Raw genomic sequence first — 1073726 nt, 5'->3', positions numbered from 1 at the left:
TTTTTTTTTTTTTTCTTTTCTATCACTAGAGGTCAGGCTAGAAAAAAGATTTATTAACTGCGTAGATTTAGCTTACTGATATAGAAAGGATGAGCATGTAGCTTGGTTCTGCATACAGTTGTATTCTTCTGATGATGACCTCGATATAGAGGTCGAAACGTCAAGTTTATTTTATTTGTAATTAATAAAATAATCTGTCTAACACGTGTGTTTTTGAGTCCCTAAATCTACAAATATGAGTACTCAGTATCAAGTTCATACCTATTATTATTCTAGATGGACTGTCTCTTGGTACAAGTTGTTTGGAATTATTATTTACTAGGTGAACAATAGAAAGCTTTCCTAAAGGATAGAAAAAGAAACCATTTCAGAATTTGCACAATAAAGAAATTAAGTCATTCCCCCCCCCTTCTTTATCGAGAAAGTGGCATCTATAACATGCTACCTAAGAGGATAAGAGAGTGAACTAGGCCGAAGGAATGGTATGATAGTCTGTGCCCCTATAATAAACCTCCTGCGATGAGCCCATGGAGATCCTATAATGATAAGAATCAAAGAGGTAACCAATTTTTTTACTGTGCCTTCTAAGATCCCTGTTAAAAAAACTGTGTATGAATTTAATTGATTAGAAGAGTTATATGTGGTTTCTAATTATAAATGGATATTAGTTAATGCACAAATTTCATTTAGTACGCCATTTTCTCAACAGAAACTTAACCATATATTTCTATATGAGAAGGAACAAAAAATTAAGGAGAAGCAACTGACTTTCCATTGGCATTTTTCTAGAAGATTGCACCATCAATTTGAATTACATTGACACATTGGTGAGAATCAAACATGTGATTTCAGACTAATACCATTTTTTCTTTATAGCCTCAGCCATAATTTCAACTAACTGATCCCACTATCTTGAATGCATTTCTAATTTAGTACTAACTTAAAGATTGCCAACAAATTTACTGCTGTATCAATTTAATGCACTGAGTTAATGGTCATGTAATTTTGATAGGTATCATGTTTGTTTCTCACTAGTGTTTCTGTACAATCGAGTTGAGTATGTTTGTCTAGAAAAATGCCAATGGAAAGTTCAGTGCATACCCTTAACTTTCTGTTCCTCACTTATGTGGTTAAGTTTCTGTTGAAAAAATGGTGTACTTAAATCTCTGTAGTAAAGACATTTAAATCATGTCACTCATGCAAAAATTTCTAAGCAATCCATAGTTTTTTTTTAAAAATCCTTTGAAAATTGGACTCTCCAATACTAACCATTGAATTTTGAAGGCTGCTCTATATTTGTCCAGAAGTATGGAATGGGATCAGGTGCTTTTCTTATTAATTTCTGCACAAGTGACAAGATTTAAACTAAGACCAAATTTACATATGTAAAAACTTGCCAGTTAAATGAGATCTGAACCTAGGTGTTTCAAACTGAAGGAAAGAAAGATGTTTGAAAGCACTCCATGAATGTGGGATGTTTTGGATCAAAATTTTATTTTTAATAACTGTGTCTTAATACTACATACTTAAATTACTGCAACTGTGTTTTCGCACAGTATCATCTGGTTGCGTCTCTTCTAATTTTATTTTGAAATCTTTATTACCTGCAATTCATTAATTTATGAAAAATATGCCTGCAAGTTATTTTCATATGTTGTGGTCTCAGAAGAGGAGTGTTTAAAATGAACAATTTATTAATAAATTACAGATCATGTAGAGCAGATTCAAAGGAAACACACTCAAACATTTGGAGGAACAAGTCGAAATATCCATGTACCTAATCAAACGCAACTGAACAAATAGGTGGGAGGGGCTTGGTAGGTAAAACTAATTATGAAAAGAGTATTGCACCTCTAAAAAATTTACGATGGAATGGGAATTGTACAACAGACGCATGGGAATTATATAATAACTAACCAAGTTATGCCGCAAACCAGATATTTTTACTATTATACTACCATTTATATGTAATGATGGTAAATCAGTAAAACACTGACAGTTCTTGTCTGGATAAAGATTCACCTCCCACGATGAAATCGAAGGTTCCAAGGAAGTATATTCAAATATTATAGTGTAGATAAAAATTATATCGTATGGAATAAATATAAATATATGTACATGCAACCTACCCTATGTGTGTGTTCATCACACCGTATCAGCCCATGACACAAGATTAAAAAAATGAGTAGCACATATGTACGACTCATAGTTCCCATTACTCTATTCTATAATAGCCTAAAACAGTTTGGAGTAGATTTCAACATCCCAAAACGTTTGATAAAATACGCCAACGTATAAATTATTGCCGTTTGCACGTCACAGTTCGCACAGTACAGAAACATTTCTTAATATTCTCACCCACAAGAGGACACTGCACAAAATTCTGTTAGAAACTTATAGGGTAGTAAAAATAAATAAATAAACGCTCCCTTTCGACATTTGTAAAATTTGAAAAAGCCCATAACGCGAAAGAAAATTAAAATTCATATAGATATAACAGAAAAACATAGGCTCGTCGTGGTTTGTTCTTATACTTCATAGCCAAGCAGCAGAAAATATTTGTCATAGAAAGTTATAAGTCTACGGCGATAGCATCTGATTAATAAAATTCAAGAAAAGGCATTAAAAATACTAAAAGTCCTCACAAAAATTTATATTTCTTTAATCTTTTTCTTTCCTTTTTTTATATTTTTAAATTGTGGTAATCTTAATGCTAGTTAAGAAAAAGATTTGTAAAGACTTTTAATGGGATTATATTGATCAAGTGCATATAATAAACAACTATGTCATAACAACTAGTTTCACCAACTAAGGCTGTTGGCATCTTCAGGGTACATAATGGGATAGAAGCACAATTCCTTACATGGAGGAGAACTTCCGCTCCCCAATTTTTAAGGAGGCCACAACAGTTGCCCGCTGCATACAAAACCTTAACAGGAACCAAGGACTAATCTTTCCCGTGATCTGGAAGACCCTTATCAGATCCTTCAAGTCGCCAGAACTGAATTATAGTGGCAACTATAGAACGTTCCTAAATAACAACAAGTGATATCATGTACGCTCTATGCATGTATTGTACGCGCTCAGTTCTTTGTTTAATATAATTGGAATCGGTTGATTATAGTTTGTAACAGTTTTTTACTTTATAGTGCTTTACATCAGTTATGTACCCTGAAGATGCCAACAGCCTTAGTTGATGAAACTAGTTGGTATAACATAGTTGTTTATTATATGCACTTGATCAATATAATCCCATTAAAAGTCTTTCCAGAGCTTTTTGGTCAAGAAAAGTAAACGTTTTTTAATATAAGAAAGTGATCTTCCGGAATCCAGATTCTGGAAGATCATTCTGTTGGAATGTTCCAACAGCATTCTGTTGGAAGTTGCCAGCAAAGATTGGTCGACTGGTAGAGCCTCTACTACTAACGGCTCGCAAAAAGCAAGTCTGAGCGCGGTTAGTAGTTGTAACCCCTTCAATTGTTCGATGCTGTTGGCATGCTCTCCCTCGATGAGTCTTTGGACTCCCTGGAGGTGTCACATAATAATAATAATAATAAAGTTTCTGTCCGAATTATTCAGATTAATCACGGGAAAGCAAGCTTCCTACAGGAAACCAAAGGAAAGGAATTTTAAAAGCCTCAATAATATCCTTTGAACCGGGTAAACGAGATGGCGGTAGCTGTCTGTCGCATCTCCGTACGCTTTAATCTATACATCCTAGTTAGGGATCGCATGATCATCAAGAAATGATGAGTCTAGGCAGGACCGTGGTATCCCACTAAACAAATAAGACTACGTCTAGGAGCGGGAAGCTTGGAGAATAGCAAAAACCGGAAAATTGAATCCACAATTTATCGGTGTCGAGGCTAGCTGGTGAACGGACATGCTATCAGAGAGCTCCTGAGAGATTTGTGTTTTTTGTTGATTTATTGGTGTTTTTGGATTCAATTTAATGGACTTAAGTGTTTAATTTTGGTACATTATTGGAGCTTTATTAGCGTGGTTAGTGTACTAAAGTGTTTTATAACATAATCTATGTCGGGAAGTCGCCTCTAGATGAATTCGTAATGTGTAGTATTCGTGCAAGCTCCAGATAAGATAAGTATCATTTTCAGTTATCGATACAAATTACTTAATATTGTGTAGTTTTGTTTTGTTTGCCTTGCGTATTTTAGTGCGTCTATTTTTGGTGTGTTATAACGTATAATTTGACAAAACACGTTACAGATAAGTAATGGCACCTGTGCGAAGGAAAATGGCGGCCAGTAATGAAGGTTCGCCATCGTTATCAAAGAACGGTAGCATAAAAGAAATGAGTCAGTGTACTAGCTGTGAAATGTACGCTTTGCGGAGTGCGGTCGGAGTGTGGTTAGATGATAATAAAGGATTGAATGTGTGTAGAAAATGTACGGAGAATGAGGAATTGAAGTGTATTTCGGATCGTGAGTGTGATATTTTTGTCAACCTTCAGAATGAAGGAAATAGGGATATGACAAGAAACGGCAAGCTGTACATGAAAATTGTGAGAGTGTGAATGTAGAAAGTGTGAATGATAGTATAAATGGTTTCTCAGAGAACAAAAAAGATGAGATAGATGCATTGAGTGAGATCGCGTTGTTGAATAGTGCGATAGAAAGAGCAAAACAGCAGCTAGAGTGCATGAACAAAAGTAGACTGAATGAACCAACCAATAATAAAAGGTATGACAGGAAAAATAGACGTATGAATGTGAACATGAACAAAATGAAGGATAGAGTGCTGTAAGGAGACTCGTTAGTACGAGGTGTGTTAGTAGAGGATTTGACAAAATCGTACCAACCTGGTGCGACCATAAAAGACGTAACTGCGTCTATTAGAGAGCAAAAAGAAAGGGTGAAAGAAATTATTGTTGTGGCAGGTACGAATGATTTGAAAGGAGATAAAATGGAAATGATAGAAGACCTGAACGAATTGTTTGAGGTAGCAAAAGAAAAGAGTGAGAGAGTTAGAATGATTAGTCTTTTGCCACGGTATGACAGTGAAATGTTTAAAAGGAGGGCTATAATTGCAAATGACTTTATGCGTGGGTTATGTATGACGAGTGGTGTGGAATTTGTGGATGTGTGGAGTGAGTTTGATGGGCGAAAGGATCTATATAAGAGGGATGGTTTGCATTTGAATGGTTACGGTGTAAGAAGACTTGAGAAAGTGTTGCTGAATGTAGTGGATGTGCAAATTCAGGGAAACTAGATTTGTGAGGGGGAGGGGAAGTAGAGATACAGTCCTTATGGAGGCAGTTGAATGTAAGAATGAATATAATATGCCAGAGCAAATAAGGACAACAAATCTGAGTGGGATAGTTAATATAAGGCATCAAGGTAGGGTTGGGGATAATGGGGGTCTTAAATTCATGTACACTAACACTAGGAGTATTAGGAACAAGAAGGAAGAGTTTTTGGCCATGGCTGGCACTTCCAGACCACAGGTTATAGGTATTAGTGAAACATGGCTGACTGTAGATGATATAACTAGTGATATCATCTGTGATGTGATGAATGTGATGGGTATAGTGTGTTCAGGAATGACAGAGAGAATAAAATGGGGGGAGGAGTATTGTTGATGATAGCTGATGAGCTCCAGCCAAGGAGAATAGAAGTTGAATTGCAGGATAGAGAAAAGAGCACATTTGAGGCCATTTGGTGTGAGATTGTGGTTAGCAGAACTAAATATACAATTGGGTGCTGCTATAGACCAGGTGATGGAAAAGATGGTGGTGACAGTATGCACAAGCAAATAGAAGAAATGGGTGGAAGGAGGGTGATTATTATGGGAGATTTCAACTATGGTCGCATTGATTGGAGTGAGGAGAGGACTCACGGGAGGAAGGAACTGGATTTTATGCGGTTATTAAGGGATAACTCTCTGCAACAGCATGTAATGGAAAATACTAGGGGTCAGAGAGTGCTTGACCTAGTAATTACATCTGAGGATTTGGCTGTAACAAATATGACCACATTGCCACCAATCGGTGAGAGTGATCATAGGGTCTTAACTTGGGAGGTGGCTAAAGGTGTAGAATTTTCAATTAAGACAGGGTACATGTGGAATTATTGGGCTGGAAAGTATGACAAGCTTAGGAGTTTGATTGGTTCAGTGCCATGGCATGTACAACTGCAAGGACTAGAAGTTGACAGTGCATGGGAGGTAGTTAAGAAGTGCTTGCATGAAGCAATGGCTGACTGTATACCTAGAGTCCGAATAATTACTGAAGGGGTTAAATGGATGAATAACACCATTAAGCTTGAGTTGCAAAAAAAGAAACAACTACGGAGGGAATTTAAGGAGAAGGGTGACCGGCAGGCACATGAACGGTATAAAGCGCAGGCCAGAAGGGTGACGAGTGTGGTAAGAAAAGCAAAAAAGGATTACGAAAGAACATTGGCCATGCAGACTAAAGAGAATCCTAAACAGTTTTTTAGATATGTAGCAAGTAAAAGGAAAAATGTACATGGCAGATTGATTTTAAAGAATGCCGATGGTAGGGAGGTTACTGAATCAGTTGAAATAGTTGAGTGACTGAGTGAGCACTTTGCAAAAGTATATCATCCAGGTGGTGACATTGCAGAAACGAATAAACCAGTAGATTATACGGGAATTGTGGTTAATGAAGTGGAGGTGAGTAGTCTATTGCATAACCTCAAAGTCAATACATCTGTGGGATTGGATGGTATACCAGCTCGTGTTGTACGAGAAGCAGCTAAAGAATTGTCAGTACCCTTGACCATTTTGTTTAATTTGAGTCTCGGGTCTGGGTTAGTCCCGAGCGGGTGGAAAAAGGGGAAAATAGTTCCACTGCATAAAGGTGGTTCCAAGACTGCTGTTGTAAATTACCGACCCATTAGCATATCAGGAATCATTGTCAAGGTCTTAGAGAAAATAGTCAAGAGGAAAATACATGATTGGATAGAAGAAAATGGGATACTGTATCGGGGACAGCATGGTTTTGTGAAGGGTAGGTCATGCCTCAGTAACTTGCTCACGTATTATAACACAGTGACGGCTGAACTGGATAAGGGTAATGGGTTTACGGTGATTCTACTGGACCTTGCCAAGGCCTTTGACAGGCTTCCACATGGAATTCTAATCAGTAAATTTCAGCATATGGGAATGGACATAGGGTTGGTGAGATGGATAGGAGGGTGGTTGACGGAGAGATATCAGAGAGTGGTTTACTCAGGAGTAGAGTCCACAAGACGGCCTGTGACTAGTGGTGTGCCACAAGGATCTGTTCTTGGACCACTGCTGTTTAATTTGTTCATAAATGATATAGGAAATGATCTGAGAGGAACAGTTCATTTCTTTGCGGATGATGCGAAGTTGGGTAGGGCAATAGTGAATGTAGATGACGTCAAAATTTTGCAGGATTATTTGGATAGATTCAGTTTACTGCATTGGTGGAACCGTGCTCCAGGAAATTGATGAGGCACGAGATTTAGGAGTGTTGGTAGATAAGGAATTGAAATTTAGGGGACACATTGCAAAAGTGGCCAAAACAGCTCATCAAATCACTTGGTTGCTGAAGAATACGTTGACAAGCAGAGACAAGCAGGTTATTGTTCCTCTGTATAGAGCCTTGATAAGATCCCATCTAGACTACTGTGCTCAGATTTGGTCACCTAGGTTTCTTCTTCATGGGGAGGAGGTGGAGAGGATCCAGAGGCGAGTGACCAAGATGATAGCAGGTCTGTGGAATGAACCGTATGAGAACAGGTTGAGGATTTGTGGGTTGCAAAAATTGGTTGATAGGCGGAGGAGGGGAGATATGATTGAGACATTCAAATTACTGAAGGGTTTCTATAAAATTAATTCAGAAGATATTTTTGAGAACAGGGCTGGTTGTGGGAGGACTAGGGGACATCCATGGAAACTGGGCAAAAGTGTGGTTAGTAAAGGTGTTAGAGCTGGGTTCTTTACTTTTAGAGTAGTGAATGAGTGGAATGCGCTCCCTCAGTCTGTGGTGGATGTTGTGACAGTGAATGAGTTTAAGGCGAGGTATGATAGATACTGTATGAATGTCAAATAGTTGTGATGAATATGATTTGGGGCCTCCCTCGATGAGTCTAATGACTCCCTGGAGTTGCCTGTAATAATAGTAATAATTTAGAGAAAGATGTTGGAAGTATTTTTGCACTTGGTTAGACTATAATTTAGTTTAATCCTTATTAAATTACTTAAATATAAAGAACAAATAGGCTTCACTTCGGCGATGTAACATTATTTAAATTAAGGGGATATTAAATCCCACATTGTTTCAAAACCGAATAAGAAATTCAAACATCGAAATCAAAGGGTTTCATGCCTAATATAGTAAATTATAAAAGTATCGGCGACTACTCGCGTAAGCTAAAGCACGTAGTACAAACTAGGGCAACTCGTATCAAAGGTCTTGCAACTTTGCTACGAGTTGCCCTAGTTTGTACTACGTGCTTTAGCTTACCCTAGTAGTCGCCGATACTTTTATAATTTACTATATTAGGCATGAAACTCTTTGATTCCGATCTTTGAATTTCTTATTCGGTTTTGAAATAATGTGGGATTTAATATCCCCTTAATTTAAATAAAATTAGTTTAATCCTTTATCCAAGTGTAAGCAAACAAAGTTTGCACCTGAAGTATCTTCAGGTCCGAGGCAACTCGTGGTAGTGGAAAAAGCGCTCATAACTACTTGTCTTAGTATCTCCCATAATGCAAAGCACATCTCCTTGTGGACATGTATAATTGTCCTTGATCCAAGTGTATATACACTTGCAGTACAATAACGAGGGTATGAAGCACCTGTGATAAGTGTCTAACTTGCGCCCCCCCCCTTAACCCAAAAATGACAAAAATTTAAATGTAACAAGTTAAATTTTACTAAATGCAATATGTTAACTACTTAATATTGATATTAACCCCATCAAAATAGCGGACTTTTATATCTATTTATTTATTTATTTTTATTTTTTACATTTATTACGTTTTGCGCCACAAACCTAGTTGCTCCCGTGGCGGGCGTCTATTTCGCCACGCCCTTGTTACGGCACTGTACACTTGCATAAAGGATTAAACTAAATTTATTATAGTCTAACCAAGTGGGAAAAAGCTTCCAACAACTTTCTCTAAATCCACAATAATTTAATAATAAGGTGAGTCACCTTTTGGCAACCCGTATAGGTAAATATGACCTCCCCATTGCTTCCATCTTAGTATCACCACCTCTGGGTCTAGCTCCCACTGACGACACCTCAATATATGTAGTGGCCCTTCCTTTAATGCATAGCATTATACATGTCCGCAAGATGTGCTTTGCATTATGGGGGATATAAGACAAGGAGTGATGAGAGCTTGGTCCACCTTTACCACGAGTTACCTCAGACCTGAAGATACTTTAGGCGCAAACTTTGTTGGATTACACTTGGATAAAGGATTAACCTAAATTTATTAAATCCATAAAATCACAGTATTTAAAAAAAAATTGCATATTTTCTTCAATTTAGGGGTAACAAAATAATGCTTTTCTAGGGATTCTGTACAGGCTAACAACGGTCTTGAGTTTTAAGAATTTTTACAAACCAATTTCTAACAATATCGTCGTGTGACAACCGTCATCTCTTATTTTTGTAATGAAAAGGCATGTTAATTAAAATTCTCCAGATGATATAGAAAGCATTTATTTCAGAAATCACCAAAATACTAAAATTATTCAATTATATACCTATGAAACAACCTTAATAAAAGTGGATCAATAGATAAATGAGGGAGAGAGAGCCTGTGTAGCTCAGTAGAAGTGGCGTTTGCACTTTACGACCTCTGTGTAATACGAGAGCCTGTGTAGCTCAGTAGAAGTGGGGTTTGCAATCTACGCCGTAAATCCCATGAAGAAAGACTTGGGTTCAAATCTAGTCGCCTGCTAGAGAAACGTGTTCTAAGACTATTTTCGATTGGTTCCAGAGTTTGTCGATTTCTGGAGGGCAAGCGGGTTTTTTCTCCTGAAACTCGGGTTTTCATCCCTTAAATTCAAGAAAACTACGGTCGAACTCACACTATTTTTCAGACATTTAAAATATTGTGTTCGGGTTGGGAAAGACCAGATGGCAGCACTTGTTAGCCGTCTCTTCACTGAGTGGATTTAATTAGTGATAGCCTTGGCCAACTATCTCTGACTGGCCATCAGTGGAGTTTCAACTGTTCAGTCAGGCTTCAAAAGTTAAAGCGGACTAAAACGGATTTGCCTACTTCCTATACGGGAATAAAATATGTTAGCTGATTTTTTTAGATAAACTATATTTCAGTACACTGATGCCTTAAAAAAGACATCGATAATGCAGAAACCATGTATAGCCATGTGTAGTTGATGCATTATATCCCTAAAGTTAGGCTTCCCGAAGAAAGCCTATCAGTTCCAATTCAGACATAGAGGCATTTTTCTAACCCTTTCTTCGACCAGTTCGCAAGTTAGCGATGTGTGGTGCAAGCAAAAGGTATTTTCTACCAGAAACGTAGGTTTCCCTCCCGTAAACGTAAGAAAATCGACCTTAGAACCTGCACTATTTCAGAAGTAATACCTTTGTTAGTGTTAGGAACCACGAGATGGTGGCATTCGTCTATCACTCTTCATCGGATACCGTTTACAATTAGTGAATATCTGATAGCTATCACTCATTGGATACTGATGGAGATTGAACTGCCTATCAGCGTCCAAAACTTATACAGGGCTAAAAACGGTCTCAACTACTCCCAAAGGAAACTCCCTCCCCCATACTTCTTATAGTAAAACGGCTTGATCTACTACATGCTGGATATAAAGGGCATTAGTAGATTTAAATACTATATTTAGAAAATAAAATGTTGGGTTGTATAAATAATATAAAAATAGCATATTTTTAAATTATCTATATTTGAATTAAGATATCTGAAACAAGACAAGCTCTCAATCTGATCTTGAGAGCTTGTCTTGTTTTGGAAATCTTTATTACTCATTGACACTTTGATTCATTGTGATCTTCAGTGACTGTGAGTTTGACATATCACCCACGGTAAGTACCCGTTATTTATTTGATTTACTCTATTTCTCTATCCCTTCCTTCTTTATTGCATTCATAAATTGTCTTTCCTTCTCACTAACTGTAAGTGAGCAATCCCATGAAGCCTAGAGTAAAGATCCAGCTGAAGTTCGCACAATTCAGCAGTTTCTATTAATTACCGCAAAAAAATGGCCAGATCGATTGCAAGTTGAGTTGGGGAAATCAACATAGAATTCATTAAAAGACTAGAATCCCAGACTTGTATTCACAAACTGCCCTAGATTGAATCTCGGAAACAGTGGAGGAAACGACTAGATCTGCGAAGTCAAAAGAAAAACCACACAAGGAACAACATCTATTGGAACTACTGCTCCATGGAAACAAAAACGAATCACTATTATTATTATTATTATTATTATTATTATTATTATTATTATTATTATTTATTTATTTATTTATTTTATTTTATTTTATTAATTAATATTAATATTATTATTAATATATATAGCACAACAAGACCTAAACGAAATCACAACATACTTCCACCAAAACACAATTCTAATCAATGGCACCAAAACACAGATGTTGATAGTACCCAACTCATGAATCATACGCCCTGCATCACTATCGATACATTGTCACACATACCGCTGCATTCACAGCAAAAATACCTGCCAATGTTCCGAAATCAAACCGGTAACACATGCAAAATACCTCGGTCTCTATATAGATTCCCACCTTAAATGGAAAAAACATATAGAATACCTACACACCAAATTCCGGATCATCGCAGCAAAACTCTTCCAAGTTAAAGATGTTATTCCACCCAACATAAAAAAACTCCTATATCACGGTATCTGCGAATCCCTACTCAGATACGGAATAGCAGTCTATGCAAATGCATCAAACAGCCACCTAACAAAATTAGAAACACTACACAGGAAAATCGTGTCGACAGTGATCTGGACACCTTACACGCAACAACCAATATCTGACAAGCACACGGCTATACATAGAATTCTGAGCATTAAAAACCTGAAACACTACATGACATTAACAAGTAATTATTTCAACATCACCTACCGAAACAACAGAGACACATATCGTATAACACGACCTACAACAACTCTCTACATCCCCACACCCTTCAACAACTCATGCGGTTCTTTTGTGAGATCACATCAGATACCTACGCAACTCAACAACCTACCAAGAAAGTTATCACACGTAGATAACTACAGAACATTAAAAAGGGAACTCTGGAAAATATACCAACAAAGTTAAGAAACCATTAACACTAATATACACATCATAAATCACTTGAATCCAATGCCTACATCCCATACATAAACAGTAGCAACAGCACAAATAGTGAAGGCTAAATCCCACTCGCTTCATAAAAGCTAACTCAAGCTTCGAAGTAGGTGGGATTAACTTGCCTCACTCATCTACAAGTACTCCTTATAAGCAAATGCAGAAATTTGTATGAATAATCACTCTTTCTCAAACTTTAAAAAAAAAATAATAATAATAAATAAAAATAATAAAAATAAATAAAAAATTATACAAAAAATTTTGTATAATCTTCATTGTTAATATTAGAAGAACATGTGTTGTAAATACATAATATAAAGGCAACGTATTACTAAAAATTTTTTAATTGAAATCCAATGTAGGAATTGCAGCACTTAGTGCTGAACTCTGTAAAATTATAAGGTGCAATGTCACACAAGATGTTTATTGTATGTATAAATATTTTAGCAATCAATAAATATATTATTATTATTAAAAAATAAAAAAAAATTATTATTATTATTATTATTATTATTATTCATAATAATGATGCGTGCGTGTGCGCGCGAATTTCTGAATCATAGATTTCGTAGCTTCCCAATACAGCAAAAAAAATAATAAATAATAACCAACTGGTGTCATCCTCAGATAAGCTTACATATAAGCTTCGAGGATGAAAGCAGAGAAATTAGTTCTCATCCAAGATGTAGCAAGTATGTAACCAAGTGCATATAATGTACGTATCACATGTAAACCAATGTATGTAATGTAAGTATCATATGTAAACAAATGTAAGTAATGTATCATATGTAATCAAATGTATGTAGTGTATGTAATAACGGTAACAAAAGTATTATATCCATTGATATTGTATATATAGAGCGTAAAAAATTTCAAAGAAACATCTGTAATAATCATCATTATGAATATTATAATAATATAGGTTGTAAACAGTTATTGTTATTATTTGAAAACCTTTATGCACGAGAAAGTATTTTTTATGCATAATTGTGTTCGTCTAATGTATGTAATTTATCTGAGAAATAATAAAAATTTAAAAAAAAAATTAAACAGGTATCTCCATGGAGTGAGAAGACTGATCGTGGGATAGCAGAAAAGACTTCATACAATTATCCTGCGAACTAAAGAACAATCGACTTCACAGCCAGAAAAATACAGTCGTAAAATAAATTTTACAAAATCAGGAAGGTGTGTTTCAGATTAGTGAGTTCAATGGAGTCAGAGATAGTAGCCGACTACCGCACACTCGCTAAATTTTTGGACGATAAAAATTTGAATCACCACACAATCCGTTACCACGAAGGAATTAGATAAGCCGTCAATAACTCCTGTCCTGGGCTACATCAGCAGACTATACCGAGATATTTATGATATAAAGACTATCCGTGACGTGGCTATAAAACCAGAACCATTACAACAGAACAAACAAAATGGACAATGCCACCAAAATCGAATATGCTGCAATTTCACAACGCTGCTGCAGGATGTTAAATGCAAGGAATATGAGGCAATTGCTTCATACAAAAAAAAAAAAAAAGAAAAAGAAAAAAGAACAGAGAGGCTCTTAAATGCGCCAACTGTGCTGAACTGTATCCTGCTAACTACACAGGGTACAAGCAATACTTAATCACACAACAACCAAAAAATCTTCACCAACAACTGCATGAGCACACAGACCAAATGAGTGCAACATTCCACTGGCACATCAATCGCCCAAGTATGCTCCTCGTATGCGAAGATAGCACCATTACAGCCCAAGCAAAAGTTTAATCCTAGCGCCCAACCGAATCCAGCAATGCTATAATCGAAGCAGTCACTTTGGACGGGATTCTAATTTGTTTCAGCAAGCAAACTCCATCCAGGACAACTCGACTCTACAGACAAGTTTGTTAGGCATATATAAATAGTTCCACAGTATTATAATAATCGATGATAAACAAACGTGCAAGAACAAACTCTCTGCAGCAGTGTTTCTCAGAGTGTTGTATGCGTACCCCAGGGAGGTATGCGAAAGTTCTTCAGGGGGGTACGTGGCAATTTTCGGCTATGCATCTTTAACGGATGGAATCATTGTTAAGGGGGAAAAAAATAATTATTTTAAAAGTATATATTATGTATGAATTCCAGTATTCAAATTGTGAGTTACTATCGCTACAACGTTCACGTCCTGGCGATAGTAACTCGCTCCCTGTGGTAAACAACACACCCTCATTCCCCAAAAGGGTCAGTATACTGAAGACGCAAGAAAAAGTAGTTTTATGGTATCACTGAATAAGGTACAGAGAGACATTTGCATCTTTGTAATATATTTCTCAACAAATAGTGCAATCAGAGACAACTGGGATAAAAACGGCTCTAACTAATGAATCACATCTCCCACCAACAGAAACTGCTGCATAGACTCAAGCAAAACCATATCTTACCGGTGCAACATATGGTTTTGATTGACACATCCTGTCGTAAACGTGTTAAAACTAAGAAAAATATAGTGAAAGTTTTTCAGATATTATGGAATTCGGTTGAAGAGAATTAGCATTTAAATTCAACTGTTGGCTTGCCTTTATCTTTGGTTTGCGTGATCTTTTATTATTACCGCACCACCCATATGCGCTTTTTTATAGTTGCTCTGTCTCTACTGGCTTACCATTGCTGTCTGTTTCGTGCTCTGCTTTTACTTCTCATTAGTCATTTGTGAAGGATTGTTCATTATGTATCTCAAGGCTTGTGAATTACTGGTAATTTTTGCTTGAAATTATGGGAAAGAAGTTGAAGCTATTTGGGTAAATGACTTTGACGGTGCATACAAGGAAACTGTTCTCGATGCCAAAAGTTTTTTTTCTGAAAACTTTAGTTTCCGAAAATCCCTGCATATCTCGCACCATGATTTTGTAGCCTAAATGTTTGGGGTAAAAGTTATATTCGAGTAAATACGGTAAATTTTTTAGCGTTCAAATTCTTAAGTATAAACCACTAGTTAATCACTGGATTTATAAAACACACAAAGGAGAGCAATATAGCAAATACAAGTAGCCGTAGGCAGCAAGAAGACGTTGATGTCGTATTTGGATCAAATGAAATTGATAAGGGTGTGTCGTCTGACATCTTTAGAGAACCACCTAGGACGAATATGAAAAATCTTCCTACGTATTATACGAATTACTTGAAATGTGGGTTTTCATGGATGGGAAATGAAGAGGAACCTATTGTTGTGTCCCATTTTACAATTTTTATTCTATTTTATAATTTTCCTCTTATCTGTCTTCTTCTATTATCTACGCACGAGATATCACCAAAATTTTTACTAATACTTAAATTATTTCTCCCCTTAGTACCCCTAATATTTGTATTTATACTGCGCCTTTTGGGATATTTAGTTTGAGATATTATATACAAAAACAAGGAGAAAGAACTCAAATATGTCTGAAAGTGCAACTATGTTGCAGTCGTGACACTTTATCTCGTTTCTTAACATTAATTTCCCTCGTGATTAGGTTCGTATTTTTCAAGTGGTGCATTGGACAGCAATTTCAGACAATTCTTTTATCATTGAACAAAGGTTTATTAAATTCCTTAACATGGTACAAATTCAAAATTTTGTGATTACTCAATTTAATGCTAAACTGAATACTTACAAACTAACATTAGCTTAATACAAGTAATTAGACTATGATCCTATAATGAGTATTACGATCATGCCGCCATAACAATTCAACACATAAATTCACTTGACATGGACAAATAGGATTGATTCACACTATTTTACTATGCAAACTTAAGCAGATTAATTAGATCATTTACTGCACTAACAGATAACTAGTATTACGATCATGCCGCCATACACATTCAACACGTAAATTCATTTGACATGGACAAATAAGATTAATTCACACTATTTAACTATTCAAACTTAAGTAGATTAACTAAACCTTTTTCTGCACTAACACACAATTATGACATTATTATAATTATTCACATAACATTAACACTAGCCAGCTTACTTTTAATATATTCTGTCAGATACTAAAGTCCTAGTATAAATTTTCCTTCGTCACTTCAACAGTTCCGTATTTGAATAATGATACTTATCACAGACAAATTTTAGTTAACATTAGATATATTTTACAGTACCTTTCTTTCTTGGGTTTCTCACATGGACCTTTACATTCTTCTGATTGAACTATCTTGATGTAACCTCACCGATAATCTGCTTCTTCTACGCTCCTTTTGGAATTGAACTAGGCTTACGCGGTCTTAACCTTTCGTAACTCAGGACACACATTGAAACATCTATATGACGGCTGTGCAACTCGCCACGTGGACATCTATTTCTTTACAGCTCTCCGTTTTTCGTAGTTGTCACTGAAGTTGGAACACAAAGAATGTGCTTTCTTTTCCTCGACTTTATGGCATTCTTCGCTTCTCACATAGGAAATACGGAATCGAAATCCCGCTCACTTTTGTTTCCGTGTTGTGATGTAGAGGTATAACCCCTATCTCGCCACTCAGGAAAACACCGTGAAATCCCTACGCAAGAGCTCGCGAAGGACTCTCCTGGAACAGAATCAAAACCAAAACCAAAAAAGCCTCGTGGGGTAACTAGTAACATTACTGGCTTAACGGGTGAAGCAAAAGCTTTTCATATTCCCGGCTATCTTAACAGAGACTGTGAGTGGGAAGAGTTTATGAGCTATATTGCTCGCCCTGATTGGGCTAGGAGATTAATCCTCAGTGAGGGGATTTAGGATGGCTTTAGGTCTTTTGTACTTAGAATAGTCCGTTGCATCATAGTCAGCGGCCAGTTGGATCAGTCTGTTAGGATGCACACTTGCCTTTGAAAAGAATTTGGTTGCTATAGTCTGCATGAAGGTGTAAATATAGGGGACCTCCGTGTCGCGGTGCAGTTGGACAGTTCGGATGAACCATGGAGCGCCCAGGATCATTCTAAGACACTTGTTCTGAATGCGTTGTAATTTAATGATATTTGAGTTTGAAGTATGGCTCCAGGCCGGTGAAGCATAGGTAAGTATTGGACGAACCATCAGTTTGTATATGAGAAGTTTGATTCTGGTGCTCAGTTTACTGTTTCTGTTTATTAGCGGATAGAGCTGGGCTATGGTTTTGGATGTGTTTGCACAGAGAGTCTTGATATGGGAGTTGAAAGTCAGTTTACTGTCCATTACTACACCAAGGTACTTGATCTCTGTTTTCCACTGAATTTTTGTGTTAAAGAGGAGAATATCTTCTTTGGGAAGCACTGATCTTCTAGAGAATAAGACGGCTACGCTCTTCTGAGGATTCACCTGGAGACGCCATTTGGCAAAATATTGCTCTATTTGCAGTAGGTTTTCTTGCAGTTTCTTGATGGCTAAGTGAGGCTTTAATGATCTGGCCAATATCGCTGTGTCATCAGCGTAAAGAGCTTTAATTGAAGATGATGGGTTGTGTGGTATATCATGCAGGTATAAGGAGAACAGGATTGGTGCTAGCAAGGACCCTTGTGGAACTCCAGCCAAGATGTGTTTCTGTGAGGACATCACTCCACTTAGTCTCACTTGCATGTGCCTATCGCAGAGGTACGTCTTTAGGAGTTGAATGATTCCGATTGGGATACCGGATGATATAAGCTTGTATAGTAAACCATAATGCCAAACCTTGTCAAATGCACTGGCTAAGTCTAGGAAAACAGCCCCAGTGCATTGGCGCCAGTTAAAACCTGTAATGATATGTTCCACCAATCTGTGCATTTGTTGTGTGGTACTATGCAACTGTCTGAAACCAAACTGCTCCTCAGGCAGGATGTTTAGCAGGAGTGCAGAATCTTGAAGCCTAGTAAGAATTACCTTTTCAGCTATTTTTCCGAGATTAGAAATGAGACTGATTGGTCTGTAATTCTGTGGCAGAGTGGGATCCTTTCCAGGTTTATGAATTGGAACAATGTACGCCAATTTCCAGTAGGAAGGGAAATACTTGTAGTGAAGTATGGAGTTGATTATGTTTGCCAAATGAATAATAGCTTTGCGAGGTAGAAGTTTTATAACTTTGGCCTCGTGGGGTGGGGATTTCCAACCCTTTTATACCTGTTCTCCTAACGACACTTTTTCTAACTTCTTTTCTCCGCCCCTACTTGTTTTTACTTCACCGACCAATTAAGGTGGCGTTTTTCTCTCAAATGTCATTTGATCGGAGGGCTCGTACGATGTCTCAATCCGGGAATCGGCACTGAGCAATAGTCTGTTGTTTTCCTTTGCTAGCCTCTAATTTAATCCCCTTTCCAAAATTTTTCTATGAACTTACTTAATAACTTAATCTCTAGCCTCTCAGATACCATCTCTTATGACTAATCCTTTTCTGTCTTATTTATTTAACTTTTCTCATTTAAATCATATCACAATATTAATATATTCTTTCTTTTGTTAGTTAGTTTAACGAAACCTTTATATTTTATATATTTTATTGGATGCAATAATCTTTCTTTTTCTCTTAATTAATTCAACTATTATCTTTTATGCAGGTTTTTTTAATGTATTTTATTTAATCTTCATGTTACACCATGATAGCTGAGAATTCTATATTCTCAAGATATCAGGTGTAACAAAGGTCCACCCTTTAAACAAAAAAATTTCTTTAAGAGAAATTTTTCCCTTTTGAAGTGTTCCACTTTCCTCTTATATACGGGGTTCCCCCCTCCCTTTTTTTACTTTCCTTCCCCTTTCCCTTTTTTTTGTATTCATTATCCATATACTCATAACTGATGTACTTAATTTCTTTGGTTCTTATTTCTCTTCCCCTTTCTATTCTTGCAAAAATTTACCTCTGATTTAACCGTAACTACTTGTGATTTCCTTTCACAGATTTCCTCCTCATGTGATGATTTCTTCACTTTATTTACGTGGGACTCACGATTCCTCTCTTGAGACTCATTTCTCTCTTCCTTAAGTAACTCTTGAGTTTTCCCCTTCCTTGTAAATTGTCTCCTTCCCAATAAGTACATTTCTTTCCTCATGTAATCACATTTAAAGTCATACCTTGATAGGATATCTCTGCCTAGGATCAGCTTGGTGTGTGGAAGAAAGGATCCTGGTAGGATCAAAAACTCCAGCCAAACACATAATTTGAACTCAGGCAGGTATAACTTTAGATTCACTGACCTAGAAGCACGAGTCCTGGAAGTTGTGACACCTGACACTCTCACTCGTTGTTTAAGGTGAGTGATATTATGAGGTTCTATTTTCTTAAAGTAATCCTCAGATATGATGGATGATTGAGCCCCAGTGTCTAGCAAAGCATTGCAGTATTTTCCATATGCATTGGCCCTTCACTTCCATCTCGTAAGGATGCTCCTTTCTTCCTTGTCCCTTTTTCCATACTCTGTTTGTATACGTATGTAAGTCTGAATCTCTGTCATGACCTCTACCAAAACGCTTCTTGTTAAAGTAACAGTTTTGAGTAAAATGTCCCAGTTTGTTACAATTGAAACATCTTGGGGCTCTCTACTGCCTCTTTGGTCATTAACTCTCCCTTGATTTTGAGAAATAACTGTCTCTTGTTGTGGTACGACTTTGGATAGTATAACTGATAACTGAAATGGTTTCCTCAGTTCTGCTACAATTAGACTCTGGGGTTCTTACAGATAATGTTCCTTATTGTTTCATTACTTCATCTAACCGATCCATAATGGGCTTTTGGAGTATCTCTATCTCTTGTTTCACAATATCCCTGATTTTATCGGAATTAATATAAGACTCTGTCAAATTGCTTATCTCTTGCTTATTGTCCTTTTCTAGTCTCTCTCTTGTTTTTGATCTTTCTCTCCTCTCCTTACTCTCTTTAATATATCCTTGCCCCTTTTCAGAATTTTCCCTCTCCTCAATTATATTTACTGACCCATGAACATGTGCCGAACGAAGGTCTCCGAGCAGTTGTTCGCGTTCTTTTACTGCATCGTAACATTCTCTAAAATTGGATAATTTCTTATCGAATGCTGTCTCCTTCAATTCAGGTTTGACTCCTTGTCTGAATTGTTGGAAAATGGCCCAGTCCAAGTGAGGTTTTTCTTCACTAAGGACACTTAGTGTACTAGCTATCGTCAGTAACCTGTTATGGAACTCAGCCACACTTTAGTTTTCCTTCTGAGAGCACCTCTGGAGCTTCCATAAGTTATGTCCTAAGCTTCCCAGTTTGGAAAACTCAGAAATTAGGACTGACTTAAATCGGGAGTAATCCAGGGTTTCCTTGAGAATGGGGGAAGAATACAGGAAAGCTTTAGCCTTTCCCACCAGTTTACTTCGGAGCAGGACTAGCAACTGAAAATCAGTCCATCCTCCACCTCTTCTAAGCTCTTCTATGTAACTAAAGAAATTTAGAACGTCATCAGTCTCCTCGCCCGAAAATTGTGGGACACCTGCTGTGGGTTAATATAACGAAAAAATTCGTTGTTGTCCATGCTTAAACTACTGGAGGGTTCTGTGATACTTGCATCCAATTTACACTAGTTAACTCTCTAAAATTCTCAACAAAACTTATCTAAATTTCTGCCTCTTAGTTGTCTGATCTGCTACCAAAACCAACTTGTTGTGAATAGCTTATAAATAAGATTTATTTAGCTAAACTACATCCTGTCAACTGCGCCATTTATGTTGTGACCTATTCTTCTTATTCTATTCTATTAACTTTCTTTAATTAATTCAACTATTATCTTTTATGTAGGGTTTTTTAATTTATTTTATTTATTCTTCATGTTACACCATGATAGCTGAGAATTCTATATTCTCAAGATATCGGGTGTAACATTATTCCAAATTTTGTTATACTTAAAAGAAATCATATTTTTTGTTTAATAAATTCAAATAAAATAGACATCTACAATGAAATACACTTTATTTATTCATTTTACATTATTATTTTGATTAGGGGGTACTTGGTAATAATGAAAATTTAAGAAGGGGTATGCAGATATCTGAAGTTTGAGAAAGACTGCTCTACAGCTTAAGTTCTGAAACGACAATAGTGAAGTTAATAAATTGAGAGCTACAAGAATTTACGACAAGATACAGTGCGGAGCATATACGTCTAAACGAAATACATCTACAAACAGCCGAAAACAAGATGCTAATGAACTCTGCTATATTCTGTATTAATATATGTATGCTACATTCTGGGTTTACGCCCATCATCGTGGAGCATAATATACAACATAATGAAGTTGCGCATCCTGCCAGTAACAACATAGTAATCACAGGGATGCATTTAAACTTCAAATATATCCCCCCATCGAAAATATACTCTACATATACCCCTCCAAATAACAGTCACAGAAACAGACTTAACTGAAATTCTAGAGACCAGTCAATCAGTACATCAGAAGGAGACTTTAATGTCAAGAACACAGCAGCGAACAGCAGAACTAAGAAACGAAACTGTAGAACCATCAATCACTTGACTATATCGAAATAACGCCGTGATTGTAGGACCTTCAAAATTCCCGTACTACAACGTAGTAATACTACCAGATGTTCTTGACATTCTACTACAAACTGTCACTCATCAATACAAATAAATGCAACAGATGTCCTGAACAGAAACATGATGCAGAGGAATAAGACCAAGATCTACGTGTACAAATACATAAGAACCAAAACAACTTTATATTGCACAACATAATATTTACTGAACTCGAGTTATAATAAATCAACAGGAGATAGCTGTATCTACCTTTGAAATTCAACTCAGTCATCAAGCTGACAGCATACCCTTAAAATATTTTGATGGATGCAGTATGAAATGAAGTTGTAGAGAAACATATGAATACCATGCATGAGAAAATAAGACTGCCAGCATTAAACGCCCTGCATAAATCTAAGCTAAAACAGTTCCCCTTAGATGAACACAATTTGCACAACTGCAGGGCCGAGCCATGCAGTTGTGCAAATTGTGCACCGCACAAGGGCGTTTGAAGATAGGGGCGCATTTCACCACGGGAAATATAAAATATATATATATACATAAATTTTCTTATTCTTGAATTATATCTTATATAAATATCACAATTACGAATTATAGTTAATGAAATAAAATGAAATTTTAAATCAGTCAAATTATTATGAATTCTTAATAATCTAGCAACATTTTTAACTTAATACATCACCAGTTTTATTATAATTTGTTTGAAGTGAAACGTTATCAATATTATCACAGATTTTATTTCACAGAGTAAGCATCGACTCAGCGAAAATTGTATAAATATTCTCGATTGTTTATTATATTTTAGTGGAAATTGTTAGTTTAAGACAGGATGTGATTCATTCTTAAGCTGTGCTTTGCCCAGTACCGTCGACAGGGTGTAGCATAGAGGCAGCCTGCCTCACGGCGCTGCTTAATAAGGGTTTTCGTTCAGCCTTATTACCGCAACATGATATTTTACAAAAATACAGCGTTTACTTTAGCAAATAAAAAAGGCGCTAGTTCCCATTGACAGTTAAATATGTGCTTATTATATTTTATTAATAAAAAAATTACAGTCGTACATACTAAAACTAAACATTTTAGAACCCACTTATTAGATACTTAAGGAAACAACCCATAAAGTATCATACGATGTGAATTTCATAATCTTTTATAGTTTATATGCATGAATTTTTCCTACTCAAATTGCGAATCACTATCACCCCCAACTTTCACATTTTATTCCCTGCAGTAAACAATACGCCCTCCACAACAGCAACTATACTGCAGAAACACGAAAAACAATTAGTTTCATCATGCCACTGAATAAGGTTCACAGACGTTTACAGACTGTGTAATATATTTCTCAACAAATAGTGCAATTAGAGACAAGAGGGAATATATAAACACTAATATAGTGAATGCATTTCAGATATTATGGAAATCGGTTTAAGAGAATTAACATTTCAATTCAATTGTCAGCTTGTTTTGTTGGATTGCGCGATCTTTTGTTAATACCGCACTAATCATATGCACTTCTTAATAGTTGTTTTTTCTTTAATGACTTACAATCCTGCACATCTTGCACTTCTCATTAGTAATTTGCGAAGGATTGTTCATTATGAATCTCAAGTCTTAAATTACTGGTAATTTTTGCTTGATATAATAGGTAAGAAGATGACTGTATTTGGGTAGATAGCTTGTATTACACACAAGGAAACCGCTCTCGAGGAGAGAAAAAGTGATGGAGAATAGAAGCTTCTTGGTAAGTCATACCATTTTCAGTTTTTTTTTCTGAAAACTTTAGTTTACGAAAATCCCCGCATATATCTCGCACCACGATTTTTTATCTATCATTTTGGGAAAAAAGTGCCAGTTACATTCGAGTAAATATGGTCATTTTTTTTAGCTCTCAAATTCTTATGTATGGATCATTGGTTAAAGACTGGATTTATACAAAAAACGCACAAAAGAGAGCAATATAGCAGATATAGAAATAGGCAATTTCACTTGTCTCATTGATGATAAATTATTTATATTAAGTAAAAATGTATAGTATCTTTATAAATTTTGTTTTATTAAAAATAAATCATTTTTTTGTTTAAATGTACATCTAAATTCAAATAAAACAGACATTTACAATGAAATATATTATTATTATTATTATTATTATTATTATTATTATTATTATTATTATTATTATTATTATTATTCTATAAAGCATTATGTGAAAACATTTTAAGATATGCAATCACATCATACGCATTCTGCGCAGACTACAGACTTAACAGGCTTCAATGGTTGCAAGATAAAATGATAAAACTGATATTCTGGGAACAACCCACTCTTATGTAGGAAGCACAGACAAAACACAAAATATTTAAGGTGAAACAATTATGCCACTACACAGTCATGTTAAAACACTACTACAGCCCAACATATAGAGTAACCAGAACAACATATCAAATAACAAGACCACAGTCAATAAACTACATAACATATAAGTACAACAATCACCACGCCAAAGCCACCCGAAACTTCTACGTACCTGACATGATAAACAAACTGCTGTTCGAGAACAGAAACCTAGGAACATACAGAGAGCTGAAACAGGCACTATATAAATATTATACCGAGAATGAAAATTAGAGCAATTCCTGTTTCTCTCTCCTCCACCACACACACACACACACACACACACACACACACACACACACACACACACACACACACACAAACACACACACACACACACACACACACACACCAACCTATGACAACCCGCTCTCCAAAACTATCACTACAAGAACACAAAGCAACAAACACACCATGTCTAAATCCAACCCTATTTTCACAAAAAAAAAAAAAGTTAAACTGTAATAGCAGTCGAAGTCTTTCAAGCACGTACCAACAAACAGTAAAATCAACACCTGGCTTGTGACCACTACAGGAACACAACCATGAAACCACCACCCTCTGTCATCTATTATCTTCCTCAGATAAGCTCTGCTAAGCTTCGAGGAAGAAAATTACTAACTTGCAAGTATCTGTTATACACACTTGTAATACGTTATAAATATTATATACACATAATTACTACAGCAACTATGTATGCAATTCATCTGAGACATAAAAAAAAAAAAAAAAAAAAAAATTCTCTATAATCCTTATTGTAAATACTGTAAATATTATTATTGTATGTAACTTATACTGAGACATAATAAAAAAAAAAATTTAAAAAATTAAAAATTAAAAAAAAAATAATAAAAAAATAATAAAAAAATTATTATTATTATTATTATTATTATTATTATTATTACCCAAGACCTCATGGAGTCAAAGATTCATCTGGGAGGTCCTTTTATCACACACACAGCTCACCATGCCGTGCTTTGAACACATTGAGACTCCCTGCAGACACCAGATTCTCAGGCAAGGCATTCCAATCATTCACAACTCTGCACGAAAAAAACCTGAATCTCACTCCTATACTCACAACTTCTTTATACAGTTTCCAGGTATGACCTCTGGTTCTCTCCTAATCACCCACTAATTTCTGTAGAACTTCTCCAGCATTGATCTTATAGCAACTCCTTACCAACTTGTAGGTCTCTATCGCATCTCCCCCTCTTCCTCCTGCCCACCAGAATCTGCAAATTGCATCTCCTCAATCTTTCCACATACTCGACATTCCAGAGGTCAGAAACTACTTTAGTCAGTCGCCTTTGGACCCTTTCCAACATCTCTTCATCCTTCTGAAACCCTAGTGACCAAATCTGGGCACAATAGTTCATGTATGGCGTAATCAAAGCCTTATACAATGGAACAAGAATCTCCCTACTTCTATAGGTCAGTGTCCTCTGCAGAAGCCTTTGTGCTGTCTTCACAATTTTGGCTGTGTCCCCAAAATTTCAGATCCTTATCCACTATCATCCCCAGATCTCTCATTTCTTCCAATTCCAACAATATATTCTCACCAAGCATAAATTCTGCATCCCATCTCTGTTTTCCAAATTTTAAAACCTTACATTTTGCAACATTGAACTCACATCCACATTTCCGTGCCCAAGCACCAAATTTATTCAAGTCTTCCTGCAAGGTCACAACATCCTCACGCTCTTCATGGTTCATCCCAACTTTGCATCATCATCTGCAAACAACTGAATATCTCCATCCAAATCTTCACCTATATCATTAACATACAAGTTAAACACTAATGGCCCTAAAACAGATTCCTGAGGCACTCTGCTTGTAACTTTCATTTTCCTTGACATCGCTTCCCCTACACAGCTTGTCGATACCTATCAGACAGCCAATTTCCAATCGAATGCACCAATCTAATATCCAACCCCATCCGCTCCAATTTGACTATCAATTTATCACGAGGTACTTTATCAAAAGCCTTTTCGAAATCGAAGTATATCACTGTGTATCCTTCTCCTCTGTCCAAGCAAGCAGTCACTTTATTGTAATAAGTAAGTAGATAACTAAAATATGACCACCCTTTAGCAAATCCATGCTGTCCATCAAAGATAATATCATTGTTGTCAACCCAACTCTGGATCCTAGTTCTCACAAGCTTCTCCAAAAACTTAACCACAACATCTGACACACAGATAGGCCTATAGTTTGATGCTTGAGTTGGATCACTTCCTTTATGAAGTGACACAATCAAGCCCTCCTTTCACTCCTTAGGAAGTTGACCGAGTGCAAGACTTGTATTAAAAAATACGTCAAGTCAGGTGTCAACTCCCTCACACAGTGAAAGTGGCGCTTGCATCCTCTGTGCGTGGCCGGACGACGATAGACCTGCAGTTTGAGTCTAGTCGCTAACTATAGGAACTTTTTCTAAGCCTTTCTTCGATTGGTTCCTGAGTATGTCGATCGCAAGAGGGATTTTTCTCAAGGAAACTCGGGTTTTTCATTGCATTTACTGAAGAAAATCGAAAGTAGAATCCACATTAATTCAGTCAGTAACATATCTTGTTAGGGTTAGATACCAAGAGATGGCAGCACTTGTTTACCGGTCTCTTCATCGGTGGCTGCCTATAATTAGTGATAGAAATGGGTCAGCTATCTTTGAAAGGCTACCGGTGGAGATTCAATTGCCCACTCAATCTCCAAAAGCTAGATAGGGTTTAAAGGCCTCGCCTACTCTTCCTATTATAAGGGAATAAAAGGTGTCAGCTTATTATTATTTTACTTAAATTCTGAATAAATAGCGCGTATTCTCTTGCACATTCGCATAGCATGTAGCAGCAAATCCGATTGCTAAATTCGCATTGATCACTTCCAATATGCAGACAATCTGGTTTAGTCCTGACCATGCTAATCGCCATTTTTGTCTGTAATTTGTACTGGAGGGGAATAAGCTGATCACTTTCTTCTTCAGATATCCTCCACAATGTTATCTATTTTTTCTTACAGTTCCTGCTTTATATGTCTACTCATCCACAGAATCCTCACTTCACAATGTGTATTTAACGGAGCACATTAGTGTTTATTTGTGAAAATTGCAATACAAGGTATGTTCAAAAAGCGTTTTTAAAGGCACCTGTCACAAAATTGTGAATAAAAAATAAATAATAAATCTGCTAAAGCTTTTTTATTATTCTATACGGATTAGGCGAAAAGGTTTTATCCCTATCTGAATTTTAGAGACTGGGGAAAGGTTTAATATTCACCTATGAGAGACCAATGGCTCAAGGCAATCACTAATTATTAACGGCATCAGATGAAGAGACTTTTGCCACTATCTGATGGTCCCTACTCCTAACACTATATTTTATTGTGTCAAATAATGTACGTTCGAAAGTTTATTTTATTGAGTTTATAATAAAAAAATTTGCTTGAGATGTGTTAGAGATAGATTTTCTTGGGAACTGGTGCAAAAACGGCTTAGAAAAAATTCCTCTGGTCGGTGTTCAGAACTGAACTTAGATCTTTCTTGAAGCACTCTAGCGTTGCGAGTTGAAACACTACTTCAACTGAGCTGAACGAGCTCACTTGTGATAATCCTAATTTCATGGAGTTTCTTGGAAGGGTTTTTCATACTACTTTTTATTTCATAATCGCATTGTTTAATACAGGTAAGATTCATCTAAAGTAATCACGAAATAAAAAGTTTTAAAAGAGTGTGCACAAGGGGGGGGGAGAGAGAGAGAGAGAGTCTCCAGTGAATGTAAGCCTATGGAAACAGAGTTTGCCTGCATATCGCGATGCACCTGAACAAAGAGGTTTGTAAGTTCGATCCCAGTTACAAACAGAATAAATTTTGTAAACTTTTCTAAAACGATTCGTGAATGAATCATTCTCTGTCATGGCAAGTAGGGTTTCCTCCAGGAAACTTCAGATTTCTTCCGAAAAACTAATTATCGGCCATAACTAATACTATTTCAGGAAATAATGTGTTATGGATCGTTAGATGGCAAGTTTTGTCTGTTGTATTCTCTTTAACCCGTTCATTGCCAATCACGCGATATCGCGCGATGCGAGTTCTCACCAAGCGGCCGATCATGCGTTATCCCGTGGACGTCGCTAACTAAATAAAAAAATAAAAAAAATTTGCCCACCACACGAAATTCCAATTTTCAGCTTGGCAATGAAAGTGTTAAAAATAAGCTGTCTCTGCAGCCTCGATGATTACCGTTATGGAATAAAAGACGTTATCCGATTTAGATCTCATAATCCACTAAATAACATTATTTAGGATTTAGATATATGTACGAAATGGCTACGTGGTTGTTCTCACTCTCCGTATGTCTCGAAATTACATAGTTCTAGAATCAGCTATTGTGCCTAATCGGATTAGGTACCTACCGCTTTCCTTATGTATAGAGAGAAACGTTCGCTATTCTTTCTATGGAATAAAAGGGATTAGTAGGTTATAACACAAACTTAAGTTCTTTGTGTTAGAATTTTAAAAAGTATTTTAATATTTTGCAACATTTTCATCAATTCAGATACAGGTAACTCATTACATTAGTATCAGTCCCCGAATAGTGGAGTCGGTGTAGTTTCAATTCTAGTCGCCGACTTGAACTTTAACTAACCCTTTTTTGACCGGTTTTCTGGAGTTGGTGTCGATCTCTGGCACAAGCAAGCAGGTTTATTTCTATCGTAAACTCGTTTTCGCCCTTAACTCAAGAAACTCGATTGTAGAACACACATTATTTACTGTTTTCAGACAATAAACATAGGTTAGCATTAGGGAGCACGAGATTGCGGCATTCGCAGCCACCTGTCATCACCTCTCTTGGCCCAGCTATGTCTGATTGACTACCGGTGGAGATTGAAATTTCACCACAGTCTCCACGGTCTCGCCTACTCCTTATATGGGAAGAAAAGGTCTAAGTTGATTTTTTCATTTGAGTAGCATTAGTATTACTTCCGAGACTCGGAGTCCAAACACTCACCGACCAAATTAATTATTGTAACTTTCCTTCAAAATAATCAGCAGTGGAAGGTACTTAAGCACTGAGGCATTGTATTCCACTCAAACGCAACTCGGCATGTAATTTTTTTTTTTTGCAACGTTTCGTGATATCTGTACAGTTTCCAGAAATGACATTTGATTCTCGCATCGTCCATTGTGCAACACTTCCCCAATATCTAACTAAAAGGCGTTTCTCACCAAGTTACGCTTCTCAATAACAACTCTTCTCCCTCCTTCTATCTACTAATCTCTACAAACAATATCGCATCAATCTGTCCTCATACTCAGTATTCCACGGTGCACTAAGATAGTCTTAGTTATTCACCTCTGCACTCTATTCAGTGTATCCTTTCTCCAGTATAACTAGGTATTACCAAATTCACGAACACAAATCAAAATTTAGCGTGATAATCTTATACAGCGTGGCTATCAACTCTTTCACCATAATGTAGGGTTCTCCATATTATAGCAGCAATTTTGGCCATAACTCCCACAACTTTTCTATCTGTGCCCTGAACTTTATTTCCCAATCCACTAAAAGCCAGAAATCTCTTAGCCCTTCAACCTATTGAAACAACTGGATTGTTCTTCAATCTTATAAACTATACTCCATCTTAAATGGCCAAATTTCATAACTTTACACGTATCAACATTGCAGTATATCCCACATTCTTCATACCCAAAGTACTAACCTATTGAAATCCTGTAGCAACAAAACAACATCATACTTTTCTTACATTGATCTTCCTAATTTATCATTATCAGCAGACAACTTAATATCGGCTCTCGAACCTTGACGCATATCATCAATATAAAAATTGTACAACGATGTCCCAGAACAGAACTCTTTCTTCCTCCATTGTCCATTTTTGGGACAGTGCATCCATCCCACCCTGATCAATTTAACAGTATTTTTTTCACTCTAACAAAGTAATCATTGAACATTTCAATTATGTCTTCAGCAAATCTGACCCCTGTTTCATCTCCATAAACTAAAGGTCACCCTTCCACATTCAGTCTTTCTTCTACTATCAACATACTTGTGCTACTAACATTATAGTTTATTGGATTACTTAAATAAAGAGCCAATAGGCTTCAGTTCGGCGATGTAACATTATTTAAATTAAGGAGATATTAAACCCCACATTATTTCAAACCCGAATAAGAAACTCACAGAGAGAAATCAGTTTTATGCCGAATGTAGCAAACTATAAAAGTTTCGGTGGACTGTAGCGTAAGCTAAAGCACATAGTTCAACACTAGGGAAACTCGTTGCAAAGGTGCTAAAGTTCTGATCCCTATTCTTAGTATTACCCATAATGTAAAACACATCTCCTAGGAGATGATTGATGTTATACATTGTGGTGGGAGGTCACTACCCAGACCGTTTCGGGTGAGAAAGTAAAAATGCCATCATCGGCCTACTGAAAATAAATGGGGTCAGATTGCCTCCGGAGAGAAAAAAAAGAAGGGTAAGGAAGTGACAGAGAGGTTGTGGTGGGATGCTGGGCAGAGAAGAGAAGAGTAGGAGAGGAAAGAGTATAGGTTGGGAAGGGTGGGTGGGGAGGTGGGGACTACGAAAGAAGAAGAAAAATAGGCCTCAGTTCATAATGCTCAACTTGTTAGCTCAATGCTATCTGATGATAACTGTTCACTCGAAACACATGTCTGTCGCACGAGCTGGAAAGGACCACGGAGGTAACCGGTGTCCAGGTGACCTGCCCCTTCAGGACAGCCCGCCTCGCGTAGGCCTGCGCTGCTTGGGTTCTTCGTCCAAGTTACCTCCGTGGGAGACCAGGGACCAAAATAGACCTTACAAAGACCAGAAGAATGGCTGAAAGTGGAGATGTTAAAGCAGCAGCAAACAGAACTTGATGGTGTTATTTCTGTTAGTGCATGGGATAAGAGGTGTACACCACTGGATGTTAAATCTGGTGTCACCCAATGCCTCTCGCTCTAGATGTTGGAACCTACTCAAAGAGCTATAAAACTTATAGAGGACGACTCGAGAGAGTTGCAACAGACTGGGAGGGTTAGCATGGTTAGAAGATTTCCTTACCTTCCAGATGTGGTATTTAATCTCGTTGATGATGAATATCAGTAACGTCTGCTTGTTGGTGGCTAGTGGGTGAACTGCAGGTTCACCTGCATCCTCCTCCAACTGCAGATTCTTCCTGCAGTAGGAGGGGGATGCGGAACACGTCGCTTAACTTCCTCCAGATATTGTTGGATAGAGGACACTCGTAGGTGTGCTCTATGGTGTCCAAGCCCCGGCAGAAGTCACAGAAGGGGTTCCTGTGGTGTGGAACCTCCAGATGTTGATGTTAACTGGAAGGTGGCTGTATGCTATCCTCCACGCCAGGTCCTTTCTCGACGGGTAGCGTCCATGTTTGGAGAGGTGGCCGAAGAGGATGTTGTTGTCTATTCCTAGATCGGGAACATCGGTACAAAGGATGTTGAAAAAGTGGTCGTACCAAGTTTTGCTGTTTCGGATCCCGGTGGTGTTAATACCTGATGAGTGGAGTTGCTGCATAAGCTGGCAAAGTCTGTTGTAGTCTTCTGGGACAATATCCGCTTTGGGACATTGGTGGACCGTGATCCCAAACTGAGGAAGCTTGAAACCCAAGTAATACCGCACAGGATAGCTGAAAGGATGGCTATGGTGTTAAGGACTGAAGGCCAAAGTCCCCAGCTTCTCCAGAAGTTGAAGGATCTTTATGCCAACTTCCTGGCATAGATTTGCCCAGAAGAACTTCAAGGATTTCCTGTGAAGCCGGTATTCTTGATCCTCGCTGATGTTCGAAATGTTCACGACATGCTGGTATGCAGGCCATATGATGGTTTTGATGACAGTAGTCCTGGAGGAGAGTGACAGCTGTCCGTTTGTCCAGTCCTTAAGACTCTCAACTGTGTTGTTTATAAGATGATCAATGTCGAGGACGGGCTGTGCTGCAAATGGGACCCCCAGGATGGTGAGTGGTCTCCTGTAGGGACAAGACCCATGGGGATAATGTTTAGGTCTCAGACTCCATACATGTTGATCTTGGTTTTGTTGCGGTTGGATGTTAACCCCGACACTTTGAACTCCTCTAAGATGCTGAAGAAGTTCCGTATGGAGTCATTGTACCTGAGGATGCCCACCACATCATCCGTGTAAGCTATTACTTTGGAATCATCCATGGTGAGCGGCAGTGTGATGGGACGTGAACTTTTAACTTCCTGTAGAAATGGCTCAAGGGCTAGCGCAAAAAGCAGCGGACTGAGGGAACAACTTTGTTTGACTCCTTTCTGCATGTTAATAGGGTACATTAAGTGTCCGTTCTTGAGGCGGGTGGAGCTGTTGTTGTAGCCTCCTCTAATGATGGAAAGCAGTCCACTGCTAACCCCGACTTTCTGCAGAATATCGAACAGAAAGAAGTGCAGGACGCTGTCGAATGCTAGGTTGAGATCGATGCCATTGAGACTTCTGGTCAACACCAAGAACTATTCCTTGGTGTTGACCAGAAGTTAATCGATGGAGTTGAATCGGCCAGGAACACCATACACTTGCTCTTGATGATATACTTCATCCCGACCTTCAGTCTGTCGTTTAGAACATGGGTGAGGATCTTGTAATCCGTGTTTGACAGACTGATGGGTCTCCAAGAACACCATACACTTGCTCTTGATGACATACTTCATCCCAACCTTCAGTCTGTCGTTTAGAACATTGGCGAGGATCTTGTAATCCGTGTTCGACAGACTGATGGGTCTCCAGTTTTTGATATTGGTGGGATCCCTGTTTGGTTTCGGGATGAAGACGGTATGGCATGCCAGAAATTCTTGGGGCATGTTTCCGGTGTAGAGGAAGTCGTTGTAGACTGCCACGAGAATGGGAAGGATGAAATCCAGGCTTCACGATAGAGTTCTGTGCCTAATCCATTTGGCCCAGGCGCTCTCTTCATATGGCATTGTTTGAAGGCTGATGTTACTTCAGCCGCTGTGATTGGTGCATCCAACCCTGCATGGATGTGTGCAGGGAAAGGGTCAATGTTCCAACAGGACTAATCCTGGGTGGCACTGTTGTCTTGGTAGAGTTGACTGTAGTGCCACCAGGAGGCGTTTAGGATGTGAGGTGTTGTGGTGTATGTATACCCGCCTTCACTGATGGTGCGCTCCTGTCGAAAATTGACGTGGCGTCTGTTGTAGAAAGTAGCAGATTGCCTGTCTACCGAGCTCAGGTGGAGTCTGATCTTCATGTCCTTTTCTTCCACCTGTTTCTGTCTCTCCATGTCAATGTCGAGATTAATGTCACGGATGGCATTGTGACATGGAAAGCCTTGGCGTTGGCTGGCCACGAACCGATTTAGCTCCTTGTAGTGATCACGGAGCCGAGATATTCGATGGAAGGCATGTTTTTGGCCTCATTTGATCATGTTCTTTAATGGAGATTTTGAGTTGTGCCCACATGTCCCAGTCCCAGCCAGCGGTGCTCCAGGTGGAGCACAGTTGATGAAGCTTGGCCGAGAACAGAGATGGGAAATCTGGTGGTAACTTCCAGGGGCACGGACCAGTTTCTATTGTTTCTAGATGTTGGTACGTGAGCACAACTAATTTATGGTCTGAGATGGAAGAACAGATGTTAACGTGTCTTATTGCCTCGACTCTGGAAACAATGGATGGTGACGGATAGAAGCGGTCGAGCCCTGTGCCGATTACACGACTTTTACCAAATGTAATCCCGACAGTAGGGGTTGTGAGCCCTCCAGATCTCTGTCAGCTGGAGATTCCTGAGGTGAATATCCAGTTGCCTGTAGCCAGCAGTGCCTAAGTTGGGATTTCCCCCCATTTTGTCATAGGCCGGGTCCGCCACGCAATTAAAGTCCCCCATCAGGATGACATGATGGGCGCCATACAAGTAGTTGTAAAACGACTGGAAGAATGTTGATCTTGATGGTGGATCTACGGTTCTTCCAGACTATGGCGCGAACTCTCCCTTCTGCATCCTTCTGGATGTTATGGAAGGTTCCAAGGAGGGGGGGGATAGCATAAGTGCCCTGGCGCTGTTTCTGTTGCCGAAGCTCCAATATGATGTCACGGGGTACTTTTGGCTCAGTATCTGCATGTCCCGGTAGTGGAAGGAGTGTGTTTCCTGCAGGAACAAGAGCCGTATATTAAACGTTATCATTAACTTCCACACCTCCTCTTATTTAGATGGTGAACGGAGCCCTCTAATGTTGAGTGAGGCAACACAGAAGGGGGGGGGGAGGCATTATGATGTTTTATGAAGTTATTCCCGGCCTAGGTACTTGATTCGCAGTTGCTTGACATAATTAATCAAGGACTCAATTCGTCGGGAGGGGGGCGGTCAGAATATCCAGCACCCTGCAGACAGGCTTCCAGTTTTGCACACGAGCTCGAGAGCACCTCGAGCTAGTGACGACTGTTTTTGCTTTTAAAGCTGGTAAGTTTGTTGTCGACTATTTTGTAGTAGTAGCTGTTGAACTGGGAGCCGGTGTATTTACTTACATTGCAGTTTATACTCTCCTGACGATGAGAAGGGGTTTCTACCTCCATTTCGGACTCAGATGTTGTTGAGTCCCTGCTTCTTCTGGAGCGGCTTCGATGTTTTTTCTCTATTTTAGGGGAGCAGCCTGCTCCTTCCTCTTCTTAGGTGGCTCTTTGGGGGGGGGGAGTTGTTGTTTCCCCTCCTCTGTCTTCTTTTCTTCTGCAGGAGGGGGCGCTGACTACTGCAGGGGAGGTCGTGGAAGCATCTACAGATGAAGCCTCCTTAGATGTAGTTCAGGGGGTGGTAGCTGGTGGAACGCTATCCTCAGCTTCATCTGTACCCTCGGTTGTTCGTTGTTCTTCTGTCGCTGGTAGTGGTACGGTGGAAGCAACCGAGGGGGGGTGACTGTTTCCTCAGTGGATGTTGCTGCTGGGGGGGAGTTTCTTCTGCTGTTGTTGTTGCAGAACGCTTTTTGATTTTCCCCAAAACCGTCTGTGCGAATATTTTCTCCCCGCTGGTTGGGGAGCACCGGAAATTCACCGGCGTCTCAGGCAGTCTGTGGGTTCAAAGTTCGATCGGTGTCCCTGCCCGCTCTGCAAATATGCGCAGAGGACATGTTGGTATTTTGTGCTCCGTGTTGGAGCACTTTCAGCAGGGGTGTCGGCACTGGCTGGAGATGTGCCGGACGCCGACGCAGTTGAAACAATTGGCTTCGGGGGGAAGTCACTTCCCAGATGTTCGACCAAGCCACATCGCAGACACTGTCTCTGTACCCCGGAATAATTGACGATGACACGCGACGTGCCGATAGTGACGAGGTTGGGCACAGGTTGTTGCATGTCCATCGTAAATGTCACTTCGCCGGAGTACCAAGCAGTGTCCTCCTTGGAGATGCTGTTCTTTATGTTGCTCACCTTACCCCACTTGCTAAAGGTTCGCACCAACACGTCATCTCTGGCTTCTAGGCATTCCATAGGGAAGCGGTTGAGTTTTAACTGCTTCACTAGTGACCCCACCATGGTAGGGGTCAGAAGTGAAATTTGTCTCTCGAAGCTAGGTTCTTTACCACAATAACAAATGCTCCTCGTCCATATGTGGTGAAGGAGTAGATGTTTGAGACTCCTATTAGATCCTTAAGGACTTTCGTTAAGACTCTAGTATCCTCCAATCCAGGAATCTCCACTCCTAAGGTTCTGTTCCGGGGGGGGGCGGAACTGGGATTATCTTGCTCATATTAACCGGACTCTGCGTGAAAAAGAAAAAAAAAAGAAATTAAGAGTCGTAAAGACTCTGAATATCCCGTAGTTTTATAAAGCACCATCAGCAGTTTAGAGTTAGTAACAATAAGCAACACAATATAACAGTAACAACGTTAGTAAAATATTAAGCAGAACCGCAGTAAATATATCAAAGTAAATAAACTAGCAAATGAAAAAATTCTCCTGGAATGACAGTGTCTCGTCAGTGAGTAGGTAGACAAGGTAATACTGAGGTTATAGCGAAGAGAACTTTATACTTTGCTATACGAGTTGTCAAACGTGCACCCATAAATTTCTTAAATAAAGAGCTAATACGCTTAACTTCGGCGATATAACATTATTAAAATTAAGGAGATATCAAATCCCACATTATTTCAAACCCGAATAATGTTACATCGCCGAACTGAAGCCTATTTAGCTCTGTATTTAAGTAATTTATGGGTGTACCTTTTTGACAACTCGTATAGCAAAGTATAAAGTTCTCTTCGCTATAACCTCAGTATTACCTGGTCTACCTACTCACTGATTACACCCCAATGAGGGTTGAAACCGGTGCGGGACGGATATGGCTCTCAGAGGCTCTGTTTGGAGGTAGGTTTTTGCCTGTCTCTGAGTGGAGCCACCGCTGAGATTATAGCTCTACTTGGTGGTGGGGGTGAGCCTATTACTGGGTAGAGCCTTGCTGTGTTCTTTTCAGCATAGGCTCTACCCAGTAATAGGCTCAAACATCGCCCAACTCAGCGTTGTTCCACTCAGTGAGTGGAACAACGCTGAGTTGGGCGATCTTTCGGGATCGTCTTATTTTTAGAGCCCGCTTCACTCTATACAAAGGTCGAAACCGGTCTGGGTGGTGACCTTCACCACAATGTATAACATCAAACATCTCATAGGATATGTGTTTTACATTATGGGTAATACTAAGAATAGGGATCAGAACTTTACCACCTTTGCAACGAGTTTCCCTAGTGTTGACCTATGTGCCTTAGCTTACACTACAGTCAGCCGAAACTTTTATAGTTTGCTATATTCGGCATGAAACTCCTTGATTCCTATCTTTCAGTTTCTTATTCGGCTTTGAAATATTGTGAGATTTAATATCCCCTTAATTTAAATATAGTTTATTGGAGTTTGTTTTACTGTTTCAGTGCATCTCCTTTTCTATGTCATTTTCGTTCCTAATTAGCACGGTTCTCTGAAAGCTGTGCGGGTGGCGGGTGTACGGGCGTTCTGCAGTAAAAAAAGGAGGGCACACACCTAATAACCGAGTGACCAATTTTTTTTCCCTTCAGAATTTCAAATTAAAAGTTAATAATTTTCGAACGCGCCCCTGTGTAGCTTAGTGGAAGTGGTATGTGTTGTTCACGAAACTAGACTGCTCGAAATAAGAGTGTCGCAAACTATCTTCTGGTAGCCGACTGGAGGAATTTTTACTAAGCCTTTTTCGAACGGTTGCCGAGGAAGTCGACTCTGGTACGGGCAAGCGCGTTTTTCTCCCGTAAACTCGGAATTTTCTTACCATAAACTCAAGAAAAACGACCGTATACCCTACAATGTTTTAAGACAGTAAAACATGGTGTGAGGATTAGGGACTATGAGTTGGCAGTACTTGTTAGTTGCATCTCTTCACCGGTGCCGTGTGTAATTAATGATAGTCTTTCTTGGGTTGGCTATTGGTGGAGACTTAACTGCTCTCTCAGTCTCCAAACGTTAGGTAGGGGTAAAACGGCCTTGCTTAGCACCTGTAGGAAATTAAAAGGCATTAGCTGATTTTTTTTAAAAATATTTAACGAATTATAAAAACTAATTATATGATAAATCATACACATACCGGTCACTGATTTACAAACTTTTATTTGATACCGTCTCAGTTCTCCTTTAGTCCGAAATACAGTACATATGCGGTTTTGCCTAGATTCCACAAGGTGTTGGATTGCATTCCCGTCTACATTTCATATACGTCTATAGATCCGGGCTTTGTGGTGGCCAGATAAGATGGTGGAAGTCGTCGTCAGGCTCCCTGTATCTCTACTGAAGAATTCTTGCACAATAGATAGTACTATTGTCCTCCATGAAACAACCATGACTTGGTGGATAAAAAATCAGTATTGCAGGATGGGCATGTTCGTCAACAATGTTTTCATATTTTTGGATGACACCCAACCTTCCGACAATATCAGGGACACGTTCCGTACCTACAGACATGCCCCACACTATGACGCCACCTCCAAAACCTTGACTTTTGTTTCCTAGACAAGCTGGGTTCATGGCTTTATGATGTTCACGTCAAACTCTCTGCCTACAATCTGTACAGAACAAGGTGTACCTTGACTCGATGGATCAGATCACTCTTTTCCAGTCTTCGAATTTCCAGTCCTGGTATTATTGACACCAATGTAAACGAACTTTCCAATTCTTTGCAAAAATCAGTGGTTTCCATATAGGTATGCGATTGCCAATACCAATCCTCTTCTCAAATCCCTCCACATAGTTCGTACCGATATGGATCGGGAACAGCCTTCATTAAATGATTCAATCAACTGCTGCACACAGGAAGTTCTGTGGTCAGGAACGAGATCGCCTTCGTCTGAAAAGGCTTGCACGAACAAACCTTTTCAGACGAACGCGATCTCGTTCCTGACCACCATCTTAGGGCTACAGTTACACTTCTGAAGCAAGCAATGAGATTATTTTTCTACTGATTAAACACCAGGGATAGCTCATCTTTTCAGAAACCATTCAGCTCTGCTGTTTTCAACATCATGGCTCAAACCAGACCGGCACCACAATGAGCCCTTCATTGAACTCCAAAAGATCCTTTTTTTCCTTGTGTCATTACTATTTTAACAGACTATTGTGACAGCAGTATTCTTAAATAGTTGCCTAGAACAACTGTTGACGCAGGTGACCAAGCAATTTGCATATTCGCTCGTAAGTGGCATTTGCGTACAACTGCATAAAGGCTTCTAATCCGTGGCCGATATGTATGCGTTTGTCACTTATTTTAAAAATGTAGTAATTTCTCCGGTCGCCACTTCAATATTAGTCGAACTCAATCCAATTATTAAACGATAATTAGTTACTTTTAGCTTGTGCGGCGTTGGCGAAATAAAATAAACGCTTGCAAGCTGTAGAAGCATATTTGTTGAGAGTTTTTTGTAGTAGTCACGTGTACTCGTGCAAAAGTTAATGGATGTTGGAGTTGTGATAATTTAAGCGAATTAGTGTACTGTCAATTTAACAGGTTATAGGCAGACGAAAAAAAAAGGGGAAATGTTAATATGAGATATATTACATTAGCTCACACACCGAGTCTCGGGGAAAGTTGAGCACAAAATATTTTTCATGACGGTAGCAGATTTTTTTATTGCCCACCACACTTCTTACTTTCCCAACCTGTGAGGTATACTCCTCCTGATGTTCAGGGGAATCATATTGTTTTATATCTCTTCTGTAAAGGCCTGTGTAGCTCAGTGGAAGTGGCGATTGCGTCCTCCGCGTTTGGTTCGCTCGAAGTTTGACTTAAGTTCAAGTCTAGTCGCCGACTGGAGGAACTTTTTCTAAGCCTTTCTTCGACCGGTGTGATCGAGTTAGTCGATCTCTGGCACGAGAAACCTGGTTTTTCCTCCCGTAAACTCAAGAAAATCGACCGTAGTACCCACATTATTTCAGACAGTGGCATATCTTGTTAGGGTTAGGTACCAAGAGATGGCAGCACTTGTTTTCCAATCTCTTCATCGGTGGCTGCTATAATTAGTGATAGACATGGGCCAGCTATCTCTGATTGGCTACCGGTGGAAATTGAACTGCCCACTCAGTCTCGAAAAGGCTAGATAGAGTATAAAGGCCTCGCCTACTCTCTATAAGGGAATAAAACGCGTTAGCTGATTTATTTTATTATTTTGATCTCTTCCGTAATATAGTTTCCACAAGCTCCTGCAACAATTCAACGATTGCATATGTACTTTACTTATCATCCTACCTCAGGAATGACAATTGACTGAAATCTAGTCCTAGGCACTGCTGATGCCTCTCCTTTTCAATTGATCAAATCGCTACGGAAACCAATCTGTTTCCTTAATTTATCATAGTCGCTCCGTCAATAATTCCACTGCTCTCATTTATTCAGTGAAATTTTTACCGTTATAGGGAATGCGTAGCATTCCTAGGTCAAAACAACACGATCTTTACAGCAGTTCGTGGCATCATTGAATAAATATTATACAGTATATCACAACCAACGTATGCAGCATGCAGAGGAAGCAACACGTACCACGTATGTTGCTTCAACGATATCTGAATATGCTATTGTCCCTGAGTAGCTTATGAAATTCAGTTTCCTTACTCACACAGGTTGTTTTCTGCTTCATATCAATACTTCCATATTTACAGTGACCCATTAATAGTGCCCTCTTGTCACTCGCCATTTTAACTATTTGAGATGAGAGCATTTCGGAATCACCTGCTATATTTAATTACCTTTAACTTCACCTTACCTCTACCCCACACCAAATTACCTTGAAAGCAATTATCACTGCTGCCTTATTCAAGTTCCACATGGAGGGCACACAACACTTAAAAAATCATCAGCAGTACCAGCATTTCCTTTATTCTTTTCTATATTTAGTAAAATGCTACAACCATAATATTCATTCCAGTGAACGCATCATACTATGTTAACCACTTCTGACAGACACCGATGATTTATGAACTGACGAACTGTACAAGGCTGTTAACTCTGTACTCTTATACCTAATACTCCTTGATTTGGTGTATAAGTACAAGACCCTTGCCCCTGTTCCCCCCCCCCCCTTGTAATTCCTCATCCCATCATTCAAGTCCTTTAACTTTAGGAGAGAACTTGAAATACAGATAGCGGAGAATAGTTTCAGGTTCTCCTCTATCTTGAAATTTATCTGTACATGCACAAACTGAAGTTCACTCATTCCACAAATTCTAGCTATCATGACATTCGTAATCGTTGCTCTTCTCGTTAGCTCCCTACGTAATATCTGGACAAACCCTTCACAATTCTCCATATCACGTTCTTCCCAGGCTACTTCATTCACACTTCCCTCGCAACCTGTGAGATAGTTCTCCGTTATATCGACTGAGGAGCAACTAGCTCTCATACACTGAGGTCTGTTTACCTTCAGAATGGAGGACAGGGATTGGTGTCAGTAGATTGCAAGATATCAGTTTCAGACCTTGTTTTTCCACAGACAACATAGCAGATTTTCTCTTCCTCAACCAGAGGTCTCCCCTTTTTGAATATTCTAATGACAGCAAATCACGTGCCAATTAACCTGATCCCTTTTCAAGAGGTTCCTTTAGAAGGCGAAAAAGCCAAAACATCTGTAAAAACAACCTCAATTCCTTCCACTTCCACAACTGAATGATAAACCGTCAAAGAAAAGCAGCCCTTCATTCCTGCATGGAATTAGCATGATGTGAGCAGTAAAAGACATTTTATCCACAAACCTGATATAGCTCTTCCTTCAATCCCATTCCTAGCAATATTGCAATATAGGAACCTAAATGAATCCCACAAAATCTGTGCTTTTAATGACAATGCAAAAATCATATATGAAGTAGTCCTACAACAGCGAACTTCAGAAGACTTGACACTTACATGTATCTTACAAACAAAATCATGGCAGTCAATTGGTCCAACATTCATAAATCATATGCAAACCTAATCCCATGAAATATCTCCATGAGAGGATCGCTCACCAGTACGCATCCATCAAATAGGATCTTCCGTACAAGACTCGATCCACAAAATCCGACACAGACATGGCGAATGTGGCACAATGACCTTCTACTCATATTAAGCTACACAAATATTAAGCTACACAAATTTAATCCGAATTTGCCAGAAACTAGTCATTTCTGCGATACAACTGGGAAAGTCAATCATACAGAGTGCCCAGTCAACACCAAATTGATCTGTTCATCTTGGAGAAGTGCAGTACTAATCTGCAGTCTGAAGAAGACCTCAACCTTATACATGAAAAGCCAGGAAACCCTCCAATTGGCAAATCTTTCTGCATAACTGAGAAAGGAGATATACAACTTTTACCTATAATATATATAAGAGATAGCACACCTTCACCGAGACAGGCAACTGATTCTGCTTAGGCTTCGCAAAAGCAGAAACGCCACTTTATTTGAGCATCATCCCAAAGAGAAGGGCACCCTTCATTTACTTTTACTTCATCAAAACTAGAACCAAAATAATCAACTCCAGATTGAACAGGCAACAGTATTATCAACATTTCAACTTAACAGAAATATAATCCTTCCTCAAGGGGAAATATAATAATCATTTTGCTGTTTTAATAAATCTTATGAATGTAACATTTTAAAGTTCAGTATAAACTCTCTTCATGAGTGCAGATAAATTTATTTTAATTAATTCCGAGTGAACGTTTTGAATAAGGTTATCTTTGAATAAAAAATCTCTTGACGAGGATATGTACTCTAATGCCCACTTGTTTCTAAAAATAAACAGAATAACTGCAACAGAGCCATACAAGAAAGGAACAAAACAAGGCTGTACACTGTTTGGCTTGCCTGACACAGTTACTATAGAGCCTGTTTGTACAGACAAAACTAAAAATCAGTAAAAGTCGTCCCTTTGATTATTTCTTATCAAGACCTGATCACGACAGTCTATACCAATGAAGCCACGATCATAGTACATCAGGAGGAAGATTTCTCACATACACGAACAACATATAAAGTCTACCAAACAGCCTCAAGAGCAAAACTAAATCCATACAAAACTACAGGGCTATGTTTCTGCAATTGCACATATTGAATATGAGACTGGTGTTGAATATAAGGCTGGCTAGAAGAACACCAGTCTTATATTCAATACCTTGAACCTGAACAGTCTGGACTTGCAGAATATGCCATCATCACTAGACATAGAGTTCATTGGAACAAGACAAGAGTCCTTCACAAAAGTCGGTTCCTCGTGGAACGGCTTTATAAAGAAAGATGTGAAACTCTACTTCACTCTCCTAACTTAAACAGATCCGATGGTTAACGTCTATCCCCTTTATTGGAGATAGCACTTTATAAATCAGCTAATCTTTCCTAACTTTTTATTATATATATATATATATATATATATATATATATATATATATATATATATATATATATACAGTATATATATATATATGAAATTAAAGTTTTAGTGAGATGTGCTTTACATTATGGAAAATACTAAGAATAGTGATCAGAACTTTACCCACCTTTACAATAAGTTGCCCTGGTGTTGTACCATCTTTAGACTTGAACTATGTTTCAGGCGCCAACTTAATTGTTTGCATACTTGGGATTAGGAGTTAAATAACCAAGCTTATAAAATTACTTGGTAACCCATATATATATATGTTAAAGATACCAAGCTATTTTAAACCTGGTTTTACTCCATTTCTCAAGTAAGCAAACAGACAAACAAGTCAAGTTTGCGCCTGCAAGTGTTGCAAGTCTAGCTGACCCTGTACGTAGTACAAGACCAAGGCAACTCATGGTAAAAGTAGAATAAGCTCTGATCACTAATCTTAATATTTACCCTTAATGCAAAGCACATCTCCAGGAGGAGATATATGATGTTTTGTATTAAAGGCAAGGGGCCACTATCCAGACCGGTTTCGACCTTTATTGAGGTCTCATTAGTGGGAGCCAGGCTAGAAATATCAAGATTTTAGTAATACAGAACGTATAAGTATTTTACCAGAACAAATTACCATAAGCTGTTTTAACCTTATTAAATAAAAATCTCAGGAGGAGATATAAATGTAGAAAGTATTTTACCTTGGGTATAATAATATGGTAACTTGTGGTAAATTATTTTACCAGAACAAGTTACCTTATGGAAACTTGTTCTGGCAAAATACTTGTAAACTCTGTATTACTAAAATCTTGGTATTTCTAGCCTGGCTCCCACTGATGAGACCTCAATAAAGGTCGAAATCGGTCTGGGTAGTGGCCCCTTGCCTTTAATACAAAGCATCATACATCTCCTCCAGGAGATGTGTTTTGCATGAAGGGTAAATATTAAGATTAGTGATCAGAGCTTATTCTACTTTTACCATGAGTTGCCTTGGTCTTGCACTACCTGTAGGATCAGTTAGACTTGCAACACTTGCAGGCACAAACTTGACTTGTTGGTCTGTTTGCTTACTTGGGAAATGGAGTAAAACCAGGTTTAAAATAGCTGTCTATCTTTAACATTTATTATACCCAAGGTAAAATACTTTCTATATATATATATATATATATATATATATATATATATTAGTTAAGAAATGTATTGACCTTTTTAGTTATCTTACATTAGCTACTTAGGTGGCGCCTTTTGGAATTGTCATCATTGTTCAATTAGCTTTATAAATGTAGTGAAGATGCCTGCGATACACAGGCTAAAATTATATTATTAAATAATACTTTACGTGAGTTATTCCGTTATTATATTTTTGAATTCATATGTCTGCTCATGGTATTTCCTTATTAAAACAGCTCACTTTTCTTTCATGGTGTGAGGGTCGTAGGACGCATCTTATCCACAAATCTGACATGGCGTTTCCTTCAGTTCCTAGCAAAACTGGAATACGGGAACTTAGATGAAGACCATCAAATCTGCGCACGAAATGGCCATGCCTGAAATCGCATCCAAAGTAGGCCTTCAACAGCGAAGTGAAGAAGACTTGATACCTACATGTATCTTACAAACAGGTATACACTATGGTGGCGGACGCCTCTGCCAACGTTCATAAAGTACACTGCTATACTTCTATGGTCAATGTGCAGCGTGCCATCGCTAACAAGGCACCTTTTGTAGCCGGTATAATTTGGAGCATTATGATGTTCCTAAGTTCAGGTGACTCCGAATGAAATTGTCTGAGTGAAGGGAACTGACGGAATTCGAAAGAGGCGTTGTGATAGGATGGCATTTTTCAAGTCTATCTGTTTGGCAAACTGCTGACAAATTTGGCTCCGAGGTCAACAATCAGTCATACTATACTGAGATCAAAGCGCAGGGAGTCAACCGCAATTGCTGAAAGCAGTGGACGACCTAGGCTTAGGCTTACAATATGCATTTTCAGTGGCATGACTGCAATATGAACGCCCCATATTACCCGAACCAACATACAGCTTCATCTTTCAGTGATCAAATAGGATGTACAATGAATGTGGAAGCTTAGAAAGGCGTGTTATGGAGCGATCAATCATGCACCACCTTCTACCAAGCAGATCGGCTAGTTTCTGTGTAGCAGAAGGCCCGGTGAACGTCTCTTAACAGAATGCGTAACTCCAACTATGAAATTCGAGGGTGACAATATGATGGTATGTTCCTATTTTTCCTGGTTTGACCACCGACCACTGTATGTGTTGAGAGGAACATTGAACTCCGAGAGGTATCCTAATATTCTGGACAATGCAATGCTTCCTACGGAACTAACTGCTGTCTCTTTCATCAAGCCTGCACCATCATAAGGCTGCCACGGTAACTGCATAGTGGGTGTACGTGAATGTCACCACACTTTACTGGCTTTCACAGACCCTTATTTAAACCGTATTGAACATCTGTGGGATGAAATGTAGTATCAAGGTGAGGTCAAGGGGATGTCCACCCCCCAATAGTTCAAAACCTGATTATATGTCTACATAAGATAGGTGCCATGGCTGTTTGTTCCTCGCGCTATCGTTTCTGTTGACTTCTTTCCAAGTAGTATATATGCAACCATAATCCAATAGAAACAGCAAATATCTCCATCGGGGAATCCCTTATAATCTCACCAAGCATTCATCAAATGGAATCCTGCCTGCAAGAGTAGAACCACTAAATCCGATCACGATATAATGGGAATGTGGCCTAGTAACCTCCACAAATTTAATCCTAATTCGCCAAAAGCTGTCTCGTTCCGCGACGTTAACGGAAGGCGGCATGCTCATCTAGAGTACTCCGTTAATACTCAATTGATCCGTCTTGGAGATATGCAGAGTTAACCTGCAGGTCATCTGATTTTAAAGAATACGACATCCTCTTCATGAACCAAGAAAGCACCCAATTTTCGACTATTTCTTCAGATATACAAGTTTCAAATACAATGCACAGAACAGGTAGCACAGCTGCACTGAGAAACTCAGCTGAAAGCTTACAGCATTCCTGCGAAAGGTGAGAAGCCACCTTCTCCCTGAACATCACCAGAAAGAGAACTGTACTCTCCATTTTTTCATCAACACTGGAAACAAAGTAATTAACGTATCATCATCAACTTTTCAACTTAACAGCAATATAATCTTCTCTCAATGGGGAAGATCGATTGTACTGGATATCTAATTACATCGGAATCAAGCGAAATGAGACTACCGACGAAGCTACTAGGTTGGTTCGCACATTCTGTACCTTCTGTTTTCCACTCCATTATAAAAGAGGCAAATAAACTGCACAACATGAAGTTTGAAATAAAGCACAGGCAGTTTAATCCACATATCACACAGGAGAGGAAGTTGTTTTTGCCACATTGGATCTTATATATTGAGAGTGAATACCAATGACATGCCTGTGTGAAGAGTGGAACACTCGTATATCCATTCATCATATTCTGGTAGAATGCCAGTACTTAAAGCGAGAAATGCAGTTTATACTAATTCTGCAAAGCTATAGAGTGCTCGGAAGAAAGTCATCGCACAACCCCATGGGCAAGGTGAATTGTGCCATGCAATAACGACTTACGTGTTTGTAGTCATTATAAACTGGAAGAATATAATGCTCCAAAGTCAGTGTAACTGTTTCCGGGTGAAATGGCTCCTCTGAGAAGAGAACCGACTGATTTGGCTTTATGCTTGGATGTGTTCAGTAAACTGTTGAAAAATTATGCCATACCAGGTAAACAATCAGTATACCATACTGAGATGGAAGTGCAGGGAGTCAACTGTAAGTTCCACTTTCAGTATACGACTAATAACACTCACCGAACTTGACCATAGGGTGCTACAAAGGAGAATTTGCAAAATACGCTATTCTTTGGTCAATACATTGAATGAGGAGTTTCGGGCATCGACTGGAACAAGAATATGCACAGAAACATTCAGAACCGAGGCTGACAACATGGATTTCCATGGATAAGAACCCAATATGCAAGCCCCACATTATCCGAACCAACAGCAATGTCGTCTTCAGTGGTGCTTTTCGCACCACAGAAGACATCAACGAATCATGCTAGACGCCCTATCGAGCAGAGGGAAGGATTTTTGTGTAGCAGTGGCCCAGTGAAAGTGTCTTACTAGAGTGCATAGCCGAAACTATGAAATCTGCAGGTGAAGGTGTGGTCCTGTTCATCCTGTTTTGGCCTATTACCTCTGTCATGCAACGAACATTGCGCTCCGAGAGGTATCTGAACATTCTGGATAATGCAATGCTTCCAACTTTGTAGTTTCTACAGAAATGACCACTGTCACCTTCGGCAACACAATACCCAGTCATAGGACTGCTGCTGTAATTGTGTAACTTGTGAACATGAATGTCACCACACTTGATTGGCCTCCACATTGCCCTGATAATCTGTGGGATGGACTGTAGTGTCAAGTGAGGTCAAGGGACGTCCGCCGAAAACAGTCCAAAACCTCATTACATCCCTACAGGAAGAATGATCCAAAATAAGCATTGATCGCTATTTTATGCTTGTGGAAAGTATGCCCGGATGATAGCCGTAGTCATTGCAACAAAAGGATATCTTTTTATTAAGGTTGGTGTCATGCCGGATCGTTCCTCTCACTATGGTGACTTTGACTTATTTCCAAACAGTGTATACATTCAATGTGATCTTCGTCTGACTTGGAGAAGCTGCATGAAGTTCTTTAGATTATTATAGTTGAACATAAATTCTATCTCTTTGTAGATATGCCATTGCCTAATTTATTTTAAAAATTTATATTTCTACTTCTTCTTTCACTACGCGTTATTCCCACTTCCTATGCAGAGTCCGGTGTTACTTAGATGCAACTTCTTGTTAGTACCACTCCCAACCGACCTGTCACCTAGCCTGCGGCTGGGGGGATATATTTTTTCACTGTAGAAGCGTATGTTCACGGGGTCGGTTTGCCTGCTTGCGGAATGAAAAACGTCAGATAAACTGGCGGAAACGCCCTACTGCCCGCGCCCAAGACTGGCTAACTTGGCTATGGCTGAGGAAGATCCTCAAGTTCCTCACATCTTCGACGGGAATCGAACCTGGGACACTCCTTCCCCAGGCATATGGTTGCGAAGCCAAAGCCACTAAGCTAACCGCGCGGACATAGGATGTTCTCTACTAATTTCCCTATATATTTTTAATGCCCTGTGTAGGAAAGTAATCTTTGCTGTGTTTGTGCCAATAAACCACAGATCAACTAATCCATTTGAAGAGATACTGAATTCTTGAGGCCGTTTTGCAGTTTTTATGAAATAGGATTCTATCTGCAGATAGCTGTTTTGCATTTATGGAATAATTCAACACAGCTGTGGCATGAAACAGGAGTTGTCGCAAGGTAACATTTCGTAAAATTAAGTTTGTTCCATATCGCTAGGCTGCCTAAAGATCATTCTGTTTGATTATAATCGCCAACTAGAGGAACGTTTTGTATTTCTTCGGTCATTTTTCTAGTCAATCTCTGAGAGAACTATTTTAGACAACATAGTGTTAGGATAATGATGAATAAATACATAAACCATAGAACTGTCAAAATTGAAAACCATGAAATAGAACACGTTACCTCATGTGTATATTTGGGGGCCAGCTGATATCTTTTGAGGAGTGCCAAAGAAAAGAGATTAAACGAAGAATTCACCTTGGATGGATGGCTTATGGGAAAATCAGAGACATATTCTGAAGTGACATCCCTATGAGTCTAAAAAGGAAAGCTTTCGACCAGTGCATACTTCCTCTCCTAACATACAGAGGAGAAACATGGACTTTAACAGAAGCCCTAAATAAAAAGCTGAAAACAACACATCATCGCATGGAAAGAAGTATGCTAAAATAACATTAAGAGATAGGAAGACAAATACCTGGATAAGATCTCAAACAGGTGTCACGGATATTGTAAAATACATTAAACAGGGTAAGTGGAGATGGGCTGGCCATATTGCCAGATGCAGTGACGGGAGATGGACTAGAAAAACAAGAGTGGAGACCAATGGATGGAGCAAGACAAAGAGGAAGACCGAGAAGAAGGTGGAGGGATGAACTGGAACAAATTGCAGGAGTGAGATAGATGGGAGAGGCAGAAAACTGAGTGATCTAGAAAATCATGGCGGAGACCTTCGTCCAGCAGTGGACAGAACCAGAAGGTTGAAGAAGAAGAAAAAGAATTGTTAGGAATTACGAGTCGCTGGCATGAATCGGCCGTAACCCTCACACAAGATGACAATCTTGGTCACATATCATTATTAGCTATCCACCACGCTGTTTCCAAATGGTAGACTCTCATCTACTCTCTTCGTAAAAATACAAGGCTTGGCAGATTATTTTATTTATTCTTGTGGCATGCAAAATAATGTACTTTTTATTATAAATGATATGGTACACTTGTTAATAGTGGAAGCAGTTGTGTGATCATGAAGGAGAAAGATCGTCAAAGTTGAAGAGATTGGAATGGTTGAAGGGAAAGCACTAATTCAGAGGAAATTTGTACCAGATTGTAGTTCAAGTTACTGAAAGTAAATGTGACCATTAACAGTGTACATGAAAAGAGAATTGGGTTAAGAAAGGATAAATGATATTGGGAGAGCAAAAAGGTTATCCGGTATTTAGGTCGAAACCTTCACAATTTGCATAATACTTCTGCTATTAGCCTAGCTATGCCTGCAGCACTGAAAAGAAAGCCATTTGAAGATGAGGACATTCAGCTCGCCTAAAGTAATTTCAGTATCTAGATCGCAGACATTCGAGATTCATGGCTCATGATGAGATCGACCAGGAATTAATCTAATCTTTCTTAGCTATGACTTTGGAATTTTGAGAGGAGTAAACAGTGCAGATGAGTGTTACTGAATGGGGAGAGGTAATTTTAGAAAGGAGGAATTATGGACAAATGGGAATTTGTCCGTAATTCCTCTAGTTGGCTGGAATCTGGCTTGGCAGCATGGAATAGACACAGACTACAATATCGAGCGGTCGGAAACACGCTTACTCACGCCTTGCTTCACTGTCCAAACTTAATCAGTATGACTTTCTCATATCATAGATAAAGAGAACAAATCAATCCATTGTTAACATTGTACCTAGTTTGTAACTATCATTGCCAGTGATGGTATATAATATCCTATTTATTTAGGCTAAAATATCTTCTTCCTCGTGTACCTTATTCAATGTATTTGGGATCAGTCTTTTACATGATAGGACATTATGCGCACAATATAAACAGAGTTGTCGCAGAACCAGACTTTAGGGGTGAGGGGAAGGTATTTGTCTATGGAACTATATGCTCAATTTTCTGGAGAAAAGAAAACCTTCCACCTCCGTATGACATCGGCTAACTCACCTTTAGTCGAAAGAGACCAGATAAAGGTTGCTCACGTCATGGATGGGAATCGAACCCTGGTATTTCCAACCATAAGAGCTTCGTCTATACTGACTGAGCTACGGAGGCGCATTTAGTCTGAAATATATGGCTATAAAAATATTAATTGATACTTGTGTTTTACACGTAATCCCAAAAAAAAAGTATTCTTTTTCATGTTAGGCTACTGCGCTTAACATTGATGGCTCTAATGTTAAAAATTGAATACTGAGCTGTGATAAAATTTTTCACTGAAGAAGGGTTTTTTTCAAATGCTATCAAACAACGATTGGATGGCGTTTATGGGGAAGCTTCTTCATGTTCCGCTGTGAAGGAATGGGCTAAACTGTTTCGCCTAGGAAGAGAGAGCATCGAAGATGATCTTCGTGGTCAGCCTATGAAAGTGATGACGGAAGAATATGTCTCTTTTGTTGAAGAACTGCTAAATGACAGACAGCTGAAGTTCAAAGAAATCTCAGCAAGGTTCGAGCGTTCTATAACAACCATCTTTCGAGTCATTCACGAGATGCTTCACATGACGAAGGTCAGTGCAAGTCGGTTCCCCGACTTCCCTCTTCAATTCACAAGGTGCACTGTGACACCTGTTCATGCAGGTCAGAGCTTCGCCAAGGGAATCAGAAAGAAATGCTGGAATCAGTTTTCATCGGGGATGAAACCATAGTCTTTTTTATTATAATCCACTTTCCAAACGGCAATCCATGGAGTGGCACAAACCATGCAAAGCACCGCCGAGAAAAGCCAAAGTGACTCAGTCCAACAAGAAGATGGTGGCACCAATCTTTTGGGATAGCCGGGGAATACTCTTGCATGACTTCAAAGAAAGGAATACCACCCTGAATGCAGAATATTATCCTTCACTCCTGCACAAACTGCACGATGCCATAAAGGAGAAGAGATGAAGAATGCTGAGTCAGGATGTTTTCCTGCTTCACAACAATGCTCTAGTCCAAAGTCAGCAGGGAAGGACTGTGGTTTCCAGGAGATTAAACACCGTTCGGCACAGATCTAGCACCCAATGACTACTACGTCTTCTCGAAAATTGACGACTTTCGATAAAGACAATTTGCAGATGACAATGAGGTGAAAGATGCAGCTTTAGGCCATTTTGCAGACAAACGTACCGATTATTTTTTCAAGGGCATAGAAATGCTAATTCAAAGATGTGAAAAGTGTATTGAAGTAAAGAGTGATTACGTTGAAATGTGACACAGTTGTTTTCTTTCTATCACCTCTAAAAGTTAGTCAGGCCAAAAACTTACGGAACCACCAGCGTACACAGATGCTAATGACTTCACGTCACTTGCCTTATGGACATTTATGATGCTATGTATTATGGGAAGGGTCACTACCCAGACTGCGTTCGACCTTTATTGAGGTGAAAAATTAAAGGGTTGCTCATCACAGGCCTAGAGTAGCAAGTTTAGGGGTGCAACAGACGCAACTTTCTCCTAATGCCTGATAGCATTAGGAGAAAGAAAAGACACAATACATAGCATGAGAGACAGAGAAAAGGCGTCAGCTCTTTCATATCATCATATAGCCAAAGGCTATCTGTTTTTTCTTTTCACCACTCTCATATAGATGAAAAGACCAATTGAAACTAAAGCGCAAAGATGATTAATACCCAGGTGGTTAGTTCCATCTGGGTTAACTGCCTTGAGTTGGCCTTCTCTGTCAGGGATTGCGCCCTCCAGTCATCCCTGCAATTGACTATAAGACCACATCGAATTAAGAGGATGGAACTATTTAAAAAACTCTCATAGTAAGAATAGACAGAATTTTATCTCGCCCTGGTGAATATTGCATAATGCGGGTGGTCTACACCATCTAGTTATAAATTTGGAATCTCCTAGCATGCTTCTTTCTAAATACAAAAATCGTCTCATAGAACAGTAAAATTTCCAGAATATAATATTATAAAGCATTTGGATGCCATATTGCTGGTTTTCAAATCCATGTTTCTTTCTAAACTTCCATAAAAGGTAATTTAAATCATTAATTATAAAAATCAAAATTCTTTTCCCATTGCTGACCGGTGGTGGGTGCTGCAAATAAAAACCTGTTCTGTTGTAAGTAGTGAAATGCCTAACAAATTACATAATCTGTTCCAAATACGCAAGGCAAGAGGGTAGTTGTAGAATGCATGTTCTACTGTTTCCAATTGGTAACAGATGTCACAGATTCGATCTCCAATGTTGAAATACCTCCATTTGATGGTTCTGACTGGAATGCGGCCATATGCAATTCTCCAAGCAATATCTCTCCTGTTAGGGCATCCTTGGAACTTCCAAAAATTGTGAAAAAAAGTATTGTTGTCAGTACCCAACTGTGGAATTTCGCGGCGAAAGAGGTTGAAGATTTCTTTATACCAAATTTTTCTTTTTTTTTAATGGAAAAGATGTCAATATTTGAGAAGTCATAAAGTTAAGCACGTGTTGTAGTATTCAGGAACAATTTCAGCTTTTGGACCTTTATAATCGTCAACTCCAAACAGGGGAAGATGAAAACCAATGTAGTACAGGAGAAGGTCTGCACATGTGGGATTAGAGTGCAATATATTATGGATTTTTGAAACTGTATTGCTTAAATAGCAGAATTTTAAGCCTGGAAGCCCAAATCCTCAATGCTTCTTTGATAGTTGAAGAAATTGCTGTTTAACTTCTTGGTATCGGCTGGACCAAAAATATTGCACAGGCTTACGATATAATTGTTTTTCTTCAGCCTCTGTGATGTCTGCAATATTCATTCTGCAATATATATATATATAGGGAATTCCAAGCATAATGAGGGGTCTTTCTTATGGGTTAGTCCAAAAGGAATGCCTCCAAGATCCCACTTTCTAAAAGTTTTTAGAAAGTGGGATCCTGTCTTGTTTCCATTAGCAGTAGTAGTTAATCCATTGATCTTGCTGAATTTTTCCAGCAAGATCAATGCTGGAAACATTTCGGTCATATCTCCACTTTTCTGAATATCGACCAATTTCTGCAACCCACAAATGTTCAACCTGTTCTCGTAAGGTTAATTCCATAGACCAGTTATTATCTTGGACACTTGCCTCTGGATCCTCTCTACCTCCTCCCCATCAAGAAGAAACTCAGGGGCACAGTAGTCAAGATGGAGGTTAATCAAGCTCGAAAAAGAGAACAATAACTTGCTTATCTCTGCTTGACAAAGTATTCTTCAGTAACCAAGTGATCTGATTTAGCTACTTTTGCTATGTGCTCCCCCTAAACTTCAACTCCCTATCCACCAACACACCCAAATCTCTGGCTTCATAAACCTCCTGGAGTACAGTTCCACCAAGGTGATATACTGCTGCAATTTTTTTTACCCCAAAATGCATAACTTTACACACTTTGCTACATTAAACCGATATCCATTCTCATTAGCCCAGAATGCCAATCTATCAAAATCATCCTGCAAGATTTTGACATCTTCTGCAATCACTATTGCTGTACCCAACTTTGCATCATCAGCAAACAAGTGAACCGTTCCTCTCAGATCCGTTCCCCTATCATTAATAAACAAATTAAATAGCAGTTGTCCAAGAACAGAACCCTGCGGCACACCACTAGTAATAGGCCCTCTTTTGGACTCCACTCCTGAATAAACTAATCTCTGATATCTCCATCAACCCTATATCCATCCCCACATGCTGCAGTTTACTGATTAGAATTCCATGTGGTATCCTGTCAAAGGCCTTAGTAAAGTCCAGCAGTATCACTATAAATCCATTACTCTTATCCAGTTCAGCCATCACTGTATTATAAAACATGAGCAAGTTACTGAGGCATGATATACCCTTCAAAAAACCATGCTGTCCCCATACAGTATTCCATTCACATCTGTCAATCCATGTATTTTGTTCTTGACTAATATCTCTGAAACCTTGACGATACCCGATATGCTAATCAGTCGGTACTTTGCAACAGCAGTCTTGGAATCTCCTTCACGAATCGAATTATTTTCCTACCTTTCCACCCTCTTTAAATTCTTGCTGAAAATTCCGACAAAAGGAATTTTCGGCAAATTCCTTTGCCGCTTCACGTTAGACTCGAGCTAGTATACCATCCAATACCACAGATATATTTACATTAACGTTCTGTAATATACTATTCGCCCCCATTTCATGCACTTCAATTCCTGTATCAGCCATTTGTTCTCTCATTCCTGCAATATCACCTGGATGATATATGCTTGCAAAGTGTTCGCTTAGTAATTCTACTATTTCTTCCGATTCAGTTACCTCCTTGCAATTGCCATTCCTTAGAATAACCTCGCCGTATACATTTTTTTCTTTTGCTTGCAGCATATCGGAAGAACTGTTTGGATTCACTTTAGCTTGCATTGCCAATTTACTTTCATAATCTGCTTTAGCTTTTTTTGATTAAAGTAGTAGGCCTGTGTAGCTCAGTGGAAGTGGCACATGCTTCCTCTGCTCTTGGTCGCTCGAAGTCAGACTTAAATTCAAGTCTAGTCGCCGACTGGAGGAACTTTTTCTAAGCCTTTCTTCATCTGATTCATGAGTTAGTTGATCTCTGGCACAGGCAAGTGGGTTTTTACTCGAGGAAACTCGGTTTTTTTATCCCGTAAACTCAAGAAAATCAACTGTAGTACCCACATTGTTTCAGACAGTAACATATCTTGTTAGGGTTAGTTACCAAGAGATCGCAGCCACTTGTTTTTCAGTTTCTTCATCAGCGGCTGCTATAATTAGTGATAGACATGGGCCAGCTATCTCTGATTGACTACCGGTGGAGATTGAACTGCCCACTCACTCTCCAAAAGCTAGAGAGGGTATAAATGCCTCTCCTACTCCCTATTAGGGAATAAAAAGGCATTAGCTGATTTTTTTAACTACACTAGTTACCTTTCTGGTCTGTGCTTCATACTGTTCGTGGGCCTGCAAGTCACCTTTCTCCTTAAATTTCATCCACAATTGTTTGTTTTTTTTTTGCAGCTCAAGCTTAATGGTGTTATTCATCCATTTAACTCCCACTTGATTTACTCTCCAGACTCTAGGGGTATGCAGTCAGCCATTACTTCCCTCATTCATCACAAAAGAAACGAAGAAATTATGAAAGAATTAAACCAGGAATCAGTAATAGAAGAAAATTAAAAAATATAAACATAAATGGATGGAATACGTTCAAAGAATGAAAACAGAAAGATTACCAAAACAAGACTTCAATTACAAGCTATTAGGAAAGAGAAAACCAGGACGTCCTCTTGAAAGATTCAACGATGACTTCTAAGGCAGGCTGCGACAGGCCACGCTAGGCCAAAATTCTTGATACGCATGATGATGATGGTGCTACCAACTTTGCATCATCAGCAAACAACTGAATATCTCCCTTCAAGTCACTTCTTATATCATTTATGCACAAATTAAATAATGACGGCCCAAGTACAGAACCTTGTGGAACACCACTGGTCCCTTTCATCCTGAACTCTGCTCCTCCATACACTACTTTTCGATATCTGTCCAGCAGCCAACCTCTTATTCACATGAAAAGTGTTATATCCATCCCCATTTGTTTTAATTTGCGCAACAGTATTCTATGGGATATCCTGTCAAAAGCCTCAGCAGAATCATTTTGTTGCCATTCCCCTTTCCCAATTCACTTTATTATAAAAAGTTAGTAAATTGCTAAGGCAAGCTCGACCTTTAACAAAACCATGTTGGCCCTCAGAATTCTTCTCCACCCATTCCTTCATTCTGTCTTTAACCAACTTTTCCAATACTTTTACAACCAATCCGGAGATGGTGATTGGTCTGTAATCTTATAGCCTCCTTTAGAAAATGGAACTATTTTTCTTCCCTTCGCCCATTCCCTAGGGACCTCACCAGAGTTCAAACTTAAGTTAAAGAGCCAAGTAAGAGGAGTTTTACTAACATACTAAATGTCGTGCGTTCGGGGATAATTCCGTTAACAAGGCCCTCTGTCATCCCTCAGGGAACGAGAATAAGCGTTGAAAATTCTGCATTCCTCAAAGAAATTCCAGTGGAACAGAAATGAACGCAGGTGCGATCAAGTTAAGTTCAGGAGAAAACAAAATGGAGCTGGAAGAATTTCAGAGGGATCTTATCAACATAATTGTTGCCATTGAAAGAACAAGATTACAGCAAACGACTACCTTATTTTGAGCGATTAATTTTGGCAAAATTAATCAGAGAATGGAAGGACTTTCTAAAGTATCCGATGCTGAAGTTGGAGTTCTTGTATGAAACATAAACTGGTTTTGAAAATCTAAGGAAGAACACTATTTCTGAAGTTTTTCAACAGCCCATTCAGACTAATTGAATTGTGGCAATTTGAATAATGTGATAGCACTGTCACTGAACATGATGAAGGGCAACAGGCGTGGGCTCAGAGAATTATGTACGAAGGAAGCTCTTTTCGCGAAGGAATAAAGTTGCAAAATTCGATGTTTTGCACTGTCTCAAGGACATCAACGAGATTATTTTACGCGCGAAAGAATTATTGGAAAGGTTGAAGAAGGCTGCAGAATAACTGGTATAGTCACAAACTTTGAAATCTCGTTGTATTGCGTTCAATCCAGACTCTAGCAGCGATTCACACCAGTGGACTGCGTTCTAGACGTTTGCTAAGAGGTCGCCCTCGCTCTACCACGGAGTATGAAGACAGAGTTTTGGATATAACGGCAAAATCGACGCAACACAGTAGGTCAGCTTGAAAATCGGCTCCATTCAAGCACAGTTACGTGAATATCTCGACAAACTCCACAGAAATCCTATACACCTAAAGGCATCCATAGCTCATTGTAGAGCATATTCACTGGTGCTGTATCCTTAGAAATTGGACAGGACCCAGTGGGCTAATATACTCTTTAGAGATGGGAGTACCTTTAGTCCTTCTGCGGATTCTAGACAACACTTGATCGGGTGGGAACTTGGTAGTGCTTACTATCGAGAGAATGCATTTAAAAGAAATAAATACGACGCTTTTTGGGTCAGGGTGTGGGCATGCATTATAATTAATGGACGCACTAAGCTACACGTCTATAGAAATGGAATATGACTGGCGGACAATATGCAACGAAGTTCTTCAAATTTACGATGAATTATTCCGTGGTATCGTAGGTAGGCGGAGAATTCATTTTTATGTACAACAATGTCACACCACATCGCACTCGAGCCGCATAGAATCTCCTGGAGATCGTGGGTATTAATCAGTATCGAGTGGCCGATGCGTCTCCCTATTGCACCCCATTTGGGATGCAATAGGGAGATGCATTGTTGCTCTAAACTTCGCTCCAGAATTCAAATGAGACCTTATCCTTGCTATGAAGAGAAATCGGCCGTTTTGTCTCAAGGACTGATGAATCGCTTGTGTGGTAAACACGCCAAGTTGTTGTTGTGGTAACTGCATCGTGTTTCAGGGTGGACTTTCTCTTTGCAAAGTTTTCTCTAAGCATTGTACATTAATTTATTAATTACGTCCTTAGGAAATTTGTCATACAAATTTCCTAAGGATAATTAATAAACGTATGACAATTTAATTTGTACGAAATCAATAACACATTTTTGTGTAATACAATTATTTAATGCTGGAAATAAACTCATCTCCACATTTGGTTGTTGTGATGACAATTTCTTCTTATACAGGTAAATATGAAGCTCACCTTCGCTTTTTTCTATTCCACTGTACGAAAACAGCATGCAGAAAACAAGGAAATATTCCAATCCTCCAATACCTGAAAGAAATTAATGGACTTGGGTAATAATATTAGTACTCGCTGCCCACAAAAAATTCTGCAGGGTGAGCACTTTAAAGCAAATTATTGAGTAATATGTAGGCACAGGCTATAAAAGACTGGGGTTAAGAAGAACTGATGAAATTTAGCGAGGAAATTACTGCGTCGTGAGAAAAGGTTGACAGAAAAAATATTACATGAAGAAATGGAAACTGATACAAATATCTCAAAAACTGCTTCTATTAATGAAATGAGATACTTAAAAGAGGACAAAAACAAACGCTAATAATGAACTAACACCCGAGGAAATTTAATAACACAATTCCTCATCGCCTGCAGATGGAAAGACACCACAGATAGTTTGCATACGAAGATGCTGAATTAACCAATTGGAGGCCGCCTTTGATTGAAGTTGATGTCAAAGCACTAAAAAGAATAAGGAAGCGTGTGAAAATAAAATTTCAACAGAACGTAAAAATATGAGGAACATCGGTGACAGCCGAGTTTTTCAAACACATCAAGTTGATTTAGGAAGATTTGAAATGTCAGTTAATTGGAATATAGCCATACCCTGTCCTATAATTTCTCTCTTTCTCTCTGGAATACTTGCTACAAAATAGTGTCTTCACTGATCAGGAAACAAATTTATATTCTTCAAACATCAATGAAGAGTATTCGGTATGGTGTCGCAAGGGAAAATCGAAAAGAGATTATTTTCATGTTGCCACAGCTGTTAGAAAAGCATTTGTTAAGAATTACGAGTATTTGTGGAATATGATACATACAACAAAGTAACAGACCCACCCTTTGTAAGGCAGGTTCCCTCCAGGAACATCAAGTTCAAAATATAATCTAGAATCTGCCAAGGAGATGTTGTTTCTCTCATCGCGCTGTTCAATCTAGCATTGTAAAAAAGTTATTGGAAATCCAAGTGAGCAAAGGAGAATGGGAAGGACCATCGTTCTGGTGGATTATATTCAGCGCAAATGTTCTTTGCAGAATTTCTGCACGATTGAAGGAGGCAAGGAAACCTAGAAGGATTTTATAAACCATGTACATATGTGGTTAAAACAAACAATAGATGTGAATTTCAATGATTCAGAATACCTCCCCATCTTGTATGTGGATAATCATATATTTGAGTAAGTGGATAATTTTTTCTAGGAATCAATAGTAATAGTCATCGTTCTATTTTACGATTCTGAAGGCTCGGATCCTCGTGTATTTATATTAGAAAGAAAATCTAAAGAAAAACTCTGCTCGATCTGTGTATAACAAAAGGAGATCATAGGAAACCTCACATTTAAAAGAAACGTAAAATATTCAATATTCACGCTTTATGAGGAGTAAGAATATGAAATGGTTTGGTCACCTTCGAAGAAATGATGAACAGTTAAACAGCTATTTACGAACAGAATTGATATAAATGTCCCACAGGAAGACTTCGAATACGATGGATCTTTGTGGTAATGAAAGATTTTAGACTGCTTGATGAGCATTTAATTCCAGGATGCGCTTATGACGAAGACGGATGGAGAAACGTGGTGATGGGAGCATTAGAAATAAATAGTTCGTTAGGTTGAAGAAGATACTAAAAACCTCCCTAAGAATGCTGATTGATTGATTGGTGACCACGCTCTCACACAGATTCACCCTACTACAGCTCTCATATGCATTGGGTTTCTGTTTCATCGATAGGTATTTTCATGGGCGCGCTTCCATTAAGTTGGTCTTTATCATAATTTCATATTTTTCGGGGAGAGAGAGAGATTTATATAGCTTTAACACTAAGATGCACTCCACTAATCAGCAACATCCACCGCCTGCATTCCATCCATAAATAGTACCAAACAACATATATAGCTTTAACACTAAGATGCACTCCACTAATCAGCAACATCCACCACCTGCATTCCATCCATAAATACTACCAAACAACATAAATAGTGAAGTCTAATCCCACTCTCTTCATAAAACCTAACCCTAGCTTCGAAGTAACTGGGATTAGCCCGCCTTATTCAACTAATCCTCTTAATCATAGACTGCAAATTAATGTAATATATATGTCATTACTTGGTATAATATTAAATGACACTGATATGAAAATGAAATGTGTATTTATATTCAAAGAAAAAATATTAACAGAAATTAAATTTACAGCTAAGTTCATTATTTTATACAGAGCAGAAATATAATGTCTTAATTGTACTTGTGTAAATACACTGTAGGATGATAACAGAAACAACTATTGTTCAAAAAACCAGTAGGTTTATTATTCTTAGTAGTAGCCTGCAGTATTCATATTATTATTAGTAGTAGTAATAACGATTAATGCTGTTCCCGTCATCCTCCTCAACCTAATGATTGGTGGGATAGCAATGCTTGTTTACTACGGAATAATTCTAGAACAAGATGGTTTCTTATTATCTTTCTTGTCCGATAACCGTATGTATTTGTATTCATGGGACTGACCTGTCTGTTTCCCGGAGGAAAAGCCCAGGTCTTTCTTATTAAAGGGTTTCGGTTACAGCGACTGAGCTGCGAAGGCTCCATTATTATTATCTTTACTAGTAGAGTTAGTGAGGGCTTCTCTCGTAGTGCATTTCCTGATTGGAATCGTTTGCCATTGGATTTTGTATGTGCAAGCAGTGGTAATGAATTCCGAATCAGTATAATGGGGGTGCGTGCAGTACATGGCTGGAGGACTCTCTTCTTAATAATAATATTGCCAATCTTGGAAAAATAGCTCAGAGAATTACTTGGGTGATGAACACAGATTGGCGAGTAATGATAGGGAGATTATTACCCCTCTTAAAAAGGCTCTGATTTGGACTACTGGGCAAAAAATGTGGGTGTTGGCGTTTCTTGGGGGAATCGGGGCAGTGAAGAGAATTCAGAGACGAGTGATCAAGCAGGGTTTTGGAATGTTCCCAATCAGGATAGTTGAGTTTGTGTGGTTTGAATTGTTTAACTGACAGGCGGAGGAAAACGATTTGATCGAAACTTATTAGATGAATACTATAAGAGTGACAAAAGAAAATTTTCAGTACTCAAGGGGGGGGGGGGAGAAGGGTTTACACTTAGTTCTCCGATGATGAGTCTTTGGACTCCATGTGTATACCCACATAAATAACATAACAATCATAATAATATTAAAATAATAATATGCAACGCCAATTCAGCAATTATGTTATTTTACTCAATTCGGCGTTTGACACTTTTACAAATGTTTGTCGAAACGGTCCCGTTTTCAGTTCACCTAATTCGGGGCTTCAGAGAAAGAACGCGTCGAAATGATGTATTTCAATAACTAGTTAACTTAGCGGAATTTGTTGATTCAAGGAAATGTCTGCACGGTTTAGTTCCAAATGGATCCCTTTTATTATAGCATTTTCGCAGAGGTTCCGAAACGATATTAGTAATTCCGCTCGGTCTGGATGAAATTTCACAGTGACGCTATTAAATTTTAGTTTCAGTCTGACTGGTAATCATGTGACAAAATTTGGTAGAACGATATTAGTTCTCTTCAGAGAAATCGCTACTGCACATCGAAGAAATATCTACACTTACATAAAAAAGTTTACAAAAGCAACCAAATAATTACTACGTTTTAATGACCACTTCCGTATGTTATTTACATCTTGAGAAGCGTTCGGTATTGTTCACGAACACTTTCGAACAATCGCTCGCAAGAAAAATGACTTTTCGATGAAATATTAAAGAATTCATAGAAAAATTTTTTGGGTGAATTGTCTTTTACGAATTGTCGTTCGATGAATTGTATTCGAAATATTGTCTTTCGATTAACTGTTTCTTGCTGAATTTTAATGGACCGTTGTACAGCTACTAGACACTCTTCTTTTCCTTATCACCTCCTGCTCTTTGTTACAAGATTGTAGTTATTAAAGGAGTCTACGACTTTATATTTTGTTTCGATCATGAAATTAATTTATGATCCTCCACACCTTCTGCAGATTTCGGTCTATGACATAATCCTGTATCTAAACTCACCAACAGTGGAGTTCCTTTCCAATAGAATATTACCACAATCTCAACTGATCCTCAAAATTCTGAAAAAGTAATCAAGAGTTCTGCATTTACTTTTTCTGTAGGCAACATCTAATTTTTTTTTTAACAACAACCAAGAAAAAACTTTCGCATTTATCTTCGGCTTGTTTGCATACATAGATTCCACGTAAATGTAATTTATTGTATTTTGGACAAATCGCTGGTTCAGTGGGAAAATGACTTGCAGTACAAGCAGCAGTTTTCGATTAGGTGCCGTAAATTTGTCTCTCATAATCGGGAATTGCGATTGACAACTAAATCTTTTGTAATGAATGTTAGTACATTTTTACTATCATTTTAATTAGAATCATGGACACGTGTTAGAAACCTTATTAGACCGTTCTGATTAAAAACGAAATATTCCTTTCTAAACTTTTCGGTACTACGTGGTATACGAAACTGATATGCAAATAAATTAAAGGTATGTATGAAAAGGAACTACTTTTTCGATTAATTGATTTTCGATGATTTCTTTCTTCGAGGAATTGTCTATCGGTCAATTGACTTCCTAGCACTTTCCGGACAGCAATTGACAACGGCTGACTTTTTGTTGCTATTTCAAAATGAAAACGAATTTCATAGGACGTCAGTTTCATCAGCAGAGGTCATATCCGACCTCTGGACTTCAGTGAACTATTTTTTCTCAAAATTTGTGACCGATTTAAAGATTGTTTCGAGTCACGCGGAGATTATATTGAAAAAATATATATATACTCACCCGACAGTATTAGCTGCATTAAAGAAGCGAATTTTACTCTTCATTTAAAGGACGCGGATTGCGTATTTTGATTAGAAAAGTGCTAATTTCTAACTTTGATTTCTATTTCACTTTTAATGATTAATGATCTTATGAGTTATCAGTGTAATAATTTTAGTGAATTACGATTTGAATTCGTTTCGATGAATTTAATAAAATTGGAGTAATTGGAAAACCTGCATTCGAATCAGGCGCAAAAAACCATTTCGAGAACTTTTCAAAGGTGAGTTTCATTCAACTTTTCTACTTCAAAACACCTTATGGAATGTGAGTAATAACAATAATCTAGGCGACTTGAAGGTCCTCTGAGTACACGGCTGTCCTCAAATATTTCACCTCCCGAACTACAGTTTTAAAATAAAATTAGATACAAATCGCAGCCTACAAGACCGTTTTCTAAACCTTTCTTCGACCAGTTCCAAAGTCAGTCGATCTTTCGAATGGCAAGTAGGGTTTCTTTCTTCGTTTTTTAAATTATGCAGTTCAAGGAAATTGACTGGAGAATTCACAATTTTTGGACAATAATGTATAGTTTTGGGAATAGGGAGAGATGGCGCTAGTTATCTGCTTTACTACAGGGTGGCCATAAATTAACTTTTCCTCTTTGGAGGTATCTGCAGCTGAAACTAATACAAGGAATGAGACATTTTATATTGAGACTTTCGAAGACATGGGGAGATGATTTCCGCCAAAAAAAAAAAAAAAAAAAACATATAGTACCAAAAGTCGCCGATAGGGGGAAATTCTGGCGCTGGAGGAACCGAAAGCAGTCAGATAGTTGCAGTAAATGCAGGTAAAAAGGATTGTGCAAATTTTACTCTGCGTACGTGGCAGCAGCTCCAAATCTACCAATTCCACTTGAAAAGGGATTGGGAACGTTCAGGCAGCTATTCAAATGACTGACGAATTGAGCTCCATATGCGTACTACCTTGCCTCAGCATGCTTTACTTGTTAAGTCGTTTTACCTTAAACAGTGCAATGCCGTAGCGGACCTTCGGGAATTTACAAGGCTTGATAACCTGCATACAGGTCCTATGTCAGCTGCAGCACTCAGAGCTATGATTGAGAAGTTTGAAGAAACTGGATCACTAGGAGTTAGACCTGGCAGAGGAAAGAAAGCAGTGCAAGAAGAAACGGTAACAGTTGCTACTGCGGTGTTCGACGTTACAGGAACCAGTACTGGTCCAAGCGCTCGTGCCCATGTTTGGACTCCATTATTTTTATGCAGGATGGAGCACAGCCACACATCGAACGTTCAGTACAGCACCTATTATTACGCCAGCATTTCAGTAATGAGGGTTATCAGTCAATTCTTTCCGACGGCATGGCCGCCTCGATGCCCAGACATCACTCTGTATGACTTTTGGCTATTGGGGGGTTTGAAATCCGTCGTGTATGCTGGTGGCGTTGCCAACTTGCATGTGTTGGAAGAGAACATAAAACGGGCTGTTATGAACATCCAATCCGACCCCTTACGTTCATCTGTAGAGCTCGTCGCACACCGGATGCAATTTGTTGTACACAAGAAAGGTCAGCACATTGAAAATCGTGTATGTGGTCCAGCGGACCCTGATTCTGATGAATAAAGCATTATTTCCTGTGGGTTCAATCACATTAATAATTTGTCTCTCTCGCCAGTTGTTGTTTTAGTTTAATTATTATTATTCTTATTATCATTGTGACGCACCACATATCCAACTGGAATGAGTGACGCGGCTATCGCATACACTGTCGAAATGTTATTCTTTTATCTGACTTTAATGCAATTATCCGCTTGTTTTCGGCTCTGCCAGCGCCAAAATTTCCCCTATCGTTTACTTTTGGTATTAATATACTATTAATATATTAATAAACTATAAATAAAATAAATAATTACGTTAAAGGCTTAAAAAATACAAAAATAGAAACACTAGTATCTTGGTTTTGTTAAAATAAACGAGTATCAGTAAAATAAGATTAATAATTAATTGAATAATATATTCTTAAAAAAAATGAACTGAAAAATCAATTTAATTTATAAATAATAAACTTGAAATTCAAATGCTCTATTTATGTGATATAGAAACTGCTCTTACTCAAATAATTAATACAAATATCAGCACCACACAAAAAAACCTCTGTTGTCACTGGAACGTGTTTCAAAATGCATTCCAAACGGCTAAATCTGGATATGATTCAGCCCACCTGTTGAAAGAACCGGGATAAGAAGTGCAATTTGACCGTCATGTCCATTAGGTGTGATAAACCCTCACGCTAAAGAGAACGGTTAATCGGATTATCTCACTTTCGTAGCTGCCTCTCACTTGCCTATAACAAGAAACGCACTTCCAAGAAATGCACGTTATAACGAATAGAGAAATCATGTCAGAAAAATTATTCACCAAGATTCTAATATCAGCAGACATAACATTTTCTTCTAGATTAGATATCTAAAGTAACTGAACTTTTGCTACTATTTGACACTAAAATGAATGTGTATGTTCCCCAAGTAATTTACGTTTGTAACAGTTGTCTTGAGAACGATTTATGAAATAAATTCTCTGAAATATCCACAGATTAATTAGGTCTATACCCCCCCCCCCAAAAAAAAAAAAAGATTATGAAACGCATATGCACCTTTTCTTTGAAAATAATTCAAATCCCCTTTTTCAAGATAATTGTATGAAATAATTTCTAATTTTTCGATAATAAAAGTGAAACTCATTATTATAAATTAAGAAATTATTTTGGTATAAATAATGTATAAGCATGTAAACGAAATGTCAGTATTTCTGTTAGGATATCTGTAATCAACAATCGAAAAGAAAACAAGACATTCTTAATGTATTCTGCACTACAGCTTGAGGCAATTTAGTGCGACTTTAGTGTTCTCCCCTTTCTTTCTCAATAGCTGAGAGTAATAATCCTTCAGCTCTTCCTCCAGCTAAGAGGATATTACCAAGTATTTATAAGACGTCGATTATTTCAGAAATAGCTTCCAGCAGCAGAAGTAGTAATATTTAGATTTTTTTAAAAGAAAAACAAACAAAAATAATACTACTTAACTTTCTTTTGTGTGGTATGCATATAAACAATTTAGCATGGTGAAAATATAGCATATTATTTCTAAAATTTCACATAATTTCAGCAGACAATAGAACAGCTGGTTTTAGATTTAAAATAAACAGTACAGAATTAGAAGCTTCACGGTACAATCTGTTTGCCGTAGATTTTGAATACTGTCTAGAAAAGCTTACAAACCTGTAGAAATTTACAATAGTTATGCAAATGAATTCCAGGATAGGATAAGGGGGGTAGCATTAGAAAGTCTACAAAATGCGCAAAAAATTTGAATCATTCCGTATATGATATTTTTAACATATCTACAAGGATATGCACTGGATATTATCGTAATATGCATAATACAAATAAATAAAAGACGAAGAATCACTGCTAAAATATAGTTCGCCCACCACTTCTAGGTCCCTTCTTGGCTTTGTGCCAAGAATAGTCGATTCATGCTGAAGGGGAGAAAGAAATGAAGGATGTACGAATTGGTCGCCAACATGCGAAATCACGTGCTTTCTTGTCTGTCGCTGTACTAGTACTAGCTTGATTTTTATTAATTTGTATGATGGATCCAGTACAGTCAACAAGTTCTATTGTTACACGTTTCAGTAGCTCTTGCAAAAGAATATTGAATAATGTACTGACATTCTGCGAAAAAGAATCGTCAGAAGGCCGTCTTCTTGTTCCCCTTTCTCAAGTCATAAAACGTGCAAGTGCGGGCGTATCGGGGTCGACTGTTAAAAGAATTCGTAGGGAATCAAAAGGTGAAGGTAAGCCAAAATTTAAATCTCCTAAAAAAAAAAATAATAAAAAGCGCCAGAGTAAAACCATCGAAACAGTAGCTTTGAATGATTTTGATGTAGACGTTATAAGAAGAGCTATTCACGAATTTTACGTATTCGAGAAAAGAGTGCCAACTGTTCCGAAATTGATTCCTGTGCTTAAAGAAAAAATTAATTTTCCTTGGAAAAGAGAAACTTTAAGGAAAATACTTCATGAAATCGGATTTTGTTTTAAAAAGTCCCATGAAAAGGAAACTTATCATGGAGCGAAGTGACATTGTTTTATGTAGAACGCAGTATTTGCACGTATTAACACTCTACGTACATTTTCCCAACTGTTATACAAGCAAAATAGTTACACTTTAAAAACAACAATGTTCGTAAAAGAAAAGCTAAATTTTCCGACCTGTAATAATAAACAAACTCAGTTTGTTTATTATTACCTCCCAGAAGACAGACTGATTACCCTATTATCGGAATGGATTCTCCTTTTTCTGACATGCGCAGTAGTTTCGAGGGACCTCAAATCGGTGGGCGAACTATATCAATGGATATAAATTTTTGATACCAAAAAGACTAACAATCGAGTAATGCAATTTAGTATTTTAACTTAAATATAAAGAGCTAATAAGCTTCATTTCGGCGATATAAACAATATTTAAATTAAGGGGATATAAAATCAAACATTGTTTCAAAACCGAATAAGAAACTCAAAGATTGGAATCAGAGAGTTTCAATATAATTTAAATAGCATTTTAACATTTTTTTAAATTTTGTCTTTATGAATAACAAAAAATCGTTTCTAAAACTGAAATGTGGTGATCCATACAATGCTATTTGGCTAGAAACGAAAGCAAAAAGACATTTATTTCAATAAATATTATTTAAAAATATAAATATTTGACATATTTTCGATAAACATTAAAGAAGTATAAACAGTTAATTTCCAAAGGGCTATTTACAAAAATATTTAATACAAAATATACAGAGACAAACAAGGCTATTTTTTTACAACATTCTTATGGGACTTGACCTAAGTAAAAAAAAAATCGATGTAATGTGCTTTGGAATATTTAAGCTACAATCGAGTTTTTACAATATTGATAAGAATAAGTCTAAAAATCCAGGTAGTCCAGCGGAAACCATCTGTGACAAAATGAAACTAGTTTATTTATTTAAAACCACAAAAATACAAATTTATTAAGTATATCTTTATAGAGTTCACTCTAATAATAATAGATTTCTACAGATGTATCTCATCTTGTTTTGGTATTATCAAAATTATCAAGTTATTCTGAAGCATTATGAATTTTGCTATTTTATTATTATGCCGTTAATATTTCTTCAAATGCAGCACTTTTTACAACAAAACTGGCTAAGTTATGTTGAATATATCTGTTCGAAAATATACTCAAAATCCCTTTGACCTTATAAAAAGGAAGAATGCTGATGAAACTTCATCAGCATTCCATCTGTTAAAATACAATTACCCTCCCCTCCCCGCAGTTAACGGATTATTATAATTATGTGCACTGTATATTTCTTGGATTGACCCTTTTTTGCTGCACAATTTACTTATTGTGTCTCGATGAAGCCTTCCTTCTTCCACACGTGGCAGCCGTAATCCGTTGACGGAATTGCACCGAAGATCCCCTTGAGCGGAGAGGCGAATGCCGCATTCTTGGAAACGAGCTCCGACGTTCTGATGCAAGCAAAGTCCGGGCGAGTGCCGCAGATTTTCTGCTTCTACTCCCATTCAATTGGCACCCCCCACCGAAATACTCGGAAACCGTGAGCAGTCTGCCACCCTCGTGGGATTAATCGGTTTGCCGAGAAACTTAATTTTCGCTCCGCAGCTGATGCGCAGAATCCAAACAACCCTCAACGAAGTGCTTCAACGCGAAAAGAGCTTCAGTCTCCGCTGGGGGAAATCGCGATGTCGACTGTGATTTAACGAGAGTTTCTTCGGGACTCTTCTGTTCTTCAGGTTTTCTTCTCGTGCGTGGGCCCTTCGTACAGGCCGTAGCGATGAAAGGTTTACACACGCCGTCTTCTTCCGTGCGTGCTGAAGTGTATCGAATACCACCGTTAGCATGCGAGTCGCAGAATCGTTTCAGCAGCAGTCGAGAGAACAGTCCCGATTATCCGACGTGCTGGTTTATCGAAATTGCACACGTGAGGTGAGCCATTTGAAGTTCCATTTTGTCGGTTTGTTTGTTCCTCTGCCCTTGCAGTTTGTCGCACGGATGTTTTATTTTTATTTAAGTGAAAAGAGAACAACAGGGGTTCCTCCGATGGAGAACAAACTTGAAGCTTAAAAAAAAATCTATCGTGCGACAGACAGGTTGGTCAACGTTGTCGGATGGCATTTGAACAATGACCCCGTTCGCGTCCGGGGAGTGTTTAGACCAAGACGGAAGCCGCAATGTCCTCCTCTGGCAGTCTTGAATGAATTGGCTCGTAGACGATTTCAAGGAACGGAAGTCGATTCGATTTACCATTTCGAGTGGGGAGAATGCCTGACAGTCTCAAAGCACAGCATCCAGCCAAGCTGCGCCTTTGATTCCCCAACAGAGAAATGAATTCTTTGTTTTCTTTTCTTCTCAAAAAAGTTTTCAAAAATGCGGCTAACGACCCCGCTTTCAACTGAGGTTGAGCGAGTCGGTCTCGGACAATTTGGGGATGGTGGTTATTTTTTTTTTTTTTAATCTGAAATGGGAAGCAGACCCAAGACGCATACACCCCGACAATGCAGACATGACACTACCACTACCTTTATGCAGTGGAACAATTTTACCTTCTTTCCTCTCAATTGCAACCGGTGCTGTTGTAGGACTTATTAAACAAGCATACTGATGTTACTGCCCATTCCCGTAAGACGGCAATATGTCATCAAATCCTACTGCCTTATTCACATCAAGATTATTTATTTTCTCAAATACCTCCTGCTCACTCACAATTAAGCCATCTTCTCCTATGTCCTCTATAGCCAGCCTGGCTGGCTGAGTGGTTAGCGTATCCTCTTTCCAGCCAAAAGGCTGCAGGTTCGAATCCTGCCATGGATGTTTGCGATTTTCTGTGAAAATATTAGTGGTGGTTGGCGATAGATGATGAAAGTAGTTGTGGTTCGTTGTAGTTGGTGGAGATGAAGCGTGTGGAGTTGGTGCCCTCCCTCGATGAGGCTTTGAACTCCCTGGAGGTGTCATGTAATAATAATAATAATAATAATAATAATACTTAAGTTCTTCATGATTCCACACTGATCAGGTTGAAACAACCTTATAAATTGATCACTGAATTCCTCAAGAATGTCTCTTATAGCATCTATAAAATCTTCATCTATTACCATTCTACGATTTTGAACCATTAATGTATCTTACCATAATCATTCTTCCTTCTACTTGCCACATATCTAAAAAAAAAACTCTAGGGTTTTTCTTCTCCTGATTTTCCAATTTCTGCACACACTGCACTTTTTTTTTCTTACTGAGTCACTTTCCTGGTTTGTTCTTTATATTCTTCGTGTGACCGATTACGATTATTCATCTTGTACTTCCTCCAAAGTACTTTCTATTTCCAGATTTCATGCTTATGCTCCACATTCATCCATTTTACAACTACCTTATTCAGCCTTTTGGCCTTTGAAATACATTCACACACTGATGCTGTTATTTATTTCTTTGTCAGTTTCCAAGCAGCATTTATTTCCTTACCTCTCAACTCCTCATTCCATGCTATAGCTCCAAGCTCTCCTAAGCTTGTCATAATTACTAGCCTTGTAATTCCATATACATCCTCTCCTCACAGAAATCTGCATATGGCTAGCCATAACCCAGGTGATCTCCTCTTCATGATCACTCTGACGGAGGAAAGTGTGAAATCCCACTCACAATTATATCCTCTGATGAAATGATTGGATTAAAAACTCTCAATCATCATGTGCCCTCCTTTATATTCTGCCTGAGATAGTTGTCACTGAAGAAAATCATTTTCTTTATTCCCAAATGCTATTTCTTCATTCCAATCTATACCACCATAATTAAAATTGCCCATAATAATTACCCTTCCTTTGTTCACTAATCCAAGTTGTTTGTACATTTCTTCATCACTACCCCCCACATTCCTTGGCCTGAAGTAACATCGAACTAAATATGTCTTCCTGTCAACTTCCACGTTACACCACACTGCCTCATAACCAGTGCTAATATTTCCTTCTTTCATGACTACCTCATGTGGACTGATTTATAATGATTTAACAACATTTTTAAGCAGTCATACATGTACGTTAATGATGTAAATAGCGTATTTATGTTAATTATACAAACAAAAATATTTAGGATAATTTTCACAAATGAAACATTATTCTGTTCCTTGGCTTAAGGGAAACAATACATGTTTTTTTGTTACCAGTCTACATCATTAAAAGTTTTTTCGGTTTTGACAATAAAATTGTCTTTTATGAATAACAGTATCATTAACTAGCATGCCACTTTTCACTTTTTTTTTTTTTTTTTTAACAGTAGTGTGAGATAATTTAGTCTTCAGCCTGTTTCAGCGTGATACATTGTCACTAAATTTAATCATTTTAATCTTAGTATGTAATGTAATAGTTTTATGCATTTTCTTCTTTTTGCTGGAAGCAACAACACCATTACTTTCAATTTTATCTACTGTTATTAACAAATAAAATAACTGTTATAAACATGTTATAATAGGAGGAGCCTGTGTAGCTCAGTAGAGTGGTGTTTGCACTCTATGGCACTTGACCACACGACAAAAGGCATTTGAATCTAGTCGCCGAATAGAGGAACATTTTCTAAGCATTTTCTCGACCAGTTCCCGAGTTAGTCAATCTCTGGCATGGGCAAGCGGTTTTTTTCCCCTGAAACTCTGGTTTTTCATCCTATAAACTCAAGAAAATCAGTCATCAAACCCACACTATTTTCAGACATTACAAATATTGTGTTAGGGTTAGGGACCACGAGATGGCACACTTGCTAGCCACCTTCTTCACTGTGTACTGATTAATTAGTGATAGCCTTGGGCCAGCTATCTGATTGGCTATCAGTGGAGAGTGAACTGCCCACTCAGTCTCCAAAAGTTAGATAGGGCTAAAATGGCCTCGCCTACTCCCTATATGGGAACAAAAAGGCGTTAGCTGATTTTTTTATTTTATAACTAGGGAAACACCAAAACACAAAGATGTATCGAGCAACTATGTGGTAAACAAACAGTTGACGAAAACTGCACATCAGTTGATTCATGGGAGTGTCATATTTCTAAAAGCATTATACAAGCAAATTCAGTGTTGTGTAAATGGGCATTGGTCATGATTAGAAAGCATTGTAAGACAGAGTATTCATTTTGCTGAATTCCTTTCATTGGTGTTCTTTATACTGGCTGTTAAATTCTGATGTATAGTATATAACAATCGGATATATTTTGTTGGAGTTGCTTGTTGTTTTAAGCTGTTTATTATTTGTATAAATATGGTTGCATTAAGCTTCCCAAGATTTGGGAAACACTTATCATCAGAGATCCCACCTACAACTGCCCTTAGAAGGCACTCCACCTAGATAGGACTTTAGAGTTACCCAGGGGTTGGTATCGTGTGGTATTTGTGTAGCTGTTACATTAGTTTTTTTGTAATCCCTGAAGATGTCTCAGTGACTGAGACGCAATATAGGAAGTATTAAATTCTGTTTTAATCCTTTCTGAGTACTGTATACAATCCATTAAGCTTCCGACATGATGTCCTCACAGCACTTAAGCCTCTACACACCAATATTCAATGGTGGACAGATTTGTGATTTTTATAAAGTTAGAAGCTATTTGGAGTTAAAAATCAAATAAAAAAACCTAATATTTTGGAAGCAGAAGGGGAAATATTATTAATGTTGCCCACTCACTCTCCAAAAGCTAGATAGGATATAAAGGCCTCGCCTAATCCCTATAAGGGAATAAAAAGGCATTAGCTGATTTTTTTTTTTTTTTTTTTTTTTTTTTTTTTTTAACTACGCTAGTTACCCTTCTGGTCTGTGCTTCATACTGTTCATAGGCCTGCAAGTCACCTTTCTCCTTAAATTTCATCCACAAATTATTTTTTATTTTTTTTTTTGCAGCATAAGCTTAATGGTGTTATTCATCCATTTAACTCCCACTTGATTTACTCTCCAGACTCTAGGTATGCAGTCAGCCATTACTTCCCTCAAACGCTTCTTTACCACTTCCCGTGCACTATCAAAATCCAGCCCATGCAGTTTAACATGCCATGGCACTGATCCAAGCAATCTCCTAAGCTTGTCATACTTACCAGCCAGGTAATTCCACATATAACCTAACCTGTCTTAATTGAAAATTACACATTTAGCCACTTCCCAGGTCAAGACCTTATGATCACACTCACCAATTGGTGGCAATATGGTCATATTCATAATAATAGTCAATTTCTCATAGTGAAATTACTATAGAAATTTCTCAATTTCTCTAGTAATTGAACCTAGTTCAATTACTAGGTCAAGCACTCTTGAACCCCTAGTATATTCCATTACATGCTGTCTCAGGTAGTTATCCCTTAGTAACGCATAAAATTCATTTCCTCACTCCCATTTGTCCTCTCTCCCCTCCAATCAATGTTACCATAGTTGAAATCCAACCTCCCATAATAATTACCTGTCCTCCACTCATTGAGTCAATTTACCTATGCATATCGTCTCCATCATCTATTCCATCGCCTGGTCTATAGCAGCACCCAACTGTAAATTTTGTTCTGCTGACCTCAATCTCACACTAGATAGCCTCAAATGTGCTATTTTCACTATCCTAAAATTGAACTTCTATTCTCTTTGGCTGCAGTTCATCAGCTATCATCAATAACACTCCTCCGCCCATTCTTTTCTCTCTGTCTTTCCTGAACACACTATATCCCAAATTTTCCACCTTTTAAATCATTTGTTCCAGCCACTACTATCATTTCTTTCACCTTATGCTTCTGTGCTCTAATAGCCTAATGCTCTAATGACTCCCTGGAGTTGCCCGTAATAATAGTAATAGCCTCAATTATATTATGAATTTTCGCTCCTGGAAAGCACGATTTTGTCCACTCTCATCTATTACACCACCTTTTACTACTGAATCACCATATAACACTCACTTCTTAATTTTTCTTTCACTCCCGATCATGTTCTCATTTATCTTATCACGCACTTGCTTCTTTTTGTTAGCTAATCCAGTCGGTAGACATTTTTGTAATTGCTCCAGCTGCTGCTTCGCCCTATGTATCACAAGGCACAACAAGCTATCTCCCTCATTGCAGGTAACTCTTCAATTTTTTTTTTTTATCAGTCAAACCATTCTCTTGCCCTGTACTTTTACTTTCATCATTAACCGTATCACTTTTAAACTCTCTGTGCTATATGGAGTTACATCACAATTTTCTGTCACATTCTGACTTTCATCCACCATATCAATCTTGCGCCCTGAGACACACTTCAGATCCTCGCTTTCATGACACTTTCCCCACTACTACCGCTCTCAAACCAAAATATATGGAATCATTATCCTTCAAAGTGCCCACTACTTCATCGGTATATGCTAATACCTTATTTTCCTTTATAGTTGAAGGAATTGTTATTCCTTGCACAGCATGTTTATTATCGACTTCCTGTAAAAATGGTTCAAGAAACAATGCAAGGAGCAGTGGACTAAGAGGGAAACCTTGCTTTACTTCTTTTTGAATTTTGACTGGGTCTGACAGGAACCCATTAACTAGGAGGCAGGTAGTTGATTTGGCATAGGCTCCTCTGATAACGGATAGCAGCTTTTTACCTACACCAATTTGCTGGAGGATGTAGAATAGAAAGGAATGCGTCATTATAAAATGCTTGAGTAAGGTATGATAACACTGCCATTGACTGCTTTTTTGTGTTAAATAAGTGGATTAGATCATATAGCAAAAATAGATTAAATTCTACTGCTCGACCTGGTATACTCCATACACCTGTGTGCTATTAATAATGTCTCTCATTCCCACTTTGAGCCTCTTATTAGTAATGCAGCAAAATATCTTGTAGTCAGTATTAGAAGGAGAAATAGGTCTCCAGCTGCTGATTAAGGTGTGATCTATTAGGTTTTGGAATGGGGACAGTATGGCTTGCTATAAATTCACTTGGTATGCATCCTGATGAGAGAAAGGAATTGAACAGCATAACTAGAATGGGAAGAATAAAATACCAGTCCTTGCGATAAAGTTCTATCCCTAGACCACCAGGTCCTGCAGATTTTCTTGTCTGGCATTCTTTATAGACTGTAGTAATTTCAGATGCTGTAATGCACATGTCAAGTCCATCTTGCATATGAACAGGAAAGCCATTGATGTTTCAAGAGTTATAATTTCCAACAGTACTATTGTCTTCAAACAGATTTTTGTAATGTTTTTGAAAGGAGTCAAGGATGTCTCGAGTGGTGGACATGTCATCTCAATTAACACAGATTTGAGCGATAGTCCTTTCTTTGCAAAAATTAGCGAATTGTCTATTGAAGAAGGCAGCTAAAGGGCTGTCTGCTGTATTCTTATCTTAAAATTTTTCTTCTACTTGTTTCTGTCTTTCCATCTTTCCACTTCTATTTCTATGGTAATGTTTCTAATGATGTTGCTACATTCTATACCATTGCGAAGGCTTGTTACGAACCAGCTGCTCTAAAATGAAAAGATCCTTTTGAAGAAACTCTATTCCTTTCCCAATTTTACCATATTCCGTTTTACTGCTTGTTAGAATTTTAACCACATATCCCAATTTGAACAGATGGTCTGGAATTTGGTTGAAAAGATCAATTGAAAATTTGGTGGAAGTTTCCATGGTCCAGAACAGATCTCTACTTTTTCCATGCAATGGAACTTAAGTAGAAATGGATTATGATCTGACATGTTGATGTCAAGATGTTTTATCTGAATTATCCTATTTATAAGGGAAGAAGAGATATATATAAATTCGATCAATACGAGCACTAATACCTTGATTCATGTACGTGTAAGCCTGGAGATTAGGATTGCGAATCATCTGCATATCTACTAGTTGAGCAGTATCAAGACATATTTTTAACTGTGGATATCTCACTTTTCTTCTCCTGGGCTGTCCTCCTATTTTCAACCTTTATTGAGGTCTCATCACTGGAAGCCACACCCAGACATGACACCCTGAAGGTTGAAGTAATGCAAAAGTCATATTTCCATGTACAAGTACGTCACACCTTATTACAAAAATACCCTGGATTAGAGATAATGTTGATTTAGGTGGAGGAAACAAGAGACCTCGAGGTGATGGGGGAATTTGCATCACATGATGCTGGCTTTTGATATGCTTCTATATATATATTTTTTCAATCTGATTAGTTGTTTTTCTCTATTTTACTTTAAATCTTGCAGGAGAATTTTTTTTAACTGAAACCTCAGCAAAGAGATTGTGTAATTCAACAACTGATTTTTCGTAAGTCGAGATATGGAATTAACAAATTCTGAGGATGCATCAACATATGGCCACTGAAGCTCAAAATCCTGACTTAGTTGTATTGCTGAAAACTGCTCTGCCCAAACAGTTATTTTGATATGCTGCCAGAAAAAATGTATACGGCAGAATGATTTTAAGGAATGAAATTTTTTCACTTGGTTATACTATAATGCCAAGAAATTATATTCTTAGTTTAATCCTTTATCCAAATGTAGGCAAACAAAGTTTGTGCATTAATAACTTAACTGGGCTACTTGTACATAAAGGCAAATGACTTCACGGCATCTATAATTTAACTACAACCAAGTGAAAAAAAACTTTCAACAACTGTCTCTAATCCAGAGTATTTTAGTAATAAGGTGTGAAACCTTTTGACTACTTGTATATAGACATGACTTCTGCATTACTTCAACCTTGGTATTACTTCTGAGTCTGGCACCCAGTGATGAAACCTCAATAAAGGTTGAACCATATCTGGGAAGTGACCCTTCCTATAATGCATGTCAGTAAGGATATGTGCTTTGCATTATGGGACACTAAGGCAAGCGATGTGAAGCCATTCACATCTATATATGAATTGCCCTACCATGAAGTTACATTTTGTGCAAACTTTGTTTGCATACACTTAGATAAAGGATTAAATGAAGAATATAATTTCTTGGCATTTATATAGGCCAGAGGATACTTGTAATTTGTGCTCTAGGCCAGTGAAATATTAGCAACTTAAATTATTCGTTCTTTTGGTGTTGTTTGTACTGTGAAATACTTTTATGAAAACCACCACTTAAGCATTTCTACTTTTGTTTCAGTCGATGTGTTGTTTCTGAACATGGATCAGACTTGAAGATTCCTGTTAAACTTGAAGACTATAGACAAATACTGAAAGGTAAGGATTCTGCACCAAAGCTCCAACCCCGTATGGAACCACACATACTTGCTCTTGGCAAGTGACTGCACTCAATAGGGAAATGCCAGTGGTGCCCTAAAAGACATACACAGCATTACCACACCAAGTGAAAGGTAAGGATTCTGCACCAAAGTTCCAACCCAGTATGGAACCAATACTTGCTCTTGGCAAGTGACTGCACTCAATAGGGAAATGCCAGTGGTGCCCTAGAAGACATACACAGCATTACCACACCAAGCTTTGGACCTTGAACCACAGGAAATGAAACTTACTGAAACTCTTGCATGCAAACCCATGAACGGATTGTTTATGGCAGCACTATCGCATATTGCCCATCTTGCCAAAGCAGGGGCTCAAAGTAGTCAAATATCAGGCCACGTTTTAGATTTCTAGAGATCAAATCACACTGCATGAAAATCGATTCCACCAACGTAGTATAGAAAATGGGGCAGTAAAAGAGAGAGGGGGAGGGTAGTAAATAATATGGGATAGTAGAGCTGGATAAATTCAGACCACCATAACACGTGGTACAGAAAGAGGGGTTTATAAAAAGGTTAATATAAGTGATTGTGAAAATAAGAGGAATTTCCCTGTTGATCACTCCTTGTAAATATTTATCCAATCATAACCGAGAAGACACTAAAAAAAATTTGGAGAACCAACTAAGTTGATGCAGGAATTGTCAGTGTTAAAGTTTTTACTTTAACAGAAATAGTAAAGAATTATTAGAATATATAACAAGGTTCAATACTAGTGTTTTAGATCTGAAAAATGCACATAAGGTACCAAGAGAAGAACTGTTCAGATGCTACAATTATATGCTGTAAGAGGACCACATTATACAGAGCAACATAACAAAAACATTTTAAGTCATCATTATCAATCTTCAACATGCTTGTGCATAGGCACTGCAACACAATTTTTCTGGATATATAAATATAATGATACCCAGAAGTTACGCGGTAGGTGGGACCAACGAAAAGCGCGTAAGTCGAATTCGTGTAACTCGGGGTATAATTTTGCATGTAATTCATATATACAGACATACAATTGGGATCAAAGGTTTACAAAAACACCTATATTTTTTAAGTAATATAATCATAATTGTAGTTTTTCGTACATAAAAAAAAAAAGAAAGTTATTTCGATGGCTATGGTTTCATAAAATCTAATAGATTCGTCTGACGGCATAATGTCTTTTTCTTGTCACGCAAAATTTCTTCATAGCAAGCCAGTGATTTTTTTTTTATTCCTTGCTTTCTGGCTGCAATTCATTCCTTGTTAGAATCTATGTCCTCCAAAATCTGTAAACCTTTCTTAATTAAGCTGAGACCTGTTAATTTTGCAATTGTCACGTGCTTTCCTGGTAAAACTGGATCTCAGGTTTCGGTCTCTTCATTAGCGAAGAGTCTCCGATACCCCAAGAATCTCCGATAATCCTTACAGCATCTAAACATTAAACCGTTTCCAAAACTCTTTAACAGACAGTTGCTCATTTTGCCTCATAGCTTCATTCAGACTTGCAAACTAACGGCGTGTGTAGTACGCTTTGAATGTTTTCTTTTCTTGCTAGCTGTAGAAGAATCGTACTTGCTTCTTTTGGGCGACATTATTATTTTTTATGTGATAAAATTTTTATCAAGAACATAACAATAAACAATCGCAAGGTTTGTAGACTATAAAAATCGTGTAAATGAATGGAAATGCGTGAAACACGTCAGTGCTTGTTCACAGTATGTGCGACACTGGAGAATGCGGCCGGCGCCAGAAAGATACGACTAGTGGTGAGGCATGACGGGAATACGTACATAAGAAACCGCGTAACTCCGGATTCACGTAAGTCGGGGTTTCCACTTCTACCTTAGCAGATCCTTCTGTGGGACCATACGCAAAAATAAGTCTCGTTGTCCAGTTCCCCACGCTGATATTTGCCCACATCACTCTACTTGAAAAGCCTGCCATTCAAGAAGATTAGCCTCGTATTTAGTGTTGAATACAATGGCTACTTCTTCTTTTCCTTGATTGTCATTGCCTGAATATAACATTTTGTATTTATTGCTCAGAAAGATCTCACCAGTTTTTGTCTTTTCTGTTTCAGTCACCCCTATTATGTTGATCTGGTACTTATCTAATTCCTCAGCTAGCTGCATTTCTTTGCCATTCAGGCTTCTTATGTTGATAGTACCGATCTTTAACTCTGGTGATGTTGAGTTGGGGCGTTTTTTTTCAGATTTGTTCCAGTAGCTGACTTTTCGCTGTTCGCCCTGGTTCCCTGGCGAAAACAACGGAGGCCTTGTTTAACCGGGTTTATAATTTGGTTTAAGACAATAAGAATTACAATTTGTTCGGCTAAATTCCAAATATGCCAGCCCATCCTCATTTGTTCAGTATCCAGGTAGATACCCAACAGGGTGCACCACGAGAAGATGAGGATTGGACGTTAGGTCAGAAGTCCTGGTCGGTTCTCTGCATTCCTTTAAAGGTGATGTAGAGGTCTCCTCTCAGTCATACAGCTTTGATGCATAAGCACCCCTAGTTTTATTGTATCATTGAATAAGGTACGGAGACATTTGCAGTCTGCATAATATATTTGTCAACAAATAGTGCAATTAGAGACAACTGGAATAAAAAAAAAAAGAGCACTACCTAATGAAACATGCCTTCTCACACCTGAAACTATGCTGCATAGATTTAGGCAAAACCATTTGTTGTACTGCCAAATACAGTATCTAACTAAAAACAATTGTCCTCCAAATTTTCATTTAAAAGTAAGTGTTTGTTTAATTACATTTGAAATTTTTGATGTCATTAAGACAGATTAAAGATGCTAAGAAATTATATTCTTAGTTTCAATCCTTCATCCAAATAAGCAAAACAATGCTTTACATGTGAGGTATCTTCACGTCTGAGCTACTTGTATATAGAGGCTAATGATATATCAGGTGATATATCCCACAATGCAAAGCACACATCCTTTTGGACACGTACAATGCTATGCATAATGGGAAGGGTCACTACCAAGACCAGTTTCGACCTTTAGTGAAATCTCATCAGTGGGAGCCAGACCTGGAAGAGATACTAAGGTTGAAGTAATGCTGAAATCATATGTTTCTCATATACAAGTAATAAAAAGATGTCAGACCTTGCATAGCATTATACACATCCAAAAGCTTTGCATTATGGGATACATACTAAGGCAACTGATGTGAAGTCATTACTCTCAACATAAAAGTAGCTCAGACATGAAAATACCTCACATGCAAAACATTGTTTTGCATACTTAGATACAGGATTAAAACCAAGAATATAATTTCTTGGCATCTTTAATTTATAGAAGAACAAAGTTATAAACTTTCAGCATCTCTCTCTCATCCAGAGTATTTTATTAATAAGGTCTGACACCTTTTGACTACCTGTATATGTGAAATATATGACTTCTGCATTACTTTAACTTTGGTATCTTTTCTGGCTCTGGCTCCCACTGATGAGACCTGAGTAAGGTCAAAACCAGTCTGGGTAGTGGCCCTTCACAGTATGCACAGAATTATACACATCCAAAAGAGTGTGTGCTTTGCATTGTGGGATACAGACTAAGGCAACTAATGTGAAGTCATTAGTCTCTATATACAAGTAGCTAAGTCATGAAGATACTTCACATAGAAAACACTGTTTTTCTTACTTGGATAAAGGATTAAAACCAAGAATATAATTTCTTGGCATGTTTAATTTATAGTAGAACCAAGTTAAAAAAAATTTTTTTCAACATTAAGACAGATTACAAATGTTAACTTCAAATAAAATTCTACCAAAGATTTACAACTAACATGTCATATAAACTTGGTGTCAGTGAGCCTGCCTGCACAAACAGTAATGAGAAGTCCAGTGGGTACGATAAATGTGCAAAAGACTTCCTAATGTGAACGTGTTAACTGCCTCCAGAAGATTTCCCACCATTCTGATATTTGATTTCTATGTTCTAAGCAAAGTCATTTGATGTCATTAAGACAGATTAAAGATGCTAAGAAATTATATTCTTAGTTTCAATCCTTCATCCAAATAAGCAAAACAATGCTTTACGTGTGAGGTATCTTCACGTCTGAGCTACTTGTATATAGAGGCTAATGATATATCAGGTGATATATCCCACAATGCAAAGCACACATCCTTTTGGACACGTACAATACTATGTTCTAAGCAAAGTCTCATGACTTTGTTTAGCTAATTTTACACATAGCTTAGCTCTCATACATTTTTCTCTGTATTCTCTCAGGACATTTACCAAATCGCTAACCAAGAACTTCATGTTTTCTTCTTTTTCATGACTGCCTCATTAACTTCCTAGGCCCATGAGTTGACTTTTTCTATCCTTGAAGACAACTTTACATTTTATTTGGCTGAATCAATCAATGTTTTTCAGTCAGCTAATGAGTTTACAAGGTCTGGTTCTTGTTTTCAACTTAAAAAAAAAAAAAAATTGTACATTTGAATATTACAGTCCCCATCTGAAAGCTCTTTCACTTTAATTTTTTTGAAAAATTTCTTCACACCTGTCTTTTCAATATGATATTCAATTTCATCTTGCTCAAAACTAAACAGCACTCCCTATTTCAAACTCCTTGTATACTCTGTTTTGAAAGAGGATTCAGTATTTCCGTTCAGCCTTGTGGGCGTAGTGATATGCTATAATTATGAATCAAGATACTTTCCTGCTGCCTAGATTAGCCGCAAGTATTTATGACTGTAGCCATGTGTTCACGGAACCTGTTTGCCTGTCTCGAGGGATGAAACAAACCTGAGTTACTGATAGAAAAAACCCTCCAACTCCATATGAGACCAGTTTAGTCACCTTTAAGTTGAAAGAAACCAGATAAAGTTTCCTCACATCCTGGAATCGAACCCAAGTCTTTCAGACCAAAGGGCTTTGTCTATACCAACTGAGCTATGGAGGCTCAGAAATAGGATTAAGATATCAATATTTACAATAACATGTCAATGAGACTTTATTCACTCGTTGTGTCTTCTCTTCATTTGAACCAAAATCCAGCAGGTACTTGACTATTATTCTTATTAGCTTTGCTCTTTTCTTCAAACTTCTCCAAAACATAGTTTGGAATTCATTTCCTACTCTGTTTAGACCACCAAAAAAGACCAACTTTTTTGTTGTGTGTATCAACTGCCTTCTCTAATTACTCAAAAAATTTCTCTTTTTCTTTAGATGAAGCTTCTGTGGGACCAGATACATAAATAAATCTTGTCCAAATCCCCAATTGATATTTGCCCATATTACTTTGTTCACAATTGTCTACCATTTAACATTATCCTCATGTTTAGCAATGAATACCATAGCCACTCCTTCCTTACTGAGCATTATTATCTGAATAATTATGTTAATATGGTGCTTCACTAATTCTTTTGCCAGTTCCACTTCTTTTCACTGATAGTGAATTCTGATGATGCAGTTTTCCAGTGGCCGACTTTTCACTGGTCACCCCCACCCCACCCCTGAGGAACACAGTAGGAGAAGGAGGGACTAGTTTAATTAACCAGTGACCATAGCCAGCAACACATTCATCTTGTTCCAAATTATATGCTAGCAGCAGCTGAAAAATTTGTGTCTCAATACCTGAGCATTTCTGATAGAATATCATGCAGTGTAGCTGCCTTTACTAAGCATATTTCAGGTATCTGATGGCCATGTTCTAACTCCAGTATTGGTATATACTCCTAACTGCATTCTTCTTGAATACTTTCTACTAGTGCATGCTGACCAAATTTCAGCCAATTCTCATTTGTTTGTTATCCACCTACTAACAGAATGTACTAAAAAAGATGACCACTAAACTTAGTTTGTGCGGCTGTTATCAAACAACTCAGAATCTACAAACAGAAATTGAGTTGGATATTTTGGCTATTTTACGTATTTTAATAAGGAGCACCCCTTATACTACATCATTGGTTTTTTTTTTTACTCCATTTAAATCAAAACATTGATGATGTCTATTTTAAAAACATAAAGGAAAGTAATTCCGTATTTCTCTTCAGCCTTGTGGCTGTGGGGGTAGCGATACGCTACCATACTAGGGAGATAATTACAAAGCAAGGTGATTTCAAGTTGCCTACCCTGCTGCAAGTATTAATGATTGTAGCAGTGCGTGTGTTCACAGGACCTGTTTGGAGGGATGAAAAACCCAAACTACCTGGAGAAATCCCCCCCCCCCCTCCATATGAAATCAGTTAATTTGCATTTAGTCATTAGGGACCAGATAAAGGTTCCTCGTGTTATTGACAGGAATCAAACCCAGGTCTGTCCGACCAAAGGGCTTTGCTTATATCAGTGGTTCTTAACATGGAATGGTTTCTAATACTAGCTAGAAGATGGCTAGAGTCCTGACTTATGCTGGATCTTATGTATTAGGTAGACTGAATGTGTGCCATCCAGATTCTTGGAATGTTCATGCCACCATTGTTGTTGATATTTGGATTATCAGAATTTCGCGGGCTTCCTTAAATTTCCTTTCATATCAGGTTTTTGTATGGTGTAAAGAATGGGTGCTTTTCCAGTTGATTTGGTGTAAGGTGTTGAGTGCGTGATCTGAGAGGCCTGCTTCACCAAAATGGTTATATTTAATGTCTTATGTGTTCTTTCTTACGTATAGGTATTGCACATCCTGTTTCACCAATGTACAGAATGGTTTAGATGGGATAAGTTACAGGTGCAGTGGATGCAATAAACTCCAGGATGTGCTAAGGGGAGGAGAGGATCCTTAGAGGAGTTGAGTTAGTAGGTGGCATTGAGGTTATAATGTTGTAGGATTCTGTTGATTTTTTCCGATAGCCCTTTAATGTATGGGATAGTAGTAGTTTTACTGTAATCTAGATTCTTTTTTGTTGATGTTCTATGGAGTAATTTATTGATAGTATTTTTGTTATAGCCATTATTTATAAATGTGTCGCTGATGATTTTTAGTACTTGCTTCAGGGCTTGCTGGTTAGAGCAAATTGTTATGGCCCTGTTTTTAAGGGTGTTAATGACTCCATATTTTTGTGATGGGTGGTGGTATGAATTAGAAAGCATGTACTGATCCGTGCGTGTTGGTTTTCGGTAGACCGTGAAGGATAGACTGCCTGAGGGGAGACGTGTGACTAGTGTGTCTATGAATGGGAGCGAATTCTGAATTTCAATTTCGATGGTAAATTATATGCGTTCATGTTGTTTGTTCAGGTGGCTAAGAAATGTGTTTAGCGTTTGTCGCCCATGTGGTCAGATAACGAACACATCATCAACATATCTAAGCCATATTGTAGGTTTTAGAGTGGCGGAATTAAGAACCCTTTGCTAAAAAATTTCCATGTAAAAGTTAGCGATTGAGGGGGATAGTGGGGAGGCCATGGCTGTACCTTCTTTTTGTAGGTAAAATTTGTTTTGCCACATGAAGTAAACGGACTGTAGTACGTGGGCAAAGAGAGCTGTAATGTCAGGCAGAAATTTGTTCTGTAGTAAGAGAATTATGTCATTGATGGGGACATTTGTGGAAAGGGCAGAGACATCAAAACTGACAAATAAGTCATCTTTGTCGAGTGTTATGTTTTTAATTTTTTTATAAAGTGTTGGGTGTTTTTTTATGTAGGAGGGGGAATGACCTACCAACTCCTTGAGTGTCGACGCTAATTTCTTGGTTAGGTGGTAACTATTTATTCCTTTTACAATAGGTTGGAGCGCCACATTTTGTTTGTGTATTTTCGGGACACCATATATTCTGGGGGGAGGGGTCATAGTGGGATATGAGTTTTTTTTAACTGTGTCTGGTGGCCAAGTAGTAACGGATTTAAGTAGTTTCTCTGTTTTTTTTTTTATTTTTTTTTTATTGTTTGTTGGGTTATAGTTTACCAGCTTGTAAGTGTTATCGGCTAGTAGTTGATTCATCTGAAGTATGTATGTTGACCTGTCAAGGACGACAGTGGTATTGCCTTTATCCGATTTCATTATTATTATGTCTTGGTTGGCTTTTAATGTCTTTATTGCTTCTAATTCCATTTTTGTGAGATTGTTATGTATGGTTTTTTTATTGTTCAGGACATTACTAGCTTCTAATCGTATTTTATTGGCTATATTGTTGGGTAGAGACCTGATGCCTCTTTCTATGTGGTAAATGAAGTCCAATTTGTTTACCTTTTTAGGTGCTACTGTGTAGTTAAGACCTTTATCCAGTAGTGCAAGTTCGCCGCTGTTTAAGGTGTGGCTTGATAGGTTGATCACATGGTTCTTGCTTGCCGATGGTTGGTCGCTCCATGCAATTTTCAAAAATTGTACTCCTATCACCGTGCAAGCCTAAAAGAAAGGAGTATGAGAGTTAAGATAGTGAGTCTGATGGCACAGAATGATAGAGTAGAGCTGAGAAGGAGGCCTAAAATAGCATATGACTCGATGCATTGGTTATGCAGGAGGAGTGGTGTGGAGTTTGTGGATGTGTGGAATAAGTTTGACAGGAGAATGGACATATACAAGGATGGTTTGCTTCTGAATGAATTTGGTGTTCGGAAACTGGAAAAAGTGTCATTGAATAAAGTGAAAGTGTATGAACACAATCAGGGGAAACTAGAGCTTGGGGGGGGGGGTAAGCCTTTGAGTGGATATGCAGACATCAGTGAAGCAGTTGAGTGTAGGAATGTGTATAATATGCTTAAGTTAGTACAAAAGTAACAAACCAGAATGGGATGGTTAGTAAAAAGCGTCAGGATAGCAGTGGGCCTAAGGGACTTTTGCACTTTATGTACACTAATGCCAGGAGCATTCAGACCAAGCATGAGGAATTTTTGGCATTGGTTAGCTCATCCTGGCCAAAAGTTATTAATAGTAGTGAGACATGGTTAACAGAAGATAATATAGTTAGAGAGATAGAATGTGAACTGTATAGTGTGTTCAGAGAGGAAAAGAATCGAATGAGGAGTGTTACTAATGATATCCGATGAACTGCAACCAAAGAGAGTAAAAGTTCAACTGCAGGCCAGTGAAAATAGCACTATCTAGTGTGGGATAGAGGCAGCAGAACAAAATACAGTTGGATACTGCTATAGACCAGTGGATGGAAAAGATAATGGAGATAGCATGCATCAACAAACAAACTTAGTGAGTGGAGGAAAAGTAATTACTTTGGGAGATTTCAACTATGGGAACATAGATTGGAAGGAGAGAGGACACATGGGAGGAAGGAAATGGATTTCATGCAATTACTAAGGAATAATTACCTGAGATAGCATGTAATAGAATATACTATTTTACTATTTGATAGTTCTAGATCTAGTAATTGAATCTGAGAATTTGTCTATAATAAATACAGCCACGTTGCAAGCAATTGTGAGAGTGATCATATGTTCTTGACCTGGGAGGTGGCCAAATGTGTGGAATTTTCAGTTAAGAAGAGATATATGGGGAATTACCGGCCTGGTAAGTATGACAAGCTTGGGAGATTGCATGGATCAGTGTCATGGCAGGTAAAACTGCAGGGTCTGGATGTTGATAGTACATGCGAAGAGGTAAAGGTGTGTTTGAGAGAGATAATGGCAGACTGCACACCTAGAGTCAGGAGAGTAAATCAAGTGGGAGTTAAATGGATGAATATCATCATCATCAAGCTGGGTGCTGCAAAAAAATAAACTGGAGGGAAACTGTGGAGGGAATTTAAGGAGAAAGGTGACCTGCAGGCACAATAGCCTGCGACTATTGGTGTTCTGCAGGGTTCTGTTTTTGGACTGCTACAGTTTAATTTGTTCATTAACAATATAGGTAAGGACCTGAGAGGAACTGTTCAGTTATTTTCCGATGATGCAAAGTTGGGTAGAGCAATAGTTAATACAGATGATGTGAAAATATTGCAGGATGATTTGAATAGAATGGCAGACTGGACAAAGGAGAATGAATGTCAGTTTAATGTGAAAAAGTGTAAGGTTATGCATTCTGGGGCGAAAAGTTTACCAGCTGTATAGCACATTGTTGGAACTGTACTCCAGGAAACTGATGAAGTCAGAGACTTGGGAGTGTTAGTGGACAGGGAGTTAAAGGTTAGGTGGCACACAGCAAAAGTGCTAAAGAAGTACATCACATCACTTGGTTACTGAAGAATACTTTGATGAGCAGAGAAAAGCAGGTTATTGTTCCTCTTTATCGAGCCTTGATAAGACCCCAACGACTAATGCACACAGATCTGGGTGCCAGGGTTTCTTGGTGATCAGGAGGAGGAAGAAGAGATGATCCAGAGACAAGTGACCATCTTGGTCACTTGTCTCTGGAATGAACCTCACAAAAACAAGTTGAAGATTTGTGGGTTATAGAAACTAGTTGATAGGTGGAAAAAGGACGATATAATAGAGACAGAAATTGCTGAGAAGTTTTTTTACAAGATTAATTAAGAGGAAATTTTTCAGAACAGATGTGTTGATCAGAGAACCAGGGGCCATCCATGGAAACTGAGTAAGAGTGCAGTTAGCAAGGGTGTTAGAATGAGGTTTTTTGATTGGAGAATAGTGAATGAGTGGAACAGATTGCCAGAGTCTGTTGTGGGTGCCATGACTGTGAATGAGTTCAAAGCAAAGCATGATAGATATGTACAAATATTGGATAGTTCTTGACATGTGTTGTTTCAATAAGGAAATACCGTGAGAAGGCATATTTAAATAAATTATAACACCGGAATAAACTCATGTAAAATCTTATTTTTTTAGCATAATTGTCGCCTAAGTATCAAAGGCATCTTCAGTACAAAGCTAATCAAACAATAACTGACAATTCCAAAAGGCACCACTTAAGTAGCTAAGGTAAGAAAACTAAAAAAAAAGATCATTAAATTTCCTAACTTATTTAAATAAATAAATAATATTTACAGACAGTCCCCGGGTTATGGACAAGATATGTTCCTGAGAACGTCTTTAAGTTGGATTTGTATGCAACTCGGATCCCTGATGAACAGCACATATACGGTGGTAATAATAATAATACTATAATGGCTCATGTGGCAATCATAATACAGTGTTATACTGTAATAGTAATAATACCCTTGTACTGTAATAATAAGTTATGGAAACTACTATTGTGCTCTTTCTTTTAATACAAACAAACAGATCATAAAAACAAACTCATACAAAAAGTTTAGACAGGAGATATTTCAAAAAGGAATATTAAAGGTTAACACTTATCTAATGTTGCATCAAGGTAGGCTAATATTAATCAGAAGATGATGGCGATGGTGCAGTGGGTGCTGGAAAATCAGGATCAGATTCTGGTGCCAGAAAGGATGTACCTGGTCCTGAAGAATCAGGATTTGATTCTGTTGCTAGAGGAGGAGAGCTTACCACTTAAGTCGGTTTCTTGAAATAAGGTATCTCGGGTTGTTTGCACAGCCTTTTTCTTTTTCTCATCATAAATGGCCTTGTAGCAACTGATGTTCTCACTAACTGCACGGGGAAACCTTTATAAACCTCTCAATGTTAGGATCATGCTAGGATCAATGAGACGAAAGGAATCAGCTAATTCTTTTGTCATAAACTTTCATGGCTATGAATCTTCTGATTTTTCATGTTCTTATGTTTCTATCAGTTGCTTCCCTATCTCCATGAGGTCTCTTCATTGGTTAATCCTTGTAATGGAACTCCAGAAAGTCAATGACATCATTTTTATTGATGTCCAAATGTAGTGCATTACCACCATCCACCACAGCTTTTCTGTCTTTGGAGATGTCTTCTTCTGTGAAGCCATGAAAATCATCACAGAACTGAGGGCCACAGTTTGTTCCACACCTGTTTCATTGCTGATTGCTTCACATCCTCCCAAGAATCAGCAATGTTTTTGATGGCATCTTAGATGTTATAGTTCTTCCAGAACTCTCTCAAGGTCATCTCATCATTTTCCGTAGCCTGTTCGTAAGTATGGAACGGCGTAAGTCAGGTCATCCATAAAATTTTACACACACAGGAGGACACCACCTGTGTGTGTGTACACAAACACGTAATTTAAAAAAAAAAATATTATTATTAAATTATAATAATAATTTAATTATTATAAAAGCTGACAAGGGAAAGACTGTTGTTATTCAAGATCGAAGAGAACATGAGAAAAATGTCTATTACTCTGAGAATATTCAACTTACATTACATCAGGTCCCTCACATCAGATCCCACAAGCAGTCAATTAAACAGACTTAATTCTCTTATCGATAATGTATCTACATGGAATAAAGATGAAAAGAAAAAACTTAAAACCTTCTTTGGCTGTCCATCTAGATTGTATGGTCTTCCCAAAGTTCATAAACCAGGTATTCCATTAAGTTCAGTTGTAGACTGTAAATGATGTCCCACTTATAAAATTTCATCAAATTTACTCACTTCTTCAACTAGAAGAATTGCTACTTATATAAAAAACACTTTGGGTTTCAAAAATAAAGTTTCGGATCTTCATTTGAACACCTTGGATATTATGATTAGATTAGATGTTTCATGATATACTAATGTTCTTTATCTGACAACATTAAATTGCTACAAGAATTTCCTTCAGACAATGTGAAAATATATGATATTGTAATACATTCTGGTTATTTTTCCTTTAAAAACAAGTTATATCAACAAATCGAAGGAACGGCAATGGGCAATCCTATTTCTTCTGCTATCGCCAACTTCTTCATGGAGTACTTTGAACAATGTATTTTTGACAACATTTCACCTAGACCTACTCACTGGTTCAGATATGTATATGACATTTTTGTTATCTGGAATGGCTCTTCTTATGAATTACAACATTTTCTCTCTCTAAATTAAATGCACTTCATTCAAGGATCCAATTCATCCTAGAAGAAGCAGTAAATAAGCAGTTAGCCTTTTTAGATCTTTTATTTCTTCATCAACCAGATGGTAACCTACATTTCTCAGTTCTTAGGAAGAAGACTCAAGACTAATACAGGCCATGCTGAATCTCATCGGCATCCCAGTCAAAAGACAAACTATTAAAACACTGGTTCATTGGGCTCACTCCTTATGTTCTTCAGATGAACTATTACAGAAAGAATTACAAAACATTATTTCCACTTTTTTATCAAATGGTTATAAGAATTTTGTCAAAAAAGCTTTGAGCAGTTTTGGAATCTTCACCACTTCAAATACAGAAGAAATAACTCTTCTTCCTATCCCTTATGCAAGGCATTAGTGAACGCATAGCAAAAGTTTTAAAACCCCTAAATATTTTTGTTGCCTTTTGCCCCATCAGAAAAATCTCCATCTTTCTCACTTTTCCAAAGGAAAAGCTTCTACATCTTAATTATCCAGGTGTCTACTAGATTCCTTGCTCTTGTGGTTATCTCTTTTGGACAAACAAGAAGATCTGCCTTTATTCAGCTCTGGACTTGCAGAGCATGCTATCAGCACTTGACGTAGAGTTCACTGAAACAAGACAAGAGTCCATCACAAAAATCGGTTTATGGAACACTATAAAGAAAGCTGTGAAACTTTACTTCACTCTCCTAACTTAAACAGATCCAATATGTCTACATCTATCCCCTTTGTGGGAGATAGGAAAGATTAGCTGATTTAAAAAATACTAACTTTATTTTTTATTTTATTTATTTTTAATTGTATATATCATTGTCAGTTATTGTTCGATTAGCTTTGTATTGAAGATGCCTTTGATACTGAGGCGAAAATTATACTAATAAAATAATATTTTACTTGAGTTTATTCCGGTATTATAATGTATTAAAAAAAGTTGTTGAGATGATGTTTAAAGCCTCCCTCAATGAGTCTAAGGATTCCTTGGAGTTGTCCATAATAATAATAATTTTTGAAAATTGTGCTCATTCATTTGGATTACAGACTAAAGATTTTTAGTCCTTGTATTATATTTTTGGTTTTTTTAATTAAAGTTAATTCTCATGGAAAGGCTTAGACATTGGTTATACATTCTTACTAAATAGCTTAAGGAAATTACAATGTACAATAGAATATACATTAAAATAAATTTTAATACACTTCCAATATTTCGGCAACGTTACATTGCCATTATCACAGGAACTTAAATACAAGACGTGCACGCAAGCACAACACACAGTAAATGAGGAACGAAGCAGGAAACTATTCTTTCTCCTAAAAGTCCTGATGGTGCCCCCTAGTGGGCAATGTTTTATTCTTGGCCAATTGGGCTGAAGGTCTTCTGATGTAGGTTTCCCAAATTTGGGGCAGTCTCATGCAACCAAATTTGTTTAGGTTTGGATTGTTTCTTAGGGCTGAGGCTGATTCCATGAATAGCCTTTCGTATTTGAATTACTACAGTGTATTATCGTGGCTTTCTTCCACTGTATTCTATGGTGGGAATCCAGCCTCTGGTCTTGCAGACCATGTGCCGTATTGGTGAAACCGGATGTAGTCCTTATGTTCTGAAATTCTGATATTAGCTGTCCTGCCTGTTTGGCCAAAGTAGGACAGCTTACAGCTGCAAGGGACTTGGTATACACCAGGTAGGTCTGGGGGGGGTTTGGTCTTATAAGGAATGCCAATTTTTTTATAAGGTCTGTAACAAGAAGTTAAGTCATGTTTTTTTTAGTTTTTTTTAGGATTTTTGTCATTTTTTTCGAGGTGCCTCGGATATAGGGAATGGTGTATTGAAACCAATAACCCCCCCCCTCCTTCGCAACACGGATTACTCTAAATCCATCATCATTCCCTATATCCGAGCCACCTCGGAAAAAATTACAAAAATCCTAAAAAAACATGACTTAACTTCTTGTTGCAGACCTTATAAAAAATTGGCATCCCTTATCCACTCCACTAAAGACCAACCTTCCCCCCCCCCTAAACCTACCTGGTGTATACCAAGTAGGTTGGTATACACCAAAAAATTGGCATCCCTTATCCACTCCACTAAAGACCAACCTTCTCCCCCTCCCCCCTAAACCTACCTGGTGTATACCAAGTCCCTTGCAGCTGTAAGCTGTCCTACTTTGGCCAAATAAACCACAACAGGCAGGACAGCTAATATCAGAATTTCAGAACACAAGGACTACATCCGGTTTCACCGATACAGCCACTCTGGTCTTGCAGACCATGCGCTGGATTCCCGCCATAGAATATGGTGGAAGAAAGCCACAATAATACACCGTAGTAAATTCAAATACGAAAGGCTATTCATGGAATCAGCCTCAGCCCTAAGAAACAATCCAAACCTAAACAAATTTGGTTGCATAAGACTGCCCCAAATTTGGGAAACCTACATCAGAAGACCTTCAGCCCAATCGGCCAAGAATACCAACATTGCCTGCTAAGGGGCACCATCAGGACTTTTAGGAGAAAGAATAGCTTCCTGCTTCGTTCCTCATTTACTGTGCATTGTGCTTGCGTGCACATGTCTTGTATTTAAGTTCCTGTGATAATGGCAATGTGACGTTGCCAAAATATTGGAAGTGTATTAAAATTTATTTTAATGTATATTCTATTGTACGTTGTAATTTCCTTACACTATTTAGTAATAATACCTCCAGTTAAATTAAAACACTGATGATGAGGTATTTTAAAAACATAAAGGAAAGTAATATAAAAGGAATAATCTCACTAAAAATAGTATTAAATCCAAATGAATGAGGACAATTTTCAGAAAATATCCAGTCCAAATTAACGATTACACAAAATTAACCGAAACACCATACAAAAAAATGGAACGCGTTAATAGATACCCATAAAAATAAAAGTGCAGCTTTAAACTCTTTTGATAACACTACAACACAGTCTACAGCAAATAATTCAATTATAAATTTATCAAATTATAACACAAATTTATGATTATAAATGCAGACGACCTATTTCAAAAAATATCAAATCTAACTTTATCCCATGAAGACATTCTTACCTCACTGCATGCAACAGCACTATACACCAAAATGGATGTCCCAAGAGAATTAGAAATTGTTCATACATTACTCCTAGATGTCCACACCTTAGAATCCTGTACAAAATTAACACCAAATGATATCTTAACCCTGATAAAACTAATAACCTCAGGATATTATTTTTTAATTTAAAAATTACATCTATATCCAAATTTTTGGACTCTCAGTGGACCAAAATATTAGCAGACAATTAGCTCAATTATAGTTTTATCATATTCAGAATCAAATATCAAATTATTAAACCCTTCCTCCCCCCCACCTCAGCATTACATTTCACAGCCGATATGTAGACTATGTTTTATGCATTGGGAACCAACATGCCTAACCTCTCTATAAGCTTCCCTTAATGACTTCAGCAATGGACTAACGTTCGTTATAGAAACAGAACATGAAAAATCCACAAATTTCTTCAACTTAACATTAGAACTAATAACAAAATAGCCACAAAAATATTCTGGATGCCTACACATATCGGTAACTACTGTACGCTCACAGATGTCAGACCCTTCGGCACTTGTGCACATGTCAAAAGAATTAGAATCCATTCCGATAATAGGGTACTCAATCCATCTTGTGGGATGAGTTGTTTATTATTACTGTCAGAAAATTAACTTTTCTTTTATGAACATTGTAATTTTTAAAGTGGTAACTGTTTTGCTTGTATTACAGTTGGGAAATTTTACGTATAAAGCACGTGATTTCCCATGTTGTGACCAATTCGTACATCCTTTATTTCTTTCTCCCCTTCAGCATGAATTGACTATTCTTGGTAATCTGACAGACCTGATTCTATGAAATGTGACAGTACAATATCTCCATTTAACTCTTATCATCCTTATTCTATTAAAAAAAATCTGTTCTTTTGCAATTTATGCACATACAAATTTTCAACAAGTAATTATATTAACATGGAGATCAGAAATTTAATACGGATATTTAAGAACCGAAATTACCCCACACAACTAAGAAATTAACCTAATTTATTAGTTTCGCTAACCAAACAGCAAAAACTCATCTAACCAATCCTATATACCCAAAGAAAACTTTTCAACACAAAAAATTCAAACTGCCAAGTATCGAAAATACAAACCTTCTAAATATATATTCAAGCATACTGACTATAAATTAGTGTTTACTATCAAGTCACAAATTGGCAACTGTCTAAAACCTACCAAATCTCACTCATATGAGGAAATATTGGAATACCACAACATGGTGTACAAATTTCCTTGCCAAAACAACTGTGATGTCACCTACACAGGTTACTCTTCTTACTTCTAAGAAGTAAGAAGAGTAAAAACCAAAATAAGAACAAAAAACCAAATACCAGGGAAACAGAAATTACAATCATGCACTTGAACAGAAGTATACCCTGCAAATTGAAAAAGCCATCATATTAGACATACAGAATAATGAAACAACTAAGGATATCAGAAACTATAGTCTTTAAATGTGACAAAAACTACATAAATGTCCACCACTCCTATGTAATATCAGAGTTGGAAGCTCCATAAAATGCAAATTAGTCCAAGATTCCCACCAATAGAAAGCAACAGATAATATCCAATACAAATATAAAGCTAACACGACATACTCCACTTTGCCCGCGAGCTCTGAAGACAACATTTAGTCGAAACGACTCATACCTCATACTCTCATTTTTATTTTCCTTTTTTTAAATTTTGTAGTTCATTCTTGATATAAGACTATTATGAAATCAGTATGTATTTTTTCAGTTTTTAGTCTGCATATTTTAATTTCTGCATTTTTAGCCACCACATATATTTATCTATATTTTGACTCCCCTTTTTTGAAAAAAGTTCTAATGTATTTATTCAAATAACAGTCCTAAATGGTTTATAGTTCATTTTAATGGGTTAAAGTTCAGTTATATATATACATACATAAAGAATATATATATATATGTAGAAAGTTTTTTACCTTGGGTATAATATATGTTAAAGACACCAAGTTATTTTAAACCTGGTTTTTACCAAGTAAGCAAACAGACAAATAAGTCAAGTTTGTGACTGCATGTAATGCAAGTCTAAGTGACCCGTAAAGTAGTAACAAGTCGAGGCAACTCGTGGTAAAGTCAGAATAAGCTCTGATCACTATTCTTAATATTTACCCTTAATGCAAAGCCCATCTCCTTGAGGAGATGTATGATGCTATGCATTAAAGGCAAGGGGCCACTACCCAAACCGGTTTGACCTTTATTGAGGTCTCATCAGTGGGAGGGGCTTAGAAATACCAAGGTTAATATATATATATATATATATATTATATACATACATATATTCTTTATCAATATATTTCTGATGCCTTCCATAAAAAAAGTTAATCTTGAGGATTCTATAAAGTTATCAAAAATTAGTCCTTTTATTTTACTTCATGTTTTTAAAATACACATGAATGTTTTAATTTAACTGGAGTTAAAAAAAAGCCAATGATGTAATACAAGGGGTGATGCTCTTTATGAAAATAGGCAAAATAGCAATAAGTATCAATATCAATTTTAGAGGAGTGACAGACATGGAAATTTTCAAGAAATATTTATAGAAAATTAGTTGTTACCCATACAAACTTCATAAATTTTAATTAAACCTCAAATTAAAAAATACAGTAAAGTATATTATATTTCTTTAATTTAGTTTGATAGAACAGCATCAACTTATACAAGATGTCCATTGTTAGGTCTTCATCCAATTAGCAAGATGACTTATTCACACCAGATGGGCTAATCACATCCCAGCCACAACTATCTAATGCAGGTTAGCTGTTCACCACTTCTCCCCCACCCACAGTAAATGGGGTGTGACACCACTTATCAAATGCACATATTTAGTTCATTTATGTTGATTTCAGGTAAGTGACATAAATTTAAGCTAACAATAACAATCCAAAATTTAAATCTTAATTTTTGATTTTAATTTTTATAATTTTTTGCTTTTCTGGTTCTCTTCTTTATCTCTCATTACTGTTTGTATTGGTATTCTTTCATGTCATTTGATGTGCTTTCGGTATGATTCCTGTCAATCCTTTGTGTTCTGTTGTCAATGTGTGGTTTCCTGCCATTTCTTTTCTTCTCTGATATTTTCTATCCTGTCATCACTATATGATTTCCTTTCTTCTGTTTCCTGCTGTTTCCTTTGTGTTCTGATTACTGTGTAAGCATTCAGCTACAGTGTTCTCAACAAATTTATCACTCTTCAATGTTGTCTTGGATGTAAAATATTGGGTATTTATTGCCTCCCCCACCTCCACTTTTTTTTAAACTTCTGGTAGTCAAAATTTCATATGCTACTGCATACTAGTTTACCTTTGTTGTCCTTTCCAATCTAATTTCTCTCTCTCTCTTTCTCTGATATGACTAAGAGAATTTTTTTTTCCATCTATGTCACTATAAATTAGATTAATGCATGTCTATTACAAAAAAAGTCTAAAATTCTGAATTTTTTTAAATGAAATTATAAGGGGACAAAAATAATTTACTTTAATCCTTAGCCATTAAAAACTTGAAAATACTACATAATTGCCAGCTACCAATGCTGGAAACATGGGGAAGGAAGCAAAGTAAAGATCAATTAATATGCTCATTGGAGAGAAAGAGGATAAGTGATGATTTCAACTGGCTGGGCTAAAGGTTGGTGAAAATAAGTTCAAGGAGTTAAATGACAATACCTGAATAGATATTTATTTCCTGGGAATAGTCTGGGAAAAAAACAAACAAACCAGGAATAGTCTTTTTTCCCTAAATTTAGTATAGCAAACTTTGTGCTATAACAAAGTATTTATCTGGTCACTAAAGGTTTGCTATAGTGAACATCTATGGAACTCATAAAAAAAATCTAACACACAAGTCTTCAAAACTCAAACTAATTGAATTATTAAGTGAAAAGTTTGGTCTGAAAATTAGCAATAAAAACACGAAAATACACAGGAACATGGAAAACATCCGTGGAGAATCTATGGACCAAGTAAAATAATTTGGCCTTTTTAGCACAAAAGAGGAAAAATTAAATTTGAAAATAGAATAAACAAAGTTGGAATGGTTGAAGAGTCAGATGAACAAATTTATATGGAATAAGAGAGAAATTAGCCAAAACACTAAACTAGAAATATACAACAATGTTCAATTTTAACTTACAGATCATGAGATGTGGGTTGGAAATAAAAAGCTGATCAAAGATGAGAAGCCACAGACACAGAGAAATATTACATGAGTGAACAAGTGGTATCAATGGCAGTATCATAATAAAAATGAAGATATTATTATTAGAAAGGACCTCTAGGGAGTTAAGGACTCATCAAGGAAGTTACATATCAACTTCACCAGATATACCTTCTCTTCAATTAATTCACACTACATGCCAATACCATTCTACAAGAGAAAAATATAGCTGTAACCCCGTCTTTTGACTGTACTCATTCTTAACTTCCTTGGATGCCCTCTTTTCCTCTCCCTGCCCACATTAAAAAGAAACATACCATCTACTGACATCTTGTATGACCCTCTCAGAAGTTTGAAACTCTCAATCATATCACCCCCCTCATTCTCCTGTTTGCTAGTGTCTGTAGTCCAGAAATTCTTAATTTGTCTTCATAATCTGTATCCCACCATCCTGATATCTTTAACACTCTCCTTTGTACCCTCTCTCCACTCAGCATCACCAAGGAAACCGGGAGACTAGATCCGTGCACAACAGTCCAAGTGAACTCATACCAAAGAAGCAAAATGACTTCCTTATTTTTATATGTCAAGGTTTGTTTCAGAATTGCAATTATCCTCAGAATCATATTTGCAATCTTTGCTATATGGCCTTTGAACTTCAACTTCCTATCTAATAAAACTCCAAGATCCCCAAGCCTGATCAGTTTCTTCTAGCATAATCCCACCAATATAATATGACAGTGGATATCTAATCACACCAAAGTGCATGACTTTGCATTTACCGACATCCATTTTCTCATGCCCACAATTCCAGCCTATTCAAATCATTTTGCAAGTACTGCATATCAGCAGCATTCCTGATTATCCTATCTATTTTTGCATCACCAAATAGCTGTATGTCACTTATCAAATCCTTCCCGGTATCATTAATGTACAGACTGAATAACAGTGGACCAAGAACTGATCACTGTAGTACACCAAAGCTAACACACACAAAAAGATATCTACATAAACAATCACATCATCATCCAGCCCAATAGTATAGTATTTTAAAAACACTTGCACACACACACACACAGAGCCAGAGTGATTTGTTCTGATAATACAGCTCTTTTCACAGAACTCAAATATCTGCACCATACTTTCTTGGTCAATGGCTACAATTCCTACAAAACAGATAAAATACTACATAGCCCCATTACTTCTCCCTCCTTTAATACACAGTAACAAAACATTAGAATTTCCATTTCCTGTCAGAGGTAATCAGAAAAGATAGCCAAAGTACTAATGAAACATTGCTTCCAGCACCACATATTTAAGCCACATGTTAAATTAGCAACTCTGATCTTCATTACTAAGGAGAAACTTCACCATCTAGCACACCCCGGAGTGTATGAAGTTCCTTGTTATTGTGACTTGACCTACTATGGACAGAGAGGAAGATCTGTTAACATTCACTTGGAAGAACATAAAAAATACATTCACTACCATTATTATGGCAAGTCAGGACTGGGCAGACCACGCTTTGGACACCCCTTCACACAGGATTATATGGAAGAAAACTAATGTTCCATTTAGAAGTTATTACAGATCTGAAAGATAATTTTTTGTCAGCCATGGCTATGAAGAATTCTCCTAACCTAAACAAATATGGTTGCATTAATTTGCCAAATTGCTGGGAGATTGTTATTCTAAGAACAACTCCCACATTGCTGTAATTTTTTTTATTATTTTACAAAATAAGAGGATGCCAAATTAGGATTTAGATCTTTTGCCTGTTACAATTGTACTGTTTCACTTATTCACTGTTGCATATACATGTTATGTTGTGCTGTGATGATGCTGATTTGAATTTTAGCAAAATATAAGCAATGCTAAAAAGAACCCTGACATGTAAAGATCAGGAAGTCATTTTGCCTCTTCACAAGGCCTTGATAAGACCTCACTTGGACAACTGTGCGCAGGTCTGGTCTCCTGGTTTCCATGGCGATTCTGATATGGTGGAGACAGTGCAAAGGAGTGTCAAAAATGATATCAGGATTGCGGAATACTGATTATGAAGACAGATTGAGAATTTGTAGAATACAGAAACTAGCAAACAGAAGAAAGTGGGATTGATATGATTGACACTTACAAACTTCTGAAAAGGTCATACAGAATTTCAGAACATGAAATTTTTGATTTTATGGAGGGTGGGGAAAGGACACAAGGACATCCATGAAAGTTGAAAATGAATGCTGTCAAGAAAGGGGGTTAGAGCTAGATTTTTTTTTTCTCAAAGAGTAGCACGAATGAAGTCAAGAACAGGTGTGACAGCTAGTGCAAATGGTATGACATATTATTATTGGTATGACTTAATGGTATGCTTATATTAATAATATAAGCGAGTTAATAAAACATCTTTTTATAAAGTAGTCTATTTGGTGTTGTTAATACCATTAAAAATATCATGAATGCTGTCCAATCAATGTTGTGATAATTAAAATCACCCATGATTAGTCATTTTTCACCCATCATGTTTATTATGTAATGCATTTCATCATTATTAGCAAGTAATCTGATATGTTTGTAACAACACCCTACTACGTATTTGATCTTGTTAGGACTTCACCTCAAACCAGATGGCTTTGAACCCACTGTCACATGGAAATCTGCTACGAGCATTGCAGTCATAGTTTGCTGCCCAAATAGACTAAAATCATCCAATATCATTAGCAGCACACTCATCCTCTCCCATCTTGTCGATCCTTCTTAAAAATACTATACTCTTTACACTCGACAGCAGTTAGTATATCTGCCTCTGATAGCTAGACCTTTGTTTCTGATATTCCTGGCATTCATGTACAGACATAAGTTACATTCATGCTTCCACGTGTACCCCCTTCTGTAGTCTGTATGATCCAGTGGACAACTTGCATACTTATCTAATGCCTTACTTGTGCTAACATTCTTATCGAGTCCAAATCAGATTAGCAGAATTATTCTGTCCTTAATCATTTCCATGATAATGCACACCGCTATCAATGCAGAACTCTTTCATACAGATTCTCACCATTTCTCCTATCATAATCTAGATTCCTTGAATCTCTGTGTTAGGTCTCATATCAGTTAATAATTTTCCTAGACTAGTGATACCAACACATTCAAGTGTAGACTGTCTCTCTTACACAAATTTCTTCTTCCCTCAAAGCTACTCCACACATCCAAATACTTTCTACACAGGCTATACATCAGATCGTTTGCCATCACAGCCCTTCTTAATTCTGCATTTTCATATCTAGATAAAAAAAAAGGGGGGCTTAAGGGTCAAAGCTGTATAACTGAGAGGAGACCTCCACACAGCCTTTAAAGGAATGCGGAGAACCGACCAGGGCTTCTGACCTAATGTCCAATCCTCACCTTCTCGTGGTGCACCCTGTTGGGTATCTGCTTTGATACTGAACGAACGAGGATGACCTGGCAATTTGGGATTTAGCCGACCAATTTGTATTCTTATTGGTTAAACCAAAATAAAAAAATGATGGTACAAAATGACAAAATTTCATGCCGGCTGGAGCGTCGCCCGGTTAAACAAGGCCCCCATTGTTTTCGCCAGGGAACTAGGGCGAACAGCGAAAAGTCAGCTACTAGAACAAATCTGAAAACAAACTCCAACTCAACATCACCAGAGTTAAAGATCGGTACTATCAACGTAAGAAGCCTGAATGGCAAAGAAATGGAGCTAGCTGAGGAATTAGATAAGTACCAGATCGACATAATAGGGGTGACTGAAACAAAAAAGACCAAAACTGGCGAGATCTTTCTGAGCAATAAATACAAAATGTTATATTCAGGCAATGACAATCAAGGAAAAGAAGGAGTAGCCATAGTATTCAACACAAAATACGAGGCTAATCTTCTTGAATGGCAGTCAGTCTCAAGTAGAGTAATGTGGACAAATATGAGAATGGGGAACTGGACAATGAGACTTATTTGTGCCTATGGTCCCACAGAAGGTTCTACTAAGGTAGAAGTGGAGGAATTTTTTGAGGCTTTAGAGAAAGCAACTGACAAATGAAAAAGGAAAAGTTGGTCCTTGTTGGGGATCTAAATATCAGAGTAGAAAATGATTGTGAGACATACAAAAATATTTTGGGAAAATTTGGAGAAAAGAGCAAAGCTAATAATAATGGTAAATATCTGTTGGATTTCTGCTCAGGACATGGACTGGTTATTACTAACACCATGTTCCAACATAAAAATGTGCACAAATTCACATGGAGAGAAGAGGCTAGGAATAAGAAAAGTCTCATTGACTATGTTATTGTTGATAGTGATGTTTTCTCCCTGGTGCAGGACACCAGAGTGTACAGAGGATTTGAAATTGGAAGTGATCACTATTTAGTCTTGAGCAGGATAAAATCGAATTTCATATTGAAAAGAATAACATGTAAGAAAGTTTTAAAGCGAATAAAAGTTGAGCAGCTCTCAGATGTGAACTGTAGACTAAAATACAGAAAGATTATTGAAAAGAAAATGAAAGAGTTTGAGAACAGGAATCAAACCTTGAAGATTCAGTGGCAAACTCTGAAGAAAACATTAATTGATTCTGCCAGAGAGGCATGTGGTGAGGTTGTGTGCAAGGATAAAAAAATCAGAACTCCCTGGTGGACACAGGAAGTTAAAGAGGCAGTGAAGGAAAAGAAGAAAGCGTATGAAAAGTTCCTGGCAAATAAGTCGGCTTTTACTCTTACAGAATACAGAGACAAATGTAAGAAAGCTAAACAGTGTGTAAAACTAGCTAAACAAAAGTCATGGTAGGACTTTGGCAAGAATATAGAAAATAAATATCAAGAAGGTGGCAAAAATGTTCTGGAGGTTGTTGAAGAAGCTTAGGAATGGAGGAAAGAGTGCCGTAAAAGGAGTTAGTGATGAAAAAGGTGACATGGAAACAGGAGAAAAAGATATCCTTGAAGTATGGAGTAATTACTTTGAAAAACTGCTAAATGAAACAAGCAGTGATGACAGCACAGTGATAAAAAACACTGACCAGGCATGCAGTCAGGAATACATATCCATACTTGAAGTGGAAAAGGTCATCGAAGGCTTGAAATGTGGAAAGGCAGCAGGAGTAGATGATTTTCGACCAGAAATGCTGAAGTATGGTGGTATAAAAGTCTTACATTGGCTGCACTGCATAGTTCAGAAAGCCTGGACAGAGGGACGAATTCACGATGATTGGAGTAGAGCTCTCATAGTACCCATATATAAAAAGGGAAATAAAACTGAATGTGAGAATTACAGAGGTATTTCCCTTCTGAGTGTTCCTGGCAAGATCTATGCAAGTATACTTGAGAAACGGTTGAAAAGAATTGTGGAAGAAAAGCTTGGTGAAGAACAAGCTGGATTCAGGCCAAATAGAGGCTGTCAGGATCAGATCTTCACTTTACGACAAATAGTCGAGAAAGCATGGGAATATAACAAAGATCTGTATTTAAGTTTAGTCGATTTGGAAAAGGCATATGACAAGGTGCCAAGAGAGAAGCTATTCAATATGCTGCAGTTATATGGCGTCAATGGGGCATTATATCAAGCAATACTTAGTCTTTATTTGAGTTGTGAGTCAGCAGTTAGAATTGAAGGAAGTACAGGAAGATGGTTTAATGTTAAATCTGGTGTGAGACAAGGATGTACATTATCCCGTCTGTTATTCATTATCTATATGGATCACATTATGAAGGAAAGTGGTATTAAACCTGATATCAAAATTGGAGATGTTAATCTCAGCTCTTTGCTTTATGCGGATGATGTCATACTTCTAAATAAATCCACTACAAGTCTGCAAGATTCTCTGACTAAATTGAATAACTGTTGTAATAGATATGGTATGAAGGTCAGCAATAAAAAGACAAAGACAATGAAAATAGGCAGAATCATTGAAAATGTCAACTGTGTTGTGAATGGAGAACCTGTGGAACAAGTAAAACATTTCAGCTACTTAGGTACGATTTTTACTGAAGATGGTAAATTAAATATAGAAATAGACAACAGAATCAGCAAAGCTGGTATGGTGGTAAATCAATTGAATAAATTCATATGGAATAAGAGAGAAATTAGTCGGAACACTAAATTAGTTGTATACAAGACAGTGTTCAAACCAGTTTTAACTTATGGATCTGAGAGCTGGGTCAGAAGTAAAACACTTGACCAAAGACTAGAGACCGCAGATATGAGAGTCCTGAGAAAGATTAGAGGTGTGAACAGATGGCATCAATGGCAATATCATATTAAAAATGAGGATATTAGGAAAGAACTTGACATTGTCAGCATCCAGGAATGCATTAGCAGAGCTAATCTCAGGTGGTATGGTCACTTAAATAGAATGGGAGAGGAAAGATTAGCAAAACAAGTGTTCTCTGCCAGGTTGGCAGGAAAACGACCCAGAGGAAGACCAAGATATAGGTGGATTGATACGGTACAAAGTGCCTTAGACGATAGAAATATAAGATCTGATAATGTTGGAGTCTTGACAGGTAACAGACTGATTTGGAGGAAAATTGTAGATAGGAAATTAATAATGATGTAATTTTTTTTATGTAGTACTGTCATATCCTGTACACCCCTTGAGGGTACATGGCAGGAATTTGATGATGATGATGATGATGAGATAAAAAAAAAAAATGCTGCTTTCACTTTCTGAATCTTCACCTTTACTTATTCCAATAGTCCTTTCATATCCTCTCTCATACTGTATTTATCACCAGACATATCATTTGTTCCTACCAGAACTACCATTCTCTTTTACTTTTTCTGCTTTTCAATTACATTTGTTAAATTTCTGGTTTTAGAACCTGGAAAACCTTGAAGTAGTCCTATCATTTGTTCCTACCAGAACTACCATCTCTTTTACTTTTTCTGCTTTTCAATTACATTTTGTTAAATTTCTGATTTTAGAACCTGGAAAACAAAGTAGTCACATGGTCATCGATTGTATTTTTATGAGTGAATTTCCATACCATATAATATTCTTCTTTTTTTTTTTTTTTTTTATAATCGATTTTACCTACTTGAGTATTGTTATGTGAAATCTTACATGATTCAGTGCTTTCTTGTTTCTCCTTTTGCTGCTTACGCTTGTCCTTCCGACGGCTGTCTAATATTTCCTTTAGTCTAGATATTTTCAACATTAATTTATACTCAATATCCTCATTAGTTTCTGAAATGGTTATTCCATTCAATGGGACAAACTACCTTATTAACAATTTTACTTATTAACAATTTACTAGTCTTTGTTGTTGTTGTTGCAAGGTTTTGCCAACATTTTATGGTACCACTTTAATATTAGAGTATTCCAACAAAATATCAGAAAATATATCAAAAACTGTAAATATGCACAAATCAGCAGTAATATATTATAAAAACTAATTATTCCAAGAAAATAACACAATAAAATAGAACTCAAAACTATTAGCATTCTATGTGTGAGAAGAGCTAATCTAAGATATGGCCAATTAAACAGACTGGAAGAAGTAACACATTACATAAATGCAAAATTCTTATTGGAGCATATACATAACAGTACATTTCAGAATGTAGATTGCATACAATCAGGAGTTTGAATTCGTTTGCTGGAGTCTGGAAAAGATATGTGAGATTACAGAGGAATTTACCTGAAATGAAGGATGGATAGGGAAAGACATATGAACTAAGGTCATGTTAAATTGTTAGGACATTAAAAATGAATTTCTAACAGGCTAAATTTAGTATTTAAAATAAGTATATATATTTTTAAATTTTGTCTTTGCAAGCTAATCCCATTCCATCTTATTCCATGCATTAGGCTCAATAACCAATCAAAAGGCTGTTTTTTAAGAGACAATATACTCAAAGAGTAAGGTGAAGTTCCCATAAGAAATAAATATATATTTTCTGTGATCAGTTTTCATTAATGATGTGACCTTGTGTAAAAACAAATATAAAATAATCTGAAAAGTGAAAAATTAATTTACAGACTTAAAACTTAAGAGGTCAACTTCATAAGTGAAAATCATATTTGTAAACGTATCCTTTGAATTGAAATCCTGTTATAAGGATAATGATCTTGTGGCCGATCAATATATATCCTTAATCGTAGCATGGCTAAACTGGCTTCAGTTACGTCACGGCAATCTTCAACTTTAAGGGATTTAAGCTTCTTGCAGTATTCTCCAACTAATCTGCAAGTAAATTTACACAGATAATCATGAGAGCAAACAGTAGCATTATTATTGAAATGATATTTAACAGATAACATTTTTTAAGAACACTTAACTCTCGAGGGTGTTAAGAGATGCATTAAGCTGTTTTTTTTTGTTTTTTTTTTCAATCAATACAGCAAAATTAACTCAAGTATTACTAGAACAATTACTATCCTTTATTAAAATCTCTGGGCATGTTGTTCCAAGCATCAGCAATATTATCCTTGATGAACATGACATTTTAGCAAGTTTTGATGTAGTTAATTTGTTTACCAATGTTCCTACTGATGATACAATCAACTGCTACAAGACAAATTCTCTAAGAAGGTTATGGTACTCCTCAAACAATGTATTTAATCTGGATACTTCAAATATAAAAATACAATATACAAAGAGAACTCTGGTCCCCATGGCCAGTCAAGTACTCTTTTGCCAGTTTTAGCAAATCTTTATATGGAAGCATTCAACAACAAGGCCCTAGAAGAATACCATCATAAACCAAGATTATGGAAAAGGTATGTTGATAATATATATTCTTAGTCTGTAACCATGGACTACCTTCACTTCATCTTTTTCATCAGTACCTGAATCACCAACACTCTAACATAAAATTCACCCATGAATTAGAACATAATGGTTAACTCCCATTTCTATACCTTCTATTAACTAAGGAATTGTGTAAATTAAAAGTCTTTATATTCTGAAAGCCTACACATACTGACAGGTATCTACATGTCTCGTTCCATCATTATAGACAATTGGGTATTATTTCCATACTAGGAGCAAGAGCCTGTCAATCATCACTAACAAAGATGAAGTAGCCAAAGAACTTCAACATTTAAGAAACACTTTCCTTCAAAATGGTTATAATGACCACATTATCTGCAGACTACTCAACCAACATGAGACCAGAGAAATTTCTAACGGGAAAAAAAAAAAAAAAAAAAAAAAAAAAAAAAAAAAAAAACACGCAGAAGATTCATCACTCTTCCATATATTAGTTCTACTTCCATAAAACTAGCAAAAATACTTTAAGGAATATAAAATCAAAGTAATATTTATTCCTTTTATCAAGATGAGATCACTACTGTGATCCGCAAACCCTCAACACAGCCCACTTCATTATCTATATGGTTATCAGCTATGGTGCAACTGCTGGTCATCTTAATATGGACAGACAGAAAAATCAATTGAACAATGCATTGAAGAATACATTCAAGATATTGGATACCATAAACCTCAAGCTTTGTCATCACATGTGCTCTCTCTCTCTTCAGCTGGCCCACAAGATGTTGGAAGATTTTTTTTCCCACTTGGTTAAACTATAATAAATTTAATTTAATCCAAGTGTAAGCAAACAAAGTTTGTGCCTGAAGTATCTTCAGGACTGAGGCAACTTGTGGTAAAGGTGGACCAAGCTCTCATCACATCTCCTTGCAGACATGTATAATGCTATTCATTAAGGGAAGGGCCACTACCCAGACCAGTTTCGACCTTTATCGAGGTCTCGTCAGTGGGAGCCAGACCCAGAGGTGGTGATACCAACTTTGTTTGTTTACACTTGGATAAAGGATTAAACTAAATTTATTATAGTCTAACCAAGTGGGAAAAAACCTCCAACATCTATCTCTAAACCCAGAGTAATTTAATAATAAGGTGAGACACCTTTAGGCAACTCATATAGGTAAATATGACTTCTCTATTGCTTCCACCTTGGTATCATCACCTCTGGATCTGGCTCCCACTGACAAGACCTCAATAAAGGTCGAAACCGGTCTGGGTAGTGGCCCTTCCCTTAATGCATAGCATTACATGTCTTCAAGGAGATGTGCTTTGCATTATGGGAGATAGTAAGACAAGATGTGATGAGAGCTTGGTCCACCTTTACCACAAGTTGCCTCAGTCCTGAAAATACTTCAGGTGCAAACTTTGTTTGCTGACACTTGATTAAACTAAATTTATTATGGCCCACAAGATGCTTCACAAATGAGAAGTTTTATGGGATAAATTGGAACTATTACACAGTTGAAACGAGACAACAGAGAGAAAAATTTGGGAGTCTTTGGAAACGGCATTACATTCTAAACATCTAAATATTAACCCAAGTATTAACTTGGGTCAGTACATCCTAGTTTTCATTAGCAAAACAGGTTCACATGAATGTGTAAACACGAACAACATTCTGAACAATTAGAAATATTACATCAGTGTCTTCTATAACTGAATAACAGCTGACACCTCTGTTAGTCCTTATTGTTTTGTCTACTAGTTTGTATGTTTACACCTGAAGAATTCCTGTGCAATTAGAATGAAACGTCGTGTTCTCAATTAAAATAAATATCATAATTTCATTCTGGTGTTCTGTCTTTAGTCATATATATATATATATATATATATATATATATATATATATATATATAAATAAAATAAAATGAGGATCTAAAAACCTTTGGCCAACATGTTGAAGAGGTTAGGACATAACACATTAGCATTACTCACAGAATATTGAGGATTTAAGGGGGAAATTATTTTTGAATGGCATTATTACTAATAGTCTGATCTATTCTATATCTTAAAGGCAACTGTTTACATTGTCATCATTCTTCATTCATCTGATTCTGGCATTAAATGGTTTAGACATGACTGACTTCCACCTAAGATATATTCCAAGCTGTTCCCTAAACAAGCAGCATTCCTCTGTTTTGCAGAGGAATGCTGCTTCTTTAGGGAACAGATGTACCCTGTAAAAACAAGTTTTAAAGTTATGAAAATCCATATAATTTCTCAATTCACGTATTTCAATGTAATATCAAGTATGCAATAAATGAGATTATGCTCAAACTTATACAAAAGTTTGAGAGCATCATCATCATCAATTACCTGCCATGTACCCTCAAGGGGTGTACAGGATATGATAGTACTACATGAAAAAAATTCAATAAATGAATAATCATTCAATAATTATTCAATAACTATTAATTAATGAATAAAACAATTAGCAAAATAAAATAATGTGCCATCTTATACAAAAATGAAACTTTTTCAATGGATTTGTCATTGATGCCTGTCTGGTTTTATTTTAAATTCGATAGGAAAGATATCTTATCCCTTTAATCATCAGAACGATATTCCTTTTAAATTAACAACTGTTCTTACTTATCTCTTACAGATTAAAATCAGAATGTGCTTATATGTATTAACATAACCACACAGCTATGCTTCTAATAAATTTTTGAATAAACCACTATTATCACAAATGAAGTAACCTTTAAAAAGATGGGCAGGCACCTATATTTAGCAAGTCACAGAAAATTAACACTGGATGACTGGTACTAATTAAATAACACTTTAACAGTTGCTTTATTTCTATTTTTCATATGGCTGAAAAAAATATATACAATATAGGTGTGCCTAAGGGTCAAAGCTGTATAACTGAGAGATCTCCACACAGCCTTTAAAAGGAATGCAGAGAACTGACCAGGACTTCTGACCTAATGTCCTCACATTGTCATGGTGCACCTTGTTAGTTATCTACCTAGATACTGAACGAACAAGGATGGGCTGGCAATTTTGGATTTAGCCAACCAAAGTATATTCTTATTGACTTAAACCACAACAAAATGATGGAACAACTTAACAGAATTTCATGAGAGTTGGGTCATTGCCCAGTTAAACAAGGCCCCTGTTGTTTTCACCAGGGAACCAGGCAAACAGCGAAAAGTCAGCTACTGGAAAAAATCCTAACACACACACACACACACACACACACACACACACACACACACACACACACACACACACCACAACTCTACATCAGATTTCAAGATCAGTACTATCAACATAAGAAGCCTGAATGGCAAAGAAATGAAGCCAGCTGAGGAATTACATAAGAACCAGATCGACATAAAAGTGGTGACAAACAAAAAAAGACAAAAACTGGTGAGATCTTTCTGAGCAAAAAATACAAAATGTTATATTCAGGAAATGACAATCAAGGAAAAGGAATAGCCATATTATTCAACACTAAATACGAGGCTAATCTTCTTGAATGGCAGGCAATTTCAAGCAGAGTAATGTGGGAAAATATCAGAATAGGAAACTGGACAATGAGACTTATTTGTGCCTATGGTCCCACAGAAGGTTCTACTAAGGTAGCAGTGGGGGAATTTTTTGAAGCTTTACAGAAAGCAAATGACACAACGAAAAATGAAAAGTTGGTCATTGTCGGGGATCTAATTAACACAGTAGGAAATGATTGTCAGACATGCAAAAATATTTTGGGAAAATTGGAGAAAAGAGCAAAGCTAATAATAATGGCAAATACCTGTTGGATTTCTGCTCAGGACATGGAATGTTTATTACTAACACAATGTTCCAACATAAATATGTGCACAAATTCACACGGAGAGAAGACACAAGTAATAAAAAAAGTCTCATTGACTATGTTATTGTTGATAGTGATGCTTTCTCCCTGGTGCAGGACACCAGAGTGTACAGAGGATTTGAAATTGGAAGTGATAACCATTTAATTTTGAGCAGGATAAAATTGAATTTCAAATTGAAAATAGGAACATGTAAGTTTTATCATCATCAAATTCCTCCCATGTACCCTCAAGGGGTGTACAGGATATGATAGTACTACATGAAAAAATTACATCATTATTAATTTCCTATCTGCAATTTTCCTCCAAATCAGTCTGTTACTTGTCAACACTCCAACATTATCAGATCTTATATTTCTATCATCTAAAGCACTTTGTACCGTATCAATCCACCTACAGCTTGATCTTCCTCTGAGTCGTTTTGCTGCCAACCTGGCAGAGAACACTTGTTTTGCTAATCTTTCTTCGCCCATTTTGTTTAAGTGACCATACCACCTGAGATTAGCTCTGCTAACGCATTCCTGGATGCTGACAATGTCAAGTTCTTTCCTAATATCCTCGTTTTTAATATGATACTGTCATTGATGCCATCTGTTCAAGCCTATAATCTTTCTCAGGACTCTCATATCTGTGGTCTCTAGTCTTTGGTCAAGTGTTTTACTTCTGACCCAGCTCTCAGATCCATAAGTTAAAATTGGTTTGAACACTGTCTTGTATATAGCTAATTTAGTGTTCTGACTAATTTCTCTCTTATTCCATGTGAATTTATTCAAATGACTTCCCACCATACCAGCTTTGCTGATTCTGTTGTCTATTTCTATATTTAATTTACCATCTTCAGTAAAAATCGTGCCTAAATAGCTGAAATGTTTTACTTGTTCCACAGGTTCTCCATTCACAACACAGTTGACATTTTCAATGATTCTACCTATTTTCATTGTCTTTGTCTTTTTATTGCTGACCTTCATACCATATCTATTACAACAGCTATTCAATTAAGTCAGAGAATCTTGCAGACTTGTAGCGGATTTATTTAGAAGTATAACATCATCCGCATAAAGCAAATAGCTGACATTAACATCTCCAATTTTGATATCATGTTTAATACCACTTTCCTTCATAATGTGATCCATATAGATAATGAATAACAGAGGGGATAATGTACATCCTTGTCTCACACCAGATTTAACATTAAACCATCTTCCTGTACTTCCTTCAATTCTAACTGCTGACTTACAACTCAAATAAAGACTAAGTATTGCTTGATATAATGCCCCATTGACGCCATATAACTGCAGCATATTGAATAGCTTCTCTCTTGGCACCTTGTCATATGCCTTTTCCAGATCGACAAAACTTAAATACAGATCTTTGTTATATTCCCATGCTTTCTCGATTATTTGTCGTAAAGTGAAGATCTGATCCTGACAGCCTCTATTTGGCCTGAATCCAGCTTGTTCTTCACCAAGCTTTTCTTCCACAATTCTTCTCAACCGTTTCTCAAGTACACTTGCATAGATCTTGCCAGGAACACTCAGTAGGGAAATACCTCTGTAATTTTCACATTCAGTTTTATTTCCCTTTTTATATATGGGTACTATGAGAGCTCTACTCCAATCATCGGGAATTCGTCCCTCTGTCCAGGCTTTCTGAACTATGCAGTGCAGCCACTGTAAGACTCTTATATCACCATACTTCAGCATTTTTGGTCGAATATCATCTACTCCTGCCGCCTTTCCACATTTCAAGCCTTTGATGGCTTTTTCTACTTCAAGTATGGATATGTATTCCTGACTGCATGCCTGGTCAGTGTTTTTTACCACTGTGCTGTCATCACTGCTTGTTTCATTTAGCAGTTTTTCAAAGTAATTACTCCATACTTCAAGGATATCATTTTCTCCCGTTTTCATGTCACCTTTATCATCTCTAATTCCTTTTATAGCACTCTTTCCTCCATTCTTAAGCTTCTTCAACAACCTCCAGAATATTTTGCCACCTTCTTGATATTTATTTTCTATATTCTTGCCAAAGTCCTCCCATGACTTTTGTTTAGCTAGTTTTACACAGTGTTTAGCATTCTTGCATTTGTCTCTATATTCTCTAAAAGCACAAGCTGACTTATTTGACAGGAACTTTTGGTATGCTTTCTTCTTTTCCTTCACTGCCTCTTTAACTTCCTGTGTCCACCAGGGAGTTCTGATTTTTTTATCCTTACAGATAACCTCACCACATGCCTCTCTGGCAGAATCAATCAATGTTTTCTTCAGAGTTTACCACTGAATCTCCAAGGTTTGATTCCTGTTCTGTAAGTTTTAAAGTGAATAAAAGTTGAGCAGCTCTCAGATGTGAACTGTAGACTAAAATACAGAAACATTATTGAAGGAAAAATGAAAGAGTTTGAGAACAGGAAACAAATCTTGGAGATTCAGTGGCAAGCCCTGAAGAAAACATTGATTCTGCAGATAGGCATGCAGTGAGGTTGTCTGCAAGGATAGAAAAATCAGAACTCCATGGTGGACACAGGAAGTTACAGAGGCAGTGAAGGAAAAGAAGAAAGCATATCAAAAGTTCCTCGCAAAAAAGTCAGATTGTGCTCTTAGAGAATACAGAGACAAATGTAAGAAAGCTAAACACTGTGTAAAACTAGCTAAACAAAAGTCATGGGAAGACTTTGGTAAGAACACAGAAAATAAATATCAAGAAGGTGGTAAGATATTCTGGAGGTTGTTGAAGAAGCTTAGAAATGGAGGAAAGAGGGATATAAAAGTAGTTAGAGATGATAAAGGTCACATGAAAACAGGAGAAAAGGATATCCTTGAAGTATGGAGTAATTACTTCGAATAATTGCTAAATGAAACAAGCAGTGATAGCACAGTGGTAAAAAACACTTACCAGGTATACAATCAGAAATACATATCCATACTAGAAGTAGAAAAAGCCATCAAAGGCTTGAAATGTGGAAAGGCAGCAGGAGTAGATGATATTCGACCAGAAATGCTGAAGTATGGTGGTATAAAAGTCTTACAGTGGCTGCACTGCATAGTTCAGAAGGCCTGGACAGAGGGATGAATTCCAGATGACTAGAGTAGAGCTCTCATAGTACCTATATATAAGATAAAAAGGAAAATAAAACTGAATGTGAGAAATACAGAGGTATTTCTCTACTGAGTGTAGATTTATGGTAAGATTTATGCAAGTATAGTTGACAAACAATTGAGAAGGATTGTGGAAGAGACGCTTGGTAAAGAACAGCTGGATTCAGGCCAAATAGAGGCTGTCAGGATCAGATCTTCACTTTACGACAAATAGTTGAGAAAGCATGGGAATATAACAAAGATCTGTATTTAAATTTTATAAATCTTGAAAGAGCATATGACAAGGTGCCAAGAGAGAAGTTATTCAAGACACTACAGTTGTAAGATGTCAGTTGGGTATTACATCAATCAATGCTTTGTCTTTATTTGAGTTATAAGTCAGCAGTTAGAATTGAAGGAATTACAGGAAGATGGTCTGATGTTAAATCTGGTGACAGACAAGGATGTACATTATCCCCTCTGTTATTCATTATCTATATGAATCAGATTATGAAGGAAAGTGGTATTAAATCTGATATCAAAATTGGAGATGTTAATGTCAGCTCTTTGCTTTATGCAGATGATGTTATACTTCTAAATAAATCCACTACAAGTCTGCAAGATTCCCAGACTAAATTGAATAACTGTTGTAATAGATATGGTATTATGGTCAGCAATAACAAGACAAAGACAATGAAAATAGGCAAAATCATTGAAAATGTCAGCTGCATTGTGAATGGATAACATATAGAGCAAGTAAAACATTTCAGCTACTTAGGCATTTAGTGAGGATAATAAATTAAATATGGAAATAGAACAGCAGAATCAGCAAAGCAGGTGTAAGAAGTCCACTAAATAAAGTATATGGAATAAGAGAGAAATTAGTCAAAACACTAAATTAGCTGTATATAAGACAGTGTTCAAAACAATCTTAATTTATGGATCTGAGAGCTCGGTTAGAAGTAAAAACACTTTACCAAAGACTAGAGAGATGAGAATCCTCAGAAAGATTAGTGGCATGAAGTGATAATATCAATGGCAATATCATATTAAAAATGAGGATATTAGAAAGAACTTGACATTGTTAGCATCCAGGAATGTTTTAGCAGAGCTAATCTCAGGTGGTATGGTCACTTAAACAGAAAGGGAGAGGACAGATTAGCAAAACCACTGTTCTTTGCCAGGCTGGCAGAAAAAAAGATCCATTGGAAGACCAAGAAATAGGTAGATTGATATGGTAAAAAGTGCCTTAGAAGACAGAAATATAAGATCTGATAATGTTGGAATCTTGACAGGTAATGGATTGGTTTGGAGGAAAATTGCAGATAGGAAGTTAGTAATGATGTAAATATTTCATGTAGTACTATCATATCCTGTACAAAGCATGATTCAGTTAGCTTCTTTGTGATAGTTATAGTATTTAACCTGAGCTTTTATTTCACTTACTATATTTGTTTCATCATCATAAATTCCTAACATGCACCCTTAAGGGGTGCATGTTAGGAATTTATGATGATGAAACAAGTATAGTAAGTGAAATAAAAGCTCAGGTTAAATACTAGAAATAACATCCGATCTCCATGGATTCAAAACACTCAACATGGGAGGTCCTTACTTATCACATAAGAGCCTCCGTAGCCCAGTCAGTATAGTCGAAAACCCTTTGGTTGGAAAGATCTGGGATTGATTCCCATCGATGACATGAACTTTATCTGGTCTCTTTCGATTAAAGGTGAATTAGCTGCTCTCATACAGCGATAGAGAGATTTTTCACCTAGAAATTCAGGTTTTTCGTCCCTCCGAATAGGAGGACTGGCCCATGAACGAACACACACACAGGTTTTATGATTTACAGTCATAAAATACATACTTTATCCCTCATTAGGAGGCTCAATCTGTCCTAAGGGATGGGGAGAAACCCTATACGAAATCCCAATAACTATCACAAAGAAGCTAACTGAATCATGCTTTAAATTCGTGTTTCTGTAATCACAACACCCTCAGGTGAAGCACTGCACTCATCAACTATTCCCATGCAAAAAACTTGAATCCTCACCCCTTGCTGACAGCCTCCTTATATAGTTCCTAGGGAAGGCCTCTTATTCTACTCCTGTCTCTCCCCCCTTCTATAAATAATCTCTTCTAGATTAATATGATAACAATCCCTCACCAACTTATATCTCCCAGTCACTTCATGCTCCTATTCAAAAAGCTGTGTAAATGGCATTCCATTAATATGTATTCCTATGCCATTCCAAAGACTGGAAAAACCATTTTAGTGAATTGCATTGTCCCTGGATCTTTTCTAATATATCCTCATTTTCCAGTTTTGATTCCTAGTGAAAATTAGACAACTACATCTGTGCATAATAATCCATATGTAAATGATTAAAGCCTTACACAACTGAACTGCAACCTCTACTTCGGCATGTCAAGGTCATCATATCAGATGTTCAACAGACATGTGTGTCCGACACAGTATGTTTTAAATAATGACTTTACATATGAACAAGAAAGCTAAAGAGAATTTATTTTTATGTATTTTGCTCAATATGTCATGATTATCAAATAGATGTGCGTTGGCAAGATTAATATTGGAACAAGAAATTATCGATTTTCTGATCAGTTTCCAAATTTTGCAGCCTTTTAGAGTATTTCCTGCTTTACCACCCATATTTCAGCGCCTAATAACTTTGTTCATTCTCCATTGCATTCAGATTGTCTTTGTTGTATGATTGAACAATCATACTGAAAATAATGGCTCATACTGAAAATCATATTGAATCATACTGAAAAATAATGTTGTGCATTCCCTTAATGCATAACATTAGACATATCCGCAAGGAGATGTGTTTTGCATTATAGGAGATACTAAGATAGGAGTGTTGGTAGCTTGCTCCACCTTTGCAACGAGTTGCCCAGGTGTTGTATCACCTTAACCCAGTCCTGAAGATACTTTCAGGCGCAAACTTTGTTTGCTCACACTTGGATAAAGGATTAAACTAAATTTATTATAGAACAATCATACTGTCTGCTAGAATGCTCCTGATGACTTTACTGCAACTAAGATGAAGAGTATTCCTCTCAAGATCCCAGGACATGTTAACTCTTCTCTTGTTTATGAATCATTACTCCACTGCTTAAAAAAGTCAAGGACTATTTACATCCCCAAAAAATAAAATGCTACTCATTCATCTCAATTCAAACATTTCTATTACTATAACTCCTAAATTTTTTAAACTATTCTGCAAAATATTGGTTTGAAGAATGCAGGTCCACTTTTTTTTAAATAAATATATTGGAATATTTTTAAAGATCTCACCAATTTGAAAAAACATGCAGATGAACCGAATAGCTTCGAAATATCAAAAAAAAATTAAGAAAAGTTAGGGATGTCATGACTGCATAAAATATATGTAGATACTAGTCTATTTTAGCATTTACTACCATACAATATACTCAAATCTATTATAAAAAAATGAAAATTTATCAAAACTTACAGACCGTACATGGCCATTCAGTCGACAGAAATGTAATCAAATTTAAAGATGGTAGTAAATCATAACTGCATAAAATAACTTATTAATTAGATAAATTAATTAATCGGCATAAAAAATTTATAACGATTCATAATAAGAGGTGGTGCATGGTGATAGGACTGTGTTTGGAGAGCTCCAAAAGCCAAGTTGTTTTTTTTTTTTTTAAAAAAAAAACAGTGTTATCAGTATAAAAGATCGTGTTCGAATCAGACTGTATTGTAGAGTTAATTAGTTCAAGTTAAAAATTTGTTTAAAATAGTGTTAGTTTAGTTAATTTTGCAAATTAAGTTACAGTAAGTTGCGTAGCATAGCACATGGCACTGAAGTGAAGCAGAACAATGGCCGCCAAGTCGTCATTGTTTAAAGAATTTAATTAAAGCAACTTTGTGCAGTGCAATATCTGTAAAACGTATGCATTACTGAAGGCAGCTGGAATTTGGTTTGAAAGCAACAGTAGTGGGAAAGTACCATGAGAGCTAGGATCAAAAGTGTGTCTTAGATCAAAGATCACAAGATTGAAGTAGAGGATGGAACTCAGAATACAACTGAAGATGTGTGTTGTAATGCCAGATAAGATTGAAAGTGAGATTAAATGTGACATGATTGAGAGAGTAAGTGTTGAATGAAAGAATAGTATAACTGACGTAAAGAATGAAGAGTTGGCTGCAATGAGGGAGATAGCTCGGATGCACAGAGTGATACATAGGGCGAAGCAGGAGCTGCAGTGAATGCAAAATGTTTGGCGAGTGTATCAGCTGATAACAGAAAGAAAGAAATGCGAGATAAGAAAAATGAGAACCTAGAGAGAAAGAAAAATCAAGGGGAGAGTGTTGTATGGCAATTCAATCATAAAAGGATTGATGAGAGTTTAATAAAATCATGCTTTCATAGTGTGAAAAGTAATGATGTCAGTGGGCTATTAGACCACAAAAAGGGTAGGGTGAAAGAAATGATCATAGTGGCTGGAATAAATGATTTAAAATGAGGAAGTATGGCATGAGAGAGAGAGTTAAGACAGTGAGTTGATGCCACGGTATGACAGAATACAGCTCAGAATGAGGGGCTAAAATAGCAAATGACTTGATGCATTGGTCATACAGGAGGAGCAATATGGAATTCTGTGGAATGAATCTGATGAGTGAAAGGACTTATACCAGAAGGATGGTTTGCATTTGAATAGATTTGGTGTTCAAAGACTGGAAAAAGTGTCATTGAATAAAGTAAAAGTGCACAATCAGAGAAACTAGAGCTTGGGGGGGGGGGGGGGGTTAAGCTGTTGAGTGGATATGCAGACATCAGTGAGGCAGTTGAGTGTAGGAATGTGTATAATAACTAGTGGGATAGAATGTGAAAGGTATAGTGTGTTCAGAGAGGATAGAGAGAAAAGAATGGAACAAGGAGTGTTACTAATGATATCTGTAACTGCAATCAAAGAGAGCAGAAGTTCAACTGCAGGCCAGTGAAAATAGCACATTTTGAGGCTATCTGGTGTGGGATAGTGGCAGCAGAACAAAATACAGTTGGATACTGCTATAGACCAGTGGATGGAAAAGATGGAGATAGCACGCAACAGCAAACAGACTCAATGAGTGGAGGACAAGTAATTATTATGGGAGATTTCAATTATTAGGATATAGATTGGAGAAGAGAGGGCACATGGGAGGAAGAATGGATTTTATGCAGTTATGAAGTGATAATTACCTGAGACAGCATGTAATTGAATATACTAAGGGATTCGAGTGTGTTAGAACTAGTTAAAGAAATTTAAATTTAAAAGGCCTAACAACAAAAGAAGGAATTATGTTTGCCAGTTCCTTGGCTCAAGGACCATGGGGTCTTTCCATTTTTGGCCTTATGTCTATGTCCCCTCTATAAACCTCTGCCATAATTCTACTCTATTCTACTATAATCTACTCTTTCCCCTTCAATATATACCCTATTCCTCCTATGGGTTTAAATTTGGAAGAAGGCTAGTTCAGAAGCTTTAAGGTAGCAGCCCTACCACTGGACTATCCATTGCCAGGTAGTCACCTGACATGGAGAATATTATTCTACTTTTAAGCTGACCGAAAAAGATAATCAAATTGATTCTATGGAAAACAACCCTGGAATTCAAAAGGTAAAACAAAAATGGAAACGACAAATAATACATATAGCAAACGGGAACGTAAGAGGAATAGCATATAAAGAAATAGAATTAGACCAAATATTAAATGAAAGAAATTTTCAAATAACAGTAATAATCACTGAAACAAAAAGAAATCAAAAGTAACGACGAGAACCAAAAATTTTAATGTAGTATATAGTGGAGTTGACAGATACCAAAGAGCACAAGCAGGAGTTATGATTTGGATTCATAACTCCCCCTTTCAAAACAGTTAAAACATTATAAATTATAGAATGAAAGAATAATAGAAGCTAGAATAAAAACAGATGGAGGTTATTTAACAATAATTGGTTTATATGCCACAGAAGAAGGAAGAGAACAGGATAATATTGAATTTTATAATCACTTACAAAATATATATAATAAAATAAATAAAATGATTACCATATATTTTCGCTTATAATGCGATCCACGTATAATGCGAACTAGAAATTTTGTTTGAAAACTAGCCCTAAAATGCCATGTCCATGTGTAATGCGATCTGTTAATCTTGTTCCCTAACATTATAAATAAAACAATACGAATTAACAAAAGAAATATTTATTTTAAAACAAAATGTCAAAATACAATACGAATTAACGAAAGAAATATTTATTTTAAAACAAAATATCAAAATCCTTTAAATTCTTCTTCATCTTTTGAATCAAACATTTCATTTATAAATTCATCTGTAGGCATTGCATCATCAGTGTAGCAGTTGTTGTCATCGTCATCATGCTCTCCATTTTGTTGTGCATCATCCTCACTTTCGTATATGACGTCATCTTCAGATCCATCTATTGAATTACTTATTCCACATTTAAGAAATGAGCGTTGAATCATTTCAGATGGTATCGAATCCCAAGCTTCTTTAACCCAGTTGGTGACTAGGGTGATCTCAGACTTCTGAAAATTCCCACCCTTTGTCATCTTCACCAAACCAGATGACATCCATTCTCTCGATTTTTCACGTAAATGATCTTTAAACGGCTTAATCAAGGTGACATCAAGCAGCCGCAAAACGGAAGTTAGACCACAAATTATGACTGCTAGGTCTGTATGTAGCTCACATGCTTTCTCTTTGCTTGCCTCCATTAAATGCGCCCGGAACATATCCCAGACTAGCATGCTTTGTTGACATAACAAGCTGCCTGGACGTATGTTCCATACTCGATCCAGCCACAATCGTACACCTTCTTCATCCATCCAACCTTTCTGATTGGCACGAACAAAGACATCTGGTGGAAATTTCATATGCTTCGGAATTGTCTTCCTTTTAAATATCACTGTCGGCTTTAATTTGGCTCCATCTGCAATGCATGCTAGAACAACAGTAAAATGCGTTTTTTCATGTCCCGTTGCTTTTATAAGGACGCTCTTTTCACCAACTGAGTTTACTGTTCAATTCCCAGGCATATCAAAGTACATGGGCGTTTCATCCATATTGCCTATTTGGGAAACTTCATATCCGTGACACCTCCATAATTTTATGATAAATTTATGGAAGGACTCCACTTTTTCTTCAAGCTGCTTTGGTAACTTCTGCGCAATTTTTGTTCGGTGTCATAATGTTAATGCTTTGCGTTCTATAAATCTGTTGCACCATCCAGGCAAAGCAAGAAAAGATGAAATACCTGGTGTGTCTTTGAATTTACCATTCTTGAGTTGTAGAGCTCGAAAACGAATTGCATTTCTTGTTACTATAATGCCATCTTGTCATTGCGTCAAAATCCATTCATTTAGCTCTTCTTTGAGTTCTGGAAAGGATGCTACATCTCCACGACGGGCACGTTTCGTTTTGGGGATTTTTTCAAGACTGTCTTTTTGCTTACGCCAAAGTCTAATATTACTCTGCAACACCGAATTCTCTCATAGCAACACTGTTATTATGTTCTTCTGCAAACTGCACGACATGCAATTTAAATCCTGCTTCAAAAGATGAATGTTTACATTTCTGTTGCCTCATTTTCAGGCTAGGTTTGTTTACCGAATAATATTTAAAATGAACTGTGGTTAAACCAATATAACTGTGCTAATATCCTGCCAAGCGGGCAAGATATTAGCAGTACTTACATTAACTGGCTTTATGTGCAGATACGAAGCATGCTCGGTTGCCGAATGAGAGTGGGTCAAGTAGATTTGGTTGCATAGGCAGTATAGATTGTGTGTGCAAGTCTAATAAGATGTTATATTTTTTAAGATCCGCATATAATGCGAACCCCTAACTTTATACCATAAATTTCTTGCATTATACGCAATAATATACAGTATGTAATATTAGCAGGAGACTTAAATGCAATAATTGGAAACACAAAAATTAATAATAATATAGGAATTCAATATGGAGAACGTACTCTAAACAGGAATGGTAAAAAAACTGATCGACTTTGTAGTTTATAATAACCTTCAAATAATGAATTCTTTCTATAAACATAAAGATACATAAATATACTTAGGTAGCAAGAGGATGGAAATCAATATTAGATTATTTTATCTTAAGTGAAAAGACAAAAGTTCTCTTGAGATTTTAGAGTTCACAGAGGATATGAAATAAGTAGTGACTGCTTCCTCATTAAAATAAAATTAAGATTACCATCTAAATAGCTACAAATAATAAGAACAGAAAGAAAATTTAAAACATATGTTTACAAAACTATATTATTAAATGACACAAATATACAATGGCTATATGAACAAAGAATTAACCTTAGATAAAAAATAAAACAAAATGAAGAAATAGAATGGTTTAATATAAAAACGATACTAAATGCAGCAACAAATGAAAGCTTAGGAAAGACAAAAAAATTCAAAGGTAAAAACTGAAGATATGGGATGATATAGTCAATGAAATAATCAAAATGAAAAAAGAAGCCTATCATAAATGGTTAAACGGTAAAAGATATTAGAATATGAAATAGAATATAAAAAAATAAGAGCCATAGCTAAAAGAGAAGTCAGAAAAAGACAGAATCATGGAACAAATTCGTTTCTAATTTAAAACATGATTTACATAAAATAAAACCCAAAGATATATAAGATTTTAAAACATTTCAGTATAGATATTAAATTAATTAAACACCAAATTCAAATGAGAAGAATTTCTATACAGAATTATGGACAGATAAATATTTTAAAAAAGATAACTGGCAAACATTTAATAAAAATGAAAAGGAAATAACTGAAGAATTAGAAATCAGCCTGAAAGAAACAAGAAACGGAAAATCACCTGTAGAAGATAAGCTAGGTTCAGAACTATATAAATATTCAAGAACAAGGTTTAAAGAAAGACTCCTATTATTTTAAAATAAAATCTATTCAACTGGCAACCCCCCAATAGAATGGAAAAAAGGAATTGTGATTTGTATATTTGAAAAAGGTAGTAGAGATGACTCTAAAAATTATAGAGGTATACTAAATTTCTGTGAACTTATTAAGCTAGAGATCCACAAGAAGATGATGTGGAAAGAATATCGTGAGAATAAGAGTGAGAGGGAAAGCTCAGGCTAGAAAAGAGAAAAGTAACGAGTATTGTGAGAAAAGCTAAAACATAGTATGAAAAGAAATTGGCCATGCAAGTTAAAGGCAATGCAAAAGAATTTTATCGTTATGTCGCAAGCAAAAGAAATAATGAATGTGGAAGAATAACTTTATTGAATGCAGATGGTACACGAGTGTCGGAAGCTAAGGAGATTGTTCAGTTAATGAGCGCTCACTTTGCTAAGATATATCAACCAGGTGCATGTAGCATGGTGCTACTGCTAAGTTGGATGAAGAGTTAGGGGGTCATGAAAATGAGGTTGAAGAGCTCTTGCATAACCTGGATAAGAATTTTTCAACAGGGACAGATGAAATATCTGCCCATTTGTTAAAGGAATGTTCAGCTGAATTGGCTAGGCCTTTCACACATTTGTATAACTTGAGTCTCAACTCAGGAATGATACCACAGGAATGGAAGGAATATACGACCTAGCCGGCCTGGTTGGCTGAGTGGTTAGCATATCCGCTCTCCAGCCAAAAGGCTGTGGGTTCTAATCCAAGCGTGGGCATGGATGTTTATGATTGTCTGTGAAAATACTAGTGGTGATGATGGACGGTAGATGGCATTGGTGTAGATGAGGCAGTTTGTGGTGGAGACAGGAGAGTTGTAGAATAGGTACCCTCCCTCAATGAGTCTTAGGACTCCCTGGAGGTGTCTAGTAATAATAGTTCCATTGCACAAGGGTGGTGCAAAAACTGATATGTCTAACTACCGACCTATTAGTATCGCTGGTGTGGTAGCGAAGATTTAAAGAAGAAGTTGGTAAGAACTCTCATACAGAAATGGGTAGACAAGCATTCTATACTCTGCAGGGAACAGCATGGGTTTACTAAACGAAGGTCATGTTTTAGCAATTTGCTCACATTTTATAACAATGTTATGGCTGAGTTGGATAAAGGGAATGGATATACCATGATAATGTTGGATTTTTCTAAGGCATTTCATAGGATACCACATGATAGGTTGTTGTGTAAACTGGAGAATTAGAGGGGAGAATATGGGATTGAAACATAATCTACTGACTTGGATCAGGGGATGGTTGACAGACAGATATCAAAAAGTGGTATACAGTGGGTGTGAATCTGCCAGATTTAAGGTAACCAGTGGTGTACCTCAAGGTTCAGTCCTTGGGCCATTATTGTTCAATCTATACATTAATGACATCAAGTAGAGTCTATCATCAGGTTTGCAATTGTTTGCTGATGATGCGAAGATAGGCAGGGCAATCAGGGATCCTACTGATATTCAGCAATTACAAAATGATTTGAATAGACTAGAAATCTGGGCAAACGAAAATGGCTGTCAGTTTAATGTTAGTAAGTGTAAAGTTATGCACTTTGGTGTGATTAGAGTTCCAGCGGCATATTATATTAGCAGGATTATGCTACAAGAAACTGAAGAGGCAAGGGATCTTGGTGTATTGGTGGATAAGAATTTAAAGTTCAAAGGTCACATAGCAAAAGTTGCAAATACAACTCAGAGGATAATTGCTATGTTGAAGCGAACCTAGACTTTTTTTTTTTTTTATTTATGTTGGGCCCATACACAGGAGGTTGGTTGGTCAACCTATAGTACATTAGTACCATGTATGGGTAGTGAGTTGGGAAAGGAGGAATTTGTTTACATTTGATTTGAATGACTTTAAATTGTATTCCTTGGGAAACACAGCAGGTGGGAGACTGTTCCACAGTGCAGCAGTTGCAAGGATGAAGGAAGAGGAAAAGAAACTTGTTCTGTTTGTTTCTAGGTATACTGTGAAGGGATGTTGTACAGCAGCTGCACGTGTTCCAATGAGCTTTGTACTGAGCGAAGGAATTATTGATGTTGTTTCGGATGAGCATTTCCCATGGAAATATTTGTAGAATATACATACTGCAGAGACCACACGTCTGTGTGAAAGTGGGGAAAGAGAGAGAGAGTTGGTAAGGGATGGATCATTGATAAGTCTAATTGCTCTCCTCTGTACTGTTCGGGGGTGAAGTAACATAGGGATAAGGAAGTAATTTTGCCTCTTTATTAGACTTTGATAAGACCACACTTGGATTACTGTGTGCATATTTGGTCTCCTGGGTTCCAAGGGGGATAAAGAAGCTGTGGAAAGGGTGCAAAGAAGAGTTACAAAGATTATATCCGGATTATGGGATTTAGATTATGAGGAGAGATTGTGAGTATGTGGATTACAGACTCTGATTAACAAGGGGTGATATGATAAAGGTCTATAAACTTTTGAATGGGTGTTATAGCATTTCAACTGATGAAATTTTTTGTTATATGGAAGGTGGAGAGAGAGAGAACACAGGGGCATCCACAGAAATTAAATTTATTTGCAGTCAAGAAAGTAGTAAGCTAGGTTTTTCTCCCAGAGTAGTGAGTGCATCTAGTGTGAATGAATTCAAGGGTAGGTATGATAGCTAAGTTGGGTAACCTAGAGCCTCCCTTGATGAGTCCTTGACTCCCTGGAGGTCTCAGATAATAATAACTAAAACACTCTCCTTTTTGCCGATGACCAAATAATAATTACAAATTCTGAAGATAACTTACAGAAAGCTATTTTAAATCTAAATGAGATAGCCAAAGATTATGGAATGATAATATCAACAGAAAAATCAAAAAATAACAAAATTGTAAAATAACTATGGCCTTTAAAGGACAAGATCCAGTAAAAACTAAAATAGTAATAGATAACAAGATTTTACAACAGGTGAATTCATTTAACTACCTACGTTGTATGATTACATATGAAAATGAAAAATATATAAACCTAAAAATTGCAAAATATTTAAAAATAACAGGTGTAATTAACTCTTTATTTAAACCAAACCTAGTTCAAAAACAAACCAGACTAAAAGTATACAATGCATTAGCCCTACCAGTATGGAAGTGAAATCTGGACAATAAAACAACAAGAAAAACAACGATTAATAACAGCCGAAATGTAAACTGCAAAATATACTCTATTTCATCGGTTCCCAACTGGTGGTACATGCTGGGTCGTTCAGGGATACATGAAAAATAATCAGTAATGGCAGAAAAACAAATGAAGTAAACAAAATGCAAAATGTTAGTTATGGAACAATAAATATTAAGTTCGAATCACCGCTTTTACAAATATTGTAAAATAAAATCTGTGGTTTGTACTTTTAGTGTAGTAATTTTCCTTTCCTAACTCATTACCTCATTTAAACTATCTTACATTGAGATAGGCGCTGAACAACAGTATTTAATAACTGTTATTTTAAAAACAAGGGGTACAATTTATTGAAATGGGCTTAAAAGGGGTACACAAGTGGAAAAAGGTTGGGAACCATTGCTCTATTTGATCACAAAAGAAATTATGAAAGGATTAAACCAGGAATCAGTAATAGAAAAAATTAAAAAATATAAATAAATGGATGGAACACGTTCAAAGAATGAAAATAGAAACATTACCAAAACAAGCCATTAGGAAAAAGAAACCAGGACGTCCTCTACAAAGATTCAACGATGACTTCTAAGGTCGGAACAGGCCACTCCAGGCCTAAATCCTTGATAGGCATGATGATGGTGAATTCTCTGGCACAATGACCACGAAAGTACCTTAGGAGAGCTAGAGAGAGGTCTTGTAGGAGCTGAATTGCTCTCTTCTGGACAGCATCAAAAAATTTTTTAGCATATTTTAGGTTCACCATCCCTCCCTAATGTATGAGCAGTATTCTAAGGATGGGCAGATTTGGAATTTATATTAGTAGTTGGTGGGTGTAAAATAGCTTCTTGAGCAAAAAGACTGCCTAATTTTTAGAGACCGTGGAAGCTATTGATGTGATGTGTTTCTGCCAAGAGAGGTTGGAGGTAAATGCAAGCAAAGATTGGTCGATTAGTAGAGCCTCTGCTACTAATGGCAGACACAAAAAGTTAAGTTTGAGCGCAGTTAGTAGGGGATCAATCGTTCAATGCTGTTGGCACACCCTCCATCAATGAGTCTATGGACTCCCTGGAGGTGTCACATAATAATAATAATAATAACAATGTCAGTCCATGGAGAGAAGTTCATCCTATCTGGTGATGTGTGTATTACTGAGGATGAGAAAAGGTGAGCTGAGATACCTTCTGAGAGAGAAAAAGCAGGATTAAGTTTTTGGTGGCATTGAAGGTGAACAGGTTATCCATGTTCCACTGAAAGATGGTATGGAGGTCACTGTTTAAGACACTGGTTGCAGATGATCTTGATGTAAGGGATATCTGGGATCTACAGGTTGCGTCACCAAGGCTATGGACAGGATTTGTAGTGATTGAGAATAGATCATTTATGTATAAGAGAAACAGAGTAGCTAAGAGAAGAAAACCCCGATGCAGTACTGCATTGGTGTCAAAGTTTGAAGAGTGGGTGCCATCCACCATGACATGCAGTGAACGACTGAAAAGAAAGCTGGTTATTCATTTATAGAGTGTGACAGGCAGACTAAAGGAAGGCGGTTTGCAAAGCAGACCATGATGTCAAACAATGATCAAAGGCCCTATCATGGACGGCAGCACACGTTTCTCCAAACCTTCCATGGCACATATCCAGCGGTGAGATCTGGATTGGCAGAATTCATACTGATTAACTGGTCAGCTTCTAGTTAGTGAAGAAGTTGGCTATTGCTAACTATCTCCATTATTTTGGAGGGAATTGAAGGGATGGCAATTGGTCAGTAGTGGGATGGTATGCTTTTGTCTATTGTCTCTTCAATCTTCTGTACTCAGTTGTCACCTATCCCATATCATGGAAATTAACAGATATCCAGCCCATTTCGAAAAAAGGATAGGTGATAACTGAGTACAGAAGATTGAAGAAACAATACAGGATAGGTATTAGCTCTGGAGCACAACATTTGAGTACAATAGGAGAGATAATACCAACAGGACCAGATGAATTTGCAGTGTTCAGGTTGTCTCATATTCTTCTTACGTCTTTCTGCCAAAAGGTTACAGGAGGCATGTGATACTCAGTTGCTGGTTTAGAAGAAAATTTGCCTTCATTAATTTCTGAGTTATATAGTAAGTCATCTATTATAGTAAGTCATCTATTACAATTGCTATCAGAGATTAAACATCATCTATTCCTTCCATTCATCTATTCTTTATGTCAGACAAAGAGATCCTTATATTTTATCTTCACTATTGTTATTTAGGGGTGCTTAAGGGGTCAAAGCTGTATAACTGAGAGGAGACCTCTACATAGCCTTTAAAGGAATGCAGAGAACCAACCAGGGCTTCTGACCTAATGTCCAATCCTCACCTTCTCGTGGTGCACCCTGTTGAGTATCTACTTGGATACTAAACGAATGAGGATGAGCTGGCAATTTGGGATTTAGCCGACCAAATTGTATTCTTATTAGTTAAACCAAAATAAAAAATGATGGTACAACATGACAAAATTTCAGCAGGCTGGGGCGTTGCCTGGTTAAACAAGGCCCCCGTTGTTTTCGTCAGGGAACCAGGGCGAACAGCGAAAAGTCAGCTACTGGAACAAATCTGAAAATAAACCCCAACTCAACATCACCAGAATTAAAGATCGGTACTATCAACATAAGAAGCCTGAATGGTAAAGAAATGGAGCTAGCTGAGGAATTAGATAAGTACCAGATCGACATAACAGGGGTGATTGAAACAAAAAAGACAAAAACTGGTGAGATCTTTCTGAGCAATAAATACAAAATGTTATATTCAGGCAATGACAATCAAGGAAAAGAAGGAGTAGCCATAGTATTCAACACAAAATACGAGGCTAATCTTCTTGAATGGCAGTCAGTCTCAAGTAGAGTAATGTGGACGAATATGAGAATGGGGAACTGGACAATGAGACTTATTTGTGTCTATGGTCTCATAAAAGGTTCTACTAAAGTAGAAGTGGAGGAATTTTTTGAGGCTTTAGAAAAAGCAACTGACACAATGAAAAAGGAAAAGTTGGTCCTTGTTGGGGATCTAAATATCAGAGTAGAAAATGATTGCGAGACATACAAAAATATTTTGGGAAAATTTGGAGAAAAGAGCAAAGCTAATAATAATGGTAAATATCTGTTGGATTTCTACTCAGGACACAGACTGGTTATTACTAACACAGTGTTCCAACATAAAAATGTGCACAAATTCACATGGAGAGAAGAGATAGGAATAAGAAAAGTCTCATTGACTATGTTATGGTTGATAGTAATGTTTTCTCCCTGCGGCAGGACACCAGGGTGTACAGAGGATTTGAAATTGGAAGTGATCACTATTTAGTTTTGAGCAGGATAAAATTAAATTTCATATTGAAAAGAATAACATGTAAGAAAGTTTTAAAGCGAATAAAAGTTGAGCAGCTCTCAGATGTGAACTGTAGACTAAAATGCACAAAGATTATTGAAGAAAAAATGAAAGAGTTTGGAAACAGGAATCAAACCTTGGAGATTCAGTGGCAAACCCTGAAGAAAACATTGATTGATTCTGCCAGAGAGGCATGTGGTGAGGTTGTCCACAAGGATAAAAAAATCAGAACTCCCTAGTGGACATAGGAAGTTAAAGAGGCAGCGAAGGAAAAGAAGAAAGCATATCAAAAGTTCCTGCCAAATAAGTCATCTTGTGCTCTTAGATAATACAGAGACAAATGCAAGAATGCTAAATACTGCGTAAAACTTGCTAAACAAAAGTCATGGAAGGTGTCTTTGGCAAGAATATAGAAAATAAATATCAAGAAGGTGGCAAAATATTCTGGAGGTTGTTGAAGAAGCTTAGGAATGGAGGAAAGAGTGCTGAAAAAGGAGTTAGAGATGATAAAGGTGACATGAAAAAGGGAGAAAAAAGATATCCTTCAAGTATGGAGTAATTACTTTGAAAAACTGCTAAATGAAACAAGCAGTGATGACAGCACAGTTGTAAAAAACACTGACCAGGCATGCAGTCAGGAATACATATCCATACTTGAGGTAGAAAAAGCCATCAAAGGCTAGAAATGTTTAAAGGCAGCAGGAGTATATGATATTCGACCAGAAATGCTGAAGTATGGTGGTATAAGAGTCTTACAGTGGCTGCACTGCATAGTTCAGAAAGCCAGGACAGGGGGACGAATTCCCGATGATTGGAGTAGAGGTCTCATAGTACACATATATAAAAAGAGAAATAAAACTGAATGTGAGAATTACAGAGGTATTACCCTACTGAGTGTTCCTGGCAAGATCTATGCAAGTATACTTGAGAAACAGTTGAGAAGAATTGTGGAAGAAAAGCTTGGTGAAGAACAAGATGGATTCGGGCCAAATAGAGGCTGTCAGGATCAGAACTTCACTTTACAACAAATAGTCGAGAAGCATCGGAACATAACAAAGATCTGTATTTAAGTTTTGTCGATTTGGAAAGTATATGACAAGGTGCCAAGAGAGAAGCTATTCAATATGCTACAGTTATATTGTGTCAATGGGGCATTATATCAAGCAATACCTAGTCTTTATTTCAGTTGTAAGTCAGCAATTAGAATTGAAGGCAGTACAGGAAGATGGTTTAATGTTAAATCTGGTGTGAGACAAGGATGTACATTATCCCCTCTGTTATTCATTATCTATATGGATCACATTATGAAGGAAAGTGGTATTAAACCTGATATCAAAATTGGAGATGTCAATGTCAGCTCTTTGCTTTATGTGGATGATGTTATACTTCTAAATAAATCTGCTACAAGTCTGCAAGATTCTCTGACTAAATTGAATAACCGTTGTAATAGATATGGTATGAAGATCAGCAATAAAAAGACAAAGACAATGAAAATAGGCAGAATCTTTGAAAATGTCAACTGTGTTGTGAATGGAGAACCTGTGGAACAAGTAAAACATTTCAGCTACTTAGGCACGATTTTTAATGAAGATGGTAAATTAAATATAGAAATAGACAACAGAATTAGCAGAGCTGGTATGGTGGGAAGTCGATTGAATAAATTCATATGGAATAAGAGAGAAATTAGTCGGAACACTAAATTAGCTGTATACAAGACAGTGTTCAAACCAGTTTTGACTTATGGATCTGAGAGCTGGGTCAGAAGTAAAACATTTGACCAAAGACTAGAGACCGCAGATATGAGAGTCCTGAGAAAGATTAGAGGCATGAACAGATGGCATCAATGGCAATATCATATTAAAAATGAGGATATTAGGAAAGAACTTGACATTGTCAGCATCCAGGAATGCGTTAACAGAGCTAATCTCAGGTGGTATGGTCGCTTAAACAGAATGGGCGAAGAAAGATTAGCAAAACAAGTGTTCTCTGCCAGGTTTGCAGCAAAACGACCCAGAGGAAGACCAAGATAAAGGTGGATTGATACGGTACAAAGTGCCTTAGACGATAGAAATATAAGATCTGATAATGTTGGAGCCTTGACAAGTAACAGACTGATTTGGAGGAAAATTGTAGATAGGAAGTTAGTAATGATGTAATTTTTTTCATGTAGTACTATCATATCCTGTACACCCCTTGAGGGTACATGGCAGGAATTTGATGACGATGAGTATTGTTATTAATAGCTTTCTATCATCTATGCTGCCATATATTACTTTTAATTAGAAGGGTGCCAAATAAATGTGATGGCATTTGAAGATGATTCGATACTTGTTGCTAAAACTTAAGATGCGTCTTAGAGTTATTAGATCGTGCTGCTCAGTTATTTCACTTGAAAAAGTCTTGCTATCAATGAAGACAAGTCTTTGATCATCACCCTAGTACCATCAGGTTATGATAGGAAAATGCAAGTCCAGGTTTGCAACCTTAATATTCCAAATGTCCTCTTAAACATACGAGGCATGTTCAAAAAATGCACCAACTAGCATAGAGAGTGTGCTATGGCTGCTGAGCACACTTAGCAGTAGGTTTTGACAATAAATTTCCATTTGTCCTGTTCTACTGTGAGCATTAGTCGGTGAGTTACATCTGCTGAAGCGAGCACAAGCTGTTCATTGAATTAGTGACAAAGTGACGATGAAAGAGCTTGAAGAACAATATGTGTGTGTGAAATTTTGCTGCAAACTTGGTAAAAATTTTACAGACATTTCAATTACTTAACCAAGCATATGGGGAGGACTGTATGAGCTGAATGTTGGTTGATGAAGATCCCAGGCATGGACAACCTTCCACATCACCAGACAATAACCATGTCGATAGAGTTCCTGCTGTGATTCGTGGAAATCATCATTTACCTGTCCGAGAGGTTGCTGACAAAGTGGGCATCAGCATAAGATCTTGTCATCAAATTTTAATAGTAAGATCCTATGAAAAACTTCAGATGTGTCGCATCCGTGCAAAATTCGTGCCCTGTTTGTTGACTAACAATCAGAAAGAGAACCATGTTGAAATCAGTCAAGAACTGCTTGCCAATGCAAATGGTAATGAAAATTTTCTTAAGAACATCATAACAGGAGATGAGACGTGGGTTTATGGCTATGATGTTGAAACCAAGATGCAACTGCTGCGGTAGGTGGGGGAATGCGTCTTCTCAACCAAAAAAAAAAAAAAAGCACAGATAAGTCAGTCAAAGATCAAATTGTACCATGTGGTCAGATGGTAAACAAACAGTTGTACCATGAAGTTTTATTTAATGCTTGCGAGGGATGCTGTGTGCAGGAAGAGGCCTGAATTGTGGGAAAAACCAGACAGATGTTACAGCATGACAATGTGCCAGCTCACATGTCGCCCCTCATCTGCAGTTCAAAACATCAGAAATCTGTTGTGTCCCATTCACCCTATTCTCAGGACTTAGTCCCAGCAGACTTTTTCCTGTTTCCCAAACTTAAAACCCTTTGAAAGGACGTCATTTGCAAACCATAGAGGAGAGTCAGTGAAATGCAATAAGAGAACTCCGCATCATCACAGAAAGTGCATTCCAACAATGGAAGAAATGTTGGGAATGGTGTATCGCCAGTAGAGAGACTACTTTGTGCTTAAAATGTTATAAAATGAGCAATAAAGTCTTTATAGCAAAAGTTCAGTCTTTTTTTTGAACATGCCTTGTAAGCATTTTGGACAAGTAGCAATACTTAGGATTAACGTTTTTGGCTGCTGGATGACAACGACCTCGGTCGATTCAACTTTCAACATTTCTAGATAAGCTTTGTAAATTTAGCTCATTGAAGCCTCAGCAATGCATTGTGTTATTAAATCAATTCAAGTTACTTAAATTATTCCATTCTTTATTAATAAAGCTAACTTTGACCATCCTAAGTAGACTAGATAAACAAGTATATCAAGCAGTTAGATCTTGGCGTAGATTACCATATGATGTTCCTGTTACTTATCTTTATGAATCCATTAAATCTGATGGATTAGGAATTCCTGAAATGAGATGGATGGTTCTTTAATTAACACTTTGAATCCTAGGCCTACTGGGACTTGAAGAACCCTGTGTCCTGACCATTTTTAGTTCTATTTAAAAACTTACTGTGCAGTATTTCTATAGAATATTCAAAATAATTATTTTTTGTCTTTTAGTTAGCATCTTTGACAATTAACTGGAACAATAATTTTAGTTATACATGTGGTATGGGCTTCAGAAACAGGTTGTAAGAAATCAAGGTTTTTGAAAAAAATAAGAAGTTAAGTTTTTATTAGTTTCCACTTATATTTACTTCTTTAGTGTTCAAAATTCAACAAATTTAGTCAAAATATTGACTAGATGTTATACAAATAATGAAAATTATAAATAAAATTTATGCGTGTTGTTATTATCATAAAAATATCATTTTACATAGGGGTGTACACCACTATAATTATCCACTATTGGCCACAAAAGTAGAGTGGTAAATTATTGAATTCGGCCATTTAGTTTTTGAAATGCCATGACCTCAGGTGTGATTGCAAACATGACTTGCTGGATGGCCTCAAATTTGGTCACCCCTCGTTTGAAGTTCTGCATCACTGTCGCTTGACTCAGAGCTCACATTTATCGGGAGATCTGCTTCCTCTTGTTCTGGATCACTGTCTGCCCAATCATCTAAATCTGATCCTTCGTTATCAAGTATTTCCTCGAGCATTTGTTCTAATTAGCGTTCGGTCAAGAACAGTTCTACACTCCTGCTTTGGGCACCACTGGGTCCTGGTCTGTCCATGATGACAGAGAAATTCAAACTGATCTCTCTGGTCACAAGAAGAGAGTTATGAATCCCTTATAGTTTAGATTAGAGCAGCCAGAGTTATGGCAGTGCGATGTAATATAAACATAAATACATGCGATCCTACGTGACGTAGTGAATGGGGAGGTGTTACGATATACTAATATAAATTCTCTTTTTTATTGATAAAAGTCAACCATCCTCATGGATAATGAAGCTGAAGGTTCAAATTTAACTGCAGTACAGTCTGATAATAAATTTCAAGCATATATTAATATTTTTGGAATTTTTAATTTAATGATATAAATATAGATCGATGGGATTCTGGGTTCGCATGCGATCGATGTATATTTACCTCAATGACTCAAAGTGTTAAAATATCTACGGTTAAATAAACTCCAACATTCATCTTCACCTTTTACTATAACTGCCTTCAGAACTCCTCTGATTCAATGAGAATTAACTAAAACACTACGCTGAACTTTTGATAATGGAATGCATATTGTTTCTAACTCTCTTAAAAGGAAGAGAAGGGAAAGACTTCCATTTCAACATTTTGGGTATGTGAAGGAACAAGAATGTTACCTGGATGGGGATATATAGCTCTGTCGTGGCTAGGATAAATGCCCTCCCTTCCTACGAAGGCATGTATAGCCTGTGGTAGGCATAAATAAATACTTAACGTAGGACTGGATGTGGGTTCAGTGAGACTGACACACATATCTTAACTGTTTTAGAACCCATAACATTAGAGTTCAAAGACATGATGCAATATGTACCATCATAAAGAACTGACTAGAATAAAAAGGATGGTTAGTGAGAAAGGAGCCAAATATCAGGACTGCGGTAAGCGTAAGAAAGCCAAATCTTTTGGCACCAAGAGATGGTAGTGTTGCTGTCTTGGATAGCCAAGTCTGTGGATCGAACCTAGACCTAGAACAGATGAATAAAGATAAGACAGATTATTATGCTTCTAATCTGGGTATTAAAAGACATTGTTTAGAAGAATATGGCAGCTATTATTTTGCTATAACCATCTCAAATAGAGGCGTATGGTGTGTAAAATCCTATAAATAATGCATAGATCTTAGTGCCCAAAACATCAAAATACTTCCCCCTTCAAGGAACATTGGTTGCGTAGAGCAGTGCTTCCCAAACTTTGGATGCCAAGGCTCCCTTTGGAAAAATTAAATTATTTCACGCCCCCCCCCCCCCCCCATCGAAAAAAAAATCTTAATACAGACATATGTTATTATAATATTTATTGTATTTATATTCAAGATTTTGTGTTTCTTTGAAATGAAACTTATACGAATAAGCATATATTTATTAATCGCCGAAATACCCAAGAAGCAAAATTTGTGAACCAACACCAATGTGTGATTTTTTCCATTACAATATAAAAAAGAACAAAAAAGAAATAATAAATAATAAAAATTAAATATCTTTTTCTGCAGTTTTCATATCACCTTTATCATCTCTAATTCCTTTTACAGCACTCTTTCCTCCATTTCTGAGCTTCTTCAACATCCTTAAGAATATCTTACCATTCTCGATATTTATTTTTCTAAGTTCTTACCAGTCTTCCCATGACTTTTGTTTAGCTAGTTCTACACAGTGTTTAGCTTTCTTACATTTGTTTCTGTATTCTCTAAGAGCACAAGCTGACTTATTTGCCAGGAACTTTTGATATGCTTTCTTCTTTTCCTTCACTGCCTCTGTAACTTCCTGTGTCCACCATGGAGTTCTGATTTTTCTATCCTTGCAGACAACCTCACCACATGCATCTCTGGCAGAATCAATCAATGTTTTCTTCAGAGCTTGCCACTGAATCTCCAAGGTTTGTTTCCTGTTCTCAAACGATTTCATTTTTTCTTCAATAATCTTTGTGCATTTTAGTCTACAGTTCACATCTGAGAGCTGCTCAACTTTTATTCGCTTTAAAACTTTCTTACATGTTATTCTTTTCAATATGAAATTTAATTTTATCCTGCTCAAAACTAAATAGTGATCACTTCCAATTTCAAATCCTCTGTACACTCTGGTGTCCTGCACCAGGGAGAAAGCATCACTATCAACAATAACATAATCAATGAGACTTTTCTTATTCTATGCCTCTTCTCTCCATGTGAATTTGTGCACATTTTTATGTTGGAACATTGTGTCAGTAATAACCAGACCATGTGCTGAACAGAAATCAAACAGGTATTTGCCATTATTATTAGCATTGCTCTTTTCTCCAAATTTTCTCAACATATTTTTATATGTCTGACAATCATTTCCTACTCTGCTGTTTTTTCATTGTGTCAGTTGCTTTCTCTAAAGACTCAAAAAATTCCTCCACTTCTACTTTAGTAGAACCTTTTGTGGGACCATAGGCACAAATAAGGCCCATTGTCCAGTTCCTCGTTCTGATATTTGCCCACATCACCCAACTTGGTATTGCATGCCATTCAAGAAGATTAGCCTTGTATTTAGTGTTGAATACCATAGCTACTAATTCTTTTCCTTGATTGTCATTGTCTGAATATAGGATTTTGTATTTATTGCTCAGAAAGATCTCACCAGTTTTTGTCATTTTTGTTTCAGTCACTCCTATCATGTCGATCTGGTACTTATCCAATTCCTCAGCTAGCTCCAGTTCTTTGGCATTCAGGCTTCTTATGTTGATAGTACTGATCTTGAACTCTGGTGATATTAAGTTGGGTGTGCTTTAGGATTTGTCCACAATATAAAATGATGATACAACAAGGGATGCTAATGGTCAAAGCTGTATAACTGGGAGGAGACTTCCACATAGAGAAGGTGTTGGGATTTTTTCTTTTTCTTTAAGGAATGAGGAGAACTGACTGGGACTTCTAATGTTCAATCCTCACCTTCTCGTGGTGCACCCTCTGAAGTATCTATCTGGATACTGAATGAATGAGGACGGGTTGGCATTTGGGATTTAGCCAATCAATTGTTTTCTTATTGGCTTAGAACACACAATGTAAAATGATGGTACAACATGACAGAATTTCATGACGGCTGGAGAGTTGCCCAGTTAAACAAGCCCCCTCTCTGTTGTTTTTGTCAGGGAACCAAGGCGAAAAGTGAAAAGTAAGCTACCGGAACAAATCACAAAATTATATCCCAACTGAACAGAGTTTATAATAGGCATGACTGAAACAAAGAAGACAAAAACAGGTGAGATCTTTCTAAGCAACAAATGCAATATCAAGTAGTGATGTGGGCAAATATCAGAATGGGGAGCTGGATATTGAGACTTATCTGTGCTTATGTTCCCACAGAAAGGCACTAATAAGGAAAGAAATGGAACAATTTTTTTCAAGGCGTTAGATAAGGCAGGTGACATGACGAAAAAGGAAAAGTTGGTCTTTTTTTGCAGAGTAGGAAATGATTACCAGACATATAGAAATGTTTTGGGGAAATTTGGAGAAAAGCACAAAACTAATAATAATGGTAAATGATTGCTGGATTTCTGTTCAGGACATGGATTAGATTTTACTAACACAATGTGATTATTATTATTATGTGACACCTCCAGGGAGTCCAAAGTCCCGAGGGAGAGTCATGCTTATGTTCCAACATAAAAATGCACAAATTCACATGGAGAGAAGATGCAAGAAATAAGAAAGTCTCATTGACTATGTTATAGCTGATAACGATGTTTTCCTACTGTTTCAGGACATAAGAGTATGCAAAGGATTTAAAATATGAAGTGATCACTATTTAGTTTTGAGAAGGATAAAATTGAATTTCATATTGAAAAAGAAGAGTGTGTAAGAAAGTTTAAAAGTGAATCAAGGTTGAGCAGCTTTCAGAGGTGAAACATAGACTGAAATATACAAACATCATTGAGGAAAAAAATGAAAGAGCTTGAAAACAAGAACCAAATCTTGGAGATTCAGTGGCAAATCCTGAAGAAAACACTGATTGATTGATCCAGAGAAGCATCAATTAAGGTTTTCTGTAAGGATAGAAAAATCAGAACTCCATGATGGACTAGGAAAGTTAAAGAAGCAGTGGACAAAAAGAAAAAAACATATTGAAAGTTCCTGGCAAGTAAGTCAGCTTGTGGCTTAGAGAATACACAGAAAAATGTAATAAAGCAAAGAACTATGTAAAACTAGTTAAACAAAACTCATGAAAAGACTTTAGTAAGAACATTTTGTAATACCCCTCCCTCCTCTCACAACAATATTGGGTTATAAAAACACTATATAACAGGGCAAAATTAATTCTATTCAGATGACAATGCCTTAACCACTGAACTAAACCACATTCTTAACACTTTCTTAGCCAATGGCTACAACTACCAAAACATTAAAACCAGTTAACCACAACCCCCCCCCCCTTTCATAATAAAGATTACACTAAATCCATCACCATTCTCTGTATCTGGGGCACCTCTGAAAAGTTAACCAAAGTCTTAAAAAAATATGACCTGACTTCTTGTTACAAACCATATAAAAAATTAGCATCCCTTATCTGCTCCACCAAAGACCAACCACTTCCCCTAGATCTACCTGGGATATACCAATTCCCTTGCAGCTGTAAACTGACCTACTTTGGACAAACAGGCAGGATAGCAAATGTCAGGATTTTAGAACACAAAGACTACATCTGGTTTCACCAGTACAGCCACTCTGGGCTTGCAGACCATACTCTGGATACCCGCCACAGAATATGTTGGAAGAAAGCCATGTTAATACACGGCGCAGCAAATTTAAATATGAAAGATTGTTCATGGAATCAGCCTCAGCTCTAAAAAACTTTCCAAACCTCAACAAATTTGGGAAGCTTGCATTTTGAGAACTTCATCCCAACAGCCAAGACAACCCAATATAGCCCACTAGGGGGAGACCTTTAGGACTCTAGGAACAACAGTGGTTTTCTCTCTTCTGCTTCATATGCTTTTTGTAGTACCTGCATGCACATGTCACAGTTGTATGTTCCCATGAAAATGGCAATTGACATTGTCGAAATATAGGAGGTATTTATTAAAGTTTCTTTTAATTAAAATTCCGGTATATGTTGTAAATTCCTTAAATAATTTAATAGACGTGTTACCAATGTATAAGCCTATCTACAAGAAATATTATAACCAAGTTGAAAAACTTTCAACATCTATCTCTAATCCAGAGTATTTTAATAATAAGGTGTGATAGCTTTTGGCTACTAGTGTATGGAAATATGACCTCAGCATTCCTTCGACCTTGGTATCACATCTGGATCTGGCTCCCACTAATGAGATCTCAATATGCAGGTTGAAACCAGTCTGTATAATGGCCCTTCCCATAACACATATAATTATACATATCCATAAGGAGACGTGTTGCATTATGGGATACTAAGGCAAGTAATGTAAAGTCATTAGCTCTATATATACGACTATATATATCTATATAAACTGGACAACTATATATGAGTTGCTCAGTTTGCACATGAAGTTACTTCATGTGCAAACTTTGTTTGCTTACACTTGGATAAAGGATTAAACCAAGTATATAATTTCATCTTTAATTTACAACAAATAGTTGAGAAATTATGGGAATATGACAAGGATCGGCACTTCAGTTTTGTAGATCTGGAAAAGACATATGACAAGGTACCCAGAGGAAAACACTACACTTATATGGGATAAATAAAACATTATACAGAGTAATACACAGTCTATATTTAAATTGTCAGTCAGCAATTAGAAATGAAGGAAATACAGGTCTGATGCAAAATCAGGGATAAGACAAGGAAGCACATTATGAAAGAAAGTGGCATTATGCCTGATATTAGAATTGGACATGTCAAACTTAACTCTTATTTATGCAGATGACTCCTAAACAGGTATAATGCAAGTCATCAGGATTCTCTAAATAAATTGAATAACAGAAGTAACAAATCCTGCATGAAAATCAGCAATAAAAGGGTCAAAACTATGAAAATAGGTGGGAACATAGAAAACTTCAACTGCATCTTGAATGGAGATCCCACAGAATAAGTAAAATATTCAGCTATTTAGGCATTGTTTTTAGCGAAGATGGCAGATTAAATCCGGAAATAGACATAAGAATAAATAAAGTTGGTATGGTGGGTAGCCAGCTGAATAAATTTATAGGGAATAAGAAAGAAATTAGCCAAAATACGAAACTAGCACCATACAAGACAGTGTTCAAATCCATTTTAGGTTATGGATCTGAAAGTTGGATTAGAAATAAAGCACTTGATCAAAGGCTAGAGACCATAGATATGAGGGTTCTGAGAAAAATTAGGGTGAGCGAACTGATGGCATCAATGGCAGAATCATTACAAATCATGATATTAGAAAGGAACTTGACACTGTTAGCATTCAAGAATGTGCCTGCATGTGGTGGTATGGCCACTTATAGACAATGGGTGAAGAAAGGTTAGCAATGATGCCAAGAAAGTGGACTAAAGGAAGACTAAGGTCTAAGTGAGCCGATTCACTTAGAAGTGCCTTTAGAAGTTAGATATGACAATATTGGAGTACTCAAAAGTAATAGACTAATTTGGAGGTAAATTGTGGATAGCGATTAATAATAATGTAATCTTTATCATGTAGTGCTATCATAGGGAACTGAACACTTCTTTCAGGTACAATGAAGAATTTGATGATATATATATGACTAGGATTCTGAGAAAATTCTACCTTGCTTCTTATCTATACACAGCACTATCACATTCCCGGTTTGCAATATCTCTTGCTTGATTTAAATAAAAATAAATAAATATATATATATATATTTCTTTTATCAACCAAGAAATTTTTTTTTTCTTTTATGCAAATTTGGCCCATATAGGTGGGTCGGCCAAAGAGAGAAAGTTCCTGGCATCCGTTAAATGGGACTGGAGTACAAAGAATCTCTGGGCTCAAAATGGTGCATCTGCTAAAACGAGGAACCCAGAATGTCAGAACCCCGTATTTAGCAGTTAAACTAAGAAACGCTATCCGGGAAATGAAAAGTCTTGGAATTAGGATTTTAGGAATGAGTACAGTTAGGTGGCCAGGATCAGGCAAAACTCAAACTGATGATATGCTAATGTACCACTCTAGAAGTAGTGAAAACAATAATCAAAACAGAGTTAGAATAATATTAAAGAAAGATGCCAATAAGTCACTGTTGACCTTCATCCCCTACTCAGATATGATGATGTTATTAAAACTGAAAGGTCAACCACTAGATATCAATCTTATGCAGGTCTATACCCCTACCGCTGACAAGTATGATACCAAGATCGAAGATTTTATGATTTAAAAAAAACTAATGAAAAATACGAAGAAACATGATATTAACACTGTCCTGGGTGATTTCAATGCTAAAGTTGTAGAAGGCTATATACTTGATGCTCACCACAGAATAATAATAAAATATATTCAGAAATCAAATCGATTACTTGCTAATTAATCAACAATTTTGAAGTCCATAAAGGGGTGGATATTACTTCTGATTATAATTTACTGGTGATAGAGTTAAAACTTAGATGAAAGCTATACTTAAGAAATTAAAAAAAAAAAAAAAAGGTTTGATCTAGGAAAGTTAAAAAAACCCAGAGATAAGAAACAAACTGAGTCAAGATCTGAATCAAGAGATAGCATTTATCAAGAATGATAACATCATGAAGGTTGATGAATCATGGGACAAATTAAAATCTGTCTTCATAGAGAAATGTGCCAATATATTGTGTCCTGATAGAGAAGTAAAAAAAGAAATTGATGAAATTCTCTCTCTCGTGGATCAACGCAATAATATAAAAATCATAGTCTAACAAAATATAGAGGTTCAGAAAATTAATCAAGACAAGATCAAAGCAGCAAAAGAAATATACTTGCTGAATGACAAATATAAAGAAATAGGAAAAGGATGAGAGTTTTAATCTATACAAAAAGCTAAAAGACTTCAGGTGTATTTAAGAAAAACAACTATGCATCCTTCAAAACAAAAAGGGAGAAATAATATCTGAAAAGGATATGTAGAGTAACTCTTTACTGATAACAGACAAAACCAAGAAAATACTCATGAACAGATGGAAGGTCCATGCATTCTAAAATCAGAGGTAGAATATGCACTGAACTCAGCTAAAAATGGTAATCTTGGGACCTGATAAGATACCAGCAGAAACAGTAAAGTTATTAGAAGGTGACAGCATTACTATATTAGTAAAGCTATTTAATAAGATCTACGATACAGGCATAATTCCTCCAGACTGGTTAAACTCAACTTTCATCATGCAACCTAAAAAAGTAAATGAGAAAACTTGCAATGACTATAGAATGATCAGTCTAATGAGTAATGTTCTCAAAATGTTTCTGAAAATAATTCAAAAAAAGAATATACACAAAATGTGAAAACAGATCAGTGATACCCAATTTGGCTTTAGAAGCAGTTTGGGAATGGGAGAGGCTCTTTTCTATTCTCAAATCTTATTCCAAAAATGTAGCGACCAAAACAAGGAAATATTCATTTGCTTCATTGACTTCGAGAAAGCATTTGACAAAGTCCAATAAACTAAAATGAACTGAATTATTAAAAAGAATAGGATTAGATGATAAAGACATCAGGGATCACTAAAAACTTATATTGGAACCAAAAGGAATCTGTTCAAAGTTGATGACATTATTACAGACTCCATTTAACATCAAATGAGGAGTAAAGCAAGGATGTGTGCTGTTGACTCTCCTTTTTAACATATATTCAGAAGCCATATTTCAAAAAAATCTTAAAAGGAAGAGAGGAAAGGGATTAATGTAAATGGTGAAATCATCAATAACACCTGTGTATTGATGACACAGCTCTCCTGGCTGACAATATTCAGGATCTTCAAAATCTTCTTGAATTAGTGAACGAAGAGTGATAAAATGGGATTAAGAATAAATATCACTAAAACTAAATTGATGGTCATAAGCAAGAAACTAATTCTTAATTCAGCACTTTCTTTAAATGGGAAACAATTAGAAAGAGTTACAAAATTTAAATATCATGGATGCTGGTTAAATGAAAAATGCAATCCAGAAATAGAAATGAAAGTTAGAATTGAAATGGCAAGAAAAAATTTTCTCCTGATGAAATCAATGCTGTGTAACTGCAATTTAGAGTACACATGGTTAAATGCTATGTATGGGCTGCACTGCTGTACAGTGCAGTGCAGAAACTTGGACCTTGAAGACAACATTGATAAAAAAAAAACTTAAAGCCTTTGAGATGTGGTTATACAGATGAATGTAAAAAATTCCATAGACAGCAAAAACATCCAATCAAGAAGTACTGGAAATCAAGTGACCTTTTAGATTACGTAAAAAGAAGAAAAACTGCATATCTTGGTCACCTACTTTATAATGAAAAATATAAGATACTTTAATTGATTACAGAGGTGGCTCGTGCATAGGCATTGCGGAACTGCAACACCCCCAATTTTTCTCGATATATAAATATATTTATTAATATTTGCTTGTAATATTTAATTTTATCACCAACAACCCTATACAATTCTCTCATTTGTATAAAAAATAATAAAAATCTATTTTGTAGCACTTAGGAGGGCGAAGGACGCTAGCAGCACTGTGTTTTACCACAGTGTCATATTGCTACGTGTGCAAGCATATGCATGTCATAGTGAGATGCAAGCTATTAGCGTAATGCAGCACTGTCCGTCACGAAGTTCCACTGTTGTTTATATGCAGCTTGCACCAGTAGTTTGCTTATCGTGTTTACTCCGTCTCTTTAAATATTTGGACATTACAATTAAAGACATAACATTTGTTATAGTTTTTATTTTAGAACATTATTGGGGTTATGATAATGGATTTTATTTTTAAGTAATTTTGAATTATACCATACTTTTTAATTTTATTGATAATAAACAATACTGTTTCATGTTTAATTTTTTTTTTTTTTAATTTTTACCATAATTTTGATATTTTATCCAAACACATATACACTGTATTTACAGTGTGTACATATATTTCGAAAGTTGCAGCACCCCACGATTTCAAGCCACGAGCCGCCACAGATTGATTATAAAAGGGAAGATAAATGGAAGAAGACAAGGAAGACAAAGAGAATCTTGGCTGGCACACATCACAGGTGGACTGGCATGAGCTCTGATAGACTGTTCAGGGTGGCTGAGGATTGATCAAAATTTGCCAAGGTGGTTTGTCAACCTCCAATAGGAGATGGGACTCACAGATGAAGTCTGATAGTTCATAATTTATTAAGATATTTCATATATAAATTCTGTTTGTACTAAGGTAATATATGGATGTCGAAAGTTTTTTCCACTTTGATAGACTATAATAAATTTAGTTTAATCCTTTTGTGAAGTGTAAGCAAACAAAGTTTGCACCTGAAGTATCTTCAGGATTGAGGAAACTCATGGTAAAGGTGGACCAAGCTCTCATCACTCCTTGTGTAAGTATCTCCCATAATGCTCTGGGTAGTGGTCCTTCCCTTAATGCATTATACACAAAGAGATGTGCTTTGCATTATGGGAGATACTAAGACAAGGAGTGATGAGAGCTTAGTCCACCTTTACCACGAGTTGCCTCAGTCCTGAAGATACTTCAGGAGCAAATTTTGTTTGCTTACACTTGGATAAAGGATTAAACTAAATTTATCATAGTCTAACAAAGTGGAAAAAAACTTCCAACGTCTTTCTATAAATTCAGAATAATTTAATAATAAGGTGAGACACATTTTAGCAAATCGTATAGGTAAAGATGACTTCTCCGTTGCTTCCACCTTGGTATCACCACCTCTGGGTCTGGCTCCCACTGACGAGACCTCAATAAAGGTCGAAACCGGTCTGAGTAGTGGCCGTTCCCTTAATGCATAGCATTATACATGTCCACAAGGAGATATGTGCTTTGCATTATGGGAGATACTAAGACAAGGAGAGATGACAGCTTGGTCCTGCTTCACCACGAGTTGCCTCAGTCCTGAAGATACTTCAGACACAAACTTTGTTTGCTTACACTCAGATAAAGGATAAACTAAATTTATTTATAATGTAATATATGTATGTAAATATGAATATAATTTCTGTCAAGTAAAATAAACTTGCAGTTTCATTTTCTCTTATCATCATAGAATTAGAAGACATTATAATTATACACAATATGAACATATGGCGAGAAAATGTGAAATTATGCTATGATCAATGAGATTTATATTCTATATAATTGGATTATCTGAATATCTATGTGGCAAGCATAAAATAACACAAAGTGGCTTCTTTTCTGTATATTTCCCACAGATTCTTGTGATTTCTTGAAGGTATGTCATTAGAGGCGATGATAAAAAAATAATAATAAATAATACATGAAATTGTTATCATTGCAAAAATTAATTATACACTTCTCAGTAATGACTTTTACACAGCTATTATGTAAAATTAAGAGCAATAAGTTTAAAACTTACCTAATACCATAATCTGTTATTCTCCAACATCCAGCAACATTTAAATGTTCTAGCAGGTGAGAACAAGATGCAATCTTCCTTAATGTATAGTCAGTTATGCCATAAATGCGAGAAAGAGATAGAGTGTGCAACCTATGAAAGTAGGTAATTAAATAAAGAAGTAAAATTGATCATTTTGCAATATTTATAACGGTGTGAATAATTTGTCAGGAAAAAAAAAAATATTGCCTTAGAAGAATAAGGATACCCATGAAGAATTTAGAAAATGTGCCTTTAAGCTGCATTTTAAATTTGTATCATGTCATAATATATCATTATATCTGTTTTGTATGCCTAATTAAAATTTTTATTCTTTTAGCTAGAATTATACTTCTATGAATCATTTATATATTTAATGTGAATGGAATCTGCAAAAAAAGTGCCAACCAGCACTGATTATTACTGGACTAATCATTAATTTGCTTCATCAAAGGCCATCAAGAGAGGCCACCCTAAGAGGGGACTGAGATACAGACCACACAAATACTTAATGTTGATTCTCTGAAAGAACCTGCAAAGTGCAACCAGTTTTAACAGTGTCTGAACATCCTGAAAGTACTGATGTAGCACTGTCAGTCAATTAAGTCTACCAACATTGTTACTTGCAAAGAAAAACAGCTACCTGTCAAAGAAAAATGCTTTTTTTTTTAATTAAAATTACAAGGAAATCCAGTGGCTGATAATAAACAAAAAAACTTTCCATGCAATGCAGAATGTTCACAACAGCTATTTAATGGAAAGACCCACCCATCAAAACATCAGACACAGGATACAAAGAGTATTGTAAAATTAGAAGTGGTTGCAGAAATCTAAGGAAATACAATACAGTACTAATAACAGCAAGTATCAGCAAGACATTGTACTGCTGATGCTTGTATCTCCCATAAATTTTTTTTTTTAGAGCCACGAAAGCATTTTATGGACTTTTTATTCATGGCTTAAATATCCATACAATCAAATGATGAATCAACTCTCCTCAAAGACACTGGATCAATGATGGCAGTGGAAGTTTAAAATGTTACATACTTCTCATTTAGGACACAACTGTTGCTGATAAATTTCTCAACATTTCCCAAGAGCTAGGAATGATCTATTCATTGCCTTTTTAAAAAAGTTGAAGACACCATCAAGCATGTGAAATCCAACTAAGTTTCTGATCCTGATAACATCCCTACTCAGATTTCTCAGGGAAAGAGGCATTGCACTCAAACAGCTTCACAGTTGCTTTGTTCATCGTTAGCAAGTATAAAATTATAAGCCAAGCCCATAAAATAATAATAAATTTCAAGAAGAATTTAAAACTGAACTGTAAAATAAAATATAGATTAAAAATACATGGAAAAATTTTTTAAATCAGAGAAATAAATATGGGGTGATATAATGGGACCTATATGAAAAAATGAATTAGCAAAAAAATGTGCCTTACAGTGTATGAGATATTTTTTCAAGTCGGGAGTCATCTGCAAAAGGTATGAAGAGAGCTCAAGGGGAAAAAATGCAAGGTCTGTGGCTAAGAGTACTTTTATGGTTGCATCAAATTTTTTAGTCATTGCTCATTGGCAGAATCAGCAATGACAAATCTCAGATTAATTTTAATGCAATGAAGCTTCCCATTCTCTGATATCACATAGAGACAATGAACATTTATGGAATTATTGTCACATCTAATAGTTATGGTTTCTGATATCCACAAAATGGTTTCATTATTTTAAGGTCAAGTATGATAACTTTTTCAATTTTAAGAATGTTATTCTGTTTAAATGTGTGGATTATGTATTTTATGAAATATAGCTTCTTTATTACGGCCCATTTCTACTTTTGCCTGGATTCCAATGATAATATCGTCGGAATCCAGGAAAATTACATGGTATGTATCTCGAGAATATTCCAAAAATTAAGGCCTATGTTCAAAACAGAAGCACAATTCTTGAATTGACCTTCAAAATAATGAAACCATTCTACGGATTTCAGAAACCATAACTATAAGATGTGACAGCAATTTGATAAACATCCATCACCCCTACGTGATATCGGAGAATTGTAAGCTACACCACATTAAAATTAATCTGAGATTGCTGCCAATGAGCAATGACTAAAAATTTGAACCATCCATAAAAATAACCCCTCTGACACAGAATTCATCTTCCTTCCCGAGTGCCCTTCACACCTCCCAAGTTGGAAAATGGCTCATACACCGTAAGGCACATTTTTATTTTGTTCATTCATTTTGTCAAGGAACTGTGTGTGTCTGTGAATGCATGCGTGCGTGCGTGTATTAACTGGAGAAATTTAATGACTCAGAAGCTGAGGGATAACAAATTAGAAAAAACTACGAGGATGGTCAAGGACGAGAACTTTTTCTCGGCCTCGACTATAGATGGCAACGCTATCAGGAAGATTTTTTTCTAAGTTGAGACATCTGCCATAAGCATCCATGTGAAATTGCAAGTCATTCTATCAAGTAGTTTGTTTTATACAGCTGTCTGAAGCAAAAGTGTTGTCTGTATCCCTCGAAATTGATAAAATTGAGTATCGTATGGTTATAAAATTCTTCGTAAAAGAAGGTTTAACAGCAAAAGAAATTCATTTGAAGTTCATAAAAATTTATGGGCACTCTTCTCCTTCGTTTTCGACAATTAAGAAATAGGCTGCTGAGTTTAAACGTGGCCATACCAGCCTTGAAGATGATTCATATGAAGGACGTCCAAAAACCGTAACAACACTAGAAACCATTAATCAAGTGCACGATATGGTACTGGATGACCAGCAAGTCAAAGTGCATGAAATTGCTGAAACTATAGGTATTTCAAACGAATGCGTAGGATATATTTCACATGAAGAATTGCAAATGAAAAAGCTTTGCACAAGATGGGTGCCATGCTTGCTCACAGCAGATCAAAAATGCACTTGTATGAAAATCTCTGAACAGTGCTTAGAGCATTTTAACAAGAATAAAACTGATTTTGCGCATCAATTTATTACTATGGATAAGACCTGGATTCACCATTACATACCAGAATCCAAACAGCAGTCAAAACAGTGAACAGAAGCACCAAAAAAGACAAAGTCGGTTCCATCAGCAGGAAAGGTCATGGCATCGGTGTTTGGGGATACTAAAGGCATTTTGTTTATTAATTATCTTGAAAAGGGTAAAAGAATAACCGGGGAATATTATTCCATTCTTTTAACCAGACTAGACAAAAAAATTCATGAGAAAAGACCCGGTTTGCAGAAGAAAAAAACATCTTTCATCAGGACAATGCACCTGCTGACCAAAGTGTTTTGGCAGTGGGAAAATAAAGGGATCTGCACTATGAATTGTTGGAACATCCACTCTATTCCCCAGATTTGGCTCCCTCTGACTTCTTTCTCTTTTTTTTCTTCAAATCAAGATGCAATTGCAGCTGTAGAGGGGTATTTTGCAGATCTTACTGAGAACCACTACAGGGACAGGATAATGGTGCTGGAGTCACTGGAATAAATGTATTAGTCTTAAGGGAGATTATGTTGAAAAATAAAAATAATTTTGAAATTATAAATTCATTTTTTCATTATTAGGCAAAAGAGCTTTTCAGACCATCCTCAAAAGAAGTGCAGATTTTTAATTTTTTGAGAATTTTACCTAACTTTCATGAAACAGAACAATATATAGTAGAGATAAATTCTTTTACATCATTACAATCTTCAGGTGGATTATATATAATTTGGTCCTAATTACTCAACTACAATATAATAATACTTCTTTTATACAACATGAAAGAATGCCAAACCAGAACTTTAGATCTCTTATGTCCATTACAATTTGAATTGTTTGATTTACTCATTTCACATGTTGTTTTGCACTACAGATAGTGATAAGAAATCTAGCAAAACAAACCACATATTTGCTATTCATTTAATAAACAGGCTTATAAATGGCTGCTTATTAACTGCACTAGCAAACAGGAGAAAAAAGGGTGATAAGATTGAGACGTACAAACTTCTGAAAAGGTTATAGAGAATTTCAGTAGATGGAGGGTGGGAAAAGGACATGAGGGCATCCATGGAAGTTGAGAATGAATTCTGTCAAGGGATTAGGGCTAGATTTTTCTCGCACAGAGTAGTGCATAATTGGAATGGATTGCCATTGGATGTTGTATGGTGTGCAACTAGTGTGAATGAGTTTGAGAACAGGTATGACAGCTGGTGCAAATAGTATAGCCTCAAGGGAGGCTATACTATTTACAATAGGAAAAAAATCTCCCTATTGTAATTTTTTTTCCCTTAACTCACAAGAGTTAGGTTTCTAAATATATAAATGTATATTTTCATCACAATCAACCTTGCATAGAAAAGTTTCATTCGTCATGTGCATATACATTTCACTTGCTGTGAAATGTATATGCACATGATTGGCTAAGTTGATCAAAACAGGTTGTGATTTTCAGTCATACTGTCAGAGTGATGTTTTGAATGTCTTTAGGTGGTAGATATATTTCATCACTTAGTTTCATGAAATTCATCTACCACCTAATGCTTAACTTAAGTTTAACTTTTCAAGTATTATAACAGCAAATAAAACTAAATTATTATTAAGAAAGGCCTCCAGTCAGGAAGTCTTTCTTAATAATAATAATAATAATAATAATAATAATTTAGTTATGTTTGCTGTTGTAATACTAAAAAATTAAAATAAGTTAAGCATTAGTAGCACTAACACAAAATTTTTATTCCCATAATCATAGCTGAGATGACAAGGAAACAGTATGTTGAGTTGCAATCCTTTACATTTCTGGCATCTCAGAACCCATTTCCAGAATTATTAAAAAATACAATTTAGTGGCTACTTTTCTATCAAAACATTATTGAAAAGAATAACGTGTAAGAAAATTTTAAAGTGAATAAAAGTTGAGCAGCTCTCGGATGTGAACTGTAGACTAAAATACAAAGATTACTGAAGAAAAAAGGGAAAGAGTTTGAGAACAGGAATCAAACCTTGGAGATTCAGTGGCAAACCCTGAAGAAAACATTGATTGATTCTGCCAGAGAGGCATGTGGTGATGTTGTCTGCAAGGATAGAAAAATCAGAACTCCATGGTGGACAGAGGAAGTTAAAGAGGCAGTGAAGGAAAAGAAGAAAGCATATCAAAAGTTTCTGGCAAATAAGTCAGCTTTTGCTCTTAGAGAATACAGAGACAAATGTAAGAAAACAAAACACTCTGTAAAACTAGCTAAACAAAAGTCATGGGAGGACTTTGGCAAGAACATAGAAAATAATTACCAAGAAGGTGGTAAAATATTCTGAAGGTTGTTGAAGAAGCTTAGAAATGGAGGAAAGAGTGCTATAAAGGAGTTAGAGAAGATAAATGTGACATGAAAATGGGAGAAAAAGATATCCTTGAAATATGGAGTAATTACTTCAAAAAATTGCTAAATGAAACAAGCAGTGATGACAGCACAGTGGTAAAAAACAATCAATGGGCATACAGTCAGGAATACATATCCATACTTGAAGTAGAAAAAGCCATCAAAGGCTTGAAATGTGGAAAGGCAGCAAGAGTAGATGATATTCGACCAGAAATGCTGAGGTATGGTGGTATAAAAGTCTTACAGTGGCTGCACTGCATAATTCAGAAAGCCTGGACAGATTGACGAATTCCCGATGATTGGAGTAGAGCTCTAATAGTGCCCATATATAAAAAGGGAAATAAAACTGAATGTGAGAATTACAGAGGTATTTCCCTAATGAGTGTTCCTGGCAAGATCTATGCAAGTATACTTGAGAAACGGTTGAGAAGAATTGTGGAAGAAAAGCTTGGTGAAGAACAAGCTGGATTCAGGCCAAATAGAGGCTGTCAGGATCAGATCTTCACTTTACGACAAATAGTCGAGAAAGCATCGGAATATAACAAAGATCTGTATTTAAGTTTTGTCGATCTGGAAAAGGCATATGACAAGGTGCCAAGAGAGGAGCTATTCAATACGCTACAGTTATATGATGTCAATGGGGCATTATATCAAGCAATACTTAGTCTGTATTTGTGTTGTAAGTCGGCAGTTAGAATTGAAGGATACACAGGAAGATGGTTTAACGTTAAATCTGCTGTGAGACAAGGATGTACATTATCCCCTCTGTTATTCATTATTTATATGGATCACATTATGAAGGAAAGTGGTATTAAACATGATATCGGAATTGGAGATGTTAATGTCAGCTCTTTGCTTTGTGCGGACGATGTTATACTTCTGAATAAATCCGCTACAAGTTTGCAAGATTTCCTGACTAAATTGAATAACTGTTATAATAGATATGGTATGAAGGTCAGCATTAAAAAGACAAAGACAATGAAAATAGGTAGAATTGTTGAAAGTGTCAGCTGTGTTGTGATTGAGGAACCTGTGGAACAAGTAAAACATTTCAGCTACTTAGGCTTAGGCACGATTTTTAATGAAGATGGTAAATTAAATATGGAAATAGACAGACTCAACAAAGCTGGTATGGTAGGAAGTCAATTGAATAAATTCATATGGAATAAGAGAGAAATTAGTCGGCACACTAAATTAGCTGTCTACAAGACAGTGTTCAAACCAGTTTTAACTTATGGATTTGGGAGCTGGGTCAGAAGTAGAACACTTGACCAAAGACTAGAGACTGCAGATATGAGAGTCCTGAGAAAGATTAGAGGCGTGAACAGATGGGATCAATGGCAATATCAGATTAAAAACTAAGATATTAGGAAAGAACTTGACATTGTCGGCATCCAGGAATGCGTTAGCAGAGCTAATCTCAGGTGGTATGGTCACTTAAACAGAATGGGAGAGGAAAGATTAGTAAAACAAGTGTTCTCTGCCAGGTTGGCAGGAAAACGACCCAGAGGAAGACCGAGATATAGGTTGATTGATACGGTACAATGTGCCTTAGACAATAGAAATATAAGATCTGATAATGATAATATTGGAGTCTTGACAAGTAATAGACTGATTTGGAGGAAAATTGTAGATAGTAAGTTAGTAATGATGAAAATTTTTCATGTAGTACTATCATATCCTGTACACCCCTTGAGGATACATATCAGGAATTTGATGATGATGAAGCATTAGGTGATAGATGACTTTCATGAAACTAGGTGATGAAATATATCTACCACCTAAAGACATTCAAAACATCATACTGACAGTATGACCGAAAGCCATAACCTGTTTTGAAAGCTGACATGCTATCAACTTAGCAACCAAGACAGCAAGTGAAACGTATGCACATGACAAATGAAACTTTTCTATGCAAGGTTATTGTGATGAAAATATACATTTATTTATTTAGAAACCTAACTCTTGTGAGTCAAGGGAAAAAAAAATTACAATAGGATAGTTGTGTTACAAGAGACAGAAAAGTGGCTTCTGAGAAAGGACCACACAAAATTTTAATTCCCATAATCATAGTTAAGATGACAAGGAAACAATATGTTGAGTTGCAATCCTTTACATTTCTGGCATCTCAGAACCCATTTCCAGAATTCTTAAAAAATACAATTTAGTGGCTTCTTTTCTATCAAAACATTGTCGGCATAGTTTCCATCTTCCAAAGATAGACAGCCTCCTCTGGCTCTCCTTGGTATCAACGAAGTTCCTTGTAACTGTCATCAGAATCACACAGCTCTTAGTTTTTCAAATCAATCCATGTTTGCATTCTACTTGATTTATAACTATCATCGTCCTGGTGATATGGCTTATAATATTTAGGCTGTAATATATAGCTATAAGTTAAATAGTAGTTGGAAAGATTTCCAGCCTAGAACAACATTATGTAGGGATAACAATGGTATAATTTTGAGTGGGAATGAATTGATACTAGTAAGATGGGCAGAGCATTTAATTGTGTTAATTCCATTATTATAATTTCAAGTAATATGTCTACTCACAGTATTTCCTTACTGAAACATGAATTCAAATATATCTGGTCAATTAGATGATATGGAAGAGAGTCAAGATCCAGAAGATGTTGAACCAGTACCAACAGATTCAGAAGTGGAGGCAGCTATTAAAAAACTTAACAATGAGTCCCAGGAACAGATAGGATACAAACAGAATTAATTAAAAGTGCAGGTACAGAATACCTCAAGCAGTTGTGTCAACTTATCAAAAAAAAATCTGGATTAATGAAACAATTCTGGACAAATGGAACCTGAGCACCATATATGCCCCATCCATAAGAAAGGATCCCATAATGCAAAACATATCTCCTTGTGGACATGTATAATGCTATGCATTAAGGGAAAGATCATTACCCAGACCGGTTTTGACCTTTAATGAGGTCTCATCAGTGGGAGCCAGACCCAGAGGTGGTGATACTAAGGTGGAAGTAATGGAGAAGTCATATTTCCATATGCCAGTTGCCGAAAGGTGTCACCACCTTATTATTAAAATTCTCTGGATTAGAGATGAATTGATGGAAGTTTTTTACTTGCTATACTATCAATTACATAGGTTTAATCCTTTATCCAAGTGTAAGCAAACACAGTTTGCACCTGAAGTATTTTCAGGACTGGGGCAACTCGTGGCAAAGGTGGTATTAACTTCTCATCGCTTGCCTTAGTATCCCATAATGCAAAGCACATATCCTTGTGGACATGTATAATGCTATGCATTAAGGGAAAGGCCCACTGATGAGACCTCAATAAAGGTCGAAACCAGTCTGGGCAGGTCCACTGATGAGACCTCAATAAAGGTCGAAACTGGTCTGGGTAGTGACCTTTCCCTTAATGCATAGCATTATACATGTCTTCAAGGATATGTGCTTTGCATTATGGGATACTAAGGCAAGTGATGAGAACTTATACCACCTTTGCCACAATCCTGAAAATACTTCAGGCTCAAAATGTGTTTGTTTATACTTGGATAAAGGATTAAACCAAATATATAATTTGTGACTTCACACTATTGTCCGTTTCCATATTCAATTTGCCATCTTCTCTAAAAACTGGGCTGAAATATTATACTTGTTTTGTAAGTTCTGGGTTGAGAATGCTGTTGAAGTTTATCAAGTTCTTGCCTATTTTCACACTTACTACTAAGTTTTCATGCCAAATTTGTTGCAGTTATTCAATTTAGTTAAAATATCCTGGATACTTGTACTGGATTTGTTTAGGAATACATCATCTGCATAAAGCAAATAGCCAAGTCTCTTATATCTGATTTCATAATGTGATTCACACAAATGAAGAGGAGTGGAGATAATGTATTCTTTTGTCCAGCCTAAGTTTTACATCAAAATCACTTTCCTGTTCTTCTTTCAATTCTAACTGCTGACTTACAACTGAAATACAATTCATGTATTTCTCTGTATAATGTTTCATTTAACCCAACTATGCAATATCATTAACATACAAATTGAACAACAATGGTCCAAAAACTGACCCCTGCAGTATACCACTAGTGACCTTCCCCTTTTGGGATATTGCACCCCCCATATACAACTTTCTGATGCCTAAATGACAGCCAATCAGTGATCCAACTCAGAAGTCTTATCCAATCCCATCTGTTTCAATTCATTTAACAGTCTGTCGTGTGGCAGTCAATCAAACGCTTTTGCAAAATCCAATACACCACTGCATATGCATTTCCCCTATCCAAGGTTTTTTTCACCGTGTTATAGTAAAACATGATCTCTCCTTAACAAGAGTGGTTTTCAACCCAATTCTGTCCTACTTCTCCCCAATCTCTCACCACAACTCCAGATATACAGATTGGACTACAAATTTGAAGCCACAGCCTTATCACCATCACCTTATCACTTTATGCAGTGGAACAATTTTACCTACCTTCCAATCCCTTGGAACCTGTGCTGTTGTAAGACTTATTTAACAGGCATGCCAATGCTACTGCCAATTCCCTAGAACATTCCCTTAAGATGTATGGTGATATGTCATCAAATCCTATCGACTTACTGACATCAGGGTTCCTCAAATACCTCCTTTCACTCACAATTAAGCTGTCATCTCCTATGTTGTCCTTTACACTTAAGTTCCTCATGATTTCACCCTGATCAGAATGAAACTCCCTTATAAATTGATCACCGAATACTTCAATGATGTTTTCTGAAACAGTTACCATTCTATCATTTTCATTCATTAACATCATCTTACCATGATCAACAAGAGGACATGAACTAGTCATGGACAAAGAAAAGTTAATAATCCGTTACTATTAACTTTGTTCTTTTCTCCCAATTTTTCTAAAATAGTTGGGATTCATTTCCTAATCTACTACTTTGATTTCCAAGGAGAACCTGCTTTTTCTTTGTAGCAGCTGCACTCTCTAATGACTCATCTACTTTTTTCATAGCAGAAAATTCTGTGAGATTATGCATAAATGTCTGATTGTCCAATTTTGAAATGAGCTCAAATGAAACAAATCCGACATTACCTGCTATATTATTTAAAACATTTAACTGTGTTTCATGGTGAATACTTTAGCTAGTACTTCCTTTCTCTGATCAATATTACCTGCATTAGCATTAATGCCAAGTCTCCACTTAGTCCAATGACTCGACGAGGCAGGCTGAACGGTCACAGACCACATTAACTATTATAACTTGTCTTGAATACACGATGAATACATTCAATGTTGGAGCACTCACCACCCACTCTGGCAATGCATTCCACCTGCCATAGAGCAGCAGAAGTGTGTGTGTGTGTGTGTAGGGGGGGGGATCTTTCAATATATGGCTAGGATGATCATGGAAGGATGACACTGGCTGGTGAAAATGGTGGAATGATAACCACTGCAGAGGATATAGTTAATATATTAAACGAGCGATTCAAAAAATGATATTTTATCCTCGTGACTGTGACATCATACAGAGCTTGAGTACAGTGGGAAGGATGGAAGAGGGATGGATAGCAAGAGAGCAGGAGGTATATGAGAATTGAGTAAACCTCCAGATTGCAGCTCAGATAACATGAACTCATTTAATATGAGTCTTGCACAAGTTTCAAAGGAGTGGAAAGAGGGCAAAATCACTCAGCTTCTAACAATTTCATTTGCAGGCATTGGAAGAGTTAATGAGCTACAAAATTCAGAATGGGGTTGATAATATAACACTCTTTGCTAGATAGCATGGATCTGCCAAAGGAAGATCATGGTGACAAATGCACTGGACAATGGAGTTGATAGGTGTAAGATATGGAATGTATTTGAACATGGAAGGAGGCAGACATTTGGAGAGGGAAGAGAAAGGTCGTTCTGTGAACAAGTGAAAGTAAGAGGGATGAAAGAGAATTGCAAGGAAGCAAAGGTGGGCTCATGGGAAGTGGCATAGGTGACTCAGGATTGCACCAAGTCTAGCCATAAATACTCTCAAAACATGAACATTATAAACTTTTAATCTATCAATAAATCATTTACTGTTTACAGTATATACAAACTACATGTATAACATGCATATAGCAGCACTCAATGTTCAAAATGTTCACCTTTTGTCTTCATGCATGCCTGAAATCTGCGAGGCCACATATCAATGGTGGAACACAACATCCAATGGAAATGCTGCCACTGCTCCCCCAAATCCACCTTCAGGCTGATGATGCTGCCTATTTTTTTTTTTTTGTAGGCTACTCTCTCTCAAGCTCCAACCACAATTTGAAATCCAACAGATTCAGATCGGGACTTTTACACAACCAATCAGATGGTGATATGTGGTCAGAAACATTTGTCTCCAACCACTGTTGTGTGGGCCTCACCTTATTGTGCAGGGACCGAGTCCTGTTGGAAGGTCCACTGCCTACTGTGAAACAAAGTGTTATTCAGGAGCCATACCACAGGTTCCAGCACAGTTTGGAGAGGTACTTGATACACTTTGGTAGAGGTTTTGACCCCTTTCTCACAGAAATGCAACTTGGATACTCCCTGATACATCCCTCCCTCCCCCAAACCATCACTGGCATGGGGTGATGATGACCTCTCTGAATTCTGGATGCTATGGTATGTGCTGTGCGACTATCTGGGGCATATAGCCAAATGTTTTGGGTGTTAAACAACTCTTCAATTGTGAAAATCTCATTTGTGAAGATGATATCTCTATCTGCTGTTCATGTACCACCAGAATAAGGGGTTGTTATAGGATCAATGCTGGAGAAGTTCTACAGAAAACAGTGGGAGATTGGGGGAGAATCAGAGGTTATCCCTGGAAACTGTATAAAAAGGGTGCGAGCAGGGGAGTGAGAAGCAAGTTTTTTTCGTGCAGTTATAAATGATTGGAATGCTTTGCAATAAGAGTGTGGTGTCTGCAAGGAATTTGAGTGTGTTTAAGACATGGTATGATGAGCTATGTGTGTGATAGAAGGTCGTCCCAGATGAGTCTTTGACTACATGAGGTCAAAGAAATGGAAATAACAAGAACAGAAAGAAAATTTAAAACATTTGTTTACAAAACTAGATTATTAAATGACACAAATATACAATGGCTATATGGACAAAAAATTAACCAATATTTAGATAAAATAAAACAAAATAAAAAAAAATGGCTTAATATAAAAACGATACTAAATGCAGCAGCATATGAAAACTTAGGAAAGACCAAAAAATTCAATAAAAAGAAAAAAACTGAAAATATGGGATGATACAATCAAAGAAATAATCAAAATGAAAAAAGAAACATATCATAAATGGTTAAGAAATTAAAGATTTGAAGATGAAATAGGATATACAAAAATAATAGCCATAGCTAAGAGAAATCAGAAAAAGACAAAGAATCATGGAACAAATTCGTTTCTAATTTAAGACATGATTTATATAAAATAAAACCCAAAAGGTATATAAGAGTTTGAAACATTTAAGTACAGATACTAAATTAATTAAACACCAAATTAAAATGAGAAGAATTTCTATACAGAATTACGGACAGATAAATATTTTAAAAAAGATAACTGGCAAACATTTAATGAAAATGAAAAGGAAATAACTGAAGAAGAATTAGAAATCAGCCTGAAAGAAACAAGAAATGGAAAATCACCTGGAGAAGATAAGCTAGGTTCAGAACTATATAAATATTTAGGAACAAGGTTCAAAGAAAGACTCCTCTTCTTCTTCTTCCTATCATGGAATATAGGCCATGTGGCCTGTTCCGGTCTCATGCCATCTCTTTCTTGGTCTTCCGATTCTTCTTTTTCCACTTATTTTGTATCTAGAAAGACTCCTATTATTAAAAGAAAGACTCCTATTATTTTAAAATAAAATCTATTCAACTGGTAACCCCCCAATAGAATGGAAAAAAGGAATTGTGATTCCTATATTTGAAAAAGGTAATAGAGATGACTCCAAAAACTATAGAGGTATAAGTATACTAAATTCCTATAACAAAATATATAACAGCATTTTAAATAACAAACTAATAAAATATTCTGAAAACTTTATTTTAGAAGTACAGAACAGATTTAGAAAAGGATGATCATGCATTGACCCAGCTTTCTGCCTAAAATTAATAATAGAGAAAAGAAGAGAATACAATTTAGAAACACATATTACATTTATTGACTTTGAAAAAGCATTTCAAAGTCGGAAATTTTAAAATGCTTCTTTTGACAAAGTCAAAAGAAGCATTTTATTTAACATATTAAAGTAAGACAAATACCAAATAATATCCTAAAAGCTTTCATATGTATATATGAAAATAATCAAATACAAATAAGATTAAATCATGAGCTATCATATATGAGAGAGATAAACCAAGGAGTCCAACAGGGATGTCCCCTTTTAGTGACTCTTTTTAACATTTACCCAAATAAAATAATAATAAAATGAAATAAAATTTTCCATTGGTAAGGAAAGCAAAACTGGAATAGGAGAAGAGATTGGCACTAAGATCCAAAGAAAATCCTAGGGAATTTTTTTTAGCTATGTGGCCAGTAGGAGGAGAAATGATTGTGGAAGAATGACATTGCAGGATAAAAATGAGAATACAGAGACTGATCCAGAGGACATAGTGGAATTGTCCTCTGGATAATTCTGGAGGTGCAAGAGGAGAGTGTGTTCCAAATACTGAGTACTCTGGGTACCAGTAAAGCTGTGGGACTGGATAGTATTTCACCATGGATTTTGAGCAAATGTGCTAAGGAACTGACAGCTCTGTTGACCTGGCTCTTCAATAAGTCTGGCTACAGGAATAGTAAGATAGCACTATATTACCTTCCTTCCATACCCAAGGAATGGAAAGAAGGTAAGATAGTGCCACTGCACAAGGGTGGTAGCAGACTCTTCTTCTTCTCTCTTCCATCATCTATGTGGATGATGATGAGGCTGAATGAACTCTTTCCACTTCTGTCTGTCCCGGGAGAGTCCGAACAATTCTGTCGAGTTTGGTGTAACTTGTTGTGATTTGGTTTTCAGGTCTTCTTTTATTTTGTCTATCCATCTAATTCTGGGCCATCCTTTGGATCTTTTACCTTCAATCGTTGTATTCAGGGCTTTAGATGGTAGTCTTTCTGTTCCCATTCTGGTCACATGGCCAAACCATCGCAGTCTTCTTTCTTGGATTTTGTTTATTACTGTTATTTCTTGTTTCAGTCATTTCCTCATGTCTTCGTTTCTTAGTCGATCCAGCAGAGATACTCCAAGTAATCTTCTTAGCCAACCCATTTCAGTAACTAATAATTTTTTCTCTTCAGCCTTTTTGAGATTCCAGCATTCACTTCCATGAGGAGTATTGGGAGTACCATTGTTTCATAGATTCTTACTTTTGTTACCAGTTTGATGTCTCTTGACTTCCATATTTTATTAAGTCATCCAAAAGTTTGGGATGCTTGACTGATTCGTCTGTTTATATCTTTTGTAATTTCATCATTGTACTCAATAACTCCTCCAAGGTAAATGAAGTTTTCTACCTGCTCTACTATAAATTTAGATTGGTGCTTCTTTTTCCTATTTGCATAATTTTTGTTTTGTCTATATTTATGTTTAATCCAGATTTTATACATCATCAATTTCCTGACATGTACCCTCAAGGGGTGTACAGGATATGATAGTACTACATGAAAAATTAGGAAAATTATTATTATTATTATTATTACTACGGGCTACTCCAGGAGTCCTTAGACTCATCGAGGGAGGCCCTAAACATCATGTTCACACAGCTGTTCAACATTCTCACAGTATCTATCATACCTTGCCTTGAACTCTCTCACTGTCATAGCACCCACAACAGACTCTGGCAGCTTATTCCACTCATTTACCACTCTAAAAGTAAAGAACCCAGCTCTAACACCCCTGCTAACCATGCTCTTGCCCAGCTTCCATGGGTGTCCCCTAGTTCTCCCACCACCAGTTCTGATCTCAAAAATATCATCTGAATTAATCCTATAGAATCCTTTTAGCAATTTGAATGTCTCAATCATATCTCCCCTTTTCCGCCTATCAACTAGTTTCTGCAACCCACAAATCTTCAACCTGTTCTCATATGGTTCATTCCATAGACCTGCTATCATCTTAGTCACTCGCCTCTGGATCCTCTCCACCTCCTCCCCATCAAGAAGGAACCGAGGTGACCAAATCTGGGCACAGTAGTCGAGATGAGGTCTTATCAGGGCTCGGTACAGAGGTACAATAACTTGTTTTTCTCTGCTCGTCAAGGTATTTTTCAACAACCAAGTGAGTTGATGAGCTGATTTAGCTACTTTCGCAATGTGCCCTCTAAACTTCATCTCCCTATCCATCAACACTCCCAAGTCCCTGGCCTCATCAATCTCTTGGAGTACAGTTCCACCAATGTGGTATACTGCTGCTAATCTTTTCACTCCGAAATGCATAACCTTACATTTTGTCACATTAAATTGACATCCATTCTCCTTAGTCCAGAACTCCAATCTATCTAAGTCATCATGCAAGACTTTGACATCTTCTGCATTCACTATCGCCCTACCCAACTTTGCATCATCAGCGAACAAATGAACTGTCCCACTTAGACCCTTCCCTATATCGTTAATGAACAGATTAAACAGCAGTGGTCCAAGAACAGAACCCTGTGGCACACCACTAGTCACAGGCCGTTTTTTGGACTCTACTCCTGAATAAACTACTCTTTGATATCTCTCCATCAACCACCCAGCTATCCATCTCACCAACCCTATATCCATTCCCATATGTTGTAGTTTACGGATTAGAATTCCATGTGGTATCCTGTCAAACGCCTTTGCCAGGTCCAGCAGTATCACTGTAAACCCATTTCCCTTATCCAGTTCAGCCGTCACCTTGTTATAAAACTTGAGCAAGTTACTGAGACATGATCTACCCTTCACAAAGCCATGCTGTCCTCTGTATAGTATCTCATTTTCATCAATCCATTCCTGTATTTTTCCCTTGACTACTTTCTCCAAGACCTTGACAACGACTCCTGATATGCTGATCGGTCGGTAATTTGCAACCATAGTCTTGGATCCTCCTTTATGCAGTGAAACTATTTTCCCCTCTTTCCACGCCTTCGGGACTAAGCCAGACCTGAGGCTCAGATTAAACAACATGGTCAAGGGCACTGATAATTCATTAGCCGCTTCATGCAAGACCCGTGCCGGTATACCATCCAATCCCACAGATGTATTCACATTAAGGTTCTGTAATAGACTATTCACCTCCACTTCATTCATCACAATTCCCGTATAAACTAATGGTTCCTTCATTTTTCAACGTCACCACCTGGATGATATACTTTTGCAAAGTGCGCGCTCAGTAACTCCACTATATCGACTAGTTCAGTGAACTCTTTACCATCGTCATTCCTTAAAATCATTTTGCCATGTACAGTTTTTTTCTTGCTTGCAGCATATTGAAAGAACTGTTTGGGATTCTCTTTAGCTTGCATAGCTAGTTTCCTTTCATAATCGGCTTTTGCTGTTTTTACCACACTCGTTACCCTTCTGGCCTGTACTTTATACCGTTCGTGTGCCTGCAGGTCACCCCTTTCTTTAAATTCCCTCCATAGTTGTTTCTTTTTTTGCAGCTCAAGCTTAATGGTGTTATTCATCCATTTAACCCCTCCTTGTTTCACTATTCGGACCTTAGGTATACAATCAGCCATAACCTCCTGTAAATGCTCTTTGATCACTTCCCATGCTCTATCGACGTCCAGCCCTTGCAGTTGTACATGCCATGGCACTGATCCAAGCAATCTCCTAAGCTTGTCATACTTGCCAGCATGGTAATTCCAGATATACCCTGTCTTAATCACAAATTTCACACCTTTAGCCACCTCCCAGGTCAAGACCTTATGATCACTCTCACCAATAGGTGGCAACATGGTCATATTCATTACAGTCAAATTCTCAGATACTATTACCAGGTCAAGCACTCTCACACTCCTAGTATTTTCAATTACATGCTGTTTCAGATAGTTATCCCTTAATAATTGAATAAAATCCATTTCCTTCCTCACAAGTGTCCTCTCCTCCTTCCAATCAATGTTACCATAGTTGAAATCCCCCATAATAATTACCCTCCTTCCACTCATTTCATCAATTTGTTTATGCATACCATCTCCACCATCTATTCCATCACCTGGTCTATAGCAGCACCCAACTGTATATTTTATTCTGCCAGTATTAATCTCACACCAAATAGCCTCAAATGAGCTCCTTTCACTATCCTGCAATACTTCAATTCTCCTTGGCTGCAGTTCATCAGCTATCATCAATAACACCCCTCCCCCAATTTTATTCTCTCTGTCCCTCCTAAACATACTATAACCTACACATTCTATCCCACTAACTATATCATCTTCCGTCAGCCATGTTTCACTAATGCCAATAACCTGTGGCCAGGAAGAGCCAATCAAGGCCAAAAATTCTTCCTTCTTGTTCCTAATACTCCTGGCATTAGTATACATGAATTGCAGTGTTCCCTTTGTCCCACCCCTAACTTGATGCGTTATTCTAAATATCCCATTCCCATTTTTTGTCCTTATTGCTTGCTCAGGTACATTATATACATTTTTACACTCCACTGTCTCACTGATGTCTGGATATCCACTCCCCCCCCCTCCTCGGTAGTTCTAGTTTCCCTGGTTCTGCACATCCATTTTCACTTCATTCAGCAACACTTTTTCTAGTCTCCGCACACCAAGTCCATTCAAATGCAGGCCATCCATCTTGTATAAGTCCTTTCGCCCATCAAACTCATTCCACACGTCCACAAATTCCACACCACACCGTCCGCATAACCTGCGCATAATATCATTTGCGATTATGGCCCTCCTTCTAAACTCCTCTCTGTCATACCGCGGTAACAGACTCACCATTCTAACTCTGTCACTCTTTTCTTTCGCTACCTTTAACAATACTTTCAAGTCCTCTCTCATAAAAAATTTATCACCTTTCAATTCATTCGTACCAGCCACAATTGTTATTTCTTTCACCCTCTGTTTTTGCACTCTAATGCTCTCACTTACATCCTTAAATTTCGCACCCGGTAAGTACGATTTAGTTACTCCCATCTATTACTCCTCTTAATAACGAGTCACCATACAACACTCTCTCCTTCATTTTGGAAACTCGCCCACGCTGTTTATTTACGTTAGCCGAATCACTCTGGAAAGAGTTTTGCAGGTGCTCTAATTGCCGCTGCGCATCTTGTATCACTGCGCTAATGTAATAGTAATGACATAAATTTATGTCATTACTATTACAATTTTCTTCCAAATCAGTCTGTTACTTGTCAAGACTCCAACATTATCAGATCTTATATTTTTATCGTCTAAGGCACTTTGTACTGTATCAATCCACCTATATCTTGGTCATCCTCTGCCTCCTATTCCAGTCCATCTAGTTTTGCAGAGTACAATCACTTCCCATTGGTAGTTGTCTAATTCATGCAGTAGTATTTCCAATACTCCTTCCTGGTAAAGAGTTCTTACATTCCATGTTCCTATGCTTGTTATGTTCTTCCTGTCTATTAGGTGATGTTTTGTTCCAATTGCATATTTTTTGCCTTCACTATCTTCGACCCCTAATAGTAGGCACGATCCTTGTTTGACCGCGCAAGCATGTATCTTCAGGTTGGTTAGAGTTCATTCGGTTTCAATGGTTAAGTTTTCGTCAAGTGTCAACCATCCCTCTTAAATCTGATTTCAGCAGCTTTTTTTTTAGTAGACAGTGGAAACTACAGTTTGCAAGGAAAGAGTCACTCTACCGCCTTCGAGTTGCTCTAATAGCACTAGGGGGGGGGAAGGAGCAAGAAGTAAGAGAGAGTAGAGGGAAAGAAGAACAGAAGACCAGTCTCCAGATATGATATACCAAGTGTATATTGTATGAAGTAAGATCAGGTTTAGCTCGAGCATCTCAGGTTTGCCATGCTCGTACTCACCAACGTGAGCCCCTGAGAGGAGGCGGACTGGAAGTGTCTAATCATAGGCTAGTTTGTGTCTCATCAGTAGTTAAGATTTAGGAAAAATTAGTGAGGGATCGTATACAGCATTGAACAGATGAGGGTAATGTTATCTGTGAGAGTCAACATGGATTTGTTAAGGGGTGCTCTTGTTTTAGTAATATGCTAGCCTTTTATAATAAAGTTAGAAGAAAAGAAGATTACGGAAAAGCATATACTTCCATTTTCTTGGACTTATCGAAGGCATTTGACTGGGCGCCACATGATGACAAACTGATATTTAAGTTGCAGCACATGGGTTTGGATGTCAGGTTGGTCAACTGGATTCAGGATTGGCTGTCCGATAGGTATCAGAGAGTTGCATATGGTGGGGCAGTTTCAAGGAGGCAGAGGGTTAAAAGTGGGGTCCCACAGGAACCAGAACTGGGACCTATATTGTGAAGCTGGGAAGGATTATTAGTAATAGTGCAGATGTAGTAGCCCTGCAAGAGGATTTGAATAAGCTAGACAGGTCGGCAAATGACTGGGGGTGTTGGTTTAATGCAGTAAAATGTAAGGTCTCGAGGTATGGGACACATAGATGGGATGCTACATACTCTATTGGAGGAGCTGTACTGGAGGAAGTAGAGGAGAAAACAGATCTGGGGATGATGATTGACAGAAACCTGAAATTCAGGAGACATACTGTAAAGGTGGTGAAGGTAACAGAGGATTGCTGCAATAATGAGAAGGACGCTGACCTGCAGGTATAAAAGAATTATCATTCCTTTGTATAAGACTCTGATGACTATTGTTCTCAGATTTGGTCCCAGGAGTTGAAGGAGATAAATTAACTGTGGAAAGCTACAAAGGCAGATAACAAAGATGGTTTCAGGACTGTACAATGTTAATTATGAGGATCGACTGAGGGAATGTGGACTGCAGAGTTTGGTGGATAGGAGGAGGAGAGATGATATGATTGAGACTTTTAAACTGCTGAGAGGTGGTTACAGGGTTGACACTAGGAAGTTATTTCGCTTGGCTGAACAGCAGGAAGGAGTGATAACAAGGAGACATCGCTGGAAGTTACGGAAGGAAACAGTGAGCAAGAGGGTAAGGAGTGGATTCTTTGCATTGAGGGTGGTTGAAAAAAGGAATGCATTGCCTGATAGAGTGCTGAGAGCGAGAAGGGTCAATGAGTTTAAAGAGTGATATGATAGACTGTGTGTTTCCTAGGGAGGACTTCCCGCGATGAGTCTTTTCAATCCATGGAGGCCTGAATAATAATAAGGTATTAAACTTTCTCCTACCATGAACTAAAACACTCTCCTTTTTGCTGATGACCAAATAATAATTACAAATTCTGCAGATAACTTAAAGAATCATCATCATCAAATTCCTGACATGTACCCTCATGGGGATGTACAGAATATGATAGTACTACATAAAAATTTACATCATTACTAACATCCATCTACAATTTTCATCCAAATCAGTCTGTTACTCGTCAAAACTCCAACATTATCAGATCTTATATTTCCATCGTCAAAGGCACTTTGTACCATATCAATCTACCTATATCTTGGTCTTCCTCTAGGTTGTTTTCCTGCCAACCTGGCAGAGAACACTTGTTTTGCTAATCTTTCCTCACCCATTCTGTTTAAGTGACCATACCACCTGAGATTAGCTCTGCTAACGCAATCCTGGATGCCGACAATGACAAGTTCTTTCCTAACATCCTCGTTTTTAATATGATATTGCCATTGATGCCATCAATTCACACCTCTAATCTTTCTCAGGACTCTCATATCTGCGGTCTCTAGTCATTGGTCAAGAGTTTCACTTCTGACCCAGATCTCAGATCCATAAGTTAAAACTGGTTTGAACACTGTCTTGTATACAGCTAATTTAGTGTTCCAACTAATTTCTCTCTTATTCCATATGAATTTATTCAATTGACTTCCTACCATACCAGCTTTGTTGATTCTGTCGTCTATTTCCATATTTAATTTACCATCTTCACTAAAAATCGTGCCTAAGTAGCTGAAATGTTTTACTTGTTCCACAGGTTCCCCGTTCACATCACAGCTGACATTTTCAACAATTCTACCTATTTTCTTCATCTTTTTAATTCTGACCTTCACACCATATCTATTACAACAGTTATTCAATTTAGTCAGGGAATCTTGCAAACTTCTAGCAGATTTATTTAGAAGTATAACATCGTCCGCACAAAGCAAAGAGCTGACATTAACATCTCCAATTCTGATATCATGTTTAATACCACTTTCCTTCATAATGTGATCCATATAGATAACGAATAACAGAGGGGATAATGTACATTCTTGTCACAAACCAGATATAACATTAAACCATCTTCCTGTACTTCCATCAATTCTAACAACTGATTTACAACTCAAATAAAGCCTAAGTATTGCTTGATATAATACGCCATTGACAACATATAACTGTAGCATATTGAATAGCTTCTCTCTCTCTCTCTCGGCACCTTGTTATATGCCTTTTTGACAAAGTGACTGACAAAACTTAAATACAGTTCTTGGATATATTCCCATGCTTCCGCAACTATTTGTCATAAAGTGAAGATCTAATCCTGACAGCTACTATTTGGCCTAAATCCAGCTTGTTCTTCACCAAGCTTCCCTTCCACAATTCTTCTCAACCATTTCTCAAGTATACTTGCATAGATCTTGCCAAGAGCACTCAGTAGGGAAATATCTCTGTAATTCAAACATTCAGTTTTATTTCCCTTTTTATATATGGGTACTATGAGAGCTCTACTCCAATCATCAGGAATTCGACCCTTTGTCCAGGCTTTCTGAACTATACAGTACAGCTACTGTAAGACTTTTATACCACCATACCTCAGCATTTCTAGTCGAATATCATCTACTCCTGCTGCCTTTCCACATTTCAAGATTTTCATGGCTTTTTCTACTTCAAGTATGGATATGTATTCCTGACTGTATACCCGTTGAGTGTTTTTTACCACTGTGCTGTTTGTTTCATTTAGCAATTTTTCGAAGTAATTACTCCATACTTCAAGGATATCTTTTTCTCCTATTTTCATGTCACCTTTATCATCTCTAACTCCTTTTACAGTACTCTTTCCTCCATTTCTAAGCTTCTTCAACAACCTTCATAATATCTTACTACCTTCTTGATATTTATTTTCTGTGTTCTTGCCAAAGTCCTCCCATGACTTTTGTTTAGCTAGTTTTACAGTGTTTCGTTTTCTTACATTTGTCTCTGTATTCTCTAAGAGCAAAAGCTGACTTATTTGCCAGAAACTTTTGATATGCTTTCTTCTTTTCCTTCACTGCCTCTTTAACTTCATGTGTCCACCAGGGAGTTCTGATTTTTCTATCCTTGCAGACAACCTCACCCTCTCTGGCTGAATCAATCAAGGTATTCTTCAAGGCTTGCCACTGAATCTCTAAAGTTTGGTTCCTGTTCTCAAAACTATTTCATTTTTTCTTGAATAATCTTTTATGTATTTTAGTCTACAGTTCACATCTGAGAGCTGCTCAACTTTTATTCGCTATAAAACTTTCTTATATGTTATTCTTTTCAATTCACTTCCAATTTCAAATCCTCCGTAAACTCTGGTGTCCTGCACCAAGAAGAAAACATCACTATCAACAATAACATAATCAATGAGACTTTTCTTATTCCTTGCTTCTTCTCTCCATGTGAATTTGTGCACATTTTTATGTTGGAACATGGTGTTAGTAACAACCAGTCCATGTCCTGAGCAGAAATCCAAAAGGTATTTGCCATTATTATTAGCTTTGCTCTTTTCTCCAAATTTTCCCAAAATATTTTTGTATGTCTGACAATCATTTCCTAATCTGCTATTTAGATTCCCAACAAGGACCAACTTTTCCTTTTTCATTGTCATCATCATCACATTCCTGCCATGTACCCTCAAGGGGTGTACAGGATATGACAGTACTACATGAAAAATTTACATCATTACTAACTTCCTATCTACAATTTTCCTCCAAATCAGTCTGTTACTTGTCAAGACTCCAACATTATCAGATCTTATATTTCTATCGTCTAAGGCACTTTGTACCGTATCAATCCACCTATATCTTGGTCTTCCTCTGGGTCGTTTTCCTGCCAACCTGGCAGAGAACACTTGTTTTGCTAATCTTTCCTCTCCCATTCTATTTAAGTGACCATACCACCTGAGATTAGCTCTGCTAAAGCATTCCTGGATGCTGACAATGTCAAGTTCTTTCCTAATATCATTTTTAATATGATATTGCCATTGATGCCATCTGTTCACGCCTCTAATCTTTCTCGGGACTCTCATATCTGTGGTCTCTAGTGTTTGGTCAAGTGTTTTACTTCTGACCCATCTCTCAGATCCATAAGTTAAAACTGGTTTGAACGCTGTCTTGTATACAGCTAATTTAGTGTTCTGACTAATTTCTCTCTTATTCCATATGAATTTATTCAATTGACTTCCCACCATACCAGCTTTGCTGATTCTGTTGTCTATTTCTATATTTAATTTACCATCTTCAGTAAAAATCGTACCTAAGTAGCTGAAATGTTTTACTTGTTCCACAGGTTCTCCATTCACAACACAGTTGACATTTTCAATGATTCTGCCTATTTTCATTGTCTTTGTCTTTTTATCGCTGACCTTCATACCATATCTATTACATCAGCTATTCAATTTAGTCAGAGAATCTTGCAAACTTGTAGCGGATTTATTTAGAAGTATAACATCATCCGCATAAAGCAAAGAGCTGACATTAACATCTCCAATTTTGATATCAGGTTTAATACCACTTTCCTTCATAATGTGATCCATATAGATAATGGATAACAGACGGGATAATGTACATTTGTCTCACACCAGATTTAACATTAAACCATTTTCCTGTACTTCCTTCAATTGTAACTGCTGACTTACAACTCAAATAAAGACTAAGTATTGCTTGATATAATGCCCCATTGACACAATATAACTGAAGCGTGTTGAATAGCTTCTCTCTTTGCACCTTGTCTTATGCCTTTACCAAATCAACAAAACTTAAATACAGATTTTTGTTATATTCCCATGCTTTCTAAACTATTTGTCGTAAAGTGAAGATCTGATCCTGACAGCCTCTATTTGGCCTGAATCCAGCTTGTTCTTCACCAATCTTTTCTTCCACAATTCTTCTCAACCATTTCTCAAGTATACTTGCATAGATCTTGCCAGGAACACTCAGTAGGGAAATACCTCTGTAATTCTCATATTCAGTTTTATTTCCCTTTTTATATATGGGTACTATGAGAATCTACTCCAATTATCGGGAATTCGTCCCTCAGTCCAGGCTTTCTGAACTATGCAGCAGCCACTATAAGACTTTTATACCACCATACTTCAGCATTTCTGGTCGAATATCACCTACTCCTGCTGACTTTCCACATTTCAAGCCTTTGATGGCTTTTTCTACTTCAAGTATGGATATGTATTCCTGACTGCATGCCTGGTCAGTGTTTTTTATCACTGTGCTGTCATCACTGCTTGTTTCATTTAGCAGTTTTTCAAAGTAATTACTCCATACTTCAAGGATATCTTTTTCTCCTGTTTTCATGTCACCTTTATCATCTCTAACTCCTTTTACAGCACTCTTTCCTCCATTCCTAAGCTTCTTCAACAACCTCCAGAATATTTTGCCACCTTCTTGATATTTATTTTCTATATTCTTGCCAAAGTCCTCCCATGACTTTTGTTTAGCTAGCTTTACACACTGTTTAGCTTTCTTACATTTGTCTCTGTATTCTGTAAGAGCAAAAGCTGACTTATTTGCCAGGAACTTTTAATATGCTTTCTTCTTTTCCTTCACTGCCTCTTTAACTTCCTGTGTCCACCAGGGAGTTCTGATTTTTTTATCCTTGCACACAACCTCACCACATGCCTCTCTGGCAGAATCGATCGTTTTCTTCAGAGTTTGCACTGAATCTCCAAGGTTTGATTCCTGTTCTCAAACTCTTTCATTTTCTTTTCAATAATCTTTCTGTATTTTAGTCTACAGTTCACATCTGAGAGCTGCTCAACTTTTATTCGCTTTAAAACTTTCTTACATGTTATTCTTTTCAATATGAAATTCAATTTTATCCTGCTCAAGACTAAATAGTGATCGCTTCCAATTTCAAATCCTCTGTACACTCTGGTGTCCTGCACCACAAAACATAACTATCAACAATAACATAGTCAATGAGACTTTTCTTATTCCTAGCCTCTTCTCTCCATGTGAATTTGTGCACATTTTTATGTTGGAACATGGTGTTAGTAATAACCAGTCCATGTCCTGAGCAGAAATCCAACAGATATTTTCCATTATTATTTGCTTTGTTCTTTTCTCCAAATTTTCCCAAAATATTTTTATATGTCTCACAATCATTTCCTACTCTGCTATTTAGATCCCCAACAAGGACCAACTTTTCCTTTTTCATTGTGTCAGTTGCTTTTTCTAAAGCGTCAAAAAATTCCTCCACTTCTACTTTAGTAGAACCTTCTGTGGGACCATAGGCACAAATAAGTCTCATTGTCCAGTTCCCCATTCTCTTATTTGCCCCCCTTACTCTACTTGAGACTGACTGCCATTCAAGAAGATTAGCCTCATATTTTGTGTTGAATATTTTGGCTACTCCTTTTCCTTGATTGTCATTGCCTGAATATAACATTTTGTATTTATTGTTCAGAAAGATCTCACCAGTTTTGGTCTTTTTTGTTTCAGTCACCCCTATTATGTCGATCTGGTACTTATCTAATTCCTCAGCTAGCTCCATTTCTTTGCCATTCAGGCTTCTTATGTTGATAGTACCGATCTTAACTCTGGTGATGTTGAGTTGGGGTTTGTTTTCAGATTTGTTCCAGTAGCTTACTTTTTGCTGTTCGCCCTGGTTCCCTGGCGAAAACAACGGGGGCCTTGTTTAACCGGGCTACGCTCCCAGCCGGCATGAAATTTTGTCATGTTGTACCATCATTTTTCATTGTGTCAGTTGCTTTTTCTAAAGCATTAAAAAATTCCTCCACTTCTACCTTAGTAGAACCTTCTGTGGGACCATAGGCACAAATAAGTCTCATTGTCCAATTCCTCATTCTGATATTAGCCCACATAACTCTACTTGAGACTGCCTGCCATTCAAGAAAATTAGCCTCGTATTTTGTGTTGAATACTATGGCTATGCCTTCTTTTCCTTGATTGTCATTTCCTGAATATAACATTTTGTATTTATTGCTGAGAAAGATCTCACCAGTTTTTGTTTCAGTCAACCCAATTATGCCGATCTGGTACTTATCTAATTCCTCAGCTAGCTCCATTTCTTTGCCATTTCAGCTTCTTATGTTGATAGAAACCGATCTTTATCTCTGGTGATGTTGAGTTGGGGTGTGCTTTCAGATTTGTTCCAGTAGCTGACTTTTTGCTGTTCGCCCTGGTTCCCTGGCGAAAACAAGAGGAGCCTTGTTTAACCGGGCGACGCCTTAGCTGGCATGAAATTTTGTCATGTTGTACCATCATTTTGTATACTGGTTTAAGCCAATAAGAATAGAATTTGGTCCGCTAAATCCCAAATTGCCAGCCCATCCTCGTTTGTTCAGTATCCAGGTAGATACCCAACAGGGTGCACAACGAGAAGGTAAGGATTGGACATTAGGTCAGAAGCCCTGGTCAGTTCTCCGCATTCATTTAAAGGCTATGTGGAGGTCTCCTCTCAGTTATACAGCTTTGACCGTTAAGCTTCCCTAACTTAAAAAAGGTATTTTAAATTTAAATGAGATAGCCAAAGATTATGGAATGATAATATCTACAGATAAAAATGAAAACAATGGCTTTTAAAGGACAAGATCCAGTATGAACTAAAATAGTAATAGATAAGATTTTGAAATAGCTGAATTCATTTAACTACCTAGGATGTATGATTACATATGAAAATGAAAAAAGATAAAAATCTAAAAATTGAAAAATATTTAAAAATCTCATTTCATCTTCCTTTTTCCATCTTTTACCTTGCATTGTATAGGGTTTAATAATCATCTGATCTCAAACTGTTCACAGGATAAGGTGGTCAGCCCTACGCCCTGGTGTATCCTATGTTCTGTACTGTTGAGTTCTTAAGGCCAGTTTGACTGCTTTGCAGGATGAAAAACCCCAAGATAAACTGGAGAAAAAACCCTACTGTCCAAGACTGGCTAACTTGGTTATGGTCGAGGAAGAACCTTCAGCTCCTGACTCACTGTCAGGAATCGAACCTGGGAAACTCCTTCCCCAAGCATATGGTTGCGAAGCAAAGTAGCCACTAGGCTAACCACATGGACAATATTTAAAAATAACAGGTGTAATTAACTCTATATTTAAATCTAACCTAGTAAAAAACAAATCAGGCTAAAAGTATACAATACATTAGCCCACCAATCCTATTGTATGGAAGTGAAACCTGGACAATAAAACAAAAAGACAAACAAAGATTAATAACAGGTGAAATGAAGTTTATGAAAAACTGCAAAGTATACTATATTTGATCACAAAAGAAATTACGAAAGAATTAAACCAGGAATCAGTAATAGAAAAAATTAAAAAATACAAACATAAATGGATGGAACACGTTGAAAGAATGAAAGCAAAAGGATTACCAAAACAAGCCTTAAATTACAAACTGTTAGATAAAAGAAAAGACATCCTCTATCCTTGACAAGCATGATGATAATGATTTTGTGCTTCTCACATAAATGCACGTATGAAGCATAGCTATTGTTCATTTGATTTTTATGCTTTAAATATTTAAATTTATATTAATTGATATAAATTCAAGTATTAAAGGTAATCCTACAATTAATTGCACTGGACCAATTAAGTTGAGTGCTGATGCACTATGCACTCTTAAAACTTTCATACATCAATAAAAATGCAATCATATCATATGGTCAAACTGATGTGAATTTTGTAGTATGGGTAACATAAGCCACACGACAGCACACCCTACCTAAATGGGTACGCAATGCCACTGCTGTATAATAATAATGCAGGGTGGCCCATAAGTCACAAAGGGGCTTAAAATGTGAATAACCTTTTTGATTATTAATTTTTTCATTTACGTTTTTCACATATTCTAAGGAACATTTGGGAAATCAACCATGGAAAAGTTCACAACCCAACAATAAACCACATCACTAGAGTCACAATGGAACTCCTTGGGCACATTTTTGCCAAGTAAATAATATTGCAAAGATCTGCAATTAATTGGTCATCATGTTCTCCAGATCTGGAAGCTCTTCCTTTCTATGAGGTTACCTGAAGGAAAAAGTGTTATGCGAACAAATCCCAGACAGTCAAACAGCTGAAGGAGAACACTTGTGATGAAATTGGGGCACTGCAACCAGAAACATTAACAGTCATCACAGAACATTCTGCAGAAAGCCTCGTCTTTATGAAGTCAAAAATGGAAGGCATTTATTGTTCAGGGTTGTTGTTTTTTGAACTAATAAAAAGAAGATCTCCAGGTTCTGTATTTCATTATAACAAAAATAGGAGAATGAAAATAATTAATAAATAAGTTATTAAATGCTTAAATCCCTTCATGATTTATGGGCCACCCTGTATATAATTTTTAACAGAGATTTTTACTAATAGTCTTAAAATGATATGAAGCTTGAATTAACTTAAAATCTAGCATAGCAAATTGTACTTGTCAAGAAATTATATTTTGTTTAATCCTTTACCTAAATGTAAGCAAACAAATTCTGTGCATTAAGTTTCTTAATGACTAGGCTACTTGTATACAGGGGCTGAACTTTGCATCTAGGCAAATAATGACAATTCAACAGCTTCTGCATACAAGCTGCCGAGTTGTGAAGACTTATGCTTAGATAAAGGATTAAACAATATAATTTCTTGGAAAGTATAATTTACTTTGTCACCTAGGTGAAACAACTCTGCATAATTAAAACATACTTTCTGAAACTTAAAAAAAAAAATTTATTATCATGTGATATGTCACACACTAAAGAAAGTAATACTGTTCTGACGGAAGTGCCAGTTTTTGGGAAATCAGATTAAAGATTTTATATCTGTAGAAATTCTGTGTACTGCTTTAGAATTTTAATATTATGGATGCAATGAATGAACCAAAAGTTAAAATTCGATATACATTATATCAATATAACAGAAGAAACACATTTATATTGCTATTCAATAACTAACTACCTTAGACAATGAGTGGCTAATTCACAAACTGCCTCATCAGTGACTTCCCAGCAACTAGTAAGATCTACATATTCCAATTCAGGGCACTGTACAGCAAGAGACATAACTGCTGTTGCACTCACCCAATGACAGTTCTGAAGAGAAAGTTTTCTCAGCCTATTGCACTTAAGTGCCAACATCTGAAGACTAGGACTAGTAACTGCAGAACATCCAGAAATATCTAATTCCGCAATGGAACAATTAATATCCAATACTGGTCTCAAATGATCATTTGTTACCCATTTACAGTTTCTAAGATTTAAAATTTGAATACTGTTTGCTCCACTAGTGATTACACGAAAAGCTTGAGCTGTTATATTACTACTAACACTTGAGAGATCAATATACTGGCAAGATTTAAAATATTCTGTCACTAATGTTTTAATTTCTGTAGATACTTCTCTCATTCGAAAGAGGTCTTGCCAGCTAAGTAACGGAAGAACATAAACAAATAATATATCATTCCAAGGGATGTCTAAAATTGTAAGTGGGATATAACTGTCTTCTTCTTCTTCAACTTCCATCTCATGTACTGTAAAATAAAATAACAGGAATCAATTCTTAATTATATCCAATAATGTCAAAGAAAAAAAAATAATAAATTATGTGACAAAACAATAAAATATGAAAAGTCCGCTATCGATTAATAATAAAAACCGAGGATTTCGGGGGAAGGAGAAACACTATGACTACAAGGAATTTTATTATATCGGACACATAACATGTATATTTCATTAACAAAACTAACTAAAAAAATAAATGAAAATTAGTGATCCTAAGAGTACTTAAATATGATATCTTACAAGCAGATTTAAGTCAAGCTATCAATAAATAATATTCGAAACCGAAACTTTAGCCTTACATATGTCACAAACAACCCAAAATGAGCTATTCCATTAAAAACATAACGTTCTAAATGTAAATGAATCGAATTAATCCATTTGTAACGTTAAAAGAACAGTGGAAGAATACCTCACATGGACACGATTATACGCGAAGTTAGCCGACTCTGAATTATTTTGTGTTAAGAGTACTAATGAAAAACGTTTTTATTTATTTATTTTTTAACGATAGAGTTATATCTAGGAGAAATAAGCATGCATAATAATAATAATAATGTATAATATTAATATGGAATAATTAAGTCAAAATTAAACCATAAAAATAATTTTAAATACATTTTAACTACCTAAGTTTATACTGAATACTTTATACTGCATAGTTCAGAATTCCTGGACAGAAGGACGAATTCCCGATGATTGGAGTAGAGCTCTCATGGTACCCATATATAAAAAGAGAAATAAAACTGAATGTGAGAATTACAGAGGTATTTCCCTACTGAGTGTGCCCTACATCAGGTAAGATTTATGCAAGTATACTTGAGAAACGGATGAGAAGAACTGTGGAAGAAAAGATTGGTGAAGAACAAGCTGGATTTAGGCCAAATAGAGGCTGTCAGGATCAGATCTTCACTTTACGACAAATAGTTGAAAAATCATGGGAACATAACAAAGATTTGTATTTAAGTCTTGTCGATCTAGAAAAGGCATCTGACAAGGTGCCAATGAAGAAGCTATTCAAAACACTACACATATATGGTGTCCATGGAGAATTATATCAAGCAATACATAGTCTTTATTTGAGTTGTAAGTCAGCAGTTAGAATTGAAAGTTTATTTTTCAGTTGGTTAGACTGTAATAAGTTTAGTTTAATCCTTTATCCAAGTGTGAGCAAACAAAGTTTGTGCCTGAAAGTATCTTCAGGACTGAGGTCAGGTAGTACAACACTGGGAAACTCGTAGAAAAGGTGGACCAAGCTAATATCACTCCTATCTCAGTATCTCCCATAATGCAGAAACACATCTTCTTGCGGATATGTATAATATTATGCATCAAGGGAAGAGCCACAACCCAGACTAGTTTCGACTTTTATTGAGGTCTCTTCAGAGGGAGCCAGGCCCAGACGTGGAGATACCAGGCAGAAGCAATAGCGAGGTCATTTTTACCTATAGGAGTTGCCCAAAGGTGTACCACCGTTTTATAAAATTACTCTGGATTTAGAGAAAGATGTTGAAAGTTTATTTTTCACTTGGTTAGACTATAATAAATTTAGTTTAATCCTTTATCCAAGTGTGAGCAAACAAAGTTTGCGCCTGAAAGTATCTTCAGGACTGGGGTCAGGTAGTAGAACACCTGGAAACTCGTAGCATATGTGGGCCAAGCAAACGTCACTCCTATCTCAATATCTCCCATAATGCAAAACATATCCTAACGGATATGTATAATGTTATGCATTAAGGGAAGGGCCGCTACCTAGACTATTTTCGACCTTTATTGAGGTCTCTTCAGAGGGAGCCAGGCCCAGACATGAAGATACCAGGCAGAAGCAATAGCGAGGTCATCTTTACCTATAGGAGTTGTAAACCCTTTAATTAAAAGTAACCCTTTAATTAAAAAAGAATTTTTTTAATTAAAGGGTGTCCTTTTTTTAATTAAAGGTGATCACCACACATTTTCTCAAATCTTGGATTCAAACTAGATACAGCCACCCTCGCATCCTTCTCCACATTGATTTTCGCGCGATACTTAGTTTCTATGATGGCGACCGCCGAAAATCAAGCTTTGCACAAAAAAGACGTCGCAAATGGAGTTAACATTCTCTGAGCTTTTTCACTCAGAAAGGGATATTCATCTTTCACGGATATCCAAAATTCAGTTAATTCCATGCCTAAATTTTACTTTCAACGTATTGTTCTAAGACTACTCAATAAGACTCTCTTCTTCTGCAGCAGTAAATTCAGATAGAGCACTGGTATTAACCACCTTACCAGCCATTATGGATCAAATACGTATCATCACACGCTTCGTATCCATCATGTATTTCAATGTAAAATCAATGGTATTACAATTTTAACATGCATTTCGCATTCATGATAACCTTGACGTCTTGGCCGGTAGCATGGTTAATGGATCTTGAATCTATGCAAATTTATCGATATTATCATTTTGAAAATATTTCTCAACCCAGGTGATAAGCTGTGATAAGCGTTCTTCAAAAATTGATTTCTGTTGGATTTCAAAATTGGATTTCAAATACTGTTGCAACAAGGGGAAACATTCTATGCCTCCGTCTTCATTCATTTTTTTTCATCTTTTTCATAATTTTCTTTTCCATAATTTTCTGAATCGACTTCAAAAGTCAATTCAGAAAATTTCGCTGAAATTTTATGAATCCACTTTTGAAGGTGCATGTTATAACCCTGCAGGAAGAGATTCAGAGCATTCATCTTTTCAAAAATATCACAAAGGTATGATAGTTTTACAAGAAAATCTTCATTCTCAAAATTTTCGGTATACTTGTGGTCTTCCCCTTTAAGAAAAATATAAATTTCCTGTAGCAGTTCAAACGTACGATACAAAACATTACCACCAGAGAGCCATCGCGAAGTGCTGTAGTACAATAAAGGCATGTGCTCGGATCCCAGATCCTCACAGAGTTTTTTTTGAAAAACTTTGCCTTCAACGCCCAAGTTTTTATAAAATTTACTACATTCAGTACATATTCTAAGACCTGGTTCAATTGGACTCTGATATTTTGACGCGAGTGCTTCCCTGTGAATAACAGCCGGACATAGAACGAGCACCATCAGTACAGATACCAACGCACTTAGTCCACTTCAAATTATTTTCGGATATAAAAGTATCAAGGATCTCGAACAAGTCTTGTGCTTAGCATCAGCAGTGATACTTTTACAAACGAGAAGGTCTTCCACAATGTTATTACCATCTATAAACCGTACAGGGGAAATCAAGTGAGCATCATTATTATTATCTGTGATCTCATCCAGCTGCAACTCAAATTCCTTCCCATTTTCAATTAATTGACCAATGAGGTCCTTCGCTAAGTGCTGTATTCTGCGCGTGGTGGTTTTATTGGACAAAGGCACATTTGAACGCAGCTTCCCAGCAGACTCACCGATCATAATGTTCAACATATTTACAGCAGCCGGTAGAATGAGTTGTTCTGCGATAGTATGAGGGTTCTTATATTTTGTGATTCCATATGCCAGCTTGTAAGATGCTAGGAAAGCATTGCTTAGTATTGGCGTCTACTTATAAAAACTACATTTTGTTGATTTAACTCTTTTCACTTTCTGGTAAAGTACTCACGAGTTGTACTAACCATGCTGTGATGATTGGTTTCTAAATGGCGTTTCAACTTACTTGGTAGCATACACTTCGGTGCCAAAACTGTCATTCGCAGTACACTGCGGCCTCCCTTGACCATTCACATCTTCGACGTAAAACGAAAGTCCAAATAACTGTTATCATATTTTCGATATTTACGCTTCTTCACACTCTTGCCACTATTTAACGGTGTGACCTCTTTATTTTCTCTCTCAAATCAGTTATTACTGTTTAATAAAAACCGACCCATTTTTAAAAATACATCAGAGAAGAAATATTTCAAAAACTTCATTTGACTAAATCATTTCCATATTCATTGTTACAATCTCCGAAAACTAATTCAAGACTTGGACTATTGTGCACAGATCTGATCGCAAGGATTTCTTGGTGATGCGGAAGTGGTGGAGAGGATTCAGAGGTTGGTTACAAAGATAGTTGCAGGTCTGTGGGATGTTCCCTATGAGGATAGATTGATGATCTGTGGGCTCCAAAAACTAGCTGATAGACGTAGGAGAGGAGATATGATAGAGGTATTTAAATTGTTAAAAGGATTTTACAGGATTAATACTGATGATATTTTTAAGACCGGTGCAGGATGTGAGAGAACGAGGGGCCATCCCTGGAGATTGTGTAAGAGTGTGGTTAACAAGGGTGTTAGGACTAGATTTTTTACTTGGATGGTTGTGAATGGGTGGAATGCTTTACCAGAGGTGGTTGTGAATGCTTCATCTGTGAATGAATTTAAGGAGAGGTATGACAGGTATTGTGTAAATAATGGTTAGTGTGTCAATGTCGAGTCTCCCGCGGTGAGTCTTTTGACTCAATTGAGACACCGTTAAAATAATAATAACAATAATAAGAAGAATAAGAATAAACCGACAACTATTTATATACGATCACAAATTACCGAGAAAGTTCGAGAAATTACTAAAACAATCGAGAAACTTAATTATTAAAGAGCGCCATCTAGTAACCATTTATAGAGGCTTCTGCAAACAGTTTTTACAAAGGCTCTAAATATTTTTTAGTCTTTAGAGCAGGGGTGTCCAATCTTTTAGCTTCCCTGGGCCACATTGGAAGAAGACGAGTTGTTTTGGGCCACACATAAAATACATTAACACTAACGATAGCTGATGAGCAAAAAAAAAACGTAGAATACATAGTTAACATATTTAAGTAATTTAAACTTCATTAATTCATGAATTTTTTATTATAAAAGTAAAAGACAAGACAGCAACATGATATTAGTGAGATATTTGACATTGTTTTTGAGACACTAATGCTTCGATATTTGGTTCGATGGAAGTGGTTGCAATTCTCAGTGAGTTCTCAAGTTGTCATCAGATATATTGGTTCTAGTTTTATTCTTCGTGTGCTTCATCCTTGAAAATAGCTGCTCACAAATGTAGGTGCTTCCAAACAGCTATGACATGATTAAGGCATGATTGTGAAGTGAGGGATATTTTTCTCTGGGAAGATATATCTTATAGAAGTCCAGTAAAGAGACATGATCAAATTTTTCTTTAAGTTAAATGTCAGATTGCAGCTCTATGCATTTCATTTGAAAATTGGCAGGTAATATATTTATGTTGACTGAAAATGGAGTCGCAAATATACCAAAAGATTGATGATTTTTTCGGAAATCTTAAAACCTGTTCTCAAATTCCTGTATCAAATCGAAACGCAAGGCGGTACATTTTTCGTTGTTCACAGGAACATGTTTTGCCAACGTGTCGAAATGCATAAAATTGTTGCCTTAATTTGAGATTGCCATAGTTTCAGTTTCATTTCGAACGCTGTTATAGTTTGAAACATTGTATTGATCAGTTGGTTTTCACCTTGAAGACGCATGTATAACTCATTTAAATGAGCGGTAAATTCTACTAAAAATGCCAAATCTGTGAGCCAGTTTTCATCGTCAAGTTCTGGCACAAATTTTGTTTTTGATTCCATAGACGACTTGACTTCATTTCGCAAATCATAAAATCTTTTCAACATTTTACATCACTTAACCATCTTACTTCCGAAACGAAAATGATGTTGTCCCCATAGTTAGCATCCATAAATTTAAGGAATTCCTGGAATTGGCGATGAATCAATCCCTTGGTCCTTATGAAATTTACAGCATTGATGACAATCTGCATGACGTTAGACTTTAAAGCTTTTGTGCATAAATTTTCTTGGTCAGTATGCAGTGATATTTCATCATACGTAAATTTTGAAAGGCAACTGCGTCGTCTTCTGTTAATTTTACAAGTCCATCTCTTTTACCTATCATCGCCAGGGCACCATCAGTAGCTATACCAGATATGCTCACAATGGACAAAGAAAATCTCTTTAACATATTTTTCACTGCTTCTTATAAATCTCTTGATTTAGTTGTGTCTTTTAATGGCACGAAAGAAGCCATTTCTTCAGTGATATTATATTCGTCATCAATACCTCTATTCAAAATTGCTGATTGAGCTGTATTAGTAGCATCAGTACTTTCGTCTATCGCCAAAGCATAAAATTTAAAATTAGAAGCTCTACTCTCCAAACCTTTTTCGATAGATTATGCTATTTCATCAATTCGCCTGGCTATAGTCTGGTGAGACAAACTGATTTTAGAAAAATCCCCTTTTTTATCAGGGCAAATTATATCTGCCACGCTTTCCATACATTGCTTAATAAACTCATCGGCATACGGTTTTGATTTTTTTGCTATCAGGTTTGCAACCACATAACTAGCTTTTACAACAGAATCCATTTCAGTTGTTACTTTTTTTAAAAAAAATTTTGAAATGATAGACTTTTTTCACTTCCGCTATTTTGTCTTTACGACACATTCCTTGATACGCACTAAATTTCCCAGAATGTTTTTGCGTGTAATGCCTTTTCAAATTGTTGTATTTAAAAACTGGCACAAATTCCCTTAGTATTTGTCTCGAAAAAAAATAGTCATCTGTTCACTTTTTGTTGAACAATCTTCCTTCTATAATTTTTCTTTTTTTTTTTTTTTTTGGTTCGGTTTTCTTTGGAGACGCTGTGGAAACCATGCTGGAATTAAAAAAAAAAAAATAGATTGAAAATTAGAAAGCAAGGTTTAATAATCACCAAATCGTCAAATGTTTGCTACTAAAAAAATCACTCGCCACATTCCGTTACACGTAACGTTAGTTTCGTAAAGTCGAGTTGACACTGAAGAAAGGTGCAGACGTTACACGTAACGTCTGCACCTTTCTTCAGTGTCAACTCGACTGTTTACAATTGCACATTGAAAGCCGTAGCAGCGTACCCATGGCGCACACACATAGAGTGACATCTATTGCGGGGTTAAAGTAGGAAGTAAGAGCGCTAGCGCACCATTTATTATGTCTAGAAATAACTACTCGCATGGGCGGTAATTTTGAATAAATACAATTATTTGAGAATGATTTTATGAATCTCTTTGCTAAAGAACGTGTTTTATTCAAAACTTTATCGCTTATAAATTAATAGCATGTTAAAATTGTATTTGTAGTATTATTAATGGTATTTTCAGTCGCAATCTCATAAAGTTTGTAAGTTTACGATTTTTTGTTGGGCCGTATTCATAGCCATCCTGGGTCGCATGCGGACTGCGGGTTGGACAAGTCGACTTTAGAGCATTTAGAGCTATTTAGAGTCTTAGTTATTACTAAGTGAGTTACTGGTTTGCACCAGGTCCGCTAGATGTCGGGTCCTAGCACAATGAATGGAAAATGGAAATGAAATTATATGAAAATTTTGTAATCGCGGCGCCCCTCTGAGAAACCTGCGGCTCTCCAGGGTACCCCGGCTCACACTTTGGGAACCATTGATGTAGAAAATGATGTGTAATAACTTGTCGAAGTAAGAATGCTATGGTTCCCTTGTATAATGATTTGATCGGCTACATATGGTTTACTCTGCACAGATTTGGTCACCTGGTTTCTAAAAAGCTGAAGATGTACGGAAAAGGTTCACAGATGATTGACTAAGATGGTATCTGATCATCTGATTTCAAGAGTGTTAAATATGACGGCAGATTGAGAAAATGCAATATGCGGAAATTGGTGGATAGGAGAGAGGATATAATAGAGGCATATAAGCCGATAAGGATAATTATCAGATTAATTCGGGGAAGGTTTTGCATAGAATAGGTTAAGACATGGTGAGAACAAGAGTTTATCCATAGAAGCTATGTAATGACAATGTCAGGAAAGGGAAATGAGCAGTTTTTTTTGCATGGAGAGTGATGAGTCATTGGAATGCATTGCCTATGAGTGTAGTGTGCGCAGTGACAGTGAACATATCTAAAGCACAGTATGATAAACTATGTGTGTGGATAATAATAGGTCCCCGCTCGATGAGAATTTTGATTTCATGGAGGTTTATTACTACTACTACTACTACTACTACTACTACTACTACTACTAATAATAATAATAATAATAATAATAATAATAATAATAATAATAATAATAATAATAATAAGTGGAACTGGTCAGCATTTCTGCAAGAAGAAAGGGCATTGTGAGTTCGATTCTAGCAGACTAGTAGAGGAACTTTTGCTAAGCCTTTTATCGAGCAATACCCGAGTTAATCGATTTCTACAAGCGGATTGCCCTCGCCCCGAAACTCGGTAACCTTAAAAAAAAAACAAAAAAAAACGACCGTAGATCCCATACTATTTTAGGCATTAAAACGATTGTGTTAAGATTAGATCCACGACATGGAGGTAAGTCCTCGGGATGATAAAGACAGTAGCTCTGACTGTCACCCAAGTAGCTACTTCCACCGCAACAACTTCAGGGGATACAACAGCACTGGCAACTGATATAGAGCCAGATTATACCTTGGTGAAACCAACAAAACTGACAACTGAATTTGAGCAGGAAACACCATTTAAATCGGCTATTTCTACAGAAGCCGTTGTCTTACCGGCAACAACAGCAACAGGCAAAACCGAGAACAATGCTCTTCCATCTGATGCCAGTGACCTCTCCCCTGTAGAATATATACAACTCGAAGAGAGGGATATATCACACGTCATCCCTATTGCCAACAATAGAACCTTCAAAATGGAACAAGCTTCAAAGAAAGAAATGAAACAATAATCTAGAACAGAAGCCTGTGTAGCTCAGTGCATGTGGCGTTTGCACACCACGGCACTTGGCGCACGAAGGAAGACTTGGTTTCGAGTCTAGTCGGCGACAACAGGAAATTTTTATAAGCCTTTTTTCGACCAGTTCCCGATTTAGTCGATCTCTGGCACGGACAAGCGGGTTTTTCCTCCCGGAAACTCGGGTTTTTCGTCCCGTAAACTCAAGAAAATCGACTGTAGAACCCACATTATTTCAGACATTAAATATATTGTGTTAGGGTTAGGGACCACGAGATGGCCGCGCATTTGAGCCGTCTCTCTTCACTGTGTGTACTACTTAATTAGTGATAGCCCTGGGCCATCTATCTCTGATTTGTACCAGTGGAGATTGAACTGCCCACTCAATCTCCAAAAGTTAGATAGGGCTAAATGGCATCGCCTACTCCTCGTATACGGGAATAAAAAGGCGTCAGCTGATTAAAAAAAATTAATCTAGAACAGGAAAAACAACAGAAACATCATATTTGGAGATGGAGGTGGATTCCTATCTCCTTCAAGAGAAGACAATATCAAAGATAAAATAAATAAAAACAGGGGTCACAATTTACCAACTACTCGTACAGGTACTCTGAAGATGGAATAGCCAGCTTTAAGAAAAGCAGATATGAGTTGGAAAAATCCTGGAGAACTTGTGTTCCGAACTTGACGCAAGCCTGCAGCGAGCCGAAAACTCCACTCCACTACAAATAGAATGCTTACTTAGATTCGCAATAGATCTTAGAATAAAGGACGTAGAACGGGTATAAACCACCAATGATGCCACCAACCTTTTACATGGCCTCTCTTAACATCAGGGGTCTCCGATCACCATTCAGAGCAGGTTTTGCAGAAACTGATGCACGCACATAACATTAGGCTATTATTCCTGCAAACTTCTGTCACATTTAGAGACATGCAGAAACTTAGCCTAAAGTATCCCTTGACATCGTACTGGAGCTTCGACCCAACAACATTCAGTGCCGGAGTTGATGTACTTATGCTAAGACCCCCCCCCCCCCATTCTCGGAGCCTTTCTCAATATCCAAAGTGATGCAGAAGGTAGATTTCTCGCTATTAACTAGAAGTACCAGGGTTGTTGCGCCAGCCTTCTTAACATCTGCGCCCCGGCTAACGCAACTGTAAGACTAGCGTCCTTCTACAGCCTCATGAATTATTTCTATGGCGCCCATCACGTCATCATGATGAGTGACCTCAAGTGTGTGGCAAAGCCGGTTTTATACAAAGTAGAAGGGAATCAAACATCAGAACCATCCAGCTACAGAGAAATAGATATGCACATTAGCAATGCTCAGTTCATCGATGTTTGCTGATATTGTAATACTCACACACTTGACAACTCATGGTTTGGCCAAGGAGTTGGTTCTCGGCTAGATCAGTTTTATGCAACAGCCTTGTTCCAGACTTGAGAGGGTAAGGCACCTCAACATCAGTAATAACGAAGAATAAAATGACTGAGCTCAAGTATCATCATTTTGAAAAAGTAGAAATTGGTCCGTGCCCTTGGTCGCTACCATCAGACTTCCTGTGCCTTTTCTCAGTTAAACTTCACCAATTTTTTTTCACGTGAACCAACGCTAGCTGGGACAATTGGACACACTTTAAATTTATCATCAAGCAAAGAATGATAGAATAGGGCTAGAAATGTGCCTAACACTATAGACTTCGGCTCTCAGAACTCTACAAAGAAAGGAGCTGGTTCATAGCTAGTCAACGCCAAGGAATACGATATCATGTGATAACATCATCTGAGAACTGAATGTTGAAATAGACACAGAAAAGCAAAGGCAAGCGAGGAAAGAAATCTTAAGATCCGAACGAACTTGTGCTCGAAAGATAGGCCATCGGCCGCTCTTACAACAGCTGCTTTACAAATTCAGAGAGGAGAGAACCACAATGACCATCACGGAAGGGGGTAGTATAATCATCTCCATTCCTAACATCCCACCAGCCTTTCAGAGGCATTACACTACAAAGAACATTATTCAGATGACCGTGCCTTTCCAGATTACTTCTTCTGGAGCATCACTACTCTTCCTGCACACATCCATGTAGGGTAAGAGCGTCCTTTTACTGCGATCGAAATAACAACAACCTTCAAGCCAAGCTGAGCTACTCGTAAGAAATGGCCAGGTCCATACGGACAGGGGACAGAGTTGTATTGTGAGGCATGGGACTTTATACTCCCCACTCTCCCGATACTTTACATAATTTCATTTTGACCGAAAATATGGCACGAGTTAGTGGAGTGCCATACGATTTTCATCCCCAAGGCCCACAGGGATTCCTCCCCGATCACGAACTGGCAACATATTACTTTCCAACCTAGACTACACGATTCTCGCCCAGGTTATAACAGCACACCCAAATTGATAATGATTATATCAATAAAAATTACATAAAAAAACCCCAGGTGTATGGCATCCAAGGCTCATCGATAGAGTTTAATCTACTGCTCATCAGAGATCTGATTCGTCTGGTATCAATCAAGAAACTCCGAATGGTGTTGCTTTCAATTGATCTCAAACACGCGTTTTTCACTTCCGACAGTCACATCTATTACATATTATCCAGGAATTCAGGGTTAGCAGGGAGGTTCACAATTTCCAGGGATGCTACAACAACAAATCCACTCGCATCCAAATTAACAGATACTTATCTGATCCCATTACCACCAAATGGGATCAAACAAAAATGTCCTCTCAGGCCTTTCTTTTTGCTCTGTTCCTTGAGCAAAATTAACAAATCTCGAGCCGAAAGAGGATTGCCATTTCTGCTCATCATGGAGGAATCCAAAATAACCTATGTGAATGATGTGGTGCGTGCCATTAGAGACAACGAATCCATCGGGAATTTCTTTTACATCCTAGAGAGATTTAAAGTGTAGCGACTACCATCAAATCCTTACAAAACACAGCTGAAGACACGAACTTTGGCACCCAATTAACATCCTGCTGAATCAGTCTTAAAGAAGACTCCATTATCCTAGAGGTGGCTTTTTCGGAAATGCAGCCTGAAGTCGAAGAGGAACATCTCATCACCAAGACTGTCTATAACCTCAAAGAATAGAAAATTTAACCGCTGTCACTTTCCTCCCACGTTACAGTAATGAAGACAATAATGGGCTCAGCTTACCAATACGTTGTTAACATAACAAATATCTCGGAACATCAGTTGAACCGGCTGGAAACGCTTAAAGTTCTTCTGGGAAAACTTAGTCGGTAAGTTGATACAAAGATCATTCAATTTCCAGTGAAGCTGGTGGGCTTCAGCTCCCAGTCCTGAAAATGCGTTACCTGAGTAATACCGCTTTCCATCTAAACAGGTATTGCAATCCAACCAGCCTAACAGTTATCGTGTTCGATATTAATTAGGTTTGAAGCTTCCCTGTTTGGAATTACAGCTCACCAAGGATCCAAGACAAATTGTCCTTCAGTTCTAAAACCAGCTTTGCCATGAAGAAATTCGCTCTTGCGTTATAGACATAACAACACCTGCAACAACTTAAAATTGTACAACATTATCTTCAACCATGTGCTTACCTACCTCCAATAGGTAGGAATCAACAACAACATCCTGTTTTATCACCTAGCGAGACATTGAGGTTACTCGTCGAGAATGGACCTGGCATGGGTTATAGTGTTCTGAAAAGTTCTGGAGTAGGCCTGGTGATGCGCACCGAATCCAACTCCTAACGCGGTATCAAGTCATCTTCCTGCAGTTCCCACCACCAACAAACAACAGGCGTCGATTATTAATCTTCGTTATTAATGAGATCAAACATCACATCTAGAAGGAGAGTAGAAATGGAAACAACATCAATTCTGAAGCTGTTCGAACATCTTTCGAATCGTGCTCTGTTGTTTTTACGGAGCTACACTCTATCGATGATCGAGAAAGAGACTCTCAGTGAGCTGTAATTCAATACCATCTTGTGCACCACAAGGGAAAGAGTCGTTAAGTTTACACTCCTGTTGCTATATCATCAGCAATGGCATCTGTAAGATTTATTATTAATTCATTCCAGATTCTAGTTCTAGGTCTTCCATGGAAATTCACTTGGATGGAAGGGGTTGATCACCTGGGTGCCGGTTGTCCCGATGGTCGTGGTCAGTCAGCAGACCTATGGAACAGAGCATAAAAGAGTTGAACATGAACTCTCATCTTTCTAACACAGAGCTAGAAAGATGGGATTTGTTAGATGAGACCCCTTTCCCCCTTCCTCCCTATCACTGTATCCCCCTTGACTTTCCTATTTCCTTCTATCTTACCATTACTATTTCCATACTTTCGTTTCCCAACTCTCTTCCTCTAATTGCTAGGGATTCTTTTGCCTTTTTTATTTAAATCGGCAGATGATGTGATTCCTTTACTCTTTCACGGACATCCCAGCCTAACATGCAAATGGTGACCGACCACACGCCATTGATGATCAGAGTTGATGTAGGATGTCATGCCTCGCATAGACAACTGCAGGACAACGGTGGCACAAATCACATCGAGTTTCAATATGGGAGGTCCAAGCAGCGTTATCGAACAAACGGTATTGCATTCCATGGGTATGGGAGCCTATGTTCTATTCGAATGCTCGTCATCTGGCATTGCGCATCGCCTGCTGTCGGGACCATCAAAATTCGACCACTGCAGAATGAATCAGAGTCGTGATGTCTGATGAATCCTGTTATCAGTTGCACCGAGCTAACGGGATGGCGCGGATATGACATCGACAGCTTAAGGCAATGTCTATGAGAGTGGCTCTGTGATCGTTTAGGGAGACTTGTAATGTGACACATTAGGTCTTTTCTGTGTATCTGGAGCGGTCCGTATAACATTGTGAGCTATCGGAATGTGCTAGCTGATCGCCTACATACTTTCATGGCTTTCTCGCATCCTGCAGACAATGGTCTGTTTCAGCAGGACAGTGTGCCATCTCACCGGACCGCAACTACCCTGGCATGGTTAGAGTAACACTCATCATCCGAGTTTATGACCATCAAGTGGCTCCAAGGTCTCCGGATTTAAATCCGATCGAATCTCTCTCTCTGGGAGGTCTTAGAGCGAGACATCAAATCCACGTATCCTGGACCGACGTTTCACGCACAGTTGTGTATAATGCTGCAATAGGCATGGATGGAATTACCTCCAGCAAGCCTCAGTCATCTGGTGGAGTGAATGCCTTTTAGAGTAAAGGCCGTTATTCGCGCTAAAGGAGGGCTGACACTATTAGGTAGGTATCTCTAAGGTTTTGTTCCATTGAGTGTACACTACTGTCGCATGTTTGTCATTCATTTAATGGACGAAAGGATTTGTACAAGATGGATGGCTTACATTTGAATGGATTTGGTGTGCGAAAGCTGCAGATATCAGTGAGGCAGTCGAGTGTAAGAATGTTAATAATGTGCCCGAGGCAGTATGAAGGACAAGAAATCAGGGTGGGACAAATGGACCACTGCATTTCATGTATACTAATGCCAGGACTATTAGGAACAAGAAGGAAGAATTTTTGGCCTTGGTTGGCTCCTACTTTCACCAATGTCAATAACCGCAGGTCATTGGAATTAGTGAAACATGACTGGTAGAAAATGATATAGTTAGTGGAATAGAATGTGTAAGGTATAGGGTGTTCAGGAGGGACAGAGAGAATAAAATTGGGGAGGAGTGTTATTGATGATAGCTGATGAACTGCAGCCAAGGAGAATAGAAGTTGTATTGCAGGATAGTGAAAATAGCTCATTTGAGGCTATTCGGTGTGAGATTGAGACTAACGGAACAAAATGTACAGTTGGGTGCTGCTATAAACATATTGGAGATCGTATGCATAGACAAATTGATGAAATGAGTGGAAGGGGGGTAATTATTATGGGGAATTTCAACTATGGTAACATTGATTGGAAGTAGGAGAGGACAGATGTGAGGAAGGAACTGGATTTTATTCAGTTATTAAGGGATAACTATCTGAAACAGCATGTAATTGAAAATACTAGGGGTGTGAGAGTGCTTGACCTGGTAATAGTATCTGAGAATTTGACTGTAATGAATATGACCATGTTGCCACCTATTGGTGAGAGTGATCATAAGGTCCTGGGAGGTGGGTAAAGGTGTGGAATTTTTATTAAGACTAGATTTATGTGGAATTACTGTGCTGGCAATTATGACAAGCTTAGGAGATTGCTTGGATCAGTGCAATGGCATGTAAAACTGCAAGGGCTGGATGTTGATAGGGCATGGAAAGTGGTCAAGGAGCATTTGCAGGAGGTTATCGCTGATTGTATACCTAGGGTCCGAATAGTAAAACAAGTAGGGATTAAATGGATGAATAACACCATTAAGCTTTAGCTGCAAAAAAAAAAAAGAAACAACTGTGGAGGGAATTTAAAGAGAAAGGTGACCTGCAGGCACACGAACGGTATAAAGCACAGGCCAGAAGGGTAACGAGTGTGGTAAGAAAAGGAAAATCGGATTATGAAAGGAAACTAGCTATGCAAGCTAAAGAGAATCCCAAACAGTTCTTTCAATATGCTGCAAACAAAAGAATAACTGTACATTGCAGAATGACTTTAAGGAATGCCGATGATAGGGAGGTCATTGAATCAGTCGATATAATGGAATTACCGAGTGAGCATTTCACAAGAGTATATCATCCAGGTGATGATAGACATTGAAGGAATGAAGGAGCCATTAGGTTATGTGGGAATTATGGTGAATGAAGTGGAGGTGAATAATCTATTACAGAACCTTAATGTGAATACATCTGTGGGATTGGATGGTATATCAGCACGGGTCTTACGTGAAGCAGCTAAAAAATTGTCAGTGTCCTTGACCTTATTGTTTAATCCGAGTCTAGGGTCTGGTTTAGTCCCGAAGGTGTGGAAAGAAGGGAAAATAGGTCCACTGCATAAAGGAGGATCCAAGACTACTTTGCAAATTACCGACCGATCAGCATATCAGGAGTCATTGTCATGGTCTTGGAGAAAGTAGTCAAGGGAAAAACACAGGAATCGAGTGATGAAAATGAGATACTGTACGGGGGACAAAATGGTTTTGTGAAGAGTAGATCATGCCTCAGTAAAGTTTTCTAACACAGTGACGGCTAAACTGGATAAGGGTAATGGGTTTACAGTGATACTGCTTGACCTAGCTCATGCCTTTGATAGGATACCACATGGAATTCTAATACGCAAACTGCTACGTATGGGAATGGATATAGGTTGGTGAGATGGATAGGAGGGTGGTTGATGGAGAGATTCCGTAGAGTAGTTTACTCAGGAGTAGAGTCCAAAAGATGATCTGTGACTAGTGGTGTGGCACAAGATTCTGTTCTTGGACCACTGCTGTTTAATTTATTCATTAACGATATAGGGAAGGATCTGACAGGAACGGTTCATTTTTTCGTGGATGATTGAAAGTTGGGTAGGGCAATAATGAATGCAGAAGATGTCAAATTTTTGCAGCATGATTTGGATAGATCGGAGGTCTGGGCTAAGGAGAATGGATGTCAATTTAATGTGGCAAAATGTAAGGTTATGCATTTGGGGTGAAAAGATTAGCAGCAATATATCACTTTGGTGGAACTGCACTTTAAGAGATTGATGAGGCCAGGGACTTGGGAATGTTGGTGGATATGGAGTTGAAGTTTAGGGGGAACATTGCAAAAGTGGCTAAATCAGCTGATCAAATCACTTGGTTGATGAAAAATGCTTTGACGAGCAGAGATAAGCATGATATTGTTCCTCTGTATCGAGCCTTGATAATGCCCCATCTCGACTACTGTGCCCAGATCTGATCACCTTGGTTTCTTCTTGATGGGGAGGAGGTTGAGGCGATCCAGCGGCGAGTGACCAAGATGATAACATGCCTGTGGAATGAAGCTTATGAAAACAGGTTGAGGATTTGTGGGTTGCAGAAATTAGTTTATAGGCGGAGGAGGGGCGATATGATTGAGACATTCAAATTACTGAAGGGTTTCTATAAAATTAATTCAGAAGATATTTTTGAGAACAGGGCTGGTTGTGGGAGGACTAGGGGACATCCATGGAAGCTGGGCAAGAGTGTGGTCAGTAAGGGTGTTACAGCTGGGTTCTTTACTTTTAGAGTGGTAAATGACTGGAATGGGCTGCCAGAGTCTGTGGTGGTGCTGTGACAGTGAATGAGTTTAAGTCGGGGTATGATATACTGTATGAATGTCGAATAGTTGTGATGAACATGATTTGGGGCCTCCCTCGATTAGTCTAAGGACTCCCTGGAGTTTCCCATAATAATAATAATAATAATAATAATAATAATAATAATAATAATAATAATAATAATAATACAGATTCATATTATTATGTATCATTTATTTTTATTAGATAAAAATAAGCTAAGTTTTTTTTATTTGTATTTTCTGCATGTGAATTGATCATATACTAACAATGAAATACATAGCTTATATTATTATCGGTGAAGTGTTAACCTTAATGAGTCTTGTGAATCCATGGAGGTTCTGAATAAGAATGACAACAATAATAATAATTTGAGCACCTAAGTATGAAAATTCTCTGTTGCTGTTAGGGGGTTATGCATCGCAAATGTAGTGATTTCGTCTATAGTGCGCTGAAATTGACTATTTGTCATACATGCTTTCATGTTGTTGACTTGAATTGAAAAACCTAAATAAAAGATTTTATATTTAAGATGAATTATTAGATTAATATTGTTTCATATGTTCTTAGTATACATTAATTATAGCAGCCATTCCCTTGAACAACAGAAAGCTTACTAGGAGTTACTGCTCTTGTCATCCTTTTATCATTTTCGGAGTAGATGCAGGTTAGGGTATATTATATATATATATATATACTTTTTTTCTCTCTTTCTTCTCGTAAATGTAATGGGAATTTTCATATACTAATTGGCTTTTGCATGCTCACACACAGAAAACTGCTGCGCAATCATATAAGTATACTGTTGAGTAGTAGTCTCGAGTCATAATAATATAACATTTCGCAAACTTATGTATTTTTATGGTAAACCTACGTCCGAAGTGTTGGAGCCCACTCACGTTGCCCTGGGTTGTCTAAAATCCACAGGTTTATTTTAGAGACCAAAATGGAACTCAGTTCTACACGTGGAACTTCATGTCTCCATGCAGCAGGGCACTGGTTTCGCACTGACACTCATTATCACATATCATTTTCACCTTAAGACAGTACGATATAAAACTCACTGTCAGGTTGTAAAGTGGAGATTCTGCAACTCAGCTAAACTCCCCAGCTGATTATATTATTATTACGGCCATGGACTCGGCTGACTCATCGTGGGAGGGTCTTTCAACTGACAACATATCTCTTATTATTATTATTATTATTATTACTCAAAACATCATAGAGTCAAAGACTCATCTAGGAGGTCCTTTTATCATACACAGTGCTCATCATACTGTGCTTTAAACACACTCAAATTCTCTACAGACACCACACTCTCAGGCAAGGCATTCTAATTATTAACAACTCTGCATGAAAAAAACCTGCTTCTCACACCCCTACTCACACCCTCTTTATACAGTTTCCACGGATGACCTCTGGTTCTCCCCTAATCTCCCACTATTTTCTGTAGAACCTCTCCAGCACTGATCCTATAACAACCCCTTTACTAAATTGTAGGTCTTTATTATATCTCCCCCTCTTCCTCCTGTCCACCAGACTTCACAAATTGCATCTTCTCAATCTTTTGTCATACTTGACATTCCAGAGGTTAGATCCTACCTTAGTCAGTCGCCTCTGGCCCCTTTCCCACATCTGTTCGCCCTTCTGAAAACCAGGTGACCAAATTTGGGCACAATAGTCCATGTATGGCCTAATCAAAGCCTGGAACAAGAATCTCCCTACTTCTAAAAGTCATTATATCCTCCACATCATTCCCAGAAGCCTTTGTGTTGTGTTCACAATTTTGGCCATGAATCCCCTAAATTTCAGATCCTTATCTACTATCACCCCCAGATCTCTTTTTTCCTCCACCTCCAACAGTATATCCTCATCAAGCATAAATTCTGCATCCCATTTTTGTTTTCCAAATTTTAAAACCTTGCATTTTGCAATATTGAACTTGCATCCCCATTCCCAATCATTCAATTTCTTCAAGTTTTCTTGTAAGGCCACAACATCTTCTCTACTCTTCATGGTTTGCCTTTGCCCCAACTTTGCATCATCTGCAAACAACTGAATATCTCCATCCAAATCTTTGTCAATATCATTAATATACAAGTTAAACAGTAATGGCTTTAAAACAGACCCCTGAGGCACACCACTAGTGACTTTCCTCTTCTGGGATATTGCTACCCCCATACTTGCTAATACCTATCAGATAGCCAGTCTCCAGTCCAATGCACTAGTCTAATATCCAACTCCATCTGCTCTAGTTTGACTATCAACTTATGCAGTAATCTATCAAAAGCCTTTACAAAATCTAAGTATATGCTGGCCTGGTTGGCTGAGTGGTTAGCGTATCTGCTCTCCAGCCAAAAGGCTGTGGGTTCGATTCCCGCTGTGGGCATAGATGTTTGTGATTGTCTGTGAAAGTACTAGTGGTGGTAGTCGGCGGTAGATGGCGTTGGTGTTAGATGATGAAGGTTGGTTGAGTAGTGAGACGAAGAGTTGATGCCCTCCCTCGATGAGTCCTTTTTACTCCCTGGAGGTGTGATATAATAATAATAATAATAATATTACTGTGTATCCTTCTCTTCTGTCCATGGAAGCTATATTTTAGTAAGTAGATTACTAAAACATGACCTCTCTTTAGCAAATCTATGCTGTATTAGATAAACAATGGTATTATCTCTATCAAAGATAATACCATTGTTGTCAAACCAATTCTGGATCCTAGTTCTCACAAGCTTCTCCAACAACTTAACCACAACACCTGACACACAGATAGGCCTATAGTTTGATGCTTGAGTTCTATCACTTCCTTTATGAATTGGCACAATCTTTAAATGACTCTTGAAACTGACTCTGAAAATCCTTAACACTCCTTGTATTAGCAACATCTTCTGATAATGCGTTCCATTTACTGACAATTCTCCATGTAAAAAATCTACTTCATGTGCCCCTCTTCACTACACTCTTGCATAACTTTCAGGGATGGCCTCTGGTTCTTCCACTCTTTATAAACTCCTCTGGATTAATCCAATTCTCAGAGATTGCTTGATTGTATTCAGAAGGGGCAATCCGGCTAACGAATGATTCCTCTCTCACAAACCTACTTCAATCCCTCTCTCTCGCAGATGATCAGTTTCTGCCTTGTGAATCTTCTACAGATACTTTCATAGACAGTGCCCTGCTGAATTATTGGCCACTGTAATTCCTCTGCTTTCCTCCCAAATAATTAAAACAAGAGCCACTGCTAACCAACAGCCTTTTACAGTCCACCTTAAAACTCACTGAACCAACTTCACTGCCTCCTCTTTTATTCCATCTGTTTCTGTCCCTTGGTTTCTGTCTCCCCTAATCTGCCTTCCACAAAGATTACAACTCTCAGCTTTTCAAGCAAAATGTGAACAGATTCCACCTTTCTTCTATTCCTCTTTTCCCATATGACACTAGTCTGCTATGAGTCTTGTGGCCTTTTGTGTGTGTGGATGATATATATATGTATATGATGCTATATATATGTGTATATTTTGTGTGTGGATGAGATATATATATATATATATAAATCCTTTCACTAACTTAAATGTCTTTATCATATCACCTTCTATCCACCAAACTCTGCAAACCACATCTCTTTAACCTCTCTGTATAAAATCCTGATATTGTCTTAGTGACTCGTCTCTGGATACTCTCCAATGCATTTTTGGAAATTATGGAGACAACTACCGTGTTTGAATAAAAATTTTAGTAATAGTAAACTAAAGTTTTTATTCAAACACGGTAGTTGTCTCCATAATTTCCAAAAATGCATTCGGATCACCGTGCAAGCCTAAAAGAAAGGATACTCTCCAATGTTTCCACATCACATTGAAAACCAGGTGAACAAATCTGAGCACAATATGGTCTGACGAGTGCTTTATACAGTGGTACAACCACTTCCTTATCCCTACCTGTTGGAGTACTTCTTATCATAGTGGCATTGTGATGTGCAGTGTTTGTAACACTTGCAATATGTTCCCTAAACTTCAGTATACTGTCACCTGTCACGCCCAAATTTCATTCACTTCCTGCAGTACAGCATAATCAGTATAGTACAGTCTTATATTTCTGCATCACAAAATGCAACACTTTGCACTTATTAACATTAAAACTACAAACCCACTCCTTTGTCCAAGTCAAAAGTCTCTTCAAATCTTCCTGAAGGGAATTAACATCACCAGTGCTACTTATAATTCTTCCCAACTTTGCATTATCAGCAAACAATTGAATATCCCTAGTCAGTCCACATGATATATCATTTACGAACAAGTTAAAGCAGGGGCCCAAGAGCAGAACTCTGGGGCACACTACTGGTTTCCCTCCTTTCTTGAGGCACTGGTCTATCATACCCAACTTGCCGTTCAGAGAGCCAATCTTTGATCCATCTAACCAATATACTATTTCCATTCCCTGCAGCTTGTACAACTTCTTATGTGGTAATCTACCGAATGCTTTTGTATAGTCCAAGAATATCACTGTATATGATTTTCCCTTATCTAACACATTCATAACATTATCATAAAATGGAAGTAAGCTGCTAAAAAGATATGATATGAATATATCTTAACTGAAATGCAACTGGTAGCACATGTTACTTTGGATGGGCTAAAATTCTGGAGACATTCTGTTGTAAAGATTAAATGGAGACATAATGTTTGTTCTGAACATGGAACTTCCTGTCTCCATTAAGCAGGGAGTGATCTTGCTTTGTCACCCATTATTATAATTGATCATCTACAGACTGCAAACCTTAATAAGTATTCATTCCTCTGGCATTTCTGGTAGAAATGATTTATATTGCTACTCATAACTGTTATTTTTGAGGAAATTGCAGTGTCTACTGAAAATTAATTACAGTAACTTTATTTAATACTTCTGATGTTTCGGTAAAGTCAAATTGCCATCAATTTGACAACAGGAAACACTGAATAATACAATGTGTGCATGCAAGTACCAGCACTGGATTAAGTATCCATACCTCAGTAGGATTTGGAACTCATAATCAGGTTGAAAACTGGAATAAAATTATAATAATAAATAATAATAATAAAGGTATAACTGCAAAACATAAATATCCACATGGGTTAATGTGGTAGATGTACTGTTTTTTGTTTTTAAGTATTTTTGCAGTATTACAGAGCAGTTGTGCACATACCACTGTTTCCAAGGTTTTGGGAGGAGACTCTCCATGAAATCTCTCTTATCTTATAAGGAAGGAGGTGCCTTTAAGAAGTGTTAGCTATCAGCTAATAACAAAAATTCCACGTGATGATGATTTATTTATTTATTCGTATGGAGTTTCCTCCCTATTTCTCCCCCGTCCCTACTGGGGCGAGTTGAGCCCCTTCATGGGGGTTAAGTATTTATGACTGTAGAACCGTGTGTGTTCACGGGGCTGGTTTGCCTGCTTGCGGGATGAAAAACCCAAGATAAACTGGTGGGAAAAACCCTGCTGTCCACGCCTGAGACCGGCTAACTTGGCTATGGCTGCGGAAGATCCTTGTGCTCCTCACATCGTCGACGGGAATCGAACCTAGGACACTCCTTCCCCAGGCATGTGGTTGCAAAGCACATAGCCACTAGGCTAACCACACAGACATGCACATAGAATTTATCAATGTGATGATGATAATAATTGATAAATTCTGTGTGCCCTGTCTGTCTTCTATTATTTTGGTACATTGTTGACAAAGAGGCATTCATCCTTCTTAAAGGTTAGATTATTAATATTGTTAGATCTCATTTCCTGCAGTTTGCATCATATCCTATGGGTTGGGCTGCATATTTCACCAACACTCTAATGGAGTCTCAGAGTTCACAAGGAACCCTCTCCCTTCCAGTTCACATGTGGACTGGGGCTCAATTGATGATGGGATTTCTTCATCAAGATAACATATTCAGTGTAGGTTTCTTCTGCCCGTTACATACGACCACTTGACTTTTTCCTCAGGTTGTTTTAGGGACACTTGTGCCCCAAAATCACTGGAATAAGTGAAACATGGTTGAATGATGATGATATCCTAATGGGAATAGATATGGAAGGGTACAGTGTTTTTTGTGAGGATAGAAAGGATAAGAAGGAGGGAGTGCTGCCGATGGTAGCAGGGGAATTATGCCCACATAAGGTAGATAAATAAATTAATATAAATAAATAAATATAAATAACTCTTCTCCATTGCATATGGAATTCATCACCCCCATTCACTTCAGATGAAATAAGACAAGCATTAAAACAAATGAAATATGGAAAATGTCCTTGTGAAGACCTAATTCACATAGAATTAATTAAATGGGGAGGAAACAATATAATTCACCATGTCACAAACTTACTGAATCTATGCCTACAAGAGGGGAAGATACTAGAAAATTGGAAAAATGCTACTCTGATACTGTTATTTAAAAAAGGGAACAAAGAAGTAAAGAACTATAGACCAATTAGTATTCTCTCTGATCTGTACAGAATTCTCACAAAAGTAATAACAAATAAGATAACACCTCTTCTAGACTCAAATCAACCAGTAGAACAAGCAGATTCTGTAAAGGCTTTAACACAATTGATCATATTCATGCAGTAAAACAAATAATAGAAAAAGCAGAAGAAAACCAATTGCCTCTCTGTTTAGCCTTCATTGATTATGAAAAAGCATTTGATTCCATCAAAACTAATGCAATAATCAAAGCACTCCAGAATCAGGGAGTTCCTGGAGAATATATGGACTTCCTCCTGGCAATATACCTCACTGCAACAGCAACAATCCACCTTCACACAAGATATGCAGATGATATCATAATTTTTGCAAACACTCCAGAAGACCTTAATATAATGATAGAAAACCTATATTATGAAAGCAGAAAAGTCGGCCTAAAGATAAACAGAGATAAAACTAAAATAATGTTTAACCATTTTGTAACACCAAAAAACATAATAATAGAAAACAATTTCTTATAAAGAGTCTCTTCATATACATACTCAGGTCATCTTTGATCTAAACTGTGGACTCTAAAAGGAAATAAATAGGAGAGTTCAACTTGCCTGGAGTGCATTCATAAAATTGGAAAGCATTTTTCAAAACAATGATGTCCCACCCTGTTTAAAAGGAAGACATTTAACCAGTATATACTTCCAGTCATCTCATATGGTTGTGAAACTTGGTCACTAACAAACGCATTACATTAAAAGATAAGAAGCGAAATACCTGGATAAGAAGCCAGACTCGCATCACTGACATCATTCTTCACCACAAGCGACTAAAATGCAAATGGGCCGGACATCTATCCAGCAGAGAAGATGAACGATGGACCACCATACTAACGAACTGGATTCCTTAGTGGAGTGATGAATTGTCAAATTTTGTTGAGGAAAATTGGTCAACCATTGCCAAGAACAGAGAAAGGTGGAAAGAACTGCAGGAGGCCTTCATCCAACAGTGGACAGAAAATGGTTGAAAAAAAGAAGGTAGACATGAAAGAGAGAAATAGGGGCAATGGTTTTCAAGCAGTGTGGTGTGAGGTAGAGGTTGACAGGAGAAGATATTTAGTTAGATGTTGCTATAGGCCAGGGAATGTGGAGGGTGGTGACAAAGAAATTGTTATTTAGTTTGTATATTAATGATATTAAGATAGGTTTTACTGATGATATAAAACTGTTTACAGATTATGCAAAACTGGGGAGAGTGTTAAGGAATCAAGCAGATGTGTCCTTATAGGAGGACTTAAATAGATTGTATGAGTGGGCAACAGTTTGGGACTATCAGTTTATTGTTGCTAAGTGTGAAATTCAGAAATTTGTTAGGCAACAATAGGATGCAAAGTATACACTTGGCAGGGAAATTTTGGACGAAGTTGAGGAGATAAAAGACCTTGGAGTAGTGGTGGACAAGGATCTGAAGTTCATAGGTCACAAGTTGTGAAGACATCATATCAGATTATGGCAGTGATGTGGAGGACCTTAACATGTAGAAATAAAGAGGTTCTGGTTCCCTTGTATAATTATTATTATCAATGGACCTACATGCAATCAAGAGACTTATTGTGGGAGGTCCCACTCTCACATGCACAGCTCATCGTACCCAGACTTAAATGCATTTACTGTACCTGCACTCACTACATTCTCAGGCAATGCATTCCAATCACCCACCACTCTCCATGTAAAAAAATCTACTCCTCACTTCGCTTGCTCACACTCACCTTATACAATTTCCAGGGATAGCCTCTCCTGTCTCCAGATATTCTATAAAAATTCTCATTCACGTTAATCTGATAATTACCTCTTATCAATATCATACCAATTTATATGTCTTGATCATGTCTCCCCCTTTTCCTTCTATCCACCAGGCACTGTAATATGCATTCTCTCAATCTCTCCTCATATTCCACATTCCAGAAACCAACTTAGTCAATGGCCTCTGAACCCTTTCCAACATCTCATCATCCTTTTGAAAACCTGTCAACCAAATCTGTGCACGGTAATCTATATGTGGCCTGATCAAAGCCTTGTATAATGATGGAAATCAAAACATTTTTACTTCTACATGTCAGCATTCTCTGCAGCGGTCTGTTGTGAAATAGTGACCAACGCAACCAAATATACAGTTGGTTGCTTCTATAGGCCAGGGAGATATTGAATTCATCATCATCATCATGCATATCAAGTATTTAGGCCTAGCATGACCTGTTCCGGCCTTAGAAGTCATCGTTGAATTGTTTAAGAGGATGTCCTGGTTTTCTTTTTCCTAATGGCTTGTATTTTAAGACTTGTTTTGGTAATCTTTCTGTTTTCATTCTTTGAACGTGTTCCATCCATTTATGTTTATATTTTTTAATTTTTTCTATTACTGGTTCTTGGTTTAATTCTTTCATAATTTCTTCATTTCTTTTGTGATCAAATTGAATTCATGCATCAGCAAATTAGTGCAATGAGTGCAAGTTTAGTGATTATTATGGGGGATTTTAATTATGATGATATCAATTGGAAGGAGGAAATATCACGTGGCATTAAAGAAATGGAGTTCATACATTTTCTGCGAGATAATTACTTGAAATAGCACTTAACTGAAGGGACATATGGTGTGAGAGTATTGGACCTGGTCACTGGTTCAGAGGATATATGCATAAGTAAGGTGTCCTCGTTACCCCCAATTGGTGAGAATGATCATGTGGTATTGACTTGGGAGGTTGCAAAATCTGTGGATTTTTCTGTTACGAAGGGGTATATGTGTAACTACAGGTTAGGCAATTATAACAAGATTCGGAGTGAGCTTGCAGCCATCCCATGTCAGAACATATTGCAGAGGAAAGATGTTAGCAGTGCATGGGATAAAATCAGCGGGTATCTGTGGAAAGCAATATCAGATTGTGTCCCCATGGTCAGGAAGACAAACAAGGTTGGCTTTAGATGGATGAGCAGTAGTATCAAGTTTGATCTGCTAAAAAAGAAAATGTTATGGAGAATGTACAAGGAGAAAGGCGATCAGTACAAGGCTCAAGCTAGGAAGGTTACCAGCATAGTAAGAAAAGCTAAATCAGATTATGAGAAGACCTTAGCCAATGAGATCAAGATTAATCCCAAAGAGTTCTTCTGCTATGTGGCAAGTAAAAGGAAGAATAACTTTGGAAGGATAACTTTAGTGGGTGCTGATGGTATTGAGGTGACAAATTCAGATGGAATAGTTGAGTTACTGAGTGATCACTTTTCAAAAGTCTATCACCCAAGTGAGGATATCTCTGTACCTGTAGCAATAACTAATGTGAGAATTGAAGTTAAGAAATCAGAGGTATTAAAAAATGCAAGCACTGCTGTAGGTTTAGATCGAATATCAGCTTGAATGTGCGAAGGAATTGTCAACGCCTCTTACTTGGTTATTTAACTTAAGTTTGAACTCTGGTATGGTCCCTAGGGAGTGGAAGGAAGGCAAAGTAGTTCCTTTGCATACAGGTGGCTCTAAAACTGCGGTAGTTAATTACAGATCAATCATCATCTCAGGAGTGTTAGTAAAAGTATTGGAAAAGTTGGTTAAAGACAAAATTCAAGAATGGGTGGATCAGGATATGATACTCTATAGGGATCAATATGGTTTTGTTAAAGGTAGATCCTGCCTTAGCAATCTATTAACTTTTTATAATAGAAATGACATCTGCGTTGGACAAAGGAAATGGCTACACAGCGGTACTTCTGGATTTTGCTAAGGCTTTTGACAGGATACCCCATGGAACACTGTTATGCAAATTGGAGCAGATGGGAATGGATACTAAACTGGTGATATGGATAGGAGAATGGCTCAGGGAGAGATACCAGAAGGTGGTGTATGGAGGAGTAGAGTCCAGAATGAGGCAGGTGACCAGTGGTGTGCCTCAGGGCTCTTTGCTTGGGCCAATGTTGTTTAATTTGTACATAAATGATATAGGAAATGACTCGAGGGGAGATATTCAGTTGTTTGCCGATGATGCAAAGTTGGGTAGCACAATAAAAAATCAAGCTGATGTTGAGATTTTGCAGGATGATTTAAATAAGCTGGCAAAATGGGCAAAGGGTAATGGATGTCAGTTCAACTTGAAAAAGTGTAAGGTTATGCATTTTGGGATTAAAAGATTACCGGCTGTGTACTACATTGATGGAACGGTACTCCAAGAGATTGATGAGGCTAGGGACTTAGGGTGTTGGTGGATAGGGAGATGAAGTTCAGGGAATGCATTGCACATAGGACAAGATTACACATAGGATTACGTGGTTATTGAGGAACACACTAACATCTAGAGATAAAGAGGTTATTATTCCCCTTTATAAAGCATTGATACTTTCGCATTTGGATTACTATGCTCAGGTCTGGTTGCCTGGATACATCAATTTTTACATCATTCACCAACCTAGTTGGTGAATGATGTAAAAGGTCGGTTGGTTGCAGAGGTCGGTCGGTCGGTCGGTTTGCAGAGGTCGGTTGATAGGTGGAGAAGAGGGGATACGATAGAAACATTTAAATTACTAAAAGATTTTTATAAGATTGATGCAGAGGAAATGTTTCAGCTGTGCGATAGTGATGGAAGAACAAGAGGTCATCCCTGGAAATTAAAGAAAAGTGTGGTTAACAAGGGTGTGAGAACGAGGTTTTACACCTGGAGGGTGGTGAATGAGTGGAATTCATTGCTGACTCAGTTGTGAGTTCTTCATCTGTAAATGAATTCAAGAAGAGATATGATAGATATTGTTTTGCTAGTTTGGGTCTCCCGCAATGAGTCTACTGACTCCATGGAGATACCCGTAATAATAATAATCCACTGTGTTGTTGTCACAGTTTTAGCAAAAAATCCACGAAATTTTCCTATCCACTATCATCCCCAGATCTTTCATCTCCTTCACCTCCTCTAAAACATCCCCACCAATCCTAACTCTTCATCCCATCTTTGCTTCCTAAATTTTAAAATCTTACACTTTGCAACATTAAACTGATATTCTCATCCGTTCAGACAGTCTGTTCAGGTCCTCTTGAAAACATCCATTCTAGTTCTTTTAACTCTCCTCAACTTTGCATCATCTGCAAACAACTGTATGTGACCATTTAAGCTATTTCAAATGTTATTTACATACAAATGAAACAATAGTGGTCCCAGAACAGATCCCTGTGGCATGCCACTATTGACTTTCCTCTTCTGGGATATCACTCCCTCTACACGACCTGCTGATACCTATCAGACAACCAATCTCCAATCCAACTCACTAATCTATCCAACCCCATCTATTCAAATTTAACTACTAGTTTGTCATGTGGCAATCTATCGAAAGCCTTTGCAAACTATAAATATACTGCTGTCTATGTCTCTCCCCCTTGTCCATTGTATTTGTCACCTTGTTATAATAAGTAAGCAGATTTTTAAAACACTATCTTCCTTTAGCAGACCCATGCTGTCCATTACAGAGAATTCTACTGCTGTTGTCCCAGTTCTGAACTCTGTCCTCACTATCTTCTCCGATACCTTGACCACACTGTCAGGCCTTGTATGGATTATTGCACACAGATTTGATCCCCTGATTTTGATCTGATGAAGATATGTTGGAAAGGGTCCAGAAAACTAAGGTCATAACTGGTCTTTGGGATGTGGGATGTGAGGAGAGATTGAGGGAATGATTGAACCGTTTAAGTTGGTAAAGTTACTAGGTTAATGTGGAAAAAATTTTTTGTACAATGGGGGAAGGGAATGGAATATGGAGACATGCTTGGCATTTGTATAAGGAGGGTGTTAGCAGGGGGCATAAGGAGTAGGTCTTTGCATGGAGAGTGGATGGTCAGTGGAATGCATTGCCTGACATTGTGGTGCATGCAGGTACATTGATTGAATTTATAGCATGGTTTGATAAGATTTGTGTGTAAAACATTGTTTGCCTCCTGCAGTGAGGCTTTTGACTACATGGAGATCTGGTGTTAATAATAATGATAAAGTTTGGGCAAAATACGCTATCCACTCAGCTAACCCGGCCTGGTTGACCAAGTGGATAGCATATCCGCTCTCCAGTTAAATGGCTGCTGGTTCGAGTCCCACCATGGGCATGGATGTTTGTGATTGTCTGTGGAAATACCAGTAGTGATTGGCGGTAGATGGCGTTGGTGTAGTTGCGGTCAGTTGGATTGAATGGTGGAGACGGAGTTGTAGAGCAGGTGCCCTCCCTCGATGAATCCTTGGACTCCCTGGAGGTGTCAAATAATAATAATAATAATTAACATGAGAACACAAGGATAAGGAAATGAACTTTAATAGCCAAATATTTCATCCTGAAAATTGCAGAGTGTCATCAGTGACACAAGTTAATATGATTAACTATGATTTAATATGATTTTTGTTGAATGCAAAGTATAATTATGTAAATAAATGATTATGTAAAATAGTAAGTGTCTCATGATGTTACAAATAGAGCAGTGCAGGTGGATGAAGAAGAGGCATTAGATTATTTAAAAAAAAATTATTAGTGATGTTCGATTTGAAAGAGGCTTTTCCATATCTTAGATAGGGAGAGACAGTTTCTGATTCTGGTTCAAATTGTGAAAGAAGGCTTCATATGTTACAAATAGAGCAGTGCAAGTGGATGAAGAAGAGGCATTAGATTATTTAAAAAAAATATTAGTGATGTTTGATTTGAAAGAGGCTTTTCCATATCTTAGATAGGGAGAGACAGTCATTCTGATTCATGTTCGAATGGTGAAAGAAGGCTTCAGCACTCTCTTTAAACATGTTCAAACTTGTAGTGGCATCAATGGAGTAAGCTTGTTTCAGACCAGAAGATATTGTGGTCAGTATCAGTTCCATGGTGTGCTAGGTCAGATTCTTTATTGACAATGTAAGATTGGTGTTCATGTAATCTTTTTTCCATAGAACATCCAATTTATCAGAAATAAGAAAGGTAAGGAACTTGGTAGACAGGTACAGCAAGAATAGATCTTCTAAAGATAAACAATTTCCTCTTTCTCTTCCTGGCATCTACCAAGTTCCTGTTAACTGTCATCTTTTTTACTTTGGACAAACTTTCTGGAGAAAAGATTACAAGACCAATCTTTCATTGTCAGTAAAAAATTGTAAAAATCTGGCCTAGCACATCATGGAATTGATACTGACCACAATATGTCTGAGATACGCTTACTTCATTGGTGCCATCATAAGTTTGAACATTTGTTTAGAGAGGTTCACAATGTGTTGCTCCACCATCTGGACCTGAATGACTGCCTCTTCCTATCTGATATATGGGAAAGCATCATTTAAATCAAACATCATTAATAATTAAAAAAATATATATATGAGGGTGTGCTGAAAAGTTGTTCTAATCACCATGAAGAAATTGAGGTTGAATCATGCAGTTTACACATTATTTTAGTTTATTTCCCACAAAGTGTTATACACTTGTTGCAATGTTGCTGTTGCATCATTTACAATCCTAAAAGTTTCTCCTTGTTGCACAAACCATTCCTCAGTTGCAGATATGACTTTGTCATCTCTGGAAAATTTTGTTACTTTCAAGTGTTTCTTTAAAATTGGGAATAGGAAATGGGCAGATGGGGCCAGGTCTGACAAATAGGATGGGTAAGGCAGACATTGTCTCTGGCTGTGTCCACTCCATTGACTTTGTTTGGTCTCTGGGTAATAGTGATGAAGCCATGTTTCATCAATAGTCACAATACAAGCCAAAAAATTTGCACCTCATTTCTTAAAATGACCGAAATCCCTTGAGATGACAGCACACGTCTCTCTTTTGGTCGACATTCAAACATTTGGGGATCCACTTTGCTGAGAGCTTCTGCATGTCCAGATGTTGATGGATAATGACCCCCCAATTCATTTCTTGGATATTCCCAGAGTCTTGGCAATGTTTTTGGTTGGTTTTATTCATCTATCTTCAAGGATCATGGCATGTGCTGCATCAATGTGTTCAGGTGTGATCGCTGTGGAAGGTCGTCTTCCTGACCTGGGGACATCTGTTGTCTCAGGATGCCCAGTTTTAAGCTTGGCCACCCATTTGGCAATTTGGCAGCTGTTGGATGTGCTGGGGCACAGTCCCCTAAAGTCTCTCACAGAGTTTGGGAAATCTCCGTTGGGGACTTTTCTTGCGACACAAAAAACTTGAAGGCCTCTGTGTCTTCGATTTTCTTCAGAACCTCTGACATGTCTTCTTATATATTCTAACAGAAAAAGAACACATTTTTACAATTTGGCGAAAGATGGAGGTTAAAAGACTTGAAGATATGTTCTTTCTTGTGGTTATATCAGTTGCTTTAATGATTTTTGTTCAATATGTTTATGAGAACTTTCCGTCCTCCCCCCCCTCATAAAAAAATAAGAAAAAAACAATTCACAAATGTTCTGCATTTCCAAGCTTCCATAAGAGTGCTCAAATATTTTTTGTCACTTTTATCGCATTCAAATGTCTAGCCACAGCATGGTAATGGGACAACAAACATGTTGCCACTTTATATCCTTTTTAGTACTTGCTTGATAAAGGCAGCAAAAGTGCAATTTGAGCAGTAGTTAGCAAATACAGTTAAAACAAATCCTAGGGAATTTTTCCGATATGTAGACATTAGAAGAAAGAATGATTGTCGTAAGATGACACCGGTAAACAGTGAAGGAAAGACTGCCAGAAGGAAGATCTGTGACAAGTGTATCTAGAAACAGAAGTGTGTTCTGTTTTTCAATCTCAATTGTGAACTGTATGCGTTTGTGTTGTTTGTTTAAGTGGCTAAGGAAAGTGTTTAGTGTCTGCCGGCCATGGGGTCTGATCGCGAAAATATCGTCACTGTATCTAATCCAGACTTTGGGTTTTAAAGGAGAGGAATCTAGAGCATGTTGCTTGAAATGTTCCATATAAAAGTTAGCAATAGGGGGGGGGGGATAATGCGAGCCCATGGCTGTACCTTCTTTTTATAGGTAGAAAGTGTTTTGCCATACAAAATAACCAGAAATTAATACATGCACAAAGAGCGTCATGATATCTGGAGGGAATTTGTTCTGTAAAAGAAAGATTGTGTCATTATGGGGACATTCGTAAAGAGGGCAGAGACGTCAAAATTGACTAATAAATCTTCTTTCTCTAATGTAATGCCTTTGATTATGTTTATGAAGTGTTGTGTGTTTCTGATATAGGAGGGAGAATGACCTACCAACTCCTTGAGTGTTGCCACTAATTTCTTGGTTAGGTGATAATTCATGTGGCTATACCTTCGACTGTCGGCCGGAATGGTGTGTTTTGTTTGTGTATCTTTGGTAGACCGTAAATTCTCGGCGAGTGAGCATAGTGTGGAAGTAATTTTTTGACTGTATCTTCGGGCCATGTAGTAATTGATTTAAGTAGTTTCTCTGTTTTCTTTTTTATTCTATTTGTTGGGTCGTAGTTAACAAGTTGGTATGTACTATTGTCTGAGACTAGCAGATTCATTTTTTCGAAATATGTTGTTTGGTTTAGAATAACAGTGGCACTTCCTTTATCGGCTCTAGTTATTACAATGTTCGGATTTGATTTTAATGATTTCACCACTGTTAATTCGTGTTTCGTAAAGTTGCTTGTTATCGTTTTCTTATAATTTATATTTAAAAAGTTGGTGGTTTCTTAACATATTTTATCTACTATGGTATTTGGGATGAATCTTAAGCCTTTTTCAAAAAACCTCCTATATCAGAAACACACAACACTTCATAAACATAATCAAAGACATTACATTAAAGAAGGATGATTTAGTCAGTTTTGACATCTCTGTGCTCTTTATGAATGTCCCAATCAATGACGCAATCCTTTTACAGAACAAATTCCCTCCAGATATCACAACGCTCTTTGCGCATGTATTACGTTCTGGTTATTTTGTATGGCAAATGCTTTCTACCTACAAAAAGAAGGCACAGCCTTGGGCTCACCATTATCCCCCCCTATTGCTAACTTTTATATAGAACATTTTGAGCAACATGCTCTAGATTGCTCTCCTTTAAAACCCAAAGTCTGGCTTAGATACGTTGACGATGTTTTTGCCATCTAGTCCCATGGCCGCTAGACACTTTCCTTAGCCACATAAAACGCATACAATTCACAATTGAGATTGAAAAACAGAACATACTTCCGTTTCTAGATACACTTGTCACACGTCTGCAGTCTTTCCTTCACTGTTTACCGGAAACCGACACATACGGGCCAATATATATACACAGAAATTCCTACCACCACCCAACACAAAAACTAGGTGTCATTAATACTCTAAAAAACAGGGCTTCGAAGATCTGCTTCAATGAATAAGCTAAAAGACGAACTTAATTCCGAACATAAATTCTGCATCCCATCTTTGTTTTCCAAATTTTAAAATTACATTTTGCAATATTGAACTCACATCCCCATTTCCATGCCCAATCACTCAATCTATTCAAGTCTTCCTGTAAGGCCAGAACATCTTCACTACACTTCATGGTTCGTCCCAACTTTGCATCATCTGCAAACAACTGAATATCTCCATCTAAATCTTCACCAATATCATTAATATACAAGTTAAACAGCAAGGGACCTAAAACAGACGCCTGAGGCACTCCACTAGTGACTTTCCTTTTCCTGGATATCGCTCCCCCATACACAACTTGTTGATACCTATCAGATAGCCAGTCTCCAATCCAATGCACTAAACTAATATCCAAACCCGTCTGCTCTAGTTTGACTGTCAACCTATCATGAGATACTCTATCAAAAGCCTTTGCGAAATCCAAGTATATTACTGTGTATCCTTTTCCTCTGTCCAAGGAAGCAGTCACTTTATTGTAATAAGTAAGTAGATTACTAAAACTTGACCTCCCTTTAGCAAATCCATGCTATCCATTAAAGATAATAGCATTGTTTCAACCCAACTCTGGATCCTAGTTCTCACAAGCTTCTCCAACAACTTAACCAAAATACCTGACACACAGATAGGCCTATGGTTTGTGCTTGAGTTCGATCACCTCCTTTAAGAAGTGGCACGATCTTGCCCTCCTTCCACTCCTTAGGAACTTGACCGAGTGCAAGACTCATATTAAAAGAATATGTCAAGGCAGGTGTCAACTCCCTGTCACATTCTTTCAGAATATGTGGTGATATATTATCAAATCCCACAGCTTTATTAACATCTAGTTTACTCAACTCCCCATACACCTCTTGCTCACCTACAGTCAGTCTCTCCTCCCCATCATCAACTGCTCTCAATCCCTCCATGAAGTCACATTCACAAGATTGAAAGATCTTTCTGAACTGCTCATTAAGTATCTCCACCACACATTTTGCATCAGCTGTCTTTATACCATTTTCTCCAATCAATGTTATCCTTCCATAATTATTCTTTCTTTTGCTGGCTACATATTGAAAGAACTCCTTAGGATTCTTTTTGGCTTCATTAGCCAGCTGCTGTTCATACCTCTCTTTAGCTACCCTCACCAACCAAGTCACACTCCTTGCTTGGTCTTTGTAGACCTCATGGAATTGGTTATTTCCACTTCTCTTATGCCGCCTCCACAATGCCCTTTTTCGCTGTATCACATGCTTAATCTCTTTATTCATCCATCTCACACCTACCTTATTTAACCTTCTCACCCTTGGAATACATTTAGACGATGTTTTTGAAAATCCCCCAAACTGCATTGATCTCTTTTCCAGCTAACTCCTCATTCCACGCTACACCCGCAAGCTGTCTCCTGTGCTCTTCATAATCACCCCCGTTGTGGTTCCACATATATCCTTTTCTCACAGAGGTCCTCGCCCTGCTGACAACCACCCAGGTAATCACCTCATGGTCACTCTCACCAATTGGTGGATGATTTCACACCTCATTTATAATTACATCCTCTGATGAGATGACCAAATCCAAGACCCTCAATCCTCGTGTGCCCTCTGTTACATAATGTCTGAGGTAGTTATCCCATAAAAACTCAAGAAACTCATTTTCTTTACTTCCAGTTTCTATCTCATCATTCCAGTCTATATTGCCATAATTAAAATCACCCATAATGATCACCCTTTTCTTATTTACTTGGCTAATTTGATTGTACATTTCATTATCACCACCATCCACATTACTTGGTCTATAACAATATCCCACCAAGTATTTGATTCCATTCACCTCTATCTCACACCATACTGTCTCAAAACCACTGGCACTATTTCCCTCTTGCATCTCTACTTTATATGGACATAACTCTTTCTCTATCATCAATAGCACTCCCTCTCCCTTTTTACCCCTTCTGTCCTCACAAAACACATCATACCCTTTCATCTCTATTCCTGTCAGGATGTCATCCTCTTCCAACCATGTCTCACTTATTCCGACAATCTTTGAGTGAACAGATGCAATTAGTGCAACCATTTCATCTGCCTTGTTTCTTATACTTCTAGCATTTGTATACAAACACAACAGCTCATTTCTGGATCTACAGGTAGTTCCACTGATACCACTCACTCGATGTGATCTCTCCATACTCGGCTGGGGCCATTTCCCTTTCTGCTTTTTCATTTTAAAACCCTTTTCAATTCCAACTGTTTCCTCTTGATCCCTGGTCATCCCATTCCTTTCCTGCCTACACATGCTCACCTCCTCTTGGAGCATCCACCTTTCTCATGCTGTGTACCCCTGTCCACCTTGAGCCTCCCCGTTTCCCTGCTCATCTTGCACACCATTCTCTCATTTTCTATACTCATACCACTCACTTCCCCATTCATAACCACTTCTTCAATCTCTCCTGTCTTACTCTCCCGCTCTTCCACATCACTTCCCACTCAATTTGATTCATTCTCTCTATTCACTTCTCTACCTTCCTGCAGCAGTCTCTCCAAGCGACTTACACCATAACCACTCAAATGCAGCTCACTTTGTCCCTCAAACTCATTCCACACATTAACAAACTGTACTTTCGTCTCCTCATGCATTTCAGCCAGCATATCATTCATAATCCTTGCTCTCCGCCTCATTTCACCATAGTCATACCTAGGCAACACGCTAACTACTCTTCCTGTCACACTGTTCTCTTTTATCCTTCTAAGCAGCCTCCTGATTCCTCCTCTCTCAAATCATTCATACCTATTAATACTATTAACTCTTTTGCTTGCTCCTGCCTCATATCCAATGCCCCAATCACTCTACTAATTTTGCACCTGGAAAACATACCTTGTGCATTCTATCCTCTAGCACACCTTTAATAATGGAGTTGCGATACAAGCCACTTGCTCATATTTCGTTAACTCTTTCATGCCATCATTATTTATTTTAATAGTTTTTACCCGAATTTTCTTAATTTCATTCCGCATCCATTTCATTTCTTGCCTCATCCAATCCAATTCAACTTCTGAATCTTGCTCTCTATCAATCAATTCTCTCTTATCATTCAATCTTTCTAACTTTCTGACTCTCAACCCCCTCTTCTCACTTTTACTCTCATTCATCCTTCTTTGTTTCCGTATTTGCGGCCCAACATGCGTCCAACTTTCGCAATCATTCTTCCCATTTTCATACTCATTCATCTTTCTTTGTTTCTGTACTTTCAGTCCAACATGTGTCGAACTTTCGCTATCATTCATTCCTTTTTCGCTATTTATTTTAACTATTTATATAGTTTCATTCATTCTCTTAATTTTGTTTCCTTCTGCCACCCTCACCTCACTTTCGTCCCTTTTAACATCCGTTATGTTTTTCAAATTGCTCTTTTTCTTTTTTAATGATTTTTTAACATTTTTTTGGCCCTCTTTCTCACCATCCTTCTCTTTCAAACATGCACTCATTTTACCCGCAACAGTTTCGCTACGTCATCAATTTCATATTTGCATTCATCAGTTCCTCATTCAGGTCACACTTCGCACACACCCTCCTTCCATGCTCACCAAATATCCACAAGTCATTTATGTAATCGAAAGAATACATATAACAGACCTCACACTTAACGAAACTACTGAAATCTAAATTAAAGTCATGGAATGCCGCCGCCATTTTTTGCAGGCTACTAAGTCTGATAATAACGATTTCGTAATTAAGTTTTGGCAAAAAAAAAATTCCCCACACTAATAAAACCAGTAGTGCACAACATTTACAGCCTCTCTTACTCAAACAATTATGCATATATATTTAATTATTCCTAGAAAACTTATCCCAATCAGGAGCTCTTCTTATACATGTCACTGTGCTTGACTCACGAGCTCCCTGAAGATCAATCTTTTTAGTCTGCAGATAGAGTGAGCGCCTGCAGCTGATATAAGAAGAAATGAGCGTAGTTAACAAAAATTATCAGAACTATCAGAATTAAAAATTAAATATCAAAATTATCAGACTGTACACTCAGAGTCAGGAAGTTAAATTAGGCAAGAGTTGCAGTAAAAGAAAAGATGTGGATGTTTGAAGTTGGAAGTTTATTTTGCACTTGGTTAGACTATAATAAAATTAGTTTAATCCTTTATCCAAGTGTAGGCAAACGAAGTTTGTGCCTGAAAATATCTTCAGGACTGAGACAAGGTGGTACATCTGTCGGCAACTCGTAGCAAAGGTGGACCAAGCTCTCATCTCTCATTGTCTTAGTATCTCCCATAATGCAAAGCACATCTCCCTGCAGACATGTATAATGCTATGCATTAAGGGAAGGAACTCTACCCAGACCTGTTTCGACCTTTATTTAGGTCTCGTCAGTGGGAGGCAGACCCAGAAGTGGTGATACCAAGGCAGAAGCAAAAGATGTGGATGGTATATAAAGGTCAAGATGATCAGGAGCTTGGGAACAATACAAGGCACAGGCAAGAAGGATGAGCAATATGGTAAGAAAGGCAAAAGTTAATTATGAGAGGAAGCTAGCCATGGAGGCCAAGGAAATTCCAAAAAATTCTTTCCTATTTGGTGAGTAAAAGGAAAAGTCGATGATGGAAGGATAACTTTAACAAGTGCTCATAGTAGGGAGACAACAACAAAAAGAAACAAATTACTTGAATTACTAAGATATCATTTTGCAAGTGGGTACCATCCAGGTAAGGATTATTGCAGCAATAGATATGTTATGGGAGAATTAGAAGTTGATGAACTGGAGATGAATAGGATAATGCAGACCCTCAATGCAAATATGGAGATGGGATACCAGCTCACATATTATGATGAGAGCTTCTCTGTGCAAATGTTTAAGTTTCAGCTCAACTGTGCCATGGGAATTGAAAGAGGACAGAATAGTTCTGATGCATAAAAGGAGGCTTAAAGAAAGATATAGAAACTGCTATAATAAGCCAAAAGGCTATTTTACCGGCAACATAAGGGTAAGTTAAAGGGAGATGGTAAATCCCGTTTTATTTTATAGCCGGGTACCCGGCTATAAAATAAAACAGGATTTACCATCTCCCTTTAACTTAAAGATGTAGAAAATTATTAACCTATAAGTTTTCATTGGAGAGGTTAGTAAAAGCAGAATGAATGGATGGATAGAAATATAATACTCTATGGGGCAGCATGGAGTATTGTATTTCTGTCCATCCATTCATGAATTCTGCTTTTACCAACCTCTCCAATGAAAACTGATAGGTTAATATTTTTTTTCTAAATTTAGAAATGGCCATATATATTTTTTTTTTATTACAAAAAGAAAGCAAAGGAAATATTTTACCTACATGTGATCATTTGTTATGAGTATACAAAAGATACTGCTTTCTAATTTCTAGAGTTCAATGAAAACACAATTTATGTACTAGCCAAGTGAGTGAGCAATGTCACCTGAAGTGATGTTTATTTGGTTTGTTTCCATTGTTTTTACTGGGATTGCTTTTGATGTTTGGAATAGTAGTGTGGTAATGTTTTCTGTAAACACATTTTGTTTCATTTCAATTTTTTACATGTCTTGTCCTAGTGTGTGAATGTTTTAATATTTTTATTATGTTATAATTGTTTATCAATTTTTTTATGAATATGGTAATGTGTTAATTCTTTATTTTTATTCTTTGCATGTTCTTTTTTTCCTAGTAGTGTGCTTTTAATATGAATCATCGTAGTAGCTAGCGGAAGCCCTGATACTCCCACTGGCTGCTGAGTGCATCCCCTAGGTGGCAGATAGGGGGAACCCTGACTGCTGTCTATTGGATATCAGGGCAGCGCTGAATATAATGGGCAGACAGGGTGAATTATAGCCCAATCTTCCAAGATGAATCAGACAGGAATAAAATGGCCCTCATTCCCTGGAGGCCAGATTTTTACTACCCATGGCAGCAGGCAGCTAAACATGAAGGCAGAGGGTGCTAAGAACCCCCCCAAGTAACCACATCAAGCTGCCAGAAACTATTCCTTGGAACTTTAAACTGTAGGACTCTGAGCAGTGAATCATGGCTAAATGAACTAACAGAAGAGTTAAAGCAGTGGTTCTTAACCAGTTCTTAATAAGTGGTTCTTAAGGTGAATAGGTGTTCTGTGAGAAGTTCTGGAATTTGTCATTTTTAAATTAATTTGTCAGCACAAATTAATTTAATGATGGTTTAATTGATGTTTAATTAATTATTATTAATAATAATAAAAATCAGCTAAATTACCAATTAATTATTAATTTATACATTACAAAATAACCAAGGTGTTCCGTCAAAATTTCAGGATTTGTGAAGTGTTCCATAGTCGAAAAAAGTTTGAGAAACACTGAGTTAAAGTGACTAAAATGGGACATTCTCAGACTCTGTGAAGTTAGACATAATGGTGAAGAAATTCTTCATTTCAAGAATGGAGACATACTGTATTATAGAGTTCAGGATAAGGAAAGAATCAGAGGAGTTGGATTTGTGATTAACAAAAAAATTGCAGAACAACTTAATAGAATCTGACGTATATCTGATCAAATAGCAAGTATTGTTGGTTCAGATCTCAAAAAGACACGCTCTTAAGATCATCCAAGTCTATGCACCAACAATAAGTCATACTGGTGAAGAAATTGAAGACTCGTGATATATCCCAACTTTACAATAAAGGAAAACATCATTTCAGAATTGTAATGAGAGATGAAATCAGATGAAAGCTCAATGGGAAATTTTGGATATGGCATGAGAGATGATAGAGGAGCAAGGCTAATAGAATTTGCAGAAAAAGAAAACCTGTACATCATGAATTCCTTTTTGAAGAAAACAACATATAGGAAGTGGATATTAGGAAATTGAAATACTAGTGAAATTGACTTTATCCTCAGCAATAAGAAAAACATCTTTCAAGATTGTTCTGTTATAATCACCTTCAACATTGGAGGTGACCATTGTATGATACGCAGCAAGATTCAAATAAACTGCCAAAAAGAAAGGAGAAAAATGTTTCGAAGATAAACATAACATAGATGTACCCAAACTCAACATTAAAAAAGATATATTTTAACATGAACTAAACAATAGATTTAAAAATCTTATAGATGACAATGCTGATCCATTACAAAGGAATGCCATTATTACCCCAAACCTTTTTTTACCATGCTCACTTGAAATAGCTGGTACCACAGAACAGATACAAGACAAACTTTCTACAGAAACAAAACAGCTTATGAAGAAATGAAGAGAAATGAAACAAGCAAATAACCTACAGAATAAAAGTGAATACACTGAATTGTGCAAAACAATCAGAAAACATATCACAGAAGAAATAAATTCAATTGTAAATTCATGCAACAAACAATTGAAAACAACCATATTCTCAAAAAAAAAAAAAAGAAAAAAAAAGCCAAACAGCAATTGATGAACAGCAATAAACAGATGGCTGCAGTCAAACTACAAGATGGGATCATAACCAGATACAGATATGCTGTATCTGGTTATGAGAAACACTGAAAAAGAATTACAGATTACTCAGTATTATCAGAATGACGATGAATTAAATGAAGAAGAAGAAGACGACTTCAAAATAACTGAAGTGCCACAGATTCTACCAGAAGAATTATAGACCAATCAGTATTTCAGGCATGGAAGTAAAAGTGCTAGAAAAATTGGTCAAAAAGAGAATTCAAGAATGGGTAGATAAAAATATGATACTCTATGAGGGTCAACATGACTTTCTGAAGGGTTGTCTTAGTAATTTACTAACTTTTTATAATAGAGTAACAGCTGAGTTGGATAAAGAAATGGCTACACGATGATTTTGCTGAATTTTTTCAAGGCATTTGATAGAATACCACATGGAACTCTGTTATGCAAATTAGAACAAATGGGATGGACATGGCACTAGTTAAGTGGCTAAGAGGTTGGCCTGGAAAGATATCGAAAAGTGGTATATGGAGGGAGAGAATCAAGATAAAAACAGGTGACCAGTGGTGGTGGTGTGCCTCTAGGTGCTGGGACCATTGCTGTTTAATTTGTACATAAATGATATAGGAAATAACCTGAAAGGAACTATTTAGTTGTTTACTGATGATGCAAAATTAGGTAGAGTAATAATTAATCAAGGTGATGTGGAGAGCATGCAGGATGTTTTAAATAGTATGGACAAAAGATAATGGATTTAATGTCGAGAAATATAAAGTTATACATTTCAAGATGAATAGATTACAAGCCAGGTATTACATTGATGATGCTGTGCTCCAGGAAATAGATGAAGCTAGAGATTTAGGGGTACTGGTGGGCAGAGAGTTAAATTTAGAGGAAATTTTGCTAAGGCCGCTAATATAGCCCATAAGATTACTTGGGTATTGAAGAACACATTAATAAGTAGAGATAAGGAAATTGTTATTCTTCTTTATACGGCCTTGATATGTGTACATCTAGATTACTGTGCTCAAGTCTGATCCCCTGGGTTTCTTGGTAATGAGGAAATGGTGGAGAGGATTCAGAGGCAAGAACATTCATAGGCCATTCACCAAGATGATGAGTGGCCTGCGGAATGTTCCATATGAGGATAGATTGAAGGTGTGTGGATTGCAGAAGTTGTTGTTAGGAGAAAAAGAAGGTACATGATAGACACATTTAAGTTGCTTAAAGGATGTTATGGGATAGATTTATTATTATTATTATTATTATTTGTGACACCTCCAAGGAGCCTGAAGACTCATCGCGGTAGGATACCTAGATGCAGGGGAAATGTTTCAGCACTTGGTTAGCGGCACAAGAACAAGGGGTCATCCCTGGAAGTCGAATAAAGGTGTGGTTAGGAAGGGTATGAGGACTAGATTTTTGTTTGGAGAGTTGTGAATGAGTGGAATGGGTTGCTAGAGTCAGTTGTGAGTGCTTTGTCTGTTAACAGATTCAGGGAGAGGTTTTATAGATTGTGTGGATTGATTGGGTCTCTAGCAATTAGTCTTTGGACTCCATTGAGGTGCCTGTATAATAATAATAAAGAAGTTATGTGGAACATCTAAATTTTTGAAATGGAAAAGCTGCAGGTGAGGATGGAGTTATAGCTGAACTTCTAAAAGCAGGTGGGGAAATGATCCACAAAATCTTAGCAAAACTACTTACCTTATGTGTGACGAAAAATGATATACCAAGAACATGGAAGAAGGCTGCCTTAATTCTGATACATAAAAAAAAGGTGAAGTAGAAGACTTGACGAATTACCAACCCTTCAGTCTACTATCGGTGGTTGACAAAGTGTTTACAGACAGGCTTTCAAAGTGGCTTTAGTATATTCTTGCCAACCTGGTTGGCCAAGTGGTTAGTGTATCCGCTCTCCAGCCAAAAGGGTGCACGTTTGAATCCCGCCGTGGACATGGATGGGTGCTATTGCCTGTGAAAATACTAGTGGTAGTGGTGGTGGGCAATAGATGGCATGGCTGTAGTTGCAGTTCATTGTAGTTGGTGGATTGAGTGATGGAGACAGAGAGTTGTAGAGTAGGTGCCCTCCCTCGATGTGTCTTTGGAACTCCCTGGAGGTGTCACGTAATAATAATAATAATAATGGACCATATTCAAGTTGTACAACAGATTATCGAATGGTGTAATAAATATCAGTTACCATTATGTCATAGTTTTATTGATTGTGCAGTGGAGAAGTCATATGTCAGGACCATCAAATTTCAGTGGAAAGATGCACGATGCTTGGATAGAAAGCATTTGGAAAATTACAGTTGATATTCAAAAGCCAATTATGATTATGCCTGAAGAGAAAAATTTTTAATCAGTGTATTTTTCTGTAGATGTATGGCTGTGAAACATTGACACTAAATGCAAAGGAAATTCAAAAATTAAGAACAACACAATTTAGTATGGGAAGAAGTATGCTTGATATCACAAGATTGGATCACAAAAGAAACATGTGGATAAGAAATCAAACCAAAGGCAAGATTAACAATGGACAAAAGAAGTAATGGATTGGATTCCATAAGAGGGAGAACAACCCTACGCTGACCTAAATCATGGTGGATTGATGATATCAGATTTGCAGGAGTGACATGGGAAAGGAGAGCCATGGACAGACAGTTTTGGAGTGATCTTGAAAAAGATTCTGTCGATCCACTGCTGGATGAGGACCAGCAGTGGATTGACAGTAGCTAATGATGATGGTGATATATATAGTATCATGTCGATTTGGCTTTTCCTGAGGAGGTATGTTGTTTTCACTGTCTATAAAAGGTTAGGCAAGCTTTTGACAGTAGCAGAACAGAGATATTTTGTTCTGGATAGCTGTGTTTCTCATGTTTTTTCTTATTAATGGTGTGAGTGTTTCTGTTTGCAATACAGTGGTATGTTGTTTCTCAGACTTTAAGAGGTCATGGTAGTAGGCTATTGATTGGCATCTTAAAAGTTACAGCTTAAGGCCATAGCACCCTTAAATTGAATATTTGCTTTGTGAATCTTATGACGTCCATACAATCAATGAGGATGTCCATGATAGTTTTAAGTTTCTTTTTGGTTTCCTCATCCCAGCAAGAGACATTATCAATAAGTATGTTTAATTTTTTAATTTGGCTAGTAAAATCATTAGGAAGCAAACAGTATGCAGAATGTTTGCAGAACATTAACATTAGCTTTCTGTAGTATTCATTCTGATCCTGTACTAATGCCTTTCCTTTATCAGTCTTAGTAATAACAAAATTAGCATTTCTCCTAAGAGTGAGGTAAGTCTTCATTTCTTCCTAAGATAAATTAGGAGGAGGCTCAGACTTAAAAAGAATTTGTGTGATTCAAAACCAAAAGGTAGCTAGCTGCACCCAAAGAGAAATCACATAGCACTTTATCTACTGAAAAAAAAAAAAAAATAATAAATAAAACATTGGATCGATTTTTGGAACTATTGCACATTACGGACTTTAAAGAGGGCATTTATTTCTTCAGTAGAATTAATAGTAATAACAAAATACTAATTTTGTTATTACTACAGCTGATAAAAGAAAGGAAATTAGTAGTTCATGATTGAATATTACAGAAAACTAATGACAATACTGTCTGACCACATATGCGAGAACCCTGGCTGGCACAATGCCAAGAAGAGTCAATTCATGTTGAAAGGGAGAAAGGAATAAGGTGTTGTACAAATTTGTCATTAATACAGATTTGTCATTTTTATGCTCTATACTAATGCCAGGAGTATCTGAAATAAAGGAGATGAATTGGTGGCACTGATATCATCAACCTAGCCAAAGATTATTGGGATCTCTGAGACGTGGTTGACGGAGGATGATATAATGACCAGAATTGAAGTGGCAGAGTACAGCATTTTTTGGCAGGATAGGAAAGGAAAACGTGGTGGTGGAGTACTGCTTATGATAAGTGATGACTTATGTCCTCTTAAGAGTGGAGGCTTTGGAAGGCAGTGACACAGGTGGTTTTGAAAGCATATGGTGTGAGGTAGAAGTGGCAAAGACAGGATATTTAGTGGGGTGTTGCTATAGACCAGGAAGCACAGAAGGTGGGACCAGGAGATGTTTAGGCAGTTGAGCTTGGCAAGTGCAAGAAGAATGATTGTTGTGGGAGATTTTAACTACAGCAGTATAAGCTGGGAAGAAGAAAATGCAAGTAGTAAGAAGGGGATAGAATTTCTGGAATTCTTGAGGGACAGATGTCTTTGGCAGTGTAATAGAGGGGAACAAGAGGTTTGGATTTGGTCATAGCATCAGAAGAGCCGATAATAAGTGAGATGATATCTCTCCCACCAGTTGGAGAGAGGGACCATGTGGTTTTGACTTGGAAGATGAATAGACATGCAGGTGTATCAAAGAAAAGGGAACATATGTGGAATTATAAGGTGGGTGATTATAATAGTCTTAGGTATCAACTATGGGCAGTTCCATGGACGGCAGAATTGGAAGGCCAGGATATCTTTAGTACTTGGGAAATTGTGAAAGAATATTTGTTAGCAGCAATAGTAAGCTGAATTCCACGGGTGAAGAAGTGGACACAATTTGGTGTAAAGTGGATGACAAACGATATCAAACAGGAACTGCAGTTGAAAAAGAGATTATGGAAGATATATAAGGAGAGGGGTGGAAGACAAGCTTAATGAAGAATATAAGACACAGGCCAGGAGAGTGACCAGAATGGCGAGGAAGGCAAAACTGGAATATGAGAAGAGATTGGCACTAAGATCCAAAGAAAATACTAGGGAATTTTTTAGCTATGTGGGTGAGAAACGATTCTGGAAGAATGATATTGTGGGATAAAAATGGGAATAGAGTGACTGATGCAGAGGACATAGTGGAGTTGTTCAATGAGTACTTTATTGGAGTATTTCATCCTGGAGGAGATTTTAATACTAGAGGGATAGGCCAGGTTTAGAGGTGCAAGAGGAGAGTGTATTCCAAATACTGAGTACTCTGGATACCAGTAAAGCTGTTGGACTGGATGGTATTCACCACAGGTTTTGAGAGAATGTGCTGAAGAACTGACAGCCCCATTGAGTTGGTTTTTCAATTAAAGTCTGGCTGCAGGAAAGGTACCCAGGGAATGGAAGGAAGGTAAGATACTGCCATTGCATAAGGGCAGTAGCAGACTGGAAGTGTCTAATTATAGGCCTGTTTGTGTGTCATCAGTAGTTATTAAGGTCTTGGAGAAATTAGTGAGGGACTATATACAGCATTGGGCAGATGAGGGTAATGTTATCTCTGAGAATCAACATGGATTTGTTAAGGGGAACTCTTGCTTTAGAAATACGATTGCTTTTTACAATAAAGTGACAAGAGCAGTTGATGAGGGAAAGGCATATACTTCCATTTTTTTGGATTTTGCAAAAATGTTTGACAGGGTGCCACATGATAAGCTGATATTTAAGTTGCAGCATATGGGTTTAAATGTTAGGTTAGTCAAATGGATTCAGGATTGACTCACTGATAGGTATCAGAGAGTTGTGTATGGTGGGGCAATATCAAGGAAGCAGAAGGTTACAAGTGGGGTTCCACAGGGCTCAGTACTGGGACCTGTATTGTTCAACCTTTATATCAGTGATATTGTCAATGGATTGCAAGGGGACATTCAGTTGTTTGCGGACGATGTGAAGCTGGGAAGGGTTATCAGTAATAGTGCAGATGTGGCAGCCCTGCAAGAGGATTTGAATAAACTAGACAGATGGGCACATGAATGGGGATGTCGGTTCAATGCAGTAAAATATAAAGTCTTGAGGTTTGGGATCATCGATGGGAGGATGCATACTCGATTGGAGGAGCTATGCTGGAGGAGGTAGGGGAGACAAGAGATCTGGGGGTGATGATTGATAGAAAACTGAAATTCAGGGAACATATTGCAAAGGTGGTGAAGGTAACTCAGAGGATTGCTGCAATACTGAGAACTATGCTGACCTGCAAAGATAAAAGAGTTATCATTCTGTTGTATAAGACCCTGATCAGACCAATTAGACTATTGTTCTCAGATTTGGTCCCCAGGATTTGAAGGGAATAAATTGACTGTGGAAAGGGTACAGAGGCGGATAACAAAGATGGTTTCAGGACTGTACAATATGAGTTATGAGGATCGATTGAGGGAATGTGGACTGCAGAGTTTGGTGGATAGAAGGAGAGATGATATGATTGAGACTTTTAAACTGTTTAGAGGCAGTTACAGGGTAGACATTGGAGAGTTCTTTCACTTGGTGGAACGGCAGTAAGGAGGGATGACAAGGGGCCATCTCTGGAAGTTATGAAAGGAGACTGTGTGCAAGAGGTTGATGAGTGGTTTCTTTGTGTGGAGGGTGGTTGAACCTTGGAATGCATTGCCCAAGAGAGTAGTTGGTGCAGGAACGGTCAGTGGGTCCAAGGAGTGGTATGATAAACTTTGTGTTTCTTAAAAACGACCTCTCACGATGAGTCTTTTGACTCCATGGAGGTCTGGATAATAATAATATAATATAATATGTGAAATCATGTGCTTTATACATAAAAATTTTCCGAACTGTTGTACCAGCTAAATAGTTACCACTTCAAAAACTAGAATTTTCATAAAAGAAAAGCTCTTTTTCCAACATATAATAAAAATAAACGCTCATCCCACACATCATTGATTGCCTTATTATCAAAATGGATTTGCCTTCTGCCATGTGTAGAAGTGTTGAGGGATCTCACATCTGTGGTTGGACAGTATTTTCCTATATTTCAGCAATACTACATTGCCATAATCAGGGATCACGGAAAAACAATGATATGTGTACTCTGTCACTAACACTGGCCAAATGAGGCTGAAGAGAGGCAACTAAAATCTGGCCTATAGTCCTAAATGGCACCCCTTAGTGGGCTGAGTTGGATTGTCCCTGTTAGCATGCATGCTTTCCCAAATTTGGGCAGTCTCATGCACCCAAATTTGTCAAGGTGTTTGGAAAGTTCTTCAGGACTGAGGCAGGTTCAAGGAATAACTGTTCAAATTTTTATTTGCTGTGGTGTAATAGAGTGACCATCTTTCAGTGTATTCTGTAGTGGTTGTCCAAAGCATGGTCAGCAAGTCCTGAGTGGCTGTAGTCCTGAATGTCATTTTATCCCTTATTGTGACTCCTTCAGTTCTGTGCAGAAATTTCATTTCAGATGATTCAATTCTTCTTTCATCTACTTTTTTTATTGTCCATATCTCACTACCATAAAGTATGGTAGGTTTAGCTACTGTATTGTAGATTCTTATCCGTGTGTGTTTTTGTACATAATTGGGTTTAAAAATTTTATTTATAATGCCTGTTACTTTTAAAAGGTTTGATAGCTGGTTCTATATCAACTTCATTTTCATATGCCATTGTGCTTCCTAAATATTTGAATGTATTTACTGCTCTATTATTTCGTTGTTTATTACTGTTTTTCTTCTTATTGGATTAGCACCTTTGAAGGCCATGACTTTTGTTTTTTCTGTTGATATTTCCATACCATATGTTTTTATCAGATTATTTAGACTGCATAATGATTTTTTAAGTTCATCTTCATTGTTTCCAAGGATTATTTAATCGTCAGCAATCATCAGAGTATCTAATCTGTTGTTATGATTTTTCTTGAATCCTCCCTCATTAGTTATGATTTTATCTATGTATATATTAAATAAAACTGGTGAGAGGGCAATGCTGATGTACTCCTCTATTTATTGGTTTCCAGCTTGATGTTAAATTATTGTACTTCACAGATATTTTATTATCTTGATATATATATTAAATAAGGCTCTAAAGAGTTGGTTTAGTATTTCATATTCTTCTGGGATTTCCCATAGTTTTTCTCTGATGATTTTATCAAATGCTTTGGTGTAAAAGCTATGTGTGTTTCTATGTTCATTTCTCTGTGTTTTTTGATTAGTAATTTTAATGTAAATGCAGAGTCTATGCAAGACCTGCCTTTTCTGAATCCATTTTGTTCTTCTGTTAATTTTGGGTCTACTATATGTTTAAGTTCATATGTTAAGATACTTTATAACAGGTACTAAGTAAGCTGATGCCATGATAATTGTTACAGTCAGATTTGTGTCCTTTTTTTGTAGATGGGGCTAACTATTGCTTTTGTTTAATCTTGTGAACATTTTCCTTCTTTCCAAATCATATTATAAAGGTTAAGTAACCTGAGCGAGAATTTAAGTTTTGCATATTTGAAAGTTCCAAGTTTATATTGTCTTCTCCTGGAGGTTCTCCTATTTTGCTTTGGGTTAATGCTTCTGTTAATTATTCTAGAGTGATGTTTTCAAAGTTGTCCAAGTTGTTTACAAACGGTGATCTTCTATTTTGAATGTTTTCATCATACCAAAAATCTTGGTAGTTCTAATAAAAATTAAATGTATGTAGTTCTAATAATAAGTATTTAATTATTACTTCCTATATTTCATTGAAGTTAAATCAGCATCTTCAGGGATTAATATACTGGTATTAAACACGTGCACGCAGGCATTTTTCAGTAATAAATATTGAAAAGGAGCAATATAAGACCTTACTGAAGTCTACCTGCATGCATGTGTTTAATATCAGTGTTTTAGTCCCTGAAGATGCCAATTTAGCTACGGCAAAATACAGGAAATAATTAAATTTTTAGTTATTATCAAGTCTATGTTGTTAATTTCCTTAAACAGTATGCTATAATACAAATTATTGAAAAATCATGAGAATATAACAAGATTTACGTAAAGTTTTGTAGATCTGGATAAAGTATAACAACAACTAGATGCCAAAAGAGTAGCTATTTAGAATACTGCATTTATATAGGATAAATGACATTATACAGGTAGTCTGTATTTAAGTTAAAGTCAGATGTTTGTAAGAGGTATAGGAAGATGGTTTAACATAATATTGGTTGCAAGATAAACACTGCTATGCATTACCTATATGGATCACGCTATAAAAGAAAGAAGCATAAAAAAAATTTTTAAAAAATCAGCCTTTTTATTCCCATATATAGGGATTGGGCGAAGCCGTTTTAGCCCTATCTAACTTTTGGAGACTGAGTGGGCAGTTCAATCTCCACTGGTACCCAATCAGAGATAGCTGGTCCAAGGCTATCACTAATTAAGCGGTACACAGTGAAGAGAGACGGCTCAACAAGTGCCGCCATCTCGTGGTCCCTAACCCTAACAGTTGTATTTAATGTCTGAAATAATGTGGGTTCTACGGTCAATTTTCCTTGAGTTTATGGGATGAAAAACCTGAGTTTCTGGGAGGAAAAACCCGCTTGCCCATGCCAGAGATCGACTAACTCGGGAACCGATCAAAAAAAGACTTAGAAAAATTTCTTCTAGTCACCGACTAGATTCGAAACCAAGAAGTCTTCCTTTGTGCGGTCAAGCGCTGTGGTGTGCAAATGCCACATCCACTGAGCTACACAGAAAGAAGCATTAAACATGATATCCAAATTGGAGACATTCAACTCAGCTCTTTACTTTATTGCAGGTGATGTTATACTCTTAAATAAATCCAGTACAAGGTCTTCAGGTTTCTTTTACTGTATTAACTGATATAACAAATTTGGCATTAAAATTTAAAATAAAAAGACCAAAATTCTGAAAATAGGCAGGAACATAGGATAACATTACCTGTGTTCTCAATGGAAAACCTATAGAACAAATAAAATGTTGTTTAGGTACAAGTTTTTGTGAAGGTGGCAAATTACATATGGAAATAGATAGAATAAGCAAAGCTGGTATGTATGTATGAGAAGCAGTTGTGTAAATTTATATGGAATTAGCCAAAACACTAAACCAGTGGTATTTTAACTTGTAAATCTGAGATTTGGACTAGAATTAAGACATTTGATTGAAGACTAGACCATAGACTTGAGAGATGTTAAAAAAAAAATAATAAATAAAAATAAAATAAAATATGGGGAGTGAACAGATAGCATCACTGGCAATGAACAACTTTGACATTGTTAGTATTCAAGAATGTGCAAGTAGAGCTAATGTAAGGTGGTGTAATCACTTAAACAGAATGGAGAGGAAAAGTCACCAAATGTTAGGAGAAAAAGTGATGGTGTGATTGAAGTCAATGAACTTCTGAGAGGATGTTATAATGAAAATTTTCATATATGGATGGTGGGGAGAGGACAAGAGTGCATCCCTGGAAGTTAAGTTTCTGTGTAGTGAAGAAAGGGGTAAGAGCTAAATTTTTCTCTCACAGAGGAAGCGAGTGGAACAGTTTGCCCGTTGAAGTAGTGAGTGCATCTAATGAGAATTGCATTTAAGATAAGGTATGACAGTTGGTGTGGATGATGTATGGCTTCCCTCACCCATACCTTCACACCCTGGAAGTCTGATAATAATTGCTGGCCTGGTTGACTGAGTGGTTAGCACATTTGCCTTCCATCCAACAGACTGCTGGTTTGAATCTTGCCATGGGTAAGATTCAAACCAATACATGTTTGCTACATCTTCAGGCAAAAGATGAATTTAAAGATGATATGTATTTAAAGATAGTGTGAAAAAATTTAGACTCCCTCTGGTAATGTGTTTCTTAGACTATTCTAAAGCTTTTAACTGTATTGTTTAGCATGTGAAACTGTGGGAAGTAATGAAAATAATGGGTTTTTCTTCAACCCTTATCAGGTTGATAGCCAGCCTTGTACAGGGAGCAAGAAGCCATGGTAAGAACAGGTCTTTGATTAAATGCTGGCTTCAGGTTGGAAATAGGGTTAGGCAAGTTTGTTTACTTTCTCCTCACTTGTTTAGTATATATGCTGAGGGCATCATGCATGAAACATTGGATGAGTTCAAGACAGGAATAACGATAGGTGGTAGATCGATCAGTAATCTGAGGAATGCTGATGATACCATACTCCTCTGTAACGACAAGGAAAAAACTAGGACAAATTCTTGATAAAGTTAATGAGATCAGTAATAACAGAGGACTTCAACCCAATAACTTCTTGTAGTATTATTATTTAGAATAATTCATCTTGTTCCCCCCCCCCCAACTTTCTTTCTCTCAGTGTAGAATTTATGGAGACAAAAACACACATGACCAATTACTTTATTTACAACTAAGAAACCATTTTTTCTTAGCTCCATTTATTTTCCTTTGATACTTCATGTGTTGCTGATGCCTGTGTTGAATTGTTCTGATGTTGCACTGCAGTTTGTTTCAGTAGCTGACTTTCACTTTTAACTCTGGTTTTCTGAGGAGAACTGTGGAGCCTCTATTTTTATTGCACATTACTCCAGCTTGCATACATTTCATATGTTGTACAATGATTTACTTTTGGTTTAAACCAGTGGCAAATTTAGTCAGCTAAATTCCAAACTGTCAGCCCATCCTCATTCATTCATCCATCCATTTTGGATATTTAGGGATGCTCTTTGGGAAGGTGAGGAGGACTGGTCATTAGGTCAAAAGTCCTGGTGTGGAAGTCTCCTCCTCCCATTTATTTAGGTTTGATCCTTAGTGACTCACAAAAAAAAATAGTTTGATATATGTTTTGTATTTTTATTAATTTTAAAGCATTAATTATTATAAATTGCATGAAGTTATTATTATTTTAAATGTTTTTATTCATTTTTATTCATTTCTTCTTCAGCAAAATCCATGTCAAGGCGAGATAGGGAAAAGGACAAATATGAGCCCTCTAATCCACAAAGAACACATACTATCATGCCACCAGAGGATGTGGTTGCCGGGAAAAGGTCCTTCTGGCCAGAATTGGAGATAACAGGCAAGGGAGGAAAAGTTTATTCTAATCACTAAATGGGAAATCTCAGTTATTTACTAGTCTATTCTTAAAATTAGACTGCATCATTATCATTTGACAATTTGTTTCAAAAACAAGTAGTTAAACTTTTTGAAGTGATATATTTTATAATATAGTTTATTTGGATTATTTCCTTTAATGTCCGTAGGCAAGATAACTGTCATTTACCTATATAAAGAATACTGTAATCATTAATTTAGTACTGCTTAATGCATTTCAAGAGCTACACTTATATATGCACCTGGTCGTCGACTTACGACCAACTTCCGTTTTCTGGCTGACAGGTCGTAAGTCGATCTGGTCGTATGTCGGCCATATATTTATTAACAGTATTCTTTAACCTTTCTAATCTTTTTATCATCTTTATAATTTATTTTTATAATCATTTAAATTTATAATTATGTATATCGTACATAATGTGAAAAATAATACTGTATATACTTACTGTAAACACAAAAATACAATCTAAAATTAATGTAAAAATACTTTCATAAAAAGATAATTTTCATTTTACACTCTAAATCAATAGTTTTCCTTGACTTCTTAGCTGGTGTATCTGTAGATGAAGGCATTTTCCTTTTACTAGACATTTTATGGGTAGTATTTCAGTAGAATTTTAATTAATACACCACATGCAGCAGATGCTTGAAAGCGACTGAGTGTATGTGAGAGATAGTTATCGTACGATAACTATCGTATCACATGGTTATCGTACACACAGCTGCCTGATTTATTATTAATTAATTAATTTATTATTATTTTTTTTTTTTGTGGTCGTAAGTGGACGGTCGTAAGTCGCATAGGTTGTAAGTTGACGATCAAGTGTATATATATAGTGAACTACATAATATGTGGCTCTCTATGCAATGAAAAAAAATTTTTTTTGTTGTTTGTTTGTTAGAGAAACTTAAACTTTGGAATAAAATTAAATGTTAGTTATACTTATCTCCTTACTTAGAGTATCAATCCCAGGTTAATTAACTGATGCTATGGAGTCATTTATTTCTGTGTTGTTATTAATAACATATAATTACTGAACTTTTTGGGGTGACAGTTGTATAAAAATAGCAAAAATATTTTCTAGCATTCTATGTATATAAAATTTACTGAGTGAACATGATGTGTGGTTAAGGCTTAAGTGCTGGGAGAAACTCATGTTAGAGGCTTAATGGAGTAAAACAGCACCGAGAAAGGATTAAAATATTATTTAATTCTTCCAGTATTTCATCTTAGTCACTGAGAGATCGTCAGGGAGTACAATATGAGACTTGTTGTGTTTCACTTAGTTTTGTGTTGCTTTCGTGTGTGTTACAAAAGTCTCATATTGTGTTCCCCTGAGGTTGTCTCAATGACTGACATGAAATAGTGGAAGAATTAAATAATATTTTAATATTATTTAAATTAGATAATATTTCTCAGTGCCGTTTTATTCCATTAAACCTCCAACATGAGTGAACATACTGAATGTTAATGCATTTTGTTAAAAAAAAAAAAAATATTATCTAATGCAGTGGTAGGCAACCTTTTTAATTTGAAGGGCACAATACTGGGGCTCCATGACGCTCGCGGGTGCTGCATTGCCAACTCCTCCTGATTTAAATAATCAAACTTAAAATTACAATTGGCATGAGTGGTTTTGAAATGTCTTTCTATATTACTTTTTTTTAGAAATAGCCACACTATTATTGCACAATAAACAAATACATTTGCCATTATGATTGATAAAGCAAGGTGCTTGCATCTGATCTGACAGATACATGCTAATTGTTAACATGAATATTCTTTTTGTATTCATTTTTCATTTTTATTTTTTATGGTATTTTATATTCATTCATATGTGACAAAAATATGTTGTAAAAGCAAGGTAAATAAAATAATGTTAAAATTTGAAATCTCGTTTTTCTTAAAAACAACTAATTATAGAATTCTAAGCCTGAAATGAGAGAAAAAACGCCTGTGTCATGAGCTCTCCGTAATTTTCAAATTTTATATTGCGCTCTTCATATTAAAAAGGTTGCTGACCTCTGCAAGATGTGCTTTGCATTGATAGAAAATACTAAGGAAAGAGGTCTGGAGCTTGCTCCACCTTTACTATTGCCCATAAGGCACTACTTATGCTTGCATCTGCCAAAACTTTTAGTTTCTATATATATATTCGGCACGAAACTCTTGTAGTTTCTATATTTGACTATGAAATAATGTTGGATTCAATATTCACTTAATTTGTACCATCATGTATTATATTTGCAGTGTTTTTTCTTTATGTTTTCTTGCATTTTAGCACATACTAGTAATGATTGTACCTCTCAGATATACTGAGATCTATGCTGTAAAATTACCGCTGCGAGCTCCAAAGCAGTTTACAATAATTTCTCTGAGGGCACACTAAAAATTTACCATGGGCGCCATGGTGCCCACGGGCACTGCATTGCCGACCTCTGATCTAATGTCTTTTATAGCCCAAAGGGGCAGGCAGAGCTCCTTTAGCCCTGACTGACTTTTGAAGACAGGTGAAAAATTGGTTTTCAATCTTAACTGATAATAGACTCAGATGATCGATGAATCAAGACTTTCTGGTTGAAGAGGGGGAGAGTATGACAACTGTTTTTCCATCTTGTGGCACAAAATTCTAACAATCTGTAATAATGTGAGTTCTGTGGTCGTATTTTGAAATGCATGGTTGAAGATCTGTATTTTGGAGGAAAAGCCTTATTTGCATTTGCAAAGATTAGCTAGCTTGGGAATCAGCCAAAGAAAGGCCTAAAAAATGATCTTATAGTCAGTGACTAGAATCAAACATGTAATGGACTTTCTTTTAACATTCCAGTGCTAATTAAGTAAATGTTATTTCCACAGGGCCTACACAGTATGCACCTTGAGTTGGTACTTTTTTGTTATTATTAAACTGACTACTTTAACTTGTTTGCATGTCTTCATTAAAAACTGAGATCACTCTGACTTTGAGATATCATTCATCTGGAATAGAGACAATCATGAAAAAGAAGAGTATTTCAAAAATTCCTAGCAAGTAATTCGGTGTGCTCTGAGCGAATACAAAGAAAAATCTAAGAAAGCAAAGAAGAGTGTAAAAGTATCTAAATGAAAATCATGGGTAGTAGACTTTTAGAATATAGAAGCTAAATATCAAGAAGGTAGCAAAATGTTTTGGAGGCTATTGAAAAAGTTTGGAAATGGAGGAAAGAGTATTAAAAAAGAAATCGTAGATGTTAATTGTAACATTAAAACTGAAGATTAAGATATTCCAGATGTTTGGAGTAATTACTCTAAAAGATTATTAATGACACAAGAAGTCAGAGAACAGTGGTAGATGATATTTGCCAGAATTGCTCAAGTATGGAGAATAAAAATTTCACAGTGGCTGCACTGCATAATTCAGGAGGCATGGTTAGAAGATTGAAGTCTAGATGACTTGAGTAGAGCTCTTATAAAAGAGAAATTAAACTAAATGTAAGGATTATATAGAAGAATTTTTGCATTGAGTATTCCAGGTAAGTATACAGGTATACTTGAGATGAGGCTAAGAAAACTTGGAGAAGGACAAACTGGGATTATTAGGATCATATTTTCACTTTAAGATACTTGAATAATCATGGAAATATAACTAGGATCTATATTGAAATAGTTCTAAAAATCGAGATATAAGTAGAAAAAATTTTTTATAACTAATGCATAACAGAATCGCTTATGTCAATTTTAATTTCTTTATTTGCAGACATTTCAACTGTTTCATAGCTAATTTCAATATATATATATATATATATTCTGAATTGGACATTAAACAGAGTAATAAACTATATATTTAAGTTTTGATTCATCTAGGTTGTTCACATTATGAAGTAAAGTGGCTTTAACCACACAAACATACTTGACATGGATGCAAAGTGCATATTAATATTGTAGTGCTAGTGATATTTCATTGATATATCATGGAGGCAAAGAGTATGAAGAGTGATATATTTCATCCACATAGATGTTGATGTGGTTAAATGCAATATATAATGTCTATTATAATTTTGCATTTAGTTGTGTGTGCAATAGAATTGCAATAAACTTGATCTATGGAGCTAATTTGATTGTGATATGAGGTATGAGACCAGTGTTTCCTCTAAACTTTCACTTCAAAAGGGAGTACACACATCTAGTAATTGTGTGCACAAAATTTTTTCTTCCAGAATTTCTAATATGAAGTCAGGAAATTTTTTTAAAAAACAAATTATATGATAAATCATACTTGTTTTATTTAGTAATTCTTTTATTTAGTAATTTCTCCAATATATCCACTCCAATATTACCTAAATCCATTCCAACTTAATACACTCTTAATAGCTACTTATAACATACATTATGTAAGAGAACTAACACTGTCATCACCAAGTTGCATAGGCATATTTGTTTAGTGTCTACTGTCTAGACCAGTGGTTCTTAACTGGTGTTCCCCGGAACACTGGTGTTACGAGGGAGGTGAATAGGTGTTCCGCCAGAAGTTCTGGAATTTGTCATTTTTAAATTAATTTGTCAGCACAAATTAATGTAATGATGGTTTAATTGATGTTTAAATAATGATTAATTAATAATTAATTATCAATTATTGTTTCATAATAAAAAATCAGCTAAATTACCAATTAATTATTAATTTATACATTACAAAATAACCAAGGTGTTCCGTAAAAATTTCAGGATTTGTGAAGTGTTCCATAGTCGGAAAAGGTTTGAGAAATACTGGTCTAGACAGTACAGTCACTTGAACACGTGCAAACAGTGATGGATTTTTGTAGCTATGCTGATTTAAGTAAATTAATTTAGTGCACTCAGTTTTACAGGTTATAGCTATACAAAAAAGGACAACATTAATTTTAGAAATATTACATTAGCAGTTTTAGGACGTTAAGCCTTCAAAATGCCATCGAAATTAAAGCAGAAAAGAACTGCAAATTTGTTTAAATTTGAATTGAAATTCAAATTCATAATCAATTTTAGGCATATCAAATTAAGATTTTTTTGGGTTCTGACTTTGGCTATTGTAGCAGGCTGCCACACACATTCAATTTGAGACTGGAAACTTGCACACAAAATGTTTGTGTGCACATGGGCTGTCAAAAAAAATCAGAGGGAATATTGTATGAGGGGATAGTTGGGTAACTGAAAATATCAGTTAATATGGAAAACTGAGAGAAACGAGTCCAGTGTTCAACCTAGTTCTAGATTTGTAATTCTTACCAAATCTGTTTCATTGAGAATCAATATTTATTGCTTCATTAAATGTTTATTGCCTTGATTTAAAATGACAACAGTGGTTTTGCATGTGTTTTGGAAATAGTTATATTTATATATAACTATTTCCAAATATTTAGATATTAAATATATAGATATATAAAAAATCATTATGCTACGCCGTACACTGAGCTTTGCATTAAGTTTTACAGGTTATAGCTATACAAAAAAGGACAACATTAATTTTAGAAATATTACATTAGCAGTTTTAGGACGTTAAGCCTTCAAAATGCCATCGAAATTAAAGCAGAAAAGAACTGCAAATTTGTTTAAATTTGAATTGAAATCATCCCCCCCCCTTGATTTACACATTCGGTGCAATTACAAAGTAATACATGTGGCTACTATAAATATGCACACCTATCCTCTGTACATAATCAATAAACATTTACCAGTAACAGTTGAAACATGGTGACATAAGCCAGTTTGACCGCAGAGAAATAGTCGGGGCCCAGAATGCAGGTGCCAGTACAGTGGAACCTCGGTTGTCGAACTTAATTTGTTCCCGAAGGCTGTTCGGAAACTGAATTGTTCGAAAACTGAAACCATTTTCCCATAGGAATTAATGTAAAATGGATTAATCCGTTCCTGAACCCCAGATGATTGTTTTTTAAACCTTTACAACAGTACTTCATGCATAAGATCGTATACAAACATAATGAAAATGCATATAATCTTACACAAAAAGAATAAACACAATAAATAGATAAAATATAGACGAAAATTGATCGCCTCTTTATTTTTGAGTATTGTACAGATCGTTGATTTTGCCATACCGAACTGCATAGCAGGATCTGAGACACGAACGCCATTTTCATGTTTGGATATGATTTCTTTTTTAATCTCTATCGTGGCTCTAACAACTTTTCTTTTCACTTTGCTGCTATCACTATTCTTTTGCGGCCCCATGGTGGCTTAATTAATAATAATTTATGAAAAAAAACAACAAAACACAAAGAAAATCAAGAAAACTCACTGCAAATTCGAGCAGATGTCTACACTGAACGAAGGCTGCTGCTTAACTGACGTTTTCCCACCTTACAGCTCAGCACGCGGAGCACATGGTTGCCATTTGCTGTTCAGGAACCGAAATTCTGGTCAGAAACTGGGGCATTTTTTTTTTGTTCGGAAAATATGTTCGGAAACCGAATTGTTCGAGAACAGAGGCGTTCGACAACCGAGGTTCCACTGTATTTTGGAAACAGCCACACACTTGTTGGTTGCTCCTGCACTACTGTATCAAGGATGTACTGGGACTGGATTAACCATGAACAGACATCCACCAGAAGGGCTCACATTGATCAGCCATGTGTGGTTGATCCTAGAGGTGAGCACTGGGTATCATGACTGGTTTCTCAGCAACAATATGCAATGGTCACACAGCTCACCCACCAGTACAGCAGTAAGGCAGTTCAACCTGTTTTCACATGCACCATGCACCGCACTTTGCTTTGCCTAGGGTTCCACAGCCAGAGATCAACAAGGGTATCAATGATGTGGCAAGGCATCACAAGCAGTGCCTTGCATGGGCCAAGGAACATTGGTAATGGACCCTCAACAGATGGAAGAAGGTCATCTGGAGTGATGAGTCGCATTTCCTGCTGCACCATGCTGATGGCTGGATTCTCATTTGGCATAAATAGCATGAAGTCCTACACCCTTGCACAGTTGGGGTTCAACAGGCTGGTGGGGGTTGTGTTATGGTCTGAAGAGCTTTTTCCTGCCACACCCTAGGTCCTAGGACCTGTTAGCCGACCATCTACATCCATATCTGCAGGAGGTATATCCCGAAAACAGCGCCATCTTTCAACAGGGCAACACTCCTTGTCATTTGGCTCATACAACTGCTGAGTTGTCGGAGGAATACGACAATGAATTTGCCATATTGCCTTGGTCCCCAAACTTCTCTCACTGTAACCTAATTGAGCACGTGGAGGATATGCTAGAACCGGGTGTGAGAACTGCTTATCCTCCTCCACGGATTGAGCGTGAACTCGACTGAGTTGCTGCAGCAGACATGGGTTGAGTTATGCATGCAGAATGTTCGACACCTTGTGGAATCTGTTCCAATGCATCTGCAAGCCATGATTACACAGAGAAGTGGACCAATGCGTTATTAGATGAGTGTTCCTGATGCAAAGTTAAGTCAGTGTATTATGTTTTCAAAACAAGAAAAAAGAAAACTGAACCATCACCTTACTGTGTTAGGACAACTGAAAATAAAATAAAATTACATAATATGTGTTTCATCTGGGTTTATATAGATGTTAAGGAGTCAACAAATAATCAATATTAATAGTTATTATTATTTGGCAGACTTGATGGAGTCCTAGAACTCATTTCAGGAGGCCTACACTACCCTGCATACAATGCTTTTTATTTTTCACCATTCACTGACATATCATTCACAACTTCTATGGCAACACAACAAATTCCACCTATCCAAGCAAACACTGTGATGATAGAGTGTAAAACAAGAATATACTTTCTTGTCTAGTATTGCTTTGTAACTAAGTGTCCAGAGTATTTTAATAACATTCGATACATTATTTTTCTACTTGTATATGTAAAATATTGCTTCTGCATTGATTTAATTCTCAGTATCTCAATGGATCTATCTCCCACCTTGATGATTTTGTGGAATTATATCAGCTAAGTACTTAAAATTGTTGCAGTCTTATTTTTTGATATTTTTAGCTGTATTTTACTTGTGCTAGTAGTTCCCCCCCCTCCCACTAGCATAGGATTCTCAAGTAGACATTCATAAGACAGTGGAATTTATCTTCTAGTAATCCCATTTCAGATTAGAAAAAAGATAAATGAAAGAAAAGCCAGATCTTTTGTTTTGAGATAAAATACCAGTTCATGCAATAGTGTGAAATTCCAGGAAGGAAGGAACAAGGACTAAGGTTCGAAAAGGGATAGTAAGGGCCACTAAGATAGTTTCCTTATGCTTGTGGACTAGGAGAAATATTTAGTTGTAGTTAAAAATATTGAAACCAGGTACAAATTGTTTCAGAATTTTACATTCATATAACATAATAACACCTGTTCTCTCTTTAGCCATTTTCAGTCCACTGCTGGATGAAGGCCCCCCTCCAGTTCTTTCCATCTCTCTCTGTTCCTGGCTATGAATGACCACTCATTTCCCACAAATTTCAACAGTTCATTGTTCCATCTTCTTTTAGAATGACCTTGGCCTTGTTTTCCTTCCTTTGGAATCCACTTGGTTAGTATGGTGGTCCATCACTCGTCTTCTCTTCTGGATAGATGTCTGGCTCATTTCCATTTTAGTTGTTTGTGGTAAAGAATGATGTCTGTGATACGAGTCTGACTTCTTATCCAAGTGTTCCATTTCTTATCTTTTAATATGATGTCTAGCATCAGTCTCTCCATTTTGCTTTGACTTGTTACTAGTTTATTTGTCAGTGCTTTTGTCACTGTCCATGTTATTATATTTTTATATTATTATATTATTATTAAACATAATTATATTTTTTGGTGTTACAGAATTATTAAACATGATTTTAGTTTTTTCTCTGTTTGCATTTAGACCACCTTTTCTGCTTTCATTATACAGATCTTCTATCATTACCTTAAGATCTTCTGGACTATTTGCAAAAATGATATCATCTTACGTGTTTTAAGTTTTTGTTATTAATTTTTATGCCAAGGTTTGTCCAGTTTATATTGTTAAATATTTCTTGAAGAACTGCTGTGAAGATTTTGAATGATAGTCTTCTTGTCAGACACCTTTTTCAATTGGTATTTTATTGCTACTTTTGTGCAGTTGGATTGTTGCTGTTGCACTGAGGTATATTTCTTGGAGGAGATCTATATATTCTCCAAGAACTCTTTGATTCAGAATGCCTTGATTATTGCATTGGTTTTGATGGAATCAAATGCTTTTTTATAATCAGTAAAGGCTAAACAGAGAGGCAATTAGTATTCCTCCACTTTTTCTATTATTTGTATCATTGCAAGAATATGATCAATTGTGCTAAATCCTTTACAGAATCCTGCTTGTTCTACTGGTTGATTTGATTGATTTTGTTTGGTTGATTCTAAAAGAGGGGTTAATCTGTTTGTTATTACTTTCGTGAGGATTTTGTACAGATTAGAGAGAATACTGATTGGTCTGTAGTTCTTGACTTCTTCTTTATCATCTTTTTTAAATAACAGTAAATAACAAGTTTTCTGTATCTTTCCCTCTTCCAGATTTAGATTTAGTAAGTTTGTGACATGGTGAATTATGCTGTTTCCTCCCCACTTAATTACGTCTATGTGTATTAGATCTTCACCAGGACAGTTTCCGTTATTCATTTATTTCATCTGAAGTGAATGGGGGATGAATTCTGTATTTGATGGAAAAGTATTATTTATAATTGCTTTATCTATTAGTGAATAACTGTAGAGTTCTCAATAGAAGTCATCTAGTCTTTGTAAGATTTGTTCTTGATTCCTTATTGTAGCTGTAGCTCCATTTTTATCTTTTATTGCAGTTATTTGAACATTACCAACTGATAGGTGTTTCCTTAGTGCTTTCATGTTTTTATTGTTTTCAGCTGTTTTTTTATTTTTCTAGTGCTGTAAGATCTTAATTAATTTCTCATTTTTTCCCTTATTGTTTTGCACAGTTCTGCATATTCTATTTTAGAAGTTAAGTTTTTGTCCTGTTTCATATTTTGTCTCTTTTTTTAGTAGTTGTAAGTGTGCAAGTTTTTGGTTTTTCTGTTTGTTGTTGCTTTTGAATTCATTGACTGCTGAGATTATTGATTATTGCTAATTTTATTTGTCTTCTTCTTCAAATATGTTTAATACTTCTAGATTTTGAATGAGTTTTTCTTCATAATCTTTTTTCTTGTTTTCAATAGGTTTTAAGCCGAAACATCTTGATTTTTTCCTGTTTAACCATTTTATTCTTTCTAGTTTGAGTATTATTTAATTTTGGCTCAGACCAATTGATGTTTCTTCCTGTTTTTTCTTGATTTAGTATTGAGGTATCTTAGACTATTTCTTCTTTATTACACAGTATGTAATCTATTTTGTTTTTTATTTCTCCATGTCCATTTTCTTTTAGGAGCTTTCTTAAAAAATGTGTTCATAATATAAAACTTGTTACTAATAGAAAATTCTATAAGAGCCGTTCTTGCGGTACTGACTTTACCATATATGTATGGTCCTATCGTGGCAATCTGGTGAGAGGGGCGATCTACTTCAGCATCAAAATCATCCATTACTACAGTAAACTTTTGATTGCTATTGTGTTTCTTGTCTAGAGTGTGCTGCAGTGAATCATAAAATGCTTCTAATTAATAAATTGCATGATAACCATAGTAATTAACTTTAATGAAATGAAAGTACAGAAAGTTTGTACTGAAAATAACAGTACATTATCACTGTGTAGAAACAAGCAATCAAAGTACATATGAAATACATACAGCAGTCGGTGGTTTACCAATTAAAAACTTTTGCCACTTGCTATAAATTAGTATTAATAAATGCTATTATTAAAAATATTATTAAACTACTTTTTTTGATGATTACATAAGATAAGAATCTCCTAAACTTTTGGGAGAGAGAGACAGTCATACCGATTCAGATTTGGCTGATGTAAAAGGGCATTACAACTTTCTTTCAAAAGGCCAAATCTGAATCGAATGATTCTCTCTCTCTCTCCCAAAAGTTTCGGAGATTCTTATCTTATGTAACCATCAAAAATAGTTGTTTAATAATATTTTTAATAATAGTATTTATTAATAATAATTAGCATGCGGCAACAGTTTTTAATTAGTAAACCAGCGACTGTTGTATGTACTTTGTAATCCAGTTCCTTTGATGTGCTTGTTTCTACACACTGATGATGCACTGTTACTTTCAATACGAAATATCTGTACTGTCATTTCATTAAAGTTAATTACTGTGATTATCGTGTAATTTATTATTTACAATCATGCCACAGTACCTCTAAAGATTACATAAAATGCTTCAATATTGTCATCAGTGTGCGATGAGGTGGATGCATATACGAGGGCAGTCTGAAAAGTTCTTGGCCTAACAATGAAAAAATGAATTTATAATTTCAAAATTATTTTAATTTTTTCAACATAATCTTCCTTAAGACTAATACATTTATTCCAGCGATGTTCCAGTGACATTATTCCATCCCTGTAGTGGTTCTCAGTAAGATCTGCAAAATACCCCTCTACAGTTGCAATCACCTCTTAATTCAAAGAAAAACGCTGACCAGTGAGGAAGAGTTTTAGTTTTGGAAAGAGATAGAAGTCAGAGGCAGCTAAATCTGGGGAATAGGGTGGATGTTCCAACAATTCATAGTTCAGATCCCTTAATTTTTCCCATTGCCAACACACCTGTGTGGGCCTGTGCATCATCCTTATAAAAGATGATTTTTTTCTTCTTCAAAGTGGATCTTTTCTCACACATTTTTTCATCTAGTCTGGTTAAAAGATTGGAATAATATTCCCCAGTTATTGTTTGACCCCCCTTTTTTTTTTTCAAGATAATTAATAAAAACAAAAAGCCTTTAGCATCCCAAAACACTGATGCCATGACTTTCCCTGCTGATGGAACTGACTTTGTCTTCTTTGGCACTGAACAGCCGGTTTCTGTCCACTGTTTGGATTCTGGTGTGTAATAGTGAATCCAAGTCTCATCCATAGTAATAAATCAACATACAAAATCAGTGTTATTCTTGTTAAATTGCTCTAAGCACTGTTCAGAGATTTTCATGTGAGTGCATTTTTGATCTGCTGGGAGCAAGTGTGGCACCCATATTGCGCAAAGCTTTTTCATTTGCAATTCTTCATTCTTCATGCAAAATATATCCTACATGTTCTTTTGAAATATGTATAGTCTCAGCAATTCCACGTACTTTGACTCAATGGTCATCCAATACCATATCGTGCACTTGATCAATGATTTCTGTGGTGTTACACTTTTTGGACGTCCTTCACGTGGATCATCTTCAAGGCTGGTATGGCCACGTTTAAACTTGGCAGCCCATTTCTTAATTGTTGAAAACAAAGGAGAAGTGTGCCCATAAACTTTTATGAACTTCGAATGAATTTCTTTGGTGTTAAACCTTTTTTTACAAAGAATTTATAACCGCAACGATACTCAATTTTATCCATTTCAAGGGATACAGACAACACTTTTGCTTCAGACAACTGTATAAAACAAACTACTTGATAGAATGACTTGCAATTTCACATGGATGCTTATAATAGATGTACCAACTTCGAAAAAAAAAATCTTGCCGATAGTGTTGCTATCTATGGTCAAGGTTGAGAATGTTTCAGACCACCCTCATATTTGGATGATCCTAATTTTAAGTTTGGAGTTTATTTTAAGTGTGATATCTATTATTCTTTCATCTGTATAATTAAATTCTTCAATAAGGTGTGCAATTGTTTTCTTAATTAGAAATCCTACTGCATATTGTCCTTTAGTTTTCCTGTAATAGTATAAGTAGGCTCCATTTCTTAGATTTATTAAACTTTCATCCTGTCTGCACACTTCACTTAAGGTGATGATGTCCCATTTAATATGTTTCAGTTCTTGTTGTAAGATTGTAAGGTCTTCCTCCTCTTTAAGTGTTTGACAGTTGAATGTTTTCCAATATATAGGAAAAGAGGATTGCCCTGATTATTATTATGATTATTACTTCTTTGGGCTCTTCTAGTATTGGATATTACTCGGGCGAGATTCCCCTCTATATCATCCTCTGTTCCCCATAAATGGTTTTGATCAGAGTAGTCATATTGTTGGGGAAAGTTAGTCGCATCCAGTGTTTGCCCATTTTGCCTATGGAATTTACGGCCTTTCTCTTTTCTTCTTGGCATTGTATTGGAGAGGTTGTTGCCTAATCTTCCATGGTGGCCACTAAATGTCTTGGGAAGTGCATTTTATAGCTTTCTGCCAGCTCTTTGCTCAGTATCAGCTTCACTATAGCTCATTTCGATACCATGCTTGCTGAGGGGGGGGGGTCCATGTGGAGGTGTGATACTAAGACTTCTGAGGTATGGTCCACCGGACTTCACCGAAATACCAGCATTGCCGTGTAAATCAGTTCCATCAGTATTTTTGACTGTGTGGTGGGTTGCCATCCCACCACTGAAAGCCATCTCAGTCTTAACTGTGCTCAACATGCTATAAGCATGACTGGTGGCTAGTCAGCCAAGATCCTGGCAAGAGAACACAGTTACCTCCCCCCCCCCCCCCCCAATACCTGTTATTCATCTATAATTTGATAGTTTGATTCACAACACCAAAAGAATAAAATGAACAAGATATTTATTTAGCTGCCAATAGCAGGGATGAAAAAAAACTTCAATTGCATTCTCAACGAAAAACTTTTAGAACAAGTAAAACATTTCAGCTATTTAGGCAAAAATTTTAATTAAGATGGCAAATTAAACAATGAAATGCACAACAGAATAAGCAAAAAACAAGATTCACAACACCAAAGGAATAAAATAAACAAGATATTTTTTAGCTGCCAATATTTTTCAGGAACGAAGAAAACTTCAGCTTCATTCTCAATGAAAACTTGTAGAACAAGTAAAATATTTCAGCTGTTTGGGCAAAAATTTTAATTAAGATGGTAATTTAAAAACTGAAATGTAAAAATACTAAACTAGCTGTATACCAAACCATTTTAACATAGGAATCTGAGAGTTGGGTTAGAAATAGAGGCAGTGATCTAAGACTGTGGATGAGAGTCCTGAGAAAAATTAATTGGAAATAAGCAGATTGCATCAATGGCAGAATCATATTAAAAATGAAGATATTGAAAAAAAATTGGCATTGTTAGAGGAATATGTGAGTAGAGCTCATCTAAGCATGGTGTTGTCACTTAAACAGAATGGGAGAGGAAAGGTTAGCAAAACAGGTGTTTGAAGTCAAGATGAAAGGAAAAAGTTCCATAGGAAGAGAGAGATCCAGGTGGATCAGTCTATCACTTGTTAGCACTCCAACAATGCAAGATATTGCATTATTGGAGTGCCAACAAGTGATAGACTGATTTGGAGGAAAATTATTGATAGGAGATTAGTAATAATGTAAACTTAATTATTTAGTACTGCCATAGTATCCTATATATCTGTCGAGGATACATTTCAGGAAATTTATAATGCTGATGATTATTTGGATTTTAGCAAAACCTTTGCTTCCACATGGTAGGCCTACTGATTAGAATGTACAAAATAGGTTTTGGTGCATTTTGATAATGAGATAGGTAAGAAATTGATTGTCTGATAGATACTCAATTTCTTACCTATCTTAGACAATCAAAACAGGAAGAAGTGTTTAGAGGAGATCCATGTTGTTAGGAGTTGGATATTAAAGAAGTGAGGCATTATTTAAGTCTTTTTATTTAATATATACAAGGTGATTTAGGTTCAGATATTAAAATTTCCTTCTTTGCTGATGATGTAAAGTTGGACGGTGTAATTAGTTGTTCTGATAACATAATGCCTTGTTCTTCAACCTGTGGTCCGTGGACTGGTGCCGGTCTGCCAAAATTTTTTTCGTCTCTCAGAAACAACGCTCCAGCCATATATATCAAATTTTCTAATCTCTAAGCAGCAGCAGATGTCGCACTAGCTAAAAATTGTAATTTCATAACGTTGGATTTAATAAATAAGATACTATCTACATTGGTTTATGTTTTTGTCTTAGCCGTCAGCTGGTCCACGAAATATTTCTCCTATTTTTCCCGGTCTGCAGGTGTAAAAAGGTTGAAGAATGCTGACCTAATGTTTTTACAGGATGACCTTAATATATTAGAAGAGTGGAGACAAGAAAGTGGTATTTAAAATTTTGATGTGAGCAAGTATATTCAAATTAGTAAGAAGATAATATTAGTGGATATAAGTTGAATGGACAGGCTTTAGAAAAAAATTAATGAATACAAAGATTTGAGTATTTTGTGTGATAGGGTCTTTAAGTTCGGGAATTGTATTGGTAAGACAACTAGTAAAGCTCCACAGATTGTAGGATTAAATAAAAGAAGCTTCACTTGCAAGAGAAAGAAAGTAATGAGAACATACAAGTCTTTATTCAGGCCAGTATTGGATTATTGCAACCAATTTTTATTTGCCAAGATTTGTAATAGATATCAAGAGCATAGAGAGAATTGATTAACCACGTGGAGGAATTTTATCATGATAGTTATGAGAATTGGTTGGTATCTTGTAATCTGATGAACATATCTAACCAGAGACAAAGAGAAGATTTAATTGCATTTTCGAAAATTATGGAGACAACTACCGTGTTTGAATAAAAACTTTAGTTTAATATAACTAAAATCTACATTCGACGTTTTGGCCTTTATGTCAAGGTCATCTTCTGGAGCATACAACTATACACAGAAAACAACCTACACTACAATCAAGCTGGTTTGTTAAAGACACTGACCAACTGCTACAACGATTGCTGGCCTGGCCGCACTGGTGACAAATGCTAAACACATTCCTTAGCCACCTGAACAAACAACATGAACGCATACAATTTACCATCGAAATTGAAAATCAAAATTCACTCCCATTCCTAGACACACTAGTCACCCGTCTTCCTTCAGGCAGTCTATCCTTCACGGTCTACTGAAAACCGACACACACGGGCCAATACATACATGCTAATTCATACCACCACCCATCACAAAAATATGGAGTCATTAACACCCTTAAAAACAGAGCTACAACAATTTGCTCTAACCAGCAAGCCTTGAAACAAGAACTAAAAATCATCAGCGACACAATCATAAATAATGTCTATAACAAAAATACTATTAATAAAATACTCCATAAAACAACAACAAAAACGAATCTAGATTACAGTAAAACCATAGCCATCCCATACATTAAAGGGTTATCGGAAAAAATCAACAGAATCCTACAATATTATAACCTCAATGCCACCACCACCCACTAAACTTAAAACCATATTCAACTCCTCTAAGGATTCTCTCCTCTCATTAGCACATCCTGGAGTCTATTGCATCCACTGCACCTGTAACTTACCGTACATTGGTGAAACAGGACGGACAATCCCTATACGCAAGAAAGAACACATTAGACACATTAAATATAACCATTATGGTGAAGCAGGCCTCTCAGACCACGCACTCAACACCTTACACCAAATCGACTGGAAAAGCACTTGCTCTTTACACTGCACAAAAACCTGATACGAAAGGAAATTTAAGGAAGCCTGCGAAATCCTGATAAACCACTCAAATATCAACAACAAAGATGGCATGAAAATTCCAAGGATCTGGATGGCACACATTCAGCCTACCTAATATATAAGATCTAGCATAAGTCAGGACTCTAGCCAATCTACAGCTAGTATTAGAAACCATTCCATACCAACTGGCTGGAATGTACATGATGTTAATATATGTATATAGACAGATACTACCAACGGATAACACCAATAATAGGACTCTAGCGTTGATGTATAATTTTTTATTTATTTATTTATTTATTTTTATTTTATTTATTTATTTTTTTTCACCAGAGGTCAGGCCAACAATTGTTGTAGTGGTTGGTCAGTGTCTTTTAACAAACCAGTTTGATTGTAGTGTAGCTTGCTTTCTGTGTATAGTTGTATGCTCCAGAAGATGACCTTGACATAAAGGTCAAAACATCGAATGTAGATTTTAGTTATATTAAACTAAAGTTTGAATAAAGTTTTTATTCAAACACGGTAGTTGTCTCCATAATTTTCAAAAATGCATTCGGATCACCGTGTAAGCTTAAAAGAAAGAAAGAAGATTTAATTGAAATTTATAATGACTTCCATGCATATAAGATAGTAGAAGCTTGCTGATTTTGCTGATCAGGTTAGATAGATAATACCAGAGGGCATTAAAACAAATGACAAAAAAGAGAACAAATATACAAGGCTCATATTTTACTAGTGTGGAATGGATCTTATAAAAGATGGGAATTTTTATAACTTTAAGGCAGAAGTAGATTGTTGTAATGGCTGGATGATAGGTTAATTATAATTTGCGTAATGATAATCTAATTTTGCACTACTGAATATGTTGGTATTTTATGTCTGTGTATAAATATGTGTGGAAAAACTAATAAAAAAATAAAAATGTTGAGAGATGAGTGAATATACAAGGGTTGTTTGATAAGTCTGTGCAGAAATGAAGAAAACAATTTTTTTGGGACAAACAGTTTTTATTTTTCAACATGGTCTCCTTTGAGGTCTATACACTTTTTTCCAACTATGCTCGGGTTTTTTGATCCCGTCCATATAGTATGATTTGTTCAACTCTACAAAATAGGCAGTTGTTTCGGCAATCACCTCATTGTTTGATGAAAATCTCTTTCCTGCCAGCCATTTTTTCATGTTTGGAAACAGATATTAGTCCGAGGGAGCCAAATCTGGAGAGTAGGGGGAAGATGCGAAAGGACTTCGTAGCGTAAATCAAACAATTTTGCAGTCACAATTGCTAAAGAGGAAGCGGATGCGTTGTTGTGGTGAAAAAGAATCTTCTTTTCACCAAGCGTGGTCGTTTTTTCTTTATTTCATTATTTAAATGATCTAGCAAAGACGCATAATACACTCTAGTAATTGTTTTGCCCTTTTCCAAGAAGTCTATGAAGATTATGCCACGAGCATCTCAGAAGACGGTGGCCATAACCTTTCCTACTGAAGGAATGGTTTTCGCTTTCTTTGGTGCAGATTCCCTGCTTGCAGCCAATTGTTTTGACTGTTCCTTGGTCTCAGGCTGGTAGTGATGAATCCATGCTTTGTCAACTTTTATAAAACAATGCAAAAATTCCTCTGGATTCTGTTGAAACAGCTTCAAGCTGTCCTTGCAACAGTTCACACATTGGCACTTTTGATCCAGTGGGAGCAAACGGGGCACCCATCTTGTGGATAGTTTTCTCATATGTAAATGTTCATGTAAAATATTTTGTACGCAGTCATTTGAGATGCCCACAGCCTTAGCAATTTCATGCACCTTCACTCTTCTGTCATCCATCACCATATCATGGATTTTTTCGATAATTTCTGGAGTAGTGACCTCAACAGGGCGTCCAGAAAGTTCAGCATCACTTGTGCTCGTATGGCCACTTCGAAAGTTTCTAAACTTTCGAAGTGGCCATACGAGCCACGTATAAACCATTCTAATTGAAGGTACAGACCCACTCTAATGTTTATCAAGCTTAGCTTTGGTTTCCTGAGCTGTTTTGCCTTTCAAAAAAGAATGTTTAATCACTACACGAAATTCTTTCTCATCCATTTTTCACAAATCACAGTACTTGATTGATTCAAATGAATGCCAAACACAGAGTAATAGATCTGTCTGACTGAAACTTACTGTGTGATCCTCTAACAGTTGCCAGCAATTAAAAATAACCTCGATATGTGCTTGGTACCATCTCTTAGACTTTGTACAGACTTATAGAACAGTCCTCGTACACAGGTCCTGTGTGGATGTTGTTGAATTTCATGCACACATATTGGTTTGGCAATATGGTGTAATTGTTCAGTATATGACTCATTTGTTATGCCTGTTTTTTATTCTAGCATTGTGCTGGTCAACTGTGCCATTGGAGTTGGTTTTCCTCTAGGTGCTCCAGTTTCCCTTCATAAATATAAAACTAATCCAGAACACATTTGTTAGTATAAGATTTATATCCAGAAATAAATATGAATTTTCTTAATTTGTGATAATTCTTGCTGTAACAAGGCTTCAGTAGAACAAAACATGCATGTGCATAAAAAGTTAATAATTTACTGACTTTTTATAATAGAGTAACATCTGAGTTGGATAAAGGAAATGGTTATGTGATGATTTTGCAGGATTTTGCAAAGGCATTTGACAGAATACCACATGGAACTGTGTTATGCAGATTAGAACAAATGGAGATGGATATGACACTGGTTAAGTGGATAAGAGAGTGGCTGCTGGACAGATATCAAAAAGTGGTATATGGAAGTTCAGTACTGGGACCATTGCTGTTTAATTTGTACATAAATGATATGGAAAATAACCTGAAATGAAATATTCAGTTGTTTGCCAATGATGTAAAATTATAAAAATAGGTAGATTGATAGTTAATCAAGGCAGTGTGGAGAGCTATTTGTCAATAATAATAATAATAATAATAATAATAATAATATGCTGTGTAAGTGACATTTACGTATATCTGCATAAAGTTAATGGGTGTCAGTTCAATGTGGAGAAAAGTAAAGTTATGCATTTTAGGATAAACAGATTACAAGCTGTGTATCACATTGATGTCACGTACTTCACAAAATTCAGGAAGCTAGAGATTTAGGAGTGGTGGTAGACAGAGAGTTAAAGTTTAGAGGACATATTGCTAAGGTAGTCCATAAGATTACTTGGGTATTGAAGAACTCATTAACAAGTAGAGATAAGGAAGTTGTTATTCTTCTTTATAAGGCCTTGATACCTCCATATCTGAATTACTGTGCTCAAGTCTGGTCTCCTAGATTTCTTTGGGACAAGGAAGTGGTGCAGAAGATTCAGAGGCGAATGACCAAGATGGTGAGTGGCCTGTGGAATGTTCCCTGTGAGGATAGATTGAAGGTGTGTGAATTGTAGAAGTTGATCGATAGGAGAAAAGAAGAGGGGATATGATAGAAACATTTAGGTTGCTTAAAGGGTTTTATAGATGCAGGGGAAATGTTTCAGCACTTGGCTAGAGGTACCAGAATAAGGGGTGATCCTAGAAATTGAATAAAGGTGTGATTAGTAGGAGTGTGAGGACTAGATTTTTTGCTTGGAGAATTGCGATTGAGTGGAATGGGTTGCCAGAGTTAGTTGTGAGTGCTTTGTCTGTTAATAGGTTCAAGGAGAGGTATGATAGATTGTGTGGATAGTTTGGCTCTCCCGCGATCAGTCTTTGGACTCCATGGAGGTGCCTGTATAATAATAATAATAATATGCTGTGTAAGTGACATTTATATATATCTGCATAAAGATTAAAGATTTTTAATTTCAGGGGCTAGTTTGTGTAGCATCCTCTTTATGTGTTTTTGAAAGATAGAAAATTTAAGACTTCTGACTAGTTAATGAATGAAGAGAGTTAAAAATGGTAACTGACAATTTTTCTCCATGTCTCATGTGAGCTGTAGTTGCAAGGGAGGTAGTTCAAGGTAAATATTAGATAACACAAAAAAGATCCCCTTATAGCCTTTTATGGAATATGGAAAAGCTGTCAGGGCTTTTGATCTAATGTGTAATCCTTACCTTCTTATGGTGCATCACATTAGTAAGTTCATTCATTCAGTACCTGGATAATGAATGAATGAGGATGTGCTCTCAGTGCAGGATTTAGCTGACCGAATTTTTTTTTGGCTCTTTCGATTCTTCATGAAGCATGATGGAATTTTATGCCAGCTAGGAAGATGTCTGGTTAAATGAGGACTTTCTTCCCTCCCCTACACACATACACACGCTGTTTTAATCAGTGAATCATTGCAAACAGTGGAAAGTCAGCTACTGAAAAAAAAAAAAAAAATCCAAATCACAATCACAAGAATTCAAAATTAGTGTTGTCGGAAAAAGCATCAAGAAAAATAAGTAGAACTGGCAAGAAGTATCAGTTCAGTATAACCGGTGTTACTGTAACAATGAAAACAAAATCAGGTGAGATTCTCATAAATAACAAGATGTTGTAGTCAAGTAATAATTATCAGAAAGGAAGGAGTAACTATAATATTTAAAATTATATATGAGTATTACTTCTTGAATGGTAGGCAACGTCATATAGTGATGCAAACATCAAAATGGGGAATTGGAAAATGAAATTTATCTGTGCCTCTTGTATCACAGACATTTCTATTGAGGAAGAAGTGGAGAAAATTTTCGAGTTATTTGAGTAAGTAAAACAGAATGTGAAAATTACAGAGGAATTTCCTTACTGAGCAATACAGGTAAGATTTATGAAGCATAACTAGCAGCTGACAAAGAAAAAAGTTAGTTCCTGTTAGAGGTTGAAACAAACAAGTTAGGACATGAATACCTGACATACAGAAATGTTTTGGAAAAATTTAGAGAAAAGAGCAAAGCTTCTGTTCAGGTCATTGCTAACATGTTCCAAGATAAAGATGTGTACAAATTCATATTGAAAACAGACATAACACATAAGAAAAGTCTCATTGACCATGTTATTGTTGATAGTGATATCTTGATATCTTTAGTCTGGTTTGGAAAACACAAGGGTATAACAGGGATTTGAAATAGGAAGTAATTGCCTTTTAGTTTTGATAAGAATAGTCTAAGAAAGTTTTTTAAGAAAAATCAAAATCAAGCAGCTTTCAGAGGTGAACTATAGCTGAAATATTCAAATATTATTTAGGAAAAAATGAATGAGTATTGAAAGACGTAGTCAGTCCTTCAAGAATCAGTGAGAGATTGAAGAAAATATAGATAAACCTAGCCAGAAAAGCATGTGTTCAAGTTGTTTGCAAGGATAGAAAAATCAGAACTTGATGGACAAAAAACAGTCATGGAAAAGAAGAAAGCATGTAGAAAGTAAGTCAGCATGTGCTCTTAGAGAATACAGAGAAAAATGTAAGAAACCAAACTATGTGTGAAGTAGTTAAAGAAGTCATGGGAAGACTCTGATAAGAATAGAACAGTGGTTCTTAGTAGCATCCCCCCTGAGGGCACTGTGAACACTGAGAGGAACAGTAAGCATTAGGGGGAGCAGTAAGTGTTATAATACTACTAATATAATAAAAGCAAAAAATTCTGAATTTAATCTAGCATCCCTATTTATATTGTATGTTTGGCAACACAGTTCAGAATATTGTAGTCTGGCAGTACTGTTCAAATTTATTTGCTACTTATCTTTTAGAATTTTTACATTGGAAATTAAGTAACCAGTCTACCTTTTGGTCTGAATTTTCTACATTGAAAATAATTAATTTGGTTTTTAGCAGAATCCACTATTTTTATAAAATTTATCTGTTACTTTTCCTAATGCTTATGTGACAACCCTGGTTTGCAGTTTATATCTAGCCTGTGGTATCTTGTGGTGCACTTTGTTGATATTGTGTAGCACTGTAGCCCATTAAAATGAGTGAAAAAAGAAAGTGTCATTAATATTCAAGTGAATATTTAAAGTATGGAGTTAAACTTTCTCAAACAAAGGAATGAAGCAAAAAAGGATGTGGAGCACTTTCATAAATTAAAGACTAAATTTAAAAATCATCCTGGACTTAAAGGATTGGTTACAAAACAAAGTATCCAATAAGAGAATGGACTTGTATTCTTACAAACTTTCAACATTAATTGCCATATGTGGAAAGTCACATATTATTGGCAAAACTCTCATCTTACTGGCTATAAATGAGAGATTTAACAAAATTAAGTTTTAGATATGGTGAAAGTAATATGACATCGTCAGTTCCTCTCAGCAATAGTTCAGTATCAACAAGAATTAATGAAATGGCAAAGGACATTGAAAAAAATTTTGTGATGATTTAAAAAACATAGAATTTTCTTTGCAACTCGATGAGACAACTTTATATTATGACAGTGAAGTTTGTTAATGGCCTAAGTGCATTATATAAATACTAATGAAGAAATTATTGAAGAGTTTCTATTTGCTGAACAGCTGAAAATTGCCACAGAAGGTTCTATAATTTTTAAGATTGAACAGACTTTTTTAATCTAAAAACATTCCTCTCACAAATATTGTGTATGCAACTGATGGAGCATCAGCTATGATTGGTTGTCACCATGTATTTATGTCACCACTACATATGACTTTGGAGTCTTATTAAAGCGGTGAATAAAATAAAAGCCCAGTCATTGAATACCCATATTTTTTGGGTATTCAACTTTGCCATGAAAATGAACAAGAATTTGAGCATCTTTTGCTTCACACTGAAGTTAGATGGCTCTCAAATGGAAACTGTCTGTGACACTTTAATGATCTCTACGATACTGTTTGGGAATTTCTTAATTCACGTAAGAGAACGCGTGTAATGTTCTAAAAAAGGAGAAGGTTGACATCGCATATCTTTCTAATATTTTTACCAAATTAAATGAAGTTAACATCAAATTGCAGGGAAGCAACATAAATCTTATTAAAGCAAAGGGAATTATAAATGTTATTATCAGCAAATTAATATTCTACAAGCAGAGCATTCCAAGACAAGATTTTCTGCAGTTCCCAAGTCTACAAATAATAGATGATGATTTAAAATTAATACAGATTTGGATTGTTATTGTTCCCATCTTTTGACTTGATGATCAGATTCAAAGACTTGGATGAATTTAAAATACCCGGTTGGATCATAAATTCATTTCTTTCTTTCTGATACCACTTCTGTTTATTCAAATTTGCGTGAAGAATTTATTGACTTAAAAAATGATTTTGAAGCTCAAGTACACTTTCAACAGCTTGGGTATGAAAGATTCTGGCCAAACATGCAATGCAAGTATTCTTAGCTATGGCAAGAAATAAAATTACTGCTCATTGCTTTTTTTTTCTTCATACTTGGTCAAGAAAGGATTCAGCATCCTGTTGCAATTGTTAGCTAAGCAGCGAAATAGATTGCAAATAAGTGAAAGAGGAGACTTTGTTTGTCAAACATTGAACCTGATATTGAAAAATTAGCAGAATCTCATCAGGCTCAAAGTAGCCATTAATGATAGGCTTATTAAATACAGTAACTTGACATCTTTTTTGAAAATTAATTTGTGTCAATGTCATTAATTTTTAATTAACTATCAGTTCAAATATGTTGATTGTAATTTAGGTTTGCCTAATAATATATTATAATTATCTCATTAAGTCATTAACATAGTGTAAAATTGAGCTGGGGACTCCAGGCCATACAAATAGTTGAAAGTGGGTGCAAGGCAAAAAAAGGTAAAGTACCACTGGAATAGAATATTGAAGATAAATATCAGGAAGGTGACAAAATGTTCTGGAGACTGTTGATCTTCACATGCAGTTTTACATCATCAGGAAATAACTGAATGTTTCCCCTCAGATAATTTCCTATATCGTTAATGTATAAATTAAACACCAGTGACCTGAGCACAAAGCCCTGTGGTACACTGCCAGTCACACATCTTCTCCTAGACTTATCTCCTCCATAAACTACTCTCTGATGTCTGTCTATTAGCCACCCTTTTATCCCCCTCACTAGCTTCATATCCAAGTCCATTTGCTCCAGTTTATGTAACAAAGGTCTGTGCATTTCCCTGTCAAATGTTTTTGTAAAACCTAGCAGTATCATTGTGTACCATTCCCTTTATTCATCTCAGCTGTTATGTTGTTATAAAAAGTGAGTAAATTACTGAAGCATGACATACCCTTCACAAAACCATGGTGCTCCACATAAAATATCTGATTTCAATCTACCCATTCTGAATCTTGCTTTTAACCAACTTCTCCAATATTTGACCACCTTACATATTCTGTAATCTTTAAATGGTGGTAGCTGGTGACAGTTTGTTAGCTTCAGTGGTTGCCAATAGATACACCTGCAATTAAGCACAAGACAGAGACAATAAATTCATACAAAACCACCACACATATCATGGGAAAAAAAGGGGAGGCGAGTCAAACTCAGTAGTGCAAACTTAAAACTGGTATTACTACCATATACAAAAAAAAATCCTCTCTTAATACTAAAACTTAACCTTTTTTTCATAGCTTGCATCAACCATTTTCTGTTTTCACCACTCAGCAGCAGTGAAAACACTTATGGGATTGCTTGCGGCATTTCAAAGTTCATATGCTGTAGGGTCTAGCAGGGATGTGATAGTCAACCTTCTTAAGGACCATTGACCTTGTCAGTCAGTATGATCTTGGTCTTAATTAGTATATCTTGGACCTGGTGTCATCTGTGGTGCTTTTTCAGTACATTGCAAGGTATAATCCTGACAGTGTTCAGTTACTGGGCTGTAGAATGTATACACATTTTCCACCAAAGAATATCCAGCTGTCATTACCATATGAAACATTGCATACTCATTGTTTGGTATACATAATCTAAACTTCCAATAAGAGACTGGATTACATGTTACAAAATTTACTTATTACATAGCTATATTAATTTTTCTAGCTGTATTCTAACCTTATCAGTTGCAAATGATTTATGTATCAATGTTTTTAGCTCATGTATTATATTATTAGACAATCTCAGCACCTACTAAACTGAGGATGTATTTAGGTTTATTTTTATTCTTATTTATTTATTTCTTATGTAATTTTTTTCAACAAAAGATTGTAAACCTATAGTACATTAGTACTCTTAAGTGAGGCTTTTTTTTTTTTTTTTTTATGTTGGTGGTCCTACCCACAAAAGATTTATTAGTAAACTTATAGTGCATTTGTACCACAGGTAGCCTAAGGATTTTTTTTCCTCGTTTTTATTGATTTTAGATTTTTTTTTTTTTTTTTTTTTGCATCCTCTTTACAAAAAAAAAAAAAAAAGAAAAAAATCAACCTTATCAAGGTTGACCAGAAACCCTTCTATAAAGACCAAACATGGAACCAAACAAGCTATTTGAGGTTTCCAATAAGCAGGGTGGCAGTCTCACACTGGACAATGAAATGCATCTCCCAGCCAACGATTTTATCTATTTTTATTAATTATTATGTTAGATCGTGAATGGGAGACTTTATTCACAAAAGAATCACCCATACAGGATCTAACAGAATGTGCTTAACTGGATAAACATACTTGCCCCTTTTAACAGTTAAACTTAAATTCAATAAGGAAATAATATCACATTAACATAGAAAGAGTAAGATGAGAGAAGAAGTATTAAATATGAGACCTTATGCAATCTAAAATGATGTAATAGAAATAATGTAATTTTAATATATGTGAAAACTTAACCATCAGAATTAAAACTGTGCATTGTAAGAAGGTTAACGCACTGCCAACGAAATCTCAAAGGTTGCAGAAATACCATGGTTATGACACAACGACCGAGGCTGAAAAGTTCATGGAAGACGTTCGGGAGCACGTGTTCCCAAAAATACAAGACTCCATAAGGTGGCAGAATGACGTCACCCAGTCAGAACAAATAGGGGGCCTTCTGTGTGTGAGTTTCAAAGTCGAAAAAGAGGGCACTGAGAAATGAAAATACGGCAGCGCAGGTCAGAATCTCCTCCCCCCCCCCTTTTTTTTCTCTGTTCCGGTTTTTTCATCGTGATAAGATGGCGATGTCGAGTCTCTACGTTCCCGTAGCTGATTAGCATAAGTCCTGGCGAGATGATGCACCAGACAATGGTAGATCCAAACCATGGGCCATCGGTGAGAACAAGCCGATGTTAGATAACCAAGATGAGTGCCAGATTCATATCGTGCATGTGATTCCCAGTGTTGTAACAACAGTGAAATTCCACTAGAAGCGACAGACGAAAAGATCTCGATGCGGGCCGTGCAGAGTAGATAAGTACTGTGAATTTCTTATTACACTGTTTAGATATTTGTGAATGGAAGAAATATAGATCCTTTCTGAAGGGAAGTGAACTCTGATGATTTAAAATAGTCAGGAACACTCATAAATCTCATTGGACCGTTTGCCTGAGAATCCTGGTATTGTGTGATTGCAACAGTTATTGTAATGGAGCTGATATTAGAACTTATATGATCTAAGAACCTGAATAATGTTTTGTGCCAAATACGCACCAGATAATATGTAATTAATATAGTATTTGCTTAAATGATTCCTTTAATGTAACAATGATTTATATATTTAAAGTGAGAGAGTTGTGCATGAAATTCTAAATAATTCTTTATCTTAGTATTGCCATTAACATTGTGTTAATCTTTGTAATCTTTAGTTGTAAAATAAACATGTTTTTTAATTTATACTTATGTGTGTTCTGAGCATGTTGACTGATTTCACCACTCATAAAATATCAAACCTATGCATGCGGGGAATATCCAAAGAAAATTAAGAGTAAAGGGCTATGACTGCTAAACTAAGGTATCCGCAGCTACCTGATCTAATTTAATTATCTCTGTGAACTTTCCTTAGGTCCTTAGACTTAAGCTGGCGCAGCAATTAATCAAACAAATTTGCCTGAGTTAAAAGGGGGATGTCTCACAGGAATCGAGTTAGTAGATAACCTTAGAGGCACTATAGAGTGAATAAAATAGATAAATACAGAAGGTAACGACATAACAATACATCCTGCTGGTGCAGTCAGCCGGCAGGATATATTTGATCTGAAAAAGCAAAGAATTACATCAAATACAGTGAGTTGGTATCAGTCTCATGCGAAGAAACAAAAATTTTGGAAGGGAAATTTAAAATTTTCATTAGAATTACAGTGTAAGCTAAAAGGAATAAGTATGTCGCTTCCAACGAGTTCTGAAATAAATGATCCAGAATTCTTCATGAATATTAATCCCCAACAAATTTTCTCTCAGGTGAAGAAACAGACGATGTGGGAGCAGTCTTTGACTACATAGAGGAACTTAGGAGGATAGGGCAATGGAGTGACTTCCAGTTGCTTATACTGCTTCGCAGTAAGTTGACTGGAAGGGCAAAAACCTTTTTCTGCTCCTCACCGCTCTTAAAAGAAACTTTGGACTACCAGAGGTTTAAGGAAATCTTAATTTCACAATTTTCGAAGCTAAAAACGTAGGGCCTAACCTCTGGAAACTCCAAAGGATAATCCAAAAGGAAAAGGAAGGCGTCTCCGAATATTATAACAGACTACTCACCTTTGCAAATACGCTGAGTGTGGCTGACGATGAGAAATGCCATCTGGATTGGGCTGTATTTCAGCACTTCAGAGTTGGCCTAAAACAAGAACTAAGGGAGGCAGCTTTTAAAAAGGGAATATCTAGTTTAAAAGAATGCTATGATGCCGTTATAGAAAGAGAACAGCTGCTCGGGGACATCTATCCTGCAGCTACAGTGAGCCCTATAAACGTTATAGAAGATTGTAGATATGATGATAGGAGCCGTAATCAAACAAAGGAGGGAATGGGAAAGAAAGAGAAACATCAGAAGGTGCAGGGTGGTACCGAAGGAAACAAAACTGAGTTAGTCTGTAGTGTCGCTGTTGATGCCTGTAATTTTAGCGAAGTTCGCTCCTTGGTCAGGAAGGAAATAGAGAAATTACAACAGCCACTCATAGAGCGACTCGACTCAGTTATCAGTCATTTAACACTGGGTCCTCCAAATGACCAAAATTCTCATCATTACAAGAAGATAAGATAACGAGTCTCATTCATAGAGAAGTGGAAAAACTACAACGACCAATGATAGACAGAATGGATACCCTGATGGAAAAGTTAACAGAAATGTCTGCCAAGTGTGGAACGAACTCTCTTTTGTCCTTGGACGGAGAGCCTAAAAGAGCTTACCGCCGAGAGATTCCTAGGTGCTACAGCTGTAATAAATTAGGGCACATTGCTCAAGACTGCTTTGCTACACCAGGAACCTTGAGATCTAGTTATCAACCTGAGACCACATTGCACATTTGTGCAAGACCATCTGATGAAAGGGGACACAGGATAAGAGACAGTTCCCTGAGATGACAGAAGAAGGATATGCAGCAGTGATTATAAGGCACTCATCGACACAGGTTCTCAAGCTTCCATAATCTCTGAGAAGTGTCTCAAGGAACTGGGGGCCTGTGTGAATGGAAAAACTAAGAGGTTTGAGAAAACCCATCAGACTGTTAGGGATATCTTCCTTCATGACTCATGCCACTAAATTTGTAAGATTGAGAATAGAATTGATAGGATTTAATTTATATGCATCGCATAACTTCCTAGTTCTACCCAAGAACTCGCTCTCTCGAGTAGGGTTGATTCTAGGAGAGGACTTCCTATGGAAGCATGGCTTCTCATGCAACTACACACCAGAGAGAGACCATTCGGTTCCAAGGAAGGAGAAATTCCAATACAATAAGTCAGAGGTATAGTGATCAAAGAAAGGAGGATAATCCCCAGCTCAACAAGCCTAAGAGCAAAGAGAATGCAAAACTGACGAGAAAAGGGGAGAGCCATATAACTGACACTCAGTTAAAGAGTAAAGATAGTGTCTCATCACACAAGGATGAAGAACAGATTACAAGGGATATTAATGAAGTCAAGGAGATAGATGACAAATCAATCGCAGCTGAGAGACAGAGCGATACCTGCAATGAAGCAGCAGAAGATGATTTAGTTGACTCAGGAAAATTAGAGAGGAAGAGTCACCTCCAGGAAAGGAGAGAGACTGAAGGAGAAAGTTTTCTTGGGGAGAAAAATTTTTTAGAAAGGGGGGGGTCTTTGTTAGATCGTGAATGGGAGACTTTATTCACAAAAGAATCACCCATACAAAATGGGCTTAACTTGATAAACATACTTGCCCCTTTTAACAGTTAAACTTAAATTCACTAAGGAAATAATATCATATTAACATAGAGTAAGATAAGAGAGAAGAAGTATTAAATCTGAGATCTTATGCAATCTAAAACGATGTAATAGAAATCATGTAATTTGAATATATGTGAAAACTTAACCATTAGAATTAAAACCGTGCATGTAAGAAGGTTAACACACTGCCAACGAAAGCTCTAAGGTTGCAGAAATACCACGGTTATGACGCAATGACCGAGGCTGAAGAGTTCGTGGAAGACGTTAGGGGGCATGTGTTCCCGAAAATACAAGACTCTGTAAGGTGGTAGAATGACGTCACCCAGTCAGAACAAATAGGGGGCCTTCTGTGTGTGAGTTTCGAAGTCGAAAAAGAGGGCCCTGAGAAATGAAATAAATATGGCTGCGCATGTCGGAATCCCCCCCCCCCCCATTTTTTTCTCTGTTCCGGTTTCTCATCGTGCTAAGATGGTGATATCGAGTCTCTACGTTCCCGTAGCTGATTAGTATAAGTCCCAGCAAGACGATGTACCAGACAACGATAGATCCAAACCATGGACCATTGGCGAGAACAAGCCGATGTTAGATAACCAGGACGAGTGCCAGATTCGTATCGTGCATGTGATTTCCACGTGGCAGCATGTTGTAACAACAGTGAAATTCCACTAGAAGCGACAAACAAAAAGATCTTGATGCGGACCATGCAGAGTAGATAAGTACTGTGAATTTCTTATTACACTGTTTAGATATTTGTGAATGGAAGAAATATAGATCCTTTCTGAAGGGAAGTGAACTCTGATGATTTAAAATAGTCAGGAACACTCATAAATCTCATTGGACCGTTTGCCTGAGAATCCTGGTATTGTGTGATTGCAGCAGTTATTGTAATGGAGCTGATATTAGAACTTATATGATCTAAGAACCTGAATAATGTTTTGTGCCAAATATGCACCAGATAATTTGTAATTAATGTAGTATTTGCTTAAATGATTCCTTTAATGTAACAATGATTTATATATTTAAAGTGAGAGAGTTGTGCATGAAATTCTAAATAATTCTTTAACTTAGTATTGCCATTAACATTGTGTTAATCTTTGTAATCTTTAGTTGTAAAATAAACATGTTTTTTAATTTATACTTATGTGTGTTCTGAGCATGTTGACTGACTTCACCACTCATAAAATATCAAACCTATGCATGTGGGGAATATCCAAAGGAAATTAAGAATAAAGGCTACGACTGCTAAGCTAAGGTATCCAAAGCTCCCTGATCTAATTTAATTATCTCTGTGAAGTTGATCTCTGTGAACTTTCCTTAGGATAAGACATTTCTATCCTTAGACTTAGGCTGGCGCAGCAATTAATCAAACAAATTTGCCTGAGTTAAAAAGGGGACGTCTCACAAGAATCAAGTTAGTAGATAACATTAGAGGCCCTATAGAGTGAATAAAATAGATAAATACAGAAGGTAACGACGTAACAATTATTATTATTTTTTTTTTTGTGTATTTAAAAAATTTATTTTTTATTTAATCCAAAAATCTAGCTCTAAAGACCAAACATGGAATTTTTTCAAACGACTTCAGGTCTTCATTAGGCTGGACTATGGTCTCACACCAGCAGTGAAAATGAAATTCATGATCTGCCTAAAACGGTCACATACATCCATAATTGTAGTAGGATTCAAACCAGCAATGTGTTATTTTGGTGCAGAATGCTATCCACTTAACTAATCAATTCCGCAGTTAACAAAATTGCTTTTTTTTTTTCTAGATGCCTGCAGTGATTTTTTGGCAGTTTTTAGTGTGCTTTTTAGTTTTTAGTTGAATAATTCTAGTGTTATTCAATATTAGAATAATGTATGAGAACATTATTCTAATGTTGAATAACACAATATTATACAGTATGGTAGTGTAGTATCGTACAGATAAGAAGCAAATATTTTGAGCATAAGAGGATGCATGTTTTTGAGACTATAGACATGATGTGTTTGTGACTGAAAAATTTCGGCTATAAAATAAATCTGATGCTCATTATTTTTAATAACCTCCAGCACTCAGTCAGCTTCACTTGGGATTAGTTTTCTTCAAGGCATTCTGCTGTTCACCCCAAAAACAATACATTTTTATAGTTTACTCTTCAGTATTCTTTTGGTTATACTCAGTGTAAGACAATAGTTTTGAAGTTGTGAAATTGACAAGAGCAGATGAATTGACACTGCAGCAGAAGAATAGTGATTATGAATGACATGATAGCTAGGTTGTGTAGGAAAAGAGACCTTCAATATTAGATGCATTGCATAAGTTTGATTTCCTGAGAGTGGTCTGCATCTGAAGGAAGTGATATTGTGAAGCTTGTTAATCTACTAGGGAGGAGAAGGAGAGTGTGTCTAGGCAGAAAAGTGAAAATGGTGGAGCTATGAGTATGAGCTGTCAGATGAATATTGAAATCAGAGGTAGGGATGCAAAGATGGTCTCATTGGAAGCAGCAAAGCTAGAGGTCTTGTTGAATGATAGAGCAAGGAATTGTGGATGGAAAAGAAACCCGAGGCAAGTTGTTAGGTGTACATACAAAGATGAGGTTGGTGAAATGACAGGCAAGTGATGATAATTGGCAATCATATGGAGAAATTGAATTGATTGGAAATAAGAAATGAGTATAAGGAGAATGAGTGTTCTCAAGCTGCTTAGGATTAACTACTTTACACATGTTATGGAGTCTTCATGAGGGACACAATTGTTGGATTTAGTAATCACATCTCTCATATAGGTATATCAGATATCATCACAATACCTTCTTCAGTGAACGTGATCGTGTGGTTTTGACAGGGGAAACTGCTAGGCAGGCACAAGCTTCACTGAAGAAAAGTGAAATATGAAACTGTAGAGTAGGAGACTATGAATCAAGTAACAGATGTGTCACCCTCTTTGTCATGATCATTTGAAAGGCAGGGACATCAGTAGTGTGAGATTTTTTTTTTCAATGAGTGATGAACTGATGATGAGTGACTGATAGTAATGTCAGACTGTATTCTTAAAAAATAAATTAAAGATACCAAGAAATTATATACTTGGTTTAATCCATTATCCAAGTGTAAGCAAACAAAGTTTACACCTGAAATATAACTTTCAGGACTGGGGCAACTCGTGGCAAAGGTGGTATAACTCTCATCACTTGCTTCAGTATCCCATAATGCAAAGTACATCTTCTTGCAGATAATAATAAGGTGTGACGCCTTTTGGCAACTGGTATATGGAAATACGACTTCTCCATTACTTCCACCTCAGTATCACCACTTCCAGGTCTGGCTCCCACTGATGAAACCTCAATGAAGGTCGGAATCAGTCTGGGTGGTGATCCTTCCCTTAATGCATAGCATTATACATGTCTGTAAGGAGATGTGCTTTGCATTATGGGATACTGAGGCAAGTGATGAGAAGTTATACCACCTTTGCCACAAGTTGCCCCAGTCCTGATAGATATTTCAGGTGCAAACTTTGTTTGCTTACACTTGGATAATGGATTTAACCAAGTATATAATTTCTTGGTATCTTTAATTTATAATATAATATAACCAAGTGAAAAACTTTCAACAACTATGTATTCTTAAAGTTCGAAGGATGAACGAATCATGGAATTATACAGAAGTTGCAGAGGAAGTGAATGTTATAGAGTAGTTATAAAGGGAAGAGTACTTATCAGTTGCATGAGATGAGGATTGAGTTAGTTTGTTTTGAAATTACAGCTAAAGCACCTAAAGCTGTGAGACCAGTGTATTATGTCTGGCAATTTGTATGTGTATACTCCTGGCCAGTTTGCCTATTTTGTGGGATTAAAAAAAAAAAAAAAAAAGTTTTTATTTTATTTTATTTTTTAAATCCAAGATGGTAGGAATTTTTCCTCTGGTTGAAAAAACCTTGTCATCTCCATGTGAGACAAGGTACCATGCATTCAGTTTACAAGCTGTTATAAAATTGTATATATATATGTATATTCATCCGCAACAGAATTTGAAGGGCATTGTTGTTATTACTGAGTGAGTGAGGCTTATTTATGAGTGGTATAAAGAACAGTGAGTAAGTTGATGAGTGTAGTGGGAAGAAGGAGAAATTAGCATATGAAAGCATATTACTAATCACCAATAAAAGAATCGGAAAGAATTCTACAGATATGCAGTGAGTTGAAGAAAGTAAGTATGGAAGATTGATTAACTGCTGGAAATGCTACACAAGAAATATTCACAAATTATACAGTAGAAATGTCCAATGAGTATTTTATTAATGTACTTCATGCTGGTCAGTTTGGAGTAAGTGCTGAAGAAAGAAATAACAGAGACTAGCATTTCGTGAATGGGAAATGTTTGGAAATTTAATTTAACTTGATGTTAATAATGCTGTTGGATCAGATATTGGCTTGCATATTAAGAAATGTGCAAAGGAGCTAACAATGTCTTTGAGGCTATTCTACAACAATATTCCTTACAGCAGGAATAATCTAAGAATGGAAGGAAAGGACAAATAGATATGCTGCAGAAAGGAGAATGGAGGTTAATGTCTAACTATAAGCCACTTTCTGTATTGGATGTAGGGATATAAGAATATAAATTTGGATTGATGTGATTCAAAAGTTTTCTAGAGAGCAGTATGGGGGAAAGTTTTGTTTCAGTAACATAGTTACATTTTATAATAGAATACTGTAAAGCTTATATTAGACAAAAGATGCTTATGCAGTGATTTTTTTCAGTATTTTGCAAAGATGTCCAGTAGAATAGTGCATGTCAAACTGTGTTGAAATTTGCTGTTGAAATTTTTTTCTAGGTCTGCTTCATTTATTCTACTTTCCAGTGATCCTTCAATTGATCATCCTTTGAAAGCTAACTGAATTCTGGTAGAGCACCATGTAATTGTACTTCAATTATCAGAACTCATTGTTCTGATAATTGAAGGGTCAAATAAATAGTAAATTTTTTCATAGTGACTCTGTAGGAAGAATGATGGGACATGGTGCCCTTTGAATGTAAAAAGAAATCAGTTTGTTTCTCATCATGATGGGCTTTTCAGTTGAAAGTGAGTAAGCTGATCTCATATGGAGGTAGCAGAGTTTTCCCTGTTAGAATCTTTGATATTTCATCCTGAATCTAGATAAATTGTTTAAAAAAATTATAGGTGGTAGCAGATGGATAGTGGCATTGTGTGTAGATTGGGGAATGAGTAGTGTAGACTGTGGGATGTGTTGAGTGCCCTCTTATGGTGAGTCCTTGGAGGTGTTGTAATAATAATAATATAGATTATATTATTATTATTATTATTCAGGCCTCCATGGAATCAAAAGACTCATCATGGGAGGTGTTTCTTAGGAAACACAAAGTCTATCATACCACTCCTTTGAACTCATTGACTGTTCTTGCTCTAACCACTCCCTCAGGCAATGCATTCCATGGTTCATCCATCCTCCACGCAAAGAAACCACTCCTCACCCTCTTGCTCACAGCTTCCTTTCATAATTTCCAGGGATGGTCCCTTGTCATTGCGCCTTCCCGCCGTTCCACCAAGTGAAAGAACTCCCCAATGTCTACCCTATAACTGCCTCTCAACAGTTTAAAAGTCTCGATCATATCACCTCTCCTTCTACCCACCAAATTCTGCAGTCCATATTCCCTCAGTCAGTTCTCATAACTGACATTGTACAGTCCTGAAACCATCTTTGTTATCTGCCTCTGTACCCTTTCCACAATTAATTTATCCTCTTCAAATCCTGGGGACCAAATCTGAGAACAATAGTCTAAGTGTGGTCTGATCAGGATCTTATACAACGGAATGATTACTCTTTTATCTCTGCAGGTTAGCGTCCCTCTCAGTATTGCAGCAATCCTGTGGGTTACCTTCACCACCTTTGCAATATGCTCCCTGAATTTCAGTTTTCTATCAATCATCATCCCCAGATCTCTTGTCTTCCCTACTTCCTCCAGTATAGCTCCTCCAATGGAGTATGCATCTTCCCATCAATGGATCCCAAACTTCAAGACTTTACATTTTGCTGCATTAAACGGACCCCCCCCCCCCATTCATGTACCCATCTGTCTAGTTTATTCAAATCCTCTTGCAGGGCTGCCACATCTGCACTATTACTGATAACCCTTCCCAGCTTCACATCATACGCAAACAACTGAATGTCCCGTTGCAATCCATTGACAATGTCATTGATATAAAGATTGAACAATACAGATCCCAGTACTGAGCCTGTGGATTTATCCAAATGTAAGCAAACAAAGTATACATTTCAAAATTTGGGAGGAGCTATTCAGTTGTTTGCAGAGGATGCTAAGGTTGGGTTAAGTTAATGGCAGAGGTGTGTACTATGCTTTTGCTACAAGATGGCTTGGATAGGTTGGTGCTTTGGACTTGAGATGGGAATATCAGTTCAGTCTTACCATTCCTCTTTCTCATCTCCATTTTCTCTGGCCAAAGTTGTGCACTTTCACCAAAAGAAATGGAATGAAATGCAAAGTTCCACCAATACAATGTGCCTTAGATACAGCAATAAGGATCTGGAGATAGTGATGGATGGATGAATGGATGGATGGTGACTAGGAATCATTAGAGAAAGTCCAGAGGCAGATGATTGGGTGTCTCATCACTGTAGAAGTTTGAATATTAGAGCAGATTGAGAGATTGTGTACTGCAGAATTTGGCAAATAGGAAGATGAGGAATGAGACATGAATAAGGAAATGAGAAGCAGATTTCTTGCAGAATGCAAAACCATGATGAGAAATCATTAAACAATTTCTTATAGATTACCATAAAAAATGTTCATGATCTTTATGTAATTGCAATACCAAGGCAGCTTATACTGAAGATTTATACTAATGCTCAGTCACTTTCAAAGCAAACATACCTGTCAGGCTCTTTTCAGGTAAAAGTAACAAATATATGGACTCTGCAGAAGATCCCACATATTTGTTACAAATGTAGACTTTTTATTTGAATATTTATTATCCTTCATTTCAATATTAATATGAAATCCTTCAAGAATTCTTTATATTGAATTATTTTTGTTAAAGAAGGAAGTTAATGTTCAGCTGAATCAATTTATTTGTTTCAGGTACAATTCGTAACTTAAGTCCTGCTCTCTGGAAGATGAACCATTTAACTTCATTATACCTCAATGATAATAACTTGTCTCGAATCCCTCCAGATATTGCTCGTCTTACTTGCCTTATACATTTGGATCTTTCTTGTAACAAACTGCGTAGTCTGCCAGCAGAACTAGGTGATCTTGTCATGTTAAGGGAATTAAATCTGAATCAGAATTGTTTGAGAGTGCTACCCTATGAATTGGGAAAACTCTTTCGACTTCAGAATCTTGGTAAGTTAAATGTTTGACATGAATTGTATGAATAAAAACTGGAATATAAAAATTTCCTTGTAAGATCTGTAGGAGAAATTAGTAATATATACTTATATATGAATAGTCATATTAAAAAAAAAATATATATATATATATATATATATATATATATATGTATGTATATATATATACACACACACAGTCATCCCTCGATTTATGTCCATTCTAGTTACGTCCGTGATTCCATAAGGGAATAAATAACATTTTCGGCTATACTTTCAAATGAGATGCAAGCGAGTGTAAAGTAAAAAGATTTCTATTTAGCAACAATGCATCATGTGCAGTGGCAATAGCACATTCAGTGGCACGTGTCTTCAACAGTTCCTCTGCTGGTTAGGTCTTTCAACGTGATTGCACATGATTTTGGATGGTCTCATTTTACAAGGACAACCAGTTTGAAAAATATGGATAAAATCGTACAAGCTGTGAAAGGATCCGCTTCCATTAAATTAACAATAGTGACAAAGCAACGACAAGGTCCTATCGGTGATATGGAAAAGCTAATTATATCATGGATAGAGGACCTGACCCAAAAATGCATATCCCTTAGCACTATGGCCATAAGCGCTAAGGCACTAAGTCTCTTTAACATGTTGAAGGAGAAAGCAGGACTGATTACGACTATGAATTCAATGCTGCTTCTGGTTGGTTCATGAGATTCAAACAACGCTTTGCGCTGCATAATATGAAAATGTATGGTGAATCTGCAAGTGCTGATGAGAAGGCTCCCAAAGAGTTTGTGGAGCAATTGGATAACATTATTATGGAGGAAAATTATTTGCACAGCAAATATTTAATATGGATGAGACCTCCTTGTTTTGAAAAAAAATGCCCGAGCAGACATTTATCCACAAAAAGCTAAAATCTATGCCTGGTTTCAACGCTCTTAAAGACCCTATTACGATTCTGCTAGGGGTAATGTGGCTGGATATAAACTGAAATCCTTTGTGATATGGCACAGTGAGAATCCATGAGCCTTCAAAAAACATTACGAAGCATACTCTTCCAGTTCATTATCGGAGCTATAAAAAGTCGTGGATGACTCAAAAATTGTTTGCAGATGCCTTAATCAACTGTTATGCGAGTAAAATGGAAAGCTATTGTGTGAAAGAAAATATACAATTTAAAGTTTTATTAATTCTAGATGGCAAACCTATGGCTTGCGTGCCAGAGCTGGAATGTCCAAGAATTTTGCTGGCACTTCGACGATTTACAGGTGTTATCCATTTATAGCTTCTAGGACAGTTATCCCTGGACAGTAAACCCACCCCCCCCATATAAAAAAAAACCCTAGACATTAACCCCATGCAAAAAAAACCCAGACAATGAACCCTCCTATTTGAAATGCCTGTAGATGAAACTAAATATAATAAAGAAAGAAATAAAAAAGTTTCAAAGTTGCAATAACAAAGATAAATTGAATGCAGAATAACAATTTAATCTTCTTTGGGTGTTATCTTTGAACACACAATCAAAACGACTGATGATATTTCTAGGACCAGGTAATTTTGTTAATAATATATACTTGTAGTTTCTTTAATCCGAATTATATGTCAAAACAAGACTAATTTTTCCTGGAATTTTAACGTTATGACCATCATGAAATGATTTAGGATTACATTAAGATCATAGGATTAGGAATCTCCACCAACAAATAATTTTCAATCTGTTTCTTCTTATTACTGTAAACTTGTAAACATCGTGATTAAATAAAAAAAGAGCCAAGAGGCTATTTTTTCGGCGACGTAAATTAAGTTAGGGGATAATAAATCCTTCATTATTTTAAAGCCGAATAAGAAACTCGAAGATCGAAATCTAAGAGTTTCATGCCGAAGAACTTCCGGCGAGTCCAAGTTTAAGTCAACACCTGGTAGTGCAACTCGTAGCAAATGTGGAGCAAGCTTTGATCACTATCCTTAATATTATATATGGGTACACCTTTCTGGCAATTTGTATAGTAAAGTATGTAAGTTCGGTTCACTTAAACCTTGGTATTATCCAGGTCTACCTACTCACCGATGAGACCTCAATAAAGGTTGAAACCAGTCTGGGTAATGACCTTCCTCATAATGTAAAACAGTAGTACATCTCCTAGGAGCTGAGTTTTACATTATGAGAAAATATTAAGGATAGTGATCGGATCTTGCTCCACCTTTGCTCCGAGTTGCCCTAGTGTTGTACTACCAGGTGTTGACTTACGTTTGGACTCGCCGGAAGTTCTTCGGTCTCCAAATGTTAGATAGGGTAAACGGCCCTGCCTACTCCCTATACAGGAACAAATAGGCATTAGCTGATTTTTTTTTTTTTTTTTTTTTTTTGTATATAAATAAGTAACTTACATTTGTGAATTATTGTAGTCTTGATAATAACACCGAGCATGTCAAAACTGTTGTCGAAGTGAAATTGAAAACAAATTATTTTATTTCAATCTATTATAATATTTATAAAATATTTTTTACTATCCATGATGGAATTTGTAAAATTGAATAAAGTAAAGGAGAAAGTGATTTTTGAAGATTATGTTTATGTAAAACAAAAAAAAAAAATTGACAAATGGTGTTGTATCATTTGAGTGTGAAAGAAGGCCTAACAAGAGCAAATGTACAGCTAAAATTAAACTCCGTGGAGAAGAGCTTGTGGGACAGAAATGATCATTCTCATGGTCCAGATCCAGCACAACGAGGTTCTGAAAATAGTTCAACAAATTAAAAGACTGGCAGAAGACACTGAAGAAGCACTGTAGCAAATTATCACCCAATATCTTTCAACGATAAATGAAGATGAAAAAGCTAAGTTGCTGGCAGTTCATTTACATTACAATGTCAGATGTCACTGTCAAGCTGTTAATAATTCATTACCTGTTCCGTCGAATGTTGGTGAAATCAATATTCCAGATCATTACAAAGTTACACATGACGGCCAAGTTTTCTTTTGTTTGATTCCAGTTTCAGACAATAACAACAGAATGTTAATCTCTGGAATATGTGATAATCTCAGACTCTTGGAAACAACATCTCACTGGTTTCTGGATGGTACTTTCAAAACTGCTCCTGCGCATTTTTTTTTCAACTGTATACCATTCATGCACTAGTTAATGGATGAACCATTTCGTGTGTTTATGCATTATTGCAAAACAAAACTCAGGACACATATATTAAACTGTTTGAGACATTAACTATGCTAAATGTCTTGAATCCAATTAGCATCATGATCTATTTTGAATCGGCAGTTATAAACAGTTTAGAAAGAAGTTTCCCAGACAGTGAAATTAAAGGATGTTTCTTTCATCTAAGTCAGAACTTCTACTGGAAAATTCAAGAGAATGGTTTGCAACAAACATTACCAAGAAGATTCCGACTTTGCACTGAAATTAAGAATGATGCCGGCTCTTGCATTTGTTCCGACAGATGAATTTGTCGGTGCTTTTGAAAAATTGCATGAATTTCTAGCTCCAGAAAGCTTACCAGTTGCAGATTATTTCAAAGATTCTTACATTGGAAGACTACAACGGCATGGATGACGGCAACCAACTTATCCCATTAGTATGTGGAATATATATCAACGATCTGAAGATGAGTTACCAAAAACAAATAATTAGTAAAAGGATGGCACAGAAGTTTCCATCCCACCATTTGGAAATTTATTGGATTTCTCCAAAGAGAACAAGCATTACAACAAGTTGACTGCACTCAAATGTTCGCCGGTCATCCATCACAAACTCTGAGAAAGAAGTATGCTGATTCAAATGCACGAATTCTTACCATAGTTCGCAGCTACCATGATTGCAGCATTATGGACTATCTATGGGACAGCTTGTGCTACCCCATGTAGATAGTTTCCAAATGGTGGGATGGAAACAACCTTTCTAAGTATTAATGCAGAATTAATAATATTAAACTACATTTCCTGTAAAAGATTCAATATTTAAAGGAATTTATTTTTCTCTCTGTCTGTATCCTAAAATGTGCATAATTAGGTGTTAGTATAATTTAAAATTTTTATCCATATTTTGTTGTCAAATAAATTTTTGTTAAAATTTTTATTTTGTCAAATTTATTTTAAAAGATTTATTTTTCAAATAATTTTTTGTATCTTGTTTTTTAAGGAAATTTTATTTAAAGAGTTTTTATTTTTATACAGGATGTTAATGCCCAAGTTTTTTTTTTTAACACATTTTTTTAAATGGGTTATTGTGTGTGTGTGGGGGGATTGTCCATGGGGTAATTGTCATTATGCCTTTTATACACTTATAAATTATTCAACCTTTTTTTTTTAAATTGTTACAATACATACAAGTTAAATTTTGTTTTACACGAGAGAGCAGCTATGAAGACACGCATATGACTGGTGCAGTATTAACAAAAGATCACATGACCCCAAAGACAAAGGCAACTGACAATTGTTGAGTTGAAATGCTAATTCTCTTCAAAGGAATTCTCTAACATCTGAAACTGTCATAACAACATTCACTATATATTTCTTAGTTTTAACACATTCACGACGGGTGTCTTTTATCATTCCGACGGAACTTCTCATTACCAGTTTCAAAAATTTGTGTGAGTTGAGCCTGCCGGTCATGTAATTGAAAAATGGGACAATAATTTTTAGTTAGATACTGTGTTTCCTGTGCAACATATGGTTTTACTTGAGTCTATACAGCATAGTTTCTGTGAGAGGGAACATGTGATTCATTAGTTAGCGCCGTTTTTATTCCAGCTGTCTGTAATTACACTATCTGTTGAGAAATATATTACACAGACTGCAAAAGGCTCTGTACCTTATTCAGGGATACAATAAAACTACTTGTTTTTCTTGCATCTGCATTATAATGGCTGTTGGGGAGGGTGTGTTGTTAACCACGGGTAGTGGAGCGAGTTACTATCGCCTCGATGTATGAGTAGCATATGGAAAAAGACATTAAAAAGGTGTTTGTGCATGATTTTGGAAGATTTTGAAAAAAATGTAAACCTTTGTAAATTGAGTGAAGAAATAGTGGGTCTAGCAAGCAGTCTGAATCTTGAAGTGAATGATGATGACATAGTTCAACTCACAGAAAGTATTGTCGTGTCGACTTTTCTTTCAAATACCTTTCTTATCTCTCAATACACCTCTGGCCGTATCTCTGATAAGAATGAAACTGAGGTCTTGTGAGACAAAGAATTGCAAATGGCAGATGCCAACTTCTTTGTCTCAGCTCTGGTTCTATCTCCCTCTTCAAACTCAGAGAAATTTATTTGTGTGAGCTGCTTCACTCTGAATCCTAGGATATACTGAAAAATATGACCAGGGAGTTAGAAACTAGTCAGCATTCACTCTTCTCAGCAAAATTTTATGACTTGCAATCGTGACCTTAACTTAAGCTGTTTCCCGCCTTTGTGTGGTTCGTTGTACCTTATGAGCAAGTGCAGTAGTTCTAGATATAGGCAAGATAAAATTCATAATAAACAAAACAATTTAATTTCACTGATAAATCATACAATATATTTAGAAAAACTTAGTCAATTATTCAATTAAAATCTTACATAAATCATCACACTCTCCTACACATAGTTAGATAAACACTCTTCAAATTACATATCACAGAATACTAAATCATTAGGTTTAGTCACTTAGTCTCATCTCTCTCTTAATTACACATAAGATTCCTTTCAAGATTTCCCCTTAACAGTCCTATCCAATTAACACATTTATCTCTTTCCTAAACCTGAACAAAACTTAATTAATTTTCTTTCAAACACTTCTTATGGGTCATTAACATATTCTCTTTCAACTATAATCAGCTGCTACAGTTCAAGGAATGTCTCTCAGCACACAATTCAAATCTTCTCAATTAACTCTCTAAGTAGTAGACATAAAGTTCACCTTACCGGTTTGCAGCATTTTCTCTTTAGGCCACTTCAGATCTTACATCAGACTATCACCTTGAATGGTCTTATTTCTTCACTTCCATAGGACTCTTGCTAGATTTCCTTTTGTACTTCGAATGGAATTCTTCACTCGTTTTCCACCATTTGGTTCTGCTGGGCTTTTTGTCTCCGACTGGTAGTTTCTCTTTGTCACTCGGTCATATCCTCCACTAAGAAAGGAAACCCACATGGAGACTCCATATCAGTCAGACTTCCATGGCACAGGAATCAGCAGCAGGAAAACGTCTCAAAAGCCCTGGTTCGTAGCGATACCTCTGCTTTTAAACCACATGCCGTTTCTCTCTGTCGTCATCTGCGCATGCGTCATATGTTCCTTACGTCTCGCTGCACATAGCGCCACTTGCAGAAACCTACCGAAACTCTCGTAACTTTACTGTGGAAAGGAGGGGAAAAGCACCATGCTACATAACAGATATACCGAAGTTGGCCGTTTCACATTTAGCTTAGTACTTTGCTTTACTTTTGTCCAACAAATGGTTAGTTGTTCACATACTAATCCTGACTAAGCAACTACTAAATTTTAAACAATGAAATTTCACAATACTAAATAAAATTATATAACACTAAATTACTATTTTATACAAGTTCTCTTATTTCTGGTAAATTATTATTTTTCCTATATGAGTGATAATAATGTTAAGTCTTCCAACTTAACAGTATCCCTGAAGAGTTGACCAACAAAGAAATGGTCGAACTGGAGGAACAATGTGCAGAAGAGGAAGAATGAGAAAAGGAAGAGGGAAAAGAGAAGCAAAAAAAGATAGTTAAACAATTTACAGTGAAGGGTCTTGCAGAAGTGTTCTCTGCAGTTAGCGATGTTATCAAAATGGCTGAAGACATGGAGCCCAATGTTGAACGCTACTTATTAGTAAAAACAAAAGTACACGATGCGTTTGTTTGCTATAAAGAAATTTATGATGAAAAGAAGAAGAGGAATAAGCAAATCACATCAGACATTTTCATCAAAAAAAAAACAAAGGTTACACCAGAAGAGCTGCAGCTCGGTCCTTCACATAGGGAAGGTAATCCTCATCCTCATCGGAGGATGTAATTATCAATGAGGTATCAAATCATCCCCCAATTGGTGAAAGTGACCATGAAGTGATTACTTGGGTGGTTGCCAGCAGTGCAAGGACCCCTGTGAAAAAAGGGTATATGTGGAACTACAAGGGGGGTGATTATGAAGAGCTCAGGAGACAGCTTGCAGGTGTAGCATGGAATGAGGAGTTAGCTGGAAAAGAGATCAATGCAGCTTGGGGGATTTTCAAAAAATATTTAGTAGATGCAATGTCTAAATTTATACCATGGGTGAGAAGGTTAAATAAGGTAGGTGTGAGATGGATGAATAAAAAGATTAAGCATGCAATACAGAGAAAAAGGGCATTGTGGAGGCAGCATAAGAGAAGTGGAAGTAACCAATTTCATGAGGTCTACAAAGACCAAGCAAGGAGGGTGACTTGGTTGGTGAGGGTAGCTAAAGAGAGGTATGAACAGCAGTTAGCTATTGAAGCTAAAAAGAATCCTAGGGAGTTCTTTCAGTATGTAGCCAGCAAAAGAAAGAATGATTATGGAAGGATGACATTGATTGGAGGAAATGGTATAAAGACAGCTGTTGCAGAATGTGTGGTGGAGATACTTAATGAGCAGTTCATAAAGGTCTTTCAATCTTGTGAATGTGACTTCATGGAGAGATTAAGAGCAGTTGATGATGGGGAGGAGAGACTGACTGTAAGTGAGCAAGAGGTGTTTGGGGAGCTGAGTAAACTAGATGTAAATAAGGCTGTGGGATTTGATAATATATCACCGCGTATTCTGAAGGAATGTGCCAGAGAGTTGACACCTGCCTTGACATATTTTTTTAATACGAGTCTTGCACTTGGTCAAGTCCCTAAAGAGTGGAAGGAGGGCAAGATTGTGCCACTTCATAAAGGAGGTGATCAAACTCAAACATCAAACTATAGGCCTATCTCTGTGTCAGGTGTGGTGGTTAAGTTGTTGGAGAAGCTTGTGAGAACTAGGATCCAGAGTTGGGTTGACAACAATGGTATAATCTTTGATGGACAGCATGGATTTGCTAAAGAGAGGTCGTGTTTTAGTAATCTACTTATTTATTACAATAAAGTGACTGCTTCCTTGGACAGAGGAGAAGGATACACAGTAATATACTTGGATTTCGCAAAAGCATTTGATAGAGTACCTCATGATAAGTTGACAGTCAAACTAGAGCAGATGGGGTTGGATATTAGATTAGTGCATTGGATTGGAGACTGGCTATCTGATAGGTATCAACAAGTTGTGTATGGGGGTGCAATATCTAGGAAAAGGAAAGTCACTAGTGGAGTGCCTCAGGGATCTGTTTTAGGGACATTACTATTTAACTTGTATATTAATGATATTGGCGAAGATTTGGATGGAGATATTCAGTTGTTTGCAGATGATGCAAAGTTGGGACGAACCATAAAGAGTAGTGAAGATGTTGTGGGCTTGCAAGAAGACTTGAATAAATTGAGTGATTGGGCAAGCAAATGGGGATGTGAGTTCAACGTTGCAAAATGTAAGGTTTTAAAATTTGGAAAACAAAGATGGGATGCAGAATTTATGCTTGGTGAGAATATATTGTTGGAAGTAGAGGAAATAAGAGATCTGGGGGTGATAGTGGATAAGGATCTAAAATTTAGGGGACACATCGCCAAAATTGTGAAGACAACACAAAGACTTCTGGGAATGATGCGGAGGACACTGACGTGTAGAAGTAGGGAGATTCTTGTTCCATTGTATAAGGCTTTGATTAGGCCACACATGGACTATTGTGCCCAGATTTGGTTACCTAGTTTTCAGAAGGATGAAGAGATGTTGGAAAGGGTCCAAAGGCAACTGACTAAGGTAGTTTCTGACCTCTGGAATGTCGAGTATGAGGAAAGATTGAAAAGATGTAATTTACAGAGTCTAGTGGAGAGAAGGAAGAGGGGAGATATGATAGAGACCTACAAGTTGGTAAGGGGTTGTTATAGGATCAGTGGTGGAGAAGTTCTACAGAGAATATTGGGAGATCAGGGGAGAACCAGAGGTCAGCCCTGGAAACTGTATAAAGAGGGTGTGAGTAGGGGAGTGAGAGGCAGGTTTTTTTCGTGCAGAGTTGTGAGTGATTGGAATGCCTTGCGTGAGAGTGTGGTGTCTGCAAGGAGTTTGAATGTGTTTAAGACGTGGTATGATGAGATGTGTGTGAGATAAAAGGACCTTCTAGATGAGTCTTTGACTCCACGAGGTCTTGTTTAATCATCATAATAATAATAATGAAGATGTGATTGTGGAAGAAGATTTAGGTGATTATTCTCCTGTTTTGTTGTAGCAGTAATGCACAGTATAGTTTTATAATAAGGTTTAAAAATTAAAATGACAGTATACTATTACGGTTAAGTCCCTAACCCCTATAATTCTGTTGATTTAATGTATCGACTTATGTCCTGACAGATGGAACGGAACCTTAACGTAAGTCGAGGGATGACTGAATATATGAACATAGTCATATTAAAAAAGTGCCATGCAACTTATTGCCATTTTGTTATGTATAGTTCTGGTGAAGCAATGGGAAATATCAAATCATTCCTGTTTTGTGACCACATTTTTATTAAAAAAGACTGTTTTTTAAAACTAAACAAGTATTAAAAAACAAACCCAACAGGTTTCGTTAGTTGTCAGACTAACATCTTCAGGGGTAAAGATAACTAACAGTTTAAAGCACAAACTATAAGAAATTAAAAAAAAACTAGTTCATTTATTGGTATTATGAACATCAAAAAAGTTTGTTTAAAAAACTGAATAACAGATCTATACAACACTTTATAACCACAGAAACCTCCGCATGATTAAAGGGAAATATGCTAGGCATCACATCCTTTCTTCATTTAATTTTGAACAAATAACATCTTAATTCATCTCATAATATTTTATGAGATATTCATATTCATCTATAATATTTTATACTAATTAAGTCATTCACTTCTAATTTATTAGAGGTAATTGGTGTTAATCCCATAAATTAGAGCTTTTTAAATATCTATTCTGAAGACACTTTTTGAGGTTTTTATGTCTTTTTTTACTTTTTTTTATATATTTATCAACACCACCACCATCATAATTTTCCTAATATGTTCCCTTAAGGGGTGTTCAGGCTACTATGACATCACTACATTTTTACGTCTACATTATTAAAAATCTCTATCAACAATTTTCCTCCAAATCAGTCTAGAACTTGTCAGCATTTCAATCTTGTTATATCTAACATTTCATTCTTTTAAGGTACTTCTAATTGAATCAATCCACTTAGACCTTGGTCTTCTTCTAGGTCATAGTCCTACTATCTTGGATAGCAAGTTTACGGTTTAAGCCCCACTGTAAACTTCCTACCCTTATCCACTCCACTAAAGACCAGCTCCCTCCTCTTTCAGTGTCTGGTGTATATAGAGTACCTTGTTCCTGTAAACTTGCCTACTTCAGACAAACAGGCAGGTCAGCATTCATCCCGTTAGAAGAACACAGTTCTTACACCTGCACACACGATTATGGTCAGTCTGGCCTTGCAGACCTTGTTTTGGATACATCCCACAGGATCTCCTGGAAAAAAACTACCATGCTCCACCATAGTAAATTCAAAAAAGAAAGACTATTCTTTGAATCTGCATCTTCACTCAGTAATCAACCTAATTTAAACAAATACAGTTGCATTAAACTTCCCAAAATTTGGGAAACATTAATTATCAGAGATCCCTCTTTACATCCCAGGCCACCTGCAAATGCCCATAGAGGGCACACCACCTAGATAGGACTTTAGTTTCACTTTGTATTGTATTTATGTGTGTGTGTGTGTGTTGTTACAAAAAGTTTTTGTAATCCCCAAAGATGTCTCTGTGATGGAGACAAAATATTGGAAGTATTAAAATTAGTTTTAATCCTTTCTCAGTGCAGTTAATATTCCATTAAACCTCTAACATGAATTCTTCACAGCACTTAAGCCTCAACACACGTATGCTAGTTTAGCACTAAAACAGATTAGTGCTACTCATGTGAAGCTATCAAAAATGCAGCTATCAATGCTCTATGACAAGCTGTGTGATATTTTAAACCTGTTACTGTGAGCTATCCTTCTCAGCATCTCCAGTACAATGGCAGATAAAGAATTCAGTAAAGTCAAAAGCTAACACCAGAAAAAAATTCAAAATCCTCCAACACTGTAATGTTATGGAACAGCCACAATTACAAGATCACATAGTTGTCAATTTATCATAGTAATCCTAATGAATGCTGTCAGCACATTAAGTCGAGGAGGTAACTTTGCCATTACACCCAGGCAAGTTCCAAAAGTGAATATACAACCTACCTCCGGTTTTAGTCAATAACATTCGTTTGGTTGCAGCCTAACATCCGAATCCCATCCAAACCTCCCAAAAACAACATGCCAAAAAAAAAAAGAAATCAGCACTTTAAAAGGCCTATACAATAATAACAATATTATAATAACTAATGCGGGCAAAGGCAATGCAACTGTGGCTATGAATCTAGAATGTGAATGAATGTGAAAATTTGTTTTATGAATATGAAAACAAAATGCACATACTTTTACAAGATCAGTCTACATAACAAATCATAAATCATGATCCTACTAACTCTGATTCTCGTAGATCCTACTAACTCTGAAAACAACAAAGTTTGTAAATTACTGAAGGAAGTCACTAACTGGCCAAAAGAAACGGTTAACAGACTCAAGCTTTTTCCATGTAAAAACACCCAGAATATATGGAGCACCTAAAATTCATAGGTAAGATACACCCCTATACCCAACTGTGGATAGTATAAACAGTCCCTCATACAAACTTGCTAAACATTTAGTTAAATTACTAGGTCCTCACAAATAATTCTTTCTCCTTTGTTAAAAATTCTGTTCACCTAAAAAAGTATATTAAAAAAACCATATCTTAAAAAAATTCTGACATAATGATTAGTTTCGATACGTCACTATTTACCAATGTACCATTAACTGAAACCCTGGATTGGCTCAAGTTACATTTCTCCCTGGATAGGTGATTGGGATTCTGCCTATATCTAACCCACTGCTGGGTAAAGGCCTCCTCTTCCCTTATGGGAGGGTTGGGTCTACTTCTCCATGGTGATCCATTCCATCTGTATATATAGTTGTATGAAGGCGAAAGACAATCACAAAAATTTATGCCATTGGTAGGATTCAAACTCAAAGCCTTTTGGCTGGAGAGCGGATATGCTAACCACTCGTCCAACCAGACTGACTTCCCCAGATATATTTGAATTATTTAAATTTGCAGCACATTCAGGTTATTTTTTGCATGGATAGGGAAGATATACAATCAACTGGGAGAGCAATGGGCTCCCCCTTCAGCTAATTTCTACACACAGAACACTTTGAAAATCTAGCTCTGAATACAGCCAATCTTAAACTAGTGGTCTGAGAGTGGCTATATTCATAACAGTGGCTATGTTATGTTGATGATATGTTTGATATTTGGCCACGTGGTCCATACATATTTGACACATTTTTAGTTCATTTAAAAATCCAACACCCTAAAATCCACTCTACAATGGAACAGGAAGCTAATGACTGTCTTCCCTTCTTAGTTACACTAGTCACATGGCTTCCTCATGGTATATTACCTTTTTCTGTTTATAGAAAACCTACACGTACAGGGAGATATTTGCACAAACAATCACACCATCAGCCAGATCAACAATATAGTATCCCAAAAACACTAACCAGGAGGGCCAGAGCTATCCATTCTACTGACAATGCTCTTACTACTGAACTCACATACTTGCATCACACTTTTTAGCCAATGGTTATAATCTACTCAAAGAATAGAATAAATACTAAAGGCCTTCCATTGCCTAATACACAAGACTACAGCAAAACTGTTATCATCCTATACATTCAAGGAACATCCGAAAAGATGAGCTCTGCACCTCTATTTAAACCAGATGTCAAATTGGCAATGCTCATCCATTCACCTAAGGATAAACTTTCCTCTTGATCACATCAGGAGTATATGAAGTATCCTGACTTGGCTTACTATGGACAGACAGGCAGAACTCTTGCCATCCACTTTGGAGAACATAAAAAATACATTTGGCATTATCATTGTGGCAAATCAGGACTAACAGACCATGCCTTGGATACACCTTCACACAGGATCAGATAGAAGAAAACAAAAGTGCTAGGCAGAAGTCATTATAAGTCAGAAACATTATTTTTAGAATCAGCAGCAGCTTTAAAACATTCTCTAAATCTCAACACGTATAGATATATCAATTTACCAAAAATCTGGGAGGCAGTCATTTTAAGATCAAATCAACCCCCCCCCTCTCTCTCTCTCTCTCTCTCTATCCAGTAATAGATGGTGCTAATTTGGACCTTAGTTTCTTGTGTTGTCTGTTAAATTTTGTTAAGCTAGTCCCACTTAAACCAAATTGTTGCTGTGTACTGTGACAAACTGTATTTGTGCTCTGAGGATGATGGATATAACACAAACAACCTATTAGCAAATAAGTTAAATAAATAATATTATTTTCTTATATTCTGTTTTGTGAATTAATACTGATAAATAAACTGTCATATATTGCCAACACATAAGCCTTTCTCCTCATTTGGAAAAGAACCAGCCAGGTTCAGGACAAATAGAGGTAGTCGAGATCAGATTTCACTTTACAACAAATAACTCAGAAATTAAAAGAATATAACAAAGATCTGTACTTAACTTTCATAGATATAAAAAAAAGCATATGGCAAGATGCCAAGAGAATAGCTTTTCAGAACACTATAGTTATATTGTGTAAATGGGACATTATATCTCAAGCAAAACATAGTCTATATCTGAGCTGTAAGTTAGCAGTCAGAATTGAAGGAAGTACAGTAAGATGGTTTGACATTAAATCAGGTAAAACTATTATCTGCACTATAATTAATTTAGTTTAATCCTTTATCCATGTGTAAGCAAACAAAGTTTGCACCTGAAATATCTTCAGGACTAAGGCAACTCGTGGTAAAGGTGGACCAAGCTCTCATCACTACTTGTCTTAGTATCTCCCATAATGCAAAGCATATCTCCTTGCGGACACGTATAATGCTTTTCATTAAGGGAAGGACCAATATACCCAGACTGGTTTCCACCTTTATTGAGATCTCATCAGTGGGAGCCAGACCCAGAGGTGGTGATACTAAGGTGGAAGCAATGGAAATTTACCTATAGGTAAATATGACTTCTCCATTGCTTCCACTTTAGTATCACTACCTCTTAGTATCACCAGAGGTGGTGATACTAAGGTGGAAGCAATATAAATTTACCTATAGGTAAATATGACTTCTCCATTGCTTCCACCTTATACTAAGGTGGAAGCAATGGAGACGAAGTATTGGAAGTATTAAAATTAGTTTTAATCCTTTCTCAGTGCTGTTAATATTCCATTAAACCTCTAACATGAGCTAAACTAGCATATTTGTAAATATGCACCTTGACTGCATGAAACTTGCTTTTCATTTTGAAAAGCAAGTTTGGTATTGTATTAGTGTTTCTGCCTTTCCATAAGAAGGTTACCCTGTTTAGCTGCCATGCCAGTTTTAACTTCCACTTATCGAATTGCCATACCTTGTGTACAATATCATCTCCATGAAGAAATCTTAAGTGAGTATAAAGGCTTATGTGCTAGCAGTATATGACAGTTTATTTAATGGTATTAATTCACAATACATAATATAAGAAAATAATAATAATTATTATTATTATTACACGACACCTCCAGGGAGTCCTAAGACTCATCGAGGGAGGGTCCCTACCCTACATCTCTTCATCTCCGTCATCATCTACTATCTGTCTCCATCATCATCTACACTAGTGCCATCTGCTGCCTACCACCACTGGTATTTTCACAGACAATCACAGACATCCATGCTCATGGTGGGATTCGAATCCACAGCCGTTGGCTGGAGAGCAGATATGCTAACCACTCGGCCAACCAGGCCGGCAAAAATAATTATTATTTATTTAACTTATTTGCTAATATTTCGCTGGTATTATATTATATTCAGCATCCTTAGATGAATGGATGACAGTTGTCAGTTTGACATATAGTTTTAATGTGGTGAGGAGCTGATATTTACAAAGCACTCTAGATATCTTTTCTGATGTGCCCTTGGCATTTTGTGTACAAGACTACAGCAAAACTGTTACCATCCCATACATTCAGGCACATTCAAAAAGATATCTAGAGTGCTTAATAAATATTAGCTCTGCACCACATTTAAACCATATGTCAAATTGGCAATGCTCATCTGTTCACCTAAGGATAAACTCTCTCCTTTATCACATGAAGAACTGTTGACATCTACTTTGGAGAACATAAAAAAAAATACATTTGGCACTATTATTGTGACAAATCAGGGCTAACAGATCATTCCTTGGATATCCCTTCATAAAGGATCGGGGGAAGAAAACAGAAATGCTAGACAGACGTCATTAGTCAGAGAGATTGTTTTTGGAATCAGTAGTAGCTTAAAACATTCTCCAAACCTCAAGTATGGCTGTATCGATTTATCAAAAATCTGGGAGGCAGCCATTTTAAGATCAAATTTATATATATATATATATATATATATTTTTTTTTTTTCTTCTTTTTTTTTTCTTTCTCTTTATCCAACAGTAGAGGTCACCAATTAGGATCTTCCTTCTGTTGTTTCAGAACAGAAAGAGATTGTTTCTGTTTTATGTACTGTGACAAACTGTTTTTGTGCTGATGGATGTAATACCTATTTATCATCATCATCATCAAATTCCTGCCATGTACCCTCAAGGGGTGTACAGGATATGATAGTACTACATGAAAAAAATTACATCATCATTAATTTCCTATCTACAATTTTCCTTCAAATCAGCCTGTTACATGTCAAGACTCCAACATTATCAGATCTTATATTTCTATCGTCTAAAGCACTTTGAACCGTATCAATCCACCTATTTCTTGGTCTTCCTCTGGGTCGTTTTGCTAATCTTTCCTCGCCCATTCTGTTTAAGTGACCATACCACCTGAGATTAGCTCTGCTAACGCATTCCTGAATGCTGACAATGTCAAGTTCTTTCCTAATATCCTCGTTTTTAATATGATATTGCCATTGATGCCATCTGTTCATGCCTATAATCTTTCTCAGGACTCTCATATCTGTGGTCTCTAGTCTTTGGTCAAGTGTTTTACTTCTGACCCAGCTCTCAGATCCATAAGTTAAAACTGGTTTGAACACTGTCTTATATACAGCTAATTTAGTGTTCCGACTAATTTCTCTCTTATTCCATATGAATTTATTCAATTGACTTCCCACCATACCAGCTTTGCTGGTTCTGTTGTCTATTCCTATATTTAATTTACCATCTTCAGTAAAAATCGTGCCTAAATAGCTGAAATGTTTTACTTGTTCCACAGGTTCTCCATTCACAACACAGTTGACATTTTCAATGATTCTGCCTATTTTCATCGTCTTTGTCTTTTTATTGCTGACCTTCATACCATATCTATTACAACAGCTATTCAATTTAGTCAGAGAATCTTGCAGACTTGTAGCGGATTTATTTAGAAGTATAACATCATCTGCATAAAGCAAAGAGCTGACATTAACATCTCCAATTTTGATATCATGTTTAATACCACTTTCCTTCATAATGTGATCCATATAGATAATGAATAACAGAGGGGATAATGTACATCCATGTCTCACACCAGATTTAACATTAAACCATCTTCCTGTACTTCCTTCAATTCTAACTGCTGACTTACAACTCAAATAAAGACTAAGTATTGCTTGATATAATGCCCCATTGACACCATATAACTGCAGCGTATTGAATAGCTTCTCTCTTGGCACCTTGTCATATGCCTTTTCCAGATCGACAAAACTTAAATACAGATCTTTGTTATATTCCCATGCTTTCTCGACTATTTGTCGTAAAGTGAAGATCTGATCCTGACAGCCTCTATTTGGCCTGAATCCAGCTTGTTCTTCACCAAGCTTTTCTTCCACAATTCTTCTCAACCGTTTCTCAAGTATACTTGCATAGATCTTGCCAGGAACACTCAGTAGGGAAATACCTCTGTAATTTTCACATGCAGCTTTATTTCCCTTTTGATATATGGGTACTATGAGAGCTCTACTCCAATCATCGGGAATTCGTCCCTCTGTCCAGGCTTTCTGAACTATGCAGTGCAGCCACTGTAAGACTGTTATACCACCATACTTCAGCATTTCTGGTCGAATATCCTCTACTCCTGCTGCCTTTCCACATTTCAAGCCTTTGATGGCTTTTTCTGCTTCAAGTATGGATATGTATTCCTGACTGCATGCCTGGTCAGTGTTTTTTATCACTGTGCTGTCATCACTGCTTGTTTCATTTAGCAGTTTTTCAAAGTAATTACTCCATACTTCAAAAATATCTTTTTCTCCTGTTTTCATGTCACCTTTATCATCTCTAACTCCTTTTACAGCACTCTTTCCTCCATTCCTAAGCTTCTTCAACAACCTCCAAAATATTTTGCCACCTTCTTGATATTTATTTTCTATATTCTTGCCAAAGGCCTCCCATGACTTTTGTTTAGCTAGTTTTACACAGTGTTTAGCATTCTTGCATTTGTCTCTATATTCTCTAAGAGCACAAGCTGACTTATTTGACAGGAACTTTTGGTATGCTTTCTTCTTTTCCTTCACTGCCTCTTTAACTTCCTGTGTCCACCAGGGAGTTCTGATTTTTTTATCCTTACAGATAACCTCACCACATGCCTCTCTGGCAGAATCAATCAATGTTTTCTTCAGAGTTTGCCACTGAATCTCCAAGGTTTGATTCCTGTTCTCAAACTCTTTCATTTTTTCTTCAATAATCTTTGTGTATTTTAGCCTACAGTTCACATCTGAGAGCTGCTCAACTTTTATTCGCTTTAAAACTTTCTTACATGTTATTCTTTTCAATATGAAATTCAATTTTATCCTGCTCAAGACTAAATAGTGATCACTTCCAATTTCAAATCCTCTGTACACTCTGGTGTCCTGCACCAGGGAGAAAACATCACTATCAACAATAACATAATCAATGAGACTTTTCTTATTCCTAGCCTTTTCTCTCCATGTGAATTTGTGCACATTTTTATGTTGGAACATGGTGTTAGTAATAACCAGTCCATGTCCTGAGCAGAAATCCAACAGATATTTGCCATTATTATTAGCTTTGCTCTTTTCTCCAAATTTTCCCAAAATATTTTTGTATGTCTCACAATCATTTCCTACTCTGCTATTTAGATCCCCAACAAGGACCAACTTTTCATTTTTCATTGTGTCAGTTGCTTTTTCTAAAGCCTCAAAAAATTCCTCCACTTCTAACTTAGTAGAACCTTCTGTGGGACCATAGGCACAAATAAGTCTCATTGTCCAGTTCCCCATTCTCATATTTGCCCACATTACTCTACTTGAGACTGACTGCCATTCAAGAAGATTAGCCTCGTATTTTGTGTTGAATACTATGGCTACTCCTTCTTTTCCTTGATCATCATTGCCTGAATATAACATTTTGTATTTATTGCTCAAAAAGATCTCGCCAGTTTTGGTCTTTTCTGTTTCAGTCACCCCTATTATGTCGATCTGGTACTTATCTAATTCCTCAGCTAGCTCCATTTCATTGCCATTCAGGCTTCTTACGTTGATAGTACCAATCTTTAACTCTGGTGATGTTGAGTTGGGTTTTATTTTCAGATTTGTTCCAGTAGCTGACTTTTCGCTGTTCGCCCTGGTTCCCTGGCGAAAACAACGGGGGCCTTGTTTAACCGGACGACGCCCCAGCCGACATGAAATTTTGTCATGTTGTACCATCATTCTATATTTTGGTTTAACCAACAAGAATACAATTTGGTCGGCTAAATCCCAAATTGCCAGCCCATCCTCGTCCGTTCAGTATCCAAGTAGATACCCAACAGGGTGCACCACGAGAAGGTTAGGATTGGACATTAGGTTAGAAGCCCTGGTCGGTTCTCCGCATTCCTTTAAAGGCTATGTGGAGGTCTCCTCTCAGTTATACAGCTTTGACCCTTAAGCACCCCATACCTATTTATTAATGTAATAAATAGATATATTTATTACACCTGAATAGATCCCCAATTTATTACGCCTGAATACTGGATGTAATATTTACAAAATATTAGTAAATAAGTTAAATAAAGAATGTTATTTTCTTATATTCTGTGTTGTGAATAATACTAATAAATAAACTGTCATGTTCCTTTTCAAGTTTCTCTTTTACAATTTTCCTTAGTCTCTTTTCAAATATGCTTGCATAAATCATACTGGAACACTTTGTAGATGAATTTCTCTATAATTCACGCAGTCAGCATTATTCCCTTTTTTTATAGAATGGAAACTCTACAAGAACTCTACTCTAGTCTTTAGAAATTCAATCTTCTCACCATGCCTTCTGAATTATGCAGTGTAGCCACTGCAAAACTGTTATACCTGTATATTTAAGCATTTCTGGTCGAGTGTCATCTATTTCAGCTACTTTTCTGCATATCAGACATTTAATAGCTTTTTCTACCTCATGTATGGATCTGTATTGCTGTTTGTATTCCTCTTGAAAATTTTCTATTACTTTTCTGTCACTGCTTGTTTCATTTAACAATCTTTCAAAGTAATTACTCCAGACATGTAGGATATCCTTATCTTCAATTTTCATGTAACCTTTATTATCTTTGATTCTTTTTATAGTACTCTAGTACTCTTTCTCCATTTCTAAGCTTTTTCAATAGCTTCTAGAAATTGCCACCTTCTTGATATTTGCCATCTATATTCTTACCAAAGTCTTTCCATGACTTTTGTTTAACTACTTTTACACATAGATTAGCTGTTTTTCATTTTTCTCTGTATTGTTTTAGGGCATATCCTGACTTATTTGCTAGGAACGTTTGCTTTCATCATTTCAAGGACTGCTTTGTAACTTCTTTTGTCCACCATCATGGTCTTATTTTTCTGTCCTTCCAGACAATTTAACCACATTTCTCCACATCTGAATGAGTCAATGTTTTCTTCAGAGTTTTCCACTGAGACTCCAAAGTTGGATATTCTTGTTTTTGAACTGTTTTTTTTTCTTCTTTAGTAATGTTTATAGTTGAGTCTAAAGTTTATATGTAAACTTTAGACTGGATTATTTCTGAAAATTTCCTGAAGTTGCCTTGCAGTTGTAGTTGTCATGCAGAAATCTGAAGTGACCCCATAACAAAATAATTCAGAAATGAGCCTTAGTTGTTTACAGTAAGGAGAAATAAAGTGGTCATGTAAAGTAAAATAGAAGAGTAACAAAATACCACATAGGTAGTAGTAGCAATGTTATTTCCAAAAGAATATTTTATAATCTTTTAATACTATATAATATATTAAAAGGTAACAAATTTTACTTGCGGATTTTCAGTGCTACAAAGCTAAAAGAGTAGAATCTTTTAATACTCTGCAATGGAGTGCGTAGGAGTGAAAGTTGGATAAATTGGAGGGACCTCCATGTAGCTTTTAAGGAATGTGGATAATCGATGTTTCCTTCTAGCCACTCTTCCCCTTCTTGCAGTGCACCTGAATACTGGACCCTGTTAGGCCTGAATCTACCAGAATATTAAATGAACAAGTTTGGGTTGGCAATTTGGGATTTAGCTGACAAATTTTTTTCTTATTGATTTAAAACATGAATTTGCAAAATGATGGTACAACAGAATTTCATGCCAGCTGGGGTGTCACCTGAGTAAACAAAACCCCTGTTGTTTTTTTGTCAGGAAACCAGAGCAAACAGGGTAAAGTCAGCTATTGGAACAAATTCCAGCTCAGCATTGAAAGAGTTTAAGATTGGCACGATCAATATAAGAAGCATCAATGGAAAAGAAATGGAACTAGTGGAAGAACTGGATGAATACCAGATCAACATAATATGTGCTACTGAAACAGAAACAAACAAACAAACAACAACAACAACAAAAAAAAAACAGGTGAGATATTTCTAAAGCAACAAGTATACAGAATATTTTTATACAATATCAGTCTGCAAAAAAAAGGAGTAACTATAGTATTCAACACTAAATATGAAAATAATCTTCAGTGGCAAGCAAAATCAAGTAGAGTGATGTGGACAAATATCAGAATGGAAAACTGAAGAGTGAGACTTGTTTGTGCCTATTTCAACAAAATAGTTCTAGTAAGGAAGAACAAGCCGAAGAATTTTTCAAGGCATTGAGAAGGCAACTAACACAATGAAAAAGAAAAAAGTCGGTCCTTGTTGGAGATCTAAATAGCAGAGTAGGAAATGAATATCCAACATGTAGAAATATTCTAGGAAAATTTTGAGAAAAGAAGAAAGTTAATAATAATTGTTAGTGTCTGCTGAATTTCTATTCATGACATGAACTTGTTATTACTAACACCATGCGCCAACATAAAATTCTGCACAAATTCACATGGAGAGAATATGTAAGAAATAAGAAAAGTCTCATTGACTATGTTATTGTTGATAGTGATGTTTTCATACCGGTTCTGGACGTGAGTGTACAGAGGATTTGAAATTGAAAGTGATCATCATTTAGTCATGAAAATTAAATTTCATATTGAAAAGAAAGGTGTATAAGAAAGTTTTAAATGAGTCAAGGTTGAGCAGCTATTACAGATGAACTGTAAACTCAAATACAGAAATAATATTCAAGAAAAATTGAAAGAGATCGAAAACGAGAATCAAAACTTTGAGATTCATTGGTAAACCCTACAGAAAACATTCATTGATTCAGCTAGAAAGGCATGTGGTAAGGTTGTCTGCAAAGGCAGAAAAGTCAGAATTATATGAAGTTAAAGAGGTCGTTCAAGGAAAAGAACGAAGCATATTGAAAATTCAGTAAGTTAGGACGGGATCTTAGAGAACACAGAGAAAAATGCTAGAAAGCTAAGCACTGTATAAACCTAGCTAAACAAAAGTTTAGCTAGGGAAGAGTTTGGTAAGAACATAGAAAATAAATATCAGGAAGGTGGCGAAATGCTCAGGAGGCTGTCGAAATAGTTTAACAATGAAGGAAGGAGTGATGTAAAAGGAATCAGAAATGATAAAGGTGACATGAAAACTGAAGATAAACATATTCTAGGTGTGTGGAGTAATTATTCTGAAAGATTGCTAATGAAACAAGTAGTGTCAACACGTTGGTAAAAAACTATAGAAAAAGGAATGCAGTCAGGAATACATATTCATACTTGAAGTTATAGAAAAAGCTATCAAAAATCTAAAATGTAGAAAGCTAGCTGGAGTAGATGATATTCATTCAGAAATGCTCAAATGTGGATATATATAAAAGTTTTACAGTGGCTACACTGCATATTTCAGAGGCCCTTGTTAGAACGTTGAATATAAGATGATTGGAGTACAGAGGAATTTTTCTACTGTGTGTTCCTGGTAAGATTTATGCAAAAATACTCTAGAAATGGCTAAGAAATATTGTGGAAAGGAAACCCTGATAAGAACAAGCTGAATTCGGGCCAAATAAAGCTTGTCAGGAACAAATTTTCACTTTAAGACAAGTAACGGAGAAGTCATGGGAACATCACAATGATCTGTATTTAAGTTTTGTAGATCTGGAAAAGGTATATAACAAGGTTCCAAGAGAATAGCTGTTCAGAATGCTATAGTTATATGGTGTAATTGGGACATTCTATCAAGCAATACATATTCTTTATTTGAGTTTTCAGTTTAGCAGTTTAGAATTGAAAGAAGTTCAGCTGAAGGTGTTTAAGAAATATTTTAGGAATAAGATGGCTTGATGTCACAAAGAATGAGATACATTAGAGGAATGGTCGGTCACTTCATGGCACTATAAGGAAAGGCTATGATGGTTCGACCATGTTATCAGAATGCAGGGAATTCAGTTGGTCATCAACATTATGTTGAATGATCCAGAAAGTGTTAGGTAAAGAAATAAGCCCCGGATGAGATGGAGTGAGGCAATATTAAAGAAGATCTAACAGAATTGGCACTCAGTGGCATGAAACAGCAGTTTTTGCTCAAGACCAACACTTCTAGAGTAGGAAGATATTCAAACTGTTCAGACCCTCATGACTGTTAGTTGTTTGGTTCATTCAGTTTTCCTAATTATTTTCCTAATTATAAATAATATTCAGAACTCCAATATTGTTAGATCATATATTTTGGTCTTCTAATGCACTTCTACTTGCATTGATCTATCCAGATCTTAGTATTCTTCAAGTCTTTTCCTGCCATCAGACTCTTGTTTTGATAAACTTTACTTTCAAATTTTATTTAAGTGACTTTACCACCTGAGATTAGATTATCTCTGTTCACACATTTCTGAATGCTAATAATGTTAAGTTCCTCCTAATAGCTACATTTTTGATATGATTCTGCCATTGATGCTGTCTTTCTTTTTTAAAATTTTTATTTTTTATTTATTTATTTTTTATGTCAAACCCATATATGAGAGGTTGGGTTGGTTGATCAACCTATAGTGCATTTATACTGTATATGGGAAAAGATTGTTACACAATACAGCAGTTGAAGGGATAAAGGAAGAGGAAAAGAAACATGTTCTGTTTTTTTCAAGGTGCACTGAAGGGATGTTGAGTAGCAGTTGCACGTGTTCCAATGAGCTTAGTACTAAGTGGGGGATGTTATTTCAGATGAACATTTCCCATGGAAATATTTGTAGAATATACATATTGCAGAAACCAAATGTCTGTGTGAAAGTAGTGAGAGTGAGTTGGTAAGAGATAGGTCATTAATAAGTCTAATTGCTCTTCTCTGTATTGAGCCAATCATTTTGAGGGAGCTTTTAGGGGCCCCACCTCATATGTGAGAGTAGTATTCAATAGCTGGGCAGATTTGTATAATGTTAACAGCTGTTCATTAGTGAAGTAACGTCTTAAGCGAAAGAGAAATCCTAGTTTTTTTGAAGCTGAGGATGTAATGGTTGTGATGTGTTTATTCCAGGAAAGGTTTGATGTCATGGTAATTCCAAGAAGAGAAATCTCAAATTATCTAGAAATTTGGGTATCATCAAAAATAATACCGAAAAAGATTTCTTTTTTTATGAGAAATAGTGAGGTAATCTGAACCCCATTGGAGAATGGCTTGGAGATCAGAATTGAGGGAGGTGTGTCGATGTTCTGAAGGTTAAGGTGAATTGTGTAGGGTAAGGTTTATCAAATAAAAGGGAGGAGGACAATATGCTGTCATTTGCAAAACTGTGTATTGAGTTGGAGGTCAACTGAAGTAGCTCATTGATATATAGCAGGAAGAGGTTTTGTGAGAGGACAGAATTTTGTGGAACCCTGGCATTAGTTGAATGGTGAGGCGATAAGGAACCATCCACCATCACACACACTGTGTGTCCAGACAGAAAGCTGGAAATACAACTATAGAAGTCTTGAGACAGACCAAATTATGGTAATTTGCTTAGTAAGCCTTTGTGTCAGGCCCAGTGGTCTGACACAAAGCTTTGCAGATATCAAGTGCAACTACTTGAGATTCACCAGACTTCTCCATGGTATTTGTCTAGAGATGGGTGACATATGTGTGCAGATCTCCTGTTGATTTGATCACCAGTGACGGAATCCATATTGGTGGTCGTTTATTAGGTGGGTGCCTTCAAGGTAGTGTAGGAGTTGGAAATTCATGTTTTTTTTTCATTACTTAAGACAGGACTGAGGTGAGCGAAATAGATTGATAGTCGGACAGCAGTGACCTGTCGCCCTTCTTGGGAGTGGGTTGAATATAGGACAATTTCCAGATTGTGGGATAGATACCATTGGAGTAAAAGAGTATATATAGGCAGCATAGAATAGGAGTCAGTTCTGGTGCACAAACTTTCAGGACAATTGGAGAAATGTCAAGACCAGGGACCTTTTTTTATGTCTAATTTGAACAATAGTTTTCTGATCTCTTTCTGGCAAAATGATATAGGGAATATTGTATGTTGGGCTTCTGGAATGGTTGGGGGCATTTACCATTGTCAGTTATGCATGCATTCAAAGCAAAGTGTGAAGCCAGAAGATTGGCTTTTTCTGTGGGTGATGATCAAATAGAGCCATCTGGGTATGTTGGGCAGAAATTGGGAATAGTGTTGGGCTGAAGTTTCAGCCAGTTGCTTTGGCGAGAGATCAAAAGGCTTGGCTGCCATTTGGACAGGCTGCTGTCAAAAATTTAGGCTGCTGGTTTCCTGCTTTTTACTCTTTGAAACTCTGTTTTGGAAGCATTCATTATTTTTTTGCATCTATTTCGGGCTTCATTGTATGCTCTAAGGGAGGATGGAGTTCTTAATTTGAGCCATTTATGGTATGTTTGGTTTTTCATTTGTATAGCCTTGGCACATCTTTTGGAGAACCAGGGTTTAGTTTGTGAATGGCAGTTCAGAGTAGCATGGGGAATGTATGTTTCCATGCCAGTGAGGATTACTTTGGTGATAAGTTCAGTTCTTATGTTTGCGTTGGAAGGCTGGAAGCAATAGTCCAACCATTGGAATGTGGCACAGAAGTTGCGGAGGCTGTCCCACTTGGCACTGTTATAATGCCAAACTGCTCTTGTATGGGAGTGGTTGTGTAAATGTTGTTGCATGGGGAGGAAGATATGAGCACTAGATTGTGGTCAGAATTACCTAGGGGAGGGGGGCACTACATTCACTGTGTATTTAGAAGGCTCTTTAGTGAGGAAGAGAGCTAGGGTATTTGGGAAGTGATTCAGGTTATCTGGTATTCTAGTTGGTATCCGAACAAGTTAAGTAAGGTTGTTAGTGATGGCAAATGTTTCATCATCTCTGCTTGCAAGATTTGTACAAGTGGAGGAGGAAAGTTAGTTGGTGTTGTGGACATTAAAATCTCCTAGGAGGATGATTTTTAAGGAGAGGTAATTAAAGAGTTCAGAGTGGTTGGTTGCATTGGTGGAGCAATAGAGACAACAAATGAATTTGACTGAGTGAGTGAGGAAGGGATATTTTCAACCAAAGAAGATCAAAGTTGGGCGATTCTAGGTTGGGTGCTTTCTGGCAAGAGCGGATGTATGTGCAGATACCACCCTTGGGTTGAAAGGAGTTAAAGAGTGTGTAATTTGGAAGGTTGAGATTTGAGTTTCTGCCAGAAAGAGTAGGTGGGGTTTGGTAGACTGAAGGTGGTAGTGGACACTATTAAGGTTGGAGTTCAGTCATGGAGGTTGGTGAAGTGGATATGCAAAGTTCTGTGTAGCATATATTTGACTGCAAGGGTCTTGCATATTTCATATGCAGTGCCTGCATGTGGTTTCCATGGTGGCTACTAGTGGTGTCACTTGATTTTTGCACCAAATAACTTGCTTGTAGTCGATGATCTAACTGGTGTCTCTATTTTGACGTTTTTCTTCAAGTTCTCTTCGAAGATGACATCCTTGTTCCCTCTTTGCAAATGTTAGGTCTGGTTGAGCACGTATGTACGATTGTGGGCAAGTGTGATGGAAGTTTTTTCACTTGGCTATGCTACCAATTGCATATTTGGTTTAATCCTTTAGCCAAGTATAAGCAACAAAGTTTGCACCTGAAATATTTTCAGGACTGGGGCAATTCATGGTAAAGGTGGCATAAGTTCTGATCACTTGCCTTAGTATCCCATAATACAAAGCACATATCCTTATGGGTATGTATATATAGTGATCATTTCCATAATGCTATGCATTATGGAAATGATCACTACCTAGACCGGTTTTGACCTTTATTGAGGTCTCATCAGTGGGAGCTAGACCCAGAGTTGGTGATACCAAGGTGGAAGTAATGCAAAAGTCATATCACCATATACCAGTTGCAAAAAGGTGTCAACACCTTATTATTAAAATTCTCTGGATTAGAGATAGTTGATGGAAGTTTTTTCACTTGGCTATGCCATGTGACTAGAATGGGAACAGAAAGACTACCATCTAAAGCCCTGAATACAACGATGGAAGACAAAAGATCCAAAGGACAGCCCAGAATTAGATGGATAGACAAAATAAAAAAGGACCTGAAAACCAAATCACAACAAGCAACACCATACTGGATAGAATTGTTTGGACTCTCCCGGGACAGACAGAAGTGGAAAGAATTCATTCGGCCTCATCATCATCCACATAGATGATGGAAGAGAGAAGAAGATGCTACCAATTACATATTTGGTTTAATGCTTTATCCAAGTGTAAGCAAACAAAGTTTGCGTCTGAAATATTTTCAGGACTGGGGCAACTCATGGCAAAGGTGGTATAAGTTCTGATCACTTGCCTTATATTGCCTTATCGCTTGTAAGGCAGTAACATCCGCTTGATGCTCTCCCCAGTTTTGCATCATCTGCAAACAGCTGGATATCACTAATTAAATCCAACCCAATATCATTAACATACAAATTTAACAGCAGTGGTCCCAAAACTAATCCCTGTGGCACACTGCTAGTGACCTTTCGGGATACCGACCCCCCCATATACAACTTTCTAATATCTATCCGATAGCCATTCACTAATCCAACTCAGAAGTCTGTTATCCAATCCCATCTGTTTCAATTTATTTAAGAGCTTGTCATGTGTGGCAGTCTATCAAAAGCCTTTGCAAAATCTAGGTACACCACTGTATATGTATCTCCCCCTTTCCAAGCTCTTTGTCACCTTGTTATAGTACATAAGTAAATTGGACAAGGGAGATGCATATATAGTGGTGTACTTAGATTTTGCAAAGGCTTTTAACAGCAGTATTCTCTGTGGTTATCAGCATGCGTTTGTTGAGGGGAAATCATGTTTCACTAACTTAGTGAAACATGATCTCTCCTTAACAAATGCATGCTGATAACCACAGAGAATATTGCTGTTAACAACCCATTTCTGTATCCTACTTCTCACCAATCTCTCCAGCACCTTCACCACAACTGCAGATATACAGACTGGCCTATAATTTGAAGTTACAGCCTTATCACCACCTTTATGCAGTGGAACAATTTTACTCTCCTTCCACTCCCTTGGAACCTGTGCTGTTGTAAGACTCTTGTTAAATAGGCATGCCAATGTCACTGCCAATTCCCTGGAAGATTCTCTTAAGATGCATGGTGATATGTCATCAAATCCTATTGCCATAAGTTAATAGGATTTGATGACCTTGATGTCAATGACCTTATTGACATCAAGATTATTTATTTCCTCAAACACCTTCTGCTCACTCACATTTAAGCCATTCCCTCCTATGTCCTCTACACTTAATTTCTTCATAATTCCACCCTGATCAGGATGAAACACCTTTATACATTGATCACTGAATACTCAACAATGTCTTCTTCAGCAGTTACCATTCTACCACTTTCATCCCTTAACTTTATCTTACCATGATCATTCTTCCTTCTACTTGCCACATATCTAAAAAATTCTCTAGGGTTTTTCTTTGCCTGATTTGTCAGTTTCTGTTCATATTCTACGTTTGTTTTCCTTACTAACTGAGTCACTCTCCTGGCTTGTTCTTTATAGTCTTCATGTGACTGATTATTACCATTATTCATCTTGTGTGTCCTCCAAAATACTTTCTTTTTTCAGATTTCATGCTTAAGCTCCACATTCATTCATTTTACACCTACCTTATTCAGCCTTTTGACCTTCTGAATACATTCACACATTGATGCTGTTATGTATTTCTTTGTCAGTTCGCATGCAGCATTTATTTTCTTACTGCTCAACTCCTTGTTCCACGTTATAGCTCCAAGCTGTCTCCTAAACTTGTCATAATCACCAGCCTAACTGATGTTCTCTATGGGTGCGATTATGGAAACTTGCTGAAGATCTTGCAATGACAGTTTCTCAGATCTATGGCATAGTGAGGCAGCTGAATTTGTTAAGATTTGGCATATGTTGTAATGCTGAGGCAGATTCTAAAAATTATATCTGCTTACCAAAAGATCCTCTCCATCATTATCTAGACCATAGGTGGCCAACAGCAGACCCACATGCTGCATATGGCCTGTAACGTGATTTTGTGCATCCTGCGGCACGATAAAAACTATATTAAATTAAAGGTATTATCAATTTAGCTATTAGTTTCGACCACAAATTTTCTGATTGATATGCTAGTTATACTCATTATTTCTGATGATGGAAACAATTTTATTCTCAACACAGAATCAAAATTGCATTAAAAAGATTACTCAATTTGTGAATGCACTTTCTCAACTATGAGGGTGGTTAAATTGTCACAAAGAAGCCAACTGACTGATGACCACCTTCAGGATTTGTTACAAATATCATCATCATCGTTGAAAATCGACTTTGATGAACTTGTTGCAGCACATGAACACCCACAGTGTTCTCATTAAGTTGTGTTACATGTAAAAAAACCAGAAATATGTAATTAAATTTAATTTAACAACTTATATTTAAACCAATCAAGTATTTTATATTGTTCTCCCAGTAGTAAAATGATTTAACAAATATAGTAATTCAATACATATAAGTATTGCCTTGGAAAAATGCATAGTTTATTTTTATTTAAGTTCTGTCTAAAAGTGTGCAGCCTGAGATGCTACCACTCATCATATGTTGGCCCTCATATAGAATGAAGTTGGCCACGCCTGATCTAGACCATAGGTGGCCAACCGCAGGCCACCCATACCATGATTTTGTGCAGCCCGCGGCAGGATAAAAACTATATTAAATTATATGTATTATCAATTTAGCTATTAGTTTTGACCACAGTTTTTCTGATTGATATACTAGTTATATTCATTATTTCTGATGATGGTAACAATTTATATTCTCACAGAATCAAAATTGCTTTATATATATATATATTATAGATATATATATATAGAAATATGTAATTAAATTTAATTTAACAACTTATTTAAATAAATCAAGTATTTTATATTGTTCTCCCAGTAGCAAAATGATTTAACAAATATATTAATTCAATACAAAAATGCAGACTTTATTTTTATTTAAGTTCTGTCCAAAAGTGTGTGGCCCGTGACACTACTACTCATCATATATTGGCCCTCGTATAGAATGAAGTTGGCCATGCCTGATCTAGACCATCCAGAGGTCTACTGTGTCTCTTGTCCCTTCAAACTGTCCTACTTTAAACATATATGTCAACAGGAAGAACAGTTAACATCTACCTGAAAGAACACAGGAAGAATATCTATTACCAACTACAGCCATTTTGGATTAGCAGACCATGCCATGGATACGGATTATTATATTCATTGTAGGGAGACCTCCTTCTTATATCCTAGAAACTGTTCCTGGAATCTCTCTCAACATTACATTGACATTACATACTTTTTTCATAAATTAATTTTTTTTGTTTTAAAGGTGTTCTGAAGATTCTGTTAATGAATAAAATGGCTTATAGGTTAATCTAAGAAGACATGTTATACATGTGACAGTGACATCCTGGGATACAAATCTGTGTGCAAGTTTGATTTTGAGTTTAATTTCAGTTTTTACTTATTTTGAAGTTAAGATTTAAACCTGTCCAAGTTACTGAGTAATTTACTGATGATGCACTTGACAGGATTACATGAACAAGAAAGAAAGTAAAAAAAAAAAAAAAATACCCCCCCCCCCCCCCAACAATGGGATACTAAAGCAACTGATGTGAACTCAACAGCCTCTATATACAAGTAGATTTTTGAAGGTATTTCAACTTTGCCTGCTTAGGTAAGGATTGAAACAAGAATATAATTTCTTGTGAAGTGTATTATATATTATAACTAAGTAGAGAAACTTTCCACAACTGGAATTGAAGTATTATTTATGACTTCTTAATCATTGGAAAAAACATATGAGCAAGCTCTCTAGATCTTTTATGTTGTTATAAAAATTGCAAACATTTTAATCAATTTACTATGTAAACAGTGATCCTGGTTATTTCCTTTTCACTTTATTCTGGTTATAAAAATAGCTGCTGATTGCTCTTGAAAAACATTTAGTGCTGAATGCCTTTTTCACTAATTTTGCAAATAATTCTAAACAGGGCAGAGTTTTTGCTTTTGCACTTGTCACTGTTTAAAACCTACTTAACACACTTGCATTCTTCTCATGTGAGAAGCTTTTACATTCTCCTTACTCTTCTATGATCATCTAGTAATTAAGAACACTTAGTTGACACTAGCCAAAGAATTATTTCCTATACAAAATCAGATTTCTCACCATTCTATGCATTTTTATTGCTATCATGGACTTTTGATGAAGTGACCTGTTCTGGTCTCATGCAATTGCTATGTTGGTCTTCCAGTTTTTTTTTTTTTTTTGTATTATTTTATATCTGTATACTATTTTTGGCAACCTGCTATTGTCTGTTTGATTTAAATGTTCTATCCATTTTTATTTATATTTGCTTATATAATGGTTCATTAGTTTTATATTCAGGGATTGTAACATTTCTTTATTTGTTTGGTCCCACTTGATATTTCCAGTTGTTTTTCTGAGTAATATTATATCTGCTGTTTGAATTTATTTTTCATCTTTCGTTCCTTGTGGTCAATATTTCACTTCCATATTGAGACGGTATGCCCAAAAGTAATTGGAATAGGCGAAACTTGGTTGTCTGAGGAGGATGTGATGTCGGGAATAGAATTAGAACGATATATAATTTTCCGGAAGGATAGGGATGTGAAAAGATGAGGGGGGAGTGCTGTTAATGATTGCAGAGGAGTTGTGTCTGCAACGTGTGGAAGTTGATGGTGCATGCACAGATTTTGAATCTCTGTGGTGCGAAGTTGGAATAAACAGGTTTGTATATCTGATAGGATGCTGTTATAGGGAATGCAGAGAATGCTGATTGTTAAATGTTTATGCAAATTAGCTGGGCATGTAAAAAGAAGGTGATCCTGATGGGAGACTTTAATTACAGGAATATAGATTGGAAGGAGGAGATAGTGTATGGGAACAGGGAGAGCAAGTTTGTGGAATTTCTGAGAGATAAGTATGTTAAGCAGCACATGATTGAAGCAACTAGAGGCTTTAATGTTTTTGATTTGGTGATAACTTCGCAAGATGTAGTTGTTATATGTTTCAGTAAGGAAATACCGTGAGTAGACATATTAATTAAAATTATAATAATGGAATTAACTCACGTAAAATATTATTTATTAGTAGAATTTTCGCCTGAGTATCACAGGCATTTTCAGTATATGTATAAAGCTAATTAAACAATAACTGACAATTTCAAAAGGCACTACCTAAGTAGTTAATGAAAGATAACTAAAAAAGGTCAATGAATTTCCTAACTTATTTAAAAAAAAAATGCAGATAAATAAATAAATAAATTATATATATATATACACACACACACACACACACACATACAATTCAAAAAGTTAGGAAAGATTAGCTGATTTATAAAGTACTATCTCCCACAAGAGGGATAGACGTAGACCATCGGATCTGTTTAAGTTAGAAGAGTGAAGTAAAGTTTCACATTTCTTTATGAAGCCGTTCCATGAGGAACCGACTTTTGTCAAGGACTCTTGTCTTGTTCTAATGACATCTATGTCTAGTGTTGATGGCATGCTCTGCAAGTCCAGACTGTTCAGGTTCAAAGTATTAAATTTGTGATTAGGGTTCTTCTAGCCGAATAAAAGCAGATCTTTCTGTTTGTCCGAAATAAGATAACTCACAAGAGCAAGGAATCTGGTAGACACCTGGATAACTGAGATGTGGAAGCTTGTCCTTTGGAGAAGTGAGACAGGTGAAGATTTTTCTGATTGGTCGAAAGGCAACAAAATATTTAGTTGTTTTAAAACTTTTGCTATGCATTCACTAATGCCTTGCACATAAAAGATAGGAATATGTGTTATTTCTTCTGTATTTGAAGAGGAAGATATATCAAAACTACTCAGAGCTCTTTTGATGAAGAATTCTTATATCCATTTAGATAAAAAAGAGGAATTAATATATTGCAATTCTTTCTGTAATAGTTCATCTGAAGAACAAAAGGAGTGGGCCCGATGAATCAGTGTTTTAACAATTCCTGCCTTTTGACTTTTTCCTGATGATGACCTCAATATAGAGGTCAAAACTTAGAATGTTACTTTCCTAATGTTAAGTAATTATTGTAACACGTGTGTTGTGTCTCCATAAATTCTTCACTATCAATATCTCCACATTTATTGAACCTTTTCAAGGAGATTACTTAGTAACTCATTTATTTCTTCTGCTTCTGCCTTTTTTACTGTCAGCATCGATTAAAGTTATTCTTCTTTAATAATTTTTCTTCTTACTTACCTACATAGCAAAAAATTCTTTAAGATTTCCTTCGGCCTGCTTAGCTCATTTTCTCTCATAATCTGATTTAGCCCTCCTTAACATAGAACGACACCTTTGCCTGTTGCTCATAATCATGATGATTGCTTTTTTCTATAAAGCCGCTCCATAATGTTTTCTTTTTTTGCAACTCTTGCTTTATATTGCTACTCATTTAACTGTCACTTGGATTATTCTCTTGACCCAATATTTACAGTCTTATATTGTTTCCTTCAAACAGTTCATGACCACTTTCCATATACTACTGATATTCTCTCCTTGTAGCTTCTTATGGGAGCCTCCATAAGAAGGAAGTTGGTACAGACAAAGCCTTTTGGTCAGAAAGCCTTAAGTTCGATTCCTGTCCATGACATGAGGAACATTTATCTGGTCTCATATGGAAGTAGGGTTTCCCCCCACCCGGAAACTCGGATTTTTCATCCCTCAGCACAGACAAACCAGCTCCATGAACACACATGGATTTACTACCATGAATACATACGACAATATATGGAAGAGATAGGGTCCTCACTACTTGTAATAACACCTGTAGTTAACCATGAGTCACATTGCGGTAGTCAATCTCGTAGTTAGGAGATAGTACTTGAATGGGAACTTCCAGTGCCATGCCACTACTCTGAGCTTATTATTATGTGATTTCCATCCATAAAAGGTTATTAGTAAACCTGTAATACTGTGGGTTGGTTAAGATTTTTTTTCCACCCCACTTTTTATTAATTTTATATATTTTTTGTAATTTTTTAAATATTTATTTTTGCTTAGTAGTAGTATTTTTGCTTATTTTTGCTTGAAGTAGAAGACATGAAGAACTATTAAACCAACAGTCTACTATTTCAGGTTTTTTGTGTATCAGAATAAGGGTAGCCTTTTAAAAATTAGGGATAAAACATTATGCCAAGGTTCTGTAGGTTCCACCTTTACCTGCAGCTTTTCCATTTTGCTTGCTCCACACAACTTCTTCTGGTATAATTTGTGGCACTTCCATTATTCTAAGTTGCATCCTTCTTTATTTACTTCGTCATCCTGAAATAATTTGAGTAAAATTCTTCAGTTCATTTTTGCTATAGCATATATATCTTTGGTTATGTTCCATCTTGTAGTTTGACTGTGACAATCCGTTTATTGCTGTTTATCAACTGTTGTTTGATTTTTTTGAGGCTACGGTTGTGTTAAATTGTTTGTTGTACAAGTTTACAATTTAATTTTCTTATTTCTTCCTCGATACATTTGCTGATTGTTTTGCATGATAAAGTGTATACAGTGTATTTATATATGCAGTAATTACACACACATACATATATATGTACGTGGGTGGTCTGAAAAGTTCTCGGCTTCGACCGTAAACACCAAACACTATTGGCAATTTTTTTTTTTTTTTTCTAAGTTGGTACATCTGTCATAAGCATCTATGTGAAATTGTAAGTCATTCTATCAAGTAGTTTTTTTTATACAGTTGTCTGATGCAAAAGTGTTGTCTGTATCCCTTGAAATGGATAAAATTGAGTATCATATGGTAAAATTCTTTGTAAAAGAAGGTTTAATGCCAAAAGAAATTCATTCAAAGTTTCATAAAAGTTTATAGACACTCTTCTCCTTCATTTTCGACAATTAAGAAATGGGCTGCCAAATTTAAACGTGGCCGTACCAGCCTTGAAGATGATCCACGTGAAGGACATCCAAAAAGTGTAACAACACGAGAAATCATTGATCAGTGCACTATGTGGTATTGGATGACCAGCAAATCGAAGTGCGTGAAATTTCTGAGACTAGGCATTTCAAAAGAACATGTAGGATATATTTTGCATGAAGAATTGGAAATGAGAAAAAGCTTTGCTCAAGATGGGTGCTGTGCTGATCAAAAATGCACTCGCATGAAAATCTCTGAACAGTGCTTGGAGCATTTTAATAAGAATAAAACTGATTTTGTGCATCGATTTATTACTATGGATGAGACTTGGGGTCACCAGTACACGCCAGAATCCAAACAGCAATCAAAACAGTGGACAGAAGCCGGTTGTTCAGCACCAAAGAAGACAAGGTCATGGCATCGGTATTTTGGGATGCTAAAGGCATTTGGTTTATTATATATCTTGAAAAGGTTAAAACAATAACCAGGGAATGTTATTTCAATCTTTAAATCAGACTAGAAGAAAAAATTTGCGAGAAAAGACCTGGTTTGCAGAAGAAAAAATCATCTTTCATCAGGACACTGCACCTGCCGCAAAGGTGTTTTGGCAATGGGAAAATAAGGGATCTGTACTATGAATTGTTGGAATATCCACCCTATTCCCTAGATTTGGCTCCCTCTAACTTCTATCTCTTCCCAAAACTAAAAATCTTCCTCGCTGGTCAGTATTTTTCTTCGAATCAAGAGGTGATTGCAACTGTAGAGGAGTATTTGCAGATCTTACTGAGAACCACTACAGGGACGAGATAATGGCTCTGGAGCATCGCTGGAATAAATGTATTAGTCTTAAGGGAGATTATGTTGAAAAATAAAAATAATTTTGAAATTATAAATTTGTTTTTTCATTATTAGGCCGAGAACTTTTCCGACTACCCTCCTATATCTGTGAGTGAGTGTGTATGTAATTTTATTTCTTACATCATCTTGAAACCCTGCTCAGACCAAATGTCAAATTTTTTCAATTTGCTTCCAGTAAGTGGTACAGTGGACTAACATCCATGAATAGAATTGATCTCCTACCCAAAGATAATCATAGACATCCATTGTAGGATTTGAACCTGCACTCCATTTTGATGTGTACATTTGGTTGGAAGGTGGATATGCTAACATGGAACAACAGCTGGAACAAATGAACATATGCTCCAACTGAAGCATATGGTCAAATTTCAGATGACTGGAGTAGAGCTCTCATAATTTCTGTCTATAAAAAAAAAGAGGAATAATGTTGAATGTGAGAATTACAGAGGAATTTCTTTACTAAGTGTTCCAGGCAAGATTTATTATACTTGAAAAGAGGTTGAGAAAGATTGTGGAAGAGAAACTTGAAGAAGAGTAAGCTGGATTCAGGCCAAATAGAAGTTATCAAGACAGATTTTCACTGTACAACAAATAGTTGAGAAATTATGGGAATATGACAAGGATCAGTACTTATGTTTTGTAGATCTGGAAAAGGCATACAACAAGATGCCCAGAGAAAAGCTTTTCAAACGCTACAGTTATATGGGATAATTGGAACATTATACAGAGCAGTACATGATCCATATTTAAGTTGCAAGTCAGCTGTTAGAATTGAAGGAAATACAGGAAGATGGTTTGATGTGAAATCAGAGTTAAGACAACAGTGCACACTATCTCTACTCATCATCTGTGTGGATTGCATTATAAAAGAAAGTAGCGTTAAACCTGATATTAGAGTTGGAAATTAAGTATAGTCTCTGGGAAAAATCCCATGTTACTCCTCTTAAACACTATTATTATAATAATTATTATTATTATTATTATTATTGTTGTTCCGGGCAACTCCAAGGAGTCGACAGACTCATCGAGGGAGGCCCTAACATCATGTCAAGAACAACTATTCGACATTCACACAGTATCTATCATACCTTGCTTTGAATTCATTCACGGTTGTAGCACCCACAACAGACTCTGGAAGCTTATTCCACTCATTCACCACTCTCCAAGTAAAAAACCTAGCTCTAACACCCTTGTCAACCACACTCTTGCCCATCTTCCATGCATGGTCCCTAGTCCTCCCACCACCAGTCATATTTTCAAAAATATCTTCTGGATCAATCTTATAGAAACCCTTCAGTAATTTGAATGTCTCAATCATATCACCCCTCCTTCGCCTATCGTCCAATCTCTGCCACCCACAAATCTTCAACTTATTCTCATAAGGTTCATTCCACAGACCTGCTATCATCTTGGTCACCTCGTCTCTGGATCCTCTCCACTTCCTCCCAATCACGAAGAAACCCTGGTGCCCATAACTGGGCACAGTAGTCCAGATGGTGTCTTATCAAGGCTCGATACAGAGGAACAACAACTTGTTTGTCTCTGCATGTTAAGTTATTTTTCAGAAGCCAAGTGATTTGATGAGCTGATTTAGTCACTTTTGCAATGTGCTCCCTAAACTTCAATTCCCTATCCACCAACACTCCCAAATCCCTGGCCTCATCAATCTCCTGGAGTACGGTTCCACCAATGCGATATACTGCTGCTATTCTTTTCACCCCAAAGTGCATAACCTTACACTTTGCCACATTAAATTGACATCCATTTTTCCTAGCCCAGTCCTCCAAACTATCCAAATCATCCTGTAAAATTTTGACATCCTGTACACTCACAATTGCTCTACCCAATTTTGCATCATCAGCAAAAAAGTGAACACTTCCTCTCAAATACTTTCCTATATCATTGATGAACAAATTGAAAAGCAGTGGTCCAAGAACAGAGCCCTGCGGCACACCACCAGTCATAAGCCGTTTTTTAGACTCCACTCCTGAATAAACCACTCTCTGGTATCTCTCATTCAACCACCCTCTTATCCATCTCACCAACCCTATATCTTTCCCAATCTGCTCCAGTTTATTGATTAGGGTTCCATGTGGTATCCTGTCAAAGGCCTTGGCAAGGTCCAGTAGAATCACTGTAAACCCATTATCCCTATCCAGTTCAGCCATCACTGTGTTATAAAACATGAGCAAGTTACTGAGGCATGATCTACCCTTCACAAAACCATGTTGTCCCCCATACAATATCCTATTTTCATCTATCCAGTCCTGTATTCTTTTCTTGACTAATTTCTCTAAGACTTTGACAATGATTCCTGATATGCTAATCGGTCGGTAATTTACAACAGCAGTCTTTTAACCACCTTTATGCAGTGGAACTATTTCCCCCTCTTTCCACCCCCTCGGGACTTACCCAGACCCGAGACTCAAATTAAACAAAATGGTCAAGGGTACTGACAATTCTTTAGCTGCTTCTCGTATGACATGAGCTGGTATACCATCTAATCCCACATGTATTGACATTGAGGTTATGAATAGACTACTCACCTCCACTTCATTCACCACAATTCCAGTATAATCTACTGGTACATTCGTTTCTGCAATGTCACCACCTGGATGATATATACTTGCAAAGTGCTCACTCAGTAACTCAACTATATCAACTGATTCAATTACCTGCCTTCCATCGGCATTCTTTAAAATCATTCTGCCATATACTTTTTTCCTTTTACTTGCTACATATCTAAAAAACTGTTTAGGATTCTCTTTAGCCTGCATGGCCAATGTTCTTTCGTAATCCTTTTTTGCTTTTCTTACCACACTCGTTACCCTTCCTGCCTGCGCTTTATACCGTTCATGTGCCTGCCGGTCACCTTTCTCCTTAAATTCCCTCCATAGTTGTTTCTTTTTTTGCAGCTCAAGCTTAATGGTGTTATTCATCCATTTAACCCCTACTTGATTTATTATTCGATCTCTAGGTATACAGTCAGCCATTGCTTCATGCAAACACTTCTTAGTTGCCTCCCATGCACTATCAACTTCTAGTCCTTGCAGTTGTACATGCCATGGCACTGAACCAATCAAACTCCTAAGCTTGCCATACTTTCCAGCCCGATAATTCCACATGTACCCTGTCTTAATTGAAAATTCCACACCTTTAGCCACTTCCCAAGTCAAGACCCTATGATCACTCTCACCAATTGGTGGTAATGTGGTCATAATTGTTACAGCCAAATCCTCAGATGTAATTACTAGGTCAAGCACTCTCTGACCCCTAGTATTTTCCATTACATGCTGTCGCAGATAGTTATCCCTTAATAACCGCATAAAATCCAGTTCCTTCCTCCCGTGTGTCCTCTCCTCACTCCAATCAATGCGACCATAGTTGAAATCTCCCATAATAATTACCCTCTTTCCACTCATTTCTTCTATTTGCTTGTGCATACTGTCACCACCATCTTTTCCATTACCTGGTCTATAGCGGCACCCAATTGTATATTTAGTTCTGCTAGCCACAATCTCACACCAAATGGCCTCAAATGTGTGCTTTTCTCTATCCTGCAATTCAACTTCTATTCTCCTTGGCTGTAGCTCATCAGCTATCATCAACAATACTCCTCCCCCATTTTATTCTCCCTGTTATTCCTGAACACACTATACCCATCACATTCAATCCCACTAGCTATATCATCTACAGTCAGCATGATTCACTAATACCAATAACCTGTGGTCTGGAAGTGCCAACCATGGCCAAAAACTCTTCCTTCTTGTTCCTAATACTCCTAGCATTAGTGTACATGAATTTAAGACCCCCATTAACCCCGACCCTACCTTGATGCCTTATATTAACTATCCCACTCTGATTTGTTGTCCTTATTCGCTCGGGCATATTATATTCATTCATACATTCAACTGCCTCCCTAAGGACTGTATATCTACCCCCCCCCCTTTAATAAATCTAGTTTCCCTGAATTTGCACATCCACTGCATTCAGCAACACTTTCTCAAGTCTCCTTTTACACCGTAACCATTCAAATGCAAGCCATCCATCTTATATAGATCCTTTCGTCCATCAAACTCACTCCACACATCCACAAATTCCACACCACTCATCATACATAACCCACGCATAAAGTCATTCGCAATAATGGCCCTCCTTTTAAACATTTCATTGTCATACCGTGGCAAAAGACTAATCATTCTAACTCTCTCACTCTTTTCTTTTGCCATCTCAAACAATTCATTCAGGTCTTCTATCATTTCCATTTTATCTCCTTTCAAATTATTCGTATCTGCCACAACAATCATTTCTTTCACCCTTTCCTTTTGCTCTCTAATAGACTCAGTTACATCCTTTATAGTCGCACCAGGTTGGTACAATTTTGTCAAATCCTCTACTAACACACTTCGTACTAACGAGTCTCCATACAGCACTCTATCCTTCATTTTGTTCATGTTCACACTCATACGCCTATTTTTCCTGTCATACTTTTTATTATTGGCTGGTTCATTCAGTTGACTGTTGCTCATACGCTCTAGCTGCTGTTTTGCCCTTTGTATCGCACCATTCAACAGCGCAAATCTGTAAAACCATTAATACTATCATTCACTCTTTCTACATTCACACTCTCACAATTCTCTGGTACAACCTTGCCGTTTCTTGTCATATCCCTATTTTCTTCATTCTGAAGTTTGACAAAAATATCACACTCACGATCCGAAATACACTTCAATTTCTCATTCTCCCTTCATTTTCTACACATTCACTCCTTTATTATCATCTGACCGCACTCCGCGAAGTGTACATTTCGCAGATAGTACACTGAATGATCTCCTTTACATTACCGTTCTTGAAGGAAGATGGCGAACCATCATTACTGGCCGCCATTTTCCTTCGTACTGGAGCCATACTTACTAGTAACATATTTTATCAAATTATAAATTATAAACACCAAAAACACTCAAACAGATGCACTAAGATAATCAAGGCAAACAAAACTATGTAATATTAAAGTAAATTTATCAACGATAACTGAAAATAACGCTTATCTGATCAGGAGCTTTCACGAACACTACACACTACGAATCCCTCTAGCAGCGACTTCCCGACATAGATTATGTTATAAAACACTTTAGTACACTAACTACACTAATAAAACTTCAATAATATACTAAAATTACACAATTCAATCTAACAAAATATTTAATAAATTAATAAAAATCACAAATCTTTCAGGAGCTCTCTGACAGTACGTCTTTTCACCAGCTAGCCTCGACACCCTCAATTACGTTGGAAATATTAAACTTGGCTCTTTGTTTTATGTAGATGATGTGTACCCCTAAACTCATCCAGTGCAAGTCTCCAGGATTCTATAACTAAATTAAATAACATCTGTAACAAATTTGGCATGGCAAGTGGCAATAAAAAGATGAAAAGTATGAATATAGATCCAAGCATAGAAAACATTGTCTGCATTCACAATGGAGAACCTATAGATCAAGTAAAACATTTCAGATAATTAGGTGTATAGTTTTTAGTGAAGATGGCAAATTAAATATGGAAAGAGACAACAGAATAAGAAAAGCTAGTATGTGTGTGGAGGGAGCCAGTTGAATTAATTGATATGTAATGAGAGAAAGAAATTGGCCCAAACACTTGACGTTAGTGGCATGCATGAGAGTGTTCAAACCAATTTTAAGTTGTGGATGTGAGCAGTTGGTTAGAAATAAAGCACTTTATCAAAGATTAGAGACCTTGAGAGTTCTGAAAAAAATTAGGGCTTAATCTGATTACATCACTGGCATCATGTTAAAAATGAGGGTATTAGAAAGGAACTTGACATTGATACGATTGAAAGATGTAACAGCAGAGCTGATCTAAGATGGTATGATCACTTAAACAAAATGGGAGAGGAGAGGTTAGTCAAACAAGTGTTTTATGCCAACGTGGCAGGTCTCTGGAATGTTGAGTATGAGGAAAGATTGAGAAGTTGTAATTTGCAGAGTCTGGAGAGGAGGAAGAGGGGAGATATGATAGAGAGCTACAAGTTGGTAAAGGGTTGTTATAAGATCAATGGTGGAGAAGTTCTACAGAGAATTGTGGGAGATCAGGGGAGAACCAGAGGTCATCCCTGGAAATTGTATAAAGAGGGTGTGAGTAGGGGAATGAGAGGCAAGTTTTTTTCATGTAGAGTTGTGAATGATTGGAATGCCTTGCCTGATGGTGTCTGCAAGGAGTTTGAGTGTGTTTAAGACACGGTATGATGAGATGTGTGTGTGATAAAAGGACTCCATGAGGTCTTGGGATAATAATAATAATAAATGCCCAAGAGGAAGACCATTATCTATGTGGATTGATTCAGTCAGAAGTGCTTTAGAAGACCGAAATGTTGGATTCGATAATATTTGAGTGCTGCTGACAAGTTATAGATGAATTTGGAGGAAAGTTGTTGATTTGAGAATAGTGTAAACTTAATAACATAGTACAGTTATAGTTTAAGAAAAGAGATAGAAGCAGCATTTAATTCTTTGAAGATGAGAGAAGCACCAGTCATAGATGGAATGAGTTCAGAACTACTGAAAGCAGGGAGATAACCTGTTATAGATTCACTGTTCAAAATTTGTCAAGGACTATGAATCATATCCTAACGAATGGTGCATCTCTATTTTTCTATTCCTAAAAAAAGGAAAAAAAAAGTATGAAATGAGCAATTATCTAGCTAACAGCTTTATCATTCACCTATCAAAATTTTACTAAAAATCTTACTCTCTAGGATTGAGATGAAAATAGAAAGTACACGTTCAGAGCACCAAGCAGGATTCCTTAAAAACAAGAGTACAATAAATTGTTTGTTTACAATATATCTCATCGGAGCAAAATATATTGAACATAATAAAATACTATGTCATAATTTTATAGATGTCCGGAATGCCTTCTATTTAGTATGGCATGAGATATTGCAGAAAATACTGATTTTGGAATCGATAAAATAATTCTTTTTTAAGAGATACTTGTGCCATAAGCCAGCGCTTCCCAAACTGTGGGCCGCGGCCCCCTTGGGGGCTATAGGTTTTGTTGAGGGGGGCCGTGAAATAATGAAAACAAATTTAAAATGTTTTAAGACTAAGTAGATTTTTTTTTATTTTAAAAGAAACGTATTTAACTTTTATTATTTATTATTTCTTTTTTGTTATTTTTTATATTTTAATGCAAAAATTCACACATCGGTGTTGGTTCACAAACTTTGCTTCCTGCGTATTTCGGCGCTTAATGAATATTAGTAAATATTGTTTATTCATATGTTTTATTTCAAAGCAGTGGTTAATTGTATTTACTTCGAATGCTCTCCAGGGAAGCTCCAAATCTTCCTGTCCCTTTCATCACGCGTTCGTAATCAGGAACTGTTGATATTGACTTTATATACATATCAAAACTCGTTTTATATTATCACTGTCATCTGTTACCAATAAAAGTTTCGCATATACCTCACACATGAAAAAAAGCTTAAACAAGTTCATGTGGGGAGATAGACTCCCTTGCAGTGGTAAACAACACGCCTTCCCTAACAGCCACTATACTGCAGAGGCAATAAAAACAAGTACTTTTATTATGCCAGTGAATAAGGTATGAGGAGTCTGTGTAATATATTTCTCAACAAATAGTGCAATTAGAGACAACTGGGATAAAAACACACTAATTAATGAATCGCATGTCCCCTCATACAGAAACTATGCTCTATAGACTGAAACAAAACCATAATGTTGCATGGGCAAACACGGTATATAACTAAAAACTATTGTTATTAATTAGATGTGTGTGAGTTCGATTTCCCAAGGCAGCAATAAAATTCAACCGAACGTGTTAAAATTCGTAAAAGTGTTAAAACTAAGTAATATATATATATATATAATGAATGTTATGGCAGTTTCACATATGGAATTCGGTTAAAGAGAGTTAGCATTTCAACTCAATTGTCAGCTATGCTTTTATCTTTCGGTTGCGCGATCTTTTGTTAATACCGCACCAATCACATGCACATCTTAATATCCTGCCTTTGGCGTCTGTTTTGCGTTAGGCTTAATTACCGTAAAGGGAGAAAAGTCACAAAAGAGAAAAATGTTCCTGGTCTGGGGATTCCCTTATTCAGGTAATATTCACTAATTTCATGTTATCAGTCTGTGGTGTGCCAGTATCGGTAAGTGGTGATATTATTTGATCTATTGTACGTTAAAAAATTTAACCCTGAGATGGATAAGTGGCTGATAAAAAATAAAAAAAAAATCCCGCAAACAATCAGAAGAAGCAGAAACAGATTCAAAAAAAAAAAAAAGGGCTGTATTTCATATTTTACCAGAACAGCCCGCAGTGCTGCAGAACCAAACGGTAAGAGGCAAAAAATGTAATATATGCATTTAATTTTTGCAATATTCGCTGTGTATGTTTTGTATTGAATATAAATACAATAAATATTATAATAATATATGTCTCTATTACGATTTTTTTTCGAGGGGGGCCGTGAAATATTTTAATTTTTGCAAAGGGGGCCCTGACATCTAGAAGTTTGGGAAGCACTGCCATAAGCAGTTTCTTTCGTTAACAGGAAAAACACAAAGTATTAAGTAATAATATTTATTTATTTAAAGCCATATATTTTACCCTAAACATTACAGCCCATGATCAGTGGCGATGATAGTTACATACAAGATCTATCTTGCATGTAACTTGTGAGACAGAAGTGAATAGAATGAAATAGTTAGTTGGATGTTGCTATAGACCTGGTAAGTGGAAGGTAGTGACCACAAAATGTATAAACCGATTAGCCAAGTAAATAGGAAAAGGGTGATCATTTTGTGTGATTTTAATTATGGAAATATATATTGAGATGACAAGATAGCAACCAGAAATAAACAAAATGAATTTTCTGAGTTTTTGAGACAGCTTGACAGGTGTAGCATGGAATGAGGAGTTGGGTGAAAAGCAGATCTGTGCTGCTTAAGTGATATTCAAGAACTAGCTAGTAGAAGCAATGTCTAAATGTATTCCAAGGGTCAGAAGGTTAAATAAGGTAGGTGTGAAATGGATGTATGGAGAGATTATGCATGTAATACAGAGAAAGAAGGCATTATGGAGGTAACATATGATAAGTGGTAATAATCATTTCCATGAGGGATACAAAGAACAGGTGAGGAGGGCGACTAGGTTGATAAAAGTAATAAAAGTGCATAATGAGTAGTAGTTAGCTAATGAAGCAAAAAAAAAAAAAAAACCTAGGGAGTTCTTTCAGTATATGGCTGCCAGTGGGGGGAAAAAATTGAATGATTTTGGTAGGATGGTATTGATTGGAGAGAATCCATGTGTTGAGGCTTAAGTGTTGTGAAGACATCATGTTGGAGGCTTAATGGAATGTATACAGCACTCGGAAAGGATTAAAACCGATTTTAATACTTCCAATATTTCATCTCATCACTGAGACATCTTCAGGTATTACAAAAAAAAGGTAATGTAACATACACTCAAATACCACACAATACCAAGCTAACCACATGGGTGACTCTAAAGTCCTATCTAGGTGGTGTGCCATCTATGGATGATTATAGGGCTAGAATGTAAGGTGGGATCTCTGATGATTAATGTTTCGCAAATTTTCAGTAGTTTAATGCAACCATATTTATTTAGATTTGGTTGATTTCTGAGAGCTGTTGCAGATTCTAAAAATAGTCTTTCTTTTTTGGATTTACTGTGGTGGAGTATGGTGTTTTTTTTCCAAGAGATCCTGTGGGTTGTATCCAAAGCATGGTCTGCCAGGCCTGACTGACGATAGTGGTGGTTGCAGATGTATACTTGTGTTCTTCGAAGCGGATGGTTGCTGATCTACCAGGCTGTCCAAAGTATGCCAATTTACAGGAACAGGGTACTTTATAAACTCCAGGCACTGGGAAAGGAGGGAGCTGATCTTTGGTAGAACGGATAAGGTTAGCAAGTTTGCAGTGGGGCTTAAATGCTGTGCGATGGTTGTACTTTTTTAAAGTCTTGGCTATTTTTCCTGATGTGCCATGGATGGAGGGTATGGGAGTGATGGCATTTCTGAACTCCTTCTGAAGTGATGGCCGGTGAATGGGGGAGGAACTGATTATTTTTTTAATACTAGAATTACTGTAGCCATTGGAGAGGAAGGTGTTGTGTATGTGGCTGAGTTCAGTTGGAAGAGCAGTTCCAATGGAACAAAGATTGTGGGCTTTCTTGGTTAGAGTTTTAATAATGCCATATTGTTGAGCAGGGTGGTGGTGGGAGAGTTTATGAATGTATCTGCCTGTGTGCGTAGATTTTCTATATACAGTGAAGGAAAGTGTACCATTAGGAAAGCATGTAACTGAAATGTACAGGAAAGGTAAACTATTGTTATTTTTGTTTTCCATCATAAACTGAATTCTGGGATGTTGGCTGTTGAGGTGACTGAGGAAGGAGTCTAATGTGTGTGGGCCATGAGGCCAAATAGAGAACACATCATCTACATATCTTAGCCAGGTTTGAGAGTCTATTGGGTGAGTCTGTGGCTCGTTTTTTAAAATTTTTCCATATAAAAATTGGCCAGAGGGGTGGGGGAACCCATGATGGTTCCCTCTATGTGTTTGTAAATTTTGTTCTTCCAAGAAAAATAACCAGAATTGATGGCAAAGGAAAAGAGATCTAAGATGTTAGAAGAAAAAAATGTCTTCTGAGAGTGTTAAGGTATCAGTTAAGGGAATATTGGTAAACAGTGAGGTGATGTCAAAGCTTACCAATATGTCTGTATTATTTAAAGTTAGATTTTCTATTAGGGTTTTAAAATGGATAGAGTGTTTTATATAGGATGTGATAAGTCCAGTGAGGGGGGGGGTTAGAGAGTTAGCCAGCTGCTTTGACAGTTTGTAGCAAGGTGTGTTAGTGGCATCTATTATAGGTGTTTGTGGGTTTTTGTTAAACCGTATATTCAGGGGTGGGAGATGGGAACAGAAAGGTTTGATCTTTTTTGTAATGTTTGGAGGCCAACAAGATACTTTTTCAAGTAATTTTTTAAATTTTTTAAATTGTGTTTTTGTGGGATCGTGTTCTAGCGGGATGTAGGTAGAGTGATTTTGGAGAATAATCTCCATTTTTCGATTATATTCTGTGGCATTACCCATATTTGCTCTGATGATGACAATACATTTTTGTCTTTCCGTAATTTTCTGAAAGCAGTGTGTTGGGCAGATGATAAATTACTTTTTGGAGGCGACGACTGGGTGAGGATGTTGGCGATGTCAAGTCTGATGTTATTGGCTATCTCCGCCACTAAGTGACAGATTTTGCATTCGATGCGGAATCTGCCACAATTTCGGTGCGATGCTGAAATTGTGGCAGAGGCTTAGGGCACTAACGACATTAAGGACGACTGTGGCATTATCCTTATCTGCTCTGGTGATGACAATACTTTTGTCTTTCCGTAATTTTCTGAGAGCAGTGCATTGGCCAGACAATAAATTACATCTAGCACAGCACTTCTGTGCCGATGCTAGATGTAATGTATAACACGTGAAATCTGTCGCTTAATGCTGGAGATAGCCAATAACATCAGACTTGACGTTTAGAAAAGTACACACAGCATTTAAGCCCCACCGCAAACTTTCTACCTTTATTCGTTCTAGCAAAGATTAGCTCCCTCCTTTCTCAGTGTCTGGAGTTTATAAAGTACCCTGTTCCTGCAAAGTGGCATACTTTGGACAGACCGGTAGATCAACAACCATCCACTTAGAAGAACACAAGTCATACATGTGCAACCACGACTATGGTCAGTCAGGCCTAGCAGACCATGTTTTGGATACATCCCACAGGATCTCTTGGGAAAAAACCATCATGCTTCACCACAGTAAATTCAAAAAAGAAAGACTATTTTTAGAATCTGCAGCAGCTCTCAGAAATCAACCAAATCTAAATAAATACGGTTGCATTAAATTAATGAATATTTGCGAAACATTAATCATCAGAGATCCCACCTTACATTCTAGGACACCTACAATTGTCCATAGAGGGCACACCACCTAGATAGGACTTTAGAATCACCAATGTGGTTAGCTTAGTATTGTGTGGTATTTGAGTGTATGTTACATTTAGTTTTTTGTAATCCCTGAAGATGTCTCAGTGATGAGATGAAATATTGGAAGTATTAAAATCGGTTTTAATCCTTTCCGAGTGCTGTATACATTCCATAAGCCTCCAACATGATTCGAGAGAATAGTATAAAGATAACTGCTGTGGAGGATATAGTTGAGACGTTTGATGAGTAGTTTATAAAAGTCTTTCACCATTGTGAATATGACATCATGGAGAGTTTGAGAGCAATGGATCATGATAAGAAGGAGAGACTGACTGTGAGTGACAAAAGATATATGTGGAAATTGGGCAAACTTGATGTTAATAAGGCTATGGGACTTAATGATATATCACCATGTATTTTGAAGGAATGTGCTAGGTAGTTGACATATGCCTTGACATATTTGTTTAATATAAGTCTTACATTAGGTCAAATTCCAAAGTATTGGAAGGAAGGCAAGATTGTACTGCTTCATATGGGAGATGACAAAACTTCAGCATCTAATTATAGGCTGATTTGTGTGTCAGGTGTTGTGGTTAAAGTGTTGAGAGGTTAGTGAGAATGAGGGTTCAGAATTTGGTTGGCAAGTATTATCTTTGATCTACAACACAGATTTTTGCTAAAGGATGGTCACATTTTGGTAATCTACCTAGTTATTACAGTCAGGTTACAGCTGCATTGAGTGAGGGAAATGGATATACAGTAGTATACTTAGAGTTTGCAAAGGCTTTTGATAGAGTACTACATAATAAGTTGATAGTCAAACTAGAGCAGATGGAATTGGATATTAGACTAGTACATTGGATTGGAGACTGGCTGTCTGATAGATGTCAGCAAATTGTGTGGAGGAGCAGTATCCTAGAAGAGGAAAGTCATTAGTGGTGTACCTCAGAGGTCTATTTTAGGGACATCGCTGTTTAAACCTGTATATTAATGATAATAGGGAAGATTTGAATGTGAATATTCAGTTGTTTGCCGATGTTGCAACGCTGGGATGAACTATGAGGAGTAGAGCAGATGTTGTGGCCTTACAAGAAGTCTTGAATGGACATGGGAGTGGGAATGCAGTTCAATTTTGCACAATGTAAGGTTTTAAAATTTGGAAAACAAAAATGGGATGTAGAGTTTACACTTTTTGGGAATATATTGTTAGAGGTGGAGAAATAAGAAATCTTCGGGTGATGGTGGAAAAGGATTTAAAATTTAGAGGACACATTACCAAAATTGTGAGGATGACACAACGAATTCTGGCAATGATGCAGAGGACACTAACTTGTAGAAGTGAAGAGATTCTGGTTCCATTGTATACTGCATTGATAAGACTGAGTATGGACAGATCAGGTCACCTTGTTTTCAAATGAATGAGATATTGTAAAGGATCCAGAGGTGATTGACTAAGGTAGTTTCTGGTCTCTGTAATGTTGAGTATAAAAAAGATAGAGAAGATGCAGTTTATAGAGTTTGATGAGCTGATTTAGCCACTTTTGCAAAGTGCCCCCTAAACTTCAACTCCCTATCCACCAACATGCCCAAATCCCTGGCCTCATCAATCTCCTGGAGTACATTTCCACCAATGTGATATACTGCTGCTAATCTTTTCACTCCAAAATGCATAACCTTACACTTTGCCGCATTAAATTGACATCCATTTTCCCTAGACCAGTCCTCCAAACTATCCAAATCATCCTGCAAAATTTTGACATCCTGTGCACTCACAATTGCTCTACCCAACTTTGCATCATCAGCAAACAAGTAAACACTTCCTCTCAGATACTTTCCTATATCGTTAATGAACAAATTGAAAAGTAGTGGTCCAAGAACAGAACCCTGCGGCACACCACTAGTCACAAGCCGTCTTTTGGACTCCACTCCTGAATAAACCACTCTCTGGTATCTCTCCATCAACCACCCTCCTATCCATCTCACCAACCCTATATCCATCCCCATCTGCTCCAGTTTACTGATTAGAGTTCCATGTGGTATCCTGTCAAAGGCCTTGGCAAGGTCCAGTAGAATCACTGTAAACCCATTACCCTTATCCAGTTCAGCCGTCACTGTGTTATAAAATGTGAGGAAGTTACTGAGGCATGATCTACCTTTCACAAAACCATGTTGCCCCCCCATACAGTATCCATTTTCATCTCTCCAATCCTGTATTCTTCTCTTGACTAGTTTCTCCAAGATCTTGACAATGATTCCTGATATGCTAATTGGTCGGTAATTTACAACAGTAGTCTTGGAACCTCCTTTATGCAGTGGAACTATTTTCCCCTCTTTCCACCCCCTCAGGACTAACCCAGACCCAAGACTCAGATTAAACAAAATGATCAAGGGTACTGACAATTCTTTAGCCGCTTCACGTATGACACGAGCTGGTATTCCATCCAATCCCACAGATGTATTGACATTGAGGGTTTGCAATAGACTACTCACCTACACCTCATTCACCACAATTCCCATATAAGCTTTTGGTTCATTCATTTCTGCAATGTCACCACCTGGATGATATACTCTTGCAAAGTGCTCGCTCAGTAATTCAACTATATCTACTGATTTGGTTACCTCCCTACCGTCAGCATTCTTTAAAATCATTCTGCCATATACATTTTTTCTTTTACTTGCAACATATCGAAAAAACTGTTTAGGATTCTCTTTAGCCTGCATGGCCAATGTTCTTTCGTAATCCTTTTTTGCTTTTCTTACCACACTCGTTACCCTTCTGGCCTGGGCTTTATACCGTTCATGTGCCTGCCAGTCACCTTTCTCCTTAAATTCCCTCCATAGTTGTTTCTTTTTTTTTGCAGCTCATGCTTAATGGTGTTATTCATCCATTTAACTCCTACTTGGTTTATTATTCGGACTCTAGGTATACAGTCAGCCATTGCTTCATGCAAACACTTTTTAACCGCCTCTCATGCACTGTCAACTTCTAGCCCTTGCAGTTGTATGTGCCATGGCACTGCACCAATCAATCTCCTAAGCTTGTCATACTTACCAGCCTGATAATTCCACGTGTATCCTGTCTTAATTGTAAATTCCACCTCCCAAGTCATGACCTTATGGTCACTCTCACCAATTGGTGGCAACATGGTCATGTTCGTTACAGCCACATTCTCAGTTGCAATCACTAGGTCAAGCACTCTCTGCCCCCTGGTATTTTCCACTACATGCTGCTGCAGATAGTTGTCCCTTAATAACCGCATAAAATCCAATTCCTTCCTCCCGTGTGTCCTCACCTCACTCCAATCAATGCGACCATAGTTGAAATCTCCCGTAATAATTACCCTCCTTCCACTCATTTCTTCTATTTGCTTATGCATACTATCTCCACCATCTATTCCATCACCTGGTCTAATGCAGCACCCAACTGTATATTTTGTTCTGCTTGTTTCAATCTCATACCAAATAGCCTCAAATATGCTCTTTTCTCTATCCTGCATTCCACTTCTAATTTCTTTGGCTGTAGCTCATCTGCTATCATCAGCAACACACCTTCTCCCATTTTATTCTCCCTGTCTCTCCTGAACATACCATACCCCTCACATTCAATCCCACTAGCTGTGTCATCTTCTGTCAGCCATGTTTCACTAATGCCAAGTGCCAACCAAGGCCAAAAATTCTTCCCTCTTGTTCCTAATACTTCTGGCATTTGTATACATGAATTGCAGAAGCCGATTTGTCCCATCCCTATTTTGATACCTTATACTAACTATCCCATTCTGATTCGTGATCTTTCCTACTCGCTTGGACATATTACACACATTCACACACTCAACTGTCTCCCTAAAATCTGCATATCTACTCCCCCCCCCATCCACCCCCCAATAACTCTAGTTTCCCTGGTTCTGTACATTCACTTCGACTACATTCGACAACACCTTTTCAAGTCTCTGGACACCAAATCCATTCAAATGTAAACCATCCATTTTATATAACTCCTTTCTCCCATCGAACTCATTCCACACATCCACAAATTCCACACCACTCATCAAACATAATTCACGCATAAAGTCATTAGCAATTATGGCCCTCCTTCTATAGTCTTCACTGTCATACCGCAGCAACAGACTCACCATCATAACTCTCTCACTCTTTTCTTTTGCCACCTCAAGCAATTCCTTCACATCCTCATTGATAGCCTTTTTGTTTCCTTTCAAATCATTTGTACCTGCTACCACTATCAATTCCTTCACCCACTGTTTTTGCATTCTAATTGACTCGCTTTCATTCTTTACTTTTGCACCGCGTTGGTACGATTTTGTTAAACTCTTAACTAACACACCTCTTACTGAGGAATCCCCATACAACACACGCTCTTTCATTTTGTTTACACTCACTTTCATAACCTTATTTTTTCTATCATACTTTTGCCGATTATTAGTCAGTACGCTTGTTAAAGATGTTTGCCAATGCTCCAGCTGCTGATTTACCCTATGTATCGCTTTGCGTAATAGTGCTATTTCACTCATTGCGTCAGTGTCATCATTTTTATTCTCGGATGATTCATTGAATCTTTCTGTATGCTTAACTTCATTCTCTCTTTCAACTCCACTCTCACAGCTATCAGGTACTATCTCACAAATATCATCATTCATACCTCGAATATCGCTATTATCTAGATTCTCACTTTCGACAACGATATCACTCACATGACCTGAAACACTCTTTAAATCCTCACATTCTTTACACTTTTTGCACACATTCACTCCACTATCGTTGTTTAACCAGACTTCAACCGCTATCCTCAATGCATACATTTCGCAAACGGTACACTGAATCAAGTCTTTTAAGTTAAGATTTTCAGACAAATATGGCTACCTGGACACCATCTTTGTATTTCTCTTTATGGGAGCCATGTGCACAGAAAATCGTATCTATCAATTTACTATTAAAATACTCGGAAAACACACAAAAATCACCCAGACACGTTAAAATACTAAAAGTAAACAATACTATGTAAATACTATGCAAATTTATCAAGTTTTACTCAAAATATCACTTATCTGGTCAGGAGCTATCCTCAGACACTGCCCAATTGATTAAGCAATATCTAAATGTATGCCAAGGGTCAGAAGGTTAAATAAGATAGGTAAGGGACCACAAGATGGCGGCACATTTGAGCCGTCTCTCTTCACTGTGTACCGCTTAATTAGTGATAGCCTTGGGCCATCTATCTCTGATTGGTACCAGTGGAGATTGAACTGCCCACTCAGTCTCTGAAAGTTAGATAGGGCTAAATGGCCTCGCCTACTCCCGTATACGGGAATAAAAAGGCGTTAGCTGATAGCTGGTGAAATGGATGTATGAAGAGATTATGCATGCAATACAGTGAAAGAAGGCATTATGGAGGTAACATAAGATGAGTGGTAATAATAATTATTTCCTATATTCCAGCACATAAGGATTCTTTGACAGACTGCAGGGTTCCAATTCCTTATATTTCTGGTATCTCTGAACCTGTTAGTAGAATTTTAAAGAAGTACAGGCAGTCCCAAGGTTACAGATGGATACATTCCTGAGAATGCCTTTATGTCGAATTTGTAACTCAGATCCCTGATGAACAGCACATATATACTGTAATGATAATAATAATAATATTATAATGACTCATATATGGCAATAATAATAGTGTAATACTTTAAAGATACCAAGAAGTTTTATACTTAATCCTTTTCCCAAGGAAGCAAAACAATGTTTTGCACATGAAATATATTCATGCCTGAGCTACTTGTATATAGAGGTATATCATCACTTCATATCACTTGCCTTAGTATGTATCCCATAATGCAAACTTACCCTCTATATACAAGTAGAGGCTAAGTTTCACAAGCAAAGGCTCACATGCAAAAAATTGTTTTGCTTCCTTGGGAAAAGGGTTAAAACCAAGTATAAAATTTCTTAGTCTCTTTAACGTATAATAAATCCAAGGTAAAAAACGTTCTACAGTGTAATACTGTAATAAGAATAATAATAATAACAATAATAATAATACCTGTGTACTGTAATAATAAGTTACAGAAACTGTTGTGCTCTTTCTTTTAATTCAAACAAACAGAGCATATGTTTTCATTGGAGCACTGCCTTTCGCATGTTCCATTATTCTCACTTTATCCTTTATAATTGTTCCGATAGTCAAGCGACTATCGGAATGCTTTCCCAATGAATGATGGCATCTGGCCTCTCTCTGAACGCTTTATTATTTCTAATTTTGTTTCCATTGTAATTACCTTTCTCTTTGCTGCAGGTCAGCTGGACTTGCGGTGGACTTTCGCTTTGGAGACATGGGCATAAGGGTAATGACAGACTCACAAAATCCAATAAAAAAGTTAAAACAAAAGTGATACTGTATGTAAGCAACTGTATAAACAATGAGACTAGCTACTTGTATAAAGATTCTGCACCAATGAACCACTTATACCATGCTGGTTGATTACATGCACGGAAGAAACTAATTCCCAATTTATTAATTTAATTATTTACTTATTAATTATCCTTATGGGGAGCCTTGGGAGCCAGTTTGTAAGTACAGAACATCATAAGTTGGGTCGTCTGTAACCCAGAGACCACCCAGTTATTTTCTTATCAACAAAATTTCTCATCTGTTACCATCTACAGAAGACAAACATAAATTGTCACCTCTATCTTTAGCTGGTGTTTATTTGATCCTAGTGAATTTAATTTGACATACTTTTGGCAGACTGGTAATTTAGTGGGGAAAAAAAAGAATTAATGAACATTGATACTACATTGAATATATGAAGTCCCAAAAGTCTGGTCTGGCACAGCATGGTACTGACACTAAACATATTGTCTTGTGGGATGAAACTGGTCTTCTCCATAGAAGCAATTTTAATCGAACGCCTTTTCAAAGAAAGTCGGGAAGCCCTATTACATCAGCCTATCCTGAAGCGGAATGATTATCTCCCTCTCTCAAAAGTTTGGGATATTCTCATTTTACATAAACATCAAAAATAGTATCAATATTGCTTATAAATATTAATTTCTAGCATTCAGCAACCATTTTTTGGTAATCCAGTTGTTGTGTGTACCTTGTATTCCTGTTCTTTGATTTGTTTGTTGTTTCTACGAGGGTGGTCTGAAAAGTTCTCGGCCTAACAATGAAAAAACGAATTTATAATTTCAAAATTATTTTTATTTTTCAACATAATCTCCCTTAAGACTAATACATTTATTCCAGCAATGCTCCAGAGCCATTAACCCATCCCGGTAGTAGTTCTCAGTAAGATCTGCAAAACACTCCTCTGCAGCTGCAATTAACTCTTGATTTGAAGAAAAATGCTGACCAGCGAGGAAGATTTTTAGTTTTGGGAAGAGATAGAAGTCTGAGGGAGCCAAATCTGGAGAATAGGGTGGATGTTCCAACAATTCATAGTGCAGATCATAACCATCCATGTAAAACATGGATGGTTATGACAGATGTACCAGCTTGGTAAAAAAAAATCTTGCCTATAGAGTTGCCATCTGTTGTCGAGGTCGAGAACTTTTCAGATCACCGTCGTACATACTGATGATGTTTTGTTATTTTCAGTAAGAAATATGTGTACTTTTATTAAAGTTTATTACTGTGATTATCATGTAATTTTGCTTAATTATTTATTTAACTTATTGCTAATATTTTGCTGGTATTATATCCAGCATCTTCAGAGCACAAACACAGTTCTTGCCTATAGAGTTGCCATGTGTTGTCGAGGTCGAGAACTTTTCAGATCACCGTCATACATACTGATGATGTTTTGTTATTTTCAGTAAGAAATATGTGTACTTTTATTAAAGTTTATTACTGTGATTATCATGTAATTTTGCTTAATTATTTATTTAACTTATTGCTAATATTTTGCTGGTATTATATCCAGCATCTTCAGAGCATAAACACAGTTTGTCACAGTACATTAAACAGCAACAATTTGGTTTAACAGTAGGACTAGTTTAAATTAAAAAAAATTTAACGACAACACAAGGAACTAAAGTACTAATTGGCAACATGTGTTGTTTCTCCCACTTTAGCTAATTACTACATATAACACTTACCAAACCTGGCTATGAATACAGCTACTCTCAAACTATTGGTTTGGATGCAGTATGTTGATGATATGCTAGATATTTGACAACATGATCCAGGCACATTTGTCGTATATTTAAATAGCCAACACGCTAAAACCCACTCCACAGTGGAACAGGACATGAATGACTGCCCTTTTGAGATACACTAGTCACACAATAATGATTCATAACTTTCCTGATAGCTCATAATTTTTCCTTCATAGGACAAGGTGTGAAATTTAAAAATTGCAAAAGTGGCAAGAGATTAGCAGAGCTGAAAAGAAAAAGAAGCAGGGTGATCCGAAGTAATAATAAAGACTGAGCAAACAAACAAAAAAAAACAAGTTAAGGAGAAAATTATGTATGGAGACTCAATGATCAGGGGAGTATTTAATGAAAGTGTGACAAAATTGTGTTTCCCTGGTGCAAAAATTCACAATATTACTCATGCCATCCTGATGCAAAAAAGTTAATGCGAAGGAACTGATTGTCTTGGTTGGCACAAATGATTTGAAGATGAGACAGAATGGTGTAAGAATGCTGTGGTCTGTGTTAGGTGTCAAGTGTCTAAACTTAAGCAATTATGGTGGAAGCAGGTGAGTTTGTGTGAAGGCACCCATGAGGCGAGTGAGTGTGAGAATGACCAAGTCTGAAATCTAGTCTCTCAAGCAAATATATTGAATAGGGTAGTCAATTCAGGAAGTAAAAGTGGGTAGGGACCTAAAGAGATGCTGCAGTTTCTTTGTACTAATGCCAGAAGTATCAGGAACAAGAGAGAGGAATTTTTGGCATTGGTTAGTGCAACCTCACTGAAAGTTATAAGCATTAGTGAGACTTGGCTAACAGCAGCTGATGTAGTTATAGGAATAGAATGCTTAGAAGGGTTTAGTATTTTTAAGGAAGATAGAAAAGATAGGATGCGGGGAAGGAGTACTGCTGATGGTAGCAGAACTGCAGCCAAAAAGAATAGGAAATAGGTGGGAGGGTGACTGATCATTTGAAGCAGTCTGGTGTTAGATTAATCCAAGTAAGACAATATATACCATCAGTTGTTGCTATAGGCCAGCTAGTTCCATTGATGACCTGGATGCCAAATTAGTCAAGTGATTATTATGGGGGTAGACTGGAAGCAAGAAATATCACATGGCAGGAAGGAAATGGGATTTATACACCTGCTGAGAGATACTTATTATTATTATTATTACATCACACCTTCGGGGAGTCCAAAGACTCATCGAGGGAGGGCATCTACTCTACAACTCTTCGTCTCACTACTCCACCAACCTTCATCATCTAACACCAACGCCATCTACTGCCGGCTACCACCACTAGTACTTTCACAGACAATCACAAACAACCGTGCCCACGGCAGGATTCGATCCCGCAGCCTTTTGTGCTGGAGAGCAGATACGCTGACCACTTGGCCAACCAGGCCCTTAGCCTCGACCATAGATGGCAACACTATCGGCAAGATTGTTTTTTTTTTTCTAAGTTGGTACATCTGTCATAAGCATCCATGTGAAATTGCAAGTCATTCTATCAAGTAGTTTGTTTATACAGCTGTCTGAAGCAAAAGTGTTGTCTGTATCCCTTGAAATGGATAAAATTGAGTATCGTATGGTTATAAAATTCTTTGTAAAAGAAGGTTTAATGGCAAAAGAAATTCATTTGAAGTTCATAAAAGTTTATGGGCACTCTTCTCCTTCGTTTTTGACAGTTAAGAAATTTGCTGCCAGTTTAAACATGGCCATACCAGCCTTGAAGATGATCCATGTGAAGGACGTCCAATAAGCGTAACAACACTAGAAATCATTGATCAAGTGCACGATATGGTATTGGATGACCAGCCAGTCAAAGTGCGTGAAATTGTTGAAACTATAGGCATTTCAAAAGAATGTGTAGGATATATTTTGCATTAAGAATTGCAAATGAAAAAGCTTTGTGCAAGATAGGTGCCACATTTGCTCACAGCAGATCAAAAACATACTCACATGAAATCTCTGGACAGCTTGGAGCGTTTTAACAAGAATAAAACTGATTTTGTGTGTTGATTTATTACTATGGATGAGACTTGGAGTCACCATTATACACCAGAATCCAAACAGCATTCAAAACAGTGGGCAGAAACTGGTTGTTCAGTGCCGAAGAAGATAAAGTCAGTTCCATCAGATGGAAAGGTCATTCAATCGTTGTTTTGAGATGCTAAAGGCATTTTGTTTAATAATTATCTTGAAAAGGGTAAAACAATAACCAGGGAATATTATTGTAATCTTTAAACCAGGCTAGACAAAAAAATTCGTGAAAAAAGACCCAGTTGCAGAAGAAAAAAAAAATCATCTTTAATCAGAACAATGCACCTGCCCACAAAGGTGTTTTGGCAATGGGAAAATGAAGAGATCTGCACTATGAATTGTTGGAACATCCACCCTATTCCCCAGATTTGGCTCCCTCTGACTTCTATCTCTTCCCAAAACTAAAAATCTTCCTCACTGGTCAGTGTTTTTCTTCGCATCAAGAGGTGATTGCAACTGTAGAGGATTATTTTGCAGATCTTACTGAGAACTACTACTGGGATGAGATAATGGCTCTGGAGCATCGCTGGAATAAATGTATTAATCTTAAGGGAGATTATGTTGAAAAATATAAGTAATTTTGAAATTATAAATTTATTTTTTCATTGTTAGGCCGAGAACTTTTCATACCACCCTCATACTTCAGGCATCATGAAGAGCTATCCATAACCAAGGTGACCACATTGCTTACGATTGATGAAAGTAACCACACTGTACTGACTTGGGAGATTATACAACATGAGGAATATTCTGTGAAGAAAGGGTATATGTGGAACCTACAAGACAAGTGATTATGACCAGCTTAGGAAGAAGCTTAAAGCTGTGTCATGGCATAAAACTCTGGTGTTAGTAGTGCATGAGAGATAGTTAAGTCACCTAGAGGAAGCAGGATTAAATTGCATACCTAAGGTAAGGAGGGTTAATCAGGTAGAAGTTAGATGGATGAGTAATATCATTAATCCAAAATGACATTTATCATTTATATATTTATAGCCAGCCTGGTTGGCCGAGTGGTTAGCGTACCTGCTCTCCAGCCAAAAGGCTGCTGGTTCGAATCCCGCCATGGGCATAGATGTTTGTGATTGTCTGTGGAAAAACTAGTGATGGTGGTGGTCGGCAGTAGATGGCGTTGGTGTAGTTGTGGTGAGTTGGTGGATTGAGTGATGTGTAGATGGACAGCTGTAGAGCAGATGCCCTCCCTCGATGAGTCTTTGGACTCCCTGGAGGTGTGAAATAATAATAATAATATAAAACAAAATAATTCCTTTGTATAAGGGATTTTCTAATACTTCAGTAGCATATTATAGGTCAATCACTATCGTAGGTATGGTGGTCAAAGTACTGGAAAAATTGGTCAAAAAGAGAATTCAAAAATAGGTGAATAAAAATATGATAATGTGTGAGGGGCAACATGGCTTTGTGAAAGGTAGGTCATGTCTTAGTAATTTACTAACTTCTTATAATAGAGTAACAGCTGAGTTGGATAATGATTTTGCTGGATTTTGCAAAGGCATTTGATAGAACTTGGTTATGCAAATTAGAATGTTTGAGCATGGACATGATACTAGTTTAATGGACAGGAGGGTGGCTGTTAGACAGATATCAAAAAGCGTTGTATGGAGGGGCAGAATCGAGGCAAAAACAGGTGACTAGTGTGTGCCACAAGGTTTAGTGCTGGGACCATTGCTGTTTAATTTGTACATAAATGATACGGGGGTGCTTAAGGGTCAAAGCTGTATAACTGAGAGGAGACCTCCACATAGCCTTTAAAGGAATGCGGAGAACCGACCAGGGCTTCTGACCTAATGTCCAATCCTCACCTTCTCGTGGTGCACCCTGTTGGGTATCTACTTTGATACTGAACGAACGAGGATGGGCTGGCAATTTGGGATTTAGCCGACCAAATTGTATTCTTATTGGTTAAACCAAAATAAAAAATGATGGTACAACATGACAAAATTTCATGCCCGGCTGGGGCGTCGCCCGGTTAAACAAGGCCCCCGTTGTTTTCGCCAGGGAACCAGGGCGAACAGCGAAAAGTCAGCTACTGGAACAAATCTGAAAACAAACCCCAACTCAACATCACCAGAGTTAAAGATCGGTACTATCAACGTAAGAAGCCTGAATGGCAAAGAAATGGAGCTAGCTGAGGAATTAGATAAGTACCAGATCGACATAATAGGGGTGACTGAAACAAAAAAGACCAAAACTGGTGAGATCTTTCTGAGCAATAAATACAAAATGTTATATTCAGGCAATAACAATCAAGGAAAAGAAGGAGTAGCCATAGTATTCAACACAAAATACGAGGCTAATCTTCTTGAATGGCAGTCAGTCTCAAGTAGAGTAATGTGGGCAAATATGAGAATGGGGAACTGGACAATGAGACTTATTTGTGCCTATGGTCCCACAGAAGGTTCTACTAAGGTAGAAGTGGAGGAATTTTTTGAGGCTTTAGAAAAAGCAACTGACACAATGAAAAAGGAAAAGTTGGTCCTTGTTGGGGATCTAAATAGTAGAGTAGGAAATGATTGTGAGACATACAAAAATATTTTGGGAAAATTTGGAGAAAAGAGCAAAGCTAATAATAATGGCAAATATCTGTTGGATTTCTGCTCAGGACATGGACTGGTTATTACTAACACCATGTTCCAACATAAAAATGTGCACAAATTCACATGGAGAGAAGAGGCTAGGAATAAGAAAAGTCTCATTGACTATGTTATTGTTGAAAGTGATGTTTTCTCCCTGGTGCAGGACACCAGAGTGTACAGAGGATTTGAAATTGGAAGCGATCACTATTTAGTCTTGAGCAGGATAAAATTGAATTTCATATTGAAAAGAATAACATGTAAGAAAGTTTTAAAGCGAATAAAAGTTGAGCAGCTCTCAGATGTAAACTGTAGACTAAAATACAGAAATATTATTGAAAAGAAAATGAAAGAGTTTGAGAACAGGAATCAAACCTTGGAGATTCAGTGGCAAACTCTGAAGGAAACATTGATTGATTCTGCCAGAGAGGCATGTGGTGAGGTTGTGTGCAAAGATAAAAAAATCAGAACTCCCTGGTGGACACAGGAAGTTAAAGAGGCAGTGAAGGAAAAGAAGAAAGCATATCAAAAGTTCCTGGCAAATAAGTCAGCTTTTACTCTTACAGAATACAGAGACAAATGTAAGAAAGCTAAACAGTGTGTAAAACTAGCTAAACAAAAGTCATGGGAGGACTTTGGCAAGAATATAGAAAATAAATATCAAGAAGGTGGCAAAATATTCTGGAGGTTGTTGAAGAAGCTTAGGAATGGAGGAAAGAGTGCTGTAAAAGGAATTAGAGATGATAAAGGTGAAATGAAAACAGGAGAAAAAGATATCCTTGAAGTATGGAGTAATTACTTTGAAAAACTGCTAAATGAAACAAGCAGTGATGACAGCACAGTGATAAAAAACACTGATCAGACATGCAGTCAGGAATACATATCCATACTTGAAGTAGAAAAAGCCATCAAAGGCTTGAAATGTGGAAAGGCAGCAGGAGTAGATGATATTCGACCAGAAATGCTGAAGTATGGTGGTATAAGAGTCTTACAGTGGCTGCACTGCATAGTTCAGAAAGCCTGGACAGAGGGACGAATTCCCGATGATTGGAGTAGAGCTCTCATAGTACCCATATATAAAAAGGGAAATAAAACTGAATGTGAGAATTACAGAGGTATTTCCCTATTGAGTGTTCCTGGCAAGATCTATGCAAGTATACTTGAGAAACGGTTGAGAAGAATTGTGGAAGAAAAGCTTGGTGAAGAACAAGCTGGATTCACGCCAAATAGAGGCTGTCAGGATCAGATCTTCACTTTACGACAAATAGTCGAGAAAGCATGGGAATATAACAAAGATCTGTATTTAAGTTTTGTCGATTTGGAAAAGGCATATGACAAGGTGCCAAGAGAGAAGCTATTCAATACGCTGCAGTTATATGGTGTCAATGGGGCATTATATCAAGCAATACTTAGTCTTTATTTGAGTTGTGAGTCAGCAGTTAGAATTGAAGGAAGTACAGGAAGATGGTTTAATGTTAAATCTGGCGTGAGACAAGGATGTACATTATCCCCTCTGTTATTCATTATCTATATGGATCACATTATGAAGGAATGTGGTATATAAACCTGATATCAAAATTGGAGATGTTAATGTTAGCTCTTTGCTTTATGCGGATGATGTTATACTTCTAAATAAATCCGCTACAAGTCTGCAAGATTCTCTGACTAAATTGAATAGCTGTTGTAATAGATATGGTATGAAGGTCAGCAATAAAAAGACAAAGACAATGAAAATAGGCAGAATCATTGAAAATGTCAACTGTGTTGTGAATGGAGAACCTGTGGAACAAGTAAAACATTTCAGCTACTTAGGCACAATTTTTACTGAAGATGGTAAACTAAATATAGAAATAGACAACAGAATCAGCAAAGCTGGTATCGTGGGAAGTCAATTGAATAAATTCATATGGAATAAGAAAGAAATTAGTCAGAACACTAAATTAGCTGTATACAAGACTGTGTTCAAACCAATTTTAACTTATGGATCTGAGAGCTGGGTCAGAAGTAAAACACTTGACCAAAGACTGGAGACCGCATGATATGAGATATGAGATATCAGATATGAGAGTCCTGAGAAAGATTAGAGGCGTGAACAGATGGCATCAATGGCAATATTATATTAAAAATGAGGATATTAGGAAAGAACTTGACATTGTCAGCATCCAGGAATGCGTTAGCAGAGCTAATCTCAGATGGTATGGTCACTTAAATAGAATGGAAGAGGAAAGATTAGCAAAACAAGTGTTCTCTGCCAGGTTGGCAGGAAAACGACCCAGAGGAAGACCAAGATATAGGTGGATTGATACGGTACAAAGTGCCTTAGATGATAGAAATATAAGATCTGATAATGTTGGAGTCTTGACAAGTAACAGACTGATTTGGAGGAAAATTGTAGATAGGAAGTTAGTAATGATGTAATTTTTTCATGTAGTACTGTCATATCCTGTACACCCCTTGAGGGTACATGGCAGGAATTTGATGATGATGATGATGATGATAAATGATACAGGAAACAACCTGAGAAGAAATATTGAGTTGTTGCCTAATGATGCAAAATTAGGTAGAATACTTGATGAAGGTGATATTGAGAGCTTGCAGGACGATTTAAATAGGTTCTCAGTATTGGCAAAAAATAATGGGTGTCAAGTTTAATATACGGAGAAATGTCAAGTTATGCATTTTGGAATAAATAGATTACAAGCCGTGTTATCACATTTATGGCATTGTACCCCAGGAAATAGAAGAAACTAGATATTTAGTTGTGGTGATAGACAGTTCAGGTTTAGAGGATGTATTGCTAAGATTGCTAAGGTAGCCCATAAGATTACTTGGCTATTGAAGAACACATTAACAAGTTGAGATATGGAAGTAGTTTTTCCTCTTTATAAGGCCCTGATACATCCACATCTGGATTACTGTGCTCAAGTCTGGTCTCCTGGTTTCTTGGGGGATGAGGAAATGGTTGAGAAGATTCAGAGGCGAACGACCAAGTTGGTGAGTGGTCTGTGGAATGTTCCCTATCAGGATAGATCGAGGGTGTGTGTGTGTGGATTACAGAAGTTGGTTGATAGGAGAAAAAGAGAGGATATGGTAGAAACAATTAAGTTGCTTAAAAGATTTTATGGAAATGTTTCAGCATTTGGCTAGAGGGACTAGAACAAGGGGTCATCCCTGGAAGTTGAATGAAAGTGTAGTTAGCAGGAATATGAGGACTAGATGTTTTGCTTGGAGAGTTGTGAATTAGTGGAATGGGTTGCTAGAGGCAGTTGTGAGTGCTTTGTCTGTTAATACGTTCAAGAAGAGGTATGATAGATTGTGTGAATAGTTTGGGTCTCCCACGATGTGTCTTCGGACTCCACGTAGATGCCTGTATAATAATAATAATTACCTTTTTCTGTTTATAGAAAACCTACACATACTACAAGATATTTGCACAAACAATCGTGCCATCATCCAGCTCAACAATATCGTAACCTAAAAACACTAACTCACAGAGTCAGTACTACTGAACTAACTTGCTTGCGTCACACTTTTTTATCCAATGGCTATAATTCCCAGATAATAGAAAAAATACTAAATGCTTCCCATAAATCTTCTCCATTGCTTAATACACAAAACAAAATCGTTACCATCCCATGCATTCAATTCACATTCAAAAAGAAATCTAGTGCTTAATAAATATCTGCTCTGCACCACATTTAAATGATATGTCAAATTGGCAATCTTCATCCATTCATTCACCTAAGGACAAACTCTCTCCTTTAACACATCTTGGAGTATAAAGTGTGCTGACTTGGTTTACTATGGACAGACAGACAGAAAGAACTCTTGACATCTGCCTTGGAGAACATGAAAATTACATTTGGCACTATCATTGTAGCAAGTCGGGACTAGCAGACCGTACCTTACATAGTCCCTTCACACAGAATCAGATGGATGAAAACAAAAGTGCTAGAGAAGTCATTAGTGAGAGAGAGAGAGAGAGATTGTTTTTGGAATCAGCACCAGCTTTTAAAACATTTTCCAGAACCCAACACGTATAGCTATATCAGTTTGCCAAAAATCTGGGAGACAGTCATTTGCAGATCAAATTAACAGTTGTTTTTTCTCTCACTTTTTCTTACAATAGATGGTACTAATTAGGACTTGAGTTCCTTGTGTTGTCTGTTTACATTTTTTTTAAAATAGTCCCACTCTTAAACCAAATTGTTGTTGTTTTATGTACCTCGACAATGTATCTGTGTTTGTGCTCTGAAGATGCTGGATATAATAACAGCTAAATATCAGCAATAAGTTAAATAAATAATAATTATTTTTTCATCGTATACATTAAAACCTCACTTAACGTGACTAATTAATTAATGCTCGCTAAGTGAAATCGTATTAAGCGAATACAATAAACAATAGGAATAATTATAATTCATCCATCAGTTAGCATAAATTTGAAAAAATATTACAGTATAAGCTATATTAGAGGATAAAATCATCAATGTGTAAACATTTGATTGAGCTACTTTTTTACAAAAAACATTAAGTAAAAAAGTTTGAATTTTGCTTGACTTTTCATCTTGTCATGCAATTTTTGATAGCTGGCAATCGCTTTATCAAGATTTTGGCAGACTTTGACTTCCTTCCATATCAGGATTAGCATCAAACAAAATTTCCTCAGCATAATCAATGTGATTGAAAATTAGCTCAAGTTCTTTTGCAGTTAGCTTCTAAGTTGTAACATTCTCTTCTTGTTCACACTCCTTATCTTCTTCATATGCATGTTGTTCTTCTAATTGAAGGAGATCATTCTTGCTTAAATGTTCTGAATGGGAATCGAGCAAGTTTCTCAGATCTTCATTATCCAGTTCATTAAATCCAAGTTCTTTTTCAATTTTGCTGATTTCTTCAATAATGTTCGATCTTGGATTTTTCACACAATAAAGTAACATAGGCTTGAGTTTAAAGTTGCCTTCTGCATTGCCTCCTAATAAAAGCGTAAGACAATCTTTAGATACTTTGTATCCTGATTGAGATGCATCGGTTTTAGCTAGGAAAGTTTTTGTGAGCATACGCTTCCAAAAGAGACTAATTTTGTTGACTCTGAATATTTGCCGATCATCATAATCGCTCTCCTGAATTATCCTTTGCAATTCTTCGGGAAACTTTGCCACAGAATCTTTATCAGCACTAGCAGATTCCCCAGTCATTCTTACGTTATGCAGTCCAGTTTGATTTTTAAAACAGTCAAGCCATTCTAAACTTTCAGTAAAGTTTTCACATTCCTCTTGAAATGTGGTCTCTTTCAATGAGGTATAAATATTGAGAGCTTTTGCCTGAATATTCCCTATACTAAGAGGTATTCTTTTTTTGGTTACAATCCTCAATCCAGAGTGATAGAAGACACTCCATCTCGATCATTAAATGGCTTCTATTTCAGATAATCTGCATGCTTAAAGAAGCAGTAGCAACTTTTCCTTGTTCTCTGTATTCTTTACTCTTATTTAATCTACAAACTGTAAACTTGCTGTATCCCGGGTCTCGCACAATAATTGTATTACTAGCACAACTTTCATGTCTTTTAATGACTTTCAGCTTTTCTGCTCGCTGCAGATTAGTGACAAAAAATTTCGCATAACATAAAAAAATCGCGTTAACTGATTAATCACTCGCGTAAAGTGGGAAATAGTATCATTTCACTCAATCACACTAACTGATTACGTGCATATTGAATTTGCGTTAAGCAAAGTTTTCCTGTAATCTGTGTTTGAATTGTACCATTAAACAAATCTGCCATATAAAACAAAAAGGAAAAAGAAATCATGGAAGATCTTTGAAGATATGGGATTCAGATAACTTGTCAATTTCACTGCTAGTAAAATTCAGTTCATCCTCATATCTCACAAAAAAAAAAAAAAGAACCATTTTTTTCCCAGTATTATTTTAGATAACACTCAAATTTCCAGACAAGATGAGATTTCTCTTCTTGTCAACAACCTGACATCATGCCTCTCCTGGCATACACATCACAACTATTTCATTCTCAGCTTCTGAAAAACTGGGATTTCTCTTTCGCTCAAGACGCTACTTCACCTCTGAACAGCTGTTAACCTTATACAAATCACAAGTCTGCCCAGCTATTGAACACTGCTCTCATATTTAGAGTGAGGCCCCTAAGAGCTCCCTCAAAATGCTTGACTCAATACAGAGGAGGACAATTTGATTGATTAATAACCCATCTCTTACCAACTCACTCCTCCCACTTTTGCACAGTCGTTTGGTTTCTGCAGTATGTGTATTTCATAAATATTTCAATGGCAAATGTTCATCTGAAATAACATCAATAATTCTCCCACTCTACTAAGTCTGTTGGAACACATGCAGATGCTTTTTAACATCCTTTCACAGTACACCTTGAAACGCACAGACCAAGTGTCTTTTCACCCCTTTTTTTTTGCTGTAGTGTTGAACAGCCTTTCCCCTGATGTGTTTCCCAAGGAATACAATATACAGGCTTTTAAATGTAAACAACTTTCTCCTTTTCCAAATCCATTACCCTTACACAGCACTTACGTATTATAGATTAATTAACCAACCTCTCATTTATAAGCTCAACATTAAAAAAAAAAAAAAAAAGATTGTCAGGCCAAAAGATACCATTATGGCTGATACTGTGAAAGGAAGAAGTTTCCATTGTTTTATGGAAACTGGAGAGGTCAGGAGAAAAGTAACTGGCAATATGTAGATTCTGGAAAGCTATTTACATGCATGGATATATCAAGCTATAGAAACCTTAATCAGGATGCCAATCCTTGCAGTTTTTAAAGGTGTATTGAAAAGGGGAGTGAGTAAATTTTTGTATGGAGAGTGGTGAGTGAATGGAATGCATTACCAGAATGTGTTGTGAATAAACGTTTAAGGTTAAATATATATGTTGCTTGCTTGCTGAGTGAACCCCCCCCCCCCAAAGAATCTGTTGACCCTATAGGGGTTATAATAATAATAATAATTTGAATAAAGTAAATATAATATGATTATTCATAAACAAACATGTCTTTTTATATGATTTTTAGGCTTAAAAGGTAATCCTTTATCATCAGAATTTCTAACTTATTATAATGAACCAAATGGAACTCAAAAATTGCTGTCATTTTTATTGGATAATTTGGCAGGTAAGGTAATTCATGTTTAAACTATATATATATATATATATATACACACACACACAATTTATTTCTGTACACTTCTGATCATTTTTACTTGAAATTGAATTACTTAAAATTTTATTTTTTCAGAATGAAAATAGAAATACAAATGCAGCTGTTATATATATATACAAATACACACTCACACAATTTATGTCTTTACATTTCTGGTAAATGTTGTTTACTTGAAATTTTATTTGTCCAGAATGAAAATAAAATACAAATGCCACTGCTATATAACATGTAGAGCCTCTGTAGCTCAGTTGGTATAGATGAAGTTCTTCAGTTGGAAAGACCTGGGTTTGATTCCTATCCATGATGTGAGGAACATTTATCTGGTCTACATCCTGAAAATTATGGAAACAACTACTGTGTCATACACATATATATATGAAGAAACAAGCTGCACTACAATCTACATGGTATGCTAAAGTTACTGATCAATCATTAAAACTAATGACCTGACCTCTGGTAAAAAAAAAAAAAAACTTTACTACATCAAAGCTAGTTTTGTTATTATTATTATCTATTAGGTTACAAAATTAAATTAAGCTGGGGAGTAACATGTTCACACACAAGAAAAAATAAATAAAAATAAAATAAAATAGAAATAATAAAAAAAAAATACTTATATAAGTATCCATATAAATGACAACAAACTGGTATGAATAGTGGCCAATAAAAGCTAAAAAATTGCTTCGAGTCCTAAAGTCAGGGTTTTCTGGGAAACTAAGTGTGCCTTCCAAATTCTAGGGATTCTTATGCCACCATTATTGTTAAGAATAGGGTAGTTAATCAAAATTTCACAGGCTTCTTTAAATTTTCGTTCATACCAAGTTTTTGTATAATGTAAGGAACAAGTACTTTTCCAATCATTTCGGTGTATAGTGTTAAGAGCATGATCTGAGAGGCCTGCTTCACCAAAATTGTTGAATTTAATGTGTTGCTTGTGCTCATTTTTACAGTTAGGGATTGTACGTCCAGTTTCCCCAATGTAAGGTAAGTTACAGGTGCAATAGATGCAATAAGCTCCAGGTGTACTAATGGGGGGGGGAAGGATCCTTAGCCAAGTACAATATGTTTTTTAATTTTAAAGGTGGTTTAAAAGTGACATTAAGATTATAATGGTGTAGGATTCTATTATTTGTTTCTGATAACCCTTTAATGTATGGAATAGCTATGGTTTTACTGTAATCTATATTATTTTTTTATGAAGTTTTATGAAGAACTTTATTAATAGTATTTTTGCTATAGCCATTATTTATAAATGTATTGCTGATAATTTTTAATTCTTGTTTAAGAGCTTGTTCACTTAGAGCAAATTGTTATAGCTCTGGTTTTTTGCCCCTCAGAACAGACAAACTGGCCCTGCAAACACACACGGATTACAGCCATGAATACTTACGACAATGTGTAGAAGAGATAAGGTCCTCAGCACATGTTGTTTTACCTGTAGTCAGCCAAGAGTCACATAATGATAGTCAATTTCCTGGATAGGAGATGAATGGATGGAGGACATCATATATATGTATATTAACCCCATGAAGGTATAGAGGAAGACCTGAACTATCTTTATAAAGAACGAGATAGAAAATGGCTGCTTTGTATATGAAGAAAAGCATAATTAATTGCAAAAAAAAAATAAATAAACAACTGGATAAGATTGACCTTGGCCTGTTGTGGGTATATCCCCCCCCCCTCCATCATTACACAAAAAATTGCAATACCTATAGCATATCCATTCCATAAGGTAGGAAGGAAGTTGATGTGTTACTTAAACAGGTGAATGTTGTGGTCTCTGGGGCAAGCTGTTTTAAAGAACATAGTCATATTGAAAGAAACAAGAAGAAAATGTGTTGGTTCAGCAGGATTGGATGATAATTTGTTGGATGTGGTTGTTTCAGGAAAGAGAAATCTGATTTTGTTTTGTAATCTACATATTTTCAAAATGTTGTCTGGCTATTGGCTTTCATGTGAAACACTACAAAATTATCTGAACCTGAACTAATCAGACTACAAGTCAATATCCAAGTTTTGGGAAGTGATCACTATTAATTGTTCATAAATTTTTTTTTTTTTAATAATTATTTGAAATAATTTTTGTCTGCACAACTTCTACAATGATTTTGAACTCTAATAATGTGATATCATATACTTCAGCTGTGACTGATATATGAGGTAATATATACGTGATTTATGAGTCATTTTTGCAATTCATCTTTTAAATGTAGTTAATGGTATGTCTCCCTGATGATGTCCATGTAATGTTGGATGAAATATATATATATATTTTTTATTTTTATTTTTATTTTTATTTTTTTTTTAAATAAAATTCTATATACTTTTTGTTACATGTGTAAGCTATGAAAGTTGTTTTATTAAAATTCAGGAAGAAAATATGGGATGCAGAGTATACAGTTGTTGAGGATATCTAGTAGGAATTTGAGAATACAAGAGGAGGGATCTGGATTTGATGGTGGATAAAGATCTAAAATTTAGGACAACAGAAGATATCATCAATTTCCTGATATGTACCCTCAAGGGGTTGTTCAGGCTACTGGGACAGCACTACATGATTAAATGTATATCAATTAATAATCTGCTGTCAACAATTTTCCTCCAAATTAGTCTATTACTTGTCCACATTCCATTATCGTCGTATCTAACATTTTGTTCTGTTAAGGCACTTCTGACTGAATCAATCCACCTAGACCTTAGTCTTCTTCTAGGTATTTTTCCTGCCATCTTGGCATCAAACACCAGGTTTGCTAACCTTTCCTCTCACATTCTATTTAAGTGCCATATACCACCTTAGATTACTCTGCTCACATATTCTTCAATGGAAACAATGTCAAGTTCCTTCGTAATTTCTTCATTTTTAATATGATTCTGCAATTGATGCCATCTGTTCAATTGATTCTCTATTATAGATGCAGTTGATGTCCATGTTTCTGTCTATTTTTGTAGTTTTGATTTATTTATTGCTGATTTTCATGCCAAACTTGTTACATCTGTTATGCAATTTAGTTAGAGAATCCTGGAGACTTGCACTATGTGAGTTTAGGAGTACAACACCACCTGCTTAAAGTAAAGAATTAAGTGTGATAATTCTAATATCAGGTTTAATGTCGGTTTTTTCCATGATGTGCATTCTTTGTCTTCATCTGATTTTACATCAAACCATTTTTGTATTGCCTTTATTTTTAACTGCTGACTTACAACTTAAATATAGACTGTTTATTGCCCTGTATAATGTTCCATTTATCCCATATAACTGTAGCATTTTGAAAAGCTTTACCCTGGGTACCTTACCATATGCCTTTTCCAGATATTATTATTGCATGGGCACCTATTTAAAAGAGATTCTTTAAAAGGGAATGTTGTAGTGTTCAAATGAAGGATACCAGACCCAGATGTTGTATTTCCAACTCTCTGAAAATAAAGCTTCTTTAATAAATTTGTTGTCAGCCACCTGTGATCAAATAACATTTTGAGGAGAAATTTGTGCCAGAATCTCAGCAACAGCTTTATATCGTCCTGAATTTTTAATATTGAAATTAAGTGTAACATTCTTTGTTGTCGGAGTTAACTTAATCACTGAACAGCTTCCTCCCACTATATGTTGGTGACTTCACTCTTGTAACCTGAGGGTAATTGAAAGACTTCAGTGAGCAATTGATCATGTCTCTCTCTCTCTCTCTCTCTCGCTCTTTGGGCTCTTAGTGATGAGTTTGGGTTTTCAGCAGGAAAAAAGTGTCTATGTACATTTCTACCGAAAATGCACTCTTCACTTAGGTCTTAAGTTAAGAATGGGACAAACTATTATTCCAGTAGCAACAGAAACCAAGCTCTTGGGGCTCATTTTTGACAGAAAACTTACATTGCTTACACACATTTGTTAATTCTATTGAATGGGGTATGAATCGATCTTTACACCTTCAGCTTCATCAGAGTCTTCAGTGTATGGTTCTTCAAGGCAAAATAGCCCATGATGTGGGCACATCACCCATTAAAGTCTTTATGTTGAAGAAAATGAACCAGCTCTATCACTTAGACAGAAACAGTTGTCTCTTAGCTAAGCCCTAAAACTAAAGTCTCTTCTAGAGTATCCTATGTGGACTAGTATGTTTATTCTACATTGGAAGGCTCAATATCACACACATGTACATTACACTTTTTTCTGCTGAAAACCCCGAATCCATTACTAAGCGATTACACGACTGCCATGTCCTTTTGGTATGCATATTAAAGAGATTATGGAAGCTGTTGGCATGAATGTTGGCAACATTACCTGCACCAAACATAACAGCATTCCTCCGTGGCACGTTTCCACTCCCTTCTGCAACCTCTCATTTTGTCGACTACTGAAGATTCATACTCCATCATCTGTCTACCCGCAATTGTTTAATGCACACAGAGCAGCCCATCTGATATTTTGCCTATCTATACTAATGGTATCTATACTCAAGATTTCCTGACATTACTATCTCCAACCAGATCCCACTTGATTGCAGTAATTATACAGCTGAGTTGCATATCATTCATCTTGCACTTTCACATATAAAAGAAAACTGCTACCAAAAGAATGTAATTTATACATACTCTTTAAGTTCTTTACAGGCTATCTCTTCCCTTGTGTGTAATGCACATCCACTGCTTTGTGAGCTTTTACAAATGTTCAAAATAAAGATCCTTAATTTTGATGTTTGGTTGTATTGCATTCCCAGCCACATTGGAATTTAGGGAAATGAGGCTGCAGCTGCTAGATCAGCTCATACTTTTTTTTCATTGTACAGTTTGACAGTACCATATACAGACTACAGCCATTGTACAATCTAATTGCTGGCTGCCATCGGCGACTTGATGACTGCCATCGGCGACTTGATGGCCGCCATTGGGCAATCTAATTGCCCAATGGCAGCCATCATGGTGGGAGCACCAACAAATAAATTGCATGAGGTGAAGCCTGAAATGAAGCAGGGGCAGTCTAGTCAATGTAGAAACAGAAGAGAGAAAGTTGTTGTTCTTCTAAGCTCTGCATAGGTCACAGTCATATCTTACACATTCTTATATACTGAGGGCCGATGACTCACCTAAAAAATGTAATCCCGTCTCACTATTTATCATATTTTTGTGAAATGCTAGAGAAAAATAAAATTTTTACTTATCTGGCAGAGCCATATGTACTTGGGCAGTTGTTATCAGACTCAGACAAATAAACTTTTTTTTAAAATTTTTACAAAGAATTATTGTCTTTTTCCATGTATAAGACAAACCCTACTTTTTCAAACCCAAAATTAAGAAATCAATATTTTAAACATAGAACACATTTGATATATTTTTTAAATATTCAAAGTATATTTAGTAATTAGGTAATATTTTTAAGATACATACTAAGAAATTATGCATCACTCTCAGTTCCAGGCATATCATTTTCTTCATCGTTTTTTATTTCAGAGATTTTTATGGGCTAGTGCTCAAAATATTGTTAATGCGTTAACTTACCCTGCCAATGAGTTGCAGACGTATGAATGCTTTCAGAGATTTGATTGGTTTATTCAGAATCAGCTGTTAATGACATCAATCGACAGAGTTAACAAAGGCTAGTGATTGGTGGAAGCCCGTTCACGTTTTTTATATTCAGATCATATATTCAGACGTCTGGAAATAAAAAACGGGTTTCTCAACCCCCCCCCCCCCATGTCATAATTTTTGGTCTAAAATTTTAGAAAAAGGTATCGTCTTATACACGGAAAAATATGGTAATTTACACAAACACATTTGATTATAAATTCTGTTTATGTGTAAATACTACATTGTATGAATCGATTTTTTGTACATACATATTATTCACTAGTTTATGTCTTTATGAGTATTTATCAATACCTTGTGTACTGCTGTAACCTTTGATATTGCACAGTATGACATTTGTTTTCTTTGTGCCAATAAACCATCATTCAACTAACTTTAGCACTCTATTTAAACTGACACCAATTTAACAGATATGTATGAGTCCAAATTTTTTAGATTATTGTGGATGATATAAGACTGGAATTCCTGCAGATGTTTTTTTGACCAAATGTCCTGCTTGTCTCAAATACAAACAGAGGCAATCACATTGAGCCTGGTAAACACCAACGAGTAGGGGGGAGAGAGAGAGAAAAAAAACCTATATATGGAGGGTAATGAGGAGATTTTTGTTAACAGGGAAGAAAGTAGGGACTAGGTACTACTTCTTCAGGATCTTTGTAGTTGCTTCAGAGATATCCATAATGCATGGAATTGGGACTTGTCATACAGGTTCAGGATTCCTAGGGACCAGCATATAAGTGTCACAGATGCATTTAATCTTCCTTGAGGTGAAGCATTCTGTAGTATGATGCTTGTTAAGTTCTAGTTTGGAGATCCTTGGGATTGGAGCAGACAATATATTCTATTAAGTAGGGATTTGATGATGCCCATTTTTTTAATGGACGACTGGCTGAATCTTGTTGTATGTAACAGCCTGCGTATATAGTTTTATGATGAACAGATGTAATTACTTAGAATGAGTATGGGAAAGGAGGATGTCCAAGAATGCTAATTTTCCATTGTGAAGTTGATACAGTTGATACACGAGTGCAGGTTGTTAATCTGGGTTAGCAAGGTATGCAGAGATGCTTCTGATTCAAGCCAGATGGCAAACACATCATCCACATAGCCCAAAAAGGAAGATTGTAGTTGTGTTAAGGAGAATATAGAGTCTTCAAGGTGATCCAAATAGAAATTGTCTAATGCAGGAGAAAGTGGACTTCCCATAGCCATTCCTTCCATCTCTTTCAAATAATTATTATAATTATTTGAAAATAATTTTGATGTGACTGTTTTGTCACTATGTTGGATTAATATTTTGGATGCTTGATGCTTCTTTACTTATTAATTTTGTATTATCCTTTGAAATTGATTATCAAACTAGATGTAATAACTTATTATTGCTGTTCACTTAATCTCTCTTATTCCATAAGAGAGAAATCAGCTAAATGTTCAAGCTAGCAGTACACAGGAACTTGTTTACTGTTGTTCAAACTGTATTACAAGCTTTCAAACTGTATTACTGTATTTCAAACTGTATTACTGTATTTCAAACTTGTTACTTGTTAAAATTGGTTTAAACCAATTTTAACAAGTGGTTTGAAGAGTTGGGGTGTTGTATGAGAATTTCCAGTAAGGAGAATTAGAAGAGGGAAAAGATGTGTTGGAAATTGTTCATATTTCAAAAATGTATAATCAGAACTAATCTTAGATGGCATGGCCACTTGAACAGAATGGTAGTGGGAAGATTAGCAAAAGAAGTGTTTACTGGAAAAAATGGCTAGGAACCCCCCCCCCCCCCCCCCAGGTTGACCCAAGAATAGGTAGATTGATAGATTTAACAATAATTTAGAAGATTGAAGTGTCAGAGCTGATTAGTTCATAGACTTTACAAATAATAGACCAGTTTGAGTGTGTGGGAAGGGTGTTAGTTGATCAGAAACAAAATCATGAAATATTTTGTTATACTGTCATAATACCTTCTAAATGTTATGAATGCTCATGTTACTGTCAAATATATAATTCTGTTATCCTATAGAATAACTGACAATTTCTAGTTAAAGTGTATAAAAAATTATTGATTGACAGAATACTGCAGTGGTCCATTATATTTTTAAACTTACAAATATGATTTTTACTTCTATAAATTTATTAGTAAGTGCAATGAATAAAAATCAGAATGTAATAGTAAAAATAATATGTTAATATAAATAGGGTGTAAAGCAACATTTACATATAATGAACTATAATTATTTTCAAACTACAAGCATTTCCTTTCATGTACGAACATTTTGTAGTCTGACACTTTGCTTATATACACATTTCACAAAACCCTGATCGCTATCAGTTGATTGCTGTAGACTCCATTCGAAGAGACACTTTTTATTGTGACATTTCCTTCTTCAGGAAAAGTAAGTTTTTTGTCTACCTAATTGTGACCTTGTGTATAATTAATTCTCTTATAATTTCATAGTTTTGTACATGTCATCGCTGATATGGTAGTGGAGCCTTGTTGATTATAGATAATGTCTAGATGTATAAATATGCAATACATATTCAGATTAAATAAATGAAGTACAAAAAATTAGAAAGTACTGAAAAGGAAGTTCTTCGTGATTATAGTTACTACAATGTTATGACATTCTCATGGTTCAAGAGACAGAAAAACTCTGTTCCAATGGAACAGAAAAACTTTTTCTCTGATATGGTAGAAAAACTCTTTTTCTGTTCCAGTGGAATATTCAGATACTGACATATTATAGTACATCATAATCAGGTGATTATGGAGGCAGAGATAGAAGGATTAAGGAATTAAATAGGTGTTGCTTATTTTGAAGCAACTGAGCAGAAAAAGAAAAGTCAGTAAAAAAGTAAAATATGAAGCAAATGCTATTTGCTGAACTTAATAGTCATTGTCAAGTAGATTTAATAGATTTTTTAATCCCATTGGGTGTTCGTTTATTTTTCATATCTGAAGAAGTGCCACCATAAAAAAGTGTTTTTTTTTTCCTGTTGGCAGAAAAAAGTCTTTTCCGGTGGTTGTCAAGTAGATTTAACAGATTTTTTTAATCCTGTTCCAGCATAAAATGTCTTTTTTCTGGTGGTTGTCAATTAGATTTAATGGACTTTTTAATCCTATTGGGTGTTTGTGATGAACTAGCAGAAAAAGTCTTTTTCTAGTGGTTGTCAATTAGATTTATAGATTTTTTAATCTCATTGGGTGTTTGTGATGAATTATCATTATTATTATTTTTTCATCTGTGAAACACTGTGAAAAAAGGAATTTGTTTATTTTTTTGCAAATGATGAACTACAGTGTTATCTGAATTGCAAACATTTTGTAGTCAGACATCATTTCTTACTTACACATTTCACAAAATCCCTGACTTCTAGCAGTTGATCATGTAGATGTCTTTTGAAACTACTTTTTCTGGAGGGGGAAGGGGAATCCCTATTTTAAAAAATCAACCCTTTCACCTTTTCCCCACCCTATATAATATAATATATATGTTTATATATATTACGGAAAAAAAAACCCCGGGTTTTTCTAACTTAATTCTACCAAATTGCCTAACCCCCCCCACACACACTCAGTAGTTTTTCGACATCGCAGAAGACAGGAAAAGCTGCAACACCCAGAAAAAGGTATGTGTAAATTTCTATTCCTTATGCTACATATACTTTTTGGTACATTTACACTCACAATGCCCTAAGAATCCATGAGTAAATAGCCAATGACATTTAAACAGGGGCACTCCTAAACTGAAGCAGGCAAAATAGCTGTAATTATAATAGTTTATTAAGAGGAGTAACATGGGAGTTTTCCCAGAAATAATATACATAATTCATTTCTGCTGTTATTAATCTTTGTTTGTCTTTTTGTTTTATTGTCCAGATTTCGCTTCCATACATTAAGACTAGTAAAGCTAATGTGTTGTATACTTTTAGTCTGGTTTGTTTTTGAGCTAGGTTTGGTTTAAATATAGAGTTAGTTACACCTGTTATTTTTAAATATTTTGCAATTTTTACGTTTATATCGTTTTCATTTTCATATGTGATCATGCATCCTAGGTAGTTAGATGAATTCACCTGTTCTAAGATCTTGTTATCTATTACTATTTTAGTTCTTGCTGGATTTTGTCCTTTAAAGGCCATAGTTTTTGATTTTTCTGTTGATATTATCATACCATAATCTTTGGCTATCTTATTTAGATTTAAAATAGCTTTCTGCAAGTTATCTTCAGAATTTGTAATTATTATTAGGTCGTTGGCAAAGAGGAGAGTGTTTAAGTTTACTGTAGGAGAAAGTTTAATTCCTTGATGTAAATTTTTATTCCATTTTATTATTATTTCATTTAAGTAGATATTGAAAAGAGTTGCTTAGAGGGGACATCCCTGTTGGACCCCTTGGTTTATCTCTCTCGTATATGATAGCTCGGGATTTAATCTTATTTGTATTTGATTATTTTCATATATACTTGTGATAGCTTTTAGGATATTATTTGGTATTTGTCTTTCTTTTTTAATATGTTAAATAATATGTTTCTTTTAACTTTGTCAAATGCTTTTTCAAAGTCAGTCAATAAATGCAATGTGTGTTTCTAAATTGTATTCTCTTCTTTACTTTATTATTAATTTTAGGCAAAAAAGCTGGGTCTGTACATGATAGTCCTTTTCTAAATCCATTCTGTACTTTTAAAATAAAGTTTTCGAAATATTTCATTAGTTTGCTATTTAAGATTTGCTATATATTTTGTAACAGGAATTTAGTATACTGATACCTCTATAGTTTTTAGGGTCATCTCTATTACCTTTTTTAAAAATAGGAATCACAATTGCTTTTTTCCATTCTATTGGGGAGGATACCAGTTGAATTAATTTTATTTAAAAATAATAAGAGTCTTTCTTTGAATCTTGTTCCTACGTATTTATGTAGTTCTGAACTTAGCTTATCTTCTCCAGGTGATTTTCCATTTCTTGTTTCTTTCAGGTTGATTTCTAATTCTTCTTTAGTTATTTCCTTTTCATTTTCTTTAATTGTTTGCCAGTTTTTTTTTTTTTAAATATTTGTCTGTCCACAATTCTGTGTAGTAATTTAAAAATTCTTCTAATTTCAATTTGGTGTTTAATTTTATGTTTTCTTTGGTATCTGCATTTAAGTGTTTCAAAATCTTATATACATTGGGTCTTATTTTATATAAATCATGTTCTAAATTAGAAACAAATTTGTTCCATGAATCTCTATGTCTTTTTCTGACTTCTCTTTTAGCTATGGCTCTTATTCTTTTATGTTCTATTTCATCTTCTAATAATTTACTGCTTAACCATTTGTTATAGGCTTCTTTTTTCTTTTTGATTATATCATCCCAGATCTTCATTTTTTTTCCTTTTATTAATTTTTTGGTCTTTCCTAAGCTTTCATTTGCTGCTGCATTTAGTATCGATTTTATATTAAGCCATTCTGTTTCTATTTCTTCATTTTGTTTATTTTATCTAGATATTGGTTAATTCTTTGTTCATATAGCCATTGTACATTTGTGTCATTCAGTAGTCTAGTTTTATAAACAAATGTTTCAAATTTTCTTTCTGTTCTTGTTACTTGTAGCCATTTAGGTGGTAATCTTAATTTTATTTTAACAAGAAAGTGGTCACTGCTTATTTCATATCCTCTATGAACTCTAACATCTAGTGAAAATTTTGATGTCTTTTCATTTAATATAAAGTAATCTAATATTGATTTCCATCCTCTTGCTTCCCAAGTATATTTATGTATGTCTTTATGTTTATCGAAGGAATTCATTATTTTTAGGTTATTATAAACTACAAAGTCAATCAATTTTTTACCATTCCTGTTTAGAGTATGTTCTCCATGTTCCTATATTATTATTAATTTTCGTGTTTCCAATTCTTGCATTTAAGTCTCCAGCTAAAATTACGTAATCATTTTTATTTATTTTATTATATATGTTTTGTAGCTGATTATAAAAATCAATATTATCCTGTTCTCTTCCTTCTTCTGGGGCATATAATCCAATTATTGTTAAATAGCCTCTATCTATTTTTATTCTAGCTTCTATTATTCTTTCATTCCATAATTTATAATGTTTTAACTGTTTTAACTGTGTTTAACTGTGTTTAAAATGTTTTAACTGTGAATCGAAATCATGACTCATGCTTGTGCTCTTTGGTCTCTGTCGACTCCACTGTATATCACATTAAAATTTTTGGTTCTCATAGTTCCTTTTAATTTCTTTTATGTTTCAGTGATTACTGCTATTTTAAAATTTCTTTCATTTAATAATTGGTTTAATTCTAATTCTTCATGTGCTATTCCTCTTACATTCCAGTTTGCTATGTGTATTATATTTTGTTGTTTCCATTTTTGTTTTACCTTTTCCATTCCAGGGTCGTTTCCCATAGATTCAATCCGATTATCTTTTTATGTCAGCTTCCAAGTAGAATTATGTTCTTCATGTCAGGGGACTAGCCTGACGATGGAATAATTCAGTGGTAAGGCTGCTACCTTAAGGCTTCTGAACTAGCCTTCTTCCGAATTTAAACCCATATGAGGAATAGGATATATTGAAGGGGGAAAGAGTAGATTATAGAAGAATTATAGTAAGGTTTATGGAGAGGGCATAGTTGTAAGGCCAGAAATCAAAAGACCCCATGGCCCTCAAGTACTCTAATAGCATAAGGGTCATGAAATAAGAAGAGTTGGCTAAGGCCTTATCGGAAAGATTAAAGTAAGTGGATCTTCCTCAAAGTAGAAGAAGGAGAGAATAGGTCCAGCTAGGGGTCAGTGGGAGTGCCGCTTCCCTTACAATCAAGATGATTGCCCCTTATGGCCCACGAGTTCTTATTCAGTATATTCAGACCACCCCACCATATATATACAGTATATACACACGCACACATGGTAGGCTCCCCTATCCACCACCCAGGGGACGTGCTCTCTAGGGGTTATAGGATCCTCCCCCCCTGAGAGTAAATAAATAAATTTATGAAAGTGAAAATCTTATTATTATTATTTAAAAAAAATATATATATAATAGACCATTGCAACATTTTGTCAACCAATAATTATTTTTTATATACATTAACCATAACTCTTTCTTTTAAGGTTACACGGTGATCAGCATTCATATTTATGAATTTAGGGACATAAAACACACGTGTTGAAAAGATTATTTTACTGATTAATAATAAAATAATAACTTTATGTTTCGACCCCTGTATTGAGGTCATCTTCAGAAGGATACATGTGTATAAGAACAAGCTACATGCTGTTGCACTCTATACAAGTAAATTACATCTACTTTGTTAACTAATCTATTTTCTTAGCCTGCCCTCTAGTGAAAAAAAAATTAAATAAATAAATAAAATAAAACTACAATAAATTCTGCTAAAGTCCTCATGTACTAGGATTCTTCTGGAATTATACAGTTTATATTGTTATATTACGATTATCTTCTGGATTTGTTCAGTTCAGGTTGCTATTGAATGTTCAGGAGGGAAAAAAAAAACCTTCACCAAGTCTTCTTGTATTGAGATTTTTCTTCGTGGTTGCTATGAATGTTGTAGATGGGTCCTCCACATTTTTGGAATTGTTAGACCATTATTTTTATTCAGATTCTGATCGTGTTTGAGCATTTCACATGCTTCCTTGAATTTCCGCTCAAACCAGGTTTTGGTGCATTGTAAGGACTTGGTACCTTTCAATTCTGTGGTATGTTTGGAGTGCGTGGTCAGAAAGGCTGGTTTTTCCAAAATGGAGGTATTTTATATGACGTTTGTGTTAATCCTTTCTGATTGGAATGGATGTAATAGATTGTTACATGTGCAATCTATTTTGTAAACCCCTGGTTGGGCTAAGTGTGGCAGGGGATCCTTGGAAGAACTGAGTAGGTGTCTTAATTTTGTCGGGGGTTTAAAGGTGGTTTTGATGTTGTACTTGTGTAGTGTTCTGTGTTTTTTCTGAACTGCCTCCAACATATGGTGAGCAATAGCATTCTTGAAATCTTTTTTGTTATTAGTGGTATCTTTATGGAGGATCTTGTGAATAGTTTTTATACTGTATCCATTTTTTATAAAGGTATGTTTGATGGTCTCATATTCATGTTTAAGAGCTTGTTCATTTGAACAAATGGTTTGAGCTCTTTGTTTAAGGGTGCGTATGAACCCTAGTTTTTGTGTCGGGTGGTGATAAGAAGTTTTGTGTAGGTACTGGCCTGTGTGTGTAGGTTTGCGATAAACTGAGAAGGAGAGACAGCCTGAAGGAAGACGTGTGACAAGTGTGTCTAGGAATGGAAGAGAGTTGTTTTTTTCCATTTCAGTGGTGAATTGGATGCATTTGTGTTGTTTGTTCAGGTGGCTAAGGAATGTATCTAGTGCTTGGTGGCGATGGGGCCAAATGGCTAAAATATCGTCGACGTATCTGAGCCAAATTTTGGGCTTTAGGCATGCCGATTCTAGAGCTCGTTGTTCAAAATCTTCCATATAAAACTTCGCTATTGGGGGGGAGAGAGTGGAGAGCCCATGGCGGTACCCTATTTTTGAAGGTAAAAATTGTTTTGCCACACAAAATATCTGCCGGAGCGAGGTACGTGGGCAAAGAGGGCCGTGATGTCGTGTGGAAATATGTTCTGTAAGAGTAGGATAGTATCATTGATTGGGACATTGGTGTAAAGGGAAGTTATGTCAAAGCTGACTAATAGATCTTGGTCGTTGAATGTAATATTTTTAATTTTGTTTATGAATTGTTGTGTATTTTTTATGTAGGAAGGGGAATGACCAACCAATTCCTTGAGTGTGGCCGCTAATTTTTTGGCTAAGTAGTAATTCGGACTGTCAATTCCTTCCACAATTGGACATAATGGTGTGTCTATTTTGTGTACTTTTGGCAGGCCATAAATTCTGGGCACGCGGGCTTACTGCGGTATTAATTTTTTAATTGTTTCTTCCACCCACATGCTAACTGATTTAAGTAGTTCAGTAGTTTTCTTTTTGTTACGTTGCATGGGGTTGTAATTTACCATTTGGTAGATGTTGTGGTCCGATACCAAATGGTTCATTTTTTCAATGTAGGTTGTCCGATTTAAAACAACAGTGGCATTCCCTTTATCGGCTTTTGTGATAATAATGTCACAGTTATTTTTTAGGGATTTGAGGGGCAGTTTATCTGCTTTGTTTAGGTTGCTGCTTAATTTTTTGGTTGAATTTAGTAAACAGGCAGTTTCCATCCGTATTTTGTCAGTTAAATTGGCTGGAAGGGATCTTAAACCTCTCTCGATATGATATATTATATGTAGTTTATTTACTGACCTCGGAGCAATGGCGTAATTTAAACCTTTCTCCAGTAGCAAGAGTTCACCTTGCGTGAGGTTGTAATCCGATTGGTTGATAACTAGACAGTGGTTAGATGGTGGTTGGTTGCTCCTAACTGCGTTGTTGGGTGATTGGCTGCTCCTTCCGTTATGGCATCGTAATTGTCTTGTGCTTTCCTGTAGTTTTAATGCTTGAAACTTTGTTATTAATTGTTTTTTGTTTTTGAGTAATAGGTGCTTGGCCAAGTCGTCTGTGATCCTGTCTAGAATATTCCAGATTTCCTGATTAACGTAACTGGATAGCTGAAATTTCAGTTGTAACACTTTGGCTTGGGTCGATGCTAAGTTCTTTCATGTCTCGTGAATTTGTTCTCTTAACAAAGCTTTTTCTAGCCTGTCATAGATATGGAGCGCTTTAGCTGATGTAAATTTCTTCTTTAGTTTAATGCAGTTAGGTATTAAGTTGCTTCTCTACATCGTTTCAAAAAGGGCAGTCGATTAATTAACATGGAACTACGTATCTTTAGTTTACCGTAGAGGCTGCACTGCTTGTGGGTCACATCTCCATAGATTATGATGACTCTTTCTTTTAAGGTTACACGGTGATCAGCATTCATATTTATGAATTTAGGGACACAAAACACACGTATTGAAAAGATTATTTTACTGATTAATAATAAAATAATAACTTTACATTTCGACCCCTGTATTGAGGTCATCTTCAGAAGGATACATGTGTATAAGAACAAGCTACATGCTGTTGCACTCTATACAAGTAAATTACATCTATTTTGTTAACTAATCTTTTTTCTTAGCCTGCCCTCTAGTGAAAAAAAAAAAAATTAAATAAATAAATAAAATAAAATAAACAAAAATAAAATGAAAACTACAATAAACTCTGCTAAAGTTCTCACGTACGTATTGTTATATTACAATTATCTTCTGGATTTGAACAGTACAGGTTGCTATTGAATGTTCAGGAGGAAAACAAAAAAAGAAAAAAAAAACTTCACCTAGTCTTCTTGTATCGAGATTTTTCTTCGTGGTTGCTATGAAGGTTGTAGAAGGCAAAACAATTTTTACCTTCAAAAAGAAGGTACCACCATGGGCTCACCACTCTCCCTCCCAATAGCGAACTTTTATATGGAAGATTTTGAGCAACGAGCTCTAGAATCGGCATGCCTAAAGCCCAAAATTTGGCTCAGATACGTCGACGATATTTTCGCCATTTGGCCTCACGCCCGCCAAGTACTAGATACATTCCTTAGCCACCTGAACAAACAACACAAACGCATCCAATTCACCATTGAAATGGAAAAAAACAACTCTCTTCCATTCCTAGACACACTTGTCACACGTCTTCCTTCAGGCTGTCTCTCCTTCTCAGTTTACCGCAAACCTAACACACAGGCCAGTACATACACAAAACTTCTTATCACCACCCGACACAAAAACTAGGGTTCATAAGCACCCTTAAACACAGAGCTCAAACCATTTGTTCAAATGAACAAGCTCTTAACCATGAATATGAGACCATCAAACATACCTTTATAAAAAATGGATACAGTATAAAAACCATTCACAAGATCCTCCACAAAGATACCACTAATAACAAAAAAGATTTCAAGAATGCTATTGCTATACCATATGTTAGAGGCATTTCAGAAAAAATAGACAGAACACTACACAAATACAACATCAAAACCACCTTTAAACCCCCGACAAAATTAAGACACCTACTCAGTTCTTCCAAGGATCCGCTGCCACACTTAGCCCACCCAGGGGTTTACAAAATAGATTGCACATGTAACACTCTATTACATCCATTCCAATCAGAAAGGATGAACACAAACATCACATAAAATACCTCCATTTTGGAAAAACCAGCCTTTCTGACCACGCACTCCAAACATACCACAGAATTGACTGGAAAGGTGCCAAGTCCCTACACTGCACCAAAACCTGGTTTGAGCGGAAATTCAAGGAAGCATGTGAAATGCTCAAACATGATCCGAATCTGAATAAAAAATGATGGTCTAACAATTCCAAGAATGTGGAGGACCATCTACAACCTTCATAGCAACCACGAAGAAAAATCTCAATACAAGAATTCTTGGTGAAATTTTTTTTTTTACTCCTGAACATTCAGTAGCAACTTGCACTGTACAAATCCAGAAGATAATCGCAATATAACAATATAAACTGTATAATTCCAGAAGAATCCTAGTATGTGTGGACTTCAGAAGAGTTTATTGTAGTTTTTATTTTATTTTTGTTTATTTTATTTTATTTATTTATTAATTTTTATTTTTTTTTCACTAGAGGGCAGGCTAAGAAAAAAGATAAGTTAACAAAGTAGATGTAATTTACTTGTATAGAGTGCAACAGCATGTAGCTTGTTCTTATACACATGTATCCTTCTGAAGATGACCTCAATACAGGGGTCGAAACGTAAAGTTATTATTTTATTATTAATCAGTAAAATAATCTTTTCAACACGTGTGTTTTGTGTCCCTAAATTTATAAATATGAATTAACCAGAACTGTTTGGTTATTCCATAGAATACCTAGTTAAAGTATGAGATAAAATTCTTATTTCATATTTTAACTAAAATTCTGCAGATTAACTAAACGTTAATGTGCAGAATAACTGAATTATGTACTTTAACAGTAATATATACACCAGAAAATTATGATTTAAAAAAACAACAACTTGTGTTTGGTGCATTTAACAAGAACACTTAACAGTAATTTTATCCAGGGTAGAGGCCTTGAGTCATTCCCAGTTTTAATGCAGTATGAAACTTTTGAGTTACTTATGAGGTAGGATGTTTGTCATCTGTAAATGAAAATTACTAATGTCAGAAATAATCAGAAGAAGAGTAGGAAGTAGTGATATCGCTGTGCAGGCTCAGTTAGTATTGATGATATTACCCTCTCTTTTTCTTTTAACCCACACACAAAAGGTCACAAGATCTCAATACAGGGGTCGAAACGTAAAGTTATTATTTTATTATTAATCAGTAAAATAATCTTTTCAACACGTGTGTTTTGTGTCCCTAAATTTATAAATATGAATTAACCAGAACTGTTTGGTTATTCCATAGAATACCTAGTTAAAGTATGAGATAAAATTCTTATTTCATATTTTAACTAAAATTCTGCAGATTAACTAAACGTTAATGTGCAGAATAACTGAATTATGTACTTGAACAGTAATATATACACCAGAAAATGATGATTTAAAAAAACAACAACTTGTGTTTGGTGCATTTAACAAGAACACTTAACAGTAATTTTATCCAGGGTAGAGGCCTTGAGTCATTCCCAGTTTTAATGCAGTATGAAACTTTTGAGTTACTTATGAGGTAGGATGTTTGTCATCTGTAAATGAAAATTACTAATGTCAGAAATAATCAGAAGAAGAGTAGGAAGTAGTGATATCGCTGTGCAGGCTCAGTTAGTATTGATGATATTACCCTCTCTTTTTCTTTTAACCCACACACAAAAGGTCACAAGATCTAAAGCATATCAGTGCCATATGTGGGCAAGAAGAAAGATCCTCAATTTTGGGACAACTAAAGGTTGTATTTAGGAAAGGCAGAGTGGGGAGAGGTATGCTCTTCCATAGAACAGATGTAGATGGAATGAAAGAGGAGGCAGAGAAGTTGGTTCTGCAAATTTCAATCTGGAATGAATAGGTGTTGCTCTTATGATTTTGGAGGAAAGTGGAGAAATGACAATTTAACAGAGCACTGTCTGTGAAAGTATCTCCAGGTATAAGGCAGATACTGGTCATCTATAGCAGAAGTACTGAAGTGGAGCTCTGTGTGTGTGTGTGTGTGTGTGTGTGTGTGTGTGTGTGTGTGTGTGTGTGTGTGTGTGTGTGTGTGTGTGAGAGAGAGAGAGAGAGAGAGATCATTAATTAACTGGATTATTTTCTTCTGGATATCATCGAACAATCTTACAAGGATTTTGGTGCACCACTTCAAGTATGTGAGCAATATTTGTACAAGGATAGTTATGAGAATCGGCTGAGTGAATGTGGACTGCAGAGTTTGGCAGATAGAAGAAGGAGAGGTGATATGATTGAGACTTTTAAACTGTTGAGAGGTGGTTACAGGGTCGACACTGGGGAGTTCTTTCACTTGGTTGAACAGCAGGAAGGAGTGATGACAAGAGGCCATCCCTGGAAGTTACGAAAGGAAACTGTGAGCAAGAGGGTGAGGAGTGGTTTCTTTGCATGGAGGGTGGTTGAGCCGTGGAATGCATTACCTGATAGAGTGGTGAGGGCGAGAACGGTCAGTGAGTTTAAGGAGTGGTATGATAGACTTTGTGTTTCTTAGGGATGGGAAACCTCCCCTCGATGAGTCTTGACAGACTTTATGCTCTTAGGAAGGACCTCCCACGATGAGTCTTTTGACTCCATGGAGGCTTGAATAATAATAATAATAATAATAATAATATTCCATGATTGTGCAGATTTGAGATTTGTATAGTTAGCAGCTGTAAAAGTGTGAAGTAATGTCTTGAGCAGAAGAGTAATGTCTGGCTGCAGAAGTAGTTTAAATGTGTTTGTGCCAGGAAAATTTGGAAGTGTAGATCACTCCAAGAAGGGAAATATATCAGAGTATTGCTGAAAGTTAGGGAGAAGGATGTGAGCTCTTTCTTGCGAAAAGTTTGACATGACCAAGGTTCGAAAGACGTGACCCAAATCCTACCTAGGATGAGAAGAACCTTTATAAGAACTTTTCACTTGAAGGAGTTAACTGGTCTTCCTCCTAGAAATTCAGGTTTTTTATCCTATAAAACAGACACACTGGCAAAAAGAACATATGCAGTTAACAGTCATAATATACCAGTACCAATTAACAGGCATAATACATCAACACACCAGTTACATATTATGAAAAGCCATAAAAATATACATATTCAAAATTTCTATGTAGCTCCTAGAGGATTTTATAAATAAGGTATGCAGTTGAAGTACCTTAAATATATGTAATTTCTTTTTGTTATCGCTCATCCACATGGCAGTTTTGGAAACAATAGGATTACAATTTTCTTTATTAAAGAAAAAAAGTAACCAGGATAAAAGTCCTTATCTACAAGCATAAGGCAGATACTTGGAACATCTATGGAAGAGGGACTAAGGTGGTTCTATGAGAGAGAGGGATCATTAATTAACTGGATTGTCCTCGTCTGAAGAGCATTGAACAGTCTTACAGAGGATCTTAGTGCACCATTCCAAATATATGAGCAATATTCCATGATTGAGCAGATTTGGGATTTGTATAGAGTTAGCAGTTCTAAAGGTGGAAAGTAATATCTTGAGCATAATGTCTTGGCTTACCTGATTAATAAGAGTCTTGCAACAGCACAAGTTCCCAAAGGAGTGGAAGGTAAAATTGTTCCACTTCAAAAGACGGTGATAAGGCTAAGGAATTATAATCCGATCTGTATATCTGGGGTTGTAGTTAAGGTATTGTAAGGTGGTGCGAGATAGGATACACAAGTAGGTTAATAACAGTGGCATTCTTTGTGTTTGTCAGCATGGATTTATTAAAGGGAGGTAGTGTTTTACCAACTTGCTTATGTACTATAACAAAGTGACAAGAAGCTGCATATACACTGGTATACTTTGATTTTGCAAAGACTTTTGATAGATTTGCACACTACAAGTTAGTCACTAAACTGAAGCAGATTGGATTGGATGATAGACTAGTGAGTTGGATAGGTGAATAGCTATCAGATAGGTATTAGCAAGTTGTATATGGTTGGGGCACTATTGCGAAAGAGGAAAGTCACTAGTGGTGTGCTGCAGGGGTCAGTTTTATGACTATTGTTATTTAATTTGTATATTAATGATATTGGAATAGATTTAATTGGTGACTTACACCTGTTTGCAGATGATGCAAAACTTGGGAGAGTGATGAGGAATCAATGTTGTGGACTTACAGGGGAACTTGAATAGATTGTATGAGTGGGTGACAGTATGGAACTATCAGTTCACTGTTGCAAAGCATAAGATTCTGAAATTTGGTTTGCAACAATGGGATGCAAAGTATATGCTTGGTGGAGAAATTTTGGAGATTTCTTCTTGCTCTGTTAAGACTGTATATCTTGCTTCCAGTTTCTTTGGGTATAGTTGATTTCACTGAAATATGATAGAATTCAAGCTGCTTTGTTTCCTTTCTCCTTTTTTATTTGTCTCCATCACTAGCTAGTGTTCTTGTAACTCACAACCACCATGCATGTCCATTAATAATGTTCAAAGCAAAACTCAGGTGACAACATGGTTGTGATCAACACACCATTTACATATTATGAAAAGCCATAAAAATATATATATTCAAAATTTCTATGTAGCTCCTAGAGGATTTCATTAATAAGGTATACAGTTGAAGTACCGTAAATATGTTTAATTTCTTTTTGTTATCGCTCATCCACCTAGCCGTTTTGGCAACAGTAGGATTACAGATGCAGTAATAGAACAGAGTCATTTTAAAAACGTTGGTAGTTGGAGGATGAGCATAAAGCCTTCAATTTAATATAGAAATAGTAAAAATAAATTAAAGAAATAAAGGATATTAAAAATCTATTTTTATTTCCTTGCCAAATAATTGAATTTGAAGCTTAAGTATCAAAATATCCAAATGACCAAGGGGCTTATGAGAATACAAGCTTCAGCTGTTGAAAGTTTATTTTTCACTTGGTTAGAATATAATAAATTTAGTTTAATCCTTTATCCAAGTGTGAGCAAACAAAGTTTGTGCCTGAAAGTATCTTCAGGACTGGGATAAGGTGGTACAACACCAGGGCGACTCCTTGCAAAGGTGGAGCAAGTTACCAACACTCCTATCTCAGTATCTCCCATAATGCAAAACACATCTCCTTGCGGATATGTCTGATGTTATGCATTAAGGGAAGGGCCACTACTCAGACTAGTTTTGATCTTTATTGAGGTCTCTTCAGTGGGAGCCTGGCCCAAGTGGAGATACCAGCCAGAAGCATTAGCAAGGTCATCTCTTTGGCAACTCCTATAGGTAGAGATGACCTTGCTAATGCTTCTGGCTGGTATCTCCACTTGGGCCTGGCTCCCACTGAAGAGACCTCAATAAAGGTCGAAACTAGTCTGGGTAGTTGCCCTTCCCTTAATGCATAACATTAGACATATCCACAAGGAGATGTGTTTTGCATTATGGGAGATACTGAGATAGGAGTGTTGGTAGCTTGCTCCACCTTTGCAAGGAGTCGTCCTTGTGTTGTACCACCTTACCCCAGTCCTGAAGATACTTTCAGGCGCAAACTTTGTTTGCTCACACTTGGTTAAAGGATTAAACTAAGTTTATTACAAGCTTCAGCAATGGAGTTGCCTTTCTGATAGGATTGTTATAGTTCAAAAAAGAGAGTTCTTGTTCTCATAAGGTTTGTTCCTGGTCTTTGATGACAACCAACAGTTTTAGCTGTGCTGTCAGACTTGTGAAACCTTAATCAAAAGAACCGATAAAAAGTGAATACGAGAGCTAGGCAAAGTTTGTCTTTTAAGTAATGCAATACCTAGGTGATTCCGATTCTAAAGGTTGTGTTCTCACACATGGCACTGATATGCTGTGGCCTTGTTGACCTTTAATGTGTGGGATGTGTGGGTCAGATATATATTTAAAAAAAAAAAAAAAAAAAAAAAAAAAAAAAAAAAAAAACCAGCTCCCTTGTCAGTTTTGAAACTGTTTTAAGTTTCAGATTCACTTATTTTGCTACGAAATAAAAATGATTTTCAATATCCTTTATTTCTATGATTTAGCGGTGTTTTCTCTCAAATGAAAGCTAATTTCAAAACCAGTTTATGAAATGCATACATAAGAAATCTATAGAATGAAGATAGTGATATAGAAAATGAAGAATATAGCTATCATGAGATTTTCTCACTATATTTTATTTTTTTTAGTTACTTTATTTTATTTCAGTTGCTTTATTTTATTTCAGTTACTGCCTCTCATCCTCCTCAAAGACCATGGATACCTTTATCTCACCCAGATCGATCAAGATCAACATGTAAGTATTTTATGAAATATTGTCAATATTATAACAGTCAACTTTCATTATAGCAGATGCCTAATGACCACAGAATTGTTTATTTTAGTGGATAGTTTGTTATAATGAATTTCTTTTAGCATAGCAGCCTTTGATTATGGCTTTTCAGTGGTATGTTATAGTAATGAAGTTACAGATGATTAGAAAGGCTTATTTGTTGGCAGTTCACATTGAATTTTTTAATAATGGTTTTAATTCAAAACATGACACAATAATAAGAAAATAAATAATATATTTATTTAGTTAGTTAATAATATTTTGTTGATTTTATATCGAGCATCTTCAAAGTACAAATATTTTGTCCAGACAACTAAAAATTGTTTACATTCTGATAAAATATTCCCCAAACCTCAAGAAGTATAGTTGTATCAATTTACCAAAACTCTGTGAGACAATTATTTCAAGATCAAATATCAATTAATACTTGTAAACCTCTTTCTCCCCATTGTCACAGTACATAAACCCCAAAATTAAGTTAATACTGGGAACAGTTTTAAAATTGTAACAGACAACATAAAGAACTAAAGCCCTAATCAGCTATCTGTTGTCAGATAAAACATTCCCCAAATCTCAACAGATTTAGTTATATCTCAAGTGTGTGTGTGTGTCTGTGCGTGCGCACACACTTGAGATATATATATATATATATATATATATATATATATTTGTCAAAGTAAAATATAGTATATATAATTATAATAGACTAAAAGAGTTTTTTTCTTTATGTAGCAAGTAATAGGAAAAATAACTATGGAAGAAAGATTTTAATTAATGCTGATGATATACACTAGTTGCCAAAATTGTGGAAACCCTTTGGAAAAAGTGTATTTTTGAGGTTTGATGGCTCATAACACCACTTTTTTTTGGTGTAATACCATAAAATTATATATCAATGGAAAGATAATTTAATCAAGAATGTAATGCAATAACGTTTATGAAGGATTTTTTATTAGAACAGCAGTTATGAAGAAGAAAAGTGAAACACATAGAAAAAATGAGATATACAAAAAATTCTCACGATGTGAGTTAATACTTAGTTGGGTAACCTTTAGCGTTAATTACGGCCTTATCAATGCCTTTCCATGGAGTGAACTAAGTTTTTTAGTTCTGCAGCTGTTATAATGTGAAATCAAGATTGAATTATTACTTCTGTTAATTGGGTTTTATTGGTGGGTTGCTTCTGGCTAACAAGTTTCTTTAGTCGGCTCCATAGATTTTTGATTGGGTTAAGGTCTTGGTTATTCCCAGGCCATTCCAGCAGTGGAATATGATTATCTTGAAACGACTTTTTGCACACAGCAGCAACATGACATGGAGCTGAATCCTGTTGAAATATAAATTCTTCATTATCTTGGAAAATATCACGTGCAGAAGGCTTCAGTTTTGGGCTCAAGTATTTCATTTATGTATTTTTGGGCATTTATATTCCCATTAAACAGGCACATTCTGCCCACACCTGTTGATGTCATACAACCCCAGATCATAACACTAAATGGGTGTTTCACAGCAATCAGGATGCAAATCTTCTCCAATTCTTCTCCTTATGTATTTTATGCCATCACTACCAAACAGGGAGATTGTGGTCTCATCACTCCAGATAACACTATCCCATTGTTCCACTGTCCAGTTAACATGGGTTTTAATTAGCCCAGTTTAATCTTTTCAACCTTTGTTTGAGAGATAAAAATGGCTTTTTTTCGTGGAATTCTAGCATTGAGACCAAATTCCTGCAGTCTGCGCTGAACAGTCCTTGCACTCAACTTCACATTGTATTGTGACATTTCATCTTGTATACACCCAGATGATTTTCTTCTGTCATGTAGGCACAGTCTCTCAATTCTTCTATCATCACTTGCTGTTGTGCACCGTTTCCTGCCTTTACCAGTCTGGTTTTGTTGTGACTGAGTCTCCTTATACCTCTTCAAAAATTTAGAAATGCCACCTTTGGTTAAGTTTCCACCAATTTTTCTTCTAATTTCTTCATAATTGTAGCCTTGTTCACTTAATAGTACTATTTTACATCGCTTTCTGGGTGACCAGTGAACTCTTTGCGCCATTTCTTTAATTTTATGATGTTTTACAAGCTCACTAAATAAAAGAATACAAAAAAAACCTGACCAACTTGATAGCAATCGCATAACACACTGACAAATGTCCTCCTCTCAGCTCCAATACATGACATCAATAGCTGAATCCTACTGTGACCTTATTGGCTCATTGCCAAAACAAGATGACACCTGATTGGCTCTCTAAACACTCATGCCCATTGGCTACATTCAAATGAAGGAAAGCTACTTCATATCAACCTAAGCAAGCTGTGCTTCTTTCTTTTTTTCTGGTTATTTGGCCATAACTTTTCATAGAATACAGATAATTGAACAAACTTTGTTGCATTACATTTTTGTTTTAAATTATCTTTCCATTGTTATATAATTTTATGGTATTACACCAAAAAAAAGTGGTGTTATGAGCCATCAAACTTCAAAAATACACTTTTTCCAAACGGTTTCCACAATTTTGGCCACTAGTGTAAGGTGACAGAGGCAATAGAAATAGTTCAGTTACTGAGTGATGTGACCATTTTCCAAAAATATATCATCCAGGTAAAAATTTTGCGGCTGTTCATGTGACAGAGACTCATGTCAGATTTGAGGTAGATGAAATGGAGGTGTTTAGCATGTTGAAAAATTTCAATGTGAATACAGCAATGGGACTGGATGGCATGTCAACCCTTATATTGTGTGAATGTGTAAGAGAATTGTCATTGTCTCTGATGAAGTGGTTCAATCCGAATCTCAGCTCTGGCAAGGTTACCAAGGAGCAGAAAGAGGGTTAGATAGTTCCATTACATAAAGGTGGCTTCAAGACAGAAATAACAAGCTTCATACCGATTAATATCTTAGGTGTTGTTGTTAAAGTATTGGAAAAGTTAATTAAAGGGAAAATCCAACAGTATGATACTCTATGATGTGCATCATGGCTTTGTAAAGGATAGGTCCTGTCTTAGTAATTTATTCACATTTTATAATAAACTGACAACTGAATTCAATAAAGGAAATAGTTACAACATGATACTACTGGACTTTGCAAAAAGTCCAGCGGCAAAGGCATTTGGAGTACCTCAGGTTTCTGTACTAAGCCCACTGCTCTTTAATTTGTATATCAACAATATGAAGAAAGATTCAAAGGGGGGGTATTCATTTGTGCAAAACTGGGGGACGGCAGTAGTTGATAAAGGGCGATGTAGATATCTGCAGGATAATTTAAATAAATTGGTATTGTGGGTAAAGGTAATAATTGTCAACTTAATGTTGCAAAATGTAAGGTTATGCACTTCAGGCTGCAACGGTTACTATATATCACACTGATGGTGTGATACATTGCAAGAAATTGATGAAGCTAAGGACTTGGGGATTATTGTGGATAGAGAGTTGAAGTTCTGAGGGCATGTTGCAAAAGTTTGTAAAATTGCTCAAAGGATTATTTGGATGTTGAAAAATATGTAAAGATGGAGAAGTATTTATCTCTCTTTATAAGGCTATGATTTAGCAACATCTTGACCACTGTGCATGCATTGGGTTTTTTGGGAATCACGAGGTGCCAGAGAGGATTCAGAAATGAGTGATCAAGCTGGTAACAGGTCTGTTTAATGCTCCCTATGAGGATAGGTTGAAGGTGCATGGGTTACAAAGTTTAGTTGATAAATTAAAGAAGCCAAGAAATTATATTCTTGGTTTCATCCTTTTTCCAAGTGTAAGCCTCTATATACAAAGTTTGCATGTGAAGTAACTTCACGACTGGAGTACTTATATATAGAGGCTGATGACTTCACATTAATTGCCTCGGTATCCTGTAATACAATGCAGATATCCTTAGGGACGTGTAATGCTATGCATTATGGGAAAGGCCACTACCCAGACCAGTTTCGACCTTTATTGAGGTCTCATCAGTGGGAGTCATACCCAGAAGTGATACCAAAGTTGAAGTAATGCAGAACTCATATATCCATATACAAGTAGTCAAAAGGTATCACACTTTATTACTAAAATATTCTGGATTTGAGATGGATATTGAAAGTTTTTTTCACTTCGTTATACAATGTGTGTTGTATTATGGGATATTAAGGCAACTGATGTGAAGTCATCAACCTCTATGTACAAGTAATCCAGTTGTGAAATTACTTCGCTTGCAAACTTCATTTACTTACACTTGGATAAAGGATGAAACCAAGAATATAATTTCTTGACTTCTATAATTTATAGTATAATCAAGTGAAAAAACTTTCAACAATTTAGTTTATAGTCAGAAAAGCAGGGTCATGATAGAAATTTATAAGATATTAAAGGGGTTTTATAAAATTGATTCAAAAGAAATATTTCAGTATATAACAAATAGTCAAAGAACTGAGAGTCATCCATGAAAATAGTGTGAGATTGTGGTTAGTGAGGGTTTGGGGATAGATTTTTTGCATGGAGAATGGTGTTGTGTTCTGAATAAACCAAGTAAAAGACTTACCATTTAATTATTCAGGAACAACTCTCTTTGAAAATAGGCAGAGATTGTGGTGTGTTGGCCATAAACTGGAAATGTATATATATGTATATAACACTAAAATAGGAGTAAGAAATTATATTACAAATGAAAGAGAATTGTAAGACCTAACCTGTTATGTATAAGGGTGTGATAGAGAAATTATTTAATGTATTGAATTAATTTAAGAACCCCACTTTATGTGTCATAAGATAGCAAAATCTGTAAGCCAGAGTCTAAGGGTCACCTTTTGACTGTCCAGTGTTACGTGTGTTGGGGGGGGGGGGGAAGAAATTATGAGAAAGAGAAACTAGAGTGCTTTCTAAGAAAACACGCCAAGCACATGTGCGATGTAGTGGAAGGAGCTGGACGGTGTGACGAAGACCCACGTGACCTCATTGGCAGCATCGCGATATACGAGAAATGCCAGGAAGAGCATGAAAACAAAAAGATCAAGCAACTCCCACTCGAGGCTTTTTTTTGTTCCTATTTCCTGACCTCTCAGATGTTGGACCAGTCTGCCCCTACAGAGAAGTTCCAGGCTGGCCGTGGAAGGTATGAGTCGTTTGCCGCAGCGTACGGAATAGGGCTAGCTATTTCCTTGGACTAGGATAGCTATGCTACATCGTGCAACGGAAGAACCAGGTAGATGCCGTCCGTTCTGGCTAAGCTCTTGAGCCATATCGCCTTTCCCGCTGAGAATTTGGCCGTACGGTTGTTGAAGGTGACCAGACGAGCAGCAAGCTGAGCAGAAGCCTTGATGCCCAGACAAGGCAGAAGAAAGGAACTAGTATCATTTCAGAGATGGTAATGTAGACCCTTGTGTTATATTTTCCAGTTAAGGAATTGTGTGTTTTCCAAAGAACATTTGTGTAGTGGACTTATTATATGGAACTTTAGGAACTGTCTCCAACTTGGCACAGACCCATCTTTGTTTGAGAACTGTCTGCCTAGAAGGGCTCTATTTATTTTGTATGAATTAATTGTGTTGTGTTGTGTTAAGTGTTATAACTGGTGACCACGTGAGTATAGAATGTGTGATAACTTGTGATGAGATAATGTTAAGTTACATATAGAGGTGGTCCAAGCAAATTTGTTCGTGTATTTCGTTAGTAGTAATGAACCAGAGGTCTTACTTAAATTTGATTCAGATTACTTAGTAGTAAGACTTTCATGTATCATTTCTTTAATTAATAAATATATTTCTTAGTACCTGCCTGATCTGGTTTAGTATATGAATTCAAACGCCACTCATAAAAATATTATCGAACTTAACGGGAAGAACCCACGTGTATAATTTAATGAAGTGGACCATGACTGCATGCAAGAATATAGTGAACAGAAGTTAGATGTTTATTGTAGTTTAGTTACTGTGTATCACTCTGAGAGAGCCATCCTGGATAAGAGTCTCATCTATCCTCGGTATTGGCTGGCGCAGTTAAAAAATAAATTTGTCAATGCTTATCAGGTGGACTGTCTCAGAAGATATGTTTAATGGCCGCGTCTCATTCTAGGACAAAGCCCTAATCGTTAAGTATCCTACACGTGATTAAACTTAAGAGCGGCCAAAGATTTTGTTTGTTTAAAAAGGTGAAAGATTTAAGAGAACGAGTTAAGTATAGACTAACCTTAAAAGGACTCCTTACAGATACTGTATAATAATAATAATAATAATAATATATATATGTATATTTAAATGACTCTGTACCGAGAAAGAAGAGTTTAATGTTAAGATACAACTAGATATTGAAGATACTTTCAGGTGCAAACTTTGTTTGCACACACTTGGATAAAGGATTAAACTAAATTTATTATAGTCTGACCAAGTGAAAAATAAACTTTCAGTAACCTTAAAAGGCTAAAAGGGAAAATATAGAAGAAGAAAATATAACAGTGGTGAATGAGTGGAATGGATTGCCAGAATTAGTTGTGAATGCACTGAGAGGAAATGAGTTCAAGGAAGTGTATGATAGGTTTTGTGTGTGTAAAAGTTAGTGTGGGTCTCCCATGATGAGTCTCTGGACTCCTTACAGATACTGTATAATAATAATAATAATAATAATATATATATATATATATAAATTTAAATGACTCTATACTGAGAAAGAAGAGTTTAATTTTAAGATACGACTAGTTTCGTTGAAATTTAACTTTTTCAGGTATTACAGGCAAAGAATTAAATAAAAAATAACAGAGACATGATAAAATACATTAACAGATCTAGTATAAAACACACAAGTACATATAAAAATAGGAATGCGTGCTTGAGTTCCAACTGAAGTTGACTATGTGCATGAGCTGGCACGAGTGCGCCAGTACTGGACAGTTGCAATGTGTGCATCAGAAATATTATAGCTAAGGCTGTAATTAATATGAGATGAATCAAGCGATATTTCTCTAGATTCAATTATTCTTCTTTCAAGTTCATCATAGCACACATGGATATTAGAAGTTTGTGGCCAGTCTATCCATCAACTTGGATGAAGGCCGCCAACACCTCATAGACTGGCCACAAACTTCTAATATCCATGTGTGCTATGATGAACTTGAAAGAAGAATAATTGAATCTAGAGAAATATCTTTGCCTGTGATACTTGAAGGAGTTGAATTTCAACGAAACTAGTCGTATCTTAACATTAAACTCTTCTTTCTCGGTATAGAGTCATTTAAATTTATTTTTATATACATTTTCTACCGAGCAAATAATGTTCAATCTTCTTCTTCTTCTGCAGCTTCTCCCACTTAAGTGGGGTCACTGTTTCTTATGAGTCTCCTCCACACCTTCCTGTCTTGGGCTGTCACCACATCTAAGTTCTTCATCTTCAAGTCCTCTTCTACCAGCTCCCTCCATCTCTTCTTTGGCCGCCCACGCTTCCGCCTTCCTTGCACATCCATCTGCATGACCCTTCTTCCCACATATTCGTCCTCCCTCCTCATCACATGACCAAACCATCTCAACCTTGCCTCCTGTATTTTCGCTCCTAAGTTCGTAACTTTCACTGTTCCCCTGACATAGTCATTTCTCAGATGATCCTTTCTGGTCACACCGCACATCCACCTAAGCATTCTCATCTCTGCTACTTCCATCCTGCTAATGTTATTTTTCCTCAGGGCCACAGTTTCTATAGCATATGTCATAGCTGGCCTCACTACTGTCCTATAAATTTTGCCTTTCAGATTGATCGGCACCCTCTTATCACATAACACTCCAGCCATCTCCCTCCAGTTCCTCCAACCTGCTTGTATCCTGCATCCCACTTCCTTCTCACCTCCTCCATCTTCTTCCACTGTCGAACCTAAGTATCTAAAGTCTCTCACCTTCCTGATGACATTTCCTTCCAGCTCCAGGTCTGACTCCTGGCCACCGCCCACTGCGCAACACATATACGCTGTCTTACTTCTGCTCAGTCTCATACCTCTCTCTTCCAGTACTTTTCTCCATCTTTCCAGTTTAGTTTCCGCTTCTTCTCTTGAATCTACACACAGCAAGATGTCATCTGCATACAACATTGTCCAAGGTGCATCTTCTCTCACCTCCTCTGTTACCACCTCCATCACAATATTAAACAGAAACGGACTTAATGCTGACCCTTGATGCAAGCCAACTGTTACTTGAAAACTTTCTGTCTGTCCCAAACAGGTCCGAACACTTGTCTTCACGAGCAAATAATGTTCAATAATATATATATATATATATATTGTATGCTGACACTTCATAGAACCGAGACTGGCAATGTGCCAAGAATAGTCATGCTGAAGGGAAGAAAGAAATAAAGGATCTACGAATTGGTCACCAACACACCCAAAATCATGTGCTTTATACATAAATTTTCCAACTGTTGTACAAGCAATAATAATTACCATTTTAAGAACTAGAATTTTCATAAAAGAAAAGCTAATTTTCCGACGTATAAATAATAATAAACACTCATCCCACAAAACGCATTGGTTACCCTAATATCAGAATGGATTCTACAGTATATATATTCATTCCACAACAGATGTCAGCGCCAATTAGTAATTTAGTTCTTTGTATTGCCAGTTACAATTTTAAACTTCCTAAAACAAAACAAGTTTTTAATGATACTCAAAGTGTAGTATAATAAAGTTTATTAGGCATATGCATTCATAAGAAAATAATTTTTATTATTGCAAATATTTACAGACTCTAACTGGTCATCATCAGTGCATCGGCATAATTAAAAGGTGAAGTAAAATAAAGAAGGCATGATTAAAACGTGAAGTAAAATAAAGAATGTTAATCATATTTACAGATCTGAGCCACATGCCAGAATGCCTTTACAATTCAAGCCAAAATTAAAGTTTAGTGATGAAATAAAATTAATTGTAATTTTATAAATATAATAGCAATAAAATAAATATAAACTTTATTTAATAAATATTAAATTAAAATTTTAGTTATTAAAATTAATTTTAATTTTAGTTCAATCACTCTTATTTTATTTTGTAACCATCTGCAAGGCATTCCAGCACGTGGCTCAGCTCTGTAAATAGGATTAACATTTTTTGTTCTAGCTTCACCTTTTGATTATGCTGATGATAATTCGACCAGTTAGTTTCTGGTCTAATTATTTGCAGTAATAAAAATTTTCTTGTGAATCTAATAAACTTTCTATAATTAACTAATTGTGTCTGTTTATGTACTGTGACAAACTGTGCTCTGAAGATATTGTGTATAAAACCAGCAAAATATCAGCAACTAAGTAAATAAATATATTATTTATTTTCTTATTATTGTCTTGTGTTGTGAATTAAACAACTCAGTAAAAAAAACATTATTAAAAAACTAAGTAATGGAGTTTGTTATAATTGTATTTGCTATAGTGAGAATTATTAGGGTAGATTATTATAATTATTATGGTTATTACACAGTCACATAACTTACCACATAATATCCACCCCTATCACTATGTTGTCCTTAAATTCATTCACTATCAGTGCACTTACTACCACTTCCTTGGGGCCCCCTTGTAAAAATTAGTCTCTTACTTGATCATGTATCCATCTAATAAGCACTTCTCATTAACTTATGTCTCACTTATATTATTTCTTTATTTCTGTTTCCACGCTCTGTAAATTACATTTAATTAATTTTATCTTGCTAACATCTATAGTCCTGATATTACTTTTATACATCTCTCTTTTTTTTCAAAGTTCCCTCATTCTACTGAAATTCACATAGCCAGATCTTGTACTACTAGTTGAAATATTATTGTTATTATAACTTAACTCTAATCACATTGCATGTCATGCCACACCTCAGTCATTAACAGTCCTTGCACTAATAACTGTTCCTGGTAATATTCCAGTCATACATCCTTCTCCACATCAAGAACTAGTTGATATGGGAAGCCATTATGAGGTGAGTGAGTTAGTCTTCAATTCAAGGTGAGTGAGTTAGTCTTCATACATATGTGACATGGTTTAACCTCCCATAACTCAGATTTTTCATCCTGAAAAAGGGTCAGGCTGACAGGAGAATACTTGCAGTGAATACACATGATGCACTTCCTCATAGTGTTTCATCATAATTACAAATAACCCAACTTACTTATCATGCCTTTATGCAATTTACAGAGATAAACCTTCATTCTCTCCTGCCACTTTTGAAAATATTATCTGGTAGGCTAAGCTCCTTTCACTAACTTCTAAGTCTCAATCATATCATTACTTCTTTTTCTTCTCTCTGTCAGTTTCCACAACTTATATCCCCTTGTTCATCTTCATAGCTTATATTCTAGTCCTGAAATTACCTTTATAACATTTATCTACATCCTGTTTAGGATTTCGATATCACGCTGAAAATTATTAACAAAATCTGTTAATATTTCAGATGCAGTTTGAGCAAAGTTTTATATAGGGGAACTACCTCTTTGTATCTTATTTATCAATTTTCTCTTCGCCTTAGTAGGGAGACTTTTGTGTTTATCATTTGTACCCTTTGTAATTTTCCCTGAGGCCTTCAGTATCAATCAACCGTCATTCCAGGATCATTTACCTCCTGCATTTTTTCTAGTACAATCTTCTTTTAATACGGAACGTAGCCTTATATCTCTGAATTCCAAGTAAATCTTCCTCGTAACTACACTGGACTGATATCCCTGAAAAAATTCCATCCTGTCCCATAGCTTTATTGACATCAAGATTACTCAGTATTTATATACCTCCACTACACTAATTTTCCCAGGCTCTAAAATACTGTCTAGAAAAATATTCTTGAAATATTATTATTAAGAGAACTGCAGGGATTCAGGGACTCATCTAGGAAGGCCACATACTACCCACACCAGCTGTCATACCTGTTCTTGAATTCAATCACACTGCTTGCACACACAACATCCAATGGCAATCCATTCCAATCATGCACCACTCTGAGAGAAAAATCTAGCTCTCACCCTCTTGTGGACTGCTTTCATTCACACCAAGGATGCCTTCTTGTCCTTTCCTCACTCTATATAAAATAAAAAAATTCATTTACTGATATCCTGTATGGCCCTTTCAGAAGATTTTAAGTCTCATTGATATCATCCCTCTTTCTCCTGTTTACTAGAGTCTGCAGTCTTCAAATTCTCAGTCTGTTTTCATAATCAGTATTCCACATTCCTGATATTCATTTTTAACACTCTCCACTGTATTAGAATCACCACAGAAATCAGGAGACTAGACCTGTGCATAATGGTCCAAATGATTTCTTATCAAGTCTTGTAAAGAGGCAAAATGACTTCCTTATCTTTACATGTCAAGGTTCATACTAGGATTGCAATTGAAGACTTTGCAGCAAGAAGGGGACAGCTCCAGTTTTATCATTTTTTGGAAATTAAGTAAAAAGTATGTTAAAAAAATATATTTAAACTGTAACTTGATATGTTTTGTCAATGTTTAATATACATATAAATACTGATTTGAGCACTGTTATTAAGGTAAAATCCTTTTTCCTCAGAGATGAATGAACTTTCAGAATCTGGAGCTTTCCCGTTTTGGTGCCTAATTACATAGAAATACACTAATCTAAGATAAGTAATTAAAATAAGTAACAAAAAGTTGTTACAAAACTATTTACTACTACATGAGAATATATCAGAAAATATCAAATGCAACAGTTTTATGTATAGTCCCATATTCTCCTATCTGTATTCTGTCAAAAGTGTTTTCAAAATCCAAGGATATCATGGTGTATCCATTCCCTTGTCTAACTCAATAGTAATAATATTATAGAATCCAATCAAGTTGCTCAAACATAACCTTTCCTTAGTAAACAGATGCATGCTGTTCATTGCAAAGTATAGATTCTCTGTCAACCCATTTCTATATGTGAGACCTAACCAACTTTATCAAAATCTTAACCACCACTCCAGAGATACTGATAGGTCAATAATTGGATACATCATTCTTTGCACCACTCTTGTGCAATGGGATTACCTTCCTCTGAAGAGTTGTCCCTGTTTTGAGACTCAAATTATATAGCCTGGTAAAAGGAATAGCCAGTTGAGCAGAACACATTTTTAGCATCCATGTTGATATCCCGTTAGTCCATAATACTGAATTCTTATTCAGTTTGTGCAACAGCTCTAGTACCTCCTCCTCCTTAATTTCTTCATCCAGTGAAGGGATAGCAGTGAACACAATGTTGCATATACTAGGTTGATAGCTTTTAGCAACTCATTAGTTGAACAGTCTTTTCTGCATCTGTCACCCACATACCATCTGCATTCATTACAGTTATTCTTTCTTTTACTTGCAGTGTAATGATAGAATTCTTTTTGATTGTCTTTTTTGATTTCCATACAACAGTTTTAACTCTTCTGGCCTATAATTTTCCTAACAGATATCATTCTTATGCATGTGCTATTCATTCCACATAATCTTTTTCTTATGAATCTCTTGCTTAATAAGATTACACATCGATTTCACTCCTGTGCTCAAACTGTAGAGACACATTACAGTATTGCATCATTTAAGCATTTTTTATTCACTTCTCGTTCACTGTTAATATATCATCATCATAATGCTAAGTATGGATATAGACCATATTAGTCTGTTCAAGTCTCATTATCCATCTAATATCCTCTTTCAAACTGGTTTATAATTTATTATTTCTTTAGGATATCAGGTTTGGCCATTCGATTTAAATGTTCTCCCCAGTTTTGTTTATAATTGTTTAGTGTTTCTTCTACTGATTTTATTTTTAGTTCTTTTAAAATATCTTCTTTCCCTTTTTTTTTTTTTTTTGTCTAATAATGTGTATATTGCAGTTCTTCTCATGAATCTCAATTTCACTTTTTTTATTCTTTATCTCCCAAATTTTGCTTGCATATAATAATGTGGGCACTGTTAAATATTGTATATTTTCAAGTGTGTTACTTTTTTGTACAATATTTGGATTGAGTGTCCTATTTATCAGGCCTGTAATCTGTAAAAAGTTTGAAGATTTTTATTTTATGTCTTTTTCTCCTTCATATAAGTATTTATATGAGTATTTAATTTACCATCTTCACTAAAACTTCTGCTTAAGTAGTTGAAATGTTTTACTTGTTCTATAGGTTCTCCATTCACGATGCAGTTGATATTTTCAATGTTTCTGCCAATTTTCAATGTCTTTGTCTTGTTATTGCTGATTTTCATACCAAATTTATTACAACAGTTATTCGGTTTAGTCAGGGAATCTTGCAGACATGTACTGAGTTTATTTTGTTGTGGAGGCTTTATTTTATTCTTTCATTTATTATTACTCGCTATTACTTGTGTTGCAAATATCAATTCTATTGTGTATATGTTTCTGTGTTGAATAGACTTGTGTTGTAGTTATGCATTCCACATTAGTAATAACAAACTAAGCCTTATGTCACGTTTCTTTTATGATTTTCTTACTTAACTTAATTCTTAGGGCCACCAGAAGATTATCCGTTCCCTGAATCCTATATATTATCCTTATTACTCAAACAAATTTATTTTTTTGCTGTGCCAGCTTGAGTATTAAAGTTAGTGATAGACTCTAGCTTTAGGTTAACTATAGAATCACAGGTGTTACTAGCAATATAATTAAATTCCTAGAAACTTGGAATCTCTGGCATAATCTTATTCTTGTTTGCAGTCGGGCCCTTACTTTCACTTGGGGTATTCCCGCACACTCACACTTACTCAGGTTCGATTTTTATGAAGGGTCAGAGTCAGTCAACATGATCAGATACACATACATTTAAAGAATCAAACATTTATTTAAATCCAATTGAAGATACTGCCCAAATTAAATTGATTATCAAATTCTAAAGAAAATTCACTACCTCTCATTCACTCTCTCAGTCATTAATCAATTTCAATGTTCTACCTTAAATATCAGCAATTCTATGTCTTAATATTTCAGTACACAATATTACATAATACACTTGCGATTACAATTCAATATTAACACTAAGTTCAGAATATAAGCAAAATTTCAATATCTCAATGACTCAGAACATGTTACACTTAAAGTTTACAATTTACTTTATACATTAAATTCATATTATCAGCAAAACTCAATACCTCATTAACTCAGTATACGTTACATTAAAATTTACAATTCATTTTTCTCATTAAGGCACTTTAACCCACTCTTCGAATTCTCTTAGAACAATCAATACAGAATCTTTATCGGGTTGAAAGTTCCAAAAGTTCGTCTCAAGAAAACATAATCATTTATATTCAGATCTAAACTTTTCACTCTTTCCTGTAATACAATCTTAAATTCCACACTCTAAAATGTAAGTCAATCTCAAAAAGGCTAGAATAAGTGAGAGTACTTATCTAATTCTTTTGTCTTCGGTTCTTGTCGTCCTTTGTTTTCGAATCTGGATTTCTCGATACCAATACCTCATGGTTTACACGTGCTCGTTGGGGTGGACGCTAGTCTCCTGCCTAGATTTTATGTAGTATGGACTTCTACTACGGCCTGCGATTTTATCTTGCCGACTCTACTACGGTGACATACTGAACTCTGTCGAAAGTCAGCCCTCAAATATGAGAGCTGATCCGCGAAGATTTCTCGAAGCACTCGGAGAGAAATTTCAGGAACAAGAAAAAATGGGGGGGGGATTTCCTTATGGGTTATATACCATCTTCAAGAGTGCCACCTTTTCAAATTTGAAATTTTCCACCACTTCACTCATTGGTCTCCATTCGGGTGACTAGACCGATTTACATACGGGACTTTTTGGTTCGGGGAGCGTATGAGTCAGCATGCTTTCTAAGATGTAGTGCCCTCAGGTATTTTTCTGACCTTATTGCATTTAGGGTGATCTTTGCCCTATATCGTTGAAATAGTTCGCATTCTTTCTTTGCATTATTTTGTTAATAATTCTCTCTTATTCTGCCCTTTTTTCTGACCCATGTTTATTCTAGACACTCAGGTATAAGTTTCAAAATTCACAAAATCATTATACAGAAGGGGGTTACAAACAAAAAACACATTTTTCTGCTAAAGGATAGGTATGTAATTTTGATTTTATGTAAAATTGTTAGAGTCTGGAATGGTGACGTCAGAAAATTCTGAAGGCACCGATTTCAGATCTAACAATTTAAAAGTATAACATCATATGCATAAAGTAAAGAGCTGAGATTAACATCTCTAGTTTTGATATCAGGTTTAATACTGCTTTTCTTCATAATGCGATCCATATAGATAATGAATAACAGAGGGGATAATGTACATCCTTGTTTGACACCAGATTTAAGATCAAACCATCTTCCTGTACTTCCCTCAATTCTAACTGCCAAGTTGGGATGTATTTCAGGATTTGTTCCAGTAGCCGACTTTTTGCTGTTTGCCCTGGTTCCCTGGTAAAAACAATGGGGGAGGCCCTTGTTTAGCTGGGTGACTCTCCAACTGGCATGAAATTCTGTCATGTTGTACCATCATTGTATGTTGTGATTTAAGCCAGTAAGAATACAGTTTGGTTAGCTAAATCCCGAATTTTCAGCCCATCCTCATTTGTTTAGTATTCAGGTAGATTACTAACAGGGTGCACCATGAGAAGGTGAGGATGGGACATTATGTCAGAAGCCCTGGTCAGTTCTCCACATTCCTTTAAAGGCTATATGGAGGTCTCCTCTACAGCTTTGACAGGTCTCAACTTTAACCGGATTCAAGTTAACCATCCCTTCTCTTCTATCCTTCCTAAGTATTTCTGCTTCTGATTGCCAGGTCTTACTAATGCCTACAATCTGAGATCCCGATATATTTAACAAGAAAACAAACTCTTTGTTTCTTACATTCCTAGCAGTCCTGTACAGACATAATAAGTTACTTGCATGTTTTTTGTATACTCTTGTCTATAGTCTTCATGACACAGTTGAACAACTTGCAGATCTCTTTTTTTATGTAGTGTCAAACTTATGCTGACATCCTTGCACGTGCTTGATAAGTCCAAATCAGATGAACACAAAATTGTTCTCCCCCTCATAATCATCTCCACGATAATACCCATTCCCATCATTAACACAGCTACATAACAGTGCTGCTCTTACACAGAGATTCTCACCATTCCTCCCATCATAATTTAGTTTTCCTGATTGTTGGTTAATAATTTCTCACAACTCCTGATACCAAACACATTCAAGTCTAGGTCATCCTTTTTATACAACTCTATTCCACCCTCAAACTCACTCCACTTATCTAAAAATTTGCATTTATTTCTTCTTCACAGCCTACTCATCAAACCATTTGCTTCATAACCCTATTCTTATCTATCACATCTAGGTAATATATTTAAAATGTTAGAAAAATATTTTACTATGTCAAACAATCATCACAAATAGTTCCACTATACGTGTCACTAATTATTATTATTATACGGTATCTCCATGGACTCTGGAGAGTCATCGTGGGAGACCTACACTAACATTTATAAATACGTCTCCATGAGCTCATTCAGTGTCAGGGCATTCACAACTAATCCTGGCACTCTATCCACTCATATAGCACTCTCCATGCAAAAAATCTAGTCTGCACATGCTTACTAACATGCTCTTACATAGCCTCCAAAGAAGACCCCTACTTCTCTATTTGTCATATATTAAAAAATTTCTTTTGCATCAATTTTATAAAATACCTTTAATATTTTATATATATATTTTTTATCATGTCTGCCGTTTTCTGTCATTCAGCTAAACTTTGTAACCTACAGACCTGACACCAGCTTGGTCACCTATCTCTTAATTTCTCTGCCACCTTCTGATCCCCCAAAAAACCAGATGACCAAATCTGTGCATAGTAGTCAAAATGTGGCCAAATCATAATCTTATAAAGAGGGATAATAACTTTCCCATCTTTACTTGTTATCATGTTTTTCAACATCCAAGTAATCTTTTGAGCTATTCTGCCAACTCTTGCAATATGTCCTCTGAACTTCCACTCCTGTCCATCTCCAAGTCCCTAAATTCATCAAATTTCCTCCAAAATAGCAGCATCAATGTGACACACAGCATTCATCTTTTCAACATGATGTGCATAATCTTATATTTTTGAACATTAAATTGACAATGATTGTTATTTACCTACAATGCCAGTTTATTTAAATCATCCTGCTGGATATCTACATCACCTTTATCCACTGTTGCCCTCTCCCAGTTTTTCACCATAAGCAGACGACTGAATCCCCCCTCCCTCCCTGCTTTCCATTTTCCCTATATCATTGATATACAAATTAAAGAGTGGTCACCCTAGTGCAGAAACCTGGGGTTGTCCTCTAGTCAACCTCATTCTCATAGATTCCACTCCACCATATACTCTGGTATCTGTCTATCAGGCTGTCACTCCTCCTTATCCCTACTAACTTCATGTCCATTTCTATTTGTTCCAATATTTATAATAGTCCATGTGGGATTCTGTCAAATTCCAACAGTATTATGTTGTAACCATTTCCTTTATCTAGTTTAGCTGTCACATTTATTATAAAATGTGAAGAAGTTACTTACTAAGACAGGATCTACCCTTTACAAAGCCATGCTGCCCACCATTGAGTTCCTTATTCCTGTCCATTCACTGTTGGATTTTCCCTTTCACCAACTTTGCCAATACTTTATCAGCCACTCCTGAGATGTTAATTAGTCTGTAGTTTGCTACTTCTGTCTTGGAACCACTTTTATATGATTGAACTATCTTATCCTCTCTAATCTGGCAAGATTACAAGGGAGATTACACTCCCTTGTAGTCTTGCCAGATCTGAGATTTAGGTTGAATATGATATGTCAAACACGGGTTGATATATCATCCAGTCCATTGCCGGCCTGGTTGGCCGAGTGGTTAGCATATCTGCTCTCCAGCCAAAAGGCTGCAGGTTAAAATCCCACTGTGGGCATGGTTGTTGTGATTGTGAAAATACTAGCGGTGGACGGCATTAGATGCCGTCGGAGTAGATGATGAAGGTAGTTGCGGTTGGTGGAGACGGACAGTTGTAGAGTAGGTGCCCTCCCTCGATGAGTCTTTGGTCTCCCTGGAGTGTTAAGTAATAATAATAATAATGTTTTTCACTATGCTGAAAACCTCTTGTTCATCTACCTCAATTTTGATATACATCTTTCACACATTATCAACCTAGTTTTGTATTTTCGAACTCTCACTAAACAACACTTTCTCTAAACATCTAACTTCAAAATCATTCAAATTTAGTCCATCAAGCATATATAAATCCTTTCATCCATCAAATTCCCTCTATACATATGCATTTGGACCCCAAAGTGAGGTATTAGTTAGAAGTTGCTGCTTCCCAACCAGGGGCTAGTGGAGACTACCATCAATCCTTGAAACAGAGGCCATTCCTCACATGGAACAGATGCATGTGGAGCTGCACCTGATCTCATGGACAGTTGCTGTGGGTTGATCTTCAGGTATCTCTCCAGTGGTATGCTTATTTAATGGCAGCATAGTGTGCCATATCACATTGTCACCTTAAAGTTATGTGGCATTTTGGTTTGAGAGACCTTTACAAGAGCCACTCCACCACTGTTGATGGCATTGCTGCTTTTGGTCCAGGACTGTTTATTCATCAGTGTTATCTTTCTTATCTCACAGCTGCCTTCCATATCTGGGAGGTGATCTACTATTTGCCACCTGGCAGGTTGCAGTCAGTTTTGCAACTAGAATCTTTATTTCCTTACTCTTCATTTTCTCTTCTTTCAACAACTCTTTCATATCCTCCTTCATATTTCTTACTTTTCAAATCATTTGTTCCTGTAGTCAACTCTTTCACTCTTCCTTTCTGCAAACTAACAGTTTCATAAACATCCTTGATCTTCACACCTGGGAAACATGCTTTTGTCACTTTCTCATAAGTATACTTCTTATCACCGAATCTCTGTATAATACCTTCTTTTTATTTTTAGTTCTTGCAATTCCATACTTTCCCCATTCACTTTTTTTTTTTTTCTTTCTCCTGCCTGCTGTACTACATGACAGTCATTTCTCCAGTTGCTCTAGCTTCTGTTTTGTCTTGTGAAGGACACCACATGAGCATGCTATTTCACTCCTTACTATCACCTCATCATTTGCATTGCTTTCAGCTATTTCTTTCCTGCTCTCATTTTTATTTGATGTACTATTATTCGCTATCTTCACATTCTCCAGAAAATTTTCTCTATCTTTACATTCTTAATATTCTTCACTCTGTATTCCTGCTTTCCTCATGCTCTTTGTTTGCACTCGCAATTGAAACATTTATGACACACTCTTTCTCTCTCCACTCTCACTTTCATACTATAAACCATTCACTCTTGGCAACGAATACATAGAACATTAACACTGCTTCATACAAAATCCCTCATGCTAAACTTGGTGGATAAGAAAAGAAAGCTTTGGGCAAAGTTTTCCTTGTACTCATCACCATCAAAAAATTTTATCTCGTATCAAATTTCTGAAACACACTCACTGAACTTTACAGTCTAGTAACTAAAATATAACCAAAATTAATTTCTATAATTACTAATGTTCACTATTTAAATGAAGGGGATATTAAATCCTACATTATTTCAAAGCCGAATAAGAAACTCAAAGATAGGAATCAAATAAATAATGTTACATCGCCAAAGTGAAGCCTATTGGCTCTTTTATTTAAGTAACTAATGTTCACTAAAATAAAAGACTTATCTGTAGAAAAAAGATCACTGGGATTCCTTTGCCTAGTTTACTAACCTCTTCTCTTAATCTAATCTTTCACTCTTCTCATTTTTCCTGTTTTTTATTTCCTTTTTTATATATGGGTACTATGAGAGCTCCTTCGTCCTTCTGTCACCCTTCTGAACTATACAGTGCAGCCAATGTAAGACTTTTATGTCTCCATACTTGAGCTTTTCTCATTGAATATCATCTACTCCAGCTGCCTTTCCACATTTCATGCTTTTGATGGCTTTTTCTACTTCAAGTATGGATATGTGTTCTGGACTGCATGTCTGTTGAGTGTTTTTTACCACTGTGCTGGCACTGATTATTTCATTTAGCGATTTTTCAAAGTAATTACTCCATACATCAAGGATGTTTTTTTCCTCCAGTTTTCATGTTGTCACCTTTATCATATCTAATTCCTTTTACAGCACTCTTTCCTCCATTTCTGAGCTTTGTCAATAACCTCCAGAATATCTTGTCACCTTCTTGATATTTATTTTCTATGTTCTTACCAAAGTCTTCCCACGACTTTCGTTTAGCTAGTTTGCACAGTGTTTAGCTTTCTTACATTTGTCTCTGGACAATAAAACAAAAAGACAAACAAAGATTAATAACAGCAGAAATGAAGTTTATGAGAAAAACTGCAAGATATACTCTAGTTGATCACAAAAGAAATAAAGAAATTGTGAAAGAATTAAACCAAGAATCAGTAATAGAAAAAATTAAAAAATATAAACATAAATGGATGAAACACGTTCAAAGAATGAAAATAGAAAGATTACCAAAACAAGCCTTAAAGTACAAGCCATTAGGAAAAAGAAAACCAGGACGTCCTCTTAAAAGATTCAATGATGACTTCTAAAGCTGGAACAGGCCACTCTAGGCCTAAATCCTTGATATGCATGATGATAATGATGAAGATGATGACATTTGTCTCTGTATTCTCTAAGAGCACAAGCTGACTTATTTGCCAGGAACTTTTGATATGCTTTCTTCTTTTCCCTCACTGTCTCTTTAACTTCCTGTGTCCACCATGGAGTTCTCATTTTTCTATCCTTGCAGACAACCTCACCACATGCCTCTCTGACTGAATCAATCAATGTTTTTTTCAGGATTTGCCACTGAATCTCCAAGGTTTGTTTCCTGTTCTCAAACTCTTTCATTTTTTTTTTAATAATGTGTGTGTATTTTAATCTACAGGTCACATCTGACAGCCGCTCAGCTTTTATTTGCTTTAAAACTTTGTGATAATTTAGATCTTGATTATTCTAAGACGTCAATTAAATTAGCACTGCAAGATAACTGTTACCTGCTGATACACATAACTTTAAAGTTCTTTCTTCTGTATTATGCTATATAATTCTGGTCAACTATAGTTGACTACAATAGTAATAATAGTAATTAGTAATATTAATAATAAGAATTAGTAATAAGATAGGATGCCAGAGGAGTGTTTGCCTGGAGGAATGATAAAGAGTGTGGCATGGTGAAATGATTGTGATGGTGGGCACTAATGACTTCAGAGGCAGTGTAAATCGAGTGGTGGGAGATATGAGATTCCATGCTTGAGGTTGTACAAAATAAAATACAGAGAGGAAAGATAGTGTGTTACTCGGGTATGATAATGTGGAGCTTAGCAGAAGAGCAGTAATAATGAATAGCATAATAGCTAGAATATGTCAGAAGAGAGGATTTTAACATGTGGATGCTTGGAGGGCATTTGAGGACAGAAAGGAACTGTATGTAAGAGACCGCTTACATTCGAATGATGAAGGACGTAGACATCTGGAGATATTGCTGTTTTCAGAATGAGTCGGTGTGTCAATGCAGGGAAACTAGAGTTCCCAGGGTGGATGATGAATGGTGACGGACTTATGACTACCAAGAAATGTTCAGGAAAGCCATGTAAATTGATGGAAAGGGGCTAGAGAGAGAGAGAGAGAGAGAGAGAGAGAGAGAGAGAGAGAGAGAGCTCTGAAATGTGTCATCATTCCTCTGCACAAATCATCACCAAGGAATTGCAGAAGTCAACAGGAGTGAGTTCCATACAAATGTACAATGACCATTTGTATGGAACTCCACAAGTTAAATTTTTTTCACTGTTTGATGTCTACCAGCCAAGATTTTCTTCATCTTCCTTGTCCTCTTCTTCCATTTATCTTCCTTTTTATAATCAATTGATGATGATAATTGATATTTTCAGTCTTTTCTGACTCTAAGTGACTTTGTAGGCAAATATTCTTGCCAAATTGGTTCTGGTGAGATTTTTTACAGGGTAGTTCACCATTACTTTTCCCAATCCCCCCCCCCCCCATTTATCGAAGCTTGGGACAGACATATAGCTGATGAATCAGACCTATGGCTAGGACATAAGCATTCATTCATGACTGTAATTCATGTGTGTTCATAAGGCTGGTTTGCCTGTTCTGGGGGGACGAAAAACCCGAGTTTCTGTGTGAAACCCCCCACCACCTCCGTATGAGACCAGCTAACTCACTTTTCATCGAAAGAGACCAAATAAAGGTTCCTCACATCACTGACAGGAATCGATCCCAGGTCTTTCTGACCAAAGAGCTTCATCTATACTGAACTGAGCTCCGGAAGCTCTATAATCAGTAAAGTATAGTTTATCTGCTTTTTATAGTATATAAAAGTTCACATGATTTCCTCATTTGTTCCGGTACTTCTTGATTGGACACATTTGCTGTCCATGGGATTTTTAACATTTGTCTGTATAACCACATCTCAAAGGCTTTTTTTTATGTTTATTCGATGTTGTCTTCAAGGTCCAAGTTTCTGTACCATACAGCAGTACCATACATAGCATTTAACGTGCATACTCTAAGCTCTAAATTTAAATTGTGGTTACACAATGTTGATTTCATGAGGAGAAATTTTTTTCTTGCCATTTCACTTCTAACTTTTATTTCCATTTCTGGATTGCATTCTTCATTTAATCAGCATCAGAGATATTTAAATTTTGTCACTCTTTCTATTTGTTTCCCATTTAAAGAAAGTGCTGAATTCAGATTTTTTTTTTTTTTTTTTTTTTTTTTTTTTTTTTTTTTTTTTTTTTTTTGCTTATGACCATGAATTTAGTTTTGGTGATATTTATTCTTGATCCCGTTTTTTCGCTCTTTGTTCACTAGTTCCAGAAGATTTTGAAGATCCTGAATATTGTCAGCTGAGAACTGTGTCATCAGCATATCGAATGTTATCGATGATTTCACCATTTACATTAATCCCTTCCTCTCTTCCTTTTAAGATTTTTTGAAATAAGGCTTCTGAGTATATGTTAAAAAGAAGAGTCGACAGCACATATCCTTGCCTTACTCCTCATTTGATGTTAATGGAGACTGTAATAATATCATCAACTTTGAACAGATGCCTTTTGGTTAAAATATAAGATTTTTAATGATCCTGATGTCTTTACCATCTAATCCAATTCTTTTTAATAATTCAATCATTTTAGTATGTTGGACTTTGTCTAATGCTTTCTCGAAGTCATTACAAGCTTTCACATGTACTTTTTTGGGTTAAATGATGAAGGTCGACTGTAACCAGTCTTGAGGGATTATGCCTGTATCATAGATCTTATTTAAATAGCTTTACTAATATAGTAATGTTGTCACCTAATAACGTTATTATTTCTGCTGGTATTCTATCAGGGCCTAAGGCTTTACCATTTTTAGCTGAGTTCAGCCACATTCTACCTCTGATCTTAGAATGCATGGACCTTCCATCTGTTCATAAGTATTTTCTGGATTTTGTCTGTTATCAGTAGAGAGTTCTTGTTCGTATTTCACCTATTCTTGTATTTTTTCGTCCTTTTCGGATATTATTTCTCCCTTTTTGTTTTGAAGGATGCATAGTTGTTTTTTCTTCAGTATACCTGAAGTCTTTTTCAGCTTTTTGTGTAGATTAAAACTGTGTAGAAATTCTATTTCTTTACATTTTTCATTCATCCAGATTTCTTTTGCTTCTTTGATCTTCTCCTTAATGATTTTCTGAACCTCTTTATATTTTGTTGGACTATGATTTTTACATGATCTGCGTTGATCCATGAAAGAAAGAACTTTGTCAGTTTTCCAATCTTTCTTTTTTACTGCTCTATGAGGACACAATGTATTGGTACATTTCTCAATGAAGACAGATTTTAATTTGTCCCATGATTCGTCAACTCTCATGACATCATCATTTTTGATGAGCGCTATCTCTTGATTTAAATCTTGACTCACTTTTGTTCTTATCTCTGGATTTTTAACTTTCCTAGATCAAACTTTTTTCGTTAATGTTTCTTAAGTATAGCTTTCAGTCAAAGTTTTAACTCTGTCACCAGTAGATTATGATCAGAAGCAATATCTGCACTAGGATAGGCACTTAAGGTATTCAAACATTTTAGAATCCATTTACCTTTGGCAAGCAGCTAGAATGTTTTCTGGGTGATTTATGGCCAAGTCTGTTTTCACAGCATTGTTTGTGAGAATTGGATACTTAATATCTCCACTTGGAAAGGTCCTCGAAACCCTGTAAGAGGGGTAAAGTTACTGTCAGCAGCCAGCTCAACGGTATTTTTTACAGATATTACAAAATGCAACTTTGTCATTGTAGCACAACCACATGAATTCCTTGAGCCATTTGTTTTGGAAGCACTTCTCAAAAAACCCTGGAGGGTACAGTTCTGTTGTGGCATTAAGTAAAAACAATCAAGCCACAACAGAACTGTACCCTCCAGGGTTTTTAACACTTTTCTAGTTTTTGCAGTTTGCCTTAATCTTTAGTTTTGCATCATTTCACAAAACTCAAAGTGTAGGTTATTTCTTTCATTTATTGTTCATAATAAAGAGTAAATTTATGTAAATCATCCATAAACAATCATATAAAAGGAAAGACAAATAATAAAATTCACAAAAACAACAAGATGGTAGCACTCACTGTGGAGCTAGACTAGTGTTTCATGATGTATAATACATTTATTTTAATCCTTTATCCAAGTGTGAGCAAACAAAGTTTGCACCTGAAAATATCTTCAGGACTGAATATGGTATTGTACTACCTTACCGGGGTAGATAGTACAACACCAGGCAACTCGTAGCAAACTTGGAGCAAGCTACCAACACTCCTATCCCAGTATCTCCCATAATGCAAAACACATCTCCTTGCAGATATGTATAATGTTATGCATTAAGGGATTGGCCATTACCCACACTAGTTTCGACCTTTATTGAGGTCTCTTCAGTGGGAGCCAGGCCCAGAGTTGGAGATACCAGGTAGAAGCAATAGCGAGGTCATCTTTACCTATAGGAGTTGCCAAAAGGTGTGCCACCTTTTTTATTAAATTACTCTGGATTTAGAGAAAGGTTGAAAGTTTATTTTTCACTTGGTTAGACTATAATAAATTTAGTTTAATAATTTATCCAACTGTGAGCAAACAAAGTTTGCACCTGAAAATATCTTCAGGACTGAATATGGTATTGTACTACCTTACTGGGGTAGATAGTACAACACCAGGCAACTCGTAGCAAAGTTGGAGCAAGCTACCAACGCTCCTATCCCAGTATCTCCAATAATGCAAAACATTGCTATGAGTTGCCTGGTGTTGTACTACCTACCCCGATAAGGTAGTACAACACCATATTCAGTCCTGAAGAAGTGAAAAATAAACTTTTTCATGATGCACTCAGTGACATGATCCAATCTTTGACCTATCTTTGCAAAAATAATTGTATATTTTAAATAATAGTGTTAAAAAGCCTTGCCATTATGTAAAATGTTCAAATATTTAATTACTAAATTAATGCATTTTGTAAACTGTTAAAATAAGCTTGCGATAATACTATATTAGAATTGCAAAAATGAACATGCTACTGTATTTAATTGGATTGCACCAGTTTTAACTTTTTTGTTTATTATTACAGGATTATTTTGTTAATGAAATTATTTAGTAAGAAAAGCACATTTTTTTTAAACAACAGATTGTCTGTTACATATGTCATGCATACGCTATACATGTGTAAGGATATTGAACTAAATTAATGCATTAATTTGATTATAAATATATTTATTAGAAATGATAACTATTATTTAATTTAAATGAATTCATGATATAAAAAACTTACTTATTTTGCCCAAAGTGTGAGAGATTTACTATTTTCAAGTAAGGCACTGTAACAACAGCATGCAATGGTGGCTCATTTCTACCATTTCATGACTGAAAGGAAAACTGGAAGTGTTATGCCTAAGTAGAATGTGTGGAGTGACAAGAACACTGTATGATATGGCTGGGAGAAAAATGAGGAGATTTTTGGAATTCGATAGCAGATATTACAAAATCTTTCATACAGAAAGATTTTGTCATACATAATAACAGAACATTTGTTAGGGGGAAAAGTAGGTTGAGATTTTAATGACTATTTGTTTTATTAAGTAAATAAAAGAAATAAAACCTCTTTAATGAATTCATTGGCAGCTGCCAATGATCAAATAACTTGACAATGAACGAGATGATGATTTAAAATGAAAAAAAAAAAAAAAAAAAGTGGAAATTTGCAAAGAATAATATATCTTGAATGCCATTAGAAGGACTGTGAATTTACTTGCCAGTGGCGAGTGGTTTTCTAGATCCTTGTTTAGGACACTTCTGACTGAATCATTTCACCTTTTTTCTGCCATATTGGCTTCAAACGCCTGCTTTGCTAACATTTCTTCTCACATTCTATTTTAAGTTATCATACTACAGCGTATTAGCTCTGCTCACATATTCTTGAATGCAAATAATGTCAAGTTCCTTCTTAATGTCTTTGTTTTTAATAGAATTCTGATATCTGTTCAGGTCTGTAATGTTTCACGAACTCTCATATCTGTGGTCTTTGATCAAATCCTTTATTTCTAACCCAACTCTCAGATGCATAACTTATAACTGTTCTGAACACTCTCTTATATACTGCTAGTTTAGTGTTTTGGCTATTTTCTTTCTTATTCTATATAAATTTATTCAAGTGACTTTCCACTTTACCGTTTTTGCTTATTCTGTTGTCCAAATTTAATTTGCCATCTTTAAAAACTGTGCTCAAATAGCAGAAATATTTTACTTGCTCTATAGGTTCTCTATTATCAATGCAGTTGATGTTTTCCATGTTTTTTTGCCTATTTTTGTAGTTTTGATCTTTTTATTGCCAATTTTCATGCAGATTTAACAGCTGTTATTTAATTTAGTTAGAGAATTCTGGATACTTGCAGTGGATGTGTTTATGAGTACAATCACCTGCATAAAGCATGGAGCTCAGTTTGATGTCTCCAATTCTAATATCAGGTTTAATGCAACTTTCTTTCATAATAAGATCAATATGGATGATGGATAAAAGTAGAGATAGCATTCATCCTTGTCTTTCACCTGACTTTGCAACAAACCATGTTCTTGTATTTTCTTCAATTCTGACTGCTGTTTTACAATTCATAGCTATGTACTGCTCTGTATAATGTTCCATTTATGCCATATAATTCCAGCATTTATAAAGCGTTCCCCTGTGTGCCTTGTTATGTTTTTTTACAGATCTACAAAACTTGTATACAGATCCTTGTGTTCAGATCTTTGTATAGATCCTCTGCATTTATTTAAGAGAATAATAGTGTCTCTTTAAAGTGAAGAGCTGAGATTTACTTCTTCAGTTTTCACATCAAGTTAATTTCACTTTTCATAATGTGATCCATATAAATGATGAATAATAGTTTAGATAGTATGCATCTTTTCTTATATTCGATTTTTCATGAAACCATTTTCCTGTAAGGCAGCAGTCAGAATTGAAATTTTAACACTGACTTACAACTCATATATCCTGTATATATTTCTCTGTATAATTTCCCATTTGCACTATATAATTTTAATATTTTGAACAGTTTTTTTTCCTGGAACTTTGTCAGTTATCAGCTTCTTTCACATATACAAAACCTTAAGTTAAATTCCCATGATTTCTCAACCAAAAGTTGTCTTAAAGTGAATATCCTGACTTGCTATTTGGCCTTTTGGTTCTTTTCCAAGTTTCCCTTTCACAGTTTTTCTTAGCCTCTTCTCAAATATGCTTGCATAAATCTTAGCTATAACACTCAGTAAGGAAATTCCTTTGTAATTCTCACATTCAGTTTTATTTTCCTTTTTACAGATGGCTACCAAAAGAGCTCTACTCCAGTCATCTGGAATTCACTGCTGGATGAAGGCCTCTCCCATTGTCCCCCATTCAGTCCTATCTTAAGCTTTGCTATACCGCTGAGTTCCAGCCATCTCTTTAATCTTGTCTTTCCACTATTTGTTTGGTTATTCTGTAGTTCTCTTTTCATTTCTGGAATACAATCAGCTATCACCTTCATCCATTTTTGACTGTGACTTCTTGCAGTATCATCCATTCTATGTTGAATGGCAGTACCAAGCAGTGATCTTTCCATTTTCCTCTGGGTGGTCCTCAACATGTTGGTCAATTTTTTGGTCAAAGTCCATGTTTCACATTCTTATGTCTTGACCGGAAGCATACAGCTGTTGAATATATTTCTTTTAAGGCAGATTGAGATGTCTCTTTCAAGTGCTCGGTGTTTTCCAAAAGTCTTTGGAGTTTCTTGGTACAAGGACAGGAATTGCATACCACTCCTAAGACTAACTAAGTTGAAATCTTCATATAATTTCTCTCACACAGCTTCCCTCTACTGTATTCTTTTTTGCCCTGGGTAAACATGGAAAGGTTTGGTTATGTATTTATTATACATTATTTTTGTTTGATCTTGTTTATATTTAATCCTTTGCATTCTATTCATGGATCATTTGTTGAAGTTCTTCTGCAGAGTTTTCTCAAAGAACAATTTAATAATAAAACATGTAAAAGCCACAGTAATAACTTTTAATTAATAAAGGTACAAATATTTCGTACTGAAATTAACAGTACATATTCAGTGTCATACAAACAGTTAAAAGAACAGTTGGCGGATCACCAATTAACATTGTTGCTGCGTGCTAGGAGATTAATTACTAAATATTATTAAATAATCCTTTAAAGATAATCAATTTTTATTGGTGGTTGCACAAAATAAAAGTCTCCCAGATTTTTGAGAGAGTGAGACAGTCATTTCGATTTAGATTCGGCCGATGTAAAATAGCTTCACAACTTTCTTTAAAGAGACATTCATATTTGAACCTGCATCTATGGAGAAGAAGAGCTTTATCCTACTGGATATTGTGAGTAGTGTCAATGCTGTGTTGTGATAGACCTGACTTATGAGGTTTCATGTATCCAATATTATTGATGTTCCTTAATTCTTTTTTCCACAGAAAAAATATACTATGCCACAGGTACCTCTAAAGATTAAAAGAACAAAGTCATCAGCAAATCATAGGTGATTTAGTTCTATTTCATTTACTATAATTTCTCTATGTTTTCCATTCCAGATTTAAAAAAACTTTTGGAGCTCCTGTAAATTTAAGTGAAATGGGATTTTTGTCTAATACTCTTTCTGTAGGGAATTTCATATTTGTTTCTAAATTTTATATATCCCCACCCCAAAGCATTGGTAATAGAGTTAAATTTATATATATATATATATATATATATATATATATTTGGTTTAATCCTTTATCCAAGTGTAAACAAACAAAGGTCTGACTGCTGTCGATGAGACCTCAGGAAAGGTCGAAACTGGTCTGGGTAATGACCCTTCCCTTAATGCATAGCATTATACATGTCTGCAAGGAGATGTGCTTTGCATTATGGGATACTAAAGCAAGTGATGAGAAGTTATACCACCTTTGCCATGAGTTGCCCCAGTCCTGAAAATACTTCAGGTGCAAACTTTGTTTGCTTACACTTGGATAAAGGATTAAACCAAATAGTAGCATAGCCAAGTGAAAAAACTTCCATCAACTTATCTCCACTCCTGAGAATTTTAATAATAAGGTGCAACACCTTATGGCAACTGGTATATGGAAATATGACTTCTCCATTACTTCCACCTTAGTATCACCACCTCTGGGTCTTGCTCCACTGATGAGACCTCAAGAAAGGTCAAAACCGGTCTGGGTAGTGACTCTTCCCTTAATGCATAGCATTATAGCATTATACATGTCCACAAGGAAATGTATTTTGCATTATGGGATACTAAGGCAAGTGATGAGAAGTTATACCACCTTTTCACGAGGTGGTATAACTATTTTCAGGACTGCGTTTGCCGCAGTCCTGAAAATACTTCAGGTGCAAAGTTTGTTTGCTTACACTTCGATAAAGGATTAAACCAAATATATAACTGGTAGCATAGCCAAGTGAAAAAACTTCCATCAATATATATATATATATATATAAAAATTCAACTCTGTGACTAGTGCTTTGGGATAGGGGGAGAATATGTAATGGGACTGTGTACTGACTGTTATTATTAGTGACATAAGAATGCAGTATCGTTTTATTCAACTTTTCCTACTAGCAAAGAATACATACCACTGCCTGTTGTTTTCCAAAAAAAAAAAAAAGCACCTGTATATGACTTATATATATCAATCCCTTTAATTTCTTAGGCTTCTAAAATAGCTAATATTGAGAATGAATCAAATGCCCTTTCAAAATCAATTAAAGAGAATACAAAAAACCTTAAGGTTTTTTTGTATTCTCTTCTGTCTTTTCAACGATTTCTCTTTATCACATCTTTATGATCAATAGTGCTGTAGTTTTTTCTGAATCATGCTGGAGGCTGTTCAAAAATCTAGTTTGTTCTGCATTCTGTTACTAAGGAATTTTTTTTTTAAAATTTTGCATATTGTTTGAAAGAAGACTGATTGGATAATAATTTTGAATATCTTTCCTGTCTCCTTTTTTTAAAAACTATAATAAGGATAGTATTGAGAATTTATTTTTCACTTGGTTAGACTATAATAAGTTTAGTTTAATCCTTTATCCAAGTGTGAGCAAACAAAGTTTGCGTCTGAAAGTATCTTCAGGACTGAGCTAAGGTGATGCAACACCTTGGTGCAACAACTCTCAACATCTTTCTCTGAATCCGGAGTAATTTAATAATAAAGTGGTACACCTTTTGGTAACTCCTATAGGTGGGGATGACCTCTCATTGCTTCTGCCTTGGTGTCTCCACTACTGTGCCTAGCTCACACTTGGATAAAGGATTAAACTAAACTTATTAAAGGATAGTATTGTTTCAGCTCTTTGGTTTTCTCTTCTGTTTCAGACATGATGTATCAATTTTACTTACCAAGTCATGATTAAAGGTAAAAGACTCTCTAATAATTGAGAAATTTGGAGAAAAACTAAGAGTTCTTCCAAAAAGAGATAAGAAGAAAAATTTGATAATAGTGATATGAATGAAGACCACCTGCTTTGAAAACTTTTATCAGTATTTCATCTTCACCCTACTTTTCCATTATTCATGCATCCAATTACATACTGAACTTCTTCTTTTAAAATATAGGGCATCTTCCTCTTCCATTTGGAATATTATGTTTTTGTTTTCATATTAGTTTAAGTTTTGGGAGTCATCACATAATTTGACATAAAAAGATCTATTCTTTTTATAATCTGTTCTTTGTCTTTAATTAGTATTCCATTATCATGTAGGCTATTAATTTATTTTTTACTGTGGACAACTATCTTTTTCAGTCTCATATTGTTTTCTCTTGTAATTCTGATTTTTCTTGTTCTAAAGCTTCTAATTTCTTGTGGGATCCTTTTCGTTAATATTTTACATTGCTCATGGAGTTCTATCATACTTATCTTGTCTAGATCTCTTTTTATTTCTCTTTTCATTAAGAGTTTCTTCAGGTAATTTTCTTTCATCCTTTTTGTTATTTCTACCAATCTCACTGGAATTATTTAGTAGGGTCTATTATTTGATAGTTTTTATCCAGTTCTTCATTCATATCACTATTATCAAACTTTTCTTCTTATCTCTTTTTGGAAGAACTCTTAGTTTTTCTCCAAATTTTTCAATTATTAGATAGTCTTTTACCTTTAATCAGTTACTGCCTTTCTCATCTTTTGTTGATAACAATTTTTGATCTCACTAATCTATGGTCACTACCTTGTTTTTGTTAAGATATAACCTGTTTCATTAAACACATCTCTGTTTGCAGTTTACCATGTCTATTACTAATTCTTCCTTTTTTTGAAGAAGGTATGTGGGGTCCTCTGCTTCAGTAAATTCTATGAATCCTTCTTCATTTTCATTCCTCTGGCACAGTCCATATTTTCTAATTGCTGGTAGATGTGCATCTCCTTTACCTACTTCAGCAATAAAGTCTCCTATCAAAATTGTAAAGAATTTGTAGAGTTCTGTAGGGTAGAGTTTTGCAGTCTTGTTTGTGACATATTTTTCTCTTATATTCAATCTTTTATGGAGTGATTAATTAAGGAGCCAATTCCTCCCTGGGATCTTGGATTGTCACCATAGAGTAGATACCCATTCTTTAGATTTATACTATTTTTACCAAGTGCCTCAGTTTCACTTGATTCTGCCTCACAAGTGAGAGAATTAGACATTAGATCCAACTGTCCAGTCATTTCTCTGCATTTCTTAAAAGGTCACAGGTAGGTCTTCTCCCAGTTATCTTTTACTCTTAAGCTCCTTTGGAAGTAATTTTTGAATATTATCTATCATCATTTCATAACTATCTTTACCCTCTTATTAAATATGCAGGGGGGGGGGGGGAAACTGCACTTCCAAGTTGAAAAGTGACCATATGAATTGCAGCTTAATGCCCTCCTGCATTAAAAACACACTTAATATAAAGGTTTCTATCCAGTGTAAAAAAACACTATTTCCTCATATTGTGCCATCCGTTTATAAATGGCAAGGCAAATTCAATTTGAATAATCCAGGTCTAGTGATGGATCCACATCACTTTTTAGCCTGGGCTGAAAACTAAATTCTTCCTCTTTAAAAACCAAAAATCTGTATTTTATATATACACACATGCAACATTATTACTGTTTGGTCTCATGGTGGAAATATGTTAACACCTTCTTCAGCCATCTACATAGGCACAATCACAAATCTTTTCAAACACTGGACAAATTTAATATTTGTTCTTTGGATGAAAAGATTGTATGTAGATATCTAGGCCATGAAAATCCTTGAGACAGTTAATTCTCACAGTAGTAAATTCCAAGGATCGTAGAAAGTTTGTTATAGTGGAAAGCTTGTTATTCTATATGGCTTTTATTGTAAAATTGCAATTGGACTTTTTAATAGCCATATGTAATGATGGTGGGTGGTGATGGCATTGGTGTAGTTACAGTTCGTTGTAGTTGGTGGATTGAGTGGTGGAGACAGAGAGTTGTAGAGTAGGTGCCCCCCCCCCCCCCTCGATGAGTCTTTGGACTCCCTGGAGGTGTCACATATAATAACAATAATGGCTGGTGGGTACTAGCATAGTGCATAGTAATACTTCTATACATGGCTTACAGACTTACAGATAAGTCTTTTATTTACTTAATATTAGAAATCTTAGTAATCATTTTGGTAGTATTTTCTTACTATAGACTGTAACGTTGAGTATACGTGCTTGTACATTTTAATATGTGACATCTTTCAGAGTGTTTTCATAGTACTGGTGCATACAAGGAAAATGGTAGGGAAGGCTTTCTTATTCACTGAATTTAGCATAAGGGATTTCATGTGATGTAGTATTTTTTCAGTGTACTTATTGCCAAGAGTGAATAGTTTATAGTATGTCAGAAATGTTTTCTGTGCTAGTGTAAATTGTGAGTCATGTGGAAAGGTTATGAAGTAACTGACATTAGTGATGTAAGGCAAGATAGCAAAGGTTGTAGAGAATGAAATGGGAGTATGAAAGAAGTGGCTGGAGGTAATGTGGATGATGAAATGAGGGTAAGGGGTGAAACAGCATGCTTATATAGTGCTGTTCACAGGACAAAACATGAGCTAAAGCAACTGGAGAAACGATTGTCATGTGGTACATCAGGAGGGAGATTGGAAAAAAAAAAGTGAATGGGAAACATATGAAAGAGCAAGAAACTGGAAATAAGGAGAAAGTATTGCATGGAGATTCAGTGATAAGAGGTCTATTTAATGACAAAATGATGAAAGCATATTTCCTAGATGTGAAGAATAAGGATATTAGTAAAGCTGCTAGTTTGTAGAAGGAAGAAGTAAAATAATTGATTGTTTTTGGCTAGCAGTGAGAGAGGATGTGAAAGAGTTGTTGATTGAAGCAAAAAGGAAGAGTGAGATAGTAAAGATTATGAGTCTACTACCTTAGTATGATAGGACTGAATTGAAACAATGGCCATGATTTCAAATGAGTTAATGAGAAAATTGTGCAGAGGAGTAGTGTGCAGTTTATAGATGTATGGAGTGGACTGGATGAATGAAAGCACACTTGTATATATCTGATGGACCATGTTTGAATGGTTTTGGAGTTAGATGTTTGGGGAGAATGTTCAGTGAGATGCTGGGAAACTAGAAGTATTTGGGGCAATGGAATTAAGTTGAATTTGGGCTCAGTGAGACATGAGTATGTGTACATAAATGATTGTGCAGTGTTGAATGCACTTTCACAGGGTTCATATTCTGAATGGATTGATAATGACATTACACAAGGTAACAGGATTCAAGGTGATATTGAAATGCATGTACACAAATGCCAGAAATATCAGATGAGAGGAGTTTTTGTCAATGGTCAGCTCAAGTTAGCCAAAAATTATAGGCATTAGTTAGAAATGGTTGGCAGAAGATAGCATATTTTCAGGAAGGATAGAGAGAATATGACAGGAGGTGGGGTATTGTTTACACTTACAACTTCAATCAACAAAATTAGAAATTAAAGAGGATTTTAGGTCCTGGAGATGGTTCATTTGAGGCTATCTAGTGTGAGATTCCAGCCAACAGGACAAAATATATTTTGGTTTGCTGCTATAGATACACAGTCCATATGAAGATATGGATGCTGTGCATTGGCAGGTTGAGCAGTTCTTATAGGGAAATTCAACTATGGGGGATATAGATTGGAGTGAGGAAATGGGTATGGCAAAGGGAAGTTTGAATTTATACAGTTGCTAAGGGATAATTACATGAAGCAGTAAGTCATGGAGGAGGAGGACCAGGGGTTTGAGAGTGTTGGATCTAATAATAGCATCAGAAGATGTATCCATAACCAAGGTAGACACTATGCCTCCAATAGCAAAGAACGATTATGCAGTCTTGTTCTGGGAGGTTGCTAAACATGTGGAATTCTCTGTCAAGATAAGGTTTGTGTTGAACTATAAAACTATCAGAACTATAATTATTGACAGACTTAGAAGGCTTCTTTGAGGTGCCATGGCTTGAGAATCTATAAGGAAAGAATATTAGTGCTGTGTGGAAAAGCAGTTGGGGATTGTTTGAGAGATGCAGTAGCAGACTTGCATACTCATGGGTAAATCAAGTGGGGGATTAAGTGAGTAGAGACAAGGCAAGAACAGCAAAAAAAAAAAAAAAAAAAAATGCTGGGGGAATATAAAATAAAGTGATCGACATACTCAAGGGCAAGCAAGAAGGATGACTAGTGTGTAAATAAGGTCAAATCAGATTATGAGAGAAAATTATTTAAGCAGACCAGAGTAAATCCAAAAGAGTGTTTTTCATTATATAGCAAGTAAGAGGAAAATTGACTGTGAAAGGGTAGCTTTAATTAATGGCGAGAGAGGATGATAGCATCTTAGAAATATTTCTACATTGGAAGAACTAGTTTTGCCTGTTATTGCTTATCCTTTTATCATTTAGGAATCATAAGATCACCATGATTTAAAAAAAAAAAACCGAAAATGGGTATGATTTACCAATAATCTACTATTTGCTGTTGCTACTGCTGGTCTCGCATATGATTGGTGTGGTATTAACAAAAGATTGCGTGACTCAACAACAAAGGCAAGCAGGCAATGGTTGAATTGAAATGCTGATTCTATTCAGCCGAATTCCAAAATATCCGAAACTTCCATAATAATATTATGGAATTTCTTATATCTATTTCTTAAAATTTTCAACTTTTTTCATGTGCAAGTTATATGCAAAATATTTTAATTTTTTATTTTCGTAAAGTAAAATTAGGGTTGCAAGACATATGCAAGGACGAGTTATACTCGAGTAAATATGGTGTCTCTTGGTCTTCCTCTGAGTCTTTTTCATGCCAACCGGGCAGAGAACACTTGTTTTACTAATCTTTTCTCTCCTATTCTGTTTAAGTGACCATACCACCTCAGATTAGCTCTGCTAAGACATTCCTGAATTAAATGGCAAGTTCTTTGATAATATCCTTGCTAATAACCTTGCTAATATGATATTGCCATTGATGCCATCTGTTCATACCCCTAATCTTTCTTGGGATTCTCATATCTGTGGTCTCTAGTCTTTGGTCAAGTGTTTTATTTCTAACTCACTTCTTAGATCCATAAGTTAAAATTGGCTTGAACACTGTCTTGTATACAGCTAATTCAGTATTTAGACTAATTTCTCTCTTATTCCACATAAATTTATTCATTTGATTTCCTACCATACCAGCTTTATTGATTCTGTTGTCTATTTCCATATTTAATTTACCATTTTCACTAAAAATCGTGCCTAAGTAGCTGAAATGTTTTACTTGTTCTATAGGTTCTCCATTCACAATGGTTGATATTTTTGATGCTTCTGCCTATTTTCATTGTCTTTGTCTTTTTTATTACTGACCTTCATACCAAATCTATTACAAATTTCAACAGTTATTTAATTTAGTCATGGGATTTTGCTGGCTTATTCTGGATTTATTTAGAAGTACAAACATATGCATAAAATAAAGAGATGAGATTAACATCTCCAATTTTGATATTAGTTTTAATATCACTTTCTTTCATAATGTGATTCATATAGATAATAAATAACAGAGGGGATAATGTACATCCTTGTCTGACACCAGATTTAACATTAAACCATCTTCCTGTACTTCTTTCAATTCTAACTGCTGACTCAAATAAAGACTAAGTATTGCTTGATATAATGTCCCATTGACACCATACAACTGTAGCGTTTTGAATAGCTTTTCTCTTTGCACCTTGTCATATGCCTTTTGCAGGTCTGCAGAACTTAAATATAGATTATTATTATTATTATTATTACGGGTATCTCCATGGAGTCAGTATATCCATTGTGGGAGGCCCAAACTAGCATAACAATATCTGTCATATCTCTTCTTGAATTCATTTACAGAAGAAGAGCTCACAACTAAGTCAGGCAATGAATTCCACTCATTCACCACCCTCCAGGCAAAAAACCTTGTTAACCACACTCTTCTTTAATTTCTAGGGATGACCTCTTGTTCTTCCATCACTATCACACAGCTGAAACATTTCCCCTGCATCAATCTATAAAAACCTTTCAGTAATTTAAATGTTTCTATCATATCCCCTCTTCTCCGCCTATCAACCGACCTCTGCAATCTATCAATGTAGGGAGCATATTTTACATCACTTACCAACTTAGTCACTCTTCTCTGAACCCTCTCCACAGCCTCCTCATCTCCAAGGAATCCAGGTGACCAGACCTGAGCACAGTAATCCAAATGTGGAAGTATCAACGCTTTATAAAGGGGAATAATAACCTCTTTATCTCTGGATGTCAGTGTGTTCCTCAACAACCAAGTAATCCTATGTGCAATCTTTGGACACCTTAGCAATGTGTCCCCTGAACTTCATCTCCCTGTCTACCAACGCCCCTAAGTTCCTAGCCTCATCAATCTCTTGGAGTACTGTTCCATCAATGTAGTACACAGCTGGTAATCTTTTAATCCCAAAATGCAACATCAGCTTGATTTTTTATTGTGCTACCCAACTTTGCATCATCAGCAAACAATGGAATATCTCCCTGTAAGCCATTTCCTATATCATTGATATACAAATTAAACAACAATGGCCCCAGCACAGAGCCTTTGTTATATTATTGTATATGATTTCTCAACTATTTGTTGTAAAGTGAAAATCTGATCTTGACAGCCTCTCCAGCTTTCCTTCTATAAGCTTTCCTTCCACAATCATTCTCAGCCGTTTCTCAAGTATACTTGCATAATCTTACCAGGACCACTCAGTAGGGAAATACCTATATGATTCTCAGATTCCGTTTGCTTTTTTTGTATATGGATACTATGAGAACTCTACCTCAATTTTGAATATCATCTACTTCTGCTGGCTTTCCACATTTCAGGCTTTTGATGACTTTTCTACTTATGATATGGATATGTATTAATATGTATTCTTGATTGCATGCCTGTTGAGTGTTTTTTTAACCACTGTGCTGTCCCTGCTTGTTTCATTTAGCAATTTTTCGAAGTAATTACTCTATACATCAAGGATATCTTTATCTCCAGTTTTCACCTTTATCATTTCTAATTCCTTCTACTGCACTCTTTCCTCCATTTCTGAGCTTTTCAACAGCCTTCAGAGTCTTTTGCCACCTTCCTGATATTTATTTTCTATGTTCTTGCCAAAGTCTTCCCATGAATTTGTTTAGCTAGTTTTACACAGTGTTTAGCTTTCTTACATTTGTCTCTGTATTCTCTAAGAGCACAAGGGGATTTATTTGCCAGGAACTTTTGATATGCTTTCTTTTTTTCCTTCACTGCCTCTTTAACTTCCTGTGTCCACCATGGAGTTCTGATTTTTTTATCCTTGCAGACAACCTCACCACATGCCTCTCTGACAGAATCAATCAATGTTTTCGTCAGGACTTGCCACTGAATCTCCACGATTTTTTTCCTGTTCTCAAACTCTTTCAATTTTTCTTGAATAATTTGTGTATTTTAGTCTACAGTTCACATCTGAGAGCTGCTCGACTTTTATTCGCTTTAAAACTTTCTTACATGTTATTCGCTTTAAAACTTTCTTTTCAATATGAAATTCAATTTTATCCTGCTCAATACTAAAATTGTAATCACTTCCAATTTCAAATCCTCTGTACACTCTAGTTCCTGCACCAGTAGGAATACATTACTATCAACAATAACATAGTCAATGCGACTTTCTTATTCCTTTCCTTTTCTCTCCATGTGAATTTATGCACATTTTTTGTTGGAACATGGTGTTAGTAATAACCAGTCCATGTCCTGAGCAGAATTCCAATAGGTATTTGTAATTATTAATAGCTTTGTTCTTTTCTTTAATATTCCCAAAATATTTCTCTATGTCTGACAATCATTTCCTACGTAGCTCTTTAGATCCCCAACAAGGACCAACTTTTCCTTTTTCATTTGTGTCAGTTGCTTTCTTTAAAGCCTCAAAAAATTCCTCCACTTCTACCATAGTAGAACCTGCTGTGGGACTGTAGGCACAAATAAGAATCATATTTGAATCATTCGTTATTAATTTTGCCAAATTAGTGCCATCAGTAAATTATGATATGTCTCATCAACTCTTCGTGCAAACCATTCACATTGTCTTTGACAGAGATAAACAGGTTGCGAAACTGTTTCAGACCAATGAAATTTTGTATAGGCACCGAATCAATCCATCTATCCTGAAGGGAACCAAGGACAGGATATTGTCGGTTCCCTACTGGATCTCCTTAATTCCATTCTTATTCTTGTAGATAAGTTTATATGTTGGTGATATATAACTGTTAATTTTAAGGAAAGAGCAACGTATATTATTATATTAACTAAATAACTTTAATTAATACTTCCAATATTTTGGTAATGCTACATTATCATCTTCAGGGAACATAAAAATTAATGAAATGTGTATGCAGGCACTAATACTGAGCAAAAAATGGCTGAAGAAAACAACTGAAGTCACTCCTAAAGGGTGCCACCTAGTGGGCCAAATTGGGTATTAATCTTGCTGATGTTCTAAGAATGCAAGTCCCATATTTGGGATAGTCTCATGCATCCAAATTTATTGAGGTTTAGGGAGTTTTTTAAGACTAAGACTGATTCTAAGAATAATCTCTCATATTTAAACTTGCTGCAGTGTAGTAAGGAAGCTTTCTTCCAACGTATTTTATGGCAGGTGTCCAAGACATGGTCAGCAAATCCTGAGTGGCTATAATGGTGGAAACGGATATAATTCTTATGTTCAGATATCCTGATATTAGCATTCCTGCCTGTTTGGCCATAGTTTTCAACTATAAGGGACCTGGTAAATTCCAGGTAGGTCTAGAGGAAGTGGCTGGTCCTTGGGAGAGCGGATAAGCGATGCCAATTTTTGATATGGTTTGTAACAAGTTGTCAAGTCATATGAAGCCCATTGGCTCTTTATATTTAAGTGTCAAGTCATATTTTTTTAAGATTTTTGTTAACTTTTCAGAAGTGCCATGAATATAAGGAATAGTGACAGATTTAGAGTAGTCCTTGTTGTGGAGGGGGGTTGGGGTTAACAGGTTTTAATATTTTTTGAATTTTATGGGGGTTGTATTCATTGGCTACAAAGGTGTTAAGAATATGAATAAGTTCAGTAGTAAGGGCATTGTTATCTGAACTGATTAATTTTGCCCTGTTATATAGGGTTTTTATAATCCCATATTGTTGGGGGGGTGAACGCTGGTGAATGTATCTCCCTGTATGTGTAGGTTTTCTGTAAACTGAGAAAGCCAGGGATCCATTAGGGTGGCGTGTAATCAGAGTAGCTAGGAAAGGGAGATTGTTATTGTTTTCTTTTTCTAAGGTAAACTGGATCCTGGGGTGTTGATTGTTTGGGTGTGAAAGGAAGTTTTCGAGTGTGTCTAGGCCATGCGGCCAAATAGCGAACACATCATCTACATAGCGTAGCCAAACAATAGGTTTAATTGGGGCCGAGTGGAGAACCCATGGCAGTCCCCTCTATTTGTTTGTAGAATTTTCCTTGCCAAACGAAATAGCCTGAGTTCATGGTGAACTGAAATAGGGCTGAGATATCGGGAGGAAATTTGCATTGGATGAGGTCCAAAGTATCTTTGAGTGGAACATTGGTGAATAAGGAGGAGACATCAAAACTGATCATTATGTCAGTGTGTTGGAGTGAGAGGTTTTCTATACTGGCTTTAAAGTGGGCTGAATTTTTAATGTGTGAAGGTGTGTTGCCAGTATATTGTGTGAGCACTTGGGCTAAATGTTTGGCTAGTTTGCATGTGGGGGAATTGATGCCGTCCACAATGGGATGTAATGGCACGTTCTGTTTATGGATTTTTGGAAGTCCATATATTCTGGGGGGGGATCTAGAGTTAAAAGGTTTTAGTTTATTAGTAATTTCCACAAGCCAAGAAGTAACCTTCTTAAGGAGCATATGGAGTGTTCTGATTTGGGAGCTGGTAGGATCATATTCTATAGGGAGGTAAGTAGACCTATCTAATTGCAAGGAGGGAAAGCTTACCTGTGTAGTCGGTTTTGTTTAGAACTACCGTGGCATTTCCCTTATCCGCTTTAGTAATTATTATTTTACTGTTATTTTTTAATTCCTGTAGAGGAATTAATTCCATTCAGTTTTTTAATTCCATTCTGTTCTCTTCCTATATGCATTACTGTCTGTCATTCATTAGACAGTGACCGGTTTCTCCAAATTACCACCTTACTATCCATTCCTAATTACTTTAATGGGTTTCCTAGACCAGCGCTTCCCAAACTGTGGGCCGAGGCCGCCCTTGGGGGGCGTAGGTTTTGTTGAGGGGGGGCGTGAAATAAGAAACAAATTTAAAATGTTTTAAGACTAAGAGTTTTTTAATCTTAAAAGAAACATTTAATTTATATTATTTATTTTTTGTTATTTTTTATATTTTAATTGAAAAAATCACACATTGGTGCGGGTTCACATACTTTGCTTCCTGTGTATTTCGGTGCTTAATGAATATTAGTAAATATATGCTTATTCGTATAAGTTTCATTTCAAAGCAGAAATCTAAGAATTGCAGTTTCAAATATTTCATCTGATATTCACTTTTTGTGTAGCAGTATTGAAACACACCCATCACACTAAATTGTTATTAAACTTCTTTTATGTTTTTAATTCTTTCTTTATTACTAATCTTTTTACTTTTTATGCGCTTGTACTGCAAATGTACAATAATAATATATCTATCTATATAAAAATATGAGATAATGTGCCATGTCAAATGTGTGTGTAAGATGTAAAAATGTAATATTTGCATTTGATTTTTGCAATATTTGCTGTGTATGTTTTGTATTGAATATAAATACAATAAATATTATAATAATATATGACTATATTGTGATTTTTTTCGAGGCGGGGGGCTGTGAAATATTTTAATTTTTCCAAAGTGGGCCCTGACATCCAGAAGTTTGGGAAGCCCTGGCCTAGACAACTAACTGAGCTTTTGTTGACTTTTTGTACAGTCTTTATCTTCCTATATTTTGCTGCATAGAAGATGGCAGTTTAATTATGTAAATGCCAGTTTAGCATATTTAAGTTTTGAGCTTTCGAATCCACGGATGTGAGGAAGAGGATAGATACTGTATTTGGCAGGTCTCTATTTGTAAGAAATGGAGGAGACTGTAACATCTTGGGTTGACTCTTGGTCAGAAGATATGTTGTAAAGGCGTGAAGACAATCCAGAAGATTGCTGCATTATTGAGAAGGGATGTTGACTAAGTAGAGATAAGGAGGGTGAATTTAAGTGGTGGATCTATTGTATGAGGCCTTAATTATCTGTAGCAGTTGACTTAGAGCTGGTTGCTGATATTTGAAAGGGATGAAACAACTTTATAAAGTGTGCAAAGGTAGCAATAAAACTTTATTTTGGGACTGTGGAACAATAGTTATGAAGATATACTGAGGGCTTCTAATCTGCAGGGGTTGGTAGCTAGAAGACAAAGACATTTAAGTTGTAGAGTTGTATTTATTGTGGATGGACACTGGGGAGATTTTTCATGTGATAGAACATGGGAAAGGGACAAGATGCATCCCTGGAATTTGCTCCAAGTAGTAATGTGAGTTACAAAGGGAAAAATTTTTACATGGAATGCATTATCTGAGAGGGTAGAGAGCCAAGACAGTGAATGAATTTAAAGAGTGGTGTGGTTGAAAGCTGATCTCCTTGATAAGTCTCATAACTCTGTGGAGGTGTTGAATAATAATAATAACAAATTGAACTGCTAAACCACAGAAACTTACATTTTCAACTAGATAATAGAATTACTAAATCACTTAAGGAATTGAACAACGTAGATATGAATATAAATTAAATTACACTTTAATAAATATTTCCGGTATTTCGGCAACGTCACGTTGCCATTTTCAAAAGGGACTTACAAAAAAAGGCACATGCACGTAGGCAATACAACACAGTAACTGAGAATGAAGAGATGAAGCTATTGTTCTCCTAAAAGTCCTGATGGTGCCCTCAGCAGGCTTAGTAGGTGTTCTTGGCTGTTGGGCTGAAGGTCTGCTGATATAAGTCTCCCAAATTTGGGGCAGTCGCATACAGCCAAATTTGCTGAGCTTTGGAGAGTTTCTTAGGGCTGAGGCTAATTCCATAAATTGTCTTTCGAATTGGTATTTGCTACGGTGTATTACTGTAGCTTTCTTCCACCGTATTCTGTGGCATGTATCCAGAGCATGGTCTGCAAGACCATGGCTGTACTTGTGAAAATGGATGTAGTCCTTGTGTTCAGAAATTCTGATATTCGCTGTCCTGCCTGTTTGGCCAAAGTAAGACAGTTTACAACTACAAGGGACCAGGTAGGTCTAGGGGAAGTGGTTGGTCTTTGGTGGAGCAGATAAGGGATGCCAATTTTCTGTAAGGCCTGTAACAGGAGGTCAGGTCTTTTTTAAATTTTGGTAATTTTTTCTGAGGCATCTTGGATGTAGGGAATGGTGATGGATTTAGAGTAATCCTTGTTTTGAAGGGGGGAGGGGGGGGACTGTGGTTTGTAGGTTTTAATATTTTTTGGATTTTTTTGGCGAGTAGCCATTGGCTGAGAAAGTGTTGAGGATGTGATTTAGTTCAGTGTTTAGGGCCATCTCGTTAGAACAGATTAGTTTAGCCCTGTTGTATAGTGTTTTCACCACTCCATATTGTTGTGTGTGTGGGGGGGATTGTTGGTGAATGTATCTGCCTGTATGAGTGGGTTTTCTATAACTGAGAAAACCAAGGTTCCATCAGGCTGGCAGGTGACTAGTGTGTCTAGGAAAGGAAGGCTGTTGTTTTCCTCTTTTTCCAGGGTGAACTTGATTCTGGGGTGTTGGTTGTTTAAGTGTGTTAAGAAGGAGAGGAGTGTTTCAGAGCCATGTGGCCAAATAGCGAACACATCATGAACGTAGCGAAGCCATATGGTTGGTTTTTGTGGGGCAGAGGCTAAGGCTTTTTCTTCAAAGGTCTCCATACAGAAATTGGCCAAAGGTGGGGAAAGTGGTGAACCCATGGCTGTCCCCTCTATTTGTTTGTAGAATTTTCCCTGCCAAACGAAATAGCCTGAGTTCATTGTGAACTGAAATAGGGCTGAGATATCAGGAGAAAATTTAGCTTGGATTAGCTCTAAAGTTTCCTTCAGTGGGACATTAGTGAATAAGGAGGAGATGTCAAAGCTGACCATTATGTCAGTATGTTGGAGTGTAAGGTTTTCTATGCTGGCTTTGAAGTGGGCTGAGTTTTTTATGTGTGATGGTGTGTTGCCAGTATAGTGTGTGAGCTCTTTGGCCAAATGTTTAGCTAATTTGTATGTGGGGGAATCAATGCCATCCACTATGGGACGTAATGGCACCTTTTCTTTATGTATTTTTCTGAGTCCGTAAATAGGAGGGGGTATAGAGTTAAATGGCTTTTATCTGTTAGTAACTCTTCATTTATAGTCTAAGATTTGGGTAAAAATAAATCAGTTGAACAAAAATGAGAGAGACCATAGATATAGGAGTTCTGAGAAAAATTAGGGGTGTGAACAGATGGCATCATTGACAGAACTTCAGATTGTTGGCATTCAGAAATGTGTGAGCAGAGAGTCTCTCTCCATCTACTGTGAGATATAAAACTCCCAGATAATCTAAAACATATGGTCACTTAAACAGAATGAAAGAAGAAAGATTAGCAAAGCAGGTGATTGCTGTCAAGATGGAGATGAAGACCCAGAAAAGACAGAGAGCTGGGTGGAGTGATTGCAGTAACGAATATCATAGAAGATTGAAATATGAGATGTAACAGTATTGGAGTCCTGATGAATAACAGATTTATTTGGACTATTTGGAGGACTATTTGATAAGAAGCTAGAAATAATGCAAACTTAATCACATCCTGGAGGGATGTGTGTGTGTATTAGGAATGTGATAAGGAAAAGTGGCATGATGAGATAATAGAATAACTGAGAAAAAATATGACCACAGTTAAAAAAAAGTGTAGAATATGTAACCTAATGAACAGATTTTGATTATCACAGAACATCTTCAGCACTTGAAACTAAGAGGAACACTGGAACATTTACAAGGATGGTCTAAAATGTTCCCAGCTTCAACCATGGATGGCAAAACTATCGGTAAGGTTTTTTTTTTTTTTCTAAGTTGGTACATCTGTCATAAGCATCCATGTGAAATTGCAAGTCATTCTATCAAGTAGTTTGTTTTATACAGCTGTCTGATGCAAAAGTGTTGTCTGCATCCCTTGAAATGGATAAAATTGAGTATCGTGTGGTTATAAAATTCTTTGTAAAAGAAGGTTTAACAGCAAAAGAAATTCATTTGAAGTTCATAAAAGTTTATGGGCACTCTTCTCCTTCGTTTTCAACAATTAAGAAGTGGGCTGCTGAGTTTAAACATAGCCATACCAGCCTTGAAGATGATCTACGTGAAGGGATGTCCAAAAAGTGTAACAACACCAGAAATCATTGATCAAGTGCACGATATGTTTTTGATCTTGCTCACAGCAGATCAAAAACGCACTTGCATGAAAATTTCTGAACAGTGCTTGGAGCGTTTTAACAAGAATAAAACTGATTTTGTGCATTGATTTATTACTATGGATGAGACTTGGATTCACCATTACACACCAGAATCCAAACAGCAGTGAAAACAGTGGACAGAAGCTGGTTGTTCAGCGCAAAAGAAGACAAAGTCAGTTTCATTAGCAGGAAAGGTCTTGCATCAGTGTTTTGGGATGCTAATGGCGTTTTGTTTATTAACCTTCTCTCTGTGTACAAATATTTTAATGTTAACCGTGTACAGAGGTATAATTATACCCCATGCATTTTCAGTGCAAAATGTAAAGAAAACAGTTTGGCATAAAACTTCCAGCATATATTAGAATGCAAATCATAGTATAGATTTCATCAGTATCATAACAAATATGAGGTTTTTTTGTATTGCTGTAAATTTCTGGATGCATTGTAATTATCTCTGGCTTTTCTATTAGTTTCACACACAATCACGTTTATAATTGTTTCAGGAATTATTTGTTTGAAACAGTCCATTGTAGAGCATAGAATTTGAGTTAGTATTGCTCAGGCAGTTCCTTCTTTTTCTCGAAATACTTGAAAGTCAGGAACTCTATGTACATCAGGAGGAACATTGGTCCATCTTCTTTTCATTTATGAGAAGAATACACAACAACATTTTCCTGGATATTCCCGACAGAAGAATTAGCAGCTGAAGTGTCCACAGTAGCTATAGATTCCACATTTGCTTCTGCGTCTCTTAGTTCTTTATTTAATTGTGGTATATATATTCTTCAGCAACATCATCAAAAGCTGAGAAATCACCATCAAAAATATCATTTTCTAATTCCGCATCTGAATCATCATCATCATCGCTTGGCATATCTTATGAAGCAACCGACACCATTTCTTCTAAAGATCTCTCGACTCAGAACTGGTACGACTTCTTTTCTTCCTGTCATAATTATCTAAAATATCCATAGAAAAAAAAAAAAAAACTCTATAAAAACTACAAAAAAATAAACATATCACAAAACAAACTTAGTAGTAAAATAAGCAGTAATGAAGAAAAACGGCAATAAACACAGCAGATTATAGTTCGTAATTTGCAAGACAATATCAGATCTGAAAACTATAAACACTTACCACTAATTCAGTAAAAAACATATCTTACTTCTTTGAAATGCAACCAAAGCCTGAACTGAAACTGCATCAAATCGTTTTAGAGATAATGAAATTACTACAGTGTACAGCAGTAAACTGAACAAAAAATGACTAAAAACGAAGTAAAATATACATGCTCATACAAGAATCATAAATAGTTCCAAAGCAAACATGATAGCAAAGCAAAAAATGTATATTTCAGGCAACAGGAATGTAAATACAAAACAGACTGTGGAAAAATACTAACACAGCTGCTTACCAAAACCGGTTTTTGTATGGAGAATATCAGGGTGCATATGCACCCCTGTACACAGTTAAGCACTCAGGTGCCTTTGAAGCCTTACTACTACTACATTCAAATTCACTGATTTCAATGAAATTTTTTTCAAATTGTGTGTGAAACATATCACAGATAGCATTTCTAAGAAAACTTTGGAAATTTTCCATTCCACAACTTTTTATTTACATTTTTATTAGCCTGGGGTATATGTTTGCACCCCTGTACACAAAGAGAAGGTTAATTATCTTGAAAAGGGCAAAACAATAACCGGGGAATATTATTCCGATCTTTTAACCAGACTAGACGAAAAAATTCGTGAGAAAGGACCCGGTTTGCAGAAGAAAAAAATCATCTTTCATGAGGACAATGCACCGTCTCACAAAAGTGTTTTGGCAGTGGGAAAATTAAGGGATCTGCACTATGAATTGTTGGAACATTCACCTTATTCTCCAAATTTGGCTCCCTCTGACTTCTATCTCTTCCCAAAACTAAAACTCTTCCTTGAATCAAGATGTGATTGCAGCTGTAGAGGGGTATTTTGCAGATCTTAGTGAGAACCACTACATGGATGGGTTAATGGCACGGGAACAATGTTGGAATAAATGTATTAGTTTTAAGGGAGATTATGTTGAAAAATAAAAATAATTTTGAAATTATAAATTCGTTTTTTCTTTGTTAGGCCAAGAACCTTTCAGACCACCCTCGTAAATGCCATGATTCTAATTGTGTAGTATGCAATGTTTACTTTTTTTATGTCAGCATTATTAATTAATTCTGCCACTGCCACTAATTCTATCACTCTTAATTCACAATACAAGTATAATAAGAAATTAACTACTATTTATTTAATTTAGTTGCTGATATTTCACTTGTATTATTTCCTGCATCTTCAGAGCACAAAAACAGTTTGTCACAATACATGAAAACCAGAAATTTAGTTTTTACAGTGCGACCAGTCTAAAAAAATTAAAACAGACAACACGAGGAACTAAATTTGTAATTGTTTGATAAAGAGAGAGAAAAACAAGTATTAATTTGATCTTATTAATTGAATAAATTGACATGAACTGCCAGCACATAAGCCTATCTACTCTTTTACATTTTTAATTGCATTTGTATAAAAATCATTTATTTTGCTGTCTGAAAGAATAGAAGTCCAGTTTCTTTCCTATGTTCATCATTGCACTTAGAATGAGCAAAGGCATAGTGCTTATCTAAAAGATTAGTCATGTGTTTAATCTGACTGTTCAACCATGTCTCATCAACAGTATCTGCTAGTAATACATTGATGTACTGCTAATAGACTCATTTCTCCTTTCCTGCTTGTCTTCTTCAAGAGTTTTTTTAAATGTGTGCTCGAACTTTTTTTGGCATGAAAGATTCCATGTAAGCATGCTGTTTCATTCACTGAAATCATCCCACTTTTTTTGAATTACCTTTCTTTGACTTACGCTTGAGTCATTTATACTTAGTTCAACTTTACTTATTTCTATATTCCTATCATAATTCTCTACAATATTCCCATTATTAAATTAAAAGACATCAAAATTTTCACTAGATGTTAGAGTTCACAGAGGATATGAAATAAGCAGTGACCACTTCCTTGTTAAAATAAAATTAAGATTGCCACCTAAGTGGCTACAAGTAACAAGAACAGAAAGAAAATTTGAAACATTTGTTTATAAAACTAGACTACTGAATGACACAAATGTACAATGGCTATATGAACAAAGAATTAACCAATATCTAGATAAAATAAAACAAAATGAAGAAATAGAAACAGAATGGCTTAATATAAAAACGATACTAAATGCAGCAGCAAATGAAAGCTTAGGAAAGACCAAAAAATTCAATAAAAGGAAAAAACTGAAGATCTGGGATGATACAATCAAAGAAATAATCAAAAAGAAAAAAGAAGCCTATCACAAATGGTTAAGCAGTAAAAGATTAGAAGATGAAATAGAATATAAAAGAATAAGCGCCATAGCTAAAAGAGAAGTCAGAAAAAGACATAGAGAATCATGGAATAAATTTGTTTCTAATTTAGAACATGATTTATATAAAATAAGACCCAAAAGAAAGACTCTTATTATTTTTAAATAAAATTTATTCAACTGGTATTCCCCCAACAGAATGGAAAAAAGCAATTGTGATTCCAATCTTTAAAAAAGGTAATAGAGATGACCCTAAAAACTATAGAGGTATCAGTATACTAAATTCCTTTTAAATAATATATAGCAAATCTTAAATAGCAGACTAATGAAATATTTCGAAAACTTTATTTTAGAAGTACAGAATGGATTTAGAAAAGGACGATCATGTATAGACCCAGCTTTTTGCCTAAATTTAATAATAGAGAAAAGAAGAGAATATAATTTAGAAACACACATTGCATTTATTGACTTTGAAAAAGCATTTGACAAAGTTAAAAGAAACATTTTATTTAACATATTAAAAGATAGACAAATACCAAATAATATCCTAAAAGCTATCACAAGTATATATGAAAATAATCAAATACAAATAAGATTAAATCCCGAGCTATCATATATGAGAGAGATAAACCAAGGGGTCCGACAGGGATGTCCCCCCTCAGCAACTCTTTTTAATATTTACTTAAATGAAATAATAATAAAATTGAATAAAAATTTACATCAAAGTATTAAACTTTCTCCTACACTGCATTTAAACACTCTCCTTTTTGCTGATGACCAAATAATAATTACAAATTCTGAAGATAACTTAAAGAAAGCTATTTTTGATCTAAATGAGATAGCCAAAGATTATGGCATGATAATATCAACAGAAAAATCAAAAACTATGGCCTTTAACGGACAAGATCCAGCAAGAACTAAAATAGTAATAGGTAACATGATCTTAGATTTAAATTTTGGCTTACCTTCACCTTTTGATTCCCTACGAATTCTTTTAACAGTCGATCCCGATACGCCCGCAATTGCACTTGCACATTTTATGACTTGAGAAAGGGGAACAAGAAGACGGCCTTCTGACGATTCTTTTTCGCAGAATGTCAGCACATTATTCAATATTCTTTTGCAAGAGCTACTGAAACGTTTAATAACAGAACTTGTTGACTGTACTGGATCCATCCATACAAATTAATAATAAAAAAATAATGCAAAAAGAGAACAACAAAAATCAAGATAGTACTAGTACAGCGACAGACAAGAAAGCACGTGATTTCGCACGTTGGCGACCAATTCGTACATCCTTCATTTCTTTCTCCCCTTCAGCATGAATCGACTATTCTTGGCACAAAGCCAAGAAGGGATCTAGAAATGGTGGGCGAACTATAACAGGTGTAATTAACTCTATATTTAAACCAAACCTAGTTCAAAAACAAACCAGACTAAAAGTATACAACACATTAGCTCTACTAGTCTTTAATGTATGGAAGTGAAATCTGGACAATAAAACAAAAAGACAAACAAAGATTAATAACAGCAGAAATGAGGTTTATGAGAAAAACTGCAAAGTATACCCTATTTGATCACAAAAGAAACGAAGAAATTATGAAAGAATTAAACCAAGAACCAGTAATATAAAAAATTTAAAAATATTAACATAAATGGATGGAACACGTTCAAAGAATGAAAATAGAAAGATTACCAAAACAAGCCTTAAAGTACAAGCCATTAGGAAAAAGAAAACCAGGATGTCCTCTTAAACGATTCAATGAAGACTTGTAAGGCCGGAACAGGCCATGCTAGGCCTAAATCCTTGATACGCATGATGATGATGATTCCCATTTTTAGGCCTTTTTCACAAACATTCCACACTGCTGTCTCTCGTTTTTGATTCCCCCCCCCCCTCTCTCTCTCTCTCTCTCTCTCTCACACTCACTCACTCACTCACTCATGTGTTGTTATTTAACTTGTATGTTAATGATATTGGGGTTGGTCTAGATAGCAGTACACAGTTATTGCTGATTATATATTATCATTCTTGTTTCAACTAAACTTGTGCAATAGCGCTTCTCACATTGACATACCATAAGAAAAGAGTGAATAATATATTTAGTAGCCATATATTTCAACCAGTACATTTGAGGTCATCATCAATGACATCAGGTAGTTGAATACAAAGTAACACAAGAGCAATGGATTATTTAAAACAAGAAGAGCTGCATGATGCTGTAAATAGAACAATGTGAAGGAATAACTGAGGAAGCATAGTATTATTATTTTTTTAAAAAATTAATGATGATTGATTTGAATAAGACACTTCCATATTTTTGATAGAGAGGGGCAGTCATTCCCATTCAGGTTTGGACAATGAAAGCTCCGGTTCTTTCTTTAAATAAACATTGGAATTATGGTAGCAATGATGGAGTAAGTACATTTCCAACCATAGATTATTATGGTCATTATTAATTTCATGTTGTGCAAAGCTAAATTTCTGAGCTCTCCTAATTATATAAGTTTGGTGTGTTATCTGCATTCTTTCATAATAAGAAAGGTGACAGTCACATGGAACTTGGTAGATGCTAGGAAGAGTGAAGGGAACTATGATAATAGTTTGTTGAAAGCAGTGAATATAGCCACTAGATTATACTTTTTTAAGGATACTAAAGATTGTTTCAGAGATGCCAGAAATGTATGGGATGGGAAATCTTCATACTGTTTTATTGTAGTTTGACCTCAGAATATAGGAACCAAATATATGTTGTGTGTTATGCTTCGTCTGGATTTCTCTTCAGTATTACTGAAATCCTAACTTCTTCCTTCAAACATGTCTTCAGCAGAAATTAAAGCTGTGCAATCTCTATATCATCAGATGACTGTACAAATATGCGACAGTCATCTGATTATTACAAAAGCAGAAAAAAGGAAAGCCACTATGGTTATGGACTCTGCAGAATACAAACAGAAAATATCTCTTTTACAAGAAATTATATACTTGGTTTAATCCTTTATCCAAGTGTAAGCAAACAAAGTTTGCATCTGAAGTATTTACTGTGGCAACTCATATATAGAAGCTAATGACTTCACATCACTTGCCTTAGTATCCCATAATTCAAAGCTCATATCCTTGCAGACATGTATAATGCTATGCATTATGGGAAGGAAACCAGTCTGGGTAGTGACCCTTCACATAATGCATAGCATTATACATGTCCCCAAGGATATATCTGTGCTTTGCATTATGGGATATACTAAGACAAGTAATGTGAAGTCATTAGTTTCTATATACAAGTTGCCCCAGTCCTGAAAATACTTCAGGTGCAAACTTTGTTTGCTTACACTTGGATAACAGATTAAACCAAGTATATAATTTCTTGGGATCTTTAATTTATAGATATTTTCTCTTTTACTATGTGACAGTCCTACTTACCAGGGACATGACTACAATCCAACCAGTAGTCAACTCTATTAGATGAAGTAATAATCCTTGATAGCAATACCATACACAAAATTAAAATTTATTTTGCTAGGACCCCACACTTCTAGGATTTGCCAAAGATCCACAAGGAAGGCATCCTATTGAGGATTGTATTGGATTTTTCACTTTATCTGGATAAAGTGAAAAATCTTTCCCTTCAACCAAATGACTTAATGGTCAACTTTGATATTAAATACCTGTTCACTAATATATGAGTTCTGTTCGATAAGTCCATGCAAAGTCTAAGAGATGGTGCCACCAGCACGTATCGAGGTTATTTTTAATTGCTGGCAACTGTTGGAGGATCACACACTAAGTTTCAGTCAGATAGATATGTTACTCTGTGTTTGGTATTCATTTGAATCGATCAAGTACCGTGATTTGTGAAAAATGGATGAGAAATAATTTCATGTAGTGATTAAACATTACTTTTTGAAAGGCAAAACGACTCAGGAAACCAAAGCTAAGCTTGATAAACCACCTTCGATTAGAATGGTTTATAAGTGGTTTAGTAACTTTCGAAGTGGCCATATGACCAAAAGTGACTATGAATGTTCTGGATGCCCTGTTGAGGTCACTACTCCAGAAATTATTGAAAAAATCCATGATATAGTGATGGATGATAGAAGAGTGAAGGTGCATGAAATTGCTAAGACTGTGGGCATCTCAAATGACTGCATACATAATATTTTACATGAGCATTTACATATGAGAAAACTATTCACAAGATGGGTGCCGCGTTTGCACACACTGGATTAAAACTCTTCTGCAATTGTGATAACATAATTGTTCGATTTATACTACGAAGTCCTTTCCCATTCTCCCTACTCTCCAGATTTGGCTCCCTCGGACTACTATCTGTTTCCAAACATGAAAAAATGACTGTCAGTCAAGAGATTTTCATCAAATGATGAGGTGATTGCCAAACCTACTGCCTGTTTCGAAGAGTTGGACAAATCATACTATATGGATGGGATCAAAAAACTCGAGCAGTGTTGGACCAACTGTATAGACTTCAAAGGAGATTATGTTGAAAAATAAAAAATGTTTGTTCTGAAAAAATTATGTTTCATTTTTGCACGGACCTTCTGGAAGGTTTTCTTCATCTGTTCTCAAAAGCCTTTCCACCAGGAATAGACAAATTTTTCGACTTTGTCATTCACTCATGTTATTTTCTTTGTCACTACAGAATCTACAGGCAGCTGAAGGGACTTATGGAATATCCAGTCTCCAACTGTTATCTGGAACATCTAGAAGAAACCTTTTTCTCATCCATATACCCTCAGCCTTCTTTTGAGTACATTATATAGATGACGTCTTTGAGATTTGTCCTCACAACAAAGATACATTACCTGCCTTTCTAGTTAACATAAACAATCTTCATCCACAAATTAAATTTACAATAGAAATTAAAAAAAAAAAAAAGAAGCAAACTAGCTTTCCTGGACATCCTACTCTCCTGTCCCATTCCAGGTGAACTAATTACTTTTGTTTATCGAAAAATAGTGGGAAAAGAGGGCAATATAATGTTTCGGGAAGATTTGGTCTTGGACATAGAAACGAAAGAAGAAAGCAATTAATAGAATTTAGTACACAGAAACAGTTAGTTATAGCAAATACATTATTTCAAGTTCTAAAAATAAGAAGATACACCCGGAAAGCACCTGGGGATTCAAATAGATATCAAATAGATGATATATTCGTCAAGAAAAGATACAGAAACCAAATAAAAAATTGCAAAAGCTATCCAGGTGTCGACATAAGTAGCAACCATAACCTCGTCTTAATGAAAACAGAACTGAAACATTGGAAAAAAAATCAGAGAGACAAACCAATAAGAAGGAATCTTGATAAATTAAAAAGTAAAAAAGTAAAGAGAAGATATCAAGAGGCAACTAATCATAACATTTCAGAAAACAAATAGTCAGAGTAATATTGAAAACTAATGGCATAAGATTAAAGAGTCTGTTACAAATGCATCAAATCAATTATTGAAAAATTATTATTATTATTACCCACGACCACATAGAGTCAAAGACTCATCTGAGAGATCATTTTATCATACACACAGCTCATCATACCGTGCTTTAAACACACTCAAATTCTCTGCAGACACCACACTCTCAGGCAAGGTATTCCAATCATTCACAACTCTGCATGAAAAAAACCTGCTTCTCACATCCTCTTTATACAGCTTCCAGGGATGACCTCTGGTTCTCCCCTGATCTCCCACTATTCTCTGTAAAACTTCTCCAGCATTGATCCTATAACACCCCTTACCAACTTGCAGGTCTCTATCATATTTCCCCTCTTCCTCCTGTCCACCAGACTGCAAGTTGCATTCTCTCAATCTTTCCTCATACACGACATTTCGGAGATTAGAAACTACCTAATCGTCTCTGGACCCTTTCCAACATCTGTCATCCTTCTGAAAACCATGTGGCCAAATCTGGGCACAGTCTTGTGGTCTAATCAAAGCCTTATACAATGGAACAAGAATCTCCCTACTTCTACAAATCAATGTCCTCCGCATCATTCCCAGAAGCCTTTGTGCTGTCTTCACAATTTTGGCTATGTGTCCCCTAAATTTCAGATCTTTATCCACTATCACCCCCAGATCTCTTATTTCATCCTCCTCTGACAATATATCCTCACCAAGCATAAATTCTGTATCCCATCTTTGTTTTCCAAATTTTAAAACCTTACATTTTGCAACATTGAACTCATATCCCCATTCCCAATCACTCAATTTATTCAAGTCTTCTTGTAAGGCCACAACATCTTCTCTACTCTTCATGGTTCATCCCAACTTTGTATATTAATGATATTGGGACGAACCATGAAGTTCGTCCCAATATCTTTAATATACAAGTTAAACAGTAATGGCCCTAAAACTGGCCCCTGATTCACATCATTAGTGACTTCCCTTTTCCTGGATATTGCTCCCCCATACACAACTTGTTGATACCTATCAGACAGCCAGTCTCCAATCCAATGCACTAATCTAATATCCAACCCCATCCGCTGTAGTTTAAGTATCAACTTATCATGCAGTAATCTATCAAAAGCCTTTGCAAAATATAAGTATATTACTGTGTATCCTTCTCCTCTGTCCAAGGAAGCTGTCACCTTATTGTAATAAGTAAGTAGATTACTAAAACATGACCTCCCTTTAGCAAAATCTATGCTGTCTATCAAAGATAATACCATTGTTTTCAACCCAATTCTGGATCCTAGTTCTCACAAGCTCCTCCGTCAACTTAACTATGTTAAGTTGCTGGAGGAGCTGACACCTGACACACAGATAGGCCTATAGTTTGATGCTTGAGTTCGATCACCTCCTTTATGAAGTGGCACAATCTTGTCCTCCTTCCATTCCTTAGGAACATGACCCAGTCCAAGACTCGTATTAAAAAATATGTCAAGGCCGACATCAACTCCCCGGCACATTCCTTCAGAATATGTGGTGATATATTATTAAGTCCCACAGCCTTATTTACATCTAGTTTGTTGAACTCCCCATACACCTCTTGCTCACTTACAGTCAGTCTTTCCTCCCCATCATCAACTGCTCTCAATCTCTCCATGAAGTCACATTCACAAGATTGAGATTGAATCGTTAAGTATCTCCACCACACCTTTGCAACAGCTGTCTTTACACCATTTTCTCCAATCAATGTCATACTTCCATAATCATTCTTTCTTTTGCTGGCTACATATGGAAAAGCACTCCTTAGGATTCTTATTGGCTTCATTAGCTAACTGCTGTTCATGCATCACTTTAGCTACCCTCATCAACCAAGTCACCTCCTTGCCTGGTGCTCATGGAATTGGTTATTTCCATTTCTCTTATGGTGCCTCTATAATGCCTTTTTTCTCTGTATTGCATGCTTAATCTCTTTATTCATCCATTTCTCACCTACCTTATTTAACCTTCTCACCTTTGGAATACATTAGACATTGCATCTACTAGATAATTTTTGAAAATCTTCTGCAAACTTTTGAAAAGCTGCATTGATCTCTTTTTCAGCTAACTCCTCATTCCATGCTACACCTTTAAGCTGTCTCCTGAGCTCTTCATAATCCCCCCCCCCATAGTTCCACATATACCCTTTTCTTACAGAGGTCCTCACACTGCTATAGAAAAAGAAAAAAAGAAAACATCGGATATCAGATGAAATACTTTATCTTATGGATCCTATTGATCTTATTAAAGACAACCTCCAACGACGTGTTACAGTGTCCCAATATGTATCCATAGCTGTCATTCCATATATTAATTCAGTTTCCACAAAAAAGCTCATAACATCAGAGTGGTTTTTAAACCAACCACCATGATCAGACAAATCTTAAGATCACCCAAAGATGAGGTACCTTTCTTCAAATTTCCTGGAGTATATGAAATTCCATGTACGTGTGGCCTTTCTTACATTGGTCAGGCTTCTAGAAGTTTTGAAATAAGACAAAAGGAACATGTGGGTGATGTCAATCACAATAGAATAATCACATCTGGTTTAGCTCATCATTTCTCAACATCACACGTTATAGATTGGAAAAACAGTTCTATGCCTTACATCGAGAATGACTACAGACAAAGAACTTTCAAAGAAGCAGCTGTAGTGCTATGCACAGGCAATAATTTAAATAGAAATCAAGGTATTATTCTTAAAGACATATGGAAAAATCTCATCATTTCTCTCAGTTTAACAGAACTACAATATGCAAAAAACTACACAACACGTGGTCATGTACCGGATTCTGACTGAGGCATTCGAACGCATACACGCCATCAAACACAAATTATCAAATGTAACGACCTAGCAGTTACTAAAGTGTATGTTTTTCATGTAACTTGATGCATTTGTTTTCACACCAGTACAGCCTTGAAAATGCTAGACAGTGGCTAGTGAAACTTGTTGGCTCTTTGTATATTTTATCATTATATCTTATGGTCTTGTAGCAATAAAAGTTCTTAATATTATTGATATTATTATTATATTAATAAGAATTCTGTTATGCAAATTAGAACAAATGGGTATGACATTGGTTAAGTGGATAAAAGGGTGGCTGCTGGACAGATATCAAAAAGTGGTATATGAAGTGGGCAGAATCAAGGTAAAAACAGGTGACTAGTGGTGTGCCGCATGGTTCAGTGCTGGGACCATTGCTGTTTAATTTGTACATAAATGATATAGGAAATAACCTGAAAGGAAATATTTAGTTGTTTGCTGATGATGCAAAATTAGGTAGAGTAATAGTTTCTAGGTGATATGGAGAGCTTGCAGGACGATTTAAATAGGCTGTCAGTATTGGCAAAAGTTAATGGGTGTTGGTGTAATGTCGAGAAATATAAAGTTATGCATTTTGGGATAAATAGACTACAAGCTGTGTATCACATTGATGGCACTGTACTCCAGGAAAGAGATAAAGCTAGATATTTATGGGTAGTGGTGGACAGAGAGTTGTTTAGAGGACAAATTTCTAAGGTTGCTAAGGTAGTACATAAGATTACTTGGGTGTTGAAGAGCACATTAACAAGTAGAGAAAATGAAGTTATTCCTCTTTATAAGGCCTTGATACACCCACATCTGAATTACTGTGCTCGAGTCTGGTCCCCTGGGTTTCTTGGGGATGAGGAAGTGGTGGTGGAGAGGATTCAGAGGTGAGTGACCAAGATGGTGAGTGGCCAGTGGAATGTTCCTTATGCTGATAGATTGAAAGTGTGTGTGTGTGTGGATTGCAGAAGTTGGTTGATAGGAGAAAAAGAAGGGATATGTTAGAAACATTTAAGTTGCTTAAAGGGTTTTATAGGATAGATGCAGGGGAAATGTTTCAGCACTTAGCTAGAGGCACCAGACCAAGGGGTTATCCCTGGAAGTTAATAAAGGTGTGGTTAATAGGGATGTGAGGACTAGATTTTTTGCTTGGAGAGTTGTGAATGAGTGGAATGGGTTGCCAGAGTTAGTTGCGAGTGCTTTGTCTGTTAATGGGTTCAAAGAGAGGTAAGATAGATTATGTGGAATAGATTGGGTCCCCTGCGATGGATCTTCAGACTCCATGGAGGTACCTATATAATTATAATACTACTATTTGATCACAATTCATTTTCTCATATAGTTGCATCCATTTATTAACATAAAGAGTGACTTTTAGGATATCCCCCCCCTCCCGCTTCTTCCTAGTGCATCTTGTATGGGATGATGAACCAATATAATCCGCAGCCTGATAACACACACATGGCTTATGGGCTTAGTTCATAAAATACTAAGCAACTACAACAGTCCAGCTTCTTATCACTGTATAGATGAGCACATTTGCTTGCAGCAGCTAAACTGAGCACATTACATAGTTGGTTGATCTTTTATCTCAGATTGTCCATCACATTGAATACTTCTCTATTGAAATACAGCAAACTGTCACTATAGTAAATTCCTAGGAACCTAATCGGTAGTTAATTAATTTAAGTAATGGTTATGCTGTAGTGTAAACTTTGCTCTAGATATCTGAGTAATTTATTATAGGGAATAAATTCACTGTAGAGTAAGAGTTAACTGTCAATTTAGGAAAAAATATTCATGCTAAAAGAATTCAGTATATCAAACTACTAGAAGAAAAGGTTTATAGCGAAAGTGTGTGTGTGGTGAGAGATATTTAATTATCATATTTCTGAGGCTTTGTATGATTTGAATTATGGCTGAAGTAGCCAATATTGTGAGGCTGTAATGTCTCTTAATTCATATTTCTGAATTTAGAGACACAAAACACACGTGCTGAAATGATTATTTTACTTATTATTAATAAAATAGCAATTGATGTTTCGACCCCTGTATTGAGGTCATCATCAGAAAGATACATGTGTATATGAAAACAAGCTACATGCTCTTGCACTCTAAAAAGGCACTCACCTTTGTAGAGTGCAAAAGCATGTAGCTTGTTTTCATATACATACACATGTATCTTTCTGTTGATGACCTCAATACAGGGGTCGAAACATCAATTGTTATTATTTAAGTTAAGGGATATTACATCCCATATTGTTTCATAGCCGAATAAGAAACTCGAAGAGTTTCATGCCGAATATAGAAACTATATAAGGTTCGGCAAGTCCAAGCGTAAGCAAATACCTGGATAGTCCATATGGTAGTGCAACATGGGGCAACTCATAGTAAGGGTGGAGCAAGCTTCGATCACTTTGGTTTTTGATATTTTTGGTTTTTGGTATTTACTCATAATGTGAAACCCAGTTCCTAGGAGCTGTATTACTGTTCTACATTATGAGAGAAGGTCACTACCCAGACCAGTTTCAACCTTTATTGAGGTCTCATCAGTGAGTAGGTAGACCTAGTTAATACCAAGTTGTAGTGAACAGAACTTACATACCCTACTATATGAATTGCCAAGAAGGTGTACTAATAAATTACTAATTATATGAAGAGCCAAAGACTTCAATTCGGCAACATGAAATTATTTAAGTTAAGGGATATTACATCCCATATCCCATATTGTTTCATAGCCGAATAAGAAACTCAAAGAGTTTCATGCTGAATATGGAAACTATATAAGGTTCGGCGAGTCCAAGCGTAAGCAAATACCTGGATAGTCCATATGGGTAGTGCAACATGGGGCAACTCATAGTAAGGGTGGAGCAAGCTCCGATCACTTTGGTTTTTGATATTTTTGGTTTTTGGTATTTACTCATAATGTGAAACCCAGCTTCTTGGAGCTGTGTTACTGTTCTACATTATGAGAGAAGGTCACTACCCAGACTTATAGTAGGGTATGTAAGTTCTGTTCTCTACAACTTGGTATTAACTAGGTCTACCTACTCACTGATGAGACCTCAATTAAAGGTTGAAACCGGTTTGGGTAGTGACCTTCTCTCATTATGTAGAACAGTAATACAGCTCCTAAGAGCTGGGTTTCACATTATGAGTAAATACCAAGAACAGTGATCAGAGCTTGCTCCATCCTTACTATGAGTTGCCCCATATGTACTATCCAGGTATTTGCTTACGCTTGGACTCGCCGAACCTTATATAGTTTCTATATTTGGCTATGAAGCAATATGGGATGTAATATCCCTTAACTTAAATAATTTCACATTGCCAAATTGAAGCCTTTGGTTCCTTATATAATTAGTAATCAGTTGTTATTTTATTAATAATAAGTAAAATAATAATTTCAACACGTGTTTTGTGTCCCTAAATTCGTAAATATGAATGCTGATCACTGTGTAACCTTAAAAGAAAAAAAAAGTGTATATTAATCATTCATATTTTTCAATCTGGTATGCCTACTTTTCTGGATGAAGAATCTAGTTTTCCAAGAGAGAAAAAAAATGCCTTTGTATGAACTGGTTAACTCAACTTCAGCTGAAAATGCCCTTATAATTCCTCACATCCTGGGTGGCATTTAGACCCTGATCTTTCCAAACATTGAACAAATCTTGTGTCACTTTTGTGATAGTACTGCCACTTGAAGGACAAAGAAAAAGGAGTGAGGCAGGAGGGGTAAATGAAATATAATAAAGAAGATAATAGACACTTTGCAAAAACAAATTTGAATGACAAGGAATAATAATGTGCAATAACAAAATCAAGAAACATGTTTATGCTATAACTTTAATAACACCTGTGACATAATAATATATCATTAAAATAAAATTTTCAGTACTTGAAAATCAGGAACAAATGGTTATTTTCAGTATGAACTTATCTTTTTAGTAAAAATAACAATCCATTATTGGTGTGGAACAAACAGTCAATTTAAATGAGACAATGCAAGGTAAAATCAACAGTCCGTAAGCCAGAAAACAATGTGTCATGCTCTAGAACAGTAAAATTAAGCAGTAGACTTTAATGTTAAGGAATATGACTCTACCAAACTTTCAAAATTAAGGAGTCTTGAACTGGAAAAGGGATCAAGATTGCTTTTTTTGATCCCTTGGTCTGCATTGGTATTTCAGAAAAAGTGTAAAAATATAATCTTTGGACAAATTTGTTTCTTTCATTTTAAAATTAAAAAAGGTATATAATAAAGAAGGAAATAAATATTTTTTTGTGTAAATGCAATTGGCACTCTATCACATGCTGTTGTGATGAATTAAGTTATAATAGACTTAGATATTATATCTAAGTCTATATATTGAACATAATGAAGAACAATAATAGATATTGTTTTTCATTATGGAAAGAGTCACCTGCCTAGATCTGTTTTTACAATCATTGAGTTCTCATCAGTGAGAACTACACTGATGGAAAACTGAAAGTTGAATTCAATACAAAAGTCATATTTTTCATATACCAGTAGCAAAATCATATATCACCATATTACACTGATCTCTCAGTAATTCAGTATTCAAATGAATAGAAATTCAATTAACTGACCCTTGACTAGGTTAGAGTGTCAAATGACTTCTAATACAGCACCAGGTATTTTTACTTTCATTTATATCAATCTTCAATTATTAAACCAGCAGGTAACTCTAATTCTGTAATTGCACAATTGAAGGATTACTGTATTAAAATATTTTTGATTAGTAATATTTATAGAAAGTTTTTAGTTTTTTTGCATGGTTTTTGTTTAGTATAATTTGCTTTCTGATGTTGGGGTGGGGGAATTTCTACTTAATGCAGAGACAGTCAACAAAGTAAGTATAATTATAAAATAAAATAAACTGGGTTTTATGTTGGTTGTAAATATATAAAGATAATGAAACAGACTACATGTACTGGCCACTGAATTAGAAACCTTTATGCAAATATTCATAAATGTCACGTAACATATATACAAAATACTTGCATCACCACTGTTCTAGGCAGCTATTTAAGAATGTTGTTGGTCAGTAATCATCAGTAGTATACATTAAAGATGCCAATTCTGCATTACTTCAACCTTGGTATCACTTTTGGGTCTTGATCCCACTGATGAGACCTCAATAAAGGTCGAAATTAGTTTAGGTAGTTGCCCTTCCCATAATGCATAGCATTATACTTGTCCATAAGGATATGTGCATTGCATTATGGGATACTAAGGTAATTAATGTGAAGTCATTAGTCTCTATATAGAAGTAGTGCCCAGTCGTGAAGTTACTTCATGTGTAAACTTTGTTTGCTTACAAAGAATATAATTTGTATAAAATGAAACCAAGAATATAATTTGTTGGCATCTTTAATTTATAGTATAACCAAGGGAAAAAAACTTTCAACAATCATCAGTAATGTTGATTACAGTGGGAAAAATAAAGGATCTTTCACAGTTAAATAAAGGACTTATTGTAGGTGCCTGTCTAGCTTGAGCTATGATTTTAAAAACAGCCGAGCTGACTGGTTACGCAAAAGGTGAGCTATCCCAGGTGTTTAATGAGTGGAAAAATAATCCATATTACTTGTCTAAGAGGTGTATCTGTGGTCTGAAAACAGACTGTCAGGAACGAGATTATTGTTATCTGAGAAGGTTTATGTGGACAAGCAGAACTTCCTGTGTGCAGCAATTGACCAAAGCATTTAATGAATTGAAGGCTGTTCCTGACCCATATCTCACTGAACTATGCACAGGGAATTGAAGAGGATCATGGTGGTCACATGTTTATATGGAAACCAGTGATTTCTTCAAAAACCAACCAGAAAGTTTGTCTACAGCAACACCTGTGACTGGATGCTGGAAGAAAGTAATGTGGTCTGATGAGTCATGGTACACCTTATTCTGTACCAACAGTAAGCAGAAAGTTTGGTGAGAACCCCTAGAAACAGTGAACCCAGTTTGCCCTCTAAACAACTCTAGGTTCTGGAGATGGTGTTATGGTGTGGGGCATGTTCTGTTGGTACGGAATGGATCTCCTCATATTGCTATTGCTGGAGGGTTGGCTGCCCTCCAAGGAATATCTGAACATTGCTGCTGATCAAGTCCATCCTGCAATGTTGACTTTTTTATTCAGCGGGTGATTTTTGTTTAATGGAAGACAGTGCTACTGTCTCTCATGCAAGAATTGTTCAGCAAACATGATGGCAACTTCCACTGTTTTCCATGACCACAACAAAGCCCAGATCTGAAGCCCATTGAGAATGAGACATGTTTGAAAAACAGATCATGAAGCAAAGTTCTGTTCTGTCTAATCTGAGCCAGTTAAAGAGTTGAATGCCTGGTATCTTGTAGATATAGAGGCAATCCAACACTTTGTGGAATCCATGCCAAACTGCATATATGTTGCAATTCAGACTAAAAGAGGTCCAGCACAGTATTTAATGTAAAAGCTTCAAATTCAATGGCTCGTATGTGTAATTTTGCCATTAATACTTCTGGCTGAAAACTATGTAAAAATATAAATGCAATGAAAGCAAATATTATTATTATTATTGTGTGACACCTCCAGGGAGTCCAAAGACGTATCGAGGGAGAGCACTTACTCTACAACTCTCCACCACTCAATCCACTAACTACTACTACTTTCATCATCTACACCAATGCCATCTTCCGCCGACCACTGCCACTGTTATTTTCACAGACAAGCACAAACATCCATTCCCATGGTGGGATTCGAACCCGCAGCCTTTTGGCTGGAGAGCGGATACGCTAACTACTCGGCCAACCAGGCCGGCTTATATGAACTATATTGTTTTTTAGCAGTGTTGTTATTATATATAACTTTACTAAAAAATAAACTATGTAGAAACTATTACACTGTAAGCTGAAACAGAAATGTAAGAAGAGGCATAGGATAGCAATTCTGAAGCATTGTGTTAGATGAAAGGTTGAAGTCTAATCCTCTGCAATATTTGGAAATCGCTTATCAGATCTTTCCACCTATCAAACTTTAACTTTTCAGCCAACTGTCTATACACTGTGCTGAACGATAGGTAATTCGTGCCACCTTCCATGTTCCATGTGGTTTTGTTATCAGCTTATAATGGTTTCTACATGGTTTGTTTTTTAGCATTATTATTATTATTATTATTATTATTATTATTATTATTGCACACTCCATGGATTCGGCAGACTGATCATGAGAGGTTCATTCAACTGACAACAAATTTATCATACCAAATCTTAAAATCCTTACCACTCCTTGCATTAACAACACATCCTGGTAATTATTATTATTATTATTTTCGGGCTACTCCAGGGAGTCCTTAGACTCATCGAGGGAGGCCCTAAACATCATGTCAACACAACTATACGACATTCTCACAGTATCTATCATACCTTGCCTTGAACTCGCTCACTGTCATAGCACCAACAACAGACTCTGGCAGCTTATTCCACTCATTTACCACTCTAAAAGTAAAGAACCCAGCTCTAACACTACTGCTAACCACACTCTTGCCCAGCTTCCATAGGTGTCCCCTAGTTCTCCCACCACCAGTCCTGATCTCAAAAATATCCTCTGAATTAATCTTATAGAATCCTTTTAGCAATTTGAATGTCTCAATCGTATCTTCCCTTTTCCGCCTATCAACCAGTTTCTTCAACCCACAAATCTTCAACTTGTTCTCATATGGTTCATTCCATAGACCTGCTATCATCTCAGTCACTCGCCTCTGGATCCTCTCCACCTCCTCCCCATCAAGAAGGAACCGAGGTGACCAAATCTGGGCACAGTAGTCAAGATGAGGTCTTATCAAGGCTCGGTACAGAGGTACAATAACATGCTTGTCTCTGCTCGTTAAGGTATTTTTCAACAACCAAGTGAGTTGATGAGCTGATTTAGCTACTTTCGCAATGTGCCCCCATCTCCCTATCCACCAACACTTCCAAGTCCCTGGCCTCATCAATCTCTTGGAGCACAGTTCCACCCATGTGGTATACTGCTGCTAATCTTTTCACTCCAAAATGCATAACCTTACATTTTGCCATATTAAACTGACATCCATTCTCCTTTTCCCAGAACTCCAATCTATCTAAGTCATCCTGCAAGACTTTGACATCTTCTGCATTCACTATCGCCCTCCCCAACTTTGCATCATCAGATCAGCGAACAAATGAACTGTTCCACTTAGATCCTTCCCTATATCGTTAATGAACAGATTAAACAGCAGTGGTCCAAGAACAGAACCCTGTGGCACCCCACTAGTCACAGGCTGTCTTTTGGACTCCACTCCTGAATAAACTACTCTTTGATATCTCTCCATCAACCACTCACCTATCCATCTCACCAACCCTATATCCATTCCCATATGTTGTAGTTTATGGATTAGAATTCCATGTGGTATCCTGTCAAACACCTTTGCCAGGTCCAGCAGTATCACTGTAAACCATTTCCCTTATCCAGTTCAGCCGTCGCCTTGTTATAAAACTTGAGCAAGTTATTCAGGCATGATCTACCCTTTACAAAGCCATGCTGTCCCCTGTACAGTATCTCATTTTCATCAATCCATTCCTGTATTTTTCTCTTGATTACTTTCTCCAAGACCTTGGCAACAACTCCTGATATACTGATCGGTCGGTAATTTGCAACCATAGTCTTGGATCCTCCTTTATGCAGTGAAACTATTTTCCCCTCCTTCCATGCCTTCGGGACTAAACCAGACCCGAGACTCACATTAAACAACATGGTCAAGGGCACTGATAATTTCTTAGCCGCTTCACGCAAGACCCGTGCCGGTATACCATCCAGTCCCCCAGATGTATTCACATTAAGGTTCTGTAATAGACTATTCACCTCCACTTCATTCATCACAATTCCCATATAAACTAATGGCTCCTTCATTTTTTCAATGTCACCACCTGGATGATATACTTTTGCAAAGTGTACGCTCAGTAACTCCACTATATCGACTGGTTCAGTGACCTCCTTACCATCGTCATTCCTTAAAATCATTTTGCCATGTACAGTTTTTTTCTTGCTTGCAGCATATTGAAAGAATTGTTTGGGATTCTCTTTTGCTTGCATAGCTAGTTTCCTTTCATAATCGGCTTTTGCTGTTTTTACCACACTCGTTACCCTTCTGGCCTGCACTTTATACCGTTCGTGTGCCTGCAGGTCACCCCTTTCTTTAAATTCCGTCCATAGTTGTTTCTTTTTTTGCAGCTCAAGCTTAATGGTGTTATTCATCCATTTAACCCCTACTTGTTTTACTATTCGGATCCTAGGTATACAGTCAGCCATAACCTCCTGTAAATGCTCCTTGACCACTTCCCATGCTCTATCGACGTCCAGCCCTTGCAGTTGTACATGCCATGGCACTGATCCAAGCAATCTCCTAAGCTTGTCATACTTGCCAGCACGGTAATTCCACATATACCCTGTCTTAATCAAAAATTCCACACCTTTAGCCACCTCCCAGGTCAAGACCTTATGATCACTCTCACAAATAGGTGGCAACATGGTCATATTCATTACAGTCAAATTGTGAGATGCTATTACCAGGTCAAGCACTCTCACACCCCCTAGTATTTTCAATTACATGCCGTCTCAGATAGTTATCCCTTAATAATTGAATAAAATCCATTTCCTTCCTCACATGCTCTCCTCCTTACAATCAATGTTACCATAATTGAAATCCCCCATAATAATTACCCTCCTTCCACTCATTTCATCAATTTGTTTATGCATACTATCTCCACCATCTATTCTATCACCTGGTCTATAGCAGCACCCAACTGTATATTTTATTCTGCCAGTCTCAATCTCACACCAAATTGCCTCAAATGAGCTCCTTTCACTATCCTGCAATACAACTTCAATTCTCCTTGGCTGCAGTTCATCAGCTATCATCAATAACACCCCTCCCCACATTTTATTCTCTCTGTCCCTCCTAAACACACTATAACCTACACATTCTATCCCACTAATTATATCATCTTTCGTCAGCCATGTTTCGCTAATGCCAATAACCTGTGGCCAGGAAGAGCCAATCAAGGCCAAAAATTCTTCCTTCTTGTTCCTAATACTCCTAGCATTAGTATACATGAAATGCAGTGATCCCTTTGTCCCACCCCTATCTTGATGCATTATTCTAAATGTCCCATTCCCATTTTTTGTCCTTAGTGCTGGCTCAGTTACATTATATACATTTTTACACTCAACTGTCTCGCTGATGTCTGCAAATCCACTCTCCCCTTCCCCCCCCTATCCTTGGTAGTTCTAGTTTCCCTGGTTCTGCACATCCATATTCACTTCATTCAGCAACACTTTTTCCAGTCTTCGCACACCAATTCCATTCAAATACAGGCCATCCATCTTGTATAAGTCCTTTCGCCCATCAAACTCATTCCACACCACACCGTCTGCATAACCTGCGCATAATGTCATTTGCGATTATGGCCCTCCTTCTAAACTCCTCTCTGTCAAAATTAAGGACTTCGTATTCTCTTCATATTTTCATAATATGTTCCATTCACTGACAATTCTCCATGTAAAAAATATACTCCTCAAACCTCTCTTCACCACACTCTTACACAACTTACACAGATGACGTCTGGTTCTTTCCCTCCCGCCTTCTGTTCCTTTCATAATCCCATCTGGGTTAATCCGATAAAATCCTATTTCTAACTTAAATGTCTCTATCATATCACCTCTTTTCCTCCTATCCACCATACTTTGCAATCCACATCTCCTCAACCCCTCTCCATAGCCAGCAATCCAAACTCCTGATATTGTCTTAGTTGCTCATCTCTGGATTCTCTCTCCACATCACAATGAAAACCAGGTGACCAAATTTGAGCACAGTAGTCCAAGTGTGGTCCGACCAGTGCTTTATACAATGGCACAACCACTTCCTTATCCCTACATGTTAGAGTATTTCTTATCATGATGTGCAACCTTTGCAATACTTGCAATATGCTCTCTAAACTTCAGTTTACTGTCAACCATCACTCCCAAATCCCATCCACCTCCTACAGCACAGTACTGTAAATATAGTATACAGCCTTATATTTCTGCACTTCAAAATGCAACACCTGGCACTTAATAATATTAAAACTACAACCTTCTTTTGTCCAAGTAAAAATTCTATTGAAATTTTCCTGTAGAGAATTAACATCAGTAGTGCTACTTATAATTCTCCCCAACTTTGTATCATCGGCAAACAACTGAACGTTCCCAATCAGTCCACATGATATTTCATTTACAAACAAGTCAAACTGCCACTGGTTATGCTCCTTTTTTTGAGACACTGCTTCATCATACATAGCTTGCTGGTATCATTCAGAGAGCCAATCTCCAATCCATCTAACCAATGTACTATTTATTCCCAACCTCTGCAGCCTTTGCTCCAACTTATCATGTGGTAATCTATCGAATGATTTTGCAAAGTCAAAGAATATCACTGTATACAATCTTCCCTTATCTGACACACTTCTTACCTTATAAAATGCAAGTGAATTGCTAAAACTACACCTACACTTTACCAAATCCATTCTGACCATAATAGAGAATGCTGTGTCCATCAACTCAATCCTGTATTATATTCTTAACCAATCTTTCCAACACTTTGACCACAACTGCAGTTATACAGATAGTTATTCAATATAATAAGAAACTTCTGTCCTAGAATCATGCTTGTGGAGTGGTCCTATTTTGCCTTCTTTCCACTCCTCAGGAACCCTACCTACTGCAGGACTTTCATTAAATGCATAGGTCAAGGGCATAGGGCATAGCTAATATATAGGGCATAGGTCAAGGGCATAGCTAACTATTGTGCACATTCCTTAAGAATACGTGGTGATATATCATCCATTACCACAGCCTTATTAACATCTAACCCAATCAACACCTGATATGTATCTGATTGTTTCACTTCAAATTCTCCTGATACTTGCCTCCTCCTATATATTGCACCACATCATTTACACTGCACTTTATCAATGTATGATATACATTGATAAAGTGTGCATTCAATAATTCCACTATATCCTTTACACTGTTATTCTACTTCCATGACTAACCATCAGTGTCAACCTTCCATGTTTATTCTTTCTCTTGCTCCATAGTGGAAAAATTCCCTTGAGGTAACCTTGGCCTGACCAGCCAGTCTCCTCTCATAATGCATCTTTTCTTTCTTTACTATACTCATCACCTTCCTAGCCTGCACTTTAAACAGTTCATGGATCTGATCACCACCAATTGACTTTTACATCCTCTATAACAGTGCTTCCCAAACTGTGGGCCGCAGCCCCCTTGGGGGCCATAGGTTTTGTTGAGGGGGGCCGTAAAATAATGAAAACAAATTTAAAATGTTTTAAGACTAAGTAGATTTTTTTTCTTTTAAAAGAAACGTATTTAATTTTTATTATTTATTATTTCTTTTTTGTTATTTTTTATATTTTAATGGAAAAATTCACACATTGGTGTTGGTTCACAAACTTTGCTTCCTGCGTATTTCGGCGCTTAATGAATATTAGTAAATATTGCTTATTCATGTTTCATTTCAAATGTTAATTGTATTTACTTCGAATGCTCTCCAGGGAAGCTCCAAATCCTCCTGTCCCTTTCATCACGGGTTCGTAATCAGGGTTATTGTTGATATTGACTTTATATACATATCAAAACTCGTTTTATATTAACACTGTCATCCGAGCTAGTTTTCTGTTACCAATAAAAGTTTTGCATATACTTCACACATGAAAAAAAGCTTAAACAAGTTCATGTGGGGAGATAGTAACTTGCTTGCAGTGGTAAACAACACGCCTTCCCTAACAGCCACTATACTGCAGAGGCAATAAAAACAAGTACTTTTATTATGCCACTGAATAAGGTATGAGGAGTCTGTGTAATATATTTCTCAACAAATAGTGCAATTAGAGACAACTGGGATAAAAACACACTAATGAATGAATCACATGTCCCCTCATACAGAAACTATGCTGTATAGACAGAAACAAAACCATATGTTGCATGGGCAAACACAATATCTAACTAAAAACTATTGTTATTAATTAGATGTGTGTGAGTTCGATTTCCCAAGGCAGCAATAAAATTCAACCGAATGTGTTAAAATTCGTAAAAGTGTTAAAACTAAGTAATATATATATATAATGAATGTTATGGCAGTTTCACATATGGAATTCGGTTGAAGAGAGTTAGCATTTCAACTGAATTGTCAGCTATGCTTTTATCTTTCGGTTGCACGATCTTTTGTTAATACCGCACCAATCATATGCACATTTTAATAACCTGCCTTTGCTGTCTGTTTCGCGTTAGGCTTAATTACCTTAAAGGGAGAAAAGTCACAAAAGAGAAAAATGTTCCTGGTCCGGGGATTCCCTTATTCAGTTAATATTCACTAGTTTCATGTTATCAATCTGTGGTGTGCCAGTATCAGTAAGTGGCGATATTATTTGATCTATGCTACATTAAAAAATTTAATCCTGAGATGGATAAGTGGCTGATAAAAAAAAATCCCCACGAACAATCAGAAGAAGCAGAAACAGACTCAAAAAAAGGACAGTATTTCATATTTTATCAGAACAGCCTGCATCGTCTTCAGAACCAAACAGTAAGAGGCAAAAAATGTAATATATGCATTTGATTTTTGCAATATTCGCTGTGTATGTTTTGTATTGAATATAAATATAATAAATATTATTATAATCTATCTCTCTATTACAATTTTTTTTCAGGGGGGGGGCGTGAAATATTTTAATTTTTGCAAAGGGGGCCCTGACATCCAGAAGTTTGGGAAGCACTGCTCTATAACATTATCTTTTCAACCACAGCTTGCTTGATTTCACTGTTCATCCATTTCACTCCTACTCTGTTTACTTGCTTAACCCTTGGTATGCAGTTATGCATTGTTGTGTCAGATTCTGCCTTGTGAATTTCTATGCACTGCCAACATCTTTTCTGCTCAGCTCATCTGCCCAGCGTACTGATGCTAACTGACTACAGATCTTTCTATAATCACACATTTTATACTTCCACATATATCCATTTTTTTGAAATAACCTTTTCTTGTTTCACAACTTCCCAAACAAGTACCACATGATCACTCTCACCAACTGGTGCAGTGTCAACACCTCATTAACAATTGCATCTTGTGAAGTTATCACCAAATCTAAAACATTAAAGCATCTAATTGCTTCAATCACATACTGCTGAAGATATTTATCTCTCAGAAACTCAACAAATTCACTCTCCTTGTTCCCATATACTATCTCCTTCTTCCATTCTGTATTCCTATAATTAAAGTCTCCCATCAGATTACCTTCTTTTTACATGCCCAACCAATTTGCCTAAAAAGGTTGATTGATTGGTAGAGCCTCTGATATTAATGGCTTAAGCAAGTTTGAGTGTGGTTAGTAGTTGGAAGGGAGCCAATTGTTCTCCGCTGTTGGCACACTCTCCCTTGATGAGTCTTTGGACTCCCTGGAGGTGTTACATAATAATAATAATAATGATAATATTTCACAATCAGTATTCTCTACATTCCCTGACCTATAACAGCATCCTATCTAGTTAATGTTTTCTTTTATTGTATTTATTTTTATGTAGTTTTAACTCAGAAGAAGCCACAAGTATTAATGGTAAAACTAGTTTTTTTTATTATCTTTTTATATTTTATAAACAAACTAAAACTCAGTTTATTTTATTTTATAATAACTTTCCACTATCATGACAAACTCACTCAGCCTAGGCACAATCCCATTTCTAAGAAAATTCACTGTGGTAAACTGTTCACTATAACCAACTACTTCTTAGATCCCTACAAGTTTTCTATAGCAAGCATCACTTGTAACACTAAATTTGATAAACTTAGAATTATACTTAAGGAAGATGTTTCACTTATTATGGAAATGAATATTTGTCTAAATGAATAGAATCAGGTAGGACAAATTGATTACCCAATGTGATTGACATTGCCAAACCTTAAAGGAGTTGAATAGGACATCTAGCCAGAATTAATGACAAATTGATGGAAAAATTGTCATTGGGTGGTAGTTGTTGGAGAATAAACAGGAAAGAGAAGAACTACTTTGAGAAGGCAGGAGAACTTACTTTTCTTGAATGTTACATGCATGAGAGTATCAGGAGAATCATGGAAAGAAAATAAGACCGTCATCCATGAGTACCGAAGGTTTAAAACCAGCGCTGTAGAGCAATAAAACACAAAGAAATACAGTAAACTGTTTCAGAGGAACAAAGAACTGTCTTCCAATTACATATCTTCGAAGACAAATGTGACTTCCTTTCATGTCGGTCACCAGTAGTTATTGTGTTGGTTAGATTAAATTAAAATAAATGTATGTACATGAAGGATGTCCATTTGTGGGATGTGCAGTTTGATATCATTGGTTGCTAAATTCACTTTGGTATGCTAAATTTTTGCTTCCTCCATTGTTCCCAACATTGAGCTTGAAGCAGCATTGCTGCTGAAATTTCAAAGGGCTGTTTATTCTAATAATACAGCTGTTACACTCTTGATATATATGGGAATGGTGATAGATTTTTTTAGTCTCTATCACCATTCCATATATCCAGGCACATCCAAAAAATTAAGAAAAATCCTAAGAAATACAACCTTACAACCATTTACAGATCACATAAAAAATTGGCATCCCTTTCTGCTCCACCAAAGACAAGCCATATTACCTTGTCTTGCTAAGTGTTTACTAGGTTTGCAGTTGCAAGCTGTCATACTACTGCCAAACAGGCAGGACAACCAATAGCAGAATTTCGGAACATAATTTCGGAACTACATCCAGTTCAACCATTATTGCCACTTTGGACTTGCTGACCATGCTTTTGGACACCCACCACAGGATATGATGGAAGAAGGCCACTCTACTCCACTACAGAAAATACGAATATAAGAGGCTATTCCTGGAATATACTTCATCCCAGAGAAACTTTCCAAATCCGAATGAATTGGGGTATATTTAACACTTCCCCAGATTTGGGACTCACTTATCCTCAGATCTACAGCTCAATGGCCAAGACCACTCGATTTAGCCCAGTATGGGTGACATTTAGAACTCTAGGTCCAACTTCTGTTACCTTTCGTCAGCCTCATTTACCCAGTGTTAGTTCCTGCATGCACATATCATTGTTCTGTGTTCTCTGATGATAATTTGACTTTGCTGAAATATTAGAAGTATTAATTAAAGTTACTGTAATTAATATTCAGTATATGTTGTAATTTCTTCTCAAATAATAGTTATGAATAGCCAACTTATAAGTTGACTATTCACTGATTCTCACCAAGCATCCTTAGTCATGAGCTTTGACTCAATTCAAATGTGTACAATTGTAAAATATAGGCTGCACCATTGTAATGTATATATATATATAGTTGGTTACTTGCTACTTCTAATTTGTACATATACTGTTAATATCTCCTTATTGTTTATCTTTATTGATCTACCTTAAGTATTCCTTCTCATGCCTAGGATCTCCAGATATTTATTTGTTTGATGACTGCACCCCCAAAGTTCCCCTATAGGCAAAAGAAAGCTTTCGTACCCTAGTAGATCAAGAATTATCTATATCTTATCCTCGCCAAGGTTTTTGCAGTCATGGCAAAATATTCGCTACCTATCTTAAATCACTTCTAGCCTTTGGGTTCCCGTTTGCAAGTCCGAATTGTGTTTTTTGGGATCAGTACATTGCAAAAGATTGGATCTGACAATGCTTTAAATAATCAAAACAAACAAGTTTAATTACTGGTCTGATAATTGTACACATTATATGAAAATACAAGTTTGGTTCACAGAAGACTATTTTTTAGCCTTGAATGATCACTTAAATTTGATTCCTGGTATATTTTCTCGTACTCACTTAATTAAATCTTCAATAAGCCTATTTTATATCACAACTATTAGGAAATTTTACATATATCATAGATTTCCTAAGGGTGCATATCAATCGTAACTTAGCTTCATTCAGGCACCATACGCGCATATATATATATATATCCCAGAATCCTATTTTTCTCTTGAACACTTGATTAAAACTCTGGTAATTGCATTGGTACAATTTATGTCATCAAGTTCTAAACATTCCTATAATATGATAGCAGGTAAATACTTCAACAACAAGAATTATCACAAGCACACATTTAGTTATCAAAAGAAATTCAATAGCCCAACTTCTTCCATGGGAAGTTAACTGCACTCACGTTTCATTCGTCAGTAATTACACACATTTACGAGTAATGCTCACACATTAAAACTACCTCCTTAAGTTAGATAACTTAACAGTTCGATAGGGAATTTTCACTTAATTCACAGACATTTAATGAAAAGATGGACTCATGTGGGTCTGCTCCTATCTTGCATGTATCTTTCTTTCCTTATTCCTTTTCCGGTGCTTGAGGGGTCTCTCCTCCGTTCCATGTTTTTGGAATCATTCTCTTGGAGTCACAGGGCACTGTTGAGTAGTCTCAACTGCTAGCGGGATATACGGTAGGCTTTCCAGCGTCTTGAACTGCTCGGTGAAGAATTGCGTAGGTCAGGGCGTGCACTTACTCAACAGAGCAGCAGAGCTTCAGGACCAATACGGCAAGATTTCTCCTTGGCTTATTGCCTCCGGATATCTACGGCTGCAACTTGAGTGGCTCTCGGTGGACGGATCTGCATCTTCCCCTCTGGAACTAACAGCACTTTCGATCTCTCATGAATGGATCACACCAGATAAAAAAAGGAAGCCCCTTTTCATCTCAGATCCAAACCTTTTAACTACCAGAGCCCCTGCACTTTGGATTATGTTTTTGGGACCCCTAATGTCCCTATGCGAGTCTTGCGCATAGTTATGAGAACCCTGGATAATAATACATGACTTAATGGTTCTCGAATTTTCGTTGACAAAATCTTACTTTCCCTCTTTACCTCCTTAATCCTGCCTACGGGACTTTCCTTTTGACTTCCGCCGTGCCCTTTCAATATTGACCTTGAAGGTCACCTGTGACGGAATTTGTAAACAATTTTCAAAAGGCATGCCGAAACTTTGGCATTTCTCTTGGTTTCATTACCTCCACATCTCTTCTTGAACAATGAGTGAGTTAATTCTCTTTGGGCTTATTTTGTTCTTTACACAAATAACTTTACATAGAAAAATAGATACATTTGTACAAGGAAATTTGGGTGTATTTCCACTGTAAAAGGTCGATGATTTAAATCATTTATATTTTGAGAACATCGAAATTATACACAATCATTAAGAGAAATGCATTAAAAATTTTTTGGACGATTCCAAAAATAGATTTGAAATTTGTTTTTAACTTGAGAGAATCAATGAATAAATGTTAATCCTGTTAAAATACTTGCTCTGAAAGAAATATTCTTTCCTCTGTAAGTTGTAAGCTCAAGGTCATTCTGTTCCATCAGTCCAGATGCTTTGGTAACAACTCTTATATATATATATGTGTGTGTGTGTGTGTGTGTGTATGTTTGTACATATTCTTTATTTTTTGAAAAAAGCTTTTTATAATATTAAAATGTATTTCTTAGGTATTTTCACAGTCTTGTGTTATAATGTTTTGTGTGATAAATATGCAACTCGTCAGTTATATGGTTATTGTCCAAACTGGGCATTAGAATGGGATTATCGAAGAAAAGGTATAATCAGTGAAATACGCCACTATTCAGCAGACATTATATCACTGCAGGTTTGTATAAATCTTTTTTTTTTTATTGTACATACAGTATTTAATTTATATAGTTATATTCTCAAAATATTTTTACTTAGATATGTAAAAGATTACAATGCTACAGTAATCTTTAAAACTGAAACATCTGAATCCTTTCCGGTGACAACAGGAGTCCCGCAAGGTGATGTATTAGCACCTTATTTATTCTTAGTATGCTTGGACTATGTCTTCTGGACCATCAACACAGAAGATCTTGGTTTTAACATTAGAACATCCACCCACACCATGCAAATAACTGATCTTAGCTTTGCTGATGATGTTGTACTTATTGATACAGAACCAACAAATGCACAAAAACATCTCATTCTACTAGAGGCACAGGCTAAACTTATTGGTCTGCAGGTCAACATCCAAAAGTCCAAAGTATTTTCAATATGTTATGAAAATTTTATACTTCATATCAACAATAAACCCTTAGAAAGAGTAAAGGACTTTCATTACCTTGGATCGTACATCAGCAATGCAGAAAATGATATTAGAAAATGTAAACAGTTGGCTCTAGTCTTCCATAACAAACTCCACACCATCTGGAAATCATCATTAATATCATTAAAGACAAAATTAAGACTATACCATGCAACCAGTAGATCCATCTTCTTGTATGGTTCTCAAACCTGGACAATAAGCACCAAAAAAAAAAAAAAAATTACAGATCTAATTAACTCCTTTGGAACTACGTGTCTCAGACTGATCCTTGGATACACTTCGATGGACAGTGTCACTAACTCTGCTGTGCTAAATCTGGCTAAGCAAGAACCATTTGTCAGTATAGTCAAAAAACTACAACTCAGATGGCTTTGATATCAACTCAGACATCCTGACGTCTCACCCTTTTTTTTGGAATCCCTCATCCTGTACAAACCAGAAGATGGCAATCGCAGTAGAGGAAGACCATGCAAACAATTTTGGCAATACATATGTGAAACCATCAGTAGATTGAACTGTAAAACTCCATCTGACATCTACCTGTTATCTCAAGAGACTTGGAAGACCATAATTTGCAATATTTAATTTTTAATATAAATCTCTTTCCCTTTTCACATTGTATCATATTGTAAATAAACTATGATGATGAGATATGTAAAATAATAAAAATTGTTTAAAAAAATGAGATGCTATCCTGATAAATTAGTGTGCTGTGTAGTAAGGTGTTTTTATTATTATTCTGTAGTTAGTCATATTTCTCTAAATCTCAAATACAAAATTTTGTTATGTCTGATGAATTAATCCAACAACTTGCTGCCTCAAGACTGAAAAGAAACATATTGACACAGTATATTATTACTTTGCTATTATTATCATGATGCCTTCATATAATAAATTGGAGAGAAGTCCTTATTATCAAATATGTTGCTCTTCAGGCTGCACTTTAACCTTATTTACTGCTTCTGCACTCACCACAACCTTAGGCTCCTGTTGTTCTCCAAGTTAAAATCCTGTTCTCACTCCCTTATTTAGATTCTTCTTATACAACTTCTACAAATAATTTCCTTTTCATTAATCTGGTACAAATTCTTCACCAACTTAAAAGTCTCAAACATATCAATACTTCTCCAATCTAGTCTTTGTCAGTCTCCTCATACCAAGCATTCTAGATGGTTGACATTGCTTTAGCCACTCTTCTCTGAATCCTTTCCAAATTCTCTTTGCTTCCTCAAAAACCAAGTATCCTGGTATATGAAAGAAGATTATTCCAAAGAATTGAAGACAACAGAGAAAGACAAAGAAAAGTTACTTTTTTGGGGTTTTTAACTGGACTGTAAAGTATTCATTTTATGCATATTTTCTGTTTGTTTGTAGAATTATTAAATCTGAGATGGATAAACAATAACCATGAAAATGCAAACTGCTGAACACCATATTTTAGGATGAAGAATGAATTTGCAGTTTAAATATTAAAAAAGAAAAAAAAAGTGGGAATAATGACATTGCAGTGCATGTGTGAATCGGAGCAGGAAATTTAGTGGATTGAGGGCTTTTAAACTTTGCACAGTATGTGCTAGAATGAATGAAAGTGACACTGCTGTGAAAGAGGTGAGAAAGAGAGAGGAAGTGTAAGAAAGAAAGAAGATATGAAAGGAATGGGAAAAAAATCTATTGAGGACTTCTCAAAACTTATACATTTTCAACAATTTTGGAAATTTCAGAGGTTTGACAAGTGCTGTATGATACTGCATGAAAGTCGGGGAGAATAGAAAAATGCTTGACAAATAGCATAAAAGTAGATAAAACTCACGAAGAAGAAAAAATAAAATAAAAGAGTGAAAAACTGCACTGCATAGAAAGATGTCAGTGGACACCATGGTGTGAGGAACAAACAGCCATGGTATCCACGTAGGACCTCCTTTCACAGCAGTCCTACGGGTCATACTTTCCATGAGCGTACGATAGTGATCAATGGGAATTTTGGACCATTCTTCCTATAGGCATATAATGAGGTCCTGGACTGTTGTGGGACAGATGTCCCTCAACCTCCCCCGACACTCCAGTTCATCTCGCAGATGTTCAGTGGAGTTAAGTTAGAGGCTCTGTGGGGGCCAGTCAAGTGTGGTGACATTCATGTCCACAAACTGCAGAGTTACAGCAGCAGCAGCTTTATGACACAGTGCATTGTCTTGCTGAAAGAGACAATGTAAAGTTCTATAGAAACGCCACAGAGTAGGAAGCACTGCATTGTGCAGAATGTTCAGATACCTCTCTGAGATCAGTGTTCTTGGCACCACAAACAGAAATCTCTCTCTCTCTTAGAAGCCAAACCAGCAAAAACAGGATTTATTATCATACCACCATCTCCAGATTTCATGGCTGGGGTTACACACTCTGGCAAGAGATGTTCACTGGTCATCTGCCACACCCATGCCTGTCCATTTGCTCCATGCATAGTGTAGCATGATTTGTCACTCCATAACAGAGCATTCCAAGCTTCCATATCCTCTTGTACATGCTCTTTGCACTATGAAGATATATTGCAATGCCCATTCCTTGAATTGTCCATTAGAGGACATAGGAGGACAGGACTGTTTGGTAAAGGTAGGTCTTGCTTTAACAATCTGCTCATGTTTATAATAGAGTGACAGCAGAGATGGATAAGAGAAACAGATATTCCATAGTGCTTCTGGATTTTACCAAAGCATTTGACAGGATTTTGTAATGGAAGTTATTATACAAACTCAAAGAAAAAGTTTGTAAAATTAAACTAGTGACATGGATTGCAAAGTGGTTGGGCAAAAGGTATCATAAAGTGATGTATAGTGGTTCTGTGTCTCTGAAAAAAAAAAAAAAAAAAAAGAGTAATAGGCCCACAGGGTTCTGCATTTTGGCCATTGTTGTTTAATATGTATATTAATGATATCGAGTAAGGTCTTGAATGTAATATTGAGTTTTTGTGTTGGGCTCATACACGAGAGTTGGTTAATCAACTTTAGTATCATGTATGGGTAGTAGATTGGGAAAGGAGAAACTTGTTTACATTTGATTTAAAAGCCTGTATATTATATTCCTTTGGAAAGACATAAGGGAAAGACTGTTCCACAATACAGCAGTAGCAGGGATGGAGGAGGAGGAAGAAAAGAAACTTGTTCTGTCTGTTTCAAGGTATACTATGAAGGGATGCTGGGCAGCAGCCACATATATTCCAATGGACTTAGTACTGAGTGGGGGAATTATTGATGATATTTTTTATATGAACATTTGCCATGGAAATATTTATAAAATATACATATTGCAGAAACCAAATGCCTTGCAAAGGTGGATAGAATGAATTGGTAAGACATGGGCTATTAATCAATCTAATTGCCCTCCTCTGTATTGAGTTAAGCATTTTGAGGGAGCTTTGGGGAGGGGACTCCACTCCAAATGTGAGAACAGTATTCATTAGCTTGGGTGCATTTGTGATTTATATAAGGTTAACAGCTGTTCAGAGATGAAGTAATTCTTAAGTGAAAGAGAAATCCTGGTTTTTTGGAAGCTGAGGAGGCAATGGTTGCAATATGTTTATGCCAGTAGCAGCTTGATGTCAGGGTGATTCCAAGAAGAGACATATCATCTTATCTGGAAATTTGAGTGTCAAGGGTAATACTGGGAGAAATAGTTCTTTCTTGTGAAAAATAAGGCAGAACTAGGTTTTGCTAGCATTGATCTGAACCCCCATTGGAAGGTAACTTGGAGATCAGAATTGAGTGCTGTGGTGGTTGATGGTCTGTAGGTTGAGATGTTTTGTGTAGAGTAAGGTTCATCAAATTAAAGGGAGGAGTGCAATGTTTTATCATCTGCAAACTGTGTATTGAATTGGAAGTCAACTGAAGTAGGTCATTCAAAAAAGCACCTGTAGAGATTCTGTATTGCTTTCAATCCTTATGACAAACCTAACTTAGCATCATCAGCAAGCAACAGGAAATCAACAGGAGATCTACTCACATATATCACCTATCTGTGAACAAATGCCATGGAGAAGTCTGGTGAATCTCGAGTGGTTGCACTCGATATCTCCAAAGCTTTTGACCAGGTCTGCACAAAGACCTATTAAGCAAATTCCCATAATTTTCTCTGTTCCAGACTGTTAAACAATAGTGAATGTCAGTTTACTGTTGTCAAGTATAAAGTTAAGTATTTTGAATGGAGGACATTATAGGCAGAGTGTTACGTTAATGGGAATTGGCTGGAAGTATTTAGTGAAGCTAGAGATTTGGGGGTTGTTGTGTTATAGATATATAGAAAGAAGAGTTTGCTGAGAGAACAGAACCTTGTGGAATCTCAGCATTAGTTGTATGGTGAGAGATTACGGAACTATCCACCATCACACTTAGTCATCACACTAGACAGAAAGCTGGCAGTCATCCAACTGCAGAAGTCCAGAACAGACCAAATGATGGCAGTTTGCTTAATAGGCCTTTGTGCCAGACCCACTCAAAAGCTTTGGAGATATCAAGTGCAACCACTTGAGATTCACCAGACTTGCTGATGTTTGCTGATGATGCTAACTTAGGTTTGTCATAAGGATTGAAACTAATATAGAATCCCTACAGCTGCTTATTTGAATAGATTGGTTATATTGGTAAATAAGTAAATTGGTAGGTATTTTGGATGATTTAGGAAGACTATAATGAAGACATTACAGGCAGAGTATTATGTAAATAGGAATTGGCAGGAAGTATATAATGAAGCTAGAGATTTGGGGGTTATTGTGGATAGTGAGTTTAAGAGTCACATTAATAAAGTAGGAAAGTTGTTGCATTAGATAATAGCACTCTTATAGAGAATATCATCTTGTATTCTCTAACAGTCTTGTTATTGAAAATACAAGACTAAGGAAAGATCACATCTGATTGTGCTCAGGTATGGTCACCTGGGTTTCATCTGTCTCTCCTGGAACCCAAGTGACCATACTTAGGTTCTAAGGGGATGAAGAGACAGTTGAAAAGGTTAATTGGCAGGTAATGAAGAGGATAACTAAGCATGGAATTGTGCATATAAGGACAGATTCAGAATGTGGTCTTCAAAATTTGAGCAAGAGACGGACAAGAGGAAATATGATAGAAGCATGCAAGTTAGTACAGTATATACACAAATGAGATTTTCAGCTTGTGAATGGTGGAAGTAGAACTCTTTTTCATCCCTGGAAGTTGTAACATGCTTCCTAATAACCACCCTTAGTCAATGTTTGAAAGCCTGTCAAGTACTGGTTCTTCTTGTGGCATGTGGTGAGTGTGCAGAATGGGCTACTGTTACATGTTGCAAGTACATCTTTTCCAAATGTGTGCAGTGAAAGATATGATAGGTTTTTAAGAATAGTGTGTAAATTGGCACTTCCTCAACGAATCCTTGAACTTCCTGGAGGTATATTCATAGTAGTAGTGATAGTAGTGTTGGTAGTAGTAATAATAGTAAATGTATGGAAATAAAAAAAAAGTATTAGAAATACATAAAATAAATAAACTCTTTAATGACTTTTATTCTCCAAATGGAAAAATCTTTGAAGTCTTCTTCAACCTTCACTGGTCATTAACTCAGGCTATCACTGAACCATGGCTTTCAGGGTAGAGAACAACAGACAACTGCTACCATCTCGTAGTTCTAAACTGTAACATTTGTATTATCACTTGTAATGTTGTGAATTTTATGGTTGATACCTTTTTGAGATGGGGAGAAAGCTAAAAACTCCACTTTCTGGGAGAAAATATCAACTTTTCTATGATAAAGGTTGACTAACTCAACAATCTGCCAAAGAAAGGTGAAAAACAGTTTCCTCTAGTTTGCTCCTGACGTTGAATCTACAATGGTCTTTCTTCTTTCATCTGATAGCTTAGTGCCATGAAAACATACACCATTTACACAGGTATCCAAACATTTATTATTCATAATTCAAATACTAGAACTGGCACTTTCATATATCTCAGCACAGTGAGTATCCGTAATGAATTGAAAGAACATTCATCAGAATGCCCAAGTTCGTTATAGTAAAATGATTGTAATGTAAACTGAGAAGAGTAATAACTTAATTTCCTGACATTTTGACTTTCATTTAACACAGCTTTTTTTTGTTTGTTTGTTTGTTTGTTTGTTTTAATAAGAAATCACTTTGTGAAGAAAATATAGATGCAAAACAACTCCAGGAAAACCTCGTTTAATGTGAATTCAATATGCATATTCAGTTAACTGATTATCAAACGATAATCAGTTAACGTGATCGAGTGAAATGATACTATTTACTGCTTTAAGCAAGTGATTAATTAGTTGTGCTTTTTTTTACGTTATGTAGAATTTTTTGTCACTAATCTGTAGTGGGCAGTGGCCGATGACACGCAGCAGTTGACTCAAAACTATCATCACAAGCACACGTGCAAACTCTGTTCTCTTGTTCAATCAATTTTCCTTCATTTTGCTTTAATTTAGATACCTATAAGGCTTTATTATATTCAACCCCTGATATGGAAAAGAGAAAAACTGATAAAGAAAGTGGCAGTAATAAAAGGAGAAGAAAAGTAATTATGTTAGAGGAAAAGTTGGAAAACATGCTCAATTCCCATTCAGAACAGTTAAGTGAGAATGATCTCCTTCAGCTAGAAGAAAGTGTGCATATGAAGAAGAAGATAAGGGGTGCGAACAAGAAGAGAATGCTATGACTAAGAAGCTAATTGCAAAAGAACTTGAGCTAGTTTTCAATGACATTGAGCATGCTAAGGAAATTTTGCTTGATGCTGATCTTGGTATGGAACAAAGCTTCGAAGTCTGCTTAAGTGTCGTAAATTGCATGACAAGATGAAAAAGTCAAGCACTTTCAAACATCTTTACTTAATTTTTTTGTAAAAAAGTAGCTCAATCAAATGTTTAGTCATTAAATAAAAATTTAAGCAGTTGATTTTTATTAACTTTGATGATTTTATCCTCTAATATAGCTTATACATTGTTTATTTTATTTATTTAATGTGATAGATAATACTTGATAGATTAATTAATCATTAAGCGAGGTTTTCCTGTGATCACTTTATGCAACTCCTGTTATGGGGAGATAAGAACATATCATTAAAAACATAGACAAAGGTGTTGGGGAAGCATATTAAGGCCATCATTTATATTATATATACAGATGATGTTTCTCTGAATATACACATGTATATTCAGAGAAACAAGTTGCATTACAATTTAAACAATCAACCGCTGCACTACTAGTCTGATCTCTGGTATGTATTGGGGGTGGGGAGAGGGAGCCAAATCAAACATATTCTATGTGGTCATAGGTCAAGTTCTGGTATATTATCCCTGAATGATAAAGTATTTGTAATGGTCTAATTCATATTTAAAATAAGGGTTGTGTGCTTTTGTAAATTATTATTTATTGAGTGAAAAGACTAATTTTTAGAGCTCCCATTGTCACACACCCAAAAAATAAAAACAATATCTGTCCATATTGTACATGAAGTAGTTCTTATTGTTTATAATTTTATACAAGAACTGGAGCTTTCATGTATCTCAGTACAGTGAGTATCCATAGAATCGGAGATGTCCTTTGTCATACCATGCCTTAAATGCATTCACCTTCTCAAGCAATACATTCCAATTACCTTCAACTCTCTGGGCAGGAAAGCTTTGTCCCCTGCTCACACTCTCTGTGTACAGCTTCCAGGGATTGGTCTTCTCTTGTTCCCATTATATAAAAAACCTCATCCACATGAATCTGGTGCTTAATCCCTTCCCAAACTTTGTCTTATTTGCATGATGAATCAATGATTATCCTTTTTATGTATATTCATCAAATCTGAATGCCAAAACACTAACCAGGTTCATCCTTAGGGAATGCTATTTCTGATTTCAAATTCAAGTATTCTACTTATTACTGAGAAACCTTATCATTAATTGTTCTAGTTGAAGTCAAACATTCTCCAGATATATCTAAATAAATACTTTAATCAATCAAATATTATAGTAATTATATATAACTCAATCACTAAGCATATCTACACAAGTCATATGGAAAGGCATAGGTGTCATTGGTTTCATGATGGTGCTTCATTCACAGTATAAACAACACCAAGAGAGCCCAAAACACATTTATTAAACTTACTAATATTTTGCTGATTTTCTACCCAGCATCTTCACAACACAATTATAATTATTAAATGCACATAGCACTGAAGTCAGTAATTGCAGAAAACAATTGAAATTGTGATTGAAACAGAACTATCAGGTCCTAGAACGACTGTCTTCCAGATTTTTGGCAAATTAATGCAATTATACTTGTTGAGGTTGATGGAATGCTTTATAGCTGATGCAGATCCCAACAATAATCTATCAGTGATTTCCTCCATTTAATCCTATGTGAAGGAGTATCCAGAGCAAGGTCTGTCAGTCCTGACTTGCTATACAGATAACTGTGGATGTAATTTTCGTGTTTTTTCGTGTTCTTCAAAGTGATTGCTAACTGATCTGTCAGTCTGTCCAAAGTAGTCTAAACGATAGGCACAAGGAACTTTATACAAAGGATGTGCAAGAGATAGAAGCATGTAGAGATAGAAAAAAAGATGAAAACAAAGTAGCATAGAGATCATATTTGCAGTGAACTTTGGATATTTTTTCTGATGTATACCTTAATATATGAGATGAGAATAGTTTTGGTGTGATCCTGTGTGTTGATGGGGAGTGGAAAGATGCATGAAGTATTTTATTTATTTTATATGGGCTGTAGCTTTTGGCTAAAAGCTATTGCAAAGGTATCTGAGCTCAGTTACAAGAGCCATGTCGTTTGAACAAATAGTTGTGGCTCGGTGAGTGTTTTGAGGATACCATACTGTTGAGAAGGGTAGTGTGATTGCTTTTGTAACTATCTCCTGTATGAGTGGGTTTTCTGTATGTAAAAGATGATAATGAGCCATTAGGATGCTGTGTCACTAGCGTATCTAGAAAACAGAGATAATTGTTACTTTTTTTTTCTATGCTGAAGTTTATTCTAGGATGTTTGCTGTTAAGATGCTTTAAAAATGTATCCAATGTGCACAAAATATGCAGTATAGCCAAAGGAACAAATGAATTGTTCTAACAAAAGCAAATGAGGGAAACGGAACTGTTATCACAGAGACCAAGTGGATTACAACAGAAAAAATTGAGTCATATCTTTAAGGACTTCTCCTTATCAGATTATAGATTGAGATCCTACAAAATCCCCAAAAGAAAAAAAAAATGTATAAATTATTTAATTAAAAAAAAAGTTACATCCTCGCTCAAAGAGATTACCACAAGACTTAAATCTTATCATGTTAAACCACCCTGAATATATGGGATCCCTAAAATTCACAAATCTAGTGCTTCCATTTGTTCAATAATAGATAGGATAAGCAGCACCCTACAAACCAAACCGACCAACATTTATCCAAATTCCCCCCCCCACACACACACAAGGGCAACTCTCCCTCGTCTATTAAAAATTCTCTATATTTTAAAACTCATTAAAAATCTAATCTTGACAGATTCTAATGATTCTTGACAGATTCTATGGAGAGGCAAACGAAGGATCAGCGCAAGACATAAGCAGAGAGGAAGTATATTGGGCACTGAGAACAACGAAGAATGGAAAGGCTGTGGGGGCAGACCAGATACCTGGAGAAGCTTGGGCAGCGAGGGCATAGACATGTTATGGGATCTGATGAGGAAAATAGCCCAACAGAAAAAGATACCAGAGGAATGGAGGGAAAAGCATTCTCGTCCCAATCTACAAGGGAAAAGGATATGTTTAAGATTGTGGCAACTATAGAGGGATCAAACTGATGTCACACACGTTGAAGATATGGGAAAGAGTAATTGAAGAAAGGATAATTGCAGGAAACAAAAATTGGCGAGGAGCAGTTCGGATTTATGCCAGGAAAAGGGACAACGGATGCAATATTTGCCCTAAGGCAATTGATGGAGAAATATAGGGAGTGTAGGCGGAGCTACATATGGTGTTTATAGACCTGGAAAAGGCATACAACAGAGTGGCCAGACAGGAGGTATGGAGATGTATGAGGAAAAAGGGGGTGTCGGAAAAGTACGTGAGGTTGGTGAAGGAGATGTATGGGGGAGCGAAAACTCAGGTCAGGTCTAGTGTCGGCATGACAGAGGGGTTTCCTATTGTCGTAGGGCTCCATCAGGGATCAGCTCAGAGCCCCTACCTCTTTGATCTGGTCATGGATGTACTAGTGGAGGACGTCAAGAAGGAGGCACCATGGAGCATGATGTTTGCCGATGATATTGTTCTCTGTGAATCATCCCGAGGGAAGTTTGAAAAGATCCTGGAAGAGTGGGAAAGGTATTGGAGGAGAGAGGCATGAAAATTAACTGGCTAAAGACCGAATATATATTAACAGGGAGTGACAAGGATATGATCATATGACTCCAGGGTGAAAGGTTAACTTCAGGGAAGAAATTCAAGTACCTCGGGTCAGTCGTCGAGAGGAATGGTGACCTGGATGAGGAAATACAGCACCGAATAACATGCGACTGGATGAACTGGAGGAAGATGAGTGGGGATCCTCTGCGACAAGAGAGTGAGTTGTAAGATGAAAGGAAAGCTGTATAAGATGGTGGTGAGGCTGGCGATGCTCCATGGTGAGGAGACGTGGCCTATAACAAAGGCACAGGAGAGGAAGATGGAGGTGGTGGAGATGCGGATGTTAAGATAGATGAGTGATGTGACAAAGGACAGGATAAGGAATGACTACATCAGAGAGACGATCAAGGTGGGACTGATCGGTAAGAAGGTCATGTAGAGAGAAAGAGTGAAGAGTATGTTGGTATATGAGTAGCGCGTATGGAGGTGGAGGGGAGGAAAAGAGGCAGGCCCAAACTCAGATGGAGAGATAAGGTGGCAGAGGATCTTAGGGAGAAAGGATGGAGTCAGGAAGATGCCCTGGACCGGAGAATCTGGAAGAAGAAGAAGAAGATTAAAGATGAGAACGCCGACCCCGTTTAACACGGGATAAGGCATAGCGAAAGAAGAAGAAGAAGAATCTATTCTTCTAAAGATCAGCTTCATCCTCTTGCACATACTGGAGTGTGTAAAATTCCTTCAACCTTCAGTTTAGTCTACTTTGGATAGACTGGTAGATCGGTTAACAACCACTTTGAAGAACACAACAATTACATTCACGATTATCTGTATGGGATGTCAGGATTGACAGACCATGCTCTGGATATTCCTTCACATAGAATTAGATGGAGGAATACTTGATATTACATAGAAGTCAATTATTAGTTTGAAGACTATTTTTAGATCAGCTTTGAAAGCACTCTCCCAACCTCAAGTATGGTTGCATTAATGTGCCAAAGATCTGGTAGACTGTCATTTTGAGACCTGGTCTGTCTACTTGTCCAAATTAACTTTATGATTATCAAGCCCATAGAAAGCAGCATGTAAGGACATTATTTCTGTTTCAGTTACAATTTAAATTATTTTCCGCTATTATTGAGTTCGGTGATGTGCGCTGTTATCAGTTACAGTTGTGCTCTTTAGTTGCAGGATAGAAAATCCAGCAAAATTTGAATGAGGAAGGACGTAGGCATCTGGAGAGATTGCTGTTCTGAAAGTCAGTGTGTCCCAGGGAGGATGATAGCAGGGGTGGCCTCTTGTGGGAATGGATACTTGGGAGAAGGGAGACGATGTCAGGTAACACTGAGCCCAGTGGAGTCTAGAAGGGATAATGCTGGGTATAGAAACAATGGCATTTATATGCTTTATACTAATGCCAGGAGTATCTGGAATAAGGGAGAGGAATTGGTGGCGCAGATAGCATCAGCCTGGCCAAAAATTATTGGGATTACTGAGACGTGGTTGACAGAAGGGGATATAATAACAGGAATAGAAGTCGCTGGGTATAGCATTTTTCGTCAGGATAGGAGGGGAAAGCATGGTGGTGGGGTACTGCTTATGATAAGTGATGACCTATGTCCTCTAAGAGTGGAGGCTTTGGAAGGAAGTGAGACAAATGATTTTGAGAGCATATGGTGTGAGGTAGAGGTAGGCAAGACAGGATATTTAGTGGGGTGTTGCTACAGACCCAGGAGCACAGAGGATAGGGACCAGGAGATGTTTAGACAGCTAAGTTTGGCAAGTGCAAGAAGAATGATGAAAGGAAAGTGGCGAAGGTAACACAGAATGATGAAAGGTGGTGAAGGTAACACAGAGGCCCTGCAAGAGGATTTAAATAAGCTAGATAGATTGGCAAATGAATGGGGGTGTCAGTTTAATGCAGCAAAATGTAAGGTCTTGAGGTTTGGGAAACATCGATGGGATGCTGCATACTCTATGGGAGGAGTTATACTGGAGGAAGTAGGGGAGACAAGAGATCTGGGGTTGATGATTGATAGAAACCTGAAGTTTAGGGGACATATTGCAAAGGTGGTGAAGGTAACACAGAGGATTGCTGCAATTATGAGAAGGACACTGACCTGCAGAGATAAGAAGGTCATCATTCCGTTGTATAAGTCTCTGATCAGACCACACTTGGATTATTGTTCTCATATTTGGTCCCCAGGATTTGAAGGGGATAAATTAACTGTGGAAAAGATACAAAGACGGATAACAAAGATGGTCTCAGGACTGTACAAGGATAGTTATGAGAATCAGCTGAGGGAATGTGGATGGACTGCAGAGTTTGGCGGATAGAAGAAGGAGAGGTGATATGATTGAGACTTTTAAACTGTTGAGAGGTGGTTACAGGGTTGACACTGGGGAGTTCTTTCACTTGGTTGAACAGCGGGAAGGAGTGATGACAAGAGGCCATCCCTGGAAGTTAACGAAAGGAAACTGTGAGCAACAGGGTGAGGAGTGGTTTCTTTGCGTGGAGGGTGGTTGAACCGTGGAATGCATTGCATGATGGAGTGGTGGGAGCGAGAACGGTCAATGAGTTTAAAGAGTGGTATGATAGACTTTGTGTTTCTTAGGGGGGGACCTCCCCTCGATGAGTCTTGACAGACTTTTATGTTCTTAGGAAGGACCTCCTACAATGAGTCTTTTGACTCCATGGAGGCCTGAATAATAATAATAATAATAATAATAAATTTAATAAGTTTAATAAATGTATTTTTTTCTCTTTTAGTGTTGTTTATACCATGAAGCACTATTATGAATCTGCACAAGTCATTACACTGTACATTGAGCTTAACTGAATTAAACTCAGTGCAAAACATGAAGGGCAAGAAATAATATTTGATGGATTATTGTAATATTATTTCTTGTACCATTATGTTTGTTTGTTTGTGGTTTAAACTAATAAAGAATGGAATATGGTCAGCTAAGTTCCAACTTGCCAGCTCATCCTGATCTGTTCTTTTCATTGCTTGGAAAGAAGTCAATGGACATCATAGTACATGAGGAAAAAACAGCTATGTCCCCACCTTAATAAGATGTGGAATCTCCTTTCACTACAATGACTGTAGCAACCTTAATCCTATGGGGCATACTTTCCACAAGTAGCGATCAATGGAAAATTTGGGCTATTCTTCCTTTAGGCATGTGATGAGGTCCTAGACTGTTGTGAGATGGACACCCATTGACCTCACCCGGCTCTCCATCCCACAGATGTTCAGTATGGTTGAGATCAGGGCTCTGTGTAGGCACTCAATGTGATGACGTTTATGTCTACAAACCATGCAGTTACTGCAGCAGCCTTATGAGACAATGCATTGTCTTACTGAAAGAGACAATGGTCAGTTCTGTAGAAATACCACAAAGTTGGAAGCATTGCATAGTTCAGAATGTTGAGTAGCCTCTTGGAGTTCAGTGTTCTTGGCACCACTAACAGAGGTTCGAAGTCAAATCAGGAAAAACAGGACCGTACTGTTACACCATCACCTTTGAATTTCATAGTTGGGGTTATGCACTCTGGTAAGAGAGGTTATCCCCCAAAACCTGCCATCTGCTCGGTAAGGGTGTAGCATCATTCATTGCTCCATAGCTTTCCAAGCATCTATGCCCATGCTCTTTGCACCACAGAAAATTACACTCTATGTTGATTTGGGTAACGTAGCACTTGCATATTGCAGTCCTACCATGGAAACCTCTATTATGAGCCTCTGTTCTGATTGTTTTTGTGTAGATTCGTGCTTTAGTCAATGCCTGGAACTCTGCATTCAACATGTCGGCTGACAAATGATAGTTTTTACTTATTATCCTTCATAGCACCCTACAGTCATGTCCGGTGAGTGTGGTGATTGTCCACTGCAGATAGCACTTGCAGTTGACTCCCTGCACTTCCATCTTAGTATAGTATCACTGATTGTTGACCTGGGATAGCCCAATTTGTCAACAATTTGCCAAACAGATAGGCCTGCAATATTGCATCCTATCACAATGCCTCTTTGAAACTCAGTCAGTTCCCTTCTCATATCATTTCAATTGGATACAGTTGCACTGACCTGGGAGCATCATATTCCTTAAACACATGACTCATTACATAGCGTGATGTAACTTGCTCATGTGCGTGTCCGTTCACTTCTTTCTGAGCAGTGTACCATGTGAATGTCGGTATTGAACATTTGGTCAGAAGCCCTGGTCTGTTATGTAGAAGTCTGTTTGCTGTCATCTAGTCTTGTCTCTTAAACAATCTCCTAAGATAGTAGGGTCATTTAAACAGAATGGGAACAGGTGTTTGATGCAGGGAAAAGACCCACAGGAAAGTCAACATTTAGGTGGGAATGATGCAGGTCAAAGAGCCTTCAAAGACAGAAATATAAGAATTGATAATATTGGAGTGTGGTAATATTGATAATTGATAATATTGATAAGTGATGGAATAATTTGGAGTAAAATTGTTGACAGGACTTTAGTATGAATGGAAACTTAATCATCTAGTAATGTCATATCTTGTAGAGTACATATCGGGAAATTGATGATAACCCATGAAACTACATGACAAGCAAAAGTTTAGAAACTTTTTCAATATTCTTAGTTCTCTGAGTAGACTGATCATAGCAGCTAAATTACCCAGTTCTCCATTTACACGGTAGATTGGTTCCAGAAAAAACCATGTAAATGAAACTGTGAAAAAGAATACAGTGCATATGAAAAAATAAAATTGTAGTTCCAAATGTGAAAAGCCAATATGAACAATAAGTTATTTTCAAACAAAACATGAAATCGTTGAATAAAACTCTATTTAATTTTATTGGAATATTTTTTATTTTAAATACTTATTTAATGTTATACATATATATCTTTCTTTAAAAAAATAGTGTCACTAAGCAGAAATTCAAAAAGACCCAAATACACAAACACATGGTTATTAGTTAAATTTTATTCGCCGTCACTTTCTGATAGTAGCTGCATTCTTTTGTGAAACTGGAATTAAATCACTTCTATCTCTTGAAACACTTTCATACTGCAATGGCGAAACGTTTTCTTCAGTAAAAGGAACTAAATTAGCACTAATTTCCAATAATCTTGAAGGTTGATTTTTTATTACCATGAACTCTGTAATTAATCATTGAGATCCTGTTTTTACTAGATCTTCGTATAATTCTTCATATTGCACCATACATGACCAGTTCACATTTAAATTGTTTAGCTTGTTCAGTATTTGAATCGTGTAAGAAAATGACTTTGCAATTTACTAGCCATTTGAAGCCCTTCTTTAATTAATCTTGCAGTGAGTGGAATCTCTTTGTCATCATCATCGTCACTTTTTTCTTTTTCATCGCGATTCTCAAGGACAGCTTCTATTATTTCATCATCACTAACAACAGCCTTCTCAACCATTAATTCTTCACTAAAATTAAGGGGATATTAAATCCCACATAGTTTTAAAACCGAATAAGAAACTCAAAGATTGGAATCAGAGAGTTTCTTGCCGAATATAGTAAACTATAAAGTATCGGCGACACTAGCGTTAGCCAATGCAAGTGATCTTAGTACGTAGTACAATACCGGACGACTTGTTGCAAAGGTGGGGGAAGTTCAGATCGCTATTCTTAGGTATTTTCCATAATGTAAAAACACATTTCCTAGGAAATGTATGCTGTTATTACATTATGGAGGGAGGTCACTACCCAGACCGGTTTCAGCCTTTTTTGAGGCTTCATCAGTGAGTAGCTAGACCTAATACCGAAGTGTATAGCGAAAAGAACTTATATACTCTGTGAACGAGTTTTCCAAACAGGTGCAACCATTAAGTTACTTAAGTATAAAGAGCTAATAAGCTTCGAGTCGTCCTTTGCGACGACACCTTTGCAACGAGTCGTCCGGTATTGTACTACGTACTAGGATCACGTGCATTGGCTAACGCTAGTGTCGCCGATACTTTATAGTTTACTATATTCGGCAAGAAACTCTCTAATTCCAATCTTTCAGTTTCTTATTCGGTTTTAAAACTATGTGGGATTTAATATCCCCTTAATTTTAGTAATGTTTTCATTGCCGAAATGAAGCTTATTAGCTCTTTATACTTAAGTTAATTCTTCAATATCTGCAGACAAAAAATCATCAAATCCTTCTCTGCCGACTGCATATGCTAGTTTGATGATATTGGGATATTCAGTTGTATGCAAAGGTACAAGATTTTTCTTTTCACACATTCTGGCTAAGTAGCTTTCCAGCATGCATTTAAAGTTGGTTTCAATTCTGATAACGCCAACTTAGCAAGTTTGATGCAATCCAAAATAGAAAATTTCTACCACACATCAATAACTGTCAGTAAATTATCCTTATCTAGTTTAATCAAAATGTATTAGAATATTCTTATGTAGTAAGTTTTGGAGGTAGTGATCACACCTTGGTCTAGTGGTTGTATTAAGGATGTTGTATAAGATGGCAGAAAACAAAATTTCACATTCAGGTGTTCTAAAATAGGATGGCCAGGTGCATTTTCTGTAATCAATAAAACTTAATAATCAACAAATAAATCCAGATTTTTTCCCCATCAAATAGTGTTTAACTTCTGTAACAAAACATTGATGGAACCATTCGTTTTTTTTTTCTTTTTCTTCCATTAAAAAAAAACATTCATTAAAAATTTCTTTTGTAACCTAACTTTTTTTTTGTTTGCATTCCAGTGCACTGGTAACATGTTAAAATCCACACCTTTCATTGCCCATGATCTTAGGGATCGATTAATGAGTAATGGTTTTAATATACTATCTCTTGAAGCATTGCTGCAAAATAATAGTCACACGATCCTTAGCTGCTTTAAAGCCACCAATATTTTTTTGTGATTTCACTATGTAAGTTCTGCTTTTTTCCAAGGAAGGCCGGTCTCATCTGCATTCCAAACTTGATCAGGAGTGTAGCCACCATTTTTAATAATTTTGGATGAAAGAAATTCGCTAGCTGCTGGCTCATCTGCAGATGTGGCTTCTCCTTTTATTTTTACATTATGAAGTGCATATCTTTTGAGAAATTTTGTAAGCCAACCTGTGCTTGCAGAAAAAACACAATTGTTGTTTGATGTTGTTTGCTCCTTTTCCTGAATCTGCTTATACAACTGTAATGCTTTCTGTTTGATGACATTTGTGTCTAAAGTTATTCCTTTTTGTGAGCAATCTTCTATCCACATCACTAGGGTCTTTTCCATCTTCACTTTTATAATATCTCTCGTATACGATGACAACTTGGCACCTAATTTTGTTCCATAAAGAACAGATTTTCTACTGGCCTCTTCATTTTTCATAATCATTCTTACAGTAGCTTCATTCAATTCAAAATATTTCCCTAAGGGTGTTGAACTGTCTCCAGCTGCTAAACGATCTAAAATTTGGATCTTAGTTTCTAAAGAGATAGCTTTTTTTCCCCCCTTCTTCTGTCTAACTGAATTATCTGACGTCATGATTAATGGGGGTAATGTTACAAAAATATCTGAAAATAATCAATAATTAATTTTAGTAATTTGATATTACACATACAAAACTTAAGTACATATGTACCATTCTAGAAAATGATAATTATAATGGAAATATCTTTTTTAACAGAACTGAATTCAAACAGAAATTTTAACAATAAACGCCATTTAAACTGTGTTAAATCAAAATATACCATGTAAAAATAGAATTGTTCTTGTTTTCTAAACCGTGTTATTTTGAAATCATGTAAAAAAAAGGCCGTATAAAAAGAGAATTAGCTGTATATCAATCCTTAAACTAGGTTATCAGATTTTCTTAGTCATTCTTTCTCTTTTTAATGAGAGAGAAATTAACAGAAGTAACAGCGTAGTCCCAACTTCCAGCAGTAAAGAGAACATTTGCCATATGTAAATACTACTTTCATGCAGTATGAAGAAATGGCAATTCCCACGAAGCATAATGAAGACACATGTAGAGGGCTTGAAAAATTTTGTGCTGGCTCACCGGCCATTCAGATATCTCACTTGTCAGATGTTAGGGTATACTCACACAGTCACCTATCATATCATAATGACATGTTTATTCATGGATCTGGTCAGTTTATAAGCTTTTGTTAATGCCATGGCTAATTTTTATTCCATATAAACTACCACTGTTGAAGTAAACACGTGAACTACTACTTTTGTATTAGTGTATTTATCAGTCTGTGAAGAAAAAAAAAAATTCCTGTTTCGTTTTAGTATTATTGATGATTCTGTTTTTTTCCTATGTTTTTACTTCTAACAATTATGCCTTTAATCACTTTTATGCAAAAAAAAAAAAAATAATAATAGTTTGTTCTCTGCCATTATAAGCAAATGTTATAAACATTCAGTATCATCCCTAAGGTCTACTCATATAACTACAGTAGTGCTTTATGAATTTGGATTGGCCCTGAAACACTGTTGGATGGACAGTGTCGGCAATGTCATGTGACAGTGCAACAACTCAGAAAACAATCCAGAAACATTTAAGTTAGAATCAATATGATGAAATATCTATGGGAAAATATATACTCCTTTTCGAGTTTTAACATCCATTGTTAACGGTCAAATTCTGTACATTCCATCGCTAGGTAAGAATTGACCACCACCTGCTGCATATCTGTTTTAGGATGGCATGTTATGATTAACTGTTTTTTTATGTTGAGCCCATACATGAGAGGTTGGTTGATCAACCTATAGTAGATTAGTACCATATATGGGTAGTGGGTTGGGAAAAGAGGAACTTGTTTACATTTGATTTGAAAGACTGTATATTGTATTCCTTGGGGGAAAACAACAGATGAGAGGGAGACTGTTCCATAATACAGCAGTTGCAGGGATGAAGGAAGAGGAAAATAAATTTCTGTGGGTTTCAAGGCGCACTGTAAAGGGATGTTGAGCAGCAGCTGTACGTGTTCCAACAAGCTTAGTACTAGTGGGGGAATTATTGATGCTCTTTCAGATGAACATTTCCCATGAAAATATTTGTTGAATACGCATAGTGCAGAAACCAAACCTATGTGTGAAAGTGGGGAGAGTGAGTTGGTAAGAGATGGGTCATTAATAAGTCTAATTGCTCTCCTCTGCATTGAGTCAAGGTTTTTGAGGGAGCTTTTAGAGGCCCTACCCCATATGTGTGAGCAGTATTCAATAGCTGGGCGGATTTGTGATTTGTATAAAGTTAACAGCTGTTCAGGGGTGAAATGGTACGGGTGAGTTTATTCCTGGAGAGGCTTGATGTCAGGGTAATTCCAAGAAGAGAAATCTCACACTCTCTGGAAATTTGGGTGTAGTCAAAAATAATACTGGCAAAAAATGATTATTTTTTTATGAGGCATAACACAGAACCGGGTTTTATTAGCATTGAAGGTGAGGTAATCTGAACCCCATTGGAGGATGGCTTGGAGATCAGAATTGAGGGAGGTATGGTTGATGTTCTGAAGGTTAAGGTAAGTTGTGTAGAGTAAGAGCTATCAAATGAAAGGAAGGAGTGTGATATGCTGTCATCTGCAAAACTGTGTATTGGTTGGAGGTCAACTGAAGTAGGTCATTGACCACACATAGTGTGTGCATCCAGACAGAAAGCTGGCAATCCAACTACAGAAGTTCCTGGGACAGATCAAATGATGATAGTTTGCTTAGTAAGCCTCTGTGCCAGACCCAATCAAAAGCTTTGGAGATATCAAGTGCAACCACTTGAGATTTGTCAAACTTCTCAATGGCATTTGTCCAGAGATGAGTGAGCAGATCTCCTATTGAATGGCAGCAACAGAATCCATACTGGCAGTCGTTTTTTAGGTGTTTGCTTTCATGGTAGTGTAGGAGTTGGGAATTGACGAATTTTTCCATTACTTTAGACAGGACTGAGGTGAGCAAGATGAGGCGGTAGTTTGACAGCAGTGACTTGTCACCCTTCTTGGGAATGGGTTGAATATAGGCCAATTTCCAGGCTGTGGGATAGGTATCAGTGTAGTAAGAGAGTATATACAGGTTACCTTGAGGTATAGGTGCAGTTCACTCTCTGAAGATAAAATGACATGTATTTGTATGTGTATCTCATCTCTCATTAATCGTATTCCATTATGAGAGATCAGTGATAATCAACAAACAGGTATTTGTAGTGACTAGCATTCCTCAATAGCTATAATAAGTAAGGTAAACATACAAAAAAACTATTTACAACATGAAACAGAGTCAGCATTATGTAAATAAAACCGACAATTAAACTGAGACGCTTCTGATTTTTTTTTCTTCCGTCATCAACTTAAAAATCTGCAAGCTATCCAAAGTAGACTTTGTTCCAGGCACAAGGAACTTTATACACCCCAGAATGTTGAAGAGCATGAAGATGATCTTTTGGAGAATGGATGAAAGTTGCTTGTTGGATGTATGGTTACAAAGTACCATGGTGACTGTATTTGTGAAGACCATTAGCATTCTTTTCAGATATACCCTGAAAAGAAGTTAGAAATAGTTTTGATGTGATCTTGTATATTATTTATGGTAAGGATGTAGGCAGTCAGCCTCAGCTGTGACCTTAACAAGTGTTATTTGCCAGAGAAATGGCAGTCATTCTAAGACTATATTTAACTGAATTCTCTGAATTAACTTTGGAAGTTTATTTTTCACTTGGTTAGGGTTGACTATAATAAATTAGTTTAATCCTTTATACAAGTGTAAGTAAACAAAGTTTGCACCTGAAAATATCTTCAGGACTGAGGTAAGGTAGTGCAACACCTTAATGCATAGCAGTATACATGTCTGCAAGGAGATGTGCTTTGCATTATGGGAGATACTGAGACAAGTAGTTATGAGAAATTGGTCCACCTTTGCTCGGAGTTGCCTGGTGTTGCGCAAACTTTGTTTGCTTACACTTGGATAAAGGATTAAACCAAATTTATTATAGTTTAACCAAGTGAAAAATAAACTTTCAACATCTTTCTCTAAATCCAGAGTAATTCAATAATAAGTACACCTGTTGGAAACTCCTGTAGGTAAATATGACCTCTCCTATTGCTTCTGCCTTAGTATCTCCATGTTTGGGTCTGTCTCCCACTGACGAGACCTCAATAAAGGGTGAAACCGGTCTGGGTAATGACTTTTTCCTTAATACATAGCAGTATACATGTCTGCAAGGAGATGTGCTTTGCATTATTGGAGATACTGAGACAAGGAGTGATGAGAACTTGGTCCACCTTTGCTCGGAGTTGCCTGGTGTTGCACTACCTTACCTCAGTCCTGAAGATATTTTCAGGTGCAAACTTTGTTTGCTTACACTTGGATAAAGGATTAAACTAAATTTATTACTGAATTAACTTTGTTTTTAGTTTATTATGTAGCCCTTAGAGGGTGAACTGTTTCTATAACAGTTGACATATTTGTGATTTGTTTAACACATTTGTAATTTTGCTTTGAAAATGCTATGAATTAAAGACGCTAAGAAGTTATAGTCTTGGTTTCATCCTTTATCCAAGTGTAAGCAAACAAAGTTTGCATATGAAGTCACTTCACGACCAAGCTACTTGTATATAGAGGCTAATGACTTCAAATCAATTGCCTTAGTATCTCATAATGCAATGCACATATCCTTACAGACATGATGCTATGCATTATGGGAGAAGCCACTACCCAGACTGGTTTTAACATTTTTTGAGGTGAAAAAGTAAAGGGTTGCTCATCATAAGCCTACAGTAATTAGCATAGGGGGTGCTAGAGAGCCTGATAGTATTAGGAGAAAAAAAGACAGATAGCATGAGAGAGAAAAAGTCTCAGCTCTTTTATATCATCATATAGCCAAAGGCTATCAGTTTTCCTTTTTCACCAATCTCATATAGATGAACAACCAAAAGACCAATTGAAACTTAAGTGCAACGATAACTGATACCCAGGTGGTTAGTCCCATCTGGGTTAACTGCCTTGAGTTGGCCTTCTCTGCCTGGGATTACTCTCCAGTCATCCCAGCAATTGACTATAAGACTACATTGAATTAAGAGGATGGAACTATTTAAAAAACCTCTCGTAGCAAGAATAGACAGAATTTTATCTCGCCCTGGTGAATATTGCATAATGTGGGTGGTCTACACCATCTAGTGATAAATTTGATATCTCCTAGAATGCTTCTTTCTAAATACAAAAATCGTTTGACTGAACAATAAAATTTCCAGAATACAATATTATAACGCATTTGGATGTCATATTGCTGATTTTCACATCTATGTTTTTTTCTAACCTTCCATAAATGGTATTTTAATTCATTAATTATAAAAATCAAAATTCTCTTCTCATTGCTGACAGGTGGTGGGTATTGCAAAAAAATAACTTGTTCTGTTGTAAATAGTGGCATACTGAACACATTACATAATCTGTTCCAAATATGCAGAGCAGGAGGGCAGCTGTAGAATGCATGTTCTACTGTTTCCAATTGGTAACAGATGTCACAGATCGGATCTCCGATGTTAAAGTACCTCCATTTGATGACATTGACTGGAAGGCGGCCATATGCAGTTCTCCAAGTAAGATCCTTCCTGTTAGGGTACCCTTGGAACTTCAAGTTATGAAACAAAATATTGGTGTCAGTATGCAACTGTGGAACTTCGCAGCTGAAGAGATTAAAGATTTCTTTATACTAAATTTTACTTTTTTTAATGGAAAGAATGTCAATTCCGAAGTGTTTTAGCAGTCTTAGAGTTAAGCACAGAGTGTTGAACAATATTTTATTCAGGAACAATCCCAGCTTTTGGACCCTTATAATCATTAACTCCAAACAGGAAAAGATGAAAACCCAAGTAGTACTGGAGAAGGTCTGCACATGTGTGATTAGTTTGCAATATTTTATGGATTTTTGAAGCTGTATTGCTTAAATAGCAGAATTTTATGACTGGAAGTCCAAATCCTCTATGCTTCGTTGATAGTTGAAGAAATTCCTTTTTAACTTCTTGATATCAGCTGGACCAAAAAAGCAGAGATTTACTATATAATTGCTTTTCTTCAGATTCTGTGATGGCTTTAATATTTATTATGTACAACTGAGCAGGAAAGATTATGATTTTGAGTACTATGGCTTTAGAAGAAAAGAAGAGTGGGTCTATTTTCCAGTCTTCTAACATTTCAAAGTTCTTGGACTGGTAATATCGGGTAAGTGGAGAAAGGAATTCCAAGTATACCGAGGGGGTTCTCTCTTTGGGGTTAGTCCAAAAGGAATGCCTCCAAGATCCCACTTTCCATAAACTTTTAATTTTGTCTTGTCTGCATTAATAATTAATCCACTGCTTTTGCTGAATTTTTCCAAAACACCAAAAAATATATATATGGAATCATTATCCTTCAAAGTTCCGACTACATCATCAGTGCATATGCTAATACCTTATTTTCCTTTATAGTCGAAGGAACTGTTATTCCTTGCACAACATGTGTATTGTTGACTTCCTGTAAGAGAGGTTCAAGAATCAATGCAAAGAGCAGTGGACTGAGAGGGCAACCTTGCTTGACTCCTTTTTGAATTTTTACCAGGTCTGACAGGAACCCATAAACTAAGAGGCGGGTGGTTGAATTGGCAAAGGCTCCTTTGATAACAGATAGCAGTTTTTTACCGACACCAATTTGCTGGATGATGTTGAATAGAAAGAGATGCCAGACATTATCGAATGCTTGAGTAAGGTCTACTGATAGCACTGCCATCGACTGCTTTTTTTTCATGTTAACTAAGCAGATTAGATCACGTAGCAGAAATAAATTAAATTCTACTGCTCGACCTGCTACTCCATAGACTTGTCTGCTTTTAATTATATATTTCATTCCCACTTTGAGCCTGTTATTGATAATGCAGAAAAATATCTAGTATTAGGATAGAGAAATAGGTCTCCAGCTGCTGATTAAGGTGTGATCTCTATTAGGTTTAGGAATGAGGACAGTATGGCTTGATACAAATTTACTTGGTATGTGTCCTGATGAGAGAAAGGAATTAAATAGTGTAACTAGAATGGAAAGAATAAAATCCCAGGCCTCACAATAAAATTTTATCCCTAGACCATCAAGTCCTGGGGATTTTCTTGTCTGACATTCTTTATAGGCTGTGGCAACTTCAGGTGCTTTAATGGGGCTGTCAAGCCCATCTTGCATATGAACAGGAAAGCCATTAATGTTCCAAGTGTTATAATTTCCAACAGTACTATTATCTTCAAACAGATTTTTGTAGTGTTTTTGAAAGGAGTCAAGGATGTCTTTAGTGGTGGACATGTCTTTTTCATCATCACAGATTTCAGTGATAGTCCTCTCTTTGTGAAATTTTGTAAATTGTCTATTGAAGAATGCAGCTGAAGGGCTATCTGCTAAGTGCTGTTGTATTCTTATCTTAAAATTTCTTTCTTCTACTTGTTTCTACCTTTCCAGTTCTATCTCTGTGTTAATGTTTCTAATGATGTTGCTACATCCTATACCAGCGGTGTTCAACCCGTCGATCACGGAGCGATATTTGGTCGTTCTCTTCTGTATTCCTCCTTACTTACAAATTTAATTAAAACTGAAAAACATAATATTTTATTTATCATTATTTTGTACTATTTTTAATTCGCTTTAAGTGTATTGCTATTGTTTAATTATTTTTCGTTAAAATTGTCAAATCAGTAATTTTCTTATAAGTCGGGTAAATGAATTAATTTGGATCAGTGGAAGTCAAACAGCAAGCCAAGTGAATACGATTATAAGCAAAGTGTAAAAACTCGATTGTAGCTTAAATATTAAATATTCCAAAGCATATTACATCGATTTTTTACTTAGGTTAAGTCCCATGTGAATATTGTAAAAAAATAAACTTTGCTTGTCACGGTATAGTTTGTATTAGATGTTTTTGTAAATAACTCTTTTGAAGCTAACTGTATATATTGCTTTAATAAGAATATGTTAGAGTATTAAAAACAAAGGCAATGTTTTTGTCGCCGAAGCTGTACATAGCGGCATTAGAAAGATTGTTATTGAAACTTGTATGTATGAGAAAGGCTTGCAAGCTCTAAGTGTAAACAACTCCGAAGTTAGTCAGAAAGAGTTCAAACAACTTTCCAATGGCCGGCGCAATTTACAATCAAAAGAAAGCGGAGGAGAACAAAAGGCATGCCGAACTTGAAACTTAAGATGATAGACTCATATCGATTCTTTGGGGGTTGCCAAACTTCATGCGAGGTCTCAGAGGAGGCCTAATAAAAAGGGACTGAAGCAAGCAGAAGGGTCCCGGTTCCAGAATTGCTGTCAGAGAGGAGGCCACCTGGTCCAGAGTCGCCATCAGAGTGACTGCCCGGATCCACGTTGCTTGAGAGAGACTACTTCTAGGCTGCAGACAATGGCCGGAGAAAAGTTTCCAGGCCAGGTTAATGTCAGACATTCACCAGTGTGTTGCGTTTTCATTACAATTTGATGAATCAAACGACTTCACTGATATTGCTCAGTTAATGGTATTTATTCGTGTGGTATTTCAAGATTATTCAAGTAAAGAAGAACTTTTGAAAATTATACCCTTTTTGGGAAGGACTAGGGGGAAAAGACATTTCTTCAACATTTGATGAATTTGTGAAACAACACAAACTTTCGCTTTTTAAACTTGTGTCTATTACTACTGATGTGCTCCTGCAATGATAGGTAATAAATCAGGCTTCATTTCATTATGTAAAAAACGATGACAAATATCCAGATTTTTTAATGTACCACTGTATTATTCACCAAGAAGTACTGTGTAGTAAAAGATTAAACACAAAAGATGTTTTGGATATTACTCTAAAATTGTAAATTCTGTTCGAGGAAAAGACCTGCAACAGCGGTTATTTAAATTACAGGCAGATGATGATAGGGAACTTCTGTTGTACAATAATGTTCGCTGGCTCAGCAGAAATCAATTTTTAGAAAGATTTCTTGTATTAATTAACAATATAAAAAATTTTCTTGATGTAAAAGGAGATTTATCCACAATTGAATGATAAAAGATGGTTGTTACACTTATCACTTTTAGTAGATTTCTGTACAAAATTAAGCAATTTAAATTTATAGAGTTACAAGGTATAGATAAAAATTTAATTGACATGTTAAGTTCAATAAAACTTTCCAACAATACCTACTCTTATCAAAGAAAAATATAAATGATCGCGAATTTAGACATCTCCCATATTTATTAAAATTGTTTGAATAAAATCAAGAAATGCTTCACTATGATTTAAAAGAATTTATTCGTGAAATAGAATTAGTTGAGGAAGAAATAAATTCAAGATTTAAAGATTTTAATAAAACTGAAATGATTGCATCTTTTATCAATAATCCATTTCAAGAAAACTTGAACATCACAGAAATTTCAAATAAAATTAGTGGGCTGTTTGATATAAGCCAAGCTGAAGTAGAACTTGAGATAATAAACATTCAGAATAGTTTACATTTAAAATCAATAAACACTGAAGTCATTTGGAAGTATGCCCATGAAAAATTCCCAATATTAACTGATATTGCACGAAAAATTCTGTCGTGTTTCGGATCGACATACTTGTCAGAATCTGCTTTTTCAAATATGACCGTCATAAAAAAATCAGTTAAGAAACCAAATTACAAATGATTATTTGGATGATTGTCTGCAATTGGCCACTTCTTCATATCAACTTGACTATGAAAATATTGCGAGGTCCAAACAATGCCAAATTTCACATTAACTTTTTCTTTTTTTTTTTTGATCAACCAACCAGCATTTCCTGTAACTTGTGAGTTTGTAATCAATCTGTTGTTTTTTTCTAACTTTGGTTTTCCAAAATAGAGAAATAAATATTTTATTCCAATATATTTGTTTGTTTTTTTTGTTCTATTAAAATAATTTAAAGTGATAAATAAAATTTTAAATACGCAAGTAAAGTTTTTAGTTGTGTATTTTTTTTAGTTGTTTATTTGTGCGTAATCAGATATCAGGTTGGGGGAAACGTGATCTATATATGAGAGTAGATCGCCGAATAGCGTTTTATAGAAAAGTAGCTCGCATAGTAAAAATGGTTGAATACCACTATCCTATACCATTGCAGGTTTTTTTACAAACCAGTTTCTCTCTTTATACAAGTCTTTCAACTTTATCCTTTTGAGGAAAGCCTGTTCCTTTCCCCATTCCATCATATTCTGCTTTACTGCTTGTTTGAATTTTAACCACATATCCCAATTCCAGGTAACATTATTCCAGTTCAAACAGAGGGTCTGGAATTTAGTTGAAAAGATAATTTTCAACTTAATATAAGTTATGATACAAATATAAGATAAGATAACTTATATTTTATAACTTATCTTAAGTATAACTGGATTATGATCTGACATGTTGATGTCAAGATGTTTTATCTGAATTATCCTTTTTATAAGGGAAGAAGAGATATAAATTCGATCAATACTGGAACCAATACCTTGATTCATGTATGTGTATGCCTGGAGATTAGGATTGCGAATCCTCTATATGTCTACTAGTTGAGCATTGTCAAGACATGTTTTTAACTGTGCATATCCCACTTTTCCTGGGGTGTCCTATTTTGTCTAATGTGGGGTTTTCAATACAAGTCTCTAGTTGCTCTGATGAGTAGTGGACACCATATAAATATGGCTCCAGTTCCTGGAAGAATTTTTGTCTAAACTGTTCCACTGGATGGAGCATAAACATTTATAAACCTTATTAGACATCCACAGTATTTCCAATCTATTGTCAAGATTCTCCCTTCTGCATCCCTTTGGATATTACAGAATGACCCAAGGAGGGAGGGGCAAGAATAAGAACTCCTACTCCGTCCCTGTTAAATCTTCCAAAGTTCCAATAAGAAAGAAGTGGATATCTATCTGTTAAACTTTTTATATCTGCAGAAGTATGTTTCTTGGAGAAACAAAAACCTTATATTATGGTGTAGCATAAATTTATATATAGTTTCTTATTTAATTTGCCTATGGATTCCTCCTACATTTGATGAGGCAATGCAATGAGGAGATGCTATGATTATTGAAGTGTCACTGGTGTCTTTAACTTCTAAATTTTGGATGAACCCAACAAGGGTTTCAATCTGTGAAGAAGCAATTGTGTAACCTGCTTCTTGCAGACTGTTTTCTAGTTTTTTACAGTTGCTTTCCTTTACTTGAACTTCATGGCTATCATTTTTGATTTGGAAGCTAGTTATTTACTTTTCATGTAGATGATAACTGTACTGAGAAAACTTTGAATCAGTCAACTTTATTATATTTTCTTTAATTGTATCTCTTGCTTTCTCTTTATTAGCATGAGTTGGTTCTTCATAATCCATAAACTCTTCCAAGTCTGAAGCGTTTTCATTTGATGATCCACAGCCCTTCTCCATCTTTACATTTTTTATTACTTCTTTTTTTTTTTTTTAGTTGTAGCTATTTTTTTTTTATTTATTTGTTTTTCCTTTTTGATGATCTTGTCTGCATATTAAGTTCTTTCAGTTGCCTTACTTGCTTTTCTGTTTCTAACATTTATTGAGGTCTCATCAATGGAGCCAGCCCAAAAAGTGATGCCAAAGCTGAAGTCATATTTCCATATACAAGTATTAAAAAGGTGTCATACCTTATACTATAATACTCTGGATTAGAGATAGATGTTGAAAGTTTTTCCATTTGTTTATACTATAAATTAAAGATACCTAGAGGTTATATTCTTGGTTTCATTCTTTATCCAAGTGTAAGTAAACAAAGTTTGCACATGAAATCGCTTCATGACTAGGCTACTTGTATATAGAGTTCTATCCCAGTCATGAAGTGACTTCACGTGCAAACGTTGTTTGCTTTTGCTTGAATAAAGGATGAAACCAAGAATATAACTTCTTGGCATCTTTAATTTATAGTATAACCAAATGGAAAAACTTTCAGGATCTGAAGATGCTAATTAGAAATCCATTGAAATATTGGTTCAATAAGTAAATTATTTATTTTCTTTTGGTGTTGTCTATACATGAAACACTGTTCTGAATCAAACTTCCCCATTTTGCATTGTCTGTACTAATTTTTTTTTAACTGTTGCTGTTAATTATTAGAACAGAGACCAAGTCTAGAAAGTTTGCCTCCTTAAATTTCAGTCACACCTTCTAGTCTCTCTCCAAGGATATTGGGTACAATTTCTGCAGTCTAATGCTTTCACCTCTTTTGCAAATCCAGACAGTATTATCATAATATCACCCATACTAAGGCTGATCTCTAATCATTGTTTTCTTATATACTACGAAGAGAATTCACCTCCTTCTGGACCAAGAACAGTTTTCTTCATGCCTCTTCTGAATTATTACTTATTTTTCATTAGAAAGACATTAGAAGAATCAGTTCTCCATAGTTTACCTACCAATAAACTTATTGGCATGGAAACATACATTCACCACACTACTCTGAACTGCCATCCTCTGTCTAAGCCATGGTTCTCCAAAAGGCACGCAAAGGCTTTACAAGCAAAAAATCAATCATACCACACTGACTTTTGCCAAGAACTTCATCTTCCTTATATCCAAAACAGCTGCAAGAAAACTCTCAGTTCTTCCAAAACAGCCTTTGAAGAAGCAAAAATCAGGAAACTTGCATCATGTCCAAATGGCAGCCAAGCCTTTTGTCTCTCGCCAAAGCAATGGTTGTAACTTCTGCCCAACACTCCATCCATCCCATCACACCCAGCAGCTCTATTGCATCATCACCCACAGAGGAAGGTAATCTCCTGGCATCCCACTTTTCTTCCAATGCATACATAACTGATCATGATAAATGTCCCCCCAACCATTCCATATGTACTGTACTCAATGCCTCCTCTGTCCTTTCACCAGAAAGAGATCAGAAAAATATTGTCCAAATTATACAGCAAAAAATTTCCTGGTGCTGATAGCATTCCCCCAGTTGTGCTAATGGTTTGTGTATCAGAACTGACTCTTTTTTTATGTCACCTGTGTATGCTCTCTCTTATTCCACTGGTATCTACTCCATAGCCTGAAAATGGGCTATTTTAAACCCATTCTCAAGAAGGATGATAAATCACTATGACCAAAAACTCAAAACTATTGCCTGGTCTCTTTCACCTCAATCCTCCCTTATTCTCCAGTTTATGCAATAGACTTTCACTCTGTATCCTGTCAAAAGACTTAGCAAAATCCAAAAGTATCATGGTGTTTCTTGTCTAACTCACCAATAGCATTATTATAAAATATGAGCATGTTACTCAATGACCTTCCCTTAGTAAACCCGTGTTGCTCATTGCAAAGTATGCATTCTCCATCAGCCCATTTTTGTATGCAAGTTCTTGCTGATTTTTTGAAAATCTTCCACAGATACTAACAGATCAGTAATTGGATACATCAGTCTCTGCACAACCCTTGTACAATGGGATTACCATAAATATTTTTTAATGTTTTGGAATCTTCCCTGTTCTGAGACTCAAATTATATAGCCTGTTCAGTGGAACAGCCAGATTAGGTGAATACTCTTTCAGCATTCTAGCCGATAACCTATCAGTTTCTCTTGTCGAATTCTTATTCAGTTTATGCAACAGCCCTCATACCGTGTGTATAGGCTTAAGTGCTGTGAGGACATCATGTTGGAGGCTTAATGGATTGTATACAGCACTCAGAAAGGAGTAAAACAGGATTTAATACTTCCTATATTTTGTTTCAGTCACTGAGATATCTTCAGGGATTACAAAAAAACTAATGTAACATATACACAAATACCACACAATACTAAGCGCCCAACCATGTGGGTGACTAAAGTCCTATCTAGGTAGAGCGCCCTCTAAGGGCGGTTGTAGGTGGCCTGGAATGTAAGGTGGAATCTCTGATGATGTGTTTCCCAAATCTCCGGAAGCTTAATGCAACCATATTTATTAAGATTTGGTTAGTTTCTGAGAGCTGCTGCTGCTAAGAAAAGTCTCTCTTTCTTGAATTTGCTGTGGTGGAGCATGGTGGTTTTTTTCCACAAGACCCCCTCCTCTCTCAGTGCCAGGAATTTATAAATTACCCTGTTCCTGTAAGCTCACATACTTTGGACAGACAGGCAGATCAGCAACCATCTGCCTGGAGGAACACAAGTCATACATCTGCAACCACAACTATGGTCAGTCAGGCCTGGCTGACCATGTCTTAAATACAACCCACAGGATCTCATGGGGAAAAAACACCATGCTCCATCACATCAAATTCAAAAAAGAGAGACTATTTTTAGAATCAGCAGCAGCTCTCAGAAATCAACTAAATCTTAATAAATACAGTTGCATTAAGCTTCCTAAGATTTGGGAAACACTTATCATCAGAGATCCCACCTCACATTCCAGGCCACCTACAACTGCCCTTAGAGACCTCTCTACCTAGATAGGACTTTAGAGTCACCCATGTGGTTGGGCTTAGTGTTGTGTGATGTTTGTGCATATGTTACATTAGTTTTTTTGTAATCCCTGAAGATGTTTCAGTGACCGAGATAAAATATAGGAAGTATTAAATCCTGTTTTAATCCTTTCTGAGTGCTGTATACAATCCATTAAGCCTCCAACATGATCTTCCTCATACCCTAACTTTTTTCATCCGGTAAAGACGTATCAGTGAGCTTAATGTTGCAAGTTGATAGTTTCTTGCAAAATGGTCACATATTGTTTGAACAGTCTCTTCTGCATCTGGTACCCATAGAGCTCCGTGTATAGTAGTTATTCTCTCATACTCATTCTTTCTTTTACTTGCAGCATAACGATAGAATTCTTTTTATGTTTCTTGAGCTTGCAGAATCAGTTTCTTTCATTCTACTTAAACTTACCTTTCCATACAAAAAAATTATAAATATTGTGTCCTACACATCATACTTTTCATAACTGGTTATTATTATCTCCATGGAGTCCGGAGATAATAATATCATTATCTCATCGTGGGATACTGAAACTAACCATTATTACCTAACTAATTAAACTAACTATTAACTAATTACTACTATTAACAAAACCGATCATATCTCCCTTAAATTCATTAACTGTCAGGGAACTCAAGAACTAATTCTGGTAATCTTCCACTTATTTACCACACTCCATGCAAATAATCTAGTCCAAACGTCGCTGTTAATCACACTGTTACACAACTTCCATGGATGGCCCTCTGCTTCTCCATCTACTTGTCACATGTTGAAAAATTTCCTTGGCATCAATTTTATAAATCCCCTTTAATATCTTAAAACTTTCTATCATGTCTACTCTTTTCTGCCTATCAACTAAACTTTGTAACCTGCAAACCTTCAACCTATCCTCACTGGGAGCATTCCATAGACCTGTCACCAGCTTAGTCACTTGTCTCTGAATCCTCTCTTCCATCTCCTGGTCCCTAAGAAACCCAGGTATGACCAAATCTGTGAACAGTAGTCAAGATGCAGCTAAATCATAGCCTTAAGAAGGATAATAACCTCTCCATCTTTATTTGTTAGCATGTTTTTCAACATCCTTTTAACCCTTTGAGTCATTTCACCAACTTTTGCAATTTACTCTCTGAACTTCAATTCTCTGTCCACCATTACCCCCCCCCCTCCCCCGAAGTTCCTAGCCTCATCAATTTCCTGCAATTCAGTACTATCAATATGATACACTGTATGTATGCAGCCTTTTCAACCCAAAGTGCATAACCTTATATTTTATGACATTAAATTGAAAATCGTTAACTTTTCTCCACATTGCCAATTTATTTAAATCATCCTGCATGATATCTACATTACCTTTATCTACTATTGCTCTTCCTAGTTTTGCATCATCATCATCATCAAACAACTGAATATCCCTTCTTAAATCTTTCCCTATATTATTGATATACATATTCAAGTGTAGCACCCATAGTACAGAACCCTGAAATACTCCATTAGTCACCCTTATTCTCATAGATCCTTTCCACCATATACTACTTTCTGGTGTCTGTCAGTCAAGTTTTTGCTCCAAGTTTTGTAATAGTTTTCCATGTGGTATTCTGTCAAACACCTTTGCAAAGTCCAGCAGTGTCATGGCGTAGTCATATAGTTATTCAACTCTGCTGTCACTTTATTATAAAATTACCAAGACTGTTCCTAATATTGCATCATTATCTGCCCAATGTAGGATTTTACCTTTAACCAACTTTTCTAGTATTTTAGCAATCACCCCTGATATATTAATTGGTCTGTAGTTTGCTTCCTGTGTCTTGAAGCCACCTTTATGCAATGGAACTAGCTTACCCTCTTTCCACTCTGCTGGAACCATGCCAGAGCTGCATCTTAGATTGAAAAACTTCATCAGAAGCATTGCCAGTTCTCTTGCACGTTCACACAGGCTGACTTGCCATCCAGTCTCACTGCTGTGTTCACATTTTTTCAGTATACTGAACACCTCCTCAATTTTGATATACATCTGTCACATCGGCAACTGCAAAACCTCTACCAGCATGATACACCTTTGCAAAATAATCACTCAGCAACTCAACTATTTCTTTTGCCTCTGTCAGCTTCCTATCATGAGCATTGTTTAAAGTCATCCTACTGTAGTCATTTTACCTCTTACTTGATACATAATGGAAAAACTCTTTTGGGTTTACTTTGGCCTGCTTAGCTAATTTTCTCTCATAACCTGATTTGGCATTTCTTTCCAAACTAACCCGATCACCTTTTTCTTTATATTCCCTCCACAGTGTTTTGCTTCTTTTTGCAGTTCTTGCTTTATATCGCTACTCATCCATGTAATTCCCACTCACTTTATCCTCCTTACCTTGGGTATGCAGTCTGATACTGGTTCTCTCAAACAATCTCTGACCACTTCCCATGCACTATTGACATTCTTTCTTTGTAGCTTCTCAAGCCATGGAACTGCTCCAAGATGGCTCCTAAGTCTGTCATAATTACCAGCTTTATAGTTCAACATAAACCCTTTCTTGACAGAGAATTCCACATGTTTGGCAGTTTCCCAGAACAAGACTGCATATTTACCCACTCTCCCCAATTGGAGGCAGAGCATTTTGGTTATGGATATATCTTCCGATGCTGTTATCAGATCCAATATTCTCAAACCCCCTTGTCCCCTCTGTAACATGGTATTTCATGAAATTATCCCTTAGCAACTAAATTTCACTTCCATCTTGCCATGTTCCCTTTCCTCCCTCCAATCTATGTCTCCCATAGTTAAAATCTTCCATAATGATTGGCCTGCACTCATTCTAATATTCTGATACATGGTGTCTACATCTTACTGTGGACCCCCTTGTCTATAGAAGCACCCAACAACATATTTTGTCCTATTGGCCTTCATCTCACACCAGACAGGCTCTAATGAATGATCTTCGCCAGACCAATATCCTCTTTAACTTCTAATTTTGTTGGTTGTAATTCTTAGCTGTTATTAGCAATATCTCACTTCCTGTCTTATTCCCTTTATCCTCCCTGAAAATATGGTACCTTTACATTCTATCCCTATAACTACAGCAATCCCTCGATTAATGTGTCTCCGACTAGTGCATTTTCAATTAGTGCATCTTTTTTTTAATACCCAAATGCAATTAATGTGCCTCTAAAATTTGATTAGTGCACCTATATACATCTTAAGAATAAATGTTAAGAGATTTAAAAAATTTTCTTCTTTTCAGCCATTTTCTGACCACTCTGCTGGACGAAGGCCTCCTCCAGTTCTTTCCACCTTTCTCTGTTCTTGGCAATGGTTGACTAATTTTCCCCCAACAAAATTTGGCAATTCATCACTCCACCTTCTTTTAGGATGTCCTCAGCCTCGTTTCCCTTCTTTAGGAATCCAGTTCGTTAGTATGGTGGTACATCACTCATCTTCTCCTCTGGATAGATGTCTGGCCCATTTCCATTTTAGTCGCTTGTGATGAAGAATGATGTCAGTGATGCGAGTCTGGCTTCTTATCTTTTAATGTGATGCCTAAGGCATCAACCTCTCCATTTTTCTTTGAGTTGTTGTTAATTTATTTGCCAGTGCTTTTGTTAGCGACCAAGTTTCACAACCATATGAGATGACTGGAAGTATACACTGGTTAAATGTCTTTCTTTTTAAACAGAGTGGGACATCATTGTTTTGAAAAATGCTTTTCAGTTTTCTGAATGCACTGCAGGCAAGTTGAACTTTCCTATTTATTTCCTTTTGGAGACCACAGTTTAAATCAATGAGATGACCTAAGTATCTATATGAAGAGACTCTTTCCAAGAAATTGTTTTCTATTATTATGTTTTTTGGTGTTACAAAATGATTAAACATGAGTTTAGTTTTTTCTCTGTTTATCTTTAGGCCGACTTTTCTGCTTTCATGATATAGGTCTTCTATCATTATATTAAGGTCTTCTGGAGTGTTTGCAAAAATTATGATGTCATCTGCATATCTTAGGTGTGTTAAGTTTCTGTTATTAAATTTTATACCAAGGTTTGTCCAGTTTATATTATTAACTCTCTGACACATCAGAGATTTAAAAAATTTTTCTTATCTGTACTTTTTTTATGGCTAACTATTTTAAAAACCACTAACCAGGATGAAATAATTTAGTTACCAATTTAAAACATTTTACAAAGTTATTTTTTAATGGTATTCTACACTATTTCCATGTGCACTAAATTTACTGCTGAAATTTATTCCGTTTGCTAATTACATAGCATTTTGCTGATCATATCTTGTGCCTCCTTTGCAGTTATTTTCCTTACTTTTTTATTTTGAAGTATTTTTCCAACCTTTAATCATGAGTAAAAGAATTAGTGAGCAAAAAAGTGGAAGCGTGAAAAAGATTCGTCAAGTAATCTCATTGGAAGAAAAACTTGAATAATAAAGAAAAATGAACAATTCCAGAGTCCAGAGCAAAGATAGGACAAGAACACAAAATGAGTGAATCAACTATAAGAGCAATTTTAAGCAAAGCTACTGAATACAAAGAGAAAGGTGAGATTGCTTCAAGTTCATCATGCATGCAAACCACTCAAAATTAAAGTATTATAATGATTGAATTAGAGAGACTTGTTTCTACATGAATCGAAGATTGTAACCAAAACTGGATCCTGCTTAGCACTGACCATATTAAATCAAAAACATTAAGTCTCTTTGCAACCTTGAAAGAAAGGGAAGGGCTATCAATGATGGAAAAGCAGAAGAATTTCATGCTAATGCTAGGTGGTTTGAGCCTTTCAAAAAGAGGAAAAAGAGAACTAATTAAGCCTGTTAATTGAGGGATTGCTATATATTGTTAGTTCTGTGTCTATTGTTGTTTATTTTCCTACGTTTAAGTGTTTCAAGGTATGCTAGAATTCCTCTCCCTTATCCTTACGCAAAATCCGGAATTATCTCCCTTTCAGAATTAAGAAAAATTTGTTTGATAACGCTGCACCATCTTATTTCCTATACAAGAGAAATCTCCTTGTCATGGAGTTAGCACACAGACTGTTTTATGATTCTAGAATCCAGCAAACAGCAATCCCAATTACAAATCCTTAACAAACTTATTCTATATGCATTCGTAGCCAATCCCCCGCACTTGAATTCGTACAGGTTCTGATTTTAGCAAGTAGTGCATTGATTTAGAGATCAGGCAACATTATAAGGTAAAGAAACCATGGATGTTTATTCATTCTTTAGCTCGATACACATATATCAAAAGTTCACTTAACTAAACTAAATTGCACTTGCACGTAACAATTATTAACCAGACAAAATAGAACCGCAATCAATACATTACATCATGAGACAATATAAAATTTAAGTTGTCCTGCTTCTACTCATGCGACACAATTAAGCTAATGATTATCTCATTCACTTAAGGCTAACAGACAAAGGCATACCTCAACAATTCTATATCAAACTCTGCTACTATACACTTTTAGAGTTACAGTAATTTATCGATAGGTTAAGTACTAGAGTCCTGTTACTAATTATCAAGTCCTGTCACACAATATATCAGCACTTTTCTGCACTTCGGTTTAGTTCAGAATAAAATGGAACTAGAAAGATTTTACATTACTGACCATCTGGTATCTTCTCCCGATCAGTCCTTTGTGAGCACATGGCTTATTACCTCATTTTACGGTCTGCTATCTTCGGATATGACCCTCTAGTGACTACATTCATGAATCACCCTCTTGCTGATGTGGGCGAAGCTGCTCTACCTGAACACCTCGTGATTTGGCATGAAACTTCAGTTCTCGCTGTCTGTCTAGCTGTACCTTAGATATGTCTGGACTGGACCGTTGCCTGGTCGCTTAGCCGCTGCTGACCATCGTCCTTCCCTACCGCTGGTGCCACTTCTACCAGTAATCAAAAGCCAAAGGGAGATGAAGAGAAAAAAAGCCTCTAGTCCACGCCGCTAAGCTTCTTATATCTCTGCGTTTCTGCTCTCCCCTACATCATTGATTCCGCTCAGCACCTAAGTCCTCTGCACTCGGTACTATCTTCTCCTCGATATGTTCTCCACGTGAATGTTTCGCGTGCACCTCGGACCTCGTGACTGCCTCGGGGTTATGTCTTTAAGCCGATTATTTCAATGAGAACTTCGATCTAACCTTTCCTGTTCTAATGTAATTCTCACAAAAATCCAATTCCTTTCGGTTATACATAGGACAGTTAACAATATAGCAAAACAGAGGAATTTACAAAACAATGGACTAATACGTTATTTACAATTCATACCTATATACAAGTACTTAGGAAAATTTAATTGTATCCTAGTTAAATCCCGAATGAAATGTTTTATGACAATTTAAACCTTTCATTCAAGATTTAACAATATCATTTTCTGTCAGTTAGGTCTCACTAATGCCTATAATTTTTGGCCAAGTCGAGTTGACTAATGCCAAAAACTCCTCCCACTTGTTCCTGATACTTCTTGTATTCATGTATATGGATTTCGACATCCCCTTGTACCCACAGTGTTGCATACACCAAGTTGATAGTTTCTAGCAAAAGGCACACTCATTGGTTAAGCAATCTCTTCTGCATCTGTCACCCACATGTCATTTATTCTTTCTGATATCATCATCATCAAATTCCTGCCATGTACCCTCAAGGGGTGTACAGATATGATAGTACTAAATGAAATCGTAAATGGGAATTCCTATCTACAATTTTCCTCCAAACAGTCTGTTACTTGTCAAGACTCCAACATTATCAGATTCTTATATTTCTATCTTCTAAGGCACTTTTCCCCTGTCAATCCACTATTTCATGGTCATTTACTATATCTTGGTCTTCCTCTGGGTCTTTTTCTTGCCAACCTGACAGAGAACACTTGTTTTGCTAATCTTTCCCTCCAATTCTATTCAAGTGATCATACCACCTGAGATTAGCTTTGCTAACACATTCCTGGATGCTTACAATGTCGAGTTCTTTCCTAATACCCTCGTTTTTAATATGATATTGCCACTGATGCCATCTTATGTTGATAATACCGATCTTGAACTCTGGTGATATTGAATTGGGGTGTGTTTTAAGATTTGTTCCTTTCTGATATAACTGATAGCATCTTTATGCACATGATGTTCCTTTGACATAATCATTTTCTTTAGAATTTTTGCTTAATGAGATTGTACATCCATTTCACTATGCTATTTATTCTTCTAACTCTAGGGACACAGTTTTAATTTTTGAACTTTTCATCCTGAAGCTTAATAGCCAAATATCCCATTAATTGACTGAGCAATATTTGTAATAAAATTGTAGATAAGAGAACAATGCTGAAATCAAAAATAATAGTTAGTTTAAAATCTTATAAAGACCCATCTCTTATTCTGAACTGTTTATCCATCGCTTTGTTCTGCATCTACCTGAAACTTCTTGAATGACTGCTATATGTTGATATCCCCTCCCCCCCAGATCATCCACTGCTCTATACCCATAAAGTAGGTTAAATGAATAGTGCTGGTCTTCACTGCCATATATTGAATATGATTTGGATTAATTATTAGAAAATCTTTTTGTGGGTCCTTTACAGGATCGTAGCTTATCACATTTACTTTTTACAAAATAAATGTGATAAGCTAAAGAATGGTGTTCCACAAGAAACTGTACTAGCTCAGTTGCTTTTCAATCTCTACACACAACATTGCTGTCCTTACTCATAGCACCTACTTTCAAGCTGTAGAGAATATAATGAGATTAATAAGACTTGTTAAAACTAGACAACTACTTTAAATAGTGGCACTTAAAACCATCTGAATAATACGGAATGTTTTCCATTTAAACAACAGTCAGTCTAACAATGCTTTTCAGAAACAGTATTTGAGAAATAGCATCATGAACTACAAGATAATGCTAAAAGTATCTAGTAATGCTGTCTCTTTATACAAATCCATAATCTTCAAAGACCACTTGATAAAGGTTGTTGATGAACTGAAAACTCAATATCTTGCAGAAAGTTGGCATGCTCTTTATGGAGTGCAAATATCAACATAGTATTATTATTAATTATTAAGAGAGACCTCCAGGAAGTCAGAGACTCATCCTGGGAGGCCACATACTATACACACCAGCCATCATACTTATTCTTGAATTCATTCAAACTGCTTGCACACACAACATCCAATGGCAATTCATTCTCAGTTTCCAAGGATGCCCTCTTGTCCTTTCCCCATCCTCCATAAAATGAAAAATTCCATCAACTGAAAACCTGTATGACCCTTTCAGAAATTTATATATCTCAGTCATGTCACCCTTTTTTCTCCTGTTTGCTAGTGTCTGTAGTATACAAATTCTCAATCTGTCATCATAATCAGTATTCCACTGATTATGATATCATTTTTAACACTCTCCTTTGCACTCTTTCTCTCCACTGCATCAGAACCAAAATGGAAATCAGGAGACCATACCTGTGCACAACTGTCCAAGTGAAATCTCATCAAGCCTTGTAAAGAGGCAAATGACATCCTTATCTTTACACGTGAAAGTTCATTTCAGCATTGCAATTATCTTTTGAGTTGTATTTGCAATCTTTGCTACATGGTTCCTGAACTTCAACTTGCTGTCTACTAACACTCCAAGAGCCCTAGTCTGATCAGTTTCTAGCAAAATCCCACCTATATAATATGACATTGGATATCCACTCGTGCCAAAGTGCATGACTTTACATTTACTGACATTGAAGTGACATCCATTTTCTCATCCCCACAATTCCAGCCTATTCAGATCATTCTGCAAGCACTGCATATCAACAGCATTCCTGATTGCTCTACCTATATTTGAATCTCGTAGAAAGGCTTAGACGTTGGTTAATCATGCTTATTAAATAATTTAAGGAATTTACAATGTACACGGGATATAAATTAAACTTTAATCTATATTTGCAATATTTTGGCAACGTCATGTTGCCATCTTCACAGGCACAAAGACACGTGCACACAGATTAAGTCCTGATGGTGCCCCCTAGCGGGGGCACCATCAGGACTTAATCATGATATATTTGAATCATCAGCAAATAGCTATATGTCACCTGTCAAATCCTTCCCAATATCATTAATGTACTGATTAAATAAGTTGACCAAGGACTGATCCTTGTAGTACACCACTAGTTACCTTAAATCTTGCAAACTCATATCCCCCATATATTACTTTTTGATATCTGTCAATCAGTCATCCTCTTAACCATATAATCATAATCCAAATCCATATTCTCCAGTTTCGCATTAGTGTATTGCACATCCGAATACTGTGTGTGTTCATCCTGCCTTAATGGCTCACACCTTGTTACTTAAATTCATCTCAGCCAATCCACAAGATAGTTTTCTGGAGCAATATGGTCATTTAAATTTATTGGCTTCCATTGCTTATTAGTATTGTCTCTCCTCCATTTGAGAAGGGCTTTAGGCAGACTATGGACTGAAAGGCTAAAAATATTGATTTTTCCAATGTGCGAAGACATCTCCCACATATCTGCTCAGAGATTTAAACAAGCTTTTATTATTATCATCATCATCATCATCATCATATTAACCTGCAACTAAGACAATATCTATGCAGTGATCCACATATGAAAAGCAATGCAAACAATAATAGATGAAGAAATAATCAACTATGAAATAAAAAAAATCGACTGGAAACATGTGGTGTCACTAGTCGATGTTTATACAAAACATTAAACTCACACTGGAGGAAATTTATAAGAAAGTCAGAATTCGTTCAAAAACAAGCCAAACTCCTTGGAGAACACAAAACATAATCCTAGATATATCCAAATAATGCAGCTTCAAAAACCGAATATAAGATAACAAGGATTTGCGTTACAATGCAAATAAAATGTGCAAAAAGAAACTACTGCAGAGACAAATTAACTTCTGCACAGAATTTCCTGAAACAAACCTGGAATCTGATCATTGAGATGCTAAATTGTGCTCCCAATACCACTGCCTCTGAAACTATAAAACACAGCTTCATAAAAGATGCTAAACCTATCCAACAACTAGCAAATGACTTTAACCAATACTTTGTAGACTCCATTCAAGAACTACAGAGAAATATCCCTCCAATCACAAAACATAATCCTCCACTCAAACTACAAGCAAAACAGACATGGTTCACAACCATAAAACAAGCAGAATATCTCTCTGTAATACATCAACTCAACCAAACAACAGCCCAGGAATCGATGGTATAAGACTTAAGATATCAAGCAAGATGCAACTAGTCTACACCCTATCCAAAAAAATATTTAAAACCGGACAAATACCAAGTATGTTGAAGACTGCCATAATCACACCCATGTACAGACATGGAAAAAGAAATTTAATCAATAATTACAGACTCATAGCAACACTGCCAATTATCAATCAAATTATGGAGCGGATCATACTAAGGAAACTTGCAACATTATTATTATTACGGGCAACTCCAAGGAGTCGACAGACTCATCGAGGGAGGCCCTAACATCATGTCAAGAACAACTATTCGACATTCACACAGTATCTATCATACCTCGCCCTCGAACTCATTCACAGTCATGGCACCCACAACAGATTCTGGCAGCTTATTCCACTCATTCGTCACTCTCCAAGTAAAAAACTCTCACACCCTTGCAACCACACTCTTGCCCCGTTTCCATGTATGGCCCCTAGTCCTCCCACTACTAGTCCTATTCTCAAAAATATCTTCTGAATTAATCTTATAGAAACATTCAAATTACTGAAAAAAATTTCAGTAATTTGAATGTCTCAATCACATCCCCCCTTTTCTGCCTATCAACCAATTTCTGCAACCCACAAATCTTCAACCTGTTCTCATATGGTTCATTCCATAGCCCTGCTATCATCTTGTTCACTTATCTCTGGATCCTCTCCACCTCCTCCCCAGCAAGAAGAAACCCGGCGTCCATATCTGGGAACAGTAGTCTAGATGGGGTCTTATCAAGGCTCGATACAGAGGAAAAGCAACCTGTTTGTCTCTGCTTGTTAAAGTATTTTTCAGTAACCAAGTGATTTGATGAGCTGATTTAGCCACTTTTGCAAAGTGTCCCCTACACTTCAACTCCCTATCCACCAACACGCCCAAATCCCTGGCCTCATCAATCTCCTGGAGTACAGTTCTACCAATGTGATATACTGCTGCTAATCTTTTCACTCCAAAATCCATAACCTTACACTTTGCCGCATTAAATTGACATCCATTTTCCCTAGACCAGTCCTCCAAACTATCCAAAACATCCTGCAAAATTTTGACATCCTGTGCACTCACAATTGCTCTACCCAACTTTGCATCATCAGCAAACAAGTGAACACTTCCTCTCAAATACTTTCCTATATCGTTAATGAACAAATTGAAAAGTAGTGGTCCAAGAACAGAATCCTGCGGCACACCACTAGTCACAAGCCGTCTTTTGGACTCCACTCCTGAATAAACCACTCTCTGGTATCTCTCCATCAACCACCCTCCTATCCATCTCACCAACCCTATATCCATCCCATCTGCTCCAGTTTACTGATTAGAGTTCCATGTGGTATCCTGTCAAAGGCCTTAGCAAGGTCCAGTAGAATCACTGTAAACCCATTACCCTTATCCAGTTCAGCCGTCACTGTGTTATAAAACGTAAGTTACTGCGGCATGATCTACCCTTCACAAAACTATGCTGTCCCCCATACAGTATCCCATTTTCATCTATCCAATCCTGTATTTTTCTCTTGACTAATTTCTCCATGACCTTTACAACAATTCCTGATATGCTGATCAGTCGGTAATTTACAACAGCAGTCTTGGAACCTCCTTTATGCAGTGAAACTATTTTCCCCTCTTTCCACCCTCTCCAGACTAACCCAGACCCAAGACTCAAATTAAACAAAATGGTCAAGGGCACTGAGAATTCTTTAGCTGCTTCAGATACAACATGAGCTGGTATACCATCCAATCCCACAGATGTATTGACATTGAGGTTTTGCAATTGACTATTCACCTCCACTTCATTCACCACAATTCCCATATAAGTTTTTGGTTCATTCATTCCTGCAATGTCACCACCTGGATGATATACTCTTGCAAAGTGCTCGCTCAGTAATTCAAGTATATCAACTGATTCGGTTACCTCCCTACCATCGGCATTATTTAAAATCATTCTGCTATATACATTTTTACTTTTACTTGCCACATATCGAAAAAACTGTTTGGTATTCTCATTAGCCTGCATGGCTAATGCTCTTTCATAATCTGCTTTTGCTTTTCTTACCACACTCGTTACCCTTCCGGCCTGTGCTTTATACTGTTCATCTGTCTGTCGGTCACCTTTCTCCTTAAATTCCTTCCATAGTTTTTTCTTTTTTTGCAGCTCAAGCTTAATGGTGTTATTCATCCATATAACCCTGCTTGATTTATTATTCGGACTCTAGGTATACAGTCAGCCATTGTCTCCTGCAAACACTTCTTAACTGCCTTCCATGCGCTATCAACATCCAGCCCTTGCAGTTGTACATGCCATGGCACTGATCCAAGCAATCTCCTAAGCTTGTCATACTTACCAACCCGATAATTCCACATGTACCCTGTCTTAATTGTAAATTCCACACCTTTAGCCACCTTCCAAGTCAAGACACTACGATCACTTTCACCAATTGGTGGCAACGTAGTCATATTCGTTACAGCCAAATTCTCAGATGCAATTACTAGGTCAAGCATTCTCTTACCCCTAGTATTTTCCATTACATGCTGATGCAAATAGTTATCCCTTAATAACTGCATAAAATCCAATTCCTTCCTCCCATGTGTCCTCTCCTCCTTCCAATCAATATCACCATAGTTGAAATCCCCCATAATAATTACCCTCCTTCCACTCATTGCTTCTATTTACTTATTCATACTATCTCCACCATCTATTCCATCACCTGGTCTATAGCAGCACCTGTATATTTTGTTCTGCTAGTCTCATTCTCTCACCAAATAGCCTCAAATGTGTTCTTTCTCTATCCTGCAGTTCCACTTCTATTCTCCTTGGCTGTAGCTCATCAGCTGTCATCAATAACACTCTCCCCTCCCCCATTTTATTCTCCCTGTCACTCCTGAACTCACCATTCCCTTCACATTCAATCCCACTAGCTATATCATCTTCTGTCAGCCATGTTTCACTAATGCCAATACCCTGTGACCTGGAAGTGCCAACCAAGGCCACAAATTCTTTCTTGTTCTTAATACTTCTGGCATTAGTATACATGAATTTGAGAAGCCCATTTGTCCCATTCCTATTTTGATGCCTTATACCAACTATCCCATTCTGATTTGTTGTCCTTCGTACTGGCTCAGGCATATTACACACATTCTTACACCCAACTGTCTCTCTAAAGTCTGCACATCTACCCCCCCCCACCTTAATAACTCTAGTTTCCCTGATTCTGCACATCCACTTCCATTTCGTTCAACAACACCTTTTCAAGTCTCCGTACACCAAATCCATTCAAACGTGAACCATCCATCTTATATAAATCCTTTCACCCATTGAACTCACTCCACACATCCACAAATTCCACCCCACTCCTCCCCACTCCCGAGACTCAAATTAAACAAAATGGTCAAGGGCACTGAGAATTCTTTAGCTGCTTCAGATACAACATGAGCTGGTATACCATCCAATCCCACAGATGTATTGACATTGAGGTTTTGCAATTGACTATTCACCTCCACTTCATTCACCACAATTCCCATATAAGTTTTTGGTTCATTCATTCCTGCAATGTCACCACCTGGATGATATACTCTTGCAAAGTGCTCGCTCAGTAATTCAAGTATATCAACTGATTCGGTTACCTCCCTACCATCGGCATTATTTAAAATCATTCTGCTATATACATTTTTACTTTTACTTGCCACATATCGAAAAAACTGTTTGGTATTCTCATTAGCCTGCATGGCTAATGCTCTTTCATAATCTGCTTTTGCTTTTCTTACCACACTCGTTACCCTTCCGGCCTGTGCTTTATACTGTTCATCTGTCTGTCGGTCACCTTTCTCCTTAAATTCCTTCCATAGTTTTTTCTTTTTTTGCAGCTCAAGCTTAATGGTGTTATTCATCCATATAACCCTGCTTGATTTATTATTCGGACTCTAGGTATACAGTCAGCCATTGTCTCCTGCAAACACTTCTTAACTGCCTTCCATGCGCTATCAACATCCAGCCCTTGCAGTTGTACATGCCATGGCACTGATCCAAGCAATCTCCTAAGCTTGTCATACTTACCAACCCGATAATTCCACATGTACCCTGTCTTAATTGTAAATTCCACACCTTTAGCCACCTTCCAAGTCAAGACACTACGATCACTTTCACCAATTGGTGGCAACGTAGTCATATTCGTTACAGCCAAATTCTCAGATGCAATTACTAGGTCAAGCATTCTCTTACCCCTAGTATTTTCCATTACATGCTGATGCAAATAGTTATCCCTTAATAACTGCATAAAATCCAATTCCTTCCTCCCATGTGTCCTCTCCTCCTTCCAATCAATATCACCATAGTTGAAATCCCCCATAATAATTACCCTCCTTCCACTCATTGCTTCTATTTACTTATTCATACTATCTCCACCATCTATTCCATCACCTGGTCTATAGCAGCACCTGTATATTTTGTTCTGCTAGTCTCATTCTCTCACCAAATAGCCTCAAATGTGTTCTTTCTCTATCCTGCAGTTCCACTTCTATTCTCCTTGGCTGTAGCTCATCAGCTGTCATCAATAACACTCTCCCCTCCCCCATTTTATTCTCCCTGTCACTCCTGAACTCACCATTCCCTTCACATTCAATCCCACTAGCTATATCATCTTCTGTCAGCCATGTTTCACTAATGCCAATACCCTGTGACCTGGAAGTGCCAACCAAGGCCACAAATTCTTTCTTGTTCTTAATACTTCTGGCATTAGTATACATGAATTTGAGAAGCCCATTTGTCCCATTCCTATTTTGATGCCTTATACCAACTATCCCATTCTGATTTGTTGTCCTTCGTACTGGCTCAGGCATATTACACACATTCTTACACCCAACTGTCTCTCTAAAGTCTGCACATCTACCCCCCCCCCCACCTTAATAACTCTAGTTTCCCTGATTCTGCACATCCACTTCCATTTCGTTCAACAACACCTTTTCAAGTCTCCGTACACCAAATCCATTCAAACGTGAACCATCCATCTTATATAAATCCTTTCACCCATTGAACTCACTCCACACATCCACAAATTCCACCCCACTCCTCCTCCATAATTTGCTCATAATGTCATTAGCAATTTTGGCCCTACTTCTATACTCTTCACTGTCATACCGTGGCAACAGACTCACCATCCTAACTCTCTCACTCTTCTCTTTTGCTACCTCAAGCAATTCCTTCAAATCCTCTCTCATAGCCATTTTGTCTCCTTTCAAATCATTTGTTCCTGCTACCACTATCAGTTCTTTCACCCTCTGCTTTTGCATTCTAATTGACTTGCTTACATCCTTAACATTCGCACCAGGTTTGTACGATTTTGTTAAACTCTCATCTGTATAAACATATACAGAGAACTTTCCTATTATCCCCAAAACACAATACAGTTTTCAGAAAAATAAGGGTAAGACATCTCTCTTGGAAGATTTTATAGACATAATGAATACCGCCTTAAATAAAACAAAATTGTCATGGAGTCTTTATCGATTTGACTAAAGCATTTGACACACTCACATATCAAATCTTATTAGAAAAACTAAGACATGTTGAAATCAGTGGGCCTCTGCACACGTGTTTTAGAAACTTCCTTCAAAATAGAAAACATATCATGCACATCAGGTCATACCGCAGTAGAGAGCTGCCAGTAACCTGTGATGGAATGCCACAGGGAGTTCTTCTCTCCCAACTCTATTCAACATTTATATGCACGATATTAACCAGCTACCTCTCAATGGCAAGATCTTCTAATAAGCAGGTGATACAGCTATAATATTCATCCATAATAATACAAGCATAGCCCAAACAAATATGCAGCATGACATAAATCTGCTCATTGACTGGCTCACAAAAAACTCCATACACCTAAACTCTGATATGACAAAATGAATTATATTGAGAAATGCACTGACTCAACCAGTTGGTAATATATATATATATATATATATATATAACCATCCAACATCCACTCTCCAACATAAAAAAACACACAGAACAGTAAAACCACTACTATCACTCTGGTTGAAACAATACTATACCTTGGAATTTACTTTGATGTAGATATGAACTGGAATAGCCATATAAACCGTCTACAAAACCAACTCTGAACAATAACTGGCAAACTGTATAGGTTAAAAGACATATTCCCACATTCCTAAAAACACTAATATACAAAGCACTATGACAAAATATACTATGATAAGCTATAACAACGTATACGTTCTGTGCACACTACTAAATAAATACAGTATAAAATGATAAAACGGATCTTTTGGGAAGAAAGAGACAACACTGGCTTTATATACACTGCAATGTCAGAACACGGAATACTAACAGCAAAACACTTATGTCACTGTGCTAAATATTATTTTGATGCCAGCTACAGGACAGCCAGAAATACGTATCGTATAACAAGACTTCAGACAACTAATTATATCATATATTAATATAATTATCACTAAAGAAAGGCCACCGAAAGCTACGATAGCCTGAAAAGAGCCTTAAGGACTATGAACAAGAAATGTGCACCCTACACACCTTACAAACTTAATGAAACATATTAGTTCAGGCTTTCCAATTCAGTGACGTGTCATGACATTCCATATCGTGTATGTGTTTGTGTGTGTGAATGAATTTCTCATCCAATGTAGTGAATATCAGACCTGTCAAACATCAGCCTATTTCCAACACAGCAATCAAACCAATAAACAGTAACTAACCAGTGACATCCTCAGATAAGCTTAATAAAAAGCTTCAAGAATGCAAACCAAGACATTTGATCTCAACCGAGATCAACACAAAGAAAAAAAAATTATTATATTTACCTCCTGTAGTTACAGCTCTTAAATACATTAAAGCAAAAATTGTAAAAATATATAATTTATTGTTATTATATAAATACTATTAAAATGTAATCTTATTCAACTGCAACTATAAATTACCAACTACAGTAACTATTATTAATGAATTATAAAAAATAAAAAAAAGTGAAAATTTGTATGAATTTCATTATTAAAAGAACAAGAACAATACATGTTGTGAATGCATAATATATAATCATAATTTTAATAATAAAATTATTATTGTTATTATTATTTTTTTTTATAGAAATCTATGTAGAAAATGAACCATAATTTGCAGCATTTAGTTATTGTATCTTGTAAAATAACATGTTGGAATGTCACGCGACACGATTATTGTATATATGTAGATATTTTTGAAACCAATAATCATCATACTGGTATCTCTGGATTCAGAAGACTCATCATCATTGAAGACACACACTAACATTTATATTCATTTACTGTCAGGGCACTCACAACTACTTCTGGCAATCCATTCCACTCATTCACCACTCTCTAAACAAAAAAATCTACTCTACACGCCTTTATTAACAACATGCTGATATAACTTCCAGGAAGTGGCCCCCTATTTCTCTCTAGTCATCATATATTGAAATATTTCTTTTGTGTCAAATTTATAGAGCTGCTTTTGTAACTTTTAAGTTTTTATCATTTCCCTCTCTTTTCTGCATGTTAACTATATTTTTCAATCCACACACCTTCAGCATATCCTCATAGGGAGCATTCCATTCTCATGTCAACAGCTTCGTCACTTATCTCTAGATCTTCTCTACGCCTTCTGATCCTTAAGGAGCCAAAGAGATCAAATCTGTGCACTGTAGTCAAATTGTGGCTGCATTATAGCTTTATGAAGAAGATAACCCTTTGTACAGTGTTAGCATATTTTTCAACATCCGTGAAATCCTTTCAGCTATTTTTGCCAACTTTTGCAGTTTGCCCTCTGAACGTCAACTCTCTGTCCACCATTACCTCAAATTCCTGGCTTCATCACCTGCAGTCCCATATCATCAGTGTGATATACAGTATGTAATATTTTCATACTAAAATGCATAACCTTATATTTTGTAACATTAAATTGAAAACCATTATCCTTTGCCCACAGTGTCAATTTATTTAAATCATTCTGTAGGATATATACATCACCTTTATCGATAATTATCCCCCACTCCCCAGTTTTACATTGTCAATAAACAAATGAATATTCCCTCAAAATCATTACCCTTATCATTAATATACAAATTGATGAGTAGTGGCTCTAGTACTGAGCCTTAAGGTATCTACTAGTCACTCCCATTCTCCTAGATTCCACTATACCATATTTTTATTTCTTTCTTTATATGTGTGTGTATATATATATATATATATAAAAAAAAAAAATCAGCTAATGCCTTTTTATTCCCGTATACGGGAGTAGGCGAAGCCATTTAGCCCTATCTAACTTTTGGAGACTGAGTGGGCAATTCAATCTCCACTGGTACCCAATCAGAGACAGATGGCCCAAGGCTATCACTAATTAAGCGTTACGCAGTGAAGAGAGACAGCTCAAATGTGCCGCCATCTCGTGGTCCCTAACCCTAACACAATATATTTAATGTCTGAAATAATGTGGGTTCTACGGTCGATTTTCTTGAGTTTACAGGATGAAATCCCGAGTTTCCGGGAGGAAAAACCTGCTTGCCCGTGCCAGAGATCGACTAACTCGGGAACCGGTCGAAAAAAGGCTTAGAAAAATTTCCTCTAGTCGCCGACTAGACTCGAAACCAAGTCTTCCTTCGTGTGGCCAAGTGCGGCGGTGTGCAAACGCCACATCCGCTGAGCTACACAGGCTTATATATATATATATATATATTTTTTTTTTTTTTATAAAGAATTGAATGACTAGAACTGAAATTTAAGTAAAAAGGTTTTAATATAAAAACACGACTAGTTTCGGCTTAACAGCCTTCATCATACAATATATATATATATATATATATATATATATATACACTCCAAAAAAATAAGGTTACAAAAGTTATAGCAGATTAGCGCCATGTGTGTGTGTGCATTAGATAAGAAGAGAGGAGGAATATCTGTTTACTTTTTTTTTTGAACAACTGAAGATTGCATTCTTTGTGGAAGACAGAGTGTTTCAAAGAAAATAAAAAATAGATGGAATGAAAAAGGAAGTAGCTTTGGTTTGGTAAGTTTTAAGATGGACTGTAAAAGGGTATTGATTACCAGTAGTTCTTATTTTGGAGGAATAATAATCGGCAATTCAGCAGAGCACTGTTCCATGAAAGTATCTATAGAAAAGACATAAGGCAGAAATTGAACGGCTATGAGAGGAAGAGAGAGATCAGCATTGAAGTGGATATGTAAGTCCATCCATATGTTCACTGGACATCCACAGATGCCATATGGTCACTCCGATGCTTGGTGATGTGCCACACCAGGACTCGCCATGTAGTCCTGTTGTATGCTTTCCTGGAAGCGTCAACTCTCTGAAGATCAGTCAATCCACACACTCACCATCCATCCATCTCATTGATGGTCTACCCCTTCCTCTTTTTCCAGGAACTTTACCTTCTATTACTTTCTGAGAAGTCATCCTTTCAATGTGTTCATAATATTTTAACTTTCTTACTGAAAAGTTTTACTGATCTTTTCTAACACCCATTCATTTGTACATTTTTTATTATATGATGTCCTCAACAGTCTTCAGTAACACCACATCTCAAAAGCAGATATCCATTTCTTATCTGACTTCTTTAGGTTCCAAGTCTCACATCCATAAGTCACTGTTGGAAAAACAACTGCATCCAAAATCCTCAACTTTATTTCCATGGAGCCATCCTTCCAGATTTTAGACAGGTTTCTTACTGTTGTTTTTGCCATTCCTAACCTTTTTCTGATGTCTTCTGAACAGCAATTCTTCACATTAATAATGGATCCCAGGTACTCAGACTTGCTGACTTCCTCAATTCTTTCTCCATTAAGATGCACTTGTTTCTCAAGAGTCTCTCTGTTTGTATTTCCTTTGAGAACCATAATCTTTATCTTGCTAGGATTAAGTTGAGGTCCTCTGTTATTACTGATCTTGTTAACTTTGTCAAGAATTAGTCCTAGTTATTCCATGTCATTACAAAGAGTACTGTATCATCAGCATACCTCACATTACTGATCAGTCTACATTCTATCCTAATTCCTGTCTTGAGCTTATCCAATGATGCCTCACGCATGATGTCCTCTGCATATATATGCTAAACAAGTGAGGAGAGAGTAAATATCTTTGCCTAACTCCTTTTCCAACCTAAGGCCAATCAGTCAATCCAACACCTGTTCTTGCCTTGGCTTCTTGCTCTCTGTACAAGTTGGCTATCAACCTGATAGTGTGTTGAGGAAAACCCATTCTTTTCGTGACTTCCCACAGTTTCACATGCTCAACACAGTCAAAAGCTTTAGAGTAGTCTGCACATTACCAGCACGAGTCTGAATTCTTTATATTTTTATATGATCTGTCTAAGGCAAAGGATCTGATCTCTGGTGCCCTTACTTTTCCTGAAACCTGCTTGTTCCTCGGGCATCCCTCAACTTTGGCCTCAATCCTATTTAGCATGATCTTCAATAAAATTTTGCTTGCATGAGATATTAAACTAATAGTTCTATAGTTCTCACAAGTCTTCATATCTCCCTTCTTATGTAGTGGTACGAAAACTGACTTCTTCCAATCTCTAGGACATGATCCTGTCTTCCATATCCTTGTAATCAATCTATGAAACACTCTTATTCCTCCATCCCCTGTGGCCTTAATTAACTCTCCTGGGATTCCATCTGCACCTGGGGCCTTATTACTCTTAAGCTGCTTAGCTGCTCTTTCAACTTCATGCCTAAGTGGAGGAGGTTACAAATCGGAATTTTCCCGGTGAGAGGGCTCCTTCAAATTTTCTTTATCCACTCTATTGTACAGTTCCTCAGTATTTTTTACATCTGTTTTTGATTTCCAAGTCTTCTGTTAGTAATGCTTCATTCCTGACTTCGATGACATTCAGTTTGGGCTTAAACTTGTGCTTTAGGTTATAAACTAAATAAAACATCCTTTTATAATTGTCTCCTCATCTGGAGCTCTATCTCTTCACATTTATTAGTATAGAACTTTTCTTTGTCCTGCTTGATGGCTCTTCTGACTTCTCTATGTAATCTTTATATTCTTCAGTCCTTTCATCTCTTTGTTATTCCAATGACCATCTTTTGATTAGTTCCCATGTTGAATCTAATATCCATGGGTCTCATGGTCTTCTTATTTGGCCGAGATACTTCTTGACTGTATCCTGTATTATCATCTTGACTCCTTCCCAAAGCTTTTCTGGTGAGTTTTCCTCATTGGTCTCCAAAAAATCACCCAACAGAGTCGATGGTTCTTCTGTGAATCCACTAGGAATTTCTCTAAATATCTAATCTAGTGGGATGTTCTTGACTTAGAAGTTTTTGGAGTCTTAGTCTTACTTTGGCTCTTACTATCTGATGATCTGTACCACAATCTGCTCCAGGACATGCATGCACATCAGAGATGTTTGTCATCCACTGCTGGAGAGCCAGGATGTAATCAATCTGGTGTCTTGACCTATCAGTGTTAGATATCCAGGTATAAGTCTGTCGTGGGTGTTTCTGAAAGCAGGTATTGGTAATAACTAATCTGTTAGCATGGGCAAATTCCAACAGTGTTTCACCACAGGTATTACGTTCACCACCCTGACCAAATATGCCACACTCTGGCCTGACTCTCATTCTCTTTCCCACTTTTGTATTTAAGTCCCTTAAGATGTAAAGTATGTCTCTCCTTGGTAGGCAGTCCAAAACAGTCTGTAAGACTCTCTTCTTCAGGCCTTTCCATGTGGGGTGCATAAACTATCCTGCTTAGCATGATCCAGAATGTCAATTTTATACCTATCCATCTCTTTACAGACAATCTCAAGAGTACCCATCTGTAGACCCCGAACATTCCATGTGCCTGTGTAAAATTCCCTTCTAAGATTAATCCTATACCTTCTGTGTTGTTCATTCACAGTATCAGTGACTTCTGTTGGAGACTGTAATATACTTCTCAAATAGAACCCTCTGCCTTAGCCCTGAATGCAGCTCTGATTATTCTGCACGATAACCAATGCAGCATGAGCTGTATTTTAAGGCCCAACCATATTAGCATTTTGGAGCGAAGTCACTGCAAGAAGAAGGTGGTATGGTTTCAGAGGCCCTTTGCACATAAGATGAGATGAAATAACAAAATAGGAAAGATTCACTCTCTAGCCCTCGAATACTCTAATAGAACCCCGGGGAAGGAGCAAGAAGAAAAGAAAGAAGGAAAGAAAAACAGGGAGGTACCAGTCTGCAGATAATATAACAGATGTATATTACATGAAGTAATGCATGGTTCAGCATCAAGTACCTCAAGTTTGCCATGCCAGTACTCACTGTAGTGAGCCCTTGAGGCAGGATATGTGAGAGAGATCATTAATTAACTGGATTGATCATTAATTAACTGGATTGACCATTAATTGACATTAATTGACCTCTTCTGAATAGAATAAATATACTACTCTCTTGTATCTGTCTGTTATCCACCTATAACCATACCACCAGCTACATTCCTATTTACTTCAACTTATGTAATAGTTTTTCATTTGGTGTTGTGTCAAATGTGTTTGCAAAGTCCAGCAATATCATTGTGTCACTCTTTTATTATAAAACATGAGTCAATTATTAAGACAGGACCTAACCTTTACAAATCTGTGCTTCTCTCACCAGAGAGTATTGTATTCCTATCCATCCATTCTTGGACGTTACCTTTAACTAACTTTTCCAATATTTTAACCACTACCACTGCTGATATATTAACTGGTCTGTAATTTGCTACTTCTGTCTCTTGAAGCCACCTTTATGTAATAGAACTATCTTCTCCTCTTTCCACTCCCTTGGAACCTTGCCACACATCAACAGTGCTGCCAATTCTCTTATACATTCTAGCAGCACACTGCTGTATTGACATTGATGTTGTCCAAAATACCTAGCACTTATAGATTGTCTACTTCAGTTCTCACATCAATCTTTAGCACATCAGCAACTGTAAAATGCATCCTTGCAAAGTAATCACTTAATGAGTTAACTATTTCTTCTGTTTCTGTGATGTTCCTACCATTGACGTTTATCAGTTATCCTTCGATAATCATTCTTCCTCTTACTCGCTATATAGCGAAAAAACTTTTGGGTTTATTTTGGTCTGCTGAGCTAATTTTCTCTTATAATCTCATTTAGCCTTTCTTACCATACTAGTCAGCCTTGTTGCTTGCACTTTGTACTGATCATGAGTATGCTGATCACTTTTCCTTTATAGTCCCTCCACAATTTTCCTCCCCCACCAATGTTTTATGTTGTCTACTTAAGCTCCTGTTTCCTGAAGAACTGATATGCAAATATCACACAAACCTTTGATATCACAGTAGCCAGGATACTTTACTGGCAGGAAAATATCTCTGATTTATATATTAGTATTCCTGATTCAGCCAACAAGGTAAAGAGTTTTAACTTCTAAAATATCTGTGCTCTACATTTAAATGGACCAGAATAGGATATGAGAATTGTTAATAACTGCCCAGTATTCTCTCTTATACATTAATGATGGTTTCTCTCATTGACCTCAAATCCTATGCATGGTTTTACAGATGACAGCATAGTTCATTCCTCTTCATTTGAAAGACCTTCTGGTGCTGAAATATTGCAAGCTTCAGTATATTTCATAAGCAGTGTCTTAAACACTGCTCTTTCCTTGCAATTCTTTAGTATAGTGAGGACAGCCTTGTAAACGTCAATGCTGCCAAAACACAGGTTTTTCTCATTTCTCGCGAGAAAGATCTTGCTTCTGTTCCACTTACCTTTAATGATGTGCATATCACCAGGCACAGCCACGCTTTTTTTTTCAGTAGAGGTTTTCCAGTCTCATATGGAAAGAACAGGAGGTTTCATCTTGAGAATCAGTAAATTAGCCAGAGGAACACACAAACTGATATAATATTCCATCATAGCCTTATCGGAAGATTTTCCACATACTGTAAATTAAAGATACCAATAAATTATATACTTGGTTTTATCCTTTATCCAAGTGTTAGCAAACGAAGTTTGCACCTGAAGTATTTTCAGGAATGGGGCTTCTGCATCACTTCAACCTTAGTATCACCTCTGGCTCCCATTGATAAGACCGAAAGGTCAAAACCAGTATAGCTAATGACCCCTTCCCATAATGCATAGCATTATACATGTCTGTAAGGATATGTGCTTTGCATTATGGGATACTAAGGCAGGTGATGTGAAGTCATATACGAGTTGCCCCAGTCCTGAAAATACTTCAAGTGCAAACTTTGTTTGCTTACAATTGGGTAAAGGATTAAACTTTAATTTATGCTATAACCAAGTGGAAAAACTTTGAACAACTAACTATCTCTAATCCAGAGTATTTTAATAATAAGGTGTGACACCTTTTGGCAACTTGCATATGAAAATGTATCATTAATTTACACCATAGCCTTAGTTTGCTTTGGCTGCAATTCAAAATCCACACCATAGTTTCTTTTTTTGAGCAGACTTACCACTTCTAGCTTTCCTGGCATAAACACATCATATCCATAGCCACCAAAAATAAATGAGATATTTGATTTGATACAAAAATATACTTTTATTTTCAAGATACCACATTTCATCTGTAATAAAAGTCTTAATGCTATCCAGAAGAGAGCAGTCTGCTTAATAAGTGATCCCCTCCTCTCATCCAATGTCACTGTAATCAGTTTTTTTTTTAAAGACATTCTGTTTCTGTCATATGCTTTTCAATTTTTCCTGGCCACTTAATGAGACACTGTCATTCCATTTTGCTATAAGTATTTATAAATATAAGCAGCTACTAGTCAACAACTGTAACTGAGATTATATTTTCATCATCTGTATAAAGAACTAGTTTATCTCCGATTTTGCTGTCAGGTTTACTGCCACTTACTTTTGTAATATGATCTATAAAGATGATGAATAATGTAGATAGCACCTGATTTTACATAGACTATGTTCTTTTACATCCTCTAGCTCTTAAATAACAATTGCAGTAATTCTGAAATCAAGAAAAAGTTGAGGCTCAAAACAAATTAATAATTATAGACAATTTTATTGCTGTGTATATATAGCAAAAGTAGCATTGATGGTACATGTAACCCTAGAAAATAAAGTAGTTAATTGTTTTCTTGGAATGAAAAAAATAATACAAATCATGATTAAATTACAATGGGGGGGGGGGAACCTGACTGTCATTCAAGAATATGCATCAATATGCTAGGTGATGGTGAAAGAAATAACGAATGGAGTAAATAAGCCCAACTATCTAGTGGTGCTTGGAGACTTAAATGCTAGAATTGGCAATAGTGAAATCGGTTCATTAATAATATGTTGATATATCTGAATATTAATTAATAATCTCTCATTTGTATTATCTAAGACATTGGTGATCGAAAAGATATATAAGATTTGTTTTCCAGGAAAGAAAATAAGCAGGGTTATTGAAACTTTGGATATGAGAAATAAACAAGCAAGCAAGAAAGAAAGAGAGAGAGAGAGCATTAATAGTATTGTAGGAATGATTTGGTTGGACAGAAGGAAACTGTGAATATAGATATCAGATTTTTGATTAGATGCACAGAAATTATTCTCCTGTTTGTTCATTTCAGAAACAATAAACATGAGAAGCAAAAAACAAAATAACACAACACAATACTGTATGCAGTTCAGTTTATATTAAAACAAAACTCTTTATACTTCTGTTTGAAACTAAGTATAAAAACTAAAGAATACAGTATGGCTATTCTGGTTTCAGGGTAGTATATCTGTTTGAAATTTTGTGGCAGCATCTCTGTATAACTCATTGATTACTTTAAGCTTGAGCTGAGCAATTTTTTTAAGATCAGCCCCACTAACAAGAGGCTACAAACCCTGTAGCAAAGCCATGTGTATCATGTGTGAGTAAGGGTTAAAAGAAATGTAATCTGAAATGTAAATATAATGATATTATTTTTGAAACACTGGAGGTCACATTCTTTGGGGATTACTCCATGGAGAAATCTTTTCCAGAGAACATGGGATAAATAGAGTGAAAGATGAATAGCAATAGCAAGTTCTGTGAGTTAGAAGCTCAACTGTAAATGGATGTTAGGCACTGTTTCTTTACTCGTGTTATTGTCATTCATCATGTTATGATAGATGCCAAATGTTCCTGCAATTCATGTGGTTCCAGGTATAGTTGGAGGCAATTTACCTTGGTCATTTATTCCGGAGTTAGAAGAAAATAATGATTCTGAGAAGTCAGTTTTATCTTTAAGTGATACTTCAATGTTATTGTCTGAGCAAGAGTGAGGCAGGAGCACATGTGGACAAAAAATTGCATCCAAAACAGCCTTTGCAAGGGATAACCAGAAGATATGACTACTATTTGTGAAAGAGGTGAGTTTTTTTACATTTAGCTATTTCAGACTTGGATTTGTTAATGATTGTTTTGCGATTGTTTGAGGTATCATCATAGGCTGTGAATGAAACTGGAGTTTTTGTATCAACTTGGTTATGATATGCTGTTTTTTCACTCCCTTGGCACACTTCTTGGAAAACCACGGGCAAGATATTCGATGGGAATTTTGAACAGAATGAAGACCTTTATTCCAACATGAGTAATTTCTGTAACTTGATCACAACAAGCATCTGGACTGGGAAACTGTAATCTGATCATGGACAGGAGGAATAAAAGTCTCGGATTCTCTCATTTCACACTGTTATAATGCCAAAGGAGATGAGGTTACAAATGGTTAAGGGCATTCTACTGAGAATATATTTAAATGACATTTTCCATCTTAATTACCAAGAGAAGTCACTTAAGCAGTATACATGGAATTAGAACTGGTTAAGAAAGATATGAAGTGTTGCCTGATTGGAAGAACTGGTCAGTACAGTTGGAGTTGTGAACATTTAAAGCCAAAGAAGAAGACTTCAGTGTTAGGGTAATTGAATTGCAGGAAATCGAGTTTCAAGGATTGGAAGTCAAAAAGATCATAGAGATTTTCAGAATTGGGAGAGAGCAGTATCAAACAGTAGGTAAATGATACATAATGGAAAAATTGGCTTTTTTTTTTGGCCAGGAATATCAACTTGCATAAAAGCATATGGATGCTGCTCTTGTGGCTGAAGAAATTGTGCAGACTGTAGTTTGGACAGTTAAGATGAACTGTGGTTGTTGCAACTATATTTGGGGTTTGGTCAAATAGGTCTGGATGTCTATATAGTTGATGGTGCACTTCATTTAAGTTTGGGTTATTGCTACAGATATTGGGGAAGTGGATGTGGAAGAGTTTTTTTTTTTTTTTTTGTCAGATTTTTTAAATTTTTGAGGGGATTTTTCAAGAAAGGTTAGTTATTTTAATTGCAGTGACTATATTTGAGTTTACTGTTTAAGGGAAAGAAAAGACCAGGGTGAGGGCACATGCACAGAGAGGAGATTGACTTACCTTCCATATAGACATCATTCAGTGTAAATGCTATGATATGACTGACTGATCCCCATATATGCCACCTTGTGGGTCTCCCTCAAGGTACAAACTACAACCACACTGATTATGAAACATTCAGGTGATAACTTTGAACAATATCATGGAATGAGGAGTTAGGTAAAAAAAATAAAAAAAAAAATCAATGCTTCTTCGATACTGGCTAAGAAATATTTAACAGCAGCAATGTTTGTTCAGGAATACATATAAAATGCATTGTTGACAAGATAAAACTAACTTTCTTGTAAGTAGAACACTAATGTCAGCAATGTAAGATGGAATGAAAAGATCCGTTACATAGTGCACTTTGGACGGCAATTAACATGCCAACAAAAATTATTATTATTACAGTAACCTACATGGAGTCAGTAGTTTTCTTGAGTGGAAGGCCCACTCAACCATCAGGTGTCCAAGAACAGAACCCTGAAGCATGCCACTGATCGCCTACCTTTTCTGAGACACTGCTCCATCATACACAACTTGTTGGTAATATTGTTCAGAAAGCCAGTCTTCAATCCATCTAATCAGTCTCTTTTCCAGTCCTATCTGCAGCTTATATATACCAATCTGTCATATGGTAAGCTATCAAATTCCTTTGCAAAGTCCAAGAAAATTATTTCTGGCCGGCCTGCTTAGCCAGGTGGTTAGCGTATCCGCTCTCCAGCCAAAAGGCTTCGGGTTCAAATCCTGTTGTGGGCATGGATGTTTGTGATTGTCTGCAGAAATACTACTGATGGTTATGGGCAGTAGATGGCATTGGTGTAGTTGCAGTTAGAATGAGTTGTAGAGTAGGTGCCCTCCCTCGATGAGTCTTTGGACTCCCGGGAGGTGTCACATAATAATAATAATAAAATTATTGTATATGAATCTGCTTTATCCAACACATTCATCATGTTATCATAAGGTGGAAGCAGATTTCTAAAAGAAGACCTGTTTTTCACAAACCCATATTGGCCATCATAGAGAATCTTATGTCCATCAACCCAGTCCTATATTCTATTCCTAACCAACCTCTCTAATACCTTGACTACAACTACAGATATACAAACTGGTCTATAATTGGAAACTTTTGTTTAGAACTATGTTTGTGGAGTGGTACTATTTTGCCTTCTTTCCGCTGCTTAGGAACATTCCTCACTACAAGACTTTCATTAAATAGCCATGTTAAGGGCATAGCTAACTCTCTTGTACATCCCTTAAAAATATGTAGTGATATGCGGAATGTGTGGTGGAGATACTTAATGAGCAGTTCATAAAGGTCTTTCAATCTTGTGAATGTGACTTCATGGAGAGATTGAGAGCAGTTGATGATGGGGAGGAGAGACTGATTGTAAGTGAGCAAGAGGTGTATGGGGAGTTGAGCAAACTAGATGTTAATAAGGCTGTGGGACTTGATAATATATCACCATGCATTCTGAAGGAATGTGCCAGGGAGTTGACACCTGTCTTGACATATTTTTTTAATACAAGTCTTGCACTGCACTTGGTCAAGTTCCTAAAGATTGGAAGGAGGGCAAGATTGTGCCACTTCATAAAGGAGGTGATCGAACTCAAGCATCAAACTATAGGCCTATCTGTGTGTCAGGTGTTGTGGTTAAGTTGTTGGAGAAGCTTGTGAGAACTAGGATCCAGAATTGGGTTGACAACAATGCTATTATCTTTGATGGACAGCATGGATTTGCTAAAGGGAGGTCATGTTTTAGTAATCTACTTACTTATTACAATAAAGTGACTGCTTCCTTGGACAGAGGAGAAGGATACACAGTAATATACTTGGATTTTTGATAGATTACTTCATGATAAGTTGACAGTCAAACTAGAGCAGATGGGGTTGGATATTAGATTAGTGCATTGGATTGGAGACTGGCTATCTGATAAGTATCAACAAGTTGTGTATTGGGGAGCGATATCCAGGAAAAGGAAAGTCACTAGTGGAGTGCCTCAGGGGTCTGTTTTAGGGCCATTACTGTTTAACTTGTATATTAATGATATTGGTGAAGATTTGAATTTAGATATTCAGCTGTTTGCGGATTATGCAAAGTTGGGACGAACCTTGAAGAGTAGAGAAGATGTTGTGGTCTTACAAGAAGACTTGAATAAATTGAGTGATTTGGGACTGGAATGGAGATGTGAGTTCAATGTTGCAAAGTGTAAGGTTTTAAAATTTGGAAAACAAAGATGGGATGCAGAATTTATACTTGGTGAGGATATATTGTTGGAGGTGGAGGAAATAAGAGATCTGGGGGTGATAGTGGATAAGGATCTAAAATTTAGGGAACACGGCCAAAATTGTGAAGACAACACAAAGGCTTAATGGAATGATGCGGAGGACACTGACTTGTAGAAGTAGGAAGATACTTGTTCCATTGTATAAAGCAGTGGGTCTTAACCTTTTTAGTAATCGGCACCCCCTTGAATCTAAAATTAAGTTCTCGTACTCCCTTGAAAAATGTGTTTCTATTTCTTTATTTAGGAAATTACATCTATGGCAAGATAATTTATTTATTGAAAAATGAACGCATACATTTACATATACATACAAAACAATATCTCAATTTTTAATGACTGTGTTGTTGTTGTTTATTCATAATAATACTTTTGAAGTGAGGCTCCTTTTTTGAAAGAGCCACGCTTAAGTCATCACTTGCATTTAAGTGATTTCTGGCTTTTGTTTTTATGTGCAAAAGTGATGAAAATCTCATTTCACACAGGTAGGGGGTGGCAAATGGTAAAAGTGTCTGCAATGCTGCTTTTGCCAACTGTGGATAAGGTTCTAACTGTGTACACCAGAATTGTTCTAAGTCCAGTTTTTCAAATTCCATTTGAATAAGATCGTCTTTTATTAAATAGCTGTCATCCATCGAATGCGGGTCAAATAGAAATGGATCCAGTATCCATCTCTGAACTTTGCTAATATTTCCCCTGGTAAAGTATCCATGAAATGATTCACTCAATTGTTGGAGGTGTATTGCAATTTCAGGTATAATTATTATTTTCTCATTTTCCAAAACGATTGAATCAAGCAAAGGAAAGTTTGCAAAATTCCCATTTTCAACTCGATGTTTCCAAATTTTTGGTTTTTCAATAAATGAAGGTAAGTTTTCACTAGCTGTTATGTTCTTACCAAATCCTTGCATTGTTTAATTCATTCAGGTGGCTAAATATATCTGCTAAGTAGGCTAGTCGAAGTATTGCTTCTCTTTTTTCAAAAGCTTTAACTAAATCACAATATTAGTAAGAAACTGTATAATTTCCTCACACAATTCAAAAACCCTGCTTAGCGTGCGGCCCTTGGAGAGCCACCGTACTTCAGTGTGATAAAGAAGCACAGTATGAACAGCACTGATTTCTTTGCACAAAGCATGAAAGATACGATGATTAAGCGCTTATCCTTGGATATACTTTACTACATTTACTGCAGTAAATGTAGTAAAGTATATCCAAGTGTTGTTTTAAATTCTCTGGCAAAGCTTTTGATGCAAGTGCATGACGGTGCAACATGCAGTGCGTTATTGTAACTTGCGGTATTTCTGTCTTGATGTATGAAAAAAATCCAGAATTTTTGCCCAACATTGCAGGGGCACCATCAGGGCAAATTGAGCCTATCACATTCATGGGTATTTGATGTTTCAAAAAAAAGTTTTTAATATAATTGAAAACATCAGTTCCTTTTGTCGTCAATTCCAGTGGCTCACAAAATAAAAATTCTTCCAACAATTCTTTTTCCTTAATGTATCACACAAATACCAACAACTGACTTCAATTATCAACATCAGTTGATTCATCAGGTTGAATACTCACTTTTAGAGGACTGGCTTTGATATCTTTTACTACTTGCAGTAAAATATCAACACTGAGATCTTCAATGCACGATCGAATCACATCGTTCGATAAGGGAATCTGCTGAATTTTCTTTTGTGCTTCAGAACCCAATATAATTTTTGCAATTTCAAGTGCACATGGTTTCACCAATTCCTCAACTATTGTGTGACCTTTTCTTTTCTTAGCACACAGATATGCCACTTGATAAGAAGCTTCTAAGAAGGGCTTTTGAACTGCCGCAATGTCAAATTTTGTGATAGTACCGCTGGTATCTAATCGTGCCTTCTTATACTTCAATATGTTAAGAGTATGTCCTGCAGATTCACCACCATGCTGATTGTTGAAATGCTCTAACAACTTTGACGGTTTAAAATTGGAGTTTGAAAATATTTTGCAACATAAAATGCATTGTGGTCTTTGCATACCATCTTTTTCTGTTGTACAAGTGAATCCATAAGCAACATAATCATCTTTCCATTGGTGTTTTTTCGATATAACGAGGGTTACTACGATCAATAAAATAATAATTATAATTTTTCAAAATTTGCAGAAAACCTTTATGTAATCAATTGATCGTATCTGGTATGGGCTTTAGTCACTGATTAATGTTGGTAAATTAAAGAAAATTAGTATTCGTTTCTATGTCAAACCACCTCATTAACGTTCGTACTCAGAGTATGTGAATACGTGCGCATATCAACCAGTTTCTTAGTGTACTGCATGTGCTGGTAAGTGCGATGCGCTGAAGCAAAGGTAGAGAGGGTAGGAGTGGGGATCCCAAAAGTCGACGTAGCGTTCGCTAGTTTCTCATAAGCGGTAGTTTCCATCGAAAATTTAGAAACTTCTCGCGCGGAACCCGCCAGGGGTGCACACACCTAAGGTTAAGAACCACTGTTATGAAGCTTTGATTAGGCCACACATGGACTATTGTGCCCAGATTTAGTCACCTGTTTTTCAGAAGGACGAAAAGATGTTGGAAAGGGTCCAAAGGTGATTGACTAAGATAGTTTGTAACCTCTGGAATGTCGAGTATGAGGAAAGATCGAGAAGATGTAATTTGCAGAGTCTGGTGGACAGCAGGAACAGGGAGAGATATGATAGAGACCAAGTTAGTAAGGGGTTGTTATATGATCAATGCTGAAGAAGTTCTACAGAAAATAGTGAGAGATCGGGGGGAGAACCAGCGGTCTTCCCTGGAAACTGTATAAAGAGGGAGTGAGAAGCAGGTTTTTTTCATGCAGAGCTCTAAATGATTGGAATGCCTTGCCTGAGAGTGTGTCTGCAAGGAGTTTGAGTGTGTTTAAGACACGGTATGATGAGCTGTGTGTGATAAAAGGACCTCCCAGATGTCTTTGACTCCATGAGGTCTTGGGGTAATAATAATAATAATATCATCCATTCTCACATCCCTTATTAGCATCTAGCCCAAGTAACACTTGATACACCTGATCCATTCATCTTTAATTCTCTCAATACTCACTTCCCTTCTACATGTTTCACAGCATCATTCATACCAGTATGACATGCACTTATTTATCAGTGTATGACATACACTAATGAATAAGGCTCCAGAAATCCACTCACCATAGGTGGGTTGTCAGAGACAAGTGGCGAGTGAATTTTCAGCCTTGTTCTGAATGTTAAAAATATATCTGATTTATATAAGAATGATGACTAGCAAGTTATATAAAAATGTTGTTTGAGAATACTGGACTATTTCAAAATTAACCTGTGGATGCATGGTACACTTCAGTTTATAACAGAGGATGAAAGAGAGATTAATAGTGCCACTTGTTGTCATATTGCTTCAACTTTTGGGAACTGCAACAAGGCACATATTTCAGAATATCTTCATACAAATAACTTTTGTATGGGACAGACACTCTATAATGGAATCAACTTATTAAATTAATTACATAAAATGTTAAAGATACCAAGCAATTTTAAACTTGGTTTTACTCCATTTTTTCCAAGTGAGCAAACAGACAAAATGTCAAGTTTGCGCCTGCAATTGATGCAAGACTAGCTGATCCTACAGGTAGTGCAAGACCAAGGCAACTCGTGGTAAAGGTGGAGCAAGCTCTGATCACTAATCTTAATATTTACCCTTAATGCCAAAACACATCTCCAAGAAGGGGATGCATGATGTTTTGTATTAAAGGCAAGGGGCCACTACCCAGACCAGTTTTGACCTTTATTGAGGTCTCATCAGTGGGAGCCAGGCTAGAAATACCAAGATTTAGTAATGCAGAGCTTGTAAATACTTTCTACTTCTAATTACATAAAATATTATCTCCTGGTAGAAAACAAAACTTCTTTATTACATTCATTGGAGACCACCCATGATCAAATAGCTTGATAGTGAATTATTTGTTTGAAAATAAAAAGAAAAAATGTATTAATTACATAAAGAAAATAAAGCAGTATATTCATTAAAAAATTAAAATAATAAGACTGATTTTCATTTGTTTCACAGTCAACTACAATACAAAATAAAACAAATTAATATTCTTAATCTTCCAATGCTTCTTTAACCCTTAAATAGGTATGCACTTATAATGCAGTATTGGCATAAGCTTATTTTCACAACATGAATTAGCTTAGCATAATTATATGCTTGAATATTTTACTTCATGAAAAAGCTTTTTAATACTGTTATTTAAGAAACACAAGTTTCTTTCAAAGTGAGTTGGAGATCAGATCACATTATCGACAATGACATCATGACGAGTTAGTCCTTTATTGCTAGTGCTGACCATTTTATATTGTTTTCAGAAAGTTAAATATTTGTCTTTCCTATTAAATTATGTTTATGTATAATTTATATAAATTCATCCTTCATTATGAGAATAAATAAAAAGAAATGTTAATTACATTCTTTACTTTTGTGAAATAGTGTAAAACTGAAGGTGTAAGTCAGTATTAAAACACTGGAGAAAGGAGTTCTTTTGCTAAAAACAAACTTGCTTTACAAAATAATTGACTCAAAAAATTCAAGTGGTTGTGCTATAAAGACTGTTTATAATGTATAAACAATATTAAAATTAATTATAGACTAATCAGTATCGTATGGTAGTAAAAGTACTACAAAACATTGGTCAAAAAGAGGATTCAAGAATGGGATAAAAATATGATACTGTATGAAGGGCAACATGGCTTTGTGAAGAGTCAGTCTTGCCTTAGTAATTTACTAACTTTTTATAATAGAGTAACAGCAGAGTTGGATAAAGGAAATGGCTACATGATGATTCTGCTGGATTTTGCAAGGGCATTTGACTGAATACCACATGAAATTCTGATATGCAAATTAGAATAAATGGGGGAGGACACGAGTGAAGCGGATAAGAGGGTGACTGCTGGACAGATATCAAAAAGTGGTATTTGGAGGGGCAGAATCGAAATGAAAATAGGTGACTAGTGGTGTGTAGCAAAGTTCAGTGCTGGGACCATTGCTGTTTAATTTGTACATAAATTATATAGGAAATAACCTAAAAGGAACTATTCAGTTGTTTGCTGATGATGCAAAATTAGGTAGGGTAATAGGTAATGAAGGCGATTTGGAGAGCTTGCAGGACTCCTTTATTATCGTATACTATCTCTTTTTTCCATCCTACACTCCTATTATTAAATTCTCTCATTAAGATCACCTTCCTTTTACTTGCAACTAATTTGTCTAAACATTTCACAATCAGTGCTCTTCACGTTCCCTGACCTATACCAACATCCTAATCAGTACACTGTTCTGTTGATTTCATCTTCATATCAAATAGTTTCAAAATCTTTCCATGTACTACTATTTCCCCCCCTTCCACTCTTGAAGGACACCATTCTTCTACTATCATTGCAGTATCCTCCTCCTCCTCTCTTCACCTTCTTATCCTTTCAGAAAATTCTGTATCCTGTAGTTTTTAGTCCTGACAATATATTATCCTCTGACAACCAAGTGTCATTTATACCAATTATCTTGGCTTATACTCACTCGATCAATGCAACAAACTCAGCTACTTTATTTCTGAATCTCCTTACATTAATCTGGTCTCTCTTCAATCTGACCCCCCCCCCCTCCAAAAAAAAAAAAAAAAATCCCAAAAAGTATTTGTTGAAAATAGTAGCCTGGTAACTACAGATGATAAAGATGAAATGTTAAGAAACAATTCAACTAAGAACACAATTCTTCTACTATCATTACAGTACTCCTCCTCTCTTCACCTTCCTATCCTTTCAGAAAATTCTGTATCCTATGGTTTTTAGTCCTGATAGTATATCATCATCAGACAACCAAGTGGCACTTATACCAATTATCTAGGCTCAGTTCTTCAAGATATCAAGTGATATCTTGAAGAAATTATATGAGGAAGGAGGAGAGACAGTGTGTGAGCAGAGATTATATGAGAAATTAAGTAAACTCAGCCTTATAAATATAAAGCAGTATGCCTTGCATACTTTTTTAATAAGAACCTAACAATAGGACAAGTTCCCAAGTATGAAAGTACACTCAAATTGTTCCACTTTATAGACTTCATCCTTATGACTATAGCTGATTAGTCTGAGGCTTCAAATTACAGTGCAATCTATGTATATGGAGTTGTATTAAGGGTACCAGAGAGGTTGATATCAAGTGGAATTGGATTAAAAAACAGTAGGATTGGCTATTAGCTATTTGGATTTATTGTCCAAAGCAACTAAGGCTATTTTTTTCTTTATGGACTCTTAGAGTCCATAAAGAAAAAAAACATTATTTATTTTGCTGGGAACTTTTTTTTGTCAGAAATGCTCTTTTTCAGTATTTTCTCTTATGTACCAGATCACATTATATGAGAAGCAAAAAACAATATTTTATTTAATGGAAACTACTAGTTTTGGGAGCATTAAGCTCACATCACATCACCAGGAGATTAAGGTATTATACAAAAGGTTTAAAAACTAGAAAATGCAAGCTCAAAACACTGGGAAATGAAAGAACTAAATTATGTGTGCTCAGAAGAAAAGGGAACTAGTTGATTCTGTGTCATTCTTTAATATAGTGTGTGTCATATCCCAGGTCCGAGGAAATCAGATTTATAATGGATGAAGATCAAACTTGGTACAGTATTAACCACCTTACTGGCCACATGGATCAAATATATCAAAAAATATATTTTTCTTATCCATATAATTTTTTTCTGTAATGATGATCACCTCACATCCATATAATTATGGATATCTATACACATCCTGGCTGGTATGATCATTAAGCCTTGGTTTTTATTTCACTGGAGAGAGGTATATTAGCATTTCAGATACATCCTGGAATTTTCTTATAAAACAATTATATTTTATATATGGTATTTCTGTTTTCTGCCAGAGCACTGGCCTCACAACCTGACTTTTGTGGACTTGTGTTGTCATTTTTTTCAACATCTTTGACATATGCTGGACTCGTGTTGTCATTTTTTCCAACATCTTTGACATGTTCTGTAGATCCTCAGTTTCTTTGAGGAGCAGGAGGCTATGTCCATTATGGGATATGTTGTATTTGAAGTAATAAAGTTTTTTGTTTTGTGGATTGATGGTATTGGTGATGTTAGAAGCTTTGTCTCTCAGTGTTTTTATCATTATTATTATTATTATTATATCACACCTCCAGGGAGTCCAAAGACTCATCAAGGGAGGGCATCAATTCTAGAACTCTCTCATCTCACTGCTCCACCAACCTTCATCATCTAGCACCACCACCACCACCATCTACCGCTTACTACCACCACTAGTGCTTTCACAGACAATCACAAACATCCATGCCCATAGCAGGATTCGAACCTGTAGCCTTTTGGTTGGAGAGCAGATACACTAACCACTCGGCCAACTTTTCGCTATACACTTTAGTATTAGGTCTAGCTACTCACTGATGAAGCCTCAAAAAAGGCTGAAACTGGTCTGGGTAGTGACCTCCCTCCATAATGTAATAACAGCATACATTTCCTAGGAAATGTGTTTTTACATTATGGAAAATACCTAAGAATAGCGATCTGAACTCCCTCCACCTTTGCAACGAGTTGCCCGGTATTGTACTACATACTAGGATCACTTGCATTGGCTAACGCTAGTGTCGCCGATACTTTATAGTTTACTATATTCGGCAAGAAACTCTCTGATTCCAATCTTTGAGTTTCTTATTCGGTTTTAAAACTACGTGGGATTTAATATCCCCTTAATTTAAGTAATGTTTTCATTGCCGAAACAAAGCTTATTAGCTCTCTATACTTAAGTAACTTAATGGTTTCACCTGTTTGGAAAACTCGTTCGCAGAGTACATAAGTTCTTTTCGCTATACACTTTGGTATTAGGTCTAGCTACTCACTGATGAAGCCTCAAAAAAGGCTGAAACTGGTCTGGGTAGTGACCTCCCTCCATAATGTAATAACAGCATACATTTCCTAGGAAATGTGTTTTTACATTATGGAAAATACCTAAGAATAGCGATCTGAACTCCCTCCACCTTTGCAACGAGTTGCCCGGTATTGTACTACGTACTAGGATCACTTGCATTGGCTAACGCTAGTGTCGCCGATACTTTATAGTTTACTATATTCGGCAAGAAACTCTCTGATTCCAATCTTTGAGTTTCTTATTCGGTTTTAAAACTACGTGGGATTTAATATCCCCTTAATTTAAGCTATATTTTATTATTATTATTATTATTATGACACCTTCATGTAGTCCAAAGTCTCATCGAGGGAGGGCACTCACTCCATAATTCTCTGTCTCCACCAACTTCAACTAACTGCAAGTACACCAATGGCATCTGCCACCGACCACCACCACTAGTATTTCCACAGACAATCACAAACATCCATGCCCACAGCGGGATTTGAACCCGCAGCCTTTTGGCTGGAGGGCAGATACGCTAACCACTCAGCCAACCCGGCAATTTGGTTGGTATATTTGAATTATTCAATGGTGTAAATATGTGAACCATCATTAATAAGTCATGAGAATAGGAAATGTAAAGGAAGGAAGGAGTGTGAGTATAAATACTTTCATTACTGGCAAACAAATTATTAATAATTAACATTTGTGATATGTGTGTCCTGTAAATTGCTGGGTGGAGCAGAAAGCATGTTATCCTATAAATTCTAGACATGCATAAGTGAATTTATGATGGTATAATTTTTAAAAAAAATTACAAGGAGAGGGAAAGAGATTTGTTTGCCAGGTATAAATAACTAACCAATAATAAACAGCTGCTGCATTTGGTAGTTCAGTAAATAATTATAGGAAGTGGCTAATCCAATGAACTAATAATGCTGATCAGGTAATTCATTTATTCTTGCCTTTAGTGTTACCCAGTGATCAGTTAATTTCAGACAAATTATAGAGACTACATCCATATTAGAAATGATTACTTTAATTTCCCAATGTTTTGACCTTCATATTAAGGTCATCATCTGAAGTATACATAGATAAGCTATATTGCATTTCTAACAGTGTATCAAAAAGACAATGATCTGATCAGTGATTGTTCTACTGGCCTGATCTCTATAGTTTTTTATAAAATTTTATATATTTATTATTATTTTTTTCACTAGAAGTCAGGCCAGTAGAATAACCATTCATCATATCATTGTCTCTTTGGCATACTGTTTGAAATGTAATATAGCTTGTCTCTGTATATGTATATATATGTGTATACTCCACATGATGATCTTGATATGAAGGTCAAAACATGGAGAAATTATTATTATTATTACATGGCACCTCCAAGGAGTCCAGTGACTCATCGAGGGAGGGCACCTACTCTACAACTCTCCGTCTCCACCAACTACACCGAACCACCACTAGTAGTTTCACAGACAATCACAAACATCTATGTCCACAGCGGGATTCGAACCCACAGCCTTTTGGCTGGAGAGTGGATACGCTAATCACTCTGCCAATTCTAACATGGTTGCAGTCTTTATAATCTGTCTGAAATGAAGGTGATTCATTTAGGTATGGCAGGAATATACATGAATTGATGGAGCAACAAATCATTATCTAAAATCTGTTTTATTTATATTGGACTTCATTTTCTAAGAATTTTCCTTTGTTTACTGAGGATCAGTATACATTTTACACAGAAATAGGATACATAATATCTACTAAAATAAAGAGCCAAAAGGTTTCATTTCAGCAAGCTGAATTATATGAATCAAGTGGATATTAAATCCTGCATTATTTCAAAGCCGAATACAGAAACTGTAAAATTCTGGTAGCAAGGCTTATACGTTGGTCATACATAACTGATAATTAGTTTACGGAATTAACAACACATGTAAAGTATATTAATTAAAGGCAACTTTAATGAATAACTTCTATATTTCGGCAACGTCATTGTTCCTGAAGATGGCAACGTGATACAGAAATATAGAAGTTATTCATTAAAGTTGCCTTTAATTAATATACTTTACATGTGTTGTTAATTCCGTAAACTAATTACCAGAAACTGTAAAAGTTTCATATGAAATTTGACCAGAGAGCTTACGGGGGATACACTCACTGGCATTTATGAGTAGTCCTAGCCGGACCTTATATGAAGCATGATCGCTTTGCCCAAGCAATATATATTCGCCTTCTATTGGTCCATTTTGATGAAGTTTCATTGGCCTGATAGCTGTTTCAAACTGATTAGTTCTCCTCAGAGACTAGACAGAAACTTCAAGAGAGCAAAAACTCTCTTCCAGTACTAAGGAACTTGAACTGCCAGAGAGGTGTAATTTTTGTAAGTAAATTCTTGGTCGCTGCGTAAAGTATTTACTAAAATAAAGAGCCACAAGGCTTCATTTCAGCGATGCAAAATTATATAAATCAAGTGGATATTAAATCCAGCATTATTTCAAAGCTGAATACAGAAACTATAAAAGTTTCGTGCAAAATTTGACCAGAGAACTTGTGAGAATACACTCACCAGCACTTACGAGTTGCCTTAGATTGACCTTGGACACTTGGGCAAATATATGGATGCTTGGGCAAACCAATCATGTCTCCTATAAGGTCCAGCTAGGGCAACTCTAAATGCCAGCAAGTGTATTCACATAAGCTTTCTGGTGAAATTTCATACAAAACTTTTATAGTTTCTGTATTCGGCTTTGAAATAATGCTAGATTTAATATCCACTTGATTTATATAATAATGCATAATATCTGATTATTATTGGAATTATCCATATTTTCTGGAATCCTACATTCATTACTTTTATTTCTGTCAGTGGCTCTTCTGTCTTATCAGTAATACAGTAGATATCTCACATAGGCTGATATTTTGTTGTATACCAACAAAATAAATACTTAATAAATAAATATATATATATATATATATATATATATTAATTAAATTTTTATGACACATAGTATTCATTTTTTTATTCAGGAACACATAGTTTTACTATGTGTATTGTTTCTGAAGATGGGAATAAAAATGTTCCTATACTATGAAAAACTTTCCAACCTCAATAGATGCTTTACTGCAGATGCAAGAAAAATAAGTAGTTATGTTATGTTTATTACTAAATACAGTGTACAGTGACATTTAACATTTATGTACTGTATTTCCCCAACAGCCATTATACTTGCAGATGCAAGAAAAACAAGTAGTTTTATTGTATCCCTGAATAAGGTACAGAGGCTTTTGCAGTCTCTGTAATATATTTCTCAACAAATAGTGCAATTAGAGACAGCCGGAATAAAAACTGTGCTAACTAATGAATCACATGTCCCCTCCCACAGAAACCATGCTGTATAGACTCAAGCAAAACCATAAGTTGCATCAGAAACACAATATCTAACCAAAAACTATTGTCCAATTTTTCAGTTACATGAAATAAGTGTTTGTTTTATTGCATTTGAAAGTCTTGATATCATTATGACAGATCACAAAAGATAACTTCAAATAAAATTCTACCAAGAATTGAAGCATGCCATATAATGAGTGTGTGAGTTCACCTTCCAACTCAATTGCAAACAAGCAGCCATAAAATTCAACCAAGGGTTGAAACTTTGTGTGAGTTGAGCCTGCCAGTAATGAGAAGTTCCGTCAGAACGATAAACTACACCCTGTCATGAATATGCTAAAACTAAGAAATATATAGTGAATATTGTTATGACAGTTTCAACTGTTATGGAATTAGGTTGAAGAAAATTAGAATTTCAACTCAACAGTTGTCGGTTGCCTTTGGGTCATGTGATCTTTTGTTAATACCTCACTAATCATATGCGCGTCTTCATAGCTTCTCTCTCGTGTAAAACAAAATCTAACTTGTTGAAAGTTTATTTTTCACTTGGTTAGAGTATAATAAATTTAGTTTAATCCTTTATCCAAGTGTGAGCAAACAAAGTTTGTGCCTGAAAGTATCTTCAGGACTGGGATAAGGTGGTACAACACCAGGACAACTCGTTGTAAAGGTGGAGCAAGCTACCAACACTCCTGTCTCAGTATCTCCTATAATGCAAAACACATCTCCTTGCGGATATGTCTAATGTTATGCATTAAGGGAAGGGCCACTACCTAGACTAGTTTCGACCTTTATTGAAGTCTCTTCAGTGGGAGCCAGGCCCAAGCTGAGATACCAGGCAGAAGCATTCGCAGGTCATCTCTACCTATAGGAGTTGCCAAATGGTGTGCCACCCTTTTTTAATAAATTATTCTGGATTTAGAGAAAGATGTTGAAAGCTTTAAAATGAGTTGTCCTGGTGTTGTACCACCTTATCCCAGCCTGAAGATACTTTCAGGCGCAAACTTTGTTTGCTCACACTTGGATAAAGGATTAAACTAAATTTATTATACTCTAACCAAGTGAAAAATAAACTTTCAACATCTTTCTCTAAATCCAGAGTAATTTATTAAAAAAGGGTGGCACACCATTCAGCAACTCCTATAGGTAGAGATGACCTGCAAATGCTTCTGCCTGGTATCTCAGCTTGGGCCTGGCTCCCACTGAAGAGACCTCAATAAAGGTCGAAACTAGTCTGAGTAGTGGCCCTTCCCTTAATGCATAACATTAGACATATCCACAAGGAGATGTGTTTTGCATTATAGGAGATACTGAGACAGGAGTGTTGGTAGCTTGCTCCACCTTTACAACGAGTTGCCCTGGTGTTGTATCACCTTATCCCAGTCCTGAAAATCTAACTTGTACGTATTGTAATAATTAAAAAAAAAAGTTGAATAATTTATTATTATTATTATTATTATTATTATTACATCACACCTTCAGGGAGTCCAAAAACTCATCTACTCTACAACTCTCTGTCTCACTACTCCACCATCGCCATCTAGGGTATTCGGGGAGTGGTTTGGGTTATATGGTATTCTGGTCGGCTTTTGAACAATTTATGTAAGGTTGTTAGTGATGGCAAATGTTTAATTATCTCTCTGCAGGATCTGTACAACTGGAAATGGAAAGCCAGTTCGTGTTATGGTCATTAAAATCACCCAGGAGGATGAATTCATTGTTTAGAAGAGTGGGACTGGAGAAAATCAACTTGTAGAGGAAATTAAAGAGCTCAGAGTGGTTGGTGGTATTAGGAGAGTGATATAGACAGCAGATGAATTTGACTGAGTGGGGAGGGATATTTTCAGCCAAAGAAGGTCAAAATTGGGCGATTCTAGATTAGGTGCTCTCTGGCACGGTATGTCAGAGCAGATATGTGCACACATACCACCCTTGGGTCAAAAGGAGTTAAATAGTGTATAGTTATGAAGTTTGAGATGGATAATGCTGGGGGGGAGATGAGATTTGAGTTTCTATTAAAAAGAGTAGGTGGGGTTTGGTAGTGGGCACTATTAAGGTTGGAGTTGAGGCCATGGATGTTGGTGAAGTGGATATGCAGGGTTCTGTGAGGCATGAATTTGACTGCAAGGGGCTTGCACGTTTTCTATGCAGTGCCTGCATACTGTTCTCCTTAGTGGCTACTAGTAGTGTCACTTGGTTTTTGCACTAGTTTTTTTTTTTGTTTTGTAGTCTATCATCCAACAGTTGTCTCGATTTTGGCATTTTTGTTCCAGTTCTTCGGAGTTGGTATCTTTGTTTCTCTGAGCAGAAGTTAAATCAGGTCGGGTACATTACCACAACTGGGGGGTAAGTGTCCTTTAGCTTGTTGTTTATTGGCATTATAAATTTGGATGTGTTTATCGGTGTGTCACGTTCACGAGACATAGCATGTTCGTTCCGACCTTTTGTTTATGGGTCCAAAACAATGGCATTTCATGATATTTCTTGGATCAAAGTTGCATTCTCCGTCAGAAAGTTCAGAATAATGATGTTGAGTCTCCCATTTTCGGCCTTGAGTGACTCGTGTACTGTTAATGCGATTAGTTTGCAAAGCTCGTTTGCAGGCATGGGTGCACTTACGATTGGGCACTGGTCATCGAGTATCTCGAGCTGAGTTTCCAACTTTCGAATTTTGAAGCAGACAGTATCAATCATAGTATTACGTTGTTGTTCGAGGTTTCAACTCGTTTGCCTAAGTTTAGTAGCTGGAAGGCACATCGAACAGAAGAAAGGATGGTTGAGATCGATAAAAAGCTTGTGCTTTGATTCATCTATTTTCACAGCAGGATGTATGTAGCCAGTGGCAACAGAAATCACATAATATACCTATTTTTCTTTTGGTAACTTCGGTTTCACAGCTGCAGCACTTTATGTTGGCTATCGGTGTCATTATGCTGACGGGACTTGAGGTAACCTTTTGTTGTTGGTCTTTGTTGCCACCAACTTTACTTCACACAGTAGGCATAGCGGGTGCTTTCACGTGGCTGTTTTTTAATTGTAAAAAATAACTGTTTTGATGGACTATAGACACTTACAAGTTGTGCGGAAGTAAGTGGTTCCTTAGTACCCTATGTTAGTTTTCCATTTACAGCTTATTTTGTACAAAAAAAAATCACTTGCAAGTACAATAAAATGTGGGAGCACAAGTTTAACGTGACTTATTCCAAGATGCTACCCACTTGCCTAACTAGTGCAGTAATATATATACAATAAATCACATATTACTGAGCCAGACTGCAGATGCCTGGATATTGTATGATTTAAGTCAGATGTTGGTTTGAATCAAGTGAAATATGTGTGGCTTAAGAAATTGCATGCTTTATTTCAGGAATTGATTGAGGGAGGCAGTATCAGACCGCATACCCAGGGTCAGGATGTTAAATTAAATAGGGATTGAGTGAATGAGTAGCAATATAAAACAGGAACTGGAAAAAAAGAAAGCATTGTGGTAGGAATATAAACAAAAAGGAAATCAGCATGCTCATGAACAATATAAAGCACAAGCAAGAAGGGTAACATGTATGGTAAGGAAGGCTAAAGCTAATTTTGAGAGAAAATTAGCTAAGCAGATTTAAGTTACCCAAAGTAAACTTAAATTTTTTGCAATGTAGCAAATAACAGAAAGAATGATTATGGAAAGGTAAGTTTACTCAGTGCTGATTGTAGGAAAGTGAAAGAAGAAGAAATTGAAAGTTTATTTTTCACTTGGTTAGACTATAATGAATTTAGTTTAATTCTTTATCCAAGTGTGAGCAAACAAAATTTGCAACTGAAAGTATCTTCAGGACTGGGGTAAGGTAGCACAACACCAGGCAACTCGTTGCAAAGGTGGACTAAGCTACCATCTCTCCTATCTCAGTATCTCCCATAATGCAAAACACATTTCCTTGTGGATATGTATAATGTTATATGTTAAGGGAAGGGCCACTACCCAGACTAGTTTCGACCTTTATTGAGGTGTATTTAAGTAAAGACCTCTCTAAAAATTAGACGATTCCAAAAGATCGCCCATCTCAGCTTGGTTCCACTTAGTGACAGGCTCACCCAGTGACCAAGAAGAACTTCTCAGCGTTGGCTCTATCCAGTGGCAGGCTCACCCCACCACTAGACAGAGCCATAATCTCAACGGTGGCTCTACTCAGAGACAGGCAAAAACCTACCCCAATCAGAGCCTCTCATATATATCTCTTCAGTGGGAGCCAGGCCCAGAAGTGGAGATACCAGGCAGAAGCAATAGTGAGGTCATCTTTACCTATAGGAGTTGCCAAAACGTGTGCCACCTTTTTATTAAATTACTCTGAATTTAAAGAAAGATGTTGAAAGTTTATTTTTCACTTGGTTAGAGTATAATAAATTTAGTTTAATCCTTTATCCAAGTGTGAGCACTTAATGCATAACATTATACATATCCGCAAGGAGATGTGTTTTGCATTATGGGAGATACTGAAATAGGAGTGATGTTAGCTTGGTCCACCTTTGGAACGAGTTTCCCAGTGTTGTACTACCTTACCCCAGTCCTGAAGATACTTTCAGGCGCAAACATTGTTTGCTCACACTTGGATAAAGGATTAAACTAAATTTATTATGAAAGAAGAAGAAGTTCAGTTACTAAGTGATCACTTTGCAAGAACATATATTATCATGGTGGTGATTTTGCAGTTACTAATGTGACAGAGACTGGTGTGAACATAACAGTGTGCATTGATGCTTGGGTGCTACACGAATGTGCAAATGAATTGGGTGCCTCTGATGAAGTTTTTTAAATCTAAGTAAACTTCAGCTCTGGCAAGGTTCCAAGGGAGTAGAAAGAGGGTAAGATATCTACATTGCATGGAGGTGATTCCAAAACAGATGTAATAAATTACAGACCAATCAGTTTCTCTGGAGTGGTGGTTTAAATATTAGAAAAGTTGGTCAAAAGTAAAATTCAGAAAAGGATGGATAGGAATATGATACTCTATAGGGGACAGCATGGCTTTTCAAAAGGGAGGTCCTGTGTTAGTAATTTATTCACATTTTATAATAAAGTGACAGTGTAAATGGATAAAGGAAATGGCTGCACTATGATACTGCTGGACTTTGCAAAGGTATTTGACAGAATGCTGCATGGCAAATTACATATTATGTAAGTTGGAACAAATGAAAATGGATATGAGGTTAGTGGCATGGATAGAAGAGTAGCTGAGAGACAGACATCAGACAGCGGTGTATGGTGGAATGGAATCAGTGACTATAGGAGTGCCCCATGGCTCTGTACTAGGACCATTACATTAATGATACATTGGAAGATTTGATGGGGATATTCAGTTGTTTGCTGGTGATGCCAAACTCAGGAAGGCAATAGTTGATAAAGGTGAAGTAGATATCTTGCAGGATGAATTAAATAAATTGGCAGTGTGTGCAAAGGACGAAGGTGGTGAATTTAATGTTGTAAAATGTCAAGTAATGCACTCTGGGATGAAAGGATTACATACTACATATCATATTGATGGTACTAGATTACAGGAAATTGATGAGACTAGATATCTGGGGGGTCATGGTGGATAGATGTTTTATAAGGTTATGATTTGGCCTTGTGTTTACTATGTTTACTACTGTGCGCAGATTTGTTCACCTTCTTTTCTTGGAGATGGTGGAGAGGATTCAGAGATGAGTTACCAAGCTGGTGACAGGTCTGTGGAATGTTCCCTATGAGGACAAATTGAAGGTGTATGGGTTGAAGAGTTTAGCGGTGGTTGTGAGCACCTCAACAGTGAATAAGTTTAAGATGTACGGTAAGAACTGTGTTAATTGATAGTGTAGTTCTTCTGCAATGAGTCCTTTGACTCCATGGAGTACCCATATAAATAATAATATTTTGTTTGTATGATAATATAAGTCAGTACCATTCGTAACAAGAATGTAGTAAATAACCTATCATCATTAAGGGGATGATGAAAACAGAATTACTATCCTGACCACAGGATAGTACCACATTTACTCAAATGTAACTCGCACTTGTTTCCTCAAAATTAAAGTTATTTTCATGAAAGTTCATTTCTTTTTGGTTAAATGATCTGATTAGAGTTTTCCATATATCTGGTAGGATTAGGCCTTGATTCTTATTTAAGTTACCTGTTGAATGGGCGACTGTAGCAGCTTCTTTGAATGTTCTGGAATGGTAGTTCTCTTCTATTTAGGGCATATGACTCATATCCCATTCAATATTATGGTTGGTAGAAGCAAAGTGGGAAGAAAGTCCTGATATATCTTGTCTGTTATTCCTTACATAGCCTATGTGTTCTTTCTTTTTTGTTTCAAAACTTCTAGATGTCTGTCCGATGTAATTGATGCCGCATGAACAGGGTATGCTGTAAACTCCAGAGTATTTGTAGAAAGGAGCTATCTTTCGGGGATATTATAAACTTTTGAATGGTCTCCATAGGTTTGAAGGTTACTCTGATATTATATGGTTTTAGAAGAAGAGCTAATTTTTTAGTATGGTACTAACAAATGGAATTGTTATAGAGCCGATGTATTGGGTTTCATCTCTTTGTCTTTGTGGTATGTCATTGAAGAGAATCTTGTTGATGAGGCTTTACAAATATGTTTGGTAAACTTCTGATATTAAGAAATTAATAGAAAATCCAATTATCCAGTTATAAGCAAATGCAAAAATTCAGTCTCAAATTGCACAAAGTTATCTCAAATGAATTTTGCATTTAAGTGAATTGAAATATCACGTTGAAACTGCATTATAGCATCATTATAACTTATACACCATAGTGCTGGTGTCTTATGATGTATAACTTGTACATCATATTGCTGGTGTCATATGATGTATAACTTATACATCACATGATAGTGCAAATAATATGCACATTTGTAAGCACACATATGCACATTTGTAAGCACATATATGCACATATGCATATTATACCACCTTGCCTGATTTGAGTGTAACATACTGATGGCATCTCCTCCAAAGGACCATTGCTGGAGATCCACACTAACTGTTATTCACTTATCCATCCTATCTAACTTTAAAGTCCTACCTTCACAAAATACAACTGTCTCTGGGCAACACATTTCACATTCACTTCTCTTCAAACAAAAAATCTCACATCTTTGCTAACCCCTTGTACAACTTATAGTAGGCAACTACATTAAGTGTGTGCAACCTGTGCACCCTGAATTCAGCAGCCTAGATGTGATCATATCAATAGAGGAATAATAACCTTCCTGTTAGAGGGTTGATCAATATTCAAGAGATCATTACTTATTTGCCCACCTTTTGTGATATGCTTTCTGAATTGCTATGACACCCAGATCCATCAGCCTTATTTTGCTGCAATTCACCCTGCTTGCAATCATCCCAGCATGCATAACTTTACCAGATCATGTTATCCTTTTCCCATTCAGTCATTCTGTTTAAATCATGCTGCAGAATCTGTACGTCATTTATTCACATTACTCTGTCCAATTTTGAGATTTCTTTTGGTCTACTTTGGCTAATTTCCTCTTATAATCTGATTTTATCTGCTTTACCATGCTGGAGATCCTTTTTTCCCGTGCTTCGTGCTGATCATGAAACTATTGATCACTTTTATATTTCTTTCACAACTTTTTTTTTTTTTTTTTTTTTTTTTTTTTTTTGCAGCCCCTACTTGGATGTTTCTTTTCATCTATTTAACTCCCATCAAATTTCTTTTCTTCTGAACCTGGTTATAGTCTTGATACCTGTTTTTTTTTTCAAACACTTCTTAACTATTTTCCATATACTGCTAAGATCTTTCTTTGAATCTCTTTGAAAGATTCCAGATGGCATGATCACTCTTTCCAGTTAAAGGGAAAGCGGCTACCTTGGTTAGGTGCAAATTATCTGATGGTATCACCATCACATGCTGTTTAATAATTACTTGTTAGGGCAACATGAATTCCATTTCCTTCTTGTCATGTATTCCTCCAACAAAGTCTTATGAATTCCCTCTATGATAATTACTTGTCCTCTGCTCATCGAGCTAACTGCCAATGCATGTCATTTACATCTTCCTTTTGTACACCTCGCATATAGCAGCAGCTATGTTTTGTCTCATTAGCTTCCATCCCACCTCCAGATAGCTCTACAAGCACTGTCTCCTATAACCCTTCTTGATTGCAATTCTTCTGCTGTCATCAACAATCATCTCCTGTCCTGTTCTCTCTTTCTTCCCTGAAAATACTGCACTCCTTATATCTTATCCTAAGAGTGTATCATTTTTCCTTCAAAGAAGTATTGTTAATGTCAGTAAACTTTGGCTAAATTGCACCTCCATAGAAAGTTGGCTGACTTACCTTTAACTAAGCGTCTTTGTTCAGGTTAGGTCCTTACATTCCGAGATAGTATTCAAATCCAGGTTTTGATCCCAAACTAAAGAGCATGTGTTGATTTCCATGTTCAAATTTTCATAGCTGTTGCTATGATTCATGTCAAAGGTTCTGGAAGAGAAAACTACCTAGACACAGGAATGCAAATAAAGAATTTTTTGACAGTAATTAATTATTTACAAGCCAACATTTCACTACCTCAAGCCAGCATTATCAGAGGCACTTCAACAATACACATTCATTGAGGAACACAAAACAAAATAACCTAGATAACAAAGACAGTCATGTGCATGGATGGCAACACTGGTGCTCTCTGTGGCGATTCGTAATATTAATAGTGATGAATATATGGGGTGGATTCCAAAATATGTTTGAGATCATACCATTAGTTCATGACAACAACAGTTTCTCTGATTCAAACTGGGATTTGTGAGGTAACCTGGCAGTGTGGAACTCAGGATTGTGGATAGACAGGACATACTATCTCAGTCAGGAAAAAAGAACATAAAAAATATATCTGGAATGAATAACCAAAAAAGCAGGCTTTCGCAGCATGCCTTGAAGAAAGAGCACTTCATCAGATGTGAAAATTTGAACATGGAAATCAACATATGCCTTTAGTTTGGATCTAAGCCTGGATTTGAACATCATCTAGTAATGTAAGTGACAAGCCTCAACAAAGTTTGTATGAGTTCCGAGGCATCAATAGCAGGCATTCCCTAATCTTTCTGAGAACTTTCATATGATAAAAATGGCTCGTGTTCTAGCTATTTTTATCATATGGATAGTAGTAAACACTATCTTGTTTACTACTAGTTTAGTATTTGATTAATTTCTCTCCACCTTACTAGTTTCACATCAGTATGGAAATAATCTTTTGCTATGTCCATAATAAATTTGATATCTTTTTTAAAACATATCTACGGGGGTGTGCTGAAAAGTTGCTGTAATCACTGAAGGAGTTGAGGTAGAATCATGTAACTTACACATTATTTTACATATTCCCTATGAAGTGTATAACACTTCATAGGGAGTTACTGCATCATTTGCAATCTGAGGAAAAAGTCTTTCCCTTGTTGCACAAACAGCTGCAGATATGATTTCATCATCTGTGGTAAATTTTGTTCTTTTCAAGTGTTTCCTTAAATTTGGGAATAGGAAATAGTCAGATGGGGCCAGGTCTGACAAATATGTTTGGTGAGGCAGACATTGAAAGCCCATGTTGTGTATTGTCTATTGGGTTTCATGAGCAGGTGCATTGTCCTGCAAAAGCAACATGCCTCTGCTCAGTATCCCACTGTGTTTTTCCTTCAGTACCTCCTTCAATAACTTCAGAGCTATTGAATAAACTGCTGCTGTAACAGTTTCACCTTTTTCAAGATACTTGTTAAGGATTACACCATCCATATCCCAAAAGACAAGCAAGAGTCCTCCCTGCTGCCTTTTGGGCGCAAAACTTATCTATGGCTATGGAGAACCCTTTCTGTCTCCACCTCATTGACTGTTGTTTGGTCTCTGGATCATAGTGATGATACAAATATGTTGATGGATAATGACCCCAACTCCTTTCCTGGATATCCCACTGTAACCACTCGGCCAACCAGGCCAGCTGGCCTGGTTGGCGTAGCCGCTCTCCAGCCAAAAGGCTGTGGGTTCGAATCCCACCATGGGCATGGATCTTTGTGATTGCCTGTGAAAAATACTAGTAGTGGGCGGTAGATACCGTTGGTGTAGTTGGTGGATTGAGTGGTGGAGACTGAGAGCTGTAGAATAGGTGACCTCCCTCGATGCTTCTTTGGACTCCCTGGAGGTGTCAGTAATAATAATAATAATAATCCCCAGTCTTGGCAATGTTTTTGTCTGTATTCATCTATCATGAAGGATCATGGCATGCACTGCATTGATGTTTTCAGGTGTGATTGCTATGGAAGGTCTCTCTGACCCACGGCATGCCTAGTGTTAAACTTGGCCACCAATCTTACAACTGTTGGATATGCTGGGGCACAGTCCCCCAAAGTCTCACCCAAAGTTTGATAAATCTCAGTTGCAGACTTTTCTTTCAACATGAAAAACTTGATGATAGCCCACACCTCTGTGTCTTTGAATTTCTTCAAAATCCCTGACATGTCTTCTCTATATCCTAAAAGAAAAAGAAAAAATTATTAGAATTTGATGAAACATGGAGAGCTACTTTAATGTCATTTTTGTTCTATGTGTTTATCAGAACTTTTCAGCTTCCTCCTGTAAGTATCTGAAATATTTTACTTGTTCTGTAGGTTCTCCATTGAAAATGAAGGTGATGTTTTTCATTTTGCTGCCCATTTTAAGTTTTTGCCATTTTAATGCTGATTTTCATTCCAAATTTGTGTTGCCACTTCATTATATGATCCACATAGATTATGAATAACAGTGCAGGTGGTGTGCACCATCTTGCATCTGAATTTACATCATGCCACCTTTCTCTACCCACTTTAATTCTATTGGTAACTTACAACTTAAATATAAATTATGTATTGCACCATATGGTGTCCTATTTAAATAATGGAATTTTGAACAGCTTTTCTCTAAACATGTTTTCATACATCTTTATTAGATCTACAACACTTAAATACAGATTGTTTATATTGTCATTATTCTTGAACTGATTTTCTTAAAGTGAAAATCTGATCCCGGTGAAAAACAATTTTGAATCTATTTAGTTTTTCACCATGTTTTTCTTGGTATCTTCCAAATTTTTCAAAGAATGCCATCATTATGAAATTTCTGATATGTAGGATATTGTGATGATTGCAAAGTCTGTTACTAACTTCTTTCAACAATCTTCCTCTAAATTAATTTATCCAGTACCTTCGAAAGGGGTAGAGGCAGCCTGCCTCATGGTGCGGCTTAATAAGGGTGCTCATTCCGCCATATTGCGGTAGGCACCGTCACTATGCTAAAAATTCCTGTTAGCATAGCAAGTGCAGAAAGAAGTTTTTTCCAAGCTTAAACTGATTAAAAATTATTTGTGAACAGCAATGCCCCAAGAAAGATCGGTTGGTCTAGCAGCTATATCGATAGAGGCAGACAAAGCTTATAATTTAAATTTAGAAGAGCTTATAAACAGTTTTATTGTGCTATATCCCCATAGAGCAAACATTTAATTAATATTATTATGTAATTGTTTTGCATTAACCTCTTGTAATAAAAACAAAATAGCAATTAGAGATTTTCTTATATTCTTGTCTTATAATCAGGGACAATATTTAATTGTTTACCTCAGAGCACGATCAAATCTGGCGATGGTCCTGAATTTATCTGTCAGTACTACAATGCTATTAAGTCTTATATTTGTCTTTTAGCACACACTTCTTATTTGGACCAATCCACTTAGATCTTAGGTTTCCTGTGGGTCTTCTTGTCATCCTGGCAAAAAAAAAACACGTTTTGCTAATCTTGCTTCCATTCTATTTTGTTGACTATATCTCTTGAGATTAGCCTTGCTAACACATTCCTAAATGCTAATTTCAAGTTCTTTCCTAATATCCTTGTTTTTAATGTGATACTGCCATTCATTTCATCTGTTCACCACTCTAATCTTTCTCAGATCCCTGTGTTAAAATTTGTTTGAAAACTATCTTGTATATAGCTAGTTTAGTGTTTTGACTAATTTCTCTCTTATTCCATATATTTCATTCATTTGATTTCCTACATTACCAGCCTTGCTTATTCTGTTGTCTGTTTTCATAGTTAATTTACCATCTTCAACATAAAATTATGCCTAAATAGATGAAATGTTTTACTTGTTCTGTAGATTCTGTATTCAGGATATCCATTTAGTTCAAATGATCAGTTGATCCATTTAGGATGGAGATGAGTGTTCCCAGAACACTCAGTAGGGAAATTTCTATGTAATTCTCAGATTCACTTTTTCTTTTTTAAAAAAACATGCAGAATTTAATATTCTTACCAGTCCTTCTAAAATATTCATTGTAGCCACTGTAAAATAAAACTTTTACACCTACGAGGGTGGTCTGAAAAGTTCTCGGCCTTGACCTTAGATGGCAACACTGTCAGCACGATTTTTTTTTTCTAAATTGGTAGATCTGTCATAAGCATCTATGTGAAATTGCAAGTCATTCTATCAAGTAGTTTGTTTTATACAGCTGTCTGAAGCAAAAGCGTTGTCTGTATCCCTTGAAATCGATGAAATTGAGTATTGTGCAGTTATAAAATTCTTTGAAAAAGAAGGTTTAATGCTAAAAGAAATTCATTTGAAGTTCATAAAAGTTTATGGGCACTCTTCTCCTTCATTTTGGACAATTAAAAAATGGGCTGCCGAGTTTAAACATGGCCGTACCAACCTTGAAGATGATCCTTGTGAAATCCCTTGAAATCGATAAAATTGAGTATTGTGCAGTTATAAAATTCTTTGAAAAAGAAGGTTTAATGCTAAAAGAAATTCATTTGAAGTTCATAAAAGTTTATGGGCACTCTTCTCCTTCGTTTTGGACAATTAAAAAATGGGCTGCCGAGTTTAAACATGGCCGTAGCCGTACCAACCTTGAAGATGATCCATGTGAAGGACGTCCAAAAAGTGTAACAACACCAGAAATCATTGATCAAGTACATGATATGGTATTGGATGACTGGTGAGTCAAAGTGTGTGAAATTTCTGAGACTATAGGCATTTCAAAAGCATGTGTAGGATATATTTTGCATGAAGAATTACAAATGAAAAAGCTTTGCGCAAGATAGGCCATGCTTGCTCAAAAAAATGCACTTGCATGAACTCTGAACAGTACTTGGAGTGTTTCAACAAGAATAAAACTGATTTGTGCATTAATTTATTACTATGGATGAGACTTGGATTCACTGTTACAGACCAAAATTCAAACAGCAGTCAAAACAGTAGACAGAAGCTTGTTGTTCAGTGCCAAAGAAGACAAAGTTGGTTCCATCAGCAGGAAAGGTCATGGCATCGATGTTTTGAGATACTGAAGGAATTTTGTTTATTAATCATCTTGAAAAGAGTAAAACAATAACCGGGGAATATTATTTCGATCTTTTAACCAGACTAGATAAAAAAAATTGTGAGAAAAGACCTGGATTGCAGAAGAAAAAAAATCATCTTTCATCAGGATAGTGCACCTTCCCACAAAGGTTTTTTGGCAATGGGAAAATTAAAGGATCTGCACTATGAATTGTTGGAACATCCACCCTATTCCCCAGATTTGGCTCCCTCTGACTTCTAGCGCTTCCCAAAACTAAAACTCTTCCTTGCTGGTCAGCGTTTTTTTTTTCGAATCAAGAGGTGATTACAGCCGTAGAGGGGTATTTTTTGCAGATGTTACTGAGAACCACTACAGGGATGGGATAATGGCACTGGAGCATCGCTGGAACAAATGTATTAGTCTTAAGGGAAATTATGTTGAAAAATAAAAATAATTTTTAAATTATAAATTCATTTTTTCGTTGTTAGGCTGAGAACTTTTCAAACCACTCTTGTGTGTATTTGAGCATTTCCAGTTGCATATCATTTATTTCAGCTGCCTTTCCACCTGTCAATTTGTAATGATTTTTTATAGGTATTACTGATTTTCTTCATTTGATATTTTCTACTGCTGTTCTATCACTGTCATTTAATAATTCAAACCAAATACTGTAGTCATCTAGAATATCTTTATCTTCATTAATATTTAGGATTTTCTGAAAATCTTCATGTAACTGCCAATATTAGATAAATCTAAAAAGTTGAAATTGGTTATGCCACTCAGTTAAAATCATGTACATTTTTCCAAGAGCAATATATCTAAATCCTATAGTCTTAAAATTATTTTATATATTCTTCAAGAAAGGTATCAAATACATCTTTAAATACTCTGATTATGAAATTTCACCACTGGTAACAAACAAAATGCTGTTTATAAATTTAATTGCCAATCGGGATTCAGTACCTGCTATGCTGAATCCACTTTGTTTCTGAAGTCATTTTTAATTGAACGTTACTGAGGTTGCAATATTCTTATACTAGACAGTTCTACCATAAAGAAAAAAATTCAGACAAAAGTACACTGCAGTATCAACAAAGATCCCACTCCTAAAATATGATTAGATGCAATGCAGTCACTTCCTCCTGTAATCCAGAAAGTCATCATTATTGATTTCTAATTATTTGAAACCAAATTATGTTGTGCTGAATCTCTAATAAGAACTAACTGTGATACATAATAAACACTAGAAGAACATATCTACAACCTATACAATTATTAGAAAAGGTAAATTACTCTTCCTCCTCCCCACTCTCAAATCCGCCAAACCTCATTTAATAATTCACTGTTTTCTTGAGCCACACAGCATGCTCATAGTTACATAATTATGTGCATGTTTTTTATTCTTTGAATAAAAATCTTTTCTGTGACAAGGTTTCAGAAAATTTTTCATTTTTTAAAAAATTTAATTGCAATCAATATGATATAGAAAATGCTTATACATTGGTATCTCGCTAATCCGAACCAATAAAAACCGTGCTCATTCAGATTAGCAAATTTCCCTCCCAAGAGGCAACAATAACTAGCGTTTAAGACAAAAATAATCAGGTTCTAATGTTACATCAATTTAATTATGTAAATAAATGAAGTAACTGATAGAAAAAAAAGCTACTGTACTGTAATGTAAAACTTAAAAAATAATACCGTACACAAATTTATTTTAGTAAAAATTTAGTTTGTATGTATTGTTGAGGATTCTGATTTAATAAAATTGCATACTTCAGTACGTAACTTAATTTGCGTAAAAAATATCACTTACTTGTACACAACACAAAGAGGGTATCCTGGAAAAAAAGTTTCACAAAAAAAAAAAAAAATTTTATTTTTTTTGTAAAAAAAAGTCACCGATTTTCTTTTGCTTCTTGAAAGCTAAACTTTTTTTCGAATGCTTCTTCTCGAAGCTGCATTAGCAATAAAATTTTGTGGGATAGCGTATCATTCAGCTTAGCCCATTCTATACGCATATTAAAACTGCCAACTGCCTCTTCATGTTTTACTTTTATTCTTCGAGTCCTTTATTGTCAAGCATCGTCTTCTAATTCATTCTGTAAGATCATATTTATATTTATAATTTCAGCGTCGGATTTGATTTCGAATTCACTTTCGGTTCTACCTGTAATCCATTCCGTAACATCTGTTTGTGAAATTTCAACATTTGAATTTATATTTTTAAACCAAATTATGCACGTTTTGAATTTCATCTTTTTGTGTATCACCGTAGTTATCTTGGTAAATTCTAGAAGGCCACAGTTTTTTTTCCATGACGCTCGCATTGCCTCAGGTTCGACGGCTTGCCAAGCAGCAGCAACTGAGAATGCTACATCCTTAATTATTAATAGTACACAAAATAATATTACGTAATAAATAAAACTTTTTTGTCTTTCAAATCAAACCGCAGTTCGGATTACTGGAGGGTTCGGACTAAAGAGGTTCGGATTAGCGAGATACTACTGTATTCTTAATTTTATACTTTGAACTTTAATTTTTGAAATTTAATTTAATCTTTAATTTTTAGTTCTTTTACTTTTAATTCTTAACCTTTTAAAATCCATGTCTTATATATATATATATATATATATATATATATTCATTTTTAATATAAACTTGACTATAAACCCGAGAATTATAACAAATTGAGATTTATTTGAAAACGCAACTTGTTTCGTCGAGATTGACTTCATCAGGCATTAAGAACATAGAAAGATATTAAAAGACACAAATAAACATTGAGACACTCTAAAGCTATACAATTATAAAGTTATGATATTCGACTGTAAATCCAGTTATTATGAACTTGTGCTATAGTCCGTGTTAAAGTTCTATTGTTGTACACTTGTGCGTGTGTGGAACCACGCAATCTCCAGTATCTGATAGCAGAGCTGAAAGAGTCGGGCAAATTATAGCTGGGATTATTGTTCATATGAAGAGGGTCCAACGTGATTTCTTTTGACTCTACAATGCAGCATTCTACCTCATCATGGCAAATGTGTAGGTTTGAAGTTGTTGTTCAATTTACTTCATGTTGGCGGCTTTCGTTGTTCGTGTTTATTGAAAACAGGATATGGCCTGACAAGGCAATTGCTCTGGTTCTCTTATAAACAATGTCTCTCTGGTGCTCCTCGAGACGTAGGAGTATAGATTTCTCCATTTGGCCATAGTAAGGTTTTCCGCATTCACATGTGACTTTGTATACACCTGGAAATTGTAGAATGTTGTGAGATTGTTTATAGTTGCTGAAACTTGATCTTATTTTTGGAAGAGTCGAGAAGTATGTTTGTATGTTGAATTTCTTTAAGATTCTACTCAGTTTTTTTGGATAATGTGCTAATATATGGCAAGGAGATATAACCTTTGGGGTTGTTCTGTGTCTCTACGTTGCTACGTTGACGGTGGGATAATTGTTTGTTGATACTTTTTAAAGAGTAGCCATTGCTTTTAAAGGTCCATTTAAGATGTTGTAGTTCTTTTTTTAGTTCTTCATCTGACAGTACAGATTTTGCACGATTTGCAAGAGTTGATATAATACCCAACTTTTGCGCTGGATGGTGATGTGAGGATGCATGCAAATATCTGTCCGTGTGTGTGTTGGCTTTCTAAATATAGAGACTTTTATTGATTCAGGCGTCTTGGTGAGCTTAACATCAAGGAAACAGAGGGAACTATTTTCTTCAATCTCCATGGTTAATTTTATATCCTGATGGAGATTGTTTAAATGGTTGAGAAACCTGTGAAGATTTTTCAATACCATGCTCCCATATGAGGAATATATCATCCACATATCTAAGCCAAATTATTGGTTTTAAACTAAAAGAGGAGATTGCTTTTTGTTCAAAATCCTCGAAAAAATGTTGGCTAATATAGGAGAGAGGGGGGCTTCCCATAGCTAATCCTTTGACCTGTTTATATAGTTTACCTTCGAATTCAAAATAGCCAGAGTTTACACAGTGAGATAGTAGAGAGAACATTTTATTTGAAATCTTGTTCTTTAAAATATAGAGAACTTCTTGTGTTGGAATGTTGGTAAAGAGTGCTACCACGTCAAAGCTCACCAAGATGTCTGAAGATTTGAGTTTAAAGTCCTTGATTTTAGAGACAAAATCTGTTGAGTTTTTAATATAAGAAGATTTTCCCGCATAAGCTTTTAACGATGATGCGAGATATTTAGATAATCTGTAGGTGGGTGAGTCAATGCTCTCTACTATAGGTCTCAGCGGATAGTTTTCTTAATGTACCTTAGGGAGACCATAAAGCCTTGGAATCAGTGGGTGTAAAGAACGGATGGAAAGCCGTGTATTTTGTGGAATTTCTGTGGTCTTTTGTAGGAGTTTATTGGTTCTATTGTGTATTTCTCTTGTTGGATCCCTCTCAATTTCCGAATAACTATCTGACTCTAACAATGTTAAGATTTTTTCTTGGTAGTCTGTTTTATCTAGAACTACAGTTCCATTCCCATTATCAGCTTTTAAGATGACGATATCTTTGTTAATCCGTAGATTTTTAATTGCAAGTCTCTCACCAGGGGATATATTATCAGAAGGAGGTTTTGCGTTGTTGATTGCAAGAATTGCTTCTATGCGAAGTAAACTCGCGTCTGCGATAGAAGTAGCGAAGCTGCTTTCTCCATCTTAGTTAAAAGTAGTTCTTTAGGAATGCATTTTGGTGCCAACACAAAATTTAGACCTTTTTCGAGAATTTTCTCTTCATTGGGACTTAGCACGTAAGACGATTTGTTAATCACCAAATTTTTAAGTCTGTTATGACAATTATTTAGAGTAGACCTTTCTTGTCTTGACTTCAGTAAGTTGAACTTTCTGATTAACTTGTGTTTGTTTAAGTTTTGGGATCGTAATGTGCAGTGTGTACTTAATTCTTTAATGTAATTCCAAGAATCGAGGTCTAAGCAGGCTGCTAATTGGTTTACTAATGATGTTTTTTTCTGTGAAAAGCAAAGATAAATTGCGTTTTGTATCGCAAATCCTTTCCGTTAAAAGATCTAGTTTAGATTTAGTGTAAATTCAGTGCGCTCTTTCTGTAGTAATGATTTCTTTAAATTGTAGGAACTTTGGAATAATTGAGGGAAACTTACATCTTTTCAAGAAGATAAGTCTGTTGATATTAATTCCAATGCTGCTGAGTGTCTTCTTGTAATTGTGCACTTACGAAAGCATATCAGAAGACACTCAGCAGCATTTTAACGGAGAGGATTTGAGATACAAAACGCAATTTATCTTTGCTTTTCACAGAAAAAACATCATTAGAAAACCAATTAGCAGCCTGCTTAGACCTCGATTCTTGGAATTACATTAAAGAATTAAGTACACACTGCATACATAGAGTCAAAAGAAATCACCTTGGACCCTCTTCATATGAACAATAATCTCAGCTATAATTTGCCTGACTCTTTCAGCTCTGCTATCAGATACTGGAGATCGCGTGGTTCCACACACGCACGAGTGTACAACAATAGAACTTTAACACGGACTATAGCACAAGTTAATAATAACTGTAATTTACAGTCGAATATCATAACTTTATAATTGTATAGCTTTAGAGTGTCTCAATGTTTATTTGTGTCTTTTAATATCTTTCTATGTTCTTAACGCCTGATGAAGTCAATCTCGACGAAACATGATGCGTTTTCAAATAAATCTCAATTTGTTATAATTCTCGGGTTTATAGTCAGTTTATATTAAAAATGAACATATCCCAACCCCGAGTTAATAGCAGTAGTCATATATATATATATATATATATATATATATATATGAAAAAAATATAGATTTAATGACTATAAAACCGAGATAACATGTAAAGATTTTAATGATAAATACCACTAGTTTCGGCATATGGCAGCCTTCTTCAGGTATTTATAAAGGAATACTAATAAACATTGAATTATCTAAACAAACTGGAAATTACAGGTACAAATTGCCTCACATAATCGATACATAAAAACGTATTTTTTCAAGTTGTTCCAACTGGCGTGCCATTGTTTATTGCAATTGTGCGTGCAGGTTCACGGGAACGCCAATATTGAACAACTGCAGCATGGCTATCTGGGATGTTATAACTTAAATTGTTGTTTAAGTGGACCGGGTTCAGCAGGATTTCCCTTGATTCTACAATTTTCCTCTCAAACTCATCATCACAGCGAAAGACATTTTCTGATCTATTCCAGCAAACGGAGTGGCTTTGTTGGTCATCATTAGGATTATTTGAAAAAAGAACATGACTGGATAACGCAGTTGCATGAGATCTTTTGTAAGAGATGTCTCTCTTATGCTCTTCTATCCGTTGTTCAATAGATTTATTTGTTTGACCAAAGTATGGGATATTGCAATCGCACCACAATTTATATACTCCAGGGTACTTAAGGTTGTGATGAGGTTTTGGATGGCTGATTAGAGAACGGATTTTAGGAAGTGTGGTGAAGAAGGTCCTGATATTATATTTTTTAAGGACTTTACCTATTTTTTTGGAGACTGTGCTAATGTATGGAATGGAGATGCTACCTTTAAAATTAATAGTCTCTGTTGTGCACTGCCTAGGAGGATCCAGAAGAAATTTCTTAATTGTTTTTTCAGAGTATCCATTTTGTTTAAAAATAAGAGTGAGGTGATTCATTTCTTTTTGTAGTTCATCTTGTTCATTTAAGAGAGAACATGCTATGTGTCCTAAGGTAGATATAGTTCCAAGTTTTTGTGGTGGAAAATGATGAGAAAGATTATGCAGATATCTATTGGTATGCGTAGGTTTTCTGTACATAGAGATTTTTAATCTTTCAGAGCATCGTGTAAGCATAACATCCAAGAAAGGTAAGGAGTTGTTATTTTCTAGATCAGCAGTAAATTTTATATTAGGATGTTGGATGTTTAGATGACAAAGAAAATCTGTGAGAGATGTGTGCCCGTGATTCCAAATAATGAATATATCATCAACATATCTTTTCCAAACTTTTGGTTTGGAAAAAAAAAAATAATAAATAGAAAAAAAATAAATAGAAACAAATAAATCTATTGAACAACGGACAGAAGAGCATAAGAGAGACATCTCTTACAAAAGATCTCATGCAACTGCATTATCCAGTCATGTTCTTTTTTCAAATAATCCTAATGACGACCAACAAAGCCACTCCATTTGCTGGAATAGATCAGAAAATATCTTTCGCTGTGATGATGAGTTTGAGAGGAAAATTGTAGAATCAAGGGAAATCCTGCTGAACCCGGTCCACTTAAACAACAATTTAAGTTATAACATCCCAGATAGCCATGCTGCAGTTGTTCAATATTGGCGTTCACGTGAACCTGCACGCACAATTGCAATAAACAATGGCACGCCAGTTGGAACAACTTAAAAAAATACAACGTTTTTATGTATCGATTATGTGAGGCAATTTGTACCTGTAATTTCCAGTTTGTTTAGATAATTCAATGTTTATTAGTATTCCTTTATAAATACCTGAAGAAGGCTGCCATATGCCGAAACTAGTAGTATTTATCATTAAAATCTTTATATGTTATCTCTATTTTATAGTCATTAAATCTATATTTTTTTCAAATGTACAACAACCGAGTAAAAGCTGATCACCACATATATATATATATATATATATATGTATGTATGTATGTATGTATTCATTCTTTTTGTTATTGATTTTGTTCATGTTTTATTTCTGCAATTTGATATTTATTTTTGTGCTCAGTGATTGGTTTTCACCTTCATCATTTTTCTAAATATCATGCTATTTCAGCTCTGTGTCATCTTTACTTCAAAAAAATACATACCCAGGCATGTCAAACTAATACGCTTTCTAATGTAATGAATTTTTAATTACTGAAACTTTTTTTAAACTTTTAGTTTGAAAACTAGAGCAATTACATAACCATAAGATCTTGTCATTTTCTGTTTATCTTCAGTTTATGTCACCCTTATCATTTGTGATTACTTTTATGGTATTTTACTTCATTTTTAATTTTTTTCATTAGACTAAAATATGTCACTTTCATAATATTTATTATCTGTATTTTTTATCAATCTTTCCATGACTTTGGAAGTCTTGGGATGATGAGAATAGGCTGCACATAGCTTTCTTTCACAAATAATTTTCTTACATTGTACTCTGTTTTTCTCTCAGGGCACATGATCACTTGCCTCTTTAACTTCTTAGGTACATGTGATTTTTTTTTATTTTTCTTGACCACACATTCCCTAGCTGAATGAGTCATTGTTTTCTTCAGAGTTTGCCACTGAGCCTCCAAGGTTTGATTTTATTATCATTATCGGCACACCTCCACGGAGTCAAGAGATGCATCGTGGGAGGTCCCACTCTCTCATATGCACAGCTCATCGTACCTCAACTTAAACACATTCACTGTTTCTACACTCACAACACTCTCAGGCAATGCATTGCAATCATATACCACCCCCTTGCTCACACCCACCTTATACAGCTTCCAGGGATGGCCTCTCATTCTTCTCCTGCCTCCATATATTCTATGAAAAATCTCATCCATGTTAATCTGGTAATTACCCCTCACCAACTTATACATCTTGATCATGTCTTCCCTTTTTTCTTCTATCCACTTGGCTCTGTATTTTCATTTTATCGATCTCTCCTGATGTTCCACATTCCAGAGACCAGAAACCTACTTAGTCAATCGTCTGTGACCCTCTCCAACATCTCATCATCCTTCTGAAAACCTGGCAACCAAATCTGTGCACAGTAATCCATATGTGGCCTGATCAAAGCCCTCTGCAGTGGAATCAAAACATGCTTACTTCTACACTTTAGTATTCTCCACATCATTTCCATAATCCACTGTGTTTCCTCCCAATTTTAGCAAAATGTCCATGAAATTTCAAATCCCTATCCACCATCGTCCCCAAATCGTTGATCTCCTCCACCTCTACTAAAATATCCCCACCAATCCTATACTCTGCATCCCATTTTTGCTTCCCAGATTTTAAAACCTTACACTTTTCTGCATTAAATTGATACCCCCACACACTTGCCCATTCCGACAGTCTATTTAAGTTCTCTTGCAAAGCTACATCTTCTCCACTTCTCATAACTCCCCAACTTTTGCATCACCTGCAAACAACTATATATTACCATTTAAGCCCTTTCCAATGTCATTTAAATACAAATTAAACAAGAGTGGCCCCAAAACCAATTCTTGGGGCACACCACTAGTTACTTTCATCTTCTGGGATATCACTCCCCCCCTCCCCCATACACAACCTGCTGATACCTCTCAGACAGCCAATCCAGCTAATCTACTATCCAACCCCATCTGTTCCAGTTTGACTACTAGTTTATCATGTAGCAATCAATGGAAAGACTTTGCAAAATTGAAATATATTACTCGTGTGGAAAGGCTTATGTGTTCGTCACACATGTTGATTGGAATTGAACAGTATAGATGCGAACACAGATTGATAAGAAAATAACTGTTTATTAACTTAAATGCTAATATTTCGCTGGTATTATATCCAGCATCTTCAGGGCACACAAACAAAGTTTATTACAGTAGCATGACAAATCTGATGTAACATTATAAGGTCATCCTAACCTATAGGAGTTGCCAGAGGGTGTGCAACCTTATTATTAAATTACTCCGGATTCAGAGAAAGATGTTGAGAGTTTATTTTTCACTTGGTTAGACTATAATAAGTTTAGTTTAATCCTTTATCCAAGTGTGAGCAAACAAAGTTTGCGCCTGAAAGTATCTTCAGGACTGGAGTAAGGTAGTGCAACACCAAGCAACTCGTTGCAAAGGTGGAGAAAGCTTGCACACCCAATAAGTTTGCACACCCTTTGGTAACTCCTATAGGTTAGGATGACCTCTCATTGCTTCTGCCTTTGTATCTCCACTACTGGGCCTGGCTCCCACTGACGAGACCTCAATAAAGGTCGAAACCAGTATGGGTAGTGGCCCTTGCCTTAATGCATAGCATTAGACATATCCGCAAGGAGATGTGCTTTGCATTATGGGAGATACTGAGATAGGAGTGATGAGAGCTTTCTTCACCTTTGCAACGAGTTGCCTGGTGTTGCACTACCTTACCCCAGTCCTGAAGATACTTTCAGGTGCAAACTTTGTTTGCTCACACTTGAATGAAGGCTTAAACTAAACTTATTATTGTCTAACCAAGTGAAAAATAAACTCTCAACATCTGATGTAACAGTGGAACTAGTATGAGGTGTTGTAGCGTGCAACACAAAGACTAAAGTCCTAATTAGGTGCCATCTAAGTTTTTAAAAAAAAAAAAAGGTAGTCCAAGTTTTGAAAAATAGTAGTCCAATCCAAATAGTAGTCTGTGAAAATTTTGAAAAATTGTAGTCCAAAGTTTTTTTTTAAAAGAAAACAACAGATATTAATTTGGTCTTAGGATGACCATTTTCCCAAATCTTTGATAGATTTATACAGCCATACTTGTTGAGGTTTGGGGTATGTTTTAAGGCTTCTGTTGATTCCAGGAACAACCTCTCTGACTTGCAAAAGCTTCTGTGCAGTACTTTTGTTTTTTTCCAATTGATTCTGTGTGCAGGGGTATCCAAAGCATGGCCTGCCTGACCCAACTTGCCATAGCGAAAGTGGCGGATATATTTTTTGTGTTCACAGAGGCGGATGTCCACAGTTTTTCCTGTCTGTCCATAGTAGGCTCGATGACATGAACAGGGCACGTCATAGACTCCTGGATGTGATAAAGGAGAGAATCTGTCCTTAGGTGAACAGATGAGAGTTGCCAAATTTCACATAAGGTTTAAATATGGTGTGTAGTTGGTGTTTGTTAAGCACCCTAGATATCTTTTCAGATGTGCCTTTAATGTGTGGGATGGTGATAGTTTTGTTATAGTCTTCTGTGGTAGATAGTGGGGGAGGAGGAGGATTTTTGGGGGAGCATTTAGTATTTTATCTATCTTATGGGGATTATAGCCATTGGTCAGGAAGGTGTGACGCAGGTGAAAAAGTTCAGCAGTGAGAGCAATGTCATTGGAACAAATTGCTCTAGCTCTATGGGTTAGTGTTTTTAAGATACCATGTTGTTGAGAAGGGTGATGGTGTGATTGTTTGCGTAAATATCTCCCTGTATGTGTGAGTTTTCTATAAACCAAGAATGATAAGGAACCTTCTGGAAGACATATGTCCAGGAAGGGCAGACAGTCATTGGCTTCTAGTTCCATTGTAAAGTGGATTTTAGGGTGCTGGCTATTTAGATGCACTAAAAATGTATTCAATGTGTCTGGGCCATGTGGCCAAATAGCAAACACATCAATATCTCCTTTCCCAACCTACTACCCATATACGGTACTAGCCAGCCTCTCGTATATGGGTCCAAACATTAAAAAAAAAAAAAAAAAAAAAAAAAAACATAGCCTAGCCAGAGACTAGGTTTGAGAATGGCTGTGTTGATAGCTAGCTTTTCCAGATGTTCTATGTAGAAGTTGGCTGGGGGGGGGGGATCCACAATAGGATCCCATAGCTGTCCCATCTAATTGTTTGTATATTTTCCCTTTCCATGTAAAATGACCTGCCTGTACTGTGAATTTAAATAGCTGAAATATATCAGAGGGAAAATGTGAATTTAGTAAGTTAAGAGTTTCAGTTAATGGTACCTTTGTGAATAATGAGGTGATATTAAAACTCACCATTAAGTCTGAACTTTTTAAGGTGTGTTTTCTAAAATACTTTTTAGGCTGGTAGAATTTTTAACAAAAGAGGGAGAATTGTTTGTGCAGGTGGCTAGTAGTTTGGCTAAATGTTTAGCTAGTTTATATGTAGGACTCTTTATACTATCTACAATAGGGCATAAAGGTGTACCTTGTTTGTGAATTTTTGGAGTTCCATATATCCTGGGTGTTTTAATGTGGAAGGGTTTGAGTTTGTTCACTGTTTCTTTTGACCAGGAAGTGACTTTGTTCAATAACTTGCGCACCTTATTCTTTTGTGAGTTGGTGGGATCTCAATCTATAATTTGATATGTTGACTGGTCTTGGAGAAGTATGTGCATTTTGCTTTCATATTCTGTTGTATCCATCACTACAGTTGTGTTTCCTTTGTCTGATTTGGTTATGGTAATGTGGTTATAATTGCATAGCTCTTTTAGAGCCATAATTTCTTTATGTTGGGATATTATTTTTGGGAGGCTTAGAATGGATTAGGATGTTGGCCACCTCTAACCAAATATTATTGACTGTTGCTGGAGGCAGGTCGTATATCCCACATTCAACGGAAGCCATTATTTTGGCTTTTGAAACTTCTTTAGGAGTAACGGCAAAATTGTGTCCCTGACTTAACACACTCATGGCTTCTTTTGTTAAGGTTACTGATGATAAGATTACATCAAGACGCCATCTTGATGTAATTGCAGCCGCTGTGTAGCAATGCATTGCTGGAGGATTTCAAATTTCTTCTGGTGCCGGTTTTTAACTTTTGAAATTCTTTGTTGACTGTAGAGTCAGAGTTGCTATCCAGAATATCCCATAACTCCGGGTTCAAAATGTTAGATAGTATTTCACGTAGCGCACTGATGGAAGAATTTATTTTTGATAGTTCTTGGCGAGTAGCATATAACTGTTCCCGTAATAGTGCTAAACTCACTTGCTTATAAATATGTTGGGCTTTGGCCGAGTGAAACTTGTTCTTAATTTTTATACAGTTTGATATTAAATTGGTATCTCGCCACCTTTTTAAAAAGGCTAACCTGTTCAGTTGCCATGCTAATTTTACTTTCCACTTACCGTATTGTCGTGCCTTGCGTACAAGATCATCTCCATGAAGAATACTTAACCGTGTGGATATAGTTATTTAATAGTTATTTTCTTATCAATCTGTGTTCGCATCTATACCGTTAAAATCCAATCAACATGAAATATACTACTGTATATGCATATCCCTTGTCCAATGTATTCATCATATTTTTATAATAAGTAAACAGATTGTTAAAAACACGATGTCCCTTTAGCAAACCAGTGCTGTCCACCCAGTTCTGAATCCTTGTCCTCACTAGCTTCTCCCATCATCTTGACCTATACTTTGAAGCCTTATCACCTCCTTTATGAAGTGAAAATTTTGCCCTCTTTCCACTGTTTTGGAACCTGAGCTAATTTAAGACTCATGTTAAAAATGTACGTTAAACCTGTTGTTGACTTTCTTGATCATTCCCTCAAGACACACGGTGATATATCATCAAGTCCCATGGCCTTGTTGACATCAATTTTTTTTTCATAAAATTGATTTCCAGTACATACACAAAAATTCGTATCACCACCCAACACAAAAACTAGGGGTCATAAGCACCCTTAAATACAGAGCTCAAACTGTTTGTTCAAATGAACAAGCTCTAAATACAAGATCATCAACCATGCATTTTTAAAAAATGGATACAATAAAAAAACTATTCACAAGATCCTCCACAGAGGTAAGTAAAAACAAAAAAGATTTCAAGAATGCTATTGCCATACCTGATGTTAGAGGCATTTCTGGAAAAATAGACAGAACACTACACAAATACAACATCAAAACCACCTTTAAACCCCCGACAAAATTAAGACACCTGCTCAGTTCTTCCAAAGATCCTCTTCCACACCAAGTCCACCCAGGGGGTATACAAAATACAATGCACATGTAACCTACCATACAAAGGGGAAACAGAGCGAACCATCCCAATTAGGAAGGACGAACACAGACGACACATTAAATACCTCTATTTTGGAAAAACCGGCCTTTCTGACCACGCACTCCAAACATACCACAAAATTGATTGGAAAGGTACCAAGTCCCTACACTGCACCAAAACACCTGGTTCGAGAGGAAATTTAAAGAAGCATGTGAAATGCTCAAACATAATCCAAATCTGAACAAAAATAATGGCCTAACCATTCCAAGAATGTGGAGGACCCATTTGTAACCTTTATAGCAACCAGAACAAGCCAAAGAAAAATCCCAATACAAGAAGACTTGGTGAAGTTTTTTTTTTTTTATATAATTTTTTTTTTTTTTAATATTCAATAACAACTTGAACTTACAAGTGCAGAAGAAAATCGTAGTATAGCAATCTGAACTGTACAAATCCAGAAGAATCTTAGTACAGGAGGACTTTAGCAGAGTTTATTGTAGTTTTTTATTTATTTTTTTTTATTTCTTTAATTTTTATTTATTTATTTTTATTATTATTATTTTTATTATTTTTTTATCGCTATAGGTCAGGCTAAGAAAAAGATTAATTAACAGCATAGATTTAATTTACCTTTATAGAGTGCAAGAGCATGTAGCTTGGTTTCCTATACACATGTATCTTTCTGATGATGACCTCAATACAGGGGTCGAAACGTCAAGTGTTATTTTATTAATAATAAGTAAAATAATCATTTGAACACGTATGTCTTGTGTCCCTAAATTCATAAATATGATTGTTGACATCAAGTTTACTCAATTCCTCATATGCTTCTTACTCACTTACCATCAGTGGTTCCTCCCCCATTCTCACTGCTCTCATGTTCTGCATTATGTTACAATCACAAGGATGGATTTAATGAACTGCTCATTAAACATCTCTACTATATCCTCCTCAGTGAGGAGGATATAGTAGAGATGTTTATCATTCTCCCATTATCACTGACCAACATCATTCTAATAATCATTCTTTCTTCTACTGGCCACATATCGAAAAAACTCCCTATGATTTCTTTTAGCATCATTTGCTAACTGTTGCTCATACCACTCTTTTGCTACTCTTACTAAGTGGTCATCTTCCTTGCTCTTTCTTGTGCCACCTCCACAATGCCTTTTTCTTCCAGATTGCACTCTTCAGTCATCCATTTTACACCTATCTTATTTTATCTCCTGACCTTTGGAATACAATCAGTCATTGCCTCAGCCAGATACTTCCTGAGTAGAAACCAAGCAGTATCGATTTCCTTCCCATGCAATTCCTCATTCCATAATATTGGAGTCTTCTGGAGTTTGCCATAATCACCTACCTTACAGTTCCACATAATCTCTTTCTCATAAAAGTCCTGATATGGCCAGCCATATTTGTTGTTGCTTTTTTTTGTTGCTCCAAACTAAGGTAGAGCTGAAAACTGCTCAACTTTTTTGACTCTTTTTAGAAATTTTCTTACATATTCTTCATTTTCAATATGATATTCATTTTTATCCTGTGCAATCTATATTCTCACCGATTCCTGTTTCAAATCCCCCCCCCCCCGTATACTCATATCCTGAGTTGAGATGATATTGCTATGAACAATGAATTGTGAACAGAATTTTTGCTTTCTTCTTGTACTCTTTTCCCCCGAAACGTTTCTTATACTAAAACTGTTTGCCCTGTTTTGTAATGGAATTACTGTAATGTAATGTAATGTAATTACTGATTGACATGATTCCCTAAGAGAAATAGTGGGAGCCTTGTTTAACTGGACAACATCCCAGCTAGCATGACATTCCATCATATTGTGCCATTATTTTGTGTTTGGTTTAAGGCAGTCATTAGCTAAATCTCAAATTGCAGATTCATCAAGTGGATACCTACTAATAGGATGTTCCATGAGACAATGAGGATTGGTTAGAAGCTCTGGTTAGTGCTTCACACTTTTTTAGGACTACGTAGAGATCTTCTCCCAGTCATCTAGTTTTGAATCTTATGCAACCTATTTAATTTTCATTATCCATTTCTAAAAATGTCTTGATGAGAGTGCATCTCATTGGATTATTGGCCTATTTGTAGAGGTAAAAATAGCAAATGCTTTGTACATGTATGATTAGTTTGGTAAGTTAATAATCTAAATTATTGAATTGATTTAAAATCTGATTAAAAATAACATAGACAAAACCAGGTATATATTAAACTTCTGTCGGTGTCTTTAAAATATATTTTATAGGAGGTTGAAACAGAGCAGTTCTTCAACTTTTTTCTCCCTGAATTAAAAAAAGATGGTTACGATGGAATATTTTCTCCTAAATCTCGAGCAAAGATTATGTCTGAGAATGAAAGAAAGCATGTTGATGGTTGTGCTATTTTTTTTTGCACAAGCAAGTAAGTGTTTTAATTTAATTTTTGAATTGCATATCATTCTTTCTACTCTCTCTCTCTCTCTCTCTCTCTCTCTCTCTCTCTCTCTCTCTCTCTCACTCACACACACACATTTAATTTACTCATGCTCATTCTAATTTAGAATAATAAAATCTGGATTTAACTTAATGGATTGTATGTAAATGTAACTCAAAAGGCAGATCAACAAATTGTTTATGGACATATGGTTAACCTACTCCCTCCCTCCAACCAACAGACTGCAGGTTTGAATCCTGCCTTGAACGTGGATGTTTCTGTTTAGGTGGAAGATAAATTTCATTACTTGGTAATAGTCTACTATCCTTCTTATTGGAGACCTGGAGTGGTCTGAAAGTTTCGTGTTTGGTCTCTAGAACAGGTTTTCCAGACATGCAAATAAAAATACAAAAATAAATCAAATTAATGAAAAATTATTTTAAAAATTTCATAGCCCATCCATGGTGGGATGGCATAGATTTACAACTTTTCATGGGTGGAAGACGTTAAAAAAAAAAAAAAAAATAATAATAATAAAAATCTTTGTCTACCCCCATGCAGAAGTACTATTATCTTGTTAGTATGCTAAGCATATTCTAAATCACACTTTTAGAATGAGAAGAAATGCAGAAAATAAGCTATTTTAGGTTGATAAGATTATATGTTTAGACACATTGTTCTATAAATATATAGCCGAATGTCTTGGAAACTTAAAAAGATTCGAAGGAAAGACTTGAGAGCTTATGAGAATACAACCCTTGACATAAGCTTTGCCCATGAGCCCATATACAGGATTGTCATAAAGTCCTACACTGGTTTTAAATTATGATAATTAAAGATGTGCAAATAATGGAGCTATTTAGTAAAAATTTTATGGAAGTTCAAATTTTAAAAAAAAATTATATAATAATTTCATTCATGGAAATCTGATTTTTCTATTTTTAATGTTTTATTTTTGGTGGAAGTTTTTTGACTTGGTACTTCCAACAACTTTTCTCTAATCCAGAGTAATTTAATAATAAGGTTTTACACCTTTTGGCCACTCATATATGAAAATATGACTTCTGCATTACTTCAACCTTAGTATCACCTCTAGGTCTGGCTCCCACTGAAGAGACTTCAATAAAGGTTGAAACCGGTCTGGGTAGTGGCCCTTCCCTTAATGCATAGCGTTATACATGTCTGCAAGGAGATGTGTTTTGCATTATGGGATACCAAGACAAGTGATGTGAAATCATCCTGATCTAACTTTTTTGTGGGGCCATGCCAAAACACATGTCTACTCATCACAATTGTATTCTTTGAATGAATTCAAGGTCAGATTAACAAGTAATTCAAGGGCAATATGAGCATTAATTATGTAATGTAATGGTGGGCCCAAGGGAATGTCGAAATGCATGTACACAATGCTGGAAGTATCAGTAATAAAGGAGAGGAGATTTTAGCATTGGGCAGCTCAACTTGGCCAAAAATTCTTGGCACCAGTGAGACTTGGTTGTCAGAGAATGAAGTCGTTACAAGGATAGAATGTAATGGATATTGTATTTTAGGAAAAGATATAAAAAAAAAGAGCAGGAGGGATTATTAATGACAGCTGAGGAACTTCAACCAACAAAAATAGAAATTAAGAAAGATTGTAGATCTGAAGGAATTGATTTATTTGAAGCTGTCTGGTGTGAGACAGAGGCCACTAAGACAAAATATATTGTTAGTTGCTGCTATAGACCTGGGGGTCCAGAAGAAAATGTGGATGACATGCATCAGCAGATTAACACGACGAGTGCACTCCAAGCAATACTCATGGCAAACTTCAACACTGGTTATATAGATTTGAAGGAGGAAAGGTCACATGGCAAAATGGAAATAGAATTTATATAGTTACCTGGGATAATTACCTGAAACAGCTTGTGACAGAAGGGAAAAGGAGGTTGAGAGTGTTGGATCTGGTAATAGCATCAAAAGATCTATCTATAATTGAGGAATTATTTGTAGGAAGTGAGATCGCTAGGCTGCACGCAGTGATACAAAATGCGCAGTGGCAATTAGAGCACCTACAAAACTCTTTCCAGAGTGATTTGGCTAACGTAAATAAACAGCGTGGGAGAGTTTCCGAAATGAAGGAAAGAGTGTTGTATGGTGACTCGTTATTAAGAGGAGTAATAGATGGGAGTGTAACTAAATCGTACTTACCGGGTGCGAAATTTAAGGATGTAAGTGAGAGTATTAGAGTGCAAAAACAGAGGGTGAAAGAATTAATAATTGTGGCGGGTACGAATGAATTGAAAGGTGATAAATTTTTTATGAGAGAGGACTTGAAAGTATTGTTAAAGGTAGCGAAAGAAAAGAGTGACAGAGTTAGAATGGTCAGTCTGTTACCACGGTATGACAGAGAGGAGTTTAGAAGGAGGGCCATAATCGCAAATGACATTATGCGCAGGTTATGCGGACGGTGTGGTGTGGAATGAGTTTGATGGGCGAAAGGACTTATACAAGATGGATGGCCTGCATTTGAATGGACTTGGTGTGCGGAGACTGGAAAAAGTGTTGCTGAATGAAGTGAAAATGGATGTGCAAAACCAGGGAAACTAGAACTACCAAGGAGGGGGGGAAGTGGATATCCAGACATCAGTGAGACAGTTGAATGTAAAAATGTATATAATGTACCTGAGCCAGCACTAAGGACAAAAAATGGGAATGGGACATTTAGAATAACGCATCAAGATAGGGGTGGGACAAAGGGATCACTGCAATTCATGTATACTAATGCCAGGAGTATTAGGAACAAGAAGGAAGAATTTTTGTCCTTGATTGGCTCTTCCTGGCCACAGGTTATTGGCATTAGTGAAACATGGCTGACGGAAGATGATATAGTTAGTGGGATAGAATGTGTAGGTTATAGTATGTTTATGAGGGACAGAGAGAATAAAATTGGGGGAGGGGTGTTATTGATGATAGCTGATGAACTGCAGCCAAGGAGAATTGAAGTATTGCAGGATAGTGAAAGGAGCTCATTTGAGGCTATTTGGTGTGAGATTGAGACTGGCAGAATAAAATATACAGTTGGGTGCTGCTATAGACCAGGTGATGGAATAGATAGTGGAGATGGTATGCATAAACAAATTGATGAAATGAGTGGAAGGAGGGTAATTATTATGGGGGATTTCAACTATGGTAACATTGATTGGAAGGAGGAGAGGACACATGTGAGGAAGGAAATGGATTTTATTCAATTATTAAGGGATAACTATCTGAAACAGCATGTAATTGAAAATACTAGGAGTGTGAGAGTGCTTGACCTGGTAATAGTATCTGAGAATTTGACTGTAATGAATATGACCATGTTGCCACCTATTGGTGAGAGTAATCATAATGTCTTGACCTGGGAGATGGCTAAAGGTGTGCAATTTGTGATTAAGACAGAGTATATGTGGAATTACCGTGCTGGCAAGTATGACAAGCTTAGGAGATTGCTTGGATCAGTGCCATGGCATGTACAACTGCAAGGGCTGGACGTCGATAGAGCATGGGAAGTGGTCAAAGAGCATTTACAGGAGGTTATGGCTGATTGTATACCTAAGATCCGAATAGTGAAACAAGTAGGGGTTAAATGGATGAATAACACCATTAAGCTTGAGCTGCAAAAAAAGAAACAACTATGGACGGAATTTAAAGAAAGGGGTGACCTGCAGGCACACGAACGGTATAAAGTGCAGGCCAGAAGGGTAACGAGTGTGGTAAAAACAGCAAAAGCCGATTATGAAAGGAAACTAGCTATGCAAGCAAAAGAGAATCCCAAACAGTTCTTTCAATATGCTGCAAGCAAGAAAAAAACTGTACATGGCAAAATGATTTTAAGGAATGACGATGGTAAGGAGGTCACTGAACCAGTCGATATAGTGGAGTTACTGAGCGCACACTTTGCAAAAGTATATCATCCAGGTGGTGACGTTGAAAAAATGAAGGAACCATTAGTTTATACGGGAATTGTGATGAATGAAGTGGAGGTGAATAGTCTATTACAGAACCTTAATGTGAATACATCTGTCAGATTGGATGGTATACCGGCATGGGTCTTGCATGAAGCGGCTAAGAAATTATCAGTGCCCTTGATCATGTTGTTTAATCTGAGTCTCGGGTCTGGCTTAGTCCCGATGGCGTGGAAAGACGGGAAAACAGTTTCAATGCATAAAGGAGGATCCAAGACTATGGTTGCAAATTACTGACCGATCAGCATATCATGAGTCGTTGTCAAGGTCTTGGAGAAAGTAGTCAAGGGAAAAATACAGGAATGGATTCATGAAAATGAGATACTGTACAGAGGACAGCATGGCTTTGTGAAGGGTAGATCATTCCTCAGTAACTTGCTCAAGTTTTATAACAGGTGATGGCTGAACTGGATAAGGGAAATGGGTTTATAGTGATACTGCTGGACCTGGCAAAGGCGTTTGACAGGATACCACATGGAATTCTAATCCGTAAACTACAACATATGGGAATGGATATAGGGTTGGTGAGATGGATAGCTGGGTGGTTGATGGAGAGATATCAAAGAGTAGTTTATTCAGGAGTAGAGTCCAAAAGACGGCCTGTGACTAGTGGTGTGCCACAGGGTTCTGTTCTTGGACCACTGCTGTTTAATCTGTTCATTAACGATATAGGGAAGGGTGTAAGTGGGACAGTTCATTTGTTCGCTGATGATGCAAAGTTGGGTAGGGCGATAGTGAATGCATGGTGAAGATGTCAAAGTCTTGCAAGATGACTTAGATAGATTGGAGTTCTGGACTAAGGAGAATGGATGTCAATTTAATGTGACAAAATGTAAGGTTATGCATTTCGGAGTGAAAAGATTAGCAGCAGTATACCACATTGGTGGAACTGTACTCCAAGAGATTGATGAGGCCAGAGTCTTGAGAGTGTTGGTGGATAGGGAGATGAAGTTTAGGGGGCACATTGCAAAAGTAGCTAAATCAGCTCACCAACTCACTTGGTTGTTGAAAAATACCTTGACGAGCAGAGACAAGCAAGTTATTGTACCTCTGTACCGAGCCCTGATAAGACCTCATCTCGACTACTGTGCCCAGATTTGGTCACCTCGGTTGCTTCTTGATGGGGAGGAGGTGGAGAGGATCCAGAGGCGAGTGACTAAGATGATAGCAGGTCTATGGAATGAACCATATGAGAACAGGTTGAAGATTTGTGAGTTGCAGAAACTAGTTGATAGGCTGCAAAGGGGAGATATGATTGAGATATGAGACATTCAAATTGCTAAAAGGATTCTATAGGATTAATTCAGATGATATTTTTGAGATCAGGACTGGTGGTGGGAGAACTAGGGGACACCCATGGAAGCTGGGCAAGAGCATGGTTAGCAGGGGTGTTAGAGCTGGGTTCTTTACTTTTAGAGTGGTAAATGAGTGGAATAAGCTGCCAGAGTCTGTTGTGGGTGCTATGACAGTGAGCGAGTTCAAGGCAAGGTATGATAGATACTGTGAGAATGTTGAACAGTTGTGTGAACATGATGTTTGGTGCCTCCCTCGATGAGTCTAAGGACTCCTGGAGTAGCCCGTAGTAATAATAATAATAATTGCAGTAGCAATCCCTCCGATGAGAGAAAGTGACCATGCAATCTTATCCTGGTAGGTTGCTCAGCATTTGGAAATTTCAGTCAAGAAAAGGTTTATGCTGAACTACAAGGCTAGTGATTATGACAAACTTAGGATGGCATAAGAAAGTATATTGAATGAATGTCATTAGTGCATGGGAAGTGGTCAAGAATTGTATGATCGAGGCAGTATCAGAGTGCATACCCAGGGTCAGGAGAATAAAGAGAGTAGGGATTAAGTAGATGACAAGCAATATAAAGCAGGAGCTGAAAAAAAAAAAGAAAACATTGTGGAAGGAATATAAACAACAAGGTGATCAGCATGCCCCTGAGCAGTATAAAGCACAAGCAAGAAGGGTAGCTAGTATGGTAAGGAAGGCTAAACAGTTCAAAGTAAATCCAAAAGTTTTTTTTGCTATATAGCAAGTAAGAGAAAAAAATGATTATGGAAACATGACTTTACGCAGTGCTGATGGTAGGAAAGTTACAGAAGCAGAAGAAATAGTACAGTTACTAAGTGATCACTTTGCAAGAGTAGATCACCCAGGTAGTGGGTGATATACTTCAGTAACTTTGCAGTTACTGAAGTGATAGAGACTGATGTGATCATTGAGGTAGATGAACTGGAGATACTCAGTATATTGAAAAATATCAATGTGAATACAGCAGTGGGCCTAGATGGTATATTGCCTTTTGTGCTACAACAGGGGTCGCCAAACTTCTTTGACCGTCAACCCCTTCAAGAGTTTCTTGACTTTTTATCGACCCCCTCTATTTTACTATTACGTAATAATAATAGGACAAGCAAAAAAGACGCTTATGTAAGTTTTTAGATTGTTTATTTTAAGGTTACAGTGTTTATTGCTAACGTCAAAGGGATACATTCTTGTTTTTGACGGCTTCTGAACATATTTGACAGGAGGGATAAATAATATATAAAATATAAAATTTAATTTAGATAATAAAATAATAGTACAATCTTCCTTTTATATATATATATATATATATATATATATATATATGAAAATAAGACTTTTATTAACTTATTATTATTATATTTATTATTATTCCGGGCAACTCCAAGGAGTCGACAGACTCATCGAGGGAGGCCCTAACATCATGTCAAGAACAACTAATCAACATTCACACAGTATCTATCATACCTTGCCTTGAACTCATTCATGGTCGTAGCACCCACAACAGACTCTGGAAGCTTATTCCACTCATTCACCACTCTCCAAGTAAAAAACCTAGCTCTAACACCCTTGTCAACCACACTCTTGCCCAGCTTCCATGCATAGTCCCTAGTCCTCCCACCACCAGTCATATTTTCAAAAATATCTTCTGGATCAATCTTATAGAAACCCTTCAGTAATTTGAATGTCTCAATCATATCACCCCTCCTTCGCCTATCGACCAATTTCTGCAACCCACAAATCTTCAACCTATTCTCATAAGGTTCATTCCACAGACCTGCTATCATCCTGGTCACTCATCTCTGGATCCTCCCCACCATGAAGAAACCCTAGTGCCCATAACTGGGCACAGTAGTCCAGATGGGGTCTTATCAAGGCTCGATACAGAGGAACAACAACTTGTTTGTCTCTGCATGTTAAAGTATTTTTCAGAAGCCAAGTGATTTGATGAGCTGATTTAGTCACTTTTGCAATGTGCCTCCTAAACTTCAATTCCCTATCCACCAACACTCCCAAATCCCTGGCCTCATCAATCTCCTGGAGTATGGTTCCACCAATGTGATATACTGCTGCTATTCTTTTCACCCCAAAGTGCATAACCTTACACTTTGCCACATTAAATTGACATCCATTTTTCCTAGCCCAGTCCTCCAAACTTTCCAAATCATCCTGTAAAATTTTGGCATCCTGTGCACCCACAATTGCTCTCCCCAACTTTGCATCATCAGCAAACAAGTGAATACTTCCTCTCAGATCCTTTCCTATATCATTGATGAACAAATTGAAAAGCACTGGTCCAAGAACAGAGCCCTGCGGCACACCACTAGTCACAAGCCATCTTTTAGACTCCACTCCTGAATAAACCACTCTCTGGTATCTCTCCTTCAGCCACCCTCCTATCCATCTCACGAACCTTATATCTGTCACCATCTGCTCCAGTTTACTGATTAGGGTTCCATGTGGTATTCTGTCAAAGGCCTTGGCAAGGTCCAGTAGAATCACTGTAAACCCATTACCCATATCCAGTTCAGCCATCACTGTGTTATAAAATGTGAGCAAGTTACTAAGGCATGGTCTACCCTTCACAAAACCATGTTGTCCCCCATACAATATCCCATTTTCATCTATCCAATCCTGTATTCTTTTCTTGACTAATTTCTCTAAGACCTTGACAATGATTCCTGATATGCTAATCGGTCGGTAATTTACAACAGCAGTCTTGGAACCACCTTTATGCAGTGCACAATTTACTAACGTTGTCAATGTGAAGGATGTGCTTCGTGACTCTTGACAAGATTAGCAATGTTGGGTTCAAAATTAGTAAGTTTCAGCCTTAAATCGCCACAAAATTCTATATCTAGCTCATTTCTTTGTTTTGTTAAAAATGGAATTAACATGGCTGAAACCAGCTTCAAATGTACGAGCTTGAAAATGCAAGCAAAAAGGGGAGTACCACTTCAGAAAGTTTTGGATATTTTTCTACAACATTTATATTCGTTCAAAAGTAACTTTAAGTCCTATTTTTAAAAAGTGTCTTAGCTTCAAGATCAATTGACAATTCAATAAGTTCATCTTGTAAGTTACATTTGATTTCAATATCTGCAGAAAATGGTGTGATAACCCAATCTGGAATGTGTATGTTTTCAAAATCTGCAAAGTGCAATTTAAAATCATCACTCAAATTTTTAAGATGTTTTGTGTATATTTCTAAGTCTTCATCTTTTACTTCCAATTGTTGTAGATTCAAAAAGTACTGAAAATCTTTTTGTAACAATGATGATTTAAATGATGAAATGATGTAACAATGATGAAAAAAAAAAGTCTAATTTACCTTGGAAGCCTAAAAGAATCGTCCGAGCTTGAATAATCGCGACATCTTTACCTTGTAGACAGGTCTGTACATCATTAAATTGTGAAAATAAGTCTGCCAAGTAGAAAATATGATTCTTATTTCTCTTCAGTTCATCACTCAAAAACAAATTAACATCTGTAAGAAACTCTAGAGTTGATTCGAACAACTCAACAATTCTTTGTAGACTTGCACCTCTAGACGACCATCTTACTTCAGTATGCAATTTCTAATTTAATTATGCAAGTCTAATTTACCTTGGAAGCCTAAAAGAATCGTCCGAGCTTGAATAATCGCGACATCTTTACCTTGTAGACAGGTCTGTACATCATTAAATTGTGAAAATAAGTCCGCCAAGTAGAAAATATGATTCTTATTTCTCTTCAGTTCATCACTCAAAAACAAATTAACATCTGTAAGAAACTCTAGAGTTGATTCGAACAACTCAACAATTCTTTGTAGACTTGCACCTCTAGACGACCATCTTACTTCAGTATGCAAGAGTAATTGGTTTGATACTTCATCATTTTTTTCACAAACAATTGTGATTTAAGAGCATGAGCTCTAATTTGATTAATAGATTTAATACACACTCTTAGAGTATCATGCAGTTCGTCACTGAGAGTTTTTGCCACCAAATGGTTTCGGTGCAACACACAGTGAATAGTACATACACGTTGAACTTTTTCTTTCAGAAAGGCAGCGAAATCTCGATAACGGCCCACCATTGTAGGCACGTCATCTGTGGCTACTGTTGTTATATTAGTGAATGGAATATCATACTTATTTAAATATTCCTCCAATCGCTGAAAAATTGTCAACCCCGTTCTATCACTTTCAAGATATTTTGCAAATAAAAATTCGTCAATAATTTGATGTTTGGTTTTACTATAATATCTTACATAAGCCACAAGAATAGAAGAACTATCGAATGTAGATTTATCAAGTTGGATGGAGAACTTACTATTTTTGAGTTCTGGTACTACAGTTTTTCTACATCTTCAGCCATTTCTCCAATACGTCTTTTCACAGTATCGCACTCAATGGTAAGCATTTTAAAACAGGGCCAGAATCTTTTTTTCATTATGGGTTCAATTACTTCTTTGATTGTGGGTATAACAATGCCCTCTGCAATTGTATATGGTTTTCATTTTTCTGCTATATTAAAAGAAATATTATAGGAGGCTGTTAATCCCTGTTTATTGTCAACTTCTGCAGGTGCTTTCATAAATGATTTTATAGTTGGTCGATGTGTGTATTTCTCTTTCAGTTCTTTAAAAAGTCAAGATCTTTATCTTTCTTATCAGGATGGAGTCTTTGAAGATGATCTTTCATTTTTGCTGGTTTCATTGCATCGTTACTAAAAGTTTTTTCATGAAGAATACACATAGGCCTCGTTTCGTTTCTTAAAGAAGCAATAAACCCAAGTTTCAAATATTCTAACGAATATTATCTGCATTTCTTTTTAGAATCTGAAGCTGCCATTGTGATTTCTGGGGTTGTAACAAAATAATTAAAATTGAAGTCAGTAAGCAAAAGTAATAAGTCTAAATAATATACCTACTCGTGTATTTCTACAGGATGTACAAAACTACCAGCCCGTTCACTTGTATGTCTATGCGCAAAAATGACACTGGGATTGAATACGTGTAAGTATATGTAAATAAGCAACCGCACACGTGTTACAATCTCGCTCCCGCTGCACCTGCTGGGCGGGAACTACCAACATCCGTTTATTGGTAAATACATCATTTTGGCCTACTTGATTGGCCTCCATTACTATTTTCATGACCTTGCTCGATCTTACAGGTCCTGTTCATATCACTGTTCCCACGATTCACTCTTAATTGCATTGTCATTCAGGACGGAGGTAATCCAAGTTAACCAAATTAAATATTACCCGTACAATGATGTCTTATATTTTTCTATCGACCCCTGAGCCCGAATCTACCCCTAACAATGTTATATCGAACCTCAGGGGTCGATATCGACCACTTTGGCAACCGCTGTGCTACAAGAATGTGCAAGTAAACTGCCAATGCCTCTGACGAAGTTGTTTAATCTAAGTCTCAGCTGTAGCACAGCTCCAAGGGAGTAGAAAGACGGTGCAATAGTTCCATTACATAAAGATAGAAGTAGCAAATTACAGACCAATTAGTATCTCTGAAATGGTGGTTTGGAAAAGTTGAGTAAAAGTAAAATTCAGGAATGGGTTGATAGGAATATGATACTGTATAGTGGGCAGCATTGTTTTTTAAAAGGCAGATCCTGCCTCAGTAATTTATTCACATTTTATAATAAGGTGACAGCAGAAATGGATAAGGGAAATGGCTCCACTATAATACTGCTAGCATTTGCAAAGGCATCTGACAGAATACTGCATGAAAAACTATTTCATAAGTTGGAGCAAATAGGAATGGATATGAAGTTGGTGGAATGGATGGAAGGGGGGGGGCTGATAGACATCAGAAGGTAGTAAGTGGTGGAGTGGAATCAAGATGAATGAAGGTGACTAGTAGAATGTCCCAGGGCTCTGTACCCACTAACCCACTACTCTTTAATTTGTACATAAATGATATAACAGAAGATTTGAAGGGAATATTTAGTTGTTTACCAATGCAAAACTAGGGAGGGCAATAGTTGATTAAGGTGATGTAGATATCTTACAGGATGATTTTAAGTAAATTGGCAGTGTAGGAAAAGAACAGTGGTTGTCAATTCACTGTTGTAAAATGTAAGATAATGCACTTCAAAATGAAAAGATTACTCACTTCGTATCATATTTATGGTACTAGTTTACATGAAATTGATGAGCCTAAGAATCTGGGTGTGATGGTGGATAGATATTGAAAATTCAGAGGCCATATTTCAAGATTTGGCAAAATATCTCAAGTAAAGATATTGTGGTTATTATCACTCTTTATAAGGCTAAGATTCGGCCATATTATTATTATTATTATTATTAAAACAAGACCTCATGGAGTCAAATACTCATCTGGGAGGTTCTTTTATCACACACACACACACACACATCTCATCATACCGTGTCTTAAACACACTCAAACTATTTGCAGACACCACACTCTCAGGCAAGGCATTCCAATCATTCACAACTCTCCACGAAAAAAACCTGCCTCTCACTCCCCTACTCACACCCTCCTTATACAGTTTCCAGGGATGACCTCTGGTTCTCCCCTGATCTCCCACTATTCTCTGTAGAACTTTTCCACCATTGATCTTATAACAACTCCTTACCAACTTGTAGGTCTCTATCATATCTCCCCTCTTCCTCCTGTCCACCAGACTCTGCAAATTACATCTTCTCAATCTTTCCTCATACTCAACATTCCAGAGGTCAGAACCTACCTTAGTCTTTCTCCTTTGGACCCTTTCCAACATCTCTTCATCCTTCTGAAAACCTGGTGACCAAATCTGGGCACAATAGTCCATGTGTGGCCTAATCAAAGCCTTATACAATGGAACAAGAATCTCCCTACTTCTACACGTCAGTGTCCTCTGCATCATTCCCAGAAGTCTTTGTGTTGTCTTCACAATTTTGGCGATATGTCCCTTAAATTTTAGATCCTTATCCACTATCACCCCCAGATCTCTTATTTCCTCTACCTCCAACAATATATTCTCACCAAGCATAAATTCTGCATCCCATCTTTGTTTTCCAAATTTTAAAACCTTACATTTTGCAACATTGAACTCACATCCCCATTTGCATGCCCAATCACTCAATTTATTCAAGTCTTCTTGCAAGGCCACAACATCTTCACTACTCTTTATGGTTCGTCCCAACTTTGCATCATCTGCAAACAACTGAATATCTCCATCCAAATCTTTTCCAATATCATTAATATACAAGTTAAATAGTAATGGCTCTAAAACAAAAAACTAGTCACTAGTGGAGTGCCCCTGAGGCACTCCACTAGTGACTTTCCTTTTCCTGGATATTGCACCCCCATACACAACTTGTTGATACCTATCAGATTGCCAGTCTCCAATCCAATGCACTAATCTAATATCCAACCCCATCTGCTCTAGTTTGACTGTCAACTTATCATGAGGTACTCTATCAAAAGCTTTTGCGAAATCCAAGTATATTACTGTGTATCCTTCTCCTCTGTCCAAGGAAGCAGTCACTTTATTGTAATAAGTAAGTAGATTACTAAAACATGACCTCCCTTTAGCAAATCCATGCTGTCCATCAAAGATTATACCATTGTTATCAACCCAACTCTGGATCCTAGTTCTCACAAGCTTCTCCAACAATTTAACCACAACACCTGACACACAGATAGGCCTATAGTTTGATGCTTGAATTTGATCACCTCCTTTATGAAGTGGCACAATCTTGCCCTCCTTCCACTCTTTAGGAACTTGACCAAGTGCAAGACTCGTATTAAAAAAATATGTCAAGGCAGGTGTCAACTCTCTTACACATTCCTTCAGAATACGCAGTGATATATTATCAAGTCCCACAGCCTTATTTATATCTAGTTTACTCAACTCCCCAAACACCTCTTGCTCACTTACAGTCAGTCTCTCCTCCCCATCATCAACTGCTCTCAATCTCTCCATGAAGTTACATTCACAAGATTGAAAGATCTTTATGAACTGCTCATTAAGTATCTCCACCACACATTCTGCAACAGCTGTCTTTATACCATTTCCTCCAATCAGTGTCATCCTTCCATAATCATTCTTTCTTTTGCTGGCTACATATCGAAAGAACTCCCTAGGATTCTTTTTGGCTTCATTAGCTAACCGCTGTTCATACCTCTCTTTAGCTACTCTCACCAACCAAGTCACCCTCCTTGCCTGGTCTTTGTAGATCTCATGAAATTGGTTACTTCCACTTCTCTTATGCTGCTTCCACAATGCCCTTTTTCTCTGTATCGCATGCTTAACCTTCTCACCCATGGAATACATTCAGACATTGCATCTACTAGATAGTTTTTGAAAATCCCCCAAGCTGCATTGATCTCTTTTCCAGCTAACTCCTCATTCCATGCTATACCTGCAAGCTGTCTCCTGAGCTCTTCATAATCACCCCCTTTGTAGTTCCACATATACCCTTTTTTCACAGGGGTCCTTGCACTCCACCCAGGTAATCACATCATGGTCACTTTTACCAATTGGTGGATGATTTGACATCTCATTTGTAATTACATCCTCTGATGAGATGACCAAATCCAAGACCCTTAATCCTCGTGTGCTCTCTGTTACATACTGCCTGAGGTAGTTATCCATCAAAAAATCAAGAAACTAGTTTTCTTTACTTCCAGTTGCTATCTCTTCATTCCAGTCTATATTGCCATAATTAAAATCACCCTTTTCCTATTTGCTTGGCTTATTTGACTATACATTTCACTATCACCGCCATCCACATTACCAGGTCTATAACAACATCCCACCAAGTATTTGATTCTATTCACCTCTATCTCACACCATACTGCCTCAAAACCACTGGCCCTATTTGCCTCTTGCATCTCTACCTTGTATGGGCATAACTCTTTCTCTCTCATCAATAGCACTCCCCCTCCCTTTTTACCCCTTCTATCCTCACGAAACACATCATACCTTTCCATCTCTATTCCTGTCAGGATGTCGTCCTCATCTAACCATGTCTCACTTATTCCCACAATCTTTGGGTGAACAGATGCAATTACTGCAACCATTTCATCTGCCTTGTTTCTTATACTTCTAGCATTGGTATACAAACACAACAGCTCATTTCTGGATCTACAACTAGTTCCACTGATACCACTCACTCGATGTGATCTCTCCATGCTGGACTGGGGTCATTCCCCTTTCTGCTTCTTCATTTTAGAACCCTTTGCAATTCCATCTGTTTCCTCTTGATCCCTGGTCATCCCATTACTTTCCTGCCTGCACGTGCTCTCACCTCCTCTTGGAGCATCCACCTTTCTCACGCTGTGTACCCCTGTCCACCCTGAGCCTCCCCGTTTCCCTGCTCCTCTTGCACACCCATTCTCTCATTTTCTATACTCATACCACTCACTTCCCCATTCATTTACACTTCTTCAATCTCTCCTGTCTTACTCTCCTGCTCTTCCACGTCACTCTCCTCTCGATTTGATTCATTTTCTCTATTCACTTCTCTACCTTCCAGCAGCAGTCTCTCCAAGCGACTCACACCATAACCACTCAAATGCAGTGCATCGCTCCCATACAGCTGACTTTGTCCCTCAAACTCATTCCACACATTAACAAACTGTACTCCCATCTCCTCACACATTTCAGCCAGAATATCATTCATAATCCTTGCTCTCCGCCTATATGTATATGTTGACTGCCATGTACAGATTTGGTAACTTGTGTTTCTTGGGGATTGGGAGGCAGTGGAGAACATTCAGACATGAGTCCCACAGTTCCCTGTAAGGATAGATTGAGGATGTGTGGGTTGCAGATTATAGCTGACAGTTAGAGGAGAGGGGTTGTGACAAAAACTTATAAACTACTAAAGGGATTCTATAAGATTGACACAGAAAATTTTTTCATTACATAGGGATTAGGGGGGAAACAAAGGGGTTACACTTGGCAGTTGTCTAAAAGCATAGTTAGTAAGGATGTGTTGACGAAGTTTTTTACTTGCAGAGTGGTTAATGAGTGGAATTGATTGCCAGAGGTGGTGGTGAGCATTCCAACAGTGAATAGGTTTAAGGCAAGGATGTCCAACCTTCAGGCCACATACAGCCCTAGACTGTTAGTAATGTGGCCCCTTAGGATGTTAAACTTTTAACATTATTATGTGATGCAAAAAATATGCTGTCTTTCTTTCCATTTTGATGCAGGAGTTTGAGAATAGGTTTCAAGATTTCAGAAAAAATTATCAATTTTTTTGTATATTTGACATAAAATATACATAAATATACATTCAACATAAATACATTATCTTTGAATTTTCGAATGGAATGCATAGAGTTGCAATCAGATATTCAACTCAAAGAAAAATTTGATCATCTCTCTTTGCTAGATTTTTATAAGACCCATCTTCCTAGAGAAAAATATCCTTTGCCTCACAATCATGCTTTATTCATGTCACCGCTTTTTAGTAGTACTTACATTTGTGAACAACTATTTTCAAGAATGAAGCATATGAAGAATAAAGTTAGATAAAAATTTCTGATGAGAACCTTCAGATCTCACTACGAATTGTAACCACTTCCATCGAACCAGACCTTGATACATTGGTTTCATGTAAACAAGGCTAAATATCTCAATAATTTTGTGTTTATGCTGCCCTCTTTTTTTTTTAATATTATAATAAAAAAATTTTAAAAATAAAGGAAGTTTTGTTACTTATATACATTAGCTATATTATACGTTTTATATGCAGTCCAAGACAATTCTTCTTCACTCAACGTGGCCCATGCATGCCAAAAGGTTAAACACCCATGGTTTAAGGAAATGTATGATAGGTATTGTGTTAATGCAGGCCTGATATGTCCCGTAAAGGCTTCGTATCCAGCCCGTGACCTTAATGATTTCTTTTCTAAAAATCAGCGTTTCTAACAGTCTGCTGGGATTAAAACAGAAAAAATCCAGATCTCTAAATGTTTTATGACAGCTTTAAACAAAAGTAAAACTTATTACTACAATTCTTTGTACCATGTTTCTATGATCAAATATTGGCAACACCTGAATGGAAGTTACTTGTTACACAGCCATTTTAAGCCACGTGATGCAATCTCAATAAGTTACAGGTTACCATTGTAATATGATAGTGTTAATAAAAAGTTACCTCAATAACTTTTTTTTTGCCCATAACAATGTCTGAATTTAAAATTAAAAAAGAAAAATAGATTAAGAAGGCAGAACTTTTCAAGAAAAATGGATGGGAGAAGGCATATTTCTTTGTGGAAGTAAAAAATATTCCAACATGTGGGATATGTAGACAAAGTGTCGCCGTGGTGAAAGAATATAACCTAAAATGCCATTATGAAACAAACCATAAGAACTGTGATAAATATACAGAAAAGATGCGTGATGACAAACTTAAAGATTTAAAAAATGAACTAAAGTTTCAATGGAGGATACTTTCAAATGTTATCACAACAACTGATGCTGCTGTTAAATGTAGTAACATCATAAGTGAAAAAATTACTCAGGCTGCAAAACTTTTTACTGATGGAGAATTTATAAAAATTATATTTTAAGTGCAGTCAAAATCGTATGTCCGGAAAAAATGCAAGCATTTCAAAGTATAAGCTTATCAGGAAATACAGTTGTGGAGCATGTTGAAGATATAGCAGAGAATTTCCAAGATATATTGCTTGAAAAAATAAAGAGTTTTGTAGCGTTTTCCATTGCAGTTGGCTAATGTACAGACATTATTAATACTTCCCAGTTAGCAATATTTATTTGTGGCATTGATGACGATATGAATGTGACTGAAGGACTATTGGATATAATGCCTGTCAGGAACAACGACAGGAAATGACTTATATTTGTGTATTGAGAAAAGTCTTGCTCACGCGGACTGGTCAAAATTAGTAAGTGTGACTAGAGATGGGCTCCTGCTATGGTTGGTGTTAATGTCGGACTTTTTACAAAACTTCAAATGAAAAAGGAAATGTTGTGCAAGGACAAACTTAAATCATTTCATTGCGTAATACACCAGGATTCACTTTGTGCTAAAAAACCAAAGATGGAACACATCATGAGTGTAGTAATTAAAACAGTAAACTAGATACACTCTCACGCCTTGAATCATCGATAATTCAATGCTTTGTTTTGATGAATTGGATTCACTATACAGCAGTTTGCTATATTATACGGAGGTTAGATGGCTTAGTCGTGGCATCATTTTAAAAATATATTTTGAACTCTTAAAAGAAATTGACCTGTTTACTTCAACCCAAGGAAAATGATTCCTCAGCTCACCAATGAAGATTGGTACAAAGACTTGGCCTTTTTAGTTGCCATAACAAGCCACTTAAACACTTTGAATACTGCTCTGCAAGGACATGAACAGTTCATATGTCATATGTATGATTCAATTAAGTCATTTCTGGCAAAACTATCTTTGTTAAGTCCAGTTGGCAAAGAATAATTTAGCCCACCTTCCTACACTTAAATCGATTTCTCGAAATAATAATGAAGCTGAAAAGTACATTCCCCAAATTGAAGAATTGAAAATTGAATTCGAAAAAAGATTTTCTGATTTCAACCAGTTTGAAAATGAGTTATTATTATTCAGTTCACTTTTTTTAATTAATATTGAAAATGTTGATGAAGAATTACAAATGGAAGTAATTGAACTCCAGTGCAATACTGAACTAAAAAATAAATATAAGGAAGTTGGCATACCAAATTTTTATAAATACTTCTGTTGGTGTCGTTTATTTATACAAATCACCATAATACTGTGTCTATCAAACATACTATACAATCGTTATGTTAAAGATACCAAGCAATTTTAATAATACTTTCTACATACTATACAATCGTTCTACGTATTAGACTGGATTTTTGGTCATATCTCCTTTTTAGACATAAATGAATTTATATTCTTTATTGTGTGCCCTATAATAATTTAAGTCTATGTGCCCTATAATAATTTAATACACTATTCAGGGAGACATTTCCAATAATCCAATATGTATTTATTCCCTCACTCTTTCAGACAGTCGTGACCAAACCCTTCTACTAAACTTTATCCTTGACAAGTTCATAAATTTTAGAGTGGTGGGTTGACGCTCCTAGTCAGGCAAAACTCAGTTTGAGGTAAACAACACATGTTTATTTACAACATTAAGTACAATACACAGTTATATAAAATCATTCATTTTATACATTTCACAGGCAGTGCTTGATTCACACACGCACTGCCTGTTGCAGGCAAAAGTTAATGTTTGGCAAAGTGCTAAATACAGACTTCATAAATACAATTCATTCACCTGAAATCACCCTTTATAATCTTGGGGACACTAAGTTAAATTAACCTCAATACATGGTTCTTAGTTTCTCTCTTTACAATGCTATTAAAACCATTTAAGTAATCGGGGCATTTTGCTATAGCCTACTGCATTAGTCACTTAAGAGTTCACAGGTTAGAATTGTTCTGACATTATACACTTGTCGTATCTAAAGTTCTTCATACAAATAGGCTCTAAAGCTTGACTGAAGGTAACAAAAGTTTACGTTACCTTCACTGTCATGGAATGGGTCTGCTGGTTAATACTGCTTTAGTAGTTCCCGATGTTTGATTCCTTACCTGAATCACGTGCGGCGTCAGATTCCTGCTATGTGGGCTATTCTCTATCCACTCTATGGCTACCTTTGTCATCTGAGAATTTTAGGGGAACATCCATGATATAGCACCCACTTGCAATGAAAGCGTTAGCTGCATCACGCTGGAACTCTGTCCGTAGCTTCATGGACTTCCTTGATTCAAATTTCCCGCTGCCACTCATCCTCGCCTGCTGCATGGCCTGGAAACCACTACCTCGATCAGACCTCCTCACGACACGAATCCCAGGAAAAAAGCCTCTTCTCTCCCCCTGTAATCACTTATATTTTTCATTCATAGTGCCCCCTATTTTCTCCCAAACTCCCCCTGTAATCACTTATATTTTTCATTCATAGTGCCCCCTATTTTCTCCCGAAACCCCTGTGCGGCTCTGTGCTATTCTCGATCTCCGATGATGTCAGCATTTTTTTCTGTGGTAGGATTCATGGAACTGCTATTACGCATATCTCTTTCCTTTTATTACGCAGTCTCGGGCGCTTACACCAGCACGTATCAAACCTTTGGACCCACTCTTACAATTTGTTCAGTGGAATATTCAAGTTAACCTTAGCTGAATGGTATAATACAAAATTTTGATCTTCAATTCACTTAAATAAAATTTGAGTAACACATTACATTGCTACACTGTTATACTTCTTTACCATTTTATAATCTGATACAGTCTTAGTATTATATTTCATTACCTTATATAATTTAACACATTTAATACATTCTAATTTAGTTTTGACGAAATGCAAGTATTTTCTTCTTTTAAATATTTAGTTTGCTGTGTTATGCTTGTTGAATTCTGAATGATTTGCTCATACTATGAGACAAGACCATTCAGAGTTCAACACCTCAGCAGTAAATATCCCAAATATAAAATTTATTGTGCAAAAATGTTGTCAATCTTTGGAAGCTCATATATGTATATGAGCAATTATTTTCAATTATGAAACTCAATAAGTCAAAGTTCTGCTCATGGATAAAACATTCTAGATTAAATGCAATACTTCATATGGCAACATGAAATGAAAAAGCAGATATCGACATGTTAATACAGAGGAAAAGATGTCAGGTTTCAGGATCAAAATCAAATTTAAAAAAGGATTCATAGATAAAAATCTTTATTTTTGTAAATCAAAATTATGTATTTAAATAATTTTCTTAAAGTATGAATAAAATATAATTGAACTTATATTTTGTAAACTTGTTATATTTTTAAATTTTAAAAATAAAAATGATTATAAATTTAAAAGGTGGTGTAACTGTTTACGTAAGTCGTAAAAGCCCGGCAACAAAAGGGCCTTTGTTAGAGCCTTTCTTTTTTTAGTTTATGTTTTGGTTCACAGAATAATATTGAATACGGCCCGTGTCAGATATACATCAAATTGACTGGCCCTTTGCTGCATTTGAGTTTGAGACCCCTGCTCTAGGGGGTGACTGAATGACCTTTCTTCCATCCTCCTACTCCTAGTCAATTGATTTTCATTCCAAAATTTTGATCTCTCAAAATAATAGTAATAATAATAATAATAATAATAATTTTTATCTCAGAAACCTTATTATGGATAGAGTGGGTATTCTGTGATGAATCTTTTTGACTTCATGGAGTGCCCATATAAATAAATAAATTTTAAATATAGCCATATTATATGCACAGAAATCATATATACTCCATATGTAATAATAATTACATAGGGAGTAATTATTGCAGGTCTAGAATCAGCTTGAAATATTTATCAACAATGATGGCAACCATGTCGAAGTGTTATTAAGAATAAAACTTGAATATTTGAACTTTCATGTAATTTTTACTATTTAGTTCTATTATTTATATATTTTAGTTCTTAACATTTAACACTAGTGCATGATGTTTTCAACACCCTATATTCTCTTTAATTAGTACTTGTTAGGTTTCATTCACCTGACATCTGTTTTGAAGTGTTGGTTCTCATCTGAATCCAGAGAAAATTCAAGAGGACAAAAACCCACTATTTAGTACCATAGCAATCCTATGTCAGAGATTCTTGTGTAGAGGCTTAAGTGCTGTGAGGACATTATGTTGGAGGTTTAATGGATTTTTTACAACACTCAAAAAGAATTAAATTAGAATTTAATACTCCTATATTTCGTCCTAGTCACTAGGACATCTACGGGGATTACAAAAACAATTAATGTAACATGCACACAAAAACTTACAATACTAAGCCCAACCACGTGGGTGACACTAAAGTCCTATCTAGGTAGAGCGCCCTCTAAGGGCGGTGGTAGGTGGCCTGGAATGTAAGGTGGGACCTCTGGTGATGAGTGTTTCCCAAATCTTCGGAAGCTTAATGCAACCGTATTTGTTAAGATTTGGTTGGTTTCTGAGAGCTGCTGCTGCTTCTAAGAAAAGTCTCTCTTTCTTGAATTTGCTGTGGTGGAGCATGGTGGTTTTCTTCCATGATGCTCTGTGGGTGGTGTACAAAACATGGTCAGCCAAGCCTGAATGGCCATAGTTGTGTTTAACGATGTACGACTTGTGTTCCTCCAGGCGGATGGATGCTGATCTGCCTGTCTGTCCAAAGTACGCAAGCTTACAGGAACAGGGTACTTTGTAAACTCCAGGCAGAGAGAGAGGGGGGAGCTGATCTTTCGTAGAACGGATAAGGGTAGCAAGTTTGCGGTAGGGCTTATATGCTGTGTGTAGGTTATACTTTTTTTAGTATCTTGGCTATTTTTTCCAAAGTGCCACGGATGTAGGGTATGGTGATGGCATTTTTAAATTCTTGTTGACGAGAGGGACGGGGAATGGGGGAGGAATTGATTATTTTTTTGATACTGTGTTCACTGTAGCCATTGGAGAAGAAAGTTCTGTGTATGTGGTTAAGCTCAATAGTGAGGGCGGTTCCACTGGAACAAAGATTGTGGGCTCTCTTGGTAAGGGTTTTAATGATGCCATATTATTGTGAGGGGTGGTGGTGGGAGAGTTTGTGAATGTATCTGCCTGTGTGTGTGGGTTTTCTGTATACAGTGAAGGCAAGTGTATCATTGGACAGGCGCATGACTAAGGTGTCTAGGAAGGGTAAACAATTGTTCTTTTCCTTTTCCATAGTAAACTGGATTCTTGGATGTAGGCTATTGAGATGACACAGAACTTTCCTCTCCAATGGCTACAGTGAACACAGTATCAAAAAAATAATCAATTCCTCCCCCATTCCCCGTCCCTCTCGTCAACAAGATTTTAAAAATGCCATCACCATACCCTACATCCGTGGCACATCCGAAAAAATAGCCAAGATACTAAAAAAGTACAACCTACACACAGCATATAAGCCCCACCGCAAACTTGCTACCCTTATCCATTCTACGAAAGATCAACTCCCTCCTCTCTCTCTGCCTGGAGTTTACAAAGTACCCTGTTCCTGTAAGCTGGCATACTTTGGACAGACAGGCAGATCAGCATCCATCCGTCTAGAGGAACACAAGTCGTACATCTTCAAACACAACTATGGCCATTCAGGCTTGGCTGACCATGTTTTGGACACCACCCACAGGGTATCAGGGAAGAAAACCACCATGCTCCACCACAGCAAATTCAAGAAAGAGAGACTTTTCTTAGAAGCAGCAGCAGCAGCTCTCAAAAACCAACCAAATCTCAATAAATACGGTTGCATTAAGCTTCCGAAGATTTGGGAAACACTCATCACCAGAGTTCCCACCTTACATTCCAGGCCACCTACTACTGCCCTTAGAGTGTGCTCTACCTAGATGGGACTTTAGACCCACGTGGTTGGGCTTAGTATTGTAAGTTTTTGTGTGCATGTTACATTAATTGTTTTTGTAATCCCCGTAGATGTCCTAGTGACTAGGACGAAATATAGGAGTATTAAATTCTAATTTAATTCTTTTTGAGTGTTGTAAAAAATCCATTATACCTCCAACCTATGTCAGAGAGTTAAATTTTCCATAACTGAACTCTTGGTTGGTACATAATTGCAATTGTTGAAAAGGGAAACTTATTCGATAGTTAATTGAATCAACTATCGAATTGAATTCACTGCACTTAAAAACATGATTTCTATATACTTATATATATATATATATATACACACACACACACATATACATACATACATATATATATATATATATATATATCAGTGGTGTCGCATGCCCATTTAGGTTGGGTGTGCTGTCGTGTGTCTTATGCTACCCGTGTCACAAAATTTACACCAATTTGACCATATAATTGCATTTTTATTGATGTATAAAAGTTTTAAGAGTGCATAATGCATCAGCACTTATCTTAATTGGTCCAATGCAGTTAATTGTACAAAAACTTGGAATACTTTATCAATTAATATAATATTAAATATGGAAAGCATAAAGATCGCCATTTATTTGAGAAGCACAAAGGGTTTACACTTCGTGGTGAAATTAAATCATGATTGCCGAATACTAGAGTGAGACATGGAGAATTTAAATTTTGATACGATTTTTTAATGCAGCCATATAATATGCACAGAAATCAAAAAACGTGATCACTTGGGAAATTATTATTTTTCTGGACTGAATCAAAGAAAGGCTGAAATAACTCATTTTGCTTATTTATTTATACACAAGTTCCAGCCTCCTTTGACTATAATCATACAATCCACAAAAGCTCTGGCAGAAAATGGGACATTAGTAGATTGTCAGCACAGTGTCTCATTGTAAATATGGGCAAAAAGTTATAAATTATTTATAGAAAATTATATATTAAAAACTTTTCTATGTTAGTGTCCTAAACAAGTCAGTACACACTTCATGCAAGAAAAACAGATGAAACTCAGAAAACAAAAACAGCAACTTGTGACAAGTGACAACATTTGATTCAGGTCAAAGATGGTTCCTCTTGGTACTATAAATGTACCGTATTTGCCGGCATATAAGATACACTTTTTTTCTCTGAAAATAGGTCTGAAAAACAGGGTGCGTCTTATATGCCGATACTCATTTTTTTTATTACTTTCATTTCTGGAAATTTTCTCTGTTTCCGAGTTATGCAATTTCTCTTGCTTCCTTGCGGTGTGTGAGAGCATCCCAGTTACGTAGAGTTCAGTGGATGCGCATGTTGTCGCAGTTGTTGTGAACGGTGATAAATTTCTGAAGTTCAATTTTCTCTAAATTTCTTGGCAATTTATAGCTGAAAAACATCGGCATTGCTACAATATTGCATACAAGCTATGTGTGATTGCATATGCTAAAGAACATGGAAACAGGGCTGCAGAGAGGCAATTCGGGCCACCCCAACTGAAAAAAATGATAAGATCTTTGCGGAATCGGGAAGAGGATCTAAAAAAAGCAACTCACAATAAACATAACCTACAAGGTGGAACTGCAAAATGGCCAGAACTAAATGCTTGGATTTTTGACCACAGAAAAGCGGACCTTTCAGTGTCTACAAAAATGATTATGCATCTAGCAAAAGTGATAGCCACTAACAGAGGGATCGCCAGCTTTACTGGATCGGTATCATGGTGTTCCAGATTCATGTATGTGGACTGAAAAAAAGACTGAAAGGCTGGATGGATGGAGGAGGAATGAAGTTATGGATAGATAAAATTTGGTGTAGACTCCCTAGCAGACTGTTGAAGAAGCCTGCCCTGCTAGTATGGGATCAGTTTCATTCTCACAGAACAGAAGATGTTAAAAATAAACTCAAGGAATTGAAAACTCAGTTAGCTATAATTCCAGGAGGTCTAACTAGTTAGCTTCAACCTTTAGATGTCTGTATTAATAAACCATTTAAGGGATTTATGAAGGAGAAGTGGAACAGCTGGATGCAGTCTTCAGATTTTGAGGCGTAACCTCAAAATCTGAAGACTGCCAAGTCTGAAGAGGCCTGACATTTCGCAAGTTCGTAAGTGGGTCAAAGCTTCATGGGATGCTGTGAAACTGAGACAGTGGTTGAATCATTTAAGAAGTGTGGCATTAGTAATGCACTGGATGGTACAGAGCACAATTTGTTGTATGAGGACTCAGATTCTGATTTAGAAGAGATTTGAAGTGCCTCTTCATTTAGCTCTGGAGATGAATTTCTGGGTTTTGATGAAGAAGATTAGAAGGTGGGTACTCTTTCTAGTTAGATTAGGTATTTGTTGAAAGTAGACCTAATTATTACTTTATATTTGAAATACTGTAAATTCATTATTATACTCAGCGATAAAGTTTTTTCCCTAAAAAATGTGTACAAAAAAGGGGTGCATCTTTTACGCTGGCCAATACGGTAATTAAAACTTTTTAATTACATATACTGTAATTAGTTGCGGTGTGCAAAAGTATTTGGAGACCACAATTAGGTCTCGAAATACTTTTATCAACTTAGTGTTTTGTATATATATATATCAGTGGAATATATTAATTGGATTGGTTGATACAATAACCAGTCACAGCCACTGATTTCTGGGTGCTGTTGTGTGTATACCCTGCCTCGCCTTCAGCGTGGTTTAAAACCACTGTAATGCTAAGAATTTGATTCGTTAATCTGTACGTCTGTTCAAAGGGCTCAAAGGTGTACGTATTTGTGACTGCACACCAGGGCTATTAATGCAAATGCGATGCAATGTTTGCTTGTTGAAAAGTCTTCTCTTCATGAAGCATTTGCATATATTAAAGATGCCAAGAAATTATATTCTTGACTAAACAAACACATGTAATAACCACAGTAATAAGTTTTAATAAGTAAATATTTCATCCTAAGTATCATAGGACATCGTCAGTACAATTAATTCAAACAATACTAGGAATAACATACAGTTAGGGTGCATGATTATAATGGAATCCCAATACGTGTGCAGTAGCGTGTTATAGATTTAAATTAAAATATATCTGGCGGGAGGAAAAAAAACAAAACAGATTACATTAAAATAAGATAACATATTTTAAAATTATTTTATGCAATTTTGTATGACAATTAATGTAATCATTTTTTTTTCCCCTCCCTCCAGATATATTTTAGTTTAATTCTATAACATGCTACTGCACACATATTGAGATTCCATTGTAATCATGCACTCTAACTGTATGTTATTCCTAGTATTGTTTGAATTAGCTGTACTGACGATGTCCTATGATACTTAGGATGAAATATTTACTTATTAAAACTTATTACTGTGGTTATTACATGTGTTTGTTTAGTCATGAATTCTCCACAGGTTTGTAACCAAAACTATACACATGAAATATCTTCACACTGAGCTACTTGTATATAGAGATTAATAACTTCACATTAACTGCCTTAGTATGCATTCCATAATGCAAAGCACATTCCCTTTTGGATGTATATAATGCTATGTAAGATCTGACACTTTTTGAATAGCTCTATCTCTATCACCGACTATCATTGGTATTTTCACAGACAACCACAAACATCCATGCCCACAGCAGGATTCGAACCCACAGCCTTTTGGCTGGAGAGCGGCTACGCTATCCACTCAGCCAACCAAGCTGGCATATATACACGAGGGTGGTCTGAAATGTTCTCGGCCTAACAATGAAAAATCAAATTTATAATTTAAAATTATTTTTATTTTTCAACATAAAATGCATTTATTCCAGCGATGCTCCAGTGCCATTATCTCGTCCCTGTAGTCGTTCTCAGTAAGATTTGCTAAATACTCCTCTACAGCTGCAATCACCTCTTGATTCAAAGAAAAACACTGACCAGCAAGGAAGAGTTTTAGTGTTGGGAAGAGATAGAAGTCAGAGGGAGCCAAATCTGGGGAATAGGGTGGATGTTTCAACAATTCATAGTGCAGTTCCTTTGATTTTCCCATTGCATAAACACCTTTGTGAGCAGTTCATTGTCCTGATGAAAGTTGATTTTTTTTCTTCTGCAAACCGGGTCTTTTCTCACGAATTGTTTCATCTAGTCTGGTTAAAAGATCAGAATAATATTCCCCGTGTTGCTGCCAAGTTCGTCCCCAGGTTGTTGACCCAGGAGCAGAAGGAACACCGCGTCGAAGTCTGCCAAGAACTCCGTCAGCGTGCCGTGGATGACCCATCCTTCATGTCGAGGATCATTACTGGTAACGAAACTTGGGTGTACGGGTATGACCCTGAGACGAAGCAGCAGTCTTCACAGTGGAAGAGCCCATCATCACCATGACCAAAAAAGGCGAGGCAGGTCCGCAGCTCGACCAAGTGCATGCTCATCGTCTTTTTTGATACTCGCGGCATTGTGCATAAGAATTTGTCCCCAGGGGCCAGACCGTCAATAGCAAGTTCTACTGCTAGGTTTTAAGGTGTCTGAGGGAGGACATTCAGCAAAAGCAACCAGATCTGTGGCACACGAAAAACTGGATGCTCCATGGCGACAATGCACCCTGTCACCGAGCTCTCCTCACACGTGAGTTTCTCACCAAAAACAACATGATCTCACTTCTGCACCCACCCTACTCGCCAGATTTGGCTCTTGCAGACTTCGCCTTCTTCCCACTATAGTGTCAAAACGGTGACCAGCTCAAAGGTCACCGTTTTGACACTATTGCGGAGATCCAGCGCGAATAGCAGAAGGTGCTTGACATGCTTCGAAAAGAAGACTTCCAGGACACATTCCAGAAGTGGCAAGAACGCTGGGAGCGCTGTATCGATATGCAAGAGGACTATTTTGAAGGCGATAGTGTGTAAACGTAGATAAATAAAGCAATTTCTCGTAAACAGAGCTAGTCTCAAAACTTTTTGATACCACCTCGTAAGTATGCTATAGCAAAAGAATTGAAGAATTTTACTGAGTATTATATCAGGATGAAGAATTAAATGAAGAAGAAGACAACTATAAAATAGCTGAAGTATGTGGAGCATCCAAAGCTTTCAAAATGGAAAAGCTGCAGGTGAGAATGGAGTTATAACTGAACTTCTAAAAGCAGGTGGAGAAATGATCTACAAATTCTTAGTAAAACTATTTACCTTATGCCTGAAGAAAAATGATGTACCAAGAACCTGGAAGAAGGCTACCCTGATTCTACTACATAAGAAAGGTGAGGTAGAAGACTTTGCAAACTACCAACCCATCAGTCTACTATTGCTGGTTTATAAAGTGTTTACAAAAGTCTTAACTCATGGGCTCTGTACAACTCTGGACCTAGCATAACCAAAAGAACAGGCAGGCTTTTGAAGTGGCTTTAGTGCAATGGACCATATTCAAGTTGTACAACAGATTATTGAACGGTGTAATGAATATCAGTTACTATTAGGTCTTGGTTTTATTGATTATGAGAAAGCCTTTGATTCAGTAAAAACTTCTGTAATACTTAAAGCATTACAAAACCAACAAGTGGAGGAGCCATATGTCAGGACAACAAATCAGCATACACCAATACCACAGCAACAATTCATTTCAATGGAAACATCTCTACTGTGGAAATGCAGAGAGGTATAAGACAGGATGACACAATATCTCTGAATTATTCACAGCGTACCTAGAAGAAATATTCAAACTTCTTGATCGGGAAAGGAAAGGTCTGAAGATAAATGGAAGATATTTAAGCTTTTTATTTATGCTTTGCAGATGACATAGTTATCTTTACTTCAGCTGTGCATGAATTACAGACTGGTATCCAAGAACTACAAATTGCTAGAAAAACAGCTGGACTAAAGATAAACCTAAAGAAGACCCAAATTATGTTCAATAGCTATGTCCCACCAGAAATAATAAAAATCAATAATGATGAAATTAAACAATTAGATCATCATGTATACTTAGGGCAACAGATATCAATGGAACAAAATATTATGTACAAAATTAAAAGACACACGATGCTTGGATGAAAAGCATTTGGAAAATTACGTTCAATATTCAAAAGTCAATTACCATTATGCCTGAAAAGAAAAGTTTTTAACCAATGCATTCTCCCTATATTGACATATGGCTGTGAAACATGGACACTAAATGCAAAGAAAATTCAAAAATTGGGAACAACACAATTTAGTATGGAAAGAAGTGTGCTTGGTATCACAATTTAATTACTTAACACGTATAACACACAGTAATAACTTTAATTAATTAAAAGTACAAATATTTCGTACTGAAAGTAACAGTTTATCATCAGTGTAGAACAAACAGTTAAAGGAATGGAATACAAAGTACAGAACTGTCAGTGGATCAAGAATTAAATTGTTGCCGCATGCCAAAAGATTAATTAAAATACATACATACATACATCTTCAAGGCCCGCTCTTCCTAATTGGGTTGTGAGGGCAACAGCTGCAAGAGGAACTTCCAATGGTCACGATCCTCTGCCACCAAGCTCAGGTGTTCTGGTGGGATTCTCAAACGTGTCCACCCAAGGTTTTGGATGTAATCTATCCAGCGAGTCCTTGGCCTTCCACGTGGCCTCCCACCCTCTGGCGTGGCAAAGAGGGCCTGCTGAGGGAGCCTCTCTTGTGGCATTCTGACCAGGTGCCCATACTTGCGTAACTGTGATCTCTCAACATGGAGAAGCAGCGGTTGAATATTGAGGGTTTCCTGAATTGCAGAGCTTCTGACTCTGTCGAGTTTTGTCAGCCCCGCAACCCCTCGAAGGAAACTCATTTCAGCCGCTTGGATTCGTGTCCGCATTCTTTCGGTCATTACACAACTCTCATGACCATAGGTGAGGATGGGGACATAGACTGTATTGAAGACAGCCAACTTTGCCTTCTGACTTAACTCCCGCTTCAATACTACCGAACAGCCAAGATCCTGCAATATTGAGCTTGCTAAGCCAATTCGAGTATCTAGCTCTACGTCCCATTTTCCATCATTCGTGAATATGGACCCAAGGTATTTAAACTTCTCCACCTGCCTCATTGGGACTCCACTTACATTTAGAGTGCACTGGGATGGTTGTCTCAAGACCACAAATGTTTCAGTTTTGGCCACACTGATCTTCATTCCGGTGTCTGCACAAACAACTACAAACCTATCCAGGGTCTGCTGGAGGTCATCTGTGGAAGAGCTAAGCAGAACTAGGTCATCTGCAAAAAGCAGACGTCTAATGCTACATTTTCCAATTCTGACACATTCACTGCCTCGGCTGTGCCTATCAATCCAGTCCATAAATATTATGAAAAGGAGGGGTGACAGAACGCACCCTTGGCGGAGGCCAACGGAGACTGCGAAAGGTTCAGACTTTGTGCTGTTTACCCTGACACAAAACTCTGGGCATTCATACAGGGACTTGATGGCAGCTAATAGATGACCATCCACTCCATACTCCTGTACTACTTGCCAAAGCTTATCCCGAGGAACCCGGTCATATGCCTTCTCCAAGTCCACAAAACGTGTAGACATTCTTGGCATATTCCCAAGATTTCTCAAAGACTTGCCTTAAAGTGAAGATTTGGTCAGTTGTGCTTCTACCAGGACGAAAGCCACATTGTTCTTCCTGGAACTTTGACTCAACTATGCTCCTGCACCGTCTTTCCAAGCACTTAGCATACACTTTCCCAGGCAGGCTGAGCAGAGAGATGCCACGATAGTTACTGCAATCCTTCTGGTCTCCCTTCTTAAAGACTGGTATTATTATGCCTGTCTGCCACTGCTTTGGTGCTCGCCCAGATATCCAAGCAGCCTGACACACTCGAGTCAGCCAGACAACACCGTCTTGATTTAAGGCTTTTAGCATTTCGGGCTGAATTTCATCATTGCCAGCGGCCTTGCCCGATTTTATTGCTAAATGGACCTCTTCTGCTGTGAGACTAGTCGTTGCCCCGATCTGCACCTCTTAGATGTCCACAACTGCTGGGCCACCCGAGTTAAGAAGGCTCTCAAAGTATTCCCTCCATCTCTGGAGGATATCCTTCTCAGTTGTTAAAAGTGCACCATCAGAGGCTTTAATTGCCCTTGCTGTGCACGATTTCCTCCCTCAAAGGTGGTGGATGGTCTGTCAGAATACTTTGTTTGCATTTGCATAGGATGAGTCTAATCTTTCTCCAAAGGATTCCCAAACCTTCTGCTTTGCTGTCTTTACTGTCTTAGCAGCAGCTTTTCGTGCCTCAGCATACCACAAACGCATCTCAGGTGACCTGACTCTAAGCCATGTTAGGCAGAACTCCTTTTTTGCCCGGACAGTTTTTTGGACACCTTGGTTCCACCAAGGTGTCCTTTTCTCACTGCCCATTGCCACGCCAAGCCGCTTTCTGCCACAGCATGAGAGTGCAGAGGCAGTGACAGCTGTTCTGAACAGCTTCCACTCCTTCTCAACATCTGCAGTATGCTTGGGAATCTCTTTGAACCTGGAGGAAATGTCATCTGCAAAATTCTTCCTCACAGCCTCATTTTCCAATGTCTCCCATTTCACGTGGTATAGCTAATTAATTAATTAGATTAATAATTAATCTAATTATAGATTAATTAAAATAATATTAAATAATTCTTAAAGATAATTATTTCATTGATGGTTGCATAAAATAAGAATCTCCCGAACTTTTGGGAGAGAGACAGTCATTTTGATTCAAATTCGGTCGATGCAAAAGGGCTTCGCAACTTTCTTTTTGCCATCTACAAAAGACAAACTGGTACCTCTGTCATTGGCTGGTGTTTACCAGATACCATGTGAATGTAACTTATCATACTTTGGATGAACAGGCCATTCTGTGGAAAAAAGAATGAAGGAACATCAGTATTATATTGAATACATGAAACCTCATAAGTCTGGTCTAGCACAACATAGCATTGACACTAATCATAATATCCAGTGGGATAAAGCTTGTCTGCTCCACAGATGCAGGTTTAAATATGAACGCTTTTTTTTAAAGAAAGTTGCGAAGCCCTTTTGCATCGACCTGTCTCTCCCTCTCTCTCTTCCCCAGAAGTTTGGGAGATTCTTATCTTATGCAACCATTAATGAAATAATTATCTTTAGAGAATTATTTAATATTATTTTAATTAATCTTCTGGCACGTGGCAACAATTTAATTGGTGATCCACCAACTGTTCTGTACTTTGTATTCAATTCCTTTAACTGTTTGTTCTACACTGATGATAAACCGTTACTTTCAGTACGAAATATTTGTACTTTTAATTCATTAAAGTTATTACTGTGTGTTATATGTGTTAAGTGATTAATTTATTATTCCACCGGTACCTCTAAAGATTGGTATCACAAGACTGTATCACAAAAGGAATACGTGGATAAGAAATCAAACCAAAGTCTCTGACATTATAGGAAGAGTGAAGCAATGGGCTGGACGTATTACTCGAAGACAAGATCAACGATGGATTAAGGAAGTACTGGATTGGATTCTACGAGAGGAAAATCGACCATGATGCTGACCTAAATTATGGTGGATTGATAATATCATCAGATTTGCAGGGGTGATGTGGGAAAAGAGAGCCATGAACAGACAGTTTTGTAGTAATCTTGGGAAGGCCTTCATCCAGCAGTGGATCGACAATTTCTGCTGCTGATGATGTATATATATATATATATACATATATATATATATATATATATATATATATACATACATACATATATATAAGCCTATTCTGCAGTTAGAATTAAAGTATATATATACAAGAAGACAATTTCATATAACATTAGTTGCAAGATAATGGTGGCGACATCTTCATGGTTTTTGATCATCTATATGGATTACATTACAAAAGAAAGTGGCATTAAACCTTATATATCAAAATGGAAGATATTCATCAGGTCTTTACTTCACAGATGGATTCATTTAAATAAGTGCTGTAACAATTTTGGTATGAAAATCAGTAATAAAAAGACAAAAACTATTAAAATAGGTAGGAACTTGGATGATATCAAATGAATTTCAGTGAAAAATAAAGAATAAGAAGACATATCAGCTGTTTAGCTCAATTTTTAGAGATGACTTATGAAATTAGATAATAGAATAAGCAGAGCAGGTATTTTACGTGTGTAGAGGCTTAAGTGCTGTGAGGACATCATGTTGGAGGCTTAATGGATTTTTTACAACACTCAAAAAGAATTAAAATAGAATTTAATACTTCCTATATTTTGTCCTAGTCACTAGGACATCTACGGGGATTACAAAAACAATTAATGTAACATATACACAAATAACAAACAATACTAAGCCCAACCACGTGGGTGACACTAAAGTCCTATCTAGGTAGAGTGCACTCTAAGGGTAGTAGTAGGTGGCCTGGAATGTAAGGTGGGAACTCTGGTGATGAGTGTTTCCCAAATCTTCAGAAGCTTAATGCAACCGTATTTATTGAGATTTGGTTGGTTTTTGAGAGCTGCTGCTTCTAAGAAAAGTCTCTCTTTCTTGAATTTGCTGTGGTGGAGCATGGTGGTTTTCTTCCCTGATACCCTGTGGGTGGTGTCCAAAACATGGTCAGCCAAGCCTGAATGGCCATAGTTGTGTTTGAAGATGTACGACTTGTGTTCCTCTAGACGGATGGATGCTGATCTGCCTGTCTGTCCAAAGTACGCCAGCTTACAGGAACAGGGTACTTTGTAAACTCCAGGCAGAGAGAGAGGAGGGAGCTGATCTTTCGTAGAACGGATAAGGGTAGCAAGTTTGCGGTGGGGCTTACATGCTGTGTGTAGGTTGTACTTTTTTAGTATCTTGGCTATTTTTTCGGATGTGCCACGGATGTAGGGTATGGTGATGGCATTTTTAAAATCTTGTTGACAAGAAGGACGGGGAATGGGGGAGGAGTTGATTATTTTTTTGATACTGTGATCGCTGTAGCCATTGGAGAGGAAAGTGCTGTGTATGTGGTTAAGCTCAGTAGTGAGAGCGATTCCACTGGAACAAAGATTGTGGGCTCTCTAGGTAAGAGTTTTCATAATGCCATATTGTTGAGAGGGGTGGTGGTGGGAGAGTTTGTGAATGTATCTGCCTGTGTGTGTGTGGGTTTTCTGTATACGGTCAAGGTAAGTGTATCATTAGGCAGGCGTGTGACTAAGGTGTCTAGGAAGGGTAAACAATTGTTCTTTTCCTTTTCCATAGTGAACTGGATTCTTGGATGTAGACTATTGAGATGACTGAGGAAGGAGTCTAACACGTCTGGGCCATGAGGCCAAATAGAGAACACATCATCTACATATCTTAGCAAGATAGAAGGTTTGAGTGGGGCTGAGTCTATGGCTCGTTTTTCGAAATCTTCCATATTTTACTAGAATTTTAAGTAGTATTGTTTGCTTTTTGTTTCTTGGTGTGTCTGTGCAATTTTTGCATATTTTCTGTTATTTTAATTATTATTTTTAAGAAAAGATAGCGTACACATGGCACCGATAAAGAAAAAAATGGCGGCCAGGTCGCCTTGTTTATTTAAGAGTTTTGATGTAAACGAATTTATGCAATGTGCTGTCTGTGTGATGTATCCCTTGCGAAGAGCGGTGGGAGTCTGGTTAGGAAGTGATAGTGGAGTTAATATGTGTAGAAAGTGTAAAGAGAATGAGGACTTCAAGCGTGTTTCGCATGTCAAGAGTGATATCATTAACGATAGTCAGAATGTAGAAAATGACGGTGTGCTAGAGAATTGCGTGGTAGTTCCAGATAGGTGTGAGAGCGTCGCTGAAAGTGTAAATGAAGGTAAAAACACAGAAAGAATGGATGATTTGATCGATAATGAAAATGGTGAGATAAATGCGAGTAGCGAAATTGCCCATTTGAATGGTGCGATACACAGAGCTAAAAGACAACTGGAGCGTATGGAAAAATGTGTGTTGAACGTACCGACAAATAACCGGCGGAAGTCTGTGACGGCAAATAATAGAATGTTCGTAAACGTCAATAAAATGAAGGAACGAGTGCTGTATGGGGATTCGCTATTAAGAGCCGTAATAATTGAGAGTTTAACGAAGTCGTACCAGCCGGGTGCAAACATAAAGGATGTCAGCGAATCTATTCGACTGCAAAAACAGAGGGTGAAAGAGATGATAATCGTGGCAGGAACGAATGATTTGAAAGAGGACAAAATGGAAGCAAAAGAGAAGAGTGAGAGAGTTAGGATGGTGAGTATCTTACCGCGGTATGACAGCGAAGTGTTTGGAGGGCCATAATTGCCAATGACTTTATGCGTGGGTTATGCATGGAGAGTGGTGTGGAATTTGTGGATGTGTGGAATGAGTTCGATGGGTGAAAGGACTTATATAAGATGGATGGGTTACATTTGAATGGAGTTGGTGTACGGAGACTTGAAAGAGTGTTGATGAATGATGTGGAAGTGGATGTACAGACTCAGGGAAACTAGATTTATTAAGAGGGAGGGGGAGTAGATATGCAGACTTTAGGGGGGCAGTTAAGTGTATGAATGAGTATATTATGCCCGAGCGAGTATGATGGACAACAAATCAGAATGGGATAGTTAGTATAAGGCATCAAAGTAGGGATGGGACAAATGGGCTTCTGCGATTCATGTACACTAATGCCAGGAGTATCAGGAACAAGAAGGAAGAGTTTTTGGCCATGGTTGGCGCTTCCAGGCCACAGGTTGTCGGTATTAGTGAAACATGGCTGACAGAGGATGATAAAGCTAGTGGGATTGAATGCGACGGGTATAGCGTGTTCAGGAGTGACAGGGTGAATAAAAAGCGGGAGGAGTGTTATTGATGATAGCTGATGAGCTTCAGCCAAGGAGTATAGAAGTTGAACTGCAGGATGGGGAAAAAAGCACATTTGAGGCTGTTTGGTGTGAGATAGTATCTAGCAGAAAAAAATATACAATTGGGTGCTGCTATAGACCAGGTGATGGAGTCGATGGTGGGGATAGTATGCATAAGCAAATAGAAGAAATGAGTGGAAGAAGGGTAATTATTATGGGTGATTTCAATTATGGTAACATTGACTGGAAAGAGGAGAGGGCACATGGGAGGAAGGAATTGGATTTTATGCGGTTATTAAGGGACAACTATCTACGGCAACATGTATTGGAAAATACCAGGGGGCAGAGAGTGCTGGACCTAGTAATTGCAACTGAGAATGTGGCTGTAACGAACATGACCATGTTGCCACCAATTGGTGAGAGTGGTCATGACTTGGGAGGTGGCTAAAAGGAGTCGAATTTACAATTAAGACAGGGTACATGTGGAATTACCGGGCTGGTAAGTATGACAAGCTTAGGATGTGTGCTTGGCTCAATGCCATGGCATGTAAAACTGCAAGGGCTGGATGTGGATAGTGCATGGGAGGTGGTTAAGAACTGTTTGCAGGAGGCAATGGTTAAGTGTATACCAAGAGTCCGAATAATAAATCAAGTAGGGGTTAAATGGATGAATAACACTATTAAGCTTGAGCTGCAAAAAAAGAAACAATTGTGGAGGGAATTTAAGGAGAAGGGTGACCATCAGGCGCAGGAACAGTATAAAGCTCAGACCAGGATGGTAACAAGGGTGGTAAGAAAAGCAAAAGCAGATTATGAAAGGAAATTGGCCACGCAGGCTAAAGAGAATCCCAAACAGTTTTTTCAATATGTTGCAAGTAAAAGGAAAAATGCTCATTGTAGGATGATCTTAAAAAATGCTGAGGGTAGTGAGGTAACCGAATCAGTCGATATTGTGGAATTACTGAGCGAGCACTTTGCAAGAGTATATCATCCAGGTGGTTACTTTGCAGGAATGGAAGAACCAACAGCTTATACTGGAATTGTGATGAATGAAGTAGAGGTAACTAGTCTATTACATAACCTCATTGTCAATACATCTGTGGGATTTGATGGTATACCAGCTCGTGTCGTACGTGAAGCTGCCAAAGAATTGTCAATGCCCTTGACCATTTTGTTTAATTTGAGCCTCAGGACTGGGTCAGTCCCAAGGGGGTGGAAAGAGGGGAAAATGGTTCCACTGCACAAAGGTGGTTCCAAGGCTGCTGTTGAAAATTACCGGCCAATCAGCATATCAGGAATCATTATCAAGGTCTTAGAGAAACTAGTCAAGAGGAAAATGCAAGATTGGATAGAAGAAAATGGGATACTGTATCAGGGACAGCATGGTTTTGTGAAGGGTAGGTCATACCTTGGTAACTTGCTCACGTATTATAACACAGTGACGGCTGAACTGGATAAGGGTAATGGGTTTACAGTGATTCTACTGGACCTTGCTAAGGCCTTTGACAGGATACCACATGGAATTCTAATCAGTAAATTGCAGCATATGGGAATGGACATAGGGTTGGTGAGATGGATAGGAGGGTGGTTGATGGAGAGATATCAGAGAGTGGTTTACTCAGGAGTAGAGTCCACAAGATGGCCTGTGACTAGTGGGTGTGCCACCAGGATCTGTTCTTGGACCACTGCTGTTTAATTTGTTCATAAATGATATAGGAAAGGATCTGAGAGGAACAGTTTGTTTGTTTGCAGATGATGCTAAGTTGGGTAGGGCAATAGTGAATGCAGATGACGTCAGAATTTTGCAGGATGATTTGGATAGATTGGAGGTCTGGACTAAGGAGAATGGATGTCAATTTAATGTGGCAAAATGTAAGGTTATGCATTTTGGGGTGAAAAGATTGGCGGCAGTTTACTGCATTGGTGGAACCGTGCTCCAAGAAATTGATGAGGCACGAGATTTAGGAGTGTTGGTGGATAAGGAATTGAAATTTAGGGGACACATTGCAAAAGTGGCCATATCAGCTCATCAAATCACTTGGTTGCTGAAGAATACGTTGACAAGCAGGTTATTGTTCCTCTGTATTACAGCCTTGATAAGACCCCATCTCGACTACTGTGCTCAGATTTGGTCACCTAGGTTTCTTCTTGATGGGGAGGAGGTGGAAAGGATCCAGAGGCGAGTGACCAAGATGATAGCAGGTCTGTGGAATGAACCGTATAAGAACAGGTTGAGGATTTGTGGGTTGCAAAAATTGGTTGTTAGGCGGAGGAGGGGAGATATGATTGAGACATTCAAATTACTGAAGGGTTTCTATAAAATTAATTCAGAAGATATTTTTGAGAACAGGGGTGGTTGTGGGAGGACTAGGGGACATCCATGGAAACTGGGCAAAAGTGTGGTTAGTAAAGGTGTTAGAGCTGGGTTCTTTACTTTTAGAGTAGTGAATGAGTGGAATGTGCTCCCTGAGTCTGTGGTGGATGCTGTGACAGTGAATGAGTTTAAGGCGAGGTATGATAGATACTGTATGAATATCGAATAGTTGTGATGAATATGATTTGGGGCCTCCCTCGATGAGTCTAATGACTCCCTGGAGTTGCCCGTAATAATAGTAATAGTAATAATAGTAATATAGAAATTGGCAAGGGGGGGGTGAGAGGGAGGAACCCATGGCAGTTCCCTCTATCTGCTTGTAGATTTTGTTGTTCCAAGAGAAATACCCAGAGTTAATGGCAAAGGAAAAGAGATCTAAGATGTCAGAGGGAAAAACGTTTTCTAAGAGAGATAAGGTGTCAATTAAGGGAATATTGGTAAACAAAGAGGAGATATCAAAGCTTACCAATATGTCTGTCTTATTCAGGGTTAAATTTTCTGTGATGGCTTTAAAGTCGGTCGAGTTTTTTATATAGGAAGGGGATCAGAAAGTTGGCCAGCTGTTTAGATAGTCTCTAGCAAGGTGCATTGGTGGCATCTACTATAGGCCTGAGTGGGGAATTGGGTTTGTGGATTTTTGGTAAACCGTATATTCAGGGGGGGACGGGAGTGGAAAGGTTTAAGTTTTTTTGTGACGTCAGGGGGCCAGGAAGATACTTTTTTGAGTAAGATTTTTAGTTTCTTAGCTTGTGTTTTTGTGGGGTCGTATTCTAGCGGGATGTAGGTAGCGCGATCAGACTTGACGTAGCTAACATCCTCGCTCATTCTTTGCTGCCAAAAAGTAATTTATCATGTGCCCAACTTACAGCACTCCTGAAACTACCTAAAGAAAAAAGTATCATCATCACCAGAGAGGATAAGGGTAATGCCACAGTCGTTCTTAATACCAGTGAATACAATCGTAAAATGTACATTATCCTTCTCGATCGCGCTACCTACATCCCGCTAGAACACGACCCCACAAAAACACAAGCTAAGAAACTAAAAATCTTACTCAAAAAAGTATCTTCCTGGTCCCCTGACGTCACGAAAAAACTTAAACCTTTCCGCTCCCGTCCTCCCCCTGAATATACGGTTTACCAAAAATCCACAAACCCAATTCCCCACTCAGGCCTATAGTAGATGCCACCAATGCACCTTGCTATAGACTATCTAAACAGCTGGCCAACTCTCTGATCCCCTTCACCGGAAGGTCCCCTTCCTATATAAAAAACTCGACCCACTTTAAAGCCCTCACAGAAAATTTAACCTTGAATAAGACAGACATATTGGTAAGCTTTGATATCTCCTCTTTGTTTACCAATATTCCCTTAATTAACACCTTATCTCTCTTAGAAAACGTTTTTCCCTCTGACATCTTAGATCTCTTTTCCTTTGCCATTAACTCTGGGTATTTCTCTTGGAACAACAAAATCTACAAGCAGATAGAGGGAACTGCCATTGGTTCCCCCCTCTCACCCTCCCTTGCCAATTTCTATATGGAAGATTTCGAAAAACAAGCCATAGACTCAGCCCCACTCAAACCTTCTATCTTGCTAAGATATGTAGATGATGTGTTCTCTATTTGGCCTCATGGCCCAGACGTGTTAGACTCCTTCCTCAGCCATCTCAATAGTCTACATCCAAGAATCCAGTTCACTATGGAAAAGGAAAAGAACAATTGTTTACCCTTCGTAGACACCTTAGTCACACGCCTGCCTAATGATACACTTGCCTTCACTGTATACAGAAAACTCACACACACACAGGCAGATACATTCACAAACTCTCCCACCACCACCCCTCTCAACAATATGGCATTATGAAAACTCTTACCTAGAGAGCCCACAATCTTTGTTCCAGTGGAACCGCTCTCACTACTGAGCTTAACCACATACACAGCACTTTCCTCTCCATTGGCTACAGCGATCACAGTATCAAAAAAATAATCAACTCCTCCCCCATTCCCCGTCCTTCTCGTCAACAAGATTTTAAAAATGCCATCACCATACCCTACATCCGTGGCACATCCGAAAAAATAGCCAAGATACTAAAAAAGTACAACCTACACACAGCATATAAGCCCCACCACAAACTTGCTATCCTTATCCGTTCTACGAAAGATCAACTCCCTCCTCTCTCTCTGCCTGGAGTTTACAAAGCCCTGTTCCTGTAAGCTGGCGTACTTTGGACAGACAGGCAGATCAGCATCCATCCGTCTAGAGGAACACAAGTCGTACATCTTCAAGCACAACTATGGCCATTCAGGCTTGGCTGACCATGTTTTGGACACCACCCACAGGGTATCAGGGAAGAAAACCACCATGCTCCACCACAGCAAATTCAAGAAAGAGAGACTTTTCTTAGAAGCAGCAGCAGCAGCTCTCAAAAACCAACCAAATCTCAATAAATACGGTTGCATTAAGCTTCTGAAGATTTGGGAAACACTCATCACCAGAGTTCCCACCTTACATTCCAGGCCACCTGCTACTGCCCTTAGAGTGCGCTCTACCTAGATAGGACTTTAGTGTCACCCACGTGGTTGGGCTTAGTATTGTTTGTTATTTGTGTATATGTTACATTAATTGTTTTTGTAATCCCCGTAGATGTCCTAGTGACTAGGACAAAATATAGGAAGTATTAAATTCTATTTTAATTCTTTTTGAGTGTTGTAAAAAATCCATTAAGCCTCCAACATGAAGCAAGTATTTTAGTTAGGACCCATTCAGATTAAATTCATATAAAATCAGAAAGGAATTAGCCAAAACACTAATCTAGCTGTATAAAAGACATTGTTCAAAGCGATTTTAACTTGTATATCTGAGAATTGTTTTTTTTTGGGGGGGGGGATATCAAAGACTGCAAACGACAGATATAAAAGGTTTAAGGAAAATTTAGAGTGAACAGGTGTCAGCATGGCAGAAACATATGAAAAGAAGGAGCTTAAAAATTTTAGCATTCACAAAATTTCGAAGTAGGGCTATTGTTGGGGGTATATTCACTTAAACAAAATGAGTGAAGAAAGATTATCATGTTTAATGTCAGATAGCTGGAAAAAGGCCCAGTGGAAGTTCAAGATCTAGATAAATTGATGCATCTGGTATGCCTTATAAGACTGATATGTAAGATCTAACAGTTATGATAAATTTCAGATTCATTTTGAATTAAATGATGAGCTGACTGGATTGAGCTGGATTTCTGCTCAGGATATGGACTAGTCATTACTAGCACCACATTCCAACATAAAGATGTACACAAGTTTATCTGGAGATAAGATACAAGAAATAAGAAAAACCTCATTGACTATGTTATTATTGTTAGTGAATATACTGATTTGGGATACAAGAGCATACAGAGAACTTAAAATTGGAAGTGACCATCACTTAGTTTTATGTAGGATAAAACTGAATATCACATTGGAAAGAACAGCATGTAAAAAACTTTTAAAAAGAATTAAAGTTTAACAGCTTTTACAAGTAAACTGTAGATTCAACTATACAACCATTATTATTATTACGTGATACCTTCAGGAAGTCCAGAGACTTGTTGTGGAAGGGCACCTACTCTCCAACTCTTTGTCTCCACCACTCAATCCACCATCTACAACAAACAGCAACTACACTGCCATCTACTGCCCACCACCACCGCCAGTATATCACAGACAGTCACAAACATCTATGTCCACAACAGGATTTGAACTGCAGCCTTTTGGCTGGAGAGTGGATATGCTAACCACTCAGTCATCCTGGCTGGCAAAGAAAGAATGAAATAGTTTGACAATAAGAACCAAATCTTGGAGTCTCGGTGGCAAACTCCGAAAGGTTCTAGGAGATGTCCTAAAATAGTACAGAGATAAATGCAAGAAAACTAAGCCATGTGTGAAAATAGTTAAACAAAAGTCATGGGAAGGCTTTGGTAATAATACAAGGTGTGAAAATTTAGTTCCCGGAACAGCCACGTAATGTTATCCGTGTGGTGATTTTGTTAGAGTCACGTGAGTAATCATGTTTGTACATGTTTTAACTAATGCGTGTATAAACATCAAGCCGATAGATCTATTTGCTAGTTGGCTGTTGCAAAAACAATAGAGATCTGCATGATATCAGGATATCCTTATCTTCAGTTTGCATCTCACCTTTATCATTTTTGATTAAGAATGGAGATCAAAAACAATAGAGACTTTGGCATAAAAATGTGTGATCGAAATTTGGAGCAGCATATTAACATCAAATTTGGTGTGTAAATCGGCAAAACTGCGACTGAAACGGTGAAGCTGTTGAAATTGTTATATGATGTGGATGCTCTGAAAAAGTCAAGTGTATTGAATTGCATGAGAGATTCAAGATGGGTGGGTGAGAAGATGTGAACGACGACCCCCAGAAGTGGGCAGCCAAAAAAATAATAATAATAAATAACGGATGCAAGTGTGAACAGAGCGAGATTTGGTACGGCTGACAGATGATTAAGTGTGTGATTAATGGCTGATGAATTGTGGCCTGACAACATAATGTGATAAAGGAACTCAAGAGTATTCCGAAAAAAAGATTTCCAGGCCTGATTCCAAAAATGGGAACTTCATCTAAACTAGTGTATAAATGTACAAGGGGACTACTTCAAAGGTGACAGTAGCCACTAATGTATGATTCCAAACATAGTTTTTTACAGGTGCATTCCGGGAATTAAATTGTCATGCCTCATGACAGATTACTGTAAAAGGAATCAAAAATGATAAAGGTGAGATGCAAACTGAAGATAAGGATATCCTAGATGTCTGGAGTAGTTACTTTGAAAGATTATTATTATTATTATTATTATTGTTCCGGGAAAGTCCAAGGAGTCGACAGACTCATCGAGGGAGGCACTAACATCATGTCTGGAACAACTATTCAACATTCACACAGTATCTATCATATCTTGCCTTGAACTCATTCGCGGTCGTAGCACCCACAACAGACTCTGAAAGCTTATTCCACTCATTCACCACTCTCCAAGTAAAAAACCTAGCTCTAACACCCTTGTCGACCACGCTCTTGCCCAGCTTTCATGCATGGCCCCTAGTCCTCCCACCACCAGTCATATTTTCAAAAATATCTTCTGGATCAATCTTATAAAAACCCTTCAGTAATTTGAATGTCTCAATCATATCACCCCTCCTTCGCCTATCGTCCAATTTCTGCAACCCACAAATCCTCAACCTATTCTCATAAGGTTCATTCCACAGACCTGCTATCATCTTGGTCACTCGTCTCTGGACCCTCTCCACTTCCTCCCCATCACGAAGAAACCCTGGTGCCCATAACTGGGCACAGAAGTCCAGATGGGGTCTTATCAAGGCTCAATACAGAGGAACAACAACTTGCTTCTCTCTGATTGTTAAAGTATTTTTCATAAGCCAAGTGATTTGGTGAGCTGTTTTAGTTACTTTTGCAATGTGTCCCCTAAACTTCAACTCCCTATCCACCAGCACTCCCAAATCCCTGGCCTCATCAATCTCCTGGAGTACAGTTCTACCTATGCGATATACTGCTGCTATTCTTTTCACCCCAAAGTGCATAACCTTACACTTTGCCACATTAAACTGACATCCATTTTTCCTAGCCCAGTCCTCCAAACTATCCAAATCATCCTGTAAAATTTTGACATCCTGTGCACTCACAATTGCTCTACCCAACTTTGCATCATCAGCAAACAAGTGAACACTTCCTCTCAAATCCTTTCCAATATCATTGATGAACAAATTGAAAAGCAGTGGTCCAAGAACAGAGCCCTGCGGCACTCCACTAGTCACAAGATGTCTTTTTGACTCCACTCCTGAATAAACCACTCTCTGGTATCTGTCCTTCAACCACCCTCCTATCCATCTTACCAACCCTATATCTATCCCCATCTGCTCCAGTTTACTGATTAGGGTTCCATGTGGTATCCTGTCAAAGGCCTTGGCAAGGTCCAGTAGTATCACTGTAAACCCATTACCCCTATCCAGTTCAGCTGTCACTGTGTTATAAAACATGAGCAAGTTACTGAGGCATGATCTACCCTTCACAAAACCATGTTGTCCCCCATACAATATCCCATTTTCATCTATCCAATCCTGTATTCTTTTCTTGACTAATTTCTCTAAGACCTTGACAATGATTCCTGATATGCTAATCGGTCGGTAATTTACAACAGCGGTCTTGGAACCACCTTTATGCAGTGAAACTATTTTCCCCTCCTTCCACCCGCTCGGGACTAACCCTGACCCAAGACTCAAATTAAACAAAATGGTCAAGGGTACTGACAATTCATTAGCTGTTTCTCGTACTACACGAGCTGGTATACCATCCAACCCCACAGATGTATTGACATTGAGGTTATGCAATAGACTACTCACCTCCACTTCATTCACCACAATTCCTATATAATCTACTGGTTTATTTCGTTTCTGCAATGTCACCACCTGGATGATATATTCTTGCAAAGTGCTCACTCAGTAACTCAGCTATCTCAACTGATTCAGTTACCTTCCTACCATCGGCATTCTTTAAAATCATTCTGCCATGTACGTTTTTCCTTTTACTTGCTACATATCTAAAAAACTGTTTAGGATTCTCTTAGCCTGCATGGCCAATGTTCTTTCGTAATCCTTTTTGGCTTTTCTTACCACACTCGTCACCCTTCTGGCCTGCGCTTTATGCCGTTCATGTGCCTGCCGGTCACCGTTCTCCTTAAATTCCCTCCATAGTTGTTTCTTTTTTTGCAGCTCAAACTTAATGGTGTTATTCATCCATTTAACCCCTACTTGATTTATTATTCGGACTCTAGGTATACAGTCAGCCATTGCTTCATGCAAGCACTTCTTAACCACCTCCCATGCACTATCAACTTCTAGTCCTTGCAGTTGTACATGCCATGGCACTGAGCCAATCAAACTCCTAAGCTTGTCATAATCTCCAGCCGGATAATTCCACATGTACCCTGTCTTAATTGAAAATTCTACACCTTTAGCCACCTCCCACGTCAAGGGATCACTCTCACCGATTGGTGGCAATGTGGTCATATTTGTTACAGCCAAATCCTCAGATGTAATTACTAGGTCAAGCACTCTCTGACCCCTAGTATTTTTCATTACATGCTGTCGCAGATAGTTATCCCTTAATAACCGCATAAAATCCATTTCCTTCCTCCCGTGTGTCCTCTCCTCACTCTAATCAATGCGACCATAGTTGAAATCTCCCATAATAATCACCCTCCTTCCACTCATTTCTTCTATTTGCTTGTGCATACTGTCACCACCATCTTTTCCATCACCTGGTCTATAGCAGCACCCAATTGTATATTTAGTTCTGCTAGCCACAATCTCACACCAAATGGCCTCAAATGTGCTCTTTTCTCTATCCTGCAATTCAACTTCTATTCTCCTTGGCTGTAGCTCATCAGCTATCATCAACAATACTCCTCTCCCTATTTTATTCTCTCTGTCATTCCTGAACACACTATACCCATCACATTCAATCCCACTAGCTATATCATCTACAGTCAGCGATGTTTCACTCATACCAATAACCTGTGGTCTTGAAGTGCCAACCATGGCCAAAAATCTTCCTTCCTGTGTTAGTGTACATGAATTTAAGACCCCCATTAGCCCCAACCCTACCTTGATGCCTTATATTAACTATCCCACTCTGGTTTGTTGTCCTTATTTGCTCTAGCATATTATATTCATTCTTACATTCAACTGCCTCCCTAAGGACTGTATATCTACTCCCCCCCTTAATGAATCTAGTTTCCCTGAATTTGCACATCCGCTACATTCAGCAACACTTTCTCAAGTCTTCTTACACCATAACCATTCAAATGCAAGCCATCCATCTTATTTAGATCCTTTCGCCCATCAAACTCACTCCACACGTCCACAAATTCCACACCACTCGTCATACATAACCCACGCATAAAGTCATTCGCAATTATGGCCCTCCTTTTAAACATTTCACTGTCTTACCGTGGCAAAATACTAATCATTCTAACTCTCTCACTCTTTTCTTTTGCTACCTCAAACAATTCATTCAGGTCTTCTATCATTTCCATTTTATCTCCTTTCAAATCATTCGTACCTGCCACAACAATCATTTCTTTCACTCTTTCCTTTTGCTCTCTAATAGACTCAGTTACATCCTTTATGGTCGCACCAGGTTGGTACGATTTTGTCAAATCCTCTACTAACACACCTCGTACTAACGAGTCTCCATACAGCACTCTATCCTTCATTTTGTTCATGTTCACATTCATATGCCTATTTTTCCTGTCATACCTTTTATTATTGGTTGGTTCATTCAGTCGACTTTTTTTCATGCACTCTAGCTGCTGTTTTGCCCTTTCTATCGCACCATTCAACAACGCGATCTCATTCAATGCATCTATCTCATCTTTTTTATTCTCTGAGAAACCATTAATACTATCATTCGCACTTTCTACATTCACTATTCTCCTGTACTTCATTCATTTCTAACTACTGATTACAACTCAATATGGAAGAAGTATTGCTTGATATAATGTCCCATTTTACACTGTGTAATTGTAGTGTTTTCATCATCTTTTCTCTTGGCACCTTGTCATGTGCCTTTTCCAGATCTGCAGAACTGAAATAGAATATTTTATTCCCATGATTTCTCAACTATTTGTCTTAATGTGAAAATCTGATCCTGAGAACCTCTATTCAGCCAAAATCCAGTTTGTTCTTCTCCAAGCTTCCCTTCTTCAATTTTTCTCAGCCATTTCTCAAGTATACATCTCACCAAGAACACTCAGTAGAGATTTTGCTCTGTAATTCTCACATTCAGTTTTATTTCCTTTTTTTTTTTTTTTTTTTTTTTTTTTTTTTTTTTTTTAATAGACTAGAGCTCCATCTAGAATTTGACCTTCTGACCACACCTTCTGAATTATACAGTGCAGCCATTGTAAAACTTTTATACCTCCCTATTTGAGCATTTCTGGTGGAATATCATAAACTCCAGCTGCCTTCCCACATATGAAGTTTATAATGGCTTTTTATACTCCAGTTATTAATATGTATTCCTCATTGCATTTCTGCTAAATGTTTTCTGCCATCATTCTGTTACTGCTTGTGTTATTTAGCTATCTTTCCAAGTAATTACTCCAGACATCTAGAATAGCTTTATCATCACTTTTCATGACACCTTTATCATCTCTGATTCCTTTTACAGTCCTCTTTCCCCCTTTTCCATACCATAAAGAGTATTTTGCCCCCTTCTTGATAATTATCAGCCAGGTGACTAGTGGTGTGCTGCAGGGCTCTGTGCTTGTACCACTGCTATTTAATTTGTAGATTAATGATAAAGGAAATAATTTGAATGAAGATATTCACTTGTTGCTGATGAATTAGGGTGATGTAGATAGCTTGCAGGATGATTTGAATAGGCTGACATAGGCAAAACATAGATGTCAATTTAATGTGGAAAATATTACAAGCTGTGTACCCCATCGAAGGAACTGTACTCTAGGAAATAGATGAAGCCAGGGATTTAAGGACACTAGTAGAGAGTGAACTGAAGTTTAGAGTGTATATTATTAAATTAGCTAGGGTAGCTCGTAGCATTACTTGGTTATTGAAGAAAACAATAACTAGTAGAGATAAGGGGGTTATCATTCCTCTTTATAAAGCTCTGATATGACTACATCTGGATTACTGTGCTCAGGTCTGGTCATTTGAGTTTCTTTTGGATGAGGAAATAGTGGAGAGAATCCAGAGGTGAGTGTTCCATGGAATGCTCCCTATGAGGATACATTGACAGTTTGTCGATTGCAAAAGTCAGTCGATAGGCAAAAAAGGAGGATGCGATAGAAACATTTAAGTTACTTAAATGCTTTTATAGGATTGATGCAGGGGAAATTTTTCAGCACTTGACTGGAAAGGAAAGATCAAGAGGTCATCCCTAGAAGTTGGGTAAGAATGTGTTTAGCAAGGGCATGAGGACTAGATTTTTCGTTTTGAGAGTTGTGAGTGAATGGAATGCATTGCCTGAGTCAATTGTGAGTGCTTTGTTAATGGTCTCAAGAAGAGGTATGATAGATATTGTGTTGATAGTTTGGGTCTCCAATGATGAGTTTCCGGACTCCATAATGGTGCCTGTGCTATAATAATAATTATTATTATTTTCTATGTTCTTACCAAAGTCTTCCTATGACTTGTGTTTGGCTAGTTTTGTACACTGCTTTGCTTTGTTTTCTTGCATTTTTCTCTGTATTCTCTAATAATCATAAGCTGGCTTACTTGCCAGGAACTTTTGATAAACTTTCTTCTTTTCCTTCTCTTTAACCTCACCATGGAGTTCTAATTTTTTCTTTTTTTATCCTTGCAGACAACCACACCATGTCTGCTAGCTGAATGAATCAACGTTTCCTTCAGGGTTTGGTTCTTGTTTTCAAACTCTCCCTTTTTTTTTTTAATAATGTTTGTGTGTTTAACTCTGCATTTAACTCCGAAAGCTGGTGAACTTTGATTCATTTTAAAACTTTTTTACACATCGTTTTCCTGCTCAACACTAAATGGTGATCACTTCCAGTTTCAGTCCTCTATGTACTCTTATCCTTAACCAGTGAGAAAACATTATCAACAGTAACATCAATAAGAAGGCTCTTATTTCTTGCATCTTTTCTCCATGCAAATTTGTAAATGTTTTTATGTTGGAACATGGTGTTATAAGCCATACTGAACAGAAATCTATCAGGTACTTATCATTATTATTATTAGCTTTGCTTGCTTTTATTTCCAAATTTTCCCAAAGCATTTCTGTATATCAAGTAATCATTTCCATTTGAGATTTCCAACTGGGACCAACTTTTCCTTTTTCATTGTGTCAGCTGCCTTCTCTAATGGCTTAAAAGAAATTCCTCCATTTTTTCCTTGGTAGAACCTTCTGTGGAATCATAAGCACAAATAACATCCTGTATTTGTTGCTTAGAAAGATCTCACCTGTTTTTGTCTTCTGGTGTTGTACCACCTTACCCCAGTCCTGAAGATACTTTAAGGCACAAACTTTGTTTGCTCACACTTGGATAAAGGATTAAACTAAATTTATTAACCTATTATGTCGATTTGATACTTAACCAATTCTGCTGTAGTAATTATTTTATAACTCCGATGGGAAAATAGGGCACAGCATGCAAAAACATATGTAAAATCACACCATCAGTTCTGATGCCGGTGAACCTGGTTCTGTAGAACTTAAGTACTTATGAGAACAATCTCTCTCTCTTTCTCTGTTTTAAACTGGGATTTGTGAAGTAGCCTGTCTTTCTTCCATCTGATGGAATGATTTCTCTCTCTCTCTCTCTCCAAGACATATCACACTAGTCTGCTTTCTGATCGTCCTTTCCTGACATATGTTTATCAACGTAGTCCATCCTGTCTGTCCTAAGTACTGAGTTTGCTACAGACAGATGGATGCTGTAAGCACATGGAAAGAGAGTGGATCCTGGCAATCCTTGATTTGTCTCAGGAAGATGGAAACTTTGTTTATGGGTTTATGTGCTGTTCTGATTCTGTGTTGTTTTAGGTGGGTACCCAGGTTATTTGTTGTACCTTTGATGTAGGATAAAGGTATAGTGTATGTATAGTCTGGTTGGGGAAGGATTTTTTTAATGAGTTTGTCAAGAATTTTCCTGTTGTATATTTTCTGTTGCAATGATATAAGTAGAGCTTGTTGTCTCAAGGTTAAATCTGATATTGAGGTTCACATCACCATCCTGCCCATAAACTTGGAATTTTCATTATTTCAGCCTCCAGGTAGAGAGAATTTCATCATCAGGACTAGCACTGTTTCCAAAACAACAAGTAGTATTTACATCATTCCAAGAAAATGGATATACAAAAGAAAACTTTTCATCAAACTCCTTAAAACGAACAACAACCTTCCTTCCTCTAACAAGACTATATATACACCATTACCTTACCAACCTCTAAACAAAATTTCCACCTTCCTGAGACAAATCAAGGATTGTTAGGATCCTCTCTGTGTTCCAGATACCAACAGCATCCCCCTGACAGTGGGGAACTCTGTATTTCAGACAGATAGTATAGACTACATTGGTCAGGAGGAAAAATAAATTTTAAAAAATCATCTATTACAGAAAATCATAAACTGGATTATCATAGCATGCCTTGAAAGAAGACCATTTCATCAGATGAAAGAAAGTGAGACTCCTTCACGAATCAGTCATCTTCATATAAAAGAACAAACAAAATGGTGCATTCAACAATTTTGTTTTTATATAATGATGTTTTGTGTTCAGTCATCTATTTTAATTGCCAAAATGCTAACCAGGCTTCTTCTTATTATTATGGGTATCTCCATGGAATCAGTAGACTCATCAAGGGAGACCCAAACTATCAAAACAATATCTATCATATCTCTTCTTGAATTCATTTACAGACGAAAAACTCACAACTGAGTCAGGCAATGCATTCCACTCATTGGCCACCCTCCAGGCGAAAAACCTCGTTCTCACACCCTTCTTAACCACACTTTTCCTTGATTTCCAGGGATGACCTCTTGTTTTTCCATCGCTGTCACACAGCTGAAATATTTCTCCTGCATCAATCTTATAAAAGCCTTTTAGTAATTTAAATGTTTCTATCATATCCCCTCTTCTCTGCCTATCACCCAACCTCTGTGATTCACAAGCTCTCAATCTATCAATGTAGGGAGCATTTTTTACATCATTCACTCTCCTCTGAACCCTCTCCACAACCTCCTCATCCCCCAAGAAATTCAGGTGACCAGACTTTAGCACAGTAATCCTAATGTGGAAGTATCAATGCCTTATAAAGGGGAATAATAATCTCTTTATCTCTGGATGTTAGTGTGTTCTTCAATAGCCAAGTAATCTTATGTGCAATCTTGGACACCTTAACAATGTGTCCCGTGAACTTCATCTCCCTATCCCCCCCCCAAGTCCCTAGCTCCATCAATCTCTTGGAGTACTGTTCTATCAATGTAGTACACAGTTGGTAATCTTTTAATCCTGAAATGCATAACTTTACACTTTTCCACATTGAACTGATATCCATTACCTTTTTCCCATTTTGCCAGCTTATTTAAATCAACCTGCAAACTCTCAACATCAGCTTGATTTTTTATTGCACAACCCAACTTTTCATCATCAGCAAACAACTGAACAAATTAAACAACAATGGCCCAACCACAGAGCCCTGAGGCACACCACTGGTCACCTGCCTCATCCTGGACTCTGCTCCTCCATACACCACTTTCTGGTATCTTTTCCTCTTATCCATATCTCCAGTTTAGTATCCATCCCCCATTTGCTCCATTTGCACAACAGTATTCCATGGGTTATCCTGTCAAAAGCCTTAGCAAAATCCAGACGTACCTGTGCGTAGCCATTTCCTTTGTCCAACTCAGATGTCATTCTATTATAGAAAAGTTAATAAATTACTAAGGCATGATCGACCTTTAACAGAACCATGTTGGCTCCTATAGAGTATCATATTCTGATCCACCCATACTTGAATTCTGTCTTTAAGCAACTTTTCCAATACTTTTACCACCATACCCGAGATGGCAATTGGTCTGTAATTAACTACCACAGTCTTAAAGCCACCTTTATGCAAAGGAACCACTTTCTTCCTTCCACTCCCTAGGGACCATACCAGAGTTCAAACTTAAGTTAAATAACCAAGTAAGAAGCATTGACAATTCCTTTGCACATTCACGCAACACCTGAGCTGATATTCCATCTAACCTACAGCAGTGTTTGCATTTAAATTCTGCAATATACTAAGTACCTCTGATTTATTAACTTCATTTCTCACATTATTTATTGCTATAGGTACAGAGATATCCTCACTTGGGTGATAGACTTTTGAAAAGTGATCACTCAGTAACTCTACTAATACATCTGAATTGGTCACCTCAATACCATAAGCACCCACTAAAGTTATCCTTCCGAAGTCATTCTTCCTTTTTCTTGCCACATAGTGGAAGAACTCTTGATCTTCTTGGCTAAGGTCTTCTAATAATCTGATTTAGCTTTCCTTACTATGCTGGTAACCTTCCTAGCTTGAGCCTTGTACTGCTCATGGGTGTACTGATCACCTTTCTCCTTGTAAACATTCCATAACATTTTCTTTTTTTGCAGATCAAGCTTGATACTACTGCTCATCCATCTAAGGCCTACCTTGTTTGTCTTCCTGACCATGGGGCTACATTCTGATATTGCCTTCCTCAGATACCTGCTGATTTTATCCCATGCATTGCTAACATCTTTCCGCTGCAATATGTTCTGCCATGGGACAGCTGTAAGCTCACTCCGAAGCTTGTTATAATTACCTAACCTGTAGTTCCATATATATACCCTTTCTTAAGAGAGAAATCCACAAATTTGGATTTGTGGATCAGGTGGTATTGCAGGGTCCACAAATTTGGACCCTGCAATACCACATGATCACTCTCACCAATTGGAGGTAATGTGAACACCTTACTTATGCATATGTCCTCTGAACCAATGACCAGGTCCAACACTCTCACACCATGAGTCCCTTCAGTTATGTGTTGTTTCTAGTAATTATCTCATAGAAGATGTATGAATTCCATTTCCTTTTTGCCAAGTGATATTTCTTCCTTCCAATTGATATCACCATAATTAAAATCCCCCATAATAATCACTATCTTTCACTAATTTGCTGATGTATGAATTCAATATCACTCTCTGTATACCTCCCCCCCCCCCCCCGGTCTATAGCAGGCAACTAACTGTATATTTGGTTGTGTGGTCAGTATTTCACACCAGGCCACCTCAAATGAACTATCATTCACACATCTATCCTCTTGATATACTACTTTCTTTTGCTGCAACTTATCAGCTATTATCAACAATCTCCTTCCCTTGTTCTATCTTCTCTATCCTCCCTGAAAATACTGTACCCATCATATTGAATTCCAATAACCACATCTTCTGCTGACAGCCAAGTTTCACTAATGCCTACAACTTTTGGTGAGATTGCACTGACTAATGCCAAAAATTCTCCTGTCTTAATTTCGAATGCTTCTTGCATTAGTTTAGAAAAATTGCAGATTCCCTTTAGTTCTTGTACCAGCTTTAGAAGTGATAAACATGCCACTAAATCGGTAGTCCCATTTTTATCCACTCTATTCTGCAGTTTATTCCATGAATAAGGATCAACAAATATACAATCACTGCATACGTTTCTCCCTCTTACACTCAATCTTTTCAATTTTAGTTTCTCTGCCCAGTTACTTCAACTTGTTCATCTTCTATGGAAATGCCATTACTGATCTCAGACTCCAGTAATTAATTCAGTTCAAAGTAACCTTAACTGTTATAGCTGAAATCTGCTGTTACTCAAGTTACTGTATATCCAAAAGATACTTTAATAAATCAAACATTATTTATAGTAATTATATATGTCATTTAACAAACATATAAAGGGCAAATCATTACATTGTAAATTGAAACATTAAGTCATTCTCACACACTTTCTCTCACTTTAAACTACAAACAAACCAAGACAAAACTGCATTGCATTGAAATTAACAAACTCTTAATGACAAATATACATACATACATATATATTATATATAGGCCAAGACATAAATTATTATTTTATTATTATTATTATTATTCAGGCCTCCATGGAGTCGAAAGACTCATCGTGGGAGGCCCTTCCTAGGAAACACAAAGTCTATCAAAACTCATCATGGGAGGTCTCCCTCCTAGGAAACACAAAGTCTATCATACACTCCTTAAACGCATTGACTATTCTTGCTCTCACTACTTTATCAGGCAATGCATTCCATGGTTCAACCACCCTCCATGCAAGGAAACCAGTCCTCACCCCTCTTGCTCACAGTTTCCTTTCGTGACTTCCAGGGATGGCCCCTTGTCATCACTCCTTCCTGCTGTTCAACCAAGTGAAAGAACTCTCCAATGTCTACCCTGTAACCACCTCTCAACAGTTTAAAAGTCTCAATCATATCACCTCTCCTTCTTCTATCCACCAAACTCTGCAGTCCACATTCCCTCAGCCGATCCTCATAACTGACATTGTACAGTCATGACACCATCTTTGTTTTCTGCCTTTGTACCCTTTCCACAGTTAATTTATCCCCTTCAAAGCCTGGGGGCAAAATCCGAGAACAATAGTCTAAGTGTGGTCTATTCAGCATCTTATACAATGGAATGATAACTCTTTTATCTCTGCAGGTCAGCATCCTTTTCATTATTGCAGCAATCCTCTGTGTTACCTTCACCACCTTTGCAATATGTACCCTGAATTTCAGGTTTCTATCAATGATCAATCCTAGATCTCGTGTTTCCCCTGCTTCCTCCAATAGAGTATGCAGTGTCCCAAACCTCAAGACCTTACATTTTGCTACATTAAACCAAAACTCTCAATCATTTGCCCATATGTCTAGCCTATTCAAATCCTCTTGCAGGCCACCACATCTGCACTATTACTAATAACCTTTCCAGGCTTCGTATCATCTGCAAACAACTGAATATCCCCCTGCAATCCACTGAGAATGTCATTGATATAAAGGTTAAACAATATAGGTCCCAGTACTGAGCCCTGTGGGACCCCACTTGTAACCCATTTCTCACCTGCCACATATACAACCACCTGGATGCATACATTCCACAAGTCCCGCATGCGACAAAATCCCGTATTCTATCACGCAAAATGAAGTCCTTGAATGGGGGAGGACTTGGTGATACGCCATTTGTAATTTTAACTGCCACTGCCATCATTATTCAAAATGTGTCGAGGAACATTACAACTAAATGTTAAATAAGTATAAGGGAGTATAAACAAATTAGTCCTTACCTTCCAGTAGTTGAAAAAATATTAAAATAGAAATACTGCTTCCATTCAGAATGAAAAATATTAGTTTATGTATAACATAATGGAAGCACATATATTTATTTAATTTATTCTGTTTCTGTACTTCATCAGTTGAACAAATTCCTATAAGAAGTACCTTGAAAATATCAGTACATATAAGTAAAAGTACAAACAAAACATTTAACCATGCTACCAGCCAGGACGTATATATATACGTCCAAGTTATCATGGATGCGAAATGCATGTTAAAATTGTAATACCACTGGTATTACATTGAAATATATGATGGATACGAAGTATGAGGATACGTATTTGATCCACAATGGCCAGTAAGGTGGTTAAGTATACTAAATTTAAATAAAATAAAACTAAATCATGAAAATTTATGTTATCTTCATCTTCTCTTCCACTGTTATGCATCTGATTATGACTCCCATCTTCTCGGTAACCAAAATACACAATATAGCGACAACAACTAACTCCAAAAACAACCACTGAAGGACACTCGTATTCCAATAAAACAATGTAGCACAAATCTCAACAAAAGTCAGACTATTCACTGATCAAAAAGCCTTTTTTTCAGCACAGCTCAAATTTCCTGCCACGTTCTCCGGCGACTCTAGCCGGAGTTGTTATATTATAAGGGAGTTATTATAAATAACATTATAATAATCCATCATTTCCATTTCAACCAATTTCAATAATTATTTATTTATTTTTTGATACTTGGTTCTTGGATGGAATCAAGATAGAGCAGCAGTTATATCAATCTTTGTACCAAATTCTCAAATGAGAGAATTTAACTGATTAAACAAATTAGTCCTTACCGTCCAATAGTTGAAAAAATATTAAAATAGAAATACTGCTTCCATTCAGAATGAAAAATATTAGTTTATGCATAACATAATGGAAGCACATATATTTATTTAATTTATTCTGTTCCAATCAACAGTGATGGTAGGAATGTCAACTGTTTCTGTACTTCATCAGTTGAACAAATTCCTTTAAGAAGTACCTTGAAAATATCAGCATGTATCAGTTACTGCCAATAGACTGTATGCCTGTGCACTTCGTAATGAAACTTCCATTTTATCCCTTAAATTTATGGAAATTCTGGATCCATATTATTCCATAACTATAACTTCAAATTCTCCTCTCTTCCTCTCTCTCTCTCTCTCTCTACACTATGTTGTTTTCAGTTATTTTCTAGGCATCCTCTGTTTCTAACCAACAAAACTTTGCCATGCAGATTGTGCCAGTTGCATCCAGGTTCTTCGCTCTTCTTGGCAATATCACTGTACAACATGTGCCTTTGTCCAGAGGTAAATATCTTCCAAAAATGTCACCATAATGTAATAATATTATTCACACCTTTCTTCAGTATATTCTTGTGCTATGCATCTAAAAATCCTCCACAGTAATTAGTTTTGGTTTTGAAATTACTCTGCATGCAATGTCAACAGTGGCAAGTGTAAACAATACATATACTCTAAATATTTCCAAAAATGCATTCATTCATGGTATAGTAGGAAGTCAGCTGAATAAATTTGTATGGAATAAGAGAGAAATTAGTCAAAACACTGAACTAGATGTATATAAGACAGTGATCGAACCAGTTTGAACTTATGGATCTAAGATTGGGTTAGAAATAAAACACTTGGTCAAAGGCCAGAGACTACAGATATGAGAGTTATGCGAAAGATTAGGGGAGTGAGCAGTTGGCATCATTGGCAGTATCATATTAAAAATGAGAACATGAGGAAGGAACTTGACATGTTCAGCATTCAAAATTGTGTCTGCAGAGCTAATCTCAGGTGGCTTGGTCACTTAAACAGAATGGGAGAGGAATGGTTATCAAGGCAAATGCTTTTTTGCTAGGATGACAAAAAGCATATGTTTGATAACCAAAAAACAGAACACCCAAGTTTGATCAAGTTTACCAACTTTCTGGATTCTGCTATATCTTCTCTTTTCGGTTATTTCAAAATCTTATATCTGCAATAATAAATAGAATTGAGTCTTCATATTTCCAGATACTAAAAAGAAAACAATTTAATAGCTTCAAAATAAATTAATTAAAAAAAAGTATTATACAAGGACTGACTTCAGTATCAGGTATTTAATTACAAGTGCTTAACATTAAACACAAAGTGAAAATATTTAATTCCCACCTGACTTAGCTTCCTAACTTTGTAAATGCACCTATATTGCTTCCTCAAAACACATCTAGCTCATTTCCTCTGTGTGTGTGTGTGTGTGTGTGTGTGTGTGTGTGTGTGTGTGTGTGTGCGCGTGCGCGTGCGTGCGTGCTGCTAACATCTTCCACTGTGCCATTTTTTTTATGAGCTTATTTTACAATATAAATGTAATTTTCTTTATGTTACTCAGAAGAAAAGGAAAGTAAGTTTTCTTTCCTGTGTCTCCCCCCCCCCAGCCTGCTTAAGAATGAGCAAGTCCCAGAAATCATTAATAGTTTTCCTCTTCAACTTTACTGTTCTTACTCTCTTTAACCACCCACACATCCATCCAAACAGATGAAATATATCAATAATTTTATTACTATTATTATTATTACACCCACCATGGAGTTGACAGACTCATCATGGGAGATTCATTCAACTGACAACATATTTATTATATAGAATCTTAAAATCCCTAACATTCCTTGCATTAACAGTGCATTCTGGTAATGCATTCCATTCACTGACAGTTCTCCATGTAAAAAATCTACTTCTCACACCCCTCTTCACCACACTTTTGCAGAATTTCCAAGGATGACCTCTGGTTCTTCTCATCTTACCTTCTACTCTTTTTATAATCCCATCTGGATTAATCTGATAAAATCCTCTCACTAACTTAAATGTCCCTATCATATCACCTCTTTTCCTCCTATCCACCAAACTCTGCAGTCCACATTTCTTCAACCTTTCTCCATAGCCAGCACTCCAAAATCCCGACTTTGTCTTAGTCACTCATCTCTGGATCCTCTCCAATGTCTCCACATCACATTGAAAACTAGGTGACCAGATCCAAGCACAATAGTCTAAGTGTGGTCTGACCAGTGCCTTATACAGTAGCATAACTACTTCCTACATGTTAGAGTACTAATTATCATAGCAGCACTACAATGTGCAGCCTTTGCAACACTAGCGTTATGCCCTCTAAACTTCAGTCTGCTGTCAACCATCACTCCTAAATCTGTAATCTTATCTACTTCCTGCAGTATGGCATCATCATTAGTACCCTGTCAATAAAAGCAGCCTCCTGAATGAAGAACCAGAAGCTTAACTCCCAGTTGAGTAGGAAGTAAAGTTATATTGCCTTTGACTCTTGTTGATGATTTTCTTGCACTGGTTTTGTGTGGAGGTGTTTGGGTTAGGAAAGTGAAAATATTTAATTTTCACCTGATTTATTTCCCTAACTTTGTAAATGCAGTGTTATATTGTTTCCTCTAAACACATCTAGCTCATTTCCTGCATTCTCCTAACATCTTTCCTTTGCAGTTTTTGATTCCACTGTGCCATTTGAGCTGTTTTCTGTGTTTGTCATTGTTATTTACTACATAGTTACACATTTTCCTTAGCTGAGAACTATACATCCTTTGCATCTCTCTCTGGTTATGACCTCATAATCACTCTTCATTCAGTGAGTGTGTATGTGGACAGAGGAATTAAGTGGCTATCTTGAAAATCATCTGATTATATACTAGATTCAGTTTTGCAAACTGAGGTGCCTTCCACTATATGATGTTTTAGCTAATTATTCCTAGTAACTTTGTAAATTCTGTTTCTTTTCTCTCATGTGCTAATTTTTCCTTACAATCTAGATTCTTATAGTTAATCTCAAATATTGATTTCTCACTTTATATCAAATGAATATGTGGCTCATTGATTGTTTTTATAACATTAACAATCAACTGCATTTTTGTTCTGGTGTCTTCTGTCTCTCTCTCTCTCTCTCTCTCACATTTCCTCAAATGGTACTGCTTTTCATAATCTCACTAGGTTCCTTGACAACTTCCACTCTTGTTCATCACATGTCTTCTGCTGTCATCAGTGGTACATCTCTGCCAGTTAAACTATAGTGGTTGAATCATTTTAATTGAAAATTAAAGTAATATTTTTAAATTTAATAATTATGATGAAAACTTACTACTAAGATATTTTGATAACTATCTGTATCTCATCACATATATTATTGCTGTTGAATTTGGGAATAGTGATTTATGCTGTTAGGTGTCAGGGTAATATTTATAATAAAATGGTGAGTTTATTATCTTAACAGGTTTACGTTACTAAGAGAACATCTAATAGAATTCAACCAGCTTGCAATGGCAAATGCAGAAGGATCTGATGATATGCTAAACAGAGTCATGACTAAAGACAATATTGGCCTTGGTGCCCTTCTACAGACCAAAGAAGGAGCTTTTGAAAATGGTAACTTCCAAAATTAATTACTGATATCTTCTTGAAATGATTTCTTGTGATTTAACTATTTAAATTTAAATAAGCATTCAGTTTGAGTATTATTTGTTCTGGCTGGAATATTTTTTATATATCACTCTCACATGTGAGAGATTTCAGAACTATAGCAAATTGATTCTGTGTCTGGGTAGAGATTAAAAGAGACGGAATGGAATCTTCTAATGTTCTTTTTCAAGGTTGGAGGTTGTAGTCTTGGAAGCAATACTTCTATTGGGCAGCTTCTGTTCTTGGTTTAACAGAAATAGAGGAAGAAGAATGATGGATGCCACTTCTTCTGAACAATGCCCATTGAAGTATCTTCTTCAGAAAAAGCATAGTGCAGAAACATTGTTTGTTAGATGAAGAATCGCTGATTATTAGCTGAACTGTCCTCTTTTGAACAGCATCAGTAATATTTAGAGCTTTTGGCATCTCAGATATGAGAGCAGTATTCTAAGGTTAGGTGCATATGGAATTTGTACAGAATTAATAGCTGTACAGTAGAAAATAATGTCTTGAGTGAAAAAATTATGTCAAGTTTTTTGGGTGGTGGGGACACCATAGAAGTGATGTGTCTGTATAAGTTTAGTTAAGTGTTAATTCAAGATCAAAGATCTGGTCTTGATTTCAGAACTGTATTATCAATGAAAAGGAAAGATTAAATTTGGTGATGAATGATTCATCACCAAATTTAGGTGAAAAGAACTTGGCAACTAATAAATAGCTGGAGAGAGCTGCATGCATGAGAGAAAGAGACATATGTTGAGATACAGAAGAATTTTTGGAACGAGTTAGAGGAAGGTTCATGAGTATTAGTCTTTCAGAAAGAAAGATGTTTTAAAAGCTATTTAGCTGTTTTGTTACAAAAGTAAATGTAATAACAGTTGTTGAAAATAGTTATAGGAACTTAATAAATTAAGTTTTTTCTCACATATGAAGAGAAATGTTTATTGGATATTAAAGGTTCCATTAGTGCAGTAATGTCTCGATGGCTCTTTCAGAGGATACAGCAATTTGATTTTTAAGTGTTCAGTTGTTTTCCCTCTGGATCCTTCATACAGGAAGTGGAAAAAGATTGTGGAATCTTGAAGATGAAAGTTGAAGAATAAGAAACGTTTTGTGGGATTTTTCTAGAAGGCATTAATGGAGGAATGCTAGACTCTTCGAATTTGAAGACTTTATTCTCAAGTCTGAACTCTTTGTATCTCTAACTAATAACAGTAAATCTACAGTTATTTCCAAGATACATTAGTTTTCAGGAGAACTGTTTATGCCAAAGAAATAATGAAACTGTTTCTTTCAAGAGGGGTCAACACAGTTAAGAGACAAATGTTATTTTTGAATGGTATAATTTTGGGCCCAAAAACCAGATAAGATGTGATTTAATGCTTTACCTTTTAGAATTTTAAGACAAGTTTCAGAATACTGTATTTTTCTTTTTAAATGTATCTTAATAGCATTAAACTGTTTTTTGGTTTTTGTATATATATATATATATAGGTGTGTAGATTCAATTTATTGAATTATTATTGAAGTGAAGATTGAATTTTGAGAATAGGAGAGAATTATCATAGCAAAATTACATATCTAGGATCTTACTTGTGTGCTTAGATTTAGTATAGAAATCTAACCACTCACAAACTTTTTTTACAATAGGCACAGTAGACAAGATTTAATAGTTTAAAACTATTCACAATGGCACAATTCATAACAGGATTAAATAAATAAATAGTACTTAAACTTTTTACAAATAACAGAAACTTTTCAAAACTTTCTTCACAGCCATTAGCTCTTTCCAAGCTGAATCTCTCTTGTGTTCTGAACCCAAAACTTTGGGGTATTTATTCTTTGATATTGCTGATAAATCTGCCTGCAAAGAACTTCAGGAAAGAAAGGATAAACTAAAAAATTAAACAATCTTTGCAGTTCTTCTTCTCAGCTGTAGAGTCAGCTGACTTTTTTGTCAAAAAAGACTCAATGAAACAAGGCAGATGACTAGTGGTGTATCACAGAGCTCTGTGCTTGGACTACTGCTGTTTAATTTTACATAAATGTTTGCTGGATTAACTATTACCATACCCAAAGTTGGGTATGGTAATGGTTAATCAAGGTGATATAGAGAGCTTGCAGGATGATTTAAATAGGTTAACAGTGTGGGAAAAACATAATGGATGTCAATTTAATGTAGAAAAGAGTGAAGTTAGGTATTTTGGGTTACAAAGATTACAAGCTGTGTATGTACCACATTGAGGGAACCATATAATAAATTGATGAAGTCAGGGATTTGGGGGTAGTAGTAGTACATAGAGAGTTGAAGTTTAGACAGCATATTGCTAAAGTTGCCATGGTAGCTCACTGAATTACTTGGTCACTGAAGAACACACTAACAAATAGAGATAAGGGAGTTATCATTCATCTTTATAAAGTCTTGTTATGACCACATCTGAATTACTGTGCTCAGGTCTGGTAACCTGGATTTCTTGGGGATGATCTAGAGGCAAGTGACCAAGATGGTGAGTGATCGGTCTATAGAATGCTTCCTATGAAAGATTGCAAAAGTTGGTTGATAAGCAACAAAAAAAAAAGGGGGGGGTATGTTAGAAACATTTAAGTTACTTTAAGGCTTTTATAGGATTGATTCAGCACTTGGCTAGAGGTGACAGAACAAGAGGTCATCCCCAGAAGTTGGGTAAGAATATGCGTCTGGTTGATAGTTTGGGTCTCTCGTGATGGGTCTTAGGACTCCATGGAGGTGCCAATAATAAAATGTGGCAATAATAATAAACAGCTGTTAATGTCCTTAGCTTTGGCCACAAGTTTGCATCACCATGGCAAGTTCTTATTTTAGAAATCATGTGGCATGTAGAGAGCGACATGTAAAACTTATATCCTCATGGTGCCAACAGCATCAGCTCAACGTAGCTAACATCTTATCACAAGCATTCTGCCTAGAAGAAATCTCTCGAATACCAAGCTCTACATACTATGTAAAATTCACAAAGACAACAACATAATCATCACTAGAGTCAAACAACAGTAACACTAATGTTGAACTCAATTCCTGTGATTATAATTGAAAATTGAATATGCTTCTCAGTGACTGCACTAATTATAAACTGGTAGCTTAGGATCCCCACTATGTCTCAAAAGGCTTCTAAAGATGCCACATCTTGATCTGCTGAAGCTAAAAGACTCAAACCTTTTAGTTTCCCCCCCCCTCCCCTGAATATGTAGATTAGCCAAAACTTATAAATCCATCATAAATGGAATCCAGTGATAAGAACAAGCAGGAGAGAGTGAAAATGTGAGAATGAACTATTTGTGAATGAAGAGTGCATGAGATAAGAATGTGCATATAGGAATGCAAGCTGGACAGGGAAACAAGGGGGAGGGATCAGGTAGACATAGTATAACAACAGTGGTTTCTGGAAAAATAAATTCATGTATGTGAATTCATGTATGTGCATAGGGAATAGCTGAGTATATTAGATAAAAAGTTATGAAGGTGAGCAGACAGGAGCAAGTGTGGAGAACCACTACATGAGGGGATGGCATGTGTAGGACTGGTTATAGACCAAGAAATGAATTGCTATGTTTATTTACAATTATCACAAGTATCAAAAATATGGGAAATGAATTTATTATAATTATTATCTGACACCTCCAAGGAGTCCAAGAACTCATCACAGGAAGGCATTCCACTACACCCCTTCACACATCTCATCGTCATTCCTATTACTTAATTTTCAAACTACACAAAACCACAGTCAACGCCATCTACTGCCCATCACCACAACCACAGCAGTTTTTGTCTGTATGCAGGGAAACAAGGGGGAGGGATCTCCCCCTTGTTTTCCCTGAATACAGACAAAAACTGCACAAAAATGGTTGGAATAAGCAGTTGGATGAGAATAATTTTCTGATTTGATTGGGAATAGAAATTGAAGGGTATGATGTTTATTATGAGGATAGGAATGGGGGAGGGAGTGCTGATAATGAAGGGGTAATGGTGAGAGTAGTTTTGAAGCAGTATATCATTAGATTGATGTTCTGTGGTTTTAAACCACAGAACGCTACATCAAATAGCATTGTTTCCATCTAACACGTATTAATGGTTGTATAGATCTGTTATTCGGTTTTTTATGGGTGGGGGGGGGGGGGGGTGGGGGGGGGGGGGGGTGGGGGGGGGGGGGGGTGGGGGGGGGGGGGGGTGGGGGGGGGGGGGGGTGGGGGGGGGGGGGGGTGGGGGGGGGGGGGGGTGGGGGGGGGGGGGGGTGGGGGGGGGGGGGGGTGGGGGGGGGGGGGGGTGGGGGGGGGGGGGGGTGGGGGGGGGGGGGGGTGGGGGGGGGGGGGGGTGGGGGGGGGGGGGGGTGGGGGGGGGGGGGGGTGGGGGGGGGGGGGGGTGGGGGGGGGGGGGGGTGGGGGGGGGGGGGGGTGGGGGGGGGGGGGGGTGGGGGGGGGGGGGGGTGGGGGGGGGGGGGGGTGGGGGGGGGGGGGGGTGGGGGGGGGGGGGGGTGGGGGGGGGGGGGGGTGGGGGGGGGGGGGGGTGGGGGGGGGGGGGGGTGGGGGGGGGGGGGGGTGGGGGGGGGGGGGGGTGGGGGGGGGGGGGGGTGGGGGGGGGGGGGGGTGGGGGGGGGGGGGGGAGTTATATAGCTTTAACCCTTAAGCACCCCCTGTAAAATATTGATGTCTTTAATTTTATGTCTTTTTCTCCTTGATATGATATTTCACATCCCAAATAACTGAAAGTATTTATCTGTTCTATTATTTTATTATTAATAACTATTTTGCTTCTAACTAGAGTTTGTCCACAAAATGCCATTGTTTTAGTGTTTTTTTTTCTTTGGAAATTTTCATTTCAAATTGTTCTGCTATAATGTTTAAATTATGTATTGCTCTTTGTAAATTGTCTTCCTTATCTGGTATTATTACCTGATCATCTGCAAATAATAGTGTATTTATTTTGTTATTCCGGGAAATTTCTATACCTTGATTTGTTAAGGTGTTCCACTGTATTAATATATCATTATTATAAATATTGAAAAGTGTTGGAGATAGAGTGCATCCCTGTCTTACTCCTTGTTTATAGATTGTTTTTCAGATAACTTTTCATTTATTTTTATTTCATTATTTTTGTATATATTCAATATTGCATGCAGTAAAATATTAGGTATATTTATTCTTTGTAATATATCAAACAGTATATATAGTTTTACTTACTTGATTTAACTTACTGCTAATATTTCTTTGGTATTATTATTATTATTATTATTATTATTATTATTATTATTATCTGAGACCTCCAGGGAGTCAGCAACTCATCAAAGGAGGCTATAAATCACCCAAACCGGCTGTCATGCCTTCCTTTAAATTCATTCACACTAGATGCACTCACTATCCCTGAAAGCAAACTATTACACTCACTCACTGCTCTCTAGCTCTTACCCCTTTCTTGACTGTGAACAAACTTAACTTCCACAGATGCCCCTGTGTTCTCTCCCCCATCTTCCATATAATGAAAAATTTCATCAGACACTATGCTATAACACCCATTCAAAAGTTTATATGAGGGTGGTCTGAACCATAGATGGCAAAATAATCAGATTTTTTTTTTCTAAGTTCGTACATCTGTCATAAGCATCCATGTGAAATTCCAAGTCATTCTATCAAGTACAGAGTTTGTTTTATACAGCTTTCTGAAGGAAAAGTGTTTTCTGTATTCCTTGAAATGGATAAAATTGAGTATCATGCGGTTATAAAATTCTTTGTAAAAGAAGGTTTAATGCAAAAAGAAATGCATTTGAATTTCATAAAAGTTTATGGGCACTCTTCTCCTTCGTTTTTGACAATTAAGAATTGGGCTGCCAAGTTTAAACGTGGCCATACCAGCCTTGAAGATGTTCCACGTGAAGGACGTTCAAAAAATGTAACAACACCAGATATTATTGATCAAGTGCACGATATGGTATTGGATGACTGGTGAGTCAGAGTGCGTGAAATTGCTGAGACTATAGGCATTTCAAAAGAACGTGTGGGATATATTTTGCATGAAGAATTGTAAATGAAAAAGCTTTGCACAAGAGGGGTGCTGTGCTTACTCACAGCAGATCAAAAATGCATTCGCATGAAAATCTCTGAACAGTGCTTGGAGCATTTTAGCCTGTTTTATTATTATTATTATTATTATTATTATTAAACAAGACCTCATGGAGTCAAAGACTCATCTAGGAGGTCCTTTTATCTCACACACATCTCATCATACCGGGTCTTAAACACATTCAAACTCCTTGCAGACACCACACTCTCAGGCAAGGCATTCCAATCATTCACAACTCTGCACGAAAAAAACCTGCCTCTCACTCCCCTACTCACACCCTCTTTATACAGTTTCCAGGGATGACCTCTGGCTCTCCCCTGATCTCCCACTATTCTCTGTAGAACTTCTCCACTATTGATCCTATAACAACCCCTTACCAACTTGTAGGTCTCTATCATATCTCCCCTCTTCCTTCTCTCCACTAGACTCTGCAAATTATATCTTTTCAATCTTTCCTCATACTCGACATTCCAGAGGTCAGAAACTACCTTAGTCAGTCGCCTTTGGACCCTTTCCAACATCTCTTCATCCTTCTGAAAACCAGGTGACCAAATCTGGGCACAATAGTCCATGTGTGGCCTAATCAAAGCCTTATACAGTGGAACAAGAATCTCCCTACTTCTACACATCAGTGTCCTCCTCATCATTCCCAGAAGTCTTTGTGTTGTCTTCACAATTTTGGCGGTGTGTCCCCTAAATTTTAGATCCTTATCCACTATCACTCCCAGATCTCTTATTTCCTCTACTTCCAACAATATATTCTCACCAAGCATAAATTCTGCATTCCATCTTTGTTTTCCAAATTTTAAAACCTTACATTTTGCAACATTGAACTCACATCCCCATTTGCTTGCCCAATCCCGCAATTTATTCAAGTCTTCTTGCAAGGCCACAACATCTTCACTACTCTTTATGGTTCGTCCCAACTTTGCATCATCTGCAAACAACTGAATATCACCATCTAAATCTTTGCCAATATCATTAATATACAAGTTAAATAGTAATGGCCCTAAAACAGATCCCTGAGGCACTCCACTAGTGACTTTCCTTTTCCTGGATATTGCACCCCCATACACAACTTGTTGATACCTATCAGATAGCCAGTCTCCAATCCAATGCACTAATCTAATATCCAACCCCATCTGCTCTAGTTTGACTGTCAACTTATCATGAGGTACTCTATCAAAAGCTTTTGCGAAATCCAAGTATATTACTGTGTATCCTTCTCCTCTGTCCAAGGAAGCAGTCACTTTATTGTAATAAGTAAGTAGATTACTAAAACACGACCTCCCTTTAGCAAATCCATGCTGTCCATCAAAGATTATACCATTGTTGTCAACCCAACTCTGGATCTTAGTTTTCACAAGCTTCTCCAACAACTTAACCACAACACCTGACACACAGATAGGCCTATAGTTTGATGCTTGAGTTCGATCACCTCCTTTATGAAGTGGCACAATCTTGCCCTCCTTCCACTCTTTAGGAACTTGACCAAGTGCAAGACTCGTATTAAAAAAATATGTCAAGGCAGGTGTCAACTCTGTGGCACATTCCTTCAGAATACGCGGTGATATATTATCAAGTCCCACAGCCTTATTTACATGTAGTTTACTCAACTCCCCAAACACCTCTTGCTCACTTACAGTCAGTCTCTCCTCCCCATCATCAACTGCTCTTAATCTCTCCATGAAGTCACAATCACAAGATTGAAAGATCTTTATGAACTGCTCATTAAGTATCTCCACCACACATTCTGCAACAGCTGTCTTTATACCATTCCCTCCTATCAATGTCATCCTTCGTAATCATTCTTTCTTTTGCTGGCTACATATCGAAAGAACTCCCTAGGATTCTTTTTAGCTTCATTAGCTAACTGCTGTTCATACCTCTCTTTAGCTACTCTCACCAACCAAGTCACCCTCCTTGCCTGGTCCTTGTAGACCTCATGAAATTGGTTACTTCCACTTCTCTTATGCTGCCTCCACAATGCCCTTTTTCTCTGTATTGCATGCTTAATCTCTTTATTCATCCATCTCACACCTACCTTATTTAACCTTCTCACCCATGGTATACATTTAGACATTGCATCCACTAAATATTTTTTGAAAATCCCCCAAGCTGCATTGATCTCTTTTCCAGCTAACTCCTCATTCCATGCTACACCTGCAAGCTGTCTCCTGAGCTCTTCATAATCACCCCCCTTGTAGTTCCACATATACCCTTTTTTCACAGGGGTCCTTGCACTGCTGGCAACCACCCAAGTAATCACCTCGTGGTCACTTTCACCAATTGGTGGATGATTTGATACCTCATTGATAATTACATCCTCCGATGAAATGACCAAATCCAAGACCCTTAATCCTCTTGTGCCCTCTGTTACATACTGTCTGAGGTAGTTATCCCTCAAAAACTCAAGAAACTCATTTTCTTTACTTCCAGTTGCTATCTCTTCATTCCAGTCTATATTGCCATAATTAAAATCACCCATAATGATCACCCTTTTCTTATTTGCTTGGCTTATTTGACTATACATTTCACTATCACCACCATCCACATTACCAGGTCTATAACAACATCCCACCGAGTATTTGATTCTATTCACCTCTATCTCACACCATACTGCCTCAAAACCACTGGCCCCATTTCCCTCTTGCATCTCTACCTTGTATGGACATAACTCTTTCTCTATCATCAATAGCACTCCCCCTCCCTTTTTACCCCTTCTATCCTCACAAAACACATCATACCTTTCCATCTCTATTCCTGTCAGGATGTCATCCTCATCTAACCATGTCTCACTTATTCCAACAATCTCTGGGTGCACAGACGCAATTAGTGCAACCATTTCATCCGCCTTGTTCCTTATACTTCTAGCATTTTTGTTTAGGAGTGTCCCTTATATTTAATACATTGGCTAACATAACTCAAAAAGGGGTGTATATATATATTTTAGGACATTATGGGCGAGTATAGAAAGCAATTATGGCAGAATAAAAAATGTGGAAAAATTTGTACATACCTTGTTTTTGGTTTAAAGATGCCTTCTAAATCCCAAGCAAGAGCTGAAAGATGTAAACGGGGGGGGGGAGAAGAACATGGGACTGTGCTTGAGACACGGGAAATAAGTTTGGAAACCCGGGTTACTATTAATAATATATATATAAATATATATATATATATTATTTTGTTGTGGGGAGAGGGAGGGAGAGGGGGGAAAAACGAAGGGGAAGGGTATCCTTATGTGGAACTGGGGCAAGGGTTTACGGGGTGTGGACCGTTTCGGTCATCATCTGACCATCGTCGGAACTTTGTGGGAATGACTGTAGGGCTATGTCAAGGCTGCCCTCCCTTAGGCAGCCTTGACATAGCCCTACAGTCATTTACATTCAACAACATTTCAGCAAGAGCTTGGATTTAGAAGGCATCTTTAAACCAAAAACAAGGTATGTACAAATTTTTCCACATTTTTTATTCTGCCATAATTGCTTTCTATACTCGCCCATAATGCCCTAAAATATATATATACCCCTTTTTGAGTTATGTTAGCCAATGTATTAAATATAAGGGACACTCCTAAACAAAAACAGGCTCAAATAGCCGTTAATTATATTAATAGTGTTTAAGAGGAGTAGCATGGGAATTTCCCAGAAACTATACTTAAGAATAAAACTGATTTTGTGTGGCCATTTATTACTATGAATGAGACTTGGATTCACCATTATGCACCAGAATCCAAACAGCAGTCAAAACAGTGGACAGAAGCCGGTTGTTCAGTACCAAAAAAGAAAGTCAGTTCCATCAGAAGGAAAGGTCATGGCATCAGTGTTTTTTGGGATGCTAAAGGCATTTTGCTTATTAGTTATCTTGAAAAAGGTAAAACAATAACCAGGGAATATTATTCCAATCTTTTAACCAGACTAGACGAAAAAATTTGTGAGAAAAGACCCAGTTTGCAGAAGAAAAAATCATCTTTCATCAGGACAATGCACCTGCCCACAAAGGTGTTTTGGCAATGGGAAAATTAAGGGATTTGCACTATGAATCTCTTCCTCGCTGGTCATTTTTTTCTTCGAATCAAGTGGTGATTGTAGCTGTAGAGGAGTATTTTGCAGATCTTACTGAGAACCATTACAGGGATGGGATAACAGTGCTGGAGCATCACTGGAATAAATGTATTAGTTTTAAGGGAGATTGTGTTGAAAAATAAAAATAATTTAGAAATTATAAATTCGTTTTTTTCATTGTAAGGCCAAGAACTTTTCAGACCTCCCTCATAGATTGAACAATAATCCCACAAGGACTGGACCCTGAGGTACACCACTGGTCACCTTATATCTGGCAGATTCACACCCACTGTATACCACTTTTGATATCTGTCTGTCTACCATCCTCTGATCCAATTCCATATTCCCCAGTTTATGCAACAGCCTTTTGTGTGGTATCCTATCAAATGCCTTAGAAAAATCCAAAATTATCATAGTGTATCCATTCCTTTTATCCAACCTGGCCGTAATATTGTTATAAAATTGAGCAAATTGCTAAAACATAACCTTCCTTTAGTAAACCCATGCTGTTACCTGCAGAGGATAGCATGTTTTTCTTCCCATTTCTGTATGGGAAGAAAATCGTGCCTAAGTTCTTACCAACTTCTCTAAAATCTTCGCTACTACACAGAGATACTGATAGGTTGGTAGTTAGACACATCAGTTTTTGCACTGCTTTTGTACAATGGAACTATCATACATTCCTCCCATTCCTGTGGTATTATTCCTGAGCTGAGACTCGAGTTATACCAACATGTGAAAGGCCTAGCCAATTGAGTTGAGCATTCCTTTAGCAGATGGGCTGATATTCCATCCGTCCTTATAGATAAATTTTTATCCAGGTCAAGATGTCACTTTCTGACCGTGTGAGCAAATCCAACATTCTCTGACCTTGAGTTCCTTCTTTCACATGCTGATTGAGAAAGTTGTCTCACAACAATTCAATAAATTCCTCTCCTTTCTTATCATGAGATTTCTCTTCTATCCAATCAATGTTTAGAAAATTAAAGTCACCCATAATGATCATTCGTTTGGTACCCATAAGGCTAAATTGGCGATGCCTTTCTTTGTCCTCTGCAGCTGAGCTGCCAGGTCTGTAGCAACACTTCACCATATATTTCATTCTGTTAACCTCCACTTCACACTACATAGACTCAAACTCACCACTACATGGGGCATTGCTACTCATTGTTTTCTTGTGTTTCTACCCTAACGTTTGTAGTACTCCTCTCCTGTCTCTTGTCATTCCTAAAAAATAGTATAACCATTGCACTCGATCCCAGTTACCATATCTGGTTCTGATAGCCAGCTTTCACTATTGCCAACAGTCTTAGGCCTCATCATATTCAATAAAGCAACAAACTCAACACCTTTGTTTCTAATGCTCCTGGAATTTGTGTATGGACATAATAAATTACTACCTAGCCTATTCTTATAATTAGATATGCAGTCTATTTGGTCTTGTTCTAGAATTTTCTCTTTTCCCTCCTAAACATACTTAAAAGATCCGAACCAAAAGCATATTTTCACACCCCTTCGCAACATACATAACCATCTTCGAAGACATTCATATCTTTAGCAAGTTTGCATACTATAGCTGAACTTTCACACACATTTTTCCTATTCAAAATAAGAATTGTCAACACGTTAGCACAAGAATAATATTTGCCAAATATTTCAGTCTAAAATTAACAGACTGTCATCAGTGGCTTAATAGGAACAGTTTTTTACAAGAGGAATACAAACAATTGATCATTCAAAAGTAAAACAACGAGCCACGTGATGTTACATTGCTAAGCAATAAAGAGAGGTAAATTTCATCAGAGTGATGAATAAATGATAGGTATCAATTCATAATTTCATACAACAATCTTAATTTATAAATTCAATTAAAGATAACATTAGATTAATGTAAGAACTAGAAGGTCTCAATTGAGGGGAAAAAAAACTTTATGTGCTATCAGGATTAAACTTTCCCATATTTTTGACAAGGATAGGCAATCATTTCAGTTCAAATTAGGGCATTGAAGTAAGGCCTCAGCACTCTCTTGGAATAGGCATTTGAATTTATAGTGACATCTGTGTAGAATTTATAGTAGAATTGTGTAGAATTTATAGTGACATCTGTCCTAAAAGCTGTCACAAGTATATATGAAAATAATCAAATACAAATAAGATTAAATCATGAGCTATCATATACAAGAGAGATAAACCAAGGGGTCCGACAGGGATGTCCCCTCTCAGCAACTCTTTTTAATATCTACTTAAATGAAATAATAATAAAATGGAGTAAAAATTTACATCAAGGAATTAAACTTTCACCTACAGTTAACTTAATCACTCTCCTCTTTGCAGACGACCAAATAATAATTACTAATTCTGAAGATAACTTACAGAAAGCTATTTTAAATCTAAATGAGATATCCAAAGATTATGGTATGATAATATCAACGGAAAAATCAAAAACTATGGCCTTTAAAGGACAAGATCCAGCTAGAACTAAAATAGTATTAGATAACAAGATCTTAGAACAGGTGAATTCATTGAACTACCTAGGATGTATGATCACTTATGAAAATGAAAAAGATATAAACATAAAAATTGCAAAATATTTAAAAATAACAGGGGTAATTAACTATATATTTAAACCAAACCTAGTTCAAAAACAAACCAGGCTAAAAGTATACAATACATTAGCCCTACCGGTCTTAATGTATGGAAGCGAAATCTTAATGTATGAAAGCGAAATTTAAAAATAACAGGGGTAATTAACTATATATTTAAACCAAACCTAGTTCAAAAACAAACCAGGCTAAAAGTATACAATACATTAGCCCTACCGGTCTTAATGTATGGAAGCGAAATCTGGACAATAAAACAAAAAGACAAACAAAGATTAACAACAGCTGAAATGAAGTTTATGAGAAAAACTGCAAAGTATACCCTATTTGATCACAAAAGAAACGAAGATATTATGAAAGAATTAAACCAAGAACCAGTAATTGAAAAAATTAAAAAATATAAACATAGATGGATGGAACACATTCAAAGAATGAAAACAGAAAGATTACCAAAACAAGCCTTAAAGTACAAGCCATTAGGAAAAAGAAAACCAGGACGTCCTCTTAAACGATTCAACGATGACTTCTAAGGCCGGAACAGGCCATACTAGGCCTGAATCCTTGATACGTATGATGATCTGTGTAGAAGGTGAGTCCTAGACCAGAGAATGTTGTAGCTTGTCTCTATCCCGTGTGTTGCGCCAATCCAGACTTATCAGATTTGTTGTGAAGAATGTACGATTGATGTTCTTGTATTCTTTTTTCTATAGAGCGTCCAGTTTGTCCAAAGTTACAGATTGCAGTCACACGGAACTTGATACACACTAGGCAGCGATATAGTTAAGCGTTTATATTTAGAAGAGGGGAAATAGGTGAATATTTTATTAATAGGGATATAAGTGGCTGTTAAATCATATTTCTTCAGAATTCTTGAAATTGGTTCTGAAATTCTGGAAATATATATATGGAATTGGAACTCGACGTATTGATTCTTTGTTGTTCTGGATTGGATTGTAGGAATCAAACAGATATTGTGTAGTCTTTTCAGAGAAGCCATTTAATTTCCTGTAATGGTTGATAGTGTAAATGTAAAATTCGATGTAAGGTGCTTGTGATTTTACAAGCACCTTACATCGACTTTTACAAAGGTCACATCTCAAAAGATTGTAATATAAAAAGAAAGTTTGTAAAAATAATATATTTAATCCTATGATAAATTTAATCTGGCCAAGACATAGTAAACAAAGAATGAATAAAGTTTACAAGAAACAAAAGAAAATGCTATGTCACTCCAACCTATATGTTATTGTTTAACTAAGTGCTTTTTGAAACCATTGTTTACAAGCTCTGTGGATGCCCACCATCAAGGTCATTCTTAAAAGGGATGGCACAATTCACAAGTAGTTCCAGTGTCTGTCTAATTGGATTTGTGTTACTATACCAGGAGAAGAAAGAACAGGTCAGTATAAACAGAAGATCAAAGAATCGTGCCATATTCTTCTGGGGTCTCAACACTTCATGCAAGGCCCTGGAGATGGTGAAATAAGAAGGCATTGAAGATCGACGGAAAATCATCGGCAGTTAGAGGCAGAAATATCGGGAATAGGATCCAGAGGACAGGACGTTACGGCGAAGCCACGTTAAAGAAGAAGCCAATGGGAACGATGAGAGAACAGCCAATGTAAATACTCGAGGCAGTTTCGGTCAGATGTCTAGTGCTGCGGGAGATCAACCGAAGCCAATACCCGCCAATAGCCAATATCAGGACTGGGTTAAGGTGGTACAACACCAGGGCAACTCATTGCAAAGGTGGAGCAAGCTACCAACAAGCAGCAAGCTTAATGCATAACATTAGACATATCTGCAAGGAGATGTGTTTTGCATTATAGGAGATACTGGTAGCTTGCTCCACCTTTGCAACGAGTTGCCCTGGTGTTGTACCACCTTAACCCAGTCCTGAAGATATTTTCAGGCGCAAACTTTGTTTGCTCACACTTCGATAAAGGATTAAACTAAATTTATTATACTCTAACCAAGTGAAAAATAAACTTTCAATAGCCTCGTTATTACAATAATGAAAGTAAAGAGCCACACCCCCCCCCCCATTTACAGAAAGTTCTTTCTGTAATTCATGGGGAGTTGAGTTCTAGCTTGTCGAATTAAACATTTTATGATTCCTATTTTTTGATAAGGATGATGAGCAGGTTTTTTGAGAATGTAACGTCCAGTAAAAGTGGGTTTTCTGTAAACTGTTGTTGTCAGAATACCTGAAGATGAGCGGATGAGAAGGATGTCTAAAAAGGATAACTTGTTGTCTTTTTCAATCTCCATGGTGAACTTGATATGAGGGTGTAAAGAATTGATTTCGGCTAAAAAGGCAGGTAAGGAATCAGTGTTGAGGCCAGACTGAAAAAATGTCGATATATCTAACCCAAAAGAATGGCTGAGGTTATATAGATGAAAAAAGGATGTCTTCTGGATGCTGTAAATAAAAGTTGGCTAGAGCAGGTGAAAGTGGACTTCCTATGGCCATTCCTTCTGCTGGTTGTAGAATTTTTTTTCACTCGAGAAATATCCAGAGTGCATCATGAATTCGAATAATTTTACGATATCTTGTGGGAAGATGTCGGCAAGTAAATGTAAAGTCTCTTTGAGAGGTAGTACATTCGTGAATAGAGATTCTAAATCGAAGCTCACCATAAGATCAATAGGTTGTAAGGAGATATTTTTTAATTTGTTTAATAAATCAGGAGAGTTTTTCAAAAAAAAAATAGCGTGATTTGCCTATATGTGATTTCAATAATTTCGCTAAATATTTGGCTATGCGATAAGTAGATGAATCAATACAGTCAACTATAGTACGAAGAGGAATGTCTGTCTTGTGAATTTTTGGTAGACCATAAAACCTAGTAGGTCTTGCAAAATCAGTTTTTAATCTTTCTATAGTGTCTGCATCTAAACTTATAACCTCATCTAGAAGGAAATTTAATTTCTTCAGTTGCCTGTCAGTGAGGTCATGATCAAGTCCTTATGTCGAGCGATCTCAAAGTAAAAGAGACATTTTTCTTCTGTAATTTGACGAATCCATAATTACTGTTGCTTTTCCCTTGTCTGCTTTAGTTATAACAAGGTGACTGTTGCTTCTTAAGGAATGTAGCGCTTTCTTTTCAGAAGGAGATATGTTGGAAGGAGGAAGTTTGGCTTTAAGTAACGTAGAAGCAACTTCTAGGTGAAGAGAATTAGCCTTTTCACTGGAGAGATGACTTAGGTTCCGTTCAATGTTAACTGGGAAATCTAAACAAGGAATCTTTTTAGGGACTATAGCAAAGTCATGTCCTTTTGAGAGGATGAGTATTTTACTACTCATTAAAGGGCAACCAGACAAGTTGATGACCCAATTATCTGCAACATGGAAATTGAGACCTAGTTCTTACATTAGTCTAATGTTATCTTTAATTGAATTTATAAATTAAGATTGTTGTATGAAATTATGAATTGATACCTATAATTTATTCATCGTTCTGATGAAATTTACCTCTCTTTAGTGCTTAGCAGTGTAACATCACATGGCTTGTTTTACTTTTGAATAATCAATTGTTTGTATTCCACTTGTAAAAAACTGTTCCTATCAAACGACTGATGATAGTCTGTTAATTTCAGACTGAAATATATGGCAAATATTGAAATACTGTATTATTCTTGTGCTAAGTGTTGATAATTCTTAATTTCATGTCACAAGTGTCTCACAAGAATAGAATTTTTCCCATTCTTCCTTTGATGATCTAGTTTCCTAGACTCTCTGCATTAGGTCTTATACCAAGAATGGTATAAGACCTAATATACCGTGGGAATGGATGTTTGTGATTGTCTGTGGAAATACCAGTGGGGTTCAGCGGTAGATGGTTGGTGTAGTTGCGGTCAGTTGGTGATTGAATGGTGGAGACGGAGTTGTAGAGCAGGTGCCCTCCCTCGATGTGTCCTTTGGCTCCCTGGAGGTGTCAAATAATAATAATAATAATAATCATCATCATCATCATGCGTATCAAGGATTTAGGCCTAGTATTGCCTGTTTCGGCCTTAAAAGTCATCATTGAATCGTTTAAGAGGGACGTCCTGTTTTTCTTTTTCCTAATGGCTTGTTCTTTAAGGCTTGTTTTGGTAATCTTTCTGTTTTCATTCTTTGAACGTATTCCATCCATTTATGTTTATATTTTTTAATATTTTCTATTATTGATGAATAATAATAATAATGATAAAATGAATAATAATAATAATAAAATTTTTGTTGATTTATTAAGTGTTTTCTTAGATTTAATTGTGTATTTTTAGTATATTTTTGTAGTTTTTTAGTGTAATTATTGTACTACAGCATTTTATAACATAAGTGCAGAAATATTATTAGTTTTTACTACTCTTAAGAATGGTGCCCAAAACTCGTCATAAAAAGGCAGTGTCTAAAGCTCAAGTTGTTTTTACTGAGGAGGGCATTTGTCCTGATGAACAAAAGTACTGCTGCAGTGATGATGATCATTTATCTGAGGATAAGTTGACATTAGAAATAAAAAATCGACCAGAGAATTGGAAATGGTGGAAAAAATGTGTGACTAAACTTAAATACAATAAGAAAAAGGATCAGAACAAGAAAGGCAGGAAAGTACTGAACTTGGGTAATCAAAATATTAATAACAACAAGGTAAGTCAGTGATCACCTAAAAAAAAAAGAGGTGATATGGTATGGTGAATCAATTTTAAAATTTGCGCTTGCCGAGGGAGTCACCACTTCTAGTTTCCTGGCAGCGAAAATTAAAAATATCACAAACATAATTGAAAACCAAAAAAGAAAAGTAAAAGAGATGGTAGTTCTGGTAGGTACTAATAACTTAAGTAGTAACAAATTTATGAGAGAAGATATGAAAGGTATGTTGGAAGAAGTGAGAAAGAAATGTGAGATGGAGAAATCTCTAATGATTTGGATAGATTGCACTGAAAAGAAAATTCCTTTGGATGGACACCTTATTAAGCAAAAAGCTCTCAAAGTTTATAAACATTTAAAAGAACTCGAACAAGATTCTTCAAAAGAAATCTCTCAGCATGGATTTTGTGCCAGTAAGGGTTGGTTCGAAAACTTTAAAAAGCAGTTTTCTTTGTATAATCTTAAAATCCAGGGAGAATTAGCATCAGCAGACGTTGAAGCTGCCTGGAAATACCCAGCAGCAGAACTTAAAAATCATTAGGGAAAGTGGTTACAGTGCAGACCAGGTGTTCAATACGGATGAATCTGGATTATATCGGAAAAAAAATGCCAAAATGCACCTATATTTCGAAAAATGAAAGATCAGCTCCTGGATTCAAAGTTTTCAAAGATAGAATTACTGTACTGTGTTGTAGCAATGCATCAGGTGATTACATGACAAAACTAATGTTTATTAACCAATCTACAAATCCTCGTGCGATGAAAGGGCTCGAGAAGTCCACCCTACTTGTTTATTGGCAGGCCAACAAAAAGGCATGGGTTACAGCTAGCATGTTTGAAAATTGGTTTTTCAAGTGTTTTTGTACCCGATGTAAAAAGTTACACAAAGAAAAAGAATATGGACTTCAAAATTCTACTAATTTTAGATAATGCACCAGGCCACCCAACAAATTTAAGCCATCCGAATATTAAAATAACTTTTTGCCACCTAATACTATTTCACTTATTCAACCACTCGACCAAGAAATAATATCATTTAAGCCATATTATATTCGGTGAACATTTCAATTAATTTTGGAAAAAATGGAATCTAATCCAAACATGACACTGCCTCAAGTGTAGAAAGAGTTTTCAATATTGAATTGTGTAAAAATTATTTCTCTGTCCATTAAGGATTTGCAACCCTCTGTGCTGAATGCTTGCGGAAAAAAATATGGCCTGAAGCCATTCTGGAACAAAATTTTGTACCTCCAGTGGATGCCAAGCTACGCCGTATAATAAACGTCGCACACACATTTTTGGTGGAGAGGGCTTTTGCAATATTGAAAACGAAATTAGTGAATTAATTGATGGAGAAACAGATTTAAATGAGGAGGAACTGGTACAATTAATAATGGCAGGGAAAGTTCTGCCAAAGATTCTGATTGTGATGAATCCGTTAAAGAATTCAGTTTAAAGAAATTAGCAGAAGGATTGGACTTGGAAAGAAAGTTATTAAGTTATTTTATGGATAAGGATCCCTCAATGCAGCGCTCGGAAAATTCACGAGACAATTGGATATTTGTTTAGCGCCATATTATGAACGTAATAAAAAATTGAAGTATAGTGGAAAGCAAAGTCTTATTACTGACGTCTTGATGACTAAACCAGCCGAAGTATGCAATGAGAATTATACAAATGATGTCCAAGAGATTTCAATTGGTGACGACCTCCGGCCACTTAAAGAACATCCACGAAATGTTATTTAAGAAGACAGTGATGATGATTAAATTATGCGCTTTACTTTATTGTGTCAAAAACATTTATGCATTATGTGCAATGAAATTTATGTACAATTTGTAATTTTTATAATTTTATACTATGCATTTGTCTCATAGTTTATGCTTTCTTAACTTACATGAATTACCTGAATTAAATAAAAATTTTATTTTTGTTGGATATGTTATTGTTATTTATATAATTTTAAAAAAGAAGATTTCGGAACCTACCCCTACTTTTTTCTATGTGATGTAAGTCACGTATAACGCGATTTATATAACACGCCGTTTCTAACCTAATAACGAGGGTTACCTGTATTAGCAAAACTACAGACAATCCAAAATAAATGTTTACGAATAGTATTTAGTGCACCATGGTTCATAAGAAACCTGCAGTTTCACTGAGAAGCTAATATACCTAAGATCAAAATTTTCTTATGCAAAATTCTCTGAAAATGCTGCTATCCACCCTAACCCACTAATCTGCCAAGTGGCTTTTTTTCCTTTTCTTTTTTTTTTTGAAGTTTATTTTGCACTTGGTTACACTATAATAAATTTAGTTTAATTCTTTATCCAAGTGTAAGCAAACAAAGTTTGTGCCTGAAAATATATTCAGGACTGACATAAGGTGGTACATTCCTTGGCAACTTGTAGCAAAGGTGGACCAAGCTCTCATCACTCCTTGTCTCTGTATCTCCCATAATGCAAAGTACATCTCCTTGCAGACATGTATGCATTAAGCAAAGGGCCACTACCCGGACTGGTTTCGACCTTTATGGAGGTCTTGTCAGTGGAATAATATTCGGTGAACATTTCAATTAATTTTGGAAAAAATGGAATCTAATCCAAACATGACACTGCCTCAAGCATGGAAGAGTTTTCAATATTGAATTGTGTAAAAATTATTTCTCTGTCCATTAAGGAATTACAACCCTCTGTGCTGAATGCGCTTGTGGGAAAAAAATATGGCCTGAAGCCGTTCTGGAACAAAATTTCGTACCTCCAGTGGATGCTGAGCTACATCGTATAATAAACATCGCACACACATTTTTGGTGGAGAGGGCTTTTGCAATATGGTTGAAAACGAAATTAGTGAATTAATTGATGGAGAAACAGATTTAAATGAGGAGGAACTGGTACAATTAATAATGGCAGGGAAAGTTCTGCCAAAGATTCTGATTGTGATGAATCCGTTAAAGAATTCAGTTTAAAGAAATTAGCAGAAGGATTGGACTTGGCAAGAAAATTAGGAAGTTATTTTATGGATAAGGATCCCTCAATGGAGCGCTCGGAAAATTCACGAGACAATTGGATATTTGTTTAGCGCCATATTATGAACGTAATAAAAAATTGAAGTATAGTGGAAAGCAAAGTCTTATTACTGATGTCTTGATGACTAAACCAGCCGAAGTATGCAATGAGAATTATACAAATGATGGCCAAGAGATTTCAATTGGTGATGACCTCCGCCCACTTAAAGAACATCTACGAAATGTTATTTAAGAAGACAGTGATGACGATTAAAATATGCGCTTTACTTTATTGTGTCAGAAACATTTATGCATTATGTGCAATGAAATTTATGTACAATTTGTAATTTTTATAATTTTATACTACGCATTTGTCTCATAGTTTATGTTTTCTTAACTTACATGAATTACCTGAATTAAATAAAAATATTATTTTTGTTGGATATGTTATTGTTATTTATATAATTTAAAAAAAAAAGATTTCGGAACCTACCCCTACTTTTTTCTATGTGATGTAAGTCACGTATAACGCGATTTATATAACGCGCCGTTTCTATGGAACCTAATATCTATGTTATACGAGGGTTACCTGTATTAGCAAAACTGCAGACAATCCAAAATAAATGTTTACGAATAGTATTTAGTGCACCATGGTTCATAAGAAACCTGCAGTTTCACTAAGAAGCTAATATACCTGAGATCAAAATTTTCTTATGCAAAATGACTGCAAAATTCTTTGAAAATGCTGCTATCCACCCTAACCCACTAATCTGCCAAGTGTCTTTTTTTTTTCTTTTTTATTTGAAGTTTATTTTGCACTTGGTTACACTATAATAAATTTAGTTTAATTCTTTATCCAAGTGTAAGCAAACAAAGTTTGTGCCTGAAAATATATTCAGGACTGACATAAGGTGGTACATCCCCTGGCAACTTGTAGCAAAGGTGGACCAAGCTCTCATCACTCCTTGTCTCAGTATCTCCCATAATGCAAAGCACATCTCCTTGCAGACATGTATGCATTAAGCGAAGGGCCACTACCCTGGACCGGTTTCGACCTTTATGGAGGTCTTGTCAGTGGGAGGCAGATCCAGAGTGGTAATACTAAGGCAGAAGCAATTGGAGAGGTCATATTTATCCATAAGAGTTGCCAACTGGATAAACAATTAAACTTACACTTGGATAAAGGATTGAACTAAATTTATTGTAGTCTAACCAAGTGCAAAATAAACTTCCAACATCTTTCTATAAATTCAGAGTAATTTAATAATAAGGTGGCACACATGTTGGCAACTGGTATCGGTAAATATGACCTCTCCATTGCTTCTGCATTAGTATCACCACTCTAGGTCTGCCTCCCACTGATGAGACCTCAATAAAGGTCAAACCGGTCTGGGTAGTGACCCTTCCCTTAATGCATAGCAGTATACATGTCTGCAAGGAGATGTGCTTTGCATTATGGGAGATACTGAGACAAGGGGTGATGAGAGCTTGATCCCCCTTTGCTACGAGTTGCCAAGGGATGCACCACCTTACCTCAGTCCTGAAGATATTTTCAGGTGCAAACTTTGTTTGCTAACACTTGGATAAAGGATTAAACTAAATTTATTACTGCCAAGTGACACACTACAGTTAGCATGATCCTGCAAAACACAAGCATCCCAAAACCATGCAGAAGAGTGTTGGATTTTGAATGAAGAGAAATGGAAATTATTAATACTTCATTCAGAGTTCTACGTAATCTGCCATTCCCTGAGCCATATTTGCTCATCAGACTAATATTATCTTATTAATAGTATGCTGTTCATATAATTTTTCAAGTTATGTTAATTAATATTTATTTATTTATATTTTTTGGGGATAAATTACAGTTATGAAAAGCTGTGTATTAAAATATCATTGATTTTGTGAATTTAATTCCTTTAATATAATGTTAAAAACTGTAATATGTGCAATTTTAATGTATCCAGGAAATTCCTTAAGATAACACTTGATTGGTTGTTATGAGAAATTATGTTATTTTTAGCTAGCGCATGTTACTGTAAAAAATGCAAGATGCGAGTTTGATATCAACTAACCCAGTTAGAAAGGAGAGAAGAGGATGTTATAAGCAGTACATGATAAACAAGGATGACAGACAACACAGGAGTAAGAAACAGGCAAGGAAGGTGGCCGATTGACATGCCGTGAATGGAATAGGAAGGACTGGGAATCGCATGGCACTTTGACTTACCTTTTTTCGAGTTCTAATTCTATTATATTTCCTTTCACCTTGCAGTGGAATAATGCAGGACAAGGGATAATAAGAATAAGAAAAGAAAGAAATTGGAAGTTAAGTTAAAGCAGTGAAAAAGGATATATTCTCTTGAGTCTATTAATCAGTTACGGAAACAGAAGATTCTTTTAAGTTTGTGTAGTCTCAAAGTGAAAGTCAACAAGAATTTAAGTGTGTGCATAGGATTCTCGATGTGAAGAAGCTATAGTACTTATGCCAAGTGTGAAGTAGCAAACTTATTTCCAGTGAACATAATTTAATCCTTATTGCTGTATTTAACTGATCAAGATCGAATGTGTGATGTAGTGAGACATTTTTTTCTTGACGTGCCAATTATTGTATCATTTGGATTAATAGTTCAAGACTGAAAGTGTGATATAGAGAAGCCTGTTGTAAAAAACTTAATTAGTATTAAATTAGTTAAAAATTTACAAATACTAATTAAAAAACTTAATTAGTATTAGTATTAAACTTAATTATTAGTATTGGATACTGAAACTTTCTGCAAACTATGCTGCTAGGTTGATAGAACTTTGAAATCTTCAAATGAATGTGTGATGGTTTATATTTTATAACTATTCTGAATAGTTAAACTGAGTTGATATTTAAACTATATTGAATAATAACTTTGATCAGAGTGAAGTTGTAATAAGAATCCTTGATAATAAGAAGAATAGAATCTGTAAGCATAACTTCTAATCATATTTAATATAACCAGCTGAGTAGTTTGCTAATATCTCAATGAAAACTTAATTATTGTTTAACTGTATTTTCCCTACTAGAAATCCTTGCTTTGATGTAAATTTATGTGACACTGCATAAATTATTTTTATTTGAATTGAATCTTGTGTTGCCTGATTTCTTCCATTGCACCACTCATTAAAATAATTCGAATCTTAGTGGGAACCTTATATAATAAAGAAAACCTCAGCCTAAAATTAAGTTAGTAATAATATCAATTGGTTGATGGTTGATTCCTCAACATTGCTCATGCAAATTTGAACATAGAGTTAAAAAGAAATATTCTCTGTGTTCGAATGAGGAGTCATTCAACAACTAGTATATACATCGGAGTAGAAAGTAGGATCCAAAATCCATTGGGGTTTCCCCAAGCAGATCGGAATCCTGACAACTGCGCTGTTTTGTTAGATCCTACTTTTTACTCAAATGTATGTTCTAGTTGTTGACTGACTCCACATTCAAACACAGAGAATATTCATTTTTAACTGCGCCACCCTATATTCAAATTTGCATGAGCAACGTTGAGGAATCAACCATCAACCAATCTATATTATTATTATTATTATTATTCAGGCCTCCATGGAGTCAAAAGACTCATCATGGGAGGTCCTTCCTAAGATCATAAAGTCTGTCAAGACTCATCGAGGGGAGGTCCCCCCCCCTAAGAAACACAAAGTATCATACCACTCCTTAAACTCATTGACTGTTCTCGCTCTCACCACTCCATCAGGCAATGCATTCCACGGTTCAACCACCCTCCATGCAAAGAAACCACTCCTCACCCCTCTTGCTCACAGTTTCCTTTCTTAACTTCCAGGGATGTCCTCTTGTCATCACTCCTTCCCGTTGTTCAACCAAGTGAAAGAACTCCCCAGTGTCAACCCTGTAACTACCTCTCAACAGTTTAAAAGTCTTATTCACATCACCTCTCCTTCTATCCACCAAACTCTGTAGTCCACATTCCCTCAGCCGATCCTCATAATCAAAATTGTACAGTCCTGAAACCATCTTTGTCATCCGTCTTTGTACCCTTTCCACAGTTAATTTATCCCCTTTAAATCCTGGGGACCAAATCTGAGAACAATAGTCTAAGTGTGGTCTGATCAGAGACTTACACAACGGAATGTTAACCCTTTTATCTCTGCAGGTCAGCATCCTTCTCATAATTGCAGCAATCCTCTGTGTTACCTTCACCACCTTTGCAATATGTCCCCTAAATTTCAGATTTCTATCAATCATCAACCCCAGATCTCTTATCTCCCCTACTTACTCCAATATAACTCCTCCCATAGAGTATGCAGCATCCCATCGATGTTTCCCAAACCTCAAGACCTTACATTTTGCTGCATTAAACTGAAACCCCCATTCATTTGCCCATTTATCTAGCTTTTTCAAATCCTCTTGGAGGGCTACCACATCCTGCACTATTACTAATAATCCTTCCCAGCTTTGCATCATCTGCAAACAACTGAATATCCCCTTGAAATCCACTGGCAATGTCATCGATATAAAGGTTAAACAATATAGGTCCTAGTACTGAGCCCTGTGGGAACCCACTTGTAACTCTCTGCCTCCTTGAAACTGCTCCACCATACACAACTCTCTGATACCTATCAGACAACCAATCCTGAATCCAGTTGACCAATCTGACATCCAGACCCATGTGCTGCAACTTAAATATCAGCTTATAATGTGGCACCCTGTCAAATGCCTTCACTAAGTCTAAGAAAATTTGCAGTATATGCCTTTCTCTAATCTATATTATTACTAACTTAATTGTAGGCCGAGGTTCTCTTTATTATATAAGGTTCCTGCTAAGATTCGAATTATTTTAATGAGTGGTGCAATGAAGAAATCAGGCAAAAACAAGATTCAATTCAAGTAAAATTATTTAATGCAGTGTCACATAAATTTACATCAAAACAAAGATTTCTGGTAGGGAAAATACAGTTAAACAATAATTAAGTTTTCAATGAGATACTAGCAAACTACTCAACTGAGTATAATAATTACGATTAGAACTTAAGTATATAGATTCTATTCTTCTTATTATCTACGATTCTTATCACAACTTCTCTCTGATCAAAGTTATTATTCAATATAGTTTAAATATCAACTCAGTTTAACTATTCAGAACAGTTATAAAATATAAACCATCAAACATTCATTTGAAGGTTTCAAAGTTCTATCGACCTAGCCAAATAGTTCACAGAAAGTTTAGTTTCCAATATTACATAAGTTTTTTACAATAGGCTTCTCTATATCACACTTTCGGTCTTGACCCATTAATCGAATGATACAATATTCGCGACGTCAAGATGGAAATGTCTCCCTACATCACACATTCAATCTTGTATAAATAAATACAGCAATAAGGATTAATTTATGTTTGCCGGAAATAAGTTCACTACACACTAGGCATAGAAAAGATGATCTTACAGGCATATAGTTTCTTCACGTCGAGAATTCAATGAACACACTTAAATTCTTGTTGACTTTCACTTTGAAACTACACAAACTTAAAGGAATCTTCTGTTTCTGTAACTGATTAATAGACTCAGGAGAATATATTCGTTTGCACTGGTTCAACTTAACTTCCAGTTTCTCTCTTTTCTTATTCTTATTATTATTTGTCTTGCATTAATTCACCGCAAGGCGATAGGAAACTATAATAGAATTAGAACTCCAAAAAAGGTAAGTCAAAGTGCCAAGCGATTCCCAGTCCTTCCTATTCCGTTCATGCCATGTCAGTCGGCCACCTTCCATGCCTGTTTCCTACTCCTGTGTTGTCTGTTGTCCTTCTTTCTCATGTGCTGCTTATAACATCTTCTTCTCTTCTTTCCCGCCAAAATCTAACTGGTTTAGTTGATATCAAACTCGCTTCTTGCATCCTGTGCAGTAACACGCACTAGCTAAAAATAACATAATTTCTCATAACAACCAATCAAGTGTTATCTTATGGAATTTCCTGGATACATTAAAATTGCACATATTACAGTTTTTAACATTATATTAAAGGAATTAAATTCACAAAATAAATGACATTTTAATACACAGCTTCTCATAACTGCAAACTATCTCAAAAAATATACAAATAATTAAATATTGATTAACATAACTTGAAAGAAATTACCTAAATAGCAAATTATGAGCATGAGACGACTATTAGTTTAAAAAAAAAAAAAAAAATTTGCTCAGGGAATGTTAGACTATGTTGGACTCTGAATGATGTATTAACAATTTCTATTTCTCTTCATTCAGAATCCAACAAAGGCCCTTACTCTTCCTCTGAAAAATTTTTCCTTAAAGAAAATTTTTCACACATGCCACTCCTGCAGAGAATTCAGATTTTATTTTATTTATTTTTATTTTTATTTTTATTTTTATTTTTTTTTGCAAAGTTAATTCCCTATTATGACTTGTGCATGTATTCTCATCTACTTTTTCATTTAAATTTCTATCACCTTTATTACTGAGATCAGCATGTCTGTCATACTTGCAGTTAGGGAATGTCTTTTCAGAATAAAATTTTTTTCTCTACCACTAGTATTGTGTCTTGGATGTTTTGTTCTATCTGTGTCCTCTCTGCAATTACTCATTCTATGATAATTCTTTCCTTTTCTTCTCACAGTCTCTAGTGAATCTCCTAGGAAAACTACTTGGCTAGGCCTGTTTTTTTTTTTCCTTTTCTTTCTCTTCTAGTTTTATTAGATCTAGTATGAAGAGTAGTTGCCTTGGCAAAGTGAACTCCAGTTGTTAGTTGATCAGTTGTGTCAACTTTTATTTCAGATGTGGGTATCTTTTCTTTTAATGCTATGTCTGTGCTAAATTGAGTTTCAGGCTTATCCAGTTTATCTAAGTCTGCTCTACTATTATGCTCAATTAATTTATTAGCATATGATTGTACTTTACATGGAGGTTGTGCATCAGTTGACTTACTAAACCTTTCTGTTAGGTTCTTCTTTCCGATGTATATAGGTTTATTATTGTGTCTAACACTTCTTCTGTTCATCAGGGATATTTCACCCCTTGAAAAATCACATGAAAAGTGATATCTTTCCATGAAGTTAGTTCCCAAGATGATATGAGAATCTGGGTTAGATGTTGAAGGAATAACCAGTAAATCTGCCAGACACATAGTTTAAAACTTGGCAGATAAATTCTTGCATGAACCTTCTCATAAGTTATAAAATTGGAGTCAGACAGAGTAGTAATTCTTACAGGTCTACTTAATTGAGCTATATCTTTCGTTAATCTATGCTTTATTTGTAGGAAATATTTGTAGGGGGGGGGTATAGAGTTAAACGGCTTTAATCTGTTGGTAACCTCTACAGGCCAAGAAGTGACTTTCTTAAGGAGCCTGTGAAGTTTTCTAATTTGTGAGTTGGTGGGATTGTATTCGATAGGGAGGTAAGTAGCCCAATTTAATAGAAGAGCATTAAGCTTACCTTTGTAGTCCTTTTGGTTAAGTACTACAGTTGCATTTCCCTTATCCGCTTTGGTGATAAATAATTCTTTATTATTTCTCATTTCCTATAGAGCTTTAAATTCCTTGTTGGATATGTTGGTTTTTGGTGGTTTTGCTTTGGAAAGGACACAAGGTACATCCAGTCTTACACTGTTGGCAATTTGATGTGGAAGGTGGCAGATTCCTCTTTCAATCTGGATCATAATATCCTTGCTTGGTATTTTTCTGGGAGCAATGGCGAAGTTGTGGCCACGTGAAAGCGTGTTGAGTGCTTCAGGCTTCAGGGTGACTGAAGAAAGGTTGATTACGGTGTTGGTAGCAAGTTTTGGATTGACGGTAGAATTCTTTTTTAATTTTTCGAATTTTTTCATCTGTCGGCCTCGTATTTTTTCAAATTCTTTGTTTGCAGTGGTACACGAGATGTCATATAAAATAGACCACAGTTCGTGATTTAAAGTGCACGAAAGTTCATTTTCGAAGGCATGAATGGCTTCATTAATTTCTGCTAAGAGAGACCGCGTGGCAGTGATTTGTTCACAAAGTAACACGTAACTCGCATGGTTATATACATGGAGAGCTTTTTGCGAAACAAAACAGTGCTTGAATTTTACACAGTTCAGGATTACCTTATTATCCCTGCAGCATTTCAGGAAAGTTAGACGATTTAATTATCTAGACAGCTTCAACTTCATTTTACCATACTGGCGGGCCTTCTGTGCAATCGTATCTCCGTGGATGATGTTGATTCTCGTAGACAGGCTTATACGTTGGGTATGCATTTCTAAATCACTTAGAAAAAAAAAAAAGTTATAAGGATTAATTCTTCTTAAAGAACTACAAAAACTTAATCGCTCAATTAATATTAGTGAATCAACATCCAGTCGACTGTGCCATTTTGTTCGATCCTATTTTCTACTCCGATGTATATTCTAGTTGTTGACTGACTCCTCATTCGAACACAGAGAATATTTCTTTTTAACCGTGCCACCCTATGTTCAAATTTTCATGAGTAATGTTGAGGAATCAACCATCAACCAATCTATATTATTGCTAACTTAATTTTAGGCCGAGGTTCTCTTTATTATATAAGGTTCCCACTAAGATTTGAATTATTTTAATGAGCGGTGCAATGGAAGAAATCAGGCAACACAAGATTCAATTCAAATAAAAATATTTAATGTAGTGTCACATAAATTTACATCAAAGCAAGGATTTCTAGTAGGGAAAATACAGTTAAACAATAATTAAGTTTTCATTGAGATATTAGCAAACTACTCAGCTGAGTGTATAACAATTACGATTAGAACTTATGCTTACAGATTCTATTCTTATTATCAAGGATTCTTATTACAACTTCACTCTGATTAAAGTTATTATTCAGTATAGTTTAAATATCAACTCAGTTTAACTATTCAGAACAGTTATAAAATATAAACCATCAGACATTCATTTGAAGATTTCAGAGTTCTAACAACCTAGCAGAATAGTTCGCAGAAGTTTCAGTATCCAATATTACATTAAGTTTTTTACAGCAGGCTTCTCTGTATCTCACTTTCAGTCTTGAACTATTAATCCAAATGATACAATAATTGGCAGGTCAAGAAAGAAATGTCTCACTACATCACACATTCGATCTTGAACAGTTAAATACAGCAATAAGGATTAAATTATGTTCGCCGGAAATAAGTTTGCTACTTCATACTTAGCATAGAAAAGATAATCTTACCGGCATAAGCAGTATAGCTTCTTCACATCGGGAATCCTACGAACACACTTAAATTCTTGTTGACTTTCACTTTGATACTACACAAACTTAAGAGAATCTTCTATTTCCATAACTGATTAATAGACTCGGAGAATATATCCTTTTGCACTGGTTCAACTTAACTTCCAATTTCTTTCTTTTCTTATTCTTATTATCCCTTATCCTGCTTTATTCCACTGCAAGGCGATAGGAAATTATAATAGAATTAGAACTCCGAAAAAAGGTAAGTCAAAGTACCAAGCGATTCCCAGTCCTTCCTATTCCATTCACGCCATGTCAATCGGCCAACTTCCTTGCCTGTTTCCTACTCCTGTGTTGTCTGCTGTCCTTCTTTCTCATTGTGCTGCTTATAACATCCTTTTCTCTCCTTTCCCACCAAAATCTGGTTCTAACTGGTTTAGTTGATATCAAACTTGCTTCTTGCATCCTGTACAGTAACACACGCTAGCTAAAAATAACATGATTTCTCATAACAACCAATCAAGTGTTATCTTAAGGAATTTCCTGGATACATTAAAATTGCGCATAACTTTAACAGTTTTTAACATTATATTAAAGGAATTATATTCACAAAATAAATGATATTTTAATACACAGCTTTTCATAACTGTAATTTATCCCAAAAATATATAAATAAATAAATATTAATTAACATAACTTGAAAAATTATATGAACAGCATACTATTAATGAAACAGCATACTAAAAGAAAGAATACTATTAATGAGATAATAGTAGTCTAATGAGCAAATATGGCTCAGTGAATGGCAGATTGTGTTGGACTCTGAATGAAGTATTAATAATTTCCATTTCTCTTCATTCAGAATTCAACAAGAGGTAAGTTCTTAAAAATCCACTATACCAGAAGCCCAAAATATGAGGGTGGTCTGAAAAGTTCTCGGCCTAACAATGCAAAAACGAATTTATAATTTCAAAATTATTTTTATTTTTCAAAATAATCTCTAAGACTAATACATTTATTCCAGCGCCATTATCCTGTCCCTGTAGTGGTTCTCGTAAGATCTGCAAAATACCCTTCTATAGCTGAAATCACCTCTTGATTCGAAGAAAAATGCTGACCAGTTAGGAAGAGTTTTAGTTTTGGGAAGAGATAGATGTCAGAGGAAGTCAAATCTGTAGAATAGGGTCGATGTTCCAACAATTCATAGTGTAGATCCTTTAATTTTCCCATTGGGAAACCACCTTTGTGGGTAGGTGCATTGTCCTGATGAAAGATGATTTTTTTCTTCTACAAACTGGGTCTTTTTTCAGGAATTTTTTTGTCTAGTCTGGTTAAAAGATCAGAATAATATTCACCGGTTATTGTTTTACCCTTTTCAAGATAACTAATAAACAAAATGTAGCATCCCAAAACATCGATGCTGTAACCTTTCCTGCTGATAGAACTGACTTTGTCTTTGGTGCTGAACAACTGACTTCTGTCTGCTGTTTTGACTGCTGTTTGGATTCTGGTGTGTAATGGTGAATCCAAGTCTCATTCATAGTAATAAATCGACACACAAAATCAGTTGTATTCTTGTTAAAACGCTCCAAGCCCTGTTCAGAGATTTTCATGCGAGTGCATTTTTGATATGCTGTGAGCAGTGCGGCACCAATCTTATGCAAAGCTTTTTCATTTGCAATTCTTCATGCAAAATATATCCTACATGTTCTTTCGAAATGCCTATAGTCTCAGCAATTTCACTCACTTTGACTTTCCGGTCATCCAGTACCATGTCGTGCAGTCGATCAATGATTTCTGGTGTTTTTACACTTTTTGGACTTCCTTCACGTGGATCATCTTCAAGGCTGGTATGGCCACATTCAAACTCAGCAGCCCATTTCTTAATTGTTGAAAACGAAGGGGAAGTGTGCCCATAAACTTTTAGGAACTTGAATGAATCTCTTTTGCCGTTAAACCTTCTCTTACAAAGAATTTTATAACTGTATGATACTCAGTTTTATCCATTTCATGGGATACAGACAACACTTTTGTTTCAGACAGCTGTATAAAACAAACTACTTGGTAGCATGACTTGCAATTTCACATGGATGCTTATGACAGATGTACCAACTTAGAAAAAATAATCTTAATAGTGTTGCCATCTATGGTCGAGGCCAAGAACTTTTCAGATCACTCTTGTATGTGAGCCAAAGGCTCAATAATATTCCAAGCCCATTATTTCTACCACCTGCTGGTAGATATAATGGGCTTGGAATATTATTGAACCTTTTGACTAAAACATATCTCAGGACAAACATCCCAAAAAACCATACTGAACAAGTAAGTTATAGATATTTGTATATATATATATATATATATATAAGAAAGGTGGGTTTTTAAATGACTCACCGGTAGGCAAATAGCCCACAGTGGGCAAGCCAGGTGCTCAATAATATTCCTTAATTATGACATTTGTTGTAAATCTGACTAAGGGATAAAGGACCAAAAATCTAGTTTATCCATCTTCACAGAACAGTTACCTTTGATATCTCTTCTAAGTATGGTTCTTGCTAATGGCATTTATATGTTTATTAGAGAGAATGATCACTGCTACTAGAGAGAGAGTAGACTTTTTTTCTTTTTTTTTTTTTTAGGTTGCTCATGATAATATATCAGAACCCAGAAAGATAAGTAAATAATTAATTATTAACTTATTGCTGATATTTTACTGGTGTTATAACCAGCATCTTCAGAGCACAAAACACAGTTTGTCACCGTACGTGAGACTACAACAACATTGTGTAATAATGGGTCTAGTTTGAAAAATTGTAGTAACAACACAAAGACTAAAGTCCTAATTACGTGCCATCTATGTAAAAAATAAATAAAAATAAGGAGAGAGAAAGCAGGTACTAGTTATGTCTTAAGATGACTGTCTCCCAAATCTTAGGCAAATTTATACAGCCATATTTGTTAAGATTCTGAGTATGTTTCAAGGCTTCTGTTGCTTCTAAGAATAATCTCTTTGACTTGTAAAAGCTTCTGTGCAGTACTTTTGTTTTCTTCCAGTTGATCCTGTATGCAGGGGTATCTAAAGCACAGTCTGCTAGGCTCGACTTGCCATAGCAATGGTGCCGGATGTATATTTTATGTTCACTGATGCAGATGTCCACAGTTCTTCCTGTTTGACTGTAGTAAGCTTGATCACATGAGCAGGGTACTTCGTAGACTCCTGGATGGGATAAAGGAGAGATGCTGTCTTTGGGTGAACGGATGAGAGTTACTAATTTGACACAGTCTGAATACAGTGCATAGTTGATGTTTATTGAAAACTCTAAATATCTTTTCAGATGTGCCTTTAATGTATCGGAATGTGACTGTTTTGTTGTAGTTCTCCGTGGTGGTTAGTGGGAGAGGTTTCTTTGGAGCATTTAGTATTTGGTATTTATTATTAATAAATAATAAATAATTATTTACTTATCTTTCTGTGTTCTGATATATTACTGTCAAAATTAGTCAACATGTACGACAAACACATAAGCCTTTCTACATGTTTTAGGTTGCTCATGAGTTTGTGGAATCCTCAGTAAAGATCAACACTGGTCTGGGTAACAACCCCCTCACTTAATGCATAGCAATATACACTTCTGAGAGGAATTTGTTTTGCATTATGGGATACCAAGGCAAGTGACATGAAGTCATTGACCTCTATTACTTAATCATGAAGATACTTCACATGCAAACTATGTTTGCTTACACTTGGATCAAGGATTAAACAAGAATATAATTTCTTTGCAAATTTAATTTAATTTCTAACCAACTGGAAAAACTTTCTACACCATCATCTAACTGAACAATATGGTATAGTAAAAACACTAACTCACAGAATCAGAGTTATCTGTTCCAATGATAATGCTCTTCTCACTGAGCTCACCAACCTCCACCACATTTTTTTTTTTTTTTTTTTGAGCCAATGGCTATAATCCCCAAAAAATAGAAAAAAATACTAAATGCACCTCTCAAATTCCCTCCTTTGCCTAATACACAAGCCCACAGCAAAATTGTTATTATCCCATAAATTTAGGCAACATATGAAAAGATATCCAGAATGCTTAATAAATATCAGCTCCTAACCACATTTAAACCATATATCAAGTTGGCAACCCACATCTTTTCACCTAAGGACAAACTCTCTCTCTCTCTCCTTTATCACCATCAAGGGGGTACATAAAGTGACCTGGCTTTCTATGGACAAACAGGAAAATCTGTTGTCATCTGCCTTGGAGAACCTAAAAAATACATCTGGCACTGTTTTTATAGCAAATCAAACTAGCAGACCATGCCTTGGATTCCTCTTCACAGGATCAGATGGAAGATAACAGAAGTGCTACACATAAGCTATTATAAGTCAGAGAGACTGTTTTGGGAATCAGCATCGGCTTTAAAACATTCCCCAAACCTCAACAAGTATGGCTGTTTCAGTTTACCAAAAATCTTGGAGTCGGTCATTTTAAGATCAAATTAATACTAGTTAAACTCAACAATAGATAGTGCCAATTAGGACAATGTTATTTCCCACTATTAACTAATTGTTGCTATTCTTATACTGCAACAAACTGTTTTGTGCTCTGAAGATGCTGGGTATAATTACCAGCAAGATATGTGCAAATAGGTTTGTAAATATTATTTATTTTCTTATTATTCTTCTGTTGTAAATTTAAACCATTATACAAAACTTAACATGAACTGTCGACACATAACACTTTCTGTGCCCATGTAGCAGTTTTGTTTAGGATAGTGTACTTGCTTCTGGCCAGATCAACTTTACTGGTACTTGAATGTTATGGGATAAATAAAGTTGTTCTTCAAGAGCGATTTCCAGCCTTGATTTCTTTGATTCAAATGTAGTTTTTAAAAAAAAAAACAGCAATGTGGCCTTTTGCAAATATTGTGAGTTGTTTCGTTGCATCTGCACCATGTAATAAAAAAATGGACTTGAATGATTTTTGTTATTCATTCATTCCAAATATTTTTTAAAAAAATCAAATGTTAAACATAAATAATTTCATTTATATTGTTTGTTCACAAAAACAAGCAGTTTAATTTTCTAATACAGAATAGATATGCTTATATATTATAAGACATTTAAAAAAAAAAAAAATGAGAATACCATTGATTCTCACTCTGACGGATGCTTAGAGAGTAAAGAAATAGTTTATTATAGAGAAAGTTATAGTAATTTGTTTAGCATAGTGCTTATGCTATAAAACTTTGACTATGATTTTTTTTTTTTTAGTTTGTTACAGAGTGAGTTTTCACTGTAATGGGATTTGCTATAATAAAAGTTGACTATTTAATGTAATGACATGAATTCCAAAAACTTGGATTGATCTTATATCACTGTAAAGCACATTTGCAAAACAATTACAAGTATTCATTTCTACTTCTAGATGTCTCGTATACCAAACAAGTACTTTTAGTCTGTACTGCACACATTCACTGGGATCCAGAATTTTGTGATGTAAAACTGATCCAGACAATGATGCTTATGCATGAATTACGCTCCATTGTTGATAAAACAAATAAAACAATAGGTGCATTTCATCCTGGTCAGAAACCTGATCCAAATGCTATTCCTCTGATACTCTGTGGAGATTTTAATTCCCTTCCTGAATCAGGTTAGTTAATTTTTTAATGTAATTATATAATTCTACTCTGTTTAGTATTGATAAATACTGATAATTCAAAACAGTGTACGTGTACACGTGCTTTACCTCTTTACAGAAGGTAATTTTGTTTATCCAGTATTGATAAATAAAGATAATACAAAACAAGTGGCAAGTGCTGCTCTCTCTCTCCCTTCCTCCCTCCCTCCCTCCCTCCCTCCTTCCTTCCTTCTTCCTTTTTTTTTTTTTTTTTTTTTTTTTGGATTTTTTTTTCCCATTTTGAAACATAAATCATAAAAAGATTTTAAAAAAACAACAACAGCAGTGTCTTTTCCTAGCACTAGGATCCAATATAGTGATTCACTATATTGGATCCTAGTGAATCCAATATAGTGAATATAAACTTAGGTAGATGTTGAACTTGAACTACAATAAAATCTATTTTAAAGCTCAAAAAATATATAAATTATCAATTTTGATAATTTGTGTTTTTTCATATATTCAGTATTTATTTCATATACTTGTAAAATAAATTTATTCTTAATAAACTGTGTTATATACTTAATTTGCTGTTCTTATTTCAAAAACATTATCAGACTATGAAGTAAAAAATATCAGCAAATATTTATCCCTTGAGTTTTCCATTTTGCCTTCTAGCAAATAATGAGTACCAGCACCTATTGTTTAGCAAAACAAGTGTTGACTATATTCATTTGAATTATACATCCACTTTTCACAAAGTTGCCACTTTTCTGTTTTAAACATTTGGTGTTTTCAAAATTATAAAGAAACGGCACAGTCAAGAGTAGTGAATGCAGTAGACTAGTGTGCTCTCTTTCACATACACATGGTAACTGTATAGCTGTTACTGATATCCTGTCTCCAATTAATTGTACAGCTACCTTTCTTCCCCCCCCCCCAGGTTATTGTGGTGTTTTATGGTTGGGAACAATCACCTTGCACTGCAGATTTAGCAGATTCATGCACTCTTATGATCTGCTGAAAAGTCTCAACCAATGTTCCATAGCATCATTGCTTTTACAGATTTATTACTCTTGCATTCAAAGGAAATTTAAAAATTTACTATAGTGAAATGCATTTATTAACAGATAATAATAAATTTAGTTTAATCCTTTATCCAAGTGTAAGCAAACAAAGTTTGTGCCTGAAGTATCTTCAGGACTGAGGCAACTAGTGGTAAAGGTGGACTAAGATCTCATCACTTGTCTTAGTATCTCCCATAATACAAAACACATCTTGCAGACATGTATAATGCTATGCAATAAGGGAAGGGCCACTACCCAGACTAGTTTCGACCATTATTGAGGTCTCGTCAGTGGGAGCCAGACTCAGAGGTGGTGATACTAAGGTGGAAGTAATGGAGAAGTCATATTTACTTATACAAGTTGCCAAAAGGTGTCTCACCTTATTATTAAATTACTCTGGATTAGAGAAAGATGTTGGAAGTTTTTTTCACTTGGTTAGACTATAATAAATTTAGTGTAATCCTTTATCCAAGTGTAAGCAAACAAAGTTTGCACCTGAAGTATCTTCAGGACTGAGGCAACTCATGGTAAAGGTGGACTAAGCTCTCATCACTTGTCTTAATATCTCCCATAATACAAAGCACATCTCCTTGTGGACATGTATAATGCTATGCATTAAGGGAAGGGCCACAAAAACGGTTTGGGTAGTGTCAGGTGCAAACTTTGTTTGCTTACACTTGGATAAAGGATTTAACTAAATTTATTATAGTCTAACCAAGTGAAAAAAACTTCCAATATTTATTAACAGAGTCTATCAAAAGAGCTATACAGAAGAAATGATGAATGAATGACATATAATATCAAGTAAAGTCATCATCATGTGTGTCTTCTCTGTCCTGGAAGTTGACTATGGGCTTAAGGATAGTGTGATGAGGCCCCCATCTCTTCCACATTGTCATAAATATTCATGGCTGTAAATCCGTGTGCATTCATGGGGCCAGTTTGTCTGTTCTGAGGGGACAAAAAAAACCTCTACCTTCGTATGAGACTGGTTAACTCACCTTTAGTTGTAAGAGACAGGAATTGAACCCAGGTCTTTCTGACCAAAGGGCTTCATCTATACCGACTGAACTACAGGGGCTCAATCAAGTAAAATAGGATTGTATATAAAATATGGAAAAACTAAAATAATGACAAGAAAAAGAAACATATAATGAAGAAAAAAATGAAAAAAAGAATGTTTCAACTAAGCTGGATGGCTTTTGACAAACTGGAAAAATTCCCTGCTTAAAATAAAACCTTCAATTGACATGAAAGCCAAAAGGCTGTTTTTCTGGCAACCTTAATAATAATGAAGGGGATACAAATCCTTTGATGTTTATCTGCCAGTAAATGAAACTCTAAGAATTAGGACTAAGATCTATGAGTTTCATACCGAAAAACTATGTTATACTACCAAGTGGTTACTTACACTTGGATATGCCGATAGTTTTTCGGTATGAAACTCATAGATCTTAGTCCTAGTTCTTAGAATTTCGCTTGCTGGCAGATAAACATCAAAGGATATGTATCCCCTTCATTACTTCAATTGACATGTTGCATCCAGGTTATGACATATAGCTCAGGCACTGGCCAGTAACCAAATACTAGATAAAATGAGTAATGAGAAAAACTGAGTCTAGTCATGCTAAACATCAAACATGACAAAATAGAGAATAAAGATTGAAGACAAGAAACAATGAGGTTGAATATAGAGGAAAAGATTTTAAAATGGAAATGGACAGGATGTATTGCATGGATTAAAGTGGTTAATGAGCAATCACCCAGTTGCACTGACATTAAGGAAGATGATTGTCTTAATGACCAGAGAGAAAAAAAGGAAGATCTGGTGCTCATTTCAGATGCATTTATGAGTCATGCAACATTCTTATCTGAGAGGTTGTTGCTATGGTAACAAATGTGGAAGAAGTTTACTCTACTCTGTGCTGACAATCTAGAAGCCAAAAGGAATAATAGATGTTTGTTCAAATTAAAATGGCATAAGGAGAGAAAAGGTTAGCTCCACCAACATTTATAGCTGTCATCAGTTGAAAACCAACAGCTGTGAAAGCAGCTTGGTTTAATTAGCTAGTCCTTTTTTGACATTTTATTTATTTTATTTCTATGTTTAGTGCTTTATTATTATTATGCAGCCTCTTCCAAAGAGTCTAAGGACTTGTGGAGGGATGGTCCCTTCTATCACTCACTGCCTACATAACTGTCATATATATATATATATATATATATATATATATATATATATATATATATATATCTCCTTGAATGCATGAACATTCACTCATATCAAGTAGACCATTCCACATACTTACCAAAACTACAAGAAGAAAATAGCCATTACATACTTCCTAACTACACCCATGCTCCATTTCCAGAGATAACATCTAAGTTCTCTCTCTCTCTCCAGCTGACATGAGCTATATCTCGTGAGATATCATTTGCATCTATACCAGGGACGAAGAAGTTTCCTAGGCCTAAGAGCCACATAGGATGCTTTCAAGTTGCAAGGTATTTTCTAAAATATTTAATTATTAAAAACACAGTTATATATAATTATCATCACCACCACCAATGATTTTAACAGTCACTTAATTACCCATGACCTTCCAAGTATCTTTTGATTTCGTAACTGTAATTTGAGGATAAGGTGGTTAGCCTTTTACTTATAAGTATTCTTTGGTCAGTAAATTGTGTGTGTGTTCTGGCGTGAGTGGTTGCAGCATGAAAAAACAGAATTTCCAGGAGGAAATAATCCAGGTTCTTCCAACCAAACTGCTTCATCTGTGCTAAGCTCTGGAGGCTCTTACATATAATTATATTCATATTATTAGACTGCTTAATGATTGCTTGTAGAAGGCTTAGGTTGAATCTTCATTTTTGTTGTTAATGCTTTAAAGTCTGGCTGATGTGAATGCTAAGATGATATGACAAGGCTCAGTCAAGTGTTTGTTCACGAGGGCAGTGTGATGGTTTGCTTAGCAAGCTTCATTATTGAAAAGAGAGCTTCGTAGCAATAAGTTATTATTATTACTATTACTATTATTACGGACAACTCCAGGGAGTCATTAGACTCATCGAGGGAGGCCCCAAATCATATTCATCACAACTATTCGACATTCATACAGTATCTATCATACCTCGCCTTAAACTCATTCACTGTCACAGCATCCACCACAGACTCAGGGAGCGCATTCCACTCATTCACTACTCTAAAAGTAAAGAACCCAGCTCTAACACCTTTACTAACCACACTTTTGCCCAGTTTCCATGGATGTCCCCTAGTCCTCCCACAACCAGCCCTGTTCTCAAAAATATCTTCTGAATTAATTTTATAGAAACCCTTCAGTAATTTGAATGTCTCAATCATATCTCCCCTCCTCCACCTATCAACCAATTTTTGCAACCCACAAATCCTCAACCTGTTCTCATAAGGTTCATTCCACAGACCTGCTATCATCTTGGTCACTCACCTCTGGATCCTCTCCACCTCCTCCCGATCAAGAAGAAACCTAGGTGACCAAATCTGAGCACAGTAGTCGAGATGGGGTCTTATCAAGGCTCGATACAGAGGAACAATAACCTGCTTGTCTCTGCTTGTCAACGTATTCTTCAGCAACCAAGTGATTTGATGTGCTGATTTGGCCACTTTTTCAATGTGTCCCCTAAATTTCAATTCCTTATCCACCAACACTCCTAAATCTCGTGCCGCATCAATTTCCTGGAGCACGGTTCCACCAATGCAGTAAACTGCCACCAATCTTTTCACCCCAAAATGCATAACCTTACATTTTGCCACATTAAATTGACATCTATTCTCCTTAGCCCAGACCTCCAATCTATCCAAATCATCCTGCAAAATTTTGATGTCATCTGCATTCACTATTGCCCTGTCCAAATTCGCATCATCTGCAAACAAATGAACTGTTCCTCTCAGATCCTTTCCTATATCATTTATGAACAAATTAAACAGCAGTGGTCCAAGAACAGATCCTTGTGGCACACCACTAGTCACAGGCCGTCTTGTGGACTCTACTCCTGAGTAAACCACTCTCTGATATCTCTCCGTCAACCACCCTCCTATCCATCTCACCAACCCTATGTCCATCCCCATATGCTGCAATTTACTGATTAGAATTCCATGTAGTATCCTGTCAAAGTTGACCCAAAAATTGAGAAAAATCGGAAACTGATTTTCCTAAGGTGACGATACTTTGCCTCCAGTACTTGTTTCCAAAAATTAATTGCAGATAAGCTATGTATCATCTTTAAACCCACATCCTCCTGTAGCTGTAAAAATTCTGTTTGCATTGATGCAGCTTCCTTAGCAAAAGTGCAGAGCCAGCCATCGTTGACATCATTCAGGTAAGGATTTACAAGAAATTTGAAGCAGGGATTTAATTTCTTTATCATTATGTAGGTTTCTGTAGAGATAGGATATTCTAGGAATATGTTATGTGGTATTAATCCACAAAAAATATCAAATAGAAACTATTTTTTATTTTCTTGTCTGGTTTCGTGAAATTTTTTTGTTTCACTTCATCAGGATAATTACATGAATAAACTAAAAATCTAGAAAACAAGTAATAACTGTTAACAACTCTAGTAAAAATATTTGAACATGATTAAACAATAGAAACCGTGCATTTGCTATTATGCTGGCTTCTGATTTGTAGGTCGCTGTATGCTGGCAAATGCAAGTGTGTCATGATGAATTGATGAAAACCAAACTTGCAAAATTAACTCTTGTTTTTTTGTCGCACTGTAGAGAATGCTTCATCATTCAAAAGTGCATTCAAGAGATTACTGATCGACCACCTTACAATATAGAAGAATGAGAGGTCATCTGAAGATCAAGGTTCTGGATAAAATTTCTAAATGCTTGGTTTTTTTTTTGCATTTGAACAGATAAAATTCACATTATCTAAAACATACCTGATATCATTGTCTTACTTGAAGTTATGAAGTTTATCAAGTGACCTCAAGTACCATTGAACATGATCAAATGCTCAGTGGTACTTGAGCATTTGATCATGCCTCTTTGAGTGTTTGCTTTATGTCAACCCCTCTTGTTTACCTTGAGGTTCATTAAGTCCATGAGTTCTTCTTTCACATTTCCATTTCCTATAATATAATGAACAAATATCACTAGTCGAGGATGTTTATCTTGAATATCTGTGGATTCATCAAGGGTCAAACTAAATGCAATGTTGTTCTTCGAATCACTATGCAACCAACATTTAATTTCAGCACTGAACTGGGACATTTCTTTGTAGTATAGTAGGAAATAGAAATACTTTCTGTTTCTGTTTCTATTTTGCTTTGTACGTAGGCTGTTCAATAAGTAATAAGACTAATTTTACTGTCGCGAAACCACTCATCACAATATTAATTTCTTTGGAATAAAGAAATGTTGCTGTCTGTATTAACAAAAGAGGTTGATAGATGGCATATACGGGCTGATGTGCCAGAGTGACTAAACGCAAACCTGTTTCGGCACGCCTACGAGCGATTAAATTTTGTGTGCGTTTGCAAAAATCGGCATCGGACAAGCTTAAGAAGTTGTCGCCTTCTTGTTCCAGTCTTTCTTTCCATTCTGTGCACACATCCACTCGATGCTGCAATTGCTCCAGTGTCAAGAGTTTGGGAATCCATCGGGTGCAAACACGTTTCAGTCTCAAATGAGTGAACACTTCCCACAGAAATATTCAGGACAACATGATCCTCAAGGAGGATCGCAGTAATTCTGCGATCCTCCTTGATGATAATCGCTGCTGTGTTGATCATTGTCTCTGTGATGGACGTTGAAGGTCTTCCCTCACGTTCAAGATCTTCTGCATTTTGCCTTCCTTCCTTAAAAGTTTTATGCCAGTGAAAAACACTTGCCCTCAACATTGCTTCATCGTGGAAAGCTTCGTGTATCATGTTAAAAGTGTCCGATGCCAATTTTTGCAAACGCACACAAAATTTAATCGCATAACGCTATTCCAAGGACGCTTCCATTTCAACGACTGGTCAAGCTTCGTAGGCACGCCGAAACAAGCTTGCGTTTAGTCATGTGACACTTTAGCATATCAGCCGTATACGCCATCTATCAACCTCTTTTGTTAATACAGACAGCAACATTTCTTTATTCCAAAGAAATTAATATTGTGATGAGTGGGTTAGCGACAGTAAAATTAGTCTTATTACTTATTGAACAGCCCTCGTAATTCTTCACTACTGTAGTTAAGTCTGATTTAAATTACTTTCTTCAGATTGATTGAGTATCACGTGACAGAGAAGACACAGGTTTCTCACTGTTAAGTCAAAGCTTTCCTCTCATTCCAGCTTAAAAACTATTTTCTTCTTCATATTTCCATTTCTTACACTTTGTTCAATCATTTTAAGCAACTAAAGGGAAGGGGAGGGGTTGTGTAACTTTCACTTCTAAAGCTGAGAAAAGTAACTGATATTTCATCTTATTGGTTTATAAAAACCAATTTTAAAACACACTCACTCATTCACAACACAACATCCACAGCATAAATTGTGAGGTGCTACTGGTTGAGTGGTGATTGTTGCCTGTCACATAGAATGTTGTATGCATGTTATTGTCAATTCCAAGTTTCTTCATTTTTTTATATTTGTTTCTGTTATGCAAAAAAATTATATATATTTTTATGTATTGTGTTTTGTGTATGTTATCATACTGTAGTGAACAAATTAATCTGAACACTCACATTTTAAAGAAAAATTTTAATTTTGCAAGAAAGCAAGTACAAAAATTAAACTCCAACTTTACCTAATAATTTATATGTACTCCTCTGTTCCTAATAAGTTCATTAATTCGCTTAGGCATGGATTCTACCAACGTAGAACCCATTTTTCTTATTTCTGCATCTCAAAACCATACTTTTATAATGGATTGTATTACGTTATCCTTTATATCACAATTTCATTTTCCAAGTCTGTTTTTCACTATGGCCCACAAATTTTCTATTGGATTAATGTTAAATGTCAGGAGAGTTACCTGGTCACTGAAGTAATTGGATGTTGTGATTTTTGAGGAACTCTTTCACTTTTTGTGAAGTATGACATGGGGCAAGATCCTGTTGGAAGATGAGGTAGGCTTTCTGGATCTATGGGGCCACTCTTTTCTTTAATATTTTTATGTATTGGTCATTTTTCATCACACCGTCAACAGGCACAAGTGATCCTTGACTGCCATGTGTAAAACAACCCCAAAACATCTTTTTAGCTGAGTGTTTAGGAACTTGTTGAAGGTGGATGGGAGAAGTCTTCTAGCTCTCCTTGGACAAAGAAATGACTCTCATCTGAGAATATGACCTTCTTCCACTTCTCAACAGTCCAATCTTTGTACACATTTGCCCACTGGAGCCTCTTTTTCTGCATAGCCTTCGTCAACAGTTGTTTCTTTTTTCTGTCTGTGAGCAGTCCTCCCTGTTTCCAACAATCTTCAACAGACTGTCTTGTCAGAAACATTAATCCCACTAGCTGCCATGTCTCTATTTAAGTCTACAGCAGATTGGATTAATTTTGCTTTTCCTAACTAGTAAACGATCTTCAGTAAGTGTCACATTAACAGTTCCCAAACCAACTCCACACTCGTTGGTTATTTGTCTTTGAGTCATGGATGTGTGCTGAGAAAGAGTACATATTTTTGAACTCTTTCTTGGCGATATATCCATTTTATAGCTACACAAAATTAATAAAATACTATAAATGTCACCTTGTTTACACTATTAAAAATGCACAGACTATTAATGATCATTGCAAAGACAAAACACACAGCACTCAACCAAAATAGTGAACTAAATCAAAAATAGTAAACTGAAACCAAACCAAAACCCATATTTTTATGAAAATGTGGCTTATGTGGATTAATTTGTTCGCTACTGTATGTATTAATATGTCTTTAAAAATATTATATGATATTTAATTCATGCTTTTAGCAATTAAGGGTAACTTGAACAACTCCCTACAGCTGTAAGTAATGCCCTCTGTGTAAATAACTTTAGCATCTTCTGTCATTCATGTAGAAAGGCAGCTGCAGCAAGCCATTGATCATATTTAAAAATGGACACTTGTGAATGATTTCTGATTTTACCAGAAGAAGACAGTTTGGATGCATTTTTGCCACAGACCTAGTCTTCATCCTGACCTAGAACTCAGACTAGAGACAAATTTTAATTCTATTTGGACCAGGTTTTGGGGCTCATATATTTGACAAGAAACTTAGTTTCCTCCCTCACATAAGCCAGTTGTGAAATAAGTGCTGTAAATTGATGAACATTGCACCCTATCTTCCACCTCTTGTAGTGCTGACTAATGTTCTTTTCTGTACATTGAGACAAATGAACCACCCTTATTGTTTTGATAGCATGTAGCCAACTATTTTTTGCTCGGGGATTGGAGAATCTGTACAACACTTCCAAACAACCTCTTGGTTTTCAAACAAAAGTGCTCTTGTAAGCTCTAGATATTGGGATAGACAACACTACTCGGATGCCATTAAATACACTACAACATGACGTTCATATATACAACAATGCAGCTTTTCTTTCTAATGGCTATCCAAACATTCCACTCTTCCTGTTGTCTGCTTGCAGCTCTTTCAAGCATATAAAATGAACTACTCTGATTTTGTGCCAGTTTACCAGATGGTTCAAAATCAGAGGCTCTAGTGGAATTTTCTGCTGTCTTCCAGACAGTTATATTTGCTTATGTTCCACTAGAATGTAACAACTTTACTGCTGAGCTTACTTTATGGAGCTCAAGTTCCACAACTCTGCAATGCACTGCCATGGGTCTAGTTTACAGTGCAGTAGAGTACGGTGCTCCTGTCTGGCTCAATAGTTACCATGTCAATAAACTAGATGCTCAACTTAACTCCACTCTGCATTTAATAACGGGTTGCATTAGGAGTACACCCTTACAATGGCTCTCCACTTTGAGCCATATTGCTCCTCCGGAACTGGGATGACAGGAAGGAAGCCTTGCTTCGTGAATATAAAAGAATTTTAAATAACCAAAACCTCCCAATACATGAATTTATTCTAGATGCTTTATCTAATAGACTAAAATCCAAAAGACCTACTATAAAAACAGCCCGTAATCTTCTTAGCCAGAATGACAGTATGGTGAGTAGATGGGATGTACTGTGGTCCTAAGCAGTATCACCTGATGTTCGTAATTACATAAACATCTTCAAAAAACCATTTGGATTTGACCTGCCCAGGAATATATGGATGATGGCTAACAGGATTTGTACAGGCCATGGCGTATGTGAGACTTATTTTCAAAGTGGGGTAAGATACCAAATCCCCACTGTCCCTGTGGAGCCGAGACCCAAACCATTCGCCATGTAGTACAGGAATGTGAGCTGACAGCATATCCAGGTGACTTTAAGGATATCTTTGACCTATCCCCAGAGGCGATCAACTGGATTAAAAACCTTAATGTTAAAATATGATTAATCTTCTGTCTTATGCTTGTCATAAATTTCATATTTGTATTTGCCTGAATGTAGATAGATGTTTTACTCTTTTTTAATTTATATTATCATATATGTGTATCTTATCTATATTCATGTGTATTTTATCTTATTGTCTTTTAACCATGTGTACAAGCCATATAATAAATAAATAAATAAGAGTCTGCCTTAAACTACATAAAATTGGAATGCTACTAAAGGTGCACTATATATACAAATTCACAGATTTCTATAGGCAATAAGAAGTCTACTGTTTTGGGGCTCTCTCATATCCAACATCTCCTATTTCAGTTATGAAAGCTATATATGGATGTGCACTTCTGTTTAATCCTAAGCCATGTTGGGATTTAGGGAAACAAGAATACGAGGGTGGTGAAAAGTTCTCAGCCTCGACTATAGATGGCAACACTATTATCAAGGAGTTTTTTTTTTTTTTCTAAGTTGGTACATCTGTCATAAGCATCTATGTGAAATTGCAAGTCATTATATCAAGTAGTTTGTTTTATACAGCTGTCTGAAGTAAAAGTGTTGTGTGTATCCCTTGAAATGGATAAAATTGAGTATTGTGCAGTCATAAAATTCTTTGTAAAAGAAGGTTTAACGCCAAAAGAAATTCATTTGATCCATGTGAAGGATATCAAAAAAGTGTAACAACACCAGAAATCATTGATCAAGTGCATTATATGGTATTGGATGACCAGTGAGTCAAAGTGCGTGAAATTGCTGAGACTATAGCATTTCAAAAGAACATGTAGGATATATTTTGCATGAAGAATTGCAAATGAAAAAGCTTTGCACAAGATGGGTGCCACACTTGGTCACAGCAGATCAAAAATGCACTCACATGAAAATCTCTGAACAGTGCTTGGAGCGTTATAAAACTGATTTTGTGCATTGATTTATTACTATGGATGAGACTTGGATTCACGATTACACACCAGAATCCAAATAGCAATCAAAACAGTGGACAGGAGCCAGTTGTTCAGTGCCAAAGAAGACAAAGTCAGTTCCATCAGCAGGAAAGGTCATGGCATTGGTGTTTTGGGATGCTAAAGGCATTTTGTTTATTAATTATCTTGAAAAGGGTAAAACAATAACAGGGGATTATTATTCCGATCTTTTAACCAGATTAAACGAAATAATTCGTGAGAAAAGACCTAGTCACTCCATAAATGACAACTACGTTAGAATTATCGACAACATCTATCAGAACATGACAGCAACATTCAAACTTTTTGAATAAACAAAGCCTGTAGAAATCGAGAAATGAGTAGGTAGGCAGAAGTGATCCCTTATCACCAGAGCTTTTAATTCAGTAATTACAGAGTGTTTTCCTCTGTAGAATTAATGAATTTGGATGGGAAAAGAATCAAATTTAATGGAGACCATCTTACACATCTACACTTTTCTGATGGCATCATTTTTTCCACTACTTTGCCTGAATTTCAAAACATGATTCAGAAACTTGCACAGAAAAGTAAAGAGGTAGGACTGAAATGAACTTGGATAAGACTAAAGTAATGTTCAGCAACTTTACAGATAAATCAGACATATATGTTGAGTGTGTAATACTGAAAAATGTGAATAACTACATCTACACATGTCAAAAAATTTCAGATGATGGGCAAAATCCAGTGAGAAATAACCAGATGTGTGTAACTGGTATGGAGCCTTTAACCAGTGCATCCGACCAGTTCTTACCTATGGAGCAGAGACTTTGACCCTTTACCCAGAGAGACATCAAAAGGTTGGAGACCACTCAGAGAAGCAGAGAAAGAGAGATGAATGATGGGAATTACAAGGAGAGAAATAAGAAACAGAATATATGGAAAACATTTTCATCCATGCACATCAAAGTCCTAAAATATTGATGTGCTGGCCACATTGCTAGAACAACTGACCAACATTAGATTATAGAAATAAAGTAAACTCCCATTCCTTAAACTGGTCCCAAGAGACTAAAAGACATAGAGGATGACCAAATCAGAAAATACATCAGAGTGACTTATCAACAAGCGGCCTGGGACAAGGGTAAGCAGAGAAATCTTGGAAAGACCTTCATCCAGCAGCAGATTGAGAATGGATGATGATGATAATGATGATATACATATAAATTATTAATTCTGTTGTTATCAATATTTTTTGCATGTTTTTTTTCCAGGATCTAGTAGTTTTCTGCAGAGCCTATACATAAAAAAAAAAAAAAAATCCTTGAATGGCATTTGTTTTCTAAAGTCAATAGGTAAAGGTTTTTAGTTCTGACTTTGGAAATCAGTAGTCTAACCCCTTAGTCATCACTGATGACTGAGCTCACTGCTACCTATGATTTTTACAACTTAAACTTTAAACATTAACTGGTAATATTGTCTGAAATGTGAATTCTGCAGTTGATTTCTCTGAGTTTCTGGAAGGAGAGAGAGGTGGGGGAGAGTACATATATGAGTAATTTCCCATTGTAATAATTACTAATAAAGTAATGGGAGTTTACCTTATACAAAAAAATTAATATTACTGACATAGAAAAAATGTCACAGAGAATGCTGTAAGAGTAGCTTACAAGATCTAATCTGTGACTAATTCCCTGTCGTTAATTTAAGACTATAACAAGTTTCAACTCAGTATGTGTTTTGTTTTATAAATCCGACCAATAAAAAGCCATTAGCAAATTGTTATCAGTCAAACAATCTTGAAACCTTACTCTTCAAGCCATTTTTTATTTCCAGTAATGAGAGTTGTGGTTTCACAGTGAGTGATGAAATTCATCAGTCTGTAGAATTCACATTATTTCAGATAATAATGCCAATTAGTATGTAAGGTATAAGTTGAAAAAGTCATAGGTAGCAATGAAGCTCAACCTAGAAATATTCACTAAACATCCATGTCAGTGGGGGTTCAGACCTATACTCTGCTGATTAGAGTGCTGATATTCTAACCACTTAGTCATCCATATGGGTCCTTTATATTTATGCCTTTAGTCTCTGAAAAAAAGCAATCTCAAATCACTAAATACTTCTTCAGTTTTAATTTTAAAAAAAAAGTACACTATATAAAATTTCCACAAAATCTGGTTTATCCATTATTCGGTGATTAATGAAACCAATTCAACGTTGTGCGAAATATACCTCGAAGTTTCTATCTAAGAGAACACTAACGAAATCTTTTGTAACCAGCTTAGAGATAATTGAAAATCAATTTGTGTGTGTCTTGTAGCCTTATTTTGTGTATATGGGACATAACTTTCAAAAATTCTATTTAGGTGTCATTGAGTTTCTTTCTACTGGAAGAATTTCAGCCGATCATACTGATTTTAAAGAATTGAGATATAAAGACTGCTTAAGAAAGTTGAGTAATCCCAACAAGCCAAATGAATATACCCATCCCTTTAAAATTTGTCGTGCATATGGTGACGATGTTATACCCTACACAAACTACACGTAAGTTTGTTGTTGTTGTTTATCATAGCATTTTATTATCATATTATCATATCATGTTAGTAAGTGTAAAGTTAAGCAGTTTGGCGTGATTAGAGTTCCAGCGGCATAGTATTAGCGGGGTTATACTACAAGAAATTGAAGAGGCAAGGAATCTTGATGTATTAGTGGATAAAAATTTAAAGTTCAAAGGTCACATAACAAAAGTTGCAAATACAACTCAGAAGATAATTGCTATTTGAAGCAAACCTTGACATGTAAGGATAAGGATGTAATTTTGCCTCCTTATAAGACTTTGATAAGACCACACCTGGATTACTGCACGCAGATTTGGTCTACCTGGTTCCAAGGGTATAAAGAAGCTGTGGAAAGGGTGCAAAGAAGAGTTACAAAGATTATATCCAGATTATGGGATTTAGATTATGAGGATAGATTGCAAGTATGTGGATTGCAGACTCTGGTTAACAGGAAAAAGAGGGGTGATATGATAGAGGTCTGTAAACTTTTGAATGGGTGATATAGCATTTCAAATGATGAAATTTTTCGTTATATGGAAGGTGGGGAGAGAACACGAGGGCAGGGTATCCATAGAAGTTAAGGTTGTTCTCAGTCAAGAAAGGGGTAAGAGCTAGGTTTTTCTCCTAGAGAGCAGTGAGTGAGTGAGTGAAATAATTTGCCCTTAGGGGCAAATTATTCCACATTCCAAATTATCTAGTGTAAATGAATTTACGGGAAGGTATGATAGCTGGATTGGGTAATTTACAGCCTCCCTTGATGAGTCCTTGACTCCCTAGAGGTCTCAGATAATAATAATAATAATTTTCTGAAGATATTGCATATTTATTGATATTCCTGTTCTTGCTCTGTTACAACTAGGATTTGGAAAGACTCGGTGTTTTGAGAATCAATGCACCTGAAGCTGAGTATAGCTGAGATGTGAAGTCCAGGTCTACAAAAACTTACAAAAATTATTTTCTTGGATTATCTTAAAAAAAAATTTTTTTAAATAATTTGATCATTAATCCAATCATTAATAATCATTAATCCAATCTTCATAACTTCAAAACATGAGGATGGATATAGGGTTTGTGAGATGGATAAGAGGGCAGTTGATGGAGAGATATCAGAGAGTAGTTTATTCAGGAGTAGAGTCCAAAAGAAGACCTGTGACTAGTGACATGCCGCAGGATTTTGTTCTTGGACCACTACTGTTTAATTTGTTCATTAACAATATAGGAAAGGATGTGAGAGGAACTGTTCAGTTATTTGCCGATGATGCACAGTTGGGTAGAGCAATAATTAATATAGATGATGTCAAAATTTTGCAAGATGATTTGGATGGATTGGCAGACTGAGCAAAGGAGAATGGATGTCAGTTTAATGTGGCAAAGTGTAAGGTTATGCATTTATTATTATTATTATTACTTTACACCTCCAGGGTGTCCAATGACTCATTGAGGGAGGGCACCTACTCTACAGCTCTCTGCTCCATCACTCAGTTCACCAACTACATCTACCGCCCACCACTAGTATTTTCACAGACACAAACATCCATGCCCATGGCGGGAATCAAACCCACAGTGGAGAGTGGATATGCCACCAGGCCAATTTTGGGGTGAAAAGATTACCAGCTATATATACCACATTGGTGGAACTGTACTCCAGGAAATTGATAAAACTAGGGACTTGCGAGTGTTGGTAGATAAGGAGTTAAAGTTTAGATGGCACATAGCAAGTGGCTAAAGCAGCTCATCAGATCACTTGGTTACTGAAGAATACTTTGTTGAGCATAGACAAGCAGGTTATTGTTCCTCTTTATTGAGCCTTGATAACACCCCATCTTGACTACTGTGTGCAGATCTGGGTGCCAGGGTTTATTGGTGATAAGTAGGAGGTGGAGAGGATCCAGGGATGAGTGACCAAGATGCTAGCAGGTCTATGGAATAAACCTTAGGAAAACAGGTTGAAGATTTGTGGGTTACAAAGACTGGTTGATAGGTGGAATAAAGGTGATATGATTGAGACATACAAATTACTGAAGGGTTTTTACAAGATTCATTCGGAAATTTTTCAGAACAGGACTGATGGTGGGAGAACTAGGGCTCCATCCATGGAAAATTAGTAAGAATGTAGTTAGCAAGGGTGAATAAGTGGAATAGGTTGCCAGAATCTGTTGTGTATGCCATGACTGTAAATGAGTTCAAAGCAAAGTATGATAGATGCTGCACAAATGTCGGATGGTTTTTGACATGATGTTTAGGACTGCCCTCGATGAGTCTAAGGACTCCTTGGAATTGTCCATAATAGTAAATCTAATCAAAAATTTATGATTGGGTCAAAAATGTACTAATTGTTATTGATACATTTATGATCAAGTCATTTAAACATTTATGATCAAGTCATATAAAGATTTATAAATGATCAAATCATTTATGATCAAATGGGCCAATACTAATTGGTACAAATAAATTTTAATTGGTAAATTTATTTGCACTTTTTATTTAATTATATTCTATCATGCTTCATTTTTATGTCCTCCCCTCCAATTTACTTAAATGTCAAAAAAAAAAAAAATTATAAAGATTTAGGATTATTCTTGGCGATTGTACAGATATATAAATTATCCATTTTTAAATTGACATATTTTTTTTTAAAGTTTAATGGAGTAAAATGGAATAGGTTTTTATATTTCATTGAGGACAAAAGGAGCATAAAAAAGAGCTAACTATTTTTAAATACATTTTTAATTCTCTTTATAAAAATAAAATCACGTTTTATTTTTATTCAAAAAATAAAGTTTCAGAAAAGCCATTGCATGCAAAGTTGAATTTGATAGTTTTGTACCAACTTTTGTGCAAAAGTATGTTGCAACTGAAAATGTTATTTCCTGTAATGTAATTTGTTGATGTTGGCTGAACAGGTAGCATAGCCTAACATACTTTTTCCTAGTTTTTTTATTCTTTTCTTTGCATTTTTAAATAAGAAAAATATATTTTAAAAACAAGAAGTTTTTTTGCACCTTATAAATTTTTTTCGCTTCTTCCACCATTAACATTTTTTTCCCATTAGCCTCAATAATATTTTCATTAAAATTTTCCTTGCATTCAGTATTTTCACCAGAAAAAAAAAAAAAAATCTCTTCATTATTTCTACTGCAAAAATCTAAGATTCATTTTATGGTACATCAGCATTTGTAAAACATTCCAAAAATACTTTTTTTCCCCAGTAATTTAACAACTGCATCATCTTGGCCCAAAGAAACCCTTAACAAGCTCAAGCCTTTTCATGTAAAGCCACACATGGGTCGTTTACATGCACAAAAAATTCACAAACCTGATATCACCATATGACCAATTGTCGATAGTATAAACAGTTCTGCATATTACCTTGCTAAACACTTCCTTTCCCCCCACACACACACGAGAAACTCTTCCTCTTTTGTAAAAAAAAAATTCAGTCATTTTAAAAGTATACTAAAGATCCATATTCTAAAAAGTTCAGACAAAATTATTAGCTTTGATATTATTTCAGCATATGCTTTTGTACCATTATTAAGAGAGACCTCTAGGGTGTCAGGGACTCATCCAGGGAGGCCACATACTACACACACTTATTTATTCTTAAATTCATTCAAATTGCTTGCACACACACACACACACACACAACATCCAATGGCAATTCATTCTCAACTTTCAAGGATGCCCTCTTATCCTTTCTCCACCCTCCATAAAATGAAAAATTCCATCCACTGAAAACCTGTATGACCTTTTCAGAAATTTGTACATCTCAGTCATATCACCCCTCTTTCTCCTGTTTGCTAGTGTCTGCAGTCTACAAATTCTCAGTCTGTCTTCATAATCAGTATTCCACAATCCTAATATCATTTTTAACACTCTCCTTTGCACTCTTTCTCTCCACTGTATCAGAATCACAATGAAAATCTGGAGACCAGACCTCCTGTGCATAATAGTCCAAGTGAGGTCTCACCAAGGCCTTTTAAAGAGGCAAAATGACATCCTTATCTATACATGTGAGAGTTTGTTTCAACATTCCAATTATCTTTTGAGTTGTATTTGCAATCTTTGCTACATGGCCACTGAACTTCAGCTTGATATCTAATCATGCCAAAGTGCATGACTCTACATTTACTGACATTAAACAGACATCCATTTTCTCATGCCCAGAATTCCAGCTATTTAAATCATTCTGCAAGTACTGCAGATCAGCAGCATTCCTGATAAACCTACCTACCTTTGCATCATGAGCAAATAGCTGTATGTTGCCTGTCAATCTTTCCCAATATCATTTATGTACAGATTGAATAACAGTTGACCAAGGACTGATCCTTGTGTAATACCACTAGTTACTTTAAATCTCACAGACTCACATCCTCCGTATACCATTTTTTGATATTTGTCAGTCAGTCATCCTGTTATTCACGCTAATATTTTATAATCCAAACCCATACTCTCCAGTTTATGCAACAGTCTTCCATGCTGTATTCTGTCAAAAGCCTTAGCAAAATCCAAAAGTATCATGGTGTATCCATTACCCTTTTCTAGTTCTCTCTCTCTCTCTATGTTCATTGAGCATCTACAGATGCTGTATTTTCACTCAGATGCTCGGTGATGTGCCACACCAGGTCTCGCCATGTAGTCCTGTTGTTTGCTTTTCTGGCAGCCTCAACTCTCTGAAGAACAGTCACTCCACACACACACACCATCCATCTATCTCATTGATGGATGGATGGTGTGTGATCTTTGAGATGGATGAATTCCTCTTTTTCCAGGAACTTTACCTTCTATTACTGTTCTGAGAAGTTCCCCTTCCATCCTTTCTATGTGTCCAAAATATTTTAACTTTCGTCTGTCAGTATCCTTAAGGAGCCTTAAAGTTCTACTGATCTTTTCTAACACCCATTCATTTGTACACCTTTCAGTATATGATATTCTCAACAGCCTTCTGTAACACCACATCTCAAAAGCAGATATCCATTTCTTATCTGACTTCTTTAGGTTCCAAGTCTCACATCCATAAGTCACTGTTGGAAAAACAACTGCATCCAAAATCCTCAACTTTGTTCGCATGGAGCCATCCTTCCAGATTTTAGACAGGTTTCTGACTGTTGTTTTTGCCATTCCTAACCTTTTTCTGATGTCTTCTGAACAGCAATTCTTCAATTAATAATGGATCCCAGGTACTCAGACTTGCTGACTTCCTCAATTCTTTCTCCATTAAGATACACTTGTTTCTCAAGAGCTTCTCTGTTTGTATTTCCTTTGAGAACCATAATCTTTATCTTGCTAGGATTGAGTTGAGGTCCTCTGTTATTACTGATCTTGTTAACTTTGTCAAGAATTAGTCCTAGTTATTCCATGTCATTACAAAGAGTACTGTATCATCAGCATACCTCAGATTACTGATCAGTCTACCTTCTATCCTAATTCCTGTCTTGAGCTTATCCAATGATGCCTCACGCGTAATGTCCTCTGCATATATATGCTAAACAAGTGAGGAGAAAGTAAATATCTTTGCCTAACTCCTTTTCCAACCTAAGGCCAATCAGTCAATCCAACACCTGTTCTTGCCTTGGCTTCTTGCTCTCTGTGCAAGTTGGCTATCAACCTGATAGTGTGTTGAGGAAAACCCATTCTTTTTGTGACTTCCCACAGTTTCACATGCTCAACACAGTCAAAAGCTTTAGAGTAGTCTATGCATTACCAGCACGAGTCTGAATTCTTTATATTTTTCTATAACCTGTCTAAGGCAAAGGATCTGATCTCTGGTGCCCTTACTTTTCCTGAAACCTGCTTGTTTCTCGGGCATCCCTCAACTTTGGCCTCAATCCTATTTAGCATGATCTTCAATAAAATTTTGCTTGCATGAGATATTAAACTAATAGTTCTATAGTTCTCACAAGTCTTCATATCTCCCTTCTTATGTAGTGGTACGAAAACTGACTTCTTCCAATCTCTAGGACATGATCCTGTCTCCCATATCCTTGTAATCAATCTATGAAACACTCTTATTCCTCCATCCCCTGTGGCCTTAATTAACTCTCCTGGGATTCCATCTGCACTTGGGGGCCTTATTACTCTTAAGCTGCTTAACTGCTCTTTCAACTTCATGCCTAAGTGGAGGAGGTTCCAAATCAAAATTTTCCTGGTGAGAGGGCTCCACATTTTCTTTATCCACTCTGCTGTACAGTTCCTCACAGTATTCTTTCCATCTGTTTTTGATTTCCAACTCTTCTGTTAATGATGCTCCATTCCTATCTTTGATGACATTCAATTTAGGCTTAAACTTGTGTTTGTCACGAACTAAATAAAACATCCTTTTATAATTGTTCCTCCTCATCTGGAACTCTATTTCTTCACATTTATTAGTATAGAACTTTTCCTTGTCCTTGATGGCTCTTCTAACTTCTTTATGTAATCTCTTGTATTCTTCAAGAGTACATCCCCGTGTCTCTTTGTTTTTTTCCAACTGCCTTCTTTTGATTAGTTCCCATGTTGAATCTGATATCCATGGGTCTCTTAGTCTTCTTATTGGATCGAGATACTTCTTCGCTGTATCCTGTATTATCACCTTGACCCCTTCCCAAAGCATTTCTGGTGAGTTCTCCTCATTGGTCTCCAAAAAATCATCCAACCGAGTTAATGTTTCTTCTCTGAATCCACTAGGAATTACTCTAACATCCAATCTAGTGGAATGTGCCTAACTTGGAAGTTTTCGGAGTCTTAGTCTTACTTTGGCTCTTACTAGCTGATGGTCTGTACAACAATCAGCTCCAGGACAAGTATGCACGTTAGAGATGCTTGTCTTCCACCGCTGGAGAGCCAGGATGTAAGCAATCTGGTGCCTTGACCTATCAGTGTTAGATGTCCAAGTATATGTCCATCGTGGATGTTTCTGAAAGCAGGTATTGGTAATAACTAATCTGTTAGCACGGGCAAATTCCAACAGTCTTTCACCACAGGTGTTATGTTCACCCAGACTCAGCCTGACTCTCTTACTCTTTCCCACTTTTGCATTTAAGTTCCCTAAGATGTAAAGTATGTCTCTCCTTGGTTGGCGGCCCAAAACAGTTTGCAAGTTTCATAGAATTCCTCACTCTCTTCTTCAGGCCTATCTGTGTGGGGTGCATAAACTACCACAATTGATACATTGATAGGCTGAGCTTAAAGTCTAATAGAAGGTATCCTATAATTAATGGGGTTATAAAAAAGAAGGCTTCTTGACTGAGCTGTCTTCAGTATCACATCTACCCTAATGTTTTGAGTAACCACCTGAGTAAATAACTAGCTTACCATCCTGTCTTTTGAAGTGACCTTCTCCATCCATCTGGTCTCTGTAATTCCCAGGATGTCAATTTTATACCTATCCATCTCTTTACAGACAATCTCAAGAGTACCCATCTGTAGACTCCAAACATTCCATGTGGCTATGTAAAATTCCCTTCTAAGATTAATCTTATAAATTCTGTGTTGCTCATTCACAGTATCACTGACTTTTGATGGAGACCGTAATATACTTCTCAAACAGGACCCTCTGCCTAAGCCCTGAACGCGACTCTGATTATTCTGTGCGACAGCCGATGCAGCATGAGATGTGTTATAAGATGTGTTATGCAGCTACATGAAGAATGTAAGATGCAGGCCAGGAGAGTGACCAGAATGGTAAGAAAGGCAAAACTGGAATATGAGAAGAGATTGGCCCTAAGATCCAAAGAAAATCCTAGGGGATTTTTTAGCTATGTGGCCAGTAGGCGGAGAAACGATTGTGGAAGAATGACATTGCGGGATAAAAATGGGAATAGAGTGACTGATGCAAAGGACATAGTGGAGTTGCTCAATGAGCACTTTATTGGAGTATTTCATTATGGAGGAGTAAATTTTAATACTAGAGGGATAGGGCAGGTTCAGAGTTTAGAGGTGCAAGAGGAGAGGGTGTTCCAATTACTGAGTACTCTGGATACCAGTAAAACTGTTGGACTGGATGGTATTTCACCATAGGTTTTGAGAGAATGTGCTAAAGAACTGACAATGCCTTTGACCTGGATTTTCAATGAAAGTCTGGCTGTGGGAAAGGTGCCCAGGGAATAGAAGGAAGGTAAGATAGTGCCATTGCATAAAGGCGGTAGCAGACTAGAAGTGTCTAATTATAGGCCTGTTTGTGTGTCATCAGTAGTTGTTAAGGTCTTGGAGAAATTAGTGAGGGACTATATACAGCGTTGGGCAGATGAGGGTAATGTTATCTATGAGAATCAACATGGATTTGTTAAGGGATGCTCTTGCTTTAGTAATATGATTGCCTTTTATAATAAAGTGACAAGAGCAGTTAATGAGGGAAAGGCATATACTGCCATTTTTTTTTATTTTGCAAAGGCATTTGACAGGGTGCCACATGATAAGCTGATATTTAAGTTGCAGCACAACTTAAATGGGTTTAAATGTTGGGTTAGTCAAATGGATTCAAGATTGGCTGACTGATAGGTATCAGAGAGTTGTGTATGGTGGGGCAATATCAAGGAAGCAGAAGGTTACAAGTGGGGTTCCACAGGGATCAGTACTGGGATCTGTATTGTTCAACCTTTATATCAATGATATTGTCAATGGATTGCAAGGAGAAATTCAGGTTGTTTGCAGATGATGTGAAGCTAGGAAGGGTTATCAGTAATAGTGCAGGTGTGGCAGCCCTGCAAGAGGATTTGAATAAACTAGACAGATGGGGAAATGAATGGGAGTGTCGGTTCAATGCAGCAAAATGTAAAGTCTTGAGGTTTGGGATCCCTCGATGGGAGGATGCATACTCGATTGGAGGAGCTGTACTGGAGGAGGGAAGGGAGACAAGAGATCTGGGGGGGGGGGGGGTGATTGATAAAAAACTGAAAATCAGGGAGCATATTGCAAAGGTGATGAGGGTAACTCAGAGGATTGCTGCAATACTGAGAAGGATGCTGACCTGCAGAGATAAAAGAGTTATCATTCCATTGTATAAGGCCCTGATCAGACCACACTTAGACTATTGTTCTTAGATTTGGTCCCCAGGATTTGAAGGAGATAAATTGACTGTGGAAAGGGTACAGAGGCAGATAACAAAGATGGTTTCAGGACTGTACAATATGAATTATGAGGTTTTCACTATATTATTTCAGGAAATTACAACACACTAGGATATACATTAAAATAAATTTTAATATATTTCTATATTTCGGCAACGTCACACTGCCATTTTCAAGAACTTAGGTACAAGATACGTGCACGCAGGCACAGCAAAACAATAAATGAGCAAGAAGTATGAAGCTATTATTACTCCTAAAATCCTGATGGTGCCCTCTAGCAGGCAATGTTGGTATTCTTGGGCGATTGGGCTGAAGGTCTTCTGATGTAGGTTTCCCAAATTTGAGGAAGTCTCATGCAGCCAAATTTGTTGAGGTTTGGCTCATTTCTTAAGGCTGAAGCTGATTCTATGAAAAGCCTTTCATATCTGTATTTGCTACGGTGTATTATCTTGGCTTTTTTCCACCGTATTCTTTGGCAAGTATCCAGAGCATGGTCAGCAAGACCAGAGTGGCTGTATTGGTGAAACCGGATGTAGTCCTTGTGTTCTGAAATTCTGATATTTGCTGTCCTGCCTGTTTGGCCGAAGTAGGACAGCTTACAGCTGCAAGGGACCTGGTACACACCAGGTAGGGCTAGAGGGGGGAGGTTGGTCTTTTGTTGAGCGGATAAGGGATGCAATTTTTTATAAGGTTTGTAACAAGAAGTTAAGTTATGTTTTTTTAAGATTTTTGTGATTTTTTCTGAGGGGCCTCGGATATAGGGTATGGTGATGGATTTACAGTAATCCTTGTAGTGAGGGGGAGGGGGGGGGTTGTGGTTTACTGGTTTTAATATTTTTTGGATTTTTTTAGGGGGGTAGCTATTGGCTGAGAATGTGTTGAGGATGTGGTTTAGTTCTGTGGTTAGGGCATTGTCATTCGAGCAGATAAGTTTAGCCCTGTTGTGTAGTGTCTTAATGACTCCATATTGTTGTGAGGGGGGGGGGGGATTGTTGGTGAATATATCTGCCTGTATGGGTGGGTTTTCTATATACTGAGAAAAGCAAGGTTCCATCAGGCTGGCGGGTGACTAGTGTGTCTAAGAACGGAATGCAGTTGTTTTTTTCTTCCTCCAAGGTGAATTTGATTCTGGGGTGTTGGTTGTTTAAGTGTGTTAAGAAGGAGAGGAGTGCATCGGAGCCATTTGGCCAAATAGCGAATACATCATCTACATAGCGAAGCCAAATGGTTGGTTTTTGTGGGGCAGAGTTCAAGGCTTGCTCTTCAAAAGTCTCCATATAAAAGTTGGCCAAGGGTGGGGAGAGTGGAGAACCCATGGCTGTCCCCTCTATTTGTTTGTAGAATTTTCCTTGCCAAACAAAATAGCCTGAATTCATTGTGAACTGAAATAGGGCTGTGATATCGGGAGGAAATTTAGCTTGGATTAGCTCTAAGGATTCTTTGAGTGGGACATTCGTAAATAAGGAGGAGACATCAAAACTGACCATTATGTCAGTGTGTTTGAGTGTAAGGTTTTCTATGCTGGCTTTGAAGTGGGCTGAGTTTTTTATGTATGAAGGTGTGTTGCCAGTATAGTGTGAGAGAGCTTTCGCCAAATGTTTTGCTAGTTTGTATGTGGGGGAATCAATGTCATCCACTATGGGACGTAATGGCACATTTTCCTTGTGAATTTTTGGGAGTCCATAAATACGGGGGGGGGGGTATGGAATTATATGGTTTTAGTTTGTTGGTGATTTCCACTGGCCAAGAAGTGACCTTCTTAAGGAGCCTGTGGAGTTTTCTAATTTGTGAGTTGGTGGGATTGTATTCGATAGGGAGGTAAGTGGCACGATCTCATCCGGTTTCACCAATATAGCCACTCTGGTCTTGCTGACCATGCTCTGGATACCTGCCATAGAATACGGTGGAAAAAAGCCAGGATAATACACCGTAGCAAATACAGATATGAAAGGCTTTTCATAGAATCAGCTTCAGCCTTAAGAAACGAGCCAAACCTCAACAAATTTGGCTGCATGAGACTTCCTCAAATTTGGGAAACCTACATCAGAAGACCTTCAGCCCATTCGCCCAAGAATACCAACATTGCCCACTAGAGGACACCATCAGGACTTTAGGAGTAATAATAGCTTCATACTTCTTGCTCATTTATTGTTTTGCTGTGCCTGCGTGCACGTATCTTGTACCTAAGTTCTTGAAAATGGCATCGTGACGTTGCCGAAATATAGAAATATATTAAAATTTATTTTAATGTATATCCTAGTACGTTGTAATTTCCTGAAATAATATAGTGAAAATGCATAACCAACGTCTAAGCCTTTCCACGAGAATGAATTATGAGGATAGACTGAGGGAATGTGGACTGCAGAGTTTGGTGGATAGAAGAAGGAGAGGTGATATGATCGAGACTTTTAAACTGTTGGGAGGCAGTTACAGGATAGACATTGGAGAGTTCTTTTACTTGGTGGAACGGCGGGAAGGAGTGATGACAAGGGGCCATCCCTGGAAGTTACGAAAGGAGACTGTGCACAAGAGGGTGAGGAGTGGTTTCTTTGCGTGGAGGGTGGTTGAACCTTGGAATGCATTGCCTGAGAGAGTGGTTGGTGCAGGAACAGTCAATGGGTTCAAGGAGTGGTATGATAAACTTTGTGTTTCCTAAAAACGACCTCCCACGATGAGTCTTTTGACTCCACGGAGGCCTGGATAATAATAATGTCAGGATCATGTGGCTATTTAATCACATGGTCCTGACACCTAAGATATATTTTTAGTGCATTTATTTAAATTCAGGATATCCTAGCCAACATCTTAAAATCCACTATACAATGGAAAAAGAATGAAATAACTGGCTGTCTTTCCTTGATACATTAGTCACACACACACCTTTCCTTTTCATTATCTTATTTATTTATAGAAAACAGAACATACTGGAAGTTATTTATACAATCACACTATCATCGAATCCAATAGAACTATCTGTTCAGTGATACTGCTCTTACTACTTAACTAACTTACCTTTGTCACACCTTTTTTTTTAGCTAATGGTTATAATTCACAAAAATAGATAAAATACTGAATTTCTCCCTAAGTTTCCTTCTCACTAATACACAATATTATCACTAATACACAATAATATCACTAATACACACAAATACAATAAACTGTTACTATTTCATTATATATTCAGGGAATATTTGAAAAAATATCCAGTGTATAATAAATATAAGCCATACCATATTCAAACTGCATATCAAATTAGTGACCCTCATTTGTTCACTGAAAGACAAACTCTATCCTTTATCAAATCCAGGAATATACTGTTTTGTTTTTATATAATGATGAAGAATGATTTTCATGTGTGTTCAGTAATCTATTTTAATTGCTGAAATGCTAACCAGGTTGTCTCTCTCTCTCCTATGGAAATGCTATTACCTGCTCTCAGTCAAGTATTTAACTTAGCTCAAAGAATCTTTAATCATTAATGGTTATTGCTGAGATCAATATTTACTGAAAGTTAACTCAGAAATAATAATAAATCGGATATTATTTACAGTAATTATATTATTATTATTGTTGTTGTCATCATTATCAGAGGGGTGTGCATCAGCTAGGTTCTCGTTCCTGCACCCTTTGAGTACCCATTAGGGGAAGCTAAAGCTGCTACCAACCAAATGCAAGTGATCAAACTAAAATGCTCCCAAATTCCTGCCCTAAAGGATTCCACCTGGAGCCAATTATAAAAATAATATCATTTAGTATTGAAGGTTTTTCCAGTATCGAGCAAGATCTCATTGCAAATATTTGCAGAGATAATTACTATGATATGCTATGACTGCAAGAGGGAAAGGTGCTTCCAGACCTTACATCCATGGCATGAAACTCATCAAAGTGATACCATTCCCCCCCCCCCAGCCATGATAAATATGAAATTTAATTATTATAATCACGTTTAACCCTGCAGAGGTCACGGTCGAAAAAATTGCAATATAGGTTGCGTGTATCTAAGAGATACATTCATTACTAGTATGTGCTAAAATGCGATAAAACTTTAAAAAAAAAAACAAAAAAAACTGCAAATATAATACATGATGGTTTATTTATTTTCAGTTACAATCTAGAAATTATTGAACAAAGAAACAAAGAAAAAAGCAACAACTAAACCAATACAATACTGACATAGGAGTTTGCGGTATCTCTCAGATACAATTTACTATCAAATATCACTTTCACTTTCGCAGTCGACTCTATCATTCTCATCATCGGACTTGAGTAACAAAATCACTGAATCTCTTCAACAGCTGATGGATTATCCAATCAATATATTTTTCCAGCCATTTTCAATGGTAAATCAAAAAAAAAAAAAAAAAACTAAACCAATACTATACTATACTGACATCGGAGGTCACAGTATCCCTCAGATACAATTTACTATGAGATATCACACACCTTTACATAACATGTGTTAAACCAAAACTGACTGCATAAACAGTGTGGAATATCACTCATAATATATGCATGCACAGCTACTCATGACCTCCAAGCTACACTGGATATATGTAAGAATATTTATATTAAACAATTTGTTTGTATCTGTCAGATCAGCCACGACCTCCGCAGGTTAAAAATATCTCAATCACCTCAGTTTATAAACCGCCAGAAGAAACTTTCTTCTTTCTACCCAACATCCTTCTCAATAATAATGCATACATGACTAATGTATTAGATGACTTTAATAGCCATAGTATTAACTGGGGTTACACAAAGTCCAATGAAGAAGGAGAACTTGTTGAAAAATGGGCTGAAAACTTCTCTGTAAACCTGATACAAAATCTGAAACTCACTGCATCTTTCAGCAGTGGCAGATGGGAGCAGGGCTATAACCCCGACCTTATATTTATTAGCTGAAAAATATCTAACGCTTGTGTTAAAAAGGTATTAAATCCCATTCCATATACTCAACATATACCTATAATGCTTCAATTTAACGAGCCATCACATACCTAACACGGTCCCTTACAGATGACAGTTTAATTTCAAAAAAAGCTAATTGGAAGGGTTTCATGGGAAGATCTTGACTGCTCCATAGGGTCAGTCCCTCCAAACTCTTGAGAGTATCCCTAATTCATAAAAATACTGAAGAAAATCTCCTCCAAACATCCCCCAAAGAAAAACATCCCCCAAAAGATGCTGCACAAACTAATTACTTAAAATTTTACATCAACCCCTTCTCAGAGGAGACCATCTATGCAGGAGACAAATTATGCTCTGAGATGACAGAGAAAAGGCATTCCTCATGGAAAAAAGAAATAGAAGCCCTTGACATGACTCACAGCAGCAGAAAGGGATGAAACACTGTCAACAGAATTAGGAAGAATTTCACTTAGCCAATCAGTATCCACAGGTAACAGATAATCAAATTTCTCACCAGCTGCTGCTGAATGGAAAATTCTGTAAAAAGCACCCAAAAAATAAGATATTTAGAACCCCAAGTGAGGAGCAAAATATTATTAACTCAGATTTCATGATTATTGAGCTCAACACTGTGATAAACCTATTAAAATCTTGAAAATCTGCAGGCCTTGATTATATCTGTAATGAACAAATTAAACATTTTAGATCCAGGACTAAAGAGTGGTTATTAAACCTGTACAACACTTGCCTCAGAATCCTAAGGATACCAGCTATCTGGAGGCATGCTAAAGTGGTGGCTTTCTGACACTACGGAAAACTCCAACCAAAGCAAAAAATTACCAACCTATATCACTACTCAGCAACCTCTATGAATGAGTAATTTTGAATAGGCTTCAGCCCCTAATCGAATCCCATCTTATTGCTGAGCAGGCTGGTTTTAGACCAGGCAAATCCTGTATATCACAATTTCTCAAGCTCACTCAATATATAGAAAATGGCTATGAGCAAAAACTAGCCACAGGAGCAGTTTTTGTAGACCTAACTGCAGTATACAATACCATAAACCATCTTACACTCAGAAATAAAATATATGGAATAACTAGAGACTCTTGCCTTGTCCTCCTGATCCAATCACTCTTGGAAAACAGATGCTTTTTTGTGCACCTTGCAGGGGGTTGGGGGGGGCATCCTCCCAAAACCTCACCCAGGAAAGTGTGTTATCACCATTACTTTTCAACATCTACATCAATGATCTCCCTATCTTTCCAGGAACTAGAAATTTTTTCTATGGATAACCTTGCCATAGCTACTCAGTCAAATAATTCTACGTCCACTGAAACTACTCTATCACTTGCCTTACCTATGCTATAATATGTATAACTACATATAGCAGAAATCGATTAAATCCAAACCCCTTGAAAACCCAGACTGGCCTTTTCCACCTTAACAATAAGGAAGCCAACAAGAAGCTTCAGATTTCTTGGGAAAGCTCTTATATAGAATCCAGTCTACCTTGGTGTGACTCTCGGTCACACTCTTTCATATAAAAAACAAAGGAAAAAGTTAATGCAAGAAACAATATACTTAGAAAGCTTACTTCCTCCAAACGGGGTGCAGATCCTAGCACACTGAGATCGTCTGCTTTGGCCCTTTGCTATTCTTCTGCTGAATATACCTGCCCTGTATGGACCATATCCTGCCATGCTGAAAAACTTGATCCAGCATTGAATGAAAGCTGCTGCTTTATTACAGGATACCTGAAACAAACACCATTAAGAGACCTGTATACCTTGGCTGGTTTTGCATCCACTTCAATTCAAAAATCTGTATCTCAGCTGACGAAAGAAGCAGACAAATGAATGATGAGCTCCACACACTATTCGGCCAGACTAAGATCCCGACATAGCTTTCTAGCAACTGTTGAATCACCTAAAAACCCCTTCAGAGACAAGACTTCAACAATGGTTTGCACTATACCCTGAGAATAATACTGGTATTCCAACAGCTGAACATTTTCCACGTGGTGCCCACTTGAACTGTGGAATACTTGAAAAGCCTCAACAGACGATGCACAATAGAACACTGCAAACAAAACATCATCAAATGGGGCTACCTCACTGGACCAGATAATTGTGAGTGTGGGGCAACCCAGTCCATGGACACCTTTCTTTCTTTCTTTCTTTCTTGCCCCCCCTTCTTCAATCGCCTTGCACAAAAGAGGACCTTATATCCTGCACAGAAAGAGCAGTTGATAGTGCAAGATACTGGAGGAACATCTGACCATATTTATTGTATATAACTTATATACAGTTTCTTTTTCCTATATATTTTATTTATTATTCCCTTTATAATTTACCTTTAAATTTAATCTGTTCTCATTTGTAATGTATCCTAATTTGTTGTAAATAATGTTGTGCCAATTACTTATTACTGTACATTTTGTGTTTGGATACGAAATAAATAAATTATTATCAGACCTTCATACTACTCATCATGGGAGGTCCTCAATCACATAGTTTATCATACCATAACTGGAAAGCATTCACTGTCTTCAGACCCACTTCACTTTAATCAATGCATTCCAACCACTCTCCACACAAAAAACCTACTTCTCATCCCCTTGCACACACTCTTCTTATACAGCTTTCATTGCTGGCCACTTGTTCTCTCCAATCTCCACTGATTCTAGTGAAAGTCTGATCCACATTCATCCAGTAATAATCCCCTACCAAACTTATATGTCTTGATCATGCCCCCCTCCCCCTTTCAGGAGAATACTATCTTTGGTCAAATGGTATCAGTTACTGAATGGAAAAGATACCAGCCGTACATGGGAATCTTTGAAAAAATGCTGAAATAACACAGTATCTGAATGTATCCCTAGAGATCAAAGAACAAATGGAGTGGGAGTGAAATAGATGTGCAGCCTTATTATGCAAGAAATCCATAAGAAGAAAATTATGCAGAAAGTATATCATGAAAATAGAACAAGAGGATTTATGAAATATATAAAGTACAGGACCAGAAAATTTTGAGTATTGCGCAGAAAGCTAAATCTGAGTGGCTGAAGGCAATTCAAAATTATTGTTATGCTGCAAGTAAAAGAAAGAATAAATGTGGAAGAATAACTTGACTGAATGCAGATGCTACACTTGTTTCAGAAATTGATAAGATTGTTCACTTTAGGAATGGTCACTCTGCTAAGATATATCAACCAGATGTATGTAACGTGATGCACAGTGCTACTACTACATTCGATGAAGAGATAAAGATGCATGAGAATGGGAGTTGAAGAGCTGTTGCATAACCCAGATATGGATTTGACAATTGGGACAGATGGAATATCTGCACATATGCTAAAGATTAAGCTAAATTGACTAAGCCTTTCACATGTTTGTATAACTTGAGTCTCAACTAAGGAAAAATACCACAGGAATAGATAGAATATAAGATAGTTCCATTATATGTGGTGCAAAAACAGATATGTCTTAACATCTTACATGTCTGTATTTCTGAAATGGTGGTGAAGATTTTAAAGAAGTTGGTAAGAAGTCGCCTACAAGAAATGAGTTCACAGACAAGCTATATTCTTCAAGGTACAGTATGGGTTTACTAAAGAGAGGTCATGTTTTGGCAATTTGCTCATATTTTAAAACAATGTTATGGATGAGTTAGATAAAGGGAATGGATACACTATGATACTGTTGGATTTTGCTACGGCATTTGATAGGATACCACATGAAAGGCTGTTGCATAAACTGAAGAATATGAGTTTGGAATATCAACTCAATTTAATGACTTGAATCCTTTCCTTTAGGCTTACATGGTGATCCGAATGCATTTTTGAAAATTATGGAAACAACTACCGTGTTTGAATAAAAACTTTAGTTTAATATAACTAAAATCTACATTCGACGTTTCGACCTTTATGTCAAGGTCATCTTCTGGAGCATACAACTATACATTGGCTTAATACAATCAAACTGGTTTGTTAAAGACACTGACCAACTGCTACAACAATTGTTGGCCTGACCTCTGGTGTAAAAAATACGACTAGAAACCAGTAATGTCCCGAACACTAAGAAAACTATACAGAACAACCTGACAAAAACAGAATTAGCAGCAATTAAATCATTAAAAGCCAAACAAAACATAATAACGAAAGCGGATAAAGGCAATGCCACTGTTGTCCTTGGCAGGTCAACATACGTACTTCAAATGAATCAACTAGTAGCCGATAACAACACATATAAAATGGTAAATTATAACCCAACAAAAAGGATAAAGGATAAAACAGAAAAACTACTCAAGTCCGTCACTTCTTGGCCACCAGACATGGTTAAAAAACTCGAACCCCACTATGCCCACCCCCCCAGAATATATAGGGTTCTGAAAATACACAAACAAAATGTGTCCCTTCGACCAATCGTGGAAGGAATAGACAGTCCCAATTACCACCAAGCCAAGAAATTAGCGGCAACACTCAAGGAGTTGGTAGGTCATTCCCCCTCCTACATAAAAAACACACAACACTTTATAAACAAAATTAAAAACATAACACTCAACAAAGACGACTTATTAGTCAGTTTCGACGTTTCTTCCCTTTTCATTAATGTCACCATCAATGATGCAATTCTCCTACTACAGAACAAATTTCTGCCCGACATTACGGCCCTCTTTGCCCATGTACTACAGTCGTGGGTAAAACAATTTCTACCTACAAAAAGAAGGTACAGCCATGGGCTCACCACTATCCTCCCCCCCCCCCCCAATCACCAACTTCTACATGGAAACCTTTGAGCAAAAGGCTCTTGATTCCGCCACGCTAAGACCGACAGTCTGGCTTAGATACGTTGACGACGTGTTCGCGATCTAGCCGCACAGGCGACAAACGCTAAACACATTCCTCAGCCACCTGAACAAACAACACGAATGCATACAATTTACCATCAAAATCAAAAACCAAATTTCGCTCCCGTTCCTAGACACACTAGTCACATGTCTTCCTTCAGGCAGTCTATCCTTCATGGTCTACCGAAAACCGACACACACTGGCCAATACATACATGCCAATTCATACCACCACCCATCACAAAAATATGGAGTCATTAACACCCCTAAAAACAAAGCCACAACTATTTGCTCTAACCAGCAAGCCCTGAAACAAGAACTAAAAATCATCAGCGACACATTCATAAATAATGGCTATAACAAAAATACTGTTAATAAAATACTCTATAAAGCTACAACAAAAACGAATCTAGATTACAGTAAAACCATAGCCATCCCATACATTAAAGGGTTATCAGAAAAAGTCAACAGAATCCTACAACATTATAACCTCAATGCCACCTTTAAACCACCCACTAAACTTAAAACCATATTCAACTCCTCTAAGGATCCTCTCCTCCCATTAGCACATCCTGGAGTCTATTGCATCCGCTGCACCTGTAACTTACTATACAAAATCAACTGGAAAAGCACCTGCTCTTTACACCGCACAAAAACCTGGTACGAAAGGAAATTTAAGGAATCCTGCGAAATCCTGATAAACCACCCAAATATCAACAACAAAGATGGCATGAAAATTCCAAGGGTCTGGATGGCACACATTCAGCCCACTTAATTTGTGAGATCCAGCATAAGTCAGGACTCTAGCCAATCCTCAGCTAGTATTAGAAACCATTCTATACCAACTGGCTGGAATGATGTTAACATATGTATATAGTAGACAACACTAATAATAGGACTCTAGCGTTGATGTATAATTTTTTTTTTTAATTTTTTTTTAAATTTTTTTTTTCCACCATAGGTCAGGCCAACAATTGTTGTAGCAGTTGGTCAGTGTCTTTAACAAACCAGTTTGATTGTAGTATAGCTTGTTTCCTGTGTATAGTTGTATGCTCCAGAATTTGGTCCAGAATTGACCTTGACATAAAGGTCAAAACGTCTAATGTAGATTTTAGTTATTATTATTATTATTATTATTATTACTATTACGGGCAACTCCAGGGAGTCATTAGACTCATCGAGGGAGGCCCCAAATCATATTCATCACAACTATTCGACATTCATACAGTATCTATCATACCTCGCCTTAAACTCATTCACTGTCACAGCATCCACCACAGACTCAGGGAGCGCATTCCACTCATTCACCACTCTACAAGTAAAGAACCCAGCTCTTAACACCTTTACTAACCACACTTTTGCCCAGTTTCCATCGATGCCCCTTAGTCCTCCCACAACCAGCCCTGTTCTCAAAAATATCTTCTGAATTAATTTTATAGAAACCCTTCAGTAATTTGAATGTCTCAATCATATCTCCCCTCCTCCGCCTATCAACCAATTTTTGCAACCCACAAATCCTCAACCTGTTCTCATAAGGTTCATTCCACAGACCTGCTATCATCTTGGTCACTCGCCTCTGGATCCTCTCCACCTCCTCCCCATCAAGAAGAAACCTAGGTGACCAAATCTGGGCACAGTAGTCGAGATGTCATCTCGACTGATCAGATGACATTTTGACGTCATCTGCATTCAGTATTGCCCTACCCAACTTTGCATCATCCGCAAACAAATGAACTGTTCCTCTCAGATCCTTTCCTATATCATTAATGAACAAATTAAACAGCAGTGGTCCAAGAACAGATCGTTGTGGCACACCACTAGTCACAGGCCATCTTGTGGATTCTACTCCTGAATAAACCACTCTCTGATATCTCTTTGTCAACCACCCTCCTATTCATCTCACCAACCCTATATCCATCCCCATATGCTGCAATTTACTGATTAGAATTCCATGTGGTATCCTGTCAAAGGCCTTAGCAAGATCCAGTAGAATCATTGTAAATTATCCTTATCCAATTCAGCCGTCACTGTGTTATAATACATGAGCAAGTTACTGAGGCATGATCTACCCTTCACAAAACCATGTCCCTGATACAGTATCCCTTTTTCTTCTATCCAGTCTTGTATTTTCCTCTTGACTATTTTCTCCAACACCTTGATAATGATTCCTGTTATGCTGATTGGCCGGTAATTTTCAACAGCAGCCTTGGAACCACCTTTATGCAGCGGAACTATTTTCCCCTCCTTCCACCCCCTTGGGACTAACCCAGACCCGAGGCTCAAATTAAACAAAATGGTCAAGTGCACTGACAATTCTTTAGCCACTTCACGTATGACACGAGCTGGTTATACCATCCAATCCCACAGATGTATTGACATTGAGGTTCTGTAATAGACTAGTTACCTCTACTTCATTCATCACAATTCCAGTATAGGCTGTTGGTTCTTCCATTCCTGCAATGTCACCACCTGGATAATATACTCTTGCAAAGTGCTCACTCAGTAATTCCACTATTTCGACTGATTCGGTTACCTCCCTACCCTCAGCATTTTTTAAGATCATTCTACCATGAATATTTTTCCTTTTACTTGCAACATATTGAAAAAACTGTTTGGGATTCTCTTTAGCCTGCATGGCCAATTTTCTTTCGTAATCTGCTTTTGCTTTTCTTACCACCCTTGTTTCCTTCCTGGCCTGAGCTTTATACTGTTCCTGTGCTTGCTGATCACCTTTCTCCTTAAATTCCCTCCACAATTGTTTCTTTTTTTGCAGCTCAAGCTTAATAGTGTTATTCATCCATTTAACCCCTACTTGATTTATTATTCGGACTCTTGGTATACACTTAACCATTGCCTCCTGCAAACACTTCTTAACAACCTCCCATGCACTATCCACATCCAGCCCTTGCAGTTTTACATGCCTTGGCACTGAACCAAGCACACACCTAAGCTTGCCATACTTACCAGCCTTGTAATTCCACATGTACCCTGTCTTAATTGTAAATTCGACTCCTTTAGCCACCTCCCAAGTCATGACCTTATGGTCACTCTCACCAGTTGGTGGCAACATGGTCATGTTCATTACAGTCACGTTCTCAGTTGCAATTACTAGTTCAAGCACTCTCTGCCCCCTAGTATTTTCCACTACATGCTGCCGCAGATAGTTGTCCCTTAATAACTGCATAAAATCCAATTCCTTCCTCCCATGTGCCCTCTTCTCTTTCCAGTCAATGTTACTATAATTGAAATCACCCATAATAATTACCCTCCTTCCACTCATTTCTTCTATTTGCCTATGCATACTATCCCCACCATCAATTCCATCACCTAGTCTATAGCAGCATCCAATTGTATATTTTGTTCTGCTAGATTCTACCTCACACCAAACAGCCTCAAATGTGCTCTTTTCTCTATCCTGCAGTTCAACTTCTATACTCCTTGGCTGCAACTCATCAGCTATCATCAATAACACTCCTCCCCCCTTTTTATTCACCCTGTCACTCCTGAACACGCTATACCCATCACATTCAATCCCACTAGCTTTATCATCTTCTGTCAGCCATGTTTCACTAATACCAACAACCTGTGGTCTGGAAGTGCCAACTAAGGCCAAAAACTCTTCTTTCTTGTTCCTAATACTCCTGGCATTAGTGTACATGAATTGCAGAAGCCCATTTGTCCCATCCCTACTTTGATGCCTTATACTAACTATCCCATTCTGATTTGTTGTCCTTCGTACTCGCTCGGGCATAAGATACTCATTCATACACTCAACTGCCTCCCTAAAGTCTGCATATCTACTCTGCCCCTCTTAATAAATCTAGTTTCCCTGAGTCTGTACATCCACTTCCACATCATTCATCAACACTTTTTCAAGCCTCCGTATACCAACTCCATTCAAATGTAACCCATCCATCTTATATAAGTCCTTTTGCCCATCGAACTCAATTCACACATCCACAAATTCCACACCACTCTCCATGCATAACCCACGCATAAAGTCATTGGCAATTATGGCCCTCCTTCTAAACACTTCACTGTCATACCACAGTAAAATTCTCACCTCCTAACTCTCTCACTCTTCTCTTTTGCTACCTCAAGTAATTCCCTCACATCCTCTATCATTTCCATTTTATCCTCTTTCAAATCATTTGTTCCTGCCACGATTATCATCTCTTTCACCCCCTGTTTTTGCACTCGAATAGATTCGCTGACATCCTTTATGTTCGCACCCGGCTGGTACGACTTCGTCAAACTCTCAACTATCACACCTTTTAATAGCGAATCCCCATACAGCACTCGCTCCTTCATTTTATTGACGTTGACGAACATTCTATTATTTGTCGTCACAGACTTACGCCGGTTATTAGTCGGTACATTCAGCACACATTTTTCCATACACTCTAGTTGCCTTTTCGCTCTGTGTATCGCACCATTCAAACGCGCAATTTCACTACTCACATTTATCTCACCATTTTCATTATCAATCAAATCATCCATTCGTTCTGTATTTCTACCTTCATTTACACTTTCAACGACACTCTCACACCTATCTGGCACTACCACGTAATTCTCTATCACACCGCCATTTTCTACATTCTGACTATCGTTAACGATATCACTCTTGCCACCCAAAACACGCTTGAGATCCTCATTCTCCGTACACTTTCTGCACATATTAACTCCACTATCACCCTCTAACCAGACTACCACCGCTCTTCGCAAAGCATACATCTCACAGACAGCACATTGCATAAATTCGTTTACATCAAAACTCTTAAACAAACATGGCGACCTGGCTGCCATTTTTTTCTTTATCAGTGCCATATGTACGCTATCCTATCTTAAAAATAATACTTAAAATAACAGAAAATGCACAAAAATTGCACAGACACACCAAGAAACAAAAAGCAAACAATACTACTTAAAATTCTAGTAAAATTGCCAATGTTAACACAAAATACTACTAATCTTTTCAGGAGCTCTCGACAAGCCGACGATCAAATCAGTGCGACACCAAGCGGAGCAGTTATATTAAACTAAAGTTTTTATTCAAACACGGTAGTTGTCTCCATAATTTTCAAAAATGCATAATGACTTGAATGTTGCAAATTACCTTAGATAATGCACATTGGGATGAAAATATTACATTCTTTGCATCGTATTGATGGTATTAAATTACAGGAAATTGATAATGCTAGGGGTTCTGGGGATGATGGTAGATAGAGATTTGAAACTCAGGAAACATATTGCAAAAGAGCTCATCAGATTACTTGGATGTTGAATAATACATTGACAAGTAAAGAATGAGAGTTTATCGCTCTTTATAAGGCTATGATTTGGCACTCTGCATTTCTTGTGGATCAGGAAGTGATGGACAGAATTCAAAGACAAGTGATCAAGCTGGTGACAGGTCTGTGGAATGCTCCCTTAGAAGATATATTCAAGGGAATGTGTGAGTTGCAGAGTTTAGACAACAGGCAGATGATTGGGGAGAAGACAGAAAGTTATGTCACTAAAGGGATTCTATAAGAATGACAGAAAATAAATTTTTGAATACATGAGGAGTAGGGGTAGAACAAGGGGTCACATTTGGAAGTTGTCTAAGAGTGTAGTTAGTAAGGGTGTGCGAACTAGGTTTTTTACTTGGAAAGTAGTGAATGAGTGCATAGCCAGAAGTGGTTTTGAGTACCTCGACAGTGGATAAGTTTAAGGAAACGTATGATATGTATTGTGTGAATAATGAGTAATGTATGTCTCCCGTGATGAATCATTCGACTCCATGGAAGTACCTATCTAAATAATAATAATATGTGATTATTAATGCAAAGTAATATGTTACAGTAGAATTAGTTAGAAAATAGGAAATAAAAATATATGTACACACACACACACACGGGTTACTCCTGTTATATGCTGGGGTTGCATTCCCCAGAATTGCCATGCATATCAAAAACACATAAAACAGGCGATTTATGACATGGGATAATAGAGATTCTGATCTTTCAAGATTAATGTAATCCAAAATGCACCTATCTTTCATAACATATTAAGGCATAAGAGTAAATAAAATATTCAGCACATATCATACACTTAACTCTTAAAAGTCCAAGATTGCACATAGGATTACTTGGTTGTTGAGGAACACACTGACATCCAGAGATAAAGAGGTTATTATTCCCCTTTATAAAGCATTGATACTTCCACATTTGGATTACTGTGCTCAGGTCTGGTCACCTGGATTCCTTGGAGATGAGGAGGCTGTGGAGAGGGTTCAGAGAAGAGTGACCAAGTTGGTGAGTGATATAAAAAATGCTCCCTACATTGATAGATTGAGAGCTTGTGGATTGCAGAGATTGGCTGATAGGCGAAGAAGAGGGGATATGATAGAAACATTCAAATTACTAAAAGGTTTTTATAGGATTGATGCAGGGGAAATGTTTCAGCTGTGTGATAGTGATGGAAGAACAAGAGGTCATCTCTGGAAATTAAAGAAGAGTGTGGTTAACAAAGGTGTCAGAACAAGGTTTTTTGCCTGGAGGGTGGTGAATGAGTGGAATTCATTGCCTGACTTTGTTGTGAGCTCTTCATCTGTAAATGAATTCAAGAAGAGATATGACAGATATTGTTTTGCTAGTTTGGGTCTCCCGCGATGAGTCTACTGACTCCATGGAGATACCCGTAATAATAATAATAATAATAAAATAGTGAATTAATATATCGTGAAATTCTCCCAAAAAATATTAACTGAAAATCTGGTGTTACCCAGCCCTTTTTATTTGCTCTCCAAACAACAGACAAGCTTGTCTTTACTTATCCCTTCAGTGACTGCAAGTTTTCTTCGTGATATAATAAGAGATCTTATTTTGCAATCTCAGTAGCATCCTCCCAATAGCAATGTGCAGAGGTCTTTGGTGGCTTTATAGGCACTGTCTTCTCTGTGATGGATATCTAAGTACAACTGGGCATATACTTCCAAAACAGGCCAGTTTCATCTAGGTTGAACACTTGCTTCTGTGTGTAACTGCCTTCTGTTTTCTTTGCTTTGAAGAGATCTGGATATTCTGCAGTGGCAATGTTATCTACAGTTGCAGCCTCACTAGTCAAGTTGAGATTGTGGAATGCACAGTGACTCTAACAGCCATCAAATTATCCACAACTTGAAGCAAAAGTGTTGGTTGCATTTTATCTTTTGTCAGATCTTCATATTTATAGATAACTACAATACTGCATAGACCAATAAAGTAGTAAAGACACAAAATAGATATCAAGCACAGTGTGGATGAAGGTAGGAAACAAGTTGAATGCATGGAAGCTTCCTTGACCTTGGATAGGAAATAGCAGTAGTCCTTATGTACCAAAATGAAACTTCATATATGTGAAAACATGGATAATGAAAGCATGTATAACAAGAGTTACCTGTATAGGTTTTACTTGGCTGTTTGACCTTCCTTAGGAAATTTTCAACAGATGACTGAACAGTGCTGCTTTCTTCTCTTCATAAATCTCTTGATAACAGACTAAAGCATCATTCTATCTACTGCCAGCTATCTCAACTTCCACTTCAGTTCCTTTTACTAAAAATTATTAACATGTATGAATACAAATATGCAGTGCGTCTGTGTTTAATAAGAAACAAAGAGAGACTGAGAAAGGTGCATAGATGCATCTCGTGGGCTATTATGTTACTTACCTACAGCTGTTAGGTGGTGTGCAAGTAACATAGACATTTTAAGTAAAATGTTTATAGCTCAAAATTTTCTATAGCCCTCTCAGGATAATCTGCATAAGTCTGAAATTACAATGTTGAATTTACATAAGTAGGGATCTGTGTATATGTGTGTGTGTGTGTGTGGCTCCCACCCATGAAACGCTTCTATAAACCTATAGTATATTCGTACCATGGGTGGGTTAAGGATCTTTTTTCCTGTTTTTTTATTGATTTTATATATTTTTGGTATTTTTTATTTTATTTTTTACCAGGTCCAGAAACCCTGCTCTGGAGACCGAAAAATGGAAGTTGTCCATGCCACTTCAGCCATCCAATAAATGAGATAATGGTCTAACGGCAGGATTCCAGCATGCAGCCTGTTGGTTGGGGAGCAGAAATATTAATCACTTAGCCAACGAGGCCAGCACATATATATATATATATATGTGTGTGTATATGTGTCTCACGTATGTGAGGTCTCAAGATTTATGACATGACAGTGCCAATATATGAACAAATCATTTGAGAGAAGAACGAAATATGTTAATGTGGTTTTTGAAGAGCTGGGGGATTGTAATTATTGAGGAGAACAGCACTGTGGAGATTGTTCCAAACAATAGAGGAATTAAGGAAAAGGATGAGAAGTTGGTTTTATAAGTTTGGAGTTAGTTTGAAAAGTTTGTACATGGGTGTTGACTAGCAGCTATTCGTTTTGTACATGATTAGAAGAAAATTGAGGAATGGTAGTGACCAATTCAGCAGAGCATTTATGGATATTAGCATATGCTGAATGGTTCAAGTCAAAAACTCTAGGCTCTCACTCACTGTATACTTAACTTGCTATTACTATAGCAAGTAATAACTGCAAAAAATCTTCAACAACAAATCCAAAGCAAATGCACTAAGCTAGTCTCCTGTTCAACTGGTAGTATTCCTGCTCTAAGTCCCTCATCAAGGCTATAAAATGCAACTTCTTTCCCTCCACATTTTTGCCTCTCTCGCATCCTGATGATACAATGGTAAAATTTTCTAAAGATAAAGCAGACTTCTTGGCATCAGATGACCAAGGCAAATCTCTTCCTGTTATTCCATGAACTATAGAGATTAGAGAAAGCATACATAGTATACTTTCTCTAATCTTTCATCAGAATGAAATACGAAAAATATTCAGCAGCCTTCATACCAGCTTATTCTTCTATTCCTGATGGTATCCCCTTCAGCTGTACTAAAAGCTTGTGCTCCAGCATAGAAGCAAGCTTTTATCCAGCCTGTTCTTCTGAAAAAAGGGAGATAAAATTCAGAAGCATGTAGTGAAGTTGTTTGTAAGGATAGAAAAATTAGAACTCCATGGTGTGTTCAGGAAGTTAAAGAGGCAGTCAAAGAAAAGAAGAAAGCATATTGAACGTTTCTAGCAAACAAATCGGCTTGTGCTCTTAGAGAATACAAAGAAAAGTGTAAGAAAGTGAAGCTTTGTGTAAAAATAGCTAAACAAAAGTCACAGGAAGACTTTGGTATGTACAAATATGACAATCAAGGAGTTTTTTTTATGGGTTTTTTTTTTGTGATTTAAAGAATCTGAGAGGTCAGCATGTGCTCAAAGAGAATGGACTGCTCTGCACAAATATGGTCACCTGTTTTTCAAAGAGATGAAGATATATTGTCCAGAATGCATACAGTAGGTTCACTAAGTCAGTGTCAGGTCTCAACCTGACCTCATATTCCACATGTGGAATATGAGGACATGTTGAGGGAATGTAACTTGCGGAGTTTTGTGAATAAAAGAAGAGGAATATGATTGAAACACATAAGTTGGTGAGGGGATTGTTACTAGATGATTGCTGAGGAGAGTAAAGGAAGATGAGGGTAGAACAAGAGGCTGTCTTCGAAAGCTGTATAAGGGGAATGTGAACAAGTAAGTAAGAGTAGGTTCTTTGTTTGGAGAGTGGTTGGTGGGTGGAATGCATTATCTGAAAGTGTATTGATCTACCACAATGAGTCCATGGTTCGATGTCAATAATAATAACTTAGTTACTGAAGTTTTAAAACAAATCAAAGTTTGAGCAGCTTTCAGAAGTGAACTGTAGACTAAAGTACACAAACATCAATCAAGAAAAGAAAAATTTAAAAACAAGGATCAAACCTTGGAGATTCTGTGGCCAACTTTGAAGAAAACATTGATTGATAAAGCCAGAGAAGCATGTAGTGAAGTTTTTTGTAAGGATAGATTTAACTTCCTAATCCATCATGTAGTTCTGACAAAATCAGAATTCCATGATGGATTAGAAAGTTAAAGAAAAGAAGAAAGCATATTGAAAGTTCCTGGCAAGTAAGTCAGCTTGTGCTCTTAAGACAATGCAGAGAAAAATGTAAAAAAGCAAAGTGCTGTGCAAAACTAGCTACAAAGAAGTCATGGGAAGACTTTGGTAAGAACATTATTATTATTATTATGGCTATCTCCATGGAGTCAGTAGACTCATCGTGGGAGACCCAAACTAGCAAAACAATATCTGTCATATCTCTTCTTGAATTCATTTACAGACGAAGAGCTCACAACTAAGTCAGGCAATGAATTCCACTCATTCACCACCTCCAGGCAAAAAACTTTGTTCTGACACCCCTGTTAGCCATACTCTTCTTTAATTTCCAGGGATGACCTGTTCTTCCATCACTATCACACAGCTGAAATATTTCTCCTGCATCAATCTTATAAAAACTTTTTAGTAATTTAAATGTTTCTATCATATCCCCTCTTCTCTACCTATCAACCAACCTCTGTGATTCACAAGCTCTCAATCTATCAATGTAGGGAGCATTTTTTACATCACTCACCAACTTAGTCACTCTTCTCTGAACCCTCTCCACAGCCTACTCATCTCCAAGGAATCCAGGTGACCAGACCTGAGCACAGTAATCCAAATGTGGAAGTATCAATGCTTTATAAAGGGGAATAATAACCTCTTTATCTCTGGATGTCAGTGTGTTCCTCAACAACCAAGTAATCCTATGTGCAATCTTGGACACCTTAGCAATGTGTCCCCTGAAGTTCATCTCCCTATCTACCGACACCCTTAAGTCCCTAGCCTCATCAATCTCTTGGAGTACTGTTCCATCAATGTAGTACACAGCTTTGTAAACAATATCTTCTCCGTGCAGAATCATTATTCTAACTGATAAGCTTAGGCGTTGATGGTTATTCGTGACTTATTTTTCACGGTATTAACAACACCACAAACACTTTTATCCACAAGGATGTTTTATTAACGCTAATATTTCGCTGATTTTCAACTCAGCATCATCAGAGCACAACACACATGTAAACGCGACAGTGAGTGAGTGAAACAATATAATTGCAAAAGACACAAGATCTAAAGTCCTATTTTTTGGAGCGCCCAAACAAATTCCTAAACTCGAAATTATGATGAAAGTAGAACGGGGTATCCACGATCTTCTGCCAGCAATGGCCAATAACGTGCGACTAGACATAGCAAGTATTATAAACAAAGCTAAGCCTCCAAAAAGTAATATACCACATAAGCAAATAACTGCCCTAAAAAAGTTATATAATAATAAAAATATTATTATTACAAAAGCTGATAAAGGAAATGCAACAGTTATCATGAATAAAGAAGAATATAACAAAAAAATGCAAGATCTCATATGTGACAGTTCCACATATCAAAGTATACATCAAGACCCTACAATGTCGCAAAAGAAAAAAGTCCGAAAATTACTGAAAAAAGTGACATCATGGCCCAAAGAAATCATCAGGAAAATAAAACCAATTCATGTTAAAACACCCCGTATTTATGGATTACCAAAAATCCACAAAACTAATGTTCCCCTACGCCCCATAGTTGATAGCATAGATAGTCCCACATATAAACTGGCCCGGCATTTAGCTAAGTCGCTTGCCCCTCTTACTGGCAACTCCTCTACTTTTGTAAAAAATTCAATCCATTTCAAAACAGTGGTTAAAAATCTAATCCAAAAAAATTCAGACATAATGGTTAGTTTCGATGTCACCTCCCTATTTACCAATGTACCACTTATAGACACTCTTGATTTAATCAAGTCTAAATTTCCCCCAGATATTTTTGAATTATTTCAATTTACCATGAATGCAGGTTACTTTACATGGGGGGGAAAATTCTACAAACAGATTAATGGTACTGCTATGGTTTCCCCCCTCTCACCCCCGTTAGCAAATTTTTACATGGAACACTTTGAAAACAAAGTACTTACCACAGCTACATACAAGCCACAAGTTTGGTTGCGCTATGTAGATGATGTGTTTGCCATCTGGCCCCATGGACAAGACACTTTGGACGCTTTTGTCACCTACCTAAACAGCCAACACCCCAAAATTCACTTCACAGTAGAAAAAGAATCAAATAACTGTCTACCATTTCTTGACACATTAGTCACCCGCCTTTCAGATGGATCACTATCTTTTTCTATTTACAGGAAGCCTACACACACTGGAAGATACCTACATAAACAATCACATCATCATCCATTCCAACAGTATGGCATTTTAAAAACACTTACACACAGAGCCAGAGCCATTTGTTCTAATGATACAGCTCTGACCACTGAACTCCAGTATCTGCGCCATATGTTCTTAGCCAACGGCTACAATCCCTACAAAATAGAAAAAATACTACATAGGCCCATTACTCTGCCCCCCCCCCCCTAATACACCAGAATACAACATGACCATTTCCATTCCCTATATCAGAGGTACATCGGAAAAGATAGCCAAAGTATTGTTGAAACATGGCCTTCGCACCACCTTCAAGCCTCATGTCAAGCTGGCAACTCTGATCCGCTCGCCAAAGGATAAACTTCACCCTTTAGCACACCCAGGAGTGTATGAAGTTCCATGTGACTGTGACTTGGCCTATTATGGGCAAACAGGAAGATCAGTGAACATCTGCCTGGAAGAACATGAAAGATACATTCGCTACTATTACTATGGCAAGTCGGGACTGGCAGACCACGCTTTGGACACTCCTTCACACAGGATTAGATGGAGGAAAACGAATGTGCTATTTAGGAGTCGTTATAGATCTGAAAGATTATTTTTTTTTTGAGTCAGCAATGGCTTTGAAGAATTCTCCCAACCTTAACAAATATGGTTGCATTAATTTGCCAAAAATTTGGGAGACGGTTATCCTAAGAAAAACTCCTGGATAACTGCTGCCTTTTTTTTTTTTTTTTCGTTAGAGGGCGCCAAAAAATAGGACTTTAGATCTTGTGTCTTTTGCAATTATATTGTTTCACTCACTCACTGTCGCATTTACATGTGTGTTGTGCTCTGATGATGCTGAGTTGAAAATCAGCAAAATATTAGCGTTAATAAAACATCCTTGTGGATAAAAGTGTTTGTGGTGTTGTTAATACCGTGAAAAATAAGTCATGAATAACCATCAACGCCTAAGCTTATCAGTTAGAATAATGATTCTGCACGGAGAAGATATTGTTTACAAAGCGCGACGGTTCGGTAAGTTGAAACTGAAATTATCCAGAAAAGTAGTACACAGCTGTTAATCTTTTAATCCCAAAATGCATGACTTTACACTTTTCCATATTGAACTGACATCCATTATCTTTTGCCCATTCTACCAGCTTATTTAAATCATCCTGCAAACTTTCAACATCAGCTTGATTTTTTATTGCGTTACCCAACTTTGCATCATCAGCAAACAACTAAATATCTCCCTTTAAGCCATTTCCTATATCATTTATATACAAATTAAACAACAATGGCCCAAGCACAGAGCCCTGAGGCACACCTAGAAAAAACACATAGAAAATAAATATCAGAAATGTGCAAAATATTCTGGAGGCTGTTGAAAAAGCTTAGAAATGGAGGAAAGAGTACTGTAATAGGAATAAGAGATGATAAAGGTGACATGAAAATTGAAGATAAAGATATTCTAAATGTCTGGAGTAATTACTTTGAAAGACTGCTAAATGAAACAAGCAGTGACAGAATGGTGATAGAAAACATTCAGGCAGAAAGGCTATCAATACTCAAAATAAAAAACCACCAAGAATCTTAAACGTAGGAAGACAACTGGATGATATTCAACCAGAAATGCTCAAATATGGAAGTATAAAAGTTTTTGCAGTGGCTGCACTGCATAATTTTGAAGACCTGGTCAGAGGGGCAAATTCTGGACAATTGGAATAGAGCTCTCATAGTATCCAGCTATAAAAAGGGAAATAAAACTGAATGTGAGAATTTCAAAAGTATGTGATGATAGAGTGTTCCTGGTAAGATTTATGCACGTATACTTGAGAAACAGCTAAAAAAAAAATTGTGCAAGGGAAGCTTGATGAAGAGCAAATAGAGGTTGTCAGGATCAGATTTTCAGTTTAACACAAATAGCTGAGAAATCCTTGGAATATAACAAGGATTTGTATTTAAGTTTCACAGACTTGGAAAAGGCATGTGTCAAGAAAAAAGCTCTTCAAAATGCTACTGTGTAAATGGGACATTATATTGAGTAATACATAGCCCCTATTTAAGCTGTAAGTTAGCAGTTAGAATTGAATTAAGTACATTAAGATGGTGTGTGACATGGGTGCACATATCATCAACTGATATTCATTATATGGATCACATTACGAAAAAAAAAGTGGTATTAAATCTGATATCAAAAATGGCTATGTTAACTTAGCTCTACTTTATGCAGATTATGTTATACTACTAAATAAATCCAGTAATCTGTAAGATTCTAGACTAAATTGAATAAATGTTATAATAAATTTGATATGAAAATCAGCAATAAAGACAATGAAAATAGGCAGAAAATTGAAAACATCGACTGTATCTTGAATGGACAACTTTAGAATAAGTAAAACATTTCAGCTACTTAGGCACAATTTTTAGTGAAGATGGCAAATTAAATATCGAAATAGGCAACAGAATTAATAAAGCTAGCTTGGTAGAAAGTCAACTGAATAAATTTATATGAAATTAGAAGAAAATTAGTCAAAATACTAAATAACTTTATACAAAACATCCAAATCAATTTTAACTTGTGAATCTGAGAGCTGGGTTAGAAATAAAACTCTTGGTCGAAGACTGGAGACCACAGATATAAGAGTTTATTATTTTATTATGATTTAGACAGGTATCTCCATGGAGTCAAAAGACTCCTTGCCGGAGACATATTACCCATTCACACACCTATCATACATCTCCTTAAACTTATTCACTGTTGGGACATCCAAAATTACCTCTGGCAATTCATTCCACTCATTCACCACTCTCCAAGTAAAGAACCTAATCTGCACACCCTTACTAACCATACTCTTAGACAACTTCCAAATGTGACCCCTTGTTCTGCCCCTACTCCTAAAGTATCCAAAAATTACTTTTGTGTCAATCTTATAGAATTCCTTTAGGAACTTATACATTTCTGTCTTCTCCTCTATCCCCTGCCTGTCAGCTAAACTCTGCAATCCACACACCTTCAATCTATTCTAAGGGAGCATTCCACAGACGTCACCAGATTGGTCACTTGTCTTTGAATTCTCTCCATCACTTCCTGATCCACAGGAAATGCAGGTGGCCAAATCTGTGCACATTAGTCAACATGTGGCTAAATCATAGCTTTTCAAAGAGGGATAACCTCCCTATATTTACTTATCAATGTGTTCTTCAACATGCAAATAATCTGGTGAGCTAATTTGCATTATCCGTGTGTAGAGGCTTAAGTGCTGTGAGGACATCATGTTGGAGGCTTAATGGATTGTATACAGCACTCAGAAAGGATTAAAACAGAATTTAATACTTCCTATATTTTGTCTCAGTCACTGAGACATCTTCAGGGATTACAAAAAAAACTAATGTAACATATACACAAATACCACACAATACTAAGCCCAACTATGTGGGTGACTCTAAAGTCCTATCTAGGTAGAGCGCCCTCTAAAGACGGTTGTAGGTGGCCTGGAATGTAAGATGGGATCTCTGATGATGTGTTTCCCAAATCTTAGGAAGCTTAATGCAACCGTATTTGTTAAGATTTGGTTGATTTCTGAGGGCTGCTGCTGATTCTAAAAATAATCTCTCTTTTTTGAATTTGCTGTTGTGGAGCATGGTGGTTTTTTTTTTTTTTTTCGTGAAATCTTGTGAGTTGTATCCAAGACATGGTCATGACTGACCATAGTCATGCTTGCAGATATATGACTCGTGTAACACATGGAAAAAAAAAAACCCACTATGCTCTACCACAGCAAATTCAAAAAAGAGAGACTATTTTTAGAATCGGCAGCAGCTCTCAGAAATCAACCAAATCTTAATAAATACAGTTGCATTAAGCTTCCTAAGATTTGGGAAACACTTATCATCAGAGATCCCACCTTACATTCCAGGCGACCTACAACTGTCCTTAGAGGGCGCTCTACCTAGATAGTACTTTGGAGTCACTCACGTGGGTGACTTTGATTTGATTAAAATTCTGTTTTAATCCTTTCTGAGTGGTGTATACAATCCATTAAGCCTCCAACATGATAATTTTCAATATGTTCTCTGAATTTCAGATCTCTATCTGTCATCATCCCCAGACACCCCCCCCCTAGACTCATCAATTTCCTGTAATCTAATATCATCAGTATGATGCAAAGTATGTAATCTTTTCATCCTGACATGCATTACCTAAGGTAATATGCAGCATTAAGCTGATAACCATTGTTCTTTATCCACACTACCAATTTATTTAAATCATCCCGCAGAATATTTACATCACCTTTATCAACTATTGTCCTCCCCAATTTTGTATGATCAGCAAACACCTGAATATCCTTCCCTCAAATCTTGTGCTATGTTATTACTGTAAAAATTAAAGAGTAATAGTCCTAGTACAGAGCCCGGGGCACTCCAGTAATCACTCATTAGTGTGGATTCTACTCCATGTACACCACCCTCTGATGCCTGTCTATCAGCCAACCCCTCCCCATCCATGCCACCATTCTCATATCTATTCCCATTTTCTCCAAGTTATGTAATCATTTTCCATGTGGTATTCTGTCAGATGCCTTTGCAAAGTCCAGCAGTGCAATGTTGTAGCCATTTCCCTTATTCAATTCTGCTGTCATCTTATTATAAAACATGAATAAATTACTGAGGCTGGACATACATTTTAGAAAACCATGCTTCCCCTATAAAGTATCATATTCCTATCCATCCAGTCCTGAATTTTACTTTTAACCAACTTTTCCAACACTCTAACCACTCCAAATTCTAATTACACAACTCCAGAGATACTAATTAGCCTGTTATTTGCTACTACTGTCTTGGAGCCACCTTTATGCAATGGAACTATCTTGCCTTCTTTCCACTCTTTTCGAACTTTGCCAGAGCTGAGACTTAGATTAAACAACTTTGTTAGAGACATTGCTAGCGCTAGTTCTCTTGCACATTCTTGTAGCACCTGAGCTGATATACCATCCAGTACAAGGGGCATATAATATTCAGTGTGCTAGGTGTACGGTGCACACTCATGGAATTTCAATTTCACCCATATTATATTTTTGCATTTATCCTGTTAAAGACTCTCCTAATTGTTTCCTGGCTTTGTGTGATTCCAAAAATTAAACCCAGTATACTAGTGCTTCATGAAGAGCTTTTCGATGCATAAACATTACATCACATTCTATTCATATGGATTCTTTTCATAATCATTCTTTCTGTTACTTGCTATGTAGCAAAAAAAAAAAAAAAAAAAAAAAAAACGCTTTTGGGTTTACTTTGGTTAATAGCCTAGATGTTCAGTCACAAATATGAACACCTTTGAGTGCTTTGAACAGACATACAGGTGGTGCAGCGGGTCAAATTCTTAGCATTCCAGTGGTTTTAAAGCATCTGGAAAGTAAGGCAAAAGGTGCACTGAGACAATAGCACTCAGAAATCAATGGGTGTAATTGGTTATTGTCAACCAATCCAGTTGAATATTGTTATTTGTCATGAGTTGCTATTTTTGTTTTATGAGTTTCATCTATTTTGCATGTATGAAGTGTGAACTGATGTGTTTTGGACACCAATATAAACAAGTAATTTTTTATAAATAATTTATAACTTTTTTCCTGATATTTACACTGGGAATCAGTGTAATTCTTTTCTTAATCATTCTTTCTGTTACTTGCTATGTAACAAAAAAAAAAAAAAAATGCTTTTGGGTTTACTTTGGTCTGCTTAGCTAATTTTCTCTCAAAATCAGCTTTAACCTTCCCTACTATATCCTTTCTTTTAAGCTTAAACGGTGATCCAAATGCATTTTTTGAAAATTACTGAAAATTGGAGACAACTACCATGTTTGAATAAAAACTTTAGTTTAATATAACTAAAATCTGCATTCGACGTTTCGACCTTTTTGTCAAGGTCATCATCTGGAGCATATAACTATACACAGAAAACAAGCTACATTACAATCAAACTGGTTTGTTAAAGATACTGACTAACTGCTACAACAATTGTTGGTCTGACCTCTGGTGGAAAAAAAAAAAAAAAAATTATGCATCAATGCTTGAGTCCTATTATTAGTGTTATCTGTTGGTTGTAGAAATACATTGGTCGTAACAACAAGTATCTATCTATATACATATATTAACATCATGATTATACTTGTACAGTCCAGCCAGTTGGTATGGAATGGTTTCTAATACTAGTTGAAGATTGGTTAGAGTCCTGACTTATGTTGGATCTTATGTATTAGGTAGGCTGAATATGTGCCATCCAGAATCCTTGGAATTTTCATGCCATCTTTGTTGTTGATATTTTGGTGGTTTATCAGGATTTCGCAGGCTTCCTTAAATTTCCTTTCATACCAGGTTTTTGTGTGGTGTAAAGAGTGGGTGCTTTTCCAGTTGATTTGGTGTAAAGTGTTGAGCATGTGGTCTGAGAGGCCTGCTTCACCATAATGGTTATATTTAATGTGTCTAATGTGTTCTTTCTTGCGTATTGTCCGTCCTGTTTCACCAATGTACGGTAAGTTACAGGTGCAGCGGATGCAATAGACTCCAGGATGTGCTAATGGGAGGAGAGGATCCTTAGAGGAGTTGAATATGGTTTTAAGTTTAGTGGGTGGTTTAAAGGTGGCATTGAGGTTATAATGTTGTAGGATTCTGTTGATTTTTTTCTGATAACCCTTTAATGTATGGGATGGCTATGGTTTTACTGTAATCTAGATTCGTTTTTGTTGTTGTTTTATGGAGTATTTTATTAATAGTATTTTTGTTATAGCCATTATTTGTGAATGTGTCGCTGATGATTTTTAGTTCTTGTTTCAGGACTTGATTAGAGCAAATTGTTGTAGCTCTGATTTTAAGGGTGTTAATGACTCCATTTTTTGTGATGGGTGGTGATATGAGTTAGCATGTATGTATTGGCCAGTGTGTGTGTTGGTTTTCGGTAGACCGTGAAGGATAGACTGACTGAAGGAAGACGTGTGACTAGTGTGTCTAGGAACGGGAGCGAATTTTGATTTTCGATTTCGATGGTAAATTGTATGCGTTCGTGTTGTTTGTTCAGGTGGCTAAGGAATGTGTTTAGCATTTGTCGCCCGTGTGGCCAGATCGCGAACACATTGTCAACGTATCTAAGAGCCAGACTATCGGTCTTAGCGTGGTGGAATCAAGAGCCTTTTGCTCAAAGGTTTCCATGTGAAAGTTAACAATTGAGGGGGATAGTGGAGAGCCCATGGCTGTACCTTCTTTTTGTAGGTAAAATTTGTTTTGCCACACGAAGTAACCGGACTGTAGTACGTGGGCATAGAGGGCCGTAATGTCGGGCGGAAATTTGTTCTGTAGTAGGAGAATTGTGTCATTGATGGGGACATTAGTGAAAAGGGCAGAAACGTCAAAACTGACTAATAAGTCGTCTTTGTCGAGTGTTATGTTTTTAATTTTGTTTATAAAGTGTTGTGTGTTTTTTATGTAGGAGGGGGAATGCCCTACCAACTCCTTGAGTGTTGCCGCTAATTTCTTGGCTAAGTGGTAATTGGGACTGTCTATTCCTTCCACAATTGGTCGAAGGGGCACATTTTGTTTGTGTGTTTTCAGGACCCCATATATTCTGGGGGGGGGGGGCATAGTGGGGTTTCAGTTTTTTAACAGTGTCTGGTGGCCAAGAAGTGATGGACTTGAGTGGTTTCTCTGTTTTATCCTTTATCCTTTTTGTTGGGTTATAATTTACTAGCTTATATGTGTTGTTATCGGCTACTAGTTGATTCATCTATAGTATGTATGTTGACCTGTCAAGGACGACAGTGACATTGCCTTTATCTGATTTCGTTATTATTAAGTTTTGTTTGGCTTTTAATGACTTAATTGCTGCTAGTTCTGTTTTGGTGAGATTGTTCTGTATGGTTTTCTTAGTGTTCAGGACATTACTAGTTTCTAAACGTATTTTATCAGCTATATTATTAGGTAGGGACCTGATGCCTCTTTCTATGTGGTAGATAAAATCCAATTTGTTTACCTTTTTAGGTGCTATTGCATAGTTAAATCCTTTATTCAGTAGCGTAAGTTCGCCGATATTCATGGTGTGGCTTGATAGGTTGATCACATGGTTCTTGCTTGCCGGTGGTTGGTCGCTCCTTGTCTCCCTTGATTATTGTTCATTGTTGGTGTTTATCAGGGAGGCGGTCTCCTGATTAGATGGATTCCTGTGATTGGTCGCCATATTTTGCCGTTGTTTCAGACTGTGGAATTTCATCTTGAGTTTTTCTTTATTCTTTATTCTACACAGCCAAATATACCCTGAAAAAGAATAAAGAAAAACTCATTACAATTTAGTTATATTAAACTAAAGTTTTTATTCAAACGGTAGTTGTCTCCATAATTTTCAAAACATGCATTCCCTGCTATGCTTGTTACCTTTCTTAGTTGCACTTTATATTGTTCTTCAGCATGCTGATCACTTTTTTGTTAATGTTGATATTCCTTCCACAATGATTTTTTTTTATTTTTTTTTTACAGCTTCTGCTTTATAATCCCTATTCAGTTTATTCACCTGATCCTGAGTATGCAGTCTGATAATGCCTTATTCAAACAATCTCTGGCTACTTCCCTTACAACTGCCTTATCCCAACTTATCAGTGACTTATGAGAAGGATTGGGGAAGTGAATAGATAGCATCAATGGCATTATTAAAACACTTAAGGAAATGAACAACGTAGTTAAGGATATAAATTAAATTATACTTTAATAAATATTTTCCGATATTTCGGCAACGTCACGTTGCCATCTTCTAAAGGAACTTACAAAAGAAGGCACGTGCACGTAGGCACTACAAATACAGGTTACTGTATTTGTAACCTTAAGTGTTTTAATAATTCATAACCAACGTATAAGCCTGTCTACGAGAATCAGCATCAATGGCAGTATTACATTAGAAATGAGGATATTATAAAGGAACTTGCCATTGTTAGCATTCAGGAATGTATGATCAGAGCTAATCTCAGGTGGTATGATCACTTAAACAAAATGAGAAAAGGTTAACAAAAAAAAAGCGTTCTTTGCCAGACTTGTAGGAAGATGTAGGTAGATTGATTCTATAAAAAGTGCCTTTAAAGACAGAAAAAGTAAGATATAATTATGTTGGAATCTTGACAGATAACAAATAAATTTGGAAGAAATTGTTGATAGGAAGTTAGTAATGATGTAACTTTTTCATCTTAATATCCTCTACATCCCTGGAGGGTATATATCAGGAATTTGATGATGATGAATAATTACCGAAGATATATCTAAATACACTTATCAACTTAGACAATCTTACAACTTCCTTGTTCCAACTTCTGAGTGTTTTTTAAACTGATCCTCCCAGCTGTTTAGTCTAGTTTCGTGATTCGTTCTCTGAACATCAGTTCCATGTCCATTACTACTTCCATATGCCTAGTCTCATATTTGGTACAGTCACGTCAATGTAATATGCATTTGGTATTCTTTTCAGCTAAAAGTGCATAATTTTGTCATAGCTGTTAATCATTGTCCTTTGTTCACAGTGCATACTATTCTTCTTAAATCATACACTTTAGCATTATCAGAAAACCACAGGAATTCCTGCTTGAAACTTCCCAGTAGAGGGTGAAGCTGGAAGCATATTATTATTATTATTATTATTATTATTATTATTATGTGACACCTCCAGGGAGTCCAAAGACTCATCAAGGGAGAATGTGCCAACACCATCAAACGATTGAACCCCTTCTAACTACTAACCGCGCTCAAACTTGCTTAACTTTTTGTGAGCCGTTAAGTAGCAAAGGCTCTACCAATCAACCAACCAACCATAATGTCCAAAAAAATTATAATTTGTTTTAGTATTTCAAGGGTACTAAATACCATATCTAGTTTTAAAGCTGTGCATTTCTAGGTATATTTTTATTACAGCTGTTTTAAATAATTTTCTTTTTTAACTGTATCTTTATCTTTTAGAATGTATTCAGGTTGTCACCTAAATAATCTCATTATGGCTGTCACCAAAGCTGAGCTCACTAACATGTAACTGCCGTGCCTGCTGCCATTTGTGGCATAGTGGTAGAGGGCATTGTAGCCTGTACACTTCATGTATGTATGAAATGCAGGCAGTGAGAAGTGCTGGGTGATTGGAGCATTACTGTTTCTGGATTATGTATCATAATGACATAGAAATTTATTAGTTCTGACATATTGGAGTTGCATGTTTGAGACGAGGAGAATAGGAAAGAAATTTGACTTTAGAGAATGTGGCAGAAGAAGTTATTTTGACATATGGCCTTGATTGTATAAGTGAAAGCAAGATGTATGGAGAAAGAAATAAAAGTGTTGAGAAAGGAAATGGGAAGCATGATGACTGAATTTAGGAGGATATCTGGAAGGATTATAAGACTTGAGAGGTTAATTAATGCAAGGAGATAAAGGAGGGAAAGTTTAAAAGAAAAGAAAGAGAGAGAGAGAGAGAGAGAGAGTGGAAGCAGAAAGAGTCAGGGATGTCATTGAGGAAAAAATAAATGGAGTTGTGAGGAATGTGCTGTATAAAGACTTGGTGATTTAGAGTATACCGAGTAGCATGCCTGGAGAAATGATAGAGATTTTGGCAGTTGTGATGAAGCAAGGTGAAAATGTGTATGAGATTATAGTGATGATTGGTACAAATGATCTAAGAGATACTGTGAATCAGTTAGTGAGAGATCTGAGATTGATGTTAGGGATTGTATATCAGAGAGGGAACGTAGTGAATGTGTTACCTAGGTATGATAATACATAACTGAAAAGAATAGCAGTGACATAAATGAGATCATAGCAGTACTTTGTAGCAAAAGAGGTCAGGAATAATAGATGCTCGGAATGAAATTAATGTTAGAAGGGATGTGAGAGATGAATTGCAGTTGAACATGGAAGGATACATGTATTTAGAGAGATTTTTGTTTTCTAGGTAAGTGAGTGTGTTAGGGCAGAGGAAATTAAAGTTGCCAGGATGAAAGGTAGTAGGGATGGCTTCATGCAGGGACACTGGCTTGAAAAATGAGAGAGAGAGATAGAGAGAGTTTACAATGTATTGAAGAGCCACGAGGAGGCTGCAGGAGTAATAGTTATAGGATACTGAAAATGCACTGATTTTTCTGTATATAAATCTCAGGAGTATTTAAAATGAGTCTGTATGAAGATAATGGTATTAATGAGATGGGTTGATAAATAAGAATTTGCCTGATGTAGAAATTGAAGATCATAGCATATTCTGGCATTATAGGAAAGTTAAATGATGGAGTGTTACTTACAGTGGTGAGTTGTATCCTCTTAGGAAATGGCCCTGATGAATTTGAGAGTATGTGGTGTGAGGTAGCAGTAAATAGAGCAGGATATTTAGTAGAATGTTGCTGTGGGCAACATCCTAATATATACAGAAAAATAGAGGGTGATGAGCAGGAAATATTTAGACAGTTGGGCAAGGGCCAAATGAATGACCATTGGTGATACTTTAACTATAGCAATATAAATTATTATTATTATTCAGGCCTCCATGGAGTCAAAACACTCATTGTGGGAGGTCCCTCCTAGGAAACACAAAGTCTATCATACCACTCCTTAAACTCATTGACCGTTCTCGCTCTCACCACTCTATCAGGTAATGCATTCTATGGTTCAACCATCCTCCATGCAAAGAAACCACTCCTCATCCTCTTGCTCACAGTTTCCTTCCGTAACTTCCATGGCCTCTTGTCATTGCTCCTTCCCACTGTTCAACCAAGCGAAAGAACTCCCCATCTCTCAACAGTTTAAAAGTCTCAATCATATCACCTCTCCTTCGTCTATCCACCAAACTCTGCAGTCCACATTCCCTCAGCCGACCCTCATAACTAACATTGTACAGTGCTGAAACCATCTTTGTTATCTGCCTTTGTACCCTTTCCACAGTTAATTTATCCCCTTCAAATCCTGGGGACCAAATCTGAGAACAATAGTCTAAGCGTGGTTTGATCAGGGTCTTATACAATGGAATGATAACTGTTTTATCTCTGCAGGTCAACGTCCTTCTCCTTATTGCAGCAATCCTCTGTGTTACCTTCACCACCTTTGCACTATGTCTCCTGAAGTTCAGATTTCTATCAATCATCAACCCCAGATCTCTTGTCTCCCCTACTTCCTCCAGTATAGCTCCTCCAATCAACTATGCAGTGTCCCATCGATGTGTCCCAAACCTCAAGCCCTTACATTTTGCTGCATTAAACCGACATCCCCCATTCATTTACCAATCTGTCTAGCTTCTTCAAACCTCTTGCAAGGCTACCACATCTGCACTATTACTAATAACCCTTCCCAGCTTCACATCATCTGCAGTCAACTGACAATGTCATTGACATAAAGGTTAAACAATATAGGTCCCAGTACTGAGCCCTGTGGGACCCCCACTTGTAACCCTCTGCCTCCTTGAAACTGCCCCACCAAACACAACTCTCTGATACTATCAGACAGCCAATCCTGAATCCAGTTGACCAACCTGACATCCAGACCTATGTGCTGTAACTTAAATATCAGCTTATTATGTGGCACCCTGCCTTTGCGAAATCCAAGAAAATGGCAGTATTTGCTTTTCCCTTATCTACTGCTCTTGTAACTTTATTATAAAAGACTAGCATATTGCTAAAACAAATGTGCCCCATCACAAATCCATGTTGATTCTCAGAGATAACATTACCCTCATCTGCCCAATGCTGTATATAGTCCCTCACTAATTTCTCCAAGATCTTAACAACTACTGATGACACGCAAACTGGCCTATAATTAGACACTTCCAGTCTGCTACCGCCCTTATGCAATGGCACTATCTTACCTTTCTTCCATTCCCTGGGCACCTTTCTCACAGCCAGACTTTCATTGAAAATCCAGGTCAAAGGCGCTGTCAGTTCTTTAGCACATTCTCTCAAAACTCGTGGTGAAATACCATCCAGTCCCACAGCTTTACTGGCATCCAGAGTACTCAGTATTTGGAACACACTCTCCTCCTACACCTCTAAACCTCGAACCTGTCCTATCTCTCTAGTATTAAAATTTACTCCTCCAGGATATCAAAAATACCAAAACAGGCTCGACAGCAGAAAAATGCTGCAAACTCCCCAAAATATCAAAAACAAACTTTTCTGGGATCCATTTACAATCTCTGAATTGGGAGATGCCTCAGAGAAACTAGATATAAATAAATCATGTGAACCAGATAACATACTCGAATTATGATCAAACATCTTCCTTCCCTAGCCCTAGATTGGCTACTTCGCCTATACAACAATAGCCTAAAACAAGGAAAAGTTCCGAAAGACTGGAAGACAGCCACAATCATACCAATCTTAAAGCCTAACAAACCATAAGACCAACCAGGAAGTTATAGACCAATTTCGCTGACTTCGATTCCAGGCAAATTAATGGAAAAAATGATACTCCAATGTTTGAATTACTGTCTAAACAAAAATAGTATACTACCAAATTTTCAGGCTGCCTTTAGAAGAAGTCACTCAACAACTGATCAACTTTTCTGCTTTAACCCAGACAATTCAAGATAACTTTCAGACCAAACCTACCAAATCCACCATTGCAGCTTTTATAGATTTTAGCAATGCCTTTGACAAGGTGTGGAGGCAGAAACTCTTTTCTAAACTTTGTCATATCGGAATAGAAGAGAAAGTTCTTAACTGGATCTATGGCTTTCTTAGAAATAGATCAATTCGAGTTAAAATAAATAATACCTCTTCCAAGAAAGTGAAAATAAGACAGGGACTCCCTCAAGGTAGCATTTTGAGCCCACTCCGTTTTTCCATCTACTTAAATGACTTAATGATAAAAATATAAATAAAGAAACAAAGATAGCTATGTTTGCTGATGATTTGGTTCTATTCTCAGCTCACAACCTAGAAACAGCAGAAGGTCACTTAAACAATGCCATTGAAAGTTTTTCTACATACTGTGAAAACCAAAAAATCAAAATTAACCCTACTAAATCAGAAATCTGTGTTTTTACTATTAATAACCACCTCAGAAAGTGGACACCAAAGATTAAGCTAAACAGTCAACTAATTACATTTAATGAAAACCCCAAATACCTTGGAGTTACTCTGGATCCATCGCTAAGCTTCAATAAACATATCAACAATGTTGCAGTCAGAGCAAAAAGAAGACTAAATATCATGAAAAGTATCTCAGGTAAAGAGTGGGGAACCAATGCTAAAACCTTAAAAGTTTTAGCATTGGTTCCCCAACATATATACCTCTATTATCCATCCCATAATGGAATATGCTTCGCCTATCTGGATGCAAACATCACAAACCAGTTTAGACAAGCTTATAAAAATTCAGAAAAATGCAGCTAAAATCATATGTGGACTAAGGAATACAATTCCTGGAAAAATAGCAGAATTCGAATCCAACCTTGTTCCTTTAAAAATTAGGTGGCAAGAAAATCTAACCAAATTTGTAGAAAAAAGAGCCACCCTTGCACATCATAGAACAAGTGAACTTTTTAAAAACTGGAAACCAACAAACAGAATAAAGAAAAAATCAACAATGCATGAAATTATAGAAAATAAAATTCCCTTGGATTGTCCAAATAAAATAGCCGACTTCCCAGCATTTCCTCCAAATCAAGACAGGAAAAATATAGTTATCAACTCTGAAATAGGGAAACATGAGAAATAAAGCCTAGAAAATCCTGAAATCTTGAGATCATTAGCCCTTTCAAAAATAATGGAATATGGACCTGACTCAATAAAGATCTACACAGATGGGTCCAAAAATCCAAATGGCAATTCTGGGAGTGGCGTACTCATTTATGGCTCTCATAATATAGAACTAAAAACAACTAACAATATTGGATGCAACTCATACCATGCATAATTAATAGCCATTAACACAGTACTGCAATATTTGGACAAAAAAAACTCGAAGGAGTTTATATTTTTCACAGATTCCTTAGCAGCCCCTCAAGCTATTAAGAACTGCTACACTAGCCATCAAGAAATACTTAGAGACATAGCAAAAAACATAAACAAACTACATAAGGATTCCGAAATAATCTTCCAATGGATCCCATCCCATGTGGGATTAAAGGGAAATGAAACTGCAGATGAAGTAGCAAAAATGGCCGCAACATCAAGTGATACCACAGATTTCGATCTTTTTAAAACCACCCAAAAAGAAAACATAAAAAGAACAATTCTTCAGGACATGACTCACCACTGGTACTCAGCAGAAAATCCAGGAGCTACCATCAACTCCAAGTTTAATCGCAGTGCCACTACCATGATCTCTCTCTCCTCAAGACCGGCCACACAAGACCAATCAAGTTTAGAAATGACATAAAAGTCTTCCTCACCTGCAAAATCTGTAACATCGAGGAAGCATCACCAATGCATTTGCTAAACTGTATGAATATTTCCAAATGTGAACTCTATAACAACTCAGAAAAGGTGCTGTATAAAATGCATGAACTTGACCTCTATGATCTGGTGTAATAATACCATGGGATAATAAAAAATAAATAAAAAAAACTCCTCCAGGATGAAATACTCCAATAAAGTGTTCATTGAACAATTCCACTATGTCCTTTTCATCAGTCACTTTATTCCCATTTTTATCCCACAATGTCATGCTTCCACAGTCATTTCTCCTCCTACTGGCCACATTGCTAAAAAATTCCTTAGGATTTTCTTTGGATCTTAGGGCCAATCTCCTCTCATATTCCAGTTTCACCTTCCTTACCAGGAAAGTGTTAGTCACTCTCCTGGCCTGTATCTATATTTTTTTTTAAGCGAACAAAACTGTTTATTTGTTCTAAGTCAAGGTAATTACAAAGATTGAAACTACACATATCAAAATATCTGTCTCTGATTAACTCAGCTAAATAACAATAAGACAAAGTAAGGCTCGTGTCTGGTTCTCCACTCAATTAGATTAGCAATTCTTGCTTAAGCTCTACGACAAAGAATACATATATGCTCATGGCAATCAGACATGTGGGTAGACACACACACACTCTCTAACGTAACTTAATTGAGGCAAAAGACAGAATTAGGTGTAACTAAACTTCACAATCAATTTCCCTTTCATTACATAACATTAGCAAATTTCTCTAAACTCTGTATACAATTAGTTCATAATTAATTAGAAGTGCAGCTTTCCGACTTCACAAAATTGTTCTTTACGCTAACTAACTATGGGATCGACATTTCTTAGCCTTAATTTTCACAATCTAGGAAAGTTCTACAAAATTCTCACTTGCAACCTTGCCAGCTAGTTCAGTACACTAGATCCTAGAGATCACATTCCTCTTCCTTCCGGTAAAAACTACATTTGGATACTAGTTCACGGCAACGATGATACAGCATACTCGGAGATCGTCAAGAAATTTCGCAGTGGTACTTCTGGAATAGACCCTCACTGCTGTTACGAACCTCCTATCATCGTTGGATTTCTGCTGGCGGGACATGACTCCCTGCCCTTGGAACGGCTGGACACAGGAACCTCTTCTAAACGAGACCGGAAATGAGAGCCAGGACCAGAGCCCAATTAGTCAGAAAAAAGAACATTCGGGTAATAAGGGAAATGGAGTTCTGCACTTCTTGAGGAACAATTGCTGTCTTAGGCAGCATGTGGTAGAGGGAACACAAAGATCAATAGTTTTGGATTTGGATGTAGTATTAGAGGATATGATCGTGACTGTGATGTCATACTTTTCCACCACTGATGAGAAGAACTATGTAGTCCTGACTTAGCCGATGGACAGGAAGCCATGCAGGAGTATCAAGAAGAAAGGAATTTATGTGAAATTAGAAAACAATTAATTATAATAGAAACCAGCTTGGAACACAATTGATGGAAGAATTTGAAGGGAGGGATAGTACTTGGTAGTTGGTTAAGAAACATTTGTTGGTGGCAGTGATATATCTTTATCATTGGTTTATTTTTTTTAGCTTGTGAGTTAAAAAGATAACAATTTGAATTAAATGGAAGACTAGGGAAAGGAATTGCAGTTGAAAAAGTGGGTATCGGAGACATATAAAGACAGAAGTAGAGAACGATTTATAAGGAATATAAGGTTCATGCCAGGAAGGTGACTAGTAGTAAGGAGAGAGAAAATGTAGTACAAAAGGAGACTAGCAGTGGGATCCAAGGAGCTCATTCACTATGTAGCCAGTTAGCTAGTAGGAAGGAAAATGATTGTGAATAAATGACAATGCTGGGTTGATGTTCGTGGTGGTCGAAATGATAATGTGAAAGGGATACAGGCATCTGGAGAGATTGTTTTTTTCTGGGTAAATGAGAATGTTAAGGGAGGCAGAAAGTGTATTTCTTCTGTAGTTTCCAAGGTTTTGAAGAAATTCGTGAGAGATTGTATATACAATTTGACAGATGAGGGTAATATTTGAGGTCAGCTTGTATTTGTTAAAGGGTGCTCTTGTTTCATTAATTTTCTTTCCTTTTTATAATAAAGTGACACAGGCTGTTAATGTAAGAAATATTGCAAAGACATTTGAAGGGCACTAAATGATAAGTTGATAATTAAGTTGCAACACATGGAGTTGGATATCAAATTTGTGAATTGGATGGGAAATTAATTATCAGATAGATATCAAAGGGATGTGTCTGGGGAAGTAATATCAAGGAAAAGGAAACTTACAAGTGGGGTTCTACATAGGGTTTCCATATATCAGCATTTATGCGGACATGTCTGCATTTTGATAATGAAAATATCTGTCTGCATACATTTTCGAAAAAAAACTGTTCCCGAAAACCCCTCTTCATATGATGGGAAAGAAATGTCAAGTGTCAGAAAAAAATGGTGTGACTACATTAAATTCTGCAAGAATGAAGAACAGTACAATGAAATTGTAAATATGGCTCAGTTTCTGTTTGCAATTCCAGATCACAATGCCAGTGTTGAAAGGCTCTTCATTAATACAAGTTCAGTGGACCAAGGAAAGAAATAGACTTACCATACAAGCTGTGAAATGACATGCTATAGTTAAATTTAATTACAGACATTTTACATGTAAAAATATGTTCGACTATTTGTGTCGAAACAAAGAACTGCTAAAGAAAATTAGGTCTAATGAAAAATATGCATGGGCTGCAAAGTAATGTATGTAGTGTGATAAATCTAATTCTTTAACATGTAGGCCTACTCTTGTTTCATAAGACTTATGATGGCACTTAAAATCTCATATTTTTGTGTGTTCTAATAAGCATACTCATCATTAATATTTATTAATACTCATCACATCTAATTAATGAAAAGCTTACAAAGATAAAGATTTCAAACATATGTATTTATTTTTGTGTTAGATGTTTGTGTCCAGAAGAGTTGGTCAGGCGATGGGGTGTCAACATTTTAGAATATGGTAACCCTAGTTCTACAGGGCTCAGTACCGGGACCTTTATTGATCAGTTTTATGTCTATGATATTGTCACCAGATGATCTCAGTTGTTTGCAGATGATGGAAGGGTTATTAGCAAAATTGCTGAGGTGATAGAAAATTTAAATAAGTTGGACAGGTAAGCAAATAGATGGGGATGTCAGTTTAATGAAACTTAATGTAAGGTCTTGAATTCTCTGATCTACTGCTGGGGGACTGGACAATGGTGATGGATCTTTGCTAGAGGAAGTGGAAGAGACAATTCTTCAGCATCCATTCAGTCAGTGCGGTATATAACCTGCAAAACTAAAGAATGAAGGAATGAATTTACTCCATATTTTGTGCTAAATTTTAAAGAAAATGTAGTACTGATTAAAATGTGTACATATGTATGCATTCTGTATGATAAAACATTGGCATTGGTCTGAAAAATATTAATATTCATGTATTAGCTAATTAATTCTATTTTTTATATTTTTATTTCACATCAAATTAAAGTAGGATTAAATTGAACTTAAATGGATTTTCTTTAAACTTGCTTTTATTTATTTTATTTTTTAATTTTTTTTTTCAGGTTTTACTTTAAAGGCGTTATTGATTATGTTTTTTATTCAAAGCAGCATATGTCAGTTTTAGGCCTTCTTGGTCCTCTTGATCCTGAGTGGCTAAAAGAAAATAAAATTTCAGGTTGTCCTCATCCACATATCCCATCTGATCATTTCTCTCTCTTAGTGCAACTGGAACTTTCATCTGTTGCACCACAGACTGGGTTACCTAATGGTGTGATACACAGATAGCATTTACTAACATAATGCTGTACATTTATATTTATTAATAGATGTAGAAAATTTGTAAGGACAACAAAAAAGGTGTATCATGTACAATTCTAAAGAAACAAAAATGCAGCTATATTTTTAGCAAAGCCATTTTACAAGGCTGTTTGTTAAGAGGTATATTATGTCTTACCTGATGTATAACAAGTGATATATTTTAGTTTTGAAAGACTTAAATTTCATAAATATATATTGTGTTATGTGATACTAAATTAAATCATTTTAGTCCCATAATTAAAATCTTGTAGATTAGGAAATGGGTAATAAATATGAGGTATATTATTCATTTATAAATATCACTAATCACATTAATTTATAAAATAAACTAATGTTGTGGTTTTTTACTACATTCAGCATCAAATACAGTTTAAAAATGAAAACTGCAGAGAGAATTTCTTTATTATGCCATAAAAGTTCTGTGAATTTTATATTAAAATGTTTGACTTATAATAAAATTGTAAATATCTGAATGCCGTTTAAGGTTTCTTCATACATATTTTGAGATTGGTAGCAATATTTTCAAAATACAAAACTTACTGTCACAGAAAGAGTTCATCTGTAAATTTCATTTCTTTGAAATGTATATTAATGTTAATATTATTTGTGATATATCATTTAGTCAGTTTCACATCTCATATCCAAAAAAAAACTATACACATAAAAATAGTTTGTAATGTATCCTTTGAAAATTGCATGATCAGTTTGCTATTTATAGACATTGTTATATTCAAGAATATATGGTCAGCAAAAACTTTGATAATGAGACTTTGAAACACCATTTTAATTTTTTTTATGTTAAATGTGATTTACATGCAATGTGTTGTTCCCAGTTTGTTGTATAAAACAGATTATGATGAAGGGATTTTAGCTCAACTGTATATATATATATACACACACACTGTTATGTGTCACAGCAAACTAACAAATAAATAAAATAAAATGATGCAGTAAAGTAAATCATGGTATCTTCTCCTATTTCCCTTTAGACAGAACCAGAATGGTTAATGAAAAAAAAATAGATTTAGGGAGGGGATAGGGGGACATATAGAAGACACTTTTTCTCGGTTGATTGATTGGAAGTAACAAATCATGGTATTAATTTCACATTATTTTTAATTAGAGTATAATTACTGAAACTTTTGATTCATGTTTTTTATTACATCTATACACTGAGTCACCAGTTTATTAGAACTACCAACCCAAAACTGCTGCATTCTTTCAGAATGATTTTTTATTATTCCCAGTGCATTGAATCTACAAGGTTCTAGAAACACTCCATAGATATTCCTTCCCAGGAATATATCATGAATTTCTGCAGTTTTATTAAATTAAAGATGTCAAGAAATTATAATTCATGACACGATAACTTGTATATATAGAGGTTCTTATAGATAGACTTATACATTGGTTAGACATACTTTTAATTTTTTTAGGAAGTGACAGCATAAACTATATTATTAATTGAGAGTTTATTTTTCACTTGGTTAGACTATAATAAATTTAGTTTAATCCTTTATCCAAGTGTGAGCAAACCTTGGATAAAGGATTAAACTAAATTTATTATAGTCTAACCAAGTGAAAAATAAACTTTCAACATCTTTCTCTAAATCCAGAGTAATTTAATAAAAAGGTGGCACACCGTTTGGCAACTCCTATAGGTAAAGATGACCTGCCATTGTTTCTGCCTGGTATCTCCACCTCTGGGCCTGGCTCCCACCGAAGAGACCTCAATAAAGGTCAAAACTAGTCTGGGTAGTGGCCCTTCCCTTAATGCATAACATTATACATATCCGCAAGGAGATGTGTTTTGCATTATGGGAGATACTGAGATAGGAGTGATGTTAGCTTGGTCCACCTTTGCTATGAGTTGCCCGGTGTTGTACTACCTTACCCCAGTCCTGAAGATATTTTCAGGTGCAAACCTTGGTTTGCTCACACTTGGATAAAGGATTAAACTAAATTTATTATATATTATTAATTATAAAAACTTTAATTAATAACTACCTATATTTCAGCAATGTTACATTGGCCATCTTCAAGGATCATGAAACAATGATATGTGTATGCAGGCATTAACACTAAGCAAATAAGGCTGAAGAAAGGCAACTGAAGTTGGTCCTAATGTCCTAAAGGTGCTCCCCCCCTTAGTGTGCTAAATTGGGTTGTCTTGGCCGTTGGGCTGATGATCTTACTGTCCATCGCACAAGAATTGTTCAGCAAGCATGACAGTCACTTCCTCCATCTTCCCTGGCCACCATGAAGCCTGGATTTGAACCCCATTGAGAATGTATGAGGCATGTTAAAAAAATCAGATCTGGGAGCAAAGTCCTTTTCCACCAATTCTGAGCTGGTTAAAGGACTGTCTAGTAAATGCCTGGTATGTTGTAGACATTGATGCAATCCAACACTGTGTGGAATCTATGCCAAACTGCATATCTGCTGTAATTCAGACTAAAGGAGGTCCAACATGATATTCAGTGGCTGGCATGTGTGTTTGTGTCTTTATATTATATACAGGGTGTTCGGGATAAATTTGACAGTTTCGTAAGGAAAAAGAAAATCTTCTTTGTATCTATTAAATTTAATGAATTGACAAAAAACATTACAGGCAGAGTTAATTACAATACTATCAACAAGATTTACTCAAAATAACCACCATTAGCATCGATCACAGCTTCAATCCTGCTTCGGAACCTCGAACAAGCTGATGCTACAGTCTCCCTGGGAAGGGCCGCAAAAACTGTTTTAATTTTATCCATTAACTGGGCTTTTGTATTACTGGAAGTGGTGTCTTTTGGATGTGTATTGGTGTCTTTTTATTGCTGCGATTGGTGTCTTTTTCAACTGCGCCCCATACAAAATAATCCATGGGGTTAAGGTCTGGGGAGTTTGGAGGCCAAACATTTGGACTGGTGAAGTCGTAGAAATTTTCAGACAACCATTTTTGACTTTTCCCAGAGGTGTGGCAAGGGCCCGAATCCTGCTGCCATACATATGGCCTACCATTGGCTACCCTTGTTATCCAGGGCTTGACTACAGTGTTTAGCAACTCCACGTAGCCATCTGAAGTCAACCTGAGGCCCTCTTGGAAAAAATGCGGAGGCATCACATTGCCTTCAGAGGATACACATCCTAAAACCATCACAGTTTGGGGAAATTTAGTCTGCATTACACGAGGAATGTCCTTTGTACTGTATGCAAGCCATCTGTTATTCTGCGTGTTGTGTTTTTGATCCTGGCAAAAGTTTTTCTCATCGGAAAAGAACCAGATTGTTTGTGGTTCTGCAGGATGTTTCACTTTGCTTAGAAGTTTCTTCGCGTTTATCAAACGTTTTTCACGGGCCTTTTCTGTAAGCAGCTGACCTTTGCGGCGCTTGTATGAGTAGTAGCGGAGGTCTTCATTGAGTGCAAGCTTCATAGTAGAGGCTGCAACATTCATTTCACGTGACAAAGCCCGAATTCCAATGCCAGGGATCTTCAACACCTGTTCCTGCAGATTTGCGAGGAATTCTGCTGTACGAACGCAATCAGATCATCTGCTAGGGATCTTTCTTCTTGCTACATCCTCGTAGTCACCATTGCAAGTCTCTAGTTCATGCCTGATTGTTTTTACTGTATTCAGGGAGCATTGGGCAGCAGTCGAAATATCCTTATTTTGATGGCCGGCACGAATCATCATGATACAAGTTATTCTCTTCCATGATTCAGGTGGGTTCCAGCTATCCATCCTTTCTGACATCTTGTATATGAATGAAGAAGGGTCCAACCTTTTAAATGAAGAGAAGTGTGTGTTAATACATGTAACTTACGGAAAAATATAATTAATTATAAATATGTCAAATTTATCCCGAACACCCTGTATATATATATATATTTATATTATATATGTACACACACAGTATTGAATGTAAAAGTCATGCCTGAAACAGCAATTCTCTTTTACACAAATGTTCTCATCATAGAATCTGCAATGTTTATGTGTGGAAACCTCATAGATCATGTCAAATAATATACCTTATAATAAAGAGCCAAGAGGCTATTTTTCCGGCGATATAAGTTAAGGGGGATAGTAAATCTCGTATTATTTTACAGCCGGGTACGAAACTCAGAGATCGAAATCTAAGAGTTTCATGCCGAAGAACTGTCGGCTAGTCCAAGCGTAAGACATCACTTGGGTTGTACAACACTAGGACAACTCAGAGCAAAGGTGGAGCAAGCTCCATCAGTATCCCTAATATTTACTATTAAGTTAAGGGGGATTTACTATCCTCCTTAACTTAATTTATGTCGCTGGATCTTGGCCCTTTATCATAGTAATAATAATATATGAGTACACCGGTCTGGCAATTCATTAGTAGGCGGTATATGTAATTTCGGTTCACTTAAACCTTGATATTCCAGTTCTATCTACTCACTGATGAGACCTCAATAAGGGTTGAAACCAGTCTGGGTGATGACCTCTCCTCATAATGTAAAACAGTAATACATCTCCTAGGAGCTGCGTTTTACATTATGAGAAAATATTAAGGATAGTGACGGAGCTTGCTCTGAGTTGCCCTAGTGTTGTACTACCCAAGTGATGACTTACGCTTGAGTTTTTTCTCTTCTTGAGTTTGGTCTCACGTCAGAGTTTTTCCAAGTCTTCTGGAATCAACTCGGACCACTTTCTCCTCAAAACACTGCAAGAAGCCTACATCAGTGGCCTCCCACAATCCGTCACGACCTCAGTTGCATGATTGATACCAAAGAAGGGAGACCACACGTATATCCGAAACTGGCGTCCAATCTCCCTAATTAATACCGATTGCAAAATCATTTCCAAAGTTATAGCAAACCGAATAAAGCCAACACTGCCTGAAGTTATTGGCCAACATCAAACATACTCTGTCCCAGGAAGATCAATACATGATAACCTCCATTTAATAAGAGATCTCATCCACATCGCAAACAGCCAACATGAAAACTTAGCACTCGTCAGCCTTGATCAGGACAAGGCTTTCGACAGGGTAGAGCACGAGTACCTTTATGAAATCCTAAAGGCTGGCTATGGTCCTCTCATCATTGAAACAGTGTAATTGCTTTACAGAGATGCACACTTCTGTTTAAAAATCAACAATAGGCTCACTCACACTTTGTCATACTCTCAAAGGATCAAGCAAGGGTGTCCCCTCTCTGGACAATTATACACACTGGCCATAGAACCCTTCTTAAAAAGAGTACACAACACCATCATCTCCAAACGAACCAGCATAATAGAGCCACATCAAAAAATTACCCTATCAGCATATGCCGATGACGTCACTGTAATAGTCCGAAATGAAGAGGAAATGACAGTAACCGAGGAAGCACAGACTGTATGTCCAAGCCTCAGGGGCCAAATTAAATCCTGCAAAAATCCACGGGCTTGTGGTCAGGCAGCTGGAAGTCTAGAACTGATTCTCCAATCGAATGTACCTGGTCAAGCGAAGGACAAAGATACTTAGGTGTGCACCTTGGCAACACCAAAATATATAACACACTGAACTGGACACAACTGCACAACTGTTTTAAACAGGTGCTAGGTAAATGGAACAGCGTTCGTTCCATGTCTTCACTTAGAGGAAGAGTACTGATAGTTAACCAGATGGCTGCGAGTGTCTTATGGCATACCCTCAAAGTACTCACACCTCCTGAAGAATTTCTCTACCACATTCAAAAGGAAATCAAACATTTCCTCTGGAACAAAACTCACTGGACAACATACCCTCAATTCTCAAGCCACTCAGCAAGGGAGGTCAAGGCCTGATTTCCCTTGAATACAAGATTAGATCCTTCAGGATAATCCTCCTCCTAAAAACACTTCAATGCAATCACACTTATGTAACCACTTTCAATTACATCACAAAATCATCCACCAGAGGACTTACACTTTCCACAATCCTCCGAATGGCCAGTCCTGCACCATCTCCTCCTAAACTACCTCATTTTTACAAAGATGCTCTACAACGGTGGAAAAACACAGGATTCATCACACACTTACAGGATCAACAGAGTCAGCTGTACTTACAGAACCACTATTTTCGAACAGAAACATAACAAGTCTCACAACTGGCCAGCCCTTTCTTTTCCTTACATGAAACTGGGCAGGAAGAAGAGTCATAGGGGACCTCCTAACCCAGACCCTAAAGTGGAAAGCATTCGCAAGCCTACCAATGAAGAACCTCAAAACTGAAAAGCAATATCAACAGCTGCAAGCCTCCATTATAAAAGCCTATCCAGATATTGCTACACCTCAGGAAATCCATATTCCTTCTAGAAACTGCTCAGGGCTGATATTTCATCTTGTACAATCTGAAACCTCACTTCCAATTCTTCCCTCCAACTACAAGAAAATATACCACTCCCTCATGTCAGTGTCTCCAACCTTGCCCTTCTTATATTCATCCTTAACCCTCTCATCTACAAGGCTGCATATGCCACTCAGTTTTCAGTGGGATCTGCCATATAAATTGAAGTGTGCCAAACCAGATTCTGACATATAGTGGCGACTATGGCATAACATCTTGCCAACTCCTTCAAAGTTCTACAAATTTCAGCTAAGAGAATCGGATCTGTGTCTATTCCAAGGTATCTGTGACGTTTCAGGTACCTTGGAACACACATATCTAACCTGTCCCGCAAACAAAGTGATAATCACCTATGCCCTGAATACTGCCTCTAGCACCTGTAACTATGCACACAGCCAAGAAGACTACTGGAATTTAGTTCACACAGAAGAAAACAGACACAGAACATGCAATTTCCTCTTCATCTGCGCTAAGGCCATCATCTACAGCTTCGACCTAAAACAGACAAGAAATAACCAGCACCCATCCATCACTAAAACTGCACAGACCCTCATGTATATCATCTGTTGGAAACTAAACAGCAGGCTTTTATTGAAACTTGAGTACTTCAAAGAAAAAAGAACTGTCGCGAAATTCATTGAGGAGTGGAATCCAGCTGGTACCGTACCCTCTTCTGGATTGACGACAACAATGCACTTCATCTGAAAGATAACTCAGACTGAAACTGAACTGTAAATTTTGAACTCATTTATTGCATTCTCTATTGTATACCCGAAAGGAAAATGTTTCTTTCTTTGTAATATATATACTTATAATATGTAAATTCCATATTTTGTTTAGTTTATTCATGTTGGTCCAACCTAGGTTTAGCCTGTGTTTTACTGTTTCCGTATTGTTGAGGTTAGATATAAGATTGGCAAGATAAATATATTTATTAACTTGTTCCAGCAGATGATTTTCGAGATTTATAGAAATATTTTCTTCTTCTCTACCTATCTTCATTATTTTTTTTATTATTTGCCACCTCCAGGGAGTCATAAGACTCATCGAGGGAGGGCACCTACTCTAAAGCTCTCTGTCTCCACCACATTTGGTTTTATGATGATTTATTTTCATACCATAAGTTTTACAAGAGTCATTTAAAATATTAATAGTTTTTTCTAGCTGTGGTTTAGAATCTGCTAAAATAATGATATCATCTGCGTATTTTATGTGATTAATGTTGATACCATTGATTTTTACACTTGGTTCATCAGCTATGGTTTTACAGACTTCTTCTAGGAAGATGATAAAGAGTTGAGGTGAGAGAGGGCATCCCTGCAGTACACCTTTCTCAACTCTGAAATCCTTGGTTTTAATGTTGTTCATTTTAACAAAAGCTTTGGTGTCTCCATAATAATTTGTAATAAATGTTAAAATATCTGAATCCATTTTTATGTTTTTTAGGATAGTGATCAATTTGTTTCTATTAACTGAATCAAAGGCTTGCTTAAAATCTATAAAACAACAGTATATGGGCAGGTTGTATTCCCAATATTTTTCTGCTATATTATTAATGGTGAAGATATGATCTGTGGTGGATCTATGGGCCTGAATCCTGCTTGGTTTTCCTCTATGATTTTTTCTGTAAGCACCTGTGTTCTCTTTTGTATAATTCGAATGAATAGTTTATAACTATGACTTAAGAGTGTTATGGGTCTGTAATTTTCACATATTCTTTTGTCTCCTTTTTTGTGAATTGGTATTATAATTCCTGTTTTCTAGTCAGTTGGAATTACTCCAGTATAAAGAATTTGATTAAATAAATTCATTAAGAAATTAATAGCTTCCTTGCCACCATATTTCCATAGTTCTATAGAAAAAATAAAAAAATCCCAACAAGTCTAAAATTAAAATTATATAAAACAATTATTATCCCAACGGCTATTTATGCTTCAGAAGCTTGGAGATTAACTCAACAACCAATCAAGAAACTTCAAGCATTCGAAATGAAATGCCTCAGGAAAATTAATAACACCTACTGGATGGAACACAAGACTAATGATCAAGTCAGAACAGATTTAAACTTCCCAGATAATATAATAAACACAATCATTAAGTATCAACTGAGATGGTTTGGTCATATTCAGAGAATGGCCCCTCATAGACTCCCATATATAGCTCTGAATGAATATATAGGAAGAAAAAGACCTAGAGGCAGACCAAGAAGTACTTGGATAAAGTTGCTGAAAGAATATTCCGATCTACCCAGCTATAGAGACATGAGTGAGATGACTAAAGATCCCAATAAGTGGAGAACCTTTCTTCTTAGTGGACTCAACCCATTATCAAGTGGATGAGATGAGATGATGAATATGTAAATAGTCCTTGTTACCTATCGTCTAATGTATATTTTAACAAGTTAAATAAAAATTTTAAAAAATATCTGTGTGTGTGTGTGAGAGAGAGAAGTAAAAATGATTGATTTCTTACTAAATTGCATATGCTCTTTTGTCATGTGAAGTTACCTGGCATGTGGAGTTATTTTATTTTAATGCTGGTAACAATACTTACAAAACTATCATTTAAAAAAAACAAAAAAAACATGCCACTTGCACCTATGGCAGTCATGCTTTTTGGTACTTCACAAAAGCCATTGAGGATAACTTTTGTCCATTTATGCTTTCATCTCCCCCTCCCCCCTAAATGGTAGCATTGCAACATCATCTAAAGATAAGGCTGATATCTTAACATCATTCTTCACATCCACTTTTTTACAAAGACGATGAAAATAAATCACCTCCTTCTTTACTAAACATTGTATTGCATGCCTCCTGTAGCCTTTCAGCTAAAAGAGAATATTCTTGAATAACCCAGACCACAAAAGAAGGCTTCTAGTCCCAATGGAATCCTGCCATTGTGCTCAAGGGTTATACTCCTGAACACCTGTTCTTTATATCTGTACACTATATTATAACTCAGCTGGTTTTCACCATGTAGTATAGAAGCAAGCCCAGATGTAGCCAGTTCCAAAAAAAAAGTCTACCATTGATCTATTGCTCTCAGCTTGATTTTGTCCAAAGTATTGAAAAAATTTATCAACAGTCAACTGCTTTGACATTTATAGAACTGTTAACCAATCATCGACTAATCACATGTGCCCACCTCTGGGCACAGGTTAGGGAAAACCTGTGCTGGTGCCTTGACTTTCCAAAGCATTTGATAGGGTGTGACATCAAGTAAATAGCCATCTTATGGTCTGCTTCCTCCCTTCGTAATTGAATTGCCAGTTTTCTTTCAAGTCATGCACTACTTGTAATGGTGGAAGGTGTTTAATCTTTATAGGAACCTGTGGCATAACTGTAAATGGCAAATTAAATTATAACCACAGTATTTAACTTTAATAGAAGTACAGATATTTCATGCTGAACATCATCAGTACAACAGTAGAAAAAAATCAGTGTGTAGAAATAAGCAAATCAAAGAACAGGAATACAAGGTACATACAACAATCAGTTTACCAATTAAAAATGGTTGCCATGGGCTAGAAATTAATATATTAAGTAATATTAAAACTATTTGTGATTAACATAAAATGAGAATCTCCCCAAACTTTTGGGGGGGAGAGAGAGAGAGAGAATTGTTCTGATTCAGTTTGTCTATGTAAAAGGCCTTTCAACTTTCTTTGAAAAAGTGTTTGTATTTATAACTGCTTCTGTGGAGAAGACATCCCACAAAATTGTGTGTTTATTTTCAGTATTATGCTGTGCCAGATCAGACTTTTGAGGTTTCACATATTCAATGTAATATTGATATTCTTTTTTTTTTTCCTACAGAACAGCCTGTGTGCCCAAAGTATGTCAAATTACATTCACCAGGATATGGTAAACACCAGTTAATGATAGAGGTGACAGTTTATCTTTTGTAAATGGTAACAGATGAAAAATTTTGTTGATAGAAGAATATGTGGGAATAAGGTGATATACTTTAAAATTTTACCAGTACGTTCAGGGATTCCAGAAATATATGGGATTGGAACTCTGTGGTCTATTGAAGAATCCTTAGATGTTGGATCATATGAGGGGGGGAGGGGCTGAAAAGTTCTGATAAACACATAGAACATAAAAGATATTAAGGTAACTGCTCAGCAAAGGTTGGTCAACTGGTAGAGCCTCTGTTACTAATGGCTCATGCAAAAAGTTAAGCAAGTTTGAGCACGGTTAGTAGTTGGAAGGGAGCATTCGTTTGATGCTGTTCGCACACTCTCCCTTGATGAGTCTTTGGACTCCCTGGAGGTGTCACATAATAATAAAAAGAACATATCTTAAAACCCTTTAATCCCCATGTTTCATCAAATTGTAATAATTTGTTCTTTTTCTTTTAGAATTTTTAAGACATGTCAGAAGTTTTGAAGAAATTCAAAGACACAGAGGTGCTGGTCATGATCAAGTTTTTTTGTTCTGCAAGAAAAGCCTGCAACTGCGATTCAGCAAACTATGTATGAGATTTTAGAGGACTGTGCCCCAGCATATCCAACAGTTGCCAGATGGGTGGTCAAGTTTAAAACTGGGCATCCTGAGGCAACAGATGCCCCAGGTTAGGAAGACTTCCTGCAGCGATTACACCTGAAAAACATCAATGCCGTGAACCTTGATGATAGACATACCAGCAAAAAAATTGCAAAGACTCTGGGGATATCCAGAGAATGAGTTGAGGTCATTATCCACCAACATCTGGACATGCAGAAACTCTCAGTGAAGTGAGACCCCCAAATGTTTGAATGCCAATCAAAAGAGAGAACGTATGCTGTCATCTCAAGGGATTTTGGGAAATCATTTTGAGAAATCAGGTGCAAATTTTTTGGATTGTATTGTGACTGTTGATCAGGGGAGTGCCGGTCATATGTGCAATGTGTGCGATGCACACAGGCGGCAAAGAGGAGGAAATACTTTAAAAAAAAAAACGTTTTTAAAGTGATTTTTTTTATTGGAGGTGGGGGGGATAGGGGCACCAACTAAAGTTTCGCACACAGGTGCTGGACACTACTGGTGTGCCCCTGCTGTTGATGAAATATGCTTCATCACTATGACCAGGAGACTAAACAACAGTCAATGGAATGGAGACACAATGGTTCTTTATGGCCAAAGAAGTTTCATACCCAAAAGTCAGCAGGGAAGGTTCTTGGGATATGGTTGGAGTAATCCTTACCAAGTACCTCCAAAATAAAAATAAAAATGTGAAACTGGTTCAGTTAATTCTGTTAGTTAACAGGGAAAGCAAAAAAGTAATGGCTTCTGGCAATTTGGATGAATTTAAGATTAGGAAGATAAAACAGAGGTGGTTGAAAGTTATGATTTACTAAGATGCAGAATAAGGAATGATGACCAATGTGAAGATGAAATTAATAGCTATGTGGGGAAAAAACTGTTCAACCTGAAAAAAATTATGAAAGACAGAAATTAGTATGGCCGTGAAAGTTAGAAATGTCAATGTATTGGTATTACCAGTAGTGTTATATGGATGTGAAAGCTGGATTATTAATGACAGCAAGGAAACTTGCTGGCGAAATTAAGAAGAATTGAAAGGGGAGAAAAGTTGTGTTAAACCTGACAAAAATTATGAAAGATGGAAATGTTAGTAAGGTTACAAATGCTAAAATGGTGAAAGCAATCATATTTGCAGTAGTGATGTATGGATGTGAAAACTGGATTATTAAGAAAAAAGACGGAAAGCGAATTGATTCAGTCGAATTATGGGCGTGAAGGAGACTATTAAGAATCCCATGAACTGCAAGAATGACTAATAAGAAGGTTTTAGAAAGAATAAAGACAGAATGCTCCTGGACTTCAGTAATCGCTAAACCAGAAGTTAATATATTTTGGAAATATGCGAGCAGGTGAATCATTGGAAAAGCCATTTACGTTGGGGAAGATTGAGGGCATGAGAAGAAGAGGAAGACCACAAGTGTTGGACGTACAACATAAAAGAACTTGCCAACTCGAACTGACATTTCAAACAGAAAATACAAGAGACTGATTGAGGTGTAGAGCCTTTGTTCACATAATCACCAAGAGTCGGAAGCGACTGGAATGCACATAACAATTAAATGATTAAACATTTTACATAATGAAAGGTTTTTTTAATATACGTTAGTTATTTAATTTGCTTACAAAAACTGGATATTGTAACCGAGTACATGATGATAAGTGGACCTGGCTCTGCAGTGACTGCTAATTGTTTTCCTGAATTTTATTATTCGTCTTCACAGTTTTTTAAAGTACTACCTAGATTTAGGGCGAGTAAAAAGTTTATTTTTTGCGTCTGTTAAGTTTAAGTGTTTCCGGAACCGTGGGGCGATAATTGATCATATTAGTGTTTGGGCCACTCATAGTATGTCAGCATAGTAGGAGTGGAGTACTTGTACTAATACTTATTTATTTAATTAGCCTATTATGATAGAGAAGCAGCCCTGACATCTGTATGTACAGGTATCGCACCATCTTATGAAACCTATATAGAGTTACTGATTGTTGTAAATTGTGTATATTCTCTCGCCGATTTGCCTGTATATAGATAGAATGAAAACCTGAGTTAACTGGTGAAAAGGCTACATTCATATGGGATTGGTCAACTGAAAATGCCCATATATATATATATAATAGTTCCTCTCATCATGATGAGATTCGAACATATGTAATCATCCAAATGACCTTCGTAGGTAAGCATTTATTCACCATTCCACTTTAAATTGCCGGCCACTAAAGCTTAGTTCTCCCAAAGCCATATAACTGAAGAATCGAGTGCACTGTGCTTGGCTCTGATCCGAAACTCCATTTTCTTTTTCTGCTTATAATAAAGCATGGAATAACTGAAATAAAATTACTAACTCATTCAAAATGAATTTTGAAAGAGCTAAAAGCAGGAAACATCTTGTCCAAATGACAGTCCTCCGTTCTGGTTTCTTCTCAGAAACACTTTTTTCGAATTATGTAGATTAGCTGAGCTAACCTTTTTTTTTTTTTGGTACAGGGAATAAAATGAGGCCATTTTAGCTCTATCTAACTTTTGGAGACTAAGTGGGCAGTTCAATCTCCACTGGTAGCCAATCAGAGATAGCTGGCCCAAGTCTATCATTAATTCATCGGTACTCAGTGAAGAAGGCGACTAACAAGTGCCGCCATCTTGTGCACCCTAACAATATAGTATTCTTAATGTCTGAAAATAGTGTGGGTTTGAGGTCTGATTTTCTTCAGTTTACTGGATGAAAAACCCGAGTTTCCCGGAGAAAAAACTCGCTTGCCCATGGCAGAGATAGACTAACTCGGGAACCGATCGAGAAAAGGCTTAGAAAATGTCAGCGACTTCTACTGAGCTACACAGGCTCTGAGCATTACGTCAATATGATTAAAAAATGTAAAAGAGAAAATCGATAAATATACAGAAAATATCCTTGGAATGTTATAGGCACCGAACTTTTTTTTGTGGGTGGTGGTAACATTAAAAAGACAATTCTTAATATAGAACTCCCCATCGCAAATTCATGCTGTTCCTCATAGAATATTTTAGTCCTGTATGTAGAGTCCAGTACTGAATTCTATTTACTCTTTTCCACATTCCAACTTTTGAAATACACTGATACTCTTAAGACAAAATAGTTTTTAATTCGTTACCTCAATTCTACTGTCTTGCCACTTTCTCAGTGCTGAGACGTTAAATAGTGGTCAGGGGCACTGCTAGATTTCTCCCACTTTCTATTCAATTTTATTCTTGACCATCTAATACGGATTCATCCCCCAATTTGGGTTTTTTTTAGGCAATTAATGTAGACAGCTTGCCATTCCTCATTCCCTAAGGCAGTGGCGCACTCAGAGGGGGGCCAAGGGGCCCGGGAACGCCCCAAAGAAAAGCAAAAAACACTAGAAAAATTTCCAAAAATCTTTTCCTAATTAAAATTCATTTTTTTATTTATGTTGTGTGCTACTTATGAATTAGCGATCACTGCAGATGCTCAGTTATAGGTCGTATGCGATGTGTAGTGTGTATTCGCAAAACGTCTACTCAACTCGACCTCCCCCAAAAGGTTAAATCCTGAGCGCTCGGCCCCCTCCAAGATTAAATCCTGAGTGCACCACTCCCCTAAGGGAGAGTATTTATGCCTATACATCTGTATGTTCATGGGGCCGGTTTGTCTGTTCTAAGTGACGAATAAACCAGAGCTTCCTAGAGAAAAAAAAATCGCCACCTCCGTAATAGAACGGCTAACTCACCATTTGATTGAAAAATACCTCATAAAAGTTACTCATCTCATAGACAGAATTCGAGCCCGGATCTTTCTGACCAAAGTGCTCATCTAAACCTGAGCTCCGAAGGCTCACTTTCTAACTAATGGGATAATATCTCATTTAACATTATGAAAGTATTACCATTGATACTTTTTAATATCTAACCAGTTCCAATTTTTTACCTCTGTTCTGTTCCCTATCCTGCATTATTGGTCAGTGTATTATCTACGCGCGAATGAGACAGCTTTGAAAGTGCTCATCCAGTAAATCAACGATTTCTTCTGCTTGTGTCACCATCCCCCTTTCATTAGCATTTATTCAAGTTATCATTCCTTGTTCTGTTATTCGTGTATCGGGATTGGGCTAACGGCTAATTTTCTCTCATCATCTCGTTTTGCTTTCCTCACGCTCACGATGTTACACCTTCTACCTGTGATTTATATTGCTCAAGAGCCCACTCACTCGTTTTATTGATACTCTTTCTCCATTTAAATTCCTCGTGATTTATTCTCCCCGTTCTAGCTATGCAATTCGATACCGCTTCAGTTATATATATATATATATATATATATATATATATATATATATATATATAACCCGAAAAACCCGAGTTTCCGGGAGGAAAAACCTGCTTGCCCGTGCCAGAGATCGACTAACTCGGGAACCGGTCGAAAAAAGGCTTAGAAAAAAAAAAAAAAAAAAAAAAAAAATATATATATATATATATATATATATAAATCAGCTAACGCCTTTTTATTCCCGTATATACGGGAGTAGGCGAGGCCATTTAGCCCTATCTAACTTTTGGAGACTGAGTGGGCAGTTCAATCTCCACTGGTACCCAATCAGAGACAGATGGCCCAAGGCTATCACTAATTAAGCGGTACGCAGTGAAGAGAGACGGCTCAAATGTGACGCCATCTCGTGGTACCTAACCCTAACACAATATATTTAATGTCTGAAATAATGTGGGTTCTACGATCGATTTTCTTGAGTTTACAGGACGAAAAACCCGAGTTTCCTTTCTCCAATATTACCTAAACCTATTCCAACTTAATACATTATACGTAGTTAGTTTTAGCCTGCATCGCTAGACGACAAAAGAGCAACATTAATATCAGAAATATTATATTACGCACACTTTGAATCTGCGACTGGACACTTGCGCACAAAATGTTTTTTTCATGCGCACGTGGGCCAGCCAGAATAGACGAATCATTGTCGTTGATCATTTCCAAGCATTACTGACATTTCTTCCTTGCAGATAAAGCAAATCCAAACTTCTTATATGAGAATTTCATTTTGAGCATCTCTATATGAATAATTTAACAAAGAAAACAGATAAACAAAGTTCTCTCACTGCTAGTTAATAGTTTTTCTGAAAAAATATTGTTATTGTGATTATTGTTAGAATAGCAATAAAAAATAAACGTGTCCACAGTAAAGAACTTTAATTAAAAGCACAAATTAAACTTCTTTACTGTGGGAAAGGATTCGTTCATATATATTCTATTACAGTAGCGCACTCAGGATTATTGGAGGGCCCGAGTTGAGCAGACGATTTGAGAATACACACTACTTATCGCATACGACCCATGACCGAGCATCTACAATAATCGCTAATTCATAAGTAGTATAGAAATAGAATACACGACACAACAGAAATTAAAAAAAAAAAAAAAGAATCTTAATTAGGAAAAGATTTTTGAGAAATTTTCTAGTGGTTTCTTTTTCTTTGGGGGCCCCCATTCCCCCCCCCCTCTCGGTCTGCCACTGTTGTATTAGATCTTACACAGTTATCATGCCATCAAAGTATTGTCGGTGTTGTTTGGAATTACGGCAAAAGAGGCTATGAGGTCAGAGATGACAAAGCGATGATGTCAATAGATGTGGCGAAGGGAAAATATCCATTTTCCAGGATGTGGCAGGCCAACTTATCTTCATACGAAAAATCCTTTGCAAAAAAGGAATCCGAATCAATGACAATTGGTGTGTGTGTGTGTGTGTGTGTGTGTGTGTGTGTGTGTGTGTGTGTGTGTGTGTGTGTGTGTGTGTGTGTGTGTGTGTGTGTGTGTGTGTGTGTGAGAGAGAGAGAGAGAGAGAGAGAGAGAGAGAGAGAGAGAGTGAGAGAGAGAGAGAGAGATTTCCTTCCAGTAATAATAGACCTACAGTATAATTTGCACAGTAGGTATATATTACACGTATTTACACGAGTTTGATTACCATATATGATTAATATTCTAACATTATGACGTTGCACTCTCACCAATGAATTAACCCATTGGAAAAATGAGATAATTTTGAAGAATACATTTCCTATAATCTGTATTTTTTTTTTTTTGCAGCAGCAGCCACATGATACCTCGAAGTGATGACACGTTGTACTAAAGGCATCTCAATAGAGTCCAGTAAATTAGAATAAACAGTAGGTGATCGAGTCTTCAACGGGTAGGCCACAAACATTTTAAAAATAAAAAATTGTAAGGTTGAATGGGTTTGTTGGATATCCAAAATCCCATAACTGATTAATTATGTCTTGCCGCTAAGCGTTTTCGCAGGTGCTTTGAACGTCGAACGAAGTAAGTGTTACGCCGTCTTTTATTTCTTTCCCCTCCAAACATCCTTAATAACTGCGGTCGAAATGCATGTTGATTTCGACTCAGTAGTTTGCTCAAAAGATTAAATGCATTATTTGGTCTGCTGAAGATTTTCCTAGTGTCTTTCTAGCGATATTTATGAGATTATGTATTCTGTATTTATTAACTTTATCCAATTCTTCGTGCCCAAATTTGATTATCGGTATTATTTTTGAGCATTTTCATATTCTTCGTGCGATTTCCCTTTCTTGAGTCAATCGCTATAAGTAGTTGTTACGCATTCTTAGGAGCGTATCGCTACTTTCATTCTGAAAGGAAGGGATCGTTTGATTTATTATTATTATTATTATTTTAACGGTGTCTCCATGGAGTCAAAAGACTCATCGCGGGAGACCCGACATTGACACATTAACCATTATTTACACAATACCTGTCATCCCTCTCCTTAAATTAACTCACAGTTGAAGCATTCACAACCACCTCTGGCAAAGCATTCCACCCATTCACAACCCTCCAACTAAAAAATCTAGTCCTAACACCCTTGATAACCACACTCTTACACAATCTCTAGGGATGGCCCCTCGTTCTCTCACATCCTGCACTGGTCTTAAGAATATCATCAGTATCAATCCTGTAAAATCCCTTTAACAATTTAAATACCTCTATCATATCTCCTCTCCTACGTCTATTAGCTAGTTTTTGGAGCTCACAGATCATCAATCTATCCTCATAGGGAACATCCCACTGACCTGCAACAATCTTTGTAACCCGCCTCTGAATCCTCTCCACCACTTCCGCATCACCAAGAAATCCTGGCGACCAGATCTGTGCACAATAGTCCAAATGCGGCCTTATTAATGCCATATAGAGTGGAACAATAACTTCCCTATCCCTGCTTGTTAGTGTGTTCCTCAACAACTATGTAATTTGATGTGATGTTTTGGCAATCTTTGCAATATGCGCTTTAAACTTAAGTTCTCTGTCCACAATAACTCCCAAGTCTCTTGTCTCATCAACTTCCTGCAGTTCAGTTCCGTTAATATAGTAAACAGCATGCGATGTCATCCTCCCGAAGTGCATCACCTTACACTTAGCCACGTTGAACTGACAGCCATTTACCTCAGTCCATACCGTCAGCCTATTTAAGTCATCCTGTAAAATATCCACATCATTTGAATTGATTATCGCTCTTCCCAATTTTGCATCATCAGCAAACAAGTGGATATTTCCATTCAAGGTATTTCCAATATCATTGATGTACAAATTAAACAATAGAGGACCAAGAACTGAACCCTGAGGTATACTACTAGTCACTTGCCTTTTCCTGGACTCAGTTTCTCCGTAAACCACTCTTTGATATCTGTCCGCCAGCCATCCTTTAATCCAAATCACCATCTTCGGATCCAAACCCATTTGTTCTAATTTATTTAGCAGAGTTCCATGTGGAATCCTGTCGAAAGCCTTTACAAAGTCAAGCAGTATCACTGAGTAAGGATTTCCTTTATCCAACTCCACTGTTACTTTATTATAGAAAGTAAGCAAATTACTTAGGCAAGACCTACCCTTCACAAAACCATGTTGCCCCTTATAAACTATCATATTGCTGTCCACCCAGTCCTGAATTCTAATTTTAACCAATTTCTCCAAAATCTTAACCACCACTCCAGATATATTGATTGGTCTATAATTTGCAACCTCAGTCTTAGAGCCTCCCTTGTGCAATGGAACTATTTTCCCCTCTTTCAACTCTATTGGCACTTTACCAGAACTGAGGCTTAAATTAAACATCCTGGTGAGAGGAGTTGCTAATTCTCTTGCACATTCTCGTAACACATGGGCCGATATGCCATCTAACCCAATGGGATCTGAATGGCAGTATTAGCATTAAGGTTCTTTATTATATTAAGCACCTCAATTTCGTCTATCTCTATACTCTCATCAGTCAATGGCACATTTGACATTGCACTATCACTACGAAGATGGTACACTTTTGCGAAATGATCACTAAGCAACTCAACTATCTGATTAGCTTCTGTAATTTCCCTACCATCAACACTTTTTAAAGTGATCTTTCCATGGATATTCTTCCTTTTACTAGCCACATAGCGAAAGAACTCTTTAGGATTTCTTTTGGATTCATCAGCTAGCTTCCTCTCATAATTAGCTTTGGCTTTCCTTACCATACAGGTTACTCTCTTTGCCTGTACATTATATTGCTCATTGGAACGCTCATCACCTTTTTCTACATACGTCTTCCACAACCTTTTCTTTATCTGCAACTCCTGTTTAATAGTATCGAATTTTAGTAATCGAATCCATGCTTCTATTTTTTTTTAATAAAAAATTTTGATTGAATATTGCATTTGGTTTTATGATAATTTTGTCGTCTGATTTGCCAGTTGTCTTATCAATAACACAATGCAACTATCATTGCTTCATATTTATTTTGCCTTGTCACTTTATGTGTGCAGGAAACACGAAAAGTTCCAGACGAATGATATTGAAGTAATTCGTGTCGAAGAAAAAAACACAATTAGCAATTCAGATTATTTTTAAAAAAATGTGCTTAATGTTTCAGTTTAATCCAAGAAAAAAATCTAATCAGCTAACGCCTTTTATTCCCTTATATGGAACAAGCGAGGCTTTTTAGTCTAGCTTTTTGAAGATAACTGAGAGGGCAATTTAATCTCCACCGGTAGCCAATCAGAGATGGCTGGCACAAGACAATTGCTAATTATAAGCATTCACCAATGAAGAGACAGGCAAACAAGTGTTGTCATCTCTTGGTACCTAACTCTAACAGGATATGTTTTTGTCTGAAATAATGTGGGTTCACGGTCGATTTTCTTGAGTTTACTGGACAAAACACTTCCTTGCCCGTGCCAGAGATCGAATAATTCGGACGCCGGTCGAAAAAAGGCTTAGAAAATTTTCCTTCAGTCAGCGACTAGATTTGAACCCACGTCTTCCTTCGTGTGATCAAGCGTCATGGAGTGCAAATTGCCATGCCGCCACTTCCACTGAGCTACACACGCTCTCAAAAAAATATTATTACAAATATTTCGTGTCACGCATCGTAACGCGATAATATTTCAACTACAGAATTAGCCATGAACATTGAAAATCTTGTAAACAATTTAGAGTCCAGAAAAGTAAGTGTTTGTAACTACTGATGTCAAAAAACAACTGAAAATATTAGTAGATTCAGGAGAAATTAATGAGCTAAGTTTTTTTAAGATAGCTGAGAATTTCTATGAAACCAGCTTAGAATATGTCAACAAGTCCAGTTCAAGTGGGTGCTACTAAGGAAGACACCTGAATGGAAAGAAATATAGGACAGCCTAAACGAGGAACTCATCACACACACACACAGAAACAAAAGAAAATCGTGTATTCGATCAATGGACTCCTCATATCTATAATTGTGAGGCAGTATGATACATGGAATAAAGAAAACATTCCTGTATCTGAACGATGGGTACAGATTTTTTCTGAAATGAGCCATAAACGCCTACACTTTCAAAACTTTTGTAATATTGTAGAGTTTATTCTTTATCCTCCAGGAAGTACAACGCCTGTTGAGAGAATATTTTCTGTTATGACCAGTATGTGGTTAAAGGAGAAATCTAGATTAAGTGTTGAGACAATGAGGGCTATGTGAGTTGTAAGACAAAATTGTGTCATAGAGTGTGTATAGTTTTATGATAAGTTGTTGAAGGACCGAAATTTAATGCGTAAGATCACTTCATCGGAGAAATGTTCATGGTGTGATCGTGGTGAAATATTCCCCCTCTACATCTCCCTAAATTTTTGTATGGGTTCTCACTGAAGAATAGTGGTAAGCTCAATATGTTTGTGTAATAGAGCTTTTTTTTATCGTCTTACCTTTTTCATGAATACAGAATATTACATAACCTCCGTCCCTTTTTTGCCATCCCAATGTCCCGTTTTTGTCTCAAGGAAATATGGTCCGCCTAGTTATCTATTACAGATTGCATGAACATAGTACTTGTTATTCTCCACGTAACATCACTGTTGAGAGTTTTTCGTTTGGATAGGGTAACAGATTATGAATTTGCTTGATGCCTTTGAGCATAGATAGGTTGATTTTTTTTATAATCATTGCTACTCGTTCAGAGATGCTTTTGCTATAAGGTATGGGAGTCGAGTGTGATTTTACTTCCTATCTTAGATATTTCCTGGAAGTTGTGTTAACTGTTTTTTTAGTTTTGGATTGAAACCATTTAGTAGAGCCGTTTGTTTAATTATTCCCAATTCTGTTTGAGCTGTCTTCAGGAGAACAAATCCTGTGCCCTGTAGACATTAACGATTTTATGATTCTATATTTCTGAGATGGGTGGTGTGCTGATGTATTGTGCATAGAGCGTCCTGTAAAGGTCGGGTTACAGAGGGAAGCAGAAATCGATCCATCAGGGTTACGTTTGATATGAAATTCGATAAAGGATATTCCACTTGATGTTTCTGTTTCTAATATAAATTTCATTCGGGGGTGTAGATTGTTCATTTTTTGTAAAAACCAATGGAGCTCTCATCTGTGTGATTCCATACTGCAGATATGTCATCCATGCATCGTAGCCAAATAGATGCTTTTGGGTCAAGAGCAAAGATCATTTCTTCCAGATGTTCCAAATAATAACTTGCTAGTTTAGATGATAGTGTACAACCCATAGCCGTTCCTCCTCTTGTTGGTATAGCTGCCGTTTCCATGTACAGTATCCTGATGTGAATGTGAATATGAATAGATCTTCTATGTCTTTTGGAAAAACTTTAATAAAACGTCTATTGTTTCCATATGCGGAATATTCGTGAAGTGGCCATCATATACACTATCTACCAATAATTGTCCGGACATCCCTGTTATTTGAAGTTATGGAACATTCCAGGCTTGTTAATAACATAAAAATCGGAATACAGATAGTAGGAAGCAGAATTTTATCAAAGCAGTTGAATACAGGAATATGGCAACACGCTGTGAACTCAGGTACATCGAGAGGTGTCATTTTGGGCTGTCACATTAGTGGCATGTCCATACATGCCTTTACCGCTCAACGGAAGCATCCAAAATCGGTTGGTAATGTGATCAACAAATGGAGACGTTCTGGCATCAGTAGTGCAGCAAAACATCCAGGGCGGCTGCCAAAAATGATTGACAGGGACAGGAAGATGTCAAAACGTGTAGCTAGCAAAAACGGGCTAAAATCGACAAAGGTCATCCGTGATGAGTTTCAGAGCGCGCGAGTAACATGGTGTGCACTAATAAAGTACGAAAATAACTCCATTTACTGGGTTTCCACGGCAGAGCAGCGGCATACAAGCAGAACATCACAACAACGAACAAAGTGGTTCGTCTTCCTAGGTGCAAAGACCATGTGAATTGTTCAATTCACCAGTAGAAAGTGGTACTCTGGAGCGATGAATCAAGGTTCTCCTGTTTCCAGTCTGATGGCAGCATGTGGGTGTAGAGGCAGCCTTGTTACCATAGTAAAGTTTGGTGGTGGAGAAATAATGGTATGGAGTGCATTCAGGTAGTTTGGAGTGGGACTAGTGGTCGTTGTCCATGGTTCCATGAAGGCAGCTCAATACCTTGATATTCTGTATAATCAGGTACTGCCTATGCTGTGGAATGGTATGAAGAGATCGCTGTTAAACGACTACCCTGGCCTTCGTAGAGTCCTGACCTCACCCCATCGAGCACATAGGAAGAATTGGAGCGGCGATTGAGGTCCAGAGTAGCACATCCTCGATCTGTTGCTGAGCTCAGTGCTTCTTTGATGGAAGAATGGAGACAAATTTCACCTGTCTGTCGCGTATTTATGGAAAGCCTTCCTCAAAGGGTGAAGGAGGTGATCAAAGCAACAAGTGGACCCACCCGATATTAAGGTTCAATTCTAAATTGAACCTTAATCAATTGTAAATTGTTAAAATGACTGGACAATTATGGTAAATAGTGCATGAAGATGCCAGTTTAATATCGAATTCTTCTGAAACATTCTGTGGAATGTTTGATTGCAAAATTTGAGTGTCCAACACTCATCTTTTGCAATCAAAAGTTTGACAGCCTATAAAATAAACAATAGGCATAAGTGGACAATTACATATGTGTAGCTTTGGTGCTCCATATATTCTGGGAGGTCTTGTGTGATAAGTTCTTAGTTTTTTTAGCAGTCTCTGGTCTATGGGTGTCGTTTTGTTCAATAGCTTCATAAGCTTTTAGTTTGGCTTTTGGTAGGATCGTTAATAATCTTGGAATATATATTCCGTTCACATAAGGGTAATTCCATTTTTCGTTCATGCGATTTGATGCCTAGCACTGCTGTGATATTTCCTTTGTTAGCCTTTATAATGACTATATTGTTATTGCGTTATAAAGAATCTACGACTTTCAACTCAGAAGATGATATATTGAATTCCAGTGGTATCGCAAGATAAATGATTTTCACAACATTAAAACGAAATCTATAGGTTGATCACTATAGAGAATATCGATGTCTTTTCAGTATTGTTTATGAAATCGACATGAACAATACTTTTGGTTGAAAAGGCAAATTTGTGACCATTAAGTTAATCTTCTGTTAAATATGTCAGATAGATAAATAAACTGTCCACTGTTCTGCTGGTAATTTAGGGCATTTTTTGCTATCCTCCCCATAGCGTTGCATATTTCTTATTTCAGTAAGTCAGGATTTAACGTGGTTGTTAGATCTGCTTCCATTTCTGATGTTTTTGTATTTAAAGCTGATTCCTTTTTTGAAATTTGTAGCTCGTTAATAAATCAATAATCTCTGGCTTTGGTGTATAGTTATGAGCTTTGCTAGTAGAATGATCTTCTGTGCTGTAGTTTCTTTATGCAGGAATAAGACTTTTTTAAATAGTAAGACCCGTGGAGCGCGCATAACTAGAAATTCACTCGTGTGGCAAAGTAAAAAAATATTATTTCTTTTACAAATGTCTCGTCTTACATATACTACATCATCAGTGAGGGCGAAAAACTACGCTAATGGATTTGGACAATAAAACAGTACAGCTCGTGTGCCAAATGTGAATCCCTCTGTACGAAATGCAGAGCCCAAGTAGTTGCACGTTTGTTAAAGTAAAACTACTGGGTTGAAATGATAATTAATTAAGTTAATTATTATGAATGATACAAATCTAATTAACACAACTGTGAATAACAATTTCCCAAACTCTTGGGACAGTAAGGCAATCGTTACGATTAAGGTTTGGTCTATGATTTATGGAAGAATGATTTCCAATCTAGAAAGTCAACTGTGTATCGGATGACTAGTACAGTAAGTTCATTGCTCGAATTGTATTCAACTTAAATTTCTACTCAGAACCTTCCTGACTCTTTTGATGTATTTCGCTGCTGCTTGCTGTTCCACTGTTAAGTGCAGAATATCACTTGTTCCTCATATTCGTCAGTATTTATGGTGGGCGTTTGCTGAAATTACATCTCTCCCGTTAAAAATCTAAATTGCTAGCTTTATTCATTTTTCCTCTTTTAAAAAATTGCGCATCTATCTCAACCAAATTCTATTTTGATGTCCTGACAGAAAATACGAACCGTATTTAGTTGTGCAGATTTTCCACATAACTTCAGGTTATCCATATAACAGCAAACTGGAAATTTTATTATTATTTTTGGAAATTTCACATAAGTTTTGTTTTCTTCAAAATCATGGATGAAGGTATCAAAGAAATGTTGAAGTGTTATGGTGATAGAGAATCACCTTGGGAAATTCCATGTAAAAATCTAATGTAAAACCTCCGAATGGTTCATTATTAACTATTAAAGTTGTTTATAATTTCCTAGCAGCAGCCACATAAGAACATATGTTTTTGCAAATTCCAAATATTTTTGGTGATTTTAAGATCCAAGAGTGGAAGGAATGTAATCAAATGCTTTCTAGTTGTGTTTTTCCATGTCATGTTCGTGTTTCGTCATTTTCAATTTCTGAGGATTATGTTGTAAATAAAGATATGGTCGTTTGTTCCTCTAGATTTTTGAAAATTACCCCCTTTGTTCAATCGGATAAATTTGATTATCTGAGAATGTTCTATAGAATTTTCAATGATTGCAGGGAACAGCTTAAAAGTTGTTGGAGGCATGTTATTGGATGAGAGTTACTGTATTCTCATCCTTATTTTTAAACAAACCGAGGTAATTCGTCTTCTTTGCCAATGCTCTAAGTTTTTTTTTTTAATTTTCTAGCTTGTGCATTAAACATTTCTTAAATAATAACGACCGCATTTGTTTTTATTTCATTTTCGATTCTATTTTCTTAATTCACGAGACATGTTTCTTATTTTCAATAGGAATGTACTAGATTGAATTCCAAAATTCGAATGTTTCTTCTTTTTCCAAAGAATGATTGTTCGGATTGGAATTTGTCTGCAGATATTGAAAGAAATGACTTTGGTTTTGTCGAAATTGAATTTTCTATATACAAACAATGGACGAAATATTAGAGATACTTACCAGTTACCATGTCCGTCCTCCTCTAACGAGAATAACAGCCTGTACTCTTTGAGGAATTGACTCCACCAGATGACACAGTTACTGGAGGTAATTACAGCCATGCCTTTTGCAACATTATCTGCCTTAGAAGGCCCGGATACATGGATCTGATTTTTCGCTCTACGGTATACCAGAAAGATTCGATTGGATTTAAATCCGGGAGCCTTGGGTCCCCGGATTGTCTCAAACTCAGATAAGTATTCTTCGAGCCATGCCTGGGTGACTGTGGCCAAGTGGGATGGCACATTGCACTGCTGAAACAGACCATCGGTTATAGGACGCATGAGGACATGAAATTGTGTAGGTGATCAGCCAGGCCATTCTGGTAGCTAGCATCGTTCAAGGACCTCTCCAGACACACTAAGGGAAGTAATGTGGAACATGAAACGGCTCTCAAAACCATCACAGAGCCATCACCTGCTTGCACAGAGCCGATCTGGCAAGACGGGGTCATGGCCTCATGTTGTTGAAAGCGCACCATCCTCTGGTCCACTCTCCAGGGGTTCAGTTTTGATGGTCCAGATAGCAAGCGAAGGGTAATGACCGATGCTGAGCTGTCAACAGCGCATCATCGAGCATTACGATTAGGACGTAAGCTCCCATAGCTCATGGTGTGCAGGGAGCACAGTACCGTTTACTCACAGTCGCTGCTTGTACCTTGAAACTGGATGGATTTCAGCCATTATCCTGCAGTTGGTCTGTACTATCCTGGACAGTCTATGTCGAACACTTCATTAATGGAGTGTGGACGGCCACTACTTGGCCACAGTCATCAAGGCATGGCTCGAGGAATACTCATCTGAGTTCGGGACAATCCGGGACACACACACACACACACACACATATATATGTGCGTGTATGTGTACAGATATATATATATATATATATATATATACTGTATATATACATACAGAATTTTCAACATGTATTGTTGGTCATATTTATTTCATATTATACTTCATCTTGCATTAGGCCTCTGGACTTGTTACAGTCTCATCCCATCTTTTGTATTGTCTTCCAACTGATCTCTTCCCCACGGGTTTTTGTATTCAGGGATTTGTTTGGAGATTATACTATTGTCCATTCTTCCAATGTACTATTTCCATATCCATATATAGTTGTGAATATATTCTATAATTGGTTGTTCATTCATTTCTTCCGTGATTTCTTTATTTCATTTATGATCTATCAAGGTGTATCCTGCGGTTCTTTTCCTCAATCTCATTTCTGCTGCAGTTATTCTTCTCTCCTCTTATTTTCTGATAGTCCACGCCTTACTTTGATAAGTCAACACTGGTCTTGCTAATGTTTTATGAGCTCTAATCCGAATATGTTTTTGTATCTTCGAGGTTTCAAAAACTTGATTTTTAATATTTAAAGCTCTATTGAAATTTGTAATTTTCATTTCTATATCTCTTCTTCTCTGTAGGTTAGATGATATCCAAGGTATTAAAGAGTTACTTGTTCAATAATTGTATTGTTTAAAGATCTTTTATTTATTAGTTCTCGTCCCATAAAGACAAGTACCTTTGACTTCTCTTTTGAAATTTCCATATTATTATTTTTTTTTTACTTTTAGGTTAAGATTATGGATAGAGTATTGCAGATCAGTTTTAGAGGTTGCAAGTATTGCTTGATCATCTGCAAACAATATTGTGTCTATATTAGCGCATTTGTTAAATGGGATATAACCATGTACTGTTGAGTCTCCAACGTCTTACTATAGAATTCATATAGATTGTGAAGAGAATGGGTGATAGGCTACAGCCTTGTTTTACTCCCCTCTTTATAGGTTCTCAGTCAAAGATTCTTCCATTAACGTTTACTGCAATCATGTTGTCTGTATATGTATCATGGATCGCTTTAATTAGGTGATGAGGAATTATATCATTTATTAATATCTCGAAAAGTGTATTGCGGTTATCTCTGTCAAATGCTTTAGAATAATCAATTAATCATAATAATCAAAGAATAATCAATTAGTTTTCCAAATTTATTAGAAAAGCATAAAGAGCAATATGGGTTTCCACATTGTATTCTTTATGCTTTTCCAATAAACATTTTAAGGTAAGATATCCATCTGCACAAGAGCTGCCTCTTCTGAATCTCTTCTGCTCTTTTCCTGTGTTAATTTCATGGAATTGTGACAGTCTATTTTTCAGAATTTTGCTATGGATTTTATATCCAGAGTTTAGGACACTAACTCCTCTATAATATTCACAGTTATTAATATGGCCCTTCTTCTGTCTAGGAATAACTATTGCTTTTTGCCAGTCTTTTGGTGGTGGTTCACCATTCCATATTTTATTTATTAGTTTAAAGAAACGGATTTTGATATTTGTACCTGCATATTTGATTAGTTCGTATTTAACTATCTTCACGTCGTGTTTTATGCTTTTTTCGACTTTGTAGAGTAGTTTCAACTCGTCTGTTGATATAGGATCCAAAAGTGTCTCATTATCAAAGTTTATTATTTGAAATTCATTATTATGATTCCAAAGTTTTTTATATTAGCTTTGCCAGGCATTCAACGTGATGAGTGAAAGACGCGCCTTTTCTCTTAGATCTCTATTTAAATTATATAAAAAAAAGCTAACGCTTTTTTATTCCATTATAGGGAGTGGACAAGGCCTTTTTAACCCTATCTAGCTTTTGGAGACTGAGTAGGCAGTTCAATCTCCACCCGTAGCCAAGCAGAGATAGCTGGCCTGTGACGTTCACTATTTATAAGCTGCCACCGATGGAGAGACCAGCAAGCAAGTGCTGCCATCTATTGGTACTTAATCCTATCTGGATATGTTTCTGTTTGACTTAATCTGGGCTCTACGGTCGATTTTCTTGTTTAGGGGATTGCTCTTTTTCTCTTGTAGTCATCTCAAATTATATTTATATGTTCTAAAAAGTTTGTTATTGATATTGTTATTTTTCACCTGTCCTTTAAGATATTTTAAGTTGCTAAGATCTGCTCGAAGTGTGCTGACTTTTCGTTATAACTGGATTTTTCAAGTGAAAATTACTGTATTTTTCCATGTAAAACGATACTTTTTTCTAAATTTTTAGACCAAAAATTGGGGTCATCTTATACATGGAGAGTAACCGATTGAGAAACCCGTCGTTGCCGTGGAAAAACTGCTAGTACCTTGTCTTCGCGAACAATCTTCCGCCAATCACTAGCCTTTGTTAACTCTGTCGATTGGCGTCATTAATGGATAATTCTGAATAAACCAATCAGAACTCTGAAAGCATTCATATGTCTGCAACTCTTTGGTAGGGTAAGTTAATACGTTAAAAATATTTTGAGTACTAAATATTATGTCCGAAAATAAAAAAAAAACGATTTTTATATTCTTCAAAATTCAAGTTAAAAGTAAATTATGCAAAAGAACATGGAAATAAAGCTTCAGAGAGAGAGTTTGGACCTCCTCCCACTGAGTGTGTGATTAGGCAGTGGAGAAAACAGGAAGAACAACTACTCAAGGTGCAAAAAAAGATGAAGAATATGAATAATGAAAGATGAAGAATATAATATAAGATGAAGATGAAGATGAAGAAAGAAGAATATTTAAAAAAATATCAGGGCCTTAAGAGGAAAACCAGCAAAATGGTCAAACTTGGAGCAGAGGCTTAACACTTGGATTATGGAGCAGCACCAGAGTGCGATATGTGTGTCAACCAAGCTTATTCAATATGAGGCAAAAAGGTTTGCAAGAGAAATGAACATTGTTGATTTCACAGGAAAGGAAATGGTGGTTCAAATTCATGAGGAGAGAAGGGTTGGCCATGAGAACCCAAACCAAGTTAGCCCAGAAAATGCATCCCGAAAAATGCATCTTAGTATATATCTTAAAAACATTACCTAATTACTAAATACACTTTAAATGTTTTAAAATATATCAAGGGTGTTCTGTTTTATGTTTTAAATATTGATTTCTTAATTTTGGGTTTGCAAAAAGTAGGGTTCGTCTTATAAATGGAGGGATCTTATCAGTGTGCGCCTACGAAACGTTTCTCAGCGCCCCATAAAATATGTTTCCATTAAAAAGTTTTGCGAAAAATTTTACTTTGTTAAAAGTACAAAACAGTTTATATGCATACATAAAAAAATGTTATTTAACAGTAGTAGAACATTGTAATCACTGCAATTCATTAATAAGGAATATTTTTATAATAAACATTTTCAAAAATGTTTATTCTTTCATATATAAATACAACAGAATATATGTATATATATATATATATATATATATATATATATATATATATATATATATATATATATATATATATATATATATATATATATATATATATATATATATATATATATATATAGAGAGAGAGAGAGAGAGAGAGAGAGAGAGAGAGCCTGTGTAGCTCAGTGGATGTGGCGTTTGCACACCACCGCGCTAGGCCGCACGAAGGAAGTCTTGGTTTCGAGTCTAGTCGGCGACTAGAGGAAATTTTTCTAAGCCTTTTTTCGACCGGTTCCCGAGTTAGTCGATCTCTGGCACGGGCAAGCAGGTTTTTCCTCCCGGAAACTCGGGTTTTTCGTCCTGTAAACTCAAGAAAATCGACCGTAGAATCCACATTATTTCAGACATTAAATATATTGTGTTAGGGTTAGAGACCACGAGATGGCGGCACATTTGAGCCGTCTCTCTTCACTGCGTACCGCTTAATTAGTGATAGCCTTGGGCCATCTGTCTCTGATTGGGTACCAGTGGAGATTGAACTGCCCACTCAGTCTCCAAAAGTTAGATAGGGCTAAATGGCCTCGCCTACTCCCGTATATACGGGAATAAAAAGGCGTTAGCTGATTTTTTTTTTATATATATATATATATATATATATATTACTAAAATCTTGGTATTTCTAGCCTGGCTCCCACATGATGAGACCTCAGTAAAGGTCGAAACCGGTCTGGGTTGTGGCCCCTTGCCTTTAATGCATAGCATCATACATCTCCTCAAGGAGATGTGCTTTGCATTAAGGGTAAATATTAAGAATAGTGATCAGAGCTTATTCCACCTTTTCCATGAGTTGCCTTGACTTGCACTACTCTGATGGCCAGCTAGACTTGCAATACATGCAGGTGCAAACTTGACTTATTTGTCTGTTTGCTTACTTGGGAAATGGAGTAAAACCAGGTTTAAAATAGCTTGGCATCTTTAACATTTATTATACCCAAGGTAAAATATTTTCTACACACACACACACACACACACACACACACACACACACACACACACACACACACACACACACACACACACACACACACACACACACACACACAGATATGTGATAATCGGCCTTTACTCGGTTGTTGTGATACATTTTAAAAAATATAGATTTAATGACTTCAAAAGCCGAGATAACTTATTATAAAGATTTTGAGAATAATACTACTAGATTCGGCTAATAACAGCCTTCCTCGGGTATTCATAAAGGAAAAGAATAGTAATAAACATTGAAGTATCTAAACAAACTGGAAATTACAGGTAAAAATTGTCACACATAATTGATACATAAAAAACGTAATTTTTCAAGTTGTTCTAACAGGCGTGCCATTGTTTATTACAAGTGTGCGTGCAGGCTCACGTGAACTCCAATATTGAATAACTGCAGCATGGCTATCTGGGATGTTATAACTCAAATTGTTGTTTAAGTGGATAGGGTTCAGCAGGATTTCCCTTGATTTTACAATTTTTCTCTCAAACTCATCATCACAGCGAAAGATATTTTCTAATCTATCCCAGCAAACGGAGTGGCTTTGTTGATCATCATTAGGATTATTTGAAAAAAGAACATGACTGGATAACGCAGTTGCATGAGATCTTTTGTAAGAGATGCCTCTCTTATGTTCTTCTATACGTTGTTCAATAGATTTGTTAGTTTGTCCAAAATAAGGGATATTGCAATCGCACCATAATTTATATACACCTGGATATTTTAGATTGTGATGAGTAGGCTCTGGATGGCTGATTAGAAAACGGATTTAGGAAGTGTGGTGAAGAACGTCCTGATATTGTATTTTTTAAGGACTTTAGCTAATTTTTTAGAGACTGTGCTAATGTATGGAATGGAGATGCTACCTTTAAAATTAATAGTTTCTGTTGTGCATTGCCTAGGAGGATCCTGTCCACTTAAACAACAATTTGAGTTATAACATCCCAGATAGCCATCCTGCAGTTATTCAATATTGGCGTTCACGTGAGCCTGCACGCACACTTGCAATAAACAATGGCACGCCTGTTAGAACAACTTGAAGAAATACAACGTTTTTTATGTATCAATTATGTGCGGCAATTTTTACCTGTAATTTCCAGTTTGTTTAGATACTTCAATGTTTATTACTATTCTTTTCCTTTATGAATACCTGATGAAGGCTGTTATATGCCGAAACTAGTAGTATTATTCTCATTAAAATCTTTATGTTATCTCGGTTTTTGAAATCATTAAATCTATATTTTTTAATATATATATATAAACTAATATATATATATATATATATATATATATTAAATTTTATAATATATATATATATATATATATATATATATATATATATATATATATATATATATATTAAATTTTATAATATATATATATATATATATAAACAAAAGTTACTTTTATTTTTATATAAAAAGAAATATTACATAACAAATATGATTTGGAGATATGCTTTTATCTATATAACAATTAGGATAAATGTTGATTTATTTTACATATTTATCCGTCTTGCTTTAGCCACCACAAAAGTTTTAACAATATCTTTAATTTCTAATGAATCTATAATATTATTTTCAATTGATATATTTATTAAATCCGTTAGACGCTCTCCAGACATTGTTGACCTCAAATAATTTTTTATTAGTTTCGGTTTTGAAAAACTTCTTTCCCCTGATGCTACAGATATTGGTAATGTTAAATGAATACGCATCAAAATCGCAGTATTCGAAACGTGTCGGTTAATTTATTTTCGTATATATATTGGCTACTTATGGAGAATGAACTGCCCACTCAGTCTCCAAAAGCTAGATAGGGTATAAAGGCCTCGCCTACTCCCTATAAGGGAATAAGAGGCGTTAGCTGATTTTTATATATATAATTTAAAACATCCTGAGGAGCCGACTCTTTTTTAATAAAACATTGCAAAGTTTTTAATTCCTCAAATAAAGTCACACCATCAATATCGCGATTGTCGGAATCTTGATTGTCGCAGAGTTTTAAGTGCAAATCTTTACAATGTTTCATTAAATCTTCATCGCTCCAATCTTTTAATTTGCTAATGTCTCTTATAACTTTTAAGTCCTCGCTATGTTGTCTTAAGAGTATGAATATTTCCGTGACTGAAGTTATTGTCTTGTCTAAAATCGCGAAGAAAAAATTTATTTTAAAATTTTGTTTAGGATCATGCGTTGTTTCATCTGATGCTTCGTAACCAAACATTTTTGTTTTTGTTCTTTTGCGAATGTCTGGAAAAATAGGATCAATATTAAGATCGTTTGCTACTTCTTTTGCAGTTGTAATAATATTTTCATAATATTTGTCTGTTCCGCGAGTATTTAATTCTTTTATAACATAATCAAGATTTTCTGTACTTTTTCCTATATCAAATGTCGGATTCTGCATAATTTCGCTTGCAACATTTACGAGACTAAAGATTTCGTACTAAACATGAACAGAGCAAATAAATTTAAACGAATAAATCTTTGAAATTTAGTTGTCCGCCTGAACCCTAGAATCTTTAGTTTCATCTTCCGTAATATCATAAAGAGCCTGGTAAATTTCCTTGATATTAGTTTTAAGTGGCTTTATTGCTTCTACTCCTAGTAGCAGAAAGTGGTTTCAAATTTAAAACACGAATATGTTTTTTTAATATAGCCCAACGCTTCGCAGATATTGAAAAACAATTATATAATTTCTCTATTACTCCAAACAAATTTACAGATTCACAGGATATCTTAGCTGCATCATTAACTACCAAATTTAACGAATGAGCAACACACGGAATAAAAAAACTCTTGAATTTATTTCAAGGATTTTTTTCTGCAGTCCATTATGTTTGTGTTGCATATTTGAATCGTTATCATAAGCTTGGCTGCGTAAATCCAAAATATTAATATTCAATAGTTTTAAATAATTTTTTATAAATTGAAATAGTCCTTGGCCAGTGGTATATTCTGCAGATTGAAAACCCAAAAAATGTTCATGAATTTCTGCTATATTTTTATCTTTATATTGATTAAAAATCGAATAACAATAGATAATTATTCTGTGTGGCTTATATCCAGAGTAGTGTCAAGAATTTTATAATAATAATAATAATAATAATAATAATAATAATAATAATAATAATAATAATAATAATAATTATTATTATTATTATTATTATTATTATTATAAAAACCTCCATGGAGTCAAAGACTCATCGTGGGAGGTCCATCGTTATACATACAGTTTATCATACTGTGCCTTAAATATATTCACTGTCTCTGCACACACCACACTCTCGGGCAAAGCATTCCAATCACTCACCACTCTCCATGCAAAAAAACCTGCTCCTCACTCCCTTGCTCACCCCCTCCTTATACAGCTTCCAGGAATGACCTCTTGTTCTCCTGCTATCCTCACCCATTCTGTGTAAAACCTCCCCGACATTAATCTGGCAATAACCTCTTAACCGTTTATATATCTCAATCATATCCCCCTCCTCCTTCTATCCACCAATTTCTGCAAATTGCATTTTGTCAATCTGTTTTCATACTCTACATTCCAGAGACCAGAAATCACCTTAGTCAATCGCCTCTGAACTTTTTCCAACGCAATTTCATCTTTTTGAAAACCAGGTGACCAGATCTGTGCACAGTAATCCATATGTGGCCTGATCAAAGCCTTATACAAAGGAACCATAACATCCTTACTTCTATAAGTCAATGTCCTCCGCATCATTCCCATTATCCGCTGTGTTGTCTTCACTATTTTAGTAACATGTCCCCGAAATTTTAGGTCCTTGTCTACAATCACTCCTAGATCTCTCATTTCCTCTACTTCTTCCAAGATATTTTCACCGATTGTGTACTTTACATCCCATCTCTGCTTCCCAAATTTTAAAACATATTGAAACATTGAATTGACAACCCCACTTATTTACCCATTCAACCAGTGTATTCAAGTCCTCTTGCAAAACTACAGCATCCGCGCTACTCCTGATAGCTCTCCCCAACTTTGCATCATCTGCAAACAACTGCACATCACCATTCAGACCTCTCCAGATATCATTTACATACAAATTAAACAGCAATGGACCCAAAACAGACCCTTGAGGTACACCACTAGTAACTTTCCTCTTCTGGGATATCGCTCCTCCATAAACAACTCGCTGATACCTATGAGATAGCCAATCTCCAATCCAGCGAACCAATCTACTGTACAGCCCCATCCGTTCCAATTTAATTACCAGCTTGTCATGTGGCAATTTATCAAATGCCTTTGCAAAATCTAAATATACCACTGTATATACAACACCCTTATCCAACGCACTTGTCACTTTATTATAAAAAGTAAGCAGATTGCTAAAGCACGATCTTCCTTTATTAAATCCATGCTGACTGCCAAAGAGTATTTTTCTGTTGTCAACCCAATTTGAATCTTAGTACTAACTAACTTCTCTAATACCTTAACCACAACTCCAGACACACAGGCTGGTCTATAATTCAAGGCTTTACTCTTATCACCTCCTTTATGAATTGGAACAATTTTACCCTCTTTCCACTCTTTTGGAACTTGACCCAGTGAGAGACTCATGTTGAAAAGATATACAAAAGCTGTTGTTAACTCTCTGGCACATCCCTAAAGACACGTCATGAAATAGCATCAAGTCCCAAAGCCTTATTTACATCAAGTCTATTCAATTCCTCATATTCCTCCTGTTCACTTACCAACAGTTCCTCCTCCTCCTCCTTTCCCACTGCGTTCAAGTTCTGCATGATACCACACTCACAAGAATAAAAAAATCTTTATAAATTGCTCATTAAATATCTCAACTACATCCTCTGCAGCTGTTATCATTCCTCCGTTTTCACCAATCAATCCCATCCTACCATAATCATTTTTTTCTTCTACTGGCAACATATCGAAAAAACTCCTTAGGATTTTTTTTTTTTGGCCGCTTTAGCTAACTGCTGCTCATACTGCATTTTTGCTACCCTTATCAAGCTAGTCACCTTCCTCGCCTACTCTTTGTACTTCTCATGCAACTGGTTGTTATAAATACTCATTTTGTGTTTCTTCCACAATACGTTCTTCTTCCAGATTGCATACCTTATCTTTTGATTCATCCATTTTACACCCACTCTATTTACCCTCTTGGCCCTTGGAATTAATGAATTAAAAAATTAATGAATAATATTTCGCCTCGTTAACCATTTCTAAAATTTTTTATTTTATAGCTTCAGCAATTATATGGATGATTTCATTTTGTATTTTATCACCTAATAATGAGCAATGTTCATTTTTTGTGCTGTTTGGATGCGATGCAGGTGTTCTGCCATTATCGAATCAAATTTAGCGACAGTTTTCATTAACTTTAAGAAATTGCCGTTATCATTTTCAAAACGTTTTTGAAAACATTGGTAGTTATATAATTCATCCAAGTACCTGGATCACTGTCTTGATAAATGTTGTATTATGTAGATTAATCTATAACAGATTGCCAATATTTTTTCTCAGTTTCGTATAATCTTTGTTGTGTGCAATTCATAATGCATTTCTTAATCACCGACATTTTAAATTCGCTGTATTTTGAACAGTTTTTAATGTTCGCGGAACTTGTCTTGTGTATTTTTAGTCTATCGACTCGCCCCAATAGGGGCGGGGTAGAAAAGGGAAGAAACTCCATATGAATAAATACATAACGCATATGACTCAAATGTTGTCAATCGTTACAACCGTATTCGTTAGTAAGTTGGGAATTTTGACTACCAAATATTTTGCAATAAAAACAGAAAACCGAATTTCGCGATTCTGAATAAACTTAATAACTTCGTAAAGTTTTTCTTCATTTGCTAAAGTTCGATAATAGTATGAATCAGAAAACTTGCTGCCTGATTCATCTTTGGGAAATTCTTTATTAACTACTTGACGCGAACAATGCTCAACTAAACAATCTCTAACATTGGTAGTTATATAATTCAACCAAGTACCTGGATCATTAAAATTTAAAGTAAAATTTGAAGTTTCGTGTTTCGCTGAATCGGAATCCAATATTTCTTCTGCTGCAACTTCTGTAGACAGGCCAGTCTCATTTTCGCATGTGACATTTGTTTCTTCATAGTTATCTTGTGTCCTCTCTTTTCCTGTAGTAAAGCTACACGGAGTACTTGCTTCGTCAGAACTTTCTGTTCTTCGTTTTTTATGTGGTCCTGAAGTTAAAACTTTATTCAGCGATCCAGCCAATTTATGTTCAAGTTGTACTCGTTGCAATTGTCTTTTCCTGTTTTGTGCACCAGATAACTTTTTTGGCTTTTTTCCCGACATCTAGGTGTTAACACACTTGGTTAGACATTAAATTAAGAAAAGCATTAAAAGTTGTTCACCAAAATAAATAACAATTTCTGAAAATTTCCCTTAAACTTATATTTTAACCCTTAAGCTGAATGGCCCAAGACTGACTTTTTTTTATTTTTTATTACAGAATTTGATTTTTCAGAGACTTTGAATAATAAATATGCTTACATTTTAGGTGTTTTTTGAAAATTAATATGAAGAGATATTAGCCACTGATTGATCTCTCAGTGATATTTATTTAATATTTTTTACATTCTGGTAATTGTTTAATAATTCAGAAATTTCTAGAATGTTAAAATTATTTATTAAAGAAATTAGTAAAAGGACCCAAACACCAATGTCTTCCAACCAAAACAAGAACAAATATATAAATAAATCTCTTATTGAAAATTATTTATTTTCTAGACGTCTACCCAACATAAGATCTTTTCTTTTTAAAATAAGATAATTAACTAAAATGAAACAATTTAATTGATTTTCAAACTGAGCAAAAATATAATAGATGTACTTACTTTACGTGAATTATAATCCAAATTCACAAACAATTTACTAAACAACAATAAATATATTTCATAAAACAAACAATGTAACACACAAAATTAAATGATGCAAAAATACACCAAAAGAAAGTATCAAGAAAGGGCCAATTGCAGTATGTGTAAACAAACTTAGATCATCTAAAGAGTTTTATAGCTCATAAATAACCTATGTTTATTAATTTAATTCGATCCGCGTCAGCCTGACTCGCCAATAGTCTATCCCGCATATATATGGGATTTTTAGCTATAGTTCATAAGCTAATTAATATGTTTATAATTTATAAACTATTATCTTTAAAATTTTATTTTTCTATCAAAAATCCAAAAATAAGTCCACAATTAAAATCAAAGTCAAAAATTGTCGAAAGTCACTTAAACACAGAATACACAATACACTCAATATGTTTCACATTCAAAATTGAAATGACGCCGAAAAATATGTAAGAAGTGCATATTTGGATAGACGCTATTTCGTCTATCCAAATTCGAAGCGGCATTTAAGAAAACGAACATCATAATATACACCTATGTTTCAGACTAAATATTTGGATAGATCAGTGTTTCTGAAACTTCAGATATCCGTGTACCCCTTCTTTAATTTTCCTTATTACCAAGTCGTCATCTTCAACAACCATGGGTCCAATACCCATAGATGTCTGCTGCCATATTGATATGATTCTTCCATTGCATTCTATTTTGTGCAAGAGGACCCAGTTTGTGTATAGAGTTTCCGCACCATTTGACGATGTCATCGCCCCATTCTCTGTTTGGTCTTCCTCTTTTGTTCTTTCCTTTAATTATTCCAAATAGCAACGTTTTTAGTTTTCTCTCATCGTTCATTCTACATACATGGCTAAATAGACGTAGTTTCCTTTTGATTATTTTCTGGATCAAGTTTTCTTTTGGTTGTATTCGTCTGTAGATTTCCTCATTGTTCACTTTCTGTATCCAGGTTATTCTCAAGATTTTTCTATAGCACGTCCTCTCAAATGCCAATATCCTCCATTCAGATTCTCTCAGGAGTATCCAGGCCTCGCATCCATACAGCATGCTGCTGAAGATACAGGTTTCTACAATGCGCAGTTTAGTTTGCATCTTTATAGCTCGGCTCTTCCATATTTTGTCCATGGCTTTTAAAATAGTTGTTGCTCTGGCTATTCTAATTTTTATCTCTTTTTTTTGGGTCCAAGTCACGCGTCATGTGGCATCCAAGATATGTGAAGTGTTCCACATTTTCCAGTTGAAATCTGTCTTTCGTAACTCTGTTCAGTAACTCCTGTTATCCGAATAGCATTGTTTTAGTTTTTCAGAGTTGACATTTAGTCCATATCTTTTCCCTTCTGTGTATAGTGTTTGCAATTTCTGTTCTAGCCTTGATGGTATGAAAATAAACTACCTCTGCAAAGCAGAGGTAGTTTATTTTCATACCATTTATTGAAATGCCTCCACCATCTTCTTTAATCTTATCTAGTGTTCTTCCCAGATGTGTGATGAAGATGATTGGTGATATTGGGTCCCATTGTCTTGTGCATTGACTAGTGGCAAACCAATCTCCACTCTCACCTGCTATCCTGATTTTTGTTTGTGCTTGGCTGTTTATATCTTTCAGCAGGCAGATCAATTTATTGTCCACCCCATAGGATTCCAAGACCGCCGATGTTATATTTTGGTCAATATTATCAAATGATTTTTGGAAGTCCACGAAACAGCAATATATCGTTGTGTTCTTTCTTCGAGCTTTCTCTGCTATTAGTCTTAGTGCGAGTATTTGTTGCACTGAACTTCGATCTTGTCGAAATCCTGCTTGCTCATCCGGCAGATGTGCCTCCATATGCCCCTTCAGGCGTTCTGTTAATATTTTCATCAGCACTTTGCCAAGATGACTCATTAATGCAGTAGTTCTGTAATTGGTGCAATCTAAAGCACTGCCTTTCTTATGAAGACCAACCAAGACCGATTTTCCTCCCTTCGGGGCATATTCTGATCTTCATATTTCATTACATAGCTGCCCCATATTTTAACATCTCGCCTATTATGTTTTCATTTCCAGGATTCTTGTTGTTCTTGAGATGTTTTATAGCCTTATTCACCTCCTCCTCCAAGATGACATTTTGAAAAATCTTTGCTGGTGGAGAGATTGCTTTTAGTTCTTTGATTACTTCTGTTGCAGTATCATTTAGTTGATTTTTATATAATTCGCACACTTTGGACAAGATATTGGACAATATCTTGTCCATCTATGTATGATTTCTGCCTTGTCTATCAATACTTTACCATTTTCATCTTTGACTGCTAGTGATCTTGTTTGCTACTTCCTATTGACATTTCTTATAAGTTTGTAGACCTCTCTAGTTTTGTGTTCTCCATAATACTGTTCAATGTCTTTGCATTGGTCTTCCAGCCATTTGGCTTTATCAGATCTTACTGATTTCCGTACTTCATTGCATTTTTGATGGTATAACTCATCTGCTGCCTCTGAATTATCGCTTTCAAGTTTCAGTTCTCTTTTCTTACCAATTTTAGGGTTTCCTGAGTTATCCATTTCTGGTTAATCTTTTCTCTTTCGGGAATTACTTCCTCTACTGCTTTTTTTTAGCACTGTAGTCATTCATTCTGCTCTTGTATTTATATTTTGTTTTTCACTTGCGTTCTTAAGCTTAGTTTCCAATATGTTCTGATATGCTGTTCTTAGCCTGTCTTCATTTAGTATTGAGTTTTCTCTAGCTTTTTGGAACTTTCCTTTGTACTTCTGTTTCAGTTTTAGTCTTATATTCGCAATCATAAACTGTGGTCCGAATCAATATCAGCTCCTTGGAATGATCTGCACGGTTGAACTGAGGTTCTCCATTTCTGGTTTATTAATATCAGGTAGATCATTCCTGTGTTTGCCATCGAAGTAGCGCCACGTCCATTTACGGCAATCTTTTTGTTGGAATTTGGTATTGCAAATCGTCAGGTTGTTATTCGTGGCAAATTCCAGAAGCATCTCTCCACGTTCATTTCTTTCTCCATATCCAAATTTTCCCATAACCTTTTCCCATCCTGTGTTATTTTTGCCAATCTTTGTATTCCAGTTTCCTCCAATGATGAGTATATCCTTCTTCGGCACCTAATCAATTACTAGTTGTAGATCCCTGTAAAATTTCTCAATGGTTTCATCTGCACTCTCTGCAGTGGGCGCATATATTTGAATGGTTGTGATATTAAATGGTTGGGCACTGAATCTTTCAACTATTATTCTTTCACTAACTGGTTTGTATCTTATCATTGCCTGACAGGCCTTGTTACTTAGCAGGAAACCTACACCTGCTTCATGCTTACTTTCATTTTTCCTGACCAAAAATATGTTTAACTTAATACCAAGTACCTTTTCAAAATACCCTTATCAAAATGATGATAATAATAATAATAATAATAATAATAATAATAATAATAATAATAATAATAATAAATAAAAATATATTTCATTGTAAATGTCTGTTTTATTTGAATTTAGATGTACATTTAAACAAAAAAATGATTTATTTTTAATAAAACAAAATTTATAAAGATACTATACATTTTTACTTAATATAAATAATTTATCATCAATGAGACAAGTGAAATTGCCTATTTCTATATTTGCTATATTGCTCTCTTTTGTGCGTTTTTATAAATCCAGTCTTTAACCAATGATCCATACATAAGAATTTGAGAGCTAAAAAAATAACCGTATTTACTCGAATATAACTGCCACTTTTTTCTCAAAATGATAGATAAAAAATCGTGGTGCGAGATATATGCGGGGATTTTCGTAAACTAAAGTTTTCAGAAAAAAAACTGAAAATGGGTATGACTTACCAAGAAGCTTCTAATCTCTATCACTTTTTCTATCCTCGAGAGCGGTTTCCTTGTGTAATCCAAGTTATCTACCCAAATAGAGTCATCTTCTTACCTATTATATCAAGCAAAAATTACCAGTAATTTAAGACTTGAGATTCATAATGAACAATCCTTGACAAATTACTAATGAGAAGTGCAAGATGTGTGCAAGATGTGCAGGATTGTAAGTCACTAAAGAAAAAGCGACTATTAAGAGGTGCATATGATTAGTGTGGTATTAACAAAAGATCGCGCGATCCAAACAAAACAAGCTGACAATTGAATTGAAATGTTAATTCTATTAAACCAATTTCCATAATATCTGAAATGCATTCACTATATATTTCTTAGTTTTAACACGTTCATGACGGGGTAGTGTCAAACAAAACCATATGTTGCACCTGCAACATGTGGTTTGCTCAGTTTATACAGCAGTTTCTGTTGGAGGGGAGATGTGATTATTAGTTAGTGTTTATATATTCCCACTTGTCTCTAATTGCACTATTTGTTGAGAAATATATTACACAGTCTGTAAACGTCTGTGAACCTTATTCAGTGACATGATGAAACTAATTGTTTTTCGTGTTTCTGCAGTATAGTTGCTGTTGTGGAGGGCGTATTGTTTACTGCAGGGAGTAAAATGTGAAAGTTGGGGGCGATAGTGATTCGCAATTTGAGTAGGAAAATTCATGCATAATATAATTTAATATATATATATATATATAAAACTGGTGATGTATTAAGTTAAAAATGTTGCTAGATTATTAAGAATTCATAATAATTTGTCTGATTTAAAATTTCATTTTATTGCATTAACTATAATTCGCAATTGTGATATTTATATAATAAGATATAATTCAAGAATAAGAAAATTTATATATATATATATTTTATATTTCCCGTGGTGAAATGCGCTCCTATCTTCAAACGCCCTTGTGCGGTGCACAATTTGCACAACTGCATGGCTCGGCCCTGCATCTTATACACGGAAAAATACGGTACTTCATCTTCATCTTCAGCTCTTGCCGTTTGACTGTGATGACATAAACTCTACTGTATAAGTGCTGATTTCTTTCCTTAAAACGTTTGGTTCGGATTGTTTTCATGCAGCATTTCATCTAAGAGGAACTGTTTTGGCTTAGATTTATGCAGGGCGTTTAATGCTGGCAGTCTTATTTTCTCATGCATGGTATTCATATGTTTCTCTACAACTTCATTTCATACTGCATCCATCAAAATATTTTAAGGGTATGCTGTCAGCTTGATGACTGAGTTGAATTTCAAAGGTAGATACAGCTATCTCCTGTTGATTTATTATAACTCGAGTTCAGTAAATATTATGTTGTGAAATATAAAGTTGTTTTGGTTCTTATGTATTTGTACACGTAGATCTTGGTCTTATTCCTCTGCATCATGTTTCTGTTCAGGACATCTGTTGCATTTATTTGTATTGATGAGTGACAGTTTGTAGTAGAATGTGAAGAACATCTGTTAGTATTACTACGTTGTAGTACGGGAATTTTGAAGGTCCTACAATCACGGCGTTACTTCTATAGTCAAGTGATTGATGGTTCTACAGTTTTGTTTCTTAGTTCTGCTGTTCGCTGCTGTGTTCATGACATTTAAGTCTCCTTCTTATTGTACTGATTGACTGGTCTCTAGAATTTCAGTTAAGTCTGTTTCTGTGACTGTTATTTGGAGGGGTATATGAAGAGTATATTTTCGATGGGGGGATGTATTTGAAGTTTAAATACATCCCCGTGATTACTATGTTGTTACTGGCAGGATGCGCAACTTCATTATGTTGTATATTATGCTCCACAATGATGGGCGTAAACCCAGAATGTAGCATACATATATTAATACAGAATATAGCATAGTTCATTAACCTCTTGTTTTCGGCTGTTTGTAGATGTATTTCGTTTAGATGCATATCCTCCGCACTGTATCTTGTCGTAAATTCTTGTAGCTCTCAATTTATTAACTTCACCATTGTCGTTTCAGAACTTAAGCTGTAGAGCAGTGTTTCTCAAACTTCAGATATCCACGCACCCCTTCTTAAATTTACATTATTACCAAGTACCCCCTTATCAAAATAATAATGTAAAATAAATAAATAAAGTATATTTCATTGTAGATGTCTATTTTATTTGAATTTATATGTTCATGTAAATAGAAAATATGACTTCTTTTAAGTATAACAAAATTTGGAATAGTGTTACACCTGATATCTTGAGAATATAGAATTCTCAGCTATCATGGTGTAACATGAAGAATAAATAAAATAAATTAAAAAACCCTACATAAAAGATAATAGTTGATTAATTAAAGAAAGTTAATAGAATAGAATAAGAAGAATAGGTCACAATATAAATGGCGCAGTTGACAGGATGTAGTTTAGCTAAATAAATCTTAGTTATAAGCTATTCACAACATGTTGGTTTTGGTAGCAGATCAGACAACTAAGAGGCAGAAATTTAGTTAAGTTTTGTTGAGAATTTTAGAGAGTTAACTAGTGTAAATTGGATGCAAGTATCACTGAACCCTCCAGTAGTTTAAGCATGGACAACAGCGAATTTTTTCGTTACATTAACCCACAGCAGGTGTTCCCACAATTTTCCGGCGAGGAGACTGATGACGTCCTAAATTTTTTTAGTTACATAGCAGAGCTTAGAAGAGTTGGAGGATAGACTGATTTTCAGTTGCTAGTCCTACTCCGAAGTAAACTGGTGGGAAAGGCTAAAGCTTTCCTGTATTCTTCCCCCATTCGTAAGGAAACCCTGGATTACTCCCGATTTAAGTCAGTCCTAATTTCTGAGTTTTCCAAACTGGGAAGCTTAGGACCTAACTTATGGAAGCTCCAGAGGTGCTCTCAGAAGGAAAAGGAAAGAGTGGCTGAGTTCCATAACAGGTTACTGACGATAGCTAGTACCCTAAGTGTGCCTAGTGAAGAAAAACCTCACTTGGACTGGGCCATTTTCCAACAATTCAGACAGGGAGTCAAACCTGAATTGAAGGAGACAGCATTCGATAAGAAATTATCCAATTTAAGAGAATGTTACGATGCTGTAAAAGAACGCGAACAACTGCTCGGAGACCTTCGTCCGGCACATGTTCATGGGTCAGTAAATATAATTGAGGAGAGGGAAAATTCTGAAAAGGGGCAAGGATATATTAAAGAAAGGAGAGGAGAGAAAGATCAAAAACAAGAGAGAGACTAGAAAAGGACAATAAGCAAGAGATAAACAATTTGACAGAGTCTTATATTAATTCAGATAAAATCAGGGATATTGTGAAACAAGAGATAGAGATACTTCAAAAACTCATTATGGATCGGTTAGATGAAGTAATGAAACAATTAGGAACATTATCTGTAAGAACCCCAGAGCCTAATTGTAGCAGAACTGAGGAAACCATTAAGTTTGTTAAAGAGGAAGTTGAGCGTCTGCAAAGACCCCTTCTCGATAGATTAGATTCAGTTATGCAGAGACTATCCGAAGTCGTACCACAACAAGAGACAGTTATTTCTCAAAATCAAGGGAGAGTTAATGACCAAAGAGGCAGTAGAGAGCCCCAAGATGTTTAAATTGTAAAAAACTGGGACATTTTGCTCAAAACTGTTACTTTAACAAGAAGCGTTTTGGTGGAGGTCATGACAGAGATTCAGACTCACATACGTATACAAACAGTGTATGGAAAAAGGAACAAGGAAGAAAGGAGCATCCTTACGAGATGGAAGTGAAGGCCAGTGCATATGGAAAATACTGCAATGCTTTGCTAGACACTGGGGCTCAATCATCCATCATATCTGAGGATTACTTTAAGAAAATAGAACCTCATGCCAAAGATAATATCACTCACCTTAAACAACGAGTGAGAGTGTCAGGTGGGATTAATCACGCGGGAAATTAATGTTAAGAAACGAGATAAAGGGTCACGACTGCAACATAGTTACACTTTCAGACATATTTGAGTTCTTTCTCCTTGTTTTTGTATATAATATCTCAAACTAAATATCCCAAAAGGCGCAGTATAAATACAAATATTAGGGGTACTAAGGGGAGAAATAATTTAAGTATTAGTAAAAATTTTGGTGATATCTCGTGCGTAGATAATAGAAGAAGACAGATAAGAGGAAATTATAAAATAGAATAAAAATTGTAAAATGGGACACAACAATAGGTTCCTCTTCATTTCCCATCCATGAAAATCCACATTTCAAGTAATTCGTATAATACGTAGGAAGATTTTTCATATTCGTCCTAGGTGGTTCTCTAAAGATGTCAGACGACACACCCTTATCAATTTCATTTGATCCAAATACAACATCAACGTCTTCTTGCTGCTTACGGCTACTTGTATTTGCTATATTGGTCTCCTTTGTGTGTTTTATAAATCCAGTGATTAACTTGTGGTTTATACTTAAGAATTGGAAAGCTAAAAAATTTACCGTATTTACTCGAATATAACTTTTCCCCAAAAATTTAGGCTACATAATCATGGTGCGAGATATGCAGGGATTTTCGGAAACTAAAGTTTTCAGAAAAAAAACTTTTGGCATCGAGAACAGTTTCCTTGTGTGCACCGTCAAAGTCATTTACCCAAATAGATTCAACTTCTTTCCCATTATTTCAAGCAAAAATTACGAGTAATTCACAAGCCTTGAGATACATAATGAACAATCCTTCAGAAATGACTAATGAGAAGTAAAAGCAGAGCACGAAACAGACAGCAATGGTAAGCCTGAGGAGACAGAGCAACTATAAAGAAGCGCATATGGGTGGTGCGGTAATAACAAAAGATCACGCGAACCAAAGATAAAGGCAAGCCAATAGTTGAATTTAAATGCTAATTCTCTTCAACCGAATTCCATAATATCCGAAAAACTTTCACTATATTTTTCTTAGTTTTAACACGTTTACGACAGGATGGTGTCAATCAAAACCATATGTTGCACCGGTAAGATATGGTTTTGCTTGAGTCTATTCAGCAGTTTCTGTTGGTGGGAGATGTGATTCATTAGTTAGTGCCGTTTTTATCCCAGTTGTCTCTAATTGCACTATTTGTTGAGAAATATATTACAAAGATGCAAATGTCTCTCTGTACCTTACTCAGTGATACAATAAAACTACGTTTTCTTGCGTCTTCAGTATAGTGACCCTTTTGGGGAATTAGGGTGTGTTGTTTACCACAGGGAGCGAGTTATTATCGCCAGGACGTGAACGTTGTAGCGATAATAACTCACAATTTGAGTACGGGAATTCATACATAATATATACTTTAAAATAATTCTTTCCCCCCCCCCCCCCCTTAACAATGATTCCATGCGTTAAAGATGCATAGGCCGAAAATTGCCACGTACCCCCTGAAGACCTTTCGCATACCTCCCTGGGGTACGCATACAACACTCTGTGAAACACTGCTGCAGAGAGTTTGTTCTTGCACGTTTGTTTATCATCGATTATTATAATAATGTGGAACTATTTATATATGCCTAACAAACTTGTCTGTAGAGTCGAGTTGTGCTGGATGGAGTTTGCTTTGCTGAAACAAATTAGAATCCCGTCCAAAGTGACTGCTTCGATTATAGCATTGCTGGATTCGGTTGGGCGCTAGGATTAAACTTTTGCTTGGGCTGTAATGGTGCTATCTTCGCATACGAGGAGCATACTTGGGCGATTGATGTGCCAGTGGGATGTTGCACTCATTTGGTCTGTGTGCTCATGCAGTTGTTGGTGAAGATTTTTTGGTTGTTGTTGTGTTATTAAGTATTGCTTGTACCCTGTGTAGTTAGCAGGATACAGTCCAGCACTGTTGGTGCATTTAAGAGCCTCTCTGTTCTTTTTTCTTTCTTTCTTTCTTTTTTTTTTTTTTTTTGTAGGAAGCAATTGCCTCATATTCCTTGCATTTAACGTCCTGCAGCAGCGTTGCGAAATTACAGAATATTCGATTTTGGTGGCATTGTCCATTTTGTTTGTTCTGTTGTAATGGTTCTGGTTTTATAGCCACGTCACGGATGGTCTTTATATCATAAATATCTCGGTGTGGTCTGCTGATGTAGCCCAGGACAGGAGTTATTGACGGCTTATCTAATTCCTTCGTGGTAACGGATTGTGTGGTGATTCAAATTTTTATCGTCCAAAAATTTAGCGAGTGTGCGGTAGTCGGCTACTATCTCTGACTCCATTGAACTCACTAATCTGAAACACATCTTCCTGATTTTGAAAAATTTATTTTACGACTGTATTTTTCTGGCTGTGAAGTCGATTGTTCTTTAGTTCGCAGGATAATTGTATGAAGTGTTTCCTGCTATCCCACGATGAGTCTTCTCACTCCATGGAGATATCTGTTTAATTTTTTTTTTTTTAATTTTTATCATTTCTCAGATAAATTACATACATTACACGAACACAATTTTGCATAACAAATACTTTCTCGTACATAAAGTTTTTTTAAATAATAGCAATAACTGTTTACAACGTATATTATAATATTCATAATGATCATTATTACAGATGTTTCTTTGAAATTTTTTACGCTCTCTATATACAATATCAATGGATATAATACTTTTGTTACAGTTATTACATACACTACATACATTTGATTACATATGATACATTACTTACATTTGTTTACATATGATACTTACATTACATACATGGTTTACATGTGATACGTACATTAAATGCACTTGGTTACATATGATACATCTTGGATGAGAACTAATTTCTCTGTTTTCATCCTTGAAACTTATATGTAAGCTTATCTGAGGATGAAACCAGTTGGTTATTATTTATTGTGTTTTTTTTTTGCTGTGTTGGGAAGCTACGAAATCTGTGATTCAGAAATTCGCGCGCACGCACGCACGCACGCATCATTATTATGAATAATAATAATAATAATAATAATAATAATAATAATAATAAATGATAATAATAATAATATTTTTTATTTTTATTTTTTAATAATAATAATATATTTATTGATTGCTAAAATATTTATACATACAATAAACATCTTGTGTGACATTGCACCTTATAATGTTACATGGTTCAGCACTAAGTGCTGCAATTCCTACATTGGATTTTAATTAAAAAATTTTTAGTAATACGTTTTTGCCTTTATATTATGTATTTACAACACATGTTCTTCTAATATTAACAATGAAGATTATACAGAATTTTTTGTATAATTTTTTATTTATTTTTTATTATTTTTATTTATTATTATTATTTTTTTTTTAAAGTTTGAGAAAGAGTGATTATTCATACAAATTTCTGCATTTGCTTATAAGGATTACTTGTAGATGAGTTAGGCAAGTTAATCCCTCCTACTTCGAAGCTTGAGTTAGCTTTTATGAAGAGAGTGGGATTTAGCCTTCACTATTTGTGTTGTTGCTACTGTTTATGTAAGGGATGTAGGCATTGGATTCTAGTGATTTATGATGTGTATATTAGTGTTAATGGTTTCTTAACTTTGTTGGTATATTTTCCAGAGTTCCTTTTTTAATGTTCTGTAGTTATCTACGTGTTTTAACTTTCTTGGTAGGTTGTTGAGTTGCGTAGGTATCTGATGTGATCTCACAAAAGAACCACATGAGTTGTTGAAGGGTGTGGGGATGTAGAGAGTTGTTGTAGGTCATGTTATACGATATGTGTCTCTGTTGTTTCGGTAGGTGATGTTGAAATAATTACTTGTTAATGTCATGTAGTGTTTCAGGTTTTTAATGCTCAGAATTCTATGTATAGCTGTGTGCTTGTCAGATATTGGTTGTTGCGTGTAAGGTGTCCAGATCACTGTTGACACGATTTTCCTGTGTAGTGTTTCTAATTTTGTTAGATGGCTGTTTGATGTATTTGCATAGACTGCTATTCCGTATCTGAGTAGGGATTCGCAGATACTGTGAATATAGGAGTTTTTTTATGTTGGGTGGAATAACATCTTTAACTTGGAAGAGTTTTACTGCAATGATCCGGTATTTGGTGTGTAGGTATTCTATATGTTTTGTCCATTTAAGGTGGGAATCTATATAGAGACCGAGGTATATTGCATGTGATACAGGTTTGATTTCGGAACATTGGCAGGTATTTTTGCTGTTAATGCAGCGGTATGTGTGACAATGTATCGATAGTGATGCAGGGCGTATGATTCATGGGTTGGGTACTATCAACATCTGTGTTTTGGTGGAAGTATGTTGTGATTTCGTTTAGGTCTTGTGGTTCTTGTTTATTAATAAAATAAAATAAATAATAATAATAATAATAATAATAATAATAATAATAATAATAATAATAATAATAATAATAATAATAGTGATTCGTTTTTGTTTCCATGGAGCAGTAGTTCCAATAGATGTTGTTCCTTGTGTGGTTTTTCTTTTGACTTCGCAGATCTAGTCGTTTCCTCCACTGTTTCCGAGATTGAATCTAGGGCAGTTTGTGAATACAAGTCTGGGATTCTAGTCTTTTAATGAATTCTATGTTGATTTCCCCAACTCAACTTGCAATAGATCTGGCCATTTTTTTTGTAATTTATAGAAACTGCTGAATTGTGCGAACTTCAGCTAGATCTTTACTCTAGGCTTCATGGGATTGCTCACTTACAGTGAGAAGGAAAGACAATTTATGAATGCAATAAAGAAGGAAGGGATAGAGAAATAGAGTAAATCAAATAAATAACGGGTACTTTCCGCGGATGATATGTCGAACTCACGGTCACTGAAGATCACAATGAATCACAGTGTCAATGAGTAATAAAGATTTCCAAAACAAGACAAGCTCTCAAGATCAGATTGACACTGAATTCTCAATCTCAAATATGATGGCGCTCTTGTCTAAATAATAATTTTAAATATATATCTAATTTTCATTCAAATATAGATAATTTAAAAATATGCTATTTTTAAATTATTTATACAACCCAACATTTTATCTTCTAAATATAGTATTTAAATCTACTAATGCCCTTTATATCCAGCATGTAGTAGATCAAGCCGTTTTACTATAAGAAGTATGGGGGAGGTTTCCTTTGGGAGTAGGTGAGACCGTTTTTAGTCCTGTATAAGTTTTGGAGGCTGAGAGGCAATTCAATCTCCATCAGTATCCAATGAGTGATAGCTATCCAATATTCATTAATTGTAAACGGTATCCGATGATGAAGAGTGATAGATGAATGCAACCATCTCGTGGTTCCTAACACTAACAAAGGTATTACTTCTGAAATACTTTGTTAGTGTTAGGAACCACGAGATGGTTGCATTCATCTATCACTCTTCATCATCGGATACCGTTTACAATTAATGTAAACGGTATCCGATGTAAACGGTATTGCAGGTTCTAAGGTCGATTTTCTTACGTTTACGGGAGGGAAACCTACGTTTCTGGTAGAAAATACCTTTTGCTTCCACCACACATCGCTAACTTGCGAACTGGTCGAAGAAAGGGTTAGAAAAATGCCTCTATGTCTGAATTGGAACTGAAAGGCTTTTTTCGGGAAGCCTAACTTTAGGGATATAATGCATCAACCCCACATGGCTATACATGGTTTCTGCATTATCGATGTCTTTTTAAGGCATCAGTGTACTGAAATATAGTTTATCTAAAAAAATCAGCTAACATCTTTTATTCCCGTATAGGGAGTAGGCAAATCCGTTTTAGTCCTATTTAACTTTTGGAGCCTGATTGGGCAGTTGAATCTCCACTAATGGCCAGTCAGAGATAGTTGGCCAAGGCTATCACTAATTAAATCCACTCAGTGAAGAGACGGCTAACAAGTGCTGCCATCTGGTCTTTCCCAACCTTAACACAATATTTTAAATGTCTGAAAATAATGTGAGTTCGACCGTAGTTTTCTTGAATTTAAGGGATGAAAACCCGAGTTTCAGGAGAAAAAACCCGCTTGCCCTCCAGAATTCGACAAACTCTGGAACCAATCGAAAATAGTCTTAGAAAACGTTCCTCTAGCAGGCGACTAGATTTGAACCCAAGTCTTTCTTCATGGGATTTACGGCGTAGATTGCAAACCCCACTTCTACTGAGCTACACAGGCTCTCGTATTACACAGAGGTCGTAGAGTGCAAAAGCCACTTCTACTGAGCTACACAGGCTCTCTCTCCCTCATTTATCTATTGATCCACTTTTATTAAGGTTGTTTCATAGGTATATAATTGAATAATTTTAGTATTTTGGTGATTTCTGAAATAAATGCTTTCTATATCATCTGGAGAATTTTAATTAACATGCCTTTTTCATTACAAAAATAAGAGATGACGGTTGTCACACAACGATATTGTTAGAAATTGGTTTGTAAAAATTCTTAAAACTCAAGACTGTTGTTAGTTTATACGGAATCCCTACAAAAGCATTATTTTGTTATCCCTAAATTGAAAAAATATGCATTTTTTTTTAAATACTGTGATTTTATGGATTTAATAAATTTAGGTTAATCCTTTATCCAAGTGTAATCCAAGAAAGTTTGCGCCTAAAGTATCTTCAGGTCTGAGGCAACTCGTGGTAAAGGTGGACCAAGCTCTCATCACTCCTTGTCTTAGTATCTCCCATAATGCAAAGCACATCTTGCGGACATGTATAATGCTATGCATTAAAGGAAGGGCCACTACATATATTGAGGTGTCGTCAGTGGGAGCCAGACCCAGAGGTGGTGATACTAAGATGGAAGCAATGGGGAGGTCATATTTACCTATACGGGTTGCCAAAAGGTGACTCACCTTATTATTAAATTACTGTGGATTTAGAGAAAGTTGTTGGAAGCTTTTTCCCACTTGGTTAGACTATAATAAATTTAGTTTAATCCTTTATGCAAGTGTACAGTGCCGTAACAAGGGCGTGGCGAAATAGACGCCCGCCACGGGAGCAACTAGGTTTGTGGCGCAAAATGTAATAAATGTAAAAAATAAAAATAAATAAATAGATATAAAAGTCCGCTATTTTGATGGGGTTAATATCAATATTAAGTATTAACATATTGCATTTAGTAAAATTTAACTTGTTATATTTAAATTTTTGTCATTTTTGGGTTAAGAGGGGGCGCAAGTTAGACACTTATCACAGGTGCTTCATACCCTCGTTACTGTACTGCAAGTGTATATACACTTGGATAAAGGACAATTATACATGTCCACAAGGAGATGTGCTTTGCATTATGGGAGATATTAAGACAAGTAGTTATGAACGCTTTTTTTCAACTACCACGAGTTGCCTCGGACCTGAAGATACTTCAGGTGCAAACTTTGTTTGCTTACACTTGGATAAAGGATTAAACTAATTTTATTTAAATTAAGGGGATATTAAATCCCACATTATTTCAAAACAGAATAAGAAATTCAAAGATCGGAATCAAAGAGTTTCATGCCTAATATAGTAAATTATAAAAGTATCGGCGACTACTAGCGTAAGCTAAAGCACGTAGTACAAACTAGGGCAACTCGTAGCAAAGGTCTTGCAACTTTGCTACGAGTTGCCCTAGTTTGTACTACGTGTTTTAGCTTACGCTAGTAGTCGCCGATTCTTTTATAATTTACTATATTAGGCATGAAACTCTTTGATTTCGATCTTTGAATTTCGTATTCGGTTTTGAAACAATGTGGGATTTAATATCCCCTTAATTTAAATAATGTTAAATCGCCGAAGTGAAGCCTATTTGTTCTTTATATTTAAGTAATTTAATAAGGATTAAACTAAATTTATTATAGTCTAACCAAGTGCAAAAATACTTCCAACATCTTTCTCTAAATTATGGATTCAATTTTCCGGTTTTTGCTATTCTCCAAGCTTCCCGCTCCTAGACGTAGTCTTAGTTGTTTAGTGGGATACCATGGTCCTGCTTAGACTCATCATTTCTTGATGATCATGCGATCCCTGGCTAGGATGTATAGATTAAAGCGTACGGAGATGCGACAGACAGCTACTGCCATCTCGTTTACCCGGTTCAAAGGATATTATTGAGGCTTTTAAAATTCCTTTCCTTTGGTTTCCTGTAGGAAGCTTGCTTTCCCGTGATTAATCCGATTAATTCGGACAGAAACTTTATTATTATTATTATTATGTGACACCTCCAGGGAGTCCAAAGACTCATCGAGGGAGAGCGTGCCAACAGCATCGAACAATTGAAGGGGTTAAAACTACTAACCGCTCTCAGACTTGCTTTTGCGAGCCGTTAGTAGTAGAGGCTCTACCAGTCGGCCAATCTTTGCTGGCAACTTCCAACAGAATGTTGTTGGAACATTCCGACAGAATGATCTTCCAGAATCTGGATTCCGGAAGATCACTTTCTTATGTTAAAAAACGTTTAATTTTCTTGACCAAAAAGCTCTGGAAAGACTTTTAATGGGATTATATTGATCAAGTGCACATAATAAACAACTATGTTATACCAACTAGTTTCACCAACTAAGGCTGTTGGCATCTTCAGGGTACATAACTGATGTAAAGCACTAAAAAGTAAAAAACTGTTACAAACTATAATCAACCGATTCCAATTATATTAAAGAAAGAACTGAGCGCGTACAATACATGCACAGAGCGTACATGATATCACTTGTTATTTAGGAACGTTCTATAGTTGCCACTATAATTCAGTTCTGGCGACTTGAAGGATCTGATAATCAGATCACGGAAAGATTAGTCCTTGGTTCCTGTTAAGGTTTTGTATGCAGCGGGCAACTGTTGTGGCCTCCTTAAAAATTCGGGAGCGGAAGTCCTCCTCCATGTAAGGAATTATGCTTCTATCCCACTCTATGGTATGGTTCGTTCTTGAGAAATGAAAATTACTTTTTAGTGCTTTACATCAGTTATGTACCCTGAAGATGCCAACAGCCTTAGTTGGTGAAACTAGTTGGTATAACATAGTTGTTTATTATATGCACTTGATCAATATAATCCCATTAAAAGTCTTTACAAATCTTTTTCTTAACTAGCATTAAGATTACCACAATTTAAAAATATAAAAAAAGGAAAGAAAAAGATTAAAGCAATATAAATTTTTGTGAGGACTTTTAGTATTTTTAATGCCTTTTCTTGAATTTTATTAATCAGATGCTATCGCCGTAGACTTATAACTTTCTATGACAAATATTTTCTGCTGCTTGGCTATGAAGTATAAGAACAAACCACTACGAGCCTATGTTTTTCTGTTATATCTATATGAATTTTAATTTTCTTTCGCGTTATGGGCTTTTTCAAATTTTACAAATGTCGAAAGGGAGCGTTTATTTATTTATTTTTACTACCCTATAAGTTTCTAACAGAATTTTGTGCAGTGTCCTCTTGTGGGTGAGAATATTAAGAAATGTTTCTGTACTGTGCGAACTGTGACGTGGCTGTGATGTGCAAACGGCAATAATTTATACGTTGGCGTATTTTATCAAACGTGTTGGGATGTTGAAATCTACTCCAAACTGTTTTAGGCTATTATAGAATAGAGTAATGGGAACTATGAGTCGTACATATGTGCTACTCATTTTTTTAATCTTGTGTCATGGGCTGATACGGTGTGATGAACACACACATAGGGTAGGTTGCATGTACATATATTTATATTATTCCATACGATGTAATTTTTATCTACACTATAATATTTGAATATACTTCCTTGGAACCTTCGATTTCATCGTGGGAGGTGAATCCTTATCCAGACAAGAACTGTCAGTGCTTTACTGATTTACCATCATTACATATAAATGGTAGTATAATAGTAAAAATATCTGGTTTGCGGCATGACTTGGTTAGTTATTATATAATTTCCATGCGTCTGTTGTACAATTCGAATTCCATCGTAAATTTTTTAGAGGTGCAATACTCTTCATAATTAGTTTACCTACCAAGCCCCTCCCACTTATGTGTTCAGTTGCGTTTGATTAGGTACATGGATATTTCGACTTGTTCCTCCAAATGTTTGAGTGCGTTTCCTTTGAATCTGCTCTACATGATCTGTAATTTATTAATAAATTGTTTATTTTAAACACTCCTCTTCTGAGACCACAACATATGAAAATAACTTGCAGGCATATTTTTCATAAATTAATGAATTGCAGGTAATAAAAATTTCAAAATAAAATTAGAAGAGACGCAACCAGATGGTATTGTGCGAAAACACAGTTGCAGTAATTTAAGTATGTAGTATTAAGACACATTTATTAAAAATAAAATTTTGATCCAAAACATCCCAAATTCATGGAGTGCTTTCAAATATCTTTCTTTCCTTCAGTTTGAAACACCTAGGTTCAGATCTCATTTAACTGGCAAGTTTTTACATATGTAAATTTGGTCTTAGTTTAAATCTTGTCACTTGTGCAGAAATTAATAAGAAAAGCACCTGATCCCATTCCATACTTCTGGACAAATATAGAGCAGCCTTCAAACTTCAATGGTTAGTATTGGAGAGTCCAATTTTCAAAGGATTTTTTAAAAAAAACTATGGATTGCTTAGAAATTTTTGCATGAGTGACATGATTTAAATGTCTTTACTACAGAGATTTAAGTACACCATTTTCTCAACAGAAACTTAACCACATAAGTGAGGAACAGAAAGTTAAGGGTATGCACTGAACTTTCCATTGGCATTTTTCTAGACAAACATACTCAACTCGATTGTACAGAAACACTAGTGAGAAACAAACATGATACCTATCAAAATTACATGACCATTAACTCAGTGCATTAAATTGATACAGCAGGAAATTTGTTGGCAATCTTTGAGTTAGTACTAAATTAGAAATTCATTCAAGATAGTGGGATCAGTTAGTTGAAATTATGGCTGAGGCTATAAAGAAAAAATGGTATTAGTTTGAAATCACATGTTTGGTTCTCACCAATGTGTCAATGTAATTCAAATTGTTGGTGCAATCTTCTAGAAAAATGCCAATGGAAAGTCAGTTGCTTCTCCTTAATTTTTTGTTTCTTCTCATATAGAAATATATGGTTAAGTTTCTGTTGAGAAAATGGTGTACTTAATGAAATTTGTGCATTAACTAATATCCATTTATAATTAGAAACCACATATAACCCTTTTAATCAATTAAATTCATACACAGTTTTTTAACAGGGATTCTTAGAAGGCACAGTAAAAAAAATTGGTTACCTCTTTGATTCTTATCATTATAGGATCTCCATGGGCACAGACTATCATACCATTCCTTCGGCCTAGTTCACTCTCTTATCCTCTTAGGTAGCATGCTATAGATGCCACTTTCTCGATAAAGAAGGGGGGGGGAATGACTTATTTCTTTATTGTGCAAATTCTGAAATGGTTTCTTTTTCTATCCTTTAGGAAAGCTTTCTATTGTTCACCTAGTAAATAATAATTCCAAACAACTTGTACCAAGAGACAGTCCATCTAGAATAATAATAGGTATGAACTTGATGCTGAGTAGACTGTTTTGAGCAGTGTGTGTGTGTGTGTGTGTGTGTGTGTGTGAGTAGTAGTAATTTTCATGATTATGAATTAAATAATGGTTAGCACATGTAAACAACTATAGTTTATTAACTCCTATATATTTCTTCCTTGTTGCAATGTCATCCAGAACTGAAATGTTTAGCATGTGTTCATTTACTCACATCCTGATCACAGTTGAATAAAAGAGAATGCACTATTAAAGAGTAATATTTTGCACTTCAAATTCAGGTTATGTAAATTATTCAACTATGAATCAAATTTAAATCTGAGTGCATAATCTTGGATTCAATTTGAACTCTATTTGAATTTGATTTGTTTTATATCTTATGTCAGTGGTATGGTAAGCAAGGCCTTACTTGCAATTTCCAGAACTTCCATATAATTCTGATAATCATCTTGGATTCTAATCTCTAATGTTTGTTTGAAATAAAGTGGATAAGAACAGGGTAGTACTTGATAAACAGCAGGTAGAGATAGTTATGGTAATTTATCACTTATCAGAAATTAAGAGGAACAAAAGATATAGATGGTTTTATTAAGTTATATAGTGAAGTGGACCAACAGATCAGAGTTTTTAGTGGAGTGGCCATTTTAATCGATAATAATAAGAAAAAAAAATGAAAGTATAATTTTGTAAATGATTGAATTATAACGGATAAGAGCAAATAGAAGTTACTTAAATACCATAGGAATATATGCACCTTAAGAAGGTGGGAAAGAGGATTCTGAACAGTTTTGAGGAACTAAAAAAATGTTATATAAATGTAATAAAAATGACTACATATTAATAGCAGGAGATCTTAATGCTAGAGTTGGAAATAATCCAATCCCAAATGTCTTAAGAAAATATGGAGAAATTTACATGAATCACAGTGGTCAAGAACTGTTAGACTTCTGTACTTAATTCTGCACTTTTAAAATAACCAATACTTTTTTTTTTTTTTTCAAAAAAATAATATAAAGAAATATACTTGGAATGGCAGAGAAACAAGATCTATCATTGAATCATGTAAGGGATGTACATTGGAAATGAAATTTTTTGGGTCATTACTTAGTAGTCTCTAAAATAGAAATATTAGCAAAATGGAGAAAGGAAGTAAATAAGAAAAAACAAGAAATAGAACAAGTTTACAAAATATATCAATTCTTTGACTCCATGGGGGTCTTGGGTAATAATAATTAGGAAAAAAAGCATTAGAATGCTATATCAATCATGATTAACAGATTACCTAAAAGAGCCTAAAATCATATAGAAGAATGGAAAACTTAGATAAAAATAATTCATAAAGAAGCCTCTGAAGTACTTGGAAAGAAAAATATTAAAAAGAAAAACATTACTGGCCGAGTGGTTAGCGTATCCGCTCTCCAGCCAAAAGGCTGTGGGTTCGAATTCTGCCGTGGGCATGGATGTTTGTGATTGTCTTTGGAAATACTAGTGGTGGTGGTCGGCGGTAGATGGTATTGGTGTAGTTGCAGTCAGTTGGTGAATTGAGTGGCGGAGATGGAGAGCTGTAGAGCAGGTGCCCTCTCTCGATGAGTCTTTGAACTCACTGGAGGTGTCTAATAATAATGATAAAATGAGATGCAGCACAAATCAACCTAATACAAGAGAAATAATGGATAGAACATTATAAGAATTTATAGTATGGCCCAAATTTAATAAGAAAAAATGATGAAATCAGTACTGATAGAACAATATAATTAGAACTAAAAGAAGCAATAAAGGTATCGAAAAATAGGAAATAAACCAGATTAGATGTCATAAATACAGAGATTTGGAAACATGTCAGAGAATATTTACATTAGATTCTTAAAATTAATAAATAACTTGGGGGAAATATAAGGTTCCATCAGATTGGTCAAAAGCTAAGGTTATATTTAAGAAAGGAGACAGATGATTGTGGGAATTACAGAGGAGTAAGTTTATAAAAGGTTGCAAAATTTACAGTAAAATCCTGAATAAAAGACTTAGAAATATTGCGAACAATCTGCTCTCAGTAGTTCAAGATGGTTTGAGACATGGAAGATCATCTACAGACAATATTAATGCGTTAAAATAAATTATTGAAAAAGACAATTTAGATACTCGTGTGGCCTTCATAGATAAAATACATTAAGAAAAATTATGGAATATAATGAAGAACAAGAATATCCATTACATTTAGTACAATTTATGAATTACAGAAAACATCACAAAATATTTATTACATATTATTAAATTCTCGTAGACAGGCTTATATGTTGGTTATGCATTATTAAAACACTTAAGGAATTGAACAACGTAGTTAAAGATATAAATTAAATTAAACTTTAATAAATATTTTCCGATATTTCGGCAACGTCACGTTGCCATCTTCTAAAGGAACTTACAAAAAAAGTTACGTGCATGTAGGCACTACAACACAGAAACTGGGAATGAAGAGATGAAGCTATTGTTCTAACAGTCCTGATTGGTGCCCTCTAGCGGGCTAAGTAGGTGTTCTTGACTGTTGGGCTGAAGGTCTGCTGATGTAGGCCTCCCAAATTTGGGGCAGTCGCATACAACCAAATTGGTTGAGGTTTGGAGAATTTCTTAGGGCTGAGGCTGATTCCGTAAATAGTCTTTCAAATTTGTATTTGCTATGGTGTATCACTGTAGCTTTCTTCCACCGTATTCTGTGGCGTGTATCCAGAGCATGGTCCGCAAGCCCAGAATGACTGTATTTGTGAAAACGGGTGTAGTCCTTGTGTTCCAAAATTCTGATATTCGCTGTCCTGCCTGTTTGGCCAAAGTAAGACAGTTTACAACTGCAAGGGACCTGGTAAACACCAGGTAGGTCTAGGGGAAGTGGTTGGTCTTTAGTGGAGCGGATAAGGGATGCCAATTTTTTTTGTAAGTTCCTTTAAAAGATGGCAACGTGACGTTGCCGAAATATCAGAAAATATTTATTAAAGTTTAATTTAATTTATATCCTTAACTACGTTGTTCAATTCCTTAAGTGTTTTAATAATATTAAATATAAAAATATTACAAAATTTCTATAAATAGTTTGTTAATAAATTAACAGAAGAGATTGAAATTACTTGGGATGTCAGACTGGGATGTACCTTATCTCCAACTCTATTCAATATATATATAATGACCAGATTATTAAAATATGGAAAAAACAAAGCAAGGTATCCAGTTACCTAGAACAGTTATCAATACAATGCTGTATGCAGATGATCAGATCATATTACAAGACAATGAAGATGACCTTCAAAAATCAGTATATGAATTAAATAAAAAGAAGCCAATAATACAATTTAAAAATTTCACAAAATAAAACAAAAAATTGCCATTTAAAGGTCGAGATCATGTTAGATCAAAAATAGTCATAGAAAATAAAATAGAACAGATGACACAGTTTAATTATTTAGGCTGTATAATAACATATCTACAAGATATAGATAAAAAAATAAAGAAATTTCTGAAAATCTGTGGAACTGTGAAAACTACACTGAATAAAAAAACAAGACGAGAAACTCAACATTTTATAAAGTAATGGACACTCCTGCTGTATTATATGATTCAGAAACATGGACTGTTAAAAAGAAAGATTAAATAAAATACAAGCTGCAGAGATGAGATTTTTAAGAACAGTTAAAGAATGCACAAAATTGGATTATATAAAAAAATAAAAACATTAGAAAAGTTAGATATACATATAATAAAATGAAAAGATCAAGGAATAAAGAGAGAGAAATGGAAAGAACATCTATTTAGAATGGAATGATATCGACTACAAAAAGAGGTGGACAAATATAGACCAAAGAGAGAGAGGAAGACCTGCAAGATAGAAAGACCAGTGAAGCTAGAACAAGCAAAATTCTTGAAGAGAAAAAGATCATTGGATCATGGAAAAGAGAAGTTTCAAATTGGTTTTGAAGGTGGTGCTTAGATCAAACTTGCAAATAACTTATGTTATATGTTGTTCTAAGTATAATCAAGTATATAGTGTAGAGCAACTCTTGATAATACCTGTCTTCTGTGAGTAGTAGTGTGAAGATGGATGGTTGTATATGCCAGTTAAGAAAGGTTTTCGATAAACAGAAAATTCAATTTTGCCTGTATAGCCTCAGAGTATTTAAGTATCTAGATTCACATTTAATAGTGAACTTTATGCAGGAATATGTGGGTTTATTTTATTCAAAAATTGTAATTGTTTATGAATGTGACTAAATAAAGACATCATTTATGAAGAGAAACCAAATACAAGGTTAAAGAAAAATGATATTGAAGAGGTGTTTTTCCATAAAATAGTGTGCTATGAGATAGGACTGCACATTATTGTTCTTACATTTAGCTTGTATAATTTATCACATGAAATAGCTTTCATTTATAACAAATGAGATAAAATTAAAGATCATCTCCAATGTTGGACTTTGTCTTATTCTGATATTGCCTGTAGACCTGTCTCTATCCTACATTCATTCTCATCTTTTCTTATCTTTTCTCTTCCTAATAATAAATCCCCTGGGTGCAATCATATCCTGGCTGAGCTGTTGAGAGCTTTGACTGGCTATAATAACTATTTAGTGAAATCCATTCAGGACATCTATAAAACAGTAGAATTACCTGAAGTTTTTACAACATCTATCTGCATACCAGTTCCAAAGAAAAATAATGCACAAAACTGCAAAATCAAAAAACATCAACTACACACTGTATTCAAACCGTGTGTCAAATTAGCAACTCTGATCCGTTGACCCAAGGACAGCATTCAGGAGTCTATGAAGTACCCCGCTCATGTGATCCAGCTTACTACGGTCAAACAGGAAGAACTGTGGACATCTGCATCAATGAACATAAAAGATGCATCGGGCACTAGGCAAGTCGGGCCTAGCAGACCATCCTTTGGATACCCCCTGCACACAGGATCAACTGGAAGAAAACAAAAGTACTGCACAGAAACTTTTACAAGTCAGAGATTGTTCTTAGAAGCAACAGAAGCCTTAAAACATACTCCGATCTCAACAAATATGGTTGTATAAATTTTCCTAAGATTTGGGAAACAGTCATCTTAAGACATAACTAGTAGCTGTTTTCTCTCTCTGTTCTTTAGTCTTTGTGTTGTTGCTATAGTTTTATTTTATATTATTTTTTTAAATTTATTTTTTTATTTTATTTATTATTATTTTTTTTAGATAGAGGGCACGTAATTAGGACTTTAGTCTTTGTGTTGTTGCTACAATTTTGTTAAACTAGTCCCTTTGTTATACCATGTTGTAGTCACGTACTGACAAACTGTGTTTTTGTGCTCTAAAGATGCTGATTATAACACCAGCGAAATATCAGCAATAAGTCAATAAATAATTATTTACTTAATTCTGTGTTCTGATATATACCATCAAAATTAAACATTTTAACCATTGTTAACAAGGAAATTGAAAGAGCCTTAATTGGTAAATTGAGTGAACAACAGGAAGGCTGCAGAAGAGGAATGGGAACCATTAAATGCTATCTTGGAACTAAAAATACTAATAGAAACACCACTTGAAAGAAATAGGAATATATACATCTACTTCATAGACTTTCAGAAGGCCTTTGACCGGGTAAAACATAATAAAAAATGTTCAGTATATTAGATAAATTAGGCAGAAGATCATGTACTTAAGATTATAAAAATGATTTACGCCAAACAGAAAATGCAGCTGTTTAACTCTGAGACTTCTGAAGTGAAAATAAAAAGAGGAGTCAGACAAGGTTCTATCCTTTCACCAAATCTATTTAATATCTATAGCGAGACAGTGATGAAAAAGATTGAAAAACAAAAAATTTAGGAATGAGTATCAATGGTATAAAATACAATAATCTTAGATATGCTGATAATACCATTCTAATAGCAGAAAACAGAAATAAATTAATCAAATTACTGCAGCTACTAAGTGAAGAAAGTAAAGAGTTTGATTAGATATAAATGCAAATAAAGACCAAATTTATGAAAATCTCAAAAGAAAACAGATCTGAGCCAGAAATATTCATAAACAATATGAAAATTGAACGTACAACAGAATACAAATATTTAGGCACCTACTTTACTGCAGATGGAAAAACAAGATAAACAAATAAAAATAAGAACAGCCATAGCTAAAGATGCCTTCTGGAAAAATAAAGATCTGCTCAGAAGTTCTGTGGGTATCAAGACAAAGAAAAGAATAATACGAATATTAGTGTGGCCAGTTTTCACATATGGAAGTGACTCCTGGGTATTGAAGAAGAGAGTAAGACAACAGATAATGGCCTTTGAAATGTGGTGCTATAGGAGAGTTCCGAAAATCTCATGGACAGAACACGTGACAAATACAGATGTCTTACAGACATCTATATTTGTCACGTGTGAACACAGAGATGAACAGGAGCCGTACTGAAAGGTTCAGCAGGACAGAGGATACTAACAGTTTTATAAGGAAAAATAATTGGAAAAGAATCAAGAGGTAAAAAACGAAGGACATTGTTTGAAGATATAAGATCATAGACAGGATCACATGGCTATTATTATTATTATTATTATTATTCAGGCCTCCATGGAGTCAGAAGACTCGTCGAGGAGAGGTCCCCCCTAAGAAACACTAAGTCTATCATACCATTCCTTAAACTCATTGACCGTTCTCGCTCTCGCCACTCCATCAGGCAATGCATTCCATCGTTCAACCACCCTCCATGCAAAGAAACCATTCCTCACCTTCTTGCTCACAGATTCCTTTCATAACTTCCAGGGATGGCCTCTTGTCATCACTCCTTCCCGCTGTTCAACCAAACGAAAGAACTCCCCAGTGTCAACCCTGTAACCACCTCTCAACAGTTTAAAAGTCTCAATCATATCACCTCTCCTTCTTCTATCCGCCAAACTCTGCAGTCCACATTCCCTCAGCCGATCCTCATAACTATCATTGTACAGTCCTGAAACCATCTTTGTTATCCACCTTTGTACCCTTTCCACAGTTAATTTATCCCCTTCAAATCCTGGGGACCAAATCTGAGAACAATAGTCTGTGTGATCTGATCAGGGTCTTATACAACGGAATGGTAACTGTTTTATCTCTTCTGGTCAGCATCCTTCTCATTATTGCAGCAATCCTATGTGTTACCTTCACCACCTTTGCAATATGTCTCCTGAAGTTCAGATTTCTATCAATCATCAACCCCAGATCTCTTGTCTCCCCTACTTCCTCCAGTATAGCTCCTCCAATCGAGTATGCAATGTCCCATCGATGTGTCCCAAACCTCAAGACTTTACATTTTGCTGCATTAAACCGACACCTTCCATTCATTTGCCCATCTATCTAGCTTATTCAAATCCTCTTGCAGGGCTGATGCATCTGCACTATTACTAATAATCCTTCCCAGCTTCGCATCATCCACAAAAAACTGAATATCCCCTTGCAATCCACTGACAATGTCATTGACTATGCAGAAACAAAAAGGAAAGCCATCAACAGAAAGAACTTTGAAGGACATGGTGCTGCATCCCTCTCACTATGGGAGCTACATGAAGGACTAAGAGTGATGTTTCCTTTTTTTCTTCTTCCTCTTTTTTGCAATTGGGAATCTACTCTTTCTCCCAAAGTCTTTAATGGACTCTGCAGGATTGGCAAGCTGGCTGCAGTATTTTGCATGACTACTATGAACAAAATGGAATTGTCACAGGATGTGTCCAAATAGACTACTTAAGGAAAATAAGACATGCAAAGTGATCAACAGATAATGTCAGAATGTCATTTAATACTGGTAAACTTACTGCTAAAAGAAAAATGAGGAAAAAGATCAGTAACAGATATTATCTCAGTATCATAAAGATTGATGGCCAGGCTGGCTGGCCGAGTGGTTAGCGTATCTGCTCTCCAGTCAAAATGCTGCAGGTTCGAATCCCGACCGACATGGGCATGGATGTTTGTGATTGTCTGTGGAAACACTAGTGGTGGTGGTTGGCAGTAGATGGCATTGGTGAAGTTGCAGTCAGTTGGTGGATTGAGTCGTGGAGACAGTTGTAGAGCAGGTGCCCTCCCTCGATGAGTCTGGCTTCCTGGAGGTGTCAAATAATAATAATAATAATGGAGATGTGGAGCATGACTATTTAAATGTATGGATGAAATTAATGTCTTGCCAGCCTGGTTGGCCAAGTGGTTAGTGTATCTGCTCTCCAGCCAAAAGGCTGCGAGTTCGAATCCTGCCGTGGGCATGGATGTTTGTGATTGTCTGTGGAAATACCAGTGGTGGTCAGCGGTAGATGGTGTTGTTGTAGATGACGAAAGTTGGTAGAGACAGAGTTGTAGAGTAGGTTTTCTCCCTGGAGGTGTTATGTAATAATTAATCTTGCTGAGATTAAAAGCAAAAGAAAATACATATTAAGATAATAGGTTTATGCAATATATTTCTCTCAATTTTTCCCAAATCTATAGATAAAAATTAATAATACCAGCAGAAAAGACATGTTGATAGTAATGGGAGGCTTGAATGATAAAAATGTTACTTGTTAGTAATCACTAATCCTGTTGTCTTAAAAATTCAAGGAATACATGATTGGCTTTGTTTTTCATCAATCCTAAATTTTCCCATTACTACTTCCATGTCTTCAGTCATGTATTCTAAGGACATGGAGGACATAATGAAAATATTTGGGATTGATGAAAGAGGCAATATAGTTCTTGAATTTTATAAGACCACAGAATTGGTAATTACTAACACATTTTTTATCGTAGACAATCTCAAATACATGTTGCTTCACTTGGTGGTAAAAGTAAAAACTATTGATAACTACTCTTTTCGAAGAAACAACATGGAAGAACATTTCCAAAATGATATTCAGTCAACAAGAAATATATTGCACTGAAGAGGTAAACAGGGAAGGAAAGTATGTCCCACAAAAGATGGAAATTTACTTAAGTAAAAACTTTAAAGAATATAGAATTTCAAGATCAGAATATATCTATCTATTAGCAACAAATAAAGAATAAATTCAAAGACAACCACTAAACTTTGAGGCATGATGCCTCAAAAGAATCTAGTACACAAAATGGATTTCAAGGGGAAAGAAAAAAAATTATAAAATTTTCTTTTATGTTTTCAGTAATTATAAAACTAATTATTGAAAATACTGAAGAATTTTTGTAAAAACAAAATGCAATATTAGATGTAATAAAACAAACATTAAGGTAAAGAAACCTAATTGGCTTATGTGCACAAGAGTCAGTGGGAATAATAGGTATATAGTAGAAGCAAGTGATGGCTAGAACAGTGAGTGACTAGTGACACAACAGTTCTAATGCAGCACCACTGGTCTTGCTGAGCAGCTGTCAGTTGTAATGCAGTGGCAGTTACAGTGACAGCCCTCTGTGATTGTGTGTTTGTCTTGTGTATGTGACATATTGTATAGTAACCCTTTATGCAGTAGATTAACTCTGTTACTAATAATCTGTGTTCTTGTTACCTCTGCCACAGTACTCTTAATAGCTGGTGATGAGGATGGGATCTAAGTTGATGGTATCATTTTACATTATGGTTTAAGCCAGTACAATTTGGTCAGCTAAATCACAAATTAGCAGCTCATCCTTGTTTGTTCAGTATCCAGGTCTAACAGGATGCACCACAAGAAGTGAGGATTGGATATTAGACCAGAAACCTTGGTTAGTTCATCACATTCCTTAAAAGGCTATATGAAGATCTCCAAGTTATACAGATCCTTAACCACTCCATTGTGAAGGGAAGCTCTGTGAAGAACAAATTGGATTCAGGCCAAATAAATCTAAGTTTATCAGGATCAGATTTTCACTTTAAGATAAATAGTTGGGTAATCTTGGGAACATAGGAAGAATCTGTATTTATGTTTCATTGGTCTAGAAAAGACGCGTGTCAAGAGGAAAGCTGTTCAAAACACTACAGTTATATGGTATAAATGGGACATTATAACAAGAAATACGTGGTCTGTACTTGAGCTGTAAGTCAGCTGTTAGAATTGAAGGAGATATAGGAAGTTGGTTTGATGTTAAATCAGGTATTAGACAAGGGTGTACATTATCCTCGCTGTTATTCATCATCTATATGGATTATATTATGAAGGAAAGTGGTATTAAAGCTGATATCAAAACTGGGAATGTTAATTTAATATTATACTTCTAAAGAAATCCAGCATAACTCTGCAAGATTTCCTGAGTATATTGAAACTGTTGTATAAGTTTGATATGAAAATCGGCAATAAAAAGACAATGAAAATAGGCAGAAACATTGAAAATATTGACTGTCCTGAATGGAAAACCTATGGAACAAGTAAAACATTTCATCTATTTAGGCACAATTTTTAGTGAAGATGGCAAATTAAATATAGAAATAGATAACAGAAGTAGTAAAGCTGGTATAATAGGAAGTCAGCTGAATAAATTTATATAGAATAATAGTGAAATTAGACAAAATACTAAACTAGGCTGTATACAGCAGTGCTGAAACCAATTTTAACTATTTATCTGCTAGGTTAAAAATGAAACACTCGATCAAAGATTGGAGACCACAGATATGAGAGTTCTGAGAAAGATTAGGAGAATGAACAGATAGCATCAATGGTAGTATCACATTAAAAATGATAATATAAGGAAAGAACTTGCCATTGTTAGCATTCGTCTTTTTGCCTGGGTCGTCTTTATCTGCCTGTTGGCAGGAAAAAGACGACACAGAGGAAGACCAAGATGTAGGTAGATTGATATAGTAAAATGTGCCTTAGAGGACAGAAATATAATCTGCAAGTTTGCTGATCTAGAAGAAAATTTATTAGACAGATTAATTTGTAGCTTGCACGACAGAGGTTTTTAGCTGACACTTTGCATTCCAAAAAAGCATGATGTTTTGAAGAAACAGCATGGAAGAACATTTCCAAAATGATATTCAGTCAACAAGAAATATATTGCACTGAAGAGGTAAACAGGGAAGGAAAGTATGCTGCACAAATCAGAACAGAACCAAAATGTTTACATTGTGGAAGGGGCAGTAAGGCCATTTGGAAAAAAAATGTGCTTTGCCAAGAAGAACGAAGTAGAAAATTAAATCAAGAGGTTCTTGAATATGAAACCATTAGAAAAGTTAGAAATTATGTCATTCGACAGTCTCAAATAGTAGATTCCTATGCAAAATATTTACTTCCCAGTTTTGAATACGACATTAGATGAATACAACAAATTACTGCCAGATGGAATACCTCTATAGATGGAACTAAATTCAGCTGTCGCTCATTCACTGATTGGTACAGACACGTTTGAAAACGTGTGGCTTGAGTGAAAACAACTCACTTCATGTTTTCATCTTTTTCAGTCATTTTAAGATACAATAGGAATCTATAAGGGATTGGCAGTATACACAACTCTAAAGGTTACGTCTCCTATATTTAAAAAAAAAAAAAAAAAAAGCTTCCCAGTTCACCTTTGCATTATGTGGCAAGGTTGCAAAAGCCATTAACGAATTAGTCCATATGTCAGTTTTGACACGTAGACTAATTCTTCAGTCATGTTCCAAAGAAAACTTGTCTAACAAATGCAATTGTGAAGCCCAAGTATATTGAAAGGGGCATAAAACCACACCACTGCTGCTCTTCTTGAATTGGAAAGGTCTGACCCTGTTATGAAGAAACTGGTTTCGGTCACTGGGAATCAAACTTGTGGATAACTTGCAACTACAAGAATGGTAGTACCCCCCCCCCCCCCTTAGGAAATTGAGTCATTTTAAGCATATAACAGTATCCTAAATACACAAGGTTGAGGAAGCCATTGACAAATTAACCTGTGAAGGGATTTTAGAACTCCTCTCCCATTCCCAGTCCACAAAATGGATGGAAGGATTAGATTGTGTGAAGATTACAAATGCACAATAAACATGGATAAAATTGATATCTATCCACCTCCTGCAATCAGTGAAATATTATCAAAGCTAATATATGGATGTGGCTTTTCTAAAATAGATGTGTACAAGCCATATTTACAGGTGCCTATAGACAGAGAACTAGCAGACATTCTAACATTGAATACCATTAAAGAACTATTCTAAGTAACAAGATTGCCATTCAGAGTAGTGCCTCAGCACCATAATGTTTCAAAAGAATTATAGAGATGTTACTAGCTGGAATCTCAGGAATCATAATGTACTTAGATGGCATCCTGTTAATGGTTACTGCACAGAAAGAACTTTGGCAATGATTAAGAGCAGTCCTAAAAAGACTACTCAATGCTGGACTGTATTAACAGTGCCAGTGTGAGTCTGCACTACAGGCCATAGAGTATTTTGGCTCTAAATTAAAACATGGCATACATCACCAAAGACAAGCTGCAAGCTATTAAGGTAGTTGCAACACCAAAGAACTGGAATTAGCTAGAAGTATTTTTAGGCTTAGTAAATTGCTACAACAGATTTCTGCCTGAGAAAGCAAACAATCAAAACAGGGTGACATGGGGTAAGGAACAACAGAAGCATTTAAAATGACCAGTCACTGGTATCAGATTGAATGTTAACACAATGTTTACCTGCACTGATTTTGGCATGCTGTGCATCGCCTTTTGGATTAGAAGCAGCATTATCACACAGTGTCTGTTGGATGAGAAGCTCCAATTATATTTAGCTCTGGAACACTTCATCCGAAAGAATGAAGTATGTGCAGACTGACAACAGAGGTATTAGCCATCGTGTTTGATATTAAAAGGTTTCACCAGTTATATTTTTGGAAGACTTGTTGCAATAATGACATATTTACTAAGCCTACCAAAATGGAAAATCTATCTCTGACCAGTCTCATCATGCAAATCTCACTACATTTGCCACATGCAGTACTGTTGGATAGTATTTCTAATTATACCTTAGTCTACAGACCAGGGAAAAAAATCAAACAACAAAAAAAAAAAAAGACCCCATCAAAATGCAGATGCTTGTAGCAGCCTGCCATTACAATCATTGGAGCAAGGTTTTCCAGATCTCAGTTGCTCTGAGCTGAACACTTTACTTTTGGCAGAACACATAGCTGAAGCAATGAAGAAAGACATTATTATCGAGGATATTGCAAGCATTATTACATGGGTCACTTGGAAGACTTACCAGCTTTTTCATTAGAAGTGCAAGCATACAAAACCAGAAGAGATGCACTCTGCATCCATGAGATGTCTCCTCTGGGGAGGGTATAGTATTTATCTCACATTTATCAGTTGTAGATTTACTAGACTGAGTTCATCAAAGCATTGGACAGACCGAAGCTGTTACCTGCATACATATGATGATATCAGGACTGGTGAAGAAATTGGGCAAAAAAAAAAAAGGGCTAGAAATTGTTCATAATGTTCAAATTGTTCATCACATACCTCTTAAAATTTTCGTAGCTGCTATATCCCTGTGAGGCAAGGCAGTATGGGAGAAGTTATATTTCATTCAAACATAAATAATTAAAGGTATTTATTTTTTAAACATTTGCTTTATAATAAATTATAGACATGTGAAATGTTTTTTAAATTATTAAATACATTTTAATAATTAAGGATTTTAAGGAAAAGTGTGGTTAACGGGGGCGTTGGAATGAGGTTTTTGCCTGGAGGGTGGTGAATGAGTGGAGTGCATTGGCTGACTCAGTTGCGAGTTCTTCGTCTGTGAATGAATTCAAGAACAGATATGATAGATGTTGTTTTGAGGGTTTGGGTCTCCTGTGATGAGTCTACTGACTCCATGGAGATACCCGTAATAATAATAATAATACATTTTCAGTTTTATGAATCCAATATACATACATTGGAGACAAAAAAAATTATATAACTTATATTTTTAATGATTTTAACTAGTAATCCATGTTAAAGAGTTTTTTCCAATGAAAAAAAAATGTAAAGCTTTAAATTTTTTTTTGTTATTGAAAAAATAATTATAGAATAGATCTGGTTTCCTTTCTTTTGGAAGGGAAACGAGGCTGAGGACGTCCTAAAAGAAAGTGAAGTGATAAATTGTCAAATTTTGTTGGAGAAAATTGGTCAACCATTGCCAAGAACAGAGAAAGGTTGAAAGAACTGGAGGAGGCCTTCGTCCAGCAGTGGACAGAAAATGGCTGAAAAAAAGAAGACCTTCACTTATCTATGACAAATTGGTGACAAAAATATAAAAGTAAAAAAAAGATCAAAATGTTTAAAAAGGTGTTTCTTATCCCATAAAGTTCTTTCACATACATGTACCCATTGGGGTACATGTACCACACTTTTGTGAAACACTGTTCTAGAGCATTAAGCTTCAGCCCATAGCAGTTGATGCAGTTCCAATTATGTACAAGTTTTATTTTTTTATTTTTGTCCAGTGTCAGAATAAGGCTATTGGAAGACGAAAGTATTAATGATGTAGTGAATCATTATATAGCTTGTATCTCCCCATCCCCACACACACATTGTGTGTGTCAGTATGGCAGTTGTTTACCATTTTACAAAATGAGCTGAATTAGCCAGTCTCATTTTATGAAGGCAGGACATAAGACTGTACACAGTCTTACATCTCTCAAACCCACCATCATCATAATTTATTCATGTATGAATAGGAAATTATATATAGAAATATTCATCTAGCAAAAAAAAAAAAAAAAACTAACTCGTAAAGTTAGTCTAGTCTACTAGATGAAAGTGAATCAGGTTGCTCTGTTTTGTGCCAATTGGTAAATGCCAAACGGTTCATGAACCAAGTCTTCAAAATGAAGTTGTTTATATATTACCAAAACTGTTTCCTTGATCATTCTCTCCCTCTGTGTCCATTCGTCAGCCTGTAGAGAATAAAGACGCAATGTAGACAGATTTTTTCATTGTCATTTTCAATCAGGTATAACATCAAAATAATTGGCACACTGTTTCTTGAGGTAGTGTCCAGATGCTTTTATAAATTTATTTTGATTAGTTATAAGGACAATATGCACAGTGAAGAAAAAGTGAAATGTGAAATAAAGAGAAAACCTGGCTGTACTTCTAAAACTTATAGCAAAATAGTGGTAGTTTTTCTCTTTCAGTAATGCATACAAAGTAACCCTAGGTGACTTTGTATGCATTTCCCACAGTCTTCCTGGTGAGATTTTTACAGGGTAGTTCACCATTACCCCCCCCCCCTCCCAAATTTTATATGGCTGGAATGTATTCACGACTGTAATCCATGTGTGTTCACAGGTGAAAAAAAAAAACCCTACCGCTGTATGAGACCAGCTAACTCACCTTTTGTTTAATGAGACCTGATAAAGGTTTGGCACATCTCTGACAGGAATCTGACCCATGTCTTTATGCCTAAAGGGCTTCATCTATACTAGGGGTCTCAAACACAGCAAAGGGCCAGTCAATTAGATGTATATCAGACTTGGGCTGTATTCAGTATTATTCTGTGAACCAAAACATAAACTAAAAAAAGAAAGACTAACAAAGGTCCTTTTGTTGCCAGGCCTTTACACCTTACGTAAACAGTTACACCACCATTTTTATTTTCAAATTTTAAAAATATAACAAGTTTACAAAACATAAGTTCAATTACATTTTCTTTATATTTTAATAAAATTATTTAAATACATAATTTTGACTTACAAAAATAAAGATTTTTATCTACGAGTCCTTTTTTTTAATTTGATTTTGATCCTGAAACCTGACATCTTTTTCTCTGCACTAACATTTCAGTATCTGCTTTTTCGTTTCTTGTTGCAATATGAAGTATTGCATTTAATCTAGAATCTTTTATCCGTGAGCAGAACTTTGACTTATTAAGTTTTATAATTGAAAATAATTGCTCACATACATAGGTGCTTCCAAAGATTGACAATATTTTTGCACAATAAATTTTATATTTGGGATATTTACTGCCGAGGTATTTATAAACATTTGGTGTGCCAACTTCGTTATATTTATTTTTTAGTTCAGTATTGCTTCAATTACTTCCATTAGTAATTCTTTGTCAACATTTTCAATATTAATTAAAACAGGTGAACTGAATAATAATTCATTTTCAAACTGGTTGAAATCAGAAAATCTTTTTTTTTTTTTTTTTTTTTTTCAAATTCAATTTTCAATTCTTCAATTTGAGGAATGTACTTTTCAGCATCATTATTATTTCGAGAAATCGATTGAAGTGTAGGAAAGTAGGCTAAATTATTCTTTACTAACTGGGTTTACCAAAGATAGTTTTGCCAGAAATGACGTAATTGAATCATACATATGACATATCAACTGTTTTGCATCCTTGCAGAGCAGTATTCAAAGTGTTTAAGTGGCTTGTTATCTCAACTAAAAAGCCCAAGTGTTTGCACCAATATCAGTGAGCTGAGGAATCAATTTTCCTTTGGATGAAGTAAACATGAATTTCTTTTAAGAGTTAAAAAATCTTTTTAAAACTACACCACGACTAAGCCACCTAACCTCCGTATAATATAGCAAACTGTTGTATTGTGAATCCATTTCGTCCAGCAAAGCATTGAATTGTTGATGATTCAAGGTGTGAGAGCATATCCAGATTACTGTTTTTATTACCACACTCATGACATGTTCCATCTTTAGTTTTTTAGCACAAAGTGACTCCTGGTGTACTATGCAATGAAACGATTTAAGTTTGTCCTTGCACAACATTTTTTTTTTCATTTGAAATTTTGTAACAAGTCCGAAATTAACACCAACCATAGCAGGAGCCCCATCTGTAGTCACACTTACTAATTTTGACCAGTCCACATGAGCAAGACGTTTTTTCAATACACAAATATAAATAATTTCCTGTCATTGTTCTGACATAGGCACTATATCCAATAGTTTTTCAGTCACATTCATATCATCTTCAACGCCTCGAATAAATATTACTAACTGGGAAGTATTAATAATGTCTGTACATTCATCAACTGCAATGAAAAACACTACTAAACGCTTTATTTTTTCACGCGATACGTCTTGGAAGTTCTTTGCTATATCTTCAACACACTCCGCAACTGTATTTCCTGATAAGCTTATATTTTGAAACGCTTGCTTTTTTCCCGGACATATGATTTCAACTGCACTTAAAATACAATTTTTAATAAATTCTCCATCAGTAAAAGTTTTTGAAGCTCGAGCAATTTTTTCACTTATGACATAACTACATTTAACAACAGCATCACTTGTTGTGATAACATTTGAAAATATCCTCTGTTGAAACTTCAGTTCATTTTTTAAATCTTTAAGTTTGTCATTACGCATCTTTTCTGTATATTTATCACAGTTCTTATAGTTTGTTTTATTATGGCATTTTAGGTTATATTCTTTCATCACGGCGACACTTTGTCTACATATCAAACACGTTGGAATATTTTCTACTTCCACAAAGAAATGTCTTCTCCCATTTTTCTTGAAAAGTTCTTCCTTCTTGATCTATTTTTCTTTTTTTAACTTTAAATTCAGACATTGTTATGGGCAAAAAAAAAAGTTATTGAGATAACCTTTTATTAACACACTATCATATTACAATGGTAACCTGTAACTTATTGAGATTGTATCACGTGGCTTAAAATGGCTGCGTGGCAAGTAACTTCCATTCAGTGTTACCATCATTTGATGATAGAAACATGGTACAAAGAATTGTAGTAATAGGTTTTACTTTTGTTTAAAGCTGTCATAAAACATTTAGAAGTTTGAATTTTTTTTTCTGTTTTAATCCCTGCAGGATGTTAGAAACATAGATTTTTAGAAAAGAAATCATGAAGTTCGTAGGCCAGATACAAAGTCTTCGTGGGCCATATCCGGTCTGCTGGCCTCCAGTTTGCAACCCCTGATCTATACTGACTGGACTACGAAGCTCAGGCAAGATAGTAATGAATCTAAAACTGATATAATGCTTGCTACTAACTATACAGTGGAAGAAATAACATTACAAGAAATCCAACAAGCAATACAGCAAAACAAATCCAAAAAATTCCCTGGAGAAAAGGAAATAAATATAGAACTTATAAAATATGCAGGCATCCTATTCATCAAATGACTTTTAAAAGTATTTAACACTATCTGGCAGCAAGGAAAAATCCCAGAAAGTTGGAATAATGTAATTATCATCCCAGTAAATAAAAAGAGGTGATAAGTGCAACTGTGAAATCTACAGAGGAATCAATCTAAATTCTAGTTATAAGTTTTATTCACGAATATTAACTTCAAAACCGAAATCATATGTAGAAGATAAACTTTGTGGAGAACAAAATGGCTTTCGAAAAGGATGATTGTGCATTGACCCAGCTTTTACATTAAAAATCTTGATGAAAAAACATTACGAATACGACATAGAAATGCACATAGCATTTATAGACTACCAGAAAGCATTTGACAGTCTTAAGGAACAAACTGTGGACCATACTCAAGAATCTAAGCATTCCAAATCAACTGCTTGCTGTAATAACTAACATGTATCAGAACAATCAAATAGTGTAAGAATGAATGGAAAAGTTACAGAATGGAAATTAGTAAAAAGAGGGGTCTGTCAAGGATGCCCAAATGTCACCACTGTTATTTAATATCTATATAGATGAATTAGTAAAGAAATGGAAGGAAAATATAAAACCAACATTTAAACTGGATCATGGAACTATACTTAATACCTACCCCTTTTGTTTGCACATGACCAAATCATAGCAAGAAGTGAAGATGAACCCCATCTAAAAATCAATATACGCCTTAAACATCAGAAGGAAAAAAAATCTGCTAATGCCTTTTTATTCCTGTATATAGGGAGTAGGCAAGGCTGTTTAGCCCTATCTAACTTTTGGAGACTGAGTGGGCAGTTCAATCTCCACTGGTACCCAGTCAGAGATAACTGGCACAAGGCTATCACTAATTAAGTGGCACGCAGTGAAGAGAGATGGCTCAACAAGTTCTGCCATCTCGTGGTTCCTAACACGCGTATTTAATGTCTGAAATAATGTGGGTTCTATGGTCAATTTTGAGTTTACGGGAGAAAAAACCCGCTTGTCATGCTAGAGATCGACTAACTTGGAAACTGGTCGAAAAAAGGCTTAGATTTCTTCTAGTCACCGACTAGATTCGAAACCAAGAAGTCTTCTTTCGTGCGGTCAAGTCCCGTGGTGTGCAAACGCCATATCCACTGAGCTACACAGGTTAAGTGCAAAAAAATTTTGAAATGCAAATATCAACAGACAAAACAAAAAATCATGTCTTTTAGAGGACCATTTTTAGTTAGAAGTAAAATCATGATTAAAAATAAATTTTAGAACACATTAACTGTTTCAACAAAAGAAGCTAACATTGACATCAAAATTTCGAATTTTCTAAAGATAACAGAAATGAACAATAATATTTTCAAACCTAAGCCGGTTCAAAAGCAGACAAGAATGAGAGTTTATAAAGTTTTGGCAAGACCTTCTCTACTGTACGGAAGTGAATTATGGACCATAAAAACACGCTGGAGAAAAGAATAGAAACTGGTAAAATGAAATTTCTGCAAAGGACAGCAAGCAGGCTGTAGTCTCCAGAACAAAAGAAGCAGCTCAGAAATACGTAAAGAACTAAAAATACTCAGTATTGGACAAAGTACACCCTCTACCCAAAAAAAAAAAACAACCAAACTTTTCGAAAATAGAAGAAACTAGTGGCTCCACCTGTTGTATCTTTTTGTTTTCGAAAGCGGTAACCTTCATTAGTGTTGTTTCAACTGTTTATATTTGTTTCATTAGTAGCCGAGTTATAGTGCCAAGAGTGACAGTGTGTTTTGACGAATGGTTTCAGTGCAACATATGGTTTTGCTTGAGTATACAGCATAGTTTTTGTGAGAGGGGGACATGTGATTCATTAGTTAGTGCCATTTTTATTCCAGCTGTCTCTAATTGCACCTATTTGTTCAGAATTACACAGACTGCAAAAGCCTCTGTACAGTACCTTATTCAGGGATACAATAAAACTAAATTCGATACTTATAACTACTTGCACGATACGGGCAGACACAAATTTAACGAAGATAAAATTTGATTTTTAAGTGGCGCAGTGAAAAATATATGAAAAAAAAAAGGGTTACTAGAAATTGTAGACCACATTGAACAAGGGTTACTACAATTTGTAGACTGCATTATATCGAAACCGCATTGTATAACTACCTCGTTATATGAGGGTTACCTGTACTTGACTCATGCTCTTCGGACAAAAACCTTTATTAAGAAAAATAAATGTAGATTTTTTAACATCAATTTTTGCCTTCGATTCCAATTCGCTCAATTTTCGCAATTTATTTCTTTCAAACATCAAAATTGTCTCTTTTGTAAAAGATCTTCTTTGTAACCGATACTGTTGTATTCGAGATTCCGATTTTTGTCTTCTTCTAAATACGGATTGGTGTGCATCAAAGTGAATATCCGAAGCTCTCAAGATTGACTTGCGATGTAAGAAATTGAGCTGGTCTCACGAGTATCGAGACTCTCCGGTTCGATTTCTCATCACTATTAATTAAATGTCTTAAATTATTTTTCCATTCTTTCTCATTATTTAGCCATGTCAATTCACAACATTAATTAGCTGGAGGCCAGTAAAATCAGCTGGGCAGTTTGCTCATTCAAAAGGTCCTGGGGAGAACAAATCTTATTCTCCTTCCACTCTATAGGAATCTGCCCCATTACAAGACTTTCATTCACCAGCTAAGTTAATGGCATTTCTATAGCACATTTGCTTAAAACCCGTGGTAAAATAGTCCCCATGCCTTATTGATATTTAGCATACCCAGTATTTGAAATACATGCTCTTCATTCTAGTACTTCATCATTCATTATCCTTACAGGAATAAAGCCTGTAGTACCAGGATGGAACACTCTAATAAAGTGATTCATTAAATAGCCCAACTATGTCATCTGCTTTGGTCACCCAATTCCCATCTCCATCTTGCAAGATAATCAATCCACTATAATTTTTCCTCCTACTAGGCACATAGCAAAAACCTACTTTGGATTCTTCTTTTATTGTTGTGCCATTCTCCTCTCATATTCTGATTTTTCTCTCCTTACAATACTAGTTACTTTCCTAGCCTGAGCCTTATATTTCTCATGCAATTGCTCTCTGCCTATCATTAATATGCCTTCCATAATATTTTTTTTTTCTGAAATTCTCCTATTGTTCCATTTTACTCCAAATTGCTTTATCTTCTTCACTCCAGGTATGCAATCTGTTATCGCTGTCAACAGTTTTTCCTTAAGTATCTCTCGTACTAATGACCCCTCTTCCATTAAATTCCTTCATTCATTGCACTGTTACAAGCTGGTTTCTAAGTCTATGATAGTCACCCTGACTTATAATTCCACATTACTTCTTTCTGTTTTGATACCTACCCATGCTTATTCATCCTCCAAGTCAGGACTACATGGTCACTCACCAACGGGGTCAAGTATATCATTTTAGTCACAATCAGATCATCTGATGCTGTGAAAATGCAAAACTCTCAATCCTTATGTTCTCTCTGCCACATACTGCCTTAGATAGTTGTTCCTTAAGAAATCCAAATATTCAGTTCCCTTATTACTGTATGCTGTCTCCTCTCCCTAGTTTATATCACTAGTTGAAGTCCCCCATAACTGTTTGGCCAAAGTAGGACAGGCAGGACAGCAAATATCAGGATTTCAGAACACAGACTACATCCGGTTTCATCAGTTCAGCCACTCTGGGCTGGCAGACCATGCCTTAGATACCCACCATAGAATTCGTTGGAAGAAAACTAAAATAATACATCGCAGCAAGTTCAAGTACGAAAGATTATTCAAGGAATCATTAGCAGCTCTAAAAAACATTTCAAACCTCAACAAATTTGGGTGCATGAAACTAAAACTACCCCAAATTTGGAAGACTTACATTATGAGAACTTCAGCCCAACGGCCAAGACAACCCATTTAGCCCACCAGAGGGCACCTTTAGGACTTTAGGAACAATATTAGTTTCTTGCTTTCTTCCTGATTTGCTTTTGTTAGTGCCTGCGTGTACATACCATATTTTTATGTTCCTGAAAATGGCAACGTGACGTTGCCGAAATATTGAAGTTATTCATTCAAGTTGCCTTTAATTAATATCCTTTATATGCGTTGTTAATTCCTTAAGCTAATTACCAGTTATGTATGACTAGCGTATAAGCCTTGCTACTAGAATTAAATTCATTAAGTTTAACAGAACTAAATTATATGAAAAATTATAAAACGCAACTTAATAACAATAACTAAGTCTTCACGCTTTATGCTTGTGATGTCATGCGTGCTCTCCAATTTGTCTGTCTTTAAACCGTTACTACATTCTTTTGTTTTTTGCATTTAATACTAGCATAACCTTTCTCATCTTGACAAAGCTAGACAGTTACAGCTAGCGAAACTAGTAGATGATTATGTATAAATGTTTATTAAATCCATGGTCTTAAAAATCAAATAGTATATTTCAATTTTAATGAAAAGGACCAAATAACTTTCATTCTTAATATTTAGTTGGCACTAAATATCTTGCACCATCCTCCCCTCTTCCACTGTCTTAGTTTTAAGCAATCATTTGAATCTCTTACTCCTAAATCTCTTTAGCTATGTGTAAGCAAATTAAATTGATTTCTAGTAATTTGTGCAGAATTTTAATTTAATTTTTGAAGTTTGGAGTTTACATGTTTTTTTTTTTTTTTTTTTTTTTAATCTCTTCATTTCAGTATGAAGATAATGAAGAAGTTGTGCTCTGGATGAATACTGTTGGCCCATATCATAACCGACAGGAAACTTATGCTTACTTTTCTTTACCTTTTTGTCTTGGTCCTAAGAAGAGTATTAGTCACTATCATGAAACTTTAGGAGAAGCACTTCTTGGAGTAGAATTAGAATTTAGTGGTTTAGATATTAATTTTAAAGGTAAGTTAAATTACATTCAGAAATTTAAATGAATGTTTAACATAGAGAGAGAAAAAGAGAATTATTCAAAGAGACAAAACTTACTTCAAATTCATGTTTTAACATAACATGAACCTAAACCACTTGTTTATGAAATGAATATTTTCAGTTTACATAGTAAAAATAATGGTTAGGATGAATAGACAACTACAGTCATAAAATGTGTTTGATTAAATATAGTAGTGATGACTACTGAGTAGTGATTAAATATAGTAGTTATGATTACTGAGTGAAAGTCCAGAGAACGTGAAATAAATGAAAATTGTAATCATTATTTTATCAGTTGCACTGCCTTTTCTGCACTTGCTTCATCAACACTATCTTTGCTTGTTTATTCTTGATGGGGAAACATCACTTTTTCATGTTGTTGGCCCAATTGATTTTCACAAAAATTTCATTGTCATTCTCGTTTCAAATCTATTGCTAATAATATCAATGTCATTATTAGTATCACTTAATAGTGTTAATATTTGCCTTTTATATATTTTTTCTTCCTTTACAATACATTCTTGATGGTTTAATAGCTTATTACTTACACAGTCATCATTACTGGTCAGTGATTGATCGATGATATCAAATTCCTGATATATATCCTCATGAGGTGTGCAGAATGTTGTAATAGTACCACATGAAAAATTTTAATATCTTTTAATATCAAACATTCCATCTTCTAACATTTCTAATATCTTCATTTTTAATACGGTTCTGCCATCGATGCTATCTGTTCATTCCCCTAATCTTTTTCAGTACTCATACCTGTGGTCTCCAGTTTTTGAACAAGTGCTTTATTGCTCACCCAACTCTCAAATCCATAAGTTAAGATGGGTTCAGACACTCTTGTATATAGGTAGTGTGGCAGATTTCTTTTATTCCATATAAAGTTATTCATTTGACTATCTACTATACCAGGTTTGCTAATTCTGTTATCTACTTCCATATTTAATTTGCCACTCTTTGCTAAAACTGTGCCTAAATAGCTGAAATGTTTTACTTGCTCTATAAACATCTCCATTCATGATGTAGTTGGTGTTTTTAGTGTTAACACCAATTTTTGTTGCCTTTATCATTTTATTGCTGATTTTCCTACCAGATTTATTATAGCAATTATTGAATTTTGTTAGGGAATCCTGTGGACTTATACTGCTGCATTTAAGAATACAGATAACCCTCGTATAACGTGGATATTAGGTCCCATAGAAATGGCACGTTATATAAATCGCGTTATGCGAGACTCGGATCATTTAGAAAAAGTAGGGTTAGGTTCCGAAATCGTTTTTTTTTAAAGATTATATAAACAATGACATATCCAACAAAAAAATATTTTTATTTAATTCATGTAAGTTAAGAAAACATAAACTATGAAACAAATACATAGTATAAAATTATAAAAAATTATAAATTGTACGTAAACTTCATTGCACATAATACATAAATATTTTAGGCAAAATAAAATAAAGTGTATATTTTAATCGTCGTCACTATCTTCAAAACTAACATTTCATAGATGTTCATTATTTACGAGTGGCTGGACATTGTCATCACTTGATATCTCTTGGACATATTTCGGCTGGTTTAGTTATCAAGAAGTCAGTAATAAGACCTTGCTTACCACTATGCTGCAATTTTTTTATTAAGTTCATAATACGGAGCTAAACAAATATCCAATTGTCTCATGAATTTTCCGGAGCGCTCCATTGAGAGATCGTTATCCATAAAATAACTTTCTTGCCAAGTTCAATCCTTCTGCTGATTTCTTTAACGGATTCATCGCAATCAGAATCTTGGGCAGAACTTTCCCCACCATTTGGTTCGACGCCATCTATTAATTGTACCACTTCCTCATTTAAATCTATTTCCCCATCAATTAATTCACTAATTTCATTTTCAACCATATCACAAAAGCGCTCTAAGTGGCCATTACTATAAAAATACATTTTTTTACATAAAAAAAAGCATTACGTATTGTAACTCACCAAAAAATAAAGCGCTCAGCTTGAGATTAACACACTTATGATTTTTAATGCTTTCTTAGCAGAAAACAAGGACAATTTTCAACAATAAATATTTTATATGGCAAACAATTGACGTACATGTTTGCTAAAGGCTATTTCTTCTAATATAAATTTGCTACTTATAACTACTTGCACGATAGGACAGATGCAAATTTAACTAAGATAAAATTTGATTTTTAAGTTGTGCGTTGAAAAATATATGAAAAGATAAAGGATTACTACAATTTGTAGACCGTCTTATATTGAAACCGCATTGTATAAGTACTGCATTCAACAAGGGTTACTGCAATTTGTAGACCGCATTATATCGAAACTGCATTATATGAGGGTTACCTATATAACATATTTATGTAAAGTAAAGAACTGAGTTGAATATCTCCAGTTTTGATATCAGGCTTAATGACACTTTCCTTCATATCTTCCATATAAGATGATAAATAACAGTTGGAGATAGTGTGTTCCCTTTTCTCACACCTGATTTAACATGAAATCATCTTCCCATACCTCTTTCAGGTTTAACTGTTGACTTACAACTCAAATATAGACTATTATATTGGTTGATATAATGTCCCATTTACATCATATATTTGTAGCATTTTGAACAACTTTTCTCTTGGCACCTTGTCATATGTCTTTTTCTAAGTCTGCAAAACTTACAGATCATCCTTGTTGCATTCCCATGATTCATCAACTATGTTTCAAAGTAAAAATTTGATCCTGGCAGTATCTGTTTGGCCTGAACTCAGCTTATTCTTAAATTTTCCCTTTCTCAGTTTTTCTTAGCTGTTTCTTAAGTAAGCTTGCCTGAACATATCAGAAACACTCAAGAGGGAAATTCCTCTTAGTTGGAAAATAAAACATTTTTTTTATTTAGCTTTCATAGTATAGACTTATACTATGAAAACTTTACTCCAATCTATAATTTGATCCTCTGACCAGGCCTTTTAAATTATGTAGTCTAGCTACTGTAAACTTTTATACCTCCATTTGGACATTTTTGGTCAAATTATCTACAATTTCCTTTCCACATTTGAAGTTTTTGTTGGCTTTCTATACCTCTATTGATATGCACTCCTAATCACATTCCTCTAGAATGTTTTCCACCAATCTTTGTTTATTACTTTGTTTTGTTTAGCAATCTTACGGAGTAATTATTCCACACCTATCTTCAGTTTACAAGTCTCCTTTATCATCTGATTTTCTTTTACGGTACCATTTTCTAAGCTTTATTTTTTTTCAATAGCCTCCAGAATATTTTGTCACCTTTCTGACATTTACCTTCTACGTTCTTACCAAAAGTGTGACTTTTCTTTATTTGCTTTCTTACATTTTCCTCTATTCTCCTGGAGCACATGCTGATTTCTCTCAGATTCCGTGAATCACAAGAAAAACTTAAATCTTCTTGATTGTCTATCATACTTGTATATATAACCTCTTTTAACAAATTCATGAGGAACATCTTTAACTTTCTAAAATGGGCCATAAGTATAACTGCCTTCACAAAGAGATTAGAATATTTCATTAAGCAGGTTCAAAGGCAATTCCAGAGAAAAGAATTTCATTGTAGATTTTCTTTTCTAGCTCTATAGTGTGTACATATTTCCTTCTTGCTTCCAGTTCCTTTGAGGATATAGCACTCTCTCACTGATATGTGAAGCTTAACTCATTGTATTCTCTTCAATAATAATTTCACATTTCTTTCTAGGAGATTTGATAAAGATCCATATAAAATTTTTCTGAGATCACAGGATTTGTTTCAACAGTTTCTCTCCTTTTTTCAGCTTCTCTGGCTGGCATACCCTTTTTTCAGTCCAGGTGACAGCTGTTCAAACCCAAAAGCATTATGCATGCCCATTATAGAGATTTTTTTATTATTATTATGTGACACCTCCAGGGAGTCCAAAGACTCATCGAGGGAGAGTGTGCCAACAGCATCGAACGGTTGAATCCCTTCCAACTACTAACCAAGCTCAAACTTGCTTAACTTTTTGCGAGCCATTAGTAGCAGAGGCTCGACCAATCTACCAACCTTTGCTGGCTAAAATGAACTTTAGGAACAATATGGCTGACATTAGTATAGCAGTTATAAGCTGAGTTCCAGAAAATACAACTCAAATCTACTAGCAAGAAAAAAGTTTACTCATCCAAGGTATCAATCTATTTTATATAAATATTGTTATAGGTGAAGTTAAAAAATAAAGTTGATTAAACAAAGTAATACATTTTTTAATTCTCACCATGCTATGCATAATTATACAGAAACATTCTTTCCTTTAAGGTGGATTAAAAATCTATGTCAAACACAATTCAGTTATAATGAACAAGAAACAAAAGAGACTGTTGTGTGAATTTATATGAATTATTCATGAATGATAATTTAAAGACATAATAAAATTCACAAATAAATTAGGTAACACTCGATGTGGAGTCACATATTTTCATAATGTACATAATCACATGATCCAGTCTGATTTGTCTTTGCAAGATAATTATTTTTTAAATAATGTATTCAAAAGCATGTATTATGTAAATTTTTCATCCCTTTAATTACATTAGGCCAATTCATGTTGTGAGCTGTTCAAATCAGCTTAGGAAAATACTCTATTACAATTGGGAATTTACTTATTTAAATGTATTTTAATTTAAATGTATTTGAAGAATAAGATATATAGACGTACTGCAGTATTTAATTAAATTGTACCAAGTTTAAATTTTTGTATTTATAATTATCAGTGTTAGATATTGAATGGAGAACTTATTGACAAGTTATTTATTCAAGATCTAACATGTAAGCTTTACAAAATTACAAAGAAATTTGCATAATACCTGCTTACCAGCTGAAGGTGAGAAACACCTAAGTTGTTGCATATGAAAGTATGTATCAGTATGAGTAATATATTGGAATTTATTTATTGTAAAACGGAAAGCTAAAAACAAGAATAATGTCAGATTAGCATTTCATGTAAAGGAATAATGGCTTAATTTATGTATTATCAAACTATCATAAAAATTGTAAGTCGCTAGGTAAGAAATGACTAATAGGATCAACGGTCACGTCTAAGCTGCAAGTACCTGTCGGAAGGCTGTAGCTTACAGGGAAGGCTGACATAACCGCTCTTCCTCAAAAAAACACCTAATAGCAAGAAGGGAAAGCAAGGGGATCAACCTAAGGGCGATGTAAGCTATGGATCGTGCGAAAAACAATACAGAAAAGAGGGCACTGAGAAGGAATATTTAAGGCAATACATGCCAAGCTCAGGGCTTTTTTCATGTTTTCTTCGGGGATTTTGGAGATCGAGGACTCTCAACGAGCAATCGGAGATGGGACAAGCCGAGGGTGCTATGTCGACAACGGCCGGCCGTATTCATTACCTGCACTGAGAGATTCCGCGGAGATCCTTATGAGAATCAACAGCTCATGCAGAATGGTGCCAAACGCTGAACGACCCACCCGAGCAAGCGGAGAAAGCTCGTAGCAACAGCCATTTCTTGATTTCGTCCTGTAGCAGAGAACGGAACAACTCAGCCACAAGACGAAGGATGACCTGAACAACACATGGCAGCTAATAGACCTTCGGAGGAACTTGGTAAAGTAAAGATTCTTTTGTTTATATCTTGAGATTGTTTGAAGGTAGAATTTGTGTCTTGATAAAGCAAGACTGAGGACATCTTGGAGAACTTTGATATGATAGAGTAATTAATACAGCCAATTCTATTAGACAAAGAATTGTATATCATAAATCTCTAAAACGTGTATATGATTGAAATAGTGAACAGCCTTTGTTAATTGAGTAAACTTAACTAAGAGAGAAATGATTTGAGAAATATCTATTTAAAGTAAATGTGAATGAAGGAACTTGACTTGAGTGTAACATTATTTAAATTATCCATTGTATTACATGATTTTGCATGTCAGTTTATGTGAGAAAGTCAGATTAGTATTGATTGTTGTATTAGTATTGTTGGAACAGTTGGTTATTACTAACTGTTCCAACATAAAAATGTGCACAAATTCACATGGAGAGAAGAAACAAGGAATAAGAAAAGTCTCATTGACTATGTCATTGTTGATAATGATGTTTTCTCTCTGGGTGCAGGACACTAGAGTGTACAGTGGATTTGAAATTGGAAGTGATCACCGTTCATTTAGTCTTGAGCAGGATAAAATTGAATTTCATAAGAAGAACATGTAAGATAGTTTTAAAGCAAATAAAAGTTGAGCAGCTCTCAGATTTGAACTGTAGGCTAAAATACACAAACATTATACAATAAAAACTGAAAGAATTTGAGAACAGGAACCAAACTTTGGAGATTTAGTGGCAAATCCTGATGAAAACATTGATTCAACCAGAGAGGCATATGGTGAGGTTGTCTGCGAGGATAGAAAAATCAGAACTCCATGGTAGACACAGGAAGTTAGAGACAGTGAAGGAAAAGAAGAAAGCATATCAAAAATTCCTGTCAAATAGCTTGTCAGTTTGTGCTCTTAGAGAATACAGAGACAAATGTAAGAAAGCTAAACACTGTGTAAAACTAACTAAACAAAAGTCATGGGAAGACTGGTAAGAACATAGAAAACAAATATCAAGAAGGTGGCAAAATATTCTGGAAGCTGTTGAAAAAGCTCAGAAATGGAAGAAAGAGTGCTGTAAATGGAATTAGAGATAATAAAGGTGACACGAAAACTGGTGAAAAAGATATCCTTGATGTATTGGGTAATTACTTCGAAAAATTGCTAAATTAAACAATCAATGACAGCACAATAGTAAAAAAACACTCAACAGGCATGCAATCATGAATACTTATCCAGTAGTTTTTCTACTTGAAGAAAAAGCCATCAAAAGCCTGAAAGGTGGAAAGGCAGTGAGAATAGATGATATTCGACAGAAATGCTCAAGTATGGCCTTCAGAAGGCCTGGACAGAGGGACAAATTCCTGATGATTGGAGTAAAACTCTTAGAGTACCCACATATATGAAAAGGGAAAAAAAAATTGAATGTGAGAATTACAGAGATATTTCCCTCCTGAATGTTCCTGGTAAGATTTATGCAAGTATACTTTAAAAACAGTTGAGAAGGATTGTGGAAGGGAAGTTTGGTGTAGATCAAGCTGGATTCAAATAAAAGCTGTCAGGATCAGATTTTCACTTTATGACAAATAGTTGAGAAATCACTGGGATGTAACAAAGATCTGTATGTGCAAGTTTTGTATTTATCAAATGTGCAAGATTTAATGCTTTCAAGTAAAGCATTAACTATATCATGTAATGGAGGCTCATTTTTCTTGCTTCATAACTGAAATGAAAACCAGAAGTGGTCATGCAGTGGAGCATGTGTGGAGTGAAAAGAACTGCAATATTCTTGTGAGAGAAATGAGATTTTTGGATGAAAGCAAATATTTATTGAAGTTTTTCATACAAAAAGAAAAACATTTAAAAGTTATTAATTATAATGTTACTACAATGACGATAGAATAACTATAGGAGAGATATGGCAGGTTGAGTTTTTAATTACTATGAAAAAATGAACAGTTTCATGTAGGAGGGATAATAAAAATAGGAGGGTGAAGGTGATTGGTTTACTTTATGACTTTTCAAAAAAAACCAGCAATTAAAATTGCAGCTATTTCAGCAATTCTTGAAAAGAGAATGCTGTAGTATTCTAATTAAAAGATTTCAGTTCCAGAAGTTTTATTTCCAACTCTCTGGAAATAAAACTTCTCTAATGAATTCATTGGCAGCTTCCCATGATCAAATAACTTGACAGTGAATGAGATGTTTTAAGAAAAAAAAAGTATAAATTATATGAAAAAATAATATATTTTGAACACATTTAGAATGAGAGTGAAAATTCACTCACCACTTGTCACTGTAACAAATGGACAAGTGGATTTTTGGAGCTCTGATTTTATGTTGAGCCCATACACGAGAGGCTGGTTGATTAACCTATAGTATACATCAGTACCATATATGGGTGGTGGGTTAGAAAAGGAGGAACTTGTTTACATTTGATTTAAAAGACTATATATTGTATTCCTTGGGAAACACAACAGGGGGAATACTGTTGCACAAAACAGCAGTTGCAGGAGGAAACGAAATCAGTTCTGTAGGTTTCAAGATGCACTGTGAAGGGATGTTGAGCAGCATCTGCACGGGTTCCAATGAGCTTAGTACTAAGTGGAGGAATTATTGATGCTATTTCACATGAACATTTTATTCGAAATATTTGTAGAATACACATAGTGCAGAAACCAAAACATCTGTGCAAAAGCGGGGGGGGGGGAGGTAGTGAGTTGGTTAGAGATGGGTCATTAATAAGTAATTGCTCTCCTCTATATTGAGTCAAGCATTTTGAGGGAGCGTTTGGGTTATTGATATATAACAGAAGAGGGTTGTTAAGAGGACAGAACCTTGTGGAACCCTGGGATTAGTTGAATTGTGAGAAGATAAAGAACCATCCACCACCACACAGTGTGCATCCAAACAGAAAGCTGGCAATCTAACTATAGAAGTTCTGGGACTGACCAAATGATGGTAGTTTGCTTAGTAAGCCTTTGTGCCAGACCCAGTCAAAAGCTTTGGAGATATCAAGTGCAACCACTTGAGATTTGTCAAACATCCATGACATTTATCCAGTGATGGGTGACATGTGAGCAGATTTCCTGTTGATTGGTGGTGACAGAATCTATACTTGTAGTCATTTATTAGGTGGGTGTCATAAGGTAGTGTAGGAGTTGGGAATTTTTTTTTTCTCCATTATTTTAGACAGGACTGAGGTGAGAAAGATAGGGCAGTAGTGACTTGTTGTCCTTCTTGGGAATAGGTTGAATATAGACCAATTTCCAGTCTGTGGGATAGATACTGGTGGAGTAAAAGAGCATATACAGGTGACATAGGATAGGAGTCAGTTCTGGTGCACAAATTCTCAGGACAATTGGAGAAATTCCATTAGGGACAGGAGATTTTTTTTGTTTGATTTGGGCAGTATTTTTCTGATCTCTTTCTGGCAAAAGGATATGGGGGAGGCATTGTATGTTGGGCATCTGGAATGGTTGGAGGGGGGGGGGGGCATTTACCAATGTCAGTTATGCATGCATTGGAAGCAAAGTGTGAAGTCAGAAGATTGGCTTTTTTCTGTGGGTGATGATGTAATGGAGCCATCTGGGCATGATAGGGGTGAGAATAGTGTAGGGCAGAAGTTATGACCATTTTCTTTGACAAGAGACAAGAAGGCTCAGCTGCCATTTGGACAGGCTGCTAGTTTCCTACTTTTTACTCTTTCGAACTCTGTTTTAGAAGCATTGATTCCCTCTCCCCCTCCCCATCTATTTTGGGCTTGGGTATAAGCTTTAAAGGAGGATGGAGTTCTTGATTTGAGCAAGTTGTGGTATGTTTTGTTATTCATTTTCAACTATGGGAATGAGGCATAGAAGTTGTCCCACTTGGCATTGTTATAATGCCAAACTATTGTGTGCGAGTGACTGTGTAAGCTTTTTGCATGGGGTAGGAGATGAACACTAGATTGTGGTCAGAATTATATAGGAGACCTGCTACATTCACTGTATATTTGGAAGGGGTCATTGGTGAGGAAGAGATCTAGGGTGTTTATTATTATTAAACAAGACCTCTGGAGTCAAAGACTCATCTGGGAGGTCCTTTTATCACACACACATCTCATCATACCATATCTTAAGCACACTCAAACTCCTTGCAGACACCACACTCTCAGGCAAAGCATTCCAATCATTCACAACTCTGCATGAAAAAAAACCTGCCTCTCACTCCCCTACTCACACCCTCTTTATACAGTTTCCAGGGATGACCTCTGGTTCTCCCCTGATCTCCCACTATTCTCTGTAGAACTTCTCCACCATTGATCTTATAACAACCCCTTACCAACTTGTAGGTCTCTATAATATCTCCCCTCTTCCTTCTCTCCACTAGACTTTTGCAAATTACATCTTCTCAATCTTTCCTCATACTCAACATTCCAGAGGTCAGAAACTATCTTAGTTAGTCGCCTTTGGACCCTTTTCAACATCTCTTCATCCTTTTGAAAACCCGGTGACCAAATCTGGGCACAATAGTCCATGTGTGGCCTAATCAAAGCAATTATACAATGGAACAAGAACCTCCCTACTTCTACACTTCAGTGTCCTCTGCATCATTCCTAGAAGTCTTTGTGTTGTCTTCACAATTTTGGTGATGTGCCCCCTAAATTTTAGATCCTTATCCACTATCATCCCCAGATCTCTTATTTCCTCCACTTCCAACAATATATTCTCACCAAGCATAAATTCTGCATCCCATCTTTGTTTTCCAAATTTTAAAACCTTGCATTTTGCAACCCACATTATTTCAGACATTAAATATATTGTGTTAGGGTTAGGGACCACGAGATGGCGGCACATTTGAGCCGTCTCTCTTCACTGCGTACCGCTTAATTAGTGATAGCCTTGGGCCATCTGTCTCTGATTGGGTACCAGTGGAGATTGAACTGCCCACTTAGTCTCCAAAAGTTAGATAGGGCTAAATGGCCTCGCCTACTCCCGTATACGGGAATAAAAAGGCGTTAGCTGATTTTTTTTTTTTTTTTTTACATTTTGCAACATTGAACTCGCATCCCTGCAGTGCAAGGATCCCTGTGAAAAAAGGGTATATGTGGAACTACAAGGGGGGGGGGATTATGAAGAGCTCAGGAGACAGCTTGCAGGTGTAGCATGGAATGAGGAGTTAGCTGGAAAAGAGATCAATGCAGCTTGGGGGATTTTCAAGAACTATTTAGTACATGCAATGTCTAAATGTATATCACGGGTGAGAAGGTTAAATAAGGTAGGTGTGAGATGGATGAATAAAGAGATTAAGCATGCGATACAGAGAAAAAGGGCATTGTGGAGGCAGCATAAGAGAAGTGGAAGTAACCAATTCCATGAGGTCTACAAAAACCAAGCAAGGAGGGTGACTTGGTTGGTGAGGGTAGCTAAAAAGAGGTATAAACAGCAGTTGGCTAATGAAGCCAAAAAGAATCCTAAGGAGTTCTTTCGATATGTAGCTAGCAAAAGAAAGAATAATTATGGAAGGATGACATCGATTGGAGAAAATGGTATAAAGACAGCTGATGCAGAATTTGTGGTGGAGATACTTAATGAGCAGTTCATAAAGATCTTTCAATCTTGTGAATGTGACTTCATGGAGGGATTGAGAGTAGTTGATGATGGGGAGGAGAGACTGACTGTAAGTGAACAAGAGGTGTATGGGGAGTTGAGTAAGCTAGATGTTAATAAGACCGTGGGACTTGATAATATATCACCACGTATTCTGAAAGAATGTGCCACAGAGTTGACACCTGCCTTGACATATTTTTTTAATACGAGTCTTGCACTTGGTCAGGGTCCTAAAGAGTGGAAGGAAGTCAAGATTGTGCCACTTCATAAATGAGGTGATCGAACTCAAGCATCAAACTATAGGCCTATCTGTGTGTCAGGTGTTGTGGTTAAGTTGTTGGAGAAGCTTGTGAGAACTAGGATCCAGAGTTGAGTTGATAACAATGGTATTATCTTTGATGGACAGCATGGATTTGCTAAAGGGAGGTCATGTATGAGTAATCTACTTATTACAATAAAGTGACTGCTTCCTTGGACAGAGGAAAAGGATACACAGTAATATACTTGGACTTTGCAAAGACTTTTGATAGAGTACCTCATGATAGGTTGACAGTCAAACTAGAGTAGATGGGGTTGGATATTAGATTGGTGCATTGGATTGGAGACTGGCTATCTAATAGGTGTCAACAAGTTGTGTATGGGGGAGCGATATCCAGGAAAAGGAAAGTCACTAGTGGGGGGTCTGTTTTAGGTCCATTGCTGTTTAACTTGTATATTAATGATATAGGTGAAGATTTGGATGGAGATATTCAGTTGTTTGCAGATGATGCAAAGTTGAGACGAACCATAAAGAGTAGTGAAGATGTTGTGGCCTTGCAAGAGGACTTGAATAGATTGAGTGGTTGGGCAAGCAGACGGGGATGCGAGTTCAATGTTGCAAAATGTAAGGTTTTAAAATTTGGAAAACAAAGATGGAATGCAGAATTTATGCTTGGTGAGAATATATTGTTGGAGGTAGAGGAAATAAGAGATCTGGGGGTGATAGTGGATAAGGATCTAAAATTTAAGGGACATATCGCCAAAATTGTGAAGACAACACAAAGACTTCTGGGAATGATGCAGAGGACACTGACGTGTAGAAGTAGGGAGATTCTTGTTCCATTGTATAAGGCTTTGATTAGGCCACACATGGACTATTGTGCCCAGATTTGGTCACCAGGTTTTCAGAAGGATGAAGAGATGTTGGAAAGGGTCCAAAGGAGAAAGACTAAGGTAGGCTCTGACCTCTGGAATGTTGAGTATGAGGAAAGATTGAGAAGATGTAATTTGCAAAAGTCTAGTGGAGAGAAGGAAGAGGGGAGATATGATAGAGACCTACAAGTTGGTAAGGGGTTGTTATAAGATCAATGGTGGAGAAGTTCTACAGAGAATAGTGGGAGATCAGGGGAGAACCAGAGGTCATCCCTGGAAACTGTATAAAGAGAATGTGAGTAGGGGAGTGAGAGGCAGGTTTTTTTCATGCAGAGTTGTGAATGATTGGAATGCCTTGCCTGAGAGTGTGGTGTCTGCAAGGAGTTTGAGTGTGCTTAAGATACGGTATGATGAGATGTGTGTGTGATAAAAGGACCTCCCAGATGAATCTTTGACTCCATGAAGTCTTGGGGTGGTAATAATAATACTTCTCCATAATTACTTTCTCATAGATGCTTTATTTCTTTGCTATCTTTTTTTATAGCTTTCTCATGGATGAAAAAGCTAACTGCTACAATTCCTTTACTTTTATCTCATATCTCAAGTAGCTGATCAGTGTCAATATGCAATTTGGCTTGATTGAGTGAACCAATTTCTTGTAAACCTTTTTTGACCTTTTATTTGTAAGAAGTCAAAAACATCTATGAGAAATTGGTTCATTTAGTTGGTAGGGAAATTCTTCTCAGTGGGGAAATAAAACATTGTTTTATTTCCCTTTTTATAGACTGGTAATATGAGAGCTTTACTCCAATCATCTAATTTGATATTCTGACCAGGCTTTCTGAATTATGAGTCTAACCACTGTAAAATTTTTGAGCATTTCTGGTCAAATTATCTACTTCAGCTGGCTTTCCACATTTAAAGAATCATCCCCCCCCCCCATGCTGGATTCTGTTCTTGATATGAACTGGTGATTATTAATACTGTTTTCCAACAAAGATAAATTCATGTGGGGAGAAAATGGCTTATTTGGCTATATTATTTATTGATATCTTCACACTAGTTCAGAATAATTATACAACATATTTAAAATTGTGATCACCATTTAGTGCAAATTTCTGTGCCTCTTAGGAACTTCACATTCAGTTAACAATTTCCATTATCCTCCTAAGGAGGACCATCTTCATTCCCTTGCATGCACTGGAGTATATCAAGTTCTTTGTGACTGCAACTTGTCCTATTTGGGATGCTGATCTGTTAATATCTACCTTGACAAACATAAAAACTACATTGCAGTCACCTTCATGTTAAGTTAGGATAGGCAGCCATGCTCGGGATATTCCTTTACACAAGATTAAATGCAAGTAGACAGCTCTTCTTCATAGAATTTGGCAACTGAAGTGCGAGCAATTGGATGAGGATAATTTGATGTAGAGTTTTATCGCTTGTATTTTAGATTTTTGTATAATCAGTAGTAACTGTGAAGCACTCCCACCCTCTCCAACAAGTATGGCTGAATTAATTTGTATTTTATTTTAAATATTTTAAAATAAAATATTTTATTAATAATAAGTAAAATAATCATTTCAACATGTGTTTTGTATCCCTAAATTCGTAAATATGAATTCATTTTTATCTGCCTTAATTTCTATAATTTCTGCCTCAATCTAATTGAGAGTGCTCTTTGTTTACAACAGTTGTAATGTTTGTGTGAAAATGGTGTTAGATGCATAGCAAAGTATTAATAAGTTCACTAAATTTTTTCCTTCTGAACTCTTCCGTCTCATACTCTGATTACCGTTTCCATTCTCCTAAATCCAAACACTTGTTCTGACCAATTAACTAAAATAATTCTTGCTGGCTTGATTTATTTGATTTTTATGGCACAAATTGTCCTACTAACCGTTTACTGCTGTAACCTGTGCCAGGACACAGGTTGCAGCAGTAAACGGTTAGTATGACAATCTCACAAACATCCCAAACATCTGTACCCTTGGCAGGATTCAAACCTGCAGCCTCTTGGCTGGAGAACTGATATTCTTACCACTCGGCCAACCAGCTGGCTTTGCTGGCATAAAGGACCCCATCTTCCATTTGATGCAGAATTCTCAACCACTGTTGAAGTTCTTCAGTTTGTATGTGGGAAAACAGTGCAAGCTGGAAAAAAAAATTCAGCATATCCCAAGTGACTCAAAAAACTCCAGAAATAGACCGTGTGATTTTGCTCTCAGCATATGCATCAACTGCAAATAAAAAATCAAATCTAAATTAGGGTTTGAAAGGACAAAGTGCAAAGGTTATCTTTCTGCTTTAGTAGAAAGCTAGTTGATGCAACTGTAAGTTCTGCTCTTGTGTTTCAGCCTCTTTCTGACATCTAGATGTGTTATATCATCCAGAGATATTTGACATTGACATTCTTCTCTTCTAACTCTTGCATGGAATCAGCAAGTGTAACTTATGGGATTGCCTCCTTTGGCCTTTCTCCATAAAGACATCAGAAGAATCTCAAATAGTTTGAATAGTAACATGAATTTCTGGTGCTCAAGTTATGCTCGGTTTTCTCAAATTACTATCATATATCATATTTGCTTGACAGCATGGAAGCCAGCCTATTTATTTTAGAAATTATGGATTTTACAACCATGTTATAAATAACTCTTTTTATTATCACTACGTTTCGATCTTTATATCAAGATCATCATCTGGGACATACACAAATATACAAGACAAGCTACGTTACATTACAGTGATGATCACCGTGTAACACTAAAAGAAAGGAATCCAGCCTATAGGTTCAGTCCATTCCAAAAATAGGGGGATAACTCAGCCATCAAACAATCATTACTCCCACCTCATTCCTCTGAGAGTTACCAATTAGTGGTGCCAGTGTGATTTTCCACTCTCATTCCACAGCAGATTTAAAAAACCTTATCCATCTTTGGATACATGCTGAGGAAAGGTTGGGAGACTCATGTGGTCACCCTTAACATTTCCAGGATATTGGATAATCTGGCATAGAGGTTGCTGCTAGACTATTAATTAGTTGATCTTCCATCATTTGTAATTTGTAGATTTTGTTTTTTAGATCTTTATACCTTTTCTATATATATATATATATATTTATTTTTATGAATGGTGCTCTGTCTTTATCATCTAACCAGCCTGCAATATCCTATATATGAAATTAATATATATATAAAATAGAACAATACATGGTATGAGTGTAGGTTATGAATTCTTATAGCATTCATTTGCAAGTGATACATGCAAAAACATGTGCAATCATTGCAGAGTGATAGAATCCATTCTGGTTACTAATTAGTTTACTAATTAATAAGCCTACTTTTACTTAGTAAAGTTGTTAATGGTGTTCTCCATTATTTTGGAGACAACTAAAGTGTGAGTACAATTGGATGAGGATAATTTGATGTCAGAGTTTTATCACTTGTGATGGACTTCCTTCTGTACTGATTGCAGCCAAGGGTCAAAATTGCATCAAATGGGTGTTCTTGGGATATATTTTCAGCAATTTCCCTGTAGTTATATACAGTAGCATCCATCACAAGGAGCACAATTTCTTCTGTACGACTAAAGCGATTTGACCTGTAATCCATAATATGGGGCAGAAAAATAAGATAGTGATGCTTTCATTATTGCAATCATTCTGATCATAAGCTTGACATCATTTGTCTTCAGCCTCAAGTGATAGCTGCTTCCTTCTATCAGGATTTCACCACTGCCTAAGTTAGCCAAATCTTCAGAGTTACTTTGTGCTCAGGGCCCCCAAAAAATGTCTTTAACATACCTTGTCCTTTCAGGCATTCCCATACCTCTTTTGTTACCTCCCAAATTGGAGGTAACAAAAGAGGTAGAAGTCATACACTGTCAGAATTACGATTGTTATTCAGGCTGCTTAAAGTTATTTTGATCACTTTCTTGAGAAATATCAAAGGAGTGAATTGTGTAGGAAATTTTAATTGGAAATGAAAAGTATATCTGCATCACTTAAAGACAAAAATTCATTTTTGTCTTTAAGTGATGCTAGAGTAGTGCCATCTGAATAAGAAAGGGTTTGAAGAAGACATGGCCATCATTTGCATAAGAGGCTAGTTTTTTGCATTTATATTTTTCAAAGTTGTATTTAGATTTTATTTGCTTCCCTCCTATCTTAGTTATTACAAGATTCTGTTTACACTGAAAGCAGTGTTTCTATTTCATTCCACTTTTGATGTACTAAATTTTTTAGCTTCCACTACCTTGGCACATCTCTTGGAAATCCAAAGTTTAGGTAATGTCAGATTTTGAATAGAATGGTGGATGAAGCCTTCATCCACTATTATTTCTTAATCCATGACTGAAGTCTTTGAATCAAAATGAGTAGAAAAGTTGGTCTCTGATTACAGAAGGACGAGTAGAAATGACAGGTTATCCTACTACATGCGTTATTGTTGGAAAAGATGAGATTGACACAAAGGAAATGCATCATAGGAAAGGAAATTGCAGAAGGCTGAGAACTGGTTAGAAAAAGATTAAGAATGTTGGGTGAATTGTAAGGGTAGTCTGGTGTTTTAGAATTCTGTCTTTGGATATATTGGTCAGCAAACAATTTGGGAGGTAACAAAAGAGGTATGGGAATATCTGAAAGGACAAGATATGTTAATATTTTTTGGGCCCTAAGCCACAAAGTAACTCTGAAGATTTGGCTAACTTGGGCAGTGGTGAAATCCTGATAGAAGGAAGCAGCTATCACTTGAGGCTGAAGACAAATGATGTCAAGCTTATGATCAGAATGATTGCAATACTGAAAGCATCACTATCTTATTTTTCTGCCCCATATTATGGATTACAGGTCAAATCGCTTTAGGCGTACAGAAGAAATTGTGCTCCTTGTGATGGATGCTACTGTATATAACTACAAGGAAATTGCTGAAAATAGAACTGCAGGATGAGAGTCTGATAACATTGCTTATGTAATGATGATTTTTCAAAGCCATCAGGGTGATCATCTTGTTCATTTCAAAATCACAAATAAGCTCTTACAAATAACTATGTGGAACTCAGAACATTGATTCCTTGGATTCCTCAGAGGTGTCAAGTAATAATAATTATAGCAGATTGGTTGACTATGGCGAAATTAATGGAAGAGATACTAAATATGAATACAGACATAATGAGAGATATTGAGACGATGGACGGAAATGGAAAACGTTCTGAAAAGCAATAGAAATACAATAGGTGTGATGGGTGTCATGATAAGGAATTTCTAAAACTATTCTTGTATATTGACTTGCAAGTGGGAATCATACATCAATCTTTCAGGAAAACTCTTTGATGTTGGCATCCTACTGACAGCTATTGTGATAAAGAGGTTCAAGAGTTTTATGACGAGGTACAAAAGGTTTTAAAACCAAGATGATGTCCTTGATCATTATTATTATTATTATTATACACCTCCAGGGAGTCCAAAGACTCATCAGTGGAGGGCACATGCTCTACAACTCCTTCATGTAAATGATGTAAATTTTTCATGTAGTACTATCATATCCTGTACACCCCTTGAGGGTACATGTCAGGAATTGATAATGATGATAAATACTGACTTAGATCCTCCTTTAGAAAAAGGAATCATTTTACCCTATTTCTCTCTTGGGACTTTGCTGGAGCTGAAACTTACATTAAACAGCTTAGTCAAAGGCACTGCCAGTTCCTCTGCATGTTCTCTTAAAACACGAGCTGATATCCCATTCAATCCCACAGCTGTATTTGCATTTAAATTCTGCAATATCCTAAGTATCTTTAATTCATCAACCTCTGTTCTCATATCAGTCACTGTCCCCTCTGCAATAACAATATCTTCACTTGGAAGATATATACCTGCAAAATGGTCACTCAGCAGATTAAAAATTTCATCTCCCTCTGTTACTTCCCTACCGTCTGTACTCATTAAACTTATCCTTCCATAGTCATTCATCTTCCTACTTGCTGCATAATGAAAAAAACTTTCTGGGATTTCCTTTCACCTGCTCAGCTAACTTCTTCTCATAATCTGATTTTGCCTTCCTTACCATGCTGGTCACCTTTCTCCTTATATACTCTCCACAACAATTTTTTTTACAGCTCTTGCTTAATGATATTACTCATTCATCTAACTTCTATACGATTTACCCTCATGTCCTTGGGTATACAGTGTGATATCGCTTCCTCCAGATATCCCCCAGTTATCCTTCATGCACTATAAACATCCTTCCTTTGCAGATGCTGTCACTAACAACGACAACGTGTCAGCCATTACTATGTAACTTCTTGCTTGCTATTTACATAAAGTGTGAATGCTCACCAAGGAGATTGATGGACAGCTGAGGTAACAATGAAAACAAGTAGAGAGTGAATGAAAATTTGAGAACAGCAACAAGAGAATTTTGTTCTTAGGAAGTTTTTAAGAAAACATGACAGTCAGGAGAATATCAATAGAAGATTCTGAAAAGGAATTATAGCACTGTGAATCTTTTAACTGGAAGAGTTGAGACTGTCAACAAGTGTTTAGTAAATAAAAGAAGATATCGGAGTTGATGTTCAAATTCAATGTCCAAGGAAACACTGAATGAGAAGTTTTATTTTCTGTGTTAAGGAACCTTAAGATCTATTTATGATTCTATTGGAAAAACTGTCGGAATTAGTAAAATCAGAAACTGTAAAGCGGCTTAACATAAAGAGCTCTACCTAGATAATATTATTTATGAAATAGCAAAAGAAACTGTTTTTCTCTTGTAAAGAATTCGTAATTTTGCATCATATTGAATTCCAAGAGGTGAATATTTAAGACTTCAGTGAGATAGGAGGAATAATAATATTGTAAGCTACATAAGGGAGATTTAAAAAAAAAGAGGATCCCATGGAAAAATAAGATTTTATATTTTCAGAAAGGGCCTAACAAAGAAACTGACTCTGAACATTTTGTCGTTGTGAAAACAGGGTGTTTAATCTAGTAGATGTGATTACGTATATGTTGAACAACTCAATAATAGAATGAGTAGAGAATGAATGATTTTATTTTTTTATGATAAGAAAATCTCTAAAGTGTCGACTTATTTTGAAGGCCTTGGATCCAATTAATTTTGCAGTTATTTATGTGATTTTATTTAAACTGTATATAATGTTTTAGTTTCATTATATGTATACGTTTTTTATTTGGTACTCAAGTCAATAATTTTCCAAATTCTAAAAGAAATAGAGTTAAAAGTCATTGCACCAATTGGAACAAACAATTGGAACTCTTGTGTAATTATCTAACACTCACAAAACAATCTCTTTATGGAAGTGAAGAAAGATATAAAATAACAATTCCATGATACCATTTCAAGCTATCTCTTAAGTGTATCATAATCACCTACCTTGTAGTTCCACCTACATCCCTTCTTAACTGGAATTTCAACATGTTATACTACCTCCCAAGTCAAGACCACATGATCACTTTCCCCAACTGAAGGCAATGTAGCCACCTTAGTTATGGACAATGGACAGGTCTTCTGATCCTACATCCAGATCCAACACACTTGTGCCCTGATTCACCATTGTCACATTCTGTTTCAAGTAATTATCTTTCAAACTCTATAAATTCCATTTCATTCCTGCAATGTGATCTTTCCGCTTTTCAATCTATGTCTCCAAAGTTGAAGTCCCCCATAAAACTTGCACTTATTGTACTAATCTGCTGATGCATGGCTTCTACAGTATCCCTAGAACCCCAGGCATACAGCAGCAGCATCCAATTTTACATTTTGTCCTATTCGCCTCAATCTCACCCCATAATGACTAAACGAACTCCCAACTGACTGAATCCTATTCTTGTTGGCTGCAGTTCATCTGCTATCAACAGCAGTATCCTACCCCCTGTCCTGTCTACTCTGAAAATACTAAATCATCACCTTCTATCCCTGTAACTACATCATCTGCTGTTAGCCAAGTCTCCCTAATGCCTAATTTCTGGAGAGGTTGAACTACCCAATACCAAAACTCTTTCCTCTTATTCCTGATGCTTCTAGCATCAGTATACGGAAACTTCAGCACCCTTAGGTCCCAGCCACTTGACAGGACTACCTTATTAGATATTGTGGCCTGAGAGACTATATTTTGCATTTTTTGTTCATCCACTCATTCATTCACTTCATGGGTGCCTTAATCATTTGTTCACTATAAGTAAACATCACTTTGAACTGTGTCATGTAACTGTGAAATGTACTTGTTGCAAAAGCTGAAAGATTGTGGAAGGAGAAAGCAAAACTGGTGAGCAAGTGTGTAATAAATGTTATCAGAGTGAATAAGGAGAGAGCAAATTATGTGATAGTATATTTGAGAGTATTGATAGTAGACTGGAAAATGTAAATATCAGTGATAAATATCAGTAACTGTGATGTTCAGTTACACGATCTAAGTTTGTTTCTGCAAACTGAGATCTCTTGTTGTTTCTGCAGTTTTTCAATCTCACACTTTGTTCTGTGAAAGACTACATGCAACTGTGCCATTTCTTTATTCAAGTCTTCTGTGTTCTTCTGAACTTTCACCACCACATTTGCAGTATTATCACTGATATTTACCTTTACCAGTCTATTATCAATACTCTCAAACATACTGTCACATAATTTGCTCTCTCCTTATTCACTCCAATAACATTTATTACACCCATGCTCACCAGTTTTGCTTTCTCCTTCCACAAATCTTTCAACTTTTGCAGCAAGTACATTTCAGTTACATGACACATTGCAATAATGAGTCATGCGAATGACATCTTGATGCCTTATTCAATGTCTGGCTTATGTTCATTCAAAGTATAACAGTTATTAATTGCAGAAATGTCTGTTCGCACATTTTTTTACTATTTGCATTCCATCTGAAGATGCACATGACATGATGTATTAAACTAGTAATTAATTTCTTTTTCTCTAAAAATTTTAGATGGTTCTTGCCTGAATAACACTTTTCAAAATTTCTCACCATTAACAATATTATAAAGAATTAACTCTAGAACACTACCTCTGGTATGAAATAATTCTATAAATTTCTGTGTGGGGCTTATAAGTGAAAATGCACTGTGAAAGTTTACGACTTATCTTGTAAACTGACTTCAGCTTTAGATTACTTTATTACCTATGTCAAAGGTGGGCAAATTGCAGCTTGTGAGCTTCATGCAGCTCCCAAAGCTACTCTGTATGGTTCCCGAGACAATATTGTTTTCATTGCCATTTTTCCTAAATAAACTTTTATATTAATAATCTATAGTAGTATAGTATGTACCAATATTAGAATAGTTTATTTCTAAATGCTTTAAAGATAAGTAAAAAACATTTTGAAACTTTAAATTTTTAGCTTTTAAATGGTACCAATCGAAAGGGTTGTTAATGTGGATTTTATTATCGTATTTGGTTGATAAAAAGTGTTTCAACATTTGATGGCCTGTCACTCCTGCCAAAATTAGTTCAAAAAGTGACTACTATGATCACTGCATTACCCACTGCCTCCGTTGCCTGGACTCTGCGTCATCACTCTTCATGTAGTACACACAAGTTACACGCTTGTGGGGGTAACAGAACATAACTAGCATAGTGTAGTGTAAATAAGTACTTTTATGATATAGCTGTATTTTTTATTATTTATAAATACAATTTTAAAATAATATTTTCTGCAGCTCTTGAACATTCAAAAATGTCTGAAAAGCATTATATGTGGCTCTTATTACCGAAAAACTTGCCAACCCCTGACCGATGTCTATTTCAATAAACATGAATAGTCTGAGAATGGCAGAATAAGTTTTTGAAGTAGTACTGTGTCATCTCTAGGGAACATGGGAAGTTTCGTAAGTCATTTGTAAGTCCAATGATTTGCAAAACTTGTTGGATTATATTGTTTATTTTAATGAAGCCGTTTTATTTTTATAGACATATGGTCTCAATACTGGATGCAATGAAAATTATATCGTTTTAATCCTTACGCCAGTGTAAACAAGCAGCCTGTGCATGAAGTATCTTCACAACAAGCTACTTATATAGAGACTATTGATGACAATTGCCTTAGTATTCCATAATGCAAAGCATAAAGTACCGTATTTTCCGGTGTATAAGATGCACTTTTTTACCTTAAAAATTCATCTTAAAAATGGGGTGCGTCTTATATAATGAAGGTAAAGATTGTTTCCTCTTTTCAAAGTCATACACACTCCCTTTTATGTTCCAAGATCTTTGTAGGCGGTTAATGGTGCAATCATATTGATGAGTGACATTCACGTGACTTCTAGTGCGTCATTGGCTAAGAACTCGGCGTGGTCAGAAGGAGATTTTGTACAATTTGCGTAAAGAAAAGCGCGCAGAATGTGGAAAAATTACAAAGTGGCCAGAACTTTTGAAATGGGTGCAAGAAAATCGGCAAAATGGCATTGCCATTTCAATAAAAATGATTCGTACACATGCAGTCAAAATAGCCTGTGAGCGTAACATTGAAGATTTTAAAAGTGGTGAAACGGTCATGGTGTTACCGTTTCATGAAATGCAGTGGACTTTGTATGCATACAAAAACAAAAATCAGCCAAAAAATGCCAAAAGAGAAGACAAAATTATTTCTATATTATAAGAAATTAATGATGATAGAGAAGAGCCAGATGACAGTGACATGGGTTTTGCAAGTTTCTGAAAGGTCAGTTTACTATTAAAAATTACCTATTATTTTATCCTTTTTTTTTTTTAAATCAAACTTTAAAGTTTAGGTTTTTTTCCAGAAAATTGTATTAAATTTCTTGAGTGCTGCTTATACACCGGAAAATATGGTATAATACATAATTAATATACTGCAGGGAAATCCAGATATTTTATAAAGGAATAGGTAATTAATATTTTTCCCATTCTTGCAATACTTCCTTTGGAATTCAACTCTTTCCATCAATTCTTACTTATTGATTCTTGTCCCCAAATCCTTTACCTCATAAATTTCTTGTAACAGAATGCCGCAGAGTGAAACACATTACCACAGTAAACTGGCAATCATTATCCTTACCAACAAAGGTAGTCTATCATCAAATCTATCAATCATAAAGCAGTATCACTACATCACTTTTAACATCACAGTATGTTAAACTGAGGAGGGCAGTTTAACATATTCAGCAAATAAGTTGCTATTGACCTGTAAATCACTCCCAATATCAGTATCACAAATTAAACATCAGAAGCAAAATTCTGTAATCCTGTGACACACTGTGTGTGTGTGTGTGTGTGTGTGTGTGTGTGTGTCACAGGATTACAGAATTTTGCACACACAAAAGCAACTATCTTGATTTGAATCCTTTATATACTACTCTCGGATGTCTTCCATCAGCCACCCTCTCATCTGTCACCATTTAGGTCCATCAACACTTGCTCCAATGCAAGAGATTATCATCCTATAGTACACCCACAGATTTGAGACCTTTCGACACTTCTGTGCATGTGAAAAGAAGGAGAATCCATTCTCATTATAGGGTAATCAATCAGTCTTGTGGGATGGGTTGTTTATTACTACATGTCAGAAAATTAACTTCTCTTTTATGATCATTGTAGTTTTTAACGTGATAACTATTTTGCTTGTATAACAGATGGAAAATTTTACGTATAAAGCACGTAAATTTGCATGTTGGTGACCAATTTGTACATCACCTTATTTCTTTCTCCCCTTCAACATGAATGGACTCTTCTTGGCAGCGTGCCAACGACAGCTCTCTATACTGTGGGTGGATTATACTTATATTTCCTTCTGCTATAAATTAATTTAATTCTGCTTATATTTCACTGATTGATACTTTATCAGATGCAATATGCACAAAAACAAAACTATTACATAAAACAAATGAGATATTTTCGAACTGTTCTAATTTATGATTCATGACAAAACGACACTTAGGAAACAGTTATTTTTTTATATACAACTGAAAAATTGTTTAACTGGGTTGATTCAGGACAGCTTCACATGCACAGTAAAGAGATGTACATGTTTGAAGAATAAAAAATTGAGTAAGAACCTATTACATTTTGCATGTGCGTATAAAAGCATTATTATTATTATTATTATTCAGCAGGCTCTTCCAAGAAGCTCAAGGACTCGAAGGGGTGATTCTTCAGTGCCACATACAATGCCTGAATATCTATCATAATATATCTCTTCCTGAATACATTTATCAAAAATGAACTCATAGCTCATTCCAAACATTTGCTGTGGTAAAAAGAACGTGGAACTACCATTTCCTGAGTACACCTTTGCTCAGCTTCCTGGGATTTCCCCAAGTTTCCATTTCACCTACTATGCACTGCAGAATGTTGTTTGGAACTATACTGCAAACTCCCCTTATCAACTTGTTTCTATTATATCTCCACATATTTCAAGTGAACTGAATCTGATTTTTGCACAAAATGCTTGCAAGTTACTGCATGTATTTTTAGAAAAGTTATTCTATTATGAAAAACTTCATTTTAACAATGGCTTACCATATAATGTCAGAAATAATTTTCTTCATCCTGAAGAGATTATTAAGCATTTCTTACACTTTCATGTTATGAAAACTTAACTATGAAAACTACTTGAAAAAACAAGTGTGCAAAGAAATCATCATCATCATCAAATTCCTGCCATGTACCCTCAAGGGGTGCAAAGAAATCAAATATATTTAATATGGCTTATATTTTGTTTGTCATAATAAGCATTTTCAGAACAATTTGCGCTACGGCAAAAGTTGTTACCCAAAACAAAGGAATACAGCAATGTGGATGGCATGGTTTGCTAAGTAGTTTGTATATTGACTCTCCCACCAGCATGCAAATTCCTATCCTGTGGTGGGCATGGATGTCTGCAAGTCTTTAGCTGAGAGATGAATTTTATCCCCCAGTATGAGATCACCATTCCATTTACTCATCTCTAAACAGCAGGGTTTCTAGATTATGTAAAAAATATACAATCAATAAAAAATAAAAAAAAAACTCCTTAGCCCAACCATAGTACTAATGTACTACAGGTTTACAACCTTTTGCAGGTGCATCAAAGAAAAAAAAATACATTATAATCCTGCGAGATTGTTTCCTCACTATGCATAAAAAAATACATTATAATCATGCTAGATTGTTTCCTCAATATGCATAACCTGTGATATATGAAAAAAAGGTCACTTCAGGAAGCATAAAGTTATTTTTAACTGGTAATTAGTTTACGGAATTAACAACGCAAATGACGTATATTAATTAAAGGTAATTTTAATGAATCACTTCTATATTTTGGCAACGTCACACAAAAAAAACTCAGCCCACTTTAAAGCCAGTATAGAAAACCTCACACTCCAACACACTGACATAATGGTCAGATTTGATGTCTCCTCCCTATTCACTAATGTCCCACTCAAAGAAACCCTTGAGCTCATCCAAGCCAAGTTTCCTCCCGATATCTCAGCCCTATTTCAGTTCACAATGAACTAAGGCTATTTCGTTTGGCAAGGAAAGTTCTACAAACAGATAGAGGGGACAGCCATGGGTTCACCACTTTCCCCACCCTTGGCCAATTTCTTTATGGAGACAATTGAAGAGAAAGCCTTAAACTCCGCCCCACAAAAACCCACTATTTGGCTTCATTATGTGGATGATGTGTTTGCTATTTGGCCATATGGCTCAGACACACGCCACTCCTTCCTAACACACTTAAACAACCAACACCCCAGAGTCCAGTTCACCTTAGAAAAAGAGGAAAACAACACCCTCCCCTTCCTAGACACTTTAATCACCCGCCAGCTTAATGGATCTTTGGTTTTCTCTGTTTACAGAAAACCCACCCATACTGGCCGATACATTCACCAGGAATCCCCCCCCCCCTCACAACAATATGGGGTTATAAAAACACTGTATAACAGGGCAAAATTAATCTGCTCAGATGACAAGTCCCTAACTACTGAACTAAACCACATCCTCAACAATTTCTTAGCCAATGGCTATAACCCCAAAAAAATCCAAAAAATACTAAAACCAGTAAACCACAACCCCCCTCCCCCCCTCCACAATAAAGATTACACCAAGTCTATCACCATCCCCTACATCCAGGGCACCTCTGAGAAAATAACCAATATCCTCAAAAAATATGACCTTACTTCCTGTTACAGACCATATAAAAAGTTGGCATCCCTTATCTGCTCTATCAAAGACCAACCACTTCCCCTAGACCTACCTGGTGTGTACCAGGTCCCTTGCAGCTGCAAATTGTCCTACTTTGGCCAAACAGGCAGAACAACTAATACCAGGATTTCAGAACACAAAGACTACATCCGTTTTCACCAGTACAGCCGCTCTGGGCTGGCAGACCATGCCTTAGATACCCACCATAAAATTCTTTGGAAAAAAAACAAAAATAATTCATCGCAGCAAGTTTAAATACGAAAGATTATTCAAAGAATCTTCAGCAGCTCTAAAAAAACGTTCCTAACCTCAACAAATTTGGGTGCATGAAACTACCCCAAATTTGGGAGACTTACATTATGAGAACTTCAGCCCAACAGCCAAGACTACCAAATTAGCCCGCAAGAGGGCACCATTAGGACTTTAGGAACAATATTAGTTTCTTGCTTTCTTCCTCATTTGCTTTGTGTTAGTGCCTGCGTGCACATACCATATCTTTATGTTCCTGAAGATGGCAATGTGACGTTGCCGAAATATAGAAGTGATTCATTAAAGTTACCTTTAATTAATATACTTCATTTGCGTTGTTAATTCCGTAAACTAATTACCAGTTATGTCTAACCAATGTATAAGCCTTGCTACTAGAATAAAGTTATTTTTATATAAAAATGAAAAATTTCAGAGTGTCTTTTGGACACTCACACACTGTTTGAAATTAGAAAGTTTTTTCACTTAGTTATATTATAAATTAAAGATGTCAAGAAATTATATTCTTGGTCCAAGTGTAAGCAATTAAAAAGTTTTGCATGAAGTAACATCACAACTGGGCTACTTATATATAGAGGGTAATGACTTCACATTAATTACCTTAATATCCCATAATGCAAAGCATGTATCCTTACGGACATGTATAATGTTAGTTATTTATAATATAACTAAGTGAAAAAACTTGCAAACACCTTTCTCTAATCCAGAGTCATTCTAGTTTGCAAAGCAATGCAAACTAGAATGACGTTAATAAATTGAATTATTTATATTAATTCAGGCCCCTTGAAAGGATGTCACTGTGTTAAAATGTGTATATCATCATCATCAAATTCCTGACATCTACCCTTAAGGGGTATACAGGATATGATATTACTACATGAAAAATTTACATCATTACTAACTTCCTATCTACAATTTTCCTCCAAATCAGTCTATTACTTGTCAAGACTCTAACATTATCAGATCTTATATTTCTATCGTCTAAGGCACTTTGTACCGTATCAATCCACCTATATCTTGGTCTTCCTCTGGGTCATTTTCCTGCCAACCTGGCAGAGAACACTTGTTTTGCTAATCTTTCCTCGCCCATTCTGTTTAAGTTACCATACCACCTGAGATTAGCTCTGCTAACGCATTCCTGTATGCCAACAATTTCAAGTTCTTTCCTAATATATTCGTTTTTAATATGATATTGCCATTGATGCCATCTGTTCATGCCCCTTATCTTTTTTAGGACTCTCATATCTGCGGTCTCTAGTCTTTGGTCAAGTGTTTTACTTCTGACCCAGCTCTTAGATCCATAAGTTAAAACTGGTTTGAACACTGTCTTGTATACAGCTAATTTAGTGTTCCGACTAATTTCTCTCTTATTCCGTATGAATTTATTCAATCGACTGCCTACCATACCAGCTTTGTTGATTCTGTTATCTATTTCCATATTTAATTTACCATCTTCAGTAAAAATCGTGCCTAAGTAGCTGAAATGTTGTACTTGTTCCACAGGTTTCCCCATTCACAACGCAGTTGACATTTTCAACAATTCTTCCTATTTGCATTGTCGTTGTCTGTTTAATGCTCACCTTCATACCATATCTATTACAACAGTTATTCAATTTAGTCAGGGAATCTTGCAAACTTGTAGCGGATTTATTTAGAAGTATAACATCATCTGCATAAAGCAAAGAGCTGACATTAACATCTCCAATTCTGATATCATGTTTAATACCACTTTCCTTCATAATGTGATCCATATAGATAATGAATAACAGAGGGGATAATGTGCATCCTTGTCTCGCACCAGATTCAACAGTCAACCATCTTCCTGTACTTCAATTCTAACTGCTGACTTACAACTCAAATAAAGACTAAGTATTGCTTGATATAATGCCCTACTGACACCATATAACTGTAGCGTATTGAATAACTTCTCTCTTGTCACCTTGTCATATTCCTTTTCCAAATCGACAAAACTTAAATACAGATCTTTGTTATATTCCCATGCTTTCTCAAATATTTGTCGTAAAGTGAAGATCTGATCCTGACAGCTTCTGTTTGGCCTGAATCCAGCTTGTTCTTCACCAAGCTTTTCTTCTGCAATTCTTCTCAACTGTTTCTCAAGTATACTTGCATATATCTTACCAGGAACACTCAGTAGGGAAATACCTCTGTAATTCTCACATTCAGTTTTATTTCCCTTTTTATATGTGGGTATTATTAGAGCTCTACTCCAATCATCGGGAATTTGTCCCTCTGTCCAGGCATTCTGAACTATGCCGTGCATCCACTGTAAGACTTTTATACCACCATACTTCAGCATTTCTAGTTGAATATCATCTACTCCTGTTGCTTTTCCACATTTCAAGCCTTTGATGGTTTTTTCTACTTCAAGTATGGATTTGTATTCCTGACTATGTCTGTTGAGTGTTTTTTACCAATGTACTATCACTGCTTGTTTCATTTAGCAATTTTTCGAAGTAATTACTCCAAACTTCAAGAATATCTTTTTCTCCTGTTTTCATGTCACCTTTATCATCTTTAACTCCTTTTACAGCACTCTTTCCTCCATTCTAAGCTTCTTCGACAACCTCCCAGAATATTTTACCACCTACTTGATATTTATTTTCTATGTTCTTGCCAAAATCCTCCCATGACTTTTTTTAGCTAGTTTTACATAGTGTTTTGGTTTCTTGCATTTGTCTTTGCATTCTCTAAGAGCAAAAGCTGACTTATTTACCAGGAACTTTTGATATGCTTTCTTCTTTTCCTTCACTGCCTCTTTAACTTCCTCTGTCCACCATGGAGTTCTGATTTTTCTATCCTTGCAGACAACCTCACCACATGCCTCTCTGGCTGAATCAATCAGAGTTTTCTTCAAGGCTTGCCACTGAATCTCCAAGGTTTGGTTCCTGTTCTCAAACTCTTTCAATTTTTCTTCAATAATCTTTGTGTATTTTAGTCTACAGTTCACATCTGAGAGCTGCTCAACTTTTATTTGCTTTAAAACTTTCTTACATGTTATTCTTTTCAATATGAAATTCAATTTTATCCTGCTCAAGACTAAATAGTAATAGCTTCCAATTTCAAATCCTTTGTACACTCTGGTGTCCTGCACCAGGGAGAAAACATCACTATCAACAATAACATAGTTAATGAGACTTTTGTTATTCCTTGCCTCTTCTCTCCATGTGAATTTGTGCAACATTTTTATGTTGGAAGATGGTGTTGGTAATAACCAGTCCATGTCCTGAGCAGAAATCCAACAGATATTTGCCATTATTATTAGCTTTGCTCTTTTCTCCAAATATTCCCAAAATATTTTTGTATGTCTGACAATCATTTCCTACTCTGCTATTTAGATCCCCAACAAGGACCAACTTTTCCTTTTTCATCGTGTCAGTTGCTTTCTCTAAAGCAGTGTTTCTCAACGTGTGGTATGCGGGCCCCTGGGGGTTCGCGAGAGGTCTTCAGGGGGTCCGTGGCAATTTTCGGCTATGCATCATTAAGGGATATAATAAAATTTAAGTTTGAGATCGTAAAACGTTCCTATTGTATCACTGAATAAGGTACAGAGACATGTGCAGGCTGTGTAATATGTTTCTCAACAAACAGTGCAATTAGAGACAACTGGCACTTACTAATGAATCGCATGACCCCTTCCACATAAAATGCTGTATAGTACATAATCAAAACCATACGGTGCTTCGGCAACATATGGTTTTGTTTGAGTGAACGTGTTAAAACTAAGAAATATATAGTGAATGTGTTTCAGATATTATGTAAGGAATTCCATTGAAGAGAATTAGCATTTCAACTGAACTGTCGGTTGAAATGCTTTTTTGTTAATTAGTAGCGCGATCTTTTGTTAATACCGCACCAATCATATGAACGTCTTCATAGCTGCTTTATCTCTACTGGCCTACCATTGCTGTCTGTTTCGAGTTCTGCTTTCACTAGCGCCATTTGTTGGACTGTTCGTTAAATATGGTAATTTTTTTTTAGATTTCAAATTCTTAAGTATGGATCACTGGTTAAAGATTGGATTTTTAAAATGCGCAAAAGAGAGGAACATAGTAGATACAAGTAGCTGTCAGCAACAAGAAAATGTTGATATTGTATCTGGATCAAGTGAAATTGATAAGTGTGTGTCGTCTGATATCTCTAAAGAACCAACTAGGAAGAAGATGAGAAAACTTCGTAAGTACGATATAAATTACTTGAAATGTGGATTTTCATGGACGGGAAATGAAGAGGAACCTATTCCATTTGTGTAATTTGCGGTGAAGCTTTAAAAAATGAAAGCATGAAACCATGTAATTTAAATTGTAATTTTGAATCGAAACATAATGAATGCAAGGACAAACCTGTCGAATTTTTCAAAATAAACTAAAAAAATTTAAAAGAATCTCAAAAAGTGATGTCGATCGTATCAGGAGGTGAAAACATGAAGGCTTTAGAAGCTTCATATCATGGGTCGCTATTAATAGCAAAAAGTGGTGCAGCGGAAACAATTGGTGAAACTTAGGTCAAGCCTGAAGCAAAAATAATAGCGGAAATTATGATCGGAGATAATGCAAAATGATCTTTTAATCGGATTTGCCTTTCAAATAGTACCATTTATCGAAGAATCACTGAAATGGCTGAAAATATAAAACAAACATTGTTATCCAATATACGTAAGAGTCGTTATTATGCGTTGCAGGTGGATGAATCCACCGACATTACAAATTTTGCAAATCTTCTAGTGTTCGTTAGGTATGAAAAAAATCGAAAAATTCATGACCTTTTATATTGCCAACCCTTGCCAGAACATACAACAGGAGAAGAAATATTCAACAGTATAAATACCTTTATGCATCAAAACAAGCTTGATTGGAAAAGTTGTGTTGGAATAAGCACGGACGGAGCGAAATCCATGGTCAGATCTAAAAAAGGGCTTGTTTCAAGGATTCAAGCTGTTGCACCAAATGTAAAGTCGACACGCTGCTGCATACAGGGAGGCTTTGGCTACACATATGATGTCTACAGACCTAAGAAAAGTTCTTGATGAAGCTATAAAAATCATAAATTATATTAAAGGCCGTCCTCTAAACGCCAGACTTTTCTCTCAACTTTGCAAAGAAATGGGAAGCAATTATACACAAGTTCTTTTCCATACCGATGTTCATTGGCTTTCTCGTGGAAAAGTCCTTACTCGTTTATTTGAACTTCGGAATGAACTACAAGTTTTTCTTGAATGAAAAGTTTGAATTGAAAAAGCATTTACATAATTGGAAATGGCTCAGTCAATTAGCATACTTGGCAGATATATTTACTGTATTAAATAGTCTTAATTTATGGAAAAACTTTTATTGGGATTATATTGATCAAGGTTATATAATAATTATATAATATTATATAACCTTGATATATTATTTATTATATAATCTTGATCAATATAATCCCAATAAAAGTTTTTCCAGAGCTTTTTGGTCAAGAAAATTAAACGTTTTTTTAAGTCTTAATTTATCTTTACAAGGCAAGGAAATTTCTATATTTCATGTCCAATATAAAGTAAACGGCACGTTGGCAAAAATGAAGTTATGGCAAAAGCGGGTTGGTAATGGAGAATTTGATGCGTTTCCATCGCTTCTTGAATTGCTCACATGTTCAAATGAACAAATTGATGATGATGATGATGATGCAAAAATTACTATCATGCAGCATTTAAAAAGCTTACAAATGAATCTAGAAAAGTATTTCCCTGAATTGGACATTAATATTGAGTGAATAAGATACCCTTTCAATAAAATCAAATTATGCCAAAGGGTCTATCGTCAATAGAAGAAGAACAACTTTTAGAACTAGCTTCTGATGGTTTTTTAAAAAATAAATACAGCGAGAATACGTTATCATCATTTTGGCCACAAATACAGAATGAATTTTCTGAATTAACAGATAAAGCTCTAAGGTTCATTTTTCTATTTCCAAGTTCATATCTGTGCGAAGTTAGATTTTTGGTCCTCGTAAATATTAAGACGAAGAAGAGGAATCGCATTATAGATGTCGAACCGCATCTGAGATTGAAATTAACAACTATAGAGCCAAATTTTGCTGAAATTTTATCTCATCATAAGCAATTTCACTCCTCTCATTGATGATAAATTATTTCAAGTAAAACTTTATAGTATCTTTATAAAGTTTGTTCTATTAAAAATAAATCATATTTTTTGTTTACATGAACATATAAATTCAAATAAAATAGATATTTAATTTTTTAATATTTTAAATTAATTTAATTAATTTATTCATTTTAATTAATTAATGTTTAATTTATTTATTTTTAATTAATTAGGGGTACTTGGTAATAATGAAAACTTAAGAAGGGGTCTGCAGATATATGAAGTTTGAGAAATACTGCTCTAAAGCATCAAAAAATTCCTCTACTTCTACTTTAGTAGAACCTTCTGTGGGACCATAGGCACAAATAAGTCTCATTGTCCAATTCTCCATATTTGCCCACATCATTCTACTTGAGACTGCCTGCCATTCAAGAAGATTAGCCTCGTATTTTGTGTTGAATACTATGGCTACTCCTTCTTTTCCTTGATTGTCATTTCCTGAATATAACCTTTTATATTCAGGAAATTAATCGATCTGGTACTTATCTAATTCTTCAGCTAGCTCCATTTCTTTGCCATTCAGGCTTCTTATGTTGATAGTACCGATCTTTAACTCTGGTGATGTTGAGTTGGGGTGTGCTTTCAGATTTGTTCCAGTAGCTGACTTTTCACTGTTTGCCCTGGTTCCCCTGGCGAAAACAACGGGGGCCTTGTTTAATAGGGTGACGCCACAGCCGGCATGAAATTTTTTCATGTTTTACCATCATTTTCTGTATTGGTTTAAGCCAATAAGAATACAATTTGGTCTACTAAATCCCAAATTGGCAGCCCATCCTCGTTCGTTCAGTATCCAGGTAGATACCCAACAGGGTGCACCACTAGAAGGTGTGGATTGGACCTTAGGTCAGAAGCCCTGGTCGGTTCTCCGCATTCCTTTAAAGGCTATGTGGAGGTCTCCTCTCAGTTATACAGCTTTGACCCTTAAGCACCCCATCAGTATTTATTTATTTATCATATGGCATATACACATGGTTAAAAGGAAATAAAATACAAATGAATAGAGATAAGATACAATATATGAAATTATAAATAAGTAAAACATAAACAAGCAGATGAAATACAGGAATTAAATATATGACAAGCATCAAACAAAAATTTAGTGATATTTTTACATTTAGATTTTTAATCCAATTGATTGCCTTTGGGAATAGGTAAAATGTTCTTTAGCTCACATCGTTAACTCACCTTCCTGAACCATATGATGAATGGTTTTGGTCTTGGCTCCACAAGGGCAGTGGGGATTCGGTATCTTTCCCCATTTTGATAGTATATCTCTGCATATACCATGACCTGTATGGATCCTGTTAGCAGTCTTCATATATTCCTGGGCAGGTGAAATCCAGATGGTTTTTGAAGAATATTTATGTAGCTATGGGCTTCAGGTGATACTGCTCGAGTCCACAGTGCATCCCACTTATTCATCAAGCTGGCATTCTGACTGAGATTACAGGTGGTTTTAATTGCAGGTCTTCTGGATTTTAATCTATCAGCTAAAGCATCTGGAATAAACTCATGTATTGGGAGATTTTGGTTATTTAGGATTCTTTTATATTCACAAAGCAGAGCTTCCTGTCGTCACAATTCTGGAGGAGAAATATGGCTCAGAATGGGGAGCCATTGTAAGGGTGTTCTTCTGATACAGCCTGTTATTAAGCACATCTAAGTCAGTGGTAGCAAATTATAGACCAGTCAGTATCTCAGGAGTGGTAGTAAAAGTACTGAAAATGTTGGGCAAAAAGAAAATTCAGGAATGAGTGGATAAGAATATCATACACTATGGGAGGCAGCACAGTTTTGTCAAGGGTCGGTCATGCCTTAGTAACCTAACTTTTCATAATAGTGACAGCTGAGTTGAATAAAGGGAATGGCTTCATGATGATTTGGCAGGATTTTTAAAAGTATTTGACAGGATACTACATGGAACTCTCTTATGCAAACTTCAACAAATTGGGGATGGATATGAATCTTGTGATATAGACAAAATTACGGCTGATACAGACACCAAAAAGTAGTATATAGAACAGCAATATCTAGGAGAAGGCAGGTGACTAGTGGTGTGCTGCAGGGCTCTGCTTGGACCACTGTTTAATTTGTATGTGAATGATATAGGAAGTAATTTGAATGCAGCTCTTTGCAGATAATGCAAAATTGGGTAGAGTAATAGTTGATCAACAAGATATAGAGAGCTTACAGGATGATTTGACATGTAAGGATAAGGAAGTAATTTTGCCTCTTTATAAGGCTTTGATAAGACTTTATTTTGGATTACTGTGTTCAGATTTGGGGTCCTGGGTTCCAAGGGGATAAAGAAGCTGTGAAAAGGGCAAAGAAGAGTTACAAAGATTATATCTAGATTATGGAATTTAGATTATGAGGAGAGATTGTGAGTATGTGGATTACAGACTCTGGTTAACAGGAAAAAGAGGGGTGATATGATAGAGGTCTATAAACTTTTGAATCGGTGTTATAGCATTTCAAATGAAGAAATTTTTTGTTATATGGAAGGTGGGGAGAGAAAACGGGGGCATCCATGGAAGTTAAGGTTATTCTCAGTCAAGAAAGGGGTTAAGAGCTAGGTTTTACTCCCAGAGAGCAGTGAGTGAATGAGTGGAATAATTTGCCCTTATGGGTAGTGAGTGCATTTAGTGTAAATGAATTTAAGAGAAGGTATGATGGCTGGGTTTGGGTAATTTATAGCCTTCTTCGATGACTCCTTGGAGGTCTCAATAATAATAATAATTAATAATAATAATTTAAATAGGCTAACAGTATTTGCAAAACATAATGGATGTCAATTTAATGTGGAAAAGAGTAAAGTTATGCATTTTTGCCTGTGTATGTACCATATTGAGGGAACCATTCCACAGGAAATTGATGAAGTCAGGGATTTTGGATAGTTGTAGATGGAGTTGAAGTTGAAAGGGCATATTGCTAAAGTAGCTTGGGTAGTTCACAGATAAGGGAGTTTCATTCTCATTATAAAGCCCTGATATGAAAACATTTGGATTACTGTGTTCAAGTCTGGTCACTTCGGTTTTGTGGGGATGAGAACATTATGGTGAGGATCAGAGATGACTCACCAAGATGGTGAGTGGTCTGTGGAATGCCCCCTATGAGGATAGATTGAGGGTTTGTGGATTGCAGAATTAGGCTGATTTGCAAAAAAAAAAAGGGGGGGGGGATCTGATAGAAGCATTTGTTACTTAAAGGATTTTATAGGATTGATGGAGTGGAAATGTTTCAACACTTGACTAGAGGGGGCAGAACAAGAGATCATCCTGAGAAGTTGAGTAAGAATGTGGTTTGCAAGGGGCAGAAGGATTAGATTTTTCACTGGGATTGGTGAATGAATGTAATGGGTTGCCTGAGGCAGTTGTGATTATTCTCTCTGTTAATGGTTTCACAGGAGATGTATGATAGATTGGGTTGATAGTTTAGGTCTCCCACGATGAGTCTTAGGATTCCACGGAAGTGCCTGTGCAATAATAATAACTCTCATTAATACTAAGGTTTTTGATATATGCTGACCAAAGCTGGTTTAGGATGAGACCTTGGTTTTTATTATGTTGGGTTAAACATCTTATCATTTTGCTAGCCTCCTTAGATTTGCGAACATAGTTGCATTCTGTGTATGGTATTTTTGAGAGTTGTCAAATTACTTCATATTTTTCTTTGGTGGTGTTAAATGCCAATCCTGACTTATGTTTCTTTTCCACATCTTTGATGTGTTCTTTGAGGTGGATTTCTCCAGATTGACCTGTCTGCCCAATGTAACAGATACCACATGTACTGAAAATTTTGTACATCCCTGGTTGTTTAAGAAAAGGGTGAGGTTGCATTGGCAATCTTAGTAGTGTGGATACTTTTTAAGCATCATGAAAGCTACTTTTAAGTTGTATTGCTTGAGTGTGTTTGCTATTTTATCTGTAACATTTTTTATGTAAGGTAAGGAAACAGCACCTTTATAGTTATCTTGCTGCTGTATATAGGTGATGTTCTAAGAATAGGAATAGGTGATGGTCTAAGATGTTAATGATGATTTTAAGATTATATCCATTTTTAGGAGTGTATTTTTAAGATATGTTATTTCTTTTTTCCTTTTGTGTTCGTCACTAGATATTGTGAAGGCCTTGTCTCTTTGGGTGTTCTGATGATACCTCATATTTGGTAATGCATCATCAAAACATTGGCAAGGCTTTGAAGAAGCCCTCCACAATTTTACACAATTCCTCAACTTCAAAATCTAGTTGACATCAGAAATTTATAAAGATAGATCACTTTCATTCCTTGATGGTCTGTCTCAGAAAATCATAGCAATGTTTTATTTCAAGTTACAGAATAAAGCTGAATGCTGAAAGATATCTACATGCTGAGAAATGAGGCATCATTAAAACACTATCTAGTTATGACAAAAGACAAATAGAAATAGCATATCTTAAATATGGATATAACCTTAAAACCATCAATGACACTTTAGATAGACAATCACATATTCCAGTGGATATACAGCATCAATATAACTACAAATTTGGTGTTTCCTTATCCTACATTCCCTTCCCTACTTTCATTCGAGACTAACTTCATTGAAAAAGTCCACATAAAGATTCTTCACATGATGATAATTGAATCGAGTTTTTCCAACCGAATGACATGTCACATGGTTCTTCTAGATATAATATAGGTATTTAATGATTAGTGAAAATGTTTGTTTTCATGTGCATTCACTATTGTATTCTTGGAATGTAATTGTCAGTTGATAAGTTATGTGATATTGACTTAATCTCAAATCAAATTATTAATGGGACTGCATTTTGTGCTCAAACTAGAAATTAAAATGAACTAAAAATGCACACAGACAAGGTTTGCTTGTGTAGATATAAGTTGTCCATTATAATATTTGCTCAAGTTTACAGTATTGAATATATTGCTGTCTTTTGGGAGTGATGATATCACATTCACTTGATAGATAGCAGCTATTCAATTTACAAACCATGTGAAAATTGTAAGTTTCAGATGAAAGTGTACACTAAAAGCAAATATCCAAAAGATTCAAGGAACAAAAAGATAATCAAGGGTAAGTTTTTTCCAAAGTGGCCGTAATATTCACATATACCTCACTGCCTTTTCATTCTCCAAAAGGAGTATGTGTCACCCTTTTAGTCGTAACTTTTTTTGGAAATGGGTAGATAGTCAGTCTTCATCTCTCACTAATCAGTGAAGATGATAGATGCTAGATGATAAAGAATGTTCTTAACTAGTATTTATGTGCATGTATGTGTATGTTTTCTGAGCAGTTTTATTGCATTGCTGAATTAAAATTGGACTTTCTTCTTGGAGAAATGACTGTTTTCAGAAGTGGTTTAATTTCATTGGTGGCAAGAAAAAAGAAAAAAAAAATAGCCTGATTCCTCTTATTCAAATTAATCAAAACTTAAATGGTCAATGAGGTATAGTTTGTGTTCATATTAAAATGTGTATTTGGATTTATGATTACAGAATGCTAACATTAAGAGATACAAATTGAAGGCTGAAGCAGTACAGATAGTTGAATTACTAAGCAATCACTTTGAAAGGTGTATTTTCAGGTGTAGATCTTTGTGACAGATGTGAGAAGAGACATTAATGAACTGGACTTTTTAGGATGTCAACAGAAAATCACAAAATGACTACAGCAACAGTCATCTGGATTTCTTGAGGATGTGGAAGTGCTATAGAGGACCTTATTTTTCCAATGATGTGTGGAATGCTTATAAGGATAGACCGAATATGGGTTTACAAAATTTGGTTGATAAACAGGATGTGACAGACACATGTTACTAAAGGTAGGCTTTTAGAAGACTGATACAGAAGAAAAAAAAATTTAAAGATGACAAGAATGGGAGAGAGAATAAGGAGTTGGTATACCTGGAAGTTGTGTAATAGCATGGTTAGGAAGAGCATGAGGACTAGATTTTTTGCTTGGAGAGTGTTGATAATGGATTACCAGTGGGACTTTGTTAGCAAATAGTTTGAGAGTTACGATAGGTATTTTGAATGACTAGTGTTGGCCTCTTGCAGTGAGTGTAGGGTCTCTGGAGATGCCTGTATAATAATTTAGAAGAAAAACAAAAAAATACAATAGATCATTGATAAGTCTCACAATTGCTCTTAACATTGTTACATTAAGTGTCATTGCTATAATGCATTCTTTTAAAATTTGATGTTTTTAGTGTTGTTTTTTTATCTAATCTAAGATGTTTTAATCTATTAATCTAAAAATATTCCTTTCCTTTCAAGCTGCTGTAGCAAAAACCCTTTATTGTGAAGTAGATTTAAAAGAAGAAAGACTTCAAGCATTTGTTTATGCTGTGAAAAATCACTATTGGTATCAGATGTATATAGATGATTTGCCCGTTTGGGGTAAGTAGTTATGAATACACTCAGTTTCACATTTATAATGGAAAGATTGTCACTTGTTATTTTTTTTTTATTCAGATGATTGAGGATATTAAATATTTGAAATAATTTTTTAATTCATGTGTGCTTACTGTGAATGCTTTGAGTAAGAAAAATGCCAGTTCACCATCTGCATCAGCAGTTAGAATTGAAGGAGATAGTTACTTTAGCTCTTGACTGTATGCAGATGTTATATTCCTCAATAAAACCATTGCAAGTCTTCAAGATTCTTTAACTAGGTTGAATAATTGCTATAAGAAATGTGGTATGAAAATCAGCAAAAAGTGACAAGAACCCAGAAAATATCCCCTTCATTTTCAGTGGAGACGAAATAAAGTAATTTACCTATTCAGGCATTATATTTTAGTGGAGATGGCAAGTTAAATATGGAAATAAACAATAGAATAAATAAAACTGGTATTGAGAACCAGATGAGTAAATTTATATGGAATAAGAAAAAAACAGGCAAAAACTCTATACCAGCAGTATCCAAGACAGTGCTCAAAGACTAGGTACAGCAGATATGAATTTTGAGAAAAATTAGTGAGTGACCAGATGGCATCATATTTAAAGTGAAGATATTTGGAAGGAACTTGATATTGTTAGCTTTCATGAATGTGTGAGCTGAGCTAATCTAAGTTGATATGTCACTTTAACAGAATGAAAAGGGAAAAAGGTTATTAAAACAAATGTTTGATGACAGCAGAAAGACTCAGAAGACTAAGATCTAAGTAGTTTGAAGTTCGAAGTGCCTTAGAAGACCAAAATACAAGATCTTGACAATAGTGAGGTCCCAACAAGTAGCAGAGTAATTTGAGGATAATTGTTGATAAGTGGTGAATAATAATATAAACTTGATCATTCAATACCATCATAGTATCCCATGAATTCCTTAAGGGAGGATACTATGGTATGCATAGGATATATATATCAAAGTTAGATTATCATCTGACCATGGTGTCAAAATGCACATTGTGAGAAATCCTGCTCTCTCACATAAAGCTCATCTTAGCATTTACTACACTCTCAGGCAGTTCATTCTGGTCAGACTATTCTTCATGCAAAGACCTACAGACATACTTCTAACTACTCACATCCTCCTTATGCAGCTTTGAAGAATGGTCTGTTTTCCATTTATTTCCCCCTCCATTCTATTAAGAACCCTCTTCCACATTGATCTAATAACTCTGTATAAGCTTATTAGTCATATCCTTCTCTTCTTCTCTTATCTACTAGACTCTCCTAATTGCATTTCCCCAATGTTTCTTAATAACCAACATTCCATAGACCAGAAGCCAAATTCTGGTTTCTGGATATCAGGCCACACATGTATTGCATATAAGGGAACTGTAGGAATCTCGCATAATCATTTTACTTACATTCATTTTTTACAGTGTTATATATACTGAGCTTAAATTTCATATAAAAAAAAAGTGTTAAACCCAACTTTGTTGTTATAATTTGAGATGAATGGCAGTTAGTACTTGATTGCTACATCAGTAGGATATCCTGTGTGGAGAAAACATGTTCTCCCTGAACAAGCTCTTCAGTGAACATTAGTATTATTAACAGAGACCTCCAGGGAGTAAGGGACTTGTCGAGGGAGGCCACATACTATGCACACCAGCTATCATACTTATTCTTGAATTCATCCACACTGCTTGCACACACAATATCCAGTTTCAACATCCATTCCAATCAACACATCACTCTATGAGAGAAAAATCTAGCCCTCACTCCCTTATTAGAACCATTCATTCTTTTCCTTTCCCCACCCTCCATAAAATGATAAATTCCATCAGCTGAAATGTTGTATTGGAAGCTAATTGTACAAAGTAGTCTGTCTTGATGAAAGTTTACCTTCAGTGTTTTTTATACTCCATCCAGGTAAAAAACATATCTGAAGTGCTCAAATATTTTTCATATTGCTTGCATAAACCCCATAGGTGCTTTCTGAAATCTTTGATAAAATGACTTACTATTCATTCAGGTAGATTTTAAGAATGAAAGTCAAATACTTTGACATTCACTATCATTGCAATTTAGTAAATGGGTAAGAACTTTTTAAATCAGTGGACTCATTGAATTGAAGCAATAAAGGACAAACTGATGTAAATGCAGTAACAGCTGATATTTCACATTTTCAGGTATGATTTCAGCTGAATTTGGCATCTAATTGTATAATTAGAAAGGGACTTGCCACCCACCCATACAAGCAGGTACATACACCAATTCCCCCCCACAACAATATGGTGTTATTAAGACACTATATAACAGGGCTAAACTAATCTGTTCAAATGACAATGCCTTAAACCACTGAACTAAATCACATCCTTAACACTTTCTCAGCCAATGGCTACAACCCCAAAAAATACTAAAACCAGTAAACCACCTCCCCTCTCACAATAAAGATTACTCCAAATCCATTACCATTCCCTACATCCAGGGCGCCTCTGAAAAAATAACCAAAATCCTAAAAACATATGACCTGACCCCATGTTACAAACCATATAGAAAATTGGCATCCTTTATCCACTCCACAAAAGACCAACCACTTCCCCTAGACCTCCTTGTATATACCAGGTCCCTTGCAGCTGTAAGCTGTTCTACTTTGACCAAACAGACAGGACAGCGAATATCAGAATTTCGGAACACAAGGACTATGTCCGGTTTCACCAGTACAGCCAATCTGGGCTTGCAGATCATGCTCTAGATACACCCCACAGAAACGGAGGGGGGGGGGGAGGGGCATGCGAAGGCTGTCCCTCCCCAGTTCATCTGATGAACATAAAGAATGGATACAGTGTACTAATGTTTTAATAGTTCAGCCTCTTGACTAGGATGGTGATGAGATTTAGCATGGATATATTTGCCTGTATGAGTCTTTTTCTGAAAAACTGAAAAGTGTAGGTTACCATCTAGTTGACAAAGAATTAAAAGATCTAAAAAGGATAATTGCTTGCATATTTCATCATTATCAAATTCCTGATGTATATCCTCGGGGTGTACAAGATAATTTTGATAGTACTATATGAAAAAGTTATACCATTACTAACTTCTGATAAGATTAATTTAGAGAAAAATTATTTATCTGTTAAGACTCCAATATTATCATTATCAGGTCTTAGATTTCTGTCTTTTAAGGCAATTTTTTTACTATATCAATACATCTACATCTTGATCTTCCTCTGGGTCTTTTTTCTGCCAACCTGGCAAAGAACACTTGTTTTGCTAATCTCTCCTCTCACATTCTGTGTAAGCCTCCCACCTGAAATTAGCTCTACTAATACATTCCTGAATGATATCAATGGCAAGTTCTTTCCTAATACCTAATTTTTAATGTGATACTGCCATTGATGCCATCTGTTCACTCCACTAGTCTTTCTCAGAACTCTCTTATCAGAAATCCCTATTCTTTGATCAAGTGTTTTATTTCTAATCCAGCTCTAAGATCCATAAGTTAAAATATCTTTAACTTATCATATCAGTATCTAATTTACCATCTTCAGTAATAATAATTGTGTCTAAACAGCTGAAATGTTTTACTTGTTCTATAGGTTCACCATTCAGGATATAGTTGAGGTTTTCAATGTTTCTGCCTATTTTCATTGTCTTTGTTTTTTTATTGCTGATTTTCATACCAAATTTATTACAACAGTCAATTTAGTCAAGGAATCTTGCAGACTTAAACTGGATTTATTCAGAAGTATAACATCACCCTCATAAAGTAAAGAGCTAACCAATTTTGATATCAGATTTAATATCACTTTCCTTCATTATATATCTATATCACTACAGTCGAGATAATGTGGACCCATGTCGCACACCTGATTTTACCTCAAACCATATCTCTATACCTCATTCAATTCTAACTGCTGACTCTTGCAGCTAAAATAGACTATGTATTTGCTTGCTTGATATAATGTCCCATTTACACCATATAATCATAGTGTTTTGAAGAGCTTTCTTCTTGGCACCTTGTTATATACCTTTTCCAGATCAACAAAACTTAAATACAAATCCTTGGTATATTTCCAAGATTTCTGTATATCTTAAAGTGAAAATCTGATTCTGACAACCTCTGTTTGGCCTGAATCCAGCTTATTCTTCACCAAACTTCTCTTCCACAATTTTTTTTAGCTGTTTCTCAATATACTTACATTAATCCTACCAGGAACATACCAGGGATTGGTTAATAGACTTCTGAGTCAGATCAGTGACTGGCTGTCAGATAGGTATCAAAGTTGTATATATTGGGGTGCAGCATCCCAAAAGAGGAAGGTTACTAATGGTGTAATTTTAGGGTCAGTTTTGGGACCATTGCACAGTTTGTATGTTAATGATATTGGGATGGGTTTAACTAGTGATATGCAGCTGTTTGCAGATGATGCAAAATTGGGGAGAGCAATGCAGAGTCAAGCAGATATTATGGCCTTGCAGGAGGACTTGAATAGATTGTGTGAATGGGCAGGTAAGTGGAACTGTCAGTTCAATGTTGCAAAGTGTAAGGTTTTGAAATTCAGTAAGCAATGAGGGGATGCAAAGAATTCATTTCGTGAAGAAACTTTCAAGGAGGTAGAGGAGATGAGAGATCTGGGAGTGTTGGACAAGGACCTGAAATTCAGGGGCCATTTGTGAAGACATATAATGTCTTCGCAAATTGTGAAGACATTATATCAGATAATGTTGCTAACCACTCGGCCAGCCTGGTTGGCCGAGTGGTTAGCATATCTGCTCTCCAGCCAAAAGGCTGCAGGTTCGAATCCCGCTGTGGGCATGGATGTTTGTGATTGTCTGTGAAAATACTAGTGGTGGTGGTCGACAATAGATGGTGTTGGTGTAGATGATGCAGTTGGTTGATGACGGGTGGATGAGATTGAGTTGTGGAGAAGGAGCCCCGTAAAGTAGGTGTGCCCTCCATCAATGAGTCTTCGGACTCCCTGGAGGTGTCAGGTAATAATAATAATAATAAAAGTAATAATAATAATGGCAGTGATGTGGAGGACTGTGACATGCAGAAATAAAGAAGTTATGATGCCATTGAATTAGGCTTTGATCAGCCTCATGGATTATTGTGCACAGATTTGGTCATCAGGTTTCATGGTGACGAGGATATGTTAGAAAGGGTCTAGAGAAGATTTACAGAGGTGGTCAGTAGTCTTTGGAATGTGGAGTACCAGGACAGATTGAGAGAATGTAAATTAAAAAGCATTATGAATAGGAGGAAGGATGTGATTGAGACATATAATCTAGTCAGGGGTTATGTTGACATAGAAGATATTTTTCGTAGAATTGGAGAGCGGGATTTAGAACAAGAGGCCATCCGTGGAAACTGTATAAGGAGGGTGTGAGCAGAGGAGTGAGGAGAAGGTTCTTCGTATGGAGAATGTTTGGGGAGTGGAATGCATTGCCTGCGTGTGTTGTGAATGTAGACACACACTGAATCAGTTCAAGGCACGGTTGAATGAGCTTTGTGTGAGATAGCGTTTACCTCCCATGATGAGTTTCTGATTCCTTGGAGGTAGATGTTAATAATAATGGTAACCATTTCCTCCATCCAGTTTCCTTTAAACTTATGCCACCTTATCATCAAATTTGAATAAATTACTAAGGGAGGACCTACCGTGAGTATCATATTCCTATCCATCAGGGGCATATATTCGGGCTGTGCTAGGTGTGCGGTGCACACCCATGGAATAGTGATATCACTGATGTTATATTTTTATATTTATTCCTGTTAAAGAATCTCCTAATTGTTTCCTGTTCTTTGCGTGATTCCAAAAATTAAATGCAGTATACTAATGCTTCATGAAGAGCATAAACATTACATCACATTCACGTTAATAGCCCAGATGTTCAGTCACGAGTACAGACACCTTTGAGTGCTTGGAACATACAAGTGGTGCAGCGGGTCAAATTCTTAGCATTCTAGTGGTTTTAAACCATCCGAGAGGCATGGCAGATGCACACTAGGAAAATAGCACCCAAAAATCTGTGGATGTGATTGGTTATTGCGTCAACCAGCCCAATTGAACGTTGTCATTTGTCATGAGTTGCTGTTTTTGTTTTCTGTTTTTCATCTGTTTTGCATGTGTGAAATATGAGCTGACATGTTTTAGGACACCAATATAGACAAGTATTTAGTATATAATTTTCTATAAATTTTTTGCCCATATTTACAATGGGAAACAGTGTTGATGATCTACTGATGTCCTGTTTTCTGCCAGAGCATTTGCAGATTGCATGATTGTAGTTGAAGGAGGTAGGCTTCGTCCTCCTCCTTTTCCAAATTTACTTATATTTACACCTTTGAGTAATTAGAGTATAACAACCAAATATAGCATTCCCATTATCCTGCACTGGACATATCACTGAAGTAATCCTTACTGGAATGGACACATGCATTCCCAACTCTGCTCTGAACTAAACCTCTCTTAACTATGCCTTGGTTCTCCAAAAGGTGTGTTTAAATGATTTTTAAACTTTTATTATTTATTAAATTCTTTCATGGACTTCAACATTGCAGAAAATTTTAACTATTATTTATTAAATTTTGATCATAGATTTCTCCTTTTTTAAAAAATAGGCTGCCAGTGATATCAGATTTCTGTACTGAAATCTGATATCACTGTAACCAAACAAGTAAGGTCCTAGATATAAGTATTTTTCTATGATAATTCTCACTTATTCTCAAAAATCAATCTTAACTTCAACAATAACAAAGTAAATTTAGTCTTCACACCTCTATTTACAAAACCAGAAAACAGCAGTTTTTATAATACTAAAATACATTAAAAGAAATTCACGATATTCTGAACAAGTTTAAAAAGATAACTAAATCACATCTTATCTGGTTTTAGGGCCCAAAAATATACCAGATAAAAAGAACATTGTCTCTTAATTGCATCTGGACCTCTCTTGAAAGAAACAGTTTCTTTATTTCTACAGTGGAAACAGTTCTTCTCTTGAAAACTGCTTCATCTTGAAAGTAACTAATGGATTTCCTATTCTTAGTTAAAGATACAAAAAAGTTCAGACTTGGCAAAAAAAATCTTCAAATTCAAACACAGTTCTTCTGGTGTTCGTTCTTTATTATGCCTTTTAGAACAATTCCACAAAAATGTTTCTTCTTTCATCTTGAAGATCCTGAAACCTTTTCCTCTTCCAGTATGAAGAATTACTAAAGAAAAATGATTGAACACTTAAAAATCAACATGCTGTTATCTATTCTCTGAAAAACCATTAAATCATTACTGCACTAATGAAACTTTTAATATCCAATAAACATTTTCCTATATGAGAAACTTCATTTATCAAGTTCTAAATTGGCTGAGTGATTAGCATATCCACTCTCCAGCCAAAGGCTGCAGATTCGAATCCCACTGTGGGCATGGGATTCGAATGGGATCTATTTGTGATTGTCTGTGAAAATACTAGTGGTGGTGGGCAGTAGATGGTGTATGTGATGCAGTTCGCTGTAGTTTGCAGATTGAGTGGTGGAGAGGGAGATTTGTAGAATAGGTGCTCTCCCTCGATGGGTCTTTAGACTCTCTGGAGATGTCAGGTAATAATAAATTTTCTATAAATTTCTTCAACTGTTATTCCAGTTATCTTTGTAACGTAACCAAATAACTTCCAAAACATCTTTCTTTCTGAAAGACTGCTACTAACAGAGCATTTTCTCACTAGTTCCAAAAATTCTTCCATATAACTACATATCAGTATCTCTCTTTACACACAGCTATATCTAGCTGTTTAGTAGTTGCTGTGTTCTCCTCACTTACGCATACTCCAGCACATATTTGCCAGCAAAGGTTGGTCGATTGGTAGAGCCTCTGCTACTAATAGAGCATGCAAAAACTTATGCAAGTTTAAGTGTGGTTAGTAGTTGGAAGGGAATCAATTGCTCGTGCTGTTGGTGCACACTCCCTTGATGAGTCTCTGTACTCCCTGGAGGTGTCTAATAATAATATTATACTTCTGGTTCTCAAACTCAAATCTTCCTTTTGCACCTATTCTCATTCCCAATACAGCTATATGAAAACTATCTATCAATGCTTCCGAAACAGAGTTTGAAACAGCAAATGCAAGAAACTTGCATCTTTTCAAAATGGCAAGTTTCTCTTGCTGAAGTAGTTGGTGATAGTTTTAACCCAACACTACGTCCATTCATGTCACACCCAGATGGCTCTGTTGCATCGTCGCCCACTGAAAAGCCAATCTTCTGGTTTCACACTCTACCTCCAGTTCATCCTAACTGATCCTAGTAAAAGTCCCCCAAACATTCCAGATACATAGTACTCAATGCCTCCTCTTTCCTTTTTCCAGAAAGAGATGAGAAGTATATATTGTCTAAATTAGACACTGAAAAGTCTCCTGGCCCTGGTGACATTTCACATTCCTCCAATTCTCCTAAAGCTTTGTGCACCGGAACTTACTCCTGTCCTTTGTCACCTGTTTATGCTCACTTAATCCACTGATATCTACCCCCACAGCATGGAAATTGTCCTATGTGTAATCCATTCCCATAGAAGGGTGACAAATCACCACCATCAAACTATTGTCCTACCTCAGTTCTGTCTAAATTAATGAAGAGAACTATCAGTACCTAACTCCTGCACTATCTTGAAGGAACCCAGCTAAGAAATAAGTTCTAGTATGGATTCTATTGCTACTGATCAACAGATCTACTCACATGTTGCCCATCCTGGGCAAATGCCATGGAGAAGTTTGATGAATCCCAAGTGGTTGCACTTGATATCTCCAAAACGTTTGACCATGTCTTGTGCAAAGACCTATTAAGTGAACTCTCATCATTCTGTCCCATGACTTCTACAATTAGGTTTCCGCTTCATGTTGCAAGTGGTCGTGTAATTTAGCACTCATGCAAAATGATCTGTTTTGTTGTTTTTTTCATCAGAAAATTAGAGTATTATAGTATATTAGTGTAGATTTTTGTGTTTCTAGAGTATTAGTATATTTATGACATTTTTATTGTGATATTGGCATGGCACCAACTCGATGAAAACAATAGTGGCAAAGACTACGATATCTGGCGATTTCAATTTGAGGGATGTTATTCAGTGCAGTGTATGCCAAATGTATGCCTCGAGAAAATTAAAGAATATGTGCAAGGAAATTCAAAGTGTTTTAAAAGCAAGTGTCTATTAGGTGACGAGGATGCAACAAATACCGAATAAGATGGAAAATATGTTAATAATGTCGAACACGTGGCCATGGAAAAGAGAAGAACAAAACGGATATCAGTAAGAAATAGCACGCTTAATGTTATCCTTCATAGGACAAAGTGCAAAATTGAAAAGCTAGAGAAGCAGCAAGAGTTAAGCAGGGCTGAAAAAAGAAGCAAGTGAGCTGAAAGAATAATAAAGGCGGACCAAACAAAAACAAGCTAAGAAGAAAATTATGTATGGAGACTCAATAATCAGGAGAGTACTTAATGAAAGTATGACAAAATCATGTTTTTCAGGAGCAAAATTTCACAATTTTGGCCATGCCATCTTGGTACAAAAAGGTAAGTCAAAGGAAATTATTGTCTTGGTTGATACCAATGATTTGAGAAGCAAGAAGTATTCTATGAGAGAGGATGTAAAGGAGTTGTTAGAAGAGGCAAAACTGAAGAGCGAGAAGGTGAAGATTGTAAATCTCCTACTATGCTATGATACAGGTGAACTGAGGAGGAGGACATTGATATCCAGTGAGTCTATATGTAGATTGTACAAAAGGAATGATATAGAATTTGTGGTCTCTGTTTGACGGAAAGAAGGATTTGTACAATGTGGATGGACTGCATCTGAATGGTTTTGGTGTTACGTGTCTGGAGAGAGCTTTATTCACCGAGCATGCTGACGTGTAAATTCAGGGAAACTTGGTAATTAGGGTGGAAACAAGTGAGTTTGTGTGAAGACACCCATGAACAAGTGAGTGTGAGAATAACCAAGTGAGGAATCTAGTCTCTCAAGCAAAAATATTGAATAGGGTAGTCAATTCAGAAAGTAGAGGTAGGTGGGAGAATAAAGGGATGTTGCTGTTTCTATATACTAATGCCAGAAGTATCAGGAACAAGAGGGTGGAGTTTTTGGCATTGGTTAGTGCAACCTTGCCAAAAGTTATAGGCATTAGTGAGACTTGGCTAACAGCAGATGATGTACTGCAGGGATTGAACGTGAAAGGTTTAGTATTTTCAGGGAAAATAGGATGGGGGAAGAGTACTGTTGGCGATAGCAGATGAATTGCAATCAAAAAAAAAAAAAAAAAAATAAGAGACCGGCATAGGGTAGCCGTTCATTTGAAGCAGTCTGTGAGATTAAGACCAATAAGACAAAATATAGAGTTGGTTGTTGCTGTATCCCAGGGAATTCCACAGGTGGTCTTGAAGACATACATTGGCAAATTAGTACGAGTACAGGTTGAGTGATTATTATGGGGGACTTCAACTATAGAGATACACACTGGAAGAAAGATCACATGGCAGAAAGGAAATTGAATTTATATACCTGCTGAGAGATAATTATTTAAGGCAGCTTGAGATGGAGGGGACCAGGGGTTGGAGAATATTGGACCTGGTCATAAGATCAGAAGAGCTATCCATAACAAAGGAGACAAATTACCTCCAATTGGTGAAAGTGACTGTGGTCTTGACTTGGGGGATTGTGAAACATGAGGAATATTCTATCAGGAATGGGTATTTGTGGAACTAAGGCAAGTGATTATAACAAACTTAGGAGGAAGCCTAAATCTGTGCCATAGCATAAAACACTGCAGGACAAGGATGTTAGTAGTGCATGAGAGATAGTTAAGGGTCATCTAGAGGAAGCAATATTAAACTGTATACCTAAGGTAAGGAGAGTTAATTAGGTAACAGTTAGACGAATGAGTAATATCATTAAGCGTGAGCTGTAGTAGAAGAAAATGTGGAGAGTATATAAAGAGAACGGTGACCAGAAAACTCATTAACAATACAATGCTCAGGTAAGAAAGGTGACCAGCATGGCTAGGAAGGCAAAATCAGATTACAAGAAGAATCTAGTCAAGCGGGCCAAAGGAAATCAAAAAGTGTTCTTTTGTTATGTGGCGAGTAAGAGGAAGAATGACTATGGATGATTAACCCTAACAAGTGATGGTCACAAGGTGACAGCAGCAGATGAAATAGTTGAGTTACTGAGCTACCACTTTGCAAGGGTATATCATCCAAGTGAGATTACTGCTTTAACATATGTGACAGACACTAATGTGGGAACAGAGGTGGACAGAGGTTCTTAGGATATCAGAGAATCTCGATGTGAATACAACTGTGGGATTAGATGGGATATCAGCTCTTGTTTTGCGAGAATGTGCAAGGGAACTGGCAATACCTCTGACTAGGCTGCTTAATATAAGCCTTAGCTGTGGTAGAGTATCAAGGGAATGGAAAGAGGTAAAAATTATTCCTTTGCATAAGTAAATAAATTCTGTGATGATACTGCATTCCCCCTTTTTACGGGAGTTCACGGTACCATCTAGTCCCCCAAATTATATCCGGGCTCTGGAACCGGCATAGGCTGACGAATCAGACCTATGACTGGGTCAGTATTCCTGACTGTAATCCGTGTGTCCTCAGTCCGGTTTGCCTGCTTGCAGGACAGATAAACTGGCGGAAAACGACTTTGCATAAGTGATGCTATTTTTATTATTACGGGAAACTCCAAGGAGTCCTTAGACTCATTGAGGGAGGTCCTAAACATCATATCAAGAACAACTATTCTGCTGCACAGTATCTATCATACTTTGCTTTGAATTCATTTACAGTCATGGCATCCACAACGAACTCTAGGAGCTTATTCCACTCATTCAGCACTCTCCAAGTAAAAAACCTAGTTCTAACACCCTTGCTAACTACATTCTTGCTCAGTTTCCATGGATGGCCCCTAGTTCTCCCATCACAAGACCTGTTCTGAAAAATTTCATCTGAATTAATCTTCTAAAAACCCTTCAGTAATTTGAATGGCTCAATCATATCACCCCTTTTCTGTCTATCAACCAATTTCTGTAACCCACAGATCTTCAACCTGTTCTCATAATGTTCATTCCATAGACCAGCTATCATCTTGGTCACTTGCCTCTGGATCCTCTCTACCTCTTCCCCATCAAGGGGAAGCCCAGGAGCCCAGATCTGGGCACAGTAGTCAAGATGGGGTCTTATCAAGGTTTGAAAAAGAGGAACGATAACTTGCTTATCTCTGCTCGTCAAAGTATTCTTCAGTAACCAAGTGATCTGATGGGCTGATTTAGCCGCTTTTGCTATGTGCCCCCTAAACTTCAACTCCCTATCCACCAACACACCCAAATCTCTGGCTTCGTAATTTTCATTCTTTTCATAATGTTCTAAGAGTACATTAGCAATCAGTATCTCAAGTGTGATGGTAAAAGTACTAGAAAAATTGGATAAAAAGAGAATTCAAGAATGGGTAGATAAAAATATGATACTATATGAGGTTCAACATGGCTTTCTGAAGGGTTGGTCATGCCTTAGTAATTTACTAACTCTTTATAATAGAGTAACATCTGAGTTGGATAAAGGAAATGAGTACTTGACGATTTTGCTGGGGTTTGCAAAGGCATTTGACTGATTATCACATGGACACTGTTACATGAATTAGAACAAATGGGGATGGATACGACACTGGTTAAGTTGATAAGAGGGTTGCTGCCAGACAAATATCAAAAAGTGATATATGGAGAGAGAGAATTGAGGTGAAAACAGGTGATTAGTGGTGTGCCACAAGGTTCAGTGCTAGGACCATTGCTGTTTAATTTGTAAATCAGAGGATGTAGGAAATAACCTTAAAGGAAACATTCAGTTGTTTGCTGATGATGCGAAATTAGGTTGAGTAATAGTTAATCAGGTGTGGAGAGCTTGCAGGATGATTTAAATAGACTGTCACTAACAGCAAAAGATAATGGGTGTATTAGATATTAAATAAAAACTCTTAGTTAAATTATATATTAATTAAAAACTAATTAATTCTTGTAGACAGGCTTATACGTTGATTGCACATGATTATTAAATTACTTTAGGAATTCACAGCATAAACTGAAATATAAATTGAAATAAACTTTAATATATACTTCCTATATTTCGGCAACATCACGTTGCCATCTTCATGGGAACTTAAGATTAAGACACGTGTACGCAGGCACTAAAACAGCAAACGAGGTCGAAGAGAGGAAACTACTGTTTTTCCTAAAGTCCTGATGGTGCACCCTAGCAGGCTATATTAGGTAATTGGCCATTGGTCTGTGTTCTCATGATGTACGTCTCCAAAATTTGGAGCAGTCTCATGCATCCAAATTTGTTGAGGTTTGGCACATTTTTTAGGGCTGAGGCTGATTCTATGAATAGTCTTTCAAATTTAAACATGCTGCAGTGTATTATTGTGGCTTTCTTCCAACGTATTCTGTGGCGTGTATCCAGAGCATGGTCTGCAAGCCCAGAGTGGCTGTACTGGTGAAAACTGATGTAGTCCTCGTGTTCTGAAATTCTGATTTCGCTGTCCTGCCTGTTTAGCTAAAGTAGGACAGCTTACAGCTGCATGGGACTTGGTATACACCAAGTACTTCTAGTGAAAGTGGTTGGTCTTTTGTGCAGCAGATAAGGGATGCCAATTTTCTATATGGTTTGTAACATGAGGACAGGTCATATTTTTAGAATTTTGTTTATTTTTTCAGAGGTGCCCCGGATGTAGGGAATGGTGATGAATTTAGAGTAATCTTTATTGTAAAGGGGCGGGGGTTGTGGTTTACTGGTTTTAGTATATTTTGGATTTTTTGGGGATTATAACCATTGGCTGAGAACGTGTTAAGGATTTGATTTAGTTAAGTGGTTAGGGAATTGTCATTTGAACAGATTAGTTTAGCCCTGCTATATAGTGGCTTGATAACTCCATATTGTTGTGGGGGGGGATTGTTGGTGTATTGTACCTGCCTGGATGGGTCTTCTATAAACTGAGAAAACAAAGGTTCCATCAGGCTGGTCAGTGATTAGTGTATCTAGGAAAGGGAGGCTGTTGTTATCCTCTTTTTCCAAGGTGAACTCGATTCTGGAGTGTTGGTTGTTTAAATGTGTTAAGGAGAGGAGTGTATCTGAGCCATGTGGCCAAATAGCAAACACATCATCAACGTAGCGAAGCCATATAGTAGGTTTTCATGGGGCAGAATTTAAGGCTTTCTCTTCAAAAGTCTCCATAAAGAAGTTGGCCAAGGGTGGTGAGAGTGGTGAACCCATGGCTGTCTCCTCTATTTGTTTGTAGAATTTCCCTGCCAAATGAAATAGCCTGAGTTCATTGTGAACTGAAATAAGGTTGAGATATCAGGAGAAAATTTGGCTTGGATGAGCTCTAAGGTTTCCTTGAGTGGGACATTTGTGAATAGGGAGGAGACGTCAAAACTGACCATTATGTCAGTGTCTTGGAGTGTAAGGTTTTCTATACTGGCTTTGAAGTGGGCTGAGTTTTTTATGTGTGATGGTGTGTTGTCTGTATAGCATGTGAGCGCTTTGGCTAAATGTTTGGCTAATTTGTACGTGGGGGAATCAATACCATCCACTATTGGACTTAATGGCACATTTTGCTTATGTATTTTTGGAAGTCCATATATACGGGTGAGGGGTCTAGAGTTATAAGGTTTTAGTTTTAGTTTGTTGGTAACGTCCACAGGCCAAGAAGTGACCTTCTTAAGGAGCCTATGGAGTTTTCTGATTTGTGAGTTGGTGGGATTATATTCCATAGGGAGGTAGTTAGCCCAATCTAATAATAAAGTATTAAGCTTACCTGTGTAATCCGTTGGGTTGAGAACCATGGTGGTGTTCCCCTTATCCACTTTGGTGATTACGATTTCTTTGTTTTTCTTCATTTCCTGTAGAGCTTTATATTCACTATTGGATATGTTGGTTTTTGGTGGTCTTGCTTTGGTGAGAACACAGGCTACATCCAGTCTAATATTGTTGGCGATGTGGTTTGGAAGGTGGCTATCAGCCTTCAATCCAAATTGAAGGCAGATACTGTGTTCAATCTGGATTGTTATTTCTTCGGCGGTATTTTTCTCAGAGCAATGGCAAAATTGTGGCCATGTTAAAGAGCATTGAGTGCCTCAGGCTTCAAAACCATGGAAGAAAGGTTGACTACAGTGTTGAGTGGTAGTTTTGGTTCGGAGGTAGAGTTCTTTTTTAAGTTATCAAATTTCTTGATGTGTCGACTCCGTATTTTCTCAAATTCTTTATCTGCCGAAGTGCACAAGACATCATATGGAATCGTCTAAAGGTCGTGATTCAGCGTGTTGGAAAGCTCCTCCTCTAGCTCCTGAATAGCTTTATTTGCATCAGCAAACAAAGATGATTCTATGGATGATTCTTTGGGCTATTCTATATGACATCTCTTGCACTTCGGCAGTTAAAGAATTTGAGAAAATACGGAGTCGACACATCGAGAAATTTGATAACTTAAAAAGAGCTCTGCCTCCCAACCAAAACTGCCACTCAACACTGTAGTCAACCTTTCTTCCATGGTTTTGAAGCCTGAGGCACTCAGCAATCTTTCACATGGCCACAATTTTGCCATTGCTACGAGAAAAATACCGACCGAAGAAATAATGATCCAGATTGAATGCGGTATCCACCACCTTCCAAACCACATCGCCAATAATATTAGACTGGATGTAGCCTGTGTTCTCACCAGAGCAAGACCACCAAAAACCAACATATCCAATAGTGAATACAAAGCTCTACAGGAAATGAAGTAAAACAAAGAAATAGTAATCACCAAAGCAGATAAGGGGAATGCCACTGTGGTTCTCAACCAAATGGACTACACAGGTAAGCTTAATGCTTTATTATTAGATAGGGCTACCTACCTCCTATGGAATATAATCCCACCAACTCACAAATCAGAAAACTCCATAGGCTCCTTAAGAAGGTCACTTCTTGGCCTGTGGACATTACCAACAAACTAAAACCTTATAACTCTAGCCCCCCCCCCCTGTATATATGGACTTACAAAAATACATGAGCAAAATGTTCCATTAATTCCAGTAGTGGATGGTGTTGATTCCCCCATGTACAAATTAGCCAAACATTTAGCCAAAGCGCTGACACACTATACTGACATCACACATAAAAAAATCTCAGCCTACTTCAAAGCCAGTATAGAAAACCTTATACTCCAACATACTGACATAATGGTCAGTTTTGACGTCTCCTCCCTATTCACAAATGTCCCACTCAAGGAAACCTTGGAGCTCATCTAAGCCAAATTTCCTGCCAATATCTCAGCCCTATTTCAGTTCATAATGAACTCAGGCTATTTCATTTGGCAGGGAAAATTCTACAAACAAATAGAGGGGACAGCCATGGGTTCATCACTTTCCCCACCCTTGGCCAACTTCTTTATGGAGACTTTTGAAGAGAAAGCCTTAAACTCTGCCCCACAAAAACCTACTATATGGCTTCGTTATGATGTGTTTGCTATTTGGCCACATAACGAAATTTTGGGAATTTTTAAGCACTGTATTTGTTTAAATTTGGTTGATTTCTGAGTGCTGATTTTAAAGATAGTCTTTCTTTTATGAAAAAGAGGATAACAACAGCATCCCTTTCCTAGACACACTAATCACCTGCCAGCCTGATAGAACCTTGGTTTTCTCAGTTTACAGAAAATCCACCCATACAAGCAGGTACATACACCAACAATCCCCCCCCCCCATAACAATATGGAGTTATCAAGACACTATATAACAGTGCTAAACTAATCTGTTCAAATGACAATGCCCTAACCACTGAACTAAATCACATGCTTAACATATTCTCAGCCAATGGCTACAACCCCCAAAAAATACTAAACCACAACCCCCTTCCACAATAAAGATTACTCCAAATCCATCACCATTCCTACATCCAGGGTGCCTCTGAAAAAATAACAAAAATCCTAAAAAAATATGACCTAACCCCATGTTACAAACCATATAGAAAATTGGCATCCCTTATTCACTCCACAAAAGACCAACCACTTCCCCTAGACAAGTGATGGCGAACCTATGACATACGTGTCAGCACTGACACACTTGAGGTTTTCAGGTGACACACCTTGGATGTTGAAAAATATTGGTATTCTGATGAAAAAATTGCGATAAATTGTGTAAAATTGCTCTCAGTTAAGGCGAAGGTAGATTTTGGTTCATTGAAAGAATTATATTTTATAGTTAGCCTATTTCTATTTTATTTTGTAATTAGAGCTAAAGCTCTTCTAATAATTTTCTCTTCTACATACTCTTGTGAAACTCTATTTTCTGTCTTAAATAACATCAAATCGAAAGGGAGAAATAGATTTAGCAATGATATAAGTGCTGCCTGTGTAGCATTAAAATGAACACACTATAGCCCTTCTATAAAGGAACTTTCTACCAGTACTCAGCAACAGAAAAGTCATTAAATGTAATGTAAGTTTGTAATTTCAGTTTATTAAATTAATTGTATAATATGAATTCATAGATTTTATATCAATGTCCTATTAAATAAATAGCCTAATATGATATGTATAAGTCACCATCAATGATTATGTAGTTAAATTTATAATGCATGTATGCAAGTGGCGCATTAACGTCAATATTTAAAAAAAAAAGATGATTGACCCACCTGGGTAAAAAGGTTTGCCATCACTGCCCTAGACCTACCTTGTATACCAGGTCCCTTGCAGCTGTAAGCTGTCCTACTTTGGCCAAACAGACAGGACAGCGAAATCAGAATTTCGGAACACAAGGACTACATCCGGTTTCGCCAGTATAGCCATTCTGGGTTTGCAGACCTTGCTCTGGATACACACCACATTGGAAGAAAGCCACAATAATAGACTGCAGCATGTTTAAATTTGAAAGACTATTCATAGAATCAGCCTCAGCCGTTAAAAAAAAAAAAAAAAAAAAAACGTCCTAACCTCAACAAATTTAGATGCATGAGACTGCCCCAAATTTGGGAAACGTACATCATGAGAACATCAGCCCAATGGCCAAGAATACCTAATATAGCCTGCTAGGGGGCACCATCAGGACCTTAGGAAAAACAGTAGTTTCTCTCATCGATTTCATTTGCTGTTTTAGTGCCTGCATGCACATGTCTTAATCTTAAGTTCCCATGAAGATGGCAACGTGACGTTGCCGAAATATAGGAAATATATATTAAAGTTTATTTTAATTTATATTCCAGTTTACGTTGTGAATTCCTTAAGTAATTTAATAATCATGTAAAAACTAATTAATACTTTTACTGAAATAAGAGGCAACAGGCTTCATTTCGACAGAGTAATATTATTCAAAATTAAGTGGATATTGAATACCACATTATTTCTTAGCTGAATAAAAAAACTCAAAGATAGGAAATCTAATCTAAGAGTTTCCTGCCGAATATAGAAAACTATAAAGTTTTCTATATTCAGTATTTTCTATATTTTTAGAGTTTTCTGAACTCTAAAAATGGTCCCATTCGTAGATTGCCTAGAATGTAATGTGAGATCTCTGATAATGTTTCCCAAATTTTGGGAAGTTTTAAGCAACTGTATTTGTTTAAATTTGGTTGATTTCTGAGTGCTAATTTTAAAGATAGTATTTCTTTTATGAAGTTACCATGATGAAGCATGGTGGTTTTTAGCCAGGTGATATCTAAAACATGGTCAGCAAGGCCAGATTGACCATAGTCAATCGGCCTTGCTGACCAATCTGGCATAGATGTATGATTTGTGTTCTAAATGGATGGTTGCTGATCTGAATGTCTGAATGAAGTAAGCCAGCTTGCAGGAACAGGTTACTCTATATACTCCAGGCACTGAGAGAGGATTTAGTGGAATGGATAAGGGTAGTAAGTTTACAGTAGAGCTTGAACGCTGTGTGTAGAGATTGTACTTTTTTAAGGACCTGGCTATTTTTTCTGATGTGCCATGGATGTAGGGTATGGTAATGGCATTTCTGAAGTCCTTCTGAAGAGATGGCCGCAGAAATGGAGGAGGAACTGATTATTTTTTTAATTCTGTAATCGCTGTAGCCATTGGAAAGGAAGGTGTTGTGTATATGGTTGAAAGGGTGGTTCCACTTAAATGAAGCTTGTGGGCTGTATTGGTTAGACTTTAATAGTCGCAATACTTTGTGAGGTAGCGTCAACACTAATAGATGAGTTCGAATCATTGAAAGAATCCTTGATTAATAATGAACTCTCCCTTTTGAATAATAGACTCTATACTTTCTTCCATATGCTTTCCTGCTCATATTCTGCATCCACTGCTCACGCAGGACATTGAAGAGAACATATATGGAAGCAATCGCTTTCCTGTTCTTTGCACAATGTCTTCACAGGAATCATGTTCACCTACATGGATACTCATATAGAAAATGGACCAGGCTGACTGGAACACTTTTTCTCATGCAAAATTTAATGCTACTATCAGTCAAACCCCCCCTATCAGTGAAGTGGTAAAGTTTATAACAGTGCATCGTCCAAGCAGCAGGAGCCTCCATACCGAAAACATCATCTCAATTCCCACTCTATCCAAAGTCTTGGTGGAACCCAGAATGCCAGGCAGCCAAAAAATATCAACACAGAGCATGGAATATATTTCGTAGATACCCTACCACATCAAACTTAATAGATTTTAAGCATGCTCAGGCCAAAGCACGTTATGTGAGACATCAGAGTCAAAAACAATCATGGATCCAATTTACCACATCAATTAATCAAATGACAGTCCAAAAATTGTATGGGTTAAAATCCAGAAAATGAAAGGTAGATATAGAACACATCATTTGTCTACCTTAGACCATAATGGAAGTGTTATTGCTGATCCCAAAGTTATTGCAGACACTTCGGGAGAAAATTTTGCCAGAATCTCAGCAACAGCTTTGTATTCTCTTGAATTTAGTGAAAGAGTAGCAAGAGAAACAAAGGCTAAATTTTTCTACCAGTGGGCTTGAGCCACATAATCAGCCATTTGTTAAGGAGTAACTAAAACGAGCTCTTCTACTGTCTCACCGTAGTGCAGTAAGGCCTGATAATGTCCATTAAGAAATGATAAAACATCTACCATAATCTTTTATGGATCTCCTTTTCTTAATACATAACAGAATACTTGCAGAGGAAGAGTTTCTGGATTCTTGGCATAAGTCAGTTGTCATTGGTATCCCAAAACCAGGAACGGATCCAACACAAGCAAATAATTATTGATCTATTTCTCTGACCAGCTGTCTTTGTAAGATACTATAGAAAATGGTTAATGCTAGACTTCTCTGGTATTTAGAAAGCAACAACAATCGTTTCTCCAATGCATGATGTGGGTGAGTTCCATAGGCAGCATTCAACTTTAGACTATAGTTCGTTTAAAAACTTGCATTTCTGAAAGCAAAAAACATCTTACTTTTTTTTGACAGTTGTCAAAAACAGTAAGAGCTTAGTTGGAAAAGCTTATGACACAGCATGGAGATATGGCATATTAAAAGACCTCTATAATCTGGATTTCAAAAGGAATTCTCTTTGTATTAATTAAAAACTTTCTGTCCAGGCGAACTTCAGAGTGGGGAGTATGCTATCTCGACCATATCAAGAACAGGATGTTCCCCAAAGCTCTGTCTTAAGTGCGACACGTTTTACTATTCCCACTGTAGATAATGCCCTATATGTTGATTACTTCACAATTTACTGTCGCTCTCATAACATGAGGGTAATAGAAAAACATCTTCAGCAAGCAATTGATCATGTTTCTCTGTGGGCTATTAGTAATAAGTTCAAGTTGTTTTCGCCAGAAAAAAAAATGTCTGTGCGTGCTTCTGTCGAAAACTCACTCTTCACCCAGATCCGGAACTAAGAAAGAATAGGATGAAGTGTTATTCCAGTAGCTACAGAAGCTAAGTTCTTGAGACTCATCTTTGACTTGACAAAACTTACATTTTTAACATATATTTATCAATTAAGAGAAAAGCGCAAGAGAGCAGTGAACTTCCTTTGCACTCTATTTTCTACCGAGTGGGGTGCTGTCGATCTTTGTTGCTCTGTCTTTATCTTGCACTTCTACGTTCAAAGCTGGATTATAGGTCTCAAGTCTATGGTTCTGCAAGAGAGGGTAACCTGCATTGGTTTGATTCCATCCATCATCAGGATAGCTGCTGGTGCCTTTTGCTCATCATTCACCCAAAGTCTTCATGTTGAAGCAAATAAACCAACTTAGACGAAACAGTTTTCTCTTAATTATGCCCTAGAGATTATCTATCCCAGATCATCCTACATGGACTAGTCTCTTTTCTTGGCATTGGGAAGCTCAATATCACACACTTCAGACTGCCACATGTTCTTTTGGTATGTGTGTTAAAGAGACTGTGCAACCTGTTAGTATGAATGTTGACAACATAGCAGCATCCTTCCATGGCAGGATGCATTCCATCCTGCAACCTCTCACTTTGACAGCTATAGAAGTCTCATACTCCATTTGTATACCTGCAGTTGTTTAATAAGCAGCCCACTCTGATTTCTTGCCCATCTATACTTATGGTTCAAGAACTGATACCTCTGTAGGTTGTGCTGCTGTATTTCCTGACATTATTATCTTCAACCAGATCCCATCCGATTGCAACAATTATACAGCAGAGTTGCATACCATTCAGTTTGCACTTGTGCATATAAAAGAAAAGTGCTCCCAAAAGTGTATAATATAATTTATACAGACTCATTGAGATCCTTACAGGCTATCTCCTCTATGTATAATCCACATCCTGCACTGTATGAGGTGTTACAGCTGTTGTACAAAATGAAAATCCTTTATTTTGATGTTTAGTTGTACTGATTCCCAACCACATTGGAATTGAGGCTAGAGATGCAGCTGCTAAATTAGCTCATACTTTCTCCACGTGCTGTTTGACAGTACCATACAGACTACAGACAATTTATAAGATCAAAGCTAATTGCTCAATTTCAGTCATCATGGCAATAAGCATTGACAAACAAATTATATAACATGAAATTAAGCATTGGTATTCTAGTCAACATATAAAGAGAAGAGAGGAAGTTGTTCTTGCTAGGCTCTGCATTGGTCACAGTCATCTTATGCATTCTTATTTACTGAAGACTGATGACCCTCCCATTTGTGAAAAATGCAATATACGTCTCACTCTTTGTCAATTCTGGTGGAATGCCAGCACTTTACACAAGAGCGGAATGAATTTTTTATCTATTTAGCTAAGCCATATACATTCAAGCAGATTGCATGATCTGCAGTTGCTTAACTCAGGATTTCCCAAACTGTGGAAAGTGAATAAGTGTTCTGTGAAAAACTATCAAAATTAATATGAGCCTGGAATGGATTTAAATGCTGTGACAAGTTCAAACATGTTTGAAAATTGGGCGTTTCTCATTTAGCATGTGGAATGTGCTATTAAGACCAACGTGTGCTGGCCTTGACTCAGCCATCCGTGGTTGTCAATACCACCTATACGCTAGTGAAGCACGGAGGTATCTATTCTAGAAAATGTGCAGTCACAAGCAAGGTCAATGTGATGCAGCCCGGCATGCCTGTAGTGTGCACTGTCGCATTTTGGCGATGTGATACAGCCTGCTTCAGTGATAGTGTGCACTTAGCTTTGCATTGAATACAAGTCTGATGATACTTGACTCTAACCAAGGTGTTTGTTTAAAATTTCAGGATTTGTGAAGTGTTCCATTGTAGGAAAAATTTGGGAAATGCTGGCTTAACTCAACTTTTGTACATACATATTATTTACTAGTTTATTTTTTGACTAACTTAGCTACTGCTGTAGCCTTTGAAGCTTGTATTTGTGTAACCTTATGTAGATACCACATTGCTAAACTTAATTTTTATGCATGCATATTGCATAATAATTTCCTTTTTGACTATTTATGTACAGCTGGAATAACATTTGCTGTAATTTTATCTATATGTAGATACTGCATTCATTGGCTTGCTTTTTGTTTATTAATTGTCCTGTTGACTGTTTATGTACTGCTGTAACTTTTGACCTTGTGTGCTGCTATGGCCTCTGAAGTAATTTTGTTATATATAGATGCTGCATTGTGAAATATAATTTATGTATATGCATATTGTTTACAATTTTCTTAGACTGTTTACATATTGCTGTAATCTTTACTCTTGCATGGTGTTACATTTGTTGTTTTTGTGATTGTGCTAATTTGGCAATGCATGTCATCCACATCTTCCTGTGTACTCCCAGGTCTAGCAGCAACCTATATTTTGTTCCATTGACTTCTATCTCACAATCTACAATCCTCCTTAACTTCTATTTTTTTTGGTTAATGGTCTTAAGCTATCATGAATTATACCCCCCCCCCCCTACTGTATTCCCTCTGTCTTTATTGAAAATACAATACCCCTAACATTCTATCCCTGTAACTACATCATTCTTTGTCTACTAGGTCTCATTGATGCCAATAATTTTTGCCCAAACTGAGCTGACGAATGCCAAAAACTCCTACTTTATTTCTGATACCCCAGGCATGTTTACATGTATTTCAGCATCCCCTTGAGCCCACAGTTACCTTTGCATAATGTCATTACCAGCCCATTCAAATTCAAGACCTGTGGAACTGCATCCAGTTGTTCTGTTATTTCTCTTCTCACACTTGTTTAATCTAGGAGTGACTATTTCTGCATGGTCATTCCCATACTCACTCCTATTTGTTCCAGGGGTGGCTGACATAGGCTTGATTACCCCCTCCCCTGAAGTTCTTCTGCCTCTTTTAATGATGTTTTGTGTCTGCAGTAATAATGGCATAGGAATTACAGCCCCAATTGTATTTATTCACATTGAGAGAAGGGAAGTATTGTTGTAGTTTATCTTCCAAATTCGAGAGGTACTCTAAAATCAAGCAGGAAGTAATGCCCGGATTAGTATCTGATGTGAAAGGAAACATTTCAAGGTCATTGTTTTCAACTTTTGCCTTCCATATTTTAATTTTAAGAATCCATTCAGCTTGTCACTTGATGTAAAGAGGTTTTCTTCCTTCCTCTACATACTTGCATTATGGCTATTTAAATGTCGAAAAATATCAGCCAGGTATGCAAGTTTTGGATACCGTGTCTTGTCTTTAATCAGAGTGGAAAATTCAGGTTTATCTGTAGCAAAAATTTCTAATAATTCATTCCTCAGTTCATAAAATCTGGAGAGTACCTTGCCTCTGGACTTCCAGCGAATATTGGTGTGAAGGACCCATGTTTCATGATGAGTTCTTCCTGCTTCCTTGCACATGACTTTGAGAAGTCTAGTCTTAAAATAATGTTGTTTTAATATGACAATATGACTAAAGTGCCACCAATCGACCTTGGGCAATACGACAATGATTACGTCATTAAGTACCGAGACTGTACTGTAATCAGTGTTGTGTAAATTATAAAATACTATAAACGTACGGTTAATTACATGAAAGTTCAGCAAAGAATACGGATAGAAATTTGCATTATCAAATGTACCGCAATCTGAAAAAGTTGAAGAATAACTGCACTAGGTGGTGGATGGCCTTAATTCATTCAGTGAAACCTACCACCTTGCTTACTTACAGGCCTAAAGTGGGATGCCATGTTTGGTCTCCAGAGCAAGGAGGTCTCCCCCCCCCCCCATACAATGTGAGTGATGCCCTTCAACAGCAAGGTAAACATACATTCATGGACAGTACTTCGCTGAATTGGCGACTATTATTCATCCACTTTCTTCCAAAATCATTAAAACAAGAGCAACTGCTAACCAACACCCTTTTACAGTTCATCTTGAAACTCACCAAACCAACTTCACTGCCTCCTCTTTCATTCTATCCCCTTCTGTCTCTTGGAACAGTCTCCACCACTCTGCCTTCCCTAAAGCTTACAAACCTCAGCTGTTCAAGCAAATTGCAAACAGATTTCTTCTTTCTTCTATTCCTTTTGCCCACACATGGTACTAATGTGCCATAGAACATGTGGCCTTTCGTGTGTGGATCAGATATATTTTTTTAAAAAAAAAACATTGAGATCCCAAAAAGTTAGCTATGTTTTGAGAAAAAAAATCAGTGAAAATATTGATGCTGTGGTCATGTGCCTGAACCTGTTGCTAAGGGGGTAGGCGGCTTCTGAGCCAACTGGCACACAATTCAGCTGTTGTATACTTTGCCAAGTTATGCCTGAGGTGGGGATTGGGAGTCTGGTAGTAGTGGTGTATGAAGGTCATTGTTGAGGTATGATATGGTCAAGAGACTTGTCACTGTCTTGTGGGTATGTCATGTCCACTGAGAGTATCTCCTCTCACTGCATGTCTTCACTATCGTTTTATCTAACCAAAACAAAACATACAAATAATGACAGTGACACTGTGATCAGAATATAAACCTCCCTCAAAGCTAATCCCAAACCATCCACTATATATTAAACATGTCATAATTCATACAAAAAAAAAAAAACTCCCTTTAATATACACTTTTCCAACATTCATGGCATCAACTGAACTCTAGCATAAATGATTTCATCACTTGGAAACCCAAACTACCACTATATTAACCATGGCCTTCATGGCCTTACATGCACTTTGTTTTGCTATAAAGATAGCATCTATGCATTTGTGAGATCTGACATTGGCTATCAGAGAATGCCTAATTTAGAATCCCCTGCTTTTGACCTTCTAGCTTAAGGTTTCCTTGTTACATTTTTCTGCTGTTCTGTTTCCTGCCTTCGAATTCTGAAAACACATGGATCTCTTTACCTTCCCATGCATAAATTGATGCTTGACCTTCTGCAGTCCATCTATCCAAATAGTGAGGTCATCTTCCTAGATGGCCTTAACCCTGCTGAGGTTATAGCTGATCTGACAGATACAAACAAATTGTTTAATATAAATATTCTTACACATATCCAGTGTATAGCTTGGAGGTCATGGCTAGCTGCGCATGCATATATTGAGTGATATTCCACACTGTTTATGTGTTCAGTTTTGGTTTAACACTTGTTATGTAAAGGTGTGTGATATTTTACAGTAAATTGTATCTGAGAGATACTGCAATGTCAGTATAGTATTGGTTTATTTTATTTTATTTTTTTTAAAATTTACTGTTGAAAATGGCCAGAAAAATATTTCGATTGGATAATCCATCAGATGTTGAAGCGATTCAGCAAATGTTACTTGAGTCTGATGATGAGAATGATAGTTGAAAGTGATATTTGATAGTAAATTGTATCTGTGAAATACCGCATACTCAGATGTCAGTATAGTATTGGTTTAGTTCTTTTTATTTATTTTTGTTTCTTTGTTCAATAATTTCTAGATTGACTGAAAATAAACCATGTATTATATTTGCAATTTTTTTTTTTTTTTTTTTTATCGCATTTTAGCACATACTAGTAATGAATGTATCTCTCAGATACACTCGACCTAAGCTGTGATTTTTATGACTGCGACTTCTGCAGGGTTAATGTCCACAACAGCTGGCTCTCCTCTTTTCCAACAGTAACCAAGCTGGACATAATGCAAAAGATTTTGCTACAGGCAATGACTTAATGCAAATTGGATAACTTCAGATAACTCCCAAATTCCAGATAACTCCTTCTCTACTCTCCTAGTACTTAGATATATTTTAACCAGTTCTCCTACTAGATACACTGTAGAAGTCTCTAGTAGGAGAACAGAATGCTTTTTCTGTAACCCTTTTCAGCCACATGTCCTTTGGCACTACAAAAGTACCAAGTGGGATGACCTCCAGAACTTCATCAATGTATAATATAATACAAAATAAGTATAAAAATGCAATTGGTCATTATGAAGAATTTGGCACCTGAATTTGACATTAGTCTTTGAAAATACTGATGTTTCACAAATTAAAATATCAAAAAAATCAGCTAACGCCTTTTTTATTCCTGTATACCGGGAGTAGGCAAGGCCATTTAGCCCTATCTAACTTTTGGAGACTGAGTGGGCAGTTCAATCTCCACTGGTACCAATCAGAGATAGATGGCCCAAGGCTATCACTAATTAAGTGGTACACAGTGAAGAGAGACGGCTCAAATGTGCCGCCATCTCGTAGTCCCTAACCCTAATGCAATATATTTAATGTCTGAAATAATGTGGGTTCTACGGTCGATTTTCTTGAGTTTACGGGACTAAAAACCCGAATTTCCGGGAGGAAAAACCTGCTTGCCCGTGCCAGAGATCGACTAACTCGGGAACCTGTCGAAAAAAGGCTTAGAAAAATTTCCTCTAGTCGCCGACTAGACTCGAAACCAAGTCTTCCTTCGTTCGGCTAAGCACCGTGGTGTGCAAACGCCACATCCACTGAGCTACACAGGCTCTTTTTTTAAAAATCAGCTAACGCCTTTTTTATTCCTGTATACCGGGAGTAGGCGATTAAAATATTTCAAATTTATTTGAAATTAAAATATTTCAAATTCAAAATTAGCAATATTTTGGTTTCTCTAAACAAAGTGATGGCTAAATTTGAATTTCCTGATATTCAGAAAGTTATTCTATCCATAGCTACACTAAAGTTTCTAGCACTCACATAATTAAATGAGAATGAAGTTAAAAAAAATTATATTTTTATTATACAGAAGCAGCACTTTTTCAGTTCATAATCAACTGGAGAGTGCAGTAAAGTATAAACTGAGGAAAGCGATAGTTAAAGATGTAGAGATCTAAATAGACTGGTGGGTTGGGCGAAGGATGGTTGTCATTTCACTGTTAAATGTCTAAAGCTTTAATTCCTTTGGGATCCAAAAGAAAAAGGAATTAGCTATAGGCTGTATATGTATTATATAGATGGAACTGCCTCATAAGAAATCGATGAGGTTGGGAATTTAGGAGTAACGGTTGACTGAATTGAAATTCAGAGGACATGTCACAAAAGTTGTCACAATAGTTCAAAGGATCACTTGAATCCAGTATTAAGAAACATAAGGAAGTATAGAGGTAAAGAGGTTATCAGAGGTTATGGACTGCTATGCACAAATATGATTGCTTTGGGTTTCTTGGTGTGTAGCATGTGTAAGTGAGCAAGAAATATAAGTGAACATAATGATTATTGGTTTGTGGATTTCTCCCTGTGATGGTACTGAAGGTTGGAGGGTTACCAAGTTTAGCTAATAGGTGGAAATTAAGGTTGTGACAGAAATGAGTTATTAGAGAGATTTTGTAGAGTGGATGTGTAAGAGAAATTTCAGTTACATGAAAATTGGAGTGAACAAGGAAGTGTCATAGGGTTGGCTAGCCCTATGATATTATTTAATGGAATAATCACCACAGTACAAAGAGAAATAATTAAACAGCAGGTTTAATCGTTTCAATATTTCTTCTCAGTCACAGAGACATCTTCAGGAAAACAGTGTTAAAAATGTAATAACACGCACACACACATACACACATACAAGAAACAATAAGTGGAAGAAATGAAATTAGATTGAATGAAGACCAGTCCTATGAGGGGCATCCTCTATGGGTGTTGTTGGCTAGCCTTAGATGCCTAAGAATTAGTCTCCCAAATCTTGAGAAGTTTAATACATTCCTATTTATTAAGATTGGGCTGGTTTTTAAATCTGCTATGGCTTCTGAGAAAAGTCTTTCAAGCTTGTATTTAGGATGATGGAGCCTGGTAGTTTCTTATCTCTCCCCCCCCCCCCCCCCAGAATTTGTGACTAGGGTGTAAGGACTAACTTTTTGCTTTGAGAATGGTAAATGAGTGGATTGCTTAAGGCTGTCAAAAGTGCTTGTTACTGAACAAGTTTCAGGAGAGGTATGATGGGCATTGTGTGATTATGGTTAGTGTGGGCTTCCTATGATAAGCATTAACTCTATTGAGGTGCCTGTGCAAGCCTGGCTGGCCGAGTGGTTAGCGTATCCACTCTCCTGCCAAAAGGCTGCTGGTTCGAATCCGGCTGTGGGCATGGATGTTTGTGATTGTCTGTGGAAATACTAGTGGTGGTGGTGATCAGCAGTAGTAGCATTAGTGTTGCAGTCAGTTGGTGGAGACGGAGTTGTAGAGAAGATGTTGAAAGTTTATTTTTCACTTGGTTAGAGTATAATAAATTTAGTTTAATCCTTTATCCAAGTGTGAGCAAACAAAGTTTGCGCCTGAAAGTATCTTCAGGACTGGGGTAAGGTGGTACAACACCAGGGCACTCCTTGCAAAGGTGGTGCAAGCCACCAACACTCCTATCTCAGTATCTCCCATAATGCAAAACACATCTCCTTGGATGTGTTTTGCATTATGGGAGATACTGAGCCACCCTTGAAGGGTGGCACACCATTTGGCAACTCCTATAGGTAGAAATGACCTGCTAATGCTTCTGCCTGGTATCTCCACTTGGGCATAGCTCCCACTGAAGAAACCTCAATAAAGGTCGAAACTAGTCTGGGTTGTGGCCCTTCCCTTAATGTATAACATTAGACATATCCGCAAGGAGATGTGTTTTGCATTATGGGAGATACTGAGATAGGAGTGTTGGTGGCTTGCTCCACCTTTGCAAGGAGTGCTCTGGTGTTGTACCACCTTACCCCAGTCCTGAAGATACTTTCAGGTGCAAACTTTGTTTGCTCACACTTGGATAAAGGATTAAACTAAATTCATTGTAGAGAAGATGCCCTCTCTCAATGAGTCTATAGACTCCCTGGAGGTGTCAAATAATAATAATAATGAATTTTCCTTTATGAAGACTCAAAATAAGCATGTTTGTATCTAACTACCAGTTGTCATTTAGAATTGCATCATTACACCATCTGTTACCATGAATGCATTGAAATATGTTATTTGAACCACAGATTAAAAAATTATAAAGAGAGCTTGTTGTAATGCATAATTTAGTTACAGCTTTGATAATTCTAACATAATTTGTTCTGCTTGTTCTATGAAGCGTGTTGGATTTCTTTTTATCTGTTATTTACATCTAAATATATGCAGATTGCAGTTAAATTTTTAAATTTCACGAATGTAAGATTTTTTCTTTTCATTTCATTATTTTATAGGTATTGTTGGTGAGTTCGATGAATCTGATAGTAGTTATTATCTCTGGACTCATAAGAAATTTGATATTGGTTACAATGGAAATCAAATTGTAGATGTCAATTTAACTAGTGAAGCCAAAATAAAATTGGAGAAAGGCAAGAAGATTCCTTTTACTTATGAAGTAAGTTTATGTATTTAGTGATTTAGTTTAAACAAATGTTTTTGATAACTTATCACTTCTCATATATTTTTGAAGTTAATCATATTTTGATTAATAAGCCAAGGTAACAGAAAATCCAATGCAATCCAATCCAATCCTCACCTTCTCGTGGTGCACCCTGTTGGGTATCTACCTGGATACTGAACGAATGAGGATGGGCTGACAATTTGGGATTTAGCCGAACAAATTGTATTCCTGTTGGTTAAACCAAAATACAAAATGATGGAACGACATGACAAAATTTCATGCCGGCTGGGGCATTGCCCGGTTAAACAAGGGCCCCCGTTGTTTTCGCTAGAGAACCATGGCGAAAGCGAAAAGTCAGCTACTGGAACAAATCTAAAAACACACCCCAACTAAACATCACCAGAGTTAGATTGGTACTATCAACATAAGAAGCCTGAATGGCAAAGAAATTGTGCTAGCAGAGGAATTAGATAAGTACCAGATCGACATAATAGGTGTGACTGAAACAAAAAAGACCAAAACTGGTGAGATCTTTCTGAGCAATAAATACAAAATGTTATATTCAGGCAATGACAATCAAGGAAAAGGAGTAGCCATAGTATTCAACACAAAATACGAGGCTAATCTTCTTGAATGGCAGGCAGTGTCAAGTAGAGTGATTTGGGCAAATATCAGAATGGGGAACTGGACAATGAGACTTATTTCTGCCTATAGTCCCACAGAAGGTTCTACTAAGATAGAAGTGGAGGAAATTTTTGAGGCTCTAGAGAAAGCTACTGACACAATGAAAAAGCAAAAGTTATTCTTGTTTGAGATCTAAATAGCAGAGCAGAAAGTGATTGTCTGACTTACAAAAATGTTTTGGGAAAATTTGGAGAAAAGTGCAAAGCTAATAATAATGGCAAATACCTGTTAGATTTCTGCTCAGGACATGGACTGTTATTACTAATACCATGTTCCAACATAAAAATGTGCACAAATTCACATGGAGAGAAGAGGCAAAGAATAAGAAAAGTCTCAATGACTATGTTATTGTTGATAGTGATGTCTTCTTCCTGGTGGAGAACAACAAAGTGTACAGAGGATTTGAAATTGGAAGTGATCACTATTTAGTCTTCAGCAGGATAAAATTGAATTTCATATTGAAAAGAATGACATGTAAGAAAGTTTTAAAGCGAATAAAAGTTGAGCAGCTCTCAGATGTGAACTGTAGACTAAAATACATAAAGATTATCGAAGGAAAAATGAAAGAGTTTGAGAACAGGAACCAAACCTTGAAGATTCAGTGGCAAGCCTTGAAGAAAACCCTAATTGATTCAGCTAGAGAGGCATGTGGTGAAGTTGTCTGCAAGGATAGAAAAATTAGAACTCCATGGTGGACACAGGAAGTTAAAGAGGCAGTGAAGGAAAAGAAGAAAGCATATCAAAAGTTCCTGGCATATAAGTCAGCTTGTGCTCTTAGAGAATACAGAGACAAATGTAAGAAAGCTAAACACTGTGTTAAACTAGCTAAACAAATGTCATGGGAGGACTTTGGCAAGAACTTAAAAAGTAAATATCAAGAAGGTGGCAAAATATTCTGGAGGTTGTTGAAGAAGCTTAGAAAAGGAGGAAAGAGTGCTGTAAAAGGAGTTAGAGATGATAAAGGTGACATGAAAATGAGGGAAAAAGATATCCTTGAAGTATGGAGTAATTACTTTGAAAATTTGCTAAATGAAACAAGCAGTGATGACAGCATAGTGATAAAAAAACACTCAACCGGCATACAGTCAGGAATACATATCCATACTTGAAGTAGAAAAGGCCATCAAAGGCTTTAAATGTGGAAAGGAGCAGGAGTAGATGATATTCGCCAGAAATGCTGAAGTATGGTGGTGTAAAAGTCTTACAGCGGCTGCACTGCATAGTTTAGAAAGCCTGGACAGAGGGACAAATTCCAGAAGATTGGAGTAGAGCTCTCATAGTACCCATATATAAAAAGGGAAATAAAACTGAATGTGAGAATTACAGAGGTATATCCCTACTGAGTGTTCCCGGTAAGATATATGCAAGTATACTTGAGAAACGGTTGAGAAGAATTGTGGAAACAAAGCTGGGTGAAGAACAAGCTGGATTCAGGTCAAATAGAGGCTGTCAGGATCAGATCTTCACTTTACGGCAAATAGTAGAGAAATCATTGGAATATAACAAAGATCCGTATTTAAGTTTTGTTGATTTGGAAAATTCATATGAGAAGGTGCCAAGAGAGAAGCTATTCGAAACACTATAGTTATATGGTGTTAATGGGACATTATATCAAGCAATACTTAGTCTTTATTTGAGTTGTAAGTCAGCAGTTAGAATTGAAGGAAGTACAGGAAGATGGTTGACTGTTGAATCTGGTGTGAGACAAGGATGTACATTATCCCCACTGTTATTCATTATCTATATGGATCACATTATGAAAGAAAGTGGTATTAAACATGATATCAAAATTAGAGATGTTAATGTCAGCTCTTTGCTTTATGTGGACGATGTTATACTTCTAAATAAATCCGCTACAATTCTGCAAGATTCCCTGACTAAATTGAATAACTGTTGTAATAGATATGGTATGAAGGTCAACATTAAGAAGGCAAAGACAATGAAAATAGGTAGAATTGTTGAAAATGTCAACTGTGTTGTGAATGGGGAACCTGTGGAACAAGTAAAACATTTCAGCTACTTAGGCACGATTTTTACTGAAGATGGTAAATTAAATATGGAAATAGACAACAGTCAATTGAATAAATTCATATGGAATAGGAGAGAAATTAGTCGGAACTCTAAATTAGCTGTATACAAGATAGTGTTCAAACCAGTTTTAACTTATGGATCTGAGAGGTGTCAGAAGTAAAACACTTGACCAAAGACTAGAGACCGCAGATATGAGAGTCCTAAGAAAGATTAGAGGCTTGAACAGATGGCATCAATGGCAATATCATATTAAAAACGAGGATATTAGGAAAGAACTTGACATTGTTAGCATCCAGGAATGCGTTAGCAGAGCTAATCTCAGGTAGTATGGTCACTTAAACAGAATGGGCGAGGAAAGATTAGCAAAACAAGTGTTCTCTGCCAAGTTGGCAGGAAAACTACCCAGAGGAAGACCAAGATATAGGTGGATTGATATGGTACAAAGTGCCTAGACGATAGAAATATAAGATCTGGTAATGTTGGAGTCTTGACAAGTAACAGACTGATTTGGAGGAAAATTGTAGATAGGAAGTTAGTAATGATGTAAATTTTTCATGTAGTACTATCATATCCTGTACACCCCTTGAGGGTACATGGCAGGAATTTGATGATGATGATGTAACAGAAAAAATAATTATGTGAAAGAAGATAAGAATGTGTTGATGGTATGAAAGAGTGGTTGTGAATGATGACTTACTAATGAAAGATTTGGTGGATGGATTGAGTGAAAGTAACCAAAGTATTGAAAAAGCTGTGGAAGTGATGAAAAAGGTTTCAGAATGCTGTAGTATTGTAGTAATGACTGGCATGGATAATGAATACATACAAAATTAGTGTTCATTTAACACTTTGACTGCCGCATGCAACAAGTGTGCCTCACGCATACATTTTCTGCTAGCACCATGTGATGCGTATCTGTTTCACAGGTTAACTTGTCATTATTCCCGAGTGAAACAGCTGCGTCTCATGTCAGCTATTTTTAATGCATGGGCTGTATGTAAGCATGGCCTGCTGCAATAGAAACCGAGCTTAGCCCATCAAAATACTTGAAATTTTTCATGTATCAAAATAAGAAAATACATGTATATATTTTTGCTATTTTTTCACAAGTGTTTAAATAAAACGAAGGAGATGAATTGAAGTATTTATTTGAAATAGGCAAGAAACGAAAGCTATTTTGATTTCAGCTTGAAGACAATATGTTGAAGTGTTATTGTTATTATTTTTAGTCAATAAATGAAAAAAAAAATTTCTAAAGGGCTTTGCAAAAGCATGTCACACAGTAATATTTTTTGCACTGGTCACATTTCCACTGAGAAGTCGATGCTTTCTTTGCTGCAACATTTCTGCCACTTTTGTTGATATTTTGTTATAGCAAACAACACATTTTCACCTGTTGGATGTACCCATATCCGCCAACATATGTTTATTCATCTTCTGGGATTGACGTTCTTGATTATTTTTAGACAGACGTAACAAAGATTCAGCAACTTGCTCTCTAAAAGCAGTTATTAATATGTTTCTACCATTCGTATCTTTATAGAGGAAATAAGAATTTACAACAGACGACCCTAGAAGCATGTTGATGGCAATTTTTCTGTACCATTTGATACCCTTTCTCAAACTTGTTGAGTAAGATTTGATGTGGTCAGATAAATCTATGAAAGTTACAATTAAAGTTACAATTACTCTTTCTGCACACTTTCATTGAACAAAGAAAAGGTTTCTACATTACCACCCAATTGGGATCTGCTGGAAAATCATACACATATCGATTTAGCTTCACTTGCATATTTATTTCTGGTTCCGTTCGACCTGTAGTTTCCTTCTCATCAGACTCGGGCTAGATGAATCTCGGACACCGAAGACACGTGCTTGCCTTTTACTGGTTATCAGGTTTAAGCAAAGCTCGACTGTCTGTGCTGTATACCGGATCTCAGCTCCACTGAACGAATCTTCTGTCGGCAGATTCTCAAGGACTGCTCAGCATTCCTCCCTCGCTTGTGGCTCGACGCTTCGCCCAAGAGACCGGGACGAACATCGGGGCATGGAAAGAATGGCGCCCACATGAGCGGATGACTGATCGGCAAGGGACTCTGGCTGGAGATCTGACGAAACGAGATAAAGCCCCGATTTGGCGCTGCGTTGCCTTTTTAAATTATGCACCCCTACACTTCCGTACTACGTCATATCCTTTTCCTTCCTTGCTCACTTCAAAGCATAACTCCTTGCACGAGCACCACATTCTCCCCTAGTAATCACTTTGGTGGTGTGTGTGTGTGTGGGGGGGTTAGTCTCGTGCCTTCCCTTCATGCTCACTCTGGCGCACGTGCATTGCCTCTGGCAATCGATCTTTGACCCGTTAGACCCTTACTCAAGTGCACAAAACACTCATGTTATTTTTAGCAAAGCTTAGGCAGTGGACTTAATTACAACAAAAATGCATTATAATATTAAGGAATAAATAACAGAATTTTAAAATTACTAAATTGTTTTACACATTATTTCTTTGTATTTGAAGAGGAAGATATATCAACACTACTCAAAGCTCTTTTGAAGAAATAATTCTTATATCAATTAGATAAAAAAGAGGAAATAATATATTGCAATTCTTTCTGTAATAGTTTCTCTGAAGTACAAAAGGAGTGGGCCTGATGAACCAGTGTTTTAATAGTTCCCGCCTTTTGACTGTGATGGTGATGAGATTCAGCATGGATATAATAGCCTATTATAACCATGCTGAATCTCATCACCATCCCAGTCAAAAATAAAACCATCAATTCTCAACTCCTACTCTACCTTGAAGGTACCCAGCTATTAAGCGACCACCAGTACGGATTCCGTCAATGCCAATCAACTGGAGATCTACTCTCATATATCACCCATCTCTAGACAAATGCCATGGAGAAATTTGGCAAATCTCAAATGTTCCATGTGATATCTCTAAAGCCTTTTGACCAGATCTAGCACAAAAGCTTACTTAGCAAACTCTTATCATTTGGACTGTCTCAGGACTTCTGTAGTTGGATTGCCAGCTTTCTGTGTGGACACACACACTATGTGTGATGGTAGATGGTTCCTTATCCTCTCACTATTCAACCAATGCCGAGGTTTTACAAGTTTCTGTCCTCTCACCAACCCTCTTCCTTCAGTATATCAACGACCTACTTCAGTTGACCTCCAACCCAATACACAGTTTTGCAGATGACAGCACATTGCACTACTCCCTTTCATTTGACAAACCCTACTCTACACAACTCACTTGAAACCACAGAACATCAACCACCGTCCTTAATTCTGACCTCCAAGCCATCCTCCAACGAGGCTCAGATAACCTTGTCTACTTCAACGCTAATAAAACCCAGTTATGTATTATTTCTCACAAAAAAGAGCCATTATCCTCTAGTATTATTTTTGATACCACCCAATTCCCAAACAAGATGAGATTTCTCTTCTTGGACTTACCCTGACATCAGGCCTCTCTTGGCATAAACACATCAAACCTGCATCCTCAGCTTCCAAAAAACAGGATTTCTCTTTTGCTCAAGACGTTACTCCACCTCTAAATAGCTGTTAACCTTATACAAATCACAAATTTGCCTAGCTATCAAATACTGTTCTCACATGTGGAGTGGGGCTCCTAAAAGCTCCCTCAAAATGCTTGACCTGATACAGAGGAGAGCAATTAGACTGATAAATGACCCATCTCTTACCAACTCACTCCCTTCACTTTCACGCAGACATTTGGTCTCTGCAATTTGTATTATTCTATAAATATTTCCATGGGAAATGTTCATCTGAAACAGGATCAATAATTTCCACACTCTGTACTAAGTCCATCGGAACATGTACAGCTGCCACCCAACATCCTTTCACAGTACACTTTGAAACCCACAGAAAAAGTTTCTTTTCCTTCTCCTCCATCCCAGCTACTACTGTACAGTGGAACAGTCTTCCCTCTGACATATTTCCCAAGGAATATAATATACAGGCTTTTAAATGAAATGTAAACAAGTTTCTCCTTTCCCAACCCACTACCAATATACAGTACTAATGCACAGGTATCCCTTGCTTAACGCGGGATTTGATTAACGCGCAGAAATTAATTGCGGCAATCCCTTGATATATGCGGCAAGAGTTTTGATTAACGCGCCTTTAATCCTGCAGAGCTCGCAGCTGATCTGACAGATAAATGCAAAATGTTTAATATAAATATTCTTACACAATTCAGTGTATAGCTTGGAGGTCATGAGTAGCTGTGCATTAATATGTTATGAGTGATATTCTGCACTGTTTTTTTGCTGTCAGTTTGACTATTGACATTTACGACTTTAGGGGTGAAGCAATAAGCTTTTTGTATTCTCTGCTATCTGTTTCGGCTACAGTGAGAGTAAAGTTTTATGAGCAGTATGCTCGCCCTGAATGGGCATGGAAATTGTGCATCACTACAAGAAATTAAAATGGCTTTTGGTCTTTTGTGTTTGAATATATCTGTTGCCTCGTATGCCACAACTTGTCAAACCAGGTCATTAGGGTGTATGGATATCTTTAGGAAGAACTTTGCTGCTGAAGACTGCAGGAAAGAGAAAATATAAGGAACATTTGTATCTTGATGAAGTTGATTGTTTCTGGCGAACCATGGGGTGTTTAGAATCATTCGCAATCATTTGTTTTGCACACATTGCAGTTTGATAATGTTTGAAGTAGAGGTGTGGCTCCAGACAGGAGAGGTGTAAGTGAGTATAGGCTGAATCATCAGCTGGTATAAAAGCAATTTGATTCTGACGTTTAGCTTACTGTTCCTGTTAATTAAGGGGTAGATCTGGGCAATGGCTTTAGATGCCTTTGAGCATGTAGCCATGATGTGTTGGTTAAAAGTTAATTTTTTGTCGAGGACGACTCCAAGGTATTTTGTTTCTGTCTGCCAAGGGATTTTAGTATTGAATAGTAAAACGTCTCTACAGGTGATATCGACCTTTTCGTGAAGAGAATGGCTGAGCTTTTCTGTGGGTTCACTTCTAGTCTCCATTCAGAGAACCATCTCTCTAATTTTAGGTTTTCTTGAAGCTTTCTGGTAATGAAGTGTGGTCGGAGAGATCTGGCTAACAATGCTGTGTCATCTGCATATGATGGATGACATTGGGTTGTGTGGGATATCTGACGTGTATATAGAGAACAGCAATGGAGCCAGTAGGGATCCCTGTGGTACTCCGGCCAAGATATGGTACTGAGATGAGGTAGTACCATTGATTTTAACTTGCATGGTTCTGTTTTGAAGATATGACCTAATTAAATGTACCATTTTCAGAGAGATACCGGCTGAGATGAGTTTATGTAGCAGTCCGAAGTGCCAAATTTTGTCAAATGCTTTGGATAGGTCAAGGAAAAACAGCTCCTGTGTATTGACATATTCCACAACTCTGCGGATTTGCTGAGTAGTACTATGGTGTTGCCGAAAACCAAACCGTTCTTTAGGAAGGATGTTTAGGTCATTTACTGAGGCTTGGAGTCGTGAGAGGATGACTTTCTCTGCAACCTCACCCAGGTTGGAGATAAGACTAATTGGATGATAATTTTGAGGTAGGTGTGGGTCCTTGCCTGGCTTATGTATAGGGATTACATCAGCCAGTTTCCAGGGAGAAGGAAAATAGTGAAATCTTAAGATTGCATTTATTATAATGGTCAGGTGCACTACAGCTTTTCAGGGCAGCAGCTTAATCACCCTGTTTGAAATACCGTCTGGTCCAGGAGCTTTTTTGTTCTTTAAGTTTTTAATAAATATATTATATATTTATTATATATTTCAGCAGGTGATGTGGGTGCAATGTTGATCAGTACTGGTATCAGGAAGTTTGAGTGAGTGTCTGACCAGTCTGTGAATTTTATGTATGTGATTGAAGTCTAGATTTTCATAGGAAGGTTTGCACTGTTCCTCCAAATTTTTTGCCATGGCCTCTGCCTTGACATCAGTGTGTACAAGGCCCTGGTCAGAAAGTATTGGGGGAAGAGATTTGCCTTTGTTTTTGATATTTCTTAGTAGTCCCCAGACAGAGTGATCAGTAGATGAGATAGAGGCTAACTTTTCTTCCCATAGATGGTCTCTATGAGCCTTGAGTGCATCTCTCACAGCCCCAGTAAGTCTGTTTAGATTTGTTTTATCTTGTGGCGCACGAGTGTTATGAAATCTTTTCCTGGCTCTGTTTTTTTCCCTGATCAAGTTCATAATGTCTTCAGGCAAACGACCAGGCTTGTGGACAGAATTGTAGAAGGTGGCTACCGTTATAGCGGAGTTAATTTGTTGGGAGAGGCTTGTAACTGCAGATTCTACGTCTTCTTTTGTATGTATGCGAGGAACAGGGCCAATACTATCCCTGAGCACTTCCGACAATCTTTCCCACAATATATAGGAGTGAGTGGGAGGAGACAGGTATTCTTGTCCTCCCATCTGAAGTAGTATTGGGTTGTGATCAGATGACAACTCATTTATTGATCTTAAGCTGTACTGAAGATTAATATCCCGCAGGATAGCTATATCCAGGACGTCCGCAGTGCCAAACGTACTGAGATGAGTTGGTTCGGTGGAGCCCTCCACAACAGCATTGCTTGATCCTATGAAGTTAGAAAGAATGCAACCATTCTTGTTGGTGGATCTGCAATTCCGTGCAGGGTGCTTGGAGTTTAGGTTCCTGGCTATAATAGTGGGTTCTCTGATGCATAAGATGGCATTTAGGTCAGAGTGCAGTAGAGTTTTTAGGGGTGGGTTGTAGGCAGAGTAGATTTTCAGTCTGCCAGCCGAGCTGGTGAGCACCCCTGCACCTGTGATCTCAAGATTAGTGGTTGGAGGGTTGTTCACAGAATTGTGTTTGATGTAAATGAAGATGGCAGTGCCGCCATCTCTGTAGACCAATCTGTCATTTCTGTATAGGTGGTAACCTCTTATTTTAGGGTTGTCTGAGGGTCTTAGATGTGATTCACTGATTAATATAACATCTGGTTGATACCTGTTCGTGAAGTCTTGGAGCTCCAGAATTTTGTTTCTTAGGCCATTTGCATTCCATGCAATGATCTGCAAAGAGGCTGGAGTAAGTTTGTTTCTACTCATCAATTAGTGCTGTGAGGATGGCCTGTGTTTCACATAAAAATCTTTTAGTGGAGGTTGCTGAAAGGTTTGATAAGCTGACGTCTTGTAGCATGTTGCTAGAGAGGCTGTAATAACAGCTGTTAAGTTTGTAGGTGCTGATTTATTAGTACAGCCCACGTCAGCATAACTTCTTGTTTGTTTTTGGTTCCCTCTATCTTTGAAGGTCTCTGACTGTGGACACCGAGCCTCCGGTTGTGGTGCAGGAGCCTCTGGTGTTCTTGTACTAGAGGAAGAGGACTGTTTGGCTGATTCCATCCGCCTATTTTTTGGGTGCTGAATTCATCCCTTCTAGTTGGCAGGATGAGGGTCACCACAGTTGGCACATTTAGCCGGGGCTGTTTTCGGCTTTGTGCAGATATTGGTTGGGTGGCTGTCCCCACATTTCAAACATTTATATTCAGCTTTACATAATTTCTGGGCATGGCCAAACTTTTGACATCTATGGCATTGCCCAGAAGATGCCCTTTTTCAGAGTCGCTCTGGTGTGACAGTGAGCTTGCAGATTGTTTTGAAGTTGTAGATATTTTTATATATGTTGTGGATCTCTACCAGGACTAATGGCATGGGACTCTTGTTGGATCTATACATTCTGCTAACCTTAACTGGAGGCAGATCCTGCAAATTAAAATCAGCAGCTATATCTTCTGCATCAATGTCTTCACAGATGCCACGGAGGACCAGTTTTAAATTTTTCTCCAAGCCGAGCGAAAAGGTATGATATTGTATACCTCTATTGTCCATTTCTTTTGTTAGTCGCCTGTAGTCATTCACCGTTGTAGGAAATATCTTTATTCCTTCATCCACATTTTTGGCCTTTACATAGCCAATGTGTAGGTTGGACATTGTTGATCTTAAAGCTGCCCATCTCTGCTTTTCTCTAAATATAATCGGAGGTACCTTCTCTTTAGGAGAAGCAGTGAAGTTCAAAATTTGACCATCTTGTTCCATTGTGCAGTCTTTGAGTGGTTCATCTGCTGTTCTTCGCTTTTTACGTACGTGGACCTTGAAAATCTGAAACAGTGGGGTTTTCCAATTCTAACTGATCTTCCATATTCTCGGCATCAACATCTGACACTTGACAGGGGAAATGTATCATGAAGTTTCACCTTTCCTGGCCAATTTTTGTTGAGTAGTTCACCCAGTCTTATAAATTCCCGGTATACTATACTTCCTCAAACGTTGTCTCGTTTGGCTGCTCTTCCATATCTGTCAATGTGGACCCAGAAAAAAAAAAAAAAAAAAAAAGCACCATGCAGTTGTAGCCTTACCAGCACTTCTGCAGGACCCGGAACCATCCCGATCAGAGCACTGATTCAAAATTGCATGACTTTCAAGACACGTTTGTCACTATTCCACTACCAAATTAGAATCCTCTCACTACCAGATCACAATATTTTTCTTAGCATTCAGAATTCAAAACTCGCTGTCAGTTTGGTTTAACACATGCTATGTAAAGGTTTGTGATAATTGACAGTAAATTGTATCTGAGAGATACCGCGACCTCAGATGTCAGTATAGTAGGTTTAGTTTTTTTTTTATTTATTTATTTTTTTTTTATTCTTTGTTCAATAATTTCTAGATTGTAACTGAAAATAAATAAACCATCATGTATTACTGAAATAGAGAGCAAAAGGCTTATTTATCATGCATGTCCTCTAGGACAGTGGTCTCCAAAGTGTGGTATGCGTACCCCATGGGGTACGTGAGTAGATATGTGGGGTACGTCAAAAAAAGTTTTATATTGATAGGAAAAAAAATTAATTAAAGATAAAGAATATTACTTTCTTTCATCAATTAAACATATATCTAATATAGACAAAGGCGTTATAAAGATCCTGTAAACTTAATTTTGCGAGTAGCACACACTGGGCGACTTTGCACACATAATCATCTGTGGCAAAGCTGTCATTTTTTTTAAAACTAGGGAGTAAATCTCTTACTTCGTATCACTGCCATTGTTTGTAGAGCATCCTAGTGTTGACATGCCGAACTAGAGAAGGAAAATTGTTTAGTTATCCTGCTATCTACAGATGACACCACAGTTGTATTAATTATTTGACTATTATTAGTAGTAAGTTTAACGATTTTTTAGTATATAATGTTTCTGTGCAATTCCAACGTCTTTTTTGTACTTACTTTTACGTTTACACTAGAAATAGTGAATTAATATTATCAAAATTGCTTACATTTTTTAAAAGTGTTTGATATTATCAATAGTAAATGAATTATATTTAAATTTTACAAATTAACCCTCACAAAATGGATAAATGGTTAAAAAAAATTCTTCCAAAGAAACTGCGAATTGGAGATAATTATGATAGTACTTCTACATCAGACAAACAACAAGGTAAAGATAGGATTGATTCTTCTATTCAAACAAGTTCATTATCAGTCAAATTAAGTGATAAAAACATTAATCTCAAACTTAACAAAACCTTGCCCAAGAATGTTCGAAATTATCAAGAAGACTACTTGAAATGGGGATTTACATCGACGATAGTCAACAATGAACCTTGTCCTACATGCGTATTGTGTCATGAGACGTTATGTAATGGAAGTATGAAACCATCATTATTAGTAAGACACTTAAAAAAACTAAACATTGTGAACGTGAACACAAATCTTTACATTTCTTTGAACGATGTTTGAAGACATTAATTCTCAATCCAACAACTTAAAAAAATTCACTAAATTTAACGATAAATATTTGGAGGCATCTCTTGATTGGCAGTTAGGAAACACTTGTATTCCCAACTGCCATAAAAATGGTAGAAATAATCCATGGAAAAGAATATGCAGATAAACTAAAATGTAGTCCCTTATCAGCAAATACTATTGGTAGACGTATAGAAATCATTGCAGATAATTTAAAAAAGCAAGTATTAAAACAAATGACTCAATGTGGGAAATTTGCTATACAGCTTGATGTTGATCTTCATGCACAGATGTTGCCAACATGTCTCAGTTATTGGTATTTACTAGATATTATTTTAATAATGAATTACACGAAGAACTACTTTTTTGCGAGGCACTTCAAGGAAAGACGTACATGGGAAGATATCTTCTCAACAGTAAATAACTTTGTTAAAAACAATATTTTGTGGAAAAACTGTTTAAGCATAACTAGCGATGGAGCAGCTTCTTTAATTGGTATAAAGAAAGGATTCAAAGGAAAAGTAACCGAAATAGGCACCACATGTCAAATTCATTCATTGTATTATCCACAGGCAAGCTATTGCAGCAAAAAAAATGCAGCCTGATATACACAAAATACCCCAGGATGTTATCAATATAGTTAATTTTATAAAAACGAGGCCTTTGAATAGTAAAATATTTACAGTACTATGTCAAGAGATGGGCAGTATCACGAAAATCTTCTATACTACACGGAGGTTCGTTGGTTATCTCAAGGAAAAGTGCTTAAGAGAGTTGTAGAACTAAAAGATGAGTTACGCATTTTCCAACTGGATAAAGATAAGAAATTTGCAGGTCTTTTCAATGATGAAAAGTGGTTATTAATACTATGCTACCTAGCTGATATTTTTGAAAAAGTAAACATGCTCAATTTGTCTCTTCAAGGAAAAGGTAACATTTTAACAATGAATGAGAAAATAACTGCATTTCGAAAGAAAATGATGCTGTGGATAGAGAAATTTGAAAAGGGATCTTTAGAAATGTTTCCATCTTTATCTGATTTCATTACAGAAAATAATGTAAATGCAAAATAAACAAAAAGTCTAATATCTGCATGTTTAAAAAGTTTAGAGACATATTTTTGTAACTTATTCACAGATCTTCCTGGAAAAGAATTTCAATGGATTTCATACCCATTTGCAGAAAATGTAAAAATTGACCACCTTCCAATTATTTTTCAAGAGCAATTAATTGACATTAGATACAACACAACTTTGAAAAACGAATTTCAACAGAAATCTCTTCACAATTGGTGGATGGGACTGAAGTTTGAGTATAGCAATTTAGTAAACACAGCAAATGATGCACTCCTACCATTTGGTTCTACTTATTTATGTAAGGTATCATTTTCTGCAATGACAGGTATTAAAACCAAATATTGAAATAAATTAAACTCAGAACCAGACCTTCGTATCGCAGTATTAGAAGCCATCAAACCAGAATTTCAAGAAATTATGAAAGAAATGCAAGGCCATTGTTCACATTAAATATTATAATAAATATGTTTTTAAGCTGTTAATAATAAAAATAATGTGTAAAAATATCTAGCATTTTTAATTATTATATGATGATACAAGGGATATTTCCTCTTTATAATACTTATTACAATAGATTTTTGCTCAATCAATTGGGGGTACGCGCTATTTATTTTTTCTGTCTTGGGGTACGCGATCAAAAAAGTTTGGAGACCACTGCTCTAGGAGATGTGCTTTACATTATGGAAAATACTAAGGAACGTGATCTGGAGCTTACTCCACCTTTACTACGAGTTGCCCATAAGGTTGCTTATGCTTGCATCCACCAAAACTTTTAGTTTCTATATATTCGGCTATGAAATAATGTTGGATTCAATATCCACTTAATTTGTACCATCATGTATTATATTTGCAGTGTTTTATTGCTTGTTTGCCGAGGTCTGGAGAGTCATTTTGCTTGTTATCGTAGAATTTATGCCAATAAGACTAAAAAAATTGCAGTAACTAATGTAGATACAAGTATATATTAAACATTTACTTTGCATTCATTTTGATTAAAACAAATTCATTTTGATTAACACGTTTGATTAACGCGATTTTGATATAAGCAGTAACATCGAGGGATACCTGTACTATGTTTTAATGAGGAAATACCATAAGCAGACATATGAATTCAAAAACATAATAACGGAATAACTCTTGTAAAATATTATTTAATAGTATAATTTTTGCCTATGTATCAGAGGCATCTTGAGTACATTTATAAAGCTAATTGAACAATAACTGACAATTCCAAAGGGTGCCGCCTAAGTAGCTAATGTACGATAACTAAAAAAGTCAATAAATTTCCTAACTAAAAAAAAAAAATAAGAAATAAGAAAAAATGAAATAAAATAAATATATATATATATACACACACACAATAAAAAGTTAGGAAAGATTAACTGATTTATAAAGTACTATCTCCCATAAAGGGGATAGACCTAAACCATCGGATCTGTTTAAGTTAGAAGAGCAAAGTAGAGTTTCACATATTTCTTTATTAAGCTGTTCCATGAGGAACCGACTTTTGTGAAGGACTCTTGTCTTGTTCTAATGAACTCTATGTCTAATGATGATGGCATGTTCTGCAAGTTCAGACAAACAGGAAGATCTGCCTCTATTCGGCTAGAAGAACACCCGTCTTATATTCAATACCTTGAACCTGACAGTCTGGACTTACAGAACATGCCATCATCACTAGACAGAGTTCATTGGAACAAGACAAGAGTCCTTCACAAAAGTCAGTTCCTTAAACAGATCCGACGGTTTACATCTATCCCCATTATGGGAGATAGTACTTTATAAATCAGCTAATCTTTCCTAACTTTTTATTGTGTGTGTGTATATATATATATATTATTTTTTTATTATTTTTATTTATTTTTTTTTTAGTTAGGAAATGTATTGACCTTTTTAGTTATCTTACATTAGCTACTTAGGTGGCACCCTTTGGAATTGTCAGTTATTGTTCAATTATCTTTATAATTGAACAATATAAATGTACTGAAGATGTCTGTGATACACAGGCGAAAATTATACTATTAAATAATATTTTAGCTGAGTTATTCCGTTATTATATTTTTGAATTAATACTAATGTACTATAGGTTTGATCAGCCAATCTCTCACGTATGAGCCCAACATATATAATAATAATAAAATCTGATTTTGTCTTCCTCACCACATTCATTGTTTCTACACTCCCCATTAATTCCGTACAAATTCCAGCAAACATATATATTTCACCCACACATAACAGCCTATAAGCAATCAAATGATGTGTGTGGTGTTTCTTGTGTTTTGTATTACTCATGAGCGTTCTAGTCACCTACCTCTTTTAGGATATCCTCTTTCATCACTCTCCAAGTGAAAAATCGAGTCTTGATGCCTCTTACTAATCACACATTTACTCAACTTCCAGGAAAGACTCATATTTACTCTCCATAATCTTCATAATCCTTATACCAATCAATTCCCCCATAACATTAATTACGAATTTAATACTAACTGCAGCAATACTAATTTTTTTTCCATCTTCACAGGCTACTGTGCTGAATCATCATATTATGTTATTCTAGTGATTATTTCACTTAACCATGCTGTGAAAACAATTTTTTTGTTTTTGTTGAGAACATTTATTCAGTGTGAAACACGTGCATTTCACGCAGCCTGCTGAGCAAAGTAAGACTGTGCCAACAATAAAACACCATGTGAGGCATGCACATTTCACATATAACCTATCTACCAAGTTTGTATTTCTGAGTCTATTGGTTTACTGAGTTGTTGTGACATTGTTTTGTTTGTTTTATCGCTAGCTAAGTGATATAGTGAAACAAAAAAACAGGTACTTATTTTCATTAGGTAATTCTGATGTAAAATATTGGATGTTTTGAAATGTTTCGAGAACGTCATTATTTTAGTAATATGGGTGACTGCGAGAGATGGCAGCAAAGATTGCAAAAATGTTTGGATGAATTGATGTCCGAAGAAGAAGACCTTCATTTCAAGGGCTCATCTGAAGATGCAGAGTACGAGCCAAGTGAAGCAGGCGGCTCATCATCTTCAGATAGTGAAAGATCGCTCTTGAAAAAGGAAAAAAAAAACACTCCCAGACGTTCCTCCTGTTTTTCCATCTTGTTCCTCATCCAGAAACCTGACTACCGAAAACTATTTTACAGACGACCACATCACAGAAGCTATTGAGAATGTTGTGAGTAATTTCTATCTAAATGATTCCTCAGAAAAAGAAAATGAAGATGAATTACCTTCTTTGGCATTGGGCAAGTAATGGGAAGCTATTTGAAGGAATTTCCATTTGAAGGTGAAAATGCAGAAATACTTGATATTTTTGATAATATATTTAAAAAGTCACTCGTTGATTTCTATAGATTGTTGTTAGATGACCATTTGTTGGAACTCATGATCAAGGAAACTAATCATTATGCTTCTCAGAAAATAAATTGAAGTTCATATTAATTAAATTAGGGAAACAAAACACGCGTGTTAAAAAGATTATTTTACTGATTACAAATAAAATAATAACTTTACGTTTCGACCTCTGTATTGAGGTCATCTTCAGAAGGATACATTCAGAAGTATAAGAACAAGCTACATGCTGTTGCACACTACACAAGTAAATTACATCTACGTTGTTAACTAATCTTTTTTTTCTTAGCCTGACCTCTAGTGGAAAAAAAAAACTACAATAAACTCTGTTAAAGTCCTCATGTACTAGGATTCTTCTGGAATTATACAGTTATATTACGATTATCTTCTGGATTTGTACATGCTATTGAATGTTGAAGGAAGAAGGGAAAAAAAACACTTCACTGGGTCTTGTATTGAGATTTTTCTTTGTGGTTGCTATGAAGGTTGTAGATGGGTCCTCCACATTCTTGGAATTGTTAGACCATCATTTTTATTCAGATTCGGATCGTGTTTGAGCATTTCACATGCTTCCTTGAATTTACGCCCAAACCAGGTTTTGGTGCGGTGTAGGGACTTGGTACCTTTCCAGTCAATTCTGTGGTATGTTTGGAGTGCATGGTCAGAAAGGCCAGTTTTTCCAAAATGGAGGTATTTTATGTGACGTTTGTGTTCATCCTTTCTGATTGGGATGGTTCGTCCTGTTTCCCCTATGTACGGTATGTTACAAGTGCAATCTATTTTGTAAACCCCCGGGTGGGCTAAGTGTGGCAGGGGATCCTTGGAAGAATTGAGTAGGTGCCTTAATTTTGTCGGGGGTTTGAAGGTGGTTTTGATGTTGTATTTGTGTAGTGTTCTGTCTATTTTTTCTGAAATGCCTCTAACATATGGTATAGCAATAGCATTCTTGAAATCTTTTTTTTGTTATTAGTGGTATCTTTGTGGAGGATCTTGTGAATGGTTTTTATACTGTATCCATTTTTTATAAAGGTATGTTTGATGGTCTCATATTCATGGTTAAGAGCTTGTTCAGTTGAACAAATGGTTTGAGCTCTGTGTTTAAGGGTGCTTATAACCCGTAGTTTTTGTGTTGGGTGGTGATAGGAAGTTTTGTGTATGTATTGGCCTGTGTGTGTAGGTTTGCAGTAAACTGAGAAGCAGAGACAGCCTGAAGGAAGACGTGTGACAAGTGTGTCTAGGAACGGAAGAGAGTTGTTTTTTTCTATTTCAGTGGTGAATTGGATGCATTCGTGTTGTTTGTTCAGGTGGCTAAGGAATGTATCTAGTGCTTGGCGGCCGTGGGGTCAAATGGCGAAAATATCATCGACGTATCTGAGCCAAATTTTGGGCTTTAGGCACGCCGATTCTAGAGCTCGTTGCTCAAAATCTTCCATATAAAAGTTCGCTATTGGGTGGGAGAGTGGAGAGCCCATGGCGGTACCTTCTTTTTGAAGGTAAAAATTGTTTTGCCACACGAAATATCCGGAGCGGAGTACGTGGGCAAAGAGGGCTGTGATGTCGTGTGGAAATATGTTCTGTAAGAGTAGGACAGTATCATTGATTGGGACATTGGTGAAAAGGGAAGTTATGTCAAGGCTGACTAATAGATCTTGGTCGTTGAGTGTAATATTTTTAATTTTGTTTATGAATTGTTGTGTATTTTTTATGTAGGAAGGGGAATGACCAACCAATTCCTTGAGCGTGGCAGCTAATTTTTTGGCTAAGTAGTAATTCGGACTGTCAATTCCTTCCACAATAGGATGTAATAGCGTGTTTGTTTTGTGTACTTTTGGTAGGCCATAAATTCTGGGTGTGCGGGCATACTGCGGTATTAATTTTTTGATTGTTTCTTCCGGCCACGTGTTGACTGATTTAAGTAGCTCAGTAGTTTTCTTTTTGTTATGTTGCGTGGTGTTGCAATTTACCATTTGGTAGGTGTTGTGGTCCGATACCAAATGGTTAATTTTTTCAATGTAGGTTGTCCGATTTAAAACAACAGTGGCGTTCCCTTTATCTGTTTTAGTGATAATAATGTCACGGTTATTTTTAAGGGATTTGAGGGCCAGTTTATCCGCTTTGTTTAGGTTGCTGCTTAATTTTTTGGTTGAATTTAGTAAACAGGCAGTTTCCATCCGTATTTTGTCAGCTACATTGGCAGGGAGGGATCTTAAACCTCTCTCGATATGATATATTATTTGTATTTTAAGCTCCAGAGGTGCTCTCAGGAGGAAAAGGAAAGTGTGGCTGAGTTCCATAACAGGTTACTGATGATAGCTAGTATCCTAAATGTCCTTAGTGAAGAAAAACCTCACTTGGACTGGGCCATTTTCCAACAATTCAGACAGGGAGTCAAACCTGAGTTGAAGGAAACAGCATTCGATAAGAAATTATCCAACTTAAGAGAATGTTACGATGCCGTAAAAGAACGCGAACAATTGCTCGGAGACCTCCGTCCCGCACATGTTCAGGGGTCAATAAACATAATTGAAGAGAAGGGAAATTCTGTAAAGGAGCAAAGACATAATAAAGAGAGTAAGGAAAGGAGAGAAAGATGAAAAACAAGAGAGAGACTAGAAAGGGACAATAAGCAGGAGATAAACAATTTGACAGAGTCTTATATTAATTCAGATAAAATCAGGGATATTGTGAAACAAGAGATAGAGATACTCCAAAAGCCCATTATGGATCGGTTAGATGAAGTAATGAAACAATTAGGAACATTATCTGTAAGAACCCCAGAGCCTAATTGTAGCAGAACTGAGGAAATCATTAAGTTGGTTAAAGAGGAAGTTGAGCGTCTGCAAAGACCCCTTCTAGATATATTAGACTCAGTTATGCAGAAACTATCCGAATTCGTACCACAACAAGAGACAATTATTTCTCAAAATCAAGGGAGAGTTAATGACCAAAGAGGCAGTAGAGAGCCCCCAAGATGTTTCAGTTGTAATAAACTCAGACATTTTGCTCAAAACTGTTACTTCAACAAGAAGAGTTTTGGTAGAGGTCATGACAGAGATTCAGACTCGCATACGTATACAAACAGTGTATGGAAAAAGGGACATATAAGAAAGGAGCAACCTTACGAGATGGAAGTGAAGGCCAGTGCATATGGAAAATACTGCAATGCTTTGCTAGACACAGGGGCTCAATCATCCATCATATCTGAGGATTACTTTAAGAAAATAGAACCTCATGCCAAAGATAATATCACTCTCCTTAAACAACGAGTGAGAGTGTCAGGTGTCACAACTTCCATGACTCGTGCTTCTAGGTCTGTGAATCTAAAGTTATACCTGCCTGAGTTCAAATTATGTGTTTGGCAGGAGTTTTTGATCCTACCAGGATCCTCTCTTCCACACACCAAGCTGATCCTAGGCAAAGATTTCTTATCAAGGTATGACTTTAAATGTGATTACATGAGGAAAGAAATAAAGAGACGATTTACAAGGAAAGGAAAAATTCCATAGTTACTTAAGGAAGAGAGAAATGAGTCTCAAGAGAGGAATCGTGAGTCCCCCATAAATAAAGTGAAGAAATCATCACATGAGGAGGTAGTCTGTGAAAGGAAATCACAAGTAGTTACGGTTGAATCGGAGGTAAATTTTTGCAAGACTGAAAAGGGAAGAGAAATAAGAACCAAAGAAATTAAGTATATTGGTTATGAATATATGGATAATGAATACAAAAAAAAAAAAAAGGAAAAGGGGAAGGAAAGTACAAAAAAAAAAAAGGGGAACCCCGTATATAAGAGGAAAGTGGATCACTTCAAAAAGAAAATAATTTCTCTTAAAGAAATTTTTTTGTTTAAAGGGGGGACCTTTGTTACACCTGATATCTTGAGAATATAGAATTCTCAGCTATCATGGTGTAACATGAAGAAAAAATAAAATAAACTAAAATCCCTGCATAAAAGATAATAGTTGAATTAATTAAAAGAAAAAGAAAGATTCTTGCATCCAATAAAATATATAAAAAAAATAAAGGTTTTGTTAAACTAACTAACAAAAGAAAGAATATATTAATATTGTGATATGATTTAAATGAGAAAAGTTAAATAAATAAGACAGAAAAGGGTTAGTCATAAGAGATGGTATGTGAGAGGCTAGAGATTAAGTTATTAAGTAAATTCATAGAAAAATTTTGGAAGGGGGATTAAATTAGAGGCTAGCAAAAGAAAAACAACAAACTATCGCTCAGGGCCGATTCCCGGATGATTGAGACATCGTTACGGGCTCACCGATCAAAGGACGTTTGGCAGAAAAACGCCACCCTAATTGGTCGGTGAAGTAAAAACAGGTAGGGGGCGGAGAAAGGAAGTAAGAAAAAGTGCCGTTAGGAGAACAGGTATAAAAGGGTTGGGACCCCCCCACGAGGCTTTTTTTGGTTTTGGTTTGGATTCTGTTCCAGGAGAGTCCTTCGCAAGCTCTTTCGTAGGAATTTCATGGTGTTTTCCTGAGTGACAAGATTGGAGTTATATCTCCGACGTCACAACACGGAAACAAAAGTGAGCGGAATTTCGGTTCCGTATTTCCTATATGAGAAGCGAAGAATGCCATAAAGTCGAGGAAAAGAAAGCATATTCTTTGTGTTTCGACTTCAGTGACAACTACGAACAACGGAAAGAAGTAAAGAAATCGATATCCACGTGGCGAGTTGCACAGCCGATATATAGATGATTCAAAGTGTGTTCGGAATTACGAATTGTTAAGCCAGCGTAAGCCTAGTTCAATTCCAAAAAGAACGTAGGAGAAGCAGATGATCGGTGAGGTTATATCAAAATAGTTCAATCAGAAGAAGGTAAAGGTCCATGTGAGAAACCCAAGAAAGAAAGGTACTGTAAAATATATCTAATGTTAACTAAAATTTGTCTGTGATAAGTATCATTATTCTAACACAGAACTGTTGAAGTGACCAAGAAAAATTTATACTAGGACTTTGGTATCTGACAGAATATATTGAAAGTAAGCTGGCTAGTGTTGATGTTATGTGAATAATTAAGTGTCCTGAGAATTTTGCATGTCTATTGTAATGTATTGGAAAGTTAAAATGTCATAGTTGTGTGTTAGTGCAGAAAATGGTTTAGTTAGTCTACTTAAGTTTGAATAGTTAAATAGTGTGAATTAATCTTATTTGTCCATGTCAAATGAATTTGTGTTGAATTGTTATGACGGCATGATCGTGATACTCATTATAGGATCATAGCCTAATTACTTGTATTAAGCTAATGTTAGTTTGCATGTATTTAGTTTAGCATTAAATTGAGTAATCATAAAAATTGAATTGTACCATGTTAGGGAATTTAATAAACCTTTGTTCAAATGATAAAAGAGTTGTCTGAAATTGCTGTCCAATGCACCACTTGAAAAATACGAACCTAATCACGCGGGAAATTAATGTTAAGAAACGAGATAAAGTGTCACGACTGCAACATATTTACACTTTCAGACATATTTGAGTTCTTTCTCCTTGTTTTTGTATATAATATCTTAAACTAAATATCCCAAAAGGCACAGTATAAATACAAATATTAGGGGTACTAAGGGGAGAAATAATTTAAGTATTAGTAAAAATTTTGGTGATATCTCGTGCGTACATAATAGAAGAACATAGATAAGAGGAAATTATAAAATAGAATAAAGATCGTAAAATGGGACACAACATAAATGGCGCAACCGGTAGGATATAAAGTTATTAGAATAGAATAAGAAGAATAGGTCACAACACTATTCAATATATTTCTCTATAACAGTATTTATGGCCAGACTAGGAATATTCTTGACTTCACATGTGGTCTACATTGCTACATTTGTCAAACGGATATTCCTAAAGTTGACTGTAGATGTGTATGCTGTCAATGATACATACACATCTACAGTCCTGATAAACAAGAAAAATTCTTTTCAAGAATGGAATTCAAAACAAGGTATTATGACAGAAGCCATGTCTGCACCCTATCCATTCATAAAGCAGCATGTCAGTCTTTCCTTAATCTGCATAGCAAACAGCAGCATTAGGTACACATGAATGCCAAGATGGAAGGTTTGATGTAACATGCAAGCAATGTCATTTGCTAATAACTTAAGACCTACATCTGTTCTTTAATAAATATACCAAAAGATAATATGGTAGTCATTAATGGATGTTGTATGTGTTTCCATTATTTGAGACAGGGATTTTGCTTTTAAGGCAAGCTGAAAGCAACTGCTGATGTATGTTGACACAAGAATGAAGGTTCATTCTTGTGTCATATAAGTGATGTATAAAATGCACCAAGTATGTCTTGCAGCATGTATTGCCCTAGCAAACACCACTGGTCAGATTCTGGACAGAGGTACAGACATGAAATCTGTAATCAAGCTTAAAGTGGACAAACATCTAGCAAAGGAGCAAAAACTCTAATGCATGCCCCGGCTGACCATATTTCCTTGAGATAAAAACAGGACAGGGATTATGTAATGTTCTGTATTCATGAAAAAGTAAGATGATAAAAGTTTTATTACATAAACGTATTGAGCTTACCATTATTCTTCAGTGACAGAACCCATACAAAATTTAGGTAGACATAGAGGAGGACTGTATTTTACCACGATCGTACCATTAATATTTCTGTGATGAAGTGATCTTATGCAGCAAATCTCGATTTTACAACACCTTATCATAAAACTTCTTTAGTTGTAAGACAAAATTTTTGTTTACAACTAATATAAGACAACATAATTTTGTCTTACAACTAACATAGTCCTCATTGTCTCAACACTTCTAGATTTCTTCTTTGATCACATACTGTTCATAACAGAAAATATTCTCTCAACAGGTGCTGTACTTCCTGGAAGACAAAGAATAAACTCTACAGTATTACAAAAGTCTTGAAAGTCTAGGTGTGTTTTGCTCATTTCTGAAAAAAATCTGTACTCATCTATCAGATACAGGAATGTTTTCTTTATTCCATGTATTCAACTGCATTACAATTATAGATTTTATTGAGGGTCCAATGATCGAATACACGAATTTCTTCTGTTTCTGTGCGTGTGATGAGTTCCTTGCTAAGGATGTCCCGTATTTCTGTCTATTCAGGTGTCTTCCTTAGTAGCACCCACTTGAACTTCTCAGTGTTTCCCAAACTGCACTTCTGCTTGTTGACATATTCTAAGTTGGTTTCATAGAAATTCTCAACTATCTCAAAAAACTTGGCCTAATTAATGTCTCCTGAATCTATTAACATTTTCAGTTGCTTTATGACATCAATAGTTACAAGCACTTCACTTTTTCTGGACTCTAAATTGTTTACAAGATTTTCAATGTTCATGGCTACTTCTGTAGCTGAAATATTATCTTTTTCGATTGAGCTAATGTATATGTTTAGAATCTAGACACTTGATCTCTTGCAAATGACAACTACAATTTCAAACAGGGACCTTCAAACAATTTTTGCAACATAACAGGGCATTTTTCTTGAGAAAGAAAATAAGAACATTCATTTAGTGTAATTGTTTCCTGCAAAGTCACAAAGTTTTTCAGTTTATCAACTCTGACTGTGTATATATTGAAGTATTTGTATACTTTCACTGCGAAACATGCAATATCAATTGGTAAATAGTCGACAGCACACTGGAGACAATCGTGTATTATGTGTGCCTCACAACCAATACCGATAATCTGCCTCTTCAGTTCAGTTTCAAGTTTTTGCCAAATCTTTTGCAAACACCAAAATTGGTGTTTGTGTTATCTGCATACAAAGCAACAATTCTGTTTTGCAAACAAATTTGTCACTTACTTCCTTCAACGTAGCACTGTAGGCTGGATGTTTCAGCAGGTAAGGAAATAAAGTCTATAATTTTGTCTTGAACACCACAATTTGGTAAAAAAGTATTGCACAACAATTGGAAAAAGTTTGATGTCTTTTTTTTGTTTGATGTATTTTGTTTTATTCAAATACTTTATTACTTTGCCCAATATGTATGGTGATAAAACATTGGTAATTATTGCTTTTGATTTTGGTACATGCTGAAGAAAATTTTGGTCCATAAATTTTATTTATCAATGTCAACAAGCAGTCATTTGTGTGAAAACTTTGGTTATGATAAGCAACAAGAGTTTCACTTGCTGTGATTTTTATCGCTATCACGATCACGCCTCACCATAAATGAGCTGATGTTTTTAACTGAAGCCAGTCTTTTCATCACCCTTATGTTTCTGGCTACGTAGATGTTGGTTGATGTCGCTTCTGCCTCCATGAGTAATGGAAAACTGGACATTACAATGCTGGCATACCACTTTTGTTTCATCACTACACAGCTTGTCCAGTTTAATAAATCTGAATTCTTTCTGGACAATGTCATTAAAACTGCAGTACCTCCTCTTTAACATTGCAAGGACAGATTTAAAGCATTAGAAAATAAGACTTAAAACTTTAAAAAATATGAAATTTAAACTCCGGCATTGAATAACAAAGCCACCAGTTAGCACACAGGCAAAACAAAAACTAACGCTACAGCACAACAAATGGTGTGTCTGAAACGCGTAAGTGTTGCCAACATGTATTTTTTAAAAAAATTTCTGTGAATATTGCTGCAGATTGTGAATATACACTGCAGATATTGATATTCAGTATTGAACAATGCAACTCCATGGTTATACAAATTACTGGTATCCATGATATTGATATGTGTGTATACGTGTGCCAAGAGATTTATGCATGTACATTGTATTTTAATTAAGAGTTTTAAAGGTCAAAAGTGTGTATTAGCTCAGCGAAAGGATAATTTTAATCCATATTGTCTTAGTGAGGAAATGAGAGTAACTGATTATATATGTCCTAGAAAATACAGAATTATAGCGTGATCAAACCAGTAAGGCATTAGGACAAAGGATCAACTTGTTCTAGGATTATACTTGTTTGTATGTATAGAATCTGTTATGGCGATATGATCACAATTCTCATGTAGGATCTTAACCTAATACTTATGTTTAGCTAGTGAAAATTTGTATTATATATTCTTAGTATTGAATTGAGTTTTATTTGATAAACAATGAATTGTACCATGTTTAAGAGTTCAATAAACTTTTGTTCATTGAAAATACGGTTGTCTGAGATTGCCGCTCAATGCACCACTTGTAACTACGTACAAACCTAATCATGCGCGGGGGGGGGGGTTGTTAAGTTACTAGATAAAGATCACGACTGCATATTAGTTTCACACTCAGACATATTTTGGTAATTGCTCCTTGTTTTTGAATTTTATATCTTAAACTAAATGTCCTGAAAGGCGTATAAAATGAATATTTAGGGACACTAAGGGGGAGAAGAAGCCTGAATATTTGTATCTGGGTGATATCTCATATATAAATAAGATTTGGACAAAGACAAGTAGAGTTTCACATGTTTTCACATGCATTTCGTGTGGCAAAACAATTTTTACCTTCAAAAAGAAGATACCACCATGGGCTCTCCACTCTCCCCCCCAATAGCGAACTTTTATATGGAAGATTTTGAGCAACGAGCTCTAGAATCTGCATGCCTAAAGCCCAAAATTTGGCTCAGATACGTCGACGATATTTTCACCATTTGGCCCCACGGCCGTTTGGCCCCACTGAAATAGAAAAAAACAACTCTCTTCCGTTCCTAGACACACTTGTCACACGTCTTCCTTCAGGCTGTCTCTCCTTCTCAGTTTACTGCAAACCTACACACACAGGCCAATACATACACAAAACTTCCTATCACCACCCAACACAAAAACTACGGGTTATAAGCACCCTTAAACACAGAGCTCAAACCATTTGTTCAACTGAACAAGTTCTTAACCATGAATATGAGACCATCAAACATACCTTTATAAAAAATGGATACAGTATAAAAACCATTCACAAGATCCTCCACAAAGATACCACTAATAACAAAAAAGATTTCAAGAATGCTATTGCTATACCATATGTTAGAGGCATTTCAGAAAAAATAGACAGAACACTACACAAATACAACATCAAAACCACCTTCAAACCCCCGACAAAATTAAGGCACCTACTCAATTCTTCCAAGGATCCCCTGCCACACTTAGCCCACCCGGAGGTTTACAGAATAGATTGCACTTGTAACATACCGTACATAGGGGAAACAGGACGAACCATCCCAATCAGAAAGGATGAACACAAACGTCACATAAAATACCTCCATTTTGGAAAAACTGGCCTTTCTGACCATGCACTCCAAACATACCACAGAATTGACTGGAAAGGTACCAAGTCCCTACACCGCACCAAAACCTGGTTTGAGCGTAAATTCAAGGAAGCATGTGAAATGCTCAAACATGATCCGAATCTGAATAAAAAATGATGGTCTAAGAATTCCAAGAATGTGGAGGACCTATCTACAACCTTCATAGCAACCACAAAGAAAAATCTCAATACAAGACCCAGTGAAGTGTTTTTTTTTTTCTTCTTCCTTGAACATTCAATAGCAACCTATACAAATGCAGAAAATAATCGTAATATAACTGTATAATTCCAGAAGAATCCTAGCACATGAGGACTTTAGCAGAGTTTATTGTAGTTTTTTTTTTTCCCATTAGAGGGCAGGCTAAGGGGAAAAAAAAGATTAGTTAACAACGTAGATGTAATTTACTTGTGTAGTGTGCAACAGCATGTAGCTTGTTCTTATACTTCTGAATGTATCCTTCTGCAGATGACCTCAATACAGAGGTCTAAACGTAAAGTTATTATTTTATTTGTAATCAGTAAAATAACCTTTTTAACACGTGTTTTGTTTCCCTAATTTAATTAATATGAATGCTGATCACCGTGTAACCTTAAAAGAAAGAGATAAATTGAAGTTGTTTGCCCAGTGCAAGAATCAACCAGAGTTGCCCGGTGTTGTACTACCTTACCAGGGTAAGGTAGTACAACACCAGGCAACTCGTAGCAAAGGTTGACCAAGCTACCAACCCTCCTATCCCAGTATCTCCCATAATGCAAAACACATCTCCTTGTGGGTATGCATAATGTTATGCGTTAAGGGATTGGCCACTACCCAGACTAGTTTCGACCTTTATTGAGGTCTCTTCAGTGGTAGCCAGGCCCAGAGGTGGAGATATATTCAGTTCTGAAGATATTTTCAGGCGCAAACGTTGTTTGCTCCCACTTGGATAAAGGATTAAACTGATAGTCTAACGAAGTGAAAAATAAACTTTCAACATCTTTCTCTAAATCCAGAGTAATTTAATAAAAAAAAAAGTTGGCACAGCTTTTGGCAACTCCTATAGGTAAAGATGACCTCGCTATTGCTTCTGCCTGGCATCTCCACCGCTGGGCCTGGCTCCCACTGAAGAGACCTCAATAAAGGTTGAAACTAGTCTGGGTAGTGGCCAATCCCTTAATGCATAACATTATACATATCCGCAAGGAGATGTGTTTTGCATTATGGGAGATACTGGGATAGGAATGTTGTTAGCTTGGTCCAGCTTTGCTGTGAGTTGCCCGGTGTTATCTTACCCCGGTAAGGTAGTACACAACACCACTGTATTATATATATATATATATATATATCCTATCATATTATACAGAATACTCTAAAATTAGCTAAATATCTAAATCTAAACTAAACCTAATTAAATCTAAATAAAACAAAAATGTAATACATCAATATTGATATTTTTAACAAAAATAGGCAAATATAAACATGTTTTCAGAAAAAAACTGGGAGAAAAGAGTAAAATCTAATAACAATGGCAAATACCTGGATTTGTCCAGCACATGGACATCATTAATGCAAAATCCAACAAAAAGATGTGAATAACTTCGCATGGAGAGAACACACAAGAAATACAGATGGTCTTAATGATTATTATAATGGTTTAAGATAAAAGAGTAAACAGAGGATTTGAAATCAGAAATGTTTACCATTTAGTTATGGCACAGGATAAAAATGAATATCACACTGAAAGAAAAAGTATGTGTGAATATTCTAAAAATAAAGATTAGCTGCTTTCATTTTGGAAAATTATGGAGACAACTACTGTGTTGGAGTAAAAACTTTAGTTTAATATAAACCAAAATACACACTCGACGTTTTGACCTTCATATCAAGGTCATCATCTGGAGCATACACAATATATACACAGAAACAAGCTACACTACTACCTACATGGTTTGCTAAAGTTACTGACCAACCATTACAACAATTATTGGCCTGACCTCTGGTGGAAAAAAAAAAACCTTTACTACATCTAAGCCCTATTATTATCTATTAGGTTACAATTTGGGGGGGGGGACCTCACCCCTACCAAGTGTGTCCCTTGGGTGGCGGATGAGGGAAGCCCAAGTGGGCAGCTCTGAATAATGAATAAGGAGCCGTGGACCAAAGGCGCACTTCAGAACCATGGTCAGGAGAAGTGCTGTAGACCACTGTAAAGATGCCAGCAAGTAGAAGAAAAAAAGGCCCCTGGTCCTGCACGGCTCTTTGCAATCCCACCAAGGTGGTGGTGAGAAATTTGCAAGAGCAGGGGGTGCTAAGAATCTCACAGAGGAAAGTAGACCACCATCTGGAAATTCAACCCTATTTATTGGTTCCTTCAACACTTGAACTCTGTCTTCTGACTCCCATATTGATTTCCTGCTTCTAGAACTGCAAAATGTAAAGTTTGATGTCCTCGCTCTCTATGAAACCCAAAGAAGCTCTGAATTAACAGCAAAATGGAACAATGGCAACCAAATTTTCCTGGGAGCCTCAGATAACACTACAAGGGCTGGAATAGTTGGCTTCATCATAAATGAAAAGCTAACTAAAAATATTATTTCTTATACAATCCATTCTGAACGACTAAGAACACTAATATTAAGAATTGGAGAATCTGTAACAATAAAAATAATAGTAGCCTACGCACCCACCTCAACAGCTGACAAAGAAGAAATAGAAAATTTCTATGAACATCTACAAGAAACATTACAGAAAAAACAACATACAATATCCAATAGTGTGTGGAGATTTCAACACAAAGATTGGTACAGGATTTATTGAAGAAAAATACATTGGACCGTGGGAGAAAGAGGAAAGAAATGAACGAGGTGAACTCCTGGCAGAATTTGTAGAAGCAGAAAGGCTGTACATTATGAATAGTTTTTTTAAAAAGAGAACTGGAAAAAGATGGACTTGGCAATCTCCAAATGGAGAGACAAGAAATGAAATTGATTTCATCCTAACAGATTGCAAAAGAATAATAAAAAATGTCGAAGTCATTGAAAAACTCACTGCGACATTCATTCAGACTACCGTCCAATAAGACCACCCTCAAAATACATAAAAAAAATGAAGAATGCATACGAGCACAGTCCAACCATAAAAAATGCTCACAACAGACAAAACCCAGAAGAATTTAGAAAAAAGGTGAAAGAAACCGACTGGAAATTAAAAAATGACATCGACGAAGATTTAACAAACTTTAACAATCAATTAATGAACTGCAAAGAAAGAACCTCGTATGAACGTCCTCCTAAGACCAGGGAATGCCTATCAGCAAGAACAATAGAACTATTGAAGAAAAGAAGAATACTGAAAGATACAGGAAAAGATCATCTAGAATATAAAATTATTTGTAAACAACTGAGACAGAATATCAAAGATGACTATAGCATATATAGAACAACAAAATTGGCAGAAGCAGCTAGGCTCCGCAGTAGCCTAAAAAAAAGTAGAAAAATAAATAAATTTAAAGCAACCACTACCGTCAGCCTTCATAGACAATCAAGGAAACACACACAAACAGAGACAAAATGGAAAAATAGTAAAATCGTTTTATGAGAACCTTTACTCATCTAAACAAGTAATCACAGCCCCAGTACCAGACGAAAATTTCGAAAATTTGGAAATACCATCTCTCCCACCTAAAGAAATAAAAATGGCTATCCACCATATGAAAAATGACCCATCACCAGGAATTGACGGTATAAAATCTGATGAATTAAAAATGGGTGGACAAATACTCTTTAAAGCACTAGCAGAAAGGTTTACCCGATATATACAATTAAGGAAAGTACCTACTGAATGGAAAATATCAAAGACCATAATTCTGCATAAAAAAAGGTAATAAAGAAGACATCAGTAACTACAGACCTATCTGGCTATTAGCACACATACACATAAAATATTCTCCAGAATCATCCTAAACCGAATACAAACCTCCATCAATGAAAATAGATGCAAAGAACAGGCTGGTTTCAAAAAAAGCTTTTCAACAATAGATCACATTCAAACTATTATTCAGCTAACAGAAAGATGCAGAGAATACCAGATCCCACTTTGTCTTCTTTTTATAGATTTTAAAAAGGCATTTGACACTGTTGAGCATAACGCAGTATTCTAAATTTTAATAGAACAAGGTGTAGAAAAAGCATACATCCAACTCATAAAAGATATCTACAAAGAAAGCACAACAAATATCACCCTTTTTAATCACCCGATTAAAATTAACTTAAGTAGAGGAGTACGTCAGGGTGATGTCTTATCACCTAATCTCTTCACATCTACTCTGGACAGCATCATTCGAAAAATTGACATGAAAGATGGAATAAACATTGATGGTGAAATATTAAATATCCTATTATTCACCGATGATGTGGTATTGATATCTCACTCACCCAAACTCTTAGAATCAATGCTGAATAACATAAGCCAAAACTGCCAAAAAATTGGATTGGAAATACATCTACCTCGGCCAGTCCATAAAAATGAATAATGATATATCAAATGAAATAGCAAGGAGAAAAAGGATAGCCTTCAACAAAATAAAATCAACAATTACCAACCAAAACATAGATGTAGACATAAGAGCCCATCTTTTCAATAGTCACATCTTACCAGCATTAACGTATGGCAGTGAAACATGGGACATAACTTTAAAAGATGAACAAAGCTTAATAACAACTCAACATGCAATAGAAGAAAGAATGTGCAATATAAACAAAATAGACCACGTAAGACACACAGAAATCAGGAAGAAGTCTGGACTCACAGATATAATAAAAAAAAAATCTACAACAGCAAAAGAAGGTGGGCAGGACATCTCTCCAGAATGAGAGACAACAGATGGACAGTCAGAGTTGCAAACTGGTATCCGAGAGATACCAAAAGGAAACCTGGAAGATCAGCCTTAAGGTGGGAAGACCCAATGATTAAGAAAGTTGGAAGAAAATGGAGAAGAAAGGCCCAAGACAGGAATTGCTGGACTCTTTATGACCTGCAGTCATGGAGAAATCCTGACTGAAACCATAGGTCCATCAAGGTAATCAGGTTACAAAATTAAATTGGGCTGGAGAGCAGCATGTTTATATATATATATATATATATATATATATCATCATCATCATCATACGTATCAAGGATTTAGGCCTAGTATGGCCTGTTCCGGCCTTAGAAGTCATCGTTGAATCGTTTAAGAGGACGTCCTGGTTTTCTTTTTCCTAATGGCTTGTACTTTAAGGCTTGTTTTGGTAATCTTTCTGTTTTCATTCTTTGAACGTGTTCCATCCATCTATGTTTATATTTTTTAATTTTTTCAATTACTGGTTCTTGGTTTAATTCTTTCATAATGTCTTCGTTTCTTTTGTGATCAAATAGGGTATACTTTGCAGTTTTTCTCATAAACTTCATTTCTGCTGTTGTTAATCTTTGTTTGTCTTTTTGTTTTATTGTCGCGATTTCGCTTCCATACATTAAGACCGGTAGGGCTAATGTATTGTATACTTTTAGCCTGGTTTGTTTTTGACCTAGGTTTGGTTTAAATATAGAGTTAATTACTCCTGTTATTTTTAAATATTTTGCAATTTTTATGTTTATATCTTTTTCATTTTCATAAGTGATCATACATCCTAGGTAGTGAAATGAATTCACCTGTTCTAAGATCTTGTTATCTAATACTATTTTAGTTCTTACTGGATCTTGTCCTTTAAAGGCCATAGTTTTTGATTTTTCCCGTTGATATTATCATACCATAATCTTTGGATATCTCATTTAGATTTAAAATAGCTTTCTGTAAGTTATCTTCAGAATTTGTAATTATTATTTGGTCGTCTGCAAAGAGGAGAGTGTTCAAGTTAACTGTAGGTGAAAGTTTAATTCCTTGATGTAAATTTTTACTCCATTTTATTATTATTTCATTTAAGAAGATATTAAAAAGAGTTGCTGAGAGGGGACATTCCTCTCGGACCCCTTGGTTTATCTCTCTTGTATATGATAGCTCATGATTTAATCTTATTTGTATTTGATTATTTTCATATATACTTGTGACAGCTTTTAGGATATTATTTGGTATTTGTCTTTCTTTTAATATGTTAAATAATGTTTCTTTTAACTTTGTCAAATGCTTTTTCAAAGTCAATAAATGGATATGGTGTTATACTGAGGTTTAATACATTCTCTTCTTTTCTCTATTATTAATTTTAGGCAGAAGGCTGGGTCTATACATGATCGTCCTTTTCTAAATCCATTTTGTACCTCTAGAATAAAGTTTTCGGAATAGAATGTAATTGGTTTCAGTTTATTCAGGGAGGATACATGAGGGAGGGGTGCGCTGCTAATAATTGCAGAGTAATTAAATCCAAACAGTCATTCACTAATGGTAATGATGTTATATTAAAAATGAATTTCAGACTGTTGGGTGTGAGATAGAGGTTAACAGGACAAAATACACATTGGTGCAGTTACAGACTAGGATCATCTGAAGAGGAATGAACTGCATAGACAGATAAAATCTTAAGGCTATATTGACTGGAAGGCAGAGAAAGCATGTCTTGCATATGTATGTCTCAGTCATTCTTTTAGAATGACTAAGAGTTATATAACCACCTTCAGCTGCATGTAATGGAAGGGACTTGCAGTATAAGGACATTGAATCTATCTGAGAATTTCTCTAAATCAGTTGACTGTAATATCTCCAGTTGAGTGATCATTCAGTTTTGACTTGAGAGGTGAAAATGTAAGAACTTCAACTAAGAAATGATGTATGTGGAACTAATAAGGTAGGTGGTTATAATTAACTGAGAAGGCTGCTTGAGGCAGCCGTATGATAGAGGAGTCAGTAGTGCATGCCATTTAGTTAATGTGTGCTTAAAGGAAGCTATATGTTTGACTGCATTTCCAGATTTAAGAGAATTAATTGCATATGAGTTAAATAACTGAATAACACTCTTTCTCCCCTCCCAAATATTCAAAATTTTAATATTCAAGGATATCTCTTGTAAGTAAAGAATGAGAATAATCTATATTGGGTAATTGGTGAACTGGGAAGTACTGGAGTACTTCCCAGTTCACCAATCAGTATAGCTATTACAAACAATACTAGGAATTCATTCAAAAGAACAGTCAATGTGCATGTATACATTAGAATCCCTCTATGTGTCCAGTAGCGTGTTTGAGGACCCCAAAAAAATTAGCTGAAATTAAATTAAAATATATCTGATAAATTTATTTTATACAACTGAGGATAATAAGAGTCTTCCTTTGAATCTTGTTCCTGCATATTTATATAGTTCTGAACCTAGCTTATCTTCTCCAGGTGATTTTCCGTTTCTTGTTTCTTTCAGGCTGATTTCTAATTCTTCTTCAGTTATTTCCTTTTCATTTTCGTTAATTGTTTGCCAGTTGTCTTTTTTAAAATATTTGTCTGTCCACAGTTCTGTGTAGTAATTTAGAAATTCTTCTAATTTCAATTCAGTGTTTAATTTTGTTTTCTTTGGTATCTGCATTTAGGTGTTTCAAAATCTTATATACATTGGGTCTTATTTTATATAAATCATGTTCTAAATTAGAAACAAATTTATTCCATGATTCTCTGTCTTTTTCTGACTTCTCTTTTAGCTATGGCTCTTATTCTTTTATATTCAGTAGTATTTCAAATGAACTGGCAGTTGAAAAATTAAACATTATTATTATTTTTGTAATAGATTTCACAGCTTGATATGAACACAGATGGATAAGAAAATAACTATTTATTAACTTAAAAGCTAATATTTCGCTGGTATTATATCCAGCATCTTCAGAGCACACAACACAAAGTTTGCTACAAATGCAAAACAACCACAATCTGGTGTAACAGTGAGGCTAGTAAAAGTAATTGCAGCATGCAACACAAGACTAAAGTCCTAATATGGCACCATCTAGGTTTTTTTTAAAAAAAAAAAATCAAAGTTTTGAAATAGTAGTCCAAATGATAGTCTTAGAAAGTTTGAAAAAATGAAATAAAATAAAAGTAATAAATATTAATTTGGTCTTAAGATGACTGTCTCCCAAATCTTTGGTAGATTTATACAGCCATACTTGTTAAGGTTTGGAGTTTGTTTTAAGGCTTCTGTTGATTCCAGGAACAACTTCTCTGACTTGTAGAAGCTTCTGTGCATTACTTTTGTTTCTTTTATTGAATTTTTTGGTCTTTCCTAAGCTTTCATTTGCTGCTGCATTTAGTATCGTTTTTATATTAAGCCATTCTATTTCTTCATTTTGTTTTATTTTATGGGGATTATAACCGTTGGTTAAGAAGGTGTGTCGTAGGTGAGAAAGTTCAGCATTGAGAACAATGTCATTGGAACAGATTGCTCTAGCTCTATGGGTAAGTGTTTTTAAGATACCATATTGTTGAGAAGGGTGATGGTGTGATTGTTTGTGTAAGTATCTCCCTGTATGTGTGGGTTTTTTATAAACCGGAAATGTTTCAATTTTTCTTTCTGTTCTTGTTACTTGTAGCCATTTAGGTGTTAATCTTAATTTTATTTTAACAAGGAAGTGGTCACTGCTTATTTCATATCCTCTGGAACTCTAACATCTAGTGAAAATTTTGATGTCTTTTCATTTAATATGAAGTAATCTAATATTCATTTCCATCCTCTTGCTGCCCAAGTATATTTATGTATGTCTTTATGTTATTGTAACGTGGTTATTATTGCGTAGTTCTTTTAGAGCTATTATTTCTTTATGTGGCATATTATTTTTGGGAGGCTTAGAATGGATAAGGATATTGGCCACGTCTAACCTAATATTATTGGCTATAGCTGGTGGCAAGTGATAAATCCCACATTCAACGGAAGCCATTATTTTTAGGTTATTATAAACTACAAAGTCAATCAATTTTTTACCATTTCTGTTTAGAGTGTGTTCTCCATGTATTCATATATTATTATTAATTTTTGAAAGTTCTCGGCGAGTAGCGTATACCTGTTCTCGTAATAGTGCTAAACTCGCTCTTTTATAAGTACGTTGGGCTTTGGCCGAGTGAAACTTGTTCCTAATTTTTATATAGTTTGGTATCAAATTGGTATCTCGGCACCTTTTTAAGAAGGTTAACCTGTTCAGTTGCCTGTTCTTGCCATCAAGCCTACTACGGACAGACAGGAAGAACTGTGGACATTCGTCTCAGTGAACACAAAAAATATATCCGACACTTTCGCTATGGCAAGTCTGGTCTGGCAGACCATGCTTGGGATAACCCTGCACACAGGATCAATTGGAAAGAAACAAAAGTAATGCACAGAAGCTTCTACAAGTCAGAGAGGTTGTTCCTGGAATCAACAGAAGCCTTAAAACATACTCCAAACCTTAACAAGTATGGCTGTATAAATCTACCAAAGATTTGGGAGACAGTCGTCTTAAGACCAAATTAATATTTATTACTTTTTTATTTTATTTCATTTTTTCAAACTTTCTAAGACTATCATTTGGACTACTATTTCAAAACTTTGAAGTTTATTTTATTTTATTTTTTTTATTATTATTTTTTTTAAACCTAGATGGCGCCATATTAGGACTTTAGTCTTGTGTTGCATGCTGCAATTACTTTTCCTAGCCCCACTGTTACACTGGATTGTGGTTGTTTTGCATTTGTAACAAACATTGTGTTGTGTGCTCTGAAGATGCTGGATATAATACCAGCAAACTATTAGCTTTTAAGTTAATAAATAGTTATTTTCTTATCCATCTGTGTTCATATCAAATTGTGAAATCTCTTACAAAAATGTCTGATGAACACATAAGTCTATCCATGCGTATTATTGTTATTTGGAGACTGCTATTATTTCAAGGATAATTTTTAAAATATCGCAAGTTTATATTCAGTAGTATTTCAAATGAACTGCTAGTTGAAAAATTGAACATTGTTATTTTTGTTATTTGTAGAGTGCTCATTTCACTGATAATTTTGTTTCTTAACTGTTGTAAAGTATACAGTGAAATTATCTGTTATGTCTTAATGAAATTAAGTTTTATATTTTGTTTTAAATTTAAGATTTAATTTTTAGATTTAATTTAATTAATTTAATATTAATAATATTAATAAATTTAATAAAATAATAAATTAATTTAAGATTTAATTTAAGATTTAATTAAATTTTAAGATTTAAATTTTGTTTGTTTTCAAGTATTTCGATTATCACAACCCCACTCCCACGCTGCTAAGAGCACTTGCAGTAAATTAATGATAAATATCAACTTTATTCTAATTTTATTTCAGACTTCTCACAGTGTATATCCACCACTCTTCACTGTCTTACGTAACTTCCAGGGATGACCTCTGGTTCTTCCCCTCTCACCTTCTACTCTTTTTATAATCTCAAGTGGATTAATTCAATGAAGTCTTCTCACTAATTTAAATGTCTCTATCATATAACTTGCTTACCTCTTATCCACTAAACTCTGCAATCCACATTTTCTCAACTTCTCTTCATATCCAGAGTACAAAGTCCTGATATTGTCTTAGTCACTCACCTCTGGACCCTCTCCAATGTCTCCACATTATACTGAAAAACAGGTGACCGGATTTGAGCACAGTAGTCCAAGTGTAGTGCGACCAGTGCATTACACAGTGGCACAACCCTACATGTTAGAGCACTTATCTTAGCAGCATTACGATGCTGCTAAGATAAGTGCTCTAACATGTAGGGTTGTGTATGCCTTATATTTCTGCACTCCAAAATGCAACACCTGGCACTTATTGATATTAAAACTACAACCCACTCCTTTGTTCAAGTCAAAAGTATATTCAAATCTTCTTGAAGGGAATTAGCATCAGCAGTACTACTTGTAATTCTTCCCAACTTTGCATCATCAAGAAACAACTGAAGATCCCCAGTCAGTCCACATGATATGTTATTTACAAACAAGTTAAACATAAGGGGCCCAAGAACAGAACCTTGGGTCATGCCAATGTTTGCTGTCCCTTTTTGTGACAATGCTCCATCATACACAACCTACTGGTATTGTTCAGAGAGCCCATCTCCGATCCATATAACCAAATACTATCTATTCCCATCCTTTGCAGCTGTTATGCAAATTTATGTGGTAATCTTATCAAACACTTTTGCAAGGTTCAAGAATATCACTGTATATGATTCTTCCTTATCTGATACACCCATTACTCTATCATGAAATGCAAGTAAATTTCTGAAACAGGACCTACATTATACAAATCCATGCTGACTATTATAAAGAATGCTATGTCCATCAACCCAATCCTGTATTCTATTCTTAACCAATCTCCAACACCTTGACTATAACTGCAGTTATAGATTGGTCTATAGTTGGAGACTTCTGTCCTAGAACCATGCTTGTGGAGTATTACTATTTTTGTCTTCTTTCCACTCTTTAGGAATCCAACCCATTTAATGCAAGATTTTATTTAATGCAAGACTTTCATTAAATAACCAGGTCAAGGAAATAGCCAACTGTGGTGCATATTCTTTAAGAATATGTGGTGATATGTCATCCATCCCCACAGCCTTATTAACATCTTACCCAACCAACACCTAATACACCTGATTCTTTTATTACTAATTCTCTTAATATTTGCCTCCCTTCTATATATTGCATTGCATCATTTACAACAGTATGATATATGCTGATAAAGTGCTAGTGATCATTCAGTAATTCTAGTATATCCTTTGCAACTGTTATTCTACTGCCTTGACTACTCACCAGTGTCAACCTGCCATAATTATTCTTTCTTTTGCTTGTCATATAGCAAAAAAATTCCCTTGAGTCAACCTTGGCCTGACCAGCCAATCTCCTCTCATACTGCACCTTTTTCTTTCTTTACCATGCTTGTCACTTTTGCACTTCCAGCTTGCGCTTTAAACTGTTCATGGATCTGATCACTACCAACTGACTTGTTCCTGCTGCGTAGCATTTTCTTTTCCAGCACAGCTTGCTTGAATTCACTGTTGATCCATTTCCCTCCTACTCTATTTACTCCCTTAATCCTTGGTATGCAGTTATACATTGCTTTTGTCCGACTTCCTTGTGAGTTTTCATGCATTGTCAGCATCCTTTCTGCTCAGCTCATCTACCCAACGTACTCATCCTACCTGACTACACACTTTCTATAATTGCATGCTTTATTCTTCCACATATATCCATGTTTGGCAGTAATCTTTTCTTGTTTCATCACTTCCCAAACAAGTACCTTTTGATCACACTCATTTGGCAGCAGTTCAACACCTCATTAACATCTTGTAAAGTTATCACCAAATCCAACACATTAACGCCTCTAGTTGCTTCAGTCACATACTGCTTTAGATATGTATCTCTCAGAAATTCAACATGCTTGCTCTTCTTGTTCCCATACACTATCTCCTTCCATTCTATATTCCTATAATTAAAGTCCACTATCAAAATCACCTTCTTTTTAAATGCTAAACTAATTTGATTAAACATTTCACAATCAGTATTCTCTGCATTCCTTGGCCTATAACAGCATCCTATCAGATATACTAGCCTGCTTATTCCAACTTCCCACCACATAGATTCAAACTCTGTGCATGTACTTCCACACTTTGTGGACACAGTTCCTCTGCAATCATTAACAGCATTCCCTCTCCTTTTTTCACATTTCTATCCTTCTAGAAAATTATATCTCCTATTTCTATTCCTGACATCACATCCTCTTCAGACAACCAAGTTTCACTTATTCCAATTATCTTTGGGCATACTGACTCAATCACTGCAACAAACTCAGCTCTCTTGTTTCAAATACTCTTTACATTTGTGTACAAACATAACAATCCCTGTGTCTTTGAGGCCATTCTACCAGAACCAACATTGTCTATTCTAGTTGCTATACTACACCTCTCTCTTCATTCTGACCACTCCTGTTTCCCTGATCTTGACTGATTTCCATTCTTGTTTCATCTTATTGCACATTCATGAAGTGATGGATGAGGCCCTGTATTGGCTTTCTGTACTGGACACAGGCTTGTATCTGCTTTGTATCCCTTTTGCCACAAAGAATAAATAAATAAATTTATACGACTATATAATCTACCAGTGCATAAAAAGTTTGGAATAATATATGCATTCATTGAAAAATTGACTTGGTTATTCTTTCAGAAAGTGTCATTATTGAGAATAAATTCTGATTATCTCTGAATAGCAAGCATTATGGACATGAAGTAATGTAATCCACCTTTTCACTGCAAGACAGGGAATTCTGAACATTTCTAGTGACAACTAGGAAAACTGAACTAGAAAGATTAAAACCCAACTTGTGATTTCACTTTATCCTGATTGCTATATAATTATGTTAAATACAATAGACTCCTGCTTTATGGCCATTCACTATATGATCCTGCTCATTTTACACCTAGGTATAAACTTGTGTTCTGACTATTAAATATGTGCTCATTTCCTGTAGTGTCCAGGATACTATTCTTGGTATTTGAATCCTGAGGTGAGGTATTAGTCAGAAGTTGCTACTTCCTAGCTGGGGACTAGTGCTGGCTACCATTGATCTCCAAAACAGATTGTTTCTGACATGGAGCAGACACATGTGCATCCACACTTTGCTTGGTGGACAGTCACTGTGGTTGATCTTTGGGTACCTTCCCAGGAGCATGCTTATTTAATGGCAGCATAGGGTGTGCCATGTCACATTTAGTTGACTCTTAGGGTTCTATGATATTTTGGTTTGAGTGACCTTGCCAAGGGCAGATCCACCATCCTTGATGGCATTGCTGCTGTTAGTCTGGGACTGTTCATTCATTCATCAGGTTACCTACTTATCTCGCAGCTACCCCCTAATATCTGGGGGTGGGTGATCCACTATCTGTCGCCGCCAGTTGCAGTCAACTCCACAACTGGAACTGTGAAATGTCAGACCACAGAATTGAGATTTGGATGTCTATCCAGCAGGTTGACACTTAATATCACGATAGATCATCTCTTGCAGGATTTCTACATTATCTTTATTAACTCTTGCTCTTCTTAATTCAGGAAAGAGGGGAGATGACAGAAAAGGCAAGCACCTGCACCTCTGATCATTCCCAATATCACTGAGATGTCTATCAGCCAACCTCTCATCCATGCCCTTTTGTTTTGTGTCTATCTCCATTTGCTTTAGCTTTGATAATAGGCCTCATTGCTGTATCCTGTCAAATGTTTTGCAAAGTCCAGTAGTATCATGGTGTAGTCGTTTTTCTCTTAATCAGCTCAGCTATCAGTTTATTGTAGAGAGTGAATAAATTACTAAGGGTAAGCCCTGTCCTTCACAAAATCATGCTATCCCTCTTAAAGTATTCTATTTTAATCCACACATTTCTTACTTCTGTCCTTCAGACTTTTTCAATACCTTAACACTTTCATGCTGGGGCATTTGAAAAGCTTCCATTGATGGGTCAAGAGAATCCACCCACACCACCACAATTTCCTCTTTGCTCATTGGTGGATGTGCCACATGTCATGCCTCGATTGTAACTAAATCTGGTTAAGAGATGGGAAATGAATGTGTTTGTTTAGGATGTAACAGAAAATAATCATTAAAGAGAATATTATATTTGGTTGGTATATTTGAATCACTAAAAGGTGTGAATCAACATTGAGTCATTAAGAGAATGTCAAATATTAGGAAGAGAAACAACAGGCTTGAATACAGATGCTTTCATTACTGACAAATGAATTAATAATTTACATATCTTGTACAATTTGTTGTGCTTGTTTATTTATATCTGTTTTATTTAGATTTTGCTTTGTTTTCTAATAATTTTTGTTTATTCACTTATAAATGAGAAACTACAAAACATGTTTTTTACATAGTAATATATAAATTTCCAGTCATTGGAATTATCAACCTTTCAGTAATCTTATTACATAATTTGTTTTCTTTACATCTTCTGTGTCTTATTAATAATAGATATCTCGCATGTATAGTGTTTAGTTGGAGATCAATAGATTTAGTCAATTCTTATAATACACAGGATTCATTTTTATTCAGGGATAAATAAATTTTTACTTACTGTGGTGTTGTTCTTTCTGAAGACTAGAATGAAAATGTTTCTATTGCATGATGCAGGTGTGTGTGGGGGAATAATTCCCAACAGACACTATAATGCAGAAGCAAGAAAAACAAGTAGTTTTATTGTATCGCTACATACAGTACAGAGACATCCACAGTCTATGTGTACTATATTTAGCAACTATTAGAGACAACCAACTAGAAGGCAATATGTCCCCTACCACAAACACTATGCTCCATGCATGTATAGTATTTGTGGGAGGTAATGCCAGACACCACCAAACTAAATGCTATTGTTCTAACAGCTTGTTTAAAATTTTTGCTTGCAGGAAATGTCGTAGCATCCGTTTATAATGGAGTTATTGGGTGCAGAAAGCAAACAATTTATTTAAAGCAAATAAAGATTTAGCGTATATTGTTTATTATTATTAATGACACCTCCAAGGAGTCCAAAGGCTCATCGAAGGAGGGCACCTGCTCTACAGCTCTCTGTCTCCACCAGCTACATCGAAGCGAAACTACACCAATGCCATTCTACTGTCCACCACCACCAGTATTTTCACAGACAATCACAAACATCTATGTCCACAGTGGGATTCAAATCTGCAGCCTTTTGGCTGGAGAGCGGATACGCTAACCACTCGGCCAACCGGGCTGACGATCACACACACACACACACACACACACACACATAATCATCAGATTCTTGATATATATCATAAGGGATGTACAGTATAATTATGATAAAACTACATGAAAAAGTTACACCATTACTAACTTCTGATCAACAATTTTCCTGGAATTAATCTATTATCTGTCAAGATTCCAATATTATCAGATTTTATATTTTTCTATTTTAAGGTGCTTATTACTGTATCAATCCATCTACATCCTTGGTCTTTCTCTGGGTCTTTTTCCTGCCAACCTGGCAAAGAACACATGTTTTGCTAATCTTTCTTCTCTCATTCTATTTAAGTGACCATAACACCTGAGATTAGTTCTACTCAACACATTCCTGAATGATAATAATGGCAAATTCTTTCTTTATATTATCATTTTTATTGTGATGCTACTGATACTATCTGTTCACTCTCCTAATCTTTCTCAGAACGCTCATGTCAGTGGTCTCCAATCTCTGATCAAATGTTTCATTTTTAAACCTAGCAGATAAATAATTTAAAATTGATTTGATCACTGTCTTGTATACAGCTAGTTTAGTATTTTGTTTAATTTCACTCTTATTCTATATAAATTTATTCACCTGACTTCCTACCATAACATATCAACTTTACTAATCTGTTGTCTATATTTCCATATTTAATAAGCCATCTTTACTAAAAATTTTATCCCATTGCATATTTACATCACATTGCAATTTACAATGGCTGAAAAGTTTCAGCAATTTAGCTATTTAAATTGCTGAAACATTTCAGCAATTTAAATAGCTGAAATGTTTTACTTGTTCTATAGGTTAGGTTAGTTTGAGGTTTTCAATGTTTCTGCCTGTTTTCAATGTCTTTGTTTTTTTATTACTGATTTTCATACCAAATTTATGACGTTATTTAATTTTTATCAGGGAATCTTGCAGACTTGTTTGATTTAGTACAGTAAAGAGCTAAGATTAGCATCACCAATTTTGATGTTAGATTTAATACCACTTCATAATGTGATTTATATAGATAATTAATAACAGTGGAGATAATATGTACTCTTGTCACACACCTGATTTAGCATCAAACCATCTTCCTGTATGTCCTTCAATTACTGTACTACTGATTTACAGCTTAAATAGAGTATGTATTGCTTGATATGATCTTCCTTTTACACCACATAACTGTAGTGTCTTGAAGACATTTCCTCTTGGCACCTTGTCATATTCATTTTCCAGATCAACAAAAGTTAAATACAAATCCTTGTTATATTCCCATGATTTCTCAAATATTTGTCTTAAAGTGAAAATCTGATCTTGACATCATCTGTTTGGTCTGTTCCAACTTCTTCACCAAGCATCCCTTCCACAATTGTTCATAGCTGTTTTCAAGTATACTTGCATAAATCTTACCAGAAACACTCAATAGGGAAATACCTCTTAAAATACATTTTAAGAATGACGAGGAGTCTTCAGTTGGAATTAAAATTGGTGGAAAAAATATTAATAATTTGAGGTATGCAGATGTTACCACCTTGCTAGCAAAATGCAAAGAAGATTTGAAGGAACTTATTATGAAAATTAAAGAAGAAAGTGCTAAATATGGTCTTAAACTTAACCTCAAAAAGACAAAAGTTATGGCAACATGTGAACTTAATGATTTTGAAGTAGATGAGGAGAAAATGGAAGCAGTTAACAATTTTGTGTTCCTAGGATCCCGAATTGATAAAGATGGTTATCGTACCGAAGAAGTTAGAAGATTATTACTCAGAGAAAAAGCAATGACAAATTTAAGCAAAATCTTTAAAGATATTAACCTCGCAACAAAAATCAGAATCGTGAAAGCAATTGTATACCCTGTGGTACTGTATGGATGTGAAAGTTGGACCCTGAGAAAGAGTGAAAGAAGGAAGATAGATGCATTTGAATTATGGGTTTGGAGATGCTTACTAAGAATACCATGGACTGCAAAGCAAACCAATAAATCAGTGATAGACAGAATAAAGCCAGATTGCTCCCTTGAAGCTATGATCATCAAACAAAAATTGTCATACTTCGGACATATTATGCGAGCAAATGACAGTCTGTGAGAAGATGATGATGCTTGCTAAGGTCTTCCTCTTCTCCTGATGGAAGCAGGAAAAGAGGAAGACCAAGAATTAGATGGGTGGATGGAGTTAAAGAAGAAACTGGAGTGCACTTGGAGGTTCTGAAAGACATGGTCAGGGACAGATCAGAATGGAGAGTGTATGTTCGTGGAGTTGCCAGGAGTCAGAAATGACTCGATGGATCATAACACACAGTATTTGAGAGCTCTGCTCCAATCATCTGGAATTCAACCCTCTGACCAGGCCTTCTGAATTATGCAATGTCGCCATTGTAAAACTTATATGCATCCATATTTGAGCATTTCTGATCAAATTTCACCAATTCCAGCTTTTCACTTATTTTTTTCCCACATTTCTGGTTTTTGGTAACTTTTTCTACTTCAAGTAATGAATATATATTCCTGTTGGGTGTTTTCTACTACTGTGCTGACACTGCTTGCTTCATTTAGCATTCTTTCAAAGTAATTACTCCAAACTTCTAGAATATCTCTAGCTTCAGTTTTCATGTCACCTTTATCATCTCTGATTCAGTTTACAATACTTTTCTCTGCATTTCTAAGCTTTTTCAGTAGCTTTCAGAATATTTTGCCACCTTCCTGATATTTCTTTTCTATATTCCTACCATGACTTGTTTAGGTAGTTTTGCGCAATGCTTCGCTTTCTTACATTTTTCTTTCTATTCTCTAAGAGCACAAGCTGACTTACTTGCCAGCAACTTTCAATATACCTTCTTTTTTCTTAATTGCCTCTTTAATTTCCTGAGTTCACGATGGAGTTAAGGTTTTTCTGGTCCTACAGGCAATCTCACCATGTGCCTTTCTGGCTGAATCAATTTTCATCAGGGTTTGCCACTGAATCTCCAAGATTTGGTTCTTGTTTTCAAACTATTTTATTTGTTCTTCAATGATGTTTGTGTATTTGAGTGAACAGTTCACTTCTGAAAATTTCTCAACCTTTATGTCTCAGCTGGCCTGGTTGGCCGAGTGGATAGCGTATCTGCTCTCCAGCCAGAAGGCTGCGGGTTCGAATCCCGCTGTGGACATGGATGTTTGTGATTGTCTGTGGAAATACGAGTGGTGGTCGGTCGTAGATGGCATTAGTGTATTTGTAGCCAGTTTGTGATTGAAGGGAGAATACAGAGTTGTAGAGCAGGTGCCCTCCCTTGATGAGTACGTTTGACTCCCTGGAGGTGTCAAATAATAATAATTTATTCGTTTTAAAACTTTCTTACACACTCTTTTTCTCAATATGAAATTCAATTTTATGCTGCTCCAAACTAAATAGTGATCCTCTATACTTTTGTGTCTGAATCAGTGGGCAAACATTGTTATCAACTATAACATAGTCAATGAGACTTTTCTTATTACTTGCATCTTCTCTCCATGTGAATTTGTGCATATTTTTATGTTTGAACATGGTGTTAGTAATAACTAATCCATGTACTGAACAGAAATCCATTAGGCATTTACCTTTTTTATTAGCTTTGAGCTTTTCTCCACATTTTCCCAAAACATTTCTATACGTCTGGTATTCATTTTCTGCTTTGCTATTTAGATTTCCAACAAGGACCAACTTTTCCTTTTTGATTGTGCCAGCTATCTTCTCTTGTGTTTCAAAAAATTCCTCTATTTCTTTCTTGGTAAAACCTTCTTTAGGACCATAAGCACAAATAAGTCTCATTGTCCAGTTCCCTATTCTGATGTTTGCCCACAGCACTGCTTGATATCATCTTCCATTAAAGAAAATTATCCTCATATTTAGTATTGAATACTGTAGCTACTCTCTCTTTTTCCTGATTGTTATTGCTTGAATATAACATTTTGTGTTTGTTGCTTAGATTGATCTCACTTGATTTTGTCTTCTTTGTTTCAGTCATCCTAATTATGTTGATCTGGTACTTATCGAATTCTTCTGCTAGTTCCATTTGTTTTCCTTGATACTTCTCATATTGATGGTACCAATATTAAGCTCTGCTGATGTTGAGTTGGAATGTTTTCTGGGATTTGTTCCAGTAGCTGACTTTGTACTGTTTGCCCTGGTTCCTGATGAAAACAACAGGGGCCCTTGTTTAACTGGGCAGTGCCACAGCTGGCATCAAATTCTATCATGCTTTACCATTATTTTACATTGTAGTTTAAGCCAATAAGAATACAATTTTGTTGGCTAAATCACAAAGTGCTAGCCCATCCTCATTCATTCAGTATCCAGGTAGATATCTAACAGGGTGCACCATGAGAAGGCGAGGATTGGATATTAGTTCAGAAGCCCTAGTTGGTTCTCTGCATTCCTTAAAAGGCTACGTGGGAGGTCTCCTTCCAGTTATACAGCTTTGACCTTTAAGGTTGAAATGTGTTTGAGATTTTTGGTATCATTAAAGCAGTTCACAAATAATTTTACAAATAAAATTTTACTGAAAAAGCTTCAACTAATATGTCATATAAACAGTGCGAAGATGTGTCTTCCCGAGATGGAAGCAACACTCACTGAAGTGAGTTCCAGCAAGCAGTGTTGGCACGTGTCAACTCAGGATTGCCTGGTGTCAACGTGTTAACTACTATTCCTGAGAAATTAATTCATCTGTAATTTGAAACCTCAATCATTGGGCCTCCTTTAAGTAATGGAACTGTTGCTTCTTTCTACTTCCATAGCATTCTACCAGTGCTGAGGCATAAACAGCCTGGTTAATGGCACTACCATTTCTCTTGCAGTTTCCAATAACACACGAGCTGATATCACATTCATTTCCATTATTGAGACTGGATCATATATCAGCCTGTGTGTATTCACATTGAGATTTCTTAATATCCTAAATACCTCAATTTCATGTATAGCTTTTTCTTGTGTTGTTACTTGTCACTTCTTTTACTGCATTATTTCTGCTCCTTCTGTTTTTCTTTCCATCACCTCCTTCCTAGTATTCATTACAGTTATCCTTCCTTAGTCATTTTTTGATTTGTTTGCTATATAGGGAAAGAACTCCTTGTAATTTCTTTTGGCATACTTGACTAATTTTCTCACAATCTAATTTTCTTTCCTCACTCACTCTTCTTAACTCTATACTTTGTATTGTATTGCTCATGAATTTGCTGATCATCTTTTTGTTGATATACTCTCCACAGCATCATTAATGGTGCTACTCATCCATATAATTCCTGCCTGATTTAACTCCAGGAATGCAATCTAACACTGCTCCCTTGACCATTGCTAACATCCTTCTCTTGCAGTATCTTAAGCTATTGTACTGCTCTAAGCTGCCTTCTGATTTAGTTTCTCATGATTATCATTTTTGTATTTATGAGACCCATCCCCAATTGGAAATATTGGCCACATTCGACTATTTAGGCTTACATGCTGATTCAACTTATTAGGTTTCATGGAATGAATACAGTGCATATAAATAAACAGAAGTTTAATTGCTCCTATATTTCATCGGTCACTGAAACATCATCTGGGAAATGATGTGAAAACAGTAAGTGTGAAAAAAAAAAAAAAAAAAAAGACCGGAAGCCTAAAGTCTGATGAGGAATGCTCACCATAGATGCTGTTGGGCAGAAACTTTCCATGTTTTCCAAAACTTGGAAAGTTTAACACAACCTTATTTATTGAGATTCTGTTGCTAATTTTAAATCTGCTGCTGATTCTAAAAAAAAAAAAAAAATAACAAATACAAACTTGAAAGACTTTTTTTATTATTTTGTGTTGAAGCATGTTTTTTTGTATTTTTTTTTTTTTCTCATTTAATTCTATGCATTTCCAAGGCATGGTCACCTAGATCTGATTGAACAAGGAGCAAGGAACTTTGTTAAGACCTGGAACAGAAAGAAGAAAGGGAGATGATCCTTTGGCCAGTGGATAAGGACAACCAACTTCAGATTAGGTGTGAATGCAGTGTAGAGATCATACTTTTTTAGAGTTCTGGCTATTTTTTCTGAGGTGCCCTGGATAGTATCTAGAAAAGGGAGGCTATCATTATTTTCTTTTTCTATAGTGAACTGGATTTCTTAGAGTGGTGGCTGTTGATTATCTAGAAAAATTTGTTTCCTTTTCTAGATACTCTAAATCATTCATTTTTGCAATTGTCCCTTTATTTCTTAGTTTATAGAAACCTCACCTACACAGGTAGATGTATACATAAACTTTCCCATCATCCCCCAACCAAGCTCTCAGCAATATGAGTGTTAATAAAACCCTTGTCAACAGTCTCCAATCTCTGTTCTATCTAGACTTCCCTTATAGCTGAATTCTTGTTTATTCAACATTCCTTCTTATCCAATGCTTATAAGACCAACAAATAAATTGTTCTTCACATTCCTCTCAATATGCACACAATGGTAATGCCATCATTGTTCCTTATATCTGGGGCACTTCAGAAAAAAAAATATAGAACCTACAAACAAAAAAAAAAAAATCTTTACACTGCAGTCAGACCTCATCTGAAGTTGGCTACCCTCATCTGCTCTTCTAAGGATCTTCTGTCTCCCCTCTCTATTCTAGGTGTTTAAGAAGTTTTGTTTTTGAAGCTTATCATATTATGGTCAAAAGCGAGAGATCTGCTACATAAGTAATACCAGGGAGAAAACATCACTATCAACAATAACATAGTCAATGAGACTTTTCTTATTCCTAGCCTCTTCTCTCCATGTGAATTTGTGCACATTTTTATGTTGGAACATGGTGTTAGTAATAACCAGTCCATGTCCTGAGCAGAAATCCAACAGATATTTGCCATTATTATTAGCTTTGCTCTTTTCTCCAAATTTTCCCAAAATATTTTTGTATGTCTCACAATCATTTCCTACTCTACTATTTAGATCCCCAACAAGGACCAACTTTTCCTTTTTCATTGTGTCAGTTGCTTTTTCTAAAGCCTCAAAAAATTCCTCCACTTCTACCTTAGTAGAACCTTCTGTGGGACCATAGGCACAAATAAGTCTCATTGTCCAGTTCCCCATTCTCATATTTGCCCACATTACTCTACTTGAGACTGACTGCCATTTAAGAAGATTAGCCTCATATTTTGTGTTGAATACTATGGCTACTCCTTCTTTTCCTTGATTGTCATTGCCTGCTCTTGCACAATCAACTGCTCTTTCTGTGCAGGATATAAGGTCCTCTTTTGTGCAAAGTGATGGAAGAAGGGGACAAGAAAGAAGGTTTTCTATGGACTGGGTTGTCTCACACACTCACAATTGTCTGGGCCAGTGAGCTAGCCCCATTTGATGAGGTTTTGTTTGCAGCCTCCTGTCGTTCGAAGTCTGTTGAGGCTTTTCCAAGTATTCCAGCCCAAGTGGGCGCCATGTGGAAGATGTTCAGCTGTTGGAATACCAGTATTATTTTTGGAATACCATTGTTGAAGTCTTGTCTCTGGGAGGTTTTTAGGTAGTTCAACAGTTTCCAGGAAGCTATGTCAGATCTTACTCTTTGGGGCACTGCGGTCTGGCTGAATAGTGGGTGGCATTCATCATTCATTTGTCTGCTTCTTTCATCAGCTGAGAATGCAGATCTTCGAATTGAAAGGGTGCAATACTAGCCAAAGGGTACAGGTCTTTTAGTGGTGTTGGTTTCAGGCATCCTGTAATTAAGTGGCAGCTTTCATTCAATGCTGGATCAAGTTTTTCAGCATGGCAGGATCTGGACCATACTGGGCAGGCATATTCAGCAGAAGAATAGCAAAGAGCCAAGGTAGAAGATCTCAGTGTGCTAGGGTCTGCATCCTATTTGAAGGAGGTAAGCTTCCTTAGTATGTTGTTTCTTGCATTCACTTTTGCCTTTGTTTTTTCTATGTGGGTTTTATATGAGAGGGTGCGATCGAGAGTCACTCTGAGTTAGATTGGATTCCAGGAATGTTCTATATTAGAGCCTTCCCAAGAAATCTGTAGCTTCCTGTTGGCTTCCTTATTGTTAAGGTGGAAAAGGCCAGTCTGGGTTTTCAAGGGGTTTGGTTTTAGGTGATTGCTGGTATAGTATGTGGTTAGACTATACCACATACATATATGTATTAAACCTATACAACACTTGCCTCAGAACCCTAAGGATACCAACTATCTGGAGGCATACCAAAGTGGTGGCCTTTCTGAAACCAGGGAAAACTCCAACAGAAGCAAAAAATTACAGGCCTATATCACTACTCAGTAACCTCTTTAAACTCTATGAACGATTAATTTTGAATAGGCTAAACCCCCTAATCGAACCCCATCTTATTGCTGAGCAGGCTGGCTTTAGACCAGGCAAATCCTGCATATCACAAATTCTCAACCTCACTCAATATATAGAAAATGGTTATGAGTAAAAACTAGCCACAGGAGCAGTCTTTGTAGACTTATCTACAGCATATGATACCATAAACCATCTCACACTCAGAAATAAAATATACAGAATAACTAGAGACTATTGCCTTGTCCTCCTGATCCAATCAACCTTGGAAAACAGATGCTTTTACGTGGACCTGGGGGTAGAAAGAGCTTCTGGCACCTCCAAAAAAAATGGCCTCCTCAGGAAAGTGTGTTATCAACATTACTTTTCAACATCTATGTCGAACTCCCCCATCTTTCCAGGAACTAGAAATTTTATCTATGCTGATGACCTTGCCATAGCTACTCAAATGAAAAAATTTCAAGTATAATTACTCCAAAATGTCCTCTGGCATTGATATTATTGGTCTCCAAACACCGATAACCAGACCTCTTCACATTCCTTTCTGTGGAACTTGACTATCTGCTATCCAAATAGCAAGGGTCATCCTCCTAGGCAATATCATTGTCCACAATTAAAGCTAACTTTCCTTTTCCAACACCACCAACCAAGCTGGATGAGAAGCAAAAGTCTTTGCTAAAAATAATGATCTAATGCAAATTATACATCTACCTACTTGAATTCCTGATCATCCTCATTATCTCCAAATACTCTGAATCTCTTTTTGACGAGTTCTTCTTTCAGATAAACCGTACCCGTTACTTCTCCTCTTGGCAACTCGGACCACAATCTTGTACAAGTTTCCTCTCTCACAGAATGCCCTTCCTCCAACTACTCCTGACCTCACATCCTCTGGCACCAAAAAAGTGCTAACCAGGATGACTTCAGGAATTTACACTACTCCCTTCCTTGGTCTGATTATTCCTTCTACCCATCCTATCCTAACACCTACTCTGAACAGGTCACAGAAATTATCCTTGCTGGCATGAAGCCTTCATCCCCCATTCAACCAAAATTGTCATCAGCTTTCCAATCCCTGTATGAAAACAGTTGAAGATAAAAATTCGGCTTACTGTGAGTAGCTCACATTCATAATCCGCATCTACCAACGGATGCAATGTAGGCATCACAGTCATCAGCATATCCAAATTAGACTTTATAAAGGTCAGCAGTATAAAACTTGCCTCCTGTCCAAATGGAAGCCATGCCTTCTGGTCCCTTGCTTAAGGGATCAGAAGGATATAGCTTCTGCTCACCTGCACTTCTCTCTCTCTCATCCTGATGGCACACTGTTACTTGACCAAAGATTGAGCTGACCTCCTATCATTACTCTTTTCTTTGAAATCCTGCATTGATGACCAAGAGAAATCACCTGCTACCATACTGGAATCTGAACTCTGTATTCCTCGTGTAGTTTTTTTGACAGAAAAACATCAGAAAATTACTAATTAGGTTGGATTTAAACACGTCTGCTTGTCCTGATGACAGCTCTCCATTTGTTCTCCAGCATTGTTGCTCCAGAGCTAACATCTATCATCTCTACAGTCTGTTATACATAGCTGGTATTATATCAATGTGTGGAAGCAATCACATATCCAGCCTGTTTCATAAAAAGGAGCTAGAAGTCTACCATCAAATTACTGACAAATTTTCATCACCTCTGTCCTCTCCAGACTGATGGAGAAAGTCATTGATAGCAACCAATTAAGCAGCAACTACTAGTATGGATTCTGCCATTCAAGATCCACAGCTGATCCAGGATAGCCAGCTTACACCCTCACAACTGGACATGTGCCATGCAAAGGTTTGGCGAAACTTGTTTTGTTGCTCTTGACATTTCTGTTATCTTTCGATAATAGAAATGTCAACTTCAGTTTAATATAAACCAAAATAGTCACTCGATGTTTCGACCTTCACATCATCTGGAGTATACACATACTAGGGTGGTCTGAAAAGATCTCAGCCAAACAATGAAAAAACGAATTTATAATTTCAAAATTATTTTTATTTTTCTACATAACCTCCCTTAAGACTATTACATTTATTCTTTAGATAATCCAGTGCCATTATCCGTTCCTGTAGTGGTTCTCAGTAAGATCTGCAAAGTACCCCTCTACAGCTGCGATCACCTCTTGATTCAAAGAAAAACACTGACCAGCCAGGAAGAGTTTTAGTTTTGGGAAGAGATAGAAGTCAGAGGGAGCCAAATCTGGGAAATAGGGTGGATGTTCCAACAATTCATAGTGCAGATCGCTTAATTTTCCCATTGCCAAAACACATTTGGGGGGAGGGGCATTGTCCTGATGAAAGATGATTTTTTCTTCTTTTCTCATGAATTTTTTCATCTAGTCTGGTTAAAAGATGGGAATAATATTCCCCAGTTTTTGTTTTACCATATTCAAGATAATAAACAAAATGCCTTTAGCATCCCAAAACACTGATGCCATGACTTTTCCTGCTGATGGATCCGACTTTGTCTTCTTTGGCACTGAACAATCGGCTTCTGTCCACTGTTTTGACTGCTGTTTGGATTCTGGTGTGTAATGGTGAATCCAAGTCTCATCCATAGTAATAAATTGATACACAAAATCAGTTTTATTCTTGTTAAAACGCTCCAAGCACTTTTCAGAGATTTTCATGCGAGTAACTTTTGATCTGCTGTGAGCAGGCATGGCACCCATCTTGTGCAAAGCTTTTTCATTTTCAATTCTTCATGCAAATATATCCTACTCATTCTTTTGAAAGGCCTATATATCGTCTCAGCAATTTCTCGACTTTGACTCACCGGTCATCCAATACCATATCATGCACTTGATAAATGATTTCTGGCATTGTTACACTTTTTGGACATTCTTCACCTGGCCATGTTTAAACTCGGCAGCCCATTTCTTCTCCTTCATCGAAAATGAAGGAGAAGAGTTCTCATAAACTTTTATGAACTTCGAATGAATTTCTTTTGGTTTTATGAAATTATAAGATTTTATAACATCAACATCGTGCAGTTATAAAATTATTTTACAAAGAATTTTATAACTGCACGATACTTGTTTTATCCATTTGAAGGGATACAGAATACAAGAGATAACACTTTTGCTTTAGACAGCTGTATAAAACAAACTACTTGATAGAATGACTTGCAATTTCAGATCTACCAACTTAGGAAAAAAAAAAGTCTTGCCGATAGTGTTGCCATCTATGGTCGAGGCCAAGAACTTTTCAGACCACCCTTGTATATTCAAAGAAACAAGCTGCATTACAATCCACATGATATTCTAACAGAGTAATTTGGTCAATCATTAAAATCCTTACTACATCAAAGCTAGAATCCTGTTGTTGTTATGATCTATTTGATTACAAATCATTAAGAGATATTAAGCTAAGAGAACATGCTCTCACATAATTACTGTTTTGTTCTAATTTATGCCAATAATTACCATATTTTCTGGTGTATAAGACGCACCCAAGAAATTTAATACAATTTTCTGGAAAAAACCTAAAACCTAACAAAAATATCTCAACACGTCAACTCAATACTGATAAACATTGGTAACTGATTACTCAGATAAGATATTATGAAACTTGAATAGGGACTCCCCGTTCTTAGCCAATAACGTGCTAGACGTCACGTGAAGGTCAATCATCAATTTGATTGTACCATTAACTGCCTACAAAGATCTTGGAACATAAAAGGGAGTGCTTATGACTTTGAAAAGAGGAAACAATCTTTACCTTCATTATATAAGACTTACCCCACATTCTCCTGGGTCTATCTCTCCCTCTTTTTCCATCCAATTTCCCTTCTAATATTAATTTCTGAATGCCTTTTTTTCTAGTTAGATGTCCAAAATATTTAAGTTTTCACTCTTTAATTATTTTCATTAATGTTCTTTTCATTTTTGCTTTCTTTAAAACATCTTTGTTTTTCATTTTCTCTGTCCATGGTATTTTCAACATTCTTCTGATGGTCCACATTTTGAAAGCTTCTAATTTTTTCTTTGCTTCTTTATTTAAAGTCCAAGTTTCACTGTTGTAGAGAAGGCTTGACCAGATATAGCATTTTATTAATCTTTTTCTTGTATCTATATTAATGTCTCTGGATATTAGAACAGTTTTCATATCAGTAAAGGCTTTTCTTGCTATCTCTATTCTTCTTTTTATTTCTTTAAGGGAATTTCCTCTGTCTATAAACATTTGTCCCAAATATATAAAAGACTGAACCTGTTCAATTTTCTTTTTGTTAACAGTTATGTTCAGTTTCTTATTTATTGGTTCTTTTGATATAATCGTGCACTTTGTATTCTTTAGGTTAATAATTAGTCCCTGTCTAAGCTTCTGTTGTAAATTTCTGTGATTAAGTTTTGAAGATAATCTTCAGATTCAGCTATAAGAACTGTGTCATCTGTATACCTGAAGTTGTTGAAGTTCCTACCTCTGACTTTTACACCCTTCAGTTCTGAAATATTTTTAAAAACTTGCTCACTATATGTATTGTACAGTAAGAGTGATAAGACACATCCTTGCCTTACTCCTTTTTTGATTTCAAAGTTGCCAGAATATGTATTTTTATATCTTATTGGGGCCATTTGATTTCAGTATATATTTGTAATTATACATAGATCTTTTCCTTTTAACCCATTATTCAGTAGGTTATGTATTCATTTCTTGTGATCTATTGAATCAAATGCTTTCGTGTAATCAATAAAACAAAGATATATGCTTTTCTGGTTGTCAACTTCTTTCACATAATGTTTTCAAATTGAAGATTCCTTCTCTTGTACCTTTGTCTTTTTGAAAACCTGATTGAGTGTCTTCTATTTCTACTGACAAAGTGCCTTTTATTCTTTCTAGGATTATTCTCAATAGTAATTTTTTAACATGGCTTGTTAAACTTATTAGTCTATATTCTGTACATTCAAAAGTTCTTGGAATTTTGGGAATAGTGACAAAGATGGATTTCCTTAGATCATCAGGGATGTATCCTGAATCATAGATGTTATTAAAAATAACCTTTAGGTCATTAAGTGTGTTTTCATTTAATTTCTTTAACAATTCAATAGGCATCTGATCAGGGCCTGGTGTTCTACCTGTTTTCATTTGACTTAGAGTGTATTCTATTTCTTCATATGTAATTGGTTCACCATCCATAATTTGTATATTTGGTGCGTCTGTGCGATCAGAGTCAAACAGTTCTTTTCCATATTCTTTCCATCTTTTAATGATATCTTGTGTCTCTAGTAGCATTTTTCCATTTTGATCTTTTATACAAGGATTATGGTTGAAATTTTTCTTTTTATTTGTCAGGGCTTGGATTGATTTATGCATTTCTTTACTATTGTGTTTCTTGTCCAGTTCCTCTATTTCTTTACATTTTTCATTTAGCCACTTGTCTTTAGCCTTCCTGCATTCATTTTTTATAATTTTACTGAGTATTCTATACTGTTGTGTACTTTTCTTTTTTTGTCTTTCATTCATAAGTTCTAGTATTGATTCAGTCATCCAGGGATTTTTCTTATTGTATTTAATTTTTGGGATAACCTCGTTAGTTGTCTTATATATTGCACTTCTAAAATTTGACCGCCTGTTTCAATTTCCTCTGTGTTGTTACAAAGTATAGTGTCTTCTGTTTTATATCCTACACAATCTAATTTCTTCCTAATTTCTGAGTTAAACACTATTATTTGTCTGGTATATTCAGAGCTGTGAAGTCAAGTCTTTCAGTATGATTGTTTTTAGAAATGTTTTTTAGTTTAATTTTTAAAGTAGACACAACAGGGTTATAGTCTGAACCTATATCAGCACCTGGGTATGTTTTTATGTTGGTTATATTATTTTTGTATCTATTATTTATCATTATGAAATCTATTTGGTTTCTTTTAGCATTATCTAGGTTTGTCCAAGTATATAGTCTGCACTTTGGATGTTGAAAGAAAGTATTCATTATGCGCAAGTTGTTTTGAATGCAGAATTGTATCAATCTCTCACCTCTTTCATTTCTGTCGCCTAGTCCAAAGTTTCCAACAACTGGATTTTCTTCCCCTTCTCCAACCTTTGCATTCAAGTCACCCATCACTATGAGTATATCATTTGATTTTACATATTCTATAGATTTTTGTAAGTTAATATAAAAATCTTCTATTTCTTCATCATTGTGAGTCATCGTAGGGGCATAAACCTGGATAATTATGATGCTAAAAGGCTTTGCGGCTAATTTAATAAGTATTATTCTTTCGTTTATGGGCCAGTCCCATTACACATTTAAAGATGTCTTTCTTAATCATGAAACCCACTCCATATTTATGCTTCTCTCCACCAGTTTACACAAATGTAAATCCCTCTTTCTCTAGTTTTCCCATGTTAGGCCATCTTGTTTCACTAATTCCCATCACATCAACTTTAAGTCTTTTATTTTCCTGTATAAGGTTGTCAAAATTCCCTAGTTTATATATTGTTCTCACGTTCCAAGTTCCAATTTTCAAGACGCTGTTTCTTGTTTTCAAACGAGAAATATCGGATGCCAACCTTCCCTTCGGATTTAAGTTGACATCATCATGGAGTGCACTTGCAGCACTCGTTTTAATCACAGTTTCAGTGTCTTCTTCCCTGTAACTATTTACAGCTTGGGATGTTGCAGAGGTTCCAACTTCCAAAGCATAGCTTGTAAAATATTTCTGTTTCTCCATGGTCAACTATAGGATAGAGGATAGTAACATGGACATAATATTTTATATTAATGGATAGTAATATTTTGAGCACTTTGATGAAAAAGCAATGAATTCCTTCCTATTTAAGCCAAGGTTATGGAAAAGATATATTGATAATGTTTTCTTAACTTGGAGCCATGGACCAGATTCTTTAAAGAACCTCCTGAACCATCTCAACAATCAACATTCAAGAACACAATAAATTACAGGTGCCAAGGAATTATATTCTTGGTTTAATCCTTCATCCAAGTGTATCCTGCTAAAGAAAACCAAGAATATAATTTCTTGGCATCTTTAATTTATGGTGTTACGAAGAAAAAAAAAAGTTAAACATCTATCTCTAATCCAGAGTATTTTAGTAATAAGGTGTGACACCTTTTGACTACTTGTATTGGGAAATATGACTTCTGCATTGCCTCGATAAAGGTTGAAACTGGTCTGAGTAGTTGGCCCTTCCCATAGGATTATATATGTTCATAAGGATATGTGCTTTGCACTATGGGATACAAAGGCAAGTAATGTGAAGTCATTTGCCTCTATATACAAGTGGTCCATTCGTGAAGTTACTTCACGTTCAAACTTAGTTTGCCTACACTTGGATAAAGGATTAAACCAAAAATATAATTTCTTGGCATTTTTCATTTATAGTATCTTAAGTATTCTGCAAATGAGCAGGTTCTTCTCATAGTAGCAAAAACTTTCCTTCCCCTCTCTTCTATTCTGAGCCTTCTCTTTCAAGGTTGTGTACCTGTCTCCATTCAGCATGTCATCTAGCATTGTTTTCCTTACTCTTCCTCTGGGTCTTTTTCTGTCTATTTTTTCCTTTGATGGCATCTCTGATGATTCCATTTCCTCTCAGAATATGTCCGATCCAATTTCTCTTTCTTCTTTTTATCTGCTTTAACAGACTTCTTTCTTCTTCTACTCTTTTTAAGACCTCTTCATTAGTTATTTTATCTGTCCATTTAATTTTTTCCATCCTTCTCCAAATTCACATCTCAAAGCTTTCCAAAATCTTAATTTCTTCTTTTTTCAGTGTCCAAGTTTCAGCTGCATAGAGGACAACACTCCACTCACAACATTTTATTCGTTTTTTCTTTAGGTTTCTGTCCATTTTACTTCTGAATAAATTCCATTTTCTATTAAAGGCATTTCTTCCCATCGTTATTCTTGCTTTTATGTGACTTTTACATCTTCCATCAGTTTCATTTCATCAAGTTTAGTTAAAATTCTCAAGAAATTTTAAATCCACACTTCTTAGTCCTCTATCCAAACTCTTTTCTTTACTTGGTATACCTAAATCGAAATGTGACAGCCTAAAGTATCCCGGAGTTTACCATCTTCAGTATAACTGCAGTGTGCTCTAATTTGGTCAGATGGAGAAATCCATTGAGTTGAATATAGAAGAAAATATGAGCGACATCATGTATAGCAGGACTAGAGTGAGCACACCATCTAATCAGGTTCTTACTTCTGCTCGACCTAATGATGAAGATTCTGTCAGTCATCAAGTGATCTGGAACAAATCAGAAAACATTTGCTGATGCTACGATGAGCTGGAAAGAAGAATTGTGGAATCAACAGAAATTGTCCTTGATCTGGTTCATCATCATCAAACTAATCTTAGCTATATGCAACCTATCTGATTATCACTCTTCAGCTATCCAGCTTTGGCATACACAAAATTTATGTCTGCATAAACTTGCATAACAATACCACGACATCCAGAGTGCCTTCAAATGTTAGTAATACATTTGCAAGTTAATCTATTTTTTTTTTTTTTATATTTCTCTTTTCATGTTATGCACCCAGTGAAGTCTTCTAAGAAGATGAAACTAGTTGTGCACTCAAATAATAAAGTATTTTTCTATTTTGGTATCTCTTGGTGTCTGGTCATTAAATTTTTTGAATTATATATGTAAATAAAAACTTAATTTCTTGCTAGTCAAGAAGTTTTCATCTTTATCTTTGACTACTATAGCTATTCCTTCATTTCTGTTTTCACCGTTACCTGAATATGGGATATTTATTATTTAGCAGAATTTCACCTGATTTAGGCTTTTTAGTCTTCCATTATACCATAAAATATAAGTAATAGAAATGTTGTTTGGACCAATGAAAGTAGGAGATTGAGATTTCATACTTGAATTAGCACCTTATCCAGAACAGTTAACTGCATTAATATTGATGCAAGTCAGGGGTGGGCAACCCCATGGATCCTGGCCACAGGTGACCAGTGGACAACACAGTTGTAGCCAATGGCATTTTTTTAAAAATTTTTTTAATTTTTATTTTTAAATGTTAAAATGAAATTGCTTATTGTATTATATTTGTATTATAAAATTATATTTTTTGTATATTTTCATTGGTAAAATCATATTTTCTGAATTTGTGAGTTTAGGAATCAACATAGCTTCCGAAATATATTTTTTATCGCAAATTTGGTAATATGCGGCAACTGCACTGCCTTGAGCAAATTGTTTTCATGTGTGACTCAGCACATTTTTAGCTACAGTCTAGATCAGTTGTTTTTCAGCAAGTGTAGGTAGGTAAGTAATTGTGTACTTTTTGCATACTGTTGCAAACATATTTGTCCTGTCCTTTCCTTAGTCATTTTACTTCATTTAAAAAAATCTGCATCATTTAAAAAAAATGACAAACATATTTGTATTGTGCAACTTTTAACTGCTATGAGCAATTTTTTTTTATACGTGACTCAGCACATTTTTTAGGAACAGTGTGGATTAGTTGTTTTTCAGCAAGTGTAGTTAGGTAATTAATTGTGTACCTTTTGCATATTCTTGCAAACAATATTTGTATTGTGCATCTTTAAGTGTTTAAATAAATTTTATTGTAAATCCATAATATGGATAAGTGGATAATTTGAAAATGAAAGAAATCAGAAGATAATGATGAAAACTCAAAAAGTAAAGACACATTAATTGATTCTGGCATTGCTGCCAAAAAGAGAATGGGTGCAACTGATGATGAGAAACAAAACATAAATGAGAAAAGAAAAATTTAAAGAGAGTTGGGAGTTGAAATTTGCAATGATGGAAGTAAATAAATTTGACTAGACATTTTACTTTAAGTCTCAGCTCTAGTAGAGTTCCATGGGAGTGGAAAGAGGGAAAAATAATTCCTTTCCATGAGGGAGGTTGTAAGACTGCAGTAGCAAATTATAGACCAATCAATATCTCAGGTGTGGTGGTAAAAGTACTAGAAAAATTGGTAAAAAAGAGAATTCAAGAATGGGTAGATAAAAATATACTGTATGAGGGTCAACATGGCTTTGTGAAGGGTCAGTCATGCATTAGTATTCACTAATTTTTTTTATAATAGAGTAACAGCTGAATTAGATAAAGGAAATGGCTACACAATGATTCTACTGAATTTTGCAAAGGTATTTGACAGAATATATCATGGACCTCTGTTATGTTAAGTGGATAAGAGGGTGGCTGCTGGAAGATATCAAAAAAAGTGGTACACGGAGGGGAGAATTGAGTCAAAAACAAGTGTTACTGAGGTTCAGTGTGGAAGCTCCTTGCAGAACAATTAAAAAAGAATGTTTTGACACATTTTGCAAAGCTAAATGGTTTTCTAGAAAATAAGTATGATTTCTCTGATGTTAAAGATAATCTCGTTTTCTCAAATTTGAAATTTTAAAAGTGATATTTGATTTTTCATAATCCATTTCAATTTGACTTAGCAAATTCCAGTAAGGAAATTATAAATATTTTTGTCCTTGGATAAGTGTGGATTTGAAGAGGGGATGCTTACCCTGCAAAGTGTAGAACACATAAAAAGTAAACAAAAATGTTCCATCAATGATATGGCTCAACTATTCTGATAAATGATTCTTCCAAATTTAACAATTTCAGTATTATTTTCCATGTTTTGATCTACATGGGTATGCCAGTCAACATTTTCTATGCCGGATTTCTTCAAGTCTGGATATGGATCTTGGCTTACTGGTATAAATTTAGAGGCAGAGCTAAGATACTCATTGAGCATAGATATTAAGCCAAATTTCATGAAACTTTTTGATGAAAAACTCCAATTTTCACATTAAAGGTAAGTTGAAATGCAATTATATTGATTAAACTAACATGTTTCAATTATTTATTTATTTTATTTTTATTTTTGCATAATGTGGCCAATGTTGCTTTCATTCAGCACAGTTGTTGCCACTATGAAAATAAGTTCCCCACCCCTGATGTGGGTGCATAAAAACTAAACATTTTTGCTAAAATTTCGAACAGGTTAACAATTGTTTTACATTCATATTATTTTGTGTTAAGACAGTATCGTCAGTAATGCATCTTCATGTGTTTTACATGAGTGCATGTTTTTGGAGAGTAGGGTTAATAAGTAGTATGTCTAGTATTGCATAGATTTTTTTAATGTGGTGATCTGAATGGCCATGGCATAGTGTACATATTCTGTTCATTGCATTTAAGAAATTTCCAAATTTAACAGTGAAGTGCAATTGTAATAAATGAACTAGTTGTATTACTTAACTTGAATAATAATGTTATATGAAATTAACATTTATTATTTAAATTAATTTATTTGAAGTAAGACTTTTGGCTATATGGAAAATATTTCTCTTTGTAGATCCATTGGTTTTCTATTTTTAATTCATTTATGATGGTCATATTTTTGGTTGGCCTTGTCAGCATGATCCTAATGAGAACATTAAGGAAAGATTATGCTCGATATAGCAAAGATGAAGAAATGGATGATATGGTAACCATTATAAAAGTTCTAAAAAGTGATTTTTAAATATCGATTTAAATAAAGCTGCTTGATCTGACATGAAAGTTATGGAGTCTGTGACAAATATTACTTAACAAGAAACTATTATCATTATTTTATCTTAAGCAAACATATTTATCAATAAAGTAATTGCTGTTACTTGTATTGTAATAGTTATTTATATGCTTTTTAGTTTAGTTAACCTCACTACAGCTACTTTCATATACAAAGTTCTGAAACAGAACTTGTCACAAGTTTTGTATTACTTGGAATACATATTCCTGGATTGCAGAATGTATATTGTTCTACATTACAGTAAGAATTGCTTCTTGAACATAGTTTAACCTAGAGATGTATATATTGAACAAGGTCTGAAATTGTCATTAAGTATATATACAAAGCCAAATGGTGTAGCATCATATATTTTTAGTACTCTGGATTAAACTACAGTTAATTGATATTGAGAGTGAAGTCTAATATTTCTGTGGTTTAGCAAATGTTCATCTAACTTCTGTTATGAGACTACATGTTTGTTACTGAGAATTAGATTTATTGAAGCAAACATTACACTTGACAAGTTTTAGTAAGTACATCAGGAGTACAAGACTTGTATATATAAAAAGGTCATAAGATTTTCACAAACTTCAATAGTCTACACATAAACAGAGATGACAAAAATTGTTTAATTTTAGTGACCATGTTTCTCATTAAGAAACAAGTATCTCCATACTGGAAATTAAATGATAGTGTAGCAACAGTATAATTACATTATAGCCACTGATGGGCAGGAGATGTACAATGTACACCTTTCTGTGGAGCCTGTTTCCACAAAAGGGAGGGGGGTCTCTGGCAAACTCAGCAAGTGTTTCTGCTGCAATATCTTTCTGGTAGGAGGAAATTCCAACTAGTTTCACTGTTTTGTAGATCTCCACCAGCATTATACTACCACCCATCTTATTGGAGGTCTCAAATGGCCATTGCCATGTTTCCTCTCTATAGGTAATTCTGGATTTAGTTTACCTCCCCTCCATCCACGTAGTATAAATGATATCTATCCACAGCAAGCCAGACATACTTAGACTCAAGCCAACTTTGTTTCATTGGTACATCAGATTGGCCTGGCATTTAGATGCCAGGTCTCTGGATGCTGGTTTCCTCAACAATACCTCATCTCCCTCTTCAGGTATGAACTGGAAGTGTGTGTTTGTGTGTGATAGAAGAATTACACAACAGCTGAACGGGTAGTTCATTCCCATTGATGAGTTCAGTACACAGGCCTGAACTTGTGAATGGGAATGAACTACCCATTCAGGTGTTGTGTAATTCTGCTACCACACAGGAGGTACTGCTGAGGAGACCAGTTCAACAGGATGTCTCTTCTCATTTCATGTCCCTGATCTATCCTTTCATCTCACTCTGAATCAAAAATTAAAAGTACAAATATTAACATTAATATAAAAATTAACAGTGACAGAGAATGACTGTCATTCTCTGTCAAAATTCTCATATACTCTCTAAATGTTGGTTCAACAGAACATGTATGTACCAAAGCATTTAAAAAACTCAACTTACTGCAAATCTCAAAACACACCCCAACTCAATATCAATACCAGAGTTAAAGATCGGTACTATCAACATAAGAAACCTGAATGGCAAAGAAATGGAGCTAGCTGAGGAATTAGATAAGTACCAGATCGACATAATAGGGGTGACTGAAACAAAAAAAGACAAAAACTGGTGAGATCTTCCGGAGCAATAAATACAAAATGTTACATTCAGGCAATGACAATCAAGGAAAAGGAGTAGCCATAGTATTCAACACAAAATACGAGGCTAATCTTCTTGAATAGCAGTCAGTCTCAAATAGAGTAATGTGGGCAAATATGAGAATGGGGAACTGGACAATGAGATTTATTTGTGCCTATGGTCCCACAGAAGGTTCTACTAAGGTAGAAGTGGAGGTATTTTTTGAGGCTCTAGAGAAAGCTACTGACACAATGAAAAAGGAAAAGTTGGTTCTTATTGGGGATCTAAATAGCAGAGTAGGAAGTGATTGTCAGACATACAAAAATGTTTTGGGAAAATTTGGAGAAAAGAGCAAAGCTAATAATAATGGCAAATACCTGTTAGATTTCTGCTCAGGACATGGACTGGTTATTCCTAACACCATGTTCCAACATAAAAATGTGCACAAATTCACATGGAGAGAAGAAGCAAGGAATAAGAAAAGTGTCATTGACAATGTTATTGTGTATAGTGATGTTTTCTCTCTGGTGCAGGACACCAGAGTGTACAGAGGATTTGAAAGTGGAAGTGATCACTATTTAGTCTTGAGCAGGATAAAATTGAATTTCATATTGAAAAGAAAAACATACAAGAAAGTTTTGAAGCAAATAAAAGTTGATCAGCTCTCAAATGTGAACTGTAGACTAAAATACACCAAGATTATTGAAGAAAAAATGAAAGAGTTTGAGAACAGGAATCAAACCTTGGAGATTCAGTGGCAAGCTTGAAGAAACCCTGATTGATTAGGACAGAGCGAGACATGTGGTGAGGTTGTCTGCAAGGATAGAAAAATCAGAACTCCATGGTGGCAGGAAGTTAAAGAATCAGTGAAGGAAAAGAAGAAAGCATATCAAAAGTTCCTGGCAAACAAAACAGCTTGTGCTCTTAGAGAATACAGAGACAAATGTAAGAAAGCTAGACACTGTGTACAACTAGCTAAACAAAAGTCATGGGAGGACTTTGGCAAGAACATACAAAAAAAAAAAAAAAAAAAAAGTGAATATCAAGAAGGTGGCAAAATATTGTGGAGGTTGTCGAAGAAGCTTAGAAATGGAGAAAAGAGTGCTGTAAAAGGAGTTAGAGATGATAAAGGTCACATGAAAACAAGAGAAAAAGATATCCTTGAAGTATAGAGTAATTACTTCAAAAAATTGCTAAATGAAACAAGTAGTGATAGAACAGTGGTAAAAAAAACACTCAACAGGCATACATGCATACATAGTCAGGAATACATATCCATGCTCGAAGTTGAAAAAGCCATCAAAGGCTTTAAATGTGGAAAGGAGCAGGAGTAGATGATATTCGACCTGAAATGCTGAAGTATGGTGGTATAAAAGTCTTACAGTGGCTGCACTGCATAGTTCAAATTGCCTGGACAGAGGGACGAATTCCAGATGATTGGAGTAGAGCTCTCATAGTACCCATATATAAAAAGGGAAATAAAACTGAATGTGAGAATTACAGAGGTATATCCCTACTGAGTGTTCCTGGTAAGATATATGCAAGTATACTTGAGAAACGGTTGAGAAGAATTGTGGAAGAAAAGCTGGGTGAAGAACAAGCTGGATTCAGGTCAAATAGAGGCTGTGAGGATCAGATCTTCACTTTATGGCAAATAGTAGAGAAATCATTGGAATATAACAAAGATCTGTATTTAAATTTTGTCGATTTGGAAAAGGCATATGAGAAGGTGCCAAGAGAGAAGCTATTCGAAACACTACAGTTATATGGTGTTAATGGGGCATTATATCAAACAATACTTAGTCTTTATTTGAGTTGTAAGTCAACAGTTAGAATTGAAGGAAGTACAGGAAGATGGTTGACTGATGAATCTGGTGTGAGACAAGGATGTACATTATTGTAGGTTGCAGAAACTAGTTAATAGGCGGAAAAGGGGAGATATGATTGAGACATTCAAATTGCTAAAGGGATTCTATAGGATTAATTCAGAGGATATTTTTGAGATCAGGACTGGTGGTGGGAGAACTAGGGGACACCTATGGAAGCTGGGCAAGGGTGTGGTAAGCAGGGGTGTTAGAGCTGGGTTCTTTACTTTTAGAGTGGTAAATGAGTGGAATAAGCTGCCAGAGTCTGTTGTAGGTGCTATGACAGTGAACGAGTTCAAGACAAGGTATGATAGATACTGTGAGAATGTAATCGCATAGTTGTGTGGACATGATGTTTAGGGTCTCCCTCGATGAGTCTAAGGACTCCTGGAGTTGCCCGAAATAATAATAATAATAATAAAATAATAATTATCCCCACTGTTATTCATTATCTGTATGGATCACATTATGAAGGAAAGTGGTATTAAACATGGTATCAGAATTGGAGATGTTAATGTCAGCTCTTTGCTTTATGCAGACGATGTTATACTTGTAAATAAATCCGCTACAATTCTGCAAGATTCCCTGACTAAATTAAATAACTGTTGTAATAGATATGGTATGAAGGTCAGCAATTAAAAGACAATGAAAATAGGTAGAATCATTGAAAATGTCAACTATGTTTTGAACGGAGAACCTGTGGAACAAGTAAAAATTTCAGCTACTTAGGCACAATTTTTAGTGAAGATGATAAATTAAATTAAATATGGAAATAGACAACAGAATCAACAAGGCTTGTATGGTAGGAAGTCAACTGAATAAATTCATATGAAATAACAGAGAAATTAGTGGGAACACTAAATTCGCTGTATACAAGACAGTGTTCAAACCAGTTTTAACTTATGGATCTGAGAGGTGGGCCAGAGGTAAAACACTTCACCAAAGACTAGTAACTGCAGATATGAGAGTCCTGAGAAAGATTAGAGACTTGAACAGATGGCATCAATGGCAATATCATATTAAAATAGGATATTAGGAAAAAACTTGACATTGTCAGCATCCAGGAATGTGTCAGCAGAGCCAATCTTAGGTGGTATGGTGACTTAAACAGAATTGGAGAGGAAAGATTTGCAAAACAATTGTTCTCTGCCAGATTGACAGGAAAACAACCCAGAGGAAGACCAAGATATAGGTGAATTGATATGGTACAAAGTGCGTTAGGTGATAGAAATATAAGATCTGATTATGTTGGAGTCTTGACAAGTAATAGACTGATTTTAAGAAAATTGTAGATAGGAAGTTAGTAATGATGTAAATTTTTCATGTAGTACTATCATATCCTGGATAGTACTACATCGCGGCACGAATTTGATGATGAACTTACTGCAAGTGGCTTTCAACAGGAACTGCAGCTCCTTACTGAACCGATACTTGAAACATGCAATGAATGCCAAAAAGTTATCAGAAAATCCAAATCTGACATCATAAAGGCCAAAAGCATAATACTTGCTTCCTGTCCAAATGGAAGCCATGCTTTCTGATGCCTTGCAAAGGCCATCAGATGCAATTTCTCACCTGCACTTCCACCTCTCTTTATCCAAATGGCATCACTGTTACAGAATCTAAGGAGAAACTGACCTCTTGGTATCACTCTTTTTCTCAAACTGCTTCATGAATATGGAAGTAAGCATATAGTAAGTCTATTTCAGGAAAAAAAAAAGGAGTAAAAGTCTACCATAAAACTACTAACGAATTGTCACCATCTCAATCCTCTCCACAATAGTGGAAAGGGTCATCAATGGTTAACTTGTCCACTAGCTAGAGTACTGCTAGTTAATTTTTTTATATAAATATAAATTTATTATAGTCTAACCAAGTGGAAAAAAACTTCCAGCATCTTTCTCTAAATCCAGAGTAATTTAATAAGGTGAGACACCTTTTGGGTAAAGTATAGGTAAAGATGACTTCTCCGTTGTTGCCACTTTCGTATCATCACCTCTGGGTCTGGCTCCCACTGACAAGACCTCAATAGAGGTCGAAATCGGTCTGGGTAGTGGCCCTTCCCTTAATGCATAGCATTATACATGTCTGCAAGGAGATGTGCTTTGTATTATGGGAGATACTAAGACAAGGAATGATGAGAGCTTGATCTACCTTTACCACAAGTTGTCTCAGTCCTGAAGATACTTCAGGTGTAAACTTTGTTTGCTTACACTTGGATAAAGGATTAAGCTGAATTTATTATAGTGCTAGTTAGTCAGCAGCCACTGGTATGGATTCTGTTGAGCATTATCAATGTATCTGACCCCTTAGCCTACATATATCATTTAAAGGTTTAGAGAAATGTGTTGTTGCTTTTGCTAAAACTAAAAAACCTGAGGTTCTAAGTTTGGCATTGAGGTCTGCTAAATAAATTACCATGCTTTGTTCTATTCTGCCTATCATTCTCTGTAACTGGATGGCTAGCTTTCTCTGTGGTTATTCACAGCATGCCATGATGGATGGCTCCCTCTCTTCAAGCTTCACCACCAATACAGAAGTACTTCAGTGTTCTTTTACCCATCCTCTTTCTCTTATATGTAAATAGCATAATCTCATTCACATCTACAGCTGACCTTGATGATAGAATGCTCCATTCATGCTGCTTATTCATCAGACCATGTAATGCTCAGTTTCTTCTCAAGTTTCAAGATCATCTCTAACCAATGCTTTAAACAATAATTGCTATATCATCCTTCATTGGAGATCAAGGACAGCCTAATCACCTTCAATGTCTACAAAACAGTCTTGCCTTTTCTCTTGCAGAAGAGATCTCAGCTCATCTATCCTTAAACTCAGTAATACACAGATCATCATACTTGATCAGATCTCTACTTCATTTGACATTGGCTTGGCTTCTTCATCCTCTAAAAATAGCATCTTGAGTTGAATGCTTAGTATTTTTAGAGGATGAAGAAGCATTGCAAATGACAAATCCACCTATCCTTAGAATACTGCTTATGTGTTTGTTATGGTGCACCTAAAACCTCCCTAAAAATTCTTTGTTGGCCATAGGAGAGCAGTTCACATCATAGATGATCAACTCACTTCAGTCTATTTCAATGATGCATTATTTTGGCTCTGTGGCTGTTCTGTGAGCATTCCCATGGTCATTGCTCCATTGAACTGCAATCATCATTATTTTATTTTCTGTTGGGTCTGTTAAAACAAGATCATCTGTCCAGCATTACTTTTTTCAATACAGCTGCAAACAAACCTGCTTCTCTTCTCCCTCTTTTATTCCATCTGGAAAGAAATGTCTGGAATTTTGTGTGATAGAAAGGTTCTAGTGAAATGAAAGGAAAAATATACAGAACGGTGGTGAGACCTACAATGTTATATGGATTGGAGACACTGCCTATGAAGAAGTCCATAAAAGCAAGATTAGTGTTACAGAAATGAGGATGCTTTGATGGTTGTGTGGAGTAACAAAGAAAGATCAGGTGAGCTATGAACACATCAGAGGCCCTCTAAAGGTAACTACAATTACAAACAAAATGCAAGAAGTACGATTAAGATGGTATGGACATGTAATGAGGCAAAATGAAAAATATGATGGATGAAGTATCGTGATGATGGAAATACAAGGAGGAAGAAGAGGAAGACCAAAGAAGAGTTGGGAAGATAATGCAGAAGAAGATCTGAAGGATAAAAATCTGGACAAAGATGCAATCTACAATAGAAACCAGCAGAGAAGACTCATCAGAAACAGTGTCCCTATCTCGGTGAGCCATTTGAAAGGAGCATATATAATAACATCTATAATAATTTCATTGGGTCATTTATGGTTCAAAGCTAGAAAATTGAGATGATACCTCCACATAGCCATTTAAGGAATTCAGAGAACCAATCGGGACTTTTAATGTTTGGTCCTCACCTTTAAATGGTGCAGACAATGTTGACATCAAATGAGATTTGGCTGACATCTTGGAGTTTCAATCAACCAAATTGTATTCCCTATTGACTTAAACCAAATGACAAATGTTGGTACAAGAAATACTCATATTGGCTGAGGCATGTCACCAGCCACTAATGAGAATGGATAGCAAAGGACGTCAACTATTGGAACCAGTTCAAACTTGATGCAAGCAGAATTCAAGATAGGCACTGTAAACTCAAGAATTATTATGAGATTCTTCTAAACAACTACATGAACTACACAATCAGTGATGATCACCGAAATAAGCTGTTTCCTTTAACAACAAACATAAAGACAATCTTCTTGAATGGTAGGCAATATCAAGTATCTATGTGGGTAGAGATCAAAATGCAAAATTGGACAATAAGACTTATTTGTGCCTGTAGTCCCACAGATTAAGGAAAAAGTGGAGGAATTTATTAGAGAAGTCATTAGAGAGGGCAGGTGACATAAAGAAAAGGGAAAAGTTGGTCATTGTTGGAAATATAAACAATAGAGTAGGAAATGAATATCATACTTAAAAAAATTTGGAGAAAAGGAATATCTTATAATAATAGTAAGTACCTGCTCAATTTCTATTCAGGACAAGGAGTGGTCATCATTAACATGTTCCAACACAAAGGTCACAAATATAAATGGCAAGAGGAAGAGTCTCATTTACTATATTATTGCGAATAGCAATATCTTCATGCTGGTTCAGGACACAAGTATAAAAGGGATTTGAAATAGAATAACCATTTAGTTTAGCATAATAAAATTGAGTATCATCATGAGAAGAAAATTAAAGTTTTGAAGAGAATTAAAGCTGTGTAGCTTTTACAGCTCAACTTGCAAACGCAGCTAAACATTTCTTCAAGAAAATGAATGAGTTTGAAAACAAGAACCAAACCATGCAATCTCGATGGTGTACTCTGAAGAAAGCATCCATTGATGCAATGTGTAAGGAAGTAAAGTTGTCTGCAGGAATAGTAAAATTAGAACTCCAAAGTTAAAAAAAGAGGCAGTCATGAAAATAAAGCATATTGAAGATGCCTAGCAATTAAGTCAGCATGCCTTTGGAGATGATGATATTCAGCCTATTTCATACTTATTGCTTGGTGGAGGCCTCTCCAATTGGGTCTACTTCTCCCCTGATGACCCACTCCATATTGAGAGTGTGTGTGTGTGTGTCAGTGGTGTCGCATGACCAATTAGGTTGGATGTGCTGTCATGTGGTTTATGCAACCTGCGCTACAAAATTCACATCAATTTGGTTGATTATATTTTATCGATGTATGAAAATTTTAGTGCACATAGTGCATTGGAGCTCATCTTAATTGCTCCAATCAATTAATTGTAGTAGGACAACTTTGAATACTTTAATTTGGAAGAGGAGGACGAGGCCCACCTCCTTCAACTACAATCATACAATCCACAAAAGCTCTGGCAGAAAATGGGACATTCAGTAGATCATCAACACTGTTTCCCATTGTAAATATGGGCAAAAAAGTTCTTAATTATTTATGGAAAATTATATATTAAAAGCTTGTTTCTATCAGTGTCCCAAACATGTCAATTCACACTTCACACATGGATGAAATTCAGGAAGCGTAAATAGCAACTCAAGACAAATGACAACATTCACTTGGATTGGTTGACACAATAACCAATTTCAGCCTCTGATTTCTGGATGCTGCCTTGCATTCTGGGTGGTTTTTAAAACCACTGGAAAGCTAAGAATTTGACCCACTGCACCATCTATACATCTGTTCAAAGAGCTCAAAGGTGTCTGTGTTTGTGACTGCACTCTTGAGCTATTAACACTGATGCAATGTTTACTCATTGAAAAGTGCCCTCTTCATGAAGCATTAGTATACTGTGTTTAATTTTAGGAATCATGTGAGACTAGGAAATAATTAGGGAAGTCTTTTACAGGAATAAATACAAAAATATAATATCGGTGATATTACCATTCTGTGGGTGTGCAGAATGTATGAAGGTGAAAGACAATCACAAACAACCATGCCCTAGGCAAGATTTGGCATATCCCCTTTCTGGCTCTATGGCTAGAGAAGGAATATGCTAATGACTCGCAAAACTATTCTTGCCTTTCTGAGATAATTCAAAGAAAAATGTAACAGAGCAGTGTGTAAAAGTACTAAACTAAAGTATTCTGAAGACTTAGGTAAGAATATAGAAGATAAATATCATGAAGGTGCCAAAATGTTGTGGAAGCAATATATTGAGAAACCTTAGATATCAATGAAAGGCCACTGTAAAATAATTAAAGATGAGTAATGTGACTTAAACTGAAGATATTCTAGATATTCTGAAGATGTGTTAAATGAAAGAAGTGATAGAACAATAGTAGAAAATATTCAAATAAATGTGGTTAGCAGTACAAGTCAATAACTTGATATCGAAAAAGCCATAAAGAAAATCTAAAATATGACAAGGCATCTGAAGTAGATGATGTTTTGCCTGAATACTCAGATTTGGAGGTATAAATGTTTCACTTTGGCTCCACTGCGTAATTCAGAAGGCATGTCAGAAGATTGAATTCTAGATGTTTGAAATAGAGCTCTCATAGTACCCATCTATTAAATGCAAAATAAAAGTGAATGAAAATTGCCAGTTCCTTACTAGGTGTTTCAGGTAAGATGGGGGTCTGAAGTGGGTATGGCACTACACCGAGACTTGGCAAAATTGTGCAGTGATAGAACAGTTGAGCCTGGACCAGTGTCGAGGCCTTCTTGTAGAATGCCTCAGCTGTGCAGAATGCCAGATATCCTGTCTGGTACGACTGTTTTGGCTGGCAGCTTACAGCCAACTCAGAACTGGCACTGACCAGGGAAATCCAATTATCTAATTAAAACAAGCAATTTCATAGGCATTGAGAAGTGTTATTGCCAATGTGCTTTCTGACCTGTGATCTGAATATATAAGTGAAAGCATATCAGTCAAGGTTGGAGTATATGGAGGGAGTAAGCATGACTCTCCTTGAGGTGGATGTCTGTCAAATACGTTGGGTAGAGCCCTGTTTCTGCTAGTTCAATTAAGCCTGTGTTTGGAAATCCTGATGGAAGGCTAGGTCTGGCACACCTCTTTGATCCCATAGAGAGAATGCCAAGTGCTACTCTAGAAACGTGGGAACTAGTCATCCCACCTATGCACTGAATGTAGAGAAATGGCCATCTAAAACCATCGTTAGTTCTTTGAGGAGGTGGTGTACTCCATTTAACCTCTAATGTCCTTCCTCAGCACAGTAACTGTTGGGAACCTTCTTATCTGACTCTCTAGCGATGGTGATCTCGTTGGATTGATTTGGTGGATTTCATGGTATGAGCCTGCCACAAATGGATTACTCTGAGAATTATATTGATTATATGAAAATAATATTCCCAAATAGGAGTAGGTGGGGACATAGCAACTAGAAATAAGATAGATTAAGTTAGATTGCATTTAGTATTTAAGTTAGTTAAGATGGAAATAAAGATCACTTCTGAGTCAGAATTTTCTCTATCCACTGCAACGATGCTGTTCATGCCTTGTGCGTTGAAAGGCAGCATTAGTTGGAGTTGCTATCTTACTGTTATGGTGCAATCGCCATGGCAATGAGGCCACTACAATGGAAGCATTGAGGCAGCTGTTGAGACTATGCAGCCACTGTTTCCTATGCCACACTATTCAGGTATGACGTCTGGGCCTCAAATCATCTGCAGACAACCTAGATATTACTAATTTAATAAGCCGAAAGGCTATTTTACCGGCAAATATGTTAATAGAAAGGGGGATGGTAAATCCCTTTATGTTTTTATAGCCGGCTACGAAACTCGGATCGAAATCCATTGAAATCCAAAGAGTTTTCATGCCGAAAAACTATCGGCGAGCCCAAGTGTAAATGATCACTTGGGTAGTACAACACCATGCAAAGGTGGAGCAAGCTCCTTCACAAACTTTAATCTTCTCTCATAATGTAAAACCCAGCTCCTAAGAGATGTATATATATTGTTTTACATTATGAGAAGAGGTCGCTACCCAGACCGGTTTCAACCTTTTTTTTTCCCGGCATGAAACTCCTTGGATTTCGATCCAAGTTTCGTACCCAGCTATAAAAACATAAAGGGATTTACCATTCCCCTTTTTATTAACCTTGATATTGGTTTGGGTGTTGTACTTAGAAGAGCAGCCACCATACTGTGATCTATTGAGACATATCCTCAATATGTCTGGATATTGACTGGGGATTTGGCTTCACTCAAAACACTTATTAGTTACTCTGAGAATTATATTTCTGCTTTGAAAATATAATATTTCCGAATAGTAGTAGATGAGGATATAGCACCTAGGAATAAGGTTAAGTTAGGCTTAAAAGGACTAGTGGATGATCTAACCATATGTACTAGAAATGCAAGTGCATAGTTCAACTAGCCTAATCCATAGTTGGTCATGACTGAGATGTTAGCAAGGTTATGAAAATCTGGCAATAATCATAATAATTCAGGTCTGTTCAATTAATAAAAGTATGAACTGTGAATGCCTTTAGGTTCATGTATCACTAGACTCCAAAAACTGAACGGCTTTAGGTCCTTGATGTAGGATGAGGGATAAAACGCACACAATCTAATACCTGATTTGGTGTCTATAATGATGATTAGTCATTGGGATAGTAATCCTACTCAGTTCAAGAGGAACCACAGGTTCAGACACTGGGTACACATGCTTGGTCGAGTGACCGGTGGAGCTAAGCTACCATCTGTGGGATTATGACTAAGCACCTCTAAGTGAGAATCCTGTCTATCTACTGCAACAATACCATTTGTGCACTTTGTGTTGAAAGGCAACGCTAGCTGGAGTTGCTTTTGTATTGTTATGGTGTGATTGCTCTGGCGATGAGACCACTAGAACAGTGCTGTGAAGGCCTCCGTTGAAACTATGCGACTGGTGCTTCCTATGCTACACCATTCGGGTGTGACGTGTGGACACCAAATTGTTCATAATTGTTCATAATCATAACCAAATTGTCTGCAGACAACCTAGGCACTAGTCTGTGTGTTATGCTTAGAAGAGCAGCCACCACACTGCAATCTATTGAGACTCAAGAGACTAAGAAAAATTGAATAGAAATATGGAGAAGAACAAGCTAGCTGGGTTCAGGCCATATAGAGGTTGTTAGGGTCAGGTTTTAATTTTAAGACAGATAATTGAGAACTCATGAGAATATAGCAAGGATCTGTATTTAAATTTTGTAAATCTGGAAAAGGCATATAACAAAGTACTCAGGAAAAAAGCTGTTAAAAACTCTACAGTTGTGATGTAAATGGGAGAGTGGTAGATGGGGATATAGCACCTAGGAATAAGATAGATTAAGTTAGGGTGTAAGTTAGGCTTAAAAGGACTGGTGGATGACCTAACCATATACTAGAAATGCAAGTGCATAGTTCAACTAGCTTAATCCATAGTTGGTCGTGACTAAAACGTTAGCGAGGTTATGAAAATCTGCAAGAATCTTAATAATACAGGTCTGTTTAGTTAATAAATATAGTGGCATGTATGGCTAATAGTCATACTGTGGTTAAAGCATGAACTGTGATTGCCAACAACACAGTCTATATTTTAAGTTGTAAATCAGCAATCAGAATTGAAGGGAGGAATAGGAAAATAATATGATGTAAATTCAATGTGAGATAAGTGTGGTCCATTTAGATGATGAATGACATTATGAAAAAGGGTGGCATTAAACATGATATCAAAATTGAAGGTTCTATACTCCTCAATAAATGCAGTATAAGTCTGCAGGATTTCTAAACTAAATCGATTATCTACTCTAACAAATATGGCATGAAAATCAGTAAAATGACCAAAAGCATGAAAAATCAGCAGGAATGTAGAAAACTTTTTGAATTGAAATCTCTCTCTCTTCACGTAGCTTCCTCAGTGAGAGGGGTGCAGCACCATGTCCTTCCAGTTCTCTGTTGGTGGCTCTCCTTTTTGTTTCTGCGGCATGTGATCCTGTCCGGTGGAGCTTAAATGCTGTGTTGTACTTTTTTAAAAGCTTGGCTATTTTTTCGGATGTGCCACGGATGTAGGGCATGGTGATGGCATTTCTGAACTCTTTCTGAAGAGAAGACTGGGGAATAGGGGGAGGAACTGATTATTTTTTTAATAATGTGATCGCTGCAGCCATTGGAGAGGAAAGTGTTGTGTATGTGGTCATGCTCAGTTGTAAGGGCAGTTCCACTGGAACAAAGATTGTGAACTCTCTTGGTAAGAGTTTTAATAATGCCATATTGTTGAGCAGGGTGGTGGCGGGAGAGTTTGTGAATGTATCTGCCTATGTGCGTGGGTTTTCTATATACAGTGAAGGAAAGTGTACCATTAGGAAGGCGTGTAACTAAGGTGTCTAGGAAGGGTAAGCAATTGTTCTTTTCCTTTTCCATCATAAACTGGATTCTTGGATGTAGGCTGTTGAGGTGACCGAGGAAGGAGGAAGGTGACTGAGGAAATGATGAGATGTCAAAGCTTATCAATATGTCTGTGTTATTTAAAGTTAAATTTTCTGTGAGGGTTTTAAAATGGGTAGAATTTTTTATATAGGATGTGGACAGTCCAGTGAGGGGGAGGTCAGAGAGTTGGCCAGCTGATTTGATAGTTTGTAGTAAGGTGCGTTAGTGGCATCTACTATAGGTCTTAGTGGGGAATCATATCTTTGACATCTTCTCATTATTTACCAATATTCCCTTAGAACACTCTTAGAAAACGTTTTTCCTTCTGACATCTTAGATCTCTTTTCCTTTGCCATCAATTCTGGTTATTTTTCTTGGAAGAACAAAATCTACAAGCAGATAGAGGGAACCGGCATGGGTTCCCCCCCCCTCTTGCCAATTTTTTTTATGTAAGATTTTGAAAAACGAGCCATAGACTCAGCCCCTCTCAAACCTATCTTGCTAAGATATGTTGATGATTTGTTCTCTATTTGGCCTCATGGCCCAGACACATTAGACTCCTTCCTCAGTCACCTCAACAGCCTACATTCAAAAATCCAGTTTACAATGGAAAAGGAAGAGAACAATTGTTTACGCTTCCTAGACACCTTAGTTACACGCCTTCGTAATGGTACACTTTCCTTCACTGTATATAGAAAACCCATGCACACAGGCAGATACATTCACAAACTCTCCCACCACCACCACCTTGCTCAACAATATGGCATTATTAAAACTCTTTTTAATAATGCCATATTACAATTTTCATGCGACTTAATTTTAATAATGCCATATTAAAATTTTCATGTAGGATATATTTTACATGAAGAATTGCAAATGAAAAAGCTTTGTGCAAGTTGGCTTCTGTGCTTGCTCACAGCAGTTCAAAAATACAGTCGCATGAAAATTTCTGAATAGTTCTTGGAGCATTTTAACAATTCGATTCACCATTATAGACCAGAATCCAAACAGCAGTCAAAACAGTGGACAGAAGCCAGTTATTCAGTGCCAAAGAAGACAAAGTCTGTTCCATCAGCAGGAAAGGTCATGGCATCAGTGTTTTGGGATGCTGAAGGCATTTTGTTTATTATCTTTAAAAGGGTAAAACAATAACTGGGGAATGTTATTCCGATCTTATAACAAGACTAGACGAAAAAATTCTTGAGAAATGACCCAGTTTGCAGAAGAAAAAAATCAACTTTTATCAGGACAATTCACCTGCCCACAAAGGTGTTTTGGCAATTGGGAAAATTATGGAATCTGCACTATGAATTGTTGGAACATCCACCCTGTTCCCCAGATTTGCTCTCTCTGACTTCTATCTCTTCCCAAAACTAAAACTCTTCCTTGCTGGTCAGCAAGGAAGAGTTTTTGATCATGGGCACTTTTCGAATAAAGAGGTGATTGCAGCTGTAGAGGAGTAGTTTGCAGATCATACCGAGAACCACTACAGGGACAGGATAATGGCACTGGAGCATCGCTGGAATAAATGTATTAATCTTAAAGGAGATTATGTTGAAAAATAAAAATAATTTTGAAATTATAAATTGTTTTTTCATTGTTAGGCCGAGAACTTTTCAGACCACTTTCATATAACACAAAAGTATCTAAAAAGATTTTTATTAACTAGTTAATGTTTTGCTGAATTTCTAGCCATCATTTTTAGGACACAGCTACATGTTATAATACATGAGCAATACTGAGTTTATTTCTTAGCCCAAAGAAATCATTTACAACTATATCCCATTCATGTTAAATCATCCTGTATTTATAGGCTCCAAAATTTACAAATCCCCTATCCCCTGCGCTCCATACTTCACACTATAGACATATTTTCATTTCCATAACAAATTCTCTTCATTTCAAATTTACTGAAAACCCAAATCCTTGATATTTCAGACATTTTTGATATCACTTCTTTATTTACTAACATACTTGTAACAGATTTGATATGTAAATGAAATGGAAATGTCTGTAGTGTGAACTATGAAGCATAGTGGATTGTGGATTTGCAAATTTTTGAAGTCCCTAAATACAGGATGATTTAACATGAATGGGATTTAGTTTGTAAATGATATTTTTGGGCTAATAAGTAAACTCATTATTGCTCATGTATTATACCAGTAGCTGTACTCTGAAGATGTTTATCTTTTAGACCAGTGCTTCCCAAACTTATGGATGTCAAGGCCCCCTTTGGAAAATTAAAAGATTTCACGGCCTCCCCATTGGGAAAAAAACCCCTAATACAGACATAATTATAATATTTATTGTATTTGTATTTATGGAATGGAATGATTTCCTTTTCATCCTTATGGATGGTGGGGGCAGCTATGCTACCATACTAGGGAAGTGACTATGAGCAAGGTGGTTTTCCGTTGCCCTCCTCAGCATGCTATGTCCTATGGCTGTATCCTGTGTGTTCATTGGACCAGTTTGTCTGGGAATGAAAAACCCCAGATAAACTGGGGAGAAAAACCATGCTGTCCACGTCTAAGACCAACTAACTTGGCTATGGCTGAGGAAGATCCGTAAGCTCCTCACGTCTCCGACGGGAATCGAACCTAGGACACTCCTTCCCCAGGCATATGGTTGCGATGCGTACAGCCTCTAGACTAACCATGCAGACGTATTTATATTCAATACAAAACATACACACCAAGCGTATTCGTTTCCTGCACATCGCCACACCAGTGTACACTGCAATAAAACATTAATTTAAAGCGTGAAAAACTTGGCCGTTTTAAATGAGCTCAAGATTTTGCATTTGTAAGCTTTTTTTGTGCTTCTCATGAATACCTTTGAAATTAAAATTATGTGGATAAGCATATATTTACTAATATTCATTAAGCGCCGAAATACGCAGGAAGCAAAATTTGTGAACCAATGTGTGAATTTTTCCATTAAAATATAAAAAATAATAAAAATTAAATACGCTTCTTTTAAGATAAAAAATATCTACTTAGTCTTAAAGCATTTTAAATTTGTTTTCATTATTTCACTGCTCCCCCTCAACAAAACTAACAGACCCCAAGGGGGCCATGCCCCACAGTTTGGGAAGTGCTGCTTTAGACTTTCCCTCTAGACATTTTCGAATTATTCAGATTTATGATTTATGCAGTGTGAGATTTCTCTTCTTGGAATTATCCTGACATCAAACCTCTCATGGCATAAACACATCACAACCATTGCATCTTCAGCTTCTAAAAAACTAGGATTTCACTTTCACTCAAGATGTTACTTCTATTAAATCTTGAATGAAGAGATTTCATTGTGAAATATCTCATTCAGGATTTAACAAGCATCAAATCACGGAGAGAAGTACCTGTATATAAGTAGAGATGTTAATTGCTTGAAAAATATTTAAATAAATGCTTTTAATATTGGACTGTTCTATGTAAAATAATATTACCTGTTCTTGTAAATTTAACAATGGAAGATAAATTGATGAGAATTATGTTAGTATGTAAAAGTGAGTTCAAAGTTCACAAACGAGACACTCGGATTAGTAACATGCCCTACAGCAGTCACGCACGCATGGAGTAAGTCACGTGCAGGAGTTTCCCGGGAGACACGAGAAGGACCAGAACCGTGTGCAAAGGAATAGTGCTGAGTGGTGAGGTATGACGCTGTAAGAGTGCCGCTCGAGCTGTGATATAAAAAGCTGGAAACCACTAGCTTGCTGTCTCGTAGACTCTTACTCTCAGCGCTCTTTATTTGGTTGCGTCTCTCTCAAATTTGGCGCAGGTCACTCGAGGGACCCAGCTCAAGTTATTCCCTGAGATGAATATGTGAAAGCGGGCAACAGAACGATGTTTAGATGCAGTTACGCAGCTGAGTAGTGAGCCAAGTGCAGGCATTTCGTCAGTAAAGTGGGAAGAATCAATGCAAGCTGACCGTCATGCTAGACCACATGGACCAACTTAAGCAGAGCTGTTCTCGTCTACATCGGAGAGGATAATTCTTGATTGTGAGTTCGGCTGGCCCATCGGAAAGACAGCTGTGAGGAAGAAGAAGGAATGAGCTGTGGAAAGAATTGTAAGGATCGAGAGATAGACCCGACGAAGTTCGAAGGTCCCGGTAACGTACGAATCTTTTAGTTTCCCTTGTGTGTATAAAGGAACTTTGTGTGTAATAATGTGCAAATCTGCCTGGCTATTGAATACTTCTTTTGCATATGGGGTGGGACCCCTAAAAACTCTCTCAAAAGGCTTGACTCAGCACAGAGGAAAGCAATTAGACTTATTAATGACCCATCTCTTACCAATTCACTCTCTCCACTTTCACACAGACATTTGGTTTCTGCACTGTGTATTCTACAAATATTGCCAATGAAAATGTTCATGTGGAATAGCATCAATAATTCCCCCACTTAGTACTAAGCTTGTTGGAACATATGCAGCTGCTGCTCAACATCCTTTCACAGGGCACCTTCATCCCTGCAATTGCTATATTGTGGAACAGTCTTCCCCCTGTTGTGTTTCTCAATGAATACAATATGCAGTGTTTTAAATCAAATGTTAACAAGTTCCTCATTTCCCAACCCACTTCCTATATATGGTACTAATGTACTATAGGTTGATCTACTAGCCTCTTGTGTATGTGCTCAACATTTAAAAAAAAACAACTCCATATTTGAGCATTTCTGGTTAAATTTCATCTACTCTGGCTGCTTTTCATATTTCAAGTTTTTGATAACTTTTTCTACTTTGAATATGTATTTATTCCTGACTTCATTGCTGTTGGAAGTTTTCTACCACCATGCTGACACCGCTTGTTCATTTAGCAAACTTTTAAGATAATAAAGTCATTGAGGATATCTTTATTTTCAGTTTTCATGTTAGTTTATCATCTGATTCCTTTTACTATACTTTTTCCTAAATTTCTAAGCTTTTTTTAATAGCACCCATAATATTTTGCTGCTTTCCTGATATTTCTTTTCTATGTTCTTACTGTTCTTACCAAAATCTTACCATGACTTTTGTTTAGCTAGTTTTACACAGTGCTTCACTTTCGTACATTTTTCTCTGTATTTTCTAAGAGGATGAGCTGATTTACTTGCCAGCAATTTTCAATATACCTTCTTTAACTTCATGAGTCTGCCATGTAGTTCTGATTTTTCTATCCTTACAGACAACCTCACCACTCTGGCTGAATCAATGTTTTCTTCAGAATTTGTCATTGAATCTCCGAGGTTTGGTTCTTTGTTTTCAATCTTTCATTTTTTCTTCAATGATGTTTATGTATTTCTACAGTTCACTTTTTGAAATCAGCTTAACTTTGCTTCCTTTTAAAACTTTCTTACACACTCTTCCTTTCAATATGAAATTAAATTTTATGCTGCTTAAAACTAAATGGTGATCACTTCCTATTTCAAATTTTCTGTGTACTCTTGTGTTCTGAACCAGTGTGAAAACATCGCTATCAACTATAACATAGTCAGTAAGACTTTCTTATTTCTTGCATCTTCTCTCCATTTGAACTTGTGTCCATTTTTATGTTTGAACATGGTGTTAAACCAATAACTAATCCATGTCCTGAACAGAAATCTAGCAGGCATTTACTAATTTCATAAGCTTGGAGCTTTTCTCAATTTTTTCCAAAACGTTTCTACATGAGTAGTAATCATTTACTACTCTGCTGTTTAGTTCTCCAACAAGGACCAACTTATCCTTTTTGATTGTGCCAGCTATCTTCTATAATGCCTCAAAAAATACCTTCATTTCTTCCTTGGTAGGACCTTCTTTGGAACCATAAGCACAAATAAGTATCAAAAATCCTGCTAAAATACTTGTCTGTTAATAAGAGAAATTGAGTGTAAATGAAATAATGTTAACATTTTTTCCTTTAAATTTTGAATATTGTATTATCGAGTGTTTTGTATGAGAAAAATAGAAATTGTATATGTGGTGAATTGTGCATAAGTATACCAAGGTCAGGCTAAAGTTCCAGACAAAATAAGAGGAGTAATTAGTGACCTGAGGCTAACACGAACACAAAGGTCAACGTTGTGAAGGGGTTTTCCATCGAAATGCAACAACAAGCAACAGTATTGGGTGCAGAGTATCGAGGTGCCAAGTGGACGATAACGTAAGAGTGGGAAGGTCATCGGAGCTGAATATATAGAAGTTTACGATGCCAAAAAGGGGCTTTTCTTTCCTGTTTTTTTCCTGAGAGTCAAAGTTCCAGTATGGTCGGGAGTGGAGTGTCCGAGTGCACTTATGTGGTCAAGTAGAATTCCGACGTGAGATTTAGGACTCTGGACGGCAATGAAGTCAACATAACCCAAGGAGATTATGTGGAAATAAGAGGTCAGACAACTGCAGCTAAGCTTCGCAAGGATCGTAGGCAATGAATCGTGATTGTATTCCCAGACCTACATACAAGAACCAAAGGCCAGAGGAATGTAGCAGTAAAAGAAACTCGTATAGGAAGAAACTGATGTGAAATTACGAGCCACAGGAATTCAAAAGATGTTCGAAAGTAAAAGCTAGAGAGATCCCGGCTTCACTACCAAGTAAGAACTTTCCATTTTTTGTCTCGTAGGAAGAAAATTAGTAAATTTTGTGACGGTGAATGAAAATTAACTGGAATTGTACTTTATGTAGTAAAGCAGGACTTTAGGAACTATACCATTAGATGAAATCAATTACTCTGTGCTAGAGAACATATCAAAGTTATAGAGTGTAATTATAGAATGTGACGTTAATAGATAATTCCTGAACCTGAGTTTTATGCAATGATAATCTAAAATAAGCTAAGTTTTAAGGGGTAAGTTTCTAGGCACGTGGTCCCTGAAAAGTTCAAGATTAGTTAAGGGACAGGAGTGTATATATTATATCGAGTTGCTTAATCGAACCTATATGCTAGACTCAGTTGAATTTATTGAATGACAATTGTATATCTCTTTTTCTTAGTAATGAATAAATTTATACAGCCATACTTGTTGAGGTTTGCAGTATGTTTCAGGGCTTCTGTTGATTCCAGGAACAACCTCTGACTTGTAAAAGCTTCTGTGCTGTACTTTTGTTTTTTTTTCATGCAGGGGTATCCAAAGCATGGTCTGCCAGACCCGACTTGCCATAGCAAAAGTGCCGGATATATTTTTTGTGTTCACCGAGGCGGATGTCCACAGTTCTTCCTTTCTGTCCATAGTAGGCTCGATGACATGAACAAGGCACGTTATAGACTGCTGGATGTGATAAAGGAGAGAATCTGTCCTTAGGTGAATAGATGAGAGTTGCCAAATTTCACATAAGGTTTAAATATGGTGTGTAGTTGGTGTTTGTTAACCACCCTAGATATCTTTTCAGATATGCCTTTAATGTGTGGGATGGTGATAATTTTGTTAGTCTTCTGTGGTAGATAGCGGGGAGCATTTAGTATTTTAACTATTGTATCTTATGGGGATTATAGCCATTGGTCAGGAAGGTGTGATGCAGATGAGAAAGTTCAGCAGTGAGAGCAGTGTCATTGGAACAAATTGCTCTAGCTCTATGGGTTAGTGTGTTTAAGATACCATATTGTTGAGAAAGGTGTGATTGTTTGTGTAAATATCTCCCTGTGTGTGTGTGGGTTTTCTATAAACCGAGAATGATAAGGAACCTACCCACTGTATTTAAAGCTTATGTGAAATTGTCAACTCTCATCCATTCAGCTAAGGACAGATTCTCTCCTTTATTGCATCCAGGAGTTTATGACATGCCCTGTTCATGTCATCAAGCCTACTATGGACAGACAGGAAGAACTGTGAACATCTGCCTCAGTGAACACAAAAAAAAAAAATATATATATATATATATATATCCGGCACTTTCGTTATGGCAAGTCTGTCTGGAAGACCATGCTTTGTCAGACCTTGCACACAGGATCAATTGGAAAAAAACAAAAGTACTGCAAACGAAGTTTTTACAAGTCAGAAAGGTTGTTCCTGGAATCAACAGAAGCACTGAAACATACTCCAAACCTTAACAAGTATGGCTGTATAAATCTACCAAAGATTTGGGAGACAGTCATACTAAGACCAAATTAATATCTTTTTTTTTTTTTTAAACATAGATGGTGCCTAATTAGGACTTTAGTCTTTGTATTGAATGCTACGATTACTCTTACTAGTCTCACTGTTACACCGGATTGCGGTTGTCTCGCTACTGTAACAAACTTTGTTTTATATGCTCTGAAGATGCTGAATATAATACCAGTGAAATATTAGCGTTTAAGTTAATAAATAGCAATGGCGAATTCTCCATGCTTGTGTTACATCCTGAATGAAGAACTTTTAAAAGGAAACAATTCATTCAGGATTTAACAAGTCAGAAAAATCAGTTGAGAGAAAAAACTTCTACTCAGGCAGTAGAAAAAAAGTACTAACTGTAAATAGAAATAGAATTACCTCCTTTTAGTAGAATTGTAATACCATGTAAAGAACTCTGTGTATAAATTAGTATTATAGGAATGCATCATGTATACAATGAAATGGGTAAATTAGATGTAAACAATAGTCCAAAGGTCATGGGCGGGCCTGAGGCATTGGCAGTCTCGGAAAGCGACGCACATTCGTTTCCTGGAAGACGCTGCTAGAGATCTCACGATGTGCCGAAATTCCCGCAGACGAAGAAAGTAGCAGGCAGGAAAAGATTGCAAAAAGTAAAAGGGCGCTGTTGTAGCTAGTAACAGGATGCTAAAAAGGGAGGAAATGAAGGGAGAATAAAAAGGGTTTGCACCCCTTCCTCAAGGCCTTTTTTTCACCTATTTTGCTAGATGATGATTCGACTTCTCCCGTGGACTAGAGGTTCCTGATGGTGTTTCTTGGTGATAGTACGATATCGGGCGGTGTGCCTTTCCCTTTGATGTCTGAATTTCTGCCGGTACTAAAGCGTGAGATGTCGGCATATGCTGTCTTCGCTCCTTTGCTGAAAGTTCCAACAGAATAATATCGCGGACGTATCTTTTAAACCGGCAGTAGAAACGAGGATGGCCCGAAACAGATCGAGAATAGATGAGTGAAGAACGCCAGGTGCAGAGCGTAGCTTAATCTGATGACCATAGTGACCCACTACGTGGACGCAGGCTTATGGAAGTATCAAGAGGTAATTCAAACAAAGAAGGACAGTTCAGATGGACCTGGAGATCCTGCCACAAGAAATGGTAAAGTACAGATTTTGTTGTATAACCACCCAGTCAGTAAAAGGAAAAGATCATTGTAGTGTAATAATAACATATGTACAGTATTTTTACGAACTTTAAGTAATTAATTAGCAGTGCCTAATGTCCATAAGACAAATTGTCTGGAATGATCATAGATGATTGTGACTAGTTTAATGTGCAAGACTAACATAGTAGGTAGAATGTTGATTAGAAGTGTATAATGTGTATATTATGTGTGTTTAATCTCTAACTTAACAGAAGGATTTATTGTTCATGCAATAGAGTATTAATCAGTTTGGTACAGTTTGATTTAGCATGTCATTGAACTAATTGAAAGTGAGATTGGTCTAAGTGTATATGTCTTTAGATTCCAATAAATATGCTTTTTTCTTCTATACCTAAGTTTTGCCTGTGATATGAATCAAAACTACCACTCATTAATCTGAACCATAGCGGGGAGGTGGGGGGGGGAATTGAAAGAAAGGTATAACATGTTGTTAATAGAGGTTACGACTGCAAGCCAGAATTTACTTAGCCATAGCAAAGTGTTTAATTTATGAGTTTAAGCACTAAATTTATTCTCCTATATGCACCAAAGGTCTGGAAAAGTCTCCCTGAATAAGAGTCCCCTCTATTCTAAGATATTGGCTGGCACAGCTTTAAAAAATAAATTTGTCAATATCTGAAGAGGAGATGGCCCCAGAAAGAAATTAGAGGATTCGTTTCTTTTAGCAAGGAATATCCTTTAACAGTCAGGGTAAGCATGTGAGTAAAATTAGGAATCGGCTAGAGATATAGAATTCTTTCCTTATTGAATGAACACATAAGAAGTGATACAGATATTAGAGTCAGGGAAATTTTGTAAGTCTTGTAGTTATTGTAGAGCAGTAAATTCATAAAGGAAGTAAATTTTTATAGGAAAAGTAACGACATAATGGTGGAGACGACATTATTTACCACTTGCTATGTTTGCTGCACAAGCTCATTAATTGAGAAAGAAGTACTATTTATTTGTTAATAAATGCATGCATTTATAAGCATTCCATTTAGGCTTTTATTTTTGTAGACAGAAGACGTCTTAAGCTTGAGCGGCCATAATTAAGCTTTGCATTGTGTATCGAAGGCCTATGCTTGTTCGTCTAGTCAAAGCTACCTTGACTTGGTCGGTTGTAGGAGCTTGCAGGTCCCCGCAGTGGCACTGTGATTTCATGTGTGCGCATAGCCATTTCACGCATCTCACTCTGTTGCTTAAACCATAGGCCAAATGCAGTCAATGTAGCTCTAGCCAGCGAGTTTCAGCAGCCTTTATAAGTGTGCGTGTTGCTTGGGAAAATTAAGTCGCAACCAACTTTTTATGACGATGTTATTGACCAGTTCATAAAGAACCGTAGGGTCGATTTTTTTTTTAACTAGTAAAATTTATTTGTAAGTTCCCTATAATAGTACAAAATGTTGAACAATCGTATGTGTAACCTAAGAGCAACAGCTCATCCAGGTTATGGTATGCATAAAGTTACAAAAATTTATGTAATTCATTTTCATTATATACATATATATGTACATTCATATAATATACATATTATTATAATATAATTACATAATAAAATCGTAGGAGACATGCTAATATGTACAGAGAAAGTTGCATAACAATTAATTAGGTACAAAATAAAGCAGTTAAATAGCATTAAAATTTTTATGATCTTTGAATACAAATATGCAAAAAGCAATAATTTATACAATTATTTTGAACAGAGATTCCTCATTTCTGTGGGAAAATAAAAACTCTTTGATTAGAGTTTTGTATTTGTTTGGGTTAGTTTCATTTCTTATTCTTAAAGGTAGTGTGTTGGTGCTAAATAAGTGTAATGTTTGTGTATTGCTATTTTTATTTGCTTTTGGAACTATATATTTTAGCCCTTATGTCTACTAAGGAAAGCATCTTGTTTGATATTTACTTATTCGTTGTCGTTTTTTATGAATAATAGTACCCTATTTTTTAAAATATTTAAAAAAAAACTTTTTTTTTTTTAAACCTAGATGGTGCCATATTAGGACTTTAGTCTTGTGTTGCATGCTGCAATTACTTATACTAGCCCCACTGTCACACCAGATTGTGGTTGTCTTACATTTGTAACAAACTTCGTGTTGTGTGCTCTGAAGATGCTGGATATAATACCGGCAAAATATTAGCTTTTAAGTTAATAAATAGTTATTTTCTTATCCATCTGTATTCATATTATACCGTGAAATCTATTATATTAGGGGAAACATCCTTTAGGATGCATGTACGTCAATTGTATACCGTATAAAGTGTTTATTGTTGAAAATTGTCTTCATTTTCTGCCAGGAAAGCGCATTAAAAATCATAAGTGTGTTATCTCAAGCTGAGCACTTTATTTTCTGGTGAGTTACATACATGATTAATATGTAATGCTTTTTTATGTAAAAAAAAATATTTTTATAGTAATGGCCACAAATTACATTGAAAGGGAAAAAAATGAATGTTGAAAAAAAAATTCGTCTCGAAGAAAAAAAATTAAAATCATGGATCGGTTGAAAATTGGAGAAAAAACAGTTGTTGTAAGGACTTTGAATTTAAATGAATCAACAATTCAAACAATCAAATACAATGAACATAAAATCCAAGAAAGTGTTTATTGCTGGGTCAACGGTAAGTGCAAAGCTCGTGTATGCAATTTTCTAAGAGAGAATGAAGAAATCTCTAATGATTTGGAAAGAAGATGCACTCAAAAGAAAATTCCTTTGGATGGAAATCTTATTAAATAAAAAAACTCTCAACGTTTATAAACATTTATAATGCAGACCAAGTGTTCAATGTTGATGAATCCAAGTTATATTGGAAAAAAATGCCAAAATGCAACTATATTTTGCAAAATGAAAGATTAGCTCGTGGATTCAAAGTTTCCAAAGACAGAATTACTCTACTGTTTTGTAGTAATGCATCAGGTGATTACATGACACAACTAATGTTTATTAACCGATCCTCAAATCCTCGTGAAAGATTAAAATATGCACTTATTTTTATTTTGCCTAAAACATTTATTCATTACATGCAATGAAGCTTAATTACAATTTGTAATTTTTATAATTTTATACTATGTATTTGTGTCATAGTTTGGTTTCTTAACTTACATGAATTACCTGAATTAAATAAAAATATATTTTTGTTGGATATGTCGTTGTTTACATAATTTTTTTTTTTTTTTTAAAAACTGATTTTGGAACATAACCCTACTTTTTGTATGTGATCTGAGTCTCACATAATGCGATTTATATAGTGCAGCATTTCTATGGAACCTAACATCTGCGTTATACGAGGGTTACCTGTAATTCATTATTCCAATAATTGGATTTCAATCACACCTCTCACTCCCTGAATGATAACAAGAGCAAGCGTGAATTTCAAGACCAGCATTCGCCCCTGATAAATAGTTATTTTCTTATCAATCTGTGTTCACATCTATACCGTGAAAATCCAATCAATATGTGTGATGAACACAAGCCTTTCCACACTATAAAAGATCATTCAAGGAAAGTTGTGAAACATTTCCTCATTCTTTAAACAAATAAAAATCTCAGCTTAAAATTAATACATTATTTAATTGGAAGTGACAAAAAAAAAGTACAAAATTAGATATTATGCTTTCAAAAAAGTTCACTGCAGTTTTTATTTTTAGCCTCAATCAAGTGATATACTACATAATAGTCTTACAGCTTTTTGATGTTTTTGTCTTTATTTTCAGCAGAAAGTGCTGATTATGAAACACTGTTTGTCTTTGGTTAATTAAGTGTTGCTAAAGAAAGTGCATTAATAGTGTTGAGGCTGCTCTAGGCTGTTGATGCACTTTCCCTAGTTCAGGAGCTGCTTTACCGAAGATAGATAGGTAGGTTGGACAGGAGGAAGGCTGTTCGAGAATGTGAGCAGTTTCTATGTCAGTTTGTCAATTTATACACAGTACACAACCAGTGACAACAGAAATTGTACATATGACTTTGTGTTTTGCTGATGCATAGTCTGTAATAGCTGCACTTCATAGCATTGTTGGATTTGTCCTTGCTGTTTGACTACACTGTGAAAGTTGAGACCTGAAGCATTCTGTTGTTGTTGAGCTTGATGATGTAATTTTCTTTGTTTCATGGAGTGGTATAATGATTGCTTGCACATGGCCAATATTAAACTAAGAGAAAACCAATTACAGATTGCATTCAGTTTTCTCTTAATTTAACAGTACAATGCTAAACATATTGCACTGGAATATTCGGTCCCTTAGGACCTGCTGCGGTGATTTCATTTTATAACTTTTGAAAATGATAAGAGTACAAATTTAGAATAACTTATTGGTCTAAGATAAGTCATTCTCTACTCTAAAGCTATTTTTTTGCTTAGTGAATTCCTATTTATGCCAGGGAGGAGGAGGGAAAAAAAATAGCGCTATACAAATCAGTTAATTTCTTATGTGTTAGAAATATTTGTACTAAATATGACTAGTATGGTTACTGTTTTTTTTTTTTTTTTTTTGTTTAGGAACGTGATTTAGGTGATGAATATGGCTGGAAGCAAGTTCATGGTGATGTTTTTCGGCCGCCAGCACATCCTATATTATTTTCAGCACTAGTTGGCTCAGGATATCAAATTGCCATAGTTACCCTCTGTGTTGTTATATTTGCAATTCTAGGAGAACTCTATACAGAGTAAAGAAATTTTACCTAATTATTTTTTTACTTACAAATTTGTGTTATTGCTTTTTTAGTGAGAATTATCAGTCATTGTTCAAGGGAAATATTACAAAATTAGATATTATGTAAAAAGTCAGACATAACAGCATGTAGTTAATAAATAATTAAATAAATCTATATGAATATTAATCTTCCACTATAGATGCATTTTTGAAACTCATAAGCAAGAGGTTATGGAATAAAATTCTGCATTTAGGGAATTTTTGTAAAATTTCTTCCAGGCATTTAAACCTTTCGATTGTGCTGTGTCCATAAATGAACTTTGGATACTTATTTGTAATTTTTACATTTAATCCAATCACAATTTTAGGAAATCAGTACAAATTTGAACATTTAGTCATTGTTTTTAGCATTATTTGCATATTGTATCAATACATTCACATTTGGTTTCACTTATTTGTTTTCACTCATTAAAATTCTTTAAATGACAATTTTCTGAATAGCAGTTCAGCAAATGAGAATTTACTAAACATAAAAACAAATTCTGGGGCAGGATGATCAAAATCATTAAGTTTTTGGGTATCCTATAATTCAGATATTTTGGTGAAATAGGTTAGATTTTAAACAGGTGTCTAAATGACATGATTTAATGCATACATGTATATTTTATATTAAAAAAATATAAAATACACGATTTGAATTTTGAATAAATTTAAAAGAACTACGTCTAGTTTGACAGATGTTTACATCCAAGGAGAGCATGAGATATTACTGAATCTGTTCACAGTCTTCAAAGGGGATCAGAAATATATCTGAAGCAGTTCAAATCTTGATTTAGATGACATAATAGAGAAATTAGTGTTCTAACCAATTTTAACTAATATATCTGACAGTTGGGTTATAAATAAAACATTTAATCAAGACTAGAGACCATAAATATGAGCTTTTTTTGAAAAAAAAAATTACCGAAGTATACAGATGTCATCATTGGTAGAATCATATACAGTAGTTAGCATTTTAGTATGTGAGTAGAACTAATCTCAGGTGGTATATGATTACTTAGTATTGATGGGAGAGGAAAGATTAGCAAAATGTATGGCAGGAAAAGACCTAGAGCTTGACAAAGATTTAGGTGGATGGATACAGTTAGCGGTGCCATAGAAGACCATAATACAAGATCTGACAATATGGGAGTTCTAATACCAGCAATTTGGGATGGGAAATGTTGATGTGATGTTAGTAACATAAACTTATTATGTAGCACTATATTATCCCTTCACCTCCTGGAATACCTCTCAAGATTTGAGGATTGTGAGAATGATCATAATTTCAGGGTGTTTAACATAGAATTCAGCTTGTTAATGATTACTTAAAGATGATCATCAAATTCCTGCCATGTATCCCCAAGGGGTGTACAGGGTATGACAGTACTACATGAAAAATTTACATATTTACGAACTTCCTATCTACAATTTTCCTCCAAATTAGTCTGTTACTTGCCAAGGCTCCAACATTATCAGATCTTATATTTCTATCGTCTAAGGCACTTTATACCACATCAATCCACCTATATCTTGGTCTTCCACTGGGTCGTTTTCCTGCCAACCTGGCAGAGAATACTTATTTTGCTAATCTTTCCTCGCCCACTCTATTTAAGTGACCATACCACCCGAGATTAGCTCTGCTAACACATTCCTGGATGCTGACAATGTCAAGTTCTTTTCTAATATCCTCGTTTTTAATATGATAATTGCCATTGATGCCATCTGTTCATGCCTCTAATCTTTCTCAGGACTCTCATATCTGCAGTCTCTAGTCTTTGGTCAAGTGTTTTACTTCTGACCCACCTCTCAGATCCATAAGTTAAAATTGGTTTGAACACTGTCTTGTATACAGATAATTTAGTGTTCCAACTAATTTCTCTCATATTCCATATGAATTTATTCAATTGACTTCCTACCATACCAGCATTGTTGATTCTGTTGTCTATTTCCATATTTAATTTACCTTCTTCACTAAAAATCGTGCCTAAGTAGCTGAAATGTTTTACTTGTTCCACAGGTTCTCTGTTCAAAATGCAGTTGACATTTTCAACGATTCTGCCTATTTTCATTGTCTTTGTCTTTTTATTGCTGACCTTCATACCATATCTATTACAACAGTTATTCAGTTTAGTCAGGGAATCTTGCAAACTTGTACCGGATTTATTTAGAAGTATAACATCGGCCGCATAAAGCAAAAAGCTGACATTAACATCTCCAATTTTGATATGTTTAATACCACTTCCTTCATAATGTGATCCATATAGATAACGAATAAGAGAGGGGATAATGTACATCCTTGTCTCGCACCAGATTTAACATTAAACCATCTTTCTGTACTTCATTCAATTCTAACTGCTGACTTACAACTCAAAGACTAAGTATTGTTTGATATAATGCCCCATTGACACCATATAATTGTAGTGTATTGAATAGCTTCTCTCTTGGCACCTTGTCATATGAATTTTCCAAATCAACAAAACTTAAATACGGATCTTTGTTATATTCCCATGATTTCTCAACTATTTGCTGCAAAGTGAAGATTTGATCCTGACAGCCTTTATTTGGCCTGAATCCAGCTTGTTCTTCACCAAACTTTTCTTCTGCAATTCTTATCAACCGTTTCTCAAGTATACTTGCGCATAAATCTTACCAGGAACACTCAGTAGGGAAATACCTCTGTAATTCTAACATTCAGTTTTATTACTCTTTTTATATATGGGTACAATGAGAGCTCTACTCCAATCATCGGGAATTTGTCCCTCTGTCCATGCTTTCTGAACTATGTAGTGCAGCCACTGTAAGACTTTTATACCACCATACTTCAGCATTTCTGGTCGAATATCATCTGCTCCTGCTGACTTTCCACATTTTAAGCCTTTGATGGCTTTTTCTGAAAGTATGAATATGTATTCCTGACTGTATGCCTGTTGAGTGTTTTTTACTACTAGCAATTTTTCGAAGTAATTACTCCATGATTCAAGAATATCTTTTTCTCTCGTTTTCATGTCACCTTTATCATCTCTAACTCCTTTTACAGCACTCTTTCCTCCATTTCTAAGCTTCTTCATCAACCTCCAGAATATTTTGCCACCTTCTTGATATTTATTTTCTATGTTCCTGCCAAAGTCCTCCCATGACTTTTGTTTAGCTAGTTTTACACATTGTTACATTTGTCTCTGTATTCTTTAAGAGCACAAGCTGACTTATTTGCCAGGAACTTTTGCTATGCTTTCTTCTTTTCCTTCACTGCCTCTTTAACTTCCTGTGTCCACCATGGAGTTCTAATTTTTTATCCTTGCAGACAACTTCACCACATGCCTCTCTAGATGAATCAATCAGGGTTTTCTTCAAGGCTTGCCACTGAATCTCCAAGGTTTGGTTCCTGTTCTCAAACTCTTTCATTTTTTCTTCAATAATCTTTTTATATTTTAGTCTACAGTTCACATCTGAGAGCTGCTCAACTTTTATTAAATGTTTTTAATAAAAGTTGAGCTTTACAACTTTCTTAAATGTTATTCTTTTCAATATGAAATTCAATTTTATCCTGCTCAAGACTAAATAGTGATCACTTCCAATTTCAAATCCTCTGTATATTCTGGTGTCCTGCACAAGAGAGAAAACATCACTATCAACAATAACATAGTCAGTGAGACTCTTCTTATTCATTGTCTCTTCTCTCCATGTGAATTGTTGGAACATGGTGTTAGTAATAACCAGTCCATGTCCTGAGAAGAAATCCAACAGGTATTTGCCATTATTATTAGTTTTGCTCTTTTCTAAATATTTTCCCAAAATATTTTTGTATGTCTGACAATCATTTCCTACTCTGCTATTTAGATCCCCAACAAGGACCAACTTTTCCTTTTTCATTGTGTCAGTTGCTTTCTCTAAAGCCTGAAAAAATTCCTCCACTTCTACCTTAGTAGAACCTTCTGTGGGACCATAGGTACAAATAATCTCATTGTCCAGTTCCCCATTCTGATATTTGCCCACAAGAGCTAACTAAAAAGTCATGGGAGGACTTTGGCAAGAACATAGAAAATAAATATCAAGAAGGTGGCAGAATATTCTGGAGGCTGTTGAAGAAGCTTAGAAATGGAGGAAAGAGTGTAGTAAAAGGAGTTAGAGATGATAAAGGTGACATAAAAACAGGAGAAAAAGATATCTTGAAGTATGGAGTAATTTCTTTGAAAAAATTGCTAAATGCTAAATTGCAAAAAATTTCTTAAAGATTGATTATGAAATTTATTGTGTTATTAGAGTACTGAACAGACTTTATAAGAATCATGTAGTTAAAAAGTTTGCCATCTTACAAGTTAAATTAACAAATAAACTATTGATGAAGGAAGCATTACTTAATTAAAAGAATCAAATACTGAAGTCGCTTATAGTCCAATTCAGAAAGTACTCTTTTGTGATCTACTGGAGATAGCAGGACTTTGCAAAAATGTGTTGTCAGTTATATATCTGTTTATTTTAAAAACAAACAGATAATGTTTATTATAAAATGACATTCATAATTACATCAAACAGGCTGCAATTATGAATGTCATTTTATGACAAACGTTTTGTGAACTGCTGGTGGACTGATCTACTGCTACATTGTCTTATTTAGAGTAAAAATGTTTAGGTTATTTTTTAAAACTCACTAAAATTGCAAACATTATCATAGGTGATAATTGAACTATGATAATTCTAATTATCATAGGTCATTGGAGTAAAGACAGTAGAGAGGTGGGAAAATATGGATTTGGATGCTGAAATGAGAGAGGGAGAGATGATAGACTTCTAGAGTTCTGCCACCAATTTAATCTGATAATTACCAATGCCTGGTTTGAAGTACCAAAAAGGAGGTATCATTGAAAAATGTCAGTAGATATAGGAAAGTTTCAGATAGATTATATTATGACAAGAAAGAGATTTAAAAACCAAGTAAAATATGTGTCAAAGTTATCTTGTGGCTGAAACAGACGACAACCACAATTTGATTTTAGGAAAATACAGTTGAAATTCGAAAAACCTGTCAGAATCAAAGAAAATGTCCAAATGCAATACAAAGAACCTGAAAATGGAAAAAAAACCCATAAAATCTATGAACAGAAGACTGATAAAAGCAAAAGCATTGGAGAGAGAGCAGAAAGAAAAATGCAGAGTGGACCCATTTTAAAAATGGTCATCAAGCAAGCCAGTGACTACACAGGAATAAAGAACAGGTCAACATAAAAGCCATGGATTGCTCAAGACATTTTAAACCTAATAGATAAAAAAAAAAAAAAAAAAAAAAAAAAAAAAAAAAAAAAAAAAATGCAAAACCTCTCCAGATGAAGGAAGTAAGGAGAAACATATACTACTAAAAATATGATAAATAGAAAATGTAAAGAAGCAAAAGAACAATGGTATATAGAGAAGTGCAAAGAAATAAGATTTAATTAATTAGATAAGTAGGAGAACACAGAGAGAAAGTGTTAGAGGAGACAGAGTGAGGGATGCATGTGAGCAATCGAGGAATGGGGGGGGGGTAAGAGGTGTAATGTATAGGAACTCAGTGATCCGTGGTGTGCAAGATAGGATGCATGAGGAGTGTTTGCCTGGAGGAACGATAGAAAGCGTGGCTAAGGCAATTAAGAGGTGTGAAAGGGTGGATGAGATGATTATGATGGTAGGAACAAATGACTTTAGAGGTAATGTAAATTGGGCAGCGAGAAATATGAGATTCTTGCTTGAGGTTGTATGAAAGATGATGCAGAAAGGAAAGAAAGCGTGCATGTTGCTTAGGTATGATTGAGACGAGCTGAGCAGAAGAGCAGAAATATTGAATAACATAATAGCTAGAATGTGTCAGAAGAGAGGATTGGAATATGTGGATGCTTGGAGGGCGTTTGAGGACAGAAAGGAATTGTATGCAAGAGACTGCTTGCATTTGAATGAGGAAGGACGTAGGCATCTGGAGAGATTGCTGTTTTGAACGTGTCAGTGTGTCAATGCAGGGAAACTAGAATGCCCAGGGTGGGTGGTAGCAGGGGTAGCCTCTTGTGGGAATGGGTACTTGGGAGAAGGAGGACAATATCAGGTAATGCTGAGCCGAGTGGAGTCTAGAGGAGATAATGTTGGATATGGAAACGGTGCCATTTTTATGCTTTACACTGATGCCAGGCATATCCGGAATAAAGGAGAGCAATTGGTGGCACCAATAGAATCAGCCTGGCCGAAGATTATTGGGATCACAGAGACGTGGTTGACAGAAGAAGATATAACAACAGGAATAGAAGTAGCAGGATACAGTATTTTTTGGTAGGATAGGAAGGGGGAGCGTGGTGGTGGAGTATTGCTTATGATAAGTGATGACTTATGTCCTCTAGGAATGGAGGCTTTGGAAAGCAGTGACAATAATGATTTTGAAAGCGTATGGTGTGAGGTAGAGGTGGACAAGGCAGGATATTTAGTGGGGTGTTGCTACAAACCAAGGAGCACAGAGGGTGGAGACCAGGAGATGTTTAGACAGTTGAGCTTGGCAAGTGCAAGAAGAATGATTGTTATGGGAGATTTTAACTACAGCAGTATAAATTGGAGAGAGGAAGATGCATGTAGCAATAAGGGAATAGAATTTCTAGAATTCTTGAGGGACAGATGTCTTAGGCAACATGTAATAGAGGGAACAAGAGGTTCAAGAGTTTTGGATTTGGTCATAGCATCAGAAGGATTGATAATAACTGAGATGACATCTCTCCCACCAGTTGGAGAGAGAGTAATCATGTGGTTTTGACTTGGAAGATGAATAGACATGCAGGAGTATCAAAGAAAAAGGAATGTATGTGGAATTATAAGGCAGGTGATTTTAATAGTCTTAGACATCAACTTGGGAAGTTTCATGGAGGGAGGAATTGGAAAGCCGGGATATCATTATTGCTTGGGAAATTGTGAAGGAATATTTGTTAGCAGCAATAGTAAACTGTATTCCACAAATGAAGAAGAGAACACAATTTAGAGTAAAGTGGATGACAAATAATATTAAACAGGAACTGCATTTGAAAAAGAAGCTATGGAAGAGATAAAAGGAGACAGATGAAGAGCAGATGCATGAAGAATATAAGACATAAGCCAGGAGAGTGGCTAGTATGGTAAGGAAGCAAAACTTTAATATGAGAAGAGATTGGCCCTAAGATCCAAAGAAAATCCTAGGGAATTTTTTAGCTATGTGTCCAGTAGAAGGAGAAATGATTGTGGAAAAATGATACTGTGGGATAAAAATGGGAATAGTGTGACTGATCCAGAGGACATAGTGGAATTGTTCAATGAACACTTTATTGGAGTATTTCATCCTGGAGGAGTAAATTGTAATACTAGAGGGATAGGGCAGGTTTGAGGTTTAGAGGAGCAGGAGGAGAGTGTGTTTTAAATACTGAGTACTCTGGATGTCAGTAAAGCTGTGGGGCTGGATGGTATTTCACCACAAGTTTTGAGAGAACATGCTAAAGAACTGATATCTCCTTTGACCTGGCTTTTCAATGAAAGTCTGGCTACAGGAAAGGTGCCCAGGGAATGTAAGGAAGCTAAGATAGTGCCATTGCATAAGGGTGATAGCAGACTGAAAGTGTCTAATTATAGGCCAGTTTGTGTGTCATCAGAGTGGTTAAGATCTTGGAGAATTAGTGAAGGACCGTATGCAGATGAGGGTAATGTTATCTATGAGAGTCAACGTGGATTTGTGAAGGTACTCACTCTTTGGATTGATGCACCCAAGAAGATTTTTAAAATCTAATGAGGTTATTTGCTTCCATTGATACCTTTGATTGTAATTTTGACTTAACTTTTGATGTTAGAAATCATTAATGAGGTGCTTCAGGTTTCAACTATTCTAATGTTTCACTGTCAGTAATGTAATAATGCAACACAGTGTTTTACAGCAGATGCATACTATAGTATGAGCACCATATAATGAAATGTTTTGCTGTATAATAAACTATGAAAATCACTGCCTAAGTCACATAGACTGTTAGTTTAAGCAAATTAGTGCAGAGGGTAAAAACATGAAACCTTTGTGATAGTGACCTGAATTTCTTCTCAAATGATGTCACAATCCACTTCATTAAATACAGCTGTTGAGAATAATCTTGTGGCAAGTATTGCATGATGTTTAAAAAACAAAACAAAAAGGAAATGGAGGGAAACTATTGCATAACTGAGAGTTCTGATAATTGAAAGGTCAGATAATTGATGTACAATTACATAGTGCTCTAGCAGAAGTAAGTTGACATGCAAGGATTGGTTAATTGAAGGATCATTGTTTTGAAGGTTGGATAAACAGTAAATTTACTGTATATTGACGATGGAACACAAAAGGATTGGCATGAAATCCTCACCTTCTCGTGGCGAACCCTGTTGAGTATCTACTTGGATACTGAACGAACGAGGATGGGCTGGCAATTTGGGATTTAGCCGACCAAATTGTATTCTTATTGGATAAACCAAAATCAAAAATGATGGTACAACATGACAAATTTCATGCCGGCTGGGGCGTCGCCCCGTTAAACAAGGCCCCCGTTGTTTTCGCCAGGGAAGCAGGGTGAACAGTGAAATGTCAGCTACTGGAACAAATCTGAAAACACACCTCAACCCAACATCACCAGAGTTAAAGATCGGTACTATCAACATAAGAAGCGTGAATGGCAAAGAAATGGAGCTAGCTGAGGAATTAGATTAGTACCAGATCGACATAATAGGGATGACTGAAACAAAAAAGACAAAAACTGGTGAGCAATAAATACAAAATGTTATATTCTGGCAATGACAATCAAGGAAAAGAAGGAATAACCATAGTATTCAATACAAAATACGAGGCTAATCTTCTTGAATGGCAGTCAGTCTCAAGTAGAGTAATGTGAGCAAATATGAGAATGGGGAACTGGAAAATGAGACTTATTTGTGCCTATGGTCCCACAGAAGGTTTTACTAAGGTAGAAGTGGAGGAATTTTTTGATGCTTTAGAAAAAGCAACTGACACAATGGAAAAGGAAAAGTTGGTCCTTGTTGGGGATCTAAATAGCAGAGTAGGAAATGATTGTGAGACATACAAAAATATTTTGGGAAAATTTGAAGAGCAAAGCTAATAATAATGGCAAATATCTGTTGGATTTCTGCTCAGGACATGGACTGGTTATTACTAACACCATGTTCCAACATAAAAATGTGCACAAATTCACATGGAGAGAAGAGGCAAGGAATAAGAAAAGTCTCATTGACTATGTTATTGTTGATAGTGATGTTTTCTCCTTGGTGCAGGACACCAGAGTGTACAGAGGATTTGAAATTGGAAGTGATCACTATTTATTCTTGAGCAGGATAAAATTGAATTTCATATCGAAAAGAATAACATGTAAGAAAGTTTTAAAGCGAATCAAGATCAGTTCACATAGTAGCACAGTTCACATCTGAGAGCTGCTCAAACAAAAGTTGAGCAGCTCTCAGATGTGAACTGTAAACTAAAATACACAAAGATTATTGAAGAAAAAATGAAAGAGTTTGAGAACAGGAATCACACCTTGGAGATTCAGTGGCAAGCCTTGAAGAAAGTTCTGATCGATTCAGCTAGAGAGGCATGTGGTGAAATTGTCTGCAAGGATAGAAAAATTAGAACTCCATGGTGAACACAGGAAGTTAAAGAGGCAGTGAAGGAAAAGAAGAAAGTATAGCAAATGTTCCTGGAAAATAAGTCAGCTTGTGCTCTTAGAGAATACAGAGACAAATGTAAGAAAGCTAAAACACTGTAAAACTAGCTAAACAAAAGTCATGGGAGGACTTTGGCAAGAATATAGAAAATAAATATCAAGAAGGTGGCAAAATATTCTGGAGGTTGTTGAAGAAGCTTAGGAATGGAGGAAAGAGTGCTGTAAAAGGAGTTAGAGATAATAACGGTGACATGAAAACAGAAGAAAAAGATATCCTTGAAGTATTCAGAAATTATTTTGAAAAACTGCTAAATGAAACAAGCAGTGATGACAGCACAGTGGTAAAAAAACACTGACCAAGCATGCAGTCAGGAATACATATCCGTACTTGAAGTAGAAAAAGCCATCAAAGGCTTAAAATGTGGAAAGTCAGCAGGAGCTTATGATATTCGACCAGAAATGCTGAAGTATGGTGGTATAAAAGTCTTACAGTGGCTGCACTACATACTTCAGAAAGCATGGACAGAGGGACGAATTCCTGATGATTGGAGTAGCTCTCATAGTACCCATATATAAAAAGGGAAATAAAACTGAATGTGAGAATTACAGAGGTATTTCCCTACTAAGTGTTCCTGGCAAGATCTATGCAAGTGTACTTGAGAAATGATTGAGAAGAATTGTGGAAGATAAGCTTGGTGAAGAACAAGCTTGATTCAGGCCAAATAAAGGCTGTGAGGATCAGTTCTTCACTTTACAACAAATAGTCGAGAATGCATGGGAATATAACAAAGATCTGTATTTAAGTTTTGTCGATTTGGAAAAGGCATATGACAAGGTATCAAGACGGAAGCTGTTCGAAACATTACACTTATATGGTGTTAATGGGGCATTATATCAAACAATACTTAGTCTTTATTTCAGTTGTAAGTCAGCAGTTAGAATTGAAGGAAGTACAGGAAGATGGTTGAATGTTGGATCTGGTCTGAGACAAGGATGTACATTATCCCTTTTGTTATTCATTATCTATATGGATCACATTATGAAGGAAAGTGGTATTAAACATGATATCAGAATTGGAGATGTTAATGTCAGCTCTTTGCTTTATGCGGATGATGTTATACCTCTAAATAAATCCGCTACAAGTCTGCAAGATTCTCTGACTAAATTGAATAACTTTTGTAATAGATATGGTATGAAGGCCAGCATTAAAAAGACAAAGAAAATGAAAATAGGCAGAATCTTTGAAAATGTCAACTATGTTGTGAATGGAGAACCTGTGGAACAAGTAAAACATTTCAGCTACTTAGGCACGAATTTTAGTGAAGATGGTAAATTAAATATAGAAATAGACAACAGAATCAGCAAAGCTGGTATGGTGGGAAGTCAACTGAATAAATTCATATGGAATAAGAGAGAAATTAGTCGGAGCACTAAATTATCTGTATACAAGACAGTGTTCAAAATCAGTTTTAACTTATGGATCTGAGAGGTGGGCCAGAAGTAAAACACTTGACCAAAGACTAGAGACCGCAGATATGCGAGTCCTGAGAAAGATTAGAGGCGTGTACAGATGGCATCAATGGCAATATCATATTAAAAATGAGGATATTAGGAAAGAACTTGACATTGTCAGCATCCAGGAATGCGTTAGCAGAGCTAATCTCAGGTGGTATGGTCACTTAAATAGAATGGGCGAGGAAAGATTAGCAAAACAAGTGTTCTCTGCCAGGTTGGCAGGAAAACGACCCAGAGGAAGACCAAGATATAGGTGGATTGATACGGTACATAGTGCCTTAGACGATAGAAATATAAGATCTAATAATGTTGGAGTCTTGACAAGTAACGGACTGATTTGGAGGAAAATTGTAGATAGGAAGTTCGTAATTATGTAATTTTTTCATGTAGTACTATCATATTCTGTACACCCCTTGAGGGTACATGGCAGGAATTTGATGATGATGAGAAGAGTATCAAATTAGAAAAATTAAAAATCCATAATTAATGTTTAAATTTCAAAATTTAGGGAATCAATTATAGAATTGGTCACTTATCTCCAGTTACAAAGATGGTGAGGGGGAACATAAGTGATGGGAACTACTAGAATACATTAGTGATTGTGAACAAGTCAGCTTCCTAATTGGATAGAGACTTAATGTCTATCAATAGGACTTTGTCCTGTATTATCCATGCTTCCTGTTCAATGCATGATTTGCCATTTTGGACACAAAGCAAGTTCCTTAATTTTGACTCTTGCAGAACCAGTTTTGGATGTACTAATAGTTCACTTGCAGTAATTTTGAAGTTTGTTATAAACAATAAACAAAGTTATTTAAGAGAAAAACATCTTTGTCATGCCTCTTGGAGAATAGAGGTGTAAATAATGAAGATAATTGAAAAATGTATTGAATATTTTCATACCAGAATTGCTTAATTGATATGTTCAGTGTATATGTTTGGATCAAAAGACTGAAAACAATTATCCAACCAAAGAAGTCAGGCAGGTCATCCTATTTGCCATTCTCATAATTCTGGATAACAGGTGGATGAGAGTCATGCTATGTTGCTAAATGGGAGAAGAAATCAAAATTTTGACCCTTATCAAGATAACATGCAAAGATTTATCACTAGCTGAAACAGTTGTCTTATTATATCAAATCAAAGGCTATTTGCCTAATACTAGTCATCATCTACAATTGTAAGTTTGATGCAGCAGTAAAATTCTTATTCTTGACAACTGTGTGGCACTCTCTCACTGTTCAGTTTGTTTGGAAAACATCAGCTGGAATTTCTGTCTTCCAGCACTACATCCTTAATGCAGGCAATGGATATGGGAATCATAAAAAAATTTGTTGTATCCTCTCACAAAGCACCATATCCTATATGTGATTGAAGAAAATATGCTGCCATCTTCCACAGCCTAAGGAAATGAGGTCAAAAGTTAACCTCCTCCAGGAATTAGTTTGTTGCCAATAGTTGTGAGAAATAAGTAGTAAGACAGTTCAGAACTGTTTTTCTCACTGTGGTTTAAAGCATTCAGGCTTGGAGATGCCTGAAACAGTCAAAAGTGAAGATGATACCATTTTAGAAGTGCAAAAAGGAACTATGAAGAATTTGAAAGTCTTAACAATAATGTTGAATGTTACAATGAAAATGGATTGTGTGGATGAAATTGTTTTAAGCAGTCTATCCAAACACCAAAACAAAGAATTAGAAGGCGAAGAGAAAGTTGATGAAGGTGACACATCTGAATTTTGATTTGTGACTGAAGGATGCCAGGAAATTGATTAATCAGTAACAATATTTCATGTAGGATAGCAATGAAGGCAGTCTGTTGTCTTCCATATATCTGTGCTGATTTTGTGCACTCACATTCAAAAGCCTGTGGCGGGGTATACTGGATAAATTCTTCTGGCAATAACTGTTAGAAACTAAAAGTTGAATAGCAAATAAACATATATGTTTTGTTTTAATAGGATTACATTGAAGGACAAGTCATTGCCTCTGTTGATATTGATAATGAGGGAAATTTAAATATATATTTCACTATTGTAATTGAATAAATAATTTATTGCTCACTGAAATGTTAGTCTTTTTGTATCTTTTTAATTATGAAACTTTCACAATTGAGGCAGCTGCTTTATTATCCCAAAATGTTCTAGTCCTGAATGTTACACCCATATTTTATCTATTATTATTATTACATAACACCTCCAGAGAGTCCAAAGACTCATCGAGGGGAGGGCACCTACTCTACAACTGTCTCCACTCAATTCACCAACTACAATCATTATCTACACCAGCGCCATCTACTGTCCAACCAGCACTAGTATTTTCACAGACGATCACAAACATCCTTCTGTGGCAGGATTTGAACCTTCAGCCTTTTGTCTGGAGAGCAGATACTCTAACCACTGGGGAAGGCTAGTGTAAGGAAATGATGAAAGTTTGCATATGAACACTATCGTGCTTATCCATGAAAGGTTGTAAACTTCAGTTCATTAACACCATAGTTGAGCTAAAGATTTTTTTGACGTAACCCAGAAATTCTGCTCTAGAGATAGAACATAACCTTTTAGGTCACTTCACATCTCTTATAAACAGGGCAGTGCTTTTTCACACTGGGATATGAAATTCATCTCTCACCTAAAAACATTTGCAAACATGTTATGGCAGAATTTGAATCTGCAGCCTATTAGTATGGGAGTGAGTGTTTATCACAGTTATCTTTACAACTTACTTGTTTGTCCATATACCATAATGCAGAGTACATTCCCCTTGCAGTGGTGGCAGTTTGTTTCCTACATCACTTTTTACCTTTGAGGTTTCTTATTTGCTGTACACAACGTGTCAGAGCAGTTTCTGAATATATAATCACCTCTTAGAATAGTTTATCATTCAAGATATTCATGCAGTCTCGCTTGCATTTAATTGAAATTTTAATGTTTGGAATCTTATACAAATTGGTTGAACCATCTCAGTTTTTGTCATAGTTGAACTTAGCAAAAAAACACTCTCCTCCACTTAGAGTAGTGCAACAGAACAGAATGTGTTTAAACTGTGATAACACAGCTTTGGTTAGGTGGAATTTAATAAGATTCAGGTGCATGACAATATATTCACCTGATTATTTTTGATTTCACTTAGATTCTTTTAATTAATGATAACTGCATCCTAGATAAGTGAAAGGTAATGCAAATGATGATGTTTAAATAATGTAGTATCTGAATGTGTCCATAGAGTTTGAAGGACAAATAGGGTGGGAATGAAATGGATGTGCAACCTTATTAAGCAAGAAATCCACAAGAAGAGAATTTTGTGGAAGGAATATCATGAGAATAAGGGTGAGAGGAATATAAATTATAAAGTGAAGGCTAGAAGAGTTGAAAGTATTCAGATAATGAGGGCTTGCTATCCTAAGATCTACCACTTCACTGGATGAAGAGATGTAGGTGCATAAAATCAAGTTTCAAGAGCTGTTGAATAACCTGAGTATCATTTCTGCCAATAGTGGGATATCAGCACATGCACTAAAGTAAATTGAATAATTTGCATTGCAGTTAGGAAATTATACACAGGAATAGAAAGAATATAATGATAATTGTCTTGTACAAAAGGGATTCAAAAACTGATTTGGAACTACCAATCCATTAGTATCTGTGGTAGTTGTAAAGATTTTAGAGTAGTTAGTAAGAATTTGCATAGAGAAATGGGTTGACAGACAAGCTGTACTTCACAAGGAATAGCATGGATTTACTAAAGTTAAGTTATGCCTGAATAATCTGTTCACATTAGAACATTACAACAGAATTGGATAAAGGAATAGATATCTGTGATACTACTGGACTTCAGTGTATTTGATAGGATGTTGCATGAAGGGCTGGAGGACATGAGATTGGAATATAAACTATTGACTTTAGGATAGGTATCAGAAAATGATATGTTATGGGGGAGGGGATGAATCTGCCAGATTTAAGGTGACCTGTGGTGCACCTTACAGATCAGTCATTGGACCATTGTTATTCTGCATGCATATTAATGATACTGGGAAGGACTTGACAGAAAATGTTCAATTGTTAGCTGATGATGCAATAGGTAGAGCAGTCAGGGATGCTAATGATGTTTACAGTATGTACAGAATGATTTGAATAGACTACAAGTGTGAACAAATGATAATCGCTGTCAATTCAGTATTAGTAAGTGAAGTTATGCATTTTGGAATGATGAGATAACCAATAGTATATTATTCTTGGAGTATTGGTATATTATTGAAGAAAATTACGAATATTGGGATCTTGGAATTCAAAGGTCACATTGCAAAAATTGCAAATCAAACTCAGAGAATAATTGTGATGTTGAATCAGACACTGACATCTGTGGATAAGGAAGTCATTTTGCCTCTTTACAAGACCTTGATATTACTGCACTTGGAATACCCTGTCACCTTACCAATACAAGCATCATATTGACTGTATTCTCTTATTTAGGGTGGAGTGACTGATCTGCTTAGAGATATTGAGAATTTAAATCCCTAAATGATTATTCACTTGACTGTCATTTGTGCTGGCAGAGATGTTGACATTTTTATAAGGAAGTATATCTGCATGAAGAAATCATTGTGGTATTAATAATGAGTTATCTCTTATGAAGACTTCGAAATAAGGTTATTTTATTATTATTATTATTATTCAGGATCTCTATAGAGTCACAAGACTCATCGTGGGAAATCCATCCTAGACAACAGTCTTTCATACCACTCCTTGAACTCATTTGTACTCTTATTACTCTATTAGGAAATAATACATTTCATGTCCAACTATCTTCCAGGAAAAAATGCCACTTCTCACCCTCTTGCTTATCAATTATCTGTGATGAGAAAGAAAAGTAGCCAAATGACAACTATAAAATGTCACATGACCTTAAAATTCTATTTGTTTTGTATTATTATAAAACAGATTATTAAATAGATCAAAGGTATTGACAAATGTATTATTTACCATTCAATGACATATTGAGTAAATAGCTGATTGGATTACCATTGAGAGAGGAAAACATTTTAACACATCTAGTTAATACAACTTCATTTTTCAGGAGAGGATCATTGCTCAGTACTTCCATATTTGTGTATGCAGCTACTTCACCTATAAATGGTTATTTTGGAGGGAGCTTGTTTGCTAGAATGGGAGGTAAGTTAAAAATAAATAAATAAAATTAAAAATTAAGCATATACACTAGTGGCCAAAATTGTGGAAACCTTTTGGGAAAAGTGTATTTTTGAGGTTTGATGGCTCATAACACCACTTTTTTTTTTGGTGTAATACCATAAAATTATATATCAATGGAAAGATAATTTCAAGAATGTAATGCAACAAAGTTTGTTTAATTATCTGTGTTCTATGAAAGGTTATAGCCAAATAACCAGAAAAAAGAAGCACAACTTGCTTAGGTTGATACGAAGTAGCTTTCCTTAATTTGAATGTAGCCAATGAGCATGAGTGTTTAGAGAGCCAATCAGGTGTCATCTTGTTTTGGCAATGAGTGAATAAGGTCACAGTAGGATTCAGCTATTGATGTCATGTATTGGAGCTGAGAGGAGGACATTTGTCAGTGTGTTATGTGATTGCTATCAAGTTTTTTTTTTTTTTTGTGTGTTTTTTCATTTAGTGAGCTTGTAAAACGTAATAAAAAAATGGCACAAAGAGTTGACTGGTCACCCAGAAAGCGATGTAAAATAGTACTATTAAGTGAACAAGGTTACAGTTATGAAGAAATTAGAAGAAAAATTGGCAGAAACTTCAACCAAATGTGGCATTTCTAAATTTTTGAAGAGGTATAAGGAGACTCAGTCACTACAAAACCAGACTGGTAAAGGAAGGAAAAGGTGCACAACAGCAAGTGATGATAGAAGAATTGAGAGACTGTGTCTACGTGACAGAAGAAAATCATCTGGGTGTATACAAGATGAAATGGCTCAATACAGTGTAAAGTTAAGTGCAAGGACAGTTCGGCACAGACTGCAGGAATTTGGTCTAAATGCTAGCATTCCACAAAAAAACCATTTTTATCTCTCAAACAAAGGTTGAAAAGATTAAACTGGGCTAAAACCCATGTTAACTGGACAGCGGAACAATGGGACAGTGTTATTTGGAGTGATGAGACCAAAATCTCCCTGTTTGGTTGTGATGGCATAAAATATGTTAAGGAGAAGAATCGGAGAAGATTTGCATCCTCATTACATTACACCTACCGTGAAACACCCACTTAGTGTTATGATCTGTGGTTGTATGACATCAAAAAGTGTGGGCAGAATTTACATGATTAATGGGAATACAAATGCCCAAAAATACATAAATGAAATACTTGAGCCCAAACCGAAGGCTTCTGCACGTGATCTTTTCCAAGATAACGAAGCATTTCTATTTCAACAGGATTCAGCTCCATGTCATGTTGCTGCTGTGTGTAAAAAGTGGTTTCAAGATGATCATATTCCACTACTGGAATGGCCTGGGAATAGCACAGACCTTAACCCAATTGAAAATCTATGGAGCCGACTAAAGAAACTTGTTAGTCAGAAGCAACCCACCAATAAAACCTAATTAATAGAAGCAATAATTCAATCTTGGTTTCACATTATAACAGCTCTCTCTATGTTCACTGGGCATCTACAGATGCCGTATGGTCACTCCAATGCTCGGTGATGTTCCACACCAGGCCTCGCCATGTAGTCCTGTTGTTTGCTTTTCTGGCAGCCTCAACTCTCTAACAGCTGCAGAACTAAAAAATTTGGTTCACTCCATGGGAAGGCATTAATTAATCAAAAATTAACGCTAGAGGTTACCCAACTACGTATTAACTCGCATTGTGAGAATTTTTGTGTATCTCATTTTTTCTGTGTTTCACTTTTCTTCTTTATAACTACTGTCTGTTCTAATAAAAATTCCTTCATAAAAGTTATTGCATTACATTCTTGATTAAATTATCTTTCCATTGATATATAAATTTATGGTATTACTCCATAAAAAAAAAAAAGTATGTTATGAGCCATCAAACCTCAGAAATACATTTTTTCAAAAGGTTTCCACAATTTTTGCCACTAGTGTACTATATAAGCATTTACATTTCAATTCAAATTCAGGTATATGCATCAGAATGCAAAGATAGGTAGAGAAGTCAGCGATGCTACTGATATATACAGCACATACAGAATGATTTGAATGGGCTAAGAGTGTGAACAAATGATAATGGCTATCAATTCAGTATTAGTAAGTGAAGTTATGTATTTTGGAATGATGAGACATCCAAAGACTAACTGTATGACATTATTGTGAATGAGGTTACACATTCATGCTTTCTTTTGGTTAGCATTTGTGGTTATTTGAGAAATTGACAATTTTGTTTCAATTCTGTTACACGTTCATGCTTTCCTTTGGTTAGCATTTGTGGTTCTTTGAGAAATTGACAATTTTGTTTCTTCGCTTTTAATTATTCATTAATTTTTTGTGTAAAAGGAATGTTTTATTTGCAACTTTAATCTAAAATTAAAGCTTGAAATAAAAAAAAAAAAAATGCAATTTACCAAGTTGCAGTAAGTAAACATTTTGATATACTTAAGACTAATATGAAATTTCTGCACTGACTTCAAGTAATAACCATCTTCAGTCATCCAATTCCTTGTATATACTCTCAAGGTGCACAGAATACTGTTATGGTACTACATGACAAGTTTACATTGTCACCTAAATTATCACCAATTTTTTTTTCCAAATTAGTCTTATCTATCAGAACTCCAGTATTGTCATATCTTATATTTGCTTCTAAGGTACTTCTTATCAGTCCATCTATATCTTGGCCTTTCCCTGGGTTTTTTCCTGACATAAACTTGTTTTGCTTACCTTTCCTCTCTTGTTTTGTTTCAATGACCATACCACCTGATGTTTGAATTGCTCACATTATGTTCCTTCCTACTATCTTCATTTTGCATATGATTTTCTTAATGGTATTAAATGGCACTTTCTTAATTTTTCTCAGAACGCTCATATCTGTGGTTTCTGTTCTGCGTTCAACTGTTTTATTTCTAACTTAGCTCTTAGATCCATAAGTTAAAATTGATTTGAACATCTTATATGCAGCTAGACTTGAATTGCTCACTTCACAAAAAAAAAAAAGGTGCGTAGAGATCTTTTACTTGGATCTCTGTTCGGATGCATCTGATGTTATCAATGGTCCTGTCTATTTTTGTAGTCTATCATATCATTGTTAGCTTTCATCCCAATTTTTTTTCTTCTACTGTACTCATATAAGAGTATACCATATTATTAGGTAATATATATAACAAAAAGCAGATGAGGATTGAGTGTCTTAGATCTGGTCATATCATCAGAGGATGTAATTGTGAAGGAGATGTGTAATTTTCTTCTAGTTGGAGAGTGACTATGAATTGATCAACTGGGTTGTAGCTAGTCATCTGAGGACTTCTGATAGAAAGAATATTTGTGAAACTACAAAACCAGTTATTATGAAAAACTTAAGAGATAACTAGAAGCCATGCCTGTTTAACAGCAGCAATATCAAGGTATATTCTGAAAGTGAAATGGCTAAATTATTTAGGAATAAAATTGATGAATTATGAGATTAAGCATTGTCTGGAAAATAAGTCTTTGTGGAGACAACATAGAATGAAAGGTAGTAATTGTTTGCAGGAGCCGGTCTTGGAAAGTGACTGGGTTGGTAAGGACAGCAGATGTGCAACATTGAACAGAAATTAGCTAAGTAAGCCAAGAAAAATCCTAAAGCATGTGGCAAATAGAAGAAGAAAGTATGATTATGGGTGGGTGGTTGATGTTAATGGATGAAAATGGTAGATTGGTAGCTGCTGCAGAGGATATAGTCAAGATATATTACTTTTTCAGGGTATTTCATCAATGATTCAAGAATGAGACAACATGAGGAGATTGAGTCTGGATAGTGTGCATAGTTAGTGAACAGTGAATATATGAGGAATATAAAGGATGTTATGTTCCTCATATACATGGAAATTACATAAGGTTTAATAAAGCTAGAAAATAATAAAATTGTAAATAAATAATAAAAGAACAAAGACAGTATATCACTGTTTCAAAGGAATGTTCCAGAGAATTAACAGCACCCACAGTGTAAATGCATTATAAGAATATTGTAACCAGATGAGTTCACAAAGGAGTAAAAAGACAGTAAAATTCTATTTCACAAATGGGCGATAAGACTGGCTAATAGGCCAATTAGTGCATTTATGGTTGTGGAGGTTGGTGAGGACCAGGATTCAGAATTAGATTGATAATAGCATATTCTTTGTGATAGTCAGCATGAATTTGTTAAAGGGAAGTCATGCTTAGCAATCTCTTAAGTATTATGAGGTGACAAATTATTATTATACAGGCCCATGGAGTCTGAAGACTCATCCCGGGAGACCAAATCTATCCACACAATCTATCATACCTCTCCTTGAACCCATTAACAAAGCACTCACAACTGACTCTGGCCACCCATTCCACTCATTCACGACTCCAAGCAAAAAAAAAAAAAATCTACTCACACCTATATTCAACTTCCAGGGATGACCTCTTGTTCTGGTCCCTCTAGCCATGCGCTGAAACATTTCCCCTGCATCAGTCCTATAAAACCCTTTAAGTAACTTAAATGTTTCTATCATATCCCCTCTTTTTTTTCCTATCAGCCAACTTCTGCAATCCACACACACCTTTAATCATAGAACATTCTACGTGCTACTGACCATCTTGGTCACTCGCCTCTGAATCCTCTCCATCACTTTCTCATCCACAAGAAACCCAGAGGACCAGACTTGGGTACAGTAATCCAGATGTGGGCATATCAAGGCCTTATAATAAAGGAGAATAAGTTCCTTATCTCTACTTATTAATGTGTTCTTCAGTATCCAAGTAATCTTATGGGCTACCCTAGCAACACATTCTCTAAACTTTAACTCTCTATTTACTGATGTTTCCAGGAGTACAGTGCCATCATTGTGATACACAGCTTGTAATCTATTTATCCCAAAACTCTAGCTGATATCCCATCTAATCCCACAGCTGTATTTACATTGAGATTCTGAAATATACTAAGAACTTCCAATTCATCCACCTCTGTTCCCACATTAGTGTCTGTCACATATGTTAAAGCAATAATCTCACTAGGACTATATACACTTGCAAATTGGTCACTCGGTAACTCAAATGTTTTATCTGCTGTCACTTCAACACCATCAGCACTCGTTAAGGTTAATCTCCTGTAGTCATTATTTCTCTTACCAAATAATGGAAGGAGTCTTATGGATTTTCTTTGTCCTGCTCAGTTAGATTCTTCTTATAATCTGATTTTGCCTTCCTTGCCATGCTGGTCACCTTTTTTGCCTGAGCCTTGTACTGTTCATGAGTTTGCTGGTCACCAGCAAACTCATGAACAGTACAAGGAGAAGCCACACAAGCTGGCTTGTGTGGCTTCTTCTGCAGCTCATGCTTAATGATATTACTCATCCATCTAACTCCTACTCGATTAACTCTCCTTACCTTAGGTATACAATTTAATACTGCTTCCTCTAGATGATCCCTTAACTCTATCCCATGCACTACTAACATCCTTACCTTGCAGTGTTTAACATGTTCGCTGCCAACTACAAGTATACTCGTAGTTGGTAAACCAGCCACACAAGCCAGCTACGAGTATACTCGTATGATGCTTACCGCCGGCAACGAGATTACTGTACTGACCTTGAAGAAGTGAAAATACTTGGCTTGTGGAGCTAGCATCAAAACTGTGTATTCTCATAGATGGTATGTGCTCTGCACAAGCCAACTATGAGTATACTCATATGACGCTTACCGCCGGCAACGAGATTACCATACTGACCTTGAAGAAGTGAAATTGCTCGGCGTACGGGAACAGACTATGCCGAAGTAGCGTGGCAGCAAACGTGTTAATGCCATTGTATAGATTTAGGCTTCTTCATGAGCATGTCATAATCACTTGCCTTGTAATTCGCAAATACCCCTTCTTGATAGAATATTCCTGATGTTTTACAATCTTCCAAGTCAACACCACTTGGTCACTTTCACCAATTAGAGGCAATGGGTGTCACCTTAGTTATGGATAGCTCTTTTTGATCCTGTGACCAGGTCCAATACTCTCTCACTCCTAGTCTCCTCCATCACATGCTTAAGTAATTATTTCTTAGTAGGTGTATAAATTCTATTTCTTCTTGCCATGTTATCTTTCCCTCCTTCCAGTCTATATCTCCATAGTTGAAGTCCCCCATAATAATCACTAAGACTGTACTCATTGTACTAATTTGGCGATAAATGTCTTCCAGATCATCTGTGGAACTCCCTGGCCTATCACAACAACCAACTGTATATTTTCTCTTACTGGTCTTAATCTCACACTACATTGCTTCAAATGAACAGCCACCCTCACTTGTCTCCTATTCTTTTTGGTTGCATTTCATCTCCTATCATCAGCAGTACTCATTCCCCCATCCTATCTTCTCTATCATCTCTGAAAATACTAAATCCTTCACATTCAATCCCTGTGACTACATCATCTGCTGTTAGCCAAACTTCACGAATGCCCATAACTTTTGGCAAGGTTGTACTGATCATTGACATCTCCTTCCTCTTGTTCCAAATACTTCTGGCATTAATATATAGACACTGCACCATCCCTTTAGCCCCCCCCCCCCTCACCTTTACTTTCTGAATTCAGTACCCTATTTAACATTTTTGCTTGAGAGACTAGATTCCTTACCTGGTCATTCTCAAAAAAAGGTCATTTGCTTCATGGGTGCCTTCACACAAACTCACTTGCTTCCACCCTAATTGCTCAAGTTTCTCTGAATTTGTATTTCAGCATGCTTGTTGGGCAAAGCTCTCTCCAGACACCTAACACTGAAACCATTGAGATGCAGTCCATCAGCATTGTACAATGTATTGTACAAAATTTGTACATTACATTGAAGTTTAAGGGTTACAATGCTAATGTGGCAAAGACATCAGAACAGAATATGTCAATGATAAGGGCCCTAACATGTAGAAGCAAAGAGGATATGGTTCCTTTGTAGCTCTTCATGAGGTCTTACATTGAGTTGCTTTGCACAGATCTAGTTGCATGGCTTTCACAGGGATAGGGAAACTGCAGAACACTAAGGTAGTGGAATACATTGCCAAAGAATGTGTGGAGTACAGAAACTGAATGGGTGTAGCATGGTTTGATCTTTTGTGTGACAGCAGGTTTTCCATGATAACTCCTTGTTGGTCTCATGTTATTGAAAGTTTTTCCACTTTGTTATGCTATAAATTAAAGATGCCAAGAAATTATATTCTTGGTTTAATCTTTTATCCAAGTGTAAGCAAACAAAGTTTACATATGAAGTAACTTCATGAGGTGAACTCGTATATAGAGGCTAATAATTTCACATCACTTGCTTTAGTATCCCATAATGCAAATAAGGGATCCTAAGCATTTGTGAGGCTTTAAATTTATTTGTAAAACAGTTATTATCAATATGACATTTTTGTTTGTTGCCAGTAGTAGTTGTGTCGAATGCCAGACCTGATTTATGCTCTTATTTTTTCGACTTCTTTTACATGTTCAGACATGCAGATATCTCTTCTGAACTTCCTGTCTGACCCATGTAGCAAATGTAATGCATCTCATAGATGCCTGGTTTTTTCATGGGGTGATATGACGGTTTCGGTAGATGTAGGAATCTCGATATGTTTTTGTAAATGTAAAACAGCCACTTTCATGTCGTACTTGCAGAGCAACACAGCCACTTTGTCTGTGACATTCTTGATGTATACTTTTTCACATTGCTTTAGTTCCTTACATTTTTTTTTTGTTTATTTATATATATATATATATATATATATATATATATATATTATTTATATTATTATATATATATATTATTTTAGCAAGTCATATTTGCTTGCCAGGAACTTACAGTGCACTTTTCAGTACTCAGAAAGTTAGAGGTTTAATTTTCTGAGTTTAACCATGGAGTTTGAATTTTCTGTTGTTGTAGACGTCTTTACCATATGCCTCTCTGACTAAATCAGTCTGTTTTCTTCAGCATGTGACCTCTCGGTAGGGTGTAATTCTTATTTTCAAACTCTTTCATTTTTAGTTCAATAATATTTATGTATTTGAGCGCATAGAGTTGCCCTCTGAAAGCTAGTCAACTTTGATTCTTTTAAACTTTTGTATTTTTCTTTTTAACACAAAATTCATGTTTTATCATGCTTAAAACTAAATTATTAGTTCCTTTTTCATATTCTCTATATACTCCTAAAGCTGCATGATATCACTGTCAACAATAGCTTAGTTAATGAGACTTGCTTCACTCTGTGAACTTTGTGCACATCTTTATTTTGGAACACAGTAATGACCAGTGCATGTTGAACAGAAATACTGTAGGTAGTACTTGCCATTGTTAGCTTAGTTCTTTCTACATTTTCCTCAAAAATCTCTATATGTATTAATTTCCTATTCCGCTGTTTAGATCTCCAGCAAGGACCAACCTTTTGCTTTTTCTTTGTCACTACCTTCTCTTATTACTCGAAAAATTCTTCTGCTTCTTCCTTAGCAGAATATTATGTGTGACCGTAGGCACAAATAAATCTCATTGTCCAATTCACCATTTTTATCTTTGATTGTATCACCAAAAAGGTAACCTGGAAGACATGTCACTAATGTATATACACCCTCTGTCCAAAAAGAAACCGAACTTTTGATAGGAAATAAAACACAGGACAATTGTAATTATTCAAATCATTTATTTCAATATACTCTCCCTCAGCTTCGATACAGCGTTTGGCATGGTCAATTAATTTGTTAAATGCGATTTTATATCGGTTTTTGGGATACTATTGAGAGTTATGGTTACTGCCACTTGAACGTTTTCAGTGGTGTCGTATCGCTTTCCTTTCATTGGCAAATTAAGTTGGGGGAAGAGAAAGAAGTACAGGGTGCTAAATCAGGTGAATACAGTTAGTGATCCAACACACAAACTTGGTTTTTGCTCAAAAACTGCCTCACAATGTTTGAACGATGAGATGGTGCATTATCATGCAAAAGTGACCAGCTGCCTACATCACGATATTCATGCCGTATGCGACGAACCCTCGCTATTAATCGCTTCAAAACTTTGAGATAAAACCCACCATTGTCCGTTTGGCCCAGTGGAATTAATTCTTTGTGGATAATGCCCATGGAATCGTAGAAACAAATCAGCATTGTCTTTACTTTTGACTTCTCCAAGCAACTTTTTTTCGGATGCCCCTCTTCTGGTGGTCTCCACTCAGCACTCTGGCACTTTGTTTTGGACTCATACTCAGAAAACCACATTTCATCACCAGTAACGATCATTTCAAGGAAGTTTGAGTCCTTACGAGTGGTTTTAATGGGACTTTGCAGTGTTCAATTTCGATACATTTTTTGGTCATCTGTCAACTTGTGGGGAACAAATCGTGAATTCAATTTACGAAGGCCCAAACTCTAGGTCAAAATGTTATGAACAGTTGATTTTGGAATCCCCAATTCATCTTCAATCAATCTCACGGACAATTTCGGATGTTCTTTGATGAAATTGCGCACTTTTTGGATAACTTCGCTCAGTCCAGTTTTTGGATAGCCTGGCTTTTCGTCTTCCTCAAGCATCTCACGACCATTTTGAAATCACTTAAACCACTCGTAAACTTGAGTATGGGATAAGCATTCATCACCGTATGCTTTTTGAAGCATTTGATGTGTTTCGGTAACACTTTTACCAAGTTTAACACAAAAGTCAATCGCAGCTCTCTGTTTGAAACTCATTTTATGACTGTTCATCAAAACACAGTCACTCTTGGCATTTTAACTCGGCTTCTAATGAAACAAATGTCATAAACAGTTGACACAACACTAATGAAGGTGCCACTTTTGACAACAAAAAGATACAACAGGTGGCGCCACTAATTTCTTCTATTTTCGAAAAGCTTGGTTTCTTTTGGACAGATGGTGTATATATATTGGGCTAATGACTTCACATCACTTGCCTCAGTAGATCATACTGCAATGCACACACACGCCATTTCAGATGTGAATAATGCAATGTATTATAGGAGGGCCCACTACCTGCTAAGATCTCATTAGTAGGAGCCAGACCTCAGAAGAGATATCAAAGTTGAAGTAATGCAGAAATCATATTTTACATATACAAGTAGTTCAAAAGTTGTCAGACCTTATTATTAAAATACTCTGAATTATTGAAACCAGTCTGAGTTAATTTCCTTTGCCATAATACATAACATTATACACATTCAGAAGGATGCGTGTGTGTGTTTTGCATTATGGGATACTAAGACAGTTAATGTGAATTCATTAGCCTGTATATACAAGTAGCCGGTCATGAATATATTTCATGTACACATATTATTGCTTGCATTTGGATAAATGATTAAACCATTAATATAATATAATTTAATATAATTTCTTGGTATCTTTAATTTATAGTATAACCAAGTGAAAGAAATTTTAATGTCTATCTTTAATCCAGATTATTTTAATAATAAGGTGTTGATACCTTTTGACTACTTGTATATGTAAAATATATGACTTATGCATTACTTCAATCTTAATGTCTCTTCTGGGTCTGGCTACCACTAATGAGACCTTAATAAATGACAAAAGTGGTCTTATTATGTGGCCCTTCCCATAATACATTACATTGCTTACTTCAATCTTAATGTCTCTTCTGGGTCTGGCTACCACTAATGAGACCTTAATAAATGACAAAAGTGGTCTTATTATGTGGCCCTTCCCATAATACATTACATTATACACATCTGAAAAGGTGTATGTTTTGCATTATGGGATACTTGGGCAACTGATGTGAAGTCATTAGCCACTATATACAAGTAGCCCAATCGTGAAGGTACTTCATGTACAAACTCTGTTTGCTTACACTTGGAGAAAGGATTAAACCAAAATATAATTTATTGGCATCTTTAATTCAATTATATTCATGTTTCATTTATGGCTATTGAATGTACTTGTTTAAATTCATGTAACTGAGCATCATTCTCAACACTGGTGCATTTTGGCTCATCACATTTGGCTTCAAATATCTTGTCATCCTTAGTTTCCAAAATTGCACAACCAAGTATTCTTTTTAACTACTCTTTAATATAACATTATGTTAATGAAAATTTTATATTAGATGCAGTTGCCTTTGGTTGGAGAGCAGAGTAGATCTATTACCCAATAAGCATTGCTATTTCTGAAGAAATTATACTTTTTTAATATTTATTTATACATTTATATGAAACTAAAATATGAATATGTTTCAGGCAAACGCTGGATTAAACAGATGTTAATAAGTGCATTTTTCTTGCCTGCATTGGTGTGTGGGACTGCCTTTCTCATAAATTTTATTGCTATTTACTATCATGCTTCAAGAGCCATTCCTTTTGGAACTATGGTATGCATTTCTATATAAAATGTTTATAAAAATTATTATTTCTCTAATGATTGTTTGTAGTTATAAAAATTTTTCACAGGTAACTGCACAAAAACGAAGCATTGGAATTCTCTCAGAAATAATTTTTAAAATATATGAAATCAGAAGCTAAGTGTTTATTCTAGTAAGATAAAAAAAAAAATACTGTATGCATGTGTGTGTGTGTGTGTATGCGCACATGTGGTTCTAGAAGTGTGCCAAAATATGGTACCCATATTTTCCCCTTCAAGAGATGTTATATCAGACAAGATATTCTGAACCAAATCCTTTCAGTATCTTCAAGGACTATCAGTTTTAATATAATATATGAATCTCCTGAGTTTCCAGGAGAAAAAGAACCACTTGCCCATGTCAGAGATTGACTAACTCAGGAACCAGTCAAAGATAAGCTTAGTAAAAGTTCCTCTAGTCACGACTGGACTAAAACCTGTCTTCCTTTGAGTGCCCTAACACAGAGGATGCAAATGCCACTTCCACTGAGCTACTCAGACAGTAACATCATGTTAGGGTAGAGACCTTGAGGTTAGGACACAGGTCATTCATCTCTTCATCGGATGCCACTTATAATGGGCTATTCAGCCTCTACAGTAGCTAGTCTCCAAAAATTATGTAGGGCTAAAACAGCCTTGCATACACCTTATAAGGGAATAAAAGATATTTGCTAATTTTCATGTGTGTGTGTGTGTATATGTGTCTGATTGAAGATTTACTCGGTTTGATATCATATTTAAAAATAATTTAATGACTAGAACCAAGGTTTAAATAAAAAAATAATAAAAACTTTAATTACACTACTACTTGCATCTAAACTTAGATTTCATCAGGTGTGAGATAAACATATAAATACCAGTAACCAATCTAAAGGAATTGGTTTTTAAAACACATAGTAACATATCTAACACGAATAAAGGCTAGAGTTTAAATAGAACAGTGAACTCTGATATCATTATGCACATCTGTGTATATAAGGTCTTGAGAGCACCAATATTGAATGGTAGAGCTGTGAGAGTCTGGCAGGCTGTAGCTTAGGTTGTTATTAATATGGATGGTATTGATAACTGTCTCCTTAGACTCTAAAATTCTTCTCTCTAACTTGTCATGACATAGGTGTATCTTGACAGTTTCATCCCGGAGTATCTGACGTGGCAAACCTTCATTTGAGTTCGTTGAAAATAACACATGACTTGGCTTGAGGTCTGTTATAGGTAATGTCTCTCTGATGTTCCTGTAACCAGAGTTCAATAGATTTTTCCGTTTGTCCGAAGTATGGCTTACCATCATAAGGAATCTTATAAACACCAGGATATTTAAGATTATTGTGTTTAGGTTTAGGATGACTTAAGATGGAATGAAGTTTAGGTAGGGTTGTGAAGAACCTCTCTCTCTCTGGTTCTTTACTGCATTTCATGGTGAATAGGTCCCTATTTTTGAGCCTTGTCACCAATGTAGGAAGGTCTTATGACTTTGCTCTATTATCTGGTTTCTTTCTTTTTCTTATTCATGATTGATCCACTCGGTCACTACTGTTTCTATCCACAGCTTTGTTGATGATTTATCTTGTTCATTCAACAATCCATGCAGTTCTCATGCATCGATAATATCTTCAACCAGTGTCTTTAATATTGATCCCCATACCATCCTTCAGTGGAGAAAGGATAACGTGGTCTCCTTCATACCAAATTGTAGTTTCGTATATTTTTTCTGAGGAATAAGGCATGATTGTGTTTTGGTAACATTGAAAAATAATTTAACACATTAGTAACGAAAGGTAACTAACATGGGTTTATAGGTTGTAATAGTTATTTAAATAAGCCTACTAATTTTGCTGCATATGCTAGTGGCTTCATCTGGGTTAGGAAGAACAGACAAATATACATCGGCATCAAATTCCTGACGTATACCCTCAAAGGGTGTACAGGATATGATAGCACTACACGAAAAACTTGCATCATTACTAACTTCCTATCGGCAATTTCCCTCAAAATTAATCTGTTACCTGTCAAGACTCCAACATTATCAAATCTTAGATTTCTGTCTTCTAAGGCATTTTTTACTGTATCAATTTACCTGCATATTGGTCTTCCTCTGGGTCTTTTTCCTGCCAACCTAGCACAGAACACTTGTTTTACTAATCTTTCCTTCTCATTCTGTTTAAGCGGCCTATTCCACCTGAAATTAGCTCTGCCAACACATTCCTGGATGCTAATAATGTCAAGTTCTTTCCTGATATCCTCATTTTTAATATGATATTGCCATTCATGCCATCTGTTCATGTCCCTAATCTTTCCAGAGACTCTCATATCTGGTCTTTGGTCAGGTGTTTTATTTCTAACCCAGCTCTCAGATCCATAAGTTAAAATTGGTTTGAACGCTACCTTATACACATATACAGCTAATTTTGTGTTTTCACTACCTTCTCTCTTATCTCATATAAATTTATTTAGTTGACTTCCTACCATCCATACTGGCTTTGTTAATTCTGTTGTCTTAATTGTTAATTCTGTTAATTTGTTAATTCTTGTTTAATTTGCTTTCTTCACCAAAAATCGAGCTTAAATAGCTGAAATGTTTTACTTGTTCTATAGGTTCTCTAGTCACGATGCAGTTGATATTTCCAATGTTCCTGCTTATTTTCAACTGCATCGTGAATGGAGAACATACAGAACAAGTTAAATATTTCAGCTATTTAAGCACAATTTTTGATGAAGAAGGTAAATTAAATATGACAACTGAATCAACAAAGCAGGATAAAATTGAATTTCATATTGAAAAGAAGAACATGTAATAAAGTTTTAAAGTGAATAAAAGTTGACCAGCTCTCAGATGTCAACCGTAGACTAAAATACACAAATATTATTCAAGAAAAAATGAAAGAGTTCGAGAACAGGAACCAAACCTTGTAGATTCAGTGGCAAATCCTGAAAAAAACATTGATTGATTCAGCCAGAGGCATGTGGTGAGGTTGTTTGCAAGGATAAAAAAAATCCGAACTCCATGGTGGACACAGGAAGTTAAAGAGGCAATAAAGGAAAAGAAGAAAGCATATCAAAAGTTCCTACCAAATAAGTCAGCTTGAATGCTTAGAAAATACAGAGACAAATGTAAGAAAGCTAAACACTTTCTAAAACCAGCTAAACGAAAGTCATGGGAAGACTTTTGTAAGAACATAGAAAAGAAATATCAAGAAGGTGGCAAGATATTCTGGAAGAAACTCAGAAATGGAGGAAAGAGTGCTGTAAAAGGAATTAGAGATGATAAAGTGAAATGAAAATGCGAAAAAGATATCCTTGGTGTATTGAGTAATCACTTCGGAAAATTGCTAAACAAAACAATCAGTTGCAGCACAGTGGTAAAAAAACACTCAACAGGCATGCAATCAGGAATACGTATCTATACTATACTTGAAATAGAAAAAGCCATCAAATGCCTGAAATGCAGAAAGCAGCAGGAGTAGATGATATTTGACCAGAAATGCTCACATATGGAGGTGTAAAAGTCTTACAGCGGCTGTACTACATAGTTCAGAAGACCTACACAGAGGGACAAATTCCAGATGATTGGAGTAGAGCTCTCATAGTACCCATATATAAAAAGGGAAATAAAACTGAATGTTTGAATTACAGAGGTATTTCCCTACTGAGTGTTCCTGGCAAGATCTATGCAAGTATACTTGAGAAACGGTTGAGAAGAATTGTGGAAGAAAAGCTTGGTGAAGAACAAGCTGGATTCAGGCCAAATAGAAGCTGGCAGGATTGGATTTTCACTTTATAACAAATAGTTAAGAAATCATGGGAATATAACAAAGATCTGTATATAAGTTTTGTAGATCTGGAAAAGGCATATGACAAGGTGCCAAGAGAAAAGCTATTCAATTATATGGTGTCAATGGAACATTATATCAACAGAACTTGGTCTTTATTTGAGATATAGGTCAGCAGTTAGAATTGAAGGAAGTACAGGAAGATGGTTTAATGTTAAACCTGGTGTGAGACAAGGATATACATTATCCCCTTTGTTATTCATATTCTATATGGATCACATTATGAAGGAAAGTGGTATTAAAGCTGATATCAAAATTGGAGATATTAATCTCAGCTCTTTGCTGTATGCAGACGATGTTAAACTTCTAAATAAATCCCCTAGAAGTTTGCAAGATTCCCTGACTAAATTGAATAACTGTTGTAATAGATATGGTATGAAGGTCAGCAATAAAAAGACAAAGACAATGAAAATAGGCAGAAGCATTGAAAATATCAACTGCATTGTGAATGAAGAACCTATAGAACATGTAAAACATTTCGGCTATTTAAGCACAATTTTTGGTGAAAATGGTGAATTAAATATGGAAATACACAACAGAATCAATAACGGCAGTATGGCATGAAGTCAACTGAATACATTTATATGGAGTAAGAGAGAAATTTGTCAAAACACTAAATTAGCTGTATACAAGACAGTATTCAAACCAATTTTAACTTATGGATCTGAGAGCTGGGTTAGAAATAAAACAGTTTACCAAAGACTAGAGACTCCAGATATGAGAGTCCTGAGAAACATTAGGAAAGAACTTGACATTATGATCATCTAGGAATGTGTTAACAGAGCTAATCTTATGTGGTGTGGTCACTTAACGAGAATGGGAAAGGAAAGATTAATGAAACAAGTTTTCTCTGGCAGGAAAAAGACCTAGATGAAGACCAAGATATAGGTAGATTGATACAGTAAAAAGTGCCTTTGAAGATAGAATGTTGGAGTCTTAATAGGTAACTGATTGATTTGGAAGGAAATTGTAGATAGGAATTTAGTAATGATGTAAGGTTTTTATGTAGTACTATTATATCCTGTACAGCACTTGAGGGTATATATCAGGAATTTGATGATGAAGAAGTGAACATTTCTGAGACGCTGCTATTCTGTTGTTTAATAAAATTTTTCCAAAATGTCAGTTCCTTCTTTTGATGAGGTGGGGGGGACACTATAATCCTTTTATTAGATTAGTGTTTACTTATTTTTAAAACATTGCACAGATATTAGAAAATTTTCTATTTATTATATGGATTGAGGATTTCCATTTCTTTTCACAATAACTTAAATTCATATATTATTTTCAGATGGCAGTTACCTGTATATGTCTGTTTGTAATTCTTCCATTAACACTTGTGGGCACAGTATTAGGCAGAAATTTAGCTGGACAACCAAACTATCCCTGTCGAATTAATGCTGTACCCCGTCCTATTCCTGAAAAGAAGTGGTTCATGGAACCAGCTGTTATCATAATTTTAGGAGGAATATTACCATTTGGTTCCATCTTCATAGAAATGTAAGTAATATACATAATATGATTTTGTTTTTAAATTAATATAATTGTGGCAAATAACTTTACATTATTTCACTATTTTACATAGCTATAATAAAATTTTTCTGGTAAATTGATTCTTAGTCCTACTCTCTTTTTCTTCAATTTCTGAAGCTTTGAAATAGAGCCAAGAGTACCACAAAAGGAATTTAAGGATCATAAAGGTTTTACATAATTTTTAACCTTTGTTTTGGCACCTTATAGCCTGAGCTGCTGAAGTGCTAGAAAAATCAAATAACCAACATCTAATATCTCATCCAATACTGTACGTCTTCCCTCTTCTCATATTGATCTCTGTCATAGTAATATTTCCACCTCAGTGGCATATGCTTACAGAGCTCTTACTCTAATTTAAATATTTTTTCTGCTAATATTACTTTTTAAACACCAGTATACGTTAAAGTTACTGTTTTAAATATAGTATTAATTCCACATGAAAAAGATTGATAGGATAGTTTTATTTAGGTCTCGATTAGTTTATGTATCATCTTTATCTTAGCAATATCTTAGTTTAACTACAAGCAGATAATGGTAATATTAACACTAACAATGGAAAGCACATGTGTTTTTATGTTGTAACCTGATGTACAGCGACATGATGAAATGATCCGAGACTTTGAATGCTCTGGCACAGCAACTGTAGGCAGTTTACATCATTTCAGTGAACTTTTTTTTCCATAGCACTCAGTGTTCAGTTTCTGTTGTACATGCTGCTAGTCCTGTTTATTTATTTTTTTTTGATGTTTGTTGTATTCTGATATCCATACTTCTCCTGACTGGCTTATCATGATTGCATAGTAGATTCCTTGCATGAAAGTGATCTTGTATGCCCTGGGGTTCATTGAATGGACAGCTATTTTGTAGGTCTAAGTCTGAGATCTTGTTCTGGCGAAAGAAAGCAATCATGCAATATCTTTGATATTTTATTCAAAAAATGTAAGGAAGCACTGCTTGCATTATTATTATTATTTTCTTTATTTATTTTGTTCATTTAATAGTCTATGGGAGAGGACTGTTTTAAAATTTTATCAACCAATTTTTGGCAGTATGAAACTGAGATATTATAATTTTTTATTTCTTTTTTACATGCTGAAGATCTTGTGTGCCCTGTCCAGAGATATCTTAATAATGTTAGTCTTTTGTGATGGAGGGTAGTTGAGACTTTGCATACTGATATCTCTTCTCCCTGTGTGTGTTTTCTTTAAGTTGAATAGCTAAGTTGATTTTCTTTGAAGACTGCCAAGAGAACCTAAGAACAGTATTGATATGTTTGTTTCTAATTTCACAAGGAATTCAATCTGGGGTGAATGTTGTTTAATTGAATTACAAAGTCTTGTAGTTGTTTTCAGAGAGTTGGACCATGTGATGAACATATAATCTACATATTTCAGCCCAACTTTGTCATAATTTGTGAGTCTCCAGGACCTGTTTTTCAAATGATTATATAAACAGGATTGCTAAAACAGTGATAGTGCATGCCCAAGTTGTATAAGCAAGATGCACCACTGCAACCTAGAGTAAATAACAAATGCTAACCTATCTTCTCAAACATCTGGCATAGCTAATATTTTCACTCATAGGCAAGATAGACTCCTTCATAAGAAATACAGTATATTTCATTGAAAAGACAAAAGATTTGATAACCAAGCCATCTGACCTGCTGTCGGGTCTGTACATTACTAATCTATTCACCAGTGTACCCTGAACAACTATAACACTACTTTAAGAATTATTTCCCCTGGATACCATGATGTTATTCGAACACTGCATCAACAAAACCTTCCAATTTCAAGACAAATTCTACAAACAGAAGAAAAGGCCTAGCTATGGGCTTGCCACTATTACAACCTTTAGTAAACATGTTTATGGAGTCTTTTGTAAAAGAGACACATGAAACAATTACAAAACTCCATAATTCATCTGAACATTCATCCCCAGATTATGTTCGCTGTGGAATTAGGACAGATCTCTACTGTTCATAAGCATTCTCCTGAAAGTGTCTGAACAGAATAAACTTCTCTATTCAGTTTACAGAGAGCTAATGCACGCACACACACACACACACATGCACAGAGGGAGTTGCCTCTACATTAAAAGAAGCTCCACCACTATCCTTCACAAAAGATCGGCTTTATAAGAACCCTCAACACAAGGGCATACATGATCTCTAGCAGTATGTAAAAAAAGAAATCAAGAATACCTCAGTTTTCATACTATCAAAAAATGGTTATTTATAAAAGACAAAAAAAAACCTTTTAAAATTCTAAAACAGCTCCCCTAAATCATCTAATGAACAAAAACAGAATATACAAAGCAGCAGTATGACTTTCTTATATTTGTTCAGTCATGAATAACATATCGAAGATATTGTGTCATCAAGGAATATCATCATCATCAAATTCCTGCCATGTACCCTCAAGGGGTGTACAGGATATTATAGTACTACATGAAAAAAATTACATCATTACTAACTTCCTATCTACGATTTTCCTCCAAATCAGTCTGTTACTTGTCAAGACTCCAACATTATCAGATCGTATATTTCTATCGTCTAAGGCACTTTGTACTGTATCAATCCACCTATATCTTGGTCTTCCTCTGGGTCGTTTTCCTGCCAACCTGGCAGAGAACACTTGTTTTGCTAATCTTTTCTCTCCCATTCTATTTAAGTGACCATACTACCTGAGATTAGCTCTGTTAATGCATTCCTGGATGCTGACAATGTCACGTTCTTTCCTAATATCCTCATTTTTAATATGATATTGCCATTGATGGCATCTGTTCATGTCTCTAATCTTTCTCAGGACTCTCATATCTGCGGTCTCTAGTCTTTGGTCAAATGTTTTACTTCTGACCCAGCTCTCAGATCCATAAGTTAAAACTGGTTTGAACACTGTCCTGTATACAGCTAATTTAGTGTTCCGACTAATTTCTCTCTTATTCCATATGAATTTATTCAATTGACTTCCCACAATACCAGCTTTGCTGATTCTGTTGTCTATTTCTATATTGAATTAACATCTTCACTAAAAATCGTGCCTAACTAGCCGAAATGTTTTACTTGTTCCACAGGTTCTCCATTCACAACACAGTTGACATTTTCAAAGATTCTGCCTATTTTCATTGTCTTTGTCTTTTTATTGCTGACCTTCATACCATATCTATTACAACAGTTATTCAATTTAGTCAGAGAATCTTGCAGACTTGTAGCAGATTTATTTAGAAGTATAACATCATCCGCATGAAGCAAAGAGCTGACATTAACATCTCCAATTTTGATATCATGTAACACTTTCCTTCATAATATGATCCATATAGATAATGAATAACAGAGGGGATAATGTACATCCTTGTCTCACACCAGATCCTACATTCAACCATCTTCCTGTACTTCCTTCAGTTCTAACTGCTGACTTACAACTCAAATAAAGACTAAGTATTGCTTGATACAATGCCCCATTGACACCATATAACTGTAGCGTATTGAATAGCTTCTCTCTTGGCACCTTGTCATATGCCTTTTCCAGATCGACAGAACTTAAATACAGATCTTTGTTATATTCCCATGCTTTCTCGACTATTTGTCGTAAAGTGAAGATCTGATCCTGACAGCCTCTATTTGGCCTGAATCCAGCTTGTTCTTCACCCAGCTTTTCTTTCACAATTCTTCTCAATCGTTTCTAAGTATACTTGCATAGATCTTGCCAGGAACACTTAGTAGGGAAATACCTTTGTAATTCTCACATTATTCAGTTTTATTTCCCTTTTAATATATGGGTACTATGAGAGCTCTACTCCAATCATCGGGAATTCATCCCTCTGTCCATGCTTTCTGAACTATGTAGTGCAGCCACTGTAAGACTTTTATACCACCATACTTCAGCATTTCTGGTCGAATATCATCCACTCCTGCTGACTTTCCACATTTTAAGCCTTTGATGACTTTTTCTACTTCAAGTATTGATATGTATTCCTGATTGCATGCCTGTTCAGTGTCTTTTATCACTGTGCTGTCATCACTGCTTTTTTCATTTAGCAATTTTTTGAAGTAATTACTCCATACTTCAAGAATATCTTTTTCTCCTGTTTTCATGTCACCTTTATCATTTCTAACTCCTTTTACTGCTCTTTCCTCCATTCCTAAGCCTCTTCAACAGCCTCCAGAATATTTTGCCACCTTCTTGATATTTATTTTCTATGTTCCTGCCAAAGTCCTCCCATGACTTTTGCTTATCTAGTTTTACAAAGCTAGTTTTTGCTTTCTTACGTTTGTCTCTGTATTCTCTAAGAGCACAAGCTGACTTATTTGACAGGAACTTTTGATATGCTTTCTTCCTTTCCTTCACTGATTCTTTAACTTCCTGCCACCATGGAGTTCTGATTTTTCTATCCTTGCAGACAACCTCACCACATGTCTCTCTCTGTCCTAATCAATCAGGGTTTTCTTCAAGGCTTGCCACTGAATCTCCAAGGTTTGATTACTGTTCTCAAACTCTTTCATTTTTTCTTCAATAATCTTTGTGTATTTTAATCTACAGTTCACATCTGAGAGCTGCTCAATTTTTATTTGTTTTAAAACTTTCTTAAATGTTATTCTTTTCAATATGAAATTCAATTTTATCCTGCTCAAGACTAAATAGTGATCACTTCCAATTTCAAATCCTCTGTATACTCTGGTGTCCTGCACCAGGGAGGAAACATCACTATCAATAATAACATAGTTAATGAGACTTTCTTATTCCTTGCCTCTTCTCTCCATATGAGTTTGTGCACATTTTTATGTTGGAACATGGTGTTAGTAATAACCAGTCCATGTCCTGAGCAGAAATGCAACAGATATTTGCCATTATTATTAGCTTTGCTCTCTTCTCTAAATTTTCTCAAAATATTTTTGTATGTCTGACAATCACTTCCTACTCTGCTATTTAGATCCCCAACAAGGACCAACTTTTCCTTTTTCATTGTGTCAGTTGCTCTAGAGCCTCAAAAAATTACTCCACTTCTACCTTTGTAGAACCTTCTGTGGGACCATCAGCACAAATATCTCATTGTCCAGTTTCCCATTCTCATATTTGCTCACATGATTCTACTTTTGATTGCCTGCCATTCAAGAAGATTAGCCTCGTATTTTGTGTTGAATACTATGGCTACTCCTTCTTTTCCTTGATTGTCATTGCCTGATTATAAAATTTTGTATTTATTGCTCAGAAAGACCTCACGAGCTTTTGTCTTTTTTGTTTCAGTCACCCCTATTATGTTGATCTGGTACTTATCTAATTCCTTAGCTAGCTCCATTTCTTTGCCATTGAGGCTTCTTATGTTGATAGTATCGATCTTTAATTCTGGTGATGTTGAGTTGGGGTGTGTTTTGAGATTTGTTTCAGTAACTGACTTTTCGCTGTTTGTCCTGGTTTCCTGGCGAAAACAACGGGAGCCTTGTTTAACCAGGCGACGCCCTAGCCATAATGAAATTTTTGCTTGCTGTACCATCATTTTTATTTTCGTTTAACCAATAAGAATACAATTTGGTCGGCTAAATCCCAAATTGCCAGCCCATCCTCATTCATTCATTATCCAGATAGATGCCCAATAGGGTGCACCAAGAGAAGGTGAGGATTGGACATTAGGTCAGAAGCCCTATTCGGTTCTCTGCATTCCTTTAAAGGCTATGTGGAAGTATCCTCTCAGTTATACAGCTTTGACCCTTAAGCACCCACCATTAATGATTGGCTTATTAAATACAATGTTTCATCTTTTTTGAGTAAAAATTAATTTTTATCAGTCATTAATTTTTAATTAACTATCAGTTTAGATATGTCGATCGTAATTTAGGTTTGCCTAATAATATATTATAATTATCTTATTGAGTTATTAACCTAGTGTAAAATTGAGCAGGGGCACCAGTCAAAAAAAAGGTTAAGAACCACTGAGGTATACAGAGGAAAGAAAGAAGTTTGGATAGAGGGCTACGAAGTGCAAATTTTAAATTTTTTGATAATTTTCTATAATGTTGGCGAAATGGAGCTGATATCCGATAGAGAGATAAAGCCTTTTACATCAATAGAATCTTCAGAATGGTTGAGCAGGTGGATTAAATACCAGCTTATTAACAGTCTCTCTTTCTAGAATAATCATATTTCTGAAAGGTTGTGAGAAGAAACTGTAGTTATTTGGTGACATCTTCTTCCTTACTGAGAAGGGAGCAAGCATGTTTTTCTAATGTAGAAATGATTCCAAGCTTTTGGGGCAGATAGAGCATGATGAAGGTATCTTTTGGTAAATGTGGGTTTTCTATAAATATTTCTATTTTTCTGTTTCCTAGAAATTTAAGATTATAGTTTTGTTCACTTCATCTTCTCATCTCCTGATTATAAGATTTGCCTAAAATGTACAGGTGAAATGCTTCATTAAGATTCATCTTGGAATGCATTGATTCTCGCATACAAGCTTTCAAAAAGTGTTATCAGACTCAACCATATCCTATCTTGAGAATTCTGAACATTTTGTTTTAATTGTTTAATTCATGCATCTTCAAAAAATGAAATTATGGCTGGTTTTGATGTTATTTCCCTATTTGTTACGTGTCTATAGAAGAGGTTTTAATTATTTTAAAAGATAAATTATCAAAAAAAAAAAGTTACATCACTTCTGACCCATTACATAACTTCTGGTTACTTTCTTTTCAAAAAATACTATTTACAACCAGAACTTCAGCTTGGTCATGGGCAACCCATTATCTCCTATATTAGCAAATTTATATTTAGCAACTCTTGAGGAAAAAGCAATTAGTTCCTTCCCATTAAAGTCAAGGTTATGAAAAAGGTACATATATTGGCCACCGAATTAGATACCTTTATGCAGATATACATAAATGTCACTTGCACAGCTTATATGCAAAATACGTGGTCAGGTATCTCATCACATGTTCTAGGCAACAATTTAAGAATGATGCTGATCAGTAATCATCAGTAGTGTTGATCGCACTGGGAAAAAAGGGATCTTTTGGAGTTCAATAAAGGACTTATTGTGGGTTTTCCTGTCTGGCTGGAACCACTATTTTGAAAACAGCAGAGCTGAATGGTTTCTCCAAAGGTGGAATATCCTGTGTGTTTAATCAATGGAAAAATAACCCACTTGCTAGTTTGAGAGGCATAACTGTGGTCCTGAGATGGTATCAGGAACAAGATTGCCATCGTTTAGAAGACTTGTACATCTAGAATTTCCTGGGTGCAGCAATTAACCAAAGTATTTAATGGAAGTTCTGTGCAACCCATATTTCACCACAGGGAATTGAAGAGGATTGGTATTAGCAGTCTCATGCGTATACAGAAACCACTGATTTCGGTGAAGAACCAGAAAGTTTCTAATTCAGTGACCAGTATGTATATATTGATGTTTTCTTAATTTGGAGCCACAGACCAGATTCCTTTAAGAAATTCCTGAACCATCTCAACAATCAGCACCCAAGAATAATACAATTTACTACGGTATTAGTAAATTGTATTGTTGACATCCAGGAACGATGTCTTTGACATCGTTCCTGGATGTCAAACTTACTTACTCGCATGTCAGAAAAATTGAAGATCTCTATTTATAGAAAACGCACACATAGAAATAGATATGTTCATGCACAGCTCATTATTTTCTGCACCAAAAGCTTGGGATCATTTTTAAATTAGGTAAACGTGCTTGCTCCCTCCTCATTGAAGAAGAGATCACCAAAGAAGTACAGTTTCTTCTTACAACCTTTCAGAAAAATGGCTAGCCTAAACTAGTTGTTAGTAAGCTGGTATTTAATTCATCTGCTCACTGTTTTGAAAATACTATTGATGTAAAAGACTTTACATCTCTACCAGATATTAGCTGAATTTCACCAAAGTTAGCTAAAATTTTCAAGAAATTTAAAATCTACACTTCTTTTACTACTCCATCCAAACTCTGTTCCTTACTCAGTGCACTTAAACCAGTACAAGACATTGTAAAGTAGTTTACCATCTTCATTGTAACTGCAGTGTGCCCTATTTTGGTCATTCAGAGAAATCCATTGAAGTGCATATGGAAGAGCACATGAGGGGCATCAGGTATGGCAGAACTAGAGCCAGTGTACTATCTAATCAGGTTCTTAATTCTGCTCACCTGAACAATGAAGATTCTATTACTCATCGAGTAATCTGGAACAAATCAAAAATCATTTGATTTGTAGTTGCTTTAGAGAAGAATGATCAAATCAAGAGAAGTTCTTCAAACCAGTCCAACTTAATACTAACCATAGTCATAACCTATCTGTCAGTCTTCAGCTGTCCAATTTTGGTGTATATGCAATCATGCCTGCGTGAATGTGCCCAACAATCCAGAATGGCTTCATATGTCAGCCATCATTTGCAACTTAATTTGTAGCTCTTGTTCACTTGTAATGTATATTGAAGAAGCTAGACCTTGTAGTAAAGAGAGGAAATTGATGTACAAGTTGTCGGTGCTGGGCAACCACTCACTGCTGTCCATCATGAGAAAGTTTCCTAATATGCTGAAAAGCAAGATTTGGTGTTCTTATTTCAGGAAGAACACCACATCATACCAAAATTTACCTCTACAACCGTATCCTTCAAAAGGTGTATTGTGTCAGCAAAGTTATATGGATTTACTAAGCTTTTACTCTCTCTCTCTCTCTCAGGCTCATTTCAAGATACTCTCTTTGTATGCCTTGCAGGCCACACTGACAGCAGGATGACTTACAAGAGAATGGCTTCTTCAATCCCTGGGTTTGCAATTCAATAGTGTAGGATATTGTTGGGAACTTAGATCTCTTCTGGTCCTACATGTGGAACCATAGCATGTAGCACTTTCCAGTGAGAAGTTGGAGAAAGAAAAAAAAAAAAATTAAAATGAACAGGGTGGTGATTTTACACTGGGTGACAAAACTTATCTCCCACCCAAAGACACTCAAGCATGTTCATATGTACAAGAGGATATGAATCCTCATTATGTTATTTGTCGACCAGCAATTATTTCTATCCATTCATGCCAACCAGGCTAGCTTGTTATTACTTATTATATCACTTAAGCAAAATTTCTTATCCGCCTATTCTCTATATGGGGGGGGGGGGGAATTAAATCTTTTCTTATGCTATTATATGGGAGGGAAAAAAAAAACAGTGGAAAAAATTGCTGCAATAATTCTCCTCCTAACCATCTAATAATAAGCATGCAGGTTATAGATGATAATTTTTTAAAATTCTTGATAACAGATTTTATTGTTTTCATATGTTAAATGAAGTTTGTTTATTAAATTGTTCTCTATATATGCATTACTAGGAATATTTCCTTTTATTCAGAAATGTATGTCAATTTTTAAATATCATAACATTACAGATGTTTAATTTTGATTATTATTATTAATATTACAGGTATTTTATATTTACTTCATTTTGGGCATACAAGATATATTATGTTTATGGCTTCATGCTGCTTGTATTTGTCATCTTGGCAATTGTTACTGTTTGTGTAACAATTGTATGCACGTACTTCCTCCTGAATGCTGAAGATTATAGATGGTAAGTTTAAATGTTTACTCTAGAGCAGTGGGTAGCAACCTTTTGGCTTAGGATCATGCAGTCAAAGTTCATTGTTTGCCATATGCAGTGGGTAACTCTGAGTAATAATTATTAAAGGCCATTAATGCATATAGCAGTTGTGGGATGTAAACCCTGCTTCTCCTTATGCCTCATGTGTATTTTGAAGCTTGTCTTATGTTCATCTGCTGGAGAGAGTAAGCAGTCATTATGCTACTGTAATGTCTCTGAGTTAATATTATTACTGCTTCACATCAGATGCTATTTGTAAAGGTAGGTTTGTTCACATATTAGGAGAATTTCTCTTTTCAAAATATGAATTTGGGGGGGGGGATCAGAAACTTTCCTAAAGAAATTATTGTAGATTTGTTTGTTTTTTTGATAAGAATAAGAGATGAATAATTTTTTGCTTACTTTAGACTTGAGGAGAGTTCAAATTTCATGCTCTAACTTCATAAGCATTATACATTGCAGAGTTTTCCATTGTGTGATGTTTGATCATCTAAGTGTGTGTGTGTGTGTATATATACCTGAAGCTTGTTTCTTTAAACTTTTTTAAACTAATTTAGCAAAAAATTTGTTGCAGAAATTCATAAAGAACATTTTTATTCATTTCAAAATTTGTTTTTGATACACTTTGCTTCTGAAAATGTCAATTTCATATGTATGTGTAGTTTAATTTGAGGTATTTTTATTTTCAGCAAGCTACCATTAAAAAAATTCTTAATATTTTTCCAGAGATCCACTTTCTTCACGGCCTAGTAATTCTTGAATATTTGGCTGACATACATTTAGGTATTCCAGATGAGGGTTGTCATTTTACTCCTAGGTGACTAGTAAAAGCATTTAGTGAGCTGAATTCTGGCCAATATGTTGCTCACCACTGCTCAAGAGCATTTTGAAAAATTTGAAAACCAAAAATTTTATAAGATTGACAAATTCATTTTTGATTATGTACACACATCAGTGGCATATGCATGCAGAGAGAGTCTGTGCCAAAGACATAAAGATGAATATTCATGACTAATAGTATTACTGTCATTTGGATGAATGAAATTTTGTCATCATATTTTTGTTACTAGCTGGCAGTGTTGGGAGGAAATAACTAAAAATTAATTTCATATAAGTTGCTCTTTTCCCTTCTTCAAGGTAAATCAGTGCATAAACTTTCTCCATCCACTGTAGCAAAGCACTGCATATACCTCTGGTACAGTGGTAAAGATATATGTGTATATCTTTCAGCCCAATCAGCAAAGTAAGAATAGATACTCATGTTAGAGGCTTAATGGAGTAAAACAGTGCCAAGACAGGATTAAATATTAGTTTTAATCCTTTCTCAGAAATGTTTCACTTCAAGTCAGTGCTGTTCATTGCTCTCTCAGTGGGAGAAAAAAAATTTAAAAATAATATTTTAACCCTTTCTCAGTGCTGTTTCACTCCATTAAGCTTCTAACAGGAGTTTCTCCTAGCACTTAAATCTTAACCACATGGATTAAGAATATATACTTTGTTGAGTAGAAAGGCTTATGTGTCGGCAGTTCATTTTGAATTTTTTTTTTTTAACAGTTTACAACACAAGACAGTAATTAAAAGTAAATATATTTATTTACTTAGTTGCTGATATTTGCTACTTTTATATCTAGCCTCTTCAGAATACAGTTGTCACAGTATGCCAACAGTAATGGGACCAGTTTAAAATTGTAATGGATAACTCAAAGAACTAACATCCTAATTGGTGCTATCTATTTTTGGATAAATAAAGAAGTTAATGCATTAATTTTATCTCAGAATTAGATTTTTGTAAATTAATAGTCATAGTTTCTCTCACACTTGTAATGGCAAGCTAGGAACAACAGGCCATGCCATGAACACGTCTTCATACAGGATTAAACAAAAAAAGCAAAGCTATAGAGAAGTCATTACAAGTAGAGTGGCTGTTTTTGGAGTCAGCAGCAGCTGATTGAAACAACATTCCCAAACCCCAACAAGGATGGCTATATCAATTTACTAAAAATGTGGGAGATAGTTCATTTTCAGATCAAATTAATGCTTGTTAACTCTTCTTTTTATCCAACAATTCGGACTTTAGTTTCGTATTTTCCATTACAATTTTAAACTGTCTCCACTATTAACTAAATGTTGTTGTTTTGCATACCATGACAAACCGCACTCTGAAACTGGCTATAAAACCAGCGTGTTATCAGCTACTAAATAAATAAATATATTTATTTTTTTATTATTACTGTGTTGCGAATTAAAATCATTAAAAAAAAAAAAAAATTCAATACACACGTGTTTTCATTTTTAGTACTTTAATTCAATGCTAAACAAAATCACTAATCATTTAATGAATAATGAAGTTTAAAAAAACAGCTGGTATAAATTCCTTGCTGTTGAGAACTAAATGCAAACATAACTTGATTCTTATACTTATGTTTAATTTCCATGAATATCTTGTTTTATAATGAGAGATATGGGTATAAAGATTAGGGGTGGGAATAATGGGATGTGAGCTGTTTCAACTGTGTGTTATCTTCGGAGCTCATGGGAAAAGTGAATGAAGTGTGAGCCACTTTTCCCATCAGCTCTGAAACGGCTCACACCCTGTTACTCCTACACCTAATCTTGTTTCATCATATTCTATACTTCTCCTTTCCCCCAAATTTCTATCTTTCACCTTCTTGCCAAAGAATTCAGAGTCCACACACACACACACACACACACACACACACACACACACACACACAGCAGTCCTAAAAAAACTCAAGGACTACATTGTTACCCTTCTTTGAGATATTACTTTTCAGTTGCAAAACAAGATTCCTTCTAACACTAATCATCCTTGTGTCTGGGCTGCCGACTGGATGCCATTCCTTAATTTCAGAAGTTTTGCAGAATCTGCATAAACATCTCTACATAATACAGTTGGCTACAGTCATAATGCATTTCCAAGTTTTATTGCAATCACATCCACAAGAGGTTGTTCAATCTGTAGTGCATGAGTGTCACCATGGATAGGCAGAAAGGTGAAAAGAAGAAACTTGTTAATATTGGACTCAAACAACTGTAGATTGTACTTTTAAATGACAAAATATTGCAGTAAGATTGAATGGAGATAGAGAAAAAATTTTTTGAGAGGTTGGAGTTGAACTGTGAAGAGGTACTGAATTGCTGATATACATGTTTTAGTAAGTTTAGAAGAGAGTGGGAAAATTATCAGAGCCAGTTCCACTCTTGGAATTGTGGCATTCTTGGAAATATTGGAAATAAAAAGAAGTGAGGTGGGTTAGAGATGTCATTAATCAATTTTAATTGTTTTCTCCACTGTTGAGTAAAGAATTCTTAGGAACACTATCCCAAATATACAAACAGTATTCCATAGATGGATGGAGTTTTTTGAGTTGGTCGAGGTAAAGTAATATCTTAAGCAAGCAGAAGCCTACTTTTTTGGATGTGAGGCAGCATTTGTGATATGTTTATGTCAAGAGAGATGAGGTTAGAGTAATCCCAAGAATCTTGTCCAGAGATTTATTTGTTAGCAAAAGTAAGATTTGAAGAAAAATGTTATTTTTATGAGAAACAAAACAGGATTATGTTTTTCTATCACTGAAATTACAAGGTTATCATAACGTTATTTAAGAATGATTTAGAGATCAGCAGTTATGTTGCTCAAGGTTCAGTGATTTGTATAGAGGGCTGTATCATAATGTTATCAGTAAAAACACACAGACCATATGGCAGGAACTTACTTAATAGGCCTGTGTGCAAAATCTGATAAAATACCTTAGAGATATTAAGGGCATCAACCTGAGGTTGCTCAAACTTTTTCATGGCATTTGTCCAAAGCAAGATCCCCTGATTACCAGTGGCCAAATCCATACTGGCTAACAGTTATAGTTGAGCCTTCAAGGTAGCATAGAAGTTGACTTTTAATGGTTTTCTCCATTGCTTTAAAAAGACAGCTGAGTAAAATTAGATTTCAAGCATGGATTGAATATTGATCGATTTCTAGGCTACAGACTAGATACTTATTGAATAGGATGAATACAAAAGCTACACAGAACAGGAGTGAACTCTAGAGCAATACAATTGGAGAAATCCAGTACAATTAGAGAAATGCCATTAGGAACAGGAGGCTCCTTAATGAATAGTTTTAACAAGCTTGATGGATGTCTCCTTAAAAAATCAAAAGAGGAATTGAATGTTGTATGGTAGGAATACTTATTTCTGATATATACTTATTTCTGTGTATGAATTAGAGGAAAAGTAAGGCATGAGATTGTTTTCTGTAGATAACCATTTATAGGAACCATCCAAGTGCAAAAGAAGTTTAGGTATCGTTTAGATTATATTTTTGGTCATTCAAACATATAATTAAAATCAAATATATATTGATCTTTAATTGACCATGATTTATAAACATCTAATACCAACAAGTTTTGCCGACGGGGCTGTCCGGCTTCTTCAGTGCTTATGACGGTAAGAGAAAAAACTCAAAGTGGTACAGAGAAAATGGAGTAACACTATCATATAAATTAAACATTAAAACGGAACGCATAACATTACATGCATGGAGCATGTTGTGTTAGTCACCGTTATGAAAGCACGTTCTGTAGTTTTGAGCGAAATTAAATTCTGGCAGACTGAGTGATCTTATTAAGGTTTTCCATATGTCAGCTATTATCATTTCCTGGTTTCTATTAAGATTTTCTCCAGAACGGAGGACTACACTATAACGACTTCCTTGAGAAAATCTTAACAGAAACCAGGGAATGATAATAGCTGACATATGGAAAACCTTAATAAGATCACTCAGTCTGCCAGAATTTAATTGACTAACACAACATGCTCCATGCATGTAATGTTATGCGTCCTGTTTTAATGTTTAATTTATATGATAGTGTTACTCCATTTTCTCTGTACTAGCTACTTTGAGTTTTTTCTCTTACCGTCGGCAAAACTTGTTGGTATTAGATGTTTATAAATCATGGGCAATTAAAGATCAATATATATTTCATTTTAAGTTTAGGTATTGTTGGGATTTGGTACAAATAGAAAAAGAAGTTGAAGATTTTGATGCTAGCTGATTGCACTAAGGCTTATAATTATGGATGAGAGTCAGAGTGGAATGGAGAATCAATATTTCCATACCAATATGAATTTTTTAGTGATGGATTCAGTGTAAATGTTTGATCAGAAGTTTATTTTTCCAAATTTCTTTCTTGTTAATAATTTATCTTTTACTATTTCTGCATTGTCCTCCAGCTTTTATTATGTTATTATTTTTATTTTTTCTTAACTATGTACAGAAGACTATTTTCTTCTTCTTTTCCCCCCTCTTCAGGGGTATAATACTCACTGAAATGTCATTTGTTCTTAATTTTAAACTCTCCCTCTTATTACATTATGAGATGGATTATTTTAATTCATTACTTTGGCTTTTGCTAGTATTTGTTTACCTACCCCAAAATAACTACTGTTATAACTGTACTTATTTTGTTCCTTTGAGGATTGTTTTGTTTCTGTGAATTGCTTTTTCTGTGTTTTCTTTTGTGTAAAGTGTTGTTTAATCATATTTGCTATACTTAGGTTTCATAGAATATTTAATCACATCTTCCATTTTTGCAATTTTTCCCCCCTTTCTTTTTGGTCTGTAATATTATATTCTGTTTGGGAACATGATCTATTTAGGAACCTGAAATTAATGCTAAATTTCCTTTCAAGTGATAAACTAGTTCCACATGGTGACAGTCCTATTAGTAGGTTTAGCCCTTTTTTTATGTTAATCCCATTAACAGATGGTTGGAAACTTATCATAGTAACAGCAAAAGCTGTAGCATATTTAACCACAACTGTTTCATTTTTGTGATTTAGATTCATAACAATTTAAATTTACAAATTAATTAAACAATGGATAGACTAAGAGTTCAATAAGCCACTTTCCCTTCTACAAGCCATTTCTGACTTCCAATAAACAGGATGGTGGTGGTAGTCTCACAACCGTGCTATAATGGGAGTTGAAAAGCAGACAGCTGCACATTCGAAATACAGCAGAAATAGAGAGAATTATTGTGTGTAGCTGATTATTAAAAAGGTATAATTCTTGAATTGTAAGAGAATTTGCTGTATTTTTCTCAAATAAAAATTTCATTTTATGAATTATATTTGAATATTTGCCACTTATTGATACTGATATTAGTAGTTAACCAAGAACCTAACGTGTCATTCTTGTTGCAGGTAAGTACAAGAACAGTATTAAGCTTAAATGATTATTTTCTTGAAGATAGTAAGATCCACTGTAATCTCTTGTGTAAATTAAAATATAAATGTGTACATATATCTCAGCTTCCTTTCATATTAGGCTCAAGGACCTGACATGGCTAAGTCACCTGGCTTCTTAGCAATTGATTTTTTTTGTGTTCTGGATTTAAAAAAAAAATTTTTTTTTTTTATTTGAGAGGGGACTTTGATTTTTTTAAGGGGAAATCCATTGGCTAAAAAGTTGTCCCAGATGTGATCGAATAAGGCTGCCATGTCAGGAGGAAATAGTGTATGAATTAGTTCTGAGGTACATTCATGAACAGAGCTATATCAGACCTCGCCAAGAGGTCAGTGTCTAAGTCTGAAAAGCAATATTTCAAATGTACAGATTTTTTAACATGGAGCAGTTTTAAAAATACTGCCCTAAACTCGACATCTCTCAAACCGACAATGTGTTCATCATTTGGCTACATGATGGGAATACGTCGGAAACATTTCTAGCACACCTGAACAGCTGAAACAAAGGATCTGTTTCACCATAGAAAAGGAAAGTTGTCACATTAACCACCTAGCAATCTGATGTTACCATGATTTGAGCTAAATGACCTAGAACCATTTGCTCAGACCATACTAGTCTATCCACAGAAATCAATTACATCTGTGGCTCCTTTTTAGCCAATGGCTTTGCTGTTGGGGGGGGGGGTGAACAGTTTGGGGTATGGACAGAACACTGCCTATATCTCCCTACCTCCAATCCAAAATGTAAAAATAAATTGCCGTTCTGTATATCTGTGCTACCTCAGAAAAACTCTCATGATCTCCAAAGGACAACATTGTTTTCTTTCATCTCTGCAAGTCACAACACCTCTGATCCTAAGAAACTTATTAATGTGTATTTGTGTGAATTGTATAGCAAATTTTACTGAATTGCTGGATTACAAATTTCAGTTTGAGGATGAAACTTCATTTTTTTTTTTATGTGGTTCCTGTCCACAAAACGTTTTTTGTAAACCCACAGTACATTTGTACCATGGATTAGATAAGGATTGTTTTCCCTATTATTATTAATTTTATATATTTGTATTTTTTTATTTATTACGTAGTCTGGAAACTCTGCTCTAGAGACCAAACATGGAATGTTTCTAAGTCACTTCAGGTCTCCAATAAACAGGGGGATGGTCTCTCACTGGGCGATGATATTCACCTACCATCTAAAGACGATCATAAACATCTATGTTCATGGCTGGGTTCAAACCCACAGCTGTTAGTAGGAGAATGAATATGCTAAACATTCAGCCAACCAGGCTGGCAACTTACTGCATCAGAGAATTAGCTGAAAAAAAATGCGTAGAAAAAGCGCTCTGGCTGCTGGCCAAAATTGAACCCATGTCTTTCTTCTTTAGACCCAACTCAGTCAATGGAGAGGAGGAGAGTCCACATAGCATTGGCATCAAAATACAAATGAGATCTGCATGTGCAGAATGTCCTCAGTCATATAAAGCTATTAAATGAAAATAACAACTAATAACAAAAAGTAACAATTAATGCCATGCTAAATCTGCTTATTTTTTTATTAATATTATTACTGTATTTTGATGATAATCCCATAGACAAGAGATTGCTCTTACAGCGCATTAATATTCTGGATGGGCAGAAAATTGAAGAAAAATGTGAATAAATAAGATTTATATATATAGCATGTGATACAGTGGATGCCAAACCCTTATGGATATACGGCACAATCTTATTGAAGTGATATACAGTGACCCCTGTGTTATCTGAACCTCACTTAAATGAATACACATAACCAAACTCACTTAAATGAATAAACACAATTATATATTTCAGAACTGCTTAGTTCTGTGTTTTGCCACCAGAAATGGAAAGTTCCCAATATTGGTTGTGACTGGTCTGCTTTGTGTATGTAGGCTGCTTAAGGGCAAATTGATAATTGCAGTTATTTTTTATAAACATAGGTTTTAAATTTCTATTCCTATATCATAAATATTCTCATTAACTATATTGCAATAAGCTTTAAGGCATGTAGACAGATATGAAATGTTTTTTATTTCATTTTTACTTTTAAATATAATACTGTTCTGTTCTTTGGGTAGTAACATTTTGGTTTGAGAATAAAATTGCTAGTGATCCATTTTGAAACACTGTAATTTATGTAAAAATCATGCTGTCTTTAAAAACCTTTGAAAAACAACCTGCAGCATGACTTATTTTCCTCTACTGAGAATAATTTTATGTCTGTTATTATAGCATCTATAAAAGGTATGAATACTCAGAGTGCAAAAAAAAAAGTATCTGTCAAGCATTACATTTTGTATGTATCTGCTGTTCCCTTTATTTCTGAGATTTTATATGAAGTTAAACCTCTCATGACATAAAGACAATGCAAGCACGTGTGTGTGTACATCTCTAGAAAGTATACAATAGGAACAATATGTATATGTAGTAAAAATCCATGTCATCATTTAATATTGATATAATTTTTGAAATTATTGTTTGTGCCAAACACATTTAATTTCACAGATTTTTTTGGGACTCTTCAGTCTGCATTTTCTGGAAATGGTTGCAAAAATCATTCAGATGCAATGAACATATTCTTGAATATTATTATTATTAAGAGAGACCTCCAGGGAGTCAGGGACTCATTGAGGGAGGCCATATGCTAGCTGCACCAGCTATCATACTTATTCTTGAATTCATTCACGCTGCTTGCACTCACAACATCCAATGGTAATACATTATAATCACACACCACCCTATGAGAGAAGAATGTAGCCTGCACCCCCTTCTTAGCAGCATTCATTCTCAGCTTCCAAGGATGTCCTCTTGTCCCTTCCCCACCCTCCATAAAATGAAAAATTTCATCAGCTGAAAATCTTGTATGTCCTTTCAGAAGTTTGTATATCAGCTAACACCTTGTATTCCCTTATAGGGAGTAGGCGAGGTCTTTATACCCTATCTAGTTTTTGGAGACTGAATGGGCAGTTCAATCTCCACCGGTAGCCAATCAGAGATAGCTGGCCCATGTCTCACTAATTATAGCAGCCACTGATGAAGAGGCTGGCAAACAAGTGCTGCCATCTCTTGGTACCTAACCCTAACAAGATATGTTACTGTCTGAAATAATGTGAATACTGTCGATTTTCTTGAGTTTACGGGACGAAAAACTCGCTTGCCTGTACCAGAGATCGATTAACTCAGGAACCGGGCGAAGAAAGACTTAGAAAAAGTTCCCCCAGTCGGCGACTAGACTTGAACTTAAGTCTGACTTCGAGCGACCAAGCGCAGAGGACGCAAGCGCCACTTCCGCTGAGCCACACAGGCCTCTTGTATAAGTCTCAATCATATTACCCCTCTTTCTCTTGTTTGCTAGTGCCTGCAGTCTACAAATTCTCAATCTGTCTTCATAATCGGTATTCCATAATCCTAATATAATTTTTAATACGCTCCTTTGCACTCTGTCCAATATAGAACCACAATGGAAATCAGGAGATCAGACCTACGCACAATAGTTCAAGTGAGGTCTTATCAAGGCCTTGTAAAGAGGCAAAATGACATCCTTATCTTTACATGTGAAGATTTGTTTTAGCATTGAAATTATCTTTTGAGTTGTATTTGCAATCTTTGCCACATGACCCCTGAACTTCATCTTCTTATCTATTAACACTTCAAGATCCCTAGCCTAATCCCACCCATATAATACGACATTGGATATCTAATCATGCCAAAGTGAATGACTTTACATTTACTGACATTAAACTGATACCCATTTTTTGATGCCCACAATTCCAGTCTATTCAAATCATTCTGCAAGTACTGCAGATCAGCAGCATTCCTGACCATACCTATACCTATCTTTGTCATCAGCAAATAGCTGTATGTTGCTTGTCAGATCCTTCCCAATATCATTAATGTACAAATTGAATAACAGTGAACCAATCACTGATCCTTGTGGTGTACCATTGGTTACCTTAAATCTTGCAGACTCACATCCCCCGTATACCACTTTTTTATATCTGTCAGTCAGCTACCCTCTTATCCATGCTAATATTCTATGACCCAAACCCATTTTCTCCAATCATGCTGTATTCTGTCCAAAGCCATAGCAAAAAAACCAAAAGTATCATGGTGTATCCATTCCCCCCCTTCTCTAGTTCAATGGTAACATTGTTATAGAATGTGAGCAAGTTGCTAAAACATGACCTTCTCTTAGTAAACCCATGTTGCTCATTGCAGAGTGGAGATTTACTGTCAGCCCATTTCAGAATGTGAGCACTAACCAATTTTTTCCAAAATCTTCACCACTCCTGAGATACTAATTGGTTGATAGTTGAATTTATCAGTCTTTGCATCACCCTTGTGCAATAGAATTACCATACATTCTCTCCATTCCTGTGGAATATTCCCTGTTCTGAGACTCATTAAACAACCTGGTCAAAGGAATACTAACCTTTGTCAGTATACCAAAACTTCTAAATTATTTCCTGTTATAACTGTTTTAATTAAACAGTTCACACTGTACTTCACTTTTATTGACTGATAAGTGGGAGCCATTTTATTTAATGTCTATTACCATCCTATGATTTATCTTGTGGTTTGGTTGTGAATTCACGTTGTTATCCATTTCATAATAACACATATTTCTTATATGGCTTACAACACACATGTAGAAAAAAATATAAAGTTTGATTCAAAACCAATATATTTCATCCAATGTAACATGGACATTGTCAAGGTAAAAGACTGGCAACTACATTCAAAACGTGAATCACAGGAATGAGTTGTGTATCATATGCTTACTCGCTTGTCTCTGTTACAGCTGAGGTTGATGGATTATTAGAGAGGGATACTATTAGAGTCCAAAGGAACACTTGTAAAAGTTTTTTGCAGATTAAATAACCAAAAATAAAATTTTAAAAAAAAAATTGCATTTTAGTCATTTCCCAAAACTTTGAGATTGGCTTGGAGTTAAGGTTTTGACAATTTCATAATATTTCACATGTTTCAAGGAAATGACAATCAGATTTTAATCTGCTGGAATAAAGAATCTTTTTCCAGGTTCAAAAGAACTTTTTGTATAGTGTTGCTGGCATGGGAACAAGGCCAGATTTTTAGATTCTTAAAAAGCAATACTCTTAATGTTCTTGGATTCTAATCAAAACTTGGTAGTGTGTATATCCTGTGAATGTTAAGAAAGAAGATAGCTTTTGATGTATGAAGGAATTATTTAGATTAAATTTGCAATGAATGCATGCTGCTTGTTCAGAATGTTTTTTTCACATTCGATTGTAGTTTTGTCAATGGATGGTAACTATCAATAATTTTCTAAATGGTAATTTCTTTGTAACTGCTAGACATCAGAAAAGCAGTTCTATGTAAAGGACTTGTGATACTGGCTATCTTTCTGGGATGAATGATGGGATGAGTATAAGTCAGTGCATCTGCCAGTAAAGGTTGATGTCTAACAGTTACAACAAAACTATCATTCAGAAAATTATTCACAGTTATCATCAATCAACAAATACTTTGGTGTAAAAAGACAATACCCTACCTTAAAGGAACATCTGAACAAATAACATGGATTCTCTGCAAATTCAGTCTAAATACTTCCTTCAAACCAAATCAGAAAGTGTCTTATTTCTTACCATCCACAAAGGATAGGTTATCATCTCTCTCTCTCTCTCCTTCCCAGGCATCTATTAAGTACAATGCTCATGTCGTCTTTCTGCTTTGGACAGACATGTTACTTTGCTTTGATTAGAATATACGAACATCAAGACTGTATTGCAGATTTGGCAGACTATCTTCATTCCTGAAATTCAAATTTCATCTTATATAAAATCTTCTGAACCATAACTGCTCTGATTATATGCCAGTCTCAAAGTATTGGGAAGTAATTACTAACTGTTCATAATATATTAAAAAAAAAAAAGTTATTTAATCTGCAGAAACTTTGACATTTGTTCCTGTTAACCCTAATAGTGATCCTGTCATCTAAATACTAGTGCATGCAGAATGAGTAATGTAGTACGTGCTTGCGTCTCAGACGCAAGCACGTACTACATTACTCATTCTCATGATTCATTCATAACTTATTTTAAATATATTACTACACCAATAAAAACTAAATTAAAAAAGAAAAGAAAAGATGGTAATTAACTGGCTTACATTTTGCTGGATTTCAAACCAGCATATTCAGAGCAAACAGCATGTTACAGTTTATATATGGCAATGACTATGTGAACCAATTAAAACTGTGATGGATAAAAGATCTAAAGTTGTAATTTGATGCTCTCTGATGTTGTGTAAATGAAGTATTACAGTTGTGTAGGAGTTGATCGTAAGATGACAGTCTGCCAACTATTTGGCAAATTAATGCAGCCATACTTGTAAAATAGGTTAGGAGAATGCTTCTTAATCTTTCTGATTTATAACAACTTCTGGATGGCACACTTGTTTTCTTCCAACTAATCTTGTATGAAGGGTGTACAAAGCATGGCCTGCCAGTCCCAACTTACCATAACAAACGGTAGTGAATGTATTATTATTATTATTATTATTTACAGCATCTCCATGGAGTCTGGAGACTCATCGCGAGAAACTCAAATCAACCATCATACTTCTCCTTGAATCCATTCACGTCAGTGAACTTGCAACCAATTCTGGCAATGCATTCCACTCATTTGCCACTCTCCATGCAAAAAATCTGGTCGTGCACCCCCAACTAATCACACTCTTACACAATTTCCACAGATGGTCCCTAATTCTCTGACTATTTGTCATATATTGAAAAATTTCATTTGCATCAGTTTTATAAAACCCCTTTAATATCTTAAAAGTTTCCATCATGTACCCTCTTTTCCACCTGTCAACTAAAGTTGTAACCCACAAACCTTAACTTATCCTTGTAGGGAGTGTTCCACAGACCTGTCACCATCTTGGCCACTTGTCTCTGAATCATCTCTACCATGCCCTGGTCCGCAAGAAATTCAGATGACCAAATCTGTTCACAGTAGTTAAGATGTGGCAGAATCATAGCCTCATAAAGAGAGATAATAACATCATTATCTTTACTTGTTAGTCCTAGTCTATAACAGTACCCAACAATGTATTATGTCCTGTTTGCCTCTATCTCACACCTCTCAGCCTCAAATGAACCATATCCCTCACACCTAATATCCTCTTTAACTTCTAATTTTATTGGTTAGGTCAGCATCAAAGTTCTGTTTAGATGTTAGAGTTCACAGAAGATATGAAGTAGTGGCCACTTCCTCGTTAAAATAAAATTAAGATTTGTAGCCTAAATGACTACAAATAATAACAGAAAGAAAATTTAAAACATTTTGTTTATAAAACTAGATTATGAAATGACACAAATATACAATGGCTGTATGAAAAAAGAAGTAATCAATATTTAGATAAAATAAAACGAAATAAAGAAATAAAACGGCTTAATATAAAAATTATATTAAATACAGCAACAAATGAAAGCTTAAGACCGAAAATTCAATAAAATGAAAAAAACTGAAGATATGGGACGATACAATCAAAGAAATAATCAAAATGAAAAAAGAAGCATATCGTAAATGGTTAAGCAGTAAAAGATTAGAAGATGAAATAGCGTATAAAAGAATAACAGCCTGAGCTAAAAGAGAAGTCAGAAAAAGACATAGAGAATTATGGAAGAAACTTGTTTCTAATTTAATAATCAACTTGATTATTAAACACCAAATTGAAATTCAGAATTTCTATACAGAATTGTGGACAGATAAGTGGCAAACATTTTAATGAAAATGAAAAGGAAATAACTAAAGAAGAATTAGAAATCAGCCTGAAAGAAACAAGAAATGGAAAATCACTTGGAGAAGATAAGTTAGGTTCAGAATTATATAAATATGCAGGAATAAAGAAAGACTTATTATTCTTAAATAAAATCTATTCAACAAGCACCAATAGAATAGAAAAAGCAGTAGTGATCCCTATCTTCAAAAAAAAAAAGGTAGTAGAGATGACCTTAAAAATTTTAGAGGTATATGTATTCTAAATTCCTGAATTTTAAATAGCAAACTAATAAAATATTCCGAAAACTTGAGAAGTACAGAATGGATTTAGAAAAGGACAATCATGTTTACACCTTACCTTTTGCCTAATAATAATGGAGAAAAGAAGATAATACAATTTAGAAACACATATTACATTTATTGACTTTGAAAAAGCATTTGATAAAGTTAAAAGAAGTATTTTATTCTTAATGCTATCATAAATATGTGATGATGATAATCAAATACAAATAAGATGAAATTATGAGCTATCATATCCGAGAATGATAAACCAAGGAGTCCGACAGGGATGTTCCTTTTCAGCAACTCTTTTTAATATTTATATAAATGAAATAATAAAATGGAATAAAAAATTTCCATCAAGGTATTAAACTTTCTCTTACTATGAACAAAAAACATTCCTTTTTGCTGATGACCAAATAATTACAAATTCTGAAGATAACTTACAGAAAGATATTTTCAATTTAAATGAAATAACCAACGATTTGGAATGATAATATCCACAGAAAAAGAAGGCCTTTAAAGAACAAGATCCGATAAGAATAAAATAGTAATAGATAACAAAATTTTAGGCAGGTGAATTCATTTAACTACATAGGATGTATGATTACATACGAAAATGAAAAAGATGTAAACCTAAAAATTGCAAAATATTTAAAAACAAAGGTGTAAATAACTTATTATTAAAAGACCAGAAGATAAATGATAAAATATACAAACAGCCAACAAGTTTCACTAGCCACTGTCTAGCATTTTCAAGGCTGAACTGGTGTGAAAACAAATGCATTGAGTTACATTTCAAATATACGCTTTAGTAACTGTTAGGCCGTTACATTTGATCATTCTGTTTGAAGGCGTGCATGTGTTCGAAAGCTTCAGTCAGATTCCGGTACATGACCACGTGTTTTGTAGTTTTTTGCATATTGTAATTCTGTCGAACTGAGAGAGAGAGATGATGAGATTTTTCCATGTCTTTAAGAAACAATACCCTGATTTCTATTTAAATTATTGCCTGTGTGTAATACCACAGCTGCTTCTTTTTACATTGAGAATGACTACAGATACAGAACTTTAAAAGAAGCAGGTGTGGTATTATGCACAGGCAATAATTTAAATAGAAATCAGGGTATTGTTCTTAAAGACATATGGAAAAATCTCATCATCTCTCTCAGTTCGACAGAATTACAATATGCAAAAAACTACAAAACACGTGGTCATGTACCGGAATCTGACTGAAGCTTTCGAACACATGCACGCCTTCAAACAGAATGATCAAATGTAACGGCCTAACAGTTACTAAAGTGTATGTTTGAAATGTAACTCAATGCATTTGTTTTCACACCAGTTCAGCCTTGAAAATGCTAGACAGTGGCTAGTGAAACTTGTTGGCTCTTTGTATATTTTATCATTTATCTTCTGGTCTTTTAATAATAAAAATTATTTATTTTAATACATCGGACCAAATATGTACAATTTAAGTAAACAAAGGTGTAATTAACTTGATATTTAAACCTAACAGTTCATAAACAAACCAGACTAAAAGTATACAATACATTACCCCTACCAGTCCTATTGTATAGAAGTGAAATCTGGACAATAAAACAAAAAATAGAGATTAATAACAGCTGAAATGTAGTTTGTGAGAAAAACTTCAAAATATATTATATTTGATCAAAAGAAATGAAGAAATTATGAAAGAATTAATCTAGGAATCAGTAATAGAAATAAATTAAAAAATATAAAAATAAATGGATGGAACACATTGAAAGAATGAAAACAAAGATTACCAAAACAAGCTTTAAATTACAAACCACTAGGAAAAAAAAAAAAAAAAAAACCAGGACGTCCTCTTAAGAGATTCAATGATGATTTCCAAGGCCGGAACAGCCACTCTAGGCTTAAACCATTGTAAAACACGATGGTGATGAACTCTGCAGCTTTTATCAGCATTATCCCACCTCCTGTCCTGTTTCTTCTATATTCCCTGAAAATACTATACCCTTTGCATTCTGTCCCTGTAACTATATCATTTTCAGTCAAGCAGGTCTAAGTGATGCCTATGATTTTTGGCCAAGTAGAGCTCACCAGTGACAAACTTCTCACCCTTATTCGTGATACTTCTTGCATTTGTGTACATGGATTTCAACATCCCTTTGTATACGTAGTTATCCTTGTGTGATGTCATTACCAACCCATTTAAATTGGAAACCTGTGAAATCCCATTTGGCATTACATAAGCATTACTGTACCTATACTCATTTATCACAAGGGGTGACTAAACACGTGCTAGATTTCATCCTCCCTAATATCACCAGTTTCCCTGGTTTTGCATTACCACACTCTCATTAAATAACACTTTCTCCAAACATTGAACTGCAAGAACCATTCAAATGCAATCCATCAGGCCTATACAAGTCCTTTCATCCATCAAGCTCACTCCACACATAAATAAGCTGCACACAATTTCACCTGCATCTCATTGGCAGTCGTGACCCTTCTCAGTTCTGTCCTGTCATACTGAGGCAGCAGTCTCACAATCTTTACTTTCTTGCTATTCATTTTTGCTTCAACTATCAACTCTTTCATGTCTTCTCTCATTGCATATTTCTCACTTTTCAAATTATTTGTGCCAGCTAATACACTCAACTCGTTCACTTCATTCTTCTACATACTTACTGCATCACCAACATCTTTATCTTTGTACCTGGAAAGGATGCTTTCATCATTTTCTCATTAAGTACACCTCTTATCATTGAATCCCCATACAATACTATCTCTTTTCTCCCAGTCTCTTGCACTTTTATGCTTTTCTGCATTCATTCTTTCTTTCATGTCTTTATGTTCTCTAAGGCAGATGTTAACAGATTTTCTTGTCTGTCAATAGTAGGCTAAGTTATAGGGAATGTCATACACTCCAGGATATACTAGAGGATGGAGTTTGTCCTTAGGAAAGCAGATCAGAGCTGCTAATTTGACTCATGGTGTCGGATGTACTTCAGATATATGGAATAGGAATGGTGATGTTTTGTTCTTGTGAATTTGGAAAGGGGGAAATAACATAGCTGTGGCCATTGGCCAAGAAAGTATGACAAAGATGGTTGAGTTCTGTGGTAAGAGCTGCATCATTAGAACAAATAGTCTTAGCTTTGCATGTGTGTTTTTAGAATTTCATACTGTTGGGCTAGATGATGATGTGATTGTTTATGTAGATATTTTCCCTGGTGTGTTGGCCTTCTATAAATGGAAAAGATGAACTATCTGAAAGGAATAACTAATTTGTCAAGAAAAGGCAAATAGTTCTTTTATTTTCTTTCCACTGTGAAGTGAATTTTTGGATTGTTGGCTGTTAAGTTACCAAAAGAATCCATAGTATCTTGCTCATGGGACAGAATGGCAAACACATCACATGATGGTATCTACTTGTGTGAGTAGATTTATTGCACTCTGAACCCATGAGGGAGTCATCTGATTGCCTTGTAACTAGAATTCATGAAGGCCAGAGTCTCTTCATTTTTCCATTTTAAAAGTGAAATTGATTTGAGTATGGATATTGTTAAGGAAATATAGGAAGTTAGCCTGTGGAACATGAGGCAAAATAACAATATGTGCCATCCTGTCATTTCCAACTCTTGATGATCTTGCGAACAAAGTCTCCATCTCCCTTGGTCTCTTCTTGTCTTTTCTTTTAGTAATCTAAATTCAAATTAGTATGGTCCTTTGTCATCCATCCCGTTCTTTTGCAGTCTTTCTCTTCTTCTCATGCTCTGTCTTCCCTGAAATAACTACCTTTTCTAATGATTCATATGCTTGCATAATATACCCAAAGTACATTAACTTCTGTTTAGTAATCATTGCTTCCAAGGAGCATTCTTACAATCCATGGGATTCTTAAGTCTCCTCCACATCCACTATTCTAATGAGTCAGTTCGCTTGCTGCCTTTCTTCTTATCGATCCAGTTTTCACATCTGTACATCACTACTGGAAATACCAAAACTTTGACAGTTCTAACTTTTGTGGACATCTTTCTTTCATAATTTTCCTTCAGGTTTAATGTAGCTTTTTCCCCCATAGCTATTCTTTTTAATTTCGTCTTACATTGACCATCATTTCTTATTCTGGATCCCAGAATCCTAACTTTAAACCACCTATATTTTATCTACCTTAATCATAAATTTATCCAGACTGCCAGAAGCCATCACTTTTTGTTTTTCTGATATTTAAATTAAGCCCAGCTTTTTTTCTTTCCCTTCTAACCACAAGAATCAACTGTTCCAGATATTCTTTAATTTGCACTCTAAGGGTTGTATCATGTGCATATCTTCAATTATTTATTTCCTGCTGGTCCTTTGTTCTAGTCAGCCTTTTTCATAATACATATTCACTCTAAATGCTAAAAATATAGGACAACAATATACAATCCTGCTGCACCTCTTTTTCCACCCAAACACTATTTGTTTTTTCTAAAGACTGATTTTACTGAAGCTTGGTAGGAAGAGATGCTCAGGTATTACCATTGTCCTCATCACATCCTACGGTCTGTTATAATCCACACAATCAAAAATTCTTATCAATAAAACAGATGAACACTTTTGAAATTTTCTTCATCATTCCATAATCAATTTTTTTGATCACTTGTAGGAATATTTATATGATCCCACTGAGTTTTCAGTGTAGTGATTCATTTTACTAAAAGAAAGGATTCAGTGTAGTGAGATTTGACTTTTATGCAACAGGAGTTCAAAAAAATTAAATCATATCCACCACCTGCTTTATAAATAAATAATATGTTATATGATGTGCTTATATATAAAACACCATTATCTTGACTTGAATCAGCATTTTCTGTTTGTACCAATTAATAGTATTCACTAGCATATTGTAACCTTTTTTTTTTCCCTTCCTTCCCCTGCATCTGTTTACAGGCAGTGGACAAGTTTTCTTGCTGGAGCTTCAACATCTGGCTATGTCTACATGTATTCCTTCTACTACTTCTTCTTTAAAACTAAGTAAGGGTATCATTAAAAAAAATCATTAATTATAATAATTTTGAGATTATTGGTTATTGAGTAATCTAAAGTTCTGTATATTTTGTGAAATGATTGAATTTAGATATGTTGTACATTTTTAAAAAATGATTTAAACATTTCCTTTTTAATATTGAAAAAGAACTTAAGATAACTTAAGATGGTGTTTCTTATAGAATCTTTCTCTAAGATTCTATAAGAAACCCTCTCACCATGCTTATCTAAGGCCTGAAGTGGCTATTGCCATATTTGGGCTCTGGAATAAACATACGCAAAACACACACACCAGAAAATACTTCTTCATCACTAACATTTAGGATCGTAAGAGAGCTTTAAAGTTATATGCAACACAGGCAACTAAACTAGGCTTGTTATTTCTAATAGAATCTCAACTAGCAGTATCAGCAATCACTATTCACCTCAACTATTTTCTTCCCTCTCCTTCGATGTAGGACACCTGTTCGTAGTAGAGTGGATATATCAGTGATGGTAATGTCCCACTTTTGTGTGGATTTTTTTTTTTTTTAATTTATTTTCTATTCTTTTCTTCCTGTATTCTTGCTTTACTTCTCTGGACTTTACTCTTGTATTCCAGACCACCATCAATTCCGATGTTCTGCTGCCTTGTATGCCATGCAATGTGAGCTGTAGACCTGGAAAGGGATATCTTAGTAGTGTGTGCGTATACATGCTTTGGTCCCTATGTTAGCAACATGGGTGGTCACAGATGATTTCAGGTCAGATCACTTGGCTAGTGGGCTTGCCTGCAAGGGTCAGTAGTGTTACAGTAAATCTCCTTCCCTCTACAGCAGTGGTTCTGAATCTTTTTACTGGCCCACACCCCAGTGAACTTCAATTTACATTCTCGCACCCCCTTGAAAAATTTGGTTTTTTATTTATTAGAAAAGAAAATTTATTTCAAAACAATTTAATGAAAAATACATATATGTATATGTATCAACATAAAATCAAAATAACATATCAATTTTTAGTGACTAATTTGTTGTTGCTTTTTCATAATATTTTGAAAGTGAGGTTCCTTTTTCGAAAGGCTACGCGCATATCATCACTTGCATTTAAGCGATTTCAGGTTTTTGTTTTTATGTGCAAAAGTGATGAAAATCCCATTTCACAAAGATAGGTGGTAGCAAATGGTAGAAGTGTCTGCAATGCTGCCTTTACCAGTTGTGGAAATGATTCTGAGTACACCAGAATTGTTCTAAATCCAGTTTTTCAAATGCCTTTTGAATACGTGCATGCACCGGCTTGCATTTCAATAAGATCGTCTTTTATTAAATTACTGTCGTTTATAGAATTAAGATCAAAAAGAAATGGACCCTGTATCCACCTCTGCTCTTTGCTCATATCTCCCATGGAAAAATATCAATCAATTGTTGCAAATGTATAAAATTTCAGGTAAAATTGTGATTTTTTTAAAATTGTTTTTGAGAACAATTTCATCAAGCAAGGGAAAGTTTGCAAAATTACAATTTTCAACTCGATGTATCCAAATTTTTAGTTTTTCAATAAAAGCAAAGAATTTTTCACTAGATGTTATTATGTTCTTACCATACCCTTGCATCGATATATTTAATTTAGGTGAGCAAAAATATCTTCTAAGTAGGCCAATCGAATTACTGCATCTCTTCAAAGTCTTGAACTAAATTACAATTCTGGTTAGTAAGAAATTGAATAATCTCCTCGGGCATTTCAAAAATCCTGCTACGCGTACGTCCCTTGGAGAGCATTCTTATGTCAGTGTGATAAAGCACTATAGTTAAGCACTGATTTCTTTGCAAAAAGCATGAAAGATAAGATGATTAAACGTCTGTCCTCGAATATAATTTACTATGTTTACTGCTGTAGCTAAATATTTTTGTAAGTTCTCTGGCAAAGTTTTTGATGCAAGTGCATGATGGTGCAATGTGTTATTGTAACTTCTTTATCGGTACTTCTTTTTTGATATAGACAAAAAATACAGAATTTTGCCTAACGTCGCAGGTGCACCATCAGTACATATTGAGCTAATAACATCCATTGGTATTTGATGTTTCAAGAAAAAGTTTTTAATGTAATTTAAAACATCAATTCCTTTTGCTGTCAGTTCCAGTTGATCACAAAATAAAAAATTCTTCCAAAATTTCCTTTTCCTTTATGTATCGCACAAATACTAATAATTCACTGCAATTATCAATGTCAGTTGACTCTTCCAATTGAATACACACTTTCAGAGGACTGGTTTTAATATCTTGTACTACTTGTAATAAAATATCCTGACTGATATCTTGAATGTGTGATTGAATCACATCGTTTGATAATGGAATCTGCTGAATTTTCTTATGTGCTTTAGAACCTAATACAATTTTCACAATTCCCAATGTACATGGGTTCACCAATTCTTTGGCTATTGTATGAGGGTTTTTTCTTTACGTACAGATATGCCACCTGATAACAAGCTTCTAGCAAAGTCTTGTGAACTACCACAGAGTCAAATTTTTGTAATGGTACCGCTGCTATCGAATCGTGCTTTCTTAGACTTCAAGATGTTAAGTGTATGTCCTGCAGCTTTACCACCATTGCGATTGTTGAAATGTTCTAACAACTTTGACAGTTTAAGATTGGAGTTTGCAAATATTTTGCAACATAAAATGCATTGTGGTCTTTGAGTACCATCTTTCTCTGTTGCAGTAAATCTGCAACATATTTGTCTTTCCATTGACATCTTTTTGACACGGCAAGGATTACTACAAATAATAAATGAATATTTACATATTATTTAACTACGCAATTTGGCCATGGTTCCTTAAGAAAATTATAAAATAACGTAAACAAAAATTAATTTTAGTTCTTACTAAACTTTTCAGAATTCGAGAGAAAAAATTTAATAGATTGTTCTTTACTTACTGATTACTGCTGGAAAACAAAAATAGCATTCGTTTGTCACTTGTTCCACTTTGTTGACATTTGTACACAATGAAATGACGTTTCTCATGACAATGGTGAGTGGATGCGCAGCAAGTATCCGTGCATTCAGCTTGGGCGCATGCATGTGAGTGGCAGTACATTCGGGAATATTTTTTGAATATAGTGATTTTTAATTTCTTAAAATGTAACAAATAACAAATATGTATAACTTATATTTAACGGTTCTTGGTGAAATAGAATAATTCTATATAGGTTGAAAGATTATATATCTTAAATATAATTTAGTTTGTGTAACTTTTTCCTCTCCTGGAAAAAGCAAATGTGATTTCAATAATTAGTCAATATATATGCAGGAATATTTTCTAGCTCACACCCCCAGGGGTGCATGTATCCCTGGTTAAGAAACTGTGCTGTACAGAATGCATTTGAGTGCAGTAATTGCTGAGCATGTATGTATGGCTCAGCTCTGAAGCTGAATCCTTTCCCTTTTGAGTACATCTTCAAGTATCAATTGATAGCAAGAACAAAAAGATGAAAATATCTAGGACATCTGCTAATAATATCCCATTCTTCCTCATTATATGAAACTGCATTTGGCTAAAATATCTCATTATATGAGATATTTTAGCCAAACAACTTGCCAAAAAAAAATTCAAAGCAACTTCTATGAAAAATTGGAGGAATGCAAATCACTTAACTCCTCACAGAACTTTGCAGAACTTTGAACTTTTCTTGAGAAGTGATATCATAGTTGTACTTCCTAGATATTCTTAATGAGTCAATTTGCTCTAATGAAGTATATGAAACTCATATGTAGGGATGGTGGCTTAGTGCCAACCATAAATATCCAAAATCACTGAAAGCAGGATGTGACAAAAGTAGTGTTTAAAATGACCACCATATGTTAGCATTGCTATCTCAGTGCAATAAGCAATCTTTGTGTATTTCCCTCTTCTGGATAGAATCGAGCAATATTAGGGAGGATTTTGGTGCATCACTCAAAATATGGGAGCAGTATTCCTGGTCATGTGGATTTGGGATTAGTATAAAATTAATAGGTGTGAAGTAGTGTCTTGTGCAAAGAAAGTACAAGTTTTTTAGAGGCTGCAGAAGCTATAGTTGAAATGTAGTTGTGCCAGAAGAGAAATCTGGATATCTCAGTATTATTGTAGGTGTGTGTGTGGGGGGGGGGGGGGGGGAAGGGAATGATGTGAGCTCTTTCTTGTAGGATCAGACAGGACTGTTTTGGTGGCATTGAAATTTACAATGCTGTCCTTGTCCCATTGGGATATAGCTAGGAGATCAGAGTTCTGGTCATGGTGGATCTTCAGGATCCTAATACTTGAACACTACAAGGTGTTTGTCAAATGAAAAGGAATGGTGGAGTGTGCTGTCATTGGCAAAACTATGGATAGGTCATTTATATAGAAGACAAAGAGTGAGTGAAAGAACAGAACCCTGTGTTACTCCATTAGTGGGGAAATCTTAGGAGAAGAAACTGTCCACCATGACATGTTCTGAACGAGTGAGGAAGTTGGTGATCCAGTTGTAGAGTGGGGAAGACAGATCATTGGATGGTAATTTGGTGAGTAGGTCCCTATGTCAGATGCCTTTGAAATGTCAAGGGCAACCATGTGAGATTCTCCAAATTTTTCCATGGCTTGAATCCAAAGGTGGATGGGGAAATCAAAATCAGCTATAGATTCCAAGTGAAGGAATCTGTCACTGATTAGTTGGTAGGTCTCTTAGGTGGGTCAAGTGTTGGTTGTTATGATCTTCTTTATAATTTTGGAGAGAACAGAAGTGATAGTACTTGGACAGTAATTTGTTGGTTCACTTTTATCACCTTTCTTTGGGATGAGGTGGACCTGTTTCCATGTTGTATAGTAGATGCTATACAACATTGAATAGGATAGATTGAAGAGGTAATACAGGATAGGTGTTAGTTCTGGGGCAGAATTTTTTAACACAATAGGTGGGATATCATCAGGAATAGATGTTTTGTTTTCGTTACGGTTATTAAGGATTCTTCGGATTTCTTTTGGTGGAAGAATAATGGGTGACATGAAGGAGCCGTTCTTGGTGGAATGGAGAAAACTTTGCCCAGGTCATCACTTCAAGAATTGGAAGAGAAGAGCGATGCCTGTAAGTTGGTTTTGTTTTTAGGTGAGATAACTACAGTACCATCAGGATGTGAGAGTGGTGGAAACCTGGGTGAGCAGAATTTGCACCCAGTGGCCTTGGCAAGGGACCAGAAAGAGGAACACTATTTGTGCCAGAAGGAAGTTTACAGCATTTGGCCATTTCAAAGTCTCATTTGGATTTAGTGATGATTCTTTTACAACTGTTGTGAGCTACAGTATATGCAGAGTGAGCAGCTGGAGTTTTGGTCTCGAGCCATTTGTGGTGTGCATAGGTTTTTTTTTTTTTTTTACTACTTTGGCACACTTTCTTGAGAACTAAAGCTTGGCTGGTAGCTATGAATTTTGAGTGGAATATGGGATGATTTCTGTTATTCAGTCTGAGCAGGTGTTTAGAACAAAAGAACTGAAGCAATAGTCAGACCATGGGAAGAAGGAATAGAAGTCACAGAGGTCATCCCAATTAGCATCCTCGTAGTGTCAAAGGACACAAGACTGAGAACTGGTGTGCAAAGGTTGTTCTGTGGCAAAAGAGACGTATGAGGTTGTGCCCAAGTTACAAAGAGGAGAATTGACACCCACAGTATACTTGGACAAGGAGCTTGTTATGAAGAGGTAAAATCTGTTGGCAAATTTTGAGCCAAAGCAGATTAAACTGAGGATTCAAGGTTTTACATTCTCTGGCATGGTATGTCGGTTCTGATGAATACATAAGCCCTTATGTCAGAAAGAACTGTGTAATGTGTGGTTTAGGTAGTTGGGGTTTTGATAGGAATAGTAATTCTGGTTTGGATGAATAGGTGGTTGTGGTGTACCTTGTTTCTATTGCTGTTTAGGCCAGATGTTGGTGAAGTGTATGTGAGAACTTTTTGGTAAGAATTAATGTTGGTGGGGTGTTTGGTGGGATTTCTGTTTTTTTTTTTTTTTGTTTTTTATGGGTATTTTTGTAGAAGATTTTTTTTTTTTTTTTTTATCTGCAGTAAAATTGCATTTCTCTGGTTTGTGGTCAATTATATTTGGTGAGGAAGAGATGAAAAGGAAGTGGGGCATGCAGTGAGAGGTGACAGACTCGTGAACATACTTTCCCACCAGAGGGAATTCGGTCTCCTGTCCATAGACTTGGGAACTGTCCAAGGGAACTGCCTTGGACAGTTCCCTTGCAGCCACAATATTCGGTCTCCCTTCATTCACAAACTGGCAAAATACATGGTTGCAGGATTTGACATTAGCTGATCCAGATCTCCAGATTCGTTATTAACTTTGGTCCCATGTATTAACCAGCAGCTAGTGTGTGGAAGAACCGTTTTACTGCTGTGCCCTCGAATTTGAAAGGGTCTGAATCTCATACAGTGAGATTGGTAGGTCATTAAGGGTATCACTCACTGAATATGGGAAGAGTGGTGGTGGTGGTGCGGCGGGGTGGGGGAGGGATAGGAACCTTTGCTCTAGTGGCCAAACATGGCTGCAGCCATTCCAGGTCTCTAATATGCAAGGTGGTGGGATTTCACTGGGCAATAAAAGACATCACTACCTAGTAAAGAGCATGGAAACAAAGATGGCAAGTGCAAATCACCCAAATGTGTTAACTGCAATAGAGAATATCCAGCATACTCCAGAGCACCCCAATGATGGAAGAATGAGAAAGAGGTTAAAAAGATCAAGATAAAGCAAAACATTCCATAACAGGAGGCAAAGAAGAACACCTTCACAAATATAGTATCTAATGGCAAGCTCTCATAATTATGCTAAGAAGATATAATGGGAAAAAAAAAGTATATAGTGGGACATTAACCATGCATGAGTGTCCCACCTTCTCACAAGCCCATCATCCCTGAATGTTATTATGATTTAAAGCCTGTCAATCTGTGATAGGCTACAGGATTCACAGAGAGGAAGTTGTTCTTGCTTAGCACCCACAGGTCATATCCGTTTTACATGCTTTCTTATTGTCCTCATTTTGACAATGAGTGCAGGCATTTCTTACCACTTTTAATTTTATCTACACTCAGAAAGACTTTTTCTGATACATCAAATCACCTTAGGTTTTTACAAGAAATTAATCTTCACAATTATATAATATTTGTAATAGAACTGTTATATTAATTATTTATACATCAGTCATACCAATCTACCTTCATTTTTAGTGCATTTGCCACAGCATTTCATAGCCTCATATGCTAATGTCACATAAATAATTCAAATGAACAGCAACGTAAACTACCGAAACAACTCTCTGCTTGATATCTTCCATCACTTAATATGTTTAATCTCAAATTTTCTTCACAATATGTTGCATTCATCTGCTGTCTTATACCACCTTCCAAATTCTGATATGCACTCAAACTCTTTCATTAGTTATCTCTGAAGCTTGAAATTTTGCAATTCATAAGCAGTTAGATAATGCCACTAGTTTATCAAAACATCCATTGAACTGTTTTAACAATTCAATGTTTAAATTAGCTTGAGAATAAGAACTCAATATTCAGATTTCTGTAATTGCAATGATTCAAGTTAACATTTCTGGAATAATTCTTTCTTTTAGGGTTACACGGTGATCAACATTCATATTTAAGAATTTAGGGACACAAAACAACAAGTGTGTTTTGTGTCCCTAAATTCTTAAATATGAATTTCTGGAATAAAACAGTGTAGCAACAGCAAGAATGAAATAGATAACTTATTGAATAAATTAAATATTTAAAACCCGACATTTCACCAGCCCAAGCTAGCATTATCAAAGGGATGTTGAATGTATGCCATCAGTGAAACTAAAACTTAAATCTACGTAGTGCCATTGTAGTGATTTTCTGTGATTAATTCTGGTGGGTAGATATGGTGGTGCTCCAAAATTTATACAGAATTAAACCATTTCTATTAAAGTTTATTGGATTCTATAGCACATGAGTAACTTCAAGGAACAGTGTTTGTGATTTAAACTGCGGTCTGTGTAGTAACTTTTTTTTTTTTCATCTGATGAAATGATCTTTGTCTAACGCATGCTGAGCAAGCCCACTTTCTGGTTGTCCATATCAAATATATTTTTATGTTTTTTTTTTTTTTTATTTCTTTTGATTACGGTGGTTCGTCCAGTGTGTCCAATGTACTGGATTACACATTGATAGGATGTTGTAACTACCTGGGAAGGAGAGAGGATCCTGGCAGCCCTGATTTTGTCGAAAGGTTTGTACTAAAAATATTTAATAAAAATAAAAAGTTTAAACAGGAAGTCTGACACCTCTTTCAACCAAGAAAAATATAAAGAAACTTCTGGCAGACAAGGTGATCCACAACTTTTTGTGTTATATTCTTTCAGACAGTGAAACCAAAAGTTCATAGCAAAGGTTTTAATTTGCAGTTACTCTGGAAAAAATTCGATTTAAATCGATTGCAGCAAACATTGAATTCACCTTCAAAAAAAAAAAGCTATCACAAGATAATGTTATTATGCTGGATGTCACAACCTTGCTTTAAAAAAAAAAAAAAAACACCTGCCCATCAAAATGTAACATATCCAAAGGAGAAAGCAATGCCTTGAGAAATTTAAAATAGAATAAAAATACAGTTATATTCAAAGCAGAAAGGAAATACCATGATGATCCTTAATGGAGATAACTACAATAATCTAAAAGAATTATTATTGGACATGTCAACATACATTTCAATAGTGAAGGAACCTATAATATTGATAGAAAATAAATAAATAAAATCATAAATCTGTTACAGTAATACAAGCTGGCCAATGGAAACTTTCTCCAACTTCAAATATTTTTACTCACACATACCAAGACTATATGTGCTATTTAAGGTGCACAAACATGGAGCCCCACTATGCCATAAATTGCCCTACATATAAACGTGCCAAATACTTTGCATTCAAACTCAAGAAGCATATCAGCAAGGCATCATCTTACATAAAAAAAAAAATTCACACACTTTAAAACTAGTATACAGAACTTTCACTTGATGGGAAATAATTACTTACTGAGCTTTTGATGTCTTATCTATCCCTAATGTTCCAATGAGTAGGCACTAGAGCTCCTTCTCAAAATATTCCCCTTGTTATTTGCATACTCTCAGAGCACTGCTTACATTACAGTATTTCAGCTGGAATAACCATCGCTTTAAACAAACAGAAGGTGTAGCAGTGGGCTTGCCACTTTCATCCCAATTGCTAACTTAGACATGGAATCCTTTGTAATATTAGCACTTAATTTGTTTCCTCCCCCTCCCTCCCACACACACCTCTTTGTCCAAAGTATTTCTGAGGTATATAGATGTCTTTGCCATTTGACCACATGGCCAACTTTTTTAGAATTCCCAAACAATATCCGTCTCTGAATTACCTTTACTGTGGAGGAGGAAAAATGAGCTGTTACCTTCTTGGATACTTTATTTACAAGGCAGTCAGATGGATCTTTCATGCTCAGTCTGTTGAAAGAGGTGAAAGAGGCAGATACTTGCATGCCACTTCACATCATCGTCCTGCCCAGGAACTTGGAATTTTCATAACTTGTTCTGCTGTGCTTTAGTTCCATCTTCATGACCGAACTAATTTCATTCTCAGGACCTGCATTCCATCTGGAACAACAGGCTCTACTTTGAGCAAAATGGTTAAAACAACAATGACAACAAAAAAAATTTTGCCATACTCCTTAAAAAGGACAAAAAAAAAAAACCCTCCCCCTCCCCCAACTAAACTCTAAACACACCATATCCCTTCCCTACATTAAAGGTACAACAAATAAACTGAGATTACTCCTGAAACAACAAAAATCAGAACAGTGTACAAGATCAAGGACAAAGTCTTCACTTTCTTCAGACAAATTCAGGATTCCCAGGATCCACATTTTATTACACAGATCCCAGTTTAAACCATAAGGATTGTTCCTAAAAGTGACTTCTGTCTACCCAGTGAATAGTAATAGAAATGAAGGTTTAATTCTACATAAATTTTGGAGCACAGCAGAGAGGACCACTGTTGCCCTCTATGCATGTGACTGTCCTTTCTCTAGAGCTCATTTTAATTTTCAGTTTTCATTGGTTGTGTATATTATGCGTTTAATAATGCTAGCTTGAGGTGGCAAAATGTCAGGTTATAAATATTTAGTTTATTCAGTAAATTATCTGATTCATTCCTGTTTCTATGTAGTTCTATTCCAGAAATGTTAGCATGAATAAGAACTCAACTTTCTTTTCGCTCTGTACCACATCTTGTGACATAAATCAAAAGAAAAGAAAGAATCCAATTCTTAACTTTTCAAGGGTCAAATGTAGAAAGCTTTGTTTAAATTGTAGTTGAGGCTTTTGGATTCTCAAGTCCATTGGGTGTGACTTCTGTACCTAGAGGTGCCATTGTAAAATCAGGCAAAGCTTTGTGCTGACTTCTTGATCCTAAGACTTCCTACAATCATACTAAAATTTAATAGAATGAATACAGCACAAAGAGAAATCATTAAACAGGTTTAATTGTTCCGATATTTCATAGGTCACAGAGACATCTTCAGTAATACAGTATTAAAATTGTAACAACACACAAAAACGAACATGAACAGTAAGTGTAAGTTGTATGAGAGGCACCCTCTATGGTTGATAACAGTTAGTCTTACCTGTTAGGCAGGAGGTTTAAGAATTAGTATCCCAAATCTTGGAATTTTAACATAACCACATTTATTAAGATCAGGCTGGTGTTTAAATCTGCTGATGATTCTAAAAAGAGTTTCAAGTTTGTATTTGTGATGATGAAGCATAATATTTTTATTCCATCTGGTCCTTTGCAAAGTGTCCACAACATTTAGTTTAATCCTGAAGTATCCTCAGAACTGAGGCAACTCGTGGTAAAGGTGGACCAAACTCGCCACTCCTTGTCTCCCATAATGCAAAGCACATCTCCTTGCAGACATGAAAATAATGCTATGCATTAAAGGAAGGCCACTATCCAGACCGGTTTCGACATTTATTGAGGTCTCGTCAGTGGGAACCAGACCCAGAAGTGGTGATACTAAGGCAGAAGCAATGGAGAAGTCATATTTACCTATACGAGATGGCAAAAGGTGTACCACCTTATTATTAAATTACTCTGGATTTAGAGAAAGATGTTTGAAGTTTTTTTCCACTTGGTTATCCTATAATAAAGGATTAAACTACATTTATTATAGTGTAACCAAGTGGGAAAAAACTTCGAACATCTTTCTCTAAATCCAGAGTAATTTAATAATAAGATGGTACACCTTTTGGCAACTCGTATAAGTAAATATGACTTCTCCATTGCTTCTGCCTTAGTATCACCACTTCTGGGTCTGGCTCCCACTGACGAGACCTCAATAAAGGTTGAAACCGGTCTGTGTAATGGCCCTTCCCTTAAGGCATAGCATTATACATCTCTGCAAGGAGATGTGGTTTGCATTATGGGATTTACTGAGACAAAGAGTGATGAGAGAGCTTGGTCCACCTTTACCACGAGTTGTCTCAGTCCTGAAGATACTTCAGGTGCAAACTTTGTTTGCTTACACTTGAATAAAGGATTAAACTAAATTTATTATGTCCACAACATGGTCAGGTAGGTGTGACTCATGACATGGCTAGCTTATTGGAACAGCAAAACCAGAGCTATAAGTAAATAGCTCTGGTTCTGCTGTTTACAAGGTCTACAAGGCGTCCACCTCATTGCAAGTCATGTTTACTCCTGCCATACACCTGCAAACTTGATTAATGTTCTTTCACATAAACATTCAGACTACTGACCACAAAGCACATTGGCAGTAACACTTCTCAATCTCCCATCAAATTGCTTTGTTTTAACTAGACATTTGGATTACCCTGGTCTGTGCTACTTCTGAGTTGACTGTTAGTTGCTGGCTGAAACAGCCATGCCACGAGCCATCCAACATGCTGTGCAACTGAGGCATTCCATGAGAAGACCCTGACACTGGTCCAGGTTCAACCGTTCTATCACTGGACAGTTTTGCCCAGCCCTGGTGCAGTGCCATACCTGCTTTGCATCTCAGCCCGACTGGCACACTCCTCAGAGCCAATCCTTGTCCTTAGTTTACGGATCTGTCTTGCCTGCATTCCTTATCTGTGTTACTCTACCGACTAGAAGCTGTTCACCTTGGAGACCTGCTGCAAATATGAGTATGGTCAGGCACGAAAATCAGACTCTCTCCCCCTCGGATTTTCAAAGGTTGACAGGACCACATTCTGGACACTGCAGGAAACATAGTGCTTTACAAGGAGAGTATCACTAGCTTTGGATGTGAATGAGCCAAACCATTACAAAGAAAAGACAACTCTCCCTGGGACTCCTACTGACAGTTGTGTTACCACACTTGGCTCCAGAGGGGACCAGTCTCTGTGTCCAGGTTATGTCAGGTTAGCCTATCCTGCTTCTAGCATAAGCCAACTGTAGAAAAGAAAATTGATTTTGAATATTAAAGAATATTTAGCATATTATCAAAGGTAAGGGAGAAGTTTGCATGGTTTGGAAACCCTGTTCTAGAGACCAAACATGGAACTTTATCAGCCACTTCAGGTCTCCAATAAGCTTGAAGGTAGTTTCACACGGGCAATGAAAGTCATCTTCCTCCTAAAGACAATCACAAATGTCCATGCCACTGGTGGGATTTGTACTCATGACCTGTTGGTTAGGGAACAGATACACCAACCACTTAGCAAACCAGATTGGCAAATTAACTTCATCCCACTTGAGAATGGTGAGTAGATAGCAATTTAAGACACTGTGATAGAAAAAGAGAAGCTTGAATCATTTGATCACTTTAAGGCAGGGGTCGCAAACTAGCAGCCTGCGGGCCGGATACAGCCCACAAACACTTCGTCTCCGGCTCGCGACCTTAATGATTTCTTTTCTAAAAATCAATGTTTCTAACATCCTGCGGGGATTAAAACAGAAAAAAATTGAAATTTTTAAATGTTTTATGACAGCTTTAAACAAAAGCAAAACTTTTTACTACAATTCTTTGTACCATTTTTCCATCTTCAAAAGTTGGCAACACTGAATGGAAGTTATTTGTCACGCAGCCATTTTAAGCCACGTGATTGATGTCAATAAGTCACAGGTTACCATTGTAATATGATAGTGTGTTAATAAAAAGTTACCTCAATAACTTATATATTTTTTTTGCCCATAACAATGTCTGAATTTAAAGTTAAAAAAAGAAAAATAGATCAAGAAGGCAGAACTTGTCAAGAAAAATGGGAGAAGGCATATTTCTTGTTGGAAGTAACAAAATATTCCAATATGTTTGATATGTAGACAAAGTGTTGAATGAATGTAGACATGGTGAAAGAATATAACATAAAACGCCATTATGAAACAAACCATAAGAACTGTGATAAATATACAGAAAATATGCGTGATGACAAACTTAAAGATTTAAAAAAAAGGAACTGAAGTTTCTGCCCCTTCATATTTTTGATATCCCAGGAGCTACCCTCTTATCCACTTAACCAGTGTCATATCCATCCCGATTTGTTCTAATTTGTGTAAGTGTTCCATGTGGTATTCTGTCAAATGCCATTGCAAAATCATCATGCAGTCATTTCCTTTATCCAATTCAGTTGTTACTCTATTATAAAAAGTTATTTTACTAAAACATGACCGACTGTTCACAAAGCCATGATGACCCTCATTCAGTTTCATATTTTTATCCATCCATTCTTGAATTCTCTTTTCTTACCAATTTTTTTTGTGCTTTTACCATCAGTCTTAGAACCTCCCTTATGCAAAGCAATAATTTTGCCCTCTTTTGACTCCCTTGGAACTCTATCAGAGCTGAGACTTAAATTAAACAGCTTAGTCAAAGGTATTGCCAGTTCCCTTGCACATTCTCACAAAATTATAGCTGATATCCCATCTAATCCCACATCTGCATTTACATTGAGATTCTGCAGTATCCCCATCATCATCAAATTCCTGACATTTACCCTCAAGGGATGTACAGAATATGATCGCACTACATGAAAAATTTACATCATTACTAACCTCTTACCTATAATTTTCTTCCAAATCAATCTGTTACCTGTCAAAGCTACAACATTGTCAGATCTTATATTGCTGTCTTCTAAGGCACTTTTTAGTGTATCAATCCACCTATATTTTAGTCTTCCTCTGGGTCTTTTTCCTGCCAACATGGCAGAGAACACTTGTTTTGCTAATCTTTCCTCACCCATTCTGTTTAAGTTACCATACCACCTGAGATTAGCTCTACTAACGCATTCTTGGTTGCTGAAAATGTCAAGTTCTTTCCTAATATCCTCGTTTTTAATATGATATTGCCATTGATGCCATCTGTTCATGCCTCTAATCTTTCTCAGGACTCTCATATCTGTGGTCTCTAGTCTTTGGTCAAGTGTTTTACTTCTGACCAAGCTCTCAGATCCATAAGTTAAAATTGGTTTTGAACACTGTCTTGTATACAACTAATTTAGTGTTTTGACTAATTTCTCTCTTATTCCATATAAATTCATTCAGTTAACTTCCTACCATACCAGCTTTGTTGATTCTGTTGTCTATTTCTATATTTAATTTACCATCTTCACTAAAAATCATGCCTAAGTAGGTGAAATGTTTTACTTGTTCCACAGGTTCTCCATTCACAATACAGCTGATATTTTCAATGCTTCTGCCTGTTTACATTATCTTTGTCTTGTTATTGCTGACCTTCATACCATACCTATCACAACTGTTATTCAATTTAGTCAGGGAATTTGCAGACTTGTAGTGGATTTATTTAGAAGTATAACATCATCTGAATAAAGCAAGGAGCTGACATTAACATCTCCAGTTTTGATATCAGGTTTAATACCATTTTCCTTCATAATGTAATCCATATAGATAATGAATAACAGATGGGATAAGGTACATCCTTGTCTCACACCAGATTTAACATTAAACCATTTTCCTGTACTTCAATTCTAGCTGCTGACTTACAACTCAAATAGGGACTAAGTAATGCTTGATATAATGACCCATTGACACCACATAACTGTAGCATATTGAATAGGTTCTCTCTTGGCACCTTGTCATATGCCTTTTCCAGATCTACAAAACTTAAATACAGAGCTTTGTTATATTCCCATTACTTTTCAACTATTTGTCGTAAAGTGAATATCTGATCCTGACAGTCTCTATTTGGCCTGAATCCAGCTTGTTCTTCACCAAGCTTCTCTTCCTCAATCCTTCTCAACCGTTTCTCAAGTATACTAGCATAAATCTTACCAGGAACACTCAGTAGAGAAATACCCCTATAATTCTCACGATCAGTTTTATTTCCCTTTTTATATATGGGTACTATGAGAGCTCTACTCCAATCATCTGGAATTTGTCCTTCTGTCCAGGCCCTCTGTAGCCACTGTAAAACTTTTATACCTCCATACATGAACATTTCTGGACTGTTATCATCTACTCCAGCTGCCTTTCTACATTTCAGACTTTTGATGGCCTTTTCTACTTCAAGTGTTGATATGTATTCCTGATTGCATTCCTGGTCAGTGTCTTTTTTCACTGTGCTGTCATCACTGCTTTTTTCATTCAGCAATTTTTCGAAGTAATTACTCCATACTTCAAGAATATCTTTTTCTCCTGTTTTCATGTCACCTTTATCATTTCTAACTCCTTTTACAGCACTCTTTCCTCCATTCCTAAGCTTCAACAACCTCCAGAATATTTTGCCACCTTCTTGATATTTATTTTCTATGTTCCTGCCAAAATCCTCCCATTACTTTTGTTTATCTAGTTTTACAAAGCTAGTTTTCGCTTTCTTACGTTTGTCTCTGTATTCTCTAAGAACACAAGCTGACTTATTTGCCAGGAACTTTTGATATGCTTTCTTCTTTTCCTTCACTGCCTCTTTAACTTCCTGTGTCCACCATGGAGTTCTGATTTTTCTATCCTTGCAGACAACCTCACTACTTGCCTCTCTGGCAGAATCAATCACTGTTTTCTTCAGAGCTTGCCACTGAATCTCCAAGGTTTGATTCCCGTTCTCAAACTCTTTCATTTTTTCTTCAATAATCTTTGTGTATTTTAGTCTACAGTTCACATCTGAGAGCTACTCAACTTTTATTCGCTTTAAAACTTTCTTACATGTTATTCTTTTCAATATGAAATTCAATTTTATCCTGCTTAAGACTAAATGGTGATCGATACAAAATTAATAACGGAAAATTCACGTATAAAGATAATTTAATATTATAATTTTCGCCTGTGTGTCACAGGCATCTTCAGTACATTTTAAGCTCAAATTAAACAATAACTGACAATTTCAAAAAAGTGCCGCCTAAGTAGCTGGTGTAAAATAACTAAAAAGATCAATAAATTTTCTAACAAATAAATAAATAAATAAAAAATGTATACAATAAAAAGTTAGTACTTTATAAATCAGCTAATCTTTCCTATCTTCCATAAAGGGGATAGACGTAAGCCGTCGGATATGTTTAAGTTAGGAGAATGAAGTAAAGTTTGACATGGACTCTTGTCTTTCATTGGAGAAAGACGAGTTCTTCACAAAAGTCGGTTCCTCATGGAACGCCTTTATAAAGAAACATAATGGTGATCGATACAAAATTAATAACGGAAAACTCGCGTACAAAGATTATTTAATAGTATAATTTTCGCCTGTGTGTCCTCTTCAGCACATTTTAAGCTCAAAATCCAACCCCTATTATGTCAATCTGGTACTTATCTAATTCCTCAGCTAGCTCTATTTCTTTGCCATTCAGGCTTCTTATGTTGATTGTACCGATCTTCAATTCTGGTGATATTGAGTTGGGGTGTGTTTTAGGATTTGTTCCAGTAGCTGACTTTTCGCTGTTCGCCCTGGTTCCCTGGCGAAAACAATGGGGGGGGGGGGCTTGTTTAACCGGGTGATGCTCCAGCCGGCATGAAATTCTATCATGTTGTACCATCATTTAATATTGTGGTTTAAGCCAATAAGAATACAATTTGGTCTGCTAAATCCGAAATTGCTAACCCATCCTTGTTTGTTCAGTATCCAGGTAGATGCCTAACAGGATGTACCACAAGAAGGTGAGGATTAGACATTAGGTCAGAAGCTCTGGTCTGTTCTCCACATTCCTTTAAAAGTATCCCTCTGCAGTATTCTAAGAACCTCCAATTCACCCAAGTCTGTTCCCACATACAGTCTGTCACATAAGTTAAAGCAGTAACACCACTAGGAAGATATATGCTTGCAAAATGTTCAATCAGTAACTGAACTATTTTGTCCGTTTCTGTGCCCTCGTGACCATCATCACTCATTAATGTTAATGTTCCATAGTCACTCTTGCTCTTATTTACCACATAATGAAAGAACTTCTTGGGATTTCCTCTTGGCCTGCTTGGCTAAATTTTTCTCATAATCTGATTTTGCCATACTGTCATCTTTCATTTTATATACCCTCTATAGCATTTCTTCTTCTGCTGCTTAATGATATTACTCGCCCATCTAACTCCTACCCGATTAACCATCTTTACACTGGATACACAATTTAATACTGCTTCCTTTAGATGATCCTTAACTGTATCCAATGCACTACTAACATATTTACCCTGCATTGTTTTATGCCATGAACAGCTTTAAGCTTGTTCCTAAACGTGTCATAATCACCTGCCTTGTAGTTCCACAAATACCCTTTCTTGACAGAATATTTCTCATGTTTTACAATATCCCAAGTCAAGACTGCAAGTTCACTTTCACTAATTGGAGGTAATGTTGTCACCTTGGTTATGGATAGCTCTTCTGACCCTATGACCAGGTCCAGTACTCTCCAACCCCTTAGTCTCCTCCATCGCATGCTGCCTTAAGTAATTATCTCTCAGCAGGTATATAAATTCTATTTCCTTTGTCATGTGATCATTCTTCCAGTCTAATCTCCAAAGTTGAAGTCCCCTGTGCTAATCACTCAACTTGTACTCATTGTACTAATTTGGTGATGCATGTCTTCCAGATCATCTGTGGAACTCTCTGGCATATAGTAACAACCAACTGTATATTTTCTTTTACTGGTCTTAATCTCAGACCAGATTGCTTCAAACGAATAGCCACTGTCCCACCTGGCTCCTATTCTTTTTGGTTGCAATTTGTCTGCTATCATCTGCAGTTCTCCCTATCCTATCTTCTCTATCTTACTTAAAATGCTAAACCCATCACATTCATTACCTGTAACTACGTAGGCTGTTCAATAAGTAATAAGACTATAATTATACAGAAAACAGATTACCTTTAATCGTCATCATTTACATGGTCTTTTTTGAAGTAACTACTGTGAGACGCGATGCATTTGTCCCAATGTTGCATCCACTTCTTAAACACATGCAAAAGTCCATTTTTTGAGAGTTCTTTTAAAACCGCCTCCGCAGCTTTTAACATGATACAGTTGCTTTTGAAATGGCGGCCTCTTAGTGGTTTCTTGAGCTGAGGAAACAGCCAGAAATCGCACGGTGCGAGATCAGGACTGTATGGAGGGTGTGGTAGGATATTTTTTTTGTTCTTCTGCAAAACGTCCACTACACAACCAGCAATATGTAGCCTTGCATTATCGTGGTGCAATAAGATGCCATTCTTCAGCAATGGATGCTTCCTTTTGACGTGCTTGATGATAATCGCTGCTGTGTTGATCATTGTCTCTGTGATGGACGTTTGAAGGTCTTCCCTCATGTTCAAGATCTTCCACATTTTGCCTTCCTTCCTTAAAAGTTTTATGCCAGCGAAAAACACTTGCCCTCGACATTGTTTCATCGTGGAAAGCTTCGCGTATCATGTTAAAAGTGTCCGATGCCGATTTTTGCAAACGCACACAAAATTTAATCGCATAACGCTGTTCCAAGGACACTTTCATTTCGAAGACTGGTCGCGCCTCGTAGGCATCCCCCAAAAAAGCTTGCATTTAGTCACGTGACACTCTGGCACATCAGCCCATATACGCCATCTATCAACCTCTTTTGTTAATACAGACAGCAACATTTCTTTATTCCACAGAAAGTAATATTGTGAAGAGTGGTTTTGCCACAGTAAAATTAATCTTATTACTTATTGAACAGCCCACATGCGTCATCTGTTGTTAGCCAAGTCCCACTAATGCCTATAAGTGAGGTTGCAGTAACCAATGCCAAAAACTCCTCTCTCTTGTTCCTGATACTTCTGGCATTAGTATATAAGAAATGGCAACATCTGCCCCCACCTGCCTTTACTTTCTGAATTGACTACCCTATTCAGTATTTTTGCTTGAGAGACTAGATTCTTCATTTGGTCATCCTCGCACTCAGTTGCTTTATGGTTGCCTTCACACAAACTCACTTGCTTCTACCCTAATTAAGTTTCTGTGAATTTGCATGTCAGCAAATTTTGTCACTTTGTTCAGTGAACAAAGCTCTCTCCAGAACCTAGCACCAAAACTATTCAGATACAATCCATCTGCATTGTACAAATCCTTCTTTCTATCAAACAGAGACTACAGATCCACAAATTCTACATCCTTCCTTTTGCACAATCTATGTATAGATTCATTGGCTATCAATGCACTCCTCAGTTTGCTTCTATCATAGCGTGAGACGAGACTTACAATCTTAACCTTCTCGCTCTTCAGTTTTGCCTCTTCTAACAACTCCTTTTACAGGGTGTTCGGGATAAATTTGACATATTTATAATTAATTATATTTTTCCGTAAGTTACATGTATTAACACACACTTCTCTTCATTTAAAAGTTTGGACCCTTCTTCATTCATATACAAGATGTCAGAAAGGATGGATAGCTGGAACCCACCTGAATCATGGAAGAGAATAACTTGTATCATGATGATTCGTGCCCGCCATCAAAATAAGGATATTACGACTGCTGCCCAATGCTCCCTGAATACAGTAAAAACAATCAGGCATGAACTAGAGACTTGCAATGGTGACTACGAGGATGTAGCAAGAAGAAAGATCCCTAGCAGACGATCTGATTGCGTTCGTACAGCAGAATTCCTCGCAAATCTGCAGGAACAGGTGTTGAAGAACCCTGGCATTGGAATTCGGGCTTTGTTCGTGGAGTTGCTAACTGTAGTCAAGCCCTGGATAACAAGGGTAGCCAATGGTAGGCCGTATGTATGGCAGCAGGATTCGGCCCCTTGCCACACCTCTGGGAAAAGTCAAAAATGGTTGTCTGAAAATTTCTACGACTTCACCAGTCCAAATGTTTGGCCTCCAAACTCCCCAGACCTTAACCCCATGGATTATTTTGTATGGGGCGCAGTTGAAAAAGACACCAATCGCACTTCCAGTAATACAAAAGCCCAGTTAATGGATAAAATTAAAACAGTTTTTGCGGCCCTTCCCAGGGAGACTGTAGCATCAGCTTGTTCGAGGTTCCGAAGCAGAATTGAAGCTGTGATCGATGCTAATGGTGGTTATTTTGAGTAAATCTTGTTGATAGTATTGTAATTAACTCTGCCTGTAATGTTTTTTTGTCAATTCATTAAATTTAATAGATACAAAGAAGATTTTCTTTTTCCTTACGAAACTGTCAAATTTATCCCGAACACCCTGTACATCTTGCCTCTCAGATCATTGATACCAATCAAGAATCATTTCCTTCAACTTATCTTTTTGCATCCGGATGGCATGACTGGTATCGTGAATTTTGTTCCCGGGAAACAAGATTTTGTCATACTTTCGTTAAGTACTCCCCTGATTATTGAGTCTCCATACATAATTTTCTTCTTAACTTGTTTTTCTTGTTTGTTTGGCTGGTCTTCATTATTCTTTCAGATTATCTGCTTCTTTCTTTTTTCAGCACTGCTCAGCTCTTGCCACTTCTGCAGTTTTTTCATTTTGCGCTTTGTCCTATGAAAGATAACATTTAAGTGCGTTATTTCTTTATTTGATATCCATTTCATTCTATTCTATTTCCACGGTCGCACGTTCGACATTATTAACATCCTTTTCCATCTTATTGTCAGTATTTGTTGCATTCTTGTGACCTAACAGACTCACTTTTAAAACACTTAATACATATTCTCTCCAGTTCCAATTTCCTTCCACATATTGTTTAATTTTTTCGATGCATAGATTTCGCATACACTGCTTCGCTGAATAATGTTGTTGCGTTGGTGCCATGCCAAGAATATCACAATAAGAATGTTATAAATATGCTAATTCTCTAAAAACATGAAAATCTACTCTAATACACTATAATACACTAATATTCTGATGAAAAAACACAACAAAACAGATAAAAATTGCTAATTTCACACAAGTGCTAAATTACACGACCACTCGCAATATAACCTTGAACCAAAATCCAATGAATTGTGCATCTGGAAAGCTGTTCGCTCAGTATGGTTGGCTGAGTGAGTTGTGCAGTTGTTTTATTTAATGGATTTCTCTGCTAGTTTGTTGTGAAATTAGCTGTTTAGTGATAAATTAAGAAAGAAAAAAAATGAATATCTTATAACTTTTCTTTCTGCGTTTTGATAGATATTTCACGAGTGCCATTTTTCTAAACTGGCTATGATTACCTAATCCTATAAAAAATGCAATTAGGTAGTGTTGGTCAATATCCGTCTTCAAACTGACTTAAGTTTCTCTATTCCATATATATATATCCTCAGGAATAAGGATTGTAACTTGTCACCATTGATGAAAAATATTCATCCACTTCTCCTTACAGCCCATTGCTCACACATAGTATTGATGTGCTATTGAATTTGCAACCTATCACTGGAGGTTAAAAGGAAAACCTCAAATCAGAGATAATTCTCTCTTAATCCAAAATAAAGATGGAATTCTCTTATGTGGGGATTGAAAAAAAAAAAAAAAACCACTTCCCTATCCTGTCCCAATCTTTTTCTAATATGGAGAGGTTCTCTGTTTTGGAACATTATTTGAGGATCCTGTGTCGTGGAAAGCTGTTCACTCATTGTGGTTGGCTGAGTGAATTGTGTATCTGCTTTTGAAACACTAGGCTGCAGGTTTGAGTTGATGATTTTTTAGGTTGATGATTTTTATCATCCAGTATGAGATCATTACATTGCCTACTTAAGGCCTTTAGTAGCTTACAAAAATAGCATTTGTTATCTAGGTAGAAGAACTGGATTATCTAATCCTTAATCTACTTGTACTAAATGTATACTCTAGGTTAAAGCCTTACCATGACGAAAAAAGGAACATTTTAATCGTAATAAATTACATTGCTTTAGCAGTTTGAAGCTATTAGTATTGTTTATTTTTAACTGAAGTGCTATATATAAAGAAATTCATCTTTGTTATACCTCTAACTCTAGATTTTTTTTTCTTCCTCTAATTTACAGAATGTATGGACTGTTTCAGACCACTTTTTATTTTGGATACATGGCACTTTTCAGCATGGCACTTGGCATTCTATGTGGTAAGTTTTTTGATTATATATAAAGCACTATATTTAGTTATGCTTAGAAATATATTTCATGGCTGAGTTTTGTATTGCATTTAAATTATTCAGTGAATGACAGTGTTAGAATACCCATTTGTTTAATACAGTTAATTTATCAGTATGTTAGTTTAATATATAAGCCATAAGTTGTCACCTTCCAGTGGTGAAGCTGTACTAAAAATTGCAATGCAAACTAGAATGACGTTAATAAATTGAATTATTTATATTAATTCAGGCCCCTTGATCTGAGAGGTGGTTCAGAAGTGTTTTACTTCTGACCCACCTCTCAGATCCATAAGTTAAAACTGGTTTGAACACTGTCTTGCATACAGCTAATTTAGTATTCTGACTAATTTCTCTCTTCCATCTCTTCCATATGAATTTATTCAATTGACTTCCTACCATACCAACTTTGTTGATTCTGTTGTCTATTTCCTTATTTAATTTACCATCTTCACTAAAAATCGTGCCTAAGTAGCTGGAATGTTTTACTTGTTCCACAGCTTCTCCATTCACAACACAGTGGATATTTTCAATGATTCTACCTATTTTCATTGTCTTTGTCTTTTTATTGCTGACCTTCATACCATATCTGTTACAACAGTTATTCAATTTAGTCAGGGAATCTTGCAAACTTGTAGCGGATTTATTTAGAAGTATAACATCGTCTGCATAAAGCAAAGAGCATACATTAACATCTCCGATTCTGATGTCATGTTTATTACCACTTTCTTTCATAATGTGATCCATATAGATAATGAATAACAGAGGGGATAATGTACATCCTTGTCTCACACCAGATTTAACATTAAACCACCTTCCTGTACTTCTTTCAATTCTAACTGCTGACTTACAACTCAAATAAAGACTAAGTATTGCTTGATATTATGCTCCATTGACACTGTATAACTGTAGCATATTGAATAGCTTCTCTCTTGGCACCTTGTCATTTGCCTGTTTCAGATCGACAAAACTTAAATACAGATCTTTGTTATATTCCCATGCTTTCTCCCCTATTTGTCGTAAAGTGAAGATCTGATCCTGACAGTCTCTATTTGGCCTGAATCCAGCTTGTTCTTCCACAATTCTTCTAAACTATTTCTCAAATATACTGGCATGCTGTACTGTTTCTCAAGTAAGCTTGCCAGGAACACTCAGTAGGGAAATACCTCTGTAATTCTCACATTCAGTTTTATTTCCCTTTTTATATGTGGATATTATGAGAGCTCTACTCCAATCATCGGGGATTCGTCCCTCTGTCCACACCTTCTGGGACTATGCAGTGCAGCCACTGTAAGACTTTTATATCACCATACGTCAGCATTTCTGGTCGAATATCATCTTCTCCTGCTGCCTTTCCACATTTCAAGCCTTTGATGGCTTTTTCTACTTCAAGTATGGATATGTATTCCTGACTGTATGCCTGTTGAGTGTTTTTTACCACTGTGTGCTATCTTCATTCAGCAATTTTTCGAAGTAACTACTCCATACTTCAAGGATATCCTTTTCTCCTGTTTTCATGTTGCCTTTATCATCTCTAACTCCTTTTACGGCACTCTTTCCTCCATATCTAAGCTTCTTCAACAACCTCCAGAATATCTTACCACTTTCTTGATATTTATTTTCTATGTTTTTGCCAAAGTCCTTCCATGACTTTTGTTTAGCTAGTTTTACAGTGTTTAGCTTTATTACATATTACATTTGTCTCTGTATTCTCTAAGAGCACAAGCTGATTTATTTGCCAGGAACTTTTGATATGCTTTCTTCTTTTCCTTCACTGCCTCTTTAACTTCCTGTGTCCACCATGATGTTCTGATTTTTGTATCCTTGCAGACAACCTCACCACATGCCTCTGGCTGAATCAATCAGGGTTTTTTCAAGGCTTGCGACTGAATCTTCAAGGTTTGGTTCCTGTTCTCAAACTCAAGAGAGAAAACATCACTATCAACAATAACATAGTCAATGAGACTTTTCTTATTCCTTGCGTCTTCTCTCCATGTGAATTTGTGCACATTTTTATGTTGGAACAATGTGTTAGTAATAACCAGTCCATGTTCTGAGCAGAAATCTAACAAGTATTTGCCATTATTATTAGCTTTGCTCTTTTCTCCAAATTTTCCCAAAATATTTTTGTATGTCTGACAATCATTTCCTACTCAGCTATTTAGATCCCTAACAACGACCAGCGTTTCCTTTTTCATTGTGTCAGTTGCTTTTTCTAAAGCATCAAAAAATTCCTCCACTTCTACCTTAGCAGAACCTCCTGTGGGACCATAGGCAGTGGTGTGTTGGGACTGGCTCGTGCGAGCCAGTTGTTAAATTTTTTTAAATTTAGTGAGCCGGTTGTTAATGTTTTTAAGTCGGGTGAGCCGGTTATTAAAATTCTTTATGAAAGGATAGATGATGAATGAGGGTATATACTTTTTCTGGTAAATATTTTGAAATTGTATAATAAACACTTACATATATTATTGTTATTATCATCAAAAATAAATGGATAAAGGAGAATTCACAAAAGACAAACTCAATTCACAAATGGGAATTTGGAAACGATTTTATTTACTAAACAATGTCTGTATTCATTAAAACACAAACACGTTGTCAAAACTCCCGAACTGGCTATTTGAATAAACAATAATGCTTTTTTTTTTTTGGCGCATTTCCAAGAACTTGCAACAGCAACATTGTTGCACTATCGATAAATACAAAAATTCGTCGCGACGGCTACAGTCTCTGGTCATTTGATCGAATACGAGTGGTAATATTAGTGTTACATTTTTTTTTTTTTGTTCAGGATTTCATTTGATAATAGGCAAGTTGTAGGCAATATTAAAATTTTCTTTAATATATGTTTTTATTTTGGTTTTTTCTTATTTTTTTAAAAATTTTTAATCAGGGTTAGAGTTTTGCGGCCTAAAAAGCGGATAGCCGTTAGTTGAAAAAATGAAATAGAATGAAACTTCTTAAACATTAAAAGGACAAAATTTGAAGAAGCAATAACAAAGACATCTGAAGATACAATAGAACTTTGTGAAGAATCAAATTTTTCATAAAGTGAGCCAGTTGTTAAAAATTTACCAACACACACCACTGACCATAGGCACAAATAAGTCTCATTGTCCAGTTCCCCATTCTCATATTTGCCCATATCACTCTACTTGAGACTGCCTGCCATTCAAGAAGATTAGCCTCGTATTTAGTGTTGAATACTATGGCTACTCCTTCCTTTCCTTGATTGTCATTGCCTGAATATAACATTTTGTATTTATTGCTCAGAAAGATCTCACCAGTTTTTGTCTTTTTTTGTTTCAGTCACCTCTATTATGTCGATCTGGTACTTATCTAATTCCTCAGCTAGCTCCATTTCTTTGCCATTCAGGCTTCTTATGTTGATAGTACCGATCTTTAATTCTGGTGATGTTGAGTTGGGGTGTGTTTTCAGATTTGTTCCAGTAGCTGACTTTTCGCTGTTCCCCCTGGTTCCCTGGCGAAAACAATGGGGGGCCTTGTTTAACTGGGCGACGCCCCAGCCGGCATGAAATTTTGTCATGTTGTACCATCATTTTTTATTTTGGTTTAACCAATAAGAATACAATTTGGTCGGCTAAATCCCAAATTGCCAGCCCATCCTCGTTCGTTCAGTATCAAAGTAGATACCCAACAGGGTGCGCCACGAGAAGGTGAAGATTGGACATTAGGTCAGAAGTCATGGTCGGTTCTCCGCATTCCTTTAAAGGCTATGTGGAGGTCTCTTCTCAGTTATATAGCTTTGACCCTTAAACACCCTATCTATACTGTTAACACCAGCTGTGCCATTTGTAAAATTTATCTACATTTCACTATCCTTCCTTGCCTTTCTCTTTACTTATCTTTCATTAATCTTAACTTTTGACTGCCACCATATATGCTTATATTGTATCTTATCTCTTGCTCTATAGTCTAGCAAATTTATTTGTTTGACTGCACCAGCTAGACTATATATTGAGAGTGTGTAGGACGTCATTCCAAAGACAATGGAGATAACTTAATCATATTCTTATTCCCGCTTTATTCTATTCTACCCTTAAATCAGTCGTGACAGTAAATAAAGTTTGCACATATCTTTCTCATGCAGTTCGGATTTTTTTGGAGATATTGGATTGACAAAGTACAGTTCAGTATACTGCTTACAAGCCATTATTTAAGCCTAAAGAGTATTTACAGTATGCACACACAAAGTAGATACAAATCCCTTACTACTTTAACTCTAGTTCTGCGTTGGACCTGAGCTAGTTCAAGATCTAAACATAACATTACATGATTATGAGACATGCACCGTTTAAGACTAAATGACTATTTCTTATATAATGTCTCACAAACATATTGCATACAATCTTTGCATAAATTCACATTACATACTTTCAGTAACACAATTACTTACAATTTCCTTTTCAGCAAACAGTCCTTCACGTTAATCAAATGTCCCACAAGAATCTTCTTATCTTTCTTTTCACTCACTGTGTTGCTCCTTTCTTTCCTGAAGACTTGACACAATGTTTTCCTAGTAGTGCAATCCAAATAGACAACGAACAAAACTTCTCTTTTAAACTCCAACCACGAATGGTGGTATTTTCAGATAAGAGAGAACTTTGAAGATGAACCAATGAAGCTTCTCTTTCACTTTTCGACCATGGATGGCATTGATCATAAGCAAGAGCAAGCATTGAGAATCCTGTAGATAAATTTTCTTACTGACGAGGAGCCTTATATAGGTCTAGATTTTTGTCTTTTTCACATGTGCATGTTTCTCTAAACTGGTCACGAGCTCTCTCTCAGGTATGTTTACGTCATCTTCGCGTGCTTTTCGAAATCCTTGTCCTTGGCGCTTGATGACATTAATTCTTTGCAAGTTTCTATGACTTTCCACTTATGGTAATCCTCTTTGTTCTTTACCAATCTTACCATAAACCAGTATCATGAGAAGTTATTGGACCAAGCTTAAGAGCAGTATAAAAAATGGACAACATTAATGACAGCTATGGTTAAAAGGACAGAATTGGACTTTGAAGAAAAGTTAGTCAAACAGGCCAAAGACGACTGAGAAAATATTTGTTATGTAGTACATAAAAGAAAGAATAACCTTAGGAAATGTGGATGGTAGGAAAATGACAGATATGCAAGTCAAGCAATCACATTAGCAAATCTCCATTAACTTTCTGAATGCTGAGAAGAAATGAATAAAGGATAGAAATGTATGAATTAGTAGTGTTATAACTATTGCAGGAGCTTTATTCAAACATAGCAATGGAATTAGAATGGATACAAGCATGAGTTCTGAAGGAATGTGCAGGAAAGTTAGTTTAGTAAAATACATGGTCTTGATTCTTAAGGCATGGAAGAGGAGCAAGATAATTCCATTATTCAAGGGTGAGATATCGCTATTACTACTATGTTCACTGGGCATCTACAGATGCCGTATGGTCACTCTGATGCTCGGTGATGTGCCACACACCAGGCCTCGCCATGTAGTCCTGTTGTTTGCTTTTCTTGCAGCCTCAACTCTCTGAAGATCAGTCACTCCACACATGCCATCCATCCAACTCATTAATAGTCTACCACTGCCTCTTTTTCAAGGAACTTTACCTTCTATTACTGTTCTGAGAAGTCCCCTTCCATCCTTTCTATGTGTCCAAAATATTTTAACTTTCTTCTGTCAATATCTTTAAGGAGCCTTAAAGTTCTACTGATCTTTTCTAACATCCATTCATTTGTATGCCTTTTAGTATATGATATCCTCAACAGCCTTCTGTAACACCACATCTCAAAAGCAGATATACATTTCTTATCTGACTTCTTTAGGTTCCAAGTCTCACATCCATAAGTCGCTGTTGGAAAAACAACTGTATCCAAAATCCTCAACTTTGGATGAAATGAACGGATGTTAGAAAGGATGAAAAGATGGATCTATCCCATGGAGATAGATCCATCCTTCCAGATTTTATGCAGGTCTCTGACTGTTGTTTTAGCCATTTCCTAACCTTTTTCTGACTTCTTCTGAACAGCAATTCTTCACATTAATAATAGATCTCAGGTACTCAAACTTGCTGACTTCCTCAATTCTTTCTCCTTTAAGGTACACTAGTCTCTCAAGAGCTTCTCCATGTGTATTTCCTTTGAGAACCATAATCTTTGTTTTGCTAGGATTGAGTTAATGTCCTCTGTTATTACTGATCTTGTTAACTTTGTCAAGATATGACTGATGCAGAAAATTAGAGACTAGTGAGATCTCTGATATGGTCATCAAAGCTTTTGGAGAGATTAGTTAAGAAGTACATTTAAAGGTAGATAATCAGCACTAAGAGCATGGATTTTGTTTAAGATGTTTAACATATCTCATGTTTGAATTAGAGGGCAGAGTTGAATAAGTGAAATTGATATACCATTTTAGATGTCTTATCAACTAGACCTTCACTTTACATAGATTTGCAAAACGACAGTGATCTGTATTGTTTTGTTGATTTCAAACAAGCATTCTACTCTGTTAATGGGGAAAAATTACTTCAAATCCTATATATCTTCAGCCTCTTTCCATCTACTATGTGATATAGACCCCTTACCTTTCAAATATTATAATAAAGATACAGGGATTCTTTACTTTATAAGATTTCTAATAAATGCAAGTTGATATCACAATTATTTATTATGGTTTAAAAGTTCACTTAAGTGTTTTTGCCAAGAGATGCTTTGTAATTTCAAATGAGACAGTATGCTTCAGACTATCATAAAGAAGCCTGTGTTGACTAATTGTCTACCTTATAAGAACATTTTCATATTAAAATATTATCCCTCATCATTGACTATGAAATAGCACCAATAATAAAAATAAATGAAAAGTTATCACTTTAGAGCAAACATTACATGATTCGAGTATGGTAATGAAGTAAAAACCACATGTTACAAATGTTTTGCTGCAATTTTGTACTGAACATTACGCTGTTCTTCCACATGAAAGGAACAGATGGGATAGAATAATTTATTGACTGTTCGACTAGTTTTGTGAAAATTCTTGTGTTTCACATCATCAGAAGAATTAAGTGAATTGACTAAAAATCAAATCAGAATGGCTTCAAAACTGGCAGCCTGGCTAGACAAACGTACACAATTAACAGACATATTACAATGGTTTTAATTGCTGTGGCTGAAATAGCAAAATAAGAAAATCAGAATTTATGGTTGTGGAAGTTGATATTCTAGGTTAACTGATTTGTTGTGCAAGGTTTGTCAAATATAAAAGAGTGGAATGTTGTGTCATTTGCAAACTTTGAGTATAAAGATTTTCAGGATCTTTAAAGGAGCATATATCACACACCATTACGCCAAGCTTGAGCAGATGCCTTAGAGATATTCTACAGTAACTACTTGAGTTTCCACAGACTTTTCCATAATATTTGTCTAAAGGTGAGTGACATAAGCAAAAAAATTCCTTGTTGATTGACAATAGCTGGAATCCTCCTGGTGATTTTTTATTATGTTGAGAGTTTTCAATTTGCATAATGTTGAATGTGGGCTAATTTCCTAACTTCCATGCTGAGAAGAGTCAGTAGGAGACATCTCTTAAGCACAAACCTGACAGGACTCCATTGAAGTTTGGCCTGTACTATATACCTTTACATATTCTTCTATGAATGAAGAGCTCTTTAATATCCCTTATTTGTTTTTAATTTGCATCATTGAAATGAATTTGCTAATGTGACCTTTATACTAAATTTTGCAAGAATTTCAACATTATCAACTAGTTTAAGATCTAAGGCAGAAGATTATTTTCACTTATAATTTTTGACAAATGATTTCTAAGGTTTTGCACATACCAGATCTTTCAGGATTTGATTGGTTATTGGAAAAGTTTTAAAAACCACACCAGAAAACAAAGCTTGATATTTCATTTGGAGTTGACATTCATCTACTGCATTGAGTGCATCTATACTACACAGTGTGCCTGTTAAGTAATGAGATTGATTTTTTTTAAGGTCATACCTTAGAATAAGAATAACAAACATGTTTATAGTTTTGAATACTAGAGTGTGTTGTAATTACAGGTGCAACTTTTGAGTTGGTGATGCAGCAGTTTTCGTGTGGCTACTGTTGAAGTAAGAGTGTGTGAGTGGAGAGTATCAGAAGTTGAGTCATGGAGAAAAGAGCTGTGATAAAATTTTACAGTAAATTAAGGAAAAGTTGCTACAAAAATGTACCAAGACCTAAAGAAGTTTACAGCGATGACTGAGCTGCACACAGATGTTCTGCTGCTGGTTTTTCTGTGTTTATAGAGGGGAGGGAGTCCCTGGAGGATGAACCACACTATGGATGGCCAGTTTCTGCATGGATAAATGAAAATGTGGTGCAAGCTGGAAATTGTTGTTCATGACAGGTGAATAACCACCAGGCTACTCCCTGTACAGCGTAGTGTTGGTAAGGAAACACCCAGATTAATCTTTGAAAGAGATTTGCACAAGAGGAAGATTTGTTCTAGGTTTGTGCTGCACATGTTGACACATGAACAGAGAGAGAGAGAGCACAGAGTTCCATGTTGTCAAAATTTCATCCATGCAGTTGATCAAGATTGTGATGTGTTGCAAAAAAATTGTCGCCAGTGATGAAAGGTGATATTTTCAGTTTGATTCGGAAACTAAATGCCAGGGCATGGAACATCTTCTCCCTGGTGGAAGAAAGTCAGGTTGCAAAAATTGCATGTCAAGACAATCGTCTTTTTTTTTTGACATTACTGGAATTACCCACTGCAGATATGTTCCTAAGGGCACCAGTGTTGAACGTTCAGAATTATTTAGGAGTAATGCAACATCTGTGCACCCACATGCAATGTGTCAGGAAAGAACTGTTCCACAACAACAGTTGGTTTCTGTTCACAGCATTACACCCCTTGCACTGCCTGTGAAGCATTTTCTGGCTTCCAAATGTCTATTTGGCCCCCACTGACATTTTCCTCTTCCCAAAGATGAAGTATGCCTTGAAAGGGAAGTGCTTCAACGATATTGAGAACATCCAATGCGGTGTGACCCAGAGACTGAAGGAGGTTCCCATTCAGGAACCTCCTTCAGTCTCTGGTTCTGATTCAAAGGCACAGTGGAATTCCCATACACATGTGCCCTTGAACACCTGTATGACAGATGTAAATCCTTTCTTTTAGGCTTACACGGTGATCAGAATACATTTTTGGGAAAATTATGGGGACAACTATCATGTTTGAGTAAAACTTTAGTTTAATATAAACCAAAATCAACACGCAACGTTTCGATCTTCATATCAAGGCCATCTTCTGGAGCACATACAGAGAAACACGCTGCACTACAATCTACATGGTTTGCTAAAGTTAATGACCAACCTGTAGATTGTAGTGCAGCGTGTTTCTCTGTATATATAGTGTATATGCTCCAGAAGATGACCTTGATATGAAGGTTGAAACGTTTTGTGTTGATTTTGGTTTATATTAAACTAAAGTTTTACTCAAACACTGTAGTGTCTCCATAATTTTCCCAAAAATGTAGACAGATGTAAATGTTGTGTGGAGTTGGAGGGAGATTACTTTGAATCTATAATTCCAAATAATAGCTTTGTTTTGATATAATAATTGTCTCCTTACTTAAAGGGACATTGTGTATATGCTAAACACAGGACATGTGTGAAATAAAAATTAACAAACATGCTTTTAAATACGTACTTGAAATGAAAAAAAAATTGGAATTTTTAAAAATTTCTTTTAATAGATAGATTAACTGAGTAATATTAGTGTTGTAGGATTATATGAATTATTTTACAGCAATAATATAAATAAATATATAAAAGTATTTATTTTTCTTCCTTTAGGGTCATTTGGTTTTGTAGGTACAAGTGCATTTGTGAGGAAGATTTATTCCACAGTCAAGATAGACTGAAAATTATTTTCTTTATATTGTGTATATTTGTGAAGTGTAATTGTCCCATAAAAGAACGTGATAACAATATAAAGGCATGATTCCGTGTATGGAGAAACCAGGCAGTGGGAGAATTGTGGAGAACTTTCAGCGATATGTGCCTGTTTCCTATTCTAAACTACAGTCATGATTTTGCACTTTTGTAAACCAGATCAGTATGTGTAGCTGAACTAAACTGATATTTTATCACCACAACAAAGGGCTTTCCAGAATGTATATCCTTCAGTGAATGACAAGCAGTTTTATCTTAGATAATTACTCACTGTAATTGTCTGAGGTAAGTATACATTTTAAATAAACAAGGCTGCACCGAGAGATGTAGATATTCAGGCTACGCCACATACTTCACCCTCAGTAGTGTATTTAATTGAAAAGAAAAAAATGATAGCACTGGTAAGCAGTGTATTTTTTTTTTCATGGAACTATTAAATTTTTCATTTTCTGAATTCTAGTTTGCTATCCAGAATGGAAGAAGGGAGGGGAATTGAATCGCCAGACTGTGATATTCAACATCATTTGTTGTAGATGCTTTTATCAAGTCTGATGTGTAATATTTCACATGTAAATCACTTTCTTTACATAGCATCAAATAAATGTTAGGGTAATGGAGAGATCCCTCCATTTTTAATAATTACACTAAGTGTGTGAGTGTTAACTTATTAAGTTTGCCTTACATGAAGTTACACTGACCATATATACAAGCACATTTGTAGATGTAATCCTTCACTTATATAATACAGATTATCCAGAACCAATTCAGCGACCTTAAGATTTAAATTTTGATTCTTCATTAGTAGAGTGCAATGTAAGAGGCTATATTATTCAATATGCAACAGGCCAGATTATTTAGAAGATCCTGAATCAGTATGTAATCCTCTTAAGTTCTCTACACAATTCTATTCAAACTGAATGACAATTAAAAGATAATGCAAATAGACAGAAATATTAGCAAGGACAGTGTGAGAAGCCAATTCAATTTATAACTACATTTATACTTGTGGTGATGGAAGCTAACCTATTTAATACTGATTTAATATTCAACTTTGTTTTTACATAAATTTTTTTGTATTTTCAAACCCAACCCTGGTCAATTTGTGCGCAAGTTTCAATCAGCAGTATGGGTTCTACTGAGGGGAACATATAGTTGTCCACAGCTGAATAGAAACAGGTAAATTTCCATGAATCATGCTGTTCCAGTAAAGGATTTAAATTTTTCTGGGCATTGTCTTTACACTATTTAAGTCGAAAAAAGTATCAAGTCAGTATTCTCAAAAACAATGTATCTTCCATGTATGCTTCAGTTTGTTGCATAATGTTGTGTAGCAAGTATTATATAAATTTGACAGCTCTTAGTTAAAAGTATGCCTGCTTTGAATTTGCTTTTATAGCAGATACATTTCAAGGTCATTTGTTCCATATTCTCTTCAAAATGGGTGCTCTACATATGGATAAGTTTCCACTGAGCTATAGATATCATTTTTATGAAGATTGAGAAATTTTATTTTCTCAAACATCAAGGATGTGCAAGCTTTGAAAATCTTCATACATCTTTTCTTAGTCCTAATTTCAATAACCAGAAAATGTGTCACAGAATTTTTTATATATTGATGAAGTTAAAGAAAACAGTCAAACAACCTAGTTGTAATGATTTTAGCTTAAATAAATTATTATGGAAGTTTGCAATATCAATCTTTTATGGAGCATTTAATCACAGATCTAGATATAAGACTCACTAGAGCAAACATCATTATAACAATTCCCTCACTATAACAAACCAGGAAAAGTCATGATAAAAGCACCATAGGTGCAACACCACAGAAATCCTTGGAAGGTGGTTGCAATCGGTTTACTCTAGTGAGTTGATTGTAATATGCTAATGATACTTCAAATGTAAATATCTTAAGATTATTCTCGAAAAACACTTTTAAAACAGTCAAAATTGATACAAGTTTTAGAATTTTGGCATTTTCATACTTTAACACTAATAAAATTACAGCTGAAAAACATTTCTCAACAATTATAAGGCATTATATCTTATTAGATATACCCCCCACCCCTCGATGTACTAAGTACTGATTAAATGTGCACAGCAAGTAATCCATCAGTTGAAATGAGTGAAATAGCTAGTACAAAGTCTAGGTGTGTGTGCTGGGTGAGGAAGAAGTTCCATCTCTAGTTTTCAATTTCTTCTTGTAATCTTTCAAGTAAGTGCAGTCTGGCATTGCTCTTGTTGAGAGCATGTTCACACAGAACAATGTGCACTCATTAATTGTTGAAAATGGAGACATGTATGGCACATCTGGAAATGGCATATAGTGAATCACTCAAAATTTTCGTAAATGCACAAGATGAACTTATTCTTGAGCTGACATCAAATGAGAAGTAATGCTTCATCTGAGCTAAGTCATTGAGTTTTGTGTTTAGAGCATTCAAGTAGACCCACTTCACATTGCAGTTTTCCACAAACATCACCATTATCATCTGTTGACCCTGACAAGCTGGTGAAGTAAACTGAAGTTTCACATGGAATACTGAGTGAAGCTTGACAATCTGACTGCTTGTGGCTTAGATTGGTCATCCAAAAGAAAGATGGTTAAGAGGGATGCCATTGGCATTTTAATTTTGTTTACCAATATAATTATAATCAAAATAAATCTTAATGTAATTCTTGACCAAGTTTAACACACGTAAACCACAGTAGTAGATTTTTTATTACATAAATATTTTGTCCTAGGTATCTTAGGACATCATCAGTACAGTAAGGCAATACTAGGAATGACAAAAGAAAGGGCGTGTATGTACAAAGGAATCCAAATTGCATGTAGTGGCCTGAACTTAAATTAAATTGAACTAAATTACTTAAATTAAAATTAATTACAGTTATTATTTTACCCAATTTTGTATGACAATTTCCCATACTTTAGGGATGGCAAGAACATCGTTGCAGTTTAGATTTGGTCTGTGGAGTAAGGCTTCAGCACTTTCTTTATATAAACGTTCATATTTATATGAAGATCTGTGTAGAAGTTTTGTCTTTTTCCAATGGATCTTGTGGTTTGGGTTTTCAACTCTGTGTTGAGCAAGGCCTGATTTATGCAGTTTGATGAGGATATGGTCTTGGTGTTCCGAAATGCGTTTAAAAACTGATCTGCCTGTCTGTCCAAAATAAGAGAGTTTACAGGAGAATGGAACATCGTATACACCAGGTAGTAGCATAGGTGAAAGTTTGTCTTTAGGCGAGGGTAACAAGCTTTGGATCTTGTTGATGGGTTTGTAGGTGGCAGCAAGATTGTATTTCTTCATAATTTTCAAGAGCCGTTCAGAGATGCCTTTGATGTAAGGTATGGGAGTCCTATGGGATTGTTCTTGTCTAGAATTAATGTAATTCTGTTCTTCAGCTGCAGTATGCTTACAACATAAAACACATTAAGCATAAATCAATCATAGGTCATCTCAATGTACATAAGAACAAATATTATTACTTTTTTTGAAGTACAATCTCTTCTGTTACAATGTGTAAAAGCGAGTTAGATCATATGCATCATTCACGAAAAATGTCACACGACGAAGGTCAATGCCCCGATTTCTCTCTTCAATTCAGGAGCATCGTGTGACCTGTTCCTGTGAGTTTTTAGAGCTTTGCCAAGGGAATCCGACAGAAGTACTGGAATCCATTGTCACCGGAGATGAAACCATTGTTCTATATTATGATCCTCTTTCCAAAAGGGAATCCATGGAGTGGCACAAACCAGGGGAAGCACTGCCGAATAAAGCCAAGGTCATTCAGTCCACCAAGAAGATAATTGCAACAGTCTTATGGGATTGCTGGGGAATTCTCTTGATTGTCTTCAAGGAAAGGAATATGACTGTGAATGCAGAATATTATGCTTCAAACTGTGTGACACCATAAAAGAGAAGAGACGAGGAATGCTGAGTCATGGTATCTGCCTGCCTGCTTCCTGACAATGCTCCAGTTCATATGGCTATAGTTGCAAAGGCTGCAGCGAAGGACTGTGGCTTCCAGGACTTGAACACCCACCCTACAGCCCAGATCTAGCACCCACTGACTACTACATCTTCTCAAAACTAAAGAAATCTTCAAGGAAGAAAATTTGCAGTTTTAGGGCATTTTGCAGATAAAAGTACAGACTATTTTTTTAAGGGCATAGAAATTTAATTCAAAGGCGTGACACAGTTTTCTTTCCAGCATCTTTAAAAGTTAGTCAGGCCAGAAACTTATGGAAGCACCCTCATATTATTCAAGTGAAAATAACCAGCTGATTATTTTCGACATATTCTAATACTTGAGCTTTGAATGATTTCCTACTTATCTTATTAGTAATCTATCCATCTAAATGTCTCTTCTCATGACAAAAAAAAAAAAAAAAAAACCTGCAAGGGCAGAACTTTACGTCCTTTTCAAGTAGATTTATACTGAAATAATAGACCTCCAAATCAAAAAATTAGAATAATCAAAGAAAATGTGTTGAATGATTTGCAATTGTAATTTATTGCATAGAAAATAATTATTATTAAATATGAATTAGCATGATCTAAATATACGTACTTTGTAGATTATAATGTAATATAAACTATAAGAAAACTGTTGTTTACAAACGTTCACAAAAGTAGAATACTTTTTAATATAGTTCAAAAATAAATGCACAAAAATTACAGTCAAAGGGAAACAACATGATAATTAGTACTTTGTTGCATCCCTCTTAGCTTTTATGGCTGTTCATATTATAGTAAATAATATGCCCAACCAGTGGTTCAGTCTTTTATTTATTATTATTATTTTTGTCTTTTGGCAACTTCTTGAAGATGTTTCATAATTCCTCACAAATTCTCAATGGAGTTTATATCTGGTTAGTTTGCTGGTCAAGGAATTACATTGATTTGCCCTTCTTTGAGCCGTCTTGGAAGTGTGACAAGCTGACTCTTGCTGAAAAAGGAAATTACCATCACATAAATCTTCCAATGTTGGTAACATAAAGTGCTAGAATTTCTTGGCACACTTGGGAATTGACTCTTTTGTACACAATACACAGCCTGCCTGGACCCTGACAAACAATGACAGAGGTTGGAAGTTTAACCAAACATCTTATGCATTCTTTAACAGTTGCTTCTTAAGAAGCCAAACACATATCTCTTGATGACCATTGGGGAAACAAAATATACTTTCTTCACTAAAAAGTACCTTTTTCTAGTCCTCTTGACCCCAGAAATCTTGACTTACACCATCACATTTTAGCTGCCTTTTGCTTTGAAGTCAAAACATCTTAGGTACATGTGATTTAAAACCCATTTTGTGAAGTCGTCTCAACATTGTAGATTTAGACACTTTCACACCTAGTTCTTTCCATCACCTGTGAAAAATACCTTACACTTCAGAAGCAGATTTTCTCATGATATCCTTCAATCCCTTCTCATCTCTTGATGTAGTTATTACCTTCCAACCACTATTGCAGATTATTTTGAAAACTCCAGTTATTAGAATACTGTCTCAATACTCTATTCACGCCTGCTTGAGAACATTTCAATTTCTTAAACATAAACTGTTGAGAGACACAATATGAAACTTTTTAGCTTCCGATATGTCACTTGTTCGACTCACGTTTAACAAATGATTAACTGAAATCCATGCGCAAACAATTCTTCACACACGTCAGTCCCACAGCCATTGAAATATATGCTATTTCTATGCTCTTCCCAAAACGAATTGAAAAAATTTGGACTATTCTAATATTTTGAACCACAGTAAAAATTATTCTAATTTTGCAAATGTTTTCAAATAACAGTTTATTTTATATTATATTTTTATGTGTTTACATAGTTATCTAATCTACAAAGCATGTAGATTTAGACTATGCTTAATCATATTTGATTATTCTAATTTTTTTGATTAGGAGGTCATCATCAAATTCCTGTCATTTACCCTCAAGGGGTGTACAGGATATTATTATTATTATTACATAACACCTCCAGAGAGTCCAAAGACTCATTGAGGGAGGAGACCTACTCTACAACTCCCTGTCTCCACCAATTCACCAGCTGCAACTACCTTCATCATCTACACCAATGCCATCTACTGCCACCACTAGTATTTTCATAAACAAACATCCATGTCCAAGGAGGGATTCAAACCTGCAGCCTTTTGGCAGGAGAGCAGATACGCAAATCACTTGGCCAGTGTGTATTATGACAGTTCTACATGAAGAACTTATGTCGTTACTAACTTCCTATCGACAATTTTCCTCCAGATCAATCTGTTATCTGTCAAGACTCGACATTATCAGATCTTATATTTCTATCTTCTTAGGAAGACTTATTTTGCTAATCTTTCCCCTTCCATTCTGTTTAAGTGACCTGAGATTAGCTTTGCTAACACATCCCTGGATGCTAAGAGTGTCAAGTTCTTTCCTAATATCATCATTTTTAATACAATATTGTTATTGATGCCATCTGTTCACACCTCTAATCTTTCTCATGGCTCTCATATCTGTGGTCTCTAGTCATTGGTCAAGTCTTTTGTTTCTAACCCAGCTCTCAGATCCATAAGTTAAAACTGGTTTGAACACTGTTTTGTATACAGCTAATTTAGTGTTTTGACTAATTTCTCTCTTATTCCATATAAATTTATTCAGTTGACTTCCTACCACCAGCTTTGCTGATTCTGTTGTCTATTTCCATATTTAATTTACCTTCTTCACCAAAAATTGTGCTTAAGTAGCTGAAATGTTTTACTTGTTCTATAGGTTCTCCATTCATGATGATGTTTTCAATGTTTCTGCCTATTTTCATTGTCTTTGTCTTGTTATGGGGGGGAGGGGCTTAAGAGTCAAACTGTATAACTGAGAGGAGACCTCCACATTGCCTTTAAAGGAATGCAGAGAACTGACCAGGACTTCTAACCTAATGTTTAATGCTCACCTTCTCGTGGTGCACCTTGTTAGGTATCTACCTTCACGTGGTGCACCCTGTTAGGTACAAATGAGGATGGGCTGGCAATGTGGGATTTAGATGACCAAATTTTATTCTTATTGGCTTAAACCACAATATTAAATGATGGTACAACATGACAGTATTTCATGCCGGTTGGGACATAGCCTGGTTAAACAAGGCCCCCGTTGTTTTCGCTAGGGAACCAGGGCAAACAGCGAAAAGTCAGCTATTGGAACAAACCCTAAAACACACCACGAATCAATATCAGTACTATCAACATAAGAAGCCTGAATGGCAAAGAAATGGAGCTAGCTGAGGAATTGGATAAGTACCAGATCGATATAACGGGCAAATGAAACAAAAAAGGCAAAAACTGGTGAGATCTTTCTGAGCAATAAATACAAAATGTTACGAGGGTGGTCTGAATAGTTCTTGGCCTCGGATGGCAATACTATCGGCAAGTTTTTTTTTTCTAAGTTGGTACATCTGTCATAAGCATCCATGTGAAATTGCAAGTCATTCTATCAAGTAGTTTATTTCACACAGCTGTCTGAAGCAAAAGTATTGTCTGTATCCCTTGAAATGGATAAAATTGAGTATTGTGCAGTTATAAAATTCTTTGTAAAAGGTTTAATGACAAAAGAAATTCATAAAAGTTTAAGGGCACTCTTCTTCGTTTTCGACAATTAAGAAATGGGCTGCCGAGTTTAAAAAGTGGCTGTACCAGCCTTGAAGATGATCCACGTGAAGGACGTCCAAAAAGTGTAACAACACCAGAAATCATTGATCAAGTACATGATATGATATTGGATGACCGATGAGTGAAAGTGCTGAGACTACAGGCATTTCAAAAGAATGTGTAGGATATATTTTGCATGAAGAATTGCAAATGAAAAAGCTTTGCGCAAGATGGGTGCTGCGCTTGCTCACAGCAGATCAAAAACGCACCTGAATGAAAATTGCTGAACAGTGCTTGGAGCATTTTAAAGAGAATAAAGCTGATTTTGTGCATCTATTTATTACTATGGATGAGACTTGGATTCACTATTACATGCCAGAATCCAAACAGCAGTCAAAACAATGGACAGAAGCCGGTTGTTCAGCACCAAAGAAAAAGTCGGTTCCACCAGCAGGAAAGGTCGTGGCATCGGTGTTTTGGGATGCTAAAGGCATTTTGTTTATTAATTATCTTGAAAAGGGTAAAACAATAACCGTGGAATATTATTCCGATATTTTACCCAGACTAGACGAAAAATTCGTGAGAAAAGACCCGGTTTGCGGAAGAAAAATATCATCTTTCATCAGGACAATGCACCTGCCCACAAAGGTGTTTTGGTAGTGAGAAAATTAAGGGATCTGATGAATTGTTGGGGGTGCTTAAGGGTCAAAGCTGTATAACTGAGAGGAGACCTCCACATAGCCTTTAAAGGAATGCGGAGAACTGACCAGGGCTTCTGACCTAATGTCCAATCCTCACCTTCTCATGGTGCTCCCTGTTGGGTATCTAGTTGGATACTAAACGAACGAGGATGGGCTGGCAATTTGGGATTTAGCCGACCAAATTGTATTCTTATTGGTTAAACCAAAATAAAAAATGATGATACAACATGACAAAATTTCATGCCGGCTGGAGCGTCGCCCGGTTAAACAAGGCCCTCGTTTTCGCCAGGGAACCAGGACAAACAGCGAAAAGTCAGCTACTGGAACAAATCTGAAAACAAACCCCAACTCAACATCACCAGAGTTAAAGATCGGTACTATCAACGTAAGAAGCCTGAATAGCAAAGAAATGGCGCTAGCCGAGGAATTAGATAAGTACCAGATCGACATAATAGGGGTGACTGAAACAAAAAAGACCAAAACTGGTGAGATCTTTCTGAGCAATAAATACAAAATGTTATATTCAGGCAATGACAATCAAGGAAAAGAAGGAGTAGCCATAGTATTCAAAACAAAATACGAGGCTAATCTTCTTGAATGGCAGTCAGTCTCAAGTAGAGTAATGTGGGCAAATATGAGAATGGGGAACTGGACAATGACACTTATTTGTGCCTATGGTCCCACAGAAGGTTCTACTAAGTGGAGGAATTTTTTGATGCTTTAGAAAAAGCAACTGACACAATGAAAAAGGAAAAGTTGGTCCTTGTTGGGGATCTAAATAGCAGAGTAGGAAATAATTGTGAGACATACAAAAATATTTTGGGAAAATTTGGAGAAAAGAGCAAAGCTAATAATAATGGCAAATATCTGTTGGATTTCTGCTCAGGACATGAACTGGTTATTACTATCACCATGTTCCAACATAAAAATGTGCACAAATTCACATGGAGAGAAGAGGCAAGGAATAAGAAAAGTCTCATTGACTATGTTATTGTTGATAGTGATGTTTTCTCTCTGGTACAGGACACCAGAGTGTACAGAGGATTTGAAATTGGAAGTGATCACTATTTAGTCTTGAGCAGGATAAAATTGAATTTCATATTGAAAAGAATAACATGTAAGAAAGTTTTAAAGCGAATAAAAGTTGAGCAGCTCTCAGATGTGAACTGTAGACTAAAATACAGAAAGATTATTGAAAAAAAAAGTGAAAGAGTTTGAGAACAGGGATCAAACCTTGGAGATTCAGCGGCAAACTCTGAAGAAAACATTGATTGATTCTGCCAGAGAGGCATGTGGTGAGGTTGTCTGCAAGGATAAAAAAATCAGAATTCCCTGGTGGACATAGGAAATTAAAGAGGCAGTGAAGGAAAAGAAGAAAGCATATCAAAAGTTCCTGTCAAATAAGTCAGCTTGTGCTCTTAGAGAATATAGAGATAAATGCAAGAATGCTAAACACTGTGTAAAACTAGCTAAACAAAAGTCATGGGAGGACTTTGGTAAGAATATAGAAAATAAATATCAAGGAGGTGGCAAAATATTCTGGAGGATGTTGAAGAAGGTGACAAAGGTGACATGAAAACAGGAGAAAAAGATATCCTTGAAGTATGGAGTAATTACTTTGAAAAACTGCTAAAGGAAACAAGCTGTGATGATAGCACAGTGGTAAAAAACACTGACCAGGCATGCAGTCAGGAATACATATCCATACTTGAAGTAGAAAAAGCCATCAAAGGTTTGAAATGTGGAAAGGCAGCAGGAGTAGATGATATTCGACCAGAAATGCTGAAGTACGGTGGTATAAAAGTCTTACAGTGGCTGCACTGCATAGTTCAGAAAGCCTAGACAGAGGGACGAATTCCCGATGATTGGAGTAGAGCTCTCATAGTACCCATATATAAAAAGGGAAATAAAACTGAATGTGAGAATTACAGAGGTATTTTCCTACTGAGTGTTCCTGGCAAGATCTATGCAAGTATACTTGAGAAACGGTTGAGAAGAATTGGAAGAAAAGCTTGGTGAAGAACAAGCTGGATTCAGGCCAAATAGAGGCTGTCGGGATCAGATCTTCACTTTCCGACAGATAGTCGAGAAAGCATGGGAATATAACAAAGATCTGTGTTTAAGTTTTGTCGATTTGGAAAAGGCATATGACAAGAGAGAAGCTATTCAATACGCTGCAGTTCTATGGTGTCAATGGGGCATTATATCAAGCAATACTTAGTCTTTATTTGAGTTGTAAGTCAGCAGTTAGAATTGAATGAAGTACAGGAAGATGGTTTAATGTTAAATCTGGTGTGAGACAAGGATGTACATTATCCCCTCTGTTATTCATTATCTATATGGATCACATTATGAAGGAAAGTGGTATTAAACATGATATCAAAATTGGAGATGTTAATGTCAGCTCTTTGCTTTATGCGGATGATGTTATACTTCTAAATAAATCCGCTACAAGTCTGCAAGATTCTCTGATTAAATTGAATAGCTGTTGTAATAGATAGGGTATGAAGGTCAGCAATAAAATAGGCAGAATCATTGAAAATGTCAACTGTGTGGTGAATGGACAACCTGTGGAACAAGTAAAACATTTCAGCTATTTAGGCATGATTTTTAGTGAAGATGGTAAATTAAATATAGAAATAGACAACAGAGTCAGCAAAGCTGGTATGGTGGGAAATCAACTGAATAAATTCATATGGAATAAGAGAGAAATTAGTCAGAACACTAAATTATTGTATATAAGACAGTGTTCAAACCAGTTTTAACTTATGGATCTGAGAGCCGGGTCAGAAGTAAAACACTTGACCAAAGACTAGAGACCGCAGATATGAGAGTCCTGAGATAGATTAGAGGTGTGAACAGATGGCATCAATGGCAATATCATATTAAAAACGAGGATATTAGGAAAGAACTTGATATTGTCAGTATCCAGGAATGCTTTAGCAGAGCTAATCTCAGGTGGTAATGTCACTTAAATAGAATGGGAGAGAAAAGATTAGTGAAACAAGTGTTCTCTGCCAGGTTGGCAGGAAAACGACCCGGAATAGGTGGATTGATACGGTACAAAGTGCCTTAGACGATAGAAATATAAGATCTGATAATGTTGGAGTCTTGACAAGTAACAGACTGATTTGGAGGAAAATTGTAGATAGGAAGTTAGTAATGATGTAATTTTTTCATGTAGTACTATCATATCCTGTACACCCCTTGAGGATACCTGGCAGGAATTTGATGATGATGAATTGTTGGAACATCTACCATATTCTACAGATTTGGCTCCCTCTGACTTCTATCTCTTCCTTAATAAAGAGTAGTTTATTCAAGAGTAGAGTCCAAAAGATGGCCTGTGACTAGTGGTGTGCCGCAGGGTTCTGTTCTTGGACCACTGCTGTTTAATCTGTTCATTAACGATCTAAGTGGAAGAGTTCATTTGTTCGCTGATGATGCAAAGTTAGGTAAGGCGATAGGTGAATGCAGAAGATGTCAAAATCTTGCAGGATGACTTGGAGTTCTGGGCTAAGGAGAATGGATGCCAATTTAATGTGACAAAATGTAAGGTTATGCATTTTGGGGTGAAAAGATTAGCAGCAGTATACCACATTGGTGGACCTGTACTTCAGTAGATTGATGAGGCCAGGGACTTGGGAGTGTTGGTGGATAGGGAGATGAAGTTTAGGGGCCACATTGCAAAAGTAGTTAAATCCGCTCATCAACTCACTTGGTTGTTGAAAAATACCTCGATGAATAGAGAAAAGAAGTTATGGTACCTCTGTACCGAGCCTTGATAAGACCTCATCTCGACTACTGTGCCCAGATTTGGTCACCTCGGTTCCTTCTTGATGGGGAGGAGGTGGAGAGGATCCAGAGGCGAGTGACTAAGATGACAGCTGGTCTATGGAATGAACCAAATGAGAACAGGTTGAAGATTTGTGGGTTGCAGAAACTAGTTGATAGGCAGAAAAGGGGAGATATGATTGAGACATTCAATTTGCTAAATGGATTCTATAGGATTAATTCAGATGATATTTTTGAGATCAGGACTGGTGGTGGGAGAACTAGGGGACACCTGTGGAAGCTGGCAAGAGTTTGGTTAGCAGGGGTGTTAGAGCTGGGTTCTTTACTTTTAGAGTGGTAAATGAGTGGAATAAGCTGCCAGAGTCTGTTGTGGGTGTTATGACAGTGAGTGAGTTCAGGGCAAAGTATGATAGATACTGTGAGAATGTCGTATAGTTGTGTGGACATGATGTTTAGGGCCTCCCTGGAGTCGCCTGAAATAATAAATAATTTAATAATGTTTTTCTTCAAAGCAAGAGGTGACTGCAGCTGTAAAGGGGTATTTTGCATATTTTACTGAGAACCACTACAGGGATGGGATAATGGTGCTGGAATAAATGTATTACTCTTAGGAGAGATTATGTTGAAAAATAAAAATAATTTTGAAATTATAAATCTGTTTTTTTCATTCTTAAGGCCGAGAACTTTTCAGGCCACTCTCATATATTAAAATTATAATAATGGAATTAACTCACATAAAATATTATTTATTAGTAGAATTTTAGCCTGAGTATAACAGGCTTCTTCAGCACATGTATAAAGCTAATTAAACAATAACAATTCCAAAAGGTGACACCTAAGTACCTAATGCAAGATAACTAAAATATTCTAACTTATTTAAAACAAACAAATAAATATATAAATGCACACAATTAAAAAAGTTAGTATTTTATAAATCAGCTAATCTTTCCTATCTCCCACAAAGGTGATAAACGCAATTGGATCTGTTTCAGTTAGGAGAGGGAAGTTTCACATGTTTCTTTATAAAGCCGTTCCATAAGGAATAGACTGCCATCACGAACTAGCAGTGATGACAGCATAGTGATATCCAGTGAACTCTGTCTAGTGTTGATGGCATGTTCTGCAAGTCCAGACTGTTTAATTTCAAAGTATTGAATATAAGACTGATATTCTTCTTGCCTAATAAAAGCAGATCTTCCTGTTTGGCCGAAATAAGATAACCCACGAGATCAAGGAATCTGCTAGACACCTGGATAACTCGGATGTGGAAGCTTGTCCTTTGGAGAAGTGAGAAAGGTGGAGATATTTCTGATTGGTCGAAAGGCAACAAAAATATTTAGTGGTTTTAAAACTTTTGCTATGCGTTCACTAATGCCTCGCACATAAGGGATAGGAATATGTGTTATTTCTTCTGTATTTGAAGAGGAAGATATACGAAAACTACTCAAAGCTCTTTTGGTGAAAGAATTCTTATATCCTTTAGATAAAAAAGAGGAAATAATATATAATATACTGCAATTATTTCTGTAATAGTTCATTTGAAGAACAAAAGGAGTAATCCTGATGAACCAGTGTTTTAATAGTTCCTGCCTTTTGACTAGGATGGTGATGAGATTCAGAATGGATATAATGGCCTGTGTGAGTTGTAAGCTATTACTAATTTGTATCAAAGAAAGAGAAATGGCAGGCGATACTACATCTCAAAATGCAATCTGTCAGAAAGCCAAACAGATTTATCAAGATTTGAAAAAGAAGACTTCGGGATTAAGTTCTGAGGTAGATGATGATGATTTCAAAGGTAGCAGAGGTTGGTTTGACAACTTTAAAAAAGAACAGGAATTCATAGTGTGGGCAGACATGGATAGAGGTAGCTAGTGCTGACAAAGTAGCAGCAGATAAATTTGTCAATAGCTTTACAAGAATTATAGAAGGAGAATACCTACTTCAACAAGTCTTCAATTGTGATGAGATGTTATTTTGGAAGAAAATGCCCAACAGGACATTTATCACAAAAGAAGAAAAAAACACTTCCTGGGCATAAACCAGTGAATGATAGTTTAACATTGCTTTTAGCAGCAAATGCAAGTAGAGACTGCAAGGTAAAACCAATGTTAATCTACCACTCAAAGAATCCCCAAGCATTCAAAAAGTTGAATGTCTCTAAATCCAGTGTTTTGTGGAAGTCTAACAGCAAAGCCTGGGTCACAAGAATAGAATTTAGAATACTGGATTCGCTAAGTGTTTGGACCAACTGTCAAAGCCTATCTTGAGCAAAACAATCTGCCTCTAAAAGCCATTTTAACCTTGGATAACGCACCTGGCCATCCAACAGGCATACAAGAAAAGCTACCAGAGGAATTAGATTTTATCAAGGTGATTTTTCTTCTTCCCAAGGCTACATCTCTGATTAAACCTATGGATCAGCTGATAATTGCAAATTCTAAAAACTTTACACAAGGGTAATGAAGAAACTTCAGCTGAAGGACACAAATTGGTACAGGATATTGTGGCAACTGCTCATGATCTTAACTACTTGGAAGTAGAGGAAGATGTTGAAGAATTATTGGAGATGCATGACTGAGAACTGACTACTGACGAGCTAAAAGAACTTTTCAAGCAGCAATGTGAAGAAAAGGAAATGGAAATTTCATCTGAGGATGGAGAGAAAGAACAAATTACGACTGCTGAAATCAAAAATGTTTTGGCAAAGTGGGAGGAAGTTCAAAATGTTGCTATGAAATGGAATCCAAACAAATCTGAGGTTATCAGAACTGCAGATCTATTTAATGAAATGTCCATGCAGTTTTTCAGAAACATTTTAAAAAAGAGGCAGAAGCAAACAACCCTAGACATGTTTTTTACAGGTCCATTTGTCAAAAAACTCCAAGTGAGCCCAATTGTCCTTCTGGTGAAGATTGATATATACTGTTTTCAAGAACAATTCATTTTATTAATGTTAATTTTTTTGTAGCAAATACATATACTGTATAATAAATAAATGATATTTACCATATTTTTATGACATTTTAAATGAGTTTTATCTACATTTTTAAGGTGTACTATGGTTGTGGGGAGGAGCCGGAACAAATTAATCGATTTTCACTTAAATCTTATGGGGAATTGTGCCGTGGATAATGACGGTAATCCTGGAATGGATTACCGTCGTTAATCAAGGCACCACTGTATTTTGGAAAAATTTTGAGAAAAGAGCAAAGCTAATAATAATGGCAAACACTTGTTGGATTTCTGATCAGGACATGGACTGGTTATTACTAACACCATGTTCCAACATAAAAATGTGCACAAATTCACAAGTAAAGAAGATGCAAGAAATAAGAAAAGTCTCATTCACTATGTTATTGTTGATAGTGATGTTTTTTCTCTGGTGCAGGACACTACAGTGCACAGAGGATTTGAAATTGGAAGTGCTCACCATTTAGTCTTGAGCAGGATAAAATTGAATGTTATATTGAAAAGAACGTAAGAAAGTTTTAAAGCGAATAAAAGTTGAGCAGTAGACTGAAATATACAAACATTATTCAAAAATGTTTAAAGAAAAAATGAAAGAGTTTGAGGGCAGGAATCAAACCTTGGCGATTCATTAGCAATCTCTGAAGAAAAAATTGATTCAGCCAGAGAGGTATGTAGTGAGGTTGTCTGCAAGGATAGAAAAATCAGAACTCCATGGTGCACACAAGAAATTAAACAGGCAGTGAAGAAAAAGAAGGAAGCACATAAAAAGTTAGTGGAAAATAAGTCAGCTTGTGCTCTTAGAGAATACAGAGACAAACGTAAGAAAGCTAAACACTGTGTAAAACTAGATAAACAAAAGTCGTCAGAAGACTTGGGTAAGAACTTAGAAACTAAATATCATAAAGGTGGTAAGGTATTCTGAAGGTTGTTGAAAAAGCTTAGAAATAGAGGAGTGCTGTGAAAGGAATTAGAGATCATAAAGGTGATATGAAAATTTGAGAAAAAGATATCCTTGAAGTATGGAGTAATTACTTTGAAAAACTGCTAAACGAAACTAGCAGTGATGACAGCACAGTGATTAATAAAAAAAAAAATAAAAAAAAAAAAAAACCTGACCAGGCATGCAATCAGGAATACATATCCATACTTGAAGTAGAAAAAGCTATCAAAAGTCTAAAATGTGGAAAGACAGCCAGAGTAGATGAGCATTTCTGGTCGAATATCTCAAGTATGGAGGTATAAAAGTCTTATAGTGGCTGCACTGCACAGTTCAGAGGGACAAATTCCAGATGATTGCAGTAGAGCTCTCATAGTATCCATATATAAAGGGAAATAAAACGATGTGAGAATTACTGAGGTATTTCTCTACTGAGTGTTCTTCCTGGTAAGAGGTATGCCAGTATACTATTGTCATGTTGGAGGCTTAATGGATTTTTTACAACACTCAAAAAGGATTAAAATAGAATTTAATACTTCCTATATTTCCTCCTAGTCACTAGGACATCTACGGGGATTACAAAAACAACTAATGCAACATGCACACAAATATCATACAATACTAAGCCCAACCACTTGGGTGACACTAAAGTCCTATCTAGGTGGAGCGCCCTCTAAGGGCGGTAGTAGGTGGCCTGGAACGTAAGGTGGGACCTCTGGTGATGAGTGTTTCCCAAATCTTCGGAAGCTTAATGCAACCGTATCTATTAAGATTTGGTTGGTTTCTGAGAGCTGCTGCTTCTAAGAAAAGTCTCTCTTTCTTGAATTTGCTGTGGTGGGGCATGGTGGTTTTCTTCCATGATAACCTCTGGGTGGTGTCCAAAACATGGTCAGCCAAGTCAGAATGACCATAGTTGTGTTTACAGATGTAAGACTTGTGTTCCTCCAGGTGGATGGATGCTGATCTGCCTGTCTGTCCAAAGTACGCCAGCTTACAGGAACAGGGTACTTTGTAAACTCCAGGCAGCGAGAGAGGAGGGAGTTGATCTTTCGTAGAACGGATAAGGGTAGCAAGTTTGCGGTGGGGCTTATATGCTGTGTGTGTAGGTTGTACTTTTTTAGAATCTTGGCTATTTTTTCGGATGTTGTACTGGCTATATTTAAAAGTATATCATCTGCATAAAACAAAGCACTGAGATTAACATCTCCAATTTTGATATCAGGTTTAATACCTCTTTCCTTCACAATGTGATCCATATAGATAATGAATAACAGAGAGGATAATGTACATCCTTGTCTGATACCAGATTTAACATTAAACCATCTTCCTGTACTTTAATTCTAACTGCGGACGTACAAATCAAATATAGACTAAGTATTACTTGATATAATGCCCCACTGATACCATATAACTGTGTCATTTTGAATAACCTCTCTCTCTTGACACCTTTTCATATGTGTTTTCCAGATCTTTGTTATATTCCTATGACTTCTCAACTATTTGTTGTAAAGTGAAAATCTGATCCTGAAAGTTTATATTTGGCCTGGATCTAGCTTGATCTTCACCAAGCTTCCCTTCCATAATCTTTCTCAAATATACTTGCATAAATCTTACCAGAAACACTCAGTAGAGAAATATCTCTGTAATTCTCACATTCAATTTTATTTCCCTTTTTTATATGGTACTATAAGAGCTTACTCTAATAATCTGGAATTCGTCCTTTCAAACTATGCTTTGCAGCTACTGCAAGACTTTAATACCTCCATACTTAGCCATTTCTGGTTGAATATCATCTTCTCCTGCTGCCTTTCCACATTTCAGGCTTTTGTGGTATAGTTTTATAAATTAAATAAATACACTAATACTAGATTTTTATTAGTATCTGATATAACAGGCTTTGACCTAGAAGTATTAGAGAACAATGAAGATGAGTGTAATATTCCTTTGACTACTGATGTTTTACCAGTTTATCAGGAATATGAAGGTTTGAAGAGGCATAGCTATACTCAGTAGATTGTATAATGATAACTATTTTAAATATTTTGAATAAATTAAACAGATGCACTATAATATTCCTAGGTAATGCAAATACATCTGACAGAATATTCCATATCAGCTGACTACATAAACTGAGACTGAATAATTAATAAACTAGACCTACATAAATGAGTAATATAATCAAGGAGCAGAAAGACGCTCACTACAATAAGATTCCTTGGACATATAAATCCACCCCACAAAATGTACATTAGTACTATGAATAGGCTAAGAGTTAGCTAGTCCAGTGGAATAACTCTGAACACACAGAAATTTTCAAGCAAATTTAAGCCTCCAAGAAGGTAGTTTCACAATGGGAGATGAAATTCATCTTAACCAATGTTCAATCTGATTGTTAATACTACTATTATTGTTAGATATATTTAATGAAATATGTCTTAACAATTATGTACTAAAATAATTTAATATAAACCACTAATATATTAAATCTCATCACATCATCAAAGCAAAAGCACACAACAAGAACCGAAGCTACATGAAACAAATGTTACTTTTCTGCTGCTCTATGGTTAATCGTGTTACTATTAGAACCTGTGGGAGCAGAGGACAAGGTCTTTAACTGTGAACAAACATAACCAAAAGGCAAAAGAGAGCACAGCTCATTACAAGATATAAAAGCATATGCCGCAGAGAAGGGTTAACAATATTATTAAATCTACAATTAAAAAAAAAAAAGCAGCAGCAATGTCTGGCTGAGTTGAATAAAGGGAAGAGGTACGCTTATGCTGTTGGATTTGCAAAGGCATTTGAGATGCCCTTGAGGTTTTTAGGTCTCGAAGTTTTGCTCTGTAGAGAGCTGTAGGTAGTACTTTCACAGAATTGTAGGAATTTGTTTCTTCCAAATTTTATTCTTTGTTGACCATGCTATGGAGAGTATGTTTTATTGTTGCTGTGTCATCTAAATTTGAATTCTATATGCTACTAGGCAATTAAAAACATTAACTTCTAGAATTTTCTGATTACAAGGGTTGTTTGAAAAGTTTGGTAAATTTCCAATAGATAGCAATACAATTCGTTCATTCATACCAGTGTTGGCACAATTTTTGCCATGTGTGATGCGTAGTTCTCATTTGGCAAACATTTCAAGTGACCATGTTTGCATTTTTCATAAAAATGGAGAAAAACAAGTTTCGTGCAGTGATAAAACACTTATTTGAAGAAGTGGACAGCCATGCAGATCAAAGCCAAGTTAGATGCTATTGAGACTCTGCACCAGCATTAAAGACTATATTTTGATAAATGAGTTTAAATGTGGTCATAAGTTCATCGAAGATGAAGTGCACTCCAGGAGCCTGACTGAGGCCACTATGAATGAAATGATTGACAAAATCCATGGTATCATTATGGAAGATCGCCGACTGAGATAGTATTTCAACTGAACAGCTGTATAATATCCTGCACAAAAAATTGCACATGATAAAAAGCTGTGTGCACAAGGGGTGCCATGATTATTGAATGTCGATCAAAAACGCATGCAAAAAGACATTGAGAACAGTGTTTGGTGATGTTTAATCACAATTCTCAGGATTTTTTTGTGTCAATTCGTGACTGCAGACGAAACTTGGATCCATCACTACACACCTGAGTCCAAGCAGCAGTCAAAACAATGGACAAGGCCCAGTGAAAGAGTACTGAAAAAAGCAAAGACCATTTTGTCAGCTTGGAAGGTGATGGCCACTTTTCTTTGGGATTACCAAGGAATTATCATAATAGGCTATTTGAAAAAGGGTAGGACAATAACAGGACTCTATTATGCATCACTGTTGGACTGTTGAAAAGAACTGAAGAAAAAATGACCAAGATTGGCTTATAAAAAAAAGTGCTCTTTCATCAAGACAATGCACTGTCCCACACATTGGCCGTCGCAATGGCAAAATTGCACAAATTAAGGTTCGAATTGGTTCCACATCCACCGTATTCTCTGGAATTGGTCCCAACTTCTTGTTCCCAAACTTAAAAATTTTCTTTGAACAAGGATGTCATCAAGGCTGTCAATGATTATTTTGCACCATTTGACAAATCCTACTTTTTAGATGGGATGAAAAAATTGGAAACTCACTCCACCAATTGTGTAGACCTCAATGGAGACAATGTTGAGAAATAAATGATTTTTTTCCAAAAAAGTGTGTTTAACTATTTTTTTTCACCAAACTTTTCAAACAACCCTCATAAGTGTTATTATATATCTTGCAAGTGTTTTTCAATTTTCATTATCTTTTATTTGAATTTATAGTCATAATTTTGCAAGCTGGTATTGGATCTGTTATAATTACTGCATTATCTATGTATATGAAATTGGTCTTACATTGACTTACTACTTTTGTTGTAGCACATTACTTCTTTAAATAAGTTCTTGAATGAAAATGGAAAAAGTTTAGCATCCTTGCATAATTCATTTGATTTCAAGTATTTTAGTTGTGATATTATTGCACTTGTATTCTGAAATGAATCAATGATGTGTTTCAAAGTATGTTTGCTTTCTTGATATTTGTATGTTTTTCTCTGTATTACTGGAATGAAATGCTTGTTTAAAATCCATAAAGTAGTAATAGATTTCTCTGAAGAGTAAAAGGTCAAATAAACAGCTTGTTCTTTTGTGTTAACTGTATGTAAATATTATATGATTCTATGTTATTTTTTATAAAGATTTTGTAAAAATGTCAACGAAGACTTGAGTAACTGGTGGGAGTAAATTACTCGTATTGAGGCAGTTGTGATTTGTATAGATAGGTTGGATGGAGTGCTGGTTCTGCTGGTCAAATAAAGCTAGCCAATTTATAAAAATTCCTGTCTGAAGGAAATGCCTGGCAGTGCATAGGAACTGCTCACGTGGCTCTTCCTTCAAATGTGGGTGACTGCCACCCCACATGCACACCTATGTGCAAAGTAAATAGTGGTCTAGCAATGGCTTTTCTGGAGGTGGTGTACTCCAGAAAAACAACAGCCTGCCGCAACACAGCAACTGTTGGGAACCTCTCTTCTAACAGTGGTATACCCATTGGATAGAATTGGATTGGTGGTCTTGATCCTGTGATCAAGGTTGTGATATTGGTTTCTTTAGGTTTTGGAATAGTCTAGAGTAGTGGTTCCGAACTTATTTTAATCACAGAAACCCTTTTCACCTTGATTTAAAAAAAAAAAATTGGAAACATGACAATTTTTACTGATTATAAATAAAACAAATCAAAAATAATTTATTGAAATACACATACAAAAAAGCAAATATTAATTTAAACTGGTAATTAATGTGAAGGATTAAACTTTTCTTTCAAACTTTGGTTTAATTGTGAACAGCTGAATTCTACTAATCAGGAGTGGCATCCAACTAACTTCTGTACTTTGTTTTTGCAGTGTAAAGCAAAAATCTGCTTTCACACATTGCAGCAAACAAAATTGCCTTTTTGAATAAATTTGGATATTCTTTTAAGTCACACCAAAACTTGTTTAACCCTGCAGAGGTTGCAGGGTTATCTGACGGATACAAATTGTTTAATATAAATATTCTTACACTATATCGAGTGTATAGCTTGGAGGTCATGACTAGCTGTGCATGCATATATATATTACGAGTGATATTCCACACTTAATGCGGTCAGTTTTGGTTTAACACTTATGTAAAGGTGTGTGATATTTGAGAATAAATTGTATCTGAGAGATACCACAAACTCCGATGTCAGTATTGTATTGGTTTAGTTTTTTTTTTAAATATTTTTATTTATAGAAAATGGCTGGAAAAATATATCGATTGGATAATCCATCATGTTGAAGAGATTCAGCGATTTTGTTACTCAAATCCGATGATGAGAATGATAGTCAACTGTGAAAGTGATATTTGATAGTAAATTGTATTTGAGATACTGCAAACTCCGATGTCAGTATAGTATTGGTTTAGTTGTTTTTTATTTGTTCAATAATTTCTAGATTGCAACTGAAAATAAATAAACCATCATGTATTATATTTGCAGTGTTTTTAAGTTTTATTGCATTTTATCACATGCTAGTAATGAATGTATCTCTCAGATACATGCGACCTAAGCTGCAATTTTTGTGACCGCGACCTCCACAGGGTTAACGAAACTTTATTAAATTTAACTCTTATTTGACTGTTTGATGTCAGGTCGATGACATTTTCATATAGTTCCTCTGGTTTTTCTTTAATATTGGAAAGATAGAAAAGCTGATAGTTTGTTCTTGTCATCTTTTAGTACAAGCATTGATTTTAGGTGACAAGTGATTTCTTTTCGAATTTTCTCGTCAATTTCATGGTTTGATTCTGTAAAAAAAAAAAAAAAAAATCTATTTTTTCCCCTACAGCCATGGTCCAGTATTGTAACTCGGAATAAAGATAATTTAAATTTTTTTCTTAAAGAGAGAAACATCGTTCAAATTTCTGAAAATCTGCCAGATAAGCAATTTGACTTAAACACTAAATGTTTCCAAAGTGATCTGATAATAAAATTTCTCATTCTGTAAGACTAATGCGAGCTCTTCTCGTAATTCAAACAATCTAACAAGAACTCTGCCACGTGAATAAAAATTGGCTGTCCATATTTTCACATATAATTTTGAATAATCTTGCTTTCACTGCGTCATCTAAAATACATTTTAAAGATGAAGGAATATTTCGAGCAACCAGTACATGTCTATGAAGAACACAGTGTGACTACTCATACATGTTTTAGCACCATTTTAAATTCGTGTTAATGCCTCTATCATTGACTTCGCACCATCGCTACATTTTCCCCAACTTATCCCATGAATCTTCAATAAAATCGCCAATACATTTAAATATCATTTATCCTGTTGTATTCATTTGTAAATTTTCAGAGTAACATGTCTTCTTCAATAAAATTATTGTAGTAATAATGAATGAAAACTAATAAAATTGGTAGGTTTGCAATGTTCATTGTCTCACCTAATTGTAAAGAGTACTCATCACATGACTGGTCTTAAAATAAGTTTCTGCTCAATATTTGCAACCATATCATGAATACTGTGTGAAACTATTACTTGAGTAAGAAATTTTATCAATTTGTTGACGGGGTTTCTCATCGAACATACACTGAACAACATCTGCATGGTTTTATGACAATTGCTGAAATTGTATGCACTCCTACTGCGAGCGCTATATGGTAGCCTACTTTGTAGGAAGCCATTGTTACCCTTTCGTTATCCAACAACAAAATATTTAGTTTTGTCAATAGCCTCAAGTTTTCTTTAAAAAAAAGTGGAGATCTTTTACATTTACATTCTGAATGGTTCATTTCAAAATGTCTGCACAATTTAGTTGCTGCTAACGATCTTATTGCATAACATATATAAAGCAGTATCTGTGGTCGTAAATTGATTCATCTGCTACACAAGTAATGCTAGTGCCTTAATCTGTATCTTTGTCGATATCCACTTTACCAGTCTCCTTGTCACTAGAAATATGTGAACTGCTTGCTATACTTTATTTAATTAAAAAAAAAAAAAACATTTTCTCAACCAACTATCCATGATATTTTAATTTGGGGTATACACAATTGTAATATTATAAATTTATATGATGTCCATTTTATTTTTATACAAAAAGTTACACGACCTCCACCAAATTATTGCAGATCTATGACTAATATGCTTACTCCTACGCTGCACCTCATTTCAGATGATTTTGTCAGGGGATATAACTCAACCAGTGGTGTGAGAATCTAATGCTAGTATTTGATTCATTCATCCATCATTGACTCAATGGATTTTATTGAAATTTTATTTAAATAAATTTTTCGTAGATATTTGAAAGTATTAGAGCTCAAAAACTAATTTTATGGGCAGAACCCTAGGGTTGAGTGGAACACAAGTTGGGAACTGCTGGTGTAGAGCATGCTCGACAGGTGTTAGGATAAGAGAAGATAAATTAGTATGTAAATCAGCTATACATGTTAGGGTGGATATTCATGTGCTTCATCAAATCAATATCAGATTAAGGTGAGAATTCGATTGCCAGAATCCATGGCAGTGTTGACCTGGCGTTAGCTAGGTGTTGGTCCCCATCATGGTGCATATGGCTCATTGTTGTGAAGTCACAGTGAAGTGCCTTAAATTCGTGCTTCGAACACCTTTTAGGTTCTTGACGACTAAACACGTCTAAGTCAAAATCCTGACTAGCCACTGCAACAATACTGCTTGTGCCTCACATACTGAAAAGCAGTGCTGCTTTTGTGTTATGATGCAATCACTCAGGCTACTAGAACAGAAGCACAAACTATGTAGCCACTGTTTCCTACTCCACACCATTCAGGTGTGACATGCAGGCAACCTAAATACTGTTTCTGGATGTTGTGCTTAGAAAATCAGACACCATACTGTGATCTATTGAGAATTGTCGCCCAGAAATGTGCAGTGATTAAGTCCAGCACCTAGCCAATGCCAGGTCATGGATTCTGTGGATATGTCCTGGTGAACATAAAACTCACCCATAACATATATATATACTAACTTAGCTACTTACTCTATCCTAACACCTGTCAAGCATCACAAAGAAGACCAATATCACCACTTCCCATCAAGACCTCCCACATAATAAAACAAGTCAATGTCTAGAGAAATGTGGAGTCATGATGTAAATAGGCTTGTACACATTCGTCTGCTTGATCATTCAGCCAGTCTATTTTTGCATATCCTGTCTAGGTGGGTTTGTAGGCTTCTGTAAATAAATATAATCAGTCATTATACAGTTTATGTAGATATTCTTTAGCTTGTCTTTTCTGCTCTAATAATCTCAGGTGTTACATTCCTAAAATAAAAGGAATTTCTGAATGCATCTCAAAAGTCCTATAAAAATTTGAATTCCATACAACCCTCCAGTAGTAAACACGATTTCTAAATTCCACAAAAGACAGACTTCTGGACTGGGCCACCTGGGAGTGTACCAGATTCCTTATTCCTGCATTCTCTCCTATTTTGGCCAGAATGGTCATACATAGACTTCTGATGATCAGAACATATGGAACACATCTGCTTCCTCCAATCTTAGAAATCTGGTCTCACAGACCATGGAGCTTCTTCTAGCTCCAAAATCCTATGGGATAACATAAATATTCTTCACACAAGTTCTTTCAAAGTTGAGAGACTCTTCAAAGACTGTGATAAAACCCTTTTGAATTAATCCAATCTTAATCAGTGATGGTCTAGAAATTTTAACTTTGCACAATTAATCTTACATTCAAAGTGCAACATGTATCTGAAATGTATGAAAGTTATATTTGTGTGTATGTGTCTGCACGTGCGTGGGTTTGCTGTATATAGGTGGTGTGTAAAAAATATATATGATTACATCCACACCAATATTCCCAGGTTGATTCCTTTGGCATATCATATATACATACACGTAAATTTAGTAATCATCTTGTTAAACCTGGTCTATACTACTACACTTTTACAAGTAGTAATGAGGAGTGTTCTCTTTTGCCTTTCAGTGATGTTAATGAATTGTCCTGTTCTCACACTAATACGTAGTTTGCTGAGGATGCAATAAGGAATGTTTATCATTCTGTAACACACCACCAAGGTATCTCTTCTTGACTAATACAGAACAGATATTCATTATCTGATCCTTACTGTTTAACAGTAGGGATGGGGGAGAAAAGGGAGGAAACTCCATATGAATATAAAATAAACTGTTTAACAGTAATAGACTAAGCCAAAAATATCAAATAATGAAGTAACCAATGAAATGAGTGGCAACTAAGCACTCATGTATATCCCTCTTATTGAATCAACATCTTTTGTAGACTGCCTGCTCTATTTTTTTTCTCTTTAATTTGAAAATATATCATTTGTAATATGTTTAAAGTGCTACTGATAAAACACAAGTTACTGTTTTCACATGAAATTGAAAGCTGTTAAGAGAGAGGGGGGGATGCAAAGAAATAATCAACATTGTGCATTATATTAGTTGACAAATCTGTTAGCCTGGGTAGGAGTAGATAGCATACTTACTCCCCACCATGAGCGAATGTTTGCGAGCATCTTTAGGTAGTTGAAAAATTTTATAACTCAGTGTGAGATTATCTCCATGTTGTGCTTATTAGAGAACAGAACTTTTTCAAACTGATTCAATGTTTGGTCTCTAGAAAGCATAATGAGGACTGTAATACATTATGCGTTCTGTATCTTCAGACAGAAACAAGAAACTGAAGGAAAAATCTGTGATTAAGTTTCAAAAGGGATAAAGAGAGAACAGATATCATAATAAGGACATCAGCCGTTAGGGACACAAGAGTTCATATTCCTCTGGACTGCTGTGCAAGATTTGTTATCTGGATTTTAGATGAAAAACAGAGTTAAAGCTATGAACAGATTATGGGAACAAAGATTTTCAGAGTTGGCCTGAAATAAGAAAACAAGGGACATGATGGTCATTGGAAGGGGGGGGGTATATTAAGATGGGAATGGGGTTTATCATCACTCAGCAGGAATGTAACCAAGAAGCGATTTTGCTTCAGACAATGAATGAAAAGTGCATGGAGGTATGCAACAGATGCATTCGTGAGTGGTATAGGGAATTCTCAAAAGTCTTCTGTAAGTTTTCATTTCAAAAGACAGGAGTCTCCTCTCGCCTTTCCTCAATAAAGTCCAGGCCTCACAACCATACAAGATAGAATTCACCAAGGTGTCAATTAGTCTGGTTGTGATTGCTATTCTGTTATCTCCCCATAATGGTTTTAACTTCGGTAGGGCCACGGTTGCCTTAGCAATTCAGTATTTAATGTCTATTTTTGAGCAGCCATCTTGACTCCATGTGCTTCCTAGATAAGTGAACTTGTTTACACTCTCAATTTGTTTATTGCCAATTTGTATCTTTAAGAGTTCAATGTTATCATTGTTTCTGTTTTTTGAAGTTTTTGTATAATCCATATTTTTTTAATGTTCGGAAAATGGGGCTGGTTATCTCTTGTAATTCTTCTTCACTTTCTGCAGATGATCAATATCATCTGCAAAACGTAAGTTATTTATTCTTAGTCTGCCAACTACTATTCCAGTGTCATATTCATGAAGAGCTTCATCTATGACATATTCCAGCAAATAATTAATAATTAAAAAGAAGAGGGGACAAAATGCATCCCCATTTACCCCCCCCCCCATTTTGCCCCACTGCTGTAATTTTTAATTTCAATTCTCATATCAGATTAGGAATAAAGAGATTTAATAATCCTAATGATTTTGTTGTCAATACCACAATGTTCTAAAATGTGCCATATTGAGTCAAAGGTTGTGACAGATTATTTTGTTATATCTATTTTTCACCTAGTATGTGTATTGTAAAAATATGGCCGATTGTACTTCTGGAAATCTGCTTTCTTTTCGATTCTTGACAAGATTTTGCTTGGATCACTAATAAGGATTATTGTTCTATAGTTGCTACATTTATTGCTGTTTCCCTTTTTAGGAATAGGTACAAGGACAGAAGTCTGCCAATCAGAAGGAAAAGTCTCTGTGTTCCATACGTCCTGGAATAAATTTAGCAAAGGTGTCTATGATGATGTCACCTCCACAAATTATTTGTGAAAATAATTTGTGGAAGTTCATTTTCTGACACACTACTTTGTGTATAAATCAAGCTGCTCTAAAAAGTCTTCAAAAACAGCCACTGACATGAATTGCTTATCTCGAAGGATTCTGATGATTCTTTTCCCTTTTGTAAATGCTCACTTATTCTTTGTAAAGAAGAATGCCTACAACAGGAAAACAATTAAAAGAACTTGGTTATATTACAAATTAAAGGTACCAAGAAATTATATTCTCGGTTTAATCCTTTATCAAAGTGCAAGCAAACAAAGTTTGTTCATGAAGTAATTTCAGAACTGGGCAAATCATATATATAGAGACTAATGACCACATCTCTGGTCTTAGTATCCCATAATGCAAACTTTCTTAACCACAGAAACCTACACATGAAAATTTTCAACATCTATCTCTAATCCAGAGCATTTTAGTAAGAAGGTAATAAGTAATAACCTTTAGGCTACTTGTATATGGAAATATGACTTCTGCATTACTTCAACCTTGGTATGACTTCTGGTTCCCACTGATGAGACCTCAATAAAGGTCAAAACCAGTCTGGGTAGTGACTCTTCCCATAATGCATAGCACTATACATGTCAGTGAGATATGTACTTTGCATTATGGGATACTTAAGACAAGTGATATGAACTAATTAGCCTGTATGCACTTGGATAAAGGATAAAACCAAGAATATAATTTCTTGGCACCTTTAATTTATGGTGCCATGAAGGGATGAACCAAATCCAACTGTATTTGGTTCTTCCCTTCATGAACAGTTTTAGTGTTTAAGTTGTTTTGTATCTATTATTTTTTACCCTGAAGAAGCCAAACAGCTAAGTTGGCGAAACTTGTCGGTATTTCTTACTTAGTTTCAAATAAATTTGACCTATATAAACCCAATTGAAGTCAATCCTTTCCATAGTTATTTTGGTCAAAAATAACTTTTAATCATTACGAATAGTCTCCATGGGGAAATAAAGCACCAGGTATATAGATTTGAGCAACTTAAATGCAAAAAAGCAAAACTGATTAACCACCTTACTTTCTTAACAAGATGCAGGAACTATAATATCATTCCTAAGTTTCTCATTATGAAAGAATGGTTCCATTCAGGAAGAGCTAAACAAATATATTTCAAAACTTTCTTGGCACTTTTATGTGAGCGTATACAGCAAAGTAGATATGCAATGCTATCAAATATATGAAAACATCTCCAGCAATATAGACCAAAACCTATGGTCACTTTTAGACAGAATGATAAATAATAGTTTTCACAAGGCCTTTTCTATCAGCAAACATAACCATATTGAAAAATTCAATGCTCTTTATGAAAAAAAGATATAAGCCAAGACCTAATCTGCCAGACAACACAGTAATCTTCAATCTCTCTGATCACGTTTTAACAGCGCTATCATTCTCTCTTCAAGAGCTTCAAGCAAAAATATCACGCCTGTAGAAAAAAGAGCTATGTTTAGGTTGAAGAAAAATCAAGAAATCATCTTAAAAGCAGATAAAGGAAACTCTACAGTTGTGTTAAACATCAGAGACTTACTCTCTGACACATCTACCTACTGTGTTTTAGATTCGGACCCCAACAGGAAAAAATCACAACGATACAAACAACTTGTTGCGTAATATGAACAGTTGGTCAACAGACTTAAAACAAAGATTAAAGTCTTTGGTTATCCACTAACGCCGCGACTATATGGCCTCCTAAAAGTTCATAAAAATGGAATCCCACTGCGCCCTATAGTTGATGGAATTAATTCTCCCACACTTATTATCGAAACACCTCACAGGTCTCCTTAAGGTACACATCCGTAATTTGGATACCTACATAAGAAATTCACAACATATTGTTGAAAAATTGAGGAACATCTCGATCTCAAATACAGACATTCTTGCAAGCCTGGATGTTACATCATTATTTACAAATGTTCCAGCAGATGAAGTAATCAGCATTTTGAGAAACCTCTTTTCCATCATTGCTTAAAATTTAATTTTTTCTTATGGAATGAAACGATTTACCAACAATTAACAGGCCTTGCTGGACAGCCCTCTTTCACCTCCTGGTGTAGATCACTTTATGGAGAAACTTGAAAGTGAAATTTTGTCTCAATTAGACCCTAAACCCAGAGCGTAGTGGAGATATGTGGATGACTTTTTTTATTGTATAGAAAAACAAAAGGATCTTTTTGATTTTCTCACAAAGATCAACTCCTTCCATCACAAAATAAAACTCACCTTAGAACTTGAGAAGGACAAACAATTACCATTCCTGGACACTTTGGTGAAGAAACAAATGGATGGACACATCAGCCTTAGTCTTTTGTAAACCAACCAACACAGATCGATACTTGCACTTCACATCTTCACACCACATTTCTCAAAAACTAAGCATCATACACATATATAGATCCTCTGGCATCACTACAGATGATAAAGATCTCAAAGATGAACTATCCCTGATATCAAAAAAACCTTTTAGACAACAGTTATCCCAAGAAAATTGATCCATAAGATATTTTTCTGTGACCCCCCCCACAACGACAATCTGAAGAAATATGTTATAATTCCACCATCACAATTCCTTATACTGGAACAGTTTCCAAAAAGATTGCTACACTGCTCAAGCCACATGGAATACGAGCGACTTTTAAACCTTTAAAGACTATCTGCCAATTCTTAAGATCTCCAAAAGACGGTCATGCTTTCCTCAAATATGCCAGCATCTATAACATCCACTGTTCATGCAGATTAAACTATATTGGTCAGACCTCTAGAAATTTGGAAATCAGAAAAAAAAAGAACACGTAGTAGACGTAAATAAACAATAACAGAGAAGACAATTCGGGGTTAGCACATTTCTCTGGGACAAAAGCTTCCTGCCTTACTTAGAGGAAGATTTTCGCTCCCGAATCATAAAAGAAGCCATAACAGTTATCCGTTCTAAATGCAAACCTAAATAGAAACCAAGGATTAATTCTGCCTGATATTTGGAAGACCCTCATGAGATCTTTAAGCTTGCCAGTGTTAAATCTTGCTGCTAATTACAGAAAGTTCCTACATAACAACAGTTGACATATATACTCCATGCGTGTGATGTATGCGTTCTTCTGTTTTTGTAAAAAAATAGTTGTATTCGGTTCTTCCCTTCATGAACAGTTTTGGTGTTTAAGTTGTTTTGTATCTATTATTTTTTACCCTGAAGAAGCCAAACAGCGAAGTTGGTGAAACGTGTCATTATTTCTTACTTAGTTTCAAAGAAATCTGACCTATATAAACCCAATTGAAGTCAATCCTTTCCATGATCTGACTTCTTGTTACAAACCATATAAAAAATTGGCATCCCTTATCTGCTCCACCCTAGACCTACCTGGGGTATACCAGGTCCCTTGCAGCTGTAAACTTTCCTACTTTGGCCAAACAGGCAGAACAGCAAATGCCAGGATTTTGGAACACCATCCAGTTTTACCAGTACAACCACTCTAGGCACCTACCACAGAATACATTGGAATAAAGCCACGTTAATACACGGCAGCAAATTTAAATATGAAAGATTGTTCATGGAATCAGCCTCAGCTCTAAAAAACTTTCCAAACCTCAAAAAATTTGGGTAGCTTGCATCTTGAGAACTTCAGGCCAACAGCCAAGACAACCCAATATAGTCCACTAAGGGGCACTTTTAGGACTAGGAACAACAGTAGTTTTCTTTCTTCAGCTTCATTTGCTTTTTGTATTGCCTGCATGCACGTGCCATAGCTGTATGTTCTCATGAAGATGGCAATGTGACATTGGTGAAATATAGGAGGTATTTATTAAAAGTTTCTTTTAAATAATATTCCAGTATATGTTGTAAATTCCTTAAATAGTTGTGTTACCAACATATAAGCCTATCTACAAGAATTAAGAATTTTAAAAAATGCCATCACCTCCATGTGGTACTTGTTCATGGTGGAGAAGACTTCCCATGCCCAACACAGAAGTGAAGACTATGAAAACAAATATTTCAAGAGCAAAACACCAAAATGCCACAATAGTGAAATGGACCATCCAGTGTGCTAAATGTGGAAGGATGAGAAGGAGATTAAAAAAAACAAAACAATGTGGCACTTATCTGGAGGCAATGATGCAATATACTACAAAAGTGCCAGTAATAGGAGGGTAGCCTGAAACGGCCTTGACCATAGAGGGCAACACTATCGGCAAGATTTTTTTTTTTTAAGTTGGTACACTATTATAAGCATCCATGTGAAATGGATAAAATTGAGTATCGTGTGGTTATAAAATTCTTTGTAAAAAAAGGTTTATTAACGCCAAAAGAAATTCAAAGTCTCTCCTTCGTTTTTGACAATTAAGAAATGGGCTGCCAAGTTTAAAAGTGGCCATACCAGCCTTGAAGATGATCCATGTGAAGGACATCCAAAAAGTGTAACACCAGAAATCATTGATGAAGCACAGTATGGTATTGGATGACTGGTGAGTCAAAGATTAACTATAGTATCTTCAAAAGAAGATATAGGATATATTTTGCATGAAGAATTGCAAATGAAAAAGCTTTGCACAAGATGGGTGTCGTGCTTGCTCACAGCAGATCAAAATCTCTGAACAGTGCTGATTTTGTGCATCAATTTATTACTATGGATGAGACTTGGATTCACCATTACACATCAGAATCCAAACAGCAGTCAAAACAGTAACCGGAGAATATTATTCCGATCTTTTAACCAGACTAGACAAAAAAATTTGTAAGAAAAGACCTGGTTTGCGGAAGAAAAAAAATCACCTTTCGTCAGGACAGTGCACCTGCCCAGAAAGGTATTTTGGCAATGGAAAAATTAAGGGATCTGCACTATGAATAGTTGGAACATCCCCATTCACCAGATTTGGCTCCCTCTGACTTCTATCTCTTCCCAAAACTCTTCCTTGCTGGTCAGCGTTTTTCTACGAATCAAGAGGTGACTGCAGCTGTAGAGGAGTATTTTGCAGATCTTACCGAGAACCACTACAGGGATGGGATAATGGTGCTGGAGCATCGCTGGAATAAATGTATTAGTCTTAAGGGAGATTATGTTGAAAAATAAAAATGATTTTGAAATTATAAATTGGTTTTTTCATGTTAGGCCGAGAACTTTTCAGACCACCCTTGTAGATGGTAATCCTGTCACTCCAAGAAGGCAGCTGAAAAAAATGTCAATAGGGATCCCACTTTCCCTCAATTACAATATCATTGAATGATATGACTCAACTTTAACTAATGTATAATATTAAGCCTAATACAGTCAGGCAGATTTTATCAGGCTCAACACGTTTCTTTTATTTTTAAACTTTTACAGAGAACATCTTTTTCCCTATACCAATCGTTTAGGCCTAGTCTGCAACCTTTTTAATATGAAGGGCGCAATACTGCATTGCCAATGCCTCTTGATTTAAATAATTAAACTTAAAATTACAATTGGCATGAATGGTTTTGAAATGTCTTTCTATATTACTTTTTTTTAGAAATAGCACACTATTATTGCATAATAAACAAATACATTTGCCATTATGATTGATAAAGCAAGGCGCTCGCACCGGTTCTGACAGATACATGCTAATTGTTAACATGAATATTCTTTTTGTATTCATTTTTTATGGTATTTTATATTCATTCATATGTGACAAAAATATGTTGTAAAAGCGAGGTAAATAAAATAATGTTAAAATTTGAAATCCCATTTTTCTTAAAACAACTAATCATAGAATTTCCAAGCCTGAAATGAGAAAAAAAAAATGCCTTTGTCATGATCCCTCCGTAATTTTATATTGCGCTCTTCATAAAGGTTGCTGACCTCTGCAAGATGTGCTTTACATTTATGGAAAATACTAAGGAAAGAGGTCTGGAGCTTGCTCCACCTTTACTACGAGTTGCCCATAAGGCACTACTTTTGCTTGCATCCACCAAAACTTTTAGTTTCTATATATTCGGCATGAAACTCTTGTAGTTTCTATATTCGGCTATGAAATAATGTTGGATTCAATATTTATCATATATGTCCCTCTGCAAGATGTGCTTTACATATAAGAAAATACTAAGGAAAGAGGTCTCCACCTTTACTATGTGTTGCCCATAAGGCACTACTTATGCTTGCATCTGCCGAAACTTTTAGTTTCTATATTCAGCTATGAAATAATGTTGGATTTTGTACCATCATGTATTATATTTGCAGTGTTTTTTCTTTGTTTTCTTGCATTTTAGCACATACTAGTAATGAATGTATCTCTCAGATATACTGCGATCTATGCTGCAAAATTACTGATCCAAGCTCCAAAGCAGTTTACAATAATTTCTCTGAGGGCGCACTAACACCGCCCACCGGCACTGAGTTGCCGACCTCTGGTTTACACTATTTTTATTATAATGTTTTTATTTTATGAATTTTTACATCCGCTTTGCATTCATTTTTATTTATTTCTGTTTATCATTTTACTACTATTTAATTTGCATACTGATTTTTAGTGCAGTATGACCACAGCCATCCTTGTGCCATAAAACACCAAACAAACTCCCACAAAATTAAATAGCCTACTCAGCTCCTAAAAATCCCAAAGTCCATTCAGGTGCAGACATAGGGGAAACTGAACATTCAGTTTCCCCTATGTAAGTTCATCTTACGTAGGGGAAACTGAACATATAACCCCAATAAGAAAAGAACACAACACATTAAATTCTTTCATTGTGGAAAAATCAGACTTTTCCAATTATGTATTTCAAATGTGTGAAAGAAAATTCAAAAGGTGCAAGATACTAATCCATCATCCCAATCTCAAGAAGAATGATGGATTAACAGTTCGAAGAATCTGGAAGATACATTTGCAACCCACACAACACCTAGGAATAAAGCAACAATAGGATGGCAGAACTCCACATACAAAAAACCAAACCTAAAAATAACAGGAATGTACAAAATTTAACCAGTAATAATTGATGTAATTCCACTTAGTGTTTACTTATTAATACTTCAAATTTTGAAAATCATAATGCTCCTATATTTGATATCAAAGAAAGAAAGAAAAGCTATCTTTGATAATGAAGCTTCCCCCTCCACCCTTTTTTTTTTTCTAAATTCATCCAACTAGATTATAGAGATGCTAAATAACGATTATTAATTTGACAGCTGTGTGCATTTTTTGAAGTTAGGAATTATATGGTACTTGGACGAGGACTATCTCGCTGAGATTTTATAGGAGGTGTTGATGAAGCACTGATAATTTTAGAGTAGAGATACTTATCAGATAGCCAAAAAATATGAATAAACTACTAGCAAAAAAATAAATTAATCTAAGAATTTAAAAGAGGAATTTAGTTAGGCACCTAACTCATCTTAATACATCGTTTCATTAAAGCATGTATCAAGCTCACATTTATCTCACTTCTACATCTAATGATGTTTTAAAATGAAATGGCCAGCACACCACCATGTGGTTGGCTTGGGCTTGATCTGCACATATCAGATTTTTCTTTACTTTCATCTCTTTTCATTTTTTTATTATTATTTTATTAATTTGTTGTCTGATAAGTATCTCTCTTCTTGTGCTCAGATTATTGGCTCACTGTCATCATCTCCTAAGGATTATTAACTAGACATACCTGTGCACATTTTTTGAAGGTAAGGATGACTTGAAACAGAACATGATCAGACTGATATGCTCAAAGTGCTATATCATCCTTAACTTCAAAATATGTACAAAGGTATGTCTAGTTAATAATCCTTATTTACTACACAGTCTTGCCATAAATACTGTTATAACTTCCACACAACTGCACGAATCCAGTTCCATAAACATGAGGAGGTGAAAAAAATTCATAGTTGGACATTCTCTGACAAGCATTGCCAGATCTCACAGTCACAGAGAAATATAATTTAGAGTTATCCTTCATAAGAAAAAACTACAAACAAGCATAGTTTTAGGGGTAGTTTATAGTTTCAAAGTGATAATAACTTAATGTTGGTATTTATTCAATGTGTGCTGGTGAAATGGATATGAAAATATGGTTTTTGGTGATGGGGTGCTTAAGGGTCAAAGCTGTATAACTGAGAGGAGACCTCCACATAACTTTTAAAAGAATGTGGAGAACTGACCAGGGCTTCTAACCCAATGTCCAATCCTCACCTTCTTGTGGTGCACCCTGTTGGGTGTCTACCTGGATACTGAACAAATGAGGATGAGCTGGCAATTTGGGATTCAGCCGACCAAATTGTATTCTTATTGGCTTATACCAAAATACAAAATGATGGTACAGCATCACAAAATTTCATGCCAGCTGGGGCGTCGCCCGGTTAAACAAGGCCCCTGTTGTTTTCGCCAAGGAACCAGGGCAAACAGCGAAAAGTCAGCTACTGGAACAAATCTGAAAACACGCCCCCAACTCAACATCACCAGAGTCAAAGATCAGTACCAACATAAGAAACCTGAATGGCAAAGAAATGGAGCTAGCTGAGGAATTAGAAAAGTATCAGATCGACATAATAGGGGTGACTGAAACAAAAAAGACAAAAACTGGTGAGATCTTTCTGAGCAATAAATACAAATTGTTATATTCAGACAATGACAATCAAGGAAAAGAAGGATTAGCCTCGTATTTAGTGTTGAATACTATGGCTACTCCTTGATGTGGGCAAATATGAGAATGGGAAACTGGACAATGAGACATTTATGCCTATGGTCCCACAGAAGGTTCTACTAAGGTAGAAGTCGAGGAATTTTTTGATGACTTTAGAAAAAGCAACTGACACAATGGAAAAGGAAAAGTTGGTCCTTGTTGGGGATCGAAATAGCAGAGTAGAAAATGATTGTCAGACATACAAAAATATTTTGGGAAAATCTGGAGAAAATAGCAAAGCTAATAATAACGGCAAATAACTGTTGGATTTCTGCTCAGGACATGGACTGGTTATTACCAACACCATGTTCCAACATAAAAATTGCACAAATTCACATGGAGAGAAGAGGCAAGGAATAAGAAAAGTCTCATTGACTATTTTATTGTTGATAGCGATGTTTTCTCTCTGGTGCAGGACACCAGAGTGTACAGAGGATTTGAAATTGGAAGTGATCACTATTTAGTCTTGAGTAGGATAAAATTGAATTTCATATTGAAAAGAAGAACATTTAAGAAAGTTTAAAGCGACTAAAAGTTGAGCAGCTCTCAGATGTGAACTGTAGACTAAAATACACAAAGATTATTGATGAAAAAATGAAAGAGTTTGAGAACAGGAACCAAACCTTGGAAATTCAGTGGCAAGCCTTAAAGAAAACCCTGATTGATTCATCCAGAGAGGCATGTGGTGAGGTTATCTGCAAGGATAGAAAAATCAGAACTCCCTGGCAGACACAGGAAGTTAAAGAGGCAGTGAAGGAAAAGAAGAAAGCATATCAAAAGTTCCTGGCAAATAAGTCAGCTTGTGCTCTTTGAGAATACAGAGACAAATGTAAGAAAGCTAAACAAAAGTCATGGGAAGACTCTGGTAAGAACATAGAAATAAATATCATGAAGGAGGCAAAATATTCTCGAGGCTGCTGAAAAAGGTCAGAAATGGAGGAAAGAGTATGGTAAAAGGAGACATGAAAACCGAGGATTAAATATTCTTTATGTATGGAGTAATTATTTTAAAAGATTGCTTGCTAAATGAAAAGACAGTGAAAGCATGTGGTAGAAAATTCAACAGGAATGCCATTTAAAATATATATCTGTACTTGAAGAAGAAAAAGCTATCACAAAACCTGAAATGTGGAGTCAGCTGGAGTAGATGATATTTGACCAGAAATGCTAAAATATGGAGGTATAAAAATTTTACAGTGGCTACACTGCATAATTCAGAAAGCCTGGTTAGAGGGTTGAGTTCCAGATGATTGGAGTAAAATCTATAAAAAAGGGAATAAAGTTGAATGCGAGAATTAGAGGCTAAGAAAAATTGTGGAGGAGACCCTTGGAGAAAAACAAGCTGAGTTCAGGCCAAACAGAGATTATCAAGTTCAGGTTTTCACTTTAAGACTAATATTTGAAAAATCATAGGAATAAAACGAGGATATGTATTTAAGTTTTTTAAATTTGGAAAAGACATATGACAAGGTGCCAAGAAGAAAGCTATTCAAAACACTCCAGTTATATGGTGTAAATTGGACATTGTATCAAGCAATACATAGTCTCTCTTTAAGATGAAGGCATCAGCTAGAACTGAAGAAGGTACAGGAAGATGGTTTGATGTTAAGTCAAGTGTGAAACAAGGGTGTAATCTCCACTGTTATTCATCTATATCATGGGTGTTCAACCCATCGATCACGGAGCATATAAATCCGGGTAAATTAATTAATTTGGATCAGCGGAAGTCAAACAGCGAGCTGAGTGAATACAATTATAAGCAAAGTGTAAAAAGTCAATTGTAGCTTAAATATTAAATATTCCAAAGCACATTACATTGATTTTTTTTACTTAGGTTAAGTCCCATGTGAATATTGTAAAACAATAAACTTTGTCTCGGTATAATTTATATTAGATGTTTTTGTAAATAACTCTTTTGAAGCTAACTGTATATACTGCTTTAATAAGAATATGTTAGAGTGTTAAAAACAAAGGCAAAGTTTTTGTCGCTGAAGCTGTAAGTGGCGGCATTAGAAAGATTGTTATTGTAACTTGTATGTATGAGAAAGGCTTGCAGGCTCTAAGTGTAAACATCTCCGAAGTCAGTCAGAAAGCATTCAAACAACTTTCCGATGGCCGGCAACTTACAATCAAAAGAAAGCAGGGAGAACAAAAGGCGTGCCGAACTTGAAACTTAACCCCTTAACGTACCAATTAAAAATCAGAAAGCGGTCGTTTTTCTGCCAATCATTATTTGAAAAATAACATTGAATTTGTGCAAATAACGCAAGCTAAATAGCCGATACACGCCGTTGGCAACTTTTCTTGGCGCTGAAAGGAAATAGGCACAAGATTGTCTAGCATCTATATTCGGTTGTATTTATATGTGAAATCAAAATTCAAAATCAATTTTTGCAATAAACAAAAGACGTGTCACAGACGTCTTTGTATGTTAAGGGGTTAAGATGAAAGACTCATACCAATTCTTTTGGGGGTTGCCAAACTTCATGCGAGGTCCCAGAGGAGGCCTAATAAAAAAGGAAATGAAGCAAGTAGAAGGGGTCCCAGTTCCAGAATTGCTGTCAGAGAGACTGTCCGGATCCACGTTGCTTGAGAGAGGAGTTTCCCTCTTCCAGAAAGGAGCTTCTCTGTTCGAGACTACTTCTAGGCCGCAGTCAAGGTTTCAAATTGCCGAAAGGAAGAGTTCCAATTGCCGGAGAAAAGTTTCCAGGCCAGGTTAATGTCAGACATTCACCAGTGTGTTGCGTTTTCATTACAATTTGATGAATCAAACGACTTCACTGATATTGCTCAGTTAATGGTATTTCAAGATTATTCAAGTAAAGAAGAAGTTTTGAAAATTATACCATTTTTGGGAAGGACTAGGGGAGAAGACATTTTTTCGACATTTGATGAATTTGTAAAACAACACAAACTTCCGCTTTTTAAACTTGTGTCTATTACTACTGATGGTGCTCCTGCAATGTTAGGTAATAAATCAGGCTTCATTTCATTATGTAAAAAGGATGACAAATATCCAGATTTTTTAATGTGCCACTGTATTATTCCCCAAGAAGTACTGTGTAGTAAAAGATTAAACATAAAAGATGTTTGGGATATTACATTTAAAATTAAATTCTGTTTGAGGAAAAGCCCTGTAATGGCAGTTATTTAAATTACATGCTGATGATGAAAGGGAACTTTTGTTGTACAATAATGTTCGCTGGCTCAGCAGAAGTGAATTTTTAGAAAGATTTCTTGTATTAATTAACGATATAGAAAATTTTCTTGATGAAAAAGGAGATATTTATCCACAATTGAGTGATAAAAGATGGTTGTTACACTTATCATTTTTAGTAGATTTCTGTACGAAATTAAGCAATTTAAATTTATAGAGTTACAAGGTATAGATAAAAATTTAATTGACATGTTAAGTTCAATAAAAACTTTCCAACAATACTTACTTTTATTAAAGAACAATATAAATGACCGTGAATTTAGACATCTCCCATATTTATTAAAATTGTTTGAACAAAATCAAGAAATGCTTCACTATGATTTAAAAGAATTTAGTTGAGGAAGAAATAAATTCAAGATTTAAAGATTTCAATAAAACTGATATGATTGTATCTTTTATCAATAATCCATTTCAAGAAAACTTGAACATCACAGAAATTTCAAATAAAATTAGTGGATTGTTTGATATAAACCAAACTGAAGTAGAACTTGAGATAATAAACATTCAGAATAGTTTACATTTAAAATCAATACACAATGAAGTCATTTGGAAGTATGCACATGAAAAATTCCCAATATTAACTGATATTGTGCGAAAAATTCTATCGTGTTTCGGATCAACATACTTGTCAGAATCCGCTTTTTAAAATATGAACGTCATAAAAAATCAATTAAGAAACCAAATTACAAATGATCGTTTGGATGACTGTCTGCGATTGGCCATTTCTTCATATCAACTTGAATATGAAAATATTGCGAGGTCGAAACAATGCCAAATTTCACATTAACCTTTTTTTTTTTTTTTTTTTTAATCAACCAGTGTTTCCTGTAACTTGTGAGTTTGTAATCAATCTGTTGTTTTTTCTAACTTTGGTTTTCCAAAATAGAGAAATAAGTATTTCATTCCAATATTTTTTTTTTTTGTTGTATTAAAATATTTGTTATATTAAATTAATTAAAAGTGATAAATAAATTTTTAAATACACAAATAAAGTTTTTAGTTGTTTATTTGTGCGTAATCAGATATCAGGTTGGGGGAACATGATCTGTATAAGAGAGTAGATCGCCGAATAACTTTTTATAGAAAAGTAGCTCGCGTAGTAAAAAAGGTTGAACACCACTGATCTATATGAATCACATCATGTAGGAAAGTGATATTAAAATTTAGAGATATTAATCTCAGCTCTTTACTTTATAATGAGAATGTTATACGTTTAAATAAATCCAGGAAATGTTTGCAGGGTTCCCTGATCAAATTGAATAAATGCTATAATACATTTGATATGAAAATCAGCAGAAACATCAACTGCATTCTGAATGGAGAACCTATAGAACAAGTAAATTATTTCAGCTATTTAGGCACAGTTTTTAGTGAAAATGGCAGTTTAAAATCTGGAAATAGACAATAGAATGATGGTATGGTGGGTAGCCAGCTGAATATATGGAATAATAGAGAAATTAGTTAAAACACTCAACTAGCTGTATAAAAGATAGCGTTCAAACCAATTTTAACTTATGAATCTGACAGCTGGGTTAGAAATAAAACTGTTGATCAAAGACTGGAGACCACAAATATGAGTGTCCTGAGAGAGAGATTAGGAGAACAGATGGCATCAAATGCAGTATCACATTAAAAACAAGAATATTAGGAAAGAACTTGACATTGTTAGCATCCAGGAATGTATGGCCCCTTAAACAGAATGGGAGAGAAAAGATTGAACAATTGTTCTTTGCCAGGATGGCAGGAAAAACCCAGATCAAGATGTTGGTAAATGAGATGATACAGTAAAAAGTGCCTTAGAAGATAGAAGACAGAAATATAAGATCTGATAATGCTGACAGGTAGTCTGGAGAAAAATTGTTGATAGGAAATTTGTATTGATGTAACTTTTCATGTTGTACTATCATCAGATCCTGTTCACCCTATGTCAGGAATCTGATGATTTAATTTTATATATGACAACAGCGGGCTGGATCAATTTAAAAACTGACATGACATTGTTTATACAAAAATTAGTGCAGAATTTTGATTTGCTTATCTAATCGAGTAATGGAACTGAGGCTTTTACTGGGAAATATCAAAGTGAAAGCTTCACAACAAATATTAATTTTGATATTCAAAAATAAAAAGACTAATTGAAATCATGTTTATTACTAAGTAGCATTGTTTTTATTTACAGAGAAATAAACTGTAATATTACGTGTATTGTAGTTTATTCATACAAATAAATTAAAGATACCAAGAAATTATATACAGTCATCCCTCGACTTACATGGGTTCCATTCCATCAGGAAGGACGTAAGTCGATACATTAAATGAATAGAGTTATAGGGGTTAAAGACTTAACAGTAATAAGTATGCTGTCATTTTAATTTTTAAACCTTATTATCAAACTGTACTGTGCGTTACTGCCAGTATAAAACAGGAGAATATTCACCCAAATATTCCTACACAATCACATCTTCATTACCTTCCCTATGTGAAGGACCACGCTGCAGCTCTTCTGGTGTAACCTTTTTTTTTTTTTTTTTTTGATGAAAATGTCTGATGTGCTTTGCTTATTCGTCTTCTTCTTTTCATCATAAACTCGTTCACAGCAAGTAAACGCATCATGTATTTTCTTTTCTACTAATAAGTAGTATTCAACATTGGGGTCCATGTCTTCAACCATTTTGAGAACATCACTATCTGCAGAGAGCATTTCTGCAAGACCCTTCACTGTGAATTGTTTAACTACCTCTTCTTGTTTCTCTTTTCTCGTTCTTCCTCCAGGTGACACGTTTATGAGTTGAACTATGTTGTCATCATTCACTTCAAGATTTAGATTGTTTGCTAGGCCCACTATTTCTTTGCTTAATTCATAAGAGATCACTTTGTCCCAAACTACAGCAATATTTTTAATAGCATGATAAATATTGAATGCTTTCCAGAATTGCATGAGAGTCTGGCTGTTTCCTTTAGTAGCAGAAATGGCTTGTGATAAAGTTCTCTATAGATAATAAACCTTAAATACTACTAGAACTCTCTGATCCATCAGTTGGATCAATTAAGTAGTGTTTGGAGGGATAAACGTGACCTTGAACTTGGTGAAGATCACTGATATAAGACAGATGACCTGGAGCATTATCTAGAATTAATAAAATTTAAAATTCTACATTTTCTTTCACAATAGCTTTCCATTTCACTCACATAACAATTGATTAAGATATCCTCAAACAATTTTTGAGTTGCCACGTCTTCTTATTGCTCCGATAATGAACTGGAAGAGTATGCTTCCTAATGTTTTTGAAGGCTCGTGGATTCACACTGTGCCATATCAGAAATGGTTTCAGTTTATACCCAGCCACATTACCCCTAACAGAATCGTAACACGGTCCTTAAGAGCTTTGAAACCAGGCATAGATTTTAACTTTTTGTAGATGAATTGTCCACTAGGGCATTTTTTCCCGAAAGTAGGCGGTCTCATCCATATTAAATATTTGCTGTGGCAAATAATTTTCCTCTGTAATAATTTTATCCAATTTCATCAAAAACTCCTTGGCAGCCTTCTCCATACATTTTCACATTATGCAGTGCAAAACGCTGCTTGAATCTCATGAACCAACTGGAAGAAGTGTTGAATTCGTAGTCATAATCGGGTTCTGCTTTCTCTTTCAACATTTTGAAGAGACTTAGTGCCTTAGCAGTTATGGTCATAGAAAATGATCAATTCCTCTTTTTCTGTGATTCTTCACTAGGTTTTTTAATTGGGCGTGTAGGGGCCATGTTGCACAAAATATCGCGACATATTTAACAATAAATAAATAACAGTTTGGACAGGCCTCCAACTCATGAAAAAAAATGTCAACAGTTTCCCTCCACACACGCAACATTGCTATAAGTTCTACCACTCATGTCTGGGATGATATTTTCAAAACAAAGTGCATATTCCCTAAAGTTTTGTATCAGGAAAAGATATATGACATGTGCCCCGAGAAAATCTTTTCAAAACACTACAATTATATGGGGTGAATGGAACAGAGCAATCTTCTTAGGTGGCATCTTTGTGTTGAAGGTTTCCAATTATGGAATTTCCATGCCATTCTTTTGATGTCACCATACTTAGTTTTCATCCATTCCAGAACATTGTGTATCCATGTCCTCCTCCTTTCCCTTGTTTCCTCTATCTTTCCTTCTAAAATTACTTTACTCAATTCTATGGCTGACCCTCTCATATGTCCAGCCATTCTCATCTTCCTATTCATGATGTCTCTGACTAGTTTGTTCTTCGTGTTCACCATTTGTAGCACCTTTACATTTATTTTATCTCTCCATGAAATTTTGAGAGCTCTTTTATAGCATCATAACTCAAATGCTTGCATTCTTCTCATTCTCCATTTATCTAATATCCAGTTTTCACATCTGTAATGTAAAACTCACCAGATGTATGTTTTGCTTATTCTTAGTTTTGTTGTCAATATCATTTCTGAGGATATATCCATTATTCCAGAAGCCTGATTTGTATTTCTTCTTTCCTTTTCCCAGTTTCTGTGAATATACATCGAGGGTAATTGTATGTTATGACCTAACACTTCTAGTTTGCTTTTTATTGTATTTCCTTTATTTATTATCATGTGTTTGCCTTTTTAAGGTTTAATTCTATTCCATACTCCTTTCCATTATGGAATATCTAGGTTAGCATTTTTTCTAATCCTGTATTTGAACACAGTATCATCAGCATATCTAATATTATTTATGTATTTTCCATTGATCTTGATTCCTATTTCCATTTCCTCTATGTTCGCTGTAGATGTTAAATAGTATTGGGGAGATCACGCAACCCTGTCTTATTTCTCTTTTAATGTCCACAGTATTCTCATCTCCTTGCAAGCCAGCTGTCTGTCTCCAGTACAGTTGTGAGATTATTCAGGTTGTTTTTGACAGTATCATACTCCCTAAGGATTTCAAATAATTCATCATGTTTGACTTTGTCAAATGCCTTCTGGAAGTCTATAAAGCATAGATGTATCAAATTCAATTGTTCTTTCAGTTATACAAGATAGGTTCCAGATGGCATTTATTATGCCTTTTCCTTCCACAAAACCGTTCTGTGTTTCGCTAATTTGGTTATTTATATTTGCATGTACAGTGGAACCTCAGTTGTCAAACTTAATTCGTTCCCGAAGGTTGTTCGGAAACCAAAACCACTGTCTCATAAGAATTAATGTAAAATGGATTAATCCGTTCCTGAAAACCCAGATGATTGTTTATTTAAACCTTTACAACAGTACTTCATGCATAAGATCGTATACAAACATAATGAAAATGCATAAAATCTTACATAAAAAGAATAAACACAATAAATAGATAAAATATAGACAAAAATTGATCGCCTCCTTATTTTTGAGTATTGTACAGATCATTGATTTCGCCATACTGAACTGCACAGCAAGATCTGAGACACGAACACCATTTTCATGTTTGGATATGATTTCTTTATTCATCTCTATTGTGGTTCTAACAACTTTTCTTTTCACTTTGCTGCTGTCACTATTCTTCTGTGGCTTCATGGTGGCTTAATTAATAATAATTTATTAAAAAAAAAAAAAATCAAGAAAACTCACTGCAAATTTGAGCAGGTGTCTGCACTGGACGAAGGCTGCCGTGTATCTAATGCTTTCCTGCCTTACAGCTCAGCACGTGGTTGCCGTTTGCTTGTTCGGGAACCGAAATTCTGTTCAATGTCTCTCAAACAATTTTTTCCATCTTTTCCCAAGTTTTTAATTATTTCTGCTGGTATGTTATCATCTTCTGATGTTTTCTCATTTGGCAAATTATCTATTGCATTTTATATCTCTTCATCAAGTTTCATTCCTTTCTTCAGTTTTAGGGATTTCTGATCTGCTTCTGTCATCATATAGTTCTGAAATGTATTCTTTCCACCTATTATTAATATCTTCATGCTTGGCAATAATTTCTCCATCTTTTCCTTTGATTGAGCCTTCAACGTATTTTTCTTACTGTGGAGTTCTTCAATTTTGTTATATTTCTCTGTCTAATTCTTCTATTTCTTTATATTCTTGTTTTACTCTTTTACATTCGTCTTTAAATTGTTTATCCAATTTCTTATATTCTTCTGTCCTTTTTAAATTTTTACTCTCCTTCGTTCCTCCATTAAGTCCAGCATTTCCTCTGTCATCTTTTTTTCTTTTTGGCTCTTTCTTTTTACCATACTAAATATTAGTTCCTTAAGGCTGTTCTTTGTCTTTTTTTTTTTTCTTTTTTTTCTTGAGTTTTATTTTGTCATTAACAGC

At 36.2% G+C, this 1073726-nt stretch overlaps 3 protein-coding genes across 7 annotated transcripts; 2 read left to right on the top strand and 1 right to left on the bottom strand.

The window, feature by feature from the left end:
- Positions 1-104804: 104804 nt before the first annotated feature.
- Positions 104805-175509, bottom strand: jet (F-box and leucine rich repeat protein jetlag). 3 transcript variants are annotated; one of them, XR_016548699.1, is made up of 5 exons: positions 175285-175413; positions 174443-175013; positions 144849-144980; positions 119200-119312; positions 105513-105632 (listed from the first exon to the last, which is right to left on the bottom strand). XR_016548699.1 is itself a non-coding variant. In XM_090397010.1 (4 exons), exons 2-4 carry the CDS (start codon positions 175003-175005, stop codon positions 105464-105466), a joined length of 864 nt encoding a protein of 287 aa, XP_090253136.1. In that variant the 5' UTR covers positions 175006-175013; positions 175454-175509; the 3' UTR covers positions 104805-105463. The 3 variants fall into 3 exon arrangements, 2 of the variants coding, with proteins under 2 accessions (XP_090253136.1, XP_090253135.1); XM_090397010.1 differs by lacking the exons at positions 119200-119312; positions 175285-175413 and adding an exon at positions 175454-175509 and having other exon boundaries at positions 104805-105632; XM_090397009.1 differs by lacking the exon at positions 119200-119312 and having other exon boundaries at positions 104805-105632.
- Positions 175510-192409: 16900 nt separating this feature from the next.
- twin (CCR4-NOT transcription complex subunit 6-like twin) lies at positions 192410-694368 on the top strand. 3 transcript variants are annotated; one of them, XM_090397005.1, is made up of 11 exons: positions 192410-192619; positions 227797-227931; positions 264736-264999; positions 332704-332802; positions 355719-355787; positions 431586-431743; positions 534539-534693; positions 593748-593899; positions 628967-629194; positions 642975-643152; positions 693153-694368. In XM_090397005.1, the coding sequence occupies exons 2-11, from the start codon at positions 227805-227807 to the stop codon at positions 693373-693375; spliced, it is 1653 nt and encodes a 550-aa protein (XP_090253131.1). In that variant the 5' UTR covers positions 192410-192619; positions 227797-227804; the 3' UTR covers positions 693376-694368. The 3 variants fall into 3 exon arrangements, with proteins under 3 accessions (XP_090253131.1, XP_090253132.1, XP_090253133.1); XM_090397006.1 differs by lacking the exon at positions 431586-431743 and adding an exon at positions 365687-365739; XM_090397007.1 differs by lacking the exon at positions 642975-643152 and having other exon boundaries at positions 693153-693356.
- A 54022-nt stretch (positions 694369-748390) lies between these two features.
- On the top strand, positions 748391-1028574 carry TM9SF3 (transmembrane 9 superfamily protein member 3). The gene is made up of 13 exons (XM_090397004.1): positions 748391-748640; positions 773174-773369; positions 812580-812702; positions 842760-842920; positions 905441-905572; positions 933305-933471; positions 949754-949848; positions 961042-961172; positions 966323-966531; positions 975972-976118; positions 995399-995482; positions 1017873-1017949; positions 1027832-1028574. Exons 1-13 carry the CDS (start codon positions 748554-748556, stop codon positions 1027897-1027899), a joined length of 1677 nt encoding a protein of 558 aa, XP_090253130.1. The 5' UTR covers positions 748391-748553; the 3' UTR covers positions 1027900-1028574.
- Positions 1028575-1073726: the final 45152 nt, after the last annotated feature.

Source organism: Typopeltis vanoorti, chromosome 8, assembly GCF_054136105.1.
Source record: "Typopeltis vanoorti isolate ZY-2024b chromosome 8, IOZ_Tvanoo_1.0, whole genome shotgun sequence".
NCBI lineage: Eukaryota > Metazoa > Arthropoda > Arachnida > Uropygi > Thelyphonidae > Typopeltis > Typopeltis vanoorti.
The sequence above is the reverse complement of the archived record's forward strand: the minus strand, read 5'-3'. Positions and strand labels throughout refer to the sequence as shown.

What these genes read in the sequence shown, in the direction of transcription:
- jet (XM_090397010.1), bottom strand. Translation starts at nt 175,005, where the DNA reads ATGGAAGTTGAAGAAGAAGAAGACAGTTATATCCCACTTACAATTTTA. An exon ending in TTAGCCACTCATTGTCTAAG is followed by an intron (nt 144,981 to 174,442) that starts GTAGTTAGTTAT and finishes CTACTTTCATAG; the next exon opens with GTTGCACACTCTATCTCTTT. An exon ending in ATAACAGATTATGGTATTAG is followed by an intron (nt 105,633 to 144,848) that starts GTAAGTTTTAAA and finishes ATTTACTTGCAG; the next exon opens with ATTAGTTGGAGAATACTGCA.
- twin (XM_090397005.1), top strand. Translation starts at nt 227,805, where the DNA reads ATGTCAAGGCGAGATAGGGAAAAGGACAAATATGAGCCCTCTAATCCA. An exon ending in GCCAGAATTGGAGATAACAG is followed by an intron (nt 227,932 to 264,735) that starts GCAAGGGAGGAA and finishes TATTTGTTTCAG; the next exon opens with GTACAATTCGTAACTTAAGT. An exon ending in CAGACATTATATCACTGCAG is followed by an intron (nt 431,744 to 534,538) that starts GTTTGTATAAAT and finishes TATATTTTATAG; the next exon opens with GAGGTTGAAACAGAGCAGTT.
- TM9SF3 (XM_090397004.1), top strand. Translation starts at nt 748,554, where the DNA reads ATGGGAACTATGAGTCGTACATATGTGCTACTCATTTTTTTAATCTTG. An exon ending in AGATGATTTGCCCGTTTGGG is followed by an intron (nt 812,703 to 842,759) that starts GTAAGTAGTTAT and finishes ATTATTTTATAG; the next exon opens with GTATTGTTGGTGAGTTCGAT. An exon ending in TACTTCTTCTTTAAAACTAA is followed by an intron (nt 995,483 to 1,017,872) that starts GTAAGGGTATCA and finishes TCTAATTTACAG; the next exon opens with AATGTATGGACTGTTTCAGA.